Here is a 1,083,932-nt window from a genome sequence, read left to right as displayed (position 1 = left end):
CACTGTCAGTATCAGACAGATCAACGAGACAAAATTAACAAGGATATTCAGGACTTGAACTCAGCTCTGGACCAAGTGGACCTAATAGGTATCTACAGAACTCTCCACCCCAAATCAATACATTCTTCTCAGCACCACATCACATTTATTCTAAAATTGACCACATAATTGGAAGTAAAACACTCCTCAGCAAGTGCAAAAGAATGGAAATCATAACAGTCTCTCAGACCACAGTGCAATCAAAGTAGAATGCAGAATTAAGAAACTCACTCAAAACCACACAACTACATGGAAACTGGATAACCTGCTCCTGAATGACTACTGGGTAAATAATGAAATGAAAGCACAAATAAAGATGTCCTTTGAAACCAATGAGAACAAAGACACAACGTACCAGAATTTCTGGGACACATTTAAAGCAGTGTGTAGAGGGAAATTTGTAGCACTAAATGCCCACAGGAGAAAGTGGGAAAGATCTAAATTCAACACCCTAATTAAAAGAACTAGAGAAGCAAGAGCAAACAAATTCAAAAACTAGCAGAAGACAAGAAATCACTAAGATCAGAGCAGAACTGAAGGAGATAGAGACACAAAAAACCCTTCAAAAAATTAATGAATCCAGGGCCAGGCATGGTGGCTCACACCTGTAATCCCAGCACTTTGGGAGGCCAAGGTAGGCAGCTCACGAGGTCAGGAGATCAAGACCATTCTGGCTAACACAGTGAAACTCCAACTCTACTAAAAAATATAAAAAATTAGCCAGGCGTGGTGGCAGGTGCCTGTAGTCCCAGCTACTTGGGAGGCTGAGGCAGGAGAATGGTGTGAACCCGGGAGGCAGACCTTGCAGTGAGCCGAGACCACGCCACTGCATTCCTGCCTGGGCAACAGAGTGAGACTCTGTCTCAAAAAAAAAAAAAAAAAAAAAAAATTCATGAATCCAGGAGCTGGTTTTCTGAAAAGATTAACAAAATAGACTGCTAGCCGGACTAATGAAGAAAATAGAGAAGAATCAAATAGACACAAAAAGAAATGATAAAGGGGATATCACCACCAATCCCACAGAAATACAAACTACCAGAGAATACTATAAACACCTCTATGCAATCTAGAAAATCTAGAAGAAATGAATAAATTCCTGGACACATACACCCTCCTAAGACTAAACCAGGAAGAAGTCGAATCCCTGAACAGACCAATAACAAGTTCTGAAATTGAGGCAGTAATATCTTACCAACCTGAAAAAGCCCCAGGACCAGACAGATTCCCAGCTGAATTCTACCAGAGGTTCAAAGAGGAGCTGGTACCATTCCTTCTGAAACTATTCCAAACAATAGAAAAAGAACTCCTCCCTAACTCATTTTATGAGGCCAACATCATACTGATACCAAAACCTGGCAGAGACAGTAAAAAAAAAGAAAATTTCAGGCCACTGTCCCTAAAGAACATCGATGTGAAAATCCTCAATAAAATACTGGCAAACCAAATCAAGCAGCACATCAAAAAGCTTATCTACCATGATCTAGTCAGCTTCATCCCTGGGATGCAAGGCTGGTTCAACACATGCAAATCAAGAAATGTAATGCATCACATAAACAGAACCAATGACAAAAACCACATGATTATCTCAATAGATGCAGAAAAGGCCTTTGATAAAATTCAACACCCTTCTTGCTGAAAACACTCAATAAACTAGCTATTGATGGAATGTATCTCAAAATAATAAGAGCTATTTATGACAAACCCACAGCCAATATTATACTGAATGGGAAAAAGCTGGAAGCATTCCCTTTGAAAGCTGGCACAAGACAAGGATGCCCTCTCTCACCACTCCTATTCAACATAGCATTGGAAGTTCCGGCCAGGGCAATCAGGCAAGAGAAAGAAATAAAGCGTATTCAGATAGGAAGAGAGGAAGTACAATTGTCTCTGTTTGCAGATGACATGATTGTGTATTTAGAAAACTTCATCATCTCAGCCCAAAAACTCAAGCTGATAAGCAACTTCAGCAAAGTCTCAGGATACAAAATCAATGTGCAAAAATCACAAGCATTCCTATACACCAATAACAGACAAACAGAGAGCCAAATCATGAGTGAACTCCCATTTACAATTGCTTCAAAGAGAATAAAATACCTAGGAATACAACTTACAAGGGATGTGAAGGACCTTTTCAAGGAGAACTACAAAACACTGCTCACAGAAATAAGAAAGGACACAAACAAATGGAAAAACATTCCATGCTCATGGATAGGAAGAATCAATATAGTGAAAATGGCCATACTGCTCAAAGTAATTTATAGATTCAATGCTATTCCCATCAAGCTACCATTAACTTTCTTCACAGAATTAGAAAAAAATACTTCAAATTTTATATGGAACCAAAAAAGAGCCCGTATAGCCAAAATAATCCCAAGCAAAAAGAACAAAGCTGGAGGCATCACGCTACCTGACTTCAAACTATACTACAAGGCTACAGTAACAAAAACAGCTTGGTACTGGTACCAAAACAGATATATAGACCAATGGAACAGAACAGAGGCCTCAGAAATAACACATCTACAACCATCTGATCTTTGACAAACCTGACAAAAACAAGCAATGGGGAAAGGATTCCTTATTTAATCAATGGGGTTGGGAAAACTGGCTAGCCATGTGCAGAAAACAGGAACTGGACCCCTTCCTTACACCTTATACAAACATTAACCCAAGATGGACTAAAGACTTAAACGTAAGACCTAAAACCATAAAAACCCTAGAAGAAAACCTAGGCAATACCATTCAGGACATGGGCATGTCCATGGGCAAAGACTTCATGACTAAAACACCAAAAGCAACCGGCAACAAAAGCCAAAATTGACAAATGGGATCTAATTAAACTAAAGAGCTTGTGCACAGCAAAAGAAACTATCATCAGAGTGAATAGGCAACCTACAGAATGGGAGAAAATTTTTGCAATTTATCCATCTGACAAAGGGCTAATATCCCGAATCTGTAAAGAACTTAAACAAATTTACAAGAAACACACAAACAACCCCATCAAAAATTGGGCAAAGGATATGAACAGACACTTCTCAAAAGACATTTATGTGGCCAACAAACATACGGAAAAAAGATCATCACTGGTCATTAGAGAAATGCAAATCAAAACCACAATGAGATACCATCTCATGCCATTTAGAAGGGCAATCATTAAAAAGTAAGGAAACAACAGATGCTACAGAGGATGTGGAGAAATAGGAACGCTTTTACACTGTTGGTGGGAGTGTAAATTAGTTCAACCATTGTGGAAGACAGTGTGGCAATTCCTCAAGGATCTAGAATCAGAAATACCATTTGACCCAGCAATCCCATTACTGGGTATATACCCAAAGGATTATAAATCATTCTACTATAAAGACACATGCACACATATGTTTATTGCAGCACTACTTACAATAGCAAAGGCTTGGAACCAACCCAAATCCCCATCAATGATAGACTGCATAAAGAAAATGTGGCACATATACACCATGGAATGCTATGCAGCCATAAGAAAGAATGAGTTCATGTCCTTTGCTGTGACATGTATGAAGCTGGAAACCATCATTCTCAGCAAAGTATCACAGGAACAGAAAACCAAACACTGTATGTTCTCAATCATAAGTGGAAGTTGAACAATGAGAACACATGGACACAGGGAGGGGAACATCACACACCGGATCCTGTCGGGGGGTGGGGGGCAAGGGGAGTAATAGCATTAGAAGAAATATCTAATGTAGATGACAGATTGATGGGTGCAGCAAACCACCATGGCACATGTATACCTGTGTAACAAACCTGCACGTTCTGCACATGTATCCCAGAATTTAAAGTATTAAAAAAAAAAAAGAGAATGTATTCCCCTCCCTCGAAGTGACTCAATCTATCATACACCAGCTCCCCAACCCTTCCCTATACCTTCTCTGACTCCCAAACACTGATCACTAAACTATTCTGTCTTTAACCTCTTTTCTGAATATTCGTCTTACCTAAAAGCTCACATCCCCTATGAACGCTTCCCATGCAAGTTGCAGCCCATTCCAATGGAGGCTGTGTTTTCTCTTAGACTCCATGTACCTCAGGTCCAAGAGTTGATTTATGTGTTCTCTTTAGGCCCTCATGATTCACTGCATTAGGAGTTCAACCCCAAAACTTTATAAACCTTCTTCCAGATCATAAGTTACTTCCATCACCAAATTTGTCTTTGTTTCTCTGTCTTCACTTTACCCAGTCTTGCAGAATTCAAAGCAAAGTTGACCATGACACCAGAAGCACAGCAACAAAATTAAAAATAGATACGTTGCCCATCACCAAAATTAAGAACTTTTGTGCTTCAAAGTGCACCACTAAGAAAGTAAAAAGACAAGCCACAGAATGACAGAAAAATATTTGCAAATCATATCTCTGGCTAGGGACTTGAGTCTAGATTGTATAGAGAGCTGAAAAACACACCACACAAAAACATATACATGAGCGGTCATAGCAGCATCATTTATAATAGCCCCAGAAGTAGAAACAACCCAAATGTTCACTGACTGATGAATAATAAGCAAAATGTGGTATATCTATGTAACAGAATATTATTTGGCAATAAAAGAGAAATGAAGTACGGGTAATGCTACAATGCGGTAAATCCTGAAAATGTAAATGAAAGAAGCCAGCCACACAGGGCTACATATTGTATGACTTCATTTATATGGGATATCCAGAAGAGACAAATCCATAGAGACAGAAAGTAGATTAGAGAATGCCAGGGGCTGGGGAGAGGGAGAATGGGGAAATGACTGCTAATGAATACAGGGTTTCTATTTCGACAAAGGAGGAATGCAAATGTTCTGAAATTAGATGCACAAGTCTTTGAATTCTGCACTTTAAAAGGGTAAACTTTGTGGTATATGAGTTAGATCTCAATAAAGCCATCATTGAAAAGGAAAAAATCACACAGTTGACAACCCCATCCTTCTTGAAGCACCCTGGCTCCCAGGATACCATACTGTCCTAGTTCTCTCTCTGGCTGCTCCTTCTCAGTCTCCTTTGTAGGTTCTGTATCTTCTCCCAGGCCCCTAAGTTTGGTTTATTCAAGCTTACCCTAAACCCTCTTTTCTCTCTCCCTAGATGATCTCATCCTACTCTTGTGGTTTCTTATAGCAATTTTATGCTAACACTGTTTCTTCTGAGTTCAAAATTTCATTATCAAGCAGCCAAATTGATATCTTTGATTGAATTTTTTTTTTTTTGAGATGGAGTCTCGCTCTGTCCCCCAGGCTGGAGTGCAGTGGTGCGATCTTGGCTCACTGCAAGCTCCACCTCCTGGGTTCACACCATTCTCCTGCCTCAGCCTCCCAAGTAGCTGGGATTACAGGTGCCAGCCACCACGCCCGGCTAATTTTTGTATTTTTAGTAGAGATGGGGTTTCACCATGTTGGCCAGGCTGGTCTCGAACTCCTGACTTCAGATGATCCACCCTCCTCAGCCTCCCAAAGTGCTGGGATTACAGGTGTGAACCACTGCGCCCAGCCTAGTTGAATGTCTTATAAGCATCTCAATTTTAGCTTGCCCAAAACCAAACTCTTATGGTACACAAAGTAATTTGGGGGATAAACCTATAGCTTCTGAGAATAGCTAGGAGTTACAGTAGAGGACCACTGTAGGGGAAGGAAATAGAAGAATGCTCCATCTAACTAGAGAAGATATGGACAGCAAGCATTGCTAAGTCAATTCAAAGTCAATTCATGCCCTGAAGCCCTTGACTGAATACATGAGTGTTTTAGGTATGTCTGATATGACAATACACACTGAAAAAGTATGTGTGAGTACTTCCAATGAAATGTAGCCTTTCCTTTACTGTATCCATAATGAAGTGCAGGATAAAGCCACAGTCTCTCTCTTCCTCATAGAAAAGACACATAGAAGTGTGAAATCAGTCTTAAGGCACAAAAATCAGTACAATCTTTGTTTGCAAGCAAGCTCTGTGTCATCACTGTATGTTGTAGCTCGGGTGTCCAGGAAACAGACTCTGAGAAAGAGATTTGCTTGCAGGATGGTTCTTGGGGAACTCACAAACAGCATTGTGAGGGGTGAGGGGAAAAAAGAGTAGGTAGAGAGAAAAGGTAAATTGAGATATTCTTACCAAAGAAGCCTCAGTGATCCCGCAGCCAGCTTGGAGCACAGTTGGCCTCTCACAATTGTCTCAGTTTGAGACAAGGGGTCAGGCCTTTCTACCCCTGCATTGACCAATCATTAGATGGCAACTGCTGGGGCTCAGGGTGTAGCTAGGGTGATGTAGCCCAGAGTGAGGCAGCTCCCTGGGCTAAGGATAAATAATGGGGGTATGGGTGGGAGTGAGGACACATCTGTGAGTTATTTGTGCCCACACTGCCAGCAACAGATGGTTCAGTCCTGAAGGGGACCTCAGCCAGGCACAGCAGCTCCACTACTCTGCTTGTGTTTACCTGGGTCACTGGCATTATCACACCATGTCACTATAGCTGCCAACAATCATGACAGCAAAGCAAGCATTTCAGGTTCTAGACTTCCTTGATGTGAAGCCATTATTGACTGGACAAAAGAGAAAGGGGCCTAATTTTCTTTCTTTGGTTTGGAGCAAGAATGGGATTGTTTAGATCCTCAGCAACTGGTTTTGGAAAATTGTTTTTTGGTCATGGTGCTATCATGGACTATAAATAGGTACTCAACCACTGGCCATACTGACAGATGAATTGTAAGTTCTGTGCTGAGCAAATGAAAGGGGGCTGCAATGAAGAGGACTCGTTCCTATGCAAGGAATGGAATGATCTACCCAGGAAGAGAAATAACAGCAGATGGTGAGGTCAGCTTGTTAGCTCTACTTATTTAATTAAAACCTTTACACATATTGTCAGGTAAAAATCAGCTGTCAAAAAGTCCACCTGGTCATAATTGATCATCGTTAATAAGTCTCTGCTAGCCACTGCTGCCAAAATCTTAGTTATAATCACATAATCTCAATTAATTAAGAATACAACTCCAACAACTAAACTTGGTATTCATTACTTCCCCAAAGTGAAATGCAATAATGATTGACGGCAAAGAGGGGAACAGAGCATGTTATATGAATATATCTCAACTCTAGAGCCAGGCACCACCATTATGATTAGGCTTCCCTGTTCAGGCTGAATTTGATTATGACATATGTATCGTGGGTACAGCAAAATATTGATGAAAACAAATGAGTCTGGAGTTCTTATTTGCCCTTTGAAACCAAATCCCATTTGGGACCTTCTCTTGACCTCTCCTTGAGACATCTTCATCTGAAATATCAATTTGCATAAATCTATTGAGTGAAATTAGCTTTGACTTGCCAAGAGAGAAAACCTGATTTCTGCTCATGCTTCAGAAAGGTAAGGAAGACTGGAAGACTGGTAAGGAAGACTGGCATTTTCACTGGAAAGGAACCAAAAGAGCTAATGGGCTGTATATCATCAATTTTAAAAAATATTAATTGCTGAAGTACTTTGGTATAGCTTCTCTACTTTTTTACATGACCCATACGTGCAATTAAAAAGTGCTTTCCTAGAGCAGCAGAGCAAAAACAATATATGCATCTGTTCATCATGCCAGTGCTATGGACCATATACTGTCTTATAAAACACACTCCCTAGTATTTTAAATACATATTGATCTATTTTTAAGATAATTATATCTATCACAATGTGCAATTTCTCGGGAGCATGCCAACATAATTTTTCTTAAAAGCTACTTAAACAGTTGAAGCGAAGGGGAGAGACATTAATGCAAACTAGCATGGAAGTTGCACCACTAATATCCATCAGAATTTTCAGACATCAAGGAACTCAAAAGTATAGAGAAAAAGGGGATCACATAAGGGTAATATGACTAGAAACATAAACTGCTTTCTAAAGGTCGGCAAAACTCCCTTTGAAGTCAAAAGAGAGTTTTACTTACCTAAGAAGCAAAGGATTTAGTTCTCAAGGAGTATTATTTGAAATGATGTTAGTTTAAATTAGGTCTCAGTAAGTAGAGAGCAGTTATGGCTGTAATTGACTTTGTTATATAAAATCATACCAACTCAGACCTTAGAGCTCCCTAGATTTTATTTTCTCATACAGCAAATTTCTCAGCTTCTGGGCCCATTTTAACTCCACTGGGATGGTATTCACATTTCCAGTAAAGGATTTACTGAGAAGTGATGGATGATTTTAGGTAAAAATATCAAAGTTTATCTAATACTTTCCAAAAAGGACTTCAAAGATGAAACGTGTTAAACAATTCTTTCTGTTAAAAAAAAAAAAAATTTGTCACCATGTGGGAGCAAATTCAAAATGTTTAAGCGGCTTAGCCTATATTATTTGACCACAAATCAATGTTATATCTTGGGAACTGCATATTAAATCTTCGGCCTTTTTCTTTCTTTCTTTTTTTTTTTTATTACAAGTGAGATGTTTGGGAGAGAAATATTGTGATTACAATAAAGTTCTGACATTACTGGGTTTGAAAATAATAATTTTGACTTATTCATCATGTCCCTAAAAGTTTGTGATAAAATTTGAAAGTTAGCTAAGACACAAATTTGAATTCTGTGAACTTCAAGTCACCTTGCTAGCATATGAGCCTGCCACCCATCCCTAGGCAGAATGCATATCTCAAGTCCAATATTTTGTTCTCTATAATTGTAATTAATTTAAATCTAACATTTATTTAGCAATCACTCTGTGCCAAGTAATGTGATAAAACTTACTAAGTCAGCCAGGTGTGGTGGTTCATGCCTGTAATCCCAGCACTTTGAGAGGCCAAGGTGGGTGGATCACTTGAGGTCAGGAGTTCAAGACCAGCCTGGCCAACATGGTGAAATCCTGTCTCTACTGAAAATGCAAAAATTAGCCGGGTGTGGTGGCATATGCCTGTAATCCCAGCTACTGGGGAGACTGAGGCACAAGAATTGCTAGAATCTGGGAAGTGGAGGTATTAGTGGGCTGAGATTGTGCCACTGCACTCCAGCCTGGGCGACAGAGTGAGGATCTTGTCTAAAAAAAAAAACAAAACCACAAAACAAAACAAAGTCCTCTCAATAATGCCTTGAGGTAAGTTTTGTTATCCCTATTTTATAAATGAGAGAGAGGCAAGAAAAAGTCAGGGAACTTGCCCAACGTCACTAAGCTGTTAAAGAGAAAAGTCAGGATCTGATCCCAGCAACTGGCTCCAGGGCCTATGCTCTTCACCTCACCTCCACCTCCACACTACTGCATTCAGAATCACATATGACATGACTCATCCCATGCTACGAGTTGTACTTCTTTGCTATCTCCATTATATGAGGACACAACATTAGTGAAAGTTAAAATTTGTGATAAATATAACCCATGAGAAAGTCAGGCCTCTGTACAAACATTCCTGTAGCTTCAATCTTGAGGGCAGGCAAAGACCTCAGGAAAAGTCTTTACAAATACCAAGGGTGTGCTGTATTTAGATTAGGTTTTTTTATTGCTTTAGATTTATGTGATACGTTTTTGAAACTGCCATCCAAAAGTAGTTAATTTTTTTCATGCCACTGAAGGAGGAAGGTGAAATTATCAGGGAAATCCATTTATGTACATTACCTCATTTCCAATAATGTCAATATAAAAACATTACTAAAGTTGTACATATTGATTAGGAATGGTAAAAAATACAACACGGATCATGTTCATGGTTCTTGATTTTATTCAGTATTTTTATTGGGTTGAAGTCCTAGCAAATGACACTTCGGTCTGCATCTTCTAATATGAATTAGTATATGTTATCAGTGTGACACTACCTGAAGAGCTGAGTAGGGAGCATGTCTAATGCACACAGCTGAATTAACAGTTTCCAGCCCCACCCCAGTTTATCTACAGAATGACTAAATAAGAAGTGGTCGGTCCAATTTAGTCATTAAGGTGGTTGAAATAGCAAAACAAGTATGATCAATTGCTTGCCAGTTGGTAGCTGATGTGAATGAAATAGTCAAAATTTCCAGAGTAGTCCTATCTGGCCATAGATATACGCACAGATGAACTTTCATTTTGTCTATTGATTTTGCTCCGTAGGTAAGGGCATAGAAGATCAGGAAAAAAACAAAAAGAAAAACAAAAAAAAAAAAACAACTTTATAAATTGGACTGATTCAGACTTGAAAATTAGTAATTTGCTCTTACTAGGATCTGGACAATGACCATGCCAGACAGTGCATCTACACGATAGAAACTAGACAAACCCACAAAGGTAAGGCATGTAACAGGAGGAGACCAAAGATATGGTAGTAAGAGATCCAAGCCATCTGCCTCAGGGAACTCCAGCTGTGGATGCCTGGAGTTGCTAGAACGAAGTATAGGGAAGTAAATTATGATTCTATTTTACTTTTAAGTTTGCAAAGTCCTTTCACATATACTGATTTGGTTTGGCTCTGTGTCCCCACCCAAATCTCACCTGGAATTGTAATTCCCATAATCCCCACGTGTCACAGGTAGGACCAGGAGAGGTAATTGAATCATGGGGGCAGTTTCCCCCATGCTGTTCTCGTTACAGTGCGCAAGTTCTCCTGAGATCTAATGATTTTATAAGTGTCTGGCATTTCCCCTGCTTGCACATCTCCTTCCTGCTGCCTTGTGAAGAAGGTGCCTTGCTTCCTCTTTGCCTTCCACCATGATTGTAAATTTCCTGAGGCCTCCCCAGCCATGCTGAACTGTGAGTCAATTAAACCTCTTTCCTTTACAAAATACCCAGTCTGAGGTATTTCTTCACAGCAGCAGGAGAACAGACTAATACATATACCATCTTTATGATTTTCACATACTAAATGAGTCATGATATTGTTTTCTAATTTACATAAAAAACTGAGGTTCAGAAATAAAGGAGAGGAAACTAACATTAACTGGATGTCTATGGGTCACATGTTCTATGTACCTTACAATATGTGATCCTCATAACCCTGTGAGTTAGAGGTTTGCCTGAAAATGTTCAGAGTATCAGTTCAGTTCATTAGCTGCTCTGTTTCTCTGAAATCTACCTTCTACCTATAGAGACAAACCCTGAGACTACATTTCTACCTCCTGCCACTGATAACTGGCCATGCACAGCAGGCATGGACACTTGATCCAAGCTCAGAGCATCAAGACACTCCACCAGGAATTTGGAAATGGCTTTAAGCATGCACATAGACCTGTGAGGCAGCACTGCATGTGGAAGAGTGAAGGAAGCTCATCTGCAGAGAGAAGAATGAAACTAATGGGCTGATTAACAGTATTAAAAGAAACCATGTAGCCACAGAGATTGAGACATCCTGAGAGAGACAATGAGGTAGAGAGAAATCAAGAGTAGCTGCCTGATCACTTTCCCAGTCTGGATTCCATGTGGCTCGACTGTGCTTCCTGCCGTAGGATTTTGTGAAACAGCTCTGTTAAATCCTAAGATAAATTCCATAGTTTTTGCTTATTCTGGTTTGAAGTAGTTTTCTATGATTCATAGACATAAGAGCCTGGTTCTCCAAGCAGGAGGTTACATGGCCCCCGCTGCAGAGGCCAGAAAGCCGAAGTGTCAGGATACCATTTTGATTCTCACTCATAGATCTGTAAAGAAGGTTTAAATATTTTTCCCAAGTCTTGAGTCACAGCTAATATTCATCAAAGAGCAGAGAATAAATGGAGTCCTTGTTGAAGCGTCAGTGCTTAACCTAGATCACTTTGTTAATTTAATTGATAAGCACTGTCACTGAGTCAGTGAGTTTCAGAAGTGGAAGAGACTTTCCTATGACTTCCCTAGCAGATGGTCACCTTGCCACCATGTGATTCAACTCACCCCCACGTGAGACATCGTATTCTCTTCCAGAGGAGCCCTGGGATACTTTGATGGAGCCAAAGGCTTTTTTCCTGCAACATTAGCCCTCCGAAAAATCTAGCTCTTTGGAACATACTTCTCTCTCTTCCCAAGAACAACTTTTCCTATGTTTGAAGACAGCTTGGTCTGCTTTGTATCAGACTAAACATTCCTTCAAACATCCTATAGGCCATGGATTCAGGATCACTTACTACCCTGACACAGGGCGTAGTAGTCATTCTCCCCTGCAGTGTGCTCAGAACCAAAAGTGAGGCTCCAGTGTGCTGAGAGGATCCAGAGTATCTTATACAGTTGAGCACACTTTAGAGGGAGACTTATTTACAATGATCTGAACCCCAGACATACATGCAACTTATGGTTCCCTAACCACTCTTTTTTTCAATGTGCTGAATTTACTGATTTATGTATTTTATTGTGTTAAAAACACATGAGATCTACCTTTCTGACAAAATGTTAAGTGTACAGTACAGTATTGTTAACTAGAAGCACAATTAGTTCTACAGCAGATCTCTAGAACTTTTTCATCTTATGCAACTGAAACTCTAGACCCGTTGAACAGCAGCTCCTCATTTCCCCCTCTCCCCCAGCACTAGGCGACCATTTTCCTTTCCATTTCTAGGAGTTTGATTACTTTAGATGTATCACAAATGGAATCATGTGGTATATATACATGTAAGAAAATAATATTCAGCTTTTTTAAAAAAGAAGGAAATCCTGTCATATGCTACAACACAGATGAAACTTGAGGGCATTATGCTAAGAAATAAGCCAGTCAAAAAAGGATAAATACTGCATGATTCCACTTAATGCACTGATTTTTAAAATTGTGAAGTAAATCCTACATATAAAAGTGTATTTCTTATTTGCTTATTTTTAAGTTGTGAAACACATATACCAAAGAGTCTATGTTGCGTACTTTTGCTCTTATGAAATAAACATATAGGTACACACTAGAATCCTCATTAACCAGCTTGTTGAGAAACAGAACACTTCTAACACCTTTGAAGCCAACTGTGAACCGCTTCCTGACTGCATCCACATCCTCCCCAGGGACACTGGGGAAGGAAGCCACTATTCTCAATTTTGTGTTTATCATTGCCTCGTGTTTGCTTACTACATAACATACATATCCTTAACAATATGTTGTATATATTATCCTGTTTTTAAACTTCCAATAAATAGACTCATGCTGTTTGTTTTCTGCTTTTTAAAGAATTCCGTGTTGTTTTAAAGATTCATTTATAACCCTGCATGTAGCTGTAGTTCGTTAATTTTCACTGCTTCATTTATCCATTTCCCTGATGGAGGGTTTTTAAGTTTGTTCTGGTTTCATGTCTTTAAGAAGTTTGTTATGGGTGGGCACGGTGGCTAACATTTGTAATCCCAGCACTGTGGGAGGCCAGGTGGGAGGATTGCATGAGCCCAGGAGTTCAAGACTAGCCTGGGCAACAAAACGAAACCCTTCCTCTACAAAAATAAAAATAAAACTAGCTGGGCATGGTGGTGCACACTGGTAGTCCTAGCTACATGGGAGGTTGAGGCAGGAGGATTGCTTGAGCCCAGGAGGTTGAGGCTATAGTGAGCCATGTTCACGCCACTGCATTCCAACCTGAGGGGCAGAGCTAGACCCTGTCTCAAAAAATAATTTGTTATGAAGATTCTTGCACATGCCTCCTTATGCACATGTCCAAGAGTTTTTCTAAGGTGTGTACCTAAAGAAGAGTCAGAGTATGCAGAATTTCATCTTTACTGGAAAATGCACACTTGCTTTCCAATGTCATTTTACCAGTATGCAATCTCATCAGCAGTAAGTGGTCTGTGGTTCCACATTCTTGCTATACTTAATATTGTAGGGCTAATTGATTTTTCTAGTCTAATGGGGATTAAAATGGTACCTCACTGTGATATTAATTTGTTTTTCCTTGATTACTAATGAGGCTGAACTTCATTTTATTTGTTTATTGGCTGTCCTATCTCCCCTGTGAAACTCTTCTTTATGCCTTTTCTATTGAGTTGAAATGTCTTTATTAATAAGTGGATTTATTTGCATATTCTGCATATTAATCTGTAATTTTAATAAATTGCATATCTCTTCTTCCAGTGTGCACCTTTTATTTTTCAATCTCTTTAGGATGCTTTTGATCATTATAAATTTTAATTTCAGTATAGTCAAATTTATCAGTCTTTTTCACAACGGCTTATACTTTTTAAAGTAAGTCTTTCCATATCTGTTACAGAATTATTCTTTTGTAGTGTTTCTAAAAAATTCACTTGTTTTTCACATTAAAATATTTGATCTATTTGGAATTGATTTTTCTATATAGGAAGAGGTAAGGATACATTTCCATTTTTTAATCCAGCTCACCAGTTTTCCAACTAATAATGGTTTGATTTACAATTTTTCTACTTTATGATGGTGAGAAAATGATATGCATTCAGTAGAAATCACACTTCAAGTACCCACACAACCACTCTGTTTTTCATTTTCAATAGGTTATTCAATAAATTACATTAGCTATTCAATACTTTATTATAAAATAGGCTTTGTGTTGATCTTGCCCAGCTGTATATGGGCAAACATACAGATGAGTTTGTTCTATGGATGGGCTTTTTCTGGACTGTTCAACTATTTGTCTCTCTTTGCCTATACCAATATTGTACTGTTTTGTTTAATATGGTTTTACAGTAAGTTTTTGTATCCAGTACTACAAGTTACCCCTTTCTATTTCTTCATTAATCATGTCAGGCATATATTTTTCTTGCAATTGCCTATTTTGAAAACTAAATGCAAAACTTTATCTTCTTCCCTTTCAAAATTCCTTTTGTTCATTTAGACTATTACTATAGCACACTGAAAACATTTTAAATAATATTTTTGCTATCTGATACATTATCTAGCCCTTATAATTTTAATATATTCACCTCATTGATGAAAATTTGCAACAGGACAAAGTGCACTTTTCTGAGTCTCCGGTAAGGACATATCATTAAGAAATGTAATGGAAAACAAAACCATCACTAGTGAGAAACAGTAATAAAATAAGAAGACTCCTGGGTAGTGTCCAACCCTTCCAGGAACCTGTGGATGACCATCACCAGTTTAACCTCCCTGGATTTCAGTCCCCGGTATCTAATATGAGCACTAGTGGTAATAGGAATTCAAACAAACGAAAAGGACAGAGGCAAATCTCTTGGAGAATATAATGGGTGATGAATTTCAGGATCAAACCAGAATGATTTATACAGTTTCTCATGTTTAAGATTGATAATAAAAATAATTTTAATCTGAAAGTATAAAACAAATGAATGTATCATTGCCATAAAGGAAGAAAAGTATGTCTTGGAACTCTAAGTTTGTTGCTGGTCCTTGATGATCTTGCTTTACATTTGTCAAGAAAATAGGGGCCAACCTTCAGCCCCATCCTCCTAAAGTTACCAGACCCTCTTCCCTATCTCAGTGGAAAATGTCTCTCTCCTCCTTTCAAAATCTGTTCTCTCAATTCCTTTCTTCTTAGAGACTTGCTATGTCATCAATCCCCATTTTTTCCAGAATCTTCTGTCTTTCCCAGCTACTAGCCTGTTCCCATCAGCATCTAAATAAACTCAATTATTTCCCATCTTAAATAAGGAACACAAAACAAAAATGTCCTTAGCTCTTACATCAATGTGTAGCTATTAATATATTATTCAAATTGCTTTTGCATCTGATACATATTCTCAGTTTGCTTCCTGCAGTTAGAATTTCAGAATTTCAGAATAAAATGAAAGATCTCCTTTCATTTCATACTATTTCTGTCCCTTTTATTCAAAACTAATTTTTTGTTTGTTTGAGACAGTCTTACTCCGTTGCCCCGGCTCAAATGCAGTGACATAATCTTGGCTCACTGCAACCTCTGCCTCCTGGGTTCAAACGATTCTTCTGCCTCAGCCTCCCAAGTAGTTGGGACTACAGGCATGCACCACCACACCCAGATAACTTTTGTATATTTAGTAGAGACGGGGTTTCACTAAGTTGGCCAGTCTGGTCTCAAATTCCTGACCTCAGGTGATCCACCCACCTCAGCTTCCCAAAGTGCTGGGATTACAGGCATGAGCTACTGTGCCTTGCCAAAACTGATATAATTTTTAAAAAATTATCCAAATTAAAAAAAAATCCAAAAAATTATAAACTTTTTTTTTTTTTTTTTTTGAGACAGTCTTGCTCTGTTACCCAGGCTGGAGTGCAGTGATGCAGTCTCAGCTCACTGCAACCTCTGCCTCCCCGGTTCAAGTGATTCTCCTGTCTCAGCCTCCCAAGTAGCTGGGACTACAGGCACCCACCACCACGCCAGGCCAATTTTTGTATTTTTAGTAGAGACGGGGTTTTACCATATTGGTCAGGCTAGTCTCGATCTTCTGACCTCAGGTGATCCAACCGCCTCAGCCTCCCAAAATGCTGGGATTACAGATGTGAGCCACCATGCCTGGTCTATTTATGAACTTTTTATTAGACACACCTAGAAATCTCTCCTAGGAAGTCTTTCTCTCCCTTGGGCCTCTTCCGAGGCTGCTATGGAACAATGCCCTTAAGGTTCTTATATTTGTTCGTTCATCTGTCTCTCTTAGAAAGCCTATGTTTAGGGCTGGCTACAGTGGCTTACGCCTGTGATCCCAGCACTTTGGGAGGCTGAGGCGGGTGGATCACAAGGTCAGGAGATCAAGACCATCCTGGCCAACATGGGGAAACCCCATCTCTACTAAAAATACAAAAATTAGCCAGACGTGGCAGCTGGCACCTGTAGTCCCAGCTACTTGGGAGGCTGAGGAAGGAGAATCGCTTGAACCAGGGAGGCGGAGGTGGTAGTGAACCAAGATCGCGCTACTGCACAATCCAGCCTGGTGACAGAGCAAGACTCCACCTCAAAAAAAGAAAAAGAAAAAAAGGCTATATTTAATGTTTAATGGAGAGTGTCTACACAGCACTTTTAAGATCCTTAGAAGACTCTCGTTTGTTTAAAAAGAGTCTGAGGCCCAACCTTAAAGCTTTGTGAGTTCTAAGTACAGGTTTATAAGTCACGCCCTAGACTCCATGTTTCCCTTGAGACTACATTTTCCTAACAGCAGCTAGGACTTGATCTTTACCCCGAGGTTCTTTCTTACTCTGAGATCTGTTTACTAGCTGGAAAAACCCACTTGTTCCCCCCTTTTTTTCCCCTAAGCTCTATGCTTTAGTGCCTTGCTCGCCCACATTTTATTATAGGCAGACAGAGAAAGCCAGGAGACACCTTCAATATTCTGCATAGAAATCTCTTATCTAGATCATTGAGTTCATTAGGTGTATTTCCTATTTTCCACATTATCACAGGTGACAGTGTTACCAAACTGTCTGCTAACACTAACAAGAGTCCTCTTTCCTCCAACTTCCCATAACATTTCTATTTCCTTCAGTACTTCACCTCATGTTCCCAAAGGTCCATCAGGCTCCCACCTGCTACCTGGCCCCCAAAATCAACACCACATATTCTAGGTTATATTATGAAAGCACTCGTTTTTCAAGTGCCAAGTTATGTTCCAGGTATCTATTGCTGAACAATAAACAACTCCAAAACTGAGAAGCATGAAGCAACCACCATTTTATCATATTCATGGATTTTGTGGGTGATAAATTCAGACAGTGCATAGTGAGGATGGCTCATCTCTGTTCCATGATGTCTAGGGCTTCAGACATCAAGAAGCTGGGGGTGACTCAAAGGCCTCAATAATCCGATGGCATTTTATTTATGCTTGGTGCCTTGTAAGGATAGCAGGAAGCCTGACCTCAACCAGGAATGTCCACTGGACAACTTACATGGGGCCTTTCTAGCATGGTAACTTCCAGGCAGCTGAGCTTCTCACATGGTGGCTTAGGGCTCCAAGAGCAATTATTCCAGCCAACAAGCTGAGTGGTCCTTTGTGTCCTAGCATCATAGATCATTTAGTGTCACTTCTGCTAAGCCCTATTGTTGAAGGCTTCAAAACCTGCCCAGATTCAAAGGGAAGGGTAAAGACTTCACCTTTTAATGGAAAAAGTGTCAAAGAATATAAGGCCATGTTTTTCAAACAACCACACTTTTTTTTGTGTTATCAAGTTTGCCATATTCAGAAATAGAAGTCTTCTAAAATTTCTTCACTTAACTAGCACACACTCTTCTTTTAAACCACAATATTTTAAAAAGCATATCCAGCTATGTATGAGTGGAGTAAGGCATGGTGAATTGAAATTTCAAATGAACAATAAGTATCATGTAGCTGGAGGAAACAGTTCAAATAACTTTAAGAAGCTGCTGAAATTAGATCTTGACTCAACATTAACCTCAATAAAAATGATATATAACTTGGGGAAAAATTGTATTTAACCTTATGAAGTAAGATCAATGCAATTAAGATAAATATTCTCTAGAGGCTGCCATATGACTTGTGCTGTCTTATTTAATGTGCCTTAGGGTACTTGGGAGAAGTAAAATTCTGAAAGAAAATAATTTAATTTGAAGCAGGTAAATTCTGTTTCCAGAACCAACATTTTAAAATTAAGAGTCAGTATGCTAATGCTAAGCATAAAATATTCCAATTATGAATGACTCAATACATAAAATAGTTCTTAGAACTTCATCCTCTTAAGTTTTTTTTTGTAGGAAAAAAATTACTGTGACTTCCTTATTCTGCCTTCCTTATTCTAGAACACAATAAATCCAGAATTTTAATTATAACCTTAATACAGATGATCCCCAACTTTTTTTTTTTTTTTTTGAGATGGAGTCTCACTGTCACCCAGGCTGTAGTGCAGTGGTGTGATCTCAGCTCACTGCAACCTCCACCTCCCAGGTTCAAGCAATTTTCCTGTCTCAGCCTCCCAAGTAGCTGGGACTACAGGGGTGCCCCAACACGCCCGGCTAATTTTTGTATTTTTGGTAGAGACAGGGTTTCACCATATTAGTCAGACTGATCTCCAACTCCTGACCTCAGGTGATCCACCCACCTTCGCATCCCAAAGTGTTGGGATTTGCAAGCATGAGCCACGATGCCCAGCCAACGATGGTTTGATTTACAATTTTTTGGCTTTACAATGGTGAGAAAGTGATACCCCTTCAGTAAACACTGTACTTAAAGTACCATACAACCATTCTGTTTTTCACTTTCAACAGATTACTAAGTTACATGGAATATTCAACACTTTATCATGAAATAGCTCTGTGTTGATGATTTTGCCCAACTGTGGACAAGTGTAAGTATTCTCAGCATGTTTAAGGTAGGATAAGCTATGACGTTCCATAGGTTAGGTGTATTACATGCATTTTTGACTTATGATGTTTTCAACTTATGACAGGCTATCAAGACATAACCCTATCATAGGTATATAAGAGAATATGTAGGCCGGGCGCAGTGGCTCACGCCTATAATCCCAGCACTTTGGGAGGCCAAGGCGGGAGGGATCACGAGGTCAGGAGATCAAGACCACGGTGAAACCCTGTCTCTACTAAAAATACAAAAAATTAGCCAGGCATGGTGGCAGGCGCCTGTAGTCCCAGCTACTCGGGAGGCTGAGGCAGGAGAATGGCGTGAACCCAGAAAGCAGAGCTTGCAGTAAGCTGAGATCATGCCACTGCACTCCAGCCTGGGTGACAGAGCGAGACTCCGTCTCCAAAAAAAAAAAAAAAAAAAAAAAAAAAAAAGAGAATATGTACACGTTTTCACTCCTTTCTTGCTACATTCTATGTTTACATTTTTAAGTCATTTCAGGGAAAATGATTTAATAGTTTCTTTGTATAGATATCAGAAAACATGTTCTTCTCAGAAGTCAATTTGTAAACTGGTATCTAAAGCATACGTAAATTTAAAAAAGTAACTGATTTTAGAGGGCTTGAAAGCCATAATTTTTTAAAAAATCACTTTTATTGAAATCTAGCCAATGAGTTAAATGGTGAAATTCTTATGACAATCAACCTAGGTTGTTTTTAAACCCCTAAGCTAGTCTTCAAACTTGGGAAAATTTTATATACGAAATTGCAAATGGATTATATAACCTATTTAATATTGGACTTGTTTTGTCAGAGGCAAACAATTTTGTATTTAGCAATCACAAGCACAAAAATTGGCAAATCCTTATTGGATATCTTGTGAAATTTATTTTTAACAGATTATAAAATCTAATGCAGGGATAGTCCTACTGGTTGTTTCTGTGGAATACCTGTATTAGTTTATTTGATATCACCTTCGGTATACAGATAATGTTTGATTACATGAAGAAGAGAAATAACTAGGTTTCCCAGCACCTTCACACAATTGGATTCAAGTTTTTAAACTTGGATAGCCAAAGAAGTAATATGAAACCAAAAAGACCACTGCTAAGCCATAAATAGGAGAAAATGTAGCACATGTAAATACTAACTGGGAAATGACTGACCCCATAAGTACAGCAGTGCTTCCTTATCCAAGGAGGATACATTCCAAGACTCCCAGTGGATGCCTGAAACCTCAGATAGTACCAAATTCTTTATATCCGATGTTTGCCCTTCTACACGTATACCTATGACAAAGTTTACTTTGTAAATTAGGCACATTAAGAAGTTAACAATAACTAATAATAAAATGGAACAATTATAATATGCCAGCATCACCACTCTTGTGCTTTAGGACCATTATTAAGTAAAATAAAGGTTACTTGAGTACAAGCACTGAAATACTGAGACAGTCGATCTGATAACCCAGACAGCTACTAAGCGACTAATGGGCAGGTAGTGTAGACAGTGTGGATACACTGGACAGAGGGGTGATTCACATCCATAGAAAACAGAGTGGGACGCTGCAAGATTTCATCACACTATTCAGAATGGCATGCAACTTAAAATTTGTGAATTATTTCTTGAATTTTTTGACTTACTATTTTTGGACCACAGTTGACCACAGGTGATTAAAACCATGAATAAGTGGGGACAACTATAATTCCAGAAAAGATTACATCAAGCGTGGCAAATGTATGATACTTGTGCTGTCACTCCCTGCTCCCGAACCTAGAGCAGACACTTCTAATTAATCACTTTTTTGTGCCAAGCCCAGAAACAGTCTCCCAGTGCAAAGGTCCAGGCAGCTTCTGCCTATTGTTTGGCATTAGAACACAGATGAAACCCTTCTGCCAGCTCTGGATGAAATGGTCGTAGCGAACTGAAGATTAGTCATAGGCAGAGCTGATTTGATTTTATCACTGGGAATATAGCAAGTAAGAATTTTGAGACAATGCTGCTATGATACTCAGCCATGATGTGACAACCAAAAAAAAATTCCAGCAGATTCACGGAGCCAGCACAAAGTAGGGGTGTACAAATGAAAAATTTGAATCTTTACATCTATAACGTTAAGCAAAATTTTCACATCTGTAAAATAGGGATGATACCTATTTCTCAAGGTCATTACAATGATGAATACAGATAGACTGTATAAATTACCTTAAAGTAGGTGCTTGCTAAATGTCAGTTCCAAATTCTAGCTGTATGGTTTTTAAAGAGACATACAGAGGTTCCCAGAACAAAGTATCTGAGGTGGTTAAAAGGGTGGAAAAGTAAAATCAAGATGTTAATCAGAATGTTTGTGGCATGTAAGTGAAAAATCAGGACTTCCTACTTGACAGAGGATGACCAACATAATAATAAGACACTTTTTATCTATTTTGAGACTGGAAACTAGAGCAATGTTGCCCACAGTGCAGTGCAGGTATCAGTGGTGGTTCCTGGTGTTCACTACTGGGGACATATTGGCTGCCTGGCTTTAGATAGAGCTTGAATTGTACTGTAATTTCAAACACTGCCTTTCAACTCATACAGAGCAGATCATCAAGAAGGAAGAGCCTCTAGAGGCCACCAGGCTCCAAAAGAACCCTTTTCAAATTCTTCTGCTCTGTAAGGGTGGGGCTGTTTTCCGGCAGGCCAGAATTTCTCATTATTTATTTTTAAGGCAACCTTTGAAAAGTAATACTGGTTATTGCTTAAGGTAGTCATACAAAGTTTGCTTTTTGTGTACATGAATGAAAGAAACTATGAATTATATAAAACTATTAATGGTACATAGACATGGCAGGAATTATAAAAAACATCTTGTGTGGTAATGACCAAAAGTTGGGAATGAGGGAACTGAAGTGTGAAAGAAAAAAGGAAAAAGAAGGGTGGGTAACGAGGGAAAAGAAAGTAAGGAGGGATCCTTTCATTTAGGTAGCCTAAGGTTCCCTGCTCCAGGCCCTGCTTTTGCCCTTTTAATGCCTGCTCTGGGCTGTCATGCAGCATCCTATAGAGAAAGAAACTGAGGGGGATTCTAAGGATTCAGCATGGTCACTTTAAACAATTACCGGATCATATAGTTCAATTGCTCTCTTACTGTAATTAAAAGACAATTCACAGTTCGCAATGTAGTCCCTTTTGACATTTAATTAAGGCTTCCAATCTGCAAAGCCTGAGTGCTATCAATCAAATTGGAGCCAGCAGCAGTAGTGCTCATTTCCACGTAAATAGCAGAGAGGTGGTTGTTACCATACAAGGTCCCCTCTCAATCTATGATGATTAATCAGGCAGGTTTTTCCAGCAAACTTATTGAGAACCTTTTCCCCAACCACTGTGTAGCTCAGAGTCTAAAAGGGTTTTTGCCTGTTTTAAGGTAAACAAATGGGAGTTTTAACACAGTGTAGAAGCAAATAGATAACTTTTTCTCACCCATTTTGCAAGGGTCACTCCTATAAAAGAAGACAGATTAACAAGAGAAAAGCACAACAAATTGATAGATTGAGACAAGGTCTTGTTCTGTCACCCAGGCTAGAGTCCAGTGGGGTGATCATGGTTCACTGCAGCCTCAAACTCCTGGGCTCAAGCAATCCTCCCACTTCAGCCTCCCAAAGCACTGGAATAACCGGTATGAGCCACCAGCCCTGGCCAACAAATTTATAATATTTAATCACAGTTTTATATGACACAGGAGTCTTCAGAAATGAAGATCCAAACACCTAGGGAAAAATATTTCTATGCAAAATCTGATGAAGGAAGTGGATAGTTGTAGAGAAACATGATTGGACAAAAAGGTATGGTCTAATGAGGGAAAACCAGTAAGGCTTACCTATTCAAAGGGTCTTATAACCTACTAAAGGGGAGGTAGGTCAGAGTGACCTTTCCAGGTTTTATGGTTTGCTTTAGGGGAGGAAAGAGAGGAGGGAAGGAGAAAGACTTTCTTGCTTCTGGGGCCCTCTTGTCTCCTTCAGCTCAAAAATACTCAGCATACCAAGACGCCATACTTTGGGGTATCATGTTCTGACCCCCGAAAACTGTATACATAAACTGGTACAGCAAGTACTCTAATGACAGTAAACACAATGCTATGAGTCCCAGATGAGGCTGAGAAAGGCTTCTGAAAAGCGGATAGCTCAACTTAGTCTAGAAGGATGATTCAGGACTAGCTGGATAGAGAACGAGGGCAATGAGTTCTGCCCAGTGGGAGTAGCTTGTGCAAAGGCAGGGATACCCAAAAGAACTTGGAACTACTGGGGCTAGGAATACAATACCCCAAAGTACGGTACTTTGAAATGGAAGGACTTTGGAAGGACTCAGAAGCAACATCATTCTGACCACCTCCCACCCTCCTGGATCCTCCCTACTTTCTCCCCGAAAGCAAGTCATGAAAACCAGAATTTCTCTTCCCCAAAGGGAGGTCATAGACACTAGAACTCCTTTCCCCCAAAGCCAGCCATAAACCCTAGAAAGGTCACTGTCTGCTTTTGTCAGAGGTGTTTGAACCACACCATCTCCATCTTGAACAGGGGCTGGGCAAAATGAGGCTGAGACCTGCTGGGCCTCATTCCCAGGAAGTTAGCCATTCTTAGTCACAGGATGAGATAGGACATTGGCACAAGATACAGGTCACAAAGATCCCACTGATAAAACAGAATGCAGTAAAGGAGCCAGACAAAACCTGCCAAAACCAAGATGGTGATGAAAGTGACCTCTGATTGTCCTCGCTGATCATTAAACACTAATTGTAATGTGTTAGCATGCTAAAAGACACTCCCACCAGCTCCAGGATAGTTTACAAATGCTATGGCAAGGTCCAGAAGTTACCCTAGATGGTCTAAAAAGGGGAGAAATCCTCAACTCTGGGAATTGCTCATACCTTTCCCAGAAAACCCATGAATAATCCACCCCTTGTTTAGCATATCAAGAAATAACCATAAAAATATCCAACCAGCAGCCCTTGCAGCTGCTCTATGGAGTAGCCATTCTTTTCTTTACTTTCTTAAAGAAACTTGCTCTCATTCTACTCTGTGGACTCACCCCAAATTCTTTCTTGTGTGAGATCTGAGAGCCATCTCTTGGTGTCTGGATTGGGACCCCTTCCAAGTAAAACTTTCTCCCTTGAAGACCCTCATTCCAGCAGAGTCATGCCCTAAATTGGGGAGAAAGCAATGCTACACAGAGAGGCCAAGGAGAATCTGAACAGTCAGGCCTTGCTGGGTTTTCCCCCTCAGTTATTACCATTAGATAGTACCCTTTTGACCAATCATGTTTCTCCACAACTAGTCACTTCTTTCATCACACTTTGCATAAAAACAGTTCTCCCAGATCTTTGGGTCTTCATTTCTGAAGGCTCCCATGTCACATAAAACTGTGACTAAATCAATGTATTATGGCTTTCTCTTATGTGAAAGGAAAATAAATACTCAGGACCCCAATTCACTCTGCCAAAAGAAAAAACTAAGCTGAAAGCTGAGTCATGCAAGAAGCTGCCTTTCCTTTTGTTCCTAACTGGACAGCTACAGATAACAGGTTACGTATCTCCACAGATAGCTACTCTATGTTCTCCTTATCTTATGTAAAATGCTGCTTTACTGAACACGAGAAGAATACATAATTGGCTATTCCCCTACCTGCTCCTTTTCTCTTGCAACATGTGGATTACCATACCCTCCCACCCACTTTTCCCCTTTAAATACTGGCACCCTTAAATTCATCTTTGGAGAAAGTCATAGACCACAGACTGTTCCTGTGATTTTCTATTTTTTGTTCCGTGCATTGTCCTTAACCTTGGCAAAATAAAGTTCTAAATTGAGACCTGTCTCAGATACTTTTTGGCTTATACTTGTTAATCTGTCTTTTGTCATAGGCTTGTCAGCTGAGACCTTTATGATAGGTGAGAAAAGATATCACACTTTTCCATCCTTACAGTACCAATGGTAAAATGCAAGTAGACTGTGAGGCTGGAGTACAGGGTTTGCTGGAGGGATGGCAAGAGGGTATCTGGAGATGTAGGCAGGAGTTAGACCACGATTAAATGTGTTTTTCTCAGCACACAAAAGGATTACAAAGGGTGGGATGGTACCTCTACCATTGCTGCTTTCCTTAGCTGAGATAAAGTTCAACATTCTTAGATTTTCTCGTTTGTGCCAAAGAAAACATTCAAGTTACTCATGATTTGTAAGCAGGGACAAGACCTAACCAGATGAGCACTGTAGAGCAACGGTACATACTAGCCAGCTCCTGTCACTTGCTCCCATCCAAATAATTTGTCTCTGGGTTCTCATATGCCCCTGTTCCTTATTTCTTTGTTTCCATTCCTGGGTTCTCTGAATCCCAGTCTAAGCAACATGCCTTAGTTTGAAAATTACAATGTCTCAAGTTTCTACCCTTTGCTCCGAGGATTGAACATAACTGAGACTGCAACTGCTAACAAGACCCCTTTTCTTGGAGAACCTTGTCTCTTTGCTCCCTTCCACCTGAGTCCTTAGATCTGACATCTAGCCACAGTCCTTAAACCACACTGAGAATGTCTTGAATGAACAGCCTTTCCTGGTAAAGAAAGTTATTGGCAAACCCTGGATTGCTGCAGCTATTACTCAATTCTCCCTACAGTCAGGTTGTGCCACAGCCTGGGCAAGGGTTGGTCCTTGTGATCTGGACTCTAGCTCCTGCAGATTAGGTGTATAACAGAACTGCTTTGGACCTGACAGCAAACTCAGCCCTGAGTTGAGCTGCTCAGCCCTCAGTTATTCAAGCCTTGAGCCACACAGTAACCCCTTGGTCAACTCTAATTGAGGTTTGCAAACCTTGGTGCCTACAAATTAGTTAGAATAATTATTCTACTTAACCCATTAGCCCTGAAATGTGGTAAGTTTGACATTGTACCAAAATATGTACTGGGAGAAAAAAAAAACAGTACAAATTACATGGTTATAAAATTACGTTATCAGATAAATAAGCTCAGCTCAGAAGTTCTGCTTCAGAAAAAAAAAAAACTAAGAAAATGCAAAACATTACCAATATTGCTGAAGTTTCCCAAGAAGTAATCCAACAAAGATAATATGCTGCTTTGACAAGGCATCCAAAAGCTATGGTTAAATGGAAACACCTCAAAGTAAATCCAGTTACCATCAAGGTGGCTAGGCTATCTTTTCTGGTTGAACTTCTTGGAAAACTAAGGATCCTTATACACTTGGGTTTTCTTAGGAGACAGACATACAAGCAGATTTTAGTCTCTGTAACAAATTAATGTAGTTGGTTAGGTTTGTAGTATTATGAATTCAAACGAAATTAAATTCAGCCATGAAACTTAATATCTTGAATTTATAGACCACCCAACATAATTTCCTTTATTTTTGGCACTTACAAAGTCAATTCACTTCTGTCTGATATGATTTTCAAAGTAAAGCATAAGACTTACCAATTAAATCCTCCTCCTCTCCCAGTAAATTTTACTAGCATTTCCCTTCAATGATCTTTTGCAATTACATAGTAATTTCTATACAATTTCCTCCATGTGTTTTGCAAACATTAATTAAGCTTTGCAATACCCCAGCAAGGGAGGAGACCAGCATTACACCCAGGAATCCTCCATGTGCTGTGATGGTGGTTGGAATGACATTTGTTCCTGTCACTCAGAATCAGCACACGGAGCTCCAACCCGTGGAAGGAGAGGATGTACTGATTCTGCCAGAATTAAAAATGACACCATGATGCCTCTGATTGCTTTAAAAGAAAATGGGATGACTTTTCCTATCAAGAAGTTACTCTTTTAGAGCATGTGAAGATATTTTTATCTCTGACTCTGAATAATGGATCTGATTCTTATTAGTGTTTTGAAATTAATTTAAGTTTAGTGTTCTATCTATCCAACATTCATACATGTTGTTTTAGTAACAGCTTTAAGTAACCAGTGAAAAATGAGAAATTATCATATAGAACATAGTTGGAGAGGTGTGCCCTTTTAGATACACATGGATCTCATCCCATCTTCTAAATGTACAAACATAACTTTAGCTTAACAACAGGCAAATAGAGAAATGGAGAAAAGAACGAACTAGCTGGGTAAACAGGCCATGACATATGGACTGGAAAGATCAAGATGCTTAAGGCTTAACAGATACTTAGTCTGTTAAACTAAGTTAAAACTTACATGGGATTTTTTAAAGCTCTTTCTTTAAAACATTATCTTATAAATTATGACAGCAGTCACTTCCAGCCTAGCAATGTAGGCTGCTGGCTTCTCAGCACACTGACAGCAAAGCTGGCCTAACCAAGCTACCAGTACTGTCTTAGCATTTAACCCTGAAGGAGTCTGTCACCATCCCTACCTCCTGCCCTTGCTGCCTAGTGCTGGGAGCTGTCTGCTGAGTATGATGCTTTCTTGGTTCTCAACCCTGACTACACCTCATAACTACTTGAGGAGCTATTTATTGCAGCAGGGCCCTATCCTACATGAATTAAAACACAGTTTCTGGGGATGAGGCTGGCTATGGGCATTTTAAATACCCCCAGGTGATTGCTACCTGCTGCCCTGGTTAATGCCGCTCAGAGTGCAGTGGTGGAACACCCCACGAGTCAGGTAGAGCAGCCCAGCCTTTCTTGCAAGATAATGGCTGACCTCCAATTCTAAGGAAAGTCCTCCACAAAAACCTTATATGGTCTTTGTCCTTGCCATATTACCTTTTACCATTCCTATCTTTCTCATGTTGTAAGTACCTGGTTGCTGGCTTGATGCATTGGCCAGCAGTGGAGAGGGGCTAGCTGGGCAGAACTGCTTCTCAACTTTGAGGTCAATGGATACTCCTACAGGGGTGTTATTGCATCTCACACTTTGCTGACCACTTCTATGATGATTTTCCATGCTTGGGTACCTAGAGCCTATGGTGAGCCAAAGTAATAGTGCAGAGGGAAATGAACTCACAATTGAAGAGAAGGCAGATGCTATACAAATATATGAGCCAGTGGGTCAATGAATATACATCACAAATATAGTTTGCAGAAATATTGCAAAACAGGTCAGTGGGGAGTATCCCAAAGATGTTACCTTGGTTAGCATTTAGCAAAGACAGACATTTTATTTTTCATTCCTATCTTCTAACTACATTTTTTTGATAAGACAGATTTTTTTTTACATCAATCTAAAGGAAGACGACATGCAATATCAATTGTGTGGGAAAGATAAGTTATGCTTCAGCTGTGTTTAATACTCTTGATGGTTTTAGGTGGTGCCACAGAAACTGCATTAAGTATATGTTGAATCACAATGAGGAAATAATTTTGTTTTCTTTTTAATCTTTTTGATTATACCAAGATAAAAGCCTCAGTTTGTCTTAAACATCTTTCTGGTACTTGATATCTCTTTTTAACACAGCATTTAGGGAACAATGGTAACCAGCTAGAATGTAAGAACATAGTTTAGTCTTCATTTGTATTTATTTATGTCTTATCTTTTATTCATAACAAGCAATAATGTTTTTTAATTTGCCGTAGTGATTTAAAGCTTCAAATCACATTTGTTTAAAAGAATGTGAGTTGATTTAAAGAGATAATAAAACAGGTAGTGCACATATGTAGCATAAATTCTGAAGGGGATATACTACTATAGCTGAAAATTATTCCACTTTTTTTTTTTTTTTTTTAAAGGTGAGCATATTCTTTAAATAGATCTCATTGCCAACTGAAGCTTAGGGCAAATATAATAAGCATTGCACCTGATTTTTTGAAGTGTTAATATTCTAAATCTAAATTTTTTAAAAATATTGTTTTAAATAATAAATTCTGAGGGGGATATACTACTATGCTGAAAATTATTCCACTTTTTTTTTAAGAGGTGAGCATATTCTCTAAACAGATCTCATTGCCAACTTCAGCTTAGGGCAAATGTAACAAGCATGGTGCCTAATTTTTTAAAATATTTTTTAAATAAATCTAAATGCATCTTTATTATGCACATCTATTCCTAACTTTGTTTTCAAATGGAAGTCCTTAATATCAAATTTAACCATTATCTATAATTATAATCTATACTTTCCACTTGCTTTTAGTATTCACACTGCAACTATGAGTTTTTAAAAACTCCAAAATTGGTTTTCTAAAGCTGGTTCAGCTTTAGAAAATTGGTTTCTAATGGTAAGTGGGGAAAACTGTCTGCTTCATACCTATGTGGCACATTTGTAATTTGGGTTGTTTTGTTCTCAATTGATCCAGATGTTCTATATCTATATCATGCTTTTAGGTAACAGATTTTTGGCAGACCTGCTTGCTTCCCAATGAAAACAGAGATTGGATAATCATTATGTAGATTTGTACATATAGCATCTTCAACAAAGAAAAATAAATGTTTAGAGAAGTGGCAAGACAAAGGAGAAGGACTTTGAGTCTCTAGGGGTGGTAAATTGTAGGAAGGCAAATAAGTAGAATTTTGCTATACATGTTTCTCCGGGGCTGATAAGTGTCTAAAGTTGCCTTTGGTGCTCAATCTTTGTTCTTCCTGGTAGAGAAGAGAGGAGGGACACCTTTACCTTCATAAGTTTACGTCCTGCTTTTAGACAAATGGGAGCAAGGAGAGAACATTTCTTATATCTATTTCTTCAGTTGCCTTCAGCTCAAAATCATCCTTATGTCAAAATGGCATATTTGGGAGTGGCATATTCGGGTCTTCTACAGCACGTATTTTCCTTCTCTCTGTCCCTAACCCTCTTCCCTTCTTCTGTCATCTCTCCCATCCAATCTAATTGGCATCACACTTAAAGGTTTAGCTTAGATATCACTTTTTGTTTTCATGGTACCCCCATCACTCCTCTTCCCCAAAGACTGAGGAAATTGACGCCTGGTGCATTCCTACGGTGTTCTGTAACTTACCCTGTGTTTCACTTCCTGATGTGATTGTTAGTTTACCCATCTCTATCCATTCCCATCCTTTTGCCCGTAGCCCTTGGCACAGTGCTTGATAGATTTGCTGACTTAAAAACAAAACCAAAAAAAAGGTCTTAAATCACAGGGGAACACATCAAGGAAACCTCTTGCCTTTTATTCCTGCCCCCTTTTGTCTTCCATTGCATTTCTCAGAATTCACTCCCAGGACAGTGGCTTTTTTATAATATATGTAATGTTTTTACTGCCCCTACTATGATACTTCTGCATCCTCTTGGTAGTGAAACTTTGGAGCCAGCAGCTAAGCAGTTCACTGACAAGGGAATAAAAGTAAAAAGGGGAAATTGGAGTCATAGGAAATAAGCGATGGTGGGAAAATCCATTTTCAAAATTTAAAGCTCTAGGAACGTGTTGCTATACATTGTGCCTACTTACAAAAAACTGTCCAGAACATCACTCTACAATGTGGAAGCCACTAGCCATGTGTGGCTACTAAATTAAAAATTCGGTTTCTCAGTCATACTATTTCAAGTACCTAGTAGCCACATACAGTTAGTGGGTAATACTTTACTAAACAGTGCAGATGTAGAATATTTTCATCATTACAGAAAGTTTTATCAGATAACGTGGGTTTAGAACACAGAAATTTCAACATAGTGATAAACTCCTTTCAGAAGGAATGCACATTAGAATACCTAAAGGCTGGCCAGGCGTGGTGGCTCACGCCTGGAATCCCAGCACTTTGGGAAGCTGAGGCAGTTGGGTCACCTGAGGTCAGGAGTTTGAGACCAGACTGGCCGACATGGTGATACCCCATCTCTACTAAAAATACAAAAAACCTAGTCAGGCATGGTGGTGTGTGCCTATAATCCCAGCTACTCGGGAGTCTGAGACAGGAGAATCGCTTGAACCTGGGAGGTGAAGGTTGTAGTGAGCTGAGATCACGCCGCTGCACTCCAGCCTGGGCAACAGAACAAGACTCCGTCTCAAAAAAAAAAAAAAAAGAATACCTAAAGGCCAGTTCTACTAATTATTTCCTAGGCACACCCTGGATTGGGGAATCAAGTTGCAACCATACTAATTGTCAGTAGTTTCTGGAAATTGCTGATTTATTCAATTTTTCAAAGTCATACATAATTTTCAGAATTAAGTTGTCAAAGGGAAGATTTACTTGGGTACTATTAGTTTTTCCTAAAGTCATTATTAATTCACTATCATAGATTGTTCACTTTTACTCTTAACTTCCTATAGTAAACTATTGATAAAAGAAACCATGTTTTGACATTTTTCTTACAATTTAGTTGTATGTCATAGTTTAGATCATATCTACATGGAAAGGTGTCTTATTTAGAAATTTGAAAACAGCTGCTTAAATGCTTAAAATTTCAGGACTTGAGAATTAGGCAATAGGGATGAACAAGACATAGCCCTTCCTTGTGGAGGTGATAATTAGTGAGGATGACAGACTAAAAGAACAAATAAAGAAGATTTCAAGTAGTGGTATGTTCTATGAAACTGACACTTTGAACAAAGACAACTATTGAGCAGGAAATAATGATGCAAAGATCTAGTAGCAACAAAACTCGACAGGTTAAAAAATTATAATTTTCCATTGGCACATTCATAGTCTACTATGCTAAGCACTTTATCTGCATCATCTCATTATCATTTGTGCATTTGGACATTATTCTGATCACCCTATGCAGGCAGACGTCCTTTGTTTTGCTTAAGAATGGTTACTTTCTAACAGTAGATGTACTTGTGTGGATCAGTAACATCCAGGTACTAAAAGTGAATATTTATTGATGTATTAACAAGATTTTTTTTTTTTGAGATGAAGTTTTACTCTTTTTGCCTAGGCTGGAGTGCAGTGGTGCAATCTCAGCTCACTGCAACCTCCGCCCCCTGGGTTCAAGCAATTCTCCTGCCTCAGCCTCCTGAGTAGCTGGGATTACAGACACCCGCCACCACACCCAGCTTATTTTTGTATTTTTAGTAGGGACGGGGTTTCACCATGTTGACCAAGCCGGTCTCAAAATCCCGACCTCAGGTGATCCACCTGTCTCAGCCTCCCAAAGTGCTAGGATTACAGGTGTGAGCCAACACTTCCGGCCAAAGTTTTTTTTTTTTTAAGGAAAGTTTGTTCTCATTTCTGTAGGGCAGTGTCTTAAACTTTGGCTGGTGGATGACTAGATCCAAGACATCTGGGTTCTTGTTGAAAATACACCCTCCTGGACCTCATCTGTAATCAAAATCTCTTTGACACCTGGAATCTGCTCTTGTAACCACCACCCTAGGTTTTTCTAATGCATACTAAAGAGTTCTGTGATGTGGAAGACATTGTTGATTGTCCACACAAGAGCCATTCTCTTCTTTGTCTTATTAATAGAATGCCGATTTTGTTGCTTTCCTGTTGGGAATGAGATGCTTAAGAAAATCGTGCTCAGGCTCAGTAGACTAATCAAGATCAATCTAAAGCAAACAAGGCAATCTCATCGTCTTTCCTGGGGCTGGTTTAGAGACTTATTTTGGCAAAAGACTTAAAAGGAGACTTCTCTGCTGGAACCAGCTGGGAAATAGTTTTCTTTCCTCCTAATAGGAGAAACACATGCAGAAGTGGAACTTGGTTGTGTAAGGAGCGGATACCTAGAGCTATTGAAAACAAATATATAGAGGATAGTGGAGCAAAAGGATGGATAAGACTGCAGGCGTGGCTGAACCTCTCAATCCACCTGGAGTCAGCTCCCTCCAGATTTCCTGTTATGAGAGACAATAACCATCCCTATTACTGAAACCATTTTATTTGGATATTTTGATGTTTGCCGCTAAGAGAATGCTAATTGCTACACTGGAGGAACACTAGGCAGAATTCTTTTTAAAAAGCATTATACCTTTGGTAGAAACTGAAGTTTAAAGTGCCAGGTTTTTGTGATATTAGACATTGAGTTGAAAAAAAAGTATACTTGACAAAAGTGTGAGAAAATCATCAACAGGCAAGGCCCTGTGTTTAAAAAAAAAAATTGTTTTGGGAGATGAGAAGAAAAGCCATTTTTAAGAGATATAACAGAAATACTTGGCATGATCATTAGGTTATAGGAGCTGGTCTCTAGTATACCTGCCACAGTTGCAAAAAACATACTTGTTACAAAAGTTTTTGGAGAGATGAAGAAATGAAATATACACATAACATTGTTTTCAGAGAAAAATCAGTTGTCATAGGTTTCACTGCTCCTTTCTTCTGTGTAGGATACTCCTGAGGTCTGCTCCGTTGGGGGTGCTACAATGTTGGCATAGGAGGGACACATTTGCCCTTTCTCCCTTGGGAAATTGACTACAATAAAAGATAAATAGGTGTCCACCACAATGAAATTTGAATCCCCTAACCCAGAGTAGCTGATTTTCCCCTCTGTGGCTTTTGTCTAATCAGCCATTCAGCATGTGGGTACTCTGAGATTAGAAACAGGCATTCTCATGCAGTGGCCCCCTCCCTCCCTTAACTCAAAGATTCTTTTCATCTAAAATCCTGGGACTTCAAACTCAGAGATCATGTCTGAAGTAGACATGACAAAGGAAGCTTAATACAAAGACAAATTCTCATCCTCCTATGTGATGTCACTTGAAAAACAGAAGGAAGGATCTGGAAATGAGCTTTCTTCTCCAGGCTGAATAGTACTTTGAAAGTTCTGCATTTGCCATAGCACAGGACCATCTTTGTGGTTATTATTAATACCTCCCAATACACTTGAGGGTCTAAGGGCTACCTTCACATATACATAATGAGAGAATTACAGTAAACACCTGCATAACTTGGTCTTCTCTAAACCCCTCTAATTATTTGTTCCCCTCAGGCACAGGTAGCTTGGGCTTAAACTCAATTTCCACTTCATGTATGGCTACATAAAGTAGTACTTACTTAGACTCATCTGGTATTTGAGGAACATCAGCCCTTTATGAACTCCATGGTGAATACCAGTTGACCAGGAATCTCACAGACATTTTTGTGTGCGACCAGAACCATGGGTTGGGTACAAAATAACATACAGTATACTGAAGGCTCTGTGGTTGACGTGAAGGTTTTCAAAAACTTTTGGGGCCGGGTGCAGTGGCTCATGCCTGTAATCCCAGAACTTTGGGAGGCAGAGGTGGGCAGATCACCTGAGGTTGGGAGTTTGAGACCAGTCTGACCAACATGGAGAAACCCCGTCTCTATTAAAAATAAGAACAAAAAACAGAAAAAAAAAACAAAAAAAACAAATTAGCCAGGCATGGTGGCACATGTTTGTAATCCCAGCTACTTGGGAGGCTGAGGCAGAAGAATTGCTTGAACCTGGGAGGCGGAGGTTGCGGTGAGCCAAGATTGCACCATTGCACTCTAGCCTGGGCAATAAGAGCGAAACCCCGTCCCCACCCCCCGCCCCCCCAAAAAAAAAAAAAACTTTTGGTTCCTCTACTTAGGCACGGTCAGGAGGTAGGTTACTAGTTCTGAGATCTTTTCAAGGGCTATGCTCCCCTGACTGTTTTAATGATATCCAAAACAAAACCTTTTTCTAGTGAAGAGGCAGAGTTATTTAAAAAAAATAAAAACAACAACAACAATGTGAAGCATCAGTCTACTCTCAAGTAACGCTGGTATGCAATTGAATAAAAAACTTCTATGCTAGAACTTGAATAGATTCAATGCTTAAAGATTGATGTTTGGAGCCTGTTGAACACTTCAGTGTCAGTCATCATATATCAAGAAATTTACATACTGAGGTGCTCTTGCCCTGAAACAAAAAGATGAAGAGGCTTGCATTCATTTTCCATTGCTACTGTAACCACAATTTCAGTAGCTTAAAATAACACAAGGCCAAGTGCAGTGGCTCACGCCTGTAATCCCAGCACTTTTTTTTTAGACGGAGTCCCGCTCTCTCACCCAGGCTGGAATGCAGTGGCGTGATCTCGGCTTACTGCAATCTCCACCTCCTGAGTTAAAGCGATTCTCCTGCCTCAGCCTCCTAAGTAGCTGAGATTACAGGAGCCCGCCATCATGCCTGACTAACTCTTTGTATTTTTAGTAGAGACGGGGTTTCGCCATGTTGGCCAGGCTGATCTCAAACTCCTGACCTCAGGTGATCCACCCGCCTCGGCCTCCCAAAGTCCTGGGATTACAGGTGTGAGCCACCGTGCCCGGCCTGTAATCCCAGCACTTTGTGAGGTTGAGTTGGGAGGATCGCTTGATCTCAAGAGTTCAAGACCAACCTGGGCAACACGGTGAGACCCCCATTCTCTACAAAAAATACAAAAATTATCCAGGTGTGGTGGTGCATGCCAATAGTCCCAGCTCCTCAGGAGGTTGAGGTGGGAGGATCACCTGAGCCTGGGAAGGTTGAGGCTGCAATGAGCTGTGATTGCACCTCTGTACTCCAGCCTGGGTGACAGAGGGAAACCCTGTCTCCAAAACAAAACAAAACAAAAAACAAAACTCACATAAATTTATTTTCTTACAGTTCTGTAGGTCAAATATCCAGCATAGGTGTCACTGGTGTGGAAGAAAGATGTTGGCAGGACTGCATTCTTTCCCAGAGGTTCTGGTGCAGAAGCTGTTTCCTTGCCTGTTCCACCTTCTAGAGGCTACTTGTATTTCCTGGCTCATGGCCTTTCTCCATCTTCAAAATCTGCTTCCACGCTGCTATATTTCTGGCTTTCTACAGCTGAGAATGGTTCTCTGCTTTTAAAGACTCATGTAGGTAGATTGGATTCACATGGGTAAACCAGCATAATCTTGCCCCATCTCAAGGCCCTTAACCTTAATCAAATCTGTAGCCTTTCTTTGACTGTGTAAGGTAACATATTCACAGGCTCCAGCGATTCAGATATGGGCCTCTTTAGGAGGCCATTATTCTGCCCACCACAGGCCACTACACAGAAGTGTGCCAGACTTGTGGTATACAGCAGAATATGATCTGCTAGTGCTCCTGTTTTACCAAAACACAGATGATTGAGAGTTTAGGGGATTACTAAAGTCTGCTCTCATCAGCTCTCATTTCTCAGAGATTCACATTCTAAATTATGCACAGTCTGATGAAAGCTCTTTTGCGTCATTGACAAGGTTGTGGCCCTTCTTTCAGCATTACAACTTGGAGATTTTATGGGCTGTGTTGGGAAGCTCATGATGCACAATGGGAGGGGATGAGGGATTTACATTGATTAAGTTTCTACTCTGTGCCAGGCACTTCCACACTTCACAGTATTTGATTTTCCTGACCCCTACTCTAGTATTCCTTCCACTGTATCATGTTTATACAGCATCCCCCTTCTGTGGAAATTATCAACACACCTACCAAGGCAAGAGGATAGTGTGGTGGTCAAGGGCTTAGGCTCTGGATTCAGATGCACCTGGTATGCTGAATGGTCTGTTTCTCCTCCAGACCCACTCTCCAAACTTCTTTGTCCTACTCTGCCCAGGGAGGCTCACCTTTACAGAGTAGATCAGTCAGGCTTCTTTGCCCTCTGCCTTCTCATTGAGTTTGGTCAATAGGAGCCACTAGCAGGAGAAGAAAAGATGTGATGAGAAATTGCTCAGCAATGTAATCTGTCAGTTCTCTTTGGGCCATAGTATGGCACTATCAGCTTTGCTCTACCTAAGACTACAGCTTCTGCCAGGCGCAGTGGCTCATGCCTGTAATCCCAACACTTTGGGAAGCCAAGGAGGGTGGATCACTTGAGATCAGGAGCTTGAGAGCAGCCTGGCCAACATGGCGAGATCCCATCTCTACTAAAAATACAAAAATTAGCCAAGTGGGTGGCGCATGCCTATAATCCTATCTTCTCTGGAGGCTGAGGCAGGAGAATCACTGGTATCCAAGAGAGGGAGGTTGCAGTGAGCCGAGGTCGCGCCACTACACTCCAGCCTGGGTGACAGAGTAAGACTCTGTCTCAAACAAACAAACAAACAAACAAAAAAAGACGACTACAGCTTCTGCAGGGTATCTCCTCTCCCGTGGCTGCAGGTCTTTCCAAGTTCCAGTAAGTGCTCCTCCCTGTGCCCCTGGAGACCTGCTGCTAGCCCTTGTGTGTTTCACCATTCCTGGCTGATGCTACTTATTCCTTGATAAGTACTTCCTTCATTAAACTCTCCTCAGGTACCCTGTTGAAGTGTGCCAACTGTTTCTTGCCAGGCCCTATCTGATACACCTGGGTGTGCCAACATCTTGTGATCTTGGATGAGTTAGCTAACCTTAAACCTCAGTATTCTCGTATGTGAAATGGAGATAAAAATAGCTACCTCGTGGAGTCATGAGGAGGACTAAATTATTTAATTCATGTATAGCTTAACACAGTGTTTGTCACACAGTAAACACTTAGAGGAATCTTTGCCAAAATAAAGGAAATGAATTCTCTGAGATCTGATAGCTCCATCTGGATACAAATGTTCCACCAAGTGAAATGTACTTTTTGCTCCAACAAAAAAGAGTTATTTCAAACAACTATTTAATTGAGGTCTTTGGGTTTACCAATAACTAATTGTTAGTGATGTTGTTGAAGCTACCCAAATAGTCCTCACCTACTGAGGGACATTCCAACTGAAGCACCTTTAATTTAAACTTTGATGCCTCTGGAATTTTCCAACATACCTGAGACTTTACTTTCTAATTTTCTGGATATATAATAATTTAAGTAATGTAAGCAGAACATTTTTAACAATATTTTGGAATATTTTGGAAATATAAGTCTATCTATAAATCTACTTAGACACACTAATTGCTTCTTATTACAAATAACCTACACAATGATCCATTTAAATGCATAAAAATATTATGGTATATTTTTTTTTTTTTAAACAGGGTCTCACTGTTGCCCAGGCTGGAGTCAGTGGCATGATAGTGGCTCACTGCAGCCTCAACCTCCCAAGATCAAGGGATCCTCCTGCCTCACTCTCCTGAGTAGCTGGGACTTCAGGTGCACACCATCACACCCAGCTAATATTTTTATTTTTATTTTTAGTAGAGACAAGTCCTCACTATGTTGCCCAAGCTGGTCTCAAATTTCTGGCCTCAAGTAATCCTCCCACTTCAGCCTCCCAAAGTGCCAGGATTATAGGCGTGAGGCACCACACCCAGCCAATGGTAGAATTTTTAAAAGGACAGTCTTCAAAAGTGGATGCTTATGGTATCAGGGAAAAGATGAAATGCAAAAAAAAAAAAAAAAACAAAAACAAAACAAAAAAACAAAAAAAAAAAACCTACAGAAAATATTTCAGTATTTTGGTACATGAAGATCCATGTTGAGAGAGAAAGAAACAGAGAGTGAGAGAGAGACAGAGAGAGAGAGAGAGATTTGGAATAGAAACTTCCAATGTACTTTTCAGATACCAGATGAAAACACCATTTTAACAGCTGACAGTGTTGCTGTCACTGGCTTAAGTCTATACTTTGAAAGATCCCTTTCAGAGGGAAGATGAGGCCCAGAGGGTATAATCCGTAAGAAGACCACTCTTTATAAGAAATAATAGGAATTTGGTGGTGAGTTAAAGCAGAGAAGGGAAAGGAGCCACGCCATGGGTGAGGGATCCTAAAGGAAAAAGAGCTACGACAGACGGCTCCAGCCATGTATATTTAAGTTGTTTGCCTTGCTGTGATTTAACCACTCTGTTTCCCCACATCTTTTATAAAATCTGCTACACACCCAAATGCTTTATCTGCATGATTTTCCCCAGAAGGAAAGGGGACTATAGTCCATTTTGTCTGGGTCAGCACACGGCTGAGAAAAGACAAGAGCAGTGGTAAGGGTTGGGGGTGTGAGGGTTAATTTTAGTTGTCAACTTGTTCGGATTGAGGGATGCCCAGAGAGCTAAGAAAGCATTATTTCTGGGCATGTCTGTGAGGGTGTCTCTGGAATAGATTAGCATTTGAATCAGTGGACTAAGTAAGGAAGTTCTGCTTTCATCCAGTATGGGCAGGTACCATCCAATCAGCTGAGGGCCTGGATAGAACAAAAAGGCAACAGAAATTGAATTCTGTCTCTCTTTTGGAGCTGGGACACTCTTCTTCTCCTGCCCTTAGACATCAGAACTCCAGGTTCTCTAGCCTTTGGATTCCAGAACTTATACCAGCAGTCCCCATATTCTCAGGCTTCTGGCCTCAGACAGGAGGTTCCATCATTGGCTTTCCTGGTTTCTGAGGCCTTCAGACTTGAACTCAGCCATGTTACCAGCTTCCCTGGTTCTCCAGATTGCAGATAGTATATCATGGAACTTCTCAGTCTCCACAGTTGTGTGAGCCAATTTATCTAACAAATCATGTCTCAAATATCTGTATATATCCTATTAGTTCTGTCTCTCTAGAGAATCCTGTCCAGGACATCAGATGAAAGTGAACTAAGAGGTCACCAGAAGGGAGACTCTGAGCAGATATGTCCATAGAAACATGAGCTCGAAAAACTTCATGAAAATATCAGGGAGAGCATTATGCATCCCACAGGACAGAAGACAAAGAGACTGAAGCCAACTGTATTTAAATCTGAAAGGACAGGGTGACCTCAGCTGATATCTGATTTACAATTTATCAGAGATCTAAGTGAAAAGTAGAAATATAAAATTAAAGCTACTGGTGTCAGTCTTTTAGGATAATCATGTTCTTATTGCTGGTATTTTCCTCACCCCATATTTCTACAGTTCTTGTGGAATCTACACTAAAACAGAATATTTAGTATCAACTTTTTCCTTGATAAAAGACAGCCATTGTGGAAACTCTGTATCAACTGCTGGGAAAATGCTGGCATTAGATTTTCCCACATGAGGGTTTTAAAATTTTTTATTTAGTTAGTCATTTACTGCCAGGCATTTATTGGCTTCCAAATCTATGTTGGCACATAAGTGACTATAAACCATTACCCTAGCCTATGACATCTTACCTTTTAGGGATTAGCTGCAAAATACTATGTGGCATCAAAGTTCACTATTCAAGAGCACAGTTTTCAATAAAATAGAAAGGCACATGTCCCACACACACAGACACATATATAAATAAATACATATATCCCATATTTCCTTTTATTATGGGAATTTACATATTTTTCAATGATCTCCAAACCTATATGTTTGTATTATTGATCAGAACAGTTGCTAAACTTTCATGGTTTGCCATTGATATGGTTTGGCTGTGTCTCCACCCAAATCTCATCTTGAATTGTAATTCCCACAATTTCCTCATGCCATGGGAGGAGCCAGGTGGGAGGGGATTGAATTATGGGGGTGGGTCTTTCCTGCTCTGTTCTCGTGATAGTGAATGAGTCTCATGAGATCTGATGGTTTTAAAATGGGATGTTTCTCTGCATAAGCTCTCTTCTCTTGTCTGCTGATATGTGAGACATGACTTTCACCTTCTACTATGATTGTGAGACCTCCCCAGCCACATGGAACTGTGAGTCCAATAAACCTCTTTCTTTTGTAAATTGCCCAGTCTCAGTTATGTCTTTATCAGCAGCATGAAAACGGACTAATACAGCCATGATCACAAGACTCTTTGTAGAAGACTCTGTGTAGACTTTCTGTGAGGCTTGAGACTTTTGCCCAATACTTATAGCTTTGTATGTTCCCCCCTGCCAAGAAAATTCATTTATAACATCAATGTTGTAGGCCATTGCCAATGCAAGTCCCCAAATTCTGTTAGGCAACCTCCAGTAAAAGTGTTATTGGAAGACCTTCCATACTCATCTCCTAGCTTATTTAAAGGGTATAAATAATCAAATATGACCCACTTTAGAAAATTAAGTAACTGAGCAATTTAGCATTTTTTAAAATATAATGGAGACCTTTAGTGGTGAGAATAATTTTTGGTTATCATGCGTTATATTCCCTTGATCTTGCTATATGAAAATATGTCACATATTTACTGATCACCTACTCTCCTGCAAACCAGTGTACCCAAGGAACTTATAGATAAATAAGGAGACAAGTCAGGCAAATCCAAAATACATATTTGTAACAACCTACATGTAATAGCTCATTTTATGTGTCAACTTTGTTGAGCTATGGTGCCCAGATATTTGATCAAACATTACTCTGGATGTGTTTTTTGGATGAGATTAACATTTCAATCGGTGGACTTTGAGTGAAGTAGTTGCTCTCCATAGTGTGAGAGGGCCTCATGTAATCAGTTGTAAGCCTTAAGAGAATAAAGACTGACCACCCCCTGAGCAAAAAGGAATTCCGCCAGAGACTGCCTTTGGATTCAAATTGTAACCCTTTTCTAAGTCACCAGCTGGCCAGTCTGTACTGCAGATTTCAGACTCAGCAAGCCTCTACAATTTCATGAACCAATTCCTTAAAATAAATCTCTCTATACATACACACATCCTGTTGGTTTTGTTCTTTGGAAGTCATATCCACAAAAAAAGTCTTGGTCAAGAATTTATACTTACTTTGCACATTCATTCTGTATTATTCCAGATATAAATTTGGGTGTTTTGGATTTATTTTAAAGTAATTCAAGTAATACTAGTTCCAGCTCAGTCTCCAGAAGCAAAGGTTGTAGCTCTAAGCAGTTGCAATAGGCAGCACTTATGCAACCTTCCATATCCAAAAAAAATTTTTTGAATACCTATTCTGTTCAATAAGTGCTGACATGATAAAGTGAATAAAAGAGACAACGATCCCTGCTTTCATGAAGTTTATATCCTAGTGGAAGAAGATAGACAACAAGCAAATAAACGTATGTTAGTCAGATGGTGATAAGTGCTAAGAATAAAACTAAAGCAGTTACCCTACCTTAGGATGGAGAATGATGAGATGACGTAGATCTGAGCAATTTTATGTAGGGTGTTTGGAGTATGTAACATCTGAGCAGGGACCTAAATGAAGTGAAGTCATGCAGATTGATGAATGAAAAGAGTTCCAGACACTCAGAGTAGCAAGGGCAAGGGTTTTGAGGCAGAAGTGTGTACAGGATGTTAGAGGAATACAAGGAGGGCACCAGAATGAGAGACACCATTCTGAATGGAGACACCAGAATGGAGACACCAGAATGAGAGAGAGTGGTACGAGATGAAGCCAGAGATAAGTTCCCAGAACTGGGCTGTGTGGATCAGGGCCTTGTGCATCAGGGAAAAGACAGAATTTTGTTCTGAATGAGATGGAAAGAAAATGGAGTGTTTTGAGCAGAAACTTTACATAATTTAACTTAAGTTTTAGTAGGTTTCCTTAGGCTACTCTGGAAACTAGAGTATGTGTGTTAGGGCTGGGGAGAGGTTGGTGCGGGGGTTAGAGAGAGAAACTGGTGGAAGACTACTGCAAAATTCTACCAGGAAATGATGATAGTGGGAGTAGTCAGGCTGGATATGTTTCAAAGGTAGAGCCGACATGGCTGAAAATAGAGAAGTCAAGGGTGACTCCATGCTTTTTTTTTTTTTTTTTTTTTTGAGACAGAGTCTCGCTCTGTCACCCAGGCTGGAGTGCAGTGGCGCGATCTCGGCTCACTGCAAGCTCCGCCTCCCAGGTTCACGCCATTCTCCTGCCTCAGCCTCCTGAGTAGCTGGGACTACAGGCACCTGCCACCACTCCTGGCAATTTTTTTTGTTTTTGGTATTTTTAGTAGAGACGGGGTTTCACCGTGTCAGCCAGGGTGGTCTCGATCTCCTGACCTCATGATCCACCCACGTCGGCCTCCCAAAGTGCTAGGATTGCAGGCGTGAGCCACCACGCCAGGCCAACTCCATGTTTTTTGACATGAACAACTAGAAGAATGAAGTTGACTTTATTGAGATGGAAAATTCTGGGAAAGAACAATTAGGGGTATGGGCCAAGGATCTAGTTCTGGACATGTTATGTTGCATGTCACTTAGACATCTAAATGGATATATTAAGAAGGCAGTTAGATAGAGAGGTATGGAATTCAGGAGTGAGATCTGAGCTGATAATATGTATTTGGAAATTGTCAGTGAGTAGGTGGTTTATAAAATCATGAGACTGGATAAAATCCCCCAGAGGGTAATCATAGAGATTGAAAAGGAGACGTCTGAGGACAATCTTAGGATGTACCAATGTTTAGAGGTCAAGAAGAGAAGCATCAAGCAAAGAAGACTGAGGAGGAGCTGCCAGTGAGAAAATGGGGTCTAGGAGGAAAAAAGAAGGAAGTGCTTCAAATAAGGGGAAGTGATCTATGGGCAGGTGAATTAGAACAAGGACTGAGAATTAATCATTGGTGTTATCCATGTGGAGGTTGTTAGTATCTTGCTAATAGGAGTCTGAGTATAGCAGAGGGAAAAAAAGACTAATTACAGTACATTAAAGAGTGACACAGACAAGAGGAAATGTAGACAAAAATATAGGAAACTCAGGCCCCACATGGTGGCCCTCAGTTCTTTGGGAGGCTGAAGCAGGTGGATCACTGGAGGCCAGGAGTTTGAGACCAGCCTGGCCAATATGGCAAAACCCCATCTCTACTAAAAATACAAAAATTAGCCAGGCCTGGTGGCAGGCACCTGTAATCCCAGTGACTCCAGACGCTGAGGCAGGAGAATCACTTGAAATGGGGAGGTGGAGTTTGCAGTGAGCCAAGATTGCACTACAGCCTGGGTGATAGAGCGAAACTCCATCTTGGGGACCATAGGCACGTGCCACCATACCTGGCCAATTTTTGTGTTTTTAGTAGAGAGGGGGTTTCACCATGTTGGCCAGGCTGGTCTCCAGCTTCTGAGCTCAAGTGATCCACCCGCCTTGGTCTCCCAAAGTGCTGGGATTACAGGCGTGAGCCACCACGCCCAGCCTGGAAGCTCCCTTTTGATTAGTCAATGGGTTTCAGTGTAATAAAAGCAATAAGCTGAGCGTGAGGATGAAGGGAGAGAGCGTTAATAGGCTAGAAACTTTGTTCTCTGACTGTGGCTCTCTATTTTCCTCAGTTGAGTTTAAGGAATTTGGAGCAGGATCCTTTTCACATCATCTTGTTTGGGCAGAAGGTATTTACAACTAAGATATCTTTTAGTTTATTTTTGCAAGACATTGACCATGAACCTCAGCCAGCTTTCCCATTACTTAACCTGTCACTCTCCTGCTCCAAGTACCAGGGTCTGTCCAGTCACATTTACTAATGGGAAAACAACTTAAGACTTATCTTGCCTTTCTCTACCTAGACTTAGATAAGGACCTGTGAGTAAAACTGTGATCTAAATGTTGCACTGGCTTTTGTTTCTTGTTCTCAAGGAATATCAAATTCCCAAGGGAGTTAAGAGCACCTGCTTTAGAGTTATTATCAAGTGCTGATACTTTTAATACATTTCTCTGACAACACACAGGGCAATAAAACAAGTAGCTATTGAGTGCCCATCATGCAGGAACTAACCTTTTTTAGGATCTACCATGTAAAAAAAGCAATAATTCTCCACCTTCCATAATTGCTGAAGGTGAACTTCTAGAAAATCTTATAACCACTAGTATAAATTTGAAATATCCTTTCAAACGTATTCTACTTGACGGTTAAACTGTTATTAATTAAGCAGTAATATTTAGGTATGCCAGAGTGTGGTTTAAGGTTCAATGCCAATGTTTTTGTTTCTTTTGTTTTGTTTTTGTCTCTTTTTTTCTTTTGAATTTCTGTATTGTAGTTAGGGCTTTTTCTTCCCAGTGCTGGTCCCACTAGAACAGGGTGGGAAAATAGGGAAGAGGAAGGAAACTAACATTCAGCACTCAATATCTGTTAGGTACTTTCCAGAGATTATTTAACATTCAAAATAATATTATGAGACAAGATTTTTGAGTCTCTACTTTGCAAATTGGGAAACTAGTATAATAAAAGTAATTCTAAACCACTTGGCATCATAGAGAATTGTTAATTAATTATAGTGCTTCAGAAAATTTTAGAAATAAAACACTGCCCAGTTTTACTGCAACATGCCATAAGTCTTCCTGCATAGAAAATCTGCCCACTGTGTCTTGGCCAGGTATCCTGGCTCTGAGATCGTCTCACTCTACCAGCCCAGCTTAAACAAGGTCATTGAAAGCTGTTCCCATCTTGCCAGGTGTAAGCAGCTGCTCCAGATTGGTGTTATCAGCAAATTTATTGAACTTGCTCTTACTTTCATCACCCTGTGGATAACTCTGGCCCACAACCAGCCCTTATGGATGGACACCCCCTGATAAATGTTCTCAGGATGACAAGAAGTCACTGATAGCTACTCTTTGATTGCAACTCTTCAGCCACTTGACAGCACTATGATCCAAGCTATGTATTACCAGCTTGTTGAAAAGAAATGTCATGTGAAATGGTTCAAAAGCCTTACTGAAGTCTGGAGATATTATATCTATTGCTTCCTCTTTGTCAGGGTGCCAAAGAAAGAAATTAAATTTATTTAGCCGGATTCCTCCTCAAGGCGTATTGCTGACTTCCCAACTGCTCTTATTTTGTTAATTTTCTAATCGATGGATCATTTGTATCTTTCCACAAGTTGAGATTTTTGCATTTCAACTAACAAGCATCCCTAACGCCATATTCTAAAAATATTAAGACACTTTTAGATTGTCTTTTCTTAGGTTCTATTCTGACTTTCTGAGGTATAGGAATATGCCTGTAGGATCTACAGAGTCATGAAAATATTCCCTTTTCCCATTCACAAGTACTGTATTTAAGCTCACTTCAAACAAATAACTAGATAACTAGATATATTCCAGTTCTGGCTCCAATATCTCAATGCAAATAAGTGTCATTATTCCCAGGATATCCACAGCTTTGTGTAATGAGAAGGATTGAATGTGTGACTATATGTGTATGGATGTGAAAGATGATACAGAGAAAGAGAGAGCCACTCTTTTTAAAGGTAAGGTGAGCTCTTTCCTACCACTATGCCTTCTTTCCTTCCCTTTATTAAAGTCATAGAGTTTTCTTCCGAATTTTTTATATTCCCAATAAATATAATTCAATCCATAGAACAGAAAACTAAACTTAATATGCTTATATTTGTAATGATAGGTTTGGTTTTACAGCTTTTCAATGATTCCCAGTGACAATTCATCACTTTTCCCTGACATCACTTCCTGCATCCTTGCTACCAACTCTTTTATTTTTTCTTTTTTTTTTTTAGAGACAGGATCTGTCTCTCTGCCACCTAGGCTGGAGGGCAGTAGTGTGACATGATTCACTGCAGACCCAAACTCCTGGGCTCATGTAATACTTCTGCCTCAGCCTCCCAAATAGCTGCCACCAACTCTTTTGAAATACTATTCAATGTCTACTCATTCCTAGTTTTGATGCTGTATCTATTCTTTTACATCTCTATGTTCCATCATGCAGCTCTTACTTGGGGAAGGGGAAAAAGCAGGGCTGATAAATACATGGCACTCCTCCTCCATGAACATGGCAAACAGAAGAAAAATCAATCATAGCATGTGTTTTTTCTGAGATTAGTTGGGGCCTCAGCAGCCTGTATAACCTAATATTTTAGACCTGGGGTCACAGCAAACACTTAATATAAAAAGTCAGATAGTAAACATTTTAGGCTTTGAAAACCACACAATCTTTGTTGCAACTACCCAACTGTGCTGTTACAGGGGAAGAACGGCCATAAACAATATGGAATGAATGACCATGGCTGTGTTCCAATAAAGTTTTGTTTATAGAACAAGTGACTGGCTGGATATGATCCAAAGACTTTAGTCTGTAGTTGCCTGCTGTGGATTGCAGACTCCTGCTTTAGACACGTAACCACCAATCAGAGTTGCCCTCTGAAGATGGAATCCTTCTGGAGTTCCTGGGCTAAAGAACAAGATGCAATGGTGTTTCACTGTTGACGTTTAATTCACCTGTTGTTGATTTCCACCTGATAAACTGATGTAACTTAGTTTAGTGCCCTTACCTCTGGGTGTCCAGAAGAGTCACTTTGGGACCAAAGAAAGCAACTTTCAGGCCCTGCTCATTTTCATTCTCCTTAACGTTGTCCGTGGTGTGGCTAGCATGGGAACTTCACACATTCTTTTATTTGAAGATATGAAAAGAAACGGTATGAAATATCTCAAAGTCCTTGCCTGATAATAGGTACTATCAAATACAGCATTCAATCATCAAAAACTTTTCCCTATAGGATTAAAAAGAAGCAAAAAAAACAACAACTAAACAAACCTAAATTACATTATAATGGGATAGGATGAAATGGAATTCAACTGCAGCCTAGCAACCATCAACTGTATCTCAATTATTTATAAGATTTAAAATGCGTGAAGTAGTTTTAAATGTCCTATTCCTGATTCCTGTGGGCTGAATTCTTAGCCAAATGGACAGTTGAAGAGAAGGTAGATATAAGGCATTGAAAACGTAATGGGACACTTCAGGCTAAAATAAAACAAAATAAGAAAGGGAGAGACAGAGGTCCATTTTTCTCAGAAGAATATTGCTTGAGCGAAACTTATCTCTGTTGTCTTTCAGCAAGGATAATTAACAAACCTCTTAGGATTGTTAAATATTATTATATAATACATCTTTATACTTTCAAAAGAAAACTTCTGTGATTTAAATGATAGAATGTTAACATGCACCTTCCCTTAGGAAGTTGTCCAGTGGAATCTATTCTCTTCTCTCAGCCTGGCACTATCATCTACATGCTTTTTACTCTCCCTCTGATATCACTACCAGCAGAGATAATAAATGTCCTCTTCACAGATTATTATCCAGAAGAAAAAGCACCAAATACTTTATTTGATCCTTTCAAGCCTGACTTTATATGAAATCTATTTTTATATGTAGTCATTACCTTCAAACTCTCTTTAAAGCAGCATTATCAATTTAGAAAACAAAATATCATTAATTTGTATGTCATCACTTTAGAATTTGAGATAATTTGGTCAGGGAAAGATTAAAGATAATCAGTTCAATATATATGGGAAAATAGAATTATTCTTGATGATGATGAATGCAAACAACCTACCAAAGCAAGAGGTCACGTGGGATTATTAGAGTCTAAACTCATTGGTACACTTTCGAAGCCCTCCCTGTACTAGCGGGAACACATCTCTCCAGCTTCGTACACCAGCTACACGCAACCTCTGCCGTAGCCAAAGCCAAAGCCAAAGAACACCCAGTATTTTCCTTTTTCTCTCCCCATTTGTACTGTTCTCTGTATTGGGAACACCCCTTTCTTCTTCCTCTAGTTCTGCCTTTCAAAATTATATTCCTTCTTGAAACGCCAAGCTGAAATGTCAACAGTGTTATGGAGCCTTCTCCAATACTGCAACCAAGACAAGCTCTTGATATGGTTTGGATGTTTGTCCCCTCCAAATCTCATGTTGAAATTTCATCCTCAGTGTTGGAAGTGGGACCTGGTGGGAAGTATTGGATCATAGGGGTAAATCACTCATGAATGTCTTAGTACCATTCCCTGGGTGATGAGTGAATTCTCACTCAGTTAATTCATGTGAGATCTGGTTCTTTAAAGGAGTCTAGGACCTCCCTCTTCTCTCTCTTCCTCCCTCTCTCCACATGTGACATGCCAGCTTTCCTTTGCCTTCCACCATGAGTGGAAGGTTCCCGAGGCCCTCACCAAAAGCAGATGCCAGCACCATGCTTCCTGTAAAGGCTGCAGAACTGTTAGCCAAAATAAACCTCTTGTCTTTATAAATTACCCGGTCTCAGGTATTTCTTTATTGCAACACAAGAATGAACTAACACAGCTCTTTTCCAAGACTTTATGACATGCATTACAGAGGTGTGTTGATTTGCACCTGTGGTTGGGACACTAACAATGACTTCACATATAGGCAAACACATCTGACTTCTTCATTATGCCTTTATGTAGTCATGCCTGAACATTTATGTATTAATATATTTTGTCCTCAATTACTTTCCTTTTATTTATACTTTATCTTACTGTTGAGCTATTGTATTAAAGTTTTTTAAATATGTATATAAGTAGGTTATATTACCTATAAATTTTCAGATTAGTCAAGGGAAAGTGATGATTTTTTGTGTGTGTAAGAGTGTTGCCTCTGATATGGTGGAGAACATCTAAAAGAGATTTTGGAAAGATCTGCTCCCCTTTCATTAATTCCTACTTCAAAGAATGATACTATCAGACATCCATTTCCCCAGTGTTGGCAATGTCATAAATTATTTCCCCCACCTCCCTTCACCATCCAATCAATGGCCAAGACGCTGTGAGTCTGCCTGTTAGGAGTCCTCTCATTTCCTGGCCTAGCCCCATAACTACTGGAGATCACCACGTTCTCATTATCTGTGACCTAGATTATTTCAACTCCACCCAGTCTCCAGAGGGCTTTTTACAACGTGAATCTGATTATGTTAAATTTATATTCAAAATTCTTGGCTGCTCCCTATTGCTCACAGGATAAAAATCTCAGTTTTCTAGCATGCAAACGAAACCTTTCAGGATCTGGCCCTGTGTCCCTATCTAGCATCAGCTCCTGTTTAGCGACATCACCTCTCACTGCTGCAGTTCTCACCTTATGCTTTCCACTGTGGCAACACGAACTACATGTGGGTTTCTAACCCACTCTGCTCTTATATTCCTCAATGACGCAGCACATGTTACTTCTACCTTAGATGCAACTTGGAAACCTCTTCTTTGAAAACATCTTAGACTTTGTCAGGAACACTATTTTTCTGCTTTTTAAAAGCAATTGATTTTTTTTTTTTTTTTTGCATCTGTATTTCCATGAACAGTAAGCTCGTTGCCGGTAGGAAATATGTCTTTCCTTCCCTATATCCTCAAACTTAGCACAGTGCCGAATGATAAATATTCATTGAGTAAATTAGTGCATGAACAAATGCATACACTGAATAACTTTGGTATGTTTGAAATAATCACTGCAGATTACTGTGTTGCAGATATAGTTTGGCTGTGTCCCCACCCAGATCTCATCTTGAATTCCCATGTGTTGTGGGAGGGACCCAGTGGGAAGTAGTTGAATCCTGGGGGCAGGTCTTTCCCTTGCTGTTCTCATGATACTGAATAAAGTCTCCTGAGATCTGATGGGTTTTTTTTTTTTTTTTTTTTTGAGATGGAATCTCGCTCTGTTGCCCAGGATGCAATGCAGTGGTGTGATCTCGGCTCACTGCAACCTCCGCCTCCCAAGGTTCAAGTGATTCTCCTGCCTCAGCCTCCCAAGTAGCTGGGACTACAGGTGTGAGCCACCACACCCAGCTAATTTTTGTATTTTTAGTAGAGGCGAGGTTTCACCATGTTGGTCAGGATGGTCTTGATCTCTTGACCTCATGATCCGCCCACCTCGGCCTCTCAAAGTGCTGGGATTACAGGCGTGAGCCACCATGCCTGGCTGAGATCTGATGATTTTATAAGTGGGAATTCCCCCACACAAGCTCTCCCTCTGCCTACTGCCATCCATGTAAGATGTGACTTGCTCCTCCTTGCCTTCTGCCATGATTGTGAGGCCTCCCCAGCCATGAGGAACTGTAAGTCCATGAAACCTTTCTCTTTTGTAAATTGCCCAATCTTGGGTATGTCTTTATCAGCAGCATGAAAATGAATTAATACAGTTGCTTTTATAGTCTTCCTTCTAATAATCCTCTTTCTCAGTTAAATTTTACTTTCTGAATCTTCTCTAATCCTTTTTCTCTTAGAGTTTTGCTACATTTGCTCCATTTTCTTCCGTTTTGCCTTATTCCAATTAATTTTATTCATTCTTTTGCATTTGTAGTCCTCTTAAATTCATAAATGATAGGGTTCTCTGTGTTTCTACAATTAAGCCAACTCAAATAAAACACTAATTAGCTGCTTTAATATGAACTTTGGTAAGAAATTTTCTTTCCATTCTTGCAGAAATAAGTTTAAATGAAGGCTCTAGGCTTCTAGTAAACATAGATGTCTCTATTTAGGTAATTATAATACCCAATTTACACTTTTAAAGCGATAGCACAACCAAGAGAGATATCTATAGCTCTATATAAATATTCATGGAAACACTGTTTATAATAGTAAAAAAAAACTGAAAGTAAGAAATAATTAAATTTTAGTACGTAGATTTAATGAAATATTATGCAGCAGTTTAAATGAATGAGTTAGGGTTTTATATGTCCTACATAGACAGATCTTGAGTCATATGTAGTAAGTTTTAAGATGCACAACAGTAAACATAGTATGATTCACTTGATACAAAGTATATCTACGTAAATGCTAACATTTTCCTAGGGGGTAACAAGAAACTTAATCACAGTTATTTAGGGGTGAGGGAGATTTTGTGTGTGTGTGTGTGTGTGTGTGTGTGTGTGTGTTAGGATGAAGGGCGTGGCAAAGGGGGAGCCTTTACCTCTAACTTTTTGTTTTACTTTAATTGTCTAATACACATTTTTATTTTTATGCCAAGAGGGGAAGCATGGGCCATTTTACTTATACTTTTCTATGTTAAAATATGTATACATTAGCCGAGTGTGGTGGCTCATGCCTGTAATCCCAGCACTTTGGGGGGCCAAGGTGGGTGAATCACCTGAGGTCAGGAGTTCGAGACCAGCCCAGCCAACATGGCAAAACCCCGTCTCTATTAAAAATACAAAAATTAGCTGGGTATGGTGGCACACGCCTGTAATCCCAGCTACTTGGGAGGCTAAGGCAGGAGAATTGCTTGAACCTGGGAGAAGGAGGTTGCAGTGAGCCGAGATCGTGCCACTGCACTTCAGCCTGCATGACAGAGCAAGGCTCCGTTTAAAAAAAAAAGTATACAATTAATATTAACAATGAATATTCACAAGTGATCTCAAACTTTATTGTGTATCAGAATCACTCAAAGTGCTTCTTAAGTAAATTCCAGATTCCTACCTCAAACCTCTGAATTAGAATTTCTGAGTGTTGGGGACCCAAGAAAATGAATATCTAACAAGGGTCTCAGATGATTCTGGTGTAGGTGGTCTGAGCAATATTCACTGAGAAATACTGCAGAATGACTCATTAGTACTTCAAATTCATACCTCTGTATGTCTTCTACATTTTCACCAGCAATAATAATAGTAAATTGTTGTAAGGATAAAACAGAACAATCTGTCTAGATCTCTTAGCATAGTGCTTTGCAGTAGAGCAAATTCTCAAATGGGGGTGGAGTCTGTCTGTCTGTTGTTTGGTTGGGTTTGGAGTTTTTGTGCTATTGTCAGCCATTATTAAATTTAGTTTAAAGATGCCTAGAAAAAAGCCAACCATAGGCCAGGCGCGGTGGCTTACGCCTGTAATCCCAGCACTTCAGGAGGCCGAGGCAGGCGGATCACCTGACGTCAGGAGTTCAAGACCAGCCTGGCCAACATGGTGAAACCTCATCTCTATTAAAAATACAAAAATTAGCTGGGCGTGGTGGCAGGTGCCTATAATCCCAACTACTCGGGAGGCTGAGGCTGGAGAATTGCTTGAACCCAGGAGGCGGAGGTTGCAGTGAGCCAAGATCGCGCCATTGAACTTCAGCCTGGGGGACAAGACCAAGACTTCGTCTCAAAAAAGAAAAGAAAAGATAAGATAAGATAAGAAAAAAGCCAATATTTAAATAAACTGGGACAATAAATTGTACATTGAGAAAAATTGTTCTTTGAGAACATTTAAAAAACATGTGTTCTTTCCTATTCTTCGCTGACAATAGCCACTTTTTCATTTGGTATAGCAATTGTGTTTTTTAAAATATTTTTAACCTTTTGTTGCTGTTATTTTATTATAAAGTTTAATTTTTCTATTAAATATATAGATCTTCATAATGTTTTGAACATAAATCTTCAAGATTTATGTTGTATAGGACCATATATCTTAAAAAACCAAAAGTCAATGGCAGAATATTATTTGATTTAAAATAGTGTGGGTTTTTAGAATTTTGAATGCGCCTTATTACACAAAGTAGGATACACAAGAATATGAGTTGGGCCTACTGTTGACTTTCTACATTGTGACTCATAACTGTGTTTGCCTTTTCTCTGCCAGATGTTTGTAAGTCCTGTAGTCGAAAGGAAGGCAGGAAATAACGCTGGCAAAAATGGAAGTCAGCCTTTCATGCCAGACATCTGCCAGAAAACAGACCTAGTGAAACACATCCAATAATGCAAAAAGTAGCAGGCCAGATTTGTAATGAGTTATAAATCCATATCAGCTGGTTCCATTTACTCCGTCTCAGATGACTATTTTGGAGCCTCCAGGGAAAAGCAGAAAAGTCTGTCACATATAACTCAGTCCTTCAAGGCACTACACAAATGTCAAAGCTATAAAAGAAAACAAGGCACAAGCCACCCCTCTTTGGGGACTCCCCAGTCGTCTTTCCATAGTTGCCTGGGACCCTCTCAGTGGTGCCTTATCTAAGGTAGCCCTCACCAAGCAGCCCTACCTGAGTTGTACCTTGGTTTTCTTTTCAAATGTGAACCGTACTAGGCATTTGGACCAATCTGATAAACATCTATAAAAGTACCAGTAGAATTACATTGAAACAGGATCCCTTTGTTGCCTTAATCCAAAGATTGAACTAATGTGGAAATGTCAGGTTCTAAAGTCAGTTAGTAGAGAGATGCTTGTCTTTTATCTTGTTTTATGTGGTGGGGGGGAGGGGATTTTGAAAAATGTATTTTATATTTAAAAAACACCTTCCCCACCCCTACAAACCCTATCATTTTTGAAATGTAAACCACAGAAAATAAAAGCCTGGGCAACATGGTGAAACCCTGTCTCTACAAAAAAAAAAAAAATACAAAAATCAGCCAGGCATGGTGGCATGCACCTATAGTCCCCTCTACTTGGGAGGCTGAGGTGGGAGGATCATTTGAGCCTGGGAGGTCGAGGCTGCAGTGAGCCATGATTGCACCACTGCACTCCAGCCTGGGCAACAGAGGGAGACCCTGGGAAAAAAAAAAAAAAAAAAGAAAAGAGAAAGAAAGAAAGAGAAAAGAAAACTGAATAAAATCCTCTCGTCTGGAAGTGACTGAAAAAAATACTTTATCTTCTTCATTTAGGAGATTCTCACTGAAAAATGTGGAAGCTTCACCAGGTGACAAAATATTTTCATGGGAGTGGATGGGGGAGAAGATTTTAATGCTTTTTGAAAGACAGCGTAGGATTGAGGAAGTTGGCTACTCTAATTAGTTTGTATGTTGACCTAGGTGGCTGGGCTTGTCTAATGATATTCTCCTATCTTCTCTTCTTCCTCCTCCTCCTCCTAAAATGTTTAGTTCTGGTCTATAAAAATACATAAAACAAAATTGCCCAACAGAATCACCAAGCCCAGCCTGATTAGTTGTAACCAGTGAAAACTGCCTCCATATCCTAGGCCTTATCTCCACCCCATCCCAGTAACCCTAGAATTTTGGGATATAATATTTATATTACTCTTTTTAATAAGAATAGTCTCCGATACAAAGCTTTCTTTTCACTTTTAGAATGTTACTCAAAGGAGCCTTAATGGAGGAGATCTACTTTAAATAAAAAATAAAGCAATTTAATACACCATTTCAACTTTTCTTGGAAAAGAATCATATGCTTCTCGCAAGAGAGCAATCTACTGGCTTCTTACAAGTAGGCTTTGGCTGAACTCACGTATCTTTTGAACCTGACAACCCAAAGTGAGTGATTTCTTGATTGATTTTTACACTTCTAACAATGTTACTCAATGTTCCTGTTAACTCTCTGAAATGTCACTAAGTTGTGTTCTAGGATCCTGGGGAAGTGTATTTGGAAAGGTAATCTAGAAAATAGGCTTCTCTTAGCCTAAAGGAGTTAAATTTAATCATGTCTCATCTACAGGTGTTTTAAATTCTTAAACATTTCTCAAATTTTAGCCATCTGCCAATAAATAAAGATAGCAATAAACTAAGTAATCTGAACAATAAAGAAAATTTCTTATATTATCAAGTAAAATTTATATCTTAGGATATGTATTAATTTGATATAAAAAGGTTTAGGAAAACTTAAAAAATGATAGACAATCTAAAAGCCTTTTGCACTGACATTTTTTACCCCAGTTTATATATTTTACGTTAGACAAGAAAATAAGTGAACAGTAATTATTTGATTATTTAGAAACGAAAGAAAACTGTTTTTTTCTTGAACATTCTTGACAGAGTATGAAATAGTCTTGCAGAGAATAAACATTTTTTCTACCATTTCCAAAATGCATAGACAAATATAATCTAAACTTGCTCTCTAATCACTAAAATATTCTTTTTTTTTTTTTTTTGAGACCGAGTCTTGCACTGTTGCCCAGGCTAGAGTGCAGTGGCACGATCTTGGCTCACCGCAAGCTCCACCTCCCGGGTTCACGCCATTCTCCTGCCTCAGCCTCCTGAGCAGCTGGGACTACAGGTGCCCACCACCACACCCGGCTAATTTTTTGTACTTTTTTATTAGAGACAGGGTTTCACCGTGTTAGCCAGGATGGTCTCGATCTCCTGACCTCAGGATCCGCCTGCCTCGGCCTCCCAAAGTGCTGGGATTACAAGCGTGAGCCACCGCGCCCGGCCTAAAATATTCTTGATGTGTTTTGAGCTGTGTTGTTTCCATTAAAATGTGAAACTACACAACTGGAAGAATATCGAGTAGAAATGCTTAAAAATAACTGCAGCAGAAAGTTAACCCAACACTCAGTTATGACCTCTTGATGACAGATACACAACTTTCATATAATCAGGCACTTAAAGAAATCACTTCCCTCTTAAAATACTTCATGCAAAAAGAGATGTGATCACGTACTGCTGTGAGCACAAATGTCTGGGCATTTTCCCCCTTGGCTAATATATTCAAGAATAAGAAACCAACAAGACATTGCAAATGAGAGCTTCTCTAACTGCTTCCAGGTGTCCAGGCCGCCCAGCATTCCTGATAGTCCAGAACCATTCTGATGCAATTTACAAACATTCCTTCCTGGGAGAAGATGAATTGAGGCTAGTATTGAGCAGCCTGAGATAAATGATAGCAATGCTGCACACCGTCGTGTTTATAATGCCTTCATCTTTTCTTTTTCTTTCTTCTCTGGCATTTGGGCAAAACTGGTGGGTGTGTTGGTAAAATATTTTGCAGATTCATTCTTTCTTTCCTTCTTTCTTTCTTTTCTTTTTTTTCTAGAAATGGTCTCACTATGTTGCCCAGGCTGGTCTCAAATTCCTGGCCTCATGCAATCCTCCCACCTTGGCCTCCCAAAGTACTCAGATTACAGGCATGAGCCGCTGCACCTGGCCTTTTTGCAGATTTTGAATGCACCATAAATGCTCTCAACAAGTCCATCACAATGTTCTAAACTGAAATTAGGGCTCTTGTCCTTAGCTGTACCTTAGTCTGCGGATATTTTTCTCCAGGTAGCCCATTCTTTCAAAGTCCCTATAAACCAGAACAGACTTTGTAAGAAGTATATCAAAAGACATATACAGAGAGCCACAAAAATATAAAGTGTTATTAAAAGAATAAATTGAAAAAGTCTCTAGAGAGATTGTTGATAAGAAAAAAATAGTATTGTAAGTACATAATAATGAGAAAATCGCTAAGACTCAGGGATTCTTAAACTATCTTTTGAGCCACTGGTCCCTTTGGTAAAGCTTGTGGACCTCCCTTTTCCAATGTAGGAAGATACAGGGTTTTTTTCTTTTTCTCCCTCATCTATGTTCACAGAACTGCTCTCTTCAGACTAAGAACACCCCTGGGAGTGAATAACACTGGCTCTTATTTAAAGTGTGAAGTGGACTGAGTTAATGTTGGATGTTCTGCAAAAGCCTTCTCTCTGCAGGCACCACCCTCTCTAAGTGCCTCTCCTTTCCCAGGTGCCAGCGTTCATCAATCCCCCTTACTTCGATGTCCTGTCCAGGCTTAATGTATTTGAGCAACACCCTGTGTTAAAGCCCTTTCCCCATCTTCTCACCAACCCCAACCCACAGATTCCCCAATTCCATGTGCCCCTCTCTCAGGTTTTATTCACATAAATAGAAATTTATAAAAATGGGACCCATTTTCTGGCAAAGCATATCAGATTGGGGGCACAGCAGTTTTTTGAATCACCCATGTCACACACACGCCCATATGGTATGTCTCCGTGGGAGCAGTGGAGAGAAGTGTCTTTGGCTTCCACTCCTGGCTTCCATTGAAAATTAGTGGGTACAATAAGAGTTGTGATGATTGCCTTGTGTGTGGGAACTAGGTGGAAGCAGAAACAAAGCCGTGTGGTCTTAGGAATGTAACTGGGGCTTGTTAATGAATCAATGAATTTACACTAAGGTGTGTCCAAAGTGAAATCCATTTTACTTAAAACAGGATTACCTTTTAAAAATAAGATTTATTTCAATGTTAGGAATTAGGACAGCTTGAGTATGGTAACATTTTGAGGCACTTTTTCCATTTAATATATATGGAAATTTGACATAAATCTGGATATTTGAGTTTACCCAATAACTATAGACTCACACAATGGACTAAGCTTCCCCTAAAGAGAAAAAAAAAAAAAAAAAAACCCTGGAAAAGTAGGACTCACTTTTCCCCCTAAAATCATCCCACATAACAAGAAGCTCCAGAGCTGATATGTGTGCGGAGAACGTCTCTTTCCTGAAAGGAGTAGAGGTAGAATTTGGAGAGTTCCAGTCGATATGCTGATACTTACCTGTTTTAGATGCTATCCGAGGAGGAGGGAGAGGAGGGAACAGTGCAGTGATGCAACCTACTATTGACGCATCTTTGCCCTCCCCTTCCCCATCTTTCCACTCCTCAAATTGTGAACAAGGGCAATGGTTGGAAGATAAAGCTAGAAAAATAGGCTGACTCAGTTAAAACATTGTATTACTCATCTGAAATACTATGAGAAGCTATTTGAAGGATTTTAAACTATAGAGATGATATCAAGTTCAAATTTTGGAGAAAAATCACTTTAAGATATTTAACATTCTAGTACTAACTACCAAAGTTCAAATGCTAACTGTTAAAGTTGGTCACTGGCCAGGTGCATTGGTGCCTATAATTCCAGTACCTTGGGAAGCCAAAGAGGATTATTTGAGGCCAGGAGTTTGAGACCAGCCTGGGCAACGTTAGCTGAAACACCAAAGCCTGTCAACACAATTGGATAGACTTTAGTCACAAGCCATTGTCTGCTCTGCAAACCCAACAAACTTCATCTCAGACCATTGTATGTTCTTCAAGTTCATTGAATTCCCCTAAAAATTATTTGCTATTCCCCTAAAATTATCCATCTCCCTTCCCCTAAGAAAAACTGTATAACCATCCGTACCTCATTGTGTGATGGGGTAATCATGCTATGATTGTTCCCTCCATGCATATTTATAAATGTGTATGTCTTTTCTCCTGTTAATCTGGTTTTTGTCAGTTAATTTTTCACTGTACCTTCAGAGACCAAAGGAGAAGTTGTCCCTTGGTCCCTACACCTCTGTCACAAAATACAGATTCAGGAGAGAAATGTAGGGTCCAGCCCCACAGGGTCGGTGGGTTTTCTTCCCATGTGCGGAGACAAGAGAGTGTAGAAATAAAGACATGAGACAAAGAGATAAAAGAAAAGACAGCTGGGCCCGGGGGACCACTACCACCAAGACGCAGAGACCGGTAGTGGCCCCGAATGCCAGGCTGTACTGATATTTATTGGATACAAGATAAAGGGGCAGGGTAAGGAGTGTGAGCCATCTCCAATGATAGGTAAGGTCATGTGGGTCACGTGTCCATTGGACAGGGGGGCCCTTCCCTGCCTGGCAGCCGAGGCAGAGAGAGAGAGAGAGGAGAGAGAGACAGCTTACGCCATTATTTCTGCTTATCAGAGACTTTTAGTACTTTCACTAATTTGCTACTGCTATCTAAAAGGCAGAGCCAGGTGTACAGGATGGAACATGAAGGCGGACTAGGAGCATGACTACTGAAGCACAGCATCACAGGGAGACGGTTAGGCCTCCGGATAACTGCGGGCGGGCCTGACTAATGTCAGGCCCTCCGCAAGAGGTGGAGGAGTAGAGTCTTCTCTAAACTCTCCCAGGGAAAGGGAGACTCCCTTTCCTGGTCTGCTAAGTAGTGGGTGTTTTTCCTTGACACTGACGCTACCGCTAGACCACGGTCCGCTTAGCAATGGGCGTCTTCCCAGATGCTGGCGTTACTGCTAAACCAAGGAGCCCTCTGGTGGCCCTGTCTGGGCATAACAGAAGGCTCGCACTCGTCTTCTGGTCACTTCTTACTATGTCCCCTCAGCTCCTATCTCTGTATGGCCTGGTTTTTCCTAGGTTATGATTGTAGAGCGAGGATTATTATAATATTGGAATAAAGAGTAATTGCTACAAACTAATGATTAATGATAGTCATATATAATCATATCTAAGATTTATATCTAGTATAACTTCTTATTTTATATATTTTATTATACTGGAACAGCTCGTGCCCTCGGTCTCTTGCCTCGGCACCTGAGTGGCTTGCCACCCACAGAGAAAAGCATAACAGATTACTGTGTGCACAGGCATGCATGGGAGTCATACAAAATATGAATTCGGGCTGGGCGTGGTAGCTCACGCCTGTAATCTCAGTACTTTGGGAGGACGAGGTACGCAGATTACCTGAGGTCAGGAGTTCGAAACCAGCCTGGCCAACATGGTGAAACCCTGTCTCTACTAAAAATACAAAAATTAGCCAGGCATGGTCGTGCATGCATGTAATCCCAGCTACTCGGGTGGCTGAGACAGGAGAGTTACTTGATCCCGGGAGGTAGAGGTTGCAGTGAACTGAGATCGCACCACTGCACTCCAGCCTGGGTGACAGGATGAGACTTTGTCTCAAAGAATTCGGAGGAGGGACAGATGTTTGATGTTTAAATATCTTCTTCACTGGGGAGAAGGGAGATGGGGAGGTATAGAAGTAAATATGATTTTGAGGGAAAATGAATGAGCCCAAAGACCAAGGGCCTGGGACCAAGTTTCTCCGGGCTCTGTGGAAGGTGGTGTCACAGGTTATGGGAGAATGAAGAGCGGAAAAGCATGTCAAGCAAAGGCCATCTTATGCAGGTGAAATATCTCAGGTAATTTTGGAGCTGCTTTCAGAAAGAATAGTTGATAGCCTGTGGTTTGGTTCATCTGTCCTAGATCCTGAAAAGGGAGGGGAGCCTCGGAGAAAGCCTGGCTATTTCACCAATGTCAATTTTCTCCACAGATGCAAATCTCCTTTACAAAAGGCAGCTTTTCAGGTGTTAACAGAAAAACCAAAGTCTGTAAAATATTTTAAAGAGGTTTATTCTGGGCCAATAGGAATGACCATGGCCTGGGAAAAAACACAAACCCAAGAAGCTTTGAGTGAGCAGTCCTCACTCAAAGTGAGGTTACAACTCTGTTTATACATTTTAGGGAAGGAGAAGTCACAGGCAAAGTCATCAATCCATAAATGGTTAGACACTGATTTGGCCCAAAAAGGTGGCATTATCTTGACACGAGGGTTTATAGGTCATAGGTGTGTTCAGAGAGTCTCCAATTTGCAATTGGTTAAAGAAGTAAAGTTTTGTCTAAAAATTTGGAGTCAACAGAAAGGAATATTTTAAGTTAAGATACTATTAACTTAAAGTCCATTTTGGGCCGGGTGTGGTGGCTCATGCCTGTAATCCCAGCACTTTGGGAGGCCGAGGCAGGTGGATCACGAGGTCAGGAGATCGAGACGATCCTGGCTAACACGGTGAAACCCTGTCTCTACTAAAAATGCAAAAAATCAGCCGGGCGTGGTGGTGGGTGCCTGTAGTCCAAGCTGCTTGGGAGGCTGAGGCAGGAGAATGGTGTGAACCCGGGAGGCAGAGTTTGCAATGAGCCGAGATCATGCCACTGCACTCCAGCCTGGGCAACAGAGTGAGACTCCGTCTCAAAAAAAAAAAAAAGTCCATTTTGTTAGTGTTATGATGTTTCTGAACTCCAAAGGAAGGAGGAGATAATGAGGCTTGCCTGACCTCTTGTTAGTGGTGGAAGAGATCTGAGTTACCCTGAGTTACCAGCAGCAAATCCCTACGCATCTGCAGCAACTTCAATTCTTGCCTCCTCAGAAGAAAGAATTCAACTGAGGGACATAAAGCAGAAAAAGAGACCAAGGCAAGTTTCAGAGCAGGAGTGGAAGTTTATTTAAAAGGCCTTAGAACAGGAAAGAAAGGAAAGTTCACTTGGAAGAGATCCAGGAGGGTGCATGAGGAGTAGAGAGAGGTCCAGTGCTCTGTTTTAACTGTGATCCTAGGACTTTCATAGGCTTGCCTCTTTCTCATGATTCTTCCCTTAGGGTTGGCTGCCAGCATGTGCAGAGCCCTCCTTACCCTTGGGAAGTGAGCATGCGCAGTGTTTTTAGGAAGTTGTATGCATGCCCATCTGAGGCTTTCTTCCTGTTTACAGTGAAGTGTACCCGGAAGATCATACTTCGCCATTTTTGACTCTTAATGTGCATGCCCAGGAAGTTTCTTCTCCCTGGGGTCTGCCTTTAATTAATACTTTAATGTTGACAGGTGTGGACCCTCAGGAAATAGCCAATTTATCACTATTAGAGAGGCAATGTGATAATTGCCGAACCATCCGACATTTCTAATGGGTGCAGGGAAGAGGTCTCTCCTGCCCCACTCAGACCTAACTACCTGTAACACTCTCATCCCATCATGACCAGGAGTTCAGTTTTTCAGGCTTCTCTGGGTCCCCTTGGCCAAGAGGTGGCCCACTCAGTCATTTGGGGAGGTTTAGGATTTTAGTTTAGTTTATGCTAGACTATTCCTGTCTGCAGGGCCTCTGAATAACCATCTTGAAATATGTCAAAGAAGTATATTTTGGGGTAAAATGTTTTTGGTTTCCTTTACACACAAAAAATATTGTATCTTAAATAATCTTTGATCGACTAGACTGTTTCACAACCTATAGGGAAAATAGTTAAGTTGAAAAAACCTGGTGACAACCCAAATGTTTCTTTTCTGTAGTAATACAAAATATTTTTTCCATAAAAATGCAAATACACATGGCCGGGTGTGGTGGCTCACACCTGTAATCCCAGCACTTTGGAAGGCCGAGGTGGGCGGATCACGAAGTCAAGAGATCGAGACCATCTTGGTCAACCTGGTGAAACCCCGTCTCTACTAAAAATACAAAAATTAGCTGGGCGTGGTGGCACGTGCCTGTAGTCCCAGCTGCTCAGGAGGCTGAGGCAGGAGAATCATTTGAACCCGGGAGGTGGAGGTTGCAGTGAGCCAAGATCGCACCAAAGCACTCCAGCCTGGGTGACAGAGCGATACTCTGTCTCAAAAAAAAAAAAAAAAAAATGCAAATACACTTTGGGAGGCCAAGGTGGGCAGATCACGAAGTCAGGAGATTAAGACCATCCTGGCCAACATGGTGAAACCCCATCTGCACTAAAAATACAAAACAAATTAGCCAGGCATGGTGGCGCGCGCCTGTAGTCCCAGCTATTCAGGAGGCTGAGGCAGGAGAATCGCTTGAACCCAGGAGGCAGAGGCTGCAGTGAGCCGAGATCACACCACTGCACTCCATCCTGGGCGACAGAATGAGACTCTGTCTAAGAAAAAAAAATGCAAATAAAAATTTTTGTCTGGTAGAGTTGCAATTGATTTCTAACTTTTAGAAGAGATAATCCCCAAACATGACATTTTAAGACCTATAAAATATTAACCAGTATGCACCTATTAACAAGTTCATTTCAGCATTTTTGGTATCCTACATACACACATACCTGTTATTCAAATTTTTATTTGAATTTTTTGGGTTTTTTTGTTTGTTTGTTTTTTGTTTTTTTAGACAGAGTCTCACTCTGTTGCCCTGGTTGTAGTACAGTGGTGTGATCTTGGCTCACTGCAACTTCCGCCTCCCAGGCTCAAGTGCTTCTCCTGCCTCAGCCTCCTAAGTAGCTGGGACTACAGGCAAGTGCCACCCTGCTCAGCTAATTTTTGTATTTTTAATAGAGATGGGATACAGGGTTTTACCATGTTGGTCAGGCTGGTCTCAAACTCCTGACCTCAAGTGATCTGCCCACCTCGGCCTCCCAAAGTGTTGGGATTACAGGCGTAAGTCATTGCACCTGGTCTGAACTGTTTTCAGTATCTTAATAGTTCTCTGATTAATTAATGAGTTAAAGGAAAAAAAAGGAAATGTGTGACATGTCTATATTTTATATTTGGCAAGAGTCATAAATGTCCCTTTTTGAAAATTATAGTTTAGAAAGTATTATATAACGGTTCAGGCAAGGGGTCTTCCTGGTTTGACAATAATAAATGCAAACTCGTGATTACATTTCTGTGATCCTCCTCTATATAGCAGTCACGTGACAGGTGAATTAATCCTTTAAACTCTCACTCCAAAAATCCTGCTCCAAGAACTTTTATTAAGCTTGTTTTAATCCTAAAGAAAGTCTAAATTTAGCTTAAATCCAAGGGGGAAGGGGGACATAAACCAAAAAGAAAAAAAAATTATATAAAGAGACATGGAGTAAGCATAGAGGGAGGGCTTTAAACTCTCATAAATCTCAGTCAAATTTTTGCTAGGTTTGAGAGAAATTATTATTTGGCTCACTTCCCTTACATTCTCTTTCTCTCCGGGCACTTGTCCCCTGCCACAACCAACTTTTAGAATTTTAATGCAAAGCAGCTCACTGCCTGCCTTCCCCATTTGCTCATAGCTAATTCTTCCTCTCCTGCCCTTCATGCCTTTCTGGGGTCACAGTGCATTCATGGGTTTACTCCCAATAGCATTTAAACAAAATAAAATTAAAAGGATCACTGAAAGTCCAGCCCAGTTCTGACTCATTGCTCATTGGAAGAAGATAATCTCAGCTTGTTGGTGGTTGCTCATTTTTTCATTTAACGAAAGACATCTGGATTTAAGACAAATAAAGCTGTGATGAAATACTTTGAACATCTGGAATCACAGAGAAGTTCCTGAATAGAGTGGGGAAAAAAGTAAGATAAAATATATCACTGTTGGCAAGGTGTGGCTCGTGCCTGTAATCTTAGCATTTTGGGAGGCCAAGGCAGGAGGATCTCTTGAAGCCAGGAGTTCAAGACCAGCCTAGGCAACATAGTGAGACCCTGTCTCTACTAAATAAATAAAGAACACTATTGTCTTTGTCCCTGTGGGGACTTTTTATAAGGGCACTGAGTCTTATAAATAACAGAAATTTATTCTTCACAGTTCTGAAGGCTGGGTAATCCAAGATCAACATTATCAGTAGATTCAATGTCTGTGAAATGCATTCTTCCTGTTTCAAAGATGGATGTCTTCTCACTGTGTCCTCACATGATGGAAGGGGTGAAGGATTTCTCCTGGCCTCTTTTATAGGGACACTAATCTTATTCATGAGGGCTCCACCCTCATGACCTATTCACCTCCCAAATGCCCCACCTCCTAATGCCATCACCTTGTGGGCTAGGATTTCAACATATGAATGGAGGGGGGCACAAACATTCAATCTGTAGCACCTTGTGTAAATTGTATATCTATGAACTACTTGTGTAAATAAAAAATGAAATAAAATATTAAAGGAATAAACTAGAAAAATAATGAGTAAGCATTTAAAATATTAATCAACAGTGCCCAACTTTGTTTTTTTGAGATGGGGGAGTCTCATATTTTGGGGCATCTGTTTCTGAGCACCCAAACTGGGGCATCAGCCATGATGCTTTATGATGGGGAGGAAAAGGATCATTCCTTTTCCACCTCTATGTGTGCTATCAAATGATATTATTTCAGTCCGGCAGAATAAGTGTTCAAAGTGTGGCATTACTTTTTTGTTTTTTTTTTTTTTTTTGATGGAGTCTTGCTCTGTCACCCAGGCTGGAGTGCGGTGGTATGATCTCAGCTCACTGCAACCTCCACCTCCCAGGTTCAAGCGATTATCCTGCCTCGGCCTCCCCAGTAGCTGGGACTACAGGCACACACCACCACACCTGGCTAATTTTTGTATTTTTAGTAGAGACAGGGTTTTACCATGTTGGTCAGGCTGGTCTCAAACTCCTGACCTCATGATCTGCCTGCCTCAGCCTCCCAAAGTGCTGGGATTACAGGCACGAGTCACTGTGCCTGGTAGCATTCCTACTTTTTAATCCTATTCCTCCCAATCTAATACCCCAAAGCTGGGACAACCAAAATGAGGCACAAATCTCAATCATCAAGGTTTATTAAGCCAGCTTTAAGCACGTCTGGGAAAAACACAAGCCACAGACACATCTGTGGCTGTTTTTTCCAAAGAGACTCTCAAGAGTTTTCGTATTTATACATTTTCTTAAAGTTGGGAAGGAGTGTAGGAAGAGGGGCAGGTAGGAGGTCGGGCGAATGGTTACATTCCCGGGGGACTTTGGTTAGTGCCTGGTCAATCTACATTTTACATAAGATAAGGTGAAGGTTTGAAGAGAAAAAGGGAGTAAAGGAAGATTCAGTTATGCAGGCATCACTGGCTAGGTGGAGAAATGAGTCTTGTCTTTGTTCTGCACCTGGGAAGATAAACTTGTACTACACTATCAGTGTGGAACTGAACAGACTTTAATTTTAGGAAGACCTTAAGTTAAATTGGCATGTCCTTGTTTATAGGAGACCGGCAAAGAACTTATGAATGATGTGTGGGGGCAGCCCTTCATAGATGCTTGAGGCCTTTTATCTTTCCATGGGGATCTGGCTGATGCATGTTAGTAACAGCTGTTCATTTGGAAGAGGGTGTTGCCTAACTCAGCCTCGCAGCTTAACCTCTTTTGCAATAAGAAGTTTAGGGGTCCTGAGATTTTTTTTGTTTTCCTTTATACCTCAAATTATCCTTTTGTTATCTTCCTTTCTTCTTCATCAAAACTCCTATTTTGAACTTAAATAGCCCTCAAGACCACCTGGACTAGTTGACATTCTCTCTTTAATATGCTCTCAAAACTCTTTATACTTTTCATTCTTCTCAGTTTTCATAATTTTGTTTGATAACCTTGAAGAACTATTTGTTTAATATGAGTCTCTCCACCTAGACCCTAAGTTCCATGAGGGCAAAACTGTTGTCTGTTTTATTCATAATTATATCCTTAATAACTAGCAAAGTGCCTGGTACATAGTAGGTGCTCATTAAGTAAGTGTTGAGTGAATATATTAATTTCCTCAGTATATTGCCTCTGTTCAATGGCTTCCAAGTAGGAAGCTTACAAAGATGGCATAGTATAGGATTCTTAAAAAGGCTTTAAAGTGGCTGGGAGTGGTGGCTCATGTCTGTAATCCCAGCACTTTGGGAGGCCAAGATGGGTGGAACACTTGAGGTCAGGAGTTCGAGACCATCCTGGCCAACATGGTGAAACCCCGTCTCTACTAAAAATACAAAAGTTGGCCAGGTATGGTGGCACGTGCATGTGGTCCCAGCTATTCGGGAGGCTGAGAGGCAGGAGAATTGCTTGAACCCAGGAGGTGGAGGTGAGATCATGCCACTGCGTCCAGCCTGGGTGACAGAGCAAGACTCTGTCTCAAAAAAAAAAAAAAATTAAAGCTAGACTATCTTAAATCCTAACTCCACTACTTATTATCTGTTGTAAGGACAAATGCAAATTAAAAATAAGGCCAGATGCAGGGGCTCACGCCTGTAATCCCAACACTTTGGGAGGCTGAGGCAGGCAGATTGCTTGAAGCCAGGAGTTCAAGATCAGCCTGGGCAACATAGTGAGACCCTGTCTCTATGAAAAATACAAAAATTAGCTGGGTGTGGAGGCATGCACCTGTAGTCCCAGCTACTCGGGAGCCTGAGGTGGGAGAATCACTTGAATCTGAGGGGTTCGAGGCTGCTGTGAGCCATGATTGTGCCACTGTACTTCAGCCTGGGTGACAGAGTATGACCCTGTCTCAAAAAAACAAAACACACACACACACACACAAACACACACAGAGAGAGAAAAGAAAGAAAAAAATGAAAATAAAGGAAGAGACTTTTCATCCTCTCCTTCTTCTTAAAGCATTTATCAAAACAAAACAAAACAAAAACCCTTCTAATTGTAAGGACTTCCTCCTCTCTTTGAAATGTATAAAATTCCATTTGAAAATGATAGGCCTTTTGTCACTTTTAAGACCTAGGAGCCATCTCTTTGAAATGTAAACATCAGAGGAGATAGTACCCCTGTCTTCTGTGGGAAGGTAGGAGCCTAACTTTGGTAGATACCTTGCTCCAAGCTGCAAAACTACCTCCTATTATAAAGAGATGAGATGCTTGTTTTTTCTTCTGGATAAAGCCAATTAGCTAACACCACAAAATATCAAGTAAAATGAGGATAACTATGTGTGACAAATAGTGCTGACAGACCTCTTACTATAATTATTTATCTTGAAAACATATATGTAGCCGGACATGGTGGCTCATGCCTGTAATCCTGGCACTTTGGGAGGCCAAGGCGGGTGGATCACTTGAGGTCAGGAGTTCGAGACCAGCCTGGCCAACATGGTGAAACCCCATCTCTACTAAAAATACAAAAATTCGCTGAGTGTGGTGATGGGAGCCTGTAGTCCCAGCTACTTGAGACGCTGAGGCAGAACAATCACTTGAACCCAGGGGGCAGAAGTTGCAGTGAGCCGAGATCATGTCACTGCACTCCAGCCTGGATGACAGAGCGAGACTTCATCTCAAAAAAAAAAAAAAAAAAAAAAGAGAAAAGAAAACATGTATGTAATGGGTTGTATCTGGTATCTGCTTGGCTATGGAAAAGGCTGAGATTTCTTTCTGTCTTTGCAATCTCTTAGCATATTGCCTGTGATGGGCATCACATTCTGGTTTAGTGCTTATTCAATAATAAAACTGTTACCTTTCTCTTCTTTCTTTGCTGAGAGATTGGGAAGAGATTTTGTTTTTAATTTCTCCAACACTATGTAACCTTAGCCAAATTACTTTTAACTGTAAAATTGGGCCTCAGTTCCCTTGTCTATAAAATAAGAATCCTAATAGGATTCTTAGAGTCCTAATGAGATTTATAGGATTGTTGTGAAGATTAAAGGAGTTAATACTATAAAGCACTTAAAACAGTGCCTGCCATAAATCAAAAACTCAGTGAGCATTGGTTATTATCATACAAAAGTGATCACCATAGCAACTTGTAGCATTGATGCTCTGAGACATATCTACATTTGAAAATAGTATCCTGGAGGCCACAATGTTCTCGATGGAAGTATTAATGTAGGCTCTGACAGGTAGAAAGGAAAATGTTGCCACGTATCTAACATCTGTGCTTTGTTGCATGTTGGTTAACTGTCTATTCAAGGGTGAAGGGGAGTTCTCCATGATATATTCTTTACATATTCTGTAGCTTACTTTTGGTAATATTTTTAAAACTTCAAGGACAGAGTTTTTATTTTCATCAAACTCATCCAATAACTCAATATGCTCCCTGGTTTCAAATTACCCCTTTTGGTTACATACAAATTTTACATTTAGCCATTTCTGTTTCAGCTTCATTTTCAGTATTCTAGTGTGGTGTTTTTAATGATTCTCATTTCATTATGTTTCCATTTTAATTTCTTAAACTGATTTAAATTATATATATTATTAAGTAGGGGAAAAGGCAATTTGAAGGGGAAAGCAAACTATTTTACTGATAATACTATAATAATTTGGTAACGAATTATCCCTTTGGGGTATATGTTAAATTCTAAAGCAATAAAGTATGTTAGCTGCAAACATTTACAATAAAGTAATTGCCAACTGCATAGAGGTTATTTCATTTCAGAAGTTGTAGGTCAGTGTTAGGGCTGAGTTCAGTAAACTGGAGGCAAACGCTTAACATTATAGTTGAAATAGGGCCATATTAGAAGTGCTGTTGTGTGATCACATTTTAGTGTCTATTATGTCTTGATTAAGACTCCCTTGGAGATTCCTTTTTAATGGAATTTGAGGGATTAAAAATGGCTTCACAAATCACTTTTCAATCTGGTGAAGTAAGCAGGGAATGAAAAACATCATGCTGTCATCTTCAAGAGCAGGGAAAGTTGTAAATAAAGAAAACAAATTAGTGGCTACTTCACACCTCATCAGCTACCTAACAACCTGTTACCAGTTAATTACACACCTTTAAAATGCATGTACAAGAGAAATTATTCAGAAATCAGTTTCTCTAAAGGGGAGGGTGGCAGACAAATAACAACTCAGAGCAAGTTTCATTTAACTATTTCGATGTTATAACCAACCACGAGGGGGAAAAAATAAATTTTCTCAAGAATAGAGTCATATAAGTGCCACCTCTTAGTGTTCTAGCTTCAAGGGTATCCCTGCCTATACTTACTCTAAGTGGGTAAATCTTTGTTCAGGACCTCCTGGGAAATAGAGTCTCCTATATCCCTTTGTGAACTATTCCAATCTTTTTGGTCTCTCAGTAGCATACACTCACTGTTTATCATGTCAGAGTTCAATCCCAAGCTATTAGAGAATAATTACACCACAGAAGACAAAAGTCAAACACTACTACTCTCGAGAAGTTTGGGCCAGGTGTGGTGGCTCATGCCTGTTATCCCAGCACTGCGGGAGGCTGAGGTGGGAGGATTGCTTGAACCCAGGAGTTCAAGACCAACTTGCCTGGGCAACATAGCAAGATCCTGTCTCTATTTAAGAAAAAAAAAAAAGAAGTCTGAGCAGTGACGTTTTGAGATGACTGACTAGAGGCACAAGACACTCAGCTCCTCCACAAAGAACCAAAATGGTGAGTAGATACTCACACTTGGAACAGAACATCTAAGAGAGAAAGCTAGAATTTAACAAAGTGACAAGAAACACCTGAGGCACTGAAGGAGCCAGAGGTGAAACCGACAGCCCAGCCAGGATCAGCTGGGAGCTCAGAGAGGCTCCTCAGTGCAAGGAAAGGGGAAGTGCAAGATCCCCAGTGGTCCACATCCTTACCACAGATTCCTGTAATACTAGCCATGGGAGAGTTCCTCAAGCCCTGCAGGCCCTGAGACTGGCATGAGGAGCTCCCTAGAGTCCATGAGAGAGTTTTGCTCCAGAGAGGGAGCTCATAGTGGGTCTCACACCACCCCGTCTCCTAACTCCCAGGCAGCTGCAGCATGACACCATTTTGAGAGCCCAACTTCCACCAAGCTACATCCTGTCCCAGTGCCCCACAGCTCCTGCATCTCCACCTCCCTGGAGTCCCAGTGACATTTCCCCACATCCACCAGAAGGGCTACAGAGGTGAGATGCCAGTTGGAACCAGTAGAACAGCAGGATCCCCAGCAATCTAGCCCGTACAGTGTCCTATACACTGGGGAGAGAGAGGTGCAGCACACCAGGGAGGAGGGAGCCAAAGTGCTTACACCCCAGAGTCTGAAATCCATCTACCTTAAGCTGTGGTCACAAACAGCAACCCTAATGCTCTCCCCAGCAGCAGGGCTGCCATGCACTTGCTTATGCCTGGAGTCCGGGCTATCCTTGCCAGCTGCTTCAGCCACTGCTGTTACTGGGAGCCAAAGTACATACTGTCCAGAGTCTGAACCCCACCTTCCTGGGATGGCTACCACAAATAGCACCCCCATCCCTAGCAGGGCTACTGCACACTTGCATATGCCTTCAGGATGGGTTTTTACTGCCCACTGCCACTGCTACTATCCCTGCCTGAGCACACTGCCCAAGAATTGGGGATCGACCCACAATGCTCACCACAGCCTGTGGCCATACGCAACAATGGGGAGCTTAAGGATAGGCCCACCCAGACTGGAACCACACCCCCCCGTTCCCAAACCTTCCACCTGGGGACCCAGGGGTTAGCCCATCCTATCAGTCACCCAGGTGAGGATGCAAACCAGCAGGGGGCCTAATAATAGCCTCAGAACACCTGCCACTGCTGGCACCCTATCATACCTTCCAGAGGCCTGGGGGCCTGCCCTGCCCCACCCACTAAAGCCAACACTTAAGTGGGCCAACAGGACACCTAAAAACAGACCCATCTTACCAGGCTTGGCCCCTCAGTGCCCCAAACACACCACCTGGGAGCCTGGGGCCACACCACCCCAACAGTTGCCCTGGGAACACATGCACACAAGCAAAGGGCCTAACAACAGGCCTAGAAAACCAGCAACCAGCAACCAAGCATGCTCTCTGGAGGCCTGGGCATCTCCCTGCCTCATTCATAACTACTGGCATCTGGGAACTCCTCGTGGGGTCCTGAAGATGGGCCTGCCCAGCCTTCCATCACCACCACCACCAGCACACAACTGCATGTGCCACCTGGGGACCTAGGGAATGGCCTGCTTAGACCATCACAGACAAAAAAAAAAAAAAAGAAATAAGAAAGAAAGAAAAAGAAAGGAAGGAAGGAAGAAAGGGAAGGAAGGAAAGAGAGAAAGAGGAAGAGAAAGAAAGATAAAGAAAGAGAAAGAAAGAAAGAAGGAAAGAAAGAAAGAAAAAAGAAAAGAAGGAAGGAAGGAAAGAAAGAAAGAAAGAAAGAAAGAAAGAAAGAAAGAAAGAAAGAAAGAAAGAAAGAAAGAAGGAAGCAAGACCGGCCAGCAAGTGCCACCTGGAAGCCTGAGGGTTGTCCTGTCCCCAGAAAAACCTCACCACAGCTTCCATTAACAACCAGAGCCCAAGCTACTGAGAAAATCACAAACACCACTGACTGAGTTTATAGCCGAGGAACTCCTATGAGCCTGCACTACTGCACACACCCAGAATCAAAGCAAAAGTGCCCTACCCAACCAACACCATAGATTCACCTACAGGAAAAAGTCTTCCCCATGCAAAAGCCAATCCAAAAATAGAAGAAGAGACTGTTACACCTGATGTGCAAATGTCAATGAAAGGAAATAGGAGGCTGGGCGTGGTGGCTTACGCCTGTGATCCCAGCACTTTGGGAGGCCAAGGCGGGTGGATCACCTGAGGTCAGGAGTTAGAGACCAGCCTGGACAGCATGGTGAAACCCTGTCTGTACTAAAAATACAAAAAAATTATCCAGGTGTGGTGGTGGGCACCTGTAATTCCAGCTACTGGGGAGGCTGAGGAAGGAGAATTGCTTGAACCCGAGAGGCGGAGGTTGCAATGAGCAGAGATCGCACCACTGTGCTCCAACCTGGGCAGCAAGAGCAAGACTCCATCTAAAAAAAAAAAGGAAATAGGAAACATGAAAAAACAAGGAAATATGAAACCTCCAAAGGAACATAATAATTTTCCAACAACAGATTTCAAAAAATAGTAATTTATGAAATGCTTGAGAAATTTATGAAATGCTTGAGAAATTAAAAATAACATTAAAGAAGCTCAGTGAGATACAAAAGAATGGAGATGAACAATACAAAGAAATCAAATCAGAAAAATAATTCACTATATGAATGGGAAATTCACCAAAGAGATAGACACTATAAAAAAGAACTAAACAAATCCTGGAACTGAAGAATTCAATAAATAAAATTTAAAAATATAATCAAGAGCTTCAATGATAGACTAGATCAAGCAGAAGAAACTTGAAAAACTTGAAGAGAGGTCTTTTGAAATAATCCAATCAGACAAAAAAAAAAAAGAATACAAGAGAATGAGGAAAGGCTATCTGATATATGGGACATCATAAGTGACAAAATATCCAAATGTTTTGTGTCCCAGAAGGCAAGGAGAAGTTAATGCCATAGAAATGCCTATTTAACAAAATATTAGCTGAAAATTTCCCAGTTCTAGCAAGAGATTTAGACATCCAAATACAGGAAGCTCAAAGATCCCCAAACAGATACAATCCAAAAAAAGGCTTTTTCCTGTCATATTGTAGCCAAACTGTTAAAAGTCAAAGACAAAGAAAGAATTTTAAAACAGCAAGAGAACAGTACCTAGTCACATATAAGAGAATCCTCACCAGACTAAAAATTGACTTCTCAGCAGAAACATGACAGGCCAAAAGAGAGCGGAATGATATATTCAAAGTGCTAAGTGAAAAAAATGGCTACTCAAGAATACTATACCCAGCTAAATTATCCTTCATAAATGAAGAAAAAGATAAAGACTTTCCCAGACAAGGAAAAGCTGAGGCAATTCATCTCTACTAGACCAGACCTACAAGAAATGCATAAAGGAGTTCTGTGCTTGGAAGCAAAAGGACCATATCTACTATCATGAAAACACATGAAAGTATAAAACTAATGAATAGAGAAAACACACACGAGAAAGAGAAAGGACTCAAATGTTACAACTACATAAAATCACCAAACCATAAAGATAAAAAATAAGAGAGGAAGAAAATAACAAAGGATATACAAAACAACCAGAGAACAATTAACAGAATGACAGGAATAAGTCCTCACATATCAGCAGTTACCTTGAATGTAAACAAATTAAAATTTCCACCTAAAAGATATAGACTGGATGAATGGGTAAGAGAACATGACTTAACTATGTCTTATCTACAAGAAACTTATTTCACGTGTGAAGACATATATAGACTAAAAGCAAAGGGATGGAAAAAATATTCCACAAACAGAAACCAAAAATAAGCAGAATGTGCTATATTTATAGCATATAAAACAGACTTTAAGTGAAAAACAGCAAAAAGAGACAAAAGGTAATTATATAATGATAAAGATATCAATTCATTAAGAGGATATAAAAATCTTTTTTCTCTCTTTTTTTATTTTGAGACAGAGCCTCGCTCTGTTGCTCTGTCACTCAAGCTGGAAGGGAATGGCACAATCATGGCTCACTCCAGCCTCAACCTCCTGGGCTCAAGCAATCCTCTCACTTCACCCTCAGGCACATGCCCCGTACTTGGCTAATTTTTTAAAATTTTGTGTAAGATGGGGTCTCACTATGTTACTGAGGCTAGTCTGTAACTCCTAGTCTTGAGTGATCCTCTTGCCTTGGCCTCCCAAAGCTCTGGGGTTACAGGTGTGAGCCACCGTGCCTGGGCAAGAGGATGTAATAAGTCTAAATATATATGCACCCAACACAAGAGCACCTGGAAATGTAAAACAGATATTATTAGCTCTAAAGTGAGGAATAGGCTCCAATATAATAATGGTTGGGGACTTCAATACCCCATTGTCAGCAACTGACAGATTATCTACACAGAATATCAACAAAGGAATATTGGGTTTAAACTGCATATTTTAGATCAAATGGACCTAACAGACATTTACAGAGCTTTTCATCTGACAGCTACAGAGTACACATTCATCAGCACATGGAATATTTTCAAAGATAGCCCATATGTTAGAATACAAAACAAGCCTCAACAAATGTTTAAACATTGAAATCATATCATGTATCTTCTCTGACCACAATGAAATAAAACTAGAAATAAAAAACAAGAGGGTTTCTGGAAACTGTACAAATACATGAAATTAAACAATATGCTCCTGAATGACCATTGGGTTAACAAAGAAATTAAGAAGCAAATCAGGCTGGGCATGGTGGCTCGTGCCTGTAATCCCAGCACTTTGGGAGGTTGAGGTGGGCAGGTCACTTGAGACCAGGAGTTCGAGACCAGCCTGGCCAACATGGTGAAACCCCATCTCTACTAAAAATACAAAAATTAGGCAGATGTGGTGATACATGACTTTAGTTTCAGCTACTCGGGGGGCTGAGACATGAGAATTGGTTGAACCTGGTAGGCGGAGGTTGCAGTGAGCCGAGATTGTGCCACTCCACTCCAGCCTGCGTAACAGAGTGAGAGTGTCTCAAAAAAAGAAAAAAGAAAGAAAGAAGGAAGGAAGGAAGGAAGGAAGGAAGGAAAGAAAGAAGCCAAAAATTTCTTGAAACAAATGAAAATGGAAACATAGCATACTAAAACCTATGGGACTAAAAATATACAAAAAAATCAGCAAACAAAAAGTGGGTTTTTTGAAAAGATAAATAATATTGGCAGACCACTAGCTAGACCAGTGAAGAAAGAGAGAAGACCCAAATAAAATTAGAAATAAAAAGGAGGCATTACAACTGATAACCACAGAAATACAAAAGATCATCAGATACTATTATGAACAACTACACACTAACAAACTGCAAAACCTAGAGAAAATGGATAAATCCCTGGAAACATGCAACCTACTAAGATCAAATCAGGAAGAAATAGAAAACCTGAACAGATCAATAAAGTGTAATGAGATTGAAAACAAATTTAAAAGTCTCCCAACAAAGAAAAGCTGAAAACATAATGGCTTTACTGCATAATTCTACCAAACTTATAAAGAAGAACTAATTTCAATTCTCCTCAAACTATTCTAAAAAAGAGAAGAGGTGGGAATTTGCCCTAACTCATTCTGTAAAACCAGTATTACCTTGGTAACAAAGCCAAACAAAAACACAACACAGAAAGAAAATGACAGGTCAATAAACTAATGAACGTAGACATAGAAATCCTCAACAAAATATTAGCAAACCAAATCTAGCAGCACCTCAAAAAGATAATATACCACAATCAAGTGGAATTTACCCCAGGATTGCAAGCATGGTTCTACATATGTAAACAGTAAATGTGATATATCACCTCAGCAGAACAAAAGACAAAAACTACATGATCACCTAATAGATGCAGAAAAAGCATTTGATAAAATTCAACATCCCTTCATGATAAACAACACTCAACAAACTCTGCACAGAAGGAACATACCTCAACATAATAAAGACCATGTATGACAAACCCACAGTTAACACACTGATGGGGAAAAACTAAAACCCTTTCCCCTAAGAACTAAAACAAGCGAGGATGCCCACTTTTACCATTTCTATGCAACATACTACTGGGAGTCTTCGCCAGAGCAATCAAATAAGAGATAGAAATAAAAGGCATCCAAATAGAAAAAGAGGAAACCAAATTATCTCTGTTCACTGACAACATAATTCTATATCTAGAAAACCCTATAGATTCCTTCAAAAGACTCCTAGAGCAAATAAACAAATTCAGTAAAGTTTCAGAAAACAAAATCAACATACAAAAATCAGTAGCATTTCTATATACCTTATAATGTCAATAATGAATTAGCTGAAAAATAATAAAGAAATCCCATGTACAATGACAAAACAAAAACAAAAACAAAAACAAAAAAACTAGGAATAAATTTAACCAAGGAGGTGAAAGATCTCTACAAGGAAAACTACAAAACACCAGTGAAAGAAATTGCAAAGGTCACAAACAAACGTAAAGATATTCCATGCTCATGGATTGGAAGAATTAATATTGTAAAATGACCATACTACTAAAGCAATTCCTATCAAAATGCCAATGACATTCTTTACAGAAATAGAAAAAAATAAATCCTAAAATTTGTATGGAACCAAAAAAGAGCCTAAATAGCCAAAGCAATTCTGAATGAAAATAACCAAGCTGGAGGCACCACACTACCTGACTTTAAAATATATTATCAGGCCATAGTAGCCAAATCAGCATGATATTGGTATAAAAAGAAAAACACAGACCAACGGAACAAAATAGAGAACCCAGAAATAAACTTACATATTTATAGACAGCTGATTTTAGACAAATGTGCCAGGAACATGCACTGGGGGAAAGGACATCCTCTTCAATAAATGGTGCTGAGAAAACTGGATATTTATATGCAGAAGAATGAAATTAAACCCCTATCTCTCACCATATTCAAAAATCAAATGAAGATGGATTGAGGACTTAAACGTAAGACCCTAAACTATAAAACAACTAGAAAAAAACATAGCGGGGAATACTCTAGGACTTTTGCCTAAGCAAAGATTTTATGGCTAAGACCCCAAAAATACAAGCAACAAAACCAAAACTTAACAAATGAAGTTATATTAAACTACAAAGCTCCACACAGCAAAGTAAACAATCAACAGAGCAAAGAGATAACCTATTCAATGGAAGAAAATATTTGCAAATTATTTATCTGACAAGGACTAATATCCAGAATATACAAGGAACTGAAACAACTCAACAGCAAAAACACAAACAACCCCATTTAAAAGTTGGGCAAGGATCTAAATAGACATTCCTCCAAGGAAGACCTACAAATGGCCAACAGGTATAATAAAAATGCTCAAAATCACTAATTATCAGGGAAATGCTAATCAAAACCACAATATCATCTTACCCCAGTAAAAATGACTATAAAAAATACAAAAAATAACAGATGTTGGTGACAATGCAGAGAAAATAAAACTCTCATACACTGTTGGTGGGAATGTAAGGTAGTACAGCCATTATGGAAAATGGTATGAAGATTACTCAAAAAACTGAAAATAGAACTACCTTGTAGTCCAGCTATCCCATTACTGGGTATTTATCCAAAAGAAAGGAAATCAGCATATCAAAGGGATACATACTCCCCTGTGTTTATTGCTGCACTATTCACAATAGCAAAGATAGGGAATCAACTTAAGTGTCCACCAATGAATTAATGCATAAAGAAAATGTCATATATTTACACAGTAGGATGCTATTCAGCCATAGAAAAGAATGAAATAATGTCATCTGCAGCAACATGGATGAAACTGGAGGTCATTATGTTAAGTTAAATAAGCCTGACACAGAAAGATAAATATGGCCAGGTGTGGTGGCTCATGCCTGTAATCCCAGCATTTTGGGAGGCCAAGGTGGGCTGATCACTTGAGCCCGTGAGTTTGAGACCAGCCTGGACAACATGGCAAAACCCCATCTCTACAAAAAAAAATACAAAAATTAGACAGGCATGATGGCATGTGCCTGTAGTCCCAGCTAGTCAGGAGGTACAGGGGGGAAGATCACCTGAGCCCAGGGAGTTGGAAGCTGCAGTGAGCTGTGATAGTGCCACTAAACTCCAGCCTGGGCTACGGGGTGAGACCCTGTCTCAAAACAAAAACAAAAACCAGAAAGACAAATATTATCACATGTACTCATATGCTCATAAAAATGTTGATTTCATGGAGGTAGTGAGTAGAATGACAGTTATCAGAGGCTGGGAACTATCTGTGAGTGTGCGTGGGGGGAAGTAAAGTAGGATGGGTTAATGGGTACATACAGTTAGTTAGAATAAGTTCTAATATTTTATAGTGATATAGGTGACTATATTTAACAATTATGTATTACACATTTCAAAATAGCTAGAAGTAAGGACTTGAAACATTCTCAACACATGGAAATGGTAAAATGCTGATGGTGATGGATATCCTAAATATCCTGACTTGATCATTACAGATTCTATTCATGTAACAAAATATTACATGTATCCTATAAATATGTTCAAATATTTCACATCAATAAAAACATTGAAAAGTAAAAATTTTAAAAAGACATTCAAACAGCTTCTTTGTGTGCTTTTTGTTCCACAATACATGTGTTTCCTCTTTTAGCTTTATTGTGAATATAAATCAGAAATTATGAGGCCAGGTGCAGTGGCTCACATCTGTAATCCTAACATTTTGGGAGGCCAACGTAGGAGAATCACTTGAGGCCAGAAGTCCAAGTCCAGCCTGGACAACAAAGCAAAACCCTGTCTCCACAAAAATAAATAAATAAATAAGATCCATGCACAGTGGCACATGCCTGTAGTCCCAGCTACTAAGGAGGCTGAGGTGGGAGGATCACCTGATCCCAGAAGGTCAAGGCTGCAGTGAGCTATGATTGTGCCACTGCACTCCAGCCTGGGTGACAGAGTAAGACTCTGTCTCAAAACAAAAACCAAGCTATCTATATTGGATAGCAAACAAATTTGGGATGGAAACTGTTGAATTTCTTTTATCTAGTCAATACACACAACCTCAATGAGGAATTTTGTTATGGACTGAATATTTTTGTCCTCCCTTCCCAAATGCCTATGCAAAATTCTCACCTGAAATGTGATGGTGTTAGGAGGCAAGGTCTTTGGGATAGGACTGGGTAATGGAAATGGAGTTTTCACGAATGGGATTGTACCCTTATAAAAGAGGCCCCAGAGAACTCCCTGGCCTCATTTTCTCCCTCCGTATCTTTAGTTAACTTCTGTTAAGCCAGGATAAATCATTACTTACATCACTGAGTTGCTTGGAGGCATAACTTACAGAAATTATTTCTATGCAATAAGTCTGTGGTAAATGTTAATCATTATTATTTGCCATGGTACTTACGAATAGTGACCCATGACATCGGTTTGGTTGCCCGATCAAATCTATTTCCTACAGCATTTTAGTGTAACATAAGATTTAAATTTTTAAAATCATAATATGCTACGCCCCTACTGAAGACTCTACTTCAAATCAGCCTATTTTGAAATTGGAAGTATATGCAGTTTAAAATCAATTAACTGCACAAATAGCTGTTTAAAGTAGATAAATTTCATTTGAATAATATTTATAAGTAATTATTTATATGATGTGTATCTGGATCATTTAGCATTAATTCATCATTCGGCAACTCTTCAGTGGGAACTACAGTCAAAAGACACACACATACACCTACATTCTATAGTTCATCAATTCTTCAGTCGTAGTTATTTGCCCTAAAACCTTCATTAGTTAATTGATTAAGTAAAGTGTTTCATTGGCTCAAGTAGCATGTGTGGATCTTGTTAAAATTCTTGTCTGGATATTGTGCACATCCCATAGAAAATGTTCTTAGTGACTAGTGAGTAATGACTATGCCCTACTTCATGGAGGTCCAATTCAGAATGCTGTTCTACAACCCTCTCCACCTCCACTGAGAAGCTTCCATTGGTGCACTGAAAAAATGAGTTCATTTATATGATACTGTACCAAGTTCAAAAGATTGGATTCTCTTATAGGTATATTTTTACTTTTTAAAAAATATGGCAAAAGTAATACAAACATGTAAAACAAAAAATGTGGAGTACAAAGTTTTATAGTCCCATCCCTCTAAGATGACCACTATATGTATATTTTTAAACAAAAAATGCACCATTCTAGATACAGAGTTCTGAAACAGTCCTTTATTGATGGAAATCTAGGGTGCTTCCAAGCTTTCTATTACAACAATATTGAAAATGAACATCCTTGAACATATATCATCACATACTTGTGCAAGCATTTCACCAATTAAACATCTAAAAGTAGAAATGCTGGTTTAAAGGATACTTGTATTTAAATATTATTAAATAGCCTCCTAAAGAGTGTATCCTGCTCCCTTATTCACAAAGCAGAAATGCGCCTATTCCTGCTACCTACTTACCAGCCCTGAATAGTACCACACTTCTATTTCTTTACCACTCTCTTAAATGAAAAATGATAGGTCTTTTTAAAAAAGGATTTGAGAGCATTATGGGATTGAGCATTTATTCACATGTTTTGTGTCATTTTAATTTCTTTTCCATTAATTATTGTTTACCCTTCACCCTTATCTCACCCCCATTTCCTGGTTGTATCTTTCGGCAAATCAACTTCTTTGAGACTTTGTTTCATTGTCTCTGCAGAGTCCAAATGAGGTACATCCTAAACCTATGCATTTTCATGGGTCTTTTTCTCTCTTATCTGATTTCATCTCTATCCCACTTTGTAATGTATTGTTAAAAGATAACTTTTGAAATAAAGGTAAAATCATGACTCTCATACAGATAAAAAATGAACATGTGTGAAAGATTTTACTTATTTGATGAGGGAAGCAGGCAAATATTACACTGGATCAAAGGAAAAGTCAAAAGGTACAGATTTATATGGAATAAAGGAATGGAATTACAAATGGAGGCAAAGGTATTTTTTCCCTGAGAGGGGAGATAAGTTCATTGAAACCCTATCAGACAAGACAGAATGTGTAGTCTATCCGTTTACAAAGAGTTGTAAAATAGCTCAGAGATTATAAAGGCTAAAATCTGACTGGCTGGGCACAGGGGCTCACAACCGTAATCCCAGCACTTTGGGAGGCTGAGGTGGGAGGATGAGTTGAGGCCAGGAGTTAACGACCAGCCTGGGCAACACAGAGAGGCCCCAGATCTACAAAACAAATAAACAAACACTTAGCTGGGCATAGTGACACATCCCTGTAGTCCTAGGTGAGGTGAGGTGGGAGGATCACTTGAGCCCAAGAGTTCAAGCTGCAGTGAGTGATGATCATGCCACTTGACTTCAGTCTGGGCAACAGAGCAAAGCCCTGTCTCTAAGAAAAATTAGAAAGTCTAGATTAGGTAACACAAGGCGTGTTGTATGTAGATAATCCATAGTTTTCCATTGAAACACAATTTTTTTTTGTATAGTCTCTCCTCTTTTAATAAAAAATAACCCTCGAAAGATTATTCTTGATCACAAAGTAAGATACACATGGTTACAGTCTCCCCAGTGCACCACAATGTAGCAGTTTCTCATTGCCCAAAGTATCACAGGAAGTTCTTTGTGTAATGACCAAGAAAATTAAGAAGCGCAGACACCAAGGGTGAGGTTGGAGCAAAAGTTTAGTAAGCTAAAAAAGAAAGCTCTCCGCTGCAGAGAGGGGGCCTGAAAGAGGATTGCTGTTTTCAAAGTTGAATACAAAGCCTTTTATAGGAACCGATGAGGGCTGGACATTTTATTTCCATAAGGCACAAATTTCTGGTAGCCCCATTGCATCCACCTAGTGTGCATGCAGGCCTTTAGCTTGAATTACTCCATATTGCTTTGTTCCCTTCACTGTGCATGTGTCAGAGGACGAAATTTTCCATTGCGGGAATGTTTGGGCAAGTCACCTGTGTAGCCTTTCTTATCTGTGCAGCGGTGGGTATGTCTTAGGCAAGCCCCTGTGCAAGTTCCCTTATCTGTGCCTGCAGCTTGATTTTTCAGGCTGTTCTTTTGTTTGAAAGAATTCAACAGAGGACCCACCCTAACTGCTGCCTAACTGGTTTCTCCCTTCCTCCTCTCTCAACATTGACAGATCTGGCCTGATTATATATACAGGTGTAGCAAGAAAATTCCTTTACCATAGAGACCTTAAATTTGCTTTGCTGGAAGTTTTTATAAGCAATCTCGGAATGGGCTTTTAAAACCTCTCATTATTTACTATCATGAGGCTAAGAAACCAAGGTAAGAACTCATCATCAGATTTCCTTGCATTTCCTATAAATGAGACAAATTGCTTTCTTCTCCAGGTCCCCCAAAGATGCTAAGACTTTTGGACCTGCCAGAAAGTGACCTTCTAAACCTACCTGGAAGGCAGGGAAACCTATAAGCCAGGTACCAGGTGAGCTTACCCAACAGGACATTGCAAGCATTGGTTTCATGAAGTTTACAACCTTAGTTACTTATAGGAACATGGTCATATTTGGTAAAATGAGCATCATTCTCAAATATGACAACTGGATATGCACATGCAAAAGAATAAAGATGAACTTCTTCCTCAAACCATACACAAAAATTAACTAAAAATGGATCAGAGTCCTAAATGTAAGAGCTAAAACAATAAAACTCTTGGAATGAAATGTAGGGTATAAATCTTTGTGACCTTGGGTTAGGCAAAGCCTTTCTAGATGTAACACCAAAAACACAATTGACAAAAGAAAAATTAGAAAATTGTGGACTTCACCACAGTCATGCTTCAAAGGACACCATCAAAAAAGTGAAGAGACAATCCACGAACTGGAGAAAATATTTGCAACTCATACATCTTATAAGGAACTTGTACCTAGTATACATAAAGAAGTCTTACAACTCAATAAAATAACCCAAGTACAAAATGGGCAAAGTATTCGAATTAACATTTCTCTAAAGAAGATATATAAATGGCCAATAAACACATGAAAAGATGTTTAACATCATTAGCCATTAGGGAGAAAAGAAAACAAGTAAATCTCAAGGTGATAGGATAGCACTTCATACCCATTAAGATGCTGTAATCAAATAGACAGATAATAAGTGTTTTTGTTATTGGTTGTAGTGGTTTTTGGTTTTCGGTTTTTTTGAGACAGGGTCTCATTCTGTCATCCAGGCTAGAGTGCAGTGCTGTGATCACAGCTCAACGTCCTGAGCTCAGGTGACCCTCCCACCTCAGCCTCCCAGGTAACTGGGACTCCAGGCGCATGACACCACACCTGGCTAGCTTTTTGTACTTTTAGTAGAAATGTGGTTTCGCCATGTTGCCCAGGCTGGTCTCAAACTCCTGTGCTCAAGAGATCCACCTGCCTCAGCCTCCCAAAGTGCTGGGATTACAGGCATGAGCCACTGTGCCTGGCCAAGTGTTGTTTAAGGTATAAAGATATTGAAACCCTCATACACTGCTAGTGGACTGAAAAATGGGGCAGCCACTTTGGAAAACAATCTGATAGTTAAACATAGGGTTGCCATAAAAATGATTAAACATAGAATTACCATATGACCTAGAAAATCTACTTCTAAGTATATACCCAAGAGAAATGAAAACATGTTTACACAAAAACTTGTAAATGAATTTTTATAGCATCAGCATTCATAATAACCAAAGAGTGAAAACAATCTAAATGCCTATCAATTGATGAGTGGATAAATAAAAAGTTATATTTGTACAATGGAATAATATTTGCAAATAACAAGGAATGAAGTAATGATACATGGTAAAATATAAATGAACCTTAAAATGTTATGCTAAGGGAAAGAAGCCAGCTATAAAAGATCACATATGGCATGATTCCATCTATACGAAATGTCCCAAATAGGCAATTCTGGGTTGGTGGTTAGTGGGGAAATGCAGAATGACTGTTAATGGTTACAGGATTTCTTTTTGAAGTGAAGAATATGTTCTAAAATTGATTGTGGTGATGGTTGCATAACTGAATATACTAAGAACCATTGAATTATACACCTAATTATTATTATTATTATTATTAGTATTTTTGAGACAAAGCCTTGATTTGTCTCCCAGGCTGGAGTGCAGTAGCATGATCATGGCTCACTTGCAGCCTTGATCTCCCAGGCTCAGGCAATCCCCCTATCAGCCTCCCAAGTAGCTGGGGCTATAGGCATGTACCACTATGCCTGGCTGATTTTTAAAAATTTTTTGTAGAGAGGAGGTCTCCCTATATTGCCTAGGCTGATGTCAAACTCCTGATCTCAAGCAATCCTCCCGCCTCAGCCTCCCAAAGTGCTGGGATTGCAGGCATGAGCCACCATGCCTGGCTGAATTGTATAGTTTAAATGGTTAAATTGTGTTGTGTGTGAATTATATCTTAACAAAGCTGGCATGCCAAAAATAACTGAAATTATGACTGTCTACTGTATACTATTGTCTATTGTCTATTATCAGGCAGAGCTACACCTGAACTCTGATAAATAGAACCATGTCATAGGCAGTGAAGGCATTGACAAATCTCTAGGAACTTCACATATGGATTTTAGTTTGTAAAATGTTTGTGATGATTTTACCCATATAAATTTAATCTAGGGAAGCATAAGTATCTTTTTTAATTCGACAACTCTTTCTATGTAACTCATTAATAATAACACACTGTAGGGATGAAAGAAAGTTTTCTTCCACTCCCTGGGAGTTCAAGAATTTGAGCCTATAAAACAAAATGACAATAGACAGATCAACAGTAGAAAAGGCATAAAAATTTATTAACGTGCAAGTGCACGGGAGTCACACAAAGTGTGATACTCAAAGAAGGGCCAGATGGTTGAAGTTTAAATACTCTCTTCATAGGGGAGAAGGAGTGGGGGATGTATGCAATTTTAGAGGAAAAGTAAATGATTTTTAGGGGAGAAGAACAAACAATAGCCTGGGAGAAAGTCTGTCTGGGCTTTGGGTATGGTGCCCAATCTAGTCATCATTCCAGCAAGTTAACCTTCTTTGTTTTCTGAGATTACAGGGAGAAGACCTAAGACAATTGCATTCTGTCTGGAGGAACTTCCTGCAGTCCCATAAATGAACTTGAGAGAAAGCCTCTCCCTGTGCTTTCAGAGAGGCAGAGGACTGAGATTGGGGGACAGAGGGTGAGGGTGGGAGAAAGTCAGAGAGACTTTGTTTCTGAGGCTGGTTTTTTAGTTCAAAGCATGTCAAGAGGCTGGGCATGGTGGGTCATGCCTATAATCCCAGCACTTTGGGAGGCCAAGTTGGGAAGATGCTTGAGCTCAGAGTTCAAGATCAGCCTGGGCAACATGGCAAAACCCCATCTCTACAAAAAAATACAAAAATTAGCTGGGCATGGTGGCATGTGCCTATGGTCCCAGCTACTTGGGAGGCTGGAGTGGGAGGATCTCTTGAGCCTGGCAGGTCAGGCTGCAGTGAGCTGAGATCATGCCACTGCCCTCCAGCCTGGGTGATAGAGTGGACCTTGTCTCCAAAAAAAAAAAAAAAAAAAAAAAAGACTTGTCAAGGCACCATATTTTACAGTATAAGTTTTTTGTTTTTAGCCCTAATAATGTTACATGAGCCTAATTATTTTTAACATCTGCCTTTTTAGAAGGCAAAAGAACAAATCTTTGTGACTTTATGGGAGTCCTTTGGGAAATCTCAAAGGCAGTTCTATTTCTTTGTGGTTCTCAATAAGCTTGAAGAGCACAAGGGGGTTTGGAGACCAAAAATACTCCACTCCTTTGGGACAAAATTACTCTTTTCCTCAAAAAATGGAAATACACAGCTGTATTTGTCAGAAACTATGGCTCCTAAATATAGCCAAAGCCACATATCCATTATAACTTTTAGCCAAAGTAACACACTTCTATTTCACAGAGAGACCTGGAGAGTGGATAATTGTTCACTGTCACACCAGCATTTTGCAGCAGACTAGCAGAACTTGTGAATACACACAATACAGCTTGCCTTAGCCACACATATCATTTTTATACACTCCCCAAAGTGGCAGAAATGAGCAGCACATTCAGTACAGACCCAAAGAGATAGTCTTATGAAAATAAGAAGTAAAGGGATATAAACTTGAAATTATGAGTAGTAATGAGTATTCTATCTTACTATCTTGAAATACTGTCTGTCTATCTAATGATTCTCCATTAATTAACTCAACTTACCATTGGTCCAAGGTTTTAAGTTACTTACAGACCTTGAAAATTGTCCTGAAGCTGACATACACAAAACATAATTATTGTTGAAATAAAGTTTATCACAATAATGATTCAGTATGAGTAAATATAAATTTATATTTATAAACATCTTAAACATGAAGTAGAAGTAAGGCAAGCTTATTCAATCTATTAACCTGTTTAAGATTAGGAAAAACATACCCAAGTAGCATAAGCACCTACATTATATTATTCTCATTCTCTAGTAAATCAAAGAAGACATAGGTATTTTTTGTTAAACCAATAATATTAAGCTTGTATCATTTGCCAAAAATTTATCTAAATTATGTGAACTTGAATTCTTTTCTTTTTTTTTGAAACAGAGTTTCGTTCTTGTCGCCCAGGCTGGAGTACAGTGGCCCAATCTCCACTCGTTGCAACCGCTGCCTCCCAGGTTCAAGCTATTCTCCTGCATCAGCCTCCCCAGTAGCTGGGATTACAGGCACATGCCACCATGCCCGGCTATTTTTTTTTTTTTTTTTTTTTGTATTTTTAGTAGAGACGGGGTTTCACCATGTTGGCCAGGATGGTCTCAAATTCCTGACCTCAGGCGATACTCCCATCTCGGCCTCCCAAAGTGCTGGCATTACAGGCGTGAGCCACTGCACCCAGCTGAACTTGATTTCTTAAAACATTAATTTGGTTTCTGCAAGAGTTCAAAATAGAAAACAGATAAACAGAAAAGACTAACCCACTAGATTCTCTGCTATCTCTCACCTAGCAGAGATCTCTGTTAACTATTAATTCATTTACAGAGATCATCAAATAATCAGATCATAAAAGTGAATTCCCAACCATTACTTCCTGCAACGGGGACTAACTTACTGACAGTAAACAACCCAAAACCAAAAATGTAAAATTAGTATAGAGGAGAATTAGAATGAGAAAAACAGAGTGAGCAAGGTTTTCTTGCCATCTTGGATTCAATTCTGTGAGCCAAGAAAAGATCTACCTGGGCTTACACTGCCCATGAAGTGCATTTCTCTGCCTGCAAAGGTTACCTGGCTTTGGTAGGTAAATCCACTGGGCATTTCAGTGGAACTTCCAAAATTGTTAAAAGATAATTTTCTAGAAAAGGTAAGATCAGCCGGGCGCGGTGGCTCACGCCTGTAATCCCAGCACTTTGGGAGGCCGAGGCGGGCGGATCACGAGGTCAGGAGATCGAGACCATCCTGGCTAAAACGGTGAAACCCTGTCTCTACTAAAAAAATACAAAAAATTAGCTGGGCGTGGTGGCGGGCGCCTGTAGTCCCAGCTACTCGGGAGGCTGAGGCAGGAGAATGGCGTGAACCCGGGAGGCGGAGCTTGCAGTGAGCTGAGATTGCGCCACTGCAGTCCAGCCTGGGCGACAGAGCGAGACTCCGTCTCAAAAAAAAAAAAAAAAAAAAAGAAAAAAGAAAAGGTAAGATCATGACTGTCATGTGGGCATACAAATAAGCATGTGTTAAAATGTTTATTTTACTCATTCAGTAAGGAAGGCGGGTAGATATTATAATTGGTTGAAAGGAAAATTCAAAGGCACACATTTCTTTTTTTTTTTTTTTTTTTTTTTTTTTGAGACGGAGTCTCGCTCTGTCGCCCAGGCTGGAGTGCAGTGGCGGGATCTCGGCTCACTGCAAGCTCCGCCTCCCGGGTTCACGCCATTCTCCTGCCTCAGCCTCCCAAGTAGCTGGGACTACAGGCGCCCGCCACTACGCCCGGCTAATTTTTTGTATTTTTAGTAGAGACGGGGTTTCACCGTTTTAGCCGGGATGGTCTCGATCTCCTGACCTCGTGATCCGCCCGCCTCGGCCTCCCAAAGTGCTGGGATTACAGGCGTGAGCCACCGCGCCCGGCCAAAGTCACACATTTCTATGGAGTAAAGAAATGGAATTACAAATAGAGGCAAAACTGGTTTTTTTCCCCCATAGGAGATGGGAAGTCGATTGAACTCCACTCTGTAAGACAGAATATGCATGTCTATTGTCAAAGCAAACCACAGCCAGACAGAAAGTTAAAGTGATAAAAGCAAATTTTATTCAGGAATTATTGCAATAGGGAAAAAGAGATCTCAGCATAGAATGAAATCCCATTCTTAATACAACAAGAAAAAGTGGGGATTTATGGCCAAGGTAAAGGGCGGAGATCAGAGGATAGAAAATTACTAAGAGGAAACATCAAGACTATGGGGATTATGGCTACACTGACTTAGGATTCTTGCTGAAGGCAGCCCACTGTGAAAAGATATAGAGGATGAAGTAAGAGGAACCTAATCAGTCATCAATAGTGATCACATGCCAAGGGCAGGGGATTTTTGCCATATTGATTCAAGAGGATTCTTGCTAAAACTAGACTAGGTGGGGCAAGGATGAGACCAAGAGTGAGAGTTAGTCAAAAAGAAGATTCAAAGGAGCCTAAGGGGAGGGTCTTTGTCACTTTTAACTTGCAAAGAGTCATAAAATAAATATGCAATAAAATGCAAAGATCATGAAAGGCTAAAATCTAGTAACCCAGAGTGACATGCTGTATGTGGATAATGCATTAAAGCACAATTTTTTTCCTATAGTCTGTTATTAGGGATGTCTTTATATAGCATTTGTTCATATCTTCTGTAGACCCCATAAATGTTTAATTGCTTCTCAAATAAAACCTGGCTGTTAAGTGATTAGTTGAGAAAATATTTCCACTTATAGGGTAAATGTAAAGTGGCTTTATTAATACTGATAGATAATGCAGCAAGTGGTCCTAAGATTGTCTCTTGAGAAAAGAACTTTTATCTGAGGCCTTTTAATTATCAGGTCCTGGCCTGGTGCGATGGCCCATGCCTGTAATCCCAGCACTTTGGGAGGCTGAGGCAGGCAGATCGCTTGAGCTCAGGAGTTCAAGGCCAGCCTGAGCAACATGGGGAAACCTCATCTCTACAAAAAAATACAAAAATTTAGCACGGTATGGTAGTGCATGCCTATAGTCCCAGCTACTTGGGAGGCTGGGAGGTAGAGGTTGCAGTGAGCCGAGATGGTGCCATTGCACTCCAGTCTGGGTGACAGAGTGAGACCCTGTCTCAAAAAAGAAAAAAAAAAAAAAAGAAAAAAAAGAAGACAGTACTTACCAGGCCCAAAGAGACATTAAAATGAGACTGCAATAATGTCCTATTTCCCACTTTGAGCTATATATTAATCTCTTGAAACTGCTTGCTATTGCTACAAGTAGCTATAAATTAAGCTAATAATGCCACACCAGACACTATAACCCACACACTATAGCCAAAAATGTATAGCCAATCACTACTCCACGTCATTTCCATGAAACAATGAGAATTCCTGACAAGCAACTTTGTATCAGCCCACTCTGTGTCTCCCCTTTTTGCCTTTAACTACTTTTTTTCACTTGTAACTACTGCTTGTTGAATTATATTCAGGGCAACTTCAATCTGTGCTCCTGTGTTGCAATCTGCAAGCTTGGCCCAAAGAAACTCTCTACATATATTAATTTTCCTCAGCTTCTTCCTTTTAAGTTAACACTCTAAAGAAACAAAACAATAATGACAACATAAAGCTATATGTCTAATTTCAACCTGAAAAAAATTTTAAATCAAGTTAAGAAGATTTTTATATTGATGGCGTTCAGAACACGTCATCTCAAAGTGTGACTGTAAAAGACCAGAATACACCACCCCAAATAAGCCTCTTTGACATAGAATTTTTTGAATTGAATTATTTTGGGAAACAGCAGACACAGGAGAAGCTCTGAAAACTAGAGTAGAAGGTACCCTTTTGTAAGAGAAATTTATGTCTATAAAGAAAATCGTTATTTGTAAGGGTGTCTCTCTCTCTCTTAGTACCAGGAAGAGAATGACTAAATCCAAGATACTCTTAATCAATGGAGAAGGGACTGACTTAAGTTTGCATAACAAACTGTTCTTGTATACTGTACTCTTCCTATCTCCCATAATCAGCCTTTCCCAATAAACTTCTCTTTTTGTTTCAACAAAGGATGGTATAAGCCTGAAGTTTAAACAACCCTTTTGAGATCTCTTGAGATTTAGCCTGGAGATTTTACTCTTTCAGATTTCGCTGAGTATGCCTTCCATGTATACTGGAGGTACACACGTTATTCATCTTTTATTTATTTTTCTCCTGTTAACCTTCAGAGTCTCAGCTACGAACTCTGAAGGGTAGAGAGACAATTATTTTTCCTCCTCTATGGTTTGATATTAAATTACCTGTTTAACTGACTAATAATTTTTTTTCCTATTAGTTCTTTGGGTATCATTTATAGACAATATGCAAAAGAAAATAAATTGCCCATAGCTGGGAATAACTAAAGTTATATTCTGAAGTAGAAAGGCCAAAAGCTTATTAAAGACATTAAATAATTGATGGCTTCATTTAATAAGCATTAGGGATTATTCTCAATGTACCAGATACCATGTGTTATCCAACCCAACTTTGGTCAGCCCACCTGGTGCAGCAAAGGCAAACATTGACACCAAGATTTGCAGTGAGAGAAAGTGAGGCATTTATGGCATGGCATTAAGCAAGGAGAATTGGGCAGCTAACACTTAAGACCCAAACTCTCCCACGGCTTACAAGCAAGGGTCTTTAAAGGAAGGGGTACATTTCAGGAAAGCAGAAGTTACAGGCAAAATCATATGTAATTCAATACATGGAGGTTACACATTGGTTTTGCCTCAAAAGGCAGAATATCTGGAAGTGGGGGCTTACAAGTCATAGAGAGGTTCACAGATTATTTGATTTACAATTGGTTAGGGAAGCAATGCTTTGTCTAAAAACTTGGGGTCAGAAGAAAGGAATGTTAAGGTTTGATCTATGGGCATGATGACCCTCTCCAGGCCCCTCATGAAGACATTTAGAACAAGGGACAACGATTAGAGTTCAGTCCTTAGCTCTCCCTTATTTGAGGTCTGTGTGACAGTGGTCAGCATTTTCCATCTTGTGGGGGTACAGGTTTCTGAAAAACAACTCAGGGAAATATGTCAAGATGTTATCTTTAGTTTTTATAGGGAACCAAACATTTTATGACTCTAGATTACTTGGGTGGCTATTGTTTAAGCTTATTATTACCTTATTGATTAGTGGGTTATTTATTTATTTCTCAAGGATAGTGGGGTGCCTGGAATTTTCCCCTAAAGGGAGTCAAGATTTTTTCTTTATTCCCATGCTCAGGGGATGGGGGAGCAGGACCCTAAGAGGGATATCATGTGCTTACAAGAAAATGCAGTTTCAGCTTTCAAGGATTTTAAATTTTTTATTTTTTATATATTTTTTGAGATGAAATCTCACTCTGTCACCCAGGCTGGAGTCAGGAGTGCAGTAGTACAATCTCAGCTCACTATAACCTCCAGTCTCCCCACTACCACCCAGGGCTCAAGCAATACTCCTACTTCAGCCTCTCAGGTAGCTGAGACCACAGACATGTGCCACCATGCCCGGCTAAGTTTTTGTATTTTTGGTAGAGACAGGGTTTAATCATGTTGCCCAGGCTAGTCTTGAACTCCTGAGCTCAAGCAATCCGCCCACCTCGGCCTCCCAAAGTGCTGAGATTACAGGTGTGAGCCACCACACATGGCCAAGAAGAATTTTAAATTTATCTGCACCAGTAATCATCTGTAGATAGTGGTAAGAATATTATTATTATTATTATTAGACAAGATCTTGCTCTGTCACCCAGGCTGGAGTGCAGTGGTGCAATCACGAGTCACTGCAGCCTTGACATCCTGGGTTCAAGCGATTCTACCATGTTAGCCTCCCAAGTAGCTGGCAGTACAGGCATGTACCACATGCCCAGCTAAGTTCTAATTTTTTGGTAGAGATGGGGTCTCACTATGTTGCCCAGGCTGTCTTGAATGCCTGGCTTCAAGCAATCCTCTTGCCTTGGCCTCCCGAAGTGCTGGGATTACGGGTGTGAGCAACCACACACAGCCAGCAGTAAAAATATTATAACGCAGGTATACAGAAGTGTCTGGGAGTTGAAGTCCTTAAGACACCTAAGCTCAGCCTTCAAGGAGTTGGCAAGGCCAAGGATGTGTGGAGAAGAGTGCTTCAAGGAGAATGAGTAACAAGTGTATGGGTTGGCTGGGCATGGTGGCTCACACGTGTAATCCCAGCACTTTGGGAGGCCAAGGCAGGCAGATTCCCTAAGATCAGGAGTTCGAGACCAGCCTGGCCAACATAGTGAGACCCCTTCTCTACTAAAACTACAAAAATTAGCCAGGTGTGGTGGCGGGTACCTGTAATCCCAGCTACTCAGGAGGCTGAGGAAGGACAATTGCTTGAACATGGGAGATGGAGGTTGTGGTGAGCCGAGATCGCACCATTGCACTCCAGCCTGGGCGACAGGAGTGAAACTCCATCTAAGAAGAAAAAAAAAAATAAGTGTATGGGTTGAAAGGCAAGGGAGCAGGTATCATTCTGGAAATTATAAGTCCTTCTATGTAGCTGAAGCATAGAATGTGAGAAGGAAGGGATGAGAAGAAATAAGGAGGGGAAGAAAGCAGGACCAGCCATAAATAAGCCTATGGTGAAAAACTAAAAAGCCAGGGCTTTCTGTTGCAGGTGAAGCCTTTTAAGCTAGGGAGCTGCAGGATCAAATTTGCATTTTTAGAAAGATGGCCCAGTAAGCAGGTTGGGGAATGGGTTGTTAACTGTGTTTCCCAATGTATATTTCACTCATGATTTAGCACAAGTTTTAACTTATTCTCAAGTTCCCCGGAGGTATTTCTTTACAATGTTTGGTCTGTAGCTACAACTTGGCTACACTGTGAGTGCAAAGCTGTGACTCTGTGATAGAAGGTGAATGAAAGAAATGGGGGTGGGGGGGACATGATAATATGAAGTAGGGGTCAACAAACTGTGACCTGAAGCCAAAGTTTTATGCTGTTATTGTAAAGAAAATTTTTTTTTTTTAACTTTTTTTTTTTAATTTTTATTTTTTTTATTGATCATTCTTGGGTGTTTCTCGCAGAGGGGGATTTGGCAGGGTCATAGGACAATAGTGGAGGGAAGGTTGGCAGATAAACAAGTGAACAAAGGTCTCTGGTTTTCCTAGGCAGAGGACCCTGCGGCCTTCCGCAGTGTTTGTGTCCCTGGGTACTTGAGATTAGGGAGTGGTGATGATTCTTAACGAGCATGCTGCCTTCAAGCATCTGTTTAACAAAGCACATCTTGCACCGCCCTTAATCCATTTAACCCTGAGTGGACACAGCACATGTTTCAGAGAGCACAGGGTTGGGGGTAAGGTCACCGATCAACAGGATCCCAAGGCAGAAGAATTTATCTTAGTACAGAACAAAATGAAAAGTCTCCCATGTCTACTTCTTTCTACACAGACACGGCAACCATCCGATTTCTCAATCTTTTCCCCACCTTTCCCCCCTTTCTATTCCACAAAGCCGCCATTGTCATCCCGGCCCGTTCTCAATGAGCTGTTGGGTACACCTCCCAGACGAGGTGGTGGCTGGGCAGAGGGGCTCCTCACTTCCTAGTAGGGGTGGCCGGGCAGAGGCGCCCCTCACCTCCCGGACGGGGCGGCTGGCCGGGCGGGGGGCTGACCCCCCCACCTCCCTCCCGGACGGGGCGGCTGGCCGGGCGGGGTGCTGATCCCCCCACTTCCCTCCCGGACTGGTCGGCTGGCCGGGCGGGGGGCTGAGCCCCCCACCTCCCTCCCGGACGGGGTGGCTGGCCCGGCAGAGGGGCTCCTCACTTCCCAGTAGGGGCGGCTGGGCAGAGGCGCCCCTCACCTCCCGGACGGGGCGGCTGGCCGGGCGGGGGGCTGACCCCACCTCCCTCCCAGACGGGGCGGCTGGCCGGGCGGGGGGCTGACCCCCCCCACCTCCCTCCCGGACGTGGGGCTGACCCCCCCACCTCCCTCCCGGATGGGGCGGCTGGCTGGGCGGGGGGCTGACCCCCCACCTCCCTCCTGGACGGGGCGGCTGCCGGGCGGAGACACTCCTCACTTCCCAGACGGGGTGGCTGCCGGGCAGAGGGACTCCTCACCTCTCAGACGGGGCGGCTGCCGGGCGGAGGGTCCCCTCACCTCTCAGACGGGGCGGCTGGGCAGAGACGCTCCCCACCTCCCAGACGGGGTCGCAGCCGGGCAGAGGCGCTCCTCACATCCCAGACGGGGCGGCGGGGCAGAGGCGCTCCCCACATCTCAGACGATGGGCGGCCGGGCAGAGACGCTCCCCACCTCCCAGATGGGATGGCTGCCGGGAAGAGGCGCTCCCCACCTCCCAGACGGGATGGCGGCCGGGCAGAGATGCTCCCCACCCTCCAGACTGGGCAGCCAGGCAGAGGGGCTCCCCACGTCCCAGACGATGGGCGGCCAGGCAGAGACGCTCCCCACCTCCCAGACGGGGTGGAGGCCGGGCAGAGGCTGCAATCTCGGCACTCTGGGCGGCCAAGGCAGGCGGCCGGGAGATGGAGGCTGCAGCGAGCCGAGACCACGCCACTGCACTCCAGCCTGGGCACCACCGAGCACCGAGCGAACCAGACTCCGTCTGCAATCCCGGCACCCTGGGAGGCCAAGGCTGGCGGACCACCCACGGCTAGGAGCTGGAGACCAGCCCGGCCAACACAGCGAAACCCCGTCTCCACCAAAAAAGTACGAAAACCAGTCAGGCGTGGTGGCGCGCGCCCGCAATCGCAGGCACTCGGCAGGCTGAGGCAGGAGAATCAGGCAGGGAGGCTGCAGTGAGCCGAGATGGCAGCAGTACAGTCCAGCTTCGGCTCGGCATCAGAGGGAGACCGTGGAAAGAGAGGGAGAGGGAGACCGAGAGGGAGAGGGGAGAGGGGAGAGGGGAGAGGGGAGAGGGGAGAGGGGAGAGGGAGAGGCAGAGGCAGAGGCAGAGGCAGAGGCAGAGGCCTGTAAAGAAAATTTTATCGGAACACAGCCACCCCTATTTGTTTTTGTATTGTCTATGGCTGCTTTTGTACTGCAACAGCAGAGTTGATTAGTTGTGTGAGAGTGTATGGAATGGAAAGCAGAACATATTTTACTCTCTGTTAATGAAAAAAGTTTGCTGACCTCTAATTTAAAGCGTTAAAATTTTGCATATTGGCTGGTCACAGTGTCTCACGCCTGTAATTCTAGCACTTTGGGAGTCCGAGGCAGGAGAATCACAAGGTCAGGGGTTCAAGACTAGCCTGGCCAACATGGTGAAACCCCATCTCTACTAAAAAATACAAAAAATTAGCCGGGCGTGGTGGCAGGCACCTGCAATCCAGCTACTTGGGAGGCTGAGGCAAGAGAATTGCTTGAACCTGGGAGGCGGAGGTTGCAGTAAGTCAAGATGGTGCCACTGCACACCAGCCCAGGTGACAGTGTGAGACTCAGTCTCAAAAAAAAAAAATTGCATATTAACGTATTTTATTTTTAAATTTATTATTTATTCCCTATATTTAAAAAGGATTTGTCCAAATGTTAAGGCCAGCCCAATGCAAAATTTCAAACCTTGAAAGCTGTGCTGGTAATAATACTGGTAATAATATGTGAAGATGACAATATTAATGGCATGTAGATGATTGTCTCTATGACTTTAATTCTCCTAAAAATCTTCCAAGAAGGAGCAGAAAGATCTTGTTTATGTACTATTGAATTTGATTTTTTTTTTGTTCAATGAAAGGCACTTGATAACAGATAAATTTTAAAATATGCTATATAACTTTTAGCACCTTGTGTCTGAAAATCTCTAAGACAGTACGTGAGTTGGGGATTGGAGTACAATAAGCCTGGTTTTTACTGGATTCCTGGTTTAATGCTTAGAGGTTTAGGACAATCCCTTATTTGTGGGGAAAAATGCACAGAAGTATTTGTTTCTTTGACTTATATTAGCAGCTTCTAAGGGTCCCTATTCTAAATAAGACTGTCTTAGATTGCATCAAATAGGCACCTTACAGAGACTACAGGACTCAGAATAGGTCGTTTTACTCCTGGCGTCTCCTGTAGCCTCCTGTACTCCCACAAGCTGCCTGCTTAGCCACCATGAGCTAGGACACCTCCAGATATTTGAAATTTTGGTATAGAGACACAAAACCCTATTTCATGGTTCAATTTTCTGTAGTGTCTCCATACTCACCTCAGGAGACTGTGACTGGAACATATGCACCAGTAGCATTTATTTAATAAGAACCTCCTTTGACTTGTTTAAGTCCAGAGAACACTGACGCTTAAAAAGAAAAGAGTATATTTCAGTCCTTGATTGAAATTATCCAACGTTTCTGGAAAAGTCAATTTGGATAACAGTTGGTGTTTCACCTCCTAGTGTTAAACCCATCTTCCCTATGCTGTCTTTTTGGATCTGTTAATCAAGTTTCCTGTCTTCTCCAGAAAGCAGCTTAATTGTTTATGTTCTGCAGAAAACCCTCACTGAGAAAGAGATTTAATTTGTATCTTAATCCAATATTTTTATGCAGTATGGTAAAACACTATTACTTGTTACAGTATATTGTCAGCTTCATTATTAGTCTCCTGATAGAATTTCTTCCTTTGATTTTAATCTGACTTCTATTTTTCCGTTACCTCTGTCACAACTTTTGGGTTAGAATTTCTTCCTTTGATTTTAATCTGACTTCTATTTTTCCGTTACCTCTGTCACAACTTTTGGGTTATTTTTTGACCCAAAATACCCTTTTCTGCCAGAGAAAAACATCATCATCACCATAAGAACTATTGATTGCATGCCCACAGGGTGCATGTCATTGTACCTGGGGTTTTACCAGGTTTCATTAGCTTTCTTTCCTTCCTGGTGCAGCAGAATGGCACTCAAACAATAACAAAATACAAAACCAAAAACAAACACAAAACCCACAAATCAACCTGCTTTGTGTCGTTCCTTCTGTCTGGAAGAAGTGAAAACTGGTATTCTAAAGTGTGAGCCAGGCACTAAGATGGATCTCAAAAATAGGTGTTTTAATCAGAAATATATTCAAGCCTATAAGTGTATTATTAGCATGACTTTGTTTGTTTCTTGCTGGAATAACTTTCTCTTCCATCCACCCTTTTCCCTTTTTGCCCCCATCTGCCCTTCTGACAGCAACAAAATGAGTGTTAGCAATGTACTATTATTTGACATCCTTCTTTTTATAAAATTGAATTTCTTTTGATAAATGTCAGAAGGGGACACACATTCTTCAGTAAAATGAGCTGAACCTAGAACAGATTTGTCACTGCCACCTCACCAGTCATCTCTTTTTCTTCTGACAAATACAGTATGTCCTGAGCTTGTCTGTCCTTGGTGACCTTAAGGAAATGGAAAAGTGATTCCATCCTTTCTAATTTCAGCACAGTGAACTGTCACAGATGGCAAGTTAGAAATGATTAGTGTTTACATATTCTTTCCTTGTTGCTGTCCTGTCTGGGCAAATGTATAGAAGGATGGCAGAACAGAACAATATGAAAGACTTTATGTTAAATAGGACTATTTTGCATTTGGGTTTTGCAATGTTTAATGTTATAAAGATTATTCGTGTTCATTTCACAAATACTTTTTAGTACTCCAGTAGAGGGATCAATTTTAAAATAGCTGATTCTTCAACATTGACTCTCCCTCTTTATAAATCATATTAAAACAAAAAAGAATCACATAAAATAACCTTTAACCTGATTTCTGAGAGTGGATCAGTCTTTGTCTAAGAACATGATGTTATTATTATTATTCCAATGTCAAGACTGCCCTGAAGAGCTGACGGTATAGGAAGTCAAAGTCAGGAAAGAAGGTAGGAGATTTGAAGTTGTTACTCTCAGAAACAGGGGACAATAAAAATGAGTATATTAATGTAGTGATGCAAGGTATTATCCTATTTTCAGGTAGTTAGTCCTAGAATTAATAGGAAATAGGCCAGGTGCAGGGGGTCACGTCAGTAATCCCAGCACTTTGGGAGGCTGAGGTGGGTGGATAATAAGGTCAGGAGACCAGCCTGTCCGATATGGTGAAACCCCGTCTCTACTAAAAAATACAAAAATTAGCCAGGTGTGGTGGCACGTGCCTGTAGTCCCAGCTACTCGAGAGGCTGAGGTGGAAGAATCGCTTGAATCCGGGAGGCAGAGGTTGCAGTGAGCCGAGATTATGCCACTGCACTGTAGCCTGGGCAACAGAGTGAGAATCTGTCTCAAAAATAAATAAATAAATAAAAAATAATAGGAAATCTTTCTTTCCCAGATCTTCCTGAAACTCTGTTGTTACTGCGCCTTATCTTTTTTTTAACTTTGAACCAGGAGGTTCAGTGTTAGCAATATAAGAAAGATTTAAATTGGTCTTTACAGAAGGTAAAAGTGGATCAATTTACTCCTTTAACAAACTGTTACTAATCTCTGCTGTGTGTAGATGCTGTGTTATGCATGGAATGGGTAGAGAACTTCACAGAAAACGTTCTCACTCTCATGGGAGTAATTTGCCAGTAATCAAGTAAATGAATTTGTAGATTATTGTCTTAGTTCATTTATGTTGCTATAAAGGAATACCTGAGGCTGGGTAATTTATAAATAAACTGGCTCATGGTTCTTCAGGCTGTATAGAAAGCATGGCTCCAGCATCTGTTTCTGATGAAGGCTTCAAGCTGCCTCCACTCATGGTGGAAGGCAAAGGGGAGCTGGCATGTGTAGAGATCATATGGTGAGAGAGGAAGCAAGAGAGAATGCAGGGGGAGGTGCCAGGCTCTTTTTAACAACCAGCTCTCATGGGAGCTAATAGAGTTAAAACTCACTCATTACCAGAGGACGGTACCAAGATATTTGTGAGGGATCCACCCCCATGACCCAAACAGCTTTCATTAGGCCCTACCTCCAACAATGGGGATCAAATTTGAACATGAGATGTGGAGGGTCAAACAAAAAAAGCTATAGCAATTATGAAATTGCCACAAGGGAATTACACAGGAAGACATAAAATAAAATAACAATGAAGACAAAATTGAACAGCAGTAATGAATGCTAGAGGCATTATTCTATTTAATAATTCAATAACATATATGTGTGTATTGAGCACTTACTGTATGTCTAGCAATCTTCTAAGTGCTTTAAATAGATTAATTTATTTAATTATCACAACAATTGTTTGAGGAGGTTTGCTATGGACTGAATGTTTGTATGTCCTCAAAATTCAAATGCTAAAACCCTAATTTTAATGTGATGATATTTGAAGATGGATCCTCTGGAAGGTAATTAGGTCATGAGGGTGGAGCTTTCACTACGGGATTAGTGCCCTTATGAGAAGAGACACCAGAGAGATGACCTTTCTTTCTCTCAGCCATATGAGGATACAGAAAGAAGGAGGCTGTCTGCTAACCAGAAAAAGAGCCCTCACTATATACTGAATATGCTGGCACCTTGATCTTGGACTTCCCAGCCACAGAACTACGAAAAACAGATGTTTGTTGTTTAAGCCAGTCGGTACATAATATTTTTGTTAGAACAGCCCAAATTGACCAAGACAAAGGTCTTATTATTATTTCACATTGTGATGAAAAAACTGGGGCACAGAGAGGTTTAGTAATTTCACAAGGTCACAAAACAAATAAGCAGTAAAGCCAGGATTTATCCCAACTAAACTAGCTCTAGATCTGCATCCTTAACTATTATTGTTATTACAATCCATCCAGTAGTTATTACATAAATTGCTTAAGTGCTGAATATTGTGTCAAGTAATTGAAATACAAATATGAATAAAAATGGTGCATTACCTTTAAGAAGCTCCCAGTCTAGCAGGGGAGACAGAACAATAATTAGAATGCAGTGAGATAAATGTAATACTAGAAATATGAAGAAATTATATTAGAAGCACTGAGGATACAACACTACCATGCATAGTGTTTACTGTTTTCTTATTAAAAAAAAAAACTAATGGAGATAGTCATCCATGAGGCAGTTTAAAAAGTGCTGCTAAATTTGCTACTAAGGCAAATGGGAAATCAAAGTCCTGTTAATGACTCTTTCCAAAGTTTGTTTGTAGATATTTATTAGCCCTTATAGGCCAAATTCATTAACCCTCAATGATGCTGGCTTTTTCTTCTATTCCTGCTACACAGGAATAGAATTTGGAAATAAGAGGGAAAGAATTGTGTTCAAGTGGTCAATTAAATACTAACTTATACTTTATCTTATGTTATTAACTATTGCTTGGTGAAGTTTATTTTTCTTTTCCCTGCAGTTTCTTTATTCCTTACTTCATTCCTCAATTCTAAATCCATAATCCCAATTCTTGCCTAACATCCTCATATGAATATTTCCTAAATGTCTCACAGACAACATGTTCTACTCATGGTATTAATATTGTAGGAGCAGAAAAGTGTGATACCTTCCCTCACCCATTGTAAGAGTCATGGCTGACACTCCTATAACAAAAGACAGATTAACAAGATAAAAGGATAACAAACTTATTTAATCAAAGTTTTATGGTCCAGGCGTGGTGGCTCATACTTGTAATCCCAGCACTTTGGGAGGCTGAGGCAGGTGGATCACCTGAGGTCGGGAGTTCGAGACCAGCCTGACCAACGTGGAGAAACCCCATCTTGACTAAAAATACAAAATTAGCCAGGTGTGGTGGTGCATACCTGTAATCCCAGCTACTTGGGAGGCTGAGGCAGGAGAATCACTTGAACCCGGGAGGCAGAGTTTGCAGTGAGCTGAGATCGTGCCATTGCACTCCAGCCCGGGCAACAAGAAGCTCCGTCTCAAAGAAAAAAAAAAGGTTTTACTTGACACAGGAGCCTTTAGAAATGAAGACCCAAAGACCAAGGAAAAAATTGTTTTTATGCTTGGATTCTATGAAGAATGGACAGCCATGTAGAAATGTTATTGGCCAAAAGGGTATGATGGAATGGTAATAGACTGAAGGGGAATACTCAGTAACACCTGTCTGTTTAGATTCTTCTTGGTCTCTCCATGTAGAATTCCTTCCTCCCAGAATGCAGCAAGGCCCTTGTTATCTTTCCAGGTTTTATGGCTTGTTTTGTGGGAGAGGGGTTCTAATTTCTATGACCCACCTTGGGGAAGAGGGATTCTGATTTCTATGACTCACCTGGAGGAGAAAAAAGGATGAGAGACAGGAGAGTGAGAAATGTTTAGAGAGACTTGCTTCTGAGGCCCTTCCAATGTCCTTCAGCTCAAAGTACTCAGCATCCCAGGGCGCCATACTTTGGGGTATCATGTTCTGAGCCCTGTCAATATCCTCTTCCAGGCTATTATGTTTAGATACCTCCCCCTCTCCTTCACCCCATGTAGTAGATTCTTAGGGCTTCTATAACAAATTATCATAAGCTGAGTGGCTTAAAATAGCAGAAATTTATTCTCTTACAGTTCAGGAGGCCAGAAATTAGAAATCAAGGTGTCACCAGAGCCACACTCCTTCCAAAGTTTCTAGAGGAGGATCCTTCCTTGTCTCTTCCAGCTTCTGATGACTTCTGACATTTCTTGGTTTGTAGCAGCATAACTCCAATCTCTGCCTTCATTTTCACATAGCCTTCTTAACTTTGTCTCTTACGACAATGTCCCTCCTCCATTCCTCCATTCTCTCTTTCTCTCTCTCTGTCTTTTTTTTTTTTTTTTTTTTTTTGGAGATGGTGTCTCACTCTGGTATCCAGGCTGGATTGCAGTGGTGCGATCTCAGCTCACTGCAACCTCTGCCCTCCCAGGTTCAAGTGATCCTCTCCTCTCAGCTTCCTGAGTAGCTGGGACCGCAGGTACAGGTCATCACACCCAGCTAATTTTTATATTTTTCTTAGAGATGGGGTTTCACCATGTTGCCCATGCTGGTCTCAAACTCTTGGGCTCAAGCAATCCATCCACCTTGGCCTCCCAAAGTGCTGGGATTACAGGTGTGAGCCTTCATGCCTGGCCTCCTCCTCCATTCTCATTAAAAGTCTGAACAAACATTAGTATAGTTTCTGACAGCTCAAGTTCCCATCCTTAGTATCACCACTCCAGTCTCTTTAAGTTCCTGCTTGGGAAAGCTCAAGGCTGCCCAAAAAACATATTGTTTGTTCTGGCCAACACCTGAAGATAGGGCCCCTGTCTTTTTGCCTCTTTGGGAGGGTAGGAGCCTAACTTTGACCAGTACCAGTTAGCAAACTCAGATGATTTTACATGGGCCAACTCACTGCTGTGGTTTAGATGTGTCCCCCAAAGTGCATGTGTTGGAAACTTAATACCAATACAACAGTTTTGGGAGTTGGGGCCATATGGGGGTTATTTTAGTCATTGATACTCCACCTTCACTAATGGAATAATGTTGATTATTTAAACGGCTTGAAGTTGTACACAAACTCTCCTGCTTTCTTTCACCATGTGATACTTTCTACCATGTTATCATTCAGCATGAAGGCCCTTGCCAGATGCTGGCACCATGCTTTTGGACTTTTCACCTCCAGGACCATGAGCTAAATAAATTTCTTTTCTTTATAAATTACCTGGTCTGTGATATTTTGTTATAGCAACACAAAACAGACTAAGACACTCGTCTTCTCACTTTTTGTAAATTTCCACTCCCTGACTCTGGTCCCTACCGTTCCCCTTTCCTATTCTCTCATTCTCTCTTTAAAACAAATCAAAGTTGAGTTCAGTTTATACTGGATTCTCTTCCCTTTTGCAATAGTTAATTACTAATTAAAACCTGTCTTTAGGCAGGGTGCGGTGGCTCATGCCTGTAATCCCAGCACTTTGGGAGGGTGAGGTGGGTGGATCACCTGAGGTCAGGAGTTCTAGACCAGCCAGCATGACCAAATGGAGAAACCCCATCTCTACTAAAAATACAAAATTAGCCAAGTGTGGTGGTGCATGCCTGCAATCCCAGCTACTTGGGAGGCTGAGGCAGGAGAATCACTTGAACCTGGGAGGCAGAGGTTGCAGTGAGCCGAGATCGCACCATTGCACTCCAGCCTGGGCAACAAGAACAAAACTCTGTCTCAAAAAAAAAAAGACAAAAAAAACAAAACAAAACAAAACCTGTCTTTATCACTTTAATAGTATCTGTCTTTGTTTATCTTTGGTAATTATAAGACAGTCTTTTTGGATTTATGTTCCACCCTAATCCAGTATGATCTCACCATGATCCTTACTTTATTTGTATCTGCAACACACATTTTTAAATAATGTAGTGTTCTAATGTTCTGGGTGGACAGGAATTTTGGAAGGACACTATTCAACCCACTGCACTCCGATAGCCAATTAGTTACTGTAGCAAACTCTATTAATTGTTCACCTAATATCCAATGCCCATGTACTCCATGCTAATAATGTTTTTTCAAAAGGACAGTGTGATCAGCCCATAGTTACAGACCATGATCAGTCTCAGGTGATCAAGACACTACTATTCCCCACCTTCCTAGCCTCTACTGTAGCTAGAGGCTGCCATGTGACTCAGCTCCAGCCAATCACTCACCTAAAGTAGGCCGTGGAGGAGACGGTTGTTCAACAACATGAAAGAAAAACCAAGAGAGCTGAGAAATGATGTCACTGATATTGTCAAGCCTCTGCACCAACACCAGCAGCATCTACTTGAATCTACTTGAATAAAGTAGATTCATCTGCATCTACTTGATCTATCTGCATCTATCTGCATCTACTTGAATAAAGTAAGGCTCTGTATGTTCAACTCTGTTCAAAAGAAATTCTGTTTCTTGCATCCAAAGGGATTTCTAATTGATTTATTCACCAAGCTCAGTTAATTTTTTCAAAATGTCTCCTATTTATTGTTTCCTTGACAGTCAATCAAGTCTTCATCTTTTCTTGCTAGACAATTATAACATCCTAATTAGCTTCCCTGCCTCATTCCAGTCTCATCTGCTCCCTATGGGCCCACCAGAGTAATTGTTCTGAAACACAAACCATGCCCTCTGCTCAAAAACTTTCCTCAGCTCTCAGTTACTTAGAGAATAAAGTCTAAATTTGTTAGTACTAATGATCTGGCCTCAATAATTTTTTCTAGTTTAATTTACTTCACTATCCCTTACGCACTCTATACTTTGCACTCCAAAATTACACTCCTAGATAGACCCTCTATTTGCACATCTTAGCCTCTCTCCTCAGTCTGGAAAAATTTGTGGGAATCCTATTTATTCTTCAGAACCCAGCCCAATGTGTTGTCCAGGAAGGTTTCCAAAATCATCCGGTCAGAATAAATCCTTGAACTCTGATACTTTGTTATTTGTTGCTCTAGTTCAGGCAGTCCTAGGCTTTAGAATGCTTGACTTGCAAACAACTAGCACCTCCATCCAGTGTACATATACACATAACAATTCTCTTTCCTATGCTGAATCTAGACTTTCATCCTTCACCAATAACCAAGTATTTCACAGTATCACGGGGTGCTTCTGCCTGATGACCAGCTGGTTGATCTTGGCAATTTTATCATTTTTATTCCTTTGTAATGCCTGTGCAATTACTTAAATATTCTAATGCATTTTACGTGATACTTTAGACACATGAAAATGATACTACTAATGAAAATATAACTGAGACCAATATTAAAATCATGAAATAGGCTCAAATTTGCTATATCTTTAGCTTTACTTAAATTGTTCTACTGTGTTTAATTTTGAAGGAAAAGCACAAAATTAAGAATATATGTAGGGCTGGGTACGGTGGCTCACACCTGTAATCCCAACACCTTGGGAGGCTGAGGTCAGTGGATCACCTGAGGTTGGGAGTTCGAGACCAGCCTGGCCAACATGGCAAAACCCCGTCTCTACTAAAAATACAAAAATTAGCCAGGTGTGATGGTGCACATCTGTAATTCCAGCTACTTGGGAGGCTGAGGAAAGAGAATCATTTGAACAGGGGAGGTGGAGGTTGCAGTGAGCCAAGATCATGCCACTGCACTCCAGCCTGGGCAACAGAGTGAGACTCCATCTCAAAAAAAAAAAAAAGGAATATATGGAGGATGCAGGAATACAGATGTTCATACAATGTGGGATATGTCCCAATAAATCTTCAACAGTTGAAAATATTGTAAGGCAAAAATGCATTATTATATCTAACCTACCAAACATCACAATGTAGCCCAGCCTACCTTAAACATGTGCAGAACACTTACTTTAGTTTACAGTTGGGCAAAATCATCTAACACAAAGCCTGTTTTATAATACAGGATTTAATGTCTCACATAATTTACTGAATACTGTATACTAAAAGTGAAAAACAGAATGGTTGTATGGATACAACAGTATTTCTACTGAATGCATCTCACTTTCACATCATAATAATGTCAAAAAATCATAAGTCAAACCATCGTAAGTCAGGGATTGTCTGCATATTATTGTAGGTTGTGACTTAAAGTATAAGTTTAGTAATCGGAAAAATAGGGACGTTTAAACTTATGGAGTAAGAATTAGCATCAAAAATTTGCAATTATTCAAAGGCAGAGAGAAAATCACAAGTCCTTAAAGCTATTGATTGGATACAATTCGGTAGGAATTCTTTTATCAAGAAAAGAATAAGGACTGGCATTCTATGTTTCTTCTTATTAAAAATGCTCACAAGTTACATATCACAGTCAGCATCACAGTTTTCTGCAAAATCTCCATTAGCAAATCCTTCTCCCCAAAACAAGAATATCCCTTTTTCCAGAATAATAAATGCTATCTAAAGGAGAAAAAAAATGGTAAATTGAGGTAAGAAATTATAATGACTTTATTGTCTCTAATGTTTAATCTACATTTTTAAATTTAAAAATGCTTTTAAAATCATACTCACATTCTAGAACACATAGGGATAAAACAAAATACACATTTATACCATAATTACAGATTGTATAATACATTTAGCCCAGTATAAAAAGAATCCACCACATAGCTCAACTTCTGCAGCCACAGTACAAAGGGAGATGTTAATTAATTGGGCTCTGAGAGACAAAGAATTCTTGATTAAATAAGCTTAGGAATGCCACTTACTAAATCCAGTCTTGTAGATTCAAAAAATACATTAGCATTTTAAAGGTTATGGGAAGTCTTCACAGTTAAAAAAATCCATTTAACTTTGTTTAATAATTAAACACTCATTTATTTGCAAAGAGGAAAAATGTTTTTCCTTTCAGCACACCTATGAACAACCCATCCCAACAAAAAGAAACAAAACCATAAAAAAAGAAACAGCTTTCCTTAAATCCCAGTTTAGGAAGAGCTAAATGATGGATTTCAGAGAAAAAAAGATCTTATTATTTTGAATTTTTTTGCTGTGCCTAGTACAGTGTTTAGCAAAAAAAGCTCTTAATAAATGCCTATTAATTAAATAAAATAATGAGAGAAAATTGAAATGGAAACCAGTTTGGAGTGCTTGTGTCAGAGGCATGTGAACCAGAGAAACTCCATCTTGAATAGGAGCTGGGTAAAATAAGGCTGAAACATACTGTGCTGTATCGCAGAAAATTCAGCCAGATATTGGGCAAAATTCACCCCCAATATTTCACGTAGGTTCTTTTCTATTTTCCCTAAGTGTCGGCCGGTTTGAGAAATAAAGGGACAGAGTACAAAAGAGAGAAATTTTAAAGCTGGGCATCCAGGGGAGACATCACATGTCGGTAGGTTCCATGATGCCCCCTGAGCTGTAAAACCAGCAAGTTTTATTAGTGATTTTCAAAGGGGAGGGAGTGTATGAATAGGGTGTGGGTCACAGAGATCACATGCTTCACAAGGTAATAGAATATCACAAGGCAAATGGAGGCAGGGCGAGATCACAGGACCACAGGACTGGGGCGAAATTAAAATTGCTAATGAAGTTTCGGGCACCATTGTCATTGATAACATCTTATCAGGAGACATGGTTTGAGAGCAACCAGTCTGACCAAAATTTATTAGGTGGGAATTTCCTCGTCCTAATAAGCCTGGGAGCGCTATGGGAGACTGGGACTTATTTCATCCCTACAGCTCGACCACAGAAGATGGCCACACCCAAGGGGGCCATTTTAGAGGCCCACCCTCAGGGGCGCATTCTCTTTCTCAGGGATGCTCCTTGCTGAGAAAAAGAATTCAGCGATATTTCTCCCATTTGCTTTTGAAAGAAGAGAAATATGGCTCTGTTCCGCCTGGCTCACCGGTGGTGAGAATTTAAGGTTATCTCTCTTATTCTCTGAACATTGCTGTTACCCTGTTCTTTTTTCAAGGTGCCCAGATTTCATATTGTTCAAACACACATGCTCTACAATTTGTGCAGTTAACGCAATTATCACAGGGTCCTGAGGCTACATACATCCGCCTCAGCTGACAGGATTAAGTGATTGAAGTAAAGACAAGCATAGGAAATCACAGGGTATTGACTGGGGAAGTGATAAGTGTCCATGAAATCTTCACAATTTATGTTCAGCGACTGCAGTAAAGACAGGCAAAAGAAATTATAAAAGTATTAATTTGGGGAACTAATAAATGTCCATGAAATCTTCACAATCCATGTTCTTCTGCCATGGCTTCAGCCGGTCCCTCTGTTCGGGGTCCCTGACTTCCCGCAACATCACTGCATTCCCAGATGGCTACGGCATTCTAAGTCGCAGGATAAGATAGGAGGATGGCACAGGATTGAGGTCATAAAAACCTTGCTGATAAAACAGGTTGCAGTAAAGAAGCCCACCAAAACCCACAAAAACCCACCAAAACCAAGATGGCAATGAGAGTGACCTCTGGTTGTCCTCACTGCTATACTCCCACCAGCACCATGACAATTTACAAATACCATGGCAACATCTGAAAGTTACCCTGTATGGTCTAAAAAAGGGAGGCATGAATAATCCACTCTTTGTTTAGCATACCATCAAGAAATAATCATAAAAATGGGCAACCAGCAGCCATGGGGCTGCTCTGTCTATGGAGTAGCCATTCTTTTATTCCTCTACTTTCTTAATAAAACTTGCTTTCACTTTACTCTATGGACTCGCCCTGAATTATTTCTTGCCTGAGATCCAAGAACCCTCTCTTGGCATCTGGATCGGGATCCCTTTCCTGTAACACTTGGAGCTCTGAAAAAGCTTTAAAACATTCTTGACTTCCAACTAGTGATTTTTTTCCTCATTGCGATAACATATACATAACATAAAATTTATCATTTTAACCTTTTTTAAGTGTACAGTTCAGTGGCATTATGTACATTTACATTGTTGTGCAACCATTACCACTCTCCATTTCCAAAACTCTTTCATCATCCCAGACAGAAACACTATGACCATTAATCAATAACTCCCTATCCCTATTCCTCTCAGTCCCTGAAAACTTCTATTCTACTTTCTGTCTCTATGAATTTGACTATTTTAGGTACTTCATATAAGTGAAATTACACAATATTTGTCCCTTTGAGTCTGGCTTATTTCACTTAACACAATGTTTTCAAGGTTCATCCATGTTGTAGCATGTAACAAAATTTCATTCCTTTTTAAGGCTGAATAATATTTCATTATATGTATATGCCACATTTAGTTTATCCATTCATTTGTTGATGGACATTTGGGTTGTTTCTACCTGTTGCCTACTGCGATATAGGGGAAGAGAAGTATTTCCTCACTTATCCCAGGTTCATGGCTGAAATGCAGATCAACAAGAGAAAAGCATATGAATTTATTCAATATAAGTTTTATGTGACATGGGAGCCTGCATAAGGCAATGAAGACCCAAAGAAGCAGATTAAACATGTGTACTTTTATGCCAAGTTTGATGAATAAATGTATAGACGTGGAGAAGTAGACTTGGACATAGTGGGTGTAATCTACCAGTAATGAATTTGGGGAAACTTAGCAAGGCCTGCCTGTTCAGATTATTCGTGTCTCTGTCTTTGGCTGCTTTATCCAGGTATTAGAGAGGGCACCTCTCACATGAGGGTGCTATGACCTGCTTCAAGGGAAGGTCAGAAAATCCTGCCTAAGTTTTATGACCTGCTTCAGAAAAGAAGGGTGGAGTAAAGTGAGGGTGACCTTCCTGATTCTGCTGTTTTCTCAAATTCTTTCAGCTTAAATAAGTATTTTGGGGTAGAGTGTCTTAAATTCTACAAGTGAATAATGCTGCTGTGAACATTGCTGTACAAGCATCTGTTTGAGCCCCTACTTTTAATTATTTTAGGTATATACCTAGAAATAGAATGCTAGATCATGTGGTAATTCTATGTTTAACTTTTTGAGGAGCTGCCATACTATTTTCCATAGTGGCTGCACCATTTTACATTCTTACCAGCAATATGGGATGGTTCTAATTTTTCTACATCCTTATTGCTATGGTTTAAATGTTTTCGTCCACTCCAAAACTCATGTTGAAACTTAATCTCCAAGGCAACAGTGTTGGGAGATAGGGCATGATGGGAGGTGTTTAAGTCATGAGGCTCCACCCTTATGAATGGATTAATGCTGCTATAAAACAGGCCTGCAGGAGTAGGTTCTCTCTCTCTCCTGCCTGTTTGTCAGTTGAGGAAACCACGTTTCTTCTCTCCAGAGAACTCAGCATTCCAGGCACTATCTTGGAAGCAGAGAGACCAGTTCTTAACTTGCCAGTCCCTTGATCATGAACTGCTCAGCCTCCAGAACTGTGAGAGAATAAATTTCTGTTCTTTATAAATTATCCAGTCTGTGGTATTTTATTACAGCAGCACAAAACGAAGTAAGACACTCACTAATGCCTAGTGTGTTCAATTTTTAAGAAACAATAGCCATTTTGATGGATGTAAAGTAGTGTCTTATTGTGATTTTGATTTGCATTTCCCTAATAACCAGTGATGTTGAACATCTTTCTATGTGCTTATTAGCCATTATTATATTTTCTTTGTCTATTTTTGAATCTCAATAAAAGATTTTTAAAAATTCTATATGACATTTTAATATACAAGTTGCCACATTTTAAAATTACACTGATCTTTAGTCACACAGGGACTTTGGTTGGAAGAGAAGATTATTCCTTGATTCTCAATTCTAGGATTTTCAGTGGAGAGCAATTGACTTTTAATTTCTTTTTTATGATCTCATAACAGAGTAAAGAGGATTCAGGACCTTCTGATTTGTCAATGCAGAGGACAGAGCTGACATAGAAATTCTTACCACTCTAAATACAAGGAAATGCTAAATAAAATATTACTAGTTCATTCAATCAATGATTTTTTTAATTCCAAATACGATCAGGGAAATTTTTTTCTTTGGCTTGTTAGCAATCATCTGAAAATATAAAATATCATTAATTATATAACACTACTTTTAAATACAATTTTGGCAGACAAATGGGAGGGTATATTAAAAAACGTTAATTTTTCCTTTTTTCAATTTCCATCTGACCTTGTATATCATGATTAACAGTTTATTTGAAGGATGTGACAAAAAAATTAAAAAAAAATAATTTCATGATTTTCCGGGATTATCTTTTTTCTCAAAGAGTCTCAAATAATATGTTTTTAAAAAATTGTAAAACGTTTCAACCAGTGTACATTTTCATGTAATCAGCACTTCCCCCAGTTTTTCTCCTTGATGTTCTTCTAGAAACTTTGTCAGGAAGACTAGTGAAGAATTTTGAATGGGCACAATTCTGGGTGTTCTGGAACGTCTGACACTGTCTGGCTTACTCTCCAAGGTAAGGTTATCTGATTCTGTTGGAACCTGTGCTTTGGACTGCCCTTGACTGAGCTATTTTACAACTCAGGAAGTTGTAAAAAATTGACTGACAGTAAAATGCAAATTATTCTTTTCCATAGACATGCTAATGAATTTTATCATAGAGATATAATTGATTTCCTCTCTGTAGAAAAGATGATTCCAAACATTACAATTTAGTACCTATAGGATCTATTAATTTGCACATATTAGCACATTTACTTCAACATTCCTGCTTGCCTACATATGACTGTTTCTATTCTTTTTTGAATAGCTTGTAATATCTTACAGGGTCCTTCATTAATTAATGAGTTAAATAAAAATTTTCACATATGCTCTTTTAATATTTGTATTTTGTCATTTTGAAAATCATCTTTTAACAAGTTTATTATCCTCAATAGGTATTATGTACTCAGTTCTCTCATCAGCTTAGGTAAACCTATAATATAAACAAAAGTTTACCTTTGAACAAATTAAATTTTTTCCAAATAGAAAGAAAGTCAACATTTACTAGGTTTTGCCTGCTTGCTTATTAATAAAATATATGCTGATTAATTTTAAAAAGCATTATTTAATGTTCCCTTACCTCCTCTCTACCCTCTAAATTCTAATTGTCTGTTGCTTATTCAATCTAGGGCTCATTTCCTTTTTGACAAGATTACTAGGCTGATAGATAAAGGAAATGTTATAGACACAGTATATCTGGACTTAAACATTGTATTTATCCTAGGTTGGATAGTTTTCTGTATAATAGGATAAGTGCCAACTGGGTAAAACTGCAAATAATTCTGGCCCTGCCCGGTTGAACATTTTATTAACGACTGTTATGCCTATTGTGGGGCTGACTTAGATTAATTTTTGTGGAACACATTCTGTTTGTCAGGCACTTTTACTATATCATTTAATTTATGATTATTATCTTTATCCTGTATGTACTCAAGGGCCAAATTAAGATCAGTGATTAAAAGTTATAGAGAAAATCATTTCACTGAATATAAGAATAACTTCTTAGTGGTTAGAACTCTCTGAAAATGGAATAGTAAATTTCATGAAACAGAATATAACAGAATGATTAAGAACATAAAGTTTAGTGTCAGGTAGACCTTCATCTGTGTGCTCCAGGTTCACCATACAGTAGCTTCTTGAGCTTGGGGAAATTCCTTCTTTGTTTCCTCATCTGTGAAATTAGGATATTAGTAGTACCTACCTCATAATGTTTTTGTGAGAAGTAAAGGAGATAACATTTTAAAGTGCTTTTAGCACATAGTAAGCCTTCAACAAGTGAGAACTTAAAAAAATACTATTATTATTATTATTATTATTTTGTTTGTGGTTTATGGAGAATGAGAAACACATGGAGCAGAATCACCCCAGATGAGCTCAGCCTACCCTTAGCTAATCTGTAGATGCTTGAACAATAATAAATGTTTTAAACCACTGAGTTTTGGGAATGGCTTGTTATAGAGCAATAGCTTACCGATACATCAAGGTCCCTTTCACCTCCAAAATTTCATAATACTGTGGGATTATGCTATACATGTTGCCTCTTATTTGAAAGGTGAATTACAGGCACTTCTCAACCATGAAGTAAAGAGTAAAATGTATCTATTTCTCATCACTGATGCTTGCCTAAGTTTCCACTTACGAGAGAATTGCTGTCTCAAGAAGCAATACAGGATTACTAATCATCTTTCTCATTTCTTCTACAATTCTTTCACATATTATCTCTCAGAAGGATAGATGTTTTCTGGCTTGTTACTACAAAAAAGTCTAAGTCTACATCACAAGTATAAAATGACTTATCAATTAATTTAAAAAGCATTGCTTGGTGTTTTCAAGGTATTCAAATATATATTCTTAAGCATTTAAACATTAATCTTTTATGAACTGTTCCCGACATTGCTAATGGATGAGTAGGAGAAAGAGAGTTCTAATAGCCTCATTCATGTCTTCAGAAGTCTAGGAGTCCCCAGTTTATTTAAAATTCTGGTTAATTTTAGTTACTCATGCTCAAGGATACTCTCTGAGCATCATGTCCAATTTACTTTCAGTTTTTGAATTTACTCCTAGTTGTGTACAAGAAATGCAATTAGCAATTCTTGTTTATTTGGGACTGATTATCCAAATTACTATTTCCCTTTCTATTTTGCTTAATTTCAAAGCTCCTTTACAGAAATTAAACAGGCCCATAAAAGGAGATAAAAACTCAAATCACACAGTTTTTATTTTATTATGTGGTGAAAAGTATTAAAATGTTTTTGATATCATTTTCAATTAACTATGAATTTTATCAGTAATTCATTCCTCTGCCCCATCTTAGCATAGTAGTGTTTAAGATATGTTTACAAAGTTTAAGGCAATAGTAAGGTTTAATTAGGTAACCAGTTATTTTGAAAGAACCAGGTTGTTTAATTGAATTCAGCCTTTTCTTTTTTGAAATAGGTTTTTCAGTTTGGTGAAATAGCAAATTATTGAGATTGTGAAGGGCTTATGTTGGCCTTTCTATAATAACCTTAGGTATCCCCATCCATTATTAATTCAAGAATTAAAATTAATCCTTGGGACAAAGGAATAAATCCTATATTGAGTAGTGAGATGTGCAGATTCTTCTTAAAGTTCTGATATTCAGCTCTTCTATGGTCTTGGACAACTTTTCCAATATTAATGCAAAAAGACACTTATTGGGATGTCCACTGATTCTGTCTTCTCTGGGAACTGTTCTTCCTGTTCACAGGGGTAGACCTCTGACAATCAGGTTTGCTCTACAAGGCCCCTACCCACTGGTTTAGCTCATTAGAATATAGGCAAGTTCTTAGTTGTAAACAACATAAAATCATTCTGGTATATTTGAGGAAAAAAAACATTATTAGAAGAGTTTAGGAACGCTCACAGAATCAATGAGAAGAACTGAAGATTGGGCTTGGAAAGAAATGAGCAATAATTAAGGGAGGCCATAACTCAGGACATTTAAAATTATGCTGCAGAAAGAACCTGGTTAGGACATGACTGCTGTCTTTGCCGAGCAGTCACCACTGTATCATCAGATGCTGGAAGCCACTACTGCCACCAGAACCAGAAGCCACTGCCATTGGTGCCACAGCCATAGAAAAATTCCAAATTGTGTGTATCACTTGATAAAGTTCCAGGCAAAAACATCATATTGGTGGGACTTGGGTCACATGTCTTTGTTTTAGGAACCAAAAGGTGGGGAGATGAAATATCTGCTCACCTAACTGAAGATTCTTTATAATTAGAAAGATGTTTTGATATTGAACACACACCACTGATGAAGGTTCACTATAAGGACAAACTGGTCAACCAGATTTTCTCCCTGGACATATCTGAAAAAAAACCAACAATGGTTTTGGCATACTACCCTTGGTTTCTCAAAGAAAAGACATATGAAGTTGGAAGCTGCTGAGTGACCATGATCTTACCTGGTATGTGGAAAGAGAAACAGAGAAAGCCTAACTTCAGAGAAAATAAATAAATAAAGCAAACATGCAGAGAGAAGAAGATATGAGAGATGAAGAAAGATCTGGTAACTTTTCTATCTCTTTCTTAGGCCTGAGTGCCCTTCTGAATTCTTAAATTCTTTTCTTGCTTAGGCTGGCTCGATACAGTTTCTGTTGCATACAGCTTAAGGCAACAGAGAATCTTATTTAATATACAAAGTGCTACCTGTGATAGGGTTCGGAGTAACAGATTCTTAATCAGAAAATATAAAATGAGTGAAGTTAAGGCAGGTGTCAGATTGGGAGGAGCCTCACACTCCCACCTACCACCCCAATCTTAGGATAGAAACTTACAGTCTTTCTGCAATATTGAAGTAAGTAGGAAAACCTGCTCATTGTCTCTTACATCTCAGATCATTCTCCACCAAGCCATGGGGGGCCTTGGTAGAAAATATTAGTATATATCTATTTTTTGTAGCTGTCAGTATAAGGTGCAGAAGAAAAAAACCAACTTAGATTTGCTTGACTGGAAGCACAGAGAGAAAATCTGAGCTTCTAAATAGATTGCTGGCCGGGTGCAGTGGCTCACGCCTGTAATCCCAGCACTTTGGGAGGCCAAGGCGGGCGGATCACTTGAGGTCAGGAGTTCAAGACCAAACTGGCCAACATGGCGAAAGCCTGTCTCTCTTAAAAATACAAAAATTAGCTGGGCATGGTGGCAGGCACCTGTAATTCCAGCTACTCGAGAGGCTGGGGAAGGGAGAATTGCTTGAACCTGGGAGGTGGAGGTTGCAGTGAGCAAAGATCATGCCACTGTACTCCAGTGAGCACAGCAAGACTGTCTCAATCAATTAATCAATCAATTGCTGAGGTACTGATGAAGAAATAAATCAAGGAAATGTGAATTGCAGTAGTCAAGTTCTGAGTTGACTCTCCTTTTTGTAGTTAGGATAAATAAATGTCTGGACCAAGAAAACGCAAGATCCTGGAAACAGGAATGGGAATATCCTGGAAGAAGCAGAAGAGTGGAGAAAGACTGACCATACTTCTACCTCCCACCCCCATCCTTCCAAAGTCCTTCTCACTAGCTAAAATAGGAGAATAGGGACAATATTTCCATAGCTGATAAGAAAGGAAGGAGTTCTGTTATGCTAGCTACCTCGTATCAGGCCATAGTTTTTTTTGTTGTTGTTGTTTTAGAGATGGGGTCTTGCTATGTTGCCCAGATGGTCTTGAACTCCTGGGCTCAAGTGATCCTCCCACCTTGGCCTCCTAAAGTACTGGGATTACAGGCATGATCCACTGCACCCGGCCAGGCTATAGTTTTTGTTTGTTTGTTTGTTTTTTTTGAGACAGAATCTTTCCTTGTCACCCAGGCTGGAGTGCAATGGTGTGATCTTGGCTCACTGCAACCTCTGCCTCCCAGGTTCAAAGGATTCTCCTGCCTCAGCCTCCTGAGTGGCTGGGATTACAGGCCCCTGCTACCACGCCCAGCTAATTTTATAGTTTTTAATTCATGTATTAAAGACCATATGGATGGTGAAACCTTCAGACTTACTTCAAAAACGAACAAAACAGAACATACGCCTGAGTAGAGTGAACAAGTCCTGGCTATTCAATTTGGAGCATGACCTAACAAGATTTGTGGTGCTGGATTTTAGCAAATGGAGTCCAAAATGGATGTGAGAGCCAACCAGAAATGTTTTACAAGAATGAAAATGTCAGTGAAAAATACTAAATCTGGTGAAAGGGACCCATAGTTGACTCATACCAGAAGAGTCAATTCTTAGGAAATTTTCAGACACAATCCAAAGAAGAAATAACACAAACTGAAAGTTCACTATAGGGTCAAGAAACACGCCAAAGGAGTGAGTCAAAATTATGCCCAAATAAGTCACCTGTTCTTTCAAGCTTTTCAAACTGCCACTGTCCAGCAGAATAAATCACAGACCAGTGACCACTATGTGGAGCTTTCTTTCCGTCGCTATTTCTCTATATGGCCATTTCCCCAAGTGTTGTATATTAGATATATTGAGAGTGGTTACGTTTGTAATTTAATCTCTAAATTTTAAGAAAATGAGAACAAAATTAAAACTGGATTCGGGGAGGAAATGGACCTCATCCAGAAATTTTACACAGGAAGAGCAGTGACCTCAAGGCAACATCACTTCCTAATGTAATGGATTATCCACTCATTACTTGGGTAGTCCTCCACTGCAGAGCATGTGTGAATGAGTGTGTGTGTACTTGTGTGTATTTGCATTTGAACGTGAGGTAGCTGGATATTATGAGTCAAGAATAACTTTATAATGTAAACGAAGAAGTGTATGCATTCTGAGTGTACTTATTCATGTATCTGTCTAGCCATCTTTTACCAAAAATCGCCTGTCCTATCTGTAATGGTTGTCCCCTGGCCATGCTGTTTATGCATCGAGAGACTCTCCTAAAACCATAATTGATTGGACGTAGATGAATAACTGGTTCAAAGTGGGTGAGTTAACTTCCCTATCTCCAGAAATAAGAATTGGTAATTGCGGGAAGGCTATTCTCTTCCCATCTGCACATTCCTACCTTAGTCCATCGTATAAAATATCTTTGAAAATGTTATGAGGAAAGTTTCTGCCCTTATCTCCGTTTTTCAGCAACTCAACCCTGAGGGAGTTGGTGGAGTGACTTACTTAATTAGTAGGTTTCAGTAAAGGGTCATTGCACATGTCTGACCAGATCCTTTATTCTCCTTTTGCATATGTGCAAGTGCAATGTGCTCACCTCCTGGACGTCTTTCCCATCTGATAAGCTCGTCAGGTCAGGCCGCCAGATCAGGCCATCTCCTGAGATGCAATCTGGATATCTGCCTGGACTGGCTGAATTCAATTCAAAGGCAAAGGAAAGTTGCAGAAAAGTACATTTTGGCCTCAAGTTTAAGCCACATTATCCCATCCAGTTTTACTGTGGCTATTTCTTAATTGGCTTAGCATTCAGAAGGGAGAATAATGTGATTAATTGGCTGCATAAAGTCCAGAATAATTTAGGCACCCAATCATTCTGGACTGGTCCCTTGAATGATAGAGATGTAAATTGGGGATCTGTGGCATAAATATCTCCTACCCATTATGTGGTTGGGAAGCATAGAAAATACATCTGCAGAAATAGAGAACAAAGCAGTTGTTAGAGAGAAACAGGGTGAAGATACAGAGAGAGAGAGAGCTTTGGCCTCAGTCCGACCCTAGAGACAGCTGCATTACACTGGCCTTAGGTTCTGTGAAATACCATTTATTCTTATACTGTATTTTGTTTTTGCTCAGGCTAGCTCAAATTGCTTTATAATTTACAAAGAATCCTAACTAATATACCCTCTGAACTTTACTATTTTCATTCATACATAGCCATTTAAATACATTTTCTATGTGTGTCACTTGGAGAACAAAATGAGATGATACACACCAAAAAAAAAAAATCACAAACACTGAGTCTTTTTGATAATATCCCCGATAAATGGTCGTCCAGCCTTTTACCTTGACAAGAAATCACTATTGCTTGAGGGAGTCTGCTCTCATTTCAGAATTCTCTAGTTGCTAGAAAGTGGATATATATAGTAAGTCAAAATTTTCTTTCCTGTAACTTCATCTCATTTATCCTAATTCTTTCCTCTTGGGTCATACAGAACAAATGCAATCCCTCTTGTTCAGGAGAGCTCTCGAAGTTTATGAGGACAGCTATTAAATTCTCACCTAAGTCTTTTCTTTTATAGGCTGAATATTTTCAGGCTGTTTAGGTATAGGTCATGATTTCACTGCATCACTGTGCCTGTAATAACCAAGTAAGTCTGGACATATAAACTGAAGAGATAAAAACAATTTTGATTAAGTCTTGATCATTGAAAAAGAAAAAGTCTTTGTTAATAAGGTAATTGGGACAGTATTTGCCTTTTATAGTGTTTCTAAATCCCTGACAAATATCTTCAGGATTCAGGTTAAAAAAAATACAAATTCCTGGGAATTCTCAAAACAGAATTCATCCTATTTTTTTTTGTGATATTTACATGTTTTTATTATTTTTTTTAAAGACAGAGTCTTGCTCTGTTGCCCAGGCTGGAGTGCAGTGGCACGATCTTGCCTCACTGCAACCTCCACCTCCCAGGTTCAAGTGATTCTCCAGCCTCAGCCTCCTGAGTAGCTGGGATTACAGACACGCACCAACGCGCCTGGCTAATTTTTGTATTTTTAGTAGACACGGGGTTTCACCATGTTGGCCAGGCTGGTCTCGAACTTCTGACGTCAAGTGATCCAGCCACCTCTGTCTCCCAAAGTGCTGGGATGACAGACGTGACCCACTGTGCTGAGCCTGTGTTTTCAAATTTTGATAAGTGACCACAATAATAGTGGTGTGTCATTTTTGATGATAGAATTATGCTAAAAGTTTCAGAGGTTTTCTATAAAAATAAAAATACAATATTAACTGCATTTGATGAGATTATGTATTTTAATAACATGTAAAAATGATCTATACCTGATGATAGAAAAAACTAAAAAAGTATCACTAACACCAAATAAAATCAATTAAAAAATTGAAAGCTGTTACAAATATTTAAAAGTTATTCTTAAAATAAAAATTTAAAACACACAAAACATGAATTGCCCTATCTGATAGTGTTGGTCTTTGTTTTGTGACAAATATTCCGAATGTAGAAAAATTTATTTCCTTTTGTTTTGATGTTAGTTGAATTGAGCTCATCCAAAAGCATCTTGAAGTTGAGTATTACAGCACACATACCTTTATATAGCTCAGCTTTATTTTGTCAGCTTGCCCTGGTTTTAGAAATTGATATTCCTTTTGATAATTCAGGTTTTAGATCAGTTGCTGATTTTATGTTGGAATATTCCATAAAAATCCCTATCTTCTTTGCATTTCTTCTATTAAAGTGTTTATAAGGAGGACTTCTGGTTCTGGGCAAATGGAAGTAGCCTCATTCCTCCCAGACCCTCTTTCTTACAACTAAAAAAACCCTGGCCATAACTCAACAAACAAGCACAGGAAGACTCTAACACTGAAAAGAAGAAGGTGAACTACTTAGGAACCTGGGGACCCAAGGAATGACATGGCACTGAGTTCCCTGGATTTCCTTATTGCCTCTCATATATTCCAGACAGGGTCCTGCAGAAGCTTTCAACTTGGAGCCACTAACAAACATACACAAAAAGCCCCAAGATGAGCCTGTTCGTTCCCCGTAGCCAGAACTTTTTGGCGATACCTGCCCTACTCAGGGCAAATACCAGTGTAACAACTGCACCCTCCCTTTCTCAAAGTTTGAGTAGAATAGGACAGGAGGCTGATTTTTTACTCCACTCACTGGAGGCAGGCAGCAGCACTGTGATCCCACTCAGGGTGGCTTTGCCTGGCTGAGCAGGGATCTGGTTTTCTATCCCTCACCTTGTGTTGGCAGGGTGCAGCAATGAGCTGAGCTTGCACCCACAGTGAGACTCAAAGAGACGGTGGGATGCAGGGCTCATCACAGTTATGCTTCAGTCTAGTGTCAGTGGTAACCAATAGGAAGCTGAGACTCCACTCCCATCCAGCATCAACAACTGAACTGGGTCGTGTGACTCAAGTCTGGTCAGTACTCCACTTACCCCCACACCTCCATGTAGGCAGGGCCCAGTGGGTTGCTGAGTCTTCACTTCCACCTGGCATCAATGAGACAGAACAAAGCGGTAGAGGCAGGGATAGTTGGCACTTTGCTTGTCTCCCTCTCCTCCTCTGGCATCAGGGAGGCCCAGCAGAGAGTTGAGAACCTAATTTCTACCCCAATCCTGCTGTAATAAAATGGTGTGAATCAATCATCTGCTTCCACCTTTCTAGTGGCACCTGAACTTAGAGGTGTGAGCGAATATCTCACTTTGACTGGGAAGGTGTCAACAGGGCAAGGGGTAGCTGAACTTCCAACTCACATGTTGTGGGCTGAATTGTGTTTCCCATCCTAAAGTCATATGTTGAAGCTCTAATCCCCAGTACCTCAGAATGTGAATGTATTTACAGATAGTTCCTAAAAGAAATATTAAATTAAAATGAGGTTATTAGGGTGGCCCTTAATCCAATCTGACTGGGGTCCTAATAAGAAGAGGAGATAAGGACACACATAGAGACACCAGTGGCATGTGTACCCAGAGGGGCAACTATGTGAGGATACGGTGAGTGGGTGGCCATCTGTAAGCCAAGGAGAGAGGCCTCAGAGGAAGCCAACCCTGTCAACACCTTGATCTTGGACTTCCAGCCTCCATAACTGTGAGAAAATAAATTTCTGTTTTTGGTTTGTTTGTTTGTTTGTTTTTGAGACGGATCTCACTCTGTTGCCCAGGCTGGAGTGCAGTGGCGCAATATTGGCTCACCACAACCTCTGCCTCCCGGGTTCAAGCAATTCTCCTGCCGCAGCCTCCCGAGTAGCTGGTACTACAAGCATACACCATCATGCCAGGCTAAGTTTTATATTTTTAGTAGAGACGGGGTTTCACTATGTTGGCCAGGCTGGTCTCAAACTCCTGAACTTGTGATCCGCCCACCTCAGCCTCCCAAAGTGCTGGGATTACAGGTGTGAGCCACCGCGCCTGGTCAAATTTCTGTTTTTTAAGCCATCCAATCTGTCGCATTTTGTTATGGCAGCACTAGAAAATGAATACCCTCCCCCCCGCCCCCCACCCCGCCCCCCCATAGACATCTGGACAGGATGAATAAGTACTGCATGTTTGTCTGGAAGGTGTTGGTGGGCCCACTGGGAGACCAAACATACAAAATCACCTGCCTTCTTGCTACACCCCAACAGGAGGCCTACCTGATTAAAAAAGATTAAATAGAATCCAGAGTCTTATACTATAATATCCAAAATATCCAGAATATAATTGAACATCATTCCTCATACCAAGAACCAGGAAGATCACAATTTGAATGAGAAAAGAAAATCAACAGATGCTAAAATCAAGATGAATCAGATGTTGGAACGATCTAATATGGATTTTAAAGTAGTTATTATAAAAATGTTTTAACCAGCAATTACAAATTCTCTTGACACAAATAAAAAATAAAATATCTCAGCAAATAAATAAGTTAAAAAAGAACCAAATAGAAATTATAGAACTAAAACATAAAGCAATGAAATAAAAAATTTGCTGGATGGGTTCAATAGTAGAGTCAAGATGACTAAAGATAGAATTGATGAACTTCAGGACACATCAATAGAATTTATCCAACCTGACTGGGTGTGGTGGCTTATGTCTGTAATCCCAGCACTTTGGGAGGCTCAGGCAGGAGAATCCCTTGAGCCCAGAAGTTTTATACCAGCATGAGCAACACACAGAGACCCTGTCTCTACAATAATAATAATGATAATAACAATTTACCCAACCTGAACAATAGAGAAAATAGACTAGAACAAAAAATTGAACAGACTGAGGAACCTGTGGGACAATAACAAAAGAGCTAGCATTTGCATTATTGGAGTTTCAGAAGTACAGGAGAAAGAGTGAGACTGAAAAGGTATTTGAAGAAATAATTTGTTAATATGTCCTAAATTTGGCAAAAGATATAAACCTATAGATATAATGAGAGGTGACAGCCTGCTGGCAGTCCTCACAGCCCTTGCTCGCTCTGGGCGCCTCCTCTGCCTGGGCTCCCACTTTGGCGGCACTTGAGGAGCCCTTCAGCCCACCGCTGCACTGTGGGAGCCCCTTTCTGGGCTAGCCAAGGCCGGAGCCCACTCCCTCAGCTTGCAGGGAGGTGTGGAGGGAGAGGCACGAGCGGGAACCGGGGCTGCATGTGGCACTTGCGGGCCAGCTGGAGTTTCGGGTGGGCGTGGGCTTGGCGGGTCCCGCACTCGGAGCAGCCGGCCGGCCCTGCCGGCCCGGGGCAATGAGGGACTTAGCACCCGGGCCAGCGGCTGCGGAGGGTGTACTGGGTCCCCCAGCAGTGCCAGCCCACCGGCGCTGCGCTCGATTTCTCGCCGGGCCTTAGCTGCCTTCCCGCGGGGCAGGCCTCGGGACTGCAGCACGCCATGCCTGAGCCTTCCCCTGCCTCCGTGGGCTCCTGTGCAGCCCCAGCCTCCCCGATGAGCGCCACCTCCTGCTCCCCAGCACACAGTCCCATCGACCACCCAAGGGCCGAAGAGTGCAAGCGCATGGCGCGGGACTGGCTGGCAGCTCCACCTGCATCCCTGGTGGGAGATCCACTGGGTGAAGCCAGCTGGGCTCCTGAGTCTGGTGGGACCTTGGAGAACCTTTATGTCTAGCTCAGGGATTGTAAATACACCAATCGGCATTCTGTATCTAGCTCAAGGTTTGTAAACACACCAATCAGCACCCTGTGTCTAGCTCAGGGTTTGTGAGTGCACCAATCGACACTCCGTATCTAGCTGCTCTGGTGGGGCCTTGGAGAACCTTTATGTCTAGCTCAGGGATTGTAAATACATCAATTGGCATTCTGTATCTAGCTCAAGGTTTGTAAACACACCAATCAGCACTCTGTGTCTAGCTCAGGGTTTGTGAGTGCACCAATTGACACTCTGTATCTAGCTGCTCTGGTGGGGCCTTGGAGAACTTTTGTGTGGATACTCTGTATCTAACTAATCTGATGGGGACGTGGAGAACCTTTGTATCTAGCTCAGGGATTGTAAACGCACCAATCAGTGCCCTGTCAAAACAGACCACTCGGCTCTACCAATCAGCAGAATGTGGGTGGGGCCAGATAAGAGAATAAAAGCAGGCTGCCCAAGCCAGCAGTGGCAACCCGCTCAGGTCCCCTTCCACACTGTGGAAACTTTGTTCTTTCGCTTTTTGCAATAAATCTTGCTACTGCTCACTCTTTGGGTCCACACTGCTTTTATGAGCTGTAACACTCACCGCGAAGGTCTGCAGCTTCTCTCCTGAAGCCAGCGAGACCAGGAGCCCACCGGGAGGAAGGAACAACTCCAGATGCGCCGCCTTAAGAGCTGTAACACTCACCGCGAAGGTCTGCAGCTTCACTTCTGAGCCAGCGAGACTATGAACCCACCAGAAGGAAGAAACTCCGAACACATCCGAACATCAGAAGGAACAAACTCCAGACGCGCCACCTTAAGAGCTGTAACACTCACTGCGAGGGTCCGCGGCTTCATTCTTTAAGTCAGTAAGACCAAGAACTCACCAATTCCGGACACAATAGGAGATGGAGTGAACCCCAAATAGGAGAAATCCATGCCAAGACATTTCAATTAAACTTTTGAATAGTAAAGACAAATAAAGTACTGAAAGCATCCAGAGGGAAACAGCACATAACTTATAGAGGGGTACACCAATTTGAGTGAGAGCAGATTTCTCATCTGGAGGCGAAAAGGAAGTATTAATAACAAAACATTTTCAAGTACTGAAAGAAAAGAACTGTCAATTCTATCTGATGAAAATATATTGCTTCAGAAATCAGTGGGAAATAAAGACATTCTCAGATGAATGAAAATAGAATTTGTTAACTGTAGTCAATAATATATTTTGATCATGTGCAGGCTTAGCCATTGCTTCATTATTTTGTGTTTATTATTCCAGCTAAATCTACTCTCTCAGTGTTTTTGGTTTTTATAGTTATTAAGAAGATATGAAGATATGAATCTTGGGTTGGTTTTTATTTCAACAAATTTTTACCATGTGTGGTTTTATTTTGAATTGTTTCTCCCATTACTAGTTACTATAAATTGCTGGTTTGTAATTGTTATCTGGCTAATTCATTAGATAATTTAAGGAATTCTTTCAGATATCTCAGGATTATCAATAAAAAGTCAATCAAAACCAGTCCCCCCCGTTTTTTTACCCCCACTGTAGAGTACCAGGAAATCCCTGGACAAAATGTGAGGCAGGCCCGGGTCTCCTACATAACTGCTTCCTTCATTCATGGATCTAAGGATTTGGTCAACTATTACTAGGATAGTCATTTAGCAAGGCTTATGTATTTCCATTACCAAGAGATAATCTACATATGTTGTGATAAAGAAATGAAAAAGATGAGATATTCACTAGCTTTTATGTTTTGCCCTCACTTATTTTTCTGTTTTCTACTTTATTATAAGCTTATAAAAGAAGAGAGGAACCCTGCCTCTCAGTGTACCAAATAAGAAAGGCAAAGTTGTAATTGGTTAACATCATTATCAATCATCTTGTATATAAAAGACAGAGGCAGATCACCTACCTGTGAAAATCTGAGTAGGGCATGTCTATGGAGCTTGATCTTTGATGCTTCTCTTTTTTATTCTAGCTTTTCCTATCTTTTTTTGTTAGTTCAAAATTTGCTTTATTTATTCCTATAAACTTTTTGTATCCATCCCATCAAGTAGTTATCCTTTGAGCTACAATCTAATTATACTTTTTAAGTTACTTTAAAATATACAATTGTTTGTTATTATTGACTTAAGAGTCACTCTGTTGTGCTATCAAATAGTAGGTCTTATTCTTTTTCTTTTCTCTTTTTCTTTTTTTATTTTTATTTTTTATTTTATTATTATTATATTTTAAGTTTTAGGGTACTTTCTCTTTTTCTTTTTCTTTTATTTTTTTTTGAGACAGAGTCTCCCTCTGTCACCAGGCTGGAATACAGTGAGTGATGCAATCTCAGTTCACTGCAACCTCCACCTCCTGGGTTCAAGTGATTCTCATGCCTCAGCCTCCTGAGTACCTGGGATTACAGCTGTGCACCACCACCCTGGCTAATTTTTGTATTTTTAGTAGAGACAGGGTTTTGCCATGATGGCCAGGCTGCTCTTGAACTCCTGGCCTCAAGTGATCTGCCCGCCTTGGCCTCCAAAAGTGCTGGGATTATAGGTGTGAGCCACTACACCCAGCCTTATTCATTCTTTCTAACTAATGTTTTTGGTACCCATTAACCATCCCCACCTCCCCCAACCCTCCCACTACACTTCCCAGCCTCTGGTAACCATCCTTCTACTCCCTATCTCCATGAGATCAATTATTTTGATTTTTAGATTCTACAAATAAGTGAGAACATGTGATGTTTGTCTTTCAGTGCCTAGCTTATTTCACTTCACAAATGATCTCCACTTCCATCCATATTGTTGCAAATGACTGGATTCCATTCTTTTTTATGACTGAATAGTATTCCATTGTTTATATGTACCACATTTTCTTTATCCATTACTTGCTGATGAACACTTAAGTTGCTTCCAAATCTTAGCTATTATAAACAGTACTGCAACCAACATAGGAGTGCAGAGATCTCTTTGATGTATTGCTTTTCTTTCTTTTTGGTATATACCCAGCAGTGGGATTGCTGAATCACACAGTAGCTCAAGTTTTAGTTTTTTGAGGAACTTCCAAATTGTTCTCCACAGTGGTTGTACTAATTTACATTCCTAGAAACAGTGTATAAGGATTCCTATTTCTCCATATCCTCACCAGCATTTCTTATTGCCTGTCTTTTGGACGTAAGCTATTATGACTGGGATGATATTATATCTCATTGTAGTTTTGATTTCCATTTCTCTGATGATTAATTATGTTGAGCACCTTTTCATATGCCTGTTTGCTATTTGTATGTCTTCTTTTGAAAAATGTCTATTCACATTTATGCAGCCAACAGACACATGAAAAAATGCTCATCATCACTGGCCATCAGAGAAATGCAAATCAAAACCACAATGATATACCATCTCACACCAGTTAGAATGGCAATCATTAAAAAGTCAGGAAACAACAGGTGCTGGAGAGGATGTGGAGAAATAGGAACACTTTTACACTGTTGATGGGACTGTAAACCAGTTCAATCATTGTGGAAGACAGTGTGGCGATTCTTCAAGGATCTAGAACTAGAAATACCATTTGACCCAGCCATCCCATTACTGGGTATATACCCAAAGGATTATAAATCATACTGCTACAAAGACACATGCACACGTATGTTTATTGTGGCACTATTCACAATAGCAAAGACTTGGAACCAACCCAAATGTCCATCAATGATAGACTGGATTAAGAAAATGTGGCACATATACACCATGGAATACTATGCAGCCATAAAAAATGATGACTTCATGTCCTTTGTAGGGACATGAATGAAGCTGGAAACTATCATTCTGAGCAAACTATCGCAAGGACAGAAAACCAAACACCGCTTGTTCTCACTCATAGGTGGGAATTGAACAATGAGAACACTTGGACATAGGAAGGGGAACATCACACACTGGGGCCTGTCGTGGTGTGGGGGGAGTCGGGAGGGTTAGCATTAAGAGATATACCTAATGTAAATGATGAGTTAATGGGTGCAGCACACCAACATGGCACATGTATACATATGTAACAAACCTGCACATTGTGCACATGTACCCTAGAACTTGAAGTATAATTTTAAAAAAAAGTAAAAAAATAAAAAATAAAGAAAAATGTCTATTCACATCTTTGGTCCATATTTTGATTGAATTATTAGATTTTTTTTTCTCCTATAGAGTTGTTTGAGGTCCTTCTATATTCTGGGTACTAATCCCTTGTCAAATGGGGAGTTCACAAATATTTATTCCCATTCTGTGGGTTGTCTCTTCACTCTGCTGATTTCCTTTGATGTGCAGGAGCTTTTTAACTTGATGTGATCCCTTTTGCCCATGTTTGCTTTGGCTGCCTGTTCTTGTGGAGTATGGCTCAAGAAATTTTTACACAACCCAATGTCCTGAAGATTTTCCCCACTGTCTTCTTGCAGTAGTTTCGTAGTTTGAGGTCTTCAATTTAAGTCTTTAATCCATTTCAGTTTGATTTTTGTATACGGTGAGAGATAGGGGTCAAATTTCATTCTTCTGTATTTAAATATCCAGTTTTCCCAGTGCTATTTATTGAAGAGACTGTCTTTTCCTCAGTGTATGTTCTTGGCACCTTTGTCAAAAACGAGTTCACTGTAGATGTGTGGATTTTTTTCTAGGTTCTCTATTTTGTTCCATTGGTCTCTGTGTCTGTTTTTATGCCAGTACCATGCTGTTTTGGTTACTATAGCTCTGTAGCATAATTTGAAGTCAGGTAATGTGATTCCTCCAATTTTGTTCCTTTTGCTCAGGAGAGCTTTGGCTAACCTGGGTATTTTGTGGTTCCATATAAATTTTAGGATTGTTTTTTCTATTTCTGCGAAGAATGCCATTGATATTTTGACAGGGATTGCATTGAATCTGTAATTCTTTGGGTAGTATGGGCCTTTTAACAATATTGATTCTTCAAATCCATGCATATGGAATATTTCTTCATTTTTTTGGTGTCCTCTTCAATTTCTTCAATTGGTGTTTTATCATTTTCATTATAGAGATTTTTCACTTCTTTGGTTAAATTAATTCCCAGGTATTTAATTTTATGTGTGGTTATTGTAAATGGGATTACTTTTTAAATTTGTTTTTCACATTGTTCACTGTTGGCATATAGAAATGCTACTGATTTTTGTATGTTGATTTTATATCCTGAAACTTCACTGAATTTGTTGATCATTTCTAATAGTTTTCTTGTGGAGTCTTTAGGTTTTTCCAAATATAATATCATCTGTAAACAAGGATAATTTGACTTCCTCCTTTCCTATTTGAATGTCCTTTACATCTTTCTCTAGTTTGATTGGTCTATCTAGGACTTCCAGTATAACTTGAATAACACTGTTGACAGAGGGTACCTTTGTCATGTTCCAGACCTTAGAGGAGAGGCTTTCAGTTTTTCCTTATTCATTTTGATGCTTGCTGTGGGTCTGTCATATATAGCTATTATTATGATGAGACATGTTCCTTCTATCCCCAGTTGTTTGAGGGTTTTTATCATAAAGGGATTTTGAATGTTATCAGATGCTTTCTCAACATGAATTGAAATGATCATGTGGTTTTTTTCCTTCATTCTGTTGATATGATGCATCACACTGGCTGATTTGCACATGTTGAACCATCCTTGCAACCCTGGAATAAATTCCACTTGGTCGTGGAATTTATTGAGAATTTTTTCATCGATATTCATCAGATATTGGCTTATACTTACTTATTTATTTATTTATTTAAATGTGTCTTTGTCTACTTTTGGTATCAGGGTAATATTGGCCTTGTAGAATGAGGTTGGAAGTCTTCTCTCCTCTTCTATTTTATAGAATAGTTTGAGTAGGATTGGCATTAGTTCTTATTTAAAAGTTTGATAGAATTCAGTAGTGTAGCCATCACGTCTCAGTCTTTTCTTTACTGGGAGACTTTTTATTATGGCTTCAATCTTGTTACTTGTTATTGGTCTGTTCAGGTTTTGGATTGCTGCCTGGTTCAGTCTTGGTAGGTTGTATGTATCTGGCAATTTGTTCATTTTGTCTATATTTTCCAATTCATTGGCATCTGGTTGCTCATAGTAGCCACTAATGGGCCTTTGAATTTCTGTAGTATCAGTTTTAATGTCTCTTTTTTCATTTCTGATTTTATTTATTTGGATTTCTTTCTCTTTTTTTCTTAGTTTGGTTAAAGGTTTGTCGATTTTGTTAATCTTTTCAAAAAACCTACTTTTTATTTCATTGGTCTTTTGTATTTTTTTCATTTCAATTTTATTTATCTCTACTCTGATCTTTATTATTTCTTTTCTTCTACTAATTTTCTTCTCCTAATTTTGGATTTGGCTTGCTTTTGCTTTTCCAGTTCTTTAAGAGGCATCCTTAGATTGCTTATTTGAAGTTTTCCTGTTTTATGATTTAAGCACTTATAGTTATTAGGTTGGTGCAAACATAATTGTGGTTTTGCCATTACTTTTAATTACTTTTAATGGCAAAAACCACAATTACATTTGCACCAACATAAATAAACTTCCCTCTTAGTACTGCTTTTGCTGTGTCCCATGGGTTTTGGTATGTCATATTTCCTTTATCATTTGTTTCAAGAAACTTTTCAATTTTCTTCTTAATTTCTTCATTGACCTGCTCATCATTCAGGAGCACATGGTCTAATTTCCATGTATTTGTATAGTTTTCAAAATTCTTCTTATTGATTTCTAGTTTTATTCCATTGTGGTCAGAGAAGATGCTTGATATTATTTCAATTTTTTGAATGTTTTAATATTTGTTTTATGACCTAACATAGGATCTATCTTTGAGAATGATCCGTGTGCTGAGGAAATGAATGTGTATCTGCAGCTCGTGGATGGAATGGTCTGTAAATGTCTATTAATCTGATGTTTCTTTGTTGATTTTTATCTGGAAGATCTGTCTTTCTGCTGAAAGTGGGGTGTAAAAGTCTCCAGCTATTATTGCCTTGGGGTCTATCTCTCTCTTTAGTGGTAATAATATTTCCTTTATGAATCTGGGTGCTCCACTGTTGGGTGCATATATATTTAAAACTGTTATGTCCTCTTGCTGAATTGACCCCTTTATCATTATATGCTGACCTTTGTTTCTTCTAGGTTTTGTCTTGAAATATCCTTTGCCTGATATGAGTACAGCAACTCCTGTTCTTTCTTGGTTTTCATTGTCACAGAATATCTTTTTCCATCTCTTTATTTTTAGGCTATGTGTGTCTTTGTAGCTGAGTTGTGTTTATTGTAGGCAACAGATCAATGCGTCTTGTTTTTTCATCCATTCGGCCACTCTATGTTTTTCTATTGGAAAGTTTAGTCTATTACATACAATGTTAATTTTGATAAGTAAAGACTTACTCCTGCCCTTGTGTTATTTGTATTCTGGTGAAGGTGATTTTCTCTGGTGATATGATTTCTTGCTGTTTATCTTTTGTGTATACATTGTATGCTTTTTGGCTTGAGGTTACTATGAGGCTTGCTAATACTATTTTATAACCCATTATGTTTAACCTGATAACAACTTAATACTATTTGCATAAACAAACAAAAAGAAAACTAATGAAAGCTCTATGACTTAACATTGTTTCCCCACTTATTAACTTTTTGCTGTTTCTATTTATATCTTATTGTACTTACTATGTCTTGAAAAGTTGTTATAGTTATTATTTTTGATTGGTTCATTGTTTAGTCTTCAACTACTTAGGGTAAGAGTAGTTCATATACCACAGTTACAGTTTTACAACATTTTTTTTTGTGTCTGTACTTATTGTTACCAGTGAGTTTTGTATTTTCAGGTGATTATTTATTGTTCATTAATGTTCTTTCCTTTCTGATTGAAATAGTCTCTTTAGCATTTCATCTTGTCTTGTAGGACAGGGCTGGTATTGCTGAAATCCCTCAGCTTTTCTTTGTGTAGAAAAGTCTTTATTTCTCCTTCATGTTTGAAGGATATTTTCACTGAATATATTATTCTAGGTTTAAAGTTTTTTTCCTTCAGCACTCTAAATATGTCATGCCACTCTCTCCTGGCCTGCAAGGTTTCCATTGAAAAGTCTGCTGCCAGATGTATTGGAGCTCCGTCATATGTTATTTGTTTCTTTTCTCTTGCTTTGTGTGTGTGTGTGTGTGTGTTTGTTTTGTTTTGAGATAGAGTCTTACTCTGTCACCCAGGCTGGAGAGCAGTGGCATGATCTTGGCTCACTGCAACCTCCACTTCCTCGGTTTAAGTGATTCTTCTTGCCTTAGCCTCCCAAGTACCTGGGATTACAGGTGCCCACCACAACGCCTGGCTAATTTTTTTTTTTTTTTAGTAGACACAGGGTTTCACCATATTGGCCAGGCTGATCTCGAACTCCTGACCTCAAGTGATATGCCTGCCTTGGCCTCCCAAAGTGCTGGGATTAGAGATGTGAGCCACCATGCAAAGCCACCAGTCTTTTAGGATTTGTTCTTTATCCTTGACCTTTGGGAGTTTGATTATTAAATTCCTTGAGGTAGTCTTCTTTGGGTTAAATCTGCTTAGTGTTCTATTACCTTCTTGTACATGGATGTTGTTATCTTTATCTAGGTTTGGGCTCTGTTATTGTCCCTTTGAATAAGCTTTCTACCTGTATTCCCTTCTCTACCTCCTCTTTAAGAACAACAACTCTTAGAGTTGCCCTTTTGAAGCTATTTTCTAGATCCTGTAGGCATGTTTCATTGGTTTTTCTTTTTTCTTTGGTCTCCTTTGGCTGTATTTTCAAATAGCCTGTCTTCAAGCTCCCTAAATCTTTCTTCTGCTTGATCAATTCTTGTTGCGGGAAGTCAGGGACCCCAAAAGGAGGGACCGGCTGAAGCCATGGCAGAAGAATGTGGATTGTGAAGATTTTATGGACATTTATTAGTTCCCCAAATTAATACTTTTATAATTTCTTATGCCTGTCTTTACTGCAATCTCTAAAAATAAATTGCAAAGATTTCATGGACACTTATCACTTCCCCAATCAATACCCTTGTGATTTCCTATGCCTGTCTTTACTTTAATCCCCTGATCCTGTCAGCTGAGGAGGACGTATGTCACCTCAGGACCATGTAATAATTGCATTAACTGCACAAATTGTAGAGCATGTGTGTTTGAGCAATATGAAATCTGGGCACCTTGAAAAAAGAACAAGATAACAGCAATGTTTAGGAAAAAAGAGAGATAACCTTAAATTCTGACCGCTGGTGAGCCGGGCAGAACAGAGCCATATTTCTCTTCTTTCAAAAGCAAATGGGAGAAATATCGCTGAATTCTTTTTCTCAGCATGGAACATCCCTGAGAAAGAGAATACACGCCTGGAGTTTTAGGCTTATAAACAGCCCCCGCAAGGTGTGCCTGTCTCTTATGGTCGAAACTGCAGAGATGAAATAAGCTCCAGTCTCCCATAGCGCTCCCAGGCTTATTAGGAAGATGAAATTCCCACCTAATAAATTTTGGTCAGACCGGTTGATCTCAAAACCCTGTCTCCTGATAAGATGCTATCAATGACAATGGTGCCTGAAACTTCATTAGCAATTTTAATTTCACCTCGGTCCTGTGGTCCTGTGCTCTCGCCCTGCCTCCACTTGCCTTGGGACATTCTATTACCCTGTTAAGTACTTGATGTCTGTCACCCATACCTATTCGCACACTCCCTCCCCTTTTGAAAATCCTTAAAAAATACTTGCTGGTTTTTGTGGCTTGTGGGGCATCACAGAACCTACCGACATGTGATGTCTCCCCCGGATGCCCAGCTTTACAATTTCTCTCTTTTGTACTCTGTCCCTTTATTTCTCAAACTGGCTGACACTTCGGAAAAATAGAAAAGAACCTACGTGAATATCAGGGCAAATTCCCCGACAAATTCTGCTATTAAAGTACTCTGATGGATTCTTTAGTCTGCCAATTGCATTTTTTAGTTCCAGAATTTCTGCTTGATTCTTCTTAGTTATTTCAATCTTTTTCTTAAATTTATCTGATATTATTCTGAATTCCTTCTCTGTGTTATCTTGAATGTTTTTGAGTTTCTTCAACCTATCTCTGTTTCTCTAGGATTGATCCCTGGTGCATTATTCAGTTCATTTGATGAAGTCATGTTTTCCTGAATAGTGTTGATCCTAGTAGATGATCTTTGGTGTCTGGGCATTGAAGAGTGGATATTTACTATAGTCTTCACTGTCTGGGCTTATTTATAGCCATCTTTGGGAAGGCTTTCCAGATATTTGAAAGGACTTGGGTGTTGTGATCTACAAGGACGTGAGTGTTGTGATGTACTTCAGGGAGCACCCCAAACCCAGTAATGCTATGATTCTTGCAGACTCACAGAGTACTGCTTTGATGGCCTTGGACAAAATCTGGGAGAATTCTCTAGATTACAAGGCAGAGACTCTTGTTCCTTTCTTCTTACTTTCTCCCAAACAGCCTCTGTCTTTGTTCCAAGCCACCTAAAGCTAGGGATGGAGTAACACAAACACCCCTGTGGCCACCACCACTAAGACCGTGCCGGGTTAGACCTGAAGCCAGCAGAGCACTGGTACTTGACCAAGGCCTCCTATAACCACCCCCTGGCTACTGCCTATGTTTGCTGAAGACCCTGGGGCTCTACTATCACCAGATGGCAAAGCCAGCCAGGCCTGTGTCCTTCCCTTCAGGGAGGGAAGGTCCCCCAGCCCACCAGTGGGTACAGAAGTGCCATTGTCTAGGAGTCAGAGACTAGAGTGAAAAACCTTAGAAGTCTACCTGGTGTTCTATTGTATTGTGGCTGAGCTGTTAAACAAACCACAAGATGCTGTCCTTCCCACTCTTCCCTCCCCTTTCCAAAGGCAGAGGAGCCTTACCCTATAGCCACTGCCATCCTGGGCCATGAAGAGTACTGCCAGACTACCACTGATGTTCCCTTAATGCCCAACAGCTCTTAAGTCAGCTTGTCATGAATGCTGCCTGGCCTGGGACTCACCCTTCAGGGTAGTGGACACCCCTCTGGCCCAGGACAGGTCCGGAAATGCTGTTCAAGAGTAAAATCCTAGAATCAGGGACCTCGAGAGCTTGCTTGATTTTCTACCCACTGTGGCTGGGCTGTTACCTGAAGCCATTCTCTTCTGGTCCAGGGTGTGTCTAGAAATGTTCTCTGGGAACTAGGGCCTGGAACAGGGGCCTTGCAGCCTTGCAAGTCTATCTGGTGCCCCATCCTGTTGTGGCTGAGCTTGTACCGTAGATGCAGGACAAAGTTCTCCTTGTTCTTCCCTCTCTTCTCTTCAAGTGGAAGAAGGTGTCTCTTTTGGAGCTGCAAACTGTGCAGCCTGAGGTTAGGAGAGGGGTGAGGCCAGCACTTCCTTGACTACCTATCCAGTGTCTCAGTATGTCACATGCCCCACCAGTCCACTGTCCTGGGCCTACTTCAGCACTAGGATATGCCTAAGAGTTGTAGTCCTTATGGCCTAGACTGCCTTTCAAGTTTACTTGGAGACAGACAGCTGTAGCCCTGGGTGGCGAGGTTTGCAGGCACTCAAGTCCCCCTCTGGCTAGGGCTAGTTTAAATGTTCTCTCTGTGGGTGGACACCAGCTGAGTTTGGGGTTTCCTTTCTGCTCTAACAAGACAGCACCGAGTTCAACGCCGCACAATTGCTGTGTTCTCACTCCCCCAGCACCCAAGGACACTCTCCACACCATGCTGCTCCTGGGGTCGGGGAGGAATAGGGGGTGGCATCGGCAATTCAGTACTATTTTTTCTCTCTTTGTTGCCTCTTTCAGCACTATGAAGTTAAAGCAAGGTACTATGAGTGCTCACCTGATTTCTTGTTCTTATGAAGGTGTTTTTTTCCATGTAGATAGTTGTTAACTTGGTGTGGGTTAGTGGGAACGATTCGTGGAGCTTTGTATTTCACCATCTTGCTTCGTCTCCCTCTTTCCCAGACTTTTTGAACCCTACCAACTATAGTGTTTAAGTGTGAGTAGAAAATAAAGGGACTTTGTTGAAAATCCTTCTGATTGGTCTTTATTTTTTAAGAGGACTGAATCTTGACCTGCCTTGTAAGAATAGCCTATTAATTAATTTGAAGGCAAGGCCAGGAGAAGGAAGGCTCCTTTAACTGTTGGCCAAAAATTATCCTAAAATACTTAGAGAACAGTTACTCTTTCTAAAAATGTGAATCTAAGTCTTTCATATTTTCATATCAGTTTGTTTACTGGCTACTAACTTTGTAGGCTGAGCAAAATACAAAGAGGAAAGAGTAAAGGACCTCTTTAGCATTAAGGAAAGTAAAAATTTCTTGCCTAGAATTTGTCAAGGTAAGGCAAGGGTGATAGATTCAGCTAGTAAGAAAACAATGAGTTGCCATTTTTAGATTCAGACAGTTTATTACTTACTTGGAAAGCAAAAGCAAGAGTAGCCAAAGATGCCAGCTCTGGTATCCCTTGCACAGGGTGACACTGATACAAAGGAGGCCAGATGACCACAACCTGGATGATAGGGCACCCTGTTCCTGAGGAACCAATGTCATGCTTCAGCTAAGCAGTTTTACAGCCTGAGGCTGTATTCTAGGGAGAATGAGGCAGAAAGTGTCATACCTCCTCAAAACACAGGAGGCAATGAGAAACTGGGAGGTGAATGAGAAATGGCCTTGGGTCAGCTCTTAACAAGCCTCTCATGATCTCATGTTGTAGGAGAATCAACAGAATTCCACCATGACTTAGATCAGCTGCAGTCAAGTCTTGCTGATGTGGCCTTTGTGGAGATGTGCAAGGGCGCATGCAAATGTTCAGGTCACTGTGGTAGAACCCTTCTCCTATATTTAGTTTCTGTAGCCATTTATGTGACTGTGATTTCTGTTAATCAAAAATAATGGCTTTGACCTGAATAAATTATTTACTGATGTAATAAGAAAGTCAAGCAGAATGATTATTCTAGTTCAAAAAGGCTAAAATTATAGGTAAGTCTTCACTAAACCCAAAAGTCACTGATTTGTTTAAATTCTACATTGTGAGATTAAACAAATCTCAGTCACTTCATAAAACCCATTTTCACTTCCCTGCCCCCAACCTTTTTTCCCCCACATGCTTGCCCTGCTTTATGGAACAAACATTGATGAATGAGAGACAGAAGGCAGGAAGGATCCAGTTAAAAAAAGTGCCTTAACCTTTCCCCTCCTGAGGGAGGATTGTTACCCAGTGGTTTCACACAGCCTTCTTGAGATGTCCTGTGTGACTAAGCAACCAACTGCATGTACTGGGATGCTATAATCAGCTTGGAAACATACCACCATGGATCTTCCTCCCTCTGTCCCTGCCTCTGTTCTCCCTTTTCCTTCATTATTGCTTTTCTAGTACTGCAACCCCCAAGAAAATTTTAACATGTGAGCTTGTCTCAGGCACTGTTTTCTAGAAAATCTGAGCTACGGCCGTCACTTATATTTTTAAATATTCATTATACAAAATTTCATACATATACGAAAACCATGGAAAAGTACAAAGAACTCCCCTCATCATCTAGATTCAATAATTATCCATTTTATTTTCTTATTTATGCTATCTCTTTTTCTTCCTTCTTTTTTTTTATGTTGAAGTATAAAGTAAATTCCAGAGAGTATGTCATTTAACTTCAACATACTTCAGAATGCCTCTCCAAAAATTATGGACATTTTCTTACATAATCACAATGCCATTATTACACCTAATAAAATAATATTTCTTTGGTATCATCTAACACCAGTCCATAGTTAAATGTCCGTGATTGTCTTACAAGTCTTTATAGTTGTGATGTTTCAATCAGGATCCAAATAAAGGTTCACATCTTACATTTCATGGCTGTATTTTTTTTAACCTAGGCTTCTCCTGACCCATTCCCTCTCCTGTGTGTCCAGTTATTAACTTGTTGTAGAGACTACATCAATTGTCCTAGAGAGTGTCCTCCATTCTACTCCATTCTAGATTTACCTGTTTCCTTCTTTGTGGCATCTTTTTTTCTTTTTTTTTGAGACAGGGTCTCACCCTGTCATCCAGGCTGGAGTGCAGTGGTGCCATCTTGGCTCACTGTAACCTCCGCTTCCCGGGTTCAAGCGATTCTCCTGCCTCAGCCTCCTGAGTAGCTGGGATTATAGGCACGCACCACCATGCCTGGCTCATTGTTTATTTTTAGTAGAGACAGGGTTTCACCATGTTACCCAGGGTGGTCTTGAACTCCTGGCCCCAAGTGATCCACCTTCCTCGACCTCCCAAAGTGCTGGGATTATAGGTGCGAGCCACTGCGCCCAGCCTCTTTGTGGTGTCATTTAACTTATTCCTGTAACCCTCATGTTTTTTGTAAGCCTGTAAGTGAGAAGTCAGTTTTAAGGCTTGATTAGATCCCATTCATGTTTTTTGGGTGATAACATTTCATAGTTGTGCTGAGTGCTTCAGATGGCATTAGATCAGGAAGCACACAATGTCTGGAGTCCCACTTGTAATGACAGATTATTAGGCTGAGGTAGTGACGGTCTGATCTCCATTGTGAAGTTCCTCATGAACATTTCATCTGTTGGTTTGATCCATTGATGATGGTTGCCTGAATCATTTATTAAATGCAAGATTGCTAAATGGTGGGTTTCCAATTCTGTTGTTTCATATTTATTATAAAAAACAACTTTCCCTCAACACCAATTTGGTTTTCTGATATATAGTTTAATCAGGAAAGATACATCAGAAAATTTGAATTATTTTCTTTTAATGGACAATTTTAGAATAAGGGCTTAATGCTAGCTACTTGCAATAGTGTCCAGTGGATTTTTTTTTTCCTTTTATTGACCTCCCCTTTTTGGAACATCATTAAGAACTCATGAATTTTTATATATTCAGTATGTTTCTAACAACTGCATCCATTACTTTTTTTGATGCTTAAATTGTCCATCTTTGGCCAAAGGAGCTATTTGATATTGGTTTCTGTGTCCCTTTGACACATTTTGTTGTTAATGGATTCCCGGCTTTGTGGGACAAGTTATCCTATGCTCATCTTGTGTATAACCTGACCCAGATCTGAAGTCAGACATTTGGTTGGTCAGCTCTAGTTTCTTTTAGTTGGAAATTGTATTAAAAAACCCCAAACTGGATGATTTACATTATTTTTATTTGTAATAAAAATGAAAGGTTATATATTTAAAATTTTATTCCAAGGTAGTAAGTTTAGAATCAAGTATTTAGTTCATAAATAAAACTGTAATTGCTTGTTTTGTTTTTGTTTTAAGCTCGCTTTTAAATTATTTTTATAAAAGGGGATATACCTTGTTATAAGCATACCTAAAATTGGATTAATAACTATATACCAATCTTACATTTTTTCCAGATGGTACAATTTATATTCAAAATTTTCCAAAACGTTTGAGATGAAGGATATAAATGAAATCTCAAGTGTTTTCATATCAATTCAAATAATAATATCAATTTCATCAGAGTTGCTATAGTAAAAGCTTTTAAAAACTTTATTGAAATGTCATGGTTTGATATGAGCTGACAAATATGAGTTTTAGCTTGAAATAAGTAAAGGGCTATAATTTCAGGTGTTAACAGAAGCCTGTGTGGAAATATATGACATTCAAACAAATGAAATGCAAAAGGCCATTTGGCAGTAATTCTCCAAGTGAGGTTTGAGAACACCTAGGGGTTACTGAAACCCTTCCCGGAGCTTTGTAAGGTCCTCTCTTTTTCAACTATGAATTCGTATGACAGTTAATTTTCTTCATATCTTAGGTATAACAACATATCACAACAGCCTGAATGCAGAGGCAGAATATGAGAATCCAGTGCTCTCCTTAAGCCAGATAATAAGAGATTTATAAAATGTTAAAAATGCCACTTTTCTCTAATTTTTTGGAAAAAAAGTAGTCATTATTTATAAAAATAACTTTTACAGTAACATGTAATGGGTTTAAATTAAGCAAACACATGTCTAACATTTTTCTATCTTAAATTTTAATACAGTAAATATGGACATATATAACCCACATAAACAACAGCTCTTTAAAGTTCTCAATCATTTTTAAGAATGTAAAGAGAACTTGAGATCAAAAAGTAGTTTGAGAACTGCTACTCTATGATACCTTCTATTATTTGCTTACCAATGGTAAGTATGTATAGATAGGAATATATTTTAATATCTATATTTGTGGAATCTGTAAACTTAATTATTTTAACTTTGTTTAAATATCTCTTTGACCATTAGATTTGATGCCTAACTATAGTTTAAATTTGTACCTTAGTTAGGACTTTATGATTCATTTTCCCCTGATGGTATTAACAACAAATAGAGGTCTGCTTTAATATATAAGGAGACAAGGCAAATATATTTGAACTAGATACATAAAGCCAAATATTCAGCTTAGAATTTAATTGATAAATTAGAATAAAATAGGATGCTCTAACTGCTGCTTCTTTTTCTCATAAACTTTTTTCTCCCAAAGATCAGTTTCAGGTTCAGAGCAAAATTGAGCAGGAAGTATAGGGTTCCTATATATTCCTGTACCCCACATCTGCACAGCCTCCCTGACTATGAATATCCTGTACCAGAGCAGTATATTTGTTACAATTGATGAACTTACATTGACATCATTATCACCCAAAGTTGAGATTTTATATTAAGGCTCCCTCTTTGGGTTGTATATTTTATGGGTTTGGACAAATGTATAATGACATGCATCACCATTATCATATCATACAGAATAGTTTCACTGCCCTAAAAATCTGTGCTTCATATCCCCCTCCTCTGTGACCTCTGGCAATCACTGATCTTTTTACTGTCTCCATATGTGATGGTTAATACTGAGTGTCAGCTTGAATGTATTGAAGGATAGAAAGTATTGATCCTGGGTGTGTCTATGAGGGTGTTGCCAAGGAGATTAACATTTGAGTCAGTGGGCTGGGAAAGGCAGACCCACCTTTAATTGGGTGGGCACCATCTAATAAGCTGCCAGTGAATATAAAGCAGGCAGAAAAACATGAAAAGGAGAGACTGGCCTAGTCTCTCAGCCTACAGCTTTCTCCTGTGCTGGACGCTTACTGCCCTCAAACATCGGATTCAAAGTTCTTCAATTTTGAGACTCGGACTGGCTCTCTTGCTCCTCAAGCTTGCAGACAGCCTATTGTGGGACTTTGTCATCATGTAAGTTAATACTTAATAAACTCCTCTTTATATTTATATGTCTATCCTATTGGTTCTGTCCCTCTAGGAAACCCTGACTAATATACCATAGTTCTGCCCTTTCCAGATATTAGCTTCTTTTTAAGTACACTTGATGAATCTTAGTGATAAAATCAGGCCAGACCTAGCAACTCTTTTTGTATGTTTATTGACTTCCCAATACAATAAAGGCCATAAACACCTGTCTTTGTTGTTTATTCACCTACATTCCATCCCAGACTGTCAGTTCCTAGTGACCAGGAGCTCCATTCAATTTGGGGTCATGGTACCAAATAGTTCTTGACTGCTATTTGATGAGGGTGGTCCTGTCACCTAAGTGCTCTTGAAATTAAGTCCTTAAGCACTGGCCGAAAAGAGCTTACTTTGCAGTAATTATTTCAGTGACAAGTAAGAAAAACTGGGACATATCCCCTTCACAGGAGAGCAATTTTGCTCTCTTTAGGAAACTCTTGGAATTTTAGTTATCAGGCTATTTAAGACCCTGAGTAGATTCTTAAACCTTTAGAATAAATTTTGAACCAAGAGTGCCAGAATGTCTGTTATTTACATTAGTATTAAGTGATCTGAAAGTGCACAGAGTAGTTTGGCAGTATCTAGAGGGAGAATAGAGACAGAAATAATGAAGATACAACTGGAGGAGTAAGAAAAGGAGAAAAAAAGTATTTTATGTCTGTTCAGTATTTCTAGGTGCCACTGCTGCTAAATGCCTGGGCTTCAGCCTAGGTTGGGTTGCTCCTAGCAAAGAAAACCAGTCCCTGAGACAACGAGTATTGCCAGGGAAGACAGGCTTTAATGCAGGTGATGCTGGCAGGGAGACCAGTCTCAAACATGTCTTAGGGAGACTAAAGTTAGGGCTTTCTATAGCAGGGAATTATGGAGGGGTAAGGAAGAGGAGTTTGTGAACAGGCAGCAGATGCACCTCATTGTCCAGATGTAGTGTTCTGGAAAGTTGCATTTCCTTGACACTATCTGGGAGGTCTGACAGTTTATCTGCTGAGAAAGGAACTCAGGTAAAATGCACGCAAGTTTCTCAAGTTTCACTTCGAAGGGAAAATTTGGCCGGTTTCGGTCTTCCCTTTCTATTTATCAATTCCTCAATCATGCGGAATCTGGTAGTTGATCTTTCTGGCTGCTTCACGTGAAGGAAGGGCATCTTGGGATGATATGGAATGAAAATATCGCACCTGTAATTGCAAGTACTTACGAGTACCTGGTTGGCATCCAGCTTGTTGGAGCACCATGATTTGGGTACTTTCATCAACATTTTAAACCACATTGAATTAGGATAATTAATAACATGGATAAGAAGGTTTCTTTGTAGGTTGTAATAACCCAGTTAAGAGTTTGTACCATTCGGCCGGGCGCAGTGGCTCACGCCTGTAATCCTAGCACTTTGGGAGGCCTAGGTGAGCGGATCACGAGGTCAGGAGATGGAGACCATCTTTGCTAACACGGTGAAATCCCATCTCTACTAAAAATACAAGAAGATTAGCCGGGCATGGTGGCGGGGGCCTGTAGTCCCGGCTACTAGGGAGGCTGAGGCAGGAGAATGGCGTGAACCCGGGAGGCGGAGATTGCAGTGTCGCTCTGGCGACAGAGCGAGACTCCGTCTCAGGAAAAAAAAAAAAAGAGTTTGTACCATTTGAGGGCAAAAGCTTCAGTATGAAATTCCCGTTTCTCTCAAGTAAACCGCCTGTCCTGTGTTACTCACTTTGTTTTACCTGGAGGCAGCAAAACTGAATAGTTTTCCTGAGTGCTCATGAGTAGGAAAAAATGAAATGAAGAGTTGCCCAGAGATCGCTAGTGAGGTGCTTTGCCACTACTGCCCTGTACTTAAGTAACTGTGAGGGTTCTCTGTTTCCTGGCTTCTAAAACAAGAGGAAGAGCTGAAGACACAGTTTCATAGACTTTTCGGCTCTTTATTGTAGTCTCCCCCATTAGTACGTTGCTGAGCTTAGGGCAAGTGCTCAATAATAGCTTGCTGAATTAGTGTTGTGTTTGATCCTTTCAGATCCACGCCGCATTTTGAGCCCGACCTGGGCGGGCGGTCCAGAGACCAGTTTTCCGCCGGGGGCGGAGCTTCGGGCGGCCAGCGCGCGACGGGGCAGCGGGGCGGAGCTTGCCGCCGGCGGAGGGCGGGGTCTGCGCGGGGACTTCCCCCGGGCTGAGCTGCGCAGCGGGTGCGGAGGGCGGGCGCCCGGCGTCCGGCGGCGGGTGGGGGGCTGTGAGGCTGGCAGGGGTCGGCGGGCGCGTAGCCGCCGACCCTTGGTGGTCTCTTGGGCTGGGGACCCTTCCCTGGGAGTCGGCCCCGGCCCCGGCGGGGCGGGCGTTGCCGGGAGGCGGAGGGGTGCGCGGCCGCGAGTCCTGCGTGATCGCGAGCATGTGTGCGTGCGCGTGTTTATCTGAGGCGCGTGCGGCGGCCACCCCAGCCTAGTCCTCTTCTTGGTGCCACTGGCTAACTAGGTTGAGAAACCGGCGCCACAGGCGGCACACCTGGCCCGGAGCTGGCCCGCTCCTCCCCGCCGAGCCGGCGCCCCAACAACGCGCCCTCTCCCAGTCCTCACAAAGGGGCCTAGTCCGGCCCCCGGCTCTGGCCGTGAGGGAGCGCTGTGGGGGCGCGCTGCCTTCTGCCTGGAAGTGTTGGGCAGGTGGTGGGAGAGCGTCAGGCTTGAACAACATGATTTTAAAGCACGTGTCTGTCTGTCGTTTTTTACTTTTAGGGTTTTGGCCAAATTGGGCGAGGGCACAAAATAACCACTTACCCCTTCTCACCGAGGAAGAGCGGGAGAAAGGGTAAGTAAGGAATGGTCAGGGGTGGAAGGACCTAGGACTTTATCCTGAGAGCGAGCGAGAGAGAGAAGGGCTAGATGTCCAGAACTGCTCGTGGGGAACTTGGGCCCAGATTCTACCTTTTCATCGGGAACTGGAGGACCCACCTTCAAAGTCACAGGCTCCAGGCCCCGGACTGTTTTCAGCCTCACACAGTCTATAGAGTTTAACAGCTTGGGCATGTGGATCCCTTTTAGCCCCTTGACCCGACAGAAAACTGCACTTCCCCTTTACCTGTTTTTACCTTGGAACATTGGTCCTCTCTAGTTGTCTGTCTCCGGCCCCTATCTTATTAGCCAGCTTTGACTAATCCCTGAGACCATAGCACTAAAGAATCCAGGTCCTGTTTGATAATGAACAGTAACCCCCCTAGGGATGTTTACATTTTAAAAGGGTACTCCTGAAAAAATCCTTTAGGACCCCAAAGCATAAAGTTAGTAACAAGATTACAAGTGTTGAAGTTCTTTGGGATCTCTCAAGCTTACAGAAGAAGATGTTTTGAGGGGAGAGAGATGACCAGGCTGGGCCTTTTTCTCTGGGCTTTCACTCTTGGTACCTCCTGGCAAGCATTCCATTCACTTTTGAAAAGTTGCCAAAAAGGACACTGAAGTTCTCTGAGGCTTACTGTGATTTTCAGTGTGGTCTATTTCATTGGTTCTTCTGTGGGACTTTTCTATCACTTCTTTAATACACTGCTTCCCTCTCCCCTGTATGGTGAAATGAAACACAGCTCCTCTCACAAGGTTGGGAGCTCATTATGCATCCTATATGTCACATATAAATAACCGTTTTAAATTAGTTGAAATTCAGATTAGCTACAAGCAGGAATGTAGTAAAACTGCATTCTTGGATTCTTACACAGGAAAAGTAGAATTGCCCTCTGTGATAGGCTGCCTATTCTGATACTGGCTGCCTGTGTCCTGAACGTGCCTATTTGTTTGTGCTCAAGTGATAGGTGACCACATAATTTATGGAAAACAGGAAGTGATTGTTTATTGATAATGGGTTCCTTCATTGATTCAATAGCTAATTCTCTCTTACCATGTGCTACGCACTTTTATCAGCACTTTGATAAAAGTAGGATGGTGAGAATGATGAGATTGTATTGGAGATGGCTGTTTTGGGGTAGGCCTTTCACCAGTTTTGTGGATTTTCTCAATAGTTACATGTTAATTTACAAGACTTTCCCTGTACTACTGATCATAGTGGTTTGCAGGTCTATACAGTGTTGTGGGAGAACAGAATTATTATTCCGCCTTTCTAGTACTTTCAGTAATAAACTTACAAGGATGGCTGACCTTGATGATTTGTTTCCTATAATGAATAATGTTATAGTCATTTTCCAGTGTACGAGTATAATAATTAGATGAGGATAACTTTTGTAGTTGTTCCATAAGAAGGACCTAATATTAGGAATCATGGAGAGTGTAAAGGATGATGTACTTAGAAAAATAAATTCGAAAGTAGACCATTTTTAACTTGCATGGGTTTCTGTGCATTTAGCCTCATTTAAAAGATCTAAGCTAGAATAGTTCTTTGTCTTTTTCTGGTTATAAGAGTAATAAAAAGTCAAAAAAAAGTTATTTAGAATTAAATCTGGGAGGGTATAAAAGGCAATAAGTGAGTTTCCTATGAGTCCACTTTCAGATGACCACTTAACAATTTGATACTTGTTTCTTCAACTTTTTGTTCCATATATACACATACTAAATATGCAGCTTAAGTATATGTTAAACATGTATACATCTTAACTGCGTATTATATATGGAACATATGTGGAACATAATACATGTTTTATATATATATATTTCACTGTTATTTGATAAAATTGTAAATTTCTTTCTTTTTCTCCTTCTTCTTGGCTATTTACCACCCCTCCTCACTCCACCCCACAACTTCATGTAGAAGTAGCATGACTTTTACAGTCTTTTGGACATGAGCTTGATTTCTGGCTCTTATTTTATTAGCTGTGTCACTTTGGGCCATTAAAATTTCTCTGCTGCTTGATTTCTTATCCATCAAAACAGAACAAAGAGTATATATAAAAGAATGTGTGAAAAAACAGTGCCTGGCATAGAAGTACTTACTTTTAAATTTCCCTCCCTGTTTTTCTATGTGGTCACCCATTACTTTCCTATGATCTTCCTTTTGATTGTGGAAAGCCATGTAGTGCCTAACTTTCCTATAGCTGTTAAGCCTCCCTGGGATTTGCTTTTCACAGGGGTTCACCTGGTGTATCTGATCCTAGAATTTCTGGGACGAGGACTGACACCTGATGTGGCCTTATCAGATCATTCCACAGCCTTGGATAAAGAGTGTCAGCTTGAAAAATGAAGGGAAAGAATTTCTATAATGTGTTTAAAAAGCCCTGACACTATTCTTAAAGTGAGAAAGACATATTACTGTATTTAGCTGAGTACTTAAACTTAGGATTTCCATTTTGGAAATGTCTTTGGTTTATAAGGATTACAATAAAAATGCTGATGCTTCATGTCCAAACTGTCATGATTTTGCCAAGTTGTGGATTTAATATACAGCTTAGCTGTGTATTTAGTATATCTGATACTGCTCTGGAAACTGAGAAAGACAAGTTCACAGACATCTGATTTCACACCAGACATCTGGTTTCACTTTACTGAGGAGTATGTTTTGTCAGTAGATTATAGGCATATTAACTGTACTGCTATAGTTTGTGGCATTTCTCTCATAAGCTGTGGTCTGTAGGGTTTAGTATGATGTTTTAGTCAAATGACAGCCCACCGAAAATGAGCACCTGGTCAGATAAGCACATTTCCCATAGGTTTCTTCTAGTGTCATTGTTCTTACAAGTTAACAAGGCAAAATCATTCTATCTTTGGTGGCTTTTGTATTTTTTGTGGAAGCAAGAAAATATTCTTAAAGAAAAGCCTTACTTAAGAACCCATTGTATTCCACAAGTTCATTTTCAAGTCTGTTGTTTGTAAAGTTAACAATGTACTTATAGGAATAAATAGCATTTAGATTTCCAGATCAGAACCCCAGGAAATCTAGTACTTACTTTCCTAAAGGTACTAAGGAAAGCTTTTTAAACTCATTGTGTGCTTATTATATATTAGTGGTACTGTAGACTCTAATCAACATATATAATAGTGTTTTGGAGGTAAGTGTCTCCTGAGTGCCAACCTAGAATGGCTGGACCACGTCTCCCTCCATTTTGAGGTAGTGAGGGGTATAGAAAAAGCTCTGGAGGTTGTCATTCTTAGGTTTTCAGGCAGGGCCTGTTATTGCTTAACTGTTGACCTTGGACACAAATTCCTCATCTATAAATGGGATAATTACTTATGATTACTGTGAAATTCAGTGAGTGAGTGTAATGTGGCACAGAATCTGCCGTAAAATAAATTCTCAGTAAATAGTTGTTTCATTTTTCCTCAAAGTCCTAGACACAAGAACAAAGATACCCTTCTATCCCTTGCCCTTGCATCCAGATTAAGTCACTGGCCTGGACCTGTGGCTCCATTGGAGGGGAACTACCCATGGTATTGGGGATTTGGTAGTGAGGACTCAGAAGGGGTCATGCAGAATAATGACAAAGGAGAGGGGTTGTGAACTGAGAGAAAGGTGGCAGTCTTTTGCTCAGTCCATGAATTTAGATCAATGAATTACTTGTTTCCTAGAAAGAACCATCTTTTTCTCTGGCTTCTCTGTTGATCTTTGTCAACTGTTCCGCTGGAAACTCTTACCTTCTTAATGTCTACTTAGTCCAATAATAAGTTTTTTTCTTTGTCATCTTCATACTACCTGAATAACCATATTTTTCTATTTTTTTTAATGGTTAGGACTTAGTAATGGATATCTGTACTACAGTAACAGATGTCTGTACTAAAGATGTCTGTACGTTCTTAAGATCTGGTGTTTTTTTTTCTATACTCAAAGTCCAGTTGATTTTCTTGTTCTTTCATTGACTCGTACCTTATTCATTAACCTCGCCCCTCCTTTTTTTAGTATATCTATCTGCATTGAGCTAGTAATGTACATGGAACTAGTGACTGTGTGAATTGAACTAGTTAGGAGGATATAAAGATGAAAAGTCATCTTTGACCAAGGATCTTATAGTCTGTAGGACTACAGATATCTTGACCAATAGTTCAAATACTGTATGCTATTTGCTATAACAGAGGTAGGTACAAGTACAAATGAAATCTAGCAAGAGCTCTTGATCTCTGCCTGCAATACCAGGTAAGGGTTTTAGTAGTGGTTGTGTTTGAGCTGAGACTTGAAAACTGAGTAGGAGTGGGCATGTTGACAAGCAATAGAAAGCATTTCTAGGTAAAGCTAACAGCATGAGTAGTTGTGTGGCATTACGAGAACATAGTGTATACTGGGAACTATATGTAGGTCAGTTATATTAGAGTGTGAAGGACAAGGTCAGGAGTGAAAGGAGATGAAACTGGTTAGCCAGTTCAGGGTACACTTCCTAGATGAAACTGGATAGCCAGTTCAGGGTACACTTCTTATACCATGTGTAGTAGTGAGCCACTGAAGAATTGTGAGTGTCATGGAAGATCACTGAAAGCAGTGTGCTGGGTAGATTGAGGGTAGAGTGGGGTTGGGTGTGGGGTCATGGCAAGACTGGAAGCTTTCAAGGACAGTACATCAGTAGGGATAAGAGAGGTTGAAAGCTTAGATAAAGGTGGAAGTAGTGGGAATAGAGAAGTGAGAATGTTTAGGAAAAGTAAGATGAGGGAGAATTTGCTGGTCTTTGTGACTGTTTGAATGTAAAAGATATGGGAGAGGGAGAATGTTAGAATGCTTCCTAGGTTTCTGGGTTGTGAGTGGGAAAAGAGAAGAGGAAGAAGGTATGAGGGAGAAGAGAATGAGTTCAACTTTGGACCTGTGTTTAACATGCTCGCAGGGCATATCATTGGCAAGTGTGAGATGTCTAGAAGGCAGTTGGATATAGGATCCTGGAACATCACAAGAGATTGCAAAGGCTGGAGAAACAGATTTGTGTGTTCTTACCATATGGAGAGTAACTGAAGTATCCATAGATACGGATAAAAGTACATAGAGGAATTGTATAGAAAGAGAAGAGAAAAGGGCTAAAAATTAGTCTTAGAGAATGTAAAAATTTAAAGGAGAAACCATAAAAGAGAAAGATGTAAAGATGCTGAAGGAGAGTGGCCATTAAGTATGATGATGATTGTAAAGTTACAATCATCAATGACTGTTAGAAGTCACTGGTTTCATTGTAGTGGTGGAGGTAAAGCTATCGTGCTGTGGGTAAAGGACTGAATAGGAGATGAGGCTGAAGGGGGCTGGACATGAGAATAGAGAGTAGATATGCTTGGGTCCCTCTTAGGAGATAATTGTTCTTCAGTCAGGGTATTTACTTAATACATTTTATTGTGTATATTTAAGGAAAATAACATGTTATGGAATACATGTAAATAGTAAAATGGTTACTGTAGTGAGACATAGTAACATCCATCATCTTACATAGTTATCCATTTTTGTGTGTATGACAAGAGTAGCTAAAATCTACTCATTTAGCAAAAGTCAGGAATACAATACAGTATTATATAGTACTGATGCTGTACATGAGTTCCCAAACTCTTTCATTATACATGGCTGCTACTTTGTGTCCTTTGACCTACATCTCAATTTCCTTCCCCCTCCCCTGGGATCACTGTTTTATTCTCCATCTCTGTATGCACACATATTAGAATCCCCTAGAGAGCTTTTAAAAATTCCGACTGATATCTTTACAAGGTTGCGGTTTCATTTTCTTTGGGTATGTATATATATATATATATACATGCACACAGAAGAGGGATGGCTAATTGGTACAAAATAGAAGTAATGGTAGTTCTATTTTTAATTTCTTTAGGAACCTCCCTACTTTTTCCATAATGGTTGTACCAATAGTATACAAGGGTTCTCTTTTCTCCCACCCTCGCCAACACTTATCTCTTGTTTTATTTGGTAGTAGCCATCTTGATGGGTGTGAATATATGGAAACAACCTAACTGTCCAACAAAAGACAACAGAAAATCAAACTGCAGTACATATATAGAATGGAATATTATTCAGCCTTAAAAAAGAAATAGATTCTGCTTTTTGCCATAAGATAGGTAAACCTAGGGGACATTATGCTAAGTGAAGTAAGCCAAATGCAGAAAGAAAAATATTGTATTATCTCACATGTGGAATCTTAAAAAAAAGTCAAATACATAGTGAAATCATATCACTGCTTCAGATTTTATTTTTTGAGAGAGAAACAACATGTCTGTATGCTGTGAGTTAGAAACACCATAGAAAGGGAGATGTTGAAAATACAGTTGCCTGATTCCTTGCTTGTCATATTTTTTTTTTTGTGAATGAAGATTAGGTTGTCGCTTTGTTTGCCTACTCCTTCCCGGCTTGCAAAATTCATATCTGACCCCAACTGTCAGATATGAATTTTAAATGTCCTTTCTACTCTATTCTTTCCTGCCCCACAGTTCACTGCTGTCTTGCTCTCACTACGTCTGGCCCTTTTGCATACATTATTCTCTAACCTAATCCAGTTGTGCGTAAAAACTCCATTTTCCTTTATTAAAAGTTGAAAAATTTCACAGGAGTGTCTGCTAGGAGAATGGAGGAAATAATGATAACAAACATAAAAATCATTCAGCATAGCCAACATGTATTAATATCTGCTATGGTAAAGGCCCTGGATACAAAGATATATATGGCAGGAAGGATGAGTAACATAGGGATCTGATCTTAATGCATTTATGCCTAGTGCTCCATTATTGGAGCGCTAAGCTAGTGGGAGTTATTTATATCCTACTTCTCAAGGTCATCGCCAAGGCCTGATTTTTCACAAAAAAAATTTGCAACCTCCAGCATAAATGGGTTAAGGACCCCTCAGGGCAGTGAGAAAAATGGATATATAAATAAAGCAGCACCAGTACTTTGGGAGGCTGAGGTGGGTGGATCACCAGAGGTCAGGAGTTCGAGACTAGCCTGGCCAATATGGCAAAACCCCGTCTCTACTAAAAATACAAAAATTAGTCAGGCATGCTGGCATGTACCTGTAATCCCAGAGGCTGAGGCAGGAGAATCACTTGAACCCAGGAGGTGGAGGTTGCAGTGAGCCGAGAATGTGGTACTGCACTCCAGCCTGGGTGACAGAGCAAGACTCCATCTCAAATAATAATAATAATAATAATAAAATAAAAATAAAGCAATGCTTTGAGGGACAATATGTGCTATGATAGAGTTCAAGGTAAGATAGATGCAAAAAATGGACTTCATTATTTTTGTGATCCTGAAGGTCTCACAAAAGGTGATACCTGAGCTATAGCTTGAGATATGGCATGGTGAGGTTCGGGGAGTAAGATTAGGGGAATAAAATATTCCTTAATGGCCCCACGATAGCAGCAGAAGGGGCTTGGGTTTCTCATCTTCCCTTTCTTCTTGTTCTGCGTGATTTTATTGCAAGATATTTTTGTGTTTGAGGGAGTTCTTAGGGGGTTAATATGTTTCAGTTTACATATAGACGTATCAGCATTTTCTCCCTTGTGATATAAACTTTCTGTGAATTTACCAACACTGGTTTATTATATATTAGACAGCTAACACAAACCAGTGCAATTATATCAAGTATCTGGGGGATGAGGTCCAGGCAGTGATATTTTCAAAGCATCTTAGGTGTCCTCATGGCAGTCAGGGTGGAGAACCACTGGGCTAAAACATGGCTTAGAAGAAAAGGCTGGGATTTGGAGCTAAAAAATTGTAGATTAGATTCTTGAATTCCTTTTAATAGTTACGTATCCTTAGTTAAGTTACTGAGACTTCTCTAAGGCCATCATTGAAAAATAGGATGGTAGTATACCCGTCCTGCCTACCTGTTTTGCAAAGTTATATGGCTCAAAAGAGGAGATTTGTGTGAAGGAACATTATATGCAGATGTGATTATAACAATAAAATGTTCTCTTGACCTTCTCCAGAAGTGGACAGGCTTAAGAGCTGGCTACCTTGTCCTGTAAGATAGGAACTACTTTATGGATTTTGATTTAATATTTTACCATCACGAGCATTTTGATGATATATTTTACTACATTTGTGTAATGCTACAAGGTTGAAGACCTAAAGCCAAAATGCAGAACCTTAAAGAAATAGCAGTTGAGCATTTCCTGTCTGATATATTCTAATTGTTTAAAATTACACAGATGCTTATTGTAATTAAGATTTAAGTGTGTAGTCTCAGTGTCAGTAATATTTTAGTATTAAAATTCTCTAAATGTGTTAAGTGTTTATTTTCATGATATGCACATTAAAAATAGCCATTTTCCAGAAAATAGTAACAACTCCACAGAGCACAATGGAGCACCACAAATGGACTTATTTTGGAGATTCCCATTATATTCGTTAAGAATGCAGGGACATATACTGTGTCTCTGTACTGTAGGAAGCTTGACATACTAGTATCAGTCATATAATCGTGTAGGAATGATCATCCTTACAGTATTATACCTTATTTTAGTTGAGAAGAAAGTGGTATTGTTTAATGACAAATTGAACCTAAAGCCTAAAGACTGGGTTCCAGATCTGTTTTCTCTACTCATTCCTATATGATAATTGGTAAATTAACCTCTCTGAGCCTCATATGTAAAATTGGGTTCTCTGTTGTTTTGTAACATGAAAACCTTAGTGGCTGAAAACAACAATGATTGTTTGTTATCTCATGGTTGCTGTGGGTCAGCAATTTGAGGGTCCTTGCTTGGTTCTCTGGAGGTTGCTGTCAGATATCAGCAGGAGTGGAAGTTTTATAGGAGCATCACTGGAGCTAAAAGATTCACTTCCAAGGTGGCTTACTCACTTGGCTGGCCAGTTGGTGTTGGCAGGTTGGTTCCTTTCCACAATGGGCTTGCCGTGGGACTATTCTCATGAGATGGCAGATGACTTTCCCGAGATTCAAGCTGCCAAAGTAGAAACTGCAGTGCCCTTTATGACTTACCTGTGGAAGTCATACACCATCATTTCAGATGTATTCAATTGGTTCTACAGACCAGCCCTGATTCAGTATGGGAGTGGATTACACAAGGACATGAGGCAAGGATCATTGTGGACTGTCTTGTGAGGGTAGGCTCTCTGAGAGGATAACAGTCTCTACCTGACATAGGATTGCTTTGAGTTTCATTGTAAGCATTTATGTGAGAGTCCTTTGTAAACCATTAAAGCAGCATATAAATGTGTTATAGAAGTGATGGTGGCTCACACCTGTAATCCCAGCACTTTGGGAGGCCGAGGCAGGTGGATCACTTGAGGTCAGGAGTTTGAGAACAGCCTGGCCAACATAGTGAAACTCTGTCTCTACTAAAAATACAAAAATTAGCCGGGTGTGATGATACATGCCTGTGATGCCAGGTCCTCAGGAGGCTGAGGCAGGAGGATCTCTTGAACCCTGGAGGTGGAAGTTGCAGTGGGCAGAGATTGTGCCCGTGCACTCCAGGCTGGGTGACAGAGTGAGACTCTGTCTCAAAACAAAACAAAACAAAACAAAAATGATGCTATTCCTTTTGACCAGTAAAACTGAATGGAAGTTGAATTATTTTGCTTTGTGCCATGTTAGCATTATGACACACCTTGCTCCAAATCCTTTCCTGCTTGCTTTACCTTATATCTTACTTTATATTCAAGAATTCTCCCCCTTTAATAATCAGCTAGAACAAAATAGCCTTTTTCAAGTTTCTCACATCTCTGGTGTAGAAGTAGTACATTGAATGGGAGAAAATTATAAACGAGCAGTGGCTATAGCATGAACTTGTTGGTCATCTGAGTAATAGCCTCAGGTTTCATTCTAGAGCATCTCCTTGAGGAAACCTCTGAATGCCTTCTTTGTATTTCTCTTTTAGTACTTGCTCTACCTTGCCTGGATTATAGTCTTACCATATTTTTTACTGGAAAATTCTTAAGGTAGTAGGGGCTATATTTCCTCCTATTCAGTGTCTTTTATCACCTTTAACCTAATGCTTTGTACTTCACTGGTGCTTAATCAGTGTTTACTGAGCTGGACTGCTGGCAGAACTCGAGCCTTTGTGCTTCCCTGAAACTTCAGATGAAGAAGGTTGTATTTTGCTGAGGTGGTAGTGATGGTGGTGGTGGATCCTGCCAGAACCATCTTTGAGCCTGTCTTATAGGTCCCTGATTTGCCACTGGAGCCCTTAGCCTCTCATAAATGACTCAGATATTTGGACTCTTTGTTAGTTGCTTAGCCTGGCTTCCTCACCGATGACCAAAGCAAGCAAGTGACCACACACACACACACACACACACACACACACACACACCTCTAACAGTCATACCTAACATACCTAACATACTATTTGTTACTAAACATATTGTATGTTTTTGGTAATACATAGTACGTTAGGTATAACTTTCAGAATCTCATTGAACTCTTGCCCAGTTTGGTAATACATAGTATGTTCTTGACTTCTTAGATTAAGAATACCCAGAATATAAAAGTGTACAACTTTCTTTCAGGCAATAAATCATAAAAATTTAATATTTGTACTTTTTTCCAAGTTATTCTGAGACATAGGTCTTTGTCACACACACTTTTATATATCTTTCCTTTGAAAAATGTAGCATTTACAGTCAACTTTTGAAAAATCATCTTGCTTGTCGCTGGGGGACACATTGCAAACAGATTATCAAGTTCTAGTTACGGAATTGTATACAGCAAAGACTTTTTTTTAAAGAAGGGAAATGTTTGTAATGTCATCATGTTTTGTATTTTAGGATAATTTCATTTCATATGATTTTCCCATTATGTAAACCAATAAACAAATTTGTATCAACTCAGGATTCTTTTCTCCTTGTTGCTGCAGATTTTCTCCTGCAGATTTATCTGCTGACTTCCCTCTTTAGCAGTTCTTTGCTTCCTTAGCCCCACTACCTGTCTTCTCCATCTCATTTGTACCTGACTCCTTCCCTGTCTTTGGACTCAGTATACTGATGACCATTAGAGGATAAGCAGGCTACAGTGGGCAGAGCAGATGTTATGAGGAGCAATGTGTGTGTAAATAAGAGCTGTGCAGAAGGTTAGCATTGACAGCCAAGGATGCTTTCTACTAAATAGTTAACAGAGGACCTGTGAAGTAATAATTGATAGGAGAAGATTAAGATTGCCGCAGATATTTTGCCTTATTTAAAATAGACTTTTTTTTAGGGTCTTTTGGTTCACAGTAAAATTGAATGGAAGGTACAGAGATATCCCATTTACTCCCTGCCCTCACACATGCATAGCCTCTCCTGCATGATCAACATCCCCCACCAGAATGGTACGTTTGCTACAATTGATGAAACTACATGGACACATCATTATCCCCCAAAGTTCATTGTTTACATTAGGGTTCATTCTTGGTGTAGTGCATTTTGTGGGTTTGGACAAATGTGTAATGCCATGTATGTATGCTTATAGTATACAGAGTATTTTCACTGCCTAAAAATCTTGGGTTGTGCTTATTCATCCCTCCCTTCTCCTAACCCCTGGTAACTTCTGATCTTTTCACTGTCTCCAATGTTTTTGCCTTTTCCATAATGTCATAGAGTTAGAATCATACAGTATGTAGCCTTTTTGGCCTTTATTTTTAGTTTTATTGGTATTGCAGATTATTTACTAAGGATCTTGGTATTTTCCCAGGAGCTTATTTGTTTAATAGTTGCTTGAATAAGAGTTTTTTTTAGTGTCAGATTTAAATACTGAATAATTATTATTTAGTTTTGTTAAATATTAATAACTATTTAGCACTGTTATTATGTGAGGGCAGTTTGAATCAGTTTATAAATGAATTAGCTTGTGCTTTTTATGAGTCTCACTATGTTTTTTTTTTTTTTTTTGACACGGAGTCTCGCTCTGTCATCCAGGCTGGAGTGCTATGACGTGATCTCGGCTCACTGCAACTTCTGCCTCCCAAGTTCAAGTGATTTTCGTGCCTCAGCCTCCCAAGTAGCTGGGATTACAGGCATGTGTTACCATGTCTGGCTAATCTTTGTATTTTTAGTAGAGATGGAGGTCTCACTATATTGGCCAGGCTGGTCTTGAACTCCTGACCTCAGATGATCCACCTGCCTTGGCCTCCCAAAGTGCTGGGATTACAGGTGTGAGCCACCACACGTGGCCAGAATCTTACTATTTCTCATGTTTAAGAGACATCCTGTAGTCTGAGTATGTGGATTATGACAACATATTAGAAGATTTTTTGAGACCTGTCTGATGTATATGACTACATTATGCTAATACTCTAAACATTCAGTTAAAACTTCTATATTAAAAGTTAAAAAATAGGCTTTAAATATAAATATCCAGATGTTAAAGTGGTGATATATAGTGAAAAGGATATGTAAGATCTTTATTCAGGTGCTAGCTCTGTTATTACCTATGTGAACATGAACAAGTCACTTTTTGTCTGTGAACTTCATTTTCCTTCTGGGAAAGCAGAGATAACACATACTTCATGGGTTATTTTTGAGGACTTCATAAGCTGTTTGTAAGAATCCTATGTGAATTTAAACTCAGAGAATAGTGGGGAATTGTTCGGTTAATGAGTCAGACTTGGTTACTATCATAGACTTAAATTTTTTTGTTTTGAAGATTAATAGTAAAGAAGGGAAATAATGATTTGGGGCTAACAAGTCAATACTGCCAAAAAGATGGTTATTTAGGAGCATCTGAGAAAAAAATGACTGTATTTTTTGCTGAAAATGTCTCACTGATTAAGCCTTGTCTTCTTCTGAAAGGTATACCCTTTGGGATATTCTCATTGTGTGCTTGGGTCTTAATCATATTTATTACCTAGTTGTCAGCTTGAGATGTTAGTCTTCCTTCCAAAAGCATAAATTATGTTGCCACATTTTTGGATAGTGTCAGAGACACATTATTTCCTGTTTGTAGGAAGAAAATGCTAGATTCTAAAGCACTTATGACCAGTCTCTGTATGGGTTAAGCCACGAGGGCAAGGTAGAATTAGATGGAAAGATTCTTGGGAAGAGAATAGAAATAGGCTTGTAAAGTTAAATTCCTGAGGGAGGTGTTGTATTGAATACAATTCTAGTTTCAATCAAAATGTCCCTATAGTTTAAAATACTTAGAGAAAAATGGTAAGTGACATGATAATGAATTAAAATTATAAAAAAAACTATACACTTCTGAGTTTGAGAATGGTTGATGGTGATTACTTCGAGATAAAGGTGTAATTGTCATCTCCTGTTAGTACCATTGACATGCTTATTATATTGTAATATCAACTTTTTGTATTTATACTAATTTACTTTCTTCTGTTAACTTCAAAGTGTATCATATATCTAAAGACAGAACGGTGGAATATCCTATGACAAAAGATGTAAGAATGACTGTTAAACCACTAACCCCTAAAGTAGACATGGGGAATCAAAAAGGAATTGTCACCAGCAAATAAGAAATAGTACAGACAATTCCTGTTAGGTGTTACCTGATTTATGATATTGAGAATGGGGAGAAGAAAATTTTAAAAGCATTCTAGAGAAGCATGCAGTCAAACAAACTTTATTTTTTGAATGTATTTGTTTGGAAGAACTTTTTTTTTGTAGCAAGCACATAGAAGGTCATTTTAGAGGATTGAATTGGGTGACAAGATAGATAATATTCTCTCCCTGATAGATAATATTCTCTCCCTGAAACTGGTTTCTCACTACCCAGGCTAAACGTGGGGAAATTCAATGGTCATAACATCTCATGAATTCTTTCTGGACATTTAATGTCATCTGTTGAAAGCAGGATGGGCCAGGTGCAGTGGCTCACACCTGTAATCCCAGCACTTTGTGAGGCTGAGGCAGGAGGATCACTTGAGTCTGGGAGTTTGAGACCAGTGTGAACAACATGGTGAAACCCTGTGTCTCCCAAAAATACAAAAAATTAGCTGGACGTGGTGGCATGTGCCTCTGGTCCCAGCTCCTTGGGAGGCTGAGGTGGGAGGAGTGTTTGAGACTGGGAGGCAGAGGTTGCAGTAAGCCGTGATCATGCCACTGTACACCAGCCTGGGCAACACAGTGAGACCCTGTCTCAAAAAAAAAAAAAAAATTAGACTGGTGTGGTGGTGCCCATGGGTAGTCCCAGCTACTCAGGAGGCTGAGACAGGGGAATCTCTTGAGCCCAGGAGTTTGAGACTGCAGTGAGCCATAATCACACCACTGTACTCCAGCCTGGGTGACAGAACAAGGCCCTGTCTCCCCCAACCTAAATAAATAAAAAATTAAAAAAAAACAAGCAAAAAAGCAGGATAAAAAGGGGGGGGGGGTATGACAGTTTGTTTAGCCTACAATGGAGAAGTAAGAGTACAGTTGTTGAGTGAACTGCATGAATTTGGGCCCATACTTGTCCGTTTTGGATTTTATGATAAAGTGAGAATCAACTATGATTTTTTATTATTAGAGGTCTCATCTTTAACATGGTCTGATTGTCTGGTTGTTTAAATTGACTTGCAACAGTGATTGTTCCAAGCCCTCAGTTAAGGAAGTAGAGCAGCACAGTACCTTATTTCACCTTTCTGTAGCATTCTATTCCATAGTGGTTTAAAATTCACTTATTGAATAAATAAGAGTATATTTGATATTTGAATCAGTTTCAACTCTGTTCACTGAAGTGCTGGTTAAACTCAAGATTGCAGTCAGTGGTCTTTGTAAAATTCTTCTCTGACCAGCATTCTGCTGCTTAAAATGGTTCTGTGGCTTCTAGTTGCCCTTAGATTAAGAAAAACTTACTTAAATTGGCCTAAAAGACCTATCCTACCTGGCTCTGCTTGCCTCTTCAGCTTTTTCTCTTTTTCACTACAACATTAGCATTCTGTACCCCAATGAGACTAATTTATAGACAATAAGTTCTCGTTACCTGGGCCTTTGTTTCATTTTTAAAATTTGGATCATATCTTCTCATTTTTTCAGATACAATTTAAATGTTTAGTGGCCTCTATAAATTTTCCTTGCTGTGTGCTACTATATCACAAAATTCACTGGATTTACTTATTTGTAAATATAATGCAGTAGGCTCTCACTAAATAATTTTTGAATCAAGGTGATCTTGAGTGATTAGGGAGAGAGCAGAGACATCAACTTGAATTGACCTTTGAAGGAAGGGAAGAACATTCAAAATAAGGAATATAGTTTGAACAAAGACATAGTGGAAGTACTTTTGTTCCTAAATTTGAGAATTAAGAAAACAAAGTATATCAAAAAGCAAAGAAAAACTAGGAAAAAATGTTTGCAATTCATATCATAGGAAGACAGCTGATTTCATAAATATATAAAGAGCACGAACAACTCAATGGGAAGAAGACCAACAATTGGATAGAAAAATGGACAAAGATACAAAGAGTATTAATATTTCATAATAAGAGAAATGCAAAATTAAAACTCTAATGAGATGCCTTTTTTTAAAACCTAATTGGCAAAGAAACAAATTTTGAAAACACAATGTGTCATTGAGGGTATAGGGAACTAGGCAAGTGTGATCATTGCTAATGGGAGTATGGATTTGTGCAATTTTCATTGAGGTCAGTTTGGAAAATTTGAAATATATATAGCATTTAAGTTTTCTACTAGATTGTATCCTATAGATCCTGTAATTGTGTGAAATAACATATATTTAAGGATACTCTTGGCAATGACTGGAAACAAATGCCCATCCTTAGGGGACTGGATAAATAAATTATAGTATATATAATGAAATATTTATGTTGTTAAAAATAAGGCAGTTTATATATACTGAAATGTAATAATCTTCAGGATGTAGTAAATCAAAAAGGAAAATGCAGAACAATGAATAGATTATTTTGGAGGAGACTTAAGAAATGTATTTTCTTATATAGGCATAGAATATTTCTGGAGGGAATTATAAGAAGATGAAAAATGTCTCTGGGGATTGGAACTTCGTAGCTGAAGAACAGGGATGGAGGTTATTTTCCATTGTATTCCTCTTTTGAGTATTGTAAATTTTGTATTAGGTAAAAAATAAAAACAAAGAAGAAATATATTCAACTCAAAATGTACTTCTGCATTACATATAGCCAACTCTGAGAAATTAGGGAATAGAGAAATGAATTTAAAAAGAATCCTGCAGTTCATGTATCTGATAAGGGGTTACTATCCACAGTATATAATTTGAGAGGCTAGGGCAGGTGGATCACCTGAGTTCAGGAGTTCAAGACTAGCCTGGCCAACATGGTGAAACCCCGTCTCTACTAAAAATACAAAAAGTTAGCTGGGAATGGTGGCCTGTAATCCCAGCTACTCAGGAGGCTGAGGCAGGAGAATTGCTTGAACCTGGGAGGCAGAGGTTGCGGTGAGCTGAGATTGCGCCGCTGCACTCCAGCTGGGTGACAGAGCAAGATTCTGTCTCAAAAAACTCCGAACATCTCTACAAGAAAAAACAACAAGATTAAAACATGGGCAAATGGTTTGAATTGACATTTCTGCAAAGAAAATATACAAATGGCCAATAAGGGCATGAAAAGATGCTCAGCATCATTAATCATTAGGGAAATGCATATCAAAGGCCTAGTGAAATTGTGTCTCACATCCATTAGGATGACTGCTATGGAGTTTTTTGGAAGCATCTATGGGCAGAGCTGACCAACCTGTTCTTTCTCTTTTTTAAAAAAAATTAATATTTAAAAATATAATTGTACTAGTTTTATCTTAATATTGTAAAATATGTTGTCCTTTTGTTCTCCTGCTGCTCTGAGAGTATGTGTGTGTGTGAGTCTGACTTCTGGATGCAGATATTTTGTTCTTGATGTTGTCTTATTCTGCTTCTCTCAATGTAAGAGAGAGGATTGGGGTTTTTGTCTTAGTTTGGGTTTTGGTCTTTTTTCTACTTTGTCTCACTTTTGTTTTGTTTGGGGTATAAACCATTCTCAGGGATCCTTTAATTTTCTGCCTGTTTTGTTTCTTGCCATGCTGATTCTGCTTCATTCTTAGGGTAGCCAGTTACCTTCCTTCCCTCATGAAAAAAAAAAAGCCAATATACATTATTTTTATACATGTTGAATGTAAACCTCCCCTTCTCAGCTGCTTTTCTCTCACCTTATTTTGCTGCTCTGTTACACTAAGCCTGAGTTCTGTTTGTCCTCTGCTACAAAGGCCACCTTTTCGATTTTTCCCAGTCAATGGAATAGAACATGTCTAGAATACAAAAAGCAGATGACGTATTATTCCAAAGGTAAATGTGTACATATAAATTCATTGGGCCTTGTTGATTTTCTCTGTGATAGGTGAGGTATCTAATTTAGTTGCTTTGTTGATGTTTTACACTTTTATCTCTTCATTCAGTAACTTTGCTCTTTCTCTCTTTGCATTAAAGAAATATGAACTGAATTCATAGAGTCGGTAGGAGCCATACTTAATTTTTTTTATTATACTTTAAGTTCTAGGGTACATGTACACAATGTGCAGGTTTGTTACATGTGTATACATGTGCCATGTTGGTGTGCTGCACCCATTAACTCGTCATTTACATTAGGTATATCTCCTAATGCTATCCCACCCCATCCCCCCACCCCACGACAGGCCCCGGTGTGTGATGTTCCCCATCCTGTGTCCAAGTGTTCTCATTGTTCAGTTCACACCTATGAGTGAGAACATGTGGTGTTTGGTTTCTGTCCTTGGGATAGTTTGCTCAGAATGATGGATTTCCAGCTTCATCCATGTCCCTACAAAGGACATAAACTCATCCTTTTTTAGAGCCATACTTAATTTTAAGTATAGAATTTGTCCTTCAGCCAGGTATTATGTTGGTCGCTTTATTTCCTTGATCTCTTTTTCTTCCTAATTCTTAGGTATTAAAGCTATAAGATGGACACTGTCCACACCTTTTAATGATTCTGAGTTCATTTGTTTTGCTAATTTTTCTCTCCTGCTAGGAGATGTGCGGAAAAAAGTCTGAAGAAAAGTATTTTCTGTTCAGCTTCTTTTGGAAATACTTAAAGTAGTCAAAAGGGAATGAAAGGTATATTCTTAAGGATTGCTATTTGATTATGGAATAAAAAAGATTTTGAGTAGTAGTTTATCTGAAGTGTGATTCTCTCTTGGAAAATCTAACATCCTATTAGTGTTGATTTACATATCTTTTGCTTTTAACAAAGATGTGATTGGATCAGAAAATATAAAGGCTATACATTTGCTCTCAAATAAAATTTAATTTTAGGGTAACATGATCTTCTAGCTAATTTTTATCTTTGTTTAAAGTATTTTTGACTGAGGATTCTGGTTGGTTAGAAGCCATGCTGTTGAGGCCAGTACGTTGGGGATTAATCAAGAGTGGTCTTGCTGGCTTACAGAGAAGGCTTATCTCATTTCTTTGCCCAATACATATTTTTGTTCTCAAGCAAACTAATATAGGGAAATTGGTGTCAGGGGAGGGGTTTGTTATACTAGCAGTCCCTACCAGGTACAGGAGGTGACTAGTACAGTGGTTAACATCAGCTTTGTATTTGAAACGGAGAGCACACTAATATGGTTATGAATGTTTTAATAGATAGATAATGAACTACTGGAGAAAAAGTAGTAGTTTAAAATTAATTGCAGTTTTGGTTTAAAAATGTGGTTGACTTTATTCTGTATTTGCTTTTATATTTGCCGAAAGTATTACACATAAAGATTATGCTTTAAATACTGTAAAATGTTTTTCTAGTATTAAGTAAATGATTGTGGAAAATGTTATATTTGAAAGGTCATGTTGATTTTCTGGCATTTCCAGTTTTACATTTTGTATATACAGTTGGATTGCTTTAGTTTCTAGTCGAGTGTTAGAAGATCCAGGTAATAAATGTAGAAGATAAATTGCAAAAGGGCAGAATTTTTTAGAATGCACATATATTTTATGTTTCTTTTGTTTCAACAGTGAAATTTCAAATTCTAAGAGGCAATTGAGAGTGCTGAAATGACAGCAAGATAATAAGGACCTTCAGTAATTGTGAAGTTTAAAGACAACCCTGATAATATTTTTTATTAATTGATGTTCCATATAGACTTTGTACTTTTCTTCCTTTTCTACCCCTTCTCCATTTGAATGAGACTTGAACATTTACCTTTTACATAGTGGATTGAATTAATTGTGTATTCAGAACACTTTTCCAAATAAGTAGTATCTGAATGCTGCAGTAGCAGTTATGAAATCAATAACTCATCGTGCCCTGTGTTTTATTGGGAGTGTTGAATATTTATTGGGAGTTATGAATAACTGGAGGCAGTGTAGCATAGTGCTTAAATACCTAGTTTACAGGGTCAAATAATCTGGATTCAGCTCTGCTACTTACTGTTTCTTTGACCTTGGGAAGATTCCTTAAGCACTCTGAGCATCGGTTTATATCTTTTAAAATGGGGATAAAAATAAGGTTAATGTAGAGATTAAATGAGGTAATTAAAATAACAATTTTCAGTATTACTGTGTTTAACATAGTGATATAAAATTTTAATCAACACAAAGTGTATATTCTCTACTAGACTGAGGTTTTTATTTTATTAGTTTCACAATAAAAATATTTAGCTTTTTTCTTTTCCCAATTAATGCTTCATTCAGAGTTTGTATATTTTTTGTCATAATTTATGGAGGAGTAATATTGACTGATTTTTGTGAATGGCTAATCACTCTATTAAAAATGAAACAAAACCTTACTATACCATTAGCCAAATATTTTTATATTTTATGTTTGATAATCTAATATTTGTACTGAGGTTAATATCCAAAATATACGAAAATGTTGATATGATTTTGGCTGAGGAAAACTAACCTTTTAAGTATTTCTTGGAGGATTCTGTTACCTACGTCTCACTTTTATTTTTAAAACTCACCTTTCATCAGGGATTTTATTATGGCTGGTTTTGCTTAACATGTATGAAGAGGTGAAATTTTCACTTTTCTTTTTAATTACTTGGATAACAGTTGGTTAGGGACAGGTCTTTTTAGGTGATATGCCTCGTCTTTTTTGCAGAAGAAAGCTACATTAGGTTCTGAGAAACTTTATTTTTCAAAACTGGTAGATATTAATTTAAATTGCATCAAATCTCTATATGGCTCATATATTTTTATCTAGCTCATATATTCCTTAAAACCTATCAAAATTGTTACTGAATTTTCTTTCTAAGCCATTTATTGTCACAGTCATTGTGAAACTCCCTAATATCATTTGATGTTGATGAGACAATAAAAATAAGTTTCTTATAAAATGGGAGAGATCAGATTATTCTCAAGGCTACTAAGCTGCCGTTTAAGATGAAAACAACCTTCCTAGTGACCAGTATAAAAATAATTTAGTTTTATTTACTATTATTGGTGCTTATTTGCAAATGGAGCCATAACTTATCTTTGCTGCTGAAAGCAGGAATATGTTAGAAACTTCCCTAAATGAGTGTCTTTTCCCATATTACCCAACTACCCACTTGTGTTTATTAAATGAACGCAGGTATGACGTAAAGATCAGACAAGAAATTTAACAGTGTTATCTTTAGAAGTGTAAATAATTTCATGAGTATGTTGACCTTGTAGCAGAAGTCAGAAATGGCCTTTGAACATGGGTGTATTGATGATGATAATGGGACATATCATGGAAGATAAGTAATTTTAGTACTGTGAGGGAGGGGCCATTCTGATATTGGAAGGTAAAGGCCTGAAGTTAGAATCATAGAATCATAGATAATTGGAGCTAAGGTCATCTATTCAAATTGCTTACTCATTGGCATAGCTAAGACTTGAATCCAAATCTTATTTCTGACTTGGTACAAAGCATAGCAGGAACAGAAAACACTTAGCCCTAGAACAGAGTGGGCACTTGGTCTTTGGGAGGGACGCATGCATGGAGAGGTAGTATCAGATTAGTTGCATGGCTGTCAATACAGCCTGATCTGGCCGCTTATTTTCTCCGTTACTCTCCTGACTGGCATTTAAAGGAGTGGAATGTCGTCTGACACAACCATATGAAACTATCAACATTGTAAACGGGTGGTAATATAAACCATATCTACAATTAAACAAACAGTCAAGATACATTTATTTAGCATCTGCAAATGCTTAGCAAAATTCTAAGAATTTTAGGATGTATAGAAAAGAGTGAGACATGACCTATGTATACCCTTTAGGGGCTTACAACTTAGTTGGGGAGTTACCTATAAAACGGTAACTAACACTCTTGGGTGCCAAATGAAGGTGTGGCTAGTGAATGCCAGAGGAGTTTGGAAGTGGAAGAGGGCCTTGTGGGTTACAGTGCTAATATAGGGTTTCCCAGAGATGAAAATCAAGTTTGGTTGCTTCTCACCTCGTTAGAGCTTTTGAATAATTTTATGTGTTCAGCTGTAAAGGTTTTGGATTCACTTAACTTGTTACAGAGCCTGGACTTGATTGCAAGTGTTTCCCTGACTTCCAGTGAAGTGCCGTTCTGCAATTGCACAATGTTGTGCACAGGTTGGCAGGAGGTTTCTGTTGGAAGAAGCCCATTTTTGCTTATTAGTCTTCATTGTGTTCACCAGCAGATCAAATTCACCCCACTGGTCTTCTGGATGTTTTATGATGGAGCACCCCCAGTTTCAGTTACCCGGAGCCCCTGTTGTTTCTAGATTGCGAAAATAGCTAAAATTATTATTTAAATATGAGTTTGGTGGATCTTTTCCTTTAAGGTAATCTTTCTACTAAGAAACTATTAAAATGAGGTGGGTATTTGTTTACAGTATATGAAACATAGCAGCAGCTGGCATTTACAGTGGGCTTCTGTTGTTCAATTAGATTATTTTGGTGTTCTGTTATGAATCATTAACTTGAAGATTGGTACATAAATAAAGCCATTAAAAATAATAAGTAAATTTAGAAATAGCTGCATCAGAGAATAAATATACTTATCAAAAACCCATTTTGTTTTCCCTCTACCTGGATATTTTTGTATTCAAATGGTATTTCTCATTTTAGCACAAAGAAAGGCCTATAAAGCTGACAGTTGAATTTAGTCTAACCAAGAAATATGAAATACATTAGAGCTTGAATTATATAGTGCAAACCTCAATCCACTGCTGATTCTTTAAGGCAGTGTTTTTTAACCTTTTTCTTTTTTTCTTTTATTCTTATTTTAATGTAGTGAACCCTTCTTCAAAGAAAATCTTGGTTGGAATTCCATTATTGAAAAAAAAAAAACCAGATAAAAAGCAGAGTGGCTCTGATTGAGGCAGTTCAGAACTCTGTTCACTTAGCACCTGCTCCCCCTGGCCCTTGAGACTCCAGGGAATCATTAGGAGACCATGAAGCACAGACTGAAAAATAATTGCTTTGAAAGAAAATCTAACTAAACACTTCCTAAAAATCAGCTGTTAATTGGGAAAAAAATTCTTAATGCCTTATAGTTGGGTGGATTATGAAAGTTACTTGATCCTTCTTATCCATCTTTACTGCTTTTGGACAAGAGTGTTGTGTTATGATTTATTGAAGAAAAATACAGAAAAGTCAACTTCCTGAAGTTCAATATACAGATATATATGTAGTAATCGACGTATGTTCTCTTTCTTTCTTTCTTTCTTTCTTTCTTTCTTTCTTTCTTTCTTTCTTTCTTTCTTTCTTTCTTTCTTTCTTTCTCCCTCCTTCCTTCCTTCCTTCCTTCCTTCCTTCCTTCCTTCCTTCCTTCCTTCCTTCCTTCCTTTTCTTTTCTTTTTGTGAGATGGAGTCTTGTTCTGTCGCCAAGGCTGGAGTGCAGTGGCATGATCTGCTCACTGCAACCTCCGTCTCTCAGGTTCAAGCAATTCTCCTGCTTTAGCCTCCCGAGTAGCTGGGACTACAGGCATGCGCCACCACACCTGGCTAATTTTTGTTTTTTTAGTAGAGACGGGGTTTCACCATGTTGGCCAGGCTGGTCTTGAACATCCTGACCTTGTGATCTGCCCACCTCAGCCTCCCAAAATTCTGGGATTACAGCCGTGAGCCACTGTGCCCAGCCTTTTTTTTTTTTTTTTTTTTTTAAATGAGCCAGGGTCTCATTGCTCTGTCACCCAGGCTGGAGTGCAGTGGTGTGATCAGAGCTCACTGCAGTCTCGATCTCCTTGGCTCAAGTGATCCTCCCACCTCAGCCTCCTGAGTAGCTGGGAGCACAGGCATGTGCCACCATGACTGGCTATGTTAATTTTTTTTTTTTTTTTTTTTTTAGAGACAGGGTCTTCCTATGCTGCTCAGGTTGGTTTCAAACTCCTGAGCTCAAGTGATCCTCCTGCCTTGGCCTCCAAAGTGCTGGGATTACAGGCATGAACCACTGTGTCCAGCCCACATATTTCTTTCTGTGTATATTTATACTTACAGCATAAGTATAATTTCTTTTAAAAACCACTTTCTTCATAAATATCTTCAGCTGTGAAGTAAAACTATCAGGTAAGAGATGGAGACAGTCATTTGTGTGTACATACACCACACACACAAACTAACACACACACACATAAAATTTATGGCATGTGGTTGTGCAGTGCTGTTCAATCAAGGCCTCCAGAACTTATATCACATTCTGAGTATGATGTAGTTTATATGGACAGCTAAGTGGTTAATTAATTTCTTCAATGAAACTGTATTGAACACTGAGCACTTAAGTGCAAAGCACTTAAGTATAGTAGTGAACAAGTGTTTCTGCTCGCGCAGAACTCACAACTGATTAGGGGTAAGGATGAGAAAATCAGGTGTGATAAATGCTGTGCTAGGGGGAGCATAGAGTTTTATGGGAACACATAGGAAGGAAATCTAAGTCAGATTTGGAGAGTCGGAGTGGACTTCCTGATAGTGACATCTAAGCTAACCTGAAGGATGGGTAAAGCTGGCCAAAACAAAGAAAGGTGGGAAGAGTGATGTAGACAGAAGGGAGAGATGTATAAGGGCCCAGAGACAAGTAAAAGTGTGGCATATTCTAGAAATTGTATGGAGGTGGGTTTGGTTGAAGCATGATGTGCTGTGAAAGAGAGGAACTGGCCCAGCACGGTGGCTGGTACCTGTAATCCCAGCACTTTGGGAAGGTGGGTAGATCACTTGAGCTCAGGAGTTTGAGATTAGCCTGGGAAACATGATGAAACTCCATCTCTACAAAAAATACAAAAATTAGCCAGGTGTGGTGGCACATACCTGTGGTTCCCGCTACTTGGGAGGCTGAAGTGGGAGGATTGCTTGTGCCTGGGAGGCAGAGGTTGCAGTGAGCTGAGGTCGCACCACGGCACTCCAGCCTGGGTGACAGAGTGAGACCCTGTCTCAAAAAAAAAAAAAAAAAAAAAAAAAAGTGGAAGTGATGAGACTAGGAATCTAATCATAATTAGCCTTATATGCTAAATCTAAGCAGCTTGATATTATCCTATAGAAAATGAGGAGTTATTGAACGATTTAAAGTAAGAGAAAGTTAGGATGATTTCTATTTTTTTCATGAATGCTCACTTTGGCTCACTACCATGTTGACCTTTGGGCAGCTGTTTGGATGATAGAGTCATTCTCTGAAAGTAGAAGAACCAGAGAGTATAAAATGCTGTGTAGTTTGTCTTTCCATAACATCCCCAATTGCCTCTATCCTTTATAAAATCCATCTTTCTTCATTTTATTTTTATGGCCCTTTTAGCCTTATCTCAAGGCTGGAATAATTCCAAAGAACAATGCTTAATGTTCAATATCTATATAGATACTATACAGAAACGTCTTTACTCTTTCGGTATAGAAACTGATATGATGCCTGGCACTTAGCAGATATTCAGTAAATGTTTATTGATGTGAAAGGGGTAAATACCAAAAGAAGAGATGTTGATTCAATTTTTTTTTTTGGTAAGATTTCTCTGCTTTTCCTGACATGTCCTTTAGATGCAGACAATTTCAATGTCAGCTGTTTCTTAACAAACTTACAAGGGTACAACCATTGTATAATAGTACTACTAATGATAATTAATAAAACATTGTACATTTTAAATAGTCTTCAAAGTCACAAGCTTTTTGCTTTACTAGTGGATCTCAAATTCAATTAACAGTTGGATATGCTGATATAATATTCAAAGAATAGTGAAAAGCTTTAACTCATCTCAATGATTATTCTTTGGAAATTAGTGTAGAAGGATAATTTATAAATTGAAAAAAATTTTTTATATGTGCAAGGGAACTTCTTTTCTAACAAATTTCTGAGAATGATCATAAAGGGGACTTATTTTAAAACAATATTTTAGGCGGAGCACAGTAGCTCACACCTGTAATCCCAGCACTTCCGGAGGCTGAGGCTGGTGGACCACTTGAATTCAGGAGTTTGTGACCAGCCTGGGCAACATGGTGAAACTCCATCTCTACAAAAAATATAAAAAATTAGCCAGGCCTGGTGGTGTGCATCTGTGGTCCTAGCTATTGGGAGGCAGAAGTGGGAGGATCACTTGAGCCTGGGAATTGAGGCTGCAGTGAGCCGTGATCATGCCACTGCACTCCAGCGTGGGCAACAGAGGGAGACCTTGTTTCAAAAAAACCCCAAAAAACAACAAAAAACAACCCACCACCAATATTTCATATTGTATTTAACTTAGTAGTTTGTAACATTATTTTCATGGTATTACTTAAATAAAATGAAATTACCTGATTTACCTTTTGAAGCTAAAACCCATATTTTAAAGTATTGCTCAGATTCAGAAAATTAGCACATTCAAAGCTGTTTTTCCAGTAGTTTAAACTCATTACTGACTTTATTTAATAAGTAATCAAATTTTTTTCATATTTAGCCAGTGGGATCACCAGGCAAGCTCCCGTCTCCTTTTGATGTACTTCCATCTTTTTTCTAAGCACTTCTTAGTGGCCAAAGAAAATGTTTCAGGCTCATCTTAAACCTTCCCCACCACAGCCCCAGAATCAACCTTTACTCTGAAGATTGCTGATTCTTTGGAGTAGGGAATGGTATTAGACCCTAAGAATTGAGTACTACATATACTCATTGCTACTTCTATATGGTTTTGCTTCCAGGGCCCCACAGCATTCTTCCCTGATTCCCACTGTGTATTTTTATCTCCCTTTTCCCACAGTCACCACTGTTCTCCCAACTCATTTGCTGAGTCCTACAATGTATCTTAAGTAGTTTCACAATTGTTTCTCTCACTGTTTGCATTCCCCACCCCCCAACTTCCCAGCCCAAATACCGCCTATAGTATTTGACTCTATACCCTTGGGTTGGGTATAATTAAATAACTGTGTCCTAAAGTTAATTGGATTAGTCCCTTTTCCTGCCCCACCATAGTTGATGACTGTTTAATTCACTCCCTTGTTTAGATTTTAAGTGTCCGATGGGGCAAAGACCATTTCTTTAGATATATCTCATATAGAATCAAAATGTGTGGTATAAATCAAGAATATTAATGAGATTGTTTTGCCCTGCATTTAATATCTTTCGTTAGACACTCTCACTAAAACAAAGTGAAGTGTGCAGTTTTTTTCTTTCCTCTTCCTCTTTTTCCCCCTCTTTCTTTCCTTCCCTCCCTTCCTTCATTTCTCCTTTTTGCTTCCTTTTTTTGTTTTTTGTTTCTTTTTGATATGGAACATTTCTCTACCTTACTGCATTTTACTCAGAATAGTAGAGGCATTTCTCCTATTAATGACATACATGCATTCCTGAAAAATCTTTAATTCTGCAAAATTAAACCATAAAATTTTAGGGCTTATAAAGAAAATAGGGCTAGGAACAGATCATTTGAAACCAGTGACATTTTGTAAACAGAGCTGAGAAAATAGAAGTTGTCATAAAAACGAGCACTATTAACTCCCTCCTTGCATTTGCACCCAGCATCACATCAGTCTTAGCTTGAAACCCTGGTTTTCTTCCTTTGTTGTAGGTCCTTAAAGTCATCTACTTCTAATACAGACCAATTTCATCAAAGTTGAAAATCTGCTCTAGGATATTGATCTGTTGATTTTATTCTATTTTAAACACAGGGGAAAATATCTTTGCATTTCTTCGTTGGTATGCTCAGCCTCCTTTAACAGTGGAAAGTCTTGAAGCCACCAAATGAGACTTTCACTTTAATTGGGAGAAGACTTGCTCTTGGTTGAATCAAAACCTTCATGTACTGGGGAAAATTGTGTATGAACCAGCATAGCTTTCACATAAGACTGACGTCATTTTCCTATATATGAGCTAATTTACATTAAGAAATAGCTATTGTAGCAGAAAAGACTGTAATATTAATTTTGTTTTAGTATATAAAGATACTAAATACCTATTACTGAAGATTTAAGTAATATGGAAAAATATAAAGCATAAAGTGAAATTCCTTTCATTGCAAATAAATACTGTCATCATTTTGGTTCATATTCTTTATTATTTGACCTCTTTCTATGATGATGATGATAAGGATGACGATGAGGATGATGCTGTGTGTGTATAAAATTTCACATAAATGGGTTCATATTAAAAATGCAATTTTCCAACTTTTTTGGAGGAGAATCTCAAGCAATATAACGATATATTGTTCTTTTTAATGATTGCAGATTACTCTACTGTATGCATGTCATAATTTATTTACATATTTGTGAACATTTGGTTGTTTTCATTTTTTCACTGCAATAAAAATGGTATGTTGAATATCGTTGATCATATCTTTGCATCCATAAAATAAATTCCTGGAGTGGTGTTTCTGCATCAGAAGGTATATTCATGTAACATTTTGGTACATATTACCATATTAAATTTGTCAGTTTGATAGACTAAAGTAGTACTTTGTTTTTATTTATATTGATTTTATTATTAGTGTGTTTGTACATCTTTTTATGTCTTTATATACTGTCCATATTTTGTTTCAGTGAAATACCTTTCTCTCAAAATTATTGTCTTTTTTCTTATACTTTATAAGAATTGTGTAATTTTAGAGATACTGATATTATAATTTTTTATGTCCTGCTGATTGTCTTTTAACATTATTTATGGTATGTTTTGATTTTTATGTAGTGAAATCTATCAGTATTTATCTTTCATGTTTTCTGGATTTTGTAAAATGTTCAGAAAGACCTCTTTCTACCCTTAAAAGACTGTTGCCTTTATTTTCTCTTGTTATTTTTATATTTCTATTTATTACATATAATGTTTGGCTTATCTGGAATTTATTTTCTTATAATGAATTTAATAAATATCTAGCTTTGATTTTATTCTCCTTCCAAATTGTAGCTAATTGTTTCAACATAACTTGTTAATTCAACTTCTCTTCCCAATATGAATGTCGACTTTATCAAATACCAAGTTTCTTTGCGCCCTTGGGTCTTTTTGTGCATTTTGTATTGTATTAGTCATTTCTGCAAAACAAATAACCACCCAAATCAGTGGCTTAACACATTTATTATCTCACACAGTTTCCATGGATCATCAGAAATTTAGGAGCGGGTCAGCTTTGTAGTTCTGATTCAGTGTTTCTCTTAAGGTTGAAGTTAAGATTTCAACTCTAGCCACAGTTGATGAAATTTCACAGGTATCTTAAAACAGTGTCTTCCAATTTATAGGCAAGTATGCAGAAATCAAAACAAGGCATATAAGAGTGGAGAATAATCTAAATGAGATCGCAGTTCCATTTGCTGTAATACCACAGGCTCGTTATAATACCTGGACTTTTTGTGCAACAGACACTTGAGTCTGGGTAATGCTGTGCTCCATCTGCTTTTATCTCCAGGCCACTCAGGATGAGCTGCTTTATACTCTGGCCTCTTGGCTGTTCTATTTATTTATATATTTATTTTTACTTTTTCTTTTTTAACATATGCTGCTAACTTGGCCTTTGTTGCCATTTCAGCAAGTGTGCATGCATGTTTGTGGGTACACTTGCACTTATAAGCTAAAAGGACCATAAGCACTCATTCCAAGGGAGTTTATTTCTGTTGCTTTCACCTTAAATTGCATAAATCTTTTCCTCTGGCTTGCATCTTCAGTACTGACTCTGCACTGTTGCTGTTTGAACTCCCCATGGACTTGCAGCTGCCATACATGGGCTGTGGGCACCTTTCCAAATCTTCAAGCCATAGTCTGAATAGATTTTATTTTTGACAGACTAATTGGAGCCTTAATGTGCTTTCCTGATGGGGGAGCCTGTGTTTCTAATTTTTTTGTATTTATCATTTTGTAAAGAGTAGTAATAGTCCCTGGGCTAGCTATAAGTTTGCTGGTTAAATTGTATTTTTCAGTCCTACTTTTTTGTGACTTTCTCTTTCCATTTTTGTCCCTTGGGGTCTAGTGGCCTGATTCTTTTGAGAAGCCTTCCTACTCCTTACTCCCAACCCTGATCAAAGGAAAAGCCATGTTGTAAGTATGACTTGAGTTGATATGGCATTCTAGTAAAGGCATTTGCATTCTAGTATAGATAGCAATATATTTGAGGCATGAAGAGTAGGGATCAGGATAGGATTTTCATGAGACCCAGAAACCATGTTCTTTAAAAAAGTTTTTCAATTCCGCTTATTGTTGAGCCCTAATAAGACCCTTGTACCATTCTAAAATAAGACCGAAGTAGGGCTGCAGTGTAAGAGAAGTGAATATGAAGCAGTGTCAGATAGTAGGAAAAAATGTGAGGTAGCAAAGTAGATAAGGAACAGCAAAGCTTGGTACTTGGATGACCGTGCTTTGGAAACTGGCTGTCACATGGTTTCTAGTGATACTTTTCCATTACTCATGTTATTGCCTAATGCCCACTTTCTAATATTTTGTACCCTTCTTTTTTTAGGTTCTGAGTGTTACTACCTTTTTCTTATTTCCCCTATCTCACTTCTTCTAAGTTTTGATTTTTGAAAGGTTCTTGAGATTTTTTTTTTCTAAAAAGAGTGCTTTTTCCATTTATAGGCCTTCTTAATTTTTTTAAAGCCAATTTTGAACACAGCCCAAATGCCAAATAATGCAGTATTTTCTTCTTAGCTATTCAGTAAGTATTCCTGATGCTGGTAATATATCCTTTTACTAACCCACTGTATTATTACTTCAAGAAAAAATGGACTTATGGTGAAAAGTATCCTCTAATTGCTTTGCTTGGGTTATGGATAAGTAGCTGGTCTGTTTCATTTATATACATATTTAAGTCCTCACATTGTTAGCTTAAAATTCACGTTGCCTTTAGCTTCTACTTAATGATAGCAGTTATGCTTTTCTATTAAATTGGAAAAAAATAAAGTACAGTGTTGAAATCCAAATTTTGTGGTTATTAGGGTTTAAAGCTTACCAAGCTTCTCCGTGCTAATGGTTATCATTTAATAGGATTTTTCTCCTGTAAAAAGCTATTCACTGTCTTATTAATTTTTATGGTAAACTTTTTGCAGAATTTATTTCATTTTAATAACTGAAATTTGAGATTAGGCCTTGGTTGTAAATGCTGTTAAATGGTGTCTATTTGGAGTTACAGGATAAGGATAATTTATAGGATTAGGATGGCCTGAGCCAGTTCTTAGAGAGTCCTAGATTATTGTTAAAGGATTTTGCTTTATATGGTTTCCAAAAATACTGGAGCCATGAAGATGTCCATATTGATGAGGAAAAAAAAAAAAAGAAAACAACTAAAACAAGAAAAATTCGTATTCAGGCCGGACGCAGTGGCTCATGCCTGTAATCCCAGCACTTTGGGAGGCCGAGGCGGGCGGATCACAAGGTCAGGAAATTGAGACCATCCTGGCTAACATGGTGAAACCCTGTTTCTACTAAAAATACCAAAACAAAATTAGCCGGGCGTGGTGGTGGGCGCCTGTAGTCCCAGCTACTCTGGAGGCTGAGACAGGAGGATGGCGTGAACCCGGGAGGCGGAGCTTGCAGTGAGCTGACACCACTGCACTCCAGCCTGGGTGACAGAGCAAGACTCTGCCTCAAAAAAAAAAAAAAAATTAATATTCAGTCTTATGTCTCACTTGTCTTAATATAGGTCCTGTTCGCTGATCTGGCCAGCATTCTTGCTATCTCAGATGGGCTGTATGCATCTTCATTCTAATTATATTTTTCTTTTATCTGAGTGACTTAACAGATGTAATTTATTCTTTTATTTCCAAAGTTTTGAGGAAAAATTTTAAACATACAGAAACATTCTAAGAATTTTATAATGAACATTTTTAAACCCACCACCTACATTCTAATTCCTTTTTTTTTCTTTTTAGCCTTTCTCATCATGAATTTTTTTCCTGTAATTCCAGTTTTCTTCCTTTTTATTCTTTCCTCAATGAATATTATATAATCTATCCCTGTGGTCCAATTCTGGCACTAAGTCTTATATTTCCTTTTATTTTGCTTTTAAAAAAATCTCAAGACACCTAAGACAGTGCTGAATACATTCTTGTTAACTGGTTAATATCAGTACATATGATTGCCCCTAACTGGTCAAATCTTAGAACAGCATGAGGTTCAAAGCAGAACAAAATGATTATGTATTAGGTGTCTTATCACCTAGAAGATGGGCTTTATTGGTTTATTGTCTGTAATGGACATCCTTAATTCTGTTATCCTTTTTTGATTTGTTATTACTAGTCCTCTTCCTTAGACATAGCTAGTGCTTTATCTGAAGAAATATCCTTTATTTGATGATCTAGTCATTTTCTTTACACAAATGCTTATGTAAACAAAAGAAAACAAACACATATGAACATTTTGAACCTCTGGAAACCCTGCAAGGTTTCACAGATGAAAAATTTTGCTTACTGAGATAAAGTAATTTCCACACTGTTGAATCACGATTTGAACTGAGGTCTTGGATTCAAAGCCCACCAGGTTTTCACTGACTTTCCCTCTTTGCTGATGCTGCTTCTGAAGAGCACCTTGGATAGGATGGGGCCTGCTTTTCCACTGAATCAGAGGGAAGGGTGTGCATAAATGCATGATGTTTGCAAGTTGAAGGAGTCCTTACCAAAAATCAGGAAGCCTTTATGAATTTCTGTATCCTAGTTGTTTCCTGGTTGTATTTTCTCTCTACATCAGTTGTACTAGAGCATGACCTTCAAATTCATTTGTTTTTACATATTGCTGACTTAAGATTGAATACATCAGTTTTAACCTCTCTTCTCTTAGTATCCAGATGCTTATCAGTTTACCAACAGAAAGTCACAATTATCTCCATGAAAGAAGCAATTTTATAGGGCTTAGCTTCATCATTGTATCAGTGTTGACTTTTTTATTGGGTATCTTTGCCAAAAAATGACTAACTTTATGCCTTACATAATTACATTTCTCCTCCTTTATTATTTTTGGCTGGTTTTCCTCTTTCTTTCTTATTTCTTTTTTTGTGTATGTGCCATTTTGGTCTTTCCTGAGAATTTTCAAGTGAGAACTACTAGGTCAGACAAGACTAAAGATAAAGAATTTGATACTGGTATTCATGTTCTAAAGAGTACTAAGTGTCTGTTTATAAAATATTGTTTACTTATAATGTGAAAGGAGCAAGATAGTCCTGAAAAAATTTTTTAAATTGCTTTCTATAGATTACTTGCCAGGATCTGCTTCCAGTGGAACCAAAATTGTTGTAATTCATCAGTTTTTCTTTTTTATCCTTGTATTAGACCACATGTATCCAAATGTCTCCTGATTTTTCACATGCTTAGGCTCTGTTTGCCGAGCCAGGTTATTGGTACCAGGGGCTGCTAGAAAGATCCGTGGAGGATGATAGCTGGATTATTTATGGTCATATACTTGTTTCTTGTGACCTTGTCACAGGTCCCTCTGGGGAGGAAGTATGGCTTGGTCAATCTGGTGTCTTAACATAGTGTCTAGCACAAAGTAGGCACTTAATGTTGAAAGAATGAAAATGCAAACTCTACGTGGAGAAAGGACCATGCTGACCTTGTTCTATAACACATATTTATCTCTTAGCACAATTCCATGGTGCATGGTAGGTACACATATACTGACTGATTCAGGAATTGTGTGTCAGATTTGCTTGGATCCCTACTCTTGTGTTCTCTGATATTCATAGTTTGATGGTTTCCTCTTTATAAATAAAATCTTGATTTTGTGTAGGCTTATGATGATTGAAAGGTTACATTTTACATAAGATACTGCTTTATAACTTATTATTTTCCTCTTACCTTCAAACCTCCCACACAACTTTTAAATAGTTTTTATAATTAGGATGACTTGTGGTGGATTTATCCACCTGGTTGCCATGGATGAGTGATTGGTGACTTTGTACAAGCTAAAATATAAGCAGGCTTAAGAACAATTTTAGATGAATTAATGCATGATCAAGCCACAAGTTGTTACGGGAAGGAGAGAAATTTACAGTGTGGGTTGTTATGTGGTTGAGGTCAGCATCACCAAGAAACTCTCACTTGTAAGTGCTGTATGCCAGGTGGCAAATATGGTTTCACTTGATTCTGAAAGCTTATTTAAAAAATATTCTCAGTTTAAGCACTTCAACAATGAACTGGGTGTACTTACAATTTTAAGCAATAATTTTCTCAGGAGCAGTGTTTTGAACCTCAGTGACTTCCATAGTTACAAGAAGAATGAGGTAACTGATAAAAATTATTCCCTTTTTGCTGGGGGTGATTTTAGTACCTGATTGTTATTGCTTAGATGAAATTTTCCCAGAGGAAGTCGGGGCTAGGTACTTATTACTGTGGTGGTTTTAAACATTTAAGGTGTGAACAAAAGACCGGATCATCTGAATGATTCTTTGGCAATTTACATAGACAAGGAGGTGCATTAACTTTGCCAATATGTGAATGCCATAAAACTTTAAGAAAATTATTGGATATGACAACATAGAAATGTTGTGTTCATTTCTTCATGTATGAATGGCTTCTTTAGTATTTACATGATAGAAGCTTTTAACAGTGTTTTATTATTATGAAATATAGGTGCCCCTCACAATTCAGATAAAACAGGACTGAATTGAGCGTTTTCTTTTGAGCCTCTGAAAATAGCAACCACTTGTACCTTGTTTCCAGGGTAGCTTTTATTGCTCTTGCTTCCTTGGCTTGGAGCAGGATCAGCACATATCAGATTGAGACATCTCCCACATGCTCCTTTATAATCTCTCAGAAAAACACTTGCCCTGACTTTGTTGTGCAGGCGATGGTAGCAATGCTCTGGTCAGCAGTCAGGTTGTGGAAATGAGAAGTGAAAGAGCAACGGTGTTCAGGTCTTTATCTATATTTAAAATGTTCTTTTACATCATTGGCACTGGTTTCAGCTCCCTCACTGTTGGGTCTTTTAACCAGTTGTTTAAAAAAAGTTAATTCTCTTTTATTTTCAATACTTAAAAAAGTCTCAAACCATAAAGGCAACTCACTTTTTCTTAGTCAATAGTGATCTCAGTGTTTGTTTTAGTATCTGCCAAAGTTCTTAAGAAACAGTTAAAAGACAATAAAAAGTTATAGAAATAAAGAATTCTGGCTTAGAAAGAACCTTAGATATTAAATCTACCCCCCCCCCCTTTTTGGAGACAGGGTCTTGTTTGGTCACCTAGGCTGTAGTGTGGTGGCACAGTCATAGCTCACTGCAGTCTCAAACTCCTTAGCTCAAGCAGTCCTTCCACCTCAGCCTCCCAAGTAGATAGGACTACAGGTGTATGCTACCATGCCTTGCTAATTTTTAAATTTTTAGAGATGGAAGTCTTGCTGTGTTGCTCAGGCTGGCCTCGAACTCCTGACCTGAAGTGACCCTCTTGCTTGGCCTCCCAAATAAGCCCCTTCTTGTCACACATGAGGAAACAGGCCAGAAGTGACTTGTTCAAAGTCATGGAACTGGTTATAGACAGAGACAGATATCTACCTCAGGTCTCCTGAGTCTCATTACCATGCTCCTTTTTGGGGACCAGTGACTACATGGAGTAGAAGTAATGTAGGAGAGCATTACTGGAAAAGAAGAGGAGGCTCACAATTCAGGAAATGTGAATTTAATGCAACTTTTATTAATGTTTCCCCCTTAATTTACATTTTAATCATGCATACTACCTTATAACTAAGATAGCTGTGGCATCATATTTGGAAGCATTCCGTTTCTGTCCTGCAGGTATCCTCAGCTGTTTTGTGAAGGTCCATGCATGCAGGGCATGATGAACAGCAAAGAGAAGACATGTTTCCATTCTGTGCCTCTTAAAATAAAAGTAGCGAATATTTGACAGAACTTTCCAGAAGTTTCCAGAAATATAGATAGCCTGCACTGGCTACATAAACAACATTATAGTCAGTTAAATATATTGATTGCTGCATAAACAGGAAAGAATCTTGCTCAGTGTTATTTGTACTACTTAGAGCAGCAGAGATTGGGGTGAGAGTGTGGTTTGTTCATTGTGATGGGATAGAAATTAACACTAGTGTTACCCCGTATTATCTGTATATCATAGTGACTTCCTAGGGCAGATACCATCTTTCTGTTTTAGAAACCAGCAAAAATTCAAAGAAGAAAATAGTAATCGTCTCCATTCCTAGCATATAGAATTAACCACTGCTAGCATTTTGATGCTGCTTTCTTCCCTCTTTTGGTATACTTTAATAATTACACAAGTAACATATGAGTGGTTATTAAACAATTAAAACAATATAAATATTCAATTTTAAATACTTTTATGTGCACATATAAATGTATGTTGAAATGTAAGGTATTGTTTAGTGAGAGTTTTTGAATGGTACTATACTGTATGCTTAGCCATCTTTATATCCTCTGTACTTAGCATTGCTGCTTGATAGCAAATAAATGCTTACTGAATTAAAAATTCACGTAATAAATTCTGTATATACTCTATCCAAACTGAACTTATTTTAGTTTCTTAAACAGCTACATTTTATTTTGCCCCTAGGCCTTCATATATGTTACTGCTTTTACCTGAAATGCCGAGGTCTTGCCTCAAATGCCATTTTTTGGGGGTGGGGGTGGAGTGGGGCAGGCCTTCCTTGATCATTTTCTGATGAATAGACAGCCTTGCTTCATGCTGTCATGCTTCAGGGCCATCGTCCCTTTTAATGCTCATCCATTGGAAATAATTGTTGAAGGGCAGTCTTCCTTGGTATATTGTAACTCCTTGAGGGCAGGGAGCACATCTGCTTGTTTGCCAAAAAAAAAGTTTGAGGAATGGAATTATGAGCATAATTTTAGTATTAAATATTTTGACATGTAATTCAAGAGAACAACAGAATAGCAGTGCTTTGACAGGCTACCACGGCCCCTTGACACTTTCTTATCTCCTTCCTTCTCCCACCATTGTCCATCTATTTCCAGATCCTGTCAGTTTAACTTCCAAAATATATACATAAATCTGCCCATTTTAATCCATCTCCACTATCATGCTACTCCAACTATCATCTCTTGCCCTGGACCACTAGAATAATGTGGTTTCCCTATATCCATTTTTGTCCTATCCAGGCTTTCAGATAGATGATTATTTCAAAATGCAGATAGGATCATTCACCTCAATTTTAGAACATTTCAGTTACTTCTCATTTGCTGCAAATCCTTACGGGGCCTGTGAGGTCTTAACTGCTCTGGGATTTACATTGCCTCCTCCCATTCATGTCCCACTGTGCTCTTCCACTTCCTGTGTGCTTTATCTGCACCAGCCTCCCTTCAGTTGTCCATCACAACATGGCCACTCCTGACCCAGGGACTTTGGCATGTGACATGGCTGCTCTCTGGAATACCCTTGCCTACCCACAGTTCTTTATCTAGAGAAGTTCTCCTCATTTTTCAGTTCAGCCTCTTCCTCAAAGACCTTTCCTGACCTCTGTGTATCTCTCTTATAGCACTTATTACAACTCTTATGTATGTTTATGTGATTTTCAGATTGACCCTTATCACTCCATAGTTGACTGTAAAAACTTGATAAGATCAGGGACTGGGACTGGCCTTGTTCACTGTTTTATGATTCCCTGGTACCTAACACAGTGCTTGTGGAAGACCGTTAGTAAATACTGGTTGAAAGAATGAATGAGCCAGGTAGTAAGTGACTGGGTAGATGAGTGGATGGATGATTGAACTGCCTTAGTGGGGCAAAGAGAAAATCCACTGGAAGTCATTTTCTGATGGAACCACGTAGAGGTTACAAAGTAGGATCTGGTAGTGGTGTTCATTTTCTGTGCAATGTTTGTTCTGCAGATACTTTTTCTTAATCTAGTAAGGAGGTAAACTAAATGTGAGGAGACATTCAGGGTGATATTTCTTTGCTAACTTTTCCCCTGTTTTCATTTTCAGAAGGTAATAAACTTGAGGAGTGAGTAAACAGCTGACCTTTAAACACCCAAATATCAGTATTTTCCAGACTTGCTCTATTAAGGGAATCACCTGAAGTGTTTGATTTTGGAGGTCTGAGTCGGAGTGGGGATCTTCATTTTTAAGCATGTCAGTCAAGGCAAGCTTGGGGAACACTACCCTGGAATTATTATCTGGGAGTTGTATATGACTTAAACATAAGTGTAGACCACTTAAAATAACTTTGAAGCTATCAAACTGGTCAAAGAGGAATTGATTATTTACTGTTGAGCCGTTTCCTTTCTCTTCTACGTAGTAACTATTTTTTTTCCTATGTACATGGGAGCATTTTATAAATTATTTGTGGATTCAGATATTTTATAATCTGAAATCTTTGGATTTATTTATTTATTTATATATATTTTGGAAACAATAAAAAGAATAGATGTGGAGGTCATTCCGTTTTTAAATTTATTATAAGACTGATGTTTGTGTTGCTAAACCTGTGGTTAGAAGTGTTTTCAGAGAGACTGAGCTAATGAAATCTAATATTGAGGAAAATGCATCTTTTGCATCTTGAAGGTACTGATTTGATAAATATGTCAAGGTTATTCTTTTATATTAATGGAGGTAGTACATGATAAATGGGATCTTTGTAAAATAGTCCATTGGAAAAGTATATTAAATCTTTTGTAGAGATATATAAAATGAGTTAGTAAAGGTGTTTTGATTCTAGGCAAAAGACGTCATTGAAGAGAAATTAGTTTCACTCAAGGGCTCACATTAAAGCTGGGTATGAATGAATGAAACATGTCAAGCAGGTTTACTCTTTTAGGAATATAGTGGTTAAGACTGCTCGCAGAAACAATCAGTACCTTGGGCCAAACACGTTTCTTGAGTACCAGATGTGTGAACTCATAAGCAATTTAACTTAAGATTATAGTTGTTAGATGAGTTTGAATGAAAACATGTTTTTAAATTGCTTATATTCTAAAGTTAGTCTGAGTTACATTATTTTGATTAGGTATAAAAAGATTACTGGTTTGGGTGAATGTTATGTGCAATATATGTTGATAAAAGTATAAAAAACAAGAGTACTGGTCTTACTTACCTTGCATACATATAGCCCTCATTGATGTCAGTTACAGTAGGTAATTCAGAATTAGCCAATTTAGATTATCATTCATCTTTTTCCTGTGACATGTTAAAGATTTGGGAGGGAATTAGTGGTTGAGTATTTTTATTTTTATTTATTTTATGAGTGAACAGATAACATTGTGAGTTTTATTGTATACAACATAATGTTTTGAAGTACATGTACATTGTGGAATGGTTAAATCTAGCTAATTAATAAATGCATTACCTAACATATTTATCATTTTTGTGGTAAGAGCATATAACATCCACTCTGTTTACATTTTTCAAGAATACAATATCTTACCATTAACTGTACTCACCTTACTGAACAATAGATGTCCTGAAATGTATTCCTCCTAAATATAATTATATATCCTTTGAGCAACATCTCCCCAACCTCTCCTCCCCACTAACTACCCCACCTTCTGGTAACTACCCTTCTACTCTCTACTTTTATGAGTTTAACTATTTAGATTCTATATATGAGTGGTCGTGCAATATTGTCTTTCTGTGCCTGGGTTATTTTACTTAATGTCCTCCAGGTTTTTCCATGTTGTACCAGATGGCAGGATTTCATTCTTTTTTTATGGTGAAATAATATATATATATGTATCTCACATCTTAAAGTTCATTCATCCATTGATGGACACTTGGATTAATTCCATACCTTGGCTATTGTGAATAGTGCTGTGATAAACATAAGAGTGCAAATATCTCTTCAATATACTGATTTCAGTTCCTTTGGATATATTCCTAAGAATAGGATTGCAGAATCATGTGGTAGTTCTATTTTTAACTTTTTGAGGAACCTCCATACTCTTTTCTGTAATGGCCATATTAATTTACATTCCCATAAACAGATATAAGGGTTCCTTTTGCTCCACCTTTGCCAGCACTTGTTGCCTTTTGATAATGGCCATTCTAACTGGGGTGGAATGATATCCATGTGGTTTTGATTTGCATTTCCCTCATGACTGCGCATTCTTTTCATATACCTGTTGGCTATTTGTATGTCTTCTTTTGAGAAATTATTGTTAAGCTCTTGGGCATTTTTTAATTGGGTTGTCTTTTTGCTATTGAATTGTTGGAGTTCCTTATGCGTTTTTGGATATTAGCCTCTTGTCAGAAGTATAGTTTCCTTATATTTTCTTCCATTCTGTAGGTTGTCTCTTCATTACGTTGATTGTTTGCTGCACAGAAACTTTTTAGCTTGATGTAATCTCCATTGTCTGTTTTTGCTATGATTGACTGTGCTTTTGAAGTCTTATCCAAAAAAGTCTTGCCAAGACTCCAGCTTGGGTGACAGAGTGAGACCCTGTCTAAAAACAACAACGACAACAACAACACCAACACTGCCACCACAAACAGCGCAAGTGATTTATCTGTGATTTAACAGTCCAAATGTAAGCAATGCAGGACAGTATGGTGCCTCCATGGTGTTGCGGACCTAGGATCGTTCCATTTTGTTGCTTTGTCATCTTTACTTGAAGCTTTTATCTCATAGTTTGAGATGGCCACCCCTGCTCCTACCACCAAATTGTTAGTATTACAGTTATAAAATGGGGAAGAAAAGGGAGGGCATCCTCCTTTTCAGGGTGCAACCAAGAATTATATCCTTTCTACTCATGCTGTTGATCAAATCCAGTGACATGGTCACAATTAGCTGCAAGGGAGGCTGGAAAACAGTCTTTAGTTGGGCAGCCACATGTTCCACTGAAACTTTTATTACTGTAGAAGAGAACAGATATCAGGGGTATAAGGAGTAACTTCATCATAATAGCAACAGAAAAGAATTTACTTCTGGAATGCTTGTTTTTTTCTAACTTACTGTTTTGTGGGGAGAAATTTCCCACTGAAGTTAGCAAGTGGACTTGAGTTGTGGAAAAGCATTAACCTGAGTTCACGTATTTCACTTTAGGACTTTAAGTAAGTCAGATTTATTCTAATGGTTACAGGAATGAGTGTGTAATATATTAAGAGACAAGATTGCCCTTCGGTAACTCTTACTTTTCATGTACTGTTTTTATGTCTTTGTTTTTCACCTTTCTTGAGACTAATTTCATAGTTGTTTTCTTTGTATTTTTAGGTATGGCACAGTCACAAGGGTGGGTGAAAAGATACATCAAGGCCTTTTGTAAAGGCTTCTTTGTGGCGGTGCCTGTGGCAGTGACTTTCTTGGATCGGGTCGCCTGTGTGGCAAGAGTAGAAGGAGCATCGATGCAGGTGAAAATGATATAACTTCGTTCTTTAAAGCACATACTTCATTGTTTTTCAAGCACTAGAAATGAGAGTGCTAATTATTATTCCTATTCTGGGAACTGAAAGGTTATAAAAAGGCATTGAAATGAAATTTTACTTTACTGAATTTGTTCTTAAGGTCTTCTAATACAGTCGTATTATAATCAGAGGAGAGGTTAATAAAAGTAACTATCAGTTCTCTGGGTCTGTAGTTTAAATTTTTCTGAGAATTTTAAATGGAGATTCTTAAGAAATTATACTAAATGACACTGTTTTCTGTGAATATGGCTCTATTAGAATATCCTTTTAATGCCAAATTATTAGTGTAGTTGCAAGATGGGTTTGAGTCACAATCAGTTGCTCTCTTGTTATATAGGTATATGATTTCAGTTTGTAGAAATGTCTAGACCATTGATCCCAGATATTGTATTGTGTTCTTTAAGCATGTTGCTAATTGAAAAGATTAAGTGCAGTTTACAGTGGAAGAACTTTGGAGTGGAGATTTCCAAAAGTTTTATGCAAATAGTCTTCTGGAATAACTTAGAGAAAATTATGTTGTCCTAAAGTTGATGTCTAGAACCTAGCTTTTTTAGTAAGTTTAAGCAGTTAGGCAGAATTTGCATTTTGTTATAGGATTTGGTTTCCTGTATTATCAATATGTATTAAGTTCATGCGTTGTGGTAAATAGTTGTATAAAACAAATAACTAAAATGAATATATAAGCTTCTAAAAAATCAAAATTATACAGAGAATAACCAGCTTAATTTTTTTTCTTTTTGTTTCAGTTAGAACTAGTTAAGGGCATAGTTATCAGCTTTAAGGAGTTAGAATTAGTTTGCTTTATTTATTATAATTATGGTATTGAACTTCTCCCTGAGTTCTGGTAGTCAGATACAGAAGGTCAGGAAATCCTTTAGCTTCTTTGGGAAAAGCTACATTTTTAAAACAGGACTGCCTTTATATTCTACTTCCATCATTTGAGCATGGTTAGGGCCTTTTCTTGGGCAGAAGATTCTGCTCTCAACCGTGTCTTTCAGGTTCTCTCCATAGTGGATCACCAGCCCAAAGCAAACTGGTCACTTACTTTGAATGCCAAAATATCTTAATGTAGGGGTACAGTAAACATAGAAAGAAAGATTTATAGGCATATGGCTTTAAATACACTTTAATATGTTTAAGATAGAATGTATTTTACATTCGTTGCCTCTTTAATCTTGAATTCCTAGCAGCCTTGTCTTAGACTCAATCCTTAGGGAAACGTAGACTTTCTTTGCTGAGCTTTGGAGTCAGATTCTTCATTTCAGATTAAAACTGCCTTCTTCACAGCCACCCACATTCCTTTTTGGTCCCAAGGATCCCTTTGAATCCATTCACAAGCATGTATCTTTTGGTAACAAATAATCAGTTTAAGAATGATTTTTTTTCCCCCAATTTTGTTACTGCTGTCTTGCTATACAGCTATCACTATTCTAAGAAGGACTTTTCCAGAACACAAAATCTCCTTACTTTGGATCTGATGATATTCCAGAGGATCATGTGGCAATCATAATATCCCAATCTTCATATTTTTAGCCTAATATATTCCTACTGAACATCTATGTTCATGGCTTGTGCTGAGAGAGCAATTCATTGCAAAATATAAGATACAGGTCTTGCTCACAAGACCTTGACTGCCTTATGAAAGGACAAGGCTTATCCCCAGTGAAGAAGGCAGTGAAGAAAGTGTTAAATCATGTTATTTCTAAATGTCGGTTCATGGATTAAACCCAGGTTTGCATTAGATATATTTGAATTTGCAGAGGTATTAGGATTTCTTGCAGTATTCCTAGGCCCTATCCCTAAGAAGTCAAATGTATTATGTTAGAATTTGTTTGGTATATTGTATAGTTTCCTTGGCTACTGGTAATAGGAAAATAGCTTGGTATAAAGGGGATTTATTGGAAGGCTTATTATATACACACAAGGAAGGCACGAGTGAGACAGTTGTCAGGGACAACTAGAGCCAGGACTTGGATGCCGCTGGAGTGCTCCGTCTTTTTTAAGTTCTTCTCTGCATCTTGGCTTAGTTCTCTCAGACCAGTTTTCTCTGCATAGCAGGGTACATGGCTGCTGGCAGCTCGCATGCCCAGTTTCTTCACCGCCTGAGAGAGATTGCTCCTACTGCCTTGATTTCAGTGTGGAATATCTTGGGGAAGGACTGTGATGTATTCAGCTTGGGTCACATGCCCTTATCTATACAACTATACAGATCAACTTTGGCCACCAGAATGGGGTACCGTGATTGGTCCAGCTTTGAACAAGTACACACCCCAAGCCTGTGGCTAGGCCAAGTGATCTGTAAGAAAATGACAGCATCTCTTTGAATCACATTGTTCTGTGGGAATTGGGGATTGGAGTACAGGTGACATTTCCTAGAGGAAAGAGGATGCTATTTTCAGAATCAAAGTAGAATGGAATTCTAGGAAGAAAGGAAAATATGTTTTTACAATTGGATCTATATTTCATGAATTTGAGACCAACTCTAGGTATAATAGATAATTTAATTTACAGTTTCACTAGATGCCAGTAAATCATACTTTAAATTCTTTAAGAGCAGAAATTATAATAATGAGATTTAGGGATTAACTAATTCAACATATTTGAAGACATCTTTGCTACTATACAGCTTTGATCAACTAAACACGTTTATGTCATGGGGTTCAACAGAATTTTTGACAATTGGGATAAATTCTTCTCTTTAAATTTCTCTAATGACTCAAGGACTGAAATAGTTGGCATGGTGTGGAGATCTCTGGAAGTCACTGAGCATCCTGCAAGGAACACAGCTGTTTTTCTTTACTCTGGGAAAAGCCACTCTTGAAGGTCACTCAGCAACTGGTAGACACATTATTTAAGAAATATCCAAGGATCGAAAGATTAAATCTCATTAAAGGGAGGTGTAATACTAGTCTTTTGGGTTTATTGAATAAATACTGTTTTGGTTACACTGGAAATTCACTTTGAGTAACAAATTTTGCTGTAAGAATTGTTTTTCGGTCTTTCAAAAATTCTGTTGGTTTGTGATTAGGGGAAGCATGTTTTTAAGATTCCCTCTATGAGAAATACTTATTTACTTTTTAAACACTACTCAGTGGTTCTTTTTTTAAGTTAGGATTTTCAGTATTAATTTGCAATTCATTAAGTATTTGACTAGAAAGATAAGGGTGATCAAACATGGGAAGTATCAGCTAATTAAAGGCAAGCCATAAATAAAAAATAAAGTTTCTAATGATGCATTGGTAAATTCAATGGAAAATAGGATTTAGTTTATAAAATATTTGATTTTTATAAAGCCGTATAGCTGCATTCATTTCATTATATGAGTTGTCCCTTTTGCAATGCTCGACACAATAAATGCTGGCACAAATTGTTGGTTAATGATTATTCATACTGACCTATTCCCCTCATGCACATGAATCACTTTTACTGGTTGCTGAAAGGTTACCTATGAAAGTAGATGTACTTCTTTTTTTAAAAAAGAAGCACCACATTACACGACATTAATTTAATTCAGGAAATGAAGACTGATATTGCATACAGTTGAAACTACAGAGGGAATTTATGTAGGTGGAATGTAATTATTCAAATTAGAACTTTAATCGCTTACAGAGGCTTTTAGCGTAAAAGGGTGCCCTAGGAATAGTTTAATGACCTCATGCCAAAGTTTTAGATTTTATTTGAGTGAGAATTCCTGCAGTGGGGTCACTGGTCCTGATAAAAGGTATATGCTTTCCACATTTAAAACTAAGATTTAAGACTTTAAAAAGTAAGTAAAATAAATAATTTTGTGTCATTATCTTTTTTTTTTTTTGCAATTGATACATAATTTTTACATAGTGTACCATTTTCCTTTTTTCATTTGCATGGCCAGAGGGCAAAAATACTTGAAAACACTGCTACACAATACTGTATCTCTAGGTCAGACCTTAGAGATAATGTATGCAGAATATATTAGGAAATTACAGAATATGAAGGAAAATGCAGTTTAATTAGCATTGAGGTCTTTGTTCATCAATAACATACATTTATGGGTTTTAAATTGTCTTGACTTTCAGCTACCTGTGATTATCTTGTTTCCTGCTGAGTTTGAAATTAAAAGTATCATCAAAAAGCAAGCTCTCTTTCAATCTATGTTTTTTTTAAAAAATTTTAACCTACAGTCAGCTTAATAATACTCAACAGTCATTATTGCTTGTAACTTATTTTGAACTCTGAGAAGCTGGATACAGACTCTTAAGAAAAGAGATACATTGTGATTTATATACCAGCATTTAAGATAGAGTTATGGAGTTTTATGTTACCTGGTAAATTTGCACTTCCAAGATACTGGGCACAAGCTGGCACACATTTCCTCCTGTGCTGACTTCTCTGTGTCGTCACTCACCTTGGTCTGCTGGGGCTGACGTCAAAGGAAGTCAGGATTTAATGTTGGAATGCTTTATTGGCTTACTTGCGTGCTTTCTGCCCAAATTACTTTTGGCTCAGAAATCTCACCTGATGTTTTACCCCTTAGGATGAGTTATGAGTTTTTACATAGTTCTGTAACCTGTCATTAATAGAGACTTTGTATTTATAGCAACAAACGTGTGTTCCTGAAACAGTTGGTGAGTGATAAATTTGTAATGTCCCTTTGTGGATTTTTCTTCACTTCCCATGATAGAATAACTATGTGTTTCTGTTTTATATAGCCAGGGTTATATCTGTTATTTAAATACCAACTTTATTACACTTTTTAAAAACTTGTTGTAAATTTAGATTTACACAAAAGTTGCAAGAGTAGTGCGTAGAACTCCTATGGCTTCTCTACCCAGATACACCAGTTTCAATATTTTAGTATATTTATTTTATTATCTTTTTTCCCTCCCTCTTCTCTCTCTCTTCCTCCTCCTCCCCCTCCTCTTCCTCTCCCTCTGTATTTATGCGTGTATGAATATATACCCTCAAAAAATCTTATTAAACCATCTGAAAGTAGGTTGCATACATCATGCCCCTTTAATTCTTGATACTCTTGTACATTCTTCCTGAGTCACGATGCTTGCTGATTGGTATATTAATGCTTTTCTTCAGCTGATTTTAAAATTTAACACTTTATTCATAGTAGTATAGAGCTTTAAATACATTAAGAAATGACTCAAGTTCTAAATTTTACATTTGAAACAACTGAGGCTCAGACAGTTGAGGTACTTTACGTAAGCTCAGACAATCATTGAATTTTGGAACTCTGGCTTGAACCAACTCTGACAGTGCTGTCCATTTCACTAAATAATAACTAATAAAAGTTGTGCCTTGTCACTGTTTTGGTGCCTGTTTATACTATTCCTTCTCACAGTGATGTTTTATTCCATTTTATTTTGGTTTATGGAATGATGTACTTAGTAAGTTATTTAATTTTGGTATGATTCTGTAGTACATTTAGGACTTAAATATAGAAATTAAGCTTTATGTTATAATGGGGGAAAAAGATTTTAAACTGTGCCGCTCAGGTTGATGGAAGATACGTTTCTCTTATAAAAAGTCTAAAGATTTTAAAGTTTATAAGAAGGGATTAGACTATCTGGAAATATAGCAGATGAAACATCTTGAAATATTCCCAGTGCAAAACTCTTAAAAAATTAAAAACAAAACATTAAAAACTTTAAAAATGTGTAACTAACTTGCAGGGAAGCAAGGGAAATTCTCAGAGACCACAATAAGGGGGAATACATTTCCAGGGCAGTAAGTATACATTAAAGTCAGTAGCTGTCACATGGATATTTGTCAATTCCTGGTCATTTAGAGCTTTTGGTTTCAATGGCCACATGGGGATCAGAAGACAAGGCCATAGGCTCATAGAAGGCAGGAAATTGGAACAGAAATTCTTAATAAAGTCAGGACCATAGAAGAGACACATCTTTAGGAAATGGGTAGACTAAAGCAAAAATCTGTTCTGTAAGAAAAATTGTCTAGGCTCTGAGAGAGAAAGCCCTGATGTGGAATTGAGGTTTGAATTCACATTCACTGCACCTGAAAAACCCTAAACTGAGATATTAATTTACAGTGGCCTGGGTTTAGAGCAGCCTCAGGCACCAAATTCCCTGGGCACATGCAGCTTGCAACCAGGCCTTATAGAATCCCAAAGATAAAGTTTGATGAACATTATATCCCAGTAAAAATATTGCATGAGAAAATGAGCTCTGTAAGTGAGAGTCAGAAGCAACCATTAGCCGAACTAGACTTTAAAGGCTTTAGAAATTGGAGCTATCAGATACTAAATGTAGTTGAAAGAAAGAGAGGAGAATGAAAATAGCAGAAAGCAACAAGAGATTATCTAAAATGGTCAAGCAAAGCACTACTTATATCACTTGTGCTTTGATACATTGTTTTTTGGGGTGATAATGGTATTTACTGCTGTTATGTTAAAAAAAACCCTTATCCTCATAGTATGAATATTATAAAATTTGCAGTGAAATGCATAATAGCTGAGATGTACTTTAAAATAATATGGCAAGAATAAAAGTAGAAGGGTTACAGATGAAACAAGATTGGCTATGAATCCATAATTGTTGGCTCTAGGTGATGGATTACATGGTGGTTCATTATGCCAGTCCATCTACTTTTTAAAACACATTTTTATTGAGGTATAATTTATATACCATTGAATTTACCCATTGTAAGTGATGTAATGATGTTTTCCAGCTTTACTGAGGTAAACTGGCAACAATTACATATATTTAAAGTATACATGATATATATATATTTTTATTATACTTTAAGTTTTAGGGTACATGTGCACAATGTGCAGGTTTGTTACATATGTATACATGTGCCATGTTGGTGTGCCACACCCATTAACTCGTCATTTACATTAGGTATATCTCCTAATGCTATCCCTCCCCCATCCCCCAACCCCACCACAGGCCCCGGTGTGCGATGTTGCCCATTCTGTGTCCAAGTGTTCTCATTGTTCAGTTCCCACCTGTGAGTGAGAACAGTATACATGATATTTTGATATGTGTAGACATTATGAAATGATTACCACAAACTAATTAACATACCCTTTACTTCATATAGTTACCTTCTTTTTGGTGGTGAGAACATTTAAGATCTACTCTCTTAGTAAAATTCGAGTGTATAATACAGTATTATTAGCTATAGTCACCTTGCTGTACATTAGACTTCCAGAAATTATTAATCCTACATAACTGAAACTTTGTATACTGTGACCAACATCTTCTCATTTTCCCTACTTCTCAGCTCTTTGCAACCACTATTCTACTCTCTGCTTCTGTGAGTCCAGCTTTTTTTGATTACCCATATAAGTGAGATCATGCAGTATTTGTCTTTCTGTGCCTGGCTTATTTCATTTAACATAATGTTCTCTAGGTTCATCCACACTGTCACAAATAACAAGATTTCCTTCTTTTTAAAAGCTGAATAATATTTCATAGTATATATACCACTGTGTGTGTGTATATATACACCTGCAGAAGAATATCCACACGCACTCATATATATACAGAAACCCACACCCACACTGACTACACTTTCTTTATCCCTTCATCCATTTATGAGCATTTAGGTTACTTCCATATCTTGGCTGTTTTGAATAATTCTGCAATGAAATGGGAGTGAAGATATTTCTTTGACTTACTGATTTCATTTCCTTTGGATACATATCCAGAAGTGAGAGTGGTAGATCATCTGGTAGTTCTGTTTTCAATTCTTTGAGATATATCCCTATTTTTCATAATGGTTGAACTAATTTACATTCCTACCAATAGAGCACAAGGGTTCTCTTTTCTGCATATTCTCACCAACATTTATCTCTTGAATTTCTGATAATAGCCTTCCTAACAGGTATGAGGTGACATCTCATTGCACATTTAATTTAATTTCCATTTCCCTGATAATTAGTGATATTGAATATTTTTTATATGCTTCTGGGCCATTTGTATGTCTTGAGAATTCTCTATACAGGTCTTTTTCCTATTTTAAAATCAAGTTGTTTTCTTGCTATAGAGTTGTTTGTGTACCTTATATTTTATACATTAACCCCTTATTAGATATATGGTTTGCAAATATTTTCTTCCATTCCATAGATTGTCTCTTTACCATGTTGATTGTTTCCTTCTCTCTTCAGAAACTTTTCAGTTTGATAGGAGCTCAGCTGTCTATTTTTGCTTTGTTGCTTGTGCTTTTGGGGTCGTATCTAACAAATCATTGCTCAGATCAGTGTCATGGAGCTTTTCTCCCTATGTTTTCTTCTAGTAGTTTTACAGTTTCAGGTAGTTTTACAGTTTCAGGCATCATCTTTAAAAATCCATTGAGAGTTGATTTTTGTATATGGTGTGAGATAAGGGTCTGATTTTATTCTTCTTCATGTGGATATTCAGTTTTCCAAGCACCATTTATTGAAGAACCTATTCTTTCCTCATTGTATGTTCTTGGCATCTTTGTTGAAAATTGATTTTTCATAAATGTGTACATTTATTTCTGGATTCTCTATTCTATTACATTGGTCTATATGTCTGTTTTTATGCTAGTACCATACTGTTTTGATTACTATAATTTTGCATTTGAGTTAAGTAGTGTGATGCCTCCAGCTTTGTTCTTCTTGCTTAAGATTGTTTGGCTATTCAGGGTCTTTTGTGGTTCCATATGAATTTAGGATTGTGTTGTGTATTTCTGCGAAAAATGACATCAGAGTTTTAAAGATAGTGCAATTGAATCTGTAGAACGCTTTGGGATGACTTGAATTTTTTATTAAAAATTATGTTTTATATAATAAAATATCAATAAATAGTATTAAAAGTAAACTTATGGAGTCATGCAATCATTACCATAACCCGGTTTTAAAATATTTTCATCACCTGAGAAAGGAACCTTATGCTTGTTTGAAGTTAATCCTCACTCCCATCTCTTTCCTTAGGCAACTGCTGATCTGATTTATAGATTTGCCTTTTCTGAACCTTTCCTGTAAATAGAACCATACTAATGTGGTTTTTCCTGACTGGCTCTTTTACTTACTAGATTTTTTTGAGGTTTAGCCATGTTGTACTATGTATTAGCATTTTGTGTCTGTTTATTGCAAAAAGTATTCTCTGTATGAATATACCACATTTTGTTTCTCCACTCACCAGATGATAAATGTTTGGGTTTTGATGTTTTCATTATCGTGAGTAATGCTGCTATAGATATTTGTGTACAGTTACGTGTATATACATGATTTCATTTCTCTTGGGCAGATACGTAATAGTGGGGTTGCTGAGTGGCATGGTACATTTATGTTTAACTTCTAAAGAAATTGCTCAACTAACTGGGGTGGGGAAAGTGGGCTGCTAACTGGCACCACTTGCACTCTCATTCCACCTCTTTGACACCTGATACGGGGAAGTGAAGGGCCTACTTGCCCCATCTCCTAATTGCTGAGTGGGGTTAGAAGTCCAGCTCCTTGCTGGGCCCTGCTGACACCATGGTGTTGGGGGATGGGGTGGGGTAGTTTTTCCTTTGATGTTTGACTGGATTAGGATGGTTATTAGCAAAAATGTTTCTGTTCTGCTAGGTCTTCCTTTTCCTGGTCCTTTGGCTAGAGAGAGTAGGCTTTTCTTAAGGCCTTTTTTTTTTTTTTTGTTCAACAGAGGGAGACTCTGTTGCCCAGGCTGGAGTGCAGTGGCGCGATCTCCGCTCACTGCAACCTCTGCTTCCTGGGCTCAAGACATTCTTGTGCCTCAGCCCCCTGAGTAGCTGGGATTACAGGCTTGCACCACCATGCCTGGCTAATTTTATTTGGTATTTTTGGTAGAGATGGGGTTTCACCATGTTGCCCAGGCTGGTCTCAAACTCCTGAGCTCAAGCGATCTGCCCGTTTCAGCCTCCCAAAGTGCTGGATTACAGGTGTTGGCCACCACGTCTTCAGGCCCTTTTTTTTGCTTGGCCTGTTGGTAGCTACAGGTTGCAGGATTCCCTAGTGCCTGATCTAGGATATATGAGAAGCAAAAAGAAAGTCCAGGGGAGCGATGGTGTCATTTCTCAAGTCCTGTGGTTCCTAGCCTCTAGTTTATCTTCTTTCCACCTTGCAGATCCTCCTATATTTTTGTGTGTGGTGTTATGTTCAGGGTGTTTTAGTTGTAAGAGGGATGACTAATGATGAATGGATGATTTCTTGTCCTGTTTTTTAATCTTTCCTGATATCAGAGGTTACTGAGGTCTGGCCAGTGGAAAATGGGAGGAAGTGAAGTGCCATTTTTAGGCCTGGCCCATGAAAAATCTTTGTGATCCTCCATGCTCTCTCCTCTGTCTGCTGGCTGAAGGCAGATGTTTTGTATTCTTTTATGAGTTGGTTAGTTAGGTATGGCCACTAGAGCAGACAGAGGAGAGGCTCAGGAAAACAAAGTTTATTAGACTTACAGGTCCTAGAGACAGGAAGGTAAAGCACGGTATGTGGGGCCACATGGGAAAGACACCAGAGTGGTCAGGAAGCAGATGACAATAGCAGCTAGGCCAAAGCCTTTTTGGGGTTTCTGTGCAGGCAAGGCAAGGCAAGGCAGGGCAGAATGAACAGTTTAGGACTGGCTAGTTTGAATAATTTTGGCAGATTCTAAGCTGTAGGGGTGGTCCCTGGTTGCCTGGTACCTGGCCTTGGGAAGATGAAGGCAGAGGAAATTGTCTCCAGGGTTATGCTGGCTGGAGGAGGTATGGTTCTGGATTGGTTAGTTTGTATATGAAAGGCATGCTTCTGGTTGAGCTCTTGCTAGCTGGAAGAATTGGCTAGGTCTGGCAGAGGCAGTGTCTCCCCAGCTAGGAATGTTTTTTTTAACGTGTCAAAACATCATAATATACAGGATATCTATACTGATTTTGATATCTGTATCAATATCTATATCTATATTTATGTATATGTATGTATATAATACAATACAGCAGAGGATCCAGTTGAGGACACGATGCCGCAGGGGATGGTAGATGTACAAGCTCGAAAAAACTGGGTTTCTGAATGATTGTGTGGAGTCAGTCCACTCACTATTGTGTTATACCACTGAGCTTTTGAAATTCTTTTTACAAGCATTTAGCCTATTCTGACTGTATAACACGACTCATTATTATACCTTTTCTCCTCTGCTTTTTCTGAAGTTCCCTTTAAGTCTAAACTCAAGCTCTATTTTCTTCATGTAACTTTCTTTAATTCTGTCATTCACTTATTAGAAATCCTACAGCATTGTAAGTTTAACTCATGATTATAAATCCTTTTGTACTGCCCTCTAATTATTAATTTCATGGGTTAATAATAACTCTACTCTGTAAGTTTCTAAAAGAAAGGGGACCATAATCCTCTCACCTGCTAGTTCAGAGGGATGCTGGAATAAATGCATATGAAATTTCTTCTTTGAAGCATTGATATGCCTGAATAATTAAACCCTACAGAAATATGATAAAATGAAATTATGATCATTAAAATTTTTTTTTTCTTAGACTTTGAGGGTGTTTCTGGTGAACTATTCTCCTAAAAAGTTTTTAGCTTCTTGACAAATTCATCATATTCTTTATGGCAGAGATTTTCAAACCTTTTTGCTCATGACTCATATTAAGTAATATATTTTGCACTATACACACATACATGCAACTGGAACAAAAGTTTCATGTAACAATACTTAAATTGTAATTACTATCATTATGTGCAATGCCCTCTGATATTTTCTGTTCTGGTCATAACCTATTAAATTGATGATTCTGACTCACTCATTGGTTGTGACCTGTAGTTTGCAAAATGCTGCTTTATTGCTGGAGGGAAGCTTACAAGGGTGAGACAGCTCAAATTGAGCTATAACTAAGGGAGTGGAGCATGTTAACTTTTGATTCTGAAATTTTAAATGTGGGCTTGTCATAAGCACTTCAAGCAATAAGTGCAACACGAAGGATAAGGAGCCCCATAGTCTGTCCCTTGTTTGAGAAAACCCTTTTGTAGCTGCTGTGGTCCTTGGGCCTTTTTTATTACATAATCTGGGGTACTTATTAATGAAGATTAATGAGCCCCATTTCAGACCTATGAAATTAGAATCGTTTTGTGAGGACCTTGGAATCTGCATTAACAAACTCTGTAAATACTAAAGTTTGAGAACCATTTTCTTAAGGAGAGCTCCATGTCTTGGGTGAGGGCAAATTGTTGGGGGATTTGCTAGACATGGTAATTGCTTTTGCTTGGAAAATCCTGATTGCCTTTGTTTACTAAACTTTTGAATTCTTAGTCTTATAACTTTTAAAAAATTTGTTTTATTTCCCATCTCTTTGTCTGTTAAATTATTTATCATATATTTGTGCTAATTTTAGCTTATTGTTTCTAATATTGAGAGTGGCAGGAAGCAGCCAAATGCCTAGGCAGATAGGGTGGGTCCCCAGTGAAACCCCCCTTCCAAGCCCAAGACAGTTTAAAGCCTGAAAGCCAAGCTACAAGTTACATCCTCAGACTGGATTGAGAACTTGCCTATTTGGCATGATTTCCTCTGATAGATCCCCACCATTCACCTATTTCACATATACCTACCCTTTCCTAATTGGTTTTCTACTCTGTCGTGCCCACCTTTGAGTGGTGTCTTTGCTTTAACATTTTTTGCATACTCACAAACCAATCAACACACTCTCCCCATTCTGAGTATATAAAAGGCCCTGGACCCAGCCACACTGGGGACTTCCCTGCCTTCAGATAGGGGAACCATACCCCTCCCACCCTCTGTGCCCTCTCTTGGCTGAAAGCTTTCCTTTTTCGCCTGTTAAATTCTACTTTACTGACTCTCTGGTGTCTGCATGCCTAATTCTTCCTGGTTGTGCGACAAGAACTCGGACCTACCTGAGCTAAGGAGTAGAAAGACCACAACAATATTATACCAATGGGTATATCATTTTATAATTATGTTCTTTTTTTAATTTTTAAGTTTTAATTAAACATTTTTCTATTTTATGAACTTTATTTTTATTTCTTCGTAAACTTTTTTAATTTTATTTTTTAAAATGCCTGTTTTATACTTTTTAGCTTGTCATTTGCTTTTAAGACTATTTAGTTATCTTTAAAATTTTTATTTTTTTGTCAGTGAATTTTTTTCTTTCTTTTTAAAATATAAACTATCTTTTATTTCTGTAGCTTTTAAAATGATCAACAGAAAGCACAGTCACAAGATTGTCAGCTGAATGGATGGCCCATTCATTTAGTATGAGATATGTGTAGATTTTTATGGTAATGATTCCATAGTGAATCAGGCCTCCCTCATTGATTTGTGTAGTTTCCTCCCACAATGACTCTGACCATGTGACTTGTTTTGGTCAGTAGGATATAAGCAAATACTGCTCAAGTAGGAGCTTGGTCAGTACTTGTGAGCTGGGTACATGTAAAAACTCAGGCTATCCTGATGACGGAGATTTTGGAGAATAAATGAAGCATCCTGGCCTTCCAGCCCCAGTTGAGTGCCTGACATGTCAATGAAGCCATCTTGAACTTTCCAGCTGAGGGAAGCCAAAATTGCAGGATCACAAGCAGATACATTTTGGTTGTTCTTTTTAGACATATAGTTTTGGAGTGGTTTGTTATGAAGCAAGAGATAACTGAAACAAAAATTGGTACTATTAGTGAAGTGATACTATAACAAAAACCTAAAATATGTAGCATTGATTTGGGGACTGGGTGGCAGTTTGGGGCTGGTAATGTGGTGAGGGGAGTGTTGGCAGACGCTGGACAAATGGCAAACAACTGTTAATAGAAAACAGAAAGATAGTAAAGTATCTGTTACTGCGGACTGGAATTACGATGATCTGTGTTTTATGGTACTTAAACATTTTTTAAAAATGTGAACTGTAAGAACTTGAAAAATAGAAGATATACCTAATGATCTTATAGATTTGGCTAAGGAGATTTCCAGGCGAAAATATTGAAATTGTCAGCTGGCTTCGTATAGCTTTATATAAGATATGGGAAGAGAGAAATGAACTTATAGCAGAAATTAGAGGAAATATAGGGTGCCCAGAACTTTTTTGGGTTGGAAAATAAAACTATTTTTCATTCCCAGTATCTAGCAGGCAAAAGATCCTCAAAATAAGAAATAGCCTCGGGTAGAGATCAAATCAGGACTGGAAGACTCTTTATTAAGACCTCAGGGCTGGGTGTAGTGGCTCACGCCTATAATCCCAGCACTTGGGGAGGCCAAGGCTTGAAGATAACTTGAGCCCAGGAGTTTGAGACCAACCTGGGCAACTGGCGAAACTCTGTCTCTACTAAAAATAGAAAACTTAGCTAGGCTTGGTGGCATGCGCCTGTAGTCCCAGCTACTTGGGAGGCTGAGGTGGGAGGATCACCAGAGCTCAGAAGGCAGAGGTTGCAATAAACCAAGACTGTGCCACTGCATTTCAGCCTGGGTGACACCGTGAGACTCTGTCTCAAACAAAAACAAAAGCAAAAACAAAAAAAACCTCAGAAAGATATAAGGTGGTACTTAGTATATCTTTTTAATTAGACAAAATATATTGTAAACTCTTCAGGGCTTTGTGCCACAGCAGCCTGACACTTTCAAAGTAAAGAAAGATCTGGTTTGAAAAAAATTAAGGGTCGGGCGTGGTGGCTCACGCCTGTAATCCCAGCACTTTGGGAGGCCAAGGCAGGTGGATCACGAGGTTAGGAGATTGAGACCATCCTGGCCAACATGGTAAAACCTGTCTCTACTAAAAATACAAAAACTAGCCTGGTGTGGTGGCATGTGCCTGTAGTCCCAGCTACTCTGGAGGCTGAGGCAGGAGAATCGCTTGAACCTGGGAGGCGGAGGTTGCAGTGAGCTGAGATTGCACCACTGCACTGCAGCCTGGGGGACAGGGCAAGAAAAAGAAAAAAGAAGGAAGATATGGATGTAGTTTTGGGGGGAATGGAATGAGCCCCAACTAGATTAATGGGAAGTCTACAACATTTTAAGGGTGTTGAATTAACTTGTACTAAAATGGGGTCAATTTAGAAAGAGACCTCTGGGGTGTGTCCACCTTATTATGAAGGAGCATTTCTTTTTAAAAATTTATTATTTATTTTTATATTATTATTATTATTATTATTATTTTAAAGAGACAGGGTCTTGCTCTGTTGCCCAGGCTGGAGTGCATTGGTGCAATCAGCCTCGAAGTCCTGGACAGCTAATTTTTAAAATTTTTGTGTGTGGAGGCAGTCTCACTATGTTGCCCAGGTGTTCTCAAACTTTTGGCCTGGAGCCATCCTCCCGCCTCCCAAGAAGCTGGGGTTACAGGTGTGAGCCTGGCCTCCTTTCTTTCTTTTTTAATTTTATTATTATTATACTTTAAGTTTTAGGGTACATGTGCACAATGTGCAGGTTTGTTACATATGTATACATGTGCCATGTTGGTGTGCTGCACCCATTAACTCGTCATTTAGCATTACATATATCTCCTAATGCTATCCCTCCCCGCTCCCCCCACCCCACAACAGTCCCCACTGTGTGATGTTCCCCTTCCTGTGTCCATGTGTTCTCATTGTTCAATTCCCACCTATGAGTGAGAACATGTGGTGTTTGGTTTTTTGTTCTTGCAATAGTTTGCTGAGAATGATGGTTTCCAGTTTCATCCATGTCCCTACAAAGGACATGAACTCATCATTTTTTATGGCTGCATAGTATTCCATGGTGTATATGTGCCACATTTTCTTAACCTAGTCTATCATTGTTGGACATTTGGGTTGGTTCCAAGTCTTTGCTATTGTGAATAGTGCCACAATATATATGTGTGTGTGCCTTTACAGCAGCATGATTTACAATCCTTTGGGTATATACCCAGCAATGGGATGGCTGGGTCAAATGGTATTTCTAGTTCTAGATCCCTGAGGAATCACCACACTGACTTCCACAATGGTTGAACTAGTTTACAGTCCCACCAACAGTGTAAAAGTGTTCCTATTTCTCCACATCCTCTCCAGCACCTGTTGTTTCCTGACTTTTTAATGATTGCCATTCTAACTGGTGTGAGATGGTATCTCATTGTGGTTTTGATTTGCATTTCTCTGATGGCCAGTGATGATGAGCATTTTTTCATGTGTTTTTTGGCTGCATAAATGTCTTCTTTTGAGAAGTGTCTGTTCATATCCTTTGCCCACTTTTTGATGGGGTTGTTTGTTTTTTTTCTTGTAAATTTGTTTGAGTTCTTTGTAGATTCTGGATATTAGCCCTTTGTCAGATGAGTAGGTTGCGAAAATTTTTTCCCATTTTGTAGGTTGCCTGTTGACTCTGATGGTAGTTTCTTTTGCTGTGCAGAAGCTCTTTAGTTTAATTAGATCCCATTTGTCAGTTTTGGCTTTTGTTGCCATTGCTTTTGGTGTTTTAGACATGAAGTCCTTGCCCATGCCTATGTCCTGAATGGTATTGCCTAGGTTTTCTTCTAGGGTTTTTATGGTTTTAGGTCTAACATGTAAGTCTTTAATCCATCTTGAATTAATTTTTGTATAAGGTGTAAGGAAGGGATCCAGTTTCAGCTTTCTACACATGGCTAGCCAGTTTTCCCAGCACCATTTATTAAATAGGAAATCCTTTCCCCATTGCTTGTTTTTGTCAGGTTTGTCAAAGATCAGATGGTTGTAGATATGCGGCATTATTTCTGAGGGCTCTGTTCTGTTCCATTAATCTATATCTCTGTTTTGGTACCAGTACCATGCTGTTTTGGTTACTGTAGCCTTGTAGTATAGTTTGAAGTCAGGTAGCATGATGCCTCCAGCTTTGTTCTTTTGGCTTAGGATTGACTTGGTGATGCAGGCTCTTTTTTGGTTCCATATGAACTTTAAAGTAGTTTTTTCCAATTCTGTGAAGAAAGTCATTGGTAGCTTGATGGGGATGGCATTGAATCTATAAATTACCTTGGGCAGTATGGCCATTTTCACGATATTGATTCTTCCTACCCATGAGCATGGAATGCCCTTCCATTTGTTTATATCCTCTTTTATTTCATTGAGCAGTGGTTTGTAGTTCTCCTTGAAGAGGTCTTTCACATCCCTTGTAAGTTGGATTCCTAGGTATTTTATTCTCTTTGAAGCAATTGTGAATGGTAGTTCACTCATGATTTGGCTCTCTGTTTGTCTGTTATTGGTGTATAAGAATGCTTGTGATTTTTGTGCATTGATTTTGTATCCTGAGACTTTGCTGAAGTTGCTTATCAGCTTAAGGAGATTTTGGGCTGAGACAATAGGGTTTTCTAGATATACAATCATGTCATCTGCAAACAGGGACAATTTGACTTCCTCTTTTCCTAATTGAATACCCTTTATTTCCTTCTCCTGCCTGATTGCACTGGCCAGAATTTCCAACACTATGTTGAATAGGAGTGGTGAGAGAGGGCATCCCTGTCTTGTGCCAGTTTTCAAAGGGAATGCTTCCAGTTTTTGTCCATTCAGTATGATATTGGCTGTGGGTTTGTCATAGATAGCTCTTATTATTTTGAGATACGTCCCATCAATATCTAATTTATTGAGAGTTTTTAGCATGAAGGGTTGTTGAATTTTGTCAAAGGCCTTTTCTGCATCTATTGAGATAATCATGTGGTTTTTGTCTTTGGTTCTGTTTATATGCTGGATTACATTTATTGATTTGTGTATGTTGAACTAGCCTTTCATCCCAGGGATGAAGCCCACTTGATCATGGTGGAAAAGCTTTTTGATGTGCTGCTGGATTTGGTTTGCCAGTATTTTATTGAGGATTTTTGCATCAATGTTCATCAAGGATATTGGTCTAAAATTCTCTTTTTTTGTTGTGTCTCTGCCAGGCTTTGGTATCAGGATGATGCTGGCCTCCTAAAATGAGTTAGGGAGGATTCCCTCTTTTTCTATTGATTGGAATAGTTTCAGAAGGAATGGTACCAGCTCCTCCTTGTACCTCTGGTAGAATTCGGCTGTGAATCCATCTGGTCCTGGACTTTTTTTGGTTGGTAAGCTATTGATTATTGCCACAATTTCAGAGCCTCTTATTGTTCTATTCAGAGATTCAGCTTCTTCCTGGTTTAGTCTTGGGAGGGTGTATGTGTTGAGGAATTTATCCATTTCTTCTAGATTTTCTAGTTATTTGCGTAGAGGTGTTTGTAGTATTCTCTGATGGTAGTTTGTATTTCTGTGGGATCGGTTGTGATATCCCCTTTATCATTTTTTATTGTGTCTATTTGATTCTTCTCTCTTTTTTTCTTTATTAGTCTTGCTAGCAGTCTATCGATTTTGTTGATCTTTTCAAAAAACCAGCTCCTGGATTCATTAATTTTTTGAAGGGTTTTTTGTGTCTCTATTTCCTTCAGTTCTGCTCTGATTTTAGTTATTTCTTGCCTTCTGCTAGCTTTTGAATGTGTTTGCTCTTGCTTTTCTAGTTCTTTTAATTGTGATGTTAGGGTGTCAATTTTGGATCTTTCCTGCTTTCTCTTGTGGGCATTTAGTGCTATAAATTTCCCTCTGCACACTGCTTTGAATGTGTCCCAGAGATTCTGGTATGTTGTGTCTTTGTTCTCGTTGGTTTCAAAGAACATCTTTATTTCTGCCTTCATTTCGTTATGTACCCAGTAGTCATTCAGGAGCAGGTTGTTCAGTTTCCATGTAGTTGAGTGGTTTTGAGTGAGTTTCTTAATCCTGAGTTCTAGTTTGATTGCACTGTGGTCTGAGAGATAGTTTGTTATAATTTCTGTTTTTTACATTTGCTGAGGAGTGCTTTACTTCCAACTATGTGGTCAATTTTGGAATAGGTGTGGTGTGGTGCTGAAAAAAAATGTATATTCTGTTGATTTGGGGTGGAGAGTTCTGTAGATGTCTATTAGGTATGCTTGGGGCAGAGGTGAGTTCAATTCCTGGATATCCTTGTTAACTTTCTGTCTCGTTGATCTGTCTAATGTTGACAGCGGGGTGTTAAAGTCTCCCATTATTATTGTGTGGGAGTCTAAGTCTCTTTGTAGGTCACTAAGGACTTGCTTTATGAACCTGGGTGCTCCTGTATTGGGTGCATATATATTTAGGATAGTTAGCTCTTCTTGTTGAATTGATCCCTTTACCATTATGTAATGGCCTTCTTTGTCTCTTTTGATCTTTGTTGGTTTAAAGTCTGTTTTGTCAGAGACTAGGATTGCAATCCCTGCCTTTTTTTGTTTTCCATTTGCTTGGTAGATCTTCCTCCATCCCTTTATTTTGAGCCTATGTGTGTCTCTGCACGTGAGATGGGTTTCCTGAATACAGCACACTGATGTATGACTCTTTATCCAATTTGCCAGTCTGTGTCTTTTAATTGGAGCATTTAGCCCATTTACATTTAAAGTTAATATTGTTATGTGTGAATTTGGTCCTGTCATTATGATGTTAGCTGGTTATTTTGCTCATTAGTTGATGCAGTTTCTTCCTAGCCTTGATGGTCTTTACATTTTGGCATGTTTTGCAGTGGCTGGTACCGGTTGTTCCTTTCTATGTTTAGTGCTTCCTTCAGGAGCTCTTTTAGGGCAGGCCTGGTGGTGACAGAATCTCTCAGCATGTGCATCTCTGTAAAGTATTTTATTTCTCCTTCACTTATGAAGCTTAGTTTGGCTGGATATGAAATTCTGGGTTGAAAATTCTTTTCTTTAAGAATGTTGAATATTGGCCCCCACTCTCTTCTGGCTTGTAGAGTTTCTGCTGAGAGATCCGCTGTTTGTCTGATGGGCTTCCCTTTGTGGGTAACCCGACCTTTCTCTCTGGCTGCCCTTAACATTTTTTCCTTCATTTCAACTTTGGTGAATGTGACAGTTATGTGTCTTGGAGTTGCTCTTCTCGAGGAGTATCTTTGTGGCGTTCTCTGTATTTCCTGAATTTGAATGTTGGCCTGCCTTGCTAGACTGGGGAAGTTCTCCTGGATAATATCCTGCAGAGTGTTTTCCAAGTTGGTTCCATTCTCCCCGTCACTTTCAGGTACACCAATCAGACGTAGATTTGGTCTTTTCACATAGTCCCATATTTCTTGGAGGCTTTGTTTGTTTCTTTTTATTCTTTTTTCTCTAAACTTCCCTTCTCGCTTCATTTCATTCATTTCGTCTTCCATCACTGATACCCTTTCTTCCAGTTGATCGCATCGGCTCCTGAGGCTTCTGCATTCTTCACGTAGTTCTCGAGCCTTGGCTTTCAGCTCCATCAGCTCCTTTAAGGACTTCTCTGCATTGGTTATTCTAGGTATCCATTCGTCTAATTTTTTTTCAAAGTTTTTAACTTCTTTGCCATTGGTTTGAATTTCCTCCTGTAGCTCGGAGTAGTTTGATCGTCTGAAGCCTTCTTCTCTCAACTCGTCAAAGTCATTCTCCGTCCAGCTTTGTTCCGTTGCTGGTGAGGAGCTGCGTTCCTTTGGAGGAGGAGAGGCACTCTGCTTTTTAGAGTTTCCAGTTTTTCTGCTCTGTTTTTCCCCCATCTTTGTGGTTTTATCTACTTTTGGTCTTTGATGATGGTGACGTACAGATGGGTTTTTGGTGTGGATGTCCTTTCTGTTTGTTAGTTTTCCTTCTAACAGACAGGACCCTCAGCTGCAGGTCTGTTGGAGTTTGCTAGATGTCCACTCCAGACCCTGTATGCCTGGGTATCAGCAGCGGTGGCTGCAGAACAGCGGTGGCTGTAGAAAAGTGGATGTTGGTGATCCGCAAATGCTCCTGCCTGATTGTTCCTCTGGAAGTTTTGTCTCAGAGGAGTACCCGGCCATGTGAGGTGTCAGTCTGCCCGTACTGGCGGATGCCTCCCATTTAGGCTGCTTGGGAGTCAGGGACCCACTTGAGGAGGCAGTCTGCCCTTTCTCAGATCTCCAGCTGTGTGCTGGGAGAACCACTACTCTCTTCAAAGCTGTCAGACAGGGACATTTAAGTCTGCAGAGGTTACTGCTGTCTTTTTGTTTGTCTGTGCCCTGCCCCCAGAGGTGGAGCCTACAGAGGCAGGCAGGCCTCCTTGAGCTGTGGTAGTCTCCGCGTAGTTCGAGCTTCAGGGCTGCTTTGTTTACCTAATCGAGCCTCGGCAATGGCAGGCGCCCCTTCCCCAGCCTCGCTGCCGCCTTGCATTTTGATCTCAGACTGCTGTGCTAGCAATCAGCGAGACTCCATGGGCATAGGACCCTCTGAGCCAGGTGCGGGATATAATCTCCTGGTATGCCGTTTTTTTAAGCCTGTTGGAAAAGCGCAGTATTAGGGTGGGAGTGACCCGATTTTCCAGGTGCCATCTGTCACCTCTTTCTTTGACTAGGAAAGGGAACTCCCTGACCCCTTGTGCTTCCCGAGTGAGGCAATGCCTCACCCTGCTTTGGCTTGTGCCTGGTGCTCTGCACCCACTGTCCTGCACCTGCTGTCTGGCACTCCCTAGTGAGATGAACCCGGTACCTCAGATGGAAATGCAGAAATCACCCGTCTTCTGCGTCGCTCATTCTGGGAGCTGTAGACCAGAGCTGTTCCTATTTGGCCATCTTGGCTCCACCGGGCCTCCTTTTTAAAAAAGAGCCCAAAGCCCAGAGGGCAGAGCTAAGAGCCATGCAGACCAATAAATTAGGGAACCATTCCAGAGAACAGAAAAGAATCTTAATTAAAGGACATTTCTCTCCATGAGATGGGAGGCCTTGACAACACATGCTGCTGGATTTTAAGCTTTCTATGGACAAGTGACTTCTATGCTTTTTTCATTGCTTTTTAAAATCCATGGTTATCTTCTTTCTGTCTTTCCATTATATGTTTGGTGTTTGGGGAACAGATAATTTATCTTTTCACTTCATAAGTCTCTGATTTGAGATGAGCTGCACCCTAGAGTCCTCTTCCATACTGGGACCTGGGACCTGATGCATATCATGAATTAACGGATATGAATCCTATTGCAAACATCTGAGGAGACCTTGGGGCTCTTAGGAAGGGTTATATGTATTTTGCATATGTGAGGGATATGATTCATTGGAGCTAGAGGGCAGAGTTTTGGTAGATTATTACATTGATATTCCCTGTCTACCCCATCCCCCATGAGTCATGCTCCTCGGTACTGAGCTCTATGTCATCCTCACCTATGCTGATTCTTGACTTGGCCTTATGACTCATTTTGGCTGGTGGAATATCAGCAAATACGCAAACAGAGGCTTGGTAGATGCTTACACGAGGGAGTTTTTGCTCCTGGAACACTGCTGCCTCCATGGCTGCAGCTGCCTGAGTGATCACAGCCAGACAAGCTGGCTAATTGCATAGCTAAGCATAGCCTAAATTGTGGAATCATGAACCAATAAATGATTTTTGTTTTAAGTTTTGGAGTGGTTTGTTTTGTAGCAGTAGATAAATGATATAAGGTATATATCCTTTTTTCCCCCTTTTTATCTGCCAGAATGCTTTTCAGTTCCTTTTGATAAGCTGTTTCCTATGCATTTGAGCTCCTTTGTTCTTATAGCTTTGATCAATGTAATTTAGGGTACCCAGGTACCAAAATTCCTGTTGATACACATTTGTAGTGTTAGGATGCTGACTGGTTCTTTTTTATTTTTTTCCTTATAATGCAGCATCAGGTTCAACAATGAAGAACTAAAGGATCTAAAATCCATGGTATTATCTTCACAGATTTGTTCACAGATATTATATAAGCCATGTGAATAGATTGCTACACCATTGTATATGTTGGGGAATTTGGCCTCTTTGGAGTTACATGCTTCTGAGGGAATCATGCAGCCTCCTAAAATCTTTGTTATTTGTTGAATCACTTCCTTTCTGTGCTACACACCTTACTATGACCTTTTTTTTTTTAATTAGGTTAGGAGACAGAAAAGTGGTTCTGAGCAAGAAAAACTTAGCAATGAATAGGAAAGCCTTATTCAGTTTTATGAGGAAGTTAAAGATTCCGCATGTATCTTGCTGGGGTTTTTCCGTGTAGCTGGCTTATTTTATATATAGCAGTCTGTCTTCAGGTTAATATGCAGATATGTTTATATAAATTTTATATTTCATTGACTATATGTGATCTATTTCTGATATGGTTAATTAGAACTATAAATTAGAATAGCTATCTCAAAACATGTTTTATTAGCTAGGAAACACAATGCACGTATTTAATGGTAGTATTTTATAATTAGTGCATTGAAACAGAAACTTTGCAGATTTGAACCTTGCAATCTAGTTGTAGCGACCTGAATTAAAGAGATGCTTAAATACTGAAGAGCTTGTTTAAAGAACACAAACTTTAAAAATATTAGTAATAAGAGGATATAAAAATCAGATGCTTTCCCCTTCAAAAACAATTCATTGCTTAGTGCTTACATTAATATAAAAGCACTGCATATTGATTGGCAAAAAACTTAGAAAACATAGAAAAATGTGGAAAATAAATAATTGATACCACCTTTCAGAATTATTTATTTTAAATATATTATTATATAATACTAATAGTGAAAAATTATTGAATGATCACTATGTTCAAGTCATTACAGTATTGACTTTATATATATTAGTTTATTTAATATCACCCACAACTGTATGATGAAGATACTATGTTAGCCCACTTAACAGATGAAGAAATACAATCAGAGAGATGGGATAACTTACTGAAGATTGCATAGATTTAAACCCAGCTTCTGACTTTGAAGTTTGCATTTCTAAACCATTATAAGTTACTCTCTTTCTTTTCTGCACAATTTCCTTCTTTACTTTATTCTTTTAAGGTTTTTCCCTTTTTTCTTCCGTCCTGTCTTTCCTGAAATTGGATCATAGCAGTTTGTTTTTTCTATGTCGCATTTTTCACTTATTCTCCAGACATATCCAAATATATATTTTTCCACAATGTAATTTTTACAATCATTTTTTAATATCCATAAAGTTTAACCATTGCTAAACCAAGGTTTAATCAGTTTCCTATTATTGGTATTGAGCTTGGCTCAGTTATTCACTTGATTTTAGCTAAAAGACTAAGAAGCTATTCACTATTGTAAATAATGTATTATGAATATCTTTGTATATGTTCCTTTGCACATATGTCCAATTAGTTTCTTAGGAAATCTTTTTAAATGTGACATTTTCAAGTCTAAGGACAAGATCACTTTTAAGACTTTAAATATATTTTGGCAAATTACCTTGTTGATAGTTTATAAAGATTTTCATTCCTACAGGTAGTATGTGAGCGTGCCTGTGACACTTTGATGGGGCGTTCTATAGTAGAACATGCAGTTAAGATTAGGAGAATGAAAAATTAACAACCTAGTGTAATTCTGAATTAAATCAATATGTTATATGTTCACTTTTATTTTATTAATGTAGTTTTACAGGCTTGCTTTTAAAAGAAAAATTAAGAAATTATATTATAATTAGATCTCACCGGAGAGACAGAACGAATAGGATATTTATCTGTCTGTCTGTCTATCTATCTATCTATCTATCTATCTATGTATCTATCTATGAGAGGGAATTTATTAGGGGAATTGGGTCATGTGATCATGGAGGCTAAGAAGTTTCATTATAGGCTATGTGCAAGCTGGAGGTCCAGGTAGCTTGGCTCAGTCCAAGTCTGAAGGCCTCAGAACCACAGAAGCTGATGGTATAACTCTCAGTCCAAGGCCAAGGGCCTGAGACCTGGGGGCTGCTGGTTCAAGTCCCAGAGTCTAAAAGTCAGAGGACCTGGAGTTCTAAGATTTGCAATGGAAAGAGAAGAAGGTTGTCCCAGCGTCAGGAGAGAGAGAGCGAGAGAGAATATGAAAATATTTACCTTTCCTCTTCCTTGTTCTTGTATCCAAGCCCTCAACTAATTGCATGGTGCCTGCCCATGTTGGGTGAGGGTGGATCTTTCTTACTCAATCCAGTGCTTCAAAGGCCAATCTCTCCTGGGAACACTCCCTCACAGATATACCCAGAATAATGCTTTCTTAGCATTCTGGGTAGCCTTAATCTAGTCAAGTTGACACCTAAAATTAACCATCAGAAGGGGTATGGGTAATAAGTACCCATGATATAAAAGGAATGTTCCATTTCTAACTTACAGCTTTGTACAGACCTGGGTACATTATAGTCTATTTTATTATGCACACCTAGTGAGACAAATCTGAGAATTCTAGAAGCCATGCAAATTATGGAGACCCCTGAATAGCAAGGGAAGAAAGACGGCATTGTAGACCATATTGTCCGCATTCTTTCAAAGGTGTGACATCTAATAATTCTTAATCAGAATGTACATTTACTTTAACTGTACTTACTTCATGCTTCTTGGCCAGTGCTGCAGTGTTAAAAAGTCTAAATCAACAGTACTATTTCAGTTTCTTCTGTTATTGCCCCCGCCTCCACAGATATGTCTTCAAAGTAATGGTTCTTCAAAAGAAGTCTGAGGGCTACTGTTGGGTCCTTGTGGCTGCAGCTGGGCTCCATCTCACTTAAAAGCACAAAGTTTGATATTTACCTGTTGTAGATTGTATGTAGCCAGTGTGAGTGGTGCTTTTTATAAGCCTGAAAAGGTTGAAAGCATTGTACCCAAAGAAGTAAGGTCAAAACCAGGCTTTCTTTATATCTTGGAGGCAGTGAATCATAGGCTGTAGATTCTTTAAAATTAAAAAATGAATAAAAAATTTATAGTAAAAAGCCAGAATAATATCATTTATTGATTGATGGCTTCAGTTAAGTCTTACAAAACAGGAAGTGTACTGTGACTGTGCTTAATTCTCTAGGAGAATTTTATTTTCGTAAACCGAAAGATAAATTCTTCCAAACCTGTCATATGATTTGAGGTTAGACACAAGCTGAGGATTTAGGATACCTTGACAATAATATTTGTTTGTAGGACAAATAAAAATCCTTCAGCATAGTCTTTGATCAGAGAAAAGATTAAAGCCTAACTTTTGTGTTATGCTTGTTCCAAAAGCAGATTTGATAGATATTGGCTATTTCTAGCTTTAGCATAACTTACTAACATCTGTTGAAATATGCTGACTTATATTGTATTTCTTAGAGTGAACTATATAGTACTTAGGTCAGAGCAAAGCATACAAACTAAATATATGTTCATTATAAAAAACAATTTGTGAGATACAACTGAGCCAGAGGAAAACAAGGTGTGGGGAGGGGTAAGCAGTAGGGAGGGAGAAAATGGAAATCATTTCATCAACCAGAGCTAAGAACTGTTAGATTTTTAAATGCATATGTTTTTATATATATCTGTATGTGTGTATATGTTTTAAAAATAAGAATGTAAAACATAACGGGTGTAAAATTCTTTAGGTATTTTATAGGTATTCATAACTAATTATGCATATTAAATTTTTTTGGATTAATTTATAGAGGCAGAACAATTAAGGCCCCACATAAAAGCATCCTAACTTTACTTGCTTTAAAAAAGTGAGGAAACAATCAACAAAGAATTTAGAAATGAGGGGTAGAATTTTCTGCCTGAATACTTTCAGTTTACTATGTAAAATGAGAAATGTGCAGGGCAATATTTAAATGTTTAATTTTTCTTAAATCTTGTGGAAAGGATACTGTACCTGATATTGTTTCCCTTTATTTTGTTATTGTTGCCATCATCATTAGTGTCCTATTTGTTGACTGCTACTCTGTTTCATGACTGTAATGTTTTGTAGACTGTCTCATTTAATTCTTGTAGCAACTCCATGAGATCAGTGTTCCTGCAGTCAGTCCCCATTTTATAGATGAGGAAATGAGACAGGTTAAATAATCTGTTTAAAGTAATATGGTTAATAAGAAATGGAGACAAGATTTGAACATAGTTTTCTGTGTTTAGGGCAAGGACTATTCAAAACACTTCTCCAAGTTTGATTTTTAACTTTAGTGGTCCATGGTAGAAGCAGAGAAATAGATGAGTGTGAGAATGCAAGTTGTTGAGAGAGACAGACAGAGAATATTTACCTTTCCTCTTCCTTGTTGTTGTTTCCAAGCTCTCAACTAATTGTATGGTGTCTGCCCACCTTGGGTGAGGGTGGGTCTTTCTTACTCAGTCCAGAGCAGATGTTTGGCTTTTTTTGTTCTTTGTTAGTGTTTTTCCTTTTGCTACTGGAAATCACTGTGACTACTAGCAGGAATATCTGATACAATCAAATACTTGGAGATACAGGTGGAAACTCCTAGATTAAATATTCTCTGAGATTTCTTCAAACACTTTATTATTTTAAGTTAGTTATATTTTGATGTAGTCTCTTGGAATCTAGGATTTAAATATTAACAATATAACAAGAAAATACAGATTCTGTGGCCATATCAAATTATTATTTATGACTTTTAATTTCTACTTGATGTGTTTAACTTCATCGATTTGAAAAAATTGCTTGCTCTATATTTTTTTTAGAGACGGAGTCTTGCTCTGTCGCCCCAGGCTGGAGTGCAGTGGCGTGGTCTCGGCTCACTGCAAGCCCCGCCTCCTGGGTTCACGCCATTCTCCTGCCTCAGCCTCCCGAGTAGCTGGGACTACAGCGGCCCACCACTACACCCGGCTAATTTTTTGGCAGAGACGGGGTTTCACCGTGTTGAGCCAGGATGATCTCGATCTCCTGACCTCATGATCTGCCTGCCTCGGCCTCCCAAAGTGCTGGGATTACAGGCGTGAACCACCGTGACCGGCCACTGTTTTTTTCTTTTTTTTTGAGACGGAGTCTTGCTCTGTCGCCCAGGCTGGAGTGCAGTGGCGCGATCTCCGCTCACTGCAAGCTCCGCCTCCCGGGTTCACGCCGTTCTCCTGTCTCAGCCTCCCGAGTAGCTGGGACTACAGGCGCCCGCCCCCACGCCCGGCTAATTTTTTTTTGCATTTTTGGTAGAGACGGGGTTTCACCGTGTTAGCCAGGATGGTCTCGATCTCCTGACCTCGTGATCCACCCACCTTGGCCTCCCAAAGTGCTGGGATTACAGGCGTGAGCCACTGCGCCCGGCCTGTTTTTTTTCTTTTTAATAAAGCTTTTGTTTTTAGTGAAGTACAGAAAACTGTGGTTCTTATAGTGCCATAGGAACAACTTCCCAATTCAAGAAGGTTTTTCTTTATGATGTTTTGTTGATATTCATAAGTGTTAGATTAATAAATAAACAAGATAGTTTATTGTGTTGTGATTACCATTATTTCATTATGAATAACAAAGCCCTATTCAACTATTTCTAACTCTTAAATTGCCTAACTTGATGAGACACAAAAAATTTATTGCTATACTTATCTAGAATATGTTTTCATTGAAAGAGATGTATACATTATTTAGATAATGTATATTCTAGAAACTATCTGATTTAAATACGCTTTTAAAAACCTTTAATCTTTTAGACTTTATAGAAATATTATTTTCCAATCACTGTTCTGGGATTAGGTGTACAAAAATGGCTAAGACACGGTTTCAGCAGTTGAGAAACTTACACCTGAGTGGAAGAGTCTTATCTGTAGGCAGATACCTATTAAGTACCTGCATTGCTATGGGAGCGCACATGAGGGAGTAGCTAATTTAAACTTGTGGAGGAAAGAAAAGGTAAAAGAAAACTCTGTTGCTTCCTTTATAAAATCAAGCAATGTCATTCAGGTGTTGACTGTTGATTCTAATACTTACTTCACTATTGGAAGTTAGACATGCTTCCTTCTGTTTTCTTCCCTTGCATAAATCTTTTGTTTATAATGCTTTACCTTTTGGTTCTAACAATTACAATTAGAAAAGTTGGGCATTTGAGTGATTCTATAAGGGAAAGACGAAGTTAAAATTTGGGTCAGTGGGGATTTTTCTATCCCCATTGTTGGAACACCAAGATATAATTTTCCAATTTCCTTAAGGGAACTGCAGCATGTTTTTTATTCTTTTTAAAGGCTTTACAGAGGAGTCCCCATCAGATAAGGACTTTGACAAATGACTAGAAGTTTCCAAGTGGGGAAAAAACATTCTTGACAGAGGGGAAGTCTGATAATGAGGCATCCAAAGAGCGGGTTAGAAACTGGACCTGACTTATGAGTCTTCTAGTATGGGGGATAGGGTAAGTGGTACTACTGTTAAATAAGGAGGGGAAGTATATTTGGGGGCTGGAGTGGGCTGGAATAGGATCTTTGTTTTGACCTTGTTAATTTTGAAAATCTTTGGAAATTCCACTAATTGATTTTTTTAAATTCTTTCCACTAAAATGTGTTAATTACCTGCAAAGTGCTCGATCTCAAAAATATAGGCATAGGAAATAATTTATTCTCAAAACTTAGAAAAAAAAAGAGCTTATAGACTCTTGGAAAGAGAGACAAGGGAGTGATTATAATGCATATTTAAATATTATTATAGAAATAATCATAGGCTGTGATGGTGAACTTGGGATTTTTGATCTTATGAGTTGTGGTCACAAACTTCAAAAAAAACACCAGTAAAAGAGACCAAGGAGAACAGTCAGAAATAATTAAATCACCTTTTGTTCCTTCACTATTATGGCAAGAAAAAAGAAAAAAAAAACGAATGCAGTGAAAGTTCAATAGGAATATTTTCTCTTTATGGTCCAGAGCCCAGATGGTCTCCCTCCAGGTCACCTTTACAGTGTCAGTTATATAGGAAAAAGAATACAAATAAATTAGGGAAGAGGACCTGTGGATACTGAGGTCAAAGACAGAGAGGAAGAGGGAGATAGAGAATTTGAATGAGAAATATGAATGAGATAGAGAGCATACCCTTGTGAAAGCTCACCTTTTAATAATCTGACCTACTGTTGTGATGACAAAAGCTCCATTCCTCAGCACCATGGCTCAGTAAAGCCCTTTGGACTTATGCTACCATATCAACTCTGTTCCTCACTAGAGATAGAGACATAGGAGGAACCTGGGGGTAGAGAGTACAGACCTGCTTAAAATTAAAATTGTGATGTAGAAATATCAATAATAGAAGTTACTGAGAGGTAAGTATGGGCCAAGAACTACCATAAGCACTTTAAATGAATGATCTTACCAAATAAGGTAGCGCAGTTCACTCTTGAACAACGAGGGGGTGAGGGACCCAACTCCCATGCAGTTAAAAATTTGCATATAACTTTTGACTGTCCCACACCCCACAACTTAACTACTAATAGTCTGCTCCTGACCAGAAGCCTTACTGTTAACATAAACAGTGAGATTAACACATATTTTTATATGCTATATGTATTATATACTATATTTTTACAATAAAGTAAGATAGGGAAAAGAAAATGTTATTAAGAACATCATAAGAAAGAGAAAAATATATTTTTGTTTCTTAAGTGGAAGAGGATCATCGTAAAGGACTTCATCCTCACTGTCTTCATATTGAGTAGGCTAAGGAGGAGGAGGAGAAAGAAGAGGAGTTAGTCTTACTGTCTCAGGGGTGGCAGATGTAGAAGAGGTGGGAAAGGGAAGCAGGAGAGGCAGGCACACTCAGTGTAACTTTTATTGAAAAAAATCTGTGTATTGTTGGACCCACGCAGTTCAAACCTGTGTTATTCAAGGGTCAACTATATTTGTAAAGCTGTTAAACAGTGTCTTGCACATGGTAAGCACTTAACATGTCTGGCTATTATTATTAGACCAGGACACATGGTAAGTACTTCGTAGGTATTGGCTATTATTATTTAATTATTAATTAGATAATAGTTATTATTCATCACCATTTTCCTAGTAATGAGTGGCATAATGAAGTTAAGTAACTTGCTGAAGATCATATAACTAGAAAGAAATGGAATCATTTCTAAGTTGGAGGTGAGAGACTGATTAGTGTAGATATAGCATGAGTTACATAATGATTGGTGCTTGAAATATGATGATACTAGAGAGGAAAGAAAACGTGCCAGAAGTAGAAGACATTATGATTAAAAAAAGATCCCTTTAGCTTGCTGACTGGTTGGATGAGAAGTAAGAAGACAACTAAGTTTTTAAACTGGTTGACTGGGAAAAGGGTAACCCGGATGTAAGAAAATAAGAAAGGGCTGGGCATGGTGGCTCCTACCTGTAATCTCAGCGCTTTGGTTGATAAGGCAGGAGGATTGCTTGAGGTCAGGAGTTCAAGACCATCCTGCTCAACATAGCAAGACCCTCCCATCTCTAAAAAAAAAAAAAGGAAAAAAAAAACCCGACTTAGCTGGATGTGGTGGTATGCACTTGTAGACCTGTAGTCCTAGCTACCTGGGAACTGGAACTGGGAGACTGAGCCCAGGAGTTCAAGGCTACAGTGAACTATGATCATGCCGGTGCACTCCAGCCTAAGTGACAGAGCGAGACCCTCTTAAAAAAAAAAAAAAAAAAAAGAGGGCAGGCGTGGTGGCTCACGTGTGTAATGACAGCACTTTGGGAGGCTGAGGCGGGCGGATCACGAGATCAGGAGTTCGAGACCAGCCTGGCCAATATGGTGAAACCCCGTCTCTACTAAAAATACAAAAATTAGCTGGGCATAGTGGCGCACACCTGTAGTCGCAGCTCTACTCAGGAGGCTGAGGCAGAAAAGCAGAAGAGACTGTCTCAAAAAAAAATTTATTTGTTGAAATGATAACAAATTCCATTTTAATCCTGTTGAATTTTTTGTCAGGTAGTTAAGTGAAATGAGTAGCAGGGAATTTAAGTTAGGGATTTAGGTATTATCACTAAAGGAGTTGGTGAAAGTTCTGAAAGTGTTTGAGGTGTTCAAGGATAACCAGTATTTTTCAGCTGCAAAACCCTGGATCAAAAATAGTGTCAAGATAATAGCCTCCATGCAGAATTTTGACATATTTGTCAACTCTTGCTTTGTAGAAAATCTGCAAATAATCCCAGGAATCTTTAACAAAAGGCACGTCATTACTGCTCCAGGGACTGGCTGTTGCCCTGCGTTCACTATTTTCCTTGCTTCTGCCCTGGTTGTTGTTGTGTCTCCACTGGCTGCTGTCATCAGCCCCTCAGTGAAGGCGGAGAGGAAGCTTGGCACCTTTCCTGTCACCACAGAAATGGCCACTTCCCATGGTAGCATTATTGGAGAGTCAGAACTCAAATCAGCAAGAAAGGACAACCGCAGCAAAAAGTGGGCTGAGGCCAGGCGCGGTGGCTCACGCCTGTAATCCCAGCACTTTGGGAGGCCGAGGCGGGCAGATCACAAGGTCAGGAGATTGAGACCATCCTGGCTAACATGGTGAAACCCCGTCTCTACTAAAAATAAAAAAAATTAGCTGGGCGTGATGGCAGGCGCCTCTAGTCCCAGCTACTCGGGAGGCTGAGGCAGGAGAATGGCATGAACCCGGGAGGCGGAGATTGCAGTGAGCGGAGATGATGCCACTGCACTCCAGCCTGGGCGACGGTGTGAGACTCCATCTCAAAAAAAAAAAAAAAAAAAAAAAAAGTGGATTGAGGACATGAATAGACAATTCTCAAGAGAAGATACACAAATGGCCAATAAGCATATGAAAAAATCTTCAACATCTTTAATTATCAGGGAAGTGCAAATCAAAACCACAATGCAATACTACCTCACTCCTGCAAGAGTGGCCATAATCAAAAAATCAAAGAATAATAGATGTTGATGTGTATGTGGTGAAAAGGAAACACTTTTACGCTGCTGGTGGCAATGTAAACTAGTACAACCACTATGAAAAACAGCATCGAGGTTCCTTAAATAACTAAAGTCGATCAACCGTTTGATCCAGCAGTCCCTAGCAATACTAGGTATCTACCCAGAGGAAAATAAACTCATTATATGAAAAAATAACTCATTATATGAAAAAGATGTGTACTTGCACGCACGTTTATAGCAGCACAATTTACAGTTGCAAAAATATGGAACCAGCCCAAATGCCCATCAGTCAACGAGTGGATAAAGAAAATGTGGTGTGTATATATATTACTCAGCCATAAAAAGGAACGAAATAATGTTATTCACAGCAATCTGAAAGGAATTGGAGACTATTAATCTAAGTGAAGTAAGTCATGAATGGAAAACCAGACATTGTATGTTCTCACTGATATGTGGGAGCTAAGCTATGAGGGCACAAAGGCATAAGAATGACACATTGGACTTTGGGGACTTGGGGGAAAATGTGGGTGGTGGTGAGGGATAAAAGCCTACACACTGGGTACAGTGTACGTTGCTCGGGTGATGGGTGCACCAGAATCTCAGAAATCACTGCTGAAGAACTTAACTCATGTAACCGAACACTGTCTTTTCTTACAAAACCTATTGAAATAAAAAATGAAAAAAAATTTAAAAAACAGTGAAAAGGCTATCTTAGCTTTTCTAATTATTTTGTCCCCCTGTTCTTGCCTCAAGCTTGTTATTCATTGGCTTTGTCTGTACCCCTGTCCAAATGACAGGTATGCTGGTTTCATAGTTCCCCAGTCAAATTTTTGTGCCTGTATGGTTCCTGACCTTTAGAAAAATTCTTACACAAAATGTTTCTCAGTTCTTGATCCATTAACCCTCAGGCACAGTTAGACTTCTCTGAATCCTAGGATGAAAGCCCCTTATTAGGCTCAAACTGGGACCAGGACCCTTAGGATATGTGCTCTTTTGAGAAAAGAGAGGTCAAAGTGGGAAATCCATACATTTTATAATGGTAATCCTATCACATCTTTCTTTTGCCCCCTTCAGTTTTTCATATGACTGTGAAGATTTGTGGACATGACTGTGATTTGGGATTATTTCTTCTTTTCCCCAGATGGAACAATGATGTGTACTACTGTGGAATTAGATCCTATCTGGATATTTTGTTAGGAGGTTTGACTCACTTCTTCCTCATGTTTTTATATTATTCTTAAGGCTTTTCATACCTCTTTATTGGAGTTTACTAAAGATTTTAATGTCTAGCACACGTTCCTTTCAAATAAGCATTGGTAATTTATTTTTTTCTGGTTCATCTGTGAAGAATCCCAGTGAGCCTTTTTGAAAACTCATCATTTGCAGTTACTTTAGAACAGCAATTTATAGAAAGGTACTGTATTAGAAATGTTTTATTTCAGTCCACTCGAGCTGTGAAGTGCAAGAACCATGAAGATTGAAAAATACAAATGATAGAAGTGTCTCTTTCTCCTTATTTTCTAGCCTTCTTTGAATCCTGGGGGGAGCCAGTCATCTGATGTGGTGCTTTTGAACCACTGGAAAGTGAGGAATTTTGAAGTACACCGTGGTGACATTGTATCATTGGTGTAAGTAACTCAGAAGCATACTATATTTGTATATAAAATTATTTATACTTATGCTGATTTAACTGGTAATCCACTGTTAATATCATATTGCCAATTATTAAATTGAATACATGTTAAATACAATGCATTTTTAAAAAATCAATTTTGCAGTGTAACAATGCTATAAAAAGAATTTTTTGCATTTAAAATATGTTAGTTGACTAACATATTTGGATTTGGTGAAATGTATTTAATGAAATGTTGATTAGAAATTATTAAAAATACATGCATTTGGTACTACTTTGGAATATTTTGAAATTTTGCATCTTGGTAAGCAACTTTTTTGTTACCCCAATGTTTTCTTGGTTTGTATAGATTAAAAAGTATTCCTAGAAGGTGATAATTATGACATGAAAATCATTGACATTTATGTACATCAGGAGTTTAACTGAAAAAGGAAGTTTGAAAGACTAGCACTGGATGCTTCTGTTTGGGTCCAAAAGGTGGCACTGTTTCACTGTTATAATATGATGACTGGTCAGGATCAAAAATTTCATTCCAGTCTTAATGTAGAAAAGGAATGTCAAAGTGTGTATAACTGACACAATGATATAATACATAGTCCTAGGACAGGCCTAAATGGTTTGGAGATTTTTGTTTGTTTGCTTTAAAAGTAAATTTACACTAGGAAGACTGTAGCCAAACTTGTCTAATTTCTTCTGGTTTCAAATACTTATAAAAATGTTGTAGTATGATTCCCTGTTATGCCAGTTAGGGGTAGCAATTAAGGTAGCAGTGTTACTGCCATTTGATTTGGAGACAGTAAAAACCTGCTACTGGGTAAATACTTTTCCCATTTGTATTTCTGATTCTTGAATTGGAAGGATTTTTTTCTTGTTGGATGGTAATTTATAATTGGTAAAAGCAAGACATCATCTGCTTATTTGTACTTACCTTTGGCTAGTGCTTTGTGGAAATAGATATTCTATAAATGTGTTTCTTTCAGACTATTCTACCAGTATTCATTTGAAAACATATTAACCAAATCTCGTTAGTGACTAATGAAATAAATTCAAGTGGAGTTTTGTATGGCAGACATCCAAGGAGGGGGATTAAATGCTTCTCAGGTTTTGAGTGCTTTTAAAAATATTAACCTGCTCTTTGAAGTGTACTTTTATTTTGTCATTCCGAGTACTATTTTTGCAACCTCCTAAACAACCTTTTCCATGCTGGGTTAGCCTGTCATATGCTTATTATTCTTTTGCCTTTGGTTTGACAAGGTTATATCCTCACTTAGTTGGTGATGGAAAGGATACCCACCCAAGTGAAAGAGGTCACACTATACGCAGACAATTGTGCAGTATTTTTTTTTTCCCGTGAGAAACATGCTGACTATCTCTAACCAAGTGGACTTAAATAGATAATTGAAAAATAAAACAGGGCTGCTTGATATTCAGGGTTGCATGGGTCCATAAAAGTATCCTACCATATCATGGAGTATATTAAAAAGAGCACACTACTATTTTATATAAATATTCATAGTGATTGATATTTATTATATACATTAACTTCAAAAATATTCTATTCAAATTGGGATTGATATATAAATTATAGCTATTCCAGTTGAACTGTGTTTTTTTTTTTTTTTTTTTTTTTTTTTTGAAACAGAGTCTCGCTCTGTTGCGCAGGCTGGAGTGCAGTGGCGGGATCTCGGCTCACTGCAAGCCCCGCCTCCTGGGTTCAGGCCATTCTCCTGCTTCAGCCTCCTGAGTAGTTGGGACTACAGGGGCCCACCACCACGCCCAGCTAATTTTTTGTATTTTTAGTAGAGACGGGTTTCACCGTGTTAGCCACGATGGTCTTGATCTCCTGACCTCATAATCTATCCACCTCGGCCTCCCAAAGTGCTGGGATTACAGGCGTGAGCCACTGCGCCCGGCCTGAACTGTGTTTTTAATGACTCAGTTATGTGCTATATCTTTGTCATGTACAAATAACACAAACTTTCATGTGCTTGTTCTTAGGAGGAGCCATTTACATAAAAGAGTGCTTAGTTACTAGTATTATATATTTAACAACAGATGATCGTGAAGCAATATTGTTGCTTTGAGAAAGAAACAAAAAATCTGATGCTAAATTCTTCTTTAGCATTATTTAAAGTATTTTTTTAGGTCAGGGCCAGGTGGCTCAGGCCTGTAATCCTGGCACTTTGGGAGGGCAAGGTGTGTGGATCCCTTAAGCCCAGGAGTTTGAGACCAGCCTGGGCAACACGGTGAAACCCTGTCTCTACAAAAAATACAAAAATTAGCCGGGTTTGGTGATGCGTGCCTGTAGTTCTTAGCTACCTGGGAGGCTGAGGTAGGAAGATCGATTGAGCCTGGGAGGTCGAGACTGCAGTAATCTGTGATTGTGCCACTGCACTCCAGCCTGGGTGACAGTGAGACCCTGCCTAATAAAAAGTATCTTTTTAGTCTTATGATGAAACATGCTTTCTAGACCATATCCATGTATTTTCATACAATTTAGAAACTGCTTCATTTTAGAAGATTGATGTTGGTTTGATTGCAGTTCATAATATACATTTAATTTATATCAAATATTGAATATTTGCTTTTCTTATACAATGCATCAGTTTGTTTTTAACATAGATGATAATTTTTGTTACTACATTGGAACATCCTATTTATTTAAGAAATGTGTGACACATACAGAAGTGTATATTAAAATGTTCGATTTAAAGCTGATGATAAAATACACTTCGTAATTTTGTTTAGAAATTGATATTAACAGTATACTTCATTGATAAATAAGTAATCTTTGAAAACAAACCAGTATAACCTTTTTATATTAAAAAAATCTTGAGACAATGTATTCAGAATGTGTGGTAATACACCATTTCTACTATAATATTATGTGTGCTTTTCTGGAAAATTTGCAGTTTCCAAATTCTTACTTAAATCAGTAGGGCTTATTCAACTTTATAACCAGAGCACTGATGAAAACAATAACAATGTCAATAAAAATACTAACACAGTTTAAAAGACATGAAGTTTCTAATAATTAAACTGCAGTAAAAGTAGTGTTTTACTTAAAACATAAAAGGTGAAGATAGCTTGGTGGTAGGTGGTATAAGGAAGGGTTGAGGCTGTCTGTGGATGCAAGGGCAGAAAGACATTATCATTACAAGTCATAAATAGAGAAAAGCTTGTAAGCTTTGTACAAAATGTACTGATACCAGAGTTGTATGCTCTCCTCATTGTTTTGTGTTACTTTGTTTTATTTATTTAGTTATTTATAAACAAAGATCAGGGTTAACTTTGCAGTAGCACTTCTCAGAGAAAGGCTGAATGTATAATACTGATTCCTTCCTGGTTTGCTGCCATTAGTATACGTAGCCTTCAGTTGCCTGTACTAATAAGGCAAAACATTAATCATCTGGGAAAAAAATTACATAGGAACCAATGTAACTTCTGCATTACACTGAAATCTTTTCTCCACTTACCAATTGTCTATGTTAATTCATGTTACAGAAACACATATATAGCAAAGCAGACTGTCCTTTCTATTGCAAGGGGTTTTGTTCAGAGTTGGTTGACCAGTGTTGTTTCCTAAAGCATGGGAGATCTGGCAGAGGGAGGTGGGTGCATATTATTTTTTTGCATATCTTTCTTATTTTTCACTGTCTCTTTCTTTCTGTAAAAAGTTGGTCACAGTGGAGTTATTGTTTAAGTATGTTATTCAGTAGCTACATTTATTTAATAACATTATTGGTTGCACAAAATATGATTTGCTGTCATCAAGTCCTCACTATAGTATATGTAGGTGGCATCATACTCTCTTAGTGATTTACAAACTCATAGTGGTGAGTAAGGTGAATTTTCTATACCTTGGAATTGACTTTTCGTTAACCTGTGTGATGGCCTTCCTGGCTTAACATAAGTTGCACTATTTCACAATAATATATCACTTAACAAGTCCATCGGGACAGAGGTTCTTTCATAATAAAGTCCTAAATAATCACATTTAAAAGTGTTTTAACTTAATTTTACTTTTATTTGTTTTGAAGAAAAGTTGCAAAAATAGTGTAGAGAGTTCCCACAAATCCCCTAATATTAACATTATATAGAACCATAGTTCAAGTATTGAAACCAGGAAATTGACATCAGTAGAATATTATTAGATCTAATCTTATTAGACGAATAGGTCTAGACCTTATTCAGATTTCACCTGTTTTCCCACTAATGTCCTTTTTTTGGGCCAAGATCCTACTCAAGATCCCATATTTTCATTTTTTATTTTTTATGTCTCTTTAGTCACCTTCAGTATATGCCAGTTCCTTGATCTTTGTCTTTTATGCCATTGACACTTTTGAAGGGTACTGTCCAGTTATTTTGCAGAATGCTGCTCAGCCTCTTTAATGTTTGATGCCAGACTCTCTTTCAATAGAGAAGCACTAACGTTAATGGCAGTTGCTGAGGCTGAGGAAGCTGCAGCAGTGAGAACCCCTGAATAAAGGAGAAACTCTGTCTGACTAGGCAGTAGGGCCAGCTGGGGAGGTGGATACCACAGGGGCAGAGAAGAAAGAGATGGTAGGATTTCTCTTTCAGGCATGGGTTTTTTTTTAGTTTCTTGGAACCACATACTTGGGTCATGACTACAAGGGTTCAGGGATTCTAGAAATAAGTCTACCGAGTCAAATTTATAGCTGCTAGGAAGCAAAGAAGGAGAGCTGTGTGAGTGGGAGAAATGGCCACAGTTTATAGAGAGCTAGAAAGGAAGGACGATGGGGGGCTTCCTTTCTCTTCCTTTCCTCTTAATCTGGATCACAGATTTCACTGTATTGAGCCAGTGTTCAGTTCTATAGTAGAAGGTTGGTGTGAGGGAATTCTCATTGAATGAGCATGCCTGTAAGTAAGCATTGTGCTAAGTGCTTTGAGTATGCTGTTTTTATTTAATTCTCACAATATCTGGAGATAGTAATTTTTAACATAATGAAACAGATTTACAGCAAGTGCATGGCAAGTAAAAAGCAAGGCCAGAATTTGAATCCACATTCATTTGACTCTAAGCCTGTACTGTCTAATATAGCAAGCACCTATAGTTACTGAACACTTGAAATGTGGTGATTGCTGCTTGTTAAAATCATAATAATTTGGATATATTCATGCAAATAAATATATTACTAAAATGCTACCTGTTTCTTTTTCCTCTTTTTCTTCCAGTTTTAGTTTATGAGATTGGGTCTTGCTATGCTGCCCATGCTGGGCATGAACTCCTGGGCCTAAGTGATCCTCCTGCCTCAGCCTCCTGAGTGGCTGGGACTACAGGCATAAGCAGTGCATCTGGCTGATTCTTCCTTTTTAAATATGCCTAGTAGAAAATGTAAAATTACACATGTGACATACATTTTATTTCTATTTGATAACACTACGTCTAAATCTTTTCCCATTGTACACTGCTGTATCCCTGGAGTATGTCTGAAGTGAACTAAGATAAAATCCCAAAGTCTGAGATGGAAAACACTAAGGTAGTTCCTATGAAGCAAAGGTAGACTTCTAAAGATAGGTAATAAACACCTGGTGTTGGTAAGAGTGTCGGAGTGATCAGGTCCAAAGGCAGAGAGAAAAAGACACATAATCTATGGAGAGAAAAAAAAAAAACATAATATTTTTAAAGTGTTTATTGACTGCTTATTTTTTTGTTAGCCACTGGGTTAGGAGTTCTAACTTCACTTTTATTTGATTCTTATTAAGAAAAACCAGTAAAGTAGGTATTGTTATCCCCGGTTTTATAGATGAGAACACTAAAGCATAGAGAGGCTAAATAACCTGCTTAAGGACATAGTAAATATTAATAAGTGGCAGAGCAAAGGCTTGAAGTGCCTCACATCAAAGCTGTGTCTTAACCATCATCCTATAATGTCTCCATATAATGTGGTACGATGCTATGGTTGAATAACATTGATTCTCACCAAAGAAGTCATTCTGGCCCTGGTATGTCTACATCTCTTATTTTACTCCCATTTCTGTAGTTGAATTTCTGATACAGTGGTTCCTGAAATACATAGCAGTCTCTTCATTAATAGCAATATTACTGTATTATGAACATACAGTGTGCATAATACAGCAGTTTCAACAGCTGGTTTTTGTCATGCTAAACTCATTACCACTTTCTGATAGATGGCCAGTGTGGTGGCTGCTTCTCTATCGATAAGTATGAACAAAGAGTCATAAAGATTTGAGCAAGGGAAATAGATGAAATAGAATAGAGCATTTGAAAAAAGAAAAACGAAAGATGCTTTGTGTCTTGAGTGCTTGTAAATCTTGAAAGGTTCCTTGACCAACCAAGGAAATTAATTGGAACCTGCTAAAAATGGAATTTCATGTTTTGGCCACAGTAATAATAATACTGAATAATGACCCATAATTGTATTAAAAGCCAGTTATCAATTGAGCTGGGAAAATATAATTGTGTATACTTATCTGTTCTATCTGTACTCATTCCCAATTTTTAAAATCTATGGCCAAACATTTTTCTGAGTTTGTAGTTAATGTAGTACATTTAGGAACCAAATGTAGAAAGACCATGACTTTTATGAAAGATTCTTTAGGGAGGATGAAGTACCTAGGTTTCCAGTTTTTTTTTTTTTTTTTTTTTTTTTGACAGTAAAATGCTGGGGAGGGAAATCCTGTGTTGCAGTTTATTTTTGGTACTTTCAATTATCCATAGTAATTTGCAGTCATTACTAAGTATATGTACAAGTGACATTTTTAAAATAAATAAAATGAGATAGTATAGGTATTATTATTCTTATTATTTGATATAGATTAAACTGATTTTTAAATGCTGTTCATAGCCATACAAAAAGTTGATATCCTTGGCCGGGAACAGTGGCTCACGCCTGTAATCTCAGCACTTTGGGAGGCTGAGGCAGGTGGATCACGAGGTCAGGAGATGGAGACCATCCTGGCTACGGTGAAACCCCATCTCTACTAAAAATACAAAAAATTAGCTGGGCGTGGTGGTGGGCGCCTGTAGTCCCAGCTACTCGGGAGGCTGAGGCAGGAGAATGGCGTGAACCTGGGAGGCGGAGCTTGCAGTGAGCCGAGATTGCGCCACTGCACTCCAGCCTGGGCAACAAAGTGAGACTCCATCTCAAAAAAAAAAAAAAAAGTTGGTATCCTTAAGACAGTCCTTAACAGCAATTTATTTTTTAAAGTAGGATAAACTGCCTTCACAATGCTTATACACTTAATTATGTAATAAGACATTTTCTTAGTTCAGAGACAAATTACATCTTAGAAATGTTTAATAAATTTCAATTTTGAATTACCGAGATTTTGTGTTAATGTAACCATAGGAGTTATACATAGCTTCTGCTCATCCTGTTTTATAAATTTTATATCCTTTGAGAGGTAACTATAAGTTTTCAAAGAACAAAATTATACAGGCAACATTCTATTAAATACTAGTGCTTATGTTTATAAATGTTTTCATTTTTACTCTGAAATAATCTAGTCTCTGAGAATGCTGTTTCTTATATTTAAAAAAATGAGTAAGTACAAGACGGCATTTGCAAAGGACCTCCCAAATACACGTTAAATATTATATGTAAGGAGTCAGATTTAGCTATCGAGGAGAAGCATTTTGAATGTAAGTTTACATAATAATTACAACAAAATTAATTAGGATATTAGAGTAGTGAACAGTTTAGGTTTCAAGCAGGAAATAGAACACAAGGCAAATCAACCGTCATATAAGGGTGTCAACTTATCTTAAATACTTTTGGAATTAATAAGATATAGAGGCATACATAAAGATAGGCCACAGATCAGTCAGTGGCTGATTTCTATTTCTGGCTGTAAATGGACTAGTTTATTTCAAACTAAGGCCTACACTGTGAATAATGAAAAAAACTGGATTAGAAAAATATATATATCTAAAGGCATTGGAGCACTACCAAGAGCTAAAGATCTAAGAATGAAAGGAAACACACTGAAGTGAGCCCTGTATTTGGTGTCATTTTTCACCTTGGGTTCTGTCAATTTGCAAGCAACACAGGCCAAGCTGAGAAACCAAGCAGCAATAGCTAAGATGGTGACAGGATGAGCAGAACTTTTGGCAGTTTCACAGTGCCTGCAAGCTAAAATTCAGGAAGGAGGAAGAAGGACCCTGGTAAAACACTCTAAGCTTTTCATTGGAATTCTTGTGGGGCTATATCCTAGGAGTTAGGAAGAACTATAAATAGGCCACTACTTACAAAAATCAAAATGTATTCTTTGATAAACCCAATCTTGATTTTAAGGTGGTCTGCCTTTACTTCAACTGTCTGTCATTGCTGGAAGCAAGAGACATCATGCAGAGTTTCTATAATTTTTTTATACGCAACACTTGGCATTTAATAAAAAATTATACCATGCATATTAGAAGCCAGGACCAAGAAAAACAATATAAAACAAGAAAGGATAGAAACAGTCTCACAGTAATCTAGATATTGGAATGATTAGACATGGACTATTAAATAACTGTAATTGGCCAGGTGTGGTGAGTCATGTCTGTAATCCTAGCACTTTGGGAGGCCGAGGTGGGAGGATCACTTGAGCTCAGGAGTTTGAGACCAGCCTGGGTGACATAGCAAGACTTCCCTGGTCTCTACTTAACCAAAAACAAACAAACAAACAAACAAACAAACAAACAAAAGCTGGGCATGGTGTTGCATGCCTGTAGTCTAGCTACTACAGAGGCTGAGATGGGAGGAAGGATAATGTGAGCCTGGGAGATCATGGCTGCAGTGAGCTATGGTCTAACCACTGCATTCCAGCCTGGGTGACAGAGTAAGACCCTCTCTCCAAAAACAGAAAAAAATTATGATCAATATTTTTTTAAAGTGATGAAAAGGTGGATAATTTCAGCACAGAATAAGAATCCATAAAAATAATTTAAAGAAATTCTAGAAATAAAAACTGTGACTGAAATGAAGAACTCAATAGATTAGTTTATTAGAAAATTAGACAGCTGAGGAAAGAATTAGTGAACTGGATGATGGGTCAATTAGAAAATATATAGAATAGTGCATGGGAGGAATAAAAGAATGGAACACACAATCAATAGTGTAAATAATATAATAGTGGAAAAGGCTGACTACCATCTAATTGGAGTCCCAGGAGAATAGGAGAGTAGGAATTGAGGAAGAAGCATTATCTTAATAGATTCAGGCCAAGAGTTTTCTAAAATCAATGAAAGACATCAATCCACAGAATGAAAAAGCACTATTGGAATAAATACAATGAAAGCACATTTAGGGCACATGGCAGTCAAACCACTGAAAACCAAAGAAGATAAAAGTCTATTTTTTTTTTTGAGGCAGAAATTCACTCTTGTTGCCCAGGCTGGAGTGCAATAGCATGATCTTGGCTCACCACAACCTCCACCTCCAGTGTTCAAGCGATTCTCCTGCCTCAGCCTCCTGAGTAGCTGGGATTATAGGCATGCACCACCACACTTGGTTAATTTTTTATTTTTAGTAGAGATGGGGTTTCTCTGTGTTGGTCAGGCTGGTCTTGAACTCCTGACCTCAGGTGATCTGCCTGCCTCGGCCTCCCATAGTGCTGAGATTACAGGCATGAGCCACTGTGTCCGGCCGATAAAAGTCTTCAAAGGAAAAAAGACATTTCCTTCAAAGAAGCAAAAATATAGCCTACTTTTCAACTGATAGAAGACAGGAGATAACTGAATGACATCTCTATAAAGTGGTAAAAGGAAAAAAAATGTCAATCTAGAATGTTGTACCTGTTGGAAATATTCTTAAAAAATGAAAGAGAAATGCATTCTTTTTCAGACAAACAAGCCCCTGGCACATGCTCAATTGTTCTATTGGACTTCATGTACAAAACAAATTCAAAGGGTTAAGAATTTCAAGTTGGTAGCTTCAGAGCATTAAGCCCCAAATGTGGGGTCCCTTCTGAGCCCAGGATTATGTGTGACTGCACTGGTCACATTGCCATGAAGCCAGCCCTGGTGGTTGGTAGAGGGGTGGGCACTGGACCTAAGCAGGGCCAATCAGAGCCATTCCTGGAAATGGATATATAAATATTAGGAATGCAAAGTTATTTATTTTGTTAGAGTTTGAACAACGTGATCTGTAGAAAACCAGTCACATTTCCTTAAGGATGCATCAATAAATATGAGCTAAATGTAATAATTAGAACTTTGGTTTCCAAGCAGATTCCATGCTCTAATTCCCTGGATAGTGAATATAATAAGATGATATATCCATGAATAAGTTACTTTACATTGCCAAAGGGACAGATGTAAATAAGGCTACTAATCAGTTGACCTTAAAATAAAGGTTATCCTGGATTATCCATGTAGGTCCAGTGCAATCACATGAGCCCTTAGAAACAGAGGCAGAAGTAGTAGTTAGGGAAGTGCAGCATATGAAGTGAGAGATCCAAAGGACAAGAAGGATGCAACACATTGTTACAGCCTTTGAAGATTCAGGGGCCATGGGCAGAGGAAAGCAGGCTGCCTCTAGAAGGTAAGAATAACCTTCAATCAAAGATCAGCAAGGAAACAAGTACCTCGGTCTTACAACTACACAGAATTTTGCCAACAACTTAATGAGCCTGGAAATAGATTATCCTGGGATTTCTATAGAAGGACCTAGTCCCACTGACACCTTGATTTTGGCCTTGAAAGATCTTAAGAAGAGGATCTAGCCAAACCTACTAGGCTTCTGTCTTTGAGAGCTGTTAGATAATAAACAAATGTTATTTTAAACCGCCAAATTTGCTGTAATTTGTTACAGTGCCAATAGAAAATCATCTTAAGCAATAAAAAATACAAACAGTTCTAAAACCACGTTTACTATGTACAAGGAAATGTACTTTTACAAAAGATTATTAAGTGTTTGAAAACACCGATTTTATTTACATAATTGACTAATTTAAAAAGTATTATTTTCTTTTCTGTGAAACAAATCTGAAAGCCTCTATTTGCCAGTTCTTCAGTGCAAGACTATGGGTCTAGGCTTTGGGACATCTTGTTTCTACTTTGAGTTGCATCATTTTTAATTGGCTGAGTGACCCTGCACAGGTTACTTTAACTGTTCCTTGGATCAATTGCATCATCTGCAGAATAAGAGGTACAGACTAGTTGATCTTTAAGGTCTCTTTCATTTAAAAAATGCATGAAAATAGCTTTAGGGATCAAAATGGAATTGTTAGGAAGTTCAACATAAGAATTAATCCCTCAGGATATCAGAAAACTATGTTGCATAGTTTTAAAGTTGGAGTCAAAACTGACTTGAAATTTTTTAAAGAAGAGCTATATTGGCACATGAAATAGAAATTCTGGAACAGATAGGAGACTTGGAACACCAGGTCTTTATTGGTGAAAGACATCAAATGAATATATACTTATAAAGATTATGTCTGTAGTTGCAATTATTGAAAATTGCAAACATAAATGTTGGCAGGTAGACGTTTTACAGAAGGATGAGATCAAAATCCTTTCCTATTTATTTAAAATTACTCAAAATAAGATAGTGGTAGAAATCTTTGTTTCTTTGTTCCTTGTAATTTATTCTGGGAGTAGAGTTTTTAATATTCTAATGGTTAATTTTGTTCTGGTTATCTCCATATCTCTTGTCAACTTAAGATGTGTTTCCCACTGGTAAACACAGTGTCCGCTGGTTCTTGCTAAATAAAGATACCATAGTCTATATTCTGCTTCATATTTTAGGTCTTGGAAAAGTGGAAGAAATCTCTAAACTAAACTTAAACATAACCTTATTTGATCCAAGGTCAGTAGATACCTTTCATTTTTCTTTTCCTTTTAGAAAAAAAAAAGGCACTGTTTTGGTGAGTAGAGGTGGCAAGGCTGGGAAATGTGTCGGTAGCTGATAAGAAAGGGAAAGGCCTTAAAACGACACCCACCAAATTTTATCAGTGCCTTGGAGCTCAGGAAAGTATTTCTTTCCAAGAAGAGAACAGGAATGCCTTTTAAAAAAATTGTTTATTTCCATTAAGGAGAAACCTCAAGGGCCCATGAAAGGTTATTCCTTTGCATAATCTAGTGACAGGTTTACTCATACTCAGAGGTTACATTAATACTTACTGATGGCACAAGTATAAGTTTCACTTTATTAAAAATTGTATGGATGTTGGAACTGCTGTTGAAGAAGCTGGCTTGGTTTGATTTAGCTATGGATATGATAATTATAATATGGCTTTCTGTACTTTTAGAAGTCATAAGTTATATTGCAAGGATTTGTGTATTTGGATTGCTAGAAAGTTACCGTATAGTATTATGACAGTACAGTAGGAAACATTTCAGTGTGAAGAATAGTATGTCTCACATAAATTTTACCATAGAATTAAGTAAGAATCATTAAAATATTCCGGGTTTATTAAAAATTCATTATTCTACTAGATGATCTTTAAAGAGCAATAAGAACTTGAAGAAATAATAGGAAAGCTTTGGTAACAATGACACTGTGTTAATTGAGTTGCAAGAAGGTAAAGAATGTATTAACAGAATGGATCCAAATTTGGCAAAAAAGGTTTGTAATAAATCAAGGGGGGAAATCAGTTAATAAAGAAAGAGGCCAATTATCAGTGAGGGGAGGGGAGTGTATTTAATGATTCTAAATGAAAGGTTAAACTGCTTGGGTGAATTTCAGTTTAACAAAAAGGAAGAAAAGCAATATGGATAATTAGGCAGTAATAAGAGCATACTGAAAAAAAAAAGCGGAAAACTGCCTTAGGTGCTAGGGGAATATTGGCTAATGAACTTAACCTCCTGCAGTTATCTTTGAATATTCACTTTTGCTTTATAAATGGGAGAAGTGATGTTTTTAGTTATTTTCAAGGAGGTATGATTCCTTAGCACACTTTATCATATTGTGGACTTTAAAAAAAGTAATTTCAACTTTTATTTTAGATTCTGGGGCACATGTGCACTTTGTTACTTGGGTATATTGTGTGATGCTGAGGTTTAGGGTATGATTGATCCCGTCATCCAGGTAGTGAGTATAATAGCCAATAGTTAGTTTATCAACCTTTTTCCCCCTTTTTCCCTCCCCACTCAAGTAGTCCCCAGTGTCTATTATTGCCATCTTTATGTTCATGAGTGACCAATGTTTAGCTCCCACTTTTAAGTGAGTACTTGCAATATTTGGTTCTCTGTTCCTGCATTAATTTATTCTTAGGATAATGGCCTCCATCTGCGTTCATGTTGTTGCAAAGGACATGGTTTCATCCTTTCTTATGGCTGTGTAGTACTCCATGGTGTATTTGTACCACACTTTCTTTATTCAGTCCACTGTTGATGGGCACCTAGGTTGATTCCATGTCTTAGCCATTGTGCATAGTGCTGTGATGAACATATGAGTGTGTGCATCTTTTTGGTAGAATGATTTATTTTCCTTTTGATATATGCCCAGTAATGGGTTTGGTGGGTCAAATGATAGTTCTGTTTTAAGTTCTTTAAGAAATCTCCAAACTTCTTTCCATAGTGGCTGAACAAATGCTGTTAAATGCTGCTTATTGCAAATATTCTCTAGAATATTGATATTGAATCTACCACAGATGTTTATGCAATGTCATGACTATCAACTGTCAGTTATTCTTAACATGAAGTAGGTTGACATAAACACCAACAATGTCATTCAGTCTGCCAGTATTGAAGGAGCAGTGATTCTCTGTAGCTCCATGCTGGATTACGCCTTGCTAAGAACAGTCAACAGTGGGACACTTAGCATCTGCTATATAGTAAGCCAAAAAGGGACATATACAACCAAGGAAAACTTGAAAACTTTTAAGGATGTGGTAAAGCTCAGGTCTTAGTGACATCTGGCTCTGTACTTTTGTATTTTTTTGTATTTTGTATTTTGGGGGAGGCTGCCACATAGGAGTCCAGATGGAATAACTTTGGAATAGATGAATACACTAACTCCAGTTATGTGAAGAGGGGCCACAAACAGCCAGGCAAAGAAAAGAAGACATGCAGATCGCCATGGAAAGCTCCTCTTTGGAAGCATAGTCACCCTGTGCATAGCTAACTCTATTAGCTAGATTTTCACCATCCTTTTATCTATGTGATAACATTGAAATAACAGCAAATATTCAAGAAGTGGAGCTGATATTCTTTATTTTTATTATTTTTAATAATGTCATTTTGGAATGACAATAATAGTTTTATTTGTTAAAATAAATATAGGGTATACGTACAAAATTAAGCATGTTGCTTAATCAAATAATCTTCATTCATTTTTATCAGCACTATTTTGCATTTTTTTTCTTTTTTCTTTCTTTTTTTTCTTTTAGTAGAGACTTGGTTTCGCCATGTTGGCCAGGCTGGTCTTGAAATCCTGGCCTCAAGTGATCCACCCACCTCAGCCTCCCAAAGTGCTGGGATTACAGGCATGAGCCACTGCACTCAGCATAGCACTATTTTTGGAGCAGTATTTCTACAAAGGAAATAACTACCATGACTACAACAGTTATTAGCTTATTAAGATGTCTCATAAAATTAAGTTTTAAAGTTTCAAGTGATGTTTACTTTTCAATTTCACATGGAAAGTTAGCATGAAAAGACTAATTTTTTAAATAATTGTGTCTTTTCTTAATGAAAAGCATAAATACATTTATAGTTGTTGGAGTATATTGAAGAAATTACAGCTAAATATTTTGGTTGGTTACAATTATTGGTGATTCTGGAACTGTGGTTTACCTACAACATAATGGTTGAGTGTCTTTGAAGATTTTATTGGGCAAAGCAGGATTTTAAATCTTGCCAGAATTTGAAATACAGTATATCATCATATACTATAGCTATATTTTGAATATAACTTTTAATTTTGTATGAATATTACATTAATGAGCAACATGATGCCTTAGTAAGTTACCACTATCAAATGGCAGATAATAATGGTTGAGAGTAGTTTCTCTGAACTTTTCCAGATATGTTTTCTTAGAACTTTTTTTTAAAGAGATGTGTACTTGAAAGGAGGATATTCTCTTTAAAATTCATGTGGAATTGGTTGAAATAAATTCAGAGTATATATATACATGCCCAAAGTAAAACACAACAAAACTGAATCGTGAGTTGACATACGTTAACAATATTAGTTAAATTACAAGTTGACTGGTGAACAAAGGATACTCTTATGGAGATTATGATTTTAAGATTTTTTTACAAGTCATTTTATTGAATGTGGTACAGAATAAGATCGTATATAACAGTTAAATTTTCACTGACATTTCAAGAGGTGGAATAATAGAGGAAATACCCACGGACTAGGTTCTAGTCTGGGTTTTGTTTCCAGTAGCTAGGTGACCTGAGTAAGCCACTTAATTAGTTAGGACTTTATTTTCTTAAAGTCATGATGTTGTCCTGGGTGTCCCCTTCATTAACTTTCACACTAATATGATATATATATAGGCTGGCTGTGATGGAACCTTTCTGAATCCTGTTCTTCCAGTTTAGTATTTATTCTAGAGGATAACATTTTGAATGTTCAGGGACGTTCAAAAGAAATATAACGTGAGCCATATATGTGATTTTAAATTGTCTACTAACACTTTGAAACAAGTGAGAAAAGAAACAAGTGTAATTTTAATTTTAATATTTTCTAACCCAATAGATCTAAAATATTTCCACATGTAATTAATATTAAAATATTAATGAGATATTTTACATTTTTCGAAATAAGGTCTTAAAAATCTGGTGTTGGTTTCATTTGGCACATCTCAGTTTGGACTAGTTGCATTTCAAGTGTTCAGTAACCACATGTGGCTTTTGGCTACTGTATTGGACCTTGCTGCTAAAGTTATGGAATCTTTATATCTATACCCATGAATCAAATTTAGAGACTTTAGAGTCAGCTTTAATTACCTTTTGTTTTCTCCTCTCTTCTATACAATAATGACAGAGACTTGCATTCCCTAGAATCTGTCAAGATTTGCGGGTAAATCAGTACATTTTGCTCTTATTTCCAAGCATCTGGAAAGAGTACTGATGTTTATTTCCAAACATCTGGAAAGAGATATTTCTGGGAAGAAATATCTGTGAGTCCTCTTCAATTCCTTAAGTCACTTACTGCCTTAGTTTAGTAAAATCAGACTTCTATCTCTAATATTCTACAAAAACTCTTTGGAAAAATTCTCAAATCTTCTCATTGCTAAATCCAATGGCCACGATACAAATGTTTCTTCATCTCTTAGCAGAAATGGACAGTATGAATTCTTCCTCCTTGAAGTTTTCTGGCCCTTTGTTGTATATTACATCCTTTTTTCTTGGTTCTGTTTTAGCTTTGTATGCTTTGCTGGTTCCTTTTTTGGCCCTCTTCTCTTTATTTATTTATTTATTTATTTTATTATTATTATACTTTAAGTTTTAGGGTACATGAGCACAATGTGCAGGTTAGTTACATATGTATACATGTGCCATGCTGGTGTGCTGCACCCATTAACTCGTCATTTAGCATTAGGTATATCTCCTAATGCTATCCCTCCCCCCTCCCCCCCACCCCACAACAGTCCCCAGAGTGTGATGTTCCCCTTCCTGTGTCCATGTGTTCTCATTGTTCAATTCCCACCTATGAGTGAGAACATGCGGTGTTTGGTTTTTTTGTCCTTGGGATAGTTTACTGAGAATGATGATTTCCAATTTCATCCATGTCCCTACAAAGGACATGAACTCATCATTTTTTATGGCTGCATAGTATTCCATGGTGTATATGTGCCACATTTTCTTAATCTAGTCTATCACTGTTGGACATTTGGGTTGGTTCCAAGTCTTTGCTATTGTGAATAGTGCCACAATAAACATACGTGTGCATGTGTCTATAGCAGCATGATTTATAGTCCTTTGGGTATATACCCAGTAATGGGATTGCTGGGTCAAATGGTATTTCTAGTTCTAGATCCCTGAGGAATCACCACAGTGACTTCCACAAGGGTTGAACTAGTTTACAGTCCCACCAACAGTGTAAAAGTGTTCCTATTTCTCCACATCCTCTCCAGCACCTGTTGTTCCCTGACTTTTTAATGATTGCCATTTTAACTGGTGTGAGATGGTATCTCATTGTGGTTTTGATTTGCATTTCTCTGATGGCCAGTGATGATGAGCATTTTTTCATGTGTCTTTTGACTGCATTAATGTCTTCTTTTGAGAAGTGTCTGTTCATGTCCTTCACCCACTTTTTGATGGGGTTGTTTATTTTTTTCTTGTAAATTTGTTTGAGTTCATTGTAGATTCTGGATATTAGCCCTTTGTCAGATGAGTAGCTTGCGAAAATTTTCTCCCATTTTGTAGGTTGCCTGTTGACTCTGATGGTAGTTTCTTTTGCTGTGCAGAAGCTCTTTAGTTTAATTAGATCCCATTTGTCAATTTTGGCTTTTGTTGCCATTGCTTTTGGTGTTTTAGACATGAAGTCCTTGCCCATGCCTATGTCCTGAATGGTATTGCCTAGGTTTTCTTCTAGGGTTTTTATGGTTTTAGGTCTGACGTTTAAGTCTTTAATCCATGTTGAATTAATTTTTGTATAAGATGTAAGGCAGGGATCCAGTTTCAGCTTTGTACATATGGCTAGCCAGTTTTCCCAGCACCATTTATTAAATAAGGAATCCTTTCCCCGTTGCTTGTTTTTGTCAGGTTTGTCAAAGATCAGATAGTTGTAGATATACACAATAACAGACAAACAGAGAGCCAAATCATGAGTGAACTCCCATTCACAATTGCTTCAAAGAGAATAAAATACCTAGGAATCCAACTTACAAGGGACATGAAGGACCTGTTCAAGGAGAACTACAAACCACTGCTCAATGAAATAAAAGAGGATACAAACGAATGGAAGAACATTCCATGCTCATGGGTAGGAAGAATCAATATCATGAAAATGGCCATACTGCCCAAGGTAATTTATAGATTCAGTGCCATCCCCATCAAGCTACCAATGACTTTCTTCACAGAATTGGAAAAAACTACTTTAAAGTTCATATGGAACCAAAAAAGAGCCCGCATCGCCAAGTCAATCCTAAATCAAAAGAACAAAGCTGGAGGCATCACGCTACCTGACTTCAAACTATACTACAAGGCTACAGTAACCAAAACAGCATGGTACTGGTACCAAAACAGAGATATAGATCAGTGGAACAGAACAGAGCCCTCAGAAATGGCCCTCTTCTCTTTTCCCTTTGTCCACTGCTCTTAACTTCTTGCCTACCTGATTTCTTTTTGAAGCATCATACCTGTAATTTTAGCTCTCCATTGGATATATGTGTATGATGATATTCCTCAGACTTCTCAAACCCAACCTAGCCCATACCAAACTTTTTTTCTTCTTCTGGTTACTATTTTGATTATTGCCATCATATTTAGTCACAAGTCAAAGTTAGAGTCACTTCCATCTTTAACTTCTAGGTTTTTCTTATCATCTGTATCCAGTTAGACACAGAGTCTTTTTGGGTCTACCTGAAAAATATCTATTGAATATTTTTCTTTTCTCCATTTACTAAGTCCAGGTGCCACATAGATCTCTCCTTCTTTGACTATGATATGTTTTCTCTAGTACATTTTCCACATTGCTAGCAGATTTATTTCCAACATGATTTGGATAATATCACTTTCCTGCTTAGAACTTCTGCTGATTCCATTTTCTTCTTATATTGCATATGAGTCCTAGACTGCTGTTCTATCTTTAACTCTAGACATTCTCTTTTATAGTTCTCTCTCCTCTAAAAGTCAAGACTTAAAAATATTTCAAATGATGAAATTTTAGGCTTCTTGATGGCTACTGGGAGAAACTAGCCATCCAATATGGATAGTATGGCCCCTACAGCCTTGCTATAATAATAATAAATGGGCAAATACAATGTATTTATGTGATACCCATAATTAGGTTAATAAGCATATTTCTTTTTTTTTGTAAGTAAATCCCTGTGTGGATATTTTAGTTGTTGGGAAGCAAGGGTTAATAACATCCAGGTAACAATGAGGGATGTATGTTTTATTTACACATATGCTTTCTATACTTGGAAACTAATATAGCAGATTATCTTGGTTAAGCTGTACAGCTCAGCTGACTTTTATAAGAAAACAATAGATCCCCTGAGGTAATACTAATGTAAGTAAAAAGTAATTATGGCCATTAGTATATCTAGTTGGGATGAGAAAGAATGACTTTAATTGTTACCTATTTACTAATATTTTTACAATTGGTTGTTTCCTGGCCTCTTTATTCTCCTAGCGTATTTGAGATGAGATGAGATGTTAGTTCTCTAAAGTGCAACATATTTTTCTTCTTAGCCAAATCCTGTTATTAACCTCATTTGCCTTAGCTGACAACAGGTTTCCCTTAGGCAGTGTAAGCATCGATGCTCTGAGGAAGAGGATAAATATTAATTGGAGTGTACTACTTCTTGGAGACCTTTAAGAAGTGCTAAATAGTCTGAGAAAGTGATTTTTGCTTCTACTTCGGGAGTGTTTGTTTAAATACTTAATTACTTAATTTGAAAGAATACTAGAGGTCATAAACAGTAATGAATATATTGTCAACTAGAATATTTTTGCATATACTCAGAATGTTTTGTCCTTTTCTCAAAACTAAAGCAAGGTAATAAACAATGATCATAGTTAAAAGGGTAATTAACCTTACCGTCTCTGTAATCCCGAGGAAGTCTAGACATGAACTCAGGAGTTGGCATATTGTTTTCAATATACATACCAGCCATCTTTGAACATTTATTCTGTAAAATGACTTGTATTATGCTTAAGTGAGTATGAGCAGTGTGACTCACATAAGTAGGAGAAAAGAAGCCAAAAACTGCAACAAAATATTCCCTTTAAAATGAATACCATCTTTACAGAACTGAATATATTTCTGGACTGTATATAGAATTGGAAATTTTAGAACTAAAAGTTTTTAAGAGCTTACTATGTGTCAGGAATTGTTCTAAATACTTTACATATATTACCTCATTTAATCTTTCCAATAGCACTGTGAGGTAAGAACTGTAATTTTACAGTGAGGAAACTGAGGCACATAGAGATTGGGTGACTTGCCCAAGGTCACCCAGTAGGTGCTGGGGTGAGGATTTACACCAGGGCCTTCTCGCCTCAGGGGCTGTGCTTTTGACCACTTGGGTCTTCTGCTGATCAGTGATTTAATCTGCTATTTGGTCAATCTGGTTTTTTACTTATGAACTTTCCTGCTACTACTCTTAGCTCATACTTAGTACAGTTGTCCCTTCATATCCATGGGGAATTGGTTCCAGGACCTCTCAATTGTACCAAAATCCAAAGATGCTCAAGTCCCTGATGTGAATGGTGTAGTATTTGCATATAACCTATGGACATCATTTTGTATACTTTAAATTATCTCCAGATTACTTAGGACACCTAATACAATGTAAATGCTATGTAAATAGTTGTTACACTGTATTTTTTAGGGAATAATAAGAGGGAAAAAATGTCTGTACATGTTTAGTACAGACAGTTTTTTCCCAAATATGTTTGATCTGCTTTTGGCTGAATCCATGGATGTGGAACCCACAGATATGGATGGCCTACTGTACTCTTATTTCTAAGTTGAACCTTTCTTGAGATCTAGTTATTTCTGATGTATTGATAAATGTACTTATATAAATACACAGATATAGTACATAACTACATCTCAGGGCCATTTTATACAGTAACAGTAATCACTTTTTGTTCATTATAGTTATCGTAACTGAGGTATATTTCTGCTAAGCCAAGTAAGGGAATTTTTTAAATAAGTTTTGTGTGTGTTTATTTTTACTTTAAAAAGATGGTTTATAATTTGCAAAGATCAATGAGGATTTCTTTTCCCATGTTCTCTCCCCAACTCCTTACCCTTTCCTAAAAAGCGACTAAATTTGATAATTTTTTTTATTATACTTTAAGTTTTAGGGTACATGTGCACAATGTGCAGGTTAGTTACATATGTATACATGTGCCATGTTGGTGTGCTGCACCCATTAACTTGTCATTTAACGTTAACTTGTCATTTAACATTAGGTGTATCTCCTAATGCTATCCCTCCCCGCTCCCTCCACCCCACAACAGGCCACAGTGTGTGATGTTCCCCTTCCTGTGTCCATGTGTTCTCATTGTTCAATTCCCATCTGTGAGTGAGAACAAGTGGTGTTTGGTTTTTTTGTCCTTGCGATAGTTTGCTGAGAATGATGGTTTCCAGCTTCATCCATGTCCCTACAAAGGACATGACCTCATCATTTTTATGGCTGCATAGTATTCCATGGTGTATATGTGCCACATTTTCTTAATCCAGTCTATCATTCTTGGACATTTGGCCTGGTTCCAAGTCTTTGCTATTGTGAATAGTGCCGCAATAAACATACGTGTGCATGTGTCTTTATAGCAGCATGATTTATAATCCTTTGGGTATATACCCAGTAATGGGATTGCTGGGTCAAATGGTATTTCTAGTTCTAGATCCCTGAGAAATCACCACACTGACTTCCACAATGGTTGAACTAGTTTACAGTCCCACCAACAGTGTAAAAGTGTTCCTATTTCTCCACATCCTCTCCAGCACCTGTTGTTTCCTGACTTTTTAATGATTGCCATTTTAACTGGTGTGAGATGGTATCTCATTGTGGTTTTGATTTGCATTTCTCTGATGGCCAGTGATGATGAGCATTTTTTCATGTGTCTTTTGGCTGCATAAATGTCTTCTTTTAATTTTTAATTTTTTTTTTTTTTTTTTTTTTTTAGTGACACCTGGTCTCAAACACTACTACCCCTCCCCATCCCCAAACAATTAAACAAAACTAAGTACACATATTTTGGGAGGAAAATCACTATTAAGGACCATTTCTTTGGCTGAAGTAGGGGTTTGAAAACTGTCTTTTAAAAGCCGGAATAGACCCCAGGAAGTGAGTGGGAGTGTAGTGTTTGACATATAGCTGAAATAGCCCAGGTAGGGGATTGATGATTTATCAGAATCTTGACTGAGAGCAGAATTATCAAAAATACGTCGTAAGCAAATAAAACACTTGAGGACTTAGGATGTACACCATATAGGGGTCAGAGAGCCCATTATGGCAGGAGTGACAGGTGTTACTGATCTTTTGGACAATGGGTAGTTTACATAGGAAAATTTAAAGAGTTGGCTGTGTTGGCCGGACGCGGTGGCTCACACCTGTAATCCCAGCACTTTGGGAGGCCAAGGCGGGTGGATCACAAGGTCAGAAGATGATTGAGACCATCCTGGCTAACACGGTGAAACCTTGTCTCTACTAAAAATACAAGAACAAAATTAGCCGGGCCTGGTGGCGGGCGCCTGTAGTCCCAGCTACTTGGGAGGCTGAGGCGAGAGAATGGCGTGAACCCGGGAGGCGGAGCTTGCAGTGAGGCGAGGTCGCACCACTGCACTCCAGCCTGGGTGACAAGCTAGGCTCCGTTTCGGGAAAAAATAAAATAAAATAAAAAAGAGTTGGCTGTGTTTTTTGTATATTCCCAGCATACATTTGATTGGTTGGGTAGGGTCCGTGTAAAAATGATTGAGGCTAGAGTGACTTAATGTGTAGGTCAAGGGAAAAACATCAGAGGAAAAATTAATCATAATAATAGCAGCTAATGCTCATAGAACACTTACTACAAGCCAGGTATTGTTCTAAGCACTTTATATAGATTAATTGATTTAATAGTTAAAAAATTAATGTAAGTAATTTGGCATATATTTCACATAGCTGTCCTGTGACTTGTAAACTTTACTTATTTATTTACTTATGAGGCATGGTTTTGCCGTGTTGCCCAGGCAGAGTGCAGTGGCATGGTCATAGCTCACTGTAATATTCAGCTCCTGGGCTCAAGTAATCCTCCTGCCTTAGCTTCCCAAGTAGCTGTGACTGCAGGTCAACACTACCATGCATGGCTAATGTTTTCATTTTTAAATATTTTGCAGAGGCAAGGTAATTGCTATTTTTCTCAGGCTGGTCTTGAATTCCTGACTTCAAACGATTCTCCCACCTCGGCTTCCCAAAGTATTGGGATTACAGGTGTAAGCTATACCTGTAATCCTGGCCTTGTATATTATTACCTTTATGCCCATTTTATTAGTGTACAGAGAGGTAAATTAACTGGACTTATGTAATCTAGTACGTGGTAGAGGCTAGATTCAAAGTGAAGCAGTCTGCCTTCACAATCCATGCTCCTGACCTCTGCCATATCCTTCTAGATTAAGATATAAGTGTGAAGGAGGAAAGGAGCAAAACAGTAGCAAATGTATATATGACAGAAAGTGATGTCTTTACTACCAATTATTTCAAATCTCAATTTGTGGCAGCCATGCTGAGGCTAAACTACTTTTTAGAATTTTGATAAACAAATTATGTAAATACTCTAAAGAATTGACTTATCCCTGTGTACCAGATAGGGCCTTGGTGAGAAACAGACGGTACATTCAATGGGGACAATGAAGAGAGTTTAATGAATGGACTTCATTATAGAGGGATGGGTGGTAGTGCAGAATGCAACCATTGAACAATAGTGAAGTGCCCAGGGACTAGCAACAGTGGGATGTCATCATAGCCTGATGGCAGAAGGAAAAAGAGGTGGGAATGGAATTACCCATTCTGGTGAGAGCTAGAATTATGGGAGCGGGGCTAGTGGACAGGGAAATAGGACTGTGGATAGCTGAATGTAGTTGCTACCAAAAAAGTGGCCTGGTGGGGGTATGGAGTGGCAACAAATACCCTCCCTTCTCTCTTCTGTTGTCTTGTGATCTTGAACAGGTGCCTCCCATTTGCCAACTTGAAGCTAGAAATTAAAGAAGCATGGATGATGCAGTTCACAGAGGTTAGCCTCTGGGATGTGGAGCAGAAAGGAGCAGGGAATGGATTTAGAGGGCAACAGAGATTAACCAGCATGTCACATGTTATGGGTTGAGTTGGATCCCCCCCAGAAAAGTTGAAGATCTGGGTCTTTACAGAAGTAATCAAGTTAAAATGAGGTGTCATTTGTATGGGTCCTAATCCAATATGAATGGTATCTTTATAAACAGGGGAAATTGGGACACACACACACACACACACACGGAAGATGATGTGAAGAGATATAGGCAGAAGATGGCCATGTGCAAGTCAAGGAACACCTGAGGCTGCCAGAAACTAGGAGAAAGGCATGGAACAGATCCTTCCTTACTGCCTTCAGAGGGACATAGCCTTCCTGGCACCTCAATTTCAGATTTCTGGCCTCCGGAACTGTGAGAATACCTTTATGTTGTTGTAAGCCACCTCGTGTTTGGTATTATGTTATGGCAACCCTGCAGAATAACATACCATATGTCATGAAAAAGTTCTTTATTGATCAGATTTGTTTTCAGTTTCTTTTTAAGTGTATATATAGCCACAGAGCCACGAAGACCTTAGAAATCAACTGATGTAAAATACTGATTTTGGAGATGCAGACCTTGCCATCGGTCACACAAACTTAATGGCAGGGGCAGAGCTAGGGCCCTATAGACGAACTGTATTAGAATTCTTAGAGGTGGACATGATAGGGTTTTAGTTAGGTCTGTAAGCACATTTTATCGTTGAACTTCTAGTTAAGAAAAGCTCTATCACACAAAGAAATGATAAATGTTTGAGATGATGGATATCCCAGTTACCCTGATTTGATGATTGCACATTGTATGCTTGTATTGTCACCCGTACCTCATAAATACAACTATTATGTATTCACAATAATTCAAAAAAAATTTTTAATAAAGGAAAACCATTATTTCTATATTTTCCAAGTTTTAATATCCTGATCATTAATTTCTGGATGTAATTAACTGTGTTTCATTGGTTCATTAATTTCCTAATCTCTACTTTGAACCAAAATTTTCTTGTTAATATGAGGCAGTTTTGGAAAACCATTGGGCACAAAGCTGTGTTTTGAAAATTTAGAAGAAAAATAATCTTATTCAGGTGATGATCATGTTATTCATTACTTTGTTTAATGATTATAAATTCACTAAGATGTATCCAATTGGGAGACTATTTATGTAAGCAAGCTGGAAATTGACATGTGTACATAATAAGTTGCTCAAACAATTACTGGTTATACTTTGAGTCTTACTTTGGTTGATGATTTAAAAATTATACATTTAGAATATTTATTATTAAAATAAAAATATATAAATAAGTATAAAGATGTTTGTAAAAATCACTTATCAACTCCCCAAGAAGATACTATAGTACATACACATCCAGGTTTTTTTTATCTCTGTGTTTGTGCACGTGTGTGTGTATGATCTATATAAAATGGAATTGTTCATACAAACAATCTTATAGCCTACTTTTAAAAACTCAACATTATAGTGGCAAATTATTTTTTTCCATGACAGTAAATACATTTTGAAGGAATGCTGTGACGTTGCAAGTGATACAGAAACAGTTGTTTCCAGTTTTTACTAAACATTATGTTAAATGTATTTTTGCCTTGTAAACAATATGAAAAACATTCCTGTAGGTAAATCATTGTACTGTTATCCAACTATTATTCTACATGGAATCAAGTTTGCATGATGAGCAAAGAGCATCATAAGAGCGATTTCCAGTCTCCAGAATAAAGTGAAAACTCAGGAACATATCTCAATAGGAAAAATTTGCAGTAGGTTGCAGAGACATGCCAAAGTCAATGTACAAACAAAGACTTCAAAGAAAAGAGGAGTTAAAAAAGCCTTCACTATAAACCTTAAGCTATATATTGGGAATAAAAATGATTACAACTCTTTAGGGAAGCAACTTGGCAATGTGTAGCAAGAGCCATAAAAATACTTTCATCTTTGCTAGAATGTGTGTTCCTGTGCGTGTGCGTGTATGTGTGTGTGTATTTCAGGATGATTTTTTTTGCTTTTAATTTTTTGTTTGAATGTTTTATTTTGAAAAAAATTAAATGTGCTTCACTTGGAACTCCCATCTGCTTCCCCAATCTGTATTATTTTGTACCAAATCCCAGATACCATATTGGCTTTTAATTTTGATTATTGTTTTTGATATATAGTAATTCAGTTGTGAGGAACGTATTTTAGGAAAAGAATTTGAAATATTGGAAAGGCTTATGTTTAATAAGTTCCTAACAGAATTATTTGTAATGGTACAAAAATTGAAAGCAACTATCCAGCACTAAGTCAAAATATAAATTGTGGAATGTACACTTGATGGAATACCATACCTAAAGTGAAGCCTGTGAAGAGTTTATGGTAACATGGAAAAAGATTATGCTGTTAAATAAATAAATGAATAAGATGGTTAAGCATGTATATAGAATCAAATAAGCAAGCAAAAACATGGCTTGGAAAAATATGAGAAGGAACTATACTAAAATGCTGAATAATGATTTACTAGTGTCATAGTCTTACAGTTTTGTGGGTGTATTTTTTCCTTTTGCCTGGGGTTCAATATAGTCCATATTTTTATATTGACCATTAATTAATATTATGGTAGGAAAAATGCAGTAATCTTGAATTGTGATAAAAACATAGAACATCATGTTGGGCTTTAGATAATCATGCAACCTGACTGTAATCTTTTTTTTTGGCAATTGTGGGAACAAATTATAAGGACAAATAATATCAAAGAAGGATTTTGATAGGATTTTCCTTGTGGAAAAATTTGCAAATAACTGCTGTCATTCCTATCTTCTCCTAGTTAACTTTTCTTCTTTAACCACTTAAAAAAAAAGACAAGGAAAACATTTATTAAAAAATCTCCCACGAATACCTTTGCTTATGAAGTATAAACAAAACAATAATAAAATAGCCTGACTCTTTTGTTCTTTCTTTCTAACTTTCTGAAAGGTTAATTTGTTGGCATTAAGTTAGCTTCTCATTTCTAATTTGTCTTCCTCTATTTTCTTTTAGTTCTTGGAATTTGCACTAAAACTCTTAAACATCAATGTGTTCAGCTGTATTTGTGAAAGAAATATTCCTTATCTAATAGCATTTAGATAATAACAGTTAAAATTTCTTAAAAAACTCAATTCGAGTGCCCAAGTAGTTGTGTGCTTATTCTGTTTAGTTTGTTTATTGCATTTCAAATGAGTTTAAGTGTGAGTTACAATTTGTGACTGAGGCTCTGGCTACCCTCTCTCCCTGTACTCCTTTGACCCTCATGCTAAGGTGACATCTCAGCCCACACAGCTGAATTTCAAAATAAAGCATATTGCCTGGTTTTTAGTTGTCTTCTGGGGCCTCTAGAGGTGCAGTAATACAAAGAGCTACTCCATGAAGCATTTTTCTTTCATTGAAATCTAAGATAACTTTATTCAAATTCTCTGATTTTCCAAGTCAGCTTCATTTCAAAGCAGAAAGCCAAGAATGCTTTCCAGACTTTAGCAATTTCCTTTATTGCTCCATATTCTTTCTTAGGAATGACAGTGCACACTTGTAATCCTCCTACCATAGGATCCCCCTGCACTGAAGAGGGAGTTCCCGGTGAATTTCTGATCAGTAAAAAGGATATGTTTTAAGGGAAAAGCTATATTTTACTATAAGAAATTATCGATGATATATAATAGTAACAGAAACTTTTGCCTGTCATTTAGGTTGCTGTGACAGAGGGAAAGGACATGATAAATGGCACTTGAAACTTTTGACTAGAAGTATCACATACCACTTTTGCTTGTATTTCATTGCTCAAAGCAGTGACATGTTTACTCTTAAAGGGGGAGTAAGTAAATATAGTATAATGATATAATAAAGATATAAAGGAATGTTTGTTTATCATTTGTAAGTACTTTCATAGATCTGATTGGTTGATTGATTAGTTTATTTAAATAAAATTTATTGAATGCTTACTGTTTATCATTGTTGTATTACTAGTGCCTATCATATGCACAAGGGACAAGATTCCTGCACTCATGGAGCTAACGTTGTGATAATATTGTTTTGGAAATAAGCTTGTCAGTATTTATCAAGAACCTTAACAATTCTTTTATCTTTTTTCCCCATTAATTTCACTTCTGGACTGCTACACTAAGGAGATATTATTAAATATGAAAATATGTATAATGATAAGATAACAGTTTTCTTTGTAATATTGAAAAATCAGAAACAGATGTCTAGTAGGAAAATAGAGGGAACTCTATTATATTTACTCATAGAATATTGTGAACTCATCAGTTTGTATTAGAAACATTTGCTACATTTTTTAGTGGCTATTTTCAATAACATTTTAGCATCCTGTGGTGACATAAAGCAGATAACATAGTTCATTCTGGGTGTAAGGACTAGCAAATGGTGAAGATTTTAGATTGTTAGGATTACATAGGATAATTATATGTCCCCAAGTATTGAGTTTATATACAAGGAGATTAGGAGGATGTAGAGAAACTAGAAGTTTTGAATTCTAATAGTGTATCCAGTCATTCAAGGAGACATATCCTGAAGGAAACTGGAAATACAGAATCAGAGACTGGTTAAAAATAAAGGCTAAAAATGTTCTTTGGGGATTCATCAGTATGGAAATGTTAGTTGATCTTGTGGAAGCAGATGAGCTGTGAAGGAGTGAATCAAGATGAAGGAGAATATAGGCAGAGAATCAAAGGGGGATGCTGGTGGGATAGAAGAGGAAAAGGATCTTGAAGAGAGTGACAGAAAGAACAGAGGGATAGGAGAATCAGGAAAATTTTCTGTTTGGGGAAATTGTGGAGTAAAGAACTTTTTGAAGGGAAGTAGAGCAGAGGCAGAGGAGAAAGATAGGAGGAACAATTTTATTGGTAATTTAGGGTAGTTTTCCTGGTAACTTAGGGTGGTACAATGGTAAGTTATTCATTTGTTAAAACAGAAAGCATATTATGTTTATTTTTGACAGAATGATAGCATTCCATAAGTTTTTTTTTTTCTTGAGATGGTGTCTTGTTCTGATGCCCAAGCTGGAGTGCAGTGGCATGATCTTGGCTCACTGCAACCTCTGCCTCCCAAGTTCAAGTGATTCTCCTGCCTCAGCCTCCTGAGTAGCTGGGGAGTACAGGCGCACGCCATCACGCCCAGCTAAATTGTATTTTTTGGTGGAGATGGGGTTTCACCATGTTGCCCAGGCTAGTCACAAACTCCTGACCTCCAGTGACCCACCTGCCTCAGCCTCCCAGAGTGCTGGGATTACAGGCGTGAACCACCGTGCCCTGGTGCATTCTATAAAAATTGATCAAAGTCTTTTGACTCTTTAAAAACCACTTTTAATTAAAGACTCGATAGAGTAAGCAGAAATTATTTACATTTTTAATAGAAATTTAGTCATACAATGAAAATGCACTCGAACATTTGTTGATACAAAGACAAGATTTATACTAAGAAGTAGTCAAAAATACCAATTTTATTTATTGATTTATTGGAAAAATAATGTATATCTTGGAGACTGGAGCAGGCTAAGTGACTTGAAAGCTGCAAGAGAGAAAAAAAGGTAGCACATTTAAGCTTTAAATCTTTTAGACAAAAATATCTAGATAGTATGGTTCTGTTTAGAAACTCAAAGATTTATATGCTATATCTTGAAGCAACTAAAGGACATGGTGAACATTTTTCATATGTCACAAAGTGTTTTATATTTTTGCTTTAAGGGACAAATTAGCAATATTTGGAGACTTCACAATAACTTTGTGGGGAGAGCTAGGGCATTTGTAATGAGAAAAATATAGTTTTGCCATGTATGAAAAAGTAAGTTATAGGTCAGTAAAATGTTTCAGTATCTTGTATACCTAGAAGGACTGCTGTGACAATTGTGCCTGTATAGATCTCATTTATCCTTAAAACCTTCTAGTTTTAAATTGGTACAGACAGTGTCCTTAGTCAAGTAGTATGGTTGGAATATATTTAAATTTTTGTTTATATATTCTGTTTTTGGCCCACTGCAGAATCTAACAGACAGGTTTTTATAGTTTTCTTTTTTTTTTCAAGGCCAGTATTAAGTAAAATGTAGCAGGTGATCTGATTTTGTATAATTGATAAATATTTAGAATGTTAGGTTTTTAGTTAGGAAAAGACCTTATTGATCATCTGCATTTCACCTGCTTTTGCAGATAAAGGACTTGAGACACAGGAAAATTAAATATTCTAGTTCCACTAGAAGTGAGCTATCTGACTGTCAATATGTGTATTTCCAATAATCTCTGCTGCACCTTATCTTACAATATCTGTGCTAAAATGTAAATGTAACCAGGTAGAGAATTACCATTGACTCACTGTTGATGTGGTTTCAGTAATTCAGCAAACCAGAATCCTGAGTCAAGTATCATGTAGTAGGTAAGAGAAGAGAGAGGGAAGGAAATCTAGGCATGGGATGTTCAGTCTGTTACTGTAAGAATTGCTCTGGTCTTGGAGACAAAGGGCCTGGGATTCAGTTTTGACAATGCCACTTATTAACTGTGATTTTAGAGCAAAACCCTAAATTCTCCAACCTTCAGTTTCTTTATATATGAAATGGGAATAAACATTGTTGCGGTACTTACTTCTAGGTTAACTGTGAGAATCAAGGCCACTGTGAGAGTCAGTTTCTAGTTTACCAACATTTATTTGCTGTTACTATGTGCTAGGCAATATTGTAGCCTTCAACAATACAAAGACAATGGAAACTTTTATAACATATTACAAAAGGCTAAAAACTAAGAAGTAATATTTAGCAGGAAGTCTGATTGATATCGTTCATAAATATTTAGAATATTTTGTTTTTAATTTGGAAAAGACCTTAGTGTTCAAGAGAGACTTTTGTCTCCTTAGTCTTCAAAGAGATTACAACTTGGAGAGATGATCCTTTAGGCAAAAAGCCTTATGATGTAGTTGATTGAGATTGTCATTATAATAACAGCAGTTTTACAAGCTGTTAACTAATCTAGGATTGAAGAGAGGAAAGGAATGTCAGCAGTACATCAAAAAGGAAGAATATAATTTTCTTAGAAGTAGAGGAATGAGTGTTTTTTCATTTTTATTATTTTGCTTTAAGCCAGCTCCATTATGTGATACCATCTTGTTTGCCCTTCTGCTAGAGACCAAACCACCCCTACCACTGTTTTAGTAAACAAGAGATTGAATAACCTTAGTTCAGTCAAGGATCTCACCTTTTCTTGCCCTAAAGAGTTATTTGGCTTCATTGAGATTTTGACTATCAGTTTTAAGATTCATAAATTTCTAGCAGTCTGTGTGGATTATTCTAGTGTTACTATTTAAGGAAATGATGACCCTCTAGTGACAGGTTTTCTGATTGTAAGCTATTTGCCATTTATAATCCTGCTATATGTTTTTGCACTTATATTTGTGGTGTTTTATGCATTCTAAGATGTCTATTTTTTCATATTTGAACATACCTGAAACTGGGATGCTTCTTTGAATTGATGGACTCAAAATCCATGTTGGGTAGGTGGTGGTTTTGATGGAGTTGTTATCTGTGCATGTGTGAATGTGGTCATAATGTCAAAGTTTAATTGAGTTATATGCACTTCAGGTATTCTGATGATTCCCAAATCCTATGATTTAGGCTTAGAAGGATAAGTAATATATACTCATCTATCTACATGAGAGGCATGGGGCAGAACAGTGGAATATATGATACAGATATCCAAAAAATGAAATCTAATTGATAAAAAAGCATTATGTCTTAGTTTAATTGGCAGCCTTTTTGCTTCTAGGGATATATAAATAGTAAACTTATATCATATAATGATGGTGCTTTGGATTCATTCATATTTGGATTCAAAATATTGATGCTGCAGTATTTTATTTTGAGTAATTTGAATGGGATGACTTATGACTTAATGGAAATTTTAAGAAAGCCTGTTTATGGAAGGTGGATCAAAAGTCATACTTTTAGTGATAGATTCTGTCAAGGGATACTTTTAAAGAAAGGTTAAAATCATGTCTTTTATTCAAATGTAAAAAGAATGGGTATCAAAGACTTTATTAAGCTCATTAATTAATGAGGGGATCAGTAAGATGTTACAAATAATTCAAAGGAGAATTTTAAGAGCACACATATATGGGCAATCAAGGATGCTGAAATGAATGTGAAACAGACGCAAAACTGGTTAATAGCCACAGGCCAATTATCCATTTCATTTCACTGGACACAATTTATTTGCATTTTTATGGAAAAGAATTGTTTGTATTATTCTGTGTCTTACAACTGCATGGTTGTAAAGTAGCAGAAAGACAATGTGAGGCTCATATTCTGACTGACTCAGATAATCTGGAAGGGTATACTAGATAGGACATCCACTAATATTTTGCATATTTCAGTGTTTCACAATTTTCCTGACAAATCTTAAAGTTTAGAAGTTTTCCTGATAGACTTTGTATCAAATTTTAATTTCATGGGAAGGATTTCATTCAGACCATGCTAGAAAGATGATTACCTGATGTTTTCTTATGGTTTCTCCCTTAATCATTCATCATTCCATCTAGCTGTGTTAGAGTGTTAATGGTTTTGAATTTCTCATTTATATCTTTGGGTCAGTAAATTGAATTTAATCCAGATTATATTTTTGGGTAAAGAGAAACTTAAAAAAAAGCTTTAAAACTAAGGGATCTACAAACACTTATTGATTATATACTTTATAAAAGCCCATCTAATTAAAATAAATTATCTCAATAATTCTTAATAATGAAACTATAAAAATTATAAGAAGAATCTTAGGAATATTTTTTAGTAATTTTTTTTGAAATGATACACAGGAAATATTAATGAAATTAGCTATATTTGAGTGGGTCTTTGTATTTAATTCCTTTTATACTTCCTTTAGTGAGTTGAGAATGAATAGTTTCCCATTTTTTAATGGGGTTAATCGCTTAAATATGGAGAAATGGAAAATTAAATGTATTTGATGGAGAGCAGAATCAAAGCTATGATCACAAAATATATACTTTTTCAAAATTAAAATAAAAAATTTTAACTTTATTTTTACCCATGAATTTTGACTGAGAATAAGTTGTCACTTGATGAGCCACGTGTGGTGGCCTGCACCTGTGGTCCCAGCTATTCTGGAGGCAGAGATGGAGGATTACTTGAGACCTTCAAGTTGAGGCTTCAGTTAGTTGCGATCGCATCACTGCACTCCAGCCTAGCTGACAAAGCAAGACCCCATCTCTAATAAAAAACAAAAACCAAAAACCCTCAAAAAGTCCAAAGTTTTTTATATGGTTTCAATTCACTGTTAGAAAGTTGTCTCACAATGCTTTGATGATGTATTAAATATATGAATGCATGAAGTTCTTACTGAGCATGCAGATACAGTTATTTAAGTGTTATGTGTATCAGCTGGGTGAGGTATATTTTTGAGACGTAACCCTTTACATTTGAAAGTCTGGTATTTAATTTGGCTAAACTTCCCAAACCATAGGGAAATACTCATTGATCCATTAACTTATTCAGCAAATATTTATTGAGTGCTTATTATAAGGCAATCATTTTATAAATGCATTTTATTTTAGGGATCTTTCTCTTGCCACAAATAAAATAACAGGAAGGATTGAGTTTTGCCGTGTTAGAGTGATTCTTGGGTTGGATCAAGACATTGGTGAGGGATAACCAGACAATTACCTGGACTTCCCAAAATCATCCTTCAGTCTTTTTACTTTCCTGTCACTGACTCCCTATTAACCATAAAGATGATCTCTCGGTTTCATCCTCTTCTATTGGTAGCATGTATCTTTACATGTGCTTAATCAGTTTAAAGCAAGTTACCGATATCAAACAATGCTCCAATGATACCGATATGAAACAATGCTCCAATTTACAATGAATACTTTAAAAATGACACTTAAATTTGTTAAATAGCTTCACAAATGCGTCTCTCAATCTGTTTCTAACGGGCTTTTGTGAAGGTTTTTGAAGGGCCGTGCTGATCAGTGGAAAATCAGAAGAGGGAATCTGCTGTCATAGTGGGGAGAAGGCATCAAGGAAAATGTACACAGCAAATAATTAAGGTGGTAAATGTATACAAGAGGTATTCAAGGCAGGAAACTGCGAAGACACTGCCTAAATAAGAGTGAAGAAGCAAGCTATACAGTGGGATGCCATAAAAATGAGGTCAGCTACGAACAGAAGTATTATCTGGGTTTCAATGAAGGCTGCAGTGTGCACAGATTACTTCCAGTTGTAGCAATGGACACTTATCTATGATAATGACACGAAGATTAGAAAAATCACATGCAATTAGAATCGGAACAACATGTAGTTTAGGTAGTGCTACCTCAGGTGGGGAGTTTGATACTGGTAAAGTAATAGTTTATTTATTCAGTAGAGCTCCTACTATGTGTCAGACACTGTTCTAGGTATTTGAGATTGGCCAGTGAACAAAATGATGTAGATCCCTGCCCTTTTGAAGCTTACTTTCTAGCAACAAGTGACATAATAGGTATAGTAAATATGTACATTTTTTTGTTAGGAGATAAGTACTATAGAAAAGAGTACTGTAAAGAGGATCAGGAGTGTTGGAGGAGATTATAGTAGATTGCTGTATTAAATAGAGTAATAATTTGCTTTTGAATTGGAGAGCTATAGCAACCTGCTCCTTAGTTTTATTTCCTCTACCTTGCGACTTCAGAGAATTGGAAGTTGGACCTCCCCACAGAGATTTAGTGGCAGAGGAACAGGAAGTCAACGGATGTGTATTTTTCAAGATTGTAATAAAATTTGGATAGTTCACTCATGATCTTCTCTTTGTCCTTTAATTTCTTTTTTATTCAGCAGTAGAAAATGATAAAAACATGTTACTGGAAAATGGGCTGCAAATTATCAGAGTTCTAAAACAGAGATATATAATTTATTGGAAATAAATCTTACTTATGAAGGATTTTGGTAGCATTTGAGTCATGTGCTTCATAGGAATCTCAGGACAATTTTGTGTAACTATGGTTTGCTTAGGGAATTCTAAGTTTTATCTACTTTTCAAAAGACCAGTGTAATCAATGTTTCTTTGGCAAAACTCTATATATCTTGACAGCTTGTTAAAATAATAGTTAGCTTCTGGCTTTCAATTTCACATATGGAGACTGTATCATAAATTGCTTTACTAAACCTGATGCATATGTATAGTCATGGTAGATTATACAAGATTGTTGCTGATAAAAACTAAAGTAAGGCTCAAAATTAGACTATAAACCTGCATCTTGATTAATATGTAACTGTTACTAGAAAAACATAAGTCTAAAGTATTTCATGTATCACTGAATAATGTAATGTCTCCAATAGATACTACACTGAAGGACAGTAGGAAGGGAGATACCTTCCCCAGCCTTACTGCCCTTCAGTGACCAGAATTGTTTCAAGTCTGTGTGGAAAGGCACTATTAATTTTTTATTCCCTATGACCTGTGTATCTTCTCTTATCTTCTACTTAATCCTTTCTTTTAAAAAAGTATATATTGATTTCTTGCATATGCTTCTAGTGATATATCGAGAGAAAACGTAGGATTTCTTTGTTTGAAAGGGTTTCTTCCTTTCCTAATAAATCATTTTGCCTTGCCTTCTCTCTGCTTTTTTCCTTTATTCTCTTGTTCTTCCCTGTTCTTTTTTTTTTTTTTTAATTATACTTTAAGTTTTAGGGTACATGTGCACATTGTGCAGGTTAGTTACATATGTATACATGTGCCATGCTGGTGCGCTGCACCCCCTAACTCGTCATCTAGCATTAGGTATATCTCCCAATGCTATCCCTCCCCCCTCCCCCCTCCCCACCACAGTCCCCAGAGTGTGATATTCCCCTTCCTGTGTCCATGTGATCTCATTGTTCAATTCCCACCTATGAGTGAGAATATGCAGTGTTTGGTTTTTTGTTCTTGCGATAGTTTACTGAGAATGATGGTTTCCAATTTCATCCATGTCCCTACAAAGGACATGAACTCATCATTTTTTATGGCTGCATAGTATTCCATGGTGTATATGTGCCACATTTTCTTAATCTAGTCTATCATTCTTGGACATTTGGGTTGGTTCCAAGTCTTTGCTATTGTGAATAATGCCGCAATAAACATACGTGTGCATGTGTCTTTATAGCAGCATGATTTATAGTCATTTGGGGGTATATACCCAGTAATGGGATGGCTGGGTCAAATGGTATTTCTAGTTCTAGATCCCTGAGAAATCGCCACACTGACTTCCACAATGGTTGAACTAGTTTACAGTCCCACCAACAGTGTAAAAGTGTTCCTATTTCTCCACATCCTCTCCAGCACCTGTTGTTTCCTGACTTTTTAATGATCGCCATTCTAACTGGTGTGAGATGATATCTCATGGTGGTTTTGATTTGCATTTCTCTGATGGCCAGTGATGATGAGCATTTTTTCATGTGTTTTTTGGCTGCATAAATGTCTTCTTTTGAGAAGTGCCTGTTCATGTCCCTCGCCCACTTTTTGATGGGGTTGTTTGTTTTTTTCTTGTAAATTTGTTTGAGTTCATTGTAGATTCTGGATATTAGCCCTTTGTCAGATGAGTAGGTTGTGAAAATTTTCTCCCATGTTGTAGGTTGCCTGTTCAGTCTGATGGTAGTTTCTTTTGCTGTGCAGAAGCTCTTTAGTTTAATTAGATCCCATTTGTCAATTTTGGCTTTGGTTGCCATTGCTTTTGGTGTTTTGGACATGAAGTCCTTGCCCACGCCTATGTCCTGAATGGTAATGCCTAGGTTTTCTTCTAGGGTTTTTATGGTTTTAGGTCTAACGTTTAAATCTTTAATCCATCTTGAATTGATTTTTGTATAAGGTGTAAGGAAGGGATCCAGTTTCAGCTTTCTACATATGGCTAGCCAGTTTTCCCAGCACCGTTTATTAAATAGGGAATCCTTTCCCCATTGCTTGTTTTTGTCAGGTTTGTCAAAGATCAGATAGTTGTAGGTATGCGGCGTTATTTGAGGGCTCTGTTCTGTTCCATTGATCTATATCTCTGTTTTGGTACCAGTACCATGCTGTTTTGGTTACTGTAGCCTTGTAGTATAGTTTGAAGTCATGTAGTGTGATGCCTCCAGCTTTGTTCTTTTGGCTTAGGATTGACCTGGCGATGCGGGCTCTTTTTTGGTTCCATATGAACTTTAAAGTAGTTTTTTCCAATTCTGTGAAGAAAGTCATTGGTAGCTTGATGGGGGTGGCATTGAATCTGTAAATTACCTTGGGCAGTATGGCCATTTTCACAATATTGATTCTTCCTACCCATGAGCATGGAATGTTCTTCCATTTGTTTGTATCCTCCTTTATTTCCTTGAGCAGTGGTTTGTAGTTCTCCTTGAAGAGGTGCTTCACATCCCTTGTAAGTTGGATTCCTAGGTATTTTATTCTCTTTGAAGCAATTGTGAATGGGAGTTCACTCATGATTTGGCTCTCTGTTTGTCTGTTGTTGGTGTATAGGAATGCTTGTGATTCTTGTACATTGATTTTGTATCCTGAGACTTTGCTGAAGTTGCTTATCAGCTTAAGGAGATTTTGGGCTGAGACGATGGGGTTTTCTAGATAAACAATCATGTCGTCTGCAAACAGGGACAATTTGACTTCCTCTTTTCCTAATTGAATACCCTTTATTTCCTTCTCCTGCCTGATTGCCCTGGCCAGAACTTCCAACACTATGTTGAATAGGAGTGGTGAGAGAGGGCATCCCTGTGTTGTGCCAGTTTTCAAAGGGAATGCTTCCAGTTTTTGCCCATTCAGTATGATATTGGCTGTGGGTTTGTCATAGATAGCTCTTATTATTTTGAAATACGTCCCATCAATACCTAATTTATTGAGAGTTTTTAGCATGAAGGGTTGTTGAATTTTGTCAAAGGCTTTTTCTGCATCTATTGAGATAATCATGTGGTTTTTGTCTTTGGCTCTGTTTATATGCTGGATTACATTTATTGATTTGCGTATATTGAACCAGCCTTGCATCCCAGGGATGAAGCCCACTTGATCATGGTGGATAAGCTTTTTGATGTGCTGCTGAATTCGGTTTGCCAGTATTTTATTGAGGATTTTTGCATCAATGTTCATCAAGGATATTGGTCTAAAATTCTCTTTTTTTGTTGTGTCTCTGCCCGGCTTTGGTATCAGAATGATGCTGGCCTCATAAAATGAGTTAGGGAGGATTCCCTCTTTTTCTATTGATTGGGATAGTTTCAGAAGGAATGGTACCAGTTCCTCCTTGTACCTCTGGTAGAATTCGGCTGTGAATCCATCTGGTCCTGGACTCTTTTTGGTTGGTAAACTATTGATTATTGCCACAATTTTAGCTCCTGTTATTGGTCTATTCAGAGATTCAACTTCTTCCTGGTTTAGTCTTGGGAGAGTGTATGTGTCGAGGAATGTATCCATTTCTTCTAGATTTTCTAGTTTATTTGCGTAGAGGTGTCTGTAGTATTCTCTGATGGTAGTTTGTATTTCTGTGGGATCGGTGGTGATATCCCCTTTATCATTTTTTATTGTGTCTATTTGATTCTTCTCTCTTTTTTTCTTTATTAGTCTTGCTAGCGGTCTATCAATTTTGTTGATCCTTTCAAAAAACCAGCTCCTGGATTCATTGATTTTTTGAAGGGTTTTTTGTGTCTCTATTTCCTTGAGTTCTGCTCTGATTTTAGTTATTTCTTGCCTTCTGCTAGCTTTTGAATGTGTTTGCTCTTGCTTTTCTAGTTCTTTTAATTGTGATGTTAGGGTGTCAATTTTGGATCTTTCCTGCTTTCTCTTGTGGGCATTTAGTGCTATAAATTTCCCTCTACACACTGCTTTGAATGTGTCCCAGAGATTCTGGTATGTTGTGTCTTTGTTCTCGTTGGTTTCAAAGAACATCTTTATTTCTGCCTTCATTTCGTTATGTACCCAGTAGTCATTCAGGAGCAGGTTGTTCAGTTTCCATGTAGTTGAGCGGCTTTTAGTGAGGTTCTTAATCCTGAGTTCTAGTTTGATTGCACTGTGGTCTGAGAGATAGTTTGTTATAATTTCTGTTCTTTTACATTTGCTGAGGAGAGCTTTACTTCCAACTATGTGGTCAATTTTGGAATAGGTGTGGTGTGGTGCTGAAAAAAATGTATATTCTGTTGATTTGGGGTGGAGAGTTCTGTAGATGTCTATTAGGTCCGCTTGGTGCAGAGCTGAGTTCAATTCCTGGGTATCCTTGTTGACTTTCTGTCTCGTTCATCTGTCTAATGTTGACAGTGGGGTGTTAAAGTCTCCCATTATTAATGTGTGGGAGTCTAAGTCTCTTTGTAGGTCACTCACGACTTGCTTTATGAATCTGGGTGCTCCTGTATTGGGTGCATATATATTTAGGATAGTTAGCTCTTCTTGTTGAATTGATCCCTTTACCATTATGTAATGGCCTTCTTTGTCTCTTTTGATCTTTGTTGGTTTAAAGTCTGTTTTATCAGAGACTAGGATTGCAACCCCTGCCTTTTTTTGTTTTCCATTTGCTTGGTAGATCTTCTTCCATCCTTTTATTTTGAGCCTATGTGTGTCTCTGCACGTGAGATGGGTTTCCTGAATGCAGCACACTGATGGGTCTTGACTCTTTATCCAACTTGCCAGTCTGTGTCTTTTAATTGGAGAATTTAGTCCATTTACATTTAAAGTTAATATTGTTATGTGTGAATTTGATCCTGTCATTATGATGTTAGCTGGTGATTTCGTTCCTTAGTTGATGCAGTTTCTTCCTAGTCTCGATGGTCTTTACATTTTGGCATGATTTTGCAGCGGCTGGTACCGGTTGTTCCTTTCCATGTTTAGCGCTTCCTTCAGGAGCTCTTTTAGGGCAGGCCTGGTGGTGACAAAATCTCTCAGCATTTGCTTGTCTGTAAAGTATTTTATTTCTCCTTCACTTATGAAGCTTAGTTTGGCTGGATATGAAATTCTGAGTTGAAAATTCTTTTCTTTAAGAATGTTGAATATTGGCCCCCACTCTCTTCTGGCTTGTAGGGTTTCTGTCGAGAGATCCGCTGTTAGTCTGATGGGCTTCCCTTTGAGGGTAATCCGACCTTTCTCTCTGGCTGCCCTTAACATTTTTTCCTTCATTTCAACTTTGGTGAATCTGACAATTATGTGTCTTGGAGTTGCTCTTCTCGAGGAGTATCTTTGTGGCGTTCTCTGTATTTCCTGAATCTGAACGTCGGCCTGCCTTGCTAGATTGGGGAAGTTCTCCTGGATAATATCCTGCAGAGTGTTTTCCAACTTGGTTCCATTCTCCGCATCACTTTCAGGTACACCAATCAGACGTAGATTTGGTCTTTTCACATAGTCCCATATTTCTTGGAGGCTTTGCTCATTTCTTTTTATTCTTTTTTCTCTAAACTTCCCTTCTCGCTTCATTTCATTCGTTTCATCTTCCATTGCTGATACCCTTTCTTCCAGTTGATCGCATCGGCTCCTGAGGCTTCTGCATTCTTCACGTAGTTCTCGAGCCTTGGTTTTCAGCTCCATCAGCTCCTTTAAGCATTTCTCTGTATTGGTTATTCTAGTTATACATTCTTCTAAATTTTTTTCAAAGTTTTCAACTTCTTTGCCTTTGCTTTGAATGTCCTCCCGTAGCTCAGAGTAATTTGATCGTCTGAAGCGTTCCTCTCTTAGCTCATCGAAATCATTCTCCATCCAGTTTTGTTCCGTTGCTGGTGAGGAACTGCGTTCCTTTGGAGGAGGAGAGGCGCTCTGTGTTTTAGAGTTTCCAGTTTTTCTGTTCTGTTTTTTCTCCATCTTTGTGGTTTTATCTACTTTTGGTCTTTGATGATGGTGATGTACAGATGGGTTTTCGGTGTGGATGTCCTTTCTGTTTGTTAGTTTTTCTTCTAACAGACAGGACCCTCAGCTGCAGGTCTGTTGGAATACCCTGCCGTGTGAGGTGTCAGTGTGCCCCTGCTGGGGGCTGCCTCCCAGTTAGGCTGCTCGGGGGTCAGGGGTCAGGGACCCACTTGAGGAGGCAGTCTGCCTGTTCTCAGATCTCCAGCTGTGTGCTGGGAGAACCACTGCTCTCTTCAAAGCTGTCAGACAGGGACATTTAAGTCTGCAGAGGTTACTGCTGTCTTTTTGTTTGTCTGTGCCCTGCCCCCAGAGGTGGAGCCTACAGAGGCAGGCAGGCCTCCTTGAGCTGTGGCGGGCTCCACCCAGTTTGAGCTTCCAGGCTGCTTTGTTTACCTAAGCAAGCCTGGGCAATGGCGGGCGCCCCTCCCCCAGCCTTGCTGCCGCCTTGCAGTTTGATCTCAGACTGCTGTGCTAGCAATCAGCGAGATTCCGTGGGCGTAGGACCCTCCGAGCCAGGTGTGGGATACAGTCTCGTGGTGCGCCGTTTCTTAAGCCGGTCTGAAAAGCGCAATATTCGGGTGGGAGTGACCCGATTTTCCAGGTGCGTCCATCACCCCTTTCTTTGACTAGGAAAGGGAACTCCCTGACCCCTTGCGCTTCCCAGGTGAGGCAATGCCTCGCCCTGCTTCGGCTCACGCACGGTGCGCGCACCCACTGGCCTGCGCCCACTGTCTGGCACTCCCTAGTGAGATGAACCCGGTACCTCAGATGGAAATGCAGAAATCACCCGTCTTCTGCGTCACTCACGCTGGGAGCTGTAGACCGGAGCTGTTCCTATTCGGCCATCTTGGCTCCTCCTCTTCCCTGTTCTTTAATTAATCCCATTTCCCAATCTCCGCCCTTTTAGCACTCCATAAAAGGGATCATGTAATCTGAAACCTAGAACGTTAGAATATATTTGAGAATGCCCATGTCTTAGAGAACGTGCTTGAATTCTAATTCTCCATTAGTCCTTTAAAGTTTCGTTATTCTCAGTCTTCACATTTATACTTCTTTATTATTCATCATGATCTTGTATGATTTTGTTCCTTTGAAGGCCAAACCAGTTTAAACTTATGTATGTATGTATGTATGTATGTATGTTTGTGTCTATTTTTTTTTCATTCTTCTAGGAAAGGGGGAATAAATTGCTAGGAAGGAGTAAAGATGGTAAGATGTTTTCTGACTTGGGGAGCTGGTCCTCACTTAAGCTGAGAGCACCTGTAGTGGAAAAATATATGAGATTTCATTTTTTTTTGGCTCCCCACAGTTTGTCTGCCCAAAACAATGTCCTGCAGTGTTCTTGGGGATGTGTAAGAGCACGACTTTTTTTTCCCTATAAATCTAGAGAAGGATAATTGTGAGAAGAGAGATGGGAAAGGATATCATACTTGAGAGGCACTTTCTCACATAGGTCATTTTTAGGAAAAATTTTTATGGACGTTTAGATCTAGCAATTGATTTCCTTAAATATATTTATATGCCTAGCTGTTTCTTAGAAAAATCTTCTAAGGCTCAACATTAGACTATAAACCTGCATCTTGATTAATATATAACTGTTACAAGAAAAACGTAAGTCTAAAGTATTTCATGTATCACTGAATAATGTAATGTCTCCAATAGATATTATGCTGAAGGACAGTAGGAAGGGACAGACCTTCCTACTGTAATTAGAGGGGCATATCTACTCCAATTTGAAGACCACTGCATTATGCCATATAGTTTCTGTTCTTGCTTATCATTTTTGCTCTCTTACTTCTTTGTTTTAGGTATATTCATTATCATCAGGGTTAACAGTGTCCTGTTGTTTATTTTCTGAGTGTAGGAAGTATATAAATTTTGTCTGTATGGCTGGATTTGATGGTTAAATACTTGATAAAGATGTAGCAGTAGAAGCGATGAGGAAAATGAAGAGAAGGAGAATGAAGAAAAGTAAAAAATAATTTAAAAAAATTCAACACTTATTTGCAGGCACTTAACAATGCTAGACGCTGTTATAATCACTATAAATATTAAATCTTTATTTAGTCCTATTTGTACCCCTAGAGGCACTTACTGTTATTATCCCCATTTTATAGATAAGAAAATTATGGCACTGAGAGGTTAAGAAACTTGTCCAAGCTTGTAAGTGGTGGAAGCAGAATTTGAACCAAGCAGTCTTACTCTAGAAAGAGCCTTAGCCACTGTGCCATCTTTCTTGTTATGTGCATGTGTGTGCATATACATATACATCTATGTGAACATATTCACCAATGCATTAGCTGAGCTAGACCATAAATATATGTATCAGCGGATACATGAATATGCACAATATTTTAAACCCTCAGAAAAAGGACAATGTAATTAATGAAGAAAAACATGAAGGATATGAGAATGGGGAAAATAGAAAAAAAGTAACAACCTTATTTCTCTCAAGTGACAAAGTGATTTTTTAAAAATAGAAACACAACATTTAAAGATACTTTCATAGCAAGCCTATACTTTTAATATTTTGTGATATTTGCAGAGAAATAATTTTAAAATCTATTTAAACATTTTTCACCTTTTGAAATTATATACCCTGTGAAGATGCACATACTGTATGCTTTACAGTTCAGTTTTCACATATAATAATGCCACCTAAACTTTTCCTTCCTTCTAATAGATAAAAAATCAAATTCCTTCTTTTTTAACTTTCCACCCCTTTCACTGTGGCTGTAGAGAAAAAAAATTGAAAATACACTAAGTTTAAAGATACTTAGTGATCCCCACATTTAAAAATAGGAAGAAGAATGAGTGGTAGCTGAACATATTTGAATTAATATAATAGTTTCCGATATTTTAATAATTGCACCTTTTCAGTGTTGTGTCAAAACATTTGAAAAAATGGATTCTGAAGTCCTTCTGGGATATTTTGAGGAGAGTTCTGTTCTGTGCAGTCTGGACTGGGAAGAAATGTAAAGCAGCACACTAGGATGTCCCCATATTTAGAACTCTTCAGAGGAGACTTGATAAATGTTTGAGCTCTTTGTGCTTAGCTGCACCAAGCTGCTTCAAGCTTACTAGGCATTCTGGAAATTAAGTTGATTTTGGGTCAAAGAGTGACTGTGATTTTATCCTCCTCTGCATCCTTAACCAGCCCACTCAGTTTTCCTTCTCTTAAGACAGTGGTCGTAGTACTCCAGTTGTCTTTAAAGTAGCAAGTTCCTTTGATAGGCTTGTAAAATAACTTATTGCATTTGAAAATTTGGATTACTGTATTGAACAGAGGTATAAGTAATTAACAGAGAAATTATTGTCTCTGATATATCATGTAGCCATGTGTGAATTACCTTTTTGGAGCTTTATTTTCTCATTTTTAAAATGAAGGGGATTGAATGAGATAACCTTAAAACCTTCATCTTAAAAAACATAAAATCAACCTATGCTATTATGTGTGTGTATTTTTACTAATTTATCTTTGAAGTTTGTGATACATGCTCTGGAAAGAAAAACTCAAATGAAAAATCCTCAGTATGTCTGAAGCGAAGGTGAAACTGAGAGATTCTAGATGGTTGTATGAGGCCTGTGTTCCACTTTGGTGTTATCCCTGTCAACATAGAGGCTTTTTTTCTGTTCTGTTTAAATGGTATTTGTAACTAGGTCCAAACCAGCTCAATTTGGATTTTTTATTCACAGTACTTGCTGTGAAGTGGCAATTAACTATATGGGCAAATTTAATCTTAAAACCACTTACTCTCCTGTGATTTACAAAGGACCTCGTAACAGAGAATTGTAGAAAATTCTATTAGTGTATGTATTTAACATTATAGTATCATGTGCTTTATTAGCTGCATCCAGTACTAGTTTATTTGTACCAGAGTGTTTTTTTTGTTAGTTGTTGTCACATTTGAGGTACCTATACAGACATATTGCGGTTGACACTTCGGCCTTCTCATTAGCACAGACCATTTTCTGAAGGTTTGAGATGTATCTTGTAGCCATCTTTGATATGATGGCTGATTTCAGGGTGATTTCATTCAATATTCTGGCATTGATGAAAGTTTATATAGGGAGCAAAGGGTCATGAAAGGGGTAAAATCCAGTATTTGGAAGGTCTAGAAAATCATTCAACTGTAAATGATGAAGTTCTCAAGTACATGTCTCTATAGCTACTTCCAATGATTGAAATGGCAAATAACCTGGAATAGTTTTTGGCTATAACTTCCTACAGTTCCACTAAGGAAGTAGAACTATACTTAGTGTAGTTACACTGAGACTATTGTGAGATTGATTTGTGGAGCATGGTAAGTGGCTCCCAAAAAGGAATCCCTACTTTGCAGTGAACGCTTAACTGTATGGCTTTGGACATTCCTCTGATAAATATTTCAGACTATATTACCTGCAGAGCTTTTTTTTTTGAGATGGAGTCTCGCTCTGTCAGCAGGCTGGAGTACCACTGGCATGATCTCTGCTCACTGCAATCTCCGCTTCCTGGGTTCAAGCGATTCTCTTGCCTCAGCCTCCTGAGAAGCTGGGATAACAGGCACGCACCACCACACCCAGCTAATTTTTGTATTTTTAGTAGAGACAGGGTTTCACCATGTTGGCCAGGGTGGTCTCGATCTACTGACCTTGTGATCTGCCCGCCTTGGCCTCCCAAAGTGCTGGGATTACAGGTGTGAGCCACAGTGCCCGGACTACTTGCAGAGCTTTTCATGTGAGTTTTACACTGTCTTATTTTCCAGTTAGTTGTATACAAGAACACTTTTTTAAAAAATTGTGTTTCATCTCATTGCACTTTGCAGATACTGTGTTTTCTTTTTTTTTTTTTTTTAACAAGTTGAAGGTTTGTGCCAGCTCTGTGTCAAGGAAGTCCGTTGGGACCATTTTTTCAACACCATGTGCTCACTTCATGTCTCTGTGTTACATTGGTAATTTTCACAATATTTCAAACTTTTTTGTTATTATATCTGCTATGATTATCATAATCAGTGATTTTTGATGTCACCATTGTAACTGTTTTGAGGCACCATGACCCACACTCATATAACATGCCCGACCTAATCAGTAAGTGCTAGGTTCTGACTTGACTTCACCTCCACCGACCTGCAGTTCCTCCATCTCTCTCCCTCCCCTTGGGCTTACCTATTCCCTGAGACACAACAATATTGAAATTCGGCCAATTAATAACCCTACAATGGCAAGTGTGCAAGTAAAAGGAAGAGTTGCATGTCTCTCACTTTAAATCAAAAGCTAGAAATTATTCAGCTTAGTGAGGAGGGCGTGTTGAAAGCCTAGATAGGCTGAAAGGTAGGCCTCTTGTGCTGAACAGTTAGCCAGGTTGTGAATGCAAAGCAAAAGTATTTGAATGAAGTGAAAAATGCTACTCCAGTGAATAAATGGATGATGAGAAAGTGAAATAGCCTTATTGCTGTTATGGAGAAAGTTTTAGTGGTTGGACAGAAGATTAAGCCACAAAATTCTCTTAAGCCAAAGCTTAATGTAGAGCAAGGGCCTGACTTCCTTCAATTCTATGAAGGTTGAGAAAGGTGAGGAAGCTTCAGAAGAAAAGTTTGAAGCTAGCAGAGCTGAGTTCATGAGGCTTAAGGAAAGAAACCACTTTCATAACATGTAAGTACAAAGTGAAGCAGCAAGTGCTGATGTAGAAGCTGCAGCAAGTTACCTAGAAGATCCAGCTAAGATAATTGACAAAGGCGCCTACACTACACAGCAGATTTTTAAGCTAGACGAAACAGCTTTATATAGGAAGAAGATACCATCTAGGAGTTCTCTAGCTACAGAGGAGAGGTCAGTGCATGGCTTCAAAGTTTTGAAGGACAGTCTGACTTTGTTGTTAGGGGCTAATGTAGCTGTTCACTTTAAGTTGAAGCCAATGGTCCTTGACCACTCTGAAAATCCTAGGCCCCTTAAGCATTATGCTGAATATGCTCTGACTGTGCTCTATAAATGGAACAACAAAGCCTAGATGATAGCACATCTGTTCATAGCATAGATTGTGGAATATTTTAGGCTCATTCTTGAGACCTACTGCTCAGAAGCAAAGAATCCTTCCAAAATATTACTGCTCATTGATAATGCACCTGGTCACCCAAGAGCTCTGATGGAGATGTACAAGGCGATCAGTGTTTTCCTGCTTGCTAACAATATCCATCCTGTTGCTCAAGGATCACGGAATAATTTTGGCTTTCTAGTCTTATTACTTAAGAAGTACATTTGTTAGGCTATAGCTGCCATAGATAACGATTCCTCTGATGGATCTAGTCAAATTAAGTTGAAAATTTCCTGAAAAGGATTCACCATTCTAGATGCCATTAAGAACTGATTCATGGGATTTGTGATTCATGATTCATGGGAGGAGGTCAAAATACCAACATGAACAGCAGTTTGGAAGAAGTTGATCCTTTGAGGGTTTTAAGACTTCAGGGGAAGAAGTAACTGCAGATGTGGTGGAAACAGTAAAACAGTTTGAATTAGAAGTGGAGTCAGAAGATTTGATTGAATTGCTACAATCTTGTGATAAATCTTGAACGGATGAGGAGGTGCTTCTTATGGATCAGCAAAGAAAGTAGTTTCTTGAGATGGAATCTATGCCTGGTGAAGATGCTATGAACATTGTTGAAACAACCACAAAGGATTTGGAATATCCCATAAACTTAGGTGGTAAAGCAGTGACAGGGTTTTAAAGGACTGACCCTAATTTTGAAAGAAGTTTTACTGTGGGTAAAATGCAATCAAACAGCAATGCATGCTACAGAGAAATCTTTCATGAAGAGAAGAGCCAATTGATGCAGCAAGCTTCATTGTCTTGTTTTAAGAAATTGCCACAACTACCTCACTCTTCAGCAACCACCACCCTGGTCAGTCAGCAGCCATCAACATTGAGGCAAGACACTTCCACAGCTAAAAGATTACAACTTGCCAAAGGCTCAGATGATCATTAGCATTTTTTTAGCAATGAAGTATTTTAAAAATAAAGTGTGTACTTTTTTTTCCATAATGCAATTGCACATCTAATAGATTACAGTTCAGTGTAAATGTAACTTTTATATACACTGTGAAACCAAAAAATTCGTGTGACTCACTTTATTGAGGTGATCTGGAACTGAACCTATGGTATCTCCACTGGTGTGTGTACCTCTGAGGTCTTTCCTTGATGTAATGTGTGAGTACCAGTTTCCCCTGCCTAGATCTTCAGGACTAGAATTGCAGCTTTGAGAAGGTATGAGAGCACTGGAGGGGAAGCTTGAGACTGGGCCACTAGAATTGTGGAGTAGAGATTGGAAGGGAGGATTGGAAAGAGCCATTTCTGAGAAGCAGAGATGAAGGGATTAGCCGTGGAGTAGATGAGTGAAATAGCTAAGCAAGGATGTAAACTTCAGGGAGAAGCATTTCCAGAGGATAGCTGGATGCTGGGGTATAAGACAGAATGATTTGTAGTAGTATGTCCCTGGTGTAGTCAAGGAAGGGCTGATTCTAACTGCTGGACCCCGGCTTGATTTCACATTGTGTCCACATTCTTTTGTTGCCAAGTAATGTTGTCATTTGCATGCAAAGTTCCTCTGAGGCAAGAAGTGTTTCCTAGTCATTTTTATCCTATTAGTGTCCAGCACATAGTAGACAAAACTTTGTTGAATTTTAGTTCATATTTGTGAAGACCTGTATATTTAAATTCAAGATACTTGACAAATGGAGATTGGAAGTTGTAATTTCTTTTTTAAGAGATTGTGTTAGGGGTGTAGAATGAGAGGGCTGTGTTTAGTAACTGATAGTCTTACTGGTCAACATCTATCTTCTGGGAAGAAGCGTGACTAATCCTACACATTCCTTTCACATTGGCTTTCTCTGCTTTCTTTTGCCTATCAGCTTTGTCCAGATTGTAAACAATAACCTAGAAGAGAAAGGTTTTATATTTCATTATCATTTCTTCTAACAACACAGCTTTGTGTGAATAAGACAATATCAAGTAGATTGTTTACCTTGAATTAAATTTCCCAGGAAACAGTTCTAGCATTTAACTTTGATTAAAAGTGAATTTTTGTTCTCTAGAGGATTGTCAGAAGTTGTTATAAAAAGAGCTATGTTTGGAAACAGTGGGTGTGGGACTCCTGAATATAATAGTAATTTAAACTCAGAGGTTTTTCATAAAAATCTTCTTTTTTTAATAAAAAAGAGATGACAGTTTATAAAAAAATGTAGTTCTATAATTTTAGATGTTTAAGAACATAAAAATGGATTACATTAATGATATATAGATTTACAGTATTCTTTGAGACTGTCAGCATGTTATTTTAAAAATAATTGATATGTGTCTAATAGTAAACAATTTAGTATTTTTGGTGAAAAATACTTTAAAAATTTACTGCTATTATAATTCATTCATATTGGCCTTTAATAGGTAACTCCGTTGAGTTGGTTTCTGCCTCAGAAATATTTTGCTGTTATAGATTTCATGGAATAGCAAAGAGCAAATAATTTGTACATGCTTGTGTAACATAATGTTAAAGAATATTTAGGAATTGAAAATGTTGAGGAACAGCTTTTCCTGGCATGCATGCCTAGAGAGGGTTTGCATCACCACTAGGGAGGACACAGAACTGTTAAGATCTCTGGCGTTTTATTACATGTCTGATAATTATTTGTTCACAGCCAGACCTACCATATTCAGTTCTGCAGGTTGTGCACTGCATAACTGTAATGATATTCACATGTGTAAAACCTACACATTTGTATGTAGTGACTCTGGGTTTTGAACAAGATAAAAAAATTTCTTAAGGAGTTTACATTCCAGTGGGCCAGACAGATAATCAATAAATAAGATAGGAATATATCAGATAAAAATAGATACCATACATTGTAAGGTGAAAGCGGCCAGATGGCTGGTTTAGAAGAAATAGTAAAATGAAAAGAACTGGTAATTTAAAAAATAAAATCTTTTATAAATGGTATAATTAAAATTATTTTACATATATTTCTAGACGTTATCGTTTTTGCGTTTTGTTGCTAAAGATAGTCTGACACAGTTATTTGTTTTCACTTTGGGTTTTTAAAAACTGTGATAGCAGTGGGATGCATTAATTTATTTTTTTTGAGATGTAGTTTCGCTCTTGTTGCCCAGTCTGTGGGGCAATGGGCGTGATCTCGGCTCAGTGCAACCTCTGTCTCCCGGGTTCAAGCGATTCTCTTGCCTCAGCCTCCTGAGTAGCTGGGATTACAGGCATGTGGCATGTTGCCTGGTTAATTTTGTATTTTTAGTAGAGATGGGGTTTTTCCACGTTGGTCAGGCTGGTCTCGAACTCATGACCTCAGGTGATCCACCCGCCTTGGCCTCCCAAAGTGCTGGGATTACAGGCACGAGCCACCGTGTCTGGCTGTGGATGTATTTTTTTAAAGATATATTTTGACTGATTTTCATTAAAAAAGAATAAGTGCGTTATATACAGTTTGGATGTTTGTCTGCTCCAAATCTCATGTTGAAATATAACCCCCAATGATGAAGGTAGGGGAGGTGGTTGGGTCATGGGGGCGGATCCCTAATGAAAAGCTTATTGCGTTCCTCATGATAATGAGTGAGTTCTTGCTCTAAGTTCATGCAAAATCTGTTTGTCTAAAAGAGTGTGGCACCTCTCCACTCTTGCTTGCTCTCTTGCCATACCTGCACCCCCTTCACCTTCTGCCATGACTGGAAACTTCCTCAGGCCCTCACCAGGAGCAGATGCTAGCAATCTGCTTCCTGTACAGCCTGTAGAACTGTAAGCCAAAATAAACCTCTTCTTTATAAATTACCCAGTCTGAGGTATTGCTTTATAGCAGTGCAAACAGATTAACACAGTGCAGTTTTGTCTAATGACCTAATGTTAGATTCTTTGAGTTTAACTTAGTGACAGTATTACAAGTATAATAAAATATTTAGGGCTTAAAAATTTTTGGGTTACTTTATTTTGATTTTTTACATAATGAGAAAAAATGTTTAAAAAGTATTCATATATGTGTGGGGTGTGTGTGTGTGTGTGTATGTGTGTGTGTAAGAAAAAAAGACTTGGGAGACAAGTCCGTACTGTCTTACTTAAGAATACATTTTTATGTAAGTTTTCTAGTTTATGAAATATTATGCTGAGAAATTTTGTTTTTGTATTTATACATTGTTTGGTTAAAAGTATACCTTTTTAGAGTGTAGTGTATTTCCTTCCAGCCCAATGTCATTTTTTTTTGTAAACAAAGCTTTTCCATGTTGCCTGTTGGTTTTTATGTTTAATATCCTAATGGATTTTAAATAGAGGGCCAAGTGGATATGACATAATTTATGTAATAAATCCTTTATTTTAATATTTTTTGCTTTTTCTGGAGTCTTACTGGACAGGTTCTCCTGTCCAGCCTCCGCCATTGGACTGCCCAGTACATATGTTCCCTTAATAAACTCTGTTGTCTCTTTTACTAATTCTGGGTCTCTTCTTTGGCCTCTCAAACATAGTGCCATCTAATTGAAGTCCACAGAGGTCTGGCAGGACACCTGGTATGCATGGCAATAAGTTGAAGAAAATCCCATGAGTGCCAAGATGATGGGATTGGGAGAGAGGAAGTATGCGGAGGAAATTCTAGGCTGGCTGTCTACATCTATAGGGGGTCTGATAGCTGCTATCCTTGATGAATGGGGCCCACTGCAGGAGTATAGGGATGCCCCCAAAACACTGAAGGGTCTGGAAGAACTGTTGCCCGGGGTGGATCTAACTAAATGAAAGTGAGATGCCCAAGCTGTGGCAGCTGTGATTGGCTGGCTGCTTCTATAATTTGTAGCTCATAGTTTTTTTTCCTGTATTTTGGGATATTAAAATCGCTTGTCCAATTGTGAATTTCTTTAAAAATATATTTAGTGGGGACAAGTGCAGGTTTCTTACATGTGTATATTACATAGTGGTGTAGTCTTGGCATTTAGTGTGCCCATCACCTGAATAGTGAACATTGCACCCAATAGGTAATTTTTAAACCCTTACCCACCTCCCACCCTCCCACCTTTTGGAGTCTGCAGTGTCCATTGTTCCACTCTGTATGTCCATGTGTACTCATTGTTTAGCCTCCATTTATAAGTGAGAATATGAAGTATTTGACTTTGTGAGTTATTTTACTAAGGTAATGGCCTCCAGTTCTATCCATGTTGCTGCCAAGGACATTATTTCATTCTTTTTTATGACTGCATAGTATTCTAAGTTGTATATATACCACATTTTCTTTATGAAATCCTCCATTGATGGACATTTAGGTTGATTCCATACCTTTGCTATTGTGACTAGTGCAGTGATAAAGATATAATTTCAAGCATCTTTTTAATATGATGATTTCTTCCCTTTGGATAGATACCCAGAAGTGTGATCAGTATATCTAATGGTAGTTTCACTTTTAATTCTTTGAGAAATCTCCATACAGTTTTCTATAGAGCTTGTACTAATTTACATTTTTACCAATAGTTTATAAGTGTTCACTTATCTGCATCCTTGCCAACATCTATTGTTTTTAGGATTTTTAATAGTAGCCATTCTGACTGGTGAAAGATGGTATGAGAAATGTATGATTGTGCTTCTAATTTGAATTTCTCTGATGAATAGTGATGGTGAGCATTTTTCACCTTGTGTCATGACTGGCTGCTTGTTGGCTGCTTGTTTGTCTTCTTTTGAAAAATGGCTGTTCAGCCAGGCACAGTGGCTCATGCTTGTAAATCCCAGCACTTTGGGAGGCCGAGGCGGGTGGATCACCGGAGGTCAAGAGTTTGAGACCAGCCTGACCAACATGTTAAAACCCTGTCTCTACTAAAAATACAAAAATTAGCTGGGCATGGTGGAAGGCGCCTGTAATCCCAGCTGTAATCCTGGGTGGGAGGCTGAGGCAGGAGAATCTCTTGAATCCAAGAGGTGGAGGTTGCAGTGAGCCAAGATTGCGCCACTGCACTCCATCCTGTGCAACAGAGTGAGAGTCTGTCTCAAAAACAATAAAACAAAAAAACAAAAAACAAACAAGACAAAAAAACAAAAAGAAAAATGACTGTTCATGTCCTTTGCCCACTTTTTAATGGGGTTATTTTTTTTTTTTCTTGTGGAAAACATTCTGTAGTTTGTCTGTTTACTCTGCTGATTGTGATTCTTTTGCTGTGCAGAAGCTTTTTACTGTATTTAATCCTCATTTGTCTATTTTTGTTTTTGTTGCATTGGCTTTTGAGGACTTGGTCATAAAATCATTGCCTAATCCAAAGACCAGAACATAAGACTTTGTGACAGGTATGGGTCCACTTTCATTCTTCTGCATATGGCTAGGCTATTCAGTTTTCACAGCACTATGTATTAAATAGGATAGAACTTTTTCAGTGTATATTTTTGTTGACTTTGTTGAAGATTAGTTAGTTATATGTATGTGGCATTGTTTCTGGGTTCTCTATTCTATACCATGGACCTGTCTACTTTTATACCTGTACCATGCTGTTTTGGTTCCTGTAGCCTCGTAGTATAATTTAAAGTCAGGTAATGTGATGCCTCCAACATTGTTCTTTCTGCTTAGGATTGCTGTGGCTATTTGGGGTCTTTTTTGTTTCCATATGAATTTTAGGATTGTTTTCTCTAATTCTGTGAAAAATGATGTTAGTAATTTAATAGGGATTGTGTTGAACCTGTAGATTGCTCCATGTAGTATGGTCATTTTTAACAATATTATTTCTTCCATTCTATGGTTATGGGATTTTTAAAAATTTGGTTGTGTCATCTACACTTTCTTTCATCAGTATTTTGTAGTTCTTCTTAAAGAGATGATATGGTTTTGTTCTGTGTCCCCACCCAAATCTCACCTTGAATTATAATATCCTCACGTTTCAAGGGCAAGACAGGTGGAGCTAATTGAATCGTGGGGTCTGATATGGTTTGGCTCTGTGTCCCCACCCAAATCTCATCTTGAATTGTACTCCCATAATTCCCATGTGTTGTAGGAAGGACATGGTGGGAGACAATTGAATTATGGGAGCAGTTTCACTCATGATTCAGTTCTCATTGTAGTGAATAACTCTCACAGGATCTGATGGTTTGATAAGGGGTTTCTGCTTTCATGTCTTCCTCATCATTTCTCTCCTTGCCTGCTGCCATCCGTGTAAGATGGGACTTGTTCTTCCTTGCCTTCCACCATGATTGTGAGGCTTCCCCAGCCATGTTGACCTGTAAGTCCAATTAAATCTCTTTCTTTTGTAAATTGCCCAGTCTAGGGTATGTCTTTATCAGCAGTGTGAAAACGGACTAATACTGGGGTGGTTTCCCCCATGCTGTTCTCGTGATAGTGAGTGAGTTCTCATGAGATAAGCATCTGGCATTTCCCCTTCTGGCACTCATTCTGTCTCCTGCTGCCATGTGAAGAGGTGTCTTCTGCCATGATTGTAAGTATCCTGAGGCCTCCCCAGACATGCAGAACTGTGAGCCAATTGAACCTCTTTTCTTTATAAATTACCCAGTGTCAGGTTTCTTCATAGCAGCATGAGAATTGACTAATACAACAGATAGTTCACCTTCTTTGTTAAATATATTCCCAGGTGTGTTTTTTTTTTTCTTTTTTTTTGTAGCTGTTGGAAGTGGGATTGCCTCCTTGATTTGGTTCTTGGCTAGGTCGTTACTGGTGTATAGAAATGCTACTGATTTCTGTATATTAATTTTGTATCCTGAAACTTTACTGAATTCATTTATCAAATCTAAGGTTTTTTTGGTGGAATCTTTAGGGTTCTCTAGATACTAGATCTTATCATCAGTGAAGAGGCATCCAATTTGGATGCCTTTGAATATTTTCTCTTGCCTGATTGCTCTAGTGAGAACTTCCAGTATGATATTGAGTAAGAGTGGTGAAAGTGGGAATTCTTGTCCTTTTCCAGTTCTCAGAGGAAATGCTTTCAACTTTTCCATATTAAGTAAAATGTTGGCTGTGGGTTTGTCATATATGGCCTTTATTATGTTGAAGTATGTTCCTTCTATACCTAGTTTGTTGAGGATTTTTATCACGAAGCCATGCTGAATTTTACTGAAGGCATTTTCTGCATCTGTTGAGATGATCATATGGGTTTTGTCCTTAATTCTGTTTATGCAATGTATCACATTTATTAATTTGTGTCTTTTGAACCATCCTTGCTTCCCTAGGATAAATCCCACCTGATCATGGTGTTCCAGCTAATCTTGCTTCACTGACACCATTTGTTTAAGGAAAACTCTCTCTAACTGTGTTTTTCCTCTACTCTAACACCACAACAATCATCAACACAGAAGACTGCTGTGACCATATGTGTGGGGTTTTTTTTCCCCCACACTCCAAGCAGCAGACACCAGCTGGGTGTCCTCTAATTCAGTCCTGACACTACCTACCTGGAGATAGTGTCAGATCCCACAGGTTTAGGGCATAGTTCCCAAGACTGCACCTTTCCCTATTCCTCCTCTACCAGTCTCAAGTCTAGGTCTCTGGAACTTCTGATGAACTGGCTTCAAGTTGCAGTTCCCATGACCCCCTCTTTGGGTTCAATTAATTTACTGGAGTGGTTTACCAAATATGAATTTCTGAGTACTAACTTTTTGTTTTCCAAAGAATACAATTTTTTTTTTAAATCTGAGGAAAGTTTGGAAAAAGTATAAATATCTTAAAATAGAAATTAGGAAAGGTTTGACTTCATTGTTTTTCCAATTCTTAGACATTCAGCAAAGGTCTCAACTAGAAACAACAACAACAGCAACAACAACAAAAGCCATTACTTCTGAAAGAGAAATTATACTTCTATGACTTTTTTATAAAGTTTAGAATTAGAGCTTTTGGTAGGGTTTTGGTAAAGTTTGATGGAGGCCACTTGAACTCTAGGAAATTGTTTCTTCTTTTGTGATCTTCAATTATTTCTACCACATTTTTGTGGCCCTAACCACCCTCTTTTTTGTTTTAATATGCATTATGGACCTATCCACCCAAATATTAGACTTAAAAAATTATATAATTGAAGATAAAGTTGGCTGGAAAAAACCTGTGTGATCTTGCATTCTGCACATGCATATTTTTTGGCTGCCTATGTTGGGCGGGTGTTAGGGTACCATGATCCTTGCTTATAGAGTTTATAGATTAATAAAAGGAATGTGTAAAATACTTTATTATGTATGAGAAAACTGAGACCAAGCAAACTGACTTGCTCATGAGCGTACAACAATTTCTCTTTACACTGACTAGTGAAATACTGGGAAAGTCCGAAGTTCATTAATGATGGGTATTATTGTACCACAGGTTGCATTTTCTCTCTTAATTTATCTGGATTTTGTTATCTAACAAAAGATCTATAAATCCTGGGCATATGCCACGGAGGTACTGCAAGTATGATACCTATTACTGAGATGGAGACCTTTTGTGGTCAAGATAAAAAAGGGCACAGTGTATTTAACTTTTTTGTGAGACAGAGTCTCACTCTTTTGCCTAGGCTGGAGTGCAGTGGCGTGATCTTGGCTCACTGCAATCTCTGTCTCCTAGGTTCAAGCGATTCTCATGCCTCAGCCTCCCGAGTAGCTGGCCCTACAGGCACTCACCACCACGTCTGACTAATTTTTGTATTTTTAGTAGAAATGGGGTTTTGCCATGTTGTCCAGGCTGGTCTCGAACTGCTGACCTCAAGTGATCCACCTCCCTTGGGCTTCCAAAGTTATGGGATTACAGATGTCAGCCACCATGCCCAGCCTATATTTAACTTTAATAGTGTCTTTTGTCTATTTCTCTCCCTGGGTAAAAGAGAAAACAATAAAAATATTCATGAACTGGTATAGGTTCTTATTTTGTGCACCCAGCATCCAAGACAATATTTGAGTGTACTACTTAGATCTCCTAAAAAGGCTTACTTTTAAAAAGATTAATAGTTTAAAATAGTTATCACACCACTTTTCTAAGTGATTGCTTATATTTGCCCTGCTTAATTAAGTAAGGATTTTGGTTTGAGGATGGAGAGTCTGATAAATCAAGGAAATACAATAATTTTATTTATAATTATTTATCTCTTTTTAGGCTAACAGGATTATATAGTCTCAGAACTATAGATCTATTATAAATTTAGATTTTTGAAAAGAAGTTAAAGAAGGCTAAAAGGCATACTTGATGACATTTTTAGCTTTTCCTAAAAATGTATAAATTTATATGCTTTTTATTTTTTTACCAGGAAGGAAAATAATAATATTCTGTTACTTTTAGATTCCATAGCTGTAGTTGTCAGACATATTTCAGTTAGGTTATTCAGGAGGCATATTGTAGAAATTGTGAAAAAATTCAAACGTATTTCTTTACTTTGTTATTAATTTTCAATATTCCTTACCTTATGTATTCTCTAATTTTGCTCTTTTCCCAATTTTAATATTATAATAAGAATTTCAAATAGGACTTTGTAATTTATGAGATAAAACCAGATGGATGAGAGGATGAGTATCTTAAGAATATGATGCATTTCCTTATGTTTGTTTTGTATACATGTGGCAATAGCCACTGAAAGGGAACTAAACTACATTATGATCATTCTTGCTCAGAAACTCATGTCTAGTTGGCTAATTTTAGAGCCAAACCCTAAGCCTTCTACTTTGATTCTTATCCAAGCATACTTGCTATATAATACTGTTTGCCCTTTTCCATCTCTGATTTTGATTTTTGGGTCTGCATTTGTGAAAGTACAGGCCAATATGTCCAATAAACAAACTAGTGAAATTATTTTGCCCACATGAAAAGTGTTTGTAAAAATGTTCCCCAAAGGGATCTCTAGGAAGATACCATTTCTTCAAAATTCTTTTGCCTTTGAAAGGCAAAATTTAGTTGTGGGAGTCTCAATTTAAGAAACACAGGCTATTTTATCTGAGTTGGAGCTCAATTAGATGTGAATCTTTAAATTGTTTACTTAATTCTTCTGTGCTATTGTGAAAGGATGCTATTTCATAAATATGAAATCAGGAATTCTATGTTGATTTTTTTTTTTAAAGCTAACTTTTAGTGCCTTTATTACATAGTGGACAGGTATTATCCTGCTGTTGAATTCAGGAACCATGCCTAGCACCAGATGTGGGTGTGGAAGCTTCCCTGGTCTATGTGTGGAAAGCTTGTTTGTTTAGGCTGCCAAGCCAGAGGAGGCATCATACTTTTCACTCAGGCCTTGCCTCTTCTGCTGAAAGATGAAAGACTGGCAAAGTAGAGTTTTTGAAAAGAGTAGGTTAATTGTTTCTGGAGATTAGAAGAAGGGGCCTTTTTTTGTGTTGATGCCTATAGGCATGCTTACCCCCTTCCCCAGGCCCCACATGTGTGTACCTATATCAACATGCATTTCCCTACATGCAGTTCCCAGAGATTCATGAAGCTGCTCTTGAAGCTCATGGGCAACACCTAGATTAATATACAAGTGTTACTTAATGAAAGAAGAAAAAAGGATTGCATGTTCTTTTATTTGATAGAAAGCACCATATTCATCCATTCATATGTCCTGAGCACCTATTCATCCAACTACTTATGTATCTGTCCATCCACCCACCTCCCATCCACCTAGCCATCTAGCCTTCATTCGCGTTTTATCTGATACTTTCTATTTGTCAAAACTCTGTGTATTTTATTTTTACACTTTTAAAATTGAATACTATACTGCTTTGTAAGTACTTATGGAGCTTTGTAAGTACTTATGGAAAATGAAAGAATGATTCACGGCAACTATGGAGATGTTCTAGTAGAGAGTATGTACATATTTGTTTGTGGTTGTATAATAATATAGTTTGAAGCATTAATAGGTTTGGAAAGGTGGTATAGATAGTCATTTCAGCTTTGCTTATCTTAGACTGATTTTATATTTCAGAAAGTCTTTTTGTGACCTTTTTGTACTGCTCTAGTTTTAAAATAAACTGCATTGTCAGTAAAGCAGAGTTAGATTTCTTTCGTGAAAGTAAAATTGATAGACACTTGAACATTTCTTTAGAAAGTTACTGTATCAAAGAAAATTTTAAAAGGTTTTTAAAAGATTTTACCCATTTTACTGAAAAAAGTTTCTCTTCTTTTGAATTGATTCTTAATTTATTTCACATATGAAGCATCTTGTAAAGGTTTTATTTAGGGCAGTAAGGAACCATTTTAGTATTTTTAATCATTCAATTTTTATATAGAATTTTTTTCCAGTCCTTATTACTTTAAAAAATTACAATTGAAACCCCCTATTTCTCTTGACATTTTTGGTATTCATTTTTCTACTGCTTTAGTCTTTATCATCTATATGTGAAACAGAAAATATATTTTTTAGACAAAGAAGACAGAGTGACTTATTTGGAAAATAAGATTCTAATTACTCTATCATTTTCTGTAAGGGTGAAATACAATATAAGGGAACAATAAAGAAAATCACTCTCCTAGAATATTGCAAATTCTAAAAAAAGGAACATAAAGATTCAAATGCACTCAATCTGCTGACAGGACTGAGCCAATGAGGTGTACAGCATGAGTGTGTTGCTACACAGACTACACTTGTACCAGGAGCGTATCATGAAAGATGAAAAATTGAAAGTGGGTACTAATAGCACTCAGATTTTAAAATGAATATCATTAGTATTCCAGCAAAATTATATTCATAGCTATATCTTAAGTCCAATGTGTTTCATGGGAAGAAAATGTCAGTGATATGAACTTACCTAATAGAACTGAGCCTGAGGCTCTGTATTTGCTCTTAATGACATTAAAGATGTAACTATTTTAAAATTTTTTGATATGTGGGGCTAGATTTATAATTTAATACTGTCGTAAATATTAAGAGTGCTTAATTTTTTGGCATAATGGAAACATAGCATGGAGATTAATATCTGATCCATAGTCAAGATCCTTTTCCAAGGTTGTTCCCAGATTCACACTGTTCTGGCACTCTGAATAGAAACAGTCTTCTGTTTAAGGTTTATTGAGTTGGATCACTTAATTGCATCTCAAAGTTATAGCTTCGAATTCTCACTTCTTTCTATTTCAATATGGTAATGTAGTTTTCTGTTAAATAGTGACAGTCATTATTATTTGTACTAACAAATGAAATCAGGTTTTCTATTTATTTTTTGTTCTAGAAGTCTCTTTTCTCTTGGATCTCTGAATGTTCTTCATTTTCTTTTATAATGCACTGTCCAGTCCTAAGAAGTGCCCTAATATTAATCCTGCCTTTCTTAACTGATTTTTTCAGTCATTAGAACAAAGCATTTCATTTGGCTTAGGGATCATTTGATAGTACCTACAGAAAATAATTTGAAACAAATTACAAAGTATCTTGAGTCTGAACTTCTGGCCCAACTCAGTCGCTGGGAATTTTTTTAGAGGATTATTTGAGGTGAAGGTCCACTGATATTTCTATCCTCAGCCACTAACAGATAAATGATAAAAGAATTCTAAGGTCTTCGCTAGCGAACTCCGTAAAGAGTACCAGTCTTGGGTGATCAGTGAAGTAAGGAGTTTGGATCTGAAAGGGAGCAAATGAAAAATTATCATGACATTAAAGTGATCAGTAATGCAATGAGACTATGAGTTAGGACTTTGTAACTATACTCATAAAATAAGATGAATTCTGGCTCACCTCAGTTCCTGGCTCAAATTTAAAAGCATGGTTGTACAATTGCCTGAATAGGTATATGGGTAAATATTTTTTATTGTTAATTACTACTATTTATTAAACACCAAACACTGACTTTCATTATTTAAAAAAATCTCATATAACCTTCACGTTAAGCATGTGAGATAGACAGTGATATCCACATCTTGCAGATCATAAAGAAATAATATTGCAGTAAACTCACATATGCCAGAATTTTGGTTAGGTTGCTTAGAAAGGCAAACTACTCATCAAAGGAAATGTGACCAGCCACATGCCTTAAAAAGGACAACATAACATATTTAAAGTCTCTAAATAGATTGTAGACAATTTACACAGTACTTTGATATTTGTCCTTTGTCAGTTTTTTGGGGGCAGAGTTGCTGTGTGAAAGATTTGCATTTTTATTTGCATCCTGGTCTAGGGAAACCTTTCTAATCCCTGAGTATGCACTCTTGGGATTTCAAGACTTTAGAGAATTGTTTCCCAAAGTGAGTTCCAGGGAAAACATGTTATTGCAAAAAACCTCTCAGTGGTAATACCATCAAATGTGAACGAACATACCTTTAATTATTATAAATGAAATACATGTTGCTGTGATTTAGTGGTGAATAAGCAAAACCTAAATTATACTGGTGATTGAAAAGATTGCAGAATCTTCTAAAATCAGTATGTAAGATACAAAAAGGAGGGATTAATGTACATATATTTATTTTAAATTATTTTGACATATTTGAGAAGCAACTACCAGAAATATATAATTTACCTTTTTTAGCTGTAAAACAAAGTTTATGTATTATAAGGTTACCTACATGATAGTCCATACCCTGGGATGAACTTTCTGCTCCCTGTACCCAATCTGGCAAAATTTTACTCACCCTTCATGGTCCCGAAAATGCCCTCCCTGTCGTGTTTTTATAGCAGTTAATGTATATCACGTTGTATTACAATTCAGTTCTCTTTTTCTGTAGCATTTAGAAGAGACATCTGCTTCTTAGAGGTCTTTGACATGTATTTGTGGAATAAATGAAGGAGTAGATGAATAAATTATATGTTTGATTAATTTAGCAAGATTTTTATCGAGTCTTAATTATTTGGACCAGTTTTTCTGACTACTAAGAAATGATCTAAGAATGATCCAGCAGGTGGGTAACTAAGATTATGGTTCAAAATGTTTGGGAACACTTGCTGATTCCTCTTTCTTTACTGAGTGAATTTGAAAATTAAAAGGATTTTGGAGAAATGACTTTTTAAATTTGAAAATGTATTTTATTATGGAAATTTTCAAACATACAGAGAAGTCAAAAGACAATTACAGTGAACACCAGTATACTCACCACTCATATCTTATCACTTTTCTGTTATCTTATCTATCTATATTTTAATCCCTCTATTCATCCATCAGTCCATCTTATTTATTTATAATGCATTTCAAAGTAAACTATAGGCACTTCCCCCTAAATACTTTCAACATGCGTATTGTTAACTAGAGTTCAAGAATAGTTTACAGTTTTTTTTTCTTTTGAGGTAAAATTTAAATACAATAGTGTATATAAATCTTAAGTGAACATTTGCTAGTTTTAACATATGCCTATGTTGTGTAACCCTAATCTCTATCAAGATACAGAACATTAACATCATCCCAGAAAGTCCTCTCATGGTCCTTCTCAGTCACCTTCTGCTCCCACACCTCACAGGGAACCACATTTCTCACTTTTCCCCCTTTACTATAGATTAGTTTTGCCAAAACATGTTGTGTTTAAGGAATCGAAGTATGTAAGTGTTTATGTGAAAAACAGAAAGGGGAAGCAATCCCTAAATAAACATTTACATCTATTACATTTACATTTCAGTTGAAACTAACAAATGAAATGACAGCTGGAAAACTACAGAGGGCAATTGATGAAGGAAACTTAAAATGACTTCATGTAATGACTAATGACCTGGATTTAGAGGAATGTCAGAAGTACACATGGCTAGCATTCCATTATGCCATATAATTGCTATAATGGCAGCAGACTGTGTAAACCTGAAAGTCACTTGTCAAAGAATTTTGCCTGGTAGTCAACAAATGTGATACAATTCTGTGACCCAAATAACCACATATTTTACAAAAGTTGCAAAGTCAAAATATGGTGATTGTTTCAAATGTTTTGGTTTTGTGGTAGAATTGCTTAATATTTGGCTTTTAGAATGATTTATTATAAAATGTTGAAAATATAGTTTTAATTAATGTACAATGAAGAGAAATATTTTGGAATGTATGAAATTACTCTGTTAAGAGTCTTCATATTTAAGATATAGTTTTAAGTAGCATGGCTATACATCATGCATAGATGATTATACAGATGTAATGAATCCCAGCTGTTATTCAGGTACCTTGTGATATATGTGTCACCTAATATATTTAAATGCTGAGCTTTTGTCAGTAGAGAAAAAAGTCACGAGTAATATCTAAAAATTAGCATGGCTTAGTCTGGGACACTGGCCCTCGCAGTCTGTTAATTACTTGTAGTCTCTAGCCTCTCTCTTTTATTCATACCACAGCCAAACACTGAGTATTAACGGATGGGTTTTAAGAATCTACCGAAACCACCCATCTATCTTCCTTCTCTCCCTCATTCTCTTCTTCCTTCTCTCCTTCCTTCCTGGCTACTTAAACAGATATTTGTTGTGCACTTGCGTTGTAACAGTGTTAAACGGTGGAGATACTGTGATGAGTAGAAAGTACCTTACCGTAAATCAGGTTCTACAGATGCTGTTTGCATTCGTAAACATTAACCTCTAACGAATCAGAATTCACTTAAAAAATCATACATCCTAGAATTTGTGAATGGATTTTGTGAAGAACAGGGCATGTTGGTATACGTGATAAGATTGATTATTCAAAGTTGATCAGATGTCTATACTGTTCATTTAATTACGTTATCTCTACAGCTGAAACAACTACACTTGCTTTACCATTGACCATCTGCAATAATTATCATGCTCAGTGTAGCCATTAGTATAGTTAACTATCTTTTTACTTAAAAAAGTTTCACTGTCAATTTTGTTGATGTTTTCAAAAAACCAGTTCCTGGATTCATTGATTTTTTTGAAGGATTTTTTGTGTCTTTCACTTCTGCACTGATCTTAGTTATTTCTTGCCTTCTGCTGGCTTTTGAATTTGTTTGCTTTTGCTTCTCTAGTTCTTTTAATTGTGATGTTAGAGTGTCGATTTTAGATCTTTCCTGCTTTCTCTTGTGGGCATTTAGTGCTATAAATTTCCCTCTACACACTGCTTTAAATGTGTCCCAAAGATACACCTCTAGCAAGTTTAATAAAGAAGAAAAGAGAGAAGAATCAAATAGACACAATAAAAAATGATAAAGGGGGTATAACCACCTATCCCACAGAAATACAAACTACCATCAGAGAATACTATAAACACCTTTACGCAAATAAACTAGAAAATCTAGAAGAAGTGGATAAATTCCTGGAAACATACAGCCTCCCAAGACTAAACCAGGAAGAAGTTGAATCTCTAAATAGACCAATAACAGGCTCTGAAATTGAGGCAATAATTAATAGGCTACCAAACAAAAAAAGTCCAGGACCAGATGGATTCACAGCCGAATTCTACCAGAGGTACAAAGATTAGCTGGTACCATTCCTTCTGAAACTATTCCATTCAATAGAAAAAGAGGGAATCCTCCTTAACTCATTTTATGAGGCCAGCATCATCCTGATACCAAAGCCTGGCAGAGACACAACAAAAAAGAATTTTAGACCAATATCCCTGATGAAAATCGATGCAGAAATCCTCAATAAAATACTGGCAAACCAAATCCAGCAGCACATCAAGAAGCTTATCCACCATGATCAAGTGGGCTTCATCCCTGGGATGCAAGGCTGGTTCAATATATGCAAATCAATAAACGTAATCCATCACTTAAACAGAACCAATGACAAAAACCACATGATTATCTCAATAGATGCAGAAAAGGCCTTTGACAAAATTCAACACCCCTTCATGCTAAAAACTTTCAATAAACTAGGTATTGATGAAACATATCTCAAAATTAAAAGAGCTATCTATGACAAACCCACAGCCAATATCACACTGAATGGGCAAAAACTGGAAGCATTCCCTTTGAAAACCGACACAAGACAAGGATGCCCTCTCTCACCACTCCTATTCAACGTAGTGTTGGAAGTTCTGGCCAGGGCAATCAGGCAAGAGAAAGAAATAAAGGGTATTCAGTTAGGAAAAGAGGAAGTCAAATTTTTCCTGTTTGCAGATGACATGATTGTATTTGTAGAAAAGACTATCGTCTCAACCCAAAATCTCCTTAAGCTGATAAGCAACTTCAGCAAAGTCTCAGGATGCAAAACCAATGTGCAAAAATCACAAGCATTTCTATACCCCATTAACAAACAGAGAGCCAAATCATGAATGATCTCCCATTCACAATTGCTACAAAGAGAGTAAAATACCTAGGAATCCAACTTCCAAGGGATGTGGTGACCTCTTCAAGGAGAACTACAAACCACTGCTCAATGAAATAGAAGAGGACAGAAACAAGTGGAAGAATATCCCTTGCTCATGGATAGGAAGAATCAATATCATGAAAATGGCCATACTGCCCAAAGTAATTTATTGATTCAATGCCATCCCCATCAAGCTACCAATGACTTTCTTTACAGAATTGGAAAAGGTACCTTAAAGTTCTATGGAACCAAAAAAGAGCCCTCATTGCCAAGACACTCCTAAGCCAAAAGAACAAAGCTGGAGGCATCATGCTACCTGATTTCAAACTAGACTACAATGCTACAGTAACCAAAACAGCATGGTACTGGTACCAAAACAGAGATATAGACCAATGGAACAGAACAGAGGGCTCAGAAATAACACCACACATCTACAGCCATCTGTTCTTTGACAAACGTGACAAAAACAACAAGAAATGGGGAAAGGATTCTCTGTTTAATAAATGGTGCTGGGAAAACTGGCTAGCTGTATGTAGAAAGCTGAAACTGGATCCCTTCCTAACCCCTTATACAAAAATTAATTCAAGATGGATTAAAGACTTCTATGCTAGACCTAAAACCATAAAAACCCTAGAAGGAAACCTAGGCAATACCATTCAGGACATAGGCATGGACAAGGACTTCATGACTAAAACACCATAAGCAATGGCAACAAAAGCCAAAATAGACAAATGGGATCTAATTAAACTAAAGAGCTTCTGCATGGCAAAAGAAACTACCATCAGAGTGAACAGGCAATCTACAGAATGGGAGAAAATTTTTGCAATCTACCCGTCTGACAAAGGGCTAATATCCAGAATCTACAAAGTACTCAAACCAATTTACAAGAAAAAAACAGGCCGGGCGCGGTGGCTCACGCTTGTAATCCCAGCACTTTGGGAGGCCGAGGCGGGTGGATCAAGGTCAGGAGATCGAGACCATCCTGGCTAACACGGTGAAACCCCGTCTCTACTAAAAATACAAAAAAAAATTAGCCGGGCATGATGGCGGGCGCCTGTAGTCCCAGCTACTCGGGAGGCTGAGGCAGGAGAATGGCGTGAACCCGGGAGGCGGAGCTTGCAGTGAGCCGAGATTGCGCCACTGCACTCCCACCTGGGCCACAGAGCGAGACTCCGTCTCAAAAAAAAAAAAAAAAAAAAGAAAAAAACAAACAACCCCATCAAAAAGTGGGCAAAGGATATAAACAGACACTTCTCAAAAGAAGACATCTATGCAGCCAACAGACACATGAAAAAATGGTCATCATCACTGGTCATCAGAGAAATGCAAATCAAAACCACAATGAGATAACCATCTCATGCCAGTTAGAATGGCAATCATTAAAAACTCAGGGAACAACAGATGCTGGAGAGGATGTGGAGAAATAGGAATGCTTTTACACTGTTGGTGGGACTGTAAATTAGTTCTGCCATTGTGGAAGACAGTGTGGTGATTCCTCAAGGATCTAGAACTAGAATTACCATTTGACCCAGCGGTCCCATTACTGGGTATATACCCAAAGGATTATAAATCATGCTACTATAAAGGCACATGCACACGTATGTTTATTGCAGCACTATTCACAATAGCAAAGACTTGGAACCAACCCAAATGTCCATCATTGATAGACTGGATTAAGAAAATGTGGCACTTATACACCATGGAATACTATGTAGTCATAAAAAAGGATGATTTCATGTTATTGGCAGGGATGTGGCTGAAGCTGGAAACCATCATTCTCAGTAAATTATCACAAGGACAGAAAACCAGACACCGCATGTTCTCACTCATAGGTGGGAATTGAACAATGAGATCGCCTGGACACAGGGCGGGGAACATCACACACGGGGGACTATCGGGGGGTGGGGGGCTGGGGGAGGGATAGCGTTAGGAGAAATACCTAATGTAAAAGATGAGTTGATGGATGCAGCAAACCAAGATGGCACATGCATAGTTATGTATCAAACCTGCAAACATTGTGCACATGTACCCTAGAACTTGAAGTTTAAAAAAAAGAAAGTTTCACCTGTACCTTTATTGTACAGATAGTTTTTTTATTTGTTTCAAAACAACTGTCCTTGGTCAGAGAAGTTCGGAATTTCTTTTGTGATCTCTCAATTTGTGTGGTAGTAAAGTGCTCACAGAGTCACAACTTAGAAAACTTGATTTCTTTTCTCCATTTTATTGTGAGTTTGAATGACCAACTTAAGTATTTAATTTCTATTATTTATAATGAAGCACTTTTCAATTCAGGCTGAATCTCAGAAAAAATGAATATAAAAATGTAAATATAATTAGAACAATTGAAACATTTTTATTGTGATAGAATATATATAACATGTAATGTACCATTTTAACCATCTTTAAGTGTACAGTTCAATGACATTAAATACATTCTTATTGTGGTGCAGGTGCAGCCATCCTCACTATCCATTTCCAGAATGTTTTCATAGTCTCAAACTGAAGCCGTGTATCCATTAAGCAATAACTATGTAACACTTCTCCACTACTTCCAGTGTCTGGAAACCACCTTATCATTTTCTTTTTCTATGAATAGGACAATATTTTTTGAGTAAGGGCAGTAAATTATCATTTTGTTCTGTGAACCCTGAAAATCTGAGACAGGTCTCAGTTAATTTAGAAAGTTTATTTTGCCAAGGCTGAGGACACGTGCCTGTGACAAGGTCTCCGGTGGTCCTGACGATATGTGCCCATGGTGGTCAGAACACAGTTTGGTTTCATGCATTTTAGGGAGACATGAGACATAATAAACATATGTAAGATAAACATTGGTTCTGTCCAGAAAGGCAGGACAACTCAAAGCAGGGAGGGGACTTCCAGGTCATAGGTAGATAAGAGACAAATGATTGCCTTCTTTTGAGTTTCTGATTAGCCTCTCCAAAGGAGGCAATCAGATACACATTTATTTCAGTGAGCAGAGGAGTGACTTTGAATAGCACGGGAGACAGGTTTGTCCTAAGCAGTTCCCAGATCGACTTTTCCCTTTAGCTTAGTGATTTTGGGGCCCATTTCCTTTCACAGCTCCAAATCCTCTTAGGTAAGAAATTTTTTCTTCCTTTTAAAAAAAATCTTTAGTAAAAGTGTAACAGTCAGGGCCTAATCAGAGAAACAGAGCTACAGGAATATATGTATTCCAAGTCTAAATTCAGTTCTTTAATGTATTTAATAAAACTTCCCATTTTTAATTAATAATTCAAAATTTTTTAGTCTTGTCTGCCAATATATTCTTCATATATTGGAATAACATTATTCTACAGCTGTAGGAGGCAGCAGCAAGTAAGGCAATTATATAAATGCAATTTATTTAAAGCTTTAACCATTTATGTGAAGCTAGGCATTTGATTTGATTTCCACCTATGGCAGTGGCTTTCAGAAATTTGATTTGTAATTTATTTGATGTAATTTCAGGCTGAGAATATCTTCGCAACACAATATTGAAAAAATAGTTTATTGAAGGATGGCTTAATGAAATATAAAGAGTATGAAATAAACTGTAAATCAAAGAAAACTTAGGGACTATTTGCATAAGTGGCATTTAGCTATTGGGCATTTTTATATTTGTATGTGTACAAATATAATTTTCATAGTACAAAAAGGTGGTTTTACAAATGTTTGTTTTAGGAGCAATCTCTTCAATATAATTAGATAACAGAAATTTTTGTGTATTTTTTATTTTCTTAAATTAATTGGTATTGTCAGGCTAGCATTTGATTTGATCAATATATTGTTTACTCAAAGAAAAGCCTTAGTGGTTTAAATAACCATGACTGTAAATGTATTAAGAACTTCACTGGCAGTAGCACTGCAAAGCTCAAAGGCACTCAGTGTAACCTAATTACTAGGAATGACATTTGTATTAGTGCTAGTGAGGTGTGAGCTTTTTGTACCGAAGGCTGAAAAGATATCAGATTAGGTCCAGAGTGAGCAGAAGGGACGTATTTCAAATTTACCCTTTTAAATCCTAGAATTCAGTGACAATGATGTGACTGGGTTATTGATATTGCAGTACATCTAGGATGAAGAAAGGAATACATAGAGATTACTAATTAGTGAATATATATTTTAATCAAGACATAATTTTCTAGCATCAGGGTCAGATCAAGGTTTTATTGGGGACCTGAAAGGAGGCAGACCATTTGGAGGCAGCCCTCCTAAAAAAAATACAAAATTACAGATGCAAATTTATATACAAGTCAATATGTATTTAGAATGAGAAAAGAAATCACAACTGATTACAATTTCGTAAAAGATGGTCAGTGACATTATCATAATAATATTTGGAAAAATAGCTGCTGATCACACTTTTAAACTACCTTTTCCACATCTATAGGATACATAATGTTTGAGCCCCTCTCAGATGACAATGACTTTATAATATAATTTTTTATAGATTTAGAAAGATAAATTGGACTTTCCTGTACTATGGTTAGGAAGATTTTGTTTTTATTATTGATAATTGAGCTGTATAAACTGTGCAGCTTCACTCACAGACATAGTATTTATAGAACAGCTGCAGATTTGGGCTTTGCAAACGCAGTGTCTGAAAAGTTCTATTTCATTGTGAGTCCCATCAAAAAGAAAAAAGAAATGTCTGCTACATTTATAATTGTATATGCACTATCAACTCTATTCCTAATAAGAGAAAACTTGACTAGGCATTGATTACAAATGGAATTATCTGCTTATTCTATTTCATGTCTCCTTATTGGAAGAATTTTCCACAGAGTAGCTTCTGGCTGTATAAATTTCAGTCTCTGCTTCTCTCCCATTTGCCACAAATCTTTAGTTCTCGTTGCCATGGGACACATTCGTGACAGAGGTTACACATTGAGGGGTCTTCATAGACCTCTGACTACGAACCTTCATATCAGGACCCCATGTGAGTTAGCACAGTTGGGAAAGGGATGTATTCCTAGAAGCCATTCCTATACTGGAACAGATGGTAAACTAATTACACATAGAAATGACCAAGAACCACTTACATATATCCCACTAAAAACAATGTGCTACCAATTCTGAATGTATCACCCAAACTGAATATATCACCCTTTGCATGATCCCCAGGTTGCTCACTGTGACGCCCTCCACCCGACAACAGGAGATTGGTGGAGAAGAAGAGGAAGTGGAGAAAGATATTTCATTGGCAAAGTATCTTACTTTTACAAATTTTACTAAAATATATAATCATGGACACATTGCTAGGGTACCTGCAGGGACATTTTCAAATGAGGAGGCCTGAAGCTTAAGCTTTATGATGAGTTTTATGGTAAACTCAACTCTGTCAAATAAGTACTGTTTCTTCAATGATAGAAATCTTCTATATCTGTGCTACCTAATATGGTAGTTTGTTGAATACTTGAGATGTGGTGAGTGCAACTAAGAAAGTGAATCTTTAATTTTATGTACTTTAAATTATTTTCAGTTTAAATAGATACATGTAGTTTATGGTTACTGTATTGGATAGTATATATCTAATTTATTAATATATTTATGTAAAATTAAGGCTCATTTAATTATATTAAAGGTATTATGTATCATACCATATTCTGCTTAACTTTGGATGTTGTTTAGGGATTAAACTCTCAATTGTGGTCTAATTTTATACTACATATGATTCATGTATTGCCTACTGAGCAAGTAAGCAATTTTCTTAATTATGGACAAATATTATGCTGGCAGACCTGTGCATATTAAACTGAAAAAATACTTTTAAAGTGCTTCTTCTGGTTGGGATTTTAAAAATATGATTATTAGAACCAATCATATTAAAAAACCTTATATGATGGGCTAAAATATGTGTTTTCAAAGCAGGGGTTAAAACTTTTTACATGAAGTACTTTTATTTTTCTCTTAGGAAATTTAATAAGGCATCTCCAAAGACAGAGGGAAAGTGGATTATTTGGTTGACATGCTTAATATTTTATGTTGCTGCTTAGTTTGCTAATTCTAGTGGTTCAAACCAGATTTCAAAATCTGGGCTAAATCTCTGTCATGCTATGACATGGCATTTGACAGTAATTCCTGAATATTTAATTGATAGAAAAACAGAAAGCATGCATATTGTTTAGTACAATTGTGTGAACTGCTATGACATATCATTACATACAGTTTTCTGAAAGACTGCATATTTTATTCATTGTATGCCTAGCACGGGGAAGAAATTTTTAATGCAGTGAACAGGTGACCTTTCAAGCATCGTATATAAAGTTTCAATATGTACTTTAATGGGATAGCTGATGATTTTCTGTTTATGTGCTGTTGATTTTATTTGCGTAGTTGGGTGTTGACAAAAACTGGGAATAGATGTTCTCCGTAGATCTACATGTAATAATTATAATTAATATTTAGAATGCTCAGATTAACTTTTTAAAACTGAGATGAAGTTCACATAATATTATGAACCATTTTAAAGTGTACAATTAAGGAAAATTATGCAAATCTCTTTTCAGAAATTTAGGACTCATGATATGTTTTATTTGCAGGTTTCAAAATTTTTTTTCTGTTTTTTTGTTGTTGTTGTTGTTTAAAACCTGTATATGTTTAAAAATTAAAAACATTTAATTATCACTTGGTAGCAATTTGTAAAATCCTAAGTAGAATTTTAAGTTGTTATGTGAAATTTCTTTGAAATTGAGAATTTTATTCCTAAATTACTTCCTGATAGATTTGTTGTTGCATTTTATTCTCAGGTGTGTAATTTTTTTCTATAGGCTGTGGTTGTGTCATATATACTAGTTATAATTTGGCTTTTCAAAATATCAAATGCCAACTATATGCAAAATAAGTAAATTTTTATGACTATGAAATTCACTTCAATTGTCAAAATGTACAAAATTCCAAAATGTCTTCTTTTAGCCTATTTTGTTGACGTTGGTGATTTGTCAACCTGAAGGTAACAGACTGTATTAGTTTTCTATTGCTGTTTAATAAGCCACAAACTTAGTGGCTTGTAAAAATATAAATTAATTATCTCAGACTTTTTGTAGGGCAAAAGTCTGGGCATAGCTGAATTTTGTGCTCAAGTTCTTATATACTAAAGTCAAGGTCTCCCCTGGGCTATAATCTCATCTGGGATCTCATAGGATCCTTTTTCATGTTCATGTGGTTGTTGGCATAATCCAGTTTTTGGGGATTGTGTGACTGAAGTCCACATTTTCTTGCTAGCTCTTGTCTGGAGACTGCTCTCGGTCTCTAGAGGTCCCCTCCTGTAAGTCCTTGCTACATGGCTCCTATACAGGCCCCCTTCTTTAAGACCAACAGGAAAAGCTCTCTCAAGCTTTGAGGCTTATCCTTCAAGGAGGACCCACTCCCTTTTAAGGACTCCCAGAATCATCTCTGTTTTGACAAACTCGAAGACAACTGCTTTGGGACTTTAATTACGTTAATACAATCTTTTCATGCTTGTCATATAATGTAACATCATACTGGGAGTGAAAACTATCATACTTAAAGCCCTACCCACCCCCAAGGGGAAGGGAATCTTCAGAGTGTGTGCACCAGTGGGCAGGAATCTGGGATGCCACCTTAGAATTCTGCCCACTACAGGAAGCTATGGGAAAATTTGAAAATGTGTTTTTTTAAAAATTAATAGACTGTATTTTTTAGTGCAGTTTTATATTTTTGTAGAGAGCTCTCATATAATCCCTTTTTCCCTGTACACAGTTTCACCTATTATGATAGTCTTACATTAATGTACATTTGTTAAAACTGATGAACCAATATTGATACAATATTATTAACTAAAGTCTATACATTAGGGTTCATTCTTTGTGTTGTACAGCTCTATGGATTTTGACAAATGCATGTCATGCTTCCATCATTGTGATATCATACAGAATAGTTTCACTTCCCTAAAAATCCCATGCTCCTACCTATTCATCTCTATCTTCCTCCTGCCCATTACTCCTACTACTGTTCTTTTTACTGTTTATACAATTTTGTCTTTTTTAGAATGTCATTTAATTGGGATCATACAATATGTAGCTTTTTCATACTGGCTTCTTTCAGCAGTATGCTGGCTAAGACTCTTTCATGTCTTTCCATGGCTTTATAGGTTATGATTTTTTAAATCACTCACTAATATTTGATTACATGGATGCACCCTAGTTTGTTGATTCAGGAAGCTACCCTCTGGGTCTTTTTGAGACTTGCTGGGAAATTGCCTGCAGAGGTGACATTGAAATTCACTCGGAATCTTCCTGCAGGGGAACAGGAGGAAGGGGCTTCTCTTTCTGGTTCTAGTGTACTTTATTCTCTTCTTGCTTCTGTGGTATGTGGTGGAAGTGAGCCAGCCCCTGAGGAGGGGGTCAAGTTCACTGCAAAGATTCTCATGGGGGTGTTTTTGAAACTTTCCGGGAAACTGCTGGTTGGAACATCTTGCGACTTGCCAGGAAACCACTTGGGATGCTAGTGGAACTGGCTGGGAAGTTGCTTATGGAGGTGCTGCTGCAACTTGCTGGGATGTGAGTATCACTGGGTATCTTTGTGATGCTGATTGCCATAAGAAAAACAGGAGAACAAAGCATATCGGAAGCAGAAAGAGAAGCTCCTTCATCTTGCATTGTTCTCTCCAGCACCCTCTGCTAACAAAATTTAGTGTTACAGCAGCTGGCAAAGAAAAGATACAGGGTCTAGCTCCCACATCACAAAGCAGGACAGGGAAGGGTAAATTTGGAGCTGACAGGCAAGAGGTTGATAACTGGCACACTTTCTGTTTCAACTTTGCTGAGATTTTTTTTTTTTCTTAAATTAGGACTGAGGGATTATTGCCACATGCTTTTCTGTAACTATTGATATTGTCATATAGTTTTGTTTTTTAATCTGTTAATATGGTAAATTACATTGATTGGATTTTTGGATGCTAAACCCATCTCACATTCCTGGATAAGCCAAACCTCATCATGATGTATTTTTTTTTTATATTGCTGGGTTTGATTTGGTAATATTTTGTTAAAGATCTTTCTTTATGTCTATATGTATGAGATACATTGGTCTGTCTTTTATTTTTTTTTTGTAATCTCTATCTGGATTTGGAGGCTTGGTGGCTTCATAAACAAGCTGGGAAGTATTTCTTCTTTTTTTCTTTTCTAAAAAAAGTTTGTATAGGGTTTAATTCTTCCTTAAATATTTGATAGAATTGACCAGTGAAACCATCTGGTCCAGGAATTTTCTTTTTGGGAAGATTGTTAATTATGAGTTAAACTTTTGAGATTGATGAGGGGTTTATTTTGATTCAGTTTTATAATTTGTGTCTTTTAATCAATTGGTTCATTTAATTTATCCAAGTTATGGTATAAAATTGTTCACAATAGTCCTCTGTTTTTGTTTCGATGTCTGAAGTATCTGGATAATATCTCCTTTTTTATTTCTGATATTTGTTAATTTGTGTCTTTTCTATTTTATTCCCATGGTCATCTAGCTATTTATCATTTAAAAATGTTTTCCAAAAAGCAGCTTTGGGTTTGTTTTTTATTTCTTCGATTATTTGCTTGTTATTATTTCTTCCCTTCTATGTACTTTGATTTTAATTTGCTTTTCTTTTTCTACCTTGTTAACGTAGAAGTTTATTTAAAAAAAAAATTTCTTCTAAACCAGTGGCTCTCAAATTTTGTTGCCAATTGGAATTGTCTGGGGAATCCTTAAAAATTAATAATTCTGTCTCCCATCCCCAGATATTTTTATTTAATTGATTAAATTGATATGAGGTACAATGGGATTTTTAAAAACTCCCTATGTGATTTTTAGTGTGTAGCACATTTGGGGAAACACTGTTCTGAGCAGTACTTTAGTTTTCTCCCACAAATTTTGGTATATTATGTTTTCATTTTATTCAAGATGTTTTTAAATTTCCCTTGTGGTTTCTTTTTTCCATTGATTATTTAGAATTATATTGTTTGACTTCCAGATATTTCAGGACTTGTTCCTTAATTGATTTCCGTTTTAACTCCTTTGTGATCAAAGAAAGTACTTTGAGTGATTTCAATCCATTTTTTTAAGGCCTGGAATATGCCCTATTTTAGTTAATTTTTTTACGTGCATTAGCAAATTATGTGTATTCTGCTATTGTTGGGTGAGTGTTCTGTAAATATCAAATAGGTCAACTTGTTGATGGTGCCACTGAAGTATTTTATATCCTTACTGTTTCTGGTCTCTTTGTTCTGTCAATTACCTAGAGAGTAGTGTTGAAATCTCCAGCTATTATTATGGGTTTCTTTTTTTTCCTTTCAGTTCTAGTTTTTACTTCATGTGTTTTGAAGCTTCATTATTAGGTGCATAAATATTTAGAATTGTTATTTTTTAATTGTCATTTTATAGCTTACTCCTGCATTTGTCCTCCACCCTTCCCTTTGATGACCAATTTTGCAGGCTTCAGGGAGATCAGGGAACAAAGTTGGGGCCTGGCAGCCCCACTATTCTGCCAGCTGGGGAGAACAAGTCACAATTACAAATCGTCACAACAATTAGCACCTGTAGTTGGGAGAGCTGCAAAGTGAGGAGGCCCCAGGTCTCCATTGTACATGGGTCTATTTGACAGTGACCTTACTCTGGAAATAATGATATTCCTTCAGTCTGAGGTAATTGATGTTGATGAAACCGGTGGCATCGATTGGCTCATAATTCCCCTGCACGTTGACGCTCACCAGCTCCTCCTTGTAGAGAGAGAGTAGAGACTCCTGGCTGAGGATGTGCACCTGGCCCTTGAAGATGGGCACCTGCACTTTTCCTTCCATTTGCTCCTGGGACTTGGTGATGCAATGGTGGACAGATTTACACTCAGGGTTGATTTTGTGCACTTCCCGATCCATAGTGAAGTCCTCGATGTCTAAATCAGCCTGTTGAAGGATGGTGCCTGCTGGGGTCTTGTAGATACCTCTGGACTTTATTCTAATGAAGCAGTTCTCCATAATGTCAATACAGCCCATGCCGTGCTTGCCCGTGACTTCGTTCAGGTACACGAAGAGCTCCAAGGAGGTCTGGTGAGGTGGTGCCATCTTGATGGTCACTTTCACGGGGACCCCTTTTTTTGAACTTGATCTTGAGAATTTCAGGGGTGTTGTGGGCTTTGGCTAGGTCCTGGGTATATCGGTAATGACATCTTTGCCTTTGTGTTCATTTTTGAAAAATATTTGATCTGGCTGTATGATTTTTAGTCTCACAGTTTTTTTCTAACAGCACTCTAAGAATGTCATTCCATTTCCTTCCAGCTTGCATAATTTCTGACAAGACATGTGTTATTATATTTACTCCTATATTATGTGCCTTTTTTTCTGGGTACTTTTAAGATTTTTTTCTTTGTTACTTTTTTTTTTTTTTTTTAGCAATTTGATTATATCATGTCATGGTTTTTCTTTATTCTTCCTGGGCTTTGTTGAACTTCTTGGATTTGTAGGCTGATATTGTTTATTAAATTCAGAAAAATTGGGGGCATGTTTTCTTTAAATATTTTCTTGACCTCTTTCCTCTTATTTTAGTGCTTGAATTATAAAAATGTTAGATTGTTGTTGCCCTCACATGTTACCAAGACTGTTTATTTTTAAAATATTTTCTTCCTTCATACTTTGTTTAAAATAATTTATGTTGCTATGTTTCCAGCTTCACTGATATTTTCTGTAGTGTCTTATCTGCAACATTTTCGTATCAAAAATATTTTTAAATATTTAGACACTTAATTTGGTGATTCTCAATATGTTCTCTTTGTCTTCTCGTTATGTTCATATTTCCTTTAAGTCTTTAATCTTATTGAACTTATTTTAATAGCTGTTTTAAGGCCTTTTAATGTTAATTTTGTTATCTTTGTTAATTGGATCTGTTTTTATTGACTGATTTTTCTCCTAGTTGTGGGCAACATTTTCCTCCCTTTTATTTGTCTGTCTCTAATTTTTTTTTTCACTGTTAGGCATTGAATATTAGTATTTACATTGTTCAGCTGAATTTGAACAATGTACATACTAATTTACATTGGTTTTTCTTTTTGGTTACTAATGTAGTACTAATTACATTTTGGTTTTTCTTTTAAATGGTCTCTCTCCCCACCACCCTCCACTTTTTTGGTAGGCATTTAAATTATTTGCAGATCAGCCTGCTCATTTCAAGGCTATTTTTGTGCTTTTCAAGGATGATCTAGGGTAATCTTTAGAGCTAGTTTAGACTCACTACTAAGGCATGAGCTTTCTGGAGTCTCTACAGAATACTCTGGGTATTCAACAACAAGGGCTCTTCATTCTTGGAATTGTTCACTTTATAACTCCCCTGAAATTGATCTTTTCCTGCTATTTTTCACTTGGCTGCTTGGAGTTTCACCCTATGCAGCACAGATTCCTATTCAAAGCCTCATGAGTATTCTTATGCCAATCTCTGCATAGCGTTCTTTTTATCTTTAATATGTCCCACAAATTCCAGCCATCCCAGTGTCTTCAAACTCTAATCTGTTTCTCAACTTATTTGGACCATGAGGCTCTGAGTTCCCCATTCTTATACCACAGTTTGGACTTTGCATCTAGGTTGGAATAGGGGCAGTCTTAGATATCACCTGATTTGTTTCCCTTTTGTTAATAATCACATGCCTCTTCTGCCATTGGTCCACTATCTGAAATAGCTTTATATATTTTGTCCACTTTTCTAGTTATGTATAGGATTTTGAGGGCAATCCTGTAGAAGTTCAGCATAATTATTTGTTTCACTTAAATTTAATGAATGTAATTTTTCTAAATCTGAATATTGAATCTGGCTACTCTTAGAAGCAAGCTTTATGTTACTGTATGTTTTTATTTTCAGAAATTTCAAATCTTTATATAGAGACCATAAGATTATTTAACCAAGGTTATACTGATGTCTTAAAAAAAACTCTCAGGTTTTTCAGAAGATACCCTTTAGGTAATTTAATTTTACTTGCATGTATGTGCAAGTTGGTGATGTACATGTACAGCTTCTTTTAAAAATGGATTGGGACCTAACAATGAAAACATGCAGTTGTAATGGTTCTTACTGTAGTGCATGTTGAATTATGAGAGTTACTCATGGTTATATGTTATCCATGGGGACTTTTAATATGCTTGGTTATACAGATCTGCAAATTTTTAGCTGTGGGCTGATAACCATATTGAATCATAAATTTATTACTGATGCATTGCTTTCTAGGTGGACGTTAAATTTTAAGAGAATTAAGGGTAGGAATTGGCTTTCTATTATGAAATGGTTTCTTCAACTTTAAATGGATGTCTTAAATGTAAATATTACTAGTTTGTGTAATCAATACACAAAAACATTATTTGGAACAAAAATTAATTACAAAGTTTCTTAAGAATAATAGAGGAAATGCAAAATATTTCTAAATAAAAACAATTTAACTGACAGAAGCTTGTCAGCACTTAGCAACATTTATTTTCAATTACAAATGGTACTTTTTATCACCATTTTTATTCTAGCTTTGTATCAATATATCATCTAGACAGAAAGTGCTGATGTAGGTTTTTCAGTGCTAGTCTGCAAAGGAATTGAAGGTGAATGTGGTTTTAGTTACATATCTTCCTTCCTCTACATCTGTGCTTTGTGTTTTATTAGACTGCTTAAAATACATTGTTGTCAAATATCTAAATGTCAGGCTTGCTGATCATTTATATGCCTTCATATTTAAAAAAAATATTAACTACATACAATGTGGTTATCAGCTGTCTTTTCTAGGGGTATCTGTAAATTTGAGAGTGTTTTATTGGTAGATACATGAGAAGTTAGTATCTCCAAGTATTTCATTCATATTGGCTTACTGCCATGTGAAATTTATTACTGAACTTTCATATGAAAAAGATAAAACACACTGTCATCTCATCTTGTCCCATTGTACATTTCAGTTACAGGAACAAAATGATATGCTTGCAGTTCTGTGATATGATGCACTAGAAAAATCTTTATTATAGAGATTGTGTGACTTAGAGTTTGTGTGTGTGTTTATGCGTGACTGTTGCAGAATAAAGTTGTATTTATGTGTACCCATAGTGATATTTCTGTGTCTGTATGAACATAGTGATTCAGTAGATTAGATCATGAGCATTCTTTATATTTGTCTACAGTAATTAAGTCTCTCACTGAATATGCACCAAGTACTGGCCAAGCTGTCTTATAATAAATATTATACTTATTACTTGTTTCAATGGCTATACAGATAATCAGAAGTGTTGCAAGTTGGTCACTTATTGGAAAATCTTAAATACGCTACTTACAGGGAACTTACCATGTATGTACACATATGGTATTATCTTCTACTTTTTTGGTTTGTTTTAGATAAGTGCTGTTGCTTAGCATTTAAGGTAGAATGTTTTATTTTTATAAGTTAATTAATATATATTTAGTTCTATGACCTTGAGCATGCTATTTAATTTTCCCATGCCTGAGTTATCTCATCTCTGAAATAGGAATAAAATAGTTCCTGCTTCGTAGGATTGTGTTGAAGATTAAATGAGTTAATACAAATGAAGCACTCAGAACAATTCTTGAACCTAAGCAAATTTTCAGTGAGTAGTAGTTATTGTCACCATTATTATTAGTCAATTTAAGAATCAGCCAGTAATATTTATTTTTCTTTTTTATGTCTTTATTTATATGTAATTTACATTTCATAAAATTCACTCATGCTAAGTATAGAAATTGATGATATAGTGAATGTATAGGGTTGTACAGCCATCACTGTAATCCAATTTTGGAATGTTTTAATCATCCTGAAAATACTCCCCATGGCCATTTGCACTTACTGTTATTTCTTACCCCTACCTCCAGGCAACCAGTAATCTATTTTGTATTTCTATTGATTTTCCCCTTCTGGATATTTCATTTAAAAAGAATCACACAATAAATGGTCTTTTGTGTTGGCTTCTTTCCCTGAGTGTAATGTTTCTGAGGTTCATCCATGTTACAGTATGTATCTGTATTTTGTTCTTTTTTTTGCTGAATATTATTTTTTGTTTAGATGCACCTCATTTTGTTAATCCACACACCATTTGCTAGACTTTTATGTTGTGTTGCTTTTAGGTATTATGAATAATACCATGAATATGCTTTTATAATTCTTTCCGTAGATATATGTTTTCATGTCTCTTAGGCAGATTTCTAGGTATGGTATTGCTGAGTTGTGTGATATATTTATGTTTAACTTTTGAAGAGACTGCCAAACCTGTTTTCCGGAGCTGCTGTGTGTACCATGTTACATTCCCATGAGCAGTGTATGAGGGTTCTATTTTCCCCACAACCTCACCAACATTTGTTATTTTTTATCTTTTTTGATTTTAGCTATCCTAGTGTGTGTAAAGTAGTATCTTATTTTGGATTTAATTTGCATTTCCCTAAAACACATATTTATGTGTCTTACTCAAGGTTACACCCCAACTCTGGGGATACTGGGAATTTCATTATGTATATGTCGGCTCAAAGACCCTGTCTCTTTTCCTCATGTGGGATAATTTTCAAAAACTATACCCACTGCAGAGGTTCCTGTGGCTTAAACCTCTGTTAGAACCACACTGCAATTCAGCTTCTTTCTCTGCCTGTCCTGCTTCCTTCACTCCCTTTCAGATGTTGTTCCTAAGGGCACTCCCCAAAATGCATGCAAATCCCAGAATCTTAGAGCCTGTTTTCTAGGGAATCCACCTATTAACAGGGATATAGAATTGATAGGAGTCACTAATTTAGAGAGAGTGATTAAGGAAGACCTCTAACTTGAGGTAATCTTTGATCAGAGACCTGAATAAAATGAGGAATTAAACCACCTAGATAAGTTGGGGGAAACTTTTCCAGACAGAAGAGCAAATGCAAAGATCTAAGGCAGGACCATGCTTGACAGTAAAAGACCATGTGGGGAGTGACCAGAGTCAGTAAGAGGGAGGAAAGGTAGAATATAACAAGAGGCCACACCTTGCATGGCTTTTGAAGTGTTTTCAGTAATGGAATTCCATGATCACTCTAGATGCTCTGTAAAAATTGAGTGTAAGGGACCAAGAACAGAAATAGGGACCCAGTAAGGAGGCTACTACAATAGTCCAGGTGAAAATGGTTGTGACTTGAGTTAGGGTGGTAGCATTGGAGTGGCTGAGAAGTGGCCAGATTCTGGATATATTTTAAAGATGTACTTTTTTGATGGCTGGGATATGGAGTATGAGAGAAATAGAGGAATCAAGGAGGATTCTGAAGTTTTTGGCCTAAGCAATTGGATGAATGGAAATTGTGTATTGAGATACAAGAGGCAAAGGAGTGGCAGGGGTGGTAGAAAGCAAATTTTACCTTTTAGACATGTTAAATTTGTATGCCTATAAGACATCCAAATATAATGTAGAGAAGTTGTCATTCATATCTGAGTCAGGACTGAAGATAGAATTTGGGTAATTTTCAGGATATACATTATATTTAAAGCTATGCACCTTAGTGAGATCACCTAGACAGAGATTGGCAATTTTTCTTCTGTAAAGGATCAGAAGCACTATCTAGTCCTTGTTGCAGCTATTCAATTTTTACCTTGTATTGTGAAAGGAGCTGTAGACAATAATTAAGAAAATGGGTGTGGCTGCGTTCCAATAAAACTTTATTTATAAAAATTAATAGGTGGTAAGCTACATTTGGTCTGCAGGTAGAGTTTACTGACCTGTGACCTAGACAGTGAATAGAGAAAGACAAAAGTCCTATACCCCTCCTAGGGTAGTCCAACACTTAGAGGTTAGGAATAATGGGAGTCAGGAAAATGAGAAGGAGCAGCCAGTGACCTAGGAGGGAAACTCAGAGAATGTGATTAGGTTATCATTTATGTTTCTCCTCACTTCAACTATGTTTTTAAGTGCATAAATAATTCATGTAAAAATCCAAACAGATAATACTCTAATCTTTTATAATCTTACACATATTGTTTCTCTGATATTATACTTTGATATTCTTTAGAATTTATGTGTATTACAATATAAAATGTTCATAACTTTTTAGAGATTTGAGTGTGAAGTTCTAATAATAATTTTTAGTGCATTTTTTTCAAATATGCTATTTTTAAACTATAATGTGTGGGGTTATTTGTTAAGATGATGTAGTTGGAATTTTCTGTTCCTGAACTTTTAGCTGGTCTCTGTGTTCGTGGTGCCTGTATACTTGGGAGCAGTAAAAGCAGAGAAAGAGAGTTCAGAGATAACAGATAAATCCTTTAAATTTGAGTATTTCCATTTCTTGAGACCTTTGAAATTTTTATAAAAGTACACCATTGCACATTGTCTAGTAAGTAACTAAAAATGAGCTGTGTAAGCACATGTGAAACTCACTAAACCATAGTCGGTAAAAGGAGTTACAGACTTGTAATGTCTTAGCTCAGAAAGATAACTGATTGTATGTTACCAGAAGTCTTGGTTAAATTTGTACTGTATTTAATTTGTAGAACTGTAGTTCTAGCAATCTACACCTGGTGTAATTTTTATTTTTCTGACGTTGCTATAAGTAACAGATGCAAGGTGAAGTAGGAATTAAGGAACTACTTTAGACACATTTTTTGGGTTGCATTTTGGAGTTCAGACACCAGAAGTGATTCTGAAATTTTTGTATTGCCTACTGACAGACATTATGTACCAAGAACTCACATTACTGTAGGTCACTGAATTAATTTAAGAAATACCAATTGACATCATTCCTTTAGGGAATTGTGGGCTACTGCTTGATATTATTGTCTTTGACAAATGTGAAAATTTAGAATAAACTTTATTTTTAGGGTGTTGGGACCTTAAGAATGAAGTGATTCCTTTCCAAATTTAAATTTTTTCAAATGGATAAAAAGTATAGTTTATAGACTTTCTTTCTACCTGTTTTCACTGAAATAGTTAAGTGGTTGAGTTTTCCGTGAACTGTTGTATGTAGTTACTTATTTCTAAATGGAAAAAGAGTTCCAGAAAGCATTTAAAAGTCTTGAGAGTTGTGCTCAGAGGTCGCTTGTGATTTGTGGGAAGAAGGTAGTCAAAATTGGTATTCCTTATGTGTCTATTACATTTGAATGCATGTATATTCTGTTATGTATAATGTGTTCTAGATGAAATCCTTAGGAAGTAAAATTTTTTCATTGTAATTACAGTGACAGCTGGGAAAACCCTTTTTGCTTGAAGACTCTCAGTAATGCCCCTGAACACTCCTAATATTTCAGCTTCTTGTGGTGACCATTTTTAATTGTAGCACACTCAACCTGAATTCTTTGTATGCTAGTTATCTACTCAGATGAATTTACATCCTTTTTACTCCAAAATATATAAAAAATGGATTGACTAGCATGAATTTCTGTGGCCATTTGTTTTCTAGCCAAGTAGATAAAGTACTGTGAGCTAGGGCTGTGTTAAATGTGATGCATATGCCAGGCCTTCATAAAGGATAAAACTCCCTGTGTGTTATGCCGCTGCTGGATTAGTTAATTAGTATATGTGTTTGTGGGGGGGTTGTTCCAAGTATGCCTCTTACAGTAATATATAGGTTAGAAAAATAAACACAAACCTTTCAAAAGACTTCCAAGTGGCATGGCTAATTTTGCCCCAATATTATTTTATATTTAACTGATGGCATCTCTGTATTTAGAATTCAAGCTATCATGTAATCAAAGGATCCCAACTTTAACAATATTACACAGAAAGGGATCCTCACTTCTACCCTTTCACAATCCTCTGCAGGATTCTTTACAACCCAAAAAATATTGGGTTTTGTGTTTGGGATGTAGCTTTCAAACTATGTAATTTGGAATAGCTGCTTAACTTTTTTCCTGTGATTCTTCATGTGTAATAAATAAAATAGTTGACTTAGATTATTTTATTGACCCCCTTTAAACAAAACATATATTTTGAATACTTACTACTTGAGGCTGCAGTGATTGTACCAACCTGGTACATTGCACCAACATTGCAGGTGTGATTGCACCAACCTGGGTGACAAAGTGAGACCCTGTTTAAAAATATATATATATATATATACCTGGGCTGTATTAGTCTGTTTTTACACTGCTATAAAGAACTACCTGAGACTGGGTAATTTATAAAGAAAAGAGGTTCAATTGACTTACAGTTCTACATGGCTGGAAATGCCTCAGGAAACTTACAATCATGGTGGAAGGCAAAGTGGATGTCTTATGTGGTGGCAGGAGAGAGAGAGAGAGAGTGAGGGGGGAGGACCTATTAAACAATTTTAAACCATGAGATCTCGTGAGTACTCACTATCACGAGAATAGCATGGGGAAACCGCCCTGTGATACAGTCACCTCCCACCAGGTCCCTTCCTCAACATGTGGGGATTACAATTTGAGATGAGATTTGGGTGGGGACACAGAGCCAAACCATATCACGGTCGTGGTAGCTTGCACCTGTAGTCCCAGCTGCCTGGGAGGCTGAGGTGGGAGGATCACCTGAGCCTGGCGGGGTGGGGGGGGGGGGTCAAGGCTGCAGTGAGCCGAGATTGCACCACAGCACTCCAGACTGGGTGACAGAGTGAAACCCTGTCTCAGAGAAAGAAAAGAAAGAATAGATGTAAATAGACATAAATATATATAATGTGTTCGTGGACTATGAAGGCAATGTGTCTGGAACAGAAAATTTCCATTGTGAAGGTATTAGGAAATAGTTTTAATATACAGATATGCAGATTCTTGAATGCCACCTTGAGGATTTTTAATTTGATTTTATAGTAAATTGAAGCTTTTTTTGTTTTGTTTTGAGACAGAATCTCACTCTGTCACCCAGGCTGGATTGCAGTGGTGCGATCTTGGCTCACTGTAACCTCTGCCTCCTGGTAATTCAAGTAATTCTCCTGCCTTAGCCTCTCGAGTAGCTGGGACTTCTGGTGCATGCTACTGCGCCTGGCTAATTTTCGTATTTTTATTAGAGACGGGGTTTCACTGTGTTGCCTGGGCTGGTCTTGAACTCTTGACTTCAGGTGATCTGCCTGCCTCAGCCTCCCAAAGTGCTGGGATTGCATGCGTGAGCCACCGTGCCCATCTGTAAATGAAAGCTTTTAAGGTTTTTGAGCAAGTAAAGTGATAAAAGCAGCATCTTAATTCTGGAAAAGGATGATTCCATTTCATTATATGAGGTAATCTATAGAGATGAATAAGGAAACTTGATATTGCTGGGAATACAAGTTGGGCGTTTCATAGAAAGTTAGTTTCAGAACAGAAGGCTTTTGCTTGGTTTTAATTTGAATATATAGGACATGTACATTGTGAATGAATGGAGGATTGCTTTTTCCTAACTTAATATTATTATTATTATTATTATTATTATTATTATTATTATTATTATTATTTTTGAGATGGGGTCTTGCTATGTGGTCCAGCCTGGAGTGCAGTGGCAATTCACAAGCACAGTCGTAGCTCACTACAGCCTTGAACTCCTGGGCTCAAGCAGTCCTCTTGCCTCAACCTCCTGAGTAGATGGGACTAGAGATGCATGCCACCCTACCTGGCTTCTATTATTTTTTTAAAACCTTGAATTTATAACATGATAAACAGTCTCTCAGAGAATATTTTTATGGATTGTATTCACCAGTCTTGCATTTACCACTGTGTTTGGAATGTTGGCAGTGCTAAATAAATAATGGTTTAATAATGAGCCTATAGTCTTCCTAATTCTATTCCTTAATAGCCTCTCAAGTTATTCCTTCCATCTGATGTTGAACGTAGCTATGCAGTCCGTGGTTTACCAGTTGAATTGCTCAGTATGACCATGACTTGCTTAACATTTTTCTCAATCAGACTTCGTGAATATTTAAAGAACCTCTTGAACAGAAGTAGTAGTCTACTACCAGTCAGAGCCCATAATTCCAGAGTGCTACAGGATGTGTAATCTGTAGTGTTTCTTTGGAAAGGACATGACTGGTTAATTTTTCTCTTATTCAAAGAAGTACATTGAAATTTGGAAAGGTATTAGAACTGCAGTTTTAATCCTACTTATCTATATATTATTTTAATGCTAAAATTCTTTTGCTACTACAGGATTTGTTTTTCTTTAAAGAACCATATTCTGCCTTGTGTTATTGTTAGTTAAGCACAGGTCTGTCTTAATCAGAATACACTCCTTGGAGGCAGAAAATTGACTTTAATTGCCTTTGCTCCCCCATAACACTTAGAATAGGTTGGCAATCAGAAAATGTTTGAGTTAAAATACTGTCTTTAGTATTTACAGGTAAGTATTCACTAGCAAATTGGAATTGTATTTTATTTACAGATTAACCTTAACTCATGTTATAACTTATTGGATTGCATTTTAGATCAAGAGGCTGAGTTTTTGGGGTATTTCAACAAGATAAACAATCTCACCACATGCTCTCAAATTCTTAAAAATAGAAGCAAATCTGTTCTGTCCAAAGTAAACTTACTCCCAACATTTATGGAAATATTAAAAACAACTAAACTAGAGCAAGGAAATGACAAAAAGCAAAAAGCAACAAAATAAACCTTTCCTCACCAGAATATATTTGGGAAGAGATTATCAGTATAATCCTTTTTTTTTTCTTTTTTGGCATGACTGCAAAATCATGTCACTTCTGTTGATCATTATGGAAACAAGAAAAGTTGTAAAATTATAAAATAATACTAATACTCTTGAGGCATTTTGTTTTAGAGTAGGATGCAGTCATTGATCTAATGTCATACGCATTTCCAAAGATAAGTCTATGGGGTAAGCAAGAGATTGAGAGCTCCTTTTTAACCTCACACCTAAGCATTTCACATCACCGATATCTTCTGAATAAGCCATGCAGTATATCTACACACAAATTTAACATGGGGAAGGTACAGTAAAATGCACTGTTGTTCAGACTACAGATATAGATGGCTGATCCATAGAAAAGCCTTAAGGAGCACAAGGTGAGAACATTTTAAATGGACAGTGGGGTAGGCTGGAGAAGGTCAAGGAAGTCTGGAAGGGTCAGACTGGTGGGGATAGGGGAATATTACCAAGCAAGAGATGTAGCAGCAGGGTGTGTAAAATTGGTTTCTGGGGATACAGGTCATGTCATCATAGAATTTTGAGATTGAAAAATCTTAAGAGATCTTTGTGCTAAGAAATTACTGATTTCTGAATTGTTCACCACAGTCTAAAATGTTAAGTGACTTATTCACTGTTGCAATCGTTAGTCACTGGCAGGCCTGAAAGGAATTAAAAGTCTTGTAGTCTTGTACTCATTCATTTATTTAACAAATATTTACAGACTGCTTACTATGAGCTAGGTGATAGTGATAAAATATCTGAGACATAGTTCTTCTGAAATTCTTTTGGTTTAGTTGGGGGACTGACTAGTAAGTCAGAAATATAAGGTGATAAGGGCTGTGATCAGATACGTTGAGAGGTCTTGGAAAACACACAGGAGAGGTATCACATTCAGATGGAGAGTGGGACTAAGGACTCAGAAAAGACTTCTGGGGCAAATCTTTTTCAATAGCTAGAGGAATTGAGTTCACTTTTTAAATTAATATATTATAGATATAATTGATGTGTTCTACATAGAGCCAAAACGTCAAACTACTCTTTATAATATAGGATGTTTTGTTGATTCTCTTACTTTATAGTGCTGGTAGCATGGGAAGCAAGGAGAAGGAGAACCTTGACTCTATATTAAAGGAGCCTAAAGATAGGATATGCTAGTACATGTTTAAATGATAGGATATACTACTACATGTTTAAAAGGTAGGAAATGTTAGTACATGTTAAAAACAACTTAGGTGTTGTTAGTATGAAAGGATACATTAATAATAATGCATTAATAATACATCTAGGCCGGGTGCAGAGGCTCATGCCTGTAATCCCAGCACTTTGGGAGGCTGAGGCTGATGGATAACTTGAGACCAGGAGTTGGAGATCAGCCTGGGCAATATGATGAAACCCTGTCTCTAATAAAAATAAAAAAATTAGGCAGGCATGGTGGTGCATGCCTGTAATCCCAGGCATTCAGGTGGCTGAAGCACACTTGAATCTGGGAGGTGGAGGTTGCAGTGAGCTGAGATTATGCCATTGCACTGCAGCCTGGGCAACAGAAAGAGATACTGGGTCAAAAAAAAATTAATCTGTTTGCTTTGTTGAAGACCAATTGGCTGTATGTATTTGGGTTTATTTCTGGGTTCTCTATTGTGTTCCATTGGTCTATGTGCCTATTTTTAAACCAGTACCACGCTGTTTTGATGACTATGGCCTTACAGTATAGTTTGAAATCAGGTAGTGTGATGCCTCCAGATTTGTTCTTTTTGCTTAGTCTTGCTTTGGCTATGCAGGCTCTTTTTTGGTTCCATATGAATTTTAGAATTGTTTTTTCTAATTCTGTGAAGAAGAATAATGGTGGTATTTTGGTGGAGATTGCTTTGAATTTGTAGACTGCTTTTGGCAGTATGGTCATTTTCACAATATTGATTCTACCCATCCATGAGCATGGGATGTGTTTCTATTTGTTTGTGTCATCTGTGATTTCTTTCAGCAGCATTTTGTAGTTTTCCTTGTAGAGGTCTTTCAACTCCTTGTTTAGCTGTATTCCTAAGTATTTTTTTTTTTTTTTTGCAGCTATTGTAAAAGGGGTTGAGTTCTTTATTTGATTCTCTGCTTGGTCACTGTTGGTGTATAGAAGAACTACTGATTTGTGTACATTAATCTTATATCTGGAAATTTTGCTGAATTCTTTTATCAGTTCTAGGAGCTTTCTGTAGGAGTCTTTAGGGTTTTCAAGGTAAATGATCATGTTTTCAGCAAACAGTGACAGTTTGAATTCCTCTTTACCGATTTGGATGCCCTTTATTTCTGTCTCTTGTCTGTTTGCTCTGTCTAGGACTTCCAGTACTATGCTGAAGAGAAGTGGTGGGAGGGGGCATCCTTGTCTTGTTCCAGTACTCAGAAGGAATGCTTTCAACTTTTCCCCATTTAGTATTATGTTGGCTGTGGGTTTGTCATAAATGGCTTTTATTACATTGAGGTATGTCCCTTGTATGTCGATTTTTGCTGAAAGTTTTAATCATAAACGGATGCTGGATTTTGTCGAATACTTCTTACCTACTGAGATGATCATGTGATTTTTATTTTTAATTCTGTTTATATGGTGTATCACAGTTATTGACTTGTGTATGTTAAACTACTCCTGCATCCCTGGTATGAAACCCACTTGATCATGGTGGACTATCTTTTTGATATGTTGTTGGATTAGGTTAGCTAGTGTTTTGTTAAGGAGTTTAGCATCTGTGTTGATCAAGGATATCAGTCAGTAGTTTTCTTTTACTCATGTAACCAAATACCACCTCCACCCCAAAAACTTATGGAAAAAAATTAATCCGAAAAGTGTTTATGGTTTAAACTTGACGTGTTAAAATACTTTTGTCTGAAAAAAACATGATTAGCTCTCTCCAATTCTGTATACAAAATGCATTTCAGATGGGTTAAATATAGAAATAATATTAAATGTAAGTCATAAAATACTTAGAAGAAAGTATAAATGAATTATTTCATAGTAGGCCCAGAAAGGCCTTCCTCGATATAAAACCAAAGGGACATATAATGAAGGAAAAGTTTAACAAATTTGATTATGCAAAATGAAAGTCTCTTATATGTCAAAAAAACATGAAATGATAAAGTGAATGAGAACCTGGAAAAGTATTTGCAACATCAAACATATCACTCCTGTATAAAAAACAGCCACAAAATAGTAATAAAAAGCAAATACATCCGAAGGATAATAGGCAAAGGTCATGAACAGATAGTTCAAAAAAGAAAATGAAAAATGAATTTATTAAAGTGATTAATCTTACTTGTAAATGAAATGGCATGAAATTAAATGAGACATACTTTTTCATCCATCATACCAGCAACACAATATTGATGGTTTCTTTAAACTGTACTTTTATAGATATTGGAGAAAGAACAGTTTGGTGGTAGGCATCAAAAGGCTTGACAGTATTTACATGTCTTTACTTGGTACTTTCAACTTTTAGAATTTTTTTCCAAGACATAAATCAGAGACCAGAGCAAAGATAAAGGGATGTTCGCTACTGCATTATTATGGTAGTAACTGTCCAATAGTGGTGGGTTAGCAAAATCAACTACAATATTTACAAATGATGGAATATTCATACAGCCATTCAAAAATCATGTTTTCGAAGACTATGAATATTGAAAGTGCTCCTATAATATTGTCAAACAAAAAAGCAAGTTACAAAATGATGTATACTATAATTCCAGTATTTGAAAAATATAGTATATATGTCTAGATAAAGGACTAGAGGACTACAGAGAATGTAAATATTGGAAATATGTCTATTATAAGTGATTTTATTTTCTTATAGTGAAAAATGTTTTCTTTTTTTTTTTGAGATAGAGTCTCGCTCTGTTGCCCAGGCTGGAGTGCAGTGGCGCGATCTCAGCTCACTGCAAGCTCTGCCTCCCTGGTTCATACCATTCTCCTGCGTCAGCCTCCTGAGTAGCTGGGATTACAGGCGCCTGCCACGATGCCTAGCTAATTTTGTTTTTGTATTTTTAGTAGAGATGGGGTTTCACCGTGTTAGCCAGGATGGTCTCAATCTCCTGACCTTGTGATCCGCCCTCCTCGGCCTCCCAAAGTGCTGGGATTACAGGCGTGAGCCACCGCACCCAGTGAAAAATGTTTTCTAAAGCTTCATTTATTTTATGAGAAAAAGTTACAAACTACAGACTAGCATTGTATATTGTTATGATAGTATTGTATATATACATATAATTTGCTAACTATATTTATCTATTCTTTTTCATTTTTATTTTACTTTAAGTTCTGGGATACATATGCAAAACGTACGGGTTTGTTAAATAGGTATACATGTGCCATGGTGGTTTGCTGCACCTGTCAACCCATCATCTAGGTTTCAAGCCCTGCATGCATTAGGTATTTGTCCTAATGCTATATCTCCCCTTGCCCCACAGCCTCCACAGGCCCTGGTGTGTGATGTTCCCCTCCCTGTATCCATGTGTTCTCATTGTTCAACTGCCACTTATGAGTGAGAACATGTGGTTTTCTGTTCCTTTGTTGGTTTGCTGAGAATGATGGCTTCCAGCTTTATCCATGTCCCTGCAAAGGACATGAACTTATTCTTTTTATGGCTGCATAGTATTCCGTGGTATATATGTGCCACATTTTCTTTATCCGGTTTATCATTGATGGGCATTTAGGTTGGTTCCAAGTCTTTGCTATTGTAAATAGTGCTGCAGTAAACATACGTGTCCATGTGTCTTTATAAACATACATATCCATGTGTCTTTATAGTAAAATGATTTATAATCCTTTGGGTATATACCCAGTAATGGGTTTGCTGGGTCAAATGGTATTTCTAGTTCTAGATCCTTGAGGAATTGCCACACTATCTTCCACAATGGTTGAACTAATTTACACTCCCACCAACACTGTAAAAGTATTCCTGTTTCTCCACAGCCTCACCAGCATCTGTTGTTTCCTGACTTTTTAATAATCGCCATTCTAACTGGCATGAGATGGCATCTCATTGTGGTTTTGATTTGCATTTCTCTAATGACCAGTGATGATGAGCTTTTTCTCATATGTTTGTTTTCTCTTCTTCAGACACTCTGGATATATGCAAATTCAGTAATATGAATTTTATAGTTTAAGTAAATTTGTTTACTAATGCTTATTTAGTGGAGAGTCCAGATGGAATTAATGCCCAATAGTTTTTTTGAGAATGTGGCAGAATAATATTACTATAGATAGTTGTGTATTTTTAGTACAATAGAGATTAAATTATACTATGCTTTCAATTAACTTACTTAAATGGGCGAAAGGCAAAAACTATCAACAGCAGAATAAAGAAAGATTACATATGTAAAAGTACCAAAAAGCTGTATTGTGTTTGCTTCATTTTCTCACTTTTAGAAATTTTGTACCTGTACTATGATTTTCATTAAAATGTAGATATTTCTTATACTAGCACATTCATTTACAAGAAATAAAGAAATTTTGCTCAAATGATTATAATACAGTATAAAGTAAAACTGAGTTCATGTAGTAATGTGTGGAGACACGAACAAAATTGGACTAAAATTTTTTATTGATTGCTTTCTAATTATGGTAGAAATACATTTTAGGTTTCCATTTATGGAGAAAGAAAAAAATGGCAGAGGGTAGAAGAGTGATGTGGAAGAAAAAATAGAAAATATAACTTGATACTTTTGGTTGAAAGAAAAAGATGATTGAGGCAATTGGCCACACCTGCTCTGTCTGACTACTCTTGACTCCTTTGGCTTCTTAGTGTTTTCACCATCCTAACCACTGCTGGCCAGTCCCGTCACAGCTGCCCTCTGCTTCCTGCTGCGCTATATGTTTGGCCACTCTCATGTTCACATGAATGGTACAAGACATTAACTCATGAAGTCAAAGGATACTCATCAGGTGGCGAACAGCTGCACACATAATGCACAGCTCCACAGTGACATATAACAGTGTGTTCAAATACTTCAGAAAGACCCTTGCCACTTCGATGACACCAATCAAGGACCTGATCAATGGCCACCATTTCTGCATGTCGAGTAGCCTGAAAAGTGAATGGGCCTTACACTGATACTATTTGCTTCATGTAACTACTATTTTACAAATATACAAAAAATAAGTACAAAAAAAGGATGATCGATTAGAGTTATCTTTTAAAACTCATAACCATGGAATTGTCTTATAGTCTATTTTCCAATGAGATTCCTAGGTTTTTGATTTGGTAGCTAGTGACAGGGACGGATATTTAAAGTTCTTTGAGATGAAAGAACTTTATTACTTTATTTATTTACTTATTTCTTTGAGATGAAAGAACTAACTTATTTCGGCTTGAATACTCTGAGCTAAGTCATTTAGCACAACCTTACATAACCCCATCAGAGTGTTTACAGTTTTTTAATATGGGGACAAATGAAAAATTTAGAAAATTAGGATAGAAAACAAACAAACAAAAATGGCACTCAGAAAAGAAATAGAATAAGGAGAACACATCAGAACCCTAACTTGATTCATATTTGTTTCTGAGACTTTTGTTATTTGTTTAGAAATGATGATGATGTTGATGATGTTGATGTCATCAATGATGGCAGCAATGAAAATCTGTTATACTACATTTAATGCTAAATGCTTTACATAGGTTATATCTGAGGTAAGCCAGAAACTGTTGAGAGAGGAACTTAATATATTTATCAAACCTAAGATTCATCTTTGTGTCATTTATTTTATCTTTGTCTTATGTATTTATGATAAAGTATTTCTTCATGTACTTTATCAAAAATATTGTCAGTTAAACTATGATATTATCGACTGTAAGATATATCTTGATTCCAGAGATGATAAAATATTTTAAAAATTATATTATCATCAATGAAATATGTTGATTGGTGAAAGTGAGACTAGCAGACTGATGAACAACTGTTTCCTATTTTGAAATCAGTTTTTAAAAAGTTTATCACTAATAAAGGAGGAAATTTTGAAAATGTGAGAATATGATGTTAAGAAACTGTTCCAATCCTGATCTCTTGGCTATCTTTGGGCCTCTCCTTTGTGGAAAAAAACACACGTACATAAAACCCACTTATGTGAGCAGAGAATCAAAAGAAGGATTTGGAGGGGTCTGCATATCTTCAAGTAGGAGTAGCTTTTAATGTAAGTATAGGATAAACTTTAATTTCTGCTAGTTTTATACATTAGATTTCAAAGTTGTACTCTTGGGCGTGAGGGATGGTGGTAGGAAAGATTTTAAGAGTAAAACAGAAAAAGAACATTGAGAAATAAATACGTTGTTCCTTGGGGAGTGTTCTTTCTAGAGACACTGAGCCTGTAAACCATTCCCTCCTACGTAAAATGTCAGGAGCAAGATTAAATAGCTCTTCCTAGCATGCAGAGTTTACAGACTGCAGATATTCCCTGAGCACAGCAGACAATAGAGTAATTTAATTGAAAATATGCAGTGTTCTAAATTCTGCACATTGTTTGGTGCAAAACTTGAGGAAGGAGGAAGGAAGGGAAAGAGAAATGGGACAAGTTTTTTACAAAAGGTAATGGGAGGAGAGCTGTTGCAGAGCCAGGGAACAAGTAACTGGCTATTCACTTGTAAGATCTGTGAAAAAGTGGAAAAAAGAGATTAAAGCATTATAGTAGTGTAGAAAGATATTTCTTTTTTTGTTTCCAGTTCCCAGCAGAGAGCTTCAGAAATCCTTGGAATTTCCTGAGTTATTAGGGTGATGAGAGCATCTTTTGTTCTAGTGAGGTTATTCTTGGTGGGCCCTTAAAAAGCTTCAGGTTGCAGGCTGGTTGCCCAACAGACCAAGCCTTGATTAGCAGCTTGGGACTTTTAATCTCATGTGACAACCTCTGGGGAGGGCAAAGGGGCTGGAGATTGAGCTAATCACTGATGGCCAGTGATTTAATGAATAACGCTTATGTAATGCAGCCTCCACAAAAACCCCTAAATGCTTGGGTTCTGAGACTTTTATAATTGGCGAACACATCCACATGCCAGGTGGGTGGGACCCCCCAGCTCCATGGGGACAAAAGCTACTATGCTCTGGACCCTTCCAGACCTCACTAGATTTACCTCCTCATCTGGCTCTTCATTTGTGGTACTTTTAATGCACCAGTAATGGTAAGTAAAGTGTTTTTTGGAGTTTTATGACCACTCTAGCAAATTACTGAACCTGAAGTGAGGGGAGGACCCTCCCACCTCAGACTTTATAGCCAAGTTGGACAGAAGTGTGTGTAACCTAGGGACCTTGATTTGTGGGACTGAGCACTAAAAATTCTGATGCTAACTCCTGGTTGTTATTATCAGAATTAATTGAATTATGGGACTTCGAGTTTGTGTCAGAATTGGTTGGTGTTAGAAGGAAAAACACTTCTCACTTGATGTCAGAGGTGGCTTGAGTAAACACAGCTCAAGCATACTTAGGAGAGGCATTGAGTTAAAGGCCAGGAAAACTGGAGGGAGGTAAAGAAGTAATAGGTTGATGGGAAGTGTGTTCAGTTGTAGCTAAGGAAGTTAAGGCAATAAAATAAAAAAGTAGTCACATCAGATGCTTTAGAATCTAAATCTATAAATTCTTGGCCCTGGGCAGGAAATTCTTTTTATTGTAGCTTCTGTACATTTCCAGTGGGTGGGGGCATTGATCATTTATATGTGGCTAGAATAGGAAAAAGAGACTTGACTGGTCCAGTTAATCTTTTTCCTGGTTAGACAGTATATCCATTGGAAGGGTGCTTAAAAGATTGGAAATGTGATTGCCCATGTGACTTTGGGGCTAAAAGTATGTTGTTGTCTGAGGTCCTCCTTGGGTCGCTAATAGCCAAAGAGAAAATATAGTTTGCACATTGCTGTATGCTGGATATAAATGCAATCAAGCTGGTAATGAAGAATTTGCATATACAAAGGTAGGAGAGGACATTGAAGCAAGGAGACACTTTCTGAACCTCTGTTGCCAACCGAGAAGAGTTAGCCTAAGATTGAAGAAGTGCATATCTGAGGTCAAGGACAAGGCGGGCAGTGCTCAATGTCATCCTTTAGAACAGAGGGCAGGAATCCCATCTGGAGAGTGGAGGCAACTGAAAGAGAGGTATGGTCGTGTTGTCATATATTAAGGACCTCTATTCAGGTTTCCTTGAACTCATACTCTTATCGTAGTTGTTTGTCTTTTTGCCATTTTTCTGATTGTATAAGGCTGAAGCTTTTTATTTTAAAAAATTTGCATCTTTGGATAGTCATTCTGTATAAAACGAAGGCAGTGCATTACCTATAATTTTCACGTTGGGTTATTTAAAAGTGCAGAAATTTAAGACACTTACAAAGCAATCTGAGTGTAGAATCCTAGATTTGAATTATTTTTTCTGTAACTGTCCACAGTCTAACATTGCCCATATCTAATTTGTTCATAGTTTTAGTGATTCATCTTTATCAAATCTTTGCAAAGCGTTGTACTTACTTTCTTGGATACGATAATCCTTTCTGCACTCATATTTCATCAGATTGTGAATAATATAATTAAACTATATAATTACTATAACAAGAAGAAATGGTAATAAGTGTGGGAACAAAACAACCCCTCTTGGTGAGTGTGAAGCTCAGGGGTGGGAAGAAGAGCAGGTGCAGACTAGAGAGTAGCCTGTACAGGGTGCTGCATGTTCCACAAGGGAGTGGAGAGCCTTGACTAATGGAGTATCAGCAAGAGAGCTGCTCCTGATGCTTGCAGTCTTTCCAGTTCCTCTATTCCTGTGCTTCCTAGAGATTCTTTAGTCCTTTGAACATCTTTCGTTTACATATTAGCAATAAGCCATGTTTATAATTATTACTAAAAATGAAAATAACAGGATATATCAGTAATTGGGACTGCTATTATAGTAGATAATAGGCTTTCAAATAAGTGTAAGAATTCTCAAATTTGTAAGGTAAGGTGTTTTATGTTAGTTGAATATATTTTAGTAGTGAAGTAAGGAGTGATATTACAGGTTGATTATTGAGGTCTCTTGAATTTATCCTATAATTAGAATTTTATTCTTCATAGTTACGTGTTAATGTGTCTGCATTTGTGCTTTTTTGTTTTAAAATGTGATACTAAAAATACACAGAAATTGAAATTTAGCCCCACTGCAGTTCCATAATTTCTTCTTGCTTTGTTCTGTTGCTAAGTCGGAAATTCACATTTGCTAGATTATTACCTATTGCCATGGAAATCGTTTGTTGTATTTCTATTTCACTACAGGAACAAGCAGCAGGAGCTAATGGACCATAAGAGGGAAATTTGTTGTTTAAACAATGATTATCTTTTATATTTGGCTAACATGAAAAGGGGAAAGTACACTTTTTCTGTCACACCGCATGAGAAGGTAAATGGATGAGATTTAGAGACAGAATTTACCTGAAAAAAATTTATACCTGTCTTTTGAGGAAATAAAGTTACCTACTCACAAGACAAAATTATAAAATGTGCCTATATCAAGCTATGTTTTGTCAAGTCACAAAAGAGGTCCTGTGGCAGGTTGGGTTCCCTAGAAGCAGACATTGAGATGGAGTTTGGGGTGTGAGATGTATTTTAGGGATCATCCCTGGGGAAAGGAAGAAGAAAGATACAGGATTGAGCAGGGGAGGAAGCCAAACTGTGAGGCAGGCCTGACAGAACCCTAGACAAGCCAGTGGGGCCCTCAGACAGTGTGGCCTTCAGAGTTGTCTCAAGTTACCCCTGCCCTGTCTGAGGATGTCGAATACCCCAAGGGAGGGCGGTTCTCTGCAGCTGTGGCGATGTTGAAGTCTACTGACCTGGCGGCTGTCTACTGACTGCACTGCCCATATATGGGCCATGAGTGAGTGCTTCTTTGAAGGGGGATCTGGGTGATGCATACTGTTGTCTACATAGGTCTTATTTTGTGACTATCAGGGAAATTTTGCAATTTTATCCTTATATTTATAATTCCCCAATGTACATCATCTTTCTAAGCCAAGTATTCTGTGAGAATTAACATTTTACAGATTTTAGACACGTTCAAGACACCTTTTAACATCCTTATTTTATTTGTTTAGTGCCCTTAGAATTATATAGGCTGTATTAGCCTCTAGCACAAGCATACTTTTTTATATTCAAAATTCAGAGCAGATTGTGGCCCTTCATAGAGAGTTAAGGTTTTTCTTAATAGTTATATGGGCATTTAAGGCCAAACATGTCTTTGTTTTTTAATCATTTGACAATGATTTCAAGCTTGTAGAAACATTGCAAGAATAGTACAAAGAACTGATATGATTTTCACTCAAATTTTCAATATTAAAATTTTATTATAGTTGCTTTATCATATTCTCTCTCTCTCTCTCAATCTGCCCTCCCTCTCCTCTTACCATTACACATTATTATTATTTTGAAGTTTTTTTTTGGCTTGAGAGTACATTGGAGACATGATGCCCCAGTACTCCCTTAGTACTTCAGTGACTATTTTCTAAAAATAAGGACATTTCCCTACATAATCTCAGTATAACCACCAAAATAGGAAACTAGTATTGATACAATATTACCGTCTATTACACAGATTCAATTCATAATTCACTAACTGTCCCAATGATGTTCTTTATATGTCCAGAATCTAAGCCTTGTATTTAGCTGCCCTGGCTCTTTGCTCTCCTTCAATCTGGAATCTTCATTAATCTTGCCTTATCTTTAATGATTTTGACATTTCTGAAGAGTACAGCTATGTTTTGTTTCTCTACTTGGGTTTATCTGATGTTTCCTTATGAATAAGTTGTTATTTTGGGCATTATTACCACAAAAGCGATGCTATGTTCTCAGTTCCTCATGTTAAAAGGTGTGGTTCAAGCTTATCTTGTACTTTTCTTGCCCCAGCCCTGGCGCTACCAAAGACTTCTGGTTTCTTTTAGTGGATGCTAAGGTTGCTCTTTGCTACTGGGTCTAAGATTGCTCTTTACTACTGAGGTGTCTTTGCTTCTAGATCTTTTCAGTGAACAAACCTAGGAAATACAGATTTGCACATTATATGTATATATGTATGTACATATATGCATGTACATACATATATTGATATGGCTTGGCTGTGTCCCCACCCAAATCTCAACTTGAGTTGTATCTCCCAGAATTCCCATGTGTTGTGGGAGGGACCCAGGGGGAGGTAATTGAATCATGGGGGCCGGTCTTTCCTGTGCTATTCTCGTGGTAGTGAATAAGTCTCACGAGATCTGATGTGTTTATCCGGGGTTTCTGCTTTTGCTTCCTCCTCATTTTTCTCTTGCCACTGCCATGTAAGAAGTACTTTTCGCTTCCTGCCATGATACTGAGGCCTCCTCAGCCATGTGGAACTGTAAGTCCAATTAAACCTCTGTTTGTTCCCAGTTTTGGGTATGTCTTTATCAGCAGCATGAAAACGGACTAATACATATGTACATTACATGTATATATGTACGTACATATATACATATACATCTCCATCTATCTATCTATTGATCAGTGATTATCTAAAAATATATGTTCCCACTGATCTCCTCGATTCCAAACGACAGGGTTTATTCTTCCTTCCCCTTTTTGTACTTGTAGGTTCCTTCTCCAACATTAGAAAACCTGGCTCCCATTATCCTCAGTATATTTATTTGTTTGCCCAATTTCCCCTTTTTATACTTAATTTTACAGCTGTATGGGTCATCTCCTTGACCTCAACCCACTATCCCCAGCCAACTGGTTGAATATTTGGTCCCGGTCTTGCTGTCTGTGCCAGCTAATTTCTCAGTCCTAACCAAGGGTAACTGGCCCAGATACTTCTTGTTTCCTAGCACTTTTATTATTTTCTTTTAGATATAAAGGGCTGTGTGGACTCTAAAAGTGATTTGGCTGAGCAGGTAGCATTTGGTATGGGTTATATCATAAAACAAATTTCTATTAAAAATGGGGTTATTTAGTATTTTAGTTTTTTTTTTTTTTTTTTTTTTTTAAAGACAGAGTCTTGCTCTGTCTCCAGGCTGGAGTGCAGTGGTGTGATGTTGGCTCACTGCAACCTCTGCCTCCTGGTTTCAGGTGATTCCCCTGCCTCAACCTCCTGAGTAGTTGGAACTGCAGGCACGCGCCACCATGCCTGGCTAATTTTTTGTATTTTAGTAGAGATGAGGTTTCATCATGTTGGCCAGGGTGATCTTGATCTCCTGACCTCGTTGTCTGCCCACCTTGGCCTCCCAAAGTGTTGGAATTATAGGTGTGAGCCACTGCGCCTGGCCGTATTTTAGTTTTTGTAAAAAAAATTATTATTCTAGATGTGAATGACAGAACTTTAGTGCTTAGCTTAAGATTCTGTTATGCAAGGCAATAACACTGGCATACATGCTAGCCATTTTTGATGTTAAAGATAGTTTATGAATAAGAAACCATCTATATTGTTAAGGCAGGTTTTTCTTTGGTTTCTTTTGGATTTATTTTTTGGCAGCTTGATAAGCAATAGCTAAAACGAGTTCTTGTTGAACCTTGTTTATTGGTTTGCAATAATGAGAACAGTTATTGAGTCCAATAATTTTGTGCTTTTATTTTCAAGTAACAAAGTGTTCTTATTTTGTGATGATACCACAGAAAGCTGGTTTAAAAGCTAGTTTTAAAGGATCTGTAGCTTGAGAGGTTGTAATTTAGAATGGAGACATGGTGGTCAGAGGAAATGAGCCAAAGTTAAAAGCCTTTTCTGTGCCATTGCATCTGTAACCATCCTCAAAGTACTCTGCACTTTATGTCACAAAAAAGCCTCAAATCCTGTGGGTAAATGTTATCTGCAGGAACCTCATCATTTTTGAAAACAGTACTTTTATCCTTAGAGTGTTTGAACAAGAAATACAAATAATAGTATTTTCTTTTCTTTTTACAGGACAACAGATAGATAGAAGTATTCTTCTGCTATTTTTGAATAAGTGCTATGTGATATAAGAAGCAAAATCAAATTTAAAATTAATGGATGGTGAGATAGAAACTTATGGTATTATCTTGTTTAAATCTCTTTTGCCTCTTTTGTGAAACAGTCATTCTCTTCTTTTTGTGGGGTTATTTTATGCCTAATTTTCTTTTACAAGGTAGAATATAATTGCTTGTCAGCTAATAGTTTATGGCACAGATATTTTTGCCAAACACATTAAAGGTAGATCTTGGTTATACATAACCTTCAAGGAACACAGGGAGCACACATGATATGGACAGAGAAGTTGATGGGCAGTGATTATGATCGCACAGGGAAGGGGAGTGAAGGCTTGTGTTATTCTTTTTCTTTAAATGTATTTACAGTTTATCATGAGTCTTTTATGAGTTTTCATGTCCTTGTCTGCTGTAACTTTACTTGCTTCTTATCCATTCCCTCTCTCTGTCTGCCTTTGTCTCTCACATACATTCATTCACACACACCCAAATACACATACCTTCACACTTGAATTTGAGTAGCTGGCATGCTTAGAAATATTCTCAAATGGGGGTTACATAGGGCCAATGTATATAAATTGATGTACCTTTATGTATATATGTATTTGTATAGTCACACACTCTATTTTCAAATAGAAAACCAGTCATACAAAGTATTTGCCTTATCTTAAACATTCAGTTTATGTTTGTTAAGTGAATGAATGTATGAGTCTAAAAAGAGCAATGATATTAAGGATTGGGGAAAACTGGGCATAGGAAGGATTACTCATGGGGAAGTTATTTATTCAGCAAAGATTGACTTGTCTAGATTATTATATCAGGTTATTTATCAATCATGTGGAGCAGGCTGGGAGTGGTGGTTTATGCCTATTATCCCACTGCTTTGGGAGGCTGTGGTGGGAGGTTTGTCTGAGGCCAGGAGTTCAAGACCAGCCTGGACAACAGAGCGAGACCCTGTTTCTTAAAAAAAAAAAATTAGCTGGGAGTGGTGGCATGTGGTTGTAGTCCTAGCTACTCGGGAGGCTTAAGCCCAGGAGTTGGAGGCTGCACAGTCCAGCCTGGGTGACAGAGTAAGACCCTGCCTCTATTAAAAAAAAAAATTCATGTGGAGCAATTGGTAGGTTGAGTTTATTCCTTCACCCCGCCTTACTGAACCAAATCTTATTTCTGATTAGTAGAGGGTAAGTGGATAATTAATTGAGATGTACACATATTTCATTGGAAAAGATAAATTATGCCTTAGATGAAGACAGTGACCTGGGTATGGGATCAGATATTTGTAATTTTTTTCCTTTTCCATCAGCTTTTCTTATGGCAGCTCATTTTCTGTCTTATGACAGCCAAGTAACCAGTAGAGTAAAATGACGTTTATATGGTAGAAACCACAATGAACCACTCAGGACATCTGCCTTTAAAAACAGCAATAAAAAGATCAAACATTCTCTAGTTACAACTTTAACATTTTACCATTTGGAGTGATACTGCTAGTCCTGTCAATGAAAAGGACCACTTGGCATCTTTTTGGAGTATCCGAATGTGTGGTTGTGGACTCACTTCGGCCTAGGGTAGCGCTATGGGTCTTGTACAGGATTTTCTGAACCACTTTTCTAATGTGCCCAAAATGTAGAGAACAGGATACTGCTTCCCCTGCTGCTTTCCTGAATGTCAGCATCTTTTTCTCTTATAAAGGGCAAATTGCTGTATTGAAAGGAGTGTAAGCAATGCAAATCCAAGATTTGGTTAATAGTTCAGGTTAGGGTACCAACCACTTGACTTTCTTACCCCCTTTTTGCTCAAATGCCACTTGTCAGTGAGGCCTTCTTTGGCTATCTTATTCAAAACTGTACCCTTGCCCCCCCACCTCCACCTTGCCTTATTTTCCCAGTAGTACCATTTGACATATACATTTTATTTATTACACGTCTTCCCTATAAGAAAGAGGTGCATGAGGGCAGGGCTGCTGAAATCCCAGTGCATTGCACAAAATAGGCATTTGTTCATTATTGGTTGATGAATAAGGCCTTACAGAACCCACCTAATTTTTCTAAAAATTCATTTCCTCAACTATAAAATGGAAGTGTTAGGAAGTACTTTGTGTGCTGTAATATACTTTATAAGGTGTTTTGTCATTATTAATCAAGTTAGAAATTCTAAATTTAGTACAATTTATGTATTTCCTAACTTTATCCAGTTAAAAAAATACATAAAATGTAAATATGTAAAAAGTATGTAAAATGCTCTTTTTGAAATGAATGGGGACAACTCCAAAGCTGCCTTTCTGGCCCCAGTTCTGTTTACTGCTACGTGACTCATTTTCACTTGTTTATGAATCATATTTTTTGCTTGCTGCTTAAGAGATTCCTTAGCTAGAGGCCAAATGGAGCAGTGATTGGCTGAAGAGTCAAAAGATTTTTACCTATTATACAAAGGCCTTCAGGATCTCCTTCTTTCTGTCTTCTTTCAATAATAGAGGGGCAGTGCTGATAGAGTGCAGCAAGGCCCAGTTTCTGCCCTACAAAGTGCTTTAGGAGTTTGGGAGAAGTAGGAATGAATTGTGACTTGGAGTGGGGACCAACCTTGACAATGTACTCAAGGCCTGAGATACAAAGCTGAATTCAGCAATCTCTACCTGATTTCCTAGTGGAGATACAATTCCCCCTCCTCCCCCTCTTCTCTTCCTCATCCTCCTCCTCCCTCCTCCTTCTCCTTTTCCCTCCTCCTCCTTTCTCCTCTCTCCTTTCTCCTTTCTCCTCTCTCCTTTCTCCTTTCTCCTCTCTCCTTTCTCCTCTCTCCTTTCTCCTCTCTCCTCTCTCTTCTCTCCTTTCTCCTTTCTCCTTCTCCTTCTCCTCCTTTCTCCTCCTTCTTCTTCATCATTTAGAGATGGGGGCTCTCACTCTGCCACGCGGGCTGGAGTGCACTGGTATAGTTATGGCTCATTACAACCTCAAACTCCTGATCTCAAATGTTTCCCCCACCTCAGTGTCCTGTGTAGCTGGGGTTGAAGATGTGAGCCACCTCACCTGGCTGGGAGATACAATTAAATAACTAATTATAACCAAGTGCTTAATTGAGATATAAATAAGACACAAGAGCATAGATGAGGCAGTGATACTGAAATGTAACTGGACAGGTCAGAGAAAACTTCCTTGATAAGGTGACATATAAACTGAATATTCATGGGCTTGAACATATAAAAGTGGAAGGAGGGGGATTTCAGGAGGGGCAGAGTGAGAAAAAGAAAAATGAAAAAGAAAGAGGCAGAAAAACTTAGTGCACATTTTAGTTTGTCACTAGGGTTTTTGGAGGTTCAAGGTGAGATTTTGATTATTGAATCCTCCACCTACCCCTCCTGCCTTCTGGGATTCTGGACTGATGCATTATTTATAAAAATGTATAGAAGCCAACAGGGAAATAAAGTACTGTTTAAAAGGTGGACAAAGGCTGGATAGCCCTCAATGTCTGACTTTTTCAATGAGGAGTGTTGAACCATGAGTCTTGGTTTTGTAGGCGTAGCTCGGTTTTCTGGTCCAGTGAAGCCCAATACTCTTCACTCATTCAATTGTAGGTGGAGACACTGAAGCAGAGTAGAGATGAGGATGGGCAGGCCAAGAGATTCTTTTTAATCACACAAAATAATTATGACCACTCAGCCTGGAGGACCAGATCCTGCCTAGGCATGCCTACCACTCCCAGAAACAGGCAGAGTAGAAGTCCGGGGAATCTGGGCTCATTTCTTTAAAGCACAATAACTTCATCTAAAAGGTTTAAACTGTGGCAAAGTATGATAACTATGACTCTTGCCTTGGGAAGGAACTAATTAGGGTTATATAGACAGGAGAGAAACCCTCTTTATTCTCTTCAGTCTCTCTACTTCCATGTGCATAGATAGAAACCGTAGAGAGATATGTGGGTTCCCTGTCCCCAATCACTCTAGTCTACATTTTCTTCCTCCATGACTAATGGCAATCATTTCTCACAGGTTTATTTTTTGTGTAGTAGAGTATAGATGACTGGCCACAGAGTAGATTAAAGATGACTCTCCCCTACCTGGATGAATCTGTGTCCTTGGCTTTCGAATATTTGCTATAAATATTAAATCCTTGGAAGTATGGAACCACATTTGCAGCTACTGTTAGCTAAAGGTGCCCGGTAATTACTGTATAACCTGAGTAATATTTTAATACAGAACCTAGAGTTCTTACCTGCTTCTGAATTTATCTTTGCCTCTTGAGCCACCTTCACTTTCATTTCTGGACGAAGAGGTGTTCTTTCTTCTGTTCAGGTTTGCCTGTCCATCTGTGTTCTAGGTCTTCTCTCCCAGTTCCTCAGGCTCTTGCTCCATTAGTTATTCCATTTCTTGCCCCTTTAATCAGCTTTTCTGTACTGATTGCTTTTCTGAGCTTTTGAACATGCTCAGGTCTCTCTCATGTCCAAAATAAAAAATGACAATACCCCAAACCATCCCTTGATTCTGTGCTCACTACTTTATTATTTTTTTATTATAGTTAAGATTTTAGAAACAGTTGTTTATACTTGGTCTTTCTTGCCTCTCCTTTGCTCTTTCGCCTTTTGGAGTCTTTGGCAGTCCTGCTTGTTCTTACCATTGGGATCGCCTTCATGAAGGTCATCAGTGATCTCTGACTTGCCAAATACTTTTTGATTTTTTTTCTGGCATTGTGTATACTTTTCAATGCTTCTCTGAAATTATGTACTTTTCTTTTGTATTTGATTCTATTGAATGTTACTTCCTTAAAAAGTTCTTCTGTTTTGGTTTTTGTGATTCTACTCTTTATGAATTTTTCTTGTTCATACATGGCTATTTGTTAGTGAACTTGCTGTCTGTCCTCTCTCTCCTTTTCAGAATTTTTGTGTCACTGTTCTGTCTTGGACCCTTGACCTTATCACTCTACAACCTCTCCTGGAGCAAACCCTTTTATGGGTCTGCTGCTATTTCCATATTCTCTAGCTTCAGCGTAGGCATTTCTGTTACACTTCAGATCATGACATCCAATTGCTTCCCAGACATTTCCACTTAAATAACCTACACACACTTCATACTTGATACATTTGATGATAATAAAAGTGTTCCTCTTTCCTGTTTGCTATTTCAATGGGTGATAACAGCCTTTCCTCAGTTTCTCAAACCAGAGAGTTGGTAAGCATTTCCGACTTCCATTTAGCTCATTATAGTATAACCATCATGGTACCTGCATATCCTAGGCATGCAATAATGATGTGTTTGAATGAATGAATGAATGAACAAATGCCTTCTCTCTGACTCCTTATACTCAGTCAGTCACCAAGTCCTGCATCTTTTCTTTCTTCTTTTGAGCTTTTCTCTTTTGTTCTTCTCCATTCTTAATATTCTGGCTGAGACTGTCCTCTCTCACCTTGGCGATTGCAATAGTCTACCTTGTTCTCATCATTGTTAGTGTATTTTCCTCCTCACAGTTTTTCATCTATACAAGTACTGTCCAATTGAGATGTATTATACAAGGCATATATACAGTTTTACCTATTCTAGTGGCTACATTTAAAAATAAAAATAAACAGGTGGTATTGATTATAATAATATAGTTTATTTGATCTAGTTTATCCAGAATATTCTTTCAACTTGTGGTCATGGTCACATTTCAAATGCTCAGTAGACACGTGGCTAGGGAATACCATATTCACTAAAGTAGCTCTACGCTGCTAGCAGAGTGAAAATCTCATCCAGTCTCTGCTTACATTGCTCCTCTGTTTTCACTTTTTCAGTGACTCCCATGTCTTACAGGTCAAAAAAATCTCAGCTTAGTAGTATCTGCTGTAAGGTGTGATGTGGTCTGGCCCTTCTCTACTTCCCTCTCTGACCTTTGTACTTTGCACCCTACTAATACCAAACTAATGTACTTCCTAGAAATATGCTGGGTTAATCAGCTACAACAGTTCGCGTGGTGTTTCAGCACTTGTTGATGGAAATGCAGGCATCTGGGTGAAAACATGGTTTTCTTTATTCTCAGATCTATTTATTTTTAAATACGGTGCTCAGATTTGCACTCTCATTCTGGAAACATGGAAAATAGATAGTAGTGAGAATAACCTGATATTTTTCACTTAGAATCAACTCAGGTACCTTAGAGAAACAGATTCTGTTACTTTTTTGTGGAGAATACTGAGGTTAAATTGTATTCTAAGGTTAGCAGTTTATGCCTGGTATTTCTTTTTACAATGTCTGATGATACAATATGATATCAGAGTATATCAGAGACAAGCCAGATGGCCAATTTTAGACTAGTTTTAGTGCTAACTAAAGGGCTAATTTTTCTCTCTCAAACTCAACTGTGACTATTTATTGTGAAAATATTCAATAGCTGGACAAGCTAAATTGGTCCAGGAAAACCTAATTGGGTATTTCCATCTTGCATACCTCTGCTGCTTATAATTAAGGAACCCTAGGGAATAGCTGTTAGTAAAAATATTGTTACATATCTGCTGCTTTTTCAATAGCTGCATGTTAATTCAAGAAGTTAAATTTCAAGGGACTAAAATTTTAAAGAAAAAAAATCTGAACCCTAGCACTAGTCCTTTCATGTCCATTTAGGTGAATAGTTTTGCTTCTATTGCATTCTGAGTGTTGTTATCAGTCTGTGTGTGGAGGATCACACGATTAGCTTGCTCATATTTTGACAAACGATCATTATCTGGCTGAAGCATGTTGTAGGAGTCAATGAATATATAATCTATTTCAGATTCCTTAAAGATATTAAATATCTAACTTTGAATATAGAGGGTATTTCTTAATAAATGTTTAAAAACTCTCATGGCGGGGCCTTCATATGACAACTAATAAATATACCATTGGATGGTGTTAACAAAAAGACGTAATACTGTGAAGTGCCTTCAAATTTTTTAGATATTATAATAAAATATTATTTTTTCCTGACAAATAAATTAGCAGTGATTTAATCATTTTAAGTTAATTAATGTTGCAGAATATGCACAGAAGAGTTTTCGATGGAGCTATTTTACTATTTTCTAGTAACTTACTTTTGATTTTTATTTAGATAGTTCATAATACTGAATTGGCTATGGAGAACAGTTGCCACTTGCAATGTATACATGGATTTTATTTTTACCTAAACTTACGTGGATGTATGAAATCTGTTATTAATGTTAGAAAATAAAGTTGTTCATGAATGTTATTTCGTCTAAAAATTGCAGACTCGAACTGACTTGCTAGTTTTCTTAATCTTAAAATGAGTTCTTATTTACTTGATGAGCAAATAGTAGGCAGTTACATGTTAGACAATTTTGTTATTTAGAGTTTGATAATATGTGGCATTTTATACTTCTGGAATTTTCGGATCTTGAAACTTAAGCCTTCAGATATGTATCATTATTAATAATATATTATTATTTGAGAAAATGGTGTTTCTATTTGACTTTCAGCCTGGTTCCTTTCCACTATATTCACTTGATAAGGGAATTATGATTATTCTTTGGCTCAGTGAAATATCAATAGTGCTTTTCTGAGGTGCAGCAATCTAATGTGAGATTGTTTTAAGGTGCCATATTATGAAATTTCATTTCACCATGTAAACATCTTGACATATTTTGCAGTTTTTAAAATGGCTTTTGATGAAATGTCTGTAACAACTATTATCTTGCATAATACATATATAATTTATGTACTCTCATTGGGTACGTTCCTTGACTGGAATATAAATTTTCATTTACATATCAGTTTAAGTTTGAATTATGTTGTAGGAGAGAGGAAGTGATACTGTACATGATGTTTCTTATCTTTAATAGGACTTTTTTTTTTTTTTTTTTTACCATAAGGGTTACTTGAAGTTTTCAATGATATTTTATTGGCAATTCTGGTCTTCTCTTACAGTGTACAAATGTCACGTATTGTGTTCTTCAGTTGATAAACAGATTGTATTCTACTACTGGATTAGCCTTTCAGTAAATGTGTTTCAAAATGGTCTCATTAGCCTTTTAATAAATATTATAATTAAATATGCATAAATATGGGAAGGTCTACTGTGTAACAACATGGTTATTATATGTTTCAAATTATCTTGTATTCTTATGGAATTGTATACCTGTTTCTCATGCAGAATAACTACACCCTTAAGAGAGTATACTAACCTGTTTTTATGTTTGTAAAGACTGCAAGTCAGCTAGGTGGCTTGAATTAATCTGAATTCACCTTCATGATAGAGCTGAAGAAATTGATACTGCAACTTATCATGTAACAAGAAGATCTCAAGTTTAATAAGTCTTTGAGCTGATTCAGACAATGGATTTGTTGCTAACAGCTTTTTTGTTAATACTGATGTGAGAATGCAATTGGATATTATAAACACTCTTCAGTTCAACTGTTTAGTCATTAAAATAATTTTGATATAACAGATATTGATTAAGAAAGGGATTTTAGAGATAGAAAGACTTGACTTCAGTTCTCTGATTTGCCAGTTACAACTACAGCGGTGCCCTTGGGTGATTATAACAATACCTGCTTCATAGAATTGCTTTGAAAAATAATTTAGATAATAAGATTTAGTAAGTACTAATAAATGTGAAGTATTATTATAAAAGTCATGAACATTTTTGTCTTAAATATATTTAAATTTGCTGGAAGTTTTATCAATTTTTATATTTGTGACAATTATAAAATGTTGACTAACTGGATTATAAGTATGCTAAGCTATAAACTTTTTGGGTGGTCCTTTGAGTGCCAATACAATCCACATATCAGAAAACATTATACAGTTGACATTTAATAAAATTGAATTGAATTTTCATGGCTTCAACTGGTATAAGATGATTATCATGCAATTTTGCTTACATCCTGACATATAATTGTTTTATAATTTTTCTATATTACCTGCCAAACTACATTGTAAACAAAAATTGATTAGAGATTATATTTCAGTTTTTTTTATATTATCTAAAGTTGTGTTAAAAAACACGATCTTCAGCTACCAAGTCTATTCCATAAATATTTCTTGGATTTTAACATGATTTTTTTTAATGGATTCTCCGTATTCCCCTTGATTTTAAAAGAAAAATGAATAAGTAAAACTAAGTTAAGTTAGAATTATTAATGGAAGGATGCTAAAATCAATTATGGTACATTAATACTATGTATAGTATTATGATAAGATATATATGTGGATGTGTAGTTGTATATGCATAGAAAATACTGTGGTAGGATTAACAGCAAATTGTTCATAGCATTACTTCGGGTGAAGAGATTAAAACAGTTTAGAGTATATATCAAATGGAGTTTTGTAATTGCAAGCAGCCTAAACTCAGAGATTATCTAAGCAAAATAAGAAGAGGATTTATTAGATAAAATGTGGTTATATCACAGAATCAAAAGCCAAGCCGAATAAATAGGCCCCTGGAAGCATGGAACTATAAACAGCTGAGACAGTTCATTGGCAGAAATTCCTGTGCAGTTTCTGTGGCAGGAGTGGGATTTGGGGATTTCATGTGACTGACAGCCGTACTAGAATGACATAGAATGGAGGGAAAAGCAGTTTACCACAGGAACAGGTGCTGGGCATGAAGAGTATCATAGAGCTGTATTATAGAGGGATACTATACTATAGAGCTGTACTATAGAGGGATGCTATACTACAGAGCTGTAGTATAGAGGGATACTATACTATAGAGCTGTACTATAGAAGGATACTATACTATAGAGCTGTACTATAGAGGGATGTTTTCCTTCTTTATATATATGAACGCATACACACATACACATACACACATATATATATTTACATATGAAATGGAAAGGAAAGAGTAACATTATAGAAGAATGACTAAGAAAAACCTATACAACTTGGTGATAAGGAGCTACTTCTAGGGGGAAAATCCAATATTAGAAGAAAATAACTATATATACTATATTTTTTATTGTGCAAATATATATTACATATATTTATTTTAAAAACACCTTTACTGAAATTTAATTCATATACCATATGATTCACCCATTTGAAGTATACAATTCAATGACTTCTAGTATATTCACAGAGTTGTACATTCATCAGAATAATTTTAGAACATTTGTATTACCCTCAAAGAAAACCCCACATCCCTTAGCTGTCACCACCATGCCACCTCCATTCACTCTGTCCCTAGCAACCACTAATATGCTTTATGTCTCTATAGATTTTCCTATTCTGAACATTTCATATAAATGGAATTACATGATATGTGGTTCTTTGTGACCGACTTCTTTCACTTAGCATGATGTCTTCAAGGTTCATCATGTTGTATGTATCACTACTTTTTATTCCCTTTTATGTCTTAATAATATTCACTGTATGGATAGACCCCATTTTATGTGTCCAGTCATCAGTTGATGAACATTTAGATTGTTTCCACCTTTTAGCTATTATGAATAATGCTTTTATGAACATTTGTTTGCAAATTTTTGAATAACTGTTTTCAATTCTCATATATATATAGCTAGGAGTAGAATTGATGGATTATATGGTAACTCTGTGTTTAAGCATTTGAGGAAATGCCAAACTGTTTTCGGAAGCTGCTGCTCCATTTCACATTCTCACCAGCAGTGTATGGGGTTCACTTCCTCCGTATCTTCATCAACACTGTTATTATCTATTTCTTTGATTGTAGCCATCCTAGTAGATGTGAGGTAGTATCTCGTGGTTTTGATTTGCATTTCCCTGATAACTAATGATGTGGAACATCTTTTTATGTGTTTATTGGCCACATATGTATTTTAAGTTAATGAGATTATGGGGCTTTTTTACTTTTGGAATTTATTTTTTTTACCAAAAAACTTGTCAGATTTGTTTAGATATTTGTACCATTACTCTTCATTGTTTATAATTTTGAGTGTGCGTTATGTAACACAGTGTTACTCTACATAATTTCTCTGTTAGCTAACTGTTGTAAGAAATTGGGACTGAGAGAAGGTAAGTTATTTGTTCAAGGTCACAGAGCTAGTAAATTGTGTAGGATTTGAATCCAGGTCATTTTAAATCCAGAGCCTGAGTTCTTTAAAAATGGTACTATAACATGTCTCAAGTAATATATGTTTTTAGGTTTCTTGTATTACTATTGTTATTGTTTTTGCTCTGGTTGTTACTTTATTTTACCCAACTACATAATCTCATAGAGACAAAGACTTAAATTTCACATGACCCTCAGTTCAAAAATGTCACTTTTGGCCGGGCCTGGTGGCTCATGCCTGTAAGCCTAGCACTTTGGGAGGCCAAGGCAGATGAATCACTTGAGGTGAAGAGTTCAAGATGAGCCTGGCCAACATGGTGAATCCCCATCTCTACTAGAAATATAAAACTAGTCAGGCATGGTGGCGCACACCTGTAATCCTAGCTACTCGGGAGGCTGAGGCAGGAGAATTGCTTGACCCGGGAAGTGGAGGTTGCAGTGAGCTGAGTTGGCACCACTGCACTCCATCCTGGGTGAAAGAGCAAGACTCCATCTTGAAAAAAAAAAGTCGCTTTTACCAAACTCAGGAAATCTGTTCACAGGTTTGCTAAGGTACAGTTGCTTAGCCAGGATTACATGTTGTTTTCTACCTACATGAGAACTGTGTTTGTTGAAAATGCACATTTCCAGGCTTCACTCAGATATTATGAACGAGCCAGTTGAGTACCAGACCTTGACATCATAATTTAAGCAAGTGGATTGGATTAAAAACCACTTTTTTTTTTGGTGGCAGATATTTTACTGTCTCATAAGACTACTATTATTATTACTTTAGATGGCTTTTCATCTGTTTCCTGGTAGTTTTTGTCTTTTGACCTGCCTCTACTCTTTGTAGCAACACTCAACAAGCCTGTTCCTTTTAATGTTTGGCAAATACGGCATCAGTGTGTGAGTACTTTTAGTCTATAGTTTACATCCTGAGAGTTCTGCTGAGTTAATAATCAGTGAAGACTCTCTTTCTGAGCACCTCCTAAATAGTGGGAGACAACACTAAAGTATAAGACCCCCCGCTATGAAGGAGCTAAAACTGTGGTAGGAACTGTAAATATTTACCAAAAATATTCAAGTCTTCTTGATACATCGTGATATCATATTTGATGCTTAAATTTCACATTTTCTTGTCTCTGAAAACAAAAGTCTAGACTTAGTGACAATAGTTTTTTCCCTGATTTAATGTAACTTTCCCTCAGCAATGTGATAGCTGTAGCTAACATTGAATGCAGCATCCAGTGTCTTCACACAGGCTTAGATAACCTCAACACTTTGTTTTCTCACTTGGGTTGCCAAGCTAGGAGAGAATACTATTAAAGGGTCAGACTTATGTGGTCAGGCCCTATTAGCTTTTGATTTAAGGCCAAAGCCATTTTACTTGTTTGACTCTCAGGGTCTGACTGTCTTTTGGGTTTAACTTTGTAAGAGCTATATGGCTTTTTCCCCTTTATACTGTGAAAAATGCAAGGAGCCTTATGATATGTTGTTCATCAGAGTACTTGTTAGACATAAGGACAATAATAATGTGGGAGAAAGAATGGACTTTGAAAAGCTCACTTTGTGGAATTGTTGAGTCTTGTCATTTTCTTTTTCCTAATTTTGGTTTTTTTCCTCTTGAGAACTAGCTTCTCATCACTAAGTTCTATTAGGTTTTTCTTAGTTGTTCTTCTAGGATGCCAGTCTTTCCATTCATTAACTTTAAGTTACCAGCCTAGTCTAGGACTTTACTAGCTACAGAATGATCAGTACTAGGAAAGATAAAAGGCTCAGTGGTGATTTTATTACATGAATATTGACTTGATTTATGCAAATGCATTGTCAGCAGGTTACCAATTTACATTATTCAGTATGCATTTATAGACACCTGACAATATCAAGCTTTAGCATGTGAGCAATTTTTGGAGACCTGCTTTGTGCTTGGATAGTTCAGAGCAGCTCCCATTATATAATCTGAAGTGACCATGATGAAGGCTTGGCTTTTTTCAGGAACTGAATGAGGTCTTTGCTGCAGAGTAAAATGGGAAGGGTCAGAGCAAACCTACCATTAGAAATTGATGTTTGGCTTTTTTTTTCCTCCACGATTAAAAAAGTAGGGGAAAAAAACCCACCTCAACTTCGATTTGATTCAAAATAGTATTTCCTAAAACATAAGCCATTCTTGTCAAATATGAGTTCCTTAACTTAAAAATGCATTCATTTAAATCCCTGATGTATTTTCTCGTGTTCTTCATTCATGCTTGGGGACAGAGTGAGTGGGATTTATGAGTTACTGTACTCAGCACAGGAGAAATAAATTTGGTATAAAATATGTAGAGTATAATCTTACTATTTTTGTATAATATTAGAATTTATCCTAATCTTACCAACCCATCCTTGAAGGCATTTTCCTTCAGTTCATAATCCTCACTAACCAATTTTTCTCCAATGGGAACTTATAAACATTAGCAAAGCTTATAACTGAAGTTGTCAAGAAAACAGACAAATTGAAATGTCTGCCCCAGAGCAGCTTTACAAGCAGCAGCTCCTGGATCATGAAAGGACCAAGAAAGAGGATCCTAACTGCATGGCCTCTTTTCCACTTCACCTTACTTAGTAGCAGTGAAAAGCAGGTTTCTCTCTTTTATTCAGTGTTTTTTCTCAATTTCAATGTATTTACTGTGTGACATTTGCTGAGTATATTTGCAAACATCTCATCCAGTTTTCAAAACAATTCTGCCCAGTAGATGATACCAACCTTTATTCCTCAGATGCCACACTGTCTTCCAGTATGTTAACCTTTTTGATCATCTCGAATTCTTTTTCCTTTTCATAGAAAACTTATTTTTTTCTTTCCTTTTATATATTTTCAGTTAAATTTAAGAAATACTCATTTAACAACTACCCTGTGGGAGGCATGTGATCTCTTTCTCTCTACAGTTTTTTTTTTTTCACCACTTAATGCTACTTTAAAGTGTTTTGGGGAAAGTTTCTTAATCCTCAATAATGAAAACATTGGAAGATATTGTAGGGGCAAGTCTCTTAATCCTCCGTAATTAAAACTTTGGATAATTTTATAGGTTCCTTCCTCCAGTGGGTAACAGAACAGATTACATCAATGTTTTATGTTCACTTTTACCCTAATTGTTCATCTTCAATGTGTAGACTTTATGGGTATTTGCAAGAACATGATCAATGATCTACAGCACTTGAAATAGAAAAATGAAACTGATGAGGAATTATGACTGCTCATATTATTCTGTCCCTGTTTTGTTTTGCTAGTGCAAAACTAGTGTTTCTTATCATCCTTGCTCATACATTATGTTCATGGCCTTTTGGGTAGACTAGGAGGGAAAGAGATAGATTAAATACCCTTTCTTATCTGCCATCCTGTACCATGCTCATCATTTCCTTTATTTTATGAAACAGAATTTGCTTATGTTAAAAAAAAAAGAACAGAACTCATCAGAAGAAGTGACAAAGTCAAGTGATCATTTGAATGTTTACAGGCAGTCAGCTCCATCTCTCTTCTCTGCCTTCCTTGGTATCTGCTTCCTTGTAAGGTGGCTCATTTTGTGGTTGTGTGATAGTAGCCAGTGGGATCTGGTGGGTGGCAGGTGGAGGGTGAAGGAATATTTATCATGTGCCCACTGACAGAAGGAAGGAGAACAAGAGATACGTATTCTTTTCTTTCATGTGGCTCCAGTATTTTATAGAAGTATTCAGCTTAAAGGAAGTATTATTCCAAAGTTTTCTTTGTTGTGTTTTGTATTTTTTTCAAATTTTTTATTTTAATTTTTGTGGATATATAGTAAGTGTATATATTTATGGGATACATGAGATGTTTTGATACGGGTATGCAATGTATAATAATCACATCATATAAAATGGGGTATCCATTTCCTCAAGCATTTGTCCTTTGTATTTTATATTTTGTTTGGTCATTGCTTGCAATTTTTATGCATGATGTTGGCACAGAACCTCAGACTGGCAGTTGTGTAATCCTGGCTGTTTCTCCTTGACAAAATTGGAATACTGAAACTTTGGAAAATGTTTGTCAAGGTGATTGTTCTCTTACCCAAAATTGTGGCCATTTGTCAATATATTCTGAGTTTCACAGTTTGAAGAATACCAGTTATGAAACTTAAGACTCACTACTTTGAAGTGCGTGTTTGATGCTGACCAGCTCAGCTTTAAAAACAGTGTTTTCACAATATTTTATTTGTATGTTTGTTTTGTTTTGCTTCAAAGAATAGTTGCCTAAGCTGAGCCTATTTAAATTACATAAACATATGACTACACCCACCTCTTCACACCTTTTAGAATTTTAAATTTTTAGTATATGCTATATATATTTGCCAGTGTTTACTTTACTTTTGTGCCTTTAATGCAATGCCTTAACATTGTGGGAGTGACTTTTAAGTTCAGTCTCTGTACATACAGTCTCTATGGTGATACTGTATCGTTACATGGTGAACAGTCCACAGAAAGTACTTGCATGTCTTTCTTAGAAACTTTCTGGTACTCCTATGCTATAGTCCTCTTTTGATGGATGCCTTAGGCATATGCTAACAAGATTTTGTTTTTTAAAAATCTTGTGACCCCATTATCCAAAGGCAGTCAAAAGCACACAGCCATTAAGGGGGCTGAACAAGAGGACTTTATAGTCCATACTGGAAAGTCACCACAACCCCAGTAAGATCTTCTTTTCTAAGAAAGGGATGCAATTAATAGAAAGATGCAAAAGTATGCAGACATTTTGAGAGAAGGCAGGCTGCAGAATCTAGGATACTGTAGCAGCCATGAAGAAGACATCACCACGAGAGAATGGGAAAAGTCGTACAGAGAAATTAGTAGATTAGTGAAGAAGAGTCCAAGCATGGAAGATTGTAAGACTTGCCACGACTCTCCTCAAGTTGCTATGTATTTTGAGGGCAGCTATATTCTGTTCTTCCTTACCTCATCATGTATCCTTTCTGTAGCCCCTCCATCACCTGGCATACTCTGACTGTGTTTCTGCTTTGGAGATGCCTAAGAATGGATGTCTTGCACTTGACTATTGAATAATAAATCAGTTTTCAAACAGTGATGATATATAACTCAAATAAAAATCTTATATAATAAAATAGCCTAAAATGAGGCTGAAAAACACCAGGTATGGAAGTGGAATGTCTGAAAAAGAAGTGAGATAATAGGTTTTTGTGTTAATATTTTCTCACCATGTGCAGATTTTATTTATCTTTAAATAAAACTTACCTGGTTGTATCATAGTTCTTAAGAAACTATGGAATAATTTAAATGAGAAAAAAAATATGGCTATATACTAAACTGGTTTAGGGGAATCTCGTTAACATGCTGCCTTTTTGTCAAGCCACTAAAGCTCACTGACTCAGTGTGAATTTAGAGAAACGGGATTTTGATGGTAGTGCTACTAATTATGCTTCATCACTATCTAGATTTCTTTCTCTGTGTTAATATTTATGGTTATTTGGAAATTTTCAAGTGTTAACTATTTTTAACGTCTATGTCAACTGCACAGGGAAGTTACGTTTGAACAAGGGTGCAATAAAGTATTTTAAAAGTTTTTCCATAGACGTTTTCTGTGTAATCTCCCTGAAAACAGAGATTTTTGCTTATTTTGTTCAATGATGTATTCCACTTGCTAAGCCCAGTAGTACTTAGTTGGATATTCTAGAGGTATTTGCTAAATGAACACATTCAATATCAATAGGAATTTCTCTAATTTACTATAAGGTGTAGATTCATGTTATTACTGGAGGGGAAATTAAGGATCATAGAGAATGACTCACTGACTCTCTCCATTGAAATTGGGGCTGAGAGATGTTAAATGTTGCCTGAGGGCATGGTTTAAGAGCAGCAGAACTAGGCCTAGATTCTAGGTTTCCAAACAACTTGCTCAGTTTCACATGACAACACAGGTTAGAGTTGGGGTTTAAACTCAGATCTGACCGACAATGAAGTCCTTTGTCTGGATAAGAGTTTTTGATATTTTTTATAAAATTTTAATATGTCACCTTTTCTTTATAGGTTTTCCTCTGTCCCTAAACAGAATTAATTGCTTCCTTAACAGATTATACTAAATACCATTGTTTTCTAGCATGGATCACATTATATTGAGTTGATTTCATGGCGGTGAGTGCTTAAGACCAAGGACTAATTCATCTTCCTCTTTACCATCTAGAATTTAGCATAATGACTGCCATGATAGTTGTTCTGTGTTTTGAATTGCTGTGAGAGGTGGTAACAAATAGTATATCTAAGCCTAGGTCTAGGGAGATAAAACTTTTATGAGAAGAACAAAGTCTCATTGCTTTTTAAATCAAGCATACAGTTAATGCTTGATAAGTGTTAAAATTAAATAATTATTATTCTTGGAGATGTGATTTAATGATGTTAATCTTGATTGGCTTTTGAAAATGGCTTTGTTTTTTAATTTTTAAAGAATTGATAGCAATACTTTTCTATTGATATATTGGTTTCAACATTAAAACTCCTTCTGACCTTATTCTATGATTTCCTACTGGCTTTTTAGACTCTCACCAATCCATGATTAATGCCAGTTTGCAAAATTTTGCCTGACTTTGACACGAGTAATTTTAGCCCTTTCATGAAAATTGAAATCCTAGTACTATTATGAATATATTCCTTAGTAATTATACCAATGAATTTTATACAACTGTAGCAAAACATTTGAAAACATGAAGGGAATTACATTTCAGGAGAATGTTGTGGTATTACAAAATGTAAAAACCTATAGAAGATGCATTGTTTTGCCTGTAGATCTTACAAACGTAATGCTATTTACTGAGAGTAATATTTCAAACCAATTTTTTTCTTACCACTAAATCTTCTAAGATATGTAATGTCATCCCTTTAGGGAAATGGTCTGAAAGTATTTGATTCCTGTTTGTCATTGAAAAACTACTGTAACATTTTATTTCTATGAAAACTATTATTAAAAAAGAATAGGAAATACTGTAACAGTCATTCATGTGCTAATTTCTTAAAAGAAGGTCTGTATTATTGGTATTGTCATTGAAATCTTTGGTCCTTTCTATAAAACATAATATTTTATGAATATAACAAAACTTGAAGTTCAAACCATTTTCCTTTACATATTTAAAAAAAATGAGGACCAGAATGAATTCACACTTCAGATGTTGAAGCCAGCTGATGGAAAGCCTGGACTAGATTTTAGCTCTTTAAATACTTTGGCCAGTACTTTTTCCAGTATACTAAACCATTGGAAAAGAATAAAAGTCACCCAAAGAACTGCTAAATAAGATTATATAATTTTATCCCCTTATGCTTTTATATTTTATTTTACAGATTTGTCGTTGTTGTTACTCTTGTTGCCAGTAAAGGAAACAGATTGACTTAAAAGCAAAAAAGGAGTTTGTTAGACATATCTGGTATCTGGGATGGGAAAAGCTCACAGGATTGAAGGGAGACTAAAGAGTTATGCTTGAAACAGATAAGAATTAGGCAGATCTGGAAGGTCTTGGTAGCAAGAACTTTCAGGAACAACAGCAACAAAAATGTTAGGCTGTGTTGCTGGCGTAAATAAACTCTAACCACGTCTTTGGTATGTGCATTGATTCTGCTTAATACACTAAGTCTTGAGAGAATGTGTCTGACTGACTGAACTTGGGTTATATGTTCACTTCCCTATACCATTGGACTGAGCAGAGAGTTTTCTGGAAGTAGCCTTTAAAAGACATCTTTGGTTTCCATAATGGAGAACATGTATTTGGATTTATGCTTCCACCAGGACTGCATAGTAGAGAAAATTCCCCCAAAAGAAGTAGGGGTGATGTCAGGAAAAGGGCTGGATGCTGGGCTGCCGTAAAATGACATATCCACTTAATACACCTGATAATTCTATTGTGCTGGAAAACTCTTTTTTCCTATATCCAATATAACCAGCATTTTCCATATAAGCATATTCAATATTTATAAAATGTGGATTATCTAGTGTGTATAGATTGAGAATATTTTAAAAGTTTTTCTATCCTTTTGTCTCTGGTGGCATCTTAATTACTTAATAATACCTTTTCCTTTTTTTAATGAGTGGTCAAAAGGAAAAACGAAGAGGAGAATTCAAATCTAAGATAGTCTTTATTTTATGTACAGCGTTTGTTGCTCAGTGAATGGAAATAATAGCTATCATCTATTGCTTATCCACTGGTTTTAAAGTACTATATGGGCATTTTACCTCTGTTTTCAATGTAAGAACTATTTGAGATCAGAATCTCAGGTTCAAGTGCAGTGGAGCATGTTGTTTACAAGTATGAGGTCTAGAATGAGAGTCTCTGGGTTCAAATTTGGACTCACACTAGCTGTGTGGCTTTGGACAGGTTACTTAACCTTTCTATTTCTGTTTTTTCCCCATGCGAAAAGAGGGAAAATAATAGGATATATATTGCTCAAGTAACTGTGAAAATTGAAAGATATAATGAATATCAAGTACTTATTAGCATAGTGCCTGGCATTTAGTAAGCAATAAATGTTAGCTATAATTCTGTGTATTAACTCTTGTTAACTGTACTACATGTTGTGTTAAAAAAAAAAAGCCTTTTTGCTGAGAGAAACAAGTACTACCAAATTGAGGAAGAATGAAGGTAACTAACTAACTGGACCTAAATATAGTATTATGCTTTTAACCCAGTAGGAATAAAAACAAATTAATGATTGTTACTCCGGAAATACCTATTAGCGTATGTCCTTTTGTGCTTGCATTGTGAGGGCTCTTCGTATTCTTATTGTAGTTTTGAAGAAATTATTAAAACAATTTACAGAACATTATTTTTTTCTTTATTCTTCTTTCTGATGTAATATTTCCTAACGTAATATTTTACCCACACAGGAATATATGTAGCATGTAGGTAGTTATAAAGCATAACAATAAGAGGAACAGCCACAAGTGTCACCGAGAACACTGTCAGCATATTCTTCTGTGCGTTCCTCCTCTCTCCTATTCCTCTCTCTCACAGTACCTGAATTTTGTGTTTATCTTTTGCCTGCTTTTTTTCCCCTCAAGCTTTGTATTTGGAAATGATTTTAAACTTACATCAAAGTTGCAAAGATGGTACAAAGAATACCTATATTCTTCTAAAGCTAGGACTTAGCAAGTGTTAACATGCTAGTATTTTGTCCCATTGGTTTTATCATGTGATCTCTCTCCCTGTCTCTCCTCTCCACATATATACGTGTGTGTATACATATATACAGAGACAATGAATGTATTTATGAAATAATATATAGAGAGAATGCATATGTATAGAGAGAATGAATATATGTATATATTCTTCTTTTTTTAGAATCTTCCGAAAGTTTCAGATATTATTGCCTTCCTTTACCTCTAAATATCGCAATGCAATTTCCTAAGATTAAGGCATTTTATTTATATAATCACAGTATAATATCCAGTGTCAGTAAATTTAACATTAATATATTGCCATTACCTAACTTACCATTCATATTTGAATTTTGTCAGTGTACCTAGTAATGTAGTTTATAAACATTTGCTTTTTGTTTCTCTCCAGTACAGGATCCAGCATGGAGCCGTGTATTGTACTTGGTTTTCAGGTCTCTTTAATCTCTTTTAATCTTTAATCTATAACAATTCTTCAGCTTGCTTTTTTGTCTTTTATAACACTGATATATTTGAAGAATACAGCGCCCTTGCTCTTTCTTTTTTTTTTTTTCTTTCTTTTTTTAATAGAATGCTTCTCATTTGAGGTCTGTTTGATGTTTTCTCATGAGTTAAGTTCAGATTTTGCATTCCTAGCCAGGATATTATATAAATGATTTTCCTTTTCCAGGCATCGCATCTGGAAGCTCTCAGTATTTATCTGGTCAAGGTACTGTCTAGTTTCTCTATTTTTTAGTTACTACTTATCCCCTTGCTATTAATGAGCAATCCATGGGGAGATACTCAGAGACCGTGCATGTAAATTTCTCTTCTTGATTTAGCATCTACTAATAATTCTTGCCTGGACCAGGCTTTATTGTCATGGTTGCAAAATGATGATGTACCAGTGCCAGTATTTCCTCTTCATTTACTAGTCAGTCTTCAGCATCCTGCTCTACCAGTCATCCCTTCTTCCTCATTTCCTTCTACTTTTTATTAGAAAATTTTTTTACTGGTGGTTTATAATTCTAAGTCTTTGTGATAGGTTTTAAAAAATCATTTTTGAGCATTTCCTTACTTTTTGGCATAGCAAGGTGCTCCAGGATAATTGTGTACCTTCTCTATCTAGCCCTGAAGCTAGCCATTTCTCCAGAAGCCATGATTCTTTTTGGTGAGGAATGGCATTAAAAACCAAGTTTCATAAAACCAAGTTTCATAAAAATCGGTTTCAACAAGATCTGAGTGCTAGGTTTATTTGCCCTGTAAGTTGATTAAATTGTGGTTTATAAACTAGTTGGTAATTGTTTCTCCTTTTCATCCTTCAGCTTTGGTTATGTATTGAGTTTCTTTCAATTAAGTCAAGATGCCACCTTCAGAACCTATGATGTTTTAATTCTTGTTGCCTTATTTATAGTCCTTTATATATTTATCATAGTATTCTTCATATGAATGTCAGGACTGGCTGCCATGTTGTAGGAAATTCAATAGCTGCTCTAGCGTGGCGTGAAACAAGCAGCTATATAGGATTAGTAATGATGTCTGTCACAGGCAGATGAAATAAAGCATTATGATGTGGCATTATTGAAAAGGATAAGCATGAAAATATTTTCAAGAAATGAAATATTCATGATAGCAGATTGTGTTTCAAAACCTGAACAGTTTCAAATAATCACTTATTTCTCCTACATCTTTCGTGAAGTACAGGAAACTAAGGAGATATAGGATTGTGCAAAGGCCACTGCGGGGTATTAATTTTATACTGAATTCAATTTTAAAAGTTCAGCAGCAGAAAGGTTAAGACCTTCTTATTTAAAGTTTATCTTATTTCTTAAGGTATTTCCTGTTGTTTAGAGTTCTAACCACTGTACTTTTTGTTATAATGGATGATTTTAATAAAATAAGCAATTTTTATTACTTATGTATATAATGTTTATAGATTTTTTTTTTTTTTGACAGAGTCTCACTCTGTCGCCCAGGTTGGAGTGAAGTGGTATGATCTTGGCTCACTGCAACCTCCACCTCCTGGGTTCAAGCGATTCTCCTGCCTCAGCCTCCCTGGTAGCTGGGATTACAGCGCCTGCCACCACACCTGGCTGATTTTTGTATTTTTAATAGAGGTGGGGTTTCACCATGTTGCCCAGGCTGTTCTTGATCTCCTGACCTCAAGTGATTCGCCTGCCTTGGCGTCCCAAAGTGCTGGGATTACAGGAGTGAGTCACCGTGCCTGGCCAATGTTTATAGTTTATATAAAATATTTCACATGAATCCTTTTTTTTTTTTTTTTGAGACCGAGTCTCACTCTGTAGCCCAAGCTGGAGTGCAGTGGCGCAATCTTGACTCACTGCAACCTCTGCCTCCAGGGCTCAGGTGATTCTTGTGTCTCAGCCTGCCGAGTAGCTGGGACTATAGCATCCTCATTTAATCCTACCTACTGAATATGATCCTGTAATTACCATTTTATTAATAAAGGAACTGTGACTAAGACACATTATGTAATTTCACCAAAGTCACAGAGCTGTGCTCTATATACGTATGTATACTCTGCCTAGTTGCAAAAAAAAGAATTGAGGTAGATTTTTTTTAAACCAAAATAAAAGTAAAATGATAACTAGCAGATGACATAAGAACACTAAAAGCATATGAATAGAGAAGTGAATATGCTAATTATAAGAGCTGGCTATTACAATTCTTATGATTAACAATCACGTTTTGTTTTATTCAATTTGACTTTTAATGTTTAGCACCTGCTTTGTGCTGTTAATTTTGTTAGTCCTTAGAAGAGGTTACTGTCTATATAGAGAAACAGAGATATAAATATATTATTTAAATACAAAATGGTAAGTGCTGTGACAGTACAAAGAAAATAACCTTTGCCCATTGTATGTGTATAAAGGGGTAGATGTGTGTGTGTGGGGGGGGATCTTACATGAAAGTTTTCTGGAAAAGAAGATTACTGAATCGAACCTTTAGGCACAGGTGATAATCAGCTAGGCAATAAATAGGGAATGGATATTCTGGTAAGGGACAACATGATGGAAAGGTAATGCATAAAACCACGTGGTGTGTACAGGGAGCTAAAAGAGTAAGTACAGGAGAAAATGGGAGGTGGTTGGGAGATGAGGCTAGAGAGGTCAATAGGGATCAGGTAATCTTGTCCTTATATGCTTGTATTTTAATTTGGAGATACCTTGAAGGTTTTAAAACAGGAGAGTCCTATGATTAGATTTGTTATATAAATTCTACTCTTGCAGCTGTGCAGAGGATGGATTGAAGGGGGGAAAGACCGTAGGCAGACAAATCAGCTAGACTAACACTCCAGAAATCCAGGATAATGAGGAAGAGATACATTTCCAATATATTTTTTACTTCAAGCCTTAACGGTCTTAGGAAATACACTGGCTGGTGCTAGTAAGATTGACAAAAATGGAAACATGAGGGTTACTTTATTATGATCAAAAAGGAGGAAATATTATTTCTACAAGAGGTATGTTTTTTACAAACTACATTTTTAAAAATTATTTCTCTGCTTCTTAGGTCCGTGCTTCTCAAACTTTTGTCTGCATAGGGATCACTTGGAGATTTTGTTAAAATTAGATTCTGATTCAGTATGTTTGGAATGGGGCCCCAAATTCCACATTTCTAACAGGGTTATGATGCTTTATGCTCTTGTCCTGAAGTCCATACTTTGAGTAGCAAGGATTTAGAGCTTATTCAGTATTGTGATTATTGTGGCACCAACAATAATTTTATAATAAATGCAAAGATGTGCCTTATATGATTGTTTTCTGTGAATGGGCTTTGGCTTGCATTCATGTGTGTATGAAAAAAAGAGACAGAGAGAAGGGATTTAAAACACTTGGAGTAGTGAAGGAATAGTGTCCCTTAGATTTGAGGTCTTCAAATTTGTATATGATTGTTTGCCAAGGTTGCACATAGTTGATTTTGAAGGAATCTAAGTCCTCAGTTTCCATAGTCTGTCCTAAAATTGGTCCTCCTGTGAAAGACAGTGAAAGCAGCTTTTCCTTTCCTAACTCCCCTTTCAGAATTGCTCTTGACTCATGTTACAACAAGCAAGGCAGACTTCTCGCCCCTCCCAGATCTTCTCATTGTACACTTCTCCAGGATGGAAAATTCCCTTGCATCATGATAGCAGAGGATTAGCTAGAAGTATTGGTATTGGTATTGGTATTGAAAAAGTGAATGACCTAAACTCAAGGTAAAAAATCCTTTTGCAACTCATATGGTTTCTAATTCTTCGGTTTCAACAGACTTAAGGGAGATGTAATTGAGTTAACAGCTGATAGTTTTCACACATCAAATATTTTTAATAAGCTATGTGATTTTGAAGGATTTAGTAACATTGCCATAACAAAACATCCTTCTCATCTACTTAGTGAACAGTTTCAGTTCTTTCATAAACAGAGAAAATAAAAAATAGAAAAAAAATGTATGTGAAACCTTATACTAGCAATGAGTAACATTCATTCAGAGGCCTATAAACTATTTTAAAAAAGAAAAAAATCTAGCCCTTCTCATTAAGAAATACATTTCCATATATTTCTTAGTTTGAACATTACAGTTTTAGAAAATTAAACACAATTTAAAAGTTCAATTTTAAGGTACATTTTTATTGAAGAGAAGTATGATAGAGGATCAGTTAAAAACTTTTAGAAATAAAAACGATTACATTAGGGTAAAATCCTATGGGGAGATAACTGGAAATGAGTTTAAGCAAAAAAGTGTGTATAAATTTTCTAACTCTTGAATTTTTTTTTGATAAAATGGTTGCTGGTGTATATCAGATTACTGTGGAAGTTAGATTTCTTTGGTACTCTTAAAAGACTGGTATAACAGTTTTATATAAAAATGGCAGTATTTGTAACATGCTAGAAATTATAGCCTTTGCAATCATTTAAATTCATGATGAAAATTTTTACATGTCAACTGAAAATGTATGTTGTGTATTTTTAGAAAATTCTTTTAGGAATATGAGAGAAAAAAAATGAAGACTATTGTTTTAGAGCTTCCTTTTTAGAACCTAACTTTCTTCAACAAACCATTTTGTAAAATGTAGATGAGAAAAAGAATTGAGATAATACCTACTGAAAGGTTATTATCTTGTTAGTAATGAAGAGTAGTTTCCTAGGTTTTGGATGCCTGACATACAGGTTATGATAAAGCTGAACTTCTGTTATCAAAGATGAGTGGCCTGGACAGCTCTCTTAGTTGAACACTTTTTTTATGGAAAGCTACTAGTATCCCTAGGCAGCACCAGCATTTTCCTGAAGGGAAATCTTTGGATCAACATAGTCCCTTGAACAAGTAAATGTTTTGTTGAGTTTCGATAGAACAAGACAGATATAATTTGGCAAGGAAAAATTTTATGTTGGAGTTTATTAATTGCTTGCTTTAAGAATACTCAGTTATGCTGCAACTGCTACTATAGAAAGTATAACTCTGAATAGTGAGTTAGCTAAAATATACTCCCAGATAATTGAATTAGTAAGTGTATATAATTATATATAAATTACTCTCTATAATCCTGCACAATTAAATCTTCAAGAATGCTTGCAAAATGCAACAATTTTAGTTTTGATATGCATAACGTTGAGTTTGTTGTAATGGTAGCAGTGAGAATAATAGGGAACAGATGCCCACACAGTTAATAAGTTATGAAACTGGTATTTAAACCCATGTGTTCAATGCCATGTTATTTCTACTACAGCAATAGGAAGGCTGCCTAGCATTTTGTACATATAGAAAATTGGCTATATTTAAATATAGTTTATTGTTTACTATTAATAAAAGGAATCCTGGCATTGTTACAGGATTTCACTAGTTTATTTATGGTTCATTAAACTCTTAAAAATTTAGGACCCTAAAGAGCTTCTGTTCTGTGGGTTAGTTTCATCAATATTTAGCATATTGGAAATTAAGATTGAGAAAATTTAAAATATATATTCATCATTTAAAAATAAAAATATTTATTATGTATCAACATAAATACGACAGTTTTATGAAAAATAACTATATATTTCAAAACAAAAATATTTAGTGAGAAGAGGGCACTATTTTACTTTTGCTTTGTTCTTTGTTTTTTTGAAACAAGGTATCGCTCTGTCGCCCAGGCTATAGTGCAGCAGCATAATCATAGCTCACTGCAGCCTTGACTTCCTGGGCTCAAGTGATTCTCCTGCCTCAGCATCCCAAGTATCTGGGACTATAGATATGTGCCACCATGCTTGACTAATTTTTTTATTTTTTGTAGAGATGAGGTCTTGCTATGTTGCCCAGGCTGGTCTCAAACTCCTGGGTTCAAGCAATCCTTCTACCTCAGCTTCCAAAAGTGCTGGGATTACAGGCAAGAGCCACTGTGCCCCAGGCCTGTTTTAGATTTTCATAAATCTCTTCAATATCTGGCCGAATACAAACAGGTGGATTCTCATATCTGCTTTTGCATTCAATATGTTGTGTAATGTTATTTGATTTGGAGTATGTATGAAAACAATCTTCCCTCACACAGGTATGTACTTGGGAAAGGGAGGCCTTATGGACCCCCTGCAAGGTTCATGGGGACCATCAGAGTGGCGTCTTCAGAGCACACTATGGGGACACTGCTTTAAAATATTATCAAAAGTGTTACATTTTAATAATTAGTATGCATGTAATAAAATGGAAATCTAGTTTTTGCATATGTATTATGTTGATGTCTGTATTTGATTTTAGCTCCATGTATTATGGAGGACTTTCCCTTACTTTTGGATTTGTAATGACATTATGGCGAAATTGTAATCACATTATGGCGAAATTGTAATCAGAAACCAAAACCATTTTTTAAAATTTATGGAGTGGATTAGAGTATAAATTTCAACAGGATAGGAATTGTGAACAGATGTTATACTGAAAAACCAATAGAAAAGAAATTCAAATAGGTTATTATTAATTTAGTAATTATAATAGTATGAAATAATTCTGTACTCCAAGAGAACATTTATCCCATTAATTCTTTAAAAAATCAAGATCCTTAACCATCTATTTATCTTTCACCATCTTTCCCACCCTCCCTCCACCTACTTCTTGCATTTATTTCCTCTTCTTTAACATTCATTCAATAAATATTTATTGGACTCTTTATCAGTTAGGGTAACCACTAGCTTATGTAACAAAGAGATTAAAAAATGCATAATGGTTCAAACACAATGAAAGTTTATTTCTTGCTTAACAACCAATGAGCATGTTTCTGCTTGGAGTAGTGGCTGCTCATTTTATAGGTGGCTAAGGAAGCTGCAATTTCTGTGGTGTTTATGAACCTGGAGAGGCCGGGCACGGTGACTTACGTCTGTAATTCCAGCACTTTGGGAGGCTGAGGCAGGTGGGTTACTTGGGGTCAGGAGTTCCAGACCAGATGGGCCAATATGGTGAAACCCCGTCTCTACTAAAAATACAAAAATTAGCCAGGAGTGGTGGCGGGTGCCTATAATCCCAGCTACTCAGGAGGCTGAGGCAGGAGAATCTGTTGAACCTGGGAGGTGGAAGTTGCAGTGAGCTGAGATTATGCCACTGCACTCCAGCCTGGGTGACAGAGAGAGACTCTGTCTCATTAAAACAAACAAACAAACAAAAACCTGGAGAATTAGGAGGCCACCTCACATGGATGCCCTGGCCCTAGCTTTTGTTTTCATGAAAGTAGAGTTTGGACATTCAGATCTACGTTGCAGAAAAATCAAATTTTTGTATCACTGACCTTGCCAGTAAAAACAGCAGAGGCAACAGCAGCCAGCCTCTGTCTCACCGTGTTAACCTTGCCTTCCAAAGTAATGCCAGTGTATCGGCTTGGCAAGAGCTAGGTGATGTGCCAACATCTAACTGTCAGGAAGTCTAGGAAATAAACTTTAGCTTTCTAGCTTAGCTTTTGTTCTAGCTATCTAACTTAGCGTGCATGAAAGAACACAACTGAAATGGAGTTGAGTACACTAATCTGCACACCTAGGAAAAAGATCTAAAATGAAATATAATAGTATGTCGACAATGATTATCTCTGGCTAAATCACAGCACCTTCTCCTTCCTTTACTATCTTGATTTCTGTCCCTTGTTAATTTTCATCAGTCTAAAAGAGACTTTCTCCCATTTCCAGTTGTCTCCCTTGGTTGCTATAACAGCATAAGATCAACAATGAGAACGGTCATATTGGTGATTTCTGGCAGCCATGGGAAGACTTTACTTTTAGTGCAAAAACTATAGAAATTTCACCCATGCATAATTCTTTTGGGGGTGGGGTTGTCTGGTGAATTGGTTAAGGGAGCCTTTCAGTGCAACTATATGTGTGTTGAAATATGTCAATCTTGATTATTCTTGCTTTGCTGCCTGGTGTGGATACTTTGGGGTTTCTGACTTCTAATTGAGCTTAGGCATTATGGTAACCAAAGATTATTGTGTTAGGGAAGAAGCCAAGATAATCACAAGATAATGTGATTTTTTTTCCTTAGGTAGGTCAGAATCAGTCACTTTTGTCTTGTTATGCATTGCTGCTTACTGAAGATTCTATATAATACATGATGGCAAAAGATGCTTTCATTAACGTTTCGGGGTTGCCTAAGTAACAAGTGGAATAAATGATTTATCCTCAGTTCCTGGTTATATCCTGGTCATTGAGGAGCTGAGAATAGAGGGTAGTAAGATAATGCATCTGAGGCTGTGGGGTAGGTGAGGAAACGTGAAAGAGTAGTCCAGAAAGGAAGGGAAATCTAAACATACTAGATGTCAGCAAATCAAATAGTTCATTCTAGAGTGTGAGGCACCCAGAGGGTATAGCAAAAACAAGCCAAATGATTATGTACTCTGAATCTAAAAAGTGAATGGTTGACAGCCCAGTACAAAGATTGGGTTTCTACTCTGAGATAGGGTATCAAAAGAGTCCAGAATGCCCTAGGGTGAAAACCTTGGCTTGCTGTGGCTTGCAGAAATCAGAGTATGGGAGTGTGATGGGTGTGGTGTAGGAGGCATTATAGCAGTAATTCCAAAGCTGGCTAGTGCCCTTGGGTTACTTTCAGTTTCCATGCTCATGGGAAGATTGGCATGCCCCACATGGTTAAAAGTACCAGATAGAAATGGATAAGTATATATATATATAATTTCTTCATGATGACTCATGTTGCTTAGGGCTAAGAGAGTACTTCCTTTTAAAAATGCATTGCTTACTTCATTAAAACCAGTTTGATAGATTTGATTATTTTATTCTGTTTAATAAAAATATTTAGACATAATAACTAGAGCTCATGAATGTTCCCAGCTATATAAATGAAAAAACAAAGTGCAACATTCAGACAAAACAAGTTAATTCAGGTGACACTGTTCTAAGTTGTAAAAGGACAGACCAGCATCTGAAGGGTTTTTAATGTGGCAATTAAACATGGTTAGGGGGCTATGTAAATTAGCATGGTTTTAACTGCATTTATGGTCATCTTAATCTGATATGGCTGACTTAATTTCATGGTCATTTGAGGATAGTTAATTCTACTTTATAGTTGCTTACCAGGAAAGTATACCTCATGCTGTGTGGTGAGGTTTTGTAAATGAATTTAAAGAAAATTGTTATTGTTGGAAAAAAAATTCATTGTTTAAGCATCATCTAAAGTTGCTGCCTCTAAGGGATCATTGCTGCATGGTATTTAAAAATAGGTTTTAAATGAGTTTTATATCTTGACGGTTTGAAAAGAACAACACAGATGTGTGTATTTAGCCAAAAAACTTTAAATGCTACAGTGGGCCAGTCTGTGTCCACATTCCTTCTTGAAGTGGTTAGTGATTAATCCTAGGGCAAAGATGAGTTTGTAGTTTATAAAGTACTGTACCAGTTGATAGTAATCTTGTAGCTTGCATATATGTGCTTTTTTTTTGAGACAGAGTTTCACTCTTGTTGCCCAGGCTGGAGTGCAATGGCACCATCTCGGGCTCACTGCAACCTCCTGGTTCAAGCGCTTCTCCTGCCTCAGCCTCCTGAGTAGTTGGAATTACAGGCACCCACCACAACGCCTGGCTAATTTTTGTATTTTTAGTGGAGATAGGGTTTCACCGTGTTGGCCAGGCTAGTCTTGAACTCTTGACCTTAGGTGATCCGCCTACCTCAGCCTCCCAAAGTGCAGGGATTACAGGCATGAGCCACTGAGCCCAGCCTATATATGCTTTTAAAATCTTATGAATAAAAATAACTATAAAATTGTCAATTCTTTCTTTTTTTAAAAACCAGTTTTATTTCAGTTTATCTGGAAAGTTAACTTTATAGCATTGTTTATATGAGAATTCTTCTAAAACTTTTCAGTGCTACACTAAAAAGCGTACAATTGGGATTTAACGTTGAATAAGGGGTTGCAGTCATTCCTCTGTATCTGTGAGGGACTGGTCTAGGACCTCCCTTGATACCAGAATCCGAGGATGCTCAAATCCCTGATATAACATAGTGTAGTATTTGCTTATAACCTATGTAGATCCTTTCTTATACTTAAAGTCACCTCTAGATTACATATATTTCCTAATAGAATGTAAATACTATATAAATAGTTATTATACTATATTGTTTGGGGGATAATGACAAGAACAAAAAGTCTATACATGTTAAGAGATGCAAATTTTTTTTTGAATATTTTCAATCCTTGGTTGCTTGAATCCACAGATGAGGAACCCATGGATACAGTGGGCCAACTGCATCTGAACATGTTGAATGAGTCAAATTTACTAGCCTAAAAGGAATCTGAGTCTGTTAATCTACTTTATAGCTGATTGTATTTTATTCAATATGAAGTTTTCTGTGTATATATATATGGTGTATGTTTAATTTTCTAAATTTAAATTTAATGTTTAAATTAAATAAAATAGAAAATTAGTTTAATTTTCTAAATTCTGCCTATGTGGAACCCCATGTCGCTTAATTATTGCCCTTTGGAGTTTGTTTTTCAGATAATCATATACTCATGAAAGCAAATATTTTAAGAATCATTAAGTTTTCTAACAGAATTAGACTTTGTATTTTCAGATACATGTAATTAAAGACCTATTGGGAGGAAAATAACTTAAAGAGCACTATTAATAAAGCTTAAACACAAACCTTTGAAATATGAAGCAAAATCAAAATAGACTAATTGTATGTTCTCCTTAGTTAAAAAAATAGCTTCAAATATGTTTGGATCATTGCTCAGAGAGTAGAAAATAAATTACATTTGATATAGAGGTGAACATTTAAAAGATTACTCATGAACAACATTTCTGTACATCTTATGAGTGACCAGAAGGTTTTTCTATTCTATTTTTTCCCTGTTTTTTTATTGTTTTTCTGTTTTGAGTAGAAGTTTTCAAAATTGCTCTTAAAACTGGTGGGTATTTATGAGAATAACTGAAGAAGAGAAATTTTGAAAAAATATCTGAAATTACTAATTAAGAGGATATACACAGATTCTATACATTAAGTAATAAAGCCCAATATTACAATTTACATTGAAGAAGTTTTGAAGAGTAATAACACTTTTTATTTATACAGTATCTGGTTAAAGATTTATAGTGTATAAATTGCTAATTTTCATAATTAATTTATATAAGAAAAATATTTCACCAAACTGATGTCATGCATTAGTATTATTATGTACATTATATTTTTAACTTTTAAAAATTTATTCATTTTGATTTTTAAAAAATTCGATGTACATTGTAAAAAATAAAGGAACTTTTAAGAAGAAAATTTAATTTCACTTTTCACAGGCAACCATTGTTCTTTATATTCAATAAAAACTGTCAGTTTTAGAGTACTGTATTATAAATTGGACATTCATAAAAGTTATTCATGGATGCTGCTGCTAAAGATTACCTTGGGAAAAACTAAATTCATTAGTACGTTTCCCCAGTAGTATCCTTTTCAGATCCTTCACTTTCTCTTTATTCTCTAATATTTTATTCTAGTACCTATATAGCTGTGTTTATTCTATTGAGATTAGGGTCCAGGATAGGGTAGGGATTTAACTTTTTGTCGAATGAATGGCGTATCTTCATTTTTCAGAACTTCTTGTATTTCCTTTGGTTAAATTTTATAGTTGTCTTCATATAAACTTTGCACATTCCTTCTTAGGTTTATTTCTAGGTTTTCCATATTTTTTTGTTATTGTTAAAAAATATTCTTTCCAATAAGTCTTCCAGTTGCTTATTTCTGTGTATAAGAAGGCCATTAATGTTGATCTTGATTCCAACCATATTTCAAAATATTCTTATTTATATTTTTAAGTTTATTGTCTGTGTGTTTCTAGGTAGTCATATTATTCAAAATAACACATTTTCTTTCTTTTTTTTTTAAAGCCTTATACATCTCAATTTTTTTTCTTTGTTGACTAGAACCTCTCGTCCCTCTTGACTTTCATGGGCATCCTTCTGATATTTATCATTTAATGTAATATTTCCCTTAGGCTCCTCATATGTTATCAAATAAGATTTTTCCTGTCTATTTCCAGTTGGTCAAGAGCTTTATTTTCGTTGTCGGTTGCTGTTTGTTTACCTTAGGTGGAAATTAGATTTTCAAGTACTTTGGCCTTTGATACTAGGTATCAATAAAGATGGTAATATATATGTTCTCTATTTATCTGTTAATGTGGTAAATATGTTACCTTAATAGGTATCTTTAAATTTACCTGTCTTACATTCCTGGATTAAATCTTATTTGGTCATATTTTTAACTATTCAGCTGGATTTATCAAGATTTTATTTGGAAAATTTGTACCTATATTTATAAATAAGGTTCTGTAGTTTTTTCCTGATGTCTTTTTTCATTTTTTGGTATCAGAGTTATTCTGTCCCCATTTTTCCTAAATATAAAGCTTGATGTTCTACTCTTTATTGATTTTACATTCTCTCTGAGTAATATCTGGTCTTACCACTTCAATTATATGTCTCCTTATACCATTTTATCACCTAATATTCTGTCAGAGGACCCTATGTAGGCAGCTATGGTTGATATTTCAAATGTTTTCAGAAGACACAGAAGAAGGAGAAAGAAGAAATATGTGGATAAAACCAGTGTTTTCTATTCATAACTTATGTAACATATATAGCTGACTATGTTTATGGTGTCTATCATAAAAATGTATAAAGATAGTCTTTTGATATATTAAGTTGTATATTCTGAGAAAGTCCTTTTTTGTGTATGTGTATATTTATGTATATATGTAGTCTGTATATGTTTTCAATACCCATAGCCCTTTTCCCACTGAACTGGACGGAACCTTATTGCCATTACAATGTTTTTTCAGAGAAGAGTGTTAATGCAATAAAGAAAAGTTAAGTTTCTTTTTTCTGAGTTCTAAGTAGGCTCCTGAAACTTCTAGTTGGCTTAATAATCTTGACACACAAGATAGTGTATTTCAAGCAGCTGAGCTATATGAAATAGAAAAGGGTTTTGAGTTTTTAAAATAAAGCTCTGAAGATATCAGTGCATAAATTTATTTTTATTTTAACTTTTAACAACAGATTGGAAAGAAATTAGCCAAAGAGTGAGATGATCTCATCACATTATTAAATAAGTGTTGCCTTGGTTAGAAGGGGAGTTGAAACAAGGTTCAGGAGACATGGCAGCCCTGTGTTCTGCCTTTCTTTCCTCTACAGCCTGAGACCAGGGATAATGATAGAAGCTCCCTTTAGTTGAAGATTTGAGCATTGGAGATTTGTGCTTCACTCTCCAGGTGAAAGCCAGGGGATGGCAAGCGTTATCTAAGGCCCCTGTCTGATGATAGTGTGCTGGTGGCAGAGTTGGAATGGCTGCACAGCCTGCTTCTTCTGGAATTTTGTGAAGCAACAATGTCATGGGTGTGTCCCATATTGAATGACATGGTATCACTTAGATGGAGATGGTTAACTATATGAGAGAAGTCTGTAGATAAAGCAGGTAGAAGATAGTTAGCAGGCTCCTATGGGCCCAGGAAGGCAGTTGAGACTTCATGCACTTTTGGGCAGAACAAGGGAGCTGGATGCAAGACCAGTGCTTTAAAGGACCTCACAGTAATGTTGAGAAGAAGCCAGGAATGGTAGTATGGAATACATGATTAGAGTCTACTAAGACTACAGATAGTTCACTGAAAACCCGATCACACAAATGCTGTGACTAGAGACTTGACAGGTGCCAAATCAGAGTGCTACAGGTCCAATGCCTCTCACCGATACCATGCGGCTGCTGTGTGAACTTCCCTCACCACGTAACCCTCACCTTAGGGAAGAGAAGGATGAGAAGTCATGAATTCTTAAGATGAGCATATGCAGAAATTACTGAGGAAAATCAGAATGATGTAAGCTTATCTAGAAATGACTAGATTATGTTTTCTGATACTTGGTGCTACAGAAGCATGAGAGAGAGGAGGTAAGTTCTATTGCAGAAAACAGTATGACCAGGCACAGTGGCTCATGCCTATAATCTCAGTACTTTAGAAGGTTGAGGCACAATGATTACTCAAGGCCAGGAGTTTTAGATCAGCCTGGTCAACACAGTGATACCCCATCTCTATCAAAAAAAAAAAAAAAAAAAAAGTTAGTTGTGCATGGTGGCATGTACCTGCATTACCCAGCTACTTGGGAGGCTAAGCCAGGGGATTGCTTGAACCCAGGAGTTCAGGGCTGCAGTGGGCTATAATTGTGTCTTTGTCATCTTTGTACTATGTTTATAAGGTTTTCTTAAAAAATACTTCTCCCATATCCTGTCAAGCATTACCATTCCTGTAGGTTTTATAATGCTTCTGATGTTTGTGTCCATGATTCCAAACATCTGGCTAATTGACTGCATTTATACCTTTTACACATATGTCTTGGTTTTATGTATATATTTGTTGTGTTAATGGGAAGCATACTGATATAAAATGCAACTGGAAAAAGTAGTACAGAAAAAGGAAATATTCTCTGTCAAGTGCCATTCTGTTGAAACTGATGTTTAAGTAGATGAACATCTTTTTCACTGAGAAGTTGTAACCAAATCAGATTCAGCTGCATGTTAATATATCAAACAGGAAAAATTAAAGTACTGTGTAGCAGCTGTCTTGAAATATGCAGGTTGAAAAAATTTAAAGTGATATGCATTGGATATATGATACAACATTTATGAAATTGAGATGGACAATATGTCTGCACTTTCTTATTTCAAATACATTGCTTGAAGTTTAACAGAATGATCATGTAATTAGATAACAAAGTACAGTGAGTGGGTGCCTTTTGTTTTTGGAATCACATTATAGCCACTTATTTAACAATTTTTATCTGTAGCACTCATTTGAAATTTACATATGTCAGAAAGGAATAGGTTTTATCAGATATGAAAGAACTTGATGATAAAATGATGTTGGTGATGAATTGCTCCTGTAGCTGGCTATCATCAGGAATTGGGAGTTACACAGTGCAGTGTAAGTAAAAAAGATGGGCCGGGTGCGGTGGCTCACACCTGTAATCCCAGAACTTTGGGAGGCTGAGGTGGGCAGATCACGAGGTCAGGAGTTCAAGACCAGCCTGGTCAACATGGTGAAACCCCGTCTCTACTAAAAATACAAAAATTAGCTGGGCGTGGTGGCACGCGTCTGTAATCTCAGCTACTCGAGAGGCTGAGGCAGGAGAATCGCTTGAACCCAGGAGGCGGAGGTTGCGGTGAGCAGAGATTGCGCCACTGCACTCCAGCCTGGGTGACAGAGCAAGACTCCGTCTCAAAAATAAATAAATAAATAAATAAAATAAAAATGCTCCCCTCATTCATTTTGATTTAATGGGTTGGTATAGAATGCAAGATATTTTTCCCAGTGTACACGCAATAGCGAATTGAGCAAAAAATGTATTAAGTAAGCTTTTTACTTTCACATCAAAATCAATACCAGCCTGTTGTTGAAAATTTTAAGATTATGATTTCTTCATCAATTTGCATTGTACTTTCATCTCTTACTGTGTAATAGTTGGCCATCTACCCTAATAATACTAAATGCAATGATTGAAAATGCATAGTCTATTTTTCATCTAATTCATCATCCCCAACAATTACAGTATTCACGGTTTTGGTCTAAGTGGAAACTTTGTAAGGAAATTAGGGTAATGTGGCCTCTAACACAATTAAAAATAGATACAAAAGATGAGAGGTCAAAGTCCTCATGGTGACTATGAATAAACTATTAAATGTTATGGATTATTTTTGGAAGAGGTGTTAGAGTCTCTTTTCCTATAGTATAAAATACTCTATAGAAAGGAAGTGAAAAGTTGATATTCTATGGTGAGGTCAAGCTGAAACCTTCTCTGAATCAATACACGACTTCAGATAAAAGCTGCTATTGTGGCTATGATTATTTATGAAGAATGATCATATAAAATGCAGATAATTATTATATGCCTAGACCCCCCTATCTGAGGAAGGAATATTGTAACATTACAGTGTGTTGAACACCTACTGTGTACTGCTTTAGGATCTGGGGACACTAAGATGGCCCTGTTCAATGAGTTCATAGCCTAACAATTTATAATAATATACACTAATATTTAAAAAATAAAGATAAGTCCAACTATATATATATATATATATGTATATATGCAAGCTTGATGATATGTAATATAGTTTATTATTTTAATAGTTAACATCAGGATTCCTTTTAAGAAGGGAACATCTGGGCCAGGTGTGGTGGCTCACGCCTATAATCCCAGCACTTTGGGAGGCTGAGGCAGGTGGATCACGAGGTCAGGATTTCGAGACCAGCCTGGCCAACATGGTGAAACCCCCTCTCTACTAAAAATACAAAAATTAGCCTGGCATGGTGGCGTGCACGTGTAATCCAAGCTACTTGGGAGGGTGAGGCAGGAGAATCCCTTGAAAGCAGAAGATGGAGGTTGCAGTGAGCTGAGATCGCACCACTGCACTCCAGTCTAGGCAATAAGAGCTAAACTCCGTCTCAAAAAAAAAAAAAAGGACCATCTTTGTTTTGATAAATAAAGTAATGAGCTCACATGCAGTAGATGAGAGCCATGATATTGGGTGTGGGTCGGGGACTCTTATTCTACATCAGAGAAGAGACATTTATTTTGACTAGAACAGGGAGAGGGCTCCTGAGAGACAATAGGAGAGGAAGTCAAGCTAGAAGGCTGGATTGGGCCTCATGATTTGGCCCTACTAAGAGAAGCCATGTATTTTCTTTGGCCTCCCCTTCCTTTCCTTTCTTTCAGTGGCTGTTTTATCTAGCTCTTGTCTCTCTTTAAAGCAGGGACTTCATTCTACTCCCCTTGCTGGTACCACCTGACTACCCTTCTTCCTCTACAGGCATTCTTAGTGAATGAACTGTTGCATAGTTAAGGCTCCTAGGGCTTCATGAAAGCCAAGAAATATTTATTTGCCTTATTGAAGTTTAGAGGGAGAAGCTGACTTTTATCATTTGAAATTTAAAGAGAAAGGCACCTGATGTAAATTAACTGGGTTGCATTTGGTTAAACTTTGCTCAAAAATTTAAAACTATTTTTTGCTGTCTCACTTTTTTTTCCATAGTGAGGTATATTGCATCCCACTTGCCTGTAAAATTCTTGGGGGAGTGGAAACAATGTTTCATGCATTTTGGTTACCATCCCAATGCCTAACATAGCAGCTGCTCAACATAGGTGCTCCTTCATATTTGTTAAATAATTTATTGTTATTAACATTAGCCATAATTTTATTTAATTTGTTATTTTGCCAATATTTTAGTGAAAAATGGAATTGAAGTAGCAATCCTATGTTCTGATTCTGGTAATTAGAGCTCTGGGAGACTCCTCGTAGGTAATGTAGTTTGAGCTCTGAAATCATTTTTTTCCTCATGGCAAACAATTAAAATTTCAGGAAAACTATGTCTGGAAATAAAACAGCCTCTGATGTGTTCTGCATGCAAGCTGAAGCTTATAAAGTATTAACCAGTACACACAGAACTCAGTCTACTTGGGAAGGAAATAAATACTTGAAAGGATTTTTGATGAAGAAAATATTTCTTTGCTAGTCTAAAATCTTTCCAGGAAAGTCCTTAGGAGCTTATGAGATACACATAAGATGGACAGAAGAAGTCATATTCATTGCTTTCAGATACCAGAACCCTTGGATGTCAGAGTCAGCTAATATGTAAATGGCACAGGTTCATTTTGTACCAGGAGAGCATCGAGGGACCTATGAGATATATTTTAATGCTATCTTAACAGTTTCTAAAGACTATCACACAAGTCTAGTTCTATAAATGATACTAATAATACCATTGGGAGTATTTTAAAAACGTTTGGAAGCAATGATCTTATTCGTAGGGCAGACTCATGTTAACTGTTTGCTATTAGGACAATTTTGCAGGTTTTCTTTATTTGTTATTCTCAAAAACTGCATCATTTGGTTTCTAACATACTGAAATGGAGAAGGAAGTGTATTAGAGTATAGTTAGATGGACCGAAAACTGGCTCAGTCTTTTTAAGAAAACATGAACATCTACTGTGTTTTAGGGAGTGGATGAGAATTTAGCATTAAACAAAATGTGACCTAGTTGGAGAGACGTATTTATGAAGATAAAATCTTCTCATATAAAGATTTTATATAAGCACTTTAGAAGTATTTCATCTTCATAAATACTTTGATAGAACTTTTTTTTTATTATACTTTAAGTTCTAGGGTACATGTGCACAATGTGCAGGTTTGTTACGTATGTATACATGTGCCATGTTGGTGTGCTGCACCCATCAACTCATCATTTACATTAGGTCTATCTCCTAATGCTATCCCTCCCCCCTCCCCCCACCCCACGACAGGCTCCAGTGTGTGATGTTCCCCACCCTGTGTCCAAGTGTTCTCATTGTTCAGTTCCCACCTATGAGTGAGAACATGCAGTATTTGGTTTTCTGTCCTTGCGATAGTTTGCTCAGAGTGATGGTTTCCAGCTGCATCCATGTCCCTACAAAGGACATGAACTCATCCTTTTTTTTATGGCTGCATAGTATTCCATGGTGTATATGTGCCACATTTTCTTAATCCAGTCTTGATAGAACTTTTTAAAATAAAATTTTCTGTGAGAGATAAATTTCATTTATGAAAGAGGAAAGGTGGGGAACTATGTCACAGATGACACACAATGGAATTGGGCCTTGAAAGATTGAGTAGAAGCTCATTGCAGGAATGGCTTTTCTTTTGTCCCTTTCTCTCCTGTTTTTTTCATATATTCTAAATCTGATAATCATACTCAAGCCCAACCCTCTACTCCCCAACCTCCTTGGAGCTGATCTCAGGTGATTGGGAAATATGAACACCGGAGAGAGGCTTCCTCTCTGTAGCCATCCTTCCCTCTTTCCTACTGTTCCTCTTAGTCCTGCTTGAAGCTTATTCTTGTGCTCTTAGCCTGTTTCTCTGGTTATCCATTCTCTCTTCTGCCCTGGCTTGGTTTCTGCTCAAGTAGTCAGGTCAGGAGTTAGGGTAGGGGCTTTGGAGCAAAACATGAGTTTAATTCCTGACCTTGTCCCTTGGAGACTGGTTTCGTCCACTTCTTAATCGTTTTTACCTTCAACCCCTCCCTGTCTTCTGGCATTTCTCTTTCAAACTCTAACTTGCTTGTGTACCCATAAAAATAAGTCACTTCCCTCCTCTGGCCCTTACATCCTCTCTGCTTTCCTTCTTAACCAAGCTTCTTTAAAAGGCTAGACTACCCTGCTGACACTCCATATTCTTCAATCTATTGCTATCTGTATGCCTGTCACATACCTCAAGCCCATCACATTCAGAACAAAATTCTTCTTCCTCAAGCCAGCCTTTCTGCCTCTGTTCTCTCTGAGTTTATTCATTCACCTAAGCAGAGACTTGGCAGTCGTTCTAGACTGCCTTTTCCCACCTCTCTTCTTTTTTTTCCTTCTTCTCCTTATCAATCACATTAGTGATTAGTGAACATTTCTTATGAGACAGAGACTTTTTAAACCCTCTGCCATCTATTATCACAGTTAATTTTGCCAGCATCTCTATGAGTTAGGTGCTCTTGTGCCTATGTCACAGTTACAGAAACCAAAGTATAGCTTCATTCACACAAATTAAAGTGGTGTAGCTGGAATTTAAAGCCCAGAGTCTGACCAGAGCCACATTCTAAGTCACTGCTATACCACAGCTTACAAATCTAAAGCATCACCAAGTACTGTCAGTTCTGCTTTTAAAAATCTCTCTTGAATTCATAAATATTGTTCCATCTACACACCTGTAATCTAGTCAGCTTCTTGTCTTGGCTCACCTCAGAGCTATAAGCTCTCAGTCTCTAGTGTGGCTTTCTGTTTATCTGTCCATGTATACTTCCAGAGGGATCTTTTAAAATACCATAGTGAAAGTATAAATTTTATCACTTAAAAAACTCAGTGGGCCTGTAAGTGTGAGGTAAGTTCACACTTTTTCCTGGATCATTTGGAAGGCTCCATCCAAACTACTTGGAGAAAAATGTAGTTGGTATGTTGATTGCATAGATAGTTTGAATATATGAGTCAGCTTACATATTGAATAACAGATTCTGGATCTAACAGATGCTCAGTAGTGTCTCTTACCCCCTTCTCTCCTCTGCTCTGCTTAGGTCTCTCCTGAAATAGCCCAGGACAAGGGTTAGGGCATAGTGGAGTCAACATGGGTTCAATTCCTGACTTTGTTACTCCCAATATAGCCTCTAGCAAGTATTTCTATTTCTGTAATCCTCAGTATCTTCATTTATAAGTTGGTGATTATAATGTCTTCCATATTAGGCTTTACTGAAATAAGACATACAAAGCACTTACTACATATGATGGTTCTTATCGTTGACTTAGTGTATTTGTCTTTGATCATTGAAATATAGCAATGACAACATATTTAGAAGAGAGTGGTTAGGTAATTGAAATAACCCAATGTTATGTCTTGCAGTAATGGTTGAAATTGAATAAGCTATAGCTATTTAATCTGAAGACAAGAAAACTGAGGCAAGAGGATATGCAATAGCTGCTTCCAAGTATTTGTGGAGATGTGGAAGATGAATTCAGTTTATTCTCTTGGCTCTAAGGAGCATAGCCACATGGGTGTATATTAAAGAGTTTAGGTAGGTTTTTCACTCAATATGAAGAATTCCATAACAGAGCTGCCTTAAAATGACCTGGACAGTATAGCAGCTATTTTGGTGGAGGCCTGATGTTCACCAGTCAGGATTGTCAAATGGGACATTAGTACTTTGAATACAGAGCTAGACTTGTTAGCCACTAGCCAGAATCCCACTAGATAATCTCCATTGCACTAGCCTCCTCTGATGTTCTATGAGTCAACTCAGTTTTTGCATATCATGTTATTTTCAAGCATATTCCACCTGGACCATTTACAGATCACAGTTTCTGTGGTAACCAATTCCTGTAATATGTTGCAGTCCTCAAATAATCAAATACCATACATTATTTCTTCTTCTGTATTTGCATGCTGTCTTTTATATTTCCCCAAAGTGTTAAATCTGGCCTTTAGGAATCAACATCCTGTAAACCCCAGGAGACAGTCCAATGTGTGCAACATAGGGCTTATTGCAAACAGCTGCTTATTGCAGAGTGGTGGGTAGCAAATTGTGCCTCAGGTGACCAAGAGGAAATGAACCTGATCATGTTGAGCTTTCTAATGAAGCACAACTAAAATAGTTTGATGTAAAAATCTGTCTACTTGGAATTTTTACTTGACCTCAAATTAGTAATATTACACATTTAGTAATATTAGATTTGCCCAGGAGTGATAAAGGAATTTATTGAATCTTAAAATGTGGATAATGTTTTATGTGATATTATATGAAATTTCCAGTTTTCATTCTTAATAAATCTGTTCAATAAAACTCTAAGGAAAACTGTATGTGAGTTACTCAGGGTTTATCTTTACTACTACCTCTGCCCTGTCAGTTTTACTACTGTTATACCCGAGTTGAGTCCCTGGGTTTCTGGGACTTAAATGTTGTTTTGCCTCATATTCTCCTCCAGAGATTTATCACTGTGGCCTCTTCCTGGTGCCTTTAGGTGCCACTTCATTTTCAGAACTTTGTCGACTTGTTCTCTCTTATTAAAATTCTCCAGTGTTTTATCTTCTTTTCCTCCATTCTCCTGTTTGTCCTTCCTAAGGTAACAGCGATCTACTTTTAAAAACTCAGCTATATTGATACATGTTAATACATGACTTAATCTCAGGTAACTTATGTATGAACGGTAGTGTTCAAAACAGAAGGCATTTATCCATCTCTACTGATGGGTGTTAGGCTGTTGAAGGTGAAATTTAGAGAAAATAAGAACCTTGTGTTCACATCAAAATAGTCTGCATATATTACACCTATAGACAGCTTCCCTGCCTTTTTGCTTCCTTCCTAAATCATTTTTAGTCTTTCTACTGTATGCCAGACATGGCTCTATCTATTGGGAATATGCTGAAGAACAAAGAAGGAAAGATCAGTGAATGGGTAATAGAGAAAAACAGGAATACAGATTGAGAGTTCAGTTTAGATATGGTGTCCAAGGAAAGTCTATTTCAAGAGGTATTACATTGAAACTGAAGGAAGAAAAGGAAGCAGGCATACACAAAGTGAAGGGAAGAATGTGCTAGCCAGAATGAACAGCATGTATAAAGGTTCTGAGGTGGAAAAAACTTGGCATGTTGCAAGATCTGGAGGAGGCCATGTGGCTGGAGCTTTACTAGGACAAAGCTGGTGGAGGTATGTTTGGAGAGGTCAGTAGAAATCAGATCATTAATAGGATGGTAGGAAGTCATTGAGAGAGATTTTAAGTAAAGTGACTTCTATTTATAGTTTGACAGCTCTATATTAAAATAAATTGGATGGGGCAAGAATGGAAATAATGCATTTAGAGGTCTAAGAGAGGGGAAGTGGATTACTGTGAGTATAGAAAAAATGGAGATAAGTGGTCAGATTCAAAATATCCCTTTGCAGGTTCATACCGAGACTTTTTGGGTTGTATGGGAAATAGCGTTTCAGGGAGAGAGAAGAAACAATGACCACGATCAGTTTTCTGTTTTGATCAGTAAATGATGGTTGTACCACAAAATGGGGTGGTGAAGGTTCCTCACTTTACAGAAGAGGAAAATAAAGCTTGAAGAGTTTATGGTGATCACAAGGTTACTTTCTGTTTCACCCTGCCTTTTCAAATGTAAATGAACACCTAGACCATCAAATTCTCTGTGCAGGAAATACATTTTTATTCTATGTTATGTCTCAAGGACTCAGCATGGGGCTGGCATTGATATCTTTCACTCATGTATTAAAAAGATACTGAGTTTACTAAGTGCCATTGTATATAGAGCAGGGACACAGAGAAATGGTCCCTCTCTTGCTGATAGTGGAGAAGACGGGACATTACACACTATGTGGTTGCTGAAGGAGTGAAGCACTGGGTGCGCCGGGAGCCAGGAAAGGATTCTGGGTGAATGTCATGTCTCAGCTGAATAGTGAAGGCCGAGTGGAAGTTAGAAAGGACAGGATATAGTGTGGTAGGCAGAGGTGATAGCTTGTGATTAGAGCCAGAATCTGAAAAGCTCAGAAGAGGAGTTGAAGTTGGATCCCTGTAGTTGAAGAGTTTAGTTCAGAGAGACTAGAGAAAGGAAAAGTCACAGAAGTGAGCAGGGCATGTTATAATACTCCAAGAGCCATTTTAAGAACTTAGATATAATGTTGTGGTAGACAGGGGGCCATTTATGATTTTTAGAAGAGGCATGACTTGATACAATTAACATTTAACAAAGATCCTTGTAATTGTAGTGTGAATAATAGATTGGAAAGGGATACAACCACTCAATAAATATTTGTTGATAATATTCTGCAAAAGTCTAGTATGCATAATAGGTAGTTGCAAGGATTTTCAGCTTGGTTAGGTTTAATCAATGAGACTGTTTGAAACTACCAGGGAGTGGTATAAACAGGTCCTCACTGAATCTTATTGCTACTTTATTCTGTTATTTAAATTTTTAGGCAATTTGAGTTTAGCATATACATGGTTTGTTTTGGTAGTTTGCTGGGGTTTTGCATAACTTTTATGTTAGAAGGGTGTTAAATTTTAAAGAAATCATATAACTTTTTAGAGATTCGTGTATCTTTGAAAGAGTGAATACTTACTACTACAAAAATTTTAAGCTAGCTAGAATTACAGTGAAAGTTGACATATTTAAAATACTTCTAGACAATGCTCGTTGAATAATGAACAGAAAATTATATATAATTATATTTGCGTAATTATAATAGCATTTTTAAGATCAATAAGATAATACAGAGAAATTCAAATGTCAGTTTATTACCAGTGTAAAATTGTATATGACCTTTATTCTTTTTTTTTGAGATGGAGTCTCACTCTGTCGCCAGACTGGAGTGCAGTGTTGAGATCTCGGCTCACTGCAACCTCCAACTCCCTGGTTCAAGGGATTCTCCTACCTCAGCCTCCTGAGTAGCTGGGATTACAGGCACGTGCCACCACGCCCAGCTAATTTTTGTATTTTTAGTAGAGACAGGGTTTCACCATGTTGACCAGGATGGTCTCGATCTCCTGACCTCTTGATCTGCTCACCTCGGCCTCCCAAGGTGCTGGGATTACAGGCGTGAGCCACTGTGCCCAGCCAACCTTTGTTCTTTGTATTTTGTATATATGCAAAAAAGATTTTATAAAAATATAATATTTTAGTATATATTGAAAACTCCCAATTGACAAATTTAAGTTCTGGAAGTTTTCTATAAGTCAAATCTAACCTTCCTCCCAAATACAAAAGTTATTTCTCCTCTACAATCCAGTATCAAATCTCTCTTTTAATATTGTCTTTTAAAATATTTTGGTTACTTAAAGTTCTTTCTTAAATACCTGTCTTGGCCTGTTTTGTGCCGCTATAACAGCCTACCTGAGACTGGGTAATTTATAATGAATAGAAATTTATTGGCTCATGGTTCTAGAGTCTGGGAAGTCTAAGATTGAGCAGCTGGCATCTGGTGAGGGCCATCTTGCTGTTTCATCTTGTGGTGGAAGAGCAAAAAGAAGTCAAAAGAGGGTGAGAGATCAAACACACAGCCTCAAACTCTTTTGTAATTAGTGTGAATCTCCGCATAAAGGTGGAGCCTGCATGACCTAAACACCTCCCATTAGGCCTCACCTTTCAACCCTGTTGCATTGGGATTAAGTTTCTAAAACTTGCTTTTTGGAAGACACGTTCAGACCATAGCAATATTGAACTAATTTCTTCCTTTGAAAAATCTGCCTTTTTGGTTCTAGCTCTATCCTCTGTGGTTTCAAGGATATGTTTAAATATTTCATATGTTATCAAGGCTAATTATTTATAAAGATTTATGCAGGAGCATTTACCATGGGAATGGTTTTAATTTAGATCATAATGAAATAGTTATTTCAAGCCAGTTTCCTTTCTGTATTTATATATGTTTAGGTGTGTTAAGACTGGATTGAAAGTCTCATTTGGTGTATATATACACGTACAAATTCATATGTATGTAACTATGTTTTTTTAAACATTGATTGCAGTTTACATCATTTATTCATATATTCATTCATTATGTTTGCTGAGTATTTTCTGTTTCCCTCCATTAGAATGCAAGAGACAGGTGCCTAGAACAGTGGCTCATAGTAAATATTTGTTAAATGAATAAAATTGATTTAATATCTTGAGAACTTTTCTGTGTGATGTATTGGCTACCAGAATTATCACTGAGAGGTTAGGTTGTATTAAAGATTGATTACACAGCTGATTAGTAGACGAATTATTACTAGAATCCAATTATTCTCAATATTGCTCTGCTGAATTCATTGCTGCAGAATGTAATCTTTGAAAAATTCTAACATATACTTAATATTTTTGGTGAAAATTAAAAATTGAAGTATATCATACAAACAGAAATGTGCACACATCTTGAAAGTACAGCTTGATGAACTTTTCCAGAGTATTGGTCCATGTAATTATCACACTGATCAATATCGATAAAGAACATTTCCTCCCTCATGTGACCTTCCTGTCTTTACCCAGATGACTTTTGTCTCCATAGGTTAGATTTGCCAGAAGTGTGTATTAATCAAAAGCGTACTTATAGTAAGTACTCTTTTGTGCCTGACTTCTTTCACTGACCATTGTGCAGGTGAGGTTCATTCCTGCTATTTATAACAGAAGTTCAATGTTTTTTTGCTATGTAGTATTCCTTTGTAAGACTGTTCTATGATTTATGTTTCCATCCTCTTGTTAATAGACATTTGGGTTGTTTCCAGTTTTTGGCTATTACAAATGCTTGAACTTTCCTGTACATTTGTGAATTTCTCTTTGGTATAAATCTAGGAGTGGACTTCCTGGGACCTAGGATATGTACATACATGTTCTGCCCTAGGAGATACAGCTAAAGAATTCTCCAAAGTGGTTCTATTATGTTCTATATTTGAAAGTATGGTGGACATTAGAGATGTGTTTTGAGGAAATAGGGATCATATTGGCTGAAAACATACACAGTCTTAATTCTTAAAGAATCTAAATAGGATATAATTACTTTGTTTTTTAAGAACAACTAGAATAACATCTTTTATATTTTTCTGTTTATCCCAGCTTTTCCTTTGACATAGGAAAAAGTTGAATGGATGTATTATCAGGCTGTCATCTCTTTGAAGTACAAAGAAGTCTGTAACAGAACAAAAAATGTCAAATATTCAGGGATCATATTGAATTACTATAGATATATTTGTTGCCCAATAATAATGATTCTTTTTGCACTGTGTATGCTACAAAACTTGAAGTCAGGAAAAAGGAACTTTCGGATTTCAGTTCATTTGATACCCAATAACTTTTTTTTTCTATTTTTTCCACATGTACTAGAGTTTCTTGATTATGTTTAATATGTTACAGTGAATTGTTTCTAGAGTATTCTGTATATAGAATGGTAGTATCAGTGATCTACAAAGAATTGATATTTCTTTGACAACTATAATTTGCCTGAGAATCCCAACTAGCACTCTGGGGGGCTATGTGCAGTTCTTAAACCATGTGTTTTGGAACATAGCATCCTTATTTGATATGGCTTTTGAATGCTATTTTAGCCTCAGTTCCTTTCAGTATGGTGTTTGGAAGGTATTTTGATATATTACAGAAGGCTAACTAGTCAATTTTCACCAAAATTCTTTTACTATGCAAGTATAGGTACAGAATAAAAAGTTGAGTTGAAGTCTTTGAATGAGATAGAGGACTGAAAACATTACTAGCTTTTGTATCTTTGTTTCATGTTCAATTGTACTGAATAGTTTTTATCTAGTTGAGAGGAGTGGTGTAGTTTGTTTAATTACTCCTCCTTACTTCCAGTTTTTTCAGTCACTATTTCTGCAATTTTGATTGGTTAAACTCTTTACTTCACTGTGTCTTAGTTGCTTCATCTGTAAAATGCGGTGTAGGGCTAAGCTGGTTCTTCCTAGAGCTAATGTCAAGGTGTATGTTCTATATATTTATGTAGGGTATTAGGTGTATATTAATAAAGAACAACTTACATGGGCCTCTCTTTTTTTTTAATTCTTCTTAATTGCAAGTGGAAGGAATTATTTCAGAGAGAAATACTCTCTCTTTTCAGAGAGAATAACTATCTTCCCTTTACTTAGCTTCATGGCTGGTGCTAAATGAACCAGGGAGGAGAGAGATCTGCTGAATCATGGCATTGAATTTGATGTTCTAAGCATTATAATTTCTGATGAATAGTCTCAAGAGGCTTCTGCAAAATGATACATTCTGACATCCAGTGACCTTTTAAACTAATATTTCTATTATATAATTCAGTTGCTTCTGTTTCCTGAAAGTAATAACATTAGTTTGTACTGAGGTAGATAATGATTTTGTTAGCAATTTCCTTTGTGGTAAGTGTTTTTACAGTAATTTAGTTTGAAGGAAGAATCGTTTGTACAAATAAAATCCAGAGGAGCTCACTTGTAGTGTACTGGGATCAAGAAAAAAGGTAGTTATTGACTCCTGGGACAATATTCTTGAGACTCAGGATAAATAGTTGTATTGACAGAATTTATTTTTGGTGAAGCTTGTTGCCAACTGCAAATCTTAAGCATGTGCACATGCATGCAATATTGGGGCAAAGGGACAAGAATGTGGAATTCCTGCTAATTCTTTCTATTGCTAGTTCTTTCTCATTAATGGATAAAAATTACAAACCTAGATTTCTTTATTCACAAGACAATAATACCTCACAGAGTATATAGTAAGTGTTAGTGAAATGATAATCAGAGGCATATACTACAGTGTCTGGCTAAATGATGCTAGATAAGGATCAACAATTTTTATTTCCTTCATGTGTGCTTTTTGTGCTATAAGATCCTAAACTAACTCCCAAGTAGGTAAAGCAATTTATTTTTCATAAACTTGTACTATTAAGTGTACTTATTATATATGATTGTTTGATTTATGGCATATCCATTAATTATTTTTACCAATGTAGTTTATTATTGAGAATACCTAGTCCCCATTTATGCAATAACAATTTACTGTAACTAGAATGACAGGGGTGGGGGTAGATGGTTGAACTTTAATGTTCTTATCTAAAATATTGAGATTCATAGCAAAAAAAGGGGGGGAGGAACGTGCTAAGGAGAAAAAAAATAGCAATAGCATTTCTTTCCTTCACAGTTTGCTTCTATTCTTTAATCACACATAACTTCTACACATCTTTCCTACAAACACTCTCCTCTGTTAAACTGATCTCATCTTTGCCCTACAGTTATCATCTCTGCCACTGTGCATTTGACTGCAGAACTTTCTCTTCTCTACCATAGTTGAGGTCCTGCCTCCTCCATGAAGTGCTTTCACTGTGCTTCTGCCCTTGCCTTCTTCCTTTGTCTCACTCTGTTCTCTGTCTCACCTACTTGCCACCTTTCACAAGTTGCCCTGAATCGTAATCTATCCTTTTATGTGTGTTTTAACTCTCCAACTGGATTATGTGCAGAGGCAGTCCTTTTTATTTCTTTGTATCTCTGGTAAACCTCATAGAGGCCTTCACATGACAGATTTTTAGTGAATGTTTGTTGATGCTGTTGCTGGTTTTGCTTCTGCTAATGTTGATGGAAAAGAAGGAAAATCTAATCCTGAATGTATGGTACTTAGTTTTTCTGTTTGCCTTGGGTAACTAAGACACTCTAGGTTTAACTAATTTGAGGTCAGACTTGGTTCACCTTGCTGAATGGTTGATTCATTTATTTGTCAGCCTACCTGCCCATTCAACTGTCCATACATCTGCCCATGTATGGTACTTAGTTTCTCTGTTTACCTTGGGTAACTAAGACACTCTAGGTTTAACTAATTTGAGGTCAGACTTGGCTCATCTTGCTGAATGGTTGATTCTTTTATTTGTCAGCCTACCTGCCCATTCAACTGTCCATCCATCTGCCCATTCATTGGTCCATTTCATCCATCCATCCATCCATCCATCCATCCATCCATCCATCCATCCATCCTTCCATCCAAATAACTTAATTAATACCTTCAGTTAGATACTGCAAAATATGTGCTGGGAGCCATGGAAGATAGAAAAAAAGTAATTAATGGGGTGATTATGGCATAATTTCTATTATTGGCTATTCTTAAATAATTTTTATATCTTCAAATAACTTTAAAAGATAGGCAAATCAATATCTATTTGTGTTTCTAAGTTAAAATAAACTATTTAGTGTATTACTTTTTATAATTCTCTGCTTTTTTTAAAAAAAGAAAACCCAGACATTTCATTTAGCTGACAGCTGTGGATGTTCGTTGCATTAGATAGATTTTTTATCTTAATATAGAAATCTTACTGAACCAAGAAAGTTTTGCAGAATTTCTGAAGGCCGAATATTCAGACTTAAATAATAACAATGTAGGCTTGCTTTTCATTAACTTGATTAAAATTTAAAGTTGGAGTTGAGAAAAGATTGGAACAATTGACATTAAATATATATGATGCTTATGAATCTGTGTTTGGCACTATTTTCACTTATTTGGTTTACCTTATCAAGACTAGTTTCTGTTAAGCCACTTTACCTTATTCAGTATAAATAAGACTGAGTACCAAAATTCTAAAAAAAAAAAAAAGTCTACTTCTGAGAAAGGCAACTTGATTAATCAATAATGTAAACATGAATTCATTTTGGGTAAAATTAATTTAGCAGAAAGATCTGATCAATACTATAAAATAAGTGTGCTTTATTATGAAGATAATTGAAGAGAGAACTTTCATTGAGAAAGAGCAAGAAATTATATAACAAAATAGGCAGAATGAAACATGAATGCATGAATATGAAAGAGAACTTATTAGAAACTGTGGAATTGAAAAATGTAATTGAAATTAAAACACTACTGTAGACAAGATAAACTCTAGAAAATTTACTGTTAGAGATAATTTTTAAGCTGAAAGATAGTATTGAGAGATCCACCCCAAATCAAAGATAGATAAAACATATAAAAATATGGTTGAGACTACAAGTTAGGTTGAGAAGTGTCATCATAACTAAAAGTATCTAAAACATTTTAAACACATAATATTTTTATTTCTTTATCTTCCATTCACTTTAAAATAAGGCCTGGTGTGGTGGCTCACACCTGTAATCCCAGCACTTTGGGAGGCTGAGGTGGGTGGGTTGCTTGAGCTCAGGAGTTCAAGACCAGCCTGGGCAACATAGTGGGACCCTGTCTCTACAAAAAACTTAAAAAAAAAAAAAATAGCCGGCCTGGCGGCACACACCTGTAGTCTCAGCTAGTTGGGGGGCTGAGGCAGGAGGATTTCTTCCTGGGAGTTTGAGGCTGCAGTGAGCCAACATTGTGCCTCTGCCCTCCAGCCTGGATGACACAGTGAGATCCCTTCTCAAACAACAACAAAAACTTAAGATGAAATTAAGTATACTTGAAACCATTTTTTTGACAAAACAATTTAAACATCAAGTAAGTATCTATTGATGTACAAAGTACAAGAACGTTCTTACCCTTTTTAGCCAAGAGCAATTCCTACCCCATAGGTAATTATTATTCATTTGATGTATATCATCCCAGATAACTTTATTCCTGTGTATTTCCATGAAATTATATACATACATGTAGAAATATATACTTTCCTGCTGTTTTATAAGAAGGATCAAACTTGTGCATATTACACACCTTTAAACGATTTACAATAAATGTCATCATGTCACAATAAATGTTAGAGAACTTTCCATGTTGTTTATGTAGCTCAAACTCATTCTTTTAAAGTGTCCTGTTGTGTTCTTTGATATGTGTATTTCCTAGTCTTTTTAGTAATTTTCTTACTGATGGACATTTAGGCTGTTTCTACTTACTGCTGCTATAAACAGCATTTCAATAAACTTTCTCGTATTTCTTAAGTTATTAGTGATCTTGGAGATATCTTCATGTTCTCATGTTTATTTCACCTGTAAATTTCACGTTGATAACTTTTACCTATTTTTATTTTGAGTTGTTCTATATAATATTAACCTTTCATCTTTGTGCTGTAGATATTTCCTCCCTGTCCATTTGCCATTTAGCTTTGTTATATTTCCACTCTTTAGACATTTTACATTTCATGTTGTCTGGCTGACTTTTTTGGGACTCTCCAGGCTTATAATAACAGAGAGATATTTGGTAGTCATCCTCATATCTGTTACTATTTAAAGGGATGCATCCATTTCATCAAATATGGTTTTAAATATGTAAGATCTGTTCCAAAGAGAAGGTGAGGGAGGCTGAAACCTAGCTCTAGTTTGTATCTTTTCTATAAAGAAAAGTTTTTTTAGGTCTCTTTTTCTGTCTCCTCTGCTTCTTATGCCAGTGTTAAGGTTTAGATTCCAGAAGAGCATCGGTAAGTGTGAATCTCAGCTGAGCTTATGGGACTTGGCCTATAAACTGCTCCTGCTACAGATTCAAAGACCAATGAAAGCTTCTTGTTAGAGCTCTCTGTGGAATGATTAACAGTATAAGAGTGATATGCCTCAAGAAAGAAGAGATGTGTCTCAAATTTCTGAATTCCATCGTTACCTGACTGATATTACCCCGAATCAACCTTTCTCTTGTTTTTTTCTGTGTACTGAGAGACGTTAGGAAAAGTGAGGGAAATGGAAGAAATACAAGTGAAGGTTTAAAAAACAATAATTTTAGTAGTCTGGTATTATCTTACATACTTGGGCAATCAGTGCCATCAACTTCTAGGGAGCTAAATTCCCTGGAAGTCTTTTGCACTGCCAGGACCAAGTTGAAAAAAGGATGAGAACCTAGAGCATACCTGGGGACTGTTTCTTTAGTCATGCATGTATGAAATGCCATGTTATACAAATTAGCTTATTACCCTGAATGCCTTTATGAGCTGGGAATTTAATTCTTTTTTATTTTTAAAATTTCATTGATAGAAATGTTAAGGCTATGAATTTTTCTCTGACCATTGCTTTAAAAATACTTGATCAACCTAAGTGCCAATCAACTGATGCATGCATAAAGAAAATGTGGTATATATACCCAGTGGAATATTATTCTGCCATAAAAAAGAATGAAATCCTATCATGTACAGCAACGTGGATGAAACAGAAGGCCGTTTTGTTAAGTGAAATAAGCCAAGCACAGAAAGGCAAATATAACATGTTCACATTCATGTGGGAGCTAAAAAAGTGACTGTCAAGAACACAGAGAGTAGATTTGTAGTTACCAGAGGCTGGGAAGTGGAAGAGGGGAGGAGGAGATGAAGGGGGGAAATATATATATATATAATATGTATTTATTACCACCAAATTATACACTTAAAAATGGTATAGATGATAAATTACATATGTATATTTTACATCAATAAAAATAAAAATTTTTGATATGTAGTGTGCTTATAATTGTTTAAAATATATTTTCTACTTTTAGCTTGTATTTACCCCTTCACCTAAGAGTTGTTTAAGAAAAGGTTTTTTTCTAGAAGAAGATATACAGGTTGAAGAGTGTATCAGGGTTTTCTAGAGGGAGAGAACTAATAAGTTAGATGTGTATATAAAGCGGAGTTTATTAAGGTGTATTGACTCACATGATCACAAGGTGAGGTCCCACAATAGGCCATCTGCAAGCTGCGGAGCAAGGAAGCCAGTCCGAATTACAAAGGTGAAGAACTTGGAGTCCAATGTTCAAGGGCAGGAAGGACCCAGCACGGGAGAAAGATGTAGGCTGGGAGACTATGCCAGTCTAGTCTTTTCATGTTCTGCCTGCTTTTATTCTGGCTACACTGTCAGCTGATTAATTAGATGGTGCCCACTAAGATTGAGGGTGGGTCTGTCTCTCCTTTGTCTCTCAAATGTTAATCTCCTTTGGTAGCACCCTCACAGACACACCTAGGGAGCTTTGCATCCTTCAATCCAATCAATATTACAATCCACTCAATATTTACCATCACAAGTCGACCCCTTGTCAACTTGAACCCATATACATTTCCTGAAATCATAGTCTTCAAATAAAGACAATAATATCATAATTATGCCTAACATAATAAAACTATCCTTCGTACAACCAGGAATGCACAAATCCCCAACCCAAATGCTATTATGTAAGGTTAACAACACTTAAATGCTGATAGCAAGTCAATGAATCTTATGTCACATTTAAAGGAAAAAGGAAATAAAATGAAGATATTTTCTTGTACAAATATATACATGCACAAACATGTTCTTAACAAAAGAAGGAGGAAATACTCATTACAATTACAGTCCTTGTTTGTGCAACTGGTCACGTGCTGGTATTGATGACTACCTTCTTCTACTACCCATTCTGTATTCCCTTTGCCTTCAGCAAGCACCTCAGCAGGTCTTGTTTTTTTCCTGGTGGAGTGACACAAACCTTCATTCCTGGAGGGTCTGGGCTATTTGTAGCCCTGACTGGATTGGGCTGTTGTAGTTTCCCATTGACCTTAATCAGAGGGCATGGTAATACTAAGAGACACCCTAAGGGATCTCCTGTATTCCAGATATCCCTTACCTCCATTGTGGAGTAGTAGACTGATTTCATTTAATCCAATCAAGTTGACAGTATTAACCATCGCAAGGAGCCTTTTTTAAAAAGTGCTTAAATAATTTCTAGTTTTATTTTAATTTTGGTTAGAAAATATTTCTTATAGCATTACTATTTTATAGAACATACTGATATTTTCCTTATCACCTAATATATGATCAGTTTTTGTGATGCTCCACATGCATTTGAGAGAAAAGTTTATTTTTAGGGTGTAAAGTTTGACATATATTCATAAAATCTACCTTATTAGTTATATTGTAGGTGTTTTTAAATTTTCATTTTACATGTTTATTGATCTGCCTTGTTCTAAGTAGTATGTTAAAATCTCCTATTATTAGTGTTCTTTTTGGGACTTCTGGCATCTCTTATAGTTTTTGTTTTACAAAAAGGTACTATATTATTTGGTACATAGATATTTATATTTAATATGTCTTTATTGTGATTTTGGCTTTAGCGTTAAAACGTGTCCTTCTTTGTTACATTTAATGCTTTTTGGCTTGCATTTGATTTTATATGATTTTCTTTCAGTTGGTAGGTTAAGTGCCTGCACAATTATTGAAAAGACTGATGTTTTGATTTTAATTTTGTCATATTATAAATATTATGCACGCTATATTATATTTGCTTGGCTTCTTTCTCTAGTAACCTTTTTTACTATTCGATTTTTGAAGTTTTTTTTTCTAGGAAGGTTTTATTTTGGTCTAGATGATGTGTTTATACTTATTTCTTTACTAACGTCCTTATTCCCCATTTAAACATTATGACCTTTTAACATCTGGTTATTCGGCTGTTATTGATATTCTTTAGTTCCTGCCTCATGCCTATAAAACAGCCTTTTTGTCTTATTGTTTTTGTGGCATTATTTCTACTTTGAGAAAACAGCACATAATATATAGCATATAGCACATGATGTATTTTCCCGTGTGTCTTATACCTACAAATAAATATATATATGTATACTATTAGTTTTTTTGCTTAACTTTCCCAGTTAATAACAAGTTGGGTTAAGGTCATCTTCTAGTAGATTCCTTAAGAACTCATGGATCCAGAATTCCTTGAATTCTTGCATGTTAAAAACTTTTTTTATAGCTTGGATACTCGAAGGCAGCTTGGCTATATACAAATCCTTGGATTTCCCTTTATTTCCTGGAGCCTTATGGAAATGCTGCCCCATTGGTATCTTGCTTTGAATCTTTTTAAAAATTGTAAATTGATAATTTATAATTGTATAAATTTATGGAGTATAAAGTGATGTATGATCCATGAATACAATGTGGAATAATTAAATCAAGTTAGTTAACAACATATTCAATACCTCAAATACCTTTTTTTGTGGTGAGAACATTTGAATGTTACTCTCTTAGCAATTTTAAGATGTGCAGTACTCTATTATTGACTATAATCATCATGCTGTGCAATAGAACTAAAAAAAGCATATTTCTCCTGAGATTTTATACCCTTTGGTTATCATTTCCCCATTCCTTACTGCCTGAACTGCTTTAACCACCATCCTACTCTCTGCTTCTATGAGTTAGGTTATTGTAGATTTCACATATAAGTGAGAACGTGATATTTGTCTTTGTTTGCCTTATTTATTTCACTTAGCATAATGTTCTCCATTTTCACACATGCTGCTACAAATGACAGAATCCTTCTTTTTAAGGGCTGAATAGAATTTCACTGTGTATATTTACCACATTTTGTTTATCCATTCATCCATTGATGGGCACTTAGGTTGATTCCATAACTTAGCGATGGTGAATAGTGCTGCAATAAACATGGAATGCAGACATTTCTTCAACAAACTGATTTCAAATCTTTTAGGTAAACACCCAGAAGTGGGATTGCTGGGTCATATGCTAATTCTATTTTTAGTTTTTTGAGGAACTTCCATACAGTTTTTCATAATCGATATACTAATATATATTCGCACCAACAGTATACAAGGATTCCCTTTTCTCCACATCCTTGTCAATATTTGTTAACTTTTGTCTTTTTGATAATAGCCATTCTGATAAGTGTAAGATGATATCTCATTGTGGTCTTTAATTTGCATTTCTCTAATGATTAGCGATGTTGAACATTTTTTCATATGTCTGCTGGACATTTGTATGTCTTCTTTTGAGAAATTTTTATTCAGATATCTTGACCATTTTTAAATTGGATTTTTGGTTTTCTTGCTATTGAGTCATTTGAGCTTTATGTACATTTTGTATACTAACCTCTTGTTGGATATGAATCTTATTTTTGATAAATCTATTGCCAGTCTAATTCTTTTACTTGTGTATGTTGTTTGAATTCATTTGCCTGGATTCCCTGAGGATTTTTCCTTTATCTTGAATGTCTACTACTTTTACTAAAATATGTCTCTGAGTTGATTGTTACAAGTTTTTTTTTTCCCCCCACCCCGTGGCTAGTGGGCCCTTTCAGTATATAAGTTGTGGTTGTTTGTGTTTGAATACTTTCTTGGTTAGAATTTCATTATTAGTCATATTTTATTTTAAAAAGTCTTCTTCAGAAATTCCATTTATATATAAATTGTATCTTCTTTTTCCTGTCTTCCATTTCAGCCACTTTCTCTTTGACCCTTTTTACTTTTTTCTCTATTTCATTTTATTCATTTAGTTGATTTTCTACTATTTTTCCAGTGTCTCTTATTGCATTTTCTTTCAAATCTGTTTTTCCTTGGGCATCTTGTAATTTACGTTCCATTTCTGATGTGATTTTGTATTTTTCTTCTCTTTTCTTTCTGTGTTCAATCAATTGGTGTTTTATTTTTTCCTTTTAAAATTTTCTGGTCATTCATTTCTCTACTTAGTTTTTAATTCTTATTTCAAGGTTGTTTTTTAAATCTACCTAATTGCAGAATTTATGGATATTTATTAGTTTTGAGTGTTATGGTTTTCTTCTGTTTTGCCACTGTTCTTGCCAGTGTCTTGCCATTTGTTTGTGTGAGAGGGTGGAATTTTTTATCACCTTAATTGTTTGGGTCCTTATTTTCAATTTTCTTTTTATGCTAGGTTTTTGTTTATCTGTATGTTGGGATGGCTTAACATTTCTAGTTCAAGAGCACCCTCTCCTGTTATTGTAAGCAAAGTATTGTTTCTTTACTGGATGGCATGGTTTTCAAATGGCATATGCCTTCCAATTTTTAAATTTTCTTTTGTTTTATGTAATTCGAAATGTTCTCCCCTTTTTCTCTCTCTAATGTATAGTTTCCAAAGAAACCTCTCCTGTTGTTTTAGCTGTCTTTTCTCTCCAAAGTGACGCCTTTGCAAGGTGGCTTGTCATGTCCCATGTGCGTTTTCAAGTCTCCTTTCTGTTATCAGTGTTCTGAGCTAACTGTTCACTTTTCAGTATATATAGGGCCAAGGGCTGAGTTTCTTTCTGTTTCTAGCAGTGGTTTTAAATCATGGTTCAACCTGCCCTTAACTCCTCTCTGCTCTCGTTTGTGTAGTTTCTCCTGAACTGCTCTTGGTCTCCATGAAGGCTACTGGCAGGAGCACATGAGAGAGGTAGGTAGGTCTTGATGTTTATATTTATATTTACAAGTACTTTGAAGTTTGGAGTTTCCTTGTTTTCTAGTTATGTTGAGATAGGGTGTGTAGTTTTAATTCTTCTCCTTCTCTTTTTTTTCCTCTTCCTGTTTCTGTTTCTTTTCAGGATATTTTGGTACTTTCAAATTTATACCTCTGCCACAGCTTCAGCTGCCTAGAATCCTCTCTATTAATGCATTCTTAATAGCGCTCAACATCCTGCAGCAACTTAAATGTTTCGTATCTTGGCTTATTATGAATTTGAATACTGAATAACATGATTGTACATGAAAGCTTTTCAAAAGATGTGACGATCTTTTAAATTATTGTAGGCTTTATGAGACACCTAGTCTGAGCAGGTTAGGAAAAAGTAGATTCTGAGATCTTACCAAGGTCTTACTAATGTAAAAATCAATGGCTTTTTTTTTCTCTGTGTTATTAATGGTTAGGGTCCCAATGTTTTTTTGTGAGACTAAATAATAAAATAATGATCTTTTTAAGTGTGGTGCATCATTGACTGCTGTCTTTTTATCTGAGAAAACTATGTATGTTTAGTAAGTCCAAGGGCACGTTGAAGTTTCATGTGGAATAGTTACATGGGAATTTGCTGCAGCAATTACTCTGCTGTTTAATGACAAGCAATTATCCACATCACTTCTCAAGCTATACATCTCTCTCTCTTGCCCTTCAGCATTATGAACATCCCACCCATGGGCATGAGCATTTATTCTACACAGTATCCAGCTGTTACCTACTCTAAGACGTAACACACCTCTAGTTTTTATAACTAATTCTAAGCCTTGCTGTATTGGGGCTTGTAAAATATAAACCCTTACTTTTTATAATTGCCATTTACTTTATATTCTTCAAACTTTGTAATGCTTTTAGAATTTGTGGGCCCTGAAATAATTTTTGTACCAATAAGGAGCAAGAAGGGATAGTTGCTTTTCTACTGGGGAAAACTCAGTAACCATGTAAATGCATTTCTAAGTATCATTCTGTGGGCTCCTATTTAGTTCTAGCTGCCATGTATTTCATTGTAATATGTCATAATTGCAGTCATATTGTTTAAATTATTTTTCCTGAATTATATCAGTTTTTGAAACATCTTTAATATTCCTTTGTAACCTGCCACTGGGTGGAAAAGAACCCCAGCTGTATTGACAGTTTTCAAAATAACTTTTAAGAGCTTATAGGAGAATACTCTGAGAGAGCTGTTTTAATGGTGCTGTTTTCAAAAATCGTACAAGTTCTCTGAGTAAGATTGGATCTTTGTAGTTTCATTAGTTCTATTATGACTGAGAGGTCATGTGGTTTTGTAAAAATATTTTTTAGTTTAATGATGAAAAGATGGTGAAATGTGGGTGGTTATGCTGCTTTATAATACTTTATTCTCATATGTATTCTTATATATTATATATCTACTATACGTACCTATTTTCCAAACAGGTGATTCAGGTATGTAGTTAAAACCCTCATTTCCACACTGAAATCAGGAGCCTTTTGACACATAGAAATCTGGAGAATTAAGAATTTCTTGTATTATGTACACTATGTTTTCAGCTTGCATTTCTGACCTTAAGCAATTTATGGCTCTCTTTCTTTCTACTTCTGCATTTATTTTGGCCAAACCACAGGATTTGATGATGACTTTTAAATTATTAATATACCATAAGATTACTTTCTAGCCTCTAACTTATTTCTGAAAATAGTTAAAAATATTTTTCCTTTTCATGCACAAATAGCACATTTGTGAGCTGAATTTTCCTATATTTATTTTTATTTATTAATATATTATGTATTTGCTCATGCCAAGTGCTACAAAAGAAATAGTTCAGTCTTTTGAAGTGTAAGAAGTACATGGATGAATGAATGGTGGGTTACAGTACCTCGCAGGAACAGCTATGATAGAGACATGCAGCAAAGGGAGTTGAGTACATGTTAATGAAATTGTAGAAATTATTTAGTTACAGTGACACTTTTTATATATAATGATCTATGTGAGTGAACACTCATAAAGCAGGTTAAATGAGGCATTCTATTTTGATAATATTTTCTCTTACATGAATTTTAAGAATTATTATCTTGCTTAACTGAAACTTTATACCAGTTGGACAGCAACTTCTCATTTTTCCCTCTCCCAAGCCCCTGACCACCACCATTCCCTTTTTGCCTTTATGAATTAAACTATTTTAGATACTTCATATAAGTAGAATGTATGCAGTATTTGCGCTTCTGTGACTGGCCTATTTCATGTAGCACAGTGTTTTCCAGGTTTATCTATGCTGGCAGGATTCCCCTTTTTCCCCATCCATATGCCAGGATTCCCTTCTTTTTAGAAGCTGAATAATATTCTAGAGTATGTAAATGTACTACGTTTTCCTTATCCTTTCATCTATTGATGGACACTTAGGTTGATTCCATATCTTGGCTATTGTGAATAGTGCTGCAGTGAACATGGGAATACAAATACTTCTTTGAGATCCTGATTTCAGTTATTTTGAAATACCAAAAACCAAAATTTATTTTGGATAATACCTGAAAATGGGATTGCTCCAAGAAATGGTAGTTCTTTTTATAATTTGGGTGGAACCTCCATACTGCTTCCAGAGCTGTTGCATTTCCCACCAACAGTGCATAAGGGTTCCAGTTTTTCCAGTGTTCCCTGTACTTGTTTTTCTTTTGTTGTTGTTTGTTTGGTAACAGCCATCCTAGCAGGTGTGAATTGATATATCCTTGCGGTTTTCATTGCATATTTCTGATGATTAGTGATCTTGACCATCTTTGCATATTCCTATTGGCCATTTTTATGTCTTCTTTGGAGAAATGTTTATGAGAAGTAGGAATCTTAATGAGGAATATGTTAGCAGCTGAAGAAGATTTCTGAATGGAATTGTTTAAGAGACAACTGAGAATTGAGGCATTGTACAGCTTTCACTTATGGAGGGAGAATGCATGCCCATAATTTTGGAATTATTGTAACTTTAATATCTGAGATGGAAAGATATTTCAATTATAATCTTTGGTATTGATCAAAAACTTTTTTGTAGTTTTGAGAAAATTTTAAAAATTTAATCAAATTCATTATTTGCTAAGCATCTTAATTTTTATTTGGCAATCTCAGTCTTATAAATGCATAATTTATATCTCAATTGAGGTATTATGATGAACTAATTGCCTTCAAAATACCTAAAATATATAAAATTCGATTAAGTGTAATTTTCTTTATATCTTTATAGACCTGAAAGTAATAGCAAGTAAAGAGAGCAGAAATTTACTCAGGTTTGGTTTAGGAGATTTTATGAAATCTAACCATAAAAAAATACTGTACATAATTTAAACACAGCATGTTTTACAGTATGCAACTTCAAGCAGTAATAAATTATAAATAGCAATGTTGCTCACAATTCAGTTATAGGCAAAACTACATTATAATTTAAATTAAAATTCCAGAACATTATTACTACAGTAAAATTTCATGAGGGGTTCAACCTCTCTAATAAAGAAATGCAAATGAATCAACTGTGAGATGCCATTTTGATCTACTACACTGATGATGCCAAAAGATAGAATGTAGTATGGAAAAGGGGTCAAGGGAATAGAAGTTATATACTCGTGGTCGGAATGTAAAGTTTCAATATTTTTGAAAGGTATTTAGATGATATATTAAAATTTACATCCTTTGATTCAGGAATTTCACTTCAAGGATTTTTTTGTTAAGGAAATAATCAGAGACACAAATAATTACATGAAGGGCTCGATTACAGAAGGATTTATACTATTAAAACACTAAAAAAACCTAAACTCCAAAAAATAATGGAAAGATTAAAAATATTTTGGTAGGTCCACATGATGATCTTAATATACATTCATTTAAAATTATATTTTGGAATTCATTTACTAATATGGTAAAATATCTATAGCTATATTAAGTGGAAAAAATGGAATTAAAACATTATATTTATTTTGCGCGCTTTCACATTTGTACTTATCTGCATACAAGAAGATTGAAGCAAAATATACCAAATACTGTTATTATTTATAATTTAAAGATAGCTAATCTTTAAAAGGTTCTCATTTTATATACCTTTTTGAACTTTCCAAGATTGCTACCATTAATCAGTGTTATATTAAAAGTTAAACATTATTTTAAAAAGCTCTAAGAATTAGCTCAAAGAATATACAGCTATGAAAACATATATTATTTTGTAACTAAAATCTTATATTTCTTTTTTGTGGATTAACCTATTATTGGGTTTTATGCTAGTAAAATAACATTCACTGAACATTGCATTCTCTATGAGATGGCATTTGCAAATCTCATAAATTCAGAGAACACAATTATGTCAGTGAATTGAAATTAATGAAATGGCATCCCACACAGGCACCATAATTTGCATATTAATTTCAGTTAATGTTTTTATGGATGTGGCAGACTTATCTTAGTCATATTTGATTAAAAAAATTAACAGATTGTGAAGCAACCAAATGTTGAGCAGTTGTTCCCCTAGATTTTCAGTATTCAAAAAAAATCTTTGGTGTGTTATTGTTTGCACTTTGAATTTTAGTTTATTTACCTTTTATTGTTTTTTAAAAACTAAAAATACATTTTGTCAATAAACAGATTGTTGTTGATATTGGTTGATATTGAATATTTATTTTTTAGCTATAATTTATTTTTTTCCCTTTGTTAGGGAATATAGTATTGGAATTTCTCATTTGAATATATTACACTTAAACATTATATTACACATGATTTTGAATGAATTTTTTATTTGACTCTAGGAACTATTGTTAAAAATATTTACTGGTTTTCTCAAACATGCCTTCATGTTTTATAGCATCTTTTCTCAACTTGAAAAAGAGTGACTTGCCTCAACTTAATTTAAGGAACCTCTGATGAATTATGGTCTGTAGTTGACTAATTAGTTTTACTTCCCTTTTTAGGCATTTCCTTAATGCATTCTCTCTCTATTATGGTCAGTTTTGCCAAATGAAATTTTATTTTACCTATGTTTCAGATTTATTTGCATATACAATAGATTTCTTTTCCTCTTTGTGCTTCATTTTCTCTTTCAGTTCATCTCTTTTGATGACTATTTCTTCTTTGTTATTTTTCACTTTGTGTTTTTGGGCTTTCACCCTAATCTCCCCCACCTTTTTATTTATTAGGTTGGCTAGTAATTTTTCTATTTTGTTGAGTGTTTCAAAGAACCAGCTTTTTTTATTTTATTGTACTTTAAGTTTTAGGGTATATGTGCACAATGTGCAGGTTAATTACATATGTATACATGTGCCATGTTGGTGTTCTGCACCCATTAACTCATCATTTAACATTAGGTGTATCTCCTAATGCTATCCCTCCCCACTCCCACCACCCCACAACAGGTCCCGGTGTGTGATGTTCCCCTTCCTGTGTCCCTGTGTTCTCATTGTTCATTTCCCACCTGTGAGTGAGAACATGCAGTGTTTGGTTTTTTGTCCTTGTGACAGTTTGCTGAGAATGATGGTTTCCAGCTTCATCCATGTCCCTACAAAGGACATGAACTCATCATTTTTTATGGCTGCATAGTATTCCATGGTGTATATGTGCCACATTTTCTTTATCCAGTCTATCATTGTTGGACATTTGAGTTGGTTCCAAATCTTTGCTGTTGTGAATAGTGCCGCAATAAACATATGCGTGGATGTGTCTTTATAGAAGCATGTTTTATAGTCCTTTGGGTATATACCCAGTAATGGGATGGCTGGGTGAAATGGTATTTCTAGTTCTAGATCCCTGAGGAATCGCCACACTGACTTCCACAATGGTTGAACTAGTTTACAGTCCTACCAACAGTGTAAAAGTGTTCCTATTTCTCCATATCTTCTCCAGCAGCTTTTGTTTCCTGACTTTTTAATGATTGTCATTCTAACTGGTGTGAGATGGTATCTCATTGGGGTTTTGATTTGCATTTCTCTGATGGCTGGTGATGATGAGCATTTTTTCATGTGCCTTTTGGCTGCATAAATGACTTCTTTTGAGAAGTGTCTGTTCATATCCTTTGCCCACTTTTTGATGGGGTTTTTTGTTTTCTTCTTGTAAATTTGTTTGAGTTCATTGTAGATTCTGGATATTAGCCCTTTGTCAGATGAGTAGATTGCAGAAATTTTCTCCTGTTCTGTAGGTTGCCTGAAAGAACCAGCTTTTTGATCTGTTTATTAATTTTGCTGTTTTTCTGACTTCATTTTTATTTTTATTAATTTCCTTCTGCTTTTGTTTTCTGTTGTCAGTCTTTTTCTAGCTTTTCAAATTAAATGTTTAAGTCATTTTATTTGCTTTCTTTTTTTCATTTTGAAGAAAGAGAGTTTATTACAGTGAAGAGTTTGCAAATGTGGGAGATGCAGCCGTCCGTGTAAAACAAAGGTGCATTCACCATTTTATTTACTTTTGTAAAAAAAAAATTATGTAAGTATTTAATGCTATGAACAAAGCTGGGAGACGTAGGCTTTGATATAAAATATAGATGCATTCCTCATTTTATTTCTTTAAAAAATATGTAAGTATTTAATGCTATGGATTTTCTTTGGAGAAGTGCTTTTACCATGACCCATAAATGTTAACCTGCTTTTTAATTTGCAGGTGAAAAGGTCTTTTTCTCATGTAAATTATTATTCATTATTAGTAGGTTTCTTGGGGAGATTTTGCGTCGTGATCTGAGAACACCACTATTAAATGTATTTGTATATTAGTATTAATATTACTAATATTAGTATATTTCTAATTTTTTTTAAAATTCAGTTCCTTCTACCACCCAGATATCGAATTTCTTTTTCATTTTTTGGGACCTGGAGATTTCTCTACCATTGTTTCAAACTTAGCTACATAATGGAGAATTCTTATGCTGTTCCTTCTACTTCAACATTTCATTGATTTGGAGCAGAAAGTGACTCATGGTTCTGTCTGTACAATTCAGTATAATATTATGCTGATATTATGCTTGTGTTAAATTCAGTTTCAGAATGTCTATATGATGTGAACTAAAATTCTGCATCTAACCAGTCATGGGGTCAATTCGACCTCAATAAATATTTATTGAGAATCTATTTATCTGGCACATACTATTTCCATGGGTCTGGCATAAAAGAATCTGGGGGCCAGCCTTTTATTCATTAATAATTGTTTAGTAGTTATCAAGTCTTATAGTGGCTATGTTCAAGACTAATTAAATTACCAATAACTGTAAATTCAAAGCTGTTATCTTACATTAATTACTGTAGGGATGTCTCTTGGCATTGTTTTCTCTTGCAGAAATTATAAAAGTTCAAAAATGAAAGTACTTTAAGTACTGTGAATGCAGTAGATCACATTATACACAGGGTTTTAAAATAGTTATGGGCTTTAACATAATTTGAGTTTTAACATATGGCATTTTAGGTTTAAGGATTTGTATCATAACTCAAGGTGTTTCATTGTCCATAACTTAGTCACAAGGGCAAGAATATAAGTAAAGTGTTGGAAGTTTTTTTTACAGTCCTTTGAAAAGACATGCTGAACTTTTCTATACTTATCACTCTGTAGTTCCATTCCTTTTAATTAAATAAACTGCTGAGCATATAATTTTTCTTTCATTTTGGACTTTGAAGAGTGAGTCTGCTAAGAGAGTGCTTACATTGAAACCACATTCAAGTGTCTATTTTAAAGGATTTCTGAATTTGGTGATTTAGAGCATAGCTATATAGTAAAGCAAGCTTTGGATTTAAGGCTAAAATTTTGATTTGCAGTTAAGGACTCCTTTTATATCACTCCCATGATGTACTACAAAAACCTGAGAATCTCAACCTCAAAGATAAATATTAATAATTTAGAGAAAAAAAAAGATTGTTGTAGTTTTTTTTCCATGAGAATATTTGCATTTAATTTGAGACATTGAGAATATTACCTCAAATCAGAGATCTGAGTAGTCTCTAGCTTCTCAGGAGCACTCAAAATGGATGGAGATTTTTCTTTATAATTATTGTCATTTATTTAATCAGTGTGCAATGATTAAATCATATACGGAAGCAGGATTTTGATTATAATTCTTTTATTTTAATAGAGTTGTAATCTGCTTACCCTGAGCCAATTGTGTGTTGACTTACATTCTCACTGTATGGACAGATGCTTTTTTGGTATTATCGTAGGAGCAAATAAGGGTAAGTCAAATCAAAAGGCCATGATGTAGCCTCTTGATCAATTGACTTTCCTAGATTCATTAGGATTGCCCTGAAATTTATGACAAACTCTTAGCTGTTATTTATTTATTTTTCCATTGGGCAGATTGGAGAATACTTAGTTCATACACATTTTGGTGGCCATATTTTCTTGAAGAAAACATGGAACACATACCGCCTTTCATTTATATCTTTATTCATTAATTCAGCAAACATTTAGTGAGTGTCTCCTTTGTTCCAAGTACTATTCTAGTCATTATGATACAAATATGAATAAGTTGCTTGTACTTTAAGGATCTAATAATCAGTGATTGGGGGAGGAAGAACAAAGTAAACAGTACTGTATGGTATGATAACTATAAGCATAGGGTGCTTTCAGAGCACACAGATGTGTCACCTGGAGAAACTGGAGAAGTCTAACAATGTTTTCTTGAGGATTACACCTGAATCAAACTCAATTGCTTTAGTGTTCTGGATGAGGAATGGTGGTGCCTAGTACTGAGAGAATATGAGTAACTGAGTAATTTCAAATTGTTTGGCATTGTTGGGTACCACAGTGGGAGTGGTAAGAGTTCAGTGTGAGCAGCAACCAGTCAGATTATCAAGGGCCTTGTAAACAGTGTTAAAGAGTTTGGACTTGATCTGAGGGTAGTGGGTTGTTCCTAAAATGTTTTAGAAAGATTATTCAGATTGTGTTTTAGAATTTATGGGTTGTAGGCCAGAGAAAGGGAAACCAGTTAGGAAACTGATAAAATCACCTAGGTCAGAAATTATATGGGCTGAAGCAAATGCTGAGGAAGTGAGAGAGAAATGAATAGTTGCATGAGTGAACAAGAATTTGGACTGTAAGAATGGGAAGAGGCAGAGTGGCTCCTCAGCTTCTGATTTGAGTAAGAAGGTGGATGGATGGTGGTGAAGCCATTGACTGAGGTGAATGGAGAAACACAAGAAGGTGTAGTTTGGGATTTCATAGAATTAGCTTCTGTCTTGGTAGGACAGTGTGACCACATGTTCTGTGACCTAACAGTGTGCAGCCTGGGTATGATCTATTGTTGAAGCCTCACTTGACTTATGGCTGGGGATCAATGACTTTTCCTCTCTTTCTGTGTATATATATCTTCCCACGATGGAGGCTGATGTGGGGATGAAGATTTTTTTTAAAGTGGTTTTAATGCACAGAAATATACAGTAATGAATAGTTAACAAGGGAAGAAAGAGCTCCAGTTAATAGTACTAAGTTAAAAATAAAAGAGAAAAATAGAAATAATTTTTATATAAAGTCATTGTTACGACCTCCCATGGAATGTGGCAGCCGAAATATTAACTATTAGTTATCCCCTAGGAGGCCTTGGGCATTACCTGGAAATGGGCCCTGAAGGTGTATTTTCAGCCAATGTTCTGGTCTTCCTTTAATCTGTTTGTTTCCTGTTTCATACTATATGTTATGCTAACATTCTAAAAAAACTTAGGTTTAAATTGCTTCTTTTCTAAAATAGAACTTATCGCTATAGAATATAGCCTTCTGTATTAAAACAGATTATAGGGTTGTTATTGAGGGCTGATCTTTGAAACCAAACATATAAAATTGATTTAAAGCTAAAATTTTGATTTGTAAAAATTTTGAATGATGAAAATTTTGGTAGTTCACTGATTACTATTCTCTTATGACTCTGCTTCTTCCACTTTCTACCCTAATCTCTTCCCACCATCTCACCAGCCAAAAGGAGTTCTACTTAGATCTGCTAAACTATGAATTTTTTTTACGGTTTTGGAAATAACATTATATTATATTTGGAACATATTGGAGAAATCTATAATATGTAGCACATTAGTGTAGAAGGATATTCTACTTCCTGTGCAGAGATGACTTTTAGTGCTTATGAGGACTTTAACTATGGTCTTTAAGCTATATAGAACATCAAGGTCACAGCTTTATATTGCTGAACAGTTCTCTGGATGATGTGAGGGTGAAAAAAGAATGCTCTCAGCACTTTTTTTGAGTGTGACAAGATTACAAATGATTCCTCACAAAGTCTTGAAAGTGTAATCGTGCCCTCAGACTTGCCCTCCTACAGACATATTTGGTAACGCTTACTTAGCCTTACATTAAGCCACATGGTGATTTTCTGATTACCAGGATGGTAGGACAGGGATGTTTTCTTATTGGTCATTGTGATGTGTGGACAACATTTAAGGTAATGATAGCAAAATAGTTCACTTATCTATATAGTTGGCTAACTTGTGGCTAAATGGCAGGCTAATCTTAGAATTATTCAGCAAAGTCTGGCTAATGGTCGAATCATGATGAATAGACAGTATATTAGCTTGTTAATTGAAATGAAGAACTGTTACTTCCATAGTTGAAATATAGATAATACCAATTATGTAATAGTCCTAATTTAGTATCTAAAATATTTTTAAAAGAATCTATTAAGTAATAGAAATTTTTCTTCATTATGGTATAGTTATTCCGTCTTCAAGTGGCTTGGTAAGGTATTGTCTTTAAAAAGTGCTGTCTTCTAGGATATCATTTGACTTACAAGTTTGCCATTGCACCTCAGAACTAGAAAATCAATTTCTCATTTGAATTGATCCATACCACTGTTTTGGAATTAATTACTTTTGTCTAGGGTTTAGTCATGTTCAGATCTGCTATAGGTTACATCTGATCTGAGGCTTCTTAATGATGATGATGATTTCTATGGTAAAATCTTTTCCTGGGGAGTTGCTTCCCAGATCTTCCTTTTGCTGTTTCCTTTAGACATCTGTATGTGTCTGCAATCTGTTACTACCAGATTTCACCACCAGCCCTTGAACTCTTGAATTGTTTGTGTGCTCAACCCCTTTTCTGTTCTTTGTAAGGAACCTGAGTTCTCCATTGGCTTCCACATCTGTATTAACCAGGCATCTGGGGAAAGGACGCCATCTGCTTTGAGGAGAGAATCAATCACCCTTTCATTTACACTGATATTTGGGCTCCTTAAAGGCCCCGTGGCCCTCCTTCACTCTTTAACTTTTTAGATTCTGACCTATATTGGAAAATAAAACTGCTAAATCATAAGCTAGTGTAGTTTTTACTTCCCTAATCCTTCATGGCTTGGATAAATATAACATTATAAGGATTGCATTATAAGTAAGTGGTTATATTCTGTTAATATTTATTTACCATAATTGGTGCTCATTAAAGGGCAGATTGAAAAAATGTAGATTTCAAAATATAACAGCCTATTTGGTATTTTTTCTTAAGTAAAGGAAAATGAGACCATGTAGAATCTATAACAAATTTTATTGAACCTTTCCTGGAATTTTCAAAGTTTCACTTAACTCTAACAGGTTCAAGGAAATAATGAAATATTAAATTCACAGACTTTGAAAAGCTTATTATTAATATGTTTAAAGAACTTTCTTTAAGCATCTTAAATTTTTCTTAAGCAGTTCAACAACAAAATCAACACCCTCACTAACCAAGTGAAATCAAACTGACAGATTGTTTGTAGCAGCCTTATAATGGTCTCCTTGGGTTTATGATCTGGGGAATGAAGACAAATTGTTGATTTTTAAATAGAATGCCATGTACTCTTTGCTAAGAAAATTTGCCTTTAATTTTTAGACCTTTGAGTATTTTATTACTAGTTTTTTTCTGTCTCTGATTCAGTATTATTATATCTTCAAAATACTGAATATCTAGGGAGTCTGATTGATAAACCTCAATTTCCAGAGAGTCAGGTAGTATTTCTTTGCCCATATAATGTTGGATCTTAATATATAAATCTTGCATTCAGCCAAACCATATTAAGCTTGGCAAAATCCTTTGTTTCTACATTATGTCTGAATAATGATATACTGACAATTAGAATCTTCATTTATTTCTAGTTCAGAATGGCTTCAGATGTTGTTGAACTTTGTGTTGTACTTATCTCTTGAATGAAATGAGGTAGGCCTGAGTGGGTACAGGATGTAAAGTCAGAGGCCTGGATAATAATCTGGCTCTTCCAAACTCACTTAACCACGTTGAGACACTTTCATGTCTGTACAAACGAGCCAAAAATCATGCCTGCAATCCCAGCACTTTGGGAGGCTGAGGCGGGCGGATCACGAGGTCAGGAGATCGAGACCATTCTGGCCAACATGGTGAAACCCCGTCTCTACTAAAAATACAAAAATTAGTTGGGCGTGGTTGCACGTGCCTGTAATCCCAGCTACTTGAGAGACTGAGGCAGGAGAATCACTTGAACTCGGGAGGCGGAGCTTGCAGTGAGCCGAGATCTCGCCACTGCACTCCAGTCTGGCGACATAGCGAGACTCCATCTCAAAAAAAAAAAAAAAAAAAAAAAGAAAAAAAAAAGGAGCCAACAATATCTCTCTCATTGGGTTGTTGTGAGATTTGACAGAGATAATATATGTGAGATTCTTTACAAATGGCCTTTTTTGATTGTAAATATGATAATTTTTTTACTGAAGCATATAAATTTATGAGATAATACATTTTGACTATCGGATGTCCTTGCATATTACTTTATTTTCCCTTTTCTCCCTTTACTTTTTAAAAAATTTGTTTATTCTCTCTACTCCTTCATAAAGAAATGTGTGTGTTAAATTTATGGCCCTCGTAGCTTGAGTGTTCCTAAGCGGCAGCCCTCTTCAAAATGGAATCTTGATGAATAAGAACCTGGATTAATTTATTCATGGCTAAATAATTTTTCTTTTCTCCCTAACTATGTATTCATCCCTAAATCATACATTTAGATCATAACTAAGAATTTTACTTTGTTGGCTCTTAACATAATGAAATATATTCTGGTTTTCAGGCCCTTTTTTCGACTTTTGTTTCCTGCATGTTCTTTCTTTGTCTATGAGTCTTTTACTTGGGGTGGCTGGCTTGTGCTTTGAATACATCTAACATCCTCCACTCTTTATGCTTCTTATGCCTTTCTTTATACCATCCACCCAGTTGTAATTCCTGTCTACTCTCAGATACAGCCATGTGCCACTGCATAATGTCAGTGATAGACTGTGTTTTTGATGGTCTTCCCATAAGAGGATAATACCATGTTTTTACTGTACCTTTTTTATGTTTAGATACACAAATATCATTGTGCTACAATTGCCTATGGAATTCAGTGCAGTTACATGCTGTACAGGATTGTAGTCTAGGAGCCATAAGCTAGGGGTAGTCGGCCATACCATCTATGTTTGTGTAAGTATACCCTGTGATGTTCGCACAATTATGAAATTGCCTATATGCTTTTCTCAGAATGTGTTTCCATCATTAAGTGATGCATAACTGTACTTTCCTGTTGTTCAGGTGTGGTTTAAGCCTTATCTCTTACATGAAGTCTTTTCAGACTTCCATAGCCAGAGTAAGTTTTTTTTTACATTCCTATGTAGTTATTATCTGTAATACTCACCTTTTTATTAGTTGAAAAATGAAGCCTTTTTTTTTTTTTTAAGAAGCCACTAGGAAATGTTTCCTTGTGTGTTGTTTGCTTAAATGGACGTAGTCTCATTCATTACTGAAAGACTACGTGGCGGTGAGGAAGGTATTACTATGATTGGTTTACATTAAATAGAGCTTAAGTCTGAAGCTGTGGTAGAAAGGATTTGGAAGAGCAAATTGCATTGTGTGCACAGATAATTGTCCATCCTGGAAAATATCCACGTAAATTTTTAAGAAATGCAGAAGCATCAGAAATATTTTTAGAAATCCATGTCGTTTCTGTCTTCACTTTATTTATTTGTTTTTTTTTTCAGTCATTTCCTGCCATTAAGGGACTCATAGGCTACTGAAGGATTCAGATAAATACTTTTTAGTAAAGTATCATAAGTACCATATGTATAAGCAAGATCCTGAGGAAATACTAGTTTCTTCCTATTGTCTTACCACCTGTCAGGGCTAGTTTCCTGTGTTATTTGGACTTCTCTCTGCAGGACTGCCCAAATTTTTCATATCAATAAAAGAAGCTTAACGCAAAATTACTGATTTTGATTAAAGAGGATATTTTTCCTGGTTGGTTGTATAAGATGGACTGTGATAGCGTCACAAATGTTTGCCTTATGATATGTTTTAAAAAGTCAACGATATTCTGGGGGAGGGCCACCTTAAAAGAAGTGAGAATTAAATCGGAATTTTTCTTTGGGTGAGATATGCACGTATACTTTTAAAATATTTTCCTCCCGATTTACTTTGGTTAACTTCTAGTTCTCCTAATTAATATGTGTGAATTTGGCATATTAAAAGGGTAGATTTTCTGTCAAACAGTCATGACAAAATAGCAGACAAAAAATAGAATATATTTCACAGCTTAATTTAAGTTACATTTTTACTACCCTTGCAATTATATTCCATAGGTCTCCACTATTTGTTTAGAAAAATCTATAGGATAATTTTATTTCTTTAATCTTGTAGAAAACACAGTTATTAAAATGGACATTGAAAACATATTAATAGTTATTAAAGTGGGCTTAACTGATAGATTGATTAGAAGCTGGGGAACTTGCATAGAGAAGGAGGAGGAGAACTAGCTTTTTCCTAGACAAGTGGGAATTACTTCAGTTTATTGTATTACTTCAGTAGTTATTGCATTACTTCAGTTTTATTATCCTATACTAGAACAGCTTTCTAAATGATCTTATTTTCCTCATCTTATTCACTCTAGTCAATCCTCCATTCCTCTGGCAATTATCTTTCTAAAATTTAAATTAAAAAATTTCAAATGCAACATCATTCAATCAATTGTATGAGCAATATATTAATAGAATCATACTTTGCTCACCTTTTGCCTGTCTAACCTTTTCTTCGGCATATTCCTGATTATCTCCTCATTTGCTATATTTCAAATTATATACAATTCTACTTTCCAGGACATCTTATGCTTTGTCAGGTCTGTATGCCTCCATACATGCTGTTTTTCTGATCTGAAATATTATTTTTTCTTGTATTCTTTAGAAGCCCTAGTTTTTCCCCAAGTCACTTCCCTGAAGCCGCCTGTATTAGGCTATTCTCACATTGCTATAGAGAAATACCTGAAACTGGGCAATTTATAAGATGAGAGGTTTAATTGGCTCAGTTCTTCAGGATGTACAGGAAGCATAGCAGCATCTGCTTCTAGGGAGGCCTCAGGGAGCTTTTACTCATGGTGGAAGGCAAAGCGGGAACAGGCACTTCACACAGCAAAAGCAGGAGCTAGACAGAGAGTGGAGGGCAGAAAGTGCCACACTCTTTCAAATGACTAGATCTTGCGAGAACTCACTATCACAAAGACAGCACCAAGCCATTAAACATACACCCCTGGGATCCAAACACCTCCCACCAGGCCCCACCTCCAGTGCTGGGGATTGCAGTTCAACATGAAATTTGGATTGGACAAATATCCAAATTATACACCATCTATGACCCTTCTTGGCTGTTGTAGTTGGCTCTCCTGTATACCTGATACACATAGTCTAGTTATTATTTACTGTATTTTGTCTGTTTCCTCTGATTCTATTTCCTGACGAGAGTAAAAACTCCTATAGTTGATTTTACATCTGTAACTCTGGGATTTGTCACAATGTCAGGAACATAGACACAGTAAGTATTTGTTGATTATTAAGAAAGTTAAGATTAGATTGAGAATGGCATTTTGAGTGCTTGTGTAGTATTTGGTTTTCTTTACAGTTATTATTATACCATAAAACATATATTTAATTTATTTTATAAATGGTTAGAAGATAAAATGCATCACATTCTGTTTTTCCATTATTGTTTGGTTTTGTGACAGTTAGTGCTGTTATCTCTTATCTATATATCTGCCCTTCCACACTCTACTGCAAAGATATAAAACCTGTGAACCACACATGCCAGATTCCATTGCTAGCAAGTTTTCTATTAGGTACAGCCAAAGCAAGGCAATCTTGAAAGATTGTAAGGTAGGAGAGAAGAAGCAGCTATTTATTTCCTTTTATTGGATGGTGTACTTCAGCATGCAGAAGAGGATACTGAAGGTGACCTCTGGTGGCTGTGAGTTCCAGAAGCATTAGTGTTGGCATCTTGAATAGCAGTAGCAGTACTCCTGCTGCTGGACAGTATAGGCTCTGTTGAGCAATAACAGAGCATTCCCAGTGGCACCTGTAGAAGTTTTTCCAGGAGCTCAGCAATTACTGCAGGCTTGTGGGCTCCAGCCTAGTGGGGTAGCACCCTCACTTTGGTTTGAAACCCTGTTTTTGTTTTGTGCCTTCAAGTATTTATTTCTTCCTTTTTTTTCTAACCCCTTCAACAACTGTATAATCAGTTTCTGGTATTAAATTTCCTATTCTGGAAATGTCTATAGTAGTTTCTGCTTTCTTTAGTGAACAATAACCAGGAGTGGTTTTAGGAGACAGAATTTCAAAGATGAGAATTTGAGATTGGTTATCTGACCATACTGCAATTGAACACAATAGTATATCATTGCCAGTGGAAAATTGCCGTTCCATGCAGGGTCAGCTCAGTTACTTAATGTATCACCTTTCTTATCAGAAATGAAGTGTTTACTAAAGTCAAAGTTTTGGGAAATCAAATGGAAGTTGTAATTGACTGTTATGGATTGAATAATGACTCCTGTTGGCTGTTTTTGACTACACTAGAAGGTTTATAGAAAGGAAATTATGGGTTCAGGACTTCTCTCAGTTCAAGGATAGTCACGTAAACAGAGATCTATGATCCCCTCCCCACTCCCACTGCCAACACAAATTGTCTTGTCTTTTATCATTGCAGTAATGATGCAGCTGAAAATAAGAACCAAACTTCAGTTCTGAGAATTATAGAATCACAGTACAAGTTGAATTCACAGCCTCACTAGCTTTCTTATATGGAAGATAAGACATGAATGGTAGACATGGATCATGATAATTGAAATGAATATATTTATGTGAGTGAACTCACCTAAATCTCAGAGCCTTGAACTCCAGTTTCCTCTATGCTTCATCTGCAGTTTCCCCAGTGCTTTATTGTGGAACCAACCTCTTCTTCTTTCTCTAAGGAGATTAAATTCCCTCTTCTTGAAGAGTCTGTAATGGCCATAGTGACTTCAGTCTTGCATGAAAATATCCCAAAGCCTTAGGGAGATAGGAATGTTGCAGTGGGTTTATCATGTGTGACCCACAAATGCTTTCCTCATGGAAATATTGAGAAATGCATTGGTGAAGGGAACATCAGTGTCCTTGAAGAAATCTGGGAAGGCTGTATTCTGATTGCCTTGGATGTGATATTAGGTGCTACTTTCAAAATAGACTCTCTCATTTTAATGGAATGATGGAATTCTGGAGTGGCAGAGGCTGAGTGTCCCAGTGTAATCACTGGAAGCAAAGTGAGTACAATTGCGATAATGGGTGGAAGAGCCAGAGTGACAATCAGACTATTGTGACACCAAACTTTTAATTTTTGATGGTGGCTGAAATATCACTAAAATACAGACTCTAGGGTACAGAAACATAATTGATGTCGTGAGCAGAAAACTCATTTCCTCACCCTGATACAACATCATGGCCTCTCACTCAGTTTCTAGACCGGAGCCAGTTCACAGAGCCACAGCCCTTAAATGAAATGAGGGCAACTGTATCCCTCTGAAGATAAAGCATGAGTATTGCTACAAATACATACCAAAAATCTTTCTTCAAGTTGTCCCCAGTGTGATCTCAGTCATTTACCAGGATGATTGTACATTGTGGAAAGGGAAATTCTTAGTTATTTCAGGGATTACCATACATGGCTCTTACTTGACACTAATCCTTGGCAGGGAGGGGAGACCCAAAATGCTTGACCATTGTTCTTGTCAAAGTGTGACCTTATGGGGACCAAATGATCCCTCCCTCCCTGCCTGCCTGCCTTTCTTCCTTCCTTCTTTCCTTCCTTCTTTCTTTCCCTTCTCTCATGTTCTTTTCCTTTTTCTTTCTTTGTAACTTGAATTACTCTTACTGTAGTTCCAGGGAGTTTGTTTATCTACCTTGTGATCATTGTCCAGTTCTTCAATGCTTACCTTGACTAGATATCCTCTGTAGCTTGCAGAATGTCCATATTGGCTTTCTGAACCATGGAATGAAGGATATTGTGGTAGAAGGGGACAAGTGGAAAGCCCTGGAACTGTTCTCCCATCCAGGAGAGCAAATCAAAAGCAGTAAATTCACTAGAGAAATGTCAGAGATTACCGCTGCTATTAAATACTTAAAAATTTTAAAAGAGATTTTTAGCACATACTCATTTTACTCACCTACTTGCCTTGCGCAAAGGAGAATAGGCGTTAGAAACCATAATGCTCTGTTTTAAATTTAATCAGGTTGCAATTCTGATTGGAGATACTCTTCTAGATGTGTTCTTTTTTACTAGAGCCAGTCATTCTTGTCTCTGGCACTTGGTATACGGCTATTGATCTTGCAAATCCTTCCCCCATTCCTATATCAATTAGCCAGGATTACAAGAAGCTCATTACATTCATCTGACCAAGAATGCAGTATACTTTACTGTCAGGGCGATGTAAAATCTGCTCTGTCATAATGTAGTACATATTGGAGTTAATTTTAAAATGGTTAAATAAGGATAAGAAATTTCATACTTTTTCCATTATTAGTGGAAAATTTTAAACCAAAGAACATTTCTTAGAACTAATAAAAGGTAGAAGAAGAAGGTGTTAATTAGTGCTTAAAGCAATATGTATTTGATTGGCTTAATTTAGGATGATTGCTCTTCCAGAATTAAAAATAAAGACCAACAGAAACAAAACTTTAACATAAAAGTTAATTTTAAGCTATAGAGTTTCTTGTCTCCCTACGTTTCCCTTATCTTATGTGCCAAATTGAAAATGAGAGGTTCTTAATACTTTTTGTGCCATGGACCCCTTTTCCAATCTGGCGAAGTTCGTGGATCCAGTCTCAGAATTAAAAAAAAAAAAATTAAGCATGTGAACTCAAAAGTCTTAGATTTTTTTTTTTTTTGAGATGGAGTCTCGCTCTGTTGCCCAGGCTTGAGTGCAGTGGTGATCTCGACTCACTGCAACCTCCACCTCCCGGGTTCAAGCGATTCTCCTGCCTCAGCCCCGCGAGTAGCTGGGATTACAGGCACACACCACCATGCCCAGCTAGTTTTTGTATTTTTAGTAGAGTTGGGATTTCCCCATGTTGGCCAGGATGGTCTTGAACTCCTAACCTCAGGTGATCCACCCGCCTTGGCCTCCCAAAGTGCTGGGATTACAGGTGTGAGCCACCGTGCCCGGCCAGAATGTTATTAATGCACAAAATAAATGCATAGGATTGTAAAGGAAATAAACTAAATTGAAATAGTGCCATCAAAATATTTTAAAATCTCTAAAATAGTAATACATGAATAGTAATAGTAATGGGATGCGGCATTACTTCTAACAGGTACTATAATTTTGGAGTTAGTGATGAGTGTAACAATATTTCAAAATATATATTATTTCTGTCGGTCACAAGTACAACAAATACTACTGTGATTTGTTGTCTGCATTCTTAATAAAGGGAAATTTAAACTTTTAGCTAATTGTTAGTGAAAATAAGCATATGATCTTTTTTTCATCCAAATACATGAATCATATTCCCTATATTGTATCTATTGAACTTTTCGGTGGGGTTTAAAACCTCTAACATAGTGGAAAGACAAGACTGAGTGAATCTATGTGAAAAAGTATCAATTCTTTGACCAGGGAGATACCACATAGTAAATGAATACTTCTGATATACTAAATGGTTCCTTATGGACCTTTGGGAGCAAAATTATTTTGAGCACACACTCTGTTTTCTTCCATTTCGTTAACTGGTTTGAGCTCATTTACTTATAATACTCATCCAAACTGGCCATATAACATTTAAAATTTTTGTTTATTTCCAAAAAATTGATTTCTTGCAATCATCTTCACTAATTGCCTGGCATAGAATTCTTACTAGTGTGTTTCCACGTGTACTGTTTGTTGTACATTTGTCAGCTCACTCAAATAAAACTGCAAATAATGAAAACAATTGTATTTTCTCCAGTACATCTGTGAAATAATGTCTTCTTATTTTTTCTTCCTTCTCTCAAATCTTGATCCCAAATTATGACAATTTCACAACCATTTGAAAAATTATTGTGTTTATTGGATTATATGCAGGTGCGGTTCTGTACTTTATTCTACAAATCAGTGGTTAAGTTAATGATGCACTAGTTTAAATTTAGCAAAATGAAGCATTACAAGCTCAGCTGAAAAATGATTCTTGTTTTAACCAGTATCTTCACACAGCTGTTTAAATACCATATTGTACTTTTTTCCCTTTCCTTATTTAAGGTGGCACATGGTACTTGTGTAATCTTTGCTTATTTTAAGCTGGCATAAAAGAATGGTTCTCAGCAAATTGAAGGCAGTTTGCAAAACTGGAGGATATTCTCATGAATTTAGGCCAAGTTAAATTATTATTGAAGAATACATCTTTTTTTCCCCCAAAATTTCTCCTGAGAATTTTTTATTATAATGTTATATTTGAAAGTTTATGACAAAGGTACTTTTTTTTCTCATTTGTTCCATGTAATTTTCTTTCTTTTGTATGATGATACCATTAAAGTAAGATTGGCCAGAAAGAGTCAGATGTTTTTAAATTGTAGTAGTTCACTGTCTGTACTATCAATTTTATAATATTTTTCTGCCTAGAAACTTTTTGTTCTCCATACATAGAAATAAAGGCCGACTCAAAGCATATTACATTAAGATGGCAAGTTTAAATAATTTTTTGTAACTGCTTGTTTTTTCACTCCTGCACTATCCCCACTGCCTACGTCTTCAATCTCCAGATTCCTACATCACCAATAAGACCCAAAGTTTCCTTTTCTTTTGTATTTTTCTCAAATGCACCAAATAAAACTTTACCTTTAGATTTTATTTGTTTACCCTTATATATTTATTTAGCTTTCATATTTTCATGAAAGGTGTATAATATTTACAGATATTAATAGTAAGATTTTGTCACAATATATCTGTGAGATAGGGTACTGCCAGTGTAGACATTATATTTACTTTTTAGCCTGGGATTTTTTTCTCTATGTTGGTTGATTGAAGCAAATAATCTTATAGGCCAGAAATACAATTGAATTTGGACAGATACGCACAAGCATAGTTGTAAGTTAAGAGACTGAGTTGAACTATATCACTATAATTGTTTTAGTTTGTGAAAATCTCAATCTATATCTCTATTTCTTAAAATTTGTAGAATTGCTTAAAGTGTTCAATTATATTCTGTATATGTATTCAAATCCCCTTAATATCAGGCCTGATTTTGGTTGAATTTTACTGTTTTGTATTTATGGAACTTATTTTTATTATTACTGGATTTACACCTAACAACAAGAAACAATGCCCCATGAGCTAGTATATCAATAAAAATTGTATTGCTATGGCCATTTCTAAGGAAGTTGGAAACACAATTGGAACAAATAGGAAATAGTTCCAAGTAAGAAAAAAAATTCTCTCAAGGAATAAAAACAAACTGTAAATTATGAATATGGTAAAACTTATGGGGAACATAGTAACTTGAAAATATTTTCTCGATTTAATAAATACTATATATATAAAATGTATGTAATTATATTTTATAATGGTATATTGTTTTTATGCAAAGTTTATATGTTATATATAGCAGATATAATTTTGAGAAGTATCACTCTGGAACCTTCTATATTTTTACCTACTGCGAGGTAGATAATCATAGTTTTTGCCTAGTTATATTTTATTACAGAATATGGTACACATAAGCATGTTTAGTGCAAAGATCAGGACTAAAATGCATAAGTGAAACTAGAAGGAGTGGAACCAAAAATCAAAACTTAGTGACTCGACAGTATTGGTAAATACTGTTAAAATAAGAATAACAAGATAAATAGTAACATTCATGTAACATTGGCCAAATATTAATCACTCTTTAGTTTCTTATTTCAAGTGCCATTTAGAGCAAATATATAAGAAAATTAAGATCTTAAATTCTGGAATATATCAATAAAATATTTTTTAGGATCCAAAAGTAAGGTACTAAGTTTTCTAACCCAATTTAAGATTGTATAATAGAGGTGCTTATTTCCTTTTTTGAGGTTCCCATCTTATTTGTGTAGAAAATGGACAGAAATGATAAACTAAGGACTATATAAAGAAAATAGATAGAAAAATATATATAGAATATAATTAGAATGTAATATATATCTATATAGAATATAGTTAACCAGTTCTTTAAACATCAGAGAAGCTCTTTTAATAATGAGAGATAATTTTCATAAGGATAAATTTAAAAAATATAATGTTGCTATATATTGACAATCAATATAGTCTTCCCTGCCTCCCCCATTTGCTGTGGGTAGCAGAGTCTTAGTTTTGTAAATTGTTTTATTTTTCTTGATTCAGCCCAAAGGATAAAAGTCAGAAAACATCATCAAATTGAAAGAGTCTCTAAAGATTGCTTACACTGCATTACTTTATCAAGAGATCTCATCATTACAGCTTCCCAGTCAGTAACCCCTTTTCTGCTTTAAAACTGGACACACACACACACACACACACACACACACACACACACACACACACACAGAGTCCAGTGATAATCAATGTGATCTCATATATAAAAATGAAAGGCCTTTAAATATTTCTGAAAATTTGTTGACATAGATACCAAATAAATAAAGACAGATTTATGCTAGAATTTTTTAAATAGACATAATTTTTAGAGAAGTTTTAGTTTCACAGAGAAATTGAACGGAACATACAGAGATTTTCTATGTACCTACTCCTGTTCCCATACATTCATAGACTTCCCCATTTATCAGTATCCCCCACCAAACTGGTACATTTGTTACAGTTGAATTGACATTGACACATCATCACCCAAATTTCACATTTTACATTAGCATTCACTGTTGATGTTGTACATTCTATGGCTTTGGACAAGTTTGTAATAACATGTATCCACTGCTAGAGTATATAGGGTAGTTTCACTGCTCTAAAAATCTTCTGTGAATTTATAAATTTTTTTGATGATTAAAATTGTATATATGTACTTTGGAAAATTTAGAAATGTAAAATAGAATGAAGAAGAGGAAAAGATAGTCATTGCACACATTTTGATATAAATTTTATTTAAACAAAGATATCAAAGTGATCCTTGCAAATTTGGGCCATCTTTTTTACATTTCATGATATTTAGAGATTTATTATAAAAATTTGTGATAGTTTCTAGAAGGTATCAGCAGCCATCCATTCCCTTGCCCTATTCTGGCCTCCACCACTTTTCCTCAGAAGCTAGTTTACCTAATTATCAACCACTTTTTGTGTAAAGCAATGCAGATAGAGAACAATAGAATGGAGAACTCATCCAGGTTAGTGACATTCTCACAGGGAGTGTGTTGGTTCTAAGACCAGGTTCTAGGATATGGTTCTTAGCTTCACAGGACCTGAAAGCTGATTCTTCATTATTTTAAAGTTTATTAGCCTTTCCAGGATAGACTCACCAAACAAATTCATAAATATATGTTATCTGGTATTACTGATATATAAATCAGAGTGCTAATTTATTAATTTGCCATTAGTCCCAGCCACTCAGGAGGCTGAGGCGGGAGAATCACTTGAACTTGGGAGGCGGAGGTTGCAGTGAGCTGAGATCGTGCCACTGCACTGCAGCCTCTGGTATTACTGATATATAAATCAGAGTGCTAATTTATTAATTTGCCATTAGTCCCAGCCACTCAGGAGGCTGAGGCGGGAGAATCACTTGAACTTGGGAGGCGGAGGTTGCAGTGAGCTGAGATCGCGCCACTGCACTCCAGCCTGGGTGACAAAGTGAGACTCCATCTCAAAAAAAATATTTAGCACTCAGGGAAATGGATTTCTTTGTAAAGCCCTGAAGCCAGCTGATCCCACTGAGCTTCACACTACTGCTATTCTGGGTTGCTAAACAAAGTGCCATTCCTTTTCTAATAATTTAGCCCTCTCTCCAACTCTGCTCGTACTCTTCTTGGATTTTTTTTTCCTACCCAGCTTCCCACTCTTCTTAACCCTTGCAAGACTCTGGAGATGCCATTTCATAGCAAATCAAAAGAAAACAACCTACCTCATCAAAAAAACAAGACAAAGTTTCTCTATTCATACACTTGTCAAAGAGTTTTCTTATTTCACTTCCTGTCATCAACTAAAATCTGAAATCTGGAGCCACTTTCTCCAACAAAGAGCCCTCTCTCTTAGGTAGATTATACTTTCAAATTCTTATTTCCGAGACTTTCCTTTGATCAGTGTCAAGTAGATCAATTTTTTTGAATGTGTTGGTTGTTGTTTCTTTTTGTTTGTTGAGGAAAATAGGAAAGGTAAGGTTTAAACTTTCTTAAATTTCCCTTCTAATTATATATTTTTTAAAGTAACATGTGGGTCATCTTGATTTTGGGCACTGATAATTCAGATGGTTTAATTTCCTCTTTACAGGATACACCACACACACACACACACACACACACACACACACACACACACACACACATTATATATGTGTATGTATAAACACCCATACATTATGTATGTATATACACCCATACATTATATATGTATATACACCCATATATGTGTTTTATATACACACTATACATATGTACACACACACATATATATACACACGTTATATATATGTATATATACACATTTTATATATATACACACCTATGGGCTCACAATATTCTACAAATGGCTGAACGTTAATTTTTACTCTTCTCAATTCATTCTCAGGGTGCTAATTTCATTTCCATTTGGGGCATGATTTTTACTATTGTCCCCTTTCTCCACCTTACCTCCATTCATATATTTTTTGTTGAGAGATAGGAAAAACCTCTTTCTGTAGATTCTGTGGCACTTATTTCCTGTTAAAGCTTTAACTGCACATGTTATTTGGACATTGATTTCTCATCTCATGACAGAAATGGCAAGGTTAGCATTTCAGAACTTCTGTTAACAATATCTTCATCCTTTCATTAGTTTAATTCATGATAATAATTCACACAAGCTTTGACCATTAAATCCTTTTAGGAAGCAGTGTTTCCCAAAGGCCAATATTCGTTATGAATAATTAGTTTCTTCAATTCATTTTAGTGTATGAAATTAACAGTATATGGAAATTCATTTTCTTTCTGATGCAATAAACTTTCCATTAATGTATGAGATAATTTTTATGTTTTTTTTCTTTTCCTATACAACTGATGGTTAGAGTATTCAATAGGGTATTTTATTCTGTTCAGAGTAAAGTTCGTTTGGGAGGTTTGTGGTTTTAGTAGTTGTTCCCTCAACTCTGTTCCTTCCATCACACCTTTTTTTCTTTTATTGCACATTAAATGATGAGGTCTCACCAAAAAGCATTTATGAAATCCCTGAAGAACCCTAGTAAAGGTGGTGAGATTGATTTTTGTGTTTCCTTTTTAAAAATTGTACAGAGAAATGTGTGAAGCCCATATCTTTGGGAAGCTTAATATTCAAAAACTGTCAACTCAGTTTTGAAAAATTGCCTTGTTTTTGCCATTATTATTTCTGACATATGGATCAGGTGTAGTTTTAAAGAATGGGAGAATCAACCTTAAGTTATTTCTTCACAAATATGAAAGGAGTCCCACAAAATAAAATATAGGATGCCCTAACTTTGCATAGTCATGATCATAGAAATCAAATCCCAAAGCACTTATAGAGGTAAGTAAAAGCATTGCAGAAATAAATAATCAAGATTGATTGCTTCCAAACTGTGAGTATATGTAAACAAACAAAAAATTTGCTTTATGAGACTGAACTTTTAAATTTATTCAGCCAGAGATTCATTGTTCTGATGTCTGTGTGATTTTCTCTTTAAGGAAAGAGTGAGAACATATTCATACGTTATAAATTGCTAATACTTACTAGTTGATACAATGATGAAATGATCTGTAAAGAATACATGCTATTTTAACTTTTCAGATTTCTATAGCTCACTTAGAGAAAAAAAATCAAAGCACTTTGAGGATACTTAGAGCAGAACAAGGCAATCTAAGGGGGAAAATGTATACTTAGAAATGCATTTGGGTTTTTAAACATTTGAGTCCTGGGTATCTTTGCAGTTTCAGAATTCCAAATGATATTTGTATGAGGCCATATTTTGCTTTCTAAAATTTCAAGGATGGAGGCAAGATGGCAGTGTAATGTGCTGTCTTGATGCTAGTAGGATACAGTTATTTTGTGAAGAAAATTTAGTGACTTCAGTATTGGAGGTTCAGGTCACTGGACTCTAGTGTAAAACCAGGGATGTGGTAGCCCCAGAAATTATCTCACAAACGAGTCATATTAAGAAAACTCTCTTTCAGGTGTATTCTATGTCATACCCTTTCCTTATATGGCAATATTTTTCTTTGGAACTTAAACTATAAGTCACCAAATAAAAGATTCTAGGTAATAAAGATTTTGGTAATTGTCATAATCTCCATAAGATAAGCCAAAGAGAAAAACAAATTCTTTATTTCATTACTTTTTTTGTGTGATGACTAATGCTCTTTTAGTAGATGTGTAACCTTGATTTGGTTATTTAACCTCTCCGTGCTTCAATTTCTTTTATTTATATAATGGGAACAGTAATAGCACCTCCTAGGGTTATCATGAAGACTGAATGAGCCCGCATGTGCCTGCACACACACACACAGAGTTATCGAAAGAGCTTTTAGACAAGTGCTATGTATAGATGTGTTTTTGTTATTGCTGTACTTATTATTATTCATGCCACACTTCATAAATAGGGACGTCAAGCACTATTCTATGTGCTGGTCTGCTGAACAAGGCAGACAAGGATCCTGTTCATATGAAACTTATATTTTGGTTCAGGAGGTCAGGGAGACAATACAACAGGTAAATAAATGATAAAATTTTCAGGTAGTGCTAACTGATATGTAGAGGATTAAACTTGGGTGTTTGTATAGCTTGGATAGTCAAGGAAGTATTTTTTTAGGAGGTAACATTTTAGTTGAGAACTGATGACAGAGAACTAACCTTGTAGAAATCTGGGGCAAGGGCATTCCAGTGAAGTTACTAAGATGTACTCAGAGAACAAAAAGACTGGTGATGCTAATGGGTACTGACCTGGGCCTGTGCAGTGTGAGGTGTGACCTGAGAGGCTGGTGAATCTAGTCATGTACAGCTCTGTGAGCCTGGATAAGGAGTCAGGATATCATTCTAATTGTGGCAGGGAATTCTTAAGGTTTTTTTTTTTTTTTTTTTTTTTTTTTTTTAAAGCATGAAACTGACATGGCGTAATTTACATTTAAAAACCATTTTGATAAGACCTACTGTATAGCTATAGTATTCAAGACAATGTGTTATTGGTGGAGGGATAGACACATAGATCAATGGCATAGTATATGAAACACAGAAATAGCCTACACAGATGTGGCCAACTTAATTTTTGACAAAGGAGCCAAATAGTTCAATGGAGGAAGGTTAGAAATTTCAACAAATGATGCTGGAGAAACTGGACATTCACAGGTAAAATAATGAACCTTGACCTAAACCTCATACCTTCTACAAAAATTAGCTCAAAATGGATCATTGGCTTAAATACAAAATATGAAAGTATACAACTTTTAGAAAAAAATAGGTTAAAATCTTTAGGATCTAGGGCTAGGCAATCAGTTCTTAGACTTGACACTGAAAGCATGATCCATAGAAGGAAAGATTGATAAATTGGGCCTTATTTGTTCTGTGTAAGACTCTTGTTAAGAGAGAATGGAAAGACAAAGCTGCAGGCTTGGAGAAAATATTTGCAAACCATATCTCCTGCCAAAAAAAAAAACAAAACAAACAAACCCCCAGTGTCTAGAATATATAAATAACTCTTAAAACCTAACTGCAAAAAATAAACAATTCAATTAGGAAATGAACAAAAGACAAGAAGAAACTTTTTACCAAAGAAGATATACAGATGACAAATAAGTACAATGAAAAGACGTACAACATCATTAGGCATTAGAGAGATGTAAATTAAAATCACAATAAGTTATTACTACACACCTATCAGAATGACTAAAATAAGAAAGTAACAACATCAAGTGCTGGTGAGGATGTGAGGAAACTGGATCACTCATAATATTGCTGATAGGATACACAAAATTGTACAGCCACTCTGGAAAAAAAACAGTGTGGCAGTTTCCTATGAACCTAAACATGCAATTACCATACGACCCAGCAATTGCACTCTTGTGTATTTATCTGAGAGTGATGAAAACTTATGTTCCAACAAAAACCTGTACATGAATGTTTGTAGCAACTTTATTGGTGGGCCCAAACTGGCAACATCCTGAATGTTCTGCAACTGTCAGTGGTGAAATTAATTGTACACATATATACCTAGAATCCTACTCAGCAATGGAAAGGTATGATACATGAAATAATCTGGCTGAATCTCCAGGGAATTTTTCTGCATCAAAGAAAACTAATGCACATAGGTCACAAGTGAATACCTTTATATAAGATTCTTGACATGACAAAATTATGAAATGGTTGCCCGGAGTCAGGACTTGGAGTTGGGGATGGGTGCGGAAGGAGTTTGGTTGTGTCTATGAAAGGACAACAGAAGGCATCCTTGTGGTGATGGAATTGTTTTATATTTTGACTGTGTTAATGTTAATATCATGGTTGTGATTTTGCATCATATTTTTGCAAGATGTCACTACTATGACAATGTGGCTAGAGAGTACATGGGATCTCTATGTATTATTTCTTACAACTGCATGTGAATCTACAATTATCTCAAAATAAAAAAAATTTAATTAAAGAAAAACCCTTTACTCATTATTTTGGCTGATTAGTAGACAACATATGACTTCCAGCCCTAGTGATTTTGATTTAACTGGTGGGGTCCGTGTCTGTACTTTTAGAAAGATCTTCAGGTGGGTCTGCTATGCAAACAGAATTGAGGACCTCAGCAAAGCTGCAAACAAATCTCTGCACTTAAAAGTACAGGATGTTATCCAGGAGTGTTTTAGGTTGTGTGTGATACTTGTTACAGGCATTTGACTCTGTAAGTCTGTGACCTGATCCCAGAGGACCAGTATCACTTACTCAACTAAGAACCTCTTAACTGAGAATGTCAGAGATACTTATATGTCTATAGATGTCTTAATATTTTTTCCTTCAAAATAAGTTTTACTGTAATTCCACTCCACTTCTCTAGGGTCTATCCAGCTTTTATTTCAGATACCTGTTGAAATAATTACTTTCCTTACTTGTAGTTACTGCAATTTCGTCAGCAAGGATGCAGCCCTTGTTCATTTGTGCTTGTATATTGCCGTTAGTCCTTTTGTTCTCTTTTCTTTTTAAAATGGGCCCTGGCTAGACAATAAATTCTATGTGTAAACAGACCATATGCAAGTATCTTTGCATGGTAGCTGCAGAATCCTTCCTATTAAAAAAAAAAGACAAATTCACACATGAGATTCCTCTTTTGTGTGCATGTTGCTTATGATCAGAAACTACAGTAAACTGTTATCTCATTAATAAGTTTAATATTTTATTTTTCAAAAGATCCACTTTGTGTCCTTTTTAAGTAGATAATCACGCATTTCTTTTTTTTTTTTTTTTTCTGCTTCAGCTACCTTTAAAGAATTATCTGGGAAAACCCCACTAATAATAGTTTTGTATTTGCTTCTGAAAATGACAAACTCTTGTTTGATTTTTCTAATGGCCACTGAATTCTATGTTGCATTTTGAAGATTATTTATTTGATGAGCTTACTAGAACACCTAGCATATAGTAGGCATTCAGTGATGGTTATTGAATGAGATTAACAGCTATTTAGTGATAACTGGTGTGTACCACCACTGTTTGGTATTCTGGCCGGTTCTATGTTCATGTAGCTTTCAATTTTGTGGTACATTATTTATGCATAATGACAGCTGTCCAAGACTTGTTATAATATCCTACTTATGAACATGATGGAAACTCTTTCTCAAATGTATTTGGCATTTGTCTGTGTGTGTTTTTAACTGTACCCTGTCTTGGTGCCTTCTGTCTTTGCCTTTGTCTCTTTTTCTTAAGTCTCAATGACATTGTACACCAGTTATTTATGGTTCTGGTAATTCAAGACAAATAGTGAGGTATGTAGGCTTGTCCTTAAATAAAGTTAGTCCTGATAGTTGTGCCTTTTGACTGTACTTTCTCCCATTTATGACTTCAAGTGCACAGACTATGTTTGCTTATAACAGACACTCATTACTGATCAATATTAACCCCTTTATTTTAGTTTATTACTTTTCTTTCATACTGCCTGCATTCTTCTTCTTGCATTGAATATGTATGTAAAGTATTTAATATATGTCCTTACAGTTTCCTCTCCATCACCTTATTTAGATATATGTATATCCTTGAAAAAAAGATCGGCTGCTTTTTTTTTTTTTTGAGGCAGAGTCTCGCTCTGTCACCCAGGCTGCTGGAGTGCAGTGGCACGATCTTGGCTCACTGTAACCTATGCCTCCCTGGTTCAAGCGATTCTCTTGTCTCAGCCTCCTGAGTACCTGGAACTACAGGCACCTGCCACCATGCCCAGCTAAATTTTTTTTGTGTGTTTTTAGTAGAGATGGGGTTTCACCATGTTGGCCAGCCTGGTCTTGAACTCCTGACCTTAGGTGATCCACCCACTTCAGTCTCCCAAAGTGCTGGGATTACAGGCGAGAGCCACCGTGCTTGGCCCAGCTGTTTTATTATATATTTTTAACAAATACTTACATAGCATTTTTCAAATCCCAGACACTGTTTTAAGCTTTTAGCAACATTAATTTATCGGATCCTCCCAAGAACCCTGTGTGGCAAGTACTGCTATCCCTCTTGGCACAGAAAGATTAAGTAATTTGCCCAAGGGTATGTAACTCATAAGTGTGGAGCCAGGATTTCAGCTGAGGCTGTCTGGTTCTAGAGTCCACACCTCCTTGACCAGTATAATAAGCTCCCTCTCCATTAATGCTGAAGTATTGTGCTATAAATCCTGCTTGGTTCTTTCCTCCTTTTCCATGTTGCCATGTGTACATAAAATTCATAATCTTTAATTGCTACTTGATATTCTGTTTTAAGCATACGCCACATTTTCAACTTTATTAAGTTATAATATATATAATAAGATAATGTCATTTTAAATGTATAGTGAGTTTTGACAAATGAATACATTTTTGTAACCAACATCACAATCAATATATAGAATATTCCCTTCACCCCAAGATGTGAAGGAGTACCCTGGTACCCCTTACCAGTAAATCCTGCTTCTGGCTGCATGAAATCACTGATCTTTTTGTCACAGTGGATTCATTTTTCCTAAACTAGATTTTGTATAAATGGACTTATACAGTATACACTTTTTGAGTCTGGTTTCTTTTGTTCAGCTTGTTTTTGAGACTCATTTATGCTGTTGTTTGAATGACTAGTTCATTTCTTTTTATTTCTGTGCAATTTTTCTTTGTGGGAATATACCACAACTTGTTTATCCATTCACCTGTTTATGGATATTTTCGTTGTTTCTAGTTTTTGACTAGTATCATTAAAGCTGGTATATACATTTATGCACAAGTCATTGTGTTGTCATGTTTTCTTTTCTCTTGGTAAATACGTAGGAATGGAATTCCTGAGTCTTGTGATAAGTATATAATAACTTTATTTCTAAAACTGCCAAAATGTTTTATAAAGTGATTGTGTGACAGTCTCACCAGTAACAAATAAGAGTTTGAGTTCCTTCACATTCTTGACAACACTTGGAATATTGTCAGTCTTTTATTTTTAAGCTTTTTATTTTGAAATAGAGTCATAGTTGCAAAAATAATGCTGAAAGGTCCTGTGTTTCTTTTACCCAGTTTTCTCCAGTGATAACATCTTGTGTAATTTTAGAACTGTATCAAAAGCAGGGAAGAGATGTTGGTACAATCCACAGACCTTATTCAGATTTCACTAGTTTTATATGGATTCATTTCAGTGTACATGTATATATAGTCCTATGGAATTTGTCACATTTGTAGATTCATGCAAACACCACCATAATCAAGATGCAGAACTTTCCTGTTATCCCAAAGATTCCTCATTCTAGCCCTTTATATTCTTATGCATCCCTTTTGGCTCCCTTTTCTCCATTTCCTCTCCACTTTTGTGGGCCCTTGGCAACCACTAATCTGTTCTTCATCTCCATAATTTTGCCATTTAGAGAATATTATATAAGTGAAATCATATAGAATATAACCTTTTGAAGTTGGCTTTTTCACTCAGTGCAATGCCTTTGATATCCATCCAAGGTGTTGTGTTACATGTATTGAGAGTTCTAGTTTTTTGCATTTCATTGCTGAGTAGTATGGCTATAACACAGTTTATTTAACCATTCAGCCAGTAAAAGACATTTGGATTGTTTTTAACTTTTGATTATTACAAAAAAAGTCTGTTATGAATATCTATGGGCATGCTTTCTTGTGGACAGTTCCCATTTCTCTGGGATAAATGCCTAGTATTGTGAGTGCTAAGTGTGTACTAAGTGTATGTTAAATTTTGTTTTCTATTTTTTTTTAAAGAAAATTTCTAACTATTCTCTGGGGTGGCTGTACCATTTTATATTCCTACCAGCAAATGTATGATTTATATAATTTCTTCATATCCTTACCAGCATTGGGATTACCATTTTTTAAAGCTATTCTAACAGTTGTGTAAAGATACCTCATTTTAGTTTTAATTTCGATTTCCTAATTATCTAGTGATGTTGAACATCTTTGTGTGTGCTTATTTGCCATTTTTATATCCTCTCTGGCGAAATGTCTGTTTGTGTCTAGTATTATCAGTTTTTAACTTTAGTCGTTTTAATTTCATGTATTGGTATTTCACTGTGGTTTCAGTTTTTGCTTTTCAGATGAATTAGGATGTGAGCATCTTTTCAAATGCTTATTGACCATCTTCTTTTGTGAAGTATCTGTTCAGATTATTTTGCCCATTTTAACGATGGTTTATTGGTCTTATAAAGTTATGAGTTCTTCACATCTTGATATTACTCCCTTGTCAGATATACTTATTGCAAATATTTTCTCCTATTATATAGATGGCCTTTTTCATTTTTAAATGATGTATTTTTAAGAGTAGAAGCTTTTCATTTTTATGAATTTCAGTGTAGCAATTTGTTTCTTTCATTTTTAGTGCTTTTTTTTTTTTTTTTAACATTCTTTCTAATAAATCCTTTCCTACTCAGAATTCATGAAAATTTTCTTCTATGTGTTCCGAAAGTTTTATAGTGGTAGGTTTTATATTTGGGTATAAAATCCATTTAGAGTTAATTTTTGTTGATATGCCACATTTTTATTATCGAACCTCCAAGTGATTGTTACTTTGGATTACTATCATAAATAACACTGACAAAATTTCATTATACATAGCTCCATGTGATATGTGGAAAAGTATCTCTAGGTGGTTTTATATATATATAAATTTTACTTGTGTATGTAAAATGGTAGTACAATGGTTGCACACATTTATACGCCTGCTAGAACAGCCAGAGAGTTTTGTTGGCTTTATTTGGACTTCTTATGAATAACCGTATAATAAGATTTCTCCTTCTTTTTCACTGGCTTCCCAATTCATATTTCATGTGTATTGTTTGCTGCATGCTTCTCTGTGACAGTCTTGTGACTCTTTTCCATTTTACTTATTCTAATCTTTTGTGGAAAGGGAAACCTGCACTCTTAATCTGTTCAACTTGTGTCTAAACTATGAGTATACAGTCTATGTGTGAAGGCTTTAGGGCTGTACCACAATTTCAGTACTTAAGCTTTGTCATATGTGTTTTGCCAACTTACCACCCTTTTATCTCCTTTTTGGTTCTTATCTGTGGTCCTTGTTTATCATGATACTGCATTGGGGACCTCAGGCAATATATCAACACATAAAATTAAGTGCCAAATTGTGTGAAGACAGTTTTCTAATATAGTTATGAATGCTATGTAATTTTAGATGAAAATACATATGAGCAGATGGTGAAGTAAGTAGTAACTTCAGTACCTTGTTACAGGTCACACCTTGAAAGTCTCCTATCTAGTAAAGGACAAAACCATCATGTTACAAATATGCTGCAAAATGCTGTAATATGCAGTTTGAAACTTCACATATTATCAGAAAACTTGTATCGAACAGATGTTTCAAGTCATAAGGGCTGCAGTATAAGCCAGTTAAATTTACATAATGATTTCATAGGCTAAAATATTAGTTTTCTTCTCAGTTATTGAAAAGTCCATTTATTGCTACATTATACTTAGCTGGGGTAAGAAATACCCATACTAATCTTCACTCTGAAATACTGACTGAGAAAATTACATATGAAAATAAAATATTTCTTTTTTTAGTTTTTGCTAAGTCCTTTGAAAATTAATATTAGTTATGAATTATATTTATAGAAACTGTCACTTGCATTACATGGCGCTTGCATCTGGTGAGCATTATTTCACAGTATCAGCAATTTAGTTTGAATCTGTCCTTGCCAGTTTTGGTATCAACACTGGAAAATACTAGGAAATCATTGTGAGTCATTGACAAGGTCCTGATGGTTTTGTTGCCACGGTTGCTCAAAATTTATAATCTTTTCTTCTTGTTTCACTGATAGATTCGTGTTTAAATTATGTAAACATTAAAACACGGAAAAAGAATTACAGCCTAGATATAAGGGTTATTTTTACTTATAGCTCTGTATGTAAATTAAAACTACATTGTTTTGAAAAAACTTCCATTGAACGATCATTTTTCTCACCATGTTTACTTTTGTTTGACAAGTTTTGGTTAATTTCTAGAGCTATATACTGCTCATTCTGGTTTTCCTGAGACAGTTTAGGTTTATGCCCATGTTCCTGGTGTAATTATTGAGAAAAATCTGTTTAACTCAAAGTAAATTATGCCTTATAATACATCTCTCAAATCAATATACTTTTGTTAGCCCTGGGCTCTTGTTCTGATTTTGCCACCAACTAGCCATATGACTATGGGTAAAGAAAATAACCCAAACTTTAAGTTTCTTCATCTGTAAAGTGAAATGGTAAGGGTAAATGATCTCTGAATATTCTTGAATGCTTTTAAGATTAATGTTTCTTTGATGTTTAGTTGCTTCTAATATAGCAGTGGTTTAGAGCAGTGACTTTCAAAGAAGTTTATTCTGTTTTACTATTTATGGTCTTTCTCTGTTCTATTAATATCCTATTAAAATAAATGCTAGTGATGACCTACTAACTTGATTGCATGATCAGAATAGGGTTGGGTTGAAATCTATATCTTGATTTATGTATTCCTGAGTATCATTCTTAATTTGTTACACTGAACAGTTATTTACCTTCTCTAAGCTTCAATTTCCCCATTCACTTGTGGTAAAGTGTTCTGAGGATTAAATGAGATAAGGTGTATAAGGTGTTTAGCAGAGCACCTGGTGTATGGAAGAAATTGCATGTTAGCTCTCCTCTTATTTATTCACGTTGTGAATGTGACTTCTCTCTGCTAAGATTACATTACATAGAATCTAATACATGGAAAGTTTTTTGAACCACATTGTTAAAAATATTTTAAAACTACAGATAATATTATATCCTTGTCAATCAGCAATTTTGAAGCATATCCGTAAGTGCTTTGTCAAACAGTAGTTATATTTTTATAGTAGTTTTGTGAAGGAGGTACGTATTTGGTTTGCTAGCTGCGTAGACTCCCCACCAAGAGGTCAAATGTCAGGAAAGTCGTTGAAAAAAATACATTATTAATTTTTTGCCCTGTTCTACTTAGGATTTTCATCTTGTTTTTCATTTGAAATAATATGTAGCTTCTTTATATTGAAACCTATATGCCTTTTAAAAACATTAGAATCAAAAATTGCTCTCACAAAAAGTGAAAAGGATTAATATTTTGATTATCTTTGGAGCAGTAAGCTATTCTTTTCTAAAATAAAATACTAAATTTATACCTGATCAGTCTTTTGGTCTAATGCTCAATCAATACACTGGGGAAAGAGCCGAATTCAGGGGTTTGGTTTCTAAGTTTATTTTGCTCATACTGGGTTATCATTTTTTGAGTTTCCCTGCACTTCTTAGGTGTACACCATTGCTTATATCTCATGTCCTTGCTGCTGCTCTGACTGAAAAGCAGGATGGTGAGGTATATGCTAAGAGTTAAGTCTTTTGACTTATTATTTTGACCAGCCTTTCATCCTTCATATTGAGTTTCATTCTATAGAGGAATGAGCTCTCTTGGCCTTTACCATTGTGCTGTGAAAGTAGTTCAAAGTGGTTATAATGGTTGTTCCATAAAGAAGATAAAATAATGAATATATATAGTATTATGCAGAGCACGTATCACTCTGCCATATTCTTTCCATTATTAACTCAATTCATTTTTCATGATAACCCTGGGAAGTAGGCATTATTATTCTCCAAAAAATGTTCAATATTTGCCACAGTCCTGAAACTAGTAAATGGCAGAGTTGAAATCTAAACCCACCTGGCCCACCCTGGGAAGTTTGTGGAAGTAGATTCTGAATAATACTCTCTAGATGACAGTCTTTAGCCTGATGTTTTTCCTTTTCATTAGTGACACATAATATGTCAATTTCTTTGAACCAGGCTAGGATGCCAGTACTCTGGAAAACAAAAAGAGGATTACACTTCAAAAAAAAAATCATGGCAAGTTGGAAGAACTAGTACATGTAAACTGAGTACATTTACATCTACTGAATATAGCTCTGTAGAAATGTGTGCAGGGTAATTCACATAGGGAGGAAAAACAAACTGTACAAATGTAAGAGGATAACATTAAGAGGCTGCCAGGCAATTCCCTTTTTCTCCTGAAGCCCTGGTCATGATTTTATTATGTAGAATTTGGAGAGAATCCAGAGGAATCCAACAGAAATTATTAAAAGGTTTGAGAAATCTGCTATGTGATGAAAGTCTAAAGGATTGGGTTTATTTAGCCTAGAGAAGTGAAGTCTGAATAGGGACTTAATTACAGTCTTCAAGTTCAGTGAAATCATAGACACAGAGGCCATGAGTGGTTCCCAGGACGATTGTCTTTTGACAGGCATTTTTGAATATGGTTGTTTTCTTGGTTTCACTGTGTGTGAAGAGATATTATATGAGTGATGATGAGCAGCTGTTCTTTCTTCACTGCAGGGGGACAGGCAAGAAAGAGCTTAAATCACCACAGTAGTGATTTAGGTAGAACTTTTCAAATATCCTTGGAAGCTTGTGGAGATTCCTTTAGCAAAGCCTTTTTGTTTTGTTTTAGTTTTATTTTCAATGGACAGATAACTGTACATATTTATGGGTACAATATTATGTTTTGATACATGTTTACAATGTGGAATGATTAAATCTGTTAATTAACAAATCCTTCCTCTAATATACTTGTCATTTTTTTGTGGTGAAAACATTTGAAATCTACCTTTTTAGTAATTTTGAAATATGCAATGCATTATTATTTATTATAGTCACCATTTTGCATCAGATCACTAAGGCTTATTCCCTCTAACTGAAATTTTGTACCCTTTAATCACCATTTTTCTCATCCTTTTCCTGTGGCCCCTGATAACCATCATTATATTTTGTGTGTAGACGGCCAGGTTTTGGTGGAATGGATTTTAAACTGAAGGAAGAAAAAAGGTACATTACTCCTTATACCAGGTTAAAGGTAAACATTTTTTTAGATGCTTTCACTCTAAGCTCTGTAAAAGTACAAGGACATCTGTCAAAAGTAAGACTGGATGGTAGGTATTTTAATGTTGTAATTAGGAGACTCATTCAGTTTGGTAGAACTCCTTAGGGACTCTGTGAGATGTTTGTGGGCCATCGCCCAGGAGGGCCCTGCCCTTTGAAAAAGAAGACATTTAGATGATGGGAGCTGCTGCTGCAACCACTGGTCTTCTGCAAAGGCTTCTTGGTGTTTCTTGTTGAACTTTTTTTTTCCCTCAAAAGATCTTTTCTGATTGAATCACCCCAAATTGCAAGATACTATCTGTGTCTTTCCACTGCCTCTTTTTATCTAGAAATGATATCCATTTCTTAAGCAGCTGGCCTCATTTGGATTTTAAGGGAGGGAGTGGTTTCTAATTAAAGTCACATAGTAAGGTATGAAATGCACATGAAGAACTTCTATAGGATCTTTATTTGAACACACTTCCTTCTTTCCTCCCACAAATATTTACAGAAATCCTGCTAGGTGCCAGGCATTATTCTAGGTATAGTGAATATAAAGCAGACAAAAATCTCTACTGTTTTGGAGCTTGCATTCTAGTTGGGAGGTGGATAGAAAATTAGATATATATATATGTGTGTGTGTGTGTGTGTGTGTGTGTGTGTTTGTATATATATATATAGTGAGAGAGAGAGAGAAAGAGAGACAGAGTATTAAATAGTGATAAGTGCAATCAGAAAACATGAAGCACAAAAAGGGGATTTATACAGGGTCAAAAGTTCAATTTGCAATAGATTCATCAGAAAGGCCTCACATATCTGTGTATCACAGATATTTCTCAGTTGCCTATTTTGGGCTTCTGCTTCTTTTCTCCCTTGCTTGACAGAAATAGGAACTGGCAGCTTGGCACACACTACTTCTACAAGGTTGCTGACCTCTGACATAAGTAGGGTCTGTAGGATTTAAATCATTCATTTTTTTTTTTTTTAAAAAGAAGTCAATCATGCTTAAATAAACACAGATTATATTTTAAAATTACATCTGAAGGCATTTAAAACATTCCAACGAATATACAAATATGATCAGAATTTACCAAGTATATAGGCAGTCTATTTACCTTCTTCTATATATTTAGAATATTTCTCCTAATTTTTCTTATTCCTCATATTATGTGTTGCACAGTGAGGGATTTTTGTAAAGGGTGATAGGCAATGGAGTATGAAAGGATTCAACAGCCCCACTCCCAGGAAATCCACTTAATGCACATGATACCTAATGGTGGATCAATAGCATGATGTTTGTATTTGAAGAAAAACTCTTATAAAACAAAATTAAGAATGATGTGGACTTACTGCTGTGAGCATGGGAAGCAATTAAACTATGTCCTTCTTTTCTATGTGCAGTGGCAGACTGGGGAGAAGACACTACCAGATAATAAGTAGGTTTGAAATTTGCAATAAGAATGTGAGTGATTTGAATAGAGTGAGACTCAATTCAAGGCTTTGCTTTTGTGGTGGGGATGTTAAGAGAGTGTTAACTTCACTACTAGGTTTTATGTTCATTAATCAAATTCCAATTCAAATGGCCTTTAAATTTATGTAAAACCTGGAGCTGTGTCAACATCAAAATTTCCGTGAGGTCACAGAAGGCTTAAAACACAACAACCAAGCATAAGAACAGTAGGTATACTGAGGCTGGAGAAAAGTTTGAGCTGGGGAGGCAGAGCCGAGATCGCGCCACTGCACTCCAGCCTGGGTGGCAGAGTGAGACTCCATCTTAAAAAACAAAACAAAACAAAACAAAATAGAACAGTAGGTATAAAGTTTATTTCTGGGTCTACAAAATAGCTTGGATCTCTTTCCTAAAATTTTCAGAATTGGCCTTTTGATTTATATATCCCTTTGAAGCGACAGAAAGAATAACTTGAGATAATTTGCTCATTATAATTTCAGGTCCAGGTTCAGTTCATCATGATAACGATTACCTTACAAATTAAGCACTAAATCTTACCATAGCATTCAAGATCATTCAGAATTTGCCACCAACTTGTCTTTCCAGGCTTTTTTTTTTTTTAATTATACTTTAAGTTCTGGGGTACATATGCAGAATGTGCAGGTTTGTTACCTAGGTGTACACATACCATGGTGGTTTGTTGCACACATCAACCCATCATCTACATTAGGTATTTATCCTAATGCTGTCCCTTCCCTAGCCCCCCAACCCCCTGACAAGCCCCCATGTGTGATGTTCCCCTTCCTGTGTCCATGTGTTCTCATTGATCAGCTCCCACTTATGAGTGAGAACATGTGGTGTTTGGTTTTCTGTTGTTGTGTTAGTTTGCTGAGAATGATGGTTTCCAGTGTCATCCATGTCCTTGCAAAGGACACGAACTCATCCTTTTTTATGGCTGCATAGTATTTCATGGTGTATATGTGCCACATTTTCTTTATCCAGTCTATCATTGATGGGCATTTGGGTTGGTTCCAAGTCTTTGCTATTGTCAACAGTGCCGCAATAAACATATGTGTGCCTGTGTCTTTCTAGTAGAATGATTTACAATCTTTTGGGTATATGCCTAGTAATGGGATGGCTGGGTCAAATGGTATTTCTGGTTCTACATCTTTGAGGAGTCGCCACACTGTGTTCCACAATAGTTGAACTAATTTACACTCCCACCAACAGTGTAAAAGCGTTCCTATTTCTCCACATCCTCTCCAGCATCTGTTGTTTCCTGACTTTTTATTGATTGCCATTCTAACTGGAGTGAGATGGTATCTCATTGTGGTTTTCATTTTCATTTCTCTAACGACCAGTGATGATGAACTTTTTTTCATGTTTGTTGGCTGCATAAATGTCTTCTTTTGAGAAGTGTCTGTTCATACCCTTCGCCCACTTTTTGATGGGGTTGTTTTTTCTGGTAAATTTGTTTAAGTTCTTTGTAGATTCTGGATATTAGCCCTTTGTCAGATGGATAGATTGCAAAATTTTTCTCCCATTCTGTAGGTTGCCTGTTCATTCTTTTTCTGTGCAGAAGCTCTTTAGTTTAATCAGATCCCATTTGCCAGTTTTGGCTTTTGTTGCCATTGCTTTTGGTGTTTTAGTCATGAAGTCTTTTCCCATTCCTGTGTCCTGAATGGCATTGCCTAGATTTTCTTCTAGGGTTTTTATGGTTTTAGGTCTTAGGTTTAAGTCTTTAATCCATCTTGAGTTAATTTTATTAACAAATAACCTAAATCCACCAAATACGAATTTCTTTCATAGAATATCTCTTCCCTTTGACCACATCTTTATTCCTGCTTATGGCTGCATATCTACAATTGAATGTGATCTCTGCTGTCTTTGAAACTCTCATAGCACATTGTTTAACATATATCTTAGTGCATTGGAAACAACAGTAAGAACGAAAACCAGCCAAAAAAAATCTGTAATAAATTACAAGAGAATCGTCATGTGACTCTTAGAAATGTAATGTTGGTAATTTTTGATGTTTACCTATGCAAGGCATTTCATTATTGAGCTTATGGAAACCCAGATTCTCTTTGATTGGAATTTGGATAGATTATATTTTCCAGCTTTATGAAGCAAGATTAAATGCTGCAAACTTTATAGACTCCAATATTTCTTTCTGTTGGTCCAACTATCCATCATGCAGAAGGGAGTCCGTGGAAGTTCTCCTGTCTGTGAAACTGCTTGAGGGCTATTTCAAAGGGCTGTCTTTTTGGCTTTACATTTCTAGTTCTCTGTAATTAGACTTATATACATTTTTTATTGGATAATCATCAATTCCCTCCAACTCTGGGCCCGAATCAGAATGTATGGCAGTTTTTAATTTCATAACAACTTTGAACAAAACTAGCAAGCCGACGTAGCCATTTTCATACTCAATACCTTGAGAAAAATATTGCCAATTTAAAGTATATTTTGTTTGTTTATTTTTTTTTTTTGGTGTGGATTCTTGATTTTGTGGAACAAAAGACTGTAAGTTACATCTGTATCCATGATATTAGTGCCATCCTTTGCCCTCCATCCATGGTGCCTTTACAAATCAGTTATGGTGTTTAATACAAAAGCCTTTATGGTGGCTTTACGTAGCAGTTATGATGCTTAATACCACAGTCAAAATCAGGGTTTGCAGATGTTTTCCTGATTGCTTAGTAAATACTTCTGAGCAGGTAAAGCAGGAATATGTACGTTTAGAGATTCATTTTGTATCGTAATGGCTTGGCACACTTAAGTGAGCAGGATATATGCTCCTTCTTATTTTTCTTCCCATGTAGAGAAAAGTAAGGTTGTTTCTTATGCTGGTATCATTAATTTATTACCACAGACAGGATTGAGGTGGGCTTTAAAGAACATTGTTTCTGATATCTAATTATTGGCTGTAAGAATGGTTTCATAGCACCTTCTCTAAAATCAATTGCAGAGATCCTCTGATATTTTATGGTTCATAGTAACAACCCCATGGAGCAAGTCATCTCACTTCTCTAGGGAGAGCACATTTTGCAGCCAGTTTATCTTGAAACATTGCCTAATTTGAATTATTCTAAGGGTGTCTTATCAAATGTTTTCTTTTACAGCATGGTGATTGGGAATGCCTGCCTTGGAAAGTGTGTATCCCTAAATCATTCTGACTAGGCTCTACATCTCTGGGACCTCAGTCACCCACTGATGGGTGTGTTAAAGAGGATCCATGACCATTTTCTGAGAGAAATCATGGCCTTCCTTTGCTTAGGAGTGGGGTACTCTCCACATGCTGCTGTTTTGTTTTCATGAAGTAATGCAAACCTGGTTGTTAATCTGCTAATTCTCTAAGTTCAATATGCCCTTAATTGACAACAGAGAATATTTATATTCCTGTTTTTTCTCGGAGACCACAATCTCAAACTCTATGCCACTTTGTCCTTATCAAAACGGTCTCTATGATAATATTTGCATAATATTTCTGAGGAATATGTAATCCGTTCATTCTGCTAGGGAGTAGACCTTTTCTTTTAATTCAAGCCACATCATCGTAGAGTTTTGGCCCTTTGAGAATTGCTTTTACTGAGTGGTAGTGTGGTGTAATCATTGACAGATTGAGGGTCATTAATACGCAATCTCAGTTAAGTCATTATTGCGTTGATCGTGGTGGAATGCTTAAGGAGATGGTCCATATATTACATAGTCTTTGTCTTATGAACAACCATAGGAGAAAGTTCTTAACTGTCCTGTCCCAGTGTCAGGAATAGCTAAACTTCTCCTGAGCAACTGTTGCTGAGAATCTTCTAACTGTTGGTTTTGATGCCAAGTGCATCTCTAACTGTACTTCTGTTAAACTTTTCGTGAACTGTCCTGACTCCATCTTCTTCTCTTATTATTTTTTCTTTATGTGTGCCTTCTCAATAATTAGTCTTTTTAGTGTTATACTGTATGTACTTCTGTAAGCTATCAAAAATCCTTTTGGAATCCTGTAGGTAATGAATGAAAAACAACATAACAACCTACAAGTGTAAGCTTTGATTGAACCTTCTTCCTTGGTTTTGGATTATAGTGACTGGTTTTCATACATAACCCCCCTACCAGATATGAGGACTTTCAGGGTTATTGTTGTCTCTCATTCTTTATCATGCAGAAGTATTAAGCACATTACTTTGTATTTAATAGTATCCCTGTGAATATTTTGCAGTACATAAATATGCATTTATTGAATCTAGATACTGTTGGGTATACAAATATGAATTAAGTGTGGTCTCTAGCCTCAGGAAATTGACTTACAGTTGGAGAGACACAAGAAAGACTGTGTTAAGTGCTATCATATGCTGTGGAAGTCTTGAGGAGGGAGAAATGAATTCTGATTGGTGAGGGTCTAGAGGATTTGACCAGGGGAATACTGCTTTGGGGAAGTCTGTTCTTAGCACTGAAAATTGAATTGCATGAGCATTTATGTAATTCTTGTATGATTCTGAATTGCTTTTTTTCTCCCTTAAGTTTCAATGATTCCCCTTTAAGCTAGTGTTCTGAAATTTAGAGAATACGCCCTTAATGATATCATGATTTCATAGACTTCAGTCCAAACTTGAAAACTTTAGTGTTGCCTCTTCCCTTCATTTTCTGATCATTTTAAAGGCTTTTCTCTGTTCAATCAGGTCTTTCCCAAGGAAACATTGCTAATTATTTTGTAAATGATGATTTCTGATTATTTTTGTTTTTGTTTTCCTCACAGGGTGTCCTGCTTAGATGATCATACGATTTTGAGGTCGTTTGTTAGGCTGTTACATTGTACTAAAAGCCCTCTGTAATTGCATCCTGATGGCCTTTCCTGCCTTGTGTTCCTTCATTTCCTCCTCATATGCCACACTGTTTCATGTCATAGGGTAAGCTATATCCTCTCTTTGCAAGGCCTTTATTATGTGATGCTGTCGGTGCAAACTCCTTTCCATTCTCCATGATCCTCTCATTCATCTGAGAAGCTCTTCCTTACCCTCAGCACAGTCACTCCACCCTGTGGCTCATGGCTGTAGACAAACAGCCTCATCAGTCCTTGTTTCACTGATGGCACATATTAATTTGCATTTCTCCCTTTTCATTAGATTTGAGCTCCTAGGTGGCCAGATCTGCATTTTGTTCTACTTTCTCCAATGCCTGGTAGAGTGAGTGTGTTTTCCTGTATTTGCAACTTTTTGTCCACCATAAAGATGGATAGTTTTGTAGTATTCCAAAAACCCCTTGAACTTTCATTGCTCACAGAGTACATTGTCATAGCTGAGCTAGAGATTTCACTCTGGATTTCTTTCCTCTATGGCAACACTTCATCCAGTTTTCTTTTTGCTCTCAGTGCCTGCAACCTTTCTTATTTGTGAAATTTTTAAAGCCCCGGGCTTATAGTCATTCTGAACTCTACTGACCTGTCTTTCCTCTTCACTCTTGCTACCCTTAAGCAAAGTCATTGTCAGCACTACGGTTTTCCCAAACATTCCTCCCTAAACTCTTCCACTTCTAAGAATCATGGATTTCCCTTCAAGTTTCCTTTCCATGAACTAAATACATTTTTTTTTTCTTGGCCAATTTCTCAGTCCTACTCCCTCTCTCCAAATGCTGGCTTCGTTTGTCTAACTGCCACAATGGGTGGCTGTAGTAATGTAGTAATGAAGGAGAAGAGGATGTTAAGGCTTCTTTCAGTGACATTAAAAGCTATGGAAACACAAGTTATGATTTTTTTCAGTTATATTGAATAGTCAGCAAGGCTAACTGAATTTGCAAACAAAAGAACAGTTCTTCAGTTTATGAGCAAAATATATCTAGAAGTTTTGTACTATTAGTGCAGTGAAAAAGTAACTGTTTTTTTTAGATGGCTGCAGTGTTCCCAGCATTGAGCCCGTAACTGTGGCAGAGCCATGAGAACTACAGGGTATTTTACCTGTCTTGAAAAACTTTTGTTATATATACTGAGGAGAAAATGGTAATATACATGAGTACTGTGACATAGAATATGATATGAAATGCAAATCTGATCATGTCTCTTTTTTTTTTTTTTTTTTTTTTTGAGACGGAGTCTCGCTCTGTCGCCCAGGCTGGAGTGCAGTGGCGGGATCTCGGCTCACTGCAAGCTCCGCCTCCCGGGTTCACGCCATTCTCCTGCCTCAGCCTCCCAAGTAGCTGGGACTACAGGCGCCCGCCACTACGCCCGGCTAATTTTTTGTATTTTTAGTAGAGACGGGGTTTCACCGTTTTAGCCGGGATGGTCTCGATCTCCTGACCTCGTGATCCGCCCGCCTCGGCCTCCCAAAGTGCTGGGATTACAGGCGTGAGCCACCGCGCCCGGCCAATCATGTCTCTTTTTACAACTTTAATGATGTCTTGTTACCCAAAGTAAAGCCCAGGCCCCTTGGAGTAGTGTTCTTGTTTATTAACAATCTGGCCCTAACCTCTTTTTCCAGCTCGTCTTCCTCGACTGCCATTCTCCTACCACATACCCTACATGCTAGCCACTCCTAACTGCTCATCATTTCAGATTTTATCATTCACTTCAACACCTCCCTGCTTTGGGAAGCTGCTTCCATGTTTTTCATTTTCTTTCTCCCTGTCTTTGCCACATAAATTCATATTCATCTTTCAAGACCTGCCTAAATGTTACTTCCTCTGTTCTGTAGTTTTCTTCTTTCTTGCATTTTCCTAGGTAGAATTAGTGTCAACTCTATATGCACATTTAGCTCCTTGCTAGCTCCCATTCTTGCATTTACCACAATGTTCTGTAATTGTTTTTCTTCTGATTCCCCTTTTGATTTCTTCTTTGACCCATTGGTTACATAGGAGTAGGTTAATTTCTACCTATTTATGATTTTTCCACATTTTTCCTGTTATTGATGTCTAATTTTATTCTATTGTGATCAGAGAACATATATTATTTTTATCCTTTTAATTCATTGAGGTTTTTTTATGGCCTAGAATATGATCTGTCCTGGAGCAGTGTTCCACATGTGCTTGAAAATAATGTATATTCAGGTGTTGTGGATGGAGTATTCTACTGATGTCTGTTAGATTAGTTGTTTATAGTATTGTTCAAGTCTCCTGTTTCCTTGTTGATCTTCTGTCTAGTTAGTGGTTCTATGCAATGTTGAAAGTGAGTTATTGGCCAGGCCATGGTGTCTCATGCCTATAATCCCAGCACTTAGGGAGGCCGAGGGGGTGAATCATATTAGCCCAAGAATTTGAGACCAGCCTGGCCAACATGGTGAAACCCAGTCTCTATAAAACACACAAAAATTAGCTTAGCATTGTGGCTCACGCCTGTGGTCCCAGCTACTTGGGAGGTTGAGGTGGGAGGATTGCCTGAGCCTGGGAGGTTGAGGCTTCAGTGAGCTGAGATTGTACCACTGATCTCTAGCCTAGGTGACAGAGAGACCCTGTCTTAAAAAGAAAAAAAAAATCAAAAAAAGAGTTATTTAAATTTCCAACTATTATTGTTGAATCATCTGTTTCTCCCTTCATTTCTGTCAGTTTTTATTTCAAATATTTAAGTGCATCATTATTGGCTGCATATATGTTTATCATTTCTATAACTTCCTGATTGATTGGCTCTTTTATCATTACAAAAGTTCCCTCTTTATTTCTGAACTGGGAATGGGGAGTAAGGGAGCAGTCTTGGTTCAAATACCATACTCTTCCCTTTCTTACCGAATTTCCATTTTTGTAAGAACAGATATTTCTTCATTTGCTGTCTGCTCTGAAGATCATTTGCCTTAAAAAATTTGTTTAACCAGTTTCACGGGAGACCAGAACAGTGGAGATCCTCATACTGTCATGCCAGAAGTTGATCTGTCACGCTTCTTTCTATAATTTTTTTATGTGTGTGCTTGTTTTCCATCATAGCCAATTAGTCTTATAAGCTTTATGAGGCTATGTTTTATTAATGTTTATTTGTCCACTACCTAGCACAATGCTTGAAATATTGAAGGTCAGCAATTCCCAATTATTTTCTCTTTTGGACACAGCTTTGAATACTGAAATTTTTCATGGTACACTTGAATGTATTTTAAAAAAAGAAAATAATACTAAATAACTTAGCAACAATTATGCTACATTTATTGCTATAGCTTAACAACATTTCATGATTTCTATAAAAACAACCTTAGTTGTCCTACCATTCCTGTGGTCTCTTTCCAGTACCCTGTCACCTTTAGAGAAGAGCTGTTTACTGCTCTGACTGATCTGTCTCTTCACTGTATGAAATCAAATTTGTTTGTTTTTGGTGCCACTTGATGTCATTTCCTATCCTTGACTTATAACAGAGTACCCCCATTTATATAATGCTGGTGTACAGAATGTTGGTACATTTTCTGATAAACGTGGATGTAATAATTTAATGTCTTCTTAGTTTTGACAAAAATAACTGGTTATTTTTTGGGTCAGCTTGGGTGATGGCACCTCTGTGAAGTTTACTATGCCTCCCAAGTGTCTCTGTTGGGTACTTAGTGTTTGGTCCTGTTGGATAAAATAAAGGTTAAATTATGAAGTATATAAAGTATAGACTTCAAATGCTATGGAAGTCTTCCATGTAACCTAAGCTGTGAGGTTTGTGACAGTTTCTTGACTTGCCACATTTTTTAGTCTCTGTATCCTATGTATTTAAGGGGTTACTAAATTTTATTGCCTTTATCTTCTGCAAGTTTCTAAATTTCAGTCCTTTCTTTCTGTCTTTCTTTCTTTCCTTCCTTCCTTCCTTCTTTCTTTCCTTCTCTTTCTTTCTCTCTCTCTTTCTCTCTCTCTCTTCTTTCTTTCTTTCTTTCTTTCTTTCTTTTTCTTTCTTTCTTTCTTTCTTTCTTTCTTTCTTTCTTTCTTTCTTTCTTTCTTTCTTTCTGTCTTTCTGTCTTTCTGTCTTTCTCTCTTTCTCTCTTTCTCTCTTTCTCTCTTTCTCTCTTTCTCTCTCTTTCCTTCTTTCTTTCTTTTCTCAGAGTCTCGCTCTGTTGCCCAGGCTGGAGTGCAGTGGCGTGATCTCCACTCACAGCAAGCTCTGCCTACTGGGTTCACGCCATTCTCCTACCTCAGCCTCCCAAGTAGCTGGGACTACAGGCGCCTGCCACCACGCCTGGCTAATTTTTTTGTATTTTTAGTAGAGACAGGGTTTCACCGTGTTAGACAGGATGGTCTCGATCTCCTGACCTCGTGATCTGCCTGCCTCGGCCTCCCAAAGTCCTGGGATTACAGGCCTGAGCCACCGCACCCGGCCAATTTCACTCCTTTCTTTGTTGTTCTTACTCAATCAGTTCTTATCCAAGCCTTTAAACACTTATTACTAAGTTTTTAGTAAGAGGCGCCTAATTTGTCTGTTTCTTTAGTCTGTGCTTTTGGGAAGTCATCCTGTACGTTACTTCCTAGACCAAGTTTCTCGGAAGACCAGTTCATCATGACATTTCCTTTTTTTGCTTGCCACTAATGTTTTCTAAAATGTTTGATGTGTACCAACCACTGTTTTAGGTACAGTGGTTCTGTGGTGAACAAGCTGGACAAAGTTTCTGCCTCCTTGGGCCTTCTGTTCTGTGTTGTGATAGGCAGTAAACAAGTATATAAAGGATATTCTCACACTGTGATAAGGGCTTTGGTAGTAATAAATACAATCTTGGGATAACTTAAGAGACCACCTTAGGTAGGTGAAGAGTGAAGACATCTGAGGAGATGTTATGTGAGCTGAGACCTGAAGGATGTGAATGAGCCATGCAGGAACTGGGAAAAAAGGACTTCATGCAGAGGGAACAACAAATGTGACGTCCCGGGAATAGGGAAGAGCTTGGCATGCTTGTAAAACAGAAAGGAGGCTGTGACAGCTAAAACATAATGATGGATGAGAATAATGAGACGATGTCGAAGGGAAAGCCAGATCATTTAGGGCCTTGCTAGAGTATGGCAAGGAGTTTTATTTTGTTTCAAGAGTCCTGTGAAGTCATTGATGGTGTTAAGAGGAGTGAGTTGACTTGTTTTTAAAAGATAGATAAATCCTGGCTTATTTGTGGAGAATAGTTTGAATAGGCAAGAGTAGAAGTAGGAGACTACTAAGAAGGTTGACACTAGTGGGTTAGTCAGCATTAAAGATGGAGAAAACTGGATAGGTCAAGATAGAGGTTGGAGATGGAGTCAATGCAATGAACTGGGCAATGCATTAAAAGCCCGAAATGTTTGTTCTCTATATGCTGCATCATGGACAAAATCCTTTGTATTTTGAAGTCTCTGTAACCTGGCCTCTTTATATGTCTGTTTATTTTCCTTTACACCCCAAGGTCCACTTTGTTCTTCAAGCAAAAGAGGTTATAATATAGTAATTAAAAGCACATGTTTTTGCACCCGACTTCCTGAGTTCAGATCTTTGCTTTGTCCCTTCCTATGTGATATCAAGTCAGAGAAATCTTGCCTTAGTTTCATAGATGACAAAACTGTAAAATTGAGACAATAATATTTAGAAAAAGGGTTTTCGTAATTCACTTAGGATCTCAAGATGGCATCCTTTGGCTAGTAGAAATAGCTTTTTAGTTGCTGCCTCAGTCTTCACATGGTCTTCTCTGTCTTTCTGTTTGTTTCTCCTTCTCTTCAACGGACTTGTCTTTGGATTAGGGCCCATCTTAATTCACAGTACTCTTATCTCAAGATCCTAAGTTAATTACAAAAAAGCTTTTTCCAAATAAGGTCATATTTACAGTTTCTGGAAGTTGGCACTTCGGCATATCATTTTGGGGGTTCACTATTCAACCCATTACAGTGAGCTTTTTGAATCAGGCTAAGACCACATTAGTTCCAACTTTGCTTTTATTCTTCTGTTTTATACATTTTACCCAATTTTGAAAATCTGGCGTAAACCTTATCACTTCCATAAAATAGCCTCTGCTGTATAAGATTTGTTATTGGGAGATAAAAAGTAAAATCAAATACAATAATGTTTTTCAATGTCTGTGATTATCAAAACTGCACAGAGGACCTGCTCTCAATAGACTACTTAGGTTAATTGATTTTTATGGATTATTTGGGTGGTTGAAATTTTTTTTTTCATGTTTCATGTCTTAAGGATTGGGAAAATATTTCATTCTCATAGAACTGATGACTTAGAAACCATTAAAATGAATATTTCTAATTCTGTTAAGAACAAGATATCTTAAAAGTTGGATTAGAGGTAGAGTTTTAAATCTAATTTCTGGGTACAAGTTGGGTGTAGATTTCAAGGAAATAGTTTTGATCACAGAAAACTAGATTACTTGTGTATGTGGGGAAGGTAGAGCAAGAACAATATATATGAGCTAGAAAATTATAAAACATGTTATTAACAAAAGATCATACTTTATTAGGTTTTCCTTTCTCACTTTCAGGGCTTAAAGATGAAAAAGTCTTCAGTTGGAGCGTTAATACAAATATGTGTAAATCATGCCTTATTACTGAGTTTCACAACTGGGGTGTGCAACTGATGTGTCTGTATATGTGTAGAGAGAAACTGGAATGATGTTTTAGTGAAGCATTGACAATGGTTATCTCTAAATGGTGACATTCATTTTTAAAACTATCTGATCTGACTGTGTTTTTTTGACAATAAAAGTGTGTCATTTTACAAAAACAATTGTTGGGAGTGGAGAAGAGATGAAGAGTTTGAGAGTGGCTGGAGCCCCCAGGCTAGTTCACTCCAGCTGCACATACAAACCATGTTTACTCATGTCTCATATAAAGAGTATAATTTTCTCTATATACCATAGGGCAGAAATTGTTGAGAAGCACTGTAAATGTGTATGTTAAAACTTTTCAAAGAAATTATTTGTTTGTATATTTGGGGATACAAGTGCAAGTTTTTTACATGTATGTGTTGTGTAGTGGTGAAGTCTGGGCTTTCAGTGTACCCATCACCCAAATATTGAGTATTGTACTCAACAGGTGGCTTTTTAGCCCTCACCCCTCTCCCATCCTCTCACCTTTCATAGTCTTCAGTGTCTTTTACTCCACGGTCCATATGTACCCATTGTTTAGCTCCCACTTATAAGTGAGAACATGTGGTATTTGACTTTCTAAGTTATTTCACTAAGGATAATGGCCTTCAGTTCCACCCATGTTTCTGCAAAAGACATGATTTTATTCTTTTTTATGGCTGAATAGCATAATGTAGTGTTACATATACTACATTTTCTTTATCCAGTCTTCTGCTGATGGGCACTTAGGTCGATTCCATAGCTTTGCTATTGTGAATAGTGCTGCAATAAACACACAAATTACAGTTACCATTTTTATATAATGATTTCTTTCTCTTTGGGTAGATACCCAGTAGTGGGATTGCTGGATGGAATAGTAGTTCTATTTTTAGTTCTTTGAGTAATCTCCATTCTGTTTTCCATAAAGGTTGTACTGAAATTCCTACAAGCGTTCCCTTTTCTGCTGCATCTTTGCCAACATCTGTTGTTTTCAGACTTTTTTTTTTTTTTTTTTAAATGAGACAAGGTCCCTGTCTGTCTCAGGCTGGAGTGTGGTGGAGTAATCTCGGCTCACTGCAACCTCCGCCTCTTGGGTTCAAACAGTTCTTGTGCCTCAGCCACCTGAATAGCCAGAATTACAGTGTTTTTAGACTTTTTAATAGTCATTCTGACTGGTGTAAAATGGTATCTCATTGTGGGTTTAATTTGCATTTCTCTGATGATTAGTGATTTTGAGCATTTTTTTGTGTGTGTTTGTTGGCTGCTTGTACGTCTTTTGGAAAATGTTCATTCCTTTGCTCACTTTTTAATTTTTTTTTTATCTTGTAGAGTTGTTTGAGTTCGTTGTAGGTTCTGGATATTAGCCCTTTGTCAAATGCAAATATTTTTTCCCATTCTATAGACTGTCTGTTTACTCTGTTGATTGTTCCTTTTGTTGTGCAGAAGCTTTTTAGTTTAATTAAATCCTATTTGTCTATTTTTAGTTTTGTCGCTTTTGCTTTTGAGAACTTGGTCATAAAGTATTTGCCTAGGCCAATGTCCGGAAGAGTTTTTCCCAAGTTTTCTTCTAGGATTTTCATAGTTTCAGATCTTACATTTAGGTGTTTAATCCATCTTAATTTTTGTGGATGGTGAAAGGAGGTATGGGTCCAGTCATTCTTCTGCATGTGGCTATTCATTTTTTCCAGCACCATTTATTAAATAAGGTGGCATTTTCCCCAGTGTATATTTTTGTTGACTTTGTTGAAAATCAGCTGGTTGTAGGTATGTGGCTTCATTTCTGGGTTCTCTATTCTGTTCCATTCATCTTGGTATCTATTTTAATATCAGTCCCATACTCTGTTGGTTGCTATAGCCTTGTAATATAATTTGAAGTCAGGTAGTGTGATGCAGCTAGCTTTTTTTCCCCTTAGGATTACTTTGGCTTTTTTTTTTTTTTTCGGTTCCACATGAATATTAGGATTTTTTTTTTCTAATTCTGTGAAAAATGACATTGGTAAAAGCCCAGGATCAGATGGGATCACAGCTGAATTCTACCAAATAATAAAGAAGAACTAATACCAATCCTCTTGGAACTATTCCAGAAAATTGAGGGGGAGGGAATTCTTCCTAACTTACTCTATGAGGCCAGCATCAACCTCATCCCAAAGCCAGATAAGGAGACAACAATAAAAGAAAACTGCAGACCAAAATCTCTGATGACCATAGACACAAAATCCTCAACAAAATACTAGCAAATAGAACACAACAGCACATCAAAGAGATTAATATACCATGATCATGTGGGATTTATCTCAAGGATGCAAGGATGCTTCGATATATGTAAATTGGTAAATCTGATACATTACAGACACAGAATTAAGGACAAAAACCATATGATCGTCTCAATAGATGCAAAAATTTCCTTCAGTAAAATTCAGCACCCCTTCATGATAAATATCCTCAAAAGACTAGGCCTTAGAAGGACATATCTCAACATAATAAAGAAAATATAAGACAAACCCACAGCTGACATTATACTTAATGGGGAAAAGTTGAAAGTATTAAGAAATAAGAGGCATCTAAATTGGAAATGAGGAAGTCAAATTATCCCTGTTTGCTGATGATATGATCTTATACCTAGAAAACCCGGCAGACTCCACTGAACAACTCTTAGAATTGATCAATGGATTCAGTAAAGTTTCAGGATACAAAATTAATATACAGGAATCAGCAGCATTTCTTTATACCAATAACAATCTAGCTGAGGACCAAGTCAAGAAGACAATCCCATTTACAATAGCTATTAAAAAATGCCTAGGAATATATTTAATCAAGGAAGTGAAAGATCTCTATATGTAGAACTACAAAACACTGATGAAAGAAATCATAGATAACACAAACAAACGGAAAAACATTCCATTCTCACAGATTGGAAGAATCATTATCATTAAATCTACCGATTCAGTGCAATCCCTATAAAATTGTATGTTAAAACTTAATTGTGTTACCTTGTGAATAACTCATGCACACCTCCCACACTGAATAAGTTGTATCTGATTTGTTAGAAGTGAATTTTGTATTATTACATTTTCAGTATAATTACTGTCTTTCCTTCACCAGTCCCCCACAACTGTTTTTGGAGTGTGAATTACTTGTAGGAAGTAGCCCAAGTATAGAAATGCTAGTTGGGGGAACAGTAATTCTGGTTCAAAACCATTAGGAATTCAATTCAGAACATAAACTTTCTTTTTAACAAGCTAATTCTCCTCGGAAATATTTGAGTTTGTTGGTAGAAATGTTTGTGTGAGAGTGCTTTGCTGTTATTTGTAGAGAAGCATTTGGGCCAAGTCTCTTATCTCATTAGCGTCCCTCCACCTCTTATGAGTGGGCAATGTGGTCTCATTGACTTACAGGCACTGACCTGTATTCCTTGTCTCTGTGAGCAGATCCTCTGGGAGCCTCCATGGGATTCCTATGAATATGCACAGTGCAATTGCATTTTTCTCAACATGAAAGAATTCAAATAGTCTGGAAACTTGCCAACTTTAATTCTGACACATCTCGAGATTAGAATGTCAATGTAAATGAAGAAGCAGAGTTGCGCCTTGGTGCTACTGCTTTGGGATCAGAGACTGGAAGATGTCAAGCAGACAGAGCTGTAAATGATCAAGCGTGAGTGCTTTACGTACTGATGGGGAATGCTGGTATCTTTTCATGTCTGCACTCTGTTAATTCTCTAAATCATTATACTATTACTCTTTCTGTTGGGAATAACAAGAAAAACTATTCTATCTGTGTTGCCTGCTCCTGGGACATGTGCCTGTTTGCTTAAATACGGGTCTTTGAATTTAGGATTACAAAACAGTTGTTCAGAAAACAACCACAGCAGTATACTTCAGAAAACCCTTCTCTCTTTTGAGATATAACTGGATTGGTGATTCATGTCTGTTTGTTAATTGCAATAAAGCTGCTATTGTAATTTAGTATGCTTGTTAAGAACAGTCCAACAGTCCTCTAAGGGACAATAGATAACCTGCTATGTGTCTTGCTTAGGGAGCTGGTAATTATTTTACTGTAAATGAATCTAACAATAGCCTATCAGAAAACCACAAGAGGGACAGGCTTTGAGGGAGAAGTGTTAAAATTGAGGCTCTTCTGTATTGACTACATTCGTCAGCCCAAATTACTGGCAATAAGGTTTTTAGAGAGGCTCAAGTAAAGTAAAATAATTAAGATTCTCTTCAGTTACTGTAAAAAGATTCTTAATATGAGTGCATCTTATTTAAGACTCATTTTAGCCTTCCTTTTAATGGAAGTTTTAATGTTTCATATTATGTAATGATGACTTCCCATTTTGAAAAGGTGATCCTACCAGATCAGAGACTTGTAAATTTTTCCTGTAGGAATTGCTTGATTATTATCACTAATTACATTTTAGAACTATCTACTATATTTTATTTGGATTTACATTGATTTTTTCCCCCTGGGAAAAACAGGTGTAATTAAAACCCAGATGGAAGTAATAATTTTGGGTGTCATTGGCAGAGTAAATAAAGAATAGGTTAGGGAAGCACATTTTCTTCCCATGAAAGACTTTGAAAATTATATGTTGACTGAAGAAACTGTAGGCAAGTTATTAGTTTCCATAAAATTTAAGAAGTATATATAGTTCTTAATAAAAAATGGAGTTTGTTATAAATCAAACTGATGACTTTGGTATTTGCATCCTCTCAGTATTAAGATCAAACCTACTTTTATTTATATCCTTTTCATTCCTTCCCTTTATGCCACTATGCTCCAGCCAAACATAATTATTAATTCCAGAAATATTCCATGTAATATTTGTGGTTTTGGCTATGATTTTGCTTGAGCCTTGAATGTTCCTAACCGTAACCTCTGTATATCCAGAACTTAAGACCCCTTCAGACCTTGCTCCCTCGGGAAGTGTTCCTTCATCAGGTGGAATGAATGTCCCCTATCTCTGAATCTCACAATATTGCACGTGCACCTCCCTGCATCCTCAAGGTAGAAGTTTGTATGCTTTGTTCATGATGACCCCATACCCATGGCAGGATAACTGTTGTTCTATATCCGGCCACTTCCTTTATTTTAGAGTTTATTATTATGTATGATGTCTAGTTTTCCATATTTTTCCTGTTAGGCTATGAGCTCATGGTAACCTCCTTATTATGTCAAATAAGGCTACCCATGATCTGATCCCTGTCTTTCTCGTGCAGCCCAAAATTTCCACTGCTTTGGGCTTTATACCTCAGTGTTCCAGTAATGTTTCGGCATTGCTGAGGTATGTATATATTTTTTTTTTGAGATGGAGTCTTATTCTGATGCCCAGGCTGGAATGCATTGGCATGATCTCGGCTCACTGCAACCTCCGCCTCCTGGGTACAAGCGATTCCCCTGCCTCAGCCTCCCAAGTAGCTGGGATTACAGATGCCCGCCACCATGCCCAGTGAATTTTTGTATTTTAGTAGAGATGGGGTTTCACCATGTTGGCCAGGCTGGTCTTGAACTCCTGACCTCAAGTGGTTTGCCCGCCTCCACCTTCCAAAGTGCTGAGATTACAGGATGCTGAGCTATTTTTAATTTCTGGACTTTGATCTAGGTGTTTCTTCCATTTGTAATGTTCTTTATACTCTATCAAGACTCCATTGTCACCTCCTCCAACATCTAGATCAGTTAGCTAATTTCTGTACTCTTGCTATGTACTTCTGTATTATAATCTGAGGTGATCTTACTGGGTAAATGAAAAGCTGACTTTGAAATCTCTATCTTTCTGCCAATTGCCAATTTTGGTCCTAGAGTCTGAGGTGTGTGGGCCCAAAGAAAAGGGCTAGGTGAGCCCAATTGAAAAGGTTGGGGATGTCCTGTGGGAATAAGCCCATGGCTGGACATTTCTGTGAACTTGGTCAGCTCTTTTCTACTTTTGTTTGCTCCTCTTCTCTATTAACACATAAAAATTTTTATAATAGTCTATGTATCAGCCAATCAGTGCCTAGTTTGGGACACTTACTATGTGTGAAGCACTGTACAGGCCTTGAGATTAAAATGTTGAACAAGACAGAATGGTTCCTTGTGGAGCTTAGCTAGTGAGGTAAATAGTTGTAGTATGACCAAGTAATTTTCAGTGTGTTTAATCATACTAAAGTAGCAGTGTACAGTGCCTTTTGAGAATATAGTAGTGATTTATTTATTTTGGGGAATCAGGAAAGGTTTGTATTAGACATGCCATTTAAGCTGAGATCCAAGAAATGAGGAGTTTGCTAAAAAAGCAAGGTGGAGACTGTTTATAGACATTAGCATGAGCAAAAGCCCTGAGGGAGGATAAAATGAGAAGTGGTTGAAGGCCAGCATAGTTAGGTGGGAGAGTTTACACAAGATAATCCTGAAGAGATATAGTAAGGGCTTTATCTTGGAGGTTATGGGAAGCCACATTAAGGATTTTAGACTTTGTCTAAAAGATATAAGAAGTCATTGGAGAATTTTAATGTCATCATGTTTATGTTTTATAACAGTTATTCTGTCTGCATTACAGAAAACAGATCGGGTGGGGAAAAAGTAGAAATGGAGTGTTTGTATTTATCTGATTAGGAGGCTGTTGCTGTGGTCCAAGCATGAGATGACTCTGGTTTAGATTAGTGTGGTAATAGAGATGAAGTAGACAGGTTGGAAACATGTGTAGGAATAGAATGTGACCAGAGAGAGAAAGTAGTTAAGAATGACTTCTAAGCTTGAACAACTTGAGCAACTTGCTTCATGGTGGTGTCATTTTTTTCTGAGATAGGTTTTAGGTAATGTAGGGCATTTGTACTTAGGGACTCTCCAAGATATCCAGATGGTCAATTGGATAGATAAGCCTGATCCTGAGAGGTGGATTTGGAGTCATGGCAGGCATCTGTGTGGATGTAGTTACCTGGGCCACTGATTGTCAAAATGTGGTCCCGTGACCAGCAACATCAGCATCACTTGGATGTTTGGAATTTAGACATGGACTTACTTAGGCCCCAACCTTGACCTACTCTATATCAGAAACTCTGAATGTGAGGCCCAACAATCTGTGTTAATAAGCCTTCCCTGTGGTTCTGATGTACACTGAAGCTTGAGAACCACTGGCCAAAGCAGTGAAATACAGCATGAGGGCATAAGTGTAATTTACATTATTTTACTCCAAAAGCAGTCTTAATTTGTGATGAATTTTATGTTATTCAGCTTTTGTCCATTCTTCCATTGGGTGTGTATATTAATCCATTCTCACAGTACTATAAAGGACTGCCCAAGACTGGGTAAATTATAAAGGAAGAGGTTTAATTGATTCACCGTTCAGCATGGCTGGGGAGGCCTCAGGAAACTTACAATCATGATGGAAAGGGAAGCAAACACGTCCTTCCTCATATGGCAACAGGAAGGAGAAGTGCCAAGCAAAAGGGGGAAAAACCCCTTATAAAACCATTAGATCTCATGAGAACTCACTCACTATCATAAGAACAGCATGAGGGTAACTGTCCCCGTGATTAAATTACCTCCCATTGGGTCCCTCCCATGGCATGTGGTGATTATGGGAACTACAGTTCAAGATGAGATTTGGGTGGGGACACAGCCAAACCATATCAGTATGTTAATGGAGTATATAATAGTCTTAGCGGGAGTTATGTGGTCCTGAGACTGTACTTTACACTAAGATTTTGAAAAATTGTTCATGTAAGATAAGTGCTCATTTTAGAGATGCCATGTTAGTTGGCATAAACAAAATCCAATTGTTATATATTCCTAGAGGAATAAAGAAAAAATTCTATGAGTAAGAAAATAAAAACAAATAAATACTTGTGTTTTTATTAGATGGAGGTCTTTTCAGTTCAAACGTACCGTTCATAAATTATTGAAATATAGGCATCATGTAGAAATTACTTTGATTAAACTCTTTACCTTGGCAACTACTTTCCAAAGGGTAGGATGCTATTTGGTAAGCCTTTTAAAGTTGGTTTTGACAGCTAATTTGCTCACATAATAGCATAAAGTTTCTTCTCTTCTGCATCATATTTTTAAAGAAATTTTTTTCTTTATAGTGAACTCTGATAAATATATAAGATAACTGATGGACTACATCTACATAAAAAAGAATTCAAGTCACTAAATACAATACTCATGACAAATAGAATACATTTAGACTCTTCAGTCCTAGGATTGCATTCTGTCACTATGTTCAAGAATAATACTGAACATTATTAAAAAATGAAAAGCAGATCAGTTGAAAAGGTTTCTTTAAGGCACTACTGAAGTTTATCATAATGGGAGACAGGTAATGATAACTTTCAAGTAATGGAATCTGTGCTACAGTACATTCACTTGACACATTTTCTTTGAATGAAATAGTTTTTTATTTTTTTAAATAAAAGGCAAGCCAGCTTTCTCTTCCCCCATTTAATTAGGGCAGCTACATTGTAGGCACTAGGAAAAGAAAATCGGTGATTTTCAAATCAGTGGGGAGGATACACACACACACACACACACACACACACACACACACACAGACACACATGCATGCACACACACAAAGATGGTACAATAGGAATAGGGTTTGTATAGGTTAATATAATAACATGCAGTACCAAAGAGTGATGCCTGCCCTGAATCTTGAAAGACAAGAAGAGTTAGCCAATATTGAAAGAGGTATTCTCAAATCAGAACATGATAAGAGCTTCTCCTTAGAGCAGGTATAGGTAGCCAAAAATGGTGCAACTCCAGGAAAATTTCTGAGTGGATTTTGATGATATACTTTAGGATAGCATTTCTGTGTGGTGAGTTTGCATTTGATAGGTCTTCTTTTAGATAGGATACTGGGGCTTAACTGGATTTAAACACATAATTCCATATTTTGATAACATAATTTCATAATTTGTTACATCTTCTTTCATGATGTGAACATTGTTTTTTTTTAAAAAAAACTGTAATACATACTACCATTAATTAAAACTTGCATTTAACATCATATACATACAGAAGAAAATACTGTATTCATAGTGTGTTTAATAATACTTGTCAGTGAATATGTCTTTTTATTTTTTAATTATAAGATGAAAAAAGTGGCACTGTTTCTGGAGAGTCCATAGTATATAGCAAACACATATAATTTTTGTACTTGCCACTTTATTTTACATTTATTTGCATACTTGCATGTCTTTCAAGATGATATATACTTGATTTGGCTTAAAAATTCTATCATTTGTTCAGTCTTTCCATATGAATAATGTCTTTCTATATGGATTGCATTTATTAATGCTTATTTATATAGTGTCTTAGCATGATGAGACAATATAATAATATGAAAAAGACTGGTATTTGTTGGGACAAGGAAATGAATCAGATAAAAGTGTTTCTTAAATGAGCAGATGCTGCTTTTGATAAAAAATTTTACAGTGAAGCCTCTTATCGCCACAAACTCTGCCCTGCCAGTGCCCTGTCAACTCATGACTAGGTATGGATCTCAGACACTGGCAGTTGTAGGCAGAAGTAGCATAGGCAGAGCCTGAGCCCTCTCTCCCTGTATTGTCCTTACTTTTGTGCCCTATGCAGTAACTGGACCTTGCTCCACCTACTTTAGAAGTAATAAAAAATGGACAATATTTGCAGATGCCTCCAATTTACCAAGGACCAGAAAAGATAATAGTTTGTATAGAAATCTGAAGTTTGGCCAGGTGCAGTGGCTCATACCTGTAATCCCAGGTATTGGAAGGCTGAGATAGGAGGATTGCTTGAGCCCAGGGGTTTTAGACCAGCTAGGGCAACAGGGTGAGGTTGCATTTCTACATAAAATAGAAAAATTAAAATTAGCCAGGCATGGTGGTGCTCGCCTGTGGTCCCAGCTATTGGAAAGGCTGGTGGGAGGAGGATTGTTTGAGCACAGGAGGTTGAGGCTTTAGTGAGCCCCGTTCATGCCACTGCATTCCAGTCTGGGCAACAGAGCAAGACTTGGTCTCAAAAAAAAAAAAAAAAAAAAAAAAAAAAAAAAAAAAAAAAAGAGAAATGTGAAGTTTAACTCATATCTCTACCCTGGGAATGTAGTTTTCGCTTCTGGCTCCTTTTTTTTTTTTTTTTTTTTTATTAGATAAACGACAAAAACAAAATTTTTGAAACCCAGCAAGTTTACCTCTTTGGCATTGTTTTCCTATTGCTGCCACCACATAGCTGAAGCCTGTTCCTGGGCAAAACCATGAGCTAGGTGAAGTTTGTCTTAAGACAACTCCTGCCTCCCTTTTCTATCTCTGCTATCCACAAAACATCTAATACTCTTGAGTTCCTTCCACCCTGTGAGACTTCACACAATGTTATTGATTGGTTGCATCCTAATATCCTACTCCTTTTAGGGATATCAGCTTTTTAAAAGAGAATGTCTTGGGGGGAATAATATATAACACATAGAGAGATAAATCTCTAATGGTAGAATTTAAAACATCATGGTGGTGCTGTGTTGATGAGTGAGAAAATTGGGGACAGAGACTTTTGTCTAATTCTAAAGTAAATGTATCAGTGACTGCTTCCTCTGTTTGTTTTGTGAAGCTGGGGTTATTATTTATAATTAGTGCCAATTAAAAAATGTCTTGAATTACCATACTTAAATAGATAGCATACAGGCATGAATGGGCCAGAATTTACTACTTCTTCTTTGAAAAAGATACTCTGTAATGATACAGAGAATGAACCGACACTATTTTTATACAATGACTCATGAACTCATAGACATGAAGGAATGATCATTGTTCCACATTTCAATTTGTGGTCTATCCTGGAATAATATTTTAATTAATCCAGCAAACACCTTTATGGATGAGAAGTAATATTACCCCTGGAGAATAGTATATAGAAAAAAAGTTAATATAATCTGAAAGCTCAAAAAAGAAAAAAAATATTACCCCTATTAAGTCTATTAAAGATTGGGTCAAAAGATAATTCAAGGTTAAGAATGTCCTCCTTAGAAGTTGCCCAGTAAATCGGTGAGAGAATTGGGAGAAGAAAATCTGAGCTTCTGGCCTCTTAGGGCATGGAGTCACTGTTTCCTTTGAGGCCATGTTTATAATCACAGTAAGTGACCTGGGGAGACTAGCGCTCCTAGCAATGAAACAGATGGCATGAAGTTCCCATCACCCTGCAGCTCATCAGCCATAACTGACCAACTGGGAAACAAATGTTAAATAATAACAAATTAGGGTATGTTTAAATAATGACATTGAATAAATCTTAGTAATTTTACATTTTCAAAGGACTTTACAATTGTTTTTTATTACCCATTCAAATTACCTAAAATTCCCCTAAATCACTATGTTTTTTTAATGCCTCAGAAAAGGTATGTTTGAGACCATGCGTATTCTGATGATGCATTTGTATTAAGAAGAAAGAAAGATTATCAACCCCACAGCTTGGTAAGTTTCTATAAAAATTTATGGAAATATAGCACGTTAGCACTAAAGGGAATTTTGGACATATGGAAGAATTGAATTTGTAGTTGTGATCCTCAGACCAAACTTATGATCAAAATCATCCAGAAAACATGGTATTGAATCAGTTAAGGGCGGCCTTTGGGGAAACAAACTTTCTGGATCATGGGAAAGCTAGGGTAGAGAAATTGATCAAAGACACCCGGGCCTTGACTTTGCTTTCTTCATCTGAATGAGGCTGTGACCTTGCTCATGCTGAGCTTGATTCAAGAAATAGGAGAGCTGCTGTTTGTAAACATTCCTTTAAATGGAAGCATGTCTATTGCATCATAAGTTCTTTCTGGCTAAGTGATTTTAACTATGTGTATAAGAGGGCAGTGGCATGACAAAAATGTGGCAATTTCACATGTCTGGCAGGAAAATGCCGTAGTCTTAGCTATTTAACTGGGGACTTAGTCTAATTTTACAGTGGGTGTATGTAAGTTCAGTTAGGCCTCAATTTTATAGATGAGGGAAATGCACTTTATGGAAGAAAAGTAACTTGCCTAAACTGATGTTCTTAGTGCCAGAGCTGGAGATAGAACCTAGATCCCTTTTTTTTTTTTTTTTTTGGGAGACATAGTCTTGCTCTGTTGCCAAGGCTGGAGTGCAATAGTGCGATCTTGGCTCGCTGCAACCTCTGTCTCCTGGGTTCAAGCGATTCTCCTGTCTCAGCCACCCCAGTAGCTGGGATTACAGGCATATGCCACCATGCCTGGCTAATTACTGTATTTTTAATAGGGACAGGGTTTCACCATGTTGGCCAGGCTGGTCTTCAACTCCTGACCTCAAGTGATCCACCCACCTCAGCCTCTCAAAGTGCTGGGATTACAGGTGTGAGCCACCGTGCCTGGCTCCCTGGTTTCTTTTAATGACAGTGTTAGATTTCAGTCATTTTTATATTCATTCATGTGTTTATGCATTTAGTGAATTAGTTATTACTTATGTTTGTAGAGATACAGCAGTCACTGTTCTCATAAATATTACATTATATTCAAGGAAGACAGACAATAAACTAAGTAAGTAAAATATGCTTTAATATATGTTTAAACATGTTTAAAGTATGTTAGGTTGTGGTAAGTGCTATTTCAAAAATCAACTCTAAAAGAGGCATGCCCCCATGTGTGAGAGCAGGCTGCTGTGATTTTAGGATAGATTGGTTAGGGAAGGCCTCACTGACTTGGGTAATCAGTCATTAACCCAGTCATGTAGACTTTAATCCTGTAATGCCTACAAAAATCTATTTTCCTTTAAATTTCCCTGAATAAAAACAGAAACCCCTTCTTTTCTTGACCACAAATGCTTGTTTTCTTTCTCTTTCTTTCTCATATTTTTAGAGCTTTCATTATCCTGCCCCTAGTCTAATTTTCAAAAAATCAAACCTGGATCATCTCACTCTGCTACTCTGAAATCTTGAGCAATTTCTAAGCAGACCTTTCTTGGGCCTGTGCAGACTCAGTGCTTCTGCCCTTCTGGGTCTTTGCACATTGTGTTTTCTTTTAGGAATGTTCTTCTACCCTTTGAAACCCTAGCCATGTTTCACAGTCCATCTCAAATAATGTCCCTTCCATGAAATTTTTTTCTGATTCCTTTGTCCTTGCTCACCCCATCCTTCAATCCTTGATGATAAGAATTGGTCTCTAAAGCATATTTTCATTAGTACAGCTCCTGACAAATTATCACTGCTCCAAAATGGTTTGTTAAATCAAATTGATATTTATCAGATTCCATTGAGAATCAGAGATCTCAACACAAAGTAGAGATTTTGATTTGGGTTCAATATACTGCTCATGAAAGTGCAGCTGAGGCTTAGGAGAAAAAGTGTTTAATAGAATACATTTCCAACAGAAAAAGGCTTTTAGTAATATAGCCTATTCTATGTTCAGAGACAGTTGGAGAGAATGTACTCACGTGAATTTATGTGGGCAGCTGGCTGTCAGCTGAACCATGTGGGAAGGAATCTGCCTTAAACTGTTTTCTGCTAAAATAAGCAACATTTTAGAAATGTTGTCTATCTCTTTAGATTAGTACTAAATTATCCCACAGCTCTTTGAAGCTCATCAAGTTGATAATTGTTTTCAATGATCTGTAAACAAGCTTGCTTGCTTGCTTTAAACAGTTAACTCTTGCTTATTTGCAAGATGCAGGTAACAAAGATGCAGGTAAAGATGAAGGTAACAAAGGATTGGAATTTAATAGGGGGAATTCAGTATATCAGCGTCCTTTCCCATTGGTTCCTGCCCTACAGCATATCATGCTGTACAACTGTGGGTACCAAAACTTCACTTCTGGGAGATTTAGCCCTTTATCCACCCTGAGCCACATTTACCAATATGAGAAAACTGCTTCTTCAACAGAGTCTGGAAATGGTTGGCTGTTTCCATATCTAGTATCCCTGGCATTAAGGTAGTGGGGCAGCCTCCCAGTTGGCCGTGCATTTTCCCTGGATGCCAATCTCACCGTCTAATCTTCCCTGCAACTAGCCAGTCAGTGCCTGGTCTTCTCTGTTTCTGCTTTGTAATCAAGTCAAAAATAGTGCTGCTATCCAGCCTTAAATTCTCTATTCACAGATTTGATTCCTGTTGGGCGAAAACCTAAAAAAAAAGAAAATCTTGCTTAGACAATTAGTTTCTGCAGGGCAAGTTTTTCAGAGATATATTTGCCAAAAGGGTATGTATAAAATAAAACAAAATTCCCATCTGCTGTTTCCAGCAGAAATGTCTGATTTGGAAATATCTTCTGTACCCAGAGGATTTGACACTGTTGGGCAAGCTTATAGACCTAAATCTGGATCTCTCCTCTTAAACAGAGGAGGCCCTTTAATCCAAGAAAATTTTGTTTGTAAATGGGCCCGTGCCCTTGTCAGGTGATGTTCATGATCTCATTTTAAGAAGAGACAGGTTAAAAATAGTAAACTGTATGATGTGAGACTTTTCCCCCTGATTTTCTGTGTTAATGTGTTTAAATTTCATTTTAAGTGTTAACACTTCATTAGTTAGAAATGTAATTGGGTGTTTTTCCTCATACTTTGAAGCTGAGTATGGAGTATTATAACTGTACTCACTAAGTCCATCTGCAGCCTATCACCTACCCATTTATCCTAGCCAGAACCTTAGGAATTATTTTTAGATATCTAAAATGGGGATGTGTTTTGCCTTTTAAATATCTCTTATTAAGGTCACCAGCAACCTGCATGTTGCAAAATCCAATGGACAAATTTTAATCCTCGTTTTTCTTTACTGTTAAAAAGGCACAGATGATCATTCTTTCTTCCTTGAAATGCTTTCTTCCCCTGGCTTCCAGTAAAGCCATGTGCTCCTAGTGTTTCACTAATTTCCCTAGTCGCTACTCAGTCATCTTTGCTTACTCCTCTTCCTTTTACTGATCTCTAATAATTAGAGCACCCTAGGTATCAGTTCATGGACCTCTTCCCTAGTAACAGTGACTCTCTAGTGATTTCATCCAGGCTTGTGGTTTAAAAATACCATTGATATGCTGATGACTCCCAAATTTATCTGTCTATCCCAGACTTCTTTCCTATATATCCAGACTCATATATCCAATGGTCCCCTTCTCATCAGCATTTCGATATTTACTTAGATTTGAAACCCAGTATATCCAAAGAAGAACTCCTCCTCATTCCTATTTAAGCTGTTTCCCATGGTTCTCCTCATTTCAACAAATAGCTGTTTTATCCTTGCACATGCTCAGGGCATAAAACTTGAGGTTATCCTTGAGTCCTCTTTCTTTTGTTGTTTTCATATTTTATATCCAATCTGTTGGGAAATCCTTTTGGTTCTTTCTTCAGAATATATGCAGAATACAGGTACTTCTCACTAACTTTACCTCTCCCAGCCACCAACATCTTTAACCTACTTATTACAGCTTCCTAACTAGTCTCCTTATTTCTGTCCTTGGCACCTTATAGTATTTGTTGAAGATACCAGTAACAATTACCATGTCACTTATCTACTCCAAACCCTTCAATATTTTCCCGCCTCTCTCAGAGCAGAAGTCAAAGGCCTTACAGTGTCTTACAGGGGACTATATTATCTGACTACTCGTTAAGCCTCTGAAATCATTTTTTTTATGATTCTCCTCCCATTCACAATATAGCAGCCACACTGGGCTCTTCCTCTCTGAGCAAACATACAGGATCAGACTGTCAAATCTGATAAACATGCATTAGAGATCTTGCCCAGTATCAAACTCTATTAATTAATGTCAAAGATACAGGCATTCTAACAGCTTAGACAAATGAGAGAGAGGTCCAGGATATCCAGGGCAGCTTCCAAGGTCCTTTCCACATTGGACAGGATTCTCTGGCTCAGAGCAGATGAAGTCTCCATATGATGTTCATGGGATTACTTCACATAGCAGGAATATTTAAATTATGAAACATCTCCATTTAATACTCTAGACAGTTCTATCTGTTGAAAATATTATCTAGGGAGATATACCTCATAAATCTTGCGTTCTGTTTACTATAGGAATCATTAGCTAGGGACATCTTGCTACGGGTATTTCAGAGATTGTTTCTGCCTCTTGGATAAATACTGTTAGTGTATTTACTTAGAAGTCCAGAGGACAAGGGGTGTAGACATAGTCAACTGCCTTCTCTTCAACCCCCACTCCCATTTCTTTTCTCCCACTCATACAAGCACAGCACTGCTGCAGGGCTTCTGTACTTGCTCTTCTCTATTATGGAAATGCTCTGGACTTAGATCTTCTCATAGCCGGCTCATTCACTTCATTCAGGCCTTTACTAGCATTCAGGCCTTTACTAACCCTCCCTGGCTACTCTGTATAAGATTTCAATCCCACTCCCTGATATATCCTCTTCCTCTTTCCAGCATTTTTCTCTTTTATACTTATCCCTATCTGAAATACTATTATATTATTTATTTATCTTGTTTATAGATTGTTTGTGCCATTAGAATATAAGTTCCTGTGGGATGAGATTTTTGTTTACTGTTTTATTCTTAGTGCCTTGAATGATACCCAGCCATAGTAGGTTCTACTGTGTATTTATTGATTGAATTCTTGTTTTTGCATCCCTACTACCACTACCTTGGCTGAGGACCTCATCATTTCTCACTTAAATTTCCACTGTCATCTCCTAACAGACTACTGGTATATTGTTTCCAACATGATCTTTTTAAAAGCCAAATCTGGTCATATCTCTCTCTCCAGCTTTATATTCTTCAGTCTATCCCCATAACCTTCAGGGTAAAATCATATTTCTTAGCATGACACCCAAGTCGTTGCTTACCTTTCTGACCTCAATGCAGTCCCTTTCTCACTTATACATATTTGTCTTTCCCCCGAAGGTCTTAATGCATTTTGTTTCTGAATTTTTATGCCTGAAATGGCCTATCTGAATCATCTGAATAACTAGCTCCTTGATGATTTAGCCTAAAACGATTTCCTGATGTTTCACTTTATTTTCTTTAGTCTGGATTAAGAATTCTCCTGTAGAAACCAGTACCTCTGTCTGCTATATCATTTACATGTTATGTTATACTTATTCTAGAAAGTATATGTCTTATTCACTAGACACCAGCCTTCCTGAGTTCTGTTCAAGACATTGGTAATTTAGTTCATAGTAGATCTTCACAATGTGCTGAATGAATGAAGCCCTGAATCAGAGAGTAAAGGGAATTTAGACTGGTAATAGCTTTTTAAAAAATATTTCTGACTTGGTCATACAAGACAAAGAAGAATAATTCCTTAATTAGTTTTCACCAATTTCATTTGTACTATACACAAAGAACAACAACTAAGTCAGTATTTCAGTGGGCTCTGGTCAGGGAGGGAAATCATGTTGTGGGGAGGTGTTGGTGAATATACGGGGAATATTATGAGGTTCATTTACCTCAGAGAGCTAAACTATGATGAGAGAACTTTCAGGAGACTTGTTCATCTTTATCCTATACTTAAAGGCGGTGGAGAAATTAGCCATAATTAAATGCTTGTCATGTTATTAAATAGATGAATTTAAAGAAGTTAATGGAAGTTTCTTGACCTATGAACTTGTTACATTATACTGAGAATTACGTGTTAACTAGAGAAGGGCATCTTTTTTACTGAGATTCATAGTGCTTGGCTTCCTGGAATTTTCATTCCTGATTCCAAATATCCCTCATTTCAAACATCATGTTTTTTTATCCTCATGTATTTACGCTGTAATCAAGAATAGTAAGAATTGCCATTTTAAAATTATCATTTATCTACTGATTTAATTTAAGCTGGTCTGTTTTTATTAAATTCACAAATGGGAAGCTTGATAAGACAATAAAAAATTCTCTATTGTCACGTATTTATAGTATAATTTTATGTCTGTAATTTTTAATACCTGTTTCGATTGTATACTCCTTTAGAGAAAGTTTCTTCCTCATATTTCACATGAAAATGACTTATTCTTACATATTTTCTAAAGTACCACAACCCAGTATGATTAAATTGTTTTGCAAAATAGAATTCTGAAGTGTATAAGAATATTGTCATGAAAATATAGGTAGAGACCTTCACATTACCTTATAGGTGCCATCCCAAAATTTTGAATCTACTTTGTTGTTTTAGTTAACATCATCTCTCTTGATTAGGTCTAAAAATGAATTACCTTGTACCATATTCTGCTCTGTAGTGAACTGGCCAAGGGGACAATGTACCTTAATCCCACTTTTGTAGAATTCAAATTACAGTTTACATACAGTCATGAGCCACATAATGATGTTTCAGTTAACAATGAGCTGCATGTATGATGGTGGTCCCGTAAGATTAAAATGGAGCTGAAATATTCCTATTGCCTAGTGAAGTCATAGCTGTCATAGCATTGTAGCACAATGCACTACTCGTGTGTTTGTGGCGATGCTGGTGTAAACAAACCTACTGTGCTGCCAGTTGTATAAAAGTCTAGCCCAAACAATTTTGTACATTACGTAATCCTTGATCATGATAACAAATAACTGTTACTGGCTTATGTATTTACTATGCTATACTTTTAATCATTTTAGAGTGTAGTTCTTCTACTTAAACAACAACAAAAGTTAATAGTAAAACAGCCTTAGGCAGGTCCTTCAGTAGGTATTCCAGAAGAAGGCTTTGTTATGATAGGAGATGACAGCTCCATGCATGTTTTTGCCCCTGAAGACCTTCCAGTGGGACAAGATGTGGAGGTAGAAGACAGTGATATTGATGATCCTGACCCTGTGCAGGCCTAGGCTAATTTGTGTGTTTGTGTCTTAGTTTTTAAGGAAAATATTTAAAACATTTTTTAAAAAAGAAAATATTTTTTTAAAATAGAAAATGACTTATAAAGGTTTAAAGAAAAGTATTTCTCTGCAGCTATATAATGTGCTTGTTTTAAGCTGTGTTATTACAAAAGTCAAAAAATTTAAGATTTTAAAAGTTATAAAAATATGCGGTAAGTTAAGCTTAATTTATTATTATTATTATTATTGTTTTAAAATTATTTTTTAGGGACAGGGTCACTTTGCCTCCCAGGCTGCAGTGTAGTAGTGTCATTATAGCCCACTGCATCCTTGAACTCCTGGCCTCAAGAGATCCCCTGCCTCAGCATCCTGAGTAGCTAGGACTACAGGCATGTGCCACCACTCTCGGCTAATTTTAATAAATTTTTTAATTAAAATTAAACTTAAGCTATGTTACCCAGGCTGGTCTAAAATTCCTGGCCTCGAGTGATCCTCTTGCCTTGGCTTCCCAAAGTTTTGGGATTACAGTCATGAGCCACCATGCCCAGCCTAATTTATTATTGAAGAAAAAATTTAAAATAAATTTTGTGTAGCCTAAATGTACAGTGTTTATAAAGTCAACAGTAGTGCAGTAAAGTCCTAGGCCTTCAGGTTCACTCACCACTCACTCACTGATTGACCCAGAGCAACTTCCAGGCCTGTAAGCTCCATTCTTGGAGCTTATACACTTTATACAGGGTACCATTTTAAATCGTTTATACCAGATTTTTACTTTACCTTTTCTATGTTTAGACATGTTAGATATGTTTAGCTATGCAAATACTTATTGTGTCACAGTTGCTTACAGTATTCAGTACAGTCACATGTTGTACAGGTTTGTAGCCTAGGAGCAATAGGCTATACCTTATAGCCTACATGTGTGGTAGGCTATACCATCTAGGTTTGTGTAAGTACACTTCACATAATGATTAAATTGCCAAAGTTATGCATGGCTATAATTAATTATTTTATTTCCTCATTTAGTGGTCATTCAGTACTTAAGTATAAGTACTGAAAAGTGTAGTTTTAACATATTTATTTCAAAAATATGTTTTTCTGGCTAGGCACGGTGGCTCACACCTATAAGCCCAGCACTTTAGGAAGTCAAGGCGGGCAGATCGCTTGAGGTCAGGAGTTTGAGACCAGCCTGGCCAACATGGCGCAACCCCATCTCTACTAAAAATACAAATGTAGCCAGGTGTGGTTGCAGGTACCTGTAATTCCAGCTACTTGGGAGGCTGAGGTGTGAGAATTGCTTGAACCTGGAAGGTGGAGGGTGCCAGGAGCTGCAATCATGCCATTGCATTCCAGCCTGGGCGACAGAGCAAGATTCTTTTTCAAAAAAATAAAAAAAGTAAAATTAAAAAATGCTTTTCTTCATAAAACCAGTATTTTAAATGGTATTAATATATATTAGCCATCGTGTAGAAGATATATAAATATGCATGAACAATATGGATGGTAATTAGTGATTAAGGCCCTACTACCTTGTGAACATATTTTATATTTTACCCTTGATCTTCTTGTTTTCAATCAATTCACCTTTTTTTCTTCTCAAGTATGTACATTGTACTCTGTGATCACCCACACATGAGGGGTGACATGTTAACTAATCTTTTAATGTATTGCTCCAAATATCTTCATCATTGAGATTTGTGGTAGCAGGAAGCATAATGGAACAACTCTTAGTTATCATTATTTTGTTGATGTTTCAAGAGTTTCTTTATTAACCTTTGTGTTAAGTTGTGGGGTTTAGTAATTACATATCATTGTGCTAGGAAAACATGCCTTGCTTAATTATTAAATCAAATATCCTTTAGAGAAAGGTGTTTTAACCATGTGTTCTCACTCATAAGTGGAGTTGAACAATGAAAACACATAGACACAGGGAGGGGAACATCACACACCGAGGCCTGTTGGGGGCTGGGGGGCTGGGGGAGGGATAGTGTTAGGAGAAATACCTAATGTAAATTACGAGTTGCTGGGTGCAGCAAAGCAACTGGCACATGTATACCTATGTAACAAACCTGCACTTTATGCACATGTACCCTAGAACTTAAAGTATAGTAATTAAAAAAAAGAAAAAGAAAAAGGTGTTTAAAAGATGTATAGGCCGTATATTTTGTACCAGTGTAATCATTCACTGTGTTGTTTAAGCAAATAAGCTAGTTTAAGCTTATAATGAGTTTTTAATTTATAGAGAAACGAATCAGTAGGGCAAAGAAAGGTGCAAAATCTTGGAAGAATTTGCCTTGTATAATAATGGAAGACTCACATGAGTAAAATCCCTACTGAACTAGCTTTTGTTGGACTAAAGAATGCAATTATATTAAAAATTAATACTTCAGTCTAATACAAATCCAATGCTGCCTGAATTATTATGTGCCAAATTAGGTTGCTATAAACAATAACAAAATGGGTGATTGTGTAAATGAAAGCATGGAGTTATTTAAACTTGCAATTGCATGTTTAATGAGATGCATTGAAAGCGGAAAATGTTTAATTTAGTAACGGGTGACCTGAATCAGTCTGTCCTACAGAATGATAGGCTTTTGGACTAATTTTCAGTTAAAACACAGTAATTGAATAACACCCCTATTAATATGTAATATGGACTATTTCATATTATTCATTTTTATTAAGATGGCTCTTTTAGTATGACAGCTGTCAGTTGGAATTATTATGAGTTCTGTGTGAAACACTACCAACCAAGTTAAGCCTTTGTTGGATTTTTCTCTTTTAGAATCTGAGAAAACTTGTTGTTATCTTCTGGTTAGATTATATTAAGATCATAACCTGATAAATGTGAAAGAGAAAAACTTGGGCTGTGGCATTTGGCTGGAATATAATTGTGTAGGTCTACTCTACTTTTATTTATTGTAGGTAGTTTAAGGTGCTTACTTAGAAAAATGATGGACTCATCATCTTTAGAAAGATCTCTGGAGTTGATTATCTACCCAGATGTTATTTAGTCAAGTACCTGAAACTGCTTCTTGCCTTTGCGTTTTTTGTCTTTTAGAGTCAATACAATTCAGGTATTGTGAAAATGTTTTTTCTCAGAGGGTGTGAATTCACAGTATATGATAATTTAATGTGTCAGTTCAGGGCAGAGAGTTAAATTATTGAAGAGCCACCTTGATTCCCTTTGGGGTACTCAATCTTATGATTATCCTGTGGTACAGAAAAACCCTTTTACTCGATTTAAAAGAACTTTTCTCTCTAGGCAGCATGGTCCTCTATGAACAATGGACATATAGTGAAAATCTGTGGTGAGAATGAGAAGCTGCAAGCATCTTTTAACAATGAAACTGCTTATTTGTAAATGTGGAGTACAGTTTACTGTGTTAATCCTTCTTCAATGAGATATTTCACTGACATATTCTATTCATTTGGAGTTGGTTTCCAAATTGAATTAGAAGAAGAAAATGACATGTATTATCTTACACAGTGAACCACAGTTATCAGTGTTATATGTAGAAAATAATGTTAGATTTAAACATTATTTTTCAAATAAAAAATTGTTATAGTTCATATGTACATCATTTGCAGATCTAGAACTTGAAATCTGTTTGGTTTAAAAGCAAAACAAAGTTTAACCTTTATGTATGCCATTTTGTAACTGTGTAACTTTGGTAAATAAATGTTTTTGTATGAATAAACCTAATTAGCATAGCACTTTAAAACAAGGAAAAAGAACATTTTTTTAAAATGGGCTTGCTAGAATACTATCTAAATCAAACAACTAATCTTTTGTTTTAAATAAAAATACTTCCCAAAGAAATAATATACAATGTATAGTATAAATCTCTATGCTTCATTTTAATTTTTTGAGAGATAATTATGATTTATTGTTTGGAATAAACTGCTCATTAAATATCTTTGAAAAGTTTTTTAAAAAGCATTTGTTGTTTCCAGAAACATTCCTTGGTAATTACAGCTTTGAACAATAGAATACAGACAAAACTACTATGTGGGAGTTATTATCTGGTTAGAAGCATTGTATAGATAGATAACCTTTTCTTGGAAAGAATTATAAAGCTTTTGGTTTGGACAATAGTTATTAAAGGACACTGTACTCTGAGTGTTCCAAGAAAGCTTGTGTTAACTAAAGCATGAGATTTGGAAAGAGTAGACCTCAGTTCAAGTCCTGACTCATCTATCCCTAGCTCTTTTATCTTTCAGATCCTGGATGGCCCAGTCACCTTTCCTGAACTTCATTTTCCTCTTCTGTAAACTTGTGACATAATGTGTAACTTACAGGATTTTATTAGGGTAAAATGATACATGCATATGAAAGTTTAAAATTTTAAACTATAATAATTATAGTCTAATTCATTCTCTTATTATAGTGTATAATTAACAAAAACTTCCACTTGTTACTAGGTGGAGCTTCTCTGTAAAAAAAAATACTATAATGAATCATTTTAAGTGGAGCATGTTTTTGTAAAATGGATGATCATCACCCTCCTTTCTCTCACTACCTCTCCCACCATTCTTTTGTTTCACATATTTTATACTGTGAAATTTTCAAATTGCAGCTGTCAATGTTGTGCTTGTGATGTATTTGAGAATGCATTCTATCCTCATGGAAAAGAACACATTCAATTTGAACTTCAAGTTTGTTAGTTTTCTTTAATTATGATATTTGCAGTCATTCTTAGAAGAGATATTTGTCTCCAAGGATTGGTGCACAGTTTGATTTCTGTGGGAAGATATGCTTTAAAATATGTATCGGTGGGGGTTGTTAAAATAGTGGGATTGGGGTGGAGGTGGAATTGCTATTTAACTGGCAGTTTCATCAGTATAGAAAACCTTGATGTATTCATGTAGATTATAGATTAAAAATTTAAAGTAGTTATATTTGGTTATAGGATCGTGGATAATTAAACATTTTTCTGCATTATGTTAATTACATTTGAGAGTTACATATATGTTTGCTATGCAAAAGTTAATGTTGATAAAGAGCTGAAGATTTTTCCCAGAAACAATATACAGTTGACCTTTGAACAACACAGGTTGGAACTGCACAGTTATATGTGGCTTTGTTTTCAACTAGACATGGATTTGAGGGATACAAAACTTGTGTTACAGAGGGCTGACTTTTTTTATATGAGGGTTCTGCAGGACGACTCTGGGACTTATGTTGTGCAGATTTAGTTATATGTGGGTGGTCCTGGAACCAATCTCTCATGTATACAGAGGGACAACTATACATGCTAAATAAGCACATATATGTGACTTGATTTTTTTCTTTTTACTTATAAAATGTTAATACATTGGGTTCATCAATTACCCAATAAACTAGGTATCAGATATTCTGACAGTCTGCCCCAGATTTAAAACAGCACTTTGAGTACAATATTAGGTAGCGAAATATCCTATTTCAGAGAGTTTTCATCCATGAAATAGCATTTTTGTGTTCATTTCTGTTTAACAGATGAGAGATTGATAGGTGAAAACAAAAATGTTCCATATTTGTTATTGCTCATATTTGTAAACTTTCCCCTTTGCAGATTTGCATATATTCAAAGACTTTTAGGATCATTCCAGAGTTTTTAGGATCATTCCAGAGTGCTTAGGATCATTCATTTTACTTTGAAATCAGTAAGAACAAAACAAAACAAAACAAAACAAAAGACAAGAAACAGACAAGCAACTTTACATTTTAAGTCTTTTCTCTATCATTCATAGCCACCAAAGCAGAGTTTTTAAAGCCTTTATCACTCAGAAATCTCATTCAGCGAGGGTGTTTTGGGGAAAAAAATGCTTAGCTCAAATAAGAGGTAACTTGATGCACAAATTTTATTTCTTAGTGAATTGGTTTTAAATGGCCTTGCACTATGTGGAGTTAGATAATTTCCATAAATATTATGTTTGGCACTTCAGTGCTTTGAAAAAGCACATTTATATAGTTGTCGTTATTGAACAATCAGTATGTTTCACCTAAGAATTCTGATATCTGGATTTGTTTAAATGTTAGATCATGCCACGCTGGCCTCACACCTCTTCCTGGCCATGGTTTTCTGGGGCTCTTCAGTTACTTTCATTACTTGCCTGGCTTTTTGTAGGCGTTTGACTTTGGCCTAAATAATTCTCTGACTTTAGATCAAGTTCTATGTGGCAGTCTTTGAGAGCCTTAACACATATTGATACATATTTTGTGATTTGGTAGCAAATCTTGACCTCAATTAGTTTGCATGTTCTTTCTGCAACACACACCTTATACTCTCCTGATTAAAACACTTAGAGGAATTTCCTCCTCAGACCATTGGTGTTACTTTTCATGAGCTCAGCCTTGCCTCCCTCTCAAGACTTTTATTTTCTGGCAGTCTTCACAGCCAAATAGAATCATATGCAGCCTCCTTTCACCTCTGAGCCTTGTATGTCATGTTACCTGAAATTCCTTCCCACCCTGGTTTGTCTGGTTTACAGATCCTCTACCTCTTCCCTGACAGCCCTCCCTAATGCTCACTCTTCTGAGGCATGCACATCCCTCCCAAATGTCAGCTCCTTGAGTCCTGGCAGCTACTGTCTTTTGCTCTGCTGTACACTTAACACTGCACCTGTGAGTATTCACCCAGTAAATAGCCATTATGGACATTTTTTGTGTTCATCATTGATATAATTCTCTGATAACACTGAAGTTTTAGTAGTTTGTGTTTGGAGAAATATTTAATTTTAATGGAGGAATAACAGATGTTCTCCCCCTTAAATACTCCAGGTGAGACCTTTATCATGTTAAATTTTATTGGCTTACAATAAGTCTTTTCCATATTTCATTTCTCACCATATTTTATATTTATGATAAAGTTGGAAACACTTGTAGAAATTAGAAGAAGCGTAGGCAATATTGGTAAAATCTATGAACATTTTATAACTCTAATGCCATTTTTACTTTTAAACAAATAATTTGATATAGATACAAACAGAGTCATAGTTCTTATAAATTACATTACTCTTATAAATGACATTGTCAGTTTTGGAACCATGTAACTTTTAAATGTAATGTTGAGTAAAACTCTAAGGTTTTAGAATATGCAATAGAAAATGTCATTTTCTAATGTTTGGGTCTTGAAAATCAAGTTCATGCCTCTGAAACAATATCAAAAGATATGTTTGCATAATTATTTGCATATTATGCCAGTGTTACTAACCTTAAGTAGATTCTTCACAAGTTCTCAAAAATAGAATTTTAATTTAAATGCTCAAGGACCCCGATTTAGTGTTGGCTTCAAACCTAATGCAGTCTTGGAGCCACGTATTATTCATCAGAGGCTGGTATTCTTTTTCTCCTCTGCTTCCCATTCCAAATTATTCCTTGTCACATTTCCTTTTTCCAATCACATTGTCCAGTAGACTTTCTCTTCTCCAATCATATGACAGCTATTTAAATTATACTTATGACAATATTTAGGGTACTTGTTTATCTGCCATAATAATTTGTATCTGTTGAATCCATTTTCCAGGTCTCGTTTTATACTGCCTAATTCAGAACTTTTTCCATTGGCATATTTCTAATAGATTACTCCAATACACACTTAAACATTTGTGTGGGTGCTTGCATGTGCATGCTACGTACATACACTTTGAGTTTGTTTCCGCTTGTTGGTTGATGATGCCTACATTTCATACATACCATCAGCTGAATACTCCATGCATCATTTGAAATCACTCAAAAGGGAAGGTATCCTGCATGTGAACTTTGAAAAGAAGGGGACTTTTTTTTTTTTATGCTCCCAAATGACCTATTTTGAGAAGTGATGATTTGGTAATATTCAGAGAAATGCTTTCTTTTTACTTGGTTAAAGCAAAATCTGTTTCTTTTTTTCTGTTCATGTCAATTTTCAGTGACATGAGAATTTTTTTTCAGGAGAGAGTTTATTAGGTAAACCTTTAGACAAGTTTAATATTAGGGAATAAAACTCGTGAAGATAGAGGTGACACAATGACATTATGTTTTTTTCCCCCTCAACTTTTATTTTTAGTTCTGGGGGGTGTGCAGTTTGTTACATAGATAAATGTGTGCCATGATGGTTTGCTGCACAGATAAACCCATCACCCAGGTATTAGGCCCAGCATCCATTAGCTATTCTTCTGATACTCTCCCTCCCCCATCCTCATCAATGGGCCCCAGTTCGTGGTATTCCCCTCCCTGTGTTCATGTGTTCTCATCATTCAGCTCCCATTTATAAATAAGAACACGTGGTGTTTGGTTTTCTGTTCCTGTGTTAGTTTGCTAAGGATAACTGCTTCCAGCTCCATCCATGTCCCTGCAAAGGAAATTATGTTTTTCCTTTTTATGGCTGCATAGTATTCCATGTACCACATTTTCTTTATCCAGTCTGTCATTGATGGGCATTTGGGCTGATGCCATGTTTTTGCTGTTGTGAATAGTGCTGCATGGAACATATGTGCGCAAGTATCTTTATAATAGAATGATTTATAATCCTTTGGGTATATACCCAGTAATGGGATTGCTGGGTCAAATGGTACAAATGGTATTTCTGCCTCTAGGTCTTTGAGGAATTGCCACACTATTTTTCACAATGGTTGAAATAATTTACACCCCCATAAACAGTGTAAAAGTGTTTTCTCTGCAATCTGGCCATCATTTGTTGTTTCTTGACTTTTTAATAATCACCATTCTGACTGGAGTAAGATGGTATCTCATTGTGATTTTGATTTTTATTTCTCTAATGATGAGTGATGTTGAGCTTTTTTCATATGTTTACTGGCTCTATGAATGTCTTCTTTTGAGAAGTGTCTGTTCATGTCCTTTGCCAACTTTTAAATGGGGTTGTTTGTTTCCTGTAAATTTGTTTGTTTCTTGTAGACTCTGAATATTAGACCTTTGTCGGATGGATAGATTGCAGAAATTTTCTCTCATTCTATAGGTTGTCTGTTCAGTCTGATAATAGTTTCTTTTGCTATGCAGAAGTTCTGTAGATGATTAGATCCCATTTGTCAATTTATGCTTTTGTTGCTGTGGCTTTTGGTGTTTTTGTCATAAACTCTTTGCCTTTGCCTATGTCCTGAATGATAATAGCCTAGATTTTCTTCTAGGGTTTTTATAATTTTGGGTTTTACATTTAAGTCTTTAATCCATCTTGAGTTACCTTTTGTATAAGGTATAAGGAAGGGGTCCAGTTTTAATTTTCTGCATATGGCTAGCCAGTTTTCCCAGCACCATTTATTAAATAGGGAATCCTTTCCCCATTGCTTGTTTTTGTCAGGTTTGTAAAAAATCAGATGGTTGTAGACGTGCAGTCTTATTTGTGAGTTCCCTATTCTGTTCCATTGGTCTATGTCTCTGTTTTTGTACCAGTATCATGCCGTTTTGGTTACTGTGTAGCCTTGTATAGTTTGAAGTCAGGTAGTGTGATACCTCCAGCTTTGTTCTTTTTGCTTAGGATTGTTGTGGCTATTCAGGCTCCTTTTGGGTTTCATATGAATTTTAAAATAGTTTCTTCTAATTCTGTGAAAAACGTCAATGGTCGTTTAGTGGGAACAACATTGAATCTATAAATTACTTTGGGGAGTATGGCCATTTTCTTGGTATTGATTCTTCCTATCCATGAGCATGGAATGTTTTTCCATTTATTTGTGTCCTTTGATTTCTTGGAGCAGTGGTTTGTAGTTCTCCTTGAAGAGGTCCTTCACTTTTCTTGTTAGCTGTATTCCTAGGTATTTTATTCTCTTTGTAGGAATTGTGAATGGGAGTTCATTCATAATTCACCACTCCGCTTTTCTGTTGTTGGTGTATAGGAACGTTAGCGATTTTTGCACATTGATTTTGTATCCTGAGACTTTGCTGAAATTGCTTATCAGCTTAAGGAGCTTTTGGGCTGAGACGGTGGGGTTTTCTAGATACAGGATTATGTCATCTGCAAACAAAGATAATTTGACTTCTTCTCTTCCTGTTTGAATATCCTTTATTTCTTTCTCTTGCCTGATTGCCCTGGCCAGAACTTCCAATACTGTGTTGAACGGGAATGTTGAAAGAGGTCATCCTTGTCTTGTTTTCAAAGGAAATGCTTCTAACTTTTGCCCATTCAGTATCATATTGGCTGTGGATTTATCATATATGGCTCTGGTTATTTTGAGGTATGCTCTTTCAATACCTAGTTTATTGAGAGTTTTTAACATGAAGGGATGTTGAATTTTACCAAAGGCCTTTTCTGGGTCTGTTGAGATAATCATGTGTTTTTTGCCTTTAGTTCTGTTTATGTGATGAATTACAAATATGACTTTCTCTTCTAAATGGATAGTTTTCTTTCCTTATAAGCAGTTTGTAAATATTTAGTTAAAGCAACAAGAGGGGGAGGAGCCAAGATGGCCGAATAGGAACAGCTCCGGTCTACAGCTCCCAGCGTGAGCGACGCAGAAGACGGTGATTTCTGCATTTCCATCTGAGGTACCGGGTTCATCTCACTAGGGAGTGCCAGACAGTGGGCGCAGGCCAGTGTGTGTGCGCACCGTGCGCGAGCCGAAGCAGGGCGAGGCATTGCCTCACCTGGGAAGCGCAAGGGGTCAGGGAGTTCCCTTTCCGAGTCAAAGAAAGGGGTGATGGATGCACCTGGAAAATCGGGTCACTCCCACCCGAATATTGCGCTTTTCAGACCGGCTTAAGAAACGGCGCACCACGAGACTATATCCCACACCTGGCTCGGAGGGTCCTACGCCCACGGAATCTCGCTGATTGCTAGCACAGCAGTCTGAGATCAAACTGCAAGGCGGCAACGAGGCTGGGGGAGGGGCACCCGCCATTGCCCAGGCTTGCTTAGGTAAACAAAGCAGCCGGGAAGCTCGAACTGGGTGGAGCCCACCACAGCTCAAGGAGGCCTGCCTGCCTCTGTAGGCTCCACCTCTGGGGGCAGGGCACAGACAAACAAAAAGACAGCAGTAACCTCTGCAGACTTAAGTGTCCCTGTCTGACAGCTTTGAAGAGAGCAGTGGTTCTCCCAGCACGCAGCTGGAGATCTGAGAACGGGCAGACTGCCTCCTCAAGTGGGTCCCTGACTCCTGACCCCCGAGCAGCCTAACTGGGAGGCACCCCCCAGCAGGGGCACACTGACATCTCACACGGCAGGGTATTCCAACAGACCTGCAGCTGAGGGTCCTGTCTGTTAGAAGGAAAACTAACAACCAGAAAGGACATCTACACCGAAAACCCATCTGTACATCACCATCATCAAAGACCAAAAGTAGATAAAACCACAAAGATGGGGAAAAAACAGAACAGAAAAACTGGAAACTCTAAAACGCAGAGCGCCTCTCCTCCTCCAAAGGAACGCAGTTCCTCACCAGCAACAGAACAAAGCTGGATGGAGAATGATTTTGACGAGCTGAGAGAAGAAGGCTTCAGACGATCAAATTACTCTGAGCTACGGGAGGACATTCAAACCAAAGGCAAAGAAGTTGAAAACTTTGAAAAAAATTTAGAAGAATGTATAACTAGAATAACCAATACAGAGAAGTGCTTAAAGGAGCTGATGGAGCTGAAAACCAAGGCTCGAGAACTACGTGAAGAATGCAGAAGCCTCAGGAGCCGATGCGATCAACTGGAAGAAAGGGTATCAGCAATGGAAGATGAAATGAATGAAATGAAGCGAGAAGGGAAGTTTAGAGAAAAAAGAATAAAAAGAAATGAGCAAAGCCTCCAAGAAATATGGGACTATGTGAAAAGACCAAATCTACGTCTGATTGGTGTACCTGAAAGTGATGTGGAGAATGGAACCAAGTTGGAAAACACTCTGCAGGATATTATCCAGGAGAACTTCCCCAATCTAGCAAGGCAGGCCAACGTTCAGATTCAGGAAATACAGAGAACACCACAAAGATACTCCTCGAGAAGAGCAACTCCAAGACACATAATTGTCAGATTCACCAAAGTTGAAATGAAGGAAAAAATGTTAAGGGCAGCCAGAGAGAAAGGTCGGGTTACCCTCAAAGGAAAGCCCATCAGACTAACAGCGGATCTCTCGGCAGAAACCCTACAAGCCAGAAGAGAGTGGGGGCCAATATTCAACATTCTTAAAGAAAAGAATTTTCAACCCAGAATTTCATATCCAGCCAAACTAAGCTTCATAAGTGAAGGAGAAATAAAATACTTTATAGACAAGCAAATGTTGAGAGATTTTGTCACCACCAGGCCTGCCCTAAAAGAGCTCCTGAAGGAAGCGCTAAACATGGAAAGGAACAACCGGTACCAGCCGCTGCAAAATCATGCCAAAATGTAAAGACCATCGAGACTAGGAAGAAACTGCATCAACTAATGAGCAAAATCACCAGCTAACATCATAATGACAGGATCAAATTCACACATAACAATATTAACTTTAAATATAAATGGACTAAATTCTGCAATTAAAAGACACAGACTGGCAAGTTGGATAAAGAGTCAAGACCCATCAGTGTGCTGTATTCAGGAAATCCATCTCACGTGCAGAGACACACATAGGCTCAAAATAAAAGGATGGAGGAAGATCTACCAAGCCAATGGAAAACAAAAAAAGGCAGGGGTTGCAATCCTAGTCTCTGATAAAACAGACTTTAAACCAACAAAGATCAAAAGAGACAAAGAAGGCCATTACATAATGGTAAAGGGATCAATTCAACAAGAGGAGCTAACTATCCTAAATATTTATGCACCCAATACAGGAGCACCCAGATTCATAAAGCAAGTCCTGAGTGACCTACAAAGAGACTTAGACTCCCACACATTAATAATGGGAGACTTTAACACCCCACTGTCAACATTAGACAGATCAACGAGACAGAAAGTCAACAAGGATACCCAGGAATTGAACTCAGCTCTGCACCAAGCAGACCTAATAGACATCTACAGAACTCTCCACCCCAAATCAACAGAATATACATTTTTTTCAGCACCACACCACACCTATTCCAAAATTGACCACATAGTTGGAAGTAAAGCTCTCCTCAGCAAATGTAAAAGAACAGAAATTATAACAAACTATCTCTCAGACCACAGTGCAATCAAACTAGAACTCAGGATTAAGAATCTCACTCAAAGCCGCTCAACTACATGGAAACTGAACAACCTGCTCCTGAATGACTACTGGGTACATAACGAAATGAAGGCAGAAATAAAGATGTTCTTTGAAACCAACGAGAACAAAGACACCACATACCAGAATCTCTGGGACGCATTCAAAGCAGTGTGTAGAGGGAAATTTATAGCACTAAATGCCTACAAGAGAAAGCAGGAAAGATCCAAAATTGACACCCTAACATCACAATTAAAAGAACTAGAAAAGCAAGAGCAAACACATTCAAAAGCTAGCAGAAGGCAAGAAATAACTAAAATCAGAGCAGAACTGAAGGAAATAGAGACACAAAAAACCCTTCAAAAAATCAATGAATCCAGGAGCTGGTTTTTTGAAAGGATCAACAAAATTGATAGACCGCTAGCAAGACTAATAAAGAAAAAAAGAGAGAAGAATCAAATAGACACAATAAAAAATGATAAAGGGGATATCACCACCGATCCCACAGAAATACAAACTACCATCAGAGAATACTACAAACACCTCTACGCAAATAAACTAGAAAATCTAGAAGAAATGGATACATTCCTCGACACATACACTCTCCCAAGACTAAACCGGGAAGAAGTTGAATCTCTGAATAGACCAATAACAGGCTCTGAAATTGTGGCAATAATCAATAGTTTACCAACCAAAAAGAGTCCAGGACCAGATGGATTCACAGCCGAATTCTACCAGAGGTACATGGAGGAACTGGTACCATTCCTTCTGAAACTATTCCAATCAATAGAAAAAGAGGGAATCCTCCCTATCTCATTTTATGAGGCCAGCATCATTCTGATACCAAAGCCGGGCAGAGACACAACAAAAAAAGAGAATTTTAGACCAATATCCTTGATGAACATTGATGCAAAAATCCTCAATAAAATACTGGCAAACCGAATCCAGCAGCACATCAAAAAGCTTATCCACCATGATCAAGTGGGCTTCATCCCTGGGATGCAAGGCTGGTTCAATATACGCAAATCAATAAATGTAATCCAGCATATAAACAGAGCCAAAGACAAAAACCACATGATTATCTCAATAGATGCAGAAAAAGCCTTTGACAAAATTCAACAACCCTTCATGCTAAAAACTCTCAATAAATTAGGTATTGATGGGACGTATTTCAAAATAATAAGAGCTATCTATGACAAACCCACAGCCAATATCATACTGAATGGGCAAAAACTGGAAGCATTCCCTTTGAAAACCGGCACAAGACAGGGATGCCCTCTCTCACCACTCCTATTCAACATAGTGTTGGAAGTTCTGGCCAGGGCAATCAGGCAGGAGAAGGAAATAAAGGGTATTCAATTAGGAAAAGAGGAAGTCAAATTGTCCCTGTTTGCAGACGACATGATTGTTTATCTAGAAAACCCCATCGTCTCAGCCCAAAATCTCCTTAAGCTGATAAGCAACTTCAGCAAAGTCTCAGGATACAAAATCAATGTACAAAAATCACAAGCATTCTTATACACCAACAACAGACAAACAGAGAGCCAAATCATGGGTGAACTCCCATTCACAATTGCTTCAAAGAGAATAAAATACCTAGGAATCCAACTTACAAGGGATGTGAAGCACCTCTTCAAGGAGAACTACAAACCACTGCTCAAGGAAATAAAAGAGGACACAAACAAATGGAAGAACATTCCATGCTCATGGGTAGGAAGAATCAATATCGTGAAAATGGCCATACTGCCCAAGGTAATTTACAGATTCAATGCCATCCCCATCAAGCTACCAATGACTTTCTTCACAGAATTGGAAAAAACTACTTTAAAGTTCATATGGAACCAAAAAAGAGCCCGCATTGCCAAGTCAATCCTAAGCCAAAAGAACAAAGCTGGAGGCATCACACTACCTGACTTCAAACTATACTACAAGGCTACAGTAACCAAAACAGCATGGTACTGGTACCAAAACAGAGATATAGATCAATGGAACAGAACAGAGCCCTCAGAAATAATGCCGCATATCTACAACTATCTGATCTTTGACAAACCTGAGAAAAACAAGCAATGGGGAAAGGATTCCCTATTTAATAAACGGTGCTGGGAAAACTGGCTAGCCATATGTAGAAAGCTGAAACTGGATCCTTTCCTTACACCTTACACAAAAATCAATTCAAGATGGATTAAAGATTTAAACGTTAAACCTAAAACCATAAAAACCCTAGAAGAAAACCTAGGCATTACCATTCAGGACATAGGCGTGGGCAAGGACTTCATGTCCAAAACACCAAAAGCAATGGCAACAAAAGCCAAAATTGACAAATGGGATCTAATTAAACTAAAGAGCTTCTGCACAGCAAAAGAAACTACCATCAGAGTGAACAGGCAACCTACAACATGGGAGAAAATTTTCGCAACCTACTCATCTGACAAAGGGCTAATATCCAGAATCTACAATGAACTCAAACAAATTTACAAGAAAAAAACAAACAACCCCATCAAAAAGTGGGCGAAGGACATGAACAGACACTTCTCAAAAGAAGACATTTATGCAGCCAAAAAACACATGAAGAAATGCTCATCATCACTGGCCATCAGAGAAATGCAAATCAAAACCACTATGAGATATCATCTCACACCAGTTAGAATGGCAATCATTAAAAAGTCAGGAAACAACAGGTGCTGGAGAGGATGTGGAGAAATAGGAACACTTTTACACTGTTGGTGGGACTGTAAACTAGTTCAACCATTGTGGAAGTCAGTGTGGCGATTCCTCAGGGATCTAGAACTAGAAATACCATTTGACCCAGCCATCCCATTACTGGGTATATACCCAAATGAGTATAAATCATGCTGCTATAAAGACACATGCACACGTATGTTTATTGCGGCACTATTCACAATAGCAAAGACTTGGAACCAACCCAAATGTCCAACAATGATAGACTGGATTAAGAAAATGTGGCACATATACACCATGGAATACTATGCAGCCATAAAAAATGATGAGTTCATATCCTTTGTAGGGACATGGATGAAATTGGAAACCATCATTCTCAGTAAACTATCGCAAGAACAAAAAACCAAACACCGCATATTCTCACTCATAGGTGGGAATTGAACAATGAGATCACATGGACACAGGAAGGGGAATATCACACTCTGGGGACTGTGGTGGGGTCGGGGGAGGGGGGAGGGATAGCATTGGGAGATATACCTAATGCTAGATGACACATTAGTGGGTGCAGCGCACCAGCATGGCACATGTATACATATGTAACTAACCTGCACAATGTGCACATGTACCCTAAAACTTAGAGTATAATAAAAAAAAAAAAAATAAAGCAACAAGAAATATAGAGTTGAACACTTTACTTCTATAAGCATATAACTTTTAAAATTATATATGTAAAACATGAAGGACTGGAAAACCTATTGTGGAAATTACTAGTCCATGCAAGAATATAAAATTTCAACAGCTTGGGAATTTACTAGTACTGTGTACATTCCTGTCAACATGCCTCAGTTATGTCATAGTTTTTAATTCTACAAGAGTTTTAGATAGAGAATTAGTATTTATTGAGAACTCTTTTAGCATAATAAATATTTTATAATTCAATATATAATAAATACTTCACATTCAGAATATGTATCTTGGGAATGATTGAATGGCTGGTGAGCAAGGCAACGTCATGCCATACATTTAAAAATTCCTGTTGTTTCTTCTCAAAACAACTACTCTTTAGTTGGCATAAAAATAATAAGAATTTTGTTTTAGTAACAATATTTTTCACCTTCAGACATGTGGTTCACAAGAAAAGTGCACAAAAAGAGATTTGTGATATGACAGAAAAAAATATTTTAAGATCTCCTTTTTCTTCCCTGGTAAAATACAACTTAGTAAATGTAACAAATTAAGAAATACCAGTGAGTTAGAGAACAATTGGACAATAATTGTTTCTAAATAGAGTCATTATGAAAGAAAATAGTATGTCGGAGTCCAAAATCTTAATTAGTTGAGGAATATTTATAAATTTATAGACAAATTCTCTGTTGTTTGTGTTTTTAGCCTCCCAGAATTTCTCTTTTTTAATCATTATCATGATCTAGTTGTGCCATAGGCTTTGGTTGAATTGGAGGAGTATTTAGAGTGGTCATCTGAGATGTCCAGCATTCAGTGATGCACGAGGCCTTCAGAATGAAGAAGGATTGTAATAAAGCTCCCAGCAAGCTCGTTTGTGTGCTATGAATAGCTCACTAGGTGAAATACAGCCGATGCAAAAAGTACGTGGGTGGTTCAGGTGAATGAATTGTATTTTGTAGCTCATTGGATTTTTTTCCCCACTCCAAAAACTGCTTTCCCACTGTTCCTTTAACTGCGCCCCTGGATCGTGAAGTGTTGTGATGTAGTTCTCTTTTGTGCTCTGGAGTTGGAGCTATGAAAGGCAGATTCATTTATTGTTTAGTTGAATCAAAATGACTGCAATTCCACAAACAAATTGGACTTCAGTTAGGAGTGCTTTGTCATAAATAACGTTGGAAGAGATTGGATTTTCTCCTAGCTGATATACTTCTGCTTTACATTAAAATCGGCGTCTAAAAGGGACTGATTTATGACTGAACTGACTGATCACTGAGCAACACACACCTGTCCTTGTTCTGCTTTGTTTTTGCTATCTCTATTTTCCTAAAGCATATTCAGGAAAAGTTTATGGTAAGGGAAACTAATATTCTATTTTCTGAATTATTGTTTTCATTTTAACCTTCATTAAAAAAATCACTTCTATGATGCAAAACTCAGTGAATAATTCTTCATAATCTAGAAAGAAAACCTATTTCACATATTGGTTAAAGGCATTTTCCATGGTTGGGTCAGGTGAATCATATTTTTCACGTATAATGTTAGGACATTTTAAACTTTAACAACATGTTTTGCTACAGGCTGCAAATACCGTAGCAATACCTGCAAATATCTCTTTTCATTGACTGTAAAAACTTTTTTTTCCCACTGTAATGTATTTACTTCATTTTGTTTCAAGTTACTCAGTTCTATAAATCATCCAGAGACAGAGAAAATCTGGTAATTTCTTCCTTGGTGGAAAAGTGTATATATAAAATATATATACACACTTTATACTTATATAATATATATATACAATTTATACTTATGTATAAAAGTTACAGCACAATATACATTTGGCTAGACCCTTGGTACTTAACTACAAATGCCATAACAAGTTGCATTTTGTTTTCTTGAGTCAAACAATTCTGTGTGGCAGTTACATTGTATCAGTAAGAATCATTTCATGTGTAGGGTTGTCCTTGCCAAGTAGGTTAGGTTGGCATTAATTTTGTTAAGCATTTTATTTGGTCTTGTTTTTGTAAGCTCTAGAGCCAGAATTTGCATCTGTCTCTGTCTAGTTCCAGAGCATATGTATTTTCATCTTTGCGTATTTCTTGTTGTTGTACAAGAATAAAATTTTTACAAAGCAAATCATACTTTATGTTCAATACATAGAAGACAGTGGTGAATGTGTTTTTAAAGTGACCTTTTTTGGGTAAAGATCTATTTTAACTTCAAATTATTTTATATTATATATTCCTCAAACGAGTCACATCCATAGTGACTTGGAGTGTATTTTCAGATGCTTTAAATATATGTAATCTTATTGATAATATTCAGAAGCATTTTAAATTAATAGTTTTTTGAAAGTAAGATTTAAACGTAAATTAAGCACAATTGAAACATAATACAATATTTACCATTCGAACAGTAACTAAGTTACTGTTATCTTAAAGGTTTTCCGAGAAGGATACGGCCATGACAGTGTAGCATTTACATGTGTTCTGAGTGTTCATTTATTATAACTGTACCACCTGTAGTTTTAGATGCTCTGTGGTTTGCATTTTAAAAGCATTTGGTGTTTATAGCACCTGTCTTTCTAAGACATGGCCTGACTAGGTCTGATGTCTAGTGTGATGTTAAAAAAATCACATTAAGTGTGACTTAAGTATGGGGGTTAGAGTGGGAATGAAAATGAAAATGTTTAATTTTTCTGACACCAGACTAGTATGCTTCAGGGAGAAATTTAGCAAAGGTAATTGGGCAGACTACCAATATAAATTAGGTCAATAGCCTAGACCTACAAGTGCTAGCCTTTATAACATACTTGACCGCAACAAAAATCTGTTAAAAGAAAATGGGACTGTCCCTAACATGAAGTAATGGGACTGTCGTAGATACAACACATGGTACACTTTTTCCTTTTAATTACCATATGAGAACAAAATCAGTTTTTGCAGCTGGTTCTTCTTCGTTTTATTTGCCTTGACTACATCTCACACCGAAGGGGTTTGAAACATGACAGACAACAGGTGTGAATATGTATCTAATAATTGACTGCAGTTTCTGTTCTTCCTTTAAAAATTGACTGTGTTGTAAACATCTCTAACACTAATAAAGACAGCCTATTTTTTCTTATGTGTAAAATGCCTTCTAAGCCATGGTTAGATTGTATGTCTGAATCAAACTTAAATAAGTCAAGTTATTAAATTACTCTTTTTAGAAGAACAGTTTTTAAAGGAATGATGAGTTTCTGTCAGTTTAAGTGCAGCTGGCAAGCAGCCATTCATTATAGCCTAGTGTGACATTGATTTTTGACTAGAAGAAATGGAAACATAGCAGTAGCTATACATCCTTAAGGAAACATTCTATATTATTGATACCCTTTGTTTCCTTAAGAGCTGCTACTAAAACTCTATTCAAATTGAATTTTGATTGTACAAATGAGGAAATCTATTGTCAATGTCAAAACATCCATTATTGTGACAATAAGGTGGTAATGCCAAATTATTACTTTAGCATCTATTTCTACCTTATTCCTTAGGGACAAAAGGTGTTTCCTTAAGGACAAAAAGTGTTTCATTATAGAACACCTTTAAAACACTTTTAAAACAAGACCTTTTAAAAAGAACAACAGGAATTACAAAATACCACTTAATTACCTTTAGCAAGAACACTTAGGCTTGCTCATTGGGCAGATTAAATAGTCTATTGAAACAAAATCAGTTGATTTGGCTCATTTTTCCCCCTACATTTTTTCCAGTGATTGCTGCTCTCATCTTTTTGCCAAATTGATCAGAGTTGGCAGTAAAACACAGGCAGTTGAAAATGTGGGAGAAGATTAAGTTTTCTGGATTGCATAAAGGATCATCAGAGATAAAGAGATTACAAAGAATTGGTCTTATCAGGTTGATATTCTGCATCATGTGGTTGTCTGTTTTCTATCATAATCAACTAGACCTAAATTAAGAACCCTTGCCTTTAGAGAGTGTTATTTTTGTTTTCCAAATTTTGGTAAATATGATAGATTGAACCAAGGAGGTGTTTATAATTCGTGCACATTTTATCTTTGTCTTGTCATTAAGTATGAGAGCATTAAATTCAAATTTTATCGAAAGTTTGTGAAAATTAACAATGGTTTGTTGTTAATTCGTTTGAATAGACTTTGTTGAAATTAGGGCCTAGGAGATGGAATGCTGGCTTTTGAGGCTTGATCATAAAGAATATTATATGTGACATATGTGTAAGGAAAATAAGAGAAAGAGGTGATTTCAGGGAAAGTAAAGTAGTAGTTACTCATAGCGATAGTTTGGATAACAAATTAACTAATGTTGAACAGGATGTGGATTTGAACTCATTATTCAAATTGACAGAGACCTGGAATTAGTTCAGATTTACATATGAGAAAGATGGTCTGTTACAACAAAAACAATGTCCTATTCAGAGTGGGGCAGAGATATTGGAAAGGTTCCTGTTTCTTTGGGAATGGTTTTCACTATTGGTGAAATAGTGAAAGTGAAAGCTACTATTATTGCAATTATGGCAAGAACATTACATACTTTATCATTTAATTTTCAGTATCATTCTGAAAGGCAGTTGTTGTTATGCCTGTCTTACAGTTGTGAAAATTAGGGTTCAGAGGATATAATGAACTTATTCAAGGTCAAACAACTACTAAGTGGCAAAATTGAACTCAAGCTACTCAAGCTAGGTCTGTCTGACTGCAAAACTTTTACTTTTCCACACCCTATTCCAAATTATCAAAAAATATTAGAACTATTTTTCTATGTAACAAGTGTGTGTTAGATCAGCTTTCACTTCAGCTTATGTCATAACAGCTATCCTCATGCATGGATATTTTACCTTTTGAGGGGTCTTTTATCACTCTAAAACCTTTCTTTTTCATTATTTGTGATTGGGTCTTAAAAGAGAGACAGAATTATATTAAATTGACCCTGGAATCTGCTCCTTCCCTTAATAAAAAATCCATCTCTATAACCTTGTATTTGATGCTTTTGTAACTCTCCAATCTTCCTGGCTTTTATAATATTAACAGTTAGTGAGTGAGTGATACATCGTATTGTCAGTGAAACTTAACAATATATGTAGTAATTATTACTATTGTCTTCACTTTACAGATAGGGTCAAGTAACTTGCCCAAAGTCAAACATAAATAAACTGGTGGAGCCGAGATTTAAAACCTTACAGGTTCCATAGGGTGAATCCTTGGCTTTTCACCTTCTCTACCCTGTAATACATCATCTATTTCCAGACTTCCAGCCTGTCTTCTTCCTTATGGTACAGGATTGTTTTCTGATTACTCCAACTTTATGTGTCCTTACTTGGTCTTATGTTTCCATAAGCAATACTAATGGCAGCCTCAGAAATTACAGCTTGACATACCAGAAGACTGACCTTAATGTTTGAGAATAGGATATAAGACAATGCAGCTTTGGAGTCCATCTTCTTCACATAAGGGCTTTACTTCTAGGCAGCATAACATTAAACTTAATAAAATAATAGCCAGCTTAGTGCCAAATACTATGTTAGGTGCTCTTTGTGCATTCTTTTATTATTACAGCTACTTTATTGGATAGATACCATTATCACCATTTTACAGATCAGGAAAGTAAAGCTTAGGGAGCATAAGTAATTTATAGAGGTGTTATTTATCTTGAAGGCTATTTTACTTTAGAGCTCATGAGCTAAGGTGACTGACCTTGCATTATTCTCTGAATAAAGCCTCTAGATCTTAAACAGCAGATTGGACTAATTGAACCCTCCGAATGATGGTAGAAATTGTCCTAAAGTTTTTTTTTTTAAAGAAACAGATTATATACATTTATAAGGTGTAATTTCTATGATTATAGGTAAATATTATAGTCATAGTAATGCTTTATTTTAAATTATTTTTGCTTAATTTCTTCTATTTTGTAGTTTTTAAATCTTGCCTAAATATATGGTTATTAAAATTAATATTAACCATTAATATTAACAAGGTAATATATAGTTTATCTTAGTTATACTATGTTAAATATTGCCAAAAAATAACTTTTTGAAAGAAACAAATTATAAAATCATTCTTATTTAACTTATTTCAGATGAAGGTAAAATACATGTGAATATGGCATGCTAGTTTGTAATCTTCCAGTAAATCAAAACAGGACACAATACACAATTTTATGAATTATTCTTATAGGACATCAAATTGAATTAATTACTCAGTATCTAAGGCACAGGATAGCATTGTTTTCTTCTTCCTTTTACTGAATTATCTTTTCTAATTTTAATTAGCTTCAAAGCAAGGAATTATGAATTTAGTATTTATTTTGAGCCTTCTATGTGTGAGACATTATATCTGGGTGTGGAAATATTTATTCCATCAACTAGGATATTTAAGTTTCTTCTTTTGGGTATTATTTGTTCTTTTTTGTCCATTTGAAAATTATTATATATTCCGTGTTATGGAAACGTCACTGTTGTAAGTTCTTACTTTCTATTCCCAGAGAATGGCCATTTAATTGTATTAGAATGTTTCAGCCTAGATGGGGTTACAGGAACATGATTTGCCTTCCTACCAGAAACAAACAAAAAAGACCAGATACACCGTATGAAAGGGAGTCTTCAGACATTAAATATCAGACAGTTCAGGACAGTGATCCTTTAAGAATGGCAACAAATGAGGTAAGCCCTTTGATTGTACCAGCTGATTGCCTTGAGAGGTTTTTCCAGGGCCCAGCACAGGGAGGAGAACCCAGGTGAATGTTGGTAGTCTAGGGTTGACGAGACAGAGTTGGGAGTCTGGGGAAGTCCAGGTGGCTAGAGTTTGCAGGACAGAGTACTGACTGGAGAGAAGATGCACAGAGAGAAAACTATATAGATATGCAGAAGGTCCTCGTACAGCCCTCAGCTGAGGACCCATCAGTATGTGGGGAACCTACAAAAAGCTGGAGAAATAATCACCTCAAAAGAACACAGGGAATAGTTTTCAGAATTTATACAGGGCTGGGAATTATTCATGTTCCCATATCAGCCAGAGTGGAAAACCTCATAATTCACGAAGCATCAGATAGAATAACCAGAAGAATATTGCCTAGTAGTGGAGCATATTCACCCCTAGATTAAAGGCTGTGCCAGTTTTGCCTAACAAAGTTTAAAAGCCAACTTCTATAGGATTTGCTGTTCCCAAGTAACTTAACTGTTTTCTCAAACAAAGCTCAAGGATGTTCCTCAGGACACAAGAATATGTAGCACCCCAAAAGGTGAAAATCATGTTTGGAAGCTAGTAAAAATATTACTTTTAATGCAAAGACACAGGAAACCATGACACAAAATGAGGAGAACATCAATCAGTTAAAAAAAAACACAAATGAGAGAAATAGTAGACAAAGCATTAAAATAGTTATTGTCACATTTAATTTGTTCAAAAAAGGAGAGGAAAGATTGAAGACATTAAGCACAGAAATGGAAGATGTGAAAAAGACTTAAATCTATATTCTAGAGATGAATGTTACAGGACCTAAGATGAAAAAAATTTGCTGGATGGATCTGTGACAGTTTAGTCTACAAAGAAAGAAATTAATGAGGTGACATCATAACAATAGAAACTACCCAAAATGAACCACAGAGAGAATAATGGCTAATTTAAAAAAGAGACAATCAGTGAACTGTAGGACAATTTCAAGTGCCTCAGTATTCATGTTATTCAAGTTGCTGAAGAGGAGGAAAGTGGGAGAGTTTTAGACTGAAATATTTGAAAAAATGGTGGGAAAGAAAATTGATAAAAACTATAAACTCAGAAGAAACTAAAAAAACCCCAAGCACAAGAAGATGATACAGAGGCATATTATAATCAAACTAATACCAGTGATAATGAGAAAATCTTAAAAGAAGGCCAAAAAAAAGAGACGTATCAGGTACAGAGTAACAAAGATGGTTAAGAGTCTTTGCTTTGGAAACAGTGCAACACAGAGGCAGTAGAATAACATTTTTAAACTATAGAAAGAGAGAAATTATCAATGTGGAATTTTTTTTTTTTTTTAGACGGAGTTTCGCTCTTGTTACCCAGGCTGGAATGCAATGGCATGATCTCAGCTCACCGCGACCTCCACTTCCCAAGTTCAAGCGATTCTCCTGTCTCAGCCTCCCGAGTAGCGGGGATTACAGGTGCCCACCACCACGCTCGGCTAATTTAGTATTTTTAGTAGAGACTGGGTTTCTCCATGTTGGTCAGGCTGGCCTTGAACTCCTGACCTCAGGTGATCTGCCTGCCTCAGCCTCCCAAAGTGCTGGTATTACAGGCGTGAGCCACTGTCCAAGGCCATCAATGTGGAATTTTATACCTAGTGAAAATATCTTTCAAAAATAAAGATGAAATAAAAACTTGTTTAGATGAAGTAAAGATGAAAAAATTAGTCACTGGCAGACCTGTACTGAAAGATATGCTAAAAAAAGTTCTTCAGACAGAAGAAAAATGTTATCAGTTAGAAACCTGGACTATATAAAGGAATAAAGAACACTGAAAATGGTAATTTTCTCCCCTTACAGACTCTTTTAAAGTTATTTGACTGTTTAAGTAAAAAATAATAAAAATATATTGTGGACTTCGTGACATATATAGAAGTAAAATTATAATAGTAGTAGTGCAAAGGCTGGGAGAGGGGGAAATGTAAGAATACTGATGTAAATTTCTTATACTATATATGATGTGGTATAATATTACCTGAAGACAGTTCATGATAAATTAAAGGTATAAACTGTGAACCAACCACTAAAACAACAGTTAAAAGAATTATAGCTAATAAGTCAAGAAAGCAGATAAAGTGGAATAATATAAAATATGCAGTTAATCCAAGGGAGGCAGAAAAAGAGAGAAAAGAGGCTGAGGGCAGATAAAAGCAGTAGAAAACAAGTAGCAAAAGGGTAGATTCAAATCCAATCATGATTGTATATATCCAGGGAAAAAAGAGATTATCTCATAATGATAGAAGGGTTAGTTCATTAAGAAGGCATAAAACCCAGCATTTATGTACCTAATAACAGCATCAAAATACTTGAAGCAAAATCTGAAAGAACTTCAAGGAGCAAGACACAAATCCAGTTTTTGTTGGAGATTTAAATATTCCTTCTTAGTAATTGATGGACAGAGTAGACAGAAATAGATACAGACATAGAAGACCTGAACAACCCTATGAATCTGGTGTAACTGGCATCTGTATCATACAAAGAATATTATCTGAGTTTAATGAAATTAAATTAGGTATCTATAACAGAAAGACTTGTAGAAAATCTCCACATATTTGTCAATTAAATGACTCTCCTCTAAATAACCCATAGGTTAAGAAAGAAATAAAAGAAGAATTAAGGAAATACTGAACTGAACTGAATGAAAATGAAAACACATCAAGATTTGTGGGATGTAGCTAAAACAATACTTAAAGGGAAATTTATAGCACCATTTGTATTATAATGACCATCCAACTACATTACTTAAAGTTACTTGTTAATGGGTTGTCTTTTTGTATATTCCAAACAATTTCTGCTTGTGGGGAGAAATTTTAGCTACAGAATAAACATGATATTTACTTTGCGAGATGGTGCTACAAAACAATTGATGTGTAAAAATTATATTCTATAATTTTAATTTTTAAATTTTTACATTTGGACTTTCATTAGACATTGTTTGGTAAAGGTATATAATCATTAGACTATTGTTGGTAAGTTTTTAAGTTATTTCATGTAAGTTGAATGTTGATTTCATAAGAATTATCTTCTGTTGCTGAGTTCACATTGTAAGTGCTGGCACTAAATACCAATAAGCCAATAAAAGGCCAATCTGATACTATTCAAACAAATATATACTTACAAATCTGTACTTCTCAAATTTAAAATTCGTATTTTGGCAATTAATAACATTTACTCCCTGAATAAAATAATTATTGGTGACTTTTTTTCTTAGTCAAGTTTTTGAATAACCTTTCTGTGTTACGATTATCTTTTTCATTCATTTAATACCAGAAATCATCTCAGTGAAATTATTATATAGTCAGTTTGTCAATTACCACTGATTTTATATGACTATTTCCTCAAATTCTGATTTCCTTTTAAATGTTAGAGAGTATTTTGAACCTTACATTATTACAAAAAGCAATTTGAGGTCTTTATTTCAGGGAGTGAAATGTGACATTTTAAAAATGAGATCACATTTATTTATATACAAAAAGTATTTAACCATCAATTATATAAGGCCATTTTTACTAATAAACTATTATTTTAGAGATTGTATTTATTAATCATGCTGTAAAGGGATTACTCATTTTAAAAAGTGGCTAACTTATGTGCATGCATTGAATGTAATCTACGTTCATTGGATAAAGTGTACATTCATCTAGCAGACATTTATTGAGCATCTAAGATGAGTTAGGTTCAGTGTTTTCACTGGGAATATGGAGGAATTCTGACCTGAAGCAGTTTATAGTCTAGTAGGGGTAGGTGGTAGCCTGGCAAAGCAGAAATTGCAATACAGTGAGATCGAAGCAAGATGCATTGGGAGTACATCGTACCAGTATTAATGCTGCCTGAGGAGGAAGGTAACTCCTTTCCAGAGGAGCTGACTCTGAGAAGGGGATTGCAGACACAGAGAATGGGTAAATGTTCAGAATTGTTGGCTTACAGTGTGTATGAATTAGAATGGTAGGTGGGGAGGTAAAGGTAGCAGAGATAAGCTATAGGGTTAATATTTATCTTGTAAACAAGGAGAAACTGTAGAGTGAATGATCTAATCACATTTTCATTTTAATACTGTCATTCTGAAAACATCCTATGCGATGGAATGGAGAAGGAAGTGATGACTCAGAGTGTGAAGAGTGAAGAGTTCTTAGTATTTGTTATTGGTTAATTCTCTTTTGATTTCAGGGGTCAAAAATCTAATGTAACTTGGGCTAACAAAAAAGAAGTTAACAAAAGAATTTATTGGTTCAGAAAATTGAAAATTTCCATGTCAGATCTAGCTAACCTCAGGACTGGCCTTTGCAGTCCATCTGTGGTATCTGTGTTGTGTTACAGAGTTGGGTTCATTGCAGGTTATGACTCCTGAGTTCACACATACCTAAATGTTTTTCTTAAAAAAAAAAAAAAAACCCTCCAAAATGAATCAATATAGTGAACTAATTATTAATGTCTGTGTGATTTGTGGGCTATTTTTATTGGTGTTTGTGAATTCTTTATTCTCCTAATTGAATATTCTTCATTCTATACATGAGTCTAAGCTGCTTCTGGGAGAATATTATAAATTTTTTGGGAAAAATTCTATATCCTGACTTTTCTTTAAAGTTCATAAAAACAATAATTGTGTTGAAGAATCATATGTAAATTCATGTGACTTTTCTACACTTAAAATTGTGGAGAAAATACAGAAATACTAAATATTTATTAATCTAGTACACATTTATTAAACATTTCTTTTAAATTATGAGTGATACTAAGTCTCTATGTATGAAAGTAATTTTGTTTAATAGGGCTTTTATACTTGAGAACTCCTTTCCTGTTTTCCAGTTTGAATTGTCTTAAGATTCAGATTGACTTCCTAGATAGTGCACTGAAATTTGGCGGTGATTTTTATAGAAAAAAATTATTATACTTGACAGTTGTATCATATGATATTCCCTGAGAAAATCTCAGAAGAGTGTTTCAGTTATATTCGAATTGCCTACACTTATAGAGTTTTTTATGAAGATTATAATACATATTTATTCATAGTTCTCTGACTTTATGTTACTTCAGTACTCAGTCATCATTTATTCATTCACTTTCAGTCAAAAAATATTTACTAAGCCCCTAACATATGTGTTGCTCTTGGTAGATAAAATAGTCATGAATATTTTATCTCATGGGATTTACATTGTGAAAGACAGAGTAAACAAATAAACACACTAAGTTGACAACTGGTATGAGAGGGGAAAAAAAACCAGGCAGCAACCTACTTTAGAATGAGCAAGCAGGGAGGACCTCATTGGAGAAGTAACATTAAGCTGAGATCCGGTGCGTGATTAGGAATTATTTTTTCTTGTTAAGATTTGGGAGAAAGTCTAGGTAAATACCTTTAGTGGGGATAGAGCTTGCCTTTTTGGGAAAATCAAAGAAGACCTGTGGCTGTTAAGAGTGAAGGCTACAGTTGTGCAAGATGGGGTTTTGATATTATGATTTTCATTTCATAAAAAGTATTAAGTTTGTTAAGCACTAATGCATTAATTGTAGTAGCAGCAAATAGATGATGGTGTAAAATATCATAATAATTTACCTCCTGCATTTGAGAAATGGAGACAGATCCATGTTTCACTTTCTTGTCAGTTGTTAAGTACTTGCAAAGGCAGATAGATTAAGTAATCTGATTGCTGATAGGACATCTGAAAATTTATTGGTTTCAGTATTATAAAAGCTTTCTTTTTGTTTATATGTACACACACACACACACACACACACACACACAGCCACTACTTATTTACCTACATCATAGGGCTTCTGTACATTTTGTTGCCTTTGTCAGATGTCACTCCCTTCCCATTAATTTGCACCCATTCATTAGTTATCAATTCCAGCATTTCTTCTTCAAAGAAGTTTTTCATCATCCACCTTCCTCAGTAACCCTAAGCCTAAGACATGTACCTTTGTTACAAATATTCCCATATCTGTGCTTCCTTTCTTTAGATCATATCTCAGTTTGTAATTGCACACTCATTAGTGTTTGATTACTGTTTCTTGCTCTCATACACTCTCAGTAAACTGAAAGCTCCATGAGAGCAGCTTTCAGTTTAAAATCTGCATAGCTTGGCACTGAGCCTGCCACCTGTATGGTAGTCAATAAATATTTGGTGGAAAAATATTTGGTGGAATGAATAAATAAATGTATACCACCACCTAAGCCTAAAGTTTTCTATCAGACAAAGCTGACATTTTCCCATGTTTATTTTCTTTCAGGATAAACTATGGGATTTGATTATTTAAAGTTTTTTTGAAATTACACATAAAACACTTTTATGAACATAGTAACTGTCTTAAAATTAGGAGTAAACTAAGTATTTCATCTTGTTGCACTTCTTTCTGCATTTCTTCCCTTTTGAATCTCTTTATTCCTCAAATTCCTGTGTGATCTAAAGTATGGAAGACCTTGCTAGTGTTTGAATTGGTATCAGACCTCAGTAAATACTTGTGAAGTGAAGAAATGAATTATTTACAAGACAAGAAGCTGTTCTTCACATTAATTAAATTGGCTGTAAGAATGACCCAGCAATGAAGAATGCTGAGCACTAACTTCCCCATTTTCATGATTAAAACAAATGCCCTAGGCACGCATTTCTTTTTCTATGCCATCATAACAAATAAAGACCCTGTCACCCCAGCAACTCATTATTGTTTGTTTTCTATTTGGTGAAATCCGAAGAGATCTTCTGTGGTTATAGTTGGGAATTTATCAAAGCTTGCAAATCCCTGTTGTTCCATAAAGCTGAAAATAAACCATATGCTAGCCCATACCACACTGTCCAGGGTCTTTTTTGGAATTACATTTAAGAGCTGAGAAAATGTAACACAGAGATTTTTACCAAAGCTTACATAATCTTCCGTTCTTTACACTTGGGCTTTTTTCTGAGCATTTCTCCAATGTAACATTCCCACATATTTGGGCAGAGTTTAGAATCATTTTCCAACTAAGTGAAAAAATGATTCTAATTGAACTTTATCAAACATTTGCCTCTGAAATGGAAAAGTGTGGTGTGTACTAATGATATGAATTATTTTAATATATACGATAATTCCTTTTCTCTTTTAGTCAAATGTCCTGGAAATTCTTCACTAAATCTAATTTTATCCATTGTTGAGGTTTCTCCCAATGGTAAGTTAAGCACTTAAACCACACAATCACTTAAACCACACAATCAACCCTAGAAAGATGGAAGGAGACGGTGGGAATGTGAGTAGGGTGAGTTGGTGTGGCAACCTTTGGAACCACTTTAGCACATTCCACAGTACTTTTCCTATCAGAAACCAGGGATAATTTCAACCCTAAGGAAAAGCAATTACCTTGATCACCTGATTGTGATTTGCATACCTGAAACTGATAAAATCATTTCACATACTTTTATCATGTATCATGATACAGATTGTATCAATGGATACATACGTATCACTTACTATCCTAAGTTTCTGTTTCATGGTCAGGATACATTAAATACTCTCGGTATTTCCTTTCAAAGGGAAATTGAGGGTTATTAAATCAGTAGTTTTAAAAAAGTATTATAAAAATATTAAGAATTAATTTGTGTTTCTATTTGATTATATCTGTCATCAGTGTGGAAAGAAGTTACTTTGTAATAAAGGCAACCGCGTAGAACTGGATGTTTTGTAAACTGTTAGTGTGTTGGTAAATTGTTGGTATGTAAAATCCGGGTTGAGTATGACATTAATAGTAAGTGGTTAAAAAAACTAGCAATTCTGAGGTTTCGGGCTGATACACACACACACACACACACACACACACACACACACACACGCATTGCTAGTGTTTATTGAATTACCTCTTTGCACCATGTTTAACTGTTACTTCTTGGTCATTTTTGAAAGGTATAAATTATTTTACCTTTGTTTTTACATATATCCATTAATTTTTTTTTATAACATTGTAAAATACCTTTCACCTAAGATGGTGGGGACCCTTTGTTAACTCCAAGAAGATGGATAGCCATAGGATATGCTATATTTAAATGTAGTTCTTCTGCAAATAACTATAGAATATTTATGCATTTTTGACAAAGTTTCAGAGGCATAAATGCTGCCATTGCCCAATAGAGGAAATTTCATACAAAACTCACCAAACTTTATGTATGGTCAGTTTCTCGGAATGGATACTTCTGCAGACTAGTTCCCCAGTCTTCTTGCACTTCTAACACACACTTGAGAGATGGGACCTGTGGGTCTGTACTGGTCTTGGCCATCTGGTCTCAAGGACCATCAGGAAGCTGTCTTGGTTCTTGTGCTTAGAACTCAGTGTTTCCTGGCTTTTGGGAGGTATTTCCAGATTTGACACCTTTGATTTTTTTTAATAAAAGTTTTTCTTTTTGAGTCTCATTTTTTTTTAATGAGAACCTATTCATCTCCTAATACAAATTGATAGAAATAGACTTGACTTTATCAAGTTAAGTACTTGAGCCAGACACATGTTGTATTCCAGCCTGTGTTCCAAGTGCTCCTGTCCCCACCTTGACAGCCTTTCAGGTTTGTGGCTTTTATTTATATGCTATTGTCTTGTGGTTAGTACCTTTTCTTGAATATAGAGGAGTAGAATTATTTTGTGTTTCAGAAATGTTTGTTTTAAACATGAACATAAACGTATTTCAACAGCAGATAATCTCTTAATGAGGGAATTCTTGGTTGGCCCATCTGAAGTCAATCCTGACATTATTTCTGATAGATTTCTGTGGCCTATGGCTAGGTTTCAATGGAATCGGTTCTGAAATCACTACATGCTGTCGAAATCAAAACTTGTCATATTAGGTTCTGTAACAAATACAACTAATGAGACAACAGATTAATAGTAGAAGTGGTTTTTGAAATATCATTCCAAGGTATTGATTTACTCAAAATGTTATAAATACCACTCTGGATTAACTTTAAAATGGGTTACTATGTGATATATATATTTTTTGTAGATGCCAGAATTCTGTTTCTAGGAATTCTTTATTGATAAAATGTTAAATGTTGAAAGATAGTACATTTGACCAACATACTTTTGACAAACATTCTGAGCATTAGATGTTTATTGTGTGGTTGCCATATTAGGAGTGGTTTATTTCTGGCTTATGCAGAGTATGGGAGTAGCTTTATTAAGTGTTTCTCCTCAGTTTTTGTCTTTATAGGCTCTGAATTTTGTAGACACATTTATTTCTTGGGATTCCTTTTCAACATTGTCCTTTGGGACTGGCAAAGGCAGTTTTAGATAGATCTGGTTTCATATGGAACTGCTTCCTGTGACTAGTGTTTTCTCTTGGGTGCTGTAAAAATAACTAATCCTTATAGTCGAAGCTTAAAAGAAAACAGGGAGATATCCTATAATATATTCTACTTCCATCTTTCCTTATTGATTTCTGGGAACATGTATTGATTGGAAGAAGAAGTTTGGGAATCTCTTAAAGTAATACTTCGGGTAGCAAATGAAATATAGAAAATGGAGAAGGAGATAAAAAAGTAGTGGTAATGGAAGAATGCAGAATAGTGTGAGAAATGTGTGTGGGTGTAAATGGAGCACTGTATGGCTGTTTGCAAGGTGAAACCAGGTGGTGGTGTGTGGCAAGTGCAGCATTCTGTGCTACCAATGCCAGAGAATGATATCTGGAACCATTGAAAGCCCCTTACGCAGCTTCAACCCACCCCTTCTTATTCACCTGAGCAATTTATTTGTTTTCATTCTTTCTCTTATCCATTGCCTTCTTTCTTTATCTTGTTTCCTCCTATTTCATCAGGGATATGAATCCACCAATCACTTCCCCTTTTTACTGGCATTTCCAGTCTTGTCTTCTCCACTGATTATTATCTTGAACAATAAATTTGCTCATGTATTTTCTATGTAGCTCTCTCCATTCTGTCCCTTCGTATTATTGCTATATTACTTCCATTTCCTTCTAGTCAGTTTACCAAAAAGCATGTTACAATTATTGTAGACTCAAAGATACTGTACCTGATAATGCCCTTTTTGGGGAAATGAATCAAAGATCATAATCAACACTTTGTTTTTGTTGTTATTGTTGCCAGAGTTAAAATTTATTTCTTATTTCACTTCACAATTAGCTATAATTATGTTGCTATAAAGAGAAATTTTACATTGTCTCCCCCATTACTGTGGTAGTTGAATTGATCATCATTTAGCAGAAAATCAAAGAGCGCAATGATCAAGCAGTAGAATGACCTGTTGCTAGCTCTCAGAGGTTTAATTCCCCAGAAGCAGACATTGAGATGAGGATTTGTTTGCAAGTAATTTATTAAGAAAGTGAGAAACAGCCAGGCATGGTGGCTCACATCTGTAATCCTGGTACTTTGGGAGGCTGAGGCAGGAGGATCGCTTGAGCCAGAAGTTCAAGACCAGCGTGGGCAACATAGTGAGACCTTGTCTGTAAAATAAAAAAATAAAATAGTAAAATAAAATGTAGCTGGGCATGGTGGCACATGGCTGTAGTCCAAGCTACCGAGGAGGCTGAGAAAGGAGGATTGGTTGAATCTGGGAGGTCGAGACTGCAGTGAGCCGTGATTGTGCCATACTTCAGCCTCGGTAACAGAGCAAGACCCTGTCTCAGAAAACAAAACAAAACAAAAAAAGGAGTAATCAATTAGGGAGTGACAGAATGGGAAAAAAAGGGAATGGGGAAGAAGAGGTATGATTTTAGGCAAAGTCTTTTCAAGGATAGCTTTAGTCTAAACCTTCATGAGAGCTCTGGAGTATGAATTATTTGTCTGTTCAAACCCAAATTAAATGAGGTAGATGTTCATACTTCCATCCCTACCAGCCACTGCCTAAGGATGATAAAGGGGTACAGGAGGGGAGATGCTTATCCCCAGTTAGGGGGATATATAAAGTGACTATAGTAGCCTGAGGGCATAAGAACACTTAACAAGTCTTATCTTTTGGAAGCAAAATCACACTGAAACAACATGCAAGTCAGAATATGTATTGTAATGTGCACAAGTCTTCTTAAGGAACCATGTGATGGAATTGGATAATTTACTTTGCACTCCATCACTCCACTTAACCACCCATTCTTTTTTTTTTTTTTTTTTGGCTCTATCTCACCATTTTGACTGGAAAAGGGATGAGTATTTTATAGCACTTTTGATGGATAATTGTGACATTCTTCTTTGATATTATATTGATATTATACCAAAACTCAATAAGTAGTACTTTCCTATAGACTATTTACAGTGTGGAATCTGATGCCATATCAATGAACTTTTTGTATTTTCTCACTCCAAAATCCATTGGTTTATCTTGCACCTTGAATAAATCTTTTACCCATGCATGTATTGGTCATTTGGAAAATATAGATTCATTGGGTTATATATCTTCCAAATGTTTATGCATTTTATTATACAGCATAAACAAATCCCATTTATTAATATTACTACTGCTGCATCAGAAAAGTCATGATATTAGTAAGCTCTTACAGTGGCAATATAAGGCTTTCTTATAACTGTCACAGTGACAGATGTAAGTTTTTCAAACTTCTACTTTTTGCTTGAAAGCTTTAATGTTATCATTGGTAATGAATACTGTCAGTTGTTTTCCTTGAAGTGACAGATTAACTTTGTCCATTTTTGTGAAAATGTCTGCCAAAAATCCAAGTCTAAATAATAATAGCTTATCTGTCAGTTGTCCCTTTAAGTAAAAAGTGTTTGGTGGAAAAAAGTGGCTAGTTCAGCTTGCAACGGAAACAACCAGGAGTGCTGTTCCTTAAACAACCATTGTACTCTAGTTGCAGTGAGTGCTTTATGTGTATTTGCCATTTCACCACACAGAATAATAAAACACATTTAATTTGAGATATAATGGAACTAAGATTTTTACTCCTTCATCGAAGACATTCTTAAATAAAACAGACTTTGCTTGCTTTAATGACAGTGCATGGCAGTGAAGAGTACAATGACTCAGTAAAGTTTGGTGCCAAGGCTTTGATTTATGCTAAGCTGCTAGCAGTTCTCCCACCAGTGCTTTCATATCATCTGTGAAAATATTAACATATCAAAAAGGGTAAATAACATTTTAATATCATTATGAAAATAATTTTGCCCTCATGAACTCCTGAAAGGTTCTCATGGATCTCAGGAGTCCATTGAGTTCACTTTAAGAGCCACTGCTTTAAAGAAAACAGCAACACACAGTATTCTGCATCTTGTCACCCTCTGTCACCAAGTATCTACCTTAGTCTTTGCACACAAATTGCAATCATCATTTAGTTTACTACTTGAGTAATTTTGGAAGATGGTATTTAAAACACCTTTCTTCAACTTCCTTAGATACTTCTACTTTTAACAGGGTTCCTCTCTAAAATGTCATTAGCAGGTGTTTATATTTTCATGGAAATTTTCCTGTGACAGATAGACTCACACATGTACAAACCATCATTTGCTGAGGCCATTAAGTTAATTTTCCTTAATCTATTTGTTTCAAAGAATTTTAGTATATTCATTTTACCAGTATACTCTTTAGTTCTGAAAGGGTCAGAATAATGACATTCTCACTTGTGGTTCTGAAATGCATTTCAGTTCACAAAGCACTTCCTCATGCATCATCTCTTTTGGCCATCACACCAGTCCTGTGAGATTTGCAGGGCAGTGTCATTATCTCCACGAGTAAACCCAGGTTGAGAGAGGGGGAAGTGGGTTGCCTAAGGTCTAAGGCCACACAGTGAGTGGCAGAACAGAATTGAGATGCTCTGTTTTCTATATTCAGTTTCCTCTTGTGTATAGTGTTCTTTCTTTTCTTGTAACAATTTAAAAGGCATTCCATATTTTTTCCCTAGTCTATGTAGCTGGTTTCTCTTATCATTTCATATCATAAGATGCCTGCACAGGCTGTTGACTTAGATAAAAATATTGTGTAACTGAAGAAATGGAAGCTACACATAGGAGCTATGGTCTCAGCGAAGGCCTGATACTGCTCACAATTCTGTTGTAACCATGAAGGTTACTTTCTTTTAAACTTAATAAATATCAGCCAACCCAGGTATGAAATTTTCAGCTGCAAGAAGAACTGCAGGAAACAGTTAAATATACCCTATAGCCAATATAAGGCAAAACAATACAGAGAATGGAGATTTGCTGGGTAATTAAGCATGTTACAAAGTAGACTGACTAATCTATAATCATATGCTAGGATTAGTAATACAAAAGGCTGACATACGTGGTGTGAATTAATGAAAAAGGGTTTTGAAGAGTTTACAATAGCAAAGATGGTTGCATATTATAACAATTAATTAAACATTATTTTATTTCTTTGTGGTATTCCTTTCTGGCCAAGAGGATTGAACACTTCCTAGAGTTCATTGTGCTTAATTAGACTTTAAAAAATAATTTTTCTTAATTTGTTAGAAAATATTTTTAAAACACTGCAAATGATAGAGAATAATAACATATATCCATGTTTGCAGCATCCAGTTTTATCGTATTTTAACATTTTTCTAGCTCTGCCTTTCTTAAAGAAAAAATATTACAAAAATAATTAAAACTTACTGTATACCTTGTCGTGAGGCTGTGTCCATCACTACCAAGAGTTAATTATCATTCTGAATTTACTGATCATTTTTCCATAATGCATATTTTTATATTTTGATACATATATTTGTATTGATAAATATATATAGTGTTTTTCATGTTTTAATAGTGTATAAAATTTGGTATCATTCTATGTCATTTTGCAACAGTTTTTTTCTTCAATGTTGCTTTTGAGATCATTCATATTTATATATGTAACTCTGATGTAGGTATACAATGTGTAGTATTTTTTAGTGAGTATGCCATAATTCATGTATCTGTTGTACTATTGATGGCTGTGTAGGTTCTTTTCAATTCTTGCTATATGTACCGATATCAGGACATTGTTATGTATACTTCCCTATCCACATGGACAACAGATTTTTTAGGGCATATAACTAGAAGTGGAATTGCCAGGTCTTTGGTATACATTTCTTTAATTTACTAAATATTGTCAGCTTATTTTCAAAAGTAGTTTTGCTATTTTATACACTTATACATTCCTTACTCACTGACGTTCTTATATAAGAATGTTTCATTTTCAGCTCACCTCATAAAACTTGGTATTGTTCGATTGTAAATTTTAATATATCCAAATATCATCTCCTTGAAGTTTTATTGCACATCTCCCTGATTACTACTGAGGCTGAACATCTTTTCATATGCATATTGACTATTTTCCCTCTGTGAAATGTTTGTTTCTATCCTACTCATTTTTCTTTTTGGTCATTAAGCTTTAAAAAAAAAATACTGTTGATGTGTAGGTGTCCTTTTATATTCTGGATAATAATCATCTGTTTGTCATAAGTCTTGAAAATATCTCGTCTGTGGCTTATCTTAATTTTGCTCATGTGTTTTTTTTGTACAAAAATTTTAATTTCTATGTGGCAGAGTTTTTTTGTTTTGTTAGGCATAGGTATTTTTCTTGTTTAGGAATTTTCTTACTCTTGTGTTATAAAGATATATTTTTCTATATTTTACTTTTCACATTAGGTCTAATCAATCAGGAATTGAGGTAGGATTACAGATCAGGAATTAGAGGCGGCATTATACCTCTAATATATCTACACATCTTGCTTTTCACAGTTAGGTCTTACCTGTCAGAAATTGAGGTGGCATTATAATCAGGAATTAGTGGTGGCATTATACATCGGTGGGGGAAGACAAGAAAAAAGTAAATCCCCATTTACTTTGTAATTAGTCTTGGGTAGGGATTTACTTTTCCCCCATCATCCCCCTGCTGACTGTGATGCCATCTCTTTGATATTTCATGTCCATGCTGGCATGGATCTGTTTCTCTGCTCTTTGTTCTGTCGTTTTAGTCTAGCTGCGTGTCTTTGGCCTAATGCTATGCTATTCTAATAATGATAGTTTCAGTATCTGGCAGGAGACGTTTTTCTACCTTGTACTATCTTTTCATAGTTATCATTGTTATTCTTGGCTCTTTGGCCTTATATATGAATTTCAAGATTACACTATCAACTTCTATGAAAAACTCTATGGAATGACTTCAAATTGATCTATTAATTGCCACAAATTTGCTGTATTTATATTTTTTTCCCACATGTGAACATGGAATTACTTTTCATTACATAGAGCTAAGGTTTTATAATTTTCCCCGTAATGTGATTATACACATTTTCCCCTGTGTACCGTATGTTTTTATTGTTGCTAGTGTGTATAGGCTCACGTTATCTCTCTCTCTCTTGCTCTCTCTCTCTCTGTTTCAGTATTGAAATGCTTGTTACTTGTCTATAGGAAGTCTGTAGTTTTTGTTTGCTAGTCTTAAAACAAGCTACTTTTGAAATCTTCTAATAATTTGCTACAGAATCCATTAAAATTTTCTATTTTGGCAGTCATAACGTACAGATATGGGTAATGCTTTCTAATACATATTTTTAAAATTTTTCAAGTAGTCTTGTGATATTGACTATTATCTCTAGAGCAGTATGAGAGAAGCAGCGGAATAGATATATATCTTTTTGTTTTTATGTTAATGGTAATGTGACTAAAATTTTAGTTTGTGATATATGCTGTAAGCTCTTAAGAGATACTCTACATTACTCTGTATTTGGGTAGAGATGCTTCCTTTACTCCTTGTTTGTGAAGGTGTGGTGGTTAATTTTATGTGTCAACTTGACTAGGCAACAGGATGCTCAGATATCTGGTTAAACATTATTTTAGGTTGTTTCTGTGAAGGTGTTTCTCGAAGAGATTAGCGTTTAAAATGGTGAACTCAGTAAGCAAATGGCCCTTTCCAATGTGGGTGGACATCATCCAATCTATTGAGGGCCTGAATAGAACAAAAAGATGGAGGAAAGCTGAGTTCATTCTCTGCCTAACCGTTGAACTGTAGCACTCATCTCTTGCCCTCGGTTCCCCTGGTTCTCAGGCCTTCAGACTCATACTGGAATCTATACCATTGGCTCTCTGGTTCTCAGGTCTTCAGACTACATCACTGTCTTTCCTGAGGCTCCAGCTTTCAGTTGGAAAATTATGGGACTTTACTTCCATGATCACTTGAGCCTATACCTTACAGTAAATATATGTGTGTGTATATCTATCAGTCTCTGTCTGTCTTCTCTCTCTCTCCCTCTGTATCCATCCATCCATCCATCCATCCATCCATCCATCCATCCATCCATCATGTTTCTCTGGAGAAGCCTGAGTAATACAGAAAACTTTTTATCTCAAATGAATATTTAATTTAACAATTATTTTTCTTGCATTTAATATAATAAATTTTCTGATATTAAACCATCTTTTAAATCTGCAATTAAATCTAGCTTTTATGCCTCCAAATCTTTTAAAGAAATTTATTTTACATATTCAGAAACACCATCTGATTTGTTTTAAAATCTGAACTTGCTTTATAGGATTTATTTTTTTGTCTGGTAACCAAACAATGTTTTATTCTTCATCTTTTATATCGTATAATACCTATAAAATATTTTACTTTATAATACATGTAAAGGAATTATAAGTAGAAGCTCAGCTCTGACTTTGAAACTGATTTCATTTTTTTCCTTTGTGAGCCTATGCTGTTTTAATATGGTGGGAATAGGGTGTGGTAAGTGGTTTGTTCTTTAACAGTACCTGGAAAAATGTAATATTAGGTTTCAAATGGCAAACATTGCAATTACTTTTGCACTAACCTAGTAGATAAGTGACATAATTCTATAGTGGAGCTTGGAGAAATAGTGTGAGCATAAATTCGTAGTCTGAGAATTAGGTTCCAAATTTATTTTGTGAAATTTCTTTTTCCACTAGCTACTTATTGGCTTCTGATAAAAGAAGTTAAAATAATATTCCCATTGCTTGAATCATTCTATCACTACTCTAAGATCACTTTCTTGCTTATGGATACCTCATTTACTTCCATTAATTTATTGAAAAAGCTTTTCAGATTAAACACAATAGAAACAGGTTAACAAAGGTAAAAAAACATGATTAATTTCTTGTTTTATAGACCAAAAAAATTAGTGGTACTGTTTAATTATTGCAGTTGAATTTGATTCAACCAAACAGTGATTTGAGATCATAGAATACTGACAGCTAAGGCAAAAAGACAGCCATATTAAATTAGATGTGATTTCATTATTTCATAAGATAATGCATCCTAAGAAATCATAATAAAATATGTAAGCAAAAATAGAGACTCACTTAATTTGAATAATATGTGAATTAATTTTATGATATCATTAGAGCTAATTTTTATGTTTAGCTAGCCCTGTTTACTTAAAATTTATCCACTGGCAAATACAATAGCTCAAACCAATGCAGAAATATTAATACCTGCATTATTTGTTTAAAATTTAGGGTCCTAGGCCTTATTTCCAGAGATTCTGGTTTATTAGGTCTTGGGAACAGTCTGAACATCAGCATATTGATCATCACAGGTGGTCTTAGGATTACACTTTTAGAAATAGTGCCTCAAACAAAGAAAAAAAGTTATGACTTTACTGTATTTGGGTCATTATTCTAGATTTCAAAAAGAGGCTTTTAAAATTTTTTAGTAATTTGGCATTTCAAAGTAGAGTAAGTTAGAAATTTCCATGTAAAAATAACTTGTGATGGTTAACAGCTAAACAGCTAAACCCAAATAGTATAACATACATCAATAGTTGATTTTGTTAGCCACGTAGTCTTTTTCTTTCTAGCTTAATACCTCTATTTCATGCCCTGTTTTCACTCCTTCACAAGTTTTAGTGGCTCAACATAGATGAATTTTGATCTTGTATAGATATTCTAAGTTGTGGATGTATTTGTTATTTCATATTTTAAGCAGAACTCTGGGATTTTAAGAAAAGTATTTATTATTTTGTATTAGAAGAGGCAGGCCCTTGATTTTCAAGATTTATTATACTTTTGTAATAACTGGCTGTAGTCAGGGGCTCAGATATCAGAACTGTTCATGGGGAAAGTAATTTCCACTGATGTCATTTCTAACCAAGTGAGTGACATTGATGTACGTAGCCCTGGCCTATAACTGGTCAGCCTGAAATAATTAATCAGAAAAAACAACTATTTTAGTACCTGACTGAATTAAAGCCTTATTGGTAATGAACTAGGTTAATTGGAGTTCTCCCATCTCGAGACTTTCACAACTGTCTTTAGGTTAACGAAAATATTTTAGATCTAGCTGAGTGTATAGCCTTGGATATTTCTGTGATTTCTTTTAAGATCATATGGGGAACGTTTTATTTACGTTGCCTGGGGTTTATTGGTGCATTTCTCTTTAACATTGTAATGGGAAAAAAAAAACTGATAAAACTTTTGAAAATATGGTGAAAGTTTCCACTTGTGTTTTATTAAATGTAGGCGATACAACATAATAGCATAGGTACATGCATTCTTTATTTGCAGCTCTTTCAGGAGGAAGACATTAATTTTCATAAGAAATATGACATTTATAAGAATTGAAAAGTTTAAAAGGAAGTGCACAGAAATTGGTAAGACTTGTAAAACCTTGGTTTACCAGGTCTGGTGATGTCTTGCATAAGAAAACTTCAGAACAGAGCAGATACTTGGGACACTTGTTTATATTTTGCTATTTGTTTACTAAGACCATAAATGCTAAGCTAAACAATTCATATATAGGGAAAGAGTGAATAAAGAGAGAAGATTTTATTATTTTCCTTAGGATTCAAATTTTCTGTCCATCATAGAATCCTTTGATTTTTACTTCTTATGAAAGCACAAAAAGGCAATAGCATTTTCCGTAGCTCATTATTTTGAAAAGAAAAGTGAAGAACATGAAAATACTGCTCCTGTTGATTCTAACACCCACCTCCAGAGAGATACCGAAGACTTTCAATTCATAGTAGAGATCTAATCTTGCCAAAAATACTAAACTTAATTTTTATATTAAAAATAAGATTTCTAGAATATATAGGGAAGATGATTGATAGTTATTTCATGTCAGGCAGTTTTTCTTCCTTGTATTAGAATTTCATTCATATTGATTATTGTTTAGTATCATAATTTTGAGGTAAAGGATTACCTGAAACTATTGTAATTTGCTTCTAATCAGAATATAAAATATACTAGTTTTGTTATTGTTTATAAAAGATAAAGTAAAGGAGATTGGATAATTCTGTCACAATTCTCTTTCTGACTCAACGGACGTTATTAGCTGTACTCAGCATTGATATCCCTTTATTCCTTTGCTTACAGTATATCCTAGTTTCTTCATGTAGCTACTCTGCTCTGCTGTAGGCTAAATGCTTCAGGAGAAGCTGACCCTAATCCAAGCTCCATGAGTGGGCTTTATTAGTCTAAGGTGAACACCATCTTTCTTACCACTTCTTGTTTCATGTGAAAAGGGTCAGGTACCCACTTAAGCGGACTGATATTAGGAGTAGTGCTGGTGCCTCCCTGGACAGGTCTTCCTTTATTCTCACTGGGAGAGTTTCTTGAATTGATTCTCCTTCTATTCTGCTAGGCTCCTGGCCACCATTCTAACACCAAAAGGAGAGCTAGCTTTAAGATAAAGAATTACTACAGATTGCAGAACAGAGAAAAATATTCCTAACCAGGAACATTTTAACTCCACTGCATATTGTGTGTGTGTGTGTGTGTGTGTGTGTGTGTGTGAGAGAGAGAGAGAGAGAGAGAGAGAGAGACGGAGGGAGAGAGAGAGAGATCAGAAGATGAGGAATGTCTTTGATAAGAATTTACACTGGCAATTTTTTTTCCAGAAAATTCCAAAGGGAAAATTAAAATGTGCCATTTAGGGTTTTATTTCAAGTATTTATATGGGCAAAATCACTTGCATGCATTTGATAAAATGTCTCTTTTTCTTTTCCCCCACCCTTCAAAGGTGTTATTTTATCCACTGCAAGACTTCAAAATGGTTATGTGATTGACTGAATATAGTCATAAAGCCAAGCCTTCTGAAGTTGAAGGGCTTATTGCCTTAAATGTTATTCTTTTGATTATATGGGTAGTCTATTTGCATTTGTTAGTGCCTCATATGATATAATTGGATGTCTCATCTTTTGCCAAAAATGTTAGAATCTGAGAAACCATTTATTTGAAAATTCCACTTTAAGGGTACAAAATTCAGGTAGACAGGAGGAATATGGTATTTCTTTTTAGTTCTATTGCACAGTGTGGTGAATATAATTAATAATAGAGTACTGTACATTTTAAAATTGCTAAGAGAATAAATTTCAGATGTTCTCTCCACAAAACAATGGAAATATTTGAGGTGATGGATGTGTTAACAAGCTTGACTTTATTATTCTACATTGTATTCATAAATCATAACATCACTTTGTACGCCATAAATTTATGCAGTCATAAATTGACAATTTGTGATAAAAATATATTCCAAAACTAAAATTCAAAGCAAGTTTAAGATGTGGAATGTATCTTGAACTATTCCCTCTTTTTCTAGGAAAGAAATAAAATACTGATATAGTTAATCCTTCATCTGTTTCTTGCTATCCAGCTTGACAGGGAACATTTTAAAACAGTGCTCTTGAGAAGAGACTATCTCAATGAATATCTACTTGGGACCTCCTCAAAGGAAAGTGAGATGACAAAATTGGTGATGTATGTGACTCCATACTCTAGTGACAGAGAAGATAATTACGGTGAGGTATCTGGAATGATCCAAAGGCAAATTGGAATTTTCCAAGAGAGAATGAAGATGTATTTGTGAAGAGAAAGACAGTTGGAAGGAAATGTTATTTTAGTATATATTCTGGCCATACATGACTTAACAAGTATGAATTTCAAGAGGACAATAAAAGAGAAATTATAGTAATCAAGATAGGAAATGATTAAAGAATGGGAGAAAATTTTAGCTGAGAGGGAATGTGAAGATTAAATACAAATTCTAACAGCCTGGTTGACAAGTTGATGAGCACATTTACAGATGAGAAATGAAGAAGGAACAAAAGAATGACTTCAACAGTTTTGTGTAAGAGCCAGCCTCAGGTTTATATTAGAAAGAATGAAAGTAGAATTTGAGCAAAGAAGTTTCTGAAAGAGGAGAAAATTAATGTTTTGCCACAGTTTCCTTCTAAAGCTTACCCAATGATTGACATACTTTTCTTTTTTAAGTGCCTATTTGTGGGTGATCTGATACTTTTTGTATCTAACCTTTCTTTTATTATTGAAAGAAATAAGACAAAATTCAGGAAGGAGAGAATGTATATCTTTTTTGAAATTAGACTAAATGGGTGCCTTCCATGTTTTGCCTGTTATGTGTAGTAAATTTGATCTTGTAATATAAAAGTAGCTATATTCAAATAGGCTAGAATATCTTCATGATTCTTGTTTGGGAAAAATAATTGTTACTTATTTGCTAGCTGTATTAACTGTGCAGAAGCTGGAAAAACATTGGATTTTGGGTCAGATTCAGATTCGAGTGTAATACTGTTACTTAGCAACTTTTTGATTCTGAGTAAGACACTTCTTCAGGCAGAAGGGTATGATCATAAGTATGCATGGGAGGCTCACCAATGAATAGAATGGCTCATGTAGATGATCTGGAAAGTACTTACAGTGCTTAGGAAAGAGTACTTCTATTTTTGTTTTTGTTTTTTTCTTGTACATATATAATGTCTCTGTGTGGTTGCAACCATTGACACTTTTAACCAATGGTAAATATAAGGAGTGATGGGTACTATGGCAAACTGGTATCTGAATTCACAGTTTAAAGTATGTAGATTGCGGTGATATGTGGGAATGAGGGCATAGTTTTGCAAGAACTGGTTTTTGATTTTTGTTTTTCTTTCTAAGGAGGAGACTTAAGTTTGGAGTTTTTCTGTGAAGTTTTTCATTTATACATGTAAGCATTTCATCAGAAAACAATTTTGCTGCGCTGGTATGTGTCAAACAAAACAAGTCTTTGAGCCAGATCTGGCCTGTGGCTGTATTTTGAATGTTCTACTTTAATCTCTATCTCTCTCTCTTTTTTTTTTTTACATGGTTATGGAGCTCTGGATAATCTACACAGTATGTACTAGAGTTTGTTTAAATGTTGAACAAGATGCTGAACATTCTTAATATCATATATTTTATTTAGGTGAGATTTAACATAAATTTGAAAAAAAATTGGCCAGGCATGGTGGCTCACACCTGTAATCCCTGCACTTTGGGAGGCTGAGGCAGGTGGATCACCTGAGGTCAGAAGTTTGAGACCAGCCTGGCCAACGTGTTGAAACCCTGTCTCTACTACATTAAAAAAAAAAAAAAAAAAAAAAACAGATTTGGTGGCAGGTGCCTGTAATTCCAGCTACTAGGGAGGCCGAGGCAGGAGAATCACTTGAACCCAGGAGGCGGAGGTTGTAGTGAGCAGAGATCATGCCACTGCACTCCAGCCTGGGTGACAGAGTGAGAGACCCTGTCTCAAAAAAAAAAAAAAAAAAAAAAAAAAAGAAGAAAAATTACTTTGTCATTCATTCACTGGATTAAAAACAAATTTGCTAAGAGGATACATTTAATTAAAGCATAGAAGGACTCAAAGTGATTGATTTTATTTCTCTAATTTTAGTAAGATATAAACATGAAATTTGTTTTGAGTGTTTCACACAGATTTTCTAAATAAGCAAGAGAAGATACCCTTGGAAGGGACTGGATAGTAAAAGGGAACAGATGATGAAGTTTTATAATTTTTTTCAAGATAAAATCATTACCTGCCTATTTAATTGATTTATTGTGTATTAAAAATATATTTCTACCCTCAAGTTTACCAAAGTTAACCATCATATATTTTACATTAGAAATGTATGAATACTTATAGCTCTTCACTATTCATGTGACTTGGGTCTTATTTTTTTAAATCACCTTTTATCTTAGATACAGGGGGTACATTTGTAGGACTGTCACATGAACAAGGCAAAGAGGAACTTTATTGAGCAACAGAACAGCTCCGAGGAGACCCACGTTGGATAGCTCTCCGCAGGCAGGTCATTCCTTCAAATGTTCAGCGCTCATTAGATAGGAGACTCTGGTGTGGGTAGCTCCTCTCCACAACTGGTCATACTGTCATCTCTTTAGCTCTCAGCAGAGAGGAGAGCCTGGAATGGGTAACTCCTCCCTACAGCTAGTGGTTCCATCGATTTCTTGAGTCTGGGTGAGTCTGGGGTTCTTGTGGGCCTCAGAGGGGAGGAAGTGTGCACCAGTTTGTCCAAGGGTGGCCATAGGCAGGGCTGGAAGGTACCACAAGTTCCCATTCTGGTTTGCACGACCAGCAGCCTGGCCCCTGGAGGGCTTCAGGCCCTCCCCAGCTTGAAGGTGGGGCCTTGCTAGGGACCCACCCCCTTCCACTCAGGAGCGCGTCTGCCTCCTGCCACAGTTCATGGCACCCAGGCTGTTTGTGCTGTGGGGTGCCTGCAGGCCAGCACCAAGCTGCCTTCAGGCCCCACTCAGCCTCCCTCCCATGCTCATTGGCACCCAAAGCCTGGAGGGGGCTGAGGCAGCAGGGTGCTGGTATGTCAGTGCTGCCCTTATTGTGTGCACACTCAGCCTGATTGTGACAGCACCCGGGCTAGGCCTCAACTCCACTCCAAGATCGGAGCAAGTGCAGGGAGCAAGGAGAGGCGAGGCAGTGACAGCAGGCACCTCTGAGCCTGCAGAGACAGGGGGCCTTTCCTGGCCTCCAAGAGTGTAGAAATGCCTGGGTTTGGAGCCGCCACTTGGGTGGCTGCAGCTGTGCCTGGAAGGGCGGGGCTTCTGGCTGCTTCCAGCTCCTGCCAGCTCTGTGGAGAGCGCAGTCCTGGAAACACATCCTCCACTGAAGCTGGTGTCATGGCAGCCTCTGCTCTAGATGGGCTGCCGTCATGAGGATTGAGAACTCTACCAGAGCACATGGAATGAGACCGGTAGTCCACACAAGGACAGAGCAGGAGATGGGAAATGCAGTGGGCAGACATAAATAGCAGAAGCCCCATGGAATCCACAAATCTAACATGTTATTATCCTTTACCTTTAGAATTGCTCTTCTTTTTCAACCAGACCCCACTGTGTGTAACAATTATTTTTTAAATTGAGTTTTTAACATCATTTTATTCATCCATTATGTATATGAAAACATTTATATTTTTATGATGGTGGCAATAATTATTGTTTGCCACCCCCCCTTTTTTTTGGGTGGTAGTGGACAGGGTCCCACTCTGTTGCCTAGGCTGGAGTGCAGTGGTGTGATCTCAGCTCACTGCAGCCTCCGCCTCCCTGGCCTAAGTGATTCTGTCACTTCATCCTCCTGAACATCTGGGACCACAGGTGTGCACCACCACACCTGGCTATTTTTTGTGTGTTTTTTGTAGAGACAGGCTTTTGCCACATTGCCTAGGCTGGTCATGAACTCCTGGACTCTAGCAATCCACCTGCCTCTGCTTTCCAAACTGCTTGGATTACAGGCGTGAGGCACTGCATCCGGCCGTAATTATTGTTTGCTCTTTGAAGGAAAAAGTTGTTTGCTCTTTAAAGGAAAATCTATGAACTATTATTTTATAAAATAAATCTTCCAGATTAGGGTTCCCTGACTCTTCCTTATAATTCCCCCAGAAAGTTGAGAAAGAGAGAGAGAGAGAGATAGAGATAGAGACAGAGAGAGAGACAGAGAGATCTGGTTTAATAGATCAAGATGAAGACTGTCAAAATGGCAATACAAATGCTTAGGATGATTTAATGATTACCTTAGTTTCGTTTATAGTATAGAAAGAGAAGAGCAACATTAAACAGGATTTCAATCTTCTTTTTTTTGTTTTTGAGACGGAGTCTTGCTCTGTCTCCCAGGCTGGAGTGCAGTGGCCCGATTTTGGCTCACTGCAAGCTCCGCCTCCTGGGTTCATGCCATTCTCCTGCCTCAGCCTCCGGAGTAGCTGGGACTACAGGCGCCTGCCACGATGCCCGGCTAATTTTTTTGGTATTTTTTTAGTAGAGACGGGGTTTCACCGTGTTAGCCAGGATGGTCTCGATCTGCCTGCCTCGGCCTCCCAAAGTGTTGGGATTACAGGCGTGAGCCACTGCTCCCGGCCAGGATTTCCGTCTTCTAATCTGAAGTTTTGAATATTCCAACCTCTTTGCACAGTCTTCTGCCTTGTTTTCTGTCTTTTTCCAGGTGATAATTTGTGTTCAAATAATCCCCAAGTTTTTCACAGTATGGCTTTACAAGTATACTACATTTATCTGTCAAGTTTCCGATCACATACCCTTGGTCAGAATCTTTCTCAGGGTCCTTGTTTCTTACAGATTAAATAGATTGGGTTTGATATTCAACAATGTTTTGACCTGGTTCAATTCGGATTCCAGCCTATTTCCTACTCCTCCCATTGAATTGCGGCATGCTTTAAACTCAAAGTGTCTTTCTTATGTCTTTCCTTTTTTTTCTTCATTTTCGTCTCTCTTTCTCTGAATAAGCCATTGCTTTCTTCTTTCCACACTTTGCTTTTGTAGTTCCGCATAGAGTCATTTCCTCCCAGCTATTCAGGATGCCCTCCACGTTAACTCCTTTGGTGAAAATCCAATTTATGTTTTGGGGCCTATCTGAAAGGCATTCACATCTATGCAGGCTAATCATATGTGGTTTCCTTCTTCTGAACTCTTGTAGTACTCTCTGTAGTATTTCCTTGAAGTATTTATAGTTTTCTTGTATTTCTTCTTGTACTTTATGGGATTTCACAAAGTTTTATATACTGACTCAATACATATTTATTAAATGACTTGGTAGATAGAGCAACTGACTGAATATATTATTTTTTAGGAAGAAGAAGAACATTTTTGCTTAAATTAAATTTCTTATTTTATTTCTCTTTCCCCTTTTATCCAGGGTAGGTCCAGGTAAAGCCAAAGGCCTTATCCTTATCTACACTGCTGGGGGACACAACACAAGAATTTCAAGTTCAAGTATTATTTCTCATTTTGAGTAATTTTGTTCTCATTTTGTTCCAGTTCTCACTCTCAGAAAAAGATTACTCTTTGTATATTAATATTTCTTAATCATGGTTCTTATTTCAATATACTAATATCATGGTATTAAGAGCAGTTTTTGTTTTTTTTGAATACCTTCCCTTCAGGGCAGTCTTATGATTAAGAATATAAGTGTAGGCAGATGTAGTATTTTTTTTTCTATTAACCAGGTAGTAAAACTAGAAAAGGAAACACACTTCAAAATGTATCATACTTAAAAATATATCAAGCATAAGAAAAGAGAAATATTTCTTTCCAATGGTAGTGAGAAGATACATTAATTGGGTTATAAAATAAGTGCAGGTAGTCCTTAGAGTTTTCTAAGAATAATGAGGCACCTATCTGCCTAGTTGAAAAGACTTCTACCTAGAAATAGCAAGAGTAGTTTTGAGGAATTTTGTTAGTTTTTGCAATTGTAAGTTTACACGTGAAATAAACCCAGCTTGAAAACTTTAAGCTGATGAATAAAGATAGCCACATAATTATGTTGGATGTGTGATCTTCTTTAAAAAAGATGAACTTTCTAATTATTAAGACAAATATGCCAACTAATCAATTAATTCTCTACTAATCTTCCTATCAGGGGTCTCTTCCTAGGGAATTGCTGAGGCTGGGGTAATTTTAATTAAGGTGAAGCAGAGAGTCAAGAAAGCAAAAAACAAAGTCTCCTACCAAATGGAGCTATTTGGAAAGGAGTTACTCAACCAAAAGGAGATACAAGGAGCTACTCTGAAGCAAAGGCTCAGCTAAAAGGAGAGGACACGGAGAAGAGATTGATTATTCACTCTCGGCAAAGAACACCTTGCTTGGACTCTGAGGGGACAGGAAGAGTACTGTACTTCCCTCCCATGAACTGGAACAGGGCTAATAGGCATATAGCATAGGTAGGCCTAGAAGTGGGCAAGATGAGGCCTAGAGATCAAGAATATCTGAGTCATTTTTCTTTTACTGACCCGAACCTTCAGGCCCACCTGTAAGTGTCCTGCCCACCTCTTTCTGGGCAGTTTCTTGATGATATACTTGTATATGTAATAAAGAGTAACAAAGAAGAGTTATTTTATAGTTCAAATACTGTTCTGTGTTGTTGCTAGAGTGATCAGTCTCTTTAGAGACTTATTTAACACAATTATGTTTTTGAAAAAGTCATTTGCTCCTACAGGCTGATTATTATAGGAGGGCATCTTATTCTGATAAAGGTGGTAATTATTTATCTGGCTAAGCAATCTTGTTGATTGAATATAGCTAAATGTTTGGTGGCATTTAGGCTAGAGAAATACTGTATTGATATGTGAATAAATTAAATGTAAATATGAGTTTTACCACCTTAGCTGAAACTACATATTAATTTTTGAGTTTAATCCGTAATTAGTGAGTTTTTACTTTTTTTTTTTTTTTTTTTTGAGAAGGAGTCTCGCTCTGTCGCCGAGGCTGGAGTGCAGTGGCATGATCTCAGCTCACTGCAACCTCCGTCTCCTGGGTTCAAGCGATTCTCCTGCCTCAGCCTCGCAAGTAGCTGAAACTACAGGTGCGTGCCACCATGCGTGGCTAATTTTTTATATTTTTATTAGAGAGGGAGTTTCACTGTGTTAGCCAGAATGATCTTGATCTGCTGACCTCGTGATCGTGATCCACCCGCCTCAGCCTCCCAAAGTGCTGGGATTACAGGCGTGAGCCACCGTGCTCGGCTGTGAGTTCTTACTTTCTGAACATTACTTTCAGATTTCTGAAGAAATAAACAAATTGTGCTCTCTAAGTTGTCATCACAGATTCTTATAATGCTATCAGTTTTAAACTATAAACATGGAGGCAGCACCCATGGGAGTAAGATATTGAACGTTTACAGCATGTGTACATAAGTTACCTCAAAGGATAATTAGATGATTATAATGACACTTTCTTTGAGATAGCTAATTTTAAAAATCTATTGCTCCCAAGTCTAATTATTTGAGTAATGATAACATATTAGCAATCATGAAACTTCAGTCACAGCCAACCCCATTGAAGAAAAAAAAGTAAATCATAGCATTTTCTATAAAGACCCAAAGGATTGCACCAGACCAATCCTTGCATTTTCTGCTGTGTATTCTATGCCCAGCCTCCCATCCGTGTGTACTCTAAACTACCTACACATGTATCATTCATGTGATTTCACTCTATTTGTTTTCATTTGTTTTATAACTCTTCCTTTGGTACCAGGGAGATAATTTTCTAGTTCTTCTCCATCCTTTGTGAACCTCTGAAAGAAGGCTTTTATAATTAGACTTCATAGCTTTAACAAACATTTCATAACCTGCCAGTAAAAATGTCAGTTCTCTGGGCCAGGGCATAATTAAATGAGTAAGTATCAGTGTGGTAATTCAGCCACAAAATAAAATAATTTAAAGGGTCTATTAATTAAGGGCTTGCTTTGATTTTGGAATTCTAATCAACAGTAAGCTCTGTATGTTATGGGTAAAAATCTTCTTGCTTTCACCGTTCCCTTTTCTTGGCCTATTACAAATAGTAAATAAAATAATTGTATCAATGAAATTTTCACTTTGTTGTTCTTTTTTGAATGATTATGCACCTGAGAGAATGTTGTTAAAATAGCAACATATTGGATATGGTCAAAATGAACATTTTGCTATGAGCCTTTAAAACCAAACCTGAGTAATACAAGCAATATATAAACGGTATAGTAGACTCTGTTTGAGTCCATTAGGTCCTGACTGAAGACTGAAAAAACAGTAAAAGTGGAATCCTGGAAGCTAATAATAGTTTGTTTGGTAGGGGGTCTTTTGAACTGAGAGCAGTAGGAGGAAGACAAATGTGTGAAATGATGGGCAATATAATGATAGGGTACAGCGAGGATGGATTAACTATTGGTAGCTCTTGTAACAAAGAAAGAAAAGCTAATTTTGTAGACAAACAAAAAGGCTGGTAGAGTAAAATTAATATTTTAGAATAGAAAACCTCTATCTTTGAGCTGGGTGTGGTGGCTCATGCCTGTAATCCCAGCACTTTGGGAGGCTGAGGAGGGCAGATCACGAGATCAGGAGATTGAGACTATCCTGGCCAACATGGTGAAACCTTGTCTCTACTAAAAATATGAAAATTAGCTGGACATGGCGGCGCGCACCTGTAGTCCCAGCTACTCAGGAGGCTGAGGCAGTAGAATCGCTTGAACCCGGAAGGCTGAGGTTGCAGTGAGGGATTGTGCCACTGCACTCCAGCCTGATGACAGAGCAAGATTCTGTCTCAAAAAAAAAAAAAAAAAAAAAAACCAAAAATAAAACGAAAAAGAAAGAAAGAAAGCAAGCCTCTATCTTTGCTAGGAATTAATTGGTGGTTTTTACATTTTTAAAGATGTATTTGAAGTCTGGGAATGAAAGAGTAAGCAGTTTCTTAGAAGTCAGCATAATAATGACTAACATTAATTGAGCTCTTACATTATTCTAGGAATTGCAGTAAGTGCTTTATGGCTATAATCTCAAATCTTCTCATGACCCCATGAAATAGGTTAGTTTCTATGAGGAAACTGAGGCACAAAGATTATTAGTGGCTGAGCTACTTAACCAAGACAGCCTATTTCCAAAAGTCAAGTGCTTGGCTATCACTCTGTATCCTTTCCAAGGTATATTCTATTGATAATGATGCTTTAAGTACATTTCTAACCAGGGCAGTATCTTAATGCTGATTTTAAAATGGAGACTCTGGAAAATTTTCTATTGTACAATATATTCCAAAAGGAGAGACACTTCCAAGGTTAAATCATTGAATAAATTTCCTTAAAAATCTTAAAAATGTTTTTTGTAAAACTTATTTTTTATTCAGAAAGAGTTGAAGCGTGATAAATGGCAATTTCTGGTCTTTTTTTTATCCACTTATTTGAAATGTATGCTGGGTGTGCTCATCTGGAGCCTAAGAGTAACACCTAAGGAAAATCATCTCCCCTGATGAGGCTTATTGTTTGTTATTAGTTTTGTTCTGTTTGGTTTTATTGTTCTCTTGCTTGGGAGATGAAAATAAGCTTCTAAGTATATATTCTCACTTTAAAAATCTTAAGAAAGAATGAATAAGATCTACTTGTTGATAGCACAATAGAGTGACTGTAGTTAATAATAATTCAACTGTACATTTAAAATAACTGAAAGAGTATAATTGGATTGTTTATAACATAAATGATAAATGCTTGAGGTAATTCCATTTATCCTTATGTTATTATTTTGATACATTGTATATTGTATGTCTTTATCAAAATATCTCATGTACCCCATAAATGTGTACAGCTACTATGTACCCACAAAAACTAAGAATTAAAAAAAAATCTGAAGAGCACAGTCACTTACTCGGTCGCTATACACCAAAATGCATATAAATGTAGACTTGAAATGTAGTTCGAGATGCTGATTTGGGGGAACTAATTGAAAGGCTTGAAAATTGCTTAGCAATTCTGGACTTAATGTATCTTAGTGCTGGAAAGCTAAAGGGGACTTACTGGTATAAAGGGATATTAAAAGAAACATGTTTTTGTTTGTTTCCTCTGGGTGGATGGAGAGGAAATAAGCTTAAGTTAAAGCAAGCACTATCTAGTGTTCTAAGGGAGACGTAATGAAAAACCTCTGGTCTTTACTAATAGTGAGATCTGAAGGAGGTTATAGATTCTTTAAAATCACAGCTGTGTAAGAATAAGATAGGGTTTGAGGTGTTTTAAAGCAGTCTTGTGTGCCATTAGAAAAACAGATTTGGTATCATTGGGATGTCTTTAGAGATTTAACACTGTGTTTTGTAGCACGTTTTAATTGTGTGCACTTGGGTTTGGAGCTGTGCAGGCGGTCCTCTACTTAAAGTGATTGTACTTGTAGATGATGCATAAAGGCTTCCAGCCAGTTTCTTCTATGTTATTATGTATTGGCACTTAATGCAAGCAGGTCACAAATGAACTCGCCCCAGCTAGTCTGACTCCTGATATGAATCAAATAAGGCCCCCCTCATCAACAGCCTCAGCTTGTTCCCATGGGCTCCTCTGTGGAACTCAGTATAGGATTAGACTCAGCTCTAGAGCAGCAACTGGGAGAGAGCAGAATGGGAGCAAGATGGCATGGCCTATAGTTCATAATTTAATCTTTTTTTTAAGTGTGTAAATCTCCTATATTTTTTGTTATTATTAATTTTTATTTAATGTTTTTTTTTACTGATATGGATAGTTTACAAATTTAATTCTTGAATTCAAAAATTCAAAGAGGTAAAGTTGGAAGGAGGGAGAAAAATATATATTTGGTTAGCAAGAGACCTTTAATCTGTATAAGGTCCTGTGACGTTCAATGGAACTGATTTTCCTGAGGAGTTAGGAAATTGGCTCTGTGACAATCTCCATAGAGAAGTTCTTTGGACAACTGTAGCAGTGATAATTTCCTTGAAAGAAATACACAACAAACCAAGTAAAAACACTGTGAAGGGCTTCACTTATTGATGTATGTGATGGGCTGAATATGTCCCCCAGAATTCATATGTTGAAACTTAATCACCAATGTGATAGTATTAAGAGGTGGAGCCTTTAGGAAGTGATTAAGTCATAAGGCTAGAGCTCTCATGAATGGGATTAGTGACCTTATAAAAGAGGTGGAAAGGAGGGTCTTAGGCCTGTTTTGTTTTGTTTTTGGCTTTCCACCTCTGCCATGTGAAGACACAGTGTTGTCCCTTGTGTACTTTTTGCCCCTCCTGCAATGTGAGGATACAGCAAGAAGGCCCTCACCAGACACTGAATGCTGGCACCTTGGTCTTGGACTTCTCAGCCTCCAGAACTGTAAGAAGTAAATTTCTGTTCCTTATAAATTACCCAGTCTGATATTTTGTTATAGCAGGAGGAATGGACTAAGATAGTGTATGAAGTTTGATATATTGATGAAAAAGAATTCATTCTGATTACTATATTGTCACACTTTACATCCCAATATACTCCCAACAATGTTTAAGTAATGACTACATCAATAAAAGCAGTTTGAATTGTAGACACTTACTCTGTGATCTTCAGTAGGTCAGTTAACTTCTCTAAGGCTTAGCTTCTTTATCTTTAAATGGGGGATAGCAAAACATAAGCTCTTGTAAAGATTAAATCATTTCTTATATGAAAGTACTCAACATGTTATTTAAATGTGAAAGTACCTCAAGTATATAGGTGGTAGCCAAGAAGTTTTATTTTTTTAAAAATTTATTTTTATTCAAAATCACAAAGTATAGTACAGAATTTTTATGGGAAAAGAGAGCTGGTAGATCATTATAATATCATATATAGCTACTTTATGCTTATGTGCTAATACACATAATATAGATCAACTGGCATTATTTAATACTTAGTATGCTTGGAAAACTGTACAGCATATTAAATTTTAATCAGATATTTTTTCATATATGTTGTCTTGCAGAGGTGATGATATGCTCTAGGTTTTATTATAAACTAAAATGAGATTTTTTTGTTGTTGTTTTATGCCCTTGTAGTTCATATTGTAATTTACTTTTAACAGAAGCAGATCCCAAATTGCATTTTAAAGGTAGATGCCTCTCATGAGACATTTGCATCAGTGAGCGATGTGGGCTTGTGAAAGTATTTTCAAAACTAATCACAGCAGGATTTGTCTCAGTCGTTGAAACATTGTTGGACAGAACAAGATAATTTCACATCCACTAGAGGAATGATATTATTTTAGAATAATATTTTAAAATGTAGATACTATAAAAGGTAAAAGAATATTTTTTGAATGTCAGATTTATTTCCTTTCTGAGTGTACATTGGGATGGTTAGACTTTAAAAGTATAAGTGATTTGTGAGTCCATTCAGCAGTTCTATAGTGTGAGATCTTTTGTATTATCAAAGTAACCATTTTAAACTATTCCTAAGAAAATTCTTACAAGGGTAACCAATGTAATGGTCTTGAGACATGGAAATTGTTTCCAAGAGAAGTTTTAGGATTTAGTGATTTTTTTTCAAATATTTGAGAGCTATCTTTTTGGAATTACATTGCTTTGCTCTTTATTATACTGCATAAATACCCCGAGGATCTTTTTTGTTTTTTTGATTTGTTGTATCAAACCTATGTCCCTTCCTCCAGAAAATGGACAAGGTGAAGGCAAAGAAGAATTATTTTACCTAATGTTTGATGGTGATAGAAGCAGAACAAGTAGCATCATGAATCTAATTCCTTGGGTTTCTTTGGTCCTTCAGTTTTAATTGAAAAAAAAAAAAAAAAAGAACCAGTATAATAATGTAATATTACCCTAGGCTACTCTTTCCCAAACATTATTTCTTTTTTATTGTTTTAAAAACCTATGCCTTATATTTTCTGACTGCCTTATTTAAAGTAACACCTTCCCCAATAATCTGTATCTATCTTGCCTTCATTTTCTTCAAAACGCTTGTTGCCATCTGACATACTATATATTTTTCTTGATTTTTTTTTCTGTTTGTTTCCTTCATTAGAATAAAAACTCCATGAGAACAGGGACTGGTATCTGTTTTGTTTTTTGCTGTATCCCAGTGCCAAGATCAGCACCTGGTATATAGGATGCCCTCAATAAATGTTTATTGAATGAATATGGTAAAAGAAAAAAAACCGTCTTGCCTATTAAGGTGACTGACTTCTTTTTATGTTAGCATTTGTTTCAAGAATTAATTCATCTCAAATGAACTATCATCCCTTTGAATATCACCCTTCTTCTTTTTACTTGCATCTGTGTCTGAATAGATAGTACTAGTTTGGGAGGTTGTAATAGTCACTTCTCATTTTTGGATGGCCAATGGCCTATTTACAGAGGGTAGATTACTTCCCCATAACCATTAATGTTTATAGTTTAGGGCAAGAGATCAATACTCAAGCCATCTATATTAAACTTGGTCTCTCAATATGGTGGTCACCTATGGATTTCTTTATTTGCTTGATTGTTTCTGTCCATCATTTTCCAAAATGGATTTCAAGAGGCTAGGTCTCTACAAATTCCTAACATCCCCTTCACACTCATCTCTGTTTCTACTCTACTAATCAATCATTATTGGGTCAACTAGATAGAGTTCATAGTGTAAAGTTGCTTATTATTTCTTTATCTCATTTCTAAAGAGAAGTAGTTCATTTCCCCAAACTCCTTTTTTGCTTGGATAATATTTTCCTTTGATGTTATATTTTAGCACTGTTTTAGCCAGTCTCTGTGAAGAGTCAATTCTACATATCCTCTGTACTGTCGATCATTAGAGTGCAGCAACCTAGAACAAAGTGGAGGCACTTGAATTGCTGGCTGGGTTCACGAGTGAAACTAACTGTGAGGACACTCATCTTTGCCCCGTTGGGTTTATTTGGAGTAGATCAGTTTAAATGATAGGCCTCCATGGGAGAAAGAAGACACTTCCATAACAATGAATTCTACATGACAGGAAGCTATGAGTGCGTGAGTACAGTTATTTTTGATTCTTGAAACTTGTTATCAGAGAATTGTTAGCATGGTGGACTTAGGGGCCAGCACTCCAGTTAACAGCTTCCTTTTCCAGACAAATTTAAGTTCCATTAATGGATTTTAATTACACTGACTTTTTCTGCCAAGAGTGGGTGTCATGGAAATTTATAACCTGATATCAAAGGAAACAGAAATTCTTCATTTAACTTTTAATTGTCTCTCAAGTGACAATTACGCTTTGAATGATGGGTCAAATGATGTTATTTATTACAACACTAGGAACCTGTTTAGTCAAATGGAGAAGCTACTTTTCAAAAGATGGGCTTTGAAATTAATGTCTAGTTTTGCATGTGGCTTGGTTAATATCTATTTGGGCTGCTTTAACAAGCACTGGGTAGCTTAAAAACAACAGAACTTTATTTCTCACAGTTCTGGAGACTGGGAAGTCCAAGATCAAGATGCCAGTATATTCAGTTTCTGGTTTGGGCTTATTCCACATAGCCAGTGTTTTCTTGCTGTGTTCCCACATGATGGAAGGGGCAAACAAGCTCTTTAGCCTCTTTTATAAGGGCACTAATCTCATTCATGAGGGCGGAGCCCTCACAACCTAATCAGCTCTTAGAAACCTCATCTCTCTTTTTTTTTCCTTTTTTTTTTTTTGAGACAGGGTCTTGCTCTGTTGCCAAGGCTGGAGTGCAGTGGCGCAATCTCAGCTCACTGCAACCCCTGTCTCCCAGGCTCAAGCGATCTTCCCACCTCACTTACTGAGTAGCTGGGACTATAGGTACATGCCACCATGCCTAGCAAATTTTTTGTATTTTTTTTAGAGATGAGTTTTCACCAGATTGCCCAGGCTGATCTTGAACTCCTAGGCTCAAGCAGTCTGCCCCCCTCAGCCTCCCAAAGTGTTGGGACTACAGGTGTGAGCCACTGTGCCCAGAGGCTCCACCTCTTAATACTATTGCAGTGGGGATTAGGTTTCAACATAGGAATTTTGGGTGGACACCAACATTCAGACCATAGCAGTTATATTATAATTCTCAAAAAACTGTATAAAGATTACATTCCTGAAATTGACGCAGTTTTTTTTTTTTTTGGATTTGATACGTTAAATGTTGGTTGGTGATAACACATCGATTTTCATTATATAGTAGTAGGATGTAGGCATGCTTTGCATTTCCATTTAATGAATTGTTTGTGTTTAAAAGATGTCTTCAGACCCTCCAAGCATATGTGTTTGATACAAGCTTTTTCATATGTGTTTCTTAGAACAGATAAGAATTGTTTCTAAACATCCAAACAAGCCAAGATGGGAATCAGGATTGTATGAGTAGGATCTGATTTTGTCTTTATAGAAGACTTAATCTAAAAGAATTTTCCAAAAGAATTTTCCACAAGGAAAAGCTCTTTGGTTTTTCACTATAGTACTATAATTTTGTTCAAATTGTTATTGAATAAAATAAGCAACAATGACAATATTAGTTCTTGCAGGAGTACTAAATACTATTGGCAGTTATGTTAATGGGTTCTTCCTATTGTTTGTAATGCCTTTTTGTCTTTTATCTGTTTGTGGAATTCCTTTTATTCCTCAAGTTCTAGGTGAAATCTCCATGAACTGTTTCTCTGCCAGGGCAGAGTTGATTGCTTTTCCTCAGTGGTCCCATTATTGCTCTAAATTATCTATTATGGATATAGATATTTATTATGTCTATTATTTATTACAGCCATATAACAGTGTATTATAATGGTATATGTGTCTGTTTCTTTTTTTTCCAGCAGATAGTGAGTTCTTCACGGGCAGAAATAATACCTTCCTCAATTTTTAAATGTAAGCTTCCAAAATAGAACCCAGTATATACCAGGTTCTTTAGTTGGGAAAGTAGACAAACAAAATACAAACAAAATGTTCTGTTGTTCATTTGTAATAATCCCTACTGTTGGGCAAACTTTGATGGTGTAAATAAAGCCAATATGTTTGAAAATTTTATATAGTTCCACTAGATGTAATAAAGAGATTGATTAAAGATCCAACAAGTTAAATTAAACAGTATTACACTTTCGACTGTGCTAATAAGACATTTTTGAAAGATTAGATTATGCTTTATTCTAAGAAAAGACAATATCATGAATCCTGCTTTATTAATACCTAAATATGTTATATCACCTTTGGTTAGTTTTGTGTGGCAGAAAGGATACAGAAAAGTAAGAATAGAAAGAAATTTTAATATGCTGTACTTTTCCCTGTAATTTTGTAAACTCACATTTCATATGTACAATAAAAATAACTCTATACCTTTATTAAAACTTCAATATCTTCATTTATATTGAGAGTGGTAGCAACATAAAATTGAAACCTGAGAGTTGTGAAGGATATAAAGTCATGTTTTAATAGAGAAACTAAATTGCTCCTTCAAAGAGCCTATAAAACTGAAAAGCATTCATTATAAATGTAATAAAAACTTATGAGTTCAATTTTATTAAAACTACACCCAGTTTCCTGGAGGGACTGGATCATTTAGAGGTAAACCACTGATGCTTTATGTCTAGCAGCATACTTTATGTGAGATAAGACATCTACTGAAATGAGGTTGATGGTTTTAACATGATCCCTAATGCACATGCACTCATAAGATTGTAATTTTAACTTTAGCAGAGTTTGCTGCTTTTGATAGTAAATTATTTACTGCTCAAAGCTCCTTCACCAAAAAACAGAATGATAGTGAAAGATAAAGCTTATGCTTCTTCTAATTGGTTTGTTATATCAGACTAACATTCTGTAAACTTCTTACTCAAATCAAATTATATAGGTTAACATTGTTACAGGAGAATAACTTTAGTGATTACCATTGGCTTTTCTTTTTCTATTCAGACATAGTACTGTTTTTAATGTGTTAAGGAGAATCATTTTTAGTTTTGGCTTCTTTTAGTGTTTTCAACTTTTACATATTTCATATTTGATGCTATTTTACATGTTCCACGTACATATTTTAATTAACTGTGGTTGTATTGCTGACAGTGTGTGAAGGTGCAAAAGGAAATTACAGGGAACTGACAGGTTGTCCAGTTACTCTTAGTTTTAGAATCAAAGAACTTTAAATAGAAATACTCGCATACTTAAATGAGAGAATTGAAATATTTGAGTTAATATACATTATATGTAGGCTGTATTTATTTATTCGGAAATGAGGCAGGTTTTTTTGTAAAATGGTGGCAGAATAAAAATGTGTTTATTTCAATCCCTTTCTTGAAACCTACTTCACAAATACATGTAAATTAATGAAAAAAAAATGGACACAAATTATAACAGCCCCACTAGGAAATGCAGTTCGAAAATGTAGTGACTGACATAGCTATCAAGTTCAGTGGAATTTAGTCCATATTGAGGGAGGACATTGGGAGCTGAAACAGTTTTCCAGATCTCTACCTGTTTGTATATATCTCTGAAAATGCATATATTCTCCACTCAAACATTCAATTCAATTGGTAGTTTTTGGTAAATATTGAAGAAGTTTACATTATTTTTGGGAACTTAGAATCTAAAGAAAGAGAAAGATATGACAAGGGCATTATAACTCTAAGGCCAGATATAAGTATGATGGAAGAACAGAGTTCCAGAATGAACGAGTCCTAATAACAGAGGAGAATTGGGAAAAATGCTTCATAAAGGAAGTAGCATTTGCAAAAGTATTGAAAGAAGGATAAGATTTTGGTAGGCAGTTATGGTGGAAAAAGGCATCATTTGTAGAAGTAGCATGAATCAAAGCAGAAATTATCAGGGCGTGTTTAGGGAATAGTTATGGATTCCAGTTTGATTGCAGCATGTGATACATGCTGGAAAGTATGAATCACTGCTTCACAAGGAGCTGTGGTTAACCAGAGTGACCTGGTACACCCATGTTGTAGGAACTTTGAGTTCATTATGTAAGTTGATCCACACAGCAGCCCATAGGGTAATAATAACTGCTTGTACGGGTTAGGAAAATAAGACTCAGAACTTGCTTAAAGTCACTCTGCTATTGAGTAGTTGAGCCAGGAATATGACCGAGAGCCGTTCTGACCTGTGTTGTTACTCACAGTATTATATGATTCTAAGGGCAGATCTGGAGCCATATTTAGAGGAATTGTCACATCAGATCAAAACTTCAGCCAGTTTATGCAGACTAGAGAGAGCATTTTTTTCTTTTTTCAAAATGAGTAAAAGAAAGTCTGTCTTTATTTTCCCATTAGTAATTGCATTCTTGTGTCCTGGAGGACAGGAAAAGAATACATGGCTTCAAAATGCCATCTTTGGAATCCTTGGTGAAAAAGTGTAATTAAAACCCAGATGTCCCTAGATTTAGATTATCTATGTACTCTTCATTCTTCTGTGCAATATTATCTGTCTACTGATTTCTAAATTATATTTAGTCAATGTTTTTTCCTCCTTCTTTGTTATTGTTGCTTACTGTAAGGTATATCTTTGCTTTAAATCCCTACTAATGTGTGACAATTCTAAAGTCTGAAGGAACTTTTAATTTGAAAGTAATTGCCTAGCATCAAGAGTAATTTTCAAAGGAGCAAAATTATTTTAAACATTTTAAACTGCAATTTTAGTCTTTAGAATTAGATGGATTTGTCATTTGATAGAATGTAATAGTATTGAGTGAACACACTGAAAGCTATCGCATTGTATAGTAGTTCTGCTGAGTTTTAAAATATAGTTGTTTTTCCCATCCTTCCAGCTGATACTTCCTTAACTGATGACAGATGGTACTTTGGTTTGTTGAAGCCCAATTCTATGATTATTTTATCTTTGATTGCCTTTTTAAAGACGTATGGAGATATCTTCATCAAATAATTAGCTATATTACCTTGAGAATTATTTTACTATAAATACTTGGTTCATTTTTGTTTTGTTCTCTTCTGTTTGTTTTGAGATGGAGTCTCGCTCTGTTGCCCAGGCTGGAGCACCGTGGCGTGATCTCAGCTCACTGCAAGCTCCGCCTCCTGGGTTCACGCCGTTCTCCTGCCTCAGCCTCCCGAGTAGCTGGGACTACAGGCGCCCGCCACCACGCCCGGCTAATTTTTTGTATTTTTAGTAGAGACGGGGTTTCACCTGTGTTAGCCAGGATGGTATCCATCTCCTGACCTCGTGATCCGCCCACCTTGGCCTTCCAAAGTGCTGGGATTACAGGCGTGAGCCACCGAGCCCAGCCAATACTTTGTTCATTTTTAAAGGAATTTGTTGGCTTATGTGATCGTTGTAAGAGTTGGTACTTCCTCAACCTTTTCAGTATTTTCTGGGCCTCCGATTTTGTAAAATAACATAGCATTAATTCATGATGGCTTTGTGAATATAAGAGGATTCAAGAGAGTTCGTGGAAGTTTAGGGAAACTTCATAAACGAAAAACTGGAAGTAGCTCAAGTCAGCCTCAGTAAGGGCAAAATAAATTGATATACCTATTCAGCGAAATACTGCACAGCTCTGAGAACCAGTGAGTCAATTTTGTATGCCCTGTTAAAGAGTCGTGCCTAAGATATATTTTTACGTTACAAAAATGTAAAACTGCAAATAGTATGAGAGCGTTTACGTAAAGATCTTTAAAGCTATATGGATATATAAACAACAAACGTGCAGTGAAAAATTTTGAAGGAACCATTAACAATGATTATTTATGGGGAAAGAAGCTAGGAAAAATGATTATTTAAATTTAAATCATTTAAATTCTCATATTTTCATTTCCTATTTCGTGAAAGTGCTTTATTTTGTTTCTTCCTGTTTCTCCCACACTCACAATGAGCATGTATTGCTTTTATTAACTAAATAGTTTTTTAAAAAGTCCCTTTTATTTAGAAAATAGTGTATAGGAGACTCTTAGTGTCCTCCATAATCTTTTTGAATGAGACTTCATAATCTCCTAATTTACAATGATTGTAAGATGCTTTAGAGAAAATACCACATTGTTCTAGTTTAACACTCCTAGTGATGAATGGGTCACTTCATTGAATAATTTTTTTTTCTAGTTTGATTTTTATCGTTTGATTCTGGAAATGATGACCCGATCTGAACTTTAGCTGGCATGGCCAGCATGGTATAAAAGGCTAGCACCGTAAAGCATTTTGTTCCTTTTAGGGAACAATATAATCTTTCACATTATTCCAAGAGATTATTTTTCATGATTTTTCCTAAGGTCCCAAATAATCTTAGTTTAAAAATTAAATTTATGGGTGTGGCCCCTTATGCCTATAATCCCAGCACTTTGGGAGGCTAATGTGGGAGGATTGCATGATCCAAGTAGTTCAAGACCAGTCTGGGCAACACAGAGAGATACTGTCTCTATCAAAAACAAAACAAAACAAAACGGTGGATGTGGTGGCATACCCCACCTGTGGTACTAGCTGCTTGGAGGCTAAGGTGGGAGAATCACTTGAGCCCAGGAGTTCGAGGGTGCAGTGAGCCGTGATTGTGTTGGTGAAGTCCCGCCTTGGTGATAGAGCAAAAATAAAATAAAATGAAATGAAATGATAGAGCAAAAATGAAATGAAATGAAATGAAATGAAATGAAATAAAATAAAATAAACAATAAAAATTAAATTTGATTACACAGTCTAGCATTCTATTCATATTTTTCTGATAATTTCTAAAAGTTAAATTTATCATGCTCTGGAAAACACATGGATTTTAGAATCGTCGACACTCATAAAAAGGAACTCATAGGGTAGTCAATGGAAATAAATGAGCTCACATATATAAAGCATCCTGAAGACAGACTCAGTCCGTAATTAGACTTTCAATGAAAATATATGTACATATTTGCTTTTAAAAATAAAAAATCCTTTATAATAAAGTTTCTACACAATAAAAAGATAATGTGGCAATTGATAAAGAGACATGATTGAAATTTTGCACTTTACTTTGACTTCTAGTAGTGTTACCTCCTATATTCTTCCAGTCTATCTCTTTTTTATTCCTTGCAAGTTTATATTTTCAACTTAGTCTTTAGAAGCAGCTGATAATGTCCGTCCAGTTTGTATTGAGATCATAGAAATTGGTATCAGTTGAAACAGAATAGATAAGTTTTGAAAAAAATTTGTTTCTAGCCTCTCATCTAATCTTCCAAAAATATTAATGGGATTTAGGTTTCTACTGTCCTTACTACTTTAAATTTAAATTAGTTTAAATTGAAATTATGTTAATAATCCAATAAACTTAAAATCTTTGTAATTTTATGTAAATATAAATGGAAGCCAAAAATCTATTACTTCCTGCCTCTTTCATATACTTTACAATGTAAGTTTTATGTAGTGCATGTTATTTCATTAAGACCTAACATATTAAATAAATATACTAAATGGTGACAGTTTTAATTGTTATTTTTCAATAGTTTGGTTTTTAAAAACAATTCACTGAAACACATTTCTGCTTATGGAAAATCATCTATGAAAACGATAAGTAAAATTGTTTTGTAATATTTTTGCATAAGTATATACATTGCAAAAAAACTGGAAATTTAGTGTCTACATGTTAGATATGATTATAGAAGTTGATACTGGGTAGAGCTAAGTAGATATGGTCTTGGTAAGTAATTTTGTGATTTCTAATATAAGGTTAGATATAATGCCTACCTCACAGACTTGGTGAAAATAATTTATAAAGGAAATTTTATAAAGCAATACTGTTTTAGGTGTTAATCTTTTATTTAGAAACAAATATTGATTATTGTTTTTATCAGCTCCATATATATTTGACTGTGAAGACATATGTACTATTCATTCACAACATCTATTGAGTACTTGTTGTGGACTGGGGATTGTGGCAGGTAGTGGCTTTTGTGATAAATAAGATGAGGTTCTTAACACTGTTGAAGCTCATAGTTATTGAAGGAGAGGAAGCATTGAAGCAAATAATTATGGTACAAAATTACAAATGTTATAAACAGGTGTAATGGTACAAAGGAGGGGTGGATTCTGCTGGGATCTCAGGAATCTTTCTCAGAGGCTGCTCCTTAGGCAAGATAAATGAGTGTTGACATGACTAAATGGTAGACTGTCATAGGTAGATTGAATATTAAGTAAACATCTACTCCACTATTAAAAGAGTACTAAATGTAGGATGAATACTCAGTTCATCAAATGTTTATTGAAAAGTCACAATAGACAAGTTCCTTTACTAGCTACAGAAGAACTAGAACCCTGAAAAGATCTGGTTCTTGCTCTTCAGGGGCTCACAGTCCTACAGGAGACAGATGTGTGTTCCCAGAGGGCTGTGCCCCAAGGCAGAAGTTGAGTAAAGGTGCTGTAGAAACTTTGTGCCATATGACCAGGCCATGGTATCACTGCCAAATCCCGAAGAGACAGCTGTGACTTTATAAGTAGTTTGGCCTCTGGAATACTGAGTTAAAAGTGGACTGGTCTAAAAGAGCAGAGAAATTTTAAGAAATCAGTAATATTTTACAAATGCATATGTGATATAGTCTTGAGATGTAAGGTCAATTGATGAGTAGGACACAGATTAAATAATGGGAAGTTGACCCATAGCCTGGTCAAAATATGTGTAAATAATAGGTAAAATAAGTAATATTAAAGGAATATAAATTATATCGCTAAAAATACTATTAGCTAACCCAGCTAAAATATCTTAATTAGGTATATCAATTAAAATATGTACTGGAAGATCTCCTATTGATCTTTTAGTTTTTCCCACTTAAATGAAGAGGCTCTTTCTGATTGGCCTCTGTTCTCTCTGGTCAGCATCTCTGGATATTGAGGATTTCCCATTCGGAGGACTATATTTAGCATCCCTTTTCTCCTTAATCCCAAATAATCACTCTTGGGAGTTATAAAACCTGAGTGAAAATAAGAACTATATTTTCTTTAAAAGTCGTTGGAGATGGATGCTCAATGTTTGACTCTGTTTTAAGGATTGTTTCTGGGTCTTTCTTTTTAAATCATTACCACACTTTATCACCGTCAGACAAAAATCACCTCAATTTTATTTTTATTGCGCCTTTAAGATTGTTTATCTATTTATCCATTCTTACTTCACTGATTCTCAGAGTGGGAAGAAGAAGCATCTTAACCCACTGTCAAGAGCATACCTTCTGCCACGCCCTTGTTCTGTTATTCCCTGCTTCCTGCAAGAGCTTGCACAGACACCCATCGACTTTCTTTTGTATTTTAATTTCTTCCCATTAGTCCTCAAAGAGGCTACATCTCCACATACTTCACAAAAGAGAAATAAACAAAAGAGGAAATCCCTCACATTAATCTCTCCTCAATCTTTTCCTTTCTCTCTGTTCTCCCATGTTTGAACAGTTGCTTTTACTCAATATCTCCATTTATGCATCTCTTAGTAATTCTCTGTCCACTGAAGTCTGGCTTCTGCTGGGATCATCCAGAGCTGTCTCAGGTTGCCAAGGACTTCCCAATTGCCCAACTCAAACTCTCCTCAGGGGCTTGATCACTGTACAATCTATGTGATTAGCCATCATTTTTCTAAACTCCTCCCTTACCTCATCAGCTACCACTCTCTTCTTGCCTCTGTAATTTGTTTTTAGTCTTAGTTGTGTCTTCTGCCTTTATCCTGCTTAAAATTGTGGCTATTTGTTTTAGTTCTGCATTTGATCTTCTCTTTGTGTACTTTGCACTCTCTTGGGCAATCATCCCCTTTCTTTGATTAACCTGCCATGTGATGCCCAAATCCAGAGCTCTTGTTTGGGTTTCTCCTGAGCTCTGTTCTCTTGGCTCCATCTGGATGGACAAGGCACTTCATAATTGGTGTGTTCCAAATGTCTTACTGATTTGTATCTGTTGTCAACTATAATTGAGATTGCTATCTTTCAAAATAAACAAATTCACTTAATTTTATTAAGATTAAGTATTTTACACACTAAGTTTTGTTGGAAGAAGCGAAAAGAAAAGGAGTTATGATTGCTGGCCGTTTGGATTGCTCAGTTTTCAGACTAAATACAAATTTGGGGCTTTAGAATAGCAGGAAATAAAAATAAAATTTTTTGAAACTAATTGACACATGATATTTTTAAAAGTCAAAGGAAACAAATGACTTTATTGGAGTTCCTTATACTTATATCATGGTGTAGTATTTTTATTTTAAATATTTGGCCTTGACATTAAATAATATATGGGAATATGAGCTCTCATAATCTCATAATCTTTTCAGGGCATAAAATAATCTGATCAAGGCTGATGAGGGTTATAAAAATATATTGTTATATTCTGTCTTTGATGGCTTCTGGGTGAGTCTGAGAGAAAATTCTCTCTTCCACTTGGGTACATAGTTGATCACCCAAACTCTAAGTGATACCTGATGAGTAAAGGTGTCAACCATAAGGTTGCTCTGTGCCAGTGCGACTTCTGTTTGCTCTCATTACCTTTCGCCAGATTCTGCCTGATAACCACAGATTTCCATGTGGCTCCCTCCTACTCCTGCTCCTGCTTGTCAACAAGCTCTCTCACCTGCGTCTACTACATAGTTCCTGGCTGTAGAAATGGAACCAAGTAGCTTTCTTTTGTAGAATAAATGGACTTATCCTTAACCAGCAATGGATGATTAGGATGGGAAGGTAGGGTGGAGGGATGTGTATAGAAAGAATGTGAAACTTGAAGTGCCCTTTAAAAAAATGTTTTCTTGTTCAGCTCAGAGTAGATCAACTTCTGTTTGGCCTGACTTTATTTCCTAAAGACAGTAACTGGTCTCAAGACATGTTTAAGAGTAAAAAATGCTAGAATCTTCTTACCTTAGAAGCCAGTTTGTGCTACTACTGACCTGTCAGGAGGAATACTTCCATGTCAGGAGGAAGGAATATATCAGTATTTGCCTTTAGGGAATTTGCCTGGAAGAGTACATTAAAAGTCATTCCCAGTCAAGGCAATTTGTTTAGATGTAAAAGCATATAAGTTTTGTGTGTGTGTGTGTGTGTGTGTGTGTGTGTGTGTGTGTGTGTATTTGAGCAGCAGCATTTTACCTTGTTACAGATTTTAACTATCTTTCTGGAAGTATTCTGTTATAGTGAATGTGACTGTAATGTAACAAACAGATTTTACATGCTTTAATGGAATTTAAATTGCTCTGTGAGGCTAAATGAAATAGTTAATCTAGACTTTTGCCTGGGTTTTCTTACCTGCATTTTGGGGGAGGAATGTTCAAAGAATATTTTTTTAAAAAAGAATATCATTCAAAATACAAAATAATATACTGCAAATGATATTAATAAAGGTCATATAACTACATTAGAATGAAGACTTGTAAGCCAGGCTGGCCTTGGAAATAGTTGTGAGTCAGGCAGTATGCTTTTGTTGCTTCTCACCCTTACTATCTCTTTGATGCCTTCTTATCTGCCACTGCAGTGGTCAGTTCTTTCCTATTCCGTTTGCCCGCTCAAAGCAAAAGGAAGAAGTATTATTGATGTTTGCTATGGGTCAGGCTTTTTATTGGGTGTTTGACATATACTGTCATTTAGATGACTGTTAAATTTGTGGCACCAGCTCTCCTTCCCCAGCTGCAAACTTTGTCTATTCAAATTGCCTAGTTAAGATGTTGTAGAATTTGTTTATATCACATGATGTTATACACAAATACCTGCTTACCAACCTACCTTCGTACATACATATTGATAATCCTGTTTTATATAGATAAGCAATATACTCATGTAATGTCAGTGAAAAGTGTGGCTTTTTATGCCAGACTGCTTGAAGAAACTAAGGCTCCAGAGACTGTCACCTGCCCAAGGTCACATATTGTTAGTGACATATTGTAGTAAATGGATTTCGACCTAAGTGTGGCAGACACCAACTTTCACTCTTGCAAGTATTTTTAACCACTTTTCTCTACCTTACGTTCCTATTGTTCTATTGGTGCATAACGGAGTGAAATATTTCTCTTAATTTTGTATTTTTTGTGTTTTATATATACATATATTTTATGCAAAATAAAAATAGTTTTCCCTTCGGACAAATCTAAAAGTATATTTGATAATAGAGGAAGAAGCTCTGTAATATACATTTAGCATGTTGGTAATGCTAGATTTATTTTTTAACTAAAGCCTGAAGGACTAGTAGAATCAGAGAAAACCTTGTTTTTGCTTAGGTGTCATTGTTTACCTTGAGAATGAAAAATAGAGCAAGTAGTTAGAAAGCTTAGAGGAGTTAAAAATAATAACCGTCATGCTGCCCTAGAAATAAAAGGAAATGATAAAGCATATACCTACTAGCTCAGTGATCAGTGATTTTAGCTATTGGTGAGACATTTAATTTAGTGTAAAAAATGGTATGAGATGATGCTGTAAAATGTATATCTGCAGACAATTTTTGTTTCATTATTTATTTTTATATACTGTCAACTGGCCATGTTAATTTCCACTGATAATACAACTGAAATTATCATATCAACCTGTATTTCAGGGACTTTCTCCAAATACACTCAGAGTTGTCTTATAAACAAAACCTTATTATAGTCACACAGAGTTTGAAATGTTAAGGCTAATTTATGAGAGCAGTTTGTCTGAATAAGCATTTAGTCTAGGAAAGGAATCTTTCCTCTTAAAGATATAGTAAGTCTTCTCTTTCTACTCCTAAGCCCTCTATTTCCCATGCCTGGGGTGGGTTGGAGGTAGAGAAAGCACCTTAAGCTAAGTCAGTTCAAGATCATAAAAGCTATGAAGAATGACAATCCTCTGAAGCTTTTCTGTATTAAAAATATCCTCCTTATTCTCTTACCCTTATCTTTGCCCTAGTTCTTTGCTGAAGAATGCCATAGTTTCTTCAGTATTTGTAGAGTTTAGGAGAATGTGGACCAATATTTATTTATTTTTTTTTTCAGGACTTAGGTTATCTGTGATAGGAAAGTTAGAGTATAATCTATGAGTAGAGTGTAAACACACTAAAGAAAAAGCTGTAGAGAAAATAACTGCCCTATTTATTAAGTATTAGTGCTGTTCTTCTGGTCATTAATGTCAAGCTAATTTCTTTTCTGGCAGGCCCTTGTAGTATTTTTTTTTTTTTTTCATTAAAAAAGGTGGGTGACATGAAAGCACTGATGTCTTTTAATAGTTATCATTGATACACAGGCCTCTCAGGCTTCTGACACCACAAAGGCAAAGTTTCTGCTTTTGAGACACATCTTTCTGCCTCTTTTGTCTCCTCTAATTGATTTTGTTATTTTAATTGAAAACACTGGTTTTAAAGAATGGAATTCTGTAGGGCCCTGGTTAGAGAATAGCCACAATAAAAAGTATACATGAATTATCTTATTTCTTCTGAGTGGCACTGTTTGGCTGTGGTGCCTCTAGACCATTCTCTACCACTTACTCCAGTTTGCACTTGAGGGCAGATTTTTCTCAACGGTACTAGTAGGTGCAGTAATGGAGCTGGCTGATGCTATTGGAATGGTGCTTGAACAGGAGGAACTTTTTTATTAGCCATATCTGTAGTTCTGATCTTCCAGGAAGTTAGCTAGTTATAATAATTCCCTTGGCTTAAAAAGATCATATTAGGTAGGAAATCTTCCTATTGAAAAAGATGTTATTCTGTAGGACTAATAGCTAAATAATAAGCTAATATGAGTAATGACACTACTTTGGAGAGTGTCAGTAATACCAAGTTTTTCAAGTGGCCACTCTCTGGGTCCCCTTCCATTGTGTGCAAGTGCCAATTAACAGTTTACCTGTACTAGCTACCCACTCACTAGCAAGTACAAGAAATTAACTCCTCCCAGGACAAAACAAATTACTTCCTTAAACTGCCAGATCCAACTACGATGAGCAGAGCCGTCTAATAAGCTCTTATGGACTGAATGTCTACTCCCCAAATTCATATGTTGAAATCTTAACTCCAAATATGATGGTATTAGGAGGTGGAGCCTTTGGGAGGTAACTAGGTCACAAGGATGGAGCCCTCGTATATGAGATTAGTGCCCTTATAAAAGGGACTCCAGAACAGTCTGTTGCCCCCTTTCTGCCATATGAAGAAACAATGAGAAGAGGTCAGTCTGCAAACTGGAAGAGAGCCCTCACCAGAACTTGACCAAGCTGACATTCTGATCTCAGCCTTCCAAAACTGTGAGAAGTAAATTCCTGTTGTTCATAAGCCACCCAATTTATGGCACTTTGTTAATCGCAGCCTGTACTAAGACAGGAGCACCATGAATTGACTTGAAACATGTGGGATACAGCCTTTATTTAAGCTGTTATTGAAAAAGCAAGAGAGAACTTAAGCCACACTGTGACAGAGACTGTCACAAGCCGTGGAGGGAGCAGGAGCGGTAGACTGGCAAGCTATAAGCACTGACATCTACTTTTCCTCTCCAGAGGGGCTCTGCCAGGAAGTTCCCAACCCTTCCTACTAAAGCTTCTCCTTCTCTGACATATCCCAAATCAACTTGGACTTCTCTATCCCCATGCCCTCCTTTAAAAAACAAAAAATCCATTTTCCCTTTTGGAAGCAATAGCATCAATATGGATGTAAATCTTACTCTAACTTGGCAGTATTTTGACGTACTTAAGGCCTCAGATTCCAGAGCCAGGTTGCCTGGATTTGATTCCCAAATCTACAATTAATACATAAGTGATTTGGGCAGGTGATTCAAGGTCTCTGTGCTTCAGTTTCCTCTGTAAATAACCTGTGTGCACTTTGTCTAGAGAATTAGTTGAGTTGGTATTTGTAAAGCACTTAAAACAATACCTGCCACCTGATAAGCTCCTTTTCAGTGTTTGCCATCATAATGATTATTATTACTTGAAATGTAATTCTAATGACAACGTTCATTCCTTCAATAAATATTTAATAAGAACATACTTTGTGCTAAGCATAGTATTCTGTCTCATTTCCAACAGGCTCCATACTATGAGTAAGGCCAGACACTAACTATAATATAGTGGTTTGAATTCTCGTTACAATACTATGTTTGAAATATAAGAGTGCAATTGGCTTTTAGCTATATATTTTAAAAGGTTAGATATGTAACTTGGGCTTGGGTGGTATTGCCCTGAATATCTGGGTACTCTTTCAAAGTGCCAGCATTATATTTAGTTGGTCCTAAAAGGGAGAGCCTGGTGGCCCTCTCCTTGGGTGGCAGAACTTATGTCTTGTCTATGCAGTTGCTCTGCTTCCTTGAGACCCACTGATGGAAGGGTTAAGACCTGCTTGGCCAGAAAGGGAAGGGCCTAATTTTCTTGCTGCCCACAGACTATTAGAACACCACCACCTTACTCCCATTCTCTTACACTGCTTTGCAACACACACTGTATGTTTGCAGTTGTCCTTGACAACATTAATACTTACTTTGATTTTATTTATACGTTTGCAGTCTTTTCCTCTGTGTAAAGGTGTATTCATTTATGGAGAAAAAGTGCCTACTACTAATTCTATTCCCAGAACTAAGTAGACTAATTTATACTGTACTGGGGAGACAAAAAGGTATTAAAACTTTTTTTTTTTAAAAAAAGCAAGGACGAGGGGGAAGTTACAGAAAATTGTAGGGAAACAGTTTTCAAAAGTAAATGTGGCCTCTTCCTGGTGTTGCCTTTGTCTCATCCTGTCCTTTATACATGAATTCCAGAGGTTCTTAAAGAACTAGGCCGTAAGACTCATTCTTAGATTTTATACTGAAATTGATTACCTCATCAGCATGCCTGATTAAAGTGGAAAGAGGCTGGGCACGGTGGCTCATGCCTGTAATCCCAACACTCTGGGAGGCTGAGGTGGGCGGATCACCTGAGGTCAGGAGTTTGAGACCAGCCTGGCTAACAAGGTGAAACCCCGTTTCTACTAAAAATACAAAAAAATTAGCCAGGCTTGGTGGCACGTGCCTGTAATCCCAGCTACTCAGGAGGCTGAAGCAGGAGAATCGCTGGAACCCTTGAACCCAGGAGGTGGAGGCTGCAGTGAGCTGAGATCGTGCCATTGCACTCCAGCTTGGGCAACAAGAGTGAAACTCCTTCTAAAAAAAAAAAATTGAAAGATATGGTTCTAGATGCTTAAAAAAATTGAGTGGAATGATAGGCATATATTAGGCAGAAAAGAGGAACAATGAAGGCCAAAGTAGACATAAGGACATGAATAGTCCCATGGCTATAACTGTATTTGTGACAATCACATGCCCGCAGCATATACATTGGTGTCACTGTCTGTCTGTGCAGTCTTTCCTTTAGAAAAGGTTAATTACAGCCTTTCTTTGCATCATGGACACCTTTGGTGGGAATCTGCTATACCCTATACAACTCTTCTCAGAATACATTTTTAGATGCATAAAATAAAATATATGTTATTTAAGAGGAAACCAGTTTTACTGAACTCATTTAGCAAAATACTTTAAAATTTGTGATGTTATTATATATTTGTTTCTTCATAATATATTTAAATGTATTAAGATGATCTAATAACACTGGGCCTATAAACAATCATAGTTTCAAAGTAGTGTAGTGTTGAAGGTAAAAAATATTTCAAGATATGTAAAACAATGGGAATGTGATATGAAAATAAATCAGATTTCTGTTGGTGACCAAGTCATAGAATTTAAAATAAAGCATATTTCCCTACATGTCCAGAAGCTAAGCAAGCTAATTACTCATATCTGTTTATACTTCTCATGTTATTTCATCTAAAATGCTTATATCCATTGAGATAAAGATTTAAGTGAACAAAGTGGTTGGACAGTAATTCAAAAGGATCTGGCAGATAGTTTGCTCTAATCTCCTTGCTATTCTTTTCATTAGGTTACAAAAATTTTAGTTTTCTGTTACTGTTCTAATCTACAAGAATACTTGTAGGTTAAAGTGAGTTTTCAGCTTCAGTAATTTTTGTTTACATAATATATTTTTGTGGTTAATTGTTAGGTTCTTTTTATCCTTTGAGGTAATATGCTCACAACCTGTAGATTTGCTTATTTTGCCAACACTTTCAGACCTTCAGTCCTCATGCCTCCTGACATCTGGAATTTCTCCGGGTATATTTTATTTCCAGTTTCTAAATGCAATGAACATATTCAGACATAGTAAGAAGGAAAAGGCCTATGAGTTACGGGTGATTGCTTTTATGTATTAATGGTGTCCATGGAGGGTCTCATTAACACACACAGCATGAGGAATTTTTGCAGCTACCACGTAGAGCTGAAAAATCCAACCACAGAGTAGATTTGATTGTTTATGTCTCAGTATTTTTGTTTGGAGCTTTAGAGGACATTAACAAAACTTCTTGGGACAGGTGGAATGCCATATGGCATAGGGACTGGACCACTGCCATAGCTTTAGAGATTTATCAAAGCTTCTCCTTCTAGTGGGAATGATATGAGTCTCTTGGACTGCTTCCATTCAGTGATGACATTCATGTACAGATCAGCAACAAAGGTACTTTAATAACAAAACAAAACAGTAACTATCTCGAAAGAGATTTCTTGCTTTTGATAGGGACTGAAGGAGAGCATCTTTATTAGCAGGATATTTATTGGATTCAAAACTTTTTTATACTTACTAACTTATTACATAAAATTCATACAAATACTGTTGTGCAGTAATTTGAGGGTGGGTTGGGTGACGTAGTGGTTTCTATGCATTGAATACTCCTAAATTCAGATTTTATGCCTTCTGAACACACAAATGCACACACACACACACTTTTTAAACATCTATGGGTAGTTCTGAATGGTGGCATTACCTCTGAGTGGCAGTGTCTGGGGTCTGCTGTAGGTAACAACAGAAGTCAGGTTTCTGTTGCACTTGTGACATTTATAGCAAACTTCCTTTCCACAGTGTTTTTTGACCAACTTTGAGGTGGGGTGGGAAGAACTGCTTTTGTAGTACTGGTTGCTACAACTGCTTCTAATGATCTCTAAGTAGTAGTGAGACCAGAAGCTCTAGAGAAGAAAAAGGCAAGGGAAGTTCCTTTCAATGCTTGAGAGAGAAAATGGATTGCATCCTTGTTTAATAGAATATGGAGAAATTGAATATAATTGTCACTGACTTCAAATTATCAATATATATGTACTTTGGAATACTACACACAATTCATTCTGTACAACATAATTTTTGTAAATGATGATACCTTTCAGGGTGTCATTTTAGATGGAAATTGGCACCTTAAATATTTTAAGGTGAAGATTAAAGAATATAGAATAACATTTGCTTATTGACTCATTTCCATTATTTTCCCCCCTATTTCTCTTTGATTCTTATGATATAATTATAATTTTTCTCTAGAGCACCCTGGAGTATTCTTTGATTCTTCATAGCTGCTCATATATCTCTAATAAAGTAGTAAACCATAGTATGAAAAAATTATATTTCATTGAATATAAAATATAATAACTACTACTTATGGATACTTTCTATTTCCATAAATGAGCTGGATAACTTATATTGTCCCTATTATTGTGACGACAGTGCAAACTAGGTGTTATTATTTCCATTTTATAAATGCAGAAAATGAGACCAAGAGAAATTAAATAACTTCCCAAGTTCTTACAAATGTACCTAACAACTGGCACAACTGGGTTTTAAAAAGCCGTTATCAGTTAAATTCCAGAGTGTATGTTCTTTCTTTTATGCCTGAAATATTTGTCTTTTGTTTTATGTCAGATATTTCACAGGGATTCATAGTTTCTTGATTGAGGCATTTTGCCCCTTTGAGTTAAAGGGTCTCGATGAACTACAAATATGCCTTGTGGAAGACTTAACAACAACAACAACAAAATGAGAGAAGTCACACTGCTAATGAGAAACAATGTGTGATCTAGGAAAATGCCAACCCAACTTCTGACTGTAAGTCTGAGAGTGTAGCTTCTCCTTGTCCCAGTTAAGCTCTGGATACATATGCAGTCATTTCCCTTTATAACTCTCTGTGGACAGAGCTTGCAGTGTAAGATCTGAAATGATACAAGTGGCTCCCAGTAAAATGAAGCCAAGAAAGCTATGGCCTAAAATATAAACTCTTTTAAAAAGCTTGTTTCCTTACTGAGCTTGCCAATTTCCATAATTAGTCAGAGGCAATTAAGTACCTTAATTAGTTTGATCTTTATGGAATTTCCAGCATATTTTTGTTTTGTAATCAGAACTACAGTTGAATATATGACTAATATCCCTTATAAAGGCTTACATTAGCATACATCAAAATGGTTTACTTCCGTTTCAGCATAGAGATATTTTATCGACATAATTTTAACATGCATTTCATAAAAACACAATGTTTATGCATTATTACTTACTTATTTGAAATATCACATCTTCAGTTTGCAGGCATCATGGGGTTAAGCAGAACATAATGGCCTTTCTTCATTTTTTGGTTTAGACACAATCACAAAATAAACATTTAAGATACATTTGTAAATAGTTAATATGTCTTAACCACTTTATATAAATAATACTTAAACTTTAAAAATGATCATGAATATAAAAGCTTATGCAATCTAGCAAGGCACCAATTTAAGAGAAAACTGCCAGTCTATGTCTGTAAGATTTAGCATTCCAATGATAGTACAAATTAAGGGTTGATTTGATTAGTGAATCGCTGTCTTCCAAATTTCAATTTACATAAGCACTTGAGAGAACCCAAACTATTTAGAAACTAGCCTGAGTTCTCTTGTTTTCTTTTGCGTGTCTCTGCTTACATTGTGCCATATATCTGTAGGATCAGATTTTTTTCTTATTTGCAACTAAATTCATTCTTGAAATCATGACTCCCTTAGATTTCACATCACATTCTTACCTCCACCTCAGAGGTATTTTCTCTGAGAAACGTGATTGACTTTCTTTATTTTTTTAATACCACTTGAAAAAAATTTCGGTGGGTACTTTGTACTCTCTTTTCTAATTCTCATTTTTCAATCTTATTGTCTTCCTTTTTGTCATTTTCAGTTGATAAATAAACTGAGAAACTCTATCTTGACCCCAAGCTGAGTGCTTTCTTGAGATTTCCAAGGTCTGAGGATTCTTTTGAGTGGAATGCATCATGGAGTTTTCGGGGACTGGGCTCTGAGGCAACCTGGCTCCTCTACAACCAAATTCTTTTGAGACCTTGGGACAGCTTCTGCTCTTCTTAGTTTTCATAGGACCAAAGAAGTGGTAAATACCTGAAGGTAATAGAAACTAGAAAACAAGCTATGGATTTAGTTTCATTAGCATTATTATTAGCCGGGTAAGTGGGAATCCTGTTCCAGAGTTCCACTGAGCATACTGAGCCATTGAGTCCTGATGATGTTAAAGTGATGGACAGTTAGATAGATTTGATTATACTAAGAATGGCACTAGGAAGAAAAAGAGTAAGAGTCTTCATTTTATGTATCAATTCCATGGACTTATTCCCTCTTCTGACACTTAGGAAAGATCATTTTAAAACCTCTTTTTATGTTTTTTATTTCTTTTTATGCTTAATTCTTTTTATTAAAGTAAGAAATGGCTGCATATATTGAAATGTTTATTCTTAAAACTTTTGAAGCCCAATAATTTTATTCAACACTTGTTCTATATGTAAGCAAGGTTTGAGCATATCTAAACTGACAGATGAGCTAGCTACAAAATTTATAGCTATTTATTTTAGCCGTAAGAAGTAAGCAGAAATGTGGAAACAATGGTAAGAAACCCTTAGTATACTTTATTATTGTGTTAGCTTTTATCATGCCGTTGAAAATAGTTACGGTCAACTTTTTGTTATTGTTTGTGGCATAAAACTAGATTAAATGATGCTGGTCATTTGTTTAGGTTTATATAAAACCTGCACATTTATCTTAGTATCTGCTTCCAAAATTGGAAAGTTCAAGTTTTTGTATTTTAGGGCAAGAGAACCTTCATTTATTCCTCTTATTGGTCATTTGAGTTTATATTCATTGCTGTGCTTCCAACTAGTAGCTATATATGTGGGGCCAGAGCTTCTCCATCAAGCTGGGTGCTCAAATACAGGATTTACCCATTTGTTAAATTATGATTCATCTGACATTATTTAGAACATGGTAATAATGAACAAGACAGGGAAGATCCCTATTCATGGACATTACTTACATTCTATTAAACAAACAAATAAGAAAATAGCAGAATAGTGATAAGTAAAATGCAGATATAGGATTATTCATTAGAAGCGTGTTTCATGTTATGTGTTTGGGGAAATATTATCCATTCTTATTTTAGAAAGTCACATGAAGATATTGCTATATTTATTCTCCAGCCAACCACACAGCAGAGGAAATTAGGCTCAGTGATGTTAAATCTTTCATATTAAGTGGCTCCTAAACATATGTGCAAGTTGCCTAGTGGCAACAAAAACAATATAGTAATAAGAACATCAGGTAATGTAGACTCCTAATTATATTTAAATAGGCCTATGTATTGTGATAATAATGTAATAATGGTAAAATAACATAGTAATAATGGTATAGTAAAAGTATAGAAATATGGTATAATATTCGGTGGTTATAAAAATTAATATCATTTTCCTTGTTCCAATAGAATCAAGTAAACACTGTAATGTATGTTATTTTAATATTGCTAGATTTACTTTAAGGAATCATATTTTTGTATCCAGGAAACAGCATAGAAACCTAATATACAGTCTGTCAAATTTTTTCTCAATTTATAAAATGAAACACATATTCCATAAACAGCCAAAATGAATTTTAAAAATAGGCTTTGTCAATATATACGTGTGAATGCATGAAAAGTAATTAGAAAGTACAGTCATTTCAGCACAATTTTATTGTAGGCTTATGTCATTTTATTGTGCTTCACTGTATTATGCATTAGGTTTGTAGCAACCCTGCATTGAGTAAGTCTGTCATCACCAGTTTTCCAACAGCATGTGCCCACTTCATGTTTTTGTGTCACATTTTGGTAATTCTTGCAGTGTTTCAAACTTTCCTTTTTGTTACATATGTTGTAGTGATCTGTGATTAGTAATCTTTGCTGTTACTGTTGTAACTGTTTCAGGGCACCACAAACCTCACCCATGTAAGATGGCAAGTTGAATTGACAAATGTGTGGTTCTGACTACTCCACTGACTGGCAGGTTCCGGATCTCTTTTCCTCTCCTCAGGCCTCCTTATTTGCTGAGACACAACAATATTGAAATTAGGCCAACTAATGACCCTACAATGGCCTCTAAGTGTCCAAGAGAAAGAACGAGTTATGAGTCTCTCACTTTAAGTGAAAATCTAGAAATGATTAATTTTAGTGAGGAAAGCATGTAAAAAATTGAGATAGTTCATAAGCTAGGCCTCTTGTACCAGTTAGTGAAGTTGTAAATTCAAAGGATAAGTTCTTGAAGGAAATTAAAAGTGCTACTCTGGTGAACACACAAATGCTAACAAACTAAAGCAGTCTTATTGCTGATATGGAGAAAGTTTGGGAGTTCTGGATAGATCAAACCAGCCCCAACATTCTCTTAAGCCAAATCCTAATCCACAGCAAAGCCCTAACTCTCTTCAATTCTGTGAAGCCCGAAAGAGGTGAGGAAGTTTCAGAAGAAAAGTTGGAAGCTAGCAAAAGTTAGTTCATTCCTGACAGCTTCAGGAAATAAGCTGTTTTCGTAACATAAAAGTGTAAGGTAAAGCAGCAAGTATTGACATAGAAGTTACAGCAATTTATCCAGAAGATTTAGCTAAAATAATTGATGAAGGTGGCTTCACTAAACAACTGATTTTCAAGATAGATGAAACAGCCTTGTTTTGGAAGAAGATGCCGTGTAGGACTTTGATAGCTAGAGAGAAGTCAATGCTGGCTTCAAAGCATCAAAGGACAGGCTCACTCTCTTGTTAGGAGCGAATGTAGCTGATGACTTTAAGTTGAAGCCAATGCTCGTTGCCCATTCCAAAAATCCTAGGGCCCTTAAGAATGATGCTAAATCTGTTCTACTTGTTCTCTGTAAAGGGAACAACAGAGTCTGGATGACAGCACTTCTCTTCATAGCAGAAGTGTCCAATCTTTTGGTTTCCCTAGGCCACACTGGATAAAGAAGAATGGTCTTGGGCCACACATAACAAACACGAACACTACCAACAGCTGATAGGCTAAAAAAAAAATTGCAAAAAAATCTCATAATGTTTTAAGAAAGTTTATGAATTTGTGTTGGCCATATTCAAAGCTGTCCTGGGCTGCATGCAGCCTGTGGGCTGCAGGTTGAACAAGCTTGGTTTATAGCATGGTTTACTAAATATTTTAAACCCATTGTTGAGACCTACTTCTCAGATAAAATTTTTTTTTTCAAAATATTACTGCTCATTGAAAATGCACATGGTCATCTAAGAGCTCTGAAGGAGATGTATAAAGAGATTAATGTTATTTTCATGCCTGCTAACACAACATTTATTTTGCAGACCATGAATCAAAGAGGAATTTTGACTTTCAAGTCTTATTATTTAAGAAGTACATTTTGTAAGGCTCTAGCTATCATAAATAATGATTCTGCCGATGGCTCTGGGAAAAGTAAATTGAAAACCTGGAAGGGAGTCACCATTCTAGATGCCATTAAGAACATTTGTGATGCATGAGAACAGATCAAAATATCAACATGAACAGGAATTTGGAAGAACTTGATTCCAATGCTCATGGATGACTTTGAGGGGTTCAAGACATAAGTGGAGAGAGTAACTACAGGTGTGGTAGAAATAGCAAGAGAACTAGAATTAGAAGTGAAACTTGAAGATGGAACTGAATTGCTACAATCTCATGATAAAACTTAACAGACGAGGAGTTGCTTTTTATGGATAAGCAAAGAAAGTGGTTTCTTGAGATAGAATCTTCTAGTGAAGTTGCTGTGAACACTGCTGAAGTGACAACAAAGGACTTAGAATATTTAATAAACTTTGCTGATAAAGCAGTGACAGGGTTTGAGAGGATTGACTTCAATTTCAAAAGTTCTACTGTGGGTAAAATGCTATCAAACAGCATCATGTGCTGCAAAAAAATCTTTCATGAAAGGAAGAGTTAATTAATAGGGCAGACTTTATGGTTTTCTTAAGAAAATTGTTACAGCTACCCCAACCTTCAGCATCCATCACCGTGATTAGTCAGCAGCCATCAACATAGAGGCAAGACCCCCTAGTAGCTAAAGGATTACAACTGGCCGAACGCTCAGATGATTGTTAGCATTTTTTTAGCAACAGAGTATTTTTAAATTAAGCTATATACTTTGTTAGACATAATGCTATTACACATTTAATAAAGTACAGTATAGTGTAAACATAACTTTTATAAGGACTGGGAAAACAAAAAATTTATATGACTTGCTTTATTGCTGTATTAATTTTATTGTGGTGATCTATAACAAAATCTGTAATATCTCCAAGGTACGCCTGTATTTGGTTCTGTGATTCAGTAGAAAAATGCTTGCTGGTTCTTAAAAGTATGTATATGTCCCCTAGCTAGTAAGAAATAGTAATGTGAAAAGTAATTAGCATATTTGAGCACATGGTATTTGATATTTTCTTTTTTCAAATATCAAGTTAATCTCATTTTTATAATAAAACAAAAAATGAATACCCAGGAAAAGGCACACAGGGAATGTGGAAGCCAGGATTTAACTTCCTGCCCTCTGACAACAAGTACCTTGTAAGCTGTTCCCACTCTTTGTGACATAAAGCTGCCAACCCCATCTTCCTGTCATATCTGATGTTTCTATATGTGAATAAAAGAAATGTCACATGTACCCAACTCTAAGGGAACATTTTAGGGCAAAGGCTTGTCTTGGTAAATTAAACTTGTGTGTTATCTTCTAGGGCCTTAATAACAATGGTTCTAGTTGCTTCATGGACTAAAAGATCTATACATGTAGGTAAATATCAAAGCTGACTATTCTTTGATTTTATATTCTATTATTCCAGTTGATACAGTTTTTAAATTTGGAGATGTTTAAAGGACAAAGTTTAATCATTATAAGAGAGAAGGTCAAAGGAAAGGGAATCGATTTTTCAAAAGTGGGGAAGCCCGGGCACAATGGCTAATGCCTGTAATCATAACACTTTTGGAGCCTGAGGCAGAAGGATTGTTTGAGGCCAGCAGTTCCAGACAATCCTGAGCAACATAGCAAGACCCCATCTCTACAGAAAAAATTTAAAAAATTAGCTGGCATGTAGTATGCATCTCTGGTCTCAGCTACCCAGGAGGATGAGGTAGGAGGATCACTTGAGCCTGGGAGGTCAAGCCTGCAGTGAACTGCGATAGCACCACTGCACTCTAGCCTCGATGACAGAGCAAGACCCAGTCTTCAAAAATAAAAACAAAAATGAAAAAATAAAAGCAGGGCATTGTGAAACTCACTAATCTACTCAAGTGTTTGTTGTGCTGATTTTAAACTTTTTTTGACCATTTTGTTAAGAATATTTTTGTGCAGTACTTTTTCAAGATTTCACATTTTCCCTATCTTTTTTTTCATCAACATTTACTGGTAAACTTGAGGACTGGTATTCATCCAATGAAGTGTATATTCAGGAAGAAAAGAATTATGCAGAAAGAAAGGTATTAAGGGACACAGATTTTCCTTTCTTTCTTATACTACATGTAGAAAATAAACTAGATTAAGTAAATGGCATTTCATACCTGGAAGATCATTGAGAAGCTATAGGTAATAAGAGAGTCCACACTGTGCACCATTTATTTTTTGTTTATGGTTCGAATGGGTTTAAATGATTTTTACTCTTTTAGTTATTTTGAAATGTACAATTAATTATTGTTGATGGTAGTTACCCTTTTGTGCTATCAAATACTAGATTTTATTCATTCTATTAAACTATATTTTTGTATCCATTAACCATCCTCACACTCACAGCTTCCATTACCCTTCCCAGTCTCTGATAACCATCATTCTTCTCTCTATCTCCATGAGTTCATTTGTTTTAATTTTTTTAGCTTCCACAAATAAGTGAAAACATGAGATTTGTCTTTTGGTGCCTGGCTTATTTCACTTAACATAGTGACCTCCAGGTTCATCCATGTGGTTGCAAATGACAGGATCTAATTCATCTTTATAGTCGAATAGTACTCCATTGTGTATATGTACCACATTTTCTTTATTCATTCTTCTGTTGATAGAAATCTAGGTTGCTTCCAAATGTTGATTATTGTGAATAATGTTGCAGTAAACATGGGTGTGCAGATAGATACCTCTTTGAATACTGATTTTATTTCTTTTGGGTGTATACCTTGTGTGGGAGTGCTGGATCATATGGTAGTTCTATTTTTAGTTTTATGATGGGCCTTCAAACTGTTCTACATAGTGGCATTACTAATTTACATTCCCACCAGCAGTGCACAAGGGTTTCCTTTTCTTCACATCTTTGCCAGCATTATTGTCTGTCTTTCAGATAAAGTCATTTGAACTGGAGTGAGATGTTATCTCATTGTAGTTTCGCTTTGCATTTCTCTGTTGATCAGTGATGTTGAGCACCTTTTCATCTACCTGTATGCCATTTGTATGTCTTCTTTTGAGAAATATCTATTCAGATCTTTTGCCCATTTTTAATCAGATTATTGGATTTTTTCCTATTTTTGATCACCTTATATATTCTTATTATTAATCCCTTCTCAGGTGGACACTTAGCAAATATTTTCTCCCATCCTGTGGGATGTCTGTTCACTTTGTTGATTGTTTTCTTTGCTGTGCAGGAACCTTCTAACTTGATGTGACCCCATTTGTCCATTTTTGCATGGGTTTTCTGCCATTGTAGGGTATTACTCTAGAAATCTTTGCCCATTCCTATGTCCTGGAGAGTTTCCCCAATGTTTTCTTGGAATAATTTCATAGATTGAGGTCTTAGATTTAAGTCTTTAATCCATTTTGATTTGATTTTTGTACATGGTGAGAAATAGGGGCCTGGTTTCCTTCTTCTACTATTTAAAAAAAAACCTCCACATTGTAGATAAAATTTATATTTCTTGAAATAATTTCTGATCTTGTGAATCCTGTTATTTCTAATGGAATATGTATTTTTGCATAAACATAGATTTCTCTTCATAACAAACCTACAATGGACTGTATTTATATCTCTCCTACCCCCCATATTACATTATTACTAAAAAGTGTACATATTGTATTACTTAGAAATTAAAAGAATAGACAGTCTCATTGAACTTCAGTGAGCTTATAGTTTATAGTTAGGAATGATGGAGGTACTTGTGTTTTCTTCTTGAATGTGGCTAAGCTAAGATGGGGAAAACGCTGCCTGTTATTGTAAGACCTTTTCCTTGGCCATCTGCTTGCCCACATTCTAAATGAGTCAGAAATGGAAGAAAGACAGTAATTAGGATGCTGTGTAATTAATCCTAATCTTCTTGCATAAAGCCGGAATACATAATGCAACGAGGACTCTGAAAACAGCAGTTTTTTCTGATTTTCCACTTAATTTCTGATATATTTCAAAAGAAATCATTTTCAGTTTAATAGAGTTCAGTATGTGCTTTCATAAAATGTAAAGGTTTTTAATGGTACTAAGAAATTATTAAGTGCATATTGTAAGCCTAGTATTCCATCAGGGACTTATTTATGTTTGATTTATTGGCTTTATATTCTTTATTGGAAAATCTAGCCCACTTAAAGGAATTCTTTTAATGCTGAGTGTTATATGTATATCTCTTCTGCCTTGCATGTTTTTCTTCGACCATTTACTGCACAAGTATTGATTTCAGAATATCTTTCAGATTCTTTCTCAGCAATTTGAGTTTGTGCATCTGTGCCAAGAAGGGATTATATTTGTTTCCATGCACATGCTTTATGGGACTCTGTTCCTTTTTTCAATAATTGTTTTACTAGAGTCAATAGAAGGCTGGTGAATAGTTTTTCATACGGTAATAGAATTTTTTGAAGCAGGGAGAATGTAATCATGAAATTTAAGAATAAGCAAACAAGGGCCAGAAGATTTAGGCTGTATATTTCCCGTAACCACTCTGAACCTTGAAATTCGGTAATATTTTTTTTGCATTGAGTGAGGTAGGAGCTGAAAATATAAAACATACAATAAAAATATAGACTGTGGCTCTAGGCAGAAGGCGTGTAAATATGCCTGTGTGTATGTATGGTAATATGCATTGAATTAGGAGTCAGAAGACTAGGTTTTGACACTCGCCAGCTGTAGGAAGTTATTAAACCTCTATCTGCCTCAGCTTTCTGATTTGTATTACCTGCCTTGCCTGTCTCATTTGTAAGTATGCATTGAGATTAACTATGTTAAAGGACTGAAACTTTTAGAGTTGTTCAGTTGTGAAATAGTAAAAGTCTCTGTGGTTATAGCCAGTTCACTGATGATTGTAGTATTATTCTAGTGAAACTGAGACCAGGGTCCCACGGTTTTAAAAAATATTCTTATATGAGTATGTGTATGTGTATAATTTTTCTTTATGATATGGGGCAGGTAGTGAAAATTGAAGTATGCTATTCCATACAAATAGATGCCCATGAGGAGGCTCACATTTATGAGAAGGGTTGATGTTGACAATCCTTTGAAAGAGAAACTCAGTAAGCATTGTTAATATATTTAACTTCACTGTAGATACTTTTAGAACAACAGTTTGAAATTTTAGAACAGAACAGTGAACGACAGATATTTGCTTGTGATTTTCTTAAATGTTACAATGATGGTAAGCTTCTTTCCTCATATTTTATCTACATTTTCTGGATATGTCCTGTGACTGATTAGTTTTCATTTACAGGACTGTTATTAGCCCTAGTGTGTTTTTCTGATAATATAAGAAACACCCCAGGAGGAAGATTATATCTGCTGTTTTACTAGGGATTGGAAATGACACTGTTACTCCAGAAATGCATTCACTGTTGTTCTTTGAGTCTGGACATACAAATTATAGTTAACTGTTTACCAAACTTGAGAAAAAGAACGAGTGTATAGCCTCCAAACCACTGTGGTTGTAACCAGTAGATTCAGGCAATGTATAAAATTCATACACTCTCATAACAGTGTTTCTCCTTTATTGGGTAGACACTAACTTAACGTTCTCAGCATCTTTAGAAAGTTTACTAAGTAGCTCACAGAACGGGTGTGAGAGGCCAAGTGTGCACAAGTGATTCAGTGATTCAGGTGATTAAAATTGTGTATTGTTAATTAATTTTTTTCAGGTAGAAAGTTGTTTTAGCAATGATTTTTTAAAGAAATCACTTTTTAGGAAATTAATTTATCAGAAAAATAGAATAATAATTTTATTTCATCTAAAGAGAGTCTGAGGTTTTAGATGTCATCATCTAATAATGTTAAATTTTGAAAAAGAAAATTCAAGTTATTAAAAATCTTCCAATGACTGCAACACTTCAGTAGTAATATTAATGTTTGAGAAAAAGCCCTACTTCTAGGAAATTAGAATCTCCTGGGGCTTTTTATGACCTAAACTCTCAGTTATTCTTTGCTGGAATTCTTACTGACTTCATGTATTGTTCATTTGTCTATAGCATGTGGTGCAATAGCAGTCCCTCAGCAGGTTACAGTTCTCTCTTTGCCATACAGAAAATAGTAGTTCTATTACATAGATTATCGGCACAGTGGTTTTTCCACCATTATACCATGAGTTCTCTGCCATTTTGCCAATTTCAAGTTGATTTTAATTAATTTAATGGTAGGTTGCCTTTTAATAATGCTTTTATAATATGACATATAAAACTCCACATGAGCTTGCAACACATTAGGTTAAATGACATAAACCAGGCACAGAAGGATAAACACTGCCTGTTCTCACTCATATGGGAAAGCTTAAAAGTTGATCTCATAGAAATAGAGAGTAGAATAGTGGTTACTTGAGGAGGGGAAGGAAAGGGGAAGAAGGAGATAGCCAAAGGCTGGTTAATGGATTTAAATGTACAGCTAGATAGGAGGAATAAGTTCTAGTGTTCCCTAGCACGATAGGGTGACTATAATTAGCAGCAATGTATTATATATTTTAAAATAGCTAGAAAAGCAGATTTTGAATGTTCTCAACACAAAGAAATGGTAAATGTTTGAGGTGATAGATAGCTGAATACCCTGTTTGATCATTACACGTTGTATACATGTATGAAAATGTAACATTGTACTCCATGAATGTATATAATTATTATGTATCAATTAAAATAATAATAAAAGCAAAGAAGAAATCATAGAGTGTTCCAGTCTTTAAATTTAATAATGAATATAATATCAGTAATAAATAAAGCTCCTAAGTTTCCTTTCTTATGTCTCGAAAGCACTCAATGTTGAGTGCAGTCTGCTTAGGAACCAGCACTGTACTGCATATTTATATTATGAAAGTCCCTTATATTTTATACCATTTAGCAAACAGGTTTAGCAACTGACAAATGTGATTTATTTATCTTCACAATGTAGTCTTGACTATACATAGATTCACAATATTGAAGAAATTCTTCTGGGCATATACTACTTTTTTGATTGAGATTAATGCTGTTTTCTGTTAAATCAGAGAATAAATTACCAAATGCCTGTGCCCTATATTTCATCAAACCCATAATATTCCACTCATTCTTTTTTCAAGTTATTCCTTTCTTCACCCCTAACCACATCTTATTACTTAGCCCCTGCATTTTTAATTCTTTATTTTATCTTTTTTTACCTATTATACATCTACTTATATTACATATATGTAGATAGTTACAGTTCTATCTGCTTTTAGTGTAAGCTACCTGCATTTTTTTAAGCAGCAGAGTAATAATTTAAAAGAAACATTCTTCACATTCCTTCTTGTCTAAGGAGCACCCTCAGATGTGTTCTAAGCAAATCCTGGTCTGATTAGAATGTTGGTAAATTTTCTTCAGGATATTAATCTTTTTTCCCTCCGGATTCTTTTACTGTATACATTATGACTATAATCTTTAAGTATCCAACTTTATGTAATACATTTTTCATAAATGTTCTTTTTGCCATGTTTTCTTTTGAGGCAAAAGAAATTTGATCATGGAGGTGAGAAAGCTTTAAATGATTTATATTATACAGGTTGTTCCCTAATGCTTCTTTCTCTCTCTTTGGGCTTTTAGAGTAAATATTTAAATAGTTATTGTGATATTAATAAAACTAGGAGGCTCAAATATTATTTCCCTTGTGGTCAATGATTCAAAACATTGATTTTATGCTACCCTAGTGAGTTTCTAATAATTTCAATGTAGTACAATATTGAGGCCTCATGGGAAAATTTAATTCATGATAATTTAAAATGTAAATGTATGCCACATGGTGTGCACCACATATCCTCTTTCTCTGTGTATGTCTTTGTGTGTGTGTGTATCTTGCATGCATACTTTTTCTTTTAGAAAAGGGCTCTAAGAATGCTCATGAAGAAAAGCTGATTGCCTTCATCACTTTATACTTATACAGATTTTGGATTTTTATACTGATTTCTCAGAGGTAAAAGTAAACCTATGAAATACAATCAAACACACAATCAGAGTTTTCTCTTGCCTTCTGAGCAATTAGAACTATTCATATAACCTGATTATAAGACACAAACACTGTGTTCTTATATACTATGATCACATACCTCAAGCCTCATATTTCTGTTTTAAGAATCTTTCTAAGCACAAGGAGAATAAGGTTGAAAATTACCTTTTAGGTACTGTTGTTCACTGTTGGGGTAATGGGTACACTAAAAGCCTAGGCTTTACTACTATGCAGTATTCTTATAACAAAACTGCCGATGATCCTCCTAAATCTATAAAAATTAAAAAATTTAAAAAAGAATCTTTTCAAGTATGGGGAAAACATACAGATGATGTATACCTTAGGTAAACTGGGAGCTAGGGAGATGATAGGAACCCTCAGACCTCATTATTTTGACATTCTAGGAGATGTGTCGATTTGTAGGATTATCTTTTCTAGGGCTAACCTTTTGGTCACATTCTCTACCTCTCTAAGTCCACTTCCAGTGCTATCAATTTCTTCTGGAAATGACTGCCACAGGCTTTATTTCTTAAGGGTATTGGCCTAAACTATTGTATTGTGGGCTCCTATTCTGGCTACAGCCATCTTTCAAACAACTGTGTTTTTGGATTTTATGTTACTGCCAGTTGTTCTGGACTTTTGCCCCTTCTGTGGTGATCTAGGGTCACTGCAGAAGAAATTAATTCTGCTCTTAAATTGGCCTTTATCTTTTTGCCAATCTACCTGTTGTTTCCTGTACATCTAGATTCCCTGGTTTGAAGGTTGCCTTGATTTCCCAACATAATTGTTGGATTTCCTTAGGGGAGAAAAAATAATACTAACAAGACTAACGAGAGAGAGACCTTATATTCTTTTATAAGAAAAGATTTTTAATATTGGGTTTTTTTCTTCCAAATGGCAATTCATAATATGTGCCAAAATATACTGACATAGTTTCAGCAGTTTCAACTGTTACTTGAATGTATGCATATGTATAGACAAAACAGCTTATGAATGTATTTCATCAGCAATATAGATGTGCTATTACAAATCATTTTTATATCTACATATCTTTTGTGAAACCGGATTAACGTGGGTGCTTTTAAAATCTAATATAGGAAGTTAAATAACCAAATACCACCATGAACAACAAACAAAAGGAGACAATAAAAGAAGAGAACCACTGGATCTGATAGAAATGTAGAAATACTGGTGTGCCAGTGTAGTCTGTGACATTTCTTCATGAATGAATTTTGTTATGTGTTGAATTGTGTCTCCCCAAAACATGAAGTCCTAATTGTCAGTACCTGTGAATGTGACATTATTGGAAAGGTCTTTGCAGATGACCAAATGAAGATGAGGTCATTAAGGTTGGCTCTAATTTAGTATGACTGTGTTCTTATAAAGCAGGGTACTCTGGACACAGAGAGAGAGTCACAGGGCAAATGCTATGGGAAGATTGGAGTTACGATACTGCAAGCCAAGGAACACCAAAGATTGTCATTGTCAGGAAACCACCAGCAAGAGAGAGGCGTGGGACATGTTCTCCCTCAGAACGCTGAATGTAACCAAACCTAGTTTCAGAAGAAACCAACCCTGAATGTAACCCAAACTCAAGTTTGGTTGTTCACTGCTCAAAAACCAAATGTGAGAGATGAGATTTGGTGGGAAGAGAAGCAGGTTTTTCAGAATCAGCCAACTGAGAAAATTTTGGATTAACGTCCTGAAGTACCATCTTAAGTCAGTACAAATTTCAGGCTATTTTTAAGTGAAGGGAAGGAGAAAGAGTTGGGAATTGGGATCAAGAGGTAACTAATGACTGCACTGCAGGCATCTGGGCTCCAGGGAGGGTCCAAGGAGGTTGGGAATGTCTTTTTCTTTGGTCAGGTCACAATGCTCCTATAAATCTTTAACAAAATATATAGTTGTATACATACTTCTCCTTTAATCTCAGCGTTACTTTTAAAAACTACATGATTGCTGTTTTTGCAAATTACCTCACTGTTCTAAAATTATCCTTGCCTATGTGTAGGAATCGGGTAAGGGCCCCTTAACAAAAATGGAGTTAGTTATAATATTCATAACTCTTTTGCTGTTTCACTATTACATGAAGACACCTTGTTTTTGGGCCTCCAGACTGAGACAAAAATTTTTGTTGTTTAAGGCACCCGGTTTGTAGTACTTTCTTATGGTACTCCTTGCAAACTGATACCAATTTAATTTGGTAACAGATGATCTAATATGCATTTCAAAAGCCATAGCATCTTTCCATTTAGTGTCAGTTTTAAAGGCCAGATTATTTACTCATGACAAATTATTTCCTACAGAAAGAATGTAGGGAAGGGATAGAGTATATTATACAGCTTTGCTTGAAAAGTATACAAGTAGAGCTTTAAGATTATCTTTAGATCTGTTTTTCAAATTAGGGAAGTCCTTGTTAAGTAAAATCTATATAGCAATATGGAAGGTGCTTCAAAGGCAGGGGTAAAAAAGCAAAATCAATTTAGCATAGGTCAATAAATGTGTATATTTGCCCCCAAAAAATATAAACTGGTTTAGCAGCAAGACACCTTTCTTCATTAATGATGTGCTGGTTTAAAATGCACTGACCTACTCTCAACTTATAAGACTGGCTCACATCCAAACCTCCTGTTTATAGATGCTGCTAGATGGTTTGCTTAGCAACGTACATAATGGGACCACGGGGAATTTGGTTTTCCAGCTAAATGAGTTTAGAATGCTCAAATAAAAGCAAAGGTTCAGGTCTGTAGAAAAAAAAAACAGAACTTAAAGCCCACAAGTAAAAAACAATCACAAATAATTGGATTATTTTTGCAAATCATTTTTTCAAATTGTTAAATTCATATTTATAAGTGATTTTAACACTCAAAATTAAGTCCATTTTTACAGACAACATATCCAGCAGAAAATCAAGTTTCGAATTTTGCCACAAAGCTACATACTTCCAGTGTTCTATAGACCTTAATGAAATTTATTAAGACTGAAAACTTCCTATGCAAAAATTTTACTGTTTGAATAAAGTAAGTAGAAATCTCTAAGTTTCTTTCAAGTGTAAAAACAACACCAACAACAAAACAACACCTAGGTTGGTAGGCAGAGATCTGCAAAATAAAAAAAATAAGCAGAGTAGTTAATGGAAAAGGTATTATTCCGGTTCATGAAAGAATTCATATTGCATATACCCAATAGCTCAGAAGCCAAATCTTAGATGTTAACTTAAATCACTACAGCCATTCTTTCTTTCAACATTATTTTACTGAGGATTCCGAGTAAACACAACAGGCTCTTGTTGTGTTCTTAGGACCAGCTATTTTTGAGGCACATGATGTTAAATCCTTAGAAGGATATTAGAGAGTAAGCCTAATACTTGATTCTCCCTTATATTATATCCCGGTGAAGATAATTTAGTCATTGGGAAGCATGTTCGTCAATACACTAAAGGTAAGGGAAACTGCAACAATCCATTTGTTTTGTGGAGTTTGGGGTAATATGATTTCAGTTGGTAACCTTCTGATATTATTTGGTTTGAAGCTGAGGGGCACCTGAGTTAGGATGTGCATATAATCTTGAGCTTGAAGTATGCTGAAAAATCAGGTAAACCAGCAAGGTTTTGTGCAAAATGGGATGTATGGTCATTTTTCGCAGAGCAGACTGCTTCTTTATGGTGAAAAAGAAATGTTTTGGATTTGTGGTTGATGAGTGGAGTCAGCAGGGAACCCATAAAAACAGTCCAGAACAGAGCATGGTGATAATCAGTTAGTTAGGGTCCAGTCAAAAGTAGCTGAAATTGTATATTCCTGGACATAATCAGAGGAAAGATCTAAAGACAGGCTTTGATGAGAGCAGGTGTGGTTCATGACGTGGTCAGATCAAGTCCCCTCACATGGGAAAATTGTAAAGTGGTAAATAAGAGATCAGACTAAATGGTAGAACATTGCCAAGTGATATGCATCATAACAGCTTCACATGGGCTTGTGATAGTGTTGGGTTTTTCTGTGGTGTAGTGGGTTGAATGGTGACCTGCCCCCCCTCCGAATGATGTGTCCATTTCTCAGAACCTGTGAATTTCATCCTACTTGGAAAAGGAATCTTTGCAGATGCAATTTAAAGGACCTCAAGATGAGATTATCCTGGATTATCCAGGTGGGCTCTAAATCAAATGACAGGTATCTTTATGAAGGAGACACAGAAGAGACACACAGAGAAGAGGTGAAAGCAGTGGATAGGCAAAATAAAGGCAAAGGTTGAAGTGATGCAGCCTCAAACCATGGAATGACTGGAACCACCAGAAATTAGACAAAATAAGGAAGAATTCTTCCCCAGAGACTTTGGAGGAAATGTAGCCCGATGACACCTTGATTTCAGACCTTTGGCCTCCATAACTGTGAGAGAGTAAATTTCTCTTGGAAGCCGCCCAGTTTGTAGTGCTTTGTTTTCGCAGCCCTAGGAAACTAATACAGTATGTGTGGGGCACGAATTAACCAACTCTAATGTTCTGCAGTTGGCACTACCTTAGGGTAATGGAGGCCACTTGTGGGAAGGAAGCTCTGAAATCCCAGGTGCTCCTTGATTGTTAAAGTATATTTGCTTCTCTTTTTATGTAACTTAAGACATTATTTAAAAGGATAGGAGAGAGTATAATATAATAAATAATAAAGTTTACTTTCAAGCAGGCCAGGGTGGGAGGAATCCTAGTTTCTTAGTGAAATAATTATACTTCTGGATAAGAACTTCATAGACAGTTTAAGGACTAGATTTTGATTGTCTAGAATTTAAATCTATGTAGAGACTATAGATTTCATTTATTGAAGTTCCTGGGTTAGAGTCAGGTTTTGTCACTAATTAACTAGGCAAGATACCCATCTAAGCATCAATTTCTTAATCTATGAAATGGAGATAATAATCCTTCCATTATTATTAACCTCACTCATGGGGTTTAAATGAAATAATTTTAAAATATGAATTGCTACTTTTTTCTTGTCATTTTAAGATTATAATTAAGGACTAAATATTCTTCGAAATGATATGACACAATCCTAGTTAGGTTATTGAGCTCTCTTTGAGGATGAATATATCACTCACTTATGAGAGAAATTTCAGTCTTAGTCTCTGCTGATTGGCTGAGAGCAATCATTAATATTAATCAAAACCTATATTAATTGAGAATGCACTATAATCCTGATAACTTGCCGGGGGCTTGGCCTTCAAATGGTAGAAGGCAGAGCTGCAATTTGATCTCAAGATGCTGTCAGTCTTTTTCCTAGGAGCCAAGAGATGACCCAGAATGAGTATGGGAGATTTGTTTTGGTGCTGTGAAGGTGTTTGTAGAGTTAACCCCAGCTTCAGTCAAGGGCTTATCACAAGTCTATTATCCTTATCCTGATTGTTCCTTGTTATCACTTGAAACAAGTAAATCACGATTTTTAAAACTGAACTTTTAAATAAAATAAGTAGATAAAAATAAGCAAAACACTAATGAAATCAGTTAAAATAGTAAAATAGCTTAAATGCATTAAAAAATAAATAGCCACTGTGGAAAATAGTATGGCATTTCCTCAAAAAGTTAAACATAAAATTACCCTGTGATCCAGCAATTCCACTTCTGGTAATTTATCCAAAAGAATTGAAAGCAGGGTCTTGAAGATATATTTATATACTCACATTTATAGCATGTTATTCAGAATCGCCAAAATGCAGAAGCAACCCAAATATCCATTGACAGATGAATTAATAAGCAAAGTGTGGTGTATATGTACAATTGACTGTCATTCAGCTTTAAAAAAGAAGAAAGTTCGGACATATGCTACTGTATAGATGGACCCTCAGGCCATTATGCCAAGTGAAATGAGCCAGTCACAGAAAGAGAGATACAGTATGATTTTACTTGTATGAGGTACCTAGAATAGTCAAAACCTTAAAGACAGAAAGAATGGAGGTTGCCAGGGGCCCCGGATGTGGGGAGTGTGGAATGTGGAATTACTGTTTAATGGGTACAGAGTTTCTGTTTTATATGATGAAAAAAGTTCTGGATATGAATGGTGGTGATGGTAACAGAACAATGTGAATGTACTTGATACCACTGAATGCTACACTTAAATATAATTAAGATAGTAAATATTATGCTATGTGTATTTCTCTACAGTAAAAAATAATTAGAAAAAAAGAAAGCTACAAAAACCACACCCAAAACAATAAATAACCTAGCAAAAAAAATTTTTTTTAATCAGCTCACAACAAAATGACAAAATGGCATGTCCCTTCCAAGATCTTTGTTTGAATTAAGTGACTTCAAAACTTGACAGATGCTATGTTTGTGAGCCTGGCCTGATTCCTATAATTAATTATGCCCTTCCTTTGCTTTTCTGACTCATCTGATAGTAAAGTTCATAGATTTAAACTGGATCCAGTTTTCTGGGCCTCAGCGTTATTAGGTCACTGTGTACTGTTGTATCACTACCCTGTTCTTGATAACTGGGCTCTTTATGTCTTGCTGTGGGATCACTCCACTCTTTCATCCCATTCCTGGTAAATCCATCTGGTGTCAATCTCTGAGCTTATGGTGACTTCCCTAGTGACCCAGTGCTTCCTCACAACATGTCCTGTGAATGGGTCCTAGTGACCCAGTGCTTCCTCACAACATGTCCTGTGAATGGGTCCCATCCACTTAGTGACAGGACTCCCTCTGCTGCTTACTTGTCTTTCTAGCTGGCTTTCTGTCACTTTTTGATTTCCCAGAGCTCTACCTTGTTGTCAGCACTCCCTGCAATAGGTTGGTGCAAAAGTAATTGCGCCGACCTAATACTATGTCTGAAGTTGGCCAATTGGCCTGTCTTCTTGCCTGCCTGCCTGCCTGCCTTCCTGCCTTTCTGCCTTCCTGCCTTCCTTCCTTCCTTCCTTCCTCTCTCCCTCTCCTCCCTCCCCTCCCTCCCCTTCTCCCTCCCCCTCTCCTACTTTCCTTCCCTTTTTATAACTATTGTCATACTATGCCTTTACCAGTGTTCTGTTTTTAATCCTCTAAATGTTATGTTCTGCTTACTGCATAGTACTTTCTTCTTACAGCTATTTCAGATCTTTTGTGCTATAGCTTGTTCCAGTATAGTAGGAAAAGCTCCTTCTTGGTCTCCTCCCCATCTATTCTAGTCTTTACATCTGTAGTTAAGGTAACAACAGCCTAGTCTCCCCTGAGATATAGCAAAGCTGAGTTACTTTAGAACAAAGACATTCTCAATAAGAGATATCAGACTATTGGATTATAGACCGAATTCCCTAAAAAACCTTCCCTTGGAGAGTCCCTGGGTTGGGGCATCATCCACTGCATCTCAAGTCTAGCTGGCTGCGCTGCACACAAAACCTATAGAAAATCTATCAAGCCCCTTATCCCTTCCTACCCTCATCTAAAGCTCATGAAACTCCACCAGCTAAGTTTCCAACTGATACCAATCCACACAAGCCACTTAGGGTTTAATTTAATGTTCTATGACAAGGCAGAGACATACAGATGACAGAATTGAGACTAACTTCCAGAATATTGACAGTTAGGGGATTATCAACTTTTTTTCAGAGTGTCAAGGATAAACAAAGCTAGACACTAGTTAAAGCACTGAGGAGAGATTTGATTCGGTAATAAATAGTTGCAGTAGGGAAGTGAGTCCAGCATGAATTGAACTCAACTTCACCAAAACAAAAAGCTGGAGACTTTTTAGAGGCCAGGGACTGGCACTGAGGGGTGTTAAGGGGTTGGTCTATGTGATGAAGCCACGTGGGTTTGTTAATTGACGCCTCTCCAGAGGAGAAGCAATCTATCTTTATGACAGGAGGCAATGGTATTAGAGCAAGGTGCCCACTCGAAGTTGGGCCTTAACTCCCACAGGGTCTGGGAGTGAGAGTGACAGTTGTCTCCCAGAATGTTTGCATCTCATAGAGCGCTCAGGTCCTTGAGGAAACAGTTTGGGGTAGCAGATTGTCCCAAAGGGCAAAAAAGCATTTATAATTGCAAGCTTTCTAAAGCAACTGCTCTATAAGAGCAGGGTTCAGGGGCCTATCTGGTTTGGGGCTGAAACAAACAGCAAGTTCTCCTGGCAGTGTTGAGCTTTTTTCAGGCAGGCGCTCTAAGGTGGGATGGGGTCATCCTAGGGCTGTGGCCTTGAGCAGTTAGAAACTATGTTAGTGTTTGTTCAAGTCTCTTAGTGTTTATGTTGGTGAGGGCGGGGGTGTCTAGACAAAATCATTTGTGGGAAGAGGTTGCAGTTTTTATCCACCAAGTTTGAGGCTTAGTCAAGCGGAGATCAGAGGATTCTGACAAGAGTTTGGTCAGGAGAAAGTCATTGGCAAGAGCATACCTTCTAGCTGGAAATTTTATCTAACAATGGGGCTTGGCAAACACAATGGGGCAAAAAAAAAAAAACTACTCGCTCAAAATCTGGAATCCTCCTTGATTCACAAACATGCCTTCTGTAAAGTTAAAATCAATTTTAAAATGGAGAATGGATGAATCCCTGTGGAGGATATGCCCTCCCTGAACTGAGTAGGTGACTACATTTGATGACTGTAGTATATATTTTTATGAACTTTAGTATATTTGTGTTATACTTATTGTCATTTAAAAAGTCACATTTTCCCTTTTTAATCTTGCCAGACTTCTTTATCCCATATGACTCTAAGAGCGCGTGTTTACCTGAGGTCATTGCTCCTTGAGATGAGTTCAGGAATAAATTCGTAAAATTATAATCAAATTTCAGTGTTTAATAAATTTCTTCAAGATTCTTTTAAATTTCATGTCTTGGACATTTTAAAAACTCATTGGAAATACATACATGTAATGCATTTAGGGAGATGTAAAAGACATAATTTTTAACAACATATTAGCGATCAATAATTTATTTATCAATAAATATAAAAACTACTGGTATGACCTTACTTTTGGTTTGGTTTGCAATCATTGATTTTCTGATTTTGATATAAACAATTTTAGTGTGTTAACCAGAGCAGACCGTCATTTGGACTAACATTAGCCATCTAACAGTTATTAAACACAAGTGGTAACTCACACATACTCACATATTACGGAGTTCAGCATCAGAATTCTATTTAAAGCATATCGTAATATAATTTTTTTTAAATGTTGGATACTTTATTTGAAGTGGAGACATTTTAGTTTGTCAGGTTGTCTTAAAAATTGTCCTGTCAATAAAATTATTTATAATGAAATGAATAAATTGCTTCTTTGCAGTAGACATTTCATTCATTAGGATCAAAAACCTTGTAGATAATGAATGTCCTGAAGTCTGTTCGCTACTATTTTGAGCAAATTGGTATTTAATACTGTTACTCCATACAATACACTTGTTTAGCATACTTATTATTCACATCCTTGAATTTTGAGGAATGTGCTCTGAAGCATTTGTGAAATTTGAATATACCATGATAGGATACCTAAAACATTCATCATTACTGAAGGTTATTTTGGGTATCTTTTTCGTTTCCTGATTTGCTATTTTTTTAACCATAACTGAGTAATCAGTTTTATCAGATACTTTTTTCTATATCTATTGAGATAATTATAATTTTTTCTTATAGAATGTTGATATAGTAAATGACATTTATAGTTCCTTTAATTATAATCCCCTTGTAGTCCTAAAAGTTAGCTTAGTCAAACAGTAGAAATGTTTTTATGTATCACTGGATTTTATTTTTATAGCATTTTGTTCGGGATATTTACATATACATACATGAGTAAGAGGGCATATTATTTTTTGTTCTATTGTCATTTTCTGTTTTGTCGTCAAAGCTATATTGACTTCATAGAGTTGGGAAATAAATCACTCCTCCCTTCCATGCCCTTCTCCCTCATTCTCTAGAAAAGTATAAGATTGAAATGCTTTGGATATTGAAAGTCTGATAAAACTTGCATTTAAAAATCTCGGAGTCTGTTGTATTTATGGAAAGATTTTAAGGAAATAATTCCATTTATTTAAAAGTTGTATATTTATTTGTATTTTTATTCTTTGTTGAGATCGACTATATTTTATAAAGATATTTCTATTTAATGACATTTTTTCAACTTATTGGCAGATAATTATTCACAGAATTCTTTTATATCTTTTAATTCTGTTAAATCTCTGATTATGTTACCTTTTCAATTTCTAATATTTATTTGGCTCTCTTATTAATTTTTCAAACTCGTCAGAAGTTTATCTGAATTCTTTGTTTTTTCAAAGAATTAACTTTTTGTTTTGTGATTCCTGTTTAATCTTATCTTATATTTTATATTTCTTCATTTTTATATTTATTTTATATTTTTTAATTTTACTTTTACTTTATATTTCTTTAATTTTTATTCATATCTTTGTTATTATTTTCAATTACCTTTATTTTTACTTTATTTCTCATTGTCTAACTTCCTAAATGACATACTTAGCTCATGAATTTATAGCCTTCTATCTTAATAAAAATTTAAGTCATTAAACTTTTAACAGAGAGTACTCAACATATATGTGATAAAGAGTAAAGAGCCAGTTGAGTCATAGATGTTAATTAATTTACTCACTTATATGCAAAATGACTTACTCACCATACCAGCCTTAAAACATGTATGATTTAAATTTTAGTGTCCATACAGGCTTCTTGTAAACTGCATATGTGATCTATAGAAATTGCAGTAGACTACTCTAATATGTATAAACCTAAGCAAAAACACTGCTCAAAGGTTTGTTAGTGGGATTTATCCTTTTTCCTATGTATAGCAGTTCTCTGAAGCATTTTATTATAGCGTTATAATATTTTTGGATAACTTATTTATAATAATACAAACATACTTATGGCATACTTTCATAAATTACATAAATGAAATTTGCCTGTATTTTGCTATTGCATTTTTTTGGATATATTTAATACTGATTTATTGTGTTTGCTCATATTTATGGGATGAAGAAGAATTTAGCATCTCTCATCACTGATCAGTTTTAACCACGATTAGAATTTTACAAAACTAGTACTAAAATACCCTTAAGAATCATATGATTTAGTAAGTGAAGAACCAAAAGTGTGAAGCTGCACTGTGCAAGTTGATACCATTAGCTTTGGAGCACTTGAAATGCAGCTAGTCTGAATTGAGATGTGCCCTAGGATAGAATACAAATTGTATTTTGAAGACATAGTAATAAAAAAAAGAATGTAAGATACCCCATTAATACTTTTTATGTTGATTACATGTTTAAGTAATAATATTTGAGGTATATTAAGTAAAATATATTATCAAAAGTTCACTTTTTTTCCTTTTTAAATGTGTCTGTTAGAAAACTTAATATTACATATATGACTCACCTGATGTTTCTGTTGGACAGTGCTTGTCTAAGAGTTCATTTCTTCATGTAAGCCTTCATGACAAATTGGTAAAAAATTTAGAAACAAAACACAGGCCTTCTATTCCCCATTTAAGGCAGTTAGCTTATTTCAAAATTAATTTATTTTGTTTCCTTCCTTTTGTTTAGTGAATTTATTTTTGCTGGCTGAGTGTTTTCTTAATTTGGAGAAGTTAAAAATATTACAGAAAAGGTTATTGTTTTTTCAAGCAAAACACATCAACCAGATAAATGTTTTAAAGTATAAACATCATCAGCATCGACCTGAGGACAGGCGTGGGAGCTCACACTTGTAATCCCAGCACTTTGGGAGGCCGAGGTGGGTGGATCATGAGGTCAGGAGTTCGAAATCAGCCTGACCAACATGGTGAAACCCCATCTCTACTAAAAATACAAAAATTAGCTGGGCGTGGTGGCAGATGCCTGTAGTCCCAGCTACTTGGGAGCCTGAGGCAGGAGAATCACTTGAATCTGGGAGGCGGAGGTTGCAGTGAGTCGACATCATGCTACTGCACTCCAACCTGGGTAACAGAGCGAGACTCCGTCTCTAAATAAATAAATAAAATCATCAGCATCAACTTGAACCGAAAATACCCTTTCTTAGTAGAATGCTGCCAGAAACATTTTAAATTTCAAAACACTTATAATTTTATGTGACCTAGTTTAGAACTTCTAAAGGTACATTATGACATTTGGTGGAATAAGTATGTGGATATTAAGCATATGCTTATAAAAGAAGAGAAGACTCTCCATTTAATTTTGGTTATGTTTATTTCATCGATACTCTAATCATAAAGCATCTATTGGAGAAAGGTTAGACTAGTCCTTGATTTCCAGTTAGATTTTATATTAAGCTTGGGCTGAATAGTTTGGAATGGAAACTTAGATATTACTCACAGAACAAATTATTTGTTCTTCAGTTTGATAATTCAAGAAAACTGGAATAAATAACCCCATTTGTTATCTACATTATTCAACACAATATGTATTTGTGGATCTTTGAAAAAACGTATATGCAATATAACTTCTTAACCTGTTTAGAAACAGTATCATAGACAGTTGTATAGCACCCATGAGTATGGGAATGTCCTAAAAGAACTGAAAACCGTGATTCGAAAAACTAGAGTTTTGGATGAAAGTTAAATTTGCATCTTATAACAGTTTTTCGTTTAGAAATTACTCTTAGCAATTGTAAGAGCACATCATTACCTCAAGGCATAATTGTCACTACTTTCTGTATGTAGTGAACAGTGTTTAGTTGCAAGTGCTATAATGGATTATATTATACAATTTAAAAATCTCACCCTTATGAATTATGTTTTTACTGTCATTAGTGTTGAGTTTATTTGGTATGCAACAGTCTTTGATGATTCTCTCTATATGTGTATCTATATCTATCTACCTATATCTACCTATAATCAGAGTACTTTGAAGAGTTGAAAATATTGGAATATATTTTCTTTGACATGTAAACAATACTGTAATCTTATTTTACATTTTTCTGAGTTTTTAACAAAATGTGTTTTTGCTTCTGGAATAATAAAAATATAATAAAGTATTATTTTTGTATATAGAGTATGGGATGAGAGTTTCTAGCTCACAAGCTAGGAAACTGTAATAAAAATTCTGACAGAAATGTAGTGCTAATAGTAATATATTTTAATGATGTCATCGGGGCCAGATTTGTGCTGCTTGTGCAGACAACTACAGTAAGTTAATGTCGTGTAATCACCAATAATATCCAGAAAATGTGTTCACTGTTTAATTATGGTTTTCTCTTTTAATATTTATTATTTTATTTTATTTTTTAAATTGTGCTTTATAGTAGGTATATATATTTAGGGGGCACATGAGATAGTTTGATATGGGTATACAATGTGTAATAATCACATCAGGGTAAATGGGATATCGATTACCTCAAGCATTTATTCTTTCTGTGTTACAAATGCTCCAATTACACTCTTTTAGTTTTTAAATGTACAATAAATTATTGTTGACTGTAGACACAGTGTTGTACTATCATCAAATACTAAATCTTATTCATTCTATCAAACCATATTTTTGTGTCCATTAACCAACCATCCCCACTCCTTCTCCAATATGCTTCCTAGCCTCTGGTAACCATCATTCTACTCTCTACCTCTATGAGTTGCATTGTTTTTTTAGTTCTCACAAATAAGTAAGAACATGTGAAGTTTGTCTTTTCGTGCCTAGTTTATTTCACTTAACATAATGACCTCCAGAACCATCCATGTGGTTGCAAATGACAAGATCTTATTATTTTTTATGGCTGAAGAGTACTCCACTGTGTATAGGTACCACATTTTCTTTATTCATTCATCAATTGATGGACACTTAGGTTGCTTCCAAATCTTGGCTATTGTGAATAATGCTGCAACAAACATGGGAATACAGATATCTCTTTGGTGTATTGATTTCCTTCCTGTGGCTATATACCCAGCAGTGGGAGTACTGGATCATATGGTAGTTCTATTTTTAGTTTTATGAGGAGCCTCCAAACTGTTCGCTGTAGTGGCGGTACTAATTTACATTCCCACCAACAGTGCACAGGGATTCTGTTTTCTCCACATCCTTACTAGCATTTGTTAATGCCTTATGTTTTATATGAAAGCCATTTGAACTAGAGTGTGATGTTATCTCATTGTGGTTTTGATTTGCATTTCTCTGTTGATCAGTGATATTGAACACCTTTTAAGTGAACTTGACAGACTTCTTGAAAATCACGTCTTCTCATCACTGACACATGGAGTAGTAGAAAATTTGAATAGTCATATCTATTAAGAAAATAAACTCTATAAATAAAAACCTCCTCACAGAAAAAAAATCTCAGGCCTAGAAGACTTCACCAGTCTGGTGTTCCAAGCATGTAGGAAATACTAGATACAAGGTCTGCACACAAAGTCAGTTGTATTTCTCTGTGCTAGCTTGAAAGACTTAGAAAATGAAAATTTTAAAAGACGACATTAATATTAGCATCAAAGTCATCAAATACCTAAGGAAGAATAAAAGTTTTGTAAAACCTGTGCACACATTTCAAAGCTAAAAGAAACCTAAATAAATGGAAAGATATATCATGTGTTTATGAATTGTGTCAATGTCGACTTAGCAAACTGAGTATAGATTTAATGTAATCCCAATTAAATATTCAACAGGATTTTGTGGGAGAAATGCAAACGCCCAAGAGTAACCAGGTCAGTCTTGAAAAAGAAGAATAAAGTTGGAGGACTAACATTAGCAGATAACAAAATGCCTGAATATTAAAATTTAATATTTAGAAAGTAAAGTAACTTAAAATACTAAGTATTGGAAAGGGAAGATGTGGAGCAACTAGAACTTTTAAGGTGCTGATGGCAATGTAAGTTGGTATAACCACTCTGAAAAACTGTTGACAGCCTAGTCTAAAGCTGAACTTAAGCATCTCCTATGACCCACCTATTCTAATCCTAAATACAGTCCAAACCAAAAAATGTGTGTAATTATACCAAAAAATCTATACAAGAGTGTCTACAACAGTATTATTTTAAATCAACTGTGAACAATGGAAATGTCTGTCAAGAATAGAAATAATAAAAATCTTGTAGATATAAAATTAAATTCTATAGAGCAATGAAAAGGCACAAACTATGACAACACAAAGAACATGGATAAATCTCACAGGTATAATCTGGAGCAAATAAGTCAAACACAAAATAGTATGTATTATATATTTTCATCTCTATGAGTTCCAAGACAGGCAAAGTTAAAATGGCAGAGTTTAAAATTTTTGTTACTTTTAAAGAGGCAAAATCACTGGGATGGGGTGTAAGGGAAGCTTCCTGGAATGGTGGACATAAATGAGTTCATTTCATGAAAATACATCGAAGCTATGCCTAAAATTTTTACACTTTACAATATCTATGTTATGCAACAATGAAAAGTTTTTAAAAGTATATATTATTTTTGTTCAGTAGAAAACATGACTGTCTGTGTGTGTGTATATATATATATATAATTGCATATAAATTTCCATGACAATGCACACAAGTTTCCATTTTCATGGAAATTTATGTGCAATTATATATATACACAGACAGAGAGACAGAGGAATATAAATGCAAGGCTTTCTAGTGAAAAAATTTTTATTGACCACATTGGCATTTCAAATGGCTTAGAGATTGGTTAGAAGAGAGCTTAGTTCACCTATTCTAATGTTCCAATTTATTTATTCCAAGAAGGAAAATGCCTACCCAGAGAAGATCTAAATAGTATATTTAGAGTGAATATTTCTTCGTTTCTCTCTTTCCTAGTGGATAAGCAGTTGCCAGTGACATTCTCCCCAGAAGCAGAGGCAGCCAGAGTTGAATGTTATTATCCAGCTTTGTTGCTGCTCTGGTATTCTCAAGGCTTGCATTACCAGCCCCAAAGTAACGACACACACTACTGCAATGATATCTGCATTCCACTTAAGGAAGTTTTGGAAACTTTAGGTTCTTCTGTTTCTTACAACAAATTCAGAAACAGAAAAGCCATATTCATCTTGATCCTAGGGAAGAAGGCAAAATTATTACCCATACGTCTTTGAATATATCTCTCCTCCCCAGCAGAATTTTAATAATAACTAATGATCTGGATGTGGTAGCTCATGCCTGTAATGTCAGTCTTTGGGAAGCCAAGGTGTAGGAGATCACATGAGTCCAGGAGTTCGAGACCAACCTGGGCAACATAGTGGGACCCTGTCTCTACAAAAAATTAAAAAATTACCTGAGCATAGTGGGGCAGGGCTGTAGTCCCAGCTAGTTGGGAGGCTGATGCAAGAGGATCACTTCAACCTGGGAAGTCAAGGCTGCAATGAACCATGGTCACACCACTGTACTCCGGCTTGGGTGACTGACAGAGTGAGACCTTGTGTCAAAAAACAACAATAACAACAAAGAAAGGAAACCGAACTAATGTACAATGATTTTTAGATCGCAGCCATCTCTTGTGTTAAATGTAAACTCGAACTGTTATTAAGAGTTTATTGATTATCCCTAGTTCACAGCAAGTAAGATTTGGAGCAATGAGGCTCTTACATTCCAAGTAAAATTCCTTCTTGTAGTTAGTTTAACCAGTATTGGTTTTCCGTCACTATTTTCTTTTTACTGAAATTAATTTGAAAGTCTAATATAACAATTGTAGTGGTAAAAAGGGATGTTCTTTTCATGGTGAAGTTTGGGTTTTCTTGGTGCTATTTTTCTTATTGTATTTAAAAAATCACATTCTATTTGCTGATGTGATGCTTATAATTCTCACTGGGAAGATCCTAAAAATATGTATGTATATGGTAGATAATAATGCTAATGCCTATCTACCCTTATTATGTTTCTAGCAGGACTTTAGAAATCTAAGAAATAAGTAGCTAGCCAGTTAGTAAAGATAAAGCAGTTGGGTTTTAGAAATATCTATTAAAGGTACTTTAAAGTAGTTTTAATTTTATTTTTAACATTTTAAGCTAACTATTAAATATAATAGTGTGGTATAATAGAGCATATACTTCTTTAATTTTAATAAACTAAGAAACAAGATTGAGTAATAAATGAAACATTGTACTGTGAAATTAGTGGGGATCCTTTCATTTTTCATAAAAAGAAAAAAGCAATGATACAGGAGAGCCTTGTTAGTAAAAAACTTACTGGGAGAATAATTTGATGAAATGTGAAGACTCTCAGCAGTGCAGTTTCTAGTCCAAGGAATTTGAATAAGTGTTAGGAAATATGAATTTGTTTCTGCTTCATCTAACTAGATTTGGTACAATGGGGTGTGCAGTTAGGGAGAAAAAGTCTCTGGTACTTAATAAGGCAATAATTCATGCTGAATGGATATGAGCAGTCATTGAATGAAAAATTGATTTTTATAGTGTCCCAGACTTGGTAACTTTTGGAGATTTGTGTGCTTATTGTACTACTACCATAAAGAAAATATATAGTTCTCATTAAAAGGTGAGTACCTTTTTTCCTGTGTTGTATATATGTTTGTTAAGAGTTTAATCATTTTTCATTTGCAATTTTAGATACTTTTACTATGTTTCCAAGTACAGTATAAGTAAAGAAAAATAGCATGGCCTCATAGTTTACTGATTTCTGTTAGTCAAGAGTAGGTTTATACATAAACTGGTCAATTTCCTTACCATGAAAAGATAGGCCCAGTTTAGTTTATATTGTAAATCAAAACATCCTTTAACAATCCAGAAGGCTGCAAAGTTAAGATTACCCCTATTAACTAACAGAAAGTTATACTATTTACTGATTATGTTGTAAGACAAACTACTGCACTGTTCTGATTCTATGTGGTAGCATAGTGTTTATTGTTAGAGTATGTCTCAATATATAAAACAAAAAATTAACTTTAGTAGGTATAAGGCCTTGCTTTGACATTTTATTGACAGTGAAGTTTGAATACCTATAAATCTTCTTTAAAATTCCCAAAGTCATGATGACTTTTAAATACTCTTCTGTTAAGAACTTTTTTTAAAAAAGAAAAATTGAGTAACTAGCTATTTGCCATAAGGCAGTACTCCTAAACATACAAAATGCTATTTTAGAGATATATGCTTCCTTTCCCCTCATGTATGATATATTCTATTTTGGCCTACCTAAAGGCCTTTAGAATTCTTTACAGTAAAACTGCAGGTTTTTGCATTTATATTTAACCAGAAAAATCAACAAAAATATTACATTGAGTCTTGATATTTATCCAGCTATCCATTCATCATTCATCTATATATATTTATATACAGCTATCCACTATTTACCTGGCACTGTCCTAAGTTCTGGAATACTAAGAAGAATGGCATTTACTTCTTGTTAGCTCATAATTCAGTAGAGATAGATAATAATTTAAAAAGAGAAAGTGAGAAGATGGGATTAGAAGAAAGTAAATAGACATTATTTTTGTAGTAAAACTTCGGAGAAGATGAAATAATGGCCTTTTTGTCTATTAATGAGGAGGAGCTGAGTTGGGGATAGAGTAGATACTACATCTTGCTAGCATCTGCTTTTGTTCTGGTAGAGTTTTATGGACTGAGCTGAAGCTTAAACAAGTAATCTCATTTATTAGGGAGGATGACAAAGGAATAACTTTGGGTATATGTAACTATTTTTCTATTATACTATGCTTAATAAATTAAGATTTTCTTTCTCAAAATTTGTTCTACTAAGAAGTTGCTAGTGTGAGAAATAAACAAATGCAGTGCTAAAATGTGATGTGTGCAGTAACAGAGATGTTTTCAGGATTCAGTGGGAAAAGGGAGTACTATACTGTTGGTGAATTGAGGAAGAGCCTAAGGAAAAGTTATACATAAGAGGCAAGGTGGTTTAAATAACGGTAATGCAGTGGTAACATTAAGTGCTCAAAGGGAGGGGAATGTATGGATTTTAAGCATTGAAAACTTCAAATTCATTATGATTATGTAATTAATAGCAATTAATATTACATATTAAAACTTTGAACATATACTAAATTATAGTGAAGAGTCTAGTAAAATACCATGTATGCATCTTCCAGCTTCAATAACCTCACCGATTTTCTCCCTTCCACGATTATTTTAAAGCAAATCCCTAACACCATAGTATTTTTATCTGTAAGTATTTCCATCAATATCTATGGATAAGGTCATTCATACAGAGTTATTATACTATTATCACTTCTAAAACTTCGACAGTACTCTCTTAATCTCAAATATTGTTTTCAGATTTTGTTCGTTTGTTTGAGACAGAGTGAAACTCTGTCACCCAGGCTGGAGTGCAATGGCGCGATCTTGGCTCACTGCAACCTCCGCCTCCCAGGTTCAAACGATTCTTGTGCCTCAGCCTCCTGAGTAGCTGGGATTACAGGCATGCACCACGCCCAGCTAACTTTTGTGCTTTTAGTAGAGATGGGGTTTCACCATGTTTGCCAGGCTGGTCCCAAACTCCTGATCTCAGGTCATCTGCCCACCTCGGCCTCCTAACATGGTGGTGTTAGAGGCGTGAGCCACCGCATCTGGCCCTGTGTTCAGATTTCCGTGATTGACTCATAAATGTTATGTTTATTTTTTACATTTGGTTTTTTCAAAAGAGGAGGTCCACATGTTACGTTTTGGTAAAATTAGGAGGTCCACATTTTACATTTGGTTATGTCCCTTAAATATAGTTTCAATTCCATAGGTCAGTTTATGTCTCTGTCTCGTTCTGTCTCTGTCTCTTTCTCTCTTCCTCCCCCTCTCTCATTACAATTTATTTGTTGAAGAAACCAGGTTAATTTTGCTGTAGTTTCCCACATGTTGAATTTTGGTGATTATATCCCTGTATTTTCATTGAACCTGTTTCTCTGTGCCCTATATTTCACGTAAGCTGGTTGTTAGATCTTTCTAGACATTTTAAAGATGTGGAAAAAGAATGAAAAATAAACTGTATGATCCCAAATGGCTATCAGTAGAACTGAGGCCTTCCCTTTCTCAATTACTATTTAAGTTCAACAAATGCTGATTGAACTTTCTTTATGCTCAGGTACACTGGCAGGTGGCCTAGATGTTATACAGATCAGTAAAATTCAAAGTCTGTTTTCAAGTGCTTATAATAGTTCACTGTTACACAGGAGTCACACTGGCCAGCTTGCTCAAGAATCCCAGGACAGTATTCTCTAGAACATTCTGACCCTAACACAGGCAGACAGAGCAGTTCTCTGGTGGGAAACAGCTTTTCCTATGGAATAAAAGCCACCAGTGCTTGTAATCTCTCCAGGCATCAGGAATGGACTGTGGCTAATGAAATGGCACAGTTGGTTATATGGAAGCCATGCAGAAAAGCAGGTAACCTGAAGTAATCTGCTAGGAGACCAAAGAGAAAATTAATCTCAAAAAAGATTAGTAGGGCATGCTTATTTCTCTGAGAAAAGAATAGCCAATAAGGCTTGCATTTTCCGCCATAAAGTGAATATATACATATGTATATCTGTAGACACACTTACATATTTATATAAGAATTGTTTTTACTTCGAGAGCGTAAAATTCTATAGTAATGAGTATTTTGAGTGCTTGGAGGAAAAACAAAGGACAAAACACACTTCAACCTTGCTTCTCCTTAGTTAGCTTTGTTTCATGTTTGAATTGTGAAGCCAGCTCAGTGGCAGAGCCAATTATAGCAAATGTCTGTCAGACTCTGTCCCAGGGACTCAGTTGGAGGTTTGGTGCAAGTTTGTACTGTCAAGATGAGTGGTTTTTTCACGATCTTTAATGTAATAGCAGGTAATGTACTCTTTAATACCAGGAAGTTCATTTGCCTGTAGTGGAAAGGGAGCAGCTATTGAGGGAAGTTTGTCAGGGAGGCAGAACCAGGACCCCCTTGACTGACAGCCTAGGAATGAGAGTAAACCCTGTGTCTTGGAGATGCTTGAGGAATAAAGATTTGAACATACGATGACAAGACTTATTTAAAAATTAAAAATAGAGAGCATGTATCTTTGGTGGGTTATGTCAACCCCTATGTCAAATTGCAATACATTGTCAAACCTACAAAGAGATCATAATATTCTATTTGGTTTTCATGTCATGGTTGAGATTTTACGTTTTCTTGCAAGTCACTGCATAATAAAGGCAGACATGACAAAGTCAAATAAAACGAAGTAGTACTGGAAATAAAATAAAAAGTAAAATGGAATTTTGTTAAGGTTTGGCTCCCTGACATATCCAAATTTGTTGGTGAACTGTCAGTGTATTACTTCACGGGGTATAAGAATAGCCAGCAGTTGTTTTTTGGATGTTTTAAATAAAAATTTGATGAGTTGCTTCTTTCTTCAAAGAAAGGTAATCTTGAACATAAAGTGATTCTCCCACTTTTTCATATACATCATTGTAGATGACTCAAATAGCTATTTAACATTTTATTTTATTAATTTTGTTATGTAGGTTATATAAATCACATATACTTATTTAAATAAACAGTTGATACTTGAACAGTGTGGATTTGAACTGTGGGGTCCGTCTGTACGTGGATTTTTTCCTATATATGTTGGAAAATTTTTTGGACATTTGCAACAATTTGAATAAACTCAGATGAACCAATTAGTCTAGCAATATCAAAAAAGTTAAGAAAAGTTAGGTATGTCATGAATGTATAAAATATATGTAAGTACTAGTTTATTTATGTGTTAATTGACTGTTTCTGTTATCTGTAAGACTTCCAGTCAACAGTAGGCTATTAGTAGTTAATTTTTGAGGGAGTCAAATGTTAAATGCAGATTTTCAACTGCATGGGGGTTGACACCCCTAAACCCCACGTTGTTCAAGGGCCAACCATATTACTTTTTTCTGCTCTTATATTTCATGAAGAATCTTTCAGTGTTTTACATGCATCTTCAATATCAGTGTTTTTCATTATTAGATCCACTTTTTGAGTCACTCAACAGTTTCAGACCACATCTTCTTTCTTTTGACTTCTAACTTGTTATCACTGAAATTATATCCCAAGCTGTAATAACTTATTATAAAACATGAAGGGATTGGTTTTAGTTCTGTTTTATTTTATCTTCTCTGTGTTGTATATTTGTGATGTCTTCAACATAACTACTTACTGTATTACTTTTAACGTACTCTTTAAAATTTTTTATTACAGCAGCAGCACAGCAAGTGGATAAAAGCACAGACTCTGGAGCCAGCCTGTCTAGATTCAAATTTTATTTACTCTATCTGTGATCTTGGCCTCATTAAGTTATCTCTGTTTTAGTTTTTTTCCTATGGTTAATGATAGTCCCAACCTCATAGAATAGCTTTGAACATTCAGTGAGTTATTCCACATGAAGCACTTAGAGGAACTATTAGTATTCAAGTGTTTCATAACAAAGTATAATCATTTGACAATAAATAAACTAATATACTCATTTGGTAACACACACAGACCCACACACACACACACACATACACGTATGTCATCCACTGTTTGCAATTGTGAGATTATACTCCCAGAAGTAATTTTAGAATGAATAAAGGTAGAAGCAAATAAATCTGTGAAGTGTCCTCTGTGAAGCTTAAAAGACAGAAATTATTGCAATAATCTCACCTTAATATGTCTTTTTTAAATAGTATTTTTGCCCCAGGTAAAAACTGTCATCTACTGAAATGTTTTTACAACAACTTTATTGAGATATAATTCATATACTGTAGGTTTCACACTTTTAATGTACGTAATTCCATGAATGTTAATATATTTACAGAGTTGTACATTATTACCACTATGGAATTTCAGAACATTTGTCCTTATCCCCAAAAGAAACGCACACACTCTAGCAATCATTCCCTATTCCTTCCTCTACCCTAGGGCTAGCAAGCACTGTCTACTTCTACTTTCTGTTTCTATAGATTTGCCTGTTTTCACTATTTCATGTAATTGGAATCATACAATATTTAACTTATTGTGAGTGGATTCTTTCAGTTAGCATAATGTTTTCAAGATTCCACAATATTTTAGCATGTATCAGAACTTCATTTATTTTTATTGCCAAATAAAATTCCATTGTATAGATGTACCACGTTTTATTATCCATTCAACAGATGATGAAAACTTGGGCTGCTTCTATTTTTTGCCTGATATGAATAATGTTACTATGAACACTGGTGTAGAGGGTTTAGCATAGACATATGTTTTCGGTACTCTTGGGGTGTATACCTAGGAGTTGAAATGCTGGGTCATATGGTAACTGTATTTTTAACATTTTCAGGAACTACCAAACTGTTTCCCAAAGCAGCAATTTAAAAGCATAGAAAGCTCACTGTTCTTAGCAAGATTCAGCTATTTTTCTTGAATAAATTCTTCTTGGAACATTGCAAGCATTTGTTTAACTTTTGGAATTCTGAAAAAGTTTATTTTGACAATTGTTTGTGTTTTGGTTGCTTTTATGGAGGAGTAGATTTTTGGAGGTCCTTACTTTACCATTCCAGAAGTGGTCGCTCCTGCCTCGCAACCACTAAAATTAAAACAGTCTGTCTATGGAGGGCTAGAGCCACTAATGTGCTTTCAGGCCCAGAGTGAAGCAGAGGACTCAGCCTAAGGAGTCTGAATCTCCATGGTGGAAAAGTAATGAGAGGAGAAAGGAGCTATGTCTCAGAGAAGAGTGCACTAAAGTGACCTACTGGATAAATCACTTTTTATGTGGCTGCTTAGAGATATTGCCAACAGGTGTTCTCATATTTTTCCATGCATGTTGATGTAACCCTTCCAGTTTACAAGTCTCTGTTGCCTACAGACAACTTTCAGTCAATGCTCTCATTTTGGAGGGAAACCGTTGGGAAAGATAAAGAATTTCAGAAAAGTCCCATGCAAGACCTTTATATTAATTAAACCAATTTCTTATTGATTTATGTGAACCATCAATCACAAGATATTTGAGGAAGATTCAAAACAGTGAATGTATAGGACTGAATTTAAAACAACAACAACAACAGCAACAACAACGGCAGCAACAACAGCCCCCTGACCTGAGAGGAAACAAAATTTAGTTAGGGAATAATGGAAAACTTATAGAAATTATAAATTCTTCCAAATAATTTGAGAGAATATTGAGTCTCTAAAACAAGATTAGCATCTAAGAAAAAGGAACAGATAATAAGAAATAGCTTTTAAAATTAAAGTGTGAATGTGAAAGTAGAAAACTAAATAGAAGAGCTCTGAAATAAAATGGAGCCACAGGAAGAACAAATTAATTATTTTGAATATAAAGCCAAGACCTTAGCCAAGAAACGTATGACACAAAGATGGAGCCAATGAAAGAAATGTTAGGAGATGGAGGATACATTTAGTAGTAGCAGCATCTGTCGAACTCAGTGTTACCTCTGGCACCCAGTTAAGGCTTCTGCCTCCAGAACACATCTAATTCAATTGCAGATAGAACAATATCGATTTGTTTTTTTCAAAACGTTTCTTTCTTAATTCCCTTTTTCATCCATTAACTTAATAAATATTTTTTTAACATCTTTTTACATTCCTGTTACTGTGTTGACCCGGGGCATAGAGCAGACTTGGTTCTTGCCCTCGTGGAGTTTACAATTTAGATGATAGAGCAGGATGTAGGGGCTCTTGCTTTCTGTGCAACATTTAATATTAACTCTGCCTAGGCTGCTGGAAATGCACTTCTAAGATGTTTGACTGTTCTCCTATTAGTTTTTGAGGTCTGGTTCTAAGCTAAACAAACAGGCTGTCATTTGGGTTCTAGTGGCAATTTCTGTACTCCCTATAAGTATGCTTATTTTTCTTTAGTGTTTTTCTTGGATTAGAGAGAGGATTTGAGAAGACATTCTTGATCCAGATAAGTGAAAGGGAATTTAATATTAAAAGAAAAATAATATTTAGCTCTTTTTAAAGCTAGCAAGAAATCAGAGAAACAAGATAATCTTCCCTCCCTCCCTCCCTTCCTCCCTTTCCTCCCCTCCCTCCCCCACCTCTTTCCTTCCTCATAAAAAACCATGTTATATTGACAAGAACAGCACAGATCCATCTATTTTGAATTATAAGTTTTTAATTAGCATTTGTAGTTCCCTGAAAGATATTTTAGCTATTGCACTCATTTGTGGGTATATTACATTACAACTTCTCTTCACTTATTTTTATATTCCTCTGAATTCATTTTTAACCTTCAGACAAAATTTAGTTTTTGTTGGTATTCCTTTAATCTCTCCTAAGTCAGTATATGTGCATTCTAGCTTCCATACTTTTCAATAATTACTCTGAATGGGCGTTGAATGATGAATGGAGCCAACATATCCAGAGAATAGCTGACTTTTAGCATTTGCCTTTAACAGCACAATTTGCCAAATGCATCCTTTGGAATAGTGTTTTTATTTGTTTATTTATTTTTAACTGCTCTGAGTTATACACATTGTTTTTCTCCCAAGTTTTTGCTTCATAGAATTGTGCTTCTTAGTAAGAAGTGGCTCATGATTCTAATAGTCCCTTAGTATTACTTAAGTCTTTGCAACCACCAGACTCAGCATTCACCCTGACGCGATGCTCAGTTGACACTTGAGAGCAAGTGGGAAGAGTTCACCTAATGCCTCATCTAGGGTACATGCTGTTCCTATTGTATCTTCTTACTTACTTGGCAGTCCATTGGAACAAATTGTTGATTTTATTATCAAATCCATTATCATTCTGAACTTCTTACTATCTCTGCTGCTGCTTGGCCTACCCAGACCAGAGCAATGGCCTTTTGTTTGGTCTCCGATAATTAATTCTTCCTAATAGAGCCAGTGAGTTAAATATCTAGATGACATTGTTTTCATTTAAATAGGTAATAGACATACAAAGATAAAATTGAAAAGGCACAACAGCCTATACAGTGACAAGTAAGTCTCCTTCCTGCTTCTGTCCTCCAGCCATGGTTCCTCTCTACAGAGGCAACTACACATATTCCCTTTTGACTTATGTGCATATGTTCACAAAGCTGCTTCTTGCTAGATGAAGATCCAAATCCTTAGTATATTTCATATACTTGCATGAGTATATGTCTTCAGTTGTATTTCTCAGCATATTCTCTAGTTTCCTCTCCTCCAGCCACACTGTACCTAGACATATTCTTTTGTTGTAGATCCTACCTTGCTTTTCCCAAACTCTACACAACATATGCACATTTCTACCCTGAAGGTTCTTCCTCCTTCTTTGCACCTATTTAGCTCAACTCTCCCAGGTTAGACAATATCTTCTCAGAGAAATCCTCCCTGAACCTACAGTTCAGATCAGGCCCCTTTAAGACAATATTCATGTTTTGCTTTCATAACATTTATCACAGTTTGTATTTATATATTTAATGATCATTTGCTTAATGTCTTTCTCCTTTGCAAGACTGTTAGTAACATTAGGGCCTGTGTGTTGCTCGACATTGTTTACTCAGTACTGGCACATAAATAGTTAAGAAACATCTATTGAATAAATGCTCAAGAATCCTCATTTGCTTGTGGGAGGTATCTCTTTCATTGTAATCCATTCACTTATTTCTTGTCTACTGTTTTTTATATGGCCAGTCTCCTAGAATTTCTGTCCCCCGTGGATTTAATATGTTTTAACTCAGCAACTCTTAAATAAGCGTAAGTATTTTGGATAGTAAGAAAGGGGAAAAAGAAGTGAAAACTGTAGGAACACAAAGGATGATCCTGTCACTTCTGAGATAGACACACTGTATTTGAGCTACTGTACCAATGAGCATTATGATCAGCTTCTCTATGGAAGGTATAATTTCTCCCTTAAACTCTCCAAATATATGTGACTCCCAGCTTATGTGACTTTCGAACTCTAAGATCCACAAGGGCAGAAATTATGATCTATCTTGCTCACTGCTATGTTCCTAGAATTTACGACTATTCCTGTGAGGTAGACATTGACTAGATATTGTCTAACTGGAAGTTTAAATTGAATGTGGCCATATTGTGTATTTACAGAAGTATTGTAGGAAGAGGAACTTGCAGTTATTCAGGGAAACTCTGGCACATTATGTTACTAATGTCAAATACTGGGGAGACATAGAGAAGTATTATTTGTGCTCATAGTTTTGGCTCTTCTTTTCTCTAGTAAATGTAGTAGGTTTTGTCACAACATGATGGGTTTGCCTTGTAAGAAAAATAGAGATTTTGTTAGTCCAGAAACAATCATTTTATTTGACAATGTTGCAGTGTATCTGTGACACTGAGATGGAAATAATAATTTTTTAAAGTTTTCCAAACAGGGTAGGGTAATGAATGAATAAGGGAAATAGAAAACTAACCATTTTAAAGCTTTGGTTAGATGATTGATTAGTGCATATGGGCTACTTTGAATATACAGTATCTGCACTGGTTTATTTCTAATGGACAAAGAGATTACTAGTGTTATTATTTAAAATGAGAATGCATTTTCTCACGTAGATAGCACAATAAATATCCTGAGATTCATATGGCCCTCATGGAGGATCAGTCACTGACTGTGGTTTATATTTACTTTCTGTGCCTTTCCACAGTTACAGTTATCTTTTTTAAAGGTATTATTCCATTTCTTGGCTTTAGTAAGAGGTGCCTGTAAAAGAATTCTTTCATTTGAAATCAGTGAAACAGGAATTTATAAGCAAAGGAAAATGGATTGCTAAGAAATAAATATTTGTGAAATGACCCAAGGTGAGTTTTAAAAAATGTGTTTGGATAGAGCATTTCTACTTTATTTTCTTAAAAATCCAAAATTGTTGGTCTTTCACGGGGAACATCTCAGTGCTTTTAGGATAACACCTGTTGTTATGGATTTATTTTTGGAATTTTTGACCTCAAGTGTGAATGCTGCATAGCCTTGTGTCATGAGTGTTTACCTCGCTTATTTAGCCTGGCGCAGAGGTTGGGGGTTGGGGGTAGGATTCCTCAGATATGTATTCAGAAAATTAAATTACTTCTTAGTAGTTATAACATCACAATTGCATTTAATATTTATACAGTATCATAATTATCTGTCACCTCTTTTTGAAATCCATGCTTTTGTTTTCTTCTCATTGTGTAATAAAATGGCAGTTTCCAAAGATGGATGTCTTTAGTTTTTAAATGACATGTTGATTTTTTTCATGATATCTGCAAATATTTTTGTCTTTTTTGACCTCAGAACAAATGTAAAGCATTGATTGGAGCACACACAAAAGTTAGGAAATATGCTGCTTGGCAACTGAGTAAAAGTAAATATATAGTCTCTTAAACTTCCAAAAAAGTATACAATAGTACAGGATGGGTTCTATTCACAAGCTTTCTGTCTGTAACGTAAAAGATATCACTATCTAAAAATAAAATCAGAATGATGAATTTCAGTGACAACAATAAAAGTTTTGGGACCGTGAGAGTTGTTCATCTAATTGAGGGCACTGCCTTTTCTTGTCCTCAGGTATAGGATATTGCTCCATTTTAAGCCATTGAGGGAGAAGGGCTTTGTATTTAAATTGCAAGCTAATAAATAGTCTTTTTCTCATTAACACACATGACCTTTATGATATGTGCTCTCATGCATACTGGCCCAATTTCTCAGTCTCTGTTAATGATGTTTGGAACCTCTGTTTAACATGAATTATTTTCTACCTGAATCCCTGTAAATTCACGATAGGTGTTAATTGTAGTGATCTGCTTGTCCTGTTCAGGAAAGAAAAATATCAAAATGAACCCTACTTGTTGCACTTTTTCTGATTACTTCAATATGTGTATAAAATGATACTATTTATGAAAGTTATGCAGGCAGCTTTGTAATACTTCTGATATTATGATATTATATATAATACATGGGTTTCTTACTTCAAATTAAGCTCTTTTCTATTCTTTCTTTCTTTCTTTCTTTCTTTCTTTTTTTTTTTTTTTTTTGAGACAGAGTCTCACCCTGTTGCCCAGGCTGGAGCACAGTGGCGCGATCTTGGCTCACTGCAACCTCTACCACCTGGGTTCAAGCTATTCTTGTGCCTCAGCCTCCTGAGTAGCTGGGATTACAGGCATGTGCCACCACACCCAGCTAATTTTTGTGTTTTTAGTAGAGATGAGGTTTCACCATGTTGGCCAGGCTGGTCTCGCACTCCCGATCTCAGGTCATCTGCCTACCTTGGCCTCCTAAAGTGGTGGTATTAGAGGCATGAGCCACCGTGCCTGACCCTGTGTTCAGATTTTCATGTATGCAAAATTGAATACTGATCTTTAGGCACAGTGGCTCATGCCTGCAATCCTAGCACTTTGGGAGGCTAAGACAGGAGGATCTCTTGAGGCCAAGAGTTCGATACCAGCCTGGGCAACATAGTGAGACCCTGTCTCTACAAAAACAAAATTAAAAATTAGCCAGGCATGGTGGTGCACACCTGTAGCCCTAGCTTTTTGGGAGCCTGAGGCAGGAGGATCACTTTAGCCCAGCATTTTGAGACCAGCCTGGACTACATAGTGAGACCATTTCTTAAACAAACAAACAAACGAATGAACATCTCTAGCTCCTGGTTAAATATGATTGATTGAGCACGTGTGTTCATCTGTCCTCATTGAAATGTCACTAAAATGCCAATGAGGAATAAAAACCCCCATAAACCCACAATGATACAGAGGATGGGAAGGATACTATAGTAGACCAGAGATGTTTGCAGATTTATAATTCTATAGACAGTTTGGGAATAAATTATTGTAGGTAGATAGAAAATTAAGCAACCTAAAAAAAGATAAAGCTAAGGCAGTGATTATCTGTAGGGAATACAAAATTATACAAAAAAAAAAGAAAGAAATGTAACCCTGGCATACTATGTGGCTCAGGTCTAATAATTTATAATAATGTATATATTAATGTTGATTTAACAAAAAATTGTGATAAAATTATAATTTGAGGAAAGATTGGGAGGGGAAATGTGGAGGGGTTTAAGGGAGCTAAATTCACATTCTTTGTAGTATTATTTCAAAGGAATTAAATTGTATCAAAGACTTTAAAAGTAAACATTAGTATTATAAGTATGGAATTTGGTGGTAACACCAGAAAAAAAAAATCTGAGTTAATTTTATTGATTCTCTTTTGCTTTCTCCATCCCCAGTCACCCCAGAGCCTACAGACACTAATGCATAGGGTAGAGACGATTGCAGCTGGAAGATCTGAGTGCTAGTCCTGACTCTTTCACCAACTAGCCATTCATTTTTCAATTTAAAAAGTCATATTATTTCATAATTCTTAAACCACTTCATCACCCAAGTTCTGTACTATGTCTCATAGATATTTTCCTCTATTATAAGCAGAGTATGTAAGAAGAAACTATTTCCAGCAGCTCTCTCAAATGTATTAATTTCTTATTTGCTTTGTCACTCAGTCATTTACCTAAGTGGCTTTAGAATTACTCTTTCAGTGGAAGAATAGACTATTTTTCTTCTTAAATGGCCGAACAGTCTTAATAACTTGGGGGATAGCATGGAATTACATTTGCATGAATGAAGAGCAATAGTTTCTTTGGTTGGGGCAGATGGAAATATTTTCAGTTCTACATCCTGTGACATTTGTGAGAAGTTCAGATATTTCCAAAATTGCAAAAAGCCATCTGGCCAAAATGGCTTGGCCCTGTTAACTTATTTAGCCCTTCCCAATTACATTTCTTAGCTTTCTCATGTCTTACGTTCTCAGTTTTTACAAAGTTTATTCAACAGTGAATATGATAGTAAATGATGCATAGTGTTTTGAAAGGCACCCAGCTATTACATTGAATTTTATTTAGGTTTCAGAACCCTGTAGATTGAATGGGCATGCAGAAAATATCCAGTATTGATGCACCTGGGCTCAGGAAGACATGATCTTGTCCAAAGGTTCATATTAGCCAGGTCATTGCTACTTCATGTCATATCTGCCTTTGCCAACCAGTTTTTTGTTGTTATTGTTGTTTTACAGGGCAGTAAAGAGCAGCTGATAATAGACACAAGCCAACATTTAATGAAGTCAAGTAAGCTAATACTTAAAGTAGACAGAAGGCTTTGTCCTCTGAAATCCCCCCTGAGTCTTGGTCTCCCTCTTTCCTTCTTGCCCCAACTCTGTCTTTTCTCTGTCTCTTTTTTCTTCCCTTGCCTTTTAGTTCTTATGTCTCACTGTTTTTAGTTGGTTTCCTTAATTTGAGTCTCTCTTCTTTCTTTTCTGATCTTTATTTTCAGTCCTGTTCATTGAACTCCAAGAAAATAACATATGTAGGAAATGTAATTCTAACTGTGGTTTAGTAGATGAGACCATGGAAGGCTAGGAGGTAACTGTAGAATTAAAAATTAGAGTTTCAGTTTTTGAAGAGTGTTGCCAACAGCACAGGCAATCTTGTCAGAGAAAGAATTATCCTAGTTTTTCCTTTTGCTGGGAAATTGTGAGTTGAACCAGATTTCCAGCAAGCAAAATACATTTTAATAGGTATTCTCTTTTCCTAGCTCAAAATAGTTTTTTTTATTTAGAGGAAAATGTATTTTGTTTCTACTTGAGGAATTTGAGGTTTATTGCTATTTTTATAAAGTGAATAGACACTATTTTATGTGTCTTCTGTTACAAAAAGAACAACTTTCTAGATGGGAGAGATGATTAACTTGCATATCAGGGTTAGGCTAATTACTACTATCTGTAATTTTCCCAAAATATATCTGGAAGCTGCTTAATTGCTATAGCATTTTTAAAAAATCTCTTTCCTTTCTCATAGTTTTTCCCACCATAGATAATTCTCAATTATTTCAGGGAAGTTGCCTATCTTTGTATCCCCTGAAGCTTCTAACATTTTAGTTTCTTAGTAAATACTTGTTGAACAAAAAGAAATACCAATCTAGTCCAGTCTCTGGCAGTAAATACTTGTTGAACAAAAAGAAATACCAACCTAGTCCAGTCTCTGGCCCTTGTTACCTGTTTTTTGTAGTTTGTTACCTGTTCATAGAATCATTTAGGATTTTTGCTTCTGGGTAATAGTGCCACTGTAATTCCCAGAGCTTTAAAATGGTGTCTTAATTTAGATCTTTTGTTAGCTCCGTTCCAAAATTTCTTCCTCATTGTACAATGTAAATAGGGCAAAGATAAAAAAATCCAGGCTTATTCCTTTTTTTTGGTGAAATACTAGATATCAAATGGATATCACATTCATTTATTTGTTCATTATTCTCACAATAGCCAAATCGAATCTTAAATAAAGGGATCAATAGAGATGATTTAAAAGATCATGTCAACTGAAAAACATTTAGCAGTATGGCATTTTCTCCTATAGTTGTGGTCTTTGAATACATCATAATTTTCAATATTTTCCCTTCCTAGAAAATAAATACAGGCAATCTCTGTTGCCTTAAAGGGTTTTACAAGTAAGTTTTATTACTTGAGGGTGCAGAAATGCCAAGCTATTCCAGGCAAGTGACCAAATAATGTCTGGGACTCTTTTTCTGGCAAAACAACTAACTATCTTTTCAGGTTCATGAGAACCAAATAGGACTTCAGCTGATTTTTTTTCTTTTAAAATAGAATTATCTATTGGCAGGACCTTATCTCTAATCTTTTTCTAGCTTTCTGTTTTCTTGTAGGACTATTTTGATTTATTGTGAGCCATTTTGCAGGGTTTTATTTACAAGTTTTACCTAACTTGGAACAAGAAATAACATTTGTTTGTTTGCAGATGCCTAGTACAATGTAAAATAGCATAAGCGGTTATATAAGAAACAATGAATTATATTGCCTATGTAATACAAAGTAGCTACCACAACTAAAGAGAAAGACAAGCTACTTCCTTCTTACTTTGATCTTATGGCCCCTGGAGTTAATTTGGGGCAGGAAATGCCAGTGCTGGAGGGCTGCCACGTCATTGGACAAAGTGAGAGCTTTTGGTTATTTTCTTTATGAGCTGTCACCCTAGTTTTGCTAGTGCTGAAGTGACAATAGCAGAAGAAAAGCTTTAGCTAAAGGGACCTTGTTTTTTTCCAGTGGAACAAAAACATCAAGATTACTCTAGGCAATATGACATTATTCACATTCACTAAATCTTTTGAAAAGAATGAATGGAGTACCTTTTTGTATTTTAAAGTAGGTTTATACAAAGGTGTAGCACAAGGCTGGTCACGGTGGCTCAGGCCTGTAATCCCAGCCTTTTGGGAGGCCTAGGGGAGCAGATAGCTTTGAGCTCAGGAGCTCGAGACCAGCCTGCGCAACATGGGGAAACCCCATTTGTACAAAAAAAACCCCACAAAAATTAGCTGGGTGTGGTGGCTCATGCCAGTAATCCCAGCTCCTCAGGAAGCTGAGGCTGGAGGATCACTTGAGCCTGGGAAGCAGAGGTTGCAGGGAGCTGAGATCATGTCACTGTACTCCAGGCTGGGAAACAGAGTGAGACCCTGTCTAAAAACAAAAAACCAAAACCAAAAGTTGTAGCATATACATCTGTACTTTAACTGAATGAGATTTTTAAAGTATAATTTCTTAAATCATTCATATTAAAGTTCTCATAAAAATCCAAGACTAGTTTCTGTTCTCCTTTGTTAGAGCTGTTGAAATACCACTTAGTTTTTAGAAATGGACTGCTTCTGACTGTGCTTTTATCATTCAGAGCATTGAAGTAGTAATTTAATATTTTTATTCCTCAAATCAAATTATTTTTTTCCTATCTTTGCTCTGCTTCTTGGCTTATCAAGCTTGATTATTATATTTGCCTTTTCTTATTTTGAGCAATGTGGTCTGAGTGTATGAAATAGAAAAAAATGATCTTACTAAGTAGATAAAACAATATGGTGGTGTTTTTGCATAATGGAAAAATTGTGAATTCTGGCTTAACGTATTTTTTTTGACATGATTAGGAAATGGTGAAATGAATAATTACCAACTAACACTGATTAAAATTCTTTACTTCCAATGGAAAATACCATTTTTATAAGGTATCCAGATGGCTCTTCCAGCATGCTTATTATTATAAATTGAATATAGAATGAGTCTTCTCGTAAATAAAGCGTACTTTATTTCTGTTATACCACTATAAATGCTATCAAATAGCTGAGGTGGAGGAAATTTACCACATTTCCACCAAACCTTATTGCCACTAGAAAGTGAACTAACCCACCATATTTTTGCAGCATTTCAACATGACGAAGACTATATATCGTTAGCCTCTAGATTTATGCATTTCTGTTTGTTTGTAGTGAGATTCTTAATTCTGTGCTGTTATGATAATAACAGCAAGCTAACCACCTTTCAACAGCAAGCTAACCACCTTTCAACCTTTCAATTTGTTTAACATGGAGAACAAATCCCTGTCACTACCACCTGTAAAAACTTGCTAGTGATGTTCCTTAAAGTTCGTTACCTGAAATTTCTTACTGATAATATAAAATATGGTTGCTGAAAGAATCTTTCTCATAGAGGTTAAATGAGTTTATATGTCTGTTCATGCTTAGCATTTCCTAAGTGCTGGTGATGATGATATTGATGATGCTGTTAGCCACATCATTTGGGATCAAGTAGAATTATCTTTGTCCGTTTACAGCTGGCTTTGCTTCCATTTGAAAATAGTGCAGGAATTTGGTTAATACTACTCCAGAGATTAGAGATTAGCACACCTGGAGGACTGCATCCAATTTCTGGTACTATATTTTAAGAGAGACTTTAATGACTTGAATCATATCCAGAGAAGAGTGACCTGAATTGCTTTAAGGACATGGGTTTCTTCAGTATGGAACAAACAAAACTTAGAGAAAGGCTAGCATAATCAATAACTTGCAGGGCTGCCCTATGGGATGTAGATTAGATTCATTTTTTTTTATTTCTAAAATAGAATTGGTTAAGATTAGAAAGAAACAAATATCTCAGGCTACCATGAGATGGAAAAATCTATTTACTCCTAGGACTTTTAAAAAATGTAATAGGGTGGCTGGGCGCAGTGGCTCACGCCTGCAATCCCAACACTTTGGGAGGCCAAGGCGGGTGGATCATGAGGTCAGAAGTTCAAGACTAGCCTGGCCAAGATGGTGAAACCCTGTCTCTACTAAAAATACAAAAATTAGCCGGGCATGGTGGCGGGTGCCTGTAATCCCAGCTACTTGGGAGGCTGAGGCAGAGAATTGCATGAACCCAGGAGGCCGAGGTTGCAGTGAGCTGAGATCATGCCACTGCACTCCAGCCTGGGCAACAGAGCAAGACTCCGTCTCAAAAAAAAAAAAAATTGTAGGGTGACATATAAGCAACTGACCTACTATTTACTATATAATGGTAATGTCTGTCAGTCACATCATTGGGAGGTTTGAGGGCTGTAGGAGGATAACAGGATGGGCACTGAAGCCATCTTTTATTCTGAGATAAGAGGTCTTTGATGATACCTTGAAAGTGTGGGCAGCTCTAGTCTGGATTAAGAGTGAAATAGTGGAGTCAAGAGATAATATTATAAAGTTTGTCAAAGGCAGAATGACAGGCTTTTGTAATAGTGTATTTGGGAGACAGGGAGAATATGAGGCCTTCTTTTTTGTATGTTCTTGATTTTGTATAATAAGCATATGTTAATTCTGCAATAAAATATACTAAGTTATTAACATGTAAAAATTATTTCATATTTGAAATGGTGTATTTTAAAATAATAATGTGGCATCATGATGGTAATGTTGGGATTTCAAGTCAAGAACTTTGGAAGAGGTTTAATATTAAAATTATTTTCTGAAGCCAGAGTATTTAAAGATCACAGGGTTAGCTTTTCCCAATACAGTAAAAATCTTTATTGATAAGGCCCATCACTTCTAAGAAAGACACAGCTCTGTCACAGTGCTCACTTTGGAGGAATGGAAAGACTCAGTGGGATTGCAGATTTGTCTGAAAATATTTTTATTCAGTTTCTCCTTCCTTATGACCAATAATTCATCAAGGTAGGTTAGCATGGATAATAAATTAAATCCCAGGCATAATATGTATGAGTATGTCTTATATCTTAAAAAGTACTTTATAGATATGTAATCAGTAGAGTGTTATAATATCCTCATATTTGATTTTAGTTTCAAAATCAGGGGCCATTGGTCTCATAGATATTATGGTGTTTTATATCTTCTGGTTTCAGTAAAGCTAAAACTGGATTCATTTTTTTCCAGAATGAGATGACAGTTTGTGCCGAATTACTTACATGTTCTACCTGATATTCTGAGTATTCACACTGAAACAATTGGCCTGAGTAGTATAGCCTAGTATTGGGGTAGAATTTCCTTATCAATAAAATGAAAATTACTCTGTTAAATATATTTAGTAAATATTTTGTTTAAGAGGCTACCTGGCCCTTTTCTATTATTGATACCATAGTGAAATGGAACGGACACATCTGCTGTGGTGAGATGGAGTCCTCTCCACTAAATTAGGAGCTAGCATCAGGATATTAAAGAGGTCTTTTTAGAGTATATTCAGGTATGAGTATTTTAAATGTCACAGGAAGGTGGATGTGATGTGCTTTTATCCTATTTATTTTTTGTTTAGAATTTTCTCTTTGGTTTCAGGCGAAAATCTCCGAAAGTTTTTTTCAAACAAAACATTATTGAAGAATTGAAAAATAACTATTTTCATAATGCATGTATCAGAGTTCCCCAAAACACTTCTGATAAAATTTCATAGCAAAAATATCTCCAAATTTTATGTTTTTCATAACAGAAGAGATAAGTTAATACTATAAAAATGCATCCTCAAAACTGAGCTTTCAAAAATGCTGTGACATAATGCACTTTTTACTCTTAATAATCCAAATTAGACTACCTTATCTTAGATAATATTAATAAAACTTTGCTTCTTAGGAGGGCACAATGATAAGAAACTATAGAAAATATAGAATGGATACCTGATTTATGTGGATCAGTACATCTACAAATACTCTTTCTTTAAGTTTTGAGTTCAACGTTCCAATTGGAAACATAATAGAGAAGATTTTAAAAATATTATCTGAAGAAAGTGATATAAAAATCTAGGTAGTTAGAAGTATGTCTGGTATTATACAAAATATAGTCTAAGGAAATTAGACACAGTACTTTTTTTGGTTTTTCCTATATCTGTTTATATACTCATTAAACTCTATGTAACATATTTGTGAAATTTCTGAAAAAGAAATACAATTGACAGTGGAAACAGAACTAGGTCAATCTTAAAATCAAAGACATCAATCACAATTTTACATTACATTTGGGCTTCTATATACAAAATTACCCAGAATACTTAGGCTCTCTTTCCTTTATTTGTCCTTTGGGGAGACAGTAGAAAGCTGGAGTGACATTTTGGCCATCTACGAATTTCATAGGAGATGTATTTTTAAAATATCTGAAATTAGATATCAATCAAATACTGGACTATAATAACTGAAGATAAAGGGTGTTTGTTTCTGAGAGTACGCTTATGAGGCTTTTGAGTATGTGTGATTTCAGATTAGGGAAGGTTTAAGAGGGTGGAGTATAGAGTGTGCCTATGTCTATTTTCTTTTGTCTTTTATTTCCCACGTCTTCTCATATTTCTACCTCTGGAGGAAGCTGGGTGCTAGACTACATAGGGAGTTAGGATTGAAATATGACAAACGAATCTTTGTACCCTTATAAATTAATTCTGGTCTTTTAAATTTGGCATAGTCATTTTTTTCCTAGGATATTGGTTTCTAACATGGTTAGCACAAAATGAAGTTTGATTTTTACCCACCTCCTGATTTTTCTTTCTGAAGCCAGCTCCTGCTTTGTCCTTCAGAACTTTCTCCCAGTTGCCTAGCACTCTGTCATTACTAAAAATTTTCAGCCTATTAGTATCTTCATGCCATCCCTAATCTACCTTAACATTTCTCTGCCCTCTAATTGGGATATTGTATAAAGATTGTCTTAGCTCTGAATTAGAAGCCTCTCTGGACTACGTTACAGTAACTGAGAATGTTGTACTCCCCCCAAATATGTGTAATCGTCCCTCTGCCTATCATACTTTTGTTTCCCTGAATTGCAATTGCCAGATTCATTTGTTGGTATTTACCTTTTCACTCTCAGTTTTAGGATGTCAGGAGATTTGTCTATTGCAGTCAATGTTGAATCTCTAGTAGCTAATATTTTGTCTGGTACACAGTAGATCTTCAATAAATGGTGTGTGAATAAAGCATGGGCCACTCCTTGCTTCCCTGCTTAGAAACCTTGCTACTATTAGACCTGATCCTTGGAAGGAGCACTAACACACAAATGACTCATTAAAATAACAACAGTAACAACAACTAAGCTTGGCCATATCATTTGGGATGAGAACATAGGTCAACATAGTGACTTTAGTACTCGTTGAATACTGAGGAGCTTCTTTATACATGAAAATATTTCTGCATGTCAATTTAATTCCATAGAATCTCATTAACCTAAGAAAGTCTTTTAAAGAACCACCTTCTTTCTTTCACTCAGACATATAGATGATCACCTTCCTCTATGGGTAGCTATAGATTTTAATCACACAGATAAGTTTGATGGTGTCCAGTTTTTATTTAAACTTTTTGCTACCTCTTTTATCAATATGCAATCCCTGTCATCTAAACTATAATAAATAATTTTGTTCTCTTGAACTACATTATACAATTTATAAAGTAGAACTCCTAAGAACCCAAGATTTGCAATAGATTACACGTCAGTCAACAAAGCTAAGCATTATCAGCTCACAATGACATCTGACTCTCTAAGCTGTTGGTGTTGATGTGGTGTTCTGAGTTTCCCATGCCTATAGTGTCAGTACTCACAAGGATGAAAATGTTGAAGAGAAGTTTCTGTCTTCTCAAACTTCACTTTTTATGCAGGATGTACCTTCTAAGATTGAGTTATTGTGCATGATAAGTGTAATCGGAGAGTTGGCAAGCAGGTTAAACATAATTGACCATTCTGTATTTTCCTGTAATGGACTGAGAAAGAGAAGAGCTTTATAGATTGGGAATGTGAAGTAGATGCATGGAAATAATTGCAGAAAAATTCTTTTAAAAGTCCCTAGCCTTCCATCTACTTGGAACTTCATGTATATTCCTATTTTAAAGGTTTTATTTATAAGAATATGCATAGGTTTTCCTTTCTTGATAAACTAGTGTTCTTTGTGTTTGGCAAATAAGTAGTAACTGCAATTTGACAAATAAAGACTCTTTATCCCCATTTTCTGATGCGAAACTGAGATAGGAATATTATAAAAGAACATACTGATGGGGAGAGTTAGAAGATAATAGGAACAATTAATGAATCTAATGTACTATTGATGGATTGTTCCCTCTCCAAAAAATCACCTATTAGTTATTGTTGTGAGTTATGGCATGCTTATAAAGTTCCTGTTATTATTTCTCTTGGTGTTGAGTCATTTGGTTTTTTATTTTTTTGCTCTATGTTATTATTTTTGTTACAGTTAATATGCATTCATATTAACTATATGAATATATAGTTCGTATGTTTTCTTGGGGAAAAATACTTAAATACTTCTCTGAGACTGATATATAAATTGGAATGTTAATGCTGAACTCAAAGAAATTTCATGAGGATCACATAAATTGGGTTGTAATTATGTAATGTATTATACACATTTATATGTAATATATATTACATTATACATGTACAGAAAGAGATGTGCAGGCCTGTCTATCAGCATGCCTGTCATATTGTAAGATGGCAAATGTTCATTTTCCCACACCTCTTCTTTAGATCTGAAGTGGATTTCCTAAGAGCACAGCAAATTGTTAATCTGGCACATATTCACAATTTAGTGAATGTTTCCTTCTTTTCTTCCTTTCCTTTTTCCTTCCTTCTTAATTTGTAATCTTTCTACTCAAGTAAATATAAATGCATGTTTATCCAAACATAATATGTTAATAATATATTTATTATTTTCTATGCATGCGTCAACAGAATATCTCAAGCGTTGCACTGTCACTTTAGGACTGAGCCTGGACTGTGGCACACATAATCCACTGGAAGGAAAACCTAATTCCCTTTAGCCTCACACAGTTATTTTTGTTGTGGTTCATTTTTTTTTTCACTGCAATCACTTAATTCCTATTGATTTGTGTGGAAAATATATTGTTTGTAGAAAGAAATGAATCTTTTTTTTTCTACTTTTAAAATGCATTTTATATATGCCATATCCGTGGTTAGAAGAAATTTTTTTACACTCAAAGGTTTGAATTGACTTGTTAGCATCATATACTTATATGAATTCATGCATTTTATATGTAATTTTTTTTAAAATCTTGAAAAAATAAGTGATTTAATATGAAAGTTCTGTACTAGAATTTTGTTTCATTGATTAATTTACTAGGAAATAGGGATAGGAAGGTAAGAGCTTTAAAGTTGTTTTGGAGACATGATTTCTTGTTTTTTATTGAATAGGTGACTCTTCTCTGAAACCATTATTAAAGAGATGTTTACTAGAGGTATCTGACCTTAATCCCAGTTCTGATAATGAATTTCAATTTTATATCGTATTCTTTTGAAAGACCATTTGGGTGTGTTTAGCTATATTGCTTTAATAATGATACCTCTGTTGGTTTAAGAACTATTTCTGTCTTTACCAGCCTTGAGTCTAGTACCACAAATGACAGGGAGGTTATTTTATTACAGCCTGATTCTCTCAATGTGAGGATTAAGAGGGTTAATTTATGTTCCAAGCTCACTCCATTATTTGTTCCAGAGTCTGGTAAACATTACTAAGGAGTATCACAGTTGGATTTTGAATCAATAACTTCAGACACTGAACCATATATTTTAATGAGAAGCTGGATTTTCTTTACAATGGTCACATCATACTATTAGTTTCTTGGTGATGTAGTAGAGTTAGAAAAGGTAAATATAAACACACAAAGTACTGTGAGGTCTCCAAATGTCGTTGTAGCTCATCCTTCTAAAAGGCTTACTAAGGTCAACCACAATTCTTTTTGCTATGCTGTTACTCTGGGCCACTTCTCAATAATTTTGAAATTGTGTATGATACTAGCTTTGAATTTATCACTTATTTGAATTCTTCAGTTTGCTCCTAAGAAAAAGTCGTATTGACATATCTGTGAGTTATTTACACCCTTCGTTGGTATATGCTCTATGGCTTATTTCAAAGATGAGCTAGGAGCCTTCTGAGATGTATATACAGTGAACTAGAATAGGTAAATTCAAATCTCTGTAGGCTTGTCTCTTTTTAGTATGAACAAAAAGGAATCATGTTCTGTTTCATATGATGTCTTCTCACTTGAGAATACTAAATGCATACTACTCAATTCATGAGCCTTCTGTGTATATTGTAAATGAAATGTTTAGGCCAAATTTTGGAAATAATCTATATTCTGCTGTAATATTCTTTTTAAAAGTTTTTTCTCTTAATAATTTTTCTTATAATTGGATATATGTTTTATGACTGTTAATATTAACTCTGATTTTGCACTTTGCTCCTCTGTAAAAATAATATTTTCATTTTCCTTTAGAAGAATAACGTAAATCTAGGCCATGGTCACTCTTAACACTCAAGTCCTTACTTTTCAAATGAACAGATAAAAGTAGTCACTATTGTGTGAAAACTGGAGTCAGTTCTGTCTTTTCCCAAAACTCCATGATACTGATTGTAGCTGTTTCTAGATGTGGCATTCCAGTACAACGCTGTAGTTCTCCCAAGCAACGACCTAGTTAGCAATGCATTCGTTAGGGTAAAATGATATATAGAAGCAAAGCTGTAGTGAAAATATTAGCATCTGAAAGAGAAGATCATTGTAGTCTTTTCTGTTTAATTGATTGCAAAATATCCTTTTGGGACCCTTAAATATAGTAATATATAATGGTAATAATATATATAACATATAATATAGTAAATATAATGGTGACAACTATATTCTTCACAAAAATTTTTACTTATTTGCTATAATGTCGTGGGAAACTTGAGGAAAAAGGTTGGATCAAAGAAAATATAGCCACAATTTAGTTACTATTAATTACTCCCTATCTCCTAGAAAATCAGCATTGTGATGAAGCCCAAGATACTGTGAATGGTGACATATATAATTAGAATTATTTCCTCATATTTTTGATGGCTGTGAGATATGTTATTGAGATTTTTTCACTCCTTAATACATGCATACTTTTAAACTTTTTAGTTGTTTTTATTGTTTGCTTTAGTAGCTTCTGACACATTTTGGATTTTTCATCTAAAATGTTAATCTCTGAAATTTTAAGACTATGCTTTGTAGTTATTGGAACATCTTGTAAGGGTTAATGTGGATAGAGTAAGTTGGTTCTCCTCCTTGTAAAGATATGTAGACATTTTGTCTATGCTAGATAAACCTTTTTGAAATTCACTTCTCATTTTCTCTTTGAGTTTGAAATAGGGGTCACATAACAGGTATCCATGTTTTATGCATAGAAATAATTTATGGTAACTAAATATGCCTCTTTTTTTTGAGACGGAGTCTCACTCTGTTGCCAGCGTGGCATGCAGTGGTGTGATCTTGGCTCACTGCAACCTCCGCCTCCCAGATTCAAGCGATTCTCCTGCCTCAGGCCCCCGAGTAGCTGGGACTACAGGCATTCACCACCACACCCAGCTAATTTTTGTATTTTTAGTAGAGACGGAGTTTCACCATGTTGGCCAGGATGGTCTTGATCTCTTGACCTTGTGATCCACTCACCTAAGCCTCCCATAGTGTTGGGATTACCGGCTTGAGCCATCACACTCAGCCTAAATATGCCTCTTAATTTAGCCAGTCTAAAGAATACTATTAGGCTAGTTTCTGCAGATATAGTGAATAAAATCAATATTACATTTGAAGCAAGCTTTTACATCAAAATTGTGATGAGTAAAACATTTTAGACCAAGAAAAAAACCTTGTATTTTTTCTGAGCATTATCATTTTGTGAAAGTATGAATGATTAAGGCTGGGACTTTACCAAATTACACAGTTAACATGTATTTGTGAAAACACTGATAAAGAAAATAAACCAGAATATAATCTAGTAGAATATAAGTTTTAGATGGTCGAAAATTTGTCCTATTTATTTCTCTTTTTCCTGTGACTAATAGCCATACAATAAATGTTTATTGAATATAAACAAAAGATAATTAAATGAATAAACTAAGGAATTGTTTTAAACTTATGTTTGTGTGTAGTTTTACTTAAAAACTTTTTGTCTAATTAGAATAAAAACTTTAACACTAAAATAAGTATTAAATGACTAGTATATGTACCATAAATCTGTTTCATTTCTTTCTTGGTGAAATGGTTAGCATATGTCTGCCAACCTGTTGCTGCTTAGCTTTACTGACAATTATATACATTATAAAATACATATTTTGTTTTGCACTGTTTTTATATATTTTTGTATTCAATTGGGTATGCTTATTGTTAGAAAATCTTAATTTTATTTTGTAGTATCAATTATAAAATATGTAATTCTTCAAAAATTATTTTTGTGCCAAGGTGTTTTTCTCCATACAAGGTGAGCAGATTAGGTAGCATTCATACAGCTATAAACTTTAGCGTTTTATTTGTTATAGGTAAAGTTGTGTTTTGCAACAAGAACATCCATATCATATCACAAAATTGTAAGTTAAATGGTTTGAGTACTTTGACCAATGCTTAGTTTTATGTGAGGATTAAGAGGTAACAGAGAGAGTATGAAACACCATTCTCATTGAAGCAGATGTCTTTTCTCTCTCACTGGAAATTTATATTAAAATTTAAGCAAATCAGTAGGTTCATGATTTGCCTTGAGCATCTGTATATTTTTGGTTGTAACAGAAATACTTCATTTTAATGCTCACTACTAGATGTCTATTCAGAATGCATATTTCTTAACAAACTTTAAAAGAAATATGTAGATTAAAATGAATTCCCAGTGCTATGATATGTTTGTAATACTTCTTCAGGCAGATAGGTTTCAAAGAAACATACAAGGTACATGCTCAAGTTGTTACTGACCTATACTATGCCTGCCTCCTAATAGGTTGTATTTTGGCTCCTATGTTTTTGACAAATAGCTGAGCTCTGTAAAGCTCTGTTTGTGGTGCTGAAACCTCTCATGATGTATGAGCATGTCTGGCTGATAAATTCTAACGTCAGCCTCTGTGTGATAGTGATTCATCGGGTTGTAAAATTTGTGTTTGAGAAACACGTTGAATTAGCAAGTTTCATATTTTGGTTGTGTTAAAATCAACTCAATTTACCCTCTTGTTTTAAGAAATTCTTAACAATTGCCTTCCACATTGTCAAAAACAGCTAGGATTTAACTGGAAACTGTCCATGCTATCACAAAATAAATGTCTAATATTAACAAATAAATTGATATGACTACAGTGCTGGAAATGTTTATAGGCCAGTGAGATGTTGATATTATGCAGAAAGCTATTGTAAGAAAAGTTAAAAGTTGCTTATGAGCAGACACAGTAGCAATTAACATGAAAGCTTTGTAACTTTGAGAGATAAACAATTTGCCTATAAAAACTGTGGTATTTTATTGTCTCAGAATGTTTGCTTTGTACAAAAATACTTCTATTTTTGCAGGACTGTGGGGGTTTGTTTGTAAAAATGACTGAAATCCTCAAAAATCTTAATTCTCTTTTTTTTTAAGTGAAATCCGTATATTCCCTATATAAGATTTTTAAATGACTACTAATGTACTTGGCACTTCAATTCAATGATTTGTAATCTTTTAAGCTGTGGGTTTCCAGTGCCTTAAATATATTTTTAGAGGACTGGACTAAAAAATTAAATTCTTAATTGTTTCTTTTACTTTAAAATAGTTTCAGAAGCTTTTCCTTTAGTTAACATCATTCCTCTTAAATTTGTGTCAAACTCTGAAAGTATCTGAATTGTGTCATTTTTATATTGGAGTGAGCTAAATAAAAGAAATTTCAGAAAGTCGAACCTGTTAAACTTCTACTACTAATGCTATATGTTTTATGGTGTAATTTTAAAATCTTAGTGTTGGACTGAAACATGTTGTTTCCTTGCCATGTTTCAATATAGTAAATTATTAAGTTATTTGCTTGTTACTTCAGTGAAGCTCCTTAACTGTTTTGAATCAGAGAGAGATTTGAAAATTATACCTAGAGCATAAGTCATAATGAAATTTGGCAATAGTTTCTGCAAAGCAAGCAGCCTAGACCTGGCGTGGTGGCTCATGCCTGTAATCCCAATACTTTGGGGCACCGAGGTGGGCAGATCATATGAGGCCAGGAGTTCGAGAGCAGCCTGGCCAATATGGCAAAACTTTTTCTCTACTAAAAATACAAAAATTAGCCGGAGATGTAGTCACCTGCCTGTAATCCCAGCTACTCTGGAGGTTGAGGCAGGAGAATTGCTTGAACCTGGGAAGCGGAGTCTGCAGTGAGCCTAGGTTTTGCCACTGCACTCCTGCCTGAGCAACAGAGGGAGACTCCATCTCAAAAAAAAAAAAAAAAAAAAAAAGCAAGCGGCCTAAAACTAAGCTACTGCTAATTATTAAAATAAGACTTTATGTTGCCCAGATACTGAATTTATATTATCTCAACCTAATAATTTAATCTACTCCAAAAGCTACTTGTTAAAAAAATCCTTAAGTGAATACATAATTTCCTAGAGTTTCTGTCAATAGTTAAAGGGTTAAATACAAATTATGATTGCTATTTAATATTGATTAAATGCTTTCTGAAATCCATATTTGAGGCTTTATAAAAATGTAGGTAGTCCCATCACCCAAGAAAAGTGTCTTACTCTTAGCATTCCAAATTTCATTATAGAAAAACACCTTTTAAAAACTTTATCATTTAAATGATATCTGATCAGATGATATTTCCCAGAAATTATTCTTTATTTAGAAACAAAACAAGACAGAAGCAATTGATTTTAATCCAAAATGTATTTTTCCTTATAAAAGAGGTCCACATACTCACTGTGTCTACTCTACAGAATTTGTCCATTTTATTACACCACGTGTCAATTCAAGTTTATCTGGTCACTGCAAAAACTCGTGGCTAATATGTGTAATACAACACAGGAGGAGGTATTGCTCAGTTCAACTACTCTTATTTACTTAAAAAAAATACAGAAATGTTTTTGTCCACTTGAACTGTAGTCCAGACATAAAAGTTACATGAAAGTTTTAGAAAATGGAGTTATTTTATTTGGTTGCCACAGTACCCCTTGAAGCCAGTTACTTAAAATGCTGAAGTTGTACATATTTCCATTGGTCAGGAGCAGCATTGGTGAAGCTTAAACTTCTCTCTCGAAAGTAATCTTTTTTTACTTTTTTGTTTGTTTGTTTGTTTTGTTTTGTTTTTAGCACAACTGCAGTCTTTCGCTTTTTTTTTTTTTGTTCATTTTTGGAGTAGGTTTCCTTGGTGGTTTTTAGGACATATTTGTTGGTAAACCTATAACAGTTGCTTTTACTTTCAGTGATGTACTTTTTTCTTTTCCTGCTTCCCAGAGATTTATCAGAGGAGGATAAAGCTCACCTAATGCAAAGGTTGGTTTCTGTAAGTAATTCCTCACATAGCTGTGTCCACCATCACAGTTCATTTCTGGAGAGAGGCAGCTGATAAGACATATCACACCAATAATCCCCAGAAGGCCTCCAAGACAGGCCATAAGTGTTGTGGTATTATTCTTTTCATACTCTTTTTGATCAGGGTGCAAACCTTTGGTGGTGACATTTACACATTTTTTTCTGTTTTTCTGATAGATGGTGGGAATATCAATACAAATTTTATACTCAGTTGATGGATTCAGATGAGTAAGATTATATACCTTGACATCAGATGGTATTCGAGCACTTTGCGCAGCATGAGAATTTTCAGTCTTGACAAAGGCTGTCCATTTAACACTAGATTTGAGAATTTTAGAACTTGCTTTCCAGGACACCAAAACTGAATTGGCCTGAATATCTCTTATTTTAATATTCAAAGAGCCATTGTTATCTTGTGGAAAAGATCCATCCACTTTGATCATAACAGACTTCAAGTCAGCGCCAACTAGGTTAGTTGCTATACAAGTATATAAACCCCCTTCTTTGGGAGTTACGCCATTTATATCTAGTGTTCCCTCAGAATGGACATAGAACTTGTCTGTCAGGGTATTAGGCAAGAGTTTTTGACCAGAAGGTGTTATCCAGTAGATTTCAGGCTGTGGTTCTGCAGTAGCTCTACAGTGAAAGGAAACATAGCTCCCAGCTTCTACATTTAGATTAGAAGGAAAGCTCTCAGGAGCTATAAGAGGGAGACAAATTTCCATCATGTCCCTGAAATGCACTTGCCGAACATTCTGACCTTGGAATTCAGGTGGGTCCACGCAAAACAGTGAATCTGGCTCCATGAATCGAATGTTGGTTTTGTTCATGTTCATCCAACGGATGACACAGTCACACCTGATGGGGTTACTGTGTATGCTGATTTCCTTGAGGTTTGGCAGAGACTCAATGGTACCATGGTACAGGGCACTGAGAGCATTGCTGTTCAGCATGAGTGATTCCAGCTTGGGGAGTCTGAAAAATGCATTGGGGTGAATGTAAGACAATCTAGGGTTGTTAGTAGCTTCTATTTTTCTTAAATCTGGCAGGTTATCCACAGCAAGACTATCGATGGAAATCAGCTCAGGCATATTATTTATCCCCAACTCTTTTAAGTGTAGCATATTGCTAAAATCACCCCTTCGTATTCTATTAATAGGATTTTTATTTAGATCCAAAAATTTGAGATTTACAACTTTTTGAAGAGCAACATGGGGTACTTTAATAAGCCTGTTATCGTAAAAAGAGATGCTTTCTAAGTTTTCCAGTCCAACCAAGGCGTTATCTGGTATTTCTGTGAGGTTTATACCAGCTATAACCAGGCTGCGAAGATTGATAAGAGGCTTAAAGTTCATGTCTTTGATTCTGATAATTGGATTTTCCCCAATCATCAGAATCTCTAGATTTGGAAGAGCATCAAACCACTTACTGTTGATCATCTGCAATCTATTTGAATTGAGATGAAGTCGAAGAAGATTATGTAGGCCAATAAAGGCTCCAGGTGAAATTGTAGAAAGCAAGTTGTGATTAATATAGAGTTCTTGTAAGTTGCTCAGTTCGGACAGACATTTTTCAGGCAGTTCAGTAAGTTTGTTTTCCTCTAGGTACACAGAAAGGAGCTGAGGCATCTTTTTTACATTAATATTGGTGACTGAAGATAAATTGTTTTGAGATAAATCCAGGCCAGTAAGGTTTACTGGAAAGTCTGTGGAGTATTCAATTTTTGCAATATTGTTAGTCTGTAGGAGAAGAATCTGTGTGTTAGCTGGCAATCTGGCTGGGAAAGTTAAAAGACCTAAATCATTACAATCCACTGTAGATGCTTCCATATAAATGGATCTGGGTGTAAACCAAGGCCTGATTTCACACGTACATAACCGTGGACAATCCACTTTTTTATCTACAGCTTGTACTAGTGTAGTGATAGCTAGGCCAAGTAGCACATGAATTCGGAGTGGCATGTCCTTCATCTTAGCTTTCTTCTTCAGAAATGTAATGGGCCCTTAAGGATTCCACAGTCAGTGCTAGTAAGTTCAATAGGAGCTGATTGATAAGGAAGATGCTTGCATTTGTCAAATGATGAATGCCATAGAACCACAAAGTTTTTCTTCACTGAAATAAGTGCCAGTGCCACAATTGCATTGTCCAAAAATGTCATGCATATTGGAGAAGAGAAGGTTACTATTTCCTTAATGATATAATATTGATGTACTTTTTGAAGGTGGAGTATGTATAGATGGTCATAGGAGATTGAGTAATTCATTTATTTAGAAGTAAAATATTTAAATCCCATGCTTCTTCAGTATTTGCAGGAATAGCAGCATGATGCTAAATGTAATAAAATGAAATATGAAAGAAAAAAGAGAACAATAATTAGTACAAATGAAAAATACCATAATTGATATTCATTACCTAATTATAATTATTTCATGTATAAATTATATTCTTAGAGTTTAAGTACTTCAGTATGTTTGGTGACTTTATCTTTTTCATGACTGTCCTTGATAATTCTTTTTTTTTATTATACTTTAAGTTTTAGGGTACATGTGCACAACGTGCAGGTTTGTTACATATGTATACATGTGCCATGTTGGTGTGCTGCACCCATTAACTCGTCATTTAACATTAGGTATATCTCCTAATGCTATCCCTCCCCCCACCCCACAACAGGCCCCGGTGTGTGATGTTCCCCTTCCTGTGTCCATGTGTTCTCATTGTTCAGTTCCCAACTATGAGTGAGAACATGTGGTGTTTGGTTTTTTTGTCCTTGCGATAGTTTGCTGAGAATGATGATTTCCAGCTTCATCCATGTCCCTACAAAGGACATGAACTCATCATTTTTTATGGCTGCATAGTATTCCATGGTGTATATTTGCCACATTTTCTTAATCCAGTTTATCATTGTTGGACATTTGGGTTGGTTCCAAGTCTTTGCTATTGTGAATACTGCTGCAATAAACATACGTGTGCATGTGTCTTTATATCAGCATGTTTTAGTCCTTTGGGTATATACCCAGTAATGGGTTGGCTGGGTCAAATGGTATTTCTAGTTCTAGATCCCCGAGGAATCGCCACACTGTCTTCTACAATGGTTGAACTAGTTTACAGCCCCACCAACAGTGTAAAAGTGTTCCTATTTCTCCACATCCTCTCTAGCAGCTGTTGTTTCCTGACTTTTTAATGATTGCCATTCTAACTGGTGTGAGATGGTATCTCATTGTGGTTTTGATTTGCATTTCTCTGATGGCCAGTGATGATGATCATTTTTTCATGTGTCTTTTGGCTGCATAAATGTCTTCTTTTGAGAATTGTCTGTTCATATCCATGTCTAAAACACCAAAAGCAATGGCAACAAAAGCCAAAATTGACAAATGGGATCTAATTAAACTAAAGAGCTTCTGCACAGCAAAAGAAACTACCATCAGAGCGAACAGGCAACCTACAGAATGGGAGAAAATTTTTGCAATCTACTCATCTGACAGACAGCTAATATCCAGAATCTACAATGAACTCAAACAAATTTACAAGAAAAAAACAAACAACCCCATCAAAAAGTGGGCGAAGGATATGTCCTTGATAATTCTTGGCCTAGGCATTGGGCAGGCTGAGAAATTTAATCGTTAAAAGGTTAAACATTTATTATTTTAATGAATGTGTTTCCAGAAGTTTTCTGTTATTTCAAATCTTTGCTTGTTTATACCTTGTAATTTTATTTGTTATATTTTCATTAGCTTTGAAATTTAGTTATAGGGAAAAAAGGAAAACAACTTTTAAATCTTTCAACTGTTCATGGCTTTTTTTTTTTGCCTGTTAGAGAGGCAACATAAAAGGCCAATAAATGAATAATACTGTTCACTTACAACCAAATGAGTTAGATTGCGATTCAACAGGTTCCCAGGAGACAGGATTTAGAGACAAAAATTATAAAATGTTAAGTAAGCTAGATGTAGTGGTATTAGCTGTTTCCCATTTTCATTCATACTTCTCTCCATAGTCTCCTTTGCATAAAGTGACTTGAGTTTTGCAGTATTCAGAGAAGATTAAGTTTAACTTGCTGTAGATGTACCTGTGTGTTATCATTCGTAACTAAAGTTCACAAGATTAACATTTGGCTGTTTTATTTTTCCCTGAGAATAACTTACCTTCCATTACTAACAATGAAAAAACAATTTTATTACATCACTGATATGGTTTGGCTGTGTCCCCGCCCAAATCTCATCTTGAATTGTAGCTCCGATAATTCCCATGTGTTGTGGGAGGGACCTGGTGGGAGATAATTAAATCATGGGGGCAGTTTCCCCCATGCTCATGGTAGTGAAATAAGTCTCAGGAGATCTGATGTTTTTATAGGGGAAATGTCTTTTGCTTGAGTCTCATTCTCTCTTGCCTGCCTAAATGTAAGATGTGCCTTTTGCCATCTGCCATGATTGTGAGGCCTTTCCAGCCATGTGGAGCTGTGAGTCCATTAAATCTCTTTTTCTTTGTAAATTACTCAGTCTTGGATATGTCTCTATTAGCAGCATGAGAACGGATTAATGCAATCAGTAACACAAAGACCTAGATATTTTTCTTTTAAATCTATACCAGTGTCTTTGAAATATAATCATTTCCAACACCAAGTTGCAAATTTGATATATGGAGATCCTTCTATGTTTACCTCACCGTCTGCCATTTTCCTGCAGGCAACCTTCTCCCTATTGGTAGAGCTATGGTTGCATCACTCTGCCTGGAATACTTCTTTCTTTGTTTTAAATTATGTTTTACTGTCTTTTCAAACCTCAGTTCAAGAATCTCCCCTCTGGGAAGTCTTTCATACAAGACTTTCATATAACCCCTCCCTCCACATGTACTTAGCTGCCCCTTCACAGTGGTCCCATGGCTCCAGCACTTGTTTCTGTCAGGCATTTCCTTGATCCTTTCCTTCACCAGGCACTAACCTCCTTGAGAGCGTGAGGCCTGCCTGGCTTTGCATCCTATCTTCTGGGCATTATCATTATAATGTAGTATGTGCTCAAGAAATGTTTTGAATGAACTGATAAATGAATTGTATTAGTAGAATCCTGTATGCATCCTTTTACATGTTACTTAAGTAATTCTATCTGCTTAATTTCTAATTTCAGTAAATCTGTTTTAATGTGTATAAGTATTTACTAACATCAAATTTGTGTTACATATATTACTAAAATCCAGAGATTAAAATTCAGGCTAATACAAAGGAATGTTAGACTTTAAGAGAAAAGTTAATCTATTATATCTGTGCTTTATTCTTCAATTTATCCAGTCAACATTTATTGAGCACTTTCTACATGCCAATTACTGGGTTAATAGCTAGAGGGAAAACAGATGACTTAGATATGGTTGATTTCTTTAGTAAAATTTCAGTCTGGAGGGGAAACAGAAGTAAACAGATGGTTACAATTCCGTATGCATGCTCATTTGGGAGCATATACCCCTCCGAATAAAATGAAAATAGAAATCTATTGCCCCTGTATGTCCAGAATGAAGGAAAAACCTAGGTACAAAGTCCAATTGCATTTCTGTATGTTTCCATAAATCACTTAGCTGAGAATGGAGAAACCATTACTTCTGTCAATTAATTCGTTAGGTCTGCTTTCTCCAGCAGAGCAGAGAGGTACCTATATCCTTCTTTAAGTTAACTAGAGGTTTGGAAATATTAAAGATGAGGCATTCTTTCTGGGGGAGTCTTAATATAATGCCACTTTTTGAAATTATCCTGGTGGGTGTCTTAAAATTTATATTTGTGTTTAATTAGAAAATGTTTTCTTATTTCATCATTTACATAGCCATATGCTAGAAACAACCACATTTTGAATTAGATTTCTTCTGAAAGCTTTTGCAAATGAGAGTGTTTATAGTGGTGAGCATATTCAAATGTTGTTTCTCCTGGTCTGTAGGAAGCAATAGTATGGGAAACACAATAGAGAATATAGAAATTTATCGTTTCTTTAGCATAATATTGACTTTTTCTTAAGTCTGTGGAAATGATTATGATATTTCATTAATATGCTATTTAGTATGGGCTATTTGCAGGATAATAAGTAAGTAATAATAGTATCTTCTTAGTGCTTTATAGTTTTCAAAGCCTTTTCTTATTCATTATTAATTTAATATTAATGAACTTGTGAGATAGGTTGGTGAGGTACATTAATCTCCACTTTTTAATGTAAGGTTATTGAGACCCATCTGCCTGATACCACACAACAAATAAATGGTGGGGTGGGATTAAAACCTAGTTTAGGCCGTTAAAATCAAACAATTGTAAGAATTCTCATATCTTATATATCCAATTCCTGTGGACACTTATAATTTGAGATTTCTTTATGTGAAAATACAGATTGTTTCTTGGTATAATTATATGTAGAAGCTTTTATGGATAAAGCTACTTTTCCTTAGTAAAGAGATCTTTATTCTTTAGCTTCTTTATCTGTTTTTCATCATTTATGAAATATTGATCCAACACCTACTTTTTGGCAGGCATTATCATAGACACTGGAAAGTCAGCAATAAATAAGATAAAATATCTGCTCACCAAGTTTTCAGTTATCAAAGGAGTAAATAGCTGAGGACAATGATGCACAGTAGATTTGATTTACAATAAAAATGTGTGCAATGCTCTGTGGATGCACAAAGGAGAGAATGCTTAATTCTGTTCCTCCAAAAGGAGCAACATGAATGTTCTGTGGTCTTTTGTGATACTTATGAAAAATCAGCTGGGGTATAGTGAGGACATGTGAGTAAGAAGATTTAAAATCCACTGTCTTTTAGATGAGTTTTTGCAATGCTAAAGCTTAAGAACAAAGTGTGCCTTCTTCTTTGCACTTTATTATGTGTATTATAAAGACTACAGAGTGTGAGGAAAAGAAACATTTTGATACTTAAGTTGAAAAATTGGTGAAGAAAAAAATTGCCATGGGTACATTAAAACCCAGTTTTTCCTTTTCTTCTATAGCAAATTGCTGGCTAAGTTCATTTGTATAAAGAACTTAAATTCTATTCTCCCACTATCTAACTTCATATTCCCTTGTTGTAAGACTTGATCTTTCTTTAGTTCTAATTGAAGGTTCCATATCCCAGAGGTATTGTTGAATTATACTAAATGCATCCTTGTAAAAGACTGTTCTATTTTCCTTGGGAAATATTTCTTTTCCAGTTTTTCAAAACAAATTATTTGAATTTATATGACAACTCTCAGGAAATGGATAATGGTAATTATTTAGAATAGCTTAATGAATGCTATCCTTAAAAACTGATGTCAATGAGAAATTGATACACCGAAAGAAAATTTGTTTTGCATTAAGAAACATGGGCCAGGTTTACTGGATGATTTTGTAACTGGGGACAGGATACCTCACTTTCTTGTACCTCAGATTATTGATCTCTATAATTTAGAAATTTGGTTGCATGAGTTGTAAGATTCTTTCACATCCCAAACTTACATGATACTATTCTGTGAACATCAAAGATTTTTTCCAAAGGTGTCTAACAATTGAATGTGTGTAAACTCACTTATCTGATTTTAACCTTTGTGTTTTTTAATTGATTACAAGTTTATATTCAATACTCTAGTCCCATGCCATTAACAAATTTAGGATCAGTGAATTTTAGTCATTATGGGGCTTTTAAAGACTATCAAATTAGTTACCTGCCATTATTTCTATTTTATCTTTTTATCTACACAGTAGTAAACAAACTAGAGAGTTACTTTAATCATTAAATTAAGGCAGACTAACCAGTAGGAAGTAAATTGCCTCGATTAGAGCACTTCATCTAAATTCAGATGTGAATTCAAATTCCTTCATTTTGCCTCTAAAGCTCAGTCTTAACCACTAAGTTCTACTTTCTCTCAAATGTTTATTTTTAAAACAGCACCACACACCTTGGTATCTTCTCAGAAAGGTGTTTCCTCCAACTGTATAGGTGCACTGCCTTTTTTGTTATTATTGTTGGGTGTTTCTCTTCCTTTGATAATAAAGTTTCACTCAGATGAAATTATAAGGCAGTTGAGTATTGTGGAAGGAATAAAATAAAAACTGTTTTCTAGGCCTAGTTTTGCTATGTGAGAGTAATCACATCGCTCTCTGAATCTTAGTTTCTCACAAAATATGCACTAAATTTTTACTCTTGTTTTCAAGTTGATTGTTAATGTCCTGTGAAATTGTAGAGATTTTGTGTGGGATTGCCATTATAAAGAAATTTGTTTATTAGAGAAAAATTATTTTTGTTATTGTTCAAAATTTATATAGTAAAATGTATGTCATGTATACCCATATATTTAATGGATGCTGTCTTTTAGAGTGGTTTTAGAGTGGATTCTGATATTTTCAGATTCTCAAATCTGATATTTTGAGATTTTCAAACTGGCAAAAATCCTCTTATTATCATTATAGAAATAACTATAGATTTTTTTAAAAGGAGGGGCAATTTTATTTTATGTCCTTGTCATGTTTAAGAACTTTTATTTTTACCCAGCAAGCATTAATGCAGATCATAAACAAATCATGTGCTGTTTCCATTCCTCTGGATATAGGGCTCAGATGAGTCCTTTAGATGACAATATAGGCCTTGTAATAAAGTTCTCTCAGAGAAACCAGTAGTAACTTAAATAGCACAATTCTCTCTCCTGAGTCTCAAGATATGCTTTGGGCAGATTTGAGAGAATCTTGGATGTTTTATCTTTTTTCTTCTCTTGTTTTTAGAATTGAGGCTTGTGCTACATGGGGATAGTTTTCTTTAAACAATAATTCCGGCCGGATGTGGTGGCTCATGCCTGTAATCCCAGCCCTTTGGGAGGCTGAGTTGGGTGGATCACCTAAGGCCAGGAGTTTGAGACCAGCCTGGTCAACATAGTGAAACCCAGTCTCTAGTAAAAATACAAAAATTAGCCAGGTGTGCTAGAGTTGGTGGTGCACATCTCTAGTCCCAGCTACTCGGGAGGCTGAGGCACGAGAATCGCTGGAACCTGGGAGGCGGTGGCTGCAGTGAGCCCAGATGGTGCCAGCTGCACTCTAGCCTGAGCGACAGAGTGTGAGTCTGTCTAAGAAATATATATAAATATATAAAAATAAATAATAAAAATAAAAAATAATTGCAAATGTCTCACCCTAATACGTCCAATTTGTGGAATCTAGTTATAGTACAGCTATAATTTAGAAAGGGTAGTTTACAGTACAGAAATCTCTCTTTATAATTTTCTTTTACAGAGGGGGGGATGAAATCTTAATCACAGGCACATTTCATATTGGGGTAGTCATTTCTGTATACTCATAAATTACCAGCTTGTCATGATACTGTCATTTTTTATGAAAATTCTGATTTGTAGTTATATTTAATTATTGATTTTGCTCAACTGAGCACTTCATTAATAGCATTATTTGTGAAGTTGACTTTTGTACATGATTAGTAAAACAAATGATAATTTTAAGTCATAACTTGTCTCTTGATGCTTATATTTTTTCCTATAAGCATCACACCATATACTGGGGAATTCTAATTTACAATATGTCATAACAGTACATTATTCAATATTGTTTGAGAGCCAATGGAGTTTGATTGCCTGATTTGCCTTTTTAACCTCTCTTTTATTTACCTTGTTATTTAGCATTTATATGGTCCCAAATGTAGGTCTCTCTGGGAAAAACACTCATTTATTCATTATCCTTAATATTCACTCATCTTAGATTGAAGTATAATCATCTTGTTTTCCATAGTGATGGAAAATTTGCTTCAGGTTATAATTAAACTAGAGATCTCTATTTGGGTGATGCCTGTCTGTAAAATTACCAGCACTTTAACAGTAGGCTATTGTGTAAGTATGCAGACCCGGGAGTTAGGAGGAGACCTCGTGACCTTTAGTGACTTCATTTCTAAAATAAAAATCACCTTCAAATTCTATTATTATATAATTTTTGTAGTAACCCTTAAATATTCTCAAAATGGTTTCAATGTATTTCTTTTTTTTTCTTTCTTTCTTTTTTTTTTTTTTTGAGATGGAGTCTCGCCTGTTGCCCAGGCTAGAGGGCAGTGGTGCGATCTCGGCTCACTCACTGCACCCTCCACCTCCTGGGTTCAAACAATTCTCCTGCCTCAGCCTCCCAAGTGGCTGGGATTACAGGCACCTGCCACCACACCCAGCGAATGTTTGTATTTTTAGTACAGATGGGGTTTCACCATGTTGGCCAGGCTGGTCTCAAACTCCTGACCTAATGATCTGCCCTCCTTGAACTCACAAAGTGCTGGGATTACAGGTGTGGGTCACTGTGCCCAGCCAATATATTTCTTTGTGCAAACTTAATACAATGTACTTGGATGGATACCGATAGGATTTACTCAGAGATTTTATGATATTTTTAGTTTTTCATGCTTATTCACGTTTTATGTGTCTGTCAAACAGTGGCATAGAGATAGACAAGGTGCTAATTTCATTTACATCAGAAGTAGTCTATAAAAAGATCCTTAGGAGCTGTACAAATTCATGAAAAATTTGAAGAATTTTAAACATTTGTATGTCAGGAGTAATTTATATACACTTGTAAGAGAAATCATTGTTTTCCTGGCAAAAATGTGTGTGTGTGTGTGTGTGTGTGTGTGTAGATTTATGTGTATGTGTATGTTGAGAGACTTCAGTTCTGTTCAGAAAATTTTGAATGTGACTGACTAAATTTATGCATTAAAATTTCCCATTTTGTCCACTCTTTATTTCTATCAATAGATATTTAGAGGGATTTAATTAGGCCTTAATTTGTATTTTACACATTTCACATAAATTGAGAGGAAAAGTCTGCCCAAATATGCTTTCCTTATTCTCTCGTAAGTTTTGGTCTCTAAAAGCTCATTCTTATGATTTAGTTCCAGTTTATTTGAGAAGTTAGTGTGGTAGTATGACTGGTAAATGATGTCATCCTTTTATCTTCAAAGGAATTTCCAACTAGATTTGGAAATTCCCCTGCTTGAATGACAGGAGACAGACTTACATTGTGCCTTGCAGTACAATGGTTTGGGAAATGTGTGTCTCATGTAGACCCTCTTTCAATTATCCTGCATTTCAGATGAAAACATTTGGGGTAATTATCCAGATAATTTAAACAATTTTTAAGTCATTTTTTTATTGGAAGATAGCCAAATATCCTGTCTTTGAAGTCTCCATTCTTTATGTCACATGAAGACTGTCCATCTCCCTGGTATAGTTAAAAGAAAAAAATAAATGAAGTGATTGCAGCTTGAGTTGATTTTATGAACAGGCACAAGTATGCTGCCTTATGCTTTCTGATCTTGCAAGCACTACTCTCTAGGGCCTTATACATGGGAGGACATGATAGACATGTATACAAAAAAAAAAGACTATTCTATATTGATTGCCATAAGTAAATGCTTTTATCAATCTCAGGAGGGATGGTTTTGAAGCATAGATATGCTGTAAAAGGATGGCAGCAAAAAGGTTTTCAACTCATTTGTATTCCTTGATTAACTCAGTTTGACAGAATAGAAAGTCACTGGTTTGTAAAGAAGGTAAGGAAGCCTGTGGACAAGAGTCCAATGACCTAGTATAGATAGAGAATGAAGAACATTTTAGTTACAATATTATTACAGAAATCTTAAAATTATATTTTGGAGGGGAACATTACTCTGAAGGAACTCAGAGTAGAAGGTTTCTGGGTAGTTCACTTTCTGTTCTGCATATAATAAAATATGGTTCTCATTGCTATTAAATAAAACAACACTAATATCAGTGTTTTACGTTTTTACTAAGAATTGAGAAGATAAAACATACGTTGAAAGAAAGGAAATAAAATTAGCTCCTTCAGTTTGAAAGAATTTTTTCAAATGCAATAAACAAGAGACTAAATTATAGCACCACATTTTCGGGTGTGCTGGGGTTAGCTGATGCCTGCCATGAGTTCAGAGTTGGATGGTGCTTTTCTGTTACTATACCTAAGGAAGACGATAATAGCGATGTGGGCTGTATTTTTAGTTCCCTATAATAAGCATGGGATTGTTTGTCTATTTTCTTTTCAAAAGTGTGTCAGATTTCCCTCATGCTCTGTGGTTTGTTTCCTGCTTAAATTCCTGACAATCTGCTTTAAACAACATTGCTATATTTGTGTCCAGAGGATACAAAAAAGTTTTAAAAATAGAACAACATACATTCCACTGTAAGCTTTGAAAAAACTTCCTGAATTATGGCTTTGAGTTTCAACCAAGACATGGAGGCCATATTTATGGCTGTGTGCATGTTTGTGCATCTTTTTGTGAGTGGAAATTCATTACTGTACAGGACATGAGCTCTTTCCCTAACACTCGTGTTAAATGGTTAATATGAGATGACTTGGTGGCACTCTGAAGTACGAAGTGACAGACAGAGTTAAAGTTCTTGATGTATGCTAGGTCAGTGAAGCTTTGTCATTTAGTTCCTGTGTGGAAATTAAAGGCACTATATGCAGGTTAAAGTTTTTCATTTTCAGGGCCAGGAGTGGTGGCTCATGCCTGTAATCCCAGCACTTTGGGAGGCGAAGTCAGGCGGATATACCTGAGGTCAGGAGTTCAAGACCAGCCAACATGGCGAAACCCAGTCTCTGCTAAAAATACTCCGTCTCTACTAAAAATACAAAAATTAGCCGGGTGTGGTGGCATGCGCCTGTAAACCCAGCTACTCGGGAGGCTGAGACAGGAGAATCACCGGAACCCAGGAGGCAGAGGTTGCAGTGAGCCGAGATCGCACCACTGCACTCCAGCCTGGGAGACAGAGCAAGACTCCATCTCAAAAAAAAAAAAAAAAAAAAAAACAAACTATATATATATATATAAATAAAATATATAAATAAAGTTTTGCATTTCCTTTTTCCTGTCACCTAACTTAACTTAAAGGCATGTATTTTTTCTTTTTCAGAGACAAGGTCTCCTTTTGTCGCCCAGGATGGAGTTCAGTCACTTAACTTTATAGAAGCCTCACAATAACTCTTTACTTGAAGCTAATTATGTAGGACTACTTTATGTAGATGACTTTGCAAAATTTGGTTGCCTACAACCCCCTTGAATTCATTTAAAATTACTATTGACGCAGGGGGGGACATTAGTTGATTCACATTATTTCTGTTCGTAAGAGCTTTATGGTGAATTCTACTTTAATGTGTTTATAATATTTGACTACTATACCATTTAAGGACTAGTCTATATCAGGTTATGAACATTTGGGAAATATGAGATCCCCCAAAAGAGTGGCATAGTAAATGAAATACATTTTGCCTTATGTGTTGAATAGAGAGGGCTAAAATTAAGGGCGGGGGAAGTAAAAATACTAACGGGCCATTTTTTTTTGGGGGGGGATGGAAAGCAGTGTAATTTGTGATGCCTACCAAATTTTAATTTTTGTTAATGGGCAATGTAGGCCCTTGCTAACATTAACTTTTTTTTTTTTTTTTTTTTTTTACAACTGCTACCCATGAAGAGCATGGGCGATATGCCCACATAAGCGTCTTTTTGCAAGGTTGTACATGACTAGAGCACCAAAGGGAGTTCTAAATCTTAATGGAGAAAAAGAGTTCTTTCAAAACAGGGTTATAAATTTGCATTCATTTCACTCTTAGAAGCCTGGTATTCATCTCATATGTGGATTAGGTGAAAGCTAAGTGACAAATCACCTGTTTGGGAAAATTTCTTAGTAGATAAACTCTTTCCAGATAATTTAGGATTATGTTTCAGACTATCAGTTTAGGCTCAGAAAAGCAAATGGTTTTATATTATGTTATAGCAGCTTCACAGGTTAGGATTTAATACATTTTTATGGATAAAATGAATAGTGTTAGATTATTGGATCTGAGTTAGGAGAAGAAATTTTCCCTTCACAGTCACATGATTTAAGATCTGGAATCCCTTAAATTTGATCTGGGACATTCACCTAACTTTACTGTTCCAATATGCCAAGACAAAATTATTTTGTGAAGGAAATTTATAATTAAATAACTGGTATTAAATTAATATCAGTAATGTCTACTGCAGAAATAGTTCACATTGCTCAGTCAAGAATTACTCAACATTAATTTCATATATGTAGAAACATTCTTTGAACTTTAAGTTATTTGTATTCTATACTTATATGTTTGATATTTATACTTATGTTTTTATATATATTCTTCAAGACAGTTATGTAGTAAAGTTTATGCTAAACCATTTTGGGCTTGGAGCTCAACATCCAAACTGAAAAACGAATAAAACTTTTTCATGATTTCTGTTAATTCTAATTCATGACACTGGTTAGTAAGATATAATCTATATTTGTGATCATTCCTGGTATTGTTTATGTTTTCTTGGAAGATAAGATATTATTTCAGTGAATAAAAGCTATTCTAAATATATGAGAAGCATAATTAAACTTTGTCATAATAATGAATATGGACTTGAAAAATATTAGTTTTGAGGTTTTCTTTAATGACTGATTCCTATCAATTGTGTGGAGAAACAAAGATTTGAAAAAGAATATCATTTTCCCTAATGATGTCTTCATGTCTAATATCCATGAACAGATAGGATCTTTGATGCTTTACTTATCTTTGCATATTTTAGTATAGTTCAGATCCTAAAGACTTTATTTTTTGAGACAGAGTCTCACTGTGTTGCCTAGGCTGGAGTGCAGTGGCGTGATCTCAGCTTACTGCAACCTCCACCTCCTGGGTTCAAGCGATTCTCCTGCCTCAGCCTCCTGAGTAGCTTGGACTACAGGTGTTCATCCATCATGCCTGGCTAACTTTTGTAATTTTAATAGACACAGTGTTTCACCATATTGATCAGGCCGGTCTTGAACTCCTGACCTTGTGATCCGCCCACCTTGGCCTCCCAAAGTGCTGGAATTACAGGCATGAGCCACCGCGCCCAGCCCCTGAAGACTTTTTAAGGGCCCTTTCCATTAACTTCAGTTTTCCATCATATAACAATAGCAACAAACAATGAAAACAGCGATAGTAGTCACAGTCATATTGTGCTACAATGTACAAATTCAGTTCAATTTTCATATATGACCTTATCTGATTCCCCTAATAATCCTGTCAGCATGTGCAGTTATACCCACTTTACAGGTGATAACTCAGAGAGATTTCATGAGGTGGTGAAAGTTGAAGGGGCATTATCAGTGATGGCTCCTGAACTCTATTCCAGGTCCTTGACTCCATTTTCAGGTCTCTTCCTGTGAGCTCTGTGTAATAAAGCTTTGTGTCGCAGATATATATGTACTTGATTGCCCCCTTACTAGTTGTTAATGAAACACCTTCATGTCTAGACCTATGTCTTACTCACTGAGTAAGCCTATACTTGTGTGCTGACTTGTCTTCTTTGCACAGTGAAATTAAATGATACTTTCTTTTAAAACTTAATTAAGATGCTTTTGTAGTTCGTAAGCATGATGATTGGGTTTTCTTGCTCTTGTATGAGATGTGCCTCCGTCATACCTTGGAAACCTGACTTGAAAAAAAAAACTTAATTATGGAAGGAAAGTTAATGGTTTATCATGTAGCTGGCAATGAACATGTTAAATTGTACTGAAAATGTTTTACACATTCTAGATGTTTGTTCTTTAATTTGGTCTTTAATTCTTCTTGATAATACCTTATTTACGGACCACCTTACTTAAAATATCCCCTAAAGTCATTCTTATTCTCACCATGTTGTTTTCTTTATAGATCATTTAAGACTGCTAGAAATTATTTGCTTTTTGTTTATTGCTTACTTCCCATCATCTCCACTAGAATGTTAGCTTTATTAAAGTTGTTTCCGTTTTATTCAGAGCTATGGATCTCCAATGCCTAGCTAGAATATTGCCTGCTATTGTTGTTCAATAAATATCTACTGAATGAATGAATGAATATCAGTTGCTTTTAATTATAAATTTCCATCTTATTATACATTTAAAAAAATTTGCTGTACGAGGTACTCATTTGTGACCTTTGTTTTGTTGGTGAATGCTGAATTGACTCATGTGGTTTGTATGCATGAACTATTGAGTGATGATGTAAGCTTGGCAAACAGAAATAAATATGTTTTTTTTAAATTCAGGAGATTACAAAAGTGTAACAATACCCACTTTAGAAGGGTATAATTAAATCTGTGATTGTTTAAAAAGAATCATAAATTTCTTCTAAGCCAATGTCTACTCTCATTATATCTCGAATAAATCTGTTGTGAGGAAACTAATGGAGATATGTATGTTTTGTTCGTATATCTTTTTTACTTGAGATATAGTTTTCAATTGATTTTTATATATTATATCTCTAGTAATAGCACAGTGTAGTGGGGGTATAATATATACAGATTAGTTTCTTAAAATTTGTGACATTTGTATTTGGAGAACATAGAAAACCATGTAATTTAGGTTAAAATGTATTCTTAATGATTGAAAGTGCCACAGACTTTCAGAATTAATGTAAAAAGCTGTATCAACAACAAAAAGAGCAATAATAAACATTAATATAATTGAGTGTTAAGTACTGAGAAAAGTCCTCTAGAAAATTGGTTTGATGTGGCTGCAGGCCAGACCATGCTTGTTGCCAGCTGATAGTGATCAAATGGAATACATCAACAATCTGTGAGGTTTTTGTCTCCAAACCCAGACTGGGGTTAAGAATCTGCACTAGAAAGTGACACTTACAGAAGACACTGTACTTTAGGAGAAAACAACAACAACAACAATAAAAACAAAAACAGTATTGTAAAGAAAGCCATATATACTCGGTTAAGAAAAAGTTGATGCAAATCAAGACAATATCTGCTGTAAGTTGAGACTGGGAAATATTTTTGGTGCAAAATTTCAGCAGAACTCTAAATCTATGCAGCACACATGAAACTAGTAAAATTTACTTAAAAGTTTAAGCTTTGCATGCTAGAGTCTATAATATTATCTGCAGAATTGGAAATACTACAGCTTGACCAAGAGCTTTGAAATGTTGCAACAGCCAAATGTTGCAAATAAATCTTTGGGAGTTCATTATTAGCCAACAAAATTATTACTCACTAGATCTGAAATAACAAATCTGTGGCCTTGACATTTAATCAGAGCATGAAACGCATCTATTGTATTTCATATTTGAGATTATTACTTTACTAGTGCCCCAATTAAAGCATGTAGATTCTAAAATTCTATTCAGATAAAGTAAAATACAGAATGCTTGTTATACATGCACAGAATCTTTTTATTCATTGCTTCATGTTCCATTGCCCCTTCTTCAACATGCTTATATTGAGTTTTTAATGAACAGAAATGGCTTTAATATAAGTATACAAAGAACTATCCAGAATTTCTTTTTAGAGACAAAGGTGGTAAGAGGTTGAAACTGCCCATATTCCCCTGTGACTGATCAGTTGAATCTAAACTGTTTACAACAGAATGTTGAAAGGAATTTTCTACCTGCTGTAGGGCTGGCGTTGTAATATAAGGCAATTTTACATGCCCATATAATTTAAATTATTAGACTTTATATAAAAACTTTTCTTCAAAGTCTGTCTAAAAAGAAAGTAAAAATGGGAGAGGAAAGAGAGAAGGAAGAAGGGAGGGAAGGAGAGAGAGGGAAAGGGGAAAGAAGGAAGTTTCTGAATCTCTCCCACCTATCTTTTTCACATTCTAGTGAGAGAGATTCTAAGTATTGTCTATTCATGAGCATCTGCAAATCACATTGCAGCTTAACTGTCTCTTCTCTGATTTAATAGAAACTTTGATTGTTTTCTAGGATTTACATCCAGAGTAATTGTTTTTGCATTTTAATATAGAAAGAAGTAGATTGAATACATGCATAACATATTAGAAATGCTATTAAGCAAATCATTCTGCATGGTACTATTGAATGAATGTTTTCCTTTACTCTTCTAAACAAAGCACACATTTCTCCAATTATTTTTAAATTGAGAACAGTGGAAAAGAAATCTATTTGTGTGTTGATTCCATTTTTTTTGGTATGATTAAATGGTACAGCAGAAGTCTTATACAGTATAGTCAGGTACTTTTCCCTGCAAGATCTGTAAGGGCAGTTTTTATGTGCATCCTAGATATACAGTATTTTCACACACCGAGACTTTAATTCCTGTTATCTTAATATTATTTATAAGTCCCTCACATCTCTTAGCAGCCATACTTCACCAACTCTTGCCCTATTTGAGTCTCCACCTCAAAATAGCAAGCCTTTCACTCAAGCCTGGGGCAGTGAGAAGTTCATGAGAAGTTTCCACATGGCAAAAATGGTGATGGTAGAAGACATATCTGTTTTTCATTTTATTTGTTTGTTTTTAATTGGACTGTTTTTCTTAGAGAGTTTCTCAAAACCAGTGAGTTTCCAGAGAGAAGAGATTTCTATTATTTCAAGGGCTGATAGTTAAGATCCTTCAAAAAAGTTGACCTTCCCACATCAGACCAATGTCTGTAGAGTTTGAAAAGTTGTCAAACTTGCCATTAAATAAGGAGAACAATGACTTGTGCTTCAATTGTTCCACATTCAGGGCTTTGAGTGTTCCAGGTACTTTGCTTCTTCTCTTAGTTCCCAATTGAGAAGTAAGTAGGTAAAGGATGAGTATTCCTCCCATTTTATTTAGCATGTAGGTGCTAATTTGTCTGCTCCAATGTGCACCAATGTTGGTATTATATGTTCTAAGGTCCTCTGCTGTATCCTTGGAAAAAGACTATGTTATGTGTTACTGTGATATTACAAATATGTTTCTAAGAAAATTAACTGCCTATTATTTGTACTTGCTCTTGTTTCTGATTCAGAAAAATAAGCTTGCCCTTGCTGGTGCATTAGGAATTGAGATGTTGTGTATTCCTGGGAGTGTCATGCGTAGATTTGATACATACATCAGTGGAGTTAAACTGGCTAAAAGAGCTGTCAGTGATAAAAAGTGGGGATGCTATAAAAGACAATGGCCCTATCACATTCATGTGACTAGATATAGGCATCTCTATCTATTTCTTTTATATTTTTATGGATTTTTTTTTCTTTTCACCTTTTGCATAAATTGTTAGTACACATAATACAAATGCAAACAACAGAGAGCAAGCCCATTTTTAAAGCTATGGGAAAATAGACCTGTCAGGAGATTTGTTCAATTTAGGATAGGAGGAACAACAAAAATACATGTTGTATTTGTTTCTTAGAAAGTACTCTAAGGGTGTTTTCCCCCCAGCCAGCTAAATTGCATGTGGCAGTTGCTACAGCAACCCATTTTTGTGATTTGCAGAATAAGGGAGCAAACCAGATGTAAATTGTCCGTCAGTAAGTTTCTGTTGTCATGGAAGATGGTAACGTATGCAGTCTCATTTGGTCAATTTATGTACTGTTGTGGTGTATTGTTCTATCTGCTCTTTTCAACATGCTGTCATGAATTAGTATTCCATTCTTTGGATGCATAATTTCGGAGTTTCTGAGTTTTATACATGATGTTAACTGAAATAACTAGATGTCAGATTCATAGAAGGTTGTTGCAAAATGAAGGTTATTTGACATCTGTTTTGTAATTTTTCAGCCTATTGACATAAGAATTCTTTATTTCATGAAGAAGAATCAAATTAATTTTTAAAGGGCACTTCAAAGGTTTTGTGGTTATTTTATTTGAAAACACATATTTACAGTCTACAGAGTTAAGAATATATTTTTGTCTCAATGAGACCTTTAGTAAGGAAATAGGAAATAGCTCTGGACTGGGAGCTTCTGGAATTCTATGGTCATGCCTCTCTGCTCTTTGCATTCTGGCAAGTAGATTCACATTTTAGACTCAAATCACTTGTAACAGCCATTATATTTGGAACTCCCCATCTCTTCTTTTTGTTTTTCTTCCTCTTTTGTGTGAGAGACTGTCCCCTTCTCTCTGCTTTCTTTTTCTGTCTTCCCCACTGTTCTAGAAGCCATGACCCTCTCGTTCTAAATAGATTTTGCCCTGCTTCCAATGAGATGCGAGGCTGGGTATTTCTATGCATATTTTTAATTTGATAGGAAGTGTAGCTTACAGCTTATTGTGAATACATTAACATCTCATCGCTTGTGACAAGTCCTTCACACTTTTCATCCCTGCTATTAATTTTCCTTTTCTCCACATTTAAAAATTTTTCTTTAGCATTTGCTCCCCGAATCAAAAAGACTAGATAGGGGGATTAATGATGAGACTTTTCTGTTATTTAGCATGATTTACAACTATTGCTGGCAACCATACTAAGTAGTTTCACATATAATGTCCCCTCAGCCTTTTAAAAAATTGATATCAGCTTCAATAGAAGTGATGGTATTAGTTACTAAAGTGACATCATATCAAAATATATAAACATGGAGCATTATCAACAGAAGTGAGAACAATTTCTAGAACAAAATGTAGAGTTTGGTAAATCTAAAGCAGATAACAAAAGAAATTGTTTCATTCTCTACAATAAATTTGAACTGTGGATTACAGAAGTAAACATTTACAGGAAATTGGGACACAGAGGGAGTGGGAGAAGGAAAATCATATGACTTTTGTCTCTCCCCTACCTGGAGTTTCATCATTTCCAACTCTGCAAAATTGGCTCAAGATGCGAATAGTAAAGGCAGGTATGTGCATGCATGAATGAAGGAAGGTATCCTCCAGCAAATTTGCCTTTCAAAAAAGTTGCCTGAATATAGGCCCAAACTCAGAGATATGAAGAGTTGTTATGCTGGGGAAGTGAAAATGAAAATGTAACTTTTCATTTCACACACATATTACAGGAGTACCACTTTTCAGTGTTCCCATTTTGTTCCACATTTAACCCTAAAATTTCTTGAATTGCCAATACAAATGCCTTATTTTGCTCTCTGGTACTCTCAAAATGGTGTTCAATAGAAGCAGCCTAGTCATTAAGGGATCAGGCATGGACTCTCGTTCTTTCTGTGCTGCTGCCATGTCATTGTTTCCTCATCTACTGAAAGGTGAGTGATAATGGTACCTACTTGAAAGGAATGTTGTGAAAATTAAATAAAATAATGCGTTAAAAGTTCATAGTATAAAAAAGTTCTTCTGCACCCGACACATACAGAGTGGTTACTAAATGTTAATCACTATCATATTAAGAAGTCATCATACGGATAAGAACTCATTAGAATTTGCTGTAACTTAAACTTACAGGTGAAAATATTGGAACAGGAGAAATGACAGAACAAAATAGAACTACTTAAATGTCATTTGGCTCTGATTATCATAAAAGGTTGTAGAATTTTACTTGCCTAATCGATATTTTTCTGGTTATTTCTGTGAAAATAATTCTAAAAATGTATCACGCTATTTACCATGTTAGTTATATGACATGTCTTAGAAGAAGAAAAAATCCTTGGAAAGCAGGTGCAAATCAGTGTGGCTAGACTTAGTTAAATATTTATAAACTGGTAAAAACTATTAGCAGTTGGCAAATATTTGAAAAAATCCAATATTGGTCTGTGTGTGAAAGTGTAAATGTATACGTGTATGCTTGTTGGCAACGGAATAGATAGAGATAAAGAAGTACAATTATTAACCATAAATCTGCAGAAATGCTAATACAGGTTTTTTGAGATGATGGAGTAATGCAGTTGTTATTTCTTGAGATATAGTTACATTTTGCAGGAAACAAAGTCTAATAGATATTGTTAAAATTTAACAACATTCATTAGTACTCACGCAAAATGCTAATTAGAGTACAAATAAGAGAGAAATGAAAACTGTGAAGTCACTATGATCAATGGACACTGTAGTCTTAAAAAAGACCATGTTATTGTCAGCAATTTTTAAATTTTAGCAACTCAAGGGCTTGAGTGCTCATTGTCCTATACTATATGGTCTTTTAAGGGGAAATTGGGACATTGGGGTTTTAATTAACGTTTAAAAAAATAAGTTTACAATGAGATTTATAATTTCAAAGATTGTAATTATTTTATACATATTATGAAGTCTTTTATGACCCTAGCAAAGAGGATTAGTGAAGAATGGTTTCGGAGCTTTTTAAATTTGAGATGGAATGTCCCAGAGTAGTGGAAGTTTCTAATAGAATAGCACGAAGAAGCTGGATTATTCTATTTATTTTTTAGATAGGTATGAAACTTCAAACTTGCTATTTCTGTGGTTTCCATTCTTTTATTATACTTGTGGGCTTCCATTTAGTAATTTTTCTCTCTCTCTTTTATTTGACTGATTTAAACAAAACAAAATAATGCTTCAGCTAAAATCACTTTAGGGCAAAAATTCAAAACTCCAGACTCAAGTAATTAACATGTTTGATGTAAAGCAGCAGCAACACATTACTGTCAATAAAATGACAATCTAAAGAGACATCTTGAAAACTGACTGGATGACAGTGAATTGTGCTTCTGCTAAACTCCAGCAGCTAAGAGGTTCCACAAATATGGGCCCTTCACAGATAAGGCACTGCTGAGTTTCTCTATAGGGTTGAGTTTGGGAAGTTTTGGTCATCATGATGCATTAAAAAAAAGAATGATTTGACAGGAGCATATGGTCCAAACTTTTTAAAACTATAATCATAGTCAATGTGCTATGAAATACCCACTGGGTAAGGATTGAATCACCTGGTTTTGGTTCTAATTATGTCTGTAAGTCACTTTGAACAAGTGACCTAAAATCTGTAAAATCTATCCCAATATAGGGATTTTGTTATATTCTGACTCATTTTTTTTTTTTAAAGAAATTGACAGGCAGTGTAGAGTTCACTCATTAATCATATTGGCGGCAGTTTCTGCATGGCCCTCATTTGAGTTCCATATGGAGTGAGATATAGTGTATGAAAATTAGAGTTCATGAACATGTGGGCAGAAGAGTTTTGTCCATTTTTGGTAGATGTTTCTCCTAAGGATACATAACCTAGTACTCTACAGATATCACCTGACTGCCAAGAAATGACTGTGGATGGTATACCTTTTTAGATTGGGGGCAGTAGAGATAGGAACTATGTTTACCACAGCCTTACATTATTACATATTAACTGAGACTATTTACTTTGAATGTCCCAGTCAGGTCCCTTAAAATCAAACCCCTAACTCATTTAGCTATACCCTCTTCTCAGTCTTCTCAGGGAAGACACAAGACAATATACCTATTGAACCTTTATTTTTCTTGTATATTTCACAGGAAATATACAAGACAGTATACCTATTGTACCTGTTGTACCTATGTATATTCTGTATTAATTCGAACGATTGTCTCAAGTAATTTTTTTTTTTACTAAATCTACAACAAAAATGGTAGACAGTGGACAAAAGAAAAAGACTTGAATCTTAACCCAATAATTCTGTAACTTTGTGCAGAAAATAAGTATGGATTCTTAGGTGTTACTCTCACAGATTCTGAGATCATACATTAAAAGTACCCAAGTGAGTTTGGTAGTACATCATCACAGACACGAATATATGATTCTGCTTGTTGTATCTTATAGACATTATCGCTTATCAGTATGCCAAGGTTCTGTTCAATGACTAGGGATGTATCTATATCATGGTCATTGATTAAATGACCATGAGATGAAATGTCTAAATGAATAAGTGGTAAGATATTATCTTAGAATATTTCTTCTTTCAAAGACATAAAAGTCTATATCAAGTAAAATCCAGAGCAGCAGATTGCTTAAAAACTAAATATGATGATGTGAAAAGAAAGCACCATGCTTAAATGGGGTTGAGAATTCGATATACTGCTAGCAGGTGTGGAGGCAGAATGTGGTGATCAAGGAGGAGGAGTTACCATTCTGGACAGGAAAAATTCTTTATGGGGGAATTTTAAACTTATAAATGTTCATCATCTTTACAAAATATAGAAAGATATTTAAAAGTTTTCAAATATTTTCAAAACTGGTGAGCAACATTCAGGGCTGAAAGAATAAGGTTAAAACATTGTTCTACTTGTTCAATTTGCAAGATATTTATGGTCAATAAAACTTTCCTTATTTCATTACTGATTTCCATTCCCTAAGAAATGATAAAGATCTTAGATGTTCATAAATCCTCCTGGAATTCAACCATGATATTTTTACATACATTACACTTCTAAAATTACAAAAACAAAAAAACCTTAATCCAGTTCAGCCAGAGCCTAAATTTTTATCTTTTGGCTCTATGCATTTTCAACAGATTAATAAGAATGTTTAAGTAGAAAATCCACAAGTAATACTTTTAGATTAGTTGAATTATATTAAGTGTTCATTATCATTATATTATTTATTAAATAATATTATACTAATCAGGTTGTACCATGTGGTAAAACTGTAAAGTTTGATGCACTTATTGTATTTATTTTAAATCTGTATATGTTATAAATATTTTAATATATATTTTCATTACATATATTTTATTATATATAAAGTTTAAGCATATTATTATATATATATACTCCTGATCTTGGCTGAGAAGTTTAAAACTGTAGAAAGAGCCTGTTGTTAGATGCTTCTGCATAAAAAGTCAAATGCTTCTCTAAGGATAAATATATTATGCTTATTCTAAGAAATATGTGATAAGGCATTGGGTACAGTGTACACTGCTTGGGTGATGGGTGCACCAAAATCTCAGAAATCACCTCTAAATAATTTATTCATGTAACCAGACACCATCTGTTTCCCAAAAAGCTATTGAAATTTAAAAAAAAGAAATACATGCTAAGGAAGACACCATAACATGGGCTTCAGAGTCAGACATTCAGGGTTCAAATCAGGACCTTTCCAATGAGTGAAGTTGGGCAAATGCTTCTCCATTTCAAGCCTCAGTTCCCTCATGGAATCAAAGTGAAATGAGGTGAGTTGTACAAAGAGCTTACCCAGGGTCCGGGCTGTGGAGCATGTTAAATAAATGTTGCCCAACATCTTCCTCTTCTTTCTCTTTCTCCTCCTCTTCCTCGTCTTTGTTGTATGTAAGAAGTAGCAGGAAAAAAACCCCAAAAGTTTAATTTTAAATTATACATGTCCTTCTTTATTTCTTACATGTTAGGTTATTCATGATTCACAATACTTTAACCTTTTATCACCTCAAAATTGAATTTCTTTTTTTAGTTGTCTAATTGCTTATAACTTTCAAAAAAAAAACTTCATTTTGAATAGAAAATGTATGTTGATGTGAGCTCTCTAAACTCCATTTTTAATCACTGGAGGAATCCTCAGCAACATTTTTGCTTTAATTTTACATTCAGATTTTGTTTTGTAGGACAGTCAAGTTGAAGGACTCCCCTGATAGCCCTTTCAGGAGGTGACATAGCAAGAAATGCTGAAGTTTTACAAACAGCTAATATAGAACGCTTCTACTAAAGTTTTAGGTTTGGCTCAGCATCCTCAGTTTGAAAAGCAAATTACAGCTTTCATCAATTAACTTTGCAGGGCTAGCAGCTTATTCATACTGAAGAAGATTGATGAATTTCATTGAAAATTGATGCTCATAGTAGCAATGAAATTGTATTCAGACTATTTTCATCTTCATCATTTAAAAGAGAATGCATGAGGGGAAAAAAGTGTCTAAAATTTGGAACTAGATACAAGGAAAGCTTATTATAAATAATGAAATTTGAGACCAATGAGCTAAGTTTTGCATTTTTCTTTTGTGTCACTTATTATACTGCATGACCTCAGGTGAAGAAGTATGTTGACTTCCACTCGATGGAAAAATGATGATAGAGGAAGTTATAAGCTGCCAGTTCACAGGTCTAGCTGTGAATTGAACTACAAAAAATCATTTTAGTTAATCTAGTGGATAGCAAAACTCAGATATAAATAATTAAAGCATCACTCCTTTCTCAGAAAGAAAAGAAGAATCCTACAAAGGTATAATATTCTAGTATGAGCAGAATGCATGATATGAAACTAGAAACAGAGTTACTGTATTTTGATAGAGAATCTGACTCTTGGAAGGCGATATCAACTAGCTATATTTAGGCAGTACCAACGGGAGGCAGTGTTGCCTCATGCACAAAGGCTTGTTCTTTCGAGCTAACTAACCTAGGTTCCTTTTCGTGTTCTTCATTAGTTATGGCAAGTTACTTTTCTTCTCTAAGCCTTATTTTTCACGTTGGTAAAATGGGTTAAACATAGCGCTTACTTAGTACGGTCGTTATGAAGATTAAATGAGAAAATGTATGTTAAGTGCTTAGCATAATGTTTGGCACAGAAAATGCTTGTATGTTGTAAATGAGATCTGCCAGTATTATTACCATTCCTTTAGCCAGTAAAGGATTGTCTAAGAGAGATGATGTGGTTTGAACGTATAAGGGCTCTGCTTACATTAATTTATGTCAGAACATTTGTTTTAATTCATCATTACTTTGATTATTTTGCCCAACAGCAGCATATTATGGTATAATTTATAGCCTAAATATAAAAATGAGACTTTGATATTTACATAAATTTTGCTTCCTCATTAAAAAGTAATTGATTGAGGAAATGGTTTGGAAAATGCCTCACTGATTTTAAAAAGTTAGCTGAACATCACCTTATGAAACTCTTTCAACAACTGTGGTGTTTGTGTAAAAAATACGTGAGTAATAAATGACAATAAGAGGAACAAATATAAACTATGTGTTTGGTAAGTGAGTCAGTTCAGCTAGTCACACAACAAATTGACTTGGATGATGTTTATATCTTATAATGGCATTTTATATATTTTTCATTCAAGAATGACTGTGAATAGAGCTTTCAAAGTTTATATGTTCTTAGAGTATGTTTATCTTTCATATATGGCAGTCACCTTGTTTTGCTCTTTCCATTCTGTTCTGTTGCACTTTCTTTTCAATGCTACAGCATTGTGACCTAGACACAATTCTCTTTTCGCTTGCTCTATCTTTTTTGTTCTCAATGCCTTGGGCACCTGCAGTTTAAGGTCATTAACCCCTTGGCCTTTGTAGAAATCAAAATATAATCTGTGTAGATATATATTGAAATTATTTCCTGCAACTATTGAAATTTCAGTAAAGGTCATTGTGGTTCCATGTATTCTACAGATGTTGAATACTTTTTGTAGAACATGTTCAGTGTTTGGTATTTCTGAGTGACTGAGTTTTGATAAAAATAGAATTAAATTTAGACCCCATTAACACTCCATATTTCAGAGGCATATAAATATAGCGATACAGTAAACAGTCTAATGACATAAAAACATGAATTGTATGTTTGAAAAATACATGTCTATTTTTAACATTTTTTTGTTTTTTTTCCTTAAGAAAGGTAAGCTGAAAGTTAGTTGACAATGTTATTTAAATGCTTTAATCTCTCAACATTATGAGACTATAAATTATAGAACAAATGTTACCCCAAGGAATGAATCCTCTAAAATATTTGCCTCTATTTCATTATAGTCGTTATTAATTTGATAATTTTAGAAAAAAGTTATAAGTCCAAATCAAACCTGTTTATCACAGTGAAAACGAAGTCTCTTAAATGTCTTCTATAGTTAAAATATCTACTATTATTCATGTCACTTGTAAGTGTTGTGAGTCCCAAGCTTCACGTTAGGGGGCTTAATCCCTGGAGAACACATTCTGCTGTTCCTGAAGTCCTGTTTTGTACCAGTTGGGAAACAGTGCCTCTTCCATTGTTCCTCAGGGAATTAGATCCCAGGAGCTTCAGGCCTTTGGAAATAGAGAATGTTGCCTATTGATACTAACCTTTAACTGATTCAGTGGGCCTTTTTTATGCAAACATGCAAAAAGTGGTGATGTTTACACTCCTTCCCTGAATAGAGTAGCTGATTATCTGTGGAATGCTTCACCTCCTGGAAGTAAAGCGTGAAATGACAAACTTTAGAAGATTTTTTAAAGGGATTTTTATTCATTTTAAGGTCTATATTACTTTTGACAGACACAATCTCCCCTAGAAAGGGCTCACAGAATAATGTATGTAAGTTTACTGGCATTTTGACTTTAGTAGTTTACAAATATACCAGTTTACTTTCAAATTAACTAGTATTTTTATCTTATTTAGTGTGTCATTTTCAACCCAAGACAAACCAGAAAGGAGATGCTAAGGAAGTTGCTTTTATGTTGACACTTGATCCATTGGGGGTTCTTAAGTGACTTTGGAGACTTTGTTCATAATTTTTAGTAACCTGGAAAATCCCTAAATAATTTACTCATCTCATTTTTTCCAGTTTTTGAGACCTTTGCCAAGTGTCTGTTTATCAAAGTGCTAATGCTGTCAGACAAACATATGGATGAGTAGGTAGAACAACATACAGTCTTTTTCTCCAAGAATAGATGTTGGTTGTGGGTTTTGTTTTGTTTTTTTTTTTTTAAATTTAACTCAGGCATAGCAATAGCTGTGATTTAAATTAAGAAATAAAGATTTTAATTTGCAAGAATCTATCCAGATATAGTGTGGTATGGTACAAAGGACATAGTTGTTGGAAGGGTAAGATCTAGAGTGGAAGTTCCATAAAAAGGGAACTAACATTTATTACTAACTTCAGAAATGCCAGGGACCAGTGCTGCACCCATATTTTCTTCTACTCTCTGGAGTCAGAGACCCTTGCACCTCAACATGCTAGCAAGTCTCTAACCTCACAGAACCTCATTCTCCTGTCTTAAAGATGTTAATCATCATCATATCTACCCTACTTCACCAGATTGTTGTGAGGAGCAAAGTAATTGTTGAAAAATTGCTCTGTAAATGGTAGAGCTTTAAACAAATATTCACAATTATTGTGTTTATATTTTGTATCCTTCTTACAAGTTGAGTCAATTAATTACTATTATGTTAAGCAAAATTTGGAGAGCACATTTAAAAACAGAGAAATTTGCCCAAAAGAAAAGAATAGGATTGTGATATTAAGGAGATATCATTGCCTACTGGAGCTCTCAGTCTGACTCTAGAAATCAAAAAGTAAGTTGGGATGGGGTAGGGGAGGGAGAGAGGGAGAGGGATTGCTGTCCTGATAATATATTTATTGTTTTCCAGTGAGATGTATAAGCAAAGCATGGATCCTGAGAGTGGACACTGTATATAAAAAAAGGGCACATGTTAAGTGCCTTAAATTATTTACAGTGAAACCAAGTAAAAACAGATGTGGAAAGCCTCTTCAGAATTCTTGGAAAACCTTAAAACTTATAGTGGATGATCAATAGCTGAGTCTCTGTAGGTGAAGGATAGCAGTATTATTATTAACATGTTTTAAAAACAGGGCAAAACTCTAATTTTTATGACTTTACAGAATATGGTAAACTATATTCAAATGATGAATTATGGGTTTGAAATATTTGGGTGTTATATACTTAATAAATCGTTGCTTCTATTATTGAATATTGGCTTTTCCTTTTAGAATATTTGATTATCTGAATAAATATTTCTCTTTTTTGTACATATCTGTGAATTTGGGGGGATTTTTTGCACATAGGAGGTTTTTGAGAAAACATTATTTTTGAAAGACCAAGGAGGCAGAATTTTAATGGAATTCTGGAGGAAGTATTGTAAGGGGTTCTAACCTAGGCCTCTCCAATAAATAGCTGGGTGAATACAAAGTATAATGTATTACATTATAACGATTTCAAACCCTTTCAGCCTCAGTGTTTTTCACCTATCAAATGAACATATTAGACTAGCTACTAATGTCTCTTTCAGTTCAAAAATTTTATTCTATGAAAGCATGTCTCCCCTCTTTATTCCCCGTCTCCTGAAGCTGTGTCATGTGTTTTTATTAATGGCACCATAGAAAATTCTTCCCTTATTATGGCCTAAAGATGAATTAACATAATAGCAAGCAGGTGTATACAAACTTGACAATTATGCAAATATAGTAAATGGCCCTGTAGGTACTGTACTTCTTCAGAAAGATTTGAGATGGACATTAAGTCTTCCTTGTTAATCCTGTATTTAATGACCTCTAAATAGCATCTATTGAGACCTTCCATTCCTTTCAACAAGTTAGAAAAACGTTCCGATTTATCCCTGTTCCTTTTTCCCATCCTCTGGCACCAGCTACTGTCTTTATATTAGAATTTGACTTCCTTTCCTTTCACATTGTGGCTAAAGAAATAATTGTTATCATGTTTTACTAGTGACTTCGTAGATGTCTAACAATACATCACTTTATCAGAAGGAGAGGAGAGGAATTCCCTGAGCTCTGTGCAGGAGCTATGTTCAGTTGTTATACAGTGAAGCTTTCCTAAGTACTCATTGCATAGCCAATATCAGAGAGCTTTATCTTTGACAGCACTGACAAGATGTACTGATGTTTTGCCTAGAGTTTACCTGCTTTATTTAGTTTCATGTACCAAAGAGTGATACATAAGTAGCTAAACTCTCAGAACCAGGTCTACATGGAACATTTTAGTGTGCTGTACACATGTCTAGTGTTTCTTCAGACTGGCTGGAGCCACATTATTTTAAATCATTTTAGAGGAGCATCCTTACTGAGGCTAGAAGTAGGAACTCATTTTTTAGTCTACTATTAGCTTTCTTTTAATGATCTCCTTCAGATTCACCAACAGATACCTCACCTCTGCCCATTTTCAGGGGCTGCTAATTAAGTAATAACATTTAACTTACATAAGTGTTTTTTTAAAACGAAACTCCGGTTATAGAGCTTTCTGATCAACTTAGATTGTAATAAATACCATAGTGCCATGTTACACAGGAATGTTACACCCCAAAAAAATTCAGATTCGGGGGGAGGAGTGAAACATCAAACCCATCACATGGCGAAAGCAAAAGATGTTACAAAAAAGGAAAGAACAAAGAAACAGTGAAATATAGTTAGTGCATCATAAGTTGATCACCTTTTTTGTAGGTCACTAAATTGCTGGCCTGGAAGGCTGGTAGCACCGTTTATTAAGCCATTAACAACAACAACCACCACCTCCAAATAAAAAATTCCACCTACTCATCAGCATTCTAACTCAGCATGTTGCCTGTGACAAGCGACACCCTGAAAAAAATGGTCCTTTGAATTGTCTTGCCAGGAAGGTGCTATTTCTGGTATAGTTACATGATTTGGGGAGACTATGGGTAAATCTTCCAGTCATACACAAATGTCCATCATCTGGCATTCGTAGGTGCTGATCAAATCACCAAACTCACTGGCACACACTGAGTGGCAACACCGGGGGCCTGGAGTGTTGGTATTTCTCAGACTGAAGTGGGCACATTACTGATCTCTGTAATCCACAAAATATGTATGTGAGCTTTACTAAGGTTAAAGAGTGAATCCACTGTTCTTAGGTGTCATCTATTGCAATTTTAAAATAAGGCGGGTTAGATTTAAGAATGTGTGTCTGGCATGCAAACTTTCCCTGGAAAAGGTCTAAGAAAAACTGAATTAAATACTGCAATGCTACATTATATAGGAGTTTGAAATCAGAGGGTTGAGTATCTACTTCAAGTCTTTTCCTCTTGGTTAGGAACTTAGGAGGTACCTCAAAATATCAGATCTGGTCTGTTTCAAAAGCAGCACTTTTAATAAATAGCAGAAAAGCAAATAAAACACTTTTTCCTTTTTGTAATAAATCATTTTGGTTTTTTTTATAGATTGCATGTGGCATTTGAGGCAGAGCGAGCAAAGCTGCCAATATTGCAAGCTGATGCTTCAGCACCTTTCATTTTTCTCTGAGCAGGAACCCTCTTCTTAAACTTGTTCATCTTACAGAGAGAAAATCGAAGCCACTGGCATATTGTCAGAGCTGCTTTATTGTCATCATTTACAAAGGTCACTGGAATTAATTGACTTCTTATATTACATGTTGTAAACTGACTCATTTTTTTGACACATTTATGGGAAAGTGGCAGGATCTAAGTGGCTGGTTATTGTCTTTTTGCTTTGGCTTATATTACAAACTAGGAAACCAATAATAGCTCTGAAATCACAGTTGTGGAAAAAAATAACCCACAGTTTCAAAGAAGCTGACTCTGTTAACTGTGTGGTTAGTTGAACTAAAAGAAGGCAGGAGAGAGCTCCAGAAGATGAAATACAAATGCTAGGTTTCTTTTACTGTCTTTCCAGGACCCAGTAAAGAGGGCAGTGAATGTTTCCATGAATATCCTCAATTGGTGTTGTCTGTTTGAAAGCATATTCTAAGTAGCTGGCTTCCCTTTACAAGATTGGAAGTAAAAATTAACCCACACTGAATTCCATGAATCATCAATACATGGATGCTCATAGAGTTTACTGAGAGTAATTCTGTCTCAAAGGCATTGCTTCTGAAACTAAAGATGAGAAATATATCAGTAATATTTATGGTACCAGAGCACACTATTTTCTAGGTAGATATTTTGAACCTTTACTTCTATTTTTGTTTTCACATTATCCCCTTTTCACTAAATTAGGACGGTTCTACTCATATTCATAGCCTGCTTTCACTGAAATTAGAGGCAGAGAAACAAGGACATATTGTTAAAAATGAATAAATTAGAGCCGAATTAAGCCATCCAGCTCAACAACAGCAAAGGGAATATAGCAGTTGGTTAGAACAAACAATTTTCTTAAATAGGAAATGTACTTTAAAGCCATCCTGCTGTGATCCTGTTAATTACCAAAGATTAGAACTCTTCTGGTTCATGGGATCCTTTCACCTAGTGTGTGGCAGTTCCAGCTGCATTAGCAATCAGACATTTGCACTGTCCCTTCAGACCAGCGAGGGGATGTTATTAAAGGGAAGTCATTTACCCCAGTCCGTAAGATGTAGCCTGGCAGAAATTCAATAACTGTTTGTGATATGCTCATTCTGCTACTCTGCTTAGTGGTTTAGCTCTTAACATACAACAGCATTTGCCTTAATTTGCATCCACTGGATGAGACAAAATAAAAATGCCCCATTTGGTGGGTTGATTTCAAAACAGAGAATAATGTGTGATCTGCTTTTCACTACAAATAATGTGAAGAAAAAGGAAAATTGCACCCCATCACCCGTGACTCTCCTCTCCTCTCTGTCTCCTCTCTGTCTTCTCTCTTCCCCATCTCCTTCTCTCTCCCTCTCCTCCTCTCTTCTCCCCCACTGTTCCCTTCTCTTCTGTCTCCCTCCTTTTTCTCCTCCCCCCAACACTGCTTTTTCTCTCCCACTCACATCCTCTAATGGGCATTCAAGCTAGTAAAATGCATGTTGGAGAATCTCACAAACACAGCTAGGCACACACAGAGCCAGCTGGGTTTTGCATGTGAATTTCTTCTCAAAAGTGCAATAAAAGAAAAATGCTCTTAGAATTCAGACAAGAAGAAGACATCAAAGGAGGATTTAGGTGTAAAAACATGATCATCGAAGAGACAAGAAATAGAACGTATTTTAAAATATATGTGTATTTTAAACTTACCTTGAAAAGCAGTTTCAGTGCTAGCCCACCTCCGATGTCCTTGCGTGCTGGATTCCTCAGTTCCTTGGTTGAGATAATCACATGGTTGTGTTCTTGCCCGGTATAAATAGGTGCATTTGTGTGTCTGTGTAACAAAGTGTACAAAATATATACTATAGATATGCACACATGCACGCAATCTTATCTCTCTATTTTAAAATATAAAGGAAGGCAGGAGGCTGCAGCCGGGATTCCTTCTTTTTCCTGGAACTCTTTTTCTCAGTCGGCAGGCTGAGGCTCTCAATCCAGTGAAGAGAGATCCTGTGAGCTGGCTTTATTTTTCCTTGTTTCCATGGTGGTTAGTGGTGCATCGTTCACCCGATCAGTTGTCACACTGACATGGTGCTGCCTGCTCAGCGGTCATTAATAACTGAACACCCTCCACTCCCCAGAGAGGAGCCAATCGCTTCAGACAGCCAAGATGTAGCACTCGCAGCTGCTCCAGTCTGGTTGGCTGAAACAAACTGTCTGTTCTATGACACTGCTGCTTAGGATACAAATAAATGAAACAGGCTTGCATGTTTTCCTAGGTATCATTTTCCTTCTTTTTTTTCCTTTCTGAGGGAATGTTGGGAATTTTTGACAAGTTTTCTCAATTTTAGGTTATCAGTCATTCAGAGAAATATGTTTTCAGTCTGCAAATAGAGAGGACACACTACTGATAAGGATTTCCTAAATATTAAAAACACCTGGTAGAGACTCAAACCTCCAACTCCGTCTCTGAAGTTCAGCAATGACTGCATTATTTAAGAAGAGAAGCTTGCAACTGTTTTGAGTGGCATTTGGTTCTCTATAGATCCTACTTAATTTAGCATATGTGCTTGGTGTTCAATAACACTTTTTTTTTTTTTTTTTTAGCAATGACATTTCTTGTCTGGATTGACCAGATTTTTAAAATAAAGCATATATTTGCCTCTCTGTAATTCACAACATTGGCATTTGAGGGGGTACTTTTTAAAAATATGTATTTCTAATTATACTCACTGACTTCTCTTTATATGATGTAATAAATCTAGGAGCTACATATGAATGGGTACATGTGTAGGTGTGTTTGTGTATCTGTGAGTGTGTGTGTGTATTTAGGATGTATTTTTTACCACTCTGGGGAAATATTTCGATTGTAATAAGTTAAATTATTTAAAAGACTATCTTTATTCTTAGGCCTATTAACTCTGAAAGGATATTTCCCAGGAAAATATACTATATAAGCCATACATGTAAAACATTTTTATTAATTACCAGAAATTTGGAAAACACAGAAACACATAGCAGTGCATATTTCTGAAAGAACATACATGAAAAATCAAAAAGCAGTTTTAAAAATGCATGTTTTACAACCTTAATTAGTATACTAGAGAAACATCTTGTTGAGGAGAATGGAACATGAGGATTAATATATCAACAGGTCAAAAGCAGGCTAGTCATGACTCCAACCCCAGTTTTGAGAGACTACCCTCTAGTGGAGTAAAGAGAAATGGCACTTATTAGATTTACTTAGGAAAAAAAAAACAAAACCTTCACATCTAATTGCTCCTTAAGTGCTTATTGACATGACATAGAACAATAGTTTGCAGTTATTATAATAATAATAATACCAGGAAAAATTTTAAACAGTAGGCTTGTCTTTAAATACTGAATATTTTCACTCTGTAGTTTTCTAGAAACAGTTCCCAAATGTTTTTTTCTATAAGAATTTATTCAAATGAATCAAAATAAGTTCAAGATAAAAGTAGCATCTCATTTAACCTAATACTTATTTCAGAATATTATTGTAAGGTTTTATTATTTACTGGATACTCTAGTATTTACTCAGAAAGCACTGAGTCAGTTCTGTATGTTAGGGATCATGGTTGAGTGTTGGGATGTTGTGTTAGAGTATATTTACATATAATTTAATGTACTTTTAATAATAGTAATAATCATCCTTCTTACCCCTTAATTTTAATCTAGCAAATCTTAGTTTCTTTAATATTCCAAATTATTTCAGTATCTGCAGGATTTATTTCCACATATGGAAGAATAATCTTAAAATTGTGATAATTATTTGTAAAAAGAGAATTTTTATTTATGCCATGGTATCTTAAGTGATTAATTTTCATTGATTGGTATTGACTGTATAATTGACAAGTCCAGTAATCAAACCAATTATAATGCACTCCCATAATGAAGGTAAGTTGTGATAGTCAGATACATGATTAAACTCCTCTCTTGGTTTTTAAATGAAACTGCAGTCATACCTAATATCTTAAATTTCAGTCTGTTTCAGAAATCAAGAAAAAATCTTTTCAGTTTTGATTCAGTTAGAATTGTTAAAGGTAGCCATTTATATGTTATCTTACATTATTTCATAGGAAGTTGTTTTAACTAAATGATCACTCTTTTGAAAGTGGGAGATCAGAGTGCTCTTCCTGCAATTGTCCTTTTAATGTAGGTACATGATAAATTTAAAATATTTTATACTCATTTTTATAAATTTAATATCATGGAGCACTAGAAATGAGATTTTAATGTGAAAGAGAAAATGACTCTGGCTTTGGATGAAAAGGATGGCGATTCTGTTCTTTGACTGGAATTTCTATCTTGTTCCAAGAGCATCAGCAGCTTTATGGAATCAGTGTGTGTTTTGGGTGTTTTTTCACTTATCAGGGCGTTCAGTCCTTAACTGTAAATATGAAATGTGGCTCTCTCCAAAGATACATGAAAAAATTATTTTGGTATCACATCTATATAATGAAGTACCATATGAAGACGTTACATTGTAATACAGTAAGGATTTTAGGGTTTTTGAATTAATACAATTGTGAGTGATCATCAAATGAGAACCATGGAATCTTAGCACACAGTTGGCACATTAAAGCCAGGATAGAGCCCCTCAGGTATTCCAGGTTTTTTCCACCATATTACCCTATCATCTACTGGATGATTGACAGGTCTCTGCTAATTCTTCTTTTCCTTCTTCTCCTTCTTTTCTTCCTTCTTCTTACTCTCCCTCCTTCTCTCCCTTCATTTTTTTTTAAGTTTCTTCCTTTAGAAGGCACTAAAGCTTCAGAGAAATTTCACATTGTAAACCACAGTATTACATGGTTGTACATGTTACCTACATTGTAGGAAATGTCTACAGGGTTTCCTAGATGAATACTGAGTTTTAATGGAAATGTATTGAAATGGTTTTAAAATGTAAATGAATAATTACAACCCTTAAATTATACTGAAAGAGTTTTGCCTTCATCATCAAATAAGAAAATATTGGGTACAGTAGATATTCACTGACTTAGTGGTTGGGATTTTTAACTTGTTTATTGCTATTTCATCAAATCCTGGGCTTTATTCGCCTGTGTGCTTTTCTTAGAAAAGTAGCCTGGACAGTCGGTAGAATGTGGGTTTTAGAGCCACAATGTCTGGGTTTGAATCCTTACCTTGCCACTTCCTAGAGACTCTGAGCATCATGTTAAGTATCATCTCTGTTAAGTATCATCGTGCATCTTGGTTTAAAAGTATTATCTCTGCATGTCATTTTTCTCCTAGAATTGTTATGAACATTAAAACAGTTAATATGTATACCGGGTTTAGAAAAGTGCTGAAATATAGTAGTCTTGAACAAATGTTTGACATTATTACTGGCATTATTATGGTAGTGGTCATTGTTATCATGGTCATTGTTTTCCTCCTTTAACAAGATATAATCTCTCATTTGACCCACAATAGCACTCTTTATCGCTCTTATTACTTACCATTTTTTTGGTATTATAATTGTTTCTGTAATTTTACCTGTTTCCCCTTTTAGCATATAAGATTCTCCTAGAGGGAGTATATGTCTTGTTAAGTTTTTAAGCTCCACAATGCATATAAAATGGATAAAATAACATCTGTCGAGCACTAACATATATTTGTATATTTTATATATATTAACTTCAAAAATATTCTATTCAAATTGGGATTGATATATAAATTATACCTATTCCAGTTGAATTATAGCTATTCTAGTGTTTCGTTGTTTTTTTTTTTTTTTCTTTTTTTAAGATGGAGTCTTGCTCTGTTGCCCAAGCTGGAGTGCAGTGGCACGATCTCGGCTCACTGCAACCAACACCTTCCGGGTTCAAGTGATTCTCCTGCCTCAGCCTCCCTGGTAGCTGGGACTATAGGCGCGTGCCACCATGCCCTGCAAATTTTTTGTATTTTTAGTAGACATGGGGTTTCACCATGTTATCCATGATGGTCTCGATCTCCTGACCTCGTGATCAGCCCGCCACAGCCTCCCAAAGTGCTGAGATTACAGGCGTGAGCCACCGCGCCCGGCAAAGATAGATATTTTTACCTTCAATTGGCAGTGTAGAAACATTGGCTGAAAGAAGCTAGCTTACTTGCCCAATGTCCCAAAACTATTAAATAATGAGGCTAAAATTTGAACTCAGTTCTGTCTGCTTACAGAGCCAAAGCTCTTTCTACTGCACAAGGTACTCAATATTCACTTGTAAAATAAATGAATGCTTGATGGATGGCTGAGCCAACCAATGCAATATAGTCAGCAACAAGGGATGCCAAAAATAAAATACTATTTTTAAAAAGGAATTAGTTTTATGCACAAGACAGTGGTTGCTTTTATACAGTAGTGGTTGTTCAGGTTTGATGACGGAATTTTTATTGCTGTCATGATTTGAGAAGTAGAGCTCTGAAGAAATGCAGTGCCTAGTGGAAAAAATGAGTCGATATGCTCAGAAAGCTAAATACATATGAATGAGTCACTGATGGTGAGGGGCTGACATTGTGCTAGGAAGGTCTTCAATGACTTTGTCCTTTGTGGTCTAATTCTAATAACAGATTAGTTCTCAATTCAGTTAGAAACATGATGTAAGGTGAGTAGTAGTACTACTGACTGTTTGTTAGAATGTTGAACTAAAGCAAGTTGGGTCAGAGTTCTCATTTTCTTTTTCAAAGGAGTTTTGGAAAGTAGAATTGGAGAAAAACAGAGGTTCTTATTTACCTATAGGTTTTGTTTTAATTTTAATTTTTTTTTCTTTATTTTTGAGACAGTTTTTGCTCTGTTGCCCAGGCTGGCGTGCAATGGCATGATCATAGTTCACTGCAATAACCTCGAAATCCTGGGCTCAAATGTTCCTCCTACCTCAGCTTCCAGAGTAGCTAGGACCACAGGCACAAGCCACCATATCCTGCTGATTTTTCTTTTTCTTTTTTTTTTTTCTTTTTTTTTTCTTTGAGTAGAGATGGGGTCTCTCTATGCTGCCCAGCCTGCTCTCAAGCGAACCTTCCACCTCGGCCTTCCAAATGGCTGGGATTACAGACATGAGCCACAGTACCAGTCCACGTCTTTTTTTTAAATACTTTTATTTTAAGTTCAGGGGTATATGTGCAGGTTTGTTACAAAGGTAAACATGGGGCATGGGGCGGGGTTTTGTGCATGTTATTTCATCACTCACATATTAACCCTAGTAGCCATTAGTTGTTTTTTCTGATCCTCCCCCTCCTCCCACTCTTAACCCTCCAGGAGGCACCAGTGGCTGTTGATTTTTCATCACTTAGCCCCCACTTATAAGTGAGAACATGTGGTATTTGGTTTTCTGTTCCTGCATTAGTTTGCTAAGGATGGTAGCCTCCAGCTGCATCCATGTCCCTGCAACAGACATGATCTTGTTCTTTTTTAATGGCTGCATAGTATTCCTTGGTGTTTATGTACCACATTTTCTTTATCCAGTCTATCACTGATGGGCATTTAGGTTGGTTTCATATCTTTGCTGTTGTGAATAGTGCTGCAGTGAACATACATGTGCATGTGTCTTTATAAAAAGCGGTCAAAGGATATGAACAGACACTTCTCAAAAAAAGAAATATGTGCAGCCAACAATCATGTGAAAAATAGCTCAGCATCACTGGTCATTACAGAAATGGAAATAGAAACCACAATGTGGTACCATCCCACATCAGTCAGAATGGCTACTATTAAAAAAGTCAAAAAACACCTTACTGAGTCCTTACTAGATTAATGGGACGCAAACCCACAAAAATTTAGTTAACAGCTAAATATCCTAATCAACTAGCTTCAATCTACTGACGAGGTTGTGGAGAAAAAGGAACACTTTTACACTGTTGTTGGGAGTGTAAATTAGTTCAACTGCTTTGGAAGACAGTGATTCCACAAAGACCTAAAGGCAGAAATACCATTTGACTCAGCAATCCCATTACTGTGTATATACCCAAAGGTCTTACTTTTAATGAAAGATACGAATCATTTGAAGAACAAAAGTAATCTCACTATGCCAAGAAATTCACAATCAAGGATGACATGTCAGGAATCAATGAGACAAATTTTTTTCTCTGTCTCTTCCTCAGATTCCTTTATTCTTCCCTATGTTTCTCCTTATATTTCTCTGTAGATCCAAAAAGGTCTCTCATCTTGGCTTTTCTCTATGTCTCTCTCCATTCTTTTCACTCAGGGGATTGACTTTTACTCCTTTTCTAGCGATGTGAAACAATATCTAGCAATATTTCCACAAAATCCATACATTTACTTGTTACTCATACTATAATAACAACAATCATCCCTTTAATCCTGAACCCTCATCTATCTTTCCTTCTCTGTTCTCCTCACATTAAGTTTCTCAGAAGAGCTATCAATATTTGCTACAATCATATCATCACTTTCTACCTACTTTGTCAGTTGACTTTTCTCTGATTTCTAATCCAAACTTGTTACTGAAATTCTGCTTTGGAATCTCAACCAGTGCCCTCCCAATTTGGTTATTGCACATCAAAGCCTCCTAAGTCATCTTCATGCTTGTCTGCACATTCTGTCTCTTGTCATTGTGGGTTCATCTACCTCTTAAGTATTTATCCTAGGCTTGTTCTTTTGCCTACTGTTCTTTATATGCTCTCTTAGATAATATTGTCTCTACTACTATGTAATTACTACTTTCAAACCTATATCAGTGCTCTTGCAAGTAAAATTAATCAGTCTCTTTATCCGTGCATCCATCCATCCATCCGTCTATCTATCTTTCTACCTATCAATCCTTCCCTCCAATTGTCTGGTAAATGTCTCTACTTGCGTGATCCCCAGGCACTCTGTACTCTACGTGTCTAAAGCTGACCTCTTAAGCGCTCCCCTAAACTGGCTTTCTTCTTTTTTCCTTTCTTTTTTTTTTTTTTTTTTAATTTTATTTCTGCTGCTGCCTCGTTACCTAGAGAATTACAGGAACTTTGGATCTTGTGCCTCATATCTTGCATTTCACCATATACAACTTGATTTTACTCTGAAGTTTTCTTAAATTATCTTCTCTGTCTGCTAGATATTCATCGTCTCTTACCTTGGCTGCTGCAATTTCTCCTAACTTCCCTGCTTCCAGTCTCATCTTTTCTAGTTCATCTTTCTTGCTTCCAATCTCATACCTTCTAGTCCATTCTTCCCTTCCTCCACAACACAGTCAGGCTCACACTTGTGTTTAGCAAGCCTACTTCTTACTGTTCACTCTTCATTCCTCAGTTCAATTATTTCTTGACAGCAAATTTAGTATTTTTGTTGTTATATTTATTATTGGTATTATTCAGAAAATAGAAATGATTTTCCTTGAGCTATCCACAAACCACAATGAAATAGATCAGATTTTAAAATATGCATAGCTGTACACATGCAGAAATTATGTATGCTGAAATTAAAGTACCTAGAATAATATTAAATAGCATTTGTTGAGTTTAACTCGATGCAAGACACTGAAACTTGGTAGACCCTGCACACATATGGTTTCATTCTTACAGTACCGTGAGGCAGTCAGGGACTTTCCCCTTTTCACAGAAGAGGAAACTGGGGTTGGTGAACTTCTACAGTTGTCACGCTAGTGAAGAAGGAAAGCTAGAATGCAAGTCAGGCTTCAAAGCCAACAGTCTTAAAACTGTATTTTCTTCTCTTCAGTGATCTTTTGAGGCCCTCGTTCTCCTCTCCTTTGCGGGTTTTATAGCTTAACTTTTGCTTCCTGTGTTTGCTTATGTGTAACCAGATTGACAAAAAATATTCATGGTAGAAGACTAACAATTTAGCTATACCTCATGTTTTTCAACCCCAAAATGTTTGACAATATTTTTATTCTCCTAATTGGATGATTAACATAGTGTGAAGGTATCTATAAATCATTATTCCTCAAAGGCAAACATTATATCAGCTGAGATAATTTTTTATTATTTTCATGTTGGTTTTTATTTTGGATAGTTGTTGTTATTTGTCTGCCTTTAAGAGTCAATATTTAAGATGAATGACAATTGTATTATCCAGCTCTTTTTCTAATTATTGTGTCGTCCTGAAACTAAATAACAAAATGGATCGATACACATACATAAAACTTCAACATTGGTATACATGAAACTACTTTACTATATTTTAAATATATTTGAGACTACAAAAGGCAACATTTGCACCCTGTTTTAATAGCAGAGTTTCAAAGCTTTATTGAAGATGATTGTTATGCAGAAAACTGGAAAATCAGAGTAGTAGTCTTTAGGCATAGAAGGAACAAGAATAGGACAGGCTTAGGTTTTTAAGGTAAGGAAATGTAAAATACAATCAAACAAAAGAGCAACACGTGTCATTTTTTTTTTTTTTTTTTTGGCAAAATCGCTTATCTTTCTTTCCATTCCATAGACATGATGCAGAAAATGAGCAAATTAACCCTCGCCATTAAGAGCACTTCTTACATCTTTAACCTTTTATAAAGGGTACATTTGATTAGAAATGCAATGAATATTCAGTGCTTTGGTCAGTTTAGACTTTGGGGGTGCTCCCCAGCTGTATAATGCTCACTGAGAGCCTATGTGTGAACCACAAGCCTGGGAGAAGCCTGGCTGTCTGAAGGGGCTGTGCTGAAGGCTTTCACATAGTTCCCATTACTAAGGAAACCACTCGTTTTGTCTGAACACTCTCTGAATAGATGTCTCATTTGAAGTCTAGTGCTCAAACCATGAGGATTGCATTATGGAGCTGAGAAAGAAATGAGGAGAACAAAAAATGCTTGAAAATGCCAACAAGCATTCACAAAGCGTTGTACTGTAATAACATTCCATGAGACAGAAGGTGCGTTTATTTTTGCCGCATTCCAAGTTATTTTGGTGTTATAAAAGCAAATTCCTTTGCTTGCCCACGTAATCAAAATAAGAAAAGCAGATGTTCTTCTGACCTATTCTTAATTCCTGCTCTTGTTAGGGTCTCACTGAGAAGTGTGACATATAGAAAAAGCAGGACAAAATATGGATTCTCATATTAATGTAGATTTGCTCCGTTGTACTTTATAACTAAATGGTGTAGTGCTATCCCTGTGCCAATAAACAAACACATGTTCAGAGTCAGACCTCAGGATTTGTAGCCTCCAAATGGTTACTGTTAAATTCAGAATGGCTACTGCAAACTGGTGCTTGGTGCTCATTAATGAGCATCCAACTCAGATTTGGAGTGAGAAAACACTGCTTCTAGGAGACTCCTGCTCCACTCTCCAGCTTCTGCCAACCTACAGCAAAGAAAGCAGCTCCTACTTAAAATATCAGGCAATCATTCTTTCTTCCTCACTCTGGAAAGTAGGGTTTGCGGGACTTTCATTACAGTATATTCTTTATCATCCCTCTCCCTGTTTTTGATATGGTCAATGACGTTATTTTAAAAGTATACAATTTGCTATGCAGACACCTAGTCAGAGGTTGCCACCTCTACACCCATATAGAAAGTCACAGGAGGAAGTCATTCTTACCTCTGTGTTGAGCTACTTTAATCCTTTCAGCAAACGAGAGATGTATCAACACAGTTAATCCACAAATGCAGAAATTAATAAATATGTATAGATTACTTGTTGTTTTACTTTTTGCTGACTGTCATAGCAGTTAGTGTCTTGCCTGCAAAAGAGTCTATGAATGAATGAGATCTTTGGACTCATAGCCCAGAGCTTTAGCACTGCACTAAGGACACTCCCTCTGTGCACAGGTTGGTCAAGTCTCTCTTTGGAAGACCACTGTTACAAAGAGGTGCTAGCATGTCTAAAATCTAGAAACAGGCACAATAAGCAAGTACAAGTTTATTTCTTTCATGGATTCTTACAGATTAATACTAAAAAATTATAAATGTGAAACACTAACACAGCATTGTCAGAAGAAAGTCTTTTGTTTGTTTGTTTTTACATTTTCTTTTTTCCTTAAATATATTGGCAGTCTCGCATTTTTAATAAACATATATTTCATGTAATTGTCTTTTGCAGATTTCTTCCTCAACCAAATTTAAGAGGTGCCAAATTCAGTAGAATTGACTAAGGATAAACTAAATAGTTTTCTAGCATTTAATGGGGCATCCCAACACCACTAAAAAGGCCCTAAATTTGAAAGCATGAAAGAAGAAAGTTTATTCATGTGAAAGTACACAAATACTTATCCTATCAATAATATCCTCACTAGTCTGATTACAGGTCTTCAATTCATTTTGAAATGAACAGCCTGAAGCTGCCAGCTGTTTCTGATCTGATGTGCTTATAGAATATTTACTTAGGGTATATATTTAGCAGTTTAGATATCATGGCTGCTGACAAGAAAATTCTAATACTGAAACTTACTATGAAGTTTCTGTTTGTAAAATGGATATATATTTGGTCCCTTGTCAAAATTTGGCAGTGAACAGGATGTCTGCATCTTTGTATTCCTGGTCCTCAGCACAATGCCTAGCGTATAGTAAGCATTTAGTAAGAGGAGATTGAACTGAATTGTTTGATATGAGAAAAATACAACAAAGTCAGCATTTATAAGATGATCCTTAGCCTGGCTTAATTGAGTGTAGAATGATGGAAACAGCAAATGTTTAACTGTCTTAGACAATTAGCTAAAAAGTCTAATTTTTCCATGTCCTTTCAATCACTTATAATCTTTTTTGAAATATTCTGTGTGTATACATACACACATATGTAATATATATTATACACACATTATATATTATACACACATAATATATAATACACACATGTATATAAGAATATACATATATTTATGTATATAAGAATATACATGTGTATATAAGTATATACGTGTGTGTGTGTATGTTTACATATATATATTGGATAAAATTGCATTGAAAGGATTGAGTCAAATCTAACAGCCCTTGTTTTGTTTCAAGTACAGTGGTTATGTTTGTATTTTATTCTCTTAATGGAAGAGTTTTCAAAATGCCTCCAAGTACCACAGAACATGAGATATTCATTATAATTCTGTTTCTGCCTGCAGCAATAAGATCTGCAGTCCACTGTAACAGTCCTACATTTCAATTAACACCAAGCATCATTTTGTTTGGAGAAGTAAGTACTGTTTAGAAGACTTAAATTTGTTCATAGAACAAAGGAATTGTGTCTTAGTCCATTTTCTGTTGCTGTAACAGAATACCATAGACTGGGTAATTTATAAAGAAATGACATTTTTTTTTTTGTAGTTCTGGAGGCTGCGAAGTTCAAGGTAAGGGGCTGCATCTAATAAGGACCTTATGACATCACACATGGCAGAGGGCATCACATGGTAAAAGAGCAAGAGCATGCCTGCTCAGGTCTCTCTTTCTCTTCTTATAAAGCTACCAGTCTCATTATGGGAGCTCAGCTCTAATGACTTTATCTAAACCAAATTTCCTCCAAAAGGCCCCACCTCCAAGTGCCATCAGTATATGAATTTGGGGATCAAGCTTTCAACACATGAAGTTTGGGGACACATTCAAACCATAGGAGATTATAATTTGAAGACAAATGGAGACTTTAGTTATTATCCAAATTATCAGTATATATGTATAATCATAAAGTTAGGAGCTCATTTACTAATTTAAAAATGTTATGGTCTTTACTATGCATATGCAAGCACACATGTGCTTTGAATTATGCAGTACCTCATGTGCGATTTGGGACATTGTCTTAAGGCCCAGGTCAAAACTAGTCTTCCTAGGGTAGATAAAATTCTAAGAATGATTAAAATATAGTGAACTTAAATATAAGTAAATGCCAATTTGTATAGTATTAGATTTAGTGAATTTAGAAAAAAATTAGGCCGGGCGCGGTGGCTCACGCCTGTAATCCCAGCACTTTGGGAGGCCGAGGTGGGTGGATCACGAGGTCAGGAGATCGAGACCATCCCGGCTAAAACGGTGAAACCCCGTCTCTACTAAAAATACAAAAAATTAGCCGGGCGTAGTGGCGGGCGCCTGTAGTCCCAGCTACTTGGGAGGCTGAGGCAGGAGAATGGCGTGAACCCGGGAGGCGGAGCTTGCAGTGAGCCGAGATCCCGCCACTGCACTCCAGCCTGGGCGACAGAGCGAGACTCCGTCTCAAAAAAAAAAAAAGAAAAAAATTAATGTCATATTTAATTCAATGAAACATGTATTGATTTTGATTCCTTCTATGTTATTTAACTAAATTAATGTTGGCTTTTAAAATGTTTATTTAAAAAATACCACAATGTAATCCCAGCACTTTGGGAGGTCAAGGCAGGTGGATCACCTCAGGTCAGGAGTTCGAGACCAGCCTGGCCAACATGGTGAAACCCCGTCTCTACTAAAAATAGAAGAATTAGCCATGTGTGGTGGCGCATGCCTGCAGTCCCAGCTACCCAGAGGCTGAGGCAGGAGAATCACTGAAACCTGGTAGGTGGAGGTTGCAGTGAGCTGAGATCGTGCCATTGCACTTCAGGCTGGGTGACAGAGCAAGATTCCATCTTAAATAAATAAATAAATAAATAAATAAAAATAAAAAATACCACAGCTTTATTGTAAAAAATTTTGAAAACTCAAAAAGGATAAAGAAATGGGGAAGAAAGCATTTGCACATCAAAGGATATATTGTATATACCACTTTGGTATACTTTGGTACATTTTTTTGCCCTTGCATAGTAGAAAATATTCCATATTTTAAAAATTATGTCATAAAAATAATCTTTATTATTTTAGTGCCCATATTAATACTATATAGATACTCCATTCTCCAAATATTGGACGTTTGTTTCCTAATTTTTAAAAATGTTCTATATTGTGAATAATGCAGATAATGCAGTAGCAATAATCAGTGGACCGGATTGCTTTAAGTGACATTCTAGACCAAAAGATTGAGGCATTCCAAGACTCCTGATATATTATACAGATTGCTTTCCTGAAAGCGCATACCAAGTTCACACAGCAAGTATGAGTCTCATTTCTATCATGCCCTTGCCAGCATTTATTTTTTCATTCATTCCTTCAGGAAATATATTTGAACAACTGTCCAGGTTTTGTCCTAGATGCTTGGGATATAAAGGTGAAAAATAAAGTCACTGTTTTCAGAAATGTTACTTGGGGTGATGTAAGAGGTAGACGATAAATAGGCAACGATAAACGTGCAAGTAAATAATGATTCCAGACATTAGTAAATACCATTAAAAAATTAAAACAAAGTAATATTATAGTGAATAACAAAGAGGGATTATTAACATGCAGTATTAAAGAGGTTCAGCCTTAGAAGGTAACATTTGAGCACAGACATGAATGTTGAAAGAAGAGTCAGGCCAAGAAACAAAGGCAAAGTATAACGGGCAGAAGAACAGTGTGCACAAAGGTCCTTGGCATATCCTAGGGACAGAAAAAGGCCAGTGTGCATGAGTAATGAACAAAGAGGAAGTGTTAGGACGCGAGGCCTGAATGGTGACCAGGGATGAGATCTCCTATAGTCTTGCGAACCATGGAAAGGAATTATATTTTAATTGTAATGGGCAGCCATTAGACAATTTTAAGTAGGGTGGAGATATTAGTACACTTAAAATTTGTACTCACTGTTTCAAAACTCACTAGGCTGCTACATGGAGAATTGGTTAGAGGCAGGTAGGAGTTAAGGGGAGCAACAGATGCTGAATACTGGACTTCCCTGATAGCTGAAGAGATGTTGAGAGATGACAGTATTCCAGAGATATTTTAAACCCAGACCTATAAAGACTGTTAATGGATTGTGTATAAGGGATATGACAAAAGAGGATTTAAGTCAGACTTCTACATCATAGTAGACAGTGGTGCTGCTATGTGGATAATGGTGCTATAAAGTGAGAGGCGGGATTCCGAGAGAAGAGCAAGTTGCCCTCATCCCCAAACAGAATTCTGTCTTTCTCATGTAATGTAAGGGTAATGTTTTAAAATGCTTAAAATGCTTTTATCTGTTGCTTAACCATGTAAAACAAAAAAACCAACCAAACAAAAAACTTTGCCCTCATCAGCCCTAGTCATTTATTTCCCTGAAGGGAGATTCAGATTTGTAACAAGAAATTCCAAGAAGTAGTCAGTATAAGATGCAGCTTTGTTTTGCAAAAATATAACTATGCAACCAGCAGAAGAAACAACTAATACAAAGGCCTTAGGTTGTGAATTTCTGCACCAAATACAGCAAGCCAGCCTTTCATCTTGAGATAAGATTTTCCTGATTCCACCTGAGCCTGAGACTCAGCTCATGCAATTTTTCCCTAGTTGGAGGAGAGACCTCATTCACTATTGAGGTCTAGCTAGAGTCAGAAAGAAGAAAAATAAAATATAGTAGAAGGAAAGTAAAAGCCTTTTATTTTGCCCTGAGGATTTTTAGGGAGAAAAGAGAGGAGAGAGATGAGAGTAAGGTAGTTAGAGAGGTGTATTCTGACGTACCCTTGTGGCTTTAGCTTGGAGATGGGTAGGTGCATTAAGTAAACAATAACATCATTGCCCCCATCTCTGGTAAAATATCACCTCTTTGTTCTCCCATCACTTTTATACTGTGCCACAGCAAATTGACCACACTATTATGTGGACAGAGGGATTCCCTATGATTTAGCTTTTCTGAACCACAGATGCTGGGTTGAGAGACAGAAGGCTAATGGACAAAGGGTCCCAACAGCAGAGGCTGGGCTGATTCCTGAGCTACAGACTGAATGGAAGACAAATGAGTCATTCAGGAGGTTGCTGCCAGTGGAGGCTGAGGTGAGGCTGATTCAGCTACAAAGAACTATCAGGCTCTCAGCAAACCAATGGGGCCAAAAAACAAAAAATCCCCACATTAAGGCAATCAACCATCCAAACCTCCACAAAAATGTTACCAACCATAGATCACAGCTTTCAATGTCAGCAGTGCAAGTAGTACTCAGGGGCACATTGAATAGATATCAGATCTTCAGTGCTTCTCAGACTTATGAATCACCTAAGGATTTTGTTAAAATGCAGATTCTGATTCAGTAGGGCTGGAGTTTAGCCTGCATCTCCAACAGCCTGCCAGGAGACATTGGTGGTGCTGGTCCACAGATCACACTTTGAGTAGCAAAGAGCTAGCACACATACAGGATCATCATGAAGGCCAATGGACTCCTCCCCACCAATATCATGAGGGGGGCTATTTGAAGAACCAAACTTTTTTTTCCTAGAGAGAAATGAAGTATTATTGGAAGGATCTATGAAACTATTAGACTAGACCAAATTTTAACTAGATAAGAAATTTAGTTCATTTGATTTTCTGGTAGCTGGCAAGTGGAAGGGAGAGGTGAACAATTAAATTGGCTGTAAACAAAAGTAAAACATTATGTTTTTTTCTAATAGTTCAGAATAGTGAGTTAAGCCTGGGCTACCTTTTAGCGAAATAATGGACACATCAAATTTAAAATATAAAAGCATGGAGCTCAGAGGAGAGATCGGAGTTTAAGGTGTAAATTTAGAAGTCATCAGCATGTCTATCTTTAGATGTGACAACGTGGGGAAAAAGTGTACACAGAGACAAGAAGTCCTGAGAGTCTGACCTCGGGCACTCTATTATCTAATGTGAAATAAAGATGGAAGAGCCAGCAGAGGACAGTGAGAAAGAGCAACCAGCAAAAAGAAAGCCAGAAGAGCCTAGTGTTATGGAGGCTCAGAGAAAAAACATTCTCAAGAAGAAAGGAGGGACTGTTCTAAATGTTCCTGCAATTTCGAGTATTATGAAAACAGAATATTCACTATCAGATTAGGCAACTACTAATATTCATTTATGATAGATATAAATAAAACTTTTAAGTGTCTGTAAACAAGGTCGGGTGCAGTGGCTCACACCTGTAATCCCAGTACTTTGGGAGGCCAAGGCGGTTGGATCAGTTGAGTTCAGGAGTTCGAGACCAGCCTGGCCAACATGGTGAAACCCCATCTCTACTAAAAACACAAAAAATTAGCAGTGCATGGTTGTGCATGCCTGTGGTCCCAGCTACTCAGGAGGCTGAGACAGGAGAATCACTTGAACCCGGGAGGTGGAGGTTGCAGTGACCTGAGATTGTGCCACTGTACTCCAGCCTGGGTGACAGAGAGAGATTCCATCTCAAAAAAAAAAAAAAAAAAAAAAAAAAAAGTCTGAAAACAAGCTATTTAAAATATAACAGCCAAATTTTTTTGCTCCCATTACAATCACAGTTCTTGAACCCCATTGCCTCCTAGCCCTTCTCTCCACTTTCTTGCTTCCCATGATCTTTTCCGTCCACGCTGATTAGCCTTTGATCTCTGTCATTGTGTTGAATGGTTCTTATCAGTCACTTGCACGTTGCCAAAGTCTCTCAAATTTCTTTGTTCTTAAAGATTCTATGTACAAATAGATTTTCTCTTGATATTTTCCGCATTTCTGTTTTTTGATCGTAGCCAAAAGTACTGCAAAACTATCCTTATTGCTAAAACCAAATACGTGATTGCAATCTTGGCCAAAACCAGAAATGAAAGGAAAAACAGGTATTGGAATGTGGAAGTTAAAAAGGCATTTGAAGAAAAATTGAGACTCTGTCACCCTTTTCTATTGTGATCAAGCCCCATTAGGAAGAACATTAGAATTTTGGTTTCCAGCTGTGTCTGTGTAGATGAAAACTCTGTGAGCCAACTTCCCTTTTCCAAAGTGATCTAAATATTGTTCAGAGAATTCTAGTTAGTTGGCAGAGAAACAAGTATTTAGGCAGAAATATGTCCAAAAATGAGAAGACTAAAGATATGCATCATGTGCCCATGTATTTTACATAGGACCAAGATTAACTGGGTTTTGCTCCGAACCTTAAGAAAGAAGGCTTTTTCAGCATTGCTAGAAATAAATCTTGCTTTAAAAGTTTATTGCAAGTGTGGTGTTTATGAAAAGCAAATTAGTATTCTATAAATTCTCTCAAACACAAAGTGATAATCAGCTAAATGACAGTCGATGAGTCATCATTGTAGGTGGAAAGATGACAGTCAGGTCAGGAAGTGAATAAACTAGGTTTCTTATTTTTGCTCTGACTTCAATTTAACGTATTAGTTTGGGTAGGTCATTTAACCTGTCTGGACCTTATTTATTTGTAAAATGAGGGTATAAACCTGGTTGTCTCTGGTGTCCCTTCCAGCTTTGATGTTTTGTGAGCATGTAGTTCAATAGTCAAAATTACTGGGTAACAAAGCAGAGTCCAGCAAGTGTTATCTATGCAGAAGTGATTTCCATTTGAATGGTCAGATATTAGAGCTTGGACATTGTCCTGGGTTCTGTGGACAGACCAAGGGATAGAGAGGAACAGAAGACTGACCAATAACACATGCATACTTATATGCAACAATTTATCCCAAATACAACATTTCTCAAATTTCCCTACAACAAAGACAAAGGTTAATAATTAAAGAACATTAGTGTACAGACCATTAGAAATAAGTAGTATCTTCCTGAGTGGCAGAGTTCTGCTACATAATTGGTAACACAACTAAGGAAACATTTAAGGGTGATCTCTATTTCAGGAAAAGAGAGTTAACAGAAGATGCCTCTCAAGGGAAATGGAATCCCACACATTTGAGACTCCTAAAAATGTACTCAAAGTTGAAGTAAAAATGATGCCACAGGGAATAATCTGGCACTGGCAAGCAGGTAGACTTGTTAAGCAAATGGGATTTCTCATTTCTGTTTGCCATGTTTCTAAGAGGAAAATGGCCAGGAAGAGAGAATATGGCTGAGAACATAGTCTCAGATCTGTACAAGCATGCAGGCTTGAATGAAAAAAACTATCTCAGGGATACTACTTTTTAAATTTTTAACTTTCAATTTTGGAAAAAATTTAAACTTGTAAAAAATATGCAAGAATAGCACAATGAACCCCCAAATATTCAGCAATTTATAACATTTTGGTACCTTTATGCACTTTCTCTGTCTGTCACACCCACTCTCATTCTTGCTCTCTCTCCTCCTCTCTCTGTCTCCCCCACCACACACATATAGCGATATGGCTGTATATGAGTGTGTTTATGTGTATATATACACTCATTGTCATTTTTATGACCATCATTTTTGTTGACTTATTTGAAAGTGCATTGCAGATATAATGACCCTTTAACCCGACATCCTTTCTAGAAGTTTTTCTCTTACATAACCACAGTACAATTATCAAATTCAGTATATTTAACATCAGTACAGTGCTATTATCTAATATATATTCCATATTCAAATTTCACCAGTTATTCCTAGAATGTTCCTTATAGCCATGTCTTTGCCTTTACCAATGATCTAATCCAGGATCATGCATTACTGTCAGATGTCATGTCTCTTTAGACTCCTTTTTTTTTTTTTTTTTGGAGACAGTCTTGCTCTGTCACCCAGGCTGGAATGCAGTGGTGCAATCTTGGCTCGCTGCAAGCTCCGCTGCTCCGCCTCCTGGGTTCACACTATTCTCCTGCCTCAGCCTCCCGAGTAGCTGAGACTACAGATGCCTACCACCTCGCCCGGCTGATTTTTTGTATTTTTAGTAGAGATGGGATTTCACTGTGTTAATCAGGGTGGTCTCAATCTCCTGACCTCGTGATCCGCCTGCCTCGGCCTCCCAAAGTGCTGGGATTATGGTGTGAGCCACTGCACCCAGCCTAGACTGGTTTTATCTGAAAGTTTTCAGCTTTTATTTGTCTTTTGTCATGCTGACTTTTTTTTTTTTGAGTTTTGTGGAATGTCTTTTATTTTTGGGTTTTTCTGATATTTCCTCATGCATGGATTGAGGTTACACATTTTGAGAGTAATGCAGTTTACACTGCATTAAGTTCATCATATCAAAAGGCACAAGATACCAGTTTGCCCCAGATTCGGTGACATCAACTGTGATCTCTTTAGCAAACATAGTATCTGCCAGGTTTCTCCACTGTAGGGTGAACTTTTTCTGGTATTAAGTATTTTGTATACATATTATATTCCTCATCAACTTTTATGAAATAGTTTTGCAGTCACCAATGATTCTTGCCTGAATCAAGTACTATTATGATGTTGTAAAATGATTGTTTCTAACTCTGTCATTCCTTTTGTATTTACTAGTTGGAATTCCATTCCGTTGTAAGGAAGAGCTTTCTCTTCTCCCTTCTTGTTTAGTGCCAGTAAGGACTAATGGATTTTTTTTCCCAACAATGAGTTGTAAGCTATTAGTATCATTATTTATTGTGATTCTTAAATTGCCCTATATTTGGCTGGTGGGTAATATTTCCTTTTAACATTTTCACTCATTTGTCATGACCCCTCATTTTTTTAGTGGATGGTATCATCAGCAGTCTTGGGAACTTTATGAAAATTTGTATTAACTTAAAAAAAATTGAAGTGAAATTCACATAACATAAAAGTAATCATTTATAAATGTACAATGTATAAATTTGCTGGCATTTAATGCATTGACAGTGTTGTACAACCACCACCTATATCAAGTTACAAAGTGTTTTCACCACACCAAAAAAAAACTGTACCCATTAAGCAGTTATTTCCTGTTCTCCCTTTCCCCTTGCTCTTGGCAACTACCCATCTGCTTTTTGTCTCTGTGAATTTACCTATTCTAGAAATTTCATATAGTTGGAATTATATGTGACCCATTATGTCTGGATTCTTTCACTTAGTATAATGTTTTTGAGATACATCCACATTGTAGCATGAATCAGTACTTCTTCTTATGGCTGAATAATATTGTATTATGTATATATAACATTTTGTTTCTCCATTTATCCATCGACAGATATTTGTTTCTTTTTTTCATGTTCTGACTATTATAAATAGTGCGGCTATGAACATTCATGTGCATGTATTTGCTTGAGTACGTATTTTTAGTTTCAGGGTATACGTACCTAGGAATGGAATTACTGGCTTATATGGTAATCCTATGTTTACCTTTTTGAAGCATCATCAAACTGTTTTCCAAATTGGCTGCACCAGTTTACATTCCCACCAGCTATGTATGAGGGTTACATTTCTTCTCCACTTTCTTACCAGTAGTCTTTATTTTTTGTTTTTGTATGTGTGGGGATTTAAAAATTCTTATAATTTTAGTGTGTGTGAAGTAACATCTGATAGTTTTGATTTGCATTTCTCTAATGACTAATTATGTTGAAAATTTTTTTCATGTACTTGTTGGCCATTTATTTATCTTCTTTCAATAAATGTCTGTTCAAGTCCTTTACCCATTTTTAAAGTGGGTTATCTGTCTTTTTGTTATTGATTTATATAAGTTCTTTACAAGCTATAAACTTTTAGTAATATATAACATCATGTTATTTAAAAAGTACAAATGTTTTTAAAGTCATGATTTTTCTCCTGATCCGAAATTTAAGTGAGAGACTTGAATTAATAATAGTACCAAGGAAAATATCAAATAGATAATCTTTGAAATTACCTAACTACAACTTGAAGATGTGTCTACTTATATTTAAGAAGTGTAGGTTTGTTGTATTTTAAAGTATCTAAGGTTCAGTTAAAATATCATATACTACACCTGCTGTCCAAGGTGCCTTACATATTGTCCAAATATGGCCACTATGGTGCAGCAGAGCATTCTGGAGTTTCTCAGTGTATTAGTGATTTCAACTCACTAGGGAAAATCCTTTTAAACTCAATTAGTATTTCTTGGATGAGGCTCAATTTGGCAAACTTATAAAGTCTCTTTTGCAAAAACAACTTACTCTAAGTTTTTATCAATCTTCCTTATTTTCTTAGTCAAAAATATCCAATCATAAGTTCCTTTCTAGACAGATAACATTTTTATTTAACCAAAAAAAAAATAAGTTTTTTCTAGCTGTTGTCTTTCTCTGTAATTTTTTCTCTGTATACCATTAATAGAATTCGTGGACTGAACACTAATCATCATTTGCCATGACAGAAGCAGTGCAGCCATACAGTATGCTACTTTAAACGTTGTGGAATGTTTTGCAGCATGTTAGACTGCTGATATTTTCAGATGCAAAGGCTGCCTTGTGAGGTGAAGCCTGCAACCCTTTGTAGTTTTGTGGTGCTCAGTATTTTTTCCAATTGAATTTATAACTTTCTTTTCATTATTCAAAGATTCTTTGGACTTTATACTTTACGCTTTACATATTTTTTTTTCACTATCAATTTACATCTAGTCCTACATTCCTCACAAAAATGTGAACTACTTTAGCTAAAAACTGTTTTCCTTCCAACCTGTAAATCTGTGTTGTGAGGTTCTGGATAATATTTATCACCTTTCTTATGTTATATATGGACTGTCTTTGAAGGAGGGCACCCTGGATGTGAAACTTTAGGGATGCCGGTACCCAAGGCTAAAATGTGGTTTCTTTCATGATATGTTTGCAAATAGTAGAATAACTTTTTAGTGGAACATTGTCCTGTCTTTGGCCCTGGAAACTTGTTCAATAGCATACTCTGGAAAGATCTAATGAGATCCTGGGGGTCAATTTTTTTGTATGATTTGTGTAGCTGTCATTCTACCTTAGCTTTCTCTCCAGGAAGGAGACCAGTTCCAGATCACCCCATCTCGCCTCCTCATGTGAGCCCTAAATGGTAACTGGGTGAGCAGTATTATGAGCAATACTGCAGAGAGTCTCGGACACTCATTGCTTTGTGTATCTACATGTATATCTATGTGTTTGGAATCCAAATGCTACTAAACATTTGTCATTATAGTAATCAGTCTTCATTATAATAATCTCTAAATAGCAGTAAAGAAATATATTAAAATATTTTTTACCTAGAAACAGAACGTTTTACTTTTCAAAGACCCTAGGTAGTACCCACTGTAAGTTTCTAATTTGATGGATTAAAAACTCACTCAGTTTCAGTTCTCTTTATGTCCTATTGTTATAGATTAGTTCATTACTATTCCTCATTTTACCAAATGTTTGAGTTCAAAGGGCAGCTAACAATCATCTAGCCCAGATATGTCAGATAAACAACATTTCTACTGCAGCTTGCCCATGGAAGTCATTGCTAATTGATCAAAGTGGTCCTTCTCACTGAGCACAAAGCATCCTTCTTCATGCCCAGCAGTCATCACCAGTAAAACAAGTTGGTACAAAGGAAGGAATCTGTTTGCTTTAATAGACCTAGTCTCGTACCCTCAATTTAAAGATGGGAACATTACAAAATAAAATAATGAAGTTATTTGCTTAAGTTGCAAAAGGAATCATTTACCAAGCAAGCCTCTTGGCTCAATATAGTGTCCATTCTACATTACCAGAAGTTATCCATGTGCATAGCTAAGGAGACTGAGTGCTGAGTAAAAAGCGACTCTCTCAAAGAACTATTACTTTATTGTGTTGGCAATCATTACTTTATTGTATTGGCTATCATCCCTGATAGCCCACTAACTTAGTGGACAGAACAACAAATGGGATTTGAGTTAGGCTTCTGACATGTCATTTCTAAAATTATTAGAATGATCTCATGGTTTGTTCTGGGAAGTTTAAAGTTCAGAGACTAGACAGGGTCTATTAATGTTGCTATTTTCTGTATTTACATTTTAGTTGGAAATTGAAGGAGGCTTTTTAATTGGCTTACGATATCACTGAGAGGTTGCTCTGTTGCTAAAAGCTGATACTTGTGCTATTATAAATAATAAAAACAATAAGTACTTGGAATGATTGTAATTTATTACTGGATATTCTTCCTTGAAAGCATTTCTTTTGTTTGATTGAAGAATGTTTGCTAAATTTTAAACCCTACATCTTGAGCTTTTTCTCACTTCCCCCACAGAACTGTAAAGCAGTACTGTTTTGCAAAATATTCATAAAATGACAAGTTTAAGCTGCATATTGTTTTCATGAAAATATGAAGACCAATCACTTGTTTCTTGGTGGTTTTACATATTAATTTATATCAGTCTGGAACTGTGAGAAATTATTCTATACAAAATATATTTTTCTCTGTCAAAGTTTATTATGAAATATTTATTTCTCACAATGAAAAATGCTGCCCATCAGTCACAAATATTTTTGCAAAATTACTAGTGATACACAAAATAAATTTAGCCATCTGTCTTCTCACACTCTTTCCTTCTCTTAGTCTGTATTCTCTGTGGTCTCTTGATGTATGTATGTATGTAGGTGAGTGTGTATACATTTGCTGATACACATATACATATACTCTTCTTTACCACTGTTAATTGATCTACAGTGCAAAATGGTTTATGATTTTATTTATTTATTTTTCTTTTTTATATTTAATGCTTCACACTTCAAATATCCTGGTAGCACACTGGTTTAATTGAAGGATTACTAAGCGTTAAGTCTTCTTTGAAGGATTTTATATCTTTCATACTTCTCCCCACATCCTTAATCTCTTGCTGCGATTCTCTTATCTGTTAGAGACTATGACCATGCATATTCCTGGTTCATTCCCTATTTCTCTTGCTGTTCTTTATCTCCTTTGTCAATTTTTCTTTGGCCTAAGGTAATGGAAAGAGCATATACTTGGCCATTAGACAAACTTGGGTTTGAATGTCACTTTTACCACCTCTTAACCATGTAACTTTAAACAAGTCTTTTTTTTCTTTTTCCTCATAGTCTCTTTGAGCATCAGTTTTCCTACGAAATAGTGCTTTTCTGTATTGGTGACCTTGCCAACAGTAAAATAAATAGTCCACTCAGATTAGGAGAAGTTGAGAAATATTTATTTTTAAAGGAACTAATCTAATTACAAATGTGCTTTTCCAAAGGGAGAAGGGAAGGAGCAGTGACTTGGTATCAAAAAATGACACAGCCAATCTAAGGCAGTTCCACTGGGGGAGAAGCACATTCGTAAATGCTAGGTTCTCCCTCCCGTCTGCCTCTAGCCTTTATCTGGGCTCCGCATTGGTCCCACCCAAACTTAAGGCAGAGGTTACGCCTATTTATGTCATCCATATAGGTCAGCTTCCCAGGTCAGAGACTGTGGTAGATATGAGAGTTTAAGCCAACTACAAAGTTAGAGAGAACAGTTCCCAACACTGATCTCTCCTTTGATACTGATTTCATCTGAGTAGAGGTTCCCATAACTATATTCCAATTTGATAATTTGCTTGAGGGACTCACATAACTTACTGAAAGCTGCTATACTCATGGTTGTGGTTTATGATAGGGAAAGGATACAAACTAAAATCAGCCAGTGAAAGAAGCACATAGAGCAGGTCCAGGAAAGTACCAGACATGAAGTTTCCATTGTCTTTCCCTGTGGAATCAGGACACATTCCTTTCCTAGAATAAATGTATGACAATATGGATAGAGTACTGCTGAGCAGGGGAGCTTACCTAGGTCTTGGGGTTCACAGTTTGTACTGAGGCTCCATATACAATCATAGACATGATGGATTGCCTCTGTGGTTGATCTCAGTCTCTAGGTTGACTGATACCATGTAACCCAAAACCCTTACATTAAATTGAATTATTGGTTTTACTAATGTGACCAGGCCCTACCGTAATTCATATTGGTAGACTCTCTAGCATGACCCAAGGCCTCCAGGCAATCAGACACTCCTGACATTTCGGGGGCCTAGAGATTACCCATCAGAAGCCAAGGACAAAGGCCAGATCCCATCTGGGGGAAGGTTAAATTCTGTACTACACAGTGGAAAACAATAGGGAGAGTGGATCTGGAGTTGCAAAAGTTAGCTATTTGGCCATTGCCTTTGAGAATTACTTAATTCTTAACATTAAGAGATAACCAATGTAAAGCATCTAGTGCGGTACCTGGAACACAGTTCCCGTCTATTTTAAACGTTATCTTCTGAAGCAATTTCTTTCATCCATCTCCTATTTCCTTCACAAAAATCTTTTTTTCCAATGCCTTCTGCTTTGTTTTTATTGTTAATATTTTCATATTTTAAAATTTCATTCCTTTAATTATTCTTTGTTCATTAAAATATTCACTCAATAGTATTTATTGAAGGCCTACTTTTTCCTGGTACAGATGTGGTTCCTGTCCTCAGAATTTATAGCCTAGCAGCCAGGCACAGTGGCTCACACCTGTAATCCCAGCACTTTGGGAGGCCGAGTTGGGTGGATCACGAGGTCAGGAGTTCAAGACCAGCCTGGCCAATATGGAGAAGCCCCATCTCTACTTTTAAAAAATACAAAAATTTGCCAGGCGTGGTGACGTGCACCTGTAGTCCCAGCTATTCAGGAGGCTGCGGTAGGAGAATTGCTTGAACCCAGGAGGCGGAGGTTGCAGTGAGTCAAGATTGCGCCATAGCACTCAAGCCTGGGAGACTTCATCTCAAAAAAAAAAAAAAAAAAAATTACAGCCTGCTATGGGAGACAGACAAAAGCCAAGCCAACCAACCAAGCGTGCGCGCGCATACACGCGCGCGCACACACACACACATTGTATTAGGGTTCTCTAGAGAAACAGAACTAACAGGATAGATATGTATATAAAAGGGAGTTTATTAAGTAGTATTATCTTACAAGGTCCCACAATAGGCTGTATGCAAGCTGAGGAGCAAGGAAGATAGTCCAAGTCCCAAAGCTGAAGAACTTGGAGTCCAATGTTCGAGAACAGGAGAACTTGGAGTCCGATGTTCGAGAACAGGAAGCATCCAGCACAGGAGAAAGATGTAGGCTGGGAGGCTAAGCCAGTCTAGCCTTTTCATGTTTTTCTGCCTCCTTTATATCCTGGCCACACAGGCAGCTGATTAGATGGTGCCCATCCAAATTAAGAGTGGGTCTGCCTTTCCTAGCCCACTGACCCAAATGTTAATCTCCTTTGGCAACACCCTCATAGACAGACCCAGGACCAATACTTTGCATCCTTCAATCCAATCAAGTTGACACTCAGTATTAATCATCACAAGTCTACCCCTTGTCAACTTGAACCCATACACATCTCCTGAGATCATACCTAATCTTCAAATAAAGACAATAATAAAGTCTTAGTTATGTCTAACATAATATAGCTATCCTTTCTACAACCGGAAATGCACCAATCCCCAAACCAAATGCTATTATATAAAGTTAGCAATACTTAAATGCTGATATGAAGTCAATAAATCTTATGTCACATGATAAAGGAAAAAGGAAATAAAATGAAGATATTTTCTTATTACAAGTGTATACATGCACAAACATGTTTTTAACAAAAGAAGGAAATACTCATGATAATTACAGTCCTCATTTCTGCAACTGGTCATGAGGTTGTAGCTGATATTGATGACTGCCTTCTTGTACTACCCATTCCGTATTCCCTTAGCCTTCAGCAAGCACCTCAGCATGCTTGGATTTTTTTCCTGGTGGAGTGACCTAAACCTTCATTTCTGAAGGGTCTGGGCCATTTGTAGTCCGGCCTGGATTGGCCTGTTGTAGTTTCTCATTGAACTTAATCACAGGGCATGGTAATACTAAGTGATGCCCTAATTGATCTCCTGTATTCCATGCCTACTCTTCCTCGTCTCCATTGCGGAGTAGTAGACTGCTTTCATCTTGATAGTCTGGGTCAATCACCCAAGCCAACACTGTAACCCCCTTCTTAGCCTGTTGACTTAAAGGTAGGAGGAGCCCAAGGTGTCCAGGTGGCAACCTTAACTTCCAGTTTAATGGAATCATTGTTGTGCCTCCTGGTGGCAGCATTTCCCCCTCTGGATTTAAGACCAGTAGGGCAGCAGAATATAATACTGTGGGAACAGGAAGCAAAAATTTTGCTATTGGATCACTAGGGATGATGGTGAATGGTGCCACTTCTACTTCCACCCTTTGATTCCTGGACCCATGAATCCTAGATATGGGAGAAACAGTATCATATTTTGGATGCTGATTCAGAGCATATACAGCCTTCTGGAGAACTTTTCCCCAGCCCTGCAAAGTATTATCACCTAGTTGGCATTGTAATTGTGACTTCAAAAAGCCATTCCACCATTCTATCAATCCACCTCCTTCAGGATGATATGGTTTGGCCCTGTGTCCTCACCCAAATCTCATTTTGTAACTCACACAATTCCCATGTGTTGTGGAATGTGATTGAATTATGGGGGCAGGTTTTTCCTGAGCTGGTCTTATGATAGTGAAAGCATCCCATGAGATCTGATGGTTTAAAAAGTAAGAGTTTCCCTGCACAAGCTCTCTTCTCGTCTGCCGCCGTGTGATTGTGTTGTCTTCCACAGCCACGTGGAGCTGTGAGTCCAATAAACCCCTTTCTTTTATAAATTTCCCAGCCTCAGGTATGTCTTCATCAGCAGCATGGAAACTGATGAATACAGTAAATTGGTACCAGTAGAGTGGGGTGCTGCTGAAAAGATACTAGAAAATATGGAAGCGACTTTGGAACTGGGTAACAAGCAAAGGTTGGAACAGGTTGGAGGGTTCAGAAGAAGACAGAGAAATGTGGGAAAGTTTGGAACTTCCTAGAGACTTGTAGAATGGCTTTGACAAAAATCCTGATAGTGATATGAAAAATAAGGTCCAGGCTGAGGTGGTCTCAGATAGAGATGAGGAACTTGTTGGGAACTGGAGCAGAAGTGACTCTTGTTATGTTTTAGCAAAGAGACTGGTGGCATTTTGCCCTGCCCTAGAGATTTGTGGAACTCTGAACTTGAGAGAGATGATTTAAGGTATCTGGAGGAAGAAATTTTTAAGCAGCAAAGCATTCAAGAGATGATTTGGGTGCTGTTAAAGGCATTCAGTTTTGTAAGGGGAGCAGAGCATAAAAGTTTGGAAAATCTGCAGCCTGACAGTGCAGTAGAAAAGAAAATCCCATTTTCTGAGGAGAAATTCAAGCCTGCTGCAGAAATTTGCGTAAGTAGTGAGGAGCCAAATGTTAAGCCCCAAGAAAATAGGGAAAATGTCTTCAGGGCATGTCAGAAGTCTTCACAGCAGCCTGTCCCATCACAGGCCCAGCAGCCTAGGAGGAAAAAATGGTTTTGTGGGCTAGGCCTAGAGTCACTGTGCTGTGTGCTGTCTAGGGACTTGGTGCCCTGCATCCCAGCTGCTCCAGCCATGACTAAAAGGGGCCAAGGTACAGCTTGGGCTGTGGCTTTAGAGGGCACAAGCACCAAACCTTGGCAGCTCCACATGGTTTTGAGCCTGCAGGTGCATAGAAGTCAAGAATTGAGGTTTGGCAACCTCTGCTTAGATTTCAGAGGATTTATGGAAATGCCTGGATATCCAGGCAGAAGTTTGCTGTAGGGGTGGAGCTCTCATGGAGAATCCCTGCTAGGGCAGTGCAGAAGGGAAATGTGAGGTGGGAGTCCCCACAGAGTCCCTACTGGGGCACTGCCTAGTGGAGCTGTGAGAAGTGTGCCACTGTCCCCCAGACCTCCAGAATGGTAGCACTACTGACAACTTGCACCATGTGCCTGGAAAAGCCGCAGTCACTCAATTCCAGCCCATGAAAGCAGCCAGGAGGAGGGCTGTACCCTGTAAAGCCACAGGGGCAGAGCTGTCCAAGACCATGGGAACCCATGTCTTGCATCAGTGTAAACTGGTTGTGAGACATGGGGTCAAAGGAGATCATTTTGGAGCTCTAAGATGTGACTGCTCTGCTGGATTTTGAACTTGCATGAGGCCTGTATCTCCTTTGTTTTGGCTAGTTTTCCCCATTTGGAACAGCTGTATTTGCCCAATGCCTGTACCGCCATTGTATCTAGGAAGTAACAAACTTGCTTTTGATTTTACAGGCTCATAGGCAGAAGGGACTTGCCTTGTCTCAGATGAGACATTAGACTGTGGACTTTTAAGTTAGTGCTGAAATGAGTTAAGACTTTAGGGGACTGTTGGGAAGGCATGATTGGTTTTGAAATGTGAAGACATGAGAATTGGGAGGGGTAGGGGCAGAACAATACAGTTGGCTCTGTGTCCCCACCCAAATCTCCTCTTGTAACTCCCATAGTTCCCATGTGTCATGGGAGAAACTTGGTGAGAGGTGATTTAATTATAGGGTGGGTCTTTCCTGTGCTGTTCTCATGATAATGAATGAGACTCATGAAATCTGATGGTTTTAAAAATGGGAGTTTCCCTTTACAAGCTCCCTTCTCTTGTCTGCCACCATGTGAGACATGCCTTTCACCTTCCACCATGATTGTGAGGCCTCCCCAGCCATGTGGAACTGTGAGTCCAATAAATTCCTTTCTTTTGTAAATTGCCCGATCTCAGGTGTGTCTTTACCAGCAGCATGAAAATGGACTAATACACATGTACAAAATAGAAGAGCTCTAAATTACAGAAAATACTTTAAGGAAAAGAAAGGGTGCTAAGCAAGTGTGGAAGGAGATCACCTTAAATCTGAGATGCTAAAGGTGGAAAGGAGCCAGCTCTGAAATGATGTTGTGGTGGCGGGAGAGCACTCTGTAAAGAAGGAATAATATTTCCTGAGGCAGGAGGAAGCTTGGTTTGAAGAGTAAATGGAAGAATATTCATGCAGCTAGACTCCTGTAAGTAAAGAAGAAGAACATAGATTTTAATGGAAGAATCATAGGAAAATCATTGAAAGGTCTTTATGTAAATCAATGAAATCATTGAGTTTACACTTTTAAATATTACTTTGGCTGAACTGTGGAGAATTGATGTGTTTTGGAAACTGGGTGGGAACAGTGCAAAGTGGAGCCCAAAAGACCTCTTAGAAGTTTGCTAAAGCAGTCGAAGACCTGAGCCTGGCATGGACAATTGAGGTGGCAGTGCTTATGGTGAAGAACCTGTGGACTTGAGATGTATTTGGGGGTAGCTTTGATAGGAGGTGCAGATGAGGAATGTGAGGGAGAGAGAGGAATTGAGTATTAATTACCCCTGGCCACCCTTTAAGTCCCCCACTTTGAGCAACTGATACCAGTCTCTGAATTCATAAATTCACCCCTTCGTCATTTCCAGCTCCTCCAAGCAGTGCTACCTGCAAACTATTGAAAATGAATCCTCCTTGCCCAGAAAACAAAGTCCAGGCTCAGCGAGTCAGTCAAGGCCCTCTGTGGTTTGGTCCTAGTCTTTCCTGCTTCATTGATCACCTTCTCACTAGTATATATGGCTCACTAGCCAGTCTGATTAATCTCTGTGCTCTGAATAATGTGCCCACTTATCTTCAGTCTGTTAATCTTACTTAGCCCAGCCTGTATGCCATGTACACCACTGAAATCTTACTTGGTTTTGAAAACTAGCTGATATTCTATCTCCAGCATGAAACTCCTCCGTCTCAGGTGATTAAATAGCCAGACTTCACGCATATACATTTGTTTTAGGAATGCAACCATGAAAATAAACACTGTTCTATTGCAAGTCTAGTCTATTTTTGATATTTTATTATGCATAAAAGATTATAGAAATGTTGAGATGTTTTAAAAAGGAACATTGGGTCCTAACTTTGTCTAAATCCGAGAACCGTAATATGTAGGTTTCTTATAGTTTGTGAGGATGAAATTCATCTAAGTAAGTGAAATAGCTAAAGTTTTAGGACAGTATCTGAATCAAAACAGGGAGAGAAAGCAAGCTTTGAAAATATACACAGTATCCATTTTCCCAAGCAGCTTATTTTTAAACAAGTATCCATATTGATGCATAATAATAATTGTTATTGAGTTCTGTTGACTTTTCAGTTGCCCTAAGCACTTTACATGAATTAATGCATTTAGATCTTTTGCAAAAACACTAAGATGGATACTGAATTATCTCCATCTTGTAGATTTAAGACTGATGCTTAGAAAGCTGAGATAACTTGCCCCAAAGTATTAACAACCAGTAAGTCCTGGAGCCAGAACTCAACCAGCTTTACTCCTGGACATGCCTGGTTCTGAGCCCCGCTATGGTGCTTATTTGTAGAATTCCCATAAAACACAGTGAATTTAAAGCCGAAGGTTATGTGCAGGCATTGCTAAGGGAGAAAAGTGGAATTCTTGAGTATTATTTCATTTTGTAGATTTATATTATTGGGTTTTCCTGAAAGGTCAGAAAATAATTAATATGTATGTAAAATAATGTGGTTTCTTGTATAAAAGCTAAAGGAATGCAAACTTGAGTGTTTAAAAACATTTTAAAACTTGAGTGGTGGTAGTACCTGCAAATGCAATTAAGATAAATGAGTGACTATTTCACATAGTCTTTCTGAATTGTCAGTAATAGGCTTGGGTAAAAAGGTCATACCCATCTTGATAGCAAATGAATATTTATTTTTTAAAAATTTGCTTTTTTGGCTTCTTTGGGTTTATTACACTGCTGCTTACAAAAATAAATCAGTGAAGACTTGGCACATTGCACACTCTGTTTTCTAGACACTGAAAGAAATGCTGGCAACATTTCCATTAGCTTACTAACTAATGAGACAGCATTGGCTACTTTCATGGGACTTGGATTCTGGCAAGAAGAGTTCTTTTTTTTTCTTTTTTTTTTTTCACAATTAGGCATATAATTTTTAAGTTATTACCATATGCTGTAAAGTCAAAGATATATTTATATATTCATACCCTGAATGAAAAGGCAGTACCTTCTTATGGCATGTAGAGTGCCATATTTTTAGACACTTGAAGTCACCATCATGAGAAGGCAAGGATATTAAGTTTACCCTTGGGGAGAATTTACTTTGTGGTCTCCTGTTAAAATTTTGAGCAGTAGCTTATTGCCTATCCCATTTGGTCAGCAGAATATGTAAATGACAAATACTCATGCTAAAATATATAAAATTAAGTGAGCATTTGAGTGCCTTATATGTTTTAGCCACTATTTTAGTCCCTGGGAGAAGAGAGGTGATAATAACATAGACCCCTCCCCTCATGAAGTGTTAGTCTAGCAGGGGAGATAGGTCTGTAATAATTAAATATTTTAGAGAACTACAGGCTTTTGTCACTTGCTATAGAGGGGAAAATGCTTACTTTTCCCTAGAACAATCAGAAAAGGTTTATGTTTTCCACTATCCTATATGTGGATAGAGAAGTTAAAATCTTTTAAACAATACACTTAATTTCATTTTAGTTTATGGTCCTATTTTACATGGCAAAGGTACTGCCTACTTATCTACCATTGACAAGATGCGAGAAGGCTGGGCGTGGTGGCTCATGCCTGTAATCCCTGTGCTTTGAGAGGCCGAGGCAGGCGGATCACAAGGTCAGGAGTTTGAGACCAGCCTGGGCAACATAGTGAAACCCTGTCTCTACTGAAAATATAAAAAATTAGCTGGATGTGGTGGCCGGTGCCTGCAATCCCAGCTACTTGGGAGGCTGAGGCAGGAGAATCACTTGAACCCGGGAGGCAAAAGTTGCAGTGAGCCGAGATTGCGCCACTGCACTCCAGCCGCAGCGACAGTGCAAGACTCCATCTCAAAATAAATAAATAAATAAATAAAAAGTTAAAAAAAAGAGATGTGAGAAAGGAGGCATAAGGAAGGAAAAAACACAGTGATAAAGTCTCAAAGTGAGATAATGGAATGAATTTTTTAAAGAAAAATCAAGATAATGATTTTAGTTTTCAGCTCCATTTTCAATGGTTTTGTTTTTCAAAAGCATTAGTAGGATAGGACTCAAGTCAGTAAAGGCTGGGTCATTTGTTGGGGGTGGGTGTTTTCCTAAGACTTCTGCTAATTTCTCTAAGGGTGGAGTAGGTGGCAATAATTTGTATAAGTATTCTTGGGTTTCTATATGCTGATATAATTTGTGAGTTCTTAAAGCCTTGTGTTTAAGATGAGTTAGAAGGTAGTGTGGCAAACTGAGCTGTGTAAGATTTATTCTTTCATCTCTAATCATCCCAATTCATAAATGCGCAAATTCATTTTAAAATAATAATATAAGGAACCCTGTTCTCTTTAATTGTGTTATTTGTGATTCTATCCTGAGTTCCTATTTAATGAGAATAGACTGTGTCCTACAAACACCAAGAATTCTTTTTAGTTTCAGCTTGTTTTTTATAAGAATTGTTTGCTCTTTTAAATCTGAAGTTTGAATTATTGCAAACAAGCTAGCCAAGACATTTTAGAAATGAGTGTAAAATACACATTATAATTTTGTAATAACAGTACAGTCTTGGTGTACATTTTTTGTAGATAATATTTTTATTAGTTGTCTTTTGTTTGAACTCATAATAATAGATTGTCTTTGAGTGGGATGACAGCCTGAGTTAGAAAAAGGATGTGGCTTTTTTTCTCTCTTTGGGGTGCCTGCATCTATGTTTATATGGGTTTGTAAAAGAAAAATAGATAAATTCATGTGTTTGTGGAAATTTAAGGCATTATAATTTTTAATTGAACAAAATCTGCCTTTTGCAGAAATGGAAATGTTAGCTCAGGCCTTTCTATTGTGATGGGAAGAGAGCTGCTGAAGATCCTAAAGAACAAAATGTGGATAATCTTTCATTTAATACATATAATACAGACACATATACATATGCTGTATATATGTGCAGGTATGTATATATATATAAATCCATACATACAGTTGAAGAAATTCCTCATGAACAAGAATGTTTTATAATGGCCACATGTTTTACATTAAAGAAAGAAGTTTTTACAGTGATTATTTGATTATTTTCTTTTGATTGCCAAATAATTAGAGGTTGCATTTCATCAGGCTTGAAAGCACCACATAATACTTAATGAGCATCCAGTTGATTAGAATTTTGACAGAAGGGTTAGGCCTATTCCTCATAATATGAAAGGATATATTTATTAGATTTGAGAGTACTAGTGTCACTGATAGGTGTGATTTCACTGGCAGTTTTAACATAGGTTCCCATTTATTCAGTTGCATTTAATATGTAAGCTGCTTTCTATGAATGGTAAATATTGTTAAACCTTCTGTACAATAAATGCCCATGGCATATTAACCAAGGGATAATTTTTATTTGTCATGTTATTTTAAAAAATTCTTACATATCTGTTCTGTAAGATTTACAAAAGAGTTTTTTTTTTTTGGTGTTAGACTATAATTAATAAGAATTACAATAGAAAAAGACTATTGTTTTAAAAACCAACTTAGTATCGTCTTCTTTTCTCTGAGATGATTAACTCAAAGCAGTCTGAGTCCCTTTCATATTCTGGAGGAATGGAGGAGGCAGATGGCTGGTGCCTACCTTATGGAAGGCATCAGCCTGCACTATGGGTGAATGCACCATGCCAATGAATCAAATGTGGGAAGCAGGCTCTAAAAAATGCAGAGAAGGAGAGAGTATGATTCGTGAGAGCATCTTAAAATTAGTTATTATCGGTGGCAACCAAAGTGTCGTGTCCTTTATGAACTCAAAAAAGAATTTTATTAACAATTTGAAAAAATCATATCTGTGAGTAAAAATGAAAGTTTCCAAGGTAATTACATCTAGAAGTGAAATCCAACTTAATATGTTAAACTCTTAAGTAAATTTGGGGTACTTGTATACAGTTGACCCTTGAGCAACACAGGGCTGAACTGCATTTATATGTGGATTTTCCTCTGTCTCTGCCACCCCTGAGACAGCAAGACCAAGCCCTCCTCTTCCTCCTCCTCAGCCTACTCAAGGTGAAGATGATTGAGGATGAAGACCTTTATGATTAATTGCTTCCACTTAATGGATAGTAAATATATTTTCTTTTCCTTATGATTTTCTTAACATTTTCTTTTCTCCAGCTTACATTATTCTAAGAATACAGTATATAATACATGCACAAAATATGTGTTAATTGACTGCCTATTTATCAGTAAGGCTTCAGGTCAACAGTAGGCTGTTGGTAGTTAAATTTTAGAGGGAGTCAAAAGTTATACATGGATTTCTGATAGTGCAGAGTCAGCAACTCTAACCCTGTGATGTTCAAGGGTCACCTGTAATTATTACGAAAGGGCTTTACCTCAAATGTTTTAAATATCTAACATAGCTACTTGAAACGATGTTGATGATGTTGATATATCAATATATTTAGAGGGATTTAATCTGATGAGTGTATTTCCAAGTAATTATTGTGTGTAAATATAAGGGCTTCCTTTCTGTCTGGTTTTACATCTCAGGCTTCATCTTAACTCCAGGCCTAAGAGGCAGGAAGAAGATATCACTGAGCAAAATTGCCATGTTCTGCTATATGGTTGACAGAAGGTCATTAGTGTAGTGTTTTATGGAACTGATTATGTTATAAATGATAAAGACTGCATTTGTGTTATTTGCTTTATTTTTACTAGATTTTCATTAATAACAATCTATTAAATGCTATGCCATGCTAAATAGATATGAATATACTCAGAGATATATTAGTTGTTTAAATAAACAGGTTATTCTTAAATGTATCTGTAAATATAGAATTAGAGATGAATTTAAAGTAACATAGCTTTTTGATATTAGGCTTTAATTGATAAAATATACAGAATATTAAAAAATAGTTCAATGTCATGAGTTTTTATTAAATATGCCAATTCTAAAAGCACTAGCCTAAGTATGTCATTGCCACACATACATCAATATGATAAATTTCTGGTATTGGCATGGTGCGTATTAGCTACTAGAATTTAGCACATCGGATCCCATGATTATAAGAATGTATGTTCAGATATATGCATAGTTACTGGTTAGGCTGATGCTTATAGGCTTACAAGTAATTCTGCTCCTTCTCCTGAATTTCCTCATCCCTCTACCCATTATGTCCTTTGGAGCCTAATGGATTATTTTTCAGTCAGTTGTCATTATATATTCTTGACCAAGGACAGCAATTAAGCTTCTGCAGAGTGGCGAAGAAGTGCGGCCCAAGGATCCAGCCTACGAAAGCAGTTTGACAACAGACAGGGGTCAAAGAAAATTAGAAACCAGCACCCAGCAGAAAGTTAGATAGTGCGGAAGAGAACAGAGGCCTGAGCAAAGGTTTGCAAACGGGTTAGGAAGAGAATCCCTGTCAGGGTATCTTAGCAATGGAAACAGGCTTCCAAAGAGGAAGTAAGGGCAGCCAAGCTATGAGAGCTCTGCCTTCTGAGGTGCAGGCTTCCTGCATCAGTGTGCCAGGTGTAGAACCACGTTCAGAAACTTGCCAACTCAGCTGAGCGTGGTGGCTCACGCCTATAATCTTAGCACTTTGGGAGGCTGAGCAAGGCAGGAACATTCCATAAAGTCAAGAGTTTGAGACCAGCCTGGTGAACGTTGCGGGACTCTGTGTCTACAAAAAAAGTGGACGTGGTGGCTCACACCTGTAGTTCCAGCTACTCGGAGGCTGAGATGGGAAGCTTGCCCGAGCCCAAGAGTTTGAGACTGCAGTGAGACGTGATTGCACCACTGCACTCCAGCCTGGGCGACAGAGTGGCACCCTGTTTCTGGGAAAAAAAAAAAAAGAAGGAAGAAACGTGTCAAATCCATGACTAGAGAAAGGGATGGGTGGGAGGGTCAGTGCTACTAGTGGTGGTCACTTTTGAGCCAGCCCAACTATTTTGTTTCCTAATTTATTGCTGTATTTTGGTTTTCTAGTGAAGAATATATAGATTGAGCCTGTAACTTTACTAGGAATTCTCTTCTATCTTTTACTATTGTTCTTTAAATTTATCACATCGGGAAGACATATCCTGAACTGTCGAAGACTTTCCCAGTGGAGAAAGGAAGAAGTATAGAGGTTTTCCTCCTGAGATTGATTTTAGAGCAATTGATTTTAGAACCTGGTATGGGGAATACACTTGCCAACAGAGGGAGGTGCTGGCAGAGTTTGATGTTCCTCTGACCATATTTTCCATACTGAAGAAGGCATTTCTGATCGTTGTGTTCAACTTGAAAACGCCTTCTCTTCTGTGGTAATTAACATGCTCCAGTGTGTGTCTGAGACAAACTGTACCTCATGGATGTCTGCAGGGATTTAGGTGCTCAGTTCCTGGGACATAGCTCATTGGTAAAGATAATTCTACATGAGGAACCATTTGACATTTCTTGGGTACATTTAAATTGTATCTTGTAAAGACTGCAAATGGTTTAATTGGGCCATTTGGTGTGCCCTGATGCCAAGCATATGTGCCAGTTGATGTCCCTTTGATAGTTTCTTCAGAATGAACTATTTTTAAATGTCTTCAAGATAGGAAAGCTCTTATGCTTAAAAAATAGCTGAGGAGAGAAAAGGACATTTAAAAAGTCAAAACAACAGAATGATTCAAAAATCTTCTGTCTCAGTGGCATAGATTTTTTTGAAAATTGAGATATCAATGTATGGGTGAATTTTAAATTCCTGTATATTAAAATATATCAAATAGAAATCTTTTAAGTACACTCTTAAAAATATGTTTTCACATATTGTGGTGGTTTTAAAGATTTTAGTGCACTGATTTGCTTCTTTCCCTAGTGACCCATTTTTTTTATTTTCCTGTCATTACAAATTACCAATTCATTGATTCTTCTCATGGTAATGATTCATATAAATCTAATTTCCCTCTGAAAATGAATTGTTTTTTTATTACCTTACCTCACTACCATAAAGAACTTGGTTAATTTGAATTAAAATAATAAATATAAAATGCTTAATTTGTTTAGCAATATGGGTTTTATTATTCTGTAATCTGATATAGTTCCTTCTTGTTAAGTCTTGTGGAATTGACACAGCAGAGATACACTTATTTATAGCAGATTATTTGGTGCATTTGGCACTGAATAGAGTTTCCTACCTGTGATGTGTTTCTTGGATTTCTTGCTCTACTATAATGTATGTCCTCTTGTTACAGTAGGTAGCTAATCAGGCATGAACAAAGCAGGAGAGGACTCTTCCCTCAGCCCCCACCACCAGGAATGTCAGGCAACCCTCAGGTGATGGTCAGGCAATTGTCACCCTGTCTCTCTAAAATAATAATTGGTCACAGCTGACACTAGGGAAAGGCAGTCTTTCTATAAACACCTGAAATTGGTGATCAGCAGCTCCCTGATAAGATCTCAGGAGCTGGGTGAGTGAGCTCAAGCATGTACATTAAGAGGCAAAATGTTGGAGTTTAACTGGTATATGACCACCTAGGGCCATTTGACTGGTAAGGAAAGAACACCTCAAGTGAGCTTGCCTACAACTCTAGTAAACACACTGCACATGCTCCCCTCCCAAGCGCTAGCAGGTCACTGCACATGTGGACAGCCCACCCCAAGGGAAGAATCAGGAGGGAAGGGATGCAACACCCTGGAAGCATGCCAACATATAAACCCCAAGTCAAAAGGTCAAATCATGCACATATCTTTCAAGCTGCTTGCTTGGCCCTCTTCCAAGTGTACTTTCCTTCCTTTTGTTCCTGCTCTAAAGCTTTTTAATAAACTTTCATTCATACTCTAAAACTTGCCTTGGTCTCTGCTTCTGCGTTATGGCCCTTAGTCAAATTCATTCTTCTGAGAAGGCAAGAATTGAGGTTCCTGTAGACCTGTATGGATTCGCTGCCGCTAACACTCTGATACAGATATAGCTAAGCTTATCTGATGCTGAATTTTTGTGGGAGAAAACAGAAACCTTTTAGGGGAGGAAAGAACAGGGGAATGACCCAACAAAGAAGCTAGTTATTAATTTAGACAGTAGAGGCAAAGAAGCACCTGTTCTGAAGGGGAAAACCACACTATAAAGTCTCTGTCTTCTTTCTTGGCAGGCTATTGATACTACTATTGATATTACTATTGATACTAGTGACCAAAAAAAAGTCAAACTCTATAAAACATTTGAAGATGTTTATTCTGAGCCAAATATGAGTGACTGTGGCCAGGAACACAGTCTCAAGAGGTCCTGAGAACATATGCCCAAGGTGGTTGGGTTACAGCTTGGCTTTATACGTTTTAGGGAGATAGAAGTTACAGGCAAAGACATAAATCAATACAGTAAGGTATACATTGGTTCAGCCTGGAAAAGCAGCACATCTAGAACATTGAAGGGGGAGCTTCCAGGACATAAATGGATTCCAAAATTTTCTGATTGGCAATTGGTTGAAAAAGTTAAGCTTTGCCTAAAGAGTTGAAGTTAATAGAAATAAATGCTTGAATTAAGTAAGGTAAAAGGGGATGGTGGAAGTGAAGATTCTTGTTATATAGTAATAGATCAAGGCTCCAGGTAGCAGGCTTCAAAGAGAATAGATGGTAAATGTCTCTTATCAGACCTTAAAAGGTGTCAGACTCTTAGTTACTCTCTCCTGGGTCAGGAAAAGACCTGGAAAGGGAAAGGGATTCTCTACAGAATGCATATTTCCTCCACAAGAGATGGCTTTGGAAGGCCATTTTAAAATACGTCAAAGAAATATATTTTGGGATAAAATACTTTGATTCCTTTCAGGGCCTGCCATCTTTCCTGTGATGCTATACCAGAGACAGTTTGGAGGTGGGTATTGCTACAAAGAATCTGTTTTGTCATTCTGATGACCTCTATTTTAATGTTAATGCTGGTCATTTGTGCCTAAACTCCAAAGGGAGCATGGATAACTAAGCATATCCCTCCTCCATTCCTGTCAAGGCCTAAGCTACATTTTCAGATTTCTCTGGGATCCCCTAGGCCAAAAGGAGAGGTCCATTGAGTCAGTTGGAGGCTTAAAATTTCATTTTTGGTTTACAGTATCACCAATGTTCTTGTCACCTATTCTAAAAGATAGGCTGCTTATGATAGAATCAATCATGATTCTTCAAATGGGACAACCTAAGATTTACCAATAAAAGAATGTTTCAATGTATAAATGCTTTGACTTTTTAAAATGGTGCCTTCCATGAATAGCCACAATTAGAATGAATCCATTTTTTGTTTGTTTTTTTAGACAACAACTTATATCTCAAAAGGTAGACATTTCTCAAATATTTTTCCCCAGGAGATTTTCAAATACGAAAGCTTGAGCTATAGTGAATTTCAGAATTTTTGAACTGACATAAGCAGCCTTCTGTTTATAAAGAGTTTTTATCAAAAGGCTTTGAAACACTTCAGAAATATATTCTGATGATAATAAGAATAGATGTGACTCTTCAGAGGACACAGAACAAAGACTGGTCCTCTCCTGTTTCTTTGTCCTGTGTACTGTTCACTAGATGCATTCGCTCAGGATAGTTTCCTGAAGACTTTCCTATGCTCCCCAGGGAAAATATTCAGTGGTCTCAGAAACAAAATAACTCAGTGACATAAGAGAAAAACTATGCATAGTTTTATTAAAATGCTGACAATATAGAAATAAACAGTCATACACTAGTCTCCCTTTGCCTTTGATTTTGGACTCAGGGAAATGCATAAAAATACTTAAGACCATAAAAAAAAGTTTGTTTATTTTTAAATTTTGAGACAGAGTCTTACTCTGTTGACCAGGCTGGAGTGCAGTGGCGCACTCATAGCTCACTGCAGCCTTGACCTTCTAGGCTCAAGCAATAAGAAAACTTAAACCACATCCTACTTATGTAGGATGCTGAATATTTTCTTTTATCCTTTGTTTCCCAGCAACTCTTAAGTCAGCTTTTTTATTTGTTAATTTCTTTTCCTGTAATTAGCTCATTCAGCTTTCACTGAAGTTTTCTAGACAAGAGGACTGATGACTAAAACAGTTTGAATATATCCTGTGCTTTCAACTGACCCAGTTCTGATTTCTTTTCCAAGGCGCATGGATACCACAGATGTGTGTTTTTAAGGGCATAAATAAATACGTAACTTTTGAAAAGATGTGGTATGTATTAGGCACAAATGTAGTTGAACCCAAAATGATATATTTTTTAGGCTGGTATTGATAAACAGGCAGCAATTAGAGTTGCATTGAGTCACCCCGAAACGGAGACTTTAAACTACTAAAATCCACACACGGTAGATAATTCACATATTGTAAGATCACTTTAAAAAGACTGTCAATCTGCCAGGCAAAAAGCAGCAAAAAAGATGTCCCCTTTAAACAAGACCATTTAACATTAACATACCTAAAGAAAGAACGCGTCAATAGAAACGGGGTGAGAGAGAGTGGGCTGATATGTTTAGACTTTTCAGTATTGTGCTGATACTTTACAGTTGTTTTCTTTATTCATCACAACCCTCTAACTAGGTTTTATTACCTATATTTCACAGATGGAAGAACTAAGCTCCTAGAGATTGATACAATTTCTCCCAAGTTTCAGAAGGGGGAAGTGAGAGAGTTATAATTTAAATATGGTGAATTTGGCTTCAAAATCTGTAAGATTCTTTACTGTATTGCTCCCAGTGGACATCAATTTCTATGGATTAAAACCACTTGATTGCATTAGAAAAGGTTTTCGTGAAAGGACAGTATGGGATTATCCAGTGAGTGCTTATTGAATGCCTATTATATACTTCATTTTGGAGCACAATCATTTTACTTTACTAGCACTATTCCAGTGGAATAAATTTTGAAATTTGAGACTGTGCCTCCTCAAAATTGAAACCTTTGACCAAGGAGAGGAGAGTTCCCTCACAGTCCTCTTCAGCCAGCCTGTTTCTTAGATTTCTTTGGTAAAGATCAGACCAGTCTGTCCACTGTGCTCTCAGATGGCATCTCCCAGTAGCTCTTTTCATTTCTCACACTTCCCTATGGGGGCGGTGGGACTCACGGAACAGCAGTTAATTTCCCCTAAATATTTACTGTCTTCAGTCCCTTTATGGCCTCAGTGTGGGTGCTGAACTGCAAAACTTTTGACTGCGTCCTTTGCAAATCCTGCAAAAATGGTCTTGCATTTTGCCTTTGCTTTGGAATTTGTTTTGGAAGTATTTGACAAATAGTTTTTTGTTCTTAACCAGTATTTCAGATGAACTAGGACAAAGAGAGCCAATTTAATATTCTGTTGCTACGTACACTTTTAAGAAAAAAGAAAATTTTCTAAGTATGTAGAATTTAAGGGGTGGATCAAAGGGAATAGACATTCTGAAGTAATGACAACTTCCTACAAAGGGTGATCAATTATCTGGAAGTTTAAAGAAACTAAAAGGTCACTTAGCTATAGGCTGAAGTTTTAATATCCCTTAATACTTTTTAGAAGTATCATAAAAATCGGCCGGGCGCGGTGGCTCACGCCTGTAATCCCAGCACTTTGGGAGGCCGAGACGGGTGGATCACGAGGTCAGGAGATCGAGACCATCCTGGATAACACAGTGAAACCCCGTCTCTACTAAAAATACAAAAAAATTAGCCGGGCGTAGTGGCGGGCGCCTGTAGTCCCAGCTACTCGGGAGGCTGAGGCAGAAGAATGGCGTGAACCCGGGAGGCGGAGCTTGCAGTGAGCCGAGATGACGCCACTGCACTCCAGCCTGGGCGACAGAGCGAGACTCCGTCCCAAAAAAAAAAAAGAAAAAAAAAAAAAAAAAGAAGTATCATAAAAATCAATGCCCTAAGCTTAAACAGAGCAGTTTCTTTAGCATTTTAATTTTAAAAGATGCCTGGAGGTATTTGGCTATCAGATAAAATGGTATATATTTAAGTTGGTCTCTACTAATAGAGCATGGCAGTGTAACAACTCTGGGTCCACTTAATGCACACTTTTTCTTAGATTTCAAACTAATGTACGTAGCATTTGGATATGTCAGAATCTCTTCTGAGGACAGCGACCAGCTTGGTGTCCCTGCAGTACATGAGCATCTATCTTTGCAGAAGATAGATGCTCAGGAAATGTAAGTTATTTAAATGAATTTATTTATGGTCACTTCTTCCTAATATCCTGCTCTGACCAAGTTGTCTTTTTATAGTCTTTATGAAACACAAATATAATATTCCTCAGAGTTCACGTTAATAATCACAACCTCTTGACGATGTACCTAGCATTATAGTATATATTTTAAAATGTTATTTTGCTTGTTGACTTATTCAACAAATATTTATTGACTATGGTGGTATTACAGGCCTCCTTCCCCCAAAATAGCATCTAACAATAACCAGTGTTAGTATGTTAAGTACTATGATTAAGGTACAATATGTACCTCAGTGGGAAAACAGAATAGAAGCAACTATGGTGACTGATGGTGGTGGTCAGCAAAGACTTTACAAAGGTGGTATTTGAATCAGTTCCAGAAGGATTGTAACCGAGCCAAGCAGGCCCAGATGCTCACTGCTTGCAGAGTCCAGTTAACAAGAGCAAGATCTGGTAGAAAGAAAGTGAACTTATTAACCAAAACTAGTAAAGGGGAAGCAGCCAGATTTCTTTTTTTCTTTTTTCTTTTTTTCTTTTTTTTTTTTTTTTTTTTTTTTTTTGAGACAGAGTCTCGCTCTGTCGCCCAGCTGGAGTGCAGTGGCTCAATCTCGGCTCAGTGCAAGCTCTGCCTCCCGGGTTCACGCCATTCTCCTGCCTCAGCCTCCCAAGTAGCTGGGACTACAGGTGCCTGCCACCACGCCCGGCTAATTTTTTGTATTTTTTAGTAGAGACGGGGTTTCACCGTGTTAGCCAGGATGGTCTCAATCTTCTGACCTTGTGATCTGCCTGCCTCGGCCTCCCAAAGTGCTGGGATTACAAGCGTGAGCCACCACACCCGGCAGGAAGCAGCCATATTTCTATCCAAAGTAACTGCTTCGCTTTTTGGGGGGATGGCAGGCATTTAAAAAGGGAAAGCTTGATAAGGAAGGTGTGCAAGAATTGGGCTGAGTACAATGCACATGTATCTTGTTTTGGTGGCTGTCTGTCTTTGGTCCCAGTCCACCTGGACCTTGGACTGATGTCTCAACAATGGCTGGGTTGTTAACTAGCCACCACCTTAATCTCTGGTATTTTGCAGCTGGGTCTCTAGACCAAGTCTGTCTGTCTCAATATTAGCCCCTGGAATTTCTAAGAAGACACATAATTAGATATTAGCATACAGTTAGATGAGTGTGAAGGGAGTACATACGGTGAGAAAAGGAGGGTCATAGAATCTATTTTAAGACTAAGGAAAAAGGCTTCTACAGTTTGCTTCAAGGTTGTATCTTGAAATCCAAGAGAAAGAAAAAAACTTTAAAATAAATTTTGAAGGGCTGGGCACGGTGGCTCATGCCTGTATTCCTAGCACTTTGAGAGGCCAAGGTGGGTGGATCACCTGAGGTCAGGAGTTCGAGACCAGCCTGACCAACATGGAGAAACCCCTTCTGTACTAAAAATACAAAAATTAGCCAGGAATGGTGATGCCTGCCTGTAATCCCAGCTACTTGGAAGGTTGAGGCAGGAGAATCCCTTGAACCTGGGAGGCAAGGTTGTGGTGAGCCAAGATCACACCATTGCATTCCAGCTTGGGCAACAAGAGTGAAACTCTGTCTCAAAAAAAACAAAAAAAAAACAAAAAAAAAACAAAAAAGACATTTTGAAGTTAAACTGCCTGGTTAGGGGATGAGAAAAGACATTCCCAGCAGAGGTAACGATGTGTTTCCAGCATAGAGACAGGAAACAGCAAAAGTGTAAGCAAATGATTCCCTGCCACTTAGTAGCTGAGGAGCTATATGAAAGTAGCAAAGGAGATATATGATCTTGCTTTAGCAAGATCTGCTTTAGCTTTAGCTTCCATGGGCCCTGGTTTTTATTTTTATTTTTAATATAATGCCTATCTGATAAGTGCTTGGAGGATTAGCTTGTGTTAGATGTACGCTCTTGGCCCAATGCCCGAGTACTCAGTCATTGCTCCGTGAATGAAAGTAGTGAATGTAGAGTCCCCAACACCAGGCTTGGCAAGTGGTAAACACCTCGAAATGTAAATTATTGTTATCATTTCATCCCTTGTTCCCTTTCTTTGGTATATATGGACATAATTTCATTATTAAGATAAAATAGACCTTGAATGATATTCATCTTTTATGTAGCTCATTCTTGACTAATAGTTTAGCTGGTATAGAGTTCTAATTCCCTCATATTTTGAACATAGTATTTAATAGTCTTCTGTAATCTGTTGCTAATGAGAAAAGCTTTTCTTTTTATCTTCATTTATTATAGACTCCCTATCATGTTTCTACAGGTGGATTTATTTTTTGTTTTCCTTCTTGACTTTCAGTGTATACTTTTCTATATATCTTTATTCAGTTCTGGAAACTTCTTTTTCATTATTTCTCCTAATTTTGTTTCCCTTTCTCTCTTTTGTGTGACACCTACTGGATATATGTTGGAGCTTCTCAATATCTCCCTCATGTCCTTTAACTGCTCCTTTATTTTTTTAATTGCATTATCTTTCTGGGATGCATTGTGTGCCTCTTAATGCTCTTTGAAAATTTCTACTTCTTTCTTTTACTGTGGTAAGTCTACAGTTTATTTAATCTATTGGTTCTTTTTAAAATTTTAATGACTATACATATTTTATTCTTGTGTTTCTAATTGTTTCTTCTTCATTTGTACTTGGTATTTTTTAATTTGTTTGAATTATGTTTTATTTTATGGACATGTCATCTTTCATCTTTTTGAGTTTGTAAACTTTTTTCAAATTCTTTAGATTATGTTAAGATTTGTATTTTTATCTAGTGAGTATTTCTCCTAAATTTTATTTTATTGGCCTTCCCTTATTGTTACCCTTTTAAAAGATGTTTCATAATTTTGTTCTGTATTTTTATCTTGGGTGGGAGGTTTTTATTCCAATCTGTATTTGTTTCAAATTGCTGTTATAGCAAATTAACACAAACTTAATGGTTTATCATAACACAAATTTATTACCTTACAATTCTGTAGGTCAGAAGTCTGATGTGTTTCACTAGGCTAAAATCAAGGCATCAGCAAGGCTGCATTCCTTTTGGAGGCTCTAGGGGAGAATTAGTTTTCCTGCCTTTTCCAGCCTCTACAGCCTGCCTGCATCCTTGGCTCATGGCTCCATTCCACCTTCAAAGCCAGCAGTGGTTCATAGAGTCTTATATTGCATCACTCTGGCACTGACTGTTCTCCTGCCTCCTGTTTTTACTTTTAAGGATCCTAGAGATGTGTTTAGAGAGATGGTCAAGGTCTGGATCACAAATATCATGGGAAAGAGCTTGGATTTTGTTGAAAGTACAGTAGAAAGCCACAGGCAGTTGTATACAGAGGAGTGACAAGATTTGATTTGTGTTTTTAAATGATCTTACTGGTTACTATGTAGGGAATAAATTGTGCAGAGACCAGATAAGAGGCTTTTGGAAGAATCCAGATGAGAAAGGGTAGTATATTGGACTAGGGTTGTGTCATTAGAAATGAAGAATGGGCATATTTTGAGGATATATTTAGGAAGTAAAGCCCATAGAATTTACTAATGGATTGAGTCTGACAGGTGAGGGAAATGGAAAAAATCAAGGATTTCTTTTGTTGTTTTGGCTGAGTAGGCTAACTAGCAAGCCAAATAGTTGTTCTTTTACAGAGACGCAAATTTTGTTTTACCTTATAGCTGTTGTAATCTTTGTGTCTGAAAGCTGAAAGTGGAATCTGTGAGTGCTTTTAGCAGTTTTGCCTAGCAGGGCTATATTGACTGGAATTTATATATTAATTATTATCTCTTTATTACTTTTCTATCTTTATATTCTCTCTGCTTTATCTTTTTCATTTTAAAGTTATTTTTTCATTATATTTTCACAGCTCTGTTAGCTGCCTTAAGTCCAGGCAGTGTATAAATAAATTATAAATAAACATAAATAAATTATAATCAAATAGTCTCCAGAGTTGTCAACTACCCACTGTCTATATATGTAAACTTTAAAAAGATTGTCATTCATTAGTTCACTTAAAGCCCACTTACATATTTGTAACTTGTTGATGGGATAAAAAAAGTATCAAATTGGTTCCTTTGTTTCTTTCCATTGGTCATGCCATTTTTGCGTTAGTGTTGTGCATCTGTCACTCATCAACCAATTTTGAATAGTTAAGAAATATGACAGTAGATTGACAAATGGCTTATCTGATTTGTTCATAAAGATATCCAGAATTATAGTGTGTACAATTTTATTTTTATTTTTATTTTTTTGAGGCAGAGTTTCGCTCTTGTCGCCTAGGCTGGAGTGCAGTGGTGCAATCTCGGCTCACTGCAATCTCTGCCTCCTGGGTTCAAGTGATTCTCCTGCCTCAGCCTCCCAAGTAGCTGGAATTACAGGTGCTCATCACCATGCCCAGCTAATTTTTGTATTTTTTAGTAGAGACGGGGTTTCACCATGTTGGCCAGGCTGGTCTTGAACTCCTGACCTCGGGTGATCCACTGGCCTTGACCTCCCAAAGCTCTGGGATTACAGGCATGAGCCACCATGCTCAGCCCAGTATGTACAATTTCAGATTCTAGGTCCTTAGAGATCAAAGGCAATGTTGATTTAATTCTCTGCATTTGGCATTTTATCCTATTCCATAATATATGAAGGTGAGACTCTATATAATGTTTTTGATGATGCTGGTGAAGAAACATCTAAATAGATCAGAAGGCATTCAGGGAACAGTTAAGTTCACTGTACTGAAAATGGTTCAGAGAATATAGTTGCTTGACATAATGTCTTTTGATTGATACTGAAATGACAAGAATTATTAACTTGGTGAATGCCTCAGTGTTTTTATTATTTTTATTAAAGGGTCAGTATCTTTCGGACTATGAACATTCTTACATACCCCTATCAAATCCCTTTACTGACAAAAGAGCTGACAAAATTATTAGTCATTCTCTTGTATTTGAAGGTCAAGTGATGATCTCTATTTAATATTCCTGTCCACAACTGTTTTTTGCTTCCTGTTTAGTAATTAAAAGCATTGTCTTCTAAGCTACTTTCTTGTCTAGTACATATTAACTAAGATTTCTTCATTACACCTCTGTAGAGATGGCAGGAAGCAGGCCACTGATATAATTATTTCTGGTGTTAGACTAAAAAACTATTATATCAAAGGTCACACAGTGATATTTGCATTTTCCAGTATTGAAACATAGCTTTTTACTATTCTGTTTGTTCTTTTTGTATTTAATGTTTAACCCATAATATTTAGAAGGAAATGAATTTGTACCTAAAGAAAACTCTCAAATTCAGCTAAGATGGAGAAGATAAAACTGTGCAAGACTGAACTGGCAGATGTCAAATTTGCATCTCATTTAAAGTTTATGTATTTTCCTATAGGCATTTTTGAGTACTGTATAAATAAACTGTTGAGATGTTAACGTTGAGAGGAAAAGGGGAGGAAGGTGGGACATTAAGTAACCATGAAATTTCAGGCTTCCTGGCTGAGTTAATTATAATACCTTATCATTATACTGTATTAACACTTTTAAAAATCAATTTTTTGCCACTTAAATCAAATCATAGGATGTGCTTAATTCAAGAGACACCTTTAGGAAAGGATCCTCTGTATTTCTTTTCATATTTTAAAAATTAAAGGAGGATATAACGGATTGTCTTTGAGACTTACTACAGGTTGGGCCATTAGCAGCTACTGTTAGGAATTACAGGAGTATGTGTGGATTGGGTGAGGTGGAGTGGGAGTGTAGTATATGGTTGTTTCTGAGGCATGTTGAGTCAGCAGTATCAGCTGTAGAAATAGAAATTTGACTTCTTTTGCCCCATCCACTTTTGACATTTATTGTTTTATTCAAGAAGTATTTATCGAATTTCAATTATAAGCCAGGCACTCTGCTTAGGTGCTGGGTTACAGTGAACAAGACATAATTTCTGCCCTTTCAAGACATATAGCCTTCTTAAATTTCTTTATTATTTTCCCTAGCATCAGAATACCAGAGAGTGGGTCAAGAAAAGGGTATTGTGGATTAGAAGGAATGGAGAAAGGTTGAAAGTTGTAAGCTTCTTTAAAATCCTGAAATCCCAATTTAGATGTTAGTCATCTATTGTGGCAGAGCAGACCATGCTATTCACTAAGCTCTTAGGCAGAACTAAGATTTTAGGCGGAGTATAAAATAGATCAAGCATGGCCTGCTCTATATCCCTGCTTCTCTTTGCCTAACCAGGAGCCCTTTGACCTCTGCGAGCATCTAGCTTGAGCTTGAGCTTGTTGTTTATCCAAGTGCCTCAAGCTTAGATATCACCAAGTTAACCCTTGCACAAGATAAAATCTTTAAATGGTAGCTGGGATTGGTGGCTCACGCCTGTAATCCCAACACTTTGGGAGGCTGAGGCGGGTGGATCTCTTGAGGTCAGGAGTTTGAGACCAGTCTGGCCAAACATGGTGAAACCCCTTCTCTAATAAAAATACAAAAATTAGCTGGGTGTGGTGGTGTGCACCTGGAATCCCAGCTACTCAGAAGGCTGAGGCAAGAGAATCACTGGAACCCAGGAGGCAGAGGTTTCAGTGAGCCCGGATTGTGCCACTGCACTCCAGCCTGGACCATGGAGCGAGACTCAGTCTCAAAAAAAAGAAAAAACTTTAAATGGTATCTATGATGGCCATATTAAAACTCAGGACATGCAACTTTACAAATATGTGCATAAGGGGGATTATAAGGAATATTTTAAGAATCATAAATTATAGTGTTACTTATTTCATTTAACACACACTATGTAATACTTATTATATGCCAGTCTCCATTCAAAGTTCATTTCACCCTTATAAAAGCCCTATAATATAGATTGTTATTTTTACCTCCATTTCACAGATAAGGAAACTGAGCTACAGAAGGGTTAAACAACTTAAGTTCACACAACTGGTAGACTTAGCATTCAAACTGAGGCATTCTATCTTCAGAGCCTATGCTCTTGACACTAACTACACTAGATTGCCTCATATCCCTATGTACTATATGCGGGACACCTGATGTCTATGCCCTAGTAGGAAGTGTGAGTCAGAAATTCAAAGGAAAGCCCTGGGCTGAAAACAAATCAGAATCATGTGCACCTAGTAATTTTAAGCCATCAGAGTAGAAGAGTACAAATAGAAAAGGAAAGGAGATTCTCAAGGATAGGGCCCCGGGATCTAGTAACACTTAAGTGACTGGTGACAAACACACATCAGAAATGTAGACTGAGAGTGAACAGATTCAGGAAAACGCTATCTCGTAAGCCAAGGAAAGACAGAATATCAAAAAGAGTTTAACTTTACATGTGCCCCTGAGTGGTTAAAAGAATGCAAACTAGAAAAGCCACTCATCTGGCAGTTAAGAGATCATTGCTGCCTTTTTCTATAATTGGATATTTATAATAAAGAAGATAGAATGAGCTGCCACAAAGACACATTTTAAGAAGACAGAAGTACATGCTTAGACTTTTTATTTACACATATTTTTACTCATTTTGTGAAACAAATTTAGTTGATTTCAAGGCCTTTTTTTCTGTAAACTTATTCTTTAGACCACACCTCAGCTAAGTTTAGTTTCATATTATTTTACCTTGTAGGCACTTACATATTTTTTAATGAAAAAATTTCAAAAATTTGTGAGCCCCAGGAAAACAATAATTTAAATTTCCTTAGGTGGTACATGGTCATAAGAATTAGCCACTAATCCCTAAGCAGGATTATCTTCTAGAAGATTATCATACCAAAATACTAGCTGGGAATGATAACTCAGAACAGCTAGAATTGTATGTTGATATTGTATGTTTGTAAGTGAATGCAAGCTAAAGTTGAGTATTTTTCCTCAGTACAATATTTGAGCCAAGTAATAGCATCAGTATTAATTTATAAACATAAATGTTTATAAATTTATAAGTGATGTAACTAAAACTTGATTTATCATACCATGCTTTATTGCCCAAGTTAAAATCTTATACATCTTTTGTTATGCATCAGTTTTAAATATCTTTTAGATTAAATATTAGATTTAATATTAGATTTTATATAGTTTTATAAGGTTTTATAAGGTTTATAAGATTTTATATAATTATATAATATTAAATATTAGATTTATATATTTAAATCAAATTCTTACTCTCTTTCTTTGCCTTTCTAATTCTGTCAGTACTTTCAGGTGGCCACAGGCTTTCCTCTTAAGTTAGGATATGCTGCTGTACCTGATATTTATATCTAATATTTAAATATTAGATATAAATATCTTTTAGATTAAAAGATTTTCAGGATATACAATCAAATGTTAGATAAATTTGATTAAACACTCCCTTTGCTGTAATTGTTTGGCAGAATACATTTTATTAAACTCAGGGTAGAACATCCCCTAAACTGGGTATTTGCTTCAGTAAGAATAAAAATTCAAGTTGTTTGAATAAAGTTTTCAATATCACTACTGCTATCAGTCTAGGTGACCTAACATTTGTCCACCTGTAAAATATTATTGGTCATTTTGGCAACTCCATATCTATTTAAAGAATTTAGTTATTTAATAGCAACCTAAAATTCTTTTCAAATAAATAATTTTTGGAAACTTTGGTTTAATTTTTTAATCACAGAAATAATTATGTAGTGTAGTGACCAGACCCTTTTTTTTGAGACAGAGTTTTGGTCTTGTCACCCAGGCTGCAGTGCAGTGGCGCAATCTCCGCTCACTGCATCCTCTGTCTGCCTCCCGGCTTCAAGTGATTCTCCTGCTTCAGCGTCCTGAGTAGCTGGGATTACAGGCATGTGCCACCACGCCCAGCTAATTTTTGTATTTTTAGTAGAGACGGGTTTCACTGTGTTGGCCAGGCTGGCCTTGAACTCCTGACCTCAGGTGATCCACCCGCCTCGGCCTCCCAAAGTGCTGGGATTACAGGTGTGAACCACCCTGCCCAGTCCAGACCCTTTTATAGTTGGGTCTGCATGTATGGAGTTGGGCTAATGTGCTGCTGCAATGCAGTGGTAGCCAATTAAAGGCATAGGAAGATGAGAAGATATTTCTTAGGTAAAATTTGCACACGATTAAGGGAGGAATAGAGATGCTGGAATTACTTCTTGAGTTTCATATTTTTGTGAACTTTTGATTAATGCAGTAAAACTGGACGGTTTTTGTTGTGATGGTTTTTAAAAAAACCACTACCATGTTAATACTTTATTACATGGACTAACATGCAAGCAGGGAATACAAAGGGGGGAGAGCTCACTGACCTGAATTAATGAGAATTTTTTTGAATTGCGCTATCTATACTTGATGCCAAATTTAGTTTTTTATTTTCCAGGTGGTATCTACCTACTCATAAGCTTTACCAAACATGGCATCTGAGCATATCTTCCTTAAAGTGTCATAAGTGTAATATTTATGTTAGTTTAACGGTTAATAGAGATTTGCTTATGTTTAGAAACATATATTCTGTTTTTATTAAAAATAAACTAGATGTTTTGAACATGTTTTTGACTCCCTAAATAGACCACACTATATTTTTTACGCCAGTTGTCATTTGAATAACTGAGTTTTAATAAATACATTCTGAAACTTAAGCTTTTAAATTTGAGATTTTATGTTTTCCAAAATTAAAATCAAAATACATGTTTTGAATTGATGGTCGGAACAGATGCAGTGAACTCATATGTGAAAAATGATGAAAGATATGAGATCAGGCTATCTTTATGCCTCCAAAGCAGACCATTCTATTCTATACATTGTGCTTATCAAAGTTTGAAATAGAAGTTATGTACAAAAAGAAATGACCCCTGTTCCCCAAAGTTTGAAGTCTGAGATGTAAGAGAAAAAAAATTCCCTGAATTCCAAGGCTTAGAAATATATTTCTATCACCTTATTTATATTAGGCCACAAGTAGAAACCTTGATTTTGATTAATGAGTTATCGTCCCCAAGTTTGATTACTTGTACTTTGAGAGAATTTCCAATATTCAATTCCCTGGATTTTAAAATCTGTTTTCTACTAATAACTTGATTTATAAAGATTATCCCCTTTAATTTTTAACTATGCTTCATTTCAACTCATGTCAGATAAAAAATTGGCTTGAAAAATATTGAAAATGGTACTCTTCTCCATAGATTATTTAACATATGAAACAATGTACTCCCTTTTCTATTCATTATATTTCCACTGAGTGCTAGAAGTTGTATAGTTTTATGCCCAAGGGTCTGTTTTACTGAACAAACCAGAACTCCTCTTCACCTCTTTACATTTTAGTTAGATGCTGGTGCCTAGGTTATTGTGACCGCTCAGTGCATACCGTTCAGGATCATAGTTGATTTTAGTGAGTTTGCTAACCTAGTTCAGGGTCTTTGAACCTAGTTGGCTTTAGCAGGTTTGAAAAGAGGACAACTTTTACTACTTCCTCTCCTCTTTCATGTATTACTAATCATTGATGAGGACAGGATCCTCAACAGTAACTAAGTAGGCAGTGCTGTGGGCTTACTCCTTTTCCACTGTGCTTCCAATTAACTAGCCACCAACGTATTGCTTTTCCTTTCATTTTTACCACCCCCAAATTGTGAATAATTGCATTTAGATTTTATAAAAATAAAAATCAGTGTATTCTTACTCTCTTTCTTTGCCTTTTAAATTCTGTCAGTACTTTTAGGTGGCCACAGGCTCTCCTCTTAAGTTAGGATATGCTGCTGTACCTACTATTGATTATGAGAAAATATTTTAACTTCAAATTAAGGTTCTTCATTGTAACATTTGCTAGTTATGGTGCGGTCAATATTTCACTATAATAGTATCTATCAATCACACACTGGCCTATGGGACAGAGTTTTTCTGTGATGGATAGATTATTTAGACACAGATAGGATGAGAACTTTAAGATATCCCCGCAACTTTTTTACCTCTTAACAAAATACAGTACATTTAAAACTGTCATCTACAAACAGATATGTGAACTTTACCATCTCTTCATCTTACTTTTGCTATTTTCTGCACATAGTTTCTCCCTTTTCATTATGCCTTTTATTAGAAGCAATTGTACATAATTAATTACTGTAAATTGTTCTAGTAAAGTTTGCTTTATGTTCAGTGTTAACAAGGCCAATATCTATTATGCAAATCTCAGTATGTAAGATAAGCTAGAAAGTAAATGCTTGAATAATAACTACCTTCTTTGAAGCAAAGACAACTGAATTTATTTATATTGTGAATGTCATTTCACAGTTACCTTGCTGGGCAATAAAAGACCCTGAAATTAAAATGACCCCTTTTCACAAAATATAGCTGGATGATTCATTTACTACAAAGAAGCTTGGCTTGAGAGTACTCCTTCTGAAATATAAAATGATATCCTACTAATGCATCTGAAGTGTGCTTTAAACCTATCCAAGGAGACTCATGAAATTAATGACTGCATTACATGTTGTGATTCTCTTATATTATGTTTACTTTTCCACTGTTTCTCCTCTGATTTTATATCTTATCGGTTGCATTCCCAGTCTTTGGAAACCTCCACTTGAGAAATTGTATATGTTTACAGCTGCCTTGAAAACCTTTAGACCTCTACAAATTTGAAAATATAAATCTTAAGATTAATGTTCCATACTATGTATATGTTAGTTTGGTTTAAGAATCTTAGCATTTTAAGTATTGAAGCACCTGCCACCTTGTTGAAGAAAATCAGTTATAGCACAACAGTGTAATGATGACAAAATGTTAAATTTTTCCTCGTAAAAAATTTCATTTTCAGCCTGAGTGATCCTATACAGCAGTGTTACTAGCTAAGAGGGAGGGATCTGCTCAGCAGTTCTGACTGCTCATTATTGGTCCTTGACATTTCATTCATATGCTTATTTTTTCTGTTGCAAAACATTATATCACTTGAAAACATTAATAAACAAAAATATTTCTTTTTAATTGCAAAACCCACATGGTGATTTCTTATGATATCATGAATAAATGTATAATCTTAATGGATTCATTAGAAAAATAAGTGACCCCAGTTTTGAACATGTTAAGCCACTTATTTACCTATCCAAAACTCAGAAACTATAAAGTTATCTGGTTTGTAAAAATACACTTTTACAAGAATATATGATAGAATTCAACAGCTTTTTAATCAAGTAATAGTATTTTAAAAAGAGATGTGTAACATCAATAAAATTCCAGTTTGCTTCTAGAAGCACTGATGGCTTTATTAATACTTTAGTTTTGAGACTTTTTTTTGGCTAAACTATCTAACTTCTGAATGAAAGAGAACAAAGATCCTGCCCTAGAGGATCCTGATGCTTATAATCTAGTTAAGTGTCTAGAGATAAATTCTAAAGTGTCAAAAAGCCAAATTTATAATGTCATATTAATACATTAAAGAACCTGAAGGATTTATTGAATCAGAATATTAGGACTCAAAGGGACCTTAATAATCCTCAAATGCGAACACTTTTATTTTAAGAATGAGAAAGCTGAGGCCCCAAAGGGGAGATGACTTACCTGGGGCTTTCTGGGAGGCCTAGATAGAGCTGGGACCAGAATTTTATTCACAGTGCGTCTCTTGTCATTAAGGGGCCCAGTTTATAGAGGAAGGTTTCGGAGGAAAGGTAAATCTTGCACTTAAAGGAAACGGTATTATAAGAAGCAGTGAACTAGATCTAGAGATTTGTGTTTCTTATGTTAGTTCTAAGTTTTTACTAGTTCTAAAATGCCATATTTATTGATGTAGTTTGGTAGCAAAGAAGGAATAATATGAGCAATAATAATAAAAAATAGTAATAATAATGACTAAAAGTTATAGAACTTCCTATGTGCTAGGCTCTGTTTTAAGCACATTGCATTCATTAGCTCATCTAATCCTCACAATAACTTTGTGAGGTAAGTACTGTTGTCATTCCCATTTTACAGATGAGGAAACTGAGGCACAGGGAGGTAACTTGCCCAAGTTCAAATGTGGAATGTTATACAGTGTATAGATGGAATGACCAGGCCAGTCCATATCAGATGATTCCATTTAGGAAAGGGGTTACTTTGTTGAAGAATATAGATAGTTAAGAAGGACTCCTCCAATGATAATTTTTTAAAAATAAATAATCTAGTAATTTCTTATTGTTATCTAACGTGATGTGCAACATTTCTGGAACTTTCTTCTTATTGACAGGAGGAAATTGTCAATAATTTGAAAGTATCTAGCCATAGCTTGTGTCCATAATTCTCAAAGATATTATTGCTAGCGTTGGTATATGTCAGCATGTATACAATGTTGCAAAAATTATGGCTGCACAATCACCTGTGTGTTTGACCCTTTTCACTTGTAGTTGATCACATATGTAGAAGCAATCACTATTTATTGCAGTATTCTTTGGTTTAAGGTCTCATTCCAACCAAGTAACCTCATCTCTGAAAGCATCTGTACTTAACTACTAGGTTATGTTGTCCATATTTGTGTTTAGAGTTATCTTCTATTTCTTGCTTGCTTTAGAAAATGTTATTTTGCTTTTCTACTTCAGTTACCCAAACATCAGTTTTTGTGGAAAGGTGTAAACAGGGTTAATAGATGATACCTTTTTATTTCTGTCATTGTCTTTACACGTTGGCCATTTACCAGTGTTATTGGTCAAAGTTTTGTAGAAAATGCAGAATGAAGTAGTAATAGTAAGTCTAAATAAAACTACCCACTTTTGTAAGCTTGGAGAAGCAGTTACAGTTTTGAAGCAGGGCTTTATTTGATCCTGTCTCAAAGCAGTATTGGATTCTTTAATATTCTGTTTTCTTTTAACATCCTATTATTGACTCGATTGAGAAAATGATTTAAAAAACTGTAACCATACAGGGTCTGTAATGGAAGTACAGTTTGGTTATATGTGGAGTTTTCCTCTGTGAAGTTTAATAAAGTTGAATTAACAATCTGTCTGTTTTGGTTTTATTCAACAATGTTTACTCAGCTCTTACTAAGTATTAAGTATTGTTGTAGGTGCTGGAACGAGTTTCTGGTGCTGTTATGGTCATTAGCCTGTTTTAGCTCTAGGCTACCCTTTGAAGTAGATAAGTTTCTGAGAGGATCACATTTAAGTTTTTGCTGCTAAGGTAAAGTAAATATGCAGTTCTATACAGCATAAATTTATTCTAACTGCTGTGCAGAAATTATTAGACATAAAATACAAAATAACAAATTCTTATGGTACAAACTTAATCCCTAGATATTGCTATATACCGCAATATAGAATTTTCTCTACAGCCCTTCCTTTCCCTAGGCATAGATGGGTGGATAGATAGGTGGAGGGAAGGATAGATCAATGGATGAATAGATAAATATAGAGGAAAATAACTATGAAATATACCTTATGATTGGTTAGGAAACATCACTTGCTGAAATTCTAATCACCTCTTAAGACGCAACTCATTCGTAATTCTTTGCAAGGTTTCTCTGAATCTTGTATAATTAATGCCTTTCCCCTATGCCTATAAAATTCTGTTTATAACTCCATTATTATACTTACCATAGTTATATTACACTGATTGTGTACATGTCTGTCTTTTTTTACTAGACTGTAAATTCACTGCAGGGTAAGAATTTTATCTTAATTCATCTTTGTACTTCAACTCCTTTATACAACCTTGTGTCAAGGAAGAATTGAATACGTGATTGCTGCATTCCCCCTCCTCATTTTGTAACTACTTTATTTTTAATCATCATTATTGAAATATAATTTACCTACAGTGAAATTCATTAATTTTATGTGTACATTTCAATATATTATAAAAAATTCAACATAAAAAGCATTCACGTCACTTCCCATACTCCTTCTCTTCCTTTTTGCAGTTATTCTTCTCCCATCACACCTACCACCTGGCAACTACTGATGTGCTTTATGTCACTATAGTTTATTCTCAGTGATCTATTTTATTTTATAGCTGAGCAATGTTCCATAATATGGATATTACCACTATTTATTTATCTGTTAATCTGTTGATGGGCCTTTGGGTTATTTATAGTTTGGGGCTATTGTAAATAACACTGCTATGAATATTAACTACAAGTTTTTGTATTGATATGTTTTCATGTCTCATGCATAAATATCAGAATGTCATATAGTTGGAATTACATAGTATGTAGCTTCCTCAGATTGCCATATTTCACTAAGCAATATACATTAATGGTTCTTCCATGATTTTTCATGACTTAATAGCTTACTTCTTTTTATTGCTGAGTAATATTCTGTTGTATGGATGTATCACAGTTTGTTTACTATTGAAGGATATCTTAGTTGTTTACAAGTTTTGGCAATTATGAATAAAGCTGCTATAAACAGTCCTGTGAGGGCTGTTGTATGGACATAAATTTTTAACTTATTTGAATAAATAACAAGGAGCACAATTGATGGATCATATGATGAGAGTCTATTTAGTTTTGTTAGAAACTGCCAAACCCTCTTTCAAAGTGGCTGTGCCACTTTGCATTCCCACCAGCAATGAGTGAGAGTTCCTATTGTTCCACATCTTTGTCAGCATTTGCTGTAGTCAGTGTTTTGGGTTTTAGTCACGGTTGAATGTGTAATAGTATCTAATTGTTTTAATTAGCAATTATCAAATGACATATGATATTGAACATTTCATATACTTGTCATATGTATTCATTTTAGATAGGGCATCCATATCTTTTGCCCATTCTTATTTTTATTTATCTATTTACTTATTTTAATTTATTTATTATTTGAGATGGAGTTTCGCTCTGTCACCCAGGCTGGAGTGCAGTGGCACGATCTCAGCTCACTGCAGCCTCTGCCTCCCAGGTTCAAGTGATTCTCATGACTCAGCCTCCTGAGTAGCAGGGATTATAGGCACATGCCACCATGCCCAGCTAATTTTTGTATTTGTGGTAGAGATGGCGTTTCACCATGTTGGCTAGGCTAGTCTCGAACTCCGGACCTCGGGTGATCTGCCCACCTCTGCTTCCCAAAGTGCTGGAATTACAGGCATGAGCCACCACACCCGGCCTATTTATTTATTTTTTGAAATGGAGTCTTGCTGTGTCACCCAGGCTTGAATGCAGTGGAGCAATCTTGGCTCACTGCAGCCTCCACCTCCTGGATTCAAGCAATTCTCCTGCCTCAGCCTCCTGAGTAGCTAGGATTACAGGCATCCACCACTATGCCTGGCTAATTTTTGTATTTTTAGTAGGGAGGGGGTTTCACCATACTGGTGAGGTTGATGTCAAAGTCCTGACTTCAAGTGATCTGCCCACCTTGACCACCCAAAGTGCTGGGATTACAGGTGTAAGCCACTGGACTCTGCCCTGTTTTGCCCATTTTTTAACTGGATTGTTTCCTTATTGTTAAATTTTAACAGCTCTTTTTATATTTTGGATATAAGTCATTTATCAGATGTGTGCTTTGAAAATATTTTCTCCCAGGCTGTGGCTTGGTTTTTCATTTTCTTAACAGTGCTTTTCATAGAGCAGAAGTTTTTAGTTTTAATGAAGTCATTTGTCAAGGATCAGTTTATCATATTTATGTAGGTCTACACATAATTCTAGGCTCTCCATTCTATTCTATTGATCTGCTTTTCCATTCTTTTGCCAGTACTAATGGTCCAGGTCAGATGCGGTGGCTCATGCCTGTAATCCCAGCACTGTGGGAGGCCAAGATAGGCGGATACCTTAAGCCCAGAAGTTTGAGATCTGCCTAGGCAACATAGCGAAACCTTGTCTCTACTAAAAATACAAAAAAATTAGCCAGGCATGGTCATGCCCACTTGTCGTTCCAGCTACTTGGGTGGCTGAGGTGGGATGACTGCTTCAGCCCAGGAGGCGGAGGTTGCAGTGAGCTGAAGTCGCACCACTGCACTCCAGCCTCGGTGACAGAGTGAGACCCTGTCTCAAAAAAAAAAAAAAAAAAAAAATCTCTGGTGTTTTTCATGGTCATAGCGGCATTATAGGTTTTTTCTGGAGTAAGACCACAGAGGTAAAGTGCCTTTTCATTATGTATCAAGGGTACATATTGTCAACATGATTTATCACCTTGATCACCTGGCTGAAATAATGTTTGCCAGGTTTCTGCACTGTAAAGTTATTATTTTTCTCTTCTTTCTATACTATAATTTTCAGAAGATAGTCACTATGAGCAGCCCACACTCAAGGAGTGGAGAGGTATTCTCTTCCTCTTTGAGGGCAGAGTATAGGCATAAATCATTTGGATTTCCTCCGTTGGATATACTTGCCTCTTTATCTTCATTCATTTATGTATTCAGTCATTTATTTATATCTGTGTAGGCTTGTGGATATTTATTTTACACTTTTTGTTATAATCCGATATGTTTTTAAAATTTTGGTCATTAAATTATTTCAGCTTTGGCCATTGGGAGCTGTTTTAGTTGGCTTTGGTGTCCCTTTGACATATCCACATCAATATAGGATTTCTCTTTCTCTCACACACACACACACACACACACACACCCCTACACCCCTTATTTTCTAGCACTACAAAATGTTCCAGGCTCACTTTTTATATTTCCTGTTCTTGTCCTAGAAGCATCCCTTTTCTCAAGGAGCATGGATGCCTTTTATTGGGGAGTGATGTTAGAAACCAAGGTCTGGGCACTAGGTATGCTCATTGCTACTGATATGTGATTGCTTCTAGGCCCTCTCAGCTGACAGAACGAAGAAATACAAGCATAGATTACTAACCTGTGTGTATACATATAACTATAAACATTACTATATGTAATTATCTGTATCTATATTAAGCTAAACATGTGTTCATACTGTGTCTCCTACCATAATTCATCACCATATGGATGATTCTAATCACTCTCCCTTGCTTACCTCTAACCTCTCACTCTAACAGTGAGAAATCTGGTTCCCATCCTATGGCATCCATTTACTTGTCTAATTCTCGTGTATATATATTTTATATATATATATATATATATATATATATATATATATATATACACACACACACACACATACACACACATATGTATATACACACATACATATATACACAGACACATATACACACATATGTATGTACACACATACACATATATATACTTTTGCTTTTATTTATTGTTCCTACTGTATGCATTTTTGCTCTAAAGTATAGTAAATACAGTGGGTAACTATGTAGTTAATCCTGTTTTACTAATATAAATAAAGTGAATACATTTGTATTAACCTTTCATAGTTGAGAACTTCATAGCTCACCTCTACTACAAAGGAACCTCTGGAGTCTTGGGGATAGCAACTCAGTGCAATTTCTTTAGGGACTACATAGCTAAATCTTTAATCACAGTCAAATTGGCATCTTCTCTGACTTCCTCATGTTTGTTGTGTAGATATTTTAACTGTACAGATCCCATGTGAAGGAAGAGAAAGGAATAAAAAATACTTCATAATAATAAAACTAAGTATATCATCTGTTGGCATTCATTATGAGATCATATGTTTTCACATTAAATGGGGAAATAAGGAAAGAAGAGTTTGTTCAATGAAAGGAAAACAGTTTTTTTTTAAGTAGCATCAGTTTTTAGCACATATTATAGGCTTTTTTTTCACATTTTAAAAAAATTTTAGATGATGGAGGAAGTGTAGGAAGTGACTAATATTTAAAACAATTGCCTCAGTGGTCTGATTTTCTGCTAGTGATTAGATGCAATAGGTTCAATCCTGAACTCTGCACATCTTTGTCATTGTGATTTGGCTCTTGAGATTGAGTCTCTCCTGGGGCAGAATCCAATATTCCTTTTGTGGTAATGAGCTGGAATGAGCTACAGTCTGGCTTTCTGGAAAGAATCAGGAACTTGGGAGAAGGAACAGTTGTGACCACTGGGTTTTGGGATTCTATGATTTGTGATTCTCTCACTGTCTCATTTAAGTGACTGCCTTTTTGTTCCCTTTTCACATTGCCCAAGAAGCATGATCTGGAATCCTGCCAGAAGCCACTTATGCTGTCAGTGTTTTTAAAGCTGTTCTTCCGTTTGACTAGCAATAATTTTCTTAAAAATCAGTAAGATGAGGTTGACTCCTTCAGTAGTTTCAGAAATGTGTTGCTGGATTGAAGTGGCTGAAATTATAGCTGGTATGGAAAATGATGAGCAATACATTGAAATACCCAAATACCTTGTTTTCTAACTATAACAGTCATTTCATTTTCTTCTAACTTGGTAGGCTTACTATTTTTAGATTCATGACAAAAAAGCCAGAAGACATTTGACCATCACTAATGGACTGTAGACATTGATAGGGTAATTTAGGTAGTCTGGATGACTTCAGTGAAAACCTTTGGATCTTAGGTTAAAACAAATCTTTGAAAGTTGATTCCTCTCTGGTCAGAGCCACCTGATGCAAAGAAATAGCTACCTGTATCTCTTCAGTGGCTTACTAATAGTTTGATCTAAATATGTCACTTGACCTTTTTATGTTTCCATTTTTTCACCTCCAATATGGAGAGAGTACTTCCCTAGAGGGCCCAACCACCCACAAGAGCACTTTGAAAAGTGTGAAGATATTGCCGGCTCTCATCTCTGTTGCTCCCAGTGAGCTGAAACCAGATCCTTCCCTGATGTAATTCTCTGTTTGACCATCCTTGAACTATGTCCCATGAAAGCTGTTAAACTCTGTGTTGTACCTAGGTTATGCAGTGGTTTATGGAAATTGGATCAATGTCCATGACTTTTAAATCTATTGAGAACTCAAGCAATAAGTGACTATTTTATCATGACAGCTGATTTATAACTACTTAGAAGAATCATATTTGTTCCCATTAGTCATGTCTGGATAGTTTCTGCAATATTTTTAAAGCAGTATTCTTTTAGAAGGCTAATAGATATTTTATGTAAGTATAATTTTAATTGATGCACTATATATTCTAATCCATTAGATGTATTTCTGATTTTCTTAAAAGGGAGGTTCAGAGTCCAGTGACATTTGAAGAAAATCTTATTTTGCAGCTTAGTTTTCACAGTCTTGCTCATAAGATTTCTTCCTTATGTCAAATCCAATCATTTTATATGCAGATGTATGTCATTTATTCTTTTAAAATACATAACCTTTTCTTTAGCAACATAGTGTGATATTAAGAGAAAAGAAAGAATGCAAGGAAAACCATGGAATACTAACTAAAAGTTTGGTATGTTAGCATCATCTAGAAACTGTTAGGGAAATGACTTCTTAAATAATGAGGCCCATCTTGAAATTCAACATAGTTTATTTTTTTAGAGAATCTCCTTTTGATGGTGTATTTAATAACCTGTTATGCAGACAGTCATACCATCTTCATTAGAAATAAACTACATAGCTTTTTCTTTGCATAAACATTTCCTCAGAGCTGTTTGCTGTTATCTTTGTTTAGAAAGAAGATGATTATTAAGTATATTCAGCAGTAATGAGATTTCCCTATGCTGATTGCAAGATCTAATTTGTATAATATGTAGACTGAAGAGTGGAAGAGAGAGAATGTGGGAGAGTCCAAGGGAAAAGTTTCATGCCAAACAATATACAGTATTTGCTGTTTATCACTGACCCTGTGCTCAGTATGAGTGTGCTTAATCTCATAAAATATGACAGACTTACCAAGTTAATGGTTATTAGACTTGTCAATGTAAGTCTACTTTACCAAGCTTTGGCTAACGTTGAAAAAATCTCATTTAAATTGTTTAATTTGTGTAGGAAGGTTGATTAACAATTGTTATACTATTATTCTTTCGTTTAAATTTATTTCTTCCATTTGTTTTTGAACTTCTTAAACTTTTAACCATATGAACCTTGAAACTATACACTTCAAGAAAATTTATCTTAAAATGAGTTTTAAGGTAAAATATATGACTTATTTTTAACCCATGAATTTAAATTTCCTTATTAAATGTTTCATTTGCTTTTGCCTTTCATTTTTCAGGAATCATTTCTCCTAGTCTGTCTTTCTAAGTTGTCAAGCTTTTGTGATTATAAACAATAATACCGCTTTAGTCTGTGAATTTAGATTTCGTCCTATTCTGAGTCTTCTGCCCCATGAAATGTAAAGTTGAGATTTCTTTGTTCTTCATTTAGATATATCAAGATATGTGCCTGAATATTGTGTAACACATAGAGAAACAGTATTAGACTTCCCTGTACATAGTAGATACTCAATAATCTCTACCATTTATCAGTCGAAAATGAAACTTGCATAGTAGTCATTTTTGCAAGCTCTTCACTGTGTCTGTAGACCAAGAGCATTTCTACCCTGTGTACCTCCAGAATCCCCTCCGAGAAGAAACCAGGAAGTTCCCACTAAATGACTTTAGCCGTCCCAGTGACAGAAAATGGTCTGCAGTTTCATTCACATAAAATTAGTGTTTCTTTTTCTCTCTGCCTCCTTCCCGCAACCACATCATTATTGAGTCATTCTAGTCATTTTAGATTGTGCTATTTTATCTGTGAAATTCAGTGAACTAAATATTTTTAGATATTCAAAGAACAAATAATTGTGATGTATTTTGTAAAATATATAACATCACTAATATTATTACAATACATAAGCAACACAACATCAGCCTTCGTTTCTCTTGTATCTGTCTAGACCCTCAAGAGAATTCAGCAAATGAGAACTCAGCCCTTACCAGTGATATACAATATTGTTTGTTCTCTACCATACTGAGTTGTTTGTTTATACCATGTATCAAATCCATTTGAGAAACTGCAGTGGGCGTTGAAGTGGCTCTTTATAAGCAATAGATCAATAAACAGAGTGGTTAATCTGTGGTGAGTTAGCAGTTAGAGACTGCTAATGAAGTTACACTCATTCTAAGATGTCTTTCAGTGGGAGAGAATGTGACAAGGACAGAAAACTTAAACTGGATTATCCAGAGAGATAAAAGCAAGTTATGTTGAAAAAGTGTATCTGGTTTTATTTACGTCTTTTGTAAGGCCCCAGGTAGCTCAAGAGGCATCTCTGACTTACACAGAAAAAAAGAGGAAATAAAAAACCAGCATTATCTACCCCCACATTACACTACAACTGTATACAACTACTTAATCCTTTCTTCCCCTGCAAAAGAAACTAACAGCATGCCAAAAGAAATCTTGACGGGTTTAAGAGCAGTGTGGGGATAATTTCAATAATTTAAAAAGATGTTGCTTTCTGTAATAAAAATTGATTCCATTTCTTTTATTTACTTGAATGAGTGCTTGTTGTAAACACCTTAAATTGAAATGCATCTAATTTATGTTTTTCTGAACTACTTGATTCAGTGTTTTCAAGTACATTGGTGTTGGAATTTCCGAGCTATTTATATGTAAATGGAAAGTCGCCCATAATTGGCACAGGGAGAGGCTGCTAGAAGCCCAATAATCTAATCTAAATTGCACATTTTCCCCTCTCTGTTATACACTCATAATGGCATTTGAGGGCAAATAGTTTGATCTTTATGTCAACATCACTCTCCTCTACAATAAGGGGAAGCAAAGGGATACTTTGTTTTAAGGATTAAATGGCGAAATTTTTCTGTGACACGCCATCTTAGATAGAGCTGCCAGGTTTTATAGGGAGCAAAAAGATATCATTAACTTCTAACTACTTGGATTAGGAATTGAAATTATTTGCTTCAGGTAGTAGAATGAAAGTAAAATTACACAATGTAGTAGAATGAAGGTAAAATTATACAATGTAGTAGAATGAAGGTAAAATTACACAATGGTTGTGACTGTTATAGACTTAGTTTTACCAAATTCTATTTTATTTTTAAAAATGTGTCCTACTTGAGAGTTTGATAACAATGACACTAAAACAATTCTTCTGTTTTCACATTTTTCCTAATTTGTGTGTGTGTGTGTGTGTGTGTGTTTAATATTAGCAAAAGGATCTATCAGATAGAGAAGAACATTTAATGATGTTAAACACCCGGGGAACTTGTTATATGCCTATTATAAATCATGGACTGCTCAAACTTCAAGTAATCTGAGAAAAAGCCACCTGAATTCCAAACTCCATTCCTGAGGAAACAATGTTAAAACAGATTTAAAACAATGTTAAAACAGAATTAGTTAAAATGAGATTCGTTATTCATACCATTCATTCCATGTATCTAGCCATCTATCCATTCATATATTTCTTCAATAAATATCATGCCCAACTAGGCTTAAGCACTGGGCTGGATGCAGGGAGTACAGTAATAAGCAGGAAACTCATATCACCCTCCCAGAGAGGACTGTCTTGTAATTAGAGGTGTAAGCCAGGTTACATGGTGGAATGAAAACTACATTAAAATTTTACCTATTTTTTATTTTCAGGGGCTTCATTGCTCTGCCTTTTCTAGATGTTTAAGAATTAACCATTTAGGCGCAACCTGTTTTATTTAGATGGAAATATTTCTAATATATGACCTCTAAACAGAAATATTGGATGTAATCTTTATGCTTTCAGGATCATAGTTTTGGATATTACAATAGCTTGTTTAATTCTGATAATTCTTATTGGTAAAAATGACTTTTATTGGTGTAAAACTCTAGGATTTACCAAGATTAAACTTTTTCTCATTTAATCTTCACAACAACTCTAGGAAGTAGATGACATGGCTAACCACATCTTATGGATAATGAAACTGAATCTCAGAGAGATTAAGTGGTGAGCCACTTTACTTGTTTACATCACCTGCCTGGTGCGTATAGGCCCCTGAGTTTCTGGTTTGTTCAAAGTTCAAAGTGCTGTGTTGGAAGCTAAGAAGTGGTATAACTGACATATTTCAGATGATATGGGGGATGAGTATGGTGGGAGGAGGGAGTAGGTGAAGGAAGGAATGAAAGAGATAGATGAACCATTTCCATTCCTATTTGGAGAATCTGATAATTTGGTAATGGTTATTTGTAGGTAACCAAAATTTCAGAAGTTTTTCTCTAAAATATGCTGATTTCAATACTCCCTTAATTAAGCCTCTTGTTTTCTTTTTGACAAAAAATAATCATAAACCCTGAAAATGTCTGATATGATTAAGGAAAATTTGAAAGACAAGTAAAAATATGCAAGTTAAAGTCAGGGGTATCTTCTCTCTGCTATTTTTCTTTCTGCACAGGTAAATGGTGCTAAAGTTGTTTATGGATTATATGTTCTAGTTATTTGGTTGGTATTAAAGAGTAAAGGGGCTTCTAGATGTGTGATAGTTATTGAAAGGATAAAAGCCAGGGAGGAGTAACAGGGTCAGGATTTACCCTTCTACAAAAGCAACAACAACAATAAAAAAGGGCAAAATATATGAAACAAGACTCTGGGCATCAGGCACTTTATCAATATGTTCCCTGGGAGATGGGAAACAAGGTGAGCCTTACCATTGTCCCAGCTTACTTTCAAGATGCAGCATAGAAAGGAGGAACCAGACAGAGCACAGAAGACTACCTGGGTTGAGGTGATGGAGCTGAGAATCTGGGAAGACCAAGGCATTTGGAGTTCCTAGGATAAAGTAGGAGAGAGAATAGAGAAAAGGGCTGCCCAGAGAGCCTCCTCTAGAGATCTGCCCCCTCAAGTAGTCAGCTGAGTCCTGATCAGCTGATGTGCCTGAGGAAACTACTCGACTCTGGAAGGAAAGAACAGGTGTTTACATAAGTCAAAACTTATCCAGTTGTACACTTTAAATATATGCTATTTATTTCATATTATAGCTTAATAAAGCTATATTTTTGAAGGGTAAAAGATGCATTGCTAAAATTTTGCCCCAAGAATTTTACCTATCTTTGCTTCAACCTGCATTCTCTATTTCAGTTTCTTCATATGATAAATTCTTGACTCAATTGAATGGTAGAATTCACACGGCCAATATTTCAGATCTATTCATTTGTGGGTTTAATATGGTCATCTACAAATTACTGATAATAGTTTGCTTTTTCTTACTTGTGTCATGAGATTACAGTTGAATATATACTGGACTATTCACCTATTTCTCTAAATTAGTGATTCTTAACCTTTCTGAAGTTATTTCACCTCTTGAAAATTTGATGAGAGTCATGGACTCCTCATCCATAGCAATGCATATGTGATTCTAAATGGTTTCATAACTCTCTAAAGCCCATACATTAACCACTACATCCCCGTCATTCATGAAGTTTAAGAATCCATAATTTGAATAAACTTACAATTTTTGTTTTGTTTTGTTTTGTTTTAAGATGGAGTTTTGCTCTGGTTACCCAGGCTGGAGTGCAATGGCATGATCTCGGCTCACTGCAACCTCTGCCTCCCAGGTTCAAGTGATTCTCTTGCTTCAGCCTCCTCAGCTAGGATTACAGTTGCCTGCTACCACACCTGGCTAATTTTTTTTTTTTTTTTTGTATTTTTAGTAGACAGGGTTTCACGATTTGGCCAGGCTGGTCTTGAACTCCTGATCTCAGGTGATCCACCCACCTTGGCCTCCCAAAGTGCTGGGACTGCAGGCATGAGCCACCGCTCCCAGCCCATAAACTTATAAATTTATATTTGTTTGAAAGGAGCATTTTGAGCCACGCTAGTCTAGATGATTTGTTTATGTGTTTACCAAGATCATGAACAATTGAATATCTAAGTATTATTTAACAAGGAAATGATGGCATTTTGTGAGTGCATGTGTGTTTAGCTGATACAGAAAATGTGTGAAATAGAAAGCTTACTTTCAATAATCCCTTACATTACTGCAGATGTTAAGCAAGTACCAGAACTTGCCTTCAGGACACTGTTAAGAGAAATGCGAAATCTCATTAGGCCCTGCTTCGCACATCACATCCTCATGTCCACAGCAGCAAATTCGCGGGGTCTTCTGTGACCATGGAATGCTGTCAACAGTTTTACTGCTACATTATGTATGACTTCTTTTCTACTGAGGGCATGAGCAGTTGGTAGAGAGCTGCAAAGGTGAATTTGTATTGTGTCCGGTTCATGGCTCAGAAATGAGTTGCATCTGCTCTGTGTATTTGCTGTCTTTCTCATTCAATTTCACAACATTTTCCCATAAAAAAAAGAAAGGTTAGCATTAATAATGAATGAAACTTATTTCTGATCAGAGTTCTAGGATTTTTTTAAGGCCATGTAACGTCTGTTATGCAGTGGGTTGGTGAAAGGATCAGCAGATTGGTGACGGAGCAATTGGATGTTATGACATGAATTAGTGACCTCTCTGCTTCTGTTTTTAGTCCTGAAGCTATAGGATATAGATCATCCTTGAGAAGAGCCAAAATTTTTTGTGAGGGTAGATCAGTGTTTCTCATTTTTGTTTTTATTCCAACATTTGCAAAGGGGTATTACACATGTCCATCATAACCACAGCTACTCACTAAGATTCTTGAGGGAGCAGTGTATCTCGGAACATCTGAGGAGGAGTAGAGTTTCAAAAGTCTTCTCCTTTCCTAACACTTCTTGGGGTCTTGTTTATTTTCTTGCCCCCAGGCTGAAAAAACACTTGTAAAGATTGACTTGCAGCACTGAGTCTGTAGGAAAATCATGGCAACTTAAAGCAAACATTAAGCTGGGGTTTTGTTTCCTTTGTTAGATTGATGGGGGCACTTCGTTCTAAGGATGTCACTGATTCTGAAATTATGATGCCAGAGCTACATTTCTGCTATGCCCAGCCTGCATTCACTCATACCACCCTAGTCTTAGGAATTTTTATAGCTAAGCCCATGACTCCCCCATACTTAGGCAGGAAATATGAGATTTAGAAAATGGCTCTGGCTTCAGACTAGGATTTGTTGGCAGAACAGGGCCAGATTTGGTTCACTTGGAAGAAGGGTGGCATAATGCTCAGCATAGGTGATTCTACTTAGGAAATGTTGATTGATTAGGGTGAGTGATATGGTTTGGCTGTGTCTCCACACAAATCTCATGTTAAATTGTAGCACCCATAATTCCCACATGTCATGGGAGGGACCCAGTGGGAGGTAATTGAATCATGGGGGCGGGTCTTTCCCTTGCTGTCTCAGGAGATCGGATGCTTTGTTTGTTTGTTTGTTTGTTTGTTTTGATATGGAGTCTCACTCTGTCACCCAGGCTGGAGTGCAGTGGTGAGATCTTGGCTCACTGCAACCTCTGCCTTCTGGATTCAAGCAATTCTCCTGCCTCAGCCTCCTGAGTAGCTGGGATTACAGGTGCCTGCCACCACCCCCAGCTAATTTTTGTATTTTTAGTAGAGATGGTGTTTCACCATGTTGGCCCGGCTGGCCTCGAACTCCTGACCTCAGGTGATCCTCCCACCTTGGCCTCCAAAAGTGCTGGGATTACTGGCGTCAGCCACCGTGCCCAGATGATCTGATGGTTTTATAAAGAGGTGTTCCCCTGCACAAGCTCTCTTGCCTGCTGCCATGTAAGATGTGACTTTGCTACTCCTTCATCTTCTGCCATAATTGTGAGGCCTCCCCAGGCATGTAGAACTGTGAGTCCATTAAACTTCTTTCCTTTATAAATTACCCAGTCTCGGATATGCCTTTATTAGCAGCGTGAGAACAGACTAATACAGTGAGTAAGGAATCAAATTACAAAGAATGTTTTATACCTGCTTTCAATTTATACCTGCTTTCAGATAGGATTTTCTGAGGCTTATGAGAAAATAAATATTTGCTAAATAGAAGAGAAAAGGAGTGAGAAGAGGGAGAAAGGGCGGAAAGATGAGCTGGATAATGGAAACTGTTTTGTCTGCCATGAGGAAATAGCTAACCTATAACTCAAGTCTCTTTTTTAGGAGTTTCCTGGTATAAGGAATAGTGTATTGTTCACCCACTCTCTATATTGAGCAGTGTTATTCTGAATAGTGTGGTTACTATTTACTAATTTATTAATTATGTTGTAGCTTTCATCACTACACATTATTTTTTGGCAAATTAAAGTCAAATGAGGAAATACTTGATCTATTTTACTTTTACTAATTGTTATATTTTGTTAAAAATGAGCAGGAATTTAAGAAATACCTCATGACACACTTTTTTTAGATCCCTTTGAAAACAATTTGAATATATGAGTCACTGAAATATTTGAAACAAAAACTGACAGAAATGAAGGGAGAAACAGACAATTCAACAATAATAGTTGGAGACTTCAATAACTCACTTTATTTTTCTTTCTTTCTTTTTTCTTTTTCTTTTTCTTTTGAGACAGGGTCTTATTCTGTTGCCCAGGCTGGTGTGCATTAGTGCCATCTCAGCTCACTACAACCTTGCCCTTCTGGGCTCAAGTGATCCTCCCACCTCAGCCTCCTGAGTAGCTGGAACTACAGGCACATGCTACCACACCCTGCTAAATTTTGTGTTTTTGGTGGAGACAGTGTTTTACCATTTTGCCCAGGCTGGTCTTGAACTCCTATGCTCAAGCAATCCACCTGTCTCAGCATCCCAAAGTGCTGGGATTACAGGCGTGAGCCACCCTGCCCGGCCAACAACTCCAATTTAATGTGCAATATACTATAGTAGAACGTAAGTTCCCTAAATGTAGGAATTTGCATCTTGGTTTTTTCGTTTGCTTGTTTGTTTGAGATGGAATCCCTCTCTGTCACTCAGGCTGGAGTGCCATGGTGCGATCTCAGCTCACTGCAACCTTCGCCTCCTGGGTTCAAGCAATTCTTCTGTCTCAGCCTCCCGAGTAGCTGGGATTACAGGCATAAGCCACCATGCCTGGCTAATTTTTGTATTTGTAGTAGAGGCAAGGTTTCACTATGTTGTCCAGGCTGGTCTCGAACTCCTGACTTCAGATGATCCACCCGCCTCAGCCTCCCAAAGTGCTGGGATTACAGGTGTGAGCCACCGTGCTAGGCCTTTTTTTTTTTTTTTAATTGTTGTATCCCTAGTGTCTAGAAAGATACCTAGCACATAGCAGACATTCAATATGTGTCTGTTGAGTAAGTGAATATACTATACAAGTGACATCTAAGAGCTATGTAGAGAAAGTATCCTTCTGGTGATCCGGAAATGCTTCATGGAAGAGATGGCATTTTGGCTTGACATGGAGATGTTACTGTATTCCAGAAAAATGGAAAGGTATGAATATGGAAAGCAGAGGGAAGGAGGGTCATTGAGTTGCCTTTCAATTTATGCCCTTACTTCCAAGAATTTTTTTTCTGGGTATAATAAACAGTGTCACCAGGCCAGCCTCCAGAACCCCTGGTAGTGGGTCCTTTCCAAAGGCACTGGCATTAGCTGCTGATTTATACTGGCTCTTCCAACATGTTTTTAACTCTCTAGGCAGGAGTCTGACTTTCTTTTGTGTTCCTTTTCAACCTTGTCTTTTCTTTTCTAAAGTCATTTTCAAAGGAAGACAGAAGACCTTGTGTAAGAGGAGGCTAAATCCTTTTTTCTTTCAGTGTGACTTCTTGATTCTTTGAAAAGTAGGTGGAGGCCCCCTTACTGGCTGCCTCCCCCTCTGTCTGCTTCCTGGGCACCTCACTCCTGCCAGTGCTCCCAGGAGGGTGGGGTTGTGACTCTCAACCACTGCAGTTTCCCTGCTGCGGGGCTGCTCTGATTTCTGACTTCCCACTTTGCTCTCCCTGCCCCTTGCCCTGCTGCCTGAACTCTGTTCAAGCACAGCAAGGATACAGATCCTGGAGCTTTGCAAAAAGTAAGGAAGCCCTGGAACACTGGAGCAAAGGCAGCAAAGAGCTCACAGTCACCTTTAGTTCCCCATCCTCCTCCCTCGTCAGTTTTTTTCCCTCTCAATGCCAACAGATATTTCCTTCATGTAGTGTGATTTATTTACCCTCCATCCTCATTCAACACATTTATTGACTGTTTACACTATGCTAGGTGCTCAGAATATAAAGATAGTAATCTCTGCTTTCAAGGAGCAGAATTATCTGCACAGAATCTAGGTATGGAATAACTAGTCATTACAGTGTATCCTCTATTTAGAAGTTATCTACACCCCTAGCTAGCTTGAATATGTTCACTAACTCAGTCGACAATTTGTCTTAATTAACTGATTTAGGTTATTAGAAAGATTGAACCATTGCAAATGTAGGTGTAGGATTTTTTTTAAATCAATGCCATTGTGAAATGAGTATTCATAAAAAATACTGATGCTTGTAATAATAATAATAATAATAATAATAATAATAATAATAATAATAATAATAAAAAGACACACAATTTCCAGTGGTTAGAGGTATGGACTCTAGCCAAAGTATGTCATCCAAATTTTGGTTTATCCTTTTACTACCTATTTGGTATTGGGCAAATCATTTAACTCTGAGCCTCAGTTTCTTTATACGAGAAATGGGAACAATTCTGTTAGCTGTCTGTTGGCATTGTAGGGGTTGAGTATTAAATGAGTTTATGCAAAATACTTAGAACAGTGGCTGCTACACACAAAGCGCCACATGTGTTAGTTACTGTTGAAATGTTTCTACGTTGTAGATCTTAACCACAGAACAGCCGAGAGTTAAATTCTAGTTTGAACAAGGAAAATGTTTCTTTTCTTTAGAAACTGTCCTGTGTTTTAGGGCATTACTTTTCATCCACCATTTCATGCTATTTGTAAGTGAAGGATCCAGAGGTTCCTATGTATATCATCAAGCACAATTTGCAATCAGTATTAACACTTGCGCCACAGAGCCGCTAACACTTGTCCCATTAATACTGAGTTCTATTAACACTGTGTCCCACCATGCTGCCAGGTGATTTTAATGAACACCTGGGGTGGCTCTGCCTCACTGAAACTTGTCTTGCTACCTTTCAGAACAATATATGTATAGGAAATTATTACATTCCTCCTCCTTCTGAAAAATAACCTGGGTTCAAATAATAGTAGAATAATGATGCTGCCTTAGAACTGAAAAATAGAAAAGCAAACACAGTTTAAGAAGAGCTGTAACTTGCAAGTGATTGATAATGTATATTAGAGCCCAAATGCACTAAATATATCCATTGCTTTCATTTTCCAAGATGACTAACAGTTTGTCCAAAAAGTGTTGTTAAGTAGGTTTGTTGCTTTGGGAAAGTAAGCCTATGTATATAATTCAAAATGATTTATTTTTATAAAGTTAGGAGTCTTTCTTTCTGCTGAATGGGTATTTTCTCTGACATTGTCTCTGTAGTTTCTCTTCTTCTGATGGCTCCTACCACGGTCATCTGCCTTTTAGGAGACTTGTCTGGATCTTTGTGAGCCTGGCTTAATGAGGGCTGGGCCCTTAGCTGGGTTTCTTAGGGAGAGAGAATGACAGTGAACATAACACAAAGGGTCAAAACCAAGGAAACCTCTACCTGCTGGTAAAGAAGGGATTGTGTCCCTTAAGATAAAGGCAAGTAAAGGTAAACTGAAGGGGAGTAAAAAGAAAGGACAACGAAGAGGATGTCAGACAATTTCCATATCTGGGAGTGGGGTATCTAAGCCTCCTGTTTTTCAGTCACTGATCCTGTGGTAGTTGACTTTCAAGGCACAAGATTGTGGTACAGTATACATTACCCTCCTTCCAGCTAACCCACATAATAATCTATTATGTTATCCTAGACTTTTGACATTACTGGAAAGTAAGTAATGACCATGGAGTTAAAAATAACAAGGCTGGGCGCAGTGGCTCACATCTGTAATCCCAGTACTTTGGGAGGCCCAGGCAAGAGGATCACTTGAGCCTAGGAGTGTGAGAACAGCCTGGGCAACATGATGAGACCCCATTTCTAAAAAAACAATACGAGCCAGGCATGGTGGTATGTACCTGTGGTCCCAGCTACTCAGGCAGCTGAGGCAGGAGGATTGATTCAGCCCAGGAGGTTGAGGCTGCAGTGAGCCCTGGTCACAGCACTGCACTCCAGCAACAGAGCGAGACTCTTTCTCAATAAATAAATAAATAAATAAATAAAGGCACATATATTAAAAAATGCAATATGAAGTTCTGTTGAGTATAATGACTATAATGTTTATATATAATATATGTAATATATATTAGTATATATAATTATACATATAATTATATATCATATATGTAATATATATTAGTATATATAAATATATATATAATTATATATAATATATATTATATATAATATATATTATATGTAATATATTATATAATATATATTATATATAATATATACTATATATTATATATAATATATAGTATATATTATATATTATATAGTATATATTATATATGCATATATAAACTATATTTATATAATATATATAATATATATATTTTATATATAAATATATATAAAATTATATATAATATAGAAATATAATTTATATATTATATATGTTTAATATATGTATATATGCACATAATATATATGCATTATATATATGTATATATTATATATAATATATAGTACATATATACATATATGTATATGTATGTATTATATATTATATATACTATATATTATAATATATAATATATACATATATAATATAAAATACATAAAATATATATTATAAAATATATAGTATAAACTACATAAATATATATATTTATTATATATAATTATCTGAAATATAATGTAAAATATATATTATATAAAATATAAATATATAAAAATATATATCATATAAAAATATAAATATATTAATTTATATATAAATTATTATATATATAATTACTGGACTTTTTTTCAAGTTTGACAGGGAAGGAAGACAATATTCAAGTAACATCCATGTAGCTAATCTTCATTCTATATTCTTATCTGAGTTTAACCTAGATGAAACACAAGGCTTTTAGTGCAAAGTGAAGACGTAGTTTTAATTTTAGATGTTGAGATAAGATGTCAAAACATCTTACTCAAGCTGGCTGATACATATAGTTGTTTTTTGCAATGCACACTAAATCTCAGGCAAGAGAATTTCATATTTTTATCCTTGAAATTTTCTGGCATTATGCCATTGTTCTTAGCATAACATTATTAGTGCTACATTTTAGTTTGTTGTCTGAGGATTCCTAGGGAGTTGAATGCATTGGATCTAAGAAAATAGTTGTTGAGATATCTGAAGGAACTACTTTATAATATTTCTTAAGAGTGTTTGAAGTGGGGAATTGCTTAAGAGTCTTTGGTGTTTGAGAGAGGCTATATAAAAGGCAACACAAGTGTGTCAATCACTAGCATCGAAAAGTTTTTTTTTTAAATCATTCAATTCAGTGGTCTTAATATATTCACAGAGTTCTGGGACTGTCCGCAATATTTAATACAAGAATATTTTCATTACCCCCTAAAGAAACCCTCTACCTATTAGCATTCACTCTCCATTTACCGCCAGTTTCCTCAGCTCTAAGCAACTGCCAATCTACTTTCTGTCTCTACTGATTTGCCTGTCTTGGACATTTCATGTAGATAGACTCAAACAATAAGTGGCCCTTTTTTCTATTGTGGTGAAAAACACAGCAAAATTTACCCTCTTAACCATTTGCAAGTATACTTTTTAGTAGTGTTAAGTATATTCACGTTGTTTTAAAACAGGTCTGCAGAACTTTTTCATTTTGCAAATCTAAAACTCTATGCCCATTTTAAAAAAGCTCCCTCTTTCCTCCTGTCTCTTGCCACTGGTAACCACCATTCTACTTGCTGTATCTATGATATTAACTAGTTTAGATACCTCATTTAAATGGAATCATACAGTATTTGTCTTCTTGTGACTGACTTATTTCACTCAGCATAACGTTTTCAAAGTTCATCTATGTTTTATTACATGATAGGCTATCCTTCCTTTTTAAAGCTGAATAAGATTTCATTGTACGTACATATCACATTTGTTTGTCCATTCTTCTGGTAATGGACATTTGGGTTGCTTCTGTCTCTTGGCTATTGTGACTATTGCTGCTGTGAACATGGGTGTGAAAATATCTCTTTAAGACTTTGGTTTTCATTCCTTTGTGTATATACCCAGAGATGGCATTGCTGAATCATATGGTAATTTTAATCTTAATTTTTTGAGGAACCTCCTTACTGTATTCCATAGAGGATGCACCATTTTACAGTGCCACCAACAGGGCACCAGGGCTCCAATTCTCCACATCTTTGACAACACTTATTATTTTTGTGTTTTCTTTTGTTTGATAGGTGTGATCCTAATGGGTGGGTGTGGGATGATATCTCACTGTGGTTTTGATTTGCATTTTCACAAGCTTGTTGGCCATTTGTATGTCATATTTGCAGAAATATCTATTCAAGTCCTTTGCCAATTTTTAGATGGCTTATTTGGTTTTTTGTTGTTGTTGCATATAAGAGGTTTTTGAATATTCTTTATATTAGCCCCTCATCAAATATATGATTTTTTTTCCCATTCCATAGATTACCTTTCACTCTGTTGACTGTGTCCTTTGATGCACAAAAGTTTTAAAGTTTGATGTAGTTCCATTTGTCTGTTTTTGCTTTTGTTGTCTGTGCTTTTCATTTCATATCCAAGAAATCATTCCAAAAGCCTTTTAAATAGTCAACTTATGATAAAAACAGAGTTCAGTGATTCAAAGATTAATCCAGGAGTCATTTATATTTGCATTTAAAATGTAATTTGTACATACATAAGTGTGTGTGTATGTGTGTGTGTATATATATATACACACACAATTTTTTTTTCTTTTGACACAGAGTCTCACTCTCCTGCCAAAGCTGGAGTGCAATGATGCAATCTCGGCTCACTGCAACCTCTGCCTCCCAGGTTCAAGCAATTTTCGTGCCTCAGCCTTCTGAGTAGCTGTGATTACAGGCATGCGCCACAATGCCTGGCTAATTTTTGTATTTTTGGGGTTTTGCCATGTTGTCCAGACTGGTCTCAAACTCCCGGCCTCAAGTGATCTGCCTCCCTCGGCCTCCCAAAGTGTTGGGATTATAGGCGTGAGGCACCACACCTGGCCTGTTTGTACTTATATTTGATTATGGATATGCCTACTTTTCTGAAAAGTAATTGCCAGCAAAATAATGAAGTTTTGCTGTGAATATATGACTTGAGAAGCTGGAAATATGTCCAGTTTTCCTGACTTGACCCCTAGGTCAAGACCTCCTTGATATGAGGGAACTTTTTACATGTTTGTCTTTCAAAGAATTTTCTTGGTAAGATGAAAGCTATATGAGGTGGTAAACCAGACTTGTTTTTTAAAAAAGAAAAAAAAAATAAGCAGTCTACTTAATGTTTAATCAAGATATACCACAGATAAACTAAACGAATAAAAGATATACATAATTAAGATTTTACTCTATAATATTGCCTAAGTTACAGGGAATCATTCTACTTCACTGTAAAATGAATGATTTTTTCCACTTGTAGGCAAGGGGCATATATGGGAGTTTGTATGTGGGAGGAGTTAGTTTGGAGTGATGCCTGTGAACATAACCTGCTTGCACTCAAATCCTCCTCTTCTCCTCCTTCTGTGTTCCTTTTTATGTTGAATGGCTTCCTGTTCACCCACTTACTAAAACAGAAACTTGCACACCCTCCTTCCGTTTTCATCTCCCTCACACCTCCCATCCAGGCAGTCACCCAATTCTTTCAGTCTTACCTCGAAAAGTAAGCCTGTTTCTTTCTGTCCTTATTGCTACTTTCCTTGTGCAAGACTTCATGTTCTGCCTTAAAGTGTTGTAGAAGCCTTTTCATTGGCCAGCCTGCCTGCCTTGACTTGCCTCCTTCAGTCAGAAACATATTTATAAAATATGATTTGCTCATGTCTACCTCTTACATAAAACTCTTAAGTGGTTCTCAATTGCTCTTAGTACTAATACTGAAGTTATTATCGTGGCTTATAAGGTCTTTTGCAGTCTCACACATGTTTACCACAACAGCCTCATCTGTCCTTAGGTACTTTTCCCTTATATAATCTTTATCTAGGGGTCTTCTAAGGCCCTCTCTCCTTGTTTGTTTCTCTCAGTGGATTGTGGGGTTCATGAATTTAGGAATCATACCAATCTAGCTCACTGCTATAGTTCTTGTACCTAGTGCAATGTATAATACGTCAGGTATGCAGTACAATTGTGCTGAATGAATGAAAGCTGCAGTGCACATAAGCTATATGGAAGCCCTTCCTCTTCCTAATTGCAAATTTTCTTACAATAATTTAGGATGTTCGTTATTTTCTAACTCCCAACAAGCTTGAACAAGTTCTGAAAAAATAAGATACAGTGAACCCTCTCAGCTTTCATTTCCTCATCGGCAAGTTAGGGGCTAAAGCCTTTACTAATAAATCTGTAAGCTAAAGTGATTGGACCCATTCATCTCTGAAATTTCTGTTCTGTGATCCTATAAACATGTGTCCACCCTAACTTACCTAAAACTCCAGAATAGCTACCACATATGTAATGTATAAATAGTCGCTCTAAATCTATATTTATTGGCCTTCTAAAACATAATTTCTGTTAAGGTTGGTTTAAATTTTTTTAAAAGTCAGGATTGTGTCTTTATCAACTATGTTTCATTTGCCCCTATGTTAATATCATATATAAATATTACTATATGTGAATTATTTCATTGTAAATTGAAAAAGTATAATGTAGAGGAACTGAATGCATTCATGTTTATTTGCCTAGGTGAAATTTATATTTGTTTTTATTTTATTGGCTGCATTATTATGAAATACTGTTCGCACTATAGTGAGTCATTTCTGAAAGTAATTGCAACATTGTATGAGGTACTCAAACTCCTTAAAGGAAGAATAACAATATAAATTCAAAATGATAATGGAAATAATTGCATTGTTACTCTGAAAACTCGTGCTTGGACATCTCATCAGAAATGGTGCATATGAAAATTAGCCATATCAAATTTTACCTGAAATAGCCATAGAAATTTATTTTATCCCTGTACCTTTGATCTGCATTACATTTCAGCTCCTCAACTAATAGAATTCTCTCTCCCTGTACCTTTTTTCCCACTCGAACTCCATAAATATCTGTTACTCAATATAGACAGGGGGATGAAAATGGACATACTTACCTTCTCTTGCCTTCCACACATGAGTAGAAATGGTTCTGGAAAAGTGGGCTCCAGTAATATGCTGCCCAGCTGTGAAGTCCCAGAGAGAAATACAGGATGGCAGGAAATGGCAATGTCATAAGAATTTTGTGCTCGCTCTCCTACCAGAGCCATAGCAATTTCTAGCTTAGGGCATACCCTTCCCCACCCAAGGCACATTTTCTTCCTGGTGAGAATTGATTCATAGCCTATCAAAATCACACAAGTAAATGAGTAATTTATTTGTTTTCATTTGTTTATTCACTCATATAGAGAAAACACTCACTGACACTCTTGTCAGTTGTTGCCGTCTTCAGTGCAGCATGGTTTCAGAATTCGTTCCTTGCCCAGTAGCAAAGCTGCAAACTCTCACATCATATTGGCTAAGGGTATGATTACTCAGCTATAAGAAATGATCCTGGTCCAGAAAAGAAGGCCACAGGCTCTCCATTTATTGCCTCCCTCCCCCTTAGACTTCATTTCAGAGTAATGACATAGTAAGGGGACTCTTTTCTTCAGAAAATTGTTTTTCAAATGCACTGCATTCCTGAAGGAAACTATCTGTTGTGCATGCATTTTTGGGTACTTTTTTCTTTAATAATAACACAGCTACCTGTCCAGTTTGGGTGCATGTGGCTTTAGAATGACATGAGCAATATTTCTCTAGGTATATAGTCTGACCACTTAGTTATAAGCGTTACTGAATCAGATAGTAATGAATACTGCTCTCAGCAAATGGCAGTCTGTCTAAAATTTAGTCTTCATAATTCAACATGATTAATCTAGCACATGATTTTCTCTCTTTCCACTGGCAACTAGAACCATATATTTTAAAATTTAGTGGGTACTTTTTTTCTTTCCATAATCATTGCCTGTTATCACATCTCTACCCTCTCGTCAGTGCCACTCACTTCTACAGCCCTTTGCCAAGGATTACTCTCATCTACTGATCTCAGGAGTACTCCCTTGGTTTCCACAGTGATAATGGACCTGACTCATCGCATGCTGGGGACACTTTCAACACCTGGGTCTGTATCTTGACCTTTTTTTTTTTGTCCAGCTCTGATGGCCTCATTAAGCAGTAAACTTTGAGGCTATACCTCAAACTTGTCTTCAGTTGAAACTTTGCCACGTTTGTAGTCTTGAGACCATGAATGTCCTTTCTCCGGCCAAAACATGACCTATGATTGTAACTCTGTGCTTCCTTTATGCTCACTGAGCTTACCTTTCACACTAGCATGAGCTTCAGTTATCTGATTTCTTCCAAAGTACCTGGATGGAGGACCTAGCTTGTTCTTTGACCTTCAGAATCTCATCAAATGTCCACAAACCCCAGTTTCTTTCTGTGCAAAATAGTTGTTTGGCCTGGATCTATACATTCCCTGTAGCGCAACAATTTCGTAAACTGTGATCAGTAGTAAGAGGCTTTTTGAGAAAAGCATGCTAATGAGTCAAATTATAAAATCTCCATAGTTTTAATGGAAACTATCCATGTTTGCCTGCTTATACCTGTTAGGATGTACTGCTTGATTACCTGTCTTTATCTAGTCTGAAGGCATCCAAATGAATATACTAATCTGTGAATGACGAAAACCATTAAAATGATTAAACATGATGTTAAGATCTATCTCCATGAAAATAATTGTTAAACCAAATTTTGAGTTACATTACTAAAGATGTAAGACTCTGTGACTTCTCTAAAACCTCTTATTTGGTTTCTTAACATTTGTTAATGAAAGCATTTATATTTTAAATAGCAAGTCTTTGAAAATATGTATTAGAAATGAGATATAACTAAGAAAGGAAGCAGAATGATATGCCAAGTAGTCTACAAAATGTTACCTGCTCTAGGTTTCTCTTTACTTTTTACTTTGCCTGTAAAATCTATGGGAAATGCTTGGAATATTTATCTAAGGAACTTGCAGATATGCTGATATAGTTGAAACCATAACTGTTCAATTAGGACTCAATTGTAAATCAGCTGATGGCTAGGTTGTTTAGTAGCAGGGACACTGACACGGAGAGTTTGTTTCTTAATTTCCTGTGTAAATGAGGGCATACATTTAAAAATAAAAATGTTGCCTTGAAGCAGTGTTACAGAACACAAACAAGGTTCAGAGCCTTTGTTGAATTTCTCTTCAGTGCTTTTGTTCTGTTCTCAAAACCACAGCATTTATTTTTCAGCTTCTACTCAGAGAACCCAAAATCCATTTTCCAAAGTAGAATATGAAAATAAGTGGGAGTGGCTTTGTGAGCCTTTAGACTGTGCTTATGGTGTTGCCAAAGATTAACTTCCTTTTTTTATCCATTTTGTTGAAGACAGACTGAAAACAAAAACAAAAAATAAATGATTAAAGCCATATATAACATATACATTTTCAGTATGTCAAAATTTAAAATTTTCTCATATTAACAACTTAAAATGGGAATATTTCAACTGCAAGGTGTTCTTGTATACCTGTGCTTCATGCCATGGGTCATCATTATTGGCATTTTTTTATGTGCCTGTTATGTATGAGGGGCTATGATAGGTGACCTGAGCAATACAATTTCTGCCCTCACAGAATTTATGGTCTTAGAGAAATTGTTAAGATCAAAGCTAAAATAAAAAATACACTCAGAAAAAAATGCATATATGTTCTGAACTGAATCCACAATTAATTTGGCTTACTAATATAGTGTTGAGTGAAATCATTGCAATTATAGCTTTTACCAAATAATAGGAACATTTTGGCTTAACTGAAGAAATGGTTTGCAACAGTGAAGTTAGATGTGGGCAAAATCTTTTCTAGAACAATCTGATAAGGCCAGAAAACCAAGTTTTTAAATCGCTTTTAGAGAGAAGATAATACCAGCATATCGTTATGGCAGCACATAGTAGAAAAACAATAAATACATACTGATTGTATTAATAGAACAGCCCCCAAAATTGTAAAATGATATGAAGCAAATACTGACTGTGACCTGTGGACCATATAGGACACAAAATTTAAATTTGAAAACAATCAATGTAAGTTAGTCAGGGGATGTCTTCATGAATAACTGACACTGAGATGACTCAAAGTGGCACAGAATCCATTCATATTCCTGCTTTTGTTTAGAATTTCCTATTCAATTTCTGGAAATACCTAATTCATTCTTTATAACTCAAGACTAGCCCATATTGTATCTTTCCATTGTAACTTTGCTGAACCTTCTCACACAATTACTTCCCCCTCACTACTCATACAACAAATAGTTTTGAGTGTCGACTATGTGCCACATAGTATTCTAGGCACTGAGGATACAGCAGTGAATCCATTTGACTAAGGTTCCTGTCAGCATGAAAATTACAGATTTTTTTTTTTAATAGGGGGCAGGTAAGAGAGGAGCCAGAAGAATAAACAATAGCAGCAACATTGTGTGTGTGTGTGTGCACGTGTGTGGCCATATATATAAGTATCATGGAGAAAGATAAGGTTAAGAGGGATAGGAGGTGGCTAGGAGCCTAGGAACAGTTTCTTTTATATAATTGTCAGGGAAGATTTTTCTAATACAACATTTGACCAGAGACTTGAAGGTAATGAGGGAGGGAACCATGAAGATATCTGGGGGAAGAGCAATCTTAGGCAGAGCAATCTTAGTACAGAGTCCCTGAGCCAGTAGCATTCTTGGTATGCTCAAAGAATAGCAAGGCAGTCAGTGTGATCAAGAGTAGAGCAGTTGAGGTTGATGGTAGGACTTTACCTCATAGAAGTATTGGGGGAGTCATAGTATGTAGGGTCTTACATCCCTTGGTGGATGTGAGCAAAGGAATATAACAATTTGACATGGCAGAGGGCTCACATTGGCATCATGTTGAAAATAGAGAATGGGGAGGGGCAAGAGATAAAATAGGAAAAAGCATTTGGAGGCTATTGTAGTAGTAGAAGATACATGGTTATAGCTCAGACCAGTAGTGGTGGAAATGGTGAGAAGTAGTTGGATTCTAGATATATTTTGAAGGAAGAACTAACAAGACTTGATAAATTAGATGTGGGTAAGAGACAAAGAGAGGAATCAATAATGTTTTTAACCCGGAAGGATGGAGATACTATTAATTGCATTTGGGAAGAGTTAGAAGACGAGAAATGGTAGAAAGTCGGGGAATCAGGCTTTTGGTTTGGGATGTTGTTTTAGATGCTTATGACACAGCCAAGTGGAGATAACAGGTAGGCAGTAGGATGTCAGTTTGAAATTTAGAGAAGTTTGGATTGAATACACCCACACATACACACACACACACATGCATATATATAAGTATGTATGCACAGACATACATGCATGTCTATATGTGTACATACATGTCTATATGTGTACATACGTACACGTCAGTGGTATTCAAACACATGAGAATGGAAGAGATTTACTAGGGAGTGAGTGTACATGAAAAAAAGTGTGAGGTCTGAGCCCTGGGGAATTTGAACATTTAGATGTTCGAGAGAGGCAGAAAAATCAGTAAAGGAGACTGAGAAGGTACAGCTGATGAGGCAAGAGAATTAAGAAAGTTTTTGTATTTCCAAAGTCCAGTGACATGCACATATCAAGGAGAGAGTGATCAGCTGTGTCAAATGGTGCTGACCCTAGCAATTCTGATGGAATGGTAGGAGCAAAAACCAAAGTGGAATAGTTTAGGTCTGTGTCCCCACCCAAATTTCATCTTGAATTGTAATCCTGACATGTCCAGGAAGGAAGGTGTTTGGATAATGAGGGTGATTTCCCCCATGCTGTTCTCATGATAATGAGTGAATTCTTACAAGTTCTAATGGTTTTATAAGTGTTTGGAAGTTTCTCCTTCGCTCTTCTCTCTCCTGCCACCATGTGAAGAAGGTGCGTGCTTCCCTTTCTGCCATGATTGTAAGCTTCCTGAGGCCTCCCCAGCCATGTAGAACTGTGATTCAATTAAACCCCTTTCCTTGATAAATTACTCAGTCTCAGGGAAATTCTTTATAGCAGAGTGAAAACTGACTAATACAAGTAGGTTCAAGAGAAAATGGGAGGAGGGAAAGTGGGGAAGTCAGAAATATGATAGAAATGCTCTCAAGCGAGCATATTTGTGTGCTGATATATCCAGCAGATATATGAATATATGTGAATGATTCAGCAGAGGGAAAGAAACTGATGAAGTCAGTGATGGAAAGGGAATTCTTAGAGTGGTTTGCTTGGCTAGGTAAAAGAAGGGGGATCTTCAAGTGCTTACATGATTATAATGGAATTTTAGAAAGAGAGAGAAAAGTAGACGCAAAAGGTGAGAGCCTGTTAGCAGTGGTTCAGAGAAGGAGGCAGCTGAAACAATCAGATACTGAGATCCTAGAAGCAACTGGCAACAGCAGCTTGATGTTAGCAAGGACTATGGAATTTGGGACATTAGATAAAATTGTTGCTCTTGAAAGAAATAGGAAAGCAGGGAAATATGGTTTTCCTAGTATAGTGTCTATCAAAAGATTTGAGCTTAATAGATGCCTCATGAGTGAATGAATGTTAAAATAAATAGCTATTATGGGAAAATGCTTTTGCTTCAAGGGATTAAACTAGTTGTTTCCTGGAATCACTTTTAGTGTTAAAAGTCTATGCGTCTATGAAAATAAAGCCCAATTATGCATTATAAAATACAGAGGCCAAATAATATGATATAAATGTCATCCTTTTCCCTCTCCTATATCCTTGCCAGTTAGTGCACATCAATCACCTTACACTTTTTCACATTGAGTCAAGAGTTGTCTTCAGAATCTTTTCTGAGTCAGTCAGTCACTATCTTTGGATTGGCTTTGGCATTTAAGATCATATCTATGTATCATCACTGATATATATTTATAAGATGACAGTGACAATTAAGTCTTTCCTAAACCGCATGGGAGATGTAAGCATAATTTACGCTAAAATGTGAAAATGCCTTCTAGGCTCAGACTCAGATGAGCCCCTTGAGAACTGGCAGGAGGTTAGGTCTGTGTGGAGGGACTAGGGTAGCTAGTTACTCTTGACCAAGGGGCCCATGGCTTAAAAAAAAAACCTGGCCTTTCTGAAATTAGTTTCTGCTCTTTGCCTCATATTCCTTTGTTCACCAGTGTTCCAGCCGCTAATTCTGTTTCCATGCATTCTGAAGCTAGAAAGAATGATTGATTATGAAGAGCAATCTTCAGCATTTAGTCTGAATTGAAGACCCATTTAGAACAGAAGATCCTCTTTTCAAAGAATAAACTTGCATTCTTTACTCTCTCCTGAAGGGGTAATTGTCATCAAAATCAAAACCTCATAAAAGGAATCAGATTCTTTCAGTAACTGTTCAATTATAGGAGACTAGACTTCCCCAGAATAGAAACTAATCTTGGTCGTTTATGATTGTGACACCCTTACAGGAACACAGTAAGTGACAAACTATGTAGATTTATTATCTGCTTAATTGAGGCAGATGCAAATTCTGATTGCATGAGATCAACAGATGTTGGACTAGTTGTTACACAGATTAGTGATATATATGCTAGATTTAAGTAGTTTCCCAAACTGGCATCCTTGCAAGGTATGCTTGTGTTTGTTCTCTCTGTGTAATTAATTTGGACCTTAAGTTTACATATAGGTCAACACAAATTCCTTAATAATTTCCGAGAGCTACTTTATGTAACAATAGGAGATGTATGATTGCTAATAACAAACACTGTATATGGTTTTCTTCTATTATTTTCTCCTATAGGAAAGATAGCATAAGGATGAAACAATTCTTCCTGGGTGTGTGTCAGACAGCCATTCTGGGTGGATCAATTTGCATACCTGTAATAAGGCAGGGGGGAATCTTAATCGAACCACCATCTTGGAAACCAACAGAGTGAACCACTGAAGTGATGGCCTCCAAAATAGGAATATAGGCACAAGCTCTTTGAATCTGGAGCAGTAAATTCACATACTCCAATCCTTCTGAGGATAAAAGTGACTGCCTTTTGGGTGGGCTCCTGAGTAGTTCATAACTTAGTAGCTGTAACATATATTGGATCTTATAGCAACCTGGGACAGATTGAATTAGATTTAGCTACATTTATTTAATAGCTTTGATGTGATAAGTGAGAGTAGTTTTGTTTTTCTTTGTACATCTACCCTGAGATTTCAAAATCTACCTTTTATTTTTATTCCCAAATGCTGTTATTTTATTAGTGGATTTATTTCTAAAAGTTAAATAAATAAACCGTCCACATAGCATACAGTAACAGAAAAATCATGCCCAGTTAGGGTCAGCCACTGAGTACACAACCAGAAGCACATGCCTCATATAGAAACTGGACAGCTTTGCCTTCCTTGAAGGGGGTTGGGTGACTGAAGACGCTATTTTATTCAGCTGTGGTCAAATTTTTTGGGCCATGATATTGCTTTAATTCTAGGGATAATGTTGAGTTTCTCATCAGAAGATCTATTTTGCAATGAGGTGAGAGTGGAAACTTTGGACCATAGCAATCATTGACTGACATTTATCCAGTTATTACTCAGTGATAGTCAATGACCTAAGTGCTTTATGAGAATTAAACAGGCTAGGTGTGTTGTTTCATGCCTTTAATCACAGCACTTTGCGAGGCCAAGACAGAAGGATCATTTGAGTCCAGGAGTTTCAGACCAGCCTGGGAAACACAGAAAAACCCTATTTCTACAAAAATATAAAAATAAAAATTAGCCAGGCGTGATGGTACATCAGGAGGCTGAGCGGGGGAGGATCACTTGAGCCCAGGAGTTCAAGGCTGCAGTGAGCTATGATTATGCCATTGCACTCCAAAAGAGAATTAAATAATTCTCATGGCAACCCTATGAAGTTAGGATATTATTTTCTCTTTTATAGAAGCTTATGTGACCTGTATAAGATCACTAAGATAATACATGGTGAAACCAAGCATTCAAATCTAGACAGTGTGCCTCTAGTCTCCACTGAGCTATATTGGGATGCATCATTCTCTCTGTTTCTTGACCTTTCATTCAGAGAATCCATGATCTTTGGCAATGATTCATTGCTTTCTTTATAAAACTTATCAATAGGTACTAGGTGAGAATATACAAAGTGGTATATCTGTCTGTTAAATAACTACTTTTTAAAAAAATTTGTTTTAAGTGAAATATCCTATGATAAAATTAGATATACATTCAATGGGGTGGAGAAAGAACACTGGATTTGGAATTAATGACGTTAAATCAGCCAGGTAGAGTGTCTCATGTCTGTAATTCCAGCACTTTGGGAGGCCAAGGTAGGAGGATTACTTGAGCCCAGGAGTTCTAGAGCAGCCTGGGCAGCATAGTAAGACCCCATTTCTACAAAACATTTAAAAATTAGATGGGTGTGATGACACCCAACTGTAGTCCCAGCCACCCAGGAGGCTAAGGTGGGAAGGTTGTGTGAGCCCAGGAGATCGAGGCTGCAGGAAGCTGTGATCACACCACTGCACTCCAGCCTGGGCAACAGAGTGAGACCCTATCTCAAAAAAAAAAATCTATCTGAAATTTATAATATTAAGAACACTAAAATTTTAATGGCAATTACAATTTTTATTCGTGTAGTACTTTGTAGTTTAGATAATCAGAAGGTTTTTGTATGACTCCTGGCTTTATGCAGCAGGGATATTTTGATGATATTTTGATTATATAAATAAATATGTAAATAATTCATAAACAGATAGCTTTATAATTTATATACTATGTGATAAGAAATACATTATTTGACCATTGTATGGCAAAAATCTCTAAAATTGAGAGAATATCGGTAAATATTATCTCCACTTAACAGTTAAGAAAAGTCAGGGCAAGCAAATTATTAGTAATAACAGTTTTAGAGCCAGAACACAACCAAGTTATTTTGATTAAGTGAACAATGAACTAAATGCTAACATAAACTAAGAACAGTAACAATAATAACAATAATGCTAGCAGAAAAATCCTCTCAAATGGTATTCATGGCTTGAGGGTTCTAGTGACAATATCTATGTCAACTAGAGGATGTTCTGGATCCTCAGAGAACATATAAGGAAGCATTACCTGCATGGCAGCATTACCATGGTCCCAGGATGTACAGTTTGAGAATTTGGTTTTACCCACATTCCCCAAGGTTTTCAGTCTCATGGACACTGGCTCATCCCCACCAGACTCACAAGAGCCAATTAAAACAAAACAGACTACAAGTGTGGTAATTCCAAAAGAAATCTTGCTTTCGAGTGACTTAAATGCTTAAGACAGTTCATCAGGATGATTTCCAGAGTCAGGATGCAGTGGAAACTGACTTAGTATCTGGCACATGTGTGGAGAACCTGTGATCAGGGTGGTGGAAACATTTCAAATAAGTTGGTAAATTTTCCATTTTAAAAATTACCCTTGATTAAGTATATAACAAATGAAAGCAAAACTACTCTAGTCTCTTCATATCCCATCCCATAACTCCCCTTCTCATTATAGCCTCTGACAGGCCTTCAAGAACTCAAAGCTTAAGATTTGAAGCACTCATCTAAGCTCTAGAGAATTCTGAAGAACCTCTGCCTTAAAACAGACAGATCTTTAGTGAAAGGTGAAAGGTAGCCAAACTCTCCCAAATTCCTCATCTCTTTATTTGAGGAATTTGTTGGATAAAACTCTGGGAAACTTGGTCAGTCTGATTGTTTTCTTCGCTCTTTTTTCTGATCATCCTCATCAGTTAACACATTCGTTCTCCTGGGATCTTTACACCTTTGACTGGGTAATAGGCAGGCTTACTTATCCCTCTGGGCTGGAGAGGCTTTCTATTACCTTAGGGTAATTTTTACCTATACCTTGTGTCTTCTACTCTGTACTGATTTTATTAAACTTATTTTCAGAATTCTGCTGGTACCTCAGAGAGTCTCTTCATTTGTACTCCCTGCACTTGACTCTCATAGTATCAGGAAGTTCAGTTAATCTTGTCAAATGAGGAAAAAGGCTATAGTTATTATAGTATTATTGATGTGTTGTGTCTCAGTGGGTGCCGAAGTTTAATTTTAGTTTGCTCAGTTTCCTTGTAATTTCTTGACCACATGCCTAGATGGTATTTGCATGTTGGAGGAATTTGAATGTGATCAATTTTGCAGCCTTTAACTACCTAGCTGTAGGGAGTTCTCTGTCTCTAATTGTTTCTTCCATCTCACAAACATTGCAGTGGATTGTATGTCTATTTTTCTTGATGACTGCTTTTGAGAATGATATCAGATGAAATATTTTGATAAGAGTCCCAGCTCATTACAAATTGCAAATTATAGTTTGACCTTAGTGTACCACTAATGCTCACAATTAACTTTGTGTTTGAACTTTGCCTGACATTTAAATATCATATTAATCATGTTTTAGCAGTGAAGGATTTTGACAGATTAATAGTGAGATTCTAGTAAATATTGCTTTAATTGATTCATGTAAGGTGTAATTAACTGTTTTCCAAATTTCATAATATTCATCATTCAAATACTTAGTTGAAATGAAACCAGATCTCTTTTGATATAAAAACAGCTGATTTTAACTTGCCCTCTCAAAGTTTTAAAAATATCTTTAAAACTAATCTGTTCAAACGTTATGTGTGAACATATTATATTTATTTAATAATTTTGTTTTTGTCACACTTTCATACATGATTGAATACAATAATATAAGATATTAAAACATGTAAGTTGAAGTTATGCTTGAATGGATTTTATTTATATTGGGACCCTCATAGAAGATTGTCTTAAAGAAAGATGTTTGTAATAATTAAAGATTACATTATTTTATGAGTAAAACAATGTTTTAAAAGTACAATAACAACAGACAGGTGTTTTAGCACCTGTATAGGAGATTTAAAAATGATGTTTTCTCAAATCCTGTGTGACATTAGAGTCCTTACACTAGGATTCTACATGCAGAGGTTTACCTGTGTTGCATTGATAATGCTGTGTCTACACATTACCAACAACTTGACACAAGTGGATGAAATGGCCAATCAGTATCATTGTTTGCATAGATCATCTATATGCAGTTTTGGTTCAGTGCTCTTGCTGCTAACTTTGGCTTTTCTAGCTCTTTTATTATCATTCTGGTACATTTGCAAAACAAACAAGAATGTCAAAATATTGGTGGAATTTCCATATTTTCGGCCTACCATAGGGAATCATCCATCTGTTTTTTTTTTTTTTTAAGACAGAGGAGTCTGGCTCTGTTGCCCAGGCTGGAGTGCAGTGGCACTATCTCAGCTCACTGCAAACTCCACCTCCCAGGTTCAAGTGATTCTTCTTCCTTAGCCTCCTGTGTAGCTGGGATTACAGGCATCCACCACCACGCCAGAATACTTTTTGTAGTTTTAATAGAGATGACTTTTCACCATGTTGGCCAGGCTGGTCTCGAACTCTTGACCTCAAATGATCTGCCTGCCTTGGTCTCCCAAAGCACTGGGATTACAGGCGTGAGCCACTGCGCCCCATCCATCCATCTGTTGTTTTTAATGTGCAAAATGAAAAATAAGTTATAAATGCTATATGAGAAAAGGTATTTTCAAAATGAAGTCCCCCCATCACCCAAATATATTATCACCTTATTGTCATTTCTATTACATCACATTATCTTCTGATGATCCTTTGACATTTGTAGCTCTGAAAGCAAGGGGTGTTATCATGTCTAAGTTGAGGGTAAATATAGAAGATTATCAAGAACTTTTATTTAGAGATAGTATACTTGGAATATGTGCTTACCTTCCATCCCTTATGAGATATTTTAAATGGATAAATCCTTAACAGAGGAGAGAAATTCTGGGCTGATAGTCAGCAAGGTCCATAGAGGTATGAGTAAGAAATGTGGATGTAAACAGGGATTAATTGAAATTGCCTCCATTCCTCTCCCCAATTTCTGTTCCCAGAATAGAATTATCTGGCAGGTGCCTAGGAAAACAACCACAACAAACAGCAACAACCACAACAACAAAATGGCTCTTCCATACAAAATCAGAATGGATCCACTTGGGAAAACTCAGGCTTTTAGTGTGGATATTGATATTCCAGAGAAAAGGGAGTAGAGCTCTTCTTACTCTGCCAATTGAGGGAGTTTCTCACTCTCTCATCTTAACTTGTAAAGTTTCATCCTTTACCTTTGATTCCCTCCACCATGCTTTAGTACTCCACACAAATACCCCAGTCAAAATTCCCACTCAAGGAAAAGACTCGGTGAGGAATAAGTCCTTCTTTCTCAGCAGCAGAGGAAGCCCACAACAGCAACCCCACCCTCCTTTTGTAACTATGAATGGACCACCAGTGATTGCCAGGCCTATGGGGAGACCCAGTAACAAGAAAGTTAAAAGATCAAATAAACAAAGAAGAAACCTGATCCCAGCAGAAAGAGTAACTATTCAGAGAACATACGTATCTTGGTTTTTTTTTTTTTTTTATTCATCGAAAATATTTAGAAGTGTTTGAGAACATATTGTATCCATAAAACAAGAATTAGGAAAACTATGATAAAGGAACCATTAGTGAGCTAGAGAGTACTACTAGAGAATACAAATATGATTGTTGAAATTAAATCAATAACACTAGAAAACAACATTGAGAAAATCTTGCAGAAAATAGAGCAAGAAGACAAACAGAAAAAAATATGGGGGAGAAAAGCTATAAAGCATAGATGCCAATAAAAGAGGTACAATCCAGAATCTCAAAAAAAAAAACCATGGAAAATGAGAAAAAAAAAAAAGAAAACAAATTAACAAGAAAATAGTAGCAGACCATTTCCAGACCTGAAGAAGGATATTTGTCATTTTATGGTTCCCAAACAATAATCTAAACTCAGATACATATTTAATTTTTAGAACACCAAGGATAAAGATGAGATTATAAAAGCTTCAAGAGAAGAAAAAAATGCCTTAACAAAGGATCACAGATCTGATTTACATGGGGGCAGCACAGGACACCAAAAGATGGAGCATTGTTTTTGAGGTTATGAGAGAAAAATCTATTTTCCAACTTAAAATGGTATCTGGGCCTCCATTATGGTATATGCACCTCCAAAAAATGACAGACTGAAGACGTTTTCAGATATGGAAGAACTCAGAATATTTCTCTCCTAATCCACCACTAAATTGTATGGTGGAATGAAGATTGCTGTAAGTTTGTTAACATTCCTCCCATTGAGAGCTGTGATCCTATATCCTCTCCCCTTGAATCTGAGGGGGCTGTACAACTGCTTTCACCAGTTGTGTACAGTGGAATTACACTGTGCCCGTTTTCTAGCCCAGGCTTTAAGAAACTGTCATCATTTATTTCCTATCACTTGGAACATTCCTTCCTTGAATTGGCCCCATTTGGCACTCTAGTTGACAATCCCAGTTGAGTCCAACTTTCCAGTCATTCCCTCTAAGGGGATGTGAGGGATGCCATGTTTGAATCCAGAAAATTTTCCTAAGAAACAATTTAACCATACAAAATTCAAAAGAGCAGCGTACATATTGCCAACTTAGCAAACTTTGATTTACTTAGATAAAATGTTTACTAATTTGCAGTGATTAATTGATAGTTGCTAGAATGAGAGAGGCATTCAATTTCATAGCAAGAGAATCATCTGCCTTGTGCTAGAAAACTCTATCTTCTCTTCATTCTAGTAACAACCCCAACCTAGGAGAACAAGTATGGTCCTCACAAGCCTTTCTGGAGGCATATTGTAGGGTATAATGACTATGATAGAAATTTTAGAACAAAGAAAGTAAGAATTGAAAGGCCATTGGATTACCCTGTCATAACCCTAAATTCCTAGGTTGTAAAATTCATGCTTTTTGTAGGCATTCGGAACAACTGGGTTTGAGAAGTAGAAGGAAAGAACCCTTTCAGGTCATACTGGAAGAGGGCAAAAGCCTGGTGATCTGGGAACCATCCAGCCAGATATCCTGATATTCTGAGAAAGGATAGTTTGGGTATGAGATATATAGTCAACTGTATTGATTCTCTATTAAGAATAATGATACATTATGGAAGGAAAGAGTCCACATAAACCGTATGCAGATATGGGAGGGGAAAGCAAAGGTTTGAGTACAATGAAGCTTCCATGTTCTATTTCTATAGCATCTCAGAAACTAGTTTTATTCACACCATCCGGTATTAGAAGAACTTGGCAAGTTCTGAATCTTCCACATGTATATATTTTTTATTTCCTGAATTCTTCATACTGATCATTATTTATAATCACTAATAAGACAAGCTGCAGACTGGGAGAAAGTATTTGCAAACCGCATATCTGAGGAAGAATTTGTGTCTAGAATATATGAAGAACTCTCAAAACTCAGCAGTAAAGAAGCAAACAGTTAGAAAATGGGCAAAAGACACGAACAGAAAAAAAATCACTGAAAAGTATATGCAGATGGCAAATAAGCACATGAAAAGATGTTAAACATCATTAGTCATTAAGGAAATGCAAATTAAAAACAATGAGATATCACTACACAGCTATTAGAATTACTAAAATAAATAATAGTGACAACACCAAATGCTTGCGAGGATTTAGCGACTGGATTATTCCTGCATTGCTTGTGGGGATGTAAATGGTACTGCTGCTCTGGAAAACAATTTGACCATATAACCCAGCAATTGTCACTTGGACATTTATCCCCGAGAAATGGAAACTTACATTGATACAAACATCTGAATATTGATGTCTACAGCATCTTTATGTGTAATAGCCTAAAACTGGAAACAACCCAAATATCCTTCAACAGGTGAGTGGTTAAACAAATTCTGATACATCCATAACATGAAATACAATTCAGCAATAAAAAGGAATGAACTATTGATATATGCAACAAACTGGATGGCTCTTAAAGGGATCCTGCTGAGTAAATTTTTTTTAAGTACATTCCATATGATATCACATTCTTGAAATGACAACATTATAGAGATAGAGAACAGATTAGTGCTTGCCAAGGTTAATAGAGGTGGGGGAGAGGGAAGGAGGTGGGTGTGGCTATTAAAGGGTAGCATGAATGCCCTTTGTGATTGACTATGATGGCACATGAATCTACATGTGTAATAAAATTGCACATTGGTGGTACATGAATCTACACTTGTAATAAAATTGCATGGAACTCAGCATGCACACCAACGCATACATACACACACACACTCACAACTAACTGCATGTAAACCTGTTGTAATCTGAATAAGTTCGGTGGATCTTATCAATGTCAGTATTCTGGGTGTGATGTTGTACTACAGCTAGGCAAGATGTCACCATTGGGGGAAACTGAGTGAAGGTTATACAGAATCTCTGTATCATTTCTTACGATTGCATGTGAATTTACAGTCTTAAAATAAAAAAGTTGAAAAAAAATAAGAAAAGGGCCTATATATTTTTGTAGCTCACTCAGAAAAAAAAAGAGGATTTTAAATATCCTATTCTATCAGGAGGGATTGCTAATCTGGTTCTCTTTCATATGGTCCCTGAGTCAGTGATCACAAGGCAGGGTCTACCCAGCCCAGATGTTATTTCTTAACAGTGACAATAAAGCAAGCTAACATTTCTTAAGCCTTGCTGCTTGTCATCCTACAGCTTCTTCATTGGAATGATGGCTTGTGCTGTTCTGTATTGTCTGACATAAGCATATACCTACAGCTTCCTTTTATGCCAACCCCCCTCTCGTTCTCTCTGCTCCCGCCACAGTTGCCTTCTTTCATCTCCTGAAATGTGTTGTAGTTTTTCCCTCCACAGGCCACTTTCCCATTTGCCTACAGCACTCTTTGCTGTTTAAGCCTTCTTACTCTTCATATCTTAGCTATAATATCATTTCTTCAGAGAGGACTTCCCTGATTTTCCGAACTAGGTCAGATGCCCTGTAACACACTCCAATGGTATTTTGACTTGTCATAGCACTTATAGGTGCAATTGCATACTTGTCTATGTTGTCATTTGATCTTAATTTTGTAGTAGAATAAACTGAAGCTTAGAGAGATGTTTTATAGGTTGCCCAAAGGTAAAGTGGTAAAGCTGGGATTTAACCCAGGTCTGTTTGGCACTAAGTCTCATGCATTTATTGGTATTTCCCCACGCATCTTATGTGTATTACATGGTGTTATTTCTTATGTCAGGGTATTATGAATGCCATAAAAGGATTTGTTGATAATGTCCTAACCTGTAGAATTATATTTCTTTACTATTCTAGTGTCCCAGGTGGATTACAGATAGATAGAAACTATACACATGCAACTTGTGATTCTTTTGGCCAAGGATACAGAGACTAGCAGAAACTGGGGGAGAGATGTAGCATACCTTAGCCTGATTTTCCCTGGTCCAGGGTTCCTAATGGGTTTCATGGCTACTTATGATGCTGCCTGTGTTTGTAAGGTCCTGCCAGATCTTGGAAACCACCTGATTCTCACAAGCTTGTACCAGAAAGAACTGAAATACAAAGTCTGTGTACCAAACATTTTAACAACTGTTTATGGATGTTGAAGCCTCCTTCTCATTAAATCTCCTGTCATTGAACCAAACTCCATAAAAATAATGTACTTCTTATCTCCTGGAAGAAACAGAACAATTCTACTGTGTCTCTCATCACTTCGATAGCCTCTTGCTGATTAGCATCTGAGGAAAACAGTTTTCTTACAACTACTCTTAAATATAAACACAAATATGATCAATAAATAACTATAAATATGCTTTAGTGGGGCACAGGTATTAACTCAAGTTTTCTCCTTACTACAGAAATCATTATAACTTTTAGCCTAAGTTCTAGCACGTGGTCTGATCCATTGTAAGTTTCCCTTCTTATGTTCTTCCAATTCTATTTCTTCACTTTAACGGAGCCCGTAAGGTTCTTACTTCATGCCAGTCTGCATTGGGATTATAGCTTCTGTTTTTCCTGATCCTTATGTCTGAGTTCTCGGTCTTGGTATGAACAAATGACTAATATTCATGTTAGTTGTACTTCTATGGTGCTCTTCAGATGTCTCTTTTTCTGTCTAACAGAAATGGAGATTGCAGCAGCTCTCTAATTTTCAATGTGCCTTGAATGTACTATATAGCTGTGGGCCTTTTCTGGGAAGATTTATTTTCTTACTAGGTCCAGAACTCAAAATATGTTTCTTTATTTCTTGCCACCATGTTCCTTTCTGTGTAATATCAATTGAACCTTTCTTCTATCATTAGAAGCTCAGAAGTGTTAAAGCTTAACTCCTTCTTGCTGTACAATATCCTGTGAGTCACACCTTATCACTGTCAGCCAGTAAGAGAGGTGCTGAAGAGATTGTGCCTCTCTATTATTTAGATGGTTGCATTGGTTACTTTAACACAAGCCAAAATAACAAAGGCTTAGACAAGGTAAAAATGTATTTCTCTCACACACAGACAGCTAAGCTATAAGTGGTTGTAGGAGGGGACATGGAGGAGAATGTGCTGTTCCAAAAGGTTGTCCAGAAACCAGTTTCCTTTTTGGTGCTCCCCATCCCATTGGATGTTTCTGGCATCAGTATGGTCAAAGAGAGAAAGTGAGAAAGAAGCGGAGGGCATACTTCTTTTAAAGGCATGCTCTAGAAGTGCTACGTGTGGGTTCTGCTTATAGCCCATTGGCCAAAATATAATCATATGGTCATACTTCGCAGTAAGGGAAGCTAAAATATGTAGTTGTTAGCTGGGGGCTAATTTTTTTATATTGCTAAAAAGAACACGAGAGCAGACACTCAGGAACAACATCTGATTTTGTATCTAGGCTTGAAGGTGAGAAAAGAACCCCAGGAACAGTTCAGAGTAGGCCAAGTTCTTATGGCTTGTGTGAAATCAAGAGAAAGCAAAGGAAGCAGGTTTGGGCCTAAGCAGAGATCAACCGGGGTTTGTCAATAGAAAGCCAAGTGTGTGGTTTCTCTAGCAAAAAAAGAAAAAAAAAAGAGAGAGAGTAATGAATACTTAAGGAATCAATGAATGATCAAAGCTATTTCCCAACACATTAACTTGATGCTGGCATTAGAGATGGCACAGAGAGGGACAAATAGAGCCTTTTTTTTTTCCAAGTAAGAGAAGATACGTTCTAACATGGAAGTGTGGAGAGAACAAAGGGCAGAGACAAGACAGGCATGAGAGACACTGGAGAGGCAGACTCCTTCAGATGGGCAGAGGGGACCTGGAAGAAGTGAACCTCACTCTGCAGTGTCTAGCATGTTTCCCTAGGAGAGTGTGTTCATCAAGAGCGATGGGGAAGTCAGGAGGGGCTGATTTTGTTTTGTGGCCTGTCTTGTTTGGTTGTTTGGGGGTTTTGGCAGTAGGGGAGCAGGGAGAGAGGTGAATTATTTGGTTTTTGACCATTCGACTTTGAGATATCAATGCAATATCCAGTTGGACATTGACAGAAAGTCAGACTGTCGGAGGGCACATAAGGAGGGTTTTAGAACTTTAAATAATAGAGGTTTGAGGTCTGTTTTTTTTTTTCATGAAATCTAATAGGTAAAGGCATGAGAATGTCATAGCAAAGAGAGAGAAGGATTGGCTTTGGGGAGGACTTCTGTTTATTGAGGGATAGCAAGAAGAGCTAGAAAAGCAACTACATAGAAGAAATCCTCATTGGTGTTGATAAGAATTTCAAGGAAAGGAGCAGCCATCAGGGTAACCTTTCTAGAAAAAACAACTACAAGGAAAGAAGCCCAATTGATCTGTTCATTGGACAATCAATGTAACTTCTGTGAGACCTGTTTAGAGCAGAGACATAGGAACCATGATTGTACAGTTAACTTATGTACTAAGAGGGCAGCAAGGAAGAAGGAGAGGCAGGTGTGGTGATGTTACTTCTTCCTTTTCATTTCAATCATTCAAACAGCATATGTCTGTCTGTTCTTGTGGGCTGTGAGGAACTGGCATAGGTTGAAAGGCAGGAAAGCCTTAGGGAAACCTGGCCTGTTTTAAAAAAAAAATTGATGTAGTACTACCTCTTTCTCAATTAGTTGTTTTAGTCTCCTGTGATTTTAAAATAAGTGCAATATACATTTTGTTTTCATATAACAAGATTAGGTTGAGAGTTCAGGAAGTTTAAGTAGGTTATTATCTTTTACATTATGTACCTCTTTTGATGCAATGAATTCTCACTAAAAAAATGATCTTTTTCCCCACTAAGTGATTTGTACTTGGAGTCAAGCCAAGTTATTTTATCTCTGGGGACTGAATACAAGTGGCCTACAAGGACAAGATGAATTTATTTGCCATGAAGCTGGCAATTTGAATAAGCATTAATTATAGCATTATTTCTGAATATATTCTTAATTATAGTTGTATTGATATTGGCTAAGAGTTTTGATACATTTGGATGAACTTTCCATATCAACAAATGCTTGAGTGATCTGATTAAGCTTCCTAATGAATGTTTTGTATATTATGACTTATATCATAATATAAATATCTTATATTTATATAAATATTTTGCCAAGACATTTAGGAACTCAGTTAAGGTATTTTTTAAGAAAGTAATACATCTTTATTTGAATTTCAAATATGGCTTAAATTCTGTTCAGAAAACAAAATTAGATTGTGATTATGATTTATCTTATTTTTAAGGACCGATAGCATTATTGATGCATTATTATTATACCTATTTCTTTGTTAATATTTATGAACTACATACTTTATGCCTAGTATGCTTGAAATTGGTATCAAATCTAGTTATGTTATGCAAATCTAGTTATTTAGCATGTTATTTAATGTTAAATAAGTAGTTTGGTATTTAAGTTACTGAAACCATAGGAAATATTTACTTTAGTAAGCATGTTGCCAAAATCTGTAGCTATTGCAATTTCTAATTAATAAATATTTATTAAATGTTTGTTATATATAATGCATTACGCTGGGGGGCACAGAAAATGTAGAGCACTACAAGATTTTTTATACCTTCAACGGACTTATAATCTCTCAGAGAAGTAAAGAAATGTACATATAATTGTAGCATGTATTATAATTGATGCAATGAAAAACATGAAATACGGTCAAGGTTTAAATAAAAATACAACTGTCAGGTACAAGCAGTTTCTTTTTAAAGAGAGGATGCTTAAGAAAAGTCTTGGCCAATGGATATGATATGATTGGCAAAATTGAGTAGCCTTTTCCAGGCAGAGGAAACATCCTAAGTGAAAGCAAAGAGGAGAGCATGATCTAAATTTGGAGTCGAGTAGGTCAACCAGGTGCAGAAGGTAAGCCTGAAGAGTAATATTGTCAGGGGTGGACGGTTATTGTGGAAACCATGTGTGCCAGAAGAAGGTGTTTTTAAGTATTTTGATTCATAGATAATAGGAAGTCATTGTAGTAGTAGTAGTAATAGTAACCACTGTGGGGTTACTACTATTATGGTTGTGAGAGCTGTATATTTCCTAAGCAATTAGCAGAGTCTACTAGTAGTGTGTCTTTCAAAAAGTAGATTAGTTAGTTGGTCTGGGTCTGGAGACAATTGCTATACCCTTCAGAAGGAGGGCCAGCATGGCCCTATGGAACTAGGTTTCCCATTTAGAAAAGGCCTGAAATGAGGGTTTTTAATGTTACCATGGAGTGACAAAGACACACTGACCAGATTAAAAAAATGATGGCGTTTTGCTCCTATTACTAGACCACACCACCGTTAGTAAATTGTAAAATATTCATTATGATGATAATAAATTCTAATTATTTTATGAATGGTGGAATTATATTGCATTGCATTTTTTCAATGTTGAACATGTTAATCGGTTAAATATAAACATTTAGAGTAAGCCACGCTATACGTAGTCCTGTTTTGACCTTCTTCATTTTTTAACATGGTGGGAGCCTCAAGAAACGAAGTGACATGGGCCATTTTTGACCTCAGAGATGCTTTGTCAAGGCTATAATATTTTCTTGTATGTTCAGAGCATTATCATTTATTAATCTTCTGTAGACTTTGCATTGATCATCCTAAATGATGTGGTTTGAAATACCAGTACTATGTAAACAGCTCATAGGATTTGTGCTAATCCAGTGTAACTCATGAAATTTACTTTTAATTATGAAACACACATTTTCATATTATTGCATGAAAATTAGAAAAGTTTTCTTTCCAAGAGAGGACAAAGAAAGGGCATTAAAATGTGCTATTAATAAAAGGTGCCAATATGAATATGAGGTTTATTCTTGGCCAGCAACACTTCAGATTTTGCCATTGTTGAGGGTTTATAGCCCAGGACAGTACAGTTAGGTCTAATGGGTCTAACTTTCTGTATCACACAATTGGAAAACCAAGATAGATTTTTAAGTAAGAAATGGTGTTCCCAGGTTTGTGTTTTAAAAGCCAATCCTGGTGTAAGTTAACTTAAAGTAGATTGGCACTGGCATTAGGGAGCCTGGTTAGGAGGCTTACACAGCAACCCAGCTACCAGATAATGAAGGGTTGGATTTGGAAAGTGACAAAGAAAAGGAGAGTTTCTGAGGCAAAAATCAAAACCAGTCAGTCTGACCCCAGTGCCTATGATATTTCTACAATTTCAGCTTCCTCATGAAAAAGAAGTATGGCAAGGGCTCTATCCTCTTGGTACTTATAATCTGGTTAGGGTATAACTAAAATAATTAAGATTAAACATTTAGAAGAATGGTGCTATCTCTGAGTACAGCAGGGGTGATAAATGTTGGTATAAAAATGTGTCCTTCTGTGATCTAAAATGTGGCCCATTTAGATTTCCTATAAATCTATTAGAATATTTAAGTTTGAATCTTTGGCTAGGATTATTTGTGAAGGCAACAGCCATGCATTTTAAGATTTTCTTAAATTCACAAAGATAGTTATTTAAATGATACTTAATGTTTTCATGCTATTGGGAGGAAATTATAAATTTATTTATAGTTACAAAGCATTAAGGATATTGTCACAGTATGTATATAATTAAATTCCTTATTTGTGTGGCTATGTAGTCATATATATTTATTTGAATCATTGATTTATACATCCTTATTTGCTGTTGCTGCTTTGTGCTTTTATTCTGATCCATACACAGAAAATAATGTATGGGCTTTTATTGAGCAAATCTCTTGATGGAAAGTAATTCCTGATGCATCAATCAACAGAGAATTGGTGGGACAAAATAGCATCGGTTTTTGTTTACATAGCTTAATAGTAAATACTCAGAATTTTTTTCTTTATTGAAATTATTAAATAAAAAATATATTCCAATAAAAGTAGGTGTTATTAACTTTTTCCCTGCCAACATTTCTTTTAAAAGGTTTTTTCTAATGTTTTAAAAAACATTTGCCCATCAGATATGTGAGGGAAAGAGATAAAGTACATATTTTTAATTTTGTTTTTATCTTTTATTGTAAAACAGCTTTAAAATTTTGTCATTGGTGTATATTTAGTTATATATTAATATTTTTATTTAGAAATATTTTATTATAAGTACAATAAATATTTATTTTCAAAAACGAGAATTGCCCATAAAAATAGAAAATTAACCTATACTACCAATACTCAAATATAGCCACCAGAATAACTTTTTTTTTTTTTTTTTTTTGGGAGACAGAGTCTTCTTCTGTTGCCCAGGCTGGAGTGCTCACTACATCCTTGACCTCCTAGGCTCACCTGATCCTCCCACCTCAGCCTCCCGAGTTGCTGGGACCACCAGTGTATGCCACTGCACCCAGCTAATTTTCATTTTTAAAAAATTTTTTTGTAGAAGTGGGATCTTGTCATGTTGCCCAGGCTGGTCTCATACTTCTGGGCTTAAGGGATCCTCCCACTTCGGTCTCCTAAAATGTTGAGATTATAGGCATGAGTCACCACAGCTGGCCAGAAATAACATCTTTTTTTTTGAGACAGTTTCACTCTTGTTGCCCAGGCTGGAGTGCAATGGCACGATCTTGGCTCACCGCAATCTCTGCCACCCAGTTTCAAGCGATTCTCCTGTCTCAACCTCTCTAGTAGCTGGGATTACAGGCATGTGCCACGACACCCGGCTAATTTTGTATTTTTAGCAGAGATGAGGTTTCTCCATGTTGGTCAGGCTGGTGTCAAACTCCCAGCCTCAGGTGATCTGCCGCCTCGGTCCCCCAAAGTGCTGGCATTACAGACATGAGCCACCGCACCTGGCAAAAGAACATATTAATGTCTATCTTTCCAGACTTTTTCTCCCAGAGGATCATTTTTATAGTTTTTATAAAAATGAGATTATATTGAACATACTATATTTATGTGTCTTAAATATAATATGATAATCCTTCCAAATTATCAGATATTATTCTACAACATCATGTTTTTTGAATACATACTATTCCTTTTTAGGAATACAATAATTCACTTAACTCCTCCCTTATTTGTAATGTTTGGATTATTTTTAATCTTTTCAAAAATAGTTCCTTTTATTTTTTAATGGCACACGCAAATAGAATCTGGGCATGTATATAGACCAGGTTTTTTTTGCTGCCTTACTGTGCTTTGTGACATACTGCTATGACCTCATTTTTACCTCTTTTTCCCTGTACACATGTAGCAAAGGTTGCTATCCATTTACTAGAGTCGGTGCTTTCCTTTTCTTCCTGTGCATCAACTAGACCACATTTCACAGCTTCTCTTGCAGTTACTGTGGCCACATCACAATATTCTAGCCAAAGAAATGTGACTAGAAGTCATATGCACCAATTATAGATCTGTTTCCAAGATATTTCCCATGCTTGAACCTCTACTATCTGTTTCTTTCCTACTGACTGGGATGGAGGCAACTCCTAGGCTAACCTTGGAAGCTGTGTGTTGATGATGGAAGAGCCATTGACAACCCAGCTCCTGCATAATAGAGTAAAGCTGCCTTGCCCCTATGGCTGCTACCAAACTGAAGCACTTTGGACTGTTATTTGAGCTATAAGTGAACTTTGATTGGATTTGAGCTATTGTGCATTTTTAGTGCACTTTGTTAGAGCAGTTAGTTTAGGCTGCTTTATCATATAACCCTAAATCTTACCTCCTTAATCTTCTAAATACTGAGAATTAAGGCTCTACTTTGTTCTCCATAGTCAGCTTCCCATACTATTTAGTTACCTTTTTCCTTTCTCCATTTGTTTTTCTAACATTCTCTCTTTCACTGATCTAGAACTAAGCTGTTAAAAATTGATAACGGGATAATGAGCCATCCCTCAAGGGTATTTTTATTTTAGTAGACTATTTGGGGGAGATTCAAGACCTTAAGCTGAGACAGTAACAAATGCAATTTTAATTAATATTTTTAAATGAATGTAATGGTTCTTAACTAAATCATAGAGCCATGTTGCCCATACCATCTATGATATGTTAACAGGTTTTAGGCCAAAAAGATATTCTGTTCTTAAAGACATTTCGACACCTGCACACTGTACCCATCTGTTGGCAGTGTACAGTTCATATGAGCATATGAAAGGCTGTGAGAAACATTGCAGTAAATAAACCCATCTCCTTTCTCTATCCTAGTGTTTCCAAAGTTTAATTTCCCATAGAAGCCTTCTTAAGGTTCTACCATTAACATCTTGGAAAACTAGCATTCCTAAAACTAGTGTTCCCTGGAACGCAGTTTGGGAAATGCTATCCCAGAATATTAGAATCCAAGGAAACTTTGACATACTTGACTGAGAAAAACAAATGAGAAGGACCATTTTAAATTTTGCCTGTAGTTCAAAAGAGATAAGTGGTTCTGATTCAAATAAAGTTGTCATTGCATTTTCAGAAACAGGTTTACTGAGTGGAATGCAGTGCCTTGCCAATAGCTGTCAACTCTGATTACCCTTTCCCCTGTCAAGAGTTTAAAAATAACAAGAACACTTGCATTTGTGAGAATTCAACTATTATTTTCTTCCTTGACATCTTTATAAGTATTATATATTATTTAATTCAGTCAGGTAATTAGTTCAACCTGCTTCTTTCTTGAATTTTAAGTTAGTACCTGTCCATATACTATAGGTAAATAGAAAAGTGATGAATTCTTGAAATTGGCATTTATTCTAAGTTTATCCTGTCTATCCACTAGATTGATATATATTTTTCCTACTCTACTATTGTCCATCAGTAAAGAATTTTTTACTATTTCGGTGAGAGTTAACTGGATATTCTAATCATAACATTATATAGGACTTTATCTTACCTCAGGAAAATAGGTGACCCAAGAAGAAAAATATTTAAAAGATAAAATATGTGGAGCCCTATAGCCAATGTTTGGGGTGTTTGGGTGTTTTCTTGAAGTAGAGATTTTTTTTTTTTTTTTTACTAACTAAGAAGATATATTTCAATCCACCCTAGTGATAGTGTCACAACACTGGAGGGGTGTTAAAGATCTTGTTTTACAAATAAGCCAGCTGAGGCCAAGAGAAGCTATGAGATTTGACCAACAATCAAAACTAAATTTCCCAACTCTGGAGTTTGTATTCTCTCCTCCATTTTATGCTGTTTCTCATTTATCTTTTAAAAATTCTGTTAGCTGGAAGAAGCTTCACACCAGGGATAATAGGTGACAAGCTCTAAGGCAAGATTCGTAAGAGACCTGGGAAGCCTCAAAACTGAGATTATTTTCCCCACAACCTGTCCTGTTTGATACAGTAGAGATAGACTCCTTCATATCTTTAAGATTTTTCCATTTTTAATGGCCTCTTTAAAAAAGGTAAATATGCCTGGAGGAATCTCTCCTAAACTCATGCTGAGTTAAAATTTTATCTCAGATTAGCTGATCAAATTGGTTTCTAACCACGAGAGCTGAGAACAACACCCTAGGTGAGGAGGGGGCATCATGGGCCAGGGGTAGGAAGTTGGTGTAACAGGGTCCTAGAACTTTGCCTAACCAAGTGTAACCAGGAAAAGCTCAAACTTTGTTTTTTTTTTAAGCTCAGCATATTTTAAATGAAATTAATTCTGAGCAGATAGATGGAATCATTGATACTGTATGACAGAAGTTAGAGCCAGGTGGCAACAACTTGGATTTGCCAACGCACATCTATGTTGAAAGCTTAAATTTCCCTCAAAGAGTTAATAAACTAATAAGCTAATTTTATCTGATATTGCCTTTCACTTAGTATGATAGCTGGTTATACTTGGAATAATTTTCTTTTATTTTGTATTCCTAGTGAGCTTCCTATGTTTGCTCAAGTTTGTAAGCTGTATTCTTATTAAATTATCATTACGTTGGTAAATGTGATTAGTTGCTTTTTGTTTTCACTTTTAAAACTTGCATTCTAATGTAATTCTTCTCCTTTGGGGATAGTATTGTTTTCATTTTTATTAATGACATTCAATTTCTGTCAATGGATATCAAATAAAATACAACTTTGTCGGCTTTGAGAAAAAGTACTTTCTGATTTTGATGCTCTAACTCAGTTGAGGGGGAAAACTGAAGAACTTCAGTATTTTCATGTTGTAAATGTTTTATTATTTCATTCTTAACAAATATGGAGTTTATTTCTATAAAAATTAAAACATTCACACACTTTTAAAAGTAGTTTTAAACTTGACTAACATACTTTATTTATATTGTCATGGTAATATCATCAACTATAACTATGTTAAACAAAGAAAACTTGAATAGTGAAACTCTGCATCTTTGTTCCTGATTTGTGACACCAACTTACTATTTTTTAAGAACTTTTCAAATAATGTTTCTTAAATTTCATAGCAATAATCCTCATGATTTGTTGTAATATAGATTCTTGATCCTTAGAGGTCTGAGGAAGGGCCAAAGAGTCTGCATTTTTAACAAGCAAGTTACAGAAAACAATTTGAGAAAACTGGCCTATATTAGTTTTCCATTGCTGCTGTAATAAATTACTACAGACTTAGTGACTTAAAACAACAAATGTTTATTATGTTATAGTTCTGTAGTTCAGAGGTCCAACAAAGGTCTCAGTGGGCTAAATTAAAGTGTCAGTAAGGTTGAGTTCCTTTCTGGAGGCTCTAGGGGAGAATTTGTTTTCTTGCCTTTTCTAACTCCTTGCCTGCTTTTTGTAGTTCATGGTCTCCCTCTTCCATCTTCAAAGTTGGCAACAAAACATCTCTCTAACACTGTGTTGCCATCTCATCTTTTTCTCTGACTCTTTTTTTTCTGCCACCTCTTTCCCCTTTTAAAGACCCTGTGATTACATTGAGCCCACCTGAATAATTGAATTATCTCTGTATTTTAAAATAGGGACCCAAAGGTCCATTGATTAGCAAACTTAATTTCCCTTTGCTATGAAAGCTCACGTATTTACAGGTTCTGGGGATTTGGATGTGGCCATCTTTGAAGGGCCATTATTTTGCCTGCCATACTAGCTTTACAAATTTAAGATGCACGATCATACTTGAAAATATTATTGATTTTTGTTTCCTAAGTGTTTTTACTAAAATTAGGTTAAGCCCCGACTAAGAAGAAAATATTAGAAGTCTTTTATCAACAAAATATTTTTATTAAAATAAGCCTAAACATTGACTATTACCACGAATTTTTAACAAGATAAAATATCACTAGTAAAAGATTTAAAGAAATATGAATACCTAAGTCAAATTATTACTATGTTTTTCAAATTTAGTCCCTATTACAACTCTGCTTAGTACTGGTTTTACCTCTTATGCAACGTAAATTATTAGCTCTTGTGTAGTATATTCACACTTCTAGTGTTTTGAGACTGAATCTAAAGCACTGTATTTAAAATATTCATGTATTTCATTTGATAATACTAAATATTTTCGTGAATTTGATCTAGAAACTGTGGGAGTCTGCTTTTACAGATTTCCTGTCTCCTTTAAAAATCTAGGTGGTTTTTTTTTTTTGGTGATAAGTAACATACCACTCAACTAGCTTAAGCAAACAGTGAATATTTAAAATTAATCTGATATCTGACGTGACCCATTTTTGTCTCTGTTTCTTTCTAAACCAGATTTCATTGTGTCAGAGTATATGGGACCATATATGACTAACCCATGTGTCTGCATTTACATGTTCTCCGTTAAACAGTAAGAGATTAAATCATATCTGAGTCCTCTGTCAATCTAAGAGATTGAATCATATCCAAATCCCTTTGAGAGAGAATCTGCTTGGTCTGGTTTTTATCAGGCTTTTGACCTTTACTCAGACATGTAATGACTGGCTGAGATAGGGCTATAGACTATAAATGTGGCATCTGGAACCCATACATGTGCTATTTTGGGGGAGATAGTGGGTGATCATGAACTAGGAAGATGAAAATCTACAGAGCTTAAAAACTAAAATCTTAATGACTAAATAAATAGCAATGGAGGAATAGCCTTTTTCCCATTCTCTTCCCTTGATACTACTGAATGTATGTGGACAGAGGAGGGTCCTTAGAAGGGCTAGTATTCAGCCTCAATACCGAGACAGTCATTTCTAGCCCACTTTTCTTCTAATTGGACAGTGCTTCATCATAACACTTGTTAAATACTTTGAATTTCACATCCTAGTACTTTCTTCAATTTTAGCAAAACAGGTAGAATCCAATAAATATTTAATTATCATGTAGGCATGTAGGAACTAAGAGTGATTGCAATGATATATATTAAAAGCATTTTTTATGTGACTCCTGGTGATGGTGTTACAATTTTAGATTCTGGCAACTAAATTTCTATATGATGACGAGAAGGGAAGAATATGAGGAGGCAGTGATTTCTCAAGTGAACTTTGAGAAGATTTCTGTTTTATAAAAGTGACATTACAGAAGCAATGTTTATTATCAATCTGTCAAGTTACAGCATTAAGTCTATATGAAGTATTACTTTTAGAAAAGAGGAAAAATATTTTGTTTTATTTATATCCATGTTACCTTGAAAATTATGTTATTAGGCTTCTTTGAAGTCTAGGATCTAATAATTTACTTACTTTAATTATTCTCAGTATTTTGTTAGTTTTTGTTTGTTTTATAGATAATAATAGCCAATAACTTCTTTTTAATAACAGAACTCTTCAATGTATTTATATTTGTTTGTAAAAATTATTTACATGGAATCCATCCAATGTTTTCATTTCAGGATTTATTTGTTGATAATTGCATGACTATAAATAGAATAAAAATTATAAGTGGGATATTTAATGATGATAAGCATTTGGCCCTTAGTTGAGGGAAGGTGTGATATTAAGGGGGTTATAATTAATGATCTTTAATCTATGACTTTCTGTTTTGGGAAACTAAGAGATATAGTTAATGGTTCTATCATGTGATTTTTCAAAATTAGATGAGAAGAATTATGTGACTTAAGGGAATTTACAAGCTACCATTTCCACACTAGACTTGAATTGCAAAGATCCTACTTACAAAAAATACCTTTATCCATTTGTTGTAGTTGAAAGTAGATTATTTAGTTTCTGATAATCAAGAAAACCTTAAGTTATAAGAAAAAATATGTGGTTGATATATACTGTTGATATCTTTTCAAATATACATTAGTGGTCACGAAGTATACTTGTACAGTCACAGTGGAGTCTTTTTAGATAGTTCATGAACCCCGTTGTGTTAGCTCCTTCATAATGCCTACCAATTTGCTTCATTTTTGACCTAGTATGACCACCTCCAGGGATCAGAGAGTTGTTAGGTCTTCATGCCTATTCAATACCAGGATTTTCTACAGAGACTGCCAACAAAGGTGCAAATTTTGATGTTCTCTATGTCTTTTTCCCCTTAATATGAGCACTTATGCAATATGGACTCAGCTAAAACTACTTGACTTTGAGTAACTAGTGATATAGCTAAGGTCAAACTGTTGCCTTAAATAGAGAGTTCTGAATCAATGGAAGCCTCTTCCTGGAGGTGTGTACTTGGATATGTGACCTGATTCAGTTTTATATCTTTGGCTGAATGACGCAGCAGGGTCTAGCTTTTGGAGGACAGCAGCTCAAAGGTATCTATGTTGTTTTTGAAAACATGAGAATTATACAGGGAAAATCACTGTGTTACCTCAGGTTTTCTAATAGAACCTGAAATCAGATGCATATATTAATAAATTTGCACAGTTAATACCTAACCAATTCTCATTGGAACATTTAAAAAGTCTTTGAAAAAGATCTTGCAATGTATGCTTCACCTTAAATGTCCTAATAAAATGCCCTACTATCAGTTTTGTATTTAATCCCTTTATATTTAGTTTCTTATTCCTCTTTCCAAGAAATGGCAGAATGAAGGATAAGAGAAGGTACTTATAATTCCAGGTGTTTGAAGACACTTGTCTTGACTCTTCGAAATGAGAAAGTGGCAAGTGTTGTTTTTTTGTGTTGGGCATGTCTCTGTGGAGCAAAAATAAGGAAGGCAGCAGAAGTGGAAGAGGACCAGATTTAGAGAAAGAGGTTCCATTCCCATTGCAAGAGCTTGAATAACTTAGAAAAGGTTTCTGCTTAAGTGGGCTGAAAAGGTAGATATATTTCCTCAGTCCTGGAAATGTAATTGAATCAGCACTCTAATGAATACATTTTTGAGATATTTCAAAATCTTAAAAAGGAGTCACTTCAACTCTCAAACACTACTTATCACTTCAATCTTTTTTTTTTTCAAATAAAAAGTACTAGGTTTTTTTTTTCTTTAAGTGAAAAGTTAGTGCTAACCACTCAACACAGAAATTTTATTTTAAACATTTTTTCATGCTCCAGGAGTATAGTTATAATTGTTAATTTCAGCAGGCCCATTCTTACTATAAAGTTTTAGCACGGTTTCCTATGAGCTGTATAAGGCATGACCAGATTTGTGTTATTTGCCCAGTATAAACCTAACTGTAGGCAAGAATTGTTAATTACACAAATAATATTAACAGTGTGACTATTGCCACACCCAATAATTTTCTTTTTTTCTTTTTTTATTTTCAGATAATTGTCTTTTATATTTAAAGAAAAAAAGAAAAAGCAGTTGATTACATTTATACACAACTTTCTTCTTTGTCTAAAAATTTCACCTTGTCAAACACACAGTATGGAAAGTTATAGATATGGCAATAAGGCTTGTATAATTTTCTATTTTTTAAGAATTTGCAAACTCAATAATTGCAAGAAAACAGTAGCCTAAACTCTCAAAGCAGATTTAATAATAGTGTACTTTACTGAGGTCTCTTTTTGGAAGATTTTATTGCTTAAAAACAATGTAGTTCAGGACAACTACTAGAATACTAAAAACTTGATTATTTACAATTAAGTAACACTGGTTCAAATATTTTATTTCTTTTCATTTTGGATTATTTTCATCATGTTTAATAGCAACATCAGTGAAGCTGCCATGGCATAATACACAATTTATTTTGGAATAGCATAGAAGCTCATCTGTATAACAAGAGTTAATATGGTGTTTCAAACTCTACAAAGTTTACAATTTTATTATGCCAAAAATTAACATCAAAACTTTGTCAAATTTAGGGAAATTTATATTGGTGGAATGAAAGTTTTAAAAAATGGTTGATTTCTCTGCTTAATTCCATACAGTGTATACTAAATATAAATAATTTCATGTATCTAGTCATGTAAAAACTCACTGAATCCACATCATGTACAAGACAGTTTCATGTCTTTCCTCAACTGGCTCACATTTCTAGAAAGGTGATAAGATGAAGCACAAATAGGCCGGGCGGAGTGGCTCACGCTTGTAATCCCAGCACTCTGGGAGGCCGAGGCGGGCGGATCACGAGGTCAGGAGATCGAGACCACGGTGAAACCCCGTCTCTACTAAAAATACAAAAAATTAGCCAGGCGTGGTGGTGGGCGCCTGTAGTCCCAGCTACTCGGAGAGGCTGAGGCAGGAGAATGGCGTGAACCCGGGAGGCGGAGCTTGCAGTGAGCCAAGATTGCTCCACTGCACTCCAGCCTGGGCGACAGAGCGAGACTCCTAAAAAAAAAAAAAAAAAAAAAAGAAGCAGCACAAATACAGTCATATAAGCCAGTTAATGGGATTAGAGTTCAAAGCAGGGAGTGGTCACTTTTAGATCAGCAAAGGACGGTTTCATGAAGACAGTGCTAGAGGTATAGAACCATAAATTTCCGAAATGAAAGGGCTTTTTATTGTACAGATGAGACCAAGGCCAGAAAGTATAAAAACTTGTCTGAAGTCATGTTATAAAAATATGATAGCACTTGATTAGTTAGAATCCAGGTTCCATGACTTTTTGTCTAATGGATCTTTTAAAATAGTGGCTTTACTGAAGTGTAATTCACATACCATAAATTTACATTTTTAAAGTGTAAAATTAAACATTTTTTAGTATATTTATAAAGCTGTGTGACTATTAACATTATCTAACTTGAGAACTCCAAAAAGAAACTCTGTACCCTTAAGCACACTTTCCATCCTTTCCACCTTGAGGTGTCTGTTAGGGCATTTGTCCCATTTTTCAAGTGGTTGGTTTGTTTTCTTACTATTGAGGTTTTTTTGGTTTTGTTTTTGTTTTGTTTTTTAAGTTTAAACCCTGCCTTTCTGTCTCCCTTTCTTTCATTATACTTTAAGTTCTAGGGTACATGTGCACAACGTGCAGGTTGGTTACATATGTATACATGTGCCATGTTGGTCACACCCAATAATACTGATAGAATTCTTTAGATAATTGTGATAAGCTGTCACTTCTGATTTGCATTGGTCCTACCTGGAAGTTCTCATTCTATTGGGAGTTAAGAATAGGAAAAACTAGTAATGATAGACTATTAATTTAAAAAAATGACAAAACATCATCTGTAATTCTATTGTTTAAAAATGTGTAGAGTTAGAAAACAATGAGAAAAGATAAATACTAAAATGCTACTAACCATTATAAATGAATCAAGGGGGATTTGAGAAAAAATTTAGACATAAATAGTAAGAAAATAAAAGTACTAGGAATGTCTTCAGACAAATTTGTAGCGATAGCCAGACAACATAGTACACTCTTCCCCAGAGAAAATTAGCATATACTGTATAAATTCATGTGGATATTCATGTTGTACATATACTCCAGAAAAGTTATATGTAAAATATATGAAGTTCAAGAAGAACACTTTACTGGAACATGGTTGGTCCAAATCATGATCATCTCTAACTGTAATACCAAGTGTCAACCTTAAAATGCTAATGATTGACCTCAAACTCCTTAATTTTCTATATAGTCCATCCCATAAATAATATAAATTTCTAATAAGAATTACTAAAAAGTATATTTATATGTTTCTAATGTTTTAAAAGTCACACAAAACAAAATGATTTGAATTGAGCAGGATTGTAGCTTTTTCCATTTTTATTAAACAGGGCTTCGTGTTTTTGGTATACAACTTTGAAAGGTTTATGAAAGAATTTTAGAGATCAAAGGGTTAGAAAATTAACTGGAGGTTCTATAGGGATTTTGTGTTAATCATCAATGTATTCAAACTGGGGTTAAATACTTTTTTCTTTCTCAGATAAAAATTCAGAATGTTTAGTGTAGATGATAAACTTATTTTAAACAGGATTTTTTTAAGCAATTAATAGTTTGATCTTTTTATCTCATTTTAGAATTTATTGTGGACACACAGCCTTTATAAAATGAAAATAATTTTAGAATGTCACCATCAATTTTTCTTTACTGTTACTTACCTGTTTCTTTGTATTGATTTTTTTTTAAGTGAAACCACATTGCAAATAGTAATGGGCACCACAAGGAATTACAATGTATTTTTGTGATTAATAGATGGATAGATTCCCAATCATAGTCCTGGTCTCAGTTCCAACAATCCAATTTGTGCCTTTTTGGGAAATATTCATTTGTTTATGGCATACCTTTCTTATTGTAAAATATAGGCAAAATTGTTTCACTCTTTTAAAATATTAACATAATTAAGTCAGAGTATTTTAAAGTACTTGGAATAAAAGCCTACAAATATACTAACAAGTGGCACAGTCCATCATCCTAAAAAGAAAACATTGAAACAGTGAATATGAGACTAAGTAGTGGACTAATATTGTTATTTTTCAACTTTCTAGTGGCTTATTCTGAATACCTGTTATGCCTCAGACTTTTTAAATTGTGCTTTCTTTCAAGGATGTTCTATGAATTATTTGCTGAATTTCTTGGGCATTTTAAATAAAATATTATTGCTTTCATTTTGTTACCTAGTTTTTCGTGAGGAACAATTAATTAAAATACACAACAGATGAAACAATTAGATTTCCTTTACTTTCCACACAAAATTGGTTTACGGAACTTCGGCATTTTACTGGAGCAATTAAATTTCCCAGTATGAATACATTTAGCTACGAATTTAACAGCTCATAAACTAATGCAAAAAATTGTCAAATTACTGGGCCTAAAAGTGGCTTAATCTATCTGTACTATCTTTAATTATTTCAAAGGTCTTATGAAGAAGGTTCTAAGGAAGAAGAAAGGTAGCAGGAAAAAGAAAGGAAAGAAGGGAAAGAGGAAAAGAGAGAGAGAGAGAAAGGAAGAAAAGGAGGGAGGGAGGGAAGGAAAGAGAGAAGTCATTTGGCATTTATTTGAAAGTAGAGTCAAGCTTGCTATTTGGTGGCAGAATTGCTAACTGGGTGTAATAAACCACAACACAGACTTCACAGAAATGTTATGTAGTCATCTTAGAAGCGAGAAGTTCATTTTGTGGTTTTAGTTTGAGATTATAGCTGCTTTCCTACTTAAAGTAGGAATTAGACCCATGGAACTCTCCATTATAATTTATTATCTCATTCTGAGACTCATTCTATCTAAAGCAGATGCTCGGCCGCTTATGTTTAGTAGTTCATGGGGCCTCTACAGTAATATTTGGGGATCAGCAGTAACATTTGCTGTCATCCTTTTATACTCATGAAAAAATAGATGTTAAGATAGCTAAATGACTTGCTCAAGGTGATATAGCTAGTATTTGGGCCTGAACCCTAAAAAGCATGCATGCCATTGATTGTAATAAGATGTGTTTTGTAAGCTAGTACCATACAGAGTACCTGGCACCTGCTTGTCATTCAGCATATATTTGCTGAATGAATTAATGACCGTAAGAAATAAATTCTTCTGTACCCTAACACCACAGCCTTTCTGTTAAAATCACAGTTTGTCTGTCATTTTGCCTGATCCGAGGAGGTTTTTATATTCTTTAAAAAACTTTGGAAATGGGATGTCTTACTCTTTCTTATTAGAGTTATGATGCTTCATACTAGTTGTAGATTCAATTCCAGGTTTATATTAAATATGGAATTAGAATATTGAGTTTTTTCCCTGATAGGAAATTTTAGATTTTTGTACATGTTTTAAAATCAGTATTGTCATGGTCATTTTAGAAATATATTATGGCTTTTCTTTAAGGCTGGGTCTTTATTGAACATGTAGGGAGCCAGTATGTTCAATTTCATAGAATTTTCATGTGAGCATTTCCAACTGTGCCTATCAAAGGTGGACTAGACTTCCTGCATCAGAATCACCTAGGTGCTTGTTCAAATTCAGATTCTAGATTTCCAGGGCCTAACCTTCTAGACTTTAAATTAGTTTCAGGACCACTGATCTATAAACTAAGATCTGAGGACTATAGACACATTTATTTTCATGTTTGTATAAATATTCTTGAAAAGAAATGAGTTATAAAATTTTTTAAAATCTCAGTTGCCATTTTTATTAGATTATAAGAAACTCATACTGGAATGATAAATCAGTTTGGATATTCATAAAATAATGACTAGTGTAAATCATGAAAATGGTAACTGGGGAATGAAACTTTGATACATGCTACAACATGGGTGAGTCTTGAAGACGTTATGCTAAATGAAATAAGCCAGGCACAAAAGGACAAATATTGTATTATTTCACTTTTATGAAATACTAAATAGCAATATCTTCGTATATGTATTATGATCTAATCATCATCAAATACTTGTTTTTTTATAAGTGCAGGTAACTGACTTGGGACTGAATATAATGAGAAGGGTAACACTACCTTCATATCATCTTATGGTCTACTTATAGAATCAGAATTAATATATAGATAAGCAAATATGTAGCAAATGAGAATTTTTAAAATGTTACATATTATCAGGGCTGAAGAAATTCAAAAGATATGAGAAAATCTTTGATGAATTTCAGACTCTGTTTTGGTGTTGTGGTTAATTTTTCACATTTAGATAATCATTGCTATCAGTTCTACTGTGCCCATACGTTAAAAAAAATCCATTTTCACATTTATTTCAAAGCTGTTTGCTACTTCTAGTTTAATGTTCCAATATTTGAATATGAAATTATATTACTGAGTTTAATGTGACTAAAAGTAAGCAGGAAAAACTGATATACTGTTAGTTTACATACTTTTAATTAATACTGAAAACATTCATTTTTTATGTGTGGTAAGATTTCTAAACTGTTACTATGACACTATAACCCATTGCAGTGCTAGTGTGTCTCTTGACTCATATGAAGGGAATAGCTTAGCACCAAAGCCACCATTCAGAACAAAGAGACTGTCTTGGAAGGTGATATGACACTAGGTCATTATGTTACTTCAGCTGTCTCTAGCACTAAAACATCTAGAAGCTGTGGTCCTGAAAATTAACTTTCTGGATCAAGATAGTTTATTAGTTGGCAGTTAAGAAATTCTGCATGCATTCTCCAAAGCTAAGGTTAAGGTAATAAAGCAATTGAGCTTTTCAGCACTTAAAGAAAGGTGGAGGTGAAATGAAATAGCCATTCAAAACAGCAAATAATTAATTGAGTCTCTTTGTTAACAGGCAGGAGGTCAAGTACACATAGCCACAGCCATGATACAGTCTGCATTCTAAACAGCTGAGTCTTTGACTTGAAAGTGACTAGATTGGATTTTTGGGAACTATTTCAAATGAGATATTAATTTAGAAGGGTAGTTATACAGCTTGAAAGGTACTGTAAGAGATTCAAATGGTCATTTACCATACATTTTGTCTTCTTATTTCTATAGAGTTATAATTTTGACTTTCCTTTCTTTTCCTTTTATTTTTTAAACTCATGTTATATATCTGTTTTTAACTTATAACTAAGAATTCTACAGTAGGATAATGATCATGTGATTAGATCAGTGTAACTATGAATAGATAGGCTTGTATATATTAAAAGTTAACAAAAATGAAATAAGATGCTCCAGGAAACATTTGAATTAACTACATATTTATCATAGGACTCCTCTGAACATTGCATTTATATTTTTAAAGACTGGAATTATAAGGACTTAAGGAATTATAATTGTAAAAGATGAGATGTTTACAAAATTTTTCTCCTACGTATAACACAAAACAAGATAGCAGTAAATAATTGTGTTTAAAATAGAGGGCCAAAAGCAAACTTGCATATTTTCTAATTGACAAATAATATCTGAAAATAAGTGTCCAAAATACACAGAGGGTGGTGCTGAAGAAAATCTTTGGGAGGAAGAATAGGAAAAGACCTGGAACATTTCTTGGATGGGGATGTAAAGAATTAGAGGAAGACATCTGAGTGCCAGTGAACAGCCTGGAGGGATGGGCATTGTGCTGGAAAAAGCAAGGCAAACAGATGGCAGCGGTGAGAAAGAACTGATAAAGGGTGGGAGAGACATGGTATGCATCAGTAAGGCTTTGGGGCTCTATATTTTAAAACGAAACTGAATCAGAGGATTTTGTGAGAAGTATTTACTTGATTTCATATCTTTTTCAGAAAGGCATTTTATTTTAGGTAATACGGTTAGACTATTTAAAAGTTTTAAATAGAGTTTAACACTGTTATGTAAATCAAAATATCTATCCATGTGGTCATTCCAAAGCATGGTGCCATTGCCTACAAACCCACTCTAATGTGGATTAGATCCCACATATTTCATACTGGAGATCTTTCTTAATCACTGATGTTTGTGCCCATGTCTCTTGGCAAAGCTCCCATGTTAGAGTGAAACGAAATCCCCAAGTTTCTGCCATTCAGATGAAGAATGGTGGGTGGTGAGCATATGTTTCTGAGAAGTTGCTTTTATTTAAATCAAAGCCTCCTTCTTACATTTAACCCACAGGCATTTAAGACCAGTTAAAGATTATTTCCATTAATTCTTTTTGGCCTTATTTTTACTCAATTGTAGAGGTATTTGAGGACTATTAATGGTTCTTATACCTGTGTCTGGGAGAGACTTATTAAGCTTCAGCTGTGGGAACCACATAGCTATCAGGACCCATGCAAATTTCGTCCACACATGAAGATGACGGTTTGGCCCCATTTTGACTTAATAATCTCCCACTCTTTCTTTAAAGAAAGTTGTTGGTCATGTTTGAGCAATGGAATGATGGTTTCAGAGTCTGTGAAATGTACAACTCACAAAGAGCATCAACATGACAGCTGTAGAGATTAGAGTCCATTTTGTATGTGTACAGAATTAGGGGACCGATGCTCTGAAAAGCAGGCAAGCCTTCTCACATTAATCAATGTCTTTCAACCTAGAATCAAAGCAGCTTCCTGCAAGGAACAACACTTGTGGGCGGGCACACATGGTCTGTTTCCATTTTAAATGGGTACCTAATTATTTGGAATAAGATTTTATGAACTAGAAAAAAAGTGGCTATAGGATGTGTGTACTAAAGAATAATAGAAAAAGGTAAATCTTCGGAGAAATTATAGCCTCAACATACTCACTGTTTTTATGAAAAACACATGCCTCAATAAATTTTATAGTTATTGCTGACTGTGTACAGTCAACTAAAAATAGCAGGTCAGAATCTTTAGCTTCTTGAAAGGATGCATCACAGGTTGAGATATGGTTGTGATTTTTGGAAAGGGATTTCTTTGGTGTTCTATGTGTAGAACACTGGCAGCTAGGAATTTTTCCCCAGATTTATTAAGGTATGACCGACAACTAAAAATTATATGTTTTTACAGTATAAAATGTGATGATTTGACATATGCACACATTGTGAGATGATTAACTCTAGCTAACATAGCCATTTCCTCATATATTTATCTTTTTGTGTGTATATGGTGAGAACATTGAAGATCTACTTTCTTAGCAATTTTCAGGTATATAATACATTATTATTGACTAGAGTCACCACACTGTACAATAGATCTACCCTTTGACCAGCCACTCCCCATTTCTGCCCCCAACCTCCACCAACAATCTCTGGCAACCATCATTCTATTCTATTGACTGGGAATATTTTGACCTCTGCATTTTCTTACAAACAATAGAAGTTTTTCAGGCTAACCTAATAAGGGAAAGGACAAACATAGGAAGAGTGAGTAACAGCATGATAACCAAACTTTCCCTCATTCTGAGGTGCCTGTTAAATGAGTAGAACCCTAACATAGCAACTTTGAAGATCTGTCTTCTCCAAGTCAGTGCTTCTGTGTTCTCTTTGTGGAATCCATAGGCAGCACTCTCTCTTCTTAGTCACCTGGCTGTGTTTTTCTGTCTACTCACTGCTCTGTACCTCTCTGGCTTGGTTTACCCTAGTGAGATAACTTCTGTTCGTCCTTGGAAGTAAATCTCCCCTGTTTTTCTTCTGTTGTTGCCAAAGTTCCCTTATGATCTTTCACAGTCTTTTTTAACCCCTGACCTAAATTTTGCCATTCTTAACTTACCTCCATTCTCCAAAAGATATTTATTCTCAGCTGCCAAAAATCCTTTCCAAATTAACCTCTTCTCTAGCTCTTTCCCCCCTCTCTATAGCTCCATGTAGTTTATCCAGCAGAAAGGAAAAAGGTAATACTGGAAGACTTAGAAACATATGCATAACATTAAGAATAGGAGATATTTAATTTAATTTTAGTATTATTTAGGTTAAAGCATTGACAAACTATCATAGTACAAGTTATTGCAATATAAATAGCAGAAAATTAAATATATAGAAAAACTTTCTGATAATGTAGCAACTGGAGCTAGCTGAATGAGTGGCTGTCAAGCTGAGCAAATAAATGGTAATGCTGTTTTTAGAGGTGATCAGTTGAGTTGATTTTTTAAAATCCCAAGCATCATGTATTTTTTTTTTTTCTGGAAACAATTTGCTAATACTATTCCAGTCTACAATTGGGGGCATAAAGTTGACCTTTTCAAAGGAGTAAATTGTGTGTAGTTACTGGTGCCTGAGAGCTCTTTTGCAAAACAATAGCATTAGGGTTGGAACAGAAATGTGTCAGGATACTTCATATTCTACTTATGTTCTAACCTCCACACTGTCAGCATTCTCCAGGAGAGTGAGCATTTTTGAGAAATTACAATAGTATCATTGATTATGTGGCATCTCACCTCTCCCCACACATACACCTAACTCAGTTTTACTAGGAAATTTTGAATCCAGTAGCACAGTTTAAACATTAATAATGCATATCTCGATTGTCACTAGAAAGCATATTAATCAAAAGAGATATGCAATAAAGACAATGGAATGGATACAAATTTTCAGGCCATAAATATCAGGTATGCAAAAATATATAACTTTATTTTGCTGTTGCTGATTTTAAGTGTCCTATTGCAAGCAAGACTTAAGTGTCCTATTGCAAACAATGCTTTTCAATTCAGGATAAATGTAAGAGCTTTCTGAGGCAACTCAAAACAAATTAAGTCTGTTTATAGTTCTTTATCTTGTCAGAACAACATCTAAGCTCCAGAAGTTTATTGTGTGACGGCATCAGGGGAGGGACCCTGCACCTTGATGGACACCTTTCCTTGCTGGCATCCATGGGATGGCATGTTGGCCTGTCTGATTCTCAGTTGTAAAGGTTCCTTTACTAACAATCCCCAATGCTGGCAACCACTGAAGTGTCTCCGTTCCCATCCGTGTCTTTCCTCACCCTGAAAAAATATCATATGGTAACCATAAAATGCTGAAGGTAAAATGCTCAAGACTAGCCTTATGCTTACTTTCTTCACTTTTACCAAGATGCTTTCTACCCTAAGCTTGGCATCTCATACCCTACAATATCACTGATATCATGGCAAACTGGCGAGTAAGCTGTGTTGGGCACAAGCTGACTGCTGTGCCATTCTTCAATAACATTCTCCAGGTGGCTACAGGTACTTCTAATATTTTGCATGGACATTGACTTAAAGGTCCCAACCTCAGTTCTTGTATACTAGTATTCATTCTGCAATTCAGTTGGTTTGCCTTCTCTGTGCCATATAGATGGCAATGGATATGGTTTGATATAGAAAATACAAATAGCTTGCTCTTTCAGGGTGTTTTGTGGTATGAATATCCTTCAAACCTACCAAAAATATGTGGTACTATTTCCCAACCTGACTGAAACCAAATATCTAAAGCTGGTTAGCTTAACTGAAGTGTTACGGTTATGAGGCTAGATTGATGGATTTATTCCTTGGAAGAGCAGTTAATTTTGTTTTATTCCATGATGTTAAGTGGTATTCCATGCAAAGCCATACTCAGTGAGGTAGTTTGGATGAGGGGTTGAAACCTAGCTTGACTAAGGGGAAAGAATGCTTCCGAGTGCATGTCCATCTTTGGGAACAGAGCGGTGGTGCTTCTATATGAAGGTCTGCACTTGGGAATCTGTATTGAAAGAGTAGTCAGTATGTAAATTTATGTTAGCATTCACGTCCTTCATTTCCACAGATATGTTCAACTTTAAGCATATTCAATATATTAAAATCAAGTTTTACAAAATAAATTAGGGAATATGATTTTCACAACCAGAAGTTTCTTTATAGATCCTTTTTAAAGTTCCTTTAAAAGCCATAACTCCATGTTACGTGGTAGAATACATGTGCACACACACACACATTTTACATATGTGCTGTATATTGTTTCTGTGCTGTATATATTCATTTACATACAAATTATTCTAGATGGTGAGGTAAATTGTAATTATATTAAATACTTGAAGATTGCACTATTCTGTGTTTTGAAATGCTTGAGTTAACAAACTGTTGGAAATTAATTTATTGTTATGATTATACTAAATTCCTTAAGTTTTTCATAGTTAAATGAAGACATTTGTTTTTCAGGATCAAAAATACTCAATTACACAGCTCTTTTCAATTATAGAAGTTAGAGTCATAAATACAAATTTAATTGATTTTACATAATCCAGGCTGATTCACTAATAAGACCAGTTGTCACTATTTGCTTATTAAATTTTTCCTAATCACATTTGGTGAAAGTGAAATAACTCCAACATTTAACCAAGAACACTTTTTATCAATAAACAACAGTTCAGTTCTTTAAAGTTCATTCTGTTGTTGTTTCATCAGTACTGTTAAAATACATTTTCCTGTGTAAGGAATTGTAGAAGATAAATCTGAAACATAAAGGTGATATTTCTGCTGCTGCCTTCTTAGGTCTCTAGAAACCTGACTGGAATCTCTCCAGTGTCCTGAAAGATTCTATTTCTGCTTAGTAGCCTGATTCAGGTAGGGTATGCTCTGAGAGAATGGCCAATGTAGATAAACCATACCTTTCTTATTCCATCCCCACCCCACAAAATGAGACTGTGTAAGTCACATTGCTTGAAATTTGACTCTATTTTCATTAAAGTTTTCTATACACTTAAAAATCTTCAGCCCCTGCCTGAGGTTTCCTTTCCCATGATCTTTCCTTCCCCTTCTAGAAAATAAGACAAATTTGAAACATTAACATGGGTTCTTGCCACTTCATCTGTACGTCATTTTGCCAGTAATGAGGCTCTTGGTTGGGAGCATTCTCGGGGATATCAGGACAAAAGTGATTGTTAGGCATTGTATATACATATATCATTTTCTGAAACTACAAAGCTCCGTGCTTGAGAGGATTTTATGAATGAACCCCAAAAACAACTAAAGTCTATAGTTTATTTTGTTTAATTTTGAAAGATTTACATGATGCAAGGGGAAAAAGGTAGCTGAAATACTACTGACCTACATAAAAATTTTGAGAGTGCTAATTAATGAAACGGTATTGAATTTTATAAATGAATCATTAAAAATGAGGCAGTATGTACAAAGTTCACACTACTGATAGTGAAGCAAGTGTACAGAATCCAAAACTAAAAATTATTCGTTTTTATCTTGATTTTACAGATAATACCTATCTAATTTAAAATAAACCTGTGCTTTTCAATATGGATTCAGTTATATTTAGTTTTGCTGTTTCTTTAGCTAATTGTGTAATAAAAGTTGACCAAACCTTTACAATGCTTTTCTTGTTCTCCCATGAAAGAGAACCTGAAAATTCTTTTATTAGAGGGCTTAAATATAGTCTATCCATGTAAGTCTTAAAAAAGGATTGTAACTCTTGTCTTAGGCCCAGTTAATTGATCTCCTTTATGAATTTATTATAGAAAGGGGTGTCTAAAATTTACTGAGTACCTACGATGTGATAGAATTCCTGCTAGACCTTTTATGCGTTTTCTCTCACTAGTTACATGATGCTCTAGGTAGGAACATTTTTCAAGATTTCTAGACTCATATGCCCTCAGGTACTACACATTTGTGAAACAAGCTGGCGGGACTGTGGCAAATCGTCTGCTTCTCAATTCTAATGGACTTTTTTTTGAGACAAGGTCTCACTCTGTTGCCCAAGCTGGAGTGCATTGGCGTCAACATTGCTCACTGCAGCCTCTACTTCCTTGGCTCAAGCAATCCACCTAACTCAGCCTCCTGAGTAACTGGGACTACAGGCACATGTCAGCATGCCTGGCTAATTTTGTATTTTTTGTAGAGACGGGGTTTCACCATGTTGCCCAAGGCTGGTCTCGAACTTCTGGGCTCAAGCCATCCATCCTCCTCATACTTCCAAACTGCTGGGATTACAGGCATGTGCCACTGCACCCAGCCTCCAGTGGACTTTTCTCATGCAAGAATGTGCTACTAGGGTTGCCAGATCTACCTGTTTTTTCAAGAGAAATAAATTTATATGACGTCTCCTATTTGCTTAGCTAGCTCCAAATTTTTTTTTTTTTTAATGCATGAATCAAACAAAATATTCCTGTAAGCCAGATTTGATGGTCTGGCCACTGGTTTAGGATTTCTGATCTAATCTTACCTTCCTGAAAATGAGTCCCAGATAGGTTATGTAGCTTGCCTACAGGGAGCAGCTCACTTACAGCAGAGAGGAATAGTAACAGCAAGACTCTATTTCCATTTCTCTCCAGTCCATGGATTTGCAGGGCACAAGAGGACCATCACATGGTCACCAAGTGGAAAATTTGGGTAATAGAGAATGGGCAATATTAAAAGAAGCAGAGGAAGAGCCAGATATACTCCAAAGCCTTTTAGCTCTAGCCATTGTGAAAACCATGCTAAACTCTGGCAACATTTTTTCAAATTTGACAGGGAAAGGAGGTGATAAGCTATCATTTGATAATACTTTTTATCATTGTGTTGAGTGGACTTTTCGTTCTACTTTCATGATAAAAGAATAGAAAAACATATATTTTTAAAATTATAATGATGTAAAGTTATATGGCTTAATGCATGCTTTATCCTTTAGGATAGTGAAAAACATTCTCTTGTAATAGAAGCCATCCCCAGAATATTCGTTTTTCCTTTCACCTCAATAATAAAGCATTAGATTTAGGCCTCTTGGGATATATGCAATGTAAATAGTGTCCAATACATGGTAGTATTTTTAAAGGTTCAGTGATTACATTAGACTGTGGCTAAGGTTACTTTAATTCTGTGATAATCTGGGCCAATTCTGAACCATATGAATATAAAAATCTACCCAAGTCACAGAGGGAAGTTTTAAAATTTTATCATAAATGGGAGAAGAGAATGCTTAGACCTAGGGTTAAGTTATTTATGTGACACCAGGATCAGGGTGGGGGTGGTCAGGAAAAGAGAAGGTGGGACATATGCTAATCTCTCCATCCCCACAATACTAGAGGGGTCTCTTGAGTATGCCAAAGTAGCTTTCAAGTGCTCCCAACAGGGTGAAAATTATAACTTTTTGGGAACATAAAAAAACATGAAATTAGTGACAGAGACTGGAAATTCTATTATGTCTACATTAGACCCCACTCCTTGGCCTGCAACCATTCTGGTTACAGACATTCTCTGCCATACCACACAGAGCTGCTAAGACTCATGCAGTAAAGAAACAATTCTAGGCTCCTCATCCAAGTCTCTGGAGAAATCTTGCCAAATTAAATCATAAGCATAAAACAGAATGTTTAAAATCCACATCCCAGAAACAAATATTGTAAAACATTACTTATTATGAAAACACTAAACTTACAAATTTAAATGTAAATTTTAGTATTTATTGGGGAACATCCATTGTATTCCTCAAGTAAAACATAATCCTTCACTTGTTATTCTTCACATTTTCTAGGAGATAGGAAAGTGGCCAAGAAAATTAAGACGAAGAGAAGTTTAATAAGTTTCATGATGTAAATCTGTATAACTCTCTGAGCACTTCTGCTGAGATCAAAGTAATGCATTCAACAGCCTAATGATTAAAATATAGATATAGATTTTGAGCAGTAATGGAATTAATGTTAGTAATAGCTTTTTTCATTCTGAAATTATTTGATTAGATTCATGAGTTTAATATTACATTAAAATTTAAAGATATATTTGAAGTAGTAATTTGTAAAACTTTAATTATATAGATAGCTCCCTTTGCATACTCTATTTTGCCTCAGGATCTTAAAATATAGATTATTTTAAAATATAGAATACCTTTTAAGAATCTCAAAAGCTTAAACATTGTTGGCATAAAATATTTTTTACACTGATAGGTGTTGCTTTTTATATTATTTCATTAATGTTAATCTCACCTCAATATTAGGCAGTAAACTTGATAATTAATTCAGGTCTTACCTCTATCTTGGAGCATGTCTTCTTGGGTAATGTCATATAACACAAATAGTTGTCATCCGCTAAAGGATATCCCAATAATGTGGACCAAAAATCTGGGCATGAAAGCTTTTATCCACACAGAACTTTTCCTTTTCCTTTTGTTTTAGAATCTTCTTGCTTAGTTCCCAGTAAAAATGGATGCACATTTCTCTCTCTGCTATTACAGATGTGAAGTCATGCCACAAATAATATTTTCTAACATACGGTTTCAATCCATACATTCTGTTGATATTTCCATATCACTAAATATTCTTCTATAACATCATTTTTAATGACTGTATTTTATCATGTGAGTGGGACTATGGTTTATTTAACCTGTCTGCTCTTGTTGAATTTTTTTCTTTTTTAAAATAGACAGTAATGCTTTAACTATCCATGTGGCCAAAATTTGGCATACATTCGTAATCATCTCATTAGGATACATTTCTGGAAGTATGATTATTATGTTTAAAAGAATATAAAATCTTGATATTGTGTTATAGAAAGGCATGTTACATGACCAAACAGTTTATATAGAGAGTACCAATGTCCCTAATCCCTCAACAGCAATTTATTTTTATTATTAGTAGTACATCTTTGTCAATATAGTAAGAAAGTGTTTTAATATCCATTATTTTGATATGCAATTATTTGATGACCACTGAGGCTGAATAATATTTTATACTTTCCTAGTTTTTAAAATAGGAGACATGGGAGGGGCACTTTTCTAAAAGGTCTATAAGTAACCCTGCAGAGAGTATCTTAATTTCATTAGCTTGAATATGCCCATACCCCTCACTTCAGCTGTACATTAATGACATTAAAGTTATAGAAATATAATATTTACTTGATTTAATAAAGGGATGAGGCCAATCAAAACTCTGATCAAATTTCATTTTAAAATAAAAAAGTTAACTTAGTGAAAAACTGTGAAACTAATTGTTACAAATAAATGCAACTAGCTTACGTGATTTCATTTTCTCTGCAAGACATATTGTGAAATATAAATCTTATTGAAAGTGCACATTTCCTTTGATGAAATGTACAGTTTGAATATATTTGATCTTTTCAGTTTTTGCACATTTACATTCCTTTTAAAAAGTACTTCAATTCAAAATGTGACTTGAATTTAAAATATTTTTATCTATGCATGATTTTGAAATACATATTAAATGATCATTTGTGTGATGCATGAGATGTTTCTTGAAATGCGTCTGTTAAATCAAAAGACTTAAAATGTTATTGGCAGGAAATTGACCATATTAAGATAGAGTTACCCATTGCTACATGACAAATTACCCCAATGTCTAGCATCTTAAAACAACAAACGTTTATTATCTCACATATTTTCTGAGGGTGAGGAAACCAGAAGCATCTTAGCTGTGTGGTTCTGACTCAAGGTCTCTCACGAATTTGCAGTCAAACTGTTGACCAGAGCCACAGTCTCTGAAGACTTGACTAAGTACGTGCTTTGAAGCTCACTAATGTGACTGTTAGCCGACCTTCCTTCTTCACCACGAGTCTCTCCTTAGGCTGCTCAGGACAGACCAGACTTCTAGAGTGATCCATGAAAGAGATGTTGGAGGAAAAAATAGAAAGAGGAAGGAAGGAGGGGAGAGAGAGAAGGAGAGAAAGAGGGAGAGCCTGTAAGTCTGTTTTATAACATAATCTCAAAAGTGATGCACCATCAGTTTTACCATAAACTATTGACCTCACAGATGAATCCTATCACAGTCTGGAAAGGAACTGCATAGGATATACATACCAGGAGAGGCAGAGATTTATTTAGAGTACAGAGTATTACTCTAAGTTAAAATTTACCATAATCAAGTAGCTTGAAATAAATGATGTCTGTATTAAGTATATCAAAACCTGTCAATTTATTTTAACTGTCAGTAGCCCTGTTTTAGCGCTCTGAATTCTATAATCATCAAATGGCTAAACCCAAATGTAGTTTCAAAGAATTCTCTAATTCTTTATTTTTTAAAGGAAATGCTTCGCATCTTCATTGTTTTTATGGGATTTAAATAAAAACTCCTTTCTTAATTTTAAATGAAATTTTAAAAAACTGAAGTATGTTATCATTTTAAAGAAATGTGTAAGCATTTTCTTATGTACTAATCCTCTTTCCTCTAAGTACTTGTGTTAGTTCTCACACTGCTATAAAGATACTACCTGAGACTGGATAGTTTATAAAGAAAAGAGGTTTAATTGACTCAGTTCCACATGGCTGTGAAGTTCTCAGGAAACTTGCAATCGTAGCAGAAGGATACGGGGAAGTGAGGCACATCTTCTCATGGCGGCAGGAGAGAGAGCAAGCAAGCGAAGGGGAAGTGCCACACTCTTAAATCATAAAATCTCGTGAGAACAACATGAGGGAGAACAACATGAGGGAATCCAACCCCATAATCCAGTCACCTCCCACCAGGTCCCCTCCCTCTACACATGGGGATTACAATTCGAAATTAGACTTGGGTGGGGACACAGAGCCAAACCATATCAGAACCTATCTTTAACAACAATAATAATTTAATAATAAACTTTATTCCTTAATAAGAAAATGTTTTATTCCTCTGTATTTTTTATTTTTGTAAAGTTTTAACATGGCTTTTTTCCCCCCCAGAGTTTATTTAAAATGAGAATTACTTCAGTAGTCACTTCATGTCACTTGGAACCGAAGTGAGACTGATGTCATGTCATGGGGTGCAAAGGAATCTGTAAAGACTTTAATATAGCCTATTTTGTTATAGAATTTCTTTTCATCTTCCTAAAACAACATAGACATAACTGATTGTATAATGTTATCTTCTTGTTCTAGGTCTCCTAAAAACCCAGAACAGAAGATCATTAAGAGAGTGATTGCTCTTGAAGGAGATATTGTCAGGTAAGTATTTACTGTTGTTTCTGAGTTCAAGTTTTAAATATCTAGAGTTCTGTTACCTACATTACTTGGGAAATACATCTGAAGTCCATGAGGGCCAAAGTTTTGGAGACATTCCAAATGAGCTGGTACATCTTTAGTGAGCATCATTAACCTTTCAGGTTGTAAGGAATATAGATAAACTTACTGATCATATTGTTATTCTTTAATTGTGAAGTATAGGATAAATATTAATTTAAATTAACCATATAGTCTAAAATGATCATTAAATCATTATTGATCAGATATTAAAAGTAGCATGACTATTTTAAGATTAAGATTATGATGTTAAGGTTCATTTAAAAAAATTCAAGAACATTTAACTATTTTAGAAGCAAATGCAGAAACTAAGAGGACTCTTTTGTACTCATAGAGATGGGAGAAAACTGAAAAGGATATGAAACAGAAACTTCCGAATCAGTGACAAGAATGAAAGCTTTAGATGATAAGATTGTAACAATCAGGTGTTTAAGCAGCCTTTAGTAATGTCGTATTTATTGTACTTGCTGATAAATCAAGAACAATTGTTGACATTCAGCAAGTAAATACTGTGTGGCATGATGTGTCTCATTGTGATCGCTTTCTTTAAACAAGTTGTAGCCAGGCCTATACAATGTGGTAGCCAAAATGCTTTGACTACTACATTGAGGAAGTTTTCTGACCCTGTTTTCTAAAAAAACTTGATCCTAAAGTATTTGTATTAATGATAGTACACATATTAACTAATCTCACTGAAATGAACCTCAGTCAGTTTTAGAGCAGATTCTAGGCTAGCAGTTCTCACAGCATGGCCAGAGGATCCCAGGGGATCCCCACTGGGGGCCTATGAGATTAAAACTACTTTCCTAATAATACTAAAGTGTTACTTGCCGTTTTTCACTCTCATTCTCTTGTGAGTGTACAGTGGAATTTTCCAGATATGTAATATTGGAGTTGATTGAATGCAGGAGCAGATATGAGAATCCAGCTGTTTTCTATTAAGCCAGAAACTAAAAAGATTTGCAAAAATGTAAAAAAAAAAAATCATTATTTTTACTATTTATTGTTTGCTTTTGGAAAAGGACTATAATTTTTATTTAAATCGTATTCTTTTTGTTAACATAAGGGTTTATTATTGGTATTTTAAATTGAATCAATAAATGAAATTTTAAAACAATTTTCTATTTTAATTTCTAATGTGATAATTACTGGTAAATAGTGGCCACATAAATAAAAGTTTTTTGAGATCCTCAATTATTTTGTAAAATGTGAAGGAGTCCTGATACCAAATAATGTGAGAACTTATTGCTGTAGAAATTCGTAGCAACAATTTTCATGTCAGGATTGAGTGCTCATTAGTAGCCTACATGATATCAGTGAAGGTCTTTTAAAAATTTATTGAGGTATAATTTATTTACCATACAATTCACCCATTTAAAATATACAGTTCAATGAGTTTTAGTATAAATGTATACAATTGTGCAACCCCCACAACAATCTAGTTTTTGAACACTTCTCTTACCTGTTACCTTCAAAAGTTCTCTCTTGTCCATTTGCATTAAACTCCTACTTTAACTCCCAACCCCAGACAGCCACAGGTCTGCTTTCAGTCTCTAGAGTTTAGCCTTCTCCAGAAATTTTATTTAAATGGAATTATACAATATATAGTCTTTGATGTCTGTGTTTTTTTGTTGCTGTTGCTAACAGTGTTTTTTAGGTTTCTCTATATTGTGCATGTTATTAGTTTATTTTTATTCCTGAGTATAATCTATTTTATAGACTTATCACATTTTGTTTATCCATTCACAACTTGATGCATATTAGGATTGTTTCCAGTGTGGGGATATTATGAGTAATTCTACAGGTATTGGTATAAATACTATGAACATCTGGGTCTTTTGGTGGAAACATATTCTCATTTCTATCGGGTATACAGTTGGCCCTCTGTATCCATGGGTTCTGTATCCCTGATTTCAACCAACTGAAGGTGGAAAATATTCAGAGAGAGAGAAAACAAATGATAGTTGTGTCTGTACTGAAAAAAAAAAAAAACACAGACTTTTTTCTTGTCATTATTCCCTAAACAATGCAGTAAAACAAATATTTACATAGCATTTATATTGTATTAGGAATAAGTAACCTAGAGATAATTTAAAGGATATTGGGGATGTGCATAGTTATATGCAAATACTACATCATTTTATGTAAAGAACTTGAGCATCTGTGGATTTTGGTATCTGTGGGGGGATTTTGGTATCTATATTTGTGGGAATGAATCTCCCACAAATACAGAGGGACAACTGTATCTGTGGGATGCTGAGTGTTATGGTAGGTTCATGTTTAACTTTGTAAGAAACTGCCAAACTATTTTAGAAAGTGGCTGTATCATTTCATGTTCTGCCAGCAATGCATAAGGAATCTAGTTTTTTTTGCATCCTTGCCAGCACTTGGTATTGTGAATATTTTTTATTATAGCCATCCTAGTGGGTGAGAAGTAGAATCTCATTGTGGTTTTGAATTGCATTTCTCTGAAGGCTAGTGATATTGAGTATCTGTCCATGTGCATACTTTCCATTCATATCTCTTTTTGGGTGAGATAACTGTTCAGATCATTTGCACATTTTGTATTGGGTTGTTTATATTTTAAGTTATAAGAGGTTCTTTGATTTTGATTATTTTAATGGAGTGAGCATTTAGGGGAGGATATATAATGCTATGATTTAGTCAGGGGTAAGTCTATTAGTATAAAATAACTTAGCTATCATTTCTTATAGAATGTACATTCTAAACTAGAAGAACTTGGTGACTGTTTTTTTTTCAAGAGCCTATCCAGCCTTTTGCTTTGTGGCAGAAACTGGGAAGAGCAGTACATTTAGAAAGCCATTTGATATATATCACAAATATCCAAAATACATTTTTAGTATTTGCAAAACAGTATATAGATACGATGCAAATCCCATTCAAAGAATGTCAGCAAACCTTGAAAACATTACCCTAGGTGAAGAAAGCCAGTCACAGAAGACCACATATGTATGATTCCATTTATATGAAAGGTCCAGAATAGGTGAATTCCTAGAAACAGAAATAGATTAGTGATTCCCAGAGGTATGGAAGAAGGGAAATGAGAGTTACTGCTAATGAGTATAAGGTTTTTGTTGTGTTGGGGGAGTATGAAAATGTCCTAAAATTATATTGTGGTGATGGTTACACAACTCTGTGAACATACTGTACTAAAAACATTGAGTTGTACATTTTAAATGGATAAATTCTCTGTTATATGAATTATATCTTAATAAAGCTATTTTTAAAACCCAAAAGAATGCAGCACCAAAGCAGGCAAAAATTTCATCTACATAAAGCAATCTAACAGGATTAGGAATACCAAGGGATCCATTTTATATTATAAATCCAAAGATAACACAGCTTTTAACTCAGATGGATCATTATTGGTCACTAGCTGAACAGTCAACAATGTGAAACTGCAATGCTTGATCAGACATAAAATGCTTTGTGCAATCAGAAATCCTACAACAGACCTTTCTGAGGAAAAGTACAAGTTGTTGCTTTCCTCAGCACATGTAAATATTGGGTTTACAGCAGAAACAGAGCCAGAGCAAGGGTTAATGATGCAAAGTTGGGAGTTGAGGGAACAGGAGTTGGATGATGTAAAAGGTCTGCCTCCTCTCTTTCCACTGCTGCACCCCATGTGTAAAGTCTGCGAATTGACACCAGGGTCATATGGGTCTATCTGTCCCCCTTTGGTACACCTCTATCATGTAGCAATGAAAAATGTAAATAAAGGACCTTCCAACTGTGTGGCCTCTAAAACTATTTGATAATTGATTCAAAAATAATCATTTTTCAGCATTTGATGTTTTTAAAGAAAATTAAAAACTTCTTTCCCTTTGAAACTTTGGCACCTGAAGATCCTTGGCTTCCTGGATTTTATATTAATAATTGAACACATACAGTCTGATAATGATTTGCTAACAATGTCAAATGTTAAGGGGTATGTAGGGAATAGAATATTATTTACTGATGCATGTACATCTTTTCTCTGTGACTCAATTTTTTTAAAATGCCAGAGTATATTAAAAAATTATAAAAATATGCTGTCAACTACTAGAAGCCCTTAGTCTACTGGTCCCCTGACTTGTGACAGGCAAGGTGCTTTGGTCTGTGCTGTGGATTTTTCAGTCCCATCTTTCCTCTGGATATTACTGGATATTATTAGGTAAGCTAAACTAAAATATAGGTCACCAAAAATATTTTCTTGGAAAGAATTTGATATTTCATAAAATGATCAAGCAAACAGTCCTGTTTTTTAGGACTTATTTATACTTACTGTAGGTTTCAGTAGTATTTGAGGTTAGACCCCTTGAAGGATTAATTGAAGGATTAATCCAATCTTCCATTTAATGTTCTGGTAGTTACACTCCTTTAGGTGGCAAAAGCAGATATGTAGTGAAATATAGCTTAAAGAGCACTTAAGGGTACCTGGGGAAGTAGGGCAGTAGGAGCCAAGGCTCAGCCTAGCTTTACTGCAGAATGGGAATGACAGTGTTGCAGGACTTCCATTTTCTGTCACTTGCATTCTCTTTTGCACATTGCTTTTGCCGATCTGTGCTTTGATTGGCTTTTGCCCCACTGCCAACTGCTGACTTCTTGGATGTGCCTCATGTCTGAATTACCTGAGAGAAATCTGAGTATCACCCTTTGAGATACAGATCTAGGACCTATCCACATGACAGACAGCTGGTCAACCAGCTGATCTACTACCTTTGGGGTAGGCATCCTTCCCTGGTCCTGTCAGCTGTGGCTAGATAGACCAGTCATCTGCTGCATACCTTGTACTTATAAGGAACCTGTTGGTAAGGGCTTGTTGGTATGACAGATAAGATGAGACATCCCAGAATGGGGCATTACAATTAGCAGTCACTTTGCTCAGCATTACCTTTAAAAACATTTCAATAAAACTGTGATCTGCTCTCCTTAGAATTGCTTTGGCATTACTCTCTGGGAAAAATCAACTTCTTTTAAAGATTTGTTTGAAATTATGGAAATAACACAAGCTTGTAAAACTCAAAATGCTTTAATGAACATCCTTGCACACATACCTTTGTACACCTGTGTGTTTATTTTTGTAGAATAGATAGCTAAAAGTGGAAATATTGGGTCAAGTTTGTTATTGTTGTTATTGTGGTTGTTATTTTTAGTTCCAATATATACTGCCAAATTTTCCTCTCAAGAGGTTTGTGTACGTTTATACTCTTATCAACACAGCATGAAAAACTGTTTTAGAGAAAATTGATTTAAAGTTCATGTGCAATGGGGAAATTTTGGACTTTAGATTTACAGGGTAAAACATTGTAACACAAATTTTTGGGTGATCAGGTTAAATATCATTTAATCAGTTCACTGACCGTGTAGACCTTAGTGCCATTCATTTAAAAAGCACTGGTCTAGATACCGGAGAGACGTAAGTGAACAGAAGAGACAGTGTTCCTGCCCTCATGATGCTTACATTCTAGTGGTTAGAAGCAGACAATAAACAAATATATAACACATAATGCAATGTCATGGGTAAGAAGTGCTATGAAGAAAAACAAAGCAGAAAAGGGGGTAGAGAGAAATGGTAAGGGTCTGGGGCTGTAGGATGTTCACTGAAAACTTCTGTAACAAAAAGATGTTTGAAGAGACTCATGAATTAAGGAAGACAGGGAAAGAGTCATACTAATCTCTGAGGAAAGGAGAGTTCAAACCAAAGGAATAACAAATGCAAACCTAAAATGGATAGGTGAGTTCAAGGAAGTACAAGAAGCCAGCATGGTTGGGACTTTACTGAAGGAGGGAAACTGAAGTAAGATTAGATCTGAGAGGTTTTCAGAGCCTTGTGGGTCCTAGAAAGGACTTTGGATTCATTTTAGAAGGATGGCGAGCCATGGAGTAGTATGATCTGATTGGCATTTTTAAAGAATCACTCTTTCTGCTGCTTGGAGAATAGACTAAAGGGGGATAATCTGACTCAAATCACTGGTCAAAGTGTTTTTCTCTTGAGAAAATAATATCTAGCTTCTTGTAGAAATAGTTGTGTCCTTGTTTATGACATGCATGATAGTTTTATTTGTTATTTTAAATGACTCAGATAAAAATAGTTACATTATTTGTATTACGTTACGTTATTTATAGTCACAGTCATTTAGATTATATTGACAAGGCAAAAAGTAGGCTTTCAGAGTACTTTTTCAGAGAATTCAGCTGAATTTACAAATAAATGTTGTAAAAGATGAGACTGGGGAGGGCCTGAAATTTCTACCTTGATGTCAGCATTGATTAAAATCACAAGGCAATTGCTTGATTCTCTGGATCTCATAGCTAGGAATGCAGTCATTTTCATAATGTGGACCCAAATGGGTATGCTTATCTATAACATCAAACAGTAAAAATAAGCTGATTCTACTAATACTTAGACCCATTAGTTCCACCGAAATATTATTTTTAGTTAATTGCTTTTTCTTATTAATTTGTTATGACTCAAATAGAAGCATTGTTTTAGAAAACCATAAAATGAATGCAAAGCACTAAACTCCAGCAAGTCAATGTGAGGCAACCACAAATGAAATTGTTAAGGCATCAACATTTTTATTGGGACACTTGTATTTCTGTTTCATAGATCTTCTCTGCCCAGTCAGAAATGAAGTCCAGCATCATTTTTCCTCTGTCTTGGTGAAATACCATTTTATAGAATTTTGGAATCTCGGGCTCCATGTGGTTAGCAACCTCAATGAAGTAAGGGAATGGACTCTTTTTAGTCCCTAGTGAAGAAGATGACCATATAACTTATCATCTAAACTAGGACACTTTGAGAGTGAAAAAAGATGAATTTACTGTTACATGAGGGAGTTAATGTAAACTGGGACTGCCAAAACAAGCAGAAACAAATGGTTGCCCTACTAAAGAAATGTAATCTGCTTTATAAATCACTTCACATAATTGGATTTTGTTTAGTTCATGGGCCTGACTGTTCAGGAGAATTCCAAGAAGTATTCAGAGAAAACAGAATCACTTCTTGGCTCCAGGGAGGAATCAGGCAGGGGAGGATCGATGCTGTTGTCAAGAAGTGTGTACTGCTCATGACGCAGTCATTTTGTGCTGGTGAGTACAGCACAAGGCTTTCTTTAACTAGTATTGATATTGCAGACTAATCGGAAATAGAGAATCATGAGTCTTCTCTCACTGCAAAATATTTAAATGACAATTTGTCTTTGAGTCTAAGGACTATATTGTAAAATGTCAAAATACCCTAATTTATTAAAAACAACTTTCTGGTATTAGCAAAAAAATCCATTTGTCACTAGAAATTGAACATTTCAAAGCCTGTTGATTTTAAATGTACTATTGAAGATGTGGAAATCAATATTAGCCTATCATAGCTGGTTGAATCATATTAGGTTCCAGCAAACGATGAATCTTTATAGGAAGAAAAACAGAACTAAATTGAGTTTTCCCCAGTAAAACTACAAATGATGCTTGTTTAATAAATTCTTTTTTTTTAATGATTGGTGCAGTAGCTCTGAATAATAGAAGCCAATGTATCCATATGGCTCTCTTCTTCTTGAAGATCATGCATTCATTTATGTCATTTTTTGGTAGATTAATAATTAGAGATGGTTTCTGTCCTGAAAGGAGGGAGATATGAAAAGAAACTCATGTCCAGGACCCTGTTAAATATTTGATGAGTAAAATGTTTTAGAGCATGGCAGCTAAGAGTTTTATTTTATAGTTCTCAAATGGGAGTCCAGTAGGTGGTTCTTTTGAGGACAGAGGGTATTTGTACACTGTTTCTGAGTTGTTGGTAGCTTGAGCAGAAGGTGTTCAGAAATCTTTGAAGCCCTTTAGCCTGGTTTAATTTGAACACTGAATTTTCCCAAATTAAAATAGTATTGTACACCTGTCTTTACTGCTTGGGGTCTGACCGATGCTGCTGTTTAATAGACAAGGGATTGAGCAGTACAATTAAATGTCTTAGGCTCTGTACAAGGGTTTAGTTGTCACCAAATAAGAGCCATTTGTGAAAAATCATCAGTATCCCTCTGATGTTACCTCTAGAAATTATTAGTGTATTATGGATATTCTTACCTTTTTCTTGTTAAAGAATTATAATTTTTCCTTACTGAAGAATCATAGATTAGTAGACAACCTATACCTTTATGGAAATATTTCTTTCTTTTCTAAAGTTGTAGGTGGATTATTTTCCATACTATTGCTGTATCAGTGAATAAAAATGGAATTGTTAATAAAAACTGTATGTCTTAGCAATAGGTATTTGTTTCTAATCACCAGAGAGATAGTCACCTTAAGTTCATATATAGTCTCTTTACATATATTTAAGATTATATATAGAATCTTGATTTTATATCAAGATTAATAAATGTGAAAAATGTCGATTAAAAAACGCATTATTTGTGTAAACAGTTTAGCAGTATAGGGAGGTTTCTGGAGGCAATACATCAAACATAGGGCATACGCTTTCATGTGTGACAGCTGTAGAAAGTCATTAGGCCATTTAGATTGAATTGCTTTTTCCAATAATGGTGACACCTATTTTTGTGATACTCTCCCCACCCCTGTCAGTGGTTTCCTTGAATGGTTTTATTTTCTACCTTAGTCCACCTATCTCTCGTGAATAGAGTTCATCTTTAGCTATGAAAATCTTGCATGTTTATTTATTTGTGCCTAGTTATTTATTTGGTGTGATGTAGAAGCCATGAGCACAAACTATGAACTCAAACTGCCTTGGTTCAGATCCCAGCTTTGCCACTTTGGCAAATTACTTAACTCTGTAAATTAAATCTTCCTCATCAATAAAATGGAAATTGTAATAGTGTATACTCCACGGTGCTTTCTTGAGAATTATATGAAATAATGGATATAATTTGGTTAACACAGTGCCTGGCTCTTAAATGTGTTCAGTAAGTATCAGATAGTGATAGTTTTTGTTGTGATTTAATCATGATTTATTGAGTGCCTTGAATATTTCCTGTGTGTTAAACACTGTTCCTGTCTCTGGGATTATAAATATTAAAAGCCAAAGATTAATTCTTGCCCTTTTAAAGTTTATAGTCTGGTGGAAAGACAACAAAGGCAACAAAAGAAAAGGAATATAACAAGAGAATTGCCACTATGAAGATGCACTAAAACCCCTGGAGCTTAGCAGGAACATCTGGTGGGCCTGAGTGGCCCAGCTGTGTTGGAGACAAATTTTGTGTAGGAGTTTCAGATGAGAAGGAGATCTGTAGCCTCCTTCTTAATTGCAAAAATAATGTGTGCTTAGTAGGGAAAATTCAAACAACACTAAAGCATAAAACATAAAAAGAAAAGGTCTCATTTCTCTCTCGCTAATCACACCTCCAGACATATGTCTGGTATATATTCTTCTAGTCTATGTCACACTGAAAAGATTAGGCAAACAACACCATCAAAAAGTGGGCGAAGGATATGAACAGACACTTCTCAAAAGAAGACATTTATGCAGCCAACAAACATGTGAAAAAAGCTCATCATCACTGGTCATCAGAGAAATGCAAGTAAAAACCACAATGAGATACCATCTCACGTCACTTAGAATGGCGATCATTAAAAAGTCAGGAAACAACAGATGCTGGAGAGGATGTGGAGAAATAGAAATGCTTTTACACTGTTGGTGGGAGTGTAAATTAGTTCAACCATTGTGGTAGACAGTGTGGCGATTCCTGAAGGATCTAGAACCAGAAATACTATTTGACCCGCAATCCCATTCCTGGGTATATACCCAAAGGATTATGGATCATTCTACTGTAAAGACACATGCACATATATGTTTATTGTGGCACTATTTACAATAGCAAAGACTTGGAACCAACCTAAATGCCCATCAATGATAGACTGAATTAAGAAAATGTGGCACATATACACCATGGAATGCTATGCAGCCATAAAAAAGGATGAGTTCATGTCCTTTGCAGGGACATGGATGAAGCTGGAAACCATCATTCTCAGCAAACTAACACAAGAACCGAAAACCAAACACCGCATGTTCTCACTCATTAAGTGGTGGCTGAACAATGAGAACACATGGATACAGGGGAGGGGAACATCACACACTGGGGCCTGTCGGGGGGTGGGGGACAAGGAGAGGGACAGCACTAGGAGAAATAACTAATGTAGGTGATGGGCTGATGGTTGCAGCAAACCACCATGGCATGTATATACCTATGTAACAAAACTGCCCATTCAGCACATGTACCCCAGAACTTAAAGTATATAAAAAAAGATTAGAAAAATGTTGATTTTATACCAGATTTTATCTTGAATATTCCAAAATGAAAATATGCACTTGAAATATATTTCTAAGGAATCAGATGTTTATCTGTGGGGAGTTCCCCATATCTGTTACACTAGCATACCTTTGCTAGGTAGGTATTGGAAGACATGACAATTCCAGAATTGCCTGCTTAGTAAGTCTTGGAATCGTACTAGCAGTAGCATACACCAAGATATCATGACTATATTATTGGGTAGCAATGATATGTGATCTAGACAAATGTACAGAAAAGTAAGGGAAGGAGAATGAATATTGAATAGTGTCCTCATTATTCAATATTTTTTATATTAAACTCACTATATCTAAAATGAAATATTAGAACCATCATGTCCTCTCTAGGTAGTCCATGGGCTAAAATAACTGAGGTACCTAAGATGGGAAACACATTGACTTAGCTTAAATAGGAAGAATCTCTTCAACACAGAGCCTAGCAGGATGACTAATCCAGCTTTATCCTTATCCACATCTCCATGCCTCTATCTGAAGATGGTAATCAGTTTCTAACTTTTGATACTTTTGACAAAACTTCTTTCCCACTTCTTGGACTGGCTTTGGAACATTACTCCTTAGTTCTACCATGAACCTCAGCTTTTCCCCCAATACAGATGGACATTATGAAGTTCTCCTTTGGAGTCTGGTGTTTCCTAGCAGGAAGCAGATCACACTTGGAGCTGGTTAGTGCATTTGTGTATTAACCCACTTATGCCCAGTGTTCCATTATTGGAATGCTAAATGTGTGGGAGTTTTTTATGTACTACTCCTGAAGGTTATTGCCAACGTCTGATTTTTCACTCATGCAAAAGTTCAAAAAATCGCAAACTCTAGCATAAATGGGTTAATTAGCCTTCTTTACTGCTGGCTCAATTACATCTCTTAGTAGCATAACTTTCTAAAGGTATGAACTCCAAGTAGTGATATAGAGAAACAGTAACTTTTGTACCTTCCTTTGATCTAAATATTAATTTATGTTTTTTTTCTCTGTCAATGGTAATGTAAGTCTGTCAAGTATTTGGAAAGGACATGTAAGTATAATTATCTCAGTAAGAAGCTTACAAATTGTCTTTTAAAATACCCACTGTTTTTAGCTGAGCTTCAGAAGCATGTCAGAAAGAGTCTTGAATATTTCAGCCTGAACAGTTACTTAATATTAAGAAACAGCTCTTCTATTTTTGTGCAACTTCAGTTAACCTTGTTTAACTTAACGTTGACCGGGGTTTCTCTTTTAAGATATTGGGAGGAAGAATTTTATGTAGGGAACAGATACATTCAAGTTATTGATTTAATTAGTTATGGATGCTTTTACATTTTTATTAAAAAAGTGTATAAAAGATTTTTTAGCTGTTTATGGACAATGAAGAATAGCATGATATAGTAGATGGTGTTATTATGCTTGGAGTAAGGCAATAGGAAGTTCAGTCCCTGCTGTGTTCCATACAAAGCTGTGTAACCTTGGCAAAGTTATTGATTTCTGAGTTTGATGTATTTGTATCTCTCTATTTTCTGGATTATTTTGAAGACCAAATAAAATTAAATATATATATGTATACACACACACACATACACACACACACACACACACACACCATATATACATGCAGCAATACTTTGTGAGCTTTAACACACAATGAACATTTAATTTATTATTGACTAATTTTCCGTTTGGCTTCTTCAGAGCTTAACAGAATGCCTTGCCTATTTTAGATTATCAAATTTTTGTTATGATTGTTGAAATAATATGAATGTTCTCCCAGGTTAATGAATAGCTCTAAATTTTGTAAATTGTAAAGTTGGAAGAAACAAACAAATTAAAAGTTTTTTTAATTTAATTTTTTTATTGTGATTTCAATACTTTATATGAGATCTACCCTCTTGAAAGATTTTTAAATGTGCAATACAGTATTGTTTACTATAGGCACAATGTTGTACAGAGATCTCTAGAACTTATTCATCTTGCTTAACCTAATTTTATACTCATTGATTACCAACTCCCCATCACCACCTCCCCCAGCTCCTGGTAACCCCCTTCTACTCTCTGTTTCTATGAGTTTGAGTGGTTTAGATACTTCATGTAAGTGGGATCATGCAGTGTTTGTCCCTCTGTAACTGGCTTAACTCAGCATAATACTGTCGAGGTTCATTCATGTTGTTGCATGTGACAGGATTCCCTTTTACTAATACTTGAAAAATATTTGAAGTTCATATATATATATATTTGGCATATATATACATGAACTTGGTGCATATATATACATATATATATATATATATATATATATATATGCCACATTTTGTGTATCCATTCATCTGTCTACGGAAATGGTTAAAAATACATCAAACTCATAGAACTCAACAGCTTTGTAAGGAACAGAGCTGGGACTGCACTTCCTGTCATGCTACTCCAAGTATAACACACCATTACTATATCATTCTACCCCTCATTGTCAGTAAGTTGATTCTATATCTTGGCTATTGTGAAGAATGTTGCAAAGAACATGGGAAGGCTAATATTTCTTTGATATTCTCATTTTAATTTTTTTGGATATATATCCAAAAGTAGAATTGCTGGATCATATATGGTAGTTCTATTTTTAATTTTTTGAAGAACCTCCATAGTGTTTTCCATAGAAGCTGAACCACTTTGCATTCTAACCAACAGTGTACCCTGAATAACCCAAACAACAGTATATCCTTTTCTTCTTGACAAAGAATAACAAAATTGGAGGCAACATATTTTCTGATTTCAAAATATGTTACAAAGCTACAGTAATTACAACAATATGGTACTGGCATAGAAACATACCTATAGACCAATGAAACAGAATAGAGACACTGAGAGAAACCCATGCATATACAGTCAATTGATCTTTGAGAAGGGTGCCAAGAATACACAATGGGGAAAAGTCAGTCTCTTTAACAAATGATGTTGAAAAAACCTGGATATCCAGACACAGAAGAATGAAATTGTACCTTTATCTTACACCACACAAAAAATCAACTCAAAGTTGATTAGATTAAAAAGTAAGACCTGAAAATGTGCAACGTCTAGAAAGAAACGTAGTGAAATAGCTTCATGACAGTGGTTTTTGCAATGATTTCATGCAGCCTGCAACATAAGCAAAAGTATACAAAAACACTTTTTTCCCTCATTATTCAGGGGATTTAAAAATTTTTATTTTAGATTCATAGGGTATATGTGCTTGTTTCTTACATGGGTATATTGCATAATGGTGGGTGTTAGACTTCTAGTGTAAATACTTTTAAAACTTTCCATGGAAGTACTCAAATGCTATCTACTGTATCTTTCTAATCTTAACCTGCTTCTTCCTGCATATTGCGACGTGTTGGCAAGAAATTGCACTTACTGTTTTTTTAATATATTTTTCTTGTCTCTGCAGCAGAGATCAGCATACTTTCTCTTTAAAAAGACAGACAGTATATAGGCTTGGTTTTGCAGGCCATACTATCTGAGAAATCTATTCAACTCTGATATTGTAGCATGAAAACAACCATAGGCAACACATAAAATAAATAAATTCCCAATAAAAGTTTATGTACAAAAACAGATGTTGGACTAGATTTGGTCCATAGGCTGTAGTTTTGCTGACCTGTGGGCTATATTATCTACTTTCATTTCCTTAACTTGGAAATCAGTAGAAAATACAAAACTTATTTTTAGTCTTGGCCAACAGTTTAAACAGAAGAGAGGAATTAGTCTAAAAGCCATGGATTTGTTAGTTATATATTGGTTGAGGCAGAGAGCAACAAAAGAGAAAATATTGAGTTGTTAATTTAAGTGAGATTTTCCTGAATTGCTAGAAACCACATGGGTACACCTAGACCATGAAGATATATGTCTTAAGTTGGATGGATATACTAGAGTTCTTCAGAGAGACAAAACCAATACATATATATGATGTACAGATATATGAGAGGGGATTTATTAGGAGAATTGGCTCATGTGATTATGGAGGCTGAGAACTGCCATAACAGGCCACCTGCAAGCTGGAGACCCTGAAGTGCCCATAGCATGGCTCAGTCTAAGCCGAAATGTCTCAAAACAAGGGAAGCCAACGGTGTAACTCTCAATCTGAGGCCAGAGGCCTGAGAACCTGGTGGGGGCAGGGGAGCAGTGGTGTAAGTTGTGGGGTGCAAATGCCAAAGAGCCTGGAGTTCTGTTGTTGAAGGACAGGAGAAGAGTATATCCTAGCTCTAGGAGAGAGAGGAAATTGCATTTGTGTTACATCCAAGCCCCCAGCTCATTGGATGATGCCCGTCCACGTTGAGGGTGGATTCACCCCACTTAGTTCACTGACTCAAAGCCAATCTCTTCTGGAAACACCTGCAGAGACACACTCAGAAATAAACCTTTACCAGTTCTCTTAGTAATTTTTAATCCAGTTAAATTGGCACCTAAAATTAATATCACAAGGGGGAAGAGCTATTATACTACAAGAACACTGCATAGCACCTTAACTGGAGAGCAGTGACAAAGCTCACAAAAAAGAATACTAAATTTCATTGCCCAAACAGTTTCTTCTTAACACAAAAGGAATAGCTGCAGTTGAGAAAATTCTGTATCAGAATACTATTCCATGTTATTTATAGCTTCTTTTATAAGCCCAGCCCAACTCCAGTTATGTTTTGGTGGCTATTTTAGCTTGCTCTGACTGTGCTGGACCAAACCAATAGTAGAGAGAAAATGGAGCTAATAACTTTTAAAAAAGCAATTTAATTCCTCAATTCATTCATTGTTATAGAAAATATTCAAATATTATCTAACACATTGTGAGTGATACCTATGTATGTAATAGTGTCAGGAACAAGCAGTAATTATTTCCATATTTAAATGTTGATATGAAACTAAAATCTGTTTGCTGTTTTATAGAGTTGGAAAATGTTTATTGAAAGAAATATTAATGATAGATTTCTATTTTTTAAAAAAAGTATCTCTAGTTTTCTTCTGCAAAGTAATCTTGCATGAGAGTCTGAATGGTTCTCCTCAGCAGAACTAATCAGATTTTGAAATTGATCATCCTCCTGGTTGGGATTCAAATGAGAATTTGAGTGAAAATGATTAAATGTTTTTCCTTATTTAGGGGGCTGACAGTTGTTGATATTTTCTTTCAGAAGAGTAAATTGTGTAGTGAAACCTGTATATTTGGGGTATGGAGAGCAGCAAGTCATTAACTTTGGGCTCTGCAACTGGACATCTGGGAATCAAAGAGATTTTCTACTTTGTTTATTACACAAATAAATTATATTCCCTGACCACTGTGTGATACCTGATTTTAATATGAAGCCAGGAGCAGACAGTGAAAATTGCTGCATCCCACGCTGCTTCAGCTCTAGGTGTACTGATACTTCCAAAGAATACTTCTGAAGCCTAGATTTCAATTTTACATACATCAAAAAGTAAACGACTATTTAATCTTTTACTGTAACATGAAGAGGAGTGAGTAATACATACTGGAATGGAGTTTAGTAGGATGGAAAGCCAAAATGGAAAGATTTTCTATTTGAGATGAAAGTATAATAAGCAGTAAGCTTTACAAAACCCTGGAATATGCTTTTGAGGAGACCAATGAACAGATTAGAATTTGGTTTATGTATGGGAAAGTAAGGTGACCTTTAATGGATTTCTGGGGCCGTCTTTTGAGGATTATGTAAATGAAGCCTGAATTCTAAATCTAATACAGCTATCATTAAAATCAAGAGAATGTTTACTGCATGATGGTAATTGAAATGACTCCTAGCTTTATAATGTTCCTGAGCCCTAGTATTCTCACATGACTTTCAAAAAATAATGCCTATTTTTTATTAAAACCTGCAACATCCTTAACAATAAAGTGGAAGGAAATCAAGGAGGTTATGATAATGAAAGTTCCCCAGCGATGTACGAAAATTTCACTGTAGAGTAAGCCACTAATGAGTATTCAAATCATTTTAATCTTTGCTAATATGAAAGGTGAAAAAAATTCTTATTGTTGTTTTAGTTTGTATTATTTTCATTGCTAAAAGAATGAATATTTTATGCATTTATTATCCTTTTATTTCCTTTTGTAAAAGCTATTCCAGAATTGTCCATTTTAAAAAATGGTATTAGGCCAGGCGCGGTGGCTCACGCCTGTAATCCCAGCACTTTGGGAGGCCGAAGCAGGCAGATCACGAGGTCAGGGTATCGAGACCATCCTGACTAACACGGTGAAACTCCATCTCTACTAAAAATACAAAAAATTAGCCGGGTGTGGTGGCGGGCGCCTGTAGTCCCAGCTACTCGGGAGGCTGAGGCAGGAGAATGGTGTGAACCTGAAAGGCAGAGCCTGCAGTGAGTCGAGATTGCGCCACTGCACTCCAGCCTGGGTGACAGAGCGAGACTCCGTCTCAAAAAAAAAAAAAAAAAAAAGGTATTAAATGTTTTCTTAACAGTTTTAATATGTTAATGTCGTGTCATATTTAGATCAAATATATCTTCAGTTTGTGATTTGCCTTTTAGTTCTACTCATTCTCATAGATTATTTAAAGAAACAAAGGTAAAATAATTTTTAAGTTATATAATCTTATTTTTGGTGGTTTTAGATCCCTGAAGTAGAACTCTAGAAATTGAAACATCTGGCATAACTTTGATACATTTACCTGTTGGTTTTGTAGTTATTAGTGAGTTAATATTAATCTATTGGGTTTTAGAGATATAGAGACATGGGAGTTTACTGTAAATGTTGCAATATATTTGTCTCAATATTTTAAATTTAAAAAACCTAGAAATACTTTATTGTAGAGGACCATATATATGTCTATATACATTCTATAGGCAACGTAACTACCACATGAAGGGTGGCATTGTTGTAGTAGATTGTTTCTCTAAGTGTGATCAGAAGCATCAGAGTCAGCAGGGAACTTGTTAGAAATGTATTTAATACATTATTGATTCTCACTCTCTCCACTTTGAATCGGAAACTTTGGAGATGGGGCCCAGAAATCTAGGTTTTAACAGGCACTCCAGGTGATTCTGATGCATGCTGAAATTTGAGAACCTGTTTTCGTATTTGGCCTCTCACCAATTAACTGCTTGAATTTGAGGTGAGTGGTTTAATTTGTTTACATTTTGGTTTAATCAGGTATAAAATGGTGCTATCTTCCCACAGGATAGGTTGGAACATTCTAGATCACAAATCTCAAAGTCGTCTTCAAGTGAGCTGCCACTGTCTCCGTGCTTAAGCTTAAATTCCCAGCATTAGGATTTTGGTTGGAATGTTTGGTGGGAAAACACACCATGGTGTCAGGTCCTCCTATTCCCTTTGGGTACTTTAAAGTAAAGGGTCTGATTCTGCTCACAACCTCCACCCTAATTGTTTCTTTAGGAGTTCATTTCCACTTTTTTCTCAATCTCTGACCTCTCCGTGATTACAAGGCTTTAGAAAAATGGAAAGCGGCTGACAATAATCTGAGGACCTTTGGACTAAATGATTTCCATGTCTTCCAGCTCCTAAATTCTATAATAATTACTTTTTCTATAGAAAAAGTGGAAGCTGTCAGTACATACATTTTGGTAGAAGGAAGACTGTTCTCCCACTCCGGGGTACAGGGGTGGATCCCATAGCTGAGTCATGCTCAGTGGCAGATACTTTACCGTGAGGCATGTTAACCACTGGCCTTTGAGGTCTCCCAAAAAGGGAAAGTGCAAGAAGCAAGCGAGGTGGGTATTTTCCTTCACAGAGCCCAGGAAGATGGGTTACCAGGCCTTCATTATTTCCTCCCCGGATTACTGTGGCTGCATCCTAACTGATTTCCCTTTCTTACCCATGCCAATCCATTCTTCACACTTCCACAAGAATGCTTTTTTAAAAATGTTAATCTTATTATGCATTCCTGCTTTTTAAAAAATGTTAATCTCATTATGCCTTCCATAAACAGGAGCCCTGCAGATGCGGCCCCTCACAATCTGGCCTCGGAGTATCCCTCCAGCCACATTCTCCCCACTGTCTCTGGCCATACCTATAGTTTGCATTTTCTTGGCAGCTATGTAACGTTTTGCATACCGTTGCCTTTGTAGAAAGCACCTTCCTTTTGTCTTGTTCCCTTTGTTTTGTTTTTGCCTGGCGAATTCCTACTCAGCATTTTCATTTCTAGTAATTTATCAGGTAGGTATATTTTCACATGATTGCAAAGGAATGTGTATAAGGGAGTTAATTATAACATTATTTATAAGAGCAAAGGACAGAAAACATTCTAAATGTATGTCAGTGCAGTTAAGGACATTATAGTACATTCATAAGTTAGAATTTCTCTAGGATGGTTAAGAGAAAAGGATCTATATGTACACACATACATATACACACACACAAACACCCATACACTTGTATATGAGTAAACTGTCTCTGGAATTAGTTAACATAAAGTGTCAGATTCTGACTGCCACTTCCATCCCAGTCATTTTTCTAAGAGTCCACTTCCACTTTCTTTGTAATCTAAACTGGTAACTAACTAGTAGTTAGTAGTAAATGAGTAACTTCGCCTTTAGAGAAGGAACTGGAGGGTCAGGAGAATGAGGGAGATTTTTCAGTGTATACTCTTTAATCCTCAGGACCCTGCCTACATTCTCATTCTCTCTCTGTCTCTCTCTGTTTTACACACACACGCGCACACACACACGTGCGCGCGCACACACACACACTCTATGTGCTTGAGCTATACTATTCCAGATTTAAAAAATACTTTCATGCTTATCTTCTTGTGTTCATGTTTTATCCTGAATGTGGCAGATCCTTCTCCATCCCCATCCATCTAAGAACATCCTGTATCCTTACCCTGACAGGAATGATTGTCCTCTTCTCTGATTCCATAATACTTTATTGATCTGACAGACGTAACATACATCTGATTATATTAGAACGAGTAGTACATGTGTTTCTCTATCTGTGAGCTCCCTGAGGTCCGGAGCAATGACTTATTTTTGGAGCCCAGAACAATCCTGCCTTATGAAATCTAGCATACCAAGGGTTTGCTCACTAAGTATTTGTCAAATTTAATGACTGCAGAAAGCTCTCTGCAATATTTATAAAACTTCAATCCTGAGTATCACTCTGTGAAATGATTCTATTTATTTTGGAAATATTTCAACTTAGTCCAATTAGTACCAATCCCAACTCCTTATCTTTAAAAATGTAAACTCTCTAATTTGCTGAACATTAGTTTTTCATGTTGCTGAAGGTTAAGGAAAGCAAGTAGTAAAGAACATGAGTCTCAGCCATCTGTTTTCATTTTTCTCTCTCCAGCAGCATAAGTGCTGCAGGGATTGTCCCTGCATAGCAAAGGGGATGAGGATATGCTTGTTTATTATTGAAAAGTCTTAAATGGGCCCCGTGTCAGTCAGCTTAGACTAACTTCTTCTGTGGTAACACCCTACCCCCACATCTCAATAGCCTGCAGTTAATAGAGGCTGGTTTCTTGCTCCATTATATGTTCCCCATGGGTTGCATGAGGCTCTGCTCCATATTTTTTTTCCTGCAGGGAATAAAGCTATCAAGGTATTAATAGTCTCAGGGGAGATGGAGAACAAAAGCATGGTGGAACGATGGGATGGATCTTAAGCTTCTACTCAAAAGTGGCATGTATTATTTCCACATACATGTCATTGGCCAAAAGAAGCCGCTGCATGACCAAGTCTGAAATCAACAGGGTGGGCATGTACTCACCTATCCCTCTGTCAGGGATGGGAAACAAATATTTTGAACAAGGATACACTCTACTAAAGTCTTTTTTAGAGTTCTCTTAAAAATGAATTGGTTTTGCACTTGTATCAAGGTGCATATTCAACACACATCGAATGAGCATGTACCACAAACAGACCACAGTAGGGAATGTGAGGCTAAGTCAGAAACTCTCTTTTCAAGGAGCTGACTGTCAAAAGGGCCTAAAAATACCTATGATATTTTCCTGCACAGTAGTCATGCCAGCATTGCTGGAGAAACCCTTGGAGGAGAGAAATCTGGAGTTGGGACAGCGTGAAACTGTATGCCTTAGCTAGTGATCCTGAACTAAATTTCTATTAGTATTACTTTTTAGTCTCATAAGTAAAGGTATACTGTTCAGGGATTCATCACATCCATCTGTCCTTTAATTGTTGTCTTCATTTCAGAGATTGTGTGGTCAATATATGTCATTATTTTTAAAATATTTGCATGTTTGATAATAAAGTATTACACTGACTTTGCAAGTCACTGATAAAGATAGCTGGCATTGCCTTATTTGTCATATTACTTGGGTGCTGGATATCTATAGCAGTATATGGAAAAGTCTTACAAAAATCATTAAGTATAGTGTTTTTATAGTATTTTGTAGCCTTCTTTCTACTTAATTTTCTATTTACTCATTTGTCATTTTCTCTATCTGACATTTTATTTTTGAAGAACAAAAATCTGCTCATGCCAAATGTTGGTTTTGGATTTCTTGGTGGCCTGGGAGACAATTTTCAGTCTACCCATACCTGGAACTGATGAGCTAAACTGTCAGTGTTTGTCTGTTGGAAGATTATTCATTCCTCACCCCTTGCCTTTTAAATATATATTCAGAAGGATCATATTTTGAGAAAGGATTAAGTATTTCAAGGGAGAAAAAATCATTCTGCTGTTTCTAAAGCGTACACAGCAGTTAAACTTTAATTAAACAGGTTTTTAGGAAAGGGGACTGGAGACCAAGTTCGTAAAACTAGACAGATATGCTTTGTACATGAAAAAGAAAGCTAATTAAGCCAAGCATAGCAGCCTACTATTAATTTTTAAAACACTTCCAGTGTATTTGTTGTAAATCTTGACACTGCTATTGTGTATTTCCTATTGAGTTATTCTTCAATTTAAGTTCAGCATTTGGTTGTCAAAGATTCCCAGTCAGTTGGAAAATTATAAAATCTTCCCACATTATGTTAATATTTATTGCAAGAAACTTAACTCTTGAATGAAATGTAATTAATTGACAAAAATAAGTGGTGAGCTTATACTTTAGAAGTAGAATTTATTAGGTTAGCCACCAAATAACCTAGAGCAACCAATTAACAAATTGTTTTATTACCAACAGATTCTGTACACTAAAACAAAACTGACAAAACAGATTTAATATTCAGTTGTGTTTTTTCAGCTTATTTTTCAGTCCTTTAACTAGGGTATGATTTCTTTTTAAATGTACTAAAGGATAGCTGTTTCGTTTTGACAAAAATTGAGCTCCCCAGTACATCCATAATTCTGTGGAGGAAGAACAAAAAAGCCCAATGAATTAGAATTTGTTACCACACTGTCACAAGCTAAGAAACTTGCAGATGCATTCAGTTATTGAATTGAGTTCATGATTTTCGTTTGTGTTCTTCTGTGCATGGACTCTGAAGGAACATTACTTAATATTAGATTTCACTTTCTCAATAGGGAAGACATACAGGAAAAACTTGAAAAGCATAAAGGTATTTCAATTAAGTCTGCTGAGAATGAATGCAGTAAATAAAACCAGATTGTGATTTATTTATATTACTCACAAGTTTAAACCCCTTGTCTCTCATTCGACAATAAATATCCTGCATTATTCTCTAAATAGAACTATGAAGCATAAAGCAAACATTGACTATATGCTTAAATGCATTAATATAATTATAAGAATTTCAAACCGTTACTTAATAACTGAAGAGATGTCTTTTGTTTGTGTAAAGCAAAAGGATCACAGATACTGTTCATTCAGAAGACCTCCAAAGAATAGGAAGATATTTGAGACCATCTATAGTTTTCCCAGACAGTCACAATAGCTGCAGATAAATGAAGATTTAGAAAGAAATTATGCTGAGCAACAGAAGTTATATGGCATGTTACTTTGTGGTGCTTCAGCTGATATACTGAATAGCCATAATACTGCCATCAACAGAATATCCCTGAATATGGGATGTTTCTCCCAGTAGGTTTCTGGATAAAAATATGTTTTACTTATGCTGGAGATGCGAAATGCACAAACCACTCTTCTGAGAGATGCATTTAACCTAAAGGGGTATTGTTACTCTAGGTTCTTACTTCCATTTTAAAGAGAGTATTATCACTGATTATGCTGAGCATAACTCTCAATAGTAGTGATTTCTTCTGTCATGCTGGATGAATGTCAGCAGTGATGATTGGTCCCCTAAGAATTTTATCAGGCTGTCTTCCTTCATGCAGCACACTATCAGCAAGCAATGTGGCTGTGATTAAACCACCACTTATAAGCATATTAATCATAAAGACTTTGCAAGTTCTTTCATTTTTTTTCCCCAAGCCAACTAGTAAATAAAACAGAATCTTGTGGTTTTTCTTTCCCATGACACCTCAGGTATTTCCTGATAGCCAGGTAAATTACTTCAGGTTGTTGTTTGTTGTGTTTGTTTCATTATTGATTTACTAAAAGAGAGTGACATACATTTGCATACCTTGATGACAGAACATCAAAGCTGAGTTCAGTTCATTCGCACTCACGTTATAGATGAGGAGATTAAGGCCTGAAAAATTATGTGACTTCCCAAGTTTCCATAGCTGCCTAATGAAGTAAAACTCAGATCCCTTAACCCTTAGTCTATCTTGATGTGCCAATGCTTATTGGAAATCTATAAACTTCAGTGCAGTTATCCTTCATTCTGTTGGGTGGCTGAGTGGCTGAATGAGATCTCTGAAGATCCTTTCTATTTCTGAGATTTTATAATTTTTTGATTACTAATGAATAACCATCAAATATGCATATTTGGAATTGTTTTTATTTGTCTATGTTGTTATATAAATGTTTATTTTAACTTTTTTTTTTTTTTTGAGATGGAGTCTAGCTCTGTTGCCCAGGCTGGAGTGCAGTGGTGCAATCTTGGCTCACTGCAAGCTCCAACTCCCAGGTTCAAGCAATTCTCCTGCCTCACCCTCCCAATAAGCTAGGATTACAGGCACCTGCCACCATGCCTGGCTAATTTTTTTGTATTTTTAGTAGGGACGGGGTTTCACTATGTTGGCCAGGCTGGTCTGAAACTCCTGACCTCATGATCCTCCCACCTCGGCCTCCCAAAGTGCTGGGATTACAGGAATGAGCCACATTATTTTAACTTTTTAAATGGTTATCCCACTGTGATATCTCTGGAATTAGATCTCCCTTATTTCCAGATAAGGAGACTCTCTCAGTCAATGGTGTAGTAATGTAGTACTACTGTTTTGCCCACATGAGTATATAATGTCAGAATGTGTTTTACCTTTTAGCAAAATATAGCATTGGGTTCCCTTCTTTTGCTGTGTCAGAACTTCAACAGTCTTTTCTGTGTAAGCCCTCTTTTGCTGCACTTGGGAGCTTTTCTAACAGCCTGCTATGTTCTATTGTTGATGCAATGAATACAGCGAGATACCCACATTTTGTTTAAAGATAGTCACTGAGCTGTACCCTACTGCCAGCCTAGATGACTGCTTAATTATAGGCATGCTTTTCTAAAGGACATATATTTGTTATCTTCCATAAACAGGGAGACAGTAAAAGTCATTTGGCTTACCTTCCTAGGGATGAAGGTTCAGGAAGGGGAGCTTCATTCAGTGCTTCATGCTGTTGTCAACACTAACTTTACAGGTGACCCAGGAAATTGTGAAGTAGTTGGGGCCGTAGAACAGACTTCGTGCCACAGCACAAAAAATCTTATTACTTTTTTTTTTATTCCCTGTGTACTCGCTTTACAATTTTAGAAACAACTGATTTTTTTTTTTTTTTTTGCAATTTTGCATTAGATCAATGGTTTTAAAAATCTGGCCAAACATGGAAGCTCTTGGGACACTGAAAAACACAGATTTCTGGAAGTCACTTCAGAACAACTTAATTGGAAACACCCAGGAATGCAGCCCAGGGATCGGTAATTTGTAAAAGCTTCCCTGGGACACAAAAAGTCTTGGTCCCATTTCAGACCAGTTAAATCAGAATCCCAGGGGTGATGCCCTAGGATCAGGCATTCTAAAAACTCTCCAGGTAACTCTCATATATAACCATGGTTGAAAACTACTTCTCTATACTTTCTTCTACCTTTAGAAGTCAGCTTTGGGAGCTCTATTTTCTGCTTTAGAGGATTTAGCAATGTAAACTTAGCTTCTCAGTGGCAAATAGAGTCTGCCTGTCATTTGTATGTTCATATGTGAAGTGGTCCGGAAGTCAGTTGCAGAATCTGTACTATTAGAAGCTTAAATTTTTGGTATATTCAAACTTCATGATAGAGTCAAGAAAAATTATTTGCATATAAAAGGATCCAACATTAATATCTTCATTCTATCTCACTCCCTGCTATCTCATCTTCTGGTAGGAACTGCATATTACATTTAACGATATTCTTCCCCTTAGGTGACCATTAAAAAAAGAGCAACTATTTTTGTATTGTTTTGTAGATTTAGGGGGTAAAAGTGCAGTTTTGTTACATGGATATATTGCATGGCAGTGAAGTCTGGGCTTTTACTGTACCCATCGCCCAAATATTGAATATTGTGCACAAGATCAGTTATCTTTTTAATCAGAAACTCCGTCAGTGCTTACCTTATTCAAATGCATAAGCTGTAGTGGCATACATAGATGAATAGTTTTGGAGGGTATGTTTGGATTTCTTGTTGTTTCATTTGGAGAAAGGGTAGTTATTGGAAACATATTTTCAGTAAAGAAATGTGTTTCCTGTCCAGTCTAGCTCAGAAAATGCTGTCACACTGCACTTTTTCCACCATCCCTCTTGAGGCCTCAGCTCTACTTTTATGTATCCCTTAGCTGTATGGCTTTTATTATGAAATACTTGCCTCCCAACTAGACTGAATTTCTCAGCCAGGAGGCATTTGCGGACATTGTTTGATACCCCTCCCTCCCTACTAGAATCTAACATAATGCTGAACACAGATTAGTATGCCATAAATGTGTATTGAATCATTTATTGATAACCCTGACTGCCTTTTAAGGATGGTAGATCCTATTAAGTTGTTTTGCCATGTACCTGACAGACGATAACACGAAAATTGGGAGTTTGGAAGCCAGGAAGAGCTGAACTGATATGCATACTGGGAGAGGAACTTAGAATGAGGCCTGGGAGGAAGGTGTGAGGAGCATGAATGGGAGAGAGATAGGGTTAGGGGGACCAAGGAGATAAAAAAGGCCACTCAGGGAACAGAGGCCACTTCATATGACTTTCAAATGTTTCAGTAAGTCTTTGAAGTTCTGTTGCTTGGTGTATGTGAAGTTCTTGTAGAAATTGGCAGTGGCTTTGTATGCATCCTTCTTAACACAGTTGAAACTGAGACAAGATTCACTGAAGGAAGATCCAGCAGAGGCTGAGATACTACTGTGAAAGCATAACATGCCTCTTCTGCCAGGACATAGTATAAGGTATAAAATGGGTTTTGTATCTTCACAAACAAGAACTTGGTGGTATAAGCCAAGCTTAGCTGGCTTTGCGAAGTATAATGAGTCAAAAAGTGACCTTTCTCCTACTCCCATTCTTATTCCCAGTTGTATGGGGGTTGAACCATAAAATATTGCCATCTTTTAACTCAAAAATCATGAAATATAAGCAATTTTGTGACATCTGGGGTAGAATGACTGCAGTCATCCAATAGAAACTGTTGACATTAAGTCTTAGAAGTGTGAATCCCGCCTAAGCTTGGAGTACCCGGAAACTGCCTTCAGATACATAAGCTCTTTGAACTGGAGTCACTTACTCTGTAAGCCTCTTCACCCCCAAACTGTGCCACCCAAACTGGGTGTACATAAACCCAGTGGCCCACGCCCACTCCTCTTAATGCCATATTCACAGCCTGAGAAGGGATCTTCACATATATTCACATCACCACCCTACCTTTATCTCTAGTCACATGACACTGTATGCACTTTTATTTTTGGCTTTTTTCACTTAGCGTAATGTTTTCTTTTCTTTTTCTATTATACTTTAATTTCTAGGATACGTGTGCAGAACATGCAGGTTTGTTACATAGATGTACACGTGCCATGGTGGTTTGCTGCACCCATCAACCTGTCATCTACATTAGATATTTCTCCTAATGCTAACCCCCGCTAGCCCTCAAACCCCCTACCGGCCCTGGTGTGTGATGTTCCCCTCCGTTTGTTCATGTGTTCTCATTGTTCAACTCCCACTTATGAGTAAGAACATGCAGTTTTCTGTTTGGTTTTCTGTTCCTGTGTTAGTTTGCTGAGAATGATGGTATCCAGCTTCATCCATGTCCCTGCACAGGACATGAAATCATGTTTTTCATGGCTGCATAGTATTCCATGGTGTATATGTACCACATTTTCTTTATCTAGTCTATCATTGATAGGAATTTGGGTTGGTTCCAAGCCTTTGCTGTTTTAACAGTGCTGTAATAAACATGTGTGTGCATGTGTCTTTATAGTAGAATGATCTATAATCCTTTGGGTATATACCCAGTAATGGGATGGTTGGGTCAAATGGCATTTCTGGTTCTAGATCCTTGAGGAATCACCACACTGTCTTCCACAATGGTTGAACTAATTTACACTCCCACCAACAGTGTAAAAGTGTTCCTATTTCTCCACATCCTCCCCAGCATCTGTTGTTTCCTGACTTTTTAATGATTGCCATTCTAACTGGTGTGAGATGGTATCTCATTGCAGTTTTGATTTGCATTTCTCTAATGACCAGTGATGATGAGCTTTTTTCCATGTGTTTGTTGGCCACATAAATGTATTCTTTTGGCAAGTGTCTATTCATATCCTTTGCCCACCTTTTGGTGGGGTTGTTTGTTTTTTTCTTGTTAATTTGTTTACATTTCTTGTAGATTCTTGATATTAGCCCTTTGTCAGATGGATAGACTGCAAAAGTTTTCTCCCATTCTGTAGGTTGCCTGTTCACTCTGATGATAGTTTCTTTTGCTGTGCAGAAGCTCTTTAGTTTAATTAGATCCCATTTGTCAATTTTGGCTTCTGTTGCCATTGCTTTTGGTGTTTTAGTCATGAAGTCTTTGCTCATGCCTATGTCCTGAATAGTGTTGCCTAGGTTTTCTTCTAGGGTTTTTATGGTTTTAGGTCTTACGTTTAAGTCTTTAATCCATCTTGAGTTAATTTTTGTATAAGTTGTAAGGAAGGGGTCCAGTTTCAGTTTTCTGCATATGGCTAGCCAGTTTGCCCATCACCATTTATTAAATAGGGAATCCTTTCCCCATTGCTTGCTTTTGTCAGGTTTGTCAAAGATCAGATGGTTGTAGATGTGTGGCATTATTTCTGAGGCCTCGGTTCTGTTCCATTGGTCTATATATCTGTTTTGGTACCAGTACCATGCTGTTTTGGTTACTGTAGCCTTGTAGTATAGTTTGAACTCAGGTAGCATGATGCTTCCAGCTTTGTTCTTTTTGCTTAGGATTGTCTTAGCTGTATGTGCCCTTTTTGGTTCCATATGAAATTTAAAGTCATTTTTTTCTAATTCTGTGAAGAAAGTCAACAGTAGTAGCTTGATGTGCATAGCAATTTTTTGGTGTACCTGAAAGTGGTGGGGAGAATGGAACCAAGATGGAAAACACTCTTCAGGATATTATCCAGGAAAACTTCCCCAACCTAGCAAGACAGATCAACATTCAAATTCAGGAAATACAGAGAACACCACAAAGATACTCCTCGAGAAGAGCAACTCCAAGACACGTAATTGTCAGATTCACCAAAATTGAACAAAAGGAGAAAATGTAAAGGGCAGCCAGAGAGAAAGGTCGGGTTACTCACAAAGGGAAGCCCATCAGACTAATAGTGGATCTCTCTGCAGAAACCCTACAAGCCAGAAGAGAGTGGTGGACAATATTCAACATTCTTAAAGAAAAGAATTTTCAACCCAAAATTTCATATTCACCCAAACTAAGCTTCATAAGCAAAAGAGAATTAAAATCCTTTACAGACAAGCAAATGATGAGAGATTTTGTCACCACCAGGCCTGCCCTACAAGAGCTCCTGAAGGAAGCACTAAACATGTAAAGGAACAACCAGTACCAGCCACTGAAAAAACATAACAAATCGTAAAGACCATCAACACTATGAAGGAACTGCATCAACTAATGGGCAAAATAACCAGCTATTATCATAATGACAGGATCAAATTCACACATAAAAATATTAACCTTAAATGTAGATGGGCTAAATGCCCCCGTTAAAAGACACAGACTGGCAAATTGGATAAAGAGTCAAGACTTATCAGTGTGCTATATTTAGGAGACCCATCTTACATGCAAAGACACACATAGGCTCAAAATAAAGGTATGGAGGAATATTTACCAAGCAAATGGAAAGCAAAAAAAGCAGTGGTTGCAATCCTGGTCTCTGATAAAACAGACTTTAAGCCAACAAATATCAAAAAAGACAAAGAAGGTCATTACATAATGGTAAAGGGATCAATGCAATAAGAAGAGCTAACTATCCTAAATTTATATGCATGCAATACAGGAACACCCAGATTCATAAAGCAAGTTCTTAGAGACCTACAAGGAGACTTAGACTCCCACACAATAATAGTAGAAGACTTTAGTGTTAAAGTCTTCATCATTAATTATGAAAATAAATCTGAAGAGGGAAAACCTATACTTTCTTCTTATATACAAAGAGTCTCTGGGATCAGATCCAGCCTTCTAAAAAGTTAGAGCCCACAGACATTATCCATGGAGTAAGATTTGAGAGAAAATTGGAAACATCTCCCACTGTCAATATTAGATCAATGAGACAGAAAATTAACAATGATATTCAGGACTTGAACTCAGCTCTGGACCAAGTGGACCTTATAGACATCTACAGAACTCTCCACCCCAAATCAACAAAATGTACATTCTTCTCAGCACCACATCACACTTATTCTAAAATTGACAACATGATTGGAAGTAAAACACTCCTCAGCAAATGCAAAAGAATAGAAATCATAACAAGCAGTCTCTCAGACCACAGTACAATCAAATTAGGACTCAGGATTAAGAAACCCCCTCAAAACCACCCAACTACATGGAAACTGAACAACCTGCTCCTGAATGACTACTGGGTAAATAATGAAATTACGGCAGAAATAAATAAGTTCTTTGAAACCAATAAGAACAAAGAAACAACGTACCAGAATCTCTGGACACAGCTAATGCGGTGTTTAGAGGGAAATTTATAGCACTAAATGCCCACAGGAGAAAGCAGGAAAGATCTAAAATCGACACCCTAACATCACAATTAAAAGAACTAGAGAAGCAAGACCAGACAAATTCAAAAGCTAGCAAAAGACAAAAAGTAACTAAGATCAGTGTTTTCCATTTTTTATTGTCTTTCTTTTTCTGTGTTTGTTTTCATCATTAATAGGAAAATAAATCTGAAAAGGGAAAATCTGTACTTTCTCCTTATATAAAAAGAGTCTCTGGGATCAGAGCCAGTTTTCTAAAAAGTTAGAGCCCACAGGCATTATCCATGGATTAAGATTTGAGAGGAAATTGGAAACATCTCCTAAACCAACAGCCTATACAGCCTGGAATAGGCTGAGCATCAATGATGAAACGCATAAAGCAACACCAAAGAGTTTAAAGAAAATTTTCTTGAGCCCTGTGTTAAAAAAGCACATACCTTTTATAAAAGCATCATATAATTTCTCTTGTTTAATATCATAAGAGGGCTTAATTTAATGCCTTCTCTGTTGTGTGAGTAGGATATTCAGAGTGAAGTGCCTGAGAGCAGGGAGAAAGAAATAGGTGAGGAGCAGAGATGGTTTCTTTAAAGAAAGTGGAAAAACAAACCTCACAAACTTAACTGAACCTTCCCTCCAGTTATATCTGCCTGGGGTAGTTCTAGATCATGTATCTCTGTTCAAGGTGGTATTCAAGGAGCCAGAGAACCCAGTGTTTAATCACTGCCTCATTACCCCCCTCCAGTATTTGGGCATCTGGTTATTACCTTGTTCACCTCAGTCCAGCTATGTCTCCACCAGGCTCTTCCTTTAGGTCTGTTTCTCTGTGTAGCACACTATGAAAATGAAGGAGCAGTGCTTTCAAGTGTGTTGAATACTTAACTGTACATGATAAAGTTAATATAGCTGTCGTTTCCACATGCTTCTTATTTGTGATTATGTTTCAAGTAAGCACAGTAATAGCAATCTTCAAAACCCTGTGGCAAAACTAAAGAGAGTTAGAGCTCTTTGCGATGTAATATTCTGAAATAACATTTTTGCAGGTTCACCCTCCTATTGCAGGCATGTATGGTCATATATCATGCTCGCAAATTCTATTGCATTCTCCAGAAAGGCAACATGGAATTTTTTACCCTATTCTTTCAATTATCTCTCTCATCCCCATGTTATAATTCTGAGGTTAGATTCCCATAGGGAGTACCTCAGTATTAAAACAGTGTGTACAAGGAAAATGTAGGTGACATATTTTCCCCTTTTTTTGCAAAGGCAAAAATATCAAATATTTTCTCAAATGTCACTGGAGAATGTAAAAACTGCATTCTTGAGCTGGGACCATTGGCTCACGCCTATAATCCCAGCACTTTGGGAGGCCGAGGTGGGTAGATCACGAGGTCAGGAGATCGAGACCATCCTGGCTAACATGGTGAAACCCCGTCTCTACTTAAAAATACAAAAAAATCACCTGGCATGGTAGTGGGCGCCTGTAGTCCCAGCTACTCAGGAGGCTGAGGCAGGAGAATGGCACGAACCCAAAAGGCGGAGCTTGCAGTGAGCTGAGATCTTGCCACTGCACTCCAGCCTGGGCGACAGAGTGAGACTCCATCTCAAAAAAAGAAAAAAAAAACTGCATTCTCAATAAATACACACTAGGAAAGTAGATTCTGAAGCAGCGATTTCAGAAAGGGCTTAAACATCTAAGACTTCTGTTGGGATTCATTCGATCTAGAAATAGTTATTCAGCTCTTATTATGTAACTGGTGTTGTTCTAGGCAACGTGGACATCGATAAGAATCCCCACTCTCGTGAGTCTGTATGCAACAGTAGTGTAGGGATGTGGAGGCCAGAAATAGGACATAAAGGCAGACCACACACATAAATAAATAAATGGTAATGGCAAGTACTCTGAAGAAAATAGAAGGGGGTGTGGGGCTAGCCATTGACTGGTTTCAGTGGGGTAGGTGTGCATGAGGGTTCAGGTAGTCAGGGAAGTCGACCCAGGCTAGAAGAAAGGAGTAGAAGAAAGATGTAGTCCTGTGAGAACATAGGGTCTGTATTTAAGGTAGCGAGAAAAGCAGGACCTTAAGGTGCTAATGAGATTGGTCTGTCTGAGTAAGGGAAAAAGGGGTCCTCTGGTGGATATGAAGTGGAGTGTAGTGGGAGATGAGGCTAGAGAATGCACTAGGATCAGACTATGTAAATTCTAGACCATGGCAGAGCTTATATTTTACTTTAAGTAAGATAGGAAGCCACGAGAGGGTTTAAAACAGGCAGGTGACATGATTTGATTAATATGTTTAAGTGATCATTGGCACCAGTGTGGGGGTTCTGTAGTAACCCAGGGAAGCAATGATGGTGACTCGGGCCAGGGAGATAGAATGGAAATGGAAAGAAACTACAGTAGATGGAGTCTGGATATGCTCTGAAGAACACGTCAAGATTAGCTGAGGATTAGACATACGGGCTGAAGTAAACAGAGGAATCAGAGGTGGCTCTTTGGATTTCAATCTGAACAACTGAAAAATACATGGTGAAAAAATGTTTGTGGAGATGAGGAATATAAGGTAGAGAGGAGAACAAGTTAGGCAGGAAAAAGGGTCATTGACTGTGAGGGATAAATTACCTGAACACTATACTCAATGAAGAAGAGTTCCTTTTGCTGCTGCCAATAGCATCCCTTCCCATCTCAGGGTTTAATGACATCCATTTGTTTACAGGAGAGCCTGATATGTTTCAGGCCAGGGAAATCTCTGATTCTCTCCTTTGTTCTCATAGAAATATTTGGAACTTTCCTGCAAAACATATAGAATGAGGTAAAGTGTATCTCTTAGGCATCTCCAATCCCTCATATGTTCTCCTTTCCACCATCCATAGTTACCACCTCTCATCCCCCACTTCAGTCATTGTCAGGGCCATTATAACTCTCACTCCTGTCCTCAGCCTGCAGAAAAATTACAATTTTACACTCACTAGATTTTAGGTACATTTTCTGGCCCGAATGGGGTATTTTAAGATCACATAATTTATTAGTGATTCAACCATTGTATATTGATAATGTGGATAGCACTTTGCTGGGTACTAAAGGATAAATTTTAAATGTGTATAAACATAGCTGTTGCTTTTCATGAACTTAGGGTATAATTGAAGCTATAAAACACATTCCCATGTAATAACTAAATAATAAAGTTAGGTAGTTAAACTTTGTGGAAACCACAGGGCTAAGTTTCTCATCTAGCTTGGTATGATAACTCCAGTATGGTTACAGTGATGTGATGGCAATTCTACCATCTTCTATGACTTCAAACTTCACTAGCAATGCAAATTATTAATGTGATAATTAAGTAGTTTGGGTTTTATGTTATAGTTTATGCCATTACTGGGCCACTTTCTGTGACCCAGGGCAAGTTCTTAACTATTCCAAACCTCACTATCTGTCCTCCTTAGTAAAGTAGAAATAATATAACCTACCTATATAGCTATTATAATAAATGTGTGAAAAATTACCTGATGTGTGGTAAGAACCTGGTAAACATTTGCTCTCCTCCTTTTCCTCCTTCCTATATCACTATCATTTGCTTTTATGAGTGGTGTAAACAATGAGAGTTTACAGGTACAAGGCTGTCTGCTCCTTGGAGAAGCTCAAGTTAGGGAAAAAAAAAAACATGTTAATGAAAGGTTTACTATTGTCCAAAACCACAGGACAAAACTAAGAGGATAACCTTGGTGGAATAACTTGGTGGAGGAGCGGATCACTGTCTTTCCAAATAATTGTACCAAAGGACATATGAAAAGGAAGTAAAGGCTTCAGCAGAATAATGAAGTTTCATTGTTGTGCCATGTTAAAGCACCATGTAACTATGTACTGACTTAACAAGGTTTCTGATTTACGCTGCTCAGTCTTATATATGATGAAATGATTAAGCACAGTATACTCATTAGCCTCAGAACTGATTACTTCTCCTGAGCTAAGACTAAATCTACCTCCCAAACTCTGATAAATTTGTCTCTTGACAAACGAGTATTTAATAGCAGTTATCTTCCCCCATCTACCACCTCCTTTTGTGGTCATTTGCTTATTATTGGGAACTCGATGAAATTCACAACTCAATCATTTCATGACATTTCTCTTTGTAAATGGCACCTTCTCTGTCACTTCTTGATCAGAGAAGAATTAGTAAGTGACTCATTCCTGATTTGTTAATGCAAAACCTTTTTGTTATTTAATCATTTTGAGACAGTCATGGATAGTTATTTAGCTTTGCAGATTCTTGTAAGTCATGAGCCTGCTTAGGCAGAAGATGTTGAGTACCTTGTTGAATTATGCAAAGTTAGGTTCAAAAAGTCAATCTTGATTTACAGCTGTTACGTGAACAATTCAGTGCAGTTTCAGTGAAGCACATTATCTGCAAATAATGCTCAGTACTTGTATAGAAACAGCCTGAACAGAAAGCAACTTCTTTCTATATGATTAATGCACAAGTGCTTTATGAACTATAAAGCATTCTACTGATATAAAATGGAATTCACATGCAACATTTATGTGACAGTGGGTGGAACTATCCCAAGGATAATGAGTTTCTATTGATGCCAAAGATCATAGGAGACCTTACTTTCTCAAACGGAGGGAAATATCTTAGTGTTACTTAATTCTGTGTACTATGTTTGTTGATTATGATGAAAGCAACTTCTCATGAGCATTAAATGCCAACCATTCTACAGATACAAGAAACTAATTATGAGATACAGAACTTAAGAATTCCCAAGATTTTGTCCTACTACATTTATTCCCAGTAAACAAATAGCTTGCAAATTTGATGGGGCGGCATCATGTACACTTAAGTCTCATCTTTATTCCTTTTTTTTCTGACTTTCAGTTGACAAACAGAGTGATTTGCTTCTCCCCTTACATAAGGAAAATTTTCTGCTACTTCTTTTACCACCAAAGTAATAAAGTAAAACACAGAGATGGGCTAGTGATTTCAACAGGGTGTCCAATATACAAATTATAATATTGAAAGGGAGCGGAAAACTGTGGCCAGGTGGAGATCAGCACCAGGAATCTGTGGCTAGGTCACTACATTTTGTGGCTTTGCTTAATACATAGATTCTGTAGTGGCTACCTCTGCTCAGGAACCTGGAGGGGCTGAGCTGCCTTCAGGGGATTTGGTTTCTGAAGCTTAGAAGACCTGAAAAAGGAAGGATTCAGCAAGTTTATAGAGCAGTTGGTGAGGGATAGATTATATTCCTATTAGTGTGTTTAGAATGTTAAAATCTAGTGTAATAACAGAAATCTCAAGTGAGAATGTCTCCAAAAGGCATGTGCTGGGAGTGTTGTTATGAAAGTATCTTTGTTTTCTTTCTATGTTTGTCTGTTTCTGGATGCATTTTATGTGTATTACTGTTTGATTCTCTATCTCCTGGGTGTCTCTGTGAGGTTCTGTTATTCTGTGTATGTGTGTGTACACTGAACTTTTAAAAATCATCGTTTTCCTTTTTTTTTTTTTTGTTTTTCTCTCCTAACCTCTGGTTTTCATTTCCTTTATCCTCTTACTTAACCAGATATAATAGGAAGCTGAAACTGTGTGTGTGTGTGTGTGTGTGTGTGTGTGTGTGTGTGTGTGTGTGTGTGCAGGTACATATACACATATGTACCTACACACATATATTTTTAATTATATTTTGGATAATAAATTTTTCTTTATTGTTCTTAAATTGAAAAACAGAAGAGCTAATATTTCCATATTTTTAGAAAATATCAAATTAATTAAATGTATTTTTGCTTTTATCTTCAGTTGATGCCCTCCATAGTGATTTATCTGTTTTAGGGGTTTGTTGTGTTTTTAATAGAGGCAAGAGAAGAAACTCTTTTTTTCTTCTACTTCATTCGTTCTGGTAGTTCATGGCATATATATTGTTTTAGCTAATCTTATTTATTTATTTCTGGCCCTGCTCTAAAATAGATTTGAGATAGTATACAAAAATAACCCCAACACAGGAGAGGAAACATATCAAGAAAAAAGGAACAGAGTGGAGATAAGAGATACTGCAAAGTGAGCTTCCTACTGGCCAAAACTGAAATTAAGCAAGGTCACTGTTTCATTTATAAAATAATGTGTAAGAAAGCCTTCTTACATTAGAGACTTAAAACAAGGGTATATAGTTTTCTATTGCTGCTGCAACAATTTATCACAACTTTAATGACTTAATACAAATTTATTATCTTACTCTTCTGAAGGTCAGAAGTCCAGCATAGACATTATCAGGCCTCAGTGTTAGCAAAGCTGCATTCTTTTCTGGAAGTTCTAGGAGAGAACCTGTTTCCTTGCGTTTTCCAGAATCTAGAAGCTTCCCACCTTCCTTGGCTCCTTGGCTTTATATATGGCCCCTTTCCTCCATATATAAAACCAGTGACATTCCATCTCCTTGACCATTCTTCTACAGTCATATCTCTCTACTGCTCTCTTTTTCCTCCCTCTTCCTTTTTTAAGGATTTGTGTGATTTCCTTGGAACCACCTGGATAATCCTGAGGGCAGCTAATTAGTGAACTTAATTCCATCTCCAACCCTAATTTCCCTTTGCCATGTAATGTAACATATTCACCGGCTCTAGGAATCAGGTCATGGACAGCTTTGGGGAGCCATTATTATGCCTTTCGCACAAGAGTAACAAATAATCTGATATTCCTAGAGCATCTCTCTCTATGTCTATACGGCTCAGGTAGTTGAAGTTGAACTCCTTATATATGTTGGGTAAGGTCTCCAAAGCATGTTGGACAGGAGGGAGAGAGAGACAAAGAGACAGAGAGAGGGGGAAGGAAGAAAAAGATGGGCGGGAGAATAGAGGTGAAGTGGGGGTAGGAGGAGGAGAAAGGAAATCAACAGGCAGAAATAAATAGAATCTGTGTTGTTTTTTATATCCCAACCTCCAAACATTCTGCAGCATCACTTGTATCAGTTTCTGTGCATTAGAAGTGAGTCACTAAAGTGAGACCAAATTCAAGGGCAAGGAATTATATTGAAAGAGGGTCAAAGAACTTGCAGACATGTTTTAAAACTGCACAGTCACTTAAAAGATTTACAGTGTCCCCTGAACAGCTTTTCTTGGGGATAACAAGTAAATAAAACTTTTTTCATGGGTCTCATAAAAGGACACTGTGTGTGATATAAAAGATGATGGCCTCACCAATATCTGTACAAAAAAATTGTAATGATAAAATTCATAGAGATGTTTATTATAGCATTTCTAGGTGCTAGCACCAAAGCATGTTTCAGGAAAAAAATCATTCTACAAGTTGCAAAAGCCTTTATTCCAAGTATACAGGTTTCAAATGGACTAAAAAGAATATAAGCAAAAACTTAAAGATGAGAAAAATTAACGGAATACATATACATCCTTTAATTGATGTTCCATGAATATTGTATATTGTAATAAAAAATTTAAAAAGACTTAGGCATGAAAGAGATGAGGATTATATTTCTTGACAAGAATAATGAATAAAAGTAAATTGCATGGCCATATAAGGGCAGATCTGTAGGCTTTTAAACCTAGTTTGGTATTTACTTCTTAGATGAAAACACTTCAGACATAAATATATAGAAACCATTTCTCTTGGTTAAATAGAAGATGAAAAGTATCAGCTTCAAAATGGTTGTTTTACAACTTGTTATATGGTCACTTCAACAGATGCAGAAGGAACATCTGATAAAATTAAATGTGAATCCTTCCTATTTAAAAAGAACACCTTTATAAATAGGGATAAAGGAATTTTCTCACCTGAATAGAGGTAATATATCAGTACAATTATATACTTAAACAATTTAAATCTTTTTACTGTAGAATATGAATACTGAAAATCACCAAAAAAATTGTTGTTTTAATGTTTTAGTATCATAGCCTCTTAGAAAATATACAGAGGCTACTCTAGGGCTCCCATCCTTGCATTAATTGACTTTTCATCATTAGTATATTTTTTGCAGATGTTTAAATCTGATGTAATATATTTTTAAAAAACTTGGAGTATGAATATAGTGAGTAAGATCAAGTATGGGAGTTATCTAAATTAGGTCTTATACTATGTGTTCATAACCATGTTTTACTAAGAGGGTAGTAAATAATTTTGTTGATTATATCCTCCTATTTTTGCCTTCTTTGTATTCTCTTCATTAATATTTTCTTTTCTCGTGGATTGAGAACAGGATCATTCATTCGTTTGCTTACACATTTAGCAGTTAGTGTACACATGAGCAGTCTACTCTTTTCTTTGTAATTAAGCAATATAGGACACAGACTGTGAAATGAATGAATAAAAGATAATTACATGGACTACTTAATAGCCAAATTCACCAACTTTTTAATGTTCTTTCATTTAAGTATCTATACTTGATTATTGATGTGTTTTTTCCTACCTAATGAAGCAGGAGATTATAAAGAAATTCTGAATGCCTGTCAAGTAGTCTCGTATCTTTTCATCTCAGACAGAATGTCAGTAGATCTACATGCAAATTGAATGCAGCATTGATCTAAAAAGTATAATTAAAAAAAATTTATTTTTAAGTTATAAAAACAAGTGTGTGTCCTGGTACAGCTATGAGAGTATCCGGGGGATAGGTTCTTTGAAGTGTTTGTTTTCATTTTTAAAGATGCCTCCTCCGACATGCTTTATGCCTAGAAGGACTTTGATGTCTGTTTGTAAGGCCATACTCGTGAAGTTAGAGTTAACTTTTTAAGACCACATATCCAAATATATGTTCAACTGTTTATTTTCTGTTCACTCAACAGTATATCCGTATAGAAATATAAAAGCTATATCCATATTTCTATATCCATATAGAAAAATAAAAGCTAATCTTCCTTGGTCTCTCTGTTTTAGCGCTAATATCTTTGCTATAATCTTTTCCCCCACACATCTTATGCCACGATTCCATTTTTCACCCCAGCAATACAAGTTTCAAAAGAACATCTTTCTTCATCATACTCCTTTTTATTCCCTTATCATGCATAACTATGAATGGTTAGATGTAGTTGAAAGTTTTTAATAGCTCCTTTTGTTATCTTTCTCTTAACAGAAAATAACCTTTTTTGAATATACCATTTTCTTGAAATATAAGGCTCTAAGGCAGTGTAGTGGCAGAGGCATGAACCAGAACATTTTTTCAAATTGTTTAATCAGCTGTGTATACCAATTCTACTTTGGAGCAATAACTAGAACACGTAGATGGGATAAAAGGTGGGAAATGCTGTTCCTGTACCTTCCAAAGCACTGAAAGAAGAAATGAGGCCATTTAAATTGTTGAGTCTCAGCACTGGTGTTTAAGTATTAAAAAGAAGCTATTTGAAGAAAAAAATTAGACATCCAATTATCTACTTATTTTTTCTCTAACTTGAGAATCCTGTTTCCTAGTGAGGACGTTATTATCTGCCCTTTATTTACATTATTAGAATATCTAATATTAAAACCGGCCTGCCCAGTTCCCCATAGTGAGAGAAACGTAGGATAAACCTGGTACCTGCAGCAAGAGGACCTTGTGACTGGCCAGAAGGATGGGGCCCCTTTAATGAGTCTGGTATGTCATTGCAGGACTCCGTTGGCAAAGGTAGCGCTGAAATGGAACCTCCAGAGGACTTCTTAGAAGAGAAACAAAAATAAATCCCGATCCCTATCCACACCCTTTTATCTGCCTGCAGAACTACAAACGTTTTCACCAGAAGCCTCTTCTCAATTTTGCTGTAATAAAGGAAATTAAAGACACACTGGGGAGAAACAGTGCTGTCTATGTTCTTATAGGCCCAAACCTGGCTTCATGCTGATAAAGGTTGCCTGTTCAAATGAATCAGTGCTCTATGTGAAATCACAAAGTGAGGAAAAGAGCATTTTAGGTAGAAGTCAGACTTTTCAATAATCATGGGAATCATTCCTTTGTCATACATTAGACTCAGGTAAACTTGAGACTGAGCTACAAGGTGAGCTGAATGCTGCCTTAAGGGCCAAGGAAGGAGGAAGGCTTTTTATTCCCCTGTGCATCAGTGGGGGGCTATTCCTGGGCTTCTCTTGTCAATCACTAGCAATCAGGCTATAATGTGAGATAACCTGTAGGGCATTGGGATATAACTTTCAAAAAGGTAAGTTCTGAGAAATCAGTTTTAGTCTACCTTGAAGGAATGCCTAAACAAAGAATAATGTCATATTTATAGGAGTGATACTCTAATTTAAAAGTGAGATCTTTTGAGTCATAATTTAGATCAAATTATAAGTGTGTTGGCAATTTATTTTAATTAAGTAATAATGAGCTGTGACCAAAATATTTGTGTATAAAGTATATTTGATAGATTTTATTTTATGAAAAAGTAATGCTTAAATATAAAAGGCTTAGTGAATTCTTTTGAAATATTCTACTAATAAAAGGTTAGAACCTCCCTTAAAAGTAAAATGTGTGTAGACATATAATAAAGCCTCCTTTCAGGGAGAATCCAATATATTTAAGAGTTCACCTTTTATGCTTCTATGAGTTCACTCTCTATTTTTCTTTTAAGACTTTCTGTTTGTTTGTTTTTGATGCTATTAATGACACCAAATGCATATATACATTGTCTTTATATAGAAGATTGGTTTGCTGGGTAAGTGTCCCTATCAAATGCTTTATTTTAATTTATTCTCAAAACAATGCTTTTTACCGGAGTTTCTCTTTTTCCTGTGTTTATGGTCAAGCCATAGAAGTTCCCTTGATAGTATAAGAGTTACTTTTCTTAAGAAGGACATTAATAATAATAGTTGTATTCATTGTTTCTTCATCACTGAAAGCTGATTCATGAATGGCAAATGACTCACTGTTTACATGTTCTTTTTCTGTTTTGTAGTCAAAGGACTAAAATTTGAAACTTGTAGTTACTGGTATGTCAGGACAGTATGTGTTTGCTTATGCCTGGGGCCTAGCCATAGGCACGATCACCACAGCAACTGCCATAGGCTTGTTTCTTTACAGGTAGAAATTCGTAATGGTGAAATAAAAGGCTTTGAAACAACCAATCTAATTGTTGACTGTGCCATGCAGCGGGGCAAATCAGAAAATCAATCAGAGTCCACCACTTCCCAGGTTTTATCTTGTTACACATCAAATGAAGGTCTTGACAATCAATCTGATGAGAAAAACATTACATCCAGACTTTAGCGAGAAACAGTTTGCTCATGATATACATTTGAAGCAACATCAGCCTCATATTCTTACAATCGGTGGCTGCAGAATTTTTCATGATTCTAAGTTCAGCTTCATGTGTATAAAAGAGGACAGTGATATTGGATCAGAATCTTTCTAATCTCTGTGGTTCCTTGAGCCTAACCCAACCAGTAGATTAAGTGAAGAGAAGAAAAACAATATTTTAAGGCTTTAAGCATTTATCATGGAGTTTGAGTCACTTAATTTTTAAAATCCGTTCATGAGGAAATGATTATGTCAAGTGGATTTAGATAGTTCCAAACAAAAACCCTGCTAAAATACTATATCAAAGTATATCAAGAATAGATGGGGAGTTTTGTATTTTACATGTATGTTTCAATTAGGTTTATTGAGATATAACTAATGATTTTGTCATTTATTATCTATCAGGATCCTTTGGACAGAACATAATAGACAATTGACAAACATCTTAGTATTTTTATATGCAAGGATTTGTGGAAGACATAAAGAAGTAGAATTGCACTTAAGCCTGATGTATGCATAATTCTTTACAGTTTACAAACATTGCCATATACATTTTCTCCAGACCACTAGTCTTTCCAGTGACCTCTTAAATAGGTAACAGCTATTTCTACAGTTCTTTAAATGCTTCTATTTTCAAAGCAAAGTGGAATTTTTGTTTTTGTAGCATCTTGGCACTCTGTCATATGAGAGTTGTGAAACACACTAGCTGAAGCTTATTCTTAATGGAAGGAAATACTGTGGCTGTTAATGTTTTTTTCTAGCTAATGAACCAAATCTATAATAAGCATACAAGTTCCAGCAGTGGTGCAAGCTCTTTGCAGTACACTGACATTAGACATGCCACTGCAAGAAAAGATAATTTCTGACTAATGCCAAGGACTCTGGAGAATTATTAAAATGCAGTGCTCTGAAAAGTTATCTTGGAGTAGTCTACTGTTAACTTCTAGGAGAGATAAAGTGTCCTCCTTGTGCCAGAGCAATTTATATTTCCAGTTTTCATATATATGTCAAAATAATGTTCTTTGTGGTATGCCATGGGTAGTTAAGCACATTTGTTATTCCAAGATCCAAGCTTTCACATTACTGAATAGATGAAAACATAATGTGATCCCAGCCAATGCTTCCAGTCTGAATAGGAGAACAGAAGAAACAAGCAGGGGAGTGTTATCTCAGGCATTTCTCTCCTTGGCCTGGTTTACTAGAATTCTTATGTGCACTTTACAGTGATATCCCTCAAAGGGAGGGTAATTTGAATAAAGCATCTTGTCTCTATTGGCTAATTAGATAAGAAATAATGCAGAGGAATAATGAGGTATGTCCAATGATCCCTATGACAAATCACCTCTTGCTTTGATGTTAGATGGTGGAAGAGCTTTTGTTTCTAGCAGATGAACATCTCCATATAAGTGCCTGCAGCTACCACTCTCCCACTAGAGAAGGGAATTTATAGATGCCACTGTCTTGAGAAACCTCCTCAGATGGAACTGACCCTTCCATCCCCAAGGTAAGGAACCACCTTCAGTTTTAAAACAGTGAAGTGTGGAGAATTGAATCGTGAAAAAATGTATTTTTGTGTAGCTACTATTTGTCAGAGTTCAGCCAATGTTATACAATGAGTAGCATATAAAACAACATTGAACAAAGCTTATCTCACTTAAATGCTTCAAAACATAAACAAAAATAAATATTATTCAACATGAATCTCTCATTTAAGAAGCTGGCAGTTCTAATTCTTATTCTTTTTTCTCTCTTAAATAACTAGTCATTCAGTAAATTATTTTTTTAAAAAGGTCATGATCTCAGAAAAGAAAAAGGACTTCACAGGAAAAACTGATGAAATCTAAATAAAGTCTGTAGTGTTAAGCCAATGTTAATTTCTTAGTTTTGACAATTGTGCTATGGTTATATAAGATGTTAACATTAGGGAAAGCTGGGTGAAAGGTGTATGCGAACTCAACTATTTTTGTAACTCCTCTGTAAATCTAAAATTATCTCAAAATGTTTTAAAAAATTCCTGCCAGTTACTGGGGCAAAGAAGTAGTATGAATAAAACCATAATTATTATTGGGACATACCCCATAGTGATCATTGCTTTCTTAAAATGTACAAAGATAATGATACATAGAAGCTTGGTAAAGCACATAAATATAAAATACTATTTCAAAAATGTAGAAACACATAAGATCAATTCTCAGCATTAGGACTTTCAAATTAACAGAAGCCTCACAATAATGTCAAAAATATAGAGCATACTAAGGGAAGCTCCTTCTGAAAAAAGCAAAAAGCCAAATCACTTTCAAAAACTTTAAAGCATTAGCTCTTCAGTGGCCTTCTATCTCAAAGACATCTGTGAAATGTTCCCTAATTCCCCAGAATAAATCAGTAACCCTGTTCTCCATAGGCACCTGGTACATCACATTTCACTGTCACTTACCACATCTTTCTGTGTCCCTACCTAGGGTGCATACCTCTGGAAAGGAGAAACCTACTGTATTAGGGTTCCCTAGAGGGACAGAACTAATAGGATACATGTATATATAAATGGGGAGTTTATTAAGGAGTATTGACTCACGTGATCACAAGGTGTGATGGACACAACAGGCCACGATAGGCTGTCTGCAAGCTGAGGAGCAAGGAAGCCAGTCTGAGTCCGAAAACCTCAAAAGTAGGGAAGCCAACAGTGCAGCCTTCAGTCTATAGCCAAAGGCCCAAGAGCCCCTGGCAAATCACTGATGTAAGTCCAAGAGTCCAAGAGCTGAAGAACTTGGAGTCTGATGTTTGAAGGCAGGAAGCATCCAGCACAGAAGATGAAGGCCAGAAGACTCAGCAAGCCAAGTCTTCACAACTTCTGCTTGCTTTATTCTAGCCAAGCTGGCAGCAATTTACGTAGTACCCAGCCAGTTTGAGGATGGGTCTGCCTCTCCCAGTCCACCGACTCAATTGTTAATCTCCTTCGGCAACACCCTCACAGACACACCCAGGAACACTATTTTGCATCCTTCAATCCAATCAAGTTGACACTTGGTTAATGCAATCATCACAGTTTATGTTTATCTTCCCTAATGCCTTAGCTCACAATGGTACTCTTAGAATATTTTTTTTTCAAGAAATAAGTGAATTTGATTGAAGAAAATGCGCACATTTCAAAACCCTTTTTAAAAGAGAATTTCTGGTTCAATCTCCTCTCCGGTATGCAAACAAGGAACAAACAAGGAAGAAAATATTTTGCAGAAGCACTTGTCAACTTTAGGGTGCTTGAAAGCATACCCGCATTGCTCCATAGAATTAAATGTAAATGATCCTGAAAACAAGTAGAGTCTCTATGAGAAAGGTCTTGGTTGGCATAGACTCAGTATAATTTGCTGATTCTGCTCTTTCTAAGTTTCATTTGTGATTTCTAATATTGAAATCCTGGTTATTTGCAGGTTTCAGTTAGTTTGTTATACCTTAACCACAAGTTTCTACCTCTGCCAGTTTCTGTCTCTTATGGCTTAATTTGGTGAGTCATATTAGGAAAAGTCAATCAGAAATTAATTACCAGGATTCAGCTTGTCATTTTGAACACTTAAAGTAGTGAAATAAAAGTTACATTTGAAAGTAAATATACTGAAAAGGGAAAGTCATGCAAAAGTCAGTATATGGAAATGGATCATCCTCAGGCGGCCCTGAATTGGTTTTGACTTCATCAAAATGTCTAGTTCATGGTTGGTACATTTAGTATGCACTGTGGCTGCTGCTGTTTGAAGGTTATTAAGTTTGACCTAGATTTTATTGGTGTTCACTCTAATCTACTCAATTATCTTTTGGGGTTTGTGTATGTCTCTGGCAAAGATGAACCATCAATTTCTATTGGCATGTAGAGTAGTTGTGAAGATTTGATAAAATGCTAATTGATAAAAATGAAAAACTGAGTCACTATTTTGATAAAGACTTATTTTCTTAATCTTTTTAAAATTATTAGAGAAATTATTTTTAATGACAAGAAGAGCGATGTAAGGAAGAGTAATATAACAATGAAATCCTATTTCTGGGGCCAGGTGCAGTGGCTCACGCCTTTAATCTCAGCACTTTGAGAGGGCGAGGTGGGCAGATCATGAGGTCAGGAGTTCAAGACCAGCCTGGCCAACATGGTGAAACCCTGTCTCTACTAAAAATACAAAAATTAGCCAACTGTGGTGGTACACGCCTGTAATCCCAGCTTCTCGGGAGGCTGAGGCAGGAGAATCACTTGAACCCTGGAGGCAGAGGTTGCAGTGAGCCGAGATCGCGCCATTGCACTCCACCCTGGGCAACAAGAGTGAAACTCCATTTCAACAAAAAAAAAAAAAAAAAGAAAAAAAGAAAAGAAATTCCTATTTATTTTGGTATTTTTATAGCTCACACATCTTAAATAAGGGGATTATGGTGAAAGACGCTAAAGTTTTAGAGCTGTAAGTTCAGGAATGTCATCAGAGGTCATAATTACTTCCTTCTCCTAACTAAGTCTAAATGCAAATTACTTAAAACAAAAAAAGTTCCTCATTTTCTTAAATATCATCAACAAATAAGAATTTATAGCTCCCTTGGTAATAATTTCATAATCTGTGTTTTGAGACATCTAATGGTTTACACTATCTTAGGCTATAATATCAAATTTTGAATAACTACAGCAAATAGGAAAGGAAAGAAATTCCTGAGGGAGAGACTTGTACATTGAACATTGGGATATTTCATTAATTTCATTTACTCCTGGCCTGTTGTTGGTGGTAAAGTGGATGATTGAAAGTGAAGTAGAAGGTGGGAGACTTAGGAAATATTATAAGAAGGGACTGACTTTTATTTGAGCAGCACTCTAGTAGTACCTAATAATTTCTTGACATATTTTTCTATGTATGATATAATTTTAGCAGTATTCTCAAAATTGTTCATTCTGCCCATAAATTTATAATATTTTCATTAATTTCTTATTATCCAATTGGGAATTTATCAGCTTCTTTTTGCCAGGCAACTGATGTTTTTCTTTTGTAATTTATTTTTGAGTAGATAATACATTAACATGGTTCAGAGATTTTTAAAAATGTAGTGCAGCAGAAGAGACCCGTCCACCTTGTTTCCCGTCTCCCTATTCTTTGCCTTCGTTCCAGGGACTTTTAGAATGTACATGCAAGCAAAGAAGGATTTATTTACTTTATATTCTTCATTCTTTCCTATTTTTGCTGGAGGAGCATGGACTGGAGTCAGATCTACTTGGCATTGAATCCTAGTTCTGTTTCTTCATCAACAAATATGAGTTAATAATAATGTCATCTTCACAGAGTCCTTAAAAAGGTTGAATAAGAAGACTGTAAGAAACGTATCACTATTTTGACATGCAGATAGTGTTCAGTGGGTGTGATTATTGTTATCATTTTTAACCTTTGAATGACAGGAAAGGCATGAAAAGAAAAAAATGTAGTATTGGTTTTCTGAGGCTGTCGTAACAAATTACCACAAACTTGTTGGCTTAAAACACCAGTTATTTATTCTCTCACAGTTCTAGAGGCCACAAGTCTGGTATTGAAAGGGCTGTGCTCCCTCCAGAGATTCCCTTCCTTGCCTCCTCCAGCTTCTTGTGACCATCAGCATTCTTGAGCTTGAGGATGTATCACTCATTCTCTGCCTCCATCTTTATGTGACTTCTCTTCCCTACTTGTTTCTCCCACGTGTGTTTTTTGTCACATGGATACTAATCATTGAATGTAGGATGCACCCAGATAATCCAGGATTATCTCATCTTGAAATCCTTAATTAAGTTACACCTATAGAGGCCCTTTTTCCAAAGAACATCACCTTCATAGGTTCTGGGGATTAGAATGTGGATTTATCTTTTGGGGGGACCACTATACCAACTGCAAACATCTTTTTTGTGATTCATTTTGTGATGACTGATCTATTAATGAGAAAATATGTTTTGAGAACCATTAATGTATCACCAACTATAATATTTCAAATATAGAAGCATTGATTGACATTTTGTTTTAGATCAGCCTTACACATAGTAAAAGTTTACCAGTAAACTATGAAATATAAAATTAGCAAGTTGATGATAATAAAACTGCCACAAGCAAAGAAAACATACATTATTTTTGCTCTTACAATTATTTGGCATTCCTGCCAGACTTTGGTTCTATATTTGCATCTGTGTGGGGATGGAGGAAGGAAGTAGTGTAGGAAAGGTAAAAAAATAAGGAATATATTAATGGTTTTGGTCCCATTTTATAACAGAACTTGAATTGGCTTTTCACATCTTCAAGGATTCACTTTTACTCTCTGTTGTAAATTTTCTATCCCAGCGATGTCCCACCACTTTTATATAATAGTAGAATGGCTTATCTATTCTGTAGTAGCACAAAAGAGTTGGAAGACATAGAAACACCAGATGCATTTTCTCTATATCTTTTGGAACAGAAAAAGTAGACAAAATGTTAAATTTTTTCTTTGAAATCCATATGACTCTGCTTCAAAGAATCACCATTTCCAAGAGAGAAAATTCATGATTGCGTTACAAGCATTCAGACAGAAACACTTTATGTTGTCAAAAGCTGCATTTCAACTACCAATATCATCACAGTGACTGCAGTGTCCTGTTACTTTCGCATGACTAAATCATACAACGAAGCAATGATTTTTAATTCTTTTAATTCTTTTTATTTTTTGTAATTGATTAGCCCAAAAACTCTACATAACCATATCAAGGATGTAGATGTGGCCATTCAATGTGACGTGAGCCTTTTAATAAACATGTTTTCAGTTTGCAGAGTTAGAAAAGTATTGGCTGTGTTAAACACTTAACCTTACACTGGCTAAGAAATGCCTTATTAGTCTTTAATTTACTAGTCAGATTATCTGATAGGATGTCTCAGGAGATGGCATGATTTTCACAAATAGTCTACAATGTGTTGTTAACTTTTTCATCCTTATAGCTTTTCTAAAGCCTATCAACAGTTTTCTTTTCTCTCTTTCTCTTTTTTGCAGTATAATGTTTTATTTTTTAATTTTAAAACAATTGGAGTAAAAGTTATGTACATTCAAAGTGTACAGTGTGATGATTTGATATACATACATGTTGTATATTGATTGCCACAGTCAAATTAATTAACACATATGTCACTATCTATAGCTACTGTATGTGGGGAGATGGTCCTCAGTGAGTACACTTAAAATCTATTATCTGGATAAGTTTCAAGTAAGCAATACAAGTATTATTAACTGTAGTTGCCATGCTGTGCATAAGATCTTCAGAACGTATTTATCTTATAACTGCAACTTTGTACCCTTTGACCAACATCTCCCCATTTCCCCCACCCTCCCAGCCCTGGAAACCACCATTCTACTCTCTTCTTCTATGAATTTGACTATTTTAGATTCCACACATAAGTGATATTACACAGTATTTGTCTTTCTGTGTCAGGCTTATTTCATGTAGCATAATGTCCTTCAGGTTCATTCATGTTCTCACAAATAGGATTTCCTCCTTTTTTATGGCTGAATAATATTTGTGTGTGTGTGCGTGCACGCACGCGCGTGCACATGAGTGCATCACATTTTGTTTATCTGATAATCTATAGATGGACACTTAAGTTGTTTCAGTACCTTGGCTATTATGAATAATGCTGCAGCGAACACGGGGGAGCAGATACCTCTTAAGATACTGTTTTCATTTCCTTTGGATATATACCCAGGAATAGGATTGCTGGATTGTTTGATAGTTCTGTTGTTAATTTTTTTCAGAAACCGCCATTCTGTTCTCCATAATACCAGTACTAATTTACATTCCCACCAAGTGTACAAGGGTTCCCTTTTCTCCTCACCATCACCAACACTTGTTATCTTTTGTCTTTGATAAGTCGTCCTAATAGGTATGAGGTGCTATGTTGTGGTTTTCATTTGTATTTTCTTGATGATTAGTGATTTTGATTGTGTTTTCATATAGGAGGTCTTCAAAAAGTTCATGGAATATATGTATTATAAAAAAAATGCACATATTTCAAAAACTATTGTACCAAATTAAACTCATACTAAACTTGCTGTAATGTGTCTGAAAGAACTTAGTTTGAGGCATTGAGAAGAATAAGACATCACTTTGAAAAGAGCAACATGAATTTTGCTAAAATTGAAGCAGGAACAAACATCACATTTATGGTAAAGCTTGGGTAGAAGAATGATGAAATCATTGGTGCTTTTTGAAAAGTTTATGGGGACGATGTCCCAAAGAAATCAGCAATTTACAAATGGGTAACTCATTTTAAGACAGGACAAGACAATGTTGAAAGTGAAACCCACAGCAGCAGACCATCCACATCACTTTTTGAAGAAAAATTAATTTTGTTCATGCCCTAATTGAAGAGGACTGATGATTAATAGTAGAAATGGTAGTCAGCTTCATAGATGTCACATGCAATTGGTTGAGCTCACTCAATTCTGACTGAAAATTAAAGTTGAGCAAACTTTCCATTTGATGGATGCCAAAACCGTTGCTCCCAGATCAACTGCAGACAACAGCAGAGCTTTCAATGGAAATTTTAAACGAGTGAGATCAGGATCCTGAAGCATTTCTTCAAAGAATTATAACAGAAGATGAAACATCACTTTACCAGTGTGACTGAAGACAAAGCACAGTCAAAGCAATGGCTACCAAGATGCGGACGTGGTCCAGGAAGAGCAAAAGCAGGCTGGTCAAGAGCAAAGATCATGGCAACAGTTTTTTTGAGTGCTCAAGACATTTTGCTGGTTGACTTTCTGGAGGGCCAAAACAATGATAATATCTGTTTATTATGAAATTGTGTTGAGAAAGTTTGCCAAATTATTAGCAAAAAAACACCTGAGAAAACTTTACCTGAGATCCCTCCTCCAACCCAACAGTGCTTCTGCTCTTTCCTCAAACAAGGGCAATTGTGAGTTTCAATGGGAAGTCATTAAGCATCTAATTTACAGTCCTCATTTTGCACCCTCTGACTTCTTTTTGTTTCCTAACGTTAAACAATTTTAAAGGACACCCATTTTTCTTCAGTTAACAGTGTAAAAGAAGCTGCATGGACATGGTTAAATTCCCAGGACCCTCAGATCTTCAGAGACCAAGTAATGGCTGGTATCATTACTTAGCAAGTTGCCTTAACCTTGATGGAGCTTATGTTGAGAAATAAGTTTGCACATTTTTAAATTTTTATCTTTTAATTCATATTTTCCATGAACTTTTTGAAGTTTCCTCATATACCTGTTGCTCGTCTGTGTATCTTCTTTGGAAAAATGTCTATGCAGGTCCTTTGTTCATTTATTAATCAGATTTTTTCTTTTTTTCTTTTTTCTTTTTTTGCTATTGAGTTGTATGAGTTCCTTCTATGTTTTAGATGGTAACCCCTTTCTGCTCTTATATAGCAGAATGTCTTCATGGATGTCAATTATTTTGTGAATTCTTGAGAAAGTTCACATTTAGCTCCTTGGCATTTGCTAACCAACAAAGTATTAGTTTGCTTTTGGTCCCTTGATGCGCATCAAATCTCATTGTCATATTTTTAGCTGGGCATGTACATAGCCTCTTACCTATTGTCCAGTACCCAGTGGTTATTAGTCTACTGGTACCTTCCTGGGTAGAAGGGGGAAAACTGCTCCTATTTTCCTCTTAACTAATTATAAGAAAGACTAAACATATCCTAGTAATCCTAAGTCAGACTTTATATTTTATTTGACAACAAAGCATGGAAACTACAACCTCCAAAGTTTATTGTTCCCAGGGTTCTTCTTGACTACTCTTCACTCATCTGTCTTTATCATGAGATGATCTCCACCTTCCACAATGTCGTTTGCCACTATCCATTCCCTCTCTAGCCATGTGTGTCCTTTCTGCCATTCTGCATACTGGAAGTTGTAGTTGCTGAGGAGATGCAAAATCACAAGTTCTCATAGTGTGGGTTGTGAGGGTATCTCAGGCATCAGTTCCTGAGCAGTAAGAGAGGTTGCTACTTTACTTTCAGGCTAGATGTAGACCTTGATTATCAACTTAGGAGCAAGTAGCAACTACTTTTCACGAAGCCACTGGCATTTAGTCAAACTTTGTGTTTGCTTTCTTGTTTTTACATGGGCATTGTAAATAAAAACCCAAATACTGAATTTTATAAAGATCAGGGCTTTTCTTTGTAAAATTGCCCCATTATCCTACCCCCATGAAGTAAAAAAAAAAAACTTTAAATGTGTCTCCTTCTATAATTTTTAATGCTCACAGAAACATACATGTACCTGTATGCTTGTTTGTGTGTGTGTTTGTGTTTTTTAATCTAGAGCTTGGATTTTCTTTAATGTGTTATTTCCAGTCTGAGATCCATCACAAACATTATCACCACAATTTAACTAATTATTTATTATCTCTGCCCAGCATCCCACAGCTTGAATGTATTATAATTTTTAAGTTACTTACCTGAACACTTACATTGTGTTTACATTTTTGGCTGTATGCTCTAAGGATCATTCTCATACACATGCTCTTATGTGTTTTGCAATTATTTTTGCTGAATAGAATTCTAAATTTACTGGCTGTAAGATTCTGATAGGTACAGCCAAATTGCCTACTAAAAAAAGGGCAATGGGGAGATAGATAACTCGCCTTCTTTCATTTACAATGTGTTTGAGAGGTTTTTGTTTTTGTTTTTTTTGTCTTAGGTTTGTTTGTTTATTTGTTTCTCCTTTGACATTATAACTGGATACTGGAAAGAAGCCTCTCACTTAAGGCAAGACAGACACCTTTGAAATGTAGTTGCCTGATCAATATTTTTTTAAACATTGCATGTACTATAGGAAGTTTCTTCCTCTAGGAACTCCTTCTACCTTTTAAAAGGAGAAAATTCTGAATGCATTTACTGCAATTTCCGTAGAGGAAATTATTTTGATACATATTTACTGTCCCGTCAAATGCTTGAAATACATACATGAATTTTCCAGGAAATCTTGAATAGGAATTGAAAGATTAGACAGGTTAAAGTAGATAGCAGTAATAGTTGTCTCTTTCTTCCTTGATAAATATGGGTAAAGCTAGAGAAAATATGTTGTTTGTGTTGCCAGAAGCAGAGAATAGGTATATTGCTGTCAAAATGGGAAAGGAAAAACATTTGCAATTCTGTTCAATGCCATGAGTTTGATACCTGACCCCCAGATAATTTTTCAAAACTCCTGTTTCAGCCTCTTTTTAGCCAACTTGGATTATTAGGAGTTCTTAGCATTTACATGTGTGGGTATGAATCTTTTTATTTGTACTGTTTCAATGTACTATTTAAACAAAGACAAGCCATTTATTATTTATTCTTCTGTTTTCATGTTCATGAAGATAGAATAATTTCCACATAATTGAAATTAGAGCATGACTGCTAAAATAAAGTTTGCTGAGTATTTAGAAACCCTTGGAGGGAAAGGCAATTTTAGCATAAATTAATGCCTTTTGATTTACATTTTGTAATATATTTTTAATTTCACTTTTAAAGCTGAATTTGAATGCATGCATTTTTGTAACTTTTGTCTTTCAGATGTAAACTTCTTACTATACAAGATAGCTTAGGTAAATGGCTATGAGAGTGCACACCATTTTCAGTCGTGTAATTTCCTTTTTTTAACTGTGTACGTATTCTAATTTTAATGTCTGGTTGTTCATCTTTATCATTTGTTTAAAAAGTAGAAAAGCATTCAAAAATACACATTTATATACATACATATATGTGATTATATATATTTGTAAATATGCTTCACATATATTGAAGAGTAAATTATAATGTTCTTTTCTAAATATCTTGGTTTTTCCCACATCCTGCAGCCTTCCCATTTGCTACATTCTCTGTTCAATCACAATAACATTAACATACAGGGAGAATATTTATATACAGGCTTCTCCTAGATCAACAATATCTTCCCCGATGGCTGGGCATAATATTATGTGTCGCAAATACCAGGGTTTTAGAATTATGAGTTGTCAACTAAAAATAATGAGTAAGAAGAGAGAATTATCAGGTCTCACATATGAACTTCATCTGTCCATGGTACCTTTCCACTTGACGAAATCACTTACAACTTCAAACTCAATATTTCATAGATAAGTGTCATCACCTTCCCCCCAAATACAACCCAATTTTTCATCCTGCAGACTTCAAACTGTGGAGTCAGCTTTGATGCCCTTCTTTTGACTCAGTGACTAACATGTAATAATATGATAACAAAGTCAAAGTCTCTCTGATTCTTCCTTTCTTTTCACACTGTTGCCATCCTACATCAAAATTCAACGCTTCTATTAATGAAAATTTCCCTTCCTGGTTTTGTCTACAATCCTAGCATCTGGCACTGCATTTGACCACATGGTAGGAATTGAATCAATATTCATTGAATGAGTACATAAACACTACAAGATTCATTTTATTAATTTGATTAAAATGCAGCTCTCATCAGGTTACTTTGCTGAATGCAGATTTCTAGTTCATCTCAGCTATCAAGAGAGGAAAAATGAAACTTCTCACCTTAGTTTTTAGGGCTCTTTAAGATCTTGCTCTCTTAATTTTACTTTTATCACTGCTCTAACTGTGAATGCTCTCTGTTGCATTTATGCTGCTTTAAAATTTCCCTTAGTATTTCACGCTTCATCCCAAGCCTAGCATGCATCGTTCCTGTATACTGTGTTTTCATGCCTGGTTTGCTTACTCTGAAATGGCCTATCATGTCTAGCCTCCCTCCCTAAGCCTAACCTTAGGCTTAACTGAAGTTTCTGTACTTAAAAGTTCCATTAGTCAACTTTAGTCCATAGTAGTATTCTATCTCCTTCCTTGGCACATTTACTGTTTTAATGGTCTCTCTCTCTCTCTCTCTCTCTCTGTCTATCTCTCTCTCTCTTTCTCTCTCTCTCTCTCTCCTCTGTTTAACACTGATGCTTTTCTAACTCACAGAAGTAAGAATCCCTTCCCTTCTCTTGGAGAGTACAGATATACTTTAATGAATGGTGGGAAAGGTAGGTAGAGTTTATGAGCCCACTGTAGGTAGAGGATAGAGATGGATGAAACGGCTAGATGAATGGAGGGAGACGGTTGTTGTTGGATAGGGAGGTGCTCAACTCAAGAGGGCCTGAAAGTGGAGAGAGTTTTTGTTAACCCCAGAGAGTAGCCTCTGAGAGAGGGAAGTAAGTTCACAAAAAAAGACTGCAGACATGAATGTTTCCTTCTTCAAAATTTGACCTTAATATAGCCTAGCCTGATGTTTCCTGGGCAGGAGAAATAGAATAATCTCACAGCACCGTTCTCGTGCTTTCACTGCATTAGAAGTTTTCTCAAGTACCTTTAGGTGAAAGTCATGTAACTTCATTACACCCTGCCATGCTACATTGTCTGGCTTATAAGGTATTTATTTTAGGGCCATCAGTCACTGAATTTCTGTGTAAAATGAACTCATGTCTCTTGTCGCAGAATAAGCAATTGTTTGAACTATCTTGACTAAACTATTTATTTAGGCACCTAACCAATTGATTAAATAATACCACTGGACTAAGATCCTTTGTTCTTCCAGCAAAGTACAGCACAGTTTGGTCCCAGCTCACCACTCCTGCCTCATTTCATACTGTGTTCCTACTGCCTTTGCCTTTCTGCCACTCTGGCCTTTCAGTTTCTCAGATGCACTAGGTTTCTTCTGAACACGGGATCTTGGCATACGCTCTCAATCTGCCTGAAACTTTGCTTTCCTTGCCTGTGTAGCTCTCTCCACTATCTCAGACTAGGTCATATTCCCCTATTGTAAGTATTTTTGGCTTCCTGTACCTTTCTCTCATGGTCTTTACCACGGGTATGATATTACATTTTTAAATGATTACTTGATTAATGTCTATCTTTCCTACTAAATTTAAAGTTCCTTGAGAGTGTATTGGTTTTTGCACATTTTTGCATCCCAGTGCATGGCACCTACAAGGCACTCAATAAATAACTATTAAATTCAGTGAACTGGGAATTTAAATTTCATTTGTGAATCCAGTTATTTACTTCATAGATACAGATTTATTCTGTTACATTGTTATCCCTGTTATCTAAACCTTCTAAAACACAAAAGAAACCAAACACATCTGAAAGGGCTTCTAAGCATAAATAGTTGAAAGCATAAATATAGTTATCTGTTTAGTCAAAAATTGATGTTTGTCTTTTGTCTTTTGTACAGTAGAGACAGTTCTTTAAAGATATGGTAACTTTCTCACGCTGCATGGTTTGGGAACTTTAAATACACTTTTAGTATCATTATATACCCACTTCCAAGCAAGAGTATACACAGAAAAGTCTGAAACATCCCCAAAGCCTTTTTCATTTCAATACAGGGAGCCTAATGATTTTACTAGGCAACTTTGTTATACAGAGTTTTCTCAGTAGAGTGAATGCTAAATCAGTTATCCGGCAAGTTCATGTTAAAGGAAAGATGTTCAAAGAGTTATTCCACAGGCTTCTCATACCTAGATCTTCAAAGTGTACCTGCGTGGTTTAGTGATATTAAACTATAAATAATTTGAAGGAGAGAGAGAAGTTTGATGGCTTAATAAAAAAGGGGTCAGTTTTTTTCTGGACACTGAGGTTGCTGGATGCAGAGATACTGTTTATAAAGATAAGGCTTTTCCTCCCTTTGTAGCTGATTTTGTGAATTTCTTAGAAATACCTGCTCTGAATTTCTTACTTCTTTTCTGAGTTTACCCATAAACCAAAAACTACATAATATTTGAGTGCAACTGCAGAGAAAAATGTATCCATGATGAATGTCTTTAACTCCTCCCTCTTGCTCATGAGACATATCCAGCCAAGCAGCAAGTACTGACCGTTGTGTCGCATGAGTAAGGCTTGGCTCCTACTTTACTTCTACCTGTTCACCCTGGGAATATCCTAGCTCAGCACCAATAACTTCTGAAGCATTTCCCCCCCACCAATTGCCCCACTCACTGTTGGCATGGTTGCTTCTGAAATGCAAATCTGAGTACTCCTTCATTTAAAACATTTAAATTGCTTATGATAACAGCAAAAAATGAATATAAAATTTTTACTATATAGCAAGTACTGGTCCAAGTATTTTTTATATATGAACTCATGATTATGCCTTGGAACAGTAAATCTAGAAACTATTGATAGGGACAGGAGGCAGGTAAATTCTGGGCAGAAGAGGGTGGGTCCCTAGTGAGGGCCCCAAAGCCTGATACCACAGCCCAAAGTGAGAACTTACATCCTGTTTTCCCACTTGAATGTTGCCTTTTCCAAAACCACCCATGGCCCGCCCCATCCCCCATCATGTGCCCATAAAAACCCTGGACTCAGCCAGTAGAGAGGAGGAGAAGCAGTTGGATGTTGGAGACTACAGTTTGACCATTGAAGAGAAGCAACTTGACTTCAGAGGGACAGCTTGATGGCATAGCTTCAGAGAGGAGTCTGGTCGGGGACAGCTGGACTTCAGGAAAAGATTACCTTCCTGTTGTATCCTCCTTTCAGCTCCCCTTTACACTGAGAGCTCCTAAATTTACCAAATTCAGTTTATTCGTCTGACCTCATTCTTCCTGGATGTTGGGCAAAAACTTGGGTGCCGTAAGTGTGGGCGCAAAAGGCTGTCACACTGACCCTCCACTGAGCTGTTAACACTTAAGCCATCCACAAATGGCAAAACTAAAGTGTTACTATACGTAACACTCCTTCTGGGGCTTCAGGGGTCGTGGGCACCCCCAACCCCCATCCCCCCCACTGCCCTTGCCTAATGCTGCTGCAGGGCCCTCATGGAGTTTTGCTCCTGCTGGCACCCAAAAGTACTCACCCCAGCTCCTGTACCTGCTCACCTGTGCTCCCTGTCCTGCAAGTGGTTGAGAGCTGTGGGCTGAGTAAGCAAGGCACCCCTGTTGCAAGGCTCGCAAAGGGGTCAGGGCGATATCTGGCTTCACTATCAGTCATCATATTAGTATAATCATAAAGCTGACATTAATTGAGTGTTTATTTTGACCAAGCACTGTCCTAAGCACTTTACAATATTAACTCATGTATCCCTAAAAATAACCAGATAAGTCTGGTTATTTTGGTATGGTTTTTTTTTCACTATTATAAATTAATTAAATCATTAAGTAGTGGTTAAATAACTTGCCCACCATCATATGGCTAAGCAGAGAGGTGGCATTCAAACCTAGGCAATTTACCTCCATCCAGAGTCTGTGTTCCGAAGCGCTGTTCATACTGATTTTCCAAGTAAGCTCCCTAATTTTGTAGCCTGGCACACAGTGCACATTTGGTTCTCTTTTCCAACCTCGTATTCACTAGGGTTACATTTGCCTATCTTGCATTTTATTCTGTCACACGGAACTAAACAAATGCTGTCTTAAATGGATTCTTCACCTAGACCAGCTTGACTAATTCAAGCACTCTGTTTATTCCTCTGTACAACATTTGTCTGAGGTCTGTGACCTAGAATGTTCACAACTAAAAGGTTACTCTGTAGTCATACTATGTACTTTTGTTTCCACCAGCTAAAATGTTTGCATTAAAAAATCAGTGGTGATTATTCCCAAACATGCTAGTTGTACCTATTATTGTAGCAATCTAGTGTAATTAAATATATGAAACATGAGTAAGAAAAAAACAGCCAAATGTTTTGAAAGACTAACTTTTAATGAGTTTTCTTTTTTTAAATGGCTGTCAAATGTGGTGAGATAACTGTGAAAGGCTGGGGAAAAATTTGTAAAAATCTAGAATCGTTCTGTACTCAGATTTGGTCACAAATATCTTTTTCATTCCAACGTAAAGAAACTGAAACTGGCAGTGGTAAATAGTGCAGTATGGGTGTGGTGTATGACAGAAAGATTTTTCAGAACTTCAACTTATGGATTCATACACAAAGAGAATGACTTCTTATTTCAAAAGATTGGTAAATAAATTGTGTATTTCATGTTTTATAATTCAGTGTTATGATTAAGAAGTGAGAGTATGATAAATTCCATGCCTTTGCCAACTTTAAAAAAATCAAGCTGACAACTATCAGTTTGTATTGTTTTGAATGAGAGGATTTCTAATTGTTGAGGTATGGTACCATATGTGACATCACACTTACAGTCCAGCCAAAGTACAGAATTCAGGGTTCTTCTAATATTAACCTACGATGTACTTTATGATCTCTCATCTTTTGCCATTGAACATGCTTTCCTTCTGCCCAAAATGCCTTTTCCTAAACTTCTTTACCTGATAAGTTCTATTTATCCTTTAGTTTTGGATATTACCTGCTCTAAAATTTTTGCAGACCTCCCAAGACCAGCTAGATCCTCTTATATATATTTGAAACAACTACTCAGGAAAAAAAAAATGTAACAAAAAATTGAAGGGAAAGAATGAGTGTATTCATCCTTTTTATTTTTTTCTTTAATGGGGATAAGACAGTTTTCAAAAATCTAATTTTAAGGATGGTAAAAAGTTAAACTTTCCTAATCCTAGCATGTTATTCTTAATAAATCTCTAAGGCAATCACAGACTTGACAATGATTTAAACATTAATGATAATATTGTAGTGCTGAGGATGGAAGTCATATGACAAGGGAATCTTGCAAAATTTTGACTTGGAAATGATTTGACCCAAAAACTTGTTATTTTTTACATATTATGGTCAGGTTGATCATTTGTAGGAGAGAAGTCCCATCAGTAATAGATACACTACTGCAAGGCAGGTCCCTAAATGTGAACACATAACTAAGTGAAACAGCAGGTGGTAAGTAGAGTTTAGGTGATTGTAGAGGTTTCCATAGTAAGCATATTTTATCTGATCAAAGTGGTATTTTGTAACCATGAAAAGAATATAATTGTAAGCATTTATTATCTAAGTGGGATGATTTTTGATAAGGGTGAAACAGGATTGCTTTTGTTCAAATGAGATAGATATCCAATCAGAAGATATAGAGATTATATTAATTATGTGGTTCCGGTGCTTAAGAAGTAAAACAGGCCTCTCTTGGACTCACCTTCACTGACAAATCGCAATTTAGCCTAAGATGCACTAGAGCTGTAAAGCTGAAGTACTTACATGCTTTGCTTTCCTAGTGATCCTTCTATGGCAAGCCCATAAAACAAGGGGATGAGTTGAATGTAATTAGGTCTCAGTAAGAAGCAAGCTATAGTAATCTGTTTTGTTTAAGGTAGTGGAATAAAAACAAGCGTATAGCTAGGAATAGAACAAATCAGAACACAAACCCTGGGAATAAATCCATGCATATAACTGATCTTTGAAAAGGATGCCAAGAATACACAATGGGGAAAGGTATTCTCTTCAACAAATGGTGTTGGGAAAACTGGATATCCACATGCAAAATAATGAATGGGCCCTTATCTTGTACCATACACAAAAGTCAACTCAGAGTGGATTAAAGAATTCAATGTAAAACCCAAAACAGTAAAGTTCCTAGAAGAAAACATAGGGGAAAAACTTCATGACATTGGTCTTGGCAGTGATTTCATGGATATGACACTAAAAGTAAAGTCAATGAAAACAAAAATAAACGAGTGGCACTATGTCAACTAAAAATCTTCTACAGAGCAAAGGAAACAATCAACAGAATGAAAAGACAACCTGTGGAATGGGGGAAAATATTTACAAACTATATATCTGGGCTTAATCTATATGCAAACCACAAATGCGGGGTTAGTCTCTAAAATATGTAAGGAACTCCTACAACTCTATAGTAAAACAAACCAAAAAATTTGATCAGAAAATGGGCTAAGGACTTGAGTAGATGTTTCTCCAAAGTAGACATACACATGGCAAACCGCTTACATGAAAAAAAAAATGCTTAATGTCACAAATCAGAGAAATGCAAATCAAAACCACAACGAGATACCACCTCACACTTGTGAGGATGACTATTATAAAAACAAAGGCAATGAATATTGGTGAAGGCGTGGAGAAATTGGAACCCTTGAACACTGTCGGTGGGAATCGAAAATAGTACAGCCACTATAGAAAACAGTATGGAGGTTCCTACAAAAAAAAAAAGTGAAAACAGAGCTACTATATGATCCAGCATCAGCATCTTAAAGAAATATATGCACTCCTATGCTCATTTTAGCACTTTTCACATCAGACAGCATATAGAAACAACCCAGATGTCAATCAGCAGGTGAATGGATAAAGAAAATGTTGTGTAGACATACAATGGAATACTATTCTTAAAAAGAAGGAAATCCTGCAATATGCAACAACGTGGATGAACTTGAGGACATTATGCTAAGTGAAATAAGCTAGTCACACAAAGACGAACCAATATTACATGATTTCACTTACATGAGGTATCTAAAATAGTCAAATCAATGGAATCAAAGGGTAGAATGGTGGTTGCCAGGAGTTTACAGAGGGGAAAATGAAGAGTTACTAATCTGCAGGCATAAAGTTTCAGATAAGCAAGATGAATAAGATCTAGAAATTCAGAAATCTGACATATAACATTGTACCTATACTCAACAATAATGTATCCTACACTTAAAAATCTGTTGAGAGAGTATATCTCATGGTAAGTGCTTTTACCACAATAAAATTTACCCAAAAGAAATACACAGCCACATACCACGTATACTCAAATATTGCCCCGTAATCAGTGTTAGCCTGGTGTGTGTGGCAAGCAAGGGTGCCACTCTGGGGGAACCTAATTGTATTGAATTTATTGAAGAATGGCTTTCATCAGTCGCTGGCTGTTCAGCTGAGTCCATTTGGCCCTCAGGCTGCTAGTTTCAGAAGGATAATTAAGTATAATCTTGTCACTTTTTTTATTAACACCCTTCAGATGTTCCCCATTGCCTACAAAATAGAGTCTGTACTCTTTTTTTTTTTTTTTTTTTTTTTTTGAGACGGAGTCTCGCTCTGTCGCCCAGGCTGGAGTGCAGTGGCGCAATCTCGGCTCACTGCATGCTCCGCCTCCCGGGTTCACGCCATTCTCCTGCCTCAGCCTCCCAAGTAGCTGGGACTACAGGCGCCCGCCACTACGCCCGGCTAATTTTTTTTTTTTTTGTATTTTTAGTAGAGACGGGGTTTCACCGTTTTAGCCGGGATGGTCTCGATCTCCTGACCTCGTGATCCGCCCGCCTCGGCCTCCCAAAGTGCTGGGATTACAGGCGTGAGCCACCGCGCCCGGCCGAGTCTGTACTCTTTAGATTGATATTAAAGTCTCTCTACGGTCCATCCCCAACCTACAACCTACGTTTGGTGGTTTCCATTAAACCACATTTCAGACAAACCAAAGAACTCAGGGTTTTTCCAACATGAACCCTTGATACTATATATATATATATATATATATTTTATCATTCATGACATATTTATATTTTATTTTTCTAATTTTCCAGATCAGGATCAGCCCAATCAGAATTAATCTTTTTTTTTTAAAGGAGTATGGACCATTAGTTAAGTGTACAGGCTTTTAGGTATCTGGGTTTAATTACTGTTTTTTGTTTGTTTCACAAAACCTAATTTACTGTCACTTATTATTTTTTCTATAATTAATAGTAGGCTGTTAATATCATTATTATATTTTGAATCTACCATTTATCACATTTTTTTGGTGTTTTTTCTATACTTATCTCTTAAACATAAGGTTTTTGAGGTCAGAAGCTTTGTCATACTTAAAATTTTAATCCCCCTTAACCCTCCAAAATCATGTACATTTTAGATATCTTTTTTTATAAATGTAGACTGAGTTGACTTGATAGAATTCTACCTTACTAATCATGTTAAAATTACCATAACTTGTGGCAAATCCAAATACTGTGTCTTTCAATAATGTTTATCTTTCATATAGTCTTATAGCTTTGATGCAAATCAGTCTATAAAGTCTGTAAAATGAATCCATTCAGATAGTACTTCTGCCATGTATCTAATTCTGCCAAATATCTGTACTTTATATCTACTTCAGATATATCTAAAATTTCTTTGAGATATTTTAGTTTGTAATCAGAATCTAAGCCATCATTTTTAAAAAAATAATCTGTTATGTTACTGATTGAATTTCCTACTAAATATGCAAGACAAAATAGTCTTCACTTAATCAGGATAGCAACAAATAGCCTTCTTAAATAATATTACTTATATGCAATATCTGTATCCAGATTGAATTCCACTTTTTCTAAAAATGTAATTGTAAATGAAGCTTCCATCAGTATGGGTAAAATGTCCACAAGGGAGAATATAAAAAGAAGTCCTGAAATGTGTTAGTCATCGGTTTGGTTTTTAGACTTAATTTTCACAAAGTAAGTGTAGCACTGTTGACAAACTAACCTCTCCAAGCCTCAAATTTTTTATCTATAAAATGACTGTGTTACCTGAAGATATCTGAAATCCTTTTCAATTTAAGATAGTATATGAAACTGTTACCGAAATGAGGGAAATAGCAACCCTTAATTGTTTATGGTATTCTAGAGGACTACTACCAGAATCCATACTCATTCAATGAATATCCATTTAGTCAGTATATATTTATTGAATATGTATTGAAAATACATACAGGCACAGTTTTAGGAATCAGGAAGACAGTGCTAAAATCTCTACCTTCGTGGAATTTGCAGTTAAGTGAGGAAGACAGACAAAATATCAGGTAAACAGTGGATAGATTATAAACCCAGGAGTAGTGAAATACTATGAAGAAAAGTATGCTGAAGAGTAGAGTGTGACAGGAGGAGCTATTTTAAATAGAGAGAAGATATTTAAATAGGAATATAGAACATAAATTAGGTTAGAAAATAAGTCTGAAGAAAGAGCATTCCAAGCAGAGAACAGCAAGTGAAGCAACAGCCACATTTAGAAGGGCCCTTGGTATGTCTGGAGGAACATTGAAAAGGCCAGTGTGGTTTCAGTGGAGTGAGCAAGAGGCGATGAGGCCAAAAGTGTAGCCATGGCCAGATGGTATAAGACAGTAATTCCCAGAAGGAACAATCCACACATACCGCCTCCCACCACCCCGACCCACCCTCTGGACATTTGGCAACGTTTGGAGACATTTTTAGTTGTCACAATAGCAAAATGGATGCTACCAGCTCTAGTTTCTGGAAGCCAGCGATACTACTCAACATCGTAAAATGGACAGAAGCACCTCCTAACTATTGTTTGGCTCAAAATGTCCATAATGTTAAGGTTGGGAATCTCAGATACAGGGCTTGTAAGCCAAAGTAAGCAGTTCGTATTTTATTTTAACTGTGATGGGAATCCACTGGAAAATGTTCAGTAGGGCAGAAGGATGACATGGTTGGATCTGTTGTGTGGAGAATGACTAAAGATGGAGGAGAAGAGAGACATGAAAACTAGTGAGGAGGTGACTGCAAGAGTCCAGGAAGGAGAAGTTGGTGGCTTGGACCAGCATGGACGCTAAGGAGGAAAGGAGCGAGATTGTTGTTCTTCAGATATAAGTAAATTGAATCCTGGATTTTTTTTGCCTTTTTTGCTATGGTTTTCTGTCTGGCTTTAAAGTTTCATGAAGTGATTTAGATCATTTAACAATTTACATTTAGAGGACAACAGCTGGCCTACATGGCAGGGTGTCAAGGGGATGTATTTACGGAGGATTGACTCTTCAGTTGAGATCTTCACAACAATATGAGAAATTGCATCTTTCAACGATTCACTTTATCCTCTTGAATCCAATTTCTTATGGGTCAGACATATACCATATGAACCCAGTGGAGATAGAAGTCAATTTTATGCTGTTTATTATTATTTGGGGTTACATTTAAAGTTTGAAAACATTATCAAAAATGATTTCCTGCTCTTCCTATCTGAATGGAACATTCCCTGATTTTTCTCTTTCATAAAGAAAAAGTCAGGCTTATAATTGAGCATATTTCTTGGAAGTTGAGAACTTTGTTCTCCAATTATTGTGGCTTAGGTGATTGATAGCAAACATTCAAAAACATACAAAGATAAACAAAAATATTCAAAGTTCTACAAGGCACAAAATAGCCTAGAACATTTTATGTGAGCTTTATGTTTAATAGCAAACATACAGGTGCTCTGATCCATAACTCCTTTCATGCTTTGTAGCCCAGAGAATTCATAGGTTAGCACCCTGCCACCCGCCATGTACTAGTAAAACAAAAATGTCCTATATTGAGAAAGAAAAATAGATCTGACTCTAAACAATTCACTGCCCTACATTCATATGAATGCTGGTAGTCTGGGTATTGTAATATGGGTTTGTAATATAGGTTCATGTAGGCTGAAGCAATTTGGGCTTGAATTAGCAAGAATTCCTTATTTGATATTCTATAAAACTTATTTTATTCTTATTTATATTTAATGAAGAATAATCTATAGCTGCCAAATATGGAATGTAGTATGGCAATTCTTTTAAGAAGTCATTGTATTCTCTTTCTGTAGTACTATTGTTCTTGTGAAACTGTTGGAATAATTTATATAAAGGAATATTCAGTTAGAAAAATACATGATAATAGCAAACTAATCTTTGCTGACTTTGATAAGGTAGCTCTATTATTTTGCACCATTGGTCACGTAAAACGAAGGATTCCAATTCAAATTTAACCACATTCTAGTGGGTTCTTGTAATGCATTTGTATATAGAAATGTTATTAGTAGATAATTAAAACATAAAAAGAAGGGTTAAAAAGCCAAATGCAAAGGTCATTCAAAAGATACTGTATCGTTCTGTACTTTGAAGATCAAATAGTTTCATAATCATTGCAGGCAATAAATAATGAGTTGAGTTAACAGAGAAATTATTAAAAAATAAAATTACAAGCTCTATAAAGATCAAAAGAAAAGAAAGCACATCAGTCAGTTCATATGTCTTGATTAAAGAGTTGTCTTTGTGGCCCCGAAGGCCTAAAAAGTTAAAAATATTATTAACTCTGAAATAGGAGCACAAAGGCAGGTTTCCTGAGCTTCCCACCTAGAAGAGGATAACAAACTTTATTGTAATGACTGTGTAGATTGGTTGCTAAGTTCTTTATTTAAAAAAAAAAAAAAACAAACTCAGGAAAAAGAGCTGATTTTCTAGCTGGAGAGTACCTTCTGATTCTTTATGAATTATATGACAGGAAGAGCCAGTGTAGACTCAGCCCATCAGTATGTGCCCCAACTCTTAAATCTTTCACTTGTAATTTTACTCACAGATGGGGAGCAATCTCCAGGGAAGTAGATAATGTGTTTTATTTGTTCTGGCTTTTGTGTTTGTGTTTTTGTTTTTGTGTTTTCTTTTGCCTCCCCAATCTATGCAATAAATAGCAAACTTTTTAGACTTCTAAGTATGAAGACATTTTAGTATATTACTTAAACAAAAGTGATTATTTTAACAGGCATCCTGTTAGAACCAGCATTTGAGAAATCCTTAGCTTAGCGTAGTGAGCAGCCAGTTGAGGGCCCTTAGCAACGGCAAAATGAAGGATATTTCCATGAACTTGATTCATCCTCTGTTCTTGCCCTCTAACATTTATTTACTGATGCATTCAGTCTCAGAGGGAAAAAACAAATGGGAGGATTCCTGGACATATTGCCCTTAATTAATACTCCTAGCTTTTATAAGTTAGTGTTTGTTTTCTTCTTTTTTAATTTCTGCTAATTTCACTGCTATGACACAATTATTGGTCTTTAAATCTTTATATATTGTATTTATATATGTATATATAAAATATTTTATGTCTATTGTAATTACTTTTTATATGAATCCACATATAATTTACACAAAAGCATAAATATGGTAACATCATAATGCTTTCTTTGGAAGTGTTGTATGATTGTTTCTCCCTTTTTTTTTGTCTATGCTCTTCCCTTTTTTACTTTCTTTTATTCTTATTGAGTTCTTTCATCCTTCACCCATGTCAACAACCCCTTGTGTATCTTCAATATAATTTTCTTTATACTAGGGTAATGATTCCCATATTCACATTCACATTTGCATATAGTGGCTTTTAAACCTTTCCTTTTTACAAAGGATAAATCATATCATGTGCTTTTCTGCTTTTCTATTCGATAATTTTTGAAAAAATCTCTGAAGTTAATTGATGGCTCTAATTTGTTCTTTTTATGGGTTATATAGCATTCCATGGTATGGACATACCATCATTTATTAAACCATCCTGTTTTAAGTATTATCTTTGCATCCAGATTTTTTGCCACTCTGAACAGTGTTATGAAAAACATTATTGTACCTGTGTCCTTACATAGTTATGTTATGGCACTATCCCAGGAGCAGAATTGCTAGATCTTAAGGCAAATGAATTTTTAAAATGTTATGGATGCTGCCAGATTGCTTCCAAAAAGATTATAACTCTTCCTATTTCTACCAGCAACGTGAGTGTACATGTTTCCTATACCTATGCCAGCAATATGTTTCAGCTGTTGGCTATAGAGTCATGTTTACTCTAATTTGTATTTTCCTGACTACTAGTGAATTTAAGCAGTTTTTCCTGTCTCATCTGTCACTTGCCTATTTGTATCTTTTATCCATTTTCAATTGGATTGTTTGTCTTTTTTAAAAATCATTTCATTATATATGCAACATCTGTACAACATTTACCCCCCATAGATACTGTTAATCTGTTGACTTCTGTATTTGTGGCACATTTTGCCTTTCAAAAATTTTTAATTTCAAAATACTGAGGTATTTTCGTATGTTATTTTACAGCATACCTTTTGCTTTTTAATCTTACTTTAAAAGGCTTTCCCCAATCCTACTTTATACATGTAGCTTCCAGATTCTTTATTTAAAATTGGCAAGAGGATCACTTGAGGCCAGGAGTTGGATGCCAGCCTTGGTAACATAGTAAGACCCTGTCAATACAAAAAAATAAAAAATAAAATTGAGGCATGGTGGCACATGCCTGCAGTCCTCGCAACTTGGGAGGCTGAGGTGGGAAAATTATGCATGCCCAGGAATTTGAGACTACAGCTGCAGTGAGCTATGGTCATGCCACTGCACTCTAGCCTGAGCAACGAAGCGAGACCTTGTCTCTAAAAAAAAAAAGCAGAATGCACTGAAATGTATTTTTCCCTATATAACTATCATACTAGCATATGCAAAAGACCTACAAACTAAATGAAGATGATGCAAACACCCAGTAAATTATTTTCAGAGAAGATTTTCTAAACAAATGCAATAATACCAATTATATGTAAAATAACATACGAAAATACCTCAGTATTTTGAAATTAAAAATTTTTGAAAGGCAAAATGTGCCACAAATACAGAAGTCAACAGATTAACAGTATCTATGGGGGGTAAATGTTGTACAGATGTTGCATATATAATGAAATGATTTTTAAAAAAGACAAACAATCCAATTGAAAATGGATAAATATTTTTTTTGAAAAATAAAATTATACTTAACAAGTTCACTATTGTATTTAAATTGGCTTGCCAGAAGTCATCCATAGAATAATGATATGATTCACTATTTGTATCCATGATAAAGCCCAATTTAACAATAGGTAAACTAATTATGGTATCTACACCTTTAACATTTTATGCAATCTATCATCATTTTAGCAAAAACTAAATTTAAATATATTTTCTTTACAGTGTGGAGTTATCTTTTCTATATTGAGTCAACTTATATAATGTCTGTAATTATGCTATAATTACAATAGTATTTTTACTATTTTACTAGGTTGGCGCAAAAGTAATTGTGGTTTTTGTCATTACTTTTTAAAATGTCAAAAACCTCAATTACTTTTGCACACAAATCTCATCTAATCAGGAGGCTGAGGTGGGAGGATGATTAGAGGCTAGGAGTTCAAGAGTAGCCTGGGCAACATAGCAAGACACCATCTCTAAAACATTTTTTTTAATTAGCGGGGCATGGTGGCACACACCTGTAGTCCCAGCAAAACATGATTGTGTTTGCATAAAATTCTGACAACTCTACAAAATAAAACTAGAATAAGAGAGTTTAGCAAGGCTGCAGGATAGAAGACCAATAGAGAAAAATCAACTGCCTTCCTATGTAGTACAATGAAAAACTGGGAGTTACAATTTTAAAATATCTTTTAAAATAACATTAAAACAGTAAATACTTAGATATTAATTTAAGAAAATATGTGCAAGACAGTTATGCTATCAGTCCCACAACAGAACAGAAACATCTTCAAAGACCTTTAAAATTGGAAAGATATGCTATGTTCATTAATCAGAACACTCAATGTTGTTAAGATGTCATTTCTACCTAAATTGCTCTATAGATTCAGTGCAATCCCAATCAAACTCCCAGCAGGCTCCTTTGCACAGACATGGACAGGGGATTCTAAAATCTGTTTGGAAATGCAGAGGACTTAGAATAGCCAAAGGGGTTTGGAAAGGAGTATAACAAAATTGGGGGACTCATTGCACCTGATTTCAAGACCTATAAAGCCACAATTATCATGGCAGTATGATATTGCTATAAACATCAATGGAACAAAATAGAGTCTAGAAAAAGACTCATCCATATAGGGTGATATGGTTTGGCTGTGTTCCCACCCAAATCTCATCTTGAATTGCAACTCCCACAATTCCCACATGTCATGGGAGGAACCCAGTGGAAAGTGATTGAATTATGGGGGCAGATCTTTCCTGCACTGTTCTCGTGACAGTGAATGAGTCTCATGAGATCTGATGGTTTTAAAAAGTGGGAGTTACCCTGCAAAAGCTCTCTTCTCTTGTCTGCCACCATGTGAGATGTGCCTTTCACCTTCCTCCATGTTTGTGAGGCCTCCCGAGCCACGTGGAACTTTAAGTCCAATAAACTTCTTCCTTTTGTAAATTGCCCAGTCTTGGGTGTGTCTTTATCAGCAGCATGAAAATGGACTAATACATAGGGTAAATTAATTTTAACAAAGTTGCCAATGGTAAGTCAAGGGAGAAAGAATAGTTTTTTCAAAAAATGGTACTGGAAAAATTGGATAACCATATGTAAAAAATTGAAATTTGAACCATACCTCAGACTGCATAAAAATTATTATAAATAGCCTAAAAGTATAAAACCAGACGAAGAAAACACAGGAGAAAAATCTTTGTGATTTTTGGGTTAAGCAATAATTTCTTATGAAAAACATGTATTTTAAAAGAAAAATGTTTTAAATAGACTTCATCAGAATTAAAAATGTATATTCTTTGTAGAAAAAAACTGTTAAAAATTTAAAAGCACAGAGATTAGGAGAAAATATTTACAAAACATATCTAATACAAAATTTATATCCAGATTATATAAAGAATTCTTACAACTCAGCAATAAGACAAATCACTAAATTTAATTTTTAAAAGTTGAATAGATAATTCACCAAAGAAGATGTGCAAATGACAGATAACATGAAAAGATGCTCAAATCATTAGTCATTAGGAAAATGCAAATTAAAACCATTATATGCCCCTAAAATGGCTAAAATGGAAAGAATGATAATATCAAGTGCTGGTGAGATGTGGAACAACAGAAACTCTTAAACATTGGTAGTCCCACTGCTTTGGAAAACAGTTCTGTAACCAAACACAGGTCCCATCCCTCACCCCTTGCAGTATCTAATTAACAATAGTGAGATCTGATAGAAAGTAACTTTACTCCTGAGGTAGCTGAGGGGAGGTATTATAGGCTCCTGCCTTGAGGGTACCACTTCAGTCTTCAGGACAAGAAGGCAGGGGCTTTTAAAGGGGGTTTGGCATGAATGACATGTAGGGGAGGGGGTGAGGAGGTACGGGGTCTTCGGATGTCTTACCTGTCAGGTGGTCTGGTTGGCACCAAGGTGGGTAGAGTCAGGTTGTAAATTGGGGCTACCTCCTGGTGGAAGAGAGTTCTGGAGGCACCTGGTTTGCTTCAAGGTAGGGTCTCTGGGACTTCTAAGTAAACTCATAGATAAGTTTGCCATGCCTGGTGGAGAGAAGGTAAAGGCTACATTTGCCTTCATTAAGAACCGAGTAGGAGGTGGGGGAAAAGAAAAAGAAAAAAAATCATTTTTTCCTTTTAAAAATAGGGTATTTGGCCACAGTTTTACAGTTTAAACATTCACGTACCATGTGAGCCAACCATTTCATTTATAGAAGAGAAATGAAAATGTGTCATACTTATACTGAAATGTTCATAGCTGCTTTAGTGTTCATATTCAAGAATTTGGGGTACTGTGCTCACTATCTGGATAATGGATTCATTCACATCTCAAACCTCAGCATCATGTAATATACCCATGTAAAAAACCTGCACATGTACCCCCTGAATCTTAAATAAAATATGAAATTATTTGTGTAAAAAGTCAAAAATTAGAAACATCTAAAGTGTTCATGAACTATTGTTTGACAAATTCTGGTACATTCATATAGTAGTATACTATTTTTTTAAAAAAGTAACAAACTACTTTGGTTTGAACAATGTGAACTGATCTCAAAAGCGTTAGACTAAAGTAAGAAGCCAGAAATAAAAGAATACGTATTGTGTGTTCCCATTTACAGTCATACCTTGTTTTATTGTGCTTCCCTTAATTGTACTTTGTAGATATTAAATTTTTTATAAATGTAAGGTTTGTGGCAACCTTGCATCCAGGAAGTCAATTGGCACCATTTTCCCAAAAGAATATGTTGGTTTTGTGTGTCTGTCAGCATTTTTTAGCAATAAAATATTTTTAAATTAAGGTATGTATTTTTAGATATAATGTTATTGCACACTTAATAAACTACAGTATAATGTAAACATAATTTTTGTAAGCACTAGGAAACCAAAAAAGTTGTGTGACTTTCTTTGTTGCAATATTGCTTTATTTATTGATTGAGGTGGTCTGCAATTGAACCGACAATATATTGAACGTATGCCTGTATGTAAAATTCTAGAAAAGGCAAAACTGTAGTGACAGAAAGCAGCATAACAGTGATTGCCTGAAGCCAAGGATGAGGGTGGGGTAGATTTCTCACAGAGAGACATGAAGAAACGTTTTTGGGTAACTCAAGTGTTTCATATCTTGATGTAAATAGTGATTATGTGACTGTTGATTTTTAAATTCATTGAGTTGTATAGTTAAGATTGCCGAATTCTATTTCATGTAAATTATACCCCAATAAGGGAACTCTATTGTCAATTTAATTTTATTATTATTTTTTTAAGGTAGTCCATGTTTTTTCTCTGGAAGCTTTTCAGAATTTGAGGTTGGGAGTAGTGAGACTTCAGTGTTCTACAATTTCATTACAACGTATGATAGTTTGATTTTTGCTTGTTATTTGCACTGATTCCAGAACCTGCATTTGTAGTGGTCAAAGGAAAACTTCCCTTTAGCCCTCTGAAAATTGACTGAAAAGTGACTGACAAAAGGCAGATTAATAGGAGCGAAGGCATACAAAGTGCCGTGGAGGGTTGGGTCACAGAGCAAGTACACCATGCAGCGGAGTACAGACCATTTTATACCCTTCTTTTTAGGGGGAAGGGAGATGGGGAAGTGTGGATAATTTTAGGGTGGTAATAGATGGTTTTTATGGGAATTCAATGGGGTTGAACATACAATGGCCTGAGACAAGTTGGACCCACAAAGCAGACGATGGTTTGTGACCAGTCTGTTCAGGTATGTTGAGACTTCAGACTTTTTTCCTGCGATATGAGTTCAGTTAATGAAAACTCAGGGAACGGACCAGAGGTAACCATTTTCTTCTGAGCCAGTCTGGACTTCAGGGAGATAAGGGAACGTCAGGGAACAGCTTCATCATGAGCTTTATTTAGGAGAGACAATGGGTTGAGAAACAGGAGGTGGAAGGAGGTCAGAGAGACCTCGAGGCTTCTTCAGTTTAGCACATCAAAGTGCCGTATTTTGGGATATCAATTTCTGAGGCCCAGCACATTTATTCATTCATCAATTCTGGAAAATCCTCTACCACTATCTCTTCAAATATTATCTATTCCTTGTTTCTTTTTATTCTCTTTCTTTGGAACTTTGATTACACAGATGTTACATTTTCTTACAATGCTTCCCATATCTTTCTAATGTCTCTAATATTTTCCATTTCTTTAGCTCTCTGTATTGAATTCTACTCCAGTTCATTACTTCTTTCTTTAACTCATGGTAATTTGCTTTTTAACCCACTTATTTAGTTATATATTTTAATTTTTAGAATTTCTATTTGGTTCTTTTTCAAGTGTCTATCTTTAAAATATTATATTCTTCCTTACTCATGTATTTAATTCCCTTTATACTTTTTAAAATATTTAAATATAGCATGTATATTCATAAATCCAGTATTTGAAGTTTGTGGGAGTCTAATTTTGCTACTTATTGTTTGTCCTGACTCACTAAGGTGGGTATTTCCAAATGAGATTTGTAATTTTGGATTGTGGGTTCTTGTCAGCTGGGATTTATCTATAGAAAACCTGAAAACCACATTTGAGGGATTATTCTCTGCCAGATGCCTGGGGCCAATTAAAGTTGATTCTTAACTTTGTCAGACTACCCAAGTAGTGTGAATTCGAACCTTAGTTTCACTTGAGAGCGGAAGGTGGATTCTCAAGAGAGAGTTTTTTTCTCTTTCAGAGGCCAACACTGCATAGGCAAGTGTTCCTTTTAGTTTTCTTTCCTGATGGTGGATTTTTTTTTTTTTTTTCTGGTTCTATCTGTTAACAATGATAAAGAGACCTAGTTCTAACTGCTGATATTTCTGGGTCCAGAGCCCCTGACTTCTGGTCCTTCAAGACAATGAAAACCATGGATCTAGTATCCAGGGAGCAGTAAACATCCTCAGGGCAGCCACTATTTTGGAAAATGAGAAAAGCTAAGAGAATAATTTGAAAAATAAAGAAATAAGAATACCTTAAATCAATCATGAATTATTAATATAAATGACCTACTTAAGAGTGTGTGTGTGTATATGTATTTGGGAAATACTTTTAAGAAGAAATTCTTCCTTTCTTGTGGAAACAAGAATTACCTAGACAATACTTTTGTATTCACCCGATGACACTCAAAAGATTCAGAGACTTAAAAACATTGTTTTCAAGGTCAAATCAAACTGGAGGTAATGATTCTTTATTCCATTTATAAGACCTAGGTAACTTGTCTTGGTAAAGGTAGTACTAAAAATGCCTTTTCTTTTAGACAGGTAGTTAGAGTACCATACAGAGCTCATTTTTGACTGTCAAAACCAAAATTATTTGCAAGTCATAGATACATACAACCTTGTAGGCTGACACCTCACTTAACTGTTAAATCACCTAAAAGATTATCTTGTCTTTCTTTTATGTGAATTCAGGAGCACAAAGCTATTTAAAATTCTTTCTCTAGAGAAATTCTATTAGGAGTATTATATTTCTTTGGCAGTCCTAAAAGGGACCAGCCCAATATTTTAACATCATATTTTTTAAAGCTACTTTGGATTATTCTTTAAAAAGTTAGATTGAAACCCAAGAAACAGAATATGCACTAGGATATAGCGTGAATTTTACCAGGGTTCTTCTATAGCTCGAAGAGTTCTTTCAAATCTGTCTGGTATCTAGGAAACCACTCTGTATTAGCATAGCAATATTCAAATATACAAGAGACTAGTAGGTAAAAACACAAATAGAGTATACTTTCACTTACTACTCTCTGCATATTTGAATATGCAGAACACAGATAGTGTTTTTACATGTAAGTTTTAGAGTGTCCCAGAAGGACGTAGGAGCAAAAGAAAAAAAAGATTGATTGTACCATTAAAAATAGTCTATAGTCACAGTGCAACCGTAGGGAGAGGAAATTACTGAAGCGTAGTTCAGGTAATTTTAAAAAACTGATGCTAATAGATAGCAGAGGCTGAACACATTCTGACTTATAAAATGAAAGAAAATAATGGACAAAGGAAGACAATAGCAATAATAACTACCATTTATTGGGTTCTGACTATACATCAGAACTATACTCAGCGCTTTACTTAAATTAAAAACAGTCTCAACTACAAGAGAATCCACTTATCAAGTGTTTAATATATGCCACTTTTATCTATAGAATAACTTTTTGAGTTAGGTATTGTTACTTGCCCAGCTGTGTAACTGAGGAAACTGACACAGAGTTTCATCAACTTGTGCAGATCATGTAAGCTTGAAAATGTTAAGTAAGATACAAAAGCCAAGATAGGCTGGCTCCAGAGACTATGTTGTATAACAATCTTTCCATTATATTTTCATCCAACTACTAACCTTCGTTTCAGCCCAGTTGGGGCAGGAGTCCCTAACCCCCAGGCCACGGACTGGTACTGGTCTGTGGCCTGTTAGGAACTGGGCGGCACAGCAGGAGGTGAGCAGCAAGGGAAGCTTCATCTGTATTAACAGCCACTGCCCATTGCTCTCATTACTGCCTGAGCCCCGCCTCGTGCCAAATCAGTGGTGTCATTAAAGTGTCACAGGAGCATGAACCCTGTTGTGAAATGCGCATGTGAGGGATCTAGGTTGCATGCTCCTTATGACACTCTTATACCTGATGATCTGTCACTATCTCCCATCACCCCCAGAGGGAACCATCTAGTTACAGGAAAACAAGCTCAGGACTCCCACTGATTCCACATTATAGTGAGTTGTATAATTGATTCATTATATATTACAATGTAATAATAATAGAAATAAAGCGCACAATAAATGTAATGTGCTTGAATCATGCCAAAACCTTCCCCCATCCACCCTGGTCCATGAAAAAATTGTCTTCCATTAAATCAGTCCCTACTGCCTAAAAGGCTGGGGACTGCTGAGTTAGGGTATGTCTTGTCCCACTTTAAAGATGGGCAAATAGAGGTAGAAACTCTAAGTAACTTGCAAAAGATTACTTGTGAGTAATCGTATCAAAATTAAAACTGGTTTAGTCTGTTTCCAGAACCTATGTACTTCCCACTCTATTATTCTGCCTTTATGGCAGTATTTTTTATTCTTCAGATATTCATTCATTTGGTCATTCATTTAACAAATGTTTACTGAGCACTCTGTGTAGTCTGTTCTGGGCTCTGGGGATACTCTTATGAACAAATAAGGCAAAGTTCCAAAGACTGCATTCTAGTGGAGGGACATAAAAAATAAACAAACAAACCCATAAATGTATATCAAGTGTTAGCAGGCTCAGAAAAGAAAAATAAAGCACTGTAAGCAGCTAGAAAATAACAGGATAAAGGCTATATTTAAATTTTTCAGATAAGACGGTCAGTGCAAGGAAACGTGTAACTGTCACTGGTCTTTTATGATGCTGTTGCTTTCTATCACAAGTATCTTGGCTTATATGACATTAAAACTCAATCTTGGTTTCATATCACTCTTCTGGTTTCTGGAATATGCTTGATTTAAAACTCACCGTGTCACTGCAGAAATGATTTTATGCTGGTTTTCCTTTGTAATTCTTGAATGGTTATTTGAAGAGACAAAATTGGTAATTGTTTTCTTTCTGAGCATTTATCCAGAATACCCAGCTTAATAAGGTGAACAAACGTTTGGACTGATTTGGAGAGTATGCCTTGCCAACAATTAAGTAAAAGGATATTCTCTTTGTCATTAACATTTCATGTAGAATATTAGTTCTTAGAGGCAATCTAATAATAAAAGCTGTAGTGATGTCAGGAACTAATTGACTGATTTTAATTGAAGAACACTTATATTACAGAGTATATGATGGTAAGATGTGTTCAACTTGTTTTTCACTTTTCTTTAAAAAGCTGAAAACTTTCTTCGCAATAGTAATTAAAAATAAACAGCAGTCATTAACTTACTGTGGGCTTTTCTAACAGCCACAATATTGCTTCGTTGCATGAATGATTTACTGATCTAAAGTAAAGTAATTCAACACTGAAATTATCTTGAAAATTAAAAACCATCCTAGATAATGAATAGTTTCAGTTTCTGTAGCACCAATTTATGTTTAGTTTTTTAAAATACATTATTCTGCACACATACAAATTGCTAACTAATAAAAATAGTCTCAAAGGGACACCACCTCAAAGAACAGTATGTATGCCAAGCTCAATTTCTGAACTCTGCAGCCTTGGAGGTGATATTTATTCATTCCTTCATTCAGCCAACACTTACTGAGAAGCTTCTTTAGGCCAGGCGTTTTCCTGAGCTTTTTAGGGGATAAAAGAGAGAAAAAAAAAAAAGCAGTCTCTGCCCCAAAATAACTTCTTATTGTGGGATTAGGATAATATTTTATTGTAAGCCTGTCTCTTTCGTTTAGTTGGTTGTATCATAATTTATTGAACCAATTCTGTGTTGTTGAATATTTAGGTAAATTATTTTTTTTTTTTTTGCTATAAAAAGCCTTGTTTGAACACCCCTTGTAATGAATAAATTTGTCTATATTTCCGATTTTATTTTTCAAATGGATTTCTACAAGTAGAATAACTAAGTCAAGAGGCATAAACATTTTAGTATCTTAAAACTGTACCAAAAATTGGCCTAAAATGGAAGTATAGGGAAAAACATTATACCATTATACATTGCTACAAAAACTGCGTGAGATAGCCTTTTCTTAGTCCATTTCCTTGCCAACATTAATATAGAATGTTTTGCAACGTGTGTATCATCGATCTTTAGTCTTCACAATTGTTAAAAAAATTTCATTTTTAGGAATACTTTAGTGCTGGTTAAAAATTTTCAACTGATACTGATAGTTTGTATCTAACAAGAAGTTATTCAGATTATGTTCTTTCCTTTATTTCTTACTTATGCTAAAATTTAGAGTATTAAGAGGTTATGAAAAGTGTTGTCTATTGGTTTGAGAAGTTTGACCGAAAAAAATGAAGACTGTAGTTGTGCATGAATCAGTTGAAAAAGTTGAATATTGACTTAAAAGCAAATGTTAAAAAAACAAATAGATCTATATTTTGTTAGGGCTTACCGGATTTCATAAATACATATTTAGAATACTGTGAATTCTATTAAATAACAACACATTATATTTAGTGCCAATACATTTCATCTAAGCACAAAATTCTTACCTATAGAAATATAAAAAGAAAAAATGCTATGAATAGATTCAAATTGCTCTAACCACATCTTCCTTAAAAATGAAATTATGGAGAAGCTTCATGGTTAACCTGTCTGTAACATCTATATAATATTTTCACCATTCCTAAGTTTGTATGCCCAGCAGTTTGATCTCTTTTCTACTCATATCTCAGTGGTTACACTGTTTATTTCCAGAACCATAGGACACAAAAACCGGTATGTCAAAGTCCCCCGTGGTCACATCTGGGTTGAAGGTGATCATCATGGACACAGTTTTGACAGTAATTCTTTTGGGCCGGTAAGTCATCTTTTATCTTCTTGTTGATGTAATTGGATTTCAAAGGTGAGAACAAAACTATGTCAGATAGGTTATTCAGGTAACTCAGCCAAGACTGATCATGAAATTTATACTGGAATAGTTTATGTTTGAAAATTTCCTTTTAAGTATCATAGATAAGGTACACTATCAGAGTGTGTATGTAGGTATGTGTGTGCACGTGTGTTTCTTAGAAAAAAAACTCAGACACTTCAACAAAGTACCAAAAAATGCTTTTGGCCAACTACCTTATTCCAAATTGGAAGATTTTTTTTTTCTCCCACGGGAATACTTTGTAGCTTATATTTTCAGTTGATGTTTAGCAGACAATGTGTACAAGACCTATAGGCATCAGTTTTCTAAATCATTAGTTTAAAATGCAAGTGTAATAGAAATCATATTGGTAAATGTACAGGAAGCAAACTTTACCTCTACCCTCTTAGGGTCCCAGCTGGGCCTGAGAATTAATTTGACATAAGACAGAGTCATAGGAGAAAAGCAAACAAATTTAAAATAAGTTTTAGGTGGCGCAGGAGCCCTCATAAAGAAATGAAGACCCAATAGGTGGAAAAACGTACATACTTTTATGTTAGATTGAACAAAGAGACCTAATTGTGGAAATGTGACTAAATTATGTGGTGAGGCTAAAGGAAGATAATTATTTTAACACATTTTAACAAGGTGTGTTTGTACAGAAGCCCCTCTGCGCCCCCTGCCATGACTTCCCATGGAATAATGTTTTTTTTTCCTCCTGGTACAGGCAAGGCATCTTTCACATGAAAAATTGTATCTCCTGCTTTCAGGAAGAAAAGGGAAAGATTAGAATGCCCTTCTTACATCTGCTGTTTGTCAAGTGCCTTTAGCTTAAAGTAATCCTTACGTCAAAGTGGCATATTTTGGAGTGGCATAAATCTGTCACCCGTTATAAGTAGAATGTTAGAAGCATTGAGTGTATAGTAGAAATGCAGACGTTCCTCATTCCATGCTTGTACTCCATAGAATTGAGACTAAACTGGTATTTTGTGGGTTTTTTCATGTTGAATGTATACAGAAAGTCTGTATTTATGAATCCCTGCAATAGCTTATAATATAAAGTGAAGAATCTTTGAGTTAACTGGCACTACACCTGCTTCTCATTATCTAGTGTGTTTAAAAGCTTGGATCTTCACTCATTACATTTTCCTAAAGGCAGACATATCTATACTTTTTAACGTATATATAAGTTGAGCATCCCAATCCAAAAGTCTGAAATCTGAAATGCTCCAAAATTCTTAGATTGCTGAGCACCAATATGATGCTCAAAGGAAATGTTCATTGGAGTATTTTGGATTTCAAATTTTGGGATTAGATATGCTCATCCAGTAAGTATAGTGCAAATACTCCGAAATAAAAAAAAAATCCAAAATTTGAAATACTTCTGGTTTCAAGTATTTTGGATAAGGGATATTCAACTTGTATAAGTTAATATTGAATACCTTTAGATATGTTTGTGAAAAAATTTTATCCATATAGTTTTTTTCTAAAATTTAATGTCGGTGGTCTCTAATAAAATAATTTCTTTCACATAGTATGAGGGCACACTCCTGCTGTCACTAATGGAGCAGCCACTTTGACTCATCTTTGGCTGACAGTACAGTAATAGAGCTAGAGTTGGATAAGCATATATAATTGTGTGGAAGATGACTTTAGGAAACTACTCCTACTTCTTTTTTTTCTAGTTGCAATGATGATAATAAATACTACTAAGGCCTTCTCTTGCTTTTGAATAGTAATTATTACAAAAATATAATCTAATTTTTGTAAGGTATACTAAAGGTGAAATAAACAGATTGGAAATGTTTTAGGTCACTTACAGTATAGAAGTGTCTCTTGTGACAAAGTTTGTAGCAACTCGCAAGTGAAAAAGATTACCTAAAAGCCATTTTATGTCTCTCTCATCACAGATATGATTGGGTATGAAATGTTTCCATTGCGTGTGATGTCTCTGTGAAATATCTTTATGCTAACCCTCTTGAGTATATGATCATTGCACAATGATGGAAAATGTCCTATCGTCCCATGATATGGATTTGCCAATTTACGACTTTAGTTTGCATTTCTAGTGTGATAAATATCTTTCATAAGTTTATTTTAAAATTGTGATAATTGTCTGGTAGTGTTGTTCAGTGCATATTACTACTGGATTTTACTGGATTATATCATAAAGACATGGTGATTCTAATGTGTTGCTTTATAGTTGCTTAGAATATTTTCTAAGCATTTCTCTCAGTAATTTCTTTCTCTGTGAAAGAAATTAGTGTCTTTTCCTTTACAACACCTACTTCTGTGTAGATAAATACATTTTCTATTGTAGCCATGATGTTCTTCACCAGCACACAAAATAACTGATTATTGCAGATAGTGACAAATTTTCTGCTTGCTTTAAGATGGAAGCACATAAAAAGTAAATTTTGTATTTGTATTTGTATGTATATATAACTGTGACATTTCTAATAGTGATTTTTAACTACTTCACACTGACAGACTCTTCAATTGACTCTTCAATTAAAAATGCCTGCAGCAATTCTTTCATTTATTATAAATATTAATTTTAGTAATTATATTTGAACTGTTCTCCTAGATAATATGTTCCATTTACTGAAAACACAAATGTGATTCTTTCTATGGCCTCCAGTTAGCTTGTACACTTTCCACTTTGAAGTTTTTCTATCATTTTTATCTAGCTTTAAATTGAGAGCAACTGAGATACTTTCACTGTTTCCTGCATAGTGAATTGTGAAATTCTAGTATCTAAAAATAAATCTAAAGTAAATTATTTATTTATTTAACACCTAAAATATATAATTTATTTTAGCTACTTTGACCAAAGGACATTAGAAGAAGAACTTTTGGCTTATACATTTCAAGGCAAACATAACCTTTCTAAGATGTATAAATGTATTTTGATTTTTAGGTTTGTGATCATAGTGTGACCTTGTGAACAATTTGTATGCAGGGAATATGAAACATAACTGAATAATTCAGAGGCAGAAACTATTTATGATAGAGTGCCTCTTTCTAAGAATGGAAACTTCAAGTTATACTGAATATGAGTTCTTTTTAGTTCCAAGTCATTTGGAAAAGAGCTAATTCAATCACTTTTTTCATTGATACCTTATTAGATAAAACATTAGCCCCCTAGAGTGTTTTGTGAAGGAAATATGCCTAATAGGAGATGATAGTTTTAGCAATAAATGAGCATTAGAACTATTATTTATTAATGAAATGAACTGGTGGTCTGAAAGTGATGATAAACAGACAACTGTGGAAAATGAATTATTAAAATTCCATGGAATTCCTTTTGAAGTTTATGAAGTACAAAAAATTTTTCACGTTTTAAAAACCAGTGAAAAGTAAAGTAGAAAAGTAAAGTTTATGTCTTTAGAAAAGTATGAAACATGAATATTAAAATTCCATAGAATTCTTTTTGAAGTTTATAAAGCGCAAAAAAATGTTCACTTTTTAAAAACCAGTGAAAAGTAAAGGAGAAAAAGTAAACTTTATGTTTTTAAATCATGCGAAGCTTTTCATTTATGCCTTCAAGACACATTTTTGAGCACCTGTGATTTGCCCACCTGGATATTGGCTTGTGGAACCTGATGGGTGGGATGCGTCAGGAGAAATAAGAGTTACATGTAACCAGGCAGAGATTACTAGATTCTATAATATATGTGGGAAATGGACATTTTAAGCAATTTAGTATCTAGTCATACCTGTTTTGATTTTTTCCCCTATATAATGCTTCTTTGGTTAAAAAAAAAACAAAAGAAAAAGAAAAAACAAAAAAAAACAGTAGATTCTTGGAGTTGCAGGAAGGATGAAAGAATGGGACTTTTTATATTAAGAGCACTTGACAGCTGGGCATGGTGGCTCATGGCTGTAATCCCAGCACTTTGGGAAGCCGAGGCGGGTGGATCACCTGAGGTCAGGAGTTCGAGACCAGCCTGACCAACATGGTGAAATCCTGTCTCTACTAAAAACACAAAAATCAGCTGGGTGTGGTGGCACATGCCTGTAATCTCAGCTACTCGGGAGGCTGAGGCAGGAGAATCACTTGAACCTGGGAGGTGGAGGTTGCAGTGAGCTGAGATTGCACCATTGCACCGGAGCCTGGGAAACAACAGAGAAACTCTGTCAAGAAAGAAAGAGAGAGAGAGAGGGAGAGAGAGAGAGAGAGAGGGAGAGAGGAAGGAGGGAAGGAAGGAAGGAAGGAAGGAAGGAAGGAAGGAAGGAAGGAAGGAAGGAAGGCACTTGACAAAGAGAGGAATTGGGACTGAGTTTTGGGAAATGTTTAAAGTAGTCAGAGATTTTAAGGACAGAGATTCAGGTCATAGATAATAATGAGTGCACTGAACCTGTGAGCCTTCTGAATTCTTTTGCCACTATCACTAAGCATTAAAACATAACCTGATGCCTAGAAGGGGCAGGTAAGAGGGTCAATAGATGCTACCAGTACTAGGGTCTAATCCCCACTCTCAAGGAAGGATGGAAGGGAGGGAGACAATCAGTCCTTCACAACACATTGTAGCAAATACTCTAGATGGGGGTATGAGAGAGCCTCTTCGAGAAGTAGAGCATTTGTGTATGAAAACCCATGAAATCTCCCAGGAGGATTTGGTAGAACAGAGTGTTCTGAAATCAGTGAAAATAACTATTTGGTAAAAATCCTGCATTACATAAAGCACTCTAGATGCTGTATGTTTTGTGAATGAAGTGATTTATGCCTAGAGTGGTTAATGGGTTTCAGCTGCATTGAAAATATTCTGCCTGTACAATACAGAATAATCTTGTGATACACGAGAATGAATTTTCATTGCATTTTTTATTGTCGAATTGTAGCATTTTCCTTGTGTAACTTCTCTAGAGCAGCTAGAATAGCTTTTATTTAAAATCAGCCATTTCAAATTTTAAAAAAGGTCATTAGACAGTGTTGACAGGATCCAAATGAAGTATTCTCTTCACACTTTCTTTGAAAAAATGGTGCTTAGACTTTAATTGGTTATATTTTCTTGTTGCTTGTAGTACATGCTTATTCTTTAGAAAATTTTGATAGGAACTAAAATAATCTGTATTTTATAGAAAAATATTGGTAACAATAGTTTTATGGTTTTTGTTAATAAGTCATAAAGCCTTACCTTGTGGTTTTTCATCAAATGTTTCTCATGGTTCCCATAAACAGTGCTGGAACCTGGCAACCTCACATGCTTTACCTAGATATAATTTTCATTTGACTGGTATAGACAAAGGCATACATCTCATAAAAAGATCAAAGCCACTTAAAGGAGATACCATTATAATGAAAATATTTGTGTAACCAAAGATAACTAAGTCTCAAAAGAGAGCCCATTCTCAGAAGCTGTGTTCAACACCAAGAAATGTCCATGCAGTAAAATGAAACAGAAAGTCCCTCAAGATTAGCTTCATTGTTTGTTGGATTTGTTGCTGTAATTAAGACATGAAAAAAATATATATGATTTTAAAAAGAGAGCTTGGAAACATAATATGGTGGTGAAATAAATAATGTCACCCATCTCCCCAAGAGAAGAGGCAGTCTTAGCTTCCATTCCTACCAAATCAAATTTTGTCTTATGTCTTAATTATTCTGCTAGTGTAGAAATCATTTTCCACATGATTTCATTTTTAGATAGAAGAATGTCAGCAGAATTGTCATTAGACTTCATTGCTATCACAGATACTGTTCCTTTGGGCCGTTTAATTACAGAATTAAACACATTCATTTTATTAGAAATATATATTTACTGATAATAGGTCAGGAGCCAAGATTTAGTGAAACATATGCAGGGGTTATTAATTTAGCAATTTCATAAGTGCTTAGAATTTTTTTTAAAGTGAGGTTGAAGCCTTTATTTTACTTGTAAGATGTAATTGGTGCCTACATAACTGAGTGTACATAGAAAAATAAAATGGAAAATATGAGGCGCCCATAAGACAAAAAAAGTCTACTATTGAATATATTGAGATTCAAAGTTTGAGATTAAATTGCCTCATTTACATGGATATATACTTATAAAATATTTGATGGGTAATTATTTACTCTCCACTTCTTTTAATAAATAGCAAGCTATGTAAATAACTTTGCAAACACCAAACTACGTAAATAACGTTCTTTTGACTGAGCTGGAAGACAGCTTTTTTTGGAAATTTTTAATTTTCTGAAAACTTGTTGGGTAATCTTTAAAAAGACTTTGCTCTGTGTCAGTATCTTATTGGTTGTATTTGAAAAAGATCAGTTTGATTTTGAGTAACGTGGGTGATCTTTTTTGCATAAAGGAGCCATAAATGGACCCTGTAGTGAATCATGATAACTACACTTTTAGACATTATTCATAGTAAGACTCATGTGAGTTTTTGGTATATTAAGATTTGTCTAACTTGGTGAATCAAGTAAGCAAAAATGCAGTTTTTTACTATAGCCATCAGAATCAGAGCCATAATGTGTATTCTATTGATAGGTCATCACAGGCCCCATGACTTTCCCATTAAATAGAAGTTATTTTTGTAATATGACTCCTAAAGAATTCTGCTCCAACAGATATTTCTGTCACTAATGATTTTTCTGAAAAGAATCCTGATCACATTATTTTGCTTCCTAACAACAATATTATCAACCTACAGTACCTAGTATATTCAATAAAGAAACAAGGCAAGAAAGCCCTCTCTTACCACTTGTATTTGACATTATGCTAAAGGTCATTACCAGTGCAGATTAAGTCAAGAAAGAGAAATAAAAGATGTAGGAATGGGAAATGAAGATTCCAAACTGTTATTTTTTGTAAGTATGATATTGCCTTCTTAGAAGTCCCAAGAGGAATCTGCAGAACTATTAAGACAATTATGCAAACTTAGTAGTATAATAGCTATTATATACATGGTGAAACATGACTAGATATCAAGAAATAGAAAACATACTTTTAAAGAATTGGCCATTTAAAATAGCAGTAAAAAATTCAGGATTGGTTACCTCTGGAAAAGATGAGAATGAATGTTATTGGGGAAGAGTGAGTATACAAAGACACCAAGTTACAGTACTTATATCTGAAGCAGAGTGGGAGCATACAGATGTTCATTACATTATGCTTTATCTTTTTATGTATAAAATATAAAATAATACTTCCTTTTTTTTTTTTGAGATAGATTCTCGCTCTTCCACCCAGGCTGGAGTACAGTGGCACAATCTCAGCTCACTGCAACCTCCGCCTCCTGGGTTCAAGTGATTCTCCTACCTCAGCCTCCCAAGTAGCTGGGATTACAGGTGCACACCACAGCAGGCTAATTTTTGCATTTTTAGTAGAGACAGGGTTTCACCATGTTGACCAGGCTGGTCTGAAACTCCTGGCCTCAATTGATCCATCCACCTCAGCCTCTCAAGGTGCTGGGATTATACTATGAGCCACCGCGCCTGCTATAACAGACTGTTTCTCATAACTGCATAAGTGAAAATATTAAAAGTTGACATCAGTGACTTCACATTACTTATAAATATTAGATCGTCCCCTAATATATGTGAGGCCTAAGGCATGGAGGTCTAAATACTACATGTCTAAATATTTAACATTTAACTATAAATTAAGTTAGCAAACTGTTAAATGAAATATGTTACTTTTCCTAACTTGATAAATATACCTCCATATGGCTAAAACCAGCAAAGATGACTGAATTTAATTATTATTACACACTTGAGTATTCTGTTGAAAGGTCTGTGATGTTTGGAAGAGTAATAAAATTAAAATATACATAAGCGTTAAATTACATATATATTCTAAATGAAAATTCCAAGCTGTTATTTTTCAGTTTTTTAAAATACATTTTTACATTTTTTTTCTGGCCTCCATTTCAGCAATCACTATGTTGTTATAATCAAGATTTTCACATGATATGCATTCTATTGACAACAGTGAATGATATGAAGGATTAAAATAATATTTAACTGTATTTAGTATAGATAATTTAAATATATGTTAATGAAAATGTAGATGAAAATAAGTGTAAAAATTTAAAAGTAAATTTTTTCAAGTCTTTCCAAAAGATTTTTTGTAAAATATCAAAATGTATCTTTTCAAACCAAAAGTCAAAATATAAATATTAACATAAAATTACATCAAAATTATTTAAATAGAACTGAATTTGTAAGTATTTAAAGAATTAATTACATTTTATTACATATTTTTATGAAAGGAAATCTATTCATAGGTTTGAGGGTTCAATTTCTACGTGCTTGTCAATGTAAAGAGTATCATGCTCCATGCATTTCATACCCTCAACTACATACATGTAAATTTAAGTAGTCACAAATGTTTCCTCTGTCACCATGCACAACTGTGGTGAATATTGTGTTTTCCTGAGTATCTCTAGAATTCTAGAATCACAAGTTGAAACATGAAGAGCAGAAAGAACAGGACAGGGGCACTCAGCTACTGGCAAATGATACTGAGTGTACAAGAATCTGTGGCCTCCAAGCTGAGAAAGCTTGTCAGGTCATTTAATTTCCTTCTTCTAGGCACTTCTAAGCTAAGTGCTTAGATGGCTGAAATCCTGCCTGTGATCAACTGGTGAAGTTTCATGGCATTTGGAATCAATCCATTGTGCTTTTTGTTTTTTGTTTTTTATTTTTAGAGTATAAAATATATGGAAAAACATATGTCTGGGTCCTTAATGGTGTTAGTTTTTTATGAGTAAATACCTGGTGAATAATCAGAGTTAGAATGTCACACTTTGCTAGTGCTGAATGCCAGATCTTGATTGGCATAGGGACCCATGTGTTCTTTAATAAACTTAATTTTTGTAAAACTTGTGATGTGCAGGTTTCTCAAAAACACAGGCACCAAAAAAGTAGTGCCTCTTGCCGAGGCCTAAGCGCAGTCTGGCTCAAAATAGCTAGTGTAAAGTCATTAGCAGGGCAGTCAAACCCTTTTGATCCTGTCTCCCGCCAAATTTTCCAGATCCGTCTTACCTGCCTATGCCTTGATCATTCCATAAATTCACCATTTGGTTTTGCATTTTTGTATTTTGGCACAGGCTGTCATTTTTTTCTCCCTTTCATTATCTTGTGCCTGCCCACCTTAATCTGGACAATGACTACTCCCAGACCTACTCTAACATGAAGTTTTGCTTCTGACTAAGCCAGTTACCCCACACAGCATTTGCAGTATAATTGCACAGTGATTCTGTGTGTGAAAAGACTGTGAACTTTGCCAAGGCAACTATGGGAGCTAACTCATCCTTGTATCCCTGTAGCCCAGAACTGGGAACAGAGTTTAACAGCTGTTTCATGACACAGCTAATGGCCAATTTCTGCACAGCAAAGGTTCATCTAGAACAGGGTTCAGTGAAATATGGCCCTTGAACCAAATCTGGCCCATTCCTATTTCTGTATAAAAGAAGTTATGTTGGAACACAGCCACACTCTGGCTTTCATATTGACTATGGCTGCTTTCCCTCTGTAACGGCTGAGTTAAGTACTTGCAAGAGAGACTTATATCCCACAAATCCTAAAATATTTATTATCTGCTCTTTATTTAAAAAGCTTGCCAACCTCTGACCCTAGTGAATTAGTAATAGATAACTTTAGAAAGATTAGTTTAGGACTGATTATGTCTGGCTGTTAATAGGAAAGTCAGAAATTTGAACATTATCTAGAAGGGACTAAAAAGCCGTTTACATTTTGGAACAGGAGAGTAATAAGTTATGAGAGGTATCCTGGCAAGACTGGTTTGGGAAAATTATGAATGAAAGATTAGATTGGAAATGGGATATAGGTAGAAAATGCAATTATTTGATAATACTATTGGTTCAAATGGGAGATGATTAGGCATTAGGCAAAGGTGGTAGTAATAAAAATATGAAGTAGATTGACTCATAAGAGTCCTTAGGAACCAATAATTGGTTTGATGTCTGTTAGATTCTGCTCCCTCGTATTAACTCACCACATCTGTCAGAGAAATTCACCAGCTGGAATACTGAACTAACTTCATGCTTATCTCTGGTGGGTCAAACCTTAAAATTAAGCACGAGCAGCAGTCTTGGCTACCTGATGAGAATTGTGCTGCCTGGTAATGATTAGATTTTTGTCCCTGACATTGGGAGTGGCAATCCAGTCTTGTTCATGACTCCTTAAGCTTATAGGCAAATATTCCATCAAAGTGTCAAAGTTCCATTCTGTTACACTTAGCATCCATGTCAACTAACCCCCCACTCATTTCACCAGCCTTTTCTACTCTTTTTTGGTAAAGTTCTCGCATGTTTCAAAAGGTATAGACAATTCCCAGAATGTAGAGGCTAAAAGAAGGAAACATAGAAGGGCGAATATTTTGGTAAACCATCTGATAGAAAAGCATGTTTTAAAAATTTCTTTGTCATTATTATTTAAAACGTACACAAATATATATTTTTCAAAATTAAAATATTTTCAATACATCAACACATTGTGGGAAGTTGTAAATAAATGTTTTAATTAAAAATATTTTCATAAAGAAATGTATCCGTTTTTTTGAAGAAATGATATAGAATGTTCACACTACTTTCAAGTTACATTCATCTCCCCTTTAAATGAAGTTACTGTATTAAAATAAGTATATTGATATTGTCAATTTAAATTAGGACGTACTCAGTGGAAAGAAAGGGGAAACTATAAGGCTTCATCAAGTTGTGGAATATTGAACTTTTTTGATTACTAAGCCTGATTTTCATAAAAATAATAGTCATTAACTAGGACCTACTTAGACTGACAACTACATTAGGCTGAAGTTTTACTTAGACCTCCAGTGATTTTATTTACAGTTGAAGAGCTTCGACCAAACCATTTTCAAAGCTGCTTAAATCTTCCTTTTTGTGAAATGCTTCTGCCTATTCCCCACTGAAGCTTTAAACTCTGTCTGCCTAGTATTTGCTGGGAAGCTGCAGGCAAATGAAACATTCCTCTCAAATTAGCCATGATTATATTTGGGTTGTTCATATAAATTGTTTCATTTCACAAAAACCTAATGAGATTATAAATTATGTCATTTCTACAAGTCATTATGGAATTATGTAGACTCTAGTCAAGGAGAAATTCTACTTCACAAAATATTTGGTACAGAGTCTTTTAAAACACTGTATTGCATTCTTCTGTCACAAAAAAAACACAAACACAAAAACAAAGCATAGTCTTTCAAACAAAGAAAATATATGTGCTGAATAGGAAATGATAATTACCATTAAATTAATGGATTCTTTAAATCTACTAGCTTGGTTTCACTGGGCCATTGTTTTTAGATTTAATGTGTTATCCTGCACTGACTGAAAAGTAATAGTATAAAATGAGGAAGGCTATTTTAAACGTCATTCATCAAAGTGCATGGTACTTAAATAGCTTTTTTGCCCAGATGGGCATTACTGGTTAAACCGTTATATTTTTTCAAGTAGTATTTGTGACTTTTTGAATCCCCTCCAAAATTCATGTTGAAATTTAAGTGCCATTGTAACAGTATTACCAGGTCAGATGTTTAAGAGGTCATTAGGCCATGAGGATTCCACCCTCATGGCTGGGATTAATGCCTTATAAAAGGGTGACTTCAGTCCCCTTTTTCCTCTTTGCCCTTCTGCCTCCTGCTCTGTGTGGAAAAAGTATTCTCCTCTAGAGGATGCAGTATTCAAGGTGCCATCTTGAAATCAGAATCATCAAACCTGCTGGTTCCTTAATATTGGACTTCCCAGTCTCTAAAGCTGTGAGTCAATATATTTTTTATTATAAATTACCCAATCTGTGGCATTCTGTTATAGCAGCACAAGCAGACTAAGACAGTATTACACTGTTGAGTCACAGTAGTATATTTTATAAAGAACTTTAGGTACATTTTAAAGAGTAAGTTCTGATGTTATTATAGTCACATAATATTTCTCTATATTTTAATTTAAAGAAAGCAACCACCTTAAGAAGTATTTTTTTAGATGGAAGAACATTATTTGAACTACTGTTTTATTGCAAGAAAATCTTCCTACTATTATATGTTTGGTATAATAATATTATATTAATGTGAAATTTTATTATATTCTTCTCCACCCTATGATTACCCCTAACCATCTCACTGCTCTTTCTTTTGAAGTTCATTATTCACAATACCTTTTTTTTGTCACATCAAAGTAAATTTGGTATTTGATCATAAGACGGATTATGAAGAGGATGCCCCATTATGGAAAGAATTTAAGTAGGATATACTTGTGTATATAGAGACTACCCAAAATTGATATATTATTCCCATCCTTTAGGTTCAGGAAGACTGCCCTCTTAATAACGTTATTTACAGCATTCTCTGTTTTTAATTCCTGAAATTCCCCCAAATGGCCATGAGACTATTACCATGATCCTTTGCCTAATATGTCTGCTTTAATGTGCTTTTATATTACTCCAATCCTGTTTAAAAGCCAGCCAAAAACATCACAAATCATGCAAAACAAAATCATTTGTATATGCACAAAAAAATACCCTATATATTCTTTCCACTTGGTTGAAAGTGAAGTAGGCTTAGAGTAAAATACATTGTCTTCAAAACTCATCATACATTCTGTGTTCTCAGCCCCTGATTTTTTTACCCCCTTAAGTAGTAGCCCCTCCTTAAGAGGGGAGATCTCTCCTGCTCTCAAAATTATTTTTTCTACTTCTCCCCAAAAGGAGGAAATCTAGTAACCTTTCACAGAAAAAGAGAGACAGAGAGATGAATATCACCTCTTGCAAATGTTGCTTTCTTTTTTTTTTTTTTTTCCTGAGACAGAGTTTCACTCTTGTTGCCCATTGCTGGGGTGCAATGGCACCATCTTGGCTCACTGCAACCTCCGCCTCCTGGGTTCAAGGGATTCTCCTTCTTCAGCTTCCTGAGTAGCTGGGATTACAGGTGTGTGCCACCATGCCTGGCTAATTTTTTTTTTTTTTTGTAATTTTAGTAAAGACGGGGTTTCACCATGTTGGCCAGGCTTGTGTCGAACTCCTGACCTCAGGTAATCCGCCCGCCTCAGCCTCCCAAAATGCTGGGATTAAAGGCGTGAGCCACCATGCCCAGCCAACAAATGCTGCTTTCTTTTAACTTTTTTTTTTTTTTTTTTTTTTTTTTTTTGAGATAGAGTCTTGCTCTGTCTCCCAGGCTTGAGTGCAGTGTGGCACATTCTTGGCTCACTGAAACCTGTTCCTCTGGTTCAAAGGATTTTTGTGCCTCAGACTCCTGAGTAGCTGGAACTAGGAACTACAGGCATGCGCCACCATGCCAGCCTAATTTTTTTTGTATTTTTAGTACAGAAACGGTTTCACTATGTTGGCCAGGCTGGTCTCGAACTCCTGGCCTTCCTCAAGTGATCCACATGTCTTGGCCTCCCAAGGTGCTGGGATTTTCTTTTAACTTTTAATAAATGTAGCAGGAACATCTCTCCTCAATTCAACATCACCATAAAAAGAAAATAATAATAAAATGGAAGAAATCACCTAGCAGAGAGAGAAATTATTTTTGTGGTGGGGGCTCCCCCCAAATATCACAAGTCACTTCACTTGTCTCCAAAGACAACATTGAATAGTGCTTTGAAGGTGGTTTCAATCATGAGACTAAAGAGGTGGCATTTACCCCTACCAGATACCTGTTGCTTCCACTCCAAGGCCTTCTGAGGCTAAGGGGAAGGCTGATCCCATGGCCATGAGCATGAGCAGTTTTCCAGTGCTGCATATTTCAGTTTCAGACATGGGACAGGGAATGGTCTGACCTCTAGTTCTCAATCCAGAGAGTCAGCTTGCATCCAGTTCCAGTCCTGCACCAATTAGCTATGACCAGTGGGGCAGGATCTAGTTGAGAAATGACTATGATTGGCCTAGCTTGAGTTAAGTGCCCGTCCTGGAAGAGTCAATCATTGTCAAGGGCTGGAATATTGTGGTTGTCATAGTTTGGATCAGGTATCTACCTGTAGACCAACCAATTCTGGCCTAGGGGCAGCGTTATAGAAAAATTATGGCAGCTCCATGGAAACCTTATCTTGTTGATGCCAGTACAGGGAAAGGGGTTGTTGTTCCCAGATAATACAGGGTGTTAGGCAGACAAAAGAATAGACAACAATGTCATATAATAAAAGGTAAAAAGTATAAAAGCCAGAGACAGAGGTACAATATCATGAAGTTCTTAGAAGTGATATCTAGCAAGAAAGAATTCAAAGGCATTAGTCAGTTCAACCTTGAAGAAAAGATAGGATTTCGACTTAAGGACAAGTGGAAAAGTAACTTTCGAGAAGTAGAAAGCCAGGTAGCAGAAGCATGGAGGTGGAAGTGTTTAGAATATGTATTGGGTACTTGAGCAGTTTTGTTTGGCTAGATATCCGATATATTCTGTTTTAAGACTAAGTGTGATTAGTTTATGTGGCTTCAAGATTCTATTCTCTACTTGCAACCTATGCAAATTCAAATTCAGTGCAACTAAAATGACAAAGGGTGATTTGCACTATTTAACAAACAGGAGATTGGTGTTTGGAGCCTTTGCCATGAGAGAGGGAGGAGAGATAAGTGATCCTAGCAGCAGTATATAGGAGCAGTGTATTTGTAGACTTTGCTTGGCTATTCTTTGTTAAGTAATTAAATATAAGTCTTTTTAAAAATCTACTATGCCTCCTCAATCAGGAGCAATAAATAGGTTATCCTGTGCTACTAAATTCTGAGGTCTTTGTTTAGATAAATTTAGTATGTGTGCCAGATAGTATTTCATACTTAAAAAAACTATATTGTTTTTCATACTTTTGCAACATATATGTCTCACTGTAGTTTATCTTAGATTAAGAACTATTAAAGTTCTGAATCTGTGGTAGAATTTTCTTTGCATCCCCTTCTTTTTTCTTTTCACCTTTCTACCTTCCATAATATTTCTTTTGCAGGTCAGCTAAACACCTGGGCTCTGAAAGATTACTCATTTATTTGGTTCTTTGTCAGCATCACGTTCATGTTGCCAAAACCTGTGATCTCTTCCAAATATCCATCTTAGCCTTTCAGCAGTATTTGATATGGTTGGCCACTTCCTTTTTAAAATATGTTGAGAATGTTCTTCTTTTAGCTTCCTTGAACCCAAATAACCAGTCCTTTTTCTAGGCGTCCTTTACATTTTCATCCTTCTCTGCCAGATTTCTAAATTTTGGCATGCCCCTGAGCTTGATCCTGAATGTTCATCCATACTTAAACCCTCCCTAAGAAAATTGATCCTGTGTTTTTAAGTGCTGTCTTCATGCATCAGTGCTCAGATTCGTATCTCCAGATGGTATCACACTTGGATGTTCAAGAAACATCTTGAATTTAACATGTCTAAAAGGAAATTCTTCATTCCCTTCCTTTCTCCTTCCATCTTCTTTCCTCAGATTTCTTCCATTTCAGTAGATGGCACTATCCACCCAGTTACTCAAGACAAAAAGTTAGGCGGCATCCTTGGGGTCTCACTTTTTATTGCCCTCAACTGCCTGGTAAGGCCTTTTACTCTTCCACCAACGTCCTAGAGTCACGTGCTTTATTCCATCTCTACTGCTGCCTCACTGATTCAGGTCATCAGGGGCCTCCTAACTGGGCTGCATGCTTCCCCTCTTCATCTTCTAAACGTCAGCGTCTCTGTGGCAGCTGCAGTTATCTTACAGTTATCCTCAAACCCGATCTCTAGCCTACATGAAACACTTCAGTGGCTTCCTGTTGCTATTAGAATTAAAAGCGTTAAGTTTTCTCTGATTCCCTTGACCATGGCCTTTAGGGCCCTCACATTGTATGGCCTCTCCATCTCTTCCCTTTCCGTGCTTGCACCTCTCTGATCTTTCCATTCTTTGAACAGGTGAAAGGCCTTTTGTCCTAGCTAGATCCTCTTCCTTGAATTCTCTTCCTTTAGGTCTTTGTGTGGTTGGCTCTTTATTTTCCCCACTTCAGGGAAGAGTTTTTTCTGTGCATCTAACAAAATGGAACACACGCACACATGCGCGTGCACACACACACACTCACACACACCTGCTTCTAGCTACTATGACTATCTTGTTTTATTTCTTTATTCATGTTTATATTTTTATCTCCTCCAATAGAAAATTGAGCTTCATGAGGTCAGGAACCTTGTCCTTTTGGTTCACTGCTGTAGCACAGTGCCTGGCTGGCTCATAATAGGCACCTACTACATTTTGTTAAATAAATAAACAAATTTCTGTTCTGTGAGTGAGTTTAGCACTCGCGATGCCTTCTGGTTCAGAAATAAGAAGTCAGTGGAAAGTATACAAGAAGGACATCTGACATCTTTGGAAAAAAGAGAATGAAATGCACTTAAAATGGTTAGTGGAGATTGGAAGAAGGCTCCTGACATGATGCACTTTTCAGAAAGAGGATGAGATGGATATCACCTTAAAAATAGATGGTGATTCAAGCAAAGCAAACAGAACAAGGAGAAACAGGACCAAATAAAAAGTTTCCTTTAGGCAGAGCACAGAGCTTTTGTGATAGGTCAGCTGAACAGGCTGGCTGAAACTAGGAGGAGGGGTAGAATGGTAGAAATATCTGGGGACACCAAAAGAAATTATTGTCTTATCTACAGGGCAATAGCAGGACTACAAGATATTTGTCAAGATATCAAAGAGATATTAAAAAGGCAAAGTCCAATTTAGTACGGGATGGCCTGAAATCTAGTAGTAAAACTATCTCCATGGGAAGAAAGAAATCTTAGGACAGTAGAAAGAAGGATGGAGCCAAAGCTTCTCATCCCATTCTGAGTATCTAAATAGAAACTTTGTTGTCCCTGACTAAAATGTTATAGCACTGTTTCCCAAATTTTCATGTGTATTAGAATCACCTTAGGAGCTTGTAAAAAATAGAGATTTTCTGGCTTCCTTGAGATTCTGATTTAGTAGAACTTGTGTGGGTTTCAGGAAGCTGTACTTCAGCAAGTATTCCCCAAATGAAACTAATACAGTTCAAATGCAAGGCCAGGCCATGCCTCAAGAAACACTGGCTTATAGGGGCCTATAGTTTTGTCTGTGTTCACATACTGTTTAAACACAGTTTAATAATGTTGTGAATGCCTGAGGAAGTGGGTTGTATGTGTATGTAAGTGCACGTATGTGTGTAATTGTTGATTAGGTGGATATAGTGGAACTAACTAAAAAGACATTTCATTCTAAAGATTAGACGTTCTCGTTTCTATTGACTTTATTTACAACTATTGCACTTATGTATAATCTGCCCTTTTATTGGTTGAGTTTTAAAAATGTAATTAGTTTCAGATGATTTTCAAATAATCTGAATTTACAGAATCAGATTTTTAATTAGAAATTGGATGGTAGAAATGAAAGAGTGTGTTAATTAAATATGTGTTTTATTTTATTAGAAAGTTTCAATAGCCCCACCTGAAATTGATTCTACCTGGTTGATTTTCCTGAACTCTGGGAACAAATAATTACAGTTTCTGTTGCGTATGACCAAGTAAAAGCTGAAGAAACTATTTATATAGTAAAAATGAGCACCCTGGTAAAAGTGATAGCATTCTCTAGAGAAAAATATTCTTGTGTTAGAAAAACTTAAAGCTTCCTTTTCCAAGAGAATATTAAAATAATTGGAGTCTCCCTCTTTTTTTTTTGTTTTAATTTTTTTCAAGAAATTTTGTTCCTTTTTCAGAGGTTTCTTTTTGCATTCAGTTCAGGAACTGTTAAAACCTGGCTGTTTTCCAGAACAAGAAATTGATTAGATTGTAGAAAGAATAATGGAGACAGGCTAGTGGATTCAAGGAAAATTGTATGTGTAAAAAGCACCAGATACAATGCTTAGTGGAGTATTCTTCCCATTGCAATTATTCATTTAAAGACAGTTGCTGGCTGACTTCTTATGTAAACAGAGCAATGCCTGCCCAATGCCAGTTCATATTTTCACTGTTAGAGATTTTCTAAAGATAGAAAATGTTTTAGTAATCTTTGTGTATGTCTCCTTTGCCTAGCCCAGGGCCTGACACTCAAAAGTTTAATGAATGTCTAGATTAGACTAGAGCAGGTTGGAATAAAATATGTGATAAATTTGCTATGATTTGAACCCCCCAGCCTCTGGGCCTGGATTTGATGATCACAATTATAAAAATATAACCTACTGTGCCACTTTACACTTGGGGTGATTGATTTTGGTGCTTATCGCTAAACTAGCTCAAAGGGTTGTCTTCATCCAACATAATTACTATTCCTGTAATTACTGAATCTATAAATTTCATGCCTCTTTTGTTTCAAACAGAAAAATGGGCTTGGGAAATAAGAAAAACGAAGAAATCCTTAGTCAAAATAATATACACCAGGTGTTCTTTGTCTCGGCTTGATTTAGTTAGTCTTGCTCATCTAATACGTCATGCTTGTCTCTCCGTATCACTGAATTTTCAGCTTGGTTACACACACACACACACACACACACACAAACCTCACAAGAACCTGGTATTCAGAATAAAAAGAGCTACAGATAAAAACTTTTTGAAGCTTGAGTTTGCGTCTCTCTGAAGGTGAGCTGCCTTCAGTTAATTGCTGTTTTGTTGCTCCCTATGTTGATTACTTTTATCTGGAGCCCTAAAGACCTATGGGGACCTCTGGGGGTGACAACACCATGACTGAGCAGTGCATGGAGAGGCCGAGAAATGTCAGCATCAGAAACCTCCATGTGAGGATAATGAATTCAGGCGTTTCAGAAATCAACCAGCTTCAGAGAATGGCATTTGAGTGTAGTCATGCTTATTTTTGAAATGTAAGAGCTTGAGGCTCCCCTACTGAAATAAAGAGTTTTCAAACAAAGGCCTGGAGGAGCTGGATTGGCAGCTGCTTTCATATCTAAGGGAATGGTGCTGCTGTTCAACCTGATCCAAGGTGAAATCTAGAGATGAGGGCAAAGAAGAGAGATGCTCAAGGGTAGTTAAATTCACAGAAACTTATCAAAAAAAAAATACGTGGGACTTTTCTTGGTAATAGTCATGTTATTTATCATCTTTCAGGTCCCCACATACATAAAGACATTTTATTGTTCATACATTTAGTTGTTTAATTTTAAAAACTTTCTTGCTCATACATTTTATTGTAGAATTGTCTTAAGGACTTGGGGCAGCATTTTCTCACTGCTATGCACTGAATTATGTCCTTCTGAAATCCATATGTTGAAGCCCTAACCCCCAATGTAATGATATTTGGAAATGAGAACTTTGCGGGGTAATGAGGTCATGAGGGTGGAGCCCCTCATGATGAGATTAGTGCCCTTATAAGATGAGGCAGAGACCCCAGAGCTCTGTGCCATATGAGAACATAGCAAGAAGGCAGCCATCAGCAAGTCAGTAAGAGAGCCCTCACCAGAACCTAACCATGCAGGCACTCTGATCTTGGACTTCCAGCATTCAGAACTGTGAGAAAATGAATTTCTGTTGTTTAAGTCACCCAGTCTGTGGTATTTTATTATGGTACCCCAAGCAGACTAATACAAGTGCATAGTGATAATTATATGGATAAGTTATTGAGTGAAGATGGTGTGAATAAAAAAGATTTCATCTGTGTAAAATTCCCTTTAACCAATAGTGTATATTGAGGTATATATATATTTTTTGTACGTGAAAATCTGCCACTGTGTTTGCAATTGGTAATTATAGCTTAAGGTTCTTTTAATGTATTTCGTGTTCTTTGAACATTTTGTAAAATACAGCCATGGCAGTACTGAAGCAGAACTGAAGCTATGTGTGTATGCTTAGATTTAGGAAACATTGGAATCTTCCACAAACAGATCACTAAATAACAAACACCCAAGATTTGGGATTTACTCCTTTGGGTTCAAGGCTTTGTGTCTCTCGGAAACCTTTGGTAAAATGTAAATATCCTTAAAAGAGTAATTAACTTGAACTTTACTGTTATTTTTCCAAGCGTGGAATACTTTTTAAGATTAACAAATTGTCATTTTAGGGAGGAGAGTTATGACTCTGAGGAAGAGCAGATTAAACTAGGGAGGTTTCACAGTGGGGAGGATGGGCCCTGATGTGCTACCAAGAGTGAAGCAATAGAGGGAAGAGCAACCCTGAGAGAGCTCAGGTGGCACAGGGAAGCCAGTTGGTACTGAGTTCCTGGAATACCCTGTCCTCTCTGATCTCTGTGGCTTAAAAATCTTCCTTCTGCTTGCCTCTTCCCTCTTATCTGAATGTTCTCAAACCATCGCCTTTGTGCTGTTTTAAAACTCACTCCCATCTCCACAACCAACTACCAGATTTTATGCGATTATTCCTATCTCCATTTCTCTTTCTGTCACCGAGGCTTCGTGCTGAAATTGGTAGTTCTTTTAATCTTTTCTTCTCTTCACCCCAATTAGAAATTTCCTAAAGTAGAGTAACAGCAAAGAACCTGAAACCTGAGCCAAAACAACAAATGTAATAGATACTCAAGGATAAGATTTATGATCAGGCTTTGCTATGGGAAAAAAAATGTCAATCATGTCTTTAAATTATTACTCAAAGGTCATAGAAATCTGTTTGCTAGACAGAATCCTTTAGTTAATGTTATTCAGAGATACTTTTGCCTTATCTGTATCCTTTTACTCCTATAGCTCCCAATACCTGAATGTACTTTGACATGCCTAGAGAATTTCTGAAGAAGTTCTGCTTTGTATCAATTTTTAGCCTATACTTAAGTATACTGATGTCCATGTTCTCCTCAAAAAAAAAAAATTAGTTTGGAGAATAAAGGTAGGGTTCTTACATAATTTTCCTCATTAAAAATGGAGCTGAAATCAGGTTAAATACTAAAAATGAAAAGCTGTCTTAAATGCTGCTTGATTAATGAATAGGGAAAAATACAGAAGGGGTATCTCTACAGTGACTTCTTTTCTCGGGGTTCATCGGTGCTGCCTACCTGATTGTTTTTTGAAGGAGGGTGTCTTTTGTGATTAAGTCACTTGTCAGATTTGTATTGATATGCAAAGTTTTGTTTTATTTAATCTATCTCTAGAAGCTCCACCATCTGTTACTAAGATTCTTCCAGCAGGAAGTTCAAGAGAATAGCATTTGTAAGGTAAAAATATATCAGCCATAGCTAGAGCTTCAAACAATGTTTTATAATTAAGATATAGAACTCAGAGTAAATGTTGATGAAATGTAGTTGGTAAGAGCGAAATGAAGGCTAACACTGGAGAGTAGGCAAGATGGGAAAAGCTGAAAGGCAGGAAACATATTTACATTTCTTTTTGAAAATATTCAGAAAAGTCCGTCTTAATTTTATTTACTTTTAGAGGATGTTTAAAATTTAGTGTTTGTCAGAATCCATCTTTTCACCCATTCAATTAATACTTATTAAACCCAACAATGAATGAATAAGCATAGTTACAGTGTGTGTGTGTGTGCAAATGTATGCGCTTCCTGACACGTATAATCTTTTACAAATAATACAGAAAATAGGTAAAGTTTATCTTTAAATATACAAATTTTAAATACTGAATTAAAAACATGTTAAAAGTGGGTAAGAATAGTTAAATATTTGAACATCCTAAATAATATTAGACAGGTAGCTAGCATGACAGTGGGGAAATATTTAGATATTTAGATAAATATCTATGGAATGGAGCATAGCCACTTAAAAAAGGAAGGATGTAGTCAATGGATCACAGCACATGGGATTGTTAAACTGAAGAGAAAATCAGGGAAGAAAAGACTTGTTAGAATGGAGAGTGGTTATCATAGTTTTTGGAATCCTGAAATTATGACTTCTGATTTGAAATTAGGAATATAGCATAAGTAGACAATTTTAATTGGTTCATTGGCCTCAAAGTAAAGCATGTTTATTTCATGCAGCGTGTCTAGCATATGGCAATACACAGGTAAGAAGTTCAAAGAGATTATTTGATGAAAAGATGGCTCAAAGGATGATTACATCTAAAACAATTCAAAAGAAAAAATAAGAAATAACCCTTTTTGCACTCTGTGTTTCTTCAGGGTGATTTTGATAACAACAACAGAAAACTTCAAAAGGGAGCATGAGAGATGCTAAACATACTCTTTAAATAATTCTTGGAACATTAGTTGTGATTATTAAATGATGGCTTGGTCAAATTTTTGCTTTATAAATATATTTTTCTATTAATAGTAGCAGCAATAGTTCTCTTTATTACTCTTAAAAATATTCTTTTCATGCTTGTGTGTCCCTGTGTATATTTGAACACATTCATACCAACTGTACTACTACCTTTATTTCAATTGATATGTCATCTCATTGAACCCATTTCTACTGTTGTTTTAAAAAATAATCACTAGTACTAACTTTATTTCAATTTATATGTCATCTCATCAAATGCATTTCTACTCTTGTTTTAAAAAGTAATCACTGAACTTTGGTATTTTTCTTTTTATCATAAGTATAATGCAAGACATTAGAAACTTTTGAAACATGGAACGGGTCTTTCAAATTTTTGATTTTGCACTAATACAATTAGCTATATTATTAACTAACATAACAAATCCTACATAACTATCTTTTTCTAAATATGTGTTACGTGGGGTAGAATGTATTGTTTCTATTATACACTCCTTTGCTTTGTAAGTATGTTATGCATCCTTACTTCTTCCTATTTGGGGTGATACTGTTTCAATTCTCCCTGTGGGAAGAGAATATGTCTGCATCCCATTGATATTGGGCTTATCAGTGTGACTTGCTTTGGTCAGTAGAGTACAGATGCTCCTCGACTTGTGATGGAGTTACATCCCAATAAAACCATCATAAGCTGAAAATATCGTACATTGAAATACATTCAAAATACCTAACCTACCAAACATTGAACTTAGCACTTAATATTTAAGTATTCAGAACATTTACATTAGTTGGGCAAAAATCATCTGGCCACACAGTATACTGTTGAGTACCAGTTTGTTTTAACTTCATGATCATGTGGCTGTCTGGGACCTATGGCTCATTGCCACTATTGAGAGAGAGTGCCACCATCTTGAGAGAGTATTGATATAGCATATTGCTAGCCGGGGGAAAGATGAAAATTCAAAGTACAGTTTCTACTGAATGCATATTGCTTTCTCACCATCAGAAAGTGGAAAAATCCTGAGTCAAACCTTTATAAGTTAGGGACCTTCCATGTAAGTCTGCCAGTATGCCATGACCAAGCAAAAATGTTGAAAAATCATACTGTGGACTTTCCATTGCTCTTTTCTTTGTGTCATGAGAACAAACATGTCCCAGTGGGGGCTGCTCTTTTAACCTGGATCCCCAAAAGAAGGAGATGTGTGGAGCAGAGCTAAGCTGATCCCCCGTGACCCATGACCAACATGTAAAGTGAGTAAAATGTAAGGAAACAAGAAATAAACTGGTGTTATTATAAACCCCTGAGATTTGGAGGTTGACAAGAGCTGTGGAGGGTCTGAAATGTTACCCTGCTTGCAAACTAATGTGTAAGCCAGCCATTGGATCATGGATTCTAACAGAGGATTTAAGACTCAGGTCAGAGAAAAAGGGCAGTTTATTACTCATAGCAACAGCAGTAGCCAGAGTATCAGAATTTGTGCTGGTTCTCCGATCCCCCAGTTTCCACAGGGTAATGTGTGGAGGGCCAGGCGTTATAGGAGGTGGGTCTTGAACTTCAGGAATCTGAATTTTTTATATGAGGAGGTAAGTGGGCCAGCTCTCTGCTTTTTAGGGAGAGACGTTTATTTTCTAAGGCTGTACTCAAACTTGCTCTTTGTTCTAGAGAAAGATATCTTTATCTTCCAAGGCTGTTCGCTGTACAAATGTCCTTGAAAGTCTAAAATAAAGTAATATGTTCACAAAAGACCTGAAGGTCTTTTCAGAGATCTTTATAGGCACTGAAATAGTGGGGAAGATTTAGTTATTTTGAGAATGCAAAAGTAAATTTATTTTTTTTCTATTAAATTTTACTTTCAGCACAGTGGCTCACACCTATAATCCCAATACTTTGGAGGCTGAGGCAGGAGGATCACTTGAGGCCAGGAGTTTGAGGCCAGCCTGCGCAACACACTGAAACCCTGTCTCTACAAAAAATTAAAAAAAAAAAAATTAGCCGGGCCTGGGAGCACATATCTATAGACACAGCTGCTCGGGGTCTGATGTGGGAGGATCGCTTGAGCCCAGGAGTTTGAGGCTGCAGTGAGCTATGATTGTGCCACTACACTCCAGCCTGGGTGACAGAGCATGACCCTGTTTCTAAAAAAAAATAAAAAATGTATAAAACAATATGACTTTAAAAATCTCCTCTAAAGACATTCTGGATCCCCACTGGAGGATTTTATAAAAGTATAAAACACAGCCCCATTTCTAAAAAAAAATAAATAAAATATATTAAAAAAAATTGACTTTAAAAGTCTTCTCTAAAGACATTCTGAATCCCCACTGGGGGATTTTATAAAAGTATAAAAATCCACATGTATTTATATATGAGTGTAATATGTGTTGCTTATCCATACATGCACACAGTTTATTTAAGAAAATACAGGCATGCTAGAGATGTCAAAAACTTCTAATATACAAATTAATGTTGTACATATTAGTCACTTAAAATATATATTTTATAAATAAACCATGCAGGTCATGTGGACATAATTTATACTTGTAATATAATAGTGTTGATTGGAATTAATATGTTTTCCCATATTTTCTGAATCTGCTTTAGGCATTTGGATATTATAATAGACACATATTTGGTAAACAGATTGACAAGTTTCATATCTTCTGAATTATCCTTAAAATATTTTTGTAATTTGGTTAAAGTTTTCAGAATTAGTTGATAAATGAGAAATGGATATTTCAGTTCTTTTTCTTTCTGGCCTATGGTCATTAACAGGCTTTTGGGACCTTTCAGTAGTATTTTCAGAAAAATGAAAATTTAAATTCTTAGTAATTACAGTGAGAAAACTGTCATCTGGAGGTAAGACCCCTCTCCAAAGGCTTCACAAAGTTTTGGTGTATTAAACCTTTCCGGATTAAAAAATTGTTTAAAAGGCCAGATGTGGTGGCTCACACCTATAAAACCCAGCACTTTGGGAGGCTGAGGCTGGATCACTTGAGCCTAGGAGTTCAAGACCAGCCTGGGCAACATATGGAAATCTCATCTCTACAAAAAACATAAAAATTAGCTGGGCATGGTTGTGCATGCCTGTAGTCCCTCCTACTCGGGAGGATTACCTAAGCCTGGGGAGTTTGAGGATGCAGTGAGCCAATATTGCAACACTGCACTCTAGCCTGAGTGCAGCCGACGCAAGACCCTGTCTCCAAAAAAAAAAGTTTGTCGTCACCAAAAAGCATTATATTAATGGAAAAATGTTTCATTTTCTCCTTCTAATGGAAATTAAATTAGCAAAAATTAATTTAGCTTATTTTTCTTCTCTCTGTCTTACAGTAGATCTGTCTCTCTGTCTCTGTCTCTCTGTCTCTGTCTCTCTCTCTCTCTCTCTCTCTCTCTCTCTCACACACACACACACACACACACACACACAAACTGCTGGTGGTAGTCATTCTTTTACCTCTTGGCTTTGAGATAAAACAAATACCTTTGAGGAATTTTTAATTTTTTTAATCAGTAAATAATGACATTAGTATTTTTGAATAGTTGGATTCATTACATACATTTTTATCCATTATTATTTGACTAGATCCATCTAATTGTGACTACTTTGCTTTCAAAATTGAAAGGATTGCCCTGACTTTATTTTTAAAAGAAGGAAATTTAGTTAACCTTTGTTTTAGTTTTCTTAGGTTTCCTTTTTTCCAAAATGGCTTTAACACAAAAAATGTAGGTGGATTCACCTGCAAGCCTTGTGATTTGGGAGCTGTTGATGACAGATGTAAAGGGAGCTATAAATTTAAACTCTATAATTTGTGAACTGTCAGTATAGTTGCAGCATCAGTGCGGTATACATTATTGTTCTCCAATTTTGTAGAGTATGAGATGAGCAGTAATCTAGTTATATGAATCTCAAGGCCAAGATTCTGATAATACCTTTATTGTACTAACTATAAATTATAGACAAACATGCTTGCAGAGAATAAGACATTTTTTCTTCAGCTTCCTGAAAGTATAGAATTTAAGATATACTTAAGTTCTATAATTGTATCTGTCAACATTCAATTGGTCAATAAAAGGTATTACCATCAACATGACATTGCCTTTTAAGTAATCTTAAGGGCTCCAAGAATGTACTACATACAGAGATATCTCTCAATAGGAGGTAATATTTTCTATGAAATTTATTACTCTAGTCATAGCATATTCACGTGACTGAAATATTTTTTAAATCTTAGGATAAATGAAAAATTTGCTATTTATAAGTTAAAATTAAATTTTTAATTATCTTGTATTTTCCTCTTTTTTCCAATTCAGTTTCTTGGCTTTATATATTCCACAAAATGGAATATAATGCTGCCCCACAGTTGATTTGTTTATTCTGACCATCTAACCATTGATGTTGATCTCTACTTAATCAGTTCAGAATGAGGTGAAGCTTTGATTATAACAACAGCAAAACTAAACAATGACACATGTGACAGGTTGGTTCATGAATTCCTCATATTAATGTTTTAGGTTAAAAATATAACATCAGTTTAAGTCCAGAGTAGATGAGAACAAGTTTTAAAAGTACAATTCATAATTTTTTATGAGTATGATTGTGAAGGATGGTCTGTAATAACATGAACAATTTTCCTATTCTAGGTTTAGAACTAAAAAAACTACACTTTACTCCTGACAAAAGACACAGATTTTAAATTTTTATTTGCACAACTGTATACTCCTAAACAACGTATTTTTTTTTTTTTTTGAGACAGGGTCTCACTCTGTCACCCAGGTACCCAGGCCAGTTTCAGTGGCACAATCTCAGCTCACTACAACCTCTGCCACCCAGGCTCAAGTGATCCTCCCACCTCAGCCTCCTGAGTGTCTGAGACTGCAGGTACACAACACCATGCCTGGCTATTTTTGTATTTTTTTGTAGAGACGGGATTTCTCCATGTTGCCCAGGCTAGTCTCGAACTCCTGAGCTCAAGCAGTCTGCCTGCCTCGGCCTCCCAAAAATCTGGGATTACAGTCGTGAGCCACCACACACAGCCCATACTAGATTTTTATTTAACAAAAAATCAATATTTGTACTAAACTTTTTAGTCTCAAATTTTGCTCTGAAATATTTTCTAAAAACTGTCTTTATCGGAATTCCTAACATTTTTTCATTTAGGTTTTCTGATATGGCCAAAGATACCAGACAGCACTCAAGTCAGACTTTAGTCAGACTGAAAAAATACTTCTGAAAATCTCTAAATTATCTAATAATACAGATCTCTGAGTCAAAAGCTTCATAAAAACATTGGAATCCTCAGAATTTTGATGAGCACTCTCATTTTTATCACAAAATGTTTGCTTGGGCCTACAGAATTCCAAGTTTACATTTTATATCAATCAAAACAACAAATCAACTATTCATTTTCAGTGAAAAAGAAAAGAAATAAGAAGAAAGTCAACCAGTTGCTTATCTGTTTGGGGTTATCTACAAACCAAAATGATTGATCCAGTAATTTCAGAAAGACATGATCAGAAAGTAGAAAGAAGTGATTTGAATACTATGGAGCCACAAAAAATGATGAATTCATGTCCTTTGTAGGGACATGGATGAAATTGGAAATCATCATTCTCAGTAAACTATCACAAGGACAAAAAACCAAACACCGCATGTTCTCACTCACAGGTGGGAATTGAAGAATGAGAACACATGGACACAGGAAGGGGAACATCACACTCTGGGGACTGTTGTGGGGTCGGGGGAGGAGGGAGGGATAGCATTAGGAGATATACCTAATGCTAAATGACGAGTTAATGGGTGCAGCACACCAGCATGGCACATGTATACATATGTAACTAACCTGCACATTGTGCATATGTACCCTAAAACTTAAAGTATAATAATAATAAAATAAAATAAAATAAAGTTCTTTAAAATTGATACTTGATTCCAGCAGACCTACTGCAGCTAATGCTATAGGTTCTGGATATTTCTAATCCACAAGGCTGAAGTCTAAGTTATCTGTCCAGATTGATAGTAAACTGTAGATTTCAAACTGGTACGTGGTTAGTTTTGATTCTCCCTGTCCCCCTCCCCCTCTGCTAGTCCAAGGAGTTTGATTAAATTAGTGTTGCAAAAACTTTAGTCTGGAAACAGAGACCATCTCCCTGCAGTTTTTAGGAACAAGGAGGATACCTTGTTATTAATCTAGACCTACTGTATTTCTGCAAGTGTATGGGGGAAAAATAGAACAAGCCCAAGCCCAAATGGATATGGATGATGACTTTAAATCAACTGATAAAACCACTGTAATTGTTATTTGAGATTTTTTTTTCATACTCTGCTTCTTTCCAAGAGAACTTTGAAAGTTTGTTTTCTTGTTTAACCTACCAAAAAAGATTAATACAAATGTAATTGAAAGGAAGAAAGAAATCAAAGAGAAGGGCAGAAACAAATTTGCTTACTGTGAGACGAGTTCAGCTGTAGTTAGGCATCTGTTTGGTTATGAGCTTCCTGGCAGCCTAGTAGAAAGTGGAGTTATTATGAATAAAAGAGTTTTAATATCAGAAAAGCGAATGTATATCATCTCTTACAAGGCGATGGAGTTAATGCTGAGTGGTGTACTAGCAGTGTCTTTTTAATATTTTTTAACACAAGCAGAAATCACATACTTGTTTTCTGATAGTTATCAAAATAAATTAGGACTTTAAACATTGAAACCCATCTTAATCAAGCAGATGCTTCAAATAATGAAGTTGTATGAATATCCACAGAGGTTAAATGCTACCCAAATATAGAGGAGCCTCAAGTGCCTCAGGACTGACTGGATTTTGAATCCCTTAAAGTGGTATTTGAGTACTCATAAGACTAATAAAGTTCTTGTTAAAAATACAGATTGTTGAGCTCTATTCCTGGAATTTCTGATTTAGTCAGTTTGAGATGAGATCCAGGAATCTATATTTTTAACAGGTACCTAATATGATTCTAATGCAACTAGTCTCAGTAGCATTTTGAAAATCAGTGGCTTGGGCTCTCTTTTTTCATATGTCTTTTATGTTAGTCAAATTTTTCTTAGGAATCAGATAGAATAGTTTAATAATATACAATCTGAAGACAGCCTGCAGGGCAGGTGTTTTATAATGCTGATTAAGGGGAGAACTATACAGGATCACACAATTGGTAGGACTTTTATTCTATTTATGCAAATTATAGAGCCAGACTGGTATGCTAGGCTAGACAAAAGGCCAGCCCCCCATAGGTTTCACCTGATCAAGACCAGATATTCCCCAAGAAAGAATTTTGAGTTTGCTCCAGTACTTGGATTACTGATGAATTCAAACATCAAGTTAGAACAAATCAGACATAGTTTTGTGTTTGAAAATCCTTAGAGAAAGTATTATCTATGGCACACAAATAGCTATCCCAAAAGCCTTAATGATGACCCTTTGCAGGTCTCCAGATATGCCTGCCAGGATAAGTGAGCTGCTAGATGTTCCCCAGACAATTGAACACATTGACCTGTTACATGGTGCTATTTAATATCGATCAGATGAATGTCAGAGAATGTCTGACAGAGACAGTGGTTTTTGTTTCATCAAGGTTAATGATGAGTCATTCATCCAAACAGCTGGCTGCTCCCAGGACTCCCTGCCTCTTAAGACCACTGCTGTTTAATGAACACCAAGCCATCTCATCAGCATTTAGGAAGCCTAAACTACTGAGTTGTTATTTCTTATTAATTAAAGGCCACTGATTTCAGCCTCTGTTGGTTAATCGGTAACAATTCAAAGCATATCTTGACGTAAATTTTCATTAAATATAACTATTGGTTTTGTAACAGAAAGATAAAGTGGATATTCTCCCTTTTCCAAATCAATTTCCCTTACGTGCCAAATTGATTTGAGCATGTCAGATCTTGCTAGCTGCTCAAGATGCTTATATAATTTTTTATCTTTTATAGGAAAATAGCCTGATTTTCCTTTTTCATGAATTTGTATCAGATAAAATAATGTCACTTTCATTATACATCACCAGGATATGGAAGCTGCTTTTGTCTTGCCTTAATTTCTAGGTAGCATGTTCGAGGAGATTGGTTTACCTTCTAGAAATTAACATTGCTTTCCTACTTATCTTGGCAGTGGCATTATTCTGCCCTTAGCTAAGTATACTTACAACGTGTGGTAATCCATATATGCCTTTAGCTGAGGACTTTTTTTAAAGTTTGACACAAAATGGACCCCTTGTCTTAAAAAAAGAATAAACTAAGAGCTTTAAACTGCCTGTCCCTTTCAACCTTACTTTAACAGACCAGACTTGACGATGAGTGTCTTTAGTAATTTTGATATAATTCTTACTGTTTTTTACTGAAAGTTTTATAAATTTGGTGGTTTTGGAAGAAAGTGCATTTAGCCAAAAGAATGATTGCTGTAGTAGATGAACAGTTCAAACATTATAAGAAGTATGTGAAAAAAGCAAATTGAAGCTTTCCATATTTTCAAAACTTATAGCTGAATTTGTTTTACTATAAGCATACAGTTTTCTATTGTTCGGTCTATCACATTATTATTTGAGTATTGAGTAGATTGATTATTAGTGTTCCTATAGTAAGTATAATTTGTAAGGAGATTTACCCAGATAGGTCTCCATATATAAATTAAGATATCGATTGGCAAGTACCTGTCTAAGTTTAAGTTTAAGGAGTGGCATATCTAATTGAAGTATTGTGGGACTGATTATAGTGATCAAATAAAGGTGAGATATGTTTGGCAAGAAATCTTGAAGAAGATGAATTTTGGCAGAGTTTTAAAAGAAAGAGAAGGGATAAATTTGGATTGGGAAAATAAAAATGTCATTCACATTGAATAAATTGACAGATGGCTAAGGGTATAAGGGATATTAAACATTCTCTGCTAGGATAATGAGGAATTAGCTCTCTTTCTTTGTTGTGTCTGCTTCTGCCCAGAATGGTTTCTAGCATAGAATCAGAGAAATTTGGAAGATCATTGAATACATCCTGCATATCAGTCTTACGAAATGAAGTCCTGAGAAGTGAGATGACTTCTCCAGGTCCAAACAATTGTCAGTGGTGGAGGTGGAGCCAAAATGCACACCTTTCCAGCGTAGAACTTCTTACATATCATACTACACTGTACTGTCATATCACCCCATAGGCATTAGATCTCTTCATCCTGAACATTTTAGTCATACAGAAAAGATAGAAGTGTCTAACATGTAGGACTCTAACATGTAGGACTTTAGGTTGTATAACTTTGATTATCCATTAATTGTTTTTTTCTGTTAGCAGCAATTTCTTCTTGGTCAGAAAGCTTAGCAATCATTTAAGATAAATTTTTCCCCATATATTTTCTTTTCCCTTGATTCTTCACAGCCCTGGGTCTGTCTTTTTGGTGCATATTTTTTAACTGACTGAACATTTTTGGACTGTTATCTTGGTGTGTTTTCTTAAATTGTGATAGAACTGGCCTTAAAAATGTGTATTATAACTGTCCTTTCATGAGTTTAATTGTTAACATGGGTTTGGGAATATGACACATCTAGAAGGAAAGACGGATCTAGAAGCTTTATTTTCATTTCTCTTTATTCAACAGCAAATATTTTCTTTATACTTGCTGTATATTAGATATAGTCTAGGCACTAGGCTGCATGTGGACAGTCACTGAATTCCAGAATATTATAGTCTAGTATGAGGCAGAGATGAGTAAACGAGCAGTTATTAGAGACTCAAGCAAACTATTTTATTTCAAGATGGTGATGTCTGATTTGAGGTCTGATTATTGAATGAAAACCTCTTTGTATGTATTTATTTTCAGAGTATGTTAGTTACATGTGTTTTAAGTGTTATTAATCTTGGAATATTAGTGTACTCACATATCAATTATCTGTTAATGTTATTTCATCTGGCTAGATTGACTATTTTCATGGGATTTGAGGTCAATATGGAGTTATTCAGTAATGTTTTAAGTGCATGTTCCAAGCTACATTATTATTACAATGGAGGAGCAAAAAGCACAGTTTTATTTTTTTGACAGAGTGAAACTTACTTAATGTGGAACACTTTAAAAGACCAGAATTTTATATTAATAAAAAAAGAATACATGTTTCTCCTGTGGATTTTCCAAAATGATTTAGTGTCTGTTCACTATTACCATTCCATAGGATTCATTCCAGAGGGATTAAGTAAGGCATAGTGGATGTAATATTTAAATGTATTCTTTATGTAAGTTTTCCACTGATATATAAAACAAGTCAGAAAAAAATTTAAATGGAAAATATAAATATGTTAAGTGGAAAAGTAGGCAGTGTTATTTCTTTCTAAAACTTATGGTTGTATTACATACAAGTAGAATATTAGAATGCCTATATTTAAAATATATGTGTACCTACCTAATTAACACTAATTAGTTTCAAGAATCTGGAACTATTTATTGGTGACTGTAAGACATAGGCTCTTTTGCTTTCACTTTGATTTAATAATATTCTTAGTCCATACTTTAAACAGAAAAATGATTCTGTCTAAATTGAGAACAGCATTTATGTGTTACATTTCATAGATTGTGTGTTTATCATGTCCTATATAAACTGTCATTTCTTTGGCTATCACATATTAAAGTACATAGTCCAATGAACTATAGGTTTTCCAGGTAACCTGCATAACTAGTTAGTATTGACTATTTTGCCTTGAAACTCTCTTTGATTTTGTGAAGAAACCTACATAAAAATTATGTTTACCATTTATCTTTAACAATTGTAATTCAAAATCATGTGTTTTCAGAATTTTCTTAAATCTGTTTTCACCAGGTGCTTCTAGAGAGAAAAATAGAAAAATTATAGTCAATATCAAGTTTCAAAATAATAACAAGAGGCATTATCTGACTTCATGTATAGGAAAACACTTTTTTCTTTAAAAGATCTCTAAAGGTTCTATCATCTCACAAGGTAACTAACATTATAGAAAAATGGCATCACATTTCTGTTCAAAGGAAACCAGCCTGTACTGTCTGAAACCATTTCCACTGCTATCCTAATTGCTATCCTAATTACTTCACATCACGACATACGCGCTCAGTGCCTACTCTCTATAGAAAGTTGATGGAAGAATAAAAGCTCATGAACACACAATCTAGAGATTAAGGTGTATACACATTATTTTACAAAAGCTAAGGTTTTTTTTTCTGATAAAACTAATACATGTCTTTGTTTACAGAACAATACCAATGAATACATATGTGTATAAAGTACAAATTTCAAGTCCCACCAGAACAAACCATTTTGGCCTAACATCATGATTTTTTGTGCATTTGTGTATGTTTGTGTTTGTCTTATTTCTATGCCTGTATAAATGTGTTTGTGTGTGTGTGTGTACTCAGATATATGCGTGTGTGTGTGTATGCAAATGTAATCAAGTTATACATTTTGTTTAGGAACTGCTTATGTGATTTATTATGGACATGTTCCCATGTTGTTCTAGTAATCTTTTGCTGCATAACCAACTCAAGATGTAGTTGTTTAAAACAGCAGTATCTTCAGTCTTTGGCAGGGATCACCAGGGACAGAGCAGCTCTGCTCCACTTTTGTATCATCTGGGATGGCTCAAAGTCTGGGAGCTGGAACCATGAAAAGACGTTTTCACTCATGTTTCTGACAAATTATGCTGGCTGTGGGCTTAGATCTTAGTTTAGTCTATCAGTTGGAATGCCTCCACTTGGGCTCTCTATGTGGCCGGGGTTTCTATTGGAAGACAATTCTCCATGAATATTTCATGGTTCTACATGATCCAGGCCCTCTGAACAAAGGCATTTACAATAACGTTTTTATAAGGAGACATTCCAGGATAGTGAAGCTTAGAGACATCTCCCTTCCTGGAGACAGTCCAGGGTAGTAAAGATAAAAACCTGTCCTCCTCCCCAGATTTGCTTGCATTCCAGAATGAAGATAATGTTTCTCTTTCTCCTGAAGGGAGGATTGGCACATCATCAACAGCCCTATAGAAGATCAAAAATTTTCTAATTTGGGGATTTCTGTTTTATAATGCACCCCGTTGCATGTGCAGGTACCATTCTGGCCATCATGTTGCCCTGCAAGGACTTGGGCTTAGAAAACTCATGCAAGGTGTTGTTCTTGCTGTGAGTAATGAACTGTATTTGTCTATGACTCAGAGGCCTCATGTTTCTTGTGTGTATGTATATGTATGTGTGTGAATCAAGCAATATTCATAATTTTAATATGGATGTTTATGGCTATATATGTGTATACATCCATCCATCCATCCATCCATCCATCCATCCATCCATCCATCCTTCCATCCACCCATCCATCCTGTGGCAGTCTAAATTGTTCACTTGGAAGAAAGATAAAATCTCAGACCCTTCACAGTTTCTGATATAATAGTTTCCTCACCAAATGATGGCTGTATTCCAAAGGCAAATCTTTTGTGAAAGAGTCAGAGCGAAGTGGAAGCTGTATCACCTTTTGTATTACAGCCTCAGCAGTCATGCAGTGTCAATTTTGCTGGATTTCATTGGTTGATCACTCACAAAGGCCTGCCCATGTTCAAGGGTAGGGATGTAGACTCCAGCTCTTAGAAGAGAAATAGAACGACACTGAAATAAAATGTGAAACCAGAAATATTGCTAGACCACTATTAGAAAATTCCATCTGTCACATATATCAATACAAATCAATGTATCTTATCATTTTTAATTTCTGCATAAATTCCTATTGATGGACATTTAGAATTTCTGCATTTCTTTTAGCTAAGAATTTTTCAGATAACAATGTGTAAGGTAAAGGCTTTTGTGTCATAATTTTGTGAGTTAGTTCAATCCTAGAGGGTAAGTGGCTTTCTTGCCTCATTTCCCTTCTCCTTTTGGAAAATGGCCTCACATTTAGGAAAAGGAAAATGAGGTAAGGATGTCAGGAAAGCAAAAATGAGAATGAGGTACTGAGCTGACCACTGCTCAGTATCAAGCATGATAGATTGCTCAGTCTTTCAGAATCATATCTTCAAAGGCAACATAAACAACGTCTCAGGACAAGGAAGGAAGGGAGAGTAATTTATCTGCTGTCTCCTGTCTCCCATTGGCCAAAGTTTGCTTATGGGGCATTAATTCCTCTGTGCATCATGCACCTGCTTGAATGGTACAACGTCTACATTAGACTTAATAAATATGAAGTGGCTTACAAGAGGTGTCTAGTGTGTTTGTATATCCTGAGTTTTTGTGTAAAGATGATCTATTTATATAAATCTTTGTGTACCTGTGAACTTATATTGCTAAAATAAGTTTTAGAATTGAAATCTCACAATTTTTGAATATGTACATTTAAAATTTTGTCCATTGACAAATATTACTAATTGTCCTCCATAAAATTTATATACATTCATACTCTACCAAGTAGTCAGAAAGAATTTAACCTCATACATTAGACTTAATCAACGTCCTAATTACTGCCAATCTAATCAACATAAGTCTTTTTGTTTTCCTAGTTTCTTTGAGGTTTTTGTGATGCTGAACAAATTTTTACATGGTTATTAATCTTTTTTTTCTTTAGCAAATTGTTTTTCCATGTCTTTTTTGGCTTTTTAATTGAGGCATATTTTCTTTTTCTTATTGATATTCTGACTTGCTATCTAGATTATGAATAGCAAGTCTGTCTACATTTATAAATATATATTCCAGTTTTAATCTTTTATATTACTTTTGTCAGCTCTTCTGTCCAACAGCACATAAAAATATATCAGTCTTTTCTTTATAGTTCCTGACTTTTGAGTATCTTTTTCTTTTTTTTTTTACTAAGAATTTTGATTTTTTACTATATTTCCTAATTTGTTATAGTGTTAGTGTTACAGGACAGGTGAGCCCTAAAATTGGGGCTTAGCCCAGGAGGGTTCTTGGCATGAGGGCGAGCCAGTGGTATTAGACAGCAGTCTTTAATTGAATGGTACCGTTCCTTGCATTGCAGGACTAACTCATAGGCAGTGCAGCCAGAGTCAATGTATGGGCTCTTGGCAACTTATATTTACATATGTAAACCCACTTTCAGTTATATGTAAATCAAGGGGCAGGTCAATGCAAATTGAGAGGCCCATCATTTCAAACTTTTAAAGAAAGGGGCAGTAACTTCCAGGTCATTGTCATGGAGAAAGGTGGTAACTTCTGGGTCATTGTCATTGCATCTGTAAACTGTCATGGCATTGGTAGGAGTGTCTTATGCCAATGAGCAATGAAGGCAGCTAGGGATCGCTGGTTCCTACTTGGTTTTTTTGCTTTATTTTGTATGGACCAGATCCTGTTTTGATAGCAGAAAACAAGTCCTACCAGTCTCCTACCCTAATTGCTGATATATAGCTCTTTTTTCTTATTTATTTTCTGATTATGCATTATATTTTCTGACTTTAGTAGTTTTCTCACTGATTCTCTTTGAATTTCTAGGTAGACAATTATATCATTTTAAAATTTCATTATCTTCTACATACTTTCCCTATATGCATCTTGAATTTTTCTCTATAAGAAAATATTTTTCTAAATATTATATTATGAACATTCTCTAAGACCACTTGAAACATATTTTAGTTACTGAACACTTATATGGCATAATCTAATTTTGTTTGTATTTTTTAAATTTATAAATAATTCTATGAGAATGATCTTAATAAATGAATCTTTTCTACCTTTCTGATAACTACCATAAAGCAGATTTCTAGAGGTAGAATTAGTGGGTTAAAAGTAGGAACATCTTCAAGGCTATTGTCATATTGTCAAATTGCTTTACAGAAAATGTTTACTGCTGCAAAATCCCAATGGCAGTGTAAGGTAGCATCTATTTCACTTTTACCTTTTTAGCACTGATTTCTGTCACTTATTCTAATTTTTAATTTGATACGTGATAAACATCATTATTTTAATTTACATTTTGCTTTGATTACAAGGACAATGAACATTTTATCGTATGTTCATTAGTGATTTGTGTATTTCGTCTGTGAATTTTTCTCTCATGAACTTTGTCTTTTTTAATTGAAATTTATTTTTCAAATTGATTTATATAATATTAAGGGACTATGAGTGATATTTGGGGCAAATGTTTTTCCTATATTGTAATTTGACTTTTGATTTCGTAGACATGTATTGTTTTAAAAGTACAGACAGATCTCTCGATTATTTTATGTTTTATGATTTCTGTTCATTTCTTGTAAGTTACTCTTTATCAAAAAATCAGATAGATATGTACACTGAGTTTTTTTAAAATTAGTAAACTATATTTTTAGAGCATTTTTAGGGTCACAGCAAAATGGAGCAGAAAGTACAGAGTTCTCATATATCCTCTGTCCTCACAAACACATACCCCAGCTTCTCCCACTGTTTACATCCTCTACCAGAGTAGTGCATTTGTTACAATGATGAGCATACATTGACACATCATTATTACCCAAAGTCTATAGTTCACATTAGAGTTCGTTCTTGGTTGTGTACATTCTATGGGTTTGACAAATGCATATGACATATATCCCTCATTGTGGTATCATACAGAATAGTTTCACTGCCCTAAAAATCCCTGTGCTCTGACTTTTTATCCTTTCCTCCCAACTAATTTCTGGCAACCACTGATCTTTTTACTGTCATAATAGTTTTTTTGTTTTTGTTTTTCTTCCCCAGAATGTCATATATTTGAAATCGTATAGTATGTAGCCTCTTCAGATTGGCTTCTTTCACTTAGTAATTTGCATATAAGTTTCCTACATGTCTTTTGATAGTTTGATAGTTTGTTTCTTTTTAGCAGTGAATAATATTCCATTGTCTGGATATACCACAGTTTACTTATCCATTTACCTGCTGAAAGACATGTTGATTGCTTCCCAGTTTTGGAAGTTATGAATAAAGCTACTATAAATATTCGTGTGCAGATTTTTGTGTGCACATAAGTTTTCAGTTTATTTAGGAAGATATCAAGAAGTGTGACTGCTAGATCCTATGTTAAGAGTATGTTTAGTTTGTAAGAAACTGCCACACTGTATTCTAAAGTGACTATCATTTTACATTCCCATTAGCTATCAGTGAGATTTCCTGTTGCTCCACATCCTCACCAGAATTTGGGGTTGTCAGCATTTCGGATTTTGGCCCTCCTGATAGGCGTGTGGTGGTATCTCATTGTTGTTTTAATTTGAAATTCCCAAATGCTATATTATGTTGGACGTCTTTACATATGCTTGCTTACCAACCATATTTTTTCTTTGGTGAGTTGTCTGTTCAGACTTTTTGCTCATTCTTAAAGGTGATTTATATTCTTATTGTTGAGTTTTAATTAGTTTTTGTATATTCTAGATAATAGTTCTCTATCAGACATTTCTTTTACAAATACTTTCTCACAGTCTGTGGCTTATTGTCTGATTCTCTTGGCATTATCTTTCACAGAGCAGAAGTTTTAAATTTTAATGAAGCCCAGCTTATCAATTATTTCTTTCATGGGTTGTGCCTTTGATGTTGTATCTAAAAGATCATCACCATACCCTACGTCATTTATTTTTTTCCATGTTATCTTCTAGGGGTTTTATAACTTTGTGTTTTACATTTAGGTCTATGATTGATTTTGAGTTAATTTTTGTAAAGGGTGTAAAGTCTGTCTAGATTTTTTATTATTATTATTTTGCAAAAGGATGTCCTGTTGTTCCAGCACTATTTTTTGAAAAGTCTGTGCTTTCTCCATTGACTTACCTTCATTCCTTTGTCAAAGATCAGTTGACTATATCCTGTGGCCCTGTTTCTGGGCTCACTAGTTTGTTCTGTTAATCTCTTTGTCTATTCTTTCACTAATAACATGCTGTTTTGATTACTGTAGCTTTAAAATCAGCTAATGTCAGTCCTCTGATGTTCTTCTTCTCCTTCAATATTGAGTGGCTATTCCAGGTTTTTTCCTTCTCCAGGTACACTTTAGAATCAGTTTGTTAATATCTACAAAACAACTTGCTTTTGATTGAGGTTATGTTGAACCTACAGCTCAAGTTAGGATCAGTGATTAGCTAGACAAAGTAATGCTATTTTACTTTTCACTTTATATTTTCTGTATTATCTGAGTTTCTCAAATGAGCGTGTATTAAATCGATTATAATCAGGCTAAAAGAAATATATTTAAGATAAAACATGTTTTATGGTAGTACAAAAGTACAAACAGAAAATCAGGTGCTTTGCATGTATTACACTACTTTTTTTCCTTATCCATGTTGTACATCTTAAAAAGCTTTTCAGCAAACCTTTTCAATGTATTATGGTCTAAGAACTCCTAAAACTTATTGAAATAGTCCTGTAACTTTAATTTATTAGAATATGTCTAGCTTGACTTTTTAAATCAGCATAATTTAACAAACATTGCTTGAATAGTTCACATGCAATATTTTTTGTGCTGTGTTGTTAGAGATACACAAATGTAATATTTGAGAATGTGACATAACAAAATATTTCTTAACTGTGATATTGATGAAAGGTTGAATAAAGAGGACATCTGGAAAACACTGAAGAAACTTTAGTTCTAGACAGTAGTTTGAGGAGACCTTTGACTCTAATAATAGCCATGGTAGGATAGAGGACAAGGTAGATGTCAAAAACCAACAGGGCTTGGTAACAGAGGGATTTTAATTAGATTTGTTTATTTAAGATGGTAATTGAAGAAATTGAGTCAATGACAGAAATAGAGTAATGCCAAACACAAGGATTTGAATAACAGCTAATATATTAAGAATGTCTATGTCCTTATTTATTTTCAAGTGAAAACAGGAAATCCAGGTAAAATTTTCCCATGGCCAGTTGGAAGCATTCAAGGTTGAATTAGAAATCAGGGTTTGAGCTAGGTGCAGTGGCTTACACCTGTAATCTCAGCATTTTGGGAGGCTGAGGCAGATGGATCATCTGAGGTCAGGAGTTCGAGACCAGCCTGACCAACAAGGTAAAACCCGGTCTCTACTAAAAATACAAAAATTAGCCAGGCGTGGTGGCAGGCGCCAGTAGTCCCAGCTACTCGGGAGGCTAAGACAGGAGAATTGCTTGAACCTGGGAGGCGGAATTTGCAGTGAGCCAAGACTGTGCCACTGCACTCCAGCCTGGGTGACGAAGTGAGACTCTGTCTCAACAACAACAACAACAAAAAAAAAAAAAAAAAAAAGAAATCAGGGTTGGAGAGACGCTGTGAAGCAAGGTAGGCAGGATCCTGGCCTTAGCTAAAGAAACTTGGTGTTCTTGGAAGTAACCACCCATGTTACCTTGGCCAAGGCACTTCGCTGTTCAGGTTCTCGGTTTTCTTGGGGGTTAAATGATCAGAATGAAAGGCTGTATATTTTCTAACATTACTACTAGATTATTAACAGCTGAATCTGTGATAACAAATCACCTGATTGTGGTGATCATTAGAAGAGGCCTTACCCAGAACAATGTGTGTCTCAGTCCATTTGGGCTACTATAACAAAATACCATAAACTAGGAAACTTAGAATCAACAGAAACTTACTTCTCCACAGTTGTGCAGGCTGGAAAGTACAAGATGAGTGTGCTGGCAGATTCAGTGTCTGCTGAGGGCCTGTTTCCTGGTTTATAGTTGGCACCTTTTTTCTATCCTCACATGGTGGGAAAAGGGCAAGGAAATTCTCTAGCACCTCTTTTATAAGGGCACTAGTCTCGTTCATGAGGGCTCCACTCTCATGACCTAATTACCTCCTAAATACCTCATCACATTGGTGCTTAAGCTTCATCATATGAATTTTGGGGGAACACAAACACTTAGACCATAGCAATGTGGAATCGTGAAGTTAAGGGAGAAGACAGTTTGTGATGAAGTGTTAGACAGTCCGATCAAGCACTGCAAAGAATTCAAGGAAAATTATAATAAAGAGTACCTATGATCTACTAAGAAGAATCAGTTGGAAATAAGTTTAGTAAAGAGGTATGGATGAATGCCATAGAACAGAGAGAAACTAGTGTAAATATAGCTGATAAAAATATAACAATTTGATAAAGATAAAAGTTTATTTTACCCCGGGCCCTTAAGTCATTAACAGTCAGGAGATTATAGGGCAGGAGTTCTTAATCTGGCTGCAGAGAGGACTCAGCTGGGAGCTTTTTAAAAACACAGACGAGCAGGCTCTATCCTACTCCCTTTGTCAGAATCTGGGATATGGAGAATGGAGCTGATACTTCTCAAAAGCTCTCTCAGGAACAAAAATAAATTAACATATATTTTCATTCATCAATTACTATCTTTATAAATAAACATTAACCTAATATTAATTCAGTGTGCACTGTCTGCTAAGCACTGTACTAGATGCTGAGGGAGACAGGTATACAAATAAACATGGAACACAGTGAATGAAGGTGAAAGGGGAAAGGAAAGGTGAGAGAGAAAGCTCTGAGCATGTTCTTGCAAGGAAGCAGCTGCTTTTTTGGATTTTAGATTGAAATATTGGAGTTATGACACATGCTACTTTTTAAATCTTTCCCAGCTGATGAGAGTTTGGAAATAAAAGAGCCATCCAATTTCCTAGATAAAATGAGGAAGTAGGAAACTTTGTGCCTGGGACTCTTTTTCTGGGCCTCCCCTTTCAATCCTCTTAATTGCACTTTGACTCCACCGACTTTTATGTTGTCCTTGGTGTACATGTAATGGAACCCTGTGACCAGTAAATTTCCTGGCCATAGTTGGTTGTGGGAGAAGCAGAGATGGAAATGTGGAGTTGGGAGAGAAACTGTCCATCCTTGCCATTTCCATGCTGTCTTTTAGGTTGTAGCTTCACCATCTCTCCTTCTGGACTGCTGTAGAAGTTTCTTAACTGTCTTCCCTGCCACTAAGTGCTTTATCTCCCACTCTGTCTTCTGCGTAGGACTAGATTTATCTTTCTAAACTACAGTGTCATCTGGCTTGAATACATCTGAAAGCTCCCCTATTGATTAACCATAGGATGAAGGGCAAATACCTTAGCATATAAAAGACCCCCATCCGTTTGTTACAAGCTTACCCTTCTCCGTTTTCTTTTTTTCTGGGTGCAAAACTGCTAAACTTTTTTTGGTTTCCATTTCATACTGAACTCTTCTATGACTCCATTATTTTGCAATTGCTGCTGTCTGAAACATTTTCTCTCTTATGTCCTTACAAGATCTAGTTCCATGTTTATCTCTTTTATGAAGTTTCCTTCTAGTCTCCTTTAGCATTTTGTACATGCCTCTAAATACACATTTACCTGTGATAAACCATATTTATTTAATAATTTGTTACATTTCTTGAAAGAAAACTCTGAGCTTATTGATCTTTGCATTTCTCTTCTCCTCAGTGGAACTGGCAAATAATAGATGTCGAAAAATGTTTCTCAGATGAATACACTAGCCAGCGCACACTGGGAATCCAGAGGCTTCTCTTTTACCACACTGTTGGCTCAGCAATGGCAGTGATCTTTTAAAACTGCAAATCCTGTCATGTCACTCTTCTGCTCGAATCCATCCAAAGGCTCCAGGCTTCACTTAGATCCTAAGTCTTAGCACGAAACCCAGTCTGTAACAGTCTGCAGGACCCAGCCCCTTCCTCCTATCCCAGAGATCTCTCCTGCCCTTTCACTCATGTGCCCTGCCTTAGCCACCCTGGCCACCCTCTCTGCCTCCCATGCCGACACACGGACCACTTCCTTAGTCCAGAATATTCTTCCCTTGGCACTGGTTAGCCAAGAGAAGTTCCTTCCTCAGCCTTCAGGTCTTAGCTTGGATATGACTTCCTCAGCAAGGCCCTTATCCATATCACATTTTCCTGCTATCATGTCACATTGATGGCTTTATATTTTTTCTGGTGTTTATTACAATGTGTAATTTACATTTATCTGTGTTATCTCTGCTTAATGTCCATCCTGTTCACCGAGTTTTATTCTGCATTATAGCAGGGACCTTGTATATTTTGTTCTAAGATGAATCTTCAGCATGATGCCTGAGACATATTTACCCAATAATATAACCGAATAAGTGACAAGCTTTATCCAAATACCTTTGGATATTTTTCTCTTCCTGTCTACTTCCTTTATTTTTAACTCCAATGCCCCATGTTTATCTAGTAAGTATACTACTTTGTTGACTGACTGGCCCCCTCCATACCCATACTGTCATCACCATCAAACCACAACAGTTTTATGCAAATGTCTAAATCTCAAATCAGTAATAAATTGGAGTATTTGGTTTGTTTCTTCATCTTTTTTTGCCAACAAAGTTGAAATTAAGCTTCTATTTGCTTACCATTTTTGGATTTCTTCAAGATAATTGGCAGTGGGCAGTTATTAAAACATCTTAAACATTTACTATAAGGCTTGGAATAAATTCAATACCATTAAAAGTTCATGTTCACTGTCTTCTTTGTCTTTTTTGTCGTCGTTGTTACTCCTCATAAAGATTGAGTTTTAGAATTACCAGCACAAAGCTATACAGACTATCTTGAGTAATCCAATAATAACCATGCATTTTATCTCAGATTTTTTTTATCTGATTCGATATAGCTAATTTAGTTTTTCTAAGCTGTGGTTTTAAATCTAATTAAGACATCTTAAATTGCCCAATTTCCATTCGGGTAGCCTGCTCTGCCCATAATTTTCAGATTTCAAGACTTCTCTAATGAATTTCTTCCATTGCTTTCCTGCAATTAAGCTTCTTTTCAATTAAGCTCTGTCAGGCTTAGTCATAAGGCAGATTGCTAACCAATCAGTCTTATTAATTAAGAACAAAAAAAGATTCCTAAGAAAATTCCTTTGTATACAAGGTAATTTAGGGGAACAGCCTATCCTTTTGCAAATGCCGTCATATCCTTTCTCAGCATAGCAGGTAATAAGTATTTTGGAAACTGATTAACTTTCCCTTCTTCCTTACCTATTTTGTCTTCCTGACCTCTCACAATCTCCCCTCCTTCTGCCTCCCCCAAAGGTTAAAAACACAATAAGCTGCCACGTACAACAATAGAGCCTGAGGCTTGAGGAAGATGGCATTTGGTTTGCCCTTTGGCAAAGAGCACAGTAGCACTTGCCAGCCCCAGGCCTTCCGAGTTGAATATATCACTTCCACGGTGCAATCTGCCTCTGTTGTCCTGTGGCCTGTGGACCCGAACTCAAGCCTCTGTTTCAAAGGCATTATGTTACAGCACACCATCTGGTCAGCTGGCCCAGCATCCAGAGAGATTTGGAATCACAGTGCAGAGGAGCTAATTATGTTCAGTGAGTGTTTCATGATTTGCTATTTCAGACAAATAAACAAAAATAAATTATTGAAATATTTTCTTCCTGTTCTCCCTGTTCAGCAGATTCAAAAGTGGAGAGGAAAAAAAATCCCCAAATAGTTAGGAAATTTTTGGAGAAGCTACTGAGTCCATTTTGAATAACTGAACTGCATATGTTCTAAATTGTAATCCTTTTGGGCTTGAGATTGATAAGAATATTTAATGTGTTTCTGCCCCATTTTACAGTGGACAATTTTCATGCTAAGTGCTTTAATGTATGTCTGTACTGCTAATGTATCACTTGAGGCTGTACAGTTCAAAGCTTTGAGTGTACTTTATAAATTTGAGATTTATTGACCCAGTGTTTATTTTAACTTAGACATATTTATGTTTGTATATTTTGAAACTCATGCCATTGGGACAGGGTGAAATAGTTGAATTTTACATCAATTCTTAGACAATTTGATAATGTAGTCATTGATCTTTACAGTTACTTCTGCAAATATGTAAGCACTTTTTGTTTGCCAAGTCCAGGTATAGTAGGTCTTATCTGAAAATTGATTTTCCTCTTAAGCCCCAGTTCTTTAAAAAAAAGTCTTCAAGCAATAGTATTTCAATATTTGTTAATTCTATAATGTATCTATTGAAGTCATGTAAAATTTGATCTGAAATGCAGTGTGAATGACATATCTATTATGATAAAAGAAAGTGAGGAAGCTGTGAAGCAAGCATGAACATATTCATGTGGGAATATTTGTTAAACTCTAATTAAACTAAATGATTCTAGATTAGCCTTATTAGTTATCTAAAAATAAACATCTATAGAGAAATGATTCTACTTTGTCATCTATCATTAATTTTCGTGCATAGATTTTTCATTAAATATTTTAAAGACAAGAATCATGTCCTTTTTTGGTCTCATCTGTTGTTTATATCCATCTCATCATATTAAAACATTTAATTGTATTAAATGTTTTGAAGTAAAGGTTCTATTTTTAAAAGGATACTATGTGAGATGATGGATATGTTAAATTGCTTACCTATAGTAATCATTTCACTATGGGTATATATATATCAAAACATAATGTTGTGCACCTTAAATGTATACAATAAAAAAGGAAAAAAGGAAACCGTGTGTTATACATTTGTTAATTCATCTGATATACCAGTAGGGCTTGAAAATCTAAATTTAACTATTCATGTAAAACTTGAAAAGTGCTTTTTCAAGTTTATTGAATGGCCCCTTGAATTAAATAAACACCATTAACTAGTATCCTTTTATGAAACCCTAGTGCCTTCTCACTATTAGAATCCAGCTCATGGTTTGTTATATTACTACCAAAATTGAGTTTATCCCTACCAAATTGCCAAAATGTATAATTAATAGTTCCATTAAGAATAGAGAGCTTAAAATATTCTATGAAATAACATTTTTGTACTTGAGAGTTTGTATATAGAAGTTAAAAAAACAAATATTATATAGAAAAGAGACAAAAGTTTTTCATAAAATGAGTATATATGTGATACAATCATTAGGAGCAAGGGCATGTAATTTTTAATTGCCCTTTCAAATATGTTACATATACACAAATTATAGGAAGGTAGATATTCTAAAATCTTGTTAAAATGTTTCTAAATACACTTTCATACTATCATATGTAAATAAGTTATTTCAAGTCAGCATGTAGAGAACAAGTTATTCCATGTAATTTTCTACCTTTTTCCACCCCACCCTCTGCATTTATGTGACAGTACTATCACCTTCTCAATTTTAGCTAAGCAGACATTAACCAATGATATCGGTTAAACCACATGTATTTCCTTTTCCAGATTGTAAACTGTTTGAAAGCAGAATCAATTTCTAATTTGTTTATTTTTATATGTTATAGAGCCTTAATAGATCATCTGTGTATAAGCATATGGGTCAGGATTCCAGAAGGAAATCGATGGCACATTCAATTTGGTGGAATTGTAGATAGGAAACTATTTACAAAGGTATGAAAAAGGATAACAGAAAACCGGGATGGCGAAGCACTCCTGGGCTAGCAATAGTAGGAGCTATTACCGCTCCTATGTCTGAGGGTGAAAGTGGGGAGATACTACCAGGACCTACAAAGAGCTTCAGTTGAGGTTGTAGCTATAGGAGGGAACTTCTAGCAGCAGCTGTGACCGTTCAAGGAACCTGGACTTCTGCCAAACTGTAGCCCAACAGAAAGGGAATCTCATTCTCTATGTTCTGCCGTTTTCTTCTCATTGGCCCTCTGCTGGCTAATTCCAAACAAAAGCCAGACACTAGAGAAGTCTGTCAGTGTAGCCCATCAAAGACTCATCCAGGAGCACTGAGAAGGAAGGAGAAACAGTGGATAGAACCATGGGAGGGAGGGATGTGTGCAAGCAGAGTATATCAGCTTAGTTGATACTATATGAATGAAACAATGATAGTCTTTAAATGTTCTAATTTACTAAAATATATCTGCTTAATTAATATAAGCAGCTATTAATCAATTAATTATTTAATTGATTAATATGAATAGATATCATATATAGCTGTTATCTATTCATAACAGGTATAGGTTGGTAGATATATCTGCTTAATATAGGAACACATACATAGCCCTCATTATCCATTCATGTGTTTAATATTAATTAAAATATATGTGCACACGTTTAAGCATTTATGTGCTTAAATAAACTTCATTGCACTGTCTCAAATCAATAATCTGGAATATTCATATATATATACTGAGTGCTTGGGGTAAAGGTACAGCTGTAGGAGGAGGCAGTTGTTAAGGACTACATACTCAACATTCTCTTGTAAGGACCTCTTTTGTCATAAAAATGATTTCTGATATATCTATACCTAGGTCAAGAAAGAATGGCATTTGTATTAACCTAAGTTGAAAATGAATTAGCCTTTTAGCACAGCCTGAATTATCCTAATAGACTTTTTTTTTATTATCCAAGGAGTGTTTACAAATCCTAATGAATATCATTTGTTCATTTGATGTTTCTACTAATGTTCATTCATAACTAATACATATTTGGCATAATTTTGCTAATAGCGAATGGAATTAGTTTTTTAAAGATATTCCAAGGTCTGTCCTTCATGTAACAATAGAAAATTTTCACTGTGAATCATCGTCTAATTTTTTCTTAAGTCTGTATTTTCATATATTAAGATGGTTCAAATGAAGAAATTTAAGGGTCAAACAATAGCACTGAAATTTGTTGTTAAACTAACATATCCCTGATTTCTGGAGAATGCGGTGATATTAAGTATGCTGTTATTATCATATTAATAAGAACATCTACTAGATCTAAAGTGTTGAATATTCATGGAAAACAAAATCACTAGATCTTAAAACATTTAAGGCTACATTAAGATCAACAGCTGAATGGCAGTCAGAGATCATCCTTATGATATATTTTTCCTGACTCAAATAAATTAACTGTTCCATGTATATATTAGAACATATAACTGGACTCAGTAAATAAAGTCTTAGGACCTGTTTATTAGTTTGTTTTCTGTTGCTTATAGCAGAATACCTGAAACTGGGTAATTAATTTTTTAAAAGGGAATTTATTTATTATAGTTATGAAGGCTGAGAAGGCCAAGGTTGAGTTGTCACATCTGGTTAAGGCCTTCTTGCTGATCATATGGCTTGGGGGCTGAGCATGCTCACGTCCTCATTCGGGTCTTTATCTTATAAAGCCACCAGTTCCACTCCTATGATATGCCATTAATCCATTAACCATGAATAGATTAGTCCATTCATGAGAGTAGAGCCCTCATTATCCAGTTACCTTTTTAAGGCCCCCATCTTTCAGTACTGCCATACTGGATTAAGTTTCTAACACATGAAATTCGGGGAACACATTCAAACCATAGCAACCTATAAAACTGTAGACCCCAAAGAAGAGTGCACACATCACAAGAAACGCAAAGGACAAACCATTGAAGATGCATAAATACAATATAATAAAACGTCTACTTCTATTTATGTTCATAAAGCATTAAGTCAAAATATTGCTTAATAGTAGAACATGTATATTATTTATAGATAAATGTGTATTTATGTGGTGTGCATGCTAAAAAATTCTTCAGGAATATAGGATCAAAGGCCCAGATAACTACTGACTGAATATGATTATTTAGGAAGCTAAAAACTAGTCTATTACAAATTCTAACTACTATTTCTACCTATGATGTTAAATGCATATCTTAATCCAAGGCCTTTGCTGGAACAACAGTGAGATTTAGTTATTCCCGCAATTCATTTGACCAAAACAAATTGAGTGCCCTAGTCTAGGGCCGAAAACAATATGTTCTTACATAGTCTTTGGTTTCTCAATAGAGCCATCCCCAACATATAAATTGCAATTTACAGGTAGAAATTAAAGGCTCAATTGCCAGGCCTTCTGGGCATTTTCATGTCTAAATTATGCTGGGATTCCCGGTTAGGAAGGAAAGCACCTGTTTGTCTCCACTGTCATTCAGAAATACACTTTCAGTAAACATTACCCTTCCTGCCTTCCTCCCAACCCCCATTCATCTCAAATTTTCATGAACTAAAAATCGGTTTTCTCTTAAGTAGCTTGAGGCCCCTGTATAGTTGACATCAACCTATCTTTTTCATTAAGCTATTTTTTTTAAATGATGGCGGGCAGCAATAGTAATTCATTCTCTCTATACCAAATAGAACCCTACGGAAGTAAATAAAGAAAATTTAATAATAACTTCATCTTCCCTCCTTCAGCCTCATGTCTTTGTGTAGCAAGTGTTAAAATCATCTGCAGCATAGTAGTCCTTCTTTATTTTAATATGAAGATAGACACATACATACATTTTTGCATATTCCCCACCCTTACCTCTTTCTTGCTCTTTCTCCCTTTCTGTCTCTTTCTCTGTCTCTCTGCCTTTTGTTTCCTTCCCCTCTTTTCTCTCTCTTTCCTCCTCACCTCCTTTCCTCCCTTCTTTACTCTTTCTCCCTCCCTTTCTTCTCTCCTAAACTGGAATACCATACACATATTCTGTAACTTGCTTCTTTTTATACAGTGTATTATAGACATTGCCTTGATGTCAATACCTGTAGATGTAATCCATTCCTTTTAATAGTTGTATAATATTCCATAATATGAATGTATCATGTTTTATTTAATCATTTCTCTATTGATGAGCAGGTTGTTTTTAGTTTTGTGCCATTACTAACAGCAATAAACAACCTTGTACATAAATACTTAGGTATTCTGCCTTTAATTTTTATGAAAAATCCCTGAACTTGAGATTACTGATTCAAAAGGTATCTTCACCTTTAAATAGTAATGGACCTTGCCATATTACTTTTCAGAAAGGTTGTGGTAATTCACATGGCCATCAGCAGTGAAGCAGAATTTCTCTGCACCCTGGGGATCCTTATTAGTTCTGGATTTATCAGTCTTTAAAATTGTTTTCCAATTCAATTGGCAAAAATATAAGAGAATTTCATTAATGCTTTATGTTTCATTATACCACATCAGCCACCTAAAGCACAAGGGCAAACAACCAAAAGCCTAGGGCCACAGAGGTTTCTAAGGGGATTTTTTAATAACTTATGATGCATGAGAGAATTTTGCCATGTGTGTTTATGAGGTGTATTAGTCTGTTTTCACACTGCTGATAAAGACATACCCAAGACTGGCAATTTACAAAAGAAAGAGGTTTATTGGGCTTTCAGTTCCATGTGGCTGGGGAGGCCTCACAATCATGATGGAAGGTGAAAGGCACGTCTCACATGGCAGCAGGCAAGAGAAGAGAGCTTGTACAGAGAAACTCCCCTTTTAAAACCATCAGATTCGTGAGACTTATTTACTGTCACAAGAACAGCACAGGAAAGACCTACCTCTATCATTCAATTACCTCCTACTGGGTATCTTCCTCAACACATGGAAATTCCAGATGAGATTTGTGTGGGGACACAGCCAAATCATATCATGAGGACCACCCCCCCAATTTATGACAATACTTGTAAATTCAGGTTTTACTCTCAGAGAAATTCTGGAACACAACCAGCTGGAATGTAGGAATTGAGTGGGTTGATAGAACAGCGGGAATACAGGAACCAGTATTAACCTAACCTTATCATTTCTGAATTGCTCTTACAGAGATTTCATTCCACCAGGTCACATGTTTACAAAGAACTCAGCTCCCCTCCACTCCCAATTTATGCAATACTGACTGAGATTTGTTATCTTATTAACTCACCACAGGATCTGTCATTCATTAATATATGTCATTTGTAGGTGCTTCTAGCTACAAATGACAGTGAACAATTGGGTGTTGCCCTGGGTGTAAATGTAATTACAATGTTCATTTCAGCATATGCCATGCTCTGCAAAGTCAGTGACCCATTGGGAAAAATGGGTCAAAAATTTTCTGCCCTCAAAAAATGTGAGGCATGTGAAGAAAGATTTGTTGAATAAGAAGAACAAGAGAAAACAAACAATGAGAATAACAAACAGAATTATTAAAAGAGTTCTAATCTTCTGTTATTTAACATTTATTGAATACAGTGTCATATATGCAAAGATCATAGCTCTCATTTCTACCAAGTGAATTCACAGAGAAAGAAAAAGAGATTCAGGAAGAGAAAAAAAAAAATGCTACTGAGTTTAACACAACACTACCTTCTGGGAACAAAGGCAAGTATTTTAGTTTGGAGAAATGATTTGAAATTTACAACCAAACACTTTAATTGTCCTGGCTTTGCTACTCCTGGTTGTTTTCTCTGGTTTATAGTTGTCCTTGGTCCTAGGGCTCTCAGGATGTTTGGGGAAAGCAGGTTGATGAGCCAGAGACCTTCTTGGCAGCTTTCCAAGAGTCTTTGATCATCTGAGAGATCTGAGGACAAAAATTTCAGAGTCTATAAAAAGCACTGCCATACCGCATATTAGGTAAGTGGATCAGACCTTTGGCCTCAGATAATAAACACCTTTATTCTTTAACATATAATGATAGTTAGAGTCATACTACCCTCTCTCCCAGCATGTTCTCTCATATTGTTCCCAGAAATAAGCCCCTGGGCAAAATCTCTTTTGATCCTTTTGCAGCAAAGTTTTTATTTTGTTCTTACTATTGTTAGGTGAAGCAAACATTTTTTCCTGCTCTGAGCACTAAAGGTGATTTAGCTACCTGTTTTACATACTTATTCCTGCCTAAGGTGCTCTGGTGGTGAGATTCTAAGGCTAGGTGGCACAGGTGATGAATCTTTCTCTGGGGGAAAAAAATTTTCAGGTGAATGCTTCCATCTGGCACCTGTCCTGGCTGATGGCACTCAGTGTTTACCTGGCATCCATTCTTCTGAGGGTGATTGGTTACATGGCAGGCCTGTGGCCCCTGGCAGGTGGGAAAAAGCACCTATTTCATGAGAACCAAGTTGTGCTTTACTCCACAAAGGCCAGGGTGTTTGAGAAGATCACTACTGCCAACTGTAATCTCTTCTTCCAATTCTTTCAGTTAAATTTGTCTTAATCCCTACAATTCTCTTTGTAGAAAAGTCAGCTCCCAATCTTAGTCTACTTTCATACTTTGCACTGTCACATGCTATAGTTTTCTCTTCTTCAAACTGTTTGCAACTCAAGAGTTAAGTTTTTGATTGTACAGCAAATACTAAACTACAAAAGCTGTGAACTCAAAAATTTAATTCTTTGTTCTAAGATGGTATAATGGTGAGGTATATATGTTTATACTTATATACTTGGAAGGACGGAGCACAAAGCTTTCTTCCTTCCAGGGGTTGTCTCCTATTTCTTCTGGTACCAGTCTCCTTGATGAATTGCTAGAACACTGTTTAGCAACTTTCTTCAGTATTGAGTTGAGCTAATGTGTATATGTTACATATACACTATATATATATATAAAGTTGCATATAACACACACACACACACACTCTTAACTTTGTGTTAATATGACCAGTAAGGCCTGATTTATGTCTAGTGACCATTTCTTACATGACAGGCTGCTGTGCTGGTATGGGAAAGTGATAGTCTAAACTGAATGTGCTCCAGCAGTAACTACAGTGAATTTCTGTGGAAGTCCCAGTTTTAAAACTACATTTAAGATTTATTATTCATAAAGAATATTTGAAGAAGCTTTAAAAATAAATTACAATAAAAAACTAGAGACTTCTAAATAAACTTAGAACAACCAATGAAATTATAAGGAGAAAGACGCTAGAAGCAACTTCAAATGAATTTATTAATATAGATGAGCACTAAACTTAATTCTCAAGTTACTGGCATCTGAAGCAAAAAAGAAAATAACTTAGTTGATCTAGTTCTCATTGTTTACCTGAAGAGAACTTTCATATTCATCTCAGAGGCCTTCATGAATCAGGCTGGTAAGTAAATGAGAGAATTGACTGGGCATAAACCAAAGAGAATGGTACAGCTTGTGTTTGCCCCATTCAAAGGAGTTTGAGCTAAAGCTAAGCAGAAACCAAAATCTTTTTCACTGACTAAATAAAACCAAAGGGCTGAGATGCACTTAGACAGCTGAGTTACCATTGAAATACAGGGGAAATTTATCCTGAATTTGTCATATTAGGCCTTCTGTAACATGAAATGTAATGTTTAATATGCAAGTTATTTTATTTAAAAAAGTCATTGCTTTAAATCGTCTTCTAATATTGAACTTCTGAAAAAGCTGAAAGATTAAATTTATTGTTTTGCCTCAGTGAATGTACTATGAAGTCTCTAAAAATCAGCCATCCCCCCAGATGGTCTAAGAATGCCCCTAGGTGGCAAGACATAATTAAAAATACTCTAATTTTGTGATTAAAGCTCTCTCTCTCTTTTTTTTTTTTTTTTTGAGACGAAGTTTCACTCTTGTCACCCAGGCTGGAGTGAAATGGCACAATCTTGGCTCACTGCGACCTCTGCCTCCCAGGTTCAAGCGATTCTCCTGCCTCAGCTTCTTGAGTAGCTGGGATTACAGGCACCCACCACCACACCCTGCTACTTTTTGTATTTTTAGTGGAGATAGGATTTCACCATGTTGGCCAGGCTAGTGTCAAACTCCTGACCTCAGATAATCTGCCTGCCTCAGCCTCCCAAAGTGCTGGGATTACAGGCATGAGCCACCGTGCCCGACCTCATGATTAAAACTCTTCTAAGAGCTCCACTTTTTCTTGTTCTAGAATGAATATCTCCAGCAATGCAATAAATGTTCTCCCTTGCATTAAATAGGAAGCAAGGCCATAATATGACAATTAATTACATCTTATGTATGAGGTAGAATGTGGCAGAGGGGAGTGAGGCATTACTGATCACCAGTAGAGTTCCCAGAGGAAAACATGTCAGGAGCTGTACTGGAGGGAGCAGGGAAACCTGCCCTAATCCTTTCTCCTACTGGCCTGGTTACCTAAATGCATTCTCAGAATTAGAAAAACTCATCACGACTTCTGTGTCTATTTCTATATGTTTATGTTATTCATATGATCAGAGAAACCTGAATTCTCCCTCTGCATTCTCATACTCCAGTAATTTTTATCTCTGTGATAGCAGAATTCCTATGAAGAATTCTAAGTTTCTTGGTGGTACTTGTGAACAAAAGAAACTTTTTATTATTATCACTATGTGCAAAATGCCTGTCCAGGGTTAAGTGGTGATCCATGTGACTTAAATTCAGTTCTGGGTAGGTACATAGCTCGAGACTTGGGCTTCACAACGTTCTGAGTTCACCAATGGTCACCAGGCCAAGTAAAGCTACAGAAAAGCTAGGAAGCACGCCACCAGCAGGCCCCTTTTAGATTGTGAAAAATAGGGAAGGCAGGCTTGTCAGCTGAAGAGAGTGGTCTATGACTACTGGCTAGAAGAGAAGGAATGTGTCACATACTGGGACGTCCTGAACTTTAGCATGGCTTACTTTGCTAAGATGTTATTTAGCAAAACCCATGAATATACCAGGATAACGACAGTACAGTGCAAAACCTGGCTAAAATCAGAATGACAGAGTAGGGTTTTTTTGTTTGTTTTTTCTTTGTTTGTTTTGAGAGGAGTCTTGCTCTGTCCCCAGGCTGGAGTGCAGTGGTGCAATCTCGGCTCACTGCAACCTCCACCTCCCAGTTCAAATGATTCCCCTGCCTCAGCCTCCTGAGTAGCTGGGACTACAGGCACACGCCACCACACCCAGCTAATTTTTTGTATTTTAGTAGAGACGAGGTTTCACCACGTTGGCCAGGGTAGTCTTGATCTCCTGACCTCGTGATCCGCACACCTCAACCTCCCAAAGTGTGGGGATTACAGGCGTGAGCCACCGCGCCCAGCCCTACAGAGTGGTTTTAAAGTCAAATCAGTTCGGAAGCAGTTTTAAAAAAAACCCTGCTGGGACCTTTAGCTTCAATTAGGGACTTTCACCGAAGCCTCTAACAAGTCTGAGAGCACTGTTTGTTTTAAAGCACTAAACACTTTAGACTTCACCTGGAAAGAATACCTGGGTACCTCTGAATAAATCAGTGACCCCAAATGTCTAGAGAACAAATGAAGATTCTGCAGATTCTTTCCCTCTAGTATTTTCGTCAGGCCAGAGCATTCTTCTTTTAGTGCATGGTTATTTTTATACTTGCTATTGCAACCCTTTATTGAAATATTTGTAACCTCTCATAACAGCCTCTTTTGATAAGTTTCCATTTCGGTTTTCATTTTGCAAATGAGATCTTATTTACCAAGTTGGCTGCTTGTGTCTTTTGGCTAAATATGCAGCATATTTTAGGGGCTATAACAAGATACGTTTGAAAGGCCAATAATTTGTTATTACCATATGGTAGAAAGAATAAAGAAGTTTTCTCAAGATTCCCATTCCCAAATTGTGTAATCAAACACTCACCCAGATACTTATGTGAAGGGACTTTGGAGACAGAATTAAGTTTAATAATTCTGACCTTAAATTAGATAAGGAACCTGAATGTTTCTAGGGGAGGGGGCAATATTTAATGTAATCACACAAACCCTTAAAAGCAAAGCAGGAAAACAGAAAAGTTAGAGAGAAGCTGTTGAAGATGGAGGCAGAAGAAAGATGAGGTAGAAGGGAAGGTAGAGAGATTTGAAACATGAGGATTCAACCCACTGTTGCCAACTTTAAGGGTCGAGGAATGCAAGTGGCCTCTAGAAACTGAGAACGACCCCAGTCCACAGGCAGCAAGGAAGCCAGACCTCACTCCTTCAGCTACGTGGAGCTAAATTTGTCCAGCAATCCAAATGAGCTTGGAAGTGAACTCTCCCCCAGGGCCAGGCCAGCAGACACTTTAATTTCGGCCTTGGGAAACCCAGAGCAGCCAGTTCTGACTTCTGACCTACTGAACTGTGAGGTAATAGACTTGAGTTGTTCTAAGCCTGTGTTTGCTCTAAGCTGCTATACGTCTGTGGTGATTGTACATATACTGTAATGGTAGCAATAGAAAACTGGTAAGGCTCAAAATGCCTTGGAGTATCTGAGTGTCCAGGTTTACTTGATTTCAACAACAGCTGGTGGGGAAAAGAGAGCAAGGGAGGAAGAGAGAGAAAATAAAAAGAAAAAGAGGAGAGGAGGTATCTGACATTATAAACAGTAGGGACAATTTGGTCTCCATTCCATACTATGACTCTCAAGTGGCTTCTTGCACACCTCATGGTATTAGCCTCTCACATCACTGAGTGCATTTTTAAAATTGAAATATTTTGATGTTTTTTTTGTTTGCAGTACAAGATGGCCTTCTTTATTATAAACTGTGTCCTACTGAGAACATTATATTTATGAATAGTTACAGTACAGGGTTGTGTATGTAAAACTGTGTCCACTTTACTTTAAGGAAACTGTAAGAGATCTTCAAGGGTATTTTGATTTCAGGTCATTTTTGTCTTATAGACTGTTTTTTTTTAGAAACAAACCCCCATGTGAAGTCCAACACGTTTGTCCTAAATGCTGTCCCTCCTAGCCACAGCCTTTGGAGAACCTGAGCTTCTAGAAGGAAGCGGTCCACAGGAAAGTGAAGGAGCCTCACTATTGCTAAAAAGGCATAAGGCCCATGTATATGCTGTCAGCCCATCAATTCCCTCAACTTCTCTACACAAGATTAGAATGTCCCTTTTTCCTTTCTAAGCACACTACAAATCATTCCTTTTTTAACCTCTTTTCTCATGCACGGTAACCTGGGATGTTAGTGATAAATAATCTGATTTAACCTAAGAAAATTTGGAGAGTTGGGGAAGGGAATGACACTAAGCACATATGTGACTTGCCCCAGCCCTGTTCCCTCATTGGTATCCTCAATGCCCAGGAAAAAAAGCGCTGATTGAGATTAATTTATCAATGCATAATATCCTTTCTCTTTGGATACCTAGCTTCAATATTGCTTCTCTCTCAAATCTCTTTGTAATTTTCTATGCAGGAAACTTGGGAGGCCTCCCACAGATTGGCTCATTTTAACAAAAACACATTTCTTCTGCCCTCTACAACCTCCAGGAGCCTTCAAAGATGAAGTTAATTATACATATTTTAAAAAGAGACCAAATGCAGAGTCTTGAGGATTTCAAGTTCTAAAACTAGATTTATTATGTTCAAAGTTGTGTCTGGATAAAAGGAAAGTATAACATTAAAATATGAATCTATTCATGCCATTTAGTACTTTGAATTATTCACAGATGCTTGGGGTTTTTCTCTCTTTTTTTGTTTTTTTGTTTTTCTAAGAATAAGGCATTTATCTGAAACCAATGAAATGGAAAGGAATATTTTTTCGTTTTTAGAATTCTTCCCATTTGGGGTTGTTTTATTATAGAACACCACCCCTCAGACATTTTATGAGCTATATTCATAACACATTTACATGTGATTGAAGCACTTAACAGAAAAATTAGGTAAATTGAGCACTAACAGCTAAAGCAAAATGCTAGGCAACTATTTCCAAATGTAAAGTGCTTTGAAGCTGTTAAGCTGTTATATCCCACTCCCCCAAGCTCTCCTTCCTCTGAGAATTATAAAGGAGATGATGTTCTATAAAATATTTGGTGATGTCTGTTTTAGTCTTCCATCTACATTTTCTAACCTGATTGGGGAGTTTAGCTTTAGCACCTCCCCATTTTATGTTGTTTATTCAGTAATCTTCTAGGTACAGAATAAACTTTTTGAATTTCTGCTCTCCTATTTGTAAAAAGACAATAATAATACCATCTTTGCCAATCTCATAGGATCAGGAAGCTTGAACAATGTGATATACAAGGATATAAACTTTAAATAGCCATACATATATGAAGTATTGGAAATGATGTTACTTCTAACATTGTTATTAGCAATAACTTTACAGACTCAAGATGCTACGAAGACTTAGAAGGCACAGAACTTATACTCATTATAGTTGAGGATTCAGAAATATCATTTAGGCCTGGAATATTTTATTTATGTTCTAATATTTGTTTGGTTACAAGCATTTTGAAAGATAGTATTATGCTCACTAAATTTTTGCTCTCCACTCTTGCCCAGGTTTTTCAACCATATCTCATTTACCAAAATCTTCAGAATCTTTTAGATCCCTGGTTGTTTTCCTGTGGAGAGTCTTGTTAGTGTTTTACTCATAATTGAACTTTACATGTGATATATCTTGTGTAGAGTAGACTAGGCTTGCCCCATCTTCATTTGACATATACATTTCTTTTAGTATCACCTAAGGTCACATTTATTTTTTGCCAGTCTCTCATATAGTGTATTCCATGCTGGAATGAATTAGGAGTATCAGGGGAGGAGACATACTCTGCAGTGATTCTTTGGAATTTAAGGAGGGCCATTATTGATCATATAATCCAAAGATCCTTGATTTGACATAAGAAACAGAGTGCCAGAATGATCAAGCAGTTTGCTTAAGATCACACAGTTGGTTGTTAGCAAGGGTAGAATTAAAATTCTGATGATTCCAGACCTAACGCTCTTACTACTGTGCAGGGGAAGGAGGGAGAACACAAGAAGAAAGATGGCTTAGTGCAGGAGTCAGCAAACTATGGCCCGTGGGCCGTATCTGGGCCTATTTTTGTAAATAAAGTTTTTTTTGGAACACAGCATGCCCATTCATTAACATATTATATATGGCTGTTTTCACACTACAAGGGCAGAGCAGAATAGTTTTCTGAGACCATCTGGCCTACAAAGCCTAAAATGTTTAGTCTGGTCATTTACATAAAAAATTTGCTGACCTCTGGCTTAGAGGAGAGATGACTAAAAAATCTGGATAGGAGCACTTTGAGAACAGTCTTTTTAGTTTGCACACTTGTTTCTAGTTCTTATTTAGAAGAAACTGCATGGCTGTTAGGTGAACTTGTCTAACTCTCTCATGATTAACTGCTGATTTATTTAATAAATTTGCATATATCCTTGCAGAAGGATCAGTACATATTTTCCAGAGGTGTTTCTTATGTGATTTGTTTTCTATGTTCATCTTCATAATATATTCTTGATGATATTAGTATGTCTTTATTCAAAGTACTGGAAACTTACATGGGATACACAATAGCTGTATTCAAGTATGTGAAGGACTCTTTTCCTGTGAATAAAGGGATTAGATGTATTTATCCTTCAAGTCCAATTAAAATGTGCTTTTGTTGTCAAGCCCCTGATTCCAGCTACTCCCTTCTTTGGGCAGAATTAATCACCCTCTCTTCTGTGCTTCCAAAATTCTTTGTACAAAGTACTGTTACAGTATTTGTCACACAACGCTATAGGTCTTGTTTGCACATTTGTCTCCCCAGTTGATTGTGAAATCCTTGAAAGTGAGGACAATATCTTATTCATTTTGGCATCCTCATCATGGGGCTCAGGCCCTGGCTCATAGAAGCAACCTAATGCTTGATGAGTGAAGGTATATTATAATCCCAGAGGGCAAAGCAAGGACCATTGTGAAATCTCACTAAAAAGAACTCTGTGGTAGTGCTGGCAACCAATTGAAAAGTCTCCTAAGCAGTGTGCTTGGACATCAAGGACAAGAACTTGGGGTTAGAATGCCTAGGTTTGCATTTTGACTGTCCTGTTTAATAACGGTCTTTGGGTGGGTTGCTTATCTCTGAACCTCAATTTCCTCAGCTTTGAAATGGAGAGGATATAGGGAAGCAGTTTTCTAAGTGGAGTCTATAAACCCCTGGGTATTTCCAAAACAATCTCAAGGGGTATTTGAGGTCAAAACTATTTTTATTAGAATGCTAAGAAATTTGTCATTTTTACTCTGTCAATACTGGCATTGATGGTACAAAAGCAATGGTGGGACAACTCCTGGTGTCTTTGTACAAATCAAAGCAGTAGCACCAAGTTGAACTAATAGTCATTGTTTTCATCCCCATCATATACTGTCATGAGAAAAAATACATACCAGTTTCACTTAAGAATGCCTTTGATGAAGGAGTAAAATTATTAACTTTTTTTTTTTAGTCTCTGGAATGTATTTTTATTTATTTTTTTAATATACTTTAAGTTCTAGGGTACATGTGCACAATGTGCAGGTTTGTTACATATGTATACATGTGCCATGTTGGTGTGCTGCACACATTAAGTCGTCATTTACATTAGGTATATCTCCTAATGCTATCCCTCCCCACTCCCCCAACCCCATGACAGGCCCCAGTGTGTGATGTTCCCCTTCCTGTGTTGAAGTGTTCTCATTGTTCAGTTCCCACCTATGAGTGAGAACCTGCGGTGTTTGGTTTTCTGTCCTTGCGATAGTTTGCTGAGAATGATGGTTTCCAGCTTCATCCATCTCCCTACAAAGGACATGAACTCATCCTTTTTTATGGCTGCATAGTATTCCATGGTGTATATGTGCCACATTTTCTTAATCCAGTCTATCATTGATGGACATTTGGGTTGGTTCCAAGTCTTTGCTATTGTGAATAGTGCCACAACAAACATATGTGTGCATGTGTCTTTATAGCAGCATGATTTATACACCTTTGGGTATATACCCGGTAATGGGATAGCTGGGTCAAATGGTATTTCTAGTTCTAGATCCCCGAGGAATCGCCACACTGACTTCCACAATGGTTGAACTAGTTTACAGTCCCACCAACAGTGTAAAAGTGTTCCTGTTTCTCCACATCCTCTCCAGCAGCTGTTGTTTCCTGACTTTTTAATGATCACCATTCTAACTGGTGTGAGATGGTATCTCATTGTGGCTTTGATTTGCATTTCTCTGATGGCCAGTGATGATGAGCATTTTTTCATGTGTCTGTTGGCGCATAAATGTCTTCTTTTGAGAAGTGTGTGTTCATATCCTTCGCCCACTTTTTGATGGGGTTGTTTGTTTTTTTCTTGTAAATTTGTTTGAGTACTTTCTAGATTCTGGATATAAGCCCTTTGTCAGATGACCAGATTGCGAAAATTTTCTCCCATTCTGTAGGTTGCCTGTTCACTCTGATGGTGGTTTCTTTTGCTGTGCAGAAGCTCTTTAGTTTAATTAGATCCCATTCGTCAATTTTGGCTTTTGTTGCCATTGCTTTTGGTGTTTTAGACATGAAGTCGTTGCCCATGCCTATGTCCTGAATGGTATTGCCTAGATTTTCTTCTAGGGTTTTTATGGTTTTAGGTCTAACATTTAAGTCTTTAATCCATCTTGAATTAATTTTTGTATAAGGTGTAAGGAAGGGATCCAGTTTCAGCTTTCTACATATGACTAGCCAGTTTTCCTAGCACCATTTATTAAATAGGGAATCCTTTCCCCATTTCTTGTTTTTGTCAGGTTTGTCAAAGATCAGATGGTTGTAGATGTGTGGTATTATTTCTGAGGGCTCTGTTCTATTCCACTGATCTATATCTCTGTTTTGGTACCAGTACCATGCTGTTTTGGTTACTGTAGCCTCGTAGTATAGTTTGAAGTCAGGTAGCATGATGCCTCCAGCTCTGTTGTTTTGGCTTAGGATTGACTTGGCAATGCGGGCTCTTTTTTGGTTCCATATGAACTTTAAAGTAGTTTTTTCCAATTCTGTGAAGAAAGTCATTGGTAGCTTGATGGGGATGGCATGGAATCTATAAATTACCTTGGGCAGTATGGCCATTTTCACGATATTGATTCTTCCTATCCATGAGCGTGGAATGTTCTTCCATTTGTTTGAGTCCTCTTTTATTTCGCTAAGCAGTGGTTTTTAGTTCTCCTTGAGGAGGTCCTTCACATCCCTTGTAAGTTGGATTCCTAGGTATTTTATTCTCTTTGAAGCAATTGTGAATGAGAGTTCACTCATGATTCGGCTATTTGTTTGTTACTGGTGTATAAGAGTGCTTGTGATTTTTGCACATTGATTTTGTATCCTGAGACTTTGCTGAAGTTGCTTATCAGCTTAAGGAGATTTTGGGCTGAGATGATGGCGTTTTCTAGATATACAATCATGTCATCTGCAAACAGGGACAATTTGACTTCCTCTTTTATTAAATGTCAATCTTTGAGTATAATATCCTTTTTAATATTTGGTGTGATAAAATGGGAAGTATATATAAATCACTTTTACATTTTGGAAGTACAAGGGCTGTCTTGAGAAAAGTACTGTGGTATTGAATTGCCAGCTGAACAAGCCACTTGAAACTAGACATGATGTTTCAAAAGCATGCACATAGGTAAAGATCCATTGAAAGTGCAATACAGGCTGGGAGCGGTGGTTCATCCCTGTAATATCAGCACTTTCAGAGGTCGGGGATGGAGTATCTCTTGAGTCCAGGAGTTTGAGCCCAGCCTGGGCAACATAGGGAGAACCCATCTTTACCAAAATTAAAAAATAATAAGCCAGGCGTGGTGGTGTGTGCCTGTGGTCCAGCTAGTCAGGAGGCTGACATGGGAGGATCTCTTGAGCCTGGGGAATTCATATATATTTTGCAAACATTAAAAATAGTTACTTATCTAGAACTATACAAAGAGTTCTAATATACGTTAAGTATTAAAATAGCTGCAGAAAATTATTTTTAGTCTATCCTATTTGTGTAAATAATTAGCAGTTTTCTGTGAATAGAGACAAATGCCTAGAAACTGGAGTTACATGGGAGAAAATGATTAGGGGCTAAAGAAGGGTGAAAGGAGACATTCAGATCTCATTTCATACCCTTTCATATTTTGTTATTTACGTATCCATTTTTTGTCTTGTTTAAAAAATTAATGTAGGTGATAATACCCATAATTATAATGTAAACTAGTTGAGCAGCGTTAAATCTCCTGGCCTATAGAGAATGTTTATAATGTAAGTATTGCATTATGTATGTAATTATTACATATGCAGTGACACTGTTGGTTGTCCAAGTGAATGACCACTTCATGTGTTAGTGTGATCCCATCAGTAGAGTGTTCTCCAAGCAATTACTGAATGATAAAGAAATATCATAGATCAGACTTCTGCCTCTGAGTATATTCAACTGATCTCTCAGTTTAAATTCCGATGTTCTTTGATACTGTTATTAATTAATGAATAGCCATAATGTTTTGAGAGTAGTTCTTTACCAAAGGTCCTCCATCAAAATCTTATCTCTGAGCAACTTTAAAATCTTCAGAATTTTTTTCATCTGTTAGTTTTGATAGCATTCACTTTTCACCTTTAATTTTGCTCTCAAAGTATGTTGGGGCTACTAGGACAAATAAGTAAATATTCACTGAGTCTTTACTGCATCACAGTAGGAAGAACTCTGATCTTTTATAAGGTTAGGAAAAGAACTTAGTACCTTAATTTCACCATTGCCAGTTCCACAAACTGAAATTTATTTAGCAGAATGTCCCTATTCTTAGGATAAGCTTGTCTTTAGGATAAACTTTTCCTGTCAGATAAATGATGGAATTTGCCATCTTTAAATAAAGAATACTCCATATATTATTATATAATTTTTAAAAATTACTTAGTGATTACCACAACTGCTTTTTGGGTTGAGTAATATAATCTCTTTGAGTCAAGAGTCAAGTAATGTAATCACATCAACATATACAGACAAACTTGTGTCTACTGTATATGCAACTATATTTTTATAATATAGGAGTTAGGTTTTTGTGTGAAAATAGGTGTACCTTTCTGGAAGAACAGAAATAATTTACTCCTGGCATCTTATTGAAAGAAAAAAGTCAATTCAATTTGAATAATGTTGGGAGATAAAGCATGCCAGTATTATTCTTTATTTCTTTTATTAATGAGTTAGGATACAAAAAAGTCAATAAAAATTACATTAAAAACTCATAAACATTGTTCAAATCTTATTTCTCCATCAGTCATGTTCATAAAACTGGCATTTCCATTTAAATGGCAGTTAATAACAATAGGATTTTATTTAGTGAGCCAAACAACACACGGCCTCATTTATTTACTCATCAGACACTTGAGTGCCTTCTCTATGCCAGATCCCGTGCCAGGTACTGGGGCCCCAGCCTTGAATAAGACATAGAATAAGACATACTTCTTACATTCTGTGAATTTAGTGGCCAATGGAGCAGAAAGACATGTAAGCAAATAATTAAAGAAGTAACATTTTGAAATAGGAAGGGCATAAGATTTGGGGAGTAAACATATTTTAAACTTGGGCTTCCTCACTTCTGAATTATAGACTTCTAACCTTTCTAAGTTTCAGGGATAATAATTTCAGTGTGTGTCTTTTTTAAGGATTAGAGAAAACATTAAAAGTACAGAGCCTGGAACTAAATCTATTCAAATGAGATTTATTTATTACCCTTAAACTATAATATGAAAGGTACTATATTCAGGAATGTACAAGAAAGAATGGATAATTGGCTTGGGGATGGAGACAGGTAAGGAAAAATTTCTTAGTGGACAAGTGTTTAGGATAAGGAGGTGTTTACAGCAAACAGGAATTCCAGGCAGAGAAATTTTCATTCACAGAGGCATGAATGGAACTTATGCTAAAGTATGAGGAACTACAAGTCATTTGGTAAGACTGTAGTCTCAGAAGAAATGAAAGATGGTGAATTAATGGTTGTCAATCACAGAGGATCTTTTATGTCCTGCAAATGATTCAAGACATTAAGCAGCACAATGGGGATGAAGATAGAGTTGAGCTATATTTTGAAGGTAGAATTTATAGAATGAGTTGACAATGTAAGATTGAAGGAAAGAAAGGAAGAGTTTTCCAGATTTCTGATTCAGGTAAGTAATTGTTGATGTCATTGATCAGAAGAAAGAATTTAGGAGAAAACTTAGGTTTAGGGGCAAAATGATGAATTTCATTTGGGTATATTAAATCTTACTTGTCAGGATCTCAGGCAGGAGACACACCTGGGTTGGAGAAAAGATTGGAGAGTGCTAAACATTCAGTTGACTGACTAGAAGTTAGAAATCCCAAGTTTCTGACTATGTTGTTATGTTCTTCACTGGCTTTATGACTAGTGAATTTTACCTTTTTTTTGAGACAAGAGTCTTGCTCTGTCACCAGGCTGGAGTGCAGTGACGTGATCTTGGTTCACTGCAACCTCCACCTACTGGGTTCAAGCGATTCTCCTGCCTCAGCCTTCCAAGTAGCTGGGATTACAGGCATGCGCCACCACGCCCAGGTAATTTTTTTTTTCTTTTTGTAATTTGTGGTAGAGACAGTGTTTCACCATATTGGCCAGGATGTTCTCGATCTCCTGACCTCATGATCTGCCTACCTCGGCCTCCCAAAGTGCTGGGATTATGGATGTGAGCCACTGTGCCCAGCCTACCTTTCCTTTTTCTATAAGGGATTTAAAGCAGCTTGACTTTGTAATTATGACATATCATAAATGTCTAGGTCTCAGCCTCCATTTTCTCATGAGTGCAAATTTTGTAAAACTACCCAACATCCTTCAGAGAGTTGTTTTAAGGATCACATTTTTTTTATATCTGTGAAATCCCTTTAACATATCTGATATACAAGCAGAGAATTAAATGTTTAGCAATTAAAGATTGAAATTACATTAATGCCAGCAAACGTGAAACTCTGAGGAAACTCATTGATAAAGACTCTGTTTATAGTTACACTGTAAAGTCTGATCATTTATTGTAGTGCTGTGTAATGGTTAGAACTGAGCCCTCTGAGCCAAACTGCCTAGATTCTAATATCAGCCGTTGACTATCTCTTTGATTTTGGGCAAGTTATTTAACCTTTTTTATAAGACAGAAATAATCAGAGTATCTACCTCACAGGTTGTTGGGAAGAGTTAAATGAGTTAGTGTATATAAGAGTTAAATGAGTTACCTCTTGGGAAGAGTTAAATGAGTTACCTCTTGGGAAGAGTTAAATGAGTTAGTGTATATAAAGCATACAGGTCAGTGGCTGATGCATAATTTAGGTCTCAGTGTATATTAGATATTTTTACAATCATCATCAGAGACAGTAACATCATAAGCATTTGTCATTAACCAATGGAAACATTTTAGTGGAGGGAGATTGGAGATAATCATATTGGTTTTATAGATGAGGAAAAGAGAGCTCAGGAAAGTTGAAAAGGTGTGTTCAAGGACGCATAAATATCTAGAGAAAGATGGCACTGAGGCCCCAACACTTCTTAGTTCGGTGTACTTCCTACCACCCCTTATTAGGGTAGAGTCTGTGCCATCATGAGTAGGTTAACCAAAAATATAATTTGAGTTGAAAAATTATGTATGCCTTATAGACAATAACATTGCAGATATTCTCCTTTATTGATAAATTTGCTAAAGGTCAGAAGTTTCCTCTTTACAGATGTTAGATCAAATTTAGCATGAACTGTTATGGGTGAGTGGGTGGGTGGGTGTGTGTGTGTGTGTCAGATAATACTCATAATATGAAACATATATGTTCAGATAATACTTACTAGTTACTGTGTTGCAGTTGCAGACCACCCAGTATTCAATGGGAAACAAAACACCGATATTCCATAAGCTACTTTATTGATATAGCTTATTTTATAATTTTCTTTGTGATTTATTAGGTGAATTAAACACATAAGAAGAGATTTTCTTGTTTTGTAAGTTTATGATGCATATTAGATCTCAGGGTAAAGTTATTGAACATTAGCACATATGCACACAAAACACTGTGATAACATCACAGAATATTTAATGATACTTGAGTTTCACATATTTTCACCTGCAAAGCCCAGAGCATTTCATAAATATGAATGCTGTTAATCAAAAATTTGAATAAGTAGATGGATTTTGTATTGTACCCTGAAGATAAGTAGATTTAGATTCTTATTGAATTTATGTCATCTATTTTAGGAGTTAGGTGGAGGTGATAAAACTGAGCCTAGATTTTTATCATCTGCCATAATAAGTGGTTCCAAATAAAACATTTTAGAATGTTACCAGAAATAAAGAGTTGCTAGATTGTCATACTCTAGATATGAAAAACAAGGTAAATATGGAAAATTAAATAAAACAAAATGAACAGCATGTAAATATTGTTTAAAAGATATAGAGAAATTAAGAAAAAAGGTATAGTCAGTTTATAAAACACGTTTGTATTGTCTTGTTTACACACACCATGGAAATCAATAGTTGTAGTTTTACTTGAAAGATATAATTTATAATGATTATTTAACTAGGAATTTCAACTTCTTCCTTTTAATTCGTATTATTATCCATTTTCCCCATTCTGAGCTCCTCTAGCTCTAAAATTCACATGATGTTCTACAGTGGGACATTTTGCTTAGTAAAATCATTGGGGCCTAATTTGCTAAAAGAATTCATACTGTGTGGTTTAAGAAATTCATAGTGAGTACCTAACAATTACATGTTGCTGAGGTCATGGTTTTTGGAACTTTGTGATAGTGATGGTTTGGGTTTGCACAGAAAAGTAAGTGGAAGCAGCTCTCCACCAGCACACTTATGGGATCACTTTCATTATCCATACCCTATTTTAATTAGACATCCTGGGAGTTCTTCACAGTTTTCAAAATGGGGACATTTCTGCACTTCAGCCAAAATATATGCATCACAGTTCATGTAGGGTAAAGTTCATATCATATAGAAACTGCTTGGGCTTGAAGGCCTTTCTCAGTTCCATCACAGCCTCATTCTCTCCCAGCCTCCGAACCTCCCCAAACACTAAGCTGCTTCTCTTCCGCTGTAACCTATCTTTACCTTACCATGACTTCCAGCAAGGTTCCACCCAAGTTAAGTTACAGTTCCAAAGGAAGTTCCAAAGGAAGTTCACAAATCCTTTGCTAACTTCTCCAGTCAGAACTGATTTTTTTTTCTTTTTTTTATTTTGTTATTATTATACTTTAAGTTTTAGGGTACATATGCACAATGTGCAGGTTTGTTACATATGTATACATGTGCCATGTTGGTGTGCTGCACATATTAAGTCGTCATTTACATTAGGTATATCTCCTAATGCTATCCCTCCCCCCGCCCCCCACCCAACAACAGTCCCCAGAGTGTGATGTTCCCCTTCCTGTGTCCATGTGTTCTCATTGTTCAATTCCCACCTATGAGTGAGAATATGCGGTGTTTGGTTTTTTGTCCTTGCGATAGTTTGCTGAGAATGATGGTTTCCACCTTCATCCATGTCCCTACAAAGGACATGAACTCATCATTTTTTATGGCTGCATAGTATTCCATGGTGTATATGTGCCACATTTTCTTAATCCAGTCTATCGTTGTTGGACATTTGGGTTGGTTCCAAGTCTTTGCTATTGTGAGTGCCACAATAAACATATGTGTGCATGTGTCTTTATAGCAGCATGATTATAACCCTTTGGGTATATACCCAGTAATGGGATAGCTGGGTCAAATGGTATTTCTAGTTCTAGATCCCTGAGGAATCGCCACACCAACTTCCACAATGGTTGAACTAGTTTACAGTCCCACCAACAGTGTAAAAGTGTTCCTATTTCTCCACATCCTCTCCAGCACCTGTTGTTTCCTGACTTTTTAATGATCGCCATTCTAACTGATGTGAGATGGTATCTCATTGTGGTTTTGATTTGCATTTCTCTGATGGCCAGTGATGATGAGCATTTTTTCATGTGTCTGTTGGCTGCATAAATGTCTTCTTTTGAGAATTGTGTGTTCATATCCTTCGCCCACTTGTTGATGGGGTTGTTTGTTTTTTTCTTGTAAATTTGTTTGAGTTCATTGTAGATTCTGGATATTAGCCCTTTGTCAGATGAGTAGGTTGCGAAAATTTTCTCCCATTTTGTAGGTTGCCTGTTCACTCTGATGGTAGTTTCTTTTGCTGTGCAGAAACTCTTTAGTTTAATTAGATCCCATTTGTCAATTTTGGCTTTTGTTGCCATTGCTTTTGGTGTTTTAGACATGAAGTCCTTGCCCATGCCTATGTCCTGAATGGTAATGCCTAGGTTTTCTTCTAGGGTTTTTATGGTTTTAGGTCTAACATGTAAGTCTTTAACCCATCTTGAATTAATTTTTGTATAAGGTGTAAGGAAGGGATCCAGTTTCAGCTTTCTACATACAGCTAGCCAGTTTTCGCAGCACCATTTATTAAATAGGAAATCCATTCCCCATTGCTTATTTTTGTCAGGTTTGTCAAAGATCAGATGGTTGTAGATATGCGGCGTTATTTCTGAGGTCTCTGTTCTGTTCCATTGATCTATATCTTTGTTTTGGTACCAGTACCATGCTGTTTTGGTTACTGTAGCCTCGTAGTATAGTTTGAAGTCAGGTAGCATGATGCTTCCGGCTTTGTTCTTTTGGGTTAGGATTGACTTGGCTATGCGGGCTCTTTTTTGGTTCCATATGAACTTTAAAGTAGTTTTTTCCAATTCTGTGAAGAAAGTCATTGGTAGCTTGACGGGGATGGCATGGAATCTATAAATTACCTTGGGCAGTATGGCCATTTTCACAATATTGATTCTTCCTACCCGTGAGCATGGAATGTTCTTCCATGTGTTTGTATCCTCTTTTATTTCATTGAGCAGTGGTTTGTAGTTCTCCTTGAAGAGGTCCTTCACATCCCTTGTAAGTTGGATTCCTAGGTATTTTATTCTCTTTGAAGCAATTGTGAATGGGAGTTCACTCATGATTTGGCTCTCTGTTTGTCTGTTATTGGTGTATAAGAATGCTCGTGATTTTGGTACATTGATTTTGTATCCTGAGACTTTGCTGAAGTTGCTTATCAGCTTAAGGAGATTTTGGGCTGAGACAATGGGGTTTTCTGGATATGCAATCATGTCATCTGCAAACAGGGACAATTAGACTTCCTCTTTTCCTAATTGAATACCCTTTATTTCCTTCTCCTGCCTAATTGCCCTGGCCAGAACTTCTAACACTATGTTGAATCCAAAATGTAAAGACCATCAAGGCTAGGAAGAAACTGCATCAACTAATGAGCAAAATAACCAGCTAACATCATAATGACAGGACCAAAGTCACACATAACAATATTAACTTTAAATGTAAATGGGCTAAATGCTCCAATTAAAAGACGCAGTCTGGCAAATTGGATAAAGAGTCAAGACCCATCAGTGTCGTATATTCAGGAAACCCATCTCACGTGCAGAGACACACATAGGCTCAAAATAAAAGGATGGAGGAAGATCTACCAAGCAAATGGAAAACAAAAAAAGGCAGGGGTTGCAATCCTAGTCTCTGATAAAACAGACTTTAAACCAACAAAGATCAAAAGAGACAAAGAAGGCCATTACATAATGGTAAAGGGATCAATTCAACAAGAAGAGCTAACTATCCTAAATGTATATGCACCCAATACAGGAGCACCCAGATTCATAAAGCAAGTCCTTAGAGACCTACAAAGAGACTTAGACTCCCACACAATAATAATGGGAGACTTTAACACCCCGCTGTCAACATTAGACAGATCAACGAGACAGAAAGTTAACAAGGATACCCAGGAATTGAACTCAGCTCTGCACCAAGCAGACCTAATAGACATCTACAGAACTCTCCACCCCAAATCAACAGAATATACATTCTTCTCAGCACCACACCACACCTATTCCAAATTTGAACACATAGTTGGAAGTAAAGCTCTCCTCAGCAAATGTAAAAGAACAGAAATTATAACAAACTGTCTCTCAGACCACAGTGCAATCAAACTAGAACTCAGGATTAAGAATCTCACTCAAAGCCGCTCAACTACATGGAAACTGAACAACCTGCTCCTGAATGACTACTGGGTACATAATGAAATGAAGGCAGAAATAAAGATGTTCTTTGAAACCAATGAGAACAAAAACACAACATACCAGTATCTCTGGGACACATTCAAAGCAATGTGTAGAGGAAAATTTATAGCACTAAATGCCCCCAAGAGAAAGCAGGAAAGATCTAAAATTGACACCCTAACATCACAGTTAAAAGAACTGGAAAAGCAAGAGCAAACACATTCAAAAGCTAGCAGAAGGCAAGAAATAACTAAGATCAGAGCAGAACTGAAGGAAATAGAGACACAAAAAACCCTTCAAAAATTAATTAATGCAGGAGCTGGTTTTTTGAAAAGATCAAGAAAATTGATAGACCGCTAGCAAGACTAATAAAGAAGAAAAGAGAGAAGAATCAAATAGACGGAATAAAAAATGATAAAGGGGATATCACCACCGATCCCACAGAAATACGAACTACCATCAGAGAATAATACAAACACTTCTACGCAAATAAACTAGAAAATCTAGAAGAAATGGATAAATTCCTCGACACATACACCCTCCCAAGACTAAACCAGGAAGAAGTTGAATCTCTGAATAGACCAGTAACAGGCTCTGAAATTGTGGCAATAATCAATAGCTTACCAACCAAAAAAAGTCCAGGACCAGATGGATTCACAGCCGAATTCTACCAGAGGTACAAGGAGGAGCTGGTACCATTCCTTCTGAAACTATTCCAATCAATAGAAAAAGAGGAAATCCTCCCTAACTCATTTTATGAGGCCAGCATCATCCTGATACCAATGCCTGGCAGAGACACAACCAAAAAAGAGAATTTTAGACCAATATCCTTGATGAACATTGATGCAAAAATCCTCAATAAAATACTGGCAAACCGAATCCAGCAGCACATCAAAAAGCTTATCCACCATGATCAAGTGGGCTTCATCCCTGGGATGCAAGGCTGGTTCAGCATACGCAAATCAATAAATGTAATCCAGCATATAAACAGAGCCAAAGACAAAAACCACATGATTATCTCAATAGATGCAGAAAAGGCCTTTGACAAAATTCAACAGCGCTTCATGCTAAAAACTCTCAATAAATTAGGTATTGATTGGACATATCTCAAAATAATAGGAGCTATCTATGACAAACCCACAGCCAATATCATACTGAATGGGCAAAAACTGGAAGAACTTATTTATTATATTGTACTCCTAGAGCCCTCTCTCGGCATCTCACAGTTAAGACGTTGTAGTTCAGTGTGGTTTTACGAGGCTTGCTATTGTATCAATTGTATTTTGTTTCTAAAAGAAAACTACCATGTGTTTCATTTTTGAAACCTACATGGTCCCTGGCATATTGAGGAGGAAATAGATTAAATATCATAACAAATTTCTATTAACAAGTTAAGTATTGTGATCACATCTGTCTTAAGTTTATTTTATACTTAAAATACCAATTTGTAATGAGGTTTCTTTCTGAGCAATCAATTATTAGAAATGACTTTCATACAGCTAAATTTTATATATATACATATATATATATATATATCTGTACTTGACCAATTGTTTTTGTTGAAAAAGAATTCTACTCTGAGCGATAGAGTAAGTCCATTTCTCTTAAAGTAAAATAAAAGAAATAGAAGAAAAAAAGAAAAAGAAATCAGGTTGTCCTGGTAAATATGAAGCATATACTTAACAGCCAAAACAGTTTATTGGTTTGTGATTTTTTTAGATATAAATGCTCCCTCTTTTAATTCTTAGCCTATTATTAATAATTAATACTCTGATAATGCTTTTTTACTATATAGTTTTTTTTTTTTTACTTTGATATTTCCTCAAGGTCATATACATTTTCATCTTAGGAGTAAATAGAGAACAATGCTCTTCAGCTATTGTTTAGTCATAATAAAATTATGTAGGTTCCAAAATAGGAAAAACTGATAACCTCAAGTAGGCCCCAGTTAATGATTTTGCTACCTTAAAATGGCAATTGCTTATAAAAACATTATACACCATTCCTGTGACATAAGAAAAATTCTCCAGAGAGGAAAACTGGGGATGGAATTTGGAATGTTGCTTGACTATGCGTTTAGAACTGCTCCTGAAAACAATACAGTAAAATGGTAATGTAGCAATTTCTAGCTGATGTTCACAAGCAGAGAGAGCCCAATCCTGCCAATCAAATCAAGAGTGTTCTCTGTTTCATTGGGAATTGATGTCTTTAGTTAATATACTCATAAGCGTTAAAAAAATAGCCTGTGTTCTGAATTAAGTATGGAAAATACGTTTCTGTCCAGGAAATTAGTTGAGATGAAATTATTTTATCTGAGGAAACAGTACAGTAAAATTTCTTTCCTTTTGGTGTAATTTTAAAGTGTTCTTTCTATTTTAAACTCAGGCAAAAAATGCACTTTACAAATTGGGTGATGGAACTACTTTAGTAGAGTTAATAAATATTAAATTAGTCTAGGACAGTATTTATAGAAAGTAAAAAAAAAAAATCCTGGTGTGTTTGCTTAGAATTTCTGATCTGTCTCTTCATAATTATACTTCTTAGCTTTCTTATTTTTATCTACAGTTAACATCCTTCCACCATTCCCTCTGGTAGCCTGACTTTGATTAAACAATATTTTAGGCCAGGCGTGTTAGAAAAAATAGGCCAGGTGTGGTGGCATGCGTCTGTAGTCCCAGCTACTCAGGAGTCTGAAGTGGGAGGATGTTTTGAGCCTGGGAGATCAGGGCCACTGTGTGCTATGATCACACCACTGTACTGTAGCCTGGCTGACAGAGCAAGACCCTGTCTCAAAAAAAAAAAAAGAAAGAAATGTTTTAACTTTATGTTTTTAAATAATTCTTAACCCACAGACAATTAAGAATTTTCATACCCAAAACAGACCTGAAGTAATGTTGCAAAATGGTAATTTTTTTCTGTTAAAAGGACCAAATAAAAAAAGGAAAAACAGTTTGACTTCAATTTTTGCTCAAATGAATTCAATAAGAGAGGGAGTTTCAGTTTAAAATGAGAATTAGTTATTGAATAAAGTATAAAAATAAGATGATTTAGAAAGTTAGAAAAACTCTTCATGTACCTCTTTCCATTCTATATCCTTTGATTTTATGACAACTTTTTCACAATGTCCTTAATCCTGAAAAAAGAGGTTAGTGGTAAAATATAGGGGAAAACATTTTACTGCAAAGTGATTCCTCGTAACTCTAATTCAGCTTCATGCTGTGTCAGGTCTTCTAGGAGTTTTTATTAAGCAAACTAGTTGCCATAAAAAATGCAGTACCACTTGAAAATGCCAGTTGTGTGAATGTATGTATATTTTAATAAAAACAGACTTGGCATTTGCTTGATTTGCCTTTTTTTTTCTTTTAAGAAGAGAGAAATACATAAAGAAGTATCATCTATACATGGAATTTTAGGTGAGGATAAATGAAAAACGAAATGAGTGTCCTGTTCTTAGTAACTTTGCAAACAATAAGATCTCATTATGAGTTCTCATTATGAGTTAATGTTCATGATTTTGAAACAAGTTTTCCCTTCTTCTCTGTCTTCATTTACCCCAGCCTCCATCTTCTGTGAGACAATTGAGACTTCAGTCCCAAACTCCCAATCCTGATCCAGGATATGTAACTTAATTCCAAGTCTAGCCTGAGCCTGGTTTCATTAGAACCAACATATGCCTTGTCCTCCTGCTAAATAAAGCCTTCTGATGCCAGCTCCTAGAAGATAGCAGCGAGACTTGTTTCAGATTACACTGTTTCTCTCTTCTGAATTATACTGCATTTCTGTCTCCATTTTTCTTAAGCCCACCACTTCCATAGGACTTTCTCCCCCTTTATCACTGGCTCCTTCTAACTCCTGTGTCACTCCTGAGGTGCCAAATAATGATGCAGAGGGTGATCAGAAATGAGCTGTTGCTTCAGCTAGGGTTTTTCTACCCTCATAGTCTGCTATGGTATAGGACATCCTATTGATTAGATTGTAAATTATTTTCTCTATTTGTTAGAATACAGAGATTAAGAATTTAGGGCAGATCTGTTGCTCTGAAATGGAAAGATGTAAATAATCTGAGTAAAAGAGATTCACTTCCTATATTGTACCACTCTATTTAGAAACTACATAGGTACATTTATGTATATATACATATGTGGATATATGTATCTATAGGTTTATTCCATCACCAAATATATGTGTCAGAGAAATAAGGTTGGACGAGTACATATGAAACAGGCTATCAGTGATTATCCCTGGAGAAGAATAGAGGTAGAAGTAGCAGCAAAGTTCTAACTTGAATCTTATTGAATGGCTTAGGTCATATGCCTGTCCCTGAGCCAATCACTGTGGCCAGAGGGTTAGGATGCTCTTATTAGGTGGGCCCCTCTTAAGCCAGAGGTGGAGTCAATTCTACTTAAACTGCATGGACTAACAACTAGGGAAGGGTGGTTGCATGAAGAAAAACCAGGATGCTGTTTCCAGAAAGGGTACGAGATGCCAGGCAATAAATACAGCACATATCCATGATAATACTCTCTTGGATGTCTTCATTTGTTTACAATGTTTGCATAACACTTTACTGTATATAATAGCTCTAAATTACCATAGCTTAAAAATTAAACAAAAAATACACAGACTATTTCAATTTTAATTAAATTGCTATAGAAGCTAAACCAATACTTCTGCCAAAAATTGTCTGGATAAAAATAAAAAAAGAAAAGGGAAAGTTGTTTGTACACTTACCTTCACCTGTTCCAGCTGCATTGATGAATAAGCCCAGAATGATATTTATAATAAATTGCCATCCCTTATATTTGTTTATGAATATATGAACCTTTATCACATTTCTCACCAGGCTAATGCTTGGCATTAAGGCCTTCATAGATTTGATTTTTAGGATTTTCTGTGATATCTTCTTTATGAGTCACTAAGGTCATTCTAGAATTGGTGATTTTTAAACAATTAAGCCTTGTGCTTCTCCACTGTATGAGGAAAATATTTTACAGTGTTATAAAAATAGAGAAAATTGCTAAAAAGCAATAATATTTATTTTTTTCCTTAAGAAAAATGACTGTCAAACCAATAAAAAAAACTAATAAATTTCACTGGTTTCATTACCCGAGTACATGTCAAGCAAATCAAAAATATCCAAGTACATAGGGTCTGGTATCAGAAGCCAGAGCCTGGGGAATCTTTCAGTCACCCCAGCCTTCATCTGTCCCCCATATCCTCAACATGGCCTCTCCTGTCACCCCAGGGTAGGTACACAGGGTTCTACGTTGCTGACCTGATAGAAATGGAAGTGGTTTCAGCTTTACGCATCTCAGCACATTTTCAGGGAAACAAACTTTTTATGATGTCAAGTCATGGCACCCATAATTGAAGTTTCAAATATTTAGTCGTATTAATTTGAAGAAAAACACATATTTGAGGCTTAAATAACATATCAGTACAAACTACTTCACAAATTCAGGTATTGTTTATTATAATTAATCACTTTCAAACTGAATTAGGCTGTGGTCTGTTTATCCCCAAGCTTCAAACTCTGCCACTGAGGATATTTGAGGCTCATTAATCCCATTTATGCCTAGTGTTCCATTATCGGAACTCTAAGCATGTGGGAGTTATTTATATCCTACTGCTTAAGGTCTGATGGCAAAGATTCAAAAAATTGCAACCTCAGGAATAAATGGGTTAAGGTTCTTACCATAACCAGAGTACTGACAAGCAGCTTAAATGTTCATTCTCATGTCAACAATTCAGCTCTTTTCTTAGGCTGTTTAATAACTGACATACCAGAAAGGGGTCTTATGCCCCCAGTATATTAAGATGTTTGGAATGGGTAACATAATAGCTCCTTTAGCAACACATGCTATCTGATTATAACTATTTCTTCAGTGACTTATAGCTGAATTTTTCTCACTGAAGAATTTGAAATGTTAAGAGTCTTTTTACTCAATGGGCCAGAAATGGTATCAGCAGCCATATGTGAATTCTCTTATAGTCCTTTTTAGCTGAATATTGATAAATGAATTAAATGCAGCCATTGTACTGTTTCACCAAGTTAAATGAAATCAAGCAAGTGAGAAGAAAGAAATTAAGAGGACTAAACAAGGGATAAGCAAAACATTTCCAGCTGAGAGTTGGGAACGAGATGGAAGCCGGCAAGGCAGAATAGTGAGGACACCGGCTCCAGATGGCAGGCATTTAGGAAGGAAGCCTTTACACCAGCCACCAACCTCTTAGAGTTGGCGTTGGTGTGCTTTGTCTTTCGTGTTTTTCATAATGCAAAGCTACTGCTGTTTCCAAAGTGTATGTAAAGCTTTTGGAACTGAAGAATGGGGGAAAGGGTGAGCAGTGGCAAAGAGGAGTAATTTTTATTTTATATTCTTAGATTATTTTCGGTTTGGTGTCATTGGATAGTAGGGCTTCAGAATATATTTTGCCTAATGAATTGCTTTGTTGTTTAAAACTCATGAAGTATCCAACTGATGAAACAGATAGTTGCCCTGTTAGAGAAATGTAGTAATTGTTTATTTCAGGTTTTGAAGAACTTCATTTTAACACTATTTTCTAGGAGATTTGAGAAAACATAAAGAAATTATTATATTTATCTAGTTCATAATGTATTTTACATAAAGTAATATTACCTTTTGGTCTGGCCCGTTTGTTATTAATACAGTATGTAACATAGTCTTTTAGGTAACTTTTCTTTATAAAGATAATACAATATATGTTTATTTAGGAAAAATCTGGATTGGCACCTGACCAAAAAAAGTTAAAGCAAGTTATCCATAAATACTAGTCATAATCTTTTTCATAATCTTATTCATAATTAGAACTAAAAAGGCTAATATTTTGGTCTTTCTTGCTATATATAAAATAATGTATATATGTTGATAGGCATGACAGGTATTTTGTTACTACTGCAATCCCAATGTCTAAGAGTATTTGTTTTTAGTATTTACCTGATTTGTTTTTAGTATTAATATCTTAGTCTTCTTCAGTGAGCTAAATACATTATTATTTATTACCTACTGAATATTAACAGGCCAAATCTCTTCATTGATATGACTTTGCTTTTTGCCTGCCCACCAACCAGGCTCTTATTTGATGGTTTCTTTCTGCCAGTGTAGAAAAATGATGTGAAGTTGAAACGGTAATTGAGCTTCACTGTGCATTTTTATTTGGGAAAGATGACAGGGTTTTAGGTTGCCACATTAAGGAAGAAGAATGAAGGTTAACGGTGATTTTCAAGTAACTCCTATAGGAAGGGTGATTTTAGCTTTATCCATTTCAGCATATTTCCGAGGAAACCTAAACTTTTTATGATGTCGAGGATTATGAATCATGACACCCATAACTGAAGTTTCAGAGAGATTTAATTATATTGTTGCTTTGACGAAAACCACATAGAACCATATTTAGGTACAATTTCAAAATCATTTCATCCAGTTTTCACGTCTCTATGTTTCCTTTAAACTATCTGGTAAACATCCAGAGATTCTGAATGCTTCCCTCTGATAGATGCAGAGAGCATTTAAGCTAACACTCAGCTGTTTGTTTATTATGTTTCCAAACTTTTTCCAGTTTCTGTTTAGTATTCAGTGAAATGGTGTAAAGAAAACCATCTGCACTGCAGCTGCAAAGGGATTACCTTCGGTTCTTCTTTTCAAAGAGAAGCCAAATGCCCCCTGTGCACAGCCCTGGACAGTTGCTTGGATCTTGTGCCATATGTTTTATACAGTACTCCTGGAGCTAAGTCAATTAATAGCTCAGAAGACACAATTAGCCTTTTAGTGACTGCATTCATTCATAAAGGGCTGCCCAAAATAAATAAACTCTTGATTCCCTTCTCCTATTATAATTGCAGACTGAAGATTTGAAATGTTGGATGACAGCAGATGTACTGAGATTGTTAGCGCATGGTGGCTGCTCTGCTTTATACTGCCTACTACCACCAAGCCAAATTCCTAGGTGTGGGCTAGGGTATTGGAACAAAGTAAAAATGAAATTATCCTTAACAGAATGCATTTAAGTTGAATTTTACAGTCCTTACCATGTCCTGAGATAGCTTTTATCTTTATTTGAATATGTATTTTAAGCAGACACTGAGTATTGAAATGTAATTATTGAAATGTAATTACTAAATGTAATTATTAAAGTGAAAAACTAATATTTTCCCATGTACTTTCCTTCCATGGCAATCTTTTTTTAAGGTAAAATTTTAAAACTTTGAGAATATTTTAGCAAACTCATTTGTAACTTTTTCTTAAAAACCTTCAGGCTGTGTGTAGCTCTAGAAACCATTGTAATCATAACACACAGATATTAAGCCAATTTCTGTCATCAACTAGGGCAGAAGTTATACTGATTTCTTCTGACTTGTATCTGGTTCAAGGGACAGTCCAAGAGTCAGTGGTTTAGCTGGGGGCCAGTTTTTGTGAGGATGACAAGATTTGCATACAGAATTGAAAATTTTCTGTTTCCTTGGTAGGATACCTTAAATAACTATAACACTAATGAAGTTGTATTTAAAAGGATAGATTTAAAGACTTCTTTACAAAAAGTTGTAATCATTTTCTTCCAACCTGTTTGTACACAATTATATATGTCTTCATGTATATTTATTTAAATTTTTTTTAAAAATTAATGCTTTGGGAATATCAGTTGCTTTCATAGGAGTCTTAAGTAATTTATCTGAAATTATCAAATATTTACTTGGTTAAAATTAGACTTTGTGTTTGGGTGACTAGAGAAAAGGTACAAATGAAGGGAAGTGGTTAGGAAGAGGGATGATTTGTCACTTGTTTTGTTCAGGTTGGAGATGGATACAAGCACAATGAGATTTCTTGTTTGTATTTTTTAACACACATCAGAAAATTCAGACACGCTTTCAAACTAGGTTTTTTAATGGCCAAAGAAATGTCCTCCTGGGTTGAGAATAAGAATGAACATACTGTATTTGACCGAAAGGAGCTAACTCTATCAGCTTTAAAATGGGGTAGACTCCATAGGGACTAGAAGAATAGGCTTGAAGAATAAAGCTTCGCATAGAGGAGAAACCAGAGTAAGCACATACAAGGAATGTAGAAAATTAGAGCATATTAGGTTTTAACCTATCTTCTAGTAAGATTTTAAAACTAAGAGCCAGAACAAGTCTCTTAAACAGTGACCAAGAATTGATACAGAGATGGGGACTGACTACTTAGCATAGATTGGTCATTATGGTCCAACATCCATGGATAATCAGAACAGACATATACAAAGGTAATATTAAAGGATTTACACCTATCCTGAAACATATTAAACCTCCTCAAACCACAGTCGGGTCATTTGGCTATTTCATCCTAAGGAAATATTTAACTGTTTTTCAAATGCTTTTTACTTTCTAAGAGTCCTTTGTACTTTCTGACATAATTAAGATTTTTCTCATCTTTCATATCACCTTTTCTGACTATGCCAGAAAATTTCAAAGGGGGATTTAAAAAAAGAAAGCATTTAAATTGGATCATATTTCTAAATTGAGAAGTTGACCAGAAATTTGGCAGCCATAGATCTGAGCACAGAAATATTTTATCATTTTAATTGCCTTTTTAGTGTGCAGTATCCCTTTAGTTGGTTTCATTTTTTTGAGACCAACTATTTTTTGGGTTTTGTGGGAATTTTTCCCTTTGAAGATTGTTAAGAATTTTCATGCTTAACATATAGGAAAGAAGATTATCTGTTAAAGTGCAAGATAATAGGGAATAAGATATGGAATACTTTTGAAACTATGGATAATTCCTCTCAAATAATCAGTTTAATGCTATCTTGGATCCATAGCATATCTTCCTTCAATAGCCCTTTACTTTATTTCAAGACATTTTATCATGTTAATCTATTAATGTTTCCATGAGTTAAATGGATGCCAAATAATATCTGCATTGAACATATTGAAAAATTATGGTACAATGAAGTCTAAAGTGAAGTCCAAAATTATGCAGAAAAGAACTTCAGAGCCAGAACATGAACCAACTCTCTTGGACTTCCGCTGACATTTGAGCTCGTTGCTTTAAATACATGCAATAAATAGGTTTTGTACTGATTTTTCTAGTAATTTCATGGATTTAGCTATCCATCTTATTACTCACCAGGTTCCCTCTGTGATCAATAACAAGGATTCCTAATTAAGAGTGCAGTCTTTGGCCTAAGAATGGAACAAAGATAACTGGTCCACTTATTGATTTATTGAATGAATGGCTTCCCCCACTTTAGCAAGGGTTGGTCTAACTAGAGGAGTTAACTCTTCACTGAAAATAGACTAGATAATGCCAAATATAAAGTCTTTTTGATTTTTCTACCTTGTATAAATTGTGTGCTTGGGGTATAGCATTATACCCCAAGCATTATACCACGTCATTAGGTTTTAGAAAAGTTTCAAAATATCTCTAAAACACAATTATGCAAAGTAAAAGCCATGTATAAGACAAGTCAAGATTGTAAGGCCAATGTTACTGCATTGTTAGAAGAGGATTTACTGTGTTTATTTGGCTGTGATATAATACAATTTTATGATTCTATTACATTTTTCTTAATAGGCCTGAGAGTTTATATTTTTTCCTTGACACAATTGCTCATAAATCTTGAATTTAATCAGTTAGTGTAATAGCAAAATTTTAATTATAGGATCATAGAATTTTTTAATGTTATTTTAAAAAATGACTTAATGGTGGTTTATTTTTAAGAAGATTTAACGTATTTAAAGATAGGTGCAAATCTTTCAATTCTGTATTAGTATATATCTGTTCAGATTATGCATGGATGTTGGACCATGAAAGAGATTGTATTATTCGTTCATTCTACAGCTTTACTCCATGCCTATTTTATTCCAGGAATTTTTTCTAGGTTCTGTTAATTTAACAATAAATAAGCCATAATTCATTACCCTCCTGGAGCTTACCTTCTAGCACTGACTTGTACTGTGGAACAATAGTTACCATTTTCAGACTGGTAAAGTTTGTTCTTAAAAATTTAAGTTTCTATTAAATGTTAATTTATGTTATATCAGTAATAGATGAAACACTTCTTGAGCACCTTTGTTTATTTATTCAGTAGGACTTTTGAGTCACTCATCTACCTTTTAAAACTGGTGTGACTTCTTCGTACTTTGTTCAAGATTAAGAAATAATTCAATGTAGCATCTATGGTAATATTAAAGTCAATTTTTTCCAGGCAGTTCAGTATCGTGAAGGACATCACTGGTGATTTTATTTCCTTATTTAATTTCAGGAGTTTTCCTGTAACCTAGCTGTCTATAAATGTTTAAGCTAATGTAAAGCGCTGAAACAAAAATGTTAGAGGTTTGTTTCTCTCTTACCTAACATTCTGGCTTAGACTGCAGGGTAGCCCTGAACCTTTAGATCATTCAGAGACACAAGTTCCTTACATGTTTTTCTTCCATCCTGTAAGTAGTCCTCATTAGCATGGCCGAAGCTGGATTGCTGCTACTTTGGTATTCCAGCCCCAGCGGGGAGTGGGTTTGGGAGGAAGTCCGGGGAAAGCTGATTGTCTTTAAGTTGAAAATAACTAGAAATTGCATTCCTCACTTTTCGCACATCCTATTGACCCAAACTTAGGTGTCCACCTCACACTGCAAGGAAGTCTGGGAAATGTAGTCCCTAGCTGAGCTGCTGTGTGCCCAGCAAGACTAGGAGAATGCATTGAGGGGACAGCTAGTAGTGTGCCACAGGACTCGGTGTGCATTAGAAACCAGAGTTCCAGAACACCCTGCCTTCTGATTGGTTTTAGTCAATCCCACAAGTGATAGGTGAATCACTACTCTTTTAGACTCCAAAGACTTCCATGTAATAAAGTTTTGCTTCAGGGACACAGAACAACCTACAGCCAAAAGTACAAAAGTACATTATGATATGAACTTTTGCCATGCAAATATTTGGTGTATAGGAGGTTCTTTTAGGAATGCCACACAGAATTTTTCATCTGGAGATAGTAATTGGCATGAAAGAAGGATCTAGCATTTAAATAAATACTATGTTTCTAATACCAAGATCAGAAACACAGTGTTTACCACCCAAATCCTGGGTGTTTGGAGATGATAATAAACAAAGAGGACATCCCCTATTTCATTTCTTTTTAGAGTGTTTACATGTGGTTTCAAAGCAGCACAATTAAGAAGTTAGATGTAGAGTATTGGCAAACAAGGCTTTTTGCACTTCCTTAATTTACTCAGTGATCATAAACTCATTCTCATCTTTCAAGTACCCATTTTACCAGTTGTTCTTAAACTTCAGCTTATATCATAATCACCAAGAAGACTAGGTAAACAGATTCCTGCATGGCCCCACCCCCAGACTTTGTAATTCACCAGGTCTTAGGTGGGGCAAGATAATTTGCATGTCTAACAAGTCCCCAAGTGTTGAGATACTGATGGTTCCAGGACCATACTTTGAAAACTACTGGTAACTCTGACTCCCCAGGTGTTCCTTCAAGGAATGACTTCTCCCAATTGCTGGGAGTGCTCCCAGGGGATAGCCTGTCAGCCCATCAGGACTTGCCCTTGGCTACAGGGAGCTGCCTGGTCCAAGGTCACTCCCATTTCTGGAGCTCCCCCCATCCAATGACTAACCACAGCAGAGGTAGGAAGACCCCAACCCAAGACATTCTTCCAGCCCCTTTCAGTGGTAGACCTCCTAGTGGTGTCAACTGACTTCCCTCTCAGCCTCATTCTCCTTTCTCCTTCTCCCTGTGTACACATTGATCCCATTGATTCCTACTCTCTATAAACATCTTAAACACTAAATTCTGTTTCAGAGTCTGCCTTTCCAGAGACCCCATACTGCAACAGTAATGATTCCACACTCAGTGTCTCTCTATGGCAGATCAAATTGAGTCCAGGTTCTGCAGTTTGATGATATTCAAAGTGGACATCAACTGGCTGTCTCTAAGCTCTGCAACTCATACCTCACAGCTGCTTCCTAACCCTCTCTTCTTTGGTCTATCTGATCCTCACCATCCCCTACACAGCTCCTACTATTCATTCCTATCTCAGAGATTATGTCCATTTTGTTCCCACTACCTAATATGCCCCTCCATTACTGCTCTTTTTACCTATCCTAATCCTATACATCCTTCAAGGCTAAGACACAAACTCATCTATTTCAATAGGCATTCTCCATAAAACCACTATGGAGCTGATCTGGACAGACTTCTAGTAATTGTGTTTATAATCTCTACTTCTTTTGCATATTTCTATTTTAACATCAAGTGGTATTGAAAATGGCCATTTATTTGTGTTTATCCTTCTAGACTGTTAGCTCCCTGAGGGCAGGGACCACACCTAGAGTTATCCTTAAACAGATAACCGGCCCAGAAATGAGTACTGAACCATTGCACTATGTGCCCATAATGCCTTGTAATTTCTCCACCAGCCTTCCGTATGTATCTTCTTGCTTCATCCTCTGCACAGGTTCCTCAGGGTCAGGACTTTGTTTTTTGACTCTGTTATATTCTCGTGGTTCTTATAGTTGTGCTTTAAAGAGAGCAGATGTTCAATAAATACTTACTGACTGAAAGAACCTATTATAGTTAATGGTTTTTATGGCCCATAACAAAGAAGACGCTAATAATACATATTCTGAATAGAAGACCGTATCTTATGATTTTATTATATATTTCTCAATATTTGAATGCTTATTTTCCTAAGAACATGAGTTCTTCATAGTCTAAGTATTTTATAGTACATTTATAAATAAAATTACAAAATAATAATGGTATAGGATATTAATTTGACGTAAACAAAAAAATGCCACCTAACAATGTAGGGAAAAATATAATTAAAAAAAGAATATAGAGCTGTACTTACCAACACAGACACAGGCACACACACACACACACACACACACACACACACACACATACACACATACACACATACACACTGTCTTTAAAAGAAAAATTCCTTTTGAAATACAATCCATACCACCAGGTTAACCTCAGGACCTCTAATTTCATGAAAATTCAGAAGAGGATTTTTAATAATGTAAGCTTCCTTTTAATTGTCATAATTTCTATTTCTGCTAGGGTAGACCAAGGATTCTTATCTATATTCAAAGATGACCAAGATCAATGACTTGGATTTAGTTCAAATTTGCTTCTATTCTGGTTCATTCATAACACAGCAAAGAATATATGTTGTAAAGGGTACAGGTGTATGCCCCGGGCTCCATGTATTTCATGGAGACATACCTAAGGTTTGGTGATCTTCACTGTCATATGGAATGAGATATCTCTGTTAAATAGGAGGATCCTAAAACTGTGAGTTTGCTGCTTCTCCTACCACCTACCTCCCATAGCTGTCAGCACAGAGATAGGCATACAAGGCAATAATCCTACAACTCAGCAAGCTGTGTCACCCAACCCAATATCTGTTACCCCATGTTCCAGACCTCGACAATTCTGTTGTGCCAGCAGTGGGAATTCATACCTTACCAGTGCCTGTGTACAGGACCTCAGTATTTTCCATTTATGTCCCTGTTAGGACTCTCTCTGTGAATGACTAACCATGACCTACTTCCTTTTTCAGTATCAGAGGGTTCACAACTGAAATGATTGAAGAGTGAAGTTGATTTCACATTCTTAAACCTATCAATTCCCAATTCTAGCTAGAATTGTAACAGCATAAATAGGAATGTCAATGTTCCTCTTACCCATCTTTTAGGATATTATTATATGGCATCACTGTTTATAGTTTTCTGGCAATCCTTATTGTTCAGTGTCTCAGTCAACTGAGTTAGTTCTCATAAGAACAATGACCAAAGGAAAGTATAAGTCAAGCACATATTTGGAAAATCTAGTTTCGAGACAGAGGTCTAGAGAGCATACTTTTGTTTTTATTATGGGAAGTTCAAATAAAATTTAGACAAGCAGTATATGGGAAGGCTCAATTTGAGCAAAATATTAGATTCAAACAGCAACATGCCTCTAAAGGGACAACTACAGCAGCTAAGTAAATAACAGATAGCAGGTGCAGGCTCTATATTAGAGCATATGAGTAGTTTTGGCTTTCCAGTCAGACCTAGAAAGCTGGTGGAAACTGAGGTGTAGAAACATTTTCAACTATGTACAGCAGTCATGAGTTAAAAACAATCACAGATAACAGTATGCTGCCATCCATGTATAAAAATGAATCTACTAAACCATGGGCTGTAAGTCATGTGCTTTGGTTTGTTTGATTTGATTAGGGTTTTTAATTTTTTTGTTTTTAGTGCCTGATCCACATTTCTGATGAAGGTACCCATTGTGAACAGTGGCCCCCATTTATGAGATATCTGACTAAGACTTGTGGAATAGAGTAGACTCATCTTGGAGCCACTTCTTCATCCTACATTATTGGCATCTGCCCTTACCAAATGTACCCTGTAAAGAAGTTATGATTGTCTATTATATATCTAGGTATATGAACCTTAAAATAGTAACCTGGATAGGGTCAAATGATGCTAACCTGTCACTGTTTTCAAGAAAATGTGCGCATGTCCTTTGCCACAATGAATAAAAATGCTGTGATAATATATTTGTAAAAGCATCATCTTAAGGAAAATTTGTTATAAGGAAAAAATAGTGTTATCTACATCCATATATTTTCATTCAAACCAGCATATTAACTTTTTGGGAAGAAACTATGATTCCTTCTTCTTATAACTTCTCAAAGAGTTGGCAGGTGTGCACATAGGGAAGCACTTCATGAATGTTTATTGATGTGATCCTTTTGTTGTTTAATGTGTATCTGCATATTTTCTGGTTTTGTTCTCTTTTCTTGGCCATTCAAAAATTCTCTGCAGATTCATGGAAAACCCTGAAAATTAGCTTATAACAGAAGACATACATCATTAAATGAGATGGACATGCCATTCAGCTTTGGGCGGGAGGGGAGCTTGATAATTTGCTCTCTGTATTGTCATTCATTCTCAAAGTATTTCTAATACTCCAATTGTTGTATCTATTCCTGCAGACTTCCCTCTTGATACTTTCTCACACTTCCTAATGATCTTCTCTATTAGTTAAATATTTTGTTTATAGAATGTACAGCAACAACAAACTAGAAATTTATAAATGAAAAAGATTAAAAAAGCTATCAATTCTTCTTTCAAGTGCATGAATTCCATTTGAACAGAATGACTTTGAAATAATGAAGAAAAGATTAATAAATATTTTACACATGCATTTAATATTTTAGCAAATCTTTAAGGTCAATTTTGTGTTAAAATTTATGGTACCACTTCAGGGAACATTTATGGAAATGAATTTCAGAATTCACCCTCATTGTCATGGAGTGATTTACAGTAGAGCTGGACAGGCCTACATCACTGCAAAGCTGGTTATGTTAGAGACTCTATGGGTGAACTGAAGCAAAGCCTCAACCAGTGGAATTCGTAATTCAGACAAAACCATCGATATTGCCAGTGAATCACCCATCTGCTTGGCCTAGGCTGTCTTGACTTTGCCTGAAAAGGCTACCACTGAACATTTTCCGTCTTTATTTGAGAAATAAAATGACTAGCGGTAAATAAAAATGATAAATTGTCATCTTTGATCTTTTCTTCCAGAAATTATATACTGTAGTTCCTCGAGTAAATGTGACTCCAGTATGTTTCCCTTTACTAAAGTATTTGGGCAATCATATGTTAAATGCAAAGGATGTGGTAATCTATATATTACATGACATGCTTCCAAAAACAAATTCAATGATATAAAAATAGAAGATAATTTTATCCTCTTTCTTTTAAAAACAACTTTACAATCTAAATTCATTTTATAATATACTCAGTCAATTAGTCTACAAATATGTCCTGACTTGAGTTTCAGAAAAAAGGCACATCATTCATTTAATTTTTCTTCAATTTAAAGTCCCCTTTCACTTGGTTTTAGTGAAGGAGTCACCCTTTCAAAAACTGGTTTTAGCACCCTCAAATTTAATTCTTCAGTTTTTGGTTCTAAGCTTCTAGATATACATATGGTAAGCATGCAGTTAGCAGGCGAAGGAGTCCATACTCTAGGCATTCTTTGTAAAGACCTCAATGTTAAGTTGACTACTACCCAGCTCGGGCTAATAGTATCAAAGGGAGATAACTGGTATTTGAGATTGGCAGTGTTCACTTATTCCTTTACATTTTTTTCAAAATTTATTTATAATTCGGTAAATCACTAGAAAACAACAAGCTTAACTGACATAAAATGCCTTATTTGAGTTACAGCGTATTACCATTGTTTTAGTTTTTATCAAAAGTCAGCAAAACAAAGGACCACATGAAAAGCCTTTCTATATTATCTGCAAGAGGCTATTGATGTCATTGCCCATTAATCACAGAGTTCCTTATATATAAATTTTTATATGTATGTTTCTATATGTAAATTTCTCTTATACTTCCAGATAAAAAACGTCTGTTTGTGGAGATGTTTCCCTTTAATCAGATAATAAGAACTGAAAAAGTAATTGCTTCTCTTTTTCCTTAACTAGTAGAAAACTCAGAAATAAATATAATGTTCAATTGAAGTCACCATCTTTCCTCAGATCTTAGTATTCCCCTCCACCCCCGCTTTCTTCCTATTTGGCTTTAAATTTAGTTTTCTAGCATTAATCTCAATTTTCTATTACAAATTGGTATAACGTTTTTCTAGAACTAGAATGAATATGTTACTAATATGAATGCCAAAAGTTAGAGATTCTCTCCTTCATTTGTTTATTCAATCATTCATCCGTCTAAGTTTATCTCTTTAAAAATATTAGTTGATGATCTCCTATGAGTCAGGTAGTATGGGCACTGTGGATAAAATTGTGAATGAGGTATATTCTCTTCCTTCAAAAAGCTTCCCTTCTGATTTCTTCTTTGTGCCTTTCATGATGCCAAGCACATAGTAAATGTTCCTCGGAAATGTGTTGTATGATTGCCTCTTCTCTTAGTTGATTATTTTTGAAACTTCATTTATTTGAATGTTTTGAAATAAGATGAATTTTATCTGTTTGAATTAGTTAATCACAGTGCCTAGATTTTAATATTTTGTGCTTTTCTTTTTTTTCCTGTAATTGTGTCCTAGTGTGATTAGAATCACAAAGAAGAAAATATTTTATATTTTGATAAATAAAAGTTATATATAAACTATATGACCGCTGTAAGATTCTTATGGCTTTGTGATTAATTGCACATCTCGTACCTTTTCTTATACTTTGGCATTTCTTTTGTGTTAATAACCATTGTTTGCCCTTCTGTTATTATCAGGCAGAATAGTTATTCTTCAAATCCTTCTTCTACATCATTTAATTTTTCATGGGCACAATGCAAGATCCATTTCAAAACAACTGATTTTTAGGTTATTTATCACTTCTTGATGCTGACATGACACTTATTTTATACTGTCATGCACTGCGATCCTTCATGTGTTTTCTTTCTGTTAGCAGATTTCAACTTCTAGGATATCAGGGATTAGTTTATAACTTTTCAACTCTCCTCTAGGGACTAGCAGTGTCTTCCATATAGCAGGGAACCAATAAATAGCATGTGAATAAAGTAATCAGTTCCCAGTGAATAATATAGGTATTTAGAATGGCAGATATTCTTATACTAGTACCCAGTGTGCTCACACTTACAAGCACGAACTTGCTGTGGCACAACAGAAACGTGTTGTCTAATTGCCTCTTCTCTTAGTTAATTATTTTTCAGACTTCATTTAAATGCATGTTTCAACATAAGATGAATTTTATCTGCTGAATTGGTTAATTACATCAGGGAGAAGGGAAGATGATATTGAAAGCATGCTTTAATTCAACCTAAAAATTAAAACTTTTTTCCATTAATAATTTATTCTTGAATAAAGGTAGACACTTAAAACCAATATTATTTCTTCCTTAAAGCTCCTCTACTACACATATGTTCTACTGTGTAATTTTGATGAGGAGTCAAATGGGGTGAAATGTTTCATTCAGGATTTTTATTTCACTTAGACTTTCAGTTTGTGAAATAAGGTAATAATAATTTAAATTTCATAGCATTTTTTTTTTATTTTCTGAGACAGAAGCAAAGACAGAACTGTTGCTTCCTGAGGAAAAGGATCATGAAAGATCACCTTGCTCTTTACCTTTTAAATTGAGAATCAAAGTTCCATAGATCCTGCATTTTAGTACTTACATAGGAGTTGTTTACTCATAGGTAGTCAGGAAAATGAAACTGGCACTCTTCTTGGAAGTGGGGAGTTCTGATTTACTTTTTGCTGCCTTTGCTCTACAAACCAGAGGCTTACAATGAATCAACTCAATACTTGCTGAGGTCGCAATAAGCAATAAATGGCTGGCTAATGTAGGCAAAGGCATTTAGCTATACTTTGTATGCATTGTAAATGTGATATTTTCTGGAGTGTTCGGCTAACACCTTGTAGATATCCTTGGTTAATTAACCAAGTATTGAAAGAAGGAACCCTATCTTTTCACCTGTGATCTTGCAGGTCTTGCTTTCTAGGTAAGCAGAGCTGTGGGTTGTAATACAAAGATTTTTGTTGGTATGTGAAATCTGAGTTCTTCCTTATCTAGCTTAAACTGTTTCCTCTTCCAAAAAGGAAAAACTATATTCCAGAAAAGTAGTCTATGAAATAACATAATATAGTGTATATTCTTAGTATTTGAAAGAAATTGAGATTGTGTTTTAAGTTACCATAGGATGAGAACTTGGTCCAATAATATTTAACTGGAGAGTTTTTGTTAGAAAATCTCTTTCTAAAAGTCAGAAACAAAGATTTTGAATAATGAAGACAAGAAAAGATAGTAAAATAACATACCATTTTGAATTGTTGTGTTGGAAAGGGCACTGGGCGAGGAAGCAAGAAGATAGAGTTCTATTTCTGCCTTGAACTCATTTCTTTACCTCTCTACAGTGCTTTACCTCTCTGAAGCTTGGCATCCAGGTGGAGCACTGGATGAGTTCTAAGTCCATCTGTATTAGTTCTTTCTCATGCTGCTAATAAAGACATGCCCAAGACTGGGTAATTTATAAAGGAAAGAGGTGTAATTGACTCATAGTTTAGCATGGCTGGGAGGCCTCCGGAAGCTTATAATCATGGTGGAAGGAGAAACAAACACATCCTTCTTCACATGGTGGCAGCAGGAAGAAATGAGAGTGAAAGGGGAAGGCCCCTTATAAAACCATCAGATTTCGTGAGAACTCACTCACTATCACAAGAAGAGCATGAGAGTAACCGCCCTGATGATTCAATTACCTTCCACCACGTCCTTCTCCCAACACGTGGAGATTATGGGAACTACAATTCAAGATCAGATTTGGGTGGGGACACAGCCAAACCATATCACCACCTATCTCTGTCCTACTGCAAGGCAAGCATTGCTTTGTATAATGCTCTCCTTGGGGGTAAGAAAGTTGCTTTCTCCTTCTCTGTATCCCAGAGCCTGGGATTTAGTAGCTGGTTTCTAAATGTTGATTGATTTCTATTCAGTTCCCAGATGTATGACAAAAATCTTAGTGTGATTCCCTGGTTCAGTTGTACAAGGCATCAGCTCTGGGGTTAAAAAGCAGGATATGGACCTGAATCCCAGATTGACTGTGCATCCAGTGCCATCTTCTCTTTTTGTCACAAATTTCATTTGTCTCTACATTTCTGGTTCAGCAGATGTTTCTTTATGGCTGCTATGCTTATGCTTGAGTTGGTTGTTAGGGCTGTTAAGTAAAAAGCACTGTCAGCACAGTATCTTGCCCTCAAGAGAGGATGTAACTTCAATTTTATGACAATGTTTATTATTACTGATATAGGAAAGAAAGTCCCTTGCTTGTTTCTGGCCCACTTGCTCAATACTTTATATTTAAACCATGATAGGATACTGATTTTTTTAAAACACCAATCTTGCTTTAGACTTTTAATCATCACTAAGTAGGAGAATCTGTAATCATGTGACAAATACTGAGTCAACAGCTAGGAAAACCTACTAGCTTGGTTTGGTAGTGGCCAGTAAAAAAAGCAAGGCTGGGGTCCAAATAGAAAACTCAGGAACTCAGCCATAATCTTAAAGCATATTTCATTTGGGGCTCCATCATAAAATTTGCAATGTTTGTCTTCAACATGTTCCAGCCACTTTTGTCCCTTTTCTTATTCTCTTTGTTTGGAAAGCACCTGGTGTCTTAAATCACCCTGACTGCCCAGAGTCTTCACTGCATCTCCCCATCTGTTTCCCTCCATGTATCTGAACCAGAGGAAAGAGCAGTGAGCCAGAAGTCAAAGACTGGACCAGGCCCAATTGCTAACTAAATGTAAAACTGTGGGCAAGTCATTTAGGTATTCTTTGTCTTAGTTTCCCTGTATGTGTGTGTATATATCTAGTCATTATTTATTAATTAATTCATTATTATTAATGAATATATGTATTCGTTATTTATTTATATTTAATGAAGGGGTTGGAGCTAAAAGTTTCTTTTAACTCATATGTATGATTCTACGGGGTCTTCATCTCATAATCAAAACATTCTTACACTTTCCTTATTTTCTTCTAAGTAAACCTGGAAACTTTCTTCCAAGGTGATAATAGCAATAGTCATATACTGTGGTAGAATCCCTAGGAGGCTGGGGATTTTGTTTTGTGATGATGTTTTGTCTTATTGGTTTTTTCCAAGCTTAATATCCTAAATGTCTTAACTCAAAAATAGGAATATATGATGATCGCATTTAAGTACCATTTGATAATAATGGAAGATACATTTTTTTAAGGAATCTTTAATCGGCACTAAAACAAAACTGTCTCCGTAGTTTTGTGTATATCCAGAATGTCATATAGTTGGAATCATACAGTAGATAGCCTTTTCAGACTGGCTTCCTTCACTTAGTAATATTAAGGTTTCTCTATGTCTTTCTATGGCTTGAAATTTCATTTCTTTTTAGTGCTGAGTAACATTTCATTGTATGTATGTACCACAGTTTACTAAATCTATTCATCTGCTCAAGGACGTCTTGGCTACTTTCATGTTTTAGCAACTATAAATAAAGCTGCTATAAATATCTATGTGCTGGTTTTGGTGTGGACATAAGTTTTCAGTTCATTTCGTTAGATACCAAGGAGCACCATTGCTGGATCATATAGCAAGAGTATGTTTAGTTTTGAAAGAAACTGCCAAATTGTCTTCCAAAGTGGCCGTGCCATTTTGCATTTCTACCAGCAATGAATGAAACTTCCTATTGCTTTACATCCTTTCCAGCATTTTGAGTTGTCAGCTTTTTGCTATTCCAATAGTTATGTAGTGGTAACTTGTTTTCATTTCCAATTCCCTGATGACATATCATGTTGGACACCTTTTCATGTGCTTATTTGCCATCTGTATATATGCATTTAAAGTTTTTATATAAATTTTTTAATAATTAAGGTATAAAACGTGATGTTTTGATATGCATATACACAGTGAATGATAACTAATTAACATATCCATCTCCTTACATAGTAATTATTTTTAAGCATGTATGTGGTGAGAACACCTAAAATCTACTCTCTCAGCAAATTTCCAGTATACAGCACTGGATTATTAACTGTATCATGCTATACATTACATCTCTAGACTTACTCATTCTACATAACTGCAGCTTTATACTTTTTTTTTGTTCTAGAGAAGATACAAGTTTTTATTACTGTGGCATTGTGCATTTTTGTTGATTTCTTTTAGTTCAAATTAATTTAAAATTTTTATTATTTTTATTTCAATAGGGTTTTGGGGATGAGATGGTGTTTGGTTACATGGATAACTTCTTTTAAGTTGTTTTGTTTGTTTGTTTGTTTGTTTGTTTGTTTTGAGACAGAGTCTTGCTCTGTTGCCCAGGCTAGAGTGCAGTGGTGTGGACTCGGCTCACTGTAACCCCCACCTCCTAGATTCAAGCCATTCTCGTGCCTCAGCCTCCCAAGTAGCTGGGATTACAGGGGCATGCCACCACACCAGGATAATTTGGAGGTTTTTAGTAGAGACGGAGTTTCACCATGTTGGGCAGGCTGGTTTGTACCTCCCGGCCTCAAGTGATCCACCCACTTCGGCCTCCCAAAGTGCTGGGATTACAGGTGTGAGCCATCACGCTCAGCTGGATAAGTTCTTCAGGGGTGATTTCTGGATACATTTTGACCAGTTTCTCCCCATTTCCCCAACTGCCCACCCCAGTAACCACCATTCTTCTCTCTGTTTCTATGTATTCAACTTTTTTAGATTCCATGTGTAAGTGAGATCATGCAGTCTCCTTCTTTCTGTGTCTGGCTTATTTCGTATAGCACAATGCCCCCCAGTTTTATCCATGTTGCTGCAAGTGGCAGGACATTCTTTTTTAAGGCTGAATAAGATTTCATTGTATGGTTGCCAGGGGCTGGGGGAGGGGGAGATGACTAGGTGGAGCACAGAGGATCTTTAAGGCACCAAAACTCCTCTGTATGATACTATAATGGTGGATACATGTCATTCATTGTATGTGTGTCAATAGAATGTACCCCTAGAATGTACAACATTAAGAGTGACCTTTTTTTGTAAACTGTGGACTTTGGGAGATAATGATGTGTCAGAAAAGGTTCATGGAAGAATAATCAATGTACCACTGCAGTGCAAGCAGCGTGAAAGACATTGTTAGTGGGAGAAACTGTACTGTGGGGGAGATCGAAGTATATGAGAATTCTCTGTGTTTTCTGTCCAATTCTACTGAGAACCCAAAGCTGCTTAAAAAATAAAGTCTACTTAAAAAATTTTTTTAAAGGCCAGAAAAGCCGGATGTTTAGTCTCAGTGACTATCAAGAGATCAACCAAGTGGCAGGGTCTGGAAAAAACTTACAGGGTTTGATTTCATACAGATTTTAATTTCTAAACTAGTACTGAATAAGACTTAGAGAAGGGAAAAAAATGGTATCAACTCAGTACCTGTATGCCAGTCCTTTCACATTTATTTCCATTTAATTCTAACTCTAGGAGGTAAGTATGTATAATCCCTTTTCATGTAAGAAAATTAGATTCTGAGAAGTTAGATTATTAGCTAAATTCAACAAGCTAAGGGTAGAGGGTGCACGTGTCAAACCTGTCTGCCTCTCTCTGTGCCCAATAGCCACCAGCTACCTCATTCATGTATATAAGGAATAATGAAAAAATGAAGTGTACATAGATGATAGGTAGAAATCCAGTTCTCTGACTGTAGATAAAATTAGTTCCCTTGCCCAACTTTGAAGGGTAAGATGCAAGAATATTTATTCTCAACTCCATGTTCTCATAGAGGGAGATCATTTCTACTCTGCTCTCCAGGAGGGAAAACCATGTGAGGAAGACATGCCCCTGCTTCTCTCCACCTCATCATTTGCCCTTTCCAGGGCAGGAGGAGTGACTTCTCTGATAGTTGAGTTTCAGAGAAGGAAATGATGGTGCTCAGATCATCCTTCTGGCTCCTGTCTGCTGGACACATTCTCTGCTTCTGTATTCAGTGAGCTTTCAGGCTAGGGTCTCCTCTCAGAGAGCATCTGGCAATTGTTAAATTCAGGAGTATTAGAAGGTATTAGGGGGCTTACTGTGGTGGTACCTCTGAGTCATGTTCTTTGATCAACTTTATTAGTAATAAAGCTGGCATTTTGATCTTTTATTTATCCATCACACAGTTGGTTCCAAATTAGGAGAGAAAGAGGAATATTGTTTTGCTTACTGGTCCCTGAAAATCTCAAAAATGGGTAGGATAAAAATCTAAAGGATTCATATGTTAAAATATATGTATGTCAGAATAATTATCATTAAAGATAACACAGTAATAGTTCTCATTTCTGCCCTTAGGGGAGAGGGTAAGAAAAATCCCTGGCAAAATATTTTAAAGAGACTGAGTGACAAATATGTTTAAAGGGTTATTGGCTTATGGAAGAGTAGAGATAGTCAGGTAAGCTTGCCTTTTCTGCTTGGATAGCACCAAGCCAGTGGAACCCATTTTAAAGGCTGCTCCCTAAGAGCTATACTTACAATGTTTCATTATTTTACATTCCATAATGATCCTAGTCATCAACTGTCTTACAAATTCTTTTTCTATTATGTGCATGTTGGGAGAAAGGCATGCAAGTACTTCATTCTTTACTTGAGTGGTGGTGTTTAGCCTTTCACTGTGATTTTTAGTGTGATTTTTTCCCCCCAGTATCTGTAAATGTTATGAAGAGCTATGTTTTCATGGGCAGAAGTTTGTGTTTATGGAATTTTCTTGATGGTTCACCTGCCAAATACCAAGTCTGTCAGTTTTCAGGGTGCCCAGTTAGGCCATCTGTATGTGCAGGTGTCAGGGGTGCTTCTCCAAGACAGTGGCACACATAGGTATTTCTTATGTGAGGTGTCATTATTGGTCTCTTTGCATATTTTTATTCAAATTCAGCTACTGTGTTCAGTGCCCAGACATTCTGAGAATCAAAGAATTTACTCACTGAATTTTGGAACTTTAGTTTGACTAAACCATAGTACAATTGAACATTGCTCTGGGACTTGCTTGCCGGCTCTGAATTCATCATATTAAAATAGGACCCTTGTTTAAAGTAAACCTACTCCGAAGTGGCCCCACTGTACCACTGTTTAACCATTTGCTCAGGCCAAAAATCTGGAACCCATCCTTGATTACTCTCATTGTCTTATAACCAAGCTATCATGTCTGTTCAGCTCTACGTTGAAAAGTAGATACATCCTGTATCTGACCACCTTAGGTACCTCTGTCATTACCATTGCAGTTCAAGCCACCATGATCTCTTGTTTGTCTGAATTACTGCAAAAGCCTCTGGACTGGTCCCCTTGATGCTTCTTCCTCTCTTGCTCTTCATATAGACAATTATCCACAGAAAATCCAGAATAATCTTTTAAAAATGCCACTCAGATCACATCAAATGCCCTTCAGTTTCTTTCCATCAGTCTTTGCCTTAGCCTCTGAAGACCTACATGATCCAACCTTTGGCTACCTCTGTGACCTTGTCACATACACTCTCCCCCATTTTCATTCTGTCCCAGTTATACTGTTTCTCAAGCAAGTCAGGCTGGTTTCTGTTTCAGCCCTTTCTACTTGTTCTCCCCTCTGCTTGTATGGCCTTTAACAATAAGGAATATTTATGGAGCTATGCACTAGAGACTACTGTAGGCCCAGTGACTAGAGCTTTCAACAAGACAAAGTTTATATCCTTAGCAAGCTTTCATCCTACAGGAGGATGACAGAACATAAATTAACAAATGTATAAGGACTCAGGTAATGGTAAGTCAAAATTAGAAGAATAAGATCCATGGGCATAAGATGTGCTACTTTATGGAAAGTGTTTAGAGAATACCTAACAAAGTGACTCATGAGTAGAAGCCTGGAGGAAATGAAAGAGTGGCCACATAAATATTTGGGGTAAGTACATTCCAGGGAGAAGGAATAGAAAATGCAAAGGCCCTGAGGTATGAGTGTGCCAGGTGTTTTTAGGGAAGAGCAAGGGCACCAGTATGCCTAGGATGTAACATGTCAGGCAGGGAGGACGGTAGGAAATAAGGTCAGTGAGGTGGTGGAGGCTCAGAGGATGAAGGGCCTTCTAGGCCATTAAGGACTTAAGCTTTTAATCTATATCATAAAGGAAGCCATTGGACAGTTTTGAGCATTGAAGTGACATAACTGATTTATACTTTTAGAGAAGTACTCTTTCTATTGTGTTGAGAGTAGACAATAAGGGAGGGAAGGTGAAAACATGAAGGCTAAGAGGCTACTGCAATAGTCCAGACAAAAGATATGATGGTATGAAGTCGTAGGATCCTGGATGTATTTCAAAGAAAGAGCTGGACTTCATAGGGTTTGCTAACAGATTTAAGGTGGGTATGAGAAACAGGGAGAAGCTAAAGATGAGTACAAGTTGTTCTGAGCAACTGGTAAATCTGTTCCATTTACCATCATCATAACAAACTTAGTGTCATAAAACAGCCATGTTATTTTACTCACATGTTTGATAGGTTAGAAATTCAAATGGGACACAGCAGGGGCATCTTGTCTGTTCCCTCTATTCGACAATATCTAAAGCCTTGGTTGGGAAGACCCAAAGCCTGGGGTTCACTCAGTGGTGAGAGACTGGAATTATCTGGAAGTGTCTTCATTCACATGTCTGGCAATTGATGTTTGCTTTTAGTTAGGACTTCAGCTAGTTTGTCAGCTGGAACACCTACACACAGCTTCCCCAGGTCGTCTTTCCAGGCAAGTGAGTTTGGACTTCCACACAGCACAGCAGCTAAGTTCCAAGACTGACTGACCCAAGAGAGCCAATTGGAATTGCATTTTCATGATCTAGTCTTAGACATCACATAACTTTACTTCCACTATTCTCTATGGAATGAGACAGTCACAAAGGTTCACACGGAATCAAGGATAGGAAACAGATGTACTACCATTTGATGGGAGACATGTCAAGGTCACATTGCAAGAAGAGCAAGCAAGATGGGAAATATTGTGGCAGCCCTCTTTGGACTACACAATCCACCATCATGGGGAAGGCTGTGAGAATAGCAGGTGTGCATCGGAGCGCAAAATTAATTCGATTTTGGCATTGTTGTATTTGTGATATCTATAAGACGACTAAGTGGAGATGTCAAATAAACAGTTGGATATATGATTAAAGAGGGTTCTATGCTACAGATGTATTTGGAAGCCACTTGTCTGTTTGAAAGCACGGAGCTGGATGAGGCAGAGTGAGTATAAGTAAAGAAAAGAAGGTCCAAGGACAGAGCCCTGGAGCACTTCAATGTTCAGGCTCAGGAAGATGAAAAGGAGTCATCCAAAAAGACTGAGATAAGTAGCCAGTGCTACTAAGAGAGTGGTGTTCTAGAAGCCAAGAAAAGCAAGTATTTACATTAGCTTAAATCCACTGCATCACGTGCTATTATAAGATGTGGACTGAGAATTAATTGTCAATCTGAAGGTCATTGATGACCCTTAGGAGGTACTTCCTTGTTGTGAAGCTCAAACCCAGCTTAGTGAGGGTTCAAGAACAAATGAAAGGAAAATAAAACTTTGAGTGTGAACATCTATTTCGAAGAGTTTGGCTGTAAAGGGAAGTAGATGAAAGTAATGACTTTTAGAGGAGATGTTAGGTCAAAGGAGGGTGTTATTTTTTTTTAGGCTGGAAGACTTTAGAGCGTATTTGTAAACTAGTGGGGAAAAAAAGTAGAAAGTGGAGTAAATAATGATCGGGGATATCGGCAGGAGCAAAGTCCTTGAGCAGGCAGGAGGGAAAGGCATGCAGTGTAAATGATGTATGCTGGGTTCCCTCCCTTTCCTCATATAGACCTGTATTCTTCTCCTTGAAGAAACCTTCTCTAACTAATTATGTAGAAGAGCCTACTCCATTCTCTTAATCTGTTTTTTTTGTCCTTCCTGGAACTTTACCATTTATTCATTTATTTCTTATCAGTGCATCAGAATGTGAACCCTATGAGGGCAAGGATTTTGCCATCTTGTTCACTGACCTATTCCTAGTACCTAGGACCTGACATATAAAGCGTATTCAGAAAAATGTTTTAGGTGAATGAATGATTGTGGAATGAATTAAATAGGAATCTTTTTGTTTTGGCTTAGCATCCCTCAAAATTATTTTACAAATTTAATTCAAATGTGATTTTGACTTCACATTTTAATTAGGGTGTCACTTTGAGACTCCTGGGGATTAGCAGAAGACTTAATGGGAAAATAATTTGGGAGAATTATATATTTTCTAGTACCAAGATTGTCCTTGGCAACTTGATTATTTCTGAAGTGGATCCTTATTTGACAGACTCCTGAGATAAGAAATTGGCATAAAGCAACTGCGTAAGCCCTCCTCTACCCTCAACTGATCACATTGAGTAGCAGTTCAGTTGCTCAGGAGAGAGGACTGAAAATCAAGAGATAAAAGCTTCAAGAAAAGCTTTGTAAGGTTCTTTATAAAATACCTGTCCATACACTAACTCATCTTACCTATTAGGAAAATGTGCAATACAGCATGTTAATACTTCACTGGGGGTATATTGCAACATTATGAATTAAGGGTTGGGAAGCACTTTCAGATTCTCAAATAAAAGACACTCTTTAAGTTCACAGTGTCATTATCATGGTAACTATGACAAATGAAAACATTCCCTTCAGTTTTCTCCCTTATAAGTCACTTCTTATTGATTTGTCATGTCAGATAAAATTGTATTTTTTTTCTTTTTTCCTGCTTTAGAGTAAGAAAGTAATTTCACAGCAAGAAAAGAATACTATTGTGTGGAATATCATGCTATGTATCCCAAGTTTCTTTTATTTGACAAGCACTCCAAATTCAACTATTGACTTACAAAGCTGTGTTATTTTTCATTATGTTATGTTTTTGGCTTTCAGTGTTATGGAGAAATGCCTGATTAAAAGGAAGCCTGCAAGTTAATTCCCAACATGCCCTTTGGCAGCTTTTTCATTTCACTTAGAGGTGGGAGCAGGTGGTGTCATTTAGAATTAAATACATCATGTCTCAGTTGGCAGGAAAACAGCATTCAGTGATGAAATATCCCTGCAATGAATCTCATTAATTGTTCGCCAATTTGTGGTAACTTTATTTGTATTTGCATACTGTAATAGAAGTACAATGAAGTGTTGTATATTTAGATCATACTTAGTGTTAGGTTTAGCTATCAGCTGTAAAAGGCCTTTGGTGTAACAGCTCTGAAGGGCTGGTACGTGAGTGCCAGTCCATCTCCTACAGGAGGCCCCCTAAAACAGTCTTGTTTCATTTCCTCCATTTTCCAGTGAAGTGATAGCAATTTCACAAAACTGTAGCCCAAGCTTAAGCCCATGCTATTTTTAGCATCTTTACTCCGTGAAAAGATAAAACAGATCCTATTTGAACTCTCATCTGTTCTCAGTGACTTAATACTGCTGCAAATTATGTTTTTCTAGCATTCAAATGTCTCTGAGTGTCAAAGGGCAACTGAAAAACTCATCTGATATTTTCCATAGATATATATTGAGATTCAAGTAACTATGTATTATATTTGATACAGCTTATTATAAAAATAATTCTGGGAACATTAGACTAAACTAATTTCTTTATATGAAGCTGTTTCTATCTTAGACTGGGAAAACATGAAAACATGTTAGTTAAAAGACTCTTTATAATATTTATTGTTAATATACAGAAATTGGCAATCTAGTAAGCATCCTTTTTCTGAATTCATCGTTTTCATTTATAAAAGGACTTACAGTATGTCTGTTATATGCCTGGTTTGGGACTGGCTTGCAGAAAATACGAAAGATCCTTAAGATAGCCTCTCCCTTTCAAGGAATCAGAAGTCTCTTTAAAAACTAGATATAGAAATATGAAAGAGAGAGAAAAATACATATCAATGTGCCATTGACAAATTATGTGGAACAATTAGTGTTATAGATCATAGTTTCTTGAAATTTTATTACCATATTTTCCATTATTAAAGGTTTTTACTTGTAATAATTATATGATGATATAGCCTGTTGATCAGATCAAACATCTCTGCAATAAAATTAAGTGGATATGGTTTATAATGCTTTCTGTTGACAAATATGCATTCCTCTCATTGGTGATGCAAGGCGGTATCCTGAAAAGACTACCATAGTAGAGGATGGAAAGACTGATTCTATCTTTGCTTCACCTCTTCCTAGATGTGTCACCTTCAAGAAGTCACTATTTTCTAATCTAATGACAAAATGGGAAAATCTATGGGAAGTCCAGTGCCTTAGGATTTATTTTTGCTCTCCAAGCTCATTGTATATAGTCCTAATACTGAAAAAGATCCTTGGGACTCTACCATCCTAGAGGGTGAGAACATCTGATTTTCAAGGTCACCAGAACCATTTTTAAATCCAGCCACACTGATGTGGAATCACCACCAACAGAATTAGAGACATTTAATAAGAAGATATATTATTTTAAAATGACCATTACTTAAAAGTGATAATAAGCAGAAGACTGTGTTGATGCAAATTTTTAAAAGATGACAAGCCTTGTTTCAGGGATATTTTTCTGGCTAAAACACATTTATTTTTAATCTAATTTTACCAATAGCTTTTGGTAAAAAGGACTTCAGACATAATTGAGCATTCTGACTTCTACCACCTCCTACTGTAATTTTAACACCAAAATTTACTTATCATATCTGAATCTATTCTTCTAAAAAGAATGTCATGATATTGATGAGAAGTTAAAATTAACCTTATTTCTGAGTAAAGGTAATTTCTAATACCATGTTTTAGAAAATGTTTTACAAGTGTTTCTTGTATCTCATTTTAAAATGACGTCATTTAACATGGAATTATAATTTTAAATTTTATGTCAGTGAGTATAATCTCTGTGGTGAGTGGCTACCATGCTGGACAGTGCAGCTCTAGAGAACTGGCTGTTAACCCTGGTAGCACAGGGGAGCTCTAAGTAGAGCTTTGAAAAATCTGCTCTCCAGCCCCACTCCAGACCAATTACATAAACATCTCCAGGGTGGGGTCCAGGCATTAGGATTTTCAAAAGAGCTTTCCAAGTGATTTCAATGTGCAGCTAAGATGAAGACCACTGCATGAATTGGAGACCTCATTGAGAGGTTTTGTTTTTATCCTAGAACCATGATACATCTTTAAAGCTTTAAGCATGGATGAGGGGTGATCACATTTACATTTTTTAAAAATCACTCTGGTGAAAGCACAGAGATCAGATTAGAGGGAAATATGATAGATGTAAATGTTGGCAGATCCTTTTAGTGGCTTGGGCAGTAGCCCAGTTCATGGATGATGGCTTCATGGTAGATGAAGATGGAATCAAGAGTTATTTGGAAGATGAAAGGTCTTGATTACAAATTGAATGTGGAAGGGGAGGGGAGGAGGTGCTGTTCAGTGTGATGGAGGATACTGCAAGTAGATGCAGTCGTTACATGATTTTTTAAAGATCAAATATATGCAAAAACTTGTCATGAGTTTTGAGACCATGCAGACAGATGCATTAAAAGTAAAATAAGGTCTTTCCATTGCTGAAGAAGTCCATAGGTTTTGCTATCGAGTATTTAAATTACTAACTGTAACACTGACGGAGGTTAGGAATTATACCAATGATGAGGAATATTACTTATTGTATTCTTGTTATCTAGAAAGTAAGTCATCCAAAGGAAGGGCAAATTGGAGAGTAATTCTTTTATTGTGGGTTCTTGCATGACCCACTAAGGTCCTTCTGAAGAAAATATTTATTTGTGCCATAAAAGACATAAAATTAATAGTACTTGATTTTTAATTTTAATAGTTATAATGAACTTAATGATAGGCTAGTCCAATGTCTTTTTATGGAGGGACCAAAGCTCCATGGGGTTTAGGAATGTGTTCAGGTCACATGGTTTTCATTTCTCCACACTACAATGAACTTGTTGGATTATGTGCTAACCTGTTCTCTGTAAACCTTTGACTCCTTAGAGAGCTTGCTTCTCCACATTTACATACATTTCTGCATTTTCTTAAACTTCTATGTATTTTTCCTCTTCTTGTATTGAAAATACAATGTAACCTGAGACAGACTTCTTCCTCTTTCAATTGTTTGATATTGAATTTTTCACAGAACCCTGATATAGTAAAATGCTGTGAAAACCCTTTACTTAAACATTCACACTTCCATTGAGTAAGACTGTCTATATATACCAGGAGTAATTTTTTTAAATGTTTGTTCTAATTATCAGACTGTTTAAATTTTTTCAGTTCTTTAAAATCCCATATTTCAACATGTGAACATTTGATAATGGCATTTACTGACATGATTTAGTCCTGTTGTAATAGAAACAACATCTGATTTGAGCTAGAAAGAACAGATTACTTAAATTGTGACTTAAGAACCAGCTCTGTGACCTCAGACAAGTAAATTATTTTTGCTGACCTTTAGTTTCCTCATTGTAATTGAGGATGTTGGTACCTACTTGATAAAGCTATTATAAAATTCACAGAGATAATATTAATATTAATACTGGGCTTCAATCTCTAGCAATAAGATATAGGGCTCCACAATGACAAAACTCAGCTTATTAGCATGCTATCATTTTCCCTATTCTGTATGGTCCCTGATAGCTGAGTTTAAGCTAATTAGACCCAAGATAGAAAACAAAGAATCTTGTTAACATTATACACCTCGAGATCCTGTTCCTGCTCCAACCTCGGTGTACTCAAGAACGCACATTTCCAGCTCATATCCTTTCAGGAAAAATCATAATAATCCCTTACTTATTCCTCTTCCATTGCCTCAGCCTACACACTAAAATTTATTTACTTCATTATTTTATTGGGCTTCAGGATTGTGGCATTTTCTTCAGTTTCATTTTCAGGATCTTTTCTGATCTTTCTACATCCCTGTCCTTTGAATCTCTATTCTTAGTCCAAGGACACAGTAATTTCTATGCTCCTATGCCCATACTTTACCCAAGGCATGTGATAGTTTTGTACATAGCTGAAGATTTAATTGACCTCTAAGCAAAGAGTTTCTGAAGGATCTGGTGGTGTAAGACAAATTGATACAGATTTATGTAGCTGAGTGCCTAGCACATAGTAAGTACCTATTAAGTGTTAGCTTAAGCTTTGGGTTTATAAGCGTTCCTTATGTATTTTTTTAAGGGACCTAATATATGCAAATAAACATGCCCTGAAGAGACTACTGTGTCAAACTGCTTGACAGACCATCAAAAACAGTTACAAAAAAAGTCTTAAAAAGGACTAATGTGGTTCATAGAGGTGCCTTTCCATCTGTCCCCCACCTCTACCAATAAGGCTGCATTTATCACATTTAAGCAAACAACATATTGTCAGAAAATGAAACTGTCAAATTGACAATACTAAAGTAAGTACTAAAACTGTCAGAAACACATAGCAGGTTAGATTCTTATGCTGTTTGTTTATTTTTTCCCCTACTGTTATTTTTAATTTAAAATAGTCATGTGTATTGTCTCACTTTGATAGTCTTTCTGAGGATTGGAATTGTACCATCTACCTTAGGCTTAAAATATGTTTGTCATAAGATATAAGCCTAGTGGATATCTCAGAATCTCTCTTTTATGTGTACATCTGGATTTAAATGCTGGGGAGACATTGAAGTAAGGCTGAGAGGAGGCCAGATCTTCCTGCCGACTAGAATAGCCCATTCCAGGTGTTTATTGGGCTGACTCGGCTAGCGGCTAAATTAATCTTCAGGTCTCAGCTCTTACAACCACTACTGGGTTATAAAGAAACTAGGATAAACTTCATATTCAAAGGGAAAGGCTTTAAATTAATTGAAGAAAGTGATCATTCTCTTTCTTGGAAAAGAGAATTTGATTTCTATTGCCTGTTAATTTTTCAAAGAAGTTTAAGAGCTGTATAGCATATCACCTTAGACATATAATTATAATGAAACTTTATATGTACTTTTTGTTATTAAAATAAGTATAATTAGGTAGGCTGACTTCCCTTATAATTATCTCCTTAAAGTTTTATTTTAGGCACAGTCTGTTGTTAATAGTTTATATGGGTCTGTTTTATTTTGGATGAAGAGTTTTGACAATTCATAACATATTGTCAGGTAAAATCCATTTATATCTTGCCTAAATTATATCTGAACGTAGGAAAATGAATATTTTAGTCCATTTTGGAAGCATATTCTATGCATGGTTTTCTTGGAAAAATACAAAATATCTATATCTCAGAAAAAATATACTGACTCAATATTGAGTAGATATTTGATGAAAAAAATAAGAATACCATATGGCAAATTAGAATTTGGTAGTTTATTTTTTGCCATTTAGAAATTAGAGAATATATTTTAATATTCTTAACTCAAAAAAGCATTGCATTTTATTCACCTTAAAAATTAATTTAAAAATCTGAATTGTGGAGTTTACATTTACAATATGTAGACTGAAACATGTCACACTATGCTGGGAATTTGTACTCAGTATTGTATCGTGGATATAGATGTTTTACATTACTGGAGGAAAAATAGGAACACCTTTCTTCAACTCCCAATTTAATAAATGGATGATTTTTATACCACAAGATGAATTAATTACTGTTGAAAAATATACATACTTTTTTGCTTTGCCCCATATTGCTAACAAACATAGTATGTATAACTAAAAGCCTTTTCAGTGATCTACAAATTCTTATAAACTCATGATCAATAATTATCCTTAAATGTTTCAAGGTTAACAAATGGAACACATATGTAAAATCTTAACTTCTAGCATCTTCCCCATTTCCTTGAAAGATTCTATTCAAATCTCAATTAGTCCCCTAATGAAAAGCTTGCATCTGTACATAATAAGCCCACACTGGTGGAACTGCTCTCTCATGCAGCTGCTGAACTCACAAGACAGGGAGTGCAAATAATGAGACAGGCACTCTGAAGCAAAAGGCTGGCACTCTGAGCCTGTTCTGTGGGGAAGTAGAGTAGCAAAGGCACCCTCCTTTGTTAAATGAGAGATATGCTTTTAAGTTTGGGTAAGTAAAATTCATTTAAATACAGATAAGTTTGTAAGATAAGACTTCTAGATTTTTTTTTAATCAGCTGATACTTTTCTGGAAATTAATCAGCTCCCAAATGAGAATAAGCCAGAATGGGAGGGGAACATAGAGGTGAGTTGGCAACGTGGGGAAGGGGTAATAGCGAGGCAGAGAGATCAGGCAAGCAGGGTTGTGTGTTCGAAGAGTTGTGAGATGAGAGGTGAGAGGAGCCTGAAACAATAGAATCAATAGAGTTTGAAAATTTACCTCTGAATGTACTCTCAGTTTATATGTGGGAATTAGCTCTAGAATATTTGCAGAAATATAGAGACTTTGAGAAAATCTTATTTTCAAGTAATATGCTTGCCAGTGGTGAATTCTCAACTTTCTTTTCAGCACCAGTGTAAACCGTAACAGTTTGTTTTTTTTAACACAAAAACCTTTTTCTATCTAGTATATAGAGAACTAATCCAGAGAGTCAGCTTCTAATTCAATTATAGGAATTGAACAGTACACTTAATTTCCTGAATACCAATTTGGATCAACCTTGTTTTTGAAGCTTTGGTGCAAGCATTCAAATCATAATGAAGCAGAAAAAGGAACCAGGATATCTCAGCTCTTCCTCAAGAGATTCTTACCTAAGCGAGCCACATAAATAACTCATGTGTCAAAGATGATTTTAAAGACAGTACAAAAGGTAGAAAAATAAAATATTTTATTTAATTAACATTAGAAGATATGTTCGTGACAGTACCCGTGCTAAAAAGGTTGTAGCAATGGTTATTTCATTTATTTCTTTTATAGCCAACGTGTGTTTTCCTCTTTCTTTAAATCAAATTCAGAGTCCAGATCCTTTACTAACTTCCTAGTTAGGCAGTTCCCTAGGAACTTTACTCCTGTATTTTCCTTACTATTACAATAGTAACAATTGTTATCAGCATGGCACATGGATGGCTGAGTAAGATCCTGCCAGGAAAATAAATATTAACTCTTTTAACCTGGGTAATTTTAGTTAATCCCTGGTAGAATATGCTGCGGTGTCCTAGGGCCCTGCAAGGTGATAACACCCCTCTTAAATAGTTTTTCCTTGCTTACCGTAAAAGTTGGGAAGTACTAGATAAGCCATCTGTCTGTTCCTAGAAATACCACAAATCTGTGCATTGTAGACTGTTTTGCTACACATGCTGTTTGGAGTTTAAGAACTAGCTACACACAGTAGCACATCACCAAAAATTCCCCTGAGTCAGAAATGCCTTTCTCCCCCTGCCAGACCTCAGTTCAAGTCATGTTTTTCTCGATAACTAAACCTCCATTGTTCAAATTTAGTAAGAACAGTGCCTGCTGACCCAAATTTGCTTTGCCTCCATTGGTATTTTTTGATAACTTACTATATTTTTCAGGTATAGAAGATGTTTGAATGAAAAGACAATTATTTACACTCATTGCATATAAAAATAACTTTGATTTCATTTTATTTGCTTATAACAAAAGCTATAAGAATAACTAGTAGAATCTCTTCCTTTATTTGTTACTTATATATCAGACTGTTGTAAAGTGGACAAAATAAAATGACTCTTATGGCCAGTTTGTGCTGGGACTGGTTTGTATTGACTTCTGGGAGATGGTTATTAAGTTTTCAGTTTTTTGATTGATTGTTAAAATGTAGCCATGATTAAAAGTCAAATTTTATAAAATCGTTACTTATAATTAAAGGTAATAAATCCTCAAGACTTCGCTTTCTATTCATGTTACTGCATTTTACTACTCTACATGGTGGACAAAATGGTATAACACTGAGCACCACTTCCCAGCTGGATGTTCAATCATTTTAACCCGATGACTTGATTTTGGCCATGGTGAGAGAATTTGCACCACAAAATAGGCAGACACTACAAATCAGCTTCACCACACTGAAACCAAAGTGTTAAACATTTTCCAACACACCACTTATAGCTGAATAGTATTTGGAAAAAAAAATAGATGCTGTTACAGTTCTAGGGCCACATATCTAAAATGATGGTTCTTAAAGCACCTGTGTTTCTATCCTCTGCTTACCTTATTTTAAAATGTAATTTCTTTGGTTCCATCCTTATTCTTCTCAGTAAGGTTCTCTTGTCCAAGTAATTATTGTATACACTAAAATTTAAGAGCAGCTGTCCTAGAGCTTTCTGAAATATGGAGGAATAAAAATAAGTTTGCTCTATTTTAGTTTATTTTTACATTGAAAAAGAAGCTAAATTCTGGTGGTAATAGTAATGCTACAGCAATGAGAATAAAATCATTCACTAACTTACAACAGAAGTAAACGATGATGAATACGTGCATCATAAGAGATTATCAGCATCTTTATATCCCAGCACTTCTTCCAATAATGACATAGATGCTAAATACATGTTCCTTAAGTTGAAGACAAAATTCTGAATTGTTTGATATATTCTATTTCCTATATTTTGTTTAATACACTCTTTTCTTTAAGTTTTATATTTGGTCACATATGTAAAAACACAAAATTTAAAGTCTGTTTTTCTTATTAGATAGAAGTATTAAATAGAATTATTTAAAATATCTTAAAGCTTCTAGACTCTCTGTCCATTAGATTTCTTCACTGGAAAACTTTTGTATGACAAAATATTTTTCAGCTCCTATATTTTTGCCTTCATTTGGTGGCTCTAGAAGCCAGATGTTCATCTTAGTAAAGTTGACATAGTCTCATCTTCTTCCTAACCCAGCACTACCTTAAAAACTGCCAAGAAGTTTTAAGTGTGGGTGTTTCAGTAAAAAGGAATTCACTGCTGTCCATCAGTTAGAAAATGTTAGGTTTCCCTTTTTAGACTAACAGAACAATAAATGAAAAACAAGTCAAAGCTTTAGAACAGGAAAGACTTATTTTCAGTCTCTTAAAATAATTAATTAGATTTAAAATAAGACTGCATATGTAACCACCAAACTATATCTTTTTTAACAGTTTATTTGGCGTTAAGATTTTCTCCCTTGTAACTGTCAATATGGAAATTTTGATATAGTGGATCTGTAAGCCACCACTATTGCAGATCCTCAGAATAACACATATTGTAGCAAAATTAATGCAGAATGACACTTCTGCCAAACATATTTATAGAATGAAGCTTATATAACATAAGACATTCTAGAAGCAGTGTTCATTCTCCAGCTCTGCAGCTTTCTCAGCAGTATTCCTCAATATTATCTTTGGTATAGAATATTCATATTAAATTAACGGGCTAAAGAAACTTCGATTTACGGGGTCTTATTGGAACAGCAAGGTTAAAACTAGGTTGTAGGGAAAAATATTACTGTAGGAAATATGCATTAGTAGCAGGTTTGCTTTCAAATTGTCCCGGATGACTACATCTTGCTTATTAATATTGCTACAAATCTATTTATCCCCCATGGAAACATGGCTCGTGGGGTTGTCATAGCTCAGAAGAGTTGTGTTCACATATTTATGAAGTTATTGCCTGTGTTTTCCAGATGTGGCCCAACCAAGTGATTTTCAGGCACACCTGCCGAGCTGGGCTCCTGTGGTAGTTGCACAAGAATGCAGTCTTAAGAAGTATGCATCCCTGAATGGTGTGCCAATGATAAGAAGGCCCATGGGAAAGGATTTGAGACATTCTCAGGAATTTCTAGTGATACTAATTTCTTACTACTTTTATCCTCCCACACCTTCCTTATGTTTAACACAGAGCTGCTGTCAAATTCATAGCCACACATATTAACAAACCCTGTCTTAGAAAGTTGCAGGAAGTTACCATGAAGTTTACATGGTCCCTAGTCCACACTTCAATGTGTAAAGAAACACAAAATCAGTGGGGAAGACAAACATTTTTTTAAAAATCAACCCTCTGCAATAAGATAGAATAAACACAATACCAGATACAGTGGGAGGTATAAAGTAAGAAGTAGTCTTTTCAACTTGAGGCATAAAGAGAAAGCTTGACCAAGAAGGTGACCCATGGGCTGAGTTTTATAGTCGTCAGGCTTTCAAAAGAAATATTGGTACTTTCTAGAAATTGAGGATAAGTGGAAGATATAGATCTCTTCCCCATTTTAAAAATGAAAACAAGTTATAATCTGAATACTGCCATACATTTATCAGTATGCAAGTGCAGTTAGTCAACAACTTGTTAATTCCTACTCAATTCAACAATTAGCTTTAAGGAAAAGCTACTCCAACAATTAGCTTTAAGGAAAACTTCACTCCCTAGAAGATGCAACAGTATTATAGTGGTAGGATCAGAAAGCCTTCTGCTCTGCTCAGGTGATGGTGTCCTCAGTTAAGGGGGCCACACAGCTAAAGCAAACTCGAGACCTAGTGTGCTATTTGACTATTGGGCTGCTGGACTCTCGTTCATGGAACGTAGAGATACCTGTATCATTTTTCTGGGAAACCGCCTCTCTTAAATACCACTCATTTTTATCAAAGATTGTTTTTAACATTACTTACGCGAATTAACTCACCCTGTTGTACAGAAATAATGGTGATATTTGAAGTGCATGACACAACCATCTCTGTAGTGTGGACTCTTGATTATGATCTTCTGATGCTAACTGCCCTGGAGTGGGAATTACTAATGACTTTGGTGTTCATTAAACATCCATAGGGTGTACATTAGAGATAATTTACACACATACACAGTCACTGTTTATTATGAATTATTTTATTCAAATTACGGATTATTTATTATTGGCAGGAGTATGATGTTTTAACTATATTTTGAGGTTTATAAGTTCCTTCCTCAATAAGTTATTTTTCATGCGTTTTTTTTTACATGTGTGTATTTTGCTTATTTTATGCATGTATTTTAAAATAGCAAGTTGACTTTGTTGCCTCTGGAGTTCCACAGAACCAGGGTAATGCGTGGGCATGGAATACTAACAAGGAGAAACAGCTTCCTGTTTAAGAACAATTCCCATGTTTTTTTTTTAGAGGAGAAAATTGAGAGCTGTTTGGTGGTTGCCATACTTTACATTTACTTTACTCTACATTTAATGTTTTGTTCTCCAAGTAAAGAAGAGTAACATTAGATGTAGCAAAAACAAAACATATTTTTATTCTTCAGAGCTTTCAATTATGAAAGAACGAAACTTGAAGATGAAAAGTATTTTGAGGGTTCCTCTAGGTATGGCTTTGAACTAAAGACAAATGTGTGTATTTGAAAGTTTAAAACATTCAACATTTTTTGTGTGTGTCTTGGAATACCAAAATAAAACCTCCATGGGCTGCTCTCTAGTCATGGTTTTCTCTACTAGTTTAAGTTTAGAAAACACTTCATACAAATGCCCTCTTCTTTAGGTTTCCAATTGTTATCAAGTATTTACTTGGAATTTAAATAGAATTTTTCTGTTTCGGGTGACACTACCCATAGCAATTGACTCAACTTACTATCAGTTCTATGTTTTGTAAATGTACACACTTTAAGCTACACATACAAGCTGTATTAGATCAGAACCACACACACACACACACACACACACACACACAGCTGACTTAAGCATTATGCACTCGTAAAATATTTGGAAAATGCAGAAAAGTAAAAGAAAACAGGCATGATCTCATTATCAAGAGTCAGTAAATTCTTGGGATGGTAATGTATTTCCTACCCATATTTTCTATATGCATAAATTTTTATTCCAAAATTGAAACAGCATATAAAGTTTTATATCTTCCATTTCACTTGCTACAAGTATTTTCCTATATCACTAAGTAATCATTGAAGGTGTGATTTTAATTGGCTGCATGGTATTCCATCCTATGGATTTGCCAGGATTGATTTATTTAACCAGTTCATTATTTTTTTACACTAAGGAGTTTTGTTTACAATTTAAGGATGTGTATGTGTGTATTTCTACACATAAGTACAGTCACGCATCACTAAATGCAGGAGATCATTATGAGAAATGAGTCCTTAGGCCTTTTTGTCATTGTGCAAACATTATATAGCACATGTACACAAACCTAGATGGTATACCTACTATACACCTAGGCTATACAGTATAGCCTGTTGCTCTTAGGCCACAAACCTGTATAGCATGTTACTGTTCTAAATACCGTAGGCACTTGTAACACAAGTGTAAGTACCTGTGCATCTAAACATAGAAAAGGTATAGCAAAAATATGGTATTATAATCAATGAAAATGCTACCATATATGCAGTCCATCATTGACTAAAATGTCATTATGTGGCACATAACTATATTTAAATTGAACTTCCTAAGATTTTAAAACAGATTTATATTATTTCATAATATGTGAAGGGTTTTTTGTTTCCTTCTGGATAAAAGTAGTAAAAAATACTGTTAAAGTAATATTTTTATAGATGACTATTTGCCTTGGGGCCAGGAAAAGCAGCTGGAGTTATTCACTTAGTACCATTTTTACATACTAACTTTGCCTTTTCCATGCTTGCTTGATGCGGTTTGCAGCACTGAAGAACAGTTTCAATTGCTAGCCAACCAGAGAGCATGATCAAACCAAACAAGTTCCCTGTTTCAGGAAAAACAGGTTTTAGGTAACTGAAGGTTTACCAGTTACTGATTCCACAATCTTCTCTGTAAAATATTTTCTGCCTATTATGCAGACTGGTGGTTTTAAATTTGGTAAAACTATAAAATACCATACAATATTTTAATGTGGCACCCTTATAAAGTTTTTCAGCCTTCCCCCTTCCCATAGTATTGTTGGATACAAGAAACCTTAAACAGCAACAGTTATCAAGGACAAAAAGAAAGTAATTTGATTTCTAGAGATACAGAAAGAAAATATGTCTGTTTCCAATACTACCTTCCTTTTAAATGGCTACTTATAAACATTTTTTTTTTTTTATTTTACCCAATGTCATGATTTGGAGCTCCAGCAGAAAATAGTTTAAAGAATAGTAGTACAGAAACTAAAAAAAAAAAAAAAGAATAGACTATTAACTGCATTGAGCACTTGCCTAATTGCCCTCCTGGACAGATTAACCTGCAAGTGAAATGACTGATTTAATTCTGCCTGTCCTTTCTCACCTAAGAACTCAATTTGGATGGCCAAGTTGCTAACTCTGTTTCTAAACAACAGGTTAAGTGGCTTAAAAGTTTTAGCACAGTTGTTTCGTTGTAGTTGCATTTTTGTTTTTGTGTTTATAACTCTTTGGGAAATACAGTCCAAGGAAAATTGTTCCTATAGCTATACTCATATGTTGCCAGACGGTGTTTGGCCAGAGTTCTAAATTTAATCTGTCCCTGCACCTGATACGTAATGACTGATTTTTTAATGTTCTAGACAGGACCCACTATATGAAGTATTTCATAATATTAGATTGAGATGCTGTTTCAGGCTGTCTTCAGATAAGAGTGATCTAATGATTCATTTTTACTGTTTTCTAACACCTGAATTTTTTGTGGCTGTGTCTCAGCCAATTAGGAGGTAAATTTAGTGCTCTTTGCTTGAAGCAGTTGCAAGATTATCGCCCCAGGCGGGTTGTGAACATTTTGTCAGTATAGAGACCTTGAAACATCGAAAGGTTCAACATTTCATTTGTTTACACCCTTGAAAATCCTTGGTTTTCTAGCACACAGTGACTAAACTAATAATACCACTTTTTCTGCTTGACAGTGTCTTGTGAAACGTTGCTCCAAGATGACCAGAACCCTTTTTTAGGTCTTGTTACGTGGAATTTATACATTGCCTTGGGAATATATATCTCCTCAATGCTTTAAAGTTAAATTGCTTTTTAAAAATCCATGTTTGTAATTATTTTAAGGGTAGTATACATTTGAAAGGACAAAGGGAAAAAAAAAAGAAATGAATATGGCCGATAGTACTTCTCGTTCGAAACTGGAGTGTTCCTTTGCACAGTTCTGAGTGCATGTCATTTACTGCACTTGGTCCTTAATATGCAGGCATAAGGCCTCCTGCCAGTAATACTGGGAAGATGGGAAGTCTGAGCTTTTCTGTCCAGTGCTCCACACCCAGGGCTTGCATAGTGCTTACAAATGACTTGAGTGGGGGAGTCAAGACCAACTTGGTCCTATCTCATTGCAGTCAAGGGGCCTGGCTATTGAAGAGAAGTGGACCTTGTTAAGCCTTGTCTAAAGCCATAATTTCTGAACAAGAGCCTCCTCCATGGTACCCACTGGTGTTAGAGAAGCATCATTCCCTTCAAGAGAGGATTTGCCCACTCCTCAGCATCACACTCATTGAAGGGGCTCGTAGCCAAGCTGGTCATAGCCAGTGTAGGGATGATAGTGTGGAAACTATGGAAAAGTAAGCTATGATACGACAGAGTCCCTGGGCAGGATAGTGCTGTTCTTAAAGCAGCCGTAGGTTAAATTGGGTGACTGCTTAAAGTAATGAAGCTGTCCTTGGGGGTCCAGCAGGCAGGAGCTGAGTCTCCTGACCAGACAGCAGAGAAGAGCCTTGAGAACAAGAAGGCCGATGGTTGTACTCGGCATTACCCACAGATGTGGGACCTCATGCCATATAGACAGTTTCCAAATTCCTGAAGCTCATGGATCACCATTCTCAATGTGTAGACTCCACGAAGTCTCAAGTGAGAAGGATACTTCAGGAGCATTGGGAAGATTTATTCCATTTTCTACCACATCAGTATTCCAGAACCACTCTCTCCCCCTTGACTCTGATGATTAAGGCCTAATTACCCTCAAGAGACCAGGCAGCTTTTGGAGGGTTTCATATGCTGCTAGATTTCCTCACTACTTTGAGTTAGACCTCAAAGAAAGCCCCGATCCCAGGATGCGATATCAAAAGATCATGACTAAGAGTTCTCTTTAATACCATAGAGGAAGTCTGGCATAGTGGTTAAGAGCACATCTTCTGTAACCAAGTGCTGGGTACATATCCTAGACTTCAAGGTTGTATAACCTTTATCTGTCTCAAGTTACTCATCTGTAAAGTGGAGGTTATAAGATTACTTACCTCATAGGGTTTTTATGAGGATTACACTTTGTAATATGTGTAAAGCCATTAGAATTATAGCTGGCATATATTCTGTGTTATAGGAGTCTTCGTTGGGTTTTGTGTTGATGTTTTTCGATAAGTCCTTTGAGTAACTCTACCCTCGTATGTTTAGTTAACATTTAATATGTATCAGGTACTATTCTATGTGTGAACATATTCTAGCTCATGTAAGCTTCATGGCCAGCATGATAGATAGGTAATTGTATTTTTCTTGTTTTCCGATAAGGAACTTGAGACCCAGCTAGGTTAAGTAACTTGCCCAAGGTCACACAGCTGAAAGTGGCAAAGCTGGGAGTCAGGCAGTCTGGTGGTCCCTGCTCTCAACCACCCTGCTCCAGTAGCTCCACTGCCAAGGTCCTTTTCATTTGTTCAGCCCTGCTTTCTCCTGTTAAGATGAGCCTTGTTTTTTTCTCATTATGTCTCAAAGCTTTATTGATTAGAGGCATCAACCTGTAGCAAGAAGGCCCTGGGCAGCTCCCTCATCCCCCTTACTAACAGCATCAACACTAACGTGTGACTTGATCCTCCTCAGTGAGATTCTCGTCCAAACCAGCAGTCTCATAGTGGTTTTCCTGACCTAGTCTCACCCTCAACTTCTAATAATTCTGCTGCAAAGTCACTAAAACAGCAACCCCTTCTTTGAAGAGACTCTGGATATTTCCCGTCAGAACCTTCCAAAGGTTAATTTTCCCTTGACATTGCCATCATTGTCTTCCCCCTTTTCCTGTCAACATTTCAGTCCCCTGCCCAGGCCTTGGGCAGGTGAATTCTGAGTATCCCTGATAGACCCTGTGAGTACAGCACAGGCCCCACAGAGCAAGTGCTATGTAAATCCCACCAGGAACAACACAGCTCTGTGGGAGCAATGTTCATGTTAATTACATGGTGATTTTGCCAGACAGATATTCCTTTTGCCATAAAGTGACATGTGCTACACAGGAACCCCAAGTCTTCCTAGAATGTCATAGAAGGTCAGACGTCCCAGGAGCGCTATATCCGCCTAATGACCCAGTGCCTTCAGGAAGACTTCTTTCACTGAACACTTGCTTTTCTGTGTACATCTTTAATGTAATAGTTGCCCAAATAAGAACACAGTACAGTCTTCGATACCTTCCTGTGAAGATGCAGATCTGCTCAATAGGAACGTTTGCTGTATTGTATGTATAAAAATAACTTCAGGAACATCAACTGCCATGAAACACATCAAAAGGATTTTGACAGGGACAAGACAGTGCATGAAATGTAAAGGTCTGAACTTAGGTGAAGAAGTGTGACTGGGAGGGGGAAGGCATTTCACTGTTAATTTTAATTTATTCAGAAAAGTTCATGAAATAAAATACATTTTCACTGATGTTTCCTAATTATAAACAAAGGCTAATTTCTCTTAAACCTTTTAATATATTCACAGAAATGTTTGTAATTCACTAATGAGTGCCATTATATTGGGGGGCACATTGCACATGAAGGATTGAATTTATGCAGGAATGACCCTGCATAAATGCACATGGCTTCACATTCGTCGTAAGGGAATTAAGTATGAGCACTTCCATCCCCTGAGTTCTTTACAGAAAATAGTTTGCTATTGCTTTATTTAAGTGCCTGAGATTTTATAGCACTATTAGGTTTATCTTCTAGATTTTAAGAAAGAATTCAACTCTCTAAGTCCCTTTGGGATCAGGAAACCATTGTAATCAGTAACATAATCGTTACTGTTGTATGTATGTGGGCATCTCTGTTTGTATGAATGCATAGGGACTGGGGACTCTTCATTGGCTTCTATCTACTTGAACAAGGGCGACCCATTATGAAACCCAACAGTTCGGATAGTCAACCCGTTGGTTTTTTCATCCTTGGTGTGCTAAGTCAGTCAGATGAGTGGTTATTTGTTCCAAGATTCAGATTGTTTCCCCAGCAGGAGATACAGTAGAAGAAATTGATTCAAATCCGGGGCTGACTTCACTCACTTATTGGGTCAGCAGTATTGTCATATAACGTCTATCTTACTTTTAGCTCTCTTTTCTTTCTTTTTATTTTTCACTAACTTTTATTTCTTTTTTCTTCTTCCGTTCGTTTTCTTTCCAGTTATCCATGTTAAGTGGTGATCAGAATAGCATGGATAAATGACACCCATAGACAGCTTATAATTCTCAGTTGAGCCAATAATTTCAACCTTGTCTTCCATCAGATCTTCTTATGAGAGCTGCTCAAAATGATCAAAATTGATTAATTTGCATTTTACTTCCTCTCTTCTCTGCGTATTATCTAGCAGAATACAAAAATGCTGTGGCCAAAAGACAGCAGAAAAAGGAAGGAGGAGACCTAGATAATTTATTAACTGGACAATCAATCCCAGCATAATGAGGAATTAGTTGACTACTAAATTAAAAGCTTATATGCAAATGAATGGTGGTATAAAGCAGCAGCATGTGTGTTCTCTGTACAAGAGGTCATTCCTGTTATGCCAGATGAATGCAAAATGGCATGGAAGTGAATGTGGATGTTTAAGAGCTAAAAAGGCTGGACATAAAGTATAAGAAGTGACCAGGAAAGAACAAATACAATTCTAGGCAGGTAACGAAAATAACAAGGAAAGAGCACTAGCATTCAAGAAAATAATTTAGAAAAGCAGCAGAAGAAATGTGCTGCGAGAATGAAAATGTATTCAAAAGACTGGACCAGAGGAATATATGAAATTGTGCTATCAGGCAAAAACGTACCAGAACATTTACATGGACTTTAGCAGCATACTCTGTTTATTTTCATTAACAAAAAATTTAAGCACACCTAATTCTGTGCATGTTTCCATTAAGCCATCTCTACCCTGTAAGCAATCAATAGTCATTATTACTTTTAAAAAACTCCTTCATTTATTCAGTAAATATGTAAACATCAGGGCTCTGAGCTAGTGCTGGGTAAACAGGAACGGACTAGACAACATGGGTTTTGAAGTAGCTGATGATCCAGTGGGAGAGATAGGAAAGTAAGCAATCACAACATGTCGCTATAAGGGCTATGATACTAAAGCTTAAAACGAGAAAGGAGGGATGTCTATTTCAGCTTGGAGAATAGATTTCCTTCCTGCAGTGATGTCTGCACTGAGAGGTCCATAGGATAAGCGGAAGCTGGCCCGGGAGGGAGGCATTGAAGATATTCCAAGCTGAAGGAATAACATGTATACAATCCTGGAGAAAGAGTATGGAAATTTGTGGGGCCAAAAGTAGTTCATTATGGCTAAAGCCTAGCATCAGGAGAGAGTGGGAAGTGAAGAAAGCTGAAGGAAGCTTTTAATGTGAAAATCAGGTCACTCCTCTCTCTACTTAAAACCCTCCAGTAGCTAGCTTCCCATAGTGCACAGAATGGAACTGAAATTGCATAGTGGCCTGCAGAGCCCTGTGCATCTGGCCGCTTCTTATCACTCCAGCCTTATATCCTTTACTGTGGTCATTCTTTTTTTTTTTTTTTTTCCTTTCTTTTCTTTTCCCTTCCTCAAACATATCAAGGTCATTCCAGTCCCAGGCTCTTTAAAGGCAGGGTCTTCTTTCCGTTTTTCACGTTTCTGCTGATTATTCTAGATCTAGTCAAATGTCACCCCTTCCTGGAGGCCTTCCCCAATCACTGTAGAATTAAAGCAGCATCCCAAGTCACTTTCTGTAAAGCTCTCTTATCTGTTTTAGTTACAGCACCTATTAGTCCTGAAACTCTTAAGTATGCGTTTATCTGTTTTCTACTTTTCTGTATTAACAGACCTCATGGGCAGGGATTTTGCACACTAGTTTACTGCTATATTACCAGCATCTGGAACAGTGCTTGGCACATAATAGACAATCAATAAAATTCTCTTCAATCACTGATAAACAGATTAAGCAGAGGACCAGTTCCAAAAAAATGTCTTAAGTGCCGTGCCAGGGGCTTTATGACAAAAGCAATGGGTTTTAACAAAGTAGGGACATTACCAGGATTCTGTGCTTTAGAAAAACCCTCCTGGCTGTAGCATGAAGCATAGATTTAGTAGGGCTTGATGGGAGCAGGAAGACTAGTTAGGAAACTATTGAGATTGTTCCAGTCCTTCCCCTGCTTAGTGCTGACTTGCATCAAGAGAATAACATTGGAAATAGAGGTAGAGACTGAATATATGGTATGTGATGATTAATTGATAGGCATAAGATAGAGAATGAAGAATCAAGATTATATCTAAGTATCGTTCTTGTATAACTGAGTGTAGGAGAGAGATGTGTGCAGGAGAAGTGGATTTGCAAGTCATCAGCAAATAGTTTGGTAAAGGACACTGTTATAGTGGATGAGCTTAGCCTGAGGAAAGGGTGGAGAGTGACACTAGGAGAGAGTTAACGTTAAAATCCTAAGGTATACAGATCAATTCAAAATCAATTATTTAAAAATGAACCAGTTTAAACCCATACTGAAAGTAAATTAAAGTAATTAAAAACTTGGTTTAGGAACATCGTTTCTCCCATGCATGAAATCTCTTTCTGGTTCTGTTTGCTTGTGTCTGTCATCAATCTTTTCCATTTTGCAAAAACACAAACTGGTTCTTTTGTAGGTAAGGTTATCTTTGGGCAAGTCTGTCCAACTCATAAGCAACAACAATATGGCTTAATAGGATAAATAAATTATATGACAGACTGAAAGGTCAGTTTGGCATCTTGCAAAATAAATACTAGAACAAGAAAAACAGGAAATGCTGATAGCATTGTAATGACTCTGAAGTTAATGCTTCCACGTAATCATTAATGAAGTCATTTTAAATGCCAAACAAGGAGGACCTTGTTTTTCTCCCCTCACGCAGACAGGATCCAATGGCCCAATTAAGCATGAAAATTGCTGTAAGTTTCCTCAGAAGCCCTGGGAACCCAAACATTAGGTTCCACCCTTGAATACTTAATTGCCTGAAGTTTCTGATTACAACTGCTCTGAATTCATCAGAATCTCTAATCAGTTACGTTTCTGCCTTCTGTGTAGAGAGACCAAAAAGCAAGATATTAAGCATTTTCTCTTAATGAAATAAAAAGTTAGGACAAATGTAAATTCTCAGTTTTCATAAAGGAAACCATTCAAAAAGGATTAAAAATGGCAAATTAATGTGATTTTATTTCTTCCCCTGACTCCCACCATGAAAATTTCCTATTCCCAAATAAGAAATGAAAAATCTTTTTTTTTTTTTTTTTTTTTTTTTAAATGAAGTCTCACACTGTCACACAGGCTGGAGTGCAGTGGTACGATCTCGGCTTACGGCCTCCTGGGTTCAAGCGATTCTCCTGCCTCAGCCTCCCAAGTAACTGGGATTACAAGCGCGCATCACCACGCCCGGCTAATATATGCATTTTTTAGTAGAGACGGGACTTCGCCATGTGGGCCAAGTTGGTCTTCGACTCCTGACCTCAAGTGATCTGCCTGCCTTAGACTCCCAAAGTGCTGGGATTACAGGCCTGAGCCACTGCGCCCGGCCACATTTACTGTTTAATTTTTGACAAGTTAAAGCCTTTCCAGATTGGAGTCAAATACAAGTTTATTAAGAGCCAGAAATTAGTCAGAAATAGTCTATCTTTAGATTGTATTTCACCAATTAAACTATTTAAATAAATCTCTCCTATGTTATTTGGAAATGTGTAATTTATTCTATTTGTAGATAACTCAATAACCAATACAGTCACAACAAATTATATTTAATTAAATCATTAGAACTAATAATTACGTGGTCAATAAATTATAGCCACATGATACGGAATTTCTGCTGTAACATGCTATATGTGGTCCTGAAAACACCCACAATGTGCACAACCACACACTGCAAATCAAGTATATTTTTAAAAAATAGGATGAGGCACACCACTCAAAACTTACACAGCTTTGTAACTACAGCACTAGCAAAAACAGTTTTTAAAAATCTAATGGAAATACTAGCCTACTTTAAAAAAGACGTGTTAAATTTCTATTTAATAAATAGATGGCTATTATAGTAAATAAAGTATTAAAAGCTAAGTGTTTGAGGTTATTGATAAGCTAATTACCCCAATTTGATCATTTCACAATGTATAGATGTATCTAAACAGACAGCGCACTGCACAATGTTTAGATGTAAATTAAAAATAAAAGAAATTTTAAGATTTCTCAAATGAGTGAATGATTTCCAGTAGTTATGACCTAGCCATTACTCCATCTACTAGCAGCATACCCTAACCATAGACAAAATACTGAGTACTGAATATAGAATCCTAAATAGAAAGTGGTTGTGGTAATGTCATATCGAAGAAAAAAAAATTTTGAAAACATTGATGATTCTCTTCAGTCCATACTGTGTCCCCCCAATATGATATTTAATGGGCATATCTTGAGAGTCATGATAACTTCTTCAGCCCAGCCACAATTTTTGCAAACTTGGAATCTCATTAGTAATCTTGTCTTCTCTTCTGGGATATAAATATGTCTATAACTTTCCTCTGTGAGTATTTAATTTCCTATGATAATGTTTATGGTTGGAAACTTCTATTCACCATTAACCTTAGCAATCTAATTTATTATAGGCATAGAATATTTTATGAGGAGAAATGAAAACTGTTCCTCTTATCCTACCTGCTTTTACATAGTAGATGTGTACTCTTCAAATCTACAAGATATCTTTTATCTTGATTTTGCTATCTATTCTACAGGTTAATTAAGCTTTTCTTTTCAGATTGCTGAATAAGAATATAGCGGCAAAATGTCTAGGTCAGCAGTATTTCTTCATTTTATAGATGTAAAAATTGAGGTTTGGGATTCAAGTTCAAGCCTGTTACTGGATCGGTATAGTTTCCAGTAGCTCTTCCCTTCATCATCTTCGATCAATACAAGAAACCACAAAGACATTAACTAGTTTTTAATGTTTTTAATAACATCTTGGTTGGCTAGAAGATTAGAAGTAAAAGAATAATAGTAGCATTTATTTTGAGCTTGATGGATTTATGAGTAATTCTTTCAGGAGTAATGATGCTGCACTTAAATACTAACATTTTCTCCCTGAGTAATTTAGTAACAAAAAAGGAGCTACATATTCTTTTTCCCACTTTGAAGTCATAATTCTCTTTCATTGACATATTCATTATCCTACATTTGGATTTTTATTATAATTAGGTGCTACCTTATGAGCAAATATTTCAAAATGTTTGTTGACTTGTCAGGTTCACAATTTTTTAATACAGGATTTGTTGATATTAATTGTGCCTTACACAGAGAATTCTTAATACCAGTGAGTTATTTAAAAGCTCAATCGTGATATACTGATGTAGACAATATTACATGTGATGATATTCTTTCATCTATTCACTTTATTTTTGGCTGAATAGTGCAAATAGGAATATTTGCCTTTTTTGAGTGGGGGGACTCATATATTGCTTTATGATTAAATGAATTTAAAAACTTGAAAATCAGAAAACCCCTTTAGTTTATTGTTAATGTGCCATATGATTTTATGTATTTATGACATATTGTGAGACTCACTGCACCCAAGAAAGGATTGTAAGTACTTTTTTTGTTCATCTTTAAGTGGTTATATAGTTGGCATTGTCAGTAGGTGGTCAGAGCCCTTTCATTTGCCAGAAGGCATACTTTGAAGATGATTTCAATGTTGGCAGGTAGTTATCCAGTTCTGTTACCTTGTATTCAAGTCAGTTTTCATTTCTTTATTATTTTCATTAAATGGAAACAAGGATGTATCGCTTCATTTAAGGCTTCTGTGAATTAAAGCCTTTGAGTAAAACGTCATTAATCTGCACCCCATTTGTTCAGAGAGTGTAATAATTTAGCAAAGAGCTGGGCTGAAGTTTACTGTCCTGCTATCTATAAAGAAAGGATTACTAACCCATTAACCAAATTAATAGTGCAAGCAAGATTGGAAGAACAAATTATATTAAACACCCTTAAGCACTTTAGAAGCACCCATATACCTACAGACAATCTAAGCTCCATATATAAAATATTCGCAGTTTTCTTTAAGGAGGATTTCTGTCCAACAACAATGATGATAGTTTAAAATGGCCCTTATTTGAAATACTTCCCTAATTTACTATTGCCCTGCTTTAAATCAAGTTACTCCAATTTGTGAGGTTTGGCTGAACTTGGCAGGCAAATTATGAAGTTTTTATAAAGATTTAAGTGGTTTGTCAGTGTTATATGGTAACTATTAGAAAAGTGTATAAAAGACCTTCCCATTTAGTAGTGTTCAGGTGGGATTTTGATGTCTGGCTTCTAGTATAGCCAGATATTTGAGATGGAAACATTTAATTTGTTGTGTATATAACACTCTTTCACAAAGATTTATCCTATTAAAAACTAATGAACCTGGACCCTAGTACACTGCCCACCGTAGGGCTTTGCTTGCTCAGAGTAGGCACTCAATGAATGCTGAATAAGTGAATGAATGAATCAAATTCAGTATATGCCGGAAAGTGTGTCGTCAGGGTTGAAAGTTATTTTCTTCTCCATTGAATAGGAAGTGTATTTTTCATTTCTTCAGGAAGCTAAAACAAAGGAAATTCCATAACTAGCATATTGAAATGTTAAGCTTGTTCTATCACTTGACTCCATTTTCCTTCCCCCACTCTCAGTAACCTCTCAAGATTTCTGATTTCTTTTTCTCAGGATGTTATCCCAAAGAAGGAAAGAAACCCAATGTGGATTTCTTCATTTTCCTCCTCCTCCTCCTTTGCTGAACTGTGATCACACACTAAAAGCTCCATCCTGTGCTGATGTTTGAGAATCTGTTACCATGGAGCTATTCCCCAGCTCAAAGGATGGTTTTATTACATATAGTGTTACAGGAAAAGAGAATGGTTAAAATTAAACTTTAAACAAATCCTGATTAATAATAATAGGAAATGGGAGAAATGCTTTCAAAAACAAATGCAGGGTGGAGTATATGTTTATGGTTGCCCTTGCTCTTGCTCTCCGAACATTATCTTTTATTTTTTGCTTTCGGTTTTTGGGAATTGTATTGCTTATAAAAGACCCTGCTATCCACTAGCTTCTGGGCATGTGTCCAAAATACAAGTGGACATTAACTCAGTTCAGCAGATAAGATTTCCTTAGAAACCTCCATAGGATTTCACTAGTCCATTCCTAGCAGCCTGCCTCTGACCTCTGCCCTCCCAGACAAAGCTACTTAAAGAAAAAATAATATTTGGTGCTTGTGAAGAGGTCAAGAAGGATACAAAAGAGTGAAGGATAAATACAAGATTTTGAAGCAAAGGTGACTTGGAGAATGACACCGAGGCAGGCCTAGACGGGAGTTGATGTTCAGGCAATGTGATAAGCTCTTCAAATGAACATGTTCGTTATACACAGAACGTGCCATTTTGCAGCCAGTAGTGGTCTTACCATGAAGGCCATAAGCTTGTTTTCTTACATAGATTGATTGATTAGGATTTATAGTTTTTGTGGACCCACAATTTTAGAAATTTAAAATTTTGTAGTTATAATTCAAGTATTTTATACATTTTTGAGCACTCTGAAGCACCTTGCCGATGGGGAAAAAAAAAAAGTGATACATTTACCAGAAGTCTCTTTCCCAGATAAAACCTCTAAGAAGTTATTTTATATAACTTTTGGGAGAAATAAAATTTGGAAATACATTAGGAGGCAAATGTAATAAGTTGCAATTAAATCTTTTAAATGCCTTAAAATAGCTGTTAAAATATTTGCCAAGTTCCGTGATTCTTTGGAAAGGAAGGGATGATGGCTGTTAGAGAAAGAATTCAAAGCATTATCTGCTTTTAGGACCCCAGTCTAGGTAGAAGCTAGGAGTGGGACAGGGGCAGAGGTACGGACCCCGTGTTGACCAGGGAGCTATGCTGGCAGTGTTTAGCTTTGGTACAAACAGAACATTTAAGGTATGTTATGTAGACCTGACAATTGTCATGATGACACTAGAGGTCAGAAGTTAGAGAAATGAATAAGCTGTGATTTATACTCAGCATGGCATAGATGTTAAGGGCTCAAGCTGCCAATTAACAGCTAAGTGTTTGTTTAAACTCTTTAAGCCTCAGGTTCCTCATCTGTGAAATTGGATTTGTAATCATATTTGCTTCACAAGATAGTTGTAAGGATTACATTAGACAATACATGTCAATGAGGTTAGCCTTTACACATAGTAAGTTCCCAGCCTACAGTAAGCATCTGATAAGTATAAATGGTTATTTTCATAAAAATTTAAAATCTCCTGAGAGGTACTTGATTGATGCATATCTACTTCAATTTTATGACACTGTGAATCCTTCCTGTAGAATATGTTTACTTTTGGAGATCATTAGGAAGGACTTCAGCATAGTGTTCTTGATTTCTTATAACCAGCCTAAATAGAGATGGCATTAATTCCACCCTAGTACTATATCGAATCTAGGTTGATGAGTTCAAGATTCTTCTGTCATGGAAAGGACATCATTGATCATTGGAAAGCTTTGTTTGCTAAACAGTCAGCAGGGCTTGATGTGAGGTAGATAAAGAGGAATGGCTATATTTTCGTTTTTTACCATCCCCATCGTCAAGAAGTCATTATTTCCCATTTGTTTTTCTAGTGGAGTGCTCATATTCTACAGACTGAGAAACCACTTAGTCCCCTTCTGGAATCCCACTATGTTAGAGATGTTTGCTGCCACCAAAAGTTTAAAGTTTGACTGGCTGAAAGGTGGACCAGCTTTGAATCTCAGCCATCCATAGGAAGAACTGCTCTGATACACCAACAGCTCTCATTCTCCCTTACTCATCAGCAAGCCCTGTATTTGGTAGCAGATGCTTTTCAAATTCACCTGATATCGCTGCATTGCAATGTTTGCTTTCTCTATTCTCCAACCCACTTATGTCACTTATACATCTGGTTTGACTTCTCTGGCTCCTGTGGCTTGTTGGGCCATAATTTCCTCTAAGGTCTGCATGACCTTTGTGAGGTGCCTACTGTGATGATCCTATCTGGCGTTCTACACTTGTAGTAAGAAATAGGTGTTTAGTCAGAGCTGTTAACAATAGTCAGCAAACCTTTTGAGATATTCCAGGTATTGAAGTGCTATGAGAGATTTTGAAATAAATATATTGTAGAACAAAAAGAAAGCACAGACCAAAAAAGATTCAATTCTGTGATATGTTGGAAGGAAAACGTAACCAACACGTTGCTCCCTTTCAATATGGATTGGTATCTTCTAGGAACTTCATTCCTTCCCAGCAGTTGCCCTCCTGGGAGTTGGGGACAACAAAAACTCTTTTATATAAGCTGAAAGCAGTGAGTAATAGACCACTTCTCAGTCTAGTTGTTGGTATGGGCATTTCATTTCTGACCTTTAATGTAATTTACCTAAACAAACAACTGATAATGGAAAACATCAGCTTCAGAGCCCTTCACAGTTTTAAAACATTTTCATCTATTGCTGAATTATTGTAGTTTCCTGAACACTATACAGATTATCTCTATTAGAAAAAGAAGTTTCCAATTTAAACTTAATGTGAAGGGTAGTCCAATATTGGATGTAAACAACTTCTCTAAGGCAGATGCAGATAAACACTAATAGAAAGGGAATGATACTATCTTAGGCCTGGACGTGGAGAATTGAGACTGAATTCTCAAGGTGGCACAAAAGCAAGTGAATTCTCAACCCAAGGCTGATAAGTAGATAATAATTAGAAAAATAAAACGGTTTTCTTTTGTGATGACAAAGCACAGATGTCTCCACTTGATTTCATATTAAATGGAAGGCTTAACTGGCATTGTGGGGAGAAAAGGAAGCTTTTTTTCTCCTCAGAAAGTGCTGGAGCAGATTGTCTGTTAAAAAGCTTAATAAAGAATTCAAAGACAGAGACCTCACAGCAGGGGTAAAAGGAGTAACTGGGTTGGGAAAGAATGAATCTAATAATAATAAGCAACTTTGCTTCTGCCAGGAAGTTCAATTCTGAAAATTCACACAACATAAACTCAATTCATTTGTATCCTCTCTTATTTGAAATTATTGAAGCTATAACTTCAGTAGTTCATTGATGTCAGGGTTCCCCTAGAAATAAAAGTTGAACAAGGGCATGTATATACTTTCTTAAGGAAACAAGTAAATCCCTAAGTCTGTCTGTACATACATGTTACCAAGAAAGGAAATAAAGCAGCTCCAAAATCTGTTTTTAATATTAAAGCCTAGTCAAGAATGTGTTCCCTGACTCTTTTTACCATAGCCATTTTTGAAAATAGGGCCTCTTTATAAAATACTTAGAATTAATAAGAATATGCATCATGAACCTCCTTTTCTCATGAACACTTATACAAACCTTCTGCCTTAGTATCCATTTAGTCCATATCTTTCCTCGCATATCATGCTATTTTATTTGACCAGCCTCCTTTCAGAAATTTATATTTAAATTCATTCATTCGGCAAATGTTTATCTCACATCTACTTTGTGCAAGTCACTGAGGACTCAGAGGAAGGTAAGATAAGGTGCTCATGGTCTGGAAGAGATAGAAATGTAAACAGATCGTTACAAGGCAGCCTGTTCAGTGTCATAGCACAGGTATGAACAGAGTACAATAGGAACAAGAAGGAGATGTTCTCCCTGGGGGTGACTCAGGAATGTCTTCCAGTGGCAGTGACATTTGAGCTGTGTCTCCAAGGATGATGAATCTGTGGTCAAGTGTCACATGCAAGATTCTCATGGAAATAATGGCAAGTAGAATACTAAACGTGCATTTATACAAAACAGTTTTCTCAGAAATGAAAATTACAGTGAGTATTAAGGCATAGAGACTAAATACCTTTCATCTGGAGGAAATTTAAGGTTAACAAAATCGGGTAACAGACTGTGAAAAGATCTCCACTGGTCATTTCTAGACGTCTCTGTCTATAAGCACTTTTCATTTTTTTCTCTCCATGAAGTTCTGTAGCAGCAATGTCAGAGAGATTTGGCACCTGGGGAGGTTTACTTATATAACTCATTAATTTTCCAGGCACTGCAATGACCAGTAGTTACTACGTTTTATAATTAAAGGCAAACTAAGTCTCACAAAGGTTGGATGTTTTTGTCTGGGGTCTTGGAGCTCATCAGTGACAAAACAGTGAGTTAAACTCCAAGATCTTGATTATATACTAACGTCCTAACTGCTCACAAAGTATTGGAAGATTGTACTGTAGGAAGACTGAAAGTCAATATTGATTGATTATTATCTGCTAAATAGCTCAATGTCACATGCCCTGAGACCTCTTCTTGCTCATAGCCAGGCCTGCACTCTACTTATTTACTAGACTCATCCCCTTTCACCTACAAGGACATGGCTTTAGCAATTCTTATGCTCTCTCCTGAGTCATCAATATTATCCTGTCTATAAGATCTTTTCCAATAGCATACTAACGTGCTGTTTGTTATCCTATATATTTTTTAAAATCTCTGTCTCTCTGCTTCTGCCTCCAGTGACTTCCTATTTCTCTCCTTTTCTTCACTGTGAAACTCCTTCAAAAAGTTGTCTTTACTCACAACTGGTGTTTTTTCTCCTCCCATTCTCTTAAGTCCACTCCAGTCAGATTTTCACCCACATCACTGTACAGAAACCAGTCTTCTCAGTGTTAATAATGACTCCAAGAGGCTAACTTCACTTATCCATTCTTCATCCTCATCTTATTTGACCTTCAGCTACATTAACATACTAGCTCCATCCTTCCTTCCTCCTTGAAACATTTTCTTCCCTAACTCCTAGGGCAACATATTCTTCTAGTTTTTCTTCCTATCTCATATTTACTTGGTGGTTAGTAGAAATTTCAAGCTTTAAATGAATGAAACTGAACTCATTTACTACATCACTCCTACTTCTACCCAAGAATTCCCAATCCCACTTCCTTCTACCACCTTCCCCTCGGCTATTTCCAGTGCCTGAAATTCTCTTCCTCCAAACAGCTGCATGGCTTCCCCTCCCCACTTTCAGGAGTCTACTCCAGTGCTGCCTTCCTAATGAGGTTTTTTCCGTCAGAGTGCTGACAAAACACAGATGACAAACTCAAAGTAGAAAAATTTAAGAAAGATTTAACAAAGGTATGGGCAGGGAGCAGAGGGAGTCTAGGAAGGATATGCATATCCCAGGCCTGATAAAGCAGAGCTGTTACCACTGCTGGACAAGGGCTGGGAGCACTTATAGAACCCGGTATATGAGATATGGGTAGACAGGCCTCCCTTGAGAAAAGCAGTGACCTTTGAACTTCAACTGGGGATCCTCATTATGTGTACCAAATCGGAAGCCAGAGGGCAAAGGAGCCCACTACTACAATCCACATAACCTCCTGGGACAAAGAGTTCAAGAGAAATGTGGAGAGCGTATCTGGTGATCCAAATAAAAGACATCACATACAGGCCTCCCTCGCCCACCGTATTTAAAATTACAACCAGAGTCAACTGCATCATTTGAGGGGTACAGTGCAAAATGAAAATGCAGAATAGCTTGTTAAAAAATTATTAAGCTCTAGATGGTGATGGTGAGTATTAAACCAAATACGAAGCCCTTCTGGATGTGGTTCCCTCAGTGACTCCCCAGATTGCACACCCGTGAAGCCAGCCCTGATTTCACCCCTTGCCTCCAACACTGGATTCCCTCCCTATGCCTCTTTCTGACTTTATTTTTCTCCATTACGCGTATTTCAATCTAACTAACATGCTATATCATTTAACTTATTTATTTGGTTTGTTATTTATCTGACCCACTTGAATTTAAGCTCCCCAGGGCAGGAATTTCAGTATCTTTCATTACATACTGCATATAGTGCCTCAGACACTCCCTGGCACATAGTAAATACAATAAATATGTATAAATACATACAAATAAAATGTATAAACCATTCTCTTAAAAAATGGAAGAAGAAAGGCTACAGGAAGAGATCAAACCCTTACTGAGTGGGTTCCCTTTCCACAGCCTGAAATCCTCTCTTCATTAGCCATAACTGAAAGCTAAGTGCAAGCCAGTATCTTTCATTGGAAAGGATAATTTTTAAAACTCTCAGTATTTAAGATCATCTTTCTTAACAATTTTCTATATAAAGGCAGTAATCAAAACAAGTCCTGTAACTTAAATTAACAGTTGGCATGTAGAATAGAAATGTACGCATGAGTATAATTTTAAAGTTTTGTAAGGTTTATTTCCCTGACATGAACCTATCTAATATTCTTTATGGCCTGCCCATTCCAGAATCAGTCATTCTCAGGGTTCGGTGCTTGGCCTACTTCTTTCCTGACTATTCAGACTCTGCAGTATACTCTAGCCATGGGTTCAAAATAACATTTTAAGCAGCTGAGGCACAAACACTATTTCCATCCTATATCTTCCATCTGGGCTTCAAAATATATATGCTACATTCCACTGCCTACTAAATATCATCACTTGTAAATATAGGGATCTAGAGCTTACTCAGAATGGATGTAACTGCACCTCCTTCTACTCCAGCCACTAGCCTATTTCTGCTTTGTCTCTAAAGACAAACCTCTTTATTCTCCATGAGCCAGAACAGAACCTGGGCATCACTGGTGGCTTCTCTCTTTTCCTCATGTACCATCTGATTAATCAGAGCAGACTATTTGTTTTCCACCTCCTAAATATGTCTCATGTCTGCATCTTCCTTCTTATCTCCACATCTGCTATCCTAATTCACGCGTTCATCATTTCTAGTCTAGATTTTAACAGTGGTCCCTTCAGTAGTCTTCTTGCCTTTAACTGTGCTGTTAAATCTGTCATCCACAAAGCTGCTAATAAGGTTATCTTACATGCAAATCTTACCACATCTTTTTTGCATAAAGTTTGTTAAATGGCTCCTCATAACCTATAGCATGAATGACCTCCTTTAAAATGGCAATATAGAATACTTCCAGATATTCTCTCCTTCTGTGTCTTTTCCATTCTTGCTCCAGAAATACCAAACTACAGTACTAGTGCTTATTCAACCAAATCTTTTGCATGGCCTCTAATCCCTCCAGGCTGTAGCACCTGATGTTGTTTCCTACAGCACCTACCAGGTATGCTTGTCCCAGTCTTATCAACCCAGCAAACTTCCGCTTCTCTTCTAAGACCCATCTTCTTCTCCTCAGTTCCGCTACACCTTTTAACAACTCCACTATAGCCTTACATAGAACACTGTAAGGATCTGTTTAAATATCTTTCACACCACTATACGCTAAAGCTCATTCAGAGAAGAGACATTTTTTAAATCTCTGTATCCCTATGCCTTGTACAGTGCTCAGCACACATTAGGTGCTCTATAAATACGTGATGCTATATTTAGATTGTGGCTATCACACAATATGCATATCTGTGTAAAAACTTAAACTACAGGTGTAGAACTACATAACTACAATTGCAAATAAGTACTTAAGTTTTAAAAAGTATTTTAAACAGTATTTTAAATAACCAGTCTGTTAACTTTTCTCTATTTTTGTCTAGAAATTACTAATGGCAGCTAGTTTTATTTTTCTAATGATTGTGAAGAAAGTTACTTTTGAATAAAAAAGTAGTAGTTTGTAATTGTTGTATTTATTTAAAAGCTTTAGAAAGAAAACTAAATATACCTAAATGAATATATACAAACATGCAGTAAACATATTTATGAACAAAATATTTAACAGTTTCTTTAAAAACTATAGTTTTATGGTCTAAACTGAGGATTGACCATATGTAATTAAAAGTTAATATTTTAGACCCATAGCTTATGTTGCAGATATTGTTATTTATGCCTTAATCCATTGCCTGTATCATTCTGCATCAAATAATAACCTCTTTCAGTTCAAGCATGTACTAATTGGAGTATGTGTTATCAGAGCCTGACGGTCAGATTAAAATTTGTCTTTTGAATTTAATTTCAAATGTAATATTTGAAAAAAAAAATAGAACGTGCTGTAACCCTGCTGTATTCCCTGGTTCTCCGAGGGCCACGTTAAGAGCATAATGTTCTTGTTGGAGGAATATATAGGGCAATAAACAGTTTTGTGGGTGATTAAACAGTGAAGTAAAGCTGAATCTTCCAATTACCAGCAAAAGGCTCTTATGGCAAATATATTACAGTACCTTGAAAATTTGCTTTTGTATATTAGTTTTTCTAACATTATTTTATGAGTTTGATTATAATTAGATTTATACTAAGCGGTAAGCAGATGTGTATCTGTTCACTTAAAAAATTCTAACAAGAATTTCCAAAATTCAAAATCCAAGTTAATATCCCTAGACCCAAAAATAACTTTTCATTTTCTATAAACTATTTCTGTACCCATAGAAAAGCAGGAAGAAGAGAAGAGAGGACTGACATTTAATCCAGAACAGATATGCCTTTAGGTAGAGATAGCTGCTGAGTAAAGCTGACAGATTTCTACAAAAAGTACAATTCATAGATAGAAAAACTGTACTCTACTTCTACAGGCTATTAAATCTGGACTTTCTGAACAAGGACCATTAGTTAACCCCGGTCATCTATGAAATAAGGTATTATTCATCTTGTTGTAGCATCCATATTCACTGATTATATTAATTGGGACATCATTATTTTTACAATAGCAGTAAAACACAGAAAAAGCTGGTAAACCATTCATTACCTTACTTTTTCCTCCTGTGGCACTATGACTTGAATGTTGATTATCTTTTACCTTTTGACCCATTTTTAAGGACAGCCTCCCAAAATAGATAGATTATTTGATGGAAATGTATAATCTTGAAAAGAGGACAGGAAAAATGATAATCGAAGAATTTCTTTGATAGTGAAATAAATGTGATGATGGTTTCAAACTATGCAGATTTTGTAGAAAGAAACTTAAGACCCATTTACTGGGATGCTTAGATGGTGCCCCAAAACCTTTATGACAAGAAGTAAAGATAGCTGGGCCCCCATTTGTCCTTCTATTTTTATTGCCATAATGATTCCTGAACAAAAAATAAGTTAATTATAGTGGTGTTTAGACACAATTTTCCTCCGCTGTCTATATTCCCGCCCTATTTTGTCTTTTTTCGTCTTCTACTAACCACACACACACACACACACACACACACCCCACACTCACACACACACTTTCAAATGAAAGCCTCTTACCTTTTTGGCCATTTCTCTTTGGCTGCTTTTCTTTTGAAAAATCAGACATGATGTACTATCTTGTGTTCTTGGTATCTACCAATATGAGTGTCCACTTCAGGGCCACAAGTAATGAATACATTTGCAATTCCTGCATGTGGTTGTTAGAAAATCGAGGTATCATGATATTGCTGTAATAGTTTAGAATTCAGCATTTCATTGAAATGTGAGCTTCTTTATACACAAATCCTATATAACACTATATGGGATTTTGGTCATACAAGTTAAATGTCAGAAGGCATTATGCCCATTTGCAGGAATCCGTAATGAAAGTAAACCTGGTCTCCACTTCTTGGCTATGAATTAGCAAATGAAAAGAAGTATTCTGATCAAAGGAAGCCACCGTGGGTCATCCATACTTACCTCTATTCCCTTTTCTAATATCTAAGATCATGTTGAGTAGAGTCTTCTATTTAAGTAGGTAGTTTGAAAGCACATTGGACTAACTAGATTATTTGAGGTAGAAGGATTCCAGGTGATTTTAAAACTAATTGTTGATTTACAAAAAAGCAATGGAGTTTGGAAATATTTGCAGTGATTTCTTTCATTCTCCTTACCTTCTGCTCCCCCAGCATCAACCAAGCATTTCCTATAAAGCATAACTGCTACAAAGGAAAAGCTTATACTCCATACTCCATTATAAGTTAAAGCAACTTCATGGAAACCATGATAAACAAGTGTTAGTGTGGTGACCTATGAGATTCTTTCCTTTAAAGGACTTAGCAATCTACTTAACCTCTTCTTGTATTTACTTCTTCATTGGTAAAATGAAAGGCCTTATTTATTTGTTCCCTCAAATCTGTTCCAGCTGTAATATTCAATAATCTGTGATGTTTGTCTTACTACAAATTCAGGTTTCCTTCTATTTCCCGCTGACCATCAAGATACATTGTCAACCCAACCTCTTCTTTTAGGCAAGCTGTTTTCTCTTCTCTTCCCCACATCCCTTCAGAGTTTGGGGGTTTCTTCTTTGATTGGCTGAAAGTGGGCCTGCCTGCCTCTACCAGTTTGTCCCTGAAGCAGTAGGAGATGTGTATCAGAGGATCTTCATGATGTCAGAACAACCCTGCTGCCGTAGTAATGGAGGGCCAGAGAATCCAAAGACCCTGGAATACTAGACTTGAAAACAATAGAGTGAGTGTCCCAGTGACTTTGTATTGTTTAATATAATCATAACCAGGATTTTTAAACACAGCAAGTAAAATCATTAGATATATAAATGTGTATATATAAATAGAAAAGTTGGTAATTATAGTGTCTCATAATCTAGGACACAGAAATATTTTTAAAAGACAAAACCAAAAATTCTATGATCATTGGTTAGACAGTTTAAGATCAAGACAATAAAGGCATCAAAACATACTTTTAAATTTTTTTCTACAGTAATGGCCAATTATGCATCCCAAGAAATCTATTGTAATTACCATCAGTAATAAGACTGAACCAGAAGAGATTATATATCCTATATAATGCTTTGTAGCTGACCGTTTCTATAGCACTAAACCTCAAAATCCATCCCAGGAGCTATTTTCTTCATGCCTATTTCTAAAAGCCTGGGTTAAAATTCTATATTAAGCAGTGGTTCTCAAACTTGGACAAACATGTAAGTATCACAGGGGTTTTTTCCTAAAAGTGCCATTTATGAGGTGCTAATCCTAGAGATAATGATTTAGAAAATCTTAGTGTGGGACTTAGGATCAGCAATTTCAATAATCTTTCCCGCCAATTGGGATGAGAATTTTGTGGGTTCTAAATTCTAGAACCACTCGGAAGTTAAAGGTTTTGGGATGCATGTGATTATATAAGGTCATAATCCATGTATTCTTTCATTTTGTTTAAAAATATTATTAGGTTTTTTTAAATCTTATGACATTTAATATGAATGGATATAAAATATTTTAATGTTACACATGATCAGAAAGCCATTAATTTAGAAGTATTTATTTTCATTCACAAAATGCAATCTAGGCTTAAACAAACCTATCTTTAGTCATTAAATATTAGAATTTCCTGGTTACTAACTTGCCGTGTTACAGCTGTGAGGCAGCTACCTTCTTTACCTTATTACAATTTATTATGTTACAGCTAGATCTTGTTTCAGTGTTCCAAAGAAAATTTCCTAGAACATTGGCTGGTTATCAAGGTTATTCTTTTTTTCTCTTTAGTGCTCTTGTTTTTGTTTTTTATGAATGTTTCATCTTATTTCCTCAAGGCCTCTTAGAGTTGCTTGAATGTTGGCTTTCTAAAAGATTGTTTGTAAAAGGCTTAGAAAAATCAGTTGAAACATCTAGACAATGGAAAAAACAGGAAAACAGGAGGTTAGCCAAATATTAAGTATGTTTCTAAAGGAGTATTGTCATGATATTTTTCTTTTTAAAATTTTTTTTCTGGTTCTAACCGTCTATCATATATAATGAGATTTGCTTTGTAAATACTAATGCACTGTCTTTCCATAATGACTGTCTCCTAAAGATCCCTGTGTCTTACACATGATTTTTTTTTTTTTTAAGTCTCTTAGTGAGGGACGAAGTGGAAAGATTCTGGATGTTGTTTTCCCATTATGTTCTCAAGAGAGTATTCGTTAAGGAAAATCTGAAAGTATTAAAAGAAACAAGACATTCTACTGAAAAGGTTTATCTTCTTTTCACTCTGAAAACATTTTTAGATGTGAAATTGCTTTTATCATTTCCACTTGAACCAAGTAGTATTTGGTATATGATTTCTGACAGACATTTATTAAAATTTCAATATTTTGTTCATCATGGATTTTCTGCTTTTTGATTTTAAAAATATTTCATTAAAATATTGTTTGTTTGGATTACTAAGGGGATTTTTGTGTGCATGTGCCTCCTTAAATTTGGTGCCCAAATTAAACACCTCACTAGTTTCACCCTCGTCCGGCCTTGTTCCCTATCATTAATGTGGCCTGTGTACAGAAAATACAGTATTTGGGAAGCATTAACAGTAATCTCAGCAACCTACAGTGTCTAGCATGGGGCAGGCCCTCATTACAATTACAATTTTGTCAGCATTTAATTGTTGTAAGTTTTTCTTATTTATCTTGATTTTCCAGAGTGAGTCACCATAATTGCTATTAATTTATTATTTTCTTGGTATTTATGTTCCTTTCCATTGCTTTGAAATAAGGAGTAAAGGCATTTAGTTTAAAATATATAAAGATAAATGCAAACAATTTTATTTAAATATACTCTTTGCTTCTATTTACAATGCAATCCAAGAATATCCCAATAGATATTCAGGGTTTTACTAAAGCTGTCTGTTTTTCCAGGGGTTTCAATGCTTCTCAGAATTATTCTTTTAGAATCTGCCCTTGAACAATCCCTTTATGGAAGTGAAATAAACAGAGTGCTGAGTCTTTCTATAATGCAGTGACCTTGCTTTGTATTGACAAAAAAAACTCTTACAGCTGGTTCTTATGTACTATGTGTATTGATGTGTTTCTGAAGACCCAGATCAGTGAGTAGAAGCTGTAACTGTTCATTCTCTTTGTAGAAGTTTAAAAAAATTCCTTAAGACCACAGAGATTTTTAACTATATCATTTCAAATTGAATTTACACTTGGAAACTTAAACCAGGTAATCCTTACAGTGTTTGTCTATTGAAAAGTTTTTATTTTAGTGACATATTTATGCTGTTAGAGTTTAGTCCTGGCAGCTTGTCTAAGTAAAAGCATTACTTTCTGGGAGCTAAATGTTAGCTGCAAAAGGTTTGCTCTAATCTGAAGTTTAACATAATGGCAATTGTTTTTATTATTATTATTATACTTTAAGTTCTGAAGTACATGTGCAGAATGTGCAGGTTTGTTACATAGGTATACATGTGCCAGGGTGGTTTGCTGCACCCATTCAACCCATCATCTACGTTAGATATTTTTCCTAATGCTATCCCTCCCCTGGGCCCCCAACCCCTGACAGGCCCTAGTGTGTGATGTTCCCATCCCTGTGTACATGTGTTCTCATTGTTCAACTCCCACTTATGAGTGAGAACATGCAAGTTTGGGTTTTCTGTTCTTGTGTTAGTTTGCTGAGAATGTTGGTTTCCAGCATCATCCATGTCCCTGCAAAGGACAGGAACTCATCCTTTTTTATGGATGCATAGTATTCCATGGTGTATATGTGCCACATTTTCTTTATCCAGCCTATCATTGATGGGCATTTGGGTTGGTTCCAAGTCTTTGCTATTGTGAACAGTGCCACAATAAACATAACGTTTGCATGTGTCTTTATAGTATAATGATTTATAGTCCTTTGGGTATATACCCAGTAATGAGATTGCTGGGTCAAATGGTATTTCTAGTTCTAGATCCTTGAGGAATCGCCACACTGTCTTCCACAATGGTTGAACTAATTTACACTCCCACCAACAGTGTAAAAACGTTCCTATTTCTCCACATCCTCTCCAGCATCTGTTGTTCCTGACTGTTTAATGATTGCCATTCTAACTGGCATGAGATGGTATCTCATTGTGGTTTTGATTTGCATTTCTCTAATGACCAGTGATGATGAGCTCTGTTTCATATGTTTGTTGGTTGCATAAATGTCTTCTTTTGAGAAGTGTCTGTTCATATCCTTTGCCCACTTTTTGATGGGGTTGTTTTTTTCTTGTAAATCTGTTTAAGTTCTTTGTAGATTCTGGATATTAGCCCTTTGTCAGATGGATAGATTGCAAAAATTTTCTCCCATTCTGTAGGTTGGCTGTTCACGCTGATGATAGTTTCTATTGCTGTGCAAAAGCTCTTTAGTTTAATCAGATCCCATTTGTCCGTTTTGCCATTTGATGTCATTGCTTTCGGTGTTTCAGTCATGAAGTCTTTGCCCATGCCAATGTCCTGAATGGTATTGGCTAGGTTTTCTTCTAGGGTTTTTATGGTTTTAGGTCTTAGGTTTAAGTCTTTAATCCATCTTGAGTTAATTTTTGTATAAGGTGTAAGGAAGGGATCTAGTTTCAGTTTTCTACATATGGCTAGCCAGTTTTCCCAACACCATTTATTAAATAGGGAATCCTTTCCTCATTGCTTGTTTTTGTCAGGTTTGTCAAAGATCAGATGATTGTGTATGTGTGGCATTATTTCTGAGGCCTCTCTTCTGTTCCGTTGGTCTATATATCTGTTTTGATACCAGTACCATGCTGTTTTTGTTACTGTAGCCTTGTAATGTAGTTTGAAGTCAGGTAGCGTGATGCCTCCAGGTTTTTTCTTTCTGCTTAGCATTGTCTTGGCTATGCAGGCTGTTTTTTGGTTCCATATGAAATTTAAAGTAGTTTTTTTCTAGTTCTGTGAAGAAAGTCAATGGTAGCTTGATCAGGATAGCATTAAATCTATAAATTACTTAGGGCAGTATGGCCATTTTGATGATATTGATTCTTCCTATCCATGAGCATGGAATGTTCTTCCATTTGTTTGTGTCCTCTCTTATTTCTTTGAGCAGTGGTTTATAGTTCTCCTTGAAGAGGTCCTTCACATCCATTATAAGTTGGGTTCCTAGGTATTTTATTCTCTTTGTAACAATTGTGAATGGGAGTTACTTGTGATTTGGCTCTCTGTTTGTCTGTTATTGGTGTACAGGAATGCTTTGGATTTTTGCACATTGATTTTGTATCCTGAGACTTTGCTGAAGTTGCTTATCAGCTTAAGGAGATTTTGGGCTGAGATGATGAGGTTTTCTGAATATACAATCATGTCATCTTCAAACAGAGACAATTTGACTTCCTCTTTTCCTAATTGAATACCCTTTATTTCTTTCTCTTGCCTGATTGCCCTGGCCAGAACTTCCAATACTGTGTTGAATGGTGTGGTGAGAGAGGGCATCCTGGTCTTGTGCTGGTTTTCAAAGGGAATGCTTCCAGTTTTTGCCCATTCAGTATGATATTGGCTGTCAGTTTGTCATAAATCGTGTTTATTATTTTGAAATACGTTCCATCAATGCCTAGTTTATCGAGAGTTTTTAGCATGAAGGGCTGTTGAATTTTTTCGAAGGCTTTTTCTGCATCTATTGATATAATCATGTGGTTTTTGTCATTGGTTCTGTTTATGTCATGGATTACGTTTATTGATTTGCATATGTTGAACCAGCCTTGCATCCCAGGGATGAAGCCACCTTGATCGTGGTGGATAAGCCTTTTGATGTGCTGCTGGATTTGATTTGCTAATATTTTATTGAGGATTTTGACATCGATGTTCATCAGGAATATTGGCCTGAAATTTCCTTTTTTGTTGTGTCTCTGCCAGGTTTTGGTATCAGGATGGTGCTTGCCTCATAAATGAGTTAGGAAGGATTCCCTCTTTTTCTGTTGTTTGGAATAGTTTCGGGAGGAATGGTACCAGCTCCTCTTTGTACCTCTGGTAGAATTCGGCTATGAATCCATCAGTTCTCGGACTTTTTTTGGTTGGTAGGCTATTAATTGTTGCCTCAGTTTCAGAACTTGTTATTGGTGTATTCAGGGATTCCACTTCTTCCTGGTTTAGTCTTAGGAGGGTGTATGTGTCCAGGAATTTACCTATTTCTTCTAGATTTTCTATTTATTTGTGTAGAGGTGTTTATAGTATTCTCTGATGGTAGTTTATATTTCTGTGGGAATTGGTGGTATCCCCTTTATCATTTTTTATTGCATCTATTTGATTCTTCTCTCTTGTTTCTTTATTAGTCTTGCTAGTGGTCTATCAATTTTGTTGATCTTTTCAAAAAACTACCTCCTGGATTCACTGATTTTTTTGAAGGGTTTTTTGTGTCTCTGTCTCCTTCAGTTCTGCACTGATCTTAGTTATTTTTTGTCTTCTGCTAGCTTTTGAATTTGTTTGCTCTTGCTTCTCTAGTTCTTTCAATTGTGATGTCAGGATGTCGATTTTAGATCTTTCCTGCTTTCTCTTGTAGGCATTTAGTGCTATAAATTTCCCTCTACACACTGCTTTACATGTGTCCCAGAGATTCTGGTACATTGTGTCTTTGTTCTTACTGGTTTCAAAGAACATGTTTATTTCTGCCTTCATTTTGTTATGTACCCAGTAGTCATTCAGGAGCAGGTTGTTCAGTTTCTATATAGTTGTGCAGTTTTGAGTGAGTTTCTTAATCCTGAGTTCTAATTTGATTGCACTGTGGTCTGAGAGACTATTATGATGTGCATTATTTTGCATTTGCTGTGGCATGTTTTACTTCCAATTATGCGGTAAATTTTAGAATAAGTACAATGTGGTGCTGAGAAGAATGTATATTCTGTTGATTTGAGGTGCAGAGTTCTGTAGATGTCTACTAGGTTTGCTTGGTCCAGAGCTGAGTTCAAGTCCTGAATATCCTTGTTAATTTTCTGTCTCATGGATCTGTCTAATGTTGACAGTGGGGTATTAAAGTCTCCCACTATTATTATGTGGGAGTCTAAGTCTCTAGATAGGTCTCTAAGAACTTGCTTCATGAATCTGGGTGCTCCTGTATTGGGTGCATATATATTTAGGATACTTAGCTCTTCTTGTTGCATTGATCCCTTTCCCATTATGTAATGTCCTTCTTTGTCTGTTTTGATCTTTGTTGGTTTAAAGTCTGTTTTATCAGAGACTAGGATTGCAACCCCTGCTTTTTTTTTCTTTCTTTCCATTTGCTTGGTAAATATTCCTCCATCCCTTTATTTTGAGCCTATGTGTGTCTTTGCATGTGAGATGGGTCTCCTGAATACAGCACACCATTGGGTCTTGACTCTTCATCCAATTTGCCAGTCTGTGTCTTTTAATTGGAGCATTTAGCCCATTTACATTTAAGGTTAATATTGTTATGTGTGAATTTGATCCTGCCATTATGATGCTAGCTGGTTATTTTGCCCATTAGTTTATGCAGTTTCTTCATAGTGTCGATGGTCTTTACAATTTGATATGTTTTTGCAGTGGCTGGTGCTGGTTGTTCCTTTCCATGTTTAGTGCTTCCTTGAGGAGTTCCTGTAGGGCAGGCCTGGTGGTGACAAAATCTCTCAGCATTTACTTGTCTGTAAAGGATTTTATTTCTCCTTCACTTATGAAGCTTAGTTTGGCTGGATATGAAATTCTGGTTTGAAAATTCTTTTCTTTAAGAATGTTGAATATTGGCCCCCACTCTCTTCTGGCTTGTAGGGTTTCTGCAGAGAGATCCACTGTTAGTCTGATGGGCTTCCCTTTGTGGGTAACCTGACGTTTCTCTCTGGCTGCCCTTAACATTTTTTCCTTCATTTCAACCTTGGTGAATCTCACAATTATGTGTCTTGGAGTTGCTCTTCTCGAGGAGTATCTTTGTGGTATTCTCTGCATTTCCTGAATTTGAATGTTGGCCTGCCTTGCTAGGTTGGGGAAGTTCTCCTGGATAGTATCCTGGGAGTGTTTTCCAACTTGGTTCCATTCTCCCCGTCACTTTCAGGTACACCAATCAAACGTAGATTTGGTCTTTTCACATAGTCCCATACTTCTTGGAGGCTTTGTTCATTTCTTTTCAATCTTGTTTCTCTAATCTTGTTTGCTTGCTTTATTTCATTGAGTTGATCTTCTGTCTCTGATATCCTTTCTTCCTCTTGATCAATTCAGCTATTGATACTTGTGTATGCTTCACGAAATTCTCGTACTATGTTTTTCAGCCCATCAGGTCATTTGTATTCTTCACTCAACTGGTTATTCTAGTTAGCAATTCGTTTAACCTTTTTTCAAGGTTTTTAACTTCCTTACATTGGGTTAAGACATGCTCCTTTAGCTCAGAGGAGTTTGTTATTACCCATCTTCTGGAGCTTAACGTCTGTCAATTTGTCAAACTCATTCTCTATCCAGTTTTGTTCCCTTGCTGGCGAGGAGTTGTGATCCTTTGGAGGAGAAGAAGCATTCTGGTTTTTGGAATTTTCAGCCTTTTTGCACTGGTTTCTCCCCACCTTCATGGATTTATCTACCTTTGGTCTTTGAAGTCGATGACCTTCAGATGGGGTCTCTGAGTGGACATCCTTTTTGTTGATGTTGATACTATTCCTATCTGTTTGTTAGTTTTCCTTCTAACAGTCAGGCCTCTCTGCTGCAGGTCTGCTGGAGTTTGCTGGAGGTCCACTCCAGACCCTGTTTGCCTGGGTAGCACCAGCGGAGGCTGCAGAGCAGCAAAGATTGCTGCCTATTCTATCCTCTGGAAGCTTCAACCCGGAGGGGCACCCACCAGATGCCAGCCAGAGCTCTCCTGTATGAGGTGTCTGTTGGCTCCTACTGGGAGGTGTCTCCTAGTCAGGATACACAGGGGTCAGGGACCTACTTGAGGAGGCAGTCTGTCCCTTATCAGAGCTCAAACGCTGTGCTGGTAGACCCACTGCTCTCTTCAGAGCTGCCAGGTAGGGACGTTTAAGTCTGCTGAAGCTGCGCCTACAACCACCACTTTCCCCAGGTGCTCTGTCCCAGGGAGGTGGGGGTTATATCTATAAGTCCCTGACTGGGGCTGCTGCCTTTTTTTCAGAGATTCCCTGCTCAGAGAGGAGACAGTCTGGCTGCAGCAGCCTTTCTGAGCTGGGGTGGGCTCCACCCAGTTCGAACGTCCTGGTGGCTTTGTTTACACTGTGAGGGTGAAACCACCTACTTAAGCCTCAGCAATGGTGGAGTCCCCACCACCCACCAAGCTCAGGTGTCCCAGGTCGAACTCAGACTGCTGCTGTGCTGGCAGCAAGAATTTCAACAAGTGGATCTTAGCTTGCTGAGCTCCATCTGGGCTCCGACGAACCAGACTACTTGGCTCCCTGGCTTCAGCCCCCTTTGCAGGGGGAGTGAACGGTTCTGTTTCACTGGTGTTCCAGGCGCCACTGTGACATGAAAAAAAAAAACTCCTCCAGCTAGCTCAGTGTCTGCCCAAATGGCCGCCCAGTTTTGGGCTGGAAACCCAGGGCTCTGGTGGTGTAGGCACCAGAAGGAATCACCGTGGGGAAAGCACAGTATCTGGGCCAGAGTGCACAGTACAGTCCCTAATGGCTTCCCTTGGCTGGGAGAGGGAGTTCCCCGACTCCTTGCACTTCCCGGGTGAGGTGATGCCCCACCCTGCTTCAGCTCGCCCTCCTTGGGCTGCACCCACTGACCAACCAGTCCCATTGAGATGAACGGGGTACCTCAGTTGGAAATGCAGAAATCACCTGCCTTCTGTGTCGATCTCGCTGGGAACTACAGACTAGAGCTGTTGCTAAGACCAGAGCTGTTGCTATTTGGCCATCTTGCCAGCAACTGGAAATTATTTTTTTTAAAAAAACATTTTAAATAATAGCACATCTTATTTTTATTAACTTTCATTTAATACTTGAGAGTTTTATCTAAGTAATGTCAATGTTAATTCTGCAAATTCAGATTCAAATGAAAGATTTGATAATGCATTATTACTATAATGTGAATAATTACTATCTAAAATATAATTTAGACATATTCTGCCACATGAAGTCAAATTGACTATCTGAATTTCCTTCAAACTACCTTTTCTCAGACCTAGAGACCACATAGCTCTCCACTGCCCAACACTAGACCTATAAAACTATTTAACATATTTTTTAATTTTGAGAACCTACATTAATATATTTTCTTTCAAGATGACTTTCAGTAAGCTTTTCAGTAGCATTGAGTTCTAATTATATGAATGTTACATGTATTTGTGCTAGGAAATTTAGAAAATACAGAAAACATTAAAGAATATGATAAAAATCACCACTAATAGAATTCCCTAGATAGCATTAAAATTCAGGTGGTTTTTCCTTTTAGGAATTTATCAGCGTAATGTACGTAGGAATGTCCATGTGTGTGAAAGAGGGGGAGAGAAAGGTTTGTAAGGAGATATGTGACTTAATTTGTTATATTGCATCCCCTACTTAATGTTGGGCATTTTATGATGTCAGCAAATAGTCTCTGAAAGTATAAATTTTTTTTTTTTTTTTTTTTGAGACGGAGTTTAGCTCTTGTTGCCCAGGCTGGAGTGCAGTGGTGTGATCTCTGGCGCACTGCAACCTCTGCCTCCCAGTTCAAGTGATTCCTCTGCCTCAGCCTCCTGAGTAGCTGGGATTACAGGTGCCCACCACTCTGCCCAGCCAATTTTTTGTATTTTTAGTAGAGATGGGGTTTCAGCGTGTTAGCCAGAATGGTCTCAATCTCCAGACCTTGTGATCCGCTTGCCTTGGTTTCCCAAAGTGCTGGAATTACAAGTGTGAGCCACCATGCCCAGCGGTTGAAAGTATAATTTTTAATAGTCGCATAGTGTTTCATTGCATGGCTGTATTATAATTTGTTTAACCATTTTTGCCTGTTTCTAATAATGAATATCATTGGGATATCTTTATTTATAAAATTTTCATGATATCATAGTTTCTTTCCCTGGGCTCTTAGAAGTCTAAGAAGTTTACTTACGATATATAAACATTTTTAAGCCTTTTGGTTATGTTATTGCCATTGTGCTTTTCAGAAATGTTGCTATAAACACATTTTTAGAAAAAAGTTACCATTTGAAGCAAATATACAAAAATAACCTCAAAGTCTTCATGTAACTAATACTTACTAATTTATATTGTCACTCTGTTTTTCATGTTTTTATTTTATAATACTGTTGTTCTCACATGCTAGTGTTGTAATTCTTGAGGCTACGTTAAGCGTCTAGCCTTGCCATTACTCAATATTAGTCCAGCTTTCTGAGTAGTAACCTAAGTGGACATAGACTTTCCCTCAATAGACTAGGGAATACCTCACACCCCTAAGACTTTCTAGATTCTATGATTATTTTCTTGCCAATTTGAAGAAGTAGAATCTAAATGTTTATACTTATTGCCTCCTAGAGCAGCAGTCTCCAAATTGATTTATACATTACAATCCCCTGAGATTGGAAAGACAATATAAACATTTTATTTATGTTTAATTTTTATTTTATTCTTTAACAAAATTATTTGTTCATATTTTGTAATTTCTATAAAATAATAGCATAATGGAGTATGTCTATAATTTATAAATAAATATATTGAGGTTACATACTGTCTTAATTCATTCTGGCTGCTGCAACAAAATACCTTATACTAGGTAATTCATAAACAATAGACATTTATTGCTTACAATTCTAAGTCTGGCAAGTCCAAGATCATGGCACCAACAGATTCAGTGTCTGATGAGGGCTTGCTTTCTGCTCCAAAGATGGTGCCTTCTTGCTGTGTGTCCTCACGTGGAAAAAGGGCAAAAAGGGACAAATAAATTCCCTTGGATCTTCTATAAGGGCACTAATCATATTAATGAGGGCTCTGCCCTCATGGCATAATTACCTCCTAAAGGCCCACTTCTTGCTACAATCACACTGGAAATTAAGCTTCAGTATGAATTTTATTTTGGTTGTTTTTATTCATCAATTTATTTGTATTTTATTTTATTATTTTTTATTTCAATGGGTTTTGGGGGAACAGGTCGTGTCCATATATGAGTGAGAACATACAATGTTTGGTTTTCCATTCCTGAATTACTTAGAATAATAGTTTCAAAGTTTATCCAGGTTGCTGCAAATGCCATTATTTCAATCCTTATTAAGGCTGAGTAGTATTCCATGGTATATATAAACATTTTCTTTATCCACTCGTTGATTGATGGTCATCTGGACTGGTTCCATATTTTTGCAACTGCAAATTGTGCTGCTATAAACATGCATGTGCAAGTATCTTTTTCATATAATGACTTCTTTTCCTCTGGGTAGATACCTGGTAGTGGGATTGCTGGATCAAAGAGTAGATCTACTTTTAGTTCTTTTTTTTTTTTTAATATACAGTAACTTTTTTATTATTATACTGTAAGTTCTGGGTTACATGTACAGAATGTGCAGTTCTTTAAGGAATCACCACACTATTTTCTATAGTGTTTGTACTAGTTTACATTCCCACCAACAGTGTAAAAGTGTTCCCTTTTCACAGCATCCATGCCAACTCTATTTTTTTTTATTTTTAAAATTATGGCCATTCTTGCAGGAGTGAGGTGGTGTTGCACTGTGGTTTTGATTTGCATTTCCCTGATAATTAGTGTCAATAGGATTGGCACCAAGACTTCTTTGAATGTCTGATAGAATTCAGCTGTGAATCCATCTGGTCCCAGACTTTTTTTGTTGGCAGTTTTTTTAATTACCATTTCAATCTCACTGCTTATTATTGGTCTGTTCAGATTTTATGCTTTCCTGGTTTAATCTAGGAGGGTTGTATATTTCCAGGAATTTATCTGTCTCCTCTAGGTTTTCTAGTTTATGCACATAAACGTGTTCACAGTAGCCTTGAATAATCTTTTGTATTTCTGTAGCATCAGTTGTAATATCTCTGATTTTGTTTCTAATTGGGCTTATTTGGATCTCTGTCTTCTTGGTTAATCTCGCTAATGGTCTATCAATTTTATTTATCATTTCAAAGAACCAGCTTTTTGTTTCATTTATCTTTTGTGGGTTTTGTTTGTTTTTTGTTTGTTTCAATTTCATTTAGTTCTGCTCAGATCTTTGTTATGTTTCTTCTTCTGATGGGTTTGGGTTTGGATTGTTTTTGTTTCTACAGTTTTGTGAGGTGTGACCTTAGATTGTCTATTTGTGCTCTGTCAGACTTTTTGATGTAGGGATTTAATGCTATGAACTTTCCTCTTAGCATTGCTTTTGCTGTATCCCAGAGGTTTTGATAGGTTGTGTCACTATTATCGTTCAGTTCAAAGAACTTTTAAATTTCCATCTTGATTTCATTGTTAACCCAACAATCATTCTGGAGCAGGTTATTTAATTTCTTTGTGTTTGCATGATTTTGAGGGTTCCTTTTGGAGTGGATTTCCAATGTTATTCCACTGTGGTCTCAGAGAGTACTTGATATAATTTTGATTTTCTTAAATTTAATGAGACTTGTTCTGTGGCCTGTGATATGGTCTATCCTGGAGAATGTTTCATTTGCTGATGAATAGAATGTATATTCTGCAGTTGTTGGGTAGAATGTTCTGTAAATATCTGTTAAGTTCATTTTTCGTAGGGAATAGTTTAAGTCCACTGTTTCTCTGTTGACTTTCTGTCTTGATGACCTGTCTAGTGCTGTCAGTGGAGTATTAAAGACCCCCACAATTACTGTGTTGCCATCTATCTCATTTCTAGGTCTAGTAGTAATTGTTTTATAAATTTGGGAGCTCCAGTATTAGGTGCATATATATTTAGAACTGTGATATTTTCCTATGGGACTAGTTCTTTTATCATTATGTAATGTCCTTTGTCTTTTTTAACTGCTGTTGCTTTAAAATTTGTTTTGTTTGATATAAGAATAGCTACTCCTGCTTGCTTTGGGTGTCCATTTGCATGGAATGTCTTTTTCCGCCCCTTTACCTTAAGTTTATGTGAATCCTTGTGTGTTAGGTAAGTCTCCTGAAGACAGCAGAAACTTGGTTGGTGAATTCTTATACATTCTGCCATTCTGTATCTTTTAAGTAGAACATTTAGGCCATTTACATTAAATGTTAGTATTGAGATGTGAGGTACTATTCTACTCATTGTGCTATTTGTTGCCTGAACACCTTGATATTTTTCATTGTCTTATTGTTCTATAGATCCTGTGAGATTTATGCTTTAAGAAGTTTCAATTTTGGTGTATTTCAAGGATTTGTTTCAAGATTTAGAGCTCCTTTTAGCAGTTCTTGTAGTGCTGGCTTGGTAGTGGCGAATTCTCTCAGCATTTATTTGTCTGGAAAAGACTATCTTTCCTTCATTTATGAAGCTTAGTTTCACTAGATACAAAATTCTTGGCGATAATTGTTTTGTTTAACGAGGCTTAAAATAGGACCTCAATCCCTTCTAGTTTGTAGAGTTTCTGCTGAGAAATCTGCTGTTAATCTGATAGGTTTTCCATTACAGAACCTGATGCTTTTGGCTCACAGATCTTCAGATTCTTTCCTTTGTCTTTAGATAACCTGATGACTATGTGCCTAGGCAAGGATCTTTTTGTGATGAATTTCCCAGGTGTTCTTTGAGCTTCTTGTATTTGGATGTCTAGATCTCTAGCAAGGCTGGGGAAGTTTTCTTCGACTATTTCCTCAAATGTGTTTTCCAAACTTTTAGACTTCTCTTCTTCTGTGGAAACACCAATTATTCTTAGGTTTGGACGTTTAACATAGTCCCGAACTTCTTGGATGCTTTGTTCATTTTTTAAAATTCTTTTTTCTTCGTATTTGACATATTGGGTAAATTCGAAAGTCTTGTTTTTGAGTTCTCAAGTTCTTTCTTTCTGCTTGTTTGATGGATGAGACTATTGCTGAGACTTTCCAGTGCATTTTGCATTTCTCTAAGTGTGCCCTTGATTTTCAGAAGTTGTGATTGTTTTTTATTTATGCTATCTATTTCACTGAAGAATTTTACTTTCATATCCTGTATAATGTGTTTGATTTCTTTAATTTGGACTTCAACTTTCTCTGGTGCCTCCTTGATTAGCTTAATAATCAACCTTTTGAATTCTTTTTCTAACAATTCGGAGATTTTTGTCTTGGTTTGTATCCATTGCTGGTGAGCTGGTGTGATCTTTTGGGCATGTTAAAGAACCTTGTTTTATCATATTAGCAGAATTGTTTTTCTGCTTTCTTCTCATTTGGGTAGACTACATCAGAGGGAAGATCTGGGACTCAGGGGCTGCTGTGCAGATTTTTTGTCCCACAGGGTGCTTCATTGATGGGGTGTTCTCCCCCTTCCCCTATGAATGGGGATTCCTGAAAGCTGAACTGTAGTGACTATTTCTGCTCTTCTGGGTCTAGCCACGCAGCAGAGCTACCAGGTTCCAGGCTGGTACTAGCGAGGGTCTACAAAGACTCCTGTGATGTAATCTGTCTTCAGGTCTTGCAGCTGTGGATACCAGCACCTGCTCTCGGGGAGTTAGCAGGGGAATGGAGTGGACTCTGTGAGGGTCCTTGGCTGTGTTTTTGTTTAGTGCGCTGGTTTTTGTTGGTTGGCCTTCAGCCAGGAGCTGAAGAGCACATCAGCTGTGGTCCTATATGGAGGATGCAAACTTGCTCTAGGGACAACTGGTTAAGTATTCAGGTTTCTCAAGTGGTGGGCAGGGCCATAGAGTTCCCAAGGGATTATGACCTTTTTCTTCAGCTACCAGGGCAGGTAGAGAAAGACCACCAGGTGGGAGCAGAGACAGGCATGTCTGAGCTCAACCTCTTCTTGGGGTGGGCTTGCTGCGACTGCTGTGGCAGATGGGGGTATGGTTCCCAGTCCAATGCAGTTATATTCCCAGAAGGATTAAGGTTTCCTCTGCTGAGTTGCCAGGGAAGTGGAGGAAAGCCAGCAGTCACAGGCCTCACCCTGCTCCCATAAAGCCCATAGTCCTAAAGGCTGGTCTCATTCCCACTGTGCCCCACCAATGGCACTGAGTCTGTTTCCAGGCAGCCAGTGACCAGGGCTGAAAACTTGCCCCAGACCACAAACCTCCCCATTGAGAAATTAAGCAGACTCACAGTTTTTTTGGCATCTCAGGGAGCCTGCCATGGTGATCCAGTTCCTTCAAAGGGTCTGTGGATTATCTTGGCTTTCTGGTGTGTTCCTGCTGTAGTTCCTGGAGCAAAAGTTCACGATGTGAGTCTCTACAGGCTGTTCTGTCCATCCAAGTGGCAGCTGCAAGCTAGTCCTGCCTCCTATCTGCCATCTTAAACCCTCAATTTCTCAATATGAATTTTGGACTGCCACAAACATTCAAACCGTAGCATTCCGCCCCTGATCCCCCAAAATTCATGACCTTCTCACATACGAATACATTCATTCCATTCCAAAATCCCCCAAATTTTTGACTTATTTCAGCACCAACTCAGAAGTTTGAAGTCCAGAGTCTCATCTAAATATCATTTAAATCAGATATGGATGAGACTCAAGGTATGATTTATCCTGAGACAAATTGCTTTCCACCTGTGAATCTGTGAAATCAAACAAGTTTTTGCTTCCAAAATGCAACGGTAGGACAGGCATAGAATAGATGTTCCCATTTCAAAAGGGAGAAATAGGAAGGAAGAAATGGAAACAGGTGGCAAGTAAGTACAAATCTCACCAAGGCAAAGAACATTAAATCTTGAGGCTTGAGAATGATCTTTGACTCTATGTCTGCTTTCTGGATATACTGGGGTGGAAGTTGGGTCCGCAAAGCTCAGAACAGTCCTGCCCCCTAGCTTTGCTGGGCACAGCCCACACAGCAGCTTTCATGGCATTGCAGTGGTACTCCTGCAGCTCTCCTGGGCTGAAATTACATGCTGGTGGCTCTGCTGGTCCAGGGTCTTGGAAGTAGTCCTGCCCACACAGCTTTACTGGATATTTGCCCTAGTGGAAGTTCTTTTCGGCATCCCCAGCCCTATAGCTCCCCTGAGCATTGCCCCAATGGGGACTCTGCAGTGACCCTGAGCCTGACCCCATGGATCTGCTGGGTGTTACCTTACTAGGGGCTTTCTGTGATAGCCCTGCCTGTGCCTGGACCCTGAGGCTTTTGGGGTTATCCTCTGAAATCTAGGTGGAGGTAGCCAAGCCCCCATAGCTCTTGTACTCTGCATGCCTGCAGAGTTGTCACTATGTTCCAGCAGGGTGGCCCAAGCTGCACCTGGGCCTACTTGAGCCACAGCTGGTGCAGCTGAGGAGCACCGCACCTGAATTTTGGGAGCAGAGACTTGAGGTGGTGCTGGGAAGGAACCCCTGAGCGCTTTTTGAAATTTTTCACACAGGAGCCCTGGGCTGTTTTTTGAAACTTTTCTGCCCTCAAGGCCCTGGCAGTTTGGGCCTATGATGAGAGTGGCAGCCCCAACAATCTCTGAAATGCTTTTGGGGTCATTATTTCATTCCTTTTTTTTTTTTTTTTTTTTTTTTGAGGCAGAGTGAGACTCTGTCACCCAGGCTGGAGTGCAGTGGTACAATCTTGGCTCATTGCAACCTTCATCTGCCAGGCTCAAGCTGGGACTACAGGCACACGTTACCATGTCTGCCTAATTTTCGTGTGTGTGTGTGTGTGTGTGTGTGTGTGTGTGTGTGTGTATTTGTCTACTATATATATATATATATATTTGTCTAATATATATATATTTGTAGACACAGAGTTTTGCCATGTTGCCCAGGCTGTCCTTGAACTCCTCAGCTCAAACAATCCACCCACCTCAGCCTCACAAATTGCTGGGATTAAAGGCACAAGCCACCACACCCAGCCTCATTCATTGTCTTGATGAATAGCATCTGGCTTCCTTTTGAAGTGGCCTCATTGTCTGGGGTAACACCTGAAGTTGGTTGTTTCAGGGCCACAGAGATCAAGGATGTGGACACACAAAGAATGAGGTTAAGAGTGGAAGTTTAATTGGTGAAAGAAAGAGAATAGCTCTCTGCTACAGAGAGGGGTCCTGGAAAAATGGTTGCTGATTCACAGTTTGGATACAGAGGTTTTTATAAGAAACTGATAAGGGGCTGGGCATCTCTTTTGCATAAGGTGTGCATTTTTGGTAGTTCCACCGCATATTCCTAGTGCACATGCAGGCTCAGCTTGAGTTACTCCATTTTGCTTTGTTCCCCTTACTGCGCACGTGTCAGGAGATGGAATTTTCTGTTGCAGGCATGTCGGTTATTTCCATTGCAGGCATGATGGTTATTATTCCCGAGCTGGCTATGTAAGTGTCAGTTATCACATGTGGAATTTATGCAGTAAGACGGATGAAGAGTTGAGGAAAACATGCCCTCTCCCTGTCAAGGGAACCTCTGCAAGTCTGTACATAGTTCTGCTTACATATTATTAGCCAAAATTTAGTCACAACACTCTACTTAACTGACAAGAGAGCCAAGGAGTATTTTTGTTTATATAGTTGCAAACAGCCCAGTCTTCTCTATAGCCTTTCTTACCTATGCAGCTGAGGGCATGTCTTAGGCAAGCCACCTGGGCAAGTTCCCTTATTTGTGCCAGCAACTTGATTTTTTAGGCTGGTTTTTTGTTTGTTTGTTTGTTTGTTTGTTTGAAACAAATTAACTGAGGACCCACCCTAACTGTCTGCCTGACTGGTTTCTTCCTTTCTCCTCTTTCACTTTTATCCATCCTGATTTTCTAATTAAATGGTCATTTGGCCACACTCTTGGTGTTTTCTTCTGAACATGCTTTTTTCTTCTGAGAATTTTCCAAACCTTTAAGTTCTGCTTCCCTTTAGATTATAAATTGCATCTTTAATTTATTATCCCTTCCTGCATTTTACTATAAGCAGTCAAAAGAAGCCATGCCACATTCTCAAAACTTTGATTAGAGATTTCTTCTGCCAAATACCCTATTTCATTGCTGTTAAGTTCTTACTTGAATGAAACACTAGGAGACAAACAGTTCAGCCAAGGTCTTTGCATGCTATCACAAGAATGGCTGTTTCTCCAGTTTCCAATAAGTTGTTTCTCATTTCTGTCTAAGATGTCATCAGGATGGCCTTTACTGTCTATTTCTACCAGCATTCTGTTAAAAAGCACTTAGATAATCTCTAAGAAGATCAACACTCTGTTTACAGCTCTCTTCTTCTTTGAGCTCTCACCAGTATTGCCCTCAATGCCCCTCTGTTCATGGCAATGCACTTTAAAATTCTTCCAGCTTCTACTCATTACCCAGTTCCAAAGCTGCTTCCACATTTTTAGGTATTTGCTGCAGCAGCACCCCATTTCTGGTGCAAATTTTTGTCTCAGTCTATTCATGCTACTGTAACAAAATACTTTAGATTGGGTAATTTCTACATAGTAGAAATTTAATTCTCACTGTTCAGGAGGCTGGGAAGTTAAAGGTCAGGGTGCTGGCAGAGTCAGTGTCTGATGAAAGCTTGCCCTCTGCTTCATAGATGGTACCTGGATGCTGTATCCTCACATGATGGAATGGATGAATGCATTGCCCTCATATAATGGAGGAAGGGCCAGAGGGGGAAGAAGGGCCAAACAGCCTTGTTTGGCCCATTTCTAAGTACACTAATCCCCTTAATGTATAGAGCCCTTACAATTTAATCACATACTAAAGGCCTTACCTCTTAATACTGTTGCATTGGAGATTAAGTTTCAACATGAAATTTGGAGGTACACAAACATACAAACCACAGCACACATTCACATTTTTAAGTTTATATGAATATATGTTTATGGCAGAGATTGGGAATTGGCTTCTAAAATCTGTCCTTCTCTCTTTCTCTTCCTTCCTCTTTTCTTAGAAATACACACATTTTTAGCTGGGCTCTTTGCAACCTATCTAAAAAAAAAAAAAACACTCCTTGGCTCTCTTGTCAGTGAAGTAGAGTGTTGCAACTAAATTTTGGCTAATAAAATGTAAGCAGAACTATGTACAGACTCGCAGAGGTTCCCTTGACAGGGAGAGGGCATGCTTTCCTCAATTCTTCATCCATCTTACTGCATAAATTCTACATGTGATAACTGACACTTACATAGCTAGCTTGGGAATAATAACCATCATAGTAGAAAGTTAAGATAGAAGGAGACCAGTCCCTGACAACCCTGTAGAGCTGTCGTACTAGCACCAGACAGCATAACTATGACTTGTATCTTGTTTAAATCACTGTTTTAGGATTCTCTATTTTTTGCAACTAATCCAATCTTAACTGATAAGGTATCAAAGCAATTGAAGGCCAGGTGCAGTGGCTCACACCTGTAATCTTAGCACGTTCAAAGGCTAAATATCACTTGAGGCCAGGAGTTTGAGATCAGCCTGGGAATCATAGTGAGACCCCCTCTCTACAGAATATTTTTAAAAATTAGCCAGATGTGGTGGTAGGTGCCTATAGTCCTAGCTGTTTGGGAAGCTGAGGGAGGAGGATCTCTTGAGCCCTGAAGTTTGAGGCTGCGGTGAACTGTGAACATGCCACTACACCCCAGCCTGAGTGACAGAGACCCTATCTCAAAAAAAAAAAAAAAGAAATTCATTGTGCTTGAGCCTTCATCTTTTCCATTCATCAACTTTTACCACATATCAAGATCATTTACGAAGCATATGTAGTAGCTTGTTCTGCACCTAGGAAATAACTTTCTATCAGAAAAATTGAAGACATTTTCCTAAAAAAACCAGTTATTTTGCTTAGGGAGTATTAATTTTCCCATGAGTTCCAAATGTTTGTGGACAAGGTGCAAAATCCTTATAAAAGCAAACTGGTATAAGCCTAGAGGAAAAGACTTCTTTCTATCTGTGTCTATTCTTCCTCAGAGCAAATGAATTCAGTACCATATCTATTTCAAGCTCTCAAATCATAATTCACATGCCAAATTAGGGAGAGGCAGTTCCAAAGACCTCTTTGTTTGTAATTAGAAAAAGATTATAGAGACTTGTTTTAGGTCTTTGTATTCTTCCTGTTTTGATTAAATTCTGAAAGCTTCTTTGAAAGCAGCTAGCTATTACTAATAATCAATGGAAGAAATAAAATGAATATGCTTGACATATAGGGAAATATTTTCATTCAGTGTTATTACCTGAGGAGTATTAGCTCATAAGTCCTTTTATGAATTGTCCCTTGTTGCCTCTTCAGCTCCCTCTCTACCCACTACCCCCTTCCCCAGGATACTGAATTCTTCATGCTCTCCAGCCCCTTGAACTTCACCGTCATACATGTTCTCCCAGTACAGTTTCTCCAACCCCGCCCCACCCAGTCTCAGCTTTGACATCACTATGCCTGGAGAACTCTTCTGAAAAATCCCTCTTGTATGCTCTTATAGTCTTCATTAATTCCCCATTTGTAGCAGACATGCTGTTTTCTAATTGCTGGTGAGCTGTTTGTGTCTCTAACTAGTCTAAGAACTCTACAAAGAGACTACTTTTTTTGTTCAGCACCTAGTTCAGTAGCTGGCACCTAGTAGGTGCTCAGTAAGTATGGAATGATTAATAGATTATAATAATTAGTTAAGTCCCTTTTATCGACTTCATCCTGAAGTCAACGGAGAAAACAGGCTTTATAATCTCATACTTATGATATAAATAATTACTATAAAATTTGAGCATGTCAAGAATTCTTCACCTAATTATTGCAAGGTATTATATTTAATGGCATTTTTTCATGGTTGTATTAGTATGTTTGCCTACATATTTGGGGGAAGAAAAGCTACAAAAACAGAGACACCAGTTTGAATTCAGGATTCAGGACCATTGCGTGTATAGTGTGTCTTTGTGAGCTCCCTCTCCTGTGTCACCCCCAAATTACAGAGACTGCTGGTAGAGTTCATTATTGCAATGACAAACAGATAAGGGCACTATCCTCCACTATTATTATGATGGGGGGAATAATAACAATAATAAATACTAAATACATTCTTGCTGTTAGCAAGGTACTCAGAGCATCTGTATTCATTCATTTAACATTTATTGAGCACCTTCTATAGATCAAGCACTATACACACTTGGGCAGCTAGATATTTATATTTTTTATGATATTCTATATACTAAAATACAGTAAGATTTCTTATAAACATAATAAGTGTTAACATTTTATAGGTTTCTCTAGATTAAAAAAGTAGTTTTTACATATGTATATGTAATTTCCCTTAATTCTCATGGCAAATATTTATTTTAGATACTAGGGACCTGAGTCTAGGAGAAGTTAAATGAAGATATAAAGTAAAATATGACATTCAAAGAGTTCAGCTGATTGGATATTGTGTTTTAAATTTACTTAAATTGATACCTCTTTCTAGTCACGCCCATCAGCTGCAACATGTGTTTAATTATGATTTAGTTTTGTATATACTCATATTAGTCAGGGTTCTCTGGAGGGACAGAACTAATAGGATACATGTAAATTTAAAGGGGAGTTTATTAAGGAGTATTGACTCACACGATCACAAGGTGAAGTCCCATAAGAGGGTGTCTGCAAACTGAGGAGTAAGAAAGCCAGTCCCGGCCGGGCGCGGCGGCTCACGCCTGTAATCCCAGCACTTTGGGAGGCTGAGGCGGGTGGATCACGAGGTCAGGAGATCAAGAACATCCTGGCTAAAACGGTGAAACCCCGTCTCTACTGAAAATACAAAAAAATTAGCTGGGCGTGGTGGCTGGCGCCTGTAATCCCAGCTGCTGGGGAGGCTGAAGCAGGAGAATGGCCTGAACCCGGGAGGCGGAGCTTGCAGTGAGCCGAGATGGCATGCACTCCAGCCTGGGCAACAGAGCGAGACTCCGTCTCAAAAAAAAAAAAAAGAAAAAGAAAAGGAAAGAAAGCCAGTCCAACTCCCAAAACCTCAAAAGTCGGGAAGCTGACAGTGCAGCCTTCAGTCTGTGGCTGAAAGCCTGAGAGTCCCTGGCAAACCACTGGTGTAAGTCCAAGGGTCCAAAAGCTGAAGAATGTGGAGTCTGATGTTCGAGGGCAGGAAACATCCACCACGGGAGGAAGATGAAGGCCGGGAGACTCAGCGAGTCTGCTCTTTCCATTGTCTTCTGCCTGCTTTATTCTAGCCACGTTGGCAGCTGATTAGCTGGTGCCCACCCAGATTGAGGGTGGGTCTTCTTCTCCCAGTCCACTGACTCAAATGTTAATTTCCTTTGGCAGCACCCTCATAGACGCACCCAGGAACAATAATTTGCATCCTTCAATCCAATCAAGTTGACACTGGATATTAGCCATCACAATACTCTTAACATGAAAATCTTTCATGTTTAATCTTTCATGTTTTCATGTTTAATCTTTTTGAAATTAAAAGCCAACCTCTTTGATTTTACCTCATAATGTTCAATAGATTCCCAAAACTAAAGAAGAATTGCTTCTTCATAAAAGATGCGTTGCTTTTTAAAAAAAAAAAAAAATCAACTTTTATTTTAAGTTCTGGAGTACATGTGCAGGATGTGCAGGTTTGTTACATAGGTAGATGTGTGCCATGGTGGTTTGTTGCACAGATCAACCCATCACCCAGGTATTAAGCCCAGCACCCATTAGCTGTTCTTCCTGATGCTCTCCCTCCCCCGGAACCACTGATAGGCCCCAGTGTGGGTTGTTCCCCCCACCCATGTGTCCATGTGTTTTCATCATTCAGCTCCCAGTTATAAGTGAGAACAGATACATTGCTTTGAGTTACTAGTGACCTTTAGTGAAGTCCCTATGACAGAAAGTACATTAAAGACTTCACCCCAAAATGAAAATAACTTTGATTATCATAAATTAGCAGAAATGTTGACAATGACTGTTAGTATGGTTTGGTTCTGTGTCCCACCCAAATCTCATCTCCAATTCCAATCTCCATGTGTTGAGGGAGGGACCCAGTGGGAGGTGACTGAATTATGGGGGCAGTTTCCCCCATGCTATTCTCGTGATAGTGAGTGAGTTCTCCTGAGATCTGATGGTTTTAAAAAGTGTTTGGCAGTTTCTCCATGCGCTGTCTGTCTCCTGCCACCATCTAAGATATGCTTTGATTCTCCTTCACCTTCCACCAGGATTATAAGTTTCTTGAGGCCTCCCCAGCCATGCAGAACTGTGAGTCAATTAGACTTCTTTTATTTTATAAATTACCCAGTCTCCAGTAGTATCTTTATGGCAGTGTAAAAACAGACTAATACGGCTGGGCACAGTGGCTCATGCATGTAATCCCAGCACTTTGGGAGGCTGAGGCGGGCAGATCACGAGGTCAGGAGTTCGAGACAAGCCTGACCAACATGGTGAAACCCCATCTATACTAAAAATGCAAAAATTAGCCAGGCATAGTGGCATGTGCCTGTAATCACTCAGGGGGCTGAGGCTGGAGAATCTCTTGAACCTGGGAGACGGAGGTTGCTGTGAGCTGAGATCGCGCCATTGCAGTCCAGCCTGGGTGAAAACAAAACAAAACAAAACAAAACAGACTAATACAACTGTTTATCCCACTTCTACCATATACTATTTGTATTACCATGGACAAGGACCTTAAGTCCTAGTTTTTCATCATTTAATGGGGGTAATGATTGTAGCCACCTCACGAATATGGTGAGAAACAAATGAGGTAATATGCACAGAACCCATAGTACAGTGCATGGAGATAGGCATTCAGTACAAACAATACTTTTTTGAGACTGGACTTATTACTGTCCTTTGCATAGGAGGGGGATCAGTGGCAATATTTGGGTTTGTTGGTTTGAAAGTAGTTAGGAGGTGATTAGATAAAATGTGATAATGGTGAGCCTTCTGCCCTGATTATTCTTTGCAGGTAAGGTGGGTCAAAAGGGGCCTTTAATATTGTTATTTTATTTTATTTTATTTATTTTTTTGAGACGGAGTCTCACTCTGTTGCCCAGGCTGGAGTACAGTGATGTGATAATGGCTCACTGCAACCTCTGCCTCCCAGGTTCAAGCGATTCTCGTGCCTCAGCCTCCCGAGTAGCTGGGTTTACAGGCACACACCACTATGCCCAGCTAATTTTTATATATTTTATAGATACAGGGTTTTGCCATGTTGCCCAGGCTGGTTTCAAACTCCTGAGCTCAAGCCATCTGCCTGCCTTGGCTTCCCAACCTGCTGGGATTACAGGCGTGAACCACCACTCCCAGTCGCCTTTAAGATTATTAATAATATTGATAACAACAACAACAAGCATGGCAGATATTATGTATGAATGCTTACTATTGGCCAAGCATTAAATTAAATGCCTTTGCATATTATTTAATCTTCCCATCAACATTATGAAGTATATATTGTTGGTACCCCTGTTCTTCAGAAGAAGAAATTGAGGCAAGCTCAGGTAAACTGGCTCCAAAGCCAGACTCAAGCTTCCTGTGCTGCCTTTTACAATGTTAACAGAAGTGAGCAGAATTACATGTGTGTGGGTATGCAATGCAGAGCTTGTTAGGTATGTAGCTGTTATGTTGACTTAGCACAACTTGTTAGATGTAATTATTTGTAAAAATTTACCTCATATCTGTTTAAATCCACTCGGTGAAGCAATTCTTTTCTTACGCCTTGATATAAGTTCAGGTAAGTCCCATGACTTTCCCAGACTCTCTTAGATAATAATACTCTCTACAGTAGCTTCGGAGGTAAGAATACGGATTCAATTTAATAATTTAAATATCTAGCTCATGTTATATTTAATATTCTAATATTTTTTAAAGTTAAAGCTTCTCTCCTTGAGGCAGGAAACCTGCAGTGGGGAAAGGATACTTGGTCTCCTCTCTCTTTCCCTACCTTGTCTTCTCCTCTACCTTCAATTTGCTAACATCAGTTTCTGACTCTTACTGGTTTGGAGCACTGGGAGGGAGAGGAGGAAACAGTGATAGGAAAGTTCTTCCTTGATAAGTTCCATAATGTTAGTCTAGCATTGGTGCTGTCTGAACTTGGAGGATTTTTAATATTTATTTATTTATTTATTTATTTATTTAGAGACAGAGTCTCACTCTGTCATCCAGGCTGGAGTGCTGTGGCAGAGTCTCGGCTCACTGCAACTTCCACCTCCTGGGTTCAAGTGCTTCTCCTGCCCCAGCCTCCTGAGTAGCTGGGATTTCAGGCATGCACCACCCTGCCCAACTACATTTTTTTGTATTTTTAGTAGAGACGTGGTTTCACCATGTTGGTCAGGCAGGTCTCAAACTCCTGACCTCAGGTGATCCACCCACCTCAGCCTCTCAAAGTTCTGGAATTATAGGCGTGAGCCATTGCACCCAGCCTGGACTTGGAGGATTTTAAAGCTCACTGACTTCTGAATGCTTTTATTGACTCTGCCGTCTGCAATTATTTAATGCCTAAGGAAGCATTTCCATTCTTGCTAATAAAGCCAATGGTCCCTCCTGTGTTTTTTGTTGAGATCTTGACCCTTTCCAGATGATCTTCTTTGACATGACCAGATGTGACCCCATTCTGACTCCTTCTTACAAAATGCCCACAACTGGTCCGTAGGGAAACACTCACATATTATGAACCCCAGAGTAATTTGGGCATTGGTGATTCCCCACTCAGCAAATTTCTCTTTGCTCCAGCATAAGTAGAGCTAGACAGTCACTTGGACTTTAGGTTTCTCATATACATGGGTCAGACACCAGTCTATACGCACATCAAAATGCAGGGGACACATATTAGGGATTCTAAAGAGGTTCTGTTGAAGTTTCTTTCCCCACGCTGAGGTGAGGAAAGAGATCTCCTATTCTTCAGAGCAAAAATCACAGCTTATCAATAACTTTTTCCAAATAAGTTCCCCTTTTTAATTTCAGATACTAGGACTTTGATGTAGGTATAGCATTTTAGAATTGTGTAACTGGTTTCTCAGAATCCTCCTTTGGAAATTCAACATATGGCCTTACACCTCTTTGGGAATGTGCTAATTATTGTCTTGGGGCTACAGCCAAAACTTCCATTTTAATATTCCATTATATATAATTATTACTTCTGGATAAAATCGATTTCCATGCTTTTGTGCACTTTATTTTCTTCTCTTTCTCTCCTATCAGAACAACTGAATTGGAGCCATATGGTGGGAAGAAAGGAGTGTTATATATTTCACATACCTATTTAGATGGTGAGGGAGATGTTCAAGGAGCCCAGTGTTTGAAGATAGCACAATCATTTATCTCATAACTCTTGATATGCTATTATTCCCTCCATTTGGGTTGGCCTGTTAATGGTCTTCCTTGGTGAATTTCCATATGAGAGGCAGTTTGATATAGGAGTTATGCACAGAGTCCGGGGTTAGACCATTTGGATCAAATTCCAGCTCCACAATTTATTAGTTGTGTGTCTTTGGGCAAGTTATTTAATCTCTATGAACCTCAATTTTCTTATCTGTAGAATGGGAGTAATAGTACTTGCCTCTCAGAGTTGTGAGAATTAGATGAGTTAATATATATAAGACTTTTAGAACAATGCTTGGTATATAGCAAGTGCTATGTAAGTAGTAGCAGCAGTAGCAGTACTTGTGATTACTAATACCACTGGTATTCATTCTTTAAGTTTCAGTTTAAATATTACGTAGTTTGTGAAGCCTTTTGCAATTCTCCCAATCAGAATAAACCAGCCTCTAATCCATGGACTCAGAATGAATGAATGGTCTACTGCCACCCTTGTCACAGGGGACCAAGGTTAGTGTTAGCTATCTACCTTCTCCATTAGCAAGTGATTATTTCAAGGCTATTGTATTTCTTGCTGAACACAGTGCTTAAACATAGTAGACATGATCAGCAAATGTTAGTTCTTTCCCCTCTTATTTTTGTTGAATGGTTGAATCTAACTCTTCAAATCTAAAAATGAATATATAGTATTTTTACAATATTATAAAATAAGAATATTCTTTTAAAAATTTGGATGTCGAAGGAAAATACCATGGAAATTAAAAGAATTTTAAATTAATTATTAATAAAATCTTTCATCTATTTCCAAAGGATAGGAGGCCAAGAAAACATATTTCATTTTGTACAGCTTGTAACAAAAGCCAAAATTTACCAAAATACTGATTTATTTAAGTAAAAAGCAAAATATTTAGAACAAGAATTTCTTTAGTAACTAAAATCATATTAATGCCAAATGAAAGCCTGGATTCCACTTTTCATACAAATTGTCGTTTCTGGTTTCCTGTCTGTAAAATCAAGATGGGCAAGTGTGATCCGTGTCTGAAATGCCTTTGTGGTGTCAGTGATAAGGTGAACTCTGGCATAATCAGTGTAGTTCCCAGAGTAAAGACTTTGAGGATACCATGACTAGTTATAACAAATCTGTTGTTTAGACAGGTACCGCTTCATTTTATCTGTCTATCCCAAGCGACTTAAAGCTTTGCTATTCTATACTCCCTCAGTCTCAGCCCTGTCATCCAGTATAATGGCGTAGTTAAATGAATTGTACTTGGAAATGTTTTTACTTTAGTCAAGGTCGTGCAGGTTTTAACATCTCACAGCCAATTCTTGATACGCCACTCACAGGTGTATGATACCCTTAATAGCAGTGATTCTTGGATGAAAAGGAGTTGACAGGTGATTATTGATGAGGGGAGGTTTAGTTTAGTTCTTGTGAACTTAAATAGTCATTTTTGTTTTAAACTGAGGAGCTGAGGAGCTAAGAACCATATTTATAAAAACAAATTTACAAAACTATTGGAATTATTGGAATGCCATTTTCTTTACTAAATCTGATTTTTAAAATATCTCTTTCCTGATGCAAAAAAAAAAAATGCTGAAGACATTTTCTCTTATCCTTAGCAACCTTGGAGAATCCACCTGCAACATTCCTCAGAGAAGCTGCAACATTACTTTAAAAGAAGTTACAGCAGTGCATACTATTGTTGCTTTCCTACAATGTAGCAAACAGAAACTTTGGTTCCAGAATGTTCCTGAATATAACACAGTAAAATTTCTTGATAGGAGTGCTTCACAAAAGATGTCATTGAAGATACCCAGTTTGGAAGTTAAGGCATTGGCTCTGACATTACTTTTGCCCCATCTAAGCTTAGTTTGGTAGAGTCATATATAGGGCAGGATCTAGCTAATAATTGTCCTTAACTCAAAAGCATAATCTTATTTCAGGTAGAAAGCCACACTAACTTAATTGCCAACCAGATAAATGGTGATCACTTGAAATCTGTTTTATACTTATAAATAAATCTTGAAATATTAATTATCCGTGCTTAAAAGATGAAATGATATTTTGACAACAGCCACAACTTGGTTCAAATGTCCCAAATGTTCTACAATATTTTGAGAGGTTGTTGGTAAGCAGAATTACTTAAGGAACAGAAAATAACTAGAAATGATATTGAAGCAACATAACAAAATTTAGCATAAACCTTTACTTTTATAATTCATATAAATTACTTATAAGCTCTTTCTATTAAGCATTTACAAATGGTTCTGCTAAATATTTTCTTAGCAATATTTCCCTTCTAAGTTCCTTTTGATTACTGTTCCGAGACATCTGTTCTTTTTTTTTTTTTTTTCCCTTTCCCTCTAGGTAAGTCAACCAGAGCAAAATATCTATTCTTAAGTGTGGGTATCATTTGAGACTGTAGTTGAAGGTTACATGGCATATCTATATCATTACCTCTGTTTTCTAATTCATTTGGCTCCATGGCCATAACCAGAGGATATAAAATAAAGGTTCCAGTAAATATCTCTTGAAACTGTGGATGTTTTTATTTTCTTTACAAACAGCATTTTATTAAGATATCTTACCACACATATGGCCTGTGTCTTTTTTCCATCAATCAATTTTTAGAACTACTACAATTGCTAATCAGTGAAGATTTATTTAGAGGATTAAAAAAATCAAGCCTAAAGAATGGATCACTATCAGTTAGCTACCTTTTATTCCCTTTAGTAGGAGAAAATTATATTGATTTCAAAAAATTAAAAACCAGACACTAGCAGGCATGTAGGTTTCTGTTTGCTTGTGAGCAAGATTGCCATGTGGCAGCTGCATCTCAACTGGAGGATCAAAAGCTTGGGTCAGGATTTTGCATCAAACTGGTGGTAGTTTATTCTGTTAGCTGGTGTGGCAGTGACTTCTAGTCGTCATCTTTGCTTGGAGGGGAATGTTTACACACATGCATAACTTCTGTCCCTATTGGAGAAGACTTCAAAATCCCAATCATAATACAATTTGGCATCCCCATTTATGGTCCAGTGACCAAAGTTTTAGACTATAGCTTGATGGCCATTTCATTATTCTTTATTACTTACACAAGAGTGTTTTTCATCTTATGGTTGGTATGTCTGTGTTTTATGAAATGCACTGCAATATCTTAGGTACAAGGGAATCTGCCTATTAAGGAAGACTTGATGATTGGTACATAGAACTGAAGACAAGTTTGCCGTGGTTGCCTGCTTCACAGCTTGAGTTTTTCCCTGCACAAATTGTAACCAACTCCAGATCCTCATGGTCTGAGAAGCATGAAAATGAAGAATAAAGAGCTTTTATTTTCACAAACTTGCTTCACACACACATTTCTCTGCTTCACACCCCTACCCCATCCTTCTAGCATCTGTATTCTCTGGTAATTATAGGAATGGTGGGGCTGAGTTATAATCCCTTGTTATTACAAGAAGGGCCTCTAAACCAGGGTTTGATTTCCTCACTGGAAATAATGGTATATGTTATGTTTCAAGGATGTCATTTAAACTCGTAATAACATTTACCATAGAAACAAAAATCGGCATATATTTTCACATTGAGTACAATGTATGCTATCTATTTGCTAAAAAGGAAATACATTGGATCCAACTTTTATGTGGAGAAAATAGATTGTATTATTTCTTAGTTTTCATATGAAAGAAATAATATTCATAGTAATATTAGCTAGTGTGACAGTGACTTTTAGCTCTAGACATTAGATGGGTTTTGAATCCTGACTTTGTCTCTTACTACCTAGGTGTGCACTGGCAACTTTTTTAACTTCCCTGTGCCTCTAAAAAAGGCAGAGATGGTACATCTCTTAAAGAGTGGTGGTTTTCGAGAATTGAATGAGATAAAAGTACTAAGTATGTATTAACTACTTAATGAATTCTACTATTAGTAATATAACCCTCAGTACTGTTCCCACTGCTATTACTATTAATATTGTTATTATTACATCCCATTACTCAACACCCTTCAGGTTTTTCATCGCTCCATCCCCACCCTATTCTGCTTTTTTGACTGTTGTCCTTATGTTTTCCAAATATTCCAAAATATTTTGATCCTATAGTTCATCCTGGAAATGTCTTCTTTCACACCTATTGACATCCTATTCATCTTTTAAATGCCAGCTCAAATGAACCCTCTCACTAAACCTTCATCAGTCTTGCCAGTTAAAATCAATCCTTCCCACAGCTGTGCTTTCAAATCCTTAGATTTTCACCTTTATTACAGCACTTCAATTCTGTCTTATCTTATGATTGTTTACAACTTTGTTCCTCTTTCTCTCTCTTTCTTCTCTCTCTTGTTCTTATCCCTCTTCCTTATATTGCAAAGTATTTGAAACACTTTCTTACTTATCTTTATCCAGTCCCCCTACATACAGTCCCTTCCGGTAAGCACACGAGTTTTCTATATGATCACCATTCTGTTAATACTTGTTGAATTAACATTGTCATTCAGCATTGTTTAGTAGCAAAGATTTCCATTCTTTGCTAGAAAAATGAAAATTAATGGTTATACTGATAGTTCTGAGGTAATTGAAGAGACTGAAATGTTCTCTAAATAATCAAATCAGAGTCAGCATATTTTAGAATTGTGTTTTTTTGTTTGTGTGTTTTTTTGTTTTTTGTTTGTTTGTTTGTTTGCTTGTTTGTCATAGTCTGTTCTTTTGCTTTTTGTCATCCAAGAAAACCTATATGATATTTTCATTTCCTATACATCTCCATGGTTCTTAGCTTAGATGTTTTCATTGGATAAACCATTTGCAAGGGAAAATTGCAATAAACAGTAATAAGAACAATAACAATAATATTAAAAATGTCCGGCCTTAATTGAGCTCTTACTATTTGCCATATACTGGCCAAACACTTCGCAATGCATTATTTCATTTTAGTCCTTGCAACAACCCTGAACAATGTGAGACTTGGGAAGGTTAAAAGTTTCCCAGAGTCTTACACATAAAGATGGTATCTGTCCCTTCCAGCTTGTCCCTGGAATGGGTCAGTGTCTGTCCATGCATTTGGTCAGTGTACGAAGCTACTCTCAGTGATGATACTAGATGTAGGATGGGTGTAGGATGGTAATTTCCTTGGAAGGGAAGCAAGATAACTCTTCCTGAAGCTTATTTTTGTATAACAGGCATATACTATTTTTATATATTGAATATTAATCTTGATGCTGACTGGGGAGGGGGTGGGGAGAAGCTGAAAGAAAGATGGAAGGTTAAGCCTTCCCAAAGCACCACTTGGTACTGCAGTTGCTATCAATCCAGAGGTATGGAGGAGAAATATGTGTTCCTAGATACCTGTGAATGAAAATTCACTTTTAAATTCTGCCTATACTGGAAAAACAGGTTGGCAAGAATCCCAAAGTGTTTCCTTGGTATTTTAAAAGCATAGGCAGAACCGCTAAGAGAAGTGCACTTAAACGATTTCAGAAATATTCGACATAGAATACTGAGTCTCCAAGGGTTATATTCCAATGAATAGAGACAGCTAATATAAGAACAGAAGGGCCCCAGCCAGTATCATATTCCCCAGCAATTAGTAGTAGAGCAAAGACTAGATTACATGTTATTTTCCAAAATTTAAATTGTTTTATTGTATGTACGTGAGACATCCTGTGGCTTCATTAAATTATTTTAAGATAATAATACTGACATAGCCGTTTTTACTTACAAACCTCACAAAGTTATGACAATATTCCCCTGGGGTGGTGAACAGTTTCATTTTTGTTTATATTGTTGCTTCAGCTCATCCCTTTAGTCCTCTTTTATTTCTTTCGCTAATTGTTACAACAGCCTTGAAGAAGAGCGATTACTTTCTACATAAATGTTTTGTTAGAATAATTACCAGGCTCAACCAGGGGCTCTGACTCTTTATCCTTTAGCTGACTTTCTAGAATAAATAGAATTATACCTCTACGTGTTATAAGCCTCTTAACAGCCACACCTTAATTCCAATTTGGGTACCTCTTAAATTTTGTTGTTCGTGATCTCTTGCTTTTGGCTTTGTAGTTAATGGCCCCTTACAGTGATTCTCCTGTAAGTTTCATCCAGTAACGATGATCTGTCCATGCTCCTCTCAGCTAATTTCCCGACATTATGAGATTTCCAGGATTTTAGTTGGAATACATCAGGTCATCCCAAATTGTGGTTTTTAGACTTCAAACACTAAGATGTAAAATAACTCTTGAGTTTTACAGCTGTCAGGAGCAAGAACATATTGGATCGGTTTAAGCCAAAAATATTTCATCTCCAATTTGATTTACTTGATATTTTGGCTAGAAGTACAGAAATGTTATAAATAGTGGGTGGTGATTTACAATGTAACTACATAAAAGAGTGCTATAATTCAGAACCACAGGATAAAGCATGTGATGAACTCTCATTATTGTAACAGGGCCTGAATTGACAGCTTCTTCTCATTTAAAGCTGTTTATTTTCTGCGAAGATCACAGAGCAAGGTCATTTGACAATGCAGATGACATTTTGCTTCTTTGATGATTCCTTCAAAGATGTTCAAGAAGAATAAAGCATCTAAAATTCTATTGAGACACAAAGCTGTTATTTTATAAACATTTCAAACTTAAGAGAACTTCCAATTTGTACAGTGCTAAACAGGAAAATATTAGGATATATTTTGAGAAGTACATTTTTGTATTTTAATAATGGGGTTTTTTTCCAGAGCACAATAACTTCATTTGACTCTACAGCTTTTTAATTACCTGTTAAAAAAAAATCCTGATCAATTTTCTATGGTACCCTTGGTTGTGTATTACATGAGTAACTAAAATTAAAATTAGTGAGAAAGGCCTTTTTTCTTTTCACCTTGAAATACCTTTTCCTGTAATTATGGACTCTAAATTTTACCTTCATGTTTGCTTCTGCATTGACTCATCCATGTACCACAAGGCCTATGTCAGATGGTGCATGAGACCAATTTGTAACAACAGTCATTGACTTTTCCTTTATTCCTATCATTTCTGTTTTCACTCATGTTCAGTCCAGTGTTTGTCTGGATTCAGATCTGATTATCTTTGTTTTGAATCTCTCACCTTAACTTTCTGAGCTACATCATTAATCACCCGATTTTCCTTATTTCAACCTTCAGTGTTTCCTAAAGGCAGAGTTTTCCTAAGTTGTGTGTTCTGGAGCACAGGCAGGGAATAGGTTGGAGGGGGTTACATGCATGTCTAGAATATTATGTCATTCCAGCAGGAGGACCCCTTGATCTAGTCATTTGCAGCTTCAGCCAGCCTCATTTGTGTATTCCAGTGTGCCAGACAAATATTAGCATTTTTAATTTGTGCCCTGAGTGCTCAAAGGTATCTTCTAGCTCTTGCTGCTTCTGGCTATTTCAGGTAAGCACCTGAGCCAACCTCTATCTGCATCTGAGGCTCCCACCTCAGTTTGGAACCACACCCAGCTAAATCTGCCTTTTATGATTCAAAACCATGATCTCTTATCCTTGAGGCTCCCATACTCCTTTTGTCCCTCTGATTCCCCTTGCTGTTCAAATGCTAAAGCGCTTCAGTTATCTCCACCAACTTAAACGATTGCCAACCTCCTCCCAGGCTAGCTTCCAAGTGCTTTTAACTCCCTGGTTTTTATCCATTCTATCATACTTCTCTGCCAACAGCTAGCCTTAGACTAAGTCTGCTCTTTATTTTTTGGTTTTTATACTAAAAACACTGAATGCCACCGAAGAAAACTCAATCATTGAGAAGATTAGTGCAAGCAACTAGAATTTATTATTTACTCTTCCATTGGATAGCAGTAGCTCTTTTCACATATTCTTGTTAAACTCCATAATCTAGTGCCAGGGTTTGCTCCAAATATCTACCACTCTCTTCAGAATTCCTACTTCACTTCTAACCCTTTTAAAAAGATAGCAGCATTGCTACATATTGAGAATAAGTGTTCTCAAACTTTCTACTTTTACACCAGAAATCATGCCTGTATTTCCTCTTATTCTTACCTCCTTACAAATGTAAAAGAGAGAGATCACCACCTTATATCATAAATCTGGGGGTTATCATCATCTCTTCATTTACTTTCACTGCCCCAATTTAACATTCTATAGATAGAGAAGTCCCATTTTTGGTCCTAAACTAATTCCTCCATTTCTGGTTTAGAACTCATCTCCTCCATGTCCCAGGGACCATACCTTATCAGTCATGCCCTTTTTTGCTTCTTGAATTTCTTCCTTCCTTTGGCTTCCTTCCCTACATATAAACCTGCTTACATCTCTCCTAACTTACAAAAAGTGTTCTCAATAATACTTCCTCCTCTAGTTTTATCTATTAATAATTCCTGCTCTTTGACAGTATTTTTGAAGGTGAAAGCGGTTTTCAACATCTCCACTGCTTCATTATCCATTTGCTCCTCTATCCATCTCAATCTGGGTTCTACCAACAAAACTCCACAGCAGCTATTCATCATGAGGTTTTTAATGACTTTCTAATTGCCTAATCCAAGGACATCTTAATGCCACTATAAGTGATTCCTTCTTCTTGAAACTCCCTTTGCATTTGGTTTTCATAACATCACTATCTTGGTTTGTTTGTTCATTTATTTAACAAATGGCCATGTACTGTGTTCCAAGTAGAGTAATAGGTGCTATGGATATATACAATGGCAAGCAATACAAGTACCTTCCCTTTGGGTGCTTACACTTTGAGTTGTTTTTGTTTTTGTTTTGTTTTGTTTTGTTTTGAGACGTAGTCTTGCTCTGTTGTCCAGGCTGGAGCGCAGTGGCGCAATCTCAGCTCACTGCAAGCTCCGCCTCCTGGGTTCATGCCTTTCTCCTGCCTCAGCCTCCCAAGTAGCTGGGACTACAGACACCCGCTAATTTTTTTTGTATTTTTAGTAGAGATGGGGTTTCACCGTATTAGCCAGGATGGTCTCCATCTCCTGACCTCATGATCCGCCCGCCTCGGCCTCCCAAAGTGCTGGGATTACAGCCATGTGCCACCACGCCCGGCTTGAGTTGTGTTTTAAACTGAGCCTTTATAGTCTACTTGGATGCTCTTGATTGTTAAAATAAACCCTTAGTTGATGCCAGACAGTAATGCTCTATCCGCTACCTTCTTCTTCATTCCAAGTTGTCTCCTAGGTAGACTTACCCAAATCCTCTAATTATCTTATTCCTCATATTCTTATAACATTCAGATATTTCTTCATTCCAGACATCTATCATGAAATGTAATTCCACATTTCTAAATGCTTACTTCTTCTTTTAGGTTTCCAGTTTCAGTGACTAACACTATCATTTTTTATTAGAAACCTGAGAATTGCTTTGACTTTATTTTTCCTTCTCACTTTCAATCACATATAGGAAGTCCATATTTAATTAGTCAAAACCTTTGACAGATTATATATCCTTTATCCATAATATTTCTGACAACCCTTCACTCTTTTCAGAGTTCACCATTCCTTTCTTTACCAGAAATACTGGGATTAAGCAGTGACTATCTGATCACATGCAAAGAGAACCTCATCAGGCTAACAGCAAACTTCTCAGCAGAAATCTTACAAGACAAGAGAGATTAGGTGCCTATTTTCAGCATTCTTAAAGAAAAGAAATTCCAAACAAGAATTTCATATCCTGCCAAACTAAGCTTCATAAGTGAAGAAGAAATAAAATCTTTTTCAGAAAAGCAAGTGCAAGGGAATTAGTTACTATTACACCAAGTCTTACAAGAGACCCTTCAGCAGGTTCTAAACTTGGAAACAAAAAGAAAGATACCTGCTACCACAAAAACACACTTACGTACATAGCCCTCAGACCCTATAAAGCAACCACACAATAGCAACTACAAAGCAACCAACCAACAAACTTCATTATAGGATCAAAACCTCACATATCAATATTAACCTTGAATGTAAACAGTTTATGCACCCCACTTAAAAGGCACAGAGTTGCAAGGTTGAATTAGAAAAGAAAAACCATCCATCCCCTCTCTTCAAGAGACCCATCTCACCTCTAAGGATATCCATAGTCCTTCCATTTGCACGACAGACAGATCTTTTCCCAACCCTTTATTTTGGGGGTTGGGAAAAGATCTGTCATGCAAATGGAAAACAAAAAAAAGCAGGGGTCACTATTCTTGTATCAGATAAAACAGACTTTAAATGAACAACAGGAAAAAAGGAAAAAGAAGGGCATTACATAATGATGAAGGGTTCAATTCAGCAAGAAGACTTCACTATCCTAAATATATAAGCACCCAACATTGGAGCACCCAGATTCATAAAACAACTACTTCTAGACTTAGGAAAATACTTAGATAGCTACTCAGTAATAGTGGGAGACTTTAACATCCCATTGACAGTATTAGACAGATCATTGAGGTTAGGTTAGAAAACTAACCAAGAAACTTTAAACTTAAGTTTGATACTTGACCAATTGGACCTAACAAACATCTACAGAGCGCTCAACCCATCAATCGCAGCCTACACATTCTCCTCATCTACACCCCGAACATGCTCAAAGACAGACCACAAAAAAGTCTTAATAAATTCAAAAAAGCTGAAATCATATGAACATACTCTCAGACCGTAGTGGAATACAAATAGAAATCAGTACCAAGAAGATCTCCCAAAATGACAAAATTACCTGGAAATTAAACAATTTGCTCCTGAATGATTTTTGGGAAAAGAATGAAATTAAGGCAGAAATCAAAATATTATTTGAAATAAATGAAAACCAGATACAACATACCAAAATCTCTGGGATGTATCAAAAGCAGTGTTAAGAGGAAAGTTTATAGCACTAAATGCCTACCTCAGAAAGTAAAAAATAATTTCAAATTAATGATATAACATCACACCTACAGGAACTAGAAAAATAAGAACAAACGAACCCCAAAGCTAGCAAAAGAAAAGAAATAACTAAAATCAGCGTGAAAGTGAAAGCAATTGAAACCCCCAAATCCAAAGAATTCACAAAACCAAAAGTTGGTTCTTTAAAAGGATGAACAAGAGCAATACACTGTTAGCTAAATTAACAAAGAAAAAAAGAGAGAAGATCCAAATAAGCACAATCGGAAACAACAAAAGTGCCATTACAACACATCCCACAGAAACATAAAGCATCCTCAGAGACAAATATGAACACCTATATGCACACAAACTAGAAAATCTGTAGGAAGTATATAAATTCCTGGAAACACACAACCTCCCGAAATTGAAAACAGGAAGAAATTGAAACCCTGAACAGACCAATATCAAGTTCCAAAATTGAATCAGTAACAAAAAATTGGCCAATTAAAAAAAGCCCCAGAGGCTGGATGCAGTGGTTCACGCCTGTAATCCCAGCACTTTGGGAGGCTGAGGCAGGCAGATCACTTAAGGTCGAGTTCGAGACCTGCCTGACCAACATGGCAAAACCCTGTCCCTACTAAAAATACAAAAATTAGCTGGGCATGGTGGCAGGTACCTGTAATCCCAGCTATGTGGGAGACTGAGGCAGGAGAATCGCTTGAGCCTGGGAGGTGGAGGTTACAGTGAGCCGAGATCGCACCACTGCACTCCAGCCTGGGTGACAGAGCAAGACTCTGCCTAAACAAACAAGCAAACAAACAAACAAACAAAGCTCTGTACCAGATGGACTCACAGCCAAATTCTATCAGTCATACAAGTAAGACCTGGTACCAATTGTACTGAAACTATTAAAAAAAGGAAGTTGAGGAGGAGGAATTCTTCCCTAACTCATTCTATGAAACCAGCATCATCCTGATACCAAAACCTGGTAAAGACCCAATGAAAAAAGAAAACTTTAGGCCATTATCCCTGAGAAACTCATTGCCTATGCTTATCTATGTTAAGGTGGAAAATCCTCAACAAAATACTAGCAAACAAAATCCAACAGTGTATCAAAAAGTTAATTCACCACAATCAAGTAGGCTTCATTCCTAGGATGCAAGTTTGGTTCAACATACGCAAGTCAATAAATGTGATTCACCACATCAACAGAATTAAAAAGAACCATGTGATCATCTCAATAGATTTGGAAAAAGCCTTCAATAAAATCCAACATCTCTTCATGAGAAAAACCCTGAAGAAACTAGGCATTAAAGGAAAATACATCAAAATAATATGAGCCATCTATGACAGACCCACAGACAGCATCATACTGAATGAGTAAAAACAGGAGGCATTCCCCTTGAGAAATGGAACAAGACAAGGATGCCCATTCTCACTACTCCTGTTCAACATTGTACTGGAATTCCTAGCCAGAGCCATCAGGCAAAAGAAAGAAATAAAAGTCATCCAAAATAGGAAAAGAAGAAGTCGAACTTCTCTTTTCACTGATGATATGATTGTATACCTAGAAAACCCTAAAGCCTCCTGGAACTGATAAATGACTTCCATAAAGTTTCAGAGTACAAAATCAATGTCCAAAAATCAGTAACATTTCTGTGCACCAGTAATATTCAAGCTGAGGGCCCAAGCAAGAACACAATCCCATTTACAATAGCCACACACCAAAACAAAAACAAACAAAAACTAAAAAAAAAAAAAAACACCTAAAAATACACCCAACCAAGGCGATAGAAGATCTCTACAAGGAGAACTATAAAACACTGCTAAAAGAAATGAGAGATGACACAAACAAATGGAAAAACATCCTATGCTCATTGATTGGAAGAATTAATATCCTGAAAATACCGTACTGCCCAAAGCAATTTACAGATTCAGTATTATTCCTATCAAACTACCAATATCATTTTTCACAGAATCAGAAAAATCTATTTTAAAATTCGTATGGAAACAGAAAAAGAGCCCGAATAGCCAAAACAATCCCAAGCTGTAAGAACAAAGTCAGACGCATCACATTACCTGACTTCAAACTAGTAATGTAAGTCCACAGTAACCAAAAGAGCATGGTACTAGTACAAAAACAGACATGTAGACCAATGGAACAGAATAGAGAACCCAGAAATCAAACTGTATACCTACAGCCATCTGATCTTTGACAAACCCAACAAAAATAAGCAATGGGGAAAGGACTCCCTATTAAATAAATGGTGCTGGGGTAACTGGCTAGACATATGCAAAAGAAAGAAACTGAACCCTTACCTTTCACCATATACAAAATCAACTCAAGATGGATTAAAAATTTAAGTGTAGGTTATCTACAAGAGTCATACGAAGATGGCCGAATAGGAACAGCTCCGGTCTACAGCTCCCAGCGTGAGTGACGCAGAAGACGGGTGATTTCTGCATTTCCATCTGAGGTACCGGGTTCATCTCACCAGGGAGTGCCAGACAGTGTGCGCAGGCCAGTGTGTGTGCGCACTGTGCGCGAGCCGAAGCAGGGTGAGGCATTGCCTCACCTGGGAAGCGCAAGGGGTCAGGGAGTCCCCTTTCCGAGTCAAAGAAAGGGGTGACGGACGCACCTGGAAAATCGGGTCACTCCCACCCGAATATTGCGCTTTTCAGACCGGCTTAAGAAACGGCGCACCACGAGACTATATCCCACACCTGGCTCGGAGGGTCCTACGCCCACGGAATCTCACTGATTGCTAGCACAGCAGTCTGAGATCAAACTGCAAGGCGGCAACGAGGCTGGGGGAGGGGCGCCCGCCGTTGCCCAGGCTTGCTTAGGTAAACAAAGCAGCCGGGAAGCTCGAACTGGGTGGAGCCCACCACAGCTCAAGGAGGCCTGCCTGCCTCTGTAGGCTCCACCTCTGGGGGCAGGGCACAGACAAACAAAAAGACAGCAGTAACCTCTGCAGACTTAAGTGTCCCTGTCTGACAGCTTTGAAGAGAGCAGTGGTTCTCCCAGCACGCAGCTGGAGATCTGAGAACGGGCAGACTGCCTCCTCAAGTGGGTCCCTGACCCCTGACCCCCAAGCAGCCTAACTGGGAGGCACCCCCCAGCAGGGGCACACTGACACCTCACACAGCAGGGTATTCCAACAGACCTGCAGCTGAGGGTCCTGTCTCTTAGAAGGAAAACTAACAACCAGAAAGGACATCTACACCGAAAACCCATCTGTTCATCACCATCATCAAAGACCAAAAGTAGATAAAACCACAAAGATGGGGAAAAAACGGAACAGAAAAACTGGAAACTCTAAAACGCAGAGCGCCTCTCCTCCTCCAAAGGAACGCAGTTCCTCACCAGCAACAGAACAAAGCTGGATGGAGAATGATTTTGACGAGCTGAGAGAAGAAGGCTTCAGACGATCAAAATACTCTGAGCTACGGGAGGACATTCAAACCAAAGGCAAAGAAGTTGAAAACTTTGAAAAAAATTTAGAAGAATGTATAACTAGGATAACCAATACAGAGAAGTGCTTAAAGGAGCTGATGGAGCTGAAAACCAAGGCTCGAGAACTACGTGAAGAATGCAGAAGCCTCAGGAGCCGATGCGATCAACTGGAAGAAAGGGTATCAGCAATGGAAGATGAAATGAATGAAATGAAGCGAGAAGGGAAGTTTAGAGAAAAAAGAATAAAAAGAAATGAGCAAAGCCTCCAAGAAATATGGGACTATGTGAAAAGACCAAATCTACGTCTGATTGGTGTACCTGAAAGTGATGTGGAGAATGGAACCAAGTTGGAAAACACTCTGCAGGATATTATCCAGGAGAACTTCCCCAATCTAGCAAGGCAGGCCAACGTTCAGATTCAGGAAATACAGAGAACGCCACAAAGATACTCCTCGAGAAGAGCAACTCCAAGACACATAATTGTCAGATTCACCAAAGTTGAAATGAAGGAAAAAATGTTAAGGGCAGCCAGAGAGAAAGGTCGGGTTACCCTCAAAGGAAAGCCCATCAGACTAACAGCGGATCTCTCGGCAGAAACCCTACAAGCCAGAAGAGAGTGGGGGCCAATATTCAACATTCTTAAAGAAAAGAATTTTCAACCCAGAATTTCATATCCAGCCAAACTAAGCTTCATAAGTGAAGGAGAAATAAAATACTTTACAGACAAGCAAATGCTGAGAGATTTTGTCACCACCAGGCCTGCCCTAAAAGAGCTCCTGAAGGAAGCGCTAAACATGGAAAGGAACAACCGGTACCAGCCGCTGCAAAATCATGCCAAAATGTAAAGACCATCGAGACTAGGAAGAAACTGCATCAACTAATGAGCAAAATCACCAGCTAACATCATAATGACAGGATCAAATTCACACATAACAATATTAACTTTAAATATAAATGGACTAAATTCTGCAATTAAAAGACACAGACTGGCAAGTTGGATAAAGAGTCAAGACCCATCAGTGTGTTGTATTCAGGAAACCCATCTCACGTGCAGAGACACACATAGGCTCAAAATAAAAGGATGGAGGAAGATCTACCAAGCCAATGGAAAACAAAAAAAGGCAGGGGTTGCAATCCTAGTCTCTGATAAAACAGACTTTAAACCAACAAAGATCAAAAGAGACAAAGAAGGCCATTACATAATGGTAAAGGGATCAATTCAACAAGAAGAGCTAACTATCCTAAATATATATGCACCCAATACAGGAGCACCCAGATTCATAAAGCAAGTCCTGAGTGACCTACAAAGAGACTTAGACTCCCACACATTAATAATGGGAGACTTTAACACCCCACTGTCAACATTAGACAGATCAACGAGACAGAAAGTCAACAAGGATACCCAGGAATTGAACTCAGCTCTGCACCAAGCAGACCTAATAGACATCTACAGAACTCTCCACCCCAAATCAACAAAATATACATTTTTTTCAGCACCACACCACACCTATTCCAAAATTGACCACATAGTTGGAAGTAAAGCTCTCCTCAGCAAATGTAAAAGAACAGAAATTATAACAAACTATCTCTCAGACCACAGTGCAATCAAACTAGAACTCAGGATTAAGAATCTCACTCAAAGCCGCTCAACTACATGGAAACTGAACAACCTGCTCCTGAATGACTACTGGGTACATAACGAAATGAAGGCAGAAATAAAGATGTTCTTTGAAACCAACGAGAACAAAGACACCACATACCAGAATCTCTGGGACGCATTCAAAGCAGTGTGTAGAGGGAAATTTATAGCACTAAATGCCTACAAGAGAAAGCAGGAAAGATCCAAAATTGACACCCTAACATCACAATTAAAAGAACTAGAAAAGCAAGAGCAAACACATTCAAAAGCTAGCAGAAGGCAAGAAATAACTAAAATCAGAGCAGAACTGAAGGAAATAGAGACACAAAAAACCCTTCAAAAAATCAATGAATCCAGGAGCTGGTTTTTTGAAAGGATCAACAAAATTGATAGACCGCTAGCAAGACTAATAAAGAAAAAAAGAGAGAAGAATCAAATAGACACAATAAAAAATGATAAAGGGGATATCACCACCGATCCCACAGAAATACAAACTACCATCAGAGAATACTACAAACACCTCTACGCAAATAAACTAGAAAATCCAGAAGAAATGGATACATTCCTCGACACATACACTCTCCCAAGACTAAACCAGGAAGAAGTTGAATCTCTGAATAGACCAATAACAGGCTCTGAAATTGTGGCAATAATCAATAGTTTACCAACCAAAAAGAGTCCAGGACCAGATGGATTCACAGCCGAATTCTACCAGAGGTACAAGGAGGAACTGGTACCATTCCTTCTGAAACTATTCCAATCAATAGAAAAAGAGGGAATCCTCCCTAACTCATTTTATGAGGCCAGCATCATTCTGATACCAAAGCCGGGCAGAGACACAACCAAAAAAGAGAATTTTAGACCAATATCCTTGATGAACATTGATGCAAAAATCCTCAATAAAATACTGGCAAACCGAATCCAGCAGCACATCAAAAAGCTTATCCACCATGATCAAGTGGGCTTCATCCCTGGGATGCAAGGCTGGTTCAATATACGCAAATCAATAAATGTAATCCAGCATATAAACAGAGCCAAAGACAAAAACCACATGATTATCTCAATAGATGCAGAAAAAGCCTTTGACAAAATTCAACAACCCTTCATGCTAAAAACTCTCAATAAATTAGGTATTGATGGGACGTATTTCAAAATAATAAGAGCTATCTATGACAAACCCACAGCCAATATCATACTGAATGGGCAAAAACTGGAAGCATTCCCTTTGAAAACCGGCACAAGACAGGGATGCCCTCTCTCACCGCTCCTATTCAACATAGTGTTGGAAGTTCTGGCCAGGGCAATCAGGCAGGAGAAGGAAATAAAGGGTATTCAATTAGGAAAAGAAGAAGTCAAATTGTCCCTGTTTGCAGACAACATGATTGTTTATCTAGAAAACCCCATCGTCTCAGCCCAAAATCTCCTTAAGCTGATAAGCAACTTCAGCAAAGTCTCAGGATACAAAATCAATGTACAAAAATCACAAGCATTCTTATACACCAACAACAGACAAACAGAGAGCCAAATCATGAGTGAACTCCCATTCACAATTGCTTCAAAGAGAATAAAATACCTAGGAATCCAACTTACAAGGGATGTGAAGGACCTCTTCAAGGAGAACTACAAACCACTGCTCAAGGAAATAAAAGAGGACACAAACAAATGGAAGAACATTCCATGCTCATGGGTAGGAAGAATCAATATCGTGAAAATGGCCATACTGCCCAAGGTAATTTACAGATTCAATGCCATCCCCATCAAGCTACCAATGACTTTCTTCACAGAATTGGAAAAAACTACTTTAAAGTTCATATGGAACCAAAAAAGAGCCCGCATTGCCAAGTCAATCCTAAGCCAAAAGAACAAAGCTGGAGGCATCACACTACCTGACTTCAAACTATACTACAAGGCTACAGTAACCAAAACAGCATGGTACTGGTACCAAAACAGAGATATAGATCAATGGAACAGAACAGAGCCCTCAGAAATAATGACGCATATCTACAACTATCTGATCTTTGACAAACCTGAGAAAAACAAGCAATGGGGAAAGGATTCCCTATTTAATAAATGGTGCTGGGAAAACTGGCTAGCCATATGTAGAAAGCTGAAACTGGATCCCTTCCTTACACCTTATACAAAAATCAATTCAAGATGGATTAAAGATTTAAACGTTAGACCTAAAACCATAAAAACCCTAGAAGAAAACCTAGGCATTACCATTCAGGACATAGGCGTGGGCAAGGACTTCATGTCCAAAACACCAAAAGCAATGGCAACAAAAGCCAAAATTGACAAATGGGATCTAATTAAACTAAAGAGCTTCTGCACAGCAAAAGAAACTACCATCAGAGTGAACAGGCAACCTACAACATGGGAGAAAATTTTCGCAACCTACTCATCTGACAAAGGGCTAATATCCAGAATCTACAATGAACTCAAACAAATTTACAAGAAAAAAACAAACAACCCCATCAAAAAGTGGGCGAAGGACATGAACAGACACTTCTCAAAAGAAGACATTTATGCAGCCAAAAAACACATGAAGAAATGCTCATCATCACTGGCCATCAGAGAAATGCAAATCAAAACCACTATGAGATATCATCTCACACCAGTTAGAATGGCAATCATTAAAAAGTCAGGAAACAACAGGTGCTGGAGAGGATGTGGAGAAATAGGAACACTTTTACACTGTTGGTGGGACTGTAAACTAGTTCAACCATTGTGGAAGTCAGTGTGGCGATTCCTCAGGGATCTAGAACTAGAAATACCATTTGACCCAGCCATCCCATTACTGGGTATATACCCAAAGGACTATAAATCATGCTGCTATAAAGACACATGCACACGTATGTTTATTGCGGCACTATTCACAATAGCAAAGACTTGGAACCAACCCAAATGTCCAACAATGATAGACTGGATTAAGAAAATGTGGCACATATACACCATGGAATACTATGCAGCCATAAAAAATGATGAGTTCATGTCCTTTGTAGGGACATGGATGAAATTGGAAACCATCATTCTCAGTAAACTATCGCAAGAACAAAAAACCAAACACCGCATATTCTCACTCATAGGTGGGAATTGAACAATGAGATCACATGGACACAGGAAGGGGAATATCACACTCTGGGGACTGTGGTGGGGTCGGGGGAGGGGGGAGGGATAGCATTGGGAGATATACCTAATGCTAGATGACTCGTTAGTGGGTGCAGCGCACCAGCATGGCACATGTATACATACGTAACTAACCTGCACAATGTGCACATGTACCCTAAAACTTAGAGTATAATAAAAAAAAAAAAATTAAAAAAAAAAATTTAAGTGTAACACCTCAAACTGTAAAAATCCTAGAAGAAAGCCAAGGAAACATCATTCTGGGTATCAACCTTGGGAAAGAATTTATGACCAAGTCCTCAAAAAAATTACAGCAAAAACAAAAATTGACGAGTGGGACCTAATTAAACTAAGGAGCATCTGCACAGCAAAAGAAACTATCAATAGAGTAAGCAGGCAACCTACAGAATAAGAGAAAATATTCACAACCTATGCACCTGACAAAGATCTAATATTCAGAATCTATAAGGAACTTAAGGAAATCAACAAGCAAAAACAACCCCATTAAAAAGTGGGCAAAAGACATGGACACTTCTTGAAAGAAGACATACAAGTAGCCAACAAGCATGAAAAAATGCTCAGCATCACCAGTCATCAGAGAAATGCACATCAAAACCACAGTGAGATATCATCTCACACCAGTCAAAATGGTTATTATTGTGAAGTCAAACAACAGATGCTGGTGAGGCTGCAGAGTAAAGGCAATGCTTATACACTGTTGGTGGTAATGTAAATGAGTTCAGCTGCTGTGGAAAGCAGTTTGGATATTTCTCAAAGAACTTAGAACTACTGCTGGACATAGTGGCTCATGCCTGTAATCCCAGCACTTTGGGAAACCAAGGTGGAAGGATTGCTGGGGCCCTGGAGTTCAAGACCAGCCTTGGCAAGATGGCTAGACCTCATCTCTACAACATAATAAGGAAATTAGCTGGGCATGGTGGCACATGCTCATAGTCCCAGCTACTTGGGAGGCTGAGGCAGAAGGATCCCTTGAGCCCAGGGGTTCAAAGCTGCAGTGAGCCAGGATTGCACCACTGCACTCCAGCTTAAATGACAGAGTAAGACCCCATCTCTAAAATACAGTACTACCATTTGACCCAGTAATCCTATTACTGGGTATATATCTAGAAGAAAATAAATCATTCTACCAAAAAGACATGTGCACTTGTATATTCATCACAGTGCTATTCACAATAGCAAAGAGAAGGAATCAACCTAGGTGCCCATCAATGATGCATAGGATAAAGAAAATGTAGTACATATACACCATGGAATACTACGCAGCCATAAAAAGAATGAAATCATGTCCTTTGCAGCAACATGGATGCAGCTGGAGGCCATTATTCTAAGCAAATTAATACAGGAACAGAAAACCAAATATCGCCTGTTCTCACTTATAAGTGACATAAAGATGGCAAGAATAGACACTGGGGACTAATAGAAGGGGGAAAGGGAGGGGAAGGAAGGGTTGAAAAACTAACTTTTGGGTACTATGCACCCAGATAGTGTTATCTGGGTGACAGGTCATTCATATCCCAAACCTCAGCATCATGCAATACACCCATGTAAGAAGCATTTATATGTACCACCTGAATCTAAAATAAAAGTTGAAATTATTTAAAAAAATGACTGCACTGACATAAAAGTTAAAACTTATGAGATGAAATATTTTGACCTGCTTCATCCTTTGGATTAATTTCAAGACGTTTCATATAATCTTTTATTATGTTGGCAAAATTCATTACCTGGGGAACTACCTCTTAGGGGTTGGACAAATCAGTTCACAGCAAGCAGATATGTTTCATAGTAAATAAGGAAAGTGCTATGCAGTACATTTAAAGTTGCACATTGTTTTTTGGTCTGAGACATAATCATGTGTTTACTCTTTGTTCACCTAAAACATTCTAGTATACTAGAAACTATCAGTCTCTTTCCTCTAATATAACTGTTTGATGAGGTTTTGGAGGTATTTTAGCCAACTCTTGATTATCTTTGGTAATGGATCATCATGAATGAAAGACATTTATAGATCATTTTAAACTCTCTTCTTAGTAGCTGTAAATTCCTCCATCACTAATCTCTTATGACATTGATAGTAAGCTTCCAGTTTAATCTCCTTTTAATTTTCTATGATTATTTCTGGTGGAAATAATAATAATGAGCTGATCATATATAAAAATGATGACTAACTTTTTATCATTCAGTTATATAATATGAATTGACTTTTTTCAAACAGAGGTGATTTCATCTGGTCTAAGAAAATGCTTTGCTGGAAAGTTTTCTTAGATTTGGCATATGCTGTGGGATGAGGGTAAGTAGCCAAGTTTAAAATGAGGGGTAGTATTAGACAAACAGGATGAAGAAAGAGTCTCACTAACCTCCCAACTGGGTAATTAAGATGATTCTCACCAGTACTTAATTCTTCCCCCAAGAGACTTCTGAGTTTACTTTTCCTGATAGTCTTACTTTCTTCTCTTTTCTTTGGAAAAGGTAATTTCTTATTAGTCTAGCAAAACCAGGTGAGTAGGAATTGACATTTAGAACACAAACACTTGACAAACTGGGTCAGACAAAGTTAACAGTCTAATGAATAGCTTACCATGCAGTCTAATGTTCCATATTGTCACCTGACTTCTGGTAGGGCAGTTTGAGGCAGCACTGCCACAGAAGTGCTTCTCCTTGATGCAGAATTCACCACATAACAAAATGGTTACGATAGAGTCTCAGCAATTAAGACAAGAGAACTACAAATATTGCTCAGAATAGCTTATAGTTACATCATGCATTGGAAAGTTGCATTGTTTAATAGGTGTGACAGTATTGTAAGAGAAATTTGGAAATGTTAGGAAGGAGTGATATTCCTAAGGGAAATTATTCAACCTAAAGTAACTTAGGCTCAATTTTTCTTATTCAGCAATCTGGAGGTTGTTATTCACACATTAAATTGGCGATTTTTCCCCACTGTGCATGGTTAACAAATATAGTTATGTTGACAATTTTCCTTAGAAATTATAAAATCAATTGAGAATATTAGGAATTTGGTAAGTAACTCATAAAGCCTTAAAAATCCCCTCTTGCCAGCACTTTGGGAGGCCAAGGCGGGTGGATCATGAGGTCAGGAGATCAAGACCATCCTGGCTAACACGGTGAAACCCTGTCTCTACTAAAAATACAAAAAAAATTAGCCGGGTGTGGTGGCAGGCTCCTGTAGTCCCAGCTACTCGGGAGGCTGAGGCAGAAGAATGGCATGAACCCGGGAGGTGGAGCTTGCAGTGAGCCCAGATCACACCACTGCACTCCAGCCTGGGCGATAGAGCAAGACTCCATCTCAAAAAAAAAAAAAATTATTCTCTTAAGAGCAATTAGAAAACTATTATTTTCTACATGATTACAATTCCGTAAGATTTTGAATATGTTGCACATTTTATTTTGAAACCTAGTCATTATATAAGCAGTATTCTTCATCACACAGAGACCTATTTGCAAACATCAATGTTTTGTTTTCTGAACACAGTATTCTGCTTCCAATGATACTGTGAATTTCTTTGTTCCCCATTGCTTTTCATAGCTCATACTTCTACAACATTATTTCTACAAGGCAAACTGATTTTGTATATTTATCTATTTTAAAATATAAATGAGCTACAAACTGAGGTTTCGAAAAACTGAGTAAAAGGAATTATCTCTGAGAGATGAGTATGTAGGGAAATAAAGTAGAAATTGTGGAGAACTCCCTAACTCATTTGATAAGCCAAGAATTGGCTTGACATCTGAACTAAACAAAAGCAATACAAGAAAAAAAAACTACATACCAATACTCCAGTGAAGGTAGACACAAAGATCCTTATGAAAATATTAGCAGATTGATTCCAACAATACATTAAAAAAAAGGATAATATGTTGTTACCAAATGGGGATTATCTCTGGAATGCAAGGGTGTTTAACTTTCAAAAGTCAGTGTAACTTATATTAACATAATGAGAAAGCAAAACCATAAGATAATTTCAACTGATGCAGAAAAAGCATTTGAAAAAACTCAATATCTATTCATAATAAAAATTCTGAGAAAACTGGGCATATAAGGGAACTTCCGCATTCTGAAAAAGGTACCTATAAAAACCTACAGCAACATTATAGTTAATCATGATGCTTTCATAAATTATAAAGGACTTCATGGCTATAAAGCATCATAAATGATTTCTTTCTGAAACAGAAAACCAGGTAAAGCTATCTGATCTCATTACTTTAATTCAGTGTTGTACTGAAGGTTTTAGACCGTACAGTACAACAAGAAAAAGAAATGAGAGAGAATACAGATTAGGAAGTGAAAAGTAAAAGTTTTAAAAACATGATTGTACATGTAGAAAATATTAAGGAATTTATTTAAAAAATACTAGAACTAATATGTAAGTTTAGTAAAGTTGAAGAGTACAGGTCAATATACAAAAAAATTAATTTGTTTCTCTATACTAGCAATAAACAATTGAAAATTGAAAATGTTAAATCATATTATTTATAATAGCATTAAAACCTTGAAAAACTAAGGGATGAATTTAACAAAATATGTGCAATACATTCTGAGAACTACAAAACATTGTTGAAAGAAATTAAAGACCTAAATAAATTGGAAAATATACCGTGTTCTTGGATAGCAAAGCTCCATATTGTTAAGATGTCAGTTATCCATGATTTGGTTTACAAATTCAGTGTAATTGCAGGCACTAAGATCTTAATATTAATATTCATGGTTAATGTTAGCCATTGCCCTGAAAGTATTGTCTATTTTATATTTAGTTTTTCTTTTTGTTCATAAGTAACCACTTATTCAAAAATTTCTGTGAACATGTATATGTATATACATTAAAGCCAAATAATATATGAGCCAAAATAAAATCCAAATTTGTATTCCAAATTTGTCACAAGTGCGACCGTTCAACAAGATTTTAGAAACCATTCAGGGGCCAAGTGTAGTGGCCCACACTTATAATCCCAGCACTTTGGGAGGCCTAAGCAGGTGGATCACTTGAGTCCAGGAGTTCGAGATCAGCCTGGGCAACACGGTGAAAATCCGTCTCTACAAAACATACAAAAAAAAAAATTAGCTGGGATAGAGGCATGCACCTGTAGTCCTACCAGCTAGGGAGGCTGAGGTAGAAGGATTGCTTGAGCCTGGGAGGTCGAGGCTGCAGTGAGCATGTCACTGCACTCCAGTCTAGATGACAGAGTGAGACACTGTCTCAAGAAAAAAAATAAAAATAAAAAAAAGGAAACCATTCAGCAACACAATTTATTTGACTATACACATATAGAAATCAAATTAGAGCTAATATACCGTAATAGGATAGGAAATCTGGTGTTAGAGCAGCCTGAGTTTAAATCCTGGTTTGCAATTTTGTGATCTTTAAAAATTTATCTAGTGTCTTTAATCTAGTTTCTCATCTTTAAAATGGGATTAATAATTCTTTTGTCGTCTGGGCACGGTGGCTCACACCTGTAGTTCCAGCATTTTGGGAGGCCAAGGCAGGCGGATCACCTGAGGTCAGGAGTTTGAGACCAGCCTGGCCAACATGGCGAAACCCTGTCTCTACCAATAAAATATAAAAAAATTAGCTGGGCTTGGTGGTGCACACCTATAATCCCAGCTACTCAGGAGGCTGAGGCAGGAGAATCGCTCGAACCTGGGAGGCAGAGATTGTAGTGAGCCGAGATTGCGTCATTGTACTCCAGCCTGGGCAACAAGAAACTCCATCTAAAAAAACAAAAATTAAAAAAAAAATTCTTTTGTCATGTTTCCCAAGATTTAATGAGATAATATATGTAAAGCATTTAAAATAATGCTTGACACTTAGTAAGCACTAAATAGTTGGTAGATGCTAGCTATTATTGCTAAAAGTGATAGTAATTTGCTATTAGGGGCAGTAAATGCTATAATATATACTGCATTATATATGATATAGTAAATATTCCATTTTCACTGCAGTTCATTTCTAAAAACTACACTATGATAGGTTAGGGTGAATAATATTTTTTCTGTATGAATTTTGTAATAAATGGTCATTTCAGAATGGCCTATTCAAGATCGCCTCATGTATAACAGAAGTGTGATATGTGTAAAATATGTGTACAACATGTCATAAAACAAAACAGATTCCTTAACTGTAACCCTTCATAATAATTTAGGTCTGTTAAAAATAATTTATATCTGTTTTTGAAAAAGCTGTTGCAAAATCTATAAAATGGATATAAATATACTGCAAATATTCATTTGATGTTATAGTGCATTCCAGTTTCCCCAAAATTGAACACATACAAAATTAAATTATACATACTATATCAGTACATAGGAATACTAGTATCATGGCCACATTAATAAGCATTTAATACTGAATTTGCTTTTATTTCTTAGAATTAATGAGTGGAGTTCTGTTTTGGTTTTGAAATGTATAAGAAAGGCAAAATTGAAGGAAATGACCAGGTAAGAAAGTCCAATATCCAACAGATGCTAACCTCAAGTTAGAGTTCAGGTAAACCCATGAACACTGGAGAGCTTCTGATAAGGTGAGAGGTAGTGATGCAAAGCACTGGAGATGCCAGAGTGTTGGGGAAATATTTTGGGGAATCTAGGCTGGCAGGAGGTTATTGACCAGGAGACCTGGCTATGGGTAATATCTGACTACTGGTCAAACAGTATTTGTGCCAATCTTTGTGAGGACTACGGGGATTGCAGTAGTTACGGCCTGAATATTTGGAAAAATGAGATTCACCAAAGCAAGGTAAAATCTACAAGGCAGTATATGCGGGTTTGGGATGGTGGCAAGTAGTGGTGCTTTGAAAGAAAAATGACCAAAGCTGAAACTTCAGTGCTGTGGACTAGAGCTCCTGAGATTCAGAATGGCTTCAATTAAGTGAAAAAACCAACACTGGGGCAATGGGTCCCAGATCAGGTGAAAGCAAGGGAGGCTTACGGGGTGTTAGTTTTTTTGTGATGCCTCACAAATTACCACAAACGTAGTGGCTTGAAACGAGCCGTATTTACTATCTCACAATTCTGTGGGTCAGGAATCATGGCTGACTTAGTTGGGTCCTCTGCTCCGTGTCTCACAAGGCTATAATCAAAGTGTCAACTGGGCTGTGTTGTTATCCAGAGGCTTGACCAGGGAAGAATCCATTTCCAAGCTTATTTAGGTTATTGGAAGAATTCATTTCTTTGGGGCTATGGACTGTATAAGAGAGGGCCCTGGCTTTTTACAGTCTGGGGACTTAGAGACTGCCTTTAGGTCTTTACCATGAGATGCTTTCTGTAGGCTGCTTATAACATGGTTTTTTTCTTCTTCAAGGCCCTCACACTCAGACTGCTAAGACAGACTCACGTAATGTAACAATATAATCATGAGAGGGATATTCTTTCACCTTATTTTTTTTTTTTTTTTGAGGTAGAGTCTCAGTCACCCAGACTGAAGTGCAGTGGTGCAATCTCAGCTCACTGCAACCTTCGCCTCCTGGGTTCAAGTGATTCTCCTGCCTCAGCCTCCCCAGCTGGGATTACAGGTGCGCACCACCATGCCCAGCTAATTTTTGTATTTTTAGTAGAGATGAGGTTTCTCCATGTTGACCAGGCTGGTCTCGAACTCCTGACCTCAGATGATCCGCCCGCCTCGGCCTCCCAAAGTGCTGGAATTAAGGCGCGAGCCACTGCTCCTGGCCTCCTTCACCATTTCTGTCTTCTATTGGTTAGAATCAAGTCACAGGTTCTACCTGTACTCAAGGAGAGGGGAGCTATATTCAGTGGGTGGAAATCACAGGGACCATCTCAGAATTCCTTCAACCACACCGAGCAAGCCCAGTAACTTCCTAGGCATCATAGGCTCTTTGTCCTAATATGACTTAATATTCTGGGTACCATTAAATGAGATATTAGAAAGGATAGGTACTTAGAGATTCAGTTGAGGTTGTCACATAGTCTAGGGCAGCATCATATCTTAAACTGGGGCCAACTCTGAACACAACTGAGAGAAGCTTGGGAAATCTGAGGCAGGGAAGAAAGAATAGGTAGAGGAGTTATGGGGAAGAATAACACTTTTCCTCAGTGGATGCCAAGTTTTAGCTACTTAGTATCAGATGAAATTAAGGCCACTAAGAATAAAGGCTTTTAAATCTCCTCATCTTTCACTGCCACAGTCTGTTTGACACTCCGCTGACAGCTGTCAAAGCACCTCACCCTTCATTGGAAATCTATAAAAACGATTACCATGTCGTTAGCATTTACTTAAAAAATAAGAATTCAAAATATTTCTTAAAGCATCCAGATGGACACAAGGCCATAGACTATCAAGGCATGTGTTGATGTCTTTCTGTACTTTAATATTTATGAAAACTTTTGAAAGACTTGCAAGTGATGACTCAAATGATGTGGTGGAAAGATAAGGTGAATACTGGACACATAGTGTGTATTGGTTGGGGCTAAATTTAACTGCATGTAACGAAATCCATTTGGCTTTCTCCCACTCTTAAGAGGCCCAGAGCTCCTCCTGTCTTCCAGCCCTGCCATCCTTGGAGCATGAACTTTTAGTCCTAAAGGCTTCTAAAGTTTATATGTCAGTTTCTATGGCTGCTGCTGAGCTCCAGCCATCACTTCTGAATTCTAGAAAGGATGAAAGAGGAAGGCAGTGGTAGGTAGAGGGGAGGGTATTCTCTCATCGCTCCATTCATCCATCCACCTGTCCTTTTACAATTCTGGATGCTACTGGTTGAATTACAATGAAATAATAAGGCTCATATATTCACGGGCAGCTACTTAAGTATTATTATTAAGGGATAATATTAAATTACATTGTATACTGAGATAACATTAAGGTCTGAGTAGTGACTAAGCCTATTTATTCCAGTAGGTAACAGTTATACATGATTGATTTCTCTTTTCAGAGAACACATTATCTTAGGCACTTTTCAAACACTGTAATTTCAGTGTATTTTACAATTCCATATAGACTCTTTCTGCTAGTACATAGTCAGTGACTATGGTGGAGAGTTTGGGTAGAAACTCAGTCTGTGGCATCTTGTACCATATTTAATTCCCAGGCCCTGCTGCCTCCCCATGAAATTTTAATGATAAATTCTTCAAATGGAAATTGGTGATACCTTAAAATGTCAAAAGACAATTTTTTATAATGAATGTTTTGACAGATATTAGCATTTAGTGACATGTATATTTAACCATAGTATTTTAGCAATAAAATATTTAAGTCTCTCAAACTATTAAATAGGGAATCTTACATGTATACATTACACAAAGACAACATGCCATCTTTAGCCATTTCCTTCCAAATAATGTGCACAAGTAATTCTAGCTTATTCTTTTGAGATAATGTCTTAAGAATTATTTTTTTATTTTTATTTCTTAGAGATAGGGTCTCACTCTGTTGCCAAGGCTGGGGTGCAGTGGCATGATCACAGCTAACTGCTGCCTTGAACTTCTGGGCTTAAGTGATCTTCCCAAATCAGCCTCCCAAATAACTGGGACTACAGCCCGCACCACCACAGCCAGCTAATTTTTTGTAGAGACAGGATCTCACTATGTTGTGCAGGCTGGTCTCAAACTCCTGGCTCAAGTAATCCTCCCACCTCAGCCTCCCAAAGTGCTGGGATAACAGGCGTGTGCCACCATGACAAGCCAAGAATTCTTTCTGTGGTCACTGTTAGTTAAAATTCCAAACCATGAATAACACTGTAAACCAACAAAATAATTTGTTGTGATTCTATTGGAGATTCCTTCAACTACTCAGTGAGGTAAATTAGCCATTCTTTTTAAGGGTATAAACATTTGAGTATAAAGTTAATATTTTTTAGGTTCTCCTGTATTTGTGTTCAGGTCAGCAATGCTGTGGTAATCAATGTGTTTCAGCTATGATTAGTCAATTAACTCTGAATCCATCTATATCTGTTTTTGTACCCAGCATGCTTCCATTTTAGTCATAAGGATATCATGAGATACTGTCACATGTTTAGCTGAAATCAAGATATGCCATGTCAAAACGCTTCCCTGATTGTGAGTCTAGGTACCTCATCACAAAGGAATTGAGGTTAATTTGGCATAACTAGTTGGCAGCAAACTCAGGTTTGCTTCTGGTTGATTTCTCTTCATTTCCCCAAGTGCTCACAGACCATCTGCATAACAAACTTGAATCGAATTTCGACCCTCATACCTTTAAGGATGTCTCCTGCACTTCTTATCTCTCCTCAGGCTTTATTGCTGTTTATTGAGCCCTCCACCTGGATCTTCCTGCCCATTTGAAACACAATATATGTCAAATGGAACTCATCTGTGCTACTTTTTTTAACTAATGACATAATTACCCATCCGTCCCCCCAATCAAATTCTTATTCTCTTTGTCTTCTACTTCCAGTGAGCTTTCCGATACCCATTTTATCTGTCCCTTTACTCTCATACCACAGAAATGTCTCAATGCAAGCCTGGGTGCAGTGGCTCACGCCTATAATCCTAGCATTCTGGGAGGCTGAGGTTTGCGGATTACCTGAGGTCAGGAGTTTGAGACCAGCCTGGCCAACATGGTGAAACCCGTCTCTACTAAAAATACAAAAATCAGCCGGGCATGGTGGCAGGTGCCTGTAATCCCACCTACTCAGGAGGCTGAGGCAGGAGAATCGCTTGAACCTGGGAGGCCGAGATTGCGGTGGGCCGAGATCGTACCATTACATTCCAGCCTGGGCAACAGAGCAAGACTCTGTCTCAAAAAAAAAAAAAAAAAAAGAGAAAAAGGAATGTCTCAGTGCAGATACTTATTCCCTCTTACCTGGAATACTGAGTCTATTTCTAAGTGCTCTCCCTGCTGGTAGTCCATTTTTCTTCTTACACATACCTGCCAGAATAATTTTCCCAAAGCAAATCTCATGTCACTCACTACTTAGAAACCTCCATGCTTCTCTATTAGCTGATAAATACAGTCCAGATTTGTTAGCCTGGCATTCAGGTACCAGTCTGGACAGAGTCCTCCTTGCCAGCCTTACTGCTTATGGAACCCCTTCATGCATGTGACATGCCCTGTGTCTTCATGTGCTTTTCCCTCTTTTCATTCACCCTACTCTGCAATCACTCAGTAAGAGATGGTGCAAATGTTTATGGAGCTTTTACTGTTTCCACTTTTGAAAAGTGGTTTCTCTTTCTTCTGAATGATCCTGACATGTACATTTACCTCTATCATGGCAAAAGGCCGTCCTCTGAAAGTCACAGCTGTATTAGAGTGTTAGCTTTTGGAGACAAAGACTTCAGTTTATTAACCTGTGCAGTTCCCACAGCATATGTCCTCTGTGGAATCTGTCATTCATCTTTTGTCTCTGTGCTCTGCCTCCTTAATTGGAGACTATCATTCTTAATGGTCTGTCGGACTAGGCTGTCTGAGTCTTCCTTTCAGAATTCTGTTGCTTTGGTGTCTCTCTACACTATTAGTCTCAGGAAGCACCCTACATTATGCTGCTGCCCTGAGGTTTGGGCTGTTCTAGAAGCATATCCTTTTCTATCAGGGACTGCCGCTCCCTCCTCTACTCTCCCCTTCCCTGCCCTCCCGCTTCTATCTTTTTAAAAATTCAATTAATTTTTTTAACCTTTGAGACTATCTTTATTATTCTCATTATTGAGGGGAAATTCAAATAACATAAAATTATCCACTTTAAGTGAACATTTCTGGCTGGGCACAGTGGATTACATGCCTGTAATCCCAGCACTTTGGGAGGCTGAGGTGGGAGGATTGCTTGAGCCCAGGAGTCCGAGACTAGCCTGGGAAACATGGCAAGACCCTGTCTCTACAAAAAATTTAAAAATTAGCTGGGGGTGGTGGCATTCACATATGATCCCAGCCACTTGGGAGGCTAAGGCGGGGGGACAGCTTGAACCCAGAAGGTTGAGACTGCAGTGAGCCACAATTGTGCCACTGTACTACAGCCTGGGCAACAGAGCAAGACCCTGTCTCAATAAACAGACAAACAATAAAAAGTGAACAATTCTGTGTCATCAAACATTTTTATGATGCGGTACAACCACTATGTCTACTTCCAAAATATTTTCATTACCCCAAAGGAAACCTCTTATCTGTTAACAAATTACTCCCCATTTCCCTATCCTCACACCCCCTGGCAATGACCAATGTACATTCTATCTCTGTGGATTTCCCTATTATGGATATTTCATATCAATGGAATCATACAATATATGACCTTTTGTGTCCAGCTCTTTCACTTAACACGACGCTTTCAAGGTTTATCCATGTTCATTTATCAGTATTTCATTTTTTTTATAGATGAATAATCTTTTGCATATATAGATATAGATAGATATATATCACATTTCAGTTATCCACCCATCCAGTCACTTTTAACTATTGTAAACAGTGCTACTATGAACATGCAGGTTCAAGTATTTGTTTGAGTCTGTTTTCAATTCTTGATATATACCTAGGAGTGAAATTGCTCGATCATATATAAATTCTATGTTTAACTTTTTGAGGAACCACCAAATTCGCTCTATCTCTCTCTCTCTCCTCCTCTTTCTCTCGCTCTCTCTGTTTCACTATGCCTCAGTCAATTGCATCTTCAGACCTGAGTACCTTCTCAGAAAGCCTTAATAATTGCCAAGAAATCACATTTACTCCTTTGTGTCAGAACTTAGACTGTGTCTCAAAGGCAATTAAGGACCTAAATATTACTTTTTCTTTTCCTTAATTTTCCCCTGAGACTTACTGGACTCTATTAGAGTTCTTTTTCTGTATCATGTATATTGTTCTTTTTTTGTATCTGATTTCATTTAGGTTTACAACATCTTCATCTGGTGGGCACAGATGCCAAACACTTTCTTCCTCATCTCTTTAAGATTGTGCTCTCTCCCTGTCAGGATCCAATTGTTCTAAGATCATAAGTCATCACCCAGAACAATAAATTCTAGTCTATTCTTTTTTAGCCAACTATTCACTTGTATGTTATTTTTTTTTCTTTGTTCAAAGGTAAAAACTTGAATTGGAAAAAGAAATAAAAAGACTTAATCCTTATGTATCCCAGAGTTTCACAAGTCTATTTCACAGGAAGATTGCTTTATTTTTTACGACTTTATCATTCTTCCAAGTCATCAGAAATGGTAGTATCTGCAATCTCTTGTATTTGGGATACTCATTCCAGGTGGGAAACATAGAACCTCTAAGATGAAGGTCCCCTCTGTTCCCCAAGAAGGGAAGCATCCATCACCAACACATGGCCTCCCACTTGCGAGGGTCTCTATAGCCTCCCTTGCATTATTGCTACCACAAGTACCCCAGAAAGACTAGCTTGACCTTTTATTAACAACAACAACAACAAAACAAAACTGATTTCAGTGCAAGAGTTCCAGGGGCTTTGAAATTCTTTCTTTCTCTTTGTGTGAGGTTCTTCCCTACATCAAACTCATGACACTGGTTTGGTTTGCCCTGTACTCAGAACACATCTTATTTTCTGGTGTCTATGGATTTTTTTCCTGTTCCCTCTAGGAAAGCTTCATCCTCTCTAATAATCCAGAAGGAGGAGAGGCCTTCCTTAAGCACTTTCACTTATTTATTCAGGAAGTGTTTGTTGAGCCTTTACAGGTGGAAGACAGTCCTCTAGGCACTCAGGATACAGCAATTAACAAAGCAAAGTCCTGTTCCCATAGTTTCATAGCCTAGTGAGTAAATACAGATAGAGAACAAATGAATAAGTCTATATTGTGTAATGTGTCACCTGGAGAAAAGTGCTATAAAGACTAGATGGCACTATTTTAAATGTGGAGGACATAGAAGGCTTTTCCATTGTGACATTTGAAACCATTTAGGGGGCTAATGAAATAGTCCTGGTATAAGATGATAGTGTCTCAGACCAGAGTGGTTGAGACAGATGCGATTTTCCTATATGGTTGTTCTCTTAGAGCTGGGAGATCACTCAGCATTAGAGTACACAAAACCTCTGCCCTTCTTAAGAAGTAGACAATTTAGTATATATCATGTAACTCATGTAAGATGTACTTGATTTTCATTCTTTGTCTCAAACGGAACTTCAGTTCTTTGTTATATGATTTGTATTTTGTTACCAAAATGCTTGCTTTTATGCACTTAACCAGTTGATCTCAAACTTGAATATGGAGATGCATCACCAGGAAGAATTGTTTAAAATGAAGATTCAAAGGAGCACCCTGGGAGATTCATGTGCAGATGGCTTGGGCTGCATTTTCACAAACACTGCACTTAGCCCTCTTCTTAAACTGGGCTGGTTCCTCTGTACCACATTGCTGAACAGTTGAAGATTTTTTGCAGCTAATAGAGTGATTACTAGTGTTCTAGTTAGCAGTCACATTGGGCCTAGCAGTATCTAATACAATCTCCTGCCTTTCATGAGAATAAACAATATTTTGATTTCCTGCTTCTAGCAGTTTTCACACTGGTTCAGACTGCTCTGAATAGTAATTCCTCCTAGAAAGAGCTATTTTTCCCCACAGCTATAATCTATACCAAAAATAAATAAATAACAAATTGTAAATAATCGGCGAAGTTTGAAACTTATTTTCTTTAGTAAAAGATTATTTTCAGTGAAATCAAATGCAACTGTTATGGTTAACAATGTGTAGATTTGAATCTGAGATATTATATTTAGCAGAGCCCATTTTTACCAAGCAAAGCTTTTTTTTTATTTCAATAGCTTTAGGGGTACAAGTGGCTTTTGATTACATGAATGAATTATGTAGTTGTGAAGTCTGAGATTTTAGTGTACTGTCACCCGCGTAGTATATATTGTACCTAACATGCAGTTTTTTATCCATCACCCTCCTCCCATTTATTCCCCCTCCTGAGTCTCCAGCATCCATTATACCACTCTATATGCCTTTGCATACCCATAGCTTAGCTCTCACTTATGAATGAGAACGTATGGTATTTGGTTTTCCATTCCTGAGATACAGAGTTACTTCACTTCACATAATGACCTTCAGCTTCATCCAAGTTGCTGCAAAAGATATTATTTTGTTCCTTTTTATGGCTGAGTAGTATTCCATGGTGTGTGTGTTGTGGGGGGAGTGTGTATGTTTACACACACCGCATTTTCTTTATCCACTCAGTGTTGAATGAGCATTTAGGTTGGTTCCATTTCTTTGCAATTGTGAATTGTGTTGTGGTAAACATTTGTATGCAGATGTCTTTTTGATATAATGACTTCTTTTCCTTCGAATAGATACCCAGTAATGGGGCTGCTGGATTGAATGGTAAATCTACTTTTAATTTCTTTGAGAAATCTTCATACTGCTTTCCACAGAGGTTGCACTAATTTACATTCCCACTATCAGTTGATAAGCATTCTCTTTTACCACATCTATGCCAACATTTATTGTTTTTTGACTTTTTAATAATGGCCATCTTGGCTGGGGTAAGGTGATATCTCATTGTGGTTTTAATTTTCATTTCCCTGATGATTAGTGATGTGCATTTTTTCATGTTTGTCAGCCATTTGTTTATCTTTTTTTGAGATATGTCTATCCATGTCCTTTGCCCACTTTTTGGATAGGATTTTTTATTTTTTTCTTGCTAATTTGTTTGAGTTTCTTGTAGATTATGGATATTAGTCCTTTATCAGATGTGTAGTTCGCAAATATTTTCTTATTCTGTGGTTTGTCTGTTTAGTCTAATGATTATTTCTTTTGCTGTGCAGAAGCTGTTTAGTTTAATTAGGTTTCATTTATTTATGTTTGTTTTATCTCCTTTAGGTGTCTTAGTCATAAATTCTTTGCCTAGGCCAATGTCCAGAGAGTTTTTCCTGGGTTTTCTTCTAGAATTTTTATTGTTGTAGGTCTTAGACTAAGTCTTTAGTCCATCTTGAGTTTATTTTTGTGTATGGTAAGAGATAGGGATCCAGTTTCATTCTTCTACAGGTGACTGTACAGTTTTCTTAGCACCACTTATGACATAGGGTGTCCTTTCCCCAATTTATGTTTTTCTATGCTTTGTCAAGGACCAGTTTGATGGGTGCATTTGGCTTTATTTCTGGGTTCTCTATTCTGATCCATTGGTCTATGTATCTACTTTTATACAAGTACCTACTACAAGGTTACTATAGCCTTGTAGTATAATTTGAAGTTGGGTAATGTGATGCCTCCAGATTTATTCTTTTTGTTTAGGATTGTTATGGCTATTTGGGCTCTTTTTTGGTTCCATATTAATTTGGGGACTGTTTTTTCTAATTCTGTGAAAAATGATGTTGGTATTTTGATGTGGATTGCATTCAATCTGTAGATTGCTTTGGGCAGTATGGTCACTTTCACCATATTGATTCTTCCAATCCATGAGCATGAAATGTATTTCCATTTGTTTGTGTTATCTATTTTTTTTTTAGCAGTGTTTTATAGTTCTCCTTGTAGAGATCTTTCACCTTCTTGGTAAAGTATATTCCTAGATTTTTAAAATTCGTTTATTGGTTTGTTTTTACAGCAATTATAAAAGTGATTGAGTTCTTCATTTGATTCTCAGCTAGGTCACTGTTGGTATATAACAGTGATACCAATTTGTGTATATTGATTTTGTAACCTGAGACTTTCCCGAATTTATTTATCAAATGTAGGAGTCTTTTGGAGGAGTCTTTAGGATTTTCTAGGTATATGATCATATCATCGGCAAATAGAGATAGTCTGACTTTCCCTTTTTCAATTCGGATGCCCTTTATCTCTTTCTCTTGCCTGATTGCTCTAGCTGGAACTTCCAACAACCGAGGTTTTTAAAAAAATTAATTGCAAGAGCAAGATAACAACATTAAAGGAAATGTGGAGGTTCCATCAGTATGGCAGACTGAACTAAAGTGAAATTTCCTCCTTCCATAAGCTCTTAAAAATGCTGAACAAAATACAAAGATGAACCTGAGGGAAAAGAAAGTTCATCTGGAGGAAACAAAAAGAAGACGTGAAGCTAAGAACGATGCACTCAAAATGTGAAGCTGTCACAGTTTGGGAGATTCTTAGACTGGATACAGGTCCCAGCGTCATAGGACAGGAATTGTGGCATTGTCTGAGGTGGGGGGTGAGTGGGTGCCACGATAGAAGCCTGGCCTGGACTCTGAAAGTCCTGACCCCTCAGTGAAAGGCTAAGCAGCAAACTTTCCCCAAGATACAAGGAAACTTTATCCTATGTACAACAAAACTAGTTTTTTCGTCTCAGGACTTTGAATGACAATAATACAAAAGCCTCCCATGAGAAAAGATATATACTGTGAATTTACACTACATGCATTGTGGTTGAAGTTCTAAACCGAGAAATTAGAGCACAAACTGGTCTAGACCAGAGAAACTCCTGTTACCTGGCAAAAATAAGTACAAATCTGCTATGTTGAAATACTTCCACAGCCTCTCTTGAGACATCTACAGATAAAACAATTCTCTGAAGAGCAGTTTAAAATAAAACACTGCAAACAAAATGATGAAAACATATATCATAAAACAGGGGCAGCAGATAAGACAAGCATAACAATTAGGATACAGAAAACTTGGGGTTTGAGGATGATCTCAAAGATACTAATTAAAAAGTGCCTTTACAATTATTAAGGAGAAGGTATACACCCTACAGTAAAAAGAGGTAACTATGAAAATAAAGTAAATTTGAAAAAGAAAAAAGCTGACTTTTAGAAATGAAAAATATAGCAGTTTGAAATTAAAACTCAATGGACAGTTTAAACAGGCAGATTAGACAGAAGTAAAAAGACAGTCTACAAACTGGGAATAGGTACAGAGAGATAAAGAGTTTAAAAATATCTAATAGCAGCTAAAACATATGGAGAATAGAATAAAAAAATGGAAAATAGATGGAAAAAATAACATGTGCATACTACTCTAATCATCTCTTTGCTCCTTTTAAAAAATTCCCATTAAAAATCTTTATAAAGGAAACACACTCACTTTTTTAACTGAGAAAATACCATATTTCCTTTTTAAAAATTACAAAATTCAGTGGTGAAGCCATTGTTTGCAAGCTTTAGCATACATCAGTGTTGCCTTGGAGGCCTGTTTGAACCACAGAATGCGGAGTTCCACACCCAGCGTTTCTGATCAGTAGGCCCAGGATGACACCCACAAATTTGCATTTCTAGCAAGTTGTCAGATGATGTTGATTTTGTTGGTTGCAGGACAACACTTTGAGAATCACTGCCTTAAAGTCTTAAGAAGAAAACAGAGATGACCTGTAATTCCACCCCCTAAAGATAATGAAATGTTTATGTACATCTTTTCAGACCTCTTTTTGATAGAAAAAAAGTGTGTGTGTATACATATGTACACATGTTATATGTATGTGTATATACATACATACATACAGAGAGAGACAGAGAGAAAGGACAAATACATATCCTTTTAAAAGCAGTCCCAAATAAGATTTCACTATTCACAGTTTTGTAATTGGCTCCTTACATTTAATATACTATATATATCTTTATTGTCAGTATAGCTACATCATCATTTTTCATGGCTACGTAGAATTTCAGTATTAGAATACATCATAATTTATGTAAACTAATAATGGACATTGCCAGAATACATTTTTGCAAACTTGTCCTAGTTTTTTTTTAACTTATGTTTCTTTGGTAGTTTTCAGCCTATTTTATAACTTAGTCTTATGCGTTTGTGGTGGAGGCTTGACTTGGAAAATATTAAATATATTTAATCCATTTTTATATTGATTAATTTTTTGCTAAGGAAAGGACTAAAGGAATTAGTAAATTGGCCAGTATTTGGTTTTGTTTAGAACATTTAAATCACAAACATAGCAGTTTGTTGTTCCTAGCTGTCTGTTTTGTAGTCATACCATTTTTGTTTTTGTGTGAACATAGTTGTACAGGTTCAAATTGGTGATGAGTAGTGTTTCCACGAGCTATTTCTAAGTAACAAGCTACACCAAACTTAGTGGTATAAAGCAACACTTTTATTTTGCTTACAATTTTACAAATCAGGAATTTCAGAAGGGCTCAGCTGGGCGGTTTGTGTCCAATTCACATGGCATAAACTGGAGTGGCTCATGATAGAGGATCCACTTCCAACATGGCTTCTTCACTCAGATGTTTGGTACCACGGTGTTCTTTCACCTTTCCGTCTCTCGATTTCCATGTGACATTTCTTCTCCAGGGACTGTCAGTGTGGCTTGGGCTTCTCACAGTATGATGATTTCATAGACATACTTCTTATATGATGGCTCTTTTCCAAGAGCCAAAGAGCAAAAGCTACCAGGCCAGTTAAGTATTATGCCCAGAATTGGACAAAGCAGTCACACCGACCCATCCCCAGCCAGATACAAGCAGATGAAGAAATAGACTCCACCTCTTGAGATGAGTGGGTGGAAAGATTACATCACAGAAAAGTGTGTGAGTAGGGATATATTTTTGTGGCCCTCTTTGAAAAATGTAATCTGCCACAGATAGCTTATTGACATAAAGAAATAAGTAGAATTATTTACGTACACATGCTTTGGCTATTTCATCAAAAAGTGTAACATTTTTAATTTATTCTTTTAAAAGTGTATTTCTAATCATTAAGATCTAAATTTTAAACTAATTTGTTATAAAATATATGTAATGCCAAAATTAATTCATAGGTCCCTTTTGTCAGCCATGCACATTTTGAAGTTCCCTCCTGAACTTCCTAAGTATTGTCTAAGGGAATGTCATTATTTATAACCTTTTATTTGTTTATGAATAAAGTATTCATTGAGTGTCTACTATGGATAATATGTTATGTTGAGTACTTTAAAAAACAAAAAAGATGACTTAGACATGGATTCTGCATTTGAGGCCCTTATAGACATCTCAGAAGATAGCACATATAAATAACGATAAATAAGCTGATGAGAGAGACATAGATAGAAGTGGGGGTAGAAGAGAGTCATTTTTTAAAAGCTTTATGAAAAAGCTTTACGGACAATGTTCCTGGATGTTGAGAGATGGGTAGAATGAGGTGGTGGAGGTGGTGATGAAGAATAATACTTAACAGGAATAGGGGGCAAAATGTTATGAATACAGAGTAACCATGCTGGTTACACTGTGACCATTTCAGTTTGTTTGTATTTTAGCGAAGAAGTTCTCAAGATTTGATGGGCACTGAATTCACCCTGAAGAACTTGTATGGAACTTGTTCAGGGTATGTGGTAGAGGAATATCAAGAGAGAAGAAAGAAAAAGTGGACAGATGGGCATAATACTGTGATGGTTCCTGAATGCCAGGCTATGCGTCTTTTCTTTATATTAGTAGAAAGTGAAGAATGATTGAAGTGTGTTAATCGTGGGAATGATCTGATTGAAGCCAAATTTTAGAAAATTAATCTGGTACCAGTGTGTATAGCAGTTGGGGAAAAACAAGGTTGAAATTGGAGAGTTTTGTATTGAGGTTACTGTGTTCGTTCAGGGAAGAGGAAATCAGAACCTGTTCCTTGATGAGGGCAGTGAGGATGGAAGGAGCAGATGGATTCAAGCAAGAAAAAATCTGTAAACTAATTAGAAATGAGGGTGGTGAAGCAAAGACAGAACTCTAATTATGGCTCTGAGGTTACAGTTGAAGCAGGCAATAGGGAGATCCCAAAATCGAGACACCAGGGCATGATACTCAGTTGAGACAACTGAATATGATCTGGTGTGATACCTGCATTTTGTTTGTATACTGAGGGGGATACCCTGTTGGGATTGTCCAGCTGGCCACTGAGAAGATAATCAGGTCTGGAGATCAGGAGAAAGGATAGGACTGGAAATACGAATTTGAGGGTTATTGGCAGTGTGGTAGGTGTTGAAACTATGGTGTGGATGAGTTTACCAAGAGAAAGAATATAAAGAGAGCAAAAAAACAGAGGAGACAAACCTCAAGAAATAGGTACATTCAGGAAACAGGGGGATTATTATAAATCAGCAAAATTGTATAATGTGCTCAGAGTGCTAGGAAGATAAATAGGGTAGCTACTTATCTTTTGCAGAGAAGACTTTTTAGCAGGTACTGATCAGCAGGGTTAAAGATTGCAGAGGGAGATGGAGACTAAAGACAAGCCATGGAAGGTGTTGGTGACTTTTAAGAATGCAGTTCTGTCACATAGTGAAAACAGAAGCCAGCAAGGTTTAAGGAATGAGTCAGTGATCAGAAACTGGCAACATTTATAATGCAGTGTTATTTTGCTAGGAAAATTCATACTTCCAATGGACCTTTTAACTGCTATTGAAGAGCTGAGAGAAAACCAAGAAAATATTGCTCATTTAACTAAAAGCCATTTCTTTGTGATCTGTCACACATGTAATTTAAAGCAACAATGGAAGTCTTCCATTCTTCTTTTGTTCATTACTGCAAATGCCTCTACCAGAGGCAAAGGTCTCATAGGGATGTTACCTTAATCCAAAGGATTTTATTTTTATTGAGCTCATCTTAGTATATAGAAAAGCTCCTTCAAAGCCCAGCTTTGTGTCAGAAAAAAAAATGAAACATAACAGCAACCACATTTTATTGCTATTAGAGATAGATTTTCTAAGAAGAAAATTGGTTGGGACAAAATTTTGCAATCATTTTATACTTACAATAAACCATCATAAACTAGTATCACCAGCTAACCAAATACAATTTTTCTCAAGGGCATAACTCCTAGTTCAGCACCATTAACTGTTAATAATGGGATATGATATAATGCAGCTATTTTCAACACCTTATTCCTTGTTATTATTGTTGTGCAGTACATCAGGCTTAATCTGTACCTGACTTTCTATGGGGCTGCCATAGCAGTTAGTATGTAGCAGAGCACTGAGCTAGTGATTTGCAAATTATACCATTTAATTCTTGTGGCAGTCTTGCAGAGTTGATATTGTTATTCCCATTGGACAATGAGAAAAGGAAGAATGAAAGAAGTTAAGTTACTTACCAAAGTAAACCTGGTTTTCTGACTCCAAAGCTTGCGCTCTTTGTGGTCTGTGACTGATGCTCACTCCACTCCTGTTTCTTGGACTGTCTTTACATTATGGTGCTCCAGGAGCATGGATGCTGCACTATTGATGCTGAACTATCAGGATTTTTTTATGATTAGAGACAATATTCTCTATTTGACCGATGGATTAGTTTGAGTTGAGACATCCCCTTCCCCCCCAACCCTTAATGAAAATTTATTTAAGATAATGAAGAAGTTGTCTTTTCAGCTTTAAGGAGATGTAGAAAAGCAAACTGGAAAAAAAATTAAAAATCACTTGAAGGAAAAGGAAAATTTGGAACTGTTGTTTCAAATGCCAGGTAGCACTGGATACAGTAGGTTGAGCGTGGCCAGAAGTGTTTGTGAAAAGACTTCATCCATAGGCAGGGCAGGTTCTACTCCTGTTGCTGCACGCATATCTTGTTCCATTCCACTTTGGTAGGGAAATGGATTGGTGACAGTTTCTTAGCACCGGGAGAGGGCACAGAACATGCACGAGGACAGCAGTGCCAAATAAAGTGAAACCTTCATCATCAGCCCAAATTTCCACAGGGCAGTGAGCATTTCATTTACACAGGGGCTAACACACCTCACTCTTCAGACTGAACCCTTGACAATTTAACATGATCCCTAGGTGTATAAAGCATCAAGAGTTTTAACAGTCAACCTCATCTGCTTGCCTGACCAAGATCAATCAAAATTTATCACACAATGGAATTGTGTGATATATTGTAAATTAAGAAAATTTACAAATTAGAGCTAGCACTGAACTATCTGAGTCAGTGGAGTAAAGTTATATATAATCCATACCAGAGGGTAATCTCAAGGTAATTTATAACATTGCTCTAAAAAATTAATTTGTCTCTGTCATTATACTTGCCTTAGGCTACCATTAAAATGATCAACCTTTTCTCTGGCATATACATAATCAACATACGAAAAAGAATTAAGACTTATTGCTGTTCAGTCTACTTTAGGAAATAACAGCTTGGAATATAAAAATTTTTGTAAATAAACTGCTCTCAAGTAGTCAGTCCATAGTTAGCCATGAGGAATTTCTTCTGGTTTATGGTAGCTCTACCAGTTTTATTTTATTGCTACTATGTTATATTTGACATGGCTCATCTGTCATTTTATAAATTTCAACTTTAAATAATCTACTATTAACTTTCAGACAATAACTGTGCACATTCAAAATCAAAAGACTCCATGTTATTTACTCTTAGCAATTTCAGTATATGGAAATTCAAATGTCTTACAAAGCATCCCAGCCATGGCCTTCTGCCACCATGTTTATTGATTGAATGTTGAATGACCCTAAACAGATTTCTCTGAATTAACTACTGTAATCAAAGTAGAAAAGCAAAATAACTATTATTTGTAGGAACTCAAATCTGAAAAAGAAAAAAATCACAGAGTCAATAGAAAGTATACAAAGCTGGAATGACTCCATTAACTTAACTTTTCCTAATGTAACAACAATGAAGTCTATATATTCAGGGACTAAATGTCAATACTAGGACTGACATTGGACCAATATGCCTTTAACATGATCACAGTAACATTACTTTTTAGTCATTCAAACTATGCTTTATTAACAAGATGATTTCTGAAGAGGACAGATTGAGTCTTTACAAAAAATAAAAGTAGCAAAAATCTGTATGATAGTTTAAATTTCTTGTCTTTTGCTTTAATTCGCTTATTAGTTGACCTGATAAAAAGTGAACAGATAGATCATAATATTTAAAGTAAAAGCTTTACAATTATTTATCAGAAATGATACATATTAGCCACTTTTGGTAGCATCTTTGTTTCACTAAACAAAAGTTTTTTTCTGACCAAAGTGGTATTAAAAGCTTGTGAAATTCATTTAAAAGTCAGCTAAAAATTATATAAAGTATTGCATTTACCCTTCTGAAAGCAAAATGTTCATAAAGTAACAACGTTTATTTCCATTAGAGGAGATATTTTAATTAAGCTACTGAGAGGTTTTACATTATATATTTAATGTATATGAGTCATATGCATATAAACAGATGTATAACTGCACTACCTGAACATAAGTTTCAGGATTTTAAGAGGTATTATCTAGAACTTTATATGTTCTATAAATTCAGCAATAAAAAAACCCAAATAGCTGCAGTTTTAAAGGTGATGTTAGAAGTATTTCCCCCACTCATCTTATCTGATGTATTTTGTTGTGCACTAATCTCAATGGCCCCCTTTTTATAAGCAGAGCAATGCTTCTCTACTTGTACATAAGTCTCATGAGCTCTGGTTTAAGGGTGGATGTGTTACTCAAGCAAGTTTATTGATTCTTGCATATAGTCAGTAGCTTTCTAGCATTGCCTCCGAAATGCTGTGTTCCCCCAGGTATCTGCCCTTAGTGCTCTTGCTTTCTTCTCTTTCCCTCTGTGAGCACTGTGTTCCCATGGGTGCAACTGGGTAACTCCTGAATCTCTAAGTTCTACTTCACACCCTTGCCTGAACTCTTGCACAGAATTTTCAACCACATGCAAGGTATCTTCTGTGGCATTCAATAGGACTCTCAGATTCAATAATACAAAACTGAATTCATCATTTCCCATATCTGCTCCTTGTACTGTGATCCCGTGACTGTTCATGGCATTACCATCTTTCCAGGCGGGTGAGAAGCAATGATCATCCCCCCATCACCTTGTTCTTTTCTCAGCTCCCATATCCAATCAGTTGCTGAGTTGTGTCCAATCTACATTTTCTCCAGTTTCATTTATTCATCTAATCAACTGACAAACTTTTTTGAGCATCTTTCCATTTTATATCATGTATTTGGAATACGAGACAGTGCCTGCTTCAAGAAGCTCACAAGTGGTAGAGAGAAAGAACTAAATAGACCATCACTGCCCAGTATGATAATTATTAGTTAGAATTATTCACAAGCTGTTGAAACTGGGAAGAGGTCATGGAAGCCTTCCAGAAGGAGGTGGCATGTAGGCACTGTGTGGAAAGGTCAAGAGGAGTTATCAAGGTAAAGAGCAAGAGAAAGCCTTCCAGGAGGCAGAAACAAAAGTATGTACAAATGTCCAGAGCTGTGAGAGATCAGAGTGTGCTGTGAGAGATCTGAGAGTTTTCAAGGAGGCATAAGAGTGATTCGGACTACAAGCTGATGAGTGCTGAGAAATGAAACAGAACAGAGGAACATTTATGAAGGGCCTGGATGCCACACTAGGAAAGTTGGATTTCAATCTCAACACATTTTTCTTTCTTCTTTTCCTATGCATGATTATATCTTTTGTCAGCAACATCACAAGAACTCCTGACTGTTCTCTTGCTGACCACTCTCTTGCCATTTTTTTTTCTTCAGATTGAGGTCAGAGGTCGTTTCCCCAATGAGAACCTGTCTCTCTTCCTGATCCTTCAATGGCTTGAATTACTCACTAGATTACTCTCAATTCCTACAACCTCTTCTCCACTTCTGCCAAACACATTGCATGGGTCAAGCTTATGACAACCATCCTCCTCTGTGAATTATAAGCCTTTTAAGGCCTGATTCTGTGTCTCACACAGCTTGGTACATTTATGAAATAGAACACCTTGCAGTGTGCTTTGCATGTAGTAGGCCTTTGCATATCTGTTGTGTTGAGTAAAAAGAGTAACCACATTTCTTTATTTTTCAGGGCCTTTTATGCACATTGATGTAGCCAAGTTACTGTAATAATCACTAGTTTTCTTGTTGCCCTCAGCAAGTGTTCCTTACAGCCCAGTGGCTTGTGACATGCCCTGCTGCTACAAGTCAGAACAATTCCAAAACAGAGTGGCATGGCTGTGTACAAACCTTCATGTGCAATGTTTGTTTTTTTCTGCAGAAAATGAAAGACCTCACTTTTCCCTAGGGTAAAAGCAGGTGTAGAAAGCATGGATTCAGGGCCCTTAACAAAATTACAATTTCTAGGGTTCTATACCTCATTTCACTGATCGGTATAGTGAAAAGGGCTTCAAATTAAGAGCCAGTAATAGGTTTTGAAGTTCCATCTCTAGCTAACTGAGTGATCTGGGTAGCATTTCTGGGCCTCAGTTTTCCCACCTGTGGAATTAGGAATTAGAGTTAATTTCTAATCTCCTTATAAACATTATTCTTTCACCAGTATTTCCACATCAGCCTACCAACCCAAACCCATTCTCACTTTGTTTTGTGTTTTTTTTTTTAATCCTTACTAATTTTAGAAGAAAAGATGCAATTAGAAGAATATTGGCCAGCTTACAGAAAAATTGCAACGAAAACTAGGCTTGGGAATTTCACAGCTAGGAACACAGCACACCCCTATGCCACTCCACAAGAGCAAGGCAGGGAGGATGGCGATTGGTGTTTCTGGACACTTTCTGGCACTCATGTCTCTGCCAGTAATCTCTGTTTCTGTGTCTTCACATCACTCCTTTCATGTTCATGGTCCTAGGTGTGGGCATCTGATTGGCTGGGCCCAGGTCAGGTGCTTCCGCCTAGCTGCTGGGAGTGGAGAAAAGGAATATCTGGATCATTTTGCTGGAGGAGTAGGCAATAGAAGAAGACATTTATTTTCACAGACACTTGGACAGACAGGCAGCCATTATTAAGACTGGTGTTGCCAATTGTGCCATGCCCACACCTGTAATGATCTCAGTGAGGTAAATCTTCCTTCACCATGTGCACATTTAAAACTTCAAGCACATGCTAGATCTGTTTCTTCTTGAGAAGTCAGTTTTTCTCGGGTTTAGACCACTTTTTCCATTACCTTTTATTATGCTTTATTTTGTCTTCAACAACACAATTTTCTGGATTTTCTGGTGTAAATTAAGAACGGCAGTTATAGCTCTGACCACTCGAAGTGTCATTCTAGGGTGAGGAGACAGGCAGAGTGGAGTGGATCACTCATCTAGCTCATCATTCACTTGCAGACATGTAGCAATAGTTTGGAATCAGGAATTGTCTCTGGCCACAAACAACTTAGAACAGATCTTATATATGAAAAACACGGTTGAGAAAAATTATAATGAACAAAGATAATGTTAAGGGCGTCCTACCTATCTAAACTTCTGTGTAATCTAAGTTCTTATCATTGGAATAAATTAGGTGACTAGAAGATTACATAGAAGACCAAGTCACCTTAGTCTCATGCAAAATAATATTCACCAAATTGCCAGCAACTTGAACTCTGTTTCTGCCTTTTTTGGGGAAACGTAATGTGTGAATATTGTTCGTTATGATACTTAGAGTGTCCTGTACTAGACCCTATGTTAGAATTGTATTGCAAAAATTAAATCAGAGAAAATGTTAGTCTCTCTTTAAAAATGTGAAGTGTCCTCTCATATGAGAGCTGTGTAAGTCAGCCTGTTGTCTTCTTCACATAGCACCAGATATGGTGCTAGTCACAGCAACTATCTTGGTCTTTGTAGTTGTTACTTTTATTTATCTTCTTTCATTTCTGGTTGTTTATTTTCTAAGCCTCTCTCCTTTTATTTTGAAAGTAGAGACAAAAGAGGAAAGGGAAGTAGAGGGAGATGTTTAGATAGAGGCTGGAAGCCAGATAGCCACCCAGATGAACAGAGGTAACCCCAGCAGAGGAATAGCTGCATTCACCACAGCAGCGGGATTGGCAGTGGGTACCAGATACGTTGTCATCCCAAATCCTCTCTTAACCAATGGCAATCTAGTCTGTCTCGGTGGCTGCCTGCCCAGTTGGTCTAAATGTGGTTTAAAACAACATCATCAATATTAAAGCCTTTCACACCTCTCCACTCATGTATATATATGAACTGTTTTATCTCCAACATAAAAATAACATGTGGGACGTCAGCTACTAGAAGGAAAACAAGCAAACAATGAGACATCGGTTGGTAATGTCATCCATCCACCTTGGATTATTGTTGAATAGTGTGAGCTGTTAACTATCCAAATTATATTCAAGTATTTCATCACCTGCTTAATCAAGCTGCAAAATAAGGAGTTAGACCACTTCAACTCCAGTGATTTGATTATGTGGTAAAGAGACTGGTGCATAAACATCAATCCTGGGAAATTAATTCATGAAAATTAGCTGGAGATACCCCCGGAGGCCTGTTTTGTATCTATTTTTGCATAAAATGTTGAACTTACTGAGGGTGTCTTGGGGGGACTAGAATGATTATGCATGATTCTGTAGTTATCTAGAGAGAAGCATGAAGAGGCTATGGAGTGACCTGAAAATGCATTCTGATTAAAGCTGAGTCTTGAACAGGAAAATTGCTTTGAAATGATTAAAGTTAAAATTGTTGGTAATGAAGGAAAACACTTGTCCTAGAATGAGGCCTTTGAAAGAGAGAGTCTCATTTCGAATCTCTTCCAAACCATAGGGCTTTGCTTTCAAATTGCAAAATATTGCATTGTATCAACCTATCACATTATCTCACCTTTGAAATTAATGAAAGATTAGGAGAATGTTCTAGATAAAAATCTGGCAAGGGATATCATGGGTGAAGATCTGCCCTTAGGAGAGTGAAGTCAGCAGCATCCTTTAGAGCTAACTTTGATGAATCTGCTCAGTGGAGCCTTTCCAAGGCTTGACCACAACCTCTGCTCTCGGGGTACTTGGCTCCTTTGTATGTCTAGCATGCCAGGTTGTAGTTCAAAACTTTGTTTAAACATCTGTCTTTCCCACCAGATCATGAGGTCCTAAGGGACAGGGATCATGTCCATTACCTTCTGTATATTTCCAGCATCTAGTAGGGTGCCAATGCCACCTAGGATTGAGCCTATGTCTCTGATTACATTTATTCTCTTTGGTAAATATTCACCTTTTCTTATATTTAAAGATGTTAATATCACATCTGAAACTAGGAAACTTATAGTACACAATTCAGACTTTTTAGCTGTTGGAAAGGTGATATCAGTATCTATAAACAGCATATTTAAACTATGTCTATGCCATATGTAACATAATACCCCCAGCAGAGACTGGGGCAGCTTCTAGAATCAAGCACATTAATATTTCTGCAGCCAGAAGTATGAATTGGCATACTCTGTGGGATAAATAGACTACAATTTTATAGCAGCTCAGGTCAGGTCAGATTTTGCTACCAGAGGGTTACAGAAAACTTCATATTTTTGGAACTCTTTCGATTTTAGAATTGCTAGTAAGGTACTGTGGACCTGTATTATATCTTCAGGAAGGAAAGAGTTCTTGTCTACAGGAAATATTCCTAGGTGCAAGGGCCATTACTCTTGTGAGTTCAGGGAGGATGAAGAAAATGATGCTGGGTCTTTCTGCAGAGTAGCATGCTTCCAGAACTATCACTACTGCTAGGGTCTCACAGGATGGTGATACCAGAGGGGGCAATCTCAGTAGCTCATTTCCCACAAAGAAAGCTCACCCATTGTGCCACCCCTGACTCTGTGCCTTTTAGCTTATCTGCTGCTCCTTCCTCCCTGTACTAACCTATCTATCCATTTTTTTCCAGAGCCTCCCTTCTCCACTCCTCCATTGCTTTCTATCTATTTTTTTTTTCTTTTATCCTTTTTGCCTCACCAAAGCTTAGATCTTAGGAGTTTTGAGGCTCTTCTTGTTTGCCTTCAGCATAGTTCTTTGGCACGTGATGCTCACATACCTCATTCACCTAAACAAGCAAAGCTTTGCTCTTATCAGGTTGTCTTTGAGTGCATATCAGTCAGTGCTTACGTGGAATGGAAGCATTCTGTGTGCATGCCTTTGTTTTATTAGGAGTTGTGTTTATCCGTTCTGTATGCTGTGTAGATAAGCATCGTGGGAATGTGTAAGTAGATAATAGGCTAATACTGTTCTCTGTACGAACCTAGTCTCCTGTATCCAAAAATGTTGGTGAAAAAATTCAAATATGGATATGTTAATACATGTTTAAAAATAAAGTAGGGAGCATCATTTATATGCTTTAATCTTTTTAAAAAATATCTTTTTGATAATTTTTAACAGTGCAATTGCTCATTTTTCCATGTGATATTTGGTTTTACCTGCCTTTATTTCTAATTCTGTTTGATTTACTTAAACCATGCATCTGTTTCGCTGGCATCCACAAGAAATCTCAATGTTATGCTATTTATTAAAGGAATCATTTTGTTCTTCTCACTTTTTCTTAGTCTCTTAGATTGCTTTTAAAGTTGTGCCTTTATTATGGTTGTTATTGTTCATGTGTAATATTGACATGAGCAAAAAATGGTTACCAGAGAGGTGGGATCAGGAAAGCAGTGTCTCTGTACTGTCAAGACATCCCTCCACTTGTTGCATCATGTTGAATGCGTGACGTCACAGTAGAAGCTGCAAGTGAAGTCCTGTGCTTCTTGTTAGTGACCTTGCTCTCTCTTTGGCACTCACAGATCTGGTCTCAGCAGTGATTATAAGGGCAACATCCTCCTTTGTGGTACCCAATCCAGAAAGAATTGGGGCATGTTGTCAGTGCAGTACCAGGAAGTGTACTAGGGAATTCCATATTCTACCTTTTAAAAATACTTTTGAGACTGTCTCACAGTTCTTTGTAGGGATAGATTGCTGTCAATCCATTGTGGTATATCATCAGTGATTATGGAAACCCTCCTGTTACTTAATACTGTTTTCTGAAGAACTGTAGATGTTTCCATTAATGTAGGTTAAGGAATTTCCTTGATTCCCAGATAATAAAATACAGCATTTCCAAACAAGCTTTCCTCCTTAATTCACTCATTCAGTAAATGCTTATTGCTGACAGGTAGTTCCCAATCTTGTTCAAAACACCGTGCTAATTTATAATATAGAAAAGGTGAGCTAGAACCTCTGCCTGTCCAATCAGAGACATTATAGGGTCTAGAGTATAGATCAGGGGTTGCTGAACAATGGCCCTCAGGCCAAATACAGCTCGCTGCCTGTTTTTGTAAATCAAGTTTCATTGGAACAAATGTTATATTCGCTAACATATTGTCCATGCCTGTTTTGTGCTGCAAGTACAGAGTTGAATAGTTGCAACAGAGATCATATGGCCTGTAAGCCTAAACTATTTACTGTCTGATCCTTTAGAGGAAATGTTTGCTGACCCTTGCTATAGAGATGGAAACATAAATTATTACATAACATCACAGAAGAAACAGTACCTTATGGTGGGAGCAGCATGAATTTTGAACCATGCCTATTTCAAATCTTGCTTCTATCATTTACTAGCCTTACAGCCTTCATCATGTTACTTAGTAATTCTGAGCTTTATTTTTTTCTTTTGCAAAATGCAATTAGTAATATCTATACTGCAGGTTTAATTTTAGTAGTAGGAGAGGTTATTTATATGTAAGGCCCTCAGAGTATAACAATAGTCAATAAATGTTCACTTGTCAAAATAATAGGATGACACATAAGTAGGATGACTATATATCCTAGAGCCACCTTGGTTTACACCTGCTGTCCCAGTTTAATTATTAATAACCCCCTTCACTCTTAAGTGTCCTAATTTGGGTAATAGATTGCATGGTCACACTATGCTTAGGGAATTTCTTAAAGTTTCATTTGTGATTATCTTATTTTGATGAGGAACCAAATTTATTTTAAAACTGTAAGTTTTATTTAAAACTTATTTTAAAGCTGTAAGTACTATGATAAGAAAGTAAATTACTTTGTATTGGTCATTGCTGACCTAACCACACAAACGTTTTGGTTCCTATATTATTAAACTTTGTTCCTTTAAGCAAGAAACATTTATTAACCCAATAGTAATGTTTTCAAAATCTCATTACGGAGACTTAGAAATAACTAAACCAGTGAGAAGAAAATTGGTTTTCTGATGCGACAACCTTGCAGTAAGAGGCCCAGGAGGAGTGGGTTCTGCCTTTGATGAAATACGGTTGCATTTGGGGGGAGAAAAACTATGGGAGAACTGAGCCTGTTTTTTTTTGAGCCTGACAAAGGATGTAGCCACTACTGTGCTCATTTTGTTCATTTGAATTAAGTTGGGGCCTGCACCATTGGTTTCCCCTTTAAACAAGGACCTGAAGGTAGGGATCACTGGCAGATAAGTTATGGTCCAAAAGGGGTCACCACTTTTGATGATACCTCACTAGCCTTATACTCACCACTAGCCTTATACATTCTAAGAGAAAACACTGGATGATAGCTGTGTAATCCTCTGGATCCAAAGGTGGGAGGTCAAGAAAATAAGAGTTGTGCTACTTTATAAAAAATATATTTAACTCAAATATATTGATCTTTATATTGGGTAGAACTGGATATTGGGGAGACCCTATACCAGGCCTTGATTCCTTGGTCAGGAACAAATGGATATGAATTGGACTGGCTGGGAGGGACTCCGTGGAAGAGTCAGGACTGAATTGGGTCTTACAAGAGAGATCCAGGGATCTAAGGAAGAGGATTACAAACTGGAAGGACAACAGTAATCAGAAGCAGGCAGATAGATATGGTATGTCCTGTTGTAGGTGCTCTGGAGAGGCCCTGAGAGTAGAGTACTTGTACTGAGAAATCATGAAGATGAGTTTGGAAGGATGTGACTGTGAAGGACCTTTGATATCAGATTGGAGAGCTGACATTTCTTTAAGCATTGAGAAATCAGTACTTATTTTAGAACAACATTTCAAATTTTGGATATTGTTTCAGTTCGTTTTGACTTTCAAACATAATTGTAGGTAATTTAATATTGTAGAATAAATATCATCTGACTGCTGCTTTGTTTATTTGGAAATTTCTCTCTCTTCTTACGCTGCTAAGTAAAATTCATCAAAATATTTTATTTGCTAAAAGTGCAGGTTGTTTCTCCTGCTTACAAAATATTTTAATCAAATGGATTTAAAAGTGTTGTGCTTCACCTCATTCCTCACACCTGACATTGATCATCTTCTGACCCTGGCTCTAGTTCTGACATGGTTTGGCTGTGTCCCCACCCAAATCATATCTTGAATTATAGTTCCCATAATCCCCATGTGTCATGGGAGGGACCTGGTGGGAGGTATTTGAATCATGGAGGCAGTTTCCCTCATGCTATTCTCATGATAGTGACTGAGTTCTCATGGGATCTGGTGGTTTTATAAAGGGCTTTCCCCCTTTTGCTTGACATTTCTCCTTGCTGCTGCCATGTGGAGAAGGACATGCTTGCTTCCCCTTCTGCCATGATTGTAAGTTTCCTGAGGCCTCTCCAGCCATGCTGAACTGTGAGTCAATTAAACCTCTATCCTTTGTAAATACAGTCTCAAGTAGGTCTTTATTAGCAGCATGAGAATGGACTAATACAGTAAGTTGGTACTGGGAGTGGGGTTCTGCTTAAAGATACCCCAAAAAGTAGAAGCAACTTTGGAACTGGGTAACAGGCAAAGGTTGGAACAGTTTGGAGGGATCAGAAAAAGACAGGAAAGTGTGAGAAAGTTTGGAACTTCCTAGAGACTTGGAGGGCTCAGAAGACAGGAAGATATGGGGAAGTTTGGAACTTCCTAGAGACTTGTTTAATAGCTTTGAGCAAAATACTGTTAGTGATATGGACAATAAAATCTAGGCTGAGGTGGTCTCAGATGGAGATGAGGAACTTGTTGGGAACTGGAGCAAAGATGACTTTTGTTATGCTTTAGCAAAGAGACTGGTGGCATTTTCCCCCTGCCCTAGAGATCTGTGGAACTTTAAACGTGAGAGAGATGATTTAGGATATCTGCCGGAAGAAATTTCTAAGCAGCAAAGCATTCAAGAGGTAACAGAGTAGAAAGTTTGGAGAATTTGCAGCCTGATGATGCAGTAGAAAAGAAAAACTCATTTTCTTGGGAAAAATTCAACCCAGCTGCAGAAATTTGCATAAGTAATGAGGAGCCCAGTGTTAATTGCCAAAACAATGAGGAAAATGTCTCCAGGGCATGTCAGAGACCATCATGGCAGCCCCTCCCATCACAGGCCTGGAGGCCTAGGAGGGAAAAATGGTTTCATGGGCTGGGCCCAGGACCTACCTGCTCTAAGCAGCCTCAGGACATGGTGCCCTGAGTCCCAGATGCTTTGGATTCAGCCATGGCTAAAAGGGCCAAGGTACAGCTCAGACCATTGCTTCGGAGGGTACAAGCCCCAAGCCTTGGCAGCTACCATGTGGTTGGGCCTGCAGATGCATAGAAGTCAAGAATTGAGGTTTGGGAACCTCCATCTAGACTTCAGAGGATATATGGAAATGCCTGGATGTCCAGGAAGGAGTCTGCTGCAGATGGGGAGCTCTCATGAAGAGCCTCTGCTAGGGCAGTGTGGAAGGGAAATGTGGGGTTGGAGCCCTCACACAGAGTCCCCACTGGGGCACTGCCTAGTGGAACTGTGAGAAGAGGGCCACCATCCTCCAGACCCCAAAATGGTAGATCCACTGACAGCTTGCATTGTGCACCTGGAAAAGCTGCAGACACTCAACACCACCCCATGAAAGCAGCCAGAAGGGGAGGTGTTCCCTGCAAAGCCACAGGGACGGAGCTGCCCAAGGCCATTGGAGCTCACCTCTTGCATCAGCGTGACCTGGATATGAGACATGGAGTCAAAGGAGAATCATTTTGGAACTGTAAGGTTTAATGACTACCCTACTGGATTTCAGACTTGCATGGGGCCTGTAGTCCCTTTGTATTGTCCAGTTTCTCCCATTGGAATGGGTGTATTTACCCAATGCCTGTACCCTCATTGCATCTAGGACGTAACTAACTTGCTTATGATTTTACAGGCTCATAGGCGGAAGGGACTTGCCTTGTCTCAGATGAGACTTTGGACTTAGACTTTTGGGTTAATGGTGGAATGAGTTAAGACTTTGGGGGACTGTTGGAAAGACACGATTGTGTTTTGAAATGAGAGGACATGAGATTTGGGAGGGGCTGGGTGTGGAATGATATGGTTTGGTTGTGTCCCCACTTAAATCTCATCCTGAATTGTAATTCCCACAATCCCCACATGTCATGGGAGGGACCTAGTAGGAGGTAATTGAATCATGGGGTCAATCACCCTCATGCTTTTGTTGTGATAGTGCGTGAGTCTCATGAGATCTGATGGTTTTATAAAGGGCTTTTCCCCCTTTTGCTCAGCACTTCTGCTTGCTGCCACCATGTGAAGAAGGACATGTTTGCTTCCCCTTCTGCTATGATTGTAAGTTTCCTCACAGTAACTGTGAGTCAATTAAACCTCTTTCTTTTATAAATTACCCAGTCTTGGGTATGTCTTTATTAGTTATTAGCAGCATGATAATGGAATAATACAAGTTCTGAAAATCTTTTTTTGTTTTTGTTTTTGTTTTGTTTTTTTCAGCTTCTAAACAGAAATGTATTGCTCACAGTTCTGGAGGTTAGGAAATCCAAGATTAAGGGGCTAGCAAATTCAGCATCTGGTGAGGGCCCCTCACATGGTAGAAGTGCCTGAACATCTTTTTAAAAAATGTCTTTCCTCCCGCTAACAGTCTTGTTCTTCCTGATTTTCTTTCCTGTGTTTTTTCCTCTATCCCAACTCAAGGCTCTTTTGCATTTGCTTGTCCTTATCTTGTCCTTGCAAGCCTTTCCCTCAAGAGAGGGTGAAACTACCTGAAGCCAAGAAATGAAAGAGTGTTAGGTAGACTATAGGTTTGTGGAAAGGGAGGGGAGGGAACAAAAGCCACACACATCTGTCCCCCTGGCATCTGAAGGAAAGGCTGGGCTCATGAAGACTGTGTCTACCAGATGCCAAAATAACTTCTCAGTGGAGCCAACTCAATCAAAGACAGGCAATTCAGTGCAAATTTAGTCCATGTGGTTCGTTGGCATTGTGTGGGCAAAACAAACCCATTGACTGATATCCTGGATCACTTTCCAGCCAGTAATTTTGGTGTTTCCTAAAACAGAGATTGCTAAAGTGGGAAGCAGGAATATTCAAGTAGTGAATACAATGATCCATGGGAGGCAAGAAAAAAAATTAGAACTTCTATTTGTATCTAAAATAAGAATCTAAGCCATATTAACATTTGATTTTATGGATTGTTAATAGCATATATGTAATTTTAACATAAATAATAGGGATGAATCCTCAAATTTTCTGCTGATGCATAATCAAAACAGTTTGGTGACTACTATTCTAGATTATGAATTTCCAATCTGTGGGCTCAGTGCCCTCCCACTCTACCATAGGGGCAAGTTATTACAAGAGTTCTATTAAGACACATAGGTGAACTTATCTTCACATTCAATAGATACTGAAAATGCAATGATCTGCTCAAGGTTGCAGGGTTCATTTAATATGCTTTTGCTATTGTGTTTTGAAATTTACTGTAAAAGTAACTTTCTTATACCTGAAAAATGTGAATCCATTGAAGGAGACACAGTTACACATGGGACACAAATAAGTAAGGAAAGGGGAGAATCAAGTTCCAATAAGATGTTAGGTTGGTTGTTCAAAGTATTTAACCTATTGGAAGAGTTATTTATACTTTAGCATCTCTCTCTTTTTCTTCAAAGCAAAAATTGTTTTGTTTTTCTCTCAACATATTTCTTTGTTCCCCTATTTTGAGGAGTCAGTATTAGGACATTTCATGGACCTGACTTCTAGCACTGTGTTGTTTAGGGGTTTTTTTTGTTTTTTTTGTTTTTTTTTTTTTTTGAGACGGAGTCTTGCTCTGTCACCAAGGCTGGAGTGCAGTGGCATGATCTCAGCTCACTGCAACCTCTGACTCCTGGGTTCAAGCAATTCTTCTGCCTCAGCCTGGCGAGTAGCTGGGATTACAGGCAGGCGCCACTGCATCTGGCTAATTTTTGTATTTTTAGTAGAGACAGGGTTTTGCCATGTTGGCCAGGCTGGTCTCGAACTCCTGACCTCAAGTGATCTGTCCACCTCGGCCTCCCAAAGTGCTGGGATTACAGGCTTGAGCCACCACACCCGGCTGCGTAGCGTTTTTTAAATTCATGTGTGTATTAGCTTGCTAGGACTCTCATAACAAAATACCGCAGATTGTGGCTTAAACAACAGAAATTTATTTTCTGACAATTCTGGAACTAGAAGTCCAAGATCAAGGGTTCAGTATATGTTTGGTTTTTTTCTATAGTCCCCCTCCTTGGCTGTTGATGCCACCTTCTTGCTATGTTCTCACATGAACTTCTCTGTGTGCACATGTGCTTCTGGTGTTTCTCTGTGTGTCATAATCTCCTCTTCTCGTAAGGTCACTAATCCGGTTGCCTTCAGGCCTCATTTTAACTTAATCATCCCTTTAAAGTTTCCATATCCAAATACAGTCACATTCTGAGGTATTAGGAGTTAAGACTTCAACATATAAAGTTGAGGGAACACAATTTAGCACATAACAATGTGTACTTACTTATTGATGAGTCTATTTTTTCAGGAAAGAACGTGGGACCTAGCAGTATTGAGAAGCAATTATATTAGGGCAACTATATTCTTATTTGTCAAGGACAGTCCTGATTTATTTTTATTATCCTGACTTAATAAAAATAGCACCCCCTTGGACTGCCAGAAGTGTTTCATTTGGATGATGAATGATATGGTGATCCTGATAGAAAGCTTCTAGAACCAGAGTTCATGCATTTGAGTCTCAGCTCAAAAAATACATTGCTGCACCTACACTACCTCGGCTACGAAATAGAGGCAGTAACAGTACTTACCCCATGGCTTATTTTAAGAATTAAATGAGTCAGTATGTGTAAGTCATTCAGAACACTGCCCTCCATAGAGTAAGCACTGAGTGTAACACTGAGTAAGCAAAGAGCAGGAGGATTGTATATGTCAAGTGTGATGGTGAATTTTATGTGTCAGCTTGGCTGTGCCAGTGTGCTCAGATCTTTGGTCGAGCATTATTCCGGATGTTTCTTTGAGTGTGCTTTTGAATGAGATTTACATTTAAATTGATCGACTTTCAGTAAAGCAGATTACTGTCTGTAATGTGGGTAAGCCTCTTCAATCAGTTGAAGGCCTGAATAGAACAACAGGATGACTTCCCCTGAGTAAGAAGGAACACACCAGCAGATCGTCTTCAGACCTCACCTGCAACATTGACTCTTCCTGGTTCACCAGCAGTCTGCCTTTGGACTCGAACTGCAACGAACTGCAACTTTTTCCTGGGTCTCCAGTCGGCTGACCTCCCTTGTCAGATTTTGGACTTGCCAAGCCTCCATAATCACATGTGCTAATTCCTTAAAGATAAATCTCTCTTTCTCTCTCTCTCTCTCTATATATATATATACATATACACACACACACACACACACACACACACACACACACACGCACACACACACACACACACACACATACTGTTGGTTCAGTTTCTCTGGAGAACCTAACTAATACAGCCAGTATGCAAGTCAAAACTGTACCTGAAGGATAATTTTTAATTTTTACAAAGTTCATATATTTCTGGATTTTTATCTTTCTATATTCACTATACTCTTTGCCTGCCTATAGACATATCAATTTTAAAAAATGAAGATCCATGACAAGACACTATGGAGGATGAACAGACACTCTCTCTCTCTCTATTATTCTCAATATTAAAAAAAAGAAACCCTGAATTTTGCATTCCCATACCATGTTTTGAAGCAATATTGATGTTATCTGATAGAATTCTCATCATTCATCATTGTGAAGATGAATTATTTTTTTCAGGAAGCAAGAGTAGTAGCCTTAATAAATGTTTAAAATAAAAGAATTCTAAGATTGGTTTTGGTAAAATGAGTGTTGATTTAAAAAAAATTGAATCACTATGCCCAAAACTGAGTCCAAAGCTAAGCAAGCGAGCAGATATATTGGCAAGAGTTCAGCCAAGTTAGAAGACTGGCAAATCACCCTTATGAAACAAAGTTAAACATCTTGAAGAGCAAATAAAGGCTTGAGGTACATCTGAGTAGCAGCTATCAAATTTTAAAAAGGGTTATTGTAGAAGAGATGGAGACCAGCTGTTTTCCAACTCTGCTGAGCTCAGATAAGAACAAAACTGGATAAAAACTGCAATATGACAGATCACTTAGGTCTAGGGAAGTATTTCCTGGAAGTTAACATAGATGGAATGGTTTTTTAGGATGTTCTGGAATACATTCAAGGGATTCTTTAAGGTTGATTAGGTTTACCTTTTCCAGACGTGAAACAAAGTGGAAACTACAGATTTAGATTCCCCAACTGAGTAATCAGCAGAATCACTAGGGTTAGGTGGGGTGAGGAGACTTTAAAAAAAAAACACAGACTTCATTTCTATGAAGTAATAGAGGTAGCTTACAGGATATATTGTTGAGAGTAAAAGCAAGGTGCACAAGAGAATATAGCATGTTACCTTTGGTATAAGTCTAAAAGGGAAAAAGGAATATGTATGTATCCTTATTTGCTTTTTTCCTGCTTCAAAAAGGAAACACAGAAACAACAAACCAGAAACTAATAAAATTAGTTACCTATTGCGGATGGGGTGGAAGATGGGAATGGGATTTCTCTTTGTATACTTTTTGTTTCAGTTTCCTATTGCTGATCTAATAAATTCCCATAAATGTATCTCCTTACAACAGCACAAATATACTATTTTACAGTTCTGGATGTCAAAAGTCCAATATGGGTCTCACTGGGCTAAAGTTAAGATGTCAGCAGGGCTGCATTCCTTCTGAAAGTTCTAGAGGATAATTCATCTCCTTCCTTTCTCTGGCTTCGAGAGGCTGCCTGCATTCCTTGGCTCATGGTCCTTTTCTGCACCTTCAAAGCCAGCAGCACTGCATTTTCAAATCTCTTTGAATCTGACCCTTCTGCCTCCTGCTTTCACTGTTTAGGACCCTTGTGATTACATTCAGGCCCATAAAATAATAGAGAATATTCTTGTTATCTTAAGGTCAACTGGTTAGCATCTTAATTCTTCTTTATTCTCTAACATATTCACAGCTTCTGGCAATTAAGATGTGGACATCTTTTGCCAGGACGGTGGTGGGGCGGCATCATTCTGCCTACCACATCTTTAAAAAATAATCTTAACTTTTGAATGATGTAAATTTATATATATTCAAAAATAAAATGGAATCAAAAATGGGTAATCAAAGCAAACTCTAAAATTGAGTATAAATAGAAACAAATAAGCCTACCTCTATATCAAATGGTAACATAACTATACTGGGGAGAAAAAAAAGAATTTATTCCAGGCCGGGCGCAGTGGCTCACGCCTGTAATCCCAGCACTTTGGGAGGCCAAGGCAGATGGATCACTAGGTCAGAAGATCGAGACCATCTTGGCTAACACGGTGAAACCCCTCTCTACTAAAAATACAAAAAATTAGCTGGGCGTGGTGGCTGGTGCCCGTAGTCCCAGCTACTCAGGAGGCTGAGGCAGGAGAATGGCATGAACCTGGGAGGCGGACCTTGCAGTGAGCCAAGATCATGCCACTGCACTCCGGCCTACAAGTACACCCTTAAACTGAGATATATTTTAAGGACTAAAATAATTACACAGACATCTTAATTTGTACTCAGCAGATTTATTGTTGGTAATGGTTGTAGTGTAGTCACCTTGAAACTATTTTGAGTATATTTTAGGAAAGTATAAATGAATAAATGTGTTAATGTTGTGGGGAGCCAGGGTAATCACTGTGGAAGAAGGGAGATAAAATATGGAGTGCGGAAGGTGAGGGAGAACTTTTTGGTATTGGATTTTTTATGTGTATTCCCTGAAATGGCATAGAATATTGACACCCCAGGAGCACTGAGCACACCTAGTACTAAACCTTGGTTTCTAAATAATGGCCAGGCACGGTGGCTCACACCTGTAATCCCAGCACTTTGGGAGGCTGAGGCTGGTGGATCACGAGGTCAAGAGATCAAGACCATCCTGGCCAACATGGTGAAACCCCATCTCTACTAAAAATACAAAAAATTAGCCGGGCATGGTGGCGGGCGCCTGTAGTCCCAGCTACTCAGGAGGCTGAGGCAGGAGAATGGCGTGACCCCAGGAGGTGGAGCTTGCAGTGAGCTGAGATTGCGCCACTGCACTCCAGCCTGGGCGACAGAGTGAGACTCTGTCTCAAAAGCAAACAAACAAACAAACAAACAAGAAACCAAGGCACTTTAAAGAAATGTCTGATCTCAGGGGGAGCAGGTATTAGGTGCAAGGTAAGCCTGTAACAACTAATAGTGCCAAAAAGTAAGGTAGCGCTAAAATACTGATGGAGATGTATCCAAAGGACACATAGAGCTCCCACTGGCCAAACTTAAGACATTTGAGCATCAAACGGATAAATAAAAAGTAGTCACAGATTTTGACTTAAAAAAAGGACTTCTTGATATTACAATAGAGGCAGTTAGGGTGAAAGGGAAAGCACTTTTTTTTTAAGAGAACAATGCCAACTAATAAATGCAAAAGAAGGAATAGATTTGGAAAATCATTATTTTTGTAATCCCTAATGTAATAAGTGATTCGGACAGGATCATCAATGAATGTTAACACAATTAGATGAAATATAGCTGGCATATAGGATATTTACATTATTACAAAATATCTCACAGTTATTAATTACAGAAGGAAAAAGATTTATTTATGATGGAGAAATCTAGTCAATATTGCCTTAAGTGATCAAACTTGGCATCACAACAATGAGATGCACCGATATTTTGTGCCTCCTGATTTGATGGAACTTGACTCTAGTCATGAGGGAAAAAAAATCAAGCAATTCCAGATATATGACATTTTACAAGGCAGCTTGCTGGGACTCCAGATTAAAAGAAATTAAATGTAAACCGAAGCAAAATAATGACCACCAAATGCAATATGTGACTCTTGATTAGACCTTGAATTTTTAAAATAATGGCTATAGAAGACATCAGTGGGACAATTGGAAAATTTTGAATATGAACTATGTAATAAGTAATATTGTATCTACATTAAATATCTTGTGTATAATAATGGTATCATGTTCATATATGAAACGGTCTTCATTCTCAGGAGATATATGTTGAAGTTTTCAGGGATAAATTTAGCATGATGTCAACAACTATCAAACAGTTTAGAAGAAGTAGCTGTGTACATGTCTCATATATGTACATACACATAAAATGAGAAAAAAATGAATGCAGCAAAATGTAAATGCTTACTTTTGATGGAGCTGTTTTTTGTACCACACTTTCAAATTTTTTACAGGTCTGATTTTCAAAATAACAAGTAGAAGAAAAAAAAGAACCCTTTATTGAGCCCAAGGGCTTCTTGCTACCCTTCGTGAATATTTAGTTTGTATTTCAAGTTGTTGTTAAAAGATTTTTCTTCTTCTTCTTCTGTGTAAACAATGTGTTTTTGATTATCTTTTTGGAAGCCTTCCCTGACATCCAGTTCCGTCTTCGAGTCCCTAGACAATGTGATTTTTTTGAATACATACGATAGCAAATAGAAGAGATTTCCTGAATTCATGTGATAGCAAATAGAAGAGCTTCAGTGAAAGGAATGTTTTATGTTAATCTCTGTGGAAGTCCAGTTTATAGGAAAAACATTTGAAAATAAAATGGTAAATAAAGTGGACATATAGTATTACTTTATAACCGGCACTCAGTAAATATGTGCTAAATATGAGTGTATTTTGTAAGCTTCTAAATACCATTAAAATATCACCTGATAGTAACTATAACAACAACAATTTTTTTAAAAACACAGATTTCCAGGCCCTCCTTCAGACCTGTTGAAGGGTAATCTCTTAAGATAAGACCCTGATCTGCCTTTTAAACAAGTTTGCTATGTTCTCCTGTTCACCGAAATTGATGTCTTTAAGATTTAAGATGTTTAAGGGCTCCCTTCCTGTCTTTGGGCTCAGCCTTAAGTCCTCCCCCTCACCTCCTCTTCCATCCTCGCCAATCTCTGCTCTCCTCTGCTGATGGGGATTCTTTACCATCTGCCATGATCTGTATACTTTATTATTTTTCCTTGCTACCCATCCCACCTTGTTTGCTTTCTCTTTGTTTTCCACCTCTCTCCATGAGTACTAGATCCGTGTTACTCAGTGTACTCTCCATGGAGACAGCCCACCCAGTCTCACACCTAACTCCTGCTGCTCATCTAGTAGGTGGGACAATGTTTTTCACAAAATATATATATTTTTTAGGACTCTGTGATTTTTCCATAAAGAAAGTCTCTCTAGGATACCAATGACTCTGCGGGAAACTCTGAGAATATACGCCAGATTTATGCTTCCTGGGTCTATGCAAATAGGCTCTTGAGGCTAATGGTTAAGATGGTGGACTCGAGTCAAACTGCTTGGTTCTAAACACAGACTAACCGCTTGGTAGCTGTATGAATTTTGGCAAATTTTTTAACCTCTTTGAGCTTTGCTTTCTCATTTCTAAAAGGGAAATACTAACAGAACCTACTTCAAATGGTTTTTGTGAGGATTAAAGGAGTTTATATACAATAGCACCTAGAAAAATGCTATATAAGTGCTTACTGTATTTTTCTTTGTATTTCAATGGCTACAAAAGGTGTTTACTATTTTTTTTATTCATCATCACTTCTCCCTGGGATGTTAAACCTGGATTAAATTCTGCTTTCAAGCTATTAATAATGATTCTTATAAAATGATCTCTTTATTGCTTTCTTTCTGTTTCTCATGAATTAAGGTTTCCCTAGGACTTCTGCATGCCCATGCCACACATATCCTGTGGCCCCCAGAGCGCTGGCAGAAATTGGAATCTGTTCTTCCTCCAGAGCGCTTACCAGTACAGAGAGAAGAGGAATGACTGCATGAATCTACCTGAGTTGCTGGCATTGGGAGGCCAGTTACTGGAAAGGAATGGAAAAAAGAAGCCTCCAAAAGGGAAAAACTTCTGACAATATGATGCTGTGCGAGAAATATTTACAGCACATTAAAACGATCTGTATTATTAAATAAATAATTTTCAAATGTTAAACAGTATTAAATGGCACCTGATTTTGTGTTAAATTTTAGTTCCCTGTTGTTTAATGCCCCCAAAATATGCAGACCTTTGGGAATATAAAAATATTGCACCCACATGTCTTAATGGGGCTGAATTTCAGATTATTTGTTACATATACTTATTATATTGATTGTTGGGTTTTGATTTTGGTGCTTGCTGCTGAAATAAATTGAAAATTAATATTCAATAAAAATGATGTATTTGTCACTTGCTGTTAAGGTAGAACAAGAAGGAACACATATTATACACATAATGATGGGAATTACATTGTGATTTGTACTATCTACAAAGGAGTAACTGCCAGTTAGGAAGAACAGTAAACAGTGATGTTAAAATAAAACAATGATTTGCTAAGGTCCTGTTTTGAGTATTTAATTCTCATTGAGTACATCCATTAATGAGGAATTTCTTATCTCTTCTGAAAATAAGGAATCAAAGTAATGGAGAACCCATTCTGTCGACACTTGCATACAGTCAAGCCTTTCTTATTGGCCCTTTGTAATCCAACATTTCTGAGTGATCTCATGCCTATTCACAATGATGGGTAAACCCCTTTATCCGCATTTAGTCATACTATGTGTTTAAAAGTTCTGAGTGAAATAGAAGAAAAAACAGTCCAGATCAGCCACGTTTGATTTTCTTCCCCTAATTATTTCTCAGTATTCACGTCTGTAATACTGAAATCACCAATTGCAAAGTTACAGTAGAATCATAGAGTCTGTAATTTGTATGGATAATGGAATAAATTCCCTGCATCTAAGTCCATGTTTATGAAAGCTTCTTTTTCTCCCATTGGTTAGAGGTTTGTGTAAATTATTATTAGCATAATCATATTCAACAAATATTAATGAGCACTTACATACTAATGTTGGACAGAATTTTTTTTAAAACAGATCTGCTTAAAATTTTTCTGTGGCTCTTCATTGCCCTTCTCAATTCTTCAGTTCCATTTTCTCTTTTCCCCAACTCGAACTTCATACCCTGGCTTTTAACTGCAGTTTACCAAATACTGCTATTTCAAAGCTTGTAATTTTTTTCTTTCTTGGCAAAGTGCATCCCTTGGAATTATGTGTAAAATGTTTAGTACATAAGGGTATTGACTCTTTACTTGCTGGAACACAGGAGGGTCTATGGGTCATATAGGAGGGGATTGGGAGTACTGAGGGGAGGTAGAGTAAAGAACAAATAGACAGGTGCTGGTAGTGACTGCTATTTACCACTGGTATAGAAGAGTTCAATATTTTAACAGTTTACCCCATTGGCTATCAGCCTTGCTACCTTATTGACTACCCGTGCCATTGTTACTCGAACTATTCATTCAAGATTGTATATCTTTGGAGGGAAGGTAAATGCTCTTTCTATTCAATTTTCTATTCACTAGCCATCCAGCACATCACCAGCAGAGTTAATGCCTAATGCTTGTTGAACAGCTCAGCTGACTAGTTACTTCCTCAGGAATACATCCCCAGGCAAAGTCACTGCTCTACCTGGTATATACCTTCATTAATGTATCACTCTGCATGTTAATGATTCGTGTACATACTTTCTCCCCTACTAGACTGTGAACTAGTAGTCTAATCTAGAGCAGGGTTTATCTTGCTCAACTTGGTCATACGATTGCTCATAATTGACAATAAAATCCTGTCCAATCAATGTATGAATCCTAGGCACTGTGTTAAGGACAGGAAAATCAAAGTAGATAAAACAAAGGTTCTCATAGTCGACTGGTGGGGGCAGGAGGAACTGTAAAGAGGCAAAGAGTTAACATACAATTCCGCAGTAGGTATAGAGCATGGAATAGGTGCAATGGGAGCAGAAAGGGCTGTAAATCTGATTGTGCCTGGGGAAATAGGGATGGGAGAAACCACCACAGGAGGGGTGCCACGGGCTGAGCCTTCTAGGATGAATGGAGTTCCCCTCCTGTGAATTATAAATTTAATCTGTATAAACGATTTCAGTTACTTAAATAGTTTCCTCTCAAACATTACTGCTAGTTTACTGTTCAGGGTGTAGTGTGTGTATTATGTTTTATACATTTAATTTGTAAAATGTGAAATAATGATTGTACCTCAGGAATATTGAGATTTGTAATTAATTTTTTTTCACTTTTTACAACAGTCATTTCAAACAATTTTACCAAGTAACTTATAAAAATGTGTTATATATCGGATGTTCCAAGATGGCCAAATAAGAACAGTTGCAGTCTACAGCTCCCAGCATGAGCAATGCAGAAGATGGGTGATTTCTGCATTTCCAACTGAGGTACTGGGTTTCTCTCACTGGGACTTGTCGGACAGTGGGTGCAGCCAACAGAGCAGGGCGGGCATCGCCTCACCCAGGAAGTGCAAGGAGTCAGGGAATTCCCTTTCCTAGCCAAGGGAAGCCATGACAGATGATACCTGGAAAATCGGGACACTCCCACCCTAATACTACGCTTTTCCAATGGTCTTAGCAAATGGCACACCAGGAGATTATATCCTGCGCCTGGCTCACAGGGTCCCATGCCCACAGAGCCTCGCTCACTGCTAGCATGGCAGTCTGAGATCGAACTGCAAGGTGGCAGCAAGGCTGGGGGAGGGGCGTCCACAATTGCTGAGGCTTGAGTAGGCAAACAAAGCAGCTGGGAAGCTCGAACTGGGTGGAGCCCACTGCAGCTCAAGGAGGCCTGCCTGCCTCTGTAGACTCCACATCTGGGGGCAGGGCATAGCTGAACAACAGGCAGCAAAAACTTCTGCTGGCTTAAACATCCCTATCTGACAGCTTTGAAGAGAGTAGTGGTTCTCCAAGCACAGAGGTTGAGATCTGAGAACGGACAGACTGCCTCCTCAAATGGGTCCCTGACCTCCGAGGAGCCTAACTGGGAGACACCTCCCAGTAGGGGCCGACTGACACCTCAAACAGCTGGGAGCCCCTCTGAGATGAAGCTTCCAGAGGAAGGATCAGGCAGCAACATTTGCCGTTCTGCAATATTTGCTGTTCTATAGCCTCCACTGGCGATACCCAGGCAAACAGGGTCTGGAGTGGACTTCCAGTGAACTCCAACAGACCTGTAGCTCACGGTCCTGACTGTTAGAAGGAAAACTAATAAACAGAAAGGAAATCCACACCAAAACCCCATCTGCACATCACCATCATCAAAGACCAAAGGTAGATAAAACCAAAAAGATGGGGAGAAACCAGAGCAGAAAAGCTGAAAATTCTAAAAATCAGAGCAGCTCTTCTCCTCCAAAGGAACACAGCTCCTCGCCAGCAATGGAACAAAGCTGGATGGAGAATGACTTTGATGAGTTGAGAGAAGAAAGCTTCAGACGATTGGTAATAACAAACTTCTCCAAGCTAAAGGAGGATGTTCAAACCCATCGCAAAGAAGCTAAAAACCTTGAAAAAAGATTAGACAGATGGCTAACTAGAATAAACAGTGTAGAGAAGACCTTAAATGACCGGATGGAGCTGAAAACCATGGCACGAGAAATAACTTAATGCATGCACAAGCTTCAGTAGCCAATTTGATCAAGTGGAAAAAAGGGTATCAGTGATTGAAGATCAAATGAATGAAATGAAGTGAGAAGAGAAGTTTAGAGAAAAAAGAGAAGAAATGAACAAAGCCTCCAAGAAATATGGGACTATGTGAAAAGACCAAATCTACGTTTGATTGGTGTACCTGAAAGTGACGGGGAGAATGGAACCAAGTTGGAAAACACTCTGCAGGATATTATCCAGGAGAACTTCCCCACCCTAGCAAGGCAGGCCAACATTCAAATTCAGGAAATACAGAGAACGCCACAAAGATACTCCTCGAGAAGAGCAACTCCAAGACACATAATTGTCAGATTCACCAAAGTTGAAATGAAGGAAAAAATATTAAGGGCAGCCAGAGAGAAAAGTCAGGTTACTCACAAAGGGAAGCCCATCAGACTAACAGCAGATCTCTCAGCAGAAACTCTACAGGCCAGAGAGAGTGCGGAGAGGGGGGCAATATTCAACATTCTTAAAGAAAAGAATTTTCAACCCAGAATTTCATATCCAGCCAAACTAAGCTTCATAAGTGAAGGAGAAATAAAATACTTTACAGACAAGCAAATGCTGAGACATTTTGTCACCACCAGGCCTTCCCTACAAGAGCTCCTGAAGGAAGCACTAAACATGGAAAGGAACAACCAGTACCAGCCACTGCAAAATCATACCAAATTGTAAAGACCATCAAGGCTAGGAAGAAACTGCATCAACTAACAAGCAAAATAACCAGCTAACATCATAATGACAGGATCAAATTCACACATAACAATATTAACTTTAAATGTAAATGGGCTAAATGCTCCAACTGGACAAAGAGTCAAGACCCAATGGTGTGCTGTATTCAGGAGACCCATCTCGTGTGCAGTGAGACATATAGGCTCAAAAAAAAGGGATGGAGAAAGATCTACCAAGCAAATGGAAAACAAAAAAAAGCAGGGTTTGCAATCCTAGTCTCAGATAAAACAGACTTTAAACCAACAAAGATCAAAAGAGACAAAGAAGGCCATTACATAATGGTAAAGGGATCAATTCAACCAGAAGAGCTAATTTTCCTAAATGTATATGCACCCAAAACAGGAACAGCCAGATTCATAAAGCAAGTCCTTAGAGACCTACAAAGCGACTTAGACTCCCACACAATAATAATGGGAGACTTTAACACCCCACTGTCAACATTAAACAGATCAACGAGACAGAAAGTTAACAAGGATATCCAGGCATTGAACTCAGCTCTGCACCAAGCAGACCTCATAGACATCTACAGAACTCTACACCCCAAATCAACAGAATATACGTTCTTCTCAGCACCACATCACACATATTCCAAAATTGACCACACAGTTGGAAGTAAAGCACTCCTCAGCAAATGGAAAAGAACAGAAATTTTAACAAACTGTCTCTCAGACCACAGTGCAATCAAACTAGAACTCAGGATTAAGAAACTCACTCAAAACTGCTCAACTACATGGAAACTGAACAACCTGCTCCTGAATGACTACTGGGTACATAACGAAATGAAGGCAGAAATAAAGATGTTCTTTGAAACCAATGAGAACAAAGACACAATATACCAGAATCTCTGGGACACATTTAAAGCAGTGTAGAGGGAAATTTATAGCACTAAATGCCCACAAGAGAAAGCAGGAAAGATCTAAAATTGACACCCTAACATCACAATAAAAAGCACTAGAGAAGGAAGAGCAAACACATTCAAAAGCTAGCAGAAAGCAAGAAATAACTAAGATGAGAGCAGAACTGAAGGAGATAGAGACACAAAAAACCCTTCAAAAAATCAATGAATCCAGGAGCTGGTGTTTTGAAAAGATCAACAAAATTGATAGACCGCTAACAAGACTAATAAAGAAGAAAAGAGAGAAGAATCAAATAGATGCAATAAAAAATGATAAAGGGGATATCACCAACAATCCCAGAGAAATACAAACTACCATCAGAGAATACTGTAAACACCTCTACACAAACAAACTAGAGAATCTAGAAGAAATGGATAAATTCCTGGACACATACACCCTCACAAGACTAAACCAGGAATAAGTTGAATCCCTGAATAGACCAATAACAGGCTCTGAAATTGAGGCAATAATTAATAGCCTACCAAACAAAAAAAGTCCAGGACCAGATGGATTCAAAGCTGAATTCTACCAGAGGTACAAGGAGGAGCTGGTACCATTCCTTCTGAAACTATTCCAATCAATAGAAAAAGAGGGAATCCTTCCTAACTCATTTTATGAGGCCGGTATCATCCTGATACCAAAGCCTGGCAGAGACACTACAAAAAAAGAGTATTTTAGACCAATATTCCTGATGAACATTGATGCAAATATCCTCAATAAAATACTGGCAAACCGAATCCAGCAGCACATCAAAAAGCTTGTCAACCACGATCAGGTTGGCTTCATCGCTGGGATGCAAATCTGGTTCAACATACACAAATCAATAAATGTAATCCATCATATAAACAGAACCAAAGACAAAAACCACATGATTTTCTCAGTAGATGAAGAAAAGGCCATTGACAAAATTCAACAGCCCTTCATGCTAAAAACTCTCAATAAACTAGGGATTGATGGGACACATCTCAAAATAATAAGAGCTATTTATGACAAACCCACAGCCAATATCATACTGAATGTGCAGAAACTGGAATCATTCCCTTTGAAAACTGGCACAAGACAGGGATGCCCTCTCTAACCACTCATATTCAACGTAGTGTTGGAAGTTCTGGCCAGTGCAATCAGGCAGGAGAAAGAAATAAAAGGTATTCAGTTAGGAAAAGAGGAAGTCAAATTGTCCCTGTTTGCAGATAACATGATTGTATATTTAGAAAACCCCATCGTCTGAGCCCAAAATCTCCTTAAGCTAATAAACAATTTCAGCAAAGTCTCAGGATACAAAATCAATGTCCAAAAATCACAAGCATTCCTCTACACCAATAACAGACAAACAGAGAGCCAAATCATGAGTGAACTCCCATTCACAATTGCTTCAAAGAGAATAAAATACCTAGGAATCCAACTTAGAAGGGATGTGAAGGACCTCTTCAAGGAGAACTACAAATCACTGCTCAACAAAATAAAAGAGGACACAAACAAATGGAAGAACATTACATGCTCATGGATAGGAAGAATCAATATTGTGAAAATGGCCATACTGCCCAAGGTAATTTATAGACTCAATGCCGTCCCCATCAAGCTACCAATGACTTTCTTCACAGAATTGGAAAAAACTACTTTAAAGTTGATATGGAACCAAAAAGAGCCTGCATTGCCAAGACAATCCTAAGCAAAAAGAACGAAGCTGGAGGCATCATGCTACCTGACTTCAAACGATACTATAAGGCTACAGGAACCAAAACAGCTTGGTACTGGTACCGAAACAGAGATATAGACTGATGGAACAGAACAGAGCCCTCAGAAATAATACCACACATCAACAACCATCTGATCTTTGACAAACCTGACAAAAACAAGCAATGGGGAAAGGATTCCCTATTTAATAAATGGTGCTGGGAAAACTGGCTAGCCATATGTAGAAAGCTGAAACTGGATCCCTTCCTTATACCTTACACAAAAATTAATTCAAGATGGATTAGAGGCTTAAATGTTAGACCTAAAACCGTAAAAACCCTAGAAGAAAATCTAGGCAATACCATTCAGGACATAGGCAAGGGCAAGGACTTCATGACTAAAACACCAAAAGCAATAGCAACAAAGCCAAAATTGACAAATGGGATCTGATTAAACTAAAGAGCTTCTGCACAGCGAAAGAAACTACCATCATTGTCAACAGGGAACCTACAGAATGCAAGGAAATTTGTACGATCTACCCATCTGACAAAAGGCTAATATCAGAATCTACAATGAACTCAAACAAATTTACAAGAAAAAATCAAACAACCCCATCAAAAAGTGGGCAAAAGGTAGAAACAGACACTTCTCAAAAGAAGACATTTATGCAGCCAAAAGACACATGAAAAAATGCTCATCATCACTGGCCATCAGAGAAATGGAAATCAAAACCACAGTGAGGTACCATCTCACACCAGTTAGAATGGCAATCATTAAAAAGTCAGGAAACAACAGGTGCTGGAGAGGATGTGGAGAAATAGGAACACTTTTACACTGTTGGTGGGACTGTAAACTAGTTCAACCATTGCGGAAGTCAGTGTGGTGATTCCTCAGGGATCTAGAACTAGAAATACCATTTGACCCAGCAATCCCATTACTGGGTATATACCCAAAGGATTATAAATCATGCTGCTATAAAGACACATGCACACGTATGTTTATTGCGGCACTATTCACAATAGCAAAGACTTGGAACCAGGCCAAATGTCCAACAATGATAGACTGGATTAAGAAAATGTGGCACATATACACCATGGAATACTATGCAGCCATAAAAGACGATGAGTTCATGACCTTCATAGGGACATGGATGAAGCTGGAAACCATCATTCTCAGCAAACTATCGCAAGGACAGAAAAACACCGCCATGTTCTCACTCATAGGTGGGAATAGAACAATGAGAACACTTGGTCACAGGAAGGGGAACATCACACACCGGGCCTGTCGTGGGGTGGGGGAGGGGGGAGGGATAGCATTAGGAGATAAACCTAATGTAAATGAGGAGTTAACGGGTGCAGCGCACCAACATGGCACATGTATACATATGTAACAAACCTGCACGTTGTGCACATGTACCCTAGAACTTAAAGTATAATAATAAAATAAATAAAAGTTTTAAAAATGTGTTATATATCAAAGAACTTTTAAATTTAAATAAATGTTAAACTACCAAATTAGCATGCTCACTTTTGCCTTGCACAGTTTCTGAATTCAGATGGTCAGAAAAAAAGGAAATTTAAAATAATTTTAAAGTTATCTATGCTACAGTTATAAAACTTCACTGGCATACATTTTTGTGAGAGAGAGTGGAGACTGGCCTTTGGAAATGGAACTTGGAAAGTATTTTAATATTCTTTAAGTTACAGTTTACGTAATCAACTATAGTCACAATTGGAATTTTTTTGAAGTTTTACCCTCAATAATATTAGTCTACAGCATAAAAATATTTTCTCTATTCCTTCCTAAACCATATTCACCTCTATATACCTGATGATTTCCTCCTGAACCTTTCTCAGGTCTACTCAAAATTGCCTCCTCATGGAACCTCTCTGGTCATCCTTTCTAAAGCTGCCCCTTTGTCACTTTCTATCCACCTAGGCTGTTGCGTTTCCTTGATAGCCCTTTCACTGTTGTGATACTATGTTATTTGTTGATACTGTGCCAACTGGAATGTAAAATGCATGTAATTTGTGTTGTTCAGCACTATATTCCAATTACTATGAAAGTGATGTGTCTTCATCAATACTATCACACTCAGATCATATTATCTTTCTTGTATTACTGTTGTTTTATTACCGTCATTGAACTTTTCTTACTATTCTGATTTTTGGATTTACATTTCTTTTTTTTTTTTTTCCTTTGGAGACAGAGACTCACTCTGTTGCCCAGGCTGGAGTGCAGTGGCGCGATCTCAGCTCATTGCAACTTCTGCCTCCTGGGTTTCCAGATTCAAGAGGTTCTCATGCCTCGGGCTCCCGAGTAGCTGGGACTACAGGCCGTGCGCCACCTCGCCCAGCTAATTTTGTTTTTGTATTTTTAGTAGAGATGGGGTTTCACTGTGTTGGCTAGGCTGCTCTCAAACTCCTGAGCTCAGTCAATCCACCCACCTCGGCCTTCCAAAGTGCTAGGATTACAGGCGTGAGCCACTGCACCCAGCCTTTTCCAGTTCTTTAATCCATGTCTGTAATATTCTTTTAAATTATTTTTGTTTCTTGTTTCATAATTTATTCTGCATTCTGGATATGTTTGTCAAATTTATCTTTCCTATCACTAATTTAGTTTTCTGATATATGAATATGCATTTTGCTATTTCCAACATTAATTTTATTTTCTTGCATATTTCATTTACTTTTATTCTTTTTATTTTGCCCTCTCTTACAGGGTAGATGTAACATACACATGCACAATGAGGAGAGAAAATATTTGGTTTCTAAAATTCTCTTTTTTTAAAGTAGTGACCTTACTTTATGGAAAAAATTATTTCAAGCCCTTTTGGCATGATTTTTAAAAATATGTTACAGAAATTTTTGAGTGTCTTACATTGCATTTTTTTTTATCATCACTTGACTATGATTGCTGATCTATCTATGCTGCTGTTCAGAAGCCAGGTGTCTCTGTAAACATCAAGTTCTACCCATTCTAGAGCTGGGGAGTTTCAAGCTGGTAGCATAGCTTTTTAACTGCAGTGGCCATAACTCAAGTGCTGGTAGATATCTTTCCCTGAATCTAGAACTGAAGCACTGGCTAACCGTAGAGTCAGGGCTTATATCTCATCTCTACAAAACACCTCTGATTAGAACCAGAGTGGACTTGGTTGCTCCTAAAAATATACTCTATCTTGAATGATTTCTTTAATGTTTTTATTTTTATTTTTAATAAGCAACAATCGACCAAAATTAGAGATCTGCCAGGGAAAATTCATAATGAGACAAGCTTACTAATATGTCCTAAACTCCTTACAAACTCCCCACCCTTAAACAAAAATTATTTATATAAATATGTATACATATATATTACACGTATATTACTAAGAGGACTAAAAGAGACCTGCCAGGGAAAAATCATGAGACAAGCTTACTAAGATGTCCTAAATTCCTTACACCCCACCCTTAAAGAAAAATTATTTATATAAATATGTGTACATATGTATTAAACGTATATTACTAAGAGGACCAAAAAGGTAAAAATAGCATACTACACATAAACAAATAATATCTACAATGTTACATATTTACAAGAGTCTATTGAATATTAAGCTAAGTATAAAATCCTAATTTTAATCAAAATAGAAGTCTACATTTTCTAACCATAATTTAATGAAAATAAATAATTCTGATTTTGTCCATTCAGGCTGCTACAGCAAAATGGATTAGATAACTTATAAATGAGAAGTTAATTTCTCACAGTTTTAGAACTTAGGAAGTCCAAGATCAAGGTGCCAGAAGATTTGCTCTCTGACGAGGCCCCTCTTCCTTCCTAGATGTCTTCTTCACCTTACATGGAAGAAGGGGCAAGCAAGCTCCTTCAGGTCTCTTTATAGGGCATTAATCCTGTTCAACAGGCCTCCACCCCTGATCTAATGACCTGCCACACTCCTCACTTCCTAATACTATTGCACTGGGGAGTCAGGATTTCAACTTACGAATTTTAGAGGAGAAAAACATTCAGACCATAGCATATTCCTAATATAGACAACGTTAGGACCTTTAAGTCTATTTAATAGATCACTTTAAGTCACTTTAAGTCTATTTAATAATCTTTGCCTTTTGTGCCTTCTTTGTCATTTAAAAAAATTGCATATATTTTAAACATCACAATATATTGTTTAATATGTCAATATTTTAAAAATTTACTCACATATTTACTATTTTTTCCTGCATTTCCATGCAATTGTGTCTAAATGGTTGTTAAATCACCCAATTGAGTTCCTAAGTTCAACTATTATATTTTTCATTCCTAGAATTTCCATTCGATTCTCTTTATAGTTCCTATTTTTCTGCCTAAATTCCTAATTTTATTATCTATTTCGTAAACATATTAATAATTATTATCTTAAACTACATGATCACTTTGATTTTTGAATTTCTCATGTGTTTGTTTCTATTATCTGTTTTTTTTTTCTTGGAGTTTGATCAGTTCTTGCAATTTTGTATGCTTATACATTTTTAATTCATTTTGAAAAATCACATTTGAAAAATTTTAGAGGTAATTAGAAACTATTTAGAGATAATATTTGAAATAATTCAATAAATGTTAACTTCTACCAATGAGGATTTTTATTTTGTCCTCACCCTCCCAAGATGTAACCATTTGGGGTCTCATGCTATAATGTTTACCAGAGATCCTCCTCCTTTTTAAGCCTGCCAAACTTATTATTAGTTTTTAAGCCTCTTTGCTGCTGCATTCACATGGGCAAATACCTTAAGAGAAACAGTGAGCTGACTGCGATACACATCTCAATTTCTCTTATGTCTAGAATCTTGATCTTAGAAGTTATTGGTAAGACTCACTCAGATAAATTGTCCAGATTTCTAGTTGTAATAAGCAGGAAACTCGGTCCAAAGATGATTCTCTACTATTGTAAGATCTAGAATCTTGTATGATTTATATAGGCATTATGTGGGCTATGGAAAAAGGTGGAAGGGGTAAATGTTTTGGCATGACATTTTAGAACTTCTTTTTAGAATTGTCCATTTCAGAAGAATATTTTGGAATCTTATCTTTAATAGATGTTACTTGTTACATTATAAGAACAATATAAACTTAGATGTAATTTGGTGTTCAAATTACCAGATGTCTATATATTTTTTATATCACATCAGATAACAGAATCATATTTGCCAGATACCCATTTGAAGTTTGTACTTGATTCTGGTCCACATCTCTTTGGTTTTATGTGAAATTAGATCAAGTGGTCATTTATTCAACTTACATGTGAATCCCTATTATATACCAGAAACTCTACTAGATAGTGGATGGTTAAAACCGCTGGGAGAAATGTTCAGGAGAGATGAGGTGGAGGCTAAAATTAATATTTAATATTTTAAATTTGCATTGTAAATAGCAGTTCTTATCTGTTATTTCTTTTTACCACATTCCTACTAAATATAGAGTGGACATAGTGGGGAGACGAGACTGGGTTCAAAGGGTTGAGTAATTATTTATTTATAAACCAGCTTCACCTTTTATGTTGCTTATCCCAATTTGTTAATTCTTTTCTAATAGTAAACAGAGAATCATGTATATCATTTACTAAACGAAAATTTTAGAACACAGTTTCCGGGTTTTTGTTTTGTTTTGTTTTGTTTTTGTAGTGGGGGGGAATGTGGAAGTTAGTGCTTTCAGACTATGCTCAATGGGAAAATACAAATATTAAATAATAGTGTATGCAATTTTGCATTTCCATGAACAGATACCAAATGGTATTTTTAAATTTTTATTTTATTTTAAAATGACCAACATTTCTTAGATTCTATAAATTGAACATCAAACTTCTTACAAATTAAATAAATAAATGTAACATAAATTGACATAAATCACAGAGAATCTGTTAATAAAAAGGGAATGTGTTCTGGAATCTATTGGTTTTTAGAAAAAATAATGCTGAGCATAACACTAGTTGGACAGCATTCCTGACACTTTCACTTCAGCCCCTTCCCAGCAGTCCTCACAAATGTAATTCATTTCAATGCACATAGGTTCACAAGAACACTTAGAGGTAAGCTGCTTTTCTCTCCCTGTTTTTGTTATACGATGAACCATTCTACTTGCATCATCTTGCCTCATGTTGCATTCCACATTATTATTATTCACCTAGTCGGCTTCCATTTATTTTCAGAGATTGCTACATTATCAATTCCATTCTCATCATGTTAAGTAGGCTTCGTGCCAATTTATAGTATTTTCCATTTTTTTTTACAAGTCTAAATGTCCATAGTTTGAAGCCTAAAGAAAAACTAAGGCATAGTTTTTTGTACATTTTTAATTGCAGTAAAATATTTACATAAAGTTTTTGTCAGAACCTACTCTGATATTTGTATTACAGTCTAAGCTACATAACATTGTGTGTCGTCTTTATATTTCTGAGAATATTATTTCAACTAAATCCACTAAAGAAAGAATTTTTAATAGAGGTTGTCTACCATAAAAGTTAGATAAACTTTTTGGGGACTTACTAAGGGCTCCTGCTTAATAAGTTACTCTTCCTTGACAGTATATTGCAAAAATAAAGTAACTGGCAGAAGTATGAACTAATAATACATATACATTTACTCTGGGTTATATATCATGACAGAATACACTTGACAGTCATTTATTCTTGATTTTATATTTTGGAATATGAAAATTCAAACATCAGCTAACTTATGTTTGCTCACTTATCTTCATATTCTCATCACCAAATTGTAAAACACGGGTGCTTCAGAGATTTCCGTTTTGATTTTCAAGCTTAAACCACTGAAAGGTTGTGTTATGGTGTGTTCTTCTCTGAAGCCTTCACTGCCAGTCGGTCTGCAATTTCTCTTTTAAATCTCTGGTTGTTTAGTTTCTAATTGAATGACAGTTAAACATTTTGAATCCAACTGAAATTTACATTTTAGGGGATTACTTTGCATGATCATCTGAATATTCAATATCCTTATATTAATAATAAATGAAAAAAATGACAGGTGGATTTTACTTTTCCCTACAAAAAATTCTTTATAGCTCTTGTTTGATCACCAGTGGATATTGTATTCACACAAGTTGTTACTCAAGAATCCTGTGATTATATGTATTAATCCTGTATTTTGGCATTTATAGATCTAAATCCTTCATGTATCACTATCATTTGATTAACATACTTTTGATGAGGTTATAATTAAAGAAATGGATTTCCCTTAGCTCTCATTTAGTCTCTGAATTTAAGTGCGTAGCTCTTTTTAAGATCAAGAGGTTTTTTACATCTCCATTTTCCTGTGGCAGCCACATATACTTTAAATCAAATTTGGAAATCTTTACAACTAAACCTAATTTTTCTCATTAAGTTAGGTAGATATGAGTATACATTGATTTTTATTGAATTTAATTTTCATATGATTTTTAAAGTAAGGTCATTAAACCTCCTAAATGAGATCAAATTGCTGAAATTATATGATGGCCTGACATATGTCTAATGGATAATTTAAATATTTTTGAGTTTTAACATCTGAATTTTTGGTTTCTCATTGCTTCTCATTTTCCCTTTGAGAAAAAAAGTACTGAGATTTGCTAAAGTGTTGCTTTGTCTTCTACAGAATTCTCTTATAGTCACCCAATCAGTCTGGCTTTCCCAATTATCTCAGTAGTGGAGCACAATGAACAGGAGTTGGGCCTCTAATATTTGTTCATTCTGCATGACATTACAGTGCTCTGTAGTGGCAACTTCCAGGGAGCAACTCTGGGCAATAAAGTTCTGATAATGACAATGACTATAGCTGTCATTTATTGAATACCTCCCATGTATCAGACACTGTGCTAAGAGATTTGCAAATATCATATTTAATCATACTTAGTCTTCCCAACAATATTTACTTAAAGGTAGATGGTATTCCTAATATAAAGTTGGGAAGGCTGAGTATCCAAGAAGTTAAATGATTTGCCCAGGGTCACACAGCTAGTAAGTGGTAGGAGTAAGATGCGAATCCGGTGTCTATCTGGTTCTAAAAGTATTAGTTTGGTGCAAAAGTAATTGAGATTTTTGCCATTACTTTTAATTGCAAAGCTGCAATTACTTTTAATTGCAAAGCTGCAATTACTTTTGTACCAACCTAATAGATTGTCTTTTCTTTATCTTAATGGTTTGTCAACTTGAATCATTGTGACAGGCTCCTGACTGTCAGAGATAATTTTCTAAAAATATAGACGATCATGGGATTCTTATTCTTATTGGCTAAAGAGGATTCAAATCCCAGGTCAACCACTCGCTAGCAATGTAAATCTGGGGGCAAATTACATTATCTCGCTAAAACTATCATTTCATCTGTAAAATGACTATAATGGAAATAATGGCTAATATTGAATAATTATCATTTAGTGGATATGTATATTAATTATTTAATCACAACAACAACTCAATGAGATTATGTCATTGTCCTCATTCTACAGTTGGAGAAACCAAGGTAAACAAAAGTTGATTGACCTTGGGTGGGGTGGGTGTCACTTAACTAAAGACTAATGGAACCAGGATTTTAACCTATGCCTGTCAAACTCAATCTCTGAGAGCCTATGCTCTTAACCACTTGGATATTCTATTTTCAGTATAATACACACTTTGCAGAGTTGAAGTGAAGATCAATTTAAAAAATAAAAGAAAGTATGAATGCATTCATCTTTTCATGTGAGCAAGTTGCATACAGAAATGAACATATCTAAGCTCTGTCACTTAATAATATTTTTCATAATTCAAAAAGGTAAGCAGGCTTGGTAAAAAAGTACACAAATGTTCATGTGTCCTTACTACTGTTACAAGATTATTCTACTGTTATGGTAAGCGATCAATGAAGATTTGGTTACCATCCTTTTTCTTTCTTATCCTACTCCTTTTCCAAGATACATGATGACATTTTATCATAGTCCTTAAGAAATATCTCAAATACACTAGCATTAACTTGTGGTTTTAAAGAAATCACTTAGCAACGCTAAAATTCGTTATAGAATCATCCATGCAGAGCAAAGTGTGACAGACAATGCTGCAGTAGCAGTGGTGATTATAAATGATTCGTCAACAAAATGTGACTCTGCAATCTTGAAATGGTGCCACCGGGGTATATTATGCATATGGCACTGATGCCCATGCAAAGATTTGTAATTACCAAGCACATGTTACAGGATATAATTTCTTGCTATGGGAGAAATCAAAACTCTTGTGTCTCTTAGCTCAAGCATGGCTCACATCACTTTAATGTGTGACAGAGGTACCATATACCCAATTTTACATGTTACCTCTGAATGTCAAACAATGCCCTGGAAATGTCCAGTAGAATCTGTGTGCAAACCCCAAACAGGAGATGTATCACTCAGGACAAATGTTTCTAGGTTTCCTTCCCAGGAAAAAGGCTGTTACATTTCCTTGGGGAATGAGCTAAACTTTTTAGTTGCAAGAAGCAAAGCTAAAAATAAAAATGCTCCTGGAGAATAAATCAGGAATAGGCAGCACTTAAGGACTTTGGATAAGCTTAAAGACAAGGCACTGCTTCAAAAGATAATGAGATTTCCTTATCATTGATAGTCTGAGAGCTAATGGAAAAGATAACCACAGTCTTCAAAAATCTGGGGCTCTAGAACCCCTATCGGCAGGGACTCACGTCATTGTGTTCAGACATCAACTGAATATGTGACTCTTATTCCTTAGTGCCTGCCTCATAAAGGTGCCCTGTAAGGATAAAGAGTTAAGCCTCTCAAGTGCTGGATTTAGTAAAATGGGTTCAATTTCTGTCCCAGCAATGCTCAGGCTTATTTTAGAGTAAGCATATGTTCCTAAACTATTACAATCTACACAATCAGAATAGCTCAACTTTACATAAATTTATATACACTTGTCAACATGAATATTGTCATTATATATCACAGGTTCACAGGTGATCTTCACAATCGTCCCATATGGATAAACTAGTTTTCTGCTCTTTTTTTTTTTTTTTTTTTTGAGATGGAGTCTCGCTCTGTCACCCAGGCTGGTGCGATCTCAGCTCACTGAAACCTCTGCCTCCCGGGTTCTAGGGTTCTAGCAATTTTCCTGCCTCAGCCTCCCAAGTAGCTGGGACTACAGGTGCATGCCGCCACGCCTGGCTAATTTTTTGTATTTTTAGTAGAGACAGGGTTGCCCAAGCTGGTCTCCTCTTTTCTGAGCTTTAACGCCAATCCAAGAGCATGACCCAATTATACATGCTAGAAGAATCCTTGTTTCCAAACATGAATGATGTTAGCATTTCTACAAGTGCATATTAATTACCTCCTTTTTCTCCTCTATTGACCAAGACTTTAGTTTTCTCTTTCTCCTCTTTGTGGAGATCTATGGTCTCTTTGTGAAGTCAATTTCAAGGCCACTGTTTTCTGCTTTATATGTGAGGGTGGAAATATATCAGCCTGGAGGGAAAAGATAAAGCACGAAAAAAGAGACCCCGAAGCTATAAACCAGAACTACAGAACTGTTACTACAGAGTCTTCACCAGAAAGCCAACTGAAGAGTCTTTTATGGTGAAGAAAGTCATTTTGGTTTGTGGTACATTGTTAGATATTTGGATAATGAACTCTTATTCTGCTTTTGTACTTGACACTCAAATGTTTATGCTTTAAAATTACTTTAACCTTTAAGACAGAAATAGCCTAATGCCCTTCAAAAGAAATTACATTACCACAAATATGCATTTACAACATCTGTTTTCTTCTTTCATTCTCTATCAGATTAAGTAAAGTCTTTAAAAGGTGACACTATCCAGAACCTTATAAAAATGTACACAGTGATGCTAAACCTTAGGCTGCCCTCTGTGATCAGAAGGACAAAGCAGCCATAGGCTGAGCAGAACAGCCTCCAAATGACGATGCCTCTAAATATGTCCCCTTTTCTAGGTGAGGACCCGAATCAGTGTAAGCCTTTTGATTTCTTATTTTGGAACATATGCAGTACTAGTCCATAAATGTACCTCATTTTCTTAACTGCATTACTTATAGAAACATCATAAACACTTTTGGAAATAATATTTTTCCCTAAATGTTTAGATTTAATGGAAATTTTAGAATAGAAGAAAATTGAAACTTCAAGTTGTATCCTTAGTGGACCTTTCTCACTTTAATGAAAATGTACTCTATAAAGCTAATGTTTTTCTATTGCCAATTACAGTTCGTTCCCTTATTCTATGTCTAAAACTTCTAGGTTACAGAGTTGCAATATAATAGAAATGGCACCCAACTGGGAGCTCTGCTCTCATGCTGGTAACACCACTACTGATTGGTAAGACACTGACCACATCCTATGAAACTGAGAGACTCTGAGAGACGCTTTGCTCCTCACAGGCTTGTTGCAGAAGCATGAATGAATAAATATTTTGTTTTTTAAGGTATCTCCCAGCAGTGTGTCTGATTGGATATGGTTTATACTCTCTGATATTCTGCACGTGGTTGTGCTGTTCTTTTTATGCTTGGCTGTTCATACTCATCCCACCAACCAAAACATAGCTTGTCCACAGCCAGTTCTTCAGGTTGGGTATCCTCAATGGCAACATTTTTCTTTAATTCTTCACAACAAACAACACATGGCCTATCATATGACAGTTGCTTAACAAATAAATTGAATTCAAATACAATAACGGTTTAATACTTCTGCTTTACAGCATAACATTTGCTAATTAGAAGAAAGATAATGTATTGTTATAGATATGTTAACTGACCTAGCCTAATCATCTCTCTCCATCCATCTATCCAGTGCTGAACAATAGAACTTTATGCTGTACGGAGATGTTCTATATCCTCACTGTTCAATACTGTAATCACTAACCTTGTGTGGTCACTGAGCACTTAAAATGTGGCTGGTGCAACTGAGGAACTAAATGTTTGATTTTCCTTAATTTTAATTAATTAAAATTTAAGTAGTAGTGGCTAGTGGTTCTTGGTACTAGGCAGCACAGACCAATGCTGACCAAAATATTTCCTAGGGACAAGAGAAAGTTTTCATGGCCACTAGGATGCTTAAAACAGTTTTGACAGACAATCTGTCAGCCTATATAAGTTGTAAAATTAACTTCAGGTTAAACTCTATCCACAGTCATTAATTTTTTTTAATAGTCTATGTGGAGCTGACTAACACACCTGGTAATAGGTTTCAACCACTTTCCCATGAAGGTTAGCAAAGGCGATGTATCGGGCGTGGATTGGTCCTCCTATGACTCAAGCTTCCATTTTCAGGGGAGACATTTTGAGCATCTTAATGATCACTGATTCTCAGATATGGCTTCAAAGAATACTTGGAGATGATTCTTAAACACAGCCATAAGGGAAGGGAAGTTAAATGATTTTAATTCCACAGAGGTCAATGCTCTTATACAAAATGAGGAAGAAATATTTCAGCCTAGAAGTTAGACTGTATTTTCAAGAGAATTCTATTTTTATCTTCATTGGGAGAAAGTCATACATGGAGAACATTCAGATACAAATCTTTGTGAGGTAATTTTCCCAAAAACAGAGTCAAAATTCAAAAGCTGTGGTCTTTTAGCAAAGGCTGCTTCAGAATATAAAACAAAAATCATGATTAAAAACAACAAAGATGAATCAAATACCCTGAGGCTCAGCAAGAAACTCTAAAACTGACAAAAAAAGAAGAGTCTGGTCTGACAAAAGCAAACACAATAAATTTAGGATCAATTATGCAAATCATGGCCATATAATAGATTCTCTAAATCAGGACATTTCATCATGAAAAGGGGCACTCTTTATAATTATGCTGGGAGTATAGGTGGAAATTTGCACCTCTTCTGAGTTAATACAGATGTATAATCACATTAACTTTTTGGAAAAATGTGTTGTGAGTTAGCATTAACTGTTCGACAGCAATGGTTAGGACATTTCTGCTCTGCACAACATACCCTGGCTCTTTTCAAAGGCTCACATTTTCAGAATTTTCAGGGACTGGGTTTTTAAAGGTTGGTAGCAGTTTCAAAAGTCTCCCTATGCAGCTGCCTTTCGAGGAGTGCCCTTCATTATGCCAAAGCTCTGTATCCAAATTAGTGGTGAAGTCTTCTGTTATTATAAATCATTCCTTAAATGCATCCTTTAGGGCAGGCCAGATCTATGTGGAATATTTAGATAGGGAGTTGGCAAACATTTTTTTTTTTTTGGTAGAGGGCTAGATAATAAATATTTTAAGTTTGGTGGCTGTACGATCTCTTTCACAGCTACTGAACTCTTGGAGCTCTGGTTATAGCATGAAAGCAGCCATATACAGTACATAACTGAATAGATGTGGCTGTGTTTGAATAAAGCCTTATTTACAAAAACAGGTGGTGGGCCAATTGATTTAGATGGACCAAAGCATGAAAGACACAGAAGTCAGACAAACATTAAAAGAAGTCAGACAAACATTAAAGTTACCTATATTCCCATAGGGCTCTTTGTCACACAGATACAGCCTCCTTCCTTCCTTTCTTCCCTCTATCCCTCTTTCTTTCCTTCCTTCCTTCCTTCCTTTATTCCTTTTTCATTTACTAAGCAAATGTATACTGGAAACCAACTCTGCACCATCAACTGGGGTTACAAAGATTAATAAGATAGATATCTTCATAATTTTTTCTCTGAATAATCTTCTATCATGCTGCCCAAAGGTGTGTGATATGGCTTAGTGTTAGAGAAACTGAGGCCCGAGGCCATAGGATGGCTGAAGCAGAGCCACACTCGACCTCACTGGCCTGACTCGGTGCACTGCTGCTTTCTTCGCCCCTGCAGCTTGGAAAGTGGAAGAACAAGAGAAGCAGTAAACCAACATCAATCCATTTTTGAAGATCCTTTTATAACTTGCATTCTATACATAGCTGCATTTCTCCAAGTTCCCAAGGAAAATTTTTATTTTTAATAACCCACTCATAAAATGAATAATAAATATGCTTTTCTTTATGGTATTATATTTTCATCAGAAACCACTGGAAATATGTAAAGCAATATAATGGCAAAGCAATTAGCACTTCCAGCATTTCTATTAGACTCAATTAAATATTCTGCTATATAATAAGTATATACTAATTAGCAGAAACAGTAATGTAAAAGTGCTTTGTCTTTCTGTCATTCTATAACTTTTTTTTTCTTAAAAGATATTTATCTTAGAGTTGCATGTTTTCCTTAGATCTAATTACCAAAAATAAAACAAACTCTATTTAGATGTAATGTTTAGATTGGTCTTAATAGAAATGACCCAATTTCTTACATTTGCAGTTGCATTAACCACATTCAGATCACCAAGAGCACCCTTGTGATTTAACCTCACGGAGCAAGTGAAATGCACTATGGCAGCTTCAACATGTTAAGTCAGAGATAGGGCACCTCTAGCCCAATGTGTCTCATTAACTTGTACATAATTTCTTAGAGAAATACAGTGTAACATCTAGGTCAGGGCACTATCTTTTTAAGTCTTCAAGATAGCCTCCAAGAATATTACATCATTGTCTTGACTTTCCTGGAATACCTGTTATACAAGACAGACAATATTTTTTCTACTTACCCTTACTACAAGATTAATTAGAATATCATATAGAATAAAATGCACCAGACTTTGCGTTAATATCTTCCATAATTCTCATTTAATGCTCACTACAACCATGTTAAGTGTGGGAAAAGAAAACTTCCCTGGGTCTCCTGGTGCTTTTGTAAAAAGCCCTAGCTTCCTGAGACGTCTTTCCCTTTATAAGCAGAGAAAAATCATTTGTCCTCATCCCTTACCTATGGAGCATCCAGCTACTCATGAAGGGCAATTGACCTGGCTCTCATTGCCTGGTTCCAGGGGTAAAGACTGGGGAAAAAGGCAGGCAATGCAGTTAGTATTTACTGTGAGGTAATAAGAAACCTGTCTCTGACCCAGAATAAATACCTCCTGTGTGCATTCGGAATAAAAGTAATAAAGATGACTATGAAAAACCTGACAGTGAGATAAATAGATTTTATAGACGCAAAGATAGATGTTTACTAGCATATAAGGGCGTCTAAGTTAACAGATCAAATAGGGATACTGAAATTTCTCCTGTCACTAAGATTACAGTTTTAAAATTGTCCCTTTTCTTTTTCCTGGTTGTGGAAGTGGTGGGAGAGTTTCTGGACCAGCTTCCTCTTGGCTCCAGTTGCCTGGCCTTGACGCAGGGCTTAAATTTCCCCACCGCCAACCGCCCCCACCCTCTCCTCCAGCACTCTGGGGCCCTAGGCCGCTCTTCAGTCTCCAGGGCCTCTGCATCCGTGTCCTTCCTGCCTGACATAATACCTGCCCGTGTGTGGATGAAACAGCCCCACTATGTGTGATGCCCTCCTTCTTGCCTTACTGCACTTTCCTCTTTCACGTGGATGATGATCATTCAGTCGTTCATTCTTCATGCAACCGGCAACTTTGCTAGCTTTGTTTCTGTTTGCTTCTCTTATTTTTTGTAAGAACCTTTTCCTGCCTCTCTGTATATTACCCTCTTTATGCTGCTGGTTCTCAATGTCTTATCCACAGTTCTGAAATCCAACATGTCCTGAAAATTGAGAGGTTTCTTATTTGTTTGCTTGGTTGGTTGGTTGATTGATTTTTTTACCTGCCTATTTGGCAGTAAAGCTCTCCCGGCCTGACCTGAACTCATTTGAGGGCAAAACCTGGCTTGAATTGATAGAAGACTATTTAGAGACTTTATTTCTTCAACTTAGTGTGAATCTTATATGTTTCGTGATAGCACCTTAGTGCACTTCTAGAATACTGCTTTTGATCCCCTGGAGGTGAGAGGGGGATTCTGTAATATGTACTATAAGCTTCATACTACTCTATTTTGAGATTTTAGATTCTAAAAAATATTTTTTACTTCCTAAACATACCCAGCCTGAGGGGTTCAGAGAAGGAATTAGGCTTTTCATTTTCTGAGCTGACACAACAAGGAGATGAGTTGTGTTCCAAGACTGTTTACTCCCTGTGCCATGCCTACTCAACTGAGCAGGCAACGCTACGAAGTCTTCTTACCCCTTATATTAAAATTAATAAAATCAATTTTCTGCTCATCTGAGGAGAGTTCTGGAGCTAAGACAATGATGGAAATACTTAACAGAGGAGTCTCTCCATTCAGAGGCAGGGAAACACAGTACTTTCCATAGGGGGAGGGCAGAGCTTGGGATTAAGTTCTAGATAGTGATGCTGATTTTGAGTGTAGACTCCAGACTTTATGAGCATGGAGTATGGGGCACTTGTGGGCCTTTGAGTAGGCTAGACTCAAGACAGGATGAGGAAAAGATCTAGAAGGGAGAATTTTGGCAGGTCACTCAAAATTGGAAAGGACATTAAGACTTTTGTTTTTAACCATTTGTTTATCTAGCAGTGGGGCTCCTAGGAGGCAGAGACTCTGCAGACAGGAGTTGAAAAGAAAGATAGGGATTGCTTCAGGAGAGCAAGATCCTTAGAAACTGAAATTTCCTAAAACAAGAATTTGAGGCAAGCTGCCTTGGCAAACTACAGGGAGGGTGGTGATTTGGGGATTGATTGACACAAGCAGAAGCCTGGAGAAGGAGTAACTAGGGCTGTGGTCTCTGCCCTGTAATATCAAGATTCGAACCTGAGACCTCTATTCTAGGAGAAATCCAATACCCTTTTTTAAATTCCTCCTAAAATTTTAGATGCTAAGATGTGCTTAGGCTAGTGGTAAACTGGGGAAGAAATGCAGAATCTAACAGTATTCAAATCCAGTTAAAAAATATAAACACCCTTATGATGCCAAATTGGTGAATGAGCTACCACTTTGTCAACCTGTCTGAAGGAATCACTCATAACAGCTGGTAATCATTTGTTTTTTATGTCATTATGGCCAGTAGAAGATGTTGATCTTCTTGTTCCCTCATGCTATTCTTTTTTTCATTGGCACAGCTGTCTTGCTTTTCTCAGAAATGTAGTTCTTCCTCTTTTTCAACCTCCTTCCTCACTCCTTTATTCTCTTTAACCCCAGAGCATGGCACTATCCTGTCCTGCACACCTCCCTGTCCTCCATGTGTCTCTCTCTTTGCCCCTGTGTGTTTACATATCCCTCCCTGCCCTTGTAATAATGAACATATACATGCATTTTTAAAGTTTATTAAGTAATAATAACAAACAATTCTGATGGTAATTTTTTAACATGAAACTGAAAGGAAAGATTTGTTTTCCTCAAAAAATCTTGTCCCTCTCTTGCCCCCTTACCTTCATTAAATATAACCTTTAAACTTGGGTCCAGCTCATGAGTATGTATTTTTTCTATTGGTCACTTATTCTTAATCAATTTATAGAAATAACTGTGTGCTATTATTTAAAAGTTCATATTAAAGCTTTTCTTTTAAAGAGAAGAAATTCTCCTGTTCTAAAGAGTTAATTATAATTTGTAGTGAATGATCATTACATTTTTACCAAAATGAAGAACGTAATTGAAATGTGTCTCTTTGGGAAAGTGCATATAGTATATGACTTCTTTCTGACCATGAATTTCCCTGAAACAAAAGTCTAGCATAGTCAAATTTACTTTTCTATACCTATTTAGCAATCAAGAGAATTTTGTTCTAAGGATAAGCAAATATTAACTGTCCACTATGGGAAATAATAGAAAGGGGAGGATTGGGGATTTGGGAGAAGAAAATGGGGATTGAGCACATGGAAAACTAGGAGTAGAGGTTTATTGCAGTGGTTTTCAGAGAGGAAAAGGAAGGCAGAAGGTGAGTAATTTGGGTCTCAGAATGGCCTTCCTGTATAGTGAGAGGAGCAGAAGTCAGGAAGGAGTCCTCAAAAACAGGCTGGGGAGCCAAGTCCAAGTATCCTGCCACATTCTAGAATCTCCTGGTGAATATCCTGTGTTTAGAGATTTGAAAACACTCATTTGCTGCTAGAGCAGATATGCTGAATAAGGCAACAGTAGCATGTTATTTGAAGTCTTCGTCATCCTGCAGCCATGCGGTAGAGTTGGACTTGGGAGTCCAAGCTCATAACTCTGATTCATAAAATCCAAAAGGCATTGACCTCTTGGAGGGAAGAAAAGATGGGAGAGGGTAAGGTGAGGGAAAATGCCTCTCACAATGCAATGCTTTCCTCAAACAGAGCACAATTGATTTTAAGCATGTCTTTGACAATGAATAAAAAGGGAGATCCTGAGGAATGGATGGTCTGAAAATTTCATCTCAGAACCCATTCTTACTATTTAAGTTATATAAAAATTAAAGATAACATCTTTATTTGCTTTGTTTGTGGGTTTTTATTGTCTCAGTTTTTGCTGATATTTAAAATATTTTAAGATTCCCTTTTATGCCCTTAGTTCTTCTAACATTATTTATCTTATAAAGGTTTTTAGTCCTTCTACTTAAAATTCTCTTGCTATGAGGGATTGCAGAAAGGTCGTCTTTGCAGTTATTGCAATTGAGGGGAAGAATACTGGACATTTGATTTAAGGAATTTAGAAGGTCTTTATCAATATATATCATCCCTGAGAAGTAATTATCTAAGCTTTGTTTAAATGCCCAAGTGATGGAAAATGTGTTGTCATATAGACAGCCCATTAAATTTAAGATAGGATTATTTGTTTGACAACTTTCCTTACATTGATCTAAAATTTTTCTCTCTGCAATTTCTTCTGCCTTCTGAAATAAAGAAATGTGATCTATTTTTTTTTCTAAGAGGTGTTGACAATTTTTTTTTTACGTGTAGTTCAAGTTCTTTCCTTTAGTAGCAAGTTTCCTGTATATTCCTATACATTGTGGGTTTTTTAAATTATCACATATGATACTTTTATGACTGTAATTCCTTATATCTGACTTAGGTTGGTGGCTTCATTTAATCTCATTTGGTCTCTCAAATCCTTCCCCCTTTTCCTTCCCTGCCTACTGCTCTTACCATCCACTGTCCCAGACCTTTCTACTCCTACAGCTCCCACCTTTTCTTGTCCCCAATTGCACCTTCTCTGCAAACAAACAAGAGCTTGGGCCTGACAGGTAGCTCCTCTGAGGCTGGTGGATATGTCATGGGGACAAGTGGGCATCGGGCCAAGTGTTAGCCACCTTCCATGTGAGGGCGAGACATCAAAACTGCTGTGTCTTAGGGCCGCCAGCCCCAGTGAGAGCAGAGGAGCTTCCCAGAGGCAGTGGCTCTAAAGGCTCCTTTGATGGAGCTATGCTTGGCAGGAAGGGGCTGGCGTCCCATGGGACCAGCTGCATTGGAGCCTGTAGCTTAGAAGCCCGTGGGAACTGGGTACCAAAGTCACAGGAGCCAGTGGAGGCCAGAGGGATGTCTGACAGAGTTCATACATTTCATATTTGAAATGCCTTAAGAACATGGATTCTCTGATTTTTACAAAAATAAATTCTGACACTTAAAAATCATAAAATGCTAGTGGTCATACTGGTAGATCAGTCTTACAAGAAATAACGTCAAAATGCAGTGATGCTATTTCCTCCTGCATTGCAGCCAGTCCACCCCCAGCGAACCTTCACTCCTCTACCAGTTCCCTCCTCTGTTCCTAAATGACAAGATTTCAGCCCCATTTCCTGAATACTTTCTTGTTTTAATGCATAGTAAGGTTATGTGACTGATTTTGGCATTCATCTAATAATAATGGCTATTAGGTATGCATTCAATGCACACTTAGTGAAGCCAACTCTTGGGCTCTGGGCTGAGCACTAGGGATTTAGCAGTGAATGAGACAGAGGATTGAGATGGAGCTCTGGGGCCGGGCTACTTTCATTCATCCCCAGCCCTGTCTCTTACTAGTTCCTCTAGCCATTATTTAATATTTCTGTTGCAGTTTCTCCATCTATCAAACAAGAATAATAATGGTAACAATTAATTGATAGTCTAATTTTCAATTAAAAATCTAATGGAGTTGTCAGGATTAAATGACTTTATACATGCAAATCACTTAGAACAACACTTTGCAGCCACTAAATATTAAATAACTGGCATATGTTATTACATTAGATGGGTCCTACCCTCAAATGCCTTATAGTTTAGTAGACAGAAAAATAAGTCAAGAGACTTATCAGGTGAACTGATCAGAAACTTTGGTTAAGGCTATTTGATTATCTAAGTCTCTACCAACAGCACAGTTTTTCAGCCCTTATTTTTAAACTTTTATTTCCTAATCTATAAAGATATCTCAAGATAGGCCAATGACCTTCGGATGCCATTGCCTAGTGCATTATGGTTAACCAATATGGTATGTGGAACATAAAGCAGTGTGGTACTTTTGAACTGGTGTATATTTTCTGTTAAAGAGCCTGGCTACTAATTAAGTTCTGGAAAAAGTTGAGCAATGTCTTGGCTCAGGATGCTATAATAAAATAACATAGACTGGGTGGCTTAAACAACAAGTAGTTCTGGAGGCTGGGAAGTCCAAGATCAAGTTGCTAGCACAGGCCCTGGTGAGGGCCTGCTTCCTGGCTTGCAGACAGCAGTGGACTTCTGCTGTGTGCTCTCTGTCTTCCCCTTAGAAGGGCACTAATCCCATCATAAGGGACCCACCCTCATATTAACCTCATCTAAACCTAATTACCTCCTAAAGGCTCACCTCTAAATACCATCACATTAGGGGTTAGAGGCCCATAACCAGTAAGTTACAAAACTTACCTACAACTCAGATTCTTCACTCTGCAGTAAAAACAACAATACCAACACCAACACTCCCTCAGGGCTATGAATTTGCAATGAGAAGTTTTATATAGAGCCCATTGCTCAGCATTTCAGAAGTCCTTCTGTCCAGCAGTTAATAATAATGAATTTCTAAAAATACATAATGGAGGTAGAAACATGTATCCTATATTATAGTAATTTGCAGTTGATAGATAATTAAAATTAACCCCCTTCCTGGTACTGTCTATCCACATGATTTTTGCAAGTGTGTCAAAATATTATTCCAGTCTTCTAAATGGAGGACCACGTACATATCTTTTGAGAGCACAATTCTAATTAAAAGATGGCAGCTGAGAAGTAGTAAAGTCTTTGTTATAATTCAAACCTTGTCAGACAGAATTTGAATTGAATTTGAACATTATCTTCCACTGGAATTTTGTTTTTCTACTCCCAGGAAATGTATCCTTTGCCTTTATTTTTTCAGACAAAATATATCCTTTTGTCTAAAAAATTGTTTAGACTTTTTTTTTTAAACTTCAGGCAGGGATCCTGTGACTGTTGGGAGCCAAGAAAATATGTATTCTCAAAAATATTGGCCTGGCTCAGTGGCTTCCGTGTGGGATCCAGGGGTTCTCAACAACAGTCATGATAATTCCTTGGAAGCTGCACACCAGTGGTAGCCTGAAGCTCAGGAAGAGAGTGTTTGTGAGTGGCAGGCAGCTGTGGGCACATAGGTAGGATGGTAGTTATGGGGCTGACTTATGAGAAGCAGTCCTGCTTTTATTGCAAACTTCTAGAAGACAAGAATGAGCTGGATACGGACTGCCAGGAGAGACTGAGCAACATTCAGGGGCTCTGCATGCCTCTGGCAGACACTTGTTTGGTCTTTGTTAAAATATTGGCCTGTGGAAAACAGGTTTGCAGTACTATTTTGGCCATTTTATACCCATCAAGAAAACTTTTGGTTTATTTGGAAGCAAATGGTTTACGAGAGAAGGTCAGGCTCTGAGTCAGGCAGCCTTGGGTTCCCAGTGCCTCCATTTCCAAGCTGTGTTGTTTTGAGCAAGTTACTCAATCACTTTGTTGCTCAGTTTTCTTGTACATTAAATACCTGGTGTCAGAGGGCTCTTGCGAAGATGGAAAGTGGGAGGGTAGCTGTATACCTGGAGCATCGTAGGTGCTCTAGAAATGTTCCTTTAAATCACATTCTAGAAGTACAGCCACAGTATTATTTCTGTTCGGTTTGAATTTAACTTGTATTTTTTAAAAGCAAATGCCTTCGTATTAATTAGAGAGATTTAAGCTGCAAGTAAAGGAAAGTCATACTGAAAGTGTTTTAAATAAAAAGCAATTTATTATCCTACATAATAAGAAATCTAGAGGTATTTCAGGGATCAGTTAATTCAGCAATGCAATGATGCCATCAAGGATTTGTTTTCTTTCCATTTTTCTACTCTGTGACCACTAGTGTGATGATTAATACTGTCAACTTGATTAGATTGAAGGATACAAAGTATTGACCCTGGGTGTGCCTGTGAGGGTGTTGCCAAAAGAGATTAACATTTGAGTCAGTGGGCTGGGAAAGGCAGATCCACCCTTAATCTGGGTGGGCACCATCTGATCAGCTGCCAGCATGGCTAGAAAAATGTGAAAAATGTGAAAAGAGAGATGGGCCTAGCCTTCCAGCCTGCATCTTTCTCCTGTGCTGGATGCTTCCTGCTCTCGAACATCGAACTCCAAGTTCTCTTCAATTTTGGAACTCACACTGGCTCTCCTTGCTCGTCAGCCTGCAGGTGGCCTATTGTGGGACCTTGTGATCATGTGAGTTAATACTTATTAAACTCCCCTTTATATATATATATATATATATATATATATATATATATATATATATATATATATATATATTCCATTATTGCTGTCCATCTAGAGAACCCTAATACAACTAGCATGTTAAATTTGGTGCGTGTCATCTCGAGATGACACCAGTATATAATTCCACCAAGGAGCAGAAGGGCACATTCAGTATATGAATCTCTCTCTCATTAAACCTTGGATGGAAATCTATCCCTGAGTCCCCACAGAACTCTTCCCCTTCTGTTTCATTGGTGAAAGACGTGTCACATACCCATGCTAGACCAGTCATTCATTGGCAGGGAGACTAGAAGAAGAGCTATGATAAAACCACAATGAGCATTCATCTACTGTGTCTGGGGACAGGCCTATAAAATGGGCCTCCAGGAATCTAAACAGTTGTGCAAATTGTGGTAGCAAAGAGGGAGTAAATTGCTTTGTAATAGAGAGTAAATGGCTGTTGAATAGGCAGCCAATACAAACTCTATAGTAGACTATTACTAGTTAACAAGTCAGAGGCAGACTATTGTGAGACAAACTCTTTCAGAAAGAAACTGAAAGAGGAAAACCTTAAACAATGGAGGTGGCTAAAGCCAACCTCAGCTGTCCAAGAAACGTGATGGATTTACATATTGGTAACAGCTACAGTGGCCAGAAGTTGGTGGTTGGAATAACTTTTGGAAAGCTGCTGTTTTCTCTCTTCCTTAGGACAAAGTGGACACTTCTTCTCTTCCGACTGGGAAAAATATAACTATGTGGAATGCATATTCACTTCCTTAAAAATGTTCTATATGCTTCTGTTTGAGATGTTTCAGCTCCTGCTCTGTGAAAGGAAACGCAGGGAAGTTAGGATAAGGAGACTACTGTCTTCAACCATTCTCAAATGCCCACATGAGGAGAGATACAAGAATAACCAGATTTATCAATGAGATGAGAGGAAGCTACAGGGATGCTGACTTTAATAAAAGCCAGGAGTAGGGGAGAAAGATCCAATGCCAAATGTCTGACAGATAAGAGCCTACAAAATATTCCAGTATTTTTAGAACTGTCCAGAAGATGAGGCAAAGTCGCCCCTTTAAAGAGGAACACTTATTATTTATAGGAGAAAAAGTCACTGGCCAATAGGGAATTTGTTAACAGTTTGAGCAGCGTCTGGTTGTTTTTATTCTACACTTAAGTCCCGAGTGGAACTTGAGTTGACATTAAGGTATGAAGGTTTGGAAAGAGTTACAGAGGAGAATTTCTTGAGCATTTGTGTTATCACAAATGAGAATGATTTGCTAGTGGAGGCTGTGCCCTATTTCTTTGCCAGTCTCTGTCAAAGAATAACTTCTTATCTGCTATGGTTTAAGCATGATTCAAGAAGGTTGGATCTGATTATATTTCAAGTTTCCTTCTAGTCCTTTAAAATGATTCTTAGCCATTTTAAAGCCACTGGGGGAAGTGTTGGTGTTCAAGTTTCTGCTGTGAAAAGCAATGGCATATGAATGGTGGCTGTTGGCAAAACAATGGCCAGAAGTGGGTGGGTTTTTTGCATTCAGACACCCTTGTGAAGGCAGATAGTTTCCACACAGTTTTATTTATCTTATCCATTCAACTGCTGTGTCTGCAGAAGAATCAGTGTTCATATGTGTGTATGTATATATGTGTGTGTATATACATATATATGTGTGTGTATATCTATATACATACACACATATGAATTCTTTTGAAAGAGAGATAAATAGGTGCTCAGTGTAAAGAGATGTCAGGGGAAAAAGCAATGAGATTCCATGTCTTGGGATACATGACAGATGCTGAACACACTGCTGACCACCCTGGCAGTTTCTTTTAGTTTCTAGGTATACATATTAGTTTTATTGAATAATCATATTCTAAAAAAGGAAAATGGAAACTGACAAATAAGAATGGAGTATAATTCAGTGAATCTAGTTCATGTCAGAATTTAGATTCAAAACATTTTTAAAGAGATGGAAGAAATAAACTTTCAGAGGGATATGCTTCTATCTCTTCATCTAATATTCCATTAAAAGAACCCAGAAAATAATGTCTTTACAGGAAGCCCTTACCCTGCGCTTACATAGGTTCAAACACATTTCTTTCTTTTTTAGTTTCGTGAACGAAAGGTGGCTATTTGAATAAAACTAATTAGCTACCAGGGGAAAACCATAGCCTTTCATTACAATCAAAGTTGATAGGAGTTCATCCAGAGGTTTAGTATATTTCAGGCCTTGTCAATGCTTAGGAAGGAATTGGATAATTCCCATAATTAATACAGAAACTAGATTTGATTTTCTGCTTTGAAATTATATATTAAATTTAAAAAGTGAGACTGGCATAGTAATGAAAGTTTAGATACATAAAAGAGGTAAACAAATTATGATATACAGTCAGGAGAATGATGCTTAAATATTGCGATCTAGCAAGTTATGATCTGAAGGGACCATATATATAAATGAGATTGTCATAGCTTCAAATAATTCATTGTTTAAATCTAAAATCAAATAATGCGGTACTTTTAGTGTCTCTAGCCTCTGAACTTCGTTGTTAAAGTGAAGCTCTAATTATAAATCCTACTATGCCTTTGGGTAGTTAATCCAGTAGTGACACTGTTTATTCATTACATACACTATGATGTTTTATTGCATAGTATATTCTGAAAAATTAATTTTGCTAGTAGAAGAAAACCAGGTTTCAAAATAGTAGGCCAACTTTAGGTCTTTTGAAGTGGGGTGTTGTTATTTTAGATTTTCATCAAGTTCGTCTCCTATATAGATAAACTGAAAGCCCCAAAACCAAGTCCTCTACATTCTAAATATATGAAACATTTATGACCCATAAACATTTAAACAGTTGTTCAAGAGTCGAATATTTCCATTGTCACCCTCTCTCCTTACTTTAGTTTTGGAGATAAAATAGCTGGTTGTGTAGGAATTGGTCAAATTTATTTGTTCCAGGTATCATGTAAGTAGAGTCTTGTTGCTATACCTTCCTTTAAATGCATCCTTATCTCCTCTGAATATCAGAAAGGTGAGGAAAAATGAGAAGAAGGGAAGGAGGGAGAGAGAGAAGAATGAAATTGACTTTGTGTGAGGAAGGGAGGGAGAGAGAGAGAGGAATGAGATTGACTCTGTGTGCACCCCTGTCCCAAACCTTTCATAGCCTATTCTTGCTGGCATCACTGACGATTTTGTCTGCAGCTGCTGCCTCAATTGAGCCCATGCTTATTGAGGCAGGACAGCGAGGTAGCAGGTGGAGTTGGTAGTTTTTCTTCTTTCTATAGAACCAGTATCCAAGCAATTGTGGTAGGCCCTGGGCATGTGAATGTTCACTGAAAGGCAGCCTGCATTACTCATGACCTGTCTGTGGTCCAGTCCACATAACTGAGTCTTAACCTCAGTTTCCCTGCCTAGCCCTCTTCAACTTTGCGGGCCTGCCACACTGCATGGGCTTGTGAACCCTCTCCCCTGGACAGAATGGGAAAGAGCTCTTCTGATGAAGGACATCCAGCTGCCCTAACCCAACACCCATTGTGCTACATGCTGGAGAAATAGTGATAAAAGGTGCCATTCCTGTCTCACGAAGGTTAGAGACCAGTAAGGAAGACAGACATTAAACTAACACCAAGCCAATTAATTGCCATATGCTAATTAGTATCAGTAGAGAAGCTATGGGAGACTGGATTGGGCCTGTGTCTTAATTTATAATGGTAGCTGAGCAATGATATCGAGAAAGTTTTTAATACAGTTCTCTCAGAAATGAAAGGCACAGCACACCACACAGGGCCACATGCCTGGGTGTCACACTCGGGGGCTGGAAGCAGATAGAGAAACTAGGATAGTGCCTTTATGATCGTAGTGGTGGGAAGCAACTAGGTAGAGACATCCCTACTTTCCGCCCCACTCCTTGGTATAAATTTTCTGTATTAGTCCATTCTCGCACTGCTATAAAGTAATACCTGAGACTGGGTAATGTATAAAGAAAAGAGGCTTAATTAGCTCACCAATCCAGAGGCTGTACAGGAAGTATAATGCTGGCATCTGAGGAGGCCTCAGGAAACTTACAATTATGGTGGAAGGTGAAGAGGGAGCCAGCACTTCACATGGCTGAAGAAGGAGAAGAAGAGAGAGCTGGGGAGATGCCACACACTTTTAAAAAAGCACATCTCGTGAGAACTCTATCATGAGAACAGCAAGGGGGAAATTCACCCCCATGATCTAATCACCTCCCACCAGGCCCCTCCTCCAACAGTGGAGGTTACAATTCCACATGAGATTTGGGCAGGAACATAAATCCAAACTGTATCAGGTACTAAGGGGAAACAGGTCATGGTGAATGGTTGGGGGAATTGTAACATGCTTTTTGTGAACCCATGAAAGTTAGCTTTCAGTGAAGATGTGAACAACTCAGGTTGTTAGTCTGGTCCTGTGATGCAGCATACTCGTGGAAAGATTAGGAATAAGGGATGTCAAATAGTCAATACAGAATCCAAAAACATGGTTAATACAGAAGCCAGAGGAGAGGGACATGACTTGGATTGTGTAGCTGATGTGGTAGGGTCATAAAGAAGGGGCCTGATGAAAGTGATGTGAACTTGCTGAAGTCCTCTCTCTGGCTTCCAGCTGCATCTGGCATACATTGTCAACCCCTTGGGTGACTCTTGAAGCCCCCTACAATCTTTCCTCCTCTGGCGCATCCCTTCCTGGCCAGTCCTCTCCCAGTTTCTCTGAGTCACTGAGCTGTTTCCTATCTCAGGGCTGTTGCACATGCTGCTCCCTCAGCAGAGAAAATTCTGGGGGCAGGGAGGTCAGACAGGGAAACGTCTGAGAAAGTGACTTCAGCTGAGAACCAAAGGATGAGGAAGGAAGGATTCCCAAAGCCAAAGTGGAAGGGACAAGAAAGATCGTTCCTGTGAGAGGAGGGAAAGAACAGAGCACACTGAAGGAGCCCAGACATGGTCGTGTGACTAGGGCATCTCCTGGAAGAACAACGCAAAATGAGGCTATGGAGAGAACTTTTTACTCTATGGACCACACTGGCCCCATAGAATGTTAGTCTTTCTTCTAAAAGCAATGGGGAGGTGCCTACTCCACCAGCTTAATGTTCAGCCGTTCTTGAGGTTTCAGCTGGAGTGTTATTTTCAAAAGGAGCTCTGCTCTCTCTCTCTCCAATTTACATTCACTTCCCCTACCTTTATAATCTCTGGCCTTGACCTCCCGAGGACTTAGCCCAGGTTGTAATTATGTATTACTTTGTCTAGGGCTATGCTGTCCAGTCTGGTTGCCACTAGCCACTTGAGCACTTGAAGTGTGGCTGGTCTGAATTGAAATGTGCAGTAACTGTAAAATATAAATTCAAAGACATAGTGCAAAAAATGTATAAAACATCTCATTAATGATTTTGAGTATCGAATGCATGTAGAAATAATGCCATTTTGGATCTAAAGGGTTAAACAAAATATATCATTAAATTAATTTGACCTATCTCTTTTTGTTTTTTAAATGTAGTTACTAAAAAAATATAAAATTACATATGCAACTTGAATTTATATTTCATATTACATTTCTCTTGTACCATGCTGGTCTAGACTGTAAGCCCATGTGAAGGGAAGAGCTGGTTAACTCTGCTCACAATAGAATCACCACACACATAAGGAGCACCCTTAATATTTGCTCAATAAATGACTGTGAGAACTTGAGTGGAGTTGTGAAGGTCCCCTGGGAGTTAACCACGTGAGGGTGTGTGTTTGTTTTACGTGGGGAGAGAACCTGGGCCAGCAGCACCTTTCTAACAGAGAAAACAGAAAAGCAAATGTGTGGAGGCATGGACTAGAATGGAGGTTTTAGGGAACTGACATTTTAGCAGAGTAAACATGGGCAGGATCACCACGGAGATGTGTGTGCCATAATAAGGTATTTGAACTTTGCTGAACGCAAGGGGAACCAGACTCAATGAAGAATTTTAAGCAGGGAAGCAACTTGATCAGATTTATGTGAAAGAACTAACAAAAGGCAGGCAGAAGCTGAGCTGAAGGCAGGGATGCCACTTTGGAGGCATTTTTGTAATCCAGGCAAGAAGGAATGAGGTCATGAGCAAAGGAGAATTGGGTACCGAGGAAGAACAGTGGACTAACTCCAACTTTCTGGAAGGTAGACTCCAAAACAAGGGAGTCCAAAGGTGGAGGTTGGAGGTGATTTTCAGCTTCTGGGTTGGGTAGCAGGATGTATGGGGCATCTGTTAATAATTGAAAAGTACTGAGGAGGCAACCAAAGTCACTCTATTTCAAAATGCACATCTATTCGTGTTGCCATTCTCCATCCCTCTCTCACCTCCATCCCCATCTTGAAAGGCTCGAACAGCTTCCCCTTGCTCTTAGAACGAAGATTAAAATCTTACAGAACCAGTGTGGTCCAACCCTGGAAGCTCTCTCCATATTCTCATTTAACATTGTTCTTCCCAGGAGATGCCATAGTCACACTGGTGGCATCTGGACTCCCTCAAAGTGCTCTGTTCTCTCCTTCCTCTCACAAGAGTGATCTTTCTTTTCCCTCCCACTTAGCTTTGGGAATTCTTCCTCATCTTTTGGTTCTCAGCTGAAATCCCTTCTCAGGGATGCTTTCCTTGTCTGGCCACTCTGCCCAGGTGCTTTTGTTCAGTGCTCCCTCACTATCCCATTTTGTTTTGTTTTGTTGTTTTTCTTCAGAGCCCTTCTGACATTTATGTGACTATTTTGATTCATCTATCTTGCTCCTGCTAGACCCTCAGCATCCTGCGGGTCTGTTTTCTTCACCCTCACGTCCTCTTGCTCCTGCTAGACCCTCAGCATCCTGCGGGTCTGTTTTCTTCACCCTCACGTCCTCTTGGCACATTGCTCGTCATCAGTACATACTTGTTGAAAGAAGCAAGCAGTTGAATAAATGAGCCTGGAACTTGGGAGGCAAGTTGCAGCTGTTAAGTTCAAATTCACATTTGGATAGCATCTTCCTGGGCCAAACCTGTGTGTGGTACCCCATGTTCCCTTGCATCATGAGCTTGCATGATTACCTGCACTTCCAAAACATCCCTGTCGCTGGGGAGGAGAATCAAGACTCACTTCCCTTCCCTGAAACCTGACCCAACTCCAGATACCTCCTCTTTCTTTCTAGCTTGATTTTCTAAGGAGCCGGCTTAGTTTTGCACATATCACATGTTTTGACCAAGAGAAACAGGTGATATGGCAGATTTAGTGAAGGATGAAATAGAGTATTTTAGCATCTTAAGGATCTAAATTTTGAATTGTTTTTTACTCTTCATTTTCACATAATTTTACAAACTGATATGTCAGTGGATTCAAGAATTATTGCAGAATCCAGCCACCCAGAAAGTTTGCATTAGAAAAATCAGCGTTAGAAATGCTAAGATGTAGAAATACAGTGAAAGCAGAGTCTACTTTTTATCATGAATAATTTATGCAATTCTTCTATTAACTATTCAATGAAATAGGACGCCTCAAGCTGACTGTTTGCCTGAGTATGTTATATTCTTTTCAAGCTCTTTGATGTTTAATTTGGTTTACTTTCTCTTTAAATACTAAACAGCTGGTTTTGAAAGCTGAATTTAACACTCAACAACCAGAAAGAAGAGGTGACTGCTGTTTGCTATGCATGGGATATCTACACTCAATGATAAATCTTGGTTTAAACTTTAATGTGACACTTCATAAATAAATAGGGAAAACAGCATAATTATCCCAAACACGTGTTACTTGCCTGAGCAGTAGTTTAATGCATGCAACCTGGCTACAATCTGTACGAAGAATATCTTTAAAATTTTAATGTGGCGCCCCATGGATGGAAAATAACCATTATGAAGTTGTTAAGATGGTAGTTTTCCCTTGTTGGTTGGAAAATAATTCTAATTAGGACAACAGTAATCTCGAATACACATTACATTCAAAAAGGAAAAACTGAAGATCCTATATTCCTTTAGCTTACCTAAAAGTAGTGTCCCTCACTTAAGATAGGCAAGAATGAACTTGTAAATCACTCAACTCAATCTAACATAAGCACCAACAAAGAAAAAAAAGCCTATTACTATATCAAAAAATTTGTTCAGCATGATCATAAGCAATATGACAAGATGGTAAGATTTTTTTTTTTTTTGCACTGCCTCAATCATCTTTATTCTACAGAATAGCTCTTGTTTTGTCTATCCAGACCTCTCTCTGTTCTGACAACAGAAACTGTTTTCCTAGCTACTGGTGGTGGGAAGGGTCTACATAAATTTTTAGTCCTTGTTCTTGTGACTGATCTATGTGATGGGCAGGTCATCCAACCCAGGACAATCCAATTCCTATGTGGGGACTTTTCAAATTCAAGATGTGAAAAGAGAGCCTTTTTTCTTCTCTGGTCATATGTCCTAGGGGTATGAACCCAGATAAACCCAGAATGATGTCTTTTGCTACATGGAGAATATGATCTGAGGAAAGGAAGCTGATGAAAAAATGCAAGAGGTCGAGCGTTCAGATAAAAGGGTTTGAGTCCTTGGTTTCAGCCTCAGAGGTCAGGTCCACTTCTGCCTTTTCAGCAGATGGGTTATATGAGCCAATAAATTTCCCATTGTCTACTTTAGTTCATTCACTTGGGGATTCAGTCACTTGAAACAGGAATAGACATGATAGATGCATCCCGTTAATGAGGCAACAACTCAATAAAATAATGAAGTGGCTACCACTTTCAGGTATCCTTAAATCCAAAAAGACAACATGTCTTTCACTATCATTCTGCTTCTCTCAAATCAACTTACTTTCCTTAAAAAAAAGAAACTTCCACAAAACTTCAATGAAGTAATCAAGTAACTGCTGCCATTCCTAATGATTAATATTTTAATTTAAAAGCCAGCATTTTATTCAACCTAATCTCTAAAAAGGACCTCCCTAGTAGGCAATCAGGGCTGTCAAATATAAATATGACACTGTTGATGTAAAGTGGAATTTACATCTGAATATTCTGCTGTTGAGTTGCCAGAAGCATTTGTCATGATATTTTTCAAATCCTATCACCCTAAAGCAGCAGTGTCATCTGTCTTTGCTTGTAGCCATTTCCATGCAGCAACATTAAGAACAAACTTAATTGACAGTCACTAGGAACCCAAGGGCAGCACACATGATCAATTATCTAAATATGCTGGCGGTTATCAAAGAGAATGGGGTTCATGAATCTCATATAACAAGGTTTTTATGTAAAAAAAAGTTCGTTCTTTGGTGGCATGGAGCTATCGCCTGAACCTGATTTATTTTTATTTAAAATATATATTAAATGAAAGTTCAATAAGCTTTTCCCAGTTTGAAGTCTTGAGAACTTTATGGGTGCAAACTAATCCTAAAGAGGATTACCAATATTAAGAGTGATAGGTAGTTCTTATCTGTCAGCTCTTTTATATATTACTCTTTTGATAGAAGATTCTTGAAGGCCCAGTCCTTCTCACTGGGTCTGTCAGTGCACTGTCACAATTACATTTTGGGAGAGAGAAGGGATTCTATTATGGAGATTGGCTTCTAGAATTCTTTTCCCGAATTCAAAAATTATTGGATATCAAGTCTTTGTTTTAAGAAGTCATTTGTATTAGAGATAATTAATTTGGTTTGTCATTGTAGGTCATTTTGAAAAAAAAAAAGACTGATAAGTTGTTCAGAAGAGCCTGTGTTTCACATGAAGAATTTTGAACATTCAGGAGCATTTTCTGGTGGAGAAAGTAGGGTTTGGGTTTTGGAATCAGACAGACTTGGGTTTGAATCCCAAGTCTGCCATTTACCAACTGTGTAACCCTATGCACATTTCTTATCTTTTCAATTTCCCCATTTGTAAACCAAGTGATGATATTACATCCCTCATAGGATTGTTCTGAGAATTAAATGAGACAATGTTTGAATGGGATTTGCAAAGAACTGAACACAGAGTGAATATTTAATACTTTGTGTTTCTTTAAGAATCTTTGGATTAAAAAACTATGTTTAGATGGATATACTGATGAGAATTGGTTCTTATGGTTTGAAGTTAGAAGTCCTTTTGTATCTACGGATTCTATTGAGTGTGACAACAGTTAAGCAAGGTTTAATTTGTATATATCAGCAAAGTCCCTTTCATCATTATTATTCTTTAGTGAGGTCCCAGAGGTGGTGACAAATTATTTTGAATTTCTGACAGTCTGACAAAGCATTGCATGGTACAAAGTGTACATCTTTATTCTATTATTGGAAAGTATTATTTTATTTTAAATATTTCTGTGTTTTTGTACTTACGTTTTCATGAATTGATTTTTATTACCTACTATATGCTAGACCATGTGGTATGTAATATCGCAGGGACCTTGTCCCCAAAGAATTTGCATACAATCTGGGAACATTGTTGAGTGAGGCACACATGTAACTACAACAGAAGTCAGTAAGAGACAGTGATGCAAATGCTGCAGAGGCGTAAGAGCAGAAGAGATTTACCTTCAGCTGTGTGGGTGAAAGGATGAGTCATTGTTCTGGAGCAGTAGTCCTCAATCCTGGCTGAACATTAGAATCACCTTGAGAGGTTTAAATCAAAAACCAAAATTTAAAAACTCAAAACACAACAAAACAAACAAAAAATAGTGTCTTTGCCCTTCCCCAGATCAATTAAATCAGAAACTCTATGGATCCCAGGCATAGATAATTTTTAAAAATCTCCCAGGTGATCGTAATATCTAGCTAATTTTGAGAGCTACTGCCATAGATGTATAAGCAATAGCTTAGCTGATGGAAACAAGGGTTGGTGGAAATCCCCAATGGAAATATTAATGTCCACAAAACCAGGAACATGAGATGGAGTGCAGCATTATTAGAGGAATGGTGAATGGCCTGGACTGTCTGGAGTATAAGGAATATTCATGCTTTAAGGTTGTGTTAGGACCAGAGTATAAAGGAAATGTATATTCAGTATAAAATCATTTTAACTGTTGTTTATAAGACAACAAAGAATCATAGTGACATTATCAGATTTGCACTTTAGGGAGATAATGTGAGGTCAATCTGACTATGATATCTGTCATCCTGTTGATCATTCTGATTGAGTTGGGATCCATTCACATCTTCTTCCTCATAGAAGCATGGCTGTATTTAGGCATCCAAGTGTCTCTTACACAGCCTGGGGAAAATATGACTCTACCTGTCTTCTCCTGGGATGGATTCTCATTAGTTTAAGTAAACCACTGCATAGCCTTTACCTGAAAACTCTTTAGAATTCATAGGCAGTCTTGCAAGCAAAATTGGCCCAGTCAGATGGAAGGGAAGTATTTATAACCCAATGGGAACATGATTTCTTCCTCCGGCTGGAACTAGGAGTGTTGTCCTAATTGTCACTTTAAGCATCATGTGACCATAAAGAGACCTAGACTTAGGCTGAAACAGCAGAGCACAGGGGTTGAAGTAACCCAAGCCATAGTTGACGGCATTGGTCTGTTGATTAGAAACTCCTCCTTCCTTCTTCTCTCTTAGCTTCCATACTGCCTCTGGACTTGCAGTTAGGCAAGATAACAATTTCCTATGGTTTGAGTCCATTTTGGATACAGTTTCTGTTCCTAACAGCCAGAATCACCCTTATGGATCCAAGGGAGTTTGGGTAGAAAGGGAGTTGTAATAGGTTAAAATTTTAAAATTGACTAGGAGAGTAAAAGTATTATTAATAGAAATAAAAATGTTAGGAAGAGAAGCAAATATTGATTCTTGTCATGTGTTTGAGGGGCCACTGGGAAGTAGACACAAATGTTCAGCTTTTTAACATGCTGCTCTGAGGATTAGAAGACAGACTAAGACTAAAGATATGTATTCAAAAGTCACCTGTATACATATGGTCTGGAATTTTACAAAGTAAATGAGAGTCCCAAGATAGAGATTGGTAGCTTGACCTCACCTACCTGAGCCTACAAAATCAATTCACGTTTACATTTATGTCTTTGTTACAGAGACTTATCTCTTCCTCTTAAATGGGGATCACTATGGGAGTGTTTTCTGGGAGTCTCTGAAGGAGGAATTCCACAGAATGTCAAATGTTCTGATCCTAGAGGCTCAGAGACTGGAGTGGCCCTAGTTCCACAGGTGAGAGCCAGTTTTATGTCAAACTTCTGCTATTCTTTGTCCTCCAGACCTTAATGCATTTCTTCTTTTGTATGGAATTTCACAAAGGGGCTAGACATTCTTTCAGCTTCTAGGCTGAACTACACAAAGATTTTCTCAAAACTGGGTTCTTCCATTGTGTGAAATTGTGTCCTATGTGTGAAATTCCATCCTAGTGACCCACATTCAGTCCAGGACTCTAGATCGACCAAAGAACCAAATTTTTTCTTCCAGTTTCCTCATCTCTCTCCTCCCTCTGCCTCATCAAAAAGAAAAAATCCCCTTTTCTTTCCAGTGATGAAACCAATATCCATTCTCATCTGTTACTGCACATGGATTCAGGGTGCTATGTATAAGTGAGGAGGAAGAAAGAGTCCAATATTAATAGCTTATTGTTCCAAGGTAGCCAGCCTCACAGGTGATCCCCAGTGATCCTGGCTTCCTGTAGCTCCCCCATCCCCAGTTGTATCAAGGTTGATCTGTGTGACCAATGGCATATGGTGAAAGTGGCGGGATGCCAGTTCTAAGATTACATTATAAAAAAATGTGCCTTCCATCTTAGGTGCTAAAGGTTGAGATGAGTGGAGAGTAAAGATATGGAAGTAATACACGCAATCTGTCTTTTGAATAGTTTGTTAGTTGTAGTTTGGAGGAGAGAATTAAGTTTGGGGAAAATATATAATAGGGTGGAATAAAAGATATATATAATTAATATTTTTATTATATTATTGAATATTATATTATTGAAATGTTATATTATTTATGTTGTGTTGAGATCAAACTACACATGACATTTTATTTGGCTTTTGAAAGCAGAAACAAAGTAGTCCTACCCCAAAACACACATAGGTATAAATTATGTATGTTACATGGGTGTGAATGTTTGTATGTATTAGTGAGGTCCAAATCAACAAGACTTTAAGATATTAAGTATAGTATTTTCAATACATCTTTCAATTTTCACTATAACTAAGCCTTCATTACATTCTCACTGTTTTTAAGGAATAAAATAGGAAATATTATTGCAAAAATATTTAGATCATTAATTTGGGAGAAGTGCTGCTCAAGTATTTTGTAGAATATCCTCCAAACTGGGAATGTATGATGTTTTTCCCATGATTAGACTGGGGTTGCAGGTTTGGGGGAGAAAGACCACATGAGTAAAGTACCATTCTCATCACCCCCTACCAACGGTATATGCTATTAACAAGACATAACTGATGATATTAACTTTAAGCATTCATTTTTAAGGGATTTCTATTTGTTCAAACCTCGGGGCTATGTACTCAGATACTCATTTACTCATGGGGATACCAGAGCCTAGAAACTGGGACAATTTAGCTGGAGCTTCACCCACAGTAAGGGCTGTCTGGAAGGTGCTTAGCCATGCAGGGAGGGAGAAGCCATCTGACTAATTGCGTGACCGCAGAGAAGATGCTGCTGCTGTGGTGAGCTTGCCGCCCTGCCTTGAGGCAGAGCAAGGGAGAAAGCAATGCCCTGGCTTCTCCCCTCTCCCACACTCCAGTCATTCTCCAGTGTCTCCCACTGGCTGAGCCTACCTGGAAGCCAGTGAACAAGGGAGTGGGGGCAATGCAGTGTCCCTGCTTGGCAGGGCAGAGCTGGGGAATGACAGAGTGTAAGTATGAGCCTCAAGCAGGCAAGTGATGGATACTGCATGGAAAGGGATGTGGGTGTGCCGGAAAATGAGAATGAGCAATTGATGAGGGAGCCAGAGGGAAAGACCCATTTTTGCCGGAGTGAGAGTGCAGCTGATAAAGACCCACAGAGGACAACCTCTTTACTGATGAATGAGGGCTGATTCGGGAACAAAGAGAGCAAAATTGATTATAGCTATAGCTGTTACTAAATTTTAAGTAGTTTGCTTGTCTTGCAGAATCTAAAACTCAAATATTTAGACTTTGAAGGAGACTGTAAAGTCTATAATTGTAATTTATGTATGAAGAAGTGTGTGGAAGTTATAATATGGAAAGTATTAATGAACTGAATCAAGATTTGCAAATATTCAAAAGAAAATGGCTTTAGGAAGTGACCTCTGATTTCCGGTTCTGTGACCCGGCTTTGAGTG

At 36.7% G+C, this 1,083,932-nt stretch overlaps 2 protein-coding genes, 3 long non-coding RNA genes and 2 pseudogenes across 35 annotated transcripts, besides 18 other annotated features; 5 read left to right on the top strand and 2 right to left on the bottom strand.

The window, feature by feature from the left end:
* Positions 60,977 to 61,177: a silencer, noted in NCBI's record as "peak6689 fragment used in MPRA reporter construct". NCBI's record gives its function as "represses an SCP1 promoter by STARR-seq MPRAs in K562 erythroleukemia cells {active_cell/tissue: K562}" and the evidence as "EXISTENCE:reporter gene assay evidence [ECO:0000049][PMID:32103011]".
* Positions 66,682 to 67,225: an enhancer, noted in NCBI's record as "NANOG hESC enhancer chr7:111276647-111277190 (GRCh37/hg19 assembly coordinates)". NCBI's record gives its function as "activates a minimal SCP1, AML or CMV promoter by ChIP-STARR-seq in primed H9 embryonic stem cells {active_cell/tissue: H9 hESC(primed)}" and the evidence as "EXISTENCE:reporter gene assay evidence [ECO:0000049][PMID:30033119]".
* Positions 141,163 to 141,792: a silencer, noted in NCBI's record as "silent region_18543". NCBI's record gives its function as "represses an Ori minimal core promoter by ATAC-STARR-seq in GM12878 lymphoblastoid cells {active_cell/tissue: GM12878}" and the evidence as "EXISTENCE:reporter gene assay evidence [ECO:0000049][PMID:35858748]".
* Positions 141,324 to 1,041,172, top strand: IMMP2L (inner mitochondrial membrane peptidase subunit 2). 29 transcript variants are annotated; one of them, XM_047420925.1, is made up of 9 exons: positions 141,324 to 141,352; positions 141,893 to 141,965; positions 171,231 to 171,298; positions 182,367 to 182,503; positions 216,475 to 216,578; positions 286,474 to 286,557; positions 740,251 to 740,316; positions 817,121 to 817,223; positions 1,040,095 to 1,041,172. In XM_047420925.1, exons 4-9 carry the CDS (start codon positions 182,369 to 182,371, stop codon positions 1,040,212 to 1,040,214), a joined length of 612 nt encoding a protein of 203 aa, XP_047276881.1. In that variant the 5' UTR covers positions 141,324 to 141,352; positions 141,893 to 141,965; positions 171,231 to 171,298; positions 182,367 to 182,368; the 3' UTR covers positions 1,040,215 to 1,041,172. The 29 variants fall into 29 exon arrangements, 28 of the variants coding, with proteins under 28 accessions (XP_047276881.1, NP_001337890.1, NP_001337888.1 ...); NM_001350961.2 differs by lacking the exon at positions 171,231 to 171,298; NM_001350959.2 differs by lacking the exon at positions 286,474 to 286,557.
* Positions 176,166 to 176,215: an enhancer, noted in NCBI's record as "active region_26507". NCBI's record gives its function as "activates an Ori minimal core promoter by ATAC-STARR-seq in GM12878 lymphoblastoid cells {active_cell/tissue: GM12878}" and the evidence as "EXISTENCE:reporter gene assay evidence [ECO:0000049][PMID:35858748]".
* Positions 176,536 to 176,605: an enhancer, noted in NCBI's record as "active region_26506". NCBI's record gives its function as "activates an Ori minimal core promoter by ATAC-STARR-seq in GM12878 lymphoblastoid cells {active_cell/tissue: GM12878}" and the evidence as "EXISTENCE:reporter gene assay evidence [ECO:0000049][PMID:35858748]".
* Positions 257,217 to 257,847: an enhancer, noted in NCBI's record as "H3K27ac-H3K4me1 hESC enhancer chr7:111086025-111086655 (GRCh37/hg19 assembly coordinates)". NCBI's record gives its function as "activates a minimal SCP1, AML or CMV promoter by ChIP-STARR-seq in primed H9 embryonic stem cells {active_cell/tissue: H9 hESC(primed)}" and the evidence as "EXISTENCE:reporter gene assay evidence [ECO:0000049][PMID:30033119]".
* Positions 257,848 to 258,479: an enhancer, noted in NCBI's record as "H3K27ac-H3K4me1 hESC enhancer chr7:111085393-111086024 (GRCh37/hg19 assembly coordinates)". NCBI's record gives its function as "activates a minimal SCP1, AML or CMV promoter by ChIP-STARR-seq in primed H9 embryonic stem cells {active_cell/tissue: H9 hESC(primed)}" and the evidence as "EXISTENCE:reporter gene assay evidence [ECO:0000049][PMID:30033119]".
* Positions 291,936 to 292,497, bottom strand: LOC100420226 (argininosuccinate synthase 1 pseudogene; annotated as a pseudogene).
* Positions 310,394 to 310,895: an enhancer, noted in NCBI's record as "NANOG hESC enhancer chr7:111032977-111033478 (GRCh37/hg19 assembly coordinates)". NCBI's record gives its function as "activates a minimal SCP1, AML or CMV promoter by ChIP-STARR-seq in naive H9 embryonic stem cells {active_cell/tissue: H9 hESC(naive)}" and the evidence as "EXISTENCE:reporter gene assay evidence [ECO:0000049][PMID:30033119]".
* LOC124900232 (uncharacterized) lies at positions 310,919 to 369,480 on the top strand. Its single transcript, XR_007060475.1, has 2 exons — positions 310,919 to 313,245; positions 316,753 to 369,480. It is a non-coding gene; the product is annotated as an uncharacterized LOC124900232 (long non-coding RNA).
* Positions 429,257 to 429,457: a silencer, noted in NCBI's record as "peak6688 fragment used in MPRA reporter construct". NCBI's record gives its function as "represses an SCP1 promoter by STARR-seq MPRAs in K562 erythroleukemia cells {active_cell/tissue: K562}" and the evidence as "EXISTENCE:reporter gene assay evidence [ECO:0000049][PMID:32103011]".
* Positions 460,254 to 531,483, top strand: LOC124901725 (uncharacterized). Its single transcript, XR_007060477.1, has 2 exons — positions 460,254 to 520,190; positions 521,283 to 531,483. It is a non-coding gene; the product is annotated as an uncharacterized LOC124901725 (long non-coding RNA).
* Positions 510,350 to 510,988: an enhancer, noted in NCBI's record as "OCT4-NANOG hESC enhancer chr7:110832884-110833522 (GRCh37/hg19 assembly coordinates)". NCBI's record gives its function as "activates a minimal SCP1, AML or CMV promoter by ChIP-STARR-seq in naive H9 embryonic stem cells {active_cell/tissue: H9 hESC(naive)}" and the evidence as "EXISTENCE:reporter gene assay evidence [ECO:0000049][PMID:30033119]".
* Positions 567,817 to 568,017: a silencer, noted in NCBI's record as "peak6687 fragment used in MPRA reporter construct". NCBI's record gives its function as "represses an SCP1 promoter by STARR-seq MPRAs in K562 erythroleukemia cells {active_cell/tissue: K562}" and the evidence as "EXISTENCE:reporter gene assay evidence [ECO:0000049][PMID:32103011]".
* On the bottom strand, positions 578,362 to 612,689 carry LRRN3 (leucine rich repeat neuronal 3). 3 transcript variants are annotated; one of them, NM_001099660.2, is made up of 4 exons: positions 612,312 to 612,689; positions 606,683 to 606,789; positions 603,854 to 603,935; positions 578,362 to 581,401 (listed from the first exon to the last, which is right to left on the bottom strand). In NM_001099660.2, the coding sequence occupies exon 4, from the start codon at positions 581,041 to 581,043 to the stop codon at positions 578,917 to 578,919; it is 2,127 nt and encodes a 708-aa protein (NP_001093130.1). In that variant the 5' UTR covers positions 581,044 to 581,401; positions 603,854 to 603,935; positions 606,683 to 606,789; positions 612,312 to 612,689; the 3' UTR covers positions 578,362 to 578,916. The 3 variants fall into 3 exon arrangements, with proteins under 3 accessions (NP_001093130.1, NP_001093128.1, NP_060804.3); NM_001099658.2 differs by lacking the exon at positions 606,683 to 606,789; NM_018334.5 differs by lacking the exons at positions 603,854 to 603,935; positions 606,683 to 606,789.
* Positions 594,459 to 594,548, top strand: LOC124901853 (uncharacterized; annotated as a pseudogene).
* Positions 599,733 to 599,832: an enhancer, noted in NCBI's record as "active region_26505". NCBI's record gives its function as "activates an Ori minimal core promoter by ATAC-STARR-seq in GM12878 lymphoblastoid cells {active_cell/tissue: GM12878}" and the evidence as "EXISTENCE:reporter gene assay evidence [ECO:0000049][PMID:35858748]".
* Positions 606,098 to 607,025: an enhancer, noted in NCBI's record as "OCT4-NANOG hESC enhancer chr7:110736847-110737774 (GRCh37/hg19 assembly coordinates)". NCBI's record gives its function as "activates a minimal SCP1, AML or CMV promoter by ChIP-STARR-seq in naive H9 embryonic stem cells {active_cell/tissue: H9 hESC(naive)}" and the evidence as "EXISTENCE:reporter gene assay evidence [ECO:0000049][PMID:30033119]".
* Positions 651,430 to 652,082: an enhancer, noted in NCBI's record as "OCT4-NANOG hESC enhancer chr7:110691790-110692442 (GRCh37/hg19 assembly coordinates)". NCBI's record gives its function as "activates a minimal SCP1, AML or CMV promoter by ChIP-STARR-seq in naive H9 embryonic stem cells {active_cell/tissue: H9 hESC(naive)}" and the evidence as "EXISTENCE:reporter gene assay evidence [ECO:0000049][PMID:30033119]".
* Positions 794,189 to 794,483: a silencer, noted in NCBI's record as "tiled region #15683; HepG2 Repressive non-DNase unmatched - State 24:Quies". NCBI's record gives its function as "represses a minimal TATA promoter and a strong SV40 promoter by Sharpr-MPRA in HepG2 cells {active_cell/tissue: HepG2}" and the evidence as "EXISTENCE:reporter gene assay evidence [ECO:0000049][PMID:27701403]".
* Positions 853,146 to 853,704: an enhancer, noted in NCBI's record as "OCT4-NANOG hESC enhancer chr7:110490168-110490726 (GRCh37/hg19 assembly coordinates)". NCBI's record gives its function as "activates a minimal SCP1, AML or CMV promoter by ChIP-STARR-seq in naive and primed H9 embryonic stem cells {active_cell/tissue: H9 hESC(naive and primed)}" and the evidence as "EXISTENCE:reporter gene assay evidence [ECO:0000049][PMID:30033119]".
* Positions 898,792 to 899,293: an enhancer, noted in NCBI's record as "NANOG hESC enhancer chr7:110444579-110445080 (GRCh37/hg19 assembly coordinates)". NCBI's record gives its function as "activates a minimal SCP1, AML or CMV promoter by ChIP-STARR-seq in primed H9 embryonic stem cells {active_cell/tissue: H9 hESC(primed)}" and the evidence as "EXISTENCE:reporter gene assay evidence [ECO:0000049][PMID:30033119]".
* Positions 976,643 to 980,141, top strand: LOC124901724 (uncharacterized). The gene is made up of 2 exons (XR_007060476.1): positions 976,643 to 978,114; positions 979,225 to 980,141. It is a non-coding gene; the product is annotated as an uncharacterized LOC124901724 (long non-coding RNA).
* Positions 984,614 to 985,399: an enhancer, noted in NCBI's record as "OCT4-NANOG-H3K27ac hESC enhancer chr7:110358473-110359258 (GRCh37/hg19 assembly coordinates)". NCBI's record gives its function as "activates a minimal SCP1, AML or CMV promoter by ChIP-STARR-seq in naive and primed H9 embryonic stem cells {active_cell/tissue: H9 hESC(naive and primed)}" and the evidence as "EXISTENCE:reporter gene assay evidence [ECO:0000049][PMID:30033119]".

This window comes from Homo sapiens, chromosome 7 (genome assembly GCF_000001405.40).
Source record: "Homo sapiens chromosome 7, GRCh38.p14 Primary Assembly".
NCBI classification, from domain to species: Eukaryota; Metazoa; Chordata; class Mammalia; order Primates; family Hominidae; genus Homo; species Homo sapiens.
The sequence above is the reverse complement of the archived record's forward strand: the minus strand, read 5'-3'. Positions and strand labels throughout refer to the sequence as shown.

Bases quoted from the DNA above. Each gene is read 5' to 3' on its own strand.
- LRRN3 (NM_001099660.2), bottom strand. From the start codon at position 581,043: ATGAAGGACATGCCACTCCGAATTCATGTGCTACTTGGCCTAGCTATC.
- IMMP2L (XM_017012700.2), top strand. From the start codon at position 182,369: ATGGCACAGTCACAAGGGTGGGTGAAAAGATACATCAAGGCCTTTTGT. The intron at 740,317-817,120 runs GTAAGTATTTAC...GTTTATTTCCAG, and splicing joins CTTGAAGGAGATATTGTCAG to AACCATAGGACACAAAAACC. The intron at 817,224-868,080 runs GTAAGTCATCTT...TATTGAATACAG, and splicing joins ACAGTAATTCTTTTGGGCCG to TGTCATATATGCAAAGATCA.